At 36.0% G+C, this 1,153,433-nt stretch overlaps 3 protein-coding genes across 6 annotated transcripts; all 3 read right to left on the reverse strand.

Annotated features, from left to right (window-relative positions):
* Nucleotides 1–35,378: 35,378 nt before the first annotated feature.
* Nucleotides 35,379–277,135, reverse strand: LOC150105264 (tRNA-queuosine alpha-mannosyltransferase). Of its 2 annotated transcripts, XM_090394659.1 has the most exons (8): nt 276,868–277,135; nt 249,489–249,656; nt 191,579–192,028; nt 167,457–167,566; nt 94,633–94,777; nt 71,872–71,942; nt 51,251–51,342; nt 35,379–35,511 (listed from the first exon to the last, which is right to left on the reverse strand). In XM_090394659.1, the coding sequence occupies exons 1-8, from the start codon at nt 277,047–277,049 to the stop codon at nt 35,440–35,442; spliced, it is 1,290 nt and encodes a 429-aa protein (XP_090250785.1). In that variant the 5' UTR covers nt 277,050–277,135; the 3' UTR covers nt 35,379–35,439. The 2 variants fall into 2 exon arrangements, with proteins under 2 accessions (XP_090250785.1, XP_090250786.1); XM_090394660.1 differs by lacking the exons at nt 249,489–249,656; nt 276,868–277,135 and adding an exon at nt 218,754–218,878.
* Nucleotides 277,136–310,689: 33,554 nt separating this feature from the next.
* Nucleotides 310,690–866,642, reverse strand: ATPCL (ATP-citrate synthase). Of its 3 annotated transcripts, none has more exons than XM_090394661.1 (27): nt 866,477–866,642; nt 821,634–821,807; nt 797,442–797,564; nt 782,445–782,507; nt 767,775–767,873; nt 748,297–748,388; nt 734,397–734,476; nt 704,059–704,189; nt 696,876–696,994; nt 671,038–671,174; nt 642,792–642,853; nt 623,898–624,015; nt 592,688–592,839; nt 564,230–564,349; nt 554,160–554,328; nt 521,599–521,714; nt 506,868–506,972; nt 473,669–473,760; nt 431,340–431,444; nt 416,463–416,544; nt 399,792–400,030; nt 386,733–386,826; nt 366,970–367,275; nt 336,939–337,082; nt 330,794–330,907; nt 324,177–324,336; nt 310,690–311,581 (listed from the first exon to the last, which is right to left on the reverse strand). In XM_090394661.1, the coding sequence occupies exons 2-27, from the start codon at nt 821,784–821,786 to the stop codon at nt 311,478–311,480; spliced, it is 3,279 nt and encodes a 1,092-aa protein (XP_090250787.1). In that variant the 5' UTR covers nt 821,787–821,807; nt 866,477–866,642; the 3' UTR covers nt 310,690–311,477. The 3 variants fall into 3 exon arrangements, with proteins under 3 accessions (XP_090250787.1, XP_090250788.1, XP_090250789.1); XM_090394662.1 differs by lacking the exon at nt 866,477–866,642 and adding an exon at nt 865,609–865,751; XM_090394663.1 differs by lacking the exon at nt 866,477–866,642 and adding an exon at nt 824,737–824,995.
* A 60,541-nt stretch (nt 866,643–927,183) lies between these two features.
* msl-1 (male-specific lethal 1) lies at nt 927,184–1,086,411 on the reverse strand. The gene is made up of 8 exons (XM_090394664.1): nt 1,085,871–1,086,411; nt 1,046,781–1,047,025; nt 1,024,095–1,024,447; nt 1,013,251–1,013,306; nt 995,105–995,172; nt 973,492–973,625; nt 929,810–929,882; nt 927,184–929,544 (listed from the first exon to the last, which is right to left on the reverse strand). Exons 1-8 carry the CDS (start codon nt 1,086,333–1,086,335, stop codon nt 929,442–929,444), a joined length of 1,497 nt encoding a protein of 498 aa, XP_090250790.1. The 5' UTR covers nt 1,086,336–1,086,411; the 3' UTR covers nt 927,184–929,441.
* Nucleotides 1,086,412–1,153,433: the final 67,022 nt, after the last annotated feature.

The raw sequence follows: 1,153,433 nt of genomic DNA on the forward strand, positions 1-1,153,433 counted from the left end.
TTAACTATTATAACTAAAGGTAAAGGTACTGAAAAAAAAATAAAATAATAATAAATAATAATATTATTATTATTAAGGAGCCCGTGTAGCTCAGTGGATGTGGCGTTTGCACACCATCGCGCTAGGCCGCCCGAAGGAAGTCTTGGTTTCGAGTCTAGTCGGCGACTAGAGGAAATTTTTCTGAGCCTTTTTCGACCGGTTCCCGAGTTAGTCGATCTCTGGCACGGGCAAGCAGGTTTTTCCTCCCGGAAACTCGGGTTTTTCGTCCTGTAAACTCAAGAAAATCGACCGTAGAACCCACATTATTTCAGACATAAAATATATTGTGTTAGGCTCAAATGTGTTCCCGTATATACGGGAACACATTTGAGCCGTCTCTCTTCACTGCGTACCGCTTAATTAGTGATAGCCTTGGGCCATCTGTCTCTGATTGGGTACCAGTGGAGATTGAACTGCCCACTCAGTCTCCAAAAAGTTAGATAGGGCTAAATGGCCTCGCCTACTCCCGTATATACGGGAACAAAAAGGCGTTAGCTGATTTTTTTTTTTTTGCTGATTATTATTATTATTATATTAATATTAATATTAATAATATTATTATTATTATTATTATTATGGCGGCACTTGCTGAGCTACGTCTTCACTGCATGCTGCTTAATTGGTGATAGCCTTGTGCCAGCTATCTCTGATTGGGTACCAGTGGAGACTGAACTTACCCCACTCAGTCTCCAAAAATTCAATAGGGCTAAAACGGCCTCCCATACTATACGTGAATGAAAAGGCATTAGCTGATTTGATAATAATAAACTAATGCCCTTTTAATTTCCTTATAGGGAGTAGGTGAGGCCTATTAACAATATCTAGCTTTAGGAGACTGAGTGAACAGTTTAGTCTCCTCCAGTAGCCAATCAGGGATCGCTGGCGAAAGACTATCACTAATTTTAAGCCACCACCAATGAAGAGACCGGCAAGCAAGTGCTGCCATCTCTTGGTACCTAACCCTAACAAGATATTATTATTATTATTACCACGGGCTACTCCAGGAGTCCTTAGACTCATCGAGGGAGGCCCTAAACATCATATTCACACAGCTGTTCAACATTCTCACAGTATCTATCATACCTTGCCTTGAACTCGCTCACTGTCATAGCACCCACAACAGACTCTGGCAGCTTATTCCACTCATTTACCACTCTAAAAGTAAAGAACCCAGCTCTAACACCCCTGCTAACCACGTTCTTGCCCAGCTTCCATGGGTGTCCCCTAGTTCTCCCACCACCAGTCTTGATCTCAAAAATATCATCTGAATTAATCCTATAGAATCCTTTTAGCAATTTGAATGTCTCAATCATATCTCCCCTTTTCCGCCTATCAACTAGTTTCAGCAACCCACAAATCTTCAACCTGTTCTCATATGGTTCATTCCATAGACCTGCTATCATCTTAGTCACTCGCCTCTGGATCCTCTCAACCTCCTCCCCACCAAGAAGGAACCTAAGTGACCAAATCTGGGCACAGTAGTCGAGATGTGGTCTTATCAAGGCTCGATACAGAGGAACAATAACCTGCTTGTCAACGTATTCTTCAGCAACCAAGTGATTTGATGAGCTGATTTGGCCACTTTTGCAATGTGTCCCCTAAACTTCATCTCCCTATCCACCAACACTCCCAAGTCCCTGGCCTCATCAATCTCTTGGAGTACAGTTCCACCAATGTGGTATACTGCTGCTAATCTTTTCACTCCGAAATGCATAACCTTACATTTTGTCACATTAAATTTTGTCACATTAAATATGTTACCGTCTGAATAAATGTGGTTTCTTCGAGCCATTTTCTTGAGTTTACGGGATGAAAAACCAGAGTTTCCGGGAGGAAAAATCCCGATTGCTTGTACCAGAGATTGACTAACTCTGGAACTGGTTGAAGATTATTAGAAAAAGTTCTTCCAGTCGGTGACTAGTCTTGAACTGTCGTCTCTCTTCGGGTGGTCTAGCGCCGAAGATGCAAGCAGCATTTTCACTGAGATGCAGTACATAGGCTTTAAAATTATTTTCAAATAATAAATTATTTAACACAGCCAAAAATTGGGAAAGTCTAATACAGTCATTTCGGTTTAGGATCGAATGATCAATGTGAGCTTCAGTACATTCTTTACAAAATCTATCTGATAAAGATTGGCGTTTGAGTAAAATTTACAGATAAGTTAATAGAAGCTGTGGCCACTGGAGATGAAATTCACTCTAATAAAAAATTTTATTGATCTCCACTGATTCTCATCTGAAACGAGAACTGTCTTTTAATTCGACCATGTTTCACCTTCAATTCGAACATTAGCAACGAAGTTATTGAGAATGTTGCAATCGTACTTTGCAAAAAGTTTCTAGAGCCTCCATTCCATTTTATATAGTAAATGTGTGTCTGAGAAGACCGAGAAGTATCTATGCAAATAAACCTTCAAGCACCTCTCCATCCAGTTCACAAACTACATTCATTCTACAAAGATTATATGCCCTCCTTTATATGCACACAGAATTCCTTGTTGTTGCATTATATTCAGAGTTTTTGAAATTACCTGCTTAAAAATATTCTTATATTTTAACCGAGGAACCTTCATGAAATTTTCATAAAAATATCAGAAACGGATAATCAAAAAGATCCATCACTCGCGGAATAATTTAATCAATCAAGAAAACATATCATATATAATGAATTTCTCAAATATAACACGTGAGAATATAAAAAGACAGGATAATGGAAATTTTTTATATAACAATTCTACGAACAAATCTCCTCGAAGAACATTAGTATTTTTCCATTCACGGACGTGTTTTTTATTTTTCCAGAAACTATATTTAATAAAAAAAAATCAGCTAACGCCTTTTATTCCCTATTAAGGAGTAGGCGAGACCTTTATATCCTATCTAGCTTTTGGAGAATTAGTGGGCAGTCAATCTCCACCAGTAGCCAATCAGAGATAGCTGTCCCATGTCTATCACTAATTACAGCAGCCAACAATGAAGAGGCTGGCAGACAAGTGTTGCCATCTCTTGGTACCTAACCTTAACAAGATATGTTACTATCTGAAATAATGTGGATACTACGGTCGATTTTCTTGAGTTTACAGGAAGAAAAACCCGAGTTTCCTAAGGAAAAACCCGCTTTCCCTGGCAGAATTCTTCTGTAGAGGCTTAAGTGCTGTGAGGACATTATGTTGGAGGTTTAATGGATTTTTTACAACACTCAAAAAGAATTAAATTAGAATTTAATACTTCCTATATTTCGTCCTAGTCACTAGGACATCTACGGGGATTACAAAGACAATTAATGTAACATGCACACAAAAACTTACAATACTAAGCCCAACCACGTGGGTGACAATAAAGTCCTATCTAGGCGGAGCGCCCTCTAAGGGCAGTTGTAGGTGGCCTGGAATGTAAGGTGGGACCTCTGGTGATGACTGTTTCCCAAATCTTCGGAAGCTTAATGTAGAACGTATCGTTCTACGAAAGATCAGCTCCCTCCTCTCTCTCTCTCTGCCTGGAGTTTACAAAGTACCCTGTTCCTGTAAGCTTGCGTACTTTGGACAGACAGGCAGATCAGCATCCGTCCGCCTAGAGGAACACAAGTCGTACATCGTTAAACACAACTATGGCCATTCAGGCTTGGCTGACCATGTTTTGGACACCACCCACAGAGTACCATGGAAGAAAACAACCATGCTCCACCACAGCAAATTCAAGAAAGAGAGACTTTTCTTAGAAGCAGCAGCAGCTCTCAAAAACCAACGAAATCTTAACAAATACGGTTGCATTAAGCTTCCGAAGATTTGGGAAACAGTCATCACCAGAGGTCCCACCTTACATTTCAGGCCACCCTACAACTGCCCTTAGAGGGCGCTCCACCTAGATAGGACTTTATTGTCACCCACGTGGTTGGGCTTAGTATTGTAAGTTTTTGTGTGCATGTTACATTAATTGTCTTTGTAATCCCCGTAGATGTCCTAGTGACTAGGCGAAATATAGGAAGTATTAAATTCTAATTTAATTCTTTTTGAGTGTTGTAAAAAATCCATTAAACCTCCAACATAATTCCCGTAGCAGAGATCGACAAACTCGGGAATCGGTCGAAGAAAGGCTTAGAAAAAGTTCCTCTAGTCGGCGACTAGACTTGAACTTAAGTCTGACTTCGAGCGACCAAGCGCAGAGAACGCAAACGCCACTTCCACTGAGCTATACAAGTTAGAAATGTCTGTACAATCTGAGAACGCCCACAAGCCATGGAACACAGCTTAAGGAACACTATATATTATGGGTAGACGTGTTGGTCTTTACAGATAAGTTAGGAAAGGCACAAAGATTGCGAACAACCGCATGCTTCTCACAAGACAGGTTTTGACAGCATGCCATATCTACTAGATAAAGAATTTACTTGAATAAGACTTTACTGGAGTTATATCGATTGCCAAGTAAATATTAAAACGTATCATTTTGAAGAGATAACTCATTCTGCTGAAAAACTAGTAAGACTAAGCAAAACTTTCTTTTATGTGGTTCCCATCCACAAAAAGTTTTAATCTAAACCTAAAGCATTAGAACAGTGGGTGTAATAGGGTATTTTTTATTAGTTTCAGTTTCGATAATTTAGATTTATTTAACATAGTCTAGAAAGCTTTCTATAGCGACCTAACATGAAATTTTTTCAAGCCACTTGAGGCCTTCAGTAAGCAGGACAGTGGTTTCACACTAAACTACTAAATTCATCTCCAACCTAAAGACAATCACAAACTTTCATGCCCATGGCTGGATTCGAACCCATAGCCTCTTGCTTGAAGAGCTGCTAACCTGGGCAGCAAAGTTCCATTTAACTGTTAACTTATCTCATTGCAATTTGAAAAGATTTAAGAAATATATTTTGCATCTATAAATTATCTTATTTTTATGTGATAGCACACCACATATTCGATCTTTTTCAGTCTACAAAATTCCTAAACGTGTTATTTCTTTTTTTTAGCCACGAAATTTGCAGCCCTGTATTTGTATCTTGCAAACAGCCTCGCAAAATATGGAACAAAACTTGTGCACATGCAATATGCAGACAGATTTCTTCAGCTGATGTATTAACAACATCATTCTGCGAAAGTAATGTTATAGAATCCAGTTCTCCTTGAAAAGACATGGAAGATATCTTACTAATATGAATGTCGCAGATCCACTACTCGTTACTATTTTATTACAGGGATATAAGATTTCGTAGATGGAATTCACATAAATAAAATATTGATCTTCACCAACCCAACCTCTAAACCATCTTCATTTCCACATTCAAAAACAGCCTTTTAGTTTGTAAGCACAGACTTTTATTTTGTTCACTTCAGCCAGGCTTTCTTTTAAAATTTTTTAATCAACCATGAATATCACAGCTCTGCATAATCAATTAATTTGCAGAGAAAAATCCACAGTCTCATATTAGTCCTTTCGAAATGGATTGTTCTTCGATAGTGCTAGGTTTCTGGAAGAAAGGCCATTCTACTTGCTGAATATAAGAACATATTCTACCCTTTAAGCCAATTCCCAAACCAGATTACCTTTGGCATGGCTCAATCCTTCCAGTAATCTGGTTTTTAACCTTGTCACTCAAATCGACATCGAACTCAGATTTCAGAGAATAATATATAGTGTCATGGTTGAAGAATATGAGATGGAAGCAATTACGAAGTAAAGGTGTAATGGTCATGGGTCTTCAAAAATATTAGCTGGTAATAAAATGGCAACGAATACTCGTGTATTTATAAAAGGTGCTATAATTTCTTCTTGTGGCATTATTATATTATAGCATGTGTAATAATCCACACGTTCGCAGTTAGCCTAGTGGCTGTGTGCTTCGCAACCATCAGCCTGGAGAAGGAGTGTCGTAGGTTCGATTCTCGTCGCAGACTTGAGGAACTCAAGAATCTGTCATAGCCAAGTTAGCTGGTCTTGGGCAAGGGCAGTAGGGTTTTCCCCAGTTTAGCTGGAGTTTTTCATCCCACAAGCAGGCCCCGTGAACACACACGCACTACAGTCTTGAATTATCTGAGCAACACGCTTACTATCTTTCCTATCGCACATTTCTCTTTTATACGTCTAAGCAACCACCTGATATCCAATCTCACTTATTTGTTTACAGTCAAGTCATTTGTGTCTTACAATTACCACCTCATTTGCTCACTTGATATCTATCTAATTGCGGGTGGCGTTGTATTGAATCGGAATACAACGCCACCCGCAATTCTTTCGTTACGTGTTTTATACCAACATTATTTGCTTTCATCATTTTCATTCTTCCATACATGTATCGAATTTTCTTAACTTCATTCCGCATCCATTTTATCTCTTGCCTCATCTTACCCAACTCAACTTTCGAATTATGCGTCACATTTTCGCTGTCATTTATTCTTTCTAATTTTTGAACCTTGCGTCACACTTTCGCTCTCATTCATTCTATCGAACCTTGTGTCATACACGCTTGTTTTCGTATTCAACGCCGCTCATCACCTTATTTCCAACTGCACTTTGTTTTCCAACTTCCGCCACATTCCCATCACTTTCATCTTTCTTACAATCGCTCGTTCTCTTTTTCAAAACATTAACATTTTTCTCTGCTCTTTTACACTGTACATTTCTATCAGACGAGCACGCATCGGCCCCGCACTCTCGCTACTAACACTTTCATTGATCAACATATTAACACTCATCAAGTCCTCATTTAGCTCTCACTTCGCAAACACCCTTCTTCCATCCGCGTTAAACATCCATAATTTGTCTATATAATCAACGAATACATATAGCACACCTCACATTTCACGAAACGACTCAAATCGAAATTGAATTCCTGCATGACAAAGCCGCCGTTATCTTGCCTTCGCAGGTTAGTATATTTAGGTCTAATTTCAAAGAATTCGTAAATAAACCTACACAAAAAATCCCTCACACCAATAGCACTGCAAGCGCACAACTTTAATATCAGCACTTACTCATGAACACACACTTACTCGTATATACTGTTAATAATCTCAAAAAACTTATCTCGAACGAGAGTCCTCTTTACACATCGCTACATCTCGCGACGCCTTTATTCAAAAAGTATTTCCAGATGGCCATATTTTTAATTTTTAGAACTGCATTTTAATGTCCTGATGAGTTTTCTTTCATTCATTTGCATTTTCCGACAAACTAATGTTCGTGAAACGGGGGCGTTGATATAGATCTTCAGAATGCTCTTTTTTTCGCACTATGAAATCTGCTCTGTTGTTCATAGATCGAATGTACAGTGCCGACTTTTAGTGTATACATTTAGTGTAACATAGACCAACATCACCTTGATAGAAATGTTGCCTCTACTAAATAAATTGCTCGAAATCACAAAGAAAAAAAAAAGCTTTTAACTTCAATTGAATCCCAAAAATTTGTGGAGAAGCGATCATGAAATTGAAACTTTTACATGTCACTCTTGGTAGGTAGCTATAGAGCAAAAGTTTCATATCAGTGTTTTAATCTCCTTCATCCTAGACAACTTTTGACAAGAAAGAAAATTAGCTTATCTAGTACATCTACTTATCCAATCAATTTTTTTTCCAGAATCAAGAGTGGTGTGTCACGTGACAACAGAAAACGTGAGTTAGAAATATTTAAATTAAAAAAAATTTAAATACCCTTTAACCCCAGGTAATTAATCAATAAATACCTAATTGGAAGAAATCTAATTTCATTATTGATTTATTAAAAATGTTTCACTTCATTTTCAAGAGAAAATAGAATTTAAGTACCGAAAATATTGTCATGGAGGATTACTTGGTTCTGTCTTGTTTCAAATAAGTACGGTTGGCAATAATTTAATGGTCCTATGAGATCAATGATTTTGGTCTGTTTTATTATTTTCTAGAATATTTTGTTCTAATAACAGCTGAAGCCTTTTATTCCAGTATAGAGCAGTGAAAGCGTTTTAGCTCTAATTTTTGGAGTCTGAGGGAGAAGTTCAATCTTCACGGGATTCTCCTTTTGATATAGCTAGCCCAACATTATCACTAATTATAATTGCATCCCATTAAGAGGGAGGGTGACAAGTGCCGCCATTTCGTGGTTCCGAATCCTAACATTGCTTTACTGTCTGAAGAGAGTGTGGTTTCTACGTCGATTTTCTTAAGTTTACAGGACGAAAACCAAGAGTTTCCGAGTGTAAAAAAAAAAAAACCTGGTGCCTATGCCAGAGATCGACTAACTCGGAAACCGCTCGGAAAAAATAAAATAAAATAAAATAAAAGGATTAGTAAAAATTTCTCTATTATGTAAAAAAAAAAAAAATCAGCTAAAGCCTTTTTATTCCCGTATACGGGAGTAGGCGGGGCCATTTCGTCCTATCTAACTTTTGGAGACTGAGTGGGCAGTTCAATCTCCACTGGTACCCAATCAGAGACAGGTGGCCCAAGGCTATCACTAATTAAGCGGTATGCAGTGAAGAGAGACGGCTCAAATGTGCCGCCATCTCTTGGTCCCTAACCCTAACACAATATATTTAATGTCTGAAATAATGTGGGTTCTACGGTCGATTTTCTTGAGTTTACAGGACGAAAAACCCGAGTTTCCGGGAGGAAAAACCTGCTTGCCCGTGCCAGAGATCGACTAACTCGGGAACCGGTCGAAAAAAGGCTTAGAAAAATTTCCTCTAGTCGCCGACTAGACTCGAAACCAAGTCTTCCTTCGTGCGGCCAAGCGCGGTGGTGTGCAAACGCCACATCCGCTATGTAATTTATTTTATTCTAGTTACATAGGCTCTATGTAACTAGAATAAAACTGATGCTCTTTCTTCAGGTTCAGGTTTTCTTCAGTTTATCACCTTGAATGGGAAACGCCTCTTGCACTGTTTGGTTTGGTTTATATAGTTTATTTGGCACAAAAACTACAAAGGTCATACTGTGCCATACTAAGGTTACGACTATATATAAGCAATTAAAGAAAATTGTAAACAATATGCCTGTACAATAATCAGGTTACTCAAAGCATCATCTACATACAAACAGAACTGCTGCAGAGGGCACAGCAACACACAAAGTTAAAGTTCACAGTAGTACAGAAATTGTCAACAATACTAGTCAATAAGCAAAATGTATGTACAAGACACCAAGCCAAGGGATGCAGAAACTACATATGGATAAAATTATGACAAATGTTTTTACAGCAGTAGATATATAGGCAAACAGGGCTTATAATACAATGCTTCAGGGCAGCATTTATACTTTTGGAGACCCTAGGTGCAACATCATTATGAGGCCACAAAAATAATATTTTTTTTTAGTTTATTGAAAATAAAAGTCAAAATTTCCATAATAACTCATTTTAATAACACAACACAACATTGGTATACATATATTTGCATTTTAAAAAAAAGTATAAAAATAAATCAGTTCAAGTTTAAATAAAAAAATTAATAACAAAGTTTTTTTTTCTGGCTTTGGTTTTAGCAAATATATCTATAATATCATCATAATTAATCGCGTCCATTACATCTGATTCAATGCATAATAACGACAGATCACTTGTTTTATTTTGGTGAAAGTTGCATCTTAAATAACTTTTTATTCGTTTCAACACGAATTCATTCCGGTACGAATGAATTGAAAGGAGATAAATTTTTTATGAACGAGGACTTGAAAGTATTGTTAAAGGTAGCGAAAGAAAAGAGTGACAGAGTTAGGATGGTGAGTCTGTTGCGGCGGTACGATAGAGAGGAGTTTAGAAGGAGGGTCATAATCGCAAATGACTTTATGCACAGGTTATGCAGACGGTGTGGTGTGGAATTCGTGGACGTGTGGAATGAGTTTGATGGGCGAAAGGATTTATACAAGATGGATGGCCTGCATCTGAATGGATTTGGTGTGCGGAGACTGGAAAAAGCGTTGCTGAATGAAGTGAAAATGGATGGGCAGAACCAGGAAAACTAGAACTACCAAGGAGAGGGGGGTGGAGTGGATATGCGGACATCAGTGAGACAGTTGAGTGTAAGAACGTATATAATGTAACCGAGCCAGTACTAAGGACAAGAAATCGGAATGGGATAGTTAGAATAACGTATCATGATAGGGGTGGGACAAAGGGACCTCTGCATTTCATGTATACTAATGCTAGGAGTATTAGGAACAAGAAGGAAAAAATTTTGGCCTTGATTGGCTGTATATTTTGTTCTACCAGTCTCAATCTCAAATGAGATTGAGACTGGTAGTACAAAATATAGAGTTGGATGCTGCTATAGACCAGGTGATGGAATATATGGTGGAGATAGTATGCATAAGCAAATAGAAGCAAAGAATGGAAGGAATGTAATTATTATGGGGGGATTTCAACTATGGTAATATTGATTGGAAGGAGGACAGGACACATGTGAGGAGGGAACTGGATTTTATTCAATTATTAAGGGATAACTATCTGAGACAGCATGTAATTGAAAATACTAGGGGTTTGAAAGTGCTTGACCTGGTAATAGCATCTGAGAATTTGACTATAATGAATACGACCATGTTCTGGTGAGAGTGATCATAAGGTGTAACTGGGAGGTGGCTAAAGGTGTGGAAATTTTGATTAAGACAGGGTATATGTGGGATTACCGTCCTGGAAAGTATGAAAAAGCTTACGAGATTGCTTGGTTCAGTGCCATGGCATGTAAAACTGCTAGGGGCGAATGTCGATAGAGCATGGGAAGTGGTCAAGGAGCATTTATAGGAGGTTATGACTGATTGTATACCTAAGGTCCGAATAGTAAAACAAGTAGGGGTTAAAGGGAAGAATAACACCATTAAGCTTGAGCTGCAAAAAAAAAAAAAAAAAAGAAACAACTGTAGAGGGCATTTAAAGAGAAAGGTGACCTGCAGGCATACGAACGGTATAAAGCGCAGGCCAGAAGGGTAAACGAGTACCCTTCTGGCCTTGTGGTAAAAGAAAGCAAAAGCGGATTATGAAAGGAAACTAGCCATGCAAGCTAAAGAGAATCCCAAACAGTTCTTTCAATATGCTGCAAGCAAAAAAAAAAAAACTGTACACGGCAGAATGATTTTAAAGAATGACGATGGTAAGGTTACTGAATCAGTCGATATAGCAGAATTACTAAGCGAGCACTTTCCAGGTGGTGACTTTGAAAAAATGAAGGAACCATTAGTTTATATGGGAATTGTGATGAATGAAGTGGAAGTAAATAGTCTATTACAGAACCTTAATGTGAATACATCTGTAGGTTTGGATGGCATACCGGCACAGGTCTTACGTGAAGCGGCAAAAAATTGTCAGTGCCCTTGCCCATGTTGTTTAATCTGAGTCTCGGGTCTGGTTTATTCCCGAAGGTGTGGAAAGAGAGGAAAATAGTTCCACTGCATAAAGGAGGATTCAAGACTACTGTTGCATATTGCCCACCGCTCAGCATATCAGGAGTCGTTGTCAAGGTCTTGGAGAAAAATACAGGAATGGATTGATGAAAATGAGATACTGTATGGGGGACAGCATGGTTTTGTGAAGGGTAGATCATGCCTCAGTAACTTGCTTAAGTGTTATAACACAATCACAGCTGAACTGGATAAGGGTAATGGATTTACAGTGATACTGCTGGACCTGTCTAGGGCATTTGACAGGATTCCACATGGAATTGTAATCCGTAAACTGCATCATATGGGAATGGATAAGTGGGAGGTTGATGGAGAGAAATCAGAGAGTAGTTTATTATCAGAGAGTAGTATATCCAAAAGACGGCCTGTGACTAGTGGTGTGCTGCAGGGTTCTATTCTTGGACCACTGCTGTTTAATTTGTTCATTAACGATATAGGGAAGGATCTAAGAGGAACAGTTGATTTGTTCGCTGATGATGCAAAGTTGGGTAGTGCAATAGTGAATGCACAAGATGTCAAAATCTTGCAGGATGACTTGGATAGATTAGAGTTCTCGGCTAAGGAGAATGGATATTAATTTAATGTGACAAAATGTAAGGTTACGCATTTTGGGGTGAAAAGATTAGCAGCAATATAGCATATTGGCGGAACTGTAATCCAGGATATTGATGAGGCCAGGGACTTGGGAGTGTTGGTGGATAGGGAGATGAAGTTTAGCGGGCGCATTGCAAAAGTGGCTAAATCAGCTCATCAACTCACTTGGCTGTTGAAAAATACTTTGACGAGCAGAGACAAGCAAGTTATTGAAACCCTGTACCGTGCCTTGATGAGACGTCGCCTCAACTACTGTGCCCAGATTTGGTCACCTAGGTTTGATGGGGAAGAGGTGGAGAGGATCTAGAGGCGATTGACCAAGATGATAATCGTGGCAGGAACAAATGATGAAAGAGATGATAATCGTGGCAGGAACAAATGATTTGAAAGAGGACAAAATGGAAAAGATAGAGGATGTGAGGGAATTACTTGAGGTAGCAAAAGAGAAGAGTGAGAGAGTTAGGATGGTCAGTATCTTACCGTGGTATGACAGCGAAGTGTTTAGAAGGAGGGCCATAATTGCCAATGACTTTATGCGTGGGTTATGCAGGGAGAGTGGTGTGGAATTTGTGGATGTGTGGAATGAGTTCGATGGGCGAAAGGACTTATATAAGATGGATGGGTTACATTTGAATGGAGATGGTGTACGGAGGCTTGAAAAAGTGTTGATGAATGATGTGGAAGTGGATGTACAGACTCAGGGAAACTAGATTTATTAAGAGGGGGGGGGAGTGGTATGCAGACTTTAGGGACGCAGTTGAGTGTATGAATGAGTATATTATGCCCGAGCGAGTACGAAGGACATTAAATCAGAATGGGATAGTTAGTATAAGGCATCAAAGTAGAGATGGGACAAATGGGCTTCTGCAATTCATGTACACTAATGTCAGGAGTATTAGGAACAAGAAGGAAGAGTTTTTGGCCTTGGTTAGCACTTCCTTGCCACAGGTTGTTGGTATTAGTGAAACATGGCTGACAGAAGATGATAAAGCTAGTGGGATTGAATGCGACGAGTATAGCGTGTTCAGGAGTGACAGGGTGAATAAAAAGGAGAAGTGTTATTGATGATAGCTGATGAGCTGCAGCCAAGGAGTATAGAAGTTGAACTGCATGATGGGGAAAAGAGCACATTTGAGGCTGTTTGGTGTGAGATAGAATCTAGCAGAACAAAATATACAATTGGGTGCTGCTATAGTCCAGGTGATGGAATAGATGGTGGGGATAGTATGCATAGGCAAATAGAAGAAATGAGTGGAAGCAGGGTAATTATTATGGGTGATTTCAATTATGGTAACATTGACTGGAAAGAGGAGAGGGCACATGGGAGGAAGGAATTGGATTTTATGCAGTTATTAAGGGACAACTATCTCTGGCAATATATAGTGGAAAATACCAGGGGGCAGTGAGTGCTGGACCTAGTAATTGCAACTAAGAATGTGGCTGTAACGAACATGACCATGTTGCCACCAGTTGGTGAGAGTGACCATAAGGTCATGACTTGGGAGGTGGCTAAAGGAGTGGAATTTACAATTAAGACAGGGTACATGTGGAATTACTGGGCTGGTAAGTATGACAAGCTTAGGTGTGTGCTTGGCTCAGTGCCATGGTATGTAAAACTGCAAGGGCTGGATGTTGATAGTGCATGGGAGGTAGTTAAGAACTGTTTGCAGGAGGCAATGGTTGACTGTATACCAAGAGTCTGAATAATAAATCAAGTAGGTGTTAAATGGATGAATAACACTATTAAGCTTGAGCTGCAAAAAAAGAAACAATTGTGGAGGGAATTTAAGGACAAAGGTGACCATCAGGCGCAGGACCAGTATAAAGCTCAGGCGAGGATGGTAACAAGGGTGGTAAGAAAAGCAAAAGCGGATTACGAAAGAACATTGGCCATGCAGGCTAAAGAGAATCCCAAACAGTTTTTCAATATGTTGCAAGTAAAAGGAAAAATGCTCATGGTAGAATGATCTTAAAAAATGCTGAGTTTAGGGAGGTAACCGAATCAGTCGATACTGTGGAATTACTGAGCGAGCACTTTGCAAGAGTATATCATCCAGGTGGTGACTTTGCAGGAATGGAAGAACCAACAGCTTATACTGGAATTGTGATGAATGAAGTAGAGGTACCTAGTCTATTACAGAACCTCAATGTCAATACATCTGTGGGATTGGATGGTATACCAGCTCGTGTCGTACGTGAAGTGGCTAAAGAATTGTGAGTGCCCTTGACCATTTTGTTTAATTTGAGCCTCAGGACTGGGTCAGTCCCAAGGGAGTGGAAAGCGTGGAAAATAGTTCCACTGCAAAAAGGAGGTTCCAAGACTGCTGTTGTAAATTACCGACCGATCAGCATATCAGGAATCATTGTCAAGATCTTGGAGAAAATATTAAGAGGAAAATACAGGATTGGATAGATGAAAATAGGATACTGTATGGGGGACAGCATGGTTTTGTGAAAGGTAGATCATGCCTCAGTAACTCGCCTACGTTTTATAACACAGTGACGGCTGAACTGGATAAGGGTAATGGGTTTACAGTAATTCTACTGGACCTTGCTAAGGCCTTTGACAGGATACTACATGGAATTCTAATCAGTAAATTGCAGCATATGGGGATGGATATAGGGTTGGTGAGATGGATAGGAGGGTGGTTGACGGAGAGATATCAGAGAGTGGTTTACTCAGGAGTAGAGTACACAAGACAGCCTGTGACTAGTGGTGTGCCACAAGGATCTGTTCTTGGACCACTGGTGTTCAATTTGTTCATTAACGATATAGGAAAGGATCTGAGAGGAACTGTTCATTTGTTTGCTGATGATGCAAAGTTGGGTAGACCAATAATAAGTGCACAGGATGTCAACATTTTGCAGGCTGATTTGAATAGTTTGAAGGACTGGGCTAAGGAAAATGGATGTCAATTTAATGTGGCAAAATGTAAGGTTATGCATTTTGGGGTGAAAAGATTGGCGGCAGTCTACTGCATTGGTGGAACTGTGCTCCAGGAAATTGCTGGGGCATGAGATTTAGGAGTGTTGGTGGATAAAGAATTGAAATTTAGGGGACACATTGCAAAAGTGGCCAAATCAGCTCATCAAATCACTTAGTTGCTGAAGAATACGTTGACAAGAAGACAAGCAGGTTATTGTTCCTCTGTATGGAGCCTTGATAAGACCCCATCTGGACTACTGTGCCCAGATTTGGTCACTTATGTTTCTTCTTGATGGGGAGGAGGTTGAGAGGATCCAGAGGCGAGTGACCAAGATGATAGCAGGTCTGTGGAATGAACCTTATGAGAACAGGTTGAGGATTTATTGGTTGCAGAAATTGGTTGATTGGGGGAGGAGTGAAGATATGATTGAGACATTCAAATTACTGAAGGGTTTCTTTAAAGTGTGGTCAGTAAAGGTGTTAGAGCTAGGTTCTTTACTTTTAGAATAGTGAATAAGTGGAATGCGCTCCCTGAGTCTGTGGTGGATGCGGTGACAGTGAATGAGTTTAAGGCGAGGTATGATAGATATTGTATGAATGTCGAATAGTTGTGATGAATATGATTTGGGGCCTCCGTCGATGAGTCTAATGACTCCCTGGATGTCTAATGACGCCCGTAATAATAATAATAATAATGATAGCAGGTCTATGGAATGAACCTTATGAGAAGAGGTTGAAGATTTGTGGGTTGCAGAAAATAGTTTATAGACAGAAAAGGGGAGATATAATTGAGACATTCAAATTGCTAAAGGGTTTCTATAGGATTAATTCAGGGGATATTTTTGAGGTCAGGACTGGTGGTGGGAGAATTAGTTGACACCTATTGAAGCTGGGCAAGGGTGTTAGAGCTGGGTTCTTTACTTTTAGTGGTAATTGAGTGGAATAAGCTGCCAGAGTCTGTTGTCGGTGCTATGACGGTGAGTGAGTTCAAGGCAAGATATGATAGATACTGTGAGAATATGGTATAGTTGTGTGGACATGATGTTGTGCCTCCCTCGATGAGTCTAAGGACTCCCTGGAGTTGCCCGTAATAATAATAATACTGAAAACGAGTGATCAGCACTTGCATTTGAAATAGGCATCGTCAAAAATATTTTGGAAATTGTTTCTACGTTCGGAAAAGTAGATCTTAACCCATCGTTTATAAATTTGTACATATTTTTAATTGAAGAATTTCCTTCCTTCATCATTATTAAAAATTGCTTAACTTCATCAGTCAATTTTTCTGGATCAATATCAGTCCCATAAGTTTGTAAAATTTTATTAATACTAGTCTTTCTATTTAGCAAGGTTTATACATTGGTCAAACAGCTGGTAATTAGTTTATGGATTTAACAATGCATATAAAGGATATTAATTAATGGCAACTTTAATGAATAACTTCAATATTTTGGCAGTGTCATGTTGCCATCTTCAGGAACATTAAAATATGGTATGTGCACGCAGGCACTAACAAAAGCAAATGAGGAAGAAGGCAAGAAACTAATATTGTTCCTAAAGTCCTAATGGTGCCCTCTGGCGGGCTAATTTGGTTGTCTTGGCCATTGGGCTGACGGTCTCATAATGGAAGTCTCCCAAATTTGGGGTAGTTTCATGCACCCAAATTTGTTGAGGTATGGAATGTTTTTAGAGCTGATGATGATTCTTTGAATAATCTTCTTGGGAAAGGAAAACACGCGTCGCGGTAATTTGTTCTCTTAATAGGGCGAAGCTAGTGTGATTATAAATATGGAGAGCTTTCTGCGAAGTAAAACGGTGCTTAAATTTAACACAATTAGGGATTACCTTGTTATCCATCCGTAGTTTTAAAGCCTGAAGCACTCACCGCACTTTCACGTGGCCACAATTTCGCCCTAGCTCCTAAAAGAATACCTACCGAGGAAATCATGATCCAAATAGAACGTAGGATTCGCAACCTTCCTAACCATATCGCCAACGTCAGACTGCATGTAGCCGGTGTTCTCACCAAAGCAAAACCTCCAAAAACCAACTTATCCAAAGACGAATATGCAGCTCTACTAGAAATGAAGAAAAACAAAAAAAATTGTAATCACATAAGCGGATAAGGGCCAAGACAACCAAATTAGCCCACCAGAGGGTACCATTAGGACTTTAGGAACAATATTAGTTTCTTCCTTCTTCTTCATTTGCTTTTGTTAGTGCCTGCGTGCACATACCACATTTTCATGTTCCTGAAGATGGCAATGTGACATTGCCGAAATATTGAAGTTATTCATTAAAGTTGCCTTTAATTAATATCCTTTATATGCGTTGTTAATTCCGTAAGCTAATTACCAGTTAATACTAGTCTTGTACTTGTCTTGATCAAATCTTTCTTTAAAAAAAATGTCAAACGTATCTAATATGTCGAAATAGCTTTTTGTTCTTTCATAAATTTCCAAAATTAGCTTATTGCAAATGACATTAAAAGTGTTCACAGTGGAATTTTCTTTCCCATGTAATATAATCTCATTGTTAGATTGGGAAACTTCGTCACTCATTTTTTTTTCCGTTTAACTCTTTCCTTTTCATCTTTAAATTTCGTCTCATCTGTTAATAAATTCGCCTCATTTACAGCAACAAAACTATTTCTTATATCTAAAATAAAATCAACTAAAGACTAACAAATTATTAGCTAAAAACAAATCCATATCGGAATCTCGTAGAGATTTAACAGTGGCATGTATTCGTTTTAAATTTTGTCCCACACAACTGTTAAAATTGCTGTTTCTGGTTTGTCAAAATGTTCAGCCAATGATGAGCGCTCTAATTTAGAAATATGTTTTTCTAAGGCTCTAAATTGAACATATAACGAGAATTATGAACCTAGTGTAAAATGAAATAGTTTAATAATTGTCCAATTGATTAAAAAAAAAAAAAATCAAGAGCTCCAACAAATGCGACTCTGGATTCAAGGTGAATGCAATTCTGGATTCACGTGTAAGCATACCTTCTATTTAGAGCCTTAGGTTTTTCATGAGGAGAAATAAATAGTTCAAGTAGTGCGTCTTTAATTTGTTTATATCCACATTTCAAAGCCAATATAGCATCAACTCTTGCAGACCACCTCGTTTCACTTAAGTCTTTTAACTGTTAATGATGTTTTTTCTAAATGTTTAAGGAGTATACCCCATCTTCTTGTTGAAGATGAAAAGTAATTATATACATTTTGAATAAAACAAAAATATTGCACTACTTCCGGACAAGATTATGTGGCATAGTGCCTCTGTAGTACAATTGGAAGAGCGCCGGTACGTTGCCCTTCAATTGGAAAAGGCCTAAGCTCGAGTCTCGTCATGATGGGAGAAATCTTTATTGAAGGTGAGTTAGCCAATCTCATATGGAGGTAGCAGGTTTTTTCCTCCCAGAAACTAGAGTTTTTCATCCTGCAAATCGACCCTTCAGAACACATGCAATTTACAGACAAAAAAATACCAGATGTGGAGGTGGTGATGGGCAGTAGATGACACTGATGTAGATGATTGGTAGTAGAGGTTCAGTGTAGTGGTGGAGACGGAGAGTTGTACAATAGGTGTCCTCCCAAGATGAGAGGGAGGACACCTATTGTGTCACAAATAATAATAGTTGCCAATTAAATTTAAGGAATGACTAGAGCACGGCATATAATGTGCAGAGGGACTATGTTTTTCAGCCTAGCTTGTAAACCTGTATAGATCAGTACATCTTTCATATTAGCAGCATTATCATAGCTTTGCCCTCTGCACATTTTTATATCTAAAGTTATATGCATCCTTAATTCTACTAATTTTTTTAACACTACCTCTTCTAAACATAAGGAATTATTATTATTTGACGCTTCCAGGGAGTCCAAAGATTCATCAAGGGAGGGAGGGCACCTGCTCTACAACTATATCTCCACCACTCAATCCCCCAACTACACCAATGGCATCTGCCGACGACGACGACGACCACCACCACCACTGGTATTTTCACAGACAATCACAAACATCCATGCCCGCAGTAGAATTCGAACCCACAGCCTTTTGGCTGGAGAGTGGATATGCAAACCACTCGGCCAGCCAGGCTGGCCGAGTGGTTAGCATATCCCCTAATTATGTTGTGTGATACTGATGAACCCAATAAATGTTTCTCTAATGTCAGAATTTGCGGCAACATACCTAAATATCATAGCTAATTGGTCATTATGGGCAATGTCTGGCATTGAATCGATGCAAAATAAGCAGCTTCCTTAATTTCTGATATTAATATTTTTCTCATTTTTTTAGTTACTAACGCTATGAATTCATCACAAGTGTGGTAAGAAAGATAATTTGATCTGCCAAAACCACAGTTGGCATACATTTTCATGTGATGTTTTAAAAAAATCATCAAATTCACTTAAATAATGTAAACATGATAAATAATTTCTGCAAGAATCAGAAAAAATATCATTTGTATTTCCTCTAAATGCTAGCCCTAGTTTACTCAGTAACTTAATGGTAGCCATTATTCTTTTTAAAACCTCTCGCCAATCATTTTCTTCAGATTGTATTTGTTTGATCAATTCAAAATCAATTCTACTATTTACAGAACTTGATTTTCTTTTGTGATATGTGCACATCGCTCGTATATGCTCAGTAGAATGCTCGTGATAAATACAGTTGTGGGGATTGGATGGGATATTAGCTCGCATTTTAAGAGAAAGTGCAGGAGAACTGGCGATGCCTTGGCAAAGCCCCAAGAGAGTGGAAGAAGAGCAAATAATTCCTTTGTATAAAGAAGAATGAAAGTCTGTGGTAGCAAATTATAGACCAGGAGTGGCCACAACGTGGCTCTCGAGCTGCATGCTGCTCACGTTCACGCGTCTCTTCACAATCTACCAGGAAAAAATAAACAAAAAGAGAAGAGGAGACAACAAAAAAGAGGAGAGAGAGAAAAACAGGGTCAATAAAAATTACTGCAATAAAAAAGTTTAATTCAAAACACATTAAATGAAGTCTGCTTTGAACAATTAGAATAATTTTAAAGTCGAAACATAACAATTTTGGTTACTTATGTACTAATAGAGGCCTTCTTTGTACCCATTTTCTTAGTAAGCTCCTTAAAATTAGGTGTATAATTAATCAAAAGCAGTTCTTATAAGCTTGTTGCATCCTGGCCCTGTGCACACTCACTCACTCCTGTACCATTGCATCGGTCAAAGGTGGAAGCTAAGTCTCTTACCAGAATTATCGTGGTTCCAAAAGGATGCGTATTGGCTACCCCTGTTATAGACCAATCAGTAACTCAAAAGTGGTGGTAATAGTTCTGGAAAAGTTAGTCAAAGAGAGAATTCAGAAATGGGTGGATGAGAATATGAACTCTAATAAGGGACCGCATGGCTTTATGAAGGGTTGGTCGAGCCTTAGTAATCTACTAACTTCTTATAATAGAGTGACGGCTGAGTTGGAGAAACAGAATGGATACCTGATATGATATTGCTGGATTTTGCAAAGTGTTTGACAGGATACTACATGGAACTGTTACACAAACTGCAACAAATGGGGATGGATATGAAACTGGTGATATGGATAAAAAGATGGCTGATGGATAGAGACAAAAAAAGTAGTATATGGAGAAGCAGAATCGAGAAGAAGGCAGGTGACTGGTGGTGTGTCACAGGGCTCTATGCTAGGACAAGTGCTGTTTATTTTCATATAAATGATATAGGAAACAATTTGATGGGAGATAATTTGCTGTTTGCTGATGATGCGAAGGTGGGTAGGGTAATAATTAATGAGGTGATGTAGAGCAGTGCTTCCCAAACTTCTGGATGTCAGAGCCCCCTTTGGAAAATTTAAAATATTTCACAGCTTCCCTCTAAAAAAAATCGTAATATAGACATATATTATTATAATATTTATTGTATTTATATTCAATACAAAACATACACAGCGAATATTGCAAAAATCAAATGCAAATATTACATTTTTAGCATCTTACGTACACATTTGACATGGCACATTATCTCATTTTTATATAGATATGATGTTATTGTACATTTGCAGTACAAGCATATGAAACATAACAGGATTAGTAATAAAGAAAGAATTAAAAACATAAAAGAAGTTTAACAACAATTTAATGTGATGAATGTGTTTCTATACTGCTACACAAAAAGTCAATATCAGGTGAAATATTTGAAACTGCAATTCTTAGATTTCTGCTTTGAAATGAAACTTATATGAATAAGCATATATTTACTAATATTCATTAAGTGCCGAAATACGCAGGAAGCAAAATTTGTGAACCCACACCAGTGTGTGATTTTTTTCCATTAAAATGATAAAAAAAAAAAAGAAATTAAATAATAAAAATTAAATAAGTTTCTTTTAAGATAAAAAAAATCTACTTAGTCTTAAAAGATTTTAAATTTGTTTCATTATTTCACAGCCCCCCCCCCTCAACAAAACCTACGGCCCCCAAGGGGAGGGCCAAGGCCAACAGTTTGAGAAGCGCTGATGTAGAGAGCTTGCAGGATGATATAAGTTGGCTGACAGTATGGACAAAACATAATGGATGTCAATTTAATGTGAAAATGTGTAAAATGATGTATTTTGAGATAGAAAGAAAGAAAGCTGCGTACACATTGAGGGAACTGTACTTCAGAAAATTGCGCCTGAAAGTATCTTCAGGAATGGGGTTAAGTGGTACAACACTGCGCAACTCCTTGCAAAGGTGGAGCAAGCTACCAACATTTCTATCTCAGTATCTCCCATAATGCAAAATACATCTCCTTGCAGATATCTATAATGTTATGCATTAAGGGAAGGGGATGTGTTTTCCATTATGGGAGATACTGAGATAGGAATGTTGGTAGCTTGCTCCACCTTTGCAAGGAGTTGCCCAGTGTTGTACCACTTTACCCCAATCCTGAAGATACTTTCAGGCGCAAACTTTGTTTGCTCACACTTGGATAAAGGATTAAACTAAACTTATTATAGTCTGACCAAGTGAAAAATAACCTTTCAACATCTTTCTCTAAATCCAGAGTAATTTAATAAAAAGGTGGCACACCGTTTGGAAGCTCCTATAGGAGGAGATGACCTTGCTAATGCTTCTGCCTGGTATCTCCACTTGGGCCTGGCTCCCACTGAAGAGACCTCGATTGCTGCAGGACAGTATTGTATTTATTCATTGTTAAATTTGTTACTTACTAATTTGTTATTTATACTTGTTATTTAGTTGGTTGTACTAACCTTTTGTATTCTTAGTTCTAACTCTACTAACTTGCTGGTAGTGCATTTATACGCACTACGGGATTTCTTTACAGAGTCTTAGGACTCTTTATTTTTCTCTTTTTTTTAGAACGCAGAGATCAACCATGAGCAGAGTAATCCCCGTCCCCCCCCAGGACCCGGACATAGGAGTGGAGATTCCAGGAATGGAGGATCCTAGAGCACTTACTACAGCCCTTAAGGAGATAATAGGAGTTTCTAACATCTACTCCTTCACCCCGTATGGAGGAGGACGATTTCTTATAGTAGTCAAGAATTTAGCTTCGAGAGATCAACTTCTGAAGGGTTTCTCCGTCCAAGGGAAGCAGGTGACCCCTACCATGGTGGGGTCACAAGTACGTCAAATTAAGATTGACCGCTTCCCTATGGAATATCTAGAAGCCGGAGAAGACGTGCTTGTACAAACTTTTAGTAAGTGGGGGAAAGTGAGTAATATAAAGAAGAGCGTCTCTAAGGAGGACCCCGCCTGGTACTCCGGCGAAGTCACCTTTACCATGGACATGCGACAACCAGTGCCAAACCTCGTTACCATCGGCACATCGCGTGTCATGGTTAATTATCCCGGGGTACAAAGACAGTGTCTGCGATGTGGCTCAACTGAACATCTGGGTAGTGGACTGCCCCCGAGCCAAGTGTTTCAACTGCATCGGCGTCGGGCACATCTCCAGCCAGTGCCCACACCCCTGCCGAAAGTGCTCTAATACAGAGCACAAAATAACATCGTGTCCTCTGCGCACATTTGCAGAGCGGGCAGGGGCACCGATTGAACCGTTGAACCCGCAGCCTGCTCAAGACGCCGGTGAATTTCCGGTACTCCCCAACACCATCGGGGAGAAAACATTCTCTCAAATAGTTCTAGGGAAAATTACGAAACGTCCTGCACCATCAACAGCAGAAGGTACTGTTTCCCCCCCAGCAACAACATCAGCTGAGGAAACAGTTCCCCCCTCGGTCGTTTCAACCGTACCACTACCAGCGACGGAGGAACAACAAACAACCGAGGGTACAGAAGAAGCTATGGATAACACTTCACCAGTTATCCCCCCCTCAACAACATCGGAGGAAGCTTCGTCTGTAGACGCTTCTAATTCTTCCCCTATAGTAGCCAGCGTCCACCCTGCAGAAGAACAGAAGACAGAGGAAGGGAAACATCAACTTCCACCCCCCAAAGAACCTCCTAAGAAGAGGAAGGAGCAGGCTTCCCCTAAAATGGGGAAAAAACATCGAAGCCGCTCCAGCAAAAGCACGGACTCAACAACATCTGAGTCCGAAATGGAGGTGGAAACCCCTTCCCGCCATCAAGAGAGCATTAACTCTAAAATTAGTAGACACACCCGCTCCCAATTCAACTGCTTTGACCATCAAATAGCGGACAATAAATTAGCAAGTTTTAAGATTAAGAACAGTCGTCACGAGTTCGCGGTCCTCTCGAGCTTGTATGCAGAACTGGCAGCCGGTCTGCAGGGTGAGGGATATACTACCTTCCCCCCACAAATTAAAGCCTTAATAAAATATGTCAAGCAATTGCGAATCAAGGACCTAGGCCAGGTATAACAACGTAAAACATCATAATGCCACACCCCCCCTTTTTGCGTTGCCTCGCTCAACATCAGAGGGCTCCGCTCACCATCAAAACAAGAGGAGGTGTGGAAGCTCATGCTAGCGTTCAACATCTGGCTTTTGTTCCTGCAGGAAACACATTTTTTCCACTACAAGGACATGCAGGAACTAAGCCATAAGTACCCCGTAACATCGTTTTGGAGCTTCGGCAACAGAAACAGCGCCGGGGTCGGGGTACTTATGCTAGTCCCCCTCCTCGGAGCCTTCTATAACATCCAGAGGGATGCAGAAGGGAGAGTTCTCGCCATTGACTGGAAGTACCGGGGCTGTACCACCAGGTACATTAACATCTACACCCCGGCAGATCCAACATCAAGATCGACTTTCTTCCAGTCACTTTACACTTACTTATATGGCGCCCATCACGTCATTCTGATTGGGGACTTTAACTGCGTGGCGGACCTGGCCTACAATAAAGTGGGGGGTAATCCCAATACAGGTACTGCTGGCTACAGGCAACTGGGAATTCACCTCAAGAATCTCCAGCTAACGGATATCTGGAGGGCTCACAACCCCTACTGTCGGGATTATACGTGGACAGGCCAAGGTATCGGCACACGGCTCGACCGGTTCTACCTGTCACCCTCCCTTGTCTCCAGATCCGAAGCCATAAGGCACGTTTAAATTAATTATACCATCTCGGACCACAAAATGGTTGTGCTCACGTATCATCCACTAGAAGCAGTAGAAGTTGGTCCAGGCCCCTGGAAGTTACCACCAGACTTCCCGTCCTTGTTCTCGGCTAAGCTTAACCAACTGTGCTCCACTTGGAGCACCGCTGGCTGGGACTGGGACGCGTGGGCACAACTAAAATCTAACATCAAAGAAAACATGATAAAATGGGGACTAGAACGTGCCTTTCTCAGAAGATCTCGGCTTCGTGATCTATACAAGGAAAGAAGCTGGTTCGTGGCCAGCCAACGCCAAGGCTTTCCATGTCACAACACCATCCGTGACATTAATCTCGACATTGAAGTGGAGAGACAGAAGCAAGTGGAAGACAAGAACACCAAGATCCGACTCCACCTCCGCTCGGAAGACAAGCAATCGGCTGCTTTCTACAACAGGCGCTATGTCAATTTTCAACAGGAGAGAACCATCACCACCATCACTGAAGGCGGGTGTACTTACACCACACCCGACATCCCGAAGGCCCTCTGGGGGTACTACAACACCTTCTACCAGGATAACAGTACCCCCCAAGATTACTCCTGTTGGAATATTGACCCCTTCCCTGTACACATCCAAGCAGGGTTGGATGCACCAATTACAGTGGCCGAAATAACATCAGCCTTCAAGCAGTGCCGTACGAAGAAAGTGCCTGGGCCAGACGGACTAAGCACAGAACTCTATCGAGAAGCCTGGGACTACATCCTCCCCATTCTCGTGGCACTATTCAACAACTTTCTCAACACAGGGAACGTGTCGCGAGAATTCGTGGAATGCCATACAGTGTTCATCCCCAAAGCCAACAGGGATCCATCCAACATCAAAAACTGGAGGCCCATCAGTCTGTCGAACACGGACTACAAGATCCTCGCCCGTGTTCTCAATGACAGACTGAAGCTGGGGATGAGATACGTCATCAACAGCACACAAGTGTATGGTGTTCCTGGCCGATCGATGGAGTTTAATCTCATCCTCATCCGAGAACTGCTACATCTGGTCAACCTTAAGATGTACTCAATGGCACTGCTGACCATCGATCTCAACCGAGCGTTCGACAGCGTCCGGCACTCCTTTCTGTTCAACATCCTGCAGAAAGTCGGGGTCGGCAGCAGACTGCTTTCCATCATCAGAGGAAGCTACGTGAACAGCTCCACCTGCCTCCTCGTCAATGGACACCTTTCGGACCCCATTAACATCCAGAAAGGGGTCAAACAAGGGTGTCCCCTCAGTCCGCTGCTCTTTGCACTAGCCCTTGAGCCATTTCTACGGGCAGTCAACAGCTCAAGAGCTGTGAGAGGGATTCCACTACCACTCACCACGGATGACTCCAAAGTAATTGCATATGCGGATGACGTGGTGGGCACCCTCAGGGACAACGACTCCATACAGAGCTTCTTCAACATCTTAGAGCGGTTCAAAGTGTCGGGGTTAACATCCAACCCCGACAAAACTAAGATCAAGACATATGGAGTCTGGGACCTAAACAACATCCCCATGGGTCTCGTCCCTACAGGAGACCCCCTCACCATCCTGGGGGTCCCATTTGCAGCAGAGCCTGTGCTCGACATTCAACAACTTATCAACACCACAGTCGAGCGTCTCAAGGACTGGACAAACGGACAGCTGTCGCTCTCCTCTAGGGCTACTATCATCAAGACCATCTTGTGCCCTATGTACCAGCACGTCGTAAATATAACAAACATCAGCGAAGATCAAGAACTTCGGCTTTACAGGAAACCCTTGAAGTTCTTCTGGGGCAGTCTACGCCAGGAGGTTGACATGAAGATCCTTCAACTTCCGGAGAAGCTGGGGGGGGGGGTTGGCCTCCCCGTCCTTAACATCAAATACCTGAGCAATACCGCCTTCCATCTTAGCAGGATATTACAGACCAACCATCCCTGCAGCTATCCTGTGCGGTATTTCTTAGGCTTCAAGCTTCCCCTTTTTGGGATCCCAGCCCACCAGGGTCCCAAGGCGGATATTGTTCCAGAGGATTACAATAGACTTTGCCAGCTAGTACAACAACTCCGCTCGTCGGGTGTCAACACTGCCGGAATCCGGAACAGCAAGATGTGGTATGATGATCTCCTTAACATCCTTCATTCTGACGTTCCGGATCTAGGAATCAACAACAATGACATCCTCTTCAGCCACCTATCTAAACATCGAGGCTACCCCTCGAGAAAGGACCTGGCCTGGAGGATAGCCTATGGACACCTTCCAGTCAATGTTAATAAGTGGTGGTTCAACAACAACCTGGACCCATTATGTAGCTTCTGCCGGAGCCCAGACACTGTAGAGCACGCTTTCTACGGGTGTCCCATCTCCATCTTCATCTGGAGGAGGCTAAGGACCTGCTCCGCATTCCCCTCCTACTGCAGGAGCAAGTGATCTTCCTGCAGTTTGCTCCACCAGCCAACAACAGGCAGAAGTTACTAGTATTTATCATCAATGAATTCAAATATCACATCTGGAAGGTTAGGAAAAAATTTTCCAACTATGCTAATCCTCCGAGTCTGTTGGATCTCTCTCAGATCGTCCTCTACATGTTCTATGGCTCCTTAAGAAGATTTTTACATCTCGAGAGAGAGGCTCTGGGTGACACCAAATTTAACAACAAATGGTGTTCACCTCCAATCCTGTGTACTGTCAGAAACAACACCATCAAATTCTGCCTGCTGCTGCTTTAAGATCTCCATCTGCAGCAGCAGCTCCACTCCGAGTCACCTTCTTGGTCTCTGCGTCCCCCCCCCCCAAGGTCTGTTTTGTTTCCTGGTCTCCCACGGAGGTAGTTTGGAGGAAAAACCCAGGCAGCGCAGGCCAACTCGAGACAGGCTGCCCTGAAGGGGCGGGTCACCTGGGTACCGGCTACCTCCGTGGTCCTTTTGATTTCTTGAGGCAGATCTCCGAGGAGGGTGAGGAAATATCACTTGATAGCTTTAAGCTAGCAAGATGAGAATAATGAGCTGAGGCCTATTTTTCTTCTTTTTCCCTATTCCCCACCTCCCCTTCCCATCCTATTCCGCTTCCTCTCCTCTCCCCCCCCCCCCCCAGTACCCCACCTTGACCTCTCTGTCACTTCCTTACCCCTCTTTTACTTCTCTTCGGGGACACTCTGACCCCTTTATTTTTCAATAGGCCGATGATGGGTTTATTCTTTACTCTCACCCACCTCAATAAAGGTCAAAACTAGTCTCGGTAGTGGCCTTTCCCTTAATGCATAACATTATACATATCCACAAGGAGATTTTATGGGAGATACTGAGATAGGAGTGATGAGGGCTTTCTCCATCTTTGCAATGACTTGCCTGGTGTTGTACCACTTTACCCCAGTCCCAAAGATACTTTCAGGCGCAAACTTTGTTTGCACATACTTGGATAAATGATTAAACTAAATTTATTATAGTCTGACCAAGTGAAAAATAAACTTTCAACATCTTTCTCTAAATCCAGAGTAATTTAATAAAAAGGTGGCACACCGTTTGGCAGCTCCTATAGGACTCTTCCTATAGGAGTTGCCCGGTGTTGTACCACTTTACCCCAGTCCTGAAGATACTTTCAGGTGCAAACTTTGTTTGCACACACTTGGATAAAGGATTAAACTAAATTTATTATGTGATTGGGTTGCCAGCCCAATGCACAACCCTCCTCCTTCATCCAGGCTTGGGACTGGCTGCAGTGATCACTACTCAGAGTAACCAACTTCAGGCAGAGTTAATTGCTGAAGCTACTGAAGAACTAAAGCAAAGAATTATTGCAACTGTACAGAAAATTAAAAGATATGAAGCAAGAATAAACAAATATGTAAAAAATATGCAATTTAGACTGAATCAATGTCACTTCTTTTAGTCTCTCCAGAGAAATATAAATACAAATAATCATTTGCTAGAAAAGAAACACTCAAATTTTGGAAGGCAATCTCTGGGACAATCCTACTGAACATAATAAAGATGCCTCATGGATTAAGGAAATAGAATTTGAAATGAAACAAAACAAATGCAAAATGTCATTATTGCTAAAAAAAATGGTCAGTGCACAAGCCAGAAAATTTAAGAACTGCAGTGCAACTGGCAAAGATGAACTACATGGATTTTGGTTAAAGCATCTAACAGGTCTACATGATTGAATGGCAGAACAATTTAATTATTTTTCAGACTAAGTGGAAAGCTGAATGATATCTGAGCATACTTTTCTCCTTGTAAAACAAAGATAAGGTGCAGACCGAAGTAACTATCATCGAATAACATGCCTACCAACTATCTTAAGCTGTTCACTGCAATCATAGCAAATTCCATATACCACTACTTATCAGATAATCAGATTTATCCAGTTGAACAAAAGGCAATTTTGAAAAGTCTAGATGAAAACAAAAAGACCAGATCCTTATTTATGAAATGATCCTCACAAATTCAAAAAGATGGAAAAGAAATTAAACATAGCATGGGTAGACTGCAAGAAAGCATTCGATTCCCTCGTATACTCCTGGATCCTAAAATCACTACAATATTTAAAATAAGCAAAAACATGTTTGTTTTCTGGCTGCTACTATGAAATCATGGAAAACAACTTTAACAGTCAATAATGAACGACTCGGAGATATTAGCATTAAATGTAGAATTTTCCAAGGTGATTCTTTGTCACCATTACTCTTCAACATTTCCTTGATACCATTGTCTATGATTCTGAAGAAAACAAAACTTGGATATGAAATTCCTAAATATAATATTAAAATGTCCCATCTGCTGTATATCCAGGACTTGAAGTTATATGGAAAATCAGCACAGCAAATAGATTTACTGAACTGTACTTTTCAGAATTTGGTTTGGATATGCACATTTTGATCAGAAGACATATATAAAAGCAATTTCAGCTAACAAACACTATAAATACATAGGAAATTAGAAGCCAGTGATATTCTCCACTCAAAAGTTAAACAACAAGCAGCAGCAGAATACACCAAAGAATCAGGAATATTCTGAGAACAATACTTAATGGATTGAACACAACTTGAATAATGAACTGTTTGGCTATACCAGTGATCAGATACACAGCAGGCATAATAGATTAGGCAAATTGGACCACAAAACTAGAAAATGAATGTCTGTGCATTAAACGATGAAGTGATGTTGACTTCCTGTATCTATCAAGAAGAAGAATATGTAGACTGGGTCTTCTGTAAGTGAGACAGGCTGTTGAAGATATCAGTTTAAAAAAATTACATGAAAATTACATAATATGAAATAAATATGATTACAAAAAGAACAGCAAAATAGCTGATATGTGTGCTTGAAAAATAAACCCTTACACGGCTAATTTCTTCAAGATACTAAGGAAAAAACTAACGTGACCCAAGATGTGGCAATGGCAGTATGGATATATTAAAAAAGAGACAGAAGGATTTATTCTAGTGGCTCAAGAACAGGTGTTACAAACTAATGCAATCAAAGCAAAAATTTTGAACATCAATAATAACAGTAAATGCTGATTATGGGATCAGAAAGATGAGCCTAGAACATCTAATCAGTGCTTGTATCATAGTCCAAAATAATTATAAATATTGCCATGAACAAGTGGCCAAAATAATTCATTGGCATGTATGCAAAACATATGGTTTTCCTATTTCTGATAACTGGTGGCAGCATAAAATAGAGACAGTACTCAAAAACGAAATAGCAAAAATTCTCTGGGACTTTAGAATATAAATGGATCAGCATTTGGAACATAATAGACTTGACATCACAATTACCGAACACCGACAAGTTTGGATTATTGACATCGCAGTACCCACAGATAGCAACATCAACAATAATAATAATGAGATCTGGCAAGTGAAGTTGGCTAGCTGTGGCTTAAACACACCAAAGTCATCCCAATTGTTACTGGTGCACTTGGTGAAATTTCAAAGAAGCTATTCATCTATTTACAAGAATTAAGCATCAGCAAAATGACCACGTGATCTACAAAAACTGGCATTACTTGGAACAGTCCATATTTTAATGTGCTACCTGACAGACTATTCTTAGATTTTTGGTTAGATTCTGAATTGCTCTATATCACCAGTCAAATTGTTGTTTAAATGGTATCTTGTTTTGACTGTGTTTCAACTGTGTGAATAAAGGATTAAACAAGGATATAATTCCTTGGCATTCTTAACTTAACTTAACTATACATCTTGAATACCAAAAAAATCGTGTTTCACATATATGAGAGCTGTTCAATAAGTCCGTGCAAAGTCTAAGAGATGGTGCCACCCGTAAGTAGCGAGGTTATTTTTAGTTGCTGGCAACTGTTGGAGGATTACACACTAAGTTTCAGTCAGATAGATTTATCACTCTGTGTTTGGCATTCATTTAAATCGATCAAATACCGTGATTTGTGAAAAATGGATGAGAAAGAATTTCGTGTAGTGATTAAACATTAGTTTTTGAAAGAAAAATGGCTCAGGAAACCAAAGCTAAGCTTGATAAACATAATGGTGAATCTGCACCTTCGATTAGAACAGTTTATAAGTGATTTAGTAACTTTTAAGTGGTCATATGAGCATAATTGATGCTGAATGTTCTAGATGCCCTGTTGAGGTCACTACACCAGAAATTATTGAAAAAATCCATGATATTGTGATGGATGGTAGAAGAGTGAAGGTGCGTGAAATTGCTAAGGCTGTGGGCATCTCGATAACTGTGTACATAATATTTTACATGAACATTTACATGTAAGAAAACTATCTGCAAGATGGGTGCCGAGTTTGCTCATACTGGATCAAAAGCATCAACATGTGAACTATTGCAAGGACAGCTTGAAGCTGTTTCAACGGAATCCAGAGGAATTTTTGCATCATTTTGTAACAGTGGACGAAACATGGATTCACCACTATCAGCCTGAGACCAAGGAACAGTCAAAACAATGGGTTGCAAGTGGGAAATCTGCACCAAAGAAAGCGACAACTGTTCCTTCAGCAGGAAAGGTTATGGCCATCATCTTCTGGGATGCTTGTGGCATAATCTTCATAGACTTCTTGGAAAAGGGTAAAACAATTATCAGAGTGTATTATGCATCTTTGCTGGATCGTTTAAATAACGAAATAAAGGAAAAACAACCACACTTGGCAAAAAGAAGATTCTTTTTCACCACGACAATGCACCGGCTCACTCTTCTGCAATTGTGACAGCAAAATTGTTCGATTTATACTGCGAAGTCCTTTCGCATCTCCCCCTACTCTCCAGATTTGGCTCCCTCTGACTTCTATCTGTTTCCAAACATAAAAAAAATGGCTGGCAGGAAAGAGAGTTTCATCAAACGATGAAGTGATTGCCGAAACAACTGCCTATTTTGAAGAGTTGGGCAAATCATACTATATGGACAGGATCAAAAAACTCGAGCATCGTTGGACTAAGCGTATAGACCTCAAAGGAGACTATGTTGAAAAATAAAAATAAAATGTCTGTTCAAAAAAAATCAAGTTTTCTTCATTTTTGCATGGACTTATCAAACAACCCTCGTAGCATAAATATTCTCATAAGTATAGACCTAAAAAGTAATGTATGTTGCCTTGATATTCTAAATGTTTGTACCTGGGCCTCAGTTTTTTACTAATAAATTTTTCCATTTTCTTTACTATAAAACAAATATTTTTTTTTAGTACAACAGATGTTCAAGTGATTTCCAAATATGACAATGGTTCATCACTGAGTATATACCTAGTCCAATCAAGAGAAGAAAAATTGTGAAATTCAAAAAGTATTCAATACGTAATATGGCTGAAGTAACTAGGATAATGTATGATGTCTGTTAATTCCATAGATTCTGGCTGGTTTGCGGGATGAAAAACTCATGTTTCTGAGAGAGAAAATCCTTTTTTTTTGCCAGGGATGCTCTGCTACCAAAGAAAATGCACAATTCAGTAATTTTATTCAATATGCAGCATGGTTTGGTTTTGCGTGAATTATGGCTGAAACAACTAAGGCTATGAGATGCATTATATTATCAATTCCCTATTTTCCAGCTGGTTTACCTGTTTTGTGTGATGAAAAACCCAACGTTTCTGAGAAAAAAAAAAATCCTAATTTTGTCAAGTAAGCTCTGCCACCTCCACTGGCTAACTCCATTTCAGCTTAAATAGCCTTTATAAAGGTTCCTCACATCCTAGGCATAATATGAACCTAGATTTTTTATAATCTAATATAATAAGTTTAGTTTAATCCTTTATCCAAGTGTGAGCAAACAAAGTTTGGACCTGAAAGTATCTTTAGGACTGGGGTAAGGGTACAACACTGGGCAAGTCATTGCAAAGGTGGAGAAAGCTCTCATCATTTCTATCTCAGTATCTCGTATAATGCAAAGCACATCTCCTTGCGGACATGTGTAATGTTCGCAAGGAGATGTGCTATGGTGGCCCTTGCTTAATGCTATGCATTAAGGCAAGGGCCACCACCCATAACGGTTTCGACCTTTATTGAGGTCCCGTCAGTGGGAGCCAGGCCCAGTAGTGGAGACACCATGGCAGAAGCAGTGAGAGGTCATCCCAACCTACAGGAGTTGCCAAAGGGTGTACAGCCTTATTATTAAATTACTCCAGATTCAGAGAAAGATGTTGAGAGTTTATTTTTCACTTGGTTAGACTATATAATAAGTTTAGTTTAATCCTTTATTCAAGTGTGAGCAAACAAAGTTTGCGCCTTGAAGTATCTTCAGGACTGGGGTAAGGTGGTACAACACCGGGCAAGTCATTGCAAAGGTGGAGAAAGATCCCATCACTCCTATCTCAGTATCTCCCATAATGCAAAGCACATCTCCTTGCAGATATGTGTAATGCTATGCATTAAGGCAAGGGCCACTACCCATACCGGTTTCGACCTTTATTGAGGTCAATACTGCTCCACTACTGGGCCTGGCTCCCACTGACGAGACCTCAATAAAGGTTGAAACTGGTAGTGGCCCTTGCCTTAATGCATAGCATTACAAATATCTGCAAGGAGATGTGCTTTGCATTATGGGCGATACTGAGATAGGAGTGATGAGAGCTTTCTCCACCTTTGCAATGACTTGCCCAGTGTTGTACCACCTTACCCCAGTCCTGAAGATACTTTCAGGTGCAAACTTTGTTTGCTCACACTTGGATAAAGGATTAAACTAAACTTATTATATAGTCTAACCAAGTGAAAAATAAACTCTCAACATCTTTCTCTGAATCTGGAGTAATTTAATAATAAGACTATACACCCTTTGGCAACTCCTATAGGGTCCTGCTTCTGCCATGGTGTCTCAACTACTGGGCCTGGCTCCCAATGACGAGGCCTCAATAAAGGTCAAAACCGGTATGGGTAGTGGCCCTTGCCTTAATGCATAGCATTACACATATCCGCAAAGAGATGTGCTTTGCATTATGGAAGATACTGAGATAGGCGTGATGAGAGCTTTCTCCACCTTTGCAACGACTTTCCCAGTGTTGTACCACCTTATCCGAGTCCTGAAGATACTTTCAGGCACAAACTTTGTTTGCTCACACTTGGATAAAGGATTAAACTAAACTTATTATATAGTCTAACCAAGTGAAAAATAAACTCTCAACATCTTTTATAACCAAAGGGCATATGTGTGACTTCACAAATATATTATAGTGATACTCTGATCAGAGAGTAGGTTTGCAAAATAAAAATGAAAGCATATCAGAAGATCATCATATCAACAGATACCACAAATGATGAAAGTCAAAGAAATCTGAATCCTGGAAAGGTACTCCATACAGCATTTGGGATGTTCAAATCACTCAAGTGATGACAAAAAGGTTAGGATTATGGAAAATTTGGTACAAAGAGTCAATATGGGCCACTCACAAAATGAGAGATTCTAGACTTGTTCGTATCTTTTAGAACCAATTAAATATTTTACATTAAACATTTAAACAAATCACCTCCCATAATTTAGCAGTTAATTTTCCAATTCAGGTGTCAAGTAGAAAGCATCTCTAGTCTTCAGTCTATATATATAGCAACTATCACTATCCTGATTGCCATGATCACCATACATACATATCCTGCTTACTGAAGGTATGAGGTGTCTTGAAAAATTTCTAAGTGTGGTCTCTAGAAAAGGACTGCTAAGATGAATCTATGTTTTATCATGCTCATCGTATTAATGTGCTATAGGTTTATAGCCTGATGCAAAAGTGACCATTTATACACACACACACATATGCAGTACTATTTTTGTAAAGTAATAGGTTCCAGTACTCATTCTTTGTTAGCAGGAAAAATTAAAAATTAAAAGGATATGGAAAAAATCAAAATGAAACAAAAATTTACTGATATTTCTACTTCATAGAGTGATAATGTTTTTGGAATAAGAACAGAAAATTAAGTATATAATAATGTCCAATATGTAAAAAATGTGTAAAATATACACAGTAATTTTTAATAAAACTTTTATATTAGCAGATATAAAAAGTTTTATATAGCAGCTATTGTAAAAATATATATAGTGACTAACTAAGCTTATTTGCATACTAGCTAAACATATAGAAAATTATTAAATATTACACATTTCTAAATGTTCAACATCTGCATTTCACTGAAAATAATAAAGGTGCTGTGCATTGTATCATTGTGTACCCGATATTAAAAAAAAAAAAAAAAAAAACCACTATATATTATATATCCCCTGCCCTACAAGAAATTTTTATCACTGGACCTTGATTAAAAATCGAAACATTTAAGTATCTGGGGTAAGAAACTGTGATGTCAGCTACTGCAGAGTGATGATGATGCTATATGCAAAAGAAAGACAGAAGATGGTGGTCATATTTCTGTGCCACTCATTCATCATCTCTCTCACTCTTTCTCACAATAATGCATTAATCAAAATGGCTAAATGATATGGCAAAACAAGGTCTCAAAAACTTCATTTTAAATCAACACATAAAACTCATTACATCAAAACTTCCTATCTAGCAGGGCCATGTATTGGTGTTGAAGATTATTCCACATAAACTTTTGTATATCTACCTAAAAAAAGAGAGGAAAATAAACAAGTAATTTGTATACTGACAGTTTAGTACAATTCTAATACTTATTAATGATGACAAGTTTCTCAGGAGGGAGAAGTTGACTGCCTGTGCTTTGATGATGACATAACATATTTCCAAAAAATAAAAAGGGAGAGTTTGATGATGGAGTATTGCTTATAGTACATTCCAATCAAGAATTATGTTGGCTGAGTGGTCAGTGTATCCACTCTCCAGTCAAAAGGCTATGGTTTTGAATCTCGCTTTAGGCATGGATGTTTGTGATTGTTTGTGAAAATACTAGTAGTGGGCAGTATATGGCATTGTAGATGATGTGGTTTGCTGTAGTTGGGAGATTGAGTGGTGGAGATGGAGAGTTGTAGATTAGGTGCCCTTCCTCAATATAATAATATAATATAATTATATTAATTATATAATTAATTAACATCAATAATAATAATTATATTATTATTATTATTATATAATTATATTGTACTTATATTACAGCATCCTTAATTGAAAAAAATGAGTATTTATGTAAACACAAAAATACCCATGTTTGTGCCGAGATAGGACTATGGAGAGACAAGTAATGAAATTATGATAAAAAATTTTTTTCAAATGTTTTGGAGGCTACGGAAAAAATGCTTAAAAATGGAGGAAAGAGTACTGCAAAAATACTCTTTTACAGTACTCTTGAAGGTAGAAAAAACTATCAGCTTGAAATTGCCAGAGTGGTTAGCGTATCCAGTCACCAGCCGAAAGGCTGCAGGTTCGAATCCCACTGTGGGCATGGATGTTTGTGATTGTCTGTGAAAATACTAGTGCTATGTAGTGGTTGGCATTAGATGGCGTTGGTGTAGATAATGAAGGTAGTTGCAGTTTGTTATAGTTGGTGGAGACAGAGAGTTGTAGAGAAGGTGTCCTCCCTTAATGAGTCATTGGACTCCCTGGAGGTGTTAGGTAATAATAATCAGTGGAAAGGCAGATGGAGTAGATGATATTTGACCAGAAATCTCAAATACAGAGGTTTAAAAGTTATGCAGTGGTCATACGCATAATTCAGAAGGTTGAATTCCAAAAGACTGGAGTAGAGAATTACAGAGGAATTTCTTTACTTACATGTTCCAGGTAGGATTTATTCAAGCATACTTGAGCAGAGGCTAAGAAGAACTGTGGAAGACAAACTTGAGAACAAGCTGGGTTAAGGCCTAATAGATGTGGTCAAGACCAGATTTTCACTTTACAACATACAATTGAGAAATCATTGGAATATTACCAGGATCTGTACTTGTAAGATTTTGTTACTAATCGTAGACAACTGAGCACTCTTGTGAATTGTATCAGCAATTATCACTATAGAATCACTCAGTCCGTGGCCCTTTGAATGTCAAAACTATGTTCACTTCTACCAAACTGATTCAGAACTTCTAACTTCATCTCTGAAGAACTGGATTTCCAAGACATTTTGTTCACTTGGTTTTTATTCACATTCTTCTTTTCACTTGTAGTGTCCTTCGTTTATCTCTTGCTAGACCTAGCTCAAAGGGCACAAAAGTTATTTACAGGTAGAGTCACAAATAATGCATAGACAAATAAGGCAGTAGGGACACAAAATGAATGCTCAGCCACAGAATAAAATGAATGGGAGTAGAAAACAAGGCACATGTGCAGAAGCTTCAATACCTTGTAAAGGAAACATGATCCTTTCCTTATGTACCACAATAATGAACCACACATATGTAAAAACACAAATACCGAGAGCTGCCCATATTTAAACCGTAAGTCAGCTGTTAGAACTGTAGGAAGTACAGAAAGATTGTTCGATATTAAATTGGGTATGAGACAAGGGTTCGTATTATCTCCACTGATATTTTTCATCTATATGGATCATATTATGAAGGAATTGTGACATTAAACTTGATATCAAAATTAGAGATGTTAGTCTGAGCTCTTTACTCTATGCAGATGACATTGATCTCCTAAGCACATCCAGTGCCTGTCTCTAGAATTCTCTAACTAAACTGAATAACAGCTGTAACAAATTTGGCATGAAAAATGCAAATTTTTCATGCTAAATGAAAAATACCAAATTATGAAAATAGGCAGGAACATAGAAAACTTCACCTACATTCTCAATGAGGAACCTATAGAACAAGTAAAATATTTCAGCTATTTAAGCACAGTTTTTAGTGAAGATGACTTATTAAATATGGAAATGGACAACAGAATAAACGAAGATGGTATGGTGGAGAGCCAGTGGAATAAATTTATATAGAATAAGAAAGAAATAGACAAACACTAAACTAGCAGCATATAGGACAGTGTTCAAACCAGATTTAAGTAATGGATTAAGTAATGATTTCACTAAAGTCTTAAGTGAAAGAAAAAACATAGTTTTTTAGAAGCTGAGGATGCAATGGTTGTGATGTGTTTATGCCAGGAGAGGCTTGATGTCAGGATAACTCCAAGAAGAGTAATCTCATCTTGTCTGGAAATTTGAGTGTTGTCAAAAATAATACTGGGAGAAAATGGTTCTTTTTTTTTTGTGACAAATAAGACAGAACTACGTTTTATTAGTATTGAAACTGAGGTTATCTGAACCCTAATGGGGGGAGGGGGAATGGCGTGAAGAACAGAATTAAGGGCAGCGGCAGTTGATGTTCTGCAGGTTGAGGTAAGTTGTGTAGAGTAAGGTTTATCACATGAAAGGGAAGAGTGTGCAATGTGCTGTTATCTGCAGAACTGTGTATTGGGTTGGAGGTCAACTGAAGTAGGTCACTGATATATAGAAGGAAGAGAGTTGGTGAGAGAACAGAACCTTGTGGAACTCTGGCATTAGTGGAATGGAGAAGATAAGAAACCATCCACCATTTACAGATAGTGTGCATCCAGACAGAAAGCTTTTCAAAGAAAGCTTTTAAGTCCCGAGGCAGATCAAATGATGGAAGTTTGTTTAGTAAGCCTTTGTGCCAGACCCAGTCAAAAGCTTTGGAGATATCAAGTGCAACCACTTGAGATTCACCAAACTTCTCCATGGCATTTGTCCAGAGATGGGTGATATATGTGAGATTCAAATACAGTAACTGGATCAGAGGCCAGCTAGGTGATGAAGGAATATGCAAGGAATCAGCACTGTCCCTGACCTGGTTGTCTATTTGAGTCCCAACAAATGTATGTTTCCTAATTAGTGGAAGGAGAGCAAGATAATTCCAATATAGAAGGATGGAGGTAGGACTGATGCAGCAAATAACTGACCAATCAGTATCTCTGGTGTGGTCATTAAAGTTTTGAATCAGAAAACTGATTAGGACTGCACCCAAAAGTAAGTAGACAAAACTAAGATCTCTATAGAGGGCAGCTGAGTTTGTTATAGGCAGATCTTGCATTAGCAATCTGCTCAATAACAGAGTGATAGTAGAGGTAGATATGGAAAATGAATATGTGAGACTTCTGGATTTTGTCAAGGTATTTTACAGGATTCCACACAGGAGGCTGTTATCCTTTCCTTAGGCTGATTCTTGCTTTCACTAGATCCAGATAAATGCTCCATCCAAATAACTGAAATAATTCTTAATGGAGTCCAACCAAAAGCCCAGACAACTACCTAAACCTGGTTTTCTAACAAGTGGTGGTGATATCAGAAGTGACTTTACAGAATCCAGCATCCTACTCAATCCATAAAGCAAAATGCACAGCAGCTGGAAAAAAAAAAAAAAAAAAAAAAAAAAAAAAACAGCCAATCCAAATCTGACTTCAAAAGAGCCAAATGCAACAAACCTGACTCTGGCTCAAATGGCAGTCTGGTCCCTCACATAGTTCATTGGGCACAACTCCCTGTTATTTTCATTACCCATAGATAAGCCAACATCATTCTTCTCCTCCAACTCCTGTATTGATGATGGTCAATACAAAATATCATCAGCACTACCAAGAACTACATCCAGCATGCCTCATTTGAGCCTTTTATCAAAAAGGCATTAGAAGATTATAAGAATAATGCTTGGATACCATCTCAGATTCTGAACAAATACTCATCCTATGTTATCTTTACAATTTCTCATACTCATCTGGAATCTACCCTTCAATATGGAAACTAGCAAATATCCAATGAATTCCAAAGAAAGGAAACAAAAATCCAGCAATTCAACTATTGTCCCAATGCAGTCACCTCAATCACCATTACATGCACCTCCCATTTCTCCTACACCCAACACACAGGATCATAGCAAAACCATTCCCATTCCATATATTAAGGCTGCATCAGAAAAAATAGCCAAGATTCTTTGCATATATGATCTCCATAACACTTTCAAACCCTTCATTTCAACTAACTACTTTTATATGTTCTCCTAAAGATCGACTACATACTCTTGAACATTCAGGAGTGTATAAACTTCCTTGTGCCTGCAAATTAGTCTACTTTGGACAGACTGATAGATCAGTTAACATATGTCTCTAAAAACATAAAAAAATTACATCCAAGATCATCTGTATGGTAAGTTGGGATTGGCAGACCATGCTCTCAATACTCCTTCACATAGGATCATAAGGAGAAAAATATATTTATTACATAGAAGTTGTTACAGATCTGAGAAGCTATTCTTAGAATCATCTATAAGGCACTCTTTCTCAACAAGAATGGTTGGATTAACTTACCAAAGATCTAGGAGACTTTTAAGACCTAATTAACTTTGTAGTAGACTCATAGTGGGTGTCATGTAAGGACATTCAGGTGTCAGTTACAATTTAATTGTTTCTACAATTGTTACTTGGTTTAGTGCTGTGCCTGTCAGTTTCATTGTGGTCTGATGATGCTGGATAAAAAACCAGTGAAATATTAGTAAGTTTAATAAATGTATATTTTCTTCTTGGTGTTAGTTACACAATTAAGCATGATACATTATACTGGATTTATTGGACCATGATTTTGATAAACATTTATACATAATCATCGACAAGTTTCGCCAGCTGGGGTCAGTCTAGCTTTTTCAAGACGAGAAAGATTATACTAACATTAAATGCTAAAACAAAAGAATGCAGTAACGACTTAAAAATCAGTTAAACAAATTGAAGAGCATGCGTGACATCAAATGCATAAAGCGTGAAGACTTAGTCATTGTTATTAAACTGCGTTTTATAATTTTTCGTGTAATTGAGTTCTGCTAAACATAATTAATTTATTAATAAATAAATTCATAAACTTAATAAATTCCTTATGTTTAGCAGAACATAAGTTTATGAATTTATTAATAAATAAATTCATAAACTTAATAAATTCCTTATGTTTAGCAGAACTCAATTACGTGAAAAATTATAAAACACAATTTAATAACAATGACTAAGTCTCCACGCTTTATGCTTTTGATGTCACGCGTGCTCTTCAATTTGTTTAACTGATTTTAAGTCGTTACTGCATTATTTTGTTTTAGCATTTAATGTTAGTAAAACCTCTGAATCTCATCTTGAAAAAGCCAGAGAGACCTCAGCTGGCGAAACTTGCCAACGATTATGTATATGTGTTTATCAAAATCATGGTCCAATAAATCCAATATAATGTATCATATTTAGTGAAAAGGACCAAATATTAACTATCAAAAATACACAATTAAGCTTTATTATGGATACTGGCTTATTAATCTAATTAGCTAAATAAATTTAGTTAGTTAATTATTAACTTTATAAGTCTTATCTCCACTAAACAACATGAGTATTCCAAAATATTAATTCAGAGGAGAAGAGCTGATGAATATAATCTTCAGTTTGATGAATGGGAAGAAAAGGTATGTTCTGAGAGAAGCTTACCAATTGGCACTGGATTTTTACACATGAACATGGAGGGGTTATTCATGTAATCATATAATAGTAGAAGGAGTAAGTACTAAGCTCCACTGATGGAAGTGGTATAAACTTTTTTCACTGAAAGTTATATATAACTTTTTCAAACACTCTCCTGTTGCTTGGAGAGTAATGAATATTCAGGCAATGAATGCATTTAAGAAGCAAATTGTGACAGTCACAGTGATATTTAACTAAACCTCTTAAACTGTCTTGTGATTCTGTTAAGATCTATTAATAATAATAACACATGTAACACAAAATAAGTTTCATAATATATTAAAGTGAACATGTCCTCAGGTGATAAAACAAATCTAAAATTTCTTTTAAAGCTGAAAGCTACATGCTCTTATTTCAAATAATTTAATCATCCATAATTATTTTACACCAATTAAACCAAAGAATAAAAAAAAAGTTATCATAATCAGTTTCCTATTATGTACCTTCAAGGGGTGTTCAGGCCAGGCACTGTGACAGCACCACATGAAATTTAGGTTATTATTAATCTCCCGACAACAACTTTCCTCCAAATTAGTCTATTACTTGTCAGCACTCCAATATTGTCACAGCTAACATTTTATTCTTCTAAGGCACTTCTGACTGAAACAATCTGCCACATAAACAGTCTGTTTATGTGGCCAAACCACCTGAGATTAGCTTTGCTCACACATTCTTGAATGCTAAAAATGTCAAGTTTTTCTAATATCATCATATTTATTATGATTCTGCCATCTGTGCATTCCCATAATTTCCCTCAGAACTCCCATATCTGTGGTCTCTGATCTTTGATTAAGTGCTTGATAATTTCCAAAATTGCAATCTTGGAGGGGGTCATGTAAAAACAACAATAATAAATCGCTGAACTATTTCACTTATTCTATAGGTTCTCCATTAAATAATTCTCAAAAAAAAAACATGTATTTAAAATTTAAGTTATTAAAAGAGTTGAGAGAGCATATAAAATTACAAAGCTTTGGCACAAATTGTTCTCATGCAGCACTATTAAGACAGAAGCTATGCACAAGTGACAGTAAAATCACCTTTTATCAGAACTTTTAATTAAAGATTTTACTAACCTGATCCCTGATATACACTAACTGTTCAAAACACAGTGAACTTTAGATTAATAAGTAAGCTATAATTAATGGGAAGGAAAAAAGAACCTAAAAAGGTCAAACTAGGCAATGAAAATTGCTAAAATGAACAATAATGCATATCCATTATTATTTCACACCAACTTGGCAAAACACACACACACACACACACACACACACACACACACACACACACACACACACACACACACACACACACACACACACACACACACAATAATTCCTCAATGAGAAGCTGAAAAACTGAAGATACAAGCACATACTGTACCAGATGTCAAACTAATCCATTAACGGACAGTTAATTGAAGGTTCGTTCATTTGTAGGTGGGATAATTGCAAGATTATTGTATTTACTGTGTGTGTGTGTGTGTGTGTGTGTGTGTGTGTGTGTGTGTGTGTGTGTGTGTGTGTGTGTGTGTGTGTGTGTGTGTGTGTGTGTGTGTGTGTGTGTCAAACTTCAAAGTGAAATTTGGGAAACATCTGGAATACAAAATAACCTGTATTCAAGAGCATAAGTTTTTCGGGAAGTGCACTCTGCAAAGACTTTTAAAGTAGTGTATATCTTATATTCTTTCTTTATTAGTTTTATTAAGGATTTGACTGGCCTGATAGCTATTTTGAACTACTGGCTCATATCAGAGCACCATCCTGGTCTGTAATGAGAAACAGTAGCATGAAGCAACCATCAGGACATCTAAAACCATCATCAAAAGAAGCACTAATGAAGGTGAATATATATATTCTTTTGCAAAAAAATGTGTGTATATTTTAAATAGCATGAAAGAGTGCTGTAAAAGGAGTTAGAGATGATAAAGGTGACATGAAAATGGGAGAAAAAGATATCCTTGAAGTATGGAGTAATTACTTTGAAAAACTGCTAAATGAAACAAGCAGTGATGAGAGCACAGTGGTAAAAAACACTGACCAGGCATGCAGTCAGGAACACATATACATACTTGAAGTAGAAAAAGCCATCAAAGGCTTGAAATGTGGAAAGGCAGCAGGAGTAGATGATATTCGACCAGAAATGCTGAAGTATGGTGGTATAAGAGTCTTGCAGTGGCTGCACTGCATAGTTTAGAATGCCTGGACAGAGGGACGAATTCCGGATGATTGGAGTAGAGCTCTCGTAGTACACACATATAAAAAGGGAAATAAAACTGAATGTGAGAATTACAGAGGTATATCCCTACTGAGTGTTCCTTAAGATATATGCAAGTATACTTGAGAAATGGTTGAGAAGACTTGTGGAAGAAAAGCTTGGTGAAGAACAAGCTGGATTCAGGTCAAATAGAGGCTGTCAGGATCAGATCTTCACTTTACGACAAATAGTGGAGAAATCATGGGAATATAACAAAGATCTGTATTTAAGTTTTGTCGATTTGGAAAAGGCATATGACAAGATGCCAAGAGAGAAGCTATTCAATACGCTGCAGTTATATGCTGTCAATGGGGCATTATATCAAGCAATACTAAGTCTTTATTTGAGTTGTAAGTCAGCAATTAGAATTGAAGGAAGTACAGGAAGATGGTCTAATGTTAAATCTGGTGTGAGACAAGGATGTACATTATCCCCCCTGTTATTCATTATCTATATGGATCACATTGGAGATGTTAATGTCAGCTCTTTGCTTTATGCGGACGATGTTATATTTCTAAATAAATCTGCTACAAGTATGCAAGATTCTCTGACTAAATTGAATAACTGTTGTAATAGATATGGTATGAAGGTCAGCAATAAAAAGACAAAGACAATGAAAATAGGCAGAATCACTGAAAATGTCAACTGTGTGTGAATGGAGAACCTGTGGAACAAGTAAAACATTTCAGCATAGGCACGTTTTTTAGTGAAGATGGTAAATTAAATATAGAAATAGACTACAGAATCAACAAAGCTGGTATGGTAGGAAGTCAACTGAATAAATTCATATGGAATAAGAGAGAAATTAGTTGGAGCACTAAATTAGCTGTATACATGACAGTGTTCAAACCAGTTTTAACTTATGGATCTGAGAGCTGGGTCAGAAGTAAAACACTTGAACAAAGACTAGAGACCGCAGATACGAGAGTTCTGAGAAAGATTATAGGTGTGAACAGATGGCATCAATGGCAATATCTTATTAAAAATGAGGATATTAGGAAAGAACTTGACATTGCCAGCATCCAGATCCAGGAATGCGTTAGCAGAGCTAATCTCAAGGTGGTATGGTCATTTAAACAGAATGGGCGAGGAAAGATTAGCAAAACAAGTGTTCTCTGCCAGGTTGGCAGGAAAACGACTCAGAGGAAGACCAAGATATAGGTGGATTGATACGGTACAAAGTGCCTTAGACAATAGAAATATAAGATCTGATAATGTTGAAGTCTTGACAAGTAACAGACTGATTTGGAGGAAAATTGTAGATAGGAAGTTAGTAATGATGTAAATTTTTCATGTAGTACTATCATATCCTGTACACCTTGAGGGAGCATGGCAGGAATTGATGAGGATGATACCACATATAATACTCTACATATGCTCATATTTCATAAGTTTTGATCATCATCAAATTCCTGACATATACCCTCAAGGGTGTATATTCTTTCAAATTAACCTGTTATCTGTCAACATTCCAATATTATCAGATATTATATTTCTGCCTTTTAAGGCACTTTTTACTGTATCAATCCACCTAGATCTTGGTCTTTCTCTATGTCTTTTTTTCCTGAAATCGTGTCAAAGAACACTTGTTTTGCTAATCTTTTCTCTTCCATTCTGTTCAAGTGGCTATACCATCTGGAATTAGCTCTGTTAATAATGACAAGTTCTTTCCTAATATCCTCGTTTTTAATTGAAGGTTCGTTCGTTTGTAGGTGGGATAATTGCAAGTTATTGCATTTACTGTGTGTGTCAAACTTCAAAGTGGAATTTGGGAAACATCTGGAATACAAAACCTGTATTCAAGAGCATAAGTTTTTCGGGAAGTGCATTACTCTGCAAAGACTTTTAAAGTAGTGTATATCTTATATTCTTCCTTTATTAGTTTTATTAAGGATTTGACTGGCCTGATAGCTATTTTGAACTACTGGCTCATTACAGAGCACCAGCCTGGTCTGTAATGAGAAACAATAGCATGAAGCAACCATCAGGACATCTAAAACCATCATCAAAAGAAGGCACTAATGATGGTGAATATATATATTCTTTTGCAAAAAAATGTGTTTATTTTAAACAGTATGATACCACATACAATACTCTACATATGCTCATATTTCATAAGTTTTGATCATTATCAAATTCCTGACATATACCCTCAAGGGTGTATAATTTTCTTTCAAATTAACCTGTTATCTGTCAACATTCCAATATGATCAGATATTATATTTCTGTCTTTTAAGGGACTTTTTACTGTATCTATCCACCTAGATCTTGCTCTTTCTCTAGGTCTTTTTTTCCTGAAATCCTGTCAAAGAACACTTGTTTTGCTAATCTTTTCTCTCCCATTCTGTTCAAGTGGCTATACCATCTGGAATTAGCTCTGTTAATAATGGCAAGTTCTTTCCTAATATCCTAATTTTTAATATGGCACTGCCACTGATTCCAATTATTTAGTCTTCTAATATTTCTCAGGACTCTCATATCTGTGATCTTCAATCAAGAGTTTTATTTCTAACCCAGCTATAAGATCAGTAAGTTAAAATTGGTTTGAACACTCTTTTGTATACAGCCAGTTCTGTGTTTGTATTACTGGACTATTGAGTTATTGTGCTATTTGGACTAATAGATTATTGTGCACATATCGGGTAACTGGGTTTTCATGGTAATGAAGATATGTTAGGAAGGATCCAGAGAAGATTCACAAAGGTGGTAAGTAGTCTTTGGAATGTGGAGTACGAAGACAGATTGAAAGAATATAAAGTGAAAAGCCTCGTGAATAGGAGGATGAGAGAAGGTTATGACTGGGACATATAAACAAGCCAGGAATTATCATCAGGTTAATATGGAAGAAATGTTTCATAGAATGGGAAAGAGGGTAGAATAAGAGGCCATCCCTGGAAATTGTATAAGAAGGGTGTGAACAGAGGAAGTTCTTTGTATGGAGAATGGTTGGTGAGTGGAATGCATTGCCTCAATGTGTTGTGAATGTAGACACACTAAATTAGTTTAATGCATAGTTGAATGAGCTTTGTGTGTGATAGTGCGTACCTGCCATGATAAGTCTCTTACTCCATGGAGGTCAGATGTTAATAATAATTATAGTAAATAATAATCTCTCTCTTATTCAATATAAATTTATTCAGTTGACTTCCTACCATACTAGCTTTGCTAATTCTGCTGTCAATTTCCAAACTTAATTTTTCATCTTCACTAACAATTGTACCTAAATAGCTCAAATGTTTTACTTGTTCTACAGGTTCTCCATTCACGATGAGGTTAATGTTTTTTATGTTTCTGCCTATTTTGATATCTTTGTCTTTTTAATGCTGATTTTCATACCAAATTAATTACTTATTGAATATAGACAGGGAATCCTGCAGATTTGTAGGATTCAGAAGTATAACATAATCTGCATAAAGTAAAATCTGAGATTAACATCTACAATTTCGTTATCAGGTTTAATACCACTTTTCTTCATGTGATCCATATCTGTACTGCTATTCCTCATCTATATGGATCACATGAAGAAAAGTGGTATTAAACCTGATAACTAAATTATAGATGTTAATCTCAGGTTTTTCTTGCCTCACATCTGATTTAACATGAATCTATCTTCCCGTAAATCCTTCAATTCTAATTGCCGATTTACAACTCAAATAAAGACTAAATATTGCTTGATATAACGTCCCATTTACAATATATAACTGGATCATTTTGAACAGCTTTCTCTTGGCACCTTGTCAGATGCCTTTTTGAAATCTACAAAACTTAAATACAGATCCTTATTAGATTTCAATGATTTCTCAACTATTTGTCTTAAAGTGAATATCTGATCCTGACAACCTCTATTTGACCTGACTCACCTTGTTCTTCTCCACAATTTTTCTTACTGTTTCTCAAGTATAGTTGCATAAATCTTATCTGCAACACTCAGTACAGAAATTCCTTTGTGATTCGTGAATTCAGTTTTATTTCCCTTTTTCATGATGGGTATTATGAGATCTCTACTGCAATCATTCAGAATTTGACCCTCCGACCTGACCATCCAAATTATGCAGTGCAGCCACTGTAAAACTCTAATGTCTGAATCTATTTGAGTATTTCTGGTTAAATAGCATTCTCCAGCTTCCCCTTCCACATTTCTGGTTTTTAATGACTTTTTTCCACTTCAAGTATGGATATACAGGGTGTTCGGGATAAATTTGACATATTTATAATTAATTATATTTTTCCGTAAGTTACATGTATTAACACACACTTCTCTTCATTTAAAAGTTTGGACCCTTCTTCATTCATATACAAGATGTCAGAAAGGATGGATAGCTGGAACCCACCTGAATCATGGAAGAGAATAACTTGTATCATGGTGATTCGTGCCCGCCATCAAAATAAGGATATTACGACTGCTGCCCAATGCTCCCTGAATACAGTAAAAACAATCAGGCATGAACTAGAGACTTGCAATGGTGACTACGAGGATGTAGCAAGAAGAAAGATCCCTAGCAGACGATCTGATTGCGTTCGTACAGCAGAATTCCTCGCAAATCTGCAGGAACAGGTGTTGAAGAACCCTGGCATTGGAATTCGGGCTTTGTTCGTGGAGTTGCTAACTGTAGTCAAGCCCTGGATAACAAGGGTAGCCAATGGTAGGCCGTATGTATGGCAGCAGGATTCGGCCCCTTGCCAAACCTCTGGGAAAAGTCAAAAATGGTTGTCTGAAAATTTCTACGACTTCACCAGTCCAAATGTTTGGCCTCCAAACTCCCCAGACCTTAACCCCATGGATTATTTTGTATGGGGCGCAGTTGAAAAAGACACCAATCGCACTTCCAGTAATACAAAAGCCCAGTTAATGGATAAAATTAAAACAGTTTTTGCGGCCCTTCCCAGGGAGACTGTAGCATCAGCTTGTTCGAGGTTCCGAAGCAGAATTGAAGCTGTGATCGATGCTAATGGTGGTTATTTTGAGTAAATCTTGTTGATAGTATTGTAATTAACTCTGCCTGTAATGTTTTTTTGTCAATTCATTAAATTTAATAGATACAAAGAAGATTTTCTTTTTCCTTACGAAACTGTCAAATTTATCCCGAACACCCTGTATATTCCTGACTGCATTGCTGTTGAGTGTTTTCTACCAACACATTGTCATCACTGCTTCTTTCATTTAGCAATCTCTCGAAGTAATTACTCCAGACATCTTTATCTTCATTTTTCATGTCACCTTTATCATCTCTGATTTCTTTTACCTTACTCTTTCCTCTATTTCTGAGCTTTTTTCAGTAGACTCCAAAATATTTTACCACTTTCCTGATATTTATTTTCTATGTTCTTACCAAAGTCTTCCCATGACTTGTTTTGCTAGTTTTACACATTGCTGCAATTTTTTTTTTTTTTTTTTTTTTACATTTTTCTCTGTATTCTTCAAGAACACAAGCTGACTTACTTACCAGGAACTTTAAATATGCTTTCTTCTTTTCCTTGACTGCCTGTTTAATTTCCTGAGTAAACCATGAAGTTCTGATTTTTTTTATCCTTGCAGATTACCTCAGCACATGCTTCTCTGATTGAATCAATCAATGTCTTGGTCAGAGTTTGCCTAAATCTCCAAGATTTGGTTCTTATTTTTCAAACTTTTTCATTTTTTCTTCAATAATGTTTGTGTATTTGGGTCTACAGTTCACCTCTGATATCTGTTCAACTTTAATACATTTCAAAACTTTCTCGTACACCATTCTTTTCACTATGAAATTCAAATTTATCCTGCTCAATACTGATTTTTTTTTTCATACATATCTGATCCACAGATGAAGGCCACAAGACCTATAGATCATTAGTGCCATGTGTGGGCAAGAGGATTAGAAGAAAGTAAGAATCTGTTCACATTGAACAGCCTGTGGGTTGTAATCTTTGGGGAAGGCATAGTGTGGGAGACTGTTCCAAAGGACAGAAGTAAATAAAACAGGAGGCAGTGAAGCTGGTTTGGTGAGGTCCAAGATGGATTGTAAATGGGTATTGGTTAGCAGTGGCTTTTGTTTTAATGATTTTGGAGGAGAGTGAAGAAATAATAGTGGCCAATTCTGCAAAGCACTGTTCATGAACGTATCTGTAGAAGAAGTACAAGGCAGACTGAATGTCTGTGAGAGAGGGAGTGAAGTGAGGTATGTGAGAGAGGGATCATTAATTAGCTAGAATGCCCTCTTCTTGATAGAATCAAGATCTTAGAGAGGAGTTTAGTGCACCACCCCATTGGAGCAATATTCCATGGCAGGGAAGATTTTGGGCTTTGTAGAGAGTTAGCAGCTGTGAAGGTGTGAAATAGTGTCTTGTGCAAAAAAGTACACCAAGTTTTTTGGCAACTGCAGAAGCTATAGTTGAAATGTGGTTGTATTTTAATGTTTTATGGTTTGTTTTTTTTTTAAACTATATTTTGCAGCAGAATTTTTGAGATCCACAGTAAAATCGCATTTCTTTGGGTTGTGGTCCATTGTATTTGGTGAGGAAGAGTTAAATAGGAAATAGAGCATGAAGTGAGAGGTGACAGACTTGCAAACATATGGCCCACATCAGTCTCCTGTCCATACATGGCCTTGACAGTTCCCCTTACAACCACACTATTTGGTTGCAGAATTTGATGCTAGCTGATCAGGAAACCTCCAGATTCATTAATAACTGGTGCAGTCCCATGTACTAACCAGCAGCTGGTCTATAGAACCATTTTACTGCTGTACCCTCGAGTGGAGGAGGGTCCAGGTCCCCTCTAGTGAGACTGGTATGTCATTGAGGGTATCACTCTTACTGCATGTGAGAAGAGTGGGGTGGGACAGAAACTAACTCTTGTCTAGCGACTAAACATGGCTGCAAGCTGCAGCCACTTCAGGTCTATAATATGCAGGTAGTGGTATTTCACCAGGTGATGAGAGACATCTACCACCTAGAGGTCTAGTTGGCATTTTCTCTAACTAGAACCTGGCAAACAATGCTTTCCAGAACCCCATTTGTGGAAACAGGCTGTACTGCTGGAAGGTGAGATAACTTGACTGTAAGAGGCTATATATTGTGCATTGACAGCCCTTTAGTAGCCAAAATGGTGATTAGTTTCAATTTCAAATCCTCTGTATCACGGGAAAGCATCCCCGTCAGTGAGACTTTTCTTATTCCTTGCATCTTCTCTCCATGTGAATTTGTGAAAATTTTTATTTTGGAACATGGTGTTAGTCAAAAGTACAATTTTTTTTTAAAAAAATAATTTTCTTCAACCAGTTTAAGCATATTAAGCTCTTTTCATCTTCATTAATTATGAATTACTTACTGATACATAGTTCACCTCTGAAACAAAAATTTTAAGTTTCAGGTATGAGCAATTGTGATATTCTGGGTTTCTGGATACATTGACACCTAGACAAAGTTGAACATTCTAAACAGGGCAATGCCAGGACAACTCATGCTAAGGATTTGTATTTCTTAATCTCTTGATCACTTTTGAAACTTTATTTCAAGTTTCAAAAATGAGCATTTTTGATAATGACTGATATTTATTATTCTTTCTGTTAATTACTTTCACTGCAAAGTTATGGCACTGGTGCTATTTTCTTTATTAATAAGCTAACCATTGTAATTCAACACAAAAAAAAAAGAAAAGAAATTATTACCTGAATTTTATGTTGTCTAACAAGATGTGGTTGGAGACAAAACCTTTTAAGAATTTTATATAACTCTGTCTTTGTTTCATAAAGGTAATCATCTAAAAAAATAAAAAAATAAATAGTTTTAAGGTTAAAGGAAATTTCTATACAGTAATATATTATTACAAAAAACAACAACAGTGAAACGGGCTTCATGTTTAGTTAGCTGAAGATACCTCTTCTATTCTGATCAAAAAGTAATCTTGCCTTGCAAATCATTCACTCAACCTTAAGTCATAATACAGAATGCAGAAATACTCTAATAATAAAAAAACTAAGTTAATTTATTATTACACAATGTTTTATCAATATATATCTAAAATGCTCTAGTGAGTAAGCAATTTTTAGGCAAACAAAGCAATTGTTTTGTGCCGACCTGGTTGGCCGAGTGGTTATTGTATCTGCTCTCCAGCCAAAAGGCTGAAGGTTCAATTCCCACCATGGGCATAGATGTTTGTGATTGTCTATGAAAATACTAGTAGTGGTGGTGGGCGGTAGATGGTGTTAATGTAGTTGTGGTTGGTGGATTGAGTGGTGGAGACAAAGTTGTAGAGTAGGTGCCCTCCCTCGATGAGTCTTTGGACTCCCTGGAGGTGGTGTCAAGTAATAATAATAATAATAAGCAAAGATGTGAAAAATATGATAGCATTATGCCAGCTACATTATGTAGTATGCATTGCCTAGACATAAAATAGACATACTTAAAGCACCATCCTGGAAGGAAAGGAGAAATCAATGACATTTAATGTCATTGATCTCTCCTTTTTAAGGATTTCTCCGATTTATAAGAAACCTGTTTATAAGGATTTCTCTGATTTTAAGTAAGACTGTTTCAAACTGTTTAAGCACTTAAAAAGGGAACAATTCATTTATGCAATATGATTCAATGCAAACTTTTCAGCCTTTATCCTAGTGGTTCCCAAACTATGCACCGCAGCACCCTGGGGTGCTGTGAAATATTCTAATATTTTCACTGAAATGACACTTAGTCCACGGGGTTTAAAATCGGACCATCAATGTGTTGATGCAATGTTAGAAAGGGCATCTAACGGACATTGTACAAAACACTAACTGTTTCACTTTTAGTAATACATAGTAATACTAGATGGCACTCTATGTCAATACACTGAAGACAAAATTTGGTAGCATGGAACTAACTGACTTTTAGATATCCATAAAAGGTGAATATTCGCTGCTAAATGGTAAAGCTGAGTGAATCTTAATTCCATTTGCAGCGTCATATTTGTGCAAAGCTGTATTTTCGGCAGTTGCTGTGATAAAAAGCAAGTATCGTGCAAAAATCAACATGGAACAGGAAATGAGGATAGCTGTGGCCAGTTTGATTCCAAGATTTGAGAAGATGTGCAGTGAACAATAGGCTCACCTGTTCCACTAATTACAATTTATTTATTAAATGATTTGATTGTTCAAAATATGTACTTATTTAATACTTTTTACATAAATTGTTTGTGAATTTGAAATTCGTGTTTCATTTATTTTTTTCCAACTTAACCAACCTAACCACACACCAATTGCACACTGCAACTGTTAGATAGGCCTATGTTCTGACTTTGGGTGCCATGAACCAAAAAAGTTTGGGAACTACTACTTTATCCTATATCAACCTATATCACGATCATCTTTAAAAGTAGAAAATGAAAATGATGGTTCTTTGGTTGACTTTATGCCGCCAATAAAAATTTTAGATTTTCAACATTAAATCTTACACATGTGAAAAATTGCAAGGCCGACAGCACATCTTAATCATGTGTGGGCAAGCGGATATAGAAAAACATGAAACATTTTGATTACCCAGAAGTTTGGAATCATAGCTTTTGAGGGAAAAAACTAGATGTTTAGACCTTTATACTAAGATTATCATCATGAATACACACACACACACACACACACACACACACACACACACACACACACACACACACACACACACACACACACAAAGTTACATCAAAAAACAGAGATGACTGCTCTGGTCAACTGTTGATCCTAGCCCTACCTCTGATGAGGAAAAGCAAGAGAGAAAGAGCAAAAATTAAATAATGGAAGTAATAATTAAACACTCTTTTTTAATATTTTTTATCCATGAAAGTTTGGTTTGGTCAATCTATATTATTGTTATTATTATATAATATCGTTAAACCTATATTGTCGTTATTACTAACACCAGACCTTCATGGAGTCAAGAGACTCCTCATGACATCATTTAATATATCTGCATTCACCACAATGTCCGGCATCACATTCCACACACACCAACCCCTCTCTCCAAGCAAAGAACCTGTTCCTTATGCCTCTGCTCTCTTATACAGCTTCCAGCAATGTCCCTTCAAGGCTTATACAACTGAACCCGAATCTTTCTATTTCTGCAGTTAAGGTCCTCCGCATCATTGCATTATCTGATGCGACAACCTCACAACTCATGCAATGTGACCTTTGAACTTCAAATCCTTGTCCATAACTACTACAAGGTCTCTTGTCTCAACTTCCTCCAAAATTTCCCTACCAAGTGTATATTTTGGATCCCATTCCTACCTATCAAATTTCAGAACCTTACACTTTGCAACAGTTTGATACTGTTGTAAAGTGTAAGGTTCAATTTATTCTGTTCAATTCCTCCTTTAAGACCACAACATCTACTTGTTTCCCCATCATTCTCCAAGATGTGTCTGAAATAAAAATCTACTAATGCCTTTTATTTCCTATAGGGAATAGGCAAGATTGTTTTAGCCTTATCTAACTTTTGGGGAGTGGGGTCAGCTTAATCTCTGCCAGTAGCCAATGAGAGATGGCTGGCTCAAGACTATCACTAATTATAAACAACACCCAATGGAGAGAGAGAGAAAGAGAGAGAAATGCCATCTTGTGGTCCCTAACCCCAACAGTATATTACTTGTTAGAAATAGTATGGAATCTATGATAAATTTTCTGGGAGAAAAAAAATCAACTTGTCCATGCTTGAAACTGACTAACTTGGGAACTGGTTGAAGAAACAGTTAGAAAAAAAAGATCCTCAAGTCTGTGACTAGATTTTGAACTGAGAATGGCCTTCTTCAAGCAGTCTAGCACTATGGGTGCAAACCTCACTTCCACAGAGATACACAGGCCTGGTTTTGATGGTTTTGTAAATATTATGGATTATACAGGAATTTTAGAATGAACTGAGATTCGGATAAGATGTTTTTTTATATGATTTCTTGGTTTAAAGCAGTGGTTGAAGAAGAGTATTTGTAAGTGTTAATGAACTGTGCTAAAATGACTGATCCTTTGATATTGTAAGGGTGATAGGAGGAGAAATTTAAGAAATGTAAGAAGTTTCCAAGGTTGGGAGGTTTATATATCTTAGTACTAATAAAATGGTTAAATCTGGTGAGAGTCAATTTAAAATGTTAATAGATTTATCTTCTTTGTATTTGATGAAGAATTTTATTCTATGGTGTTGAAAGGTGTTTAAACAGGCAATGCATTAAACACACTAACTCCTCTCCATGCAAAGAACCTGTTCCTTATACCTCTGCTCAGCTAAAAGTATTTAAAGAAACAATTAATTTTTGTATAGCATTCCTTTTGTGAATACACAAGACATCACTGACATGCCAGCAAAGGTTGGTGATTGGTAGAGCCTCTACTACTAATGGCTCGCAAAAACTAAAGCAAGTTTGAGCGCAGTTAGTAGTTGGAAGGGGATCAATCATTCGATGCTGTTGGCACACTCACCCTTTATGAGTCCATGGACTCCCTGGAGGTGTCACATTATAATAATAATATATTGTAATATGAAATGCTGAGGGGGGGTGATAAGATAGTTTGTTTTATTTGCATGAAGAGATCATCATCAGTATTTTTTAATCATGAACTGAGAATTTTTTAGTAATCATTTAATAAGTTGGCAAATAAATTTGGATAAGTGAGTTGTGGTGTGTTTGTATGATATTGTAGGACATAGAGGATAGCCTGGTTTATGTATTTTAACTTGTCCAAAGATAGTAAGAAGGTAGCTTGTATGTGGACTAAGTTTTTTTTTAACAGTGTATTTATCAAATTTTTTTTAAGACAAGCTTTATAAACTCAAAGAGCTATACATGCTCATCTAGAGCAGGTTTCTGCAAACATCCATGCTGAAGGCAGGATTCGAACTCGCAACCTGCTGATTGGAGAGCAGGTATGCTACCTGCTCGGCAAATCAGGCCACCTAATTTTTCATCTTCTTTAAATTGATGGAAAAGTTTTTTTATTTGTTTTATGATTCTGTTTATAGGGTCTTCTGTAATTATTTTATAAGCATTAGTATAACTGATAATATCTTGAATTTTGGTAAGGCAATCAATAGAAGGAGGGATGTATTTTTCATCTTAGGGGATTTTAATGCAAAAGTGGGAAAAAGCATGAGTTAGGCCCAAGTTTGGCATGTTTGAATGTAATACCTGTGGTGAAAGACTATTAAAATTTGCACATGATAACAGATTAATTATTACCAATACCTATTTCAAGAACCACCCATGATGGACTTATACTTGGGCACCTACACTGATAGGTCAAGGCACCAGACTGATTCCATCCTAGCTCTCCAATGGTGGAGCAGATTGTGGTACTGACCATCAATTAGGAACAGCCAAAGTCAGACTGAGAAAGACTTTGCAACCTTACAAGTCAGGCCCATCCAACTAGACTGTATGTCAGCATAATCCCTAGTGGATTCACAGTAGACACATCAATATGGTTGAATGATCTTTTGGACTAGTGAGGAGAACTCACCTGAAATGCTCTGGGAAAGAGTCAAGGTTATAATAGAGGATACAGCCAAGCAGTATCAAGCCAAATTAGAAAGATAAGAGACCTATGGATATCTGATTCAATATGGGATCTGATCAAAAGGAGATGGCTGGAGAAACAAAGAGACACAAGGAGTGAAGAATATAAGAGATTACATAGAAAATTCAGAAATGCCATCAGACAGGACAAGGAAAAATTTTATGTTAATAAATGTGAAGAGATAGAATTAAATCCCAAATTGAATGTCATCAGACAGGATGGAGTAGTAATAAGAGAAGAACTGGAAATCAAAAATAGATGGAAAGAGTACTATGAGGAACTGTACATCAGAGAGGATAAAGAAAATCAGAGGAGTCCTCTCACAAAAAATTTCGATATAGAATCCCCTTCATACCTGTTCTTTCTTGCCCTTATACACGGCTTGGAAAGAAGTCAACAGACACCATAGTGTGAGGAACAAACAGTCATGGCACCCACCTTAATAAGATGTAGGACCTCTTTTCACTGCGATAACTGCAGCATTCCTACACAGAGCATACTTTCCGCAAGTATAAGATAGTGATCAATGGGAATTTTAGATTATTCTTCCTGTAGGCACGTAATGAGTTCCTGGACTGTTGTGGGGTGGACATCCTTTGACCTATGCTCCAGTTCATCCCACAGATGTTCAATAGGATTGAGATCAGGGCTTTGTGGAGGCCAGCCAAGTGTGGTGATGTTCATGTTAAAAGCCATGTAGTTACAGCAGTTGCTTTATAACAAAGTGCATTTTCTTTTCAAAAGAGACAATGGTCACTTCTGTAGATATGCCACAAATAGGAAGCGTTGCATTGCCCAGAATGTTCAGATACCTCTGGGAATTCAATGTTCATGGCACCACAGAGGTCCAAGGCCAAACCAGAAAAAACAGGACCATACCATCACATCACCACCTCCGAATTTCATAATAGGCATTTTTTTACCAAGCATCTGCCACACACTTCCATCTGCCTGGTAGAGGGTGCAGCATGATTCACCATTGCATAACACAGCTTTCTAAGCTTCCACGTTCCACTATAAATGCTCTCTGCACCACTGAAGACAACGCTGCATTTTCATTCAAGTAACGTGGGGCTTGCATAGTTTGGTCCTACCATGGAAACCCACGTGAGCCTCAGTTCTGAATGTTTTCGTGCAAAAACATTAAAAATTCGTGTTTCATGTTCCAGTCAATATCTAGAACTCTGCATTCAACATGTCAGCCAACAAATGGCAGTTTTTATATATTGGATGGGTGAATTTGTCAACAATTTGCCAAACAGATAGGCCTGCAATATGGCATCCTATAATGCCTCGTTCAAACTTCATCAGTTCCCTGCTCACAGCCATTTCACCCGGGCACAGCTGTACTGACTTGGGAGCTCATTACAATGAACTTTTGCCCGTAGAGTGTCCATTGACCTCTTTCCAAGCAGCGTACAGATATCCCTTGCTTAATGCGGAATTTGATTAATGTGGCAAAATTAATTGCGGCAATCCCTTGATATACGAGGCAGAAGTTTTGATTAATGCGCCTTTAACCCTGCAGAGCTCGCAGCTGATCTGACAGATACATGCAAAATGTTTAATATAAATATACTGTACTTACACAATTCAGTGTATAGCTTGGAGGTCATAAGTAGCTGTGCATTCATATGTTACGAGTGATATTCCGCACTATTTTTTGCTGTCAGTTTGGTTTAACGTATGTTATGTAAAGGTTTGTGATATTTGACAGTAAATTGTATTTGAGAGATGCCGCGACTTCCGACAGTATAGTATGGTTTAGTTTTTTTTTTTTTTTAATTTTTTATTCTTTGTTTAATAATTTCTAGATTGTAACTGAAAATAAATAAACCATCATGTATTACTGAAATAGAGAGCCAAAGGCTTATTTATCATACATGTCCTCTAGGAGATGTGCTTTACATTATGGAAAATACTAAGTAAAGTGATCTGGAGCTTGCATCTGCTGAAACTTTTAGTTTCTATATATTCGGCAGGAAACTCTTGTAGTTTCTATATTTGGCTATGAAATAATGTAGGATTCAATATTTATTATATGTGTCCTCTAGGACAGTGCTTCCAAAACTTCTGGATGCCAGGGCCCCCTGTGGAAAAATTAAAATATTTCACGGCCCCCCCTCGAAAAAAAATTGTAATACAGACATGTATTATTATAATATTTATTATATTTATATTCAATACAAAACATACACAGCAAATATTGCAAAAATCAAATGCAAATATTACATTTTTAGCATCTTACGCATTTGACATGGCACATTATCTCATATTTTTATATAGATATTGTTATTGTACATTTGCAGCACAAGCACATGAAATGTAAAACGATTATTAATAAAGAAAGAATTAAAAAAATAAAAGAAGTTTAATAACAATTTAATGCGATGGATGTGTTTCAATACTGCTACACCAATATCAGGTGAAATATTTGAAACTGCAATTCTCAGATTTCTGTTTTGAAATGAAACTTATATAAATAAACATATATTCACTAATATTCATTAAGCGGCGAAATACACAGGAAGTAAAATTTGTGAACCTGCACCAATGTGTGATTTTTTTCCATTAAAATATAAAAAATAACAATAAAGAAATAATAAATAATAAAAATTTAATATGTTTTTCTTTTAAGATAAAAAAAAATCTACTTACTCTTAAAAGATTTTAAATTCGTTTTCATTCTTTCACAGCCCCCTCAACAAAACCTATGGCCCCCAAGGGAGCCACAGCCCATAGTTTGGGAAGCGCTGCTCTAAGAGATGTGCTTTACATTATGGAAAATACTAAGGAAAGGGATCTGGAGCTTACTCCACCTTTACTATGAATTTCCCATAAGGTTGCTTATGCTTGCATCCACCAAAACTTTTAGTATCTATATATTCGGCACGAAACTTTGTAGTTTCTATATTTGGCCATGAAATAATGTTGGATTCAATATCCACTTAATTTGTACCATCATGTATTATATTTGCAATGTTTTTTCTTTATGGTTTATTGCTTATTTGCCGAGGTTTGGAGAGTCATTTTGCTTGTTATCGCAGAATTTATGCTGATAAGAAAAAAATAAGAAAAAAACTAAAACTGTTCAAATGACTCTTGATAACTTCTTTTGATAAAAAAATTGCAGTAAATAATGTATTTATTAAACATTTACTTTGCATTCATTTTTTATCTTTCCTCAAAGACCACCACATAAAACGAATTATTAATACAGTAATCGATCATGAATGAATTGTAATTTTTACCATTGATTATTAGATTTGATTAACGTGATTTTGATATACGCGGTAACATCGAGGGATTGATTAACCGCATTAATTGAGGGATACCTGTATTTACCATTCTCGTATAGCTCATTAATGCTGGTTCACATATTTACACTTGTTAGTAATTCAAATATACCAAAAAAATATGGCATTCACACTAATTATTGTTTTCTAATATATCCTAAACGCATTCCTTTTTCCCCCTCTATGCATATTTGTTTAAAAAAAACTGTCTTGGTACATGCTGCATCCACTGATATGCAAACAGAAAAAACAGAAAAACATGATAGAATGAGGTGTATCCTCTCAGGCTACCAGAAGGTCAAGTTTGTGATGGTGGTGGCAAGTTTTCTGATCACCCCAATGTGAATGTGTTAAAGTCGAATTAAACGTTTTATAGTTTGTTTATAGTTTTTGCGTGTATATTACTATGATTGGTTGAAAATTTGTAAGCATTTATAAATTGTGTTACGATGACCGATTTTTTAACGAAATATGGATAGTATGAGTGTAAATGGAGGTAGTTTCCGATATGCGAGGGTTTGTAGTATATTTTTTGTGGCTATTTTGTTGTATGTTCTGATTAATGTCAAGTTTAAGAAATTGATGGATGTGTTCTGTTCAGTTTCTATGGTGAATTTTAGTCTGTTACTGTAACTGTTTAGGGATGCTTTTAAGGTGGTGATGTGTGTAGGATTTCAAATGCACAGAATATCATCCACGTATCTGCCATAAAAGAGTTGCCCGAAATAATAATAATAATAATAATAATAATAATAATAAAAGGTGATGTGGGGGGGGGTAGGTAGGAGTGATTCTATGTGTGCTAGGAATAATTCCACTAGTTGTCCACTGATGTTCTGGCCCACAGGGAGTTTGAAGATTGAATATACATGTTGTTGTTGAACATGAAGAAGTTTGGTGAGATTATTAGTTTTATTAAGTTAATAATGTTAAGTTAATCATTGGGTGTTAGTTTAGTACGAGAGTGTAGGGTGTGGTCTTCTGTGAGTTGTGTGTACAATGTCTAAAGTTTTGGGGACATCCACGTTGGTGTATAAAGAGGCCGCATCCAATGAAGTGAGAATGTCTTCCTGGGATGGGGTTAGGTTTTGTAATTTTTTGAAAAGGTCATACGTGTTTTTTATCATGAAGTTAGACATTGTAATTAATGGTTTGAGAAGTTTCGCTACGAATTTTGATAAAGGTGCTGTGGTGGTGTGTTTGTAGGAGTCTAGTGGCCTCATCGGGTACCTGTCTTTGTGGGTTTTTATTTGTCGAAACATACAAGAGGTGCATGTGGTGCAGGGAGTACCACACACACGTGTTTTTCATTGTGGTTTTGTCTATTTTGTTTTCATTTTTTAGGGTGTGTAGGGTACTGTTGATTTGTTTAATGAGGTCAGGGGTGTGATCAATTTGCATTTTTTGGTAGGTGTGTTGGTCGTTTAAGATAGCTGTTATTTTGTTGTGGTAATCGGTTTGGTTTGTGATGACTGCTGTATTCCCTTTGTCAGCTTTATTGATCATAATGTTCGGATTCCTTTTTAGGGATAATAGGGCTTTTTGTAAGTTGGGGGTGATGTTTGGTTTTATTATTATTTTACTATTTATGTTGTGGTTAATTTTGGGGAATATTGTTTCTTTGTTAGGGTCATTCTCTAATTTCGCTTGGATTTCGATAATGATGTCTCTGTTTTGTACGTATTTTGGGGATAAGCCAAAGTTTATTTCTTTGCTCAGGATGGTGATTTCATCAGGTCTGAGGTTGTGATGCGATAGATTGATGATAGAATTGTTTTTTGTGGGTTTTAAGGCAGTAATATCCGAAGGGTTGGAAGCAGCGCGATTGTTGTACTGGGTGTTTGTTAGTGCGTACCAATTCTTTGCGTGTCGAGCTTCTATTAATAGCATGTAGTCGTTGATGTGAGATTGGGTATTATCCCAAAAGACTGCCCATTCGTTTGGGGTCAGTAGCATTTTCAATCTGTTTTTTGTTTTGTGAATGTATGAATATGCTTGTTGCTTCTTTTTAAATCTGTTGTTTATGGCTTGTTTTATGAGAGCACAGGATGCCCAGTAGCAAATTTTTTTGTTTCCGCAAATCATGCTGTTGCTGCGAACTGCCGCGAAATTTGATGCGATGTTTTGATCGAAGCATTTTTTGAGGAAAGTTATATGTATTTTTTGTGCGATGTATGTTAGAATGGTTTTTGGTATGTACCTTTTGTAAAGTTTATGCACTCATTGAATGTGCGATGTGCAACCATGACTTGAGTGTATGTGCTTGAGTGTATGTGCTTTAACTGAATGCTATTTTTAAAGGTGTTTTTCTGATCGGGGGGGGGGGGGGTTGGTAGGGAGGTTATGAGTAGAGAGCCAATGACAGGGGTTGTATGGTTATAAGACACAAGTAAATTATGGATATTATTTCTGGGAAAATTCCCATGTTACTCCTCTTAACAAACTATTATATTTATGGCTATTATGCCTGTTTCTGTTTAGGAGTGCCCCTGTTTAAATGTCATTGGCTTTTTACTCACGGATTCTTAGGGCATTGTAGATGTATATTTATTAATAAATATATGTAGCATTAAGGAAGAGAAATTTACACATACCTTTTTCTGGGTGTTGTGGCTTTTCTTCTTTCTACAGTTAGGGTGTTTTGGAAGGAAGTGTGTGTGTGTGGGGGGTAGGCAATGTGGGAGAATTAAAATAGAAAATGGAAAAAACCTGGTTTTTTTTTGTATAAATATATATATATATATATATATACATATATATTATATTATTAGGGATGGGCAGAGCATTTGGTATTTTTTGGGATAATACCCAATCTCACATCAAAGACCACACGCTATTAATAGAAGCTCGACATGCAAAGAAATGATACGCACTAACAAACATCCAATACAACAATCGCGCTGCTTCCAATCCTTCGGATATTACTGCCTTAAAACCCACAAAAAATAATTCCATCATCAATCTATCGCATCACAACCTCACACCTGATGAAATCATCATCCTGAGCAAAGAACCAAACTTTGGCATATCCCCAAAATACATACAAAACAGAGACATCATTATCAAAATCCAAGCGAAATTAGAGAATGACGCTAACAAAGAAACAATATTCCACAAAATTAACAACATCATAAATAGTAAAATAATAATAATAAAACCAAACATCACCCCCAACTTACAAAAAAACCTATTATCCCTAAAAAGGAACCCGAAAATTATGATTAATAAAGCTGACAAAGGGGATACAGTAGTCATCACAAACCAAACCGATTACCACAAAAAAATAACAGCTATCTTAAACGACCAACACACCTACCATAAAATCCAAATTGATCACACAACTGACCTCATTAAACAAATCGCAGTACCCTACACACCCTAAAAAATGAAAACAAAATAGACAAAACCACAATGAAAAACAACTCCCCGGACCACACGCACCCCTTGTATGTTCGGACAAATAAAAACCCACAAAGACAGGTACCCAATGAAGCCACTAAACTCCTACAAACACACCACCACAGCACCTTTATCAAAATTCGTAGCGAAACTTCTCAAACCATTAATTACAATGTCTAACTTCATGATAAGAAACACGTATGACCTTTTCAAAAAATTACAAAACCTAACCCTATCCCAGGAAGACATTCTCACTTCATTGGATGTGGCCTCTTTATAACACCAACGTGGATGTCCCCAGAACTTTAGACATTGTACACACACTACTCACAGAAGACCACACCCTACATTCTCGTACTAAACTAACACCCAATGACATTATTAACTTAATAAAACTAATAATCTCACCAAACTTCTTCATGTTCAACAACAACATGTATATACAATCTTCAAACTCCCTATGGGCCAGAACATCAGTATACAACTAGTGGAATTATTCCTAGCACACATAGAATCACTCCTACTCCACCCCCCCCCCATCACCTTTTATTATTATTATTTCGGGCAACTCTTTTATGGCAGATACGTGGACGATATTCTGTGCATTTGAAATCCTACACACATCACCACCTTAACAGCATCCCTAAACAGTTACAGTAACAGACTAAAATTCACCATAGAAACTGAACAGAACACATCCATCAATTTCTTAAACTTGACATTAATCAGAACATACAACAAAATAGCCACAAAAATATACCACAAACCCTCGCATATGTGTGTAGGGTACTGTTTGAGCCGCTTGGTGTCGCACTGATTAGATCGTCGGCTTGTCGAGAGCTCCTGAAAAGATTAGTAGTATTTTGTGTAAACATTAGATATTTTACTAGAATTTTAAGTAGTATTGTTTGCTTTTTATTTCTTGGTGTGTCTGTGCAATTTTTGCATGTTTTCTGTTATTTTAATTATTATTTTTAAGAAAAGATAGCGTACACATGGTACCGATAAAGAAAAAAATGGCGGCCAGGTCGCCATTTTTTTAAGAGTTTGTTTAAGAGTTTTGATGTAAACGAATTTATGCAATGTGCTGTTTGTGAGATGTATGCCTTGCGAAGAGCAGTGGGAGTCTGGTTAGAAAGTGATAGTGGAGTTAATATGTGTAAAAAGTGTAAAGAGAATGAGGACTTCAAGCGTGTTTCGTGTGTCAGGAGTGATATCGTTAATGATAGTCAGAATGTAGAAAATGGCGGTGTGCTAGAGAATTGCGTGGTAGTGCCAGATAGGCGTGAGAACGTCGCCGAAAATGTAAATGAAGGTAGAAACACAGAAAGAATGGATGATTTGATCGATAATGAAAATGGTGAGATAAATGCGAGTAGCGAAATTGCCCGTTTGAATGGTGCGATACACAGAGTTAAAAGACAACTGGAGAGTATGGAAAAATGTGTGTTGAACATACAGACAAATAACCGGCGGAAGTCTGTGACGGCAAATAATAGAATGTTCGCAAACGTCAATAAAATGAAGGAGCGAGTGCTGTATGGGGATTCGCTATTAAGAAGCGTAATAATTGAGAGTTTAATGAAGTCGTACCAGCCAGGTGCGAACATAAAGCATGTCAGCGAATCTATTCGACTGCAAAAACAGAGGGTGAAAGAGATGATAATCGTGGCAGGCACGAATGATTTGAAAGAGGACAAAATGGAAATGATAGAGGATGTGAGGGAGTTGTTTGAGGTAGCAAAAGAGAAGAGTGAGAGAGTTAGGATGGTCAGTATCTTACCGCGGTATGACAGCGAAGTGTTTAGAAGGAGGGCCATAATTGCCAATGATTTTATGCGTGGGTTATGCAGGGAGAGTGGTGTGGAATTTGTGGATGTGTGGAATGAGTTCGATGGGCGAAAGGACTTATATAAGATGGATGGGTTGCATTTGAATGGAGTTGGTGTACGGAAACTTGAAAGAGTGTTGATGAATGATGTGGAAGCGGATGTACAGACTCAGGGAAACTAGATTTATTAAGGGGGGGGGAGTAGATATGCAGACTTTAGGGGGGCAGTTAAGTGTATGAATGAGTATATTATGCCTGAGCGGGTACAACGGACAACAAATCAGCATGGGATAGTTAGTATAAGGCATCAAAGTAGGGATGGGACAAATGGGCTTCTGCGATTCATGTACACTAATGCCAGGAGTATTAGGAACAAGAAGGAAGAGTTTTTGGCCATGGTTGGCACTTCCAGGCCACAGGTTGTCGGTATTAGTGAAACATGGCTAACAGAAGATGATAAAGCTAGTGGGATTGAATGCGATGGGTATAGCATGTTCAGGAGTGACAGGGTGAATAAAAAGGGGGGAGGAGTGTTATTGATGATGAACGCTGATGAGCTTCAGCCAAGGAGTATAGAAGTTGAACTGCAGGATGGGGAAAAAAGCACATTTGAGGCTGTTTGGTGTGAGATAGAATCTAGCAGAACAAAATATACAATTGGGTGCTGCTATAGACCGGGTGATGGAGTGGATGGTGGGGATAGTATGCATAAGCAAATAGAAGAAATGAGTGGAAGGAGGGTAATTATTATGGGTGATTTCAATTATGGTAACATTGACTGGAAGGAGGAGAGGGCACATGGGAGGAAGGAATTGGATTTTATGCGGTTATTAAGGGACAACTATCTACGGCAACATGTATTGGAAAATACCAGGGGGCAGAGAGTGCTGGACCTAGTAATTGCAACCGAGAATGTGGCTGTAACGAACATGACCATGTTGCCACCAATTGGTGAGAGTGACCATAAGGTCATGACTTGGGAGGTGGCTAAAGGAGTCGAATTTACAATTAAAACAGGGTACATGTGAAATTACCGGGCTGGTAAGTATGACAAGCTTAGGTGTGTGCTTGGCTCAATGCCATGGCATGTAAAACTGCAAGGGCTGGATGTTGATTGTGCATGGGAGGTGGTTAAGAACTGTTTGCAGGAGGCAATGGTTGACTGTATACCAAGAGTCCGAATAATAAATCAAGTAGGGGTTAAATGGATGAATAACATTATTAAGCTTGAGCTGCAAAAAAAGAAACAATTGTGGAGGGAATTTAAGGAGAAGGGTGACCATCAGGCGCAGGAACAGTATAAAGCTCAGGCCAGGATGGTAACAAGGGTGGTAAGAAAAGCAAAAGCAGATTACGAAAGGAAATTGGCCACGCAGGCTAAAGAGAATCCCAAAATGTTTTTTCAAAATGTTGCAAGTAAAAGGAAAAATGCTCATGGTAGAATGATCTTAAAAAATGCTGAGGGTAGGGAGGTAACCGAATCAGTCGATATTGTGGAATTACTGAGCGAGCACTTTGCAAGAGTATATCATCCAGGTGGTGACTCTGCAGGAATGGAAGAACCAACAGCTTATACTGGAATTGTGATGAATGAAGTAGAGGTACCTAGTCTATTACAGAACCTCAATGTCAATACATCTGTGGGATTGGATGGTATACCAGCTTGTGTCGTAAGTGAAGCGGCCAAAGAATTGTCAGTGCCCTTGACCATTTTGTTTAATTTGAGCCTCAGGACTGGGTCAGTCCCAAGGGTGTGGAAAGAGGGGAAAATAGTTCCACTGCACCAAGGCTGCTGTTGAAAATTACCGGCCAATCAGCATAACAGGAATCATTATCAAGGTCTTAGAGAAAATAGTCAAGAGGCAAATACAAGATTGGATAGAAGAAAATGGGATACTGTATCGGGGACAGCATGGTTTTGTGAAGGGTAGGTCATGCCTCAGTAACTTGCTCACGTATTATAACACAGTGACAGCTGAACTGGATAAGGGTAATGGGTTTACAGTGATTCTACTAGGCCTTGCTAAGGCCTTTGACAGGATACCATATGGAATTCTAATCAGTAAATTGCAGCATATGGGAATGGACATAGGGTTGGTGAGATGGATAGGAGGGTGGTTGACGGAGAGATATCAGAGAGTGGTTTACTCAGGAGTAGAGTCCACAAGACGGCCTGTGACTGGTGGTGTGCCACAAGGATCTGTTCTTGGACCACTGCTGTTTAATTTGTTCATAAATGATATAGGAAAGGATCTGAGAGGAACAGTTCATTTGTTTGCGGATGATGCGAAGTTGGGTAGGGCAATAGTGAATGCAGATGACGTCAAATTTTTGCAGGATGATTTGGATAGATTGGAGGTCTGGGCTAAGGAGAATGGATGTCAATTTAATGTGGCAAAATGTAAGGTTATGCATTTTGGGGTGAAAAGATGGGAGGCAGTTTACTGCATTGGTGGAACCGTGCTCCAGGAAATTGATGAGGCACGAGATTTAGGAGTGTTGGTGGATAAGGAATTGAAATTTAGGGGACACATTGCAAAAGTGGCCAAATCAGCTCATCAAATCACTTGGTTGCTGAAGAATACGTTGACAAGTAGAGACAAGCAGGTTATTGTTCCTCTGTATCGAGCCTTGATAAGACCCCATCTAGACTACTGTGCTCAGATTTGGTCACCTAGGTTTCTTCTTGATGGGGAGGAGGTGGAGAGGATCCAGAGGCAAGTGACCAAGATAATAGCAGGTCTGTGGAATGAACCGTATGAGAACAGGTTGAGGATTTGTGGGTTGCAAAAATTGGTTGATAGGCAGAGGAAAGGAGATAATGATTGAGACATTCAAATTACTGAAGGGTTTCTATAAAATTAATTCAGAAGATATTTTTGAGAACAGGGTTGGTTGTGGGAGGACTAGGGGACATCCATGGAAACTGGGCAAAAGTGTGGTTAGTAAAGGTGTTAGAGCTGGGTTCTTTACTTTTAGAGTAGTGAATGAGTGGAATGCGCTCCCTGAGTCTGTGGTGGATGCTGTGACAGTGAATGAGTTTAAGGCGAGGTATGATAGATTCTGTATGAATGTCGAATAGTTGTGATGAATATGATTTGGGGCCTCCCTCGATGAGTCTAATGACTCCCTTGAGTTGCCCATAGTAATAGTAATAATAATATCAGAAACTACCTCCATTTACACTCATACTATCCATATTTCGTTAAAAAATCGGTCATCGTATCACAAATCATAAATGCTTACAAATTTTCAACCAATCATAGTAATCTACACGCAAAAATAAAAAACTAACACAGATCTTCAAAAATCACAACTATCCTACACAACTAATAAATTATGCAAACAGGATGGCCAAAACCCACCAAGACAACTTGGGTGGTTTTGGTGGGTTGCAGTCGATATGTTCTTCAAACATACTGACTGCAAACTGGTATTCACCACAAACCAAAAATTGGCAAATCTCCTAAAACCCACTAAATCTCACACACAAAAAGAAAGATTTGAACACCATAACGTGGTCTATAAATTTCCCTGCCAAAAAGATTGTGTTATCACCTACACATGTTCCACCATCAGGTCTTTATGGGCAAGACTACAAGAACACTTCCGCGATTGTAACATCCCCTTTCCTGAACATTTAAACACTAAAAAACGCAACATCAAAAAGAAAAATCGAATACAAAGTTCAGGAAAAACGGAAATAGCTGTTAACACCCTTGAACAAAAACACACCTCGCAGATCGACAAGGCCATCATAGTAGACAGAGAAGAGAATAAAACAATGCTTAGAATATTGGAAACAATAGCCATAAAATGTGACATGAACTCTATCAACGTCCATAGGCCCTACATAATCTCCAAGGTTTGGAAGCTTCACAACATAAAATTGAGGTCACAACCCTGACCAACAGGCGATAACATAAACACTTCAAAAGCAGAAGCACCTAACCGACTTGATATCCTCCATGTGTTCAGACGATGACCAAGCATAGTCGAAATGGACCGCACCCCGTCAACCCCCCCCCTCTAAAAATCAGTTGCTGTTTTCAACCCCTTTCACCCTTTCCCCCTATACAAAAAAATGCTCCGCCCATCTCTAATAATATAATATATATGTATATTATACAAAAAACCCGGGTTTTTTCATTTTCTATTTTAATTCTCCCACATTTCCTAAATCCTCCCCCACCCCCACTTCTTTCCAAAACACCCTAACTGCAGTAGTTTGCACATCGCAGAAAGAAGAAAAGTCACAACACCCAGAAAAAGGTATGTGTAAATTTCTCTTCCTTTATGCTACATGTATTTATTGGTAAATATATATTTACAATGCCCTAAGAATCCGTGAGTAAAAAACCAATGACATTTAAACAGAGGCACTCCTAAACAGAAGCAGGCATAATAGCCGTAAATATAATAGTTTGTTAAGAGGAGTAACATGGGAGTTTTCCCAGAAATAATATCCATTATTCTTATATATTTTATAAGAATATATGAATATATTTTATATATTCGTATATTTAGTTTTAATGAAGATTGCAAGTAATGAACATTAATTTAAGCTACTGATTTCAAAACAAACATTAATTCTGAATTTTCACTTTTATAATTTCAAACTCTCCCATTATTGTTTGCATTTGTACTTTTTTTATTTTAGGTACAAACAGTATCCTCTCCATTACCTAGATCATCTTGCTGCAAGGAATACTATAGTAATCCTTGATGCAGCAAATTGACTTAAATATACTTTGTGTTCTTTATGTTTGATTCCTGCCAATTCTTTGTATTCTGTCCTCACTGCACACATTTTTGTCATTTTCTTTGTTCTGTTTCTGACAACTTTCCTTGTTTCCCATCACATGTTTTGTTTGTGTATAGTATTTGTCATACATAAACACTGTTATCAGCATATGATTTCTTAGTATTCTGGAGATATTCAACTGCCAGTAACTCACTTCACTATTATGAATATTTCAGTTTTAGCTGTTTGCAAAAGTGAGCCCAAAATAGTAATTGGTTTTTTGCAGGACATAGCCAGAACTCTTCAATAGTTTGTTATAGGATTCATTTTGTTATAGTGCTGTTCACTATAGCATGTATTTACTATATTAATATACTCTAACTCTTTGTAACGGTGAACTTAAAACAGCAACTGGTTCTATATGACTTAGGCCAGGACTTTCCATAGTTTGTTATAGCATATTATTTCATTATAGTGGTGTTTGCTATGTTTATTTGTTTTGTTTATGTATAGTATTTGTCATACATAAACACTGTTATCAGCATATGATTTCCTAGTATTCTGAAGATATGTGGTTTGTGTATCTAATGCAAATTGCATGAGCATGTTAACACAATACACTTGAACGTATTAATACAGTCTATTATATTAAAATGTTCTTAAAAGTGCATATTGCATCATAATAGGTGCATTTTTCATTTTTTAACATGTAAATTCATTTTTAACATGTTAAAAATGAAGATATTAAAAATTATGACATCGTTAGCATTCAGGAATGTGAAGTCTAATCTAAGGTGGTATGATCACTTATACAGAATGGTAGATGAACGGTTAGGATTATTCTTGAATGATAATAAACATCATCTTCAGAAATTTGATGATAATTATTCAAGAATATGTACGTAGAGATAATCTAAAGTATTTCAGTTATTTAAACAAAATGAACAATACTTTAGCTCAGTGTTGCAGGTTGTATATTCAAGATCATATAAATTTTGTAATTTTTTTTAAAAACTTATTATTATCCTAAGATGGAGTCAAAAACTCATCTAGGCAGTACCTTTGTCAGACACACATAGCTCATTATACTGTGCCTTAAACGCATTCAAATTCTCAGGAGACACCACACTCTCAGGCAATGCATTCCAATTATTCATAACACTGCATGCAAAAACCTGTTTCTCACTTCCTTGTTCACACTTTCCTTATACGGGTTCCAGGGCTCTTGTTCTTCCCGGATTTCCCACCATTTCATGGAAAACCTCTTCAACACTGACCCTATAACAACCTCTTACCAACTTGTACATTGCTGTCATATCATCACCCCTCTTCCTCCTATCCACTAGACTCTGTAAATTGCATCATCTCAACCTTTCCTCATATTAAACATTCCACAGATCAGAAACTACCTTAGTCAGTTGTTTGTGGCACCTTTCCAGCATTTCTTCATCCTTTTGAAAACCAGGTGACCAAATCTGTGCACAGTAATTCATGTGTGGCCTAATGTTGATTAGCATTATACAAAAATCTCCTTACTTCTACAAGTCAGTGTCCTCTGCATCATTCCCAGAATTCATTGTGTTGTCCTTACAATTTTATCCACCATCACCACAAGATTTCTTATTTCCTCCACCTCCAACAATATATCCCCACCAAGCATATATTTTATATCTCATCTTCATTTCCCAAATTTTAAAACCTTACATTTTATAAAAATGAACTGGCATACCCACTCCCATGCCAATTCACTCAATCTATTCAAGTCTTCTTGTAAGGCCACACCATTTGCTCTGCTCATCATAGTTCATTCTAACTTTGCATCACAAGCAAACAACTAAGTATCCCCATCCAAATCTTCCCCAATATCGTTAACATAAACGTTAAACAGCAATGGCCCTAAAACAGACCCTTGAGGCACAACACTAATGACTTTCCTCTTCTGGGATATTGCTCCCCCCATACACAACTAGCTGATACCTATCCAACAGCCAATCCCCAATCAATGTGATTTATGTGATTTATGTTACTCCACCGAAAGGTTGTAGACCTGAAGTACATTAGTGGGTTTGAATTTGGCAAGGTTTTTTTGTATTTTTAATAATTTTATATATTTCTTTGTATATTTATATGTTATGTTTTACATAATTTGGAAAGACTGCTCTAGAGAACAAACATGGAATTCTTTAACGTCTTTGAGAGCTGCAATAAGCATGGTCTTATACTAGGCAATAAAATTCATCTCCTATATAAAAATAATCACAAACATCCATACCCACAGCAGGATTCAAGCTCCTAGCTTGCTGGGTGGAAAGCAGATATGCTTTCCACCAAGCAGGCCAACCAGTTCAGCATATTTAACTTCTGTATAAAAGCAAGCTCATTCATCCCTAAAGTAGTCGTGATGCATGATCAACAGAAGTTGAGAGTAATTTTTATAATTCACATAGTGGACAATAAGAAATAATGAAATACAGATATTAATACTCACTAGGAAATATTTCTGGATAGACTAATCTTTTGGGGCATAATGGATAGCCGCCAAATCCTACGGCTTCCAATCTGAAAATGAAAATATATCAGTAACCAATTATGGGTATCCAGTAATAAGAAAATCAATAAAACACAAATAAAAGTAAAGAATAAAAACTTCTACTTTCAAAATTCAGAGCAAAGAGAAACCAGGTGCCTGTATTCTCTACACCTACACAAAAACAGATGAAAGCTACACTTTATAAGAATGAAAGAAGGAATAATAACATGAAGACTAATCAGTTGTTTTTTGTTCGACTCACTCTATGATAATATTATTATAATTATTTATTAACGCCACACATTCTTGGAGGTTCAAGATAGGGCAAAGGATGTTGACTCTAGCTGTCACTTTGCTTTTCATACATGGTACAGCATTAAGTAACAAGTCAAAAAATACACAAAAATACTTCAATGAAATTTCCTTTGAAGTTAGCATCACTGTCTTTTTGATATCTGCAAGATATTAAAATATCTTCTTCCTCGCAAGACCCTCCAGTTCTGGCATGAACAAGATCATTCAGATACAAATATGGAAAATGAGGTGGGGATAATATTTGCAGAAACTTTGAATAAGTTTCTGCAAATATCATCAGGTTTGTATTCAAAGTTTCTATAAAAACAAAGTGTTACTAGATCTTTTTTCAAAATTTAGCTTTCTAGCTATTAATTTACACATTTAAGTTTATATGTATATATAAGATTTATAAGGCAGGCAGCAACCGGAATAAGATATATAACTTTAATAACAAAAACAACAACAACATTTTATCTTAATTAGATAGAACTTCTTCAAGTGTAAGAAGAAAACTAGTAGAAATAGAAATAATCAAATATTAACAAGATGACAACTATTATATAATTATACAGTAGTCACCTTCTTAATATTTTACTGTTTCTTTGTTTACTAGTTTTCTATTTACATAATTACACAATTTACACCCAATTACATAGAAGTCCCCTGTACATAATTTCTCTATATAAATCCCTTCAACATTTATACATTTGTCCAATCACTTTATCAGTCCATCAAAACCAGCAGCATATAAATCTTTTGTTTTCTCCATAACTCATTTTCAACTTCCTAATCGTCAGCAAAATGTTTTCCAAAATGCTGTTTTAGTATTTTAGCAAATGTTGCCAAACAGGTGAAAGTGGCTTGAGGCAAGATCAGGGCGCTGTAAGGTAGATGCTCAAGGAGCTTCCACTGAAGTTTGTGAATTCTCTCCAGGATGTCTGTAGCTGTATGAGGTCTCACAGTGTCATACAGGGGCAATACTCCTTGACAACAGACTTTGACATTTTTGGCAAATTGTATCCCAAAGCTTCAATAAAAAATTTCACAGTATGATGTGGTATTCACATTTTCACCATACTTATGACAATAGGCCAGCAGCACTCCCTGGGAATCCCAAAAGACTGTAAGTAGTCTCCATCATGAAGTGTCAAATGTCCTGCAAAAGTTTCTGAACGCAGTTGTGAAATGCTGTATGTGACAAACACTTTGCACAATAAACAGGATACATCCTCTACATCCTCTTTATGAATGGATGGTCTTTGCAGGAAGTTCTTTTGTCCACAAGAAATGCACAACAGTACACTATTCACTACTCCTAGAGCACAGGCATTTTAGGCTGCTGAAAAGAACTACAAAACATGCACATTACATCTACTGTCATCCTAGACTGTGTTACTGCTTAGTGATGCACACTGAAAACAATTCACTTCTAATTCATTTATTCTGCTTTTGTTTGTAACTTACTACTGATTTTCCCTCATCATTATTATTATAACCACATCAAGCTTAACCACATACACAGAACTTTCCTCTCCAATGGCTACAGCGAACACAGCATCAAAAAAATAATCAAGTCCTCCCCCATTCCCCATCCCTCTCGTCAACAAGAATTTAAAAATGCCATCACCATACCCTACATCCGTGGCACTTCGGAAAAAATAGCCAAGATACTAAAAAAGTATAACCTACACACAGCATATAAGCCCTACCGCAAACTGGCTACCCTTATCCATTCTACGAAAGATCAGCTCCCTCCTCTCTCTCTGCCTGGAGTTTACAAAGTACCCTGTTCCTGTAAGCTTGCGTACTTTGGACAGACAGGCAGATCAGCATCCATCCGCCTAGAGGAACACAAGTCGTACATCATTAAACACAACTATGGCCATTCAGGCTTGGCTGACCATGTTTTGGACACTACCCACAGAGTATCATGGAAGAAAACAACCATGCTCCACCACAGAAAATTCAAGAAAGAGAGACTTTTCTTAGAAGCAGCAGCAGCTCTCAAAAACCAACCAAATCTTAACAAATACGGTTGCATTAAGCTTCCGAAGATTTGGGAAACAGTCATCACCAGAGGTCCCACCTTACATTCCAGGCCACCTACAACTGCCCTTATAGGGCGCTCCACCTAGATAGGACTTTATTGTCACCCACGTGGTTGGGCTTAGTATTGTAAGTTTTTGTGTGCATGTTACATTAATTGTCTTTGTAATCCCCGTAGATGTCCTAGTGACTAGGACGAAATATAGGAAGTATTAAATTCTATTTTAATTCTTTTTGAGTGTTGTAAAAAATCCATTAAACCTCCAACATAATGTCCTCACAGCACTTAAGCCTCTACACAAGAATCATACAGTATCATATTGTTGGAAGTTTTTCCCACTTGGTTATACTGTAAATTAAAGATACCAAGAAATTATATACTTGCTTTAATCCTTTATCCAAGTTTAATCAGGACCAAGTGTAAACACAAGTTGCATCTGAAGTATAATCAGGACTGGTGCAACTCGTATATAGAAGCTAACGACTTCACATCACTTGCCTTAGTATCCCATAATGCAAAGCACAATATCCTTACAGACATGTATAATTCTATGCATTATGGGAAGGATCACTACCCAGACTGGTTTCGACTTTTATTGAGCTCTCATCAGAGGGAGTCAGAACCTATCTCTAATCCAGAGTGTTTTAATAACGTGGGACACCTTTTAGATACTCAATATGAAAATATGACTTCTGCATTACTTCAACCTTAGTATCACCTCTGGGTCTGGCTCCCACTGACGAGACCTCAATAAAGGTCAAAACCAGTCAGTCATAGCATATGCATGTTTGTAAGGATATATGCTTTGCATTATGGGATGCTAAGGCAAGTAATGTGAAGTCATTAGCTTCAATATACGAGTTGCCCCAGCCCTGATTATTATTATTGTTATTATTACTAAAACCTTCAGTTGTTTGCTGATGATGCAAAGTTTGAGAGAATTATAAGTAGCACTGCTGATATTGATTCACTTCAGGAAGATCTGAATAGACTTTTGACTTGGACAAAGTAGTGGAATGTAGTTTTAATATTAATTAATAAATGCAAGGTGTTGCATTTTGGAGTGCAGAAATAAATCACTTGATTAATGTGTCCCCGATTAGTGCATCATTTTTTTTCAATACCCAAATTCGATTAGTGTGTCTCTAAAATTCACCTAGTGCGCCTATATACATCTTAAAAATAAATGTTACAGATTTTAAAATTTAAAATTTTCTATCTATACATTTTTATGGCTAACAATTTTATGTAGCTGTACTGTACGAAGTATATGAGATTTGAGATTTGGGAATGATGGCTGACAGCAGACTGAAGTTTAGAGGGCATACTGCAAGTATTGCAAAGACTGCATATCATAGTCCCACTATGATATGAAGTACTCTAACGTGCAGGGATGAGGTGGTTGTGCCACTGTATAAAGCACTGGAGAGAGCACATTTGGATTACTGTGCTCAGATTTGGTCATCTGGTTTTCAATGTGATATAGAAACATTAGAGAAGGTCCAAGGAAGCGTGACTAAGACAATATCACGACTCTGAAGAAATGTGGATTGCAGAATTTGGTGGATAGAAGGAAAAGAAGTGATATAATAGAGATATTTAAGTCAGTGAGGGGGTTTTTATTGAATTAATCCGGAGGGGATTAGAAAATGAGTAGAAAATGAGAGAGGAAGTGAGGAGTGCTAGGAATAGATTTTTTTTGCATGCAGAATTGTCAGTGAATGGAATGCATTACTGGAATATGTTGTTAATTTAAGATTCAATATGATACATTTGTTATCATTTGAATGACCCTCTCACAACGAGTATGCTGACTCCATGGAAGGTGTAATAATAATAATATGAAGTGGAACAATTTTGCTTACTTTTCACTGCTTTGGAACTCTGCCCAACATAAGATCTATGTTAAAAAAGTATGTCAAAGCTTTTTGACATACTTTTTTTTCTTTCAAAATAAACAGTGATATATTGTCAGTCCTTTCAATATCAAGTTTATGAAATTCCATATATGCCTCCCGTTCATTCATCATCAGTCTCTCCTTCACCCTTTCCAATGTATGCAGGGCATGTGCATGATGTCACACTTAAAAGAATGAAATACCTTTATGTATTGCTCATTTAATATCTCAACTATATCCTCCACAGTGGTTATCATTCTACTTTTCACACCAATATCACCATTCTTTCTCCTACTGGCCATGTACTGAAAGAACTAAGTGGATTTTTTTTTTTTGTCTCATTAGCTAACTGCTGCACATACTGCACTTATGCTACCCTTACTGAGTGAGTTATTTTCCTTCCTGCTCTTTGAATTCCTCATGCAATTGATTATTACCATTCATCTTGTTCTACTGCCCTAATGCCTTCTTCTTCCAAACTGCATGCCTCACTTCTTCATTCATCCATTTTACACCTACCTTATTTAACCTCCTGACCTTTATAATACATTCAGGCATTGCCTCTGCCACATTGTTCTTGAGCAGGGCCCAAACTGCATTGATCTCCTTTCCATCCAATTCCTCATTCCATGATGTAAGCTGTCATCTGAGTTTGTTATAATCATATTGTTGTGTCCCAAATCTCTTAAACTGTCAATTTTGTATTCTATACTTCCGATCTTCCCTAAGGAGTCACGTGTTACCTCCAAGACACAAAGGGATTGCCTCAGGAACGAGCCAAAACCTGAGTGGCAAAGTTCTTGAAATCTATCTTTTCATAGAGCTCTAGGAATTTTTTTTTTTTTTTTTTTTTTGCTGCGCAACCTAAAACAGTTAGATTAAATAAAGTTATCTTAACCAAGAAGTGATTTCAAGACGTACACAAGTGACTATTGATTTGCAGTTGTGACCCACAATGTTATTCTTTCCCGCTCAGATTCGAACCTTTTACAAGTGGTGCATCTGATTCCAGAATTCAGACACTTATGTTTAAAAATCGCAAAGGTTTATTAAGCACATTAATACATTTACAATACAATTAACATTCATACTAAATTCCAATACTAATCAGATAAGATTGCATGTATCCTTAATGAAACAAGAGTATGAAAAACAGCATTCCTAATAAATCATTCACAAAGATGGTTATTCTAGAGTAATAATTTTTCATTAAATATTCATTATATATCTCGTTACTCAGACTAATTCATCTCAGCTTTCTATAAAGCATACACATTAAATTAACCTGTATATGAGCTAACTCACTGTACTTTCTACTGTTAACATGCTACAGTCCTGCTCTAAATAAATCAAAGTCCTCGATCCTTAATGTCTCTTAATTTCACTTAACACCATAGTAAGTTACACACATAGCATAGACAAAGGAAATTTTAATGTTACCATGCTAAGGCTTTTCATACTTGTTCCTTCAATTTGGACTGTCTTCCCTCGGTCGATCTTCCTTCTTGTTCACTTAGACGATGAGGTACCTTGGATTCTCCGATCATTCTGTGATTTCACACGATTCTGGCATGACTGACTTGTTCCAAGCATAACTGTGGCATTGGGCGATTTCTCCTTCACGATGTCTGCTACCTAGACGCTGGGTGTTTCCAAGGACTGCAGATACACGAGCGGTGATGTACTTCATCATACGATCAGGAGCTTAAAACATTGCCAGCACTTGGACGACATTTTCTGCTATCACTGTTCTTAGTCTGAGCACTTCGGGACAGAGCCGCTCCTCCGTGCAACTTTCTATCTGTCAGATGACCTCCGACCACCAGCCAAGGGAAGAAAAAATTTACGAGAGTGAGGGGGGGGATTCCTAACCCTTTTATTTCTATCTCCCCTACGGGTAATCACTGTAACCTACATAACTCACCCAATGCGTAGCACTTCACCCACATGGGTCTTGCTTCATATCGTTTGTTTCTGATTTTCTTCTGACCATGCTCCGCCACGTGCCATAATCATGCGACTGCCTGAGGCCACCTCTCCTTCTGTTGGCGTGCCTTTGCCCTTTGAACCTTTGTTCACAATATTTTATGCAAGTCATTCCTCAGACAAGTATTACAAATTTTAGTAAATCTTTGTTCAATTTATACATTATTAACGGCCTTGCACAATCAAAAAATTTATTATTTCCTCTAACAACTAACAATCTCTTTTCATTATGCTAACATAATTTTATATTATATCGCATACTTAGAAGCAAGCATTTTCCTACATACATTTTGTATCTTATTTTTCTATCTATTAAACGATGATAGATGTGGAATTTTTTAGGATTCCCACTTATCAAGGTTTAACAATATTTTCACACATATCCCTTTTTCAGAGAAGTTCTCATATTGCTGGCCACCATTGAGGTGATTACTTCAGAACCACTCTTACAAACTGGAGGAAGAGCTGACAGCCCCCATTTATAATAACATCCTACAATGAGATGATAAAATCCAAGATCTTTGATCCTTGGGTATCCTCTGTTACATACTGCCTAACGTACTTTTCTCGAAAACATGAGAAATTCATTCTCTTTGCCCTCCAGATGCCATCTCTTCATTCTAATGTAAATTAGCAGAAATATAAACACACATAATGGTCATCTCTTCTCATTTGTCATGCTAATTTGCCTATATATCTTTCTTTCTTTCTCAGTACCCTCTACATTATCAGATCTATAACATCGCCCAACTAAATATTTCATCTTGTCCATCTCTACCTCTCACTACTGTCTCAACCACATCTCACTAATTCTGACAATTTTTTCATGAATGAACTTGATCAATTCAACATTTATTCTCTTTATTTCAGATAATTCTGGCATTCATAAAGAAACATGATAGCTCATTTCTGGTCCACTAGTCCCACTAACACCACCTCTTGGATGAGACTCCTCCATACCTTCCCCCAGGCATTCTTCTATCACCACCAATCCTACAATACTCCCCAGACCCAAATGTTGCTTCCCTGCATCTCACAATCCTCTCTTGTCAAATCACACATTCACTTCTGCATCCACATTTCTCGTGCGTCTTTCTCTATCCACCTCAATTCCCTCCCATCCCATCCCATTTCTATCTTTTGTTCCTGCTCTCGCTCATTTCCTTCACTCACACTACTTATCTCTCCATTTACAAGCTCTCCTATAGTTTTCTGATCTTTCATATCATCTCTTACTTCCTCAGAAGAATCTGCAGTCAGTACTCTCCATAATACTGGCAATAGTCTCTCTCTATTCAACTAACTCACATGAAAACCATTTAAATGTAGTCTGTCTCTCTTATACAGTTTCATCTGTTTTTCCAATTCATCCACACATTCACAGATCTGGTCACTGCTATTTTTCCTACCACACTTTGCATGTCAAGGGAAAGGTAGTCAGTGTGTTGGCATGCTGACATGTTCAATTGGTAATTTATTGTAATCTGCTTGTTAGTTTCTTCTATTTCTATATTAGTTTTTTATATCTTTTAAGTAATAGGTGAATAAGTGGTCAGGTTAGTATATTTAGGAGGATGTCATTATAGACTGAAGCTTCCGTAGCTCAGTCAGTATAGATGATGCCCTTTGGTCGGAAAGACCTGGGTTCAATTCCCATCAGTGATGTGAGGAACCTTTATCTGGGCTCTTTCGATAAAAGGTGAGTTAGCCAGTCTCATACAGACATAGTTTTTTGTTTTTTTTTTCACCCAGAAACTCAGGTTTTTCATCCCCCACAACAGGCAAACTGGCCCCGTGAACACATGCTAGTGATAGGTGAAGTTCATTACATCCCAGCCATATTCAGGTTCTGAGCCCAGATAAAATAGGAGGGGTTGGGGAAAACAATAGGGTAAAAATCTCACCAGGAATGCTTTGTGGATAATACCTACAAAGTCACCTAGGGTCCAAAATGACTGAAAGGAAAAGCCGCCACCACCACCACCACACTATGGACTAGGGAACAGAGAAATGAATAATAAATGTTTAGATCCATTAGCTTAGCAAGTGCAAAATAGGTGATCATAGTAGAATTTCCTATAATGATATGAAAAATTTCAACTATGTCAATATACATTAGACAGAGGAAACAACATATGACAATAAGGAAACTCAATTTTTGAAATTCTTGAGAGATAGCTATCTTAAGCAGCTTGTTTTGAAGGAACGCAAGAGCAAGTGTTTTTGGATTTCGTTGCATTGTCAGATGATTTTAAATGTAACTAAGATGACATTCTTTCCTATGACTGGTGAAAGCGATCACACATCTTTGACCTGGGAGGGGGGGGGGGAATCTCAACAAGAAGACATTTATAGACTTAGATATTATATTATATTATAAGACTTAGATACCAGATTGAGCAATACCACAGATGGAAGAAACTGAAGAGAGAGAGAGAGATAAGTAGGAGCTAGTTAAACAAAATATATCCCAACAGCATATCCTAAGTGAGAAATAAATATAGCAAAATGGATATCTGGGGAAACAACCAGAAATTGTAGATGAAGAGAAATTTTACACACACACACACACACACACACACACACACACACACACACACACACACACACACACACACAGAGAGAGAGAGAGAGAGATGTATATATATATATATAGAGAGAGAGAGGTAGAGAGCAGTTGCATGAGGAACATAAAGGCTCATGCAGAAAAGTTACCACTGTAGGACAAGAAAGAAGTAATTTGAATATGAGGATACACTAGCACTATGGTTCAATGAAATCCCAGTCTCAGTAGTTTCGCTGAAAAGAGGTAAATTGCATTCCTCTTCATCATTCGAGAAACCATGTAGTTGTCAACCAATTGGCTTCAAAAACCCAATCTTAAATACCAATCTCCTTGCTATTATGCAGTGGAATAGGAAAGCTTAGTGAAGTTCACTACTACCAAAACAAAGTCAGGTATTATTTCTTGTAAGAAAGATTTCACTTTTGATAATACTCAAATCAAGATCACATTTCTCTTAGGCTGTTTTACACAAAGTCTTTCTTGGCAAAAACATATCACATCAATAGGCTCTAAAAAACTTAGAGGCTAAGGAACCTATGTTTCTTTTTCTGTTCAAAATGCTACTTCTTACCTGTACAGCTCCAAACATTGTATAAATCCCAAATGAGTACAACCTTAGAATACTGTTCTCACATTCAGGATAATGCATCAAAAACCTTACTAAAAATGTATGATACCATCCAAAATAAGGTAGTCTCTTAACATGTGCTTTCTCTTTCTCTCAGGAATTGTAGATGAAGAAGATGTTAAGAGAAATGTTTTCTCAGAGACATTCTGTATCTGTGCTGTACCTTTTTTATGAGCATTTTCACAGTCAATACCCATCTAAACTTATCTTCAACTTTCAAAAACACAAACAGCTGCTATCAGAATCCAGAATCCATACCCTGCTCATCTGCTTATGTTCTTTGAACAGACTTCTTGACAGTGTTTTTTTTCTAAACAAATATAACAGCTAGTGGTGCATTCGTTATTAAAAAACGAATTGCACCACTAGCTGTTTTAGATACACATATAATATATATATGTGTGTGTGTGTGTGTGTGTGTGTATTCATTTTTAATATAAACTGACTATAAACCCGAGAATTATAACAAATTGAGATTTATTCGAAAACGCAACATGTTTCGTCGAGATTGACTTTATCAGGCATTAAGAACATAGAAAGATATTAAAAGAAACTGAAATAAACATTGAGACACTCTAAAGCTATACAATTATAAAGTTATGATATTCAACTGTAAATTACAGTTATGAACTTGTGCTATAGTCCGTGTTAAAGTTCTATTGTTGTACACTTGTGCGTGTGGGGAACCACGCGATCTCCAGTATCTGATAGTAGAGCTGAAAGAGTCAGGCAAATTATAGCTGAGATTATTGTTCATATGAAGAGGGTCCAAGGTGATTTCTTTTGACTCTACAATGTGGCATTCTACCTCGTCATGCAAATGTGTAGGTTTGAAGTTGTTGTCCAATTTACTTCATGTTGGCGGCTTTCGTTGTTCGTGTTTATTGAAAACAGGACATGGCCTGACAGGGCAGTTGCTCTGGTTCTCTTGTAAGCAATCTCTCTCTGGTGCTCCTCGAGACATATATATATATATATATATATATATGTATATATATATATACATACATACATGCATACACACACTTGGTAACCCTAATATACATTATTTCCAAGGTAAAAAAAACTTATTTACATATATATACACATATATATATAATATAAAATACACACCACTGGACTTTCATATTTTGAAATCATAATGATATACCAATTTTGTTATTGTTGTTATCTGCTTATTACATTCACCGCTGGACAAAACAACTTTCTTAACACTCACTCTCATTAACACAACTCATTCAGTTGCTTTCAACTATTCATTACTTTCTGGGAATTTACTAGAAACTGTAATAAAGGCTGGCCATCTCTTATTAAATCCCAGCATTATGGTCATCCCAGTTCTACTTTTAACTCTTTAGCTCCTTATGGAACATTAACAATTTTTGTGGTCTACTAATGCCTGAATATTTTACCATCTGAAATCCTTTTGATACCCAAAATACTTCTATTGCTTTTTTCCCCACATTTCTTTTTTTCCATTGCTCTCTAGCCTCTTTGACAAGGATCTATTTTGCTGTCAGTATGTTAATATATGTAATATAACAGATTCCCAGATTCCTTATTTCTTTTTTTAGAGAGATGCATTAATCATTTTTCACCCACTGTCCCAATCGTCAATATTATTCCATGCATTGATTATTCTGGCACATAGTCACTGTTGATGTCATCAAACAAAAGATATTTGAGCTATTAGACACACAATGAATGTTACATAACCTTAATTAAAGTTATTTCAGTGCTACTTTTCAAAAAACTGATATCCTGAAAGAATTTTCAATAAATTATGTTAAAATGAAATGTGCAAATTACATTATAAATAAATTAGAATACAAAGTCTAAATCTGGAATGTTTAGGATCTTGTGGTTCCATTTTTCTGGAGGGTTTCTAGTTTGATGATAGATGAAAATCTATATATGAAAATATGAAAATAAAATTTTCATATTTTATGAAATATGGCATATGAAAATAAAATTTTCTTTGCTATATGATCATAATAAGGAATGCTAAATAAAGAATGTTGGTTATAGGACAGATCAATAAAAGGTAAACTACAGAGTTTAGTGGACAGGCAAAAAAGATGTATGATGATAGAGATGAACATGATGAAAGGAAGTTTTAGAGAATTAATTACAGACAAGATCACATACAGAAATAGAGAGTACAAAGTCAACCGTGGAAGCTGTATAAGGGTGGAGAGGAGGCAATACACTGTATGAAGGAGAAGGAAGTTGTATAAAGGTGAGTTAAAAAGAAACTGAGGAGCAGTTATTACATGGACAGTAGTGGTGGTGGTGGTGAGTGAGTAAAATTCAACTGCTGGAACATGTTGCAAATAATAGAAGTATGATTTAAGTTTAGGAGTCAACACGAGAGATATGAATGGTATGTCTGTTCTTTAGAGTAGGGTTCTTGGATTAAAAAATTGGTAGTCCATACTTGATGCTTAAGTGCAGTAAGCTTATAATTTGCAAATGAGATGTACATAATATATATATATATATATATATATATACCGGGTGATCCAGAGGTAACAGAAAAGGTAAAAATGCAATAATTTGAAAAGTATAGCTCAATGCGGTTTTCACAGAAATGCACAGAGAGACATGGGATTTTTTTTAATAACGAAATATTTTATTGCCAGAATAGTTACATTTGTCACTGACAGGTGGCGCTGTAGCGGTCCAGGAGCTGCTGCCTGTTGCTATTTAAACCGTAACATAAATTTCAAATGTAGTGAATACCGAAGTTAAACTGTCAGCATTAAACGCTTATTACTGAAGTTAAACGTTCTGCCAAGGTGAGGTATGTTATCGTTACAAGATAAAGCACTTTTAGTTAAGCTGTATTATCAGAACTCCGAACGTACAAGTGCAGCTTTGCGCATCTATCATTCGATGTGGGGGTATTAGAAGTGGAAAGGGACCGGTGTCTTGTCTTCTTGCACGTGCTTCCAGTTTGGAAGAAGCGGGAGACCCTAAAAAACTATTGCAGTTGTGCTCAAGGTCGAACATGAGACCGACACACAATTGGCAGCTTCCGCACATAGGGGATGCAGTGCAAATGAAATTTCAAGACGAACTGGCATTTTGTATGGGACTGTGTGGCGATCAGTCAGGATCATCCTCAAGAGGTATCCTTACAAAATCCAACACATACAGGAACTGAAACCAACCGATTTTGAGAGACATCATGAATTTTCAAATTGGGCTTTTCGGCAGATGGAAAATGCGGACTGGCTGTAAAATGTCCTGTGGACTGGCAAGGTGCACTTTTTTGCTTAATGGAAGCGTAAATGCACACAACTGCTGCATTTGGGTGAGAGAGAACTCACATGTGATTGTGGAAACCCCTTTGCATCGGCCAAAGGTGACAGCATAGTGCGGGTTCACTGCGTCATTCATTATAGGCCCCTTTTTCTTTGAGGAAGTCCACAGCGGTACATTTCGAACTGTTTCTATCACAGGTGAGTCGAGTGTTATGCAGCGCTTTTAAGAGAGAGCATCATTCCCTCCTTGCAAGAGAGGCAAGCACTCCATAGTGTAACATTCATGCAGGATGGAGTGCCTCTGCACCTGCTGCGATCGACATTTGGCGATGACCGTGTCCTCAGTCGCTCTTTCCCGCACGAATGGCTACCAAGGTCTCCAGACCTTACACCTTGTGACTTTTGGTTATGGGGCTACTTGAAGTCACAAGTGTATAGAGGTCAGCCGACGTCATTGGCCATGTTGAAAGAAGCTATTCGCCATCATGTGACAAGAATTACAACTAAAACCCTCTTCGATGCGATGCTGTGCAGAGTGTCGTGCCACGTCTGACAGCCATCACATCGAACATTTGTAATCCTAGCTGCGTTGCGGCACTGTACAAATTACTGACACAACTGAAGTGTCATCTGTCGGTGGCAAATGTAACTATTCTGGCAATAAAATTTTTCATTATTAAAAAAAATCCCATGTCTTTCTGTGTATTTCTGTGAAAACTGCATCGTGCTACTGTCTATACTTTTCGAATTATTGAATTTTTACTTTTTCTGTTACTTTTGGATCATCTGGTATATAACATGTCTAGCTTCCTTTTTTTTTTTTTTTTTTTTTTTTACAAGTAGGCTATTAATTAAACTTAATTTAGTAAAAAAAGTAGGCTATCAGCACAAGACTAGTTGGCATATTGAACACAGTGACTGAGAGGTGGTAAGTATGCATAGGATGAGTTGAAGTCCAATACAATACACTTTGTAGCAGCAGCAATAACAACAGTGATACTGTCATCATCAAATTCCTACATATACTTTTGGTAGCAATGATAGTACTATGTGAAAAACATATCTTTAAAAACTTACTATTGACAATTTTGCTCCAAATTAATCTGTTATCTGTCAGGACTCATATATTGTCCTAGTTTATAGTTTGCTCATTCTAACTGTATCATTTCTTACAGTTTCAATCCATATAGATCTTGATCTTAATCTGGATCATTTTCATACTATCCTGGCAAAAAACATATGTTTTGCTAACTTTCCTTCTTTCGTTCTGTTGACATGACCACATCCCCATTGATTATCCTTGCTTCCAGATTCCTGAATGCTAGCAATGTCCAGTTCCTTCCTAACATCTTCACTTGTAATACCATTTTGCTAATTTTAGTGTTTTCACTAATTCCTCTCTTATTCCATATAAATTTATTTAGATAACCCCTTACTATATCAGGTTTGCTAATTTTGTTCTATTTCCATACTTAATTTGCCATCTGATTAAAAAATTGTACCTAAATAGCTTAAATGTTTTACTTGTTTAATAAATTTGCCCAGCTGGTGTTTTCAATGTTCTTGTCTATTTTCATGGTCTCTGTCTTTTTTGTTACAGATTTTCAAACAAAATTTATTACAGCAGTTATTCAGTTTAGTTTAGGAATCCTGTAGACTTGTATTGGATTTATTTAAGAGTATAAGATCATCTGCATAAAGTAGAGAGCAGAGTTGAATATCTCCTTGAATATCTCAATTTCATGATGAACAACACCATCTTCAGTGTTGCTCATCACAAACAAGATGGGTGTATCCCGTTGTTACACACCACATTTAATTTCGCACCATCTTCCAATATATCCTTCAATTTTAATGAATTAATAAAACTATGTATTGCTCGATACAATGTTCCATTCAGTTTGAACATTTTTTCTTTTGACTCTTTGTCAATATGCCTTTTCCAGATTTAACAAAACTTAAGTACAGATCATTGTCTTAAAATGAAAAATTTTTAACTATATATAATTACTCCTTTCTTTTTTTGGTAGAAAAATATTGACCATTCTTTGTCAATATACTATACTAGCTACCAAGGTGATGTTTTTTAGAATTTCTGTTGTTGTTTAATTGCCATAAAGCAAGCTTTCAAAAATACAACTAAATTAATTTTTCTAGATTCGAAAGTAAAAGATTATTTAATTGAAACAAAGTAATTAATATAAATTAAAAGAAAAACTTCTTCAAAATATGATTTATTGCTAACAGGGATGGTAAACATGCTGGTAAAGGACACCTGTTTGTTAAGATAATTTTGTTGCAACTTCCTCAACTAGCATTTAGTATGAGATATGTAATCTTATCAGTCTAGAGGCAGATAAGTAGAATGTACCTGTTTTATGTGAATCTAACCCATCAAAGGTTGCACATAAGACCTACTGTACATTAGTATGGGATAAATAAAGAAGAAATTCTGTTCTAAAGACTGAAATTGATCTACAACTTAAAAACATTCACAAAAATATTTACTACTGTTGTGTGTGAGTAATAACTTCAATCCTAGAACAATTATTATTATTATTTTTTAACCTCCATGAAGTCAACAGACTCATCGTGGGAGGTCAATTCAACCAGCAACATGTCTATCATAATTAGATTTGAAGTTATTTACACTACCTGCATTCACAATGCACTCTGGCAATGTATCCCACTCACTAACAACTCTCCACGTAAAAATCTACTCCTCACATTCTTCTTCTTCACCACATCTTTATACAACTTCCAGGGATGGCCTCTTGTTCTTCCCGTCTTAACATCCACTAACATCCATTATTTTTATAATTTCTTCTGTGTTAATCTAATAGAATCCATTAACTAACTTGAAGGTCTCTATCATATCTCTCTCTCCTCTTTTCCTCCTATCCACTAACCTCTGTAATCCACATTCCCTCAAATGCTTTTCATAACCAACACTCCAGAGTCTTGATATCACTTTGGTCCAAAGATGAATATCTTTGGACCCTCTCTAATATTTCCACATCACAATGAAAGTAGTGCCCAAATCTGAGTACAATAGTCCATATATGGTCTGACCAATGTCTTATATTGAGGCATCACCATCTTCTTATCCCTGTACTTTTTATCACAGCAGCAATACATGTGTTTGTAAATACAATGGATAACCACTTGCCAAAATTACTGTTGAAAAGTTAAATTAAAAAAAAAAAAAAATTCATCCTTCAAATACATATTAAAAACCAGGAACTGCTATTAATTATTGTGCTTCCAGTTTTGTTAACAATATATATAAAATATTCTACTATTAAATGGTAAGATGATAGTTAAAGACATTTTATCTTGATTTCCTGCTTCAGTTTTTATAATTTCTACAATCTTAATTTTCAGTTCACTTCCTCAAATAGCAAGCTGGTATAATGCAGAATTAACACTCATCAAAATTACTACTCAGAAGTTTTATATCAAATAAAATTCTTCATAATTTTTTTTATTTCTTTTTTTGGTATTCTGTAGATTTGCCATAAGATCTGTTCCCACAGAATTGTAATGTCATCATATTTTATGAGACTTCCAAGACAGCATACTGTTTAGTCAGCTATTTAATGACTAAATTTTAACCTATAGTATATTAGTACTGTGGATTAAGGATTTTTTTTTCTCATTTTTAAAATGTTTCATTTTTATTTTTTAAACAGCGTAAACATCCTGCTCTAGAGTTTTATATCAAACAAAATTCTTCATAAAATTTTTTATTTCTTTTTTTGGTATTCTGTAGATTTGCCATAAGATCTGTTCCCACAGAATTGTAATGCCATCATATTTTATGAGAGTTCCAAGACAGCATACTGTTTAGTCAGCTATTTAATGTCTAAATGAAATATAATGCATTTTCCAACTTACATAGTGATACTTTTTTATATTACTCCTACTTGTGAAATGTTGTAAATCTATAGTATATTAGTGCTGTGGATTAAGGATTCTTTTTCTTATTTTTTAAATGTTTCACTTTTATTTTTTAAACAGCGTAGACATCCTGCTCTAGAGACCAAACATGAAACCTTTTCAAGGACTCCAATAAATGGGATGGTGGTCTCACACTGGACAATAAAGACAACCACAAACATCTACATCAAGGACATGAGGATTCAAATCTGCAACTTGTTGGCTAGAGAAGGAGAGGAGGGGAGGGGGGGTATATTAACCACTAAGCCAGTCAGATTGGCAAAGGTTGTAAGTCTGAAGCAAAGAATAAAAAAGTTAAAACTGGAAAATGCACTATGATGATAATCACACAAGCAATGATCAGACCATGATGTTTTAATAACTACTTTCAAAAGCTACTATGAAATAAAAAAATTAAAAAAAATTAAACAAAAGTTTTGGCAATAATCCTTTCTTTTAAGCTTAAAAGAAAGCTTCAAAAATGCATTTTTGACAATAACTAGATGTCATTTGTTAGTACTATAAAATTTCAACTAAAAATTAACACCGATACCAAAAAATGTCTCAGGCTTGCCATCATAATTTCATTACTTATTCAACAAGCTGTTTAAATTTAAATCAACAACTACTTCATGTTTTGACCTTCATTCACATCAAGGTCATCATGTCAAGTACATGTATATATACAAGAATACAACTAATCTCACTATGGCAAACTACAGAATTAATGATTTGGCAAACAACTAACTGGCCCAAAACAGACCTCTGGTGAAAATAAAATAAAATAATCACATCAACAATAAAATGGTTTTGATTCACTGGAATCAAGAATAAGGAATTTTTTGATGAACTAAGTAGGGAAAATTTAATTAAAATTAATTAAATGAACACATATGTTAGAGGTTTAAATGCATAAAATTTTCACCGAAGTATCAAGGATATCTTCAAAATTCAAAAATTAAACAAGGTACAAAAAAAGCAGTAACTCGATGACGGCAGAATTCCTTAGCTGTGATGGCCTAGAACGTATTCTCAATGTGGTGTCTTGGAGCAATCATATGGATCTGATACCTTTCTTTTAAGCTTATGGATCTGATAACTTGTTACTTATAATCATCCTTTTTTTAAATACTTGGCTGCAAACTGATTGACCGAGAAGATAATTATTCTTTTATTACTTAAACTGAAAATTATTCTTGATTTGGAATCCTCATTGTAGTTGTTAATCATTACTTTGAGTCACTTTGTTCAGATAAATTACACCACTGAAAATCAGGAATCAAAGATTGGAATGCTTTTGTACCCAGAAAATGATTCAAATATGCGATTCAATGTTTCATATGAAATTAAATCTAATGTAGTATTCTTGGTGTTCTTTATGGATTGGTGCCGTGCACCCTGTTTCACCTATGTTAGACAAGTTACAGATACATTTTTTTTTTTATTTTTTATGTTGGACCCATATATGAGAGGTTGGCTAGTTAACCTATATTACTTTAGTACCATATATAGGTAGTGGGATGGGAAAGGAGAAACTTGTTGACATTTGAATTAAAAGCCTGTATATTGTATTCCTTGGGAAATACATCAGGGGAAGACTGTTTCACCGTACAGCAGTAACAGGATTGAAGGAGGAGGAAAAGAAACTTGTTCTGTGGGTTTCGAGGTGTACTGTGAAAGGATGTTGGGCGGTGGCTGTACGTGTTCCAATGGGCTTAGTACAGAATGGGGGAATTATTGATGCTGTTTCAGATGAACATTTTCCATGGACATATTTATAGAATATACAAAATGCAGAGACTAAACATCTATGTGAAAGTGGGGAGGGGGGAGGGTGAATTGGTAAGAGATGGATCATTTATCAATCTAATTGCTCTCCTCTGTATTGAGGAGAGCATTTTGAGGGAGCTTTTAGGAGTTCCACTGCAAATGTGAGAACAGTATTTGATAGCTGGATGGATTTGTGATTTGTATAAGGTTAACAGCTGTTCAGAGAAGCACCATCTTGAGCAAAAGAGAAATCCTAGTTTTTTTAGAAGCTGAGGATGCAATGGTTGTGATGTGTTTATGCCAGGAGAGGCCTGATGTCAAGGTAATTCTGAGAAGAGAAATTTCATCTTGTCTGGGAATTTGAGTGTTACCAAAAATATTATGGAAAGGGGGGGGGAATAGTTCTTTTTTGTGGGAAATAAGACAGAACTGGGTTTTACTAGCACTGAAGTTGACGAGGTTATCTAAGCCCCATTGGAGGATGGCTTAGAGGTCCGAATTAAGGGACCTCCAAGGTTGGTTGATGTTTTGTGGGTTGGAGTGAGTTGTGTAGGGTAAGGTTTATCAAATGAAAGGGAGGAGTGCAATGTGCTGTCATCTGCAAAACTATGTATTGGGTTGGAGGTCAACTGAAGTAGGTCATTGATATACAGAAGGAAGAGGGTCGGTGAGAGAACTGAACCTTGCGGAATCCCAGCATTAATTGAATGGTGGAGGATAGGGAGCCATCTACCATCACACATAGTGTGCATCCAGACAGAAAGCTGGTAATCCATCTGCAGACATCCTGAGACAGTCCAAATGATGGAAGTTTGCTTAGTAAGCCTTTGTGCTAGACCCGGTTAAAGGCTTTAGAGATATCAAGTGCAACTACTTGGGATTCGCCCAAATTTTTTCATGGCACATGTCCATAGATGGGTGATATATGAAAGCAGGTCACCTGCTTTCATATATCACCTTGTACAGTCCTGAAACCATCTTTGTCATCCGTCTTTGTATCCTTTCCACAGTTAATTTATCCCCTTCAAATCCTGGGGACCAAATCTGAGAACAATAGTCCAAGTGTGGTCTGATCAGAGACTTATACAACGGAATGATAACCCTCTTATCTCTGCAGGTCAGTGTCCTTCTCATAATAGCAGCAATCCTCTGTGTTACCTTCACCACCTTTGCAATATGTCCCCTAAACTTCGGGTTTCTATCAATCATCAACCCCAGATCTCTTGTCTCCCCTACTTCCTCCAGTATCACTCCTCCCATAGAGTATGCAGCATCCCATCGATGTTTCCCAAACCTCAAGACCTTACATTTTGCTACATTAAACTGACACCCCCATTCATTTGCCCATCTATCTAGCTTATTTAAATCCTCTTGCAGGGCTACCACATCTGCACTATTACTAATAATCCTTCCCAGCTTTGCATCATCCGCAAACAACTGAATATCCCCCTGCAATCTACTGGCTATGTCATTGATATAAAGGTTAAACAATATAGGTCCTAGTACTGAGCCCTGTGGGACCCCACTTGTAACCCTCTGCCTCCTGGAAACTGCTCCACCATACACAACTCTCTGATACCTATCAGAGAGCCAATCCTGAATCCAGTTGACCAATCTGACATCCAGACCCATGTGCTGAAACTTAAATATCAGCTTATCATGTGGCACCCAATGCTGTATATGGTCCCTCACTACTTTCTCCAAGATCTTAACAACTACTGATGACACACAGACTGGCCTATAATTAGATACTTCCAGTCTGTTACCACCCTTATGCAATGGCACTATCTTACCTTCCTTCCATTTCCTGGGCACCTTTGCCAAAGCCAGACTTTCACTGAAAAGCTACGTTAAAGGCACTGTCAATTCCCTAGCACATTCTCTCAAAACTCGTGGTGAAATACCATCCAGTCCCACAGCTTTACTGACATCCAGAGTACTGTATCTGAAACACACTCTCGTTCTGTACCTCCAGACCTCGAACCAGTCCTATCCCTCTAGCATTAAAACTGACTCCTCTAGGATGAAATACTCCAATAAAGTGTTCATTGAACAATTCCACTATGTCCTCTGCATCAGTCACGCTATTCCCATTTTTATCCCACAATATCATTCTTCCACAGTCATTTCTCCTCCTACTGGCCACATAGCTAAAAAATTCCCTAGGATTTTCTTTAGATCTTAGGGCCAATCTCCTCTCATATTCCAGTTTCACTTTACTTACCACACTAGTCACTCTTCTGGCCTATGTCTTATATTCCTCATACATCTCTTCACCTGTCTCCTTATATCTCTTCCATAGGCCTCTTTTTTGCATGCAGTTCCTGTTTAATATTGTTTGTCATCCACTTTACTCCAAATTGCGTCCTCTTCTTCACTCGTGGTATACAACTTACCATTGCTGATAACAAATATTCTTTCACAATTTCCCACATACTAGTGATATCCCGGCCTTCCAATTCCTCCCTCCATGAAACTTCCCGAAGTTGACGTCTAAGACTATTATAATCACCTGCATTATAATTCCACATAAGTTCCCGTCTCTTTGATACTCCTGCATGTCTATTCATTTTCCAAGTCAACACCATATGGTCACTCTCTCCAAGTGGTGGGAGAGACGTCAACTCAGTTATTATCAACTCTTCTGATGCTATAACCAAATCCAAAACTTTTGAACCTCTTGTTCCCTCTTTTACATGTTGTCTAAGACATTTGTCCCTCAAGAATTCTAGAAATTCCATTCCCCTATTGCTATATGCATCTTCCTCTCTCCAATTTATACTACTGAAGTTAAAATCTCCCATAACAATCATTCTTCTTGCACCTGCCAAACTTAGCTGTCTAAACATCTCCTGGTCCCCATCCTCTGTGCTCCTGGGTCTGTAGCAACACCCCACTAAATATCCTGTCTTGCCTACCTCTACCTCACACCATACACTCTCAAAATCATTTGTCTCACTTCCTTCCAAATTCTCCACTCTTAGAGGACATAGGTCATCACTTATCATAAGCAGTACCCCACCACCACGCTTTCCCCTCCTATCCTGACGAAAAATGCTATACCCAGCGACTTCTATTCCTCCCCTTCTGTCAACCACGTCTCAGTGATCGCAATAATTTTTGGCCAGGCTGATGCTATCTGCGCCACCAATTCCTCTCCCTTATTCCGGATACTCCTGGCATTAGTATAAAGCATATAAATGCCATTGTTTCTATACCCAGCATTATCCCTTCTAGACTCCACTGGGCTCAGTGTTACCTGACATTGTCTCCCTTCTCCCAAGTATCCATTCCCACAAGAGGCCACCCCTGCTATCATCCTCCCTGGGACACACTGACTCGTTCAGAACAGCAATCTCTCCAGATGCCTACGTCCTTCCTCATTCAAATGTAAACGGTCTCTCGCATACAATTCCTCTCTTTCCTCAGACGCACTCCAAGCATCCACTCCAATTATGTGTTGAAAGTGTATGGTGGCATGATCGTAATACCCATTATAGGATCATAGCTTAATTATTTATGATAAGCTAATGTCAGTTTGTAAATATTTAGTATAGCACTGAATTGAGTAATAACTAAAATTTAAATTGTACCATGTTAAGGAATTTAATAAACCTTTTGTCCAATGATAAAACAGTTGTCTGAAATTGCTGTCCAATGCACCACTTGAAAAATTACGAACCTAATCATGCGGGAAATTAATGTGTTAAGAAACGAGATAAAGTGTCACAACTGCAACATAGTTACACTTTCTGACATATTTTAGTTCTTTCTCCTTGTTTTTGCATATAATATCTTAAACTAAATGTCCCAAAAGGCGCAGTATAATACAAATATTAGGGATACTAAGGGGAGAAATAACTTAGATATTAGTAAAAATTTTGGTGATATCTCGAGCATAGATAATAGTTGAACATAGATAAGCAGAAATTATTAAATAGAATAAAAATCATAAATTGGGACACAACACTGTCAGTAATAACAGTTCAACTCAGGTTACTATTTTCTTCACATTTGATATAGATGACATCATCTATAAAAACCCAACTACAAAATTAACTGATATGACATCAACATCAGTGCATCTTAAATAACTGACTGTAATGCTGCATCCCCTCTTATTTCTAGTATATCTCAGGTGATTGCATGACTAAAAAACATACTATAATAAACTATAGTATGTAGTTTATTATATTTCTACATACTATAGTATGTAGAAACCATAATAAACTATCTGGGTAGTACATCCACATGAATGGCATGTTATTCAAGGATTTATACTTTACACAATGGACAACTTGATTAAAACTTTATATTCTTACACTGAAACGCCAAAGAATTCATGAAGTGCTGTAGAAATAACCACATCACATGTAGACAGGCATTTATAATAATCCTGCTTACACTCTTGATATCCCCAAACTTTTATGTTATCTTTTAAGTAAACTTGAGCTTGGAAGAATATTTCTGGAAAAAAAAAAAATCAATCAATGTGAAATTATCCCAACTACTATAACCTCACATTTGGCACTATTGGTACTAATGTAGCCAAGATTTTACAAAATGTTGTGGAAGTTAAAAAAAAAATTTGAAAAATACATCATATAATATAGGTTAAATGATCCATTACATCAAATGCTAATAATGCATAATGGATAAATATTTATAATCAATAATCAGACTTAAATAGCTAAATTAATTGTATAAATTATTTATTATAATTATCATCATCATTAGGCCTTCATGGAGTTAAATACCTGTCATGGGAAGTCCTTACTGTCACATGCAAAACTAGACAAACCCTGAAGTCATTCAATCTCTCTCTCTCTCTCTCTCTACAACTGCCAACTATGCAAAAAATCTTATTTCTCATTCTCCTGCTGACATCATCTTTATACAACTTTCAGGGTTGGCCTCTTGTTCTACCACTGTTTTGCTCTAATCTATAAAAAAAATCACCTCCTTCTTTTAGACTTGATTCTTTTGGTTTAAACAGCAAAGCGCACTCATTATATTAGATTATGGACTTAACCACCATTTGAGATAACTTTAATAAAATTTGACCTTTACATCAAGGTCACTTCAGGAATGTGTTTGTTTATGTGTGTGTGCACGTGCTACATAATGCCTAAAATTAATTAACCTACCTAGCCTGACTCTTAATAACAAAAAAAATATTTACATCAACCGGAGAAAATTTCTATTTTTGACATGCAATTATTAAACCATTATAGCTAGTCTTACACTTGAAATTAATGTATTCATTCCTCAACAACTATTATTACCTATTAGCTATATATATAATTATCTATTAGCTGTTAAGGATAAGTGAGAAGTTGAACATAAATCTGAGGATAAGCATTGCTCTCATAGTCACATATATGTTAATCAAAACTAGAAATTTTGAGACAACCATTCTTGTGTAAATTTAATTGTTTAATGAAGGTCTCACATGCCTCTTTAAATTTTATTTGTACCGCATTCTTGTTTGATATAAAAGTAGTGTAGCTTTCCAATCAATCCTATGGAATGTCTCCAGAGCATGATCAGAAAGTATGTTTCCTCATGATGGATTAAATGAATGTGTTTTTTTTTTTTTTTGGTTTTCTTCTTTTCTGATATCTACTGTGCATTTAGTTTCACCTATGTATGGAAAGTTACATGCATATTTAATCTGGTATACTCCTGAACATGATGAAAAAATGCTTTAATTTTATAGGAGACCTTCCAGATAGACCTTTAATATAAGGAATAAATATAACTTTGCTCCACATGTTATTTTATGTGTTATTATTTTAGTGGTTTTTTTTAGTGTTCTTTTTGTTTACATTATCATTTTTATTATTATAATTATTATTAACATCTGACCTCCACGGAGTCAGAGACTCATTGTGGGAGGTACACACTTTTTCAAACAATGCTCAATCAACCATGACTTAAAACTGATTCACTACACATGCCCAAACACACTCAGGCAATGCATTCCATTCATCAATCACTCTCTCTCCATGCAGAGAACCTTCTCCTCACTCTGCTGCTCATACCCTCCTTATACAATTTCCAGCGATAGCCTCTAGTTCTAATCTCCCCCTCACCTCTCATTCTATGAAAAATCTCTTCCATGTCAACCTGATAACAACCCCTGACTAGCTTATATGTCTCAATCATATCCGCCCCCCTTTCTTCCTTCTATTCACGAGGCATGGCAATTTAGATTCTCTGAATCTGTCCTCATACTCCAAATTCCAAAGACCACTGACAACCTTTGTGAATCTTCTCTGGACCCTTTCCAACATATTCTCGTCACCAGGAAAACTTGGCGATCAGATCTGTGCACAATAATCCATATGAGGCCTGATCAAGGCCTTATACACTGCATCATAACCTCATTATTTCTGCATGTCAGGGTCCTCTGCATCATTGCCATTATCTGATGTGATGCCTTTGCAACTTGTGCAATGTGGCCCCTAAATTTCAATTCCTTGTCCACCACCACTCCCAGATCTGTCATTTCCTTTACCTCCTTTAAAGTTTCCTCACCAAATGTATACTTTGCATCCCATCATTGTTTACCAAATCTTGAAATCTTACACTTTGCAACATTAAACTGAAAGTTCCACTTACCTGCCCATTCATGAAATCTATTCAAGTTGCTCTCCCCAATTTTACATCATCTGCATGTCACTAGTTAAACCCATTGCAATATCATTAATATACAAATTGAAAGACAATGGTCCCAAAACTGACCCCTGTAGTACACCACTAGTGACCTTCCTCTTACACGAACTGGTGAGAGTGATCATATTTAACCACCTCCTGGGTCATATCGATCCAGAAGGTGGTTAAATGTGTGGAATGTTCAGTTAAGAGGAGGTATATGTGGAATTACAGGCTGGTAAGTATGACAAGCTTAGGAGATTGCTTGAATCAATGCCATCACATGTGAAACTGCAAGGGCTGGATGTTGACAGTGCATGGGAAGTGGTGGGAAACTGCATACCTAGTAAGGAGAGTATATCAAGTGGGAGTTAAATGGATGAATATCATCATTAAGCTGGAGCTACAAAAAATTAAAAATTTTCAGAGGGAATTCAAAGGGAAAGATAACCAGCAGGCACATGTGAGATACTAGGCACAGGCAAGAAAGGTAACCAGTATGGTAAGCAAGGCAGAGTATGAAAGGAAATTAGCAGTGCAGGCTAAAGATAATCCCAAACAGGTCTTTCAATATGTTACAAGTAAAAGGAAGTAAAAATCATTCTGCCATTATGGCAGAATGATTTTAACGAATGACAATGGTAGGGAGGTAACTGAATCAGGCAAAATAGTAGAATTACTAAGTGAACACTTTGAAGAGTATATCATGCAGTAACGAGAGGGGCAAAGACCTATATGTGAACTGAGGTATATATATTTCGGAGGTGCATAGCATATTACAGAACCTCGATGTGAATACAGCTATGGGATTAGATAGTATACCAACTTAAGTTTTACGTGAAGGCGCTAGGGAATTGTCAGTGCCTTTGACCACATTGCTTAATTGAAGTCTCAGTTCAGGGTTAGTCCCAAGGAGGATGGAAAGAGGGGCTTCGTTCATGCAATAGAAAATAGTAGCTTCAGCCTTGTAGCTTCTTTCATGCAATAGAAAATAGTTCTATTGCATGAAAGAAGCTACAAGGCTGATGTAGCAAATTACCAACTGATCAGCATATCTGGAGTTGTCAGGGTACTGGAGAAGTTGTTCAAGAGTAAAATACAGGAATGGATAGAATGGAAATGGGATACTCTATGAGGGTGGGGGAAGAACATGGTTTCGTGAAGGGAAGGTCATGCCTTAGTGACTTGTTCACATTTTATAATACAGTGACAGCTGAGTTGGATAAAAGTAATTGGTTTACAGTGATAATGCTGGACTTAGCAAAAGTCTCTGACAGGATACCACATGGGATTCTAATCAATAAACTGCAGCACATGGAGAGGGATGTAAAGTTGGTGAAGTGGATATGATGGTAGTTGATGGAGAAATATCAGAGAGTAGTTTATTCAAGAGTCCAGAAGAAGGCCTGTGATTAGTGGCATGCCACAGGGCTTTGTTCTTGGGCTGCTACTATTTAATTTCTACATTAATGATATAGGAAAGGATCTATCTGAGAGGAACTGTTCAGTTATTTGCTGATGATGCAAAATTGGGTAGGGCAATAGTTAATACAGATGATGTTAAAATTTTGCAGAATGATTTGGATAGACAGGCAGTCTGGGCAAAGGAGAATGGATGTCAGTTTATTTATTCATTTTGTGTTCAAACTACAGAAAATGTAAGCGCATACATATAAATGATTAAAAGCATACATTTAAAGAAATAGACATTAAAAGAATAGAGATTAAAAACGAACATTAAAAGACAATAATGTCACTTGCATAAAATATCAAGCAAAAACATAAAATGACAAATTTCACTCATCCAGTGACTAATATACTTTAAAGCTGTTTCATTACTGCATTAAATCTTCTGGGTATATATATTATTAATGTCTATTAAGCAGCATTGCAGAAGATGATCCATGGTTTGTGTTTCACCACATGAGCAGGTATCATTGCCTGTGTAGTCCCATCTGGCCATATTCTGCTTTAATTTGCCCATTCTGGAACGAAGTCTATTCAATGTCTTCCATCTTTGCCAGTCTAGATGCATGCTGGAAGGAAGAGATTCGTTTAAGTTCAGAGCCTCTGGAGATTGTTCTTGCCACGTTGTTTACATTGTAGCTTTTATGGAATCAACCAATGGTTTCACTGAGTGAATAAAACTTTCCCTTGATCTTAGCCTCTTATGTACTGCAACATGTCCATACAAAGGATGATGTTCATCATTAGTTGTTTCCACTCATATCTACTCTGTGTAGTCCTGATGTGAGGAGGTGCAATACTAGACAGTGAGTATAGATGACCAATTTTTGTAGGCTTAAGGCAGCCAGTAATGTGTCGACATGTTTCATTAAGAACCTTATCAATAATTTTGACATGTGATGATCTTTCCCAAACAGGGCTAGCATACTCGGCTGTCGAAAAACAGAGTGTTAGTGCAGAAGTGCGCAGTACTTGTGGATTTGCACCCCACCAAGATGATGCTAATCGGCATAGAATATTATTACGTTTGAGTTTTAGCTGCTGTCTTCTCTATGTGTTGCTTATAAATTAAGGTCCTATTTTACACTAGATAGGACCTTAAATTATCCAAATCCAACTTACCTACCTAGGTAAGTTGGATTTGGATAATTGACCAGTTTCACACCATTCCATTCTATATTCAACTCTCTCCTCACCTCCCTATTATTGAGATGGAAAAACACATTTGTGTTTTACTGGGATTTGGTTTCAGTTGGTTTTCCTTATAGTAAACTGTAAGGGTTTCTAGCTCTTGTGTGAGCTGCTTTTCAATGTCATCCAAGGATTTTGCTTGATAAGCTATTGCCCGGTTATCTGCATATAAGAAGGTTCTTGACTATGGGTTTATAGGTTGGTCATTAGTATATATATATTGAAGAGGAGGAGAGATATCACACTTCCATGAAGTAGACCATTTTTCTGGATATGCCATCTGTTCTTTTTTCCTTGAAAATCAATGAATAATCTCCTGCTGAACAGCAGTGGCCTAAATATCTTCACTAAGCGATAGCTGTTTGTCATGCTGTAAATTTTGACTATAAGCTTTCTAAGATTTAGTATGTCATATGCTGCTGTCAAATCTATAAATAAAGCTCTTGTTGCTAACCCCCCCCCCCCTTTCAAAGCCGTCCTCAATAAACTGTGTTAAGTTTAATACTTGTCCAGTGTATGATCTTCCTGGTTTAAATCCTGCCCATTCTTTTATCAGCACTTTCTCTATTTCTGGACTTAGTCTGTTCAAGATTAATCTCTCATACAGCGTTTGTGTTGTGCATAGGCCTATAGCTCTTTGGATTCTCAGCAGGTTTACCTGGTTTCAGGATAGGTATTACTTTTGTTTGCATCCATATGCTGGGTATTTTAGCAAATTTCCAACAAAAGTAGAAAAATTTTAACAACCACTCTGTTGTCTTTTCCCCCAGATTCCTTAGTATCTCATTTCTGATATTATCTATACCAGCAGCTTTTCCTGGTTTTAAGGCTTTTAGGGCATTTTCTAGGTCCTGTTTGCTTCGAAGAGATTATTTTCTAATTTTTGAATCCCTAATTTTTTAATATAATCTTAAGGTATTTTTCCTTCTGTGCTTCAGTTGCCATTCAGAGATAGCCGAGTTGCAATTTGGTTTGCATTTATATTAACTTCGGTTGTTACTGTTTTGGGGTCACCAGATAATTTTTTGAGTAAGAGCCAGGCTTTTCTGTTACTATGTTTCATATCTAAGCTTTTAATTTTCTCTGCCCATTGTCAACTTCTTTTTTCAGACAGTGCTGTTACAAGTTCCTCTCCTGTGTCAATTGTTTCTGATGAAAACAGATCTTTATCATATAGGTCACAATATTTCTCAGATATTTCCATGTTCTGTTCTGTAAAACCTGGAATATGTTCTACAACCTCTTGGGATGTGTCTGGTAGAAGACAATCTATTCTTGTTGGGAGGCTAATACGCTGGTTAAACATGATATTCGATTGGATGTAGCCTGTGTTCTCAAAAAAGCAAAACCTCCAAAATCCAACATATCTATTAGTGAATACAAGTCACTACAAGAATTGAAGAGAAACAAAGAAATAGTGATCACCAAAGCGGATAAGGGGAACACCACTGTGGTACTCAACCTTAATGACTACACAGGTAAGCTCAAGGCTTTGCTAATAGATCGATCCACTTACCTCCCCCATTAATTACAATCCCACCAACTCACAAATTAGAAAACTTCATAGGCTCCTTAAGAAGGTTACTTCTTGGCCTGTGGAGGTTACCAACAGACTAAAATCCTATAACTCTAGAGCCCCCACCCCCCCACGCATATATGGGCTCCCAAAAATACATAAAGAAAATGTGCCATTATGTCCCATAGTGGATGGCATTGATTCCCCCACTTACAAACTAGCCAAGCATTTAGCCAAAGCGCTCTCACACTATACTGGCAACACACCATCGCACATAAAAAACTCAGCCCACTTCAAAGCCAGTATAGAAAACCTTACACTGCAACATAGTGACATAATGGTCAGTTTTGACGTCTCCTCCCTATTCATGAATGTACCCCTCAAAGAAATCCTAGAGCTAATCCAAGCTAAATTTCCTCCCGATATCTCAGCCCTATTTCAGTTTACAATGAACTCAGGCTATTTCGTTTGGCAGGAAAAATTCTACAAACAGATAGAGGGGAAAGCCATGGGTTCACCACTTTCCCCACCCTTGGCCAACTTCTTTATGGAGACTTTTGAAGAGAAAGCCTTAAACTCAGCCCCACAAAAACCTACCATATGGCTTCGCTATGTTGATGATGATGTGTTTGCTATTTGGCCACATGACCCAGATTCATTCCTCTCCTTCCTAACACACTTAAACAACCAACACCCTAGAATCAAGTTCACCCTGGAAAAAGAGGAAAACAATAACCTCCCCCTTCCTAGAACCACTAGTCACCCACCAACCTGATGGAACCTTGGTTTTCTCAGTTTATAGAAAACCCACCCATACAGGCAGATACATTCACCAACAATCCCATCACCCCCCCCCCTCACAACAATATGGAGTAGTTATTAAGACACTATTCAACAGGGCAAAAATAATCTGTTCAAATGATCAAGCCCTACCCACTGAACTAAATCACATCCGTGACACTTTCTCAGCCAATGGCTACCCCCCCCCAAAAAAAAGAATCCAAAAAATACTTAAACCAGTTATCCACAACCCACCTTCCCCCCCCCCACTTCACAAAAAAGATTACTCTAAATCCATCACCATTCCCTACGTCCGAGGCACCTCGGAAAAAATCAACAAAATCTTAAAAAAACATGACTTGACCACTTATTACAGACCACACAGAAAATTGGCATCCCTTATCCCCTCCACTAAAGACCAACCACTTCCTCTAGACCTACCTGGTGTATACCAAATCCCTTGCAGCTATAAATTGTCCTACTTTGGCCAAACAGGCAGGACAGCAAATATCAGAATCTCGGAACACAAGGATTACATCCGATTTCACCAGTACAGCCACTCTGGGCTTGCAGACCACGCTCTGGATACTCGCCACAGAATAAGATGGAAGAAAGCCACAGTAATACACTGCAGCAAGTTCAAATATGAAAGACTATTCATGGAATCAGCCTCAGCCCTTAGGAACATGCCAAACCTCAACAAATTTGGATGCATGAGATTGCCCCAAATTTGGGAAACATTTATCAGAAGAACTTCAGCCCAAAGGCCAAGAACCACCAATATAGCCCGCAGGGGGCACCATCAGGACTTTAGGAAAACGTTAGATTCCTAGCTTCAGTTCTCATTTGCTGTTATGTAGTACTTGTGTGCACGTGTCTTTGTATTAAGTTCCCAAGAAGATGGCAACGTGACATTTGCCGAAATATTGGAAAGTATATATTAAAGTTTATTTAATTTATATTTCTAGTATACGCTGTCAATTCCTTAAATATTAGTTATCAAGAAGACAATCTAATAGCTTTGATGAACTTTCCATAATTTTCTGGTCTGGGTGAAATGTTGGATTTATGTCTAATTCCTTGAGAACTGTTCCCAGTTAGCTTTTTTAAAATTAGAGTGTCTTCTAAGTGGAATATCCTTAAGTCAGACTGGTGGGAAAACTTGCAGCATTATTGGTCTATGTTGTGAACTTTGTATTGGTGCAAGTACATGTTTAGTGACAAAATAGCTATTCTATTACTAACAAATCTAAGGTATGGGTTATAACCTCTTTTCAATCTTCCACTTTAAATGATGATGGCTGTTTAGGATCGTGTATAAGACTTATTTGATTACTTTCAATCCACTGTTCGACTAACTCTCCATCCTCATTTGTTTCACTATAACCCCACTGTGTGCTATGACTATTAAAGTCGCCTATAATAATAGCAGATTTCCTTTGTGTCAAATACTGGGACATTTCAAATGCAAAGGTTATACTAGGTGGTTTATATACCGAGAAAACAACACTGATGTTATCCAGATCTATTCTAAGGATTTCTGTGTTATTTTGGTTTGTGGGTAGGCATCCTGTAACCTTGCGCTCCTGCCGAGTGAAAATAGCACTTCCATACTTTTCATGTGGTATTTCTTTTATGAGCTTCATTCCAGCAATTTTAGATCTGGCTTGTTGAGGTCCTTTGTCTGTCTCCTGTAGACATAAAATATCACATTTTTGTTCATTACATATTTTTTGCAATAAGATCTTATTTTAGAGGAAGGGCCCTCTGTACTGTGTGAGATGATTGTCAGGGTTGGTTCCCATAAGGGCAGTTGAATTTTAGTCATTGTGTCTCTGATAAAGAAGATGCTAGTAGCACTATAAAACTGTAGAAAACTATAGAAGGCTGTATTGCACTATGTAGATTGCTGGTAGCAGAATTCACAGCTTGTAAATAAGCCGACAAGGGTCGTGATGTGAACACTTCTGCTATGATGTCAGTTTAATGTAGCAAAATGTAAGGTTATGCATTTTGGGGTGAAAAGATTACCAGCTGTATACCACACTGATGGAACTCTACTCCAGGAAATTGACAAATCCAGAGATTTGGGAGTGTTGGTGGATAGGGAGTTGAAGTTTAGCGGGCACATAACAAAAGTGGCTCATCGGATGGTTACTAAAAAATCCTTTGACAACAGAGAAAAGCATTATTATTCCTCTTTATCGAGCCTCGATAAGACCCCATTTTGACTAATGCACACACGTGTTCACCTGGGTTTCCTGGCAATGAAGAAGAGGTAGAGAAGATCCAGATGCAAGTGGCCAAGATGGTAGCAAGTCTATGAAATGAATATTATGAGAACAGGCTGAAGATTTGTGGGTTACAGAAACTCGTAGACAGGTAGGAAAGGGATGATATGATTGCGACATATAAATTACTGAAGGGACTTTTATAAGATTAATACACAGAAAATTTTTCGTAACAGGTCTGGTGGTGGGAGAACTAGAGACCATCTTTGGAAACTAGACAGAAATGTACAGTTGACCCTCAAACAATGTGATGGTTAGGGATCTCAACCTTCCATGCAGTCGAAAATCTGTGTATAACTTTTGACTCCCCAGAAGATTAACTACTAATAGTCTCCTGTTGACTGAAAGTCTTACCAATAAGCAGTCAATTAACACATATTTTGTATGCTATATGTATTATATATAATATATATATTTGTTTTATGTTGGGCCCATACACGAGAGGTTGGTTGATCAACCTATAGTATGTTAGTACCATATGTGGGTAGTGGGTTGGGAAAGGAGAAACTTGTTTATGTTTGATTTAAAATGTCTTTATACTGTATTCCTTGGAAAATACACCACAGGGAAGACTGTTCCAGAGTACAGCAGTAGCAGGGATGAAGGAGGAGGAAAAGAAACTTGTTCTGTGGGTTTTAAGCTGTATATACTGTATCCTTAAAAGAAAATAAGCTAGTAAAAAGAAAATGTTATTAAGAAAATCATAATGAAGAGTACATACATTTAGAGTACTGTATTTATTGATCCAGTAACTTTATGTCGTATGTTTACAAGATGAATCATCTGTCTGTCAGTACCTACATCAATATTGTCTTATACGATACAATACACTGTAGATGTTATACATATTACTAACACTAGTGCAAAAATGAAACGATAATGTGAAAAAGAAATTTATGTTTATTTACAGGTATAACGATTCCTGCACTGATAATGAAGTAGCAGCAATATGATTGCTTTATGGTAGCCTAGTGTAATTGATACGACTGCTTCATGGAAACCTAGCCTATAAAATTTTTATTTTTATGCTAATTAATGAATTAATAAATGTTAATTTTATGCAGTCATGATTTAATACTGCATCTTTATGTTTATTTACATTTCCCTCAATTACGAATGATCTGTAATTGTTTGTGTGTGCAAGTTTTGATAAATTTTATCTTTTTATAATAGATTTATGTATATCTTATGGTAGAGTAAATGATAAAATAGATTAGTATCCACATATATTGATGTATTTATGACATACCTAATTTTTTCTTAATTTTTTCAATATTTCTATGCTAAGACATTTGTCTGCAAGTTTTTCAAATTATCACAAATCTAGAAAATTTTCCAATATGGGAGGGTGGACTGAAAAGTTCTCGGCCTAACAATGAAAAAACAAATTTATAATTTCAAAATTATTTTTATTTTTCAACATAATCTCTGTTAAGACTAATGCATTTATTCCAGCGATGCTCCAGCACTATTATCCCATCCCTATAGTGGTTCTCAGTAAGATCTGCAAAATACCCCTCTACAGCTGCAATCACCTCTTGATTCGAAGAAAAATGCTGACCAGCGAGGAAGATTTTTAGTTTTGGGAAGAGATAGAAGTCAGAGGGAGCCAAATCTCGGGAATAGGGTGGATGTTCCAACAATTCATAGTGCACATCCCTTAATTTTTCTATTGCCAAAACACCTTTGCGGACAGGTGCATTGTCCTGAAGAACAATGATTTTTTTTCTTAACCAATCCAGGTCTTTTCTCACGAATTTTTTCGTTTAGTCTGGTTAAAATCGGAATAATCAGAATAATATTCCCTGGTTATTGTTTTACCCTTTTCAAGATAATTAATAAACAAAATGTCTTTAGCATCCCAAAACACCAATGCCATGACCTTTCCTGCTGATGGAACCAACTTTGTCTGCTTTGGCACTGAACAACCAGCTTCTGTCCACTGTTTTGACTGCTGTTTGGATGCTAGTGTGTAATGGTGAATCCACGTCTCATCCATAGTAATAAATCAATGCACAAAATCAGTTTTATTCTTGTTAAAACGCTCCAAGCACTGTTCAGAGATTTTCATATGTGAGTGCGTTTTTGATCTGCTGTGAGCAAGTGTGGTCCCCATCTTGCACAAAGCTTTTTTATTTACAATTCTTCATGCAAAATATATCCTACACGTTCTTTTGAAATGCCTATAGTCTCAGCAATTTCATACACTTTGACTTGCCGGTGATCCAATACTATATCGTGCACTTGATCAATGATTTCTGGTGTTGTTACACTTTTTGGACATCCTTCATGTGGATTATCTTCAAGGCTGGTACAACCACATTTAAACTCGGCAGCCCATTTCTTAATTGTCGAAAACGTGCCCATAAACTTTTATGAACTTCGATTGAATTTCTGTTGCCGTTAAACCTTCTTTTACTAAGAATTTTATAACCACACAAAACTCAATTTTATCCATTTCAAGGGATACAGACAACACTTTGGCTTCAGACAGCTGTATAAAAAACTACTTGATAGAATGACTTGCTTCACATGGATGCTTATGACAGATCTATCGACTTAGAAAAAAATCTTGTCGATAGTGTTGCCATCTATGGTCAAGTCTGAGAACTTTTCAGACCACCCGCATATTTAATTGAAAAAAAATCAGCGTATAAGAGTGGACCAGTGCAATTCAAACCCTTGTTGTTCAAGTTTCGACTGCAGTAGGCAAGGATATTAGAACTAGATTTTTTTGTTTGGAGAGTTGTGAGAGGATTAGGTTGATAGAGTCTGTTGTGGGTGCCATGATTGTTAATGAGTTCAAAGCAAAGCATGATAGATATGGTGCAAATGTTGGATAGCAATTGGCATGATGTTTAGGGTCTCCTTAGATGAGTCTAAGGACTCCATTATTACTCCACTTTATTTTATTATTGTGGGCTACTCTGTGGAGTAGCCCACAATGATAAAATAAAGTGCATATCAATATAAAAATAGCACAAACAAAGAGTTTACATGTACTAAGAAAGAACTAAATTAAATCAAATTTAACTGGCCTGGTTGGCCAAGTGATTAACACCTACTCTACAACCAAAAGGTTGCAAGTCTGAATCCTGCCCTCAGCATGGATGTTTGTAATTGTTTTTAGATGAGAGTAAATTTCATCATCCAGTGCAAGACTACTACTCTGCTTAATGGAGGCCTGAAGTGACCTGAAAAAAGTTCGACGTGTAGTCTCAACATCAAGCTTTTGAGATGATGTAAAAATTAATAAAAAATACAAAATTTACATAAAAAAAAAAAAAAAAGAAAGTAGAAAATATCTTAGCCCACCGACGGTACAGATAGGTTTACAATTTTTCATGGATGAGAGTCATATTAAAATAAAAAATAAAATAAAAAAATCAGAGTTCTCTGTAGACATTTAAAAAAAAGACAGCAATAATGGCTAACAAAATACTATGCTTACAACAAAGAATAATTCATTGCTTCATGTAAGCTCTTTGCTTGAACACAAACAGCATTTTAAAAAACAACTAAGTATCTACATATCCTCATAGTATGAATGCTGGAATGTAGATATTACTTCTCAACCACTGTTAGCTCTCTCTCTCTCTCTCTCTCTCTCTCTCTCATTCATGCCACATTCTCAGTCTCTCCTTCACACTATTCTAGTATATGTATTTAAAGATAATAAACAGTGCTACTACTCATGGTGTAATTTCTTGTGTCCAGGAGACAGTTATATGAACTCTTACACAACAGGGGCACATAATATTCTTTTCTCCAAATACACAATTGATAGCATAAGTATTCAGGAAATACATTAGAGTGCAGCCTTAAGATGACCAGTTTCTGAATACTCTGCTGATGAAGTTGGTTCCAACAGCAATCTGCACAACACTGCAGTTTTCTTTACATATCCAAGCTATTTCACATTCAGATCCAATGTGAATGCAGATGCAGACAAAAAGAGAAGAGGAGGACCTGGAATCAAGGGAAAACAGTTGGATGAAGAAGTGAACAGCATGAGTATAGAGAATGAGAGAACAAGTGTGCAAGACAGATAAGGAAATGGGGAGGATCAGGGTGGACAGAGGAACACAGTTTGAGAAAGGTAGATGCTACAAGAGGATGTGAATGTATGTGTAGACAAAAAAGGGAAGGGAATGACCTGGGATCAAGGAGAAAAACAGTTGGATCTGAACAAGTTTCAGAGATGAATAAGCAGAAAAAGAAATGGCTTAAGTTAAGCATGGAGAAGGAGAAATAAGTGGTATCAGTTAAGCTCGCTATAGATGCAGGAATAAGCTGGTGTGTTTGTATACAAATGCTAGAAGTGTAAGAAACAAGGCAAATGAAACGGTTGCATTAATTGAGTCTGAACACCCAAAAATTGTTGGAATAAGTGAGACATGGTTGGGTGAGGACGACATCCTGACAGGAATAGAGATGGAAGGGTATGATGTGTTTCATGAGGATAGAAAGAGTAAAAAGGGAGGTGAGGAGTGCTATTGATGATAGAGAAAGAGTTATGTCCATACAAAGTAGGGATGCGAGAGGAAAATAGTGCCAGTGGTTTTCAGGCAGTATGGTGTGAGACCCACATGGGGACACAATGGAAAGGAGAAGGTACGGTGTGCAAAAAGGCTTGGGTGGCATCTGCAATTCATGACGTAGTAGGGACAGCTGACGCAGAGGAATATAAAAGATTTGGCAGTGCAAGCTCACTGATGGGTGAATGAAGGATGGTCAAGCGGCGACGACATGGTTAAGTAGCAGCCGAGTCTGAGCATTGTCATTGATGCAACGAGACAACCAGCAAACGGCGAAATTTTGTGCGGATCCAGCCATACCTTTCCATCAGAGGATTTCGAGTACGAGGCAAAGAAGTGATTTGTGACTGAAATCACTGGAAGGTCGAGATGGGGAACAACTGATCCCAGAACAAGGTAACCACCCGAAGGAAGCCTACAAGAAGATCTGATGAGAAGTGTCTCCTGAAAGATTGAACTGTCGGTAATGTAGAGTTTTTATGTCCATTGTATTGTAATTTAAGGCTAGTGTGAGCAATAGTGTAAAATTTCTTGTGATCGGACTTGATAGAATTCAGGACTCATACCTAATCTTCTAGCAAGAACTTTGTAGCTCTAGAAGTGTGTTGTTTTAAGCATTGTTATTAGATTAATTTGATGTGTTAGATCTCAATATTTGAGGAGAGAGCAAGATATTCATATACGTGACTGTAATAAGTAAGCAGGATTAAGACAATGAAATACTTAGTTGGATGTTGTTATAGACCCGGTAATGTGGATGTACTGACTATGAAATGTATAATCAAATTAGCTAAGCAAATAAGAAAAGGATGATCATTATGGGTGATTTTAACTATGGCAATATAGACTATGATGATGATATAGCAACTGGAAGTGAAGAAAATGAGTTTCTTGAGATTTTGAGGGACAACCACCTTAGACAGTATGTAGAGGGCACATGAGGATTGAGGGTATTACATTTGATAATCTCATCATAGGATGTAATTATAAATGAGGTGTCAAATCACCCTGCAGTTGGTGAGAGTGGCCATGAAGTGATTACCTGGGTGCAGGGGCGAATACTGGTCTTGAAATTCATGCTTGCTCTTGTTATCATTCATGGAGTGAGAGATATGATTGAAATCTGATTATCAGAATAATGAATTACAGGTAACCCTAGTATAACGCGGATGTTAGGTTCCATAGAAATGCCGCGTTATATAAATCGCATTATGCAAGACTCAGATCACATACAAAAAGTAGGATTATGTTCCGAAATCAGTTTTTTTAAAAAAAAATCATATAAACAACAATGACATATCCAACAAAAAAATATTTTTATTTAATTCAGGTAATTCATGTAAGTTAAGAAAACATATAAACTATGACACAAATGCATAGTATAAAATTATAAAAATTACAAATTGTAATTAAGCTTCATTGCACGTAATGTTTCATTGCATAAATGTTTTAGGCAAAATAAAAATAAGTGCATATTTTAATCTTTCATAGCACGAGGATTTGAGGATCGGTTAATAAACATTAGTTTTGTCATGTGCATTACCTGATGCATTACTACAAAACAGTAGAGTAATTCTGTCTTTGGAAACTTTGAATCCAGGAGCTGATCTTTCATTTTTCGAAATATAGGTGCGTTTTGGCATTTTTTGTCAATATAATCCGGAGTCATCAGCCCTGAATACCTGGTCTGCATTATAAATGTTTATGAACATTGAGAGTTTTTTGTTTAATAAGATTTCCATCCAAAGGAATTTTCTTTTGAGTGCATCTTTCCAAATCATTAGAGATTTCTTCATTTTTCTCTTAGAAAATTGCGTACACGCGCAATGAGCTTTGCACTTACCGTTGACCCAGCAATAAACACTTTCTCGGATTTTATGTTCATTGTGTTGGATTGTTTGAATTGTTGATTCATTTAAATTCAAAGTCCTTACAACAACTGGTTTTTCTCCATTTTTCAAACCGATCCACGATTTTAATTTTTTTCTTCGAGAGAAATTTTCTTTTCAATATTCATTTTTTTCCTTTGAATGCAATTTGTGGCCATTACTATAAAAATAACTTTTTTACATAAAAAAAGCATTACATATTAGTTATAGATGTAACTCACCAGAAAATAAAGGGCTCAGCTTGAGATAACACAGTTATGATTTTTAATGTTTTGCTGGCAGAAAACAAAGACAATTTTCAACAATAAACACTTTATACAGTATACAATTGACTTACATGCTTGCTAAAGGGTGCTTCCCCTAATATAAATTCGCTACTTATAACTACCTGCGTGATATGGGCAGACACAAATTTAATGAAGATAAAATTTGATTTTTAAGTTGCACGGTGAAAAATATATGAAAAGATAAAGGGTTGCTACAATTTCCAAACTGTGTTTTTGTCAAAACCACGTTGCACAAGTACCACATTATACGAGGTTCACCTGTATTGACCATTTAAAACTATATATTTAGAAATTTATGTACATTTAATCATACAAATACAACATTTAATTTGCAAATGATATTCTATATTTTTCAATTTAACTACTTGAATACAAAATTTACTATTTCTAGATATCCACAATATACTATTTCTAGATATATACAAAGCTTTTGACTCTGTATCACATGAAATTTTAATAAAAAAAATTAGAAGTCATAGGAATAAGAGGTACTGCCCTAAAATGGTTCAAAAATTACTTAAATGCCAGATCACAAATTGTAAAAATAAGCAACAGCTATAGCAGCTCCAAAACAGTAGACTGCAGTGTACCACAAGGATTTGTCAATTTTATTTAATATTTATATCAATGACTTCTGCAATCTTAAACTGAACAGCAAAATAAATACAGTAGAACTCGGTTATAATGATCACGGTTACAGCGAATTCACGTTTATAACAAATAATTTTGAAGGTATATTTGAATCACATTTGATTTAATACATGTATTTCATGTTTATTACGAATTTGTTTCATGGGAATAACGAACGAATAATACATGTTAGTCGTTCCTTTACTGACATTTCATACATATGCATTTTCTGGTTGTGGAAAAATGTTGGGAGTCAAACGGAAAATTTTATCAGTTTCCGAAAAAGTAGAAATTATACGGGAGGTGGAAAGTGGCCAATCAAATCTGACAGTAGTAAAGAAGTATGGTTTGTCCCCATCTACAATATCAACAATTTTGAAGAATCGTGAGTTGACTCTGAAAGCTTTTGAAAACAATTTATCGAAGTGTAAAAAACTTAAAAAGTGTAATAAAAGTGACTTGACGAGGCACTTCTTTAGTGGTTTAAAGTGCAAAGAACCGCTGGATTACCTATTAGTGGACCAATTTTGAAAGTTATAGCGATTTTAAATGCAACAATAAGTGGATATCGCTCTAAGAACAGAAACAATATTGTCTGAGCAAAAGTAAGTGGCAAGGCGTTGTCCATTGACAAAAACGTTGTTTCTGACTTGATCAAGAATGTATGGCCGGACATCAAATGAAGGTATGGATACAATATCATTTATGATGCAGATAAAGCAGGGTTTTTTATACTTTAACGCCCGATAAAACTTTTCAATTTAAAAACGAAAAGTGCGCTGGCGGAAAACTTATCAAAAATAGCCTCACAGGTTTAGTTTGTGCGAACATGACCGGTAGCGATAAAAGAAAGCTTCTTGTAATTGGAAAATCGGCAAAGCCTAGATGCTTTAAAAACATAAAGAAACTTCCCATTGATTATACAGTGAATAAGAAGGCCTGTATGACATCTTCAATTTTCGAAAAATGAAATTCGCAAGTGGGATAAAATTCTTCGCAGTGAAAACCAGAAAATTTTTTTATTGATGGACAACTGTCCTGCCCATCCTGTAGTGGCTAATTTAAAAACATAAAACTTGTTTTTTTGCCAACGAATGTGACGTCTGTCTTGCAACTGCTTGATCAAGGCGTAATTAGATGTTTTAAATCCCATTTTCGTTGTCTGTTAGTCTTGGAACTGATAGAACACAGAGCAAAATCCGTGGCAAATGCTTATGCTTATGACTCGATCAGTGTACTTCACGAAATACATTTAATGAGTGATGCTTGGAATTTGGTGTCATTGTCTATGATACAAAACTGTTTAAAGAAAGCTGGTCTTGCGGAATATGAGTGCAAATCTGAAGAAGATGAAGAGGATAACTTACCGTTATCAGCGTGGTTAAAAGCGCGAAACTTGAACAATTTTGAAACGTGCGCAGAGATTGATTATTTTATAGACACTGATAATGGCGTCGCAACTTCGGGTATATACCGACAGACACTGACATCTTAAAACAAATCTCTCATACACCAGAAGAAGATAATAGTAGTAGTGACTCCGAGGAAGAAAATAGCAATGATGAGAAAATCGTTACCTGGTGTGAAGCAAAAAGTGCTTTACATATTTTAACAAGATTTATGGAATCGCGATCTGTAAGTTCAGACGACACATTCAAGCATCTCAGTGGTATAAGGCACAATTTCAAATGTATGAAATATGCGTCTTGTGCAAAGCAAAGCATGCTTGATGATTTTTTAGGTAAAAATGTGAAGTTTTAAAAATAAATTTTTGTTCTTTATATGTATGTATGCACATATGTATTTATGTTACCCAATATACCTATGCTGAGAAAAATCTGAAAACATTTTTAATTCGCTCAAATTATGACTTCTTGGATATAACGAATAATGGTTATTACGAACAAATATATGCGGTCCCGTGGGATTCGTTATAACCGAGTTCTACTGTACTTTTGTAAGTTTATTTTTCACTTGGTTAGACTATAATAAATTTAGTTTAATCCTTTATCTAAGTGTGAGCAAACAAAGTTTGCGCCTGAAAGTATCTTCAGGACTGGGGTAAGGTAGTACAACACCAGGCAACTCGTTGCAAAGGTGGAGCAAGCTAACATCACTCCTATTCTCAGTATCTCCCATAATGCAAAACACATCTCCTTGCGGATATGTATAATGTTATGCATTAAGGGAAGGGCCACTACCCAGACTAGTTTTGACCTTTATTGAGGTCTCTTCAGTGGGAGCCAGGCCCAAGTGGAGATACCAGCCAGAAGCATTAGCAAGGTTATCTCCTCCTATAGGAGCTGTTAAACGGTGTGCCACCTTTTTATTAAATTACTCTGGATTTAGATAAAGATGTTGAAAGTTTATTTTTCACTTGGTCAGACTATAATAAATTTAATTTCATCCTTTATCTAAGTGTGTGCAAACAAAGTTTGTGCCTGAAAGTATCTTCAGGACTGGGGTAAAGTGGTACAACACCAGGCAACTCCTTGCAAAGGTGGTGCAAGCTACCAACATTCCTATCTCAGTATCTCCCATAATGCAAAACACATCTCCTCGTGGATATGTATAATGTTATGCATTAAGGGAAGGGCCACTACCCAGACTAGTTTCGACTTTTATTGAGGTCTCTTCAGTGGGAGCCAGGCCCAAGTGGAGATACCAGGCAGAAGCATTAGCAAGGTCTTCTCTACATCACAGTCAGATAAGACTGTGATGTAGAGATGTAGACAAATGCCAGAAGTTTTTTCTCCTCTCTTTTTTAAAAGTCCACGCTCCTGCTCCATAGATGACTGTTGGTATAATTATTGCTTCATATAATTTGATTTTGGCTTGCTTAGATATCTTGTTTGTTCTCCAGATTTTCTGTAATTTTCCTTGGTGGTCCATCCTATCACTATTCTGTGTTTGATTGTTTTGAGTTCATCTATTGTTTCTGTTAGTTTTGATCCAAGGTATATGAAGTTGTCTACTTGTTCGATTTGTTCTCCGTTTAGGGTGGCTGAGATGGTAGTTCCGTTCCTCCGTATTTACATCACTTTTCTCTTTTATATATTTATTGTCATGTCATATGTTTTACAGGTTTTGTTTAGCTTGTTTATCAACTTTTGTAGTTCATTTGAGGTTCTTGCAAGAAAGACGAGATCATCTGCATATTTGATATTATTTATGTTTAAACCATTGACATTGATTCCAGACTCATTGTCTATTGCCTTCTTTACAACTTCTTCTAGATATAGGTTGAATAGGCATGGGGATAATGGGCATCCTTGCATTACTCCGTTTTGGATTTCTATGGGTTCTGTTGTGAGTGTGTCCTTTTTAATTATTGCATTTGTCTTAGAGTCCGCGCGGTTAGCCTAGTGGCTTTGCGCTTTGCAACCATATGCCTGGGGAAGGAGTGTCCTAGGTTCAATTCCCGTCGGAGACGTGAGGAGCTGAAGGATCTTCCTCAGCCATAGCCAAGTTAGCCGGTCTTGGGCGCGGGCAGTAGGGTTTTTTCCGCCAGTTTATCTGGTGTTTTTCATCCCGCAAGCAGGCAAACCGGACCCTTGAACACACAGGGATACAGTCAAGAATACCTTGAGGCATAGGAGCGACCATTCTATCCTCGTATTTCGGTTACGAAATCCAAGCATGCTTGGAAGGTTGTGGGCCTTAAAGGCCTGTTAAAGCCATTGGGATAGATAGATAGATTTGTCTTAGAGTAATATTTTATCAGAAACTGTATTGTATATTTGTCTATTGCTTTTTCTAGTAAAATTTTAAGAAGGATTTCTCTGTTGATGTTATCGAAAGCTTGTTTAAAGTCCACAAAACAACAATATAGTTCTTTATGGTCTTCCCAGCTGAGCTCTGCTAGTTGGTGCAATGTGAAAATTTGGTCTATTGTTGAATAGTTTCCTCGGAAACCAGCTTGTTCTATGCCTATCATTTCTTCAAAGGTGTTTTTTAATCTATTTTGTATAATTCCTATAAATATTTTATAGGTATGAGGGAGTAAATTGATTGATCTGTAATTTCTGCAATCTCTTTTGTCTCTTTTCTTGTATATTGGGATGATCTTTCCAGTTCTCCAGTCATCTGGGATCTCTCCTGTTTGTAATATTTTATTGAAAAGGGTTGTTAAATATTCTATTGATATGCTGCCTTCATATGACCACAGTTCAGTAGGGATAGTATCAATGCCTGGTGCTTTATTGTTTTATTATTATTTATTATTATTATTATTACGGGTATCTCCATGGAGTCAGTAGACTCATCGCGGGAGACCCAAACTAGCAAAACAATATCTGTCATATCTCTTCTTGAATTCATTTACAGATGAAGAGCTCACAACAAAGTCAGGCAATGAATTCCACTCATTCACCACCCTCCAGGCAAAAAACCTTGTTCTGACACCTTTGTTAACCACACTCTTCTTTAATTTCCAGAGATGACCTCTTGTTCTTCCATCACTATCACACAGCTGAAACATTTCCCCTGCATCAATCCTATAAAAACCTTTTAGTAATTTGAATGTTTCTATCATATCCCCTCTTCTTCGCCTATCAGCCAATCTCTGCAATCCACAAGCTCTCAATCTATCAATGTAGGGAGCATTTTTCATATCACTCACCAACTTGGTCACTCTTCTCTGAACCCTCTCCACAGCCTCCTCATCTCCAAGGAATCCAGGTGACCAGACCTGAGCACAGTAATCCAAATGTGGAAGTATCAATGCTTTATAAAGGGGAATAATAACCTCTTTATCTCTGGATGTCAGTGTGTTCCTCAACAACCAAGTAATCCTATGTGCAATCTTGGACACCTTAGCAATGTGTCCTCTGAACTTCATCTCCTTATCTACCAATACCCCTAAGTCCCTAGCCTCATCAATCTCTTGGAGTACCTTTCCATCTATGTAGTACACAGCTGGTAATCTTTTAATCCCAAAATGCAAGACTTTACACTTTTCCACATTGAACTGACATCCATTTTCTTTTGCCCATTTTACCAGCTTATTTAAATCCTCCTGCAAACTTTCAACATCAGCTTGATTTTTTATTGCACTACACAACTTTGCATCATCAGCAAACAACTGAATATCTCCCTTTAAGCCGTTTCCTATATCATTTATATACAAATTAAACAACATTGGCCCAAGCACAGAGCCCTGAGGCACACCACTGGTCACCTGCCTCATTCTGGACTCGGCTCCTCCATACACCACCTTATGGTATCTCTCCCTGAGCCATTCTCCTATCCATATCACCAATTTAATATCCATTCCCATCTGCTCCAATTTGCGTAACAGTGTTCTATGGGGTATCCTGTCAAAAGCCTTAGCAAAATCCAGAAGTACCACTGTGTAGCCAGTTCCTTTGTCCAACTCTGATGTTATTCTATTATGGATAGTTAATAGATTGCTAAGGCAGGATCTACCTTTAACAAAACCATGTTGGCCTCTATAGAGTATCATATCCTGATCCACCCATTCTTGAATTTTGTCTTTAACCAACTTTTCCAATACTTTTACCACTACTCCTGAGATGGTGATTGGTCTGTAATTCAATACTGCAGTTTTAGAGCCACCCTTATGCAAAGGAACCACTTTGCCTAACTTCCACTCCCTAGGGACCATACCAGAGTTCAAACTTAAGTTAAATATCCAGGTAAGAGGGGTTGACAATTCATTTGCACATTCACGCAACACCCGAGCTGATATTCCATCTAAGCCTACCGCAGTGTTTGCATTTAAGTTTCGCAATATATTTAATACCTCTGATTCTTTAGCTTCAATTCTCACATTAGGTATTGCTATAGGTATAGAGATATCCTCACTTGGGTGATAGACTTTTGAGAAGTGATCACTCAGTAACTCGACTATTACATCTGATTTTGTCACCTCAATACCATCAGCACCCACTAAGGTTATCCTTCCGAAGTCATTCTTCCTCTTACTTGCCACATAGCGGAAGAACTCTTTGGGATTACCCTTGATCTCTTTGGCTAAGGTCTTCTCATAATCTGATTTAGCTTTTCTTACTATGCTGGTAACCTTCCTAGCTTGAGCCTTGTACTGCTCATGGGTATCCTGATCGCCCTTCTCCTTGTAAATTCTCCATAACATTTTCTTTTTTTGTAGTTCAAGCTTGATACTACTGCTCATCCATCTAATGCCTGCCTTGTTTGACCTCCTGACCATGGGGACACAATCTGATATTGCTTTCCTCAGATACCCACTGATTTTATCCCAAGCACTGCTAACATCTTTCCCTTGCAATATGTTCTGCCATGGGATGGCTGCAAGCTCACTCCGAAGCTTGTTATAATTGCCTAACCTGTAGTTTCGTACATACCCCTTCTTAATAGAAAAATCCACAGATTTTGCAACCTTCCAAGTCAATACCACATGATCGCTTTCACCAACTGGAGGTAACGAGGTCACCTTACTTATGCACATAACCTCTGAACCAATAACCAGGTCCAACACTCTCACACCACGTGTCCCTTCAGTTACGTGCTGTTTCAAGTAATTATCTCGTAGCAGATGTATGAACTCCATTTCCTTTTTGCTACGTGATATTTCCTTCTTCCAATTGATATCACCATAATTAAAATCCCCCATAATAATCACTAAGCCTTCACTCATTGCACTAAGTTGCTGATGCATGAATTCAATATCTCCCCCTGTACTCCCTGGCCTATAGCAGCATCCAACTGTATATTTGGTTGCGTTGGTCACTATTTCGCACCAGACTGCCTCAAATGAACTCTCATTCACATGTCTATCATCATGATATACTACTTTCTTTGGCTGCAACACATCAGCTATCATCAACAGTACTCCTCCTCCTGTTCTATCTTCTCTATCCTCCCTGAAAATACTGTACCCATCACATTCAATTCCAGTGACCACATCTTCTGCTGACAGCCAAGTTTCACTAATGCCTACAACTTTTGGTGAGATTTCACTGACTAATGCCAAAAATTCTTCTCTCTTATTTCTAATGCTTCTAGCATTGGTATACAAAAATTGCAGATTCCCTCTAGATCTTGTACCGGCTTTAGAACTGATATATAAGTCACTAACTACCGTAGTCCTATGCCGATTTTTTCCCCCTCTCTTCTGCAATTTATTCTGCCTGTAAGGATCAATAAATACACAATCAGTGCTAAAGTTTCTCTCTCTTACACTCAACCTTTTCAATAGTTTTATTGCATATCTAACTTCTTCTTGTAAAATTTTTTGGTTATCATTATTTTCTTCTATTGTTGGCATTGTAGTTTTGTTTCCTTGGTGGAAGATAGTCTTAAAATGGTTTGACCAGATTTTTCTTATATATTCAATATTCCCGGTTTCAGTCATCTTGTTGTTTATCATTGTTACTGCTTTTGCTGAGAATTCCTTTGTAATTTCTCTTACAGTATCATGGAAGACTTTTAGGTTGTTTTGTTGGTATGCTTCTTGGCATTTCTTAGCTTTTTCTTCTAACCATTTTTCTTTGGCTTTTTTTGCATAGGTTATCAACTTTATTTTTTAGTGCTCTGTGTTTTTCTCTATTCTCTTCATTGTTTTGTTGGTTTGCCAGTATCTTGGCCTCTCTTTTCTCTTCTATGGTAGCTATGATTTCTTGGGTTATCCACTGTTTGTTTACTTTGGGATTGGAACCTAGAGTGTCTTTTGCAATTGATCACACTGTTTCTTTTCCTTCTTCCCAGTATTTTCCGCTGTTCTGGAAGATGGAGGGTTTTAATTTCAAGCACATCTGTTCTAAAAATCAAGTTCACTGCACAATCAATTTTGCATGATTGGAATTGCAGGACATATTCAAATTGCAACTGTGAGAAAATAGAAAAAGTCAGTGTAATAACTTACTTGGGATTAAAAATTGATAGTAGTTTAAGCTGGAAACTGCATATTATCGATGTTGTAAATAAAGTAAGGATTATGTTAAACAGACTTTACTACCTAAACAGATTCTTAAATTTAAATATGCTAAAAATATTATATTCTGCCTGGATTCAAAGCGCACTACAATATGGTATATTAAATTGGGGAGGAATCTATCGCACTACGCTGAAACCTTTAGTCTCGACTCAGCATAAAGTAATTAAAATCTTAACTAGAAACAAATATAAGGATACTGCAATGTGTAATAAATACACCATACTAAACATACTATCCCTTAGATATTTATACGTCTATAGGGTACTATTATTCATAAAAAACGACAACGAATACGTAAATATCAAACAAAATGCTTTCCTTAGTAGACATAAGGGCCTAAAATATATAGTTCCAAAAGCAAATAAAGAAGCAATACACATATTTAGTGCCAGAAGTATTCAACACACTACCTTTAACAATAGGAAATGAAACCAACCCAAACAAATACAAAACTCTAATCAAAGAGTATTTATTTTCCCACAGAAATGAGGAATCTCTGTTCAAAATAATTGTATAAATTATTGCTTTTTAGCATATTTGTATTCAAAGATCATAAAAATTTTAATGCTATATAACTGCTTTATTTTGTTCCTAATTAATTGTTATGCAACTTTCTCTGTACATATTAGCATGTCTCCTAAGATTTTATTATGTAATTATGTTATAATAATATGTAATATGTATATTATATTTATTTAATCGTATGGAGTTTTCTCCCTTTTTTCTCCCCAGTCCCTGGAGCAAATTGAGCCCCTTCATGGGGGTTAAGTATTTATGGCTGTAGATCCATGTGTGTTCATGGGGCCGGTTTGCCTGCTTGCGGGATGAAAAACGCCAGATAAACTGACAGAAAAATGAATGTGTGTAGAAAATGTAGGGAGAATGAGGAATTGAAGTGTATTTCGGATCGTGAGTGTGATATTTTTGTCAAACTTCAGAATGAAGAAAATAGGGATATGACAAGAAACGGTGAGGTTGTACCAGAGAATTATGAGAGTGTGAATGTAGAAAGTGTGAATGATAGTATAAATGGTTTTACAGAGAATAAAAAAGATGAGATAGATGCAATGAGTGAGATCACGTTGTTGAATGGTGCGATACAAAGGGCAAAACAGCAGCATATGAGCAAAAGTCGATTGAATGAACCAATCAATAATAAAAAGTACGACAGGAAAAATAGACATATGAGTGTGAACATGAACAAAATGAAGGATAGAGTGCTGTATGGAGACTCGTTAGTACGAGGTGTGTTAGTAGAGGATTTGACAAAATCGTACCAACCTGGTGCGACCATAAAGGATGTAACTGAGTCTATTAGAGAGCAAAGGAAAGGGTGAAAGAAATGATTGTTGTGGCAGGTACGAATGATTTGAAAGGGGATAAAATGGAAATGATAGAAGACCTAAATGAATTGTTTGAGGTAGCAAAAGAAAAGAGTGAGAAAGTTAGAATGATTAGTCTTTTGCCACGGTATGACAGTGAAATGTTTAAAAGGAGGGCCATAATTGCGAATGACTTTATGTATGGGTTATGAATGACGAGTGGTGTGGAATTTGTGGATGTGTGAAGTGAGTTTGATGGGCAAAAGGATCTATATAAGATGGATGGCTTGCATTTGAATGGTTACGGTGGAAGGAGACTTGAGAAAGTATTGCTGAATGTAATGGATGTGCAAATTCAGGGAAACTAGATTGGTTAAGGGGGGGGGGTAGATATACAGTCCTTAGGGAGGCAGTTGAATATATGAATGAATATAAAATGCCCGAGCGAATAAGGACAACAAATCAGAGTGGGATAGTTAATATAAGGCATCAAGGTAGGGTATATAAGGCATCAAGGTAGGGTTAGGGCTAATGGGGGTCTTAAATTCATGTACACTAATGCCAGGAGTATTAGGAACAAGAAGGAAGAGTTTTTGGCCATGATTGGCACTTCCAGACCACAGGTCATTGGTATTAGTGAATCATGGCTGACTGTAGATGACATAGCTAGTGGGATTGAATGTGATGGGTATAGTGTGTTCAGGAATGACAGGGAGAATAAAATGGGGGGGGGGGGAGAGTATTGTTGATGATAGCTGATGAGCTACAGCCAAGTAGAATAGAAGTTGAATTGCAGGATAGAGAAAAGAGCATATTTGAGGCCATTTGATGTGAGATTGTGGCTAGCAGACCTAAATATACAATTGGGTGCTGCTATAGACCAGGTGATGGAAAAGATGGTGGTGACAGTATGCACAAGCAAATAGAAGAAATGAGTGGAAGAAGAATAATTATTATGGGAGATTTCAACCATGGTTGCATTGATTGGAGTGAGGAGAGGACACACAGGAGGAAGGAATTGGATTTTATGCAGCTATTAAGGGATAACTATCTGCGACAGCATGTAAAGGAAAATACTAGGGGTCAGAGAGTGCTTGACCTAGTAATTACATCTGAGGATTTGGCTGTAACAAATATGACCACATTGCCACCAACTGGTGAGAGTGATCATAGGGTCTTGACTTGGGAGATGGCTAAAGGTGTGGAATTTTCAATTAAGACAGGGTACATGTGGAATTATCGGGCTGGAAGGTATGACAAGCTTAGGAGTTTGATTGGTTTAGTGCCATGGCATGTACAACTGCAAGGACTAGAAGTTGATAGTGCATGGGTGGCAGTTAAGATGTACCTAGAGTCTGAATAATAAATCAAGTAGGGGTTAAATGGATGAATAACACCATTAAGCTTGAGTTGCAAAAAAAAGAGGGAATTTAAGGAGAAAGGTGACTGGCAGGCACATGAACGGTATAAAACGCGGGCCAGAAGGGTAATGAGTGTGGTAAGAAAAGCAAAAAAGGATTACGAAAGAACATTGGCTATGTGCAGGCTAAAGTGAATCCTAAACAGTTTTTTAGATATGTAGCAAGTAAAAGGAAAAATGTACATGGCAGAATGATTTTAAAGAACGGCGATGGTAGGGAGGTAACTGAATCAGTTGATATAGTTGAGTTACTGAGTGAGCACTTTGCAAGTATATATCATCCAGGTGGTGACATTGCAGAAACGAATGAACCAGTAGATTATACGGGAATTGTGGTGAATGAAGTGGAGATGAGTAGTCTATTGCATAACCTCAATGTTAATACATCCGTGGGATTGGATGGTATACCAGCTCGTGTTGTACGAGAAGCAACTAAAGAATTGTCAGTACCCTACATTAATGATATATCTCATAGAAAAACTTTCTTTATTTCAACACCTTATTAAGCCACTGAATTCAGCCATTCTATCTACAGCAATCAGTGGTGCACACGTGTCAACTGCTTGATGTTCTTTATTGGCTTGAACAGACATCCATTTTCCCATGCCCACAATTCCAGCCTATTCAAATCATTCTGCAAGTACTGCATATCAGCAGCATTCCTGATTACCCTACCTATCTTTTCATCATCAGCAAATAGCTGTATGTCGCTTGTCAAATCCTTCCCAATATCATTAATGTGTATCACAAGGATCAGTGCTTAAATCTTGCAGATGCACATCCCCTGTATACTATTGTACGAGAAGCAGCTAAAGAATTGTCAGTACCCTTGACCATTTTGTTTAATTTGAGTCTCGGGTCTGGGTTAGTCCCGAGCGGGTGGAAAGAGGGGAAAATAGTTCCACTGCATAAAGGTGGTTCCAAGACTGCTGTTGTAAATTACCGACCGATTAGCATATCAGGAATCATTGTCAAGGTCTTAGAGAAATTAGTCAAGAAAAGAATACAGGATTGAATAGATGAAAATGGGATATTGTATGGGGGACAACATGGTTTTGTGAAGGGTAGATCATGCCTCAGTAACTTGTTCACATTTTATAACACAGTGACGGCTGAACTGGATAGGGGTAATGGGTTTACAGTGATACTACTGGACCTTGCCAAGGCCTTTGACAGGTTACCACATGGAACCCTAATCAGTAAACTGGAGCAGATGGGGATAGATATAGGGTTGGTGAAATGGATGGAGGGTGGTTGAAGGAGAGATACCAGAGGGTGGTTTATGCAGGAGTAGAGTCTAAAAGATGGCTTGTGACTAGTGGTGTGCCGCAGGGCTCTGTTCTTGGACCACTGTTTTTCAATTTGTTCATCAATGATATAGGAAAGGATTTGAGAGGAAGTGTTCACTTGTTTGCTGATGATGCAAAGTTGGGTAGAGCAATTGTGAGTGCACAGGATGTCAAAATTTTACAGGATGATTTGGATAGTTTGGAGGACTGGGCTAGGAAAAATGGATGTCAATTTAATGTGGAAAAGAGTAAGGTTATGCACTTTGGGGTGAAAAGAATAGAAGCAGTATATCGCATTGGTGGAACCATACTCCAGGAGATTGCTGAGGCCAGGGATTTGAGAGTGTTGATGGTTAGGGAATTGAAGTTTAGGGGGCACATTGCAAAAGTGACCAAATCAGCTCATCAAATCACTTGGCTTCTGAAAAATACTTTAACATGCAGAGACAAACAAGTTGTTGTTACTCTGTATCGAGCCTTGATAAGACCCCATCTGTACTACTGTCCGAGTTATGGGCACCAAGGTTTCTTCGTGATGGGGAGGAAGTGGAGAGGATCCAGAGACGAGTGACCAAGATGATAGAAGGTCTGTGGAATGAACCTTATGAGAATAGGTTGAAGATTTGCAGGTCGCAGAGATTGGACGATAGGCGAAGGAGGGGTGATGTGATTGAGACATTCAAATTACTGAAGGGTTTCTATAAGATTGATCCAGAAGATATTTTTGAAAATATGACTGGTAGTGGGAGGACTAGGGGGCCATGCATGGAAGCTGGACAAGAGTGTGGTTGACAAGGGAGTTAGAGCTAGGTTTTTTACTTGGAGAGTGGTGAATGAGTGGAATAAGCTGCCAGAGTCTGTTGTGGGTGCTAGGATCGTGAATGAGTTCAAGGCAAGGTATGACAGATGCTGTGTAAATGTCGAATACTTCTTCTTGACATGATGTTAGGGCCTCTCTCGATGAGTCTGTCGACTCCTTGGAGTTGCCTGGAACAATAATAACAACAATAATAATAATAAAAAACCCTACCGCTTGAGCCCAAGACCAGCTAACTTGGCTATGGCTGAGGAAGATCCTCAAATTCCTCACGTCTTGGACAGGAATCGAACCTGGGATACTCCTTCCCCAGTCATATGGTTTCGAAGCGCACAGCCACCAGGCTACCCATGCAGACTGTATATTATATGAATATACATATATGTATATAATGAAAATGAATTACATAAATTCTTGTAACTTTATGCATATCGTAACCTGGATGAGCTGTTGTTATTAGGTTACACATATGATTGTTCAACATTTTGTACTATTATAGGAAGCTTACAAATAAATTTTACTAGTTCAAAAAAAAAAAAAAATTCTACCCTACGGTTCTTCTTTATGAACTGGTCAATAAGATCATCATAAAAAGTTGGTTGTAACTTAATTTTCCCAAGCAACATGCACACTTGAAAAGGCTGCTGAAGCTCACTGGCTAGAGCTACGTTGAATGAATATGGCCTGTGGTTTAAGGAACAGAGTGAGACGTGTGAAATGGCTATGAGCACGTATGAAATCACAGTGCCGCTGCGAGGACCTGTAAGCTCCTACAACCGAGCAAGTCAAGGTAGCTTTGACTAGATGAGCAAGCATTGGCTTCGATACACAATGCAAAGTTCAATTATTGCCAGGCAAGCTTAAGACGTCTTCTGTCTACAAAAATAAAAGCCTAAATGGAATGCTTATAAATGCATGCATTTATTAACAAATAAATAGTACGTCTTTCTCAATTAATGAGCTTGCGCAGCAAGCATGGAGAATTCGCCACTGCCTGGGTGGTTGCCAGCAGTGTCAGGACCTCTGTGAGAAAAGGGTATATGTGGAACTACAAGGGTGGTGATTATGAAGAACTCAGGAGAAAGCTTGCAGGTGTAGCATGGAATGAAGAGTTAGCTGGAAAAGAGATCAATGCAGCTTGGGGGGATATTCAAGAACTATCTAGTAGAAGCAATGTCTAAATGTATTCAGAGATCAGAAGCTAAATAAGGGGTAGGTATAAAATGAATGAATGAAAGGATTAAGCATGTGATACAGAACAAAAAAGGAATTATGGAGGCAGCATAAGAGAAGTGGTAATAACCAATTCCACGAAGATTACAAACGCCAGGCAAGTAGGGTGACTTAGTTGGTAAGGGTAGCAAAAGTAAAGTAATACCAGCAGTTAGCTACTGAAGACAAAAAGAATCCTAGAGATTTCTTTCAATATGTAGCCAGCAAAAAAAAAAAGAAGAAAAGAATAATAATGGAAAGATGATAGTGAGTGGAGAAAATGGTATAAGAACAACTACTGTGGAAGATATAGTGGAGACACTTAATGAGCATTTCATAAAGTTCTTTCATTCTTGTGAATGTGACATCATGGAGAGAAATTGTGAGCAATTGATGATGGGGAGGAGAAACTGACTGTAAGTGAGCAAGAGGAATATGGAGAATTTGAGCTAACTTGATGTTAATAAGGCTGTGGGACTTGATAACGTATCACCACATATTCTGAAGGAATGTGCCAGGGACTTGACTAGTAGAAGCAATGTCTAAATGTATTCCATGGGTCAGAAGGTTAAATCAGGTAGGCGTGAAATGGATGAATGAAGAAATTAATCATCTGCTTGATATATTTTTTTAATATGATTCTTGCACTGGGTCGAGTTCCAAAGGAGTGGAAGGAGGGAAAGATTTTGCCACTTCATAAAGGAGGTGATAGAATCAGGCATCAAATTACAGACCTATCTGTGTGTCAGATGTTGTGGTTAAGTTGTTGGAGAAGCTGGTGAAAACTAGGATCCAGAAGTGGGTAGACAACAATGGAATTATGTTTGATGGACAGCATGGATTTATTATTATTATTATTTGACACCTGCAGAGAGTACAAGGACTCATCGAGGGAAGGCACCTGGTCAACAATTCTGTCTCCACCATTCAATCACCAAATGACCACAACTACACCAACGCCATCTACCACCGACCATCACTGGTATTTCCACAGACAATTACAAACATCCATGCCTACGGCAGGATTAGAACCCACAGCCTTTTGGCTGGAGAGCAGATATGCTATCCACTTGGCCAACCAGGCTGGCATTTGCTAGAGGGAGGTCATGTTTTAATAATCTACTTAGTTATTATTATTATTATTATTATTAAACAAGACCTCTGGAGTCAAATACTCATCTGGGAGGTCCTTTTATCACACACACATCTCATCATACCATGTTTTAAACACACTCAAACTCCTTGCAGACACCACACTCTCAGGCAAGGCATTCCAATCATTCACAACTCTGCACGAAAAAACCTGCCTCTCACTCCCCTACTCACACACCCTCTTTATACAGTTTCCAGGGATGACCTCTGGTTCTCCCCTTATCTCCCAATATTCTTTGTAGAACTTCTCCACCATTGATCTTATAACAACCCTTTACCAACTCGTAGGTCTCGATCATATCTCCCCTCTCCCATCTCTCCACTAGACTCTGCAAATTACATCTTCTCAATCTTTCCTCATACTCAACATTCCAGATGTCAGAAACTACCTGAGTCAGTCGCCTTTGGACCCTTTCCGACATCTCTTCATCCTTCTGAAAACCCGGTGACCAAATCTGGGCACAATAGTCCATGTGTGGCCTAATCAAAGCCTTATACAATGGAACAAGAACCTCCCTACTTCAACACGTCAGTGTCCTCCGCATCGTTCCTAGAAGTCTTCGTGTTGTCGTCACAATTTTGGCGATGTGTCCCCTAAATTTTAGATCCTTATCCACTATCACTCCCAGATCTCTTATTTTCTCCACTTCCAACAATATGCTCTCACCAAGCATAAATTCTGCATCCCATCTTTGTTTTCCAAATTTTAAAACCTTACATTTTGCAACATTGAACTCACATTCCCATCTGCTTGCCCAATCACTCAATCTATTCAAGTCCGCTTGCAAGGCCACAACTTCATTACTCTTTATGGTTCGTCCCAACTTTGCATCATCTGCAAACAACTGAATATCTCCATCCAAACCCTCGCCAACATCATTAATATACAAGTTAAATAGTAATGGCAATAAAACAGACCCCTGAGGCACTCCACTAGTGACTTTCCTTTTCCTGGGTATCGCACCCCCATACACAACTTGTTGATACCTATCAGATAGCCAGTCTCCAATCCAATGCACTAATCTAATATCCAACCCCATCTGCTCTAGTTTGACTGTCAACTTATCATGAAGTACTCTATCAAAAGCTTTTGTGAAATCCAAGTATATTACTGTGTATCCTTCTCCTCTGTCCAAGGAAGCAGTCACTTTATTGTAATAAGTAAGTAGATTACTAAAACATGACCTCCCTTTAGCAAATCCATGCTGTCCATCAAAGATTATACCATTGTTGTCAACCCAACTCTGGATCCTAGTTCTCACAAGCTTCTCCAACAACTTAACCACAACACCTGACACAGAGATAGGTCTATAGTTTGAGGCTCGAGTTCGATCACCTCCTTTATGAAGTGCACAATCTTGCCCTCCTTCCACTCTTTAGGAACTTGACCAAGTGCAAGACTCATATTAAAAAATATGTCAAGGCAGGTGTCAACTCTCTGGCACATTCCTTCAGAATACGCGGTGTGGACTTGATATATTATCAAGTCCACACAGCCTTATTTATATCTAATTTACTCAACTCCCCAAACACCTCTTGCTCACTTACAATCAGTCTCTCCTCCCCATCATCAACTGCTCTCAATCTCTCCATGAAGTCACATTCACAAGATTGAAAGATCTTTATGAACTGCTCATTAAGTATTTCCACCACACATTCTGCATCAGCTGTCTTTATACCATTTCCTCCAATCAATGTCATCCTTCCATAATCATTCTTTCTTTTGCTGGCTACATATCGAAAGAATTCCCTAGGATTCTTTTTGGCTTCATTAGCTAACTGCTGTTCATACCTTCTCTTTAGCTACTCTCACCAACCAAGTCACCCTCCTTGCCTGGTCCTTGTAGACCTCATGAAATTGGTTACTTCCACTTCTCTTATGCTGCCTCCAAAATGCCCTTTTTCTCTGTATCACATGCTTAATCTCTTTATTCATCCATTTCACACCCACCTTATTTAACCTTCTCACCCGTGGTATACATTTAGACATTGCATCTACTAAATAGTTCTTGAAAATCCAACAAGCTGCATCGATCTTTTTTACAGCTAACTCCTCATTCCATGCTACACCTGCAAGCTGTCTCCTGAGCTCTTCATAATCACCTCCCTTGTAGTTCTACGTATACCCTTTTTTCACAGCGGTCCTTGCACTGCTGGCAACCACCCAGGTAATCACCTCATGGTCACTTTCACCAATTGGTGGATGATTTGACACCTCATTTATAATTACACCCTCCGATGAGATGACCAAATCCAAGACCCTTAATCCTCATGTGCCCTCTGTTACATAATGAGGTAGTTATCCCTCAAAAACTCAAGAAACTCATTTTCTTTACTTCCAGTTGCTATTTCTTCATTCCAGTCTATATTGCCATAATTAAAATCACCCATAATGATCACCCTTTTCTTATTTGCTTGGCTTATTTGACTATACATTTCACTATCACCACCATCCACATTACCAGGTCTATAACAACATCCCACCAAGTATTTGATTCTATTCACCTCTATCTCACACCATACTGCCTCAAATCCACTGGCCCTATTTCCCTCTTGCATCTCTACCTTGTATGGACATAACTCTTTCTCTATCATCAATAGCACTCCTCACCTCCCTTTTTACTCTTTCTATCCTCATGAAACACATCATACCCTTCCATCTCTATTCCTGTCAGGATGTCGTCCTCACCCAACCATGTCTCACTTATTCCGACAATCTTTGGGTGCACAGACGCAATTAATACAACCATTTCATCTGCCTTGTTTCTTATACTTCTAGCATTGGTATACAAACACAATAGCTCATTTCTGGATCTACAGCTAGTTCCACTGATACCACTCACTCGATGCGATCTCTCCACGCTGGACTGGGGCCATTTCCCTTTCTGCCTCTTCATTCTAGAATCCTTGCAATTCCATCTGTTTCCTCTTGATCCCTGGTGATCCCATTTCTTTCCTGCCTACACATGCTCTCACCTCCTCTTGGAGCATCCACCTTTCTCACGCTGTGTACCCCTGTCCACCCTGAGCCTCCCCGTTTCCCTGCTCCTCTTGCACACCCATTCTCTCATTTTCTATACTCATACCACTCACTTCCCCATTCATTTCCACTTCTTCAATCTCTCCTGACTTACTCTCCTGCTCATCCACATCACTCCCCTCTCGATCTGATTCATTCTCTCTATTCACTTCTCTACCTTCCAGCAGCAGTCTCTCCAAGTGACTCGCACCATAACCACTCAAATGCAGTCCATCGCTCCCATACAGCTCACTTCGTCCCTCAAACTCATTCCACACATTATCAAACTGTACTCCCATCTCCTCACACATTTCAGCCAGAATATCATTCATAATCCTTGCTCTCTGCCTCATTTCACCACAATCAATTACAATAAGGTGATGGTTTCCTTGGACAAAGGAGTGGGATACACAGTAGTATATTTAGATTTCGCAAAGGCTTTTGATAGATTACTGCATGATAAGTTGATAGTCAAACTAGAGCAGATGGGGGTCGGATATTAGATTAGTGCAATGAATCAGAGACTGGCTACCTGATAGGTATCAGCAAGTTGTATATGGGAGAGCAAAACCAGTGTGCCTCAAGGGTTTGTTTTAGGGCCATTGCTGTTTAACCTGTATGTTAATAATATTGGAGAAGATTTGAATGGGATATTCAGTTGTTTGCAGATGATGCAAAGTTGGGACGAACCATGAAGGGTAGTGAAGATGTTGTGGCCTTACAAGAAGACTTGAATAATTGAGTGTATGGGCATGGAAATGGGGATGCAAGTCAAATGTTGCAAAATGTAAGGTTTCAAAATTTGGGAAACAAAGATGGGATGTAGAATTTATGTTTGGTGGGATATATTGTTGGAGGTGGAGGAAATAAAAATATCTTGGGGTGATAGTGTATAAGGATCTGAAATTTAGGGGGCACATTGACAAAACTGTGAGGACAACACAAAGAATTCTGGGAATGATGTGGAGGACAATGACTTGTAGAAATAAGGATATTCTTATTCCATTGTATAAGCTTTGATTAGGCCATATGTGGACTACTGTGCCGATTTGGTCACCTGGTTTCATAAGGACGAAGAGATGTTGGAAAGGGGTCTAGAGATGACTGATTAAGGTACTTTCTGATCTCTGGAATGTCAAATATGAGGAAAGGTTGAGAAAATGCAATTATCAGGGTCTAGTGAATAGGAGTGATATGATAGAGACCTACAAGTTGATAAGGGGTTGTTAGAGGATCAATGTTGGAGAGGTTTTACAGTGAACAGTGGGAGATCAGGGAGAACCAGAGGACATTCCAGGAACCTGTATAAGTCAGGTGTGAGCAGGGGGAATGAAAAGCAGGTTTTTTGTATGCAGAGTTGTGAATGATTGGAATGCCTTGCCTGAGAGTGTGGTGTCTGCTGAGAATTTGAGTGTGTTTAAAGATGCAGTATGATGAGCTGTGTGTATGACAAAAGAACCTACTAGATGACTTTGACTCCATAGGGTCTTGGGATAATAATAATAATAGTAGTAATAATTACTAAAAACTCATCGTCAGGTTTAACAGAATGAGAACATCACAAAGAAATTAATAAATATGTTTAATAGTTCCAATATTGTCCCTGTCACAGAGACATCTGGGATGCAATGCAAACATTGTAAGAATAAATAATAAATAATAAAATAAAGAAAAGTTCATGTGGAAAATGATGTTTACTTGTAAAATTTTTGCTCGTTTCATAGGCATCTTGAATACAAATATGGAACAGCAATTAAATCAGAGAAATTACAGAAAATTCTAAGAAAAGCTCCTAAATAGATAGTGTAAGATAACAAAAAAAATTAATATTTTCCTAACTAAAAAAAAAAAAAAAGAAATAAAAAAGTTAAGAAAGATCAACTGATTTAAAAAGATCAACTGATTTAAAATGCACTATATCCCATAATGGAGGTAAACATAGACCACTGAATCTATTCAGGTTAGGACAATGGAGTAACATTTCACAAGTTTTTCTATAAGATATTGGCTTTCAGGAAGGATTCTTGTTTTATTCCAGTGAACTCTATCTATGCTTGGTGGATATGGCAGGTTCAGCAAGTTCAGACTGTTCATGCTATATGACAGTAGCACACTCAGTGTTTAATCTTAGGGGAGGGCGAGTTGAGTAGATGATTTGAGAATACACACTACGCATCGCTATGACCCATGACTGAACATCTGCAATGATCGCTAATTCATAAGTTGTATAGAAATAGAAGACACGACACAACATAAATAAAAAAAATGAATTTTATTAATTAGGAAAAGATTTTCAGAAAATTTTCTAGCGTTTTTCCCTTTTTCTTTGGGGGAGCCTGGGCCCCCCACTGGGTGCGCCACTGCTATGGGATGTAAGATTTATGTTCTTTGCAATGAATAAAAGCATATATTCCTCCAGTTTGCACCTAATATGATAAGCCACTAGAAGAAGGAATCTGTTAAACACTCAGAAAGCCAAGAAGAGGAAGCTTGTCTTTTGGGAGATGAAAAAAAAAAATTGAAATTTTTTTGACAAGATGAAAAGCAACAAAAATGTTCAGTGGCTTTAAAATTTCCTAGAATTCCCTAATTTGGAAATTCCTTGCACATAATGGAGAGGAACATAAATTATTTCATCTTGAGCAGAAGATGAAGGGATTCTAAAAGTGCTAAATGCTTTTTTTGATAAAGACATAAAAAAAATACATTTGAAAAGTTGACTTAATGTGTTGTAATTCTTTCTATAAAAGTTTGTCTTAAGAACACATAGAATGGGCATGTATAATTATTAATATAATTATTAACACCAGACATCCAGGAGCTAATAGACCCATTGCAGTATCTAAACCTTGTTACAAAAAAAAAGCTCATCAATGATGCTTGAAAGTCATTTAATGGGTCCACATTTACCATACTGCCAGGCAATGCATTCCACTCATCAACCATTATCCATGCAAAGAATCTGCTCCATATACCCTTGCTCACACCTATACAGTTTCCAGGGATAGCTTCCTTGTTTCATCCCCTTCTCAGATTCTGAGAAAAAATATTTACACATTAACCTGGTAACAACCCCTTACCAACTTAAATGACTCAATCATATCTCCTCTCTTCCTCCTATTCATAAGGCATAGCAAACTGCATTTCCTCAATATGTCTTCAATTCCCACATCTGAAGGATCGGATACCAACTAAGCCATTGTATCCTGGACCCTTTCTAATATATCCTCATCACCATGAAAACCAGGGGAGAAAATCTATGTACAATAATCCATGTGGCCTGATCAAGGCCTTATACAATGGAACCATAACCTCTTTATTTCTGTTTATTTCTGCATGTTAAGTTCCTCTGCATCATTGCCATAATCTGATGTGATGACTTCACAATTTGTGCAATGTGACCTCTGAACTACAGATCCTTGTTCATCACCACTCCCAGGTCACTTATCTCCTCAACTTTCTCCAAAATTCCCCCCACCAAGTGTGTACCTTATATTCCATTGTTGCTTACCAAATTTCACAACTTTACACTTTGCAATATTTAACTGACAATTCCACACACTTGCCCACACATGCAACTCAAGATATACAGATTGGCCTATAACTTGTAGCCTTAGCCTTATCACCACCTTTGTGAAGTGGAAGAATTTTACCTTCCTTCCGCTCCTCTGGGACATGTGCTGTTGCAAGACTCTTGTTAAACATATGTCAAATATGTTTAACAAGATGCTAACTTTCCAAAAAATTCCCTTAAGATATGTGGTGATAGGTCATCAACTCCAACTGCTTTAGTGATATCAAGCTTACTTTATGCCTCAATACCTCTTGCTCACTCACCAGTATTGAGGCATAAAGTAAGCTTGAGCTTCTCCTGATTTCACACTGAGGATGAAACATTCTGATGCTGTTCAATGAATTCCTGAACTATATCCTCTGCAGCAGTTACAAATCCCACATACTTCTAATATTTTAGGAAATGGCAATGTAAATTAAATTATTAATTAAATGAACTTCAGATTACACAGGTAAGCTTCACTGTTTACTTTTAGATCAGTCCAGCTATCTCCCTATAGAATATGATCCACCAGCTCCCAAACCAGAATCCATAGGCTCCTTAAGAAGGTTACCACCTGGCCTGTGGAAGTGACTAACAGACTAAAACCTTTTAACTCTAGACCTGCCTCCTCCCCCCCTGGATATAAAGACTACCAAAAATCCATAAGCAAAATGTACCATTACATCCCACTGTGGATGGCACTGATTCCCCCACATACAAATTAGCCAAAGTGCTCACACAATATACCGACACCACATCTTCACACATAAAAAACTCAGTCCACTTTAAAGCCAGTATAGAAAATCTCTCACTCCAACATGCTAACATAAGTCAGTTTTGATATCTCCTCCTTATTCACAAATGCTCCACTCAAAGATACCTTAGACCTCATCAAAGCCAAATTTCTTCCTGATATCTCAGCTTCGCTTGGCAAGAAAAATCTACAAACAGATAGAGGTGATAGCCATGGGTTCTCCACTCTCTCTCTCTGCCACTGGCCAACTTCTTCATGGAGACCTTTGAAGAAAAAGTCTTAAACTCTGCTCCACATAAACTCACTGCTTGGATAGGCTGTGTGGATGATGTGTTCACTATTTGGCCAAATGGCCTGGATACACTCCATGATTCTGCAACACACTTAAACAATCAACACCCTCGGATCCAGTTTACTTTGGAAAAGGAAAACAACAAAAGTCTCCCTTTCCTAGACATTCTGATTACACCTCAGCCTGATGGATCCCTGGCTTTCTCTGTTTATAGAAAACCTACACATACAGGTAGATATATTCACCAGCAGTCACACTCCCCCTCCCAACAATATGGGATTATAAAAACCCTATATAACAGGGAAAAATTAATCAATTCGGATAACAATGCCCTAACTATTGAACTTAAGCATATCTTTAAAACCTTCTTAGCCAATGGCTACAACCCCCCGCAAAAATCCAAAACATGCTAATGCTGGTTAACCATGGCCATTGGGCTGACACTTGTCATCCCAATGGCCATGACAACCAAATTTAGCCTGCTAGGAGAACCTTTAGGACTAACTTCAGTTGCTTTTCTTCAGCCTCATTTTCTTAGTGTGAGTGCCTGCATGCATATATTATTATCATCATCATCATCATTATTATTAAGAGACACCTCCAGGGAGTTAGGTGCTCAGTGAGGGAGGCCACATACTACACACACCAGCTATCATACTTATTCTTGAATTCATTCACACTGCTTGCACTCACAACATTCAATGTCAATCCCTTCCAATCATGCATCACCCCATGAGAGACAAATCTAGCCCTCACCCCCCTTCTTAGCAGCATTCATTCTCAGCTTCCAAGGATGCCCTCTTGTCCTTTCCCCACCCTCCATAAATTGAAAAATTCCATCAACTGAAATCTTGTATGGCCTTTCAGAAGTTTGTAAGTCTCAATCATATCATCCCTCTTTCTCCTGTTTGCTAGTGTCTGCAGTCTGCAAGTTCTCAATCTATCTTCATAATCAGTATTCCACAATCCTGATATCATTTTTAACAATCTCTCTCTCTCCACAGTATCAGAATGGAAACCAGGAGACTAGGCCTTGTTCATAATAGCCCAAGTGAAGTCTTATCAGAGCCTTGTAAAGAGGCAAAATGACATCCTTATCTTTACATGTTAACATTTGTTTCAGCATTGCAATTATCTTTTGAGTTGTATTTGCAATCTTTGCTACATAGCCCTTAAACTTCAACTTTCTAACTACTAACACTCCAAAATCCCTAGCCTCATCATTTTCTTCTAGCATAATCCCATCAATATAATATAACAATGGATATCTAATCATGCTGATTAGATATCCATTGTCATATCTAATTTTTTTTTTATTTTGGATATCTAATTTTGGATATCTAATTTGGATAATTTTGGATATCTAATTTTTTTTTTTTTTTTTTTTTTTTTTAAATTACATCAAGCTAGATTTAATTTAATGAAATCTAGCTTGATGTATTTTTTTTTCCCACTAGAGGTCATGCCAGTGAGTAGCATGTGATCAAATCATTGTTTCTCTAGCTTACGGTTTGAAATGTAACACAGCTTGTCTTGTATATTTATGTATGCTCCAGATGGCGATCTTGATAGGAAGATCGAAATGTCGGGATAATAAAGAGTTATTTTAACTGTTGTAGAATCCATAATTTCAAAAACGAATGCTGATCACCGTGTACTAAAAGAAAGGACTGGTTATATTTATTTTATTTTAAAAATCTTCACACTGAAATGCAGTGCTACATACTATGGTCTACCAGAGCAAAGGCCGATCGATGCCTTTGCCCCAATAGGCCAGAAAGGCTGAAGCCAAAATACATCAAGATCTATCCCACGTGTTCGAGGTATTCTAGAAGTCATTTGTTGATGAAGATGCCAAGCCACCAGTGTGCCCTGCAAAGTTCTAAGCGACAAGATTTTAATGTCTGCCAAAGTAATGCCTATAGAAGTCAAGTCTTTGTAACTCTCATTGCACCATACACCACAAATGGAGATGGTAGCACTAGTGAAATGAGGAACTGCCCCGAGCTCTTCTTCAATCTGTCGAGCAAGATCTATATTCTGCCCGTAATATGAGACCTTGTTCCTATGACTGACAACAAGTGGGAACCCATTACCCATTATCTGTGCATCAATAACCCAAACTCTTTCACACTTCTTTGCAATTAAATCGGGCTTTCTAATACCAGCTGTAGTCCTATAGTGAAGTTCAACCGCAGTCTCCCAACCTTTGTTTTTTAACTGGTCATTTAATATGGAGACCACAGCATCATGCCTCTTCACTTGAATACCATGAATTTGAAAACAACATTGGGCAACATGAGAAAGAGTTTCACTGTAGCAGCAACTTACCGTACAACTTATGTCACCTCTATGGCTGTGGGTTGTGCAGGGCATTGATCCTAGCCCTAATTAAGTCAATAAATTCATAACCAGCTAGGAGTCTAGTACTTTCCTATACCCATTGATGCTGGTGAGGGACCATCAACAGATCTATAAATCTGAGTAGCTAATTTTTTATGCTCTGCAGATACAGTCTCTATCAGTTGACCTTGATACTTGGTCCCCCTATAGTATGTCAAAGGTCTTCCTGGATAACAGGATAATGAAATGCATCTCTGCAAATATGAGAAAGGGGATATTTCTAATTTCTTAATTCTATTATAACAGAGATGTGCGATAAGCCAGCGGAGGGAAGGGATACCAAGCCTGCCATCCATCACCATGCATGAAAATAGGCAACAGGAGTATTTAAAGGAAACCTAAGCCATGAACAAATAGCAGAGCAAATAGCCCTATCCATATGGGACGGTACTGAGGCATAGGCACACCCAAGTCAATGAGTTTAAAGAGTGGTATGATAATACCTAGGGAGCAAATAATTTGAAAGGAGGAAAAGCCTTTGCTGTGGTTTGAGAGGAGTTTTTCATAAAGATGCCAAAGCATTTTCTAAAGAGAAGGGAACAGAAGACCATCCTTTTGGTATAAAGAAGAAATCTCCATTCATCCAGGACAGTATGGTAGTGCAATGGCCTATTGTTATTATTATTATTCAGGCCTCGATGGAATCAAAAGACTCATCGTGGGAGGTCCTTCCTAAGAACATAAAGTCTGTCAAGACTCATCGAGGGGAGGTCCCCCCTTAAGAAATACAATGTCTATCATACCACTCTTTAAACTCATTGACAGTTCTCGCTCCCACCACTCCATCAGGCAATGCATTTCACGGTTCAACCACCCTCCACGCAAAGAAACCACTCCTTACCCTCTTGCTCACAGTTTCCTTTCGTAACTTCCAGGGATGGCCTCTTGTCATCGCTCCTTCCCGCTGTTCAACCAAGCGAAAGAACTCCCCAGTGTCAACCGTGTAACCACCTCTCAACAGTTTAAAAGTCTCAATCATATCACCATTCCTTCTTCTATCCACCAAAGTCAGCAGTCCACATTCCCTCAGCCGATCCTCATAACTATGCTTGTACAGTCCTGAAACCATCTTTGTCATCTTTGTCTTTATATCCTTTCCACAGTTAATTTATCCCCTTCAAATCCTGGGGACCAAATCTGAGAACAATAGTCCAAGTGTGGTCTGATCAGAGACTTATACAACGGAATGATAACCCTCTTATCTCTGCAGGTCAGTGTCCTTCTCATAATAGCAGCAATCCTCTGTGTTACCTTCACCACCTTTGCAATATGTCCCCCAAACTTCAGGTTTCTATCAATCATCAACCCCAGATCTCTTGTCGCCCCTACTTCCTCCAGTATCACTCCTCCCATAGAGTATGCAGCATCCCATCGATGTTTCCTAAACCTCAAGACCTTACATTTTGCTGCATTAAACTGACACCCCCATTCATTTGCCCATCTATCTAGCTTATTTAAATCCTCTTGCAGGGCTACCACATCTGCACTATTACTAATAATCCTTCCCAGCTTTGCATCATCCGCAAACAACTGAATATCCCCCTGCAATCCACTGGCTATGTCATTGATATAAAGGTTAAACAATATAGGTCCTAGTACTGAGCCCTGTGGGACCCCACTTGTAACCCTCTGCCTCCTGGAAACTGCTCCACCATACAAAACTCTCTGATACCTATCAGAGAGCCAATCCTGAATCCAGTTGACCAATCTGACATCCAGACCCATGTGCTGAAACTTAAATATCAGCTTATCATGTGGCACCCTGTCAAATGCCTTCGCCAAGTCTAAGAAAATTGCAGTATATGCCTTTCCCTCATCTAATGTTCTTGTAACTTTATTATAAAAGGCTAGCATATTGCTAAAACAAGAGCGCCCTTTCACAAGCCCATGTTGACTCTCACAGATAACATAACCCTCATCTGCCCAATGCTGTATACGGTCCCTCACTACTTTCTCCAAGATCTTAACAACTACTGATGACACACAGACTGGCCTATAATTAGACACTTCCAGTCTGTTACCACCCTTATTCAATGGCACTATCTTGCCTTCCTTCCATTCCCTGGGCACCTTTGCCGAAGCCAGACTTTCATTGAAAACCAAGGTTAAAGGCACTGTCAGTTCCCTAGCACATTCTCTCAAAACTCGTGGTGAAATACCATCCAGTCCCACAGCTTTACTGACATCCAGAGTACTCAGTATCTGAAACACACTCTCCTCCTGTACCTCCAGACCTCGAACCAGTCCTATCCCTCTAGCATTAAAACTGACTCCTCTAGGATGAAATACTCCAATAAAGTGTTCATTGAACAATTCCGCTATGTCCTCTGCATCAGTCACTCTATTCCCATTTTTTATTCCACAATATCATTCTTCCACAGTCATTTCTCCTCCTACTGGCCACATAGCTAAAAAATTCCCTAGGATTTTCTTTGGATCTTAGGGCCAATCTCCTCTCATATTCCAGTTTCACTTTACTTACCACACTAGTCACTCTTCTGGCCTGTGTCTTATATTCTTCATGCATCTTCTCTTCACCTGTCTCCTTATATCTCTTCCATAGCCTCTTTTTTGCATGCAATTCCTGTTTAATATTGTTTGTCATTCACTTTACTCCAAATTGTGTCCTCTTCTTCACTTGTGGTATACAACTTACCATCACTGCTAACAAATATTCTTTCACAATTTCCCACATACTAGTGATATCCCGGCCTTCCAATTCCTCCCTCCAAAACTTCCCAAAGTTGACGTCTAAGACTATTATAATCACCTGCATTATAATTCCACATAAGTTCCCGTCTCTTTGATACTCCTGCATGTCTATTCATTTTCCAAGTCAAAACCATGTGGTCACTCTCTCTCTCCAACTGGTGGGAGAGATGTCAACTCAGTTATTATCAACTCTTCTGATGCTATAACCAAATCCAAAACTCTTGAACCTCTTGTTCCCTCTGTTACATGTTGCCTAAGACATTTGTACCTCAAGAATTCTAGAAATTCCATTCCCCTATTGCTACATGCATCTTCTTCTCTCCAATTTATACTGCTGTAGTTAAAATCTCCCATAACAATCATTCTTCTTGCACTTGCCAAACTTAGCTGTCTAAACATCTCCTGGTCCCCATTCTCTATGCTCCTGGGTCTGTAGCAACACCCCACTTAATATCCTGTCTTGCCTATCTCTACTTCACACCATATGCTCTCAAAATCATTTGTCTCACTTCCTTCCAAAGCCTCCACTCTTAGAGGACATAAGGACATAGGTCATCACTTATCATAAGCAGTACCCAACCACCACGCTTTCTCCTCCTATCCTGAAGAAAAATGCTATACCCAGCGACTTCTATTCCTGTTGTTATATCCCCTTTTGTCAACCACGTCTCAGTGATCGCAATAATTTTTGGCCAGGCTGATGCTATCTGCAGGAAAAACTCAAGATTTTCTACCTTTAGCTTCCTGTCATGCCCCAAAGGGATAAGTGCTAATGAGCAGGGCTTCTCTATATTTATGGTAAGCCCTCAAACATGAAAGAAGATGACTGCCTGGTCAAGGAGTTCCTGCAGGCCAACCTTAGTGGACGCCACGAGAATAAGGTCATCTGCAAAGGCCATAGCATTAAAAGAAGACAAATCAAGAGAGTAACCAATATGGTTGGATAGAGAATGAAAAAACTCGTCAATGATGCAATTGAAGAAAAGAGGGGATGTGGGGTCACCTTGTCGAACATCCCAAACTGTGGGAATAGAAGTCACACAGGCCCCAATATTAATAGTAACAGAATTCTTGAAGTATAACTCTAAAACATATGAAAGAAAAAAAGCTGGACAGCCTGCAACAGGAAGAGAAACACTATTAAAGGCTTTCTGAAGGGGAAGCCATAAACAAAGGCTTAAGATGGTGGCAGGAATCAGAAACAAGGGCAGAAAGAATATAGATGTTCTCAGTATTGCCATCCAAATGGACAAAGGCTCTCTGCTGAACATCATAACTGGTAATTAATTTACGGAATTAACAACGCATATGAAGTATATTAATTAAAGATAACTTTAATGAATCACTTCTATATTTTGGCAATGTCACATTGCCATCTTCAGGAACATAAAGATATGGTATGTGCACTAAGGAACTAACAAAGCAAATGAGGAAGAAAGTAATAAACTAATTTTGTTCCTAAAGTCCTAATGGTGCCCTCTTGCGAGTTAATTTGGTAGTCTTGGCAGTTGGGCTGAAGTTCTCATAATGAAAGTCTCCCAAATTTGGGGCAGTTTCATGCACCCAAATTTGTTGAGGTTAGGAACGTTTTTTAGAGCTGCTGAAGATTCTTTGAATAATCTTTCGTATTTAAACGTGCTGCGATGGATTATTTTTGTTTTCTTCCAACGAATTTTATGGTGGGTATCTAAGGCATGGTCTGCCAACCCAGAGCAGCTGTACTGGTGAAACCGGATGTAGTCTTGGTGTTCTGAAATCCTGATATTTGTTGTTCTGCCTGTTTGGCCAAAGTAGGACAATTTGCAGCTGCAAGGGACCTGGTATACACCAGGTAGGTCTAGGGGAAGTGGTTGGTCTTTGGTAGAGCGGATAAGGGATGCCAACTTTTTATATGGTCTGTAACAGGAAATAAGGTCATATTTTTTGAGGATATTAGTTATTTTTTCAGAGGTGCCTTGGATGTAGGGGATAGTGATAGACTTGGTGCAGTCTTTATTGTGGAGGGGGGGGAGGGGGGGATGGTGTGTTGCCAGTGTAGTGTGTGAGTGTTTTGGCTAAATGTTTGGCTAAGTTATATGTGGGGGAATCAATGCTATCCACTATGGGACGCAATGGCACATTTTGTTTATGTATTTTTGGGAGTCCATATAATTGGGGGGGGGGGGGTCTAGAGTTATAAGGTTTAAGTTTGTTGGTGACTTCCACAGGTCAAGAAGTGACCTTCTTAAGGACACCAACACACATAAAAAACTCAGCCCACTTTAAAGCCAGTATAGAAAACCTCACACTCCAACACACTGACATAATGGTCAGTTTTGACGTCTCCTCCCTATTCACTAATGTCCCACTCAAAGAAACCCTTGAGCTCATCCAAGCCAAGTTTCCTCCCGATATCTCAGCCCTATTTCAGTTCACAATGAACTCAGGCTATTTCGTTTGGCAAGGAAAGTTCTACAAACAGATAGAGGGGACAGCCATGGGTTCACCACTTTCCCCACCCTTGGCCAATTTCTTTATGGAGACATTTGAAGAGAAAGCCTTAAACTCCGCCCCACAAAAACCCACTATTTGGCTTCTTTATGTGGATGATGTGTTTGCTATTTGGCCACATGGCTCAGACACACTCCACTCCTTCGTAACACACTTAAACAACCAACATCCCAGAATCCAGTTCACCTTAGAAAAAGAGGAAAACAACAGCCTCCCCTTCCTAGACACTTTAATCACCCGCCAGCTTGATGGATCTTTGGTTTTCTCTGTTTACAGAAAACCCACCCACACTGGCAGATACATCCACCAGCAATCCCCCCCCCCTCACAACAATATGGGGTGATAAAAACACTATATAACAGGGCAAAATTAATCTGCTCAGATGACAAGGCCCTGACTATTGAACTAAACCACATCCTCAACACTTACTTAGCCAATGGCTATAACCCCCAAAAAATCCAAAAAATACTAAAACCTATAAACCACAACCCCCCTCCCCCCCTCCACAATAAAGACTACACCAAGTCTATCACTATCCCCTACATCCAGGGCACCTCTGAAAAAATAACTAATATCCTCAAAAAATATGACCTTACTTCCTGTTACAGACCATATAAAAAGTTGGCATCCCTTATCCGCTCTACCAAAGACCAACCACTTCCCCTAGACCTACCTGGTGTATACCAGGTCCCTTGCAGCTGCAAATTGTCCTACTTTGGCCAAACAGGCAGAACAACAAATATCAGGATTTCAGAACACCAAGACTACATCCGGTTTCACCAGTACAGCTGCTCTGGGTTGGCAGACCATGCCTTAGATACCCACCATAAAATTCGTTGGAAGAAAACAAAAATAATCCATCGCAGCAAGTTTAAATACGAAAGATTATTCAAAGAATCTTCAGCAGCTCTAAAAAACGTTCCTAACCTCAACAAATTTGGGTGCATGAAACTGCCCCAAATTTGGGAGACTTTCATTATGAGAACTTCAGCCCAACTGCCAAGACTACCAAATTAGCCCGCAAGAGGGCACCATTAGGACTTTAGGAACAAAATTAGTTTATTACTTTCTTCCTCATTTGCTTTGTTAGTTCCTTAGTGCACATACCATATCTTTATGTTCCTGAAGATGGCAATGTGACATTGCCGAAATATAGAAGTGATTCATTAAAGTTATCTTTAATTAATATACTTCATATGCGTTGTTAATTCCGTAAATTAATTACCAGTTATGTCTAACCAACGTATAAGTCTTACTACTAGAATCATGAACATCATGTTGGATATACTTTTGTAATCTCTTGACTAACACTTTATGATAAAGTTGAAGAAGAATAGGAGAAACTGTAATAGGCCTATAATCTGCAGCACTACCAGCGGCATCCTTCTTTGGGATTAATATAGTTCTTGAGTTCCATAAATTAGGTTGAATAACCTTATCTGATAGGAAAATGTTCAGAAGATCTTGAAGGATCTGAATGGGCACTTTCCTTAAATCTGACAGTGAAAGCCATCAGGGCCAGAAGATGAATTACTAGGAGGTAAAGCTGATACAATTTCTTCATGTAATACCAGAGAATAAATGGCTGATTCAGAGACAGACCCAAGCACACAAGGCTGGATTTGATCAGGTAAATATGGTGGTGGTGGTGGAGTGGAAAGTACTCCAAAACTCCACAAAATCTTTGTGCTGATCTTTGGCGGGAGGATGAGATGTCCCATCTAGTATAGTCTTTGCACACATCCTGCGATTATTCTTATATAAGCTTGCATTTCTGCATAAGCTCTCTTCCTCAATCGCCTACGTGAAGGTGGACTTCGAGGCTAGGGATGTCTTGGTTGTCAAGCCCAATGCTACTGCTCAGAAAATATATTTTGGAGATAATGTTGAAGTTTGCTGGTGATATCATGCCTGTTGAGAAGAACACAAATAATGTCTTTTAAAAGTTGTATGATTATATTCTGCTAAACGTTGATGGTTTAAAGTTGATGCTAACTCGGAAATCAGAGACTCTGTTGCTAAAACTGGTTGTTGAAAATCAATTTGATGTTGAGTAGGAATGGATGGCAGGGTGGAAGGTATGGAGATATTACCCATCCCACCATTAATTGAAAGTTCTGTAAGTTTTAACAAGCTGTTTGTAGCCTGCTAGTCTTCGATGACTTTTAATAGCATTTTAAATCTTGCAGGCTCACATCCCCAGCATATCACTTTTTTGATATGTCAGTCAGCCATCCTCCTATCTATGCTAATATTCTATAACCCAAACCCATATTCTCCAATTTATGCAACAATCTACCATACTCTATTCTGTCAAAAACCTTAGCAAAATCCAAAAGTATCATAGTGTATCAATTCCCCTTGTCTAGTTCAATGGTAACATTGTTACAGAATGTGAGCAAGTTGCTAAAACATGACCTTACCTTATTAAACCCATGTTGCTCAATGCAAAGCAGAGATTCACTGTCAAACGATTTCTGAATGCAAGTCCTAACCAATTTTTCCAAAATCTTCACCACCTCTTCTCAGGTACTACCAATTATATACTCGGTTTAATCCTTTATCCAAATATAAGCAAACAAAGTTTGCTCTTGAAGTAATTTCAGGACTGGGGCAACTCGTCGTAAAGGTGGTATAACTTCACATCACTTGCATTAGTATCCCATAATGCAAAGCACATAATCCTTATGGATATGTATATAATGCTATGTATTATGGGAAGGGTCACTACCCAGACTGGTTTTGACCTTTATTGAGGTCTCATCAGTGGGAGCCAGACCCAGAGATGGTGATACTAAGGTGGAAGTAATGCAGAAGTCCTGAAATTACTTCAGGTGCAAACTTTGTTTGCTTACACGTAGATAAAGGATTAAACCAAAAATATCATTGGTAGCATAACCAAATGGAAAAACTTCCATCAACTATCTCTATTCCAGAGAATTTTAATAATAAGGCATGACACCTTTGGCAACTCATATATGGAAATATGACTTCTGCATTACTTCCATCTTAGTATCACCATCTCTGGGTCTGGCTCCCACTGATGAGACCTCAATAAAGGTCAAAATTGGTCTGGGTAGTGACCCTTCCCATAATGCATAGCATTATATACATACCCATAAGGAAGTTTGCTTTGCATTATGGGATACTAAGGTAAGTGATGTGAAGTTATACCACCTTTACCACAAGTTGCCCCAGTCCTGAAATTACTTCAGGTGCAAACTCTGTTTGCTTACACTTGGATAAAGGATTAAACCCAATATATAATTGGTAGCATAACCAAGTGGAAAAACTGCCATCAACTATCCTTAGATACTAATTGGTCGATAGTTGGATAATCAGTCTTTGCACCACCCTTGTGCAATGGAATTACCATACATTCTTTCCATTCCAACAGAATCTTCCCTGTTCTGAGACTCATATTAAACAGCCTGGATAAAGTAATAGCCAGTTCAGCTGAACACTCTTTTAGCACACGTACTGATATCCCATCAGTCGCTATTGCTGAATTCTTATTTAGTTTGTGCAACAGCTCTAATACCATGTCCTCATACACCTGAGTTTCTTCATCCAGTGAAGAAACTCAGGTTTTCTTCACTGGAAACTTCATGAAAAAAGAAATTAAAAAATTTCTCATATACCTCGCGCACACACACAAAAAAAAGTTTAAAACTTTAAGAAATAGACAGTGAATGTTGTTATAGCAGTTTCAGGTATTTTGGAATTAGGAAGAAGAGAATCAGCATTTCAACTCAACAATCATTCGTTTGCCTTTGTTGTTGAGTCACGCGAGCTTTTGTTAATACCGCACCAATCATATGCAAGACCGGCAGTAGCGATAGCAGATTCTCAGTAAGTCATACCCATTTTCAGTTTTCTTAAATCATGGTGATCTTATGATTCCAAATGATAAAAAGGCAAGCAATAATGAAACTGTTTTAATTTAATTACAGAAGCACTGTGGCTAAAGATTCAAATATATCATGTGATGAAGATGAGTGGTCGATTGTGTAAATCATCATCATCATCATCAAATTCCTGTCATGTACCCTCAAGGGGTGTACAGGATATGACAGTACTACATGAAAAAATTACATCATTACTAACTTCCTATCTACAATTTTCCTCCAAATCAGTCTGTTACTTGTCAAGACTCCAACATTATCAGATCTTATATTTCTATCATCTAAGGCACTTTGTACCGTATCAATCCACCTATATCTTGGTCTTCCTCTGGGTCGTTTTCCTGCCAACCTGGCAGAGAACAGTTGTTTTGCTAATCTTTCCTCTCCCATTCTATTTAAGTGACCATACCATCTGAGATTAGCTCTGCTAATGCATTCCTGGATGCTGACAATGTCAAGTTCTTTCCTAATATCCTCATTTTTAATATGATATTGCCATTGATGCCATCTGTTCACGCCTCTAATCTTTCTCAGGACTCTCATATCTGCGGTCTCTAGTCTTTGGTCAAGTGTTTTACTTCTGACCCAGCTCTCAGATCCATAAGTTAAATCCATAAGTTAAATTATACAGCTAATTTAGTGTTCCGACTAATTTCTCTCTTATTCCATATGAATTTATTCAATTGACTTCCCACGATACCAGCTTTGCTGATTCTGTTGTCTATTTCTATATTTAGTTTACCATCTTCAGTAAAAATTGTGCCTAAGTAGCTGAAATGTTTTACTTGTTCCACAGGTTCTCCATTCACAACACAGTTGACATTTTCAATGATTCTGCCTATTTTCATTGTCTTTGTCTTTTTATTGCTGACCTTCATACCATATCTATTACAACAGCTATTCAATTTAGTCAGAGAATCTTGCAGACTTGTAGCGGATTTATTTAGAAGTATAACATCATCCGCATAAAGCAAAGAGCTGACATTAACATCTCCAATTTTGATATCAGGTTTAATACCACATTCCTTCATAATGTGATCCATATAGATAATGAATAACAGAGGGGATAATGTACATCCTTGTCTCACACCAGATTTAACATTAAACCATCTTCCTGAACTTCCTTCAATTCTAACTGCTGACTCACAACTCAAATAAAGACTAAGTATTGCTTGATATAATGCCCCATCGACACCATATAACTGCAGCGTATTGAATAGCTTCTCTCTTGGCACCTTGTCATATGCCTTTTCCAAATCGACAAAACTTAAATACAGATCTTTGTTATATTCCCATGCTTTCTCGACTATTTGTCGTAAAGTGAAGATCTGATCTTGACAGCCTCTATTTGGCCTGAATCCAGCTTGTTCTTCACCAAGCTTTTCTTCCACAATTCTTCTCAACCGTTTCTCAAGTATACTTGCATAGATCTTGCCAGGAACACTCAGTAGGGAAATACCTCTGTAATTCTCACATTCAGTCTTATTTCCCTTTTTATATATGGGTATTATGAGAGCTTTACTCCAATCATTGGGAATTCGTCCCTCTGTCCAGGCTTTCTGAACTATGCAGTGCAGCCACTGTAAGACTCTTATACCACCATACTTCAGCATTTCTGGTCGAATATCATCTACTCCTGCTGCCTTTCCACATTTCAAGCCTTTGATGGCTTTTTCTACTTCAAGTATGGATATGTATTCCTGACTGCATGCCTGGTCAGTGTTTTTTACCAATGTGCTGTCATCACTGCTTGTTTCATTTAGCAGTTTTTCAAAGTAATTACTCCATACTTCAAGGATATCTTTTTCTCCTGTTTTCATTTCACCTTTATCATCTCTAATTCCTTTTACAGCACACTTTCCTCCATTCCTAAGCTTCTTCAACAACCTCCAGAATATTTTGCCACCTTCTTGATATTTATTTTCTATATTCTTGCCAAAGTCCTCCCATGACTTTTGTTTAGCCAGCTTTACACACTGTTTAGCTTTCTTACATTTGTCTCTGTATTCTGTAAGAGTAAAAGCTGACTTATTTGCCAGGAACTTTTGATATGCTTTCTTCTTTTCCTTCACTGCCTCTTTAACTTCCTGTGTCCACCAGGGAGTTCTGATTTTTTTATCCTTGCACACAACCTCACCACATGCCTCTCTGGCAGAATCAATCAATGTTTCCTTCAGAGTTTGCCACTGAATCTCCAAGGTTTGATTCCTGTTCTCAAACTCTTTCATTTTCTTTTCAATAATATTTCTGTATTTTAGTCTACAGTTCACATCTGAGAGCTGCTTAACTTTTATTCGCTTTAAAACTTTCTTACATGTTATTCTTTTCAATATGAAATTCAATTTTATCCTGCTCAAGACTAAATAGTGATCACTTCCAATTTCAAATCCTCTGTACACTCTGGTGTCCTGCACCAGGGAGAAAACATCACTATCAACAATAACATAGTCAATGAGACTTTTCTTATTCCTAGCCTCTTCTCTCCATGTGAATTTGTGCACATTTTTATGTTGGAACATGGTGTTAGTAATAACCAGTCCATGTCCTGAGCAGAAATCCAACAGATATTTGCCATTATTATTAGCTTTGCTCTTTTCTCCAAATTTTCCCAAAATATTTTTGTATGTCTCACAATCATTTCCTACTCTACTATTTAGATCCCCAACAAGGACCAACTTTTCCTTTTTCATTGTGTCAGTTGCTTTTTCTAAAGCCTCAAAAAATTCCTCTACTTCTACCTTAATAGAACCTTCTGTGGGACCATAGGCAGAAATAAGTCTCATTGTCCAGTTCCCCATTCTCATATTTGCCCACATTACTCTACTTGAGACTGACTGCCATTCAAGAAGATTAGCCTCGTATTTTGTGTTGAATACTATGGCTACTCCTTCTTTTCCTTGATTGTCATTGCCTGAATATAACATTTTGTATTTATTGCTCAGAAAGACCTCACCAGTTTTGGCCTTTTTTGTTTCAGTCACCCCTATTATGTCGATCTGGTACTTATCTAATTCCTCAGCTAGCTCCATTTCTTTGCCATTCAGGCTTCTTACGTTGATAGTACCGATCTTTAACTCTGGTGATGTTGAGTTGGGGTTTGTTTTCATATTTGTTCCAGTAGCTGACTTTTCGCTGTTCGCCCTGGTTCCCTGGCGAAAACAACGGGGGCCTTGTTTAACCGGGCGACGCCCCAGCCGGCATGAAATTTTGTCATGTTGTACCATCATTTTTTATTTTGATTTAACCAATAAGAATACAATTTGGTCGGCTAAATCCCAAATTGCCAGCCCATCCTCGTTCGTTCAGTATCAAAGTAGATACCCAACAGGGTGCACCACGAGAAGGTGAGGATTGGACATTAGGTCAGAAGCCCTGGTCGGTTCTCCGCATTCCTTTAAAGGCTATGTGGAGGTCTCCTCTCAGTTATACAGCTTTGACCCTTAAGCACCCCGATTGTGTAAATAGCGTTGATAATTAAAATTTATATGCACTCATTTTCTAAATAATGTGAGGAATTACAAATTATAATGAATATTGAGAATTTAAATATAAATGTCAATTTAATTTTTTCTTGAAAAACTTTAGTTTCCGAAAATACCTGCATATATCTCACATCACAATTTTTAAACTAATTTTGGAGAAAAAAAAATTGCGAGTTATATTCGACTAAATATAGTATAAGTAGAATAGTCTCAAAGCAATATTAAACCAAATCTTTCTATAGCATTCTCTTTAATCTTGTACAACAACAACAGCCTTTCCTTTATCCACTTCAGTAATAATAAAATTGCTATTTCTGAAGGATGTAAGAGCTTTAAATTCAGAAAACAAAGATTAAGAGAAGTTGGTTTAGCAATGAAAAGAATTTTTTGCACTCACAATCTGAATTCTGATATCTGAAACAGGATGAAGGCCTCTGATTTCTTTTACTGTTTATGCAGTGAAAGAAGTCCATAAATGGCAACTTTTTAGCAGAAATTATAAAATCATGCAGTTGTGATAATAAAAAAAAAGCTCATCTCTTAGTAGAGAGTCCAAAATATTAATGACAAGCATTTCCGCGTCACAAATACCATTATGAGCACTGATCCTAGAGCAACTTACAAGTGAATCAATCTTGAGTTTTAATTTATCAAGACTTTACAAATATTTGCAAATAAACATAATATTCCACGTGAGTTTTCCATTTTTTGTATTTATTCTTAGTACGCCTATTCATAGTATTCTAATTTTGAAGCAAATAAACATTGTAATAAGACAAAAGCACAAAAATAATAAATAGCTTCTAGCAGTTGGGTGGGAGGGTTAAGAATTACTGTTTCCCAAATCTTGGGAAGCTTTACACAAGCATAGTCATTTATAGTTGTTTAGCTGATTTTTAAAATCAGCTGCTGATTCAAAAAAATAAAAAATAAAAAATAAATCTTTCAGGTGAAGCATGTTTCTGATTTGATTCTGAGTGTCCAAGGCATAGTCAGCTAGATCTGACTGACCATTGTAGTGGTGACAGATATAGTTCTCATGTTCTTCAAGATGAATATTAATAGATCTCCCATTTGTCTATAATAACAGGTTGCAAGAACAAGGGACCTTGCACAGGGCCGGCGGAAGCGGGCATGCAGAGCATGCGGTACATGTGGGCACTGCTACGAAGGGGGCACCGGGGCAAGGGTCATAAGTTCATTTTTAAGAAACAAAATTTTTATCATAAAAACAAAAAATTCTTAGAATGATCAATATTAAAATAAATAAGGCCAGATACACCGAATAAAATTTTTTAAAAAATTGTATATTGCCAGCTGTTTACAATTTTGCAGCGAGAGCAGGCTAAATGCTTGTCTCCAGAATCTAAAGTGAAACGGTGAACAGTTTTTATGTGCAGAAACAAATTTTCATACAAAACATTTGTTGCTATGTAACCAGTCATATGGTACTGTAAAAACTCGATTGTAGGTTAAATATTCCAAAGCACATTACATTCGATTGTTTACTTAGGTTAAGTCACATGTGAATATTGTAAAAATAAACTTTGTTTGTCTCTGCATAGTTTGTTTTAGATGTTATTGCAAATAACACTCTGGAAGTTAACTGTATATACTGCTTTAATAAGAATATGTTAGAGTGTTAAAAACAAAGGCAATGTTTATATCGCCAAAGCTGCATGTAATAGATCTACATGGTGGCATTAGAAAGATTATTATTAAAATTTGTTTGTATGAGAAAGGCTTATAGGATCTAAGTGTAAACATTTGCTAAGTCAGTCAGAAAGGTTCAAACAACTTTCCGATGGCCGGCAACTTACAATTAAAAGACAGAAGTGGAGGAGAACAAAAGGTGTGCCGAACTTGAAACTTAAGATGAAAGAATCATACTGATTTTGGGGGGGGGGGTTGCCAAACTTCATGCAAGGTCTCAGGGGAGGTATAATAAAAAGGGACTGAAGCAAACAGAAGGGGCTGCATGGATCCAGAGATTGCTGCAGAAGTAGAGGGGGGCCTGGTTCCAGAGATGTCCACAGAGAGACAGGAAAAGCTGCCCGGTCCCAGACGTTGCCGAAGAGAGATAGAGCTGCTCAGTTCAAGACATCGTCAGAGAGCATCCCAAATCCAGACGTTGGTTGAGAGAGGAGTTTTCCGCTTCCAGAAAGGAGCTTCTCGGTTCGAGACGTCACTAGAGAGAAAGGACTTCTAGGCCACAGACAGGGCTTTCAAATTGCCAAAAGGAGAAGTCCCAAACACCGTAGAAGAGAAAAGTTTCCAGTCCAGAGGGATCCTGATTGACAGTTGACAACAGTTTCATTTTTCTTGGAGGCGGCATTTTCAGTTTCTTAGAGGCGGCAATTCAAGCTACTTGAGACGGCAGTCGTCCAGGCATTTTCAGCGAGCCCAAGTAGAGGAGAAAAGGCCAGGCAAATTTCCCGAAGTACCTTCGCTCATAAGTTTTTCTTTTCACCATGGGAGAATAACATTTATCCGGAACTGTACAAGTCCCGCTACATTCCCAATTGATACAGCCAAAGCCAAAATTCCAGATGAAGATCTGAGATGAAAGAATTGCCATTGAACTTTTAGTGAAAGACTTTTGACTAATTGTGAGATACAGAGCCTTTGTAAGTTCAAAACGTTCATATAATTCCTCTTATAGTTGTATTAGAAAGACTTTTAAGATATATGTTTAATAAGGTTAAGAAGTGTCCTTAAGAGAATCAATTGGCATGTTAGAAGTCGATATCAAATTTGTAAAGATAACTTAACAGAGAGATTTAGGTAACCTCTTTGCGAGTAAGCTTGGAGTTTAATAAGTAAAATTTGTAAACTGAGAATAGATAACGTTTTGTGTTAAAGAAAGTATTTTAAAGTTGAAGAAAAAAGGTTTTCTAAATTTTGCTAAAGAGTTTTTATAGAAGGATAGAGAAAGCAATCTCCCTAATGTTTAAATTCGTGTACATTTCATAGTAATGTAAATAAATGTTATTTGACTTTCTTGTAAACATAACACGTAATAATATAAACAAGAGAGATTCTGAGAGAGAGAAAGCGCGCACAGCTATATTAGAATAATGGAGAATAAAGTATAAAGTAAAGAAAAAAGACATCACAAGTAATTAATAGAAATTACAAGTATACAAAGTTAAAATAATAAATAATAATAAAATTTTACAATGTCACAGTAATGACAGGATAGCAACAGTAGATTTATAACAGTACGCATCTCAATAAGCTACTGACAGTAGCGCAGTGCGGACTATTGTTTCATCTCTGTGTCATGTTGTATAATAATTTCTTGTGGATATAAAATAGAAATGGAATCAAAAATTAAAAAAAGTTATCTGGTGCAAAAAATCGTAAGCGTCATGCTGCGAAAGAAGCAGATATTAAGAAACAAACTGGAGCTCTTAATAAATTTGTTAAAATATTAAAATATTCTGATGCAGATTGTAACCAACTCGATACATCAGAAATCAGAGTTGACGAACCGTGCACATCATCCAGTTTGAATGAAAGTACTATTACAACTGTTCAACAAGATAACAAGATGCAGGATTTAAGTGAAAAACAGTTAGGAGAAGATTTAGTTGTAGTTGACCACGAAACTAACACATTGTTAGTCTCTGTAAATTTAGAAGATTTAGGTGAATGGGGAAATATTGATGAAAAATTACACGTTGTTTTAATTGAAATGGGGCCTGTTCAAAAGAAAAATATAATATATCCCAGAGATACATATGGTCGTAAATTGGCGACATGTATTATAATAGAAAAATGGAAAATGGGGAGCTCGTGCCAAGAACATGGCTCATTTATTCCGAAACTTTAAATTCTGTTTTTTGCTTTTGTTGCAAACTTTTCGCACCTACTGAATCAAGTAGTCTTGTAGAAGGTTATAACGATTGGAGAAATGTAAGTACAACTTTGCATAGACATGAGACTAGTTTAGCTCACATGAAAAATTTTTTAAAATGGAAGGAACTTGATAAAAAGTTAAAAAAACAACACTACTATTGATTGCCAGACTCAAAGCATGTATGAAATGGAAAAGAAACATTGGACGAGTGTTTTAGAACGCTTGATTGAAATTATAAAATTCCTTGGTAGCCAAAATTTAACTTTTCGCGGATCATCTGATAAATTATATGAAAGGAATAACGGCAATTTTTTAAAATTAGTCGAACTGTTTGCGAAGTTTGATCCCATTATGGAAAATCATGTTGAAAGTGCCCTACAAGGAAACAATAGAGTACACTATTTGAGTAAAGACAGTCAAAATGAAATATTGGAAACTTTAAGTAATGCAATCAGGGATACAATTTTATTATCAATTCAAAAATCTAATTATTCCATAATTTTAGACTGCACACCTGATGCAAGTAAAACAGAACAAATGACCATTATTATTCACTTTGTTTCCTGTGACAATGGAATTGTCAAGATCAGGGAAAACTTTTTAGGTTTTGCAGATATATCAGTTTCCACAGGACGTGGTTTATGTGCAACAATAGCGGAACAATTGGAAAAATGGAATATTCCCATTGAAGACATGCGAGGTCAAGGGTATGACAAAGGGGCAATTATGAAAGGGAAAAAATATGGGCTCCAAAATTTACTTTTGAACAAAAAATCCTTGAGCTTTTTACGTGCCATGTGCTCATTAGACTTTCTTTATTTTATTTATTTTTTTTTTCAATTTTGACTGCAAACTGCTGTTCATCCAGTTGAAATACTGAATTACTATTGGAAATATGAAAATATTTTTATTGACCCACAATGCTTCCTTCTGTAGAAAGTCTGTAGCAGCCAATATCCTTTTCTTCAAGTACTTTTGAAACAGCTTTAACAGAATGTGGTGAAAATTATAAACAAAATTACATTCAAATGTGTTCGTACAAGTCAGTTCTTTGTAGAAGATTAAAAACATTATGCAATCTGTATGAGTCTGAGTGTATACGGCTTGACTTGTGTAAAGTGCTGGCACTTCACTAGAATATTACAAATAGTAAGACATGTATTGCATTTTCACACATGGGTCATCAGCACTCAGTAAATAAGAATGTGTAAGATGACTGCAGAGCCTAGCAAGAACAACTTTCTCTCTTCTCTTTTTACATTGACTAGAATGCCAATGCTTAATTTCAGGATTAATATAATATGATTTGTTTGTCAATGCTTCTTGCTACGATAACTGCCATTAAGCAAGCTTTAATCTTATACTGTCTGTAGTCTGTATATGGTACTGTCAAACAGTACGTGGAGAAAGCATGAGCTGATCTAGCAGCTGCATCTGCAATCTTAGTAGTTCCCTTGATTTCTGGGAATCAAACACAACCAAACATCAAAATTAAAGGTTTTCATTTTGTACAACAGGTGTAACACCTCATACAGCACTGGATGTGAACGAAAAATAGAAGAGAAGATAACATGTAAAGAGCTCAATGAGTCTCTATAAATTACACACTTAGCAGTTTCTTTTATATGCACAACTGCAAGCTGAATGTTATGCAACTCTGCTGTATAATTACTGCAGTCAGGTGGGATCTAGTTGGAGATAGTAATGTCAAGAAACACAGCAGCACAGTCAACACAGATATCAATTCTTGAGCCATCTATACTGATGGCTCAAGAATTGATATCTGTGTTGGCTGTGCTGTCTATCTGCAATTGTTTAATGCAAACAGAGTGGCCCACTGATATCACAGATATCAATTCCAGACAGACAGATGATGGAGTATGAGACTTCTGTAGTAGTGCTTATGTTTGGTGTAGGCAATGTTGTCAACATTCATGCCAACCTTGCATAGTCTCTTTAACACACATACCAAAAGGACATAATGCAGTTTGACATGAATGATATCAAGCTTACCAATGCACAGAAAAGAGACTAGTCCATGTAGAATGATCTGGAAGAGACTATCTTTAGTGCATAATTATGAGACAACTGCCTGTTTTCATCTAAGTAATAGAGCCAGTTCATTTGCTTCAATATAGAGACTTTGATTGGGTGATGTGCAAAAGGAATCAGTAGCTACTGGTACCCTGATGAAAGATGGGATCCAACTATCACAAGTTATTCTGTCTTGCAGAACCATAGACCCGAGACTCATAATCCAGACTTGAACATATAAGCGCACAATAAAGATGAAGCAACGAAGATCAATTGGCACCCCATTCAGTAGAGTACAGAGTGCAAAAGGAGATTCAATGCTCTCCTGTACTTTTCTTTTAGTTGCTGAATGCATGTTTTTCTGTGAAAGATGAGTCCCAAGAACTTGGCTTCTGTTGCTATTGGAATAACAGTTCGTCCCATTCTTAATTCAGGATGTAGGTGAAGACTGCACAGATACTTTCTTCTGGTGAAAGCCTGAATCCATTGCTAAGAGCCCATAGACAAACATGATCAATTGCTTCAATTGCTTGCTGACGTCATCATTCAATTACTCGTGTTACGAAAATGACAGTAAATTGTGAAGTCATCAACATATAGAGCAGTCTACAGCAAGAGGAAGCTGTTCAGTGATTGAGTTAACTTTGATAGCAAAAAGTATTACACTTAAGACGCCTTGAAGAACATCTTTTTTGATATTATTATTATTCATGACACCTCCAAGGAGTCCGAACACTCATCAGAGGAGGACACCTACTATACAACTGTCTCCACCACTACACTGAACCTCTACTACCAATCATCTCCATCAATGGCATCTACCAACAACCAGCACCACCACCACCACCACCACAACTAGTATTTTTTGTTTTTTTGCGTGTTCTGAAGGGCCGATTTGTCTGTATGCAGGATGAAAAACCCGAGTTTCCTGGAGAAAAAACCCTGCTAACTCCATATGAGATCGGCTAACTCACCTTCAATTGAAAAAGCCCACATAAAGATTCTTCCCATCACGACGAGAATCGAACTTAGGCCTAATCCAATCAAAGGGCGCAATATACCGTCGTTCTTCCAATTGCGCTATGGAGGCGTTGTTCTTGTTCTTGATGACATGGCCAGATACTTCCCATTCTGACTTGGAAAGTTCACCCAGACAGAATGTTTTTTAAATAAATATAGGAAGGTGTCCTCTGAGAGATAGGTTATAGAGGTCTTTTAATGTCTTATCTCCAGGCTGTGTCATAAGCTTTTTTTTCCATGTCAAAGAAAACTGAAACCAGATGTTTTTGCTTCAGAAATGCATAGTGTAAAGTTGAACAATGTCTATAGAAGCCATTGTGTGTTGGAAAGATGATAGTTGCTTTCTAAATGCCAGAAAAGTCTGGCATTAACCATTTTCTCTAATATCTTACAAAGATAGAGCAATAGGTCGATAATTGTTTGCTTGTGTTGGATCCTTCCTAGTTTTGAGATAGCAATACAACCGACTTATTCCAAGAATCTGGAAACTCTTTCTCTGCAAGTATTCTATTGTATATTAAAAGAAGGAGATCCAGAGAAGATTATGGTAGATGTTCTAGCATTTCATAATGGATGTCATCAGGCCCTACTGCACTACGGTGAGAGAGTAAAACAGTTCTTTTAGTTCCTCCTTAACAAATGGCTGATTGTATGGTTGAAGCCCATTGGTAGAAAAATTCAGCCTTTGTTTCTCTTGCTGCACTTTTAGTATTAAAAATTTAGGAGGATATGAAGTTTTTGCTCAGATTCTGGCAAAATTTTCTCCCAAAGTTTCTGCAACAGCATTGAGATCAGCAATAACACTTCCATTGTGGTCTAAAGTAGACAGTGTGTTCTATATCTACCTTTTCTTCTTTGAATTTTATCCCATACAATTTTTGCAATGGTCATTTGATTAACTGATTAGGTAAATTGGATCCAAGATTGTTTTTGACTCTGACATCTCACATAATGTGCTTTGACCTGAGCATGTTTAAAAGCTATTAAATTTGATGTGGTGGGTATCTACAAAATATACCCCATGCTCTATGTTGATCTTTTTTTGCCTGTCTGGCATTCTGGATTTCATGAAAGCTTTGAATAGAGTGGAAATCAAGATGATGTTCTTTGAATGGAGGCTGTTGCTGCCTGGACAATGCAGTCTGTTACATACTTTACTGCTTCATTGATAGGTGTTTGATTGATGGGTCCTTAAGCATTAAATTTTGCAAGATAGGAAAAAGTGTTCCAGTCAACCTGGTCCATTTTCTACATGGGCATCTGTGTAGGGAAACATGGAAAAAAAACCTGTGAAGACATTGTGCAAAGAACAGGAAAGTGATTACTTCCATATGATCGTAGACCTGGTTTGGCCGAGTGGTTAGCATATCCACTCTCCAGTCAAAAGGCTGTGGGTTCGAATCCTGCTGTGGGCATGGATATTTGTGATTGTCTGTGAAAATACTAGTGATGGTGGTTGGCAGTAGATAGCTTTGGTGTAGTTGCGGTTTGTTGTAGATGCTGAATTGTGTGGTGGAGACAGAGTTGTAGAGAAGGTGCCCCTCCCTCAATGAGTCCTTGGACTCCCTGGAGGTGGCACATGATAATAATAATAATATATGTTCTCTTTGATGTCCTATGTGAGCAGTGGAAAAATGGAAAGGGAGCAGACTATAAGAGTGATTGCAGAATATGAGCAGGTAGGCACACGGAAGAAAGTACTGAGTCTATTATTCAAAAGGGAGAGGTCATTATTGTCAAGGATTCTTTTAATGATTCAATCTCATCTATTTGTGTTGGCATTACCCCCACATAGTATTGTGACCATTAAAGTCACCCATAAGAAGCATGAGTTCAGGCAGTTGCAAGATAAAGTTATCATGATCAATTTCATTTTATCTCAGCACTCAGTGGTAAATAAACTGAACATACTGGGAAATCCCACGAATTGGCAAATCGCTACAGCTTCAAGAACAGTATTAAGTTCAACATGATGGAAGAGAGTAAGACTGCCCACTAGGATAGCTACTCCTCCATGAGCAGAACCACCTTCAGTTCTGTCCTTAAGTACAACAGTGAAATTCTTTAAGGCAGGGTCCTCATAGCATCTTAAGTATGTTTCTTGTAGACAGAAACATAACGGTTTGTGTTTCTGCAACAAAATATTGATGTCATCGATATTCTGGTGAAACCCATGACAGATCCATTGTAAAAATTTTCCTATTGTTTTGGCTTTATAGATTTATCTGGTTTGAAGGAGGTTGAGGGCTTACCTTCGTCAGGTTTATATTTATCAACTGTTTTTGGGAAGTATGGATGGCCAGTGTCCATCTCTTCTTCTGGTAAAATATTCAAGACATCTGATGTGCCAGAGTCAGTTGGCAAGTTTAATTTACTTTCAGAGCATACCAAAGTATCCATTTTTTTCTGTTGGGGTGTTCGGTGATTTATCTTTAAGTGATATCTTTGCAATAATTTATTTTGACAAGAGGGTTTCATTAAATGGCAACTCCAAAAATTCCATTTTTGGAGTTGCCTTCCAAGTAAGACCATAGGTCATGAAGTTGATACACTCAACAGACAAGCGCTCATGAATAGACATACGAGTGTGAGTTGCTGTTAACATTTTCTTAATTGTTACTTTCTCGGCATACGAAGATCACAGAGCAGGTGTGGTGGTGGTTAACTTTCTTTTTGTTCTGTTTTAATTTTTTGTATTTCTTTTTCATCTTTCCACTTCTGACATGCACGAGAGTAAGCTGGATGATCACCCTGACAGTTGACACATTTAGCTTTTTTGCAGAGCAAGATTTGTTATCATGCTCTTTACTACCACATCAAGCACAGGTGGTAGAGCCACGATAGGCAGTTTGGGCATGCCCATACTTCTCACATTTAAAACATTTTAGTGAATTAGGAATGTGCACTCTAACAGGATAATCGAAATATCCTGGTTTTACAGATATTGGAGATTTAGGTGTATCAAAAGTAAGGATGATGTTCCTGGTTGGAACGAGGTGACTAGGATGCGCCTCACACCTGCCACTTCCTGATCTTTAAGCTCTGAACATATTTCCTCATCAGGAACATCAAAGAGATCCCGTTCTGATATCACTCCTCTACAAGAATTGAATTTTTATGAGGTAGCACTTCAATAGGGCACTCTCTGTGCCCTATTGAAGTGCTATCTCAGAAAATAAATTACATCAGGTCCAACTTCTTTGTTAATGGCTTTGATGAGTTCCAAAGTTATTAACAACTATAGTCAGAGACAGTTTCCTTGTCATCTGAGGAGTGTTGCTGACATGATGTTTCCACAAGAATATTACCAGAATATAATTTCTTAACAGTTTTGGGAGGTCCTACCAGTCCTTCTAAATCCTTTTGAATAAAGAAGGGTGACATTTTTCTCTGGCTTTTCACCTGTTGCATGGATGATCAAAAACACTAGTACATTTATACTACTAGTATCATGTATCTTTTGTTTCTTACTTCTGTTACCAAATGCTGTATCTATGGTATCAGTACTTGGTTGGGACTTTGTTTGAGCCCCTAAAACACATGAATGTCAAGAATTCATGATCAAGGAGGTTTTTGTTTGGTGCCAGAGGTCTCTACCCACCATGGAGCCACACATGGACACTTGCTGACTGGCAAGCAATGATTGCACTCAGGAGTGGAACACTAGGGCTACTCCAAACCAGCATAAGAGCAAGCCTTAGATCACAACATGTTGACCCTTGCAGGCAAGCTCACTAGCCAAATGATTCTGGCCGAGCCATCCAGGACCACCTGTCTTGCCAAAGTAGTGCAAGACTACCAGGATCCCCCTTTCCGAATATCCACGGGTCACACCACATGGAAAACACTGCGGTATGGCACTGGATCCCAGTGATGGCGATCTGGAAGAAAGGACAGTAAAAAAAACTCAGGAGAAGTAGAGCAAAGAATATGGGAAGAAAAGAAAAAGAGGAAGAATGAAAAGGGCCAGAAACATCACTGGAAGTTCCCCTTCACCACGAATAGGTGCCATATGGGGATGGGCATCAATAGGGCACTCTCTGTGCCCTATTGAAGTGCTATCTCAGAAAATAAATTACATCAGGTCCAACTTCTTTGTTAATGGCTTTGATGAGTTCCAAAGTTATTAACAACTATAGTCAGAGACAGTTTCCTTGTCATCTGCCACCTAAAAGATGGTCCACTGTGCAATTCCTCATGTTAAAGTGTGTTTGAAGGAATAGCCAAGCTGCTTAGATCAACTGGCCTATAGATGTAGAAAGTATTTTTAACTTGGGTATAGTTATGTTAAAGATACCAAGCAATTTTAAACCTGGTTTTACTCCATTTTTCCCAAGTAAGCAAACAGACAAAATGTCAAGTTTGCGCCTGCAATTGATGCAAGACTAGCTGATCCCACAGGTAGTGCAAGACCAAGGCAACTCGTGGTAAAGGTGGAGCAAGCTCTGATCACTAATCTTAATATTTACCCTTAATGCCAAAACACATCTCCAAGAAGGGGATGTATGATGTTTTGTATTAAAGGCAAGGGGCCACTACCCAGACCGGTTTCGACCTTGCGCCTGCATCAATTGCAGGCGCAAACTTGACATTTTGTCTGTTTGCTTACTTGGGAAAAATGGAGTAAAACCAGGTTTAAAATTACTTGGTATCTTTAACATAACTATACCCAAGTTAAAAATACTTTCTACATTTATATCTCCTCCTGAGATTTTTAATTAATAAGGTTATAACACCTTATGGTAACTTGTTTTGGTAAAATACTTACAGGCTCTGCATTACTAAATCTTGGTATTTCTAGCCTGGCTCCCACTGATGAGACCTCAATAAAGGTCGAAACCGGTCTGGGTAGTGGCCCCTTGCCTTTAATACAAAACATCATACATCCCCTTCTTGGAGATGTGTTTTGGCATTAAGGGTAAATATTAAGATTAGTGATCAGAGCTTGCTCCACCTTTACCACGAGTTGCCTTGGTCTTGCACTACCTGTGGGATCAGCTAGTCTTGCATCAATTGCAGGCGCAAACTTGACATTTTGTCTGTTTGCTTACTTGGGAAAAATGGAGTAAAACCAGGTTTAAAATTACTTGGTATCTTTAACATGGCCTATAGATGTCATCCTATTATTAAGATTTCTGCTTTTTTTTAGGCTCTGTAAAAGATAAACTTTTGCCTTTGATCCACCATGGAGTCTATCAAATTCTGGGCCAGTATGGGTTATCATATTTTTGCCAAAACTAGTAGATTGGATGAATACCTCAATTACATTAAATTCCATGAGCTGGAAAAGTTGGGTCTTGCAAAACATGCTATCTCAACCAAATATCAAATTTTTTGAAGGAAGCTTAAGGTCCTTCACAAAAGTAATTACCTTATGGTTATACAAAGAGATCTGCAAAACCTTGCTTCATCATCCAAATCTGAACAGAAAAGATGTACTGAAGTTATCTCTATTATGGAAAACAGTACTTCTTTATACAAGTCATAGGCAATAGGATTTTTTTTTTTTTTTAGATTAATACTTAGTCTCGTGTTTAAATTTGTATAATTAAGTCCTTAATGTATTTTGGAGTGTACCACTCTACATCATGGCGCATGTAGCTCATGCTTTTTCATTCTTGAGTCTTTTGGTTTTCTCTTCTACTTGTTTAATTTGAAAGTCATATTGAAGATGCCATTGTTAATAAGGATGAAAATTCTGTGCTAAATAAAAAAAGATTACATAAGTGATAAACCCATAGTTAGTTTTCATTTATCTATGTATAGTAATCTTACAAATAACTTCCTACCTCTGGAGTTATTCCTCAGTTTCAGGGACTGCCCATCCCAGATATTTGTAGATCTTTGAAAGCGTTCTTGATAACAAAATGTATTTATATTATTATTATTATTATTATTATTATACAGACATTTCCATGGAGTCTGAAGGAGGCCCATGCTAACCATTATTTTCACACCTCTACTCATTTATTAATTCCCTGATGCTCAACAACTACCATCAAGAACCAAATTCACTCATTCATAACTCTCCAAGCAAAAAATCTAGTTCTCATTCTCTTGCTGACTACACTACACACAACTCTTAGGAAAGACAAGACAGGTGTTTTGGTAGCATTGAACATGACTAGAATGTCCTTGTCCCACTGAAGGATAGCACACAGTTCAGTGTTTAAGGCACTAGTTGTAGACGGTAGCCTTCACTTCTCTGTTTTTATCATCTCCATTTATCATGTATTGAAAAATTTCTTCTGCAATGCATTAATCCTATAAAATCCTTTAGTAAACTATCCTTTTATAACTTATGCTTTTATCATGTCTCCCTTTTTGATCTACCACCTATACTTTTAACCTACACATCTTCAATCTATCCTCAGGGAGGATAATCCACAGACTTATTCCTATTCTGATCACCCACCTCTGATTCCTCTCTACCACTTCCTTATCACAAGAAACTCAAATCACTGTTGGATATGGATAATATGGAATACACATGTCCAAATCAAAGCTTTATAAAGTGGGATAATAACCTCCCTATTTCTACTTTTCAGTGTGTACTTCAAGATTTGCATGATCCTTTTATGCTTTTCTACTGAGTTTTGTAATATGTCCTCTGAATTTTAATTTCCTATCAACCATCACACCAATCCTTAGGCTCATCAATATCCTGCAGTCCAGTTTGGTTTATGTAAAAAACAGTTTGGGATCTATTCATTCTGAAGTGCATAACCTTACACTTTATCATATTAATCTAACAACAATTATCCTTGGCCCACAAAATCAGTCTATTTAAATTATCCTATAGAATCTTTACATCATCTTTATTTATTACATTGTCTTCTCCAATTTTACATCATGAAGTAAAAGGGAAAAAAATGCATTAACCATTCTATCTGTTATTAATGCAAAAATTAAATAGCAGTGTCCACAGTACAAAGTGGCATGCCACTTGTCACCCTATGTAACTGGGTTGCTAGCTTCCTCTTTAGTTGTTTGCTGTGTGTGGGAGGAAAGGGGGCATGGTAAGATGGAAGTAGTATTTATACAGTTGCTAAGGGATAATTACATGAAACAACATGTTTTGTGTAATATAGAGAGGCAAGGGATTTGAGGGTGTTGGATCTGATAATAGCATCAGAAGATGTATCCATAACCGAGGTAGACCCTCTGCTTCCAATTGAGTAGAGTGACCATGCAGTCTTGTTCTGGGAAGTTGTCAAAATGTGGATTTCTAAGGAGTTTACGTTCAACGATAAGGCTGGTGATTATGAGAGACTAAGGAGTCATCATGGAACAGTGCCATGGCTTGAGAAGTTACAAGAAATGAATGTCAGTAGTGCATGGCAAGTGGTCAAAGATTGCTTGAGAGTATCATTATCAGACAGCATACCCAAGGTCAAGAGGATAAACCAAGTTTGAATTAAGTGGATGAGTAGGAATATAAAGCAAGAGCTGCAAAAAAAAGAAAACATCATCACAACATTAATTACAGATAAAGACAATATTGGTCTGTTCCGGTCTTATTATCCATCTAATATCCTCTTTTGAGGTCTACCTAGCCTTCTCTTTTCAATTGGTTTGAAGAAGGGGTTTAAGTTCAGCTATAAGGCTGGTGATTATGAGAGACTAAGGAGTCATCTTGGAACAGTGCCATGTCTTGAGAAACTATAAGGAATGAATATCAGTAGTGCATGGCAAGTGGAAAAAGAAAACACTGTGGAGGAAATATAAAGAAAAAAAGTGATCAGCATACTCATGATCAGTACAAAGTGCAAGCAAGAAGGGTGACTAGTATAACAAGGAAGGCTAAATCAGACCATGAGAGAATTAGCCAAACAGGCCAAAGTAAACCTAAAAGAGTTTTTTCATTATGTAGCAAGTAAGAGGAAAAATGACTATGGTAGAATGACTTTAAACAATGCTCATGGTAGGAAGGTCAATGAACCAAAGTTAGTCGAGTTGCTGAATAATCATTTTGCAAAGGCATATCATTCAAGTGGTGATTTTACAGTTGCTGATGTTACAGAGATGCATATCAACATTGCAGTAGATGAACAGGAGGTGTTCGGTATATTAAAAAAATATGAATGTGAACACAGCAGGAGGACCGGATGGCATATTAGCCTGAGTACTACATGAATGTGCAAGTGAATTGGCATTGCCACTGACAAAGTTGTTCAATCAAAGTCTCACTTCTAGCAGAGTTCCAAGGGAGTGGAAAGAGGGTAAGATAGTACCATTGCATAAAGGTGGCTCCAAGACAGAGGTAGCAAACTACAGTCCAATTATTATATCATGGAGTTGTTGTTAAAGTGCTGGAAAAGTTGATGAAAGGTAAAATACAACAGTGGGTAGATAGGGATGCAATACTCTACATCTGGCAGCATGGCTTTTGTAAAGGATAGATCCTGTCTTAATAACTTATTAATATTTAATAATTTATGGTAATGGCTACACCATGATACTGCTCGACTTTGCCAAGGTATTTGACAGAATACTACATGCAAAACTATTACAAAAACTGGAACAAATGGGAATGGATAAGAGGCTAGTAGCATGGGTTGGGGATGGTTGATGGACAGACACCAGAGAGCAGTATATGGTGGAGTGGAATCTAGGAGAATGGTGGTGACTAGTGGAGTACCTCTGGGTTTGCCGCTACTCTTCAATTTGTATATCAATGACATAGGGAAAGATTTAAGAGGGGATATTCAGTTATTTGCTAATGATGCAAAACTGGGGAGAGCAATAGTTGATAAAGGTGATGTACACATCCTGCACAATGATTTAAATAAATTGGCATTGTGAGCAAGGTATAATGATTATCAATTTAATGTTGCAAAATGTAATGTTATGCACTTGGAGTTGAAAATGTTGCATATGGTGTATCATATTGAGGTATTGGATTGTAGGATATTGATGAGGCTAGGGACTTGGGGATAATGGTAGACAGAGTTAAAGTTCAGAGGACATACTGCAAAAGTTGGTAAAACAGCTTGGTTGTTGAAAAATGTGCTAACAAGTAAAAATCAAGGAGTTATTATCCCTCTTTACAAGGCTATGAATCAGCCACATCTAGTGCTGTGCTCAGATTTGGTCACCTGGATTTCTTGGGGAACAGAAGGTGGTTGAGAGGATTTAGAGATGAGTGACCAAGATTGGTGACAAGTCTGTGGAATACTCCCTATGAGGATAGGTTGAAGGTTTGTGGGTTGCAAAGTTTAGTTGATAAGCAGAAAAGACTAAACATGATAGACACTTTGAAGATATTAAAGGAGTTTTATAAAATTGATGCAAGTGAAAATTTTCAAAATATGACAAATAGAGAACTAGAAGCCCGTTAAAGTTTTGTAAGAGTGTGGTTAGTAAGGGTTTGCAGACCAGATTTTATGCATGGAGAATGGTGGGTGAGTGGAATTGATTGCCACAATTGGTTGCAAGTTCCCTGACGGTGAATGGATTCAAGGAGAGGTATGACAGGGTTTGGGTCTCCCGTATTGAGTCTCTGAATCCATGGTGATGCTGTAAAATAATAATAATAATAAATCTGGTCAATCACAACATGGAACTAATATCACTAGCCAGGTAATCCAACAGGATAATATCAAACTTCTATATAACTATAGTTGTAAATTTGAACATTTATTCAAATTAAGTGCTGAACCCTTACTCCATCAGCCTAACCTAAGTAATGACTGCCTTTCCAATTCAAATATTTGGGAAACAGTTATCTTCAATAGCGCTGAGTATATTTTTAAATATATTATTATTTGGTAACCTCAACAGACTTATCATTGTAGGTCCATGTCTATCATAATGAGCTTTGAAGTTATTTATACTACCTACACTCACAACATACTCAGGCAATGAATTCCACTCACTAACAACTCACCACATTAAAAATCTAGTCCTCACACCTTTCTTCATAACATTTTTATACAACTTCCAAGGTAACCTCTCATTCTTCCCATCTTAACATCCACTCTTTTTATAATTTCCTCTGTACTAATCTGATAGAATCCCTTAACTTCAAGGTCTTTATCATATCTCCTCTTTTCCTCCTATCCACTAATATCTGTAAACACATTCTCTCAAACACTCTTCACAACCAACTCCAAGGTCCTGATGTCACTTAGGTTATTCATCTTTGGACTCTCTAGTGTTTCCACATCACAATGAAAACAAGGTGGCCAAATCTGAGTTCAATAGTCCACCAATATCTTATATAGAGGCACCACTACTTCCTTATCTCTACATGTCAATGTACTTTTTATCATAGCAGCAAAATGATGTGCAGTGTTTGCAACACGTACAATGTGCCCCCGGAACTTCAGTCTACTGTCTACATCACTCTAAGATCTTGAATCTCATCCACTAAAGTACAGCTCCACCACTACAGTACATAGCCTTATATCCCTATATCCAAAAATGTAATACCTTGCATTTATTAACATTAAAACTTCAACCCCACTCATTTTTTCATGCTAAAAGTCTATTCAAATTTTGCTAGAGAATTAACATCAGCACTACTCCTGATAATTCTACCTAAATTTGCATCATCTGCAAACATTTGAAGATCCCTGGTCAATCCACCTACTGTTTAACAAATATGTTAAACAGTAGGGCCTCAAGAATAGAATCCTGAGGCATGCTACTGGTCACCTTCCTTTTCTGAGATATGGCTCCATCATACACAACTTGCTGGTATCGTTCGGAGAGCCCAATCTCTCATCCACGCTATTTCTATCTTCTGCAGCTTGTACACCTACTTATCATGTGGTAATCTATCAAATGCTTTTGCAAAGTCCAAGAATGCATATATATATATATATATAGCATACACACACACACACACACACACACACATTCCAACAGTATTTTATCCTATCTACTATGTGAATGCATGTCTTTAAGAATTCCACTGCAATGCATATGCTTCTCCGTTCATTTGTATTCAAATTTTTATCTGTTCTTCACACTCACACTGATGATGTTTTATGATACATAATATAAAATATTTGTGATTAATACATAATTATTTCACTGTGGCATACATGTATTGTGTGAAGATCCTTTTACTATTAATATTATTTTTAATATGTTAATTTAATATGGTTTATTATTAACTTATATTATAAGTATTAAATAATATTAACCCACAGTACTAAATGAATGATAGTATTAAAACCTTCTGGGTGTCAGTTACATAAAAAAAAAAACAAATACCTGGTACTTCACTGAAGGATTCCCCTAATACAGATAAATGAAAAGGGATATGTTCATCTTTTAGTTGAAACATTACAGAAAAGAATGTTTCTGGATTTTTGTCATGTTCCCTAAAACAAATGAGATGGATTTCCTTAATTTCTACTTAATGTAAATTCTACAGCTTATTTATAATAACTTTAAGTAAAAGTTAGCAGATATATACTCTCTGGTGATTAGAATACTAAAATAAATCTTAGAGTGCATTTAAGGATGGACATGGTAATTTCTATTTGATTTTCAAATTATTATTATTAATATGAACATCTCCATGGAGTCTGAAAACTCATTGTAGAAAGCTCACACTAACCATTATTCCACAATACCTATCATCTCTCTACTCAAGGTCATTCAATGTCAAAATAGTCATGACCATTTCTGCCAATTCATTCCACTGATTATCCCATAATCCAACTAAAAAAATCTAGTTCTCATGCCACTGCTCATCTAATTCTTACACAAGTTCCAAGATGATTCTTTGCTCTCTCTCTCTCGCTGGCATACACACTGAATAATTTCTTCTACATGAATCCTATAAAACCGTTTTATTAACAGATGTGGTTCTAACATATCCTTCTGTTGCTTGGCAATGAGGAAGTGGTGGAGATGGAAAAAAAAAAAATTCTGCTCAACAGCTGAACTTTGCATCCTGCCTACTTTAAATCCATCTACATAGGAAGCATTTATATACTTGTCACCAACCTTAGTCACTGGCCACTGGATCATTTCTGCCACTTCATCATCCTGCAAAGAAATCTAGTCAGCCAAATGAGTGTACAGTAAATCAAGATGTGACGTTATTAAAGCTTTATAAAGAAAATAATAACTCCTTATCTTATTCATCAATGTATTTTGCAGCATTAAAGTGATTCTCTGAACTGCTTCATCTGGTTTTTGCAATATGCCTTCCTCCTAATAATTGATCCCCACCCCACAAGCCCCTCCTAACTTCATCAATCTCTTTAAATCCAATTACATCAATGAAATTTATAGTAACAAACATAATCACTTTTATCAATCAATTTACCAAATGGAAAACGTATTGTGCTTTAATAAAGAACCTTTAAAATTCTGAGGGTTGTTTTTCATCCAAAGTTTCATATTATTTTTGAAAGTAATGCGGGAATTCTTCGGTTTTCAATAATATCCGAGTCAATTATAAAGTATAGCAAGCAGCTGTCGAATAGATCGTGATACTTAAAAAACTGAAAATGTTTAATTTTAGAAATTATGGACTTTACAACCGTGTTATAAATAACTATTTTAATTTCCCGAAATTTCGACCTTCATATTAAGGTCATCATCTGGAGTATACACAACTATACAAGGACAAGCTGAGTTACATTTCACACAGTATGCTAATGAGACGGTTATTCTACTGGCATTACCTCTTAGAGAAAATATAATATAATATAAAAAAAATTATATGTATATAAAACAGATAAAATTAATTAATTATTTAGAAACTACATCAAACTTAATTCTGTTTAAGATAACATAAGAGAAACATTCTTTTGTATAGATAGTTTTCTTACAGTAACAATGATGTCCTAATTTAACATGACAATTGTTATATTAAATTTAAGATTCTGATTTATCTACAGTCCTGTTTATAGTTAACTCTTAGGGAGAAAGGTTCCGTGGGTAGAATATGTGTCTTCCATATGCTTGGGATTTTTAAACCATCATTGTTGTTCAGATTGGGGTGGTTGATAAGAATCTCACAGGCTTCCTTAAAATTACGTTACTACCATGTTTTGGTGTGATGTAAACGATGGTGCTTTTCCAGTCAATTCTATGTCAAGTGTTCAGGGCATGATCAGAAAGGCCAACTTCACCGTAGTTATTATATTTAATGTGTTATGTTCTTTTTTTTTTTTTTTGTCTTATTGGAATTGTGCGTCCTGTTTCCCCTATATATGGCAGATTACAGGTGCAATAAACACAGTATACTCCAGGGTGGGCCATTGGAGGGAGTGGGTCTTTTGAGTTGATTAAGCTTTTTAATTTTGCAGGAGGATTAAAGGTGGCTTTGAGGTTGTATTTCTGTAGTAGTCTGTTTATTTTATCTGATGTCCCTTGGTAAGGAATGGTTATAGTTTTATTGTAGTCTGGTTTATCTTTGTTTTTTATTGAGGTCTTGAAGAGAATTTTATTAATAGTGTTTTGGCTTTAACCATTTTTTAGTAAAGTATTGCTGATAACTTTAAATTCTTCTTTAAGAGCTTGTTCATTGGAGTATATCAAAGCCCTATTTTTTAGAGTATTAATGACACCTAGTTTTTGTGTTGGTGGTGGTAGGAGTTCATGTGTGTATATACTGGCCAATATGCATCTGCTTCAGTAAACATTGAAGGAAAGACTGCCAGAAGGAAGACGCGTGACAGGTGTATCTAGAAACGGAAGTGCATTCTGCTTTTCAATCTCAACTGCGAACTATGCGTTTGTGTTGTTTGTTTAGGTGGGTAAAGAAAGTGTCTAGTGTCTGGCAGCCATGGGGCCAGATCGCGAAATCATCGTCAACGTACCTAAGCTAGACTTTGGGTTTTAAAGGAGAGGAATCTAGAATCTGGAGTGGTGTGTTTTGTTTGTGTATCTTTGGTAGACCGTAAATTCTCAGAGAACAAGTGCAGTGCAGAAGTAATTTTTTGACTGTATCTTCAGGCCATAGAATAAAAAAAGAAAAAACAGAGAAGTTACTACATGGCCCGAAGATACAGTCAAAAAATTACTTCCGCACTATGCTCGTTCTCCGAGAATTTACAGTCTACCAAAGACACACCACTCCGGCCGATAGTCGAAAGTACAGACAACCCGAATTATCACCTAGTCAAGAAATTGGCATCAACACTCAAGGAGTTGGTAGGTCATTCCCCATTCTATATCAGAAACACACAACAGTTCATAAACATAATCAAAGACATTACATTAGAAAAAGATAATTTATTAGTCAGTTTTGACATCTCTGCCCTCTTTACGAATGTCCCAATCAAGGACACAATCCTTCTTTTACAGAACAAATTCCCTCCAGATATCACGGCGCTCTTTGTGCATGTATTACGTTCTGGTTATTTTGTATGGCAAAACGCTTTCTACCTACAAAAAGAAAGCACAGCCATGGGATCGCGATTATGCCCCCCCAGCCCCGCCATTGTTAACTTTTATATGGAACATTTTGAGCAACATGCTCTAGATTCCTCTCCTTTAAAACCCAAAGTCTGGCTTAGGTACATCGAAGATGCTTTCACAATCTGGCCCACATGGCTGCCAGACACTAGACACTTTCCTTACCCACCTAAACAAACAACACAAACGAATACAGTTCACAAATGAGATTGAAAAAAGAACTCGCTTCCGTTTCTAGATACACTTGTCACACGTCTTCCTTCAGGCAGTCTTTCCTTCAATGTTTATCGGAAACCGACACATACTGGCCAATATATACACATAAACTCCTACAACCATCCAACACAAAAACTAGGTGTCATTAATACTCTAAAAAACAGGGCTTTGAAGATGTGCTCCAATGAACAAGTACTTAAAGACGAATTTAAAGTTATCAGCAATACTTTACTAAAAAATGGTTACAGCCAAAACACTGTTAACAAAATTCTCTTCAAGACCTCAATAAAAAACAAAGATAAACCAGACTACAATAAAACTATAACCATTCCTTACATTCAAGGGACATCAGAAAAAATAAACAGAATACTACAGAAATACAACCTCAAAGCCACCATTAAACCTCCTGCAAAATTAAAAAGTTTACTCAACTCAAAAGACCCACTCTCTCCAATGGCCCACCCTGGAGTATACTGTTATTGCACCTGTAATCTACCATATATAGGGGAAACAGGACACACAATTCCTATAAGACAAAAAAAAAAAAAGAACATAACACATTAAATATAATAACTATGGTGAAGTTGGCCTTTCTGATCATGCCCTGAACACTTGACATAGAATTGACTGGAAAAGCACCAGTTGTTTACATCACACACCAAAACATGGTAGTAACGTAATTTTAAGGAAGCTTGTGAGATTCTTATCAACCACCCCAATCTGAACAATAATGATGGTTTAAAAATCCCAAGCATATGGAAGGCACATATTCTACCCACAGAACCTTTCTCCCTAAGAGTTAATTATAAACAGGACTGTAGATAATCCAGAATCTTAAATCTAATACAACAATTGTCATGTTAAATTAGGACATCATTGTTACTGTAAGAAAACAATCTATATGAAAGAATGTTTCTCTTATGTTAATTTAAACAGAATTTAGCTATGATGTAGTTTATAATTAATTAATTAATTTTATCTGTTTTATACATATATACATTTTTTTTTAAATATTATACAGTATTATATTTTCACTAGAGGTCATGCCAGTAGAATAACCATTGATCAAATTTTTGTATCTTTAGCATACTGTGTGAAATGTAACTCAACTTGACCTTGTATATTATTTGTATATACTCCAGATGATGATCTTAATATGAAGGTCGAAATGTCGGGAAATTAAAATAGTTATTTATAACACAGTTGTAAAGTCCATAATTTCCAAAGTGAATGCTGATCACCGTGCAACACTAAAAGAAAAGGAGAAAATGTTTCAATTTTTGGAGCAGTTGATTCTTAGGATAAACTGCTCATTAGAAATAATAATTTGTGTTCCATTGTTTTTATAGCACTGAGGATGCCAATGATACTTTGGTGAAATATTACAACTAATAAATTTATTTTATGTAAGTTTCAGTTTCCATCTTTAATTTCCATCCATAAGTATGTCAGCTTATATACATTAAAACAACAAGAATTTATATAAAACTAAACTGTTCTATTATTAACAATAATTTTCCAGAGTTCTGACATGGAAAGTCCATCATTAAGGTTGAAATATAATGGCAACAAAGAAGGACTTCAGAACTTTCTTTAAAGAGACTCTCCTATTTATGAAAACATTTATGTAATAATTTTGTGTTATTCCAAAGGATTCAGTGGCTAGTATTAGTAATCTCGTGTTCTGCAACACCCGATTTGTTCAGCTCCTTGGAAGTAATGCAGGAAAGATGTTCAGAAATGTGTACAGAAATAGATTGGCCTGTCTGTCCAAAGTAAAATAATTGGCAGCTGCATGGGACTGAATACACTCCAAGGTAGCAGCAGAGATGTAATTTTATCTTTTGGAGATGATATCATAGAGCTGATCAAATAAATATGTTTGAAAGTGGCAGAGATATTAAACTTCTTCAAGAACCAATGCATTCTGAAATGCCTTTAATTTCCAGAATGGTGATTCTACACCCTCTGTCCAAAAAGAAACCGAAATTTTGATAAAAAATAAAACACAGGGCAATTATAATTATTCAAATCATTTATTTCAATCAATATACTCAGCTTCGATACAGCATTTGGCATGGTCAGTTAATTCGTTAAATAAGTTTTTTATATGGGTTTTTGGGATACTGCTGCTTGAACGTTTTCAATGGTGACGTACCACATTCCTTTCATTGGCAAATGAAGTCAGGGAAGAGAAAGAAGTCACAGGATGCTAAATCAGGTGAATACGGCGAGTGATCCAACACACAAACTTGGTTTTTGCTTAAAAACTGTCTCACAATGTTCGAACGATGAGATGGTGCATTATCATGCAAAAGTGACCAGCTGCCTGCATCACAATATTCATGCCGTACACAACGAATTCTCGCTATCAATTGCTTCAAAACTTTGAGATAAAACTTGCCATTGACTGTTTGCCCAGGCGGAACGAATTCTTTGTGGATAATGCCCTTGGAATCATAGAAACAAATCAGCATTGTCTTTACTTTTGACTTTTCCAAGCGACTTTGCTTATCCTGTGCACAAGTTTACGAGTGGTTTAAGCGATTTCAAAGTGGTCGTGAGACGCTTGAGGACGATGAAAAGTCGGGCCGTCCACAAACTAGACTGAGCGAAGTTAACATCCAAAAAGTGCATGATTTCATCAAAGAAAACCAGAAATCGTCCATGAGATTGATTGAACATTAACTGGGGATTCCAAAATCAACTGTGCACAACATTTTGGGCACTTTGTTTTGGACTCATACTCAAAACACCACGTTTCGTCACCAGTAATGATTGTTTAAAAAGGAAGTTCGAGTCCTTACAAGCAGTTTTAATGAGATCCTTGCAGTGTTCGATTCGATACATTTTTTGGTCGTCAGTCAACTTGTGGGGAACAAATCGCAAATTCAATTTATGAAGGCCCAAACTCTCAGTCAAAATGTTGTGCACAGCTGATTTTGGAATCCCCAATTCATGTTCAATCAATCTCATGAACGATTTCTGGTTTTCTATGATGAAATCATGTACTTTTTGGATGTTAACTTCGCTCAGTCCAGTTTGTGGATGGCCCGGCTTTTCATCATCCTCAAGCGTCTCACGACCATATTGAAATCTTAAACTACTCGTAAACTTGAGCACAGGATAAGCATTCATTACCGTATGCTTTTTGAAGCATTTGATGCATTTCGGTAAAACCTTTACCAAGTTTAACACAAAAGTGAATCCCAGCTCTCTGTTTGAAACTCATTTTCTGACCGTTCATCAAAACACACTGCCACTCTTGCCACTATAATTCGGCTTCTAATGAAACAAATATTATGAACAGTTGACACAACACTAATGAAGGTTAAGATGAAAAGCCAAATGGCTATTTTTTCTGGTGAAGTTAATTAAATTCAGGGGATAAAAAAATCCCTTATTATTTTCCAGCCAGTATGCGAAACTCTAAGATCGAAAACTACGATCTAAGAGTTTCATGCCGAAGAACTATCGGCGAATCCAAGCGTAAGTGACCACTTGGTAGTACAACACCAAGGCAACTCAAAGCAATGGTGTACAGTATTACATCTCCTAGAAGCTGTGTTTTTACATTATGAGAAAATATCAAGGATAGTGAGGGAGCTTGCTCCACCTTTGTTTCGAGTTGCCTTGGTGTTGTACTACCAAGTGGTCACTTACGCTTGGATTCGCCAATAGTTCTTTGGCACGAAACTCTTAGATCGTAGTTTTCAATCTTAGAGTTATGCATACTGGCTGGAAAATAATAAGGGATTTTTATCCTCTGAATTTAATTAACTTTGCCAGAAAAAATAGCCATTTGGCTTTTCATCTTAGTTATATATAATATATAATAATATATATGGGCACACCTGCCTGGCATTCGTATAGTGAAGGTATGTAAGTTCTTTTCACTTAAACTTTGATATCATCCAAGTCTACCTGCTCACTGATGAGACCTCAAAAAAGGTTGAAACTGGTCTGGGTAATGACCTCTCCTCATAATGTAATGACAGTATTACATCTCCTAGGAGCTGTGTTTTTACATTATGAGAAAATATCAAAGTTAGTGAGGGAGTTTGTTCCACCTCTGCTTCGAGTTGCCTTGGTGTTGTATTACCAAGTGGTCACTTATGCTTGGATTCACTGATAGTTCTTCGGCATGAAACTCTTAGATTGTAGTTTTCGATCTTAGAGTTTTGCATACTGGCTGGAAAATAATAAGGGATTTTTATCCCCTGAATTCTAATGAAGCCGCTTTCGACAACAAAAAAGATACAACAGATGGCGCCACTAGTTTTTTCTATTTTTGAAAAGTTCGGTTTCTTTTTTGGACAGAGAGTGTATTATTATTACATGACACCTCCATGGAGTCAAAAGACTCATTGAGGGAGGGCACCTACTCTACAGCTCTATGTCTCCAACACCACCTACAACTACACCAATGCCATCTACTACCCACCACCACTAGACAATTACAAACATCCATGTCTACAGAGGGATTCAAACCCAGAGTCTTTTGGCTGGAGAGCGGATATACTGACCACTTGGCCAACCAGGCTGGCATGGCCTATGTAAGTCATCTCTTCTATTGGAGGTTGAAGAGTTGATAATATTCTCTACTATTTTGGAGGTTTAACTGTTGAAAATTGCCATTTCTTTGATTTTAGAAATTTATTTTTGAAGCAGTTCAACAAATTGAAGGTGCTGTGATTAGCTCTCCAATTTATTCTCTCCTTTCGAGAAATTGAACTTTCTATCCTATTTAGAGAAAATGAAAGAAAAATTTTCATTATTTAATTTCAAATGTTTCTTATGGCTTTGTTATATGGATGATGTTTTTGCTGTTTGGAATAATTCATGTGAACAACTAGAATTCTTACAAAAAGAATCAATAACCTTCATCATACCATTATGGAACTTGAATCAAATGGGGACTACATCTTTCCTACATGTCCTCATAAAAAGAGAACTGGATTATTGTCAACATGTATATTTTGTAAACCTTTCTTCTATGGTTGGTATATCCATAACACTTCTGCTGCATCCCTCACAGAAATATGGTACTATTAAATGCCATTCATTCAAGAGTTCGTATTATCTCTTTCTTGTCCAAATTGCTTTGAAAAAAAATTTCTATAATCACAGAAATGGCCACTCTCAATAGTTACAATCCCAAAACAATAGAGAAGATTATAAACTATTTTTTTCCCGCTACTATAAGAAGACATGACTTGCAAAAAATTGCAGTCCATACATTAAAGGTGTTTCAGAATGCATTTCTCGTATCTTAAAGGAGTTTAATATCTCCACCATTTTCCAACATATTAATTCATTCACCTCTATGATATCATCTCCAAATGATAAAATTCCTCTACTGTTCCCTACAATGTATTCAGCACCATGCAGCATCTAGTTATTTTAATTTGAACAAACAAGCCAATCTGTTTCTATACAGATTTCTGAATGCCAGTCTAATTACCTTCCAAGAAACAAATGGATCTAGCACTAATCACAGAATTCTTTGGAATGACACCAAATTACAATGCACATGTTCCCAAATATATATATATGATGAAAAAGTTTTAATGACTGTTACCAAGAGATAAAAAGATGACAAATATATTTAAAAAGATACTACTAGTTTACTAGTTTCGTTGAATAGATCAACATCCTCAGGTATCACAATCAAAAAAATATATAAAAAAATTACAGAGACTTAAAATTGTAATAACAGAACAAGTATAAAAAGACAGTAGCGTGTTTGAAAAACAAATACGAATATGAGTTCCAAACGAACGTATACTACGTGCTATTGTGAGTGCACCAGTACTGAACAGAAGCAACGTGTGCATCAGAGAGATTGTAACTCAAGCTGTTGTTGATATGAGAGGAATCCAGAGAAATTTCCCTGGATTCGACAATCTTTCTTTCGAGTTCATCGTAGCACACATGGATGTTAGAAGTTTGAGTCCAGTTTACAATGTGTTGGCGGCTTTTGTCTGAGTTAGCTGAAAAGAGAACGTGGCTAGAAAGAGTGCCAGCTCTAGTCCTGTTATAGGAGATATCTCTACGGTGTTCATCCAAACGTAGAAGGATGGATTTGGCAGTCTGCCCATAGTATGGCTTTCCACAATCATACAAAATCTTGTGCACTCCTGGAAACTGAGTAGGAAGATGTTTCTGTTTATGTTTGCTAAGTAATGAACGAAGTTTTGGAAGCATAGTAAAGCAAGTTTTGAAGTTAAATTTCTTGAGAATCTTGGCCAGTTTTGGTGAGAGAGAGCTGATGTAAGGCAAGGAGATGACGGCTCTTGGGGAAGAGGGATCTTCAGAAGTAGTTGAGTGCCTGGGGGAAAGAAATTTGTCAATTTTCTTTGGAGAGAAACCATTGTTAATGAAAGTTTTTTTAAGAAAATGGAGTTCATTTTTAATTTCTGTTTCTTCTGTAAGTAATGATTTGGCTCGGTGAGCTAAGGTGGAAATAATACCACATTTTTGTGGGGGATAGTGATGGGAGGAAGCATGAAGGTATCTATCAGTATGAGTAGGCTTTCTAAAAATTGAGAATTTAATGCTCTCAGCACATCTGGTAAGTTTGAGGTCTAAAAAGGGAAGGCAGTCATCTGATTCCAGTTCGAAGGTGAAAGAGATTTTTTCATGGTTGTTTAGGTGGTCTAAAAATAAATAGAGGTTATTGACACCGTCTTCCCAGATGAGGAAAATATCATCAATATAGCGGTACCAGACTTTTGGTTTAAAGTGAAAGGAATTAATAGCTTTTTCTTCAAAATCGCTGAGAAATATATCCGCGAGAATCGGAGAGAGTGGGCTGCCCATAGCCAGACCTGAGTTTTGTAAGTAGATCTTATTATCATATTTGAAGTATTCTGACTTTATGTAATGGGAGAGAAGAGCAAAGAGTTTTTTTGATAATTTGTTCTTGAGAAGATTGAGGACTTCTTGAGTAGGTACATTTGTAAAAAGAGAAACAATATCAAAACTGGCCATTAAATCTGTTCTTTTAAGTTTGATGTCCTTGATTTTAGAAACAAAATCTGCAGAGTTTTTAATATGTGAAGAGGAACTTCCAGAAAGATTTCTTAGAAAACTCGCGAGATATTTGGAGAGATTATAAGTAGGAGAGTGTATGCCCTCAACTATAGGTCTGAGTGGGCAGTTATTTTTGTGAATCTTGGGGAGACCATACAGTCGAGGTATCAAGGGATGAAGTGACCTAAGAGAAAGCCGAATGTCTCTTTGTAACTCTAAGGTGGTTTTTAATAAATTATTAGTTCTATTGTGTAGTTCCATCGTAGGAATATCAGAAGAATCTCAGAGCGATTGGATTATACATCAACAGACTTGTATTTCTAAAAAGATGTAAGTGTAATTCTATTATTCCATGCTTCCTTAACTTTAAAGAATCGATTAAAACCGCTAGAGCTGAAAGAATTTACAGGAGAGCAAAACTAGATCTTTTATCGGAACGCATTTGTGATACCAAACGTTGTCTTGCTGCTTATTTTTCTAAGAAGACCTATCACGAAACACGTTTTTCTCATTCTCTAGACAGTTTATCTTGGAACTATTTAAAAGAAATTAGCACTCTTAAAGCTTCTAAAATACAGAATTTAAATAAAATCAAACTCATTAGAAAATATGCTTCTCTTAAATATAATCAGGATAGCAAAACTTCTCAATTTGACTCTGCCTATCTAAAAAAAGTTGTCATCAATAAGTCTTCCCATCAATTATCTTTGGCAGAAGAAAGCATACTTGCTAAAGGTCTCAACTTTGTCACTGCTCCTACATCCATCCCTAGAGAACATCTCTTAACAAAGATAGAAAAGGCAGCTTCTTTATTACCAAACAAAGAAGCTAACCTCCTCCGTATGGAAGCAATTTTCTCTATAAATAAAGCTAGACCTCCACCTGACAACATTTCTTACTCTGAAAGGACAGCTATCAAGTCCTTGAAAGATAATAGTAACATAGTTATCCTTCCGGCAGAGAAAGGGAATGCAACTGTCATCTTAAACAAGTCTGATTACCATAATAAAATCTTGGAACTTTTAAATAGTGATACTTACTCAGAAATTGCTAATGACCCTACGATGGAACTACACAATAGAACTAATAATTTATTAAAAACCACCTTAGAGTTACAAAGAGACATTCGGCTTTCTCTTAGGTCACTTCATCCCTTGATACCTCGACTGTATGGTCTCCCCAATTTATGTGATTTATTTATGTGAATCTTGGGGAGACCATACAGTCGAGGTATCAAGGGATGAAGTGACCTAAGAGAAAGCCGAATGTCTCTTTGTAACTCTAAGGTGGTTTTTAATAAATTATTAGTTCTATTGTGTAGTTCCATCGTAGGGTCATTAGCAATTTCTGAGTAAGTATCACTATTTAAAAGTTCCAAGATTTTATTATGGTAATCAGACTTGTTTAAGATGACAGTTGCATTCCCTTTCTCTGCCGGAAGGATAACTATGTTACTATTATCTTTCAAGGACTTGATAGCTGTCCTTTCAGAGTAAGAAATGTTGTCAGGTGGAGGTCTAGCTTTATTTATAGAGAAAATTGCTTCCATACGGAGGAGGTTAGCTTCTTTGTTTGGTAATAAAGAAGCTGCCTTTTCTATCTTTGTTAAGAGATGTTCTCTAGGGATGGATGTAGGAGCAGTGACAAAGTTGAGACCTTTAGCAAGTATGCTTTCTTCTGCCAAAGATAATTGATGGGAAGACTTATTGATGACAACTTTTTTTAGATAGGCAGAGTCAAATTGAGAAGTTTTGCTATCCTGATTATATTTAAGAGAAGCATATTTTCTAATGAGTTTGATTTTATTTAAATTCTGTATTTTAGAAGCTTTAAGAGTGCTAATTTCTTTTAAATAGTTCCAAGATAAACTGTCTAGAGAATGAGAAAAACGTGTTTCGTGATAGGTCTTCTTAGAAAAATAAGCAGCAAGACAACGTTTGGTATCACAAATGCGTTCCGATAAAAGATCTAGTTTTGCTCTCCTGTAAATTCTTTCAGCTCTAGCGGTTTTAATCGATTCTTTAAAGTTAAGGAAGCATGGAATAATAGAATTACACTTACATCTTTTTAGAAATACAAGTCTGTTGATGTATAATCCAATCGCTCTGAGATTCTTCTGATATTCCTACGATGGAACTACACAATAGAACTAATAATTTATTAAAAACCACCTTAGAGTTACAAAGAGACATTCGGCTTTCTCTTAGGTCACTTCATCCCTTGATACCTCGACTGTATGGTCTCCCCAAGATTCACAAAAATAACTGCCCACTCAGACCTATAGTTGAGGGCATACACTCTCCTACTTATAATCTCTCCAAATATCTCGTGAGTTTTCTAAGAAATCTTTCTGGAAGTTCCTCTTCACATATTAAAAACTCTGCAGATTTTGTTTCTAAAATCAAGGACATCAAACTTAAAAGAACAGATTTAATGGCCAGTTTTGATATTGTTTCTCTTTTTACAAATGTACCTGCTCAAGAAGTCCTCAATCTTCTCAAGAACAAATTATCAAAAAAACTCTTTGCTCTTCTCTCCCATTGCATAAAGTCAGAATACTTCAAATATGATAATAAGATCTACTTACAAAACTCAGGTCTGGCTATGGGCAGCCCACTCTCTCCGATTCTCGCGGATATATTTCTCAACGATTTTGAAGAAAAAGCTATTAATTCCTTTCACTTTAAACCAAAAGTCTGGTACCACCATATTGATGATATTTTCCTCATCTGGGAAGACGGTGTCAATAACATCTATTTATTTTTAGACCACCTAAACAAGTGCTTTGAAAAAATCTCTTTCACCTTCGAACTGGAATCAGATGACTACCTTCCCTTTTTAGACCTCAAACTTACCAGATGTGCTGAGAGCATTAAATTCTCAATTTTTAGAAAGCCTACTCATACTGATAGATACCTTCATGCTTCCTCCCATCACTATCACCCACAAAAATGTGGTATTATTTCCACCTTAGCTCACCGAGCCAAATCGTTACTTACAGAAGAAACAGAAATTAAAAATGAACTCCATTTTCTTAAAAAAACTTTCATTAACAATGGTTTCTCTCCAAAGAAAATTGACAAATTTCTTTCCCCCAGGCACTCAACTACTTCTGAAGATCCCTCTTCCCCAAGAGCCGTCATCTCCTTGCCTTACATCAGCTCTCTCTCACCAAAACTGGCCAAGATACTCAAGAAATTTAACTTCAAAACTTGCTTCACTACACTTCCAAAACTTCGTTCATTACTTAGCAAACATAAACAGAAACATCTTCCTACTCAGTTTCCAGGAGTGCACAAGATTTTGTGTGATTGTGGAAAGCCATACTATGGGCAGACTGCCAAATCCATCCTTCTACGTTTGGATGAACACCGTAGAGATATCTCCTATAACAGGACTAGAGCTAGCGCTCTCTCTCTCTAGCCACGTTCTCTTTTCAGCTAACTCAGACAAAGGCCGCCAACACATTGTAAACTGGACTCAAACTTCTAACATCCATGTGTGCTACGATGAACTCGAAAGAAAGATTGTCGAATCCAGGGAAATTTCTCTGGATTCCTCTCATATCAACAACAGCTTCAGTTAAAATCTCTCTGATGCACACGTTGCTTCTGTTCAGTACTGGTGCACTTGCGATAGCTCATAGTATACGTTCGTTTGGAACTCATATTCGCATTTGTTTTTCAAACACGCTACTGTCTTTTTATACGTGTTCTGTTATTACAATTTTAAGTCTCTGTAATTTTTTATATATTTCTTTGATTGTGATACCTGAGGATGTTGATCTATTCAACGAAACTAGTAAACTAGTAGTATCTTTTTAAATATATTTGTCATCTTTTTATCTCTTGGTAACAGTCATTAAAACTTTTTCATAATATTCCAACAGAGTAAAAATGAATTCGCATAATATATATATATATATATATGTATATATGTGTGTGTGTGTGTGTAAGTGTCTCTTTAAAGAAAGTTCCAAAGTCCTTTCATATCATCCTAATTTCAACCTTAATGATGGACTTTTAATGCCAAAACTGGAAATTATTAATAAAAACTATATGGTTGGTGACAGTGACCATGAAGCGATTACCTGGGTGATTGCCAGCCATGTGAGGACTTGTGTGATGGGGTAATGTGGAACTATAAGGCTAGTGGTTATGAGAAGCTCAGGAGATAGCTTGCAGGTGTAGCATGGAAGGAGCAGCTGGGTAGAAAGGAGATCAATGATGTATGCTTGGGTGCTATTCAAGAGCTATCTAGCAGAAGCAGATGTCTAAATATCTAATTCCAAGGTTCAGGAGGTTAAATAAGTAGATGTAAAATGCATGAATGAAGAGATGAAGCATGCAATACAGAGAAAGAAGGTATTATGGATGCAGCATAATAAGATGAGTGGTAATAATCAATTCCATGAGGAATACAAAGAACAGGCAAGGAAGGTGACTCAGTTGGAAATGGTAGCAAAAAGTACAGTATGAGCAGCAGTTTGCTAATGAAGCCAAACCCCCCCCCCCCCTCACACACACACCCAAGGAAGTTCTTTTGATAAATAGTGAGCAAAAAAAAAAAAAAAATATTATGGTAGAATGACAATGACTGGAGAGAATAGTATAAAGATAATTGCAGCAGGGAATATATTGGGATATTTAATGATCAGTGCATAAAGTTCTTTCACCCTCATGAATGTGATATCATGGAGAGCTAGAGAGCAGTGAATATGGAGGAGAGACTGACTGTGAGTGAGCAAGAGGTATAAATGGAACTAAGTAAACGAGATGTTAATAAGGTTGTGGGACTTGATGGATATATCACTAAGTTTTTTGAAGGAATGTGCCATGGAGGTAATATTTGTCTTGGCAAATTTGTTTAATCATCATCATCAAATTCCTGCCATGTACCCTCAAGGAGTGTACAGGATATGATAGTACTACATGAAAAATTTACATTATTACTAACTTCCTATCTACAATTTTATTCCAAATTACTCCAACATTATCAGATCTTATATTTCTATCATCTAAGGAACTTTGTACAGTATCAATCAACCTATATCTTGGTCTTCCTCTGGGTCATTTTACTGCCAACCTGGAAGAGAAAACTTGTTTTGCTAATCTTTCCTCGCCCATTCTGTTTAAGTGACCACACCACCTGAGATTAGCTCTGCTAACACATTCCTGGATGCTGACAATATCAAGTTCTTTCCTAATATCATTGTTTTTAAAATGATATTGCCATTGATGCCATCTGTTCGCGCCTCTAATCTTTCTCAGGACTCTCATATCTGCAGTCTCTAGTCTTTGGTCAAGTGTTTTACTTCTGACCCAGCTCTCAGATCCATAAGTTAAAATTGGTTTGAACACTGTCTTGTATACAGCTAATTTAGTGTTCCATCTAATTTCTCTCTTATTCCATATGAATTTATTCAATTGACTTCCTACCATACCAGCTTTGTTGATTCTATTGTCTATTTCCATATTTAATTTACCATCTTCATTAAAAATCGTGCCTAAGTAGCTGAAATGTTTTACTTGTTTCACAGGCTCTCCATTCACAATGCAGTTGACATTTTCAATGATTCTGCCTATTTTTATTGTCTTTGTCTTTTTATTGCTGAACTTCATACCATATCTATTACAACAGTTATTCAATTTAGTCAGTGAATCTTGCAGACTTGTAGCGGATTTATTTAGAAGTATAACATCGTCTGCATAAAGCAAAGAGCAGACATTAACATCTCCAATTTTGATATCATGTTTAATACCACTTTCCTTCATAATGTGATCCATATAGATAATGAATAACAGAGGAGATAATGTACATCCTTCCCTCACACCAGATTTAACATTAAACCATCTTCCTGTACTTACTTCAATTCTAACTGCTGACTTACAACTCAAAGAAAGACTAAGTATTGCTTGATATAATGCCCCATTAACACAATATAACTGTAGCGTATTGAATAGCTTCTCTCTTGGCACCTTCTCACATGCCTATTCCAAATCGACAAAACTTAAATACAGATCTTTGTTATATTTCCATGTTTTCTAAACTATTTGTCGTAAAATGAAGATCTGACACTGACAGCCTCTATTTGGCCTGAATCCAGCTTGTTCTTCAACAAGCTTTTCTTCCACAATTCTTCTCAATCGTTTCTCAAGTATACTTGCATAAATCTTGTCAAGAACACTCAGTAAGAAAATACCTCTGTAATTCTCACATTCAGTTTTATTTCTCTTTTTATATATGTGTACTATGAGAGCTCTACTCCAATCATCGGGAATTTGTCCCTCTGTCCAGGCTTTCTGAACTATGCAGTGCAGTCACTGTAAGACTTTTATACCACCATACTTAACATTTCTGGTCGAATATCATCTACTCCTGCTGCCTTTCCACATTTCAAGCCTTTGATTGCTTTTTCTACTTCAAGTATGGATATGTATTCCTGACTGCATGCCTGGTCAGTGTCTTTTACCACTGTGCTGTCATCACTGCTTGTTTCATTTAGCAGTTTTTCAAAGTAATTACTCCATACTTCAAAGATATCTTTTTCTCCCGTTTTCATGTCACCTTTATCATCTCTAACTTCTTCTACAGCACTCTTTCCTCCATTCCTAAGCTTCTTCAACAACCTCCAGAATATCTTACTACCTTCTTGATATTTATTTTCTATGTTCTTGCCAAAGTCCTCCCATGACTTTTGTTTAGCTAGTTTTACACAGTGTTTAGCTTTCTTACATTTGTCTCTGTATTCTCTCAGAGCACAAGTTGACTTATTTGCCAGGAACATTTGATATACTTTCTTCTTTTCCTTCACTGCCTCTTTAACTTCTTGTATCCACCATGGAGTTCTGATTTTTCTATCCTTGCAGACAACCTCACATGCCTCTCTGGCTGAATCAATCAGTGTTTTCTTGAAGGCTTGCCACTGAATCTCCAATCTTCTTCAAGGTTTGGTTGCTGTTCTCAAACTCTTTAATTTTTTCTTCAATAATCTTTGTGTGTTTTAGTCTACAGTTCACATCTGTGATCTGCTCAACTTTTATTCGCTTTAAAACTTTCTTACGTGTCATCCTTTTCAATATGAAATTCAATTTTTATCCTACTCAAGACTAAATAGTGATCACTTCCAATTTCAAATCCTCTGTACACTCTGTTGTCCTGCACCAGGGAGAAAACATCACTATCAACAATAACATAGTCAATGAGACTTTTCTTATTCCTTGCCTCTTCTCTCCATGTGAATTTGTGCACATTTTTATGTTGGAACATGGTGTTAGTAATAACCAGTCCATGTCCTGAGCATAAATCCAACAGGTATTTGCCATTATTATTTGCTTTGCACTTTTCTCAAAATTTTCCCATAATATTTTTGTACTTCTGACAATCATTTCCTACTCTGCTATTGAGATCCCCAAGAAGGACCAACTTTTCCTTTTCCATTGTGTCAGTTGCTTTTTACTAAAGCATCAAAAAATTCCTCCACTTCTACCTTAGCAGAACCTTCTGTGGGACCATAGGCACAAATAAGTCTCAATGTCCAGTTCCCCATTCTCATATTTATCCACATCACTCTACTTGAGACTGCCTGTCATTCAAGAAGATTAGCCTCGTATTTTGTGTTGAATACTATTGCCACTCCTTCTTTTCTTTGATTGTCATTGCCTAAATATAACATTTTGTATTTATTGCTCAGAAAGATCTCACCAGTTTTTGTCTTTTTTGTTTCAGTGACCCCTATTATGTCGATCTGGTACTTATCTAATTCCTCAGCTAGCTCCATTTCTTTGCCATTCAGGCTTCTTATGTTGATAGTACTGATCTTTAACTCTGGTGATTTGAGTTGGGGTGTGTTTTCAGAATTGTTCCAGTAGCTGACTTTTCGCTGTTCGCCCTGGTTCCATGGCGAAAACAACGGGGCCTTGTTTAACCGGGCGATGCCCCAGCCAGTATGAAATTTTGTCATGTTGTACCATCATTTTGTATTTTGGTTTAAGCCAATAAGAATACAATTTGGTCGGCTAAATCCCAAATTGCCAGCCTATCCTTGTTCATTCAGTATCCAGGTGGATACCCAACAGGGTGCACCACGTGAAAGTGAGGATTGGACATTAGGTCAGAAGCCCTGGTCAGTTTTCCGCATTCCTTTAAAGGCTATGTGGAGGTCTCCTCTCAGTTATATAGCTTTGACCCTTAAGCAATTTGTTTAATATGAGTCTTAAACTGGGTCAAGTTCCAAAGGAGTGAAAGGAAGGCAAGAAAGAAGGCAAGGTTGAGTTCTGTTCACTTCCCTTATGATAGAACTCAAGCATTGAGTTATAGGCCAATCTGTGTGGGTCAGGTTTTATGGTTCAAGTGTTGAAGAGGCTAGTGAGAACCAAGATCCAGAATTGGGTTGACGAGAGTGGTATTATTTTTGATGGACAGCAAGGATTTGCTAAAGGCAGGTCATGTTTTAGTAATCTACTTGCTTATTAGAATACAGCAACAGCTACATTGGAAGGAGATGGATATACAGTAGTGTACTTAGATTTTTGCAAAGGCTTTTGATAGATTACCACATGATAAGTTGATAGTCAAACTTGAGGTTGACTATTAGATTAGTGCACTGGATTGGAGATTGATTATCTGATAGATATCAGCAAGTTGTTTATTGGGCAAGCAGAGCAATATCCCAGAAGAGGAAAGTCACTAGTGGTGTGCCTAAGGGGTCTGTTTTAGGGAAACTGCTGTTTAACTTTGATGTTGTGTTAGATTTGGATGAGAATATTCAATCATTTGCAGATGATGCAAAGTAGGGAAGAAGTATGAGGAATAGATAGCCTTACAAGATGACTTGAATAGAAAGAGTAAATGGACACAGTTATGGTGATGACAGTTCAATGTTGAGAAATGTTAAAATTTTAAATTTTGGAAAACAAAGATGGGGATGTAGAATTTACTCTTGGCAGGTATATATTGTTATAGGTGAAGGAAATAAGAGATCTTAGGTGGTGATGGTGGATAAGGATCTGAATTTTACAGGACATATTGCCAAACTTGTGAGGAAAACACAATGAATTCTGGGAATGGTGAAGACACTGAATTGTAGAAGTAAGGAGATTCTGGTTCCATTGTATAAGGCTCTGATTAAGCCCATATGGACTACTGTGCACAGATTGGTCACCTGGTTTTCAAAACGATGAAGAGATGAAGGATAGGGTTCAGAGGCAATTGACCAAAACAGTTTCTTATCTCTGGAATGTTGAATATGAAGAAAGGGTGAGATGATGCAATTTACAGAATCTAGTGGATAGGAGGAAGAGGGGGTGATATGATAGAGATGTACAAATTATTAAAGGATTGTTATGGGATTAATGTTAAAGAGGTTTTTCATAAAATTGTGGGAGATATAGGAGAACAAGGGGTCATCCATGGAAACTATGAGGACATGAGCAGGGGAGTGAGAAGCAGGCTTTTTGAATGGAGGGTTTGTGAATGATTGGAATGCGTTGCCTGAGAGCATGGTGTCTGCAGAGAATCTGAATATGTTTAAGGTACAGTATGATGAGCTATGTATATGAGAAAAGGGACATCCTAGATGAGTCTGACTCCATGGGATCTTGAGATAATAATAATATTCTTTTATTCTGCAAAACTCCATCTCACATAATAATACTGCCTCAAAAACGCTACCACTATTACCTCCCTGAATCTACACCTTAAACAAGCACAATTCCTCTCCAATCTTCAGAAGCACTCACCCTCATTTCTTGTCCTTTCCATCCTCATCTCTATTAATGTTGATCTAACCATCATCATCATTATTACTATTATTATTACAATAACCTCCCACAATGAGTCTCTTGACTCATTGTGGGAGGCCTACTCAACCAGCGGCATGTCTATCCTACTGAACGAACTCTGAAATTATTTCACTCCTTCATTCACAATGCACTCCAGCAATGCCACCAACAACTCTCCACATAAAAAATCAATGACTGGTATCGTTCTTCAGTACACCTTTATGCAATTTCCAGAGATGGTCATTCATTCTTCCCATCTTAGTGAATACGCTTTTTATAATTCCTTCTGTATTAAATCTGGTGAAATCTCTTAACCAACTTGAAGGTTTCTATCAGATCTACTCTTTTCCTCTTATCCACCAAACTCTGTAATCCACATTCCCCTGACCATCCTGCATAATCCATAATAAAGCTTAATGGTATATCATTCTGCATAACTAACACTCCAGAGTCTCAATATCACTTGATCATTTGTCTTTGGATCCCCTCTAGCATTTCCCCATCACAATGAAAACTGTGGTCAGACCAATGTCTTATATAGAGGCTGCACTACTTCCTTATCTCTACATGTCCATGTACTTTTATCATAGCAGCAATATGATGTGCAGTGTTTATGACATACGCAATGTGCCCCAGAACTTTAGTCCACTGTCTACCATCATTCCAGGATCCCAAATCTCATCCACTTTCTGAAGTACAGCTCCAAATAGTACAGTATATAGCCTTCTATCGCTGTATCCCAAAGTGTAACACCTTGCATTTATTAATATTAAAACTTTAACCCCACTTATTTGCCCAAGCTAAAAATCTATTCAAATTTTGCTGTAGAGAATTAACATCAGCACTACTCCTGATAATTCCACCTAACTTTGCATCATCAGCAAACATTTGAAGATCCCCAGTCAATCCACATGAAATATCATTAACAAATAAGTTAAACAGTAGAGGCCCAAGAACAGAAACCCTGAGGCATGCTACTGGTCACCTTCCTTTACTGAAACACTGCTCCATCATACACAACTTGCTGGTATCATTCAGACAGCCAATCTTCAATCCCTCTAAACAATCTGTTATCAAGTCCCGTCTTCTGCAGCATATATACACCAATCTGTCATATGGTAATCTATCAAATGCCTTTGCAAAGTCCAAGAAAACCATTGCATAAGAATTTCCCCTATCTAACACATTTGTCACCTTATTATAAAATGTAAGCAGACTGCTAAAACAAGACCTTCCCTTTCACAAACCTATGGTGACCATCATAGAGAATCTTATGTCCATCAACCCAATCCTGTATTCTATTCCTAATCAATTTCTCCAACACTCTGACTACAACTGCAAATATACACCCTGGTCAATAATTGGCAACTTCTGTCCTAAAGCAAATGCTTGTGGAGGGGTACTATTGTGCCTTCTTTCGCACTTCAAGACTTTCATTAAATAACCAGGTCAAGGGCATAGATAACTCTTTTGCATATTCCTTAAAAATATGAAGTGATATGTCATCAATTCTCGTGGCTTTGGTGAAACCTTGTTTTAATTATAACAATTTTTGGCTAAAGTATCTCAATTGTCCACAAATTTCTTATTCCTGATATGCTTGGTGTACATAAATAAAAGCAACTCATTTCTGTGTCTGTATACAAATTTAACCTAAGCAAGCAGCTTCACCATTTGATTCCACACATTATTTTATTGACTCATCCTGTTTTCTTCAGACCTACGTGATCTCTATGCATCTCAAGCCATTTACTCTTCACACTAAATACCCCCTCTCTCTCTCTCTCTCACACACACACACACTTACTCTACTTCCAGTGCCCACATTCCCTATAACATATATCCTTGTCCATCTTTTCCATCCATTCTGTCATTCTCCAACCATTCCATCAGTCTTACATCTTTTGCTCTCCTTGTCTTTGTTATTTCTACTTAATTCCTCAGATTTCTCATTCCCTGTTAATTCTCTCTCTCTCATAATTCCTATAGTATTCTCTTCATAACCAATCAATCCATCATTTTTATAAGATACCTCAAATTTCCATCTTGTGCTAACACTGTTCTCCAAATATACCATATATTGTTGTGGCTCAGCATCTCAGTTTATCAATGTCATACCTGGACAGCCCATTGACCACTTTTCCTATTAGATTTGGATTGCAGAGGTTGGTTGATAGGCGGAGAAGAGCGGATATGATAGAAACATTTAAATTACTGAAAGGTTTTTATAGATTGATGCAGGGGAAATGTTTCAGCTGTGTGATAGTGATGGAAGAACAAGAGGTCATCCCTGGAAATTAAAGAAGAGTGTGGTTAACAAGGGTGTGAGAACAAGGTTTTTTGCCTGGACGGTGGTGAATGAGTGGAATTCATTGCCTGACTTAGTTGTGAGTTCTTCATCTGTAAATGAATTCAAGAAGAGACATGACAGATATTGTTTTGCTAGTTTGGGTCTCCAGCAATGAGTCTACTGATTCCATGGAGATACCCGTAATAATAATAATAATATTATTATTACACTTGTATATTCCACTCATCCCGATAATCTTCTGATATCTGCTTTCATCTTCTGTCAATTCATATAATTTGTTCCTATAACTTTCCTGAATCACTAACTTTGCTGCTTGTTTACTTTTCATATCCAAAGCCTCAAACCAAAGTGCCTAATATGCAAAGCCTCAATGAGAAGGCACACAAACCTCATGCACACACACACACACTCCCATTCATCAAACCTCTAATAATGGAAACCTGATAATGCTATTCTTGAATTACTCATTACAGCTGTTGCCTGGCTATCTTTCTTGATTCTTTTGCACCCTTCCATTCCCATCCATTATACAATCCATTCTCAAGGTGCACCATTTCATTTATCAACTTTACCAACTCTACTTTCAACACCTGCATCTTGTTAAGTGCATTCCCTTAATTACTGTCACTTGCATTACCCTGTGTGCTGGTACTCATACTTGCCAGTTAGAAAATAAAACACTCTGTATTATAAAATAACCCATTATCATTTTTGCAAATCTTTTAAGTTAATCATTCTTCTTTGCTAATTTAAAATTTTCTATATTTTGAAGGGCTTGGTCATGGTTCACATTACCAACATATTTGGAATAGTTCACATGCTATTATCAAGAACAAAATATTTCCAAAGACAGCATGCAAATTATTCTTTTATTATCTTCCATCACACTGCCATCTATAAGACAGCTGCAAAAAATAGATGCAAAAGTGAGCTAATTGTTTAAAGTAGGGATATCTAGATGTGCCCAAGGCAGTGACATCTAGGGATATCTAGATGTGCCCAAGGCAGTGACAGCTTACATCCAACTGGTATAACCAAAAGCAGAAGTGTTAAGAACAGCTAAAAAAACTCCAGAAAACTAGGGGGGTGAATCAAATCAGAAACTTTACCAAATAACAGGGCAATATGGTAGGAACTTATTGATTAAAAATGAATAACAAACCTCTGTATTACATTATACTGTACAATTAAGGTAAATAGATGATAAAATTTAATGGAACTAATACAGTACAAAAAGAAATAATTAAACAGCAGGTTTAATAATTTCAATGTTTTGTCTCTGTCATGGAGACATCTTGAGGAACACAATATTAAAATTTGAATAACATACACAAAAACACACCACAACAATAAGTGGAAGAATACAGCCTACTTAAAGCTAAAGTCCTATGAGGGGTACCACTATGAGTTCTGTTGGCTAGCTTTAGCTTTTGGATGGTAGGACTAAGAAGATGTATTTCTGAGGATGTCTCTGTGACAGAGATGAAATATTGAATTACTGTATTAGTTCCATTAAATTTATTATAAATGTAAACCAGAACATAAGCTTAAATATGCATTTATTTAAGGTAAACGGATGAAAGTGTCCTTTTAAATACATTGTCTATACTCACCATCTATGAGGCCATACAATATGAAGTTTCTCAGAACCTTGCTGCTCATCTGTTATTTGAGTGGTATAACTTTCTTGAAATTCTGAAGGCCCAACTCGATGCATTTCTCCAGTAGTATTTACTGAGATATCTGAACTTCTCACACACTTTGGAAGTTCTTTTTGTTCATCAGAATTCAAAAAATATAACAAGTCTTTCTGATGATTATCAGCAACAGCATCTGAATAAAGTGCATCATGGTATTCTAAGCTTTTCATATGATCAAAACCTGAGTATAAAATAGATGACGGCAATACTAATGGATAATATAATACAGAGCACTTGGGTCTGATCTTTGCTTCTAATTCTTTGGGTCTGTAATCTGGCATCAGTTTGAAAAAGGAGTTTAAACTACTTAAGAAAGATTCCTGATTGTAATAGGAATTAAATATAATTTTGTCTGCAACCAAGCTAAAAAAAGAAAGAGACTATATTATTAGTGTAAAAATGCTAAAATAAGATTTATCTAGGATTAAAAACATTTATGCTTCCATTCAACTGAAAATTTAATCATAAGAGATCTACAGATTTCAGTTATTCTCAGTATCTGTGATATACTGAATATATATAAAGAATATATATATATATATATATATATATATATATAGAGAGAGAGAGAGAGAGAGAGAGAGAGAGAGAGAGAGAGAGAGAGAGAGAGAGAATATATATATATATAGATAGATAGATAAACAGATAGACAGATAGTAACACCCTCAAAATTATGCAATATCAAATGAACCCATGACAACTGTGACTCTCCATAATTTCTAGATTGTATTGCTTTCTCTAACATATTGCATTGACTTTCAAAGTAATTCTCTTACAACATGATAATGTTCAGCATTTATTCCATCCATGAAAACATTTATAAAAATATCCTGTACTTCAAATGCACCACAGTGGACTAAATCTTTATTAAACTGTAATAATGTCATCAAATCTTCTTTTCTTAGGTGACAACTTAAGTTTATGAAAAAGAAAAAAGGGGTAAGGAGAATGCAGAACAGTTGTGTAATTTTTAGCCAGAAATTATTATTGTCATCATCAGACTTCCATAGAGTTAAGAGACTCATCATGGGAAGTCCCACTCTCACATGCACAGCTTATCATAAATTGACTTAAATGCCTTCACTGTCCCTGTGATGGCCACACTTTAAGACAATACATTCCAATCACCCAACACTCTTCATGCAATTCTCTCAATTTACTCCTCACTATCATGTCCCCCTCTTCCTTCTATCCACTAGGCTCTACAATTTGCATTCTCTCGATCTGTCCTCATATTCAACATTCCAGAGACCAGATGCCAACTTAGTGAATCATCTCTGAATCCTCTCCAACTCATCATCCTTTTGAAAACCAGGCGACCAAATCTGTGCACAGTGATCTATATATGGTTTAATCAAAGCCTCGTACAAAGGAATTATAATATCCTTACTTTTACATGTCCAGATTCTCTGGATCATTTCCATAATCTGCTGTATTGTCCTCACAATTTTAGCAAAATGTCCATGAAATTTCAAATCCCTATTCACCATTGTCCCTGAGATCCTCCATCTCCTCTAAGATATCCTCAACAATCCTATACTTTGCATCCCAAATTTTTAAAACTTACGATTTGCTATATTAAACTAACATCCCCACATACTCACCATTCAGAGAGTTTATTTAGGTCCTCTTGCAAGGTAATACAACATCTGATCTGCTTCTCATAAATCTCCCCAACTTTGCACCATACACAAACAACTGCATATCACCGTTTAGGCCCCTTCCAATGTCATTTACATACAAATTAGACAAAATGACTCCAAAACAGATCCCTGGAGGCACACCACTAGTGACTTTCCTCTTCTGGGATAATACTCTCCTATATACAATCTTCTGATACCTACCAGAGAGTCAATCTCCAATCCAATGCACTAATCTACTATTTAATACCATCTGCTCCAATTTAACTACTAACTTGTGATGTGGTAATTTATCACAGGCCTTTGCAAAATCTAAATATACTACTGTATATGCATCCTGCTCTCCAATGTATTTGTCACCTTGTTATAATTAATAAGCAGATTGCTAAAACATGATCTTCTTTAGCAAATCCATGCTGTTCATTAAAGAGAATTCTACTGCTGTCAACCAAGTTGTGAATCCTTGTCCTCACTAGCACCCTGACCACAACTCCAAACAAGCAGATTGGCCTATAATCACAGATATAATCCACATATAAGACTCATGTTGAAAATGTACATTAAAACTATTGTTAACCCTCTGGAACATTCTCTCAAGACATGCAGTGATATATCATGAAGTCCAATGGCTTTGTTGACATCAAGTTTACTCAATTTCTCATATACCTCCTGCTCACTCAGCATCACTGGTTCCTCTCCCATTCCCACTGCTCTCAAGTTTTGCATTATGTTACAATCACAAGGATGGAATACTTGAATGAATTGCTCATTAAACACCTCTACTAATATCGTCCTTGGTATTTATCATTCAGGTTAAATGATAAATACCAAGGACGATAATCATACTTCCTTCTATTGGCTACATATAGAAAAAATTTCCGGAAAGTTTTTTTAACTGCTGCTCATACTGCATTTTTGCTAACCTTACCAAGTGAATAGGGAGGAGATGTCAAAACTGACCATTATGTCAGTGTGTTGGAGTGTGAGGTTTTCTATACTGGCTTTAAAGTGGGCTGAGTTTTTTATGTGTGATGGTGTGTTGCCAGTGTAGTGTGTGAGCGTTTTGGCTAAATGTTTGGCTAATTTATATGTGGGGGAATCAATGCCATCCACTATGGGACGCAATGGCACATTTTGTTTATGTATTTTTAGGTGTCCATATAATCGGGGGGGGTCTAGCGTCCCATAGTGGATGGCATTGATTCCCCAACATATAAATAAGCCAAACATTTAGCCAAAACGCTCACACACTACACTGGCAACACACCATCACACAAAAAAAACTCAGCCCACTTTAAAGCCAGTATAGAAAACCTCACACTCCAACACACTGACATAATGGTCAGTTTTGACGTCTCCTCCCTATTCACTAATGTCCCACTCAAAGAAACCCTTGAGCTCATCCAAGCCAAGTTTCCTCCCGATATCTCAGCCCTATTTCAGTTCACAATGAACTCAGGCTATTTCGTTTGGCAAGGAAAGTTCTACAAACAGATAGAGGGGACAGCCATGGGTTCACCACTTTCCCCACCCTTGGCCAATTTCTTTATGGAGATATTTGAAGAGAAAGCCTTAAACTCCGCCCCACAAAAACCCACTATTTGGCTTCTTTATGTGGATGATGTGTTTGCTATTTGGCCACATGGCTCAAACACACTCCACTCCTTCCTAACACACTTAAACAACCAACACCCCAGAGTCCAGTTCACCTTAGAAAAAGAGGAAAACAACACCCTCCCCTTCCTAGACACTTTAATCACCTGCCAGCTTAATGGATCTTTGGTTTTCTCTGTTTACAGAAAACCCACCCATACTGGCCGATACATTCACCAGCAATCTCACCCCCCCCTCACAACAATATGGGGTGATAAAAACACTATATAACAGGGCAAAATTAATCTGCTCAGATGACAAGGCCCTGACTATTGAACTAAACCACATCCTCAACACTTTCTTAGGCAATGGCTATAACCCCAAAAAAATCCAAAAAATACTAAAACCTGTAAACCACAACCTCCCTCCACAATAAAGATTACACCAAGTCTATCACCATCCCCTACATCCAGGGCACCTCTGAGAAAATAACCAATATCCTCAAAAAATATGACCTTACTTCCTGTTACAGAACATATAAAAAGTTGGCATCCCTTATCCGCTCTACCAAAGACCAACCACTTCCCCTAGACCTACCTGGTGTATACCAGGTCCCTTGCAGCTGCAAATTGTCCTACTTTGGCCAAACAGGTAGAACAACAAATATCAGGATTTCAGAACACCAAGACTACATCCGTTTTCACCAGTACAGCCGCTCTGGGCTGGCAGACCATGCCTTAGATACCCACCATAAAATTCGTTGGAAGAAAACAAAAATAATTCATCGCAGCAAGTTTAAATACGAAAGATTATTCAAAGAATCTTCAGCAGCTCTAAAAAACAGTCCTAACCTCAACAAATTTGGGTGCATGAAACTGCCCCAAATTTGGGAGACTTTCATTATGAGAACTTCAGCCCAACTGCCAAGACTACCAAATTAGCCCACAAGAGGGCACCATTAGGACTTTAGGAACAATATTAGTTTCTTGCGTTCTTCCTCATTTGCTTTGTGTTAGTTCCTGAGTGCACATACCATATCTTTATGTTCCTGAAGATGGCAATGTGACGTTGCCGAAATATAGAAGTGATTCATTAAAGTTACCTTTAATTAATCATTTACGTTGTTAATTCCGTAAACTAATTACCAGTTATGTCTAACCAACGTATAAGCCTTGCTACTAGAATCCTCTTCTTTCATCCATTTTACAACTACCTTATTTAATCTCCTGACCTTTGAAATACACTCAGTGATTGCTTCTGCCAGATTGTTCCTGAGTAAAGACCAGGCAGCACTGATTTCCTTCCCATCCAATTCCTCATTACATGCTATCGATACAAGCTGCCCGAGTTTGTCATAATCACCTGCCTTATAGTTCCACATATAACCCTTTCTCATCCTGATGCTGGCTACCACTTGGGTGGTGACCAGCGATATCAGGGTCCCTTTCACCAACTGGAGGAAGATGTGACACTTCATTTACATAATATCTTCCAATGAGATAATCAAATCCAAGACACTCTCAATCTATATATAGCCTCTGTTGCATATTGCTTAAGATAGTTGTCTCTCATAAACTGAAGAAATTCATTCTCTTTGGTTCCAGATGCTATCTCTTCATTCCAGTCTATATTACTATAATTGAAATTGCTCATAATGATCACCTTTTTTGTATTAGCCTGACCAATTTGTCTAAACATTTCCTTCTCACTGTCTTCCACATTACCAGGTCTATAGCAACACCTTAACATTTCATTCTATCCACCTCCACTTCACCCGATAGTGCTTCAAAACCACTGTATCTATTTGCCCCCTTCATCTCCACCCTCGATGGACACAACTTCTTTGCCATCAACAATAGCACTACTCCTCCTTTTTTTGCTTGGTCTGTCTTCATGAAAGACTACATATCCCTCCATCTCTATTCCTGTCAGAATGTCTTCCTCGTTAACCATGTCTCAGAGAAATTTCTGCACAGAAAAAGCAAAGTGGGTGGAAGAATCATTATGTTGGAGGAACCAATCTCCAGGAACTTTGTAATAACTGAAATAGTATCTTCTAACAATCAGTCCAGAAAAATATTTAGTAACACTTTGTTATTTTGCTGTCCACCTGATGACTACCCTCCATGTTATCAATCCTCTTCCATGAACTTAATTTCCTTTTGTCTGTTTTTTGCAAAACTGTCTATTTCCATCAGTATCTTGAATAACTATAAGAAACTGTTAAGAGATTACTTTTTTTAATGTAAATAATAATTTGTTCATTCTTTATTCATATTTCAAGTTAAACTAGACTTATATTTAACTAGCAAAATTCAAGCAAAGTTGCATATAGTAAATTCTCGATTATCCAGGGATGATTAATCAGGCCATGCAATTGAAAAATTATAATTTAAATTATTAAAAAATGTAAATGCAGAATGACGATTCACATATAATATAATAGGGATGTGATATCGGGAGGAAATTTAGCTGGGATTAGCTCTAAGGATTCTTTGAGTGGGACATTTGTGAATAGGGAGGAGACATCAAAACTGACCATTACGTCAGTGTGTTTGAATGTAAGGTTTTCTATGCTGGCTTTGAAGTGGTGAAGGTGAGTTGCCAGAATAGTGTGTGAGGGCTTTGGCCAAATGTTTAGCTAGTTTGTATGTGGGGGAATCAATGCCATCCGCTATGGGACGTAATCCCATGCCATTGCCATCCACTATGGGGGAATCAATGACATCCACACCTTCACATATAAAAAAACTCAGCCCACTTCAAAGCCAGCATAGAAAACCTTACACTCAAACACACTGACGTAATGATCAGTTTCGATGTCTCCTCCCTATTCACAAATGTCCCACTCAAAGAATCCTTAGAGCTAATCCAAGCTATCCTCCCGATATCACAGCCCTATTTCAGTTCACAGTGAACTCAGGCTATTTTGTTTGGAAAGGAAAATTCTACAAACAAATAGAGGGGACAGACTTGGGTTCTCCACTCTCCCCACAATTGGCCAACTTTTATATGGAGACGTTTGAAGAGAAAGCATTAAACTCTGCCCCACAAAAACCAACCACATGGCTTCGCTATATTGATGATGTGTTCGCTATTTAGTCACACGGCTCTGATGCACTCCTCTCCTTCCTAACACACTTAAACAACCCCCCCCCCCCCCAAAATCAAGTTCACCCTGAAAGAAGAAAAAAACAACAGCCTTCCTTTCTTAGACACACTAGTCACCTGCCAGGCTGATGGAACCTTGGTTTTCTCGGTTTATAGAAAACCCACCCATACAGGCAGATACATTCACCAACAATCCCATCACCCCTTTCACAACAATATGGAGTCATTAATACACCACACAACAGGGCTAAACTTATCTGTTCAAATGACAATGCCCTAACCACAGAACTAAACCACATTCTCAACACTTTCTCAGTCAATGGCTATCCCCCCCCCCCAAATCCAAAACATATTGAAACCAATAACCCGCTCCCTCTGCAACAAGGATTACTCTGAATCCATCACCATTCGTGATATGTAATTCGGTCAAATAAGTTATATATTTTACAAATAAAAAACATTTAAATATAATAATAATAACTTTAATTATCAGTCTTTTATAATCACATAGAATTTTTAAAAATAACGTACAAATAGAAAAAAATAATTATCAAAAATCAACATTTATAGGGAACTTACTAAAAAAAAACAATACTCGAAATAAATAAAAACCAAACTTCAAGCACGCTAAATCAACAAATAACTAAACAAAATCGTTGCATCGTCGCCTTGTCCGAACGCCGCCACTGTGCACACTGGCTAACATAAACAATAGACAATGGCTGGCAGCCATCCCCACTCCACGAAAGTCGATCCCTTCCCTAGTGGCCAATATAAATATTATGTGCTGTTTCGCTGTGGAAGCTATACTATTCCGCTTAGAAACTTGATAGCGACGTCCACGTGATAACGCGTGATCGGCCATTTGGTGAGACCTCGCATCACGCGATATCACGTGATTGGCAATGAACGTGTTAACTTCTTGTTACAGACCTTATCCGCTCCACTAAAGACCAACCCCATCCCCCCAGACCTACCTGGTATATACCAAGTCCCTTGCAGCTGTAAGCTGTCCTACTTTGGCCCCAAACAGGCAGGACAGCCAATATCAGAATTTCAGAACACAAGGACTACATCCGGTTTCATCAATACAGCCGCTTTGGTTTGTTTGTATTGTACTGTACTGTACTGGATTCCCGCCATAGAATACAGTGGAAAGAAACCACGATAATACGCCGTAGTAAATTCAATTACGAAAGGCTTTTCATGGAATCAGCCTCAGCCCTAAGAAACAATCCAAACCTAAACAAATTTGGTTGTATGAAATGCCCCAAATTTGGGAAACCTACATCAGAAGACCTTCAACATAATCGGCCAAGAATACCAACATTGCCCACTAGGGGATACCATCAGGACTTTTAGGAGAAAGAATAGCTTCCTGCTTCATTCCTCATTTACTGTGTGTTGTGCTTGCGTACATGTGTCTTGTATTTAAGTTCCTGTGATAATGGCAATGTGACGTTGCTGAAATATTGGAAGTGTATTAAAATTTATTTTAATGTATATTCTATTGTACGTTGTAATTTCCTTAAGCTATTTAGTAAGAATGTAGATAATCCAGAATTCTAAATCTAATATAACAAATGTAATGTTAAATATAGGACATTATTGTTACTGTAAGAAAACTATCTATAAGAAAGAATGCTTCTCTCATGTTATCTTAAATAAAATTTGGCTTTGATGCAGTTTCTAAATAATAATTAATTTGTAATTTTATCTGTATTTTTTTTCTTCACTAGAGGTCATGCCAATAGAATAACCAGTGATCAAATCATTCTTTCTTTAGCTTACTGTGCAATGTAACTCAGCTTGTCCTTGTATATTTGTATATACTCCAGATGATGATCTTAGTATGAAGATCGAAACGTTGGGAAATTAAAAGAGTTATTTATAACACAGTTGTAAAGTCCATAATTTCTAAATTGAATGGGGACCTTGTTTAACCAAGTGCTGCCCCAGCCAGCATGAAATGCTGCAACATTGTACCATCATTTTGCACTTTAAGCCAATAAGAATACAATTTGGTTGGCTAAATCTCAAATAGCCAGCCCATCCTTGTTTGCTCAGTATTGAGGTAGATACCTAGTGAGTGCACCATGAGAAGGTGAGATACACACCAAGTAGAGATTGGAAAGTCATTATCTCTCTTCACTAGGTTATGATTTGACTAACATACATAGATTTGGTCACCTGGGTTTCTTGGAGATTGAGTGGTGGGGATGATCTAAAGATGAGTAAACAAACTTGGGAATATCTGTGGAATGCTCCCCATGAGGATAGACTGAGGATACAAAACTTTGGGTTGCAAAGTTTGGTTGATAGGCAGAAAAGAGGGGAGGTGACAGAAACTTACAAGTTATTAAAGAGGTTCTATAAGTTTGACACAAATTAAATTTTTCAATACATGACAAACAAAGAGAGGGAGAGAGAGAGCTAGGGGTCACCCCTGAATGTGTAAAACTGTAGTTGGTAGGGTATGCAGACTAGATTTTTTGTTTCGAGAGTGGTAAGTAAATGGAATGGATTGCCAAAAGCAGTTGTCAGTGCCCTGACAGCAAATCAGTTTCATGAAAGGAATCATAGGTACTGTGTGGAAAAGGCTAATGTGGTTCTCCTGCAATAGCATACAAAAAAAAAAAAAAAGATGGCCACATGGGATGAAAGAAAGAAGAGACTTTGTTGGTGCTGATAACAAACACGGTTAATTTTCCTTGATACAGATTAGAGATCCATGAAGTTCTAAATGCTCCAGTTGCATACAGACATGATGGCCAATACGATCCAACCTTTGCAAAGTAAAGTCTTTGGCAGAGGCATGTACATGGTACTCATAATCAAGTTCTGATGTAATCAGAACCCAGTTCATTTGAAGCCAAAAAACATCTCTAAGAATTCCAAGAGGATGAAGATAGGGTGCAAATGTTGCTTCATTCCTTTATGGCACTTATCTCACAAATAGCATATGTGAGGGAGGAAACTGAGTTTATTATGAACTTTTAAGCAAGTTTTAGCAACTCGTTCACATTCTATAACAATGTTACCATTGTACTAGACAAGGGGAAAGGATACACCATGATACTTTTTGGATTGGATTTTGCTAAGGCTTTTGACATAATACAGCATGATAGTCTGTTGCATAAACTGGAGAATATAGTTTGGATTATAGAATATTAGCATGGATAAGTGGATGGTTGACTGACAGATATCAAAAAGTGGTATATGGGGAGTGGGGGCGAGTCTGCAAGATTTAAGGTAACCAGTCGTGTACCACAAGGATGGTCCACTGTTATTCAATCTGTACATTAATGATATTGGGAAGGATTTGACAAGTGACTGATGATGCAAAGTAGGATAATCAGGAATGCTACTAATATGCAGTACCTACAGAATGATTTGAATAGGTTGGAACTGTTGGCATAGGAAAACAGATTTCAGTTCAATGTCAGTAAATGTAAAGTCATTCACTTTGGAGTGATTAGATATCCAATGTCGTATTATATTGGTGGGATTATGCTAGAAGAAACTGATGAGGCTAGGGATCTTGAAGTGTTAGTAGATAGGAAGTTGAAGCTCAGGGGGCATGTAGCAAAGATTGCAAATACAGCTCAAAAGATAATTGTAATGCTGAAACGAACATTCGCACGTAAAGATATGGATGTTGAAAGTTTATTTTTCACTTGGTCAGACTATAATAAATTTAGTCTGATGAGATGAGTTTTGCAAGGAGATGTGTTTTGCATTATGGGAGACACTGAGATAGGAGTGTTGGTAGCTTGCTCCACCTTTGCAAGGAGTTACCCGGTGTTGTACCACTTTACCCCAGTCCTGAAGATACTTTCAGGTGCAAACTTTGTTTGCACACACTTGGATAAAGGATTAAACTGAATTTATTAAAGATATGGATGTTATTTTGCCTCTTTACAATGCATTGATAAGACCTCACTTGGAGTACTGTGCACAGGTCTGGTCTCCTGGTTTCTGTTGTGATTCTGATATAGTGGAGAGAGTGCAAAGGAGAGTGTTAAAAATTATATCAGCATTGGAATACCGATTATGAAGACGGATTGAAAATTTGTAAACTGCAGACACTAGCAAACAGGAGAAAGAGGGGTGCTATGATTGAGGCTTACAAGCATCTGAAAGGTCATACAGGATTTCAGTTGATGGAATTTTTAAATTTATAGAGGATGGGAAAAGGACAAGAGGGCATCCTTGGAAGCTGAGACTGAATGCCACTAAGAAGGGGGTAAGGGGCTAGATTTGTCTCTCATAGGATTATGCATGATTGGAATGGATTGCCATTGGATGTTGTGAGTACAAGCAGTGTGAATGAATTCAAGAATAAGTATGATAGCTGGTGCGCATAGTATGTGGCTTCCCTCACTGAGTCCCTGACTCCCTGGAGGTCTCTCTCTTAATAATAATAATAATAATTATTATTATTATCATCATCATCATCAAATATGAGTCCCATGTTCTTGGGACTCATATCTGATGAGTCCCAACTTTAATCCCAGTTCTGATACAACTGGGATTAAAGTTGGCCCTTGTCTGAGTCCTGGGCTGGGATGAAGACCACATCTGCAGCAAAAATGCACACAAACTATCTTCTACTGTGAAAATCTGAACCATTTGTAAGCGCCCATTTTGAAAGATGGTCCAAGGCTTGCTGCAGCTGTCTTTCATTTACTCTCATATCACACGAATGATAGAAGATGGTAAAATCATCCACACAGAAGGCATTATTCAAGTTAGAGGAAGTTGTCCAGTTATTGAGTTAAACTTCATTGCAAAAGGCATGACACTTAAAACGGAAGCTTGTGGTACCCCCTCACCTTGGGTATACAGGTAAACCTCATATAATGCGGATGTTAGGTTCCCCAGAAATGCAAATTATATAAATCACGTTATGCGAGTCTCAAATCACATAGAAAAATTAGGGTTATGTTCCAAAATCATTTTTTTTTTTTTTTTTTAAATTATATAAACAACAATGACATATCCAACAAAAAATATATTTTTATTTAATTCAGGTAATTCATGTAAGTTAAGAAAACATATAAACTATGAAACAAATACATAGTATAAAAGTATAAAAATTACAAATTGTACTTAAACTTCATTGCACATAATGCATAAATGTTTTAGGCAAAATAAAATAGTGCATATTTTCAATCTTTCATAGCAAGGGGATTTGAGGATTGGTTAATAAACACTGGTTTTGTCATGTAATCATCTGATGCATTACTACAAAACAGTAGAGTAATTCTATCTTTGGAAACTTTGAATCCAGGAGCTGATCTTTCATTTTTCGAAATATAGGTGCGTTTTTGCACTTTTTTCCAATATAATCCAGATTCATCCACGTTGAACACCTGGTCTGCACTATAAATGTTTATAAACTTCGAGAGTTTTTTGTTTAATAAGATTTCCAAACATAGGAATTTTCTTTTAAGGTGCAATCTTCTATCGAAATCATTAGAGATTTCTCCATTTTTCCATTAGAATATTGTGTACGAGTAACACGCTTTGCACTTATCGTTGACCCATTTTATGTTCATTTTGTTTGATTGTTCATATTGTTGATTTATTTAAATTCAAAGTCCCTGCAAAAACTCCTGGTTTTTTTCCATTTTTCGACCGATCCAAGATTTTGAATATTTTTCTTCAAGAGAAATTAATTTTGTTTTCAATGTTGGTTTTTCCCTTTCATTGCAGTTTGTGGCCATTACTATAAAAATAATTTTTTACACAAAAAAGCAAGCATTACATATTGTATGTAACTCACCAGAAAATAAAGTGCTCAGCTTGAGATGAACACACTTATGATTTATGGTAAATAATTGAGGTACATGCACGCTAAAGGGTATTTCCCCTAATATAATTTCGCTACTTATAATTACATGCAGGATACTGGCAGATACAAATTTAATGAAGGTAAAATTTGATTTTTAAGTCTCACGGTGAAAAACATGTGAAAAGATAAAGGGTTACTACAATTTGTAGACCGTGTTTTTATCGGAACCGTGTTAAATACCCAAGGGTTACTACAATTTTAGACCGCGTTATATCAAAACCGCATTGTATAAGTACCGTGTTATAGAAGGGTTACCTGTACAGTCAAGAGAGAGAGAGACAGAGGTTCCCATTTGGACTTGGAAGGTTCAGTTGTATAATTCTGAGACCAACAGTGTGTAAGTCTCTGAATATTCCAAATCTCCAAGCAGTGGTGTATGCATTTTCCATATCAAAGAAAACTGATACCAAGCACTCACATTTTAGGAAGGCATCTTGAATGGATGTTTCCAGTCAGTGTAGATGATTAGATGTTGAATAATAATTAGAGAAGCCAAAGCGTGTTCTGCAAAGATGGTTGTTTCTCTTCAGAAACCATAAAAGACAAAAGTTAAGCATTTTTTTCCAAATCTTGCACAAGCAGATAGTCATAGCAATTAGCTGATAGTTTATTAGGGATTTGGATCCTCACATGGCTTTGGAAAGACTATGATAAGTACCATTGGCCAAGTACCCAAAAACATTCTCAGGAAAAATCTGTTGAACATGCACAATAATTGATCCTTGGCAGATGGTAACAGATGATTGATCATTTCATGATGGATGTTATCTGGTCCAACAGCAGTTGGCAGCATTTAAGCAAAGCAGCTTTCATTTTTTCTTTCATGAACAGCCCATTATATTCTTCAGTACTTCTCAGAGAAAACATATTTTGCTGTGTTATCTGCATTGCATTTTTCGACAAAGAAATCGAGGGAGGGGATAATCTGATGATGTTTTAGCAATAATCTCCACGAGAGTGTTACCAATTGCTGTTGGGTCAGCAATTGTGGATCCATTATGTTCAAGGATGGAAGGTAAGTGGGTGGCATACCTGCCATTTGTTTTCTGGAATTTGTACCTAACTTCTTTACCGCTGGTTGCTCCTTGCTTCTGTGGGTGCTGTGTAATCAGCATTCTACCACAGTTTAGGAAAACTTAGAAACCAACTAGATGTTTCTTGTGGCAGCTTGTGTAATACATTCTATTGCATAATTCACTGCATTGTTAATAGGAGAGGAGATGGTGAGCCATTCAGCTTTTGCTTTCTTGATTTTACATTGTAATATTCATGATGGAGCAGATGGGTTGCTGATACAGAAAATGGATATCACAGGAAAACGACTGCACCTAAATAAGTTATCATCAGTTTCCTCACTTAGAGAAAGGGAGTGTGAGCAGACAGTTAAGCTGATGGCAATGAATATTTGGGTAAGTATATGGAAGAGAGTGTTGCTTCCTGTATTTAAGATGGACAAGTCATTGTTGATGAGCATATGCTTCCAGTTTCTGAGAAGCTGAGGGATTTGTTACTTTTGTCAGGTTTATATTTATCAATTGATTTTGGGAAGTATGGATGGCCAGTAACCCTCTCTTCCTCTGGAAAAATTTTCAATACATCATCTGATGTGTTGGGATCATATGGTATGTTTGATTTACTTTCAGTAAATACTAAAGTATTTCGTTTTTCTGTGGGGTATCTGGTGGTTTATTTTAAAGTGATATCCTTATCATAATTTTTTGACAAGTGGGTTCTCATTGAATGGGAGCACTTTTGGAATTGTTTCTGGAGTGAGACCATAGGTTATGTGTTTGATGAGTCCCCACAGAGAACAACTCACAATCATAAAGTTTAAGTATGGTTAAATTATCAGATGATGGAATAACTATATGAGTTTCAGTTGTTATTGATATTTTCTTTACTACTATCTTCTCAGCATAAAAGGGTCCTGAGACCCTTTTATGCTGAGAAGATGGTAGTTGCAACCTGATATGACATATTATGTTCTGTTTTATTCTTTTATTTCTTATTCATCCTTCCTCTTCTGACATGCATGGGAATAGGCTGGATGATCACAATAGTTGTGATCATCCAGCCTATATATAGTAAAGAGCAAGATTTGTTATCATGCTCTTTACTATAATATTTGGCAGAAATATTATAGTAAAATGCCAGAAATACGAACATGCCTAAACTGCCTGTAGGTAGTAGAGCAACAACGGGCAGTTTGGGCATGTTCATATTTCTGACATTAACAGCATCTCAGTGGATTAGAGATGTACACAGCCTAACAGGAGAATTAAGATACCCTGGTTTTACTGATTTCGGATGCATGGGTATATCAAAAGTAAGGATGATGTTCCTGGTCAAAAATAGGTGACCAACCCTACATATCAAAAGGCACCTCATACCTGTCACTCCCTGATCTTTAAACTTTAAACATATCTAATCTGGAACATTAAGGAGATCCCAATCCGATATCACTCCGCTAGAAGAGTTCAGTGTTTTATGAGGTGTCACTGTCATTGATATTCCACCCATCAATGGAGCCTTTAGTAATTTTTCTGAGTGTTGCTGATTAAATGTTTGGAAAAGGATATCAATAGAAAGTAATTTCTTGAGTGTTCTGGGATTATCCCACCAGTCCTTCTAACCATTTTGAGTAAAATGACATTTTCCTATTGATTTTTTATCTGCTGCATGCATAATGAGAAACACTACATTTTTTCCTGGTGTCATGTCTTTTGTTTCTTACTTTTATTATCAAATTATGTATCTACAGTATCAGTACTGGGTTGGAACCTTGTTAGGATCCCCTGAAATATTTCAGGATGAAAAATGCATGCTTAAGAGATTTTTTTGTTCAGCACCATAGTTCCCCACCCACCATGAAGTGGGTGGGGAACTCTTGCCAGTCAGTGAGCACCCACATATGGATGCTCACTGACTGGCAAGCAATGACTGCACTCAGGAGTGGAATGCCAGGACTACATTGTAAGCTATACCAGCACCACAGCAAGCCTTGAGCTGCATCCCCAGACTTTGAGATAGGAGACTTACTGTAATACCATTGACCCAAGCAAGCCCACAAACAGAATGATCCCGGCCAGGGCATCCAGAACTGTTTATCTTGCTGAAACAGAGGCCAAAGCAGTGCAAGACTAACAGGATCCCCCTGCTATGGATTTCCACAGGTTGCACTGCATGGCAACTACAGTCATGGCAATCAGACAAGATAGCACAAAAGACTCACAAGAAGTGAATATAGGAAGAAATGCAAAGAAAAAGAGGAAGAATGAAAAGAGCCAGTACCATCCATTTTTTCTTTTTAGAAACAGGGCTAGGGCAGGGTATCCAGAACTGTTGATCTTGCTGAAACAGAGTCCAAAGTAGTGCAAAATGAATGCTAATCACCATGCAACACTAAAAGAAAGGAAAAGCCAGTACCATCACCAGGAGGTCCTCTGCACCATGAACAGGTATTCCCATGGGGGAGGGGAAAGAAAAAAGGTGATCAGCATACCCGTGAGCAGTACAAGGCACAGGCAAGAAGGTGACCTGTATGGTAAGGAAAGCCAAACCTAATTATGAGAGAAAGCTAGCTGCCGAGGCCAAATGATATCTTAAAGAATATTTTTGCCATCTGGCAAATTAAAAGCACGAATAACTATGGAATGATGACTTTAAGTGCAGATGGTGGAGAGGTAACAAGAGAAACCAAACAGTTGAATTACTAAGTCAGCATTTTGCAAGGGTGTACGACCTAGGTGATGATGTTGCAATGCCTGATATAACATTGACTGATGAGAGATTGAAGAAATGGAAGTGCTTAGAATACTGCTGAACACAGTCATTAGATTAGCATTCATTGGCATATCAGCACATGTATTACAAAAATGTGCAGACAAATTACAAGCTCCACTAATGAACATATTTAATTAAAGCTCAGTACTGGGAGGGTGCCTGTGGGAACATAGATTGGAGTCACCACATAATAACTGATCGGCCTGAAATTGTACTAATCTGCAGATGCATTGCACTGACATCTTTCTGTGGACCTCATGGTCTATAGCAATGGGTCTTAACCTTTTTAGTGATTAGCACCTCCTTGAATCTAAAAATTTCTCCCATTTTTTTAATCCTAAAAAATGTTTCTATTTCTTTATTTAGGATATTACATCTATTGCAAGATAATTTATTTATTGAAAAATAAACACATACATTTACATATACATACAAAACAATATCTAAATTCTTAATGGCTATGTTGTTGTTGTTGTTTATTCATAATAATAATTTGAAGCAAGGCTCCTTTTTTGAAAGAGCCGCACGGAAGTCATCACTTGCATTTAAGCGATTTCTGGCTTTTGTTTTTATGTGCAAAAGTAATGAAAATCCCATTTCACACAGGTAGGTGGTGGCAAATGTTAAAAGTGTCTGCAATGCTGCTTTTGCCAACTGTGGATAAGGTGTTCTAACTGTGTACACCAGAATTGTTCTAAGTCCAGTTTTTCAAATTCCATTTGAATACATGCATTGGCTCGTATTTCAATAAGATCGTCTTTTATTAAATAGCTGTCGTCCATCGAATCTGGGTCAAAATTTAGAAACTTCTCTCGCATCCCCCAGGGATGCACACACCCCAGGTTAAGAACCACTGGTCTACAGCAACAGCTAACAATATATTTTGTCCTATTGGCATCTATCTCGCACTAACTACCTTCAAATGAACCATCTCCCTCATACATAAAATCTTTCTTAACTTCTATTTATGTTGGTTGAAATTCTTCAGCTATCATCAGCAATATCCCTCTTCCTGTCCTATTCTTTGTATCCTTCTTGAAAATACCATACTTTTTTTACATTTCCATCTCTTTAACTACATCATTTCCTGTCAATCAAGTCTCACTGATGCTGATGACTTTGGCCAAGTAAAGACCAATGCCAAACCCCACTCTTTTATTTCTAATACTTCTAGCATTTGTGTACATGCATTTCATCAGACCCTTTGGATCCACACTTACCCTTGCACTATATCAGTACTAACTGATATAGTGGCTCGTATTTCAATAAGATCGTCTTTTACTAAATAAGTGGCTTTTTTAAGTGGCCATGCAAATTTGAAACTGTGAAACTGCATTCAGCATAGCATAATTATTTCTGCGCACACACACACACACACACACACATACATTTGCTCCTGAGGTGGCTGAATCAACATTTGACCATACACCACACACCAATACCTCTAGTTTTCCTGATTATGCTGCACTTCCAACATGTTGATGAACAATACTGTCTCCAAATATCTAACTTCAAAATAATTCATAATTCAAAAGGTATGCATATTCCATAAGGATTATGCATACCTTTCATCAATCAAATTTACTCAATACACCCATAACTGCATACTATTTGTCCTGAACAATCTTCTTACTCATTCATCAGCAATCATGACCCTTCTCAATTCAATCCTACCACACCAAGACAGCAGACTCGCATTTACTTTCTCTCTCTTCTTTTTTACTTCTATCAGCAACACTTTAAGAACTTCTCTTATTGCATATTTCTCATGTTTCGAACCATTTCTTCCTGTGAAAACAATCAACTCTTTCACCTCTCCCCTCTGCAAACTAACAGTTTCACTAAATATTCTTGATATATTCACTTGAAACATGCACTTTCATCACACTCTCAGGTACACCATTTATCATCAAATCCCCACATAATACTTTCTCCTTACTCCCAGTTTCTTCCCCTTTTATAATTTTTCCATTTCCCTAATTTTACACCTCCAACATCTCAGTGCAGAACACTGTCTCCGGTGCTGGATTTACGTATAAGCTAAAAAAGCAACAGCTTAGGGCCTTGCAATTTGCCAGGGCCTCAAATAAAAAAACAAAAAAATATAAAAATTGATAAAAAAATATTCATAGAAAAATCACTCAAATGAAGTCAGACATATCACGATGATAATTTCTAAATAATTTTAAATATACAAAATATAATAAAAGAAGTTATCTTCCCTCTCAAAAAACGTATCAATTAAAATTTTTATCTTTAATACCTAAATAATTTTTAATTAATTTTTAAAATCATTATTTAGAAAATGATTTTAAAAAATTAATTAAAAATTATTTAGGTATAAAAATCATTATTTAGAAAGGGGTGCTTAAGGGTCAAAGCTGTATAACTGAGAGGAGACCTTTACATAGCCTTCAAAGGAATGTGGAGTTCTCCACATTCCTTTGAAGGCTATGTGAAGGTCTCCTCTCAGTTATACAACGACCAGGGCTTCTGACCTAATACTCAATCTTCACCTTCTTGTGGTGCACCCTGTTGGGTATCTACCTGGATACTGAAAACGAATGAGGATGGGCTGACAATTTGGGATTTATCCAACCAAATTGTATTCTTATTGGTTAAACCAAAATAAAAAAATGATGGTACAACATGACAAAATTTCATGCTGGCTGGGGAGACACCCGGTTAATAAAGGCCCCCGTTGTTTTTGCCAGGGAACCAGGGCGAACAGTGAAAAGTCAGCTACTGGAACAAATCTGAAAACAAACCCCAACTCAACATCACCAGAGTTAAAGATCGGTACTATCAACGTAAGAAGCCTGAATGGAAATATGGAGCTAGCTGAGGAATTAGATACGTACCAAATCGACATAATAGGGGTTACTGAAACAAAAAAGACAAAAACTGGTGAGATCTTTCCGAGCACTAAATACAAAATGTTATATTCAGGCAATGGCAATCAAGGAAAAGAAGGAGTGGCCATAGTATTCAACACAAAATACAAGACTAATCTTCTTGAAGGGCAGGCAGTCTCAAGTAGAGTAATGTGGGCAAATATGAGAATGGGGAACTGGACAATGAGACTTATTTGTGCTCCAAAAAAGGTTCTACTAAGGTAGAAGTGGAGGAATTTTTTGAAGCATTAGAAAATACACAATTAAAAAGGAAAACTAATATTTAAGGAATTGACAGCGTATACTAGAAATATAGATTAAATAAACTTTAATATATACTTTCCGATATTTCGGCGAACGTCACGTTGCCATCTTCTTGGGAACTTACTATAAAGACACGTGCACACAAGTACTAATAACAGCAAATGAGACTGAAGCTAGGAAGCTAGCGTTTTCCTAAAGTCCTGATGGTGCCCCCTGGCGGGCTATATTGGTAGTTATTGGCCTTTGGGCTGAAGTTCTTCTGATAAAAGTTTCCCAAATTTGGGGCAGTTTCATGCATCCAAATTTGTTGAGGTTTGGCATGTTCCTAAGGGCCGAGGCTGATTCCATGAATAGTCTTTCATACTTGAATTTGCTGCAGTGTATTACTGTGGCTTTCTTCCATCTTATTCTGTGGTGAGTATCCAGAGCGTGGTCTGCAAGCCCAGAGTGGCTGTACTGGTGAAATCGGATGTAATCCTTGTGTTCTGAGATTCTGATATTTGCTGTCCTGCCTGTTTGGCCAAAGTAGGACAGTTTACAGCTACAAGGGACCTGGTATACACCAGGTAGGTCTAGGGGAAGTGGTTGGTCTTTGGTGGAGCAGATAAGGGATGCCAGTTTTCACTCCCCCCCTCACAACAATATGGAGTTATTAAAACATTATTCAACAGGGCAAAAATAATCTGTTCTAATGATCAAGCCCTAACCACTGAACTAAATCACATCCATGACACTTTCTCAGCCAACGGCTACCCCCTCCAAAAAATCCAAAAAATACTTAACCCAGTTATCCACAACCCACCACCCCCTCCCCTTCACAAAAAAGATTACTCTAAATCCATCACTATTCCCTACATCAGAGGCACCTCGGAAAAAATCAATAAAATCTTAAAAAAACATGACTTGACCACTTGTTACAGACCACATAGAAAACTGGCATCCCTTATCCGCTCCACCAAAGACCAACCACTTCCCCTAGACCTACCTGGTGTACACCAGGTCCCTTGCAGCTGTAAACTGTCCTACTTTGGACAAACAGGCAGGACAGCAAATATCAGAATCTCAGAACACAAGGATTACATCTGATTTCACCAGTACAGCCACTCTGGGCTTGCAGACCACGCTCTGGATACTCGCCACAGAATAAGATGGAAGAAAGCCACAGTAATACACCGCAGCAAGTTCAAGTATGAAAGATTATTCATGGAATCAGCCTTGGCCCTTAGGAACATGCCAAACCTCGACAAATTTGTATGCATGAAACTGCCCCAAATTTGGGAAACTTTTATCAGAAGAACTTCAGCCCAAAGGCCAAGAACTACCAATATAGCCCGCCATGGGGCACCATCAGGACTTTAGGAAAACGCTAGCTTCCTAGCTTCAGTCTCATTTGCTGTTATTAGTACTTGTGTGCACGTGTCTTTATAGTAAGTTCCCAAGAAGATGGCAACGTGACATTCGCCGAAATATCGGAAAGTATATATTAAAGTTTATTTAATCTATATTTCTAGTATACGCTGTCAATTCCTTAAATATTAGTTATCATGTTTAACCAGCGTATAAGCCTCTCAACAAGAATAAAAAGGAAAAAAAAGTTGGTCCTTGTTGGGGATCTAAATAGCAGGGTAGGAAATGATTGTCAGACATACAAAAATGTTTGGGAAAATTTGGAGAAAAGAGCAAAGCTAATAATAATGGCAGATATCTGATATTTATGCTCAAAACATGGACTGGTTATTACTAACACCATGTTCCAACATAAAAATGTGCACAAATTCACATGGAGAGAAGAGGCAAGGAATAAGAAAAGTCTCATTGACTATGTTATTGTTGATAGTGATGTTTTCTCCCTGGTGCAGGACAACAGAGTGTACAGAGGATTTGAAATTGGAAGTGATCACTATTTAGTCTTGAGTAGGATAAAAATTGAATTTCATATTGAAAAGGATGACACGTAAGAAAGTTTTAAAGCGAATAAAAGTTGAGCAGCTCTCAGATGTGAACTGTAGACTAAAATACACAAAAATTATTGAATTAAAAATGAAAGAGTTTGAGAACAGCAACCAAACCTTGGAGAATCAGTGGCAAGCCTTGAAGAAAACCCTGACTGATTCAGCTACAGAGGCATGTGGTGAAGTTGTCTGCAAGGATAGAAAGATCAGAACTCCATGGTGGACATGGGAAGTTAACGAGGCAGTGAAGGAAAAGAAGAAAGCATATCAAAAGTTCTTGGCAAATAAGTCAGCTTGTGCTCTTAGAGAATACAGAGACAAATGTAAGAAAGCTAAACACTGTGTAAAACTAGCTAAACAAAAGTCATGGGAGGACTTTGGCAAGAACATAGAAAATAAATATCAAGAAGGTGGCAAAATATTCTAGAGGTTGTTGAAGAAGCTTACGAATGGAGGAAAGGGTGCTGTAAAAAGAGTTAGAGATGATAAAGGTGACATGAAAAACAGGAGAAAAAGATATCCTTGAAGTATGGAGTAATTACTTAGAAAAACTGCTAAATGAAACAAGCAGTGATGACAGCACAGTGGTAAAAGACACTGACCATGCATGCAGTCAGGAATACATATCCATACTTGACGTATAAAAAGCCATCAAAGGCTTGAAATGTGGAAAGGCAGCAGGAGTAGATGATATTCGACCAGAAATGCTGAAGTATGGTGGTATAAAAGTCTTACAGTGGCTGCACTGCATAGTTCAGAATGCCTGGACACAGGGACGAATTCCTGATGATTGGAGTAGAGCTCTCATAGTACACATATATAAAAAGGGAAATAAAACTGAATGTGAGAATTACAGAAGTATTTTCTTACTGAGTGTTCCTGATAAGATATATGCAAGTATACTTGAGAAACGGTTGAAAAGAATTGTGGAAGAAAAGGTTGGTGAAGAACAAGATGGAGTCAGGTCAAATAGATGCTGTCAAGATCAGATCTTCACTTTACGACAAATAGTAGAGAAATCATGGGAATATAACAAAGATCTGTATTTAAGTTTTGTCGATTTGGAATAGGCATGTGAGAAGGTGCCAAGAGAGAAGCTATTCAATACGCTACAGTTATATTGTGTTAATGGGGCATTATATCAAGCAATACTTAGTCTTTCTTTGAGTTGTAAGTCAGCAGTTAGAATTGAAGTAAGTACAGGAAGATGGTTTAATGTTAAATCTGGTGTGAGGGAAGGATGTACATTATTCCCCCTATTATTCCCCCTAATCTTTGATGGACAGCATGGATTTGCTAAAGGGAGGTCGTGTTTTAGTAATCTACTTACTTATTACAATAAAGTGACTGCTTCCTTGGACAGAGGAGAAGGATACACAGTAATATACTTGGATTTTGCAAAAGCTTTTGATAGAGTGCCTCATGATAAGTTGACAGTCAAACTAGAGCAGATGGGGTTGGATATTAGATTAGTGCATTGGATTGGAGACTGGCTATCTGATAGGTATCAACAAGTTGTGTATGGGGGTGCAATATCCAGGAAAAGGAAAGTCACTAGTGGAGTGCCTCAGGGATCTGTTTTAGGGCCATTACTATTTAACTTGTATATTAATGATATTGGCGAAGATTTGGATGGAGATATTCAGTTGTTTGCAGATGATGCAAAGTTGGGAAGAACCATAAAGAGTAGTGAAGATGTTGTGGCCTTGCAAGAAGACTTGAATAAATTGAGTGATTGGGCAAGCAAATGGGGGTGTGAGTTCAATGTTGCAAAATGTAAGGTTTTAAAATTTGGAAAACAAAGATGGGATGCAGAATTTATGCTTGGTAAGAATATATTGTTGGAAGTAGAGGAAATAAGAGATCTGGGAGTGATAGTGGATAAGGATCTGAAATTTAGGGGTCACATCGCCAAAATTGTGAAGACAACACAAAGACTTCTGGGAATGATGAGGAGGACACTGACGTGTAGAAGTAGGGAGATTCTTGTTCCATTGTATAAGGCTTTGATTAGGCCACACATGGACTATTGTGCCCAGATTTGGTCACCTGGTTTTCAGAAGGATGAGGAGATGTTGGAAAGGGTCCAAAGGCGACTGACTAAGGTAGTTTCTGACCTCTGGAATATCGAGTATGAGGAAAGATTGAAAAGATGTAATTTGCAGAGACTAGTGGAGAGAAGGAAGAGGGGAGATATGATAGAGACCTACAAGTTGGTAAGGGGTTGCTATAGGATCAATGGTGGAGAAGTTCTACAGCGAATAGTGGGAGATCAGGGGAGAACCAGAGGTCATCCCTGGAAACTGTATAAAGAGGGTGTGAGTAGGGGAGTGAGAGGCAGGTTTTTTTCGTGCAGAGTTGTGAATGATTGGAATGCCTTGCCTGAGAGTGTGGTGTCTGCAAGGAGTTTGAATGTGTTTAAGACCCGGTATGATGAGATGTGTGTGAGATAAAAGGACCTCCTAGATGAGTCTTTGACTCCATGAGGTCTTGTTTAATAATAATAATAATAATAATAATAATAATAATTATTCATTATCTATATGGATCACATTATGAAGGAAAGTGGTATTAAACATGATATCAAAATTGGAGATGTTAATGTCTGCTCTTTGCTTTATGCGGACAATGTTATACTTCTAAATAAATCCGCTACAAGTCTGGATGATTCACTGACTAAATTGAATAACTGTTGTAATAGATATGGTATGAAGGTCAGCAATAAAAAGTCAAAGACAATGAAAATAAGCAGAATCATTGAAAATGTCAACTGTGTTGTGAATGGAGAACCTGTGGAACAAGTAAAACATTTCAGCTACTTTGGCACGATTTTTAATGAAGATGGTAAATTAAATATAGAAATAGACAACAGAATCAGCAAAGCTGGTATGGTAGGAAGTCAAGTGAATAAATTCATATGGAATAAGAGAGAAATTAGTTGGAACACTAAATTAGTTGTATACAAGACAGTGTTCAAACCAGTTTTAACTTATGGATCTGAGAGCTGGGTCAGAAGTAAAAACACTTGACCAAAGACTAGAGACCGCAGATATGAGAGTCCTGAAAAGATTAGAGGCGTGAACAGATGGCATCAATGGCAATATCATATTAAAAATGAGGATATTAGGAAAGAACTTGATGTTGTCAGCATCCAGGAATGCGTCAGCAGAGCTAATCTCAGGTGGTATGATCACTTAAACAGGAGGGGCGAGGAAAGATTAGCAAAACAAGTGTTCTCTGCCAGGTTGGCAGGAAAACGACCCGGAGGAAGACCAAGATATAGGTGGATTGATACAGTACAAAGTGCCTTAGATGAGAGAAATATAAGATCTGATAATGTTGGAGTCTTGACAAGTAACAGACTGATTTGGAGGAAGATTGTAAATAGGAAGTTAGTAATGATGTAAATTTTTCATGTAGTACTATCATATCCTGTACCCCCCCTTGAGGGTACATGGCAGGATTTGATGATGATGATTATTTAGAAAATAATGACACTAAATCGCAATATCATAAAACAGTTACTACAAAAAAGGACGTTCACACACACACTGGATAACAGATGAACTAAAAAATATGATAAAGACAAAAGAGAAGCTCTACTATAAGCATAAAAAAATCCATACAATTTAAATTTTGAATATGACTATAAAAATTTTGTTAAATATCTAAAGGAAAAAATAAAACAGGCAAAAGAACATTCCCTGCTATCAAAATTTCTTTCTTGTTGTAATGATAAAAGTAAAGAATGGAGGTTGGTCAATATGATAATAGGTAATACAAAACAGAAAATGCGAGAATTTCCAGAGGGCAATGACATCACTGATATACTTAACAAAATGAACAACCACTTTTCCAACTATGGCAGTTGTGTTTTCGACCCTGCAAAAAGGGCAAAGTATGTTAGTCACCTTCCGTGGATTAAGAATTCTATGTATCTACATGCAGTAAATGAAGATGAAGTGAAGAGTGTAGTAATCGGATTAAAAAAAGGGGAAAAAAGTGGGATGTTACAACATAAATGTTAAAAAGTTAAACATTATCATTAGGCATAAATTAAAAATCTTTACAAATATCATTAATAAATTGTTTGAACATGGTAAATTTATAGAACACCTAAAGACTGCTTCAGTTGTACCGTTATTTAAAGGAGGAAATAGAAATTAAATTAAAATTTACAGACCAATATCTATACTATTCATAATCTCAAAGATTATTGAAATTCTGATTAAAAAATGTTTAAATAGCAATTTAAATACAATATCCTTTTACGCTACTAATCAATATGTGTTCATATCCAGAAGCAATACTGAAAAAGCGCTACTCGAGTTTCATAAAAAGGTCTATAGTGGAATAAATGAAGGAATGCACACACACACACAGCAGCTGTTTTTCTTGACACATCTAAAGCATTCGACTGTGTTCATCATGATCTATTGCTATTAAAAATGTCCAAATATGGCATTAGGGGAATTACTAATGACTGGCTCAGATCCTATTTCAACAATAGAAAACAATATACCAGCTATGATATATTTAAAAGCACAACAAACATAATAAACGACGGAGTTCCACAAGGGTCGGTACTAGGACCCATCCTATTCATATGTTAATGATCTATGTAAATACAAACTTTTTGGCAAAATGATATCCTTTGCTGACGATACAGCTTTAGTATACACTGAAACAACCCTTGAAAATCTAAAAAATCGGATTAATAGCAATATGTTAAAACTGAGTATATGGTTTGGCAAAATGGATTTAACATTAATACCGACAAAACGAGATATATGTACTTTACATTAACAGGCAAATTAGATCACAGTATAACTATAAAATGGCATGAAAGGAAATGTAGTGAGACTCCAAATTGTAAATGTAGCTTAACCAAAAAAACAAAAACTGTCAAGTATTTGGGCCTCCATATCGATAGCAATTTGAAGTGGAACTCCCACATCACTTTCTTAACAAATAAGTTTAGGTTCATAATTAACAGAATATATTATGTTAAAAAATTTGTAAATGCAGCATTCTTAAGATGTTTATACTATTCCTGGGTAAATTCTTCACTGCAATATAGCATTACCTGTTGGGGAGGAGACTATTATAACAATCTGCTTCCATTAATAAGAATACAAAACAGAATAATTAGAGCCATAACTACTACCAACTTTGCACATTCAACGAATGATCTGTATATCGTTCATAATATTCTACCATTTCAGAAACTATATCTCTATGGTTGTCTGTTATATGTAAAAAGAAACACTGAAAGTTTCTTGGTATATAATGTAGACCAGTGGTCACCAAAGGGGTCGATATGACATTGTTAGGGGTCAATTCGGGCTCAGGGGTCGATTCGGGTTGACAGAAATATATAAGACACCATTGTATGGGTAATATTTAATTCTGTTAACTTGGATTACCTCCATGACAAAAGACATGGAGGTAATGACAATGCAATTAAGAGCGAATCGTGGGATCAGTACCTCTATCTTACAGGTCCATGAATAGGACCTGTAAGATGAAGTAAGGTCATGAAAATAGTTACTGAGGCCAATCAAGTAGGCCAAAATGATGTATTTACCAATAAACGGATGTTGGTGGTTCCTGCCGGCTGGCGCAGCGGGAGCTAGATTGCAACACGTGCGTGGTTCTTATTTACTGATACTTACAAGTATTCGATCCCGGTCTCGTTTTTGCGCATCGACATACAAGTGAGCGTTAATTTTCTAAAATTCATCAACATACATATTATAATTCAATCGTTATTCATTCACAAACTAAACTTCTCTATGTTGAAGAGTTGAGCAGCGCTGGTAGTAATACCAGTGATACTAATACCAGTAGTTTATTAATATCACCAGTGATATTACTAGTGATAGTAATATAATAATATATACTATATTATACATACAATAAACATACATACATACATACATACATTATACATACATACACTGTAACTATAAAATAAACAATCTAAAAACTCACATAAGCATCTTTTTTTGCTTGTCCTATTATAATTATGTAATAGTAAAATATAGGGGGTCGATAAAAAGTCAAGAAACGCTTGAAGGGGTCGACAGGCAAATAACTTTGGTGACCCCTGATGTAGACTATGGATTGCGCTGCGGTCGAAACATGCTGGAAGTACCTAAGTCTAACAAAGAAATTTTTCATAAATCTTTCGAGTACATTGCGATGAGTAGTTATAATAAACTTTCAAATGAAATTAAATCTATAACCTCAGAATATGTATTCAGAAAAGATTGAGAAACTACCTTACGGGATTAAAGAATGTTGACAATTATTTTAAACGTATAGTATAAGAGATCATCATAACTCATATATCATAACCAATTAAGGTATTGATTTACAAATTGGTTCATTCCATTAGGAATTAAAATATAAACATGTACATTATTATAAATGGTAAGGGAGCCCCTCTTAGATGCGGTCCCCAGACTCTCAATTACTTATCATAACTTTGAAACCATTCGAAATATATTATATTCTACTTGCATATATGAGAAAACTTTTTATTAACCATAATAAAATAATAGCCATAATAAGTGTTAGTACCAACAGAATATGACAGTAATACTTGAATTTTATTTTGTAACATTGTACTGTGCATTGAATTGTATTGTGAAATATTGTCATAATAATACAAGTTGAATAGTATAATATGTATAATTTGTATACGTGATGTGAATAGTAAACATCATGTGTTGGAAAAAAAAAAAAATGTTTGTAATCTTTTATTTTCTAGCATGTACTTCTGTTATTCCATTTCCAACCATACAATGAAGCGAACATTTGTAAGCAGATACCAGAAAAGAAAAAGAAAGCAACAGCTTGAAGACGAATTCAAAAAAGCAACAAAACTTGACATATATATTTCACCGCAACAACAAAAGATGATCCACAGACCCAGGGAGAGCAGCCAATTCCAAAACAACAGCCTATTGTCTCTGAGATCATAGAGTCTGGAATCTCAGCTGATGGAAATATTGTAACTGATCCCAGTGTGAGCGTTGCTACTGTGGGAGAACCGACATCTACAGTTGAAACAAAAAAATTCATGAAACTCGGTGATATTGGTTAATGGGGTGTCCTCACACAGGATGAACTCTCATACTGGATCTTAAACGGTCAATCAGAGTGTCAGCACTGGAATGGTCCATTTGAAAACTCTAAGCATTCATTCAAAAATCAGGTTAGATATTGTTCAAAAGGTCTTTTTCAGAATAGGAAGGTTAATGGTGAAGTATACGATCGGGAATGGCTTGTGTACTCACCAACAACAGGTTGTATTTATTGCCTTGTCTGCAAACTGTTTTCAACATCAACTGCAGCACTAGCTTCTGATGGATTTTCTGACTGGCGAAATCCCATTGCATTTCAGTCATGAACACTCTGAAGATCATAGAAGAGCTTTGCTTACATACTTGACAAGAAAGCGTGGTCAAACCTTAGACTCGGGACTAGCAAAACAAATAAAAGAAGAAGAGCATTACTGGAGGAATGTGCTGGAGCGTGTTGTTGCAGTGATATGCATATTAGCAGAACGTTGTCTGGCTTTTAGGGGAGACAATGAAACTTTTGAATCGCGAAATAATGGCAACTACCTTGGTTTGTTAGAATTGATTGCTAAGTTTGATCCATTTCTTTCCAATCACATAAAACAACATGGAAACAGAGGATCTGGGTCTCCTTCATATTTGTCAAAGACAGTATGCGATGAACTGATCCAGCTTATGTCTAATAAAGTAAGAAAATCATTTAAGTTAAGGAATATTACATCCCATATTGTTTCTTAGCTGAATAAGAAACTCAAAAAGTTTCATGCCAAATATAGAAACTATATAAAGTTCGGCGATTCCAAGCGTAAGCAAATACCTGGATAGTGCAACACCTGACCCATTTGATAGTGCAAACTGAGACAACTCATAGTAAGGGTGGAGCAATCCCCAATCACTATTCTTGGTATTTACCCTTAATGTGAACTTAGCTCCTAGGAGCTGTATTACTGTTCTACAATATGAGAGAAGGTCACTACCCAGATGAGTTTCAACATTTATTGAGGTCTCATCGGTGAGTAGGTAGACCTAGTTAATACCAAGTTTGTAGCGAAAAGAACATGGGATGTAATATCCCTTAACTTAAATAAGTTCATGTCGCCGAATTGAAGACTTTGGCTCTTCATATAATTAGTAATTTATTAGGACACCTTCTTGGCAATTCTCGTAGAAAGGATGTAAGTTCTGTTTGCTACAAACTTGGTATTAACTAGGTCTACCTACTCACTGATGAGACCGGTCTGGGTAGTGACCTTCTCTCATAATGTAGAACAGTAATACAGCTCCTAGGAGCTAAGTTCACATTATGGGTAAATACCAAGAATAGTGATCGGAGCTTGCTCCACCCTTACTATGAGTTGCCTCAGTTTGCACTACCAAATGGGTCAGGTGTTACACTATCCAGGTATATGCTTACGCTTGGAATCACCGAACTTTATATAGTTTCTATATTCGGCATGAAACTCTTTGAGTTTCTTATTCAGCTAAGAAACAATATGGGATGTAATATCCCTTAACTTAAATTAAGGGATATTACATTCGGCATGAAACTCTTTGAGTTTCTTATTCAGCTAAGAAACAATATGGGATGTAATATCCCTTAACTTAAATAAGTTCATGTCGCCGAATTGAAGCATTTGGCTCTTCATATAATTAGTAAGAAAATCAATTTTGGATGATTTGAGAAAGGCAGGTTACTTCAGTTTGTCTGTGGACTCTACGCCAGATCTTTCCCATGTGGATCAACTAACTGTTATAGTAAGGTATGTATCATCTGGTGATGGTTTACCTGTTGAACGTTTTCTGACTTTCCTAGAGTTGGAAAATCACAGTGGTGAATGTATGGCAGGTATGATGGTGGATTATCTAAGTAAGGACTGCAAAGTTGATTTCAGCAAATGCTGAGGACAGTCATATGATAATGCAGCGAATATGGCTGGCAAATACAAGGGAATGTAACAAAAAATCCTTGAGTTAAACAAGCATGCTATATATATTCCATGTGCCAGTCATTCACTAAATCTTGTCGGCCGTGCTGCTGTAGATTGCTGATTAGATGCAGTAAACTTTTTTGCTATTGTTCAAGAAATATACGCTGTCTATTCATCTTCTACAAAGAGGTGGTTTGTGATGTTATCTTTCTTGAAAACAGACTCCGATACCAGAGTACTAAAAAGACTATCTGACACTAGGTGGGAAGCAAATGTCAAAGCAGTGTCTGCCATAAATGTGAGTTATAAGCCCATCATAGATGCTCCAAGTCACATTTATGATGATAAGAATGAAAAGGGAGCTACAAGACTAGAAATTGGTACTCTTCTGGAAAAAATGGAGGAACTAGAGTTTGTTTTTATGCTACATTTATGGAATAATTTGCTCCCAGAGTTTCACAAAACCAGTATGGCTCTCCAGGATCCAAAGATTGCACTTACCACATGTGCAAATCTGTACAAATCACTTTCTCACTATGTTAAAAACATTCGAGAAAAGTTTGATGATTTTGAAGAAGTAGTTAACTCTAGATTGCCTGGTGTAGAATATAAGTCTACAGTAAAAAGAAAGAGGATGAGAAACAAATAAACCAATGATGGAGCTGCACCTGATGCTAATGAACAGCTTTCTCCAAGAGACAAATTTCGAGTGAAATCCTTCATTCATATCATAGACATCCTTGAGGCAAATTTAACGAGAAAAGCAACAGTCTACAATTATGATGCAAATAAATTTTCATTTTTAGTTGATTTAGAAGTTTCAGAGGTATAGTTCGTCCACCATTTGTAGATCTCTCCTTGGCATTTTGCCAAGATTAGGTCGATTCATGCTGAAGGGGAGAAATAAATGAAGAATGTACGAATTGGTCGCCAACATGCGAAATCACATGCTTTCTTGTCCATCGCTCTACTAGTACTAGCTTGATTTTTGTTGTCGCTTTTTTGTATTATTTTTTTATTATTAATTTGTACAATAGATCCAGTACAGTCAACAAGTTCTGTTGTTAAACGTTTCAGTAGCTCTTGCAAAAGAATATTAAATAATGCTAACATTCTACGAAAAAGAATCGTTAAAAGGTAGTCTCCTTGTTCCCCTTTCTCAAGTCATAAAACATGCAAGTGCAATTGCGGGCGTATCGGGGTCAACTTTTAAAGAATTCGTAAGGAATCAAAAGGTGAAGGTAAGCCAAAATTTAAATCTCCTAAAATAAGCGCCAGAGAAAGAAAACTATCGAAATCGTAGCTTTGAATGATTTTGACGTAGACATTATAAGAAGAACTATTCACGAATTTTACATGGTCGAGAAAAAAGTGCCAACTGTTCCAAAATTGATTCCTGTGCTTAAAGAAAAAAATAATTTTCCTTGGAAAAGAGAAACTTTAAGGAAAATACTTCATGAAACCAGATTTTGTTTCAAAAACTCCCAGAATAAAAGGAAACTTATCATGGAGCGAAGTGACATAGTTTTATCTAGAAAGCAGTATTTGAGAGCAATAAGACGTTTCAGGGAGGAGAAAAGACCGATTGTGTATCTAGATGAAACTTGGATTGATAGTAATTTAACTTATGGAAAATGTTGGCAGTCTAAAGAAGAATGTGGAGTGCTACAAACCAGAAATGCCTCGCGGCGCATAATAATTTTGTGTGCGGGTGGAGAAATCGGATTTTTTACCGAATTCAAACTTATTATACAAAGCCAATTACCATAGGCAAATGAATTCTATGATCTTCGAAAAGTGGGCAGAAGAAAAACTGATTCCAAACCTTCCTAAAAATGATGTTGTTATAATTGATAACGCTTCATATCACTCTATTCGATTAAACAAAGTTCCAAATTGGTCTAATAAGAAGCAAGTTCTTATGGATTGGCTCTCTGCAAATAACATTTCTCATTCCCCAGATATGTGAAAAATTGAATTGCTTAATTTGGTCAAAAGAAACTCCTCGCCCACAACTAAACTATTTAAATTCGACACGATGCTCAAAGAGCATGGATTTCTAGCTTTGAGGCTACCACCATATCATTGCGATATTAATGCTATTGAGTATGTTTGGACAGAAGCGAAAAGTTTCATTCGGCATCGCAACGCAACTGGAGATATTGACAAGTTAAAACTTTTTAAGCTTTCAGAACAGGTGATTGAAAGTATTACAGTTCAAAACTGGGGAAAATATTCCTTTCATGTCACCTCATTGGAAAATATGTATTGGGACAGAGACGGAATTATGCGAACCTTTGGTGATCAGTTTAAGTGAAAGTGATGGCGATTCGGACACAGATTCAGATGACTCTGAAGATTAAAAGGATTTGATAGTGGTATTTTTTTCCAACCTTTTTTTGCATGGGTTTGTTAAAAGAGTCACAACAAGTCATAAATAATTAATCGATTTAGGACATTAAAGTGTCTCAGTTCTCTCAACTGTAAGTTTAGAATATCTAAGTTCATTCGAAAAAATTTCTGTTTTTCTGTATAATTATTTTTATTTTATAGAAAACTTTCTTAAAAAATAAACTTAGTTAAATTTTTATTTTATGCTATACCTTTTTTTAATTTTGTTAATACTCTACGTACATTTTTCCAACCGTTATACAAGCAAAATAGTTACACTTTAAAAACTACAATGTTCATAAAAGAAAAGCTAAATTTTCCGAACTGTAATAATAAACAAACATATCCCAGAAGACATATTGATTACCCTATTATTGGAATGGATTCTCCTTTTTCTGACATACGCAGAAGTGTCGAGGGACCTCTAATCGGTGGGCGAACTATACAGCTACGAAAAGCAGTAGATACGTTAATAAAAGAGTATCCACACAATGTTGATATTAATCTCACGAGTGAACTGAGGCACTTCCATGAGTATGTCAAGCAGAATTATCCTGAAAAAGAACATTTTCAACACAAAGATTTGTATCAAATCATCTTTCAAGACAAGATTGAGTTAGTTTTCCCTAATGTGGAAGCAATATTACGACTATTCCTGTGTTTAATGGTAACAAATTGTTCAGGAGAAAGATCATTTTCACAGCTAAAGAGAATAAAAAATGAACTGAGAGCAACTATGTCTCAAGAAATACTGTCTGCACTTAGCATCATGTGTATAAAAAGCGATAAGTTACATAGCATATCTTTTGATGACATAATTAATGATTTTGCTTTTGGAAAATCAAGAAAGAAAATGTTTTAAGTTATACCTTAGAGCCTTTTAGAGGATATTTGACAGGATACCACATGGAATTCTAATCAGTAAATTGCAGCATATGGGGATGGATATAGGGTTGGTGAGATGGATAAGGGGGTGGTTGACGGAGAGCGGTTTATTCAGGAGCAGAGTCCACAAGACGGCCTGTGACTAGTGGTGTGCCACAAGGATCTGTTGTTGGACCACTGCTGTTTAATTTGTTCATTAATGATATAATAGGAAAGGATCTGAGGAACAGTTCATTTGTTTGCGGATGATGCAAAGTTGGGTGGGGCAATAGTGAATGCAGATGATGTCAAAATTTTGCAAGATGATTTGGATAGACTGGAGGTCTGGGCTAAGGAGAATGGATGTCAATTTAATGTGGAAAAATGTAAGGTTATGCATTTTGGGGTGAAAAGATTAACAGCAGTTTACTACATTGGTGGAACTGTACTCCAGGAAATCGATGAGGCATGAGATTTAGGAGTGTTGGTGGATAAGGAGTTGAAGTTTAGGGGGCACAATGCAAAAGCACATGGCCAAATCAGTTCATCAAATCACTTGGTTGCTGAAGAATACGTTGACAAGCAGAGACAAGCAGGTTATTGTTCCTCTGTATCGAGCCTTGCTAAGACCCCACTCGACTACTGTGCCCAGATTTGGTCACCTAGGTTTCTTCTTGATGGGGAGGAGGTTGAGAGGATCCAAAGGTGAGTGACCAAAATGATAGCAGGTCTGTGGAATGAACCTTATGAGAACAGGTTGAGGAATTTGTGGGTTGCAAAAATCGGTTGATAGGCAGAGGGGTGATATGATTGAGACATTCAAATTACTGAAGGGTTTCTATAAAATTAATTCAGAAGATATTTTTGAGAACAGGGCTGGTTGTGGGAGGACTAGGGGACATCCATGGAAACTGGGCAAAAGTATGGTTAGTAAGAGTGTTAGAGCTGGGTTCTTTACTTTTAGAGTGGTGAATGAGTGGAATGGGCTGCCAGAGTCTGTGGTGGATGCTGTGACAGTGAATGAGTTTAAGACGAGGCATGATAGATACCTGTATGAATGTCGAATAGTTGTGATGGATATGATTTGGGGCCTCCCTCGATGAGTCTAAGGACTCCCTGGAGTAGCCCGTAATAATAATAATAATATTATAATATAATTATTTCTATTAAATATTGCTGTATTATAACAATTTATCCACTCCATATTTTCAATATTAATTTATTATATATATATATATACTGTATATATATATATATATATATGTACCTGTATTATTTGGAATTTTGGGTACCCAATTTTATGTGAGGTCTACTGTCAAATTTTCACCTGAATAAAAGATTAATTTTTTTATACACTACTGTCGTGACGACTCTTTTCTGTCGTGTTCTAAATCTATCTAGTTTCAAGTCACTTTTATGAATAATACAACTAATTACGAAATGATCACCGATCCAAAAGTAGGGAAATTTATATTTATACTGCGCCACCCTATTCTTAGATTAGTCTATATAAATAGTAGGATCAGTTCTAAATTAAGTTAGCAGTCATCTCATTAGGCCGAATCATCTATTATCATTTTTACTTGGGGTTCCCGCACGATTCGAATATTTATGAACGGTGCAATAATAAGGAATTCAGGCAAACACAATATTTAGATCAACAAAATAAAACATTTAATATATGATATGGTTAACAAATACAAGAACTCTATTTTAAAATGGAACTATACAATTAACTTAACACATCTTCTTAGGTCACTGATGCTAATTCAATGTTCTAACTTTCATATACTATTCACAGTCTCAAAAACACAAATCTTCTTATCTCAAGTTAATATAACAATTTCACATTTTATTCAGTCTTTACAAATCTATCAGCTCAATGTTTATATTCACAGCAGGCAATAAACTATGTAAGCTATATTCCAAGCAAATATATTCCCGGACCTTGAGCATCGGAGATATATTACAGTTAATGCTAGAATAGAGAAACTTATACAACTACTATTACCAGACAAATTCTTCAATACATCAAATTATTGAGAGAGCACTTATGAATTAACTTAATTAACATTAGCGGAACACACATAACAAATATTCTCCATAGTTTAAACTGTATTACTGTAAGTCGCACTTCACTATTCCAAACAACAATAATTAGGTACTAATATCTTTTCCTGTTCACTTTTCTCCAAGTAATCAATATAACCTTTTCCTAGGGCAACATAGAATTTAATCGTAATTCAGATTAACTGGAACTAATCAGAATTTTCGCATTGACTGTCCAGTTTCCTTTTATCTGATTACGGCATCAACCTTTCTTCATAACAACAGCAGATTTCGCTTATAACATTAAACTTTATGTTTCACTACTTATAGGTTCACTTCCGAACACTAAACTCATAAATTTCTGCCCTAAGGATTTTATAATCTTGGTTCCGCAAAACTCTCTCCTCACTCGCTTAATAATAATTCTTCTCTTCCTCTCTCTGTCTTATCTATGACCTTCCTTCTCTTTCTCTTTATCTCTCTATGACCTTCACTCCCACCTTACGTTCGAACGCCACGCTCTACTCCACTCGTGGTTGTTTACGCGTGCGTCTCCATGACAACAGACTAAACGTAAACATTTCGCTAATGTAATGTATGGTCTATTATTATTCATGAGTGATTACATAACATTAAATATTTCACAATTAAAAACAACAGAATATTTAAGCTACTTCTTCAACTTTTTGATTACGTATACAGTTAAATATAAATTAACACTTTACGTTACATCATATATTTTTGGTTATACAAAATTCTATACATTTTATTATTTTATAAGTTAATAGCAGGTCAGATTTTGAATAAATTTTTAATTAGTAATTCTTAATTAAAGAATAATAAATAATTTTATATAAACCATGATTAATATTTAATAAGTAATGTTAAATGTGAATGAAAAATAATAAATTACATAACATAGCTTCAATCACAATTTAACACTACCAATTATGTTGTTATATTAATTTAATTTTTACTTTTTATTTTCCTATTTTAATTTAAAACTTTCTGTTCTATGAGCCTTATTTGTCGTTTTTAAAACCCTTTAATTATATAATTATTTCTGTGATTTTGTAAATGCATACTTTATTTTTTTTTACTAAAAATTAAAAGACAATATATTTTCATATATTAAAAAGGTGTATATATTTTAAATCTTTCTGAGACCAGCTGATGTAATTTAAAACAGTAGGGGGCCTCTGGGTTTTGTATAGCTTAATGCCTCAAGCAAGTCTAAATCCGGCCCTGACTCCAAATTTGGAATTAGATGTCTCCAAACATCTAATTCCAAAACCATTCAAATGCCAACCATCAAAAATATGCACACCTTTTATCAATCAAATTCACTCAATACATCTATAAATGCATGTATGTGTCTAGAACAATTTTCATACCAACTCATTAGAAATCACGCCCTTCTTCTTGATTCAATCCTAACTTTCTTATTTGTCTTTTTTTTTTTTTTTTTGTTTGTTTCTATTGCCAACTCTTTCATAACTTCTCTCATTACATATTTCTCGCATTTCATACCATTAGTGTTTGTGAAAACAATTAACTCTTTTACCTTTCCCCTCTGCAAACTAACAGTTTCACTATATATTCTTGATATATGCACCAGAAAATCATGCTTTTGTCACGCTCTCAAGTACACCTTGAGAGTGTGACACTCTCAAGTACACCTTTTATCATCAAATCTCCACGTAACATGTTCTCCTTACTCCCAGTTTCTTGTTCTTTGTACTTTTTTTCTTTTCTCATTCACTTTCATTCTCTGTCCTCCTGTGCCTGATACCAATCATTTCTCAAATCGCTTCAGCTGACATTCTGATCTTTATGTTGAGCCCATACATGAGAGGTTGGTTGATCAACCTATAGTACATTAATACCATGTATGGATAGTTGGAGTAGTGGATTGGGAAAGGAGGAAGTTGTTCACATTTGATTTAAATGATGGTATATTGTATTCCTTGTGGAAGACTGTTCCACAGTACAGCAGTTGCAGGGATGGAGAGGAAAAGAAACTTGTTCTGTGGGTTTCAAGGTGCTGTGACGGGATGTTGAGCAGCAGCTGCACATGTTCCAATGAGCTTAGTACTAAGTGGGGAAATAGGATGCACATATTGCAGAAGCCAAATGTCTGTGTAAAAGTGGGAGGAGTGAGTTAGTAAGAGATGGGTCATCAATCAATCTAATTGCTGTCCTCTGTATTGAGCCAAGCATTTTGAGGGAGCTCTTAGGGCCCCCCCCCACTCCAAATGTGAGAGCAGTATTCAATAGCTGGGTGGATTTGTGATTTGTATAAAGTTACAGATGTTCAGAGGTGAAGTAACATCTTTAGTGAAAGAGAAATCCTAGTTTTTTAGAAGTTAAGGATGCAATGGTTGTGATGCATTTATTTATTGCAGGAGAGGCTTGATGTCAGGGTAATTCCAAGAAGAGAAATCTCGAAGTGTCTGGAAATTTTGGTGTTGTCAAAAATAATCCTGGGAGAAAATGGTTCTTTTTTTATGAGAAATAAGACAGTACTGGGTTTCATTAGCAGTGAAACCGATTAGGTTACATGAACTCTATTTGAGAATGGTTTGGGGATCAGAATTGGGGGCGGTGGTAGTTGATGTTCTGTAGGTTGAGATAAGTTGTGTAGAGTAAAGTTTATCAAATGAAAGGGAGGAGTGCAATGTGCTGTCAACTGCAAAACTGTGTACTAGGTTAGAGGTCAGCTGAAGTAGGTCATTAATATATAGCAGGAGGAGTGCTGGTGACAGGACAGAACCTTGTTGAACCTCGGCATTAGTTGAATGGTGAGAAGGATAAGGAACCATCTACAGCCACACATAGTGCGCACCCAGAGAGTCCTGCAAAGGACTCTGCAATGAGCATGCTGTTTATTTCCTCACTGTAACCTCATCATCCACATCCCACTATCAGCCACATCTTTCATATTTCAACCACTATTACTCACTTCTTCTTCTCCATTCTCATTATTAGTTACTATATTTTGTCATTTTACACATGCATGACTCATTTCTTGCATCTGCTCACAAAATATTTCCAACATACACTCTCTCTCTCTCTCCATTCTTCTTTTCATACATAAACCATTCACTCTAAGGAAAGAGTACCTTAGTAATGTCCTTATTCACTCTAAGGAAAGTGAATAAGGACACCTTGGCTACCATTTTTCTCATGTATATATTTCACCATATATTTTTTAATTCTAATATATTTGCAGATATATTGAAAATTCACGTCTTCTTCTTCTTCTCTAGCAAACTGAACCTCTCAGGTTTTTTGCTGCAAATATCAACTTCTTCCACTCTTTTATGTATCTTAAACTCTTCCAGTGTACTTCAGAATTCTCATCTCAGCTACATCTTTTTTGGAAGTTATCTTCCCAATGTTGCTGTAGTTTTTCTCTGGGTCATTCTTCTTCAAGCCTCATGCTGAATGCTTCTTTAATCATTCTCTCCTCCACTACTCTTTCCACATATCTGTCATCTCAATCTTCAAGCTCTGATTTCAACAGTTAGTAGTGAGGATCTATAAAGTTTGTTTGAACAGTTTATAATTATGTCATCTCCATTCACCTGTTGTCCTATTTCAATCAGTCCAAAGACTTTTCTAAGGATTTTATTTTCAAAAATCTGCAAAGCTTTTGCATCTTGGTATGTTATGCTCCAGGTTTTCACTCCTCATAAAATAATAGGTCTAATAATTGTATTGTATATTTCTATTTTAAATGATGTAGTGAATTGATAAGATCTACTGGAGGAATGTATTCTAGATTATATTTATGCAATAGTTTAATAACTCAAATAATCAATGTTCCAAAATATTTGAAGAAAGCAGCATTTTTAAATGTCAAGTTATTGACAGAAAACTGGACATTTCCCCCTTGATTGTTCAACTGCTTGTATAACACCAAAACCATTTAGGTGCAGTCCATCAGTATTATGCAAATCCTTCTTTCCATCAAACTCAGACCATAGGTCAAAATGTCCACAAATCCTACAACAATCCTTCTGCACAACCTGTATATTGATTTGTTTGCTATCAATTCCCTCCTCCCCAATTCATCTCTATCAAAAGATGGCAGGAAACTTACAATCTTCACCCTCTCATCCTTCATCCAACAACTCCTTCACATCCTCCCTCATAGAATACTTCTCACTCATCAAATCATTAGTGCCAACTAAGACAATTATGATTTTCACCTTACATTTTTGCATCTGGATGGCATGACTAACATCATTCATTTCTGTGCCAAGGAAACACGATTTTGTTATGCCATTAATTCCTCCTCTGATCAAAGTCTCCTTACTTAATTTCTCCTTGTTTTTTTCATTTCTTCATGTGATCTCGATTTTTATCTCAGACCTCCAACTTCTTTCTCATCTCAACCCTGTTAATGTCTTGCCACTTCTAAAACTTTTTTGATTTAGCACTTTGTCTTGTCAAGGATAACATGTAATCACTCTATTTTCTTATTTAGGTCTATTTTTCTCCTGTATTTCCACTATCACACACTCAATACTAATTTTGACATTAATGTTGGAGAAGCTTGTGAGAACTAGGATCCAGAGTTGGGTTGACAACAATGGTATAATCTTTGATGGACAGCATGGATTTGCTAAAGGGAGGTCGTGTTTTAGTAATCTACTTACTTATTACAATAAAGTGACTGCTTCCTTGGACAGAGGAGAAGGATACACAGTAATATACTTGGATTTCGCAAAAGCTTTTGATAGAGTACCTCATGATAAGTTGACAGTCAAACTAGAGCAGATGGAGTTGGATATTAGATTAGTGCATTGGATTGGAGACTGGCTATCTGATAGGTATCAACAAGTTGTGTATGGGGGTGCGATATCCAGGAAAAGGAAAGTCACTAGTGGAGTGCCTCAGGGGTCTGTTTTAGGGCCATTACTATTTAACTTGCATATTAATGATATTGGCGAAGATTTGGATGGAGATATTCAGTTGTTTGCAGATGATGCAAAGTTGGGACGAACCATAAAGAGTAGTGAAGATGTTGTGGCCTTGCAAGAAGACTTAAATAAATTGAGTGACTGGGAAAGCAAATGGGGGATGTGAGTTCAATGTTGCAAAATGTAAGGTTTTAAAATTTGGAAAACAAAGATGGGATGCAGAATTTATGCTTGGTGAGAATATATTGTTGGAAGTAGAGGAAATAAGAGATCTGGGAGTGATAGTGGAAAAGGATCTAAAATTTAGGGGACACATCGCCAAAATTGTGAAGACAACACAAAGACATTCTGGGAATGATGAGGAGGACACTGATGTGTAGAAGTAGGGAGATTCTTGTTCCATTGTATAAGGCTTTGATTAGGCCACACATGGACTATTGTGCCCAGATTTGGTCATCTGGTTTTCAGAAGAATGAAGAGATGTTGGAAAGGGTCCAAAGGCGACTAACTAAGGTAGTTTCTGACCTCTGGAATGTCGAGTATGAGGAAAGATTGAAAAGATGTAATTCGCAGAGTCTAGTGGAGAGAAGGAAGAGGGGAGATATATAGAGACCTACAAGTTGGTAAGGGGTTGTTATAGGATCAATAGTGGAGAAGTTCTACAGAGAATAGTGGGAGATCAGGGGAGAACCAGAGGTCATCCCTGGAAACTGTATAAAGAGGGTGTGAGTAGGGGAGTGAGAGGTAGGTTTTTTTCGTGCAGAGTTGTGAATGATTGGAATGCCTTGCCTGAGAGTGTGGTGTCTGCAAGGAGTTTGAATGTGTTTAAGACCCGGTATGATGAGATGTGTGTGAGATAAAAGGACCTCCTAGATGAGTCTTTGACTCCATGAGGTCTTGTTTAATAATAATAATAATAATATTTTCCATCCTACTGTTGATACTGTCCATTCTGCTAACATTTACTCCGTTCTCATCACCTAACTGGCAATCACTATCAAAACACTTAATAAACTCATTTACCAATCTCACTCTCCTTCCATAAATCCATTAATTTTTGCAACAAATACATATCACACCCACCACACTGTAGAAAATCACATTAATTCAAATCACCCAAAAATCATCCAACAATGACATCTTTGTCACTATTATTCTACCATGCATTGACATCATTCTGACAGTACGGTATTTAAACAAACAACAAAAAAAAATAAATAAAACTATATATCATCTATATATCCTAATATTACTGTTCTGCTTGTATTATCTTTTACAGTTTCTCTAATGTATTTTTCTAAAATCAAATTAAATTGCAAATTCAAATAGTGGGGTGCTGTAATATGGCCAAAAGCACAAAAAATAAAATATAAATAAATAAATAAATAAAGTAACAAAACAAATGATTAAAGTGGATACTTAAGTTGAGCAGAAGAAGAAGGTATGCCCTACTGAAAATGTTAGTACTACAGACAGAGACAAGGATATAGAAAATAAATAAATTTATAAAGTACTAAAAGAAATATTAGATGACATGGGAACTAGGAAAATTTGAGAAGAATAGGAAGAATAAAAAAATGAACAGCAAAATGAGAGTCAACGAAGAATGCCATTAATGACCTAATTATTATTATTAATATCCAACCTCCATGAAGTCGAGGACTCATCATGGGAGGCACACACTATTGCCCACAATGCTCATCCAATCATGTCTTAAAATGATTCAATGTGTCTATATTCACAACACACTCAGGCAATGCATTTCACTCACCAACCACTTTTCATGCAAAGAACCTTCTCCTCACTCTTCTGCTCATACCCTCTTTATACAGTTTCCGGTGATGGCCTCTTGTTCTACCCCCCTCTCCCATTCTATGAAAAATCTCTTCCATGTCAACCTGATAATAACCCCTGACTAGCTCATATGTCTCAATCTTATCCCCTCTCCTTCCTGCTATTCATGAGGCTTTGCAATTTACATCTCTCAATCTGTCCTTGTACTCCATATTCCAAAGACCCCTGACCACCTTTGTGAATCTTCTCTGGACGTTTCTGACATATCCTCATCACCATGAAAACCATGCAACCAAATCTGTGTACAATAATTCATATGAGGCCTGATCAAGGCCTTATACAATGGCATCATAACCTCTTTGTTTCTGCATGTCAGGGTCCTCTGCATCATTGCCATTATCCGATGTGACGTCTTCACGACTTGTGCAATGTGACCTTCAGGACTCCAACAAGCAGGGAGATGGTCTCATGCCACCCTACTTATTAATTCATTTTGTACTTACAGACAATATACAAACATCTATGCTCATGGTGGGATTTGAACCTGCAGCCTGTTGAACGGAGAGTGGATACACTGAGAGCTGGCACATAATAATTTATTTGATAGTAACCAAGCAAAAAAACTTTCTACCATGCCAGTCTATTTAAACTATTACAAGGAAACATTCTGCCCTATATCATCCCTCCCCATTTAGCAGCATCAGCAAACATCTGAATATCTGCCCCCCCCCCCCCCACAATCCCCTAAATCATTGCCAATAACATACAAATTAAACATCAGCAGTATGAGTGGGTGACCACAGTTAAAGAATAGTCCCAAATCGTAAAAAATCTCTTGCTAAGAAAGCTAAACAATTGAAAGCTGGACTGACTTCAAGGAAACGGCACATGAAAAGGAAACGGTTAATGAATTTTGGAACATGGAATATTAGAACAATGTTACAGGTAGGGAAAATGCAAAGTATAGCAGAAGAGTTAAAGAAATATGAATTGGATGTTATTACAGCATTACAGGAGATAAGAAATTATGGAGTAGGATTTATTATTAGAAAGACGATAATAAAATCAATTTTAGGATTCATGCCAATAAATGAAAGAATCTGCAAGTTACAAATTAAAGGGAAATTCCATAATATTACTTTTATTAGCGTATATGCCCTGACCGAAAATGCTGACGAGACTGTCAAAGATCAATTTTACGTGGATTTACAAGCAACATGTGGAAAAATAAATAAAAATGATGCCATGATAATATTAAGGGATTTGAATGCAAAAATAGGGAAAGAAGACATATTTCATGAAGTAGTTGAAAAAAAAGTACAGTTTACATGAAGAAACCAGTGAAAACGAAAATAGACTTATACAATTAGCAATATCAAATAAACTTAGAATAATGAGTACATGTTTTCAACATAAGATACATTTGGGGACTTGGATTATTCCAACAAAAAAAGAATGTAATCAAATAGATCATATCCCGATTTTGAAAAGATGGAGAAGTTCAGATAATGATGTACGAGCATATAGAGGAGCAAATTGTGACTCTGATCATATGCCAGTTAAAATGAAATTTATATACAGAACATCAAATGTAGATCAAAGGAAAACTGAAAAGATAAAGAAATGGAACACTGAAGCATTCCAAAATAGAGAAATCATTGATAAATATCAGAAGAAAATAAAAGATAATATTAAAACAATAGAAAAAAGGAAGCAATATAGAAGACAAATGGGACTCAATCCAACACACAATCATAAATGCAGCTGAAGAAGAAATAGGATGGTATAGGAAAAATAAAAATGAATAATTTGATGAAGAATGTAAAGAAATAATTGAATTGAAAAACAAAGCAAGGAAAGAGTATTCATGAAGGAACACAAGAAATAATAGAGAAGAATATGAAGGGAAAAGAAAGCAAGCAAATAAAATTTGTGAAAAAAAAAAAAAAAGAAAGAAATGATGGAGAAGAAAGTGGAACAAATAGTGCAGTATAATGAGAAAAGAGAAACTAAAAAATTTTATAAAGAATCAAAACAGTTAATACATAATTTTGATATACAAATGATAGGATGTAAGGATAAAGAAAGAAAAGTATTACTATTATGATTATTATGATTAAGGCCTACATGGAGTCAAAAGACTCATCGTGGGAGGTCCTTCCTAGAAAACACAAAGTCTATCATATCACTCCTTGAACTCACTGACCGTTCGCACTCTGACCACTCTATCAGGCAATGCATTCCACGGTTCAACCACCCTCCATCAAAGAAACCACTCCTCACTCTTGCTCACAGCTTCCTTTAGTAACTTCCAGGGATGGCCGTTTGTCCTTGCTCCTTCCACCTGTTCCACCAAGTGAAAGAATCCCCACCCCTAGTGTCAACTGTGTAACTACCTCTCAACAGTTTAAAAGTCTCAATCATATCACCTCTCTTTCCATTTACCAAGCTCTGCAGTCCACATTCCCTCAGCTGATCCTCATAACCAACATTGTATAATCCTGAAACCATCTTTGTTATCCACCTCTGTACACTTTCCACAGTTATTATTATTATTATTATTACCTCAAGACCTCGTGGAGTCAAAGACTCTTCTGAGAGGTCCTTTTATCACACACACAGCTCATCATACCGTGTTTTAAACACATTCAAACTCTTTGCAGACACTACATTCTCAGGCATGGCATTCCAATCATTCAAAACTCTGCACGAAAAAAAACCTGCCTCTCACTCCCCTACTCACACCCTCTTTATACAGTGACCTCTGGTTCTCCCCTGATCTTCCACTATTCTCTGTAAAACTTTGCCAGCATTGATCTTATAACAACCCCTTACCAACTTGTAGGCCTCTATCATATCTCCCCTCTTTCTCCTGTCCACCAGACTCTGCAAATTACATTCTTCTCAATCTTTTCCTCATACTCAACATTCCAGAGGTCAGAAACTACCTTAGTCTCCTTTGGACCCTTTCCAACATCTCTTCATCCTTCTGAAAACCCGGTGACCAAATCTGGGCACAATAGTCCATGTGTGGCCTAATCAAAGCCTTATACAAAGAAACAAGAATCTCCCTACTTCTACACATTAGTGTCCTCCGCATCATTCCCAGAAGCCTTTGTGTTGTCTTCACAATTTTGGCGATGATTTTAGATCCTTATCCACTATCACCCCCAGATCTCTTATTTCATCTACCTCCAACAATATATTCTCACCAAGCATAAATTCTGCATCCCATCTTTGTTTTCCAAATTTCAAAACCTTACATTTTGCAATATTGAACTCACATCCCCATTTCCGTGCCCAATCACTCAATTTATTCAAGTCATCTTGCAAGGCTACAACATCTTCACTACTCTTTATGGTTCGTCCCAACTTTGCATCATCTGCAAACAACTGAATATCTCCATCCAAATCTTCGCCAATATCATTAATATACAAGTTAAATAGTAATTGCCCTAAAACAAGCCCCTGAGGCACTCCACTAGTGACTTTCGTTTTCCTGGATATCGCACCCCCCATACACAACTTGTTGATACCTATCAGATGGCCAGTCTCCAATCCAATACCCTATCTGCTTTAGTTTGACTGTCAACTTACAATGAGGTACTCTATCAAAAGCTTTTGCGAAATCCAAGTATATAAGAAGGAGATAAAAGTTAATTTATCTCCTTCAAATACTGGGAACCAAATATGAGAACAATAATCCAAGTGTAGTCTGATAAGAGCTTTATACAATGGAATGACAACTCTTATCTCTGCAGGTCATCATCCTTCTCAGTATTGTAGCAATCTTCTGGGTTGCCTTCGCCACTTTTAGAATATGTTCCTTGAATTTCAGGTTTCTATCAATCAACATTCCCAGATCTCTTGCCTCCCCTAATTCCTCAAGTACAGCTCCTCCAACAGAGTATGCTACCTCCCACTGATGTATTCCAAACTTCAAGACTTTACATTTTGCTGCATTAAACTGACACTCCCATAAATTTGCCCACCTGTCCAGTTTATTCAAATCATTTTGCAGGGCTGCCATATCTGTACTATTACTAATAACCCTTCCTAGCTGTGCATCTGCAAACAACTGAATATCCCTTTATATGTCATTCATATAAAGATTAAACAATAGGTCCCAGTACTGAGCCCTGTGGGACCCCACTAACCATCTGCCTTCTTGATATTGTCCCACCATACACAACTCTCTGATAACTAACAGACAGCCAATCCTGAATCCAGTTGACTAACCTGACATCTAAACCCATGTGCTGACTTAAATATCAGCTTATCATGTGGCACCCTGTCAAATGCCTCTGCAAAATCCAAAAAATGGCAGAATATGCCTTTCCCTCATCAACTGCTCTTGTCATATTATTATAAAAGGCAATCGTATTGCTAAAGCAAGAGCACCCCTTAACAAATCCATGTTGACCTCTCACAGATAACATTACCCTCATCTGCCAAACGCTGTATATGGTCCCTCACTGATTTCTCCAAGATCTTAACAACTACTGATGAAACAAAAACTGGTCTATAATTTGACATTTCCAATCTACTACTGCCCTTATGCAATGGCACTATCTTACCTTCCTTCCATTCCTTGGGTATCTTTCCCACAGCAAAACTTTCATAAAACCTAGGTCAAGAGAGCTGTCAGTTCTTTAGCACATTCTCTCAAAACCTGTCGCGAAATTCCATCCAATCCCACAGTTTTATTGACATCCAGAGTACTCAGTATTTGAAACACAATCTCATCTTGCACCTCTAAACCTCAAACCTGCCCTATCTCTCTAGTATTAAAACCTACTTCTCCAGGATGAAATACTCCAATAAACAGTTCATTGAACAATTCCACTATTTTCTGTGCATCAGTCACTCTATACCCATTTTTATCCCACAACTGAGAAAGAATTAGTTAAAGATGGAAGGAATATTTTAAGGAATTATTTATGATGACAGCAAAAGAATATAAGGAATATGAAGATCAAAATAATTGTAGAAATATACAAGAAAGAATTCAAGAACCAACTGATAAAGAAACAGTGGAAATAATAAAACAAATTAAAAGTTTTAAAGCACCAGGAGTAGATGGGATAACAGGAGAACTTATAAAGAATGCAGGTGAAATCTTCTGGAAAGAAATTTATTATTTGATATTAGATATATGGAAAGAAGAAAAAATGCCAAATAATTGGAAAATTAGAATAATCCAGCCAATATATAAAAAAACTGAGATGAGATAAATTGTCAGAACGATAGAGGAATTACATTACTGAATGTTACATACAAAATTTTATCAAGTATGATATTATTATTATCAATGGAGACCTCCAGAGAGTCAAGAACTCACCCAAACCAACTATCATACTTTCCCTTAAAATCATTCACACTAAATGACTCAATATCCCTAAGGGCAAATTATTCCACTTACTCACTCACTGCTCTCTTGAAGAAAAACCTAGCTCTTGCCCCTTTCTTGACTGTGAACAAACTCAACTTTCATGGATGCCCCTGAGTTTTCTCCTCATCTTTCATATAACAAAAAATTTCATCAGTTGATATTCTATAACACCCATTCAAAAGTTTATAGACCTCTATCATAACACCCCTCTTTCTCCTGTTAACCAGCGTCTGCAATTCACATATTCGCAATCTGTCCTCATGATCTAAATCCCATAATCTAGATATAATCTTTGTAACTCTTCTTTGCACCCTTTCCACAGCTTCTTTATCCCCTTGAAAACCGGGAGACCAAATCTGCACACAATAATCCAGGTGTGGTCTTATCAAAGCCTTATAAAGAGACAAAATGACTTCCATATCCTTACATGTCAAGGTTTGCCTCAACATCGCAATTATCCTATGAGTTGTAGTTGAAACTTTTGCTATGCGACTTCTGAACTTTAAATTCTTATCCACCAATACGCCTAGATCCCTTGCCTCTTTAGTTTCTTGTAGCATAACCCTGCTAATATAATATGTCGCTGGAACTCTAATCATGCCACAGTGCATAACTTTACACTTACTAACATTAAATTGACAGTCATTTTCGTCTGCCCAAATTTCCAGTCTATTCAAATCATTTTGTAATTGCTGAATATCAGTAGCATTCCTGATTGTTCTGCTATCTTCGCATCATCAGCAAACAATTGCATATCTGATGTTAGATCCTCCCTGATGTCATTAATGTCCAGATTAAACAATAATGGCCCAAGGACTGAACCCTGAAGTACACACCACTTGTCACCTTAAATCTGGCAGATTCATACCAACTGTATACCACTTTTTGATATCTGTCATTCAACCATCCCCTGATCCAAGTCAAGAGTTTATATTTCAATTTCATATTCTCCAGTTTATGCAACACCTTTCGTGTGGTATCCTATCAAATGCCTTAGAAAAATCCAACATTATCATAATGTAGTCATTCCCTTTATCCAACTTGGCCATAACATTGTTATAAAATATGAGCAAATTGCCAAATCATGACCTTCCTTTAGTAAACCCATGCCGTACCTTGCAGAGAGCATAGCATGTTTGTCCACCTATTTCTGTATGCGAGTTCTTGTCATCTTCTCTAAAATCCTCACTACCACACCAGAGATATTGATAGGTCGGTAGTTAGACATATCAGTTTTTGCATCACCCTTGTAAAATGGAACTATCATACATTCCTTCCATTCCTGTGGAATGATACCACAGGAATGGACTCAAGCTGAAACTCAAGTTATACAAACATGTGAAAGGCGTAGCCAATTCGGCTGAACATTCCTTTAGCAAACAAGCTGATATTCCATCTGTCCCTGTAGACAAATTCTTATCCAGGTTATGCATCAGCTCTTCAACAACCTCATTTTCATGAACCTCTGACTCTTCATCCAATGTAGCAGTAGCACTGTGCACCACACTACATACACCTAGTTGATATATCTTAGCAAAGTGAGCACTCATTAATTGGACAATCTCATTAGCTTCCGACACTCGAGTGCCATCTGCATTCAATAAAGTTATTCTTCCACATTCATTCTTTCACTTGTGGCATAATGATAAAATTCGTTTGGATTGCCTTTATCTGGAATGGCCAATTTCTTTTCATACTCCGATTTAGCTTTCCTCACAATACCCATTACTTTTCTGGCCTGAGATTCACATATTTCATAACTCCTCTCACTGTTATTCTCACGATATTCTTTCCACATCATCACCTTCTTGTGGATTTCTTGCTTAATAAGCTTGGACATCCATTTCACTCCCAACCTATTTATTCTTCAAACACTAGGTATACATTCAGATATTGCCTCATTTAAGCACTTTTTCAAAGATTCACATGCATTACTGACATTTTTCCCATTCAGTAACTGATACCATGGGACCAAAGATAGTATTCTACTAAGTTGATCATAATTTCCAGCTTTGTAGTTCAGCTTGTAACCTGTTTTAATCAGAGCATTAATACAATTAGATACTTCCGAAAGAAAGTACAGCATGATCACTGTCACTAATTGGTGGCAAAATAGCCATATTCTTGACATAGACCCCTTCTGATGCTATGAGCAAATCCAACATTCTTTGACCTCAAGTTCCTTCTTTCACATGCTGCCTTAGAAAGTTGTCTCGTGACAATTCAATAAATTCCTCTTCTTTCTTTCTTATCATGAGATTTCTCTTCTACCCAATCAACATTTGAAAATTAAAATTAAAGGCTAAATTGGGAATGCATTTCTTCATCCCCTGCAACCAAGCCGCCAGGTCTGTAGCAACACCCCACCATACATTTCATTCTGTTAACCTCCACTTCACGCCAGATAGACTCAAACTCACTGGTGGGTGAGTTTGAGTCTATCTGGTATTATGAAACACAAGAAAACAATAATATTACCATCATTGTTTTCTTGTGTTTCTACCCTAACTAGACTTAAGTCATCTGATATCATTAGCAGCACTCCTCCTTCTCTCCTATCATTCCTAAAAATAGTATACCACTTACCATATCTGAGTCTGATAGCCAAGTTTCACTAATGCCAATAATCTTAGGCCACATCTTATTCAATAAAGCAATGAACTCAACCCCTTTGTTTCTAATGCTCCTGGTATTTGTGTATAGACATAATAAATTACCACCTAGCCTATTCTTATAAACAGATATGCAATCTATTTGGTCTTGTTCTAGCATTTTCTCTTTTCCCTCCCCAGACATACTTAAAATGTCCGAACCAAGCATATTTTTCCACCCCTTTGCCACATACATAACCATGTTCGAAGACATTCAATATCTTTATCACATTTGCATACCATAGCTGAACTTTCATGCACATTTTTCCCATTCCTCCCTTGATGATCTAGTTTCCCTCACTCTCTGCATTAGGTCTCATACCAAGAAGTAATTTCTCCAGGCTTCTGATGCCAAATGAAATCAAGTGCAGGCCATCCTTCTTATACAAGTCTTTTCTGCCATCAAACACACCCCACACATCTAAAAACTCACATCCATATCTTCTACACAGCCTGCGCATGAAATCATTTGCTATCATTACCCTCCTTAACTCAGTACTATCATATCTGGGTAGTAATCCAACAATTTTTACTCTCTTACATTTTTTTCTCACTTCTTCCAACAGGCCTTGCATATCTTCTCTTATACTATATTTGTCACTAATTAAATTATTCATACCTACCAGAACTACCATCTCTTTTGAAAGTTTATTTTTCACTTGGTTAAACTATAATAAGTTTAGTTTAATCCTTTATCCAAGTGAGAGCAAACAAAGTTTGCACCTGAAAATATCTTCAGGACTGAATATGGTGTTGTACTATCTTACCTGGGTAAGTAGTACAACACCAGGCAACTCGTAGCAAAGGTCGAGCAAGCTACCAACACTCCTATCCCAGTATCTCCCATAATGCAAAACGCATCTCCTTGCAGATATGTATAATGTTATGCATTAAGGGATTGGCCACTATCGAGACTAGTTTCGACCTTTATTCAGGTCTCTTCAGTGGGAGCCAGGCACGGAGTTGGAGATACCAGGCAGAAGCAATAGCAAGGTCATCTTAACCTATAGGAGTTGCCAAAAGGTTTGCCACCTTTTTTTTATTAAATTACTCTGGCCATATTCAATCCTGAAGATATTTTCAGGCACAAACTTTGTTTGCTCTCACTTGGATAAAGGATTAAACTAAACTTATTATACCATCTCTTTTACTTTTCTTTTCTGGTTTTCAATTATGTTTGTCATATTTTTAATTTTCGCTCCCGGGAAACTAGAAGTGTTGACTCCCTCGGCAAGCGCAAGTTTTAAAATTGAGTCACCATACCATATGACTTCTTTTTTCTTAGATTTTAGCTGACTTACTTTGTTATTATTAATATTTTGACTACCAAGTTCAGTACTTTCCAGCCTGTTCTTGTTCTGAATCTTTTCTTATCCTGTCTAAGTTTAGTCAAACATTTTTATCACCTTTTCCAATTCCCTGGTAGATTTTCTAATAATTTCTTTAAATTGAGATATTTCTAATGTCAACTTATCCTCAGATAAATTGTCATCATCACTGTAGCAGTACTTTTGTTTGTCAGGACAAATGGTCTCCTCAGTAGCAACAACCTGAGCTTTAGACACTGCTTTGTTACGAGTTTTCAGCACCATTTTTAAGAGTAGTAAAAACTAAAATTTTATTAATGCAACCTAATATTTTATTAACTAATGCGATTATATTAAAAAATGCTATAGTACAATAATTACACTAAAAAAACTACAATAATATACTAAAAATACAAAACTAAATCTAAGAAAACACTTAATAAATCAACAAAATTCACAAATCTTTAAGGAGCTCTTTAAAAGCATGTGTTTTCACCATATATTGAAACAATAATGGGAGAATACAAGCCTTATTTAAGAAATAAAAGATCCATAATTGATAATACATTTATGCTACAAAATATATATGAAAAATGTTTAGAATATGATATAGAACTTCATAATTAATATATTGATTTCCAACAAACATTTGATAAATTAAATAGACAAGAAATGATAAATAGCTTCAAAACACTGGAAATACCAGAAAAATTAATTAGATTAATTAAAATTACATTAGAAAGATCCAAAGCAGTAGTTAAAATACAAGGGGAATTAACAGACCCATTTGAAATAAACTGTGGAGTATGACAAGGAGATGTACTTTCAGCAAGTTTGTTTAATTTGGTACTTGAAGCAATAATAAGAAAGTTAAATTTCAGAGGGTTTATTAATAATAAATTAATCCAAATATGTGCATATGCAGATGATATAGCAATAATAAGTTGTAGAAGAAAAGATTCAGAAGAAAAATTTGAAGAACTTAATAGAAATGCTAAAGATTAGAAATTAACGAACAGAAGACTAAATACATTCAAAGTGGAAAAACAGTAAATAAAAATATTACAAGGTATAATATAGGTGAATACAGTTTTGAAGTTGTAGATAGTTTTAAATATTTAGGTTCATTAATACCAACAAACAATAATATATCCAAAGAAATTAATAGTAGAATCATGGCTGGAAAGAGTGTTATTATATTTATAAAAAGTTAATGAGTAATAAGATTCTTAATTGTAATTCTAAATTAAAACTATATAAAACTTTAGAACAAATAACGAACTTGAACAACTAATTGATGGTGAAGATATAGTAAGATATATAAAGACACAAAGAATAGTGTGGTTGAGACATATAGAAAGAATGGAAAAAGGTAGAAGAGTTATAAAAATATTTGAATGGAAACCATTATGAGAAAAGAAGAAAGGTAGACCAAGAAAAAGATCTTACAACTTTAAAAGTTAAGAATTGGAAGAATATTGCACAGAAAGAAAAAGAATGGCTAAAAATTGTTTTGCAAGCTAAAACTCAAAGAGTTGTAAAGCTAGAAGAAAACGTATGAGTGGCTTAAGAATTTCAGTATTAATAATGATTTTAAAAAAAAACTTTCTGATACGAAGAGCGAATGTATAAGAAGAATGACATGTATAAGAAGAGCTCCTGTTTGGGATAAGTTTTCCAGGAATAATTAAATATATATGTGTAATTTTTTGAGTAAGAGAGGCTGTAAACGTTGTGCACTACCAGTTTTATTAGTATGGGGAGATTTTTTTTGCAAAATTAATTACAAAATCGTTATTATTAGACTTAGTAACCTGCAAAAAATGGTGATGTCATTGTCATTCCAGACTTTAATTTAGATTTCGTTAAGTGTGAGGTCTGTTATGTGTATTCTTTCGATTACATAAATGATTTGTGGATATTCGGTGAGGATGGAAGGAGGGTGTGTGCGAAGTGTGACCTGAACGAGGAATGATGAATGCAAATATGAAATTGATGACAGAAAGTGTTAGTAGTGAGATTGTCACGGGGAAAATGGGTGCACATTTGAAAGAGAAGGATGATGATAAAGAGAGGCTAAAAAATGTTAAAAAATCAGTAAAAAAGAAAAAGAGCGATTTGAAAACCGTAACGGAAGGGACGAAAGTGAGGTGAGAGTGGCAGAAGGAAACGAAATTGAGAGAACGAATGAAACTAGAAATGGCGTGACGCAGAAATCGAAAGTGAAAAAAATCAAAAGAATGGAAGATAGCGTAAAATGAATGAATGATAGCGAAATTTCGATGCATGTTGGACTGAAAGAACAGAAACAAAGAAAGATGAACGAGTGTGAAAATAGGAAGAATGATAGCGAAAGTTGGACGCATGCTGGACCGAAAGTATGGAAACAAAAAAGGATGAATGAGAGTGAAAGTGAGAAGAGGGGGTTGAGAGTTAGAAAGTTAGAAAGATTGAATGACAGAGAGAACGTGTCGCGAGATTCGGAAGTTGAATTGGATTGGATGACACAAGAAATGAAATGGATGCGGAATGAAATTAAGAAAATTCAGGTAAAAACTATTAAAATAAATAATGATGGAATGAAAGAGTTAACGAAAGGTGAGCGAGTGGCATTGTATGGCAACTCCATTATTAAAGGTGTGCTGGAGGATAGAATGCATAAGGTATGTTTTCCAGGCGCTAAAATGAGTAGAGTGATTGAGGCATTGGATATGAGGCAGGAGCGAGTAAAAGAGTTAACAGTATTAATAGGTACGAATGATTTGAGAGAGGACAAATAGTGTGTCAGAATGGATATCAGGAGGCTGCTTAGAAGGATAAAAGAGAATAGTGTGACAGGAAGGGTAGTTAGCATGTTGCCTAGGTATGACAGTGGTGAAATGAGGCAGAGAACAAGGATTATGAATGATATGCTGGCTGAAATGTGTGAGGAGATGGGAGTATAGTTTGTTAATGTGTGGAATGAGTTTGAGGGACGGGGTGAGCTGTATGGGAGCGATGGACTGCATTTGAGTGGTTATGGTGTGAGTCGCTTGGAGAGACTGCTGCTGGAAGGTGGAGAATTGAATAGAGAGAATGAATCAGATAGAGTGGGAAGTGATATGGAAGAGCAGGAGAGTAAGTCAGGAGAGATTGAAGAGGTGGTTATGAATGGGGAAGTGAGTGGTATGAGTATAGAAAATGAGAGAATGGGTGTGCAAGAGGAGCAGGGAAATGGGGAGGCTCAGGGTGGACAGGGGTACACAGCATAACAAAGGTGGATGCTCCAAGAGGAGATGAGCATGTGTAGGAAGGAAAGGAATGGGATGACCAGGGATCAAGAGGAAACAGTTTGAATTGAAAAGGGTTTTAAAATGAAGAAGCAGAAAGGGAAATGGCCCCAGCCGAGCATGGAGAGATCACATCGAGGGAGTGGTAGTATCAGTGGAACTAGCTGTAGATCCAAAAATGAGCTGTTTGTGTTTGTATACAAATGCTAGAAGTATAAGAAACAAGGCAGATGAAATGGTTGCACTAATTGCGTCTGTTCACCAAAAGATTGTTGGAATAAGTGAGACATGGTTGGAAGAGGATGACATCCTGGCAGGAATAGAGATGGAAGGGTATGATGTGTTTCGTGAGGACAGAGGGGGTAAAAAGGGAGGGGAGAGTGCTATTGATGATAGAGAAAGAGTTATGTCCATATAAAGTGGAGATGCAAGAGGGAAATAGTGCCAGTGGTTTTGAGGCAGTATGGTGTGAGATAGAGGTGAAAGGAATCAAATACTTGGTGGGATGTTGTTATAGACCAGGTAATGTGGATGGCGGTGATAATGAAATGTACAATCAAATTAGTCAAGTAAATAAGAAAAGGGTGATCGTTATGGATGAATTTAATTATGGCAATATAGACTGGAATGATGAGATAGCAACTGGAAGTAAAGAAAATGAGTTTCTTGAGTTTTTGAGGGATAAATACCTCAGACAGTATGTAACAAAGTGCACACAAGGATTGAGGGTCTTGGATTTGGTCATCTCATCTCATCTCATCAGAAGATGTAATTGTAAATGAGGTGTCAAATCATCCAACAATTGGTGAGAGTGACAATGAGGTGATTACCTGGGTGGTTGCCAGCAGTGTGAGGACCTCTGTGAGAAAAGGGTATATGTGGAACTACAAGGGGGGTGATTATGAAGAGCTCAGGAGACAGCTTGTGGGTGTAGCGTGGAATGAGGAGTTAACTGGAAAAGAGATATGCAGCTTGGGGGATTTTCAAAAACTATTTAGTAGATGCAATGTCTAAATGTATTCCAAGGGTGAGAAGGTTAAATAAGGTGGGTGTGAGATGGATGAATAAAGAGATTAAGCATGCAATACAGAGAAAAAGGGCATTGTGGAGGCAGCATAAGAGAAGTGGAAATAACCAATTCCATGAGGTCTACAAAGACCAAGCAAGGTGGGTGACTTGGTTGGTGAGGGTAGCTAAAGAGAGGTATGAACATCAGTTGGCTAAGGAAGCCAAAAAAGAATCCTAACGAGTTCTTTCGATATGTAGCCAGCAAAAGAAAGAATTATGGAAGGATGACATTGATTGGAGAAAATAGTATAAAGACAGCTCATGCAAAATGTGTGGTGGAGATACTTAATGAGCAGTTCATAAAGATCTTTCAATCTTGTGAATGTGACTTCATGGAGGGATTAAGAGCAGTTGATGATGATGGGGAGGAGAGACTGACTGTAGGTGAGCAAGAGGTGTATGGGGAGTTGAGTAAACTAGATGTAAATAAAGCTGTGGGACTTGATAATATATCACAACGTATTTATTCTGAAAGAATGTGCCAGGGAGTTGACATCTCCCTTGACATATTTTTTTAATATGAGTCTTGCACTCGGTCAAGTTCCTAAGGAGTGGAAGGAGGGCAAGATTGTGCCACTTCATAAAGGAGGTGATCGAACTCAAGCATCAAAGTATAGGCCTATCTGTGTGTCAGGTGTTGTGGTTAAGTTGTTGGAGAAGCTGGTGAGAACTAGGATCCAGAATTGGGTTGATAACAATGGTATTAACTTTGATGGACAGCATGGATTTACTAAAGGGAGGTCATGTTTTAGTAATCTACTTACTTATTACAATAAAGTGACTGCATCCTTGGACAGAGGAAAAGGATACACAGTAATATACTTGGATTTCACAAAAGCTTTTGATAGAGTACCTCATGATAGGTTGACAGTCAAACTAGAGCAGATGGGGTTGGATATTAGATTGGTGCATTGGATTGGAGACTGGCTATCTGATAGGTATCAACAAGTTGTGTATGGTGGAGCGATATCCAGGAAAAGGAAAGTCACTAGTGGAGTACCTCAGGTCTGTTTTAGGTCTATTGCTGTTTAACTTGTATATTAATGATATAGGTGAAGATTTGGATGGAGATATTCAGTTGTTTGCAGATGATGCAATGTTGGGACGAACCATGAAGTGTAGTGAAGATGTTGTGGCCTTACAGGAAGACTTGAATAGGGGATGAGAAATGGAGATGTGAGTTCAATGTTGCAAAATGTAAGGTTTTAAAATTTGGAAAACAAAGATGGGATGCAGAATTTATGCTTGGTGAGAATATATTGTTGGAAGTAGAGGAAATAAGAGATCTGGGAGTGATAGTGGATAAGGATGATCTAAAATTTAGGGGACACATCGCCAAAATTGTGAAGACAACACAAAGGCTTCTGGGAATGATGCAGAGGACACTGACGTGTTGAAGTAGGGAGGTTCTTGTTCCATTGTATAAGGCTTTGATTAGGCCACACATGGACTATTGTGCCCAGATTTGGTCACCGGGTTTTCAGAAGGATGAAGAGATGTTGGAAAGGGTCCAAAGGATAGTGACTAAGGTAGTTTCTGACCTCTGGAATGTCGAGTATGAGTAAAGATTGAGAAGATGTAATTTGCAGAGTCTGGTGGACAGGAGGAAGAGGGGAGATATGATAGAGACCTACAAGTTGGTAAAGGGTTGTTATAGGATCAATGCTGGAGAAGTTTTATAGAGAATAGTGGGAGATCAGGGGAGAAACAGAGGTCATCCCTGGAAACTGTATAAAGAGGGTGTGAGTAAGGGAGTGAGAAGCACGTTTTTTTTCGTGCAGAGTTTTGAATGATTGGAATGCCATGCCTGAGAATGTGGTGTCTGCAAAGAGTTTGAATGTGTTTAAAACATGGTATGATGAGCTGTGCATGTGATAAAAGTACCTCCCAGATGAGTCTTTGACTCCATAAGGTCTTGGGGTGGTAATAATAATAATAATTATAATTATAATATTATGAAACTGAAAATACTTTAATTTTTATAATCAACAAAAACAAACCATGTGAGTACTTGATTATACCCATACTGAAAGTCTCTTTCCTTTGTTTTCCTTACAGGATACACTAACTGATTTTCATGAAAATATACTATTTTGTATAATGAATGGAGATCTGGTCGTAGAGCCAGTAACTCTGCAAGATTTAATACAGAACTTGTAAAGAGAACTCTAGAGAGAGAGAGAGAGAGAAAAAAAAAAAAAAGTTAATTAAATAAACAGATGAAAGTACATTATATAATGAACATGCCAAATTTACTGATATAATACTATTAGCATGTGATTAATGCATTAACCATATGTTAAATGCTATACATAAGCAGTTTAGCATCATAAACCTTATTATGCAATATAATTTCTGCATAAGCAATTAGTATGGGATATATGCAAATTCCATAATGATATCAATTACCTTACATTTTGGTATAATAACAGGCCAAGTCAAGTAGTGAATAAATTTATATGGAATAAGAGAAAAATTAGTCAAAACACTAAATTAGCTGTATACAAGACAGTGTTCAAACCAATTTTAACTTATGGATCTGAGAGCTGAGTTAGAAATAAAACACTTCACCAAAGAATAGAGACCATACATACGAGAGTAGTGAGAAAGATTAGGGGTGTGAACAGATGGCATCAATGACAATATCATATTAAAAATGAGGATATTAGGAAAGAACTGGACATTGTTAACATCCAGGAATGTGTTAGCAGAGCTAATCTGAGGTGGTATGGTCACTTAAACAGAATGGGAGAGGAAAGATTAGCAAAACAAATGTTCTCTGCCAGGCTGGCAGGAAAAAGACCCACAGGAAGACCAAGATATAGGTGGATTGATACAGTAAAAAGTGCCTTAGAAGATAGAAATATAAAATCTAGATCATTGTTAGTAATGACGTAGTACTATCATATCCTGTACACTCCTTGAGGGTACATGTCAGGAATTTGATGATGATGATAATGATGATAACAGGACATATTATGGAATGCTTCCACAATGTTACCAGATCACACAATTAACTAACTGGAATTAAAAGCTCTTAACTCTACTAAAATCTCACAACAAAATATGTAAACTGTATCCTAACACCTGGGGAAAAGTTATTCTATAAAAGTCAGAATGACTTTTATAGAATGACAGCAATACTATGAAATTGCAATAATACAAAGTGAGGAATTTGTACTAATATATCACTTTGGACAGGGGAGGAAGGTCTCAGAAAAGCTGTAAAGGGGAGGAGAGGTAGTGAAAGTTTGTTGCAAAAGGAAAGGGATGGCAGACAGGAAAAACTTCAAGCTATTAAATTTTAAACTATTCTGGGGCACTTTTAGGAAATAAAATACCTATAAGTTAATATGCCACCAATAGGATGTCACAGGTTTGAAGTGAAAAACGAATATTCCAGAAATACACAGTTCATATGGAAAGGTATATCCTCCTGGAACAAACTACTAATACCATAACAATTCTGGGTGGTACTAATAAGTTAGTACAGTATGACAGAGGTATGTTTATTGGTGTTTACAAAAAATTTAAAAATAAATAAAATACAAATAACTTAGGAATTTATTATTATTATTATTATTATTATTATTATTATTATTTGACACCTCCAGGGAGTCCAAAGACTCATCGAGGGAGAGTGTGCCAACAGCATCGAACGATTCTTTACTTAAGTGTGGGGGGTAGTGTTTTTGTGCAACAATGATTAGTGTGGAGAGTAGATGTTTTCAGTTAATAAAGGGAGAATGATTAATATAATTTGTTAGTTAAAAAGCAACATTGTTGGTAAATGTGAGTGAAGTCAAGATAATGGCAAGATCAAAACTGCTGATTCAACATTCATCATATTAAGTAATGTGTATTTTCTGAAGATGATTAAATGTCAGAAGTACAGAAAGTTTGCCTGGGAAAGATATACTGGTGGTGTGCGTATTAAGAAGCTAAATAAGAGAAATGAAAAAGCGCCATTTTGTAGACAGTGTGACCTCTTTACAAACTGTGATATGTTTTATGAATAAGTAGTGAACAAAGAGTAAACAGATGTAGACAAAAGTGAATGAAGAACAAGATATTATGATCAGTAATGGACAAAATAATGAGCAGAAGAGTATGAGTAAGTGTAAATAAGCAAGCAGGAGTGATAGTAAAAATAACAGAATGTGTCACAGAAGAGAAAGAGAGAAAACAAGCGACAGTGAGCAAGCATGGGTGCTAGTATGAAGGAGTGTATGTGAATGGCAATGAGTGATCGCATTGTTGATAAAGTTAAGAAATGTATATCAAGTGAAGAAAAAGCATATAATGGAGAATGAGAAACTGTCGGATGGAACAAGCAGAGGGGACAAAAAGAACTGTATAAAAGAGGCAATGAATGGTTTAATACACTATATGGGAATTTCATTGTTAAAAGTGTAGTGAATGACAAAGCAAACAAGATCAGTTTACAAGAATACAGATGATCGAAGCTTTGGATATGACAGTTCAAGTAGAGTTAGGGATCATTCATTCATGACATATTTTTAGAGGTATTAACAACACCAAACAAACTATTTTATCAAAGATGTTTTATTAACTGCATATATTATGCTGAATTTCAAATCAGCATCATCAGAGCACAACACAGCTTGTATACGCAACAGTTAATGAAACAATGCAATTGTAATGGACAAAAGATCTAAAGTCACATTTAGGCACCCTCCAATGTTATAAAAAAAAAAAAATACCCACAGCTCTGTGGGTGCTGCTCTTAAGATAACAGTCTCCCAAATTTTTGGCAAATTAATACAACCATATTTGTTCAGATTAAGAGAATTCTTCATAGCCATGGCTGACTCAAAAAACAATCTTTCAGATCTATAATGACTTCTAAATAGCACATTTGTTTTCTTCCATCTAATCCAAAACATATGACACAGATATTTGAGTTCTGTGCAGAGACCTGTATTGTTAGAACAAATGGCTCTGGCTCTGTGTGCAAGTGTTTTTAAAATGCCATACTGTTGGACTGGATGATGCGATTGTTTATGTAGATATCTTCCTGTGTGTCTTGGTTTGTCTGTAAATGGAAAAAGATAGTGATCCATCTGAAAGGCAAGTGACTAAAGTGTCAAGAAAAGATAAACAGTTATTAGATTTGTTTTCTACTGTGAAGTGGATTTTGGGGTGTAGGCTGTTTAGGGCAGGTGACAAACACATCCAAAGTGACTTGTCCATGGGGCCATATTGCAAACACATCATCAACATAGCATACCCACACTAGGGGCTTGTATGCAGCTGTGGTAAGTACTTTGTTTTCAAAGTGTTCCATGTAAAAGTTTGCAAAAGAGGGGAGAACCCATAGCAGTACCATTAATCTGTTTGTAGAGTTTCCTCCCCATGTAAATCTGCACCATATGTTCTTGGCCAACAGCTACATTTCCTGCAAAATAGATAAAATGCTACCTAGCTCCATCATCCCTCCCTCCCCTAATACACAGGAACACATCACCATTTCTATTCCCTATGTAAGAGGTACATCAGGAAAGAGCCAAAGTACTGATGAAACATGGCCTTCGCACCACATTCAAACCGCATGTTAAATTAGCAACTCTGATCCGCTCGCCTAAAGATAAACTTCACCCTCTAGCACAACCTGGAGTGTATGAAGTTCCCTGTGACTTGCCTACTATGGATAAACAGGAAAATCGGTTAACATCTGCCTGGAAGAACATAAAAAATACATTCACTACTATTATTATGGTAAGTCAGGACTGACAGACCACACTTTGGAAACCCCTTTACACAGGATTAGATGGAAGAAAACGAATGTGCTATTTAGAAGTCGTTACAGATCCGAAAGATTCTTTTTTGAGTCGGCCATGGCTATGAAGAATTCTCCTAACCTGAACAAATATGGTTGCATTAATTTGCCAAAAATTTGGGGGACTATTATCTTAAGAGCAACTCCCACAGAGCTGTAAATTTATTTATTTTTTTACAACATTAGAGGGTGCCAAAATAGGACTTCATATCTTTTGTCCATTACAACTGTAGTGTTTCACTCACTCACTGTCATGTATACAAGCTGTGTTGTGCTGTCAGTATGGGCAAAAGATAATCAGTGTCAGTTTAATGCTGAGAAATATAAAGGTGTGCATTTAGGGATAAATAGATTACAAGCTGTGTACTACATTGATGGAATTGTACTCCAGGAAATAGATGAAGCTAGAGATTTAAGGGTGGTGGTAGACAGAGAGTTAAAGTTTAGAGGACATATTGCTAAGGTAGCCCATAAGGTTATTTGGCTATTGAAGAACGCGCTAAGAAGTAGAGATAAAGAAGTTATTCCTCTTTATAAGGCCTTGATACATCCACATCTGGATTACTGTGCTCAGTTCTCCTCGGTTTTTTTTGGAGATGAGGAAGTGGTGGAGAAGATTCATAGGTGAGCCACCAAGATGGTGATTGGTCTGTAGATTGTTCCTTATGAAGACAGATTGACGGTGTGTGAATTCCAGAAGTTAGTTGGTTGGAGAAAAAGAGGGGATATAATAGAAACATTTAAGTTACTTAAAGGGTTTTATCAGATTGATGCAGGGGAAATGTTTTAACACTTGGCAAGAGGAGGCTAGAACAAAAGATCATCCTTGGAAGTTGAATAAAGGTGTGGTTAATAGAGGTGCGAGAACTAGATTTTTTGCTTGGAGAGTTGTGAATGAGTAAAATGGGTTGCCAGAGTCAGTTGCAAGTGCTTCTTCTGTTAATGGGTTCAAGAAGAGATATGATAGATTGTGTGGATAGTTTGGGTCTCCCACAATGAGTCTCTGGAATCCATGGAGGTGTCCATACAATAATAATAATAATAATACTTTCATGAACAATGCTCTACTGAATTGGCTACTATTATTCCTTGATTTTCCTCCAAAATCATTAGAAAAAGAGCTACTGCTAACCAACATTCTTTTACAGTCCATGTTAAAACTCAGCGAACCAACTTTACTGCCTCCTCTTTCATTCCATCTACTTCTGTTCTTTGGAACAGCCTCTCGTACTCTGCCTTCTCCAACGAATACAACCTTCAGTGTTCAAAAAATATTTTTTTTAAATGTACAGTAAATGTATTCCTCCTTTCTTCTTATCCTCTTGCACACACATGGCACTGATCTGCAATAGGTCTTGTGACCTTTGTGTGTGTGTGTGTGTGTGTGTGTGTGTGAGAATCAAAAATTCTTCTTCTTCTTCTTCCTCTTGTGCCTTATCCCATCTATTTGAGGTCAGTGTTTTATTTTTATTTTTTTACATGATACTATCTTGCGCGTGATCACAAACAATTAATCGTATAGCCTGATGTTGGGAGGGAAAAGTGTTTTTGTCTGTAGAAGTGTGTGCGTGGGGCCAGTTTGCCTATTCTGAAGGACAAAAAACATGAGTTTCCAGGAGAAAAAAAATTCTCCACTTGCATATGAGACTGGCTAACTCACCATAAGTCAAAAGAGACCAGATAAAAATTCCTCACATCACTGATGGAATCAAACCCAGGTCTTTCTGACCAAAGAGTTTTCATCTATACCAAATGAGCTACATAGGCTCTAGAATCAAAAATTAACAAAAATAAATTAAAAAAAGAACACATACCATCTATTCTTACAATTTTGGAGTGAATGAACTCAATCACTGCAATAATTTCATTCTTTATATTTCGATTTGTTCTGGCATTTGTAAATAAACACATAGGTTATTTCCGGTTCTATAGCAAGTTTTATCAATACCACTTCTTGGATGTGATTCCTTCATGCCATCTCCACCACATTCCTGACCATCTCAATCCTTTCATATCCATTCACACATCCACTTGTGTATCTAGCATCCACGCATCTCACAAGATGTCCTTGTGATGATAAGGCTATGTTTAGGCACTGGTTGAGTCCATAAGGATGGGATGATGAGCTTATTTTAATCATGGAAGCAGGAGGCGATAGTAACTGAGAGCAACAAGAAAAATGAATTTCATGACTTTCTGAGGTGCAACTATCTTAAGCAATATGTAATTGGGGGAAAACAAGAACAAAATCTTGATCACAGCATTACAAGATATTATAGTAAGTGAAGTGTTGAATCTGCCTCAAGTTGCTGAATAACAACTTGGGATACTCATCACCTATGTGAGTATCAGCGAAGAGCAGTATCAGGGAGTAGAGTTTCACAGGGTTTGGTACTGAGGCCTGTTCAGTATTTATGTTACTGATACCGTCATTGGACTACAGGGAGATATTCAGTTGTTTGCAGATGATGCAAAACTTGGGAAAGAAGGCAAACAAATAGGGATGTCAGTTTAATGCAATTGTAAGATTTTCAAAATTGGGATCGACAGATGGAATGCTTCATACTCACTTGGAATTGTACTGGAAATAGAGGAGGAAGCAAAGGATCTGGAGGTGAAGATAACTAGAAGTGTGACGTTGAGAATCGTTGCAATATTAAGTACGACAATGACACACAAAGATAAAAGGGTGGTGGTGGTTCTATTGTATAAAGCTCTGATCAGACCACATCTAGATTACTGTACTCAGATCTGTTCACCAGAATTTGAAGGGGATGAAGTAACCTTAGAGAAGGTGCAGAGGCAGATAATGAAAATATCAAGTCAGTACAATGTTGTTTATGAGGACAGACTGAAAACAAGAAACTACAAAGTTTGGTGGATAAAGACTGCATGGACTACATAGAAGACTGCCTAAATTAGAGACATTTGGAGGATATCATTCACACATTTAAGCAGTTGGATGATATTTACCAGAATGAGGCAGATTTGCCATATGGCAGAAGGAAAGGGAGGAACATGAGAAGGGGTCATTCCTGGAAGTTGCAAATGGAAGTAATAACAGGGTAAAAAGGTGGGTTTTTTTTTTTAAATGCCTGAGAGGGTAGTAAGAATGCAAACAGTGGATAAACTAAAGAAGGAGTGATGTGATAAACTTCATGATGTTCAAGGTGAGCCTCCCACAACTAGTCTTATGAACTTCATGGGAGTTGGGAATAATATTTTAATTTAAAGCAGAAAGTAGCAAAAACATAGCATAAACATTTGATATGACTAAGAACAATATAAAGCAATTTGTTCTTATTGAAAAATTAAGGAATAAATCTTTGATAAGACAAGCAGATAACATGTTGAGAAGTCATGGATTTGATAATAACATCTGATGTGGTGCAAAGATTAACATTCTTTCACCAATAAGTTATGATACTTGCAGATGACAAAAAAGGAATTAGCATATCAGTAAAATCTAAAGAATTATACGGACTTCAGGTAACTTAAAATAATATTACAGAGAAAATATATGAGTATCTGTACAGAGGATTGGCATAGAGAAACGTCAATGTAATTACTTCAATATAAGTTTAAACTGAAATCTTTTCAAAACACATCTGGGATTTTGGCCATGTTCTTGTTATTATGCGAGTCTGCCATTCAGGCAAGTGAAGCCATAGTTTGCTAAGTCGTTGCATAGTATCTGTTTACTATGGGAAGCCAAAGCTAACTGATGGATCTTATGTTGCTCTATAAAAATTTGACAAGAAACAAAACACTTTTAGATTTATTGGTAACTAACAAAATGATACTATACAATGAACAAAGAACTCAGTGTTCAACTTGCCTAATTTACATCCCAACTCTCACTCTAATATGAAAGGCATTAATATGGAGTTAGTCTCCTTTTCTGCTATAAGAGCCTTCGATCTTCTGTGAAGGCTTTTCGTTGGTTTTTTTGGATATGCTACTATGGTAATTCACTTCCAATCTTCCAGAAGTTGGTGACATTTGGCCTGGCTCGCAATCAGCATTCCAATTCATTATCCATAGGTGTTTGATGGGATTGAAATCAAGGCTCTGTGCAAACCAGTCTAGTTCTTCTTATCAAACCATTCTTGCACAGACCTTGCTTTGTGGACCATGATAATACCATAAACTTGGAAGCAAAAATCATCTAGAATGTCATTATAGGCCACAGCATTAAGATTCCTCATCAATGGAACTAGGAGGCCCAGTCCAAACAATGATAAACAGCCTCAAACCATGATGCCTATTCCATCAAACTTCACAGTTGGCACAACACATTTCAGCAAGTAGCATTCTCCTGGCATCCACCAAACCCAGACTCGCCAATCAATTTTCCAGATGACAAAGCATGATTCATCACTTCAGAGAATGCATTTCCACTGCTCCAGAGTCCAATGGTAGCAAACTTCACACCATTCCACTCAATGCTCAGCATTGCTTTCCTAATGTTAGGCTTGTTATGTAGCTGCACAGCCATGGAACCCCATGTTCTACAGCTCCAGACAAACAGCTGTGGTACTTGCATTCCTTACTGAGGCATTTTCATGATTAGATGTGGCCTGCAACCTCACGATTAAGCTAATTATTATTTTTTATTATTATTCAGGCCTCCAAGGAGTCAAAAGACTCATCGAGAATAATTTTGCTCCTAGGCATTTCCACTTCACAATAACATCACTTACTGTTGATTAGGAAGCTGCAGTAGAGCAGAAATTTCCTAAATGTTGTTGCAAAGGAGGCAAATCTATGATAGAGTCAATTCTATTCAGCATGGCCCATTTTACTGTTAATATTTGTCTGTGAAGACCAAGACCATGTGCATCCTTTTACGAACCATGGCTATGGTGTATACAGCCATAATCACTACTGTAGATGGGGTGTCCAGATATTTTTGATCACATAGTTTACTTTACACATACAAATCTGTGAATGGTTACATTCATTAACTTTTAATACATCCATGCTTTTGTTAGTGAACTGCCATAAATATAAAATCAGGAGAAAGGAACAAATTCAAAAGTGATCCGCAATTAACATTTTAATTTGATCAAGCTATTGATAAAAAAAGACAACCACACTTTAGCTTAAAAGACTGAATGATTAAATAATGCATGAGATAACAGCATGGGTTTAAATAAAAACTAACTTATCTGTAACCTTAAGTGACAATCAGGGCCACGTCAACCCGAGGATGCACTGCACCCGGGCGGCAACATTGATAGGGAGCATTTTATGTAGCTAATATCTAATTTGGATGTAAAAAATGCAGTATTAGGGAGGGCCGATAAAAGTTTGCACCCGAGCGGCAAATACCCTTGGTGCGCCCCTGGTGACAATTTAACTGAAGGTCTGATAACAAAAATGCTTTAGACAACTCCCATTTTCTCTGAACTATTTCACTTAACCCCTTATCCCCCACACCTTCCACAAATCAAAACCTGAATGTAAATTTGTTTATTTATTTATTTGGTTGATTTGTCCAGTGGGGTGTACTTGTGGTACATAACACCTTCATGATTGTCGCCTCCGTAGCACAATTAGAAGAACGATGGTATGTTGTACCATTCGATTAGAAAAGGCTTAAGTTTGATTCTCATCATGACAAGAGGAATCTTTATATGGGTTTTTTTTCAATTGAAGGTGAGTTACTTCATCTCATATGGAGATAGCAGGATTTTTTCTCCTGGGAAACTCAGCTTTTTCTATCCCGCATACAGAATATTGGCCTTCAGGACACGTAATTTACAGACAAAAAATACTAGTGGTGAGTAGTAGATGGCATTGGTGTCGATGATGGAGATGGATAAAAGTGGTAAAGACTGAGAGTTGTAGAGTAGGTACCCTTCCTCAGTGAGTCTTTGCAATCCTTGGAGGTGTTATGAAATAATAATAACACAATAAAAAGAAATCAACAACAAAAAATAATAATGAGATGATCTTTTTTTGTTGCGAGGATGACAGGCTCATCTATCATGACAGCCAGCCTTTAATCCACATAACTAATAAAAAAAAGTACAAGTGCACTGCCAAACCAAGGTCATCTTATTGTCTTTTCTCCCCATTCCCCTTTTATTTTTATAGTGAAGGTAGTATGTATCTCCATATGCGCTCCACTGGGACAAATAATAAAAAAAAAAAAAAAAAAAAAAAAAAAAAAAAGGTGAGATTTTGAATGGTTTAAGTAAAATAATTCTGAGGGAAAAGGCATCCTCGGCATTTTTTGACCAAAAAATTATCACAAGCAGAGCAGTCTTCGTAAATTTGGCTCTGTGTGATTTTCCCTTTGTTTGCTTCAAATAAACCATCACATTTATGTTGGGTTTGAACTATTAATGGACAGGTGAAGCAATACAAATCAGACAGCCTCTCCCATTCAAGTCTCAACCTCCACCTTCTTCTATAGCCTGTTTCAGACCAAAGGGGCTCAAGGAGATATCAGCAAGTATTCCTACTTCATATATGTCTACTAGTTGGAGAATGTACTAAGAAGACATACGAGTAATAAATTATTTTCAGTGTTCAGGAATATAGACTAGAACCCCCCCCTTCCCAACCTCTAGGGCATGCTATATCAAGCAGACTGGGTACTCACAGTACAGATACATTCAAGATTCTCTCCCTTCACTGCATGCCTCTATTCCTTGTATTTAACTTTTCTTCAATATCAATGTAAAAACAGGAGAGAAAAAATATTATTATAGCATTACTGCAATAAAAACTCAAAACTGCCTCAAAAAATAAAACCAAAAAAATATAAAATTACATAATTTTTTTTTTATATACACTTTAACAACATTCATTACACAAGTGCAAACAGAAGTTATATATGCCACTTATGACTTCCTGTTTTTGAATGAGCTTCAAATAGCAGTACTGCTATTACATGTCTTAACTGTCGATACTACACACAACAAGGATATCACTTAGCATTTATAGTCTGATGTTTATGTCACCAGAGAATGCCAAATCTAGCTACAGTCTCTAACATTTCTGACTTCAGTTTTCCATACAACATTATGCAACAATTGCATGCAGTCTCTACTGCTTCTAAAATTTTGAAAATCACATAGAACTCTTACTTGTTATCACTGAAGCTACATTTTCTATCGTCAAACTAACCACACAGTCTTGTTATCACTGAAGCTACATTTTCTATCATCAAACTAACCACACAGTCTTGTTATCACTGAAGCTACATTTTCTATCATCAAACTAACCACACAGTGAAGTAATCTTTCTTGGTGACTTCAATCAATAACTCTTTCCAAATGCTGGTAAAGATGCTATGATATTTGCTGTAAGCAATCATCTAATGTCAATTGTCCATCCAACAACCAGAATACTTCTACACTCTCCCAAATACCCTTGTTCTCCTATTAACTTTTTCCATTGAACTGTAGCTGAGTTCAATGGAAAAAGGCTACTTGGTTGCTCAGACCATAACTTCGTGGAAGTTTGCAATGGAACAACCTTCCATTACACGCTCAACTTAATGTCTTGTCCTTCGACATTACAATGGCACTAAACAAGACAACGAGTGGGAACTTCACTGTTTCACTCTACCGATGGAAGCCTTTCTTCCCTACTCCATCTGAAATTCCTCCCCAAAGACCAAACTTGGTTTACAAAGAGCCAAACAATCTCCCACAAAAAAAAAAAAAAAATATATATATATATATATATATATATATATATATATATATATATATATATATATATATACACAGGGTGTTCGGGATAAATTTGACATATTTATAATTAATTATATTTTTCCGTAAGTTACATGTATTAACACACACTTCTCTTCATTTAAAAGTTTGGACCCTTCTTCATTCATATACAAGATGTCAGAAAGGATGGATAGCTGGAACCCACCTGAATCATGGAAGAGAATAACTTGTATCATGATGATTCGTGCCCGCCATCAAAATAAGGATATTACGACTGCTGCCCAATGCTCCCTGAATACAGTAAAAACAATCAGGCATGAACTAGAGACTTGCAATGGTGACTACGAGGATGTAGCAAGAAGAAAGATCCCTAGCAGACGATCTGATTGCGTTCGTACAGCAGAATTCCTCGCAAATCTGCAGGAACAGGTGTTGAAGAACCCTGGCATTGGAATTCGGGCTTTGTTCGTGGAGTTGCTAACTGTAGTCAAGCCCTGGATAACAAGGGTAGCCAATGGTAGGCCGTATGTATGGCAGCAGGATTCGGCCCCTTGCCACACCTCTGGGAAAAGTCAAAAATGGTTGTCTGAAAATTTCTACGACTTCACCAGTCCAAATGTTTGGCCTCCAAACTCCCCAGACCTTAACCCCATGGATTATTTTGTATGGGGCGCAGTTGAAAAAGACACCAATCGCACTTCCAGTAATACAAAAGCCCAGTTAATGGATAAAATTAAAACAGTTTTTGCGGCCCTTCCCAGGGAGACTGTAGCATCAGCTTGTTCGAGGTTCCGAAGCAGAATTGAAGCTGTGATCGATGCTAATGGTGGTTATTTTGAGTAAATCTTGTTGATAGTATTGTAATTAACTCTGCCTGTAATGTTTTTTTGTCAATTCATTAAATTTAATAGATACAAAGAAGATTTTCTTTTTCCTTACGAAACTGTCAAATTTATCCCGAACACCCTGTATATATTGCCAGATTGCCAAAGTGGTTTAAGACAAATATTTCAGCTAAATTCTCAACCTTTTTGTGAAGTGCACAACTTCAAAGTAATTATCAAGAAATCCAAATCTCACTTCAAAAGAGATAATGGCAGAAAACACATCTCTGGCATAAAGGATAGGAGAGGTGGGTTTAGTCTTCTTGTGCCTTCTGGTCTCTTTGCAAAAGTCACTGGAAACAACTGCTATTTATGCTTCAACATCTTGCTCGCTCTCCCTCTCTCTCTCATCCTGATCACTCAAATACCTAAAGACAAAGCTGAAATCCCAGAATCATTCTTCTCCTCTTCTGCCTGAACAAAAGACCAAGGCAATCATCTCCTGTCATACTAGAAATAGTGCAATACATGCTGCTGTGTTCTTTTGCCAGAAAGGCATCAGAAAAAAATCTTATTATTAATATCTGACCTCCAAGGAGTCAAAAGGAATCATCACGGAAGGTCCATACTCTCTCTCATGTCAAAAGATCATTGAACCGTGTCTTGAACCCATTCACAGTTTCTGCACTCACCACACTTTCAGACAATGTATTCTATTAACTTTCCATGCAAAGAACCTGCTTTCATGGATGGCCTCTGGTTTTACCCTTACCTCTCTCTCCACATAGATCTGGTAACAACCCCTCACCAACTTATGTCTCGAATCACCTCTTCTTCTTCTATTCACAAGGCTCTGTAAGTTGCATTCCCCTCAATCTCTCTTTCCATTCCATAGACCTGAGACTACAACCTTCTCCAATATATCCTCATCGCCCTGAAAATCAGGTGACCAAATCTGTGCACAGTATATATATGGCCTAATGAAAGACTTATACATGGGAACCATAACCTCTTTGCTTCTGCATATCTATTTCCTCCTCATCATTGCCATAATCTATTAGAATATTTTTACAGTTTTAGCACTGTAATCCCCTAAACTTCAAGTCTGTCCAATATCACTTCCAGATCTCTCATGTCTTCCACCTCTCTTAAAAATTCATTAATTGTATACTCTGCATGCCAACCTTGCCTACCAAATTTCAAGGCCTTGGCACTTTGCATTATTAAACTGATAGCTCCAATCATTTACCAAATCACAGTTCAGTTCCTCTTGAAAGGCTACAATGTCTGCTCTACTTCTGATAGTCCTCCAACAACTTTTCATCATTGACAAGCAGCTGCACATCTCCAGTTGAAGCCAGTCCAAATGTTATTAACATACAAGTTAAACAATAATGGTCCCAAAACAGATCCCTGTCACACTCTCCACTAGTCACCTTCCTCATTCGGGATATCACTCCTTTATATACAACCGGCTGATTGTATATAACCTGTCTGACAGCCAATCAGCTGTCCAACTTACTAGTTTATTATCTAATCCCATCTGTTTCAGTCTACTAGCTTGTCATGTGGCAGTCTATCAAAGGCCTTTGAAAAAGACAAGTATACCACTGTATATGCATCTCCTTTATCAAGTGAATTTGTCACCATGTTGTAATACATATGCAGATTGCTGAAATATGACCTCCTCCTAACAAACCCATGCTGACTATCACAAAGAATACTGCTATTATCAACTCTCTTCTGAATCCTAGTGCTCACCAGCTTCTCTAATACTTTAACAATCCCAGACACATAGATTGGCCTATAATTTGTAGCCTTAGTCTTATGTCCCCCTTTGTGAAATGGAAAAAATTTTCCCATTTTCCACTCCTTTGGGACTCACCCTGTTGAAAGACTCTATGGCACCTTTGACACAACTGTAAAATAGTTGTGCCAAAGGTGCCATTAACACCATCATGGGACATTCCCTCAAGTCATGTGGCAATATACTGTCAAATCCTATTGCCTTAATACCATCATCATTTACTTAATTACTCATATACTTCCTGCTCATTCATCACAGTTTCCCTCCATCATACCCTCTACACTCGAGTTTCTCCTGATGTTGCCTTCATGAGGATGGCAACATCAGGAGATTTATTCAGTGATCAGTTTACACTGATAAACTGATCACTGAATAATTCAACTATATCCCCTGCATTTCTTACCAATCTGCCAGTGTCATCAATTAGCATCATCCACCCATGGTAATTTTTCCTTCTTCTTGCCACATCTCGAAAGAACTCACTAGGATTTTTTATTAGCCTTGATTAGTTAATTTCTTCTTATACTGCACTTCTGCTACCTTTACCAACTAAGTTACCTTCCTGGCTGCTCTTTGTACTCTTCATACAACTGACCATTACCAACATTCATCTTGTGTTGCCTCCATAGCACCGTCTTTCAGATTTCATGCTTAATCTCTTCATCCATCCATTTTACTCCTGCCTTGTTTAGCTTTTTCACCTTTGGAATATACACACACACACACACACACACACCGCTGCTGTTAAATAGCTCTTGATTAATGTCCATGTAGCATACATCCTTCCCAATCAACTCTTCTATCCACACTATAGCACTACTTATCTCCTAAGATTTCCATAATCACCAGCCTTGTAGTTCCACATATATCCCTATCTTCACCCATTTTGAGAGAGTGACCATGAAGTGATTCAAGTCTCTGTCCCTTGGCTTGCTCACTAAGCCAAGTTGCTTATACATTTCTTTGTCTCCATATTTCCATGGCCTGTAGCAACATCCAAATATCACATTCTTCATACCATACCGTTTCAAAACCATTGCCTTGTGTCTCAACCTTGTGGAGACGTAATTCCTCCCTGCTATCATCAGTAGCACTTTCCCTCCCTTCTTGCTTTTCCTATCTTCACAAAAAACATCATATCCCTCCATTTCCATTCTCATCCTACCATGTTTTGCTTATTATAACTATTTTGGGGCACATAAACTCAATCAGCACAACAATTTCACCTCCCTTATTTTGGACACTGCTGGCATTCATAAATAAACATAAAAATTAATTTCTTGGCCTATAACCAGTCCCACTCATGCTGCCACCCCCATCTGTGACTTCTCCTCACCTGCTCCTGTCTGCTGATTTTCTGCCCCACACAGTCTCCCAAACTCAATTCCCCATTTATTTCTGACTGACATCCCTCCACATAAGTGTATTCATTACCACTTTCAGAATTTGCTCTTCTTATTCCTGATCCACCCCCATTCACCTGTTCAACTTGCTTTCCTGATCTCACATTCTCTTCTCCATTCACAATTACATATAGTCTTATCTAGTCCACTCTCCTGCTCATTCACATCATGCTTGAACCAATACCTTGTCTGCATCACTCATTAGACTTCCTTCAAGCAGCAACCTTCCCAAATGGCTCACACCAAAACCATTCAGATGCAGTCCATCGCTCACATACAGTTCCATTCGTCCCTCAAACTGCTCTCTTTTCTCTTCACACATTTCCGCTAACATTCCTGTGCAACACACGAACTACCCTTCCTATAGCACTGTTGTCTTTCACTCACCTCAATAATCTGCTGATATTGAATCTCACATTCTTCCTATGTCCAACTATATCATTCTTCACAACCATCAACTCCTTCACATGTTACTTCTCATATCTAGTACCTCGATCGCCCTGTTCATTCTCCTTCCTGGAAAACATACCTTGTGCACCCTCTCATCTGCCACACCTTTTATGATAGAATCTCCATATAGTACTATTCTTGAGAAAATTGCTCCTTCTTTCTCTCCACTTTCTTTCTTTTTATTCTTTTGCATTCTTCCATTCTTATACACCATACCTCTAATTTCATTCCTCATCTGAATCATTTCATTCTTCAACTCATGAATTCCAACAACTGCTCCTGCCATTGCTTCATTAGTCAGACGTTCTTCCATTTCCACAGTCACACCAGCTCTTGCTTCGGCAGTCAGGCACTCTTCTACTTTCATAATTATGCCAGTTTTTCTTTTTTTTTAAATCATTTCCGCATTCACAATTACATTCTCCGCACTCATATTCTCATGCTCACTCTTCTAGTTATTATTCTTAATCTTACATTAATCACTGCTTTTCACCTGGTATCCTTCACTTTCAGTTCCTGACTTTCATTTACAAAATGAATATACGAAATGGATGCCAGTCTGGCTGGTCGAGTGGTTAGCGTATCTGCTCTCCAGCGAAAAGGCTGCAGGTTTGAATCCCACTGTGGGCTCGGATGTTTGTGATTATCTGTGGAAATACTAGTGGTGGTGGTCGGCAGTAGATGGTGTTGGTGTGGTTGCAGTCAGTTAGTGGACTGAGTTGTAGAGCAGCTGCCCTCCCTCGATGAGTCTTTGGAATCTCTGGTGGTGTCAAATAATAATAATAATAAAATCAGCCTTATGTGGGATTATTATTATTATATGGCACCTCCATGGAGTCCATAGACTCATCGCAGGAGACCCAAACTATAACATTTATCATACCTCTCCTTGACAGACAGACAATTCACAATTGAGTCATGCAATCTATTCCACTCGTTCACCACTCTCCAACCAAAAATTCTAATCCTTACACCCTTGTTAACCACACTCTTACTTTATTTCCAGGGATGACCTCTTGTTCTTCCACCACTAGCCAACTGCTGAAATACAGTATTTTCCCTGCATCAATCCTATAAAACCCATTTAGTAACTTAAATGTTTCTATCATATCTTCTCTTCTCTGCTTATCAAACAACTTCTGCATCCTACAAACTCTCAATACATTAATGTAGGGAGAAATTCCTCAGATGACCCACCAACTTGGTTACTCATCTCTGAATCTTTTCTACAACTTTCTCATCTCCAAGGAATCCAGATGTGTTCAATGCCTCCTAAAGAGGAAAAATAACTTCTTTATCTCTGTATGTTAACATGTTCTTCAATAACCAAGTAATCCTATGAGCTACCTTGGACGGGATCTGGAAAAGTCGACCCCAGCATTTTGCCCCCTGTAGATAATGAGTAAGCTACAAAAATTTAAACAATACACCTAATTTTTTAATAATTCTAATTTATTTTGTTTTAATAGAATAAATGCACATTATTATTGTTTAAAACTCGAAGTTGTATGCAATGCCTCTAAGATAATCAATTACATTACGATTTTGAAAATCTTGGACTATTGTTTTGATTCTAGCAGGAATTGCAGCATACTTCTTGTTTCTTTGATTGCCTGACTTACCAGCAATTAGTTATCTAATTTCCCTTGTTGTTTCTTTAAAGAATCAATGAATTGGTAAATATTTGGGAATAAAGTACCGCAAGTTTCCTCAAATCTCCTGTGCCACCCTCCACACCGTTGTTGGTACGTTGCTGATCATTCAGTGTTTGTGTGTAAACATTCTACAATTCGATGGCAAAAATGGGTAATTGCTGGCCTCTCCGTTGTCTTCTTCCAATATATGTATCTTGAAAGTAGTTTTTCAATCACCATAGCTTCAATGGGGAAGTCATCAGCTTCAACTAAATCTTCAAATGCTTGAATAACGTTAGCAGGAGGAATAAATGCCAATGCCGGAATTATTCGAATCAAACGAGCAAAATCATGGTCTTGTTCGTATCGGGCTTTTAAACCTTCATTCTGTGCCTTTCGCCAAACGCGTTGCGAAAGATAAAAAAAAACAACAGGTATTTACAATACCAGGAAATTCTTGTTGGAAGGCTTGCATGGCACTTTGTTCGAAATCTGTCATAAGTAGCTGGGGTTGGAGACACGACTGTAGATTTTTAACTTCTTGAAGCAACTTCACGTATGTGGCACGAATTTTGTTTGGCAGAAGCGTGTAGACCACTGGAATAACTGCATTGAATTGAACCACATGAATTGTATAAAGCAGCTGGAAATGTGTGGGTACCGTGCTAAAAGTTGCATCAGAAAACCACTCCTAGCTGCGCACTAATAACTGAAGATTGTTACTAGTGGAAAAAAATAAGCATGCGACGCGGGAGCAATTCGTCCTGAGAATCATACATCAAAAACTGTTGTACATTGCCATCGATAATAATTTCGTGGAATTAGTAAGTCCTGGAGATTGCTCGGTAAAGCAGGAGTACCATTGTTGCATTGAACATGACGAATGGTTCATTTAAGTGAATCCTTTTTAGGAAGTAAAGCCGTGACATTGGCATGAGCCTTTGCAATTACTGATGCAACAATTTGCTGTGGCCGTTCGTTCGTGGTTGTTGCATGTTGCCGTATTTGACCAATCAATTGCAATGCTTCCGACCTTGCAGCTTGAGCTGCATGGTTATGTTTAGTTACGACTTTCACAACTGGGCCTTCCAAACCCTCTGTCCAAACACACCCTTTGCAGGTGGAATGTTTTTCACAAACCCAGATTCCATGTTGTTCATCTACAGTTCTCTTTGAAAACACGTAAATGTGGTTGTCATCATCTACCAATTTTCTTTTGCCTCTTATTGAGGGAACACTTTTTGCCATTGTACACACAGAATTAATCAATCAAGATGCAAAAATAATATGTAGATAGTGCACTGCCTGTGATGTCAGCTTGATCCACCAACATCCCCTAGCTTCATCAATTTTTCCTGGAATACAGCTCCATCAATGTGGTACACAGCTTGCAATCTTTTAATACCAAAATGAATAAATTTAAACTTTTCCACATTAAACTGGCATCCACTATCTTTTGCCCATACTGCCAGCTTATTTAAATCATCCTGCAAGCTCTCTACATCAGCTTGATTAATTATTATTACTATTATTATTATGCTACTTAACACTGCATAATCAGCAAACAACTGATTATATCCCTTCAAATCATTTCCTATATCATTTATGTATTAAATTAAACAATAACAGTCCAAGTACAGACCCTTGTGGCACACCACTGGTCACCTGTTTCATTCTGGACTCTGCTCCTCCATTGGTATCCATCTATAAGTCACTCTCATATCCACTTAGCCAGTTTAATATCCATCCCCACCTGTTCCAATTTTAATAACAGTGTTCCATGGGTATCCAGTCAAATGCCTTAGCAAAATCCAGCAGTATAACTGTGCATCCATTGCCCCTTGTCCAACTAAGTTGTCACTCTATTATAAAAAGTTAATAAAATTAAATGCAGACCAAAATACCTTTTAGTCCACTATGTGTACTTAAATTTATGTTCTATTCTAGAAATTATTCTAGAATAATTATTCTAGAAATTATTCTATGATGTAGGATAGGATTTGGTTCTAGAAATTATTCTAGAACCAAATCCTATCCTACATCATCTCTACACTCTTTAATAAATAACTGACATACATCAGCATAAAAAGCCTATTTTCAGACTAAAAATTCCAAATTCCAAACTAAAAGAGTTATAAGTTTGCCATCAAACTATTACCTTATTGCTCTCATTAGTCCTCTTAAAAAATAGAGAAAAGAATTAACAAGCAACTTTTCCAACCTAATTGCTCAAATGATCAATTTCCACTCTACAACCAACAGCCTTTAACTCCACTGTGGGAAGGAATGTTAGTGAATGTTTTTAGGTGGGAAAGTGAATATTACTGCCTGGAATAAGTCCAATGTCCCACCTAATGGAGAACTGAAGTGGCTTGACCAAAATAAAAACTAACAAAAAAAAAAAACACATATGCCACTCACATTATTAATGTGATATAAATTTACAACATTTCATGAGTGGTTGTAACATAAAATAACTCCTCAACAAGTTGAGTCAATGGTTCACCAACACCCAGGTGAACTAATCAGTACCTATCATTATGGATTCCACCAATCTAGATCCACTGCAGATATCCTAGCATTCATCACCCCACTGCACATGATATAAAAAAGTTTGTAGAAACCTGTACTATTTCTCTTGACATTTTGAAACCATATGATTGTGATCTACGATAGAGGCCTGCCCAGCAAACTATCATCCTTCCACTTATTATAACAGAATATCCAATTTTTACTCTGACTGTTCACCGCATATTATTATTATTATTTGACAACTCCAGGGAGTCCAAAGATTTATTGCAGGAGAGTGTGCCAACTGCATCGAACGATTGATCCCCTTCCAACTACTACTAACTGCACTCAAACTTGTTTAACTTTTTTGCGAGTCATTAGTAGCAGAGGTTCTACCAATCAATCAACCTTGGTTGTTTTCTATATTCAGATTTACTTTGTTTGCCACCATAGTGTGAATACTCATCATGGGAAATTAAACATTCACAAACCACAATAAATAACATACCTTGCCTTCATAACATTCAATATTGGAGCATTCTCACTATCCACTCTGGCAATGTATTCCACTTATTTAATATGCACCAAGCAAAATATATCCATTTCACTTCTTTACTCACATGACATACAATTTCCAGGGACAACGTCTGCTTCTGTATTGATGAGGCCAGGGATTTGGGAGTGCTGGTGGATAGGGAGTTGAAGTTTAGGGGGCACATTGCAAAAGTGACTAAAACAGCTCACCAAATCACTTGGCTTATGAAAAATACTTTAACATGCAGAGACAAACAAGTTGTTATTCCTCTGAATCGAGCCTTGATAAGACCCCATCTGGACTTCTGTGCCCAGTTATGGGCACCAGGGTTTCTTCGTGATGGGGAGGAAGTGGAGAGGGTCCAGAGACGAGTGACCAAGATGATAGCAGGTCTGTGGAATGAACCTTATGAGAATAGGTTGAGGATTTGTGGGGTGCAGAAATTAGACGATAGGCGAAGGAGGGGTGATATGATTGAGACATTCAAATTACTGAAGGGTTTTTATAAGATTGATCCAGAAAATATTTTTGAAAATATGACTGGTGGTAGGAGGACTATGGGCCATGCATGGAAGCTGGGCAAGAGCGTGGTTGACAAGGGTGTTAGAGCTAGGTTTTTTACTTCGAGAGTGGTGAATGAGTGGAATAAGCTTCCAGAGTCTGTTGTGGGTGCTACGACCGTGAATGAGTTCAAGGCAAGATACGATAGATACTGTGTGAATGCTGAATAGTTGTTCCAGACATCATGTTAGGGCCTCCCTCAATGAGTCTGACGACTCCTTGGAGTTTCCCGGAACAATAATAATAATAATACCTTGCCTTCATAACATTCAATATTGGAGCATTCTCACTATCCACTCTGGCAATGTATTCCACTTATTTAATATGCACCAAGCAAAATATATCCATTTCACTTCTTTACTCACATGACATACAATTTCCAGGGACAACGTCTGCTTCTCACATCACTCATTACCCAAGCAATAATTCACGTATTTATTAGATAGGTTCCTCTCACCAATTTATTATTATTATTCAGGCCTCCATGGAGACTCATCATGGGAGGTCCTCCTTAGTAAACACAGTCTATCATACCACTCCTTGAACTCATCGACTGTTCTTGCTCTCCACTCTCTCAAAGGTTCAACCACCTGCCACACAAAGAAACCACTCCTCACCCTCTTGATCACAGCTTCCTTTCATAACTTCCAGGGATGGCCCCCTTGTCATCGCTCCTTCCCACTGTTCCACCAAGAGAAAGAACTCTCCAATGTCCACTCTTTAACTGCCTTTCAACAGTTTAAAAGTCTCGATTATATCACCTCTCCTTCAATCCACCAAACTCTGCAGTCCACATTCCATCAGCCAATCCTCATAACTGATACTGTACAGTCCTGAAACCATCTTTGTTATCTGCCTCTGTACCCTTTCCACAGTTAATTTATCCCCTTCAAATTCTGGAGACCAAATTTGAGAACAATAGTCTAAGTGTGGTCTGATCAGGATCTTACACAACAGAACGATAACTCTTTTATCTCAGCAGGTCAGCGTCTTTCTAAGTATTGCAGCAATCCTCTGGGTTATCTGCACCACCTTTGCAATATGCTCCCTGAATTCCAGTTTTCTATCAATCATCACCCCCAGATATCTTGTCCCCACTACTTCCTCCATTACAGCTCCTCCAATCGAGTATGCAGCCTCCAATCAATGGATCCCAAACTTCAAGAATTAACATTTTGCTGCATTAAACCAACACTCCCATTCATTTGCCCATCTGTCTAGTTTATTCAAATCCTCTTGCAGGGCTGCTATATCTGCATTATTACTGATAACCCTTCCCAGCTTCACATTATCTGCAAACAACTGAATATCCCCATGAAAATGTCAATATAAAGGTTGAACAATACAGGTCCCAGTACTGAGCTCTGTGGAACCCCACTTCTAACCTTCTGCTTCTTTGATATTGTGCCACCATACACAACTTTCTGATACCTATCAAACAGCCAACCCTGAATCCAGCTGACTAGCCCAACATTTAAACCCATGTGCTGCAACTTAAATATGAGCTTATCATGTGGCACCCTGTCAAATGCCTTTACAAAATTCAAAAAAAAATGGCAGTATATGCCTTTTCCTCATCAACTTCTCTTGTCACTTTATTATAAAAAACAATCATACTACTAAAGCAAGAGCACCCCTTAACAAATCCATGTTGATTTGTTAAGGGGTGCTCTCACAGATCACATTACCCTCATCTGTCCAATGCTGTATATAGTCCCTCATTAATTTCTCCATGACCTTAACAACTACTGATGAAGCACAAACTGACCTATAATTAGACTTCCAGTCTGCTACCATCATTATGCAACGGCACTATCTTATTTTCCTCCCATTCCTTGGGTACTTTCCCATAGCCACACATTAATTGAAGAACCAGGTCAACGGAGCTGTCGGTTCTTTAGAACATTCTCTCAAAACCCATGGTGAAATACCATCCAGTTCCACAGCTTTACTATCATCCAGAGTACTCAGTATTTGGAACACACTCTCCTTTTGCACTTCTAAACCCTGAACCTACCCTATCCCTCTATTAAAACCTTCTTCTCCAGGATGAAATACTCCAATAAAGTGCTCATTGAACAACTCCACTATGTCATCTGCATCACACTCTATTACCATTTTATCCCGCAATGTCATTCTTCCACAATCATTTCTCCTCCTACTGGCCAAATAGCTAAAAAATTGCATAGGATTTTCTTTGGATCTTAGTGCCAATCTCTTCTCATATTCCAGTTTTGCCTTCCTCACCATACCAGTCGCTCTCCTGGTCTGCATCTAGTCTCAACTCCTCTCCTTATATCTCTTCCATAATCTCTTTTTCAACAGCAGTTCCTGCTTGATATTGTTTGTCATCCACTTTACACCAAATTGTGTCCGCTTCTTCACTCATGGAATACAGCTTACTATTGCTGCTAACAAATATTCCTTCACAATTTCCCAAGCACTAATGATATCCTGGACTTCCAGTTCTGTCCTCCATGGAACTGCCCCAAGTTGATATCTAAGTCTATTATAATCACCTGCCTTATAATTCTACATACGTTCCCTTTTCTTTGAAAGCCCTGCATGCCTATTCATCCTCCAACTGAAAACCACATGGTCACTCTCTCCAACTGAGGGGGAGAGATGTCATCTCACATATTGTGTCCCTCAAGAATTCTAGAAATTCCATTCCCTTATTATTACATGCATTTTCCTCTTCCAAGCTTATACTGCTGTAGTTAAAATCTCCCATAACAATCATTCTTCTTGCACTTGCCAAACTCAACTGCCAACACATCTCCTGCTCTCAACCTTCTGCACTCCTTGGTTTGTAGCAACACCCTACTAAATATCCTATCTTGGCCACTTCTACACCATATGCTTTCAAAACCATTAGTGTCACTGCCTTCCAAAGCCTCCACTCTTAGAGGGTATAAGTCATCACTTATCATAAGCAGTACTCAACCACCACATTTTCCTTTTCTATCCTGCTGAAAAATGATGTACCCTGCTACTTCAATTCCTGTTATTATATGATCTTCCATCAACCACGTCTCTGAGATCCCAATAATCTTTGGCCAGGCTGATGCTATCAGCACCACAAATTCATCTCCTTTATTTTGGATATACCTGGCATTAGTATAAAGCATAAAAATGTCACTGCTTCTATAAGTATCATTATTCTTCTATACCTATCTAGATCCCACTGGACTCAGTGTTACCTGATGTCGTCCCCCTTCCTCCAAGCACCCATTCCCAGAAGAGGTCACCCTGCTACCATCCACCCTGGGAATTCTAGTTTCCCTGCATTGACAATTTATACATCTCAATCATATCACTCCTCCTATCTGCTAAGTTCTGAAGACAACATTCCCTCTCCCTGTCCTAATACTCAATATTCCAGAATCCTGATGCAGTTATTTGCCTCTGCACTCTCTGCAATGTATCTTTATTGCCAACATAACTAGAGTACGTTGGCAATAAAGGAATGTACAGATCTAGTCAATACACAAAAATCGAAAGGTCTAATTAGTGCCTTATAAATTGGAACTAACACCTATCTCATAGGAGCAATTTTCTGAGTAACACTTACAACTTGTGTAATTCATCCCTTGAACTTCAGCCAGACCTTATCCATCAAGATCCCCCAGATCCCTTGCCATCCACCTCCTGAAGTAAAGTTCCTCCAATATAGTAAACCTCATTTCTTCTCCTCTGGCCACTCTGTATAACTCTACGCTTAGCAACATTGAAATGACAATCTTATTTTTAAGTCCAAAGCACCAATTTAATCAAATCCTCTGATAACAATGCATAAGAGCTTCCCAACACTGATCTTCCTAATTTACCATCATCAGTAAATAACTGATATCTCCTTCATAAGATGAATTATATGCAATTATATGAATTACATCAATTATATGCAAGTTAAACAACAATAGTACTTCACTTGTGATTTTCCTGTTTCGGGACACTGAACCTCCATACACAACTCACTGGCTCCTATCAACCAATCATCCGAGCAGCTAAGCTACCAAATGACTATCCATCCTGCTCAATTTCAAAAGTAGTTGATTATGCAGTACTCAATCAAATGCTTTAGCAAAATCCAAATAAATTACAGTATAAGTATCTCTTCTGTTCAATACACTAGTTACCAATTATAAAATGCAACCAAATTAATAAGCATGACCTCCCCTTAACAAGCCAGTGCTGCTCTCGAAAAAGATTTTCATTCTCATCAATCTAGATTTGTATTCCATCCCTAACCAGACTCTCTAACACCTTCACTATTACGCTGGATTATAGTTTAACACTACTGACTTGGATTCTCACTTATGTAATGGTACTATTTTTCTTTCTCTATTTTCTTCTAGGATTGCTCCTGTTCTCAGACTTCTGCTGATCAACCAAGTCAAGGGCACTTCCAGCTCATTCATACATTCCTGCAATATACGTGGTATCATCCAGTCCCACAGCATTATTAATATCAAGATTACTTAATATGTAACTTGTGTTCCATCAGAAGATGTAACTTGTGTTCCATCTCTAGCAATTAAAATCAGTCTTCCATATTCACGCTTTCTTCTATTAGCAACATAACTGTAGAATTCTGTAGTGTTTTGCGTTATTGATTTAGCCAATCTCTTTTCATGTGCTAAATATTCTTTCCTCACTACACCCATCACCTTCCCTAATTGCATCTTATACTCCTCATGCTGCTGACAGGTACCTCTATTCTTTATATCTCCACTTCTCAATAAGAAGTGGAGATATAAAGAATATCTCCACTCCACAGAAAAAGATATAATCCAGAACTCAATATCAAAACATGATCACTCTCCTCAATTGGTGGCATCGTACTGACATCCTCCACTGATTACTGCATGAGATGATATCATTAAGGTAATATATGCTCAGGTCAATTAGGTGAGTCTATGTTGCCTCAATGGCATGCTGCATAAGATAGCTGTCCTCACATATCTCAAGGAATATAATGTCCTCTTTCTCAAAAGCTCCTACAGAGTTCTATGAGTCATGTAGTTCACTCCACTGTATTTATTCTCTAAACCTTTGAAATACGATCTGACATTGCAGTAAATAACCGATTCTGAACCAAGTTTCACTCACTTGATTTCACTCCCCCCCCTTCAATCGATTAAGCCACTGCACATCACCAATCTATTTCCTTAATTTTTCATAGTACCCTGCTCTGTAATTCCACATATCTCTTGTTCTGTGAAGCTTATACCTGCCTAGCCACTCTCAATATCAAAACATGATCACTCTCCTCAATTGGTGGCATTGTACTGACATCTTCCACTGATTACTGCATGAGATGATATCATTAAGGTAATATATGCTCAGGTCAATTAGGTGAGTCTATGTTGCCTCAATGGCATGCTGCATAAGATAGCTGTCCTCACATATCTCAAGGAATACAATCACCTTACTCACATGGTATTTCCTGTTTTTAGTCAATGCTATCATTCTGCAATTTAGATATTGCATTAAATCTCTAAAAGTTGTGCTTACCTCAGCCTCAACAAATGACCTCATAGCCATTTCATGTTCGCATTGAGAAGCCAACTCTTTAAAAATCATCGGATAAATTAAAGAACTGCAAAAATTTTACCGATTTTGTCTTCATTTCAGTCCAAATTTCATTGCAGGCTTAAATGAAATGTGATGCCATGTTGAATATTTATACTATTTCAAAATTACTGATATCATTTTTTCAAAAACATTATCTGGTTGTCGATAATTATAAACATCAAGGTAGTTAATGTTGAATCCTATGGTCTGAATAAAGCTATTCCAATGTTATCAGTGTTTATTGCTGGGATCAGAACCATACGCTATTTCAAAAGATAGCTTAGAAAGACTGGATTTAAATGCTAGTGTATATCCGATTAATAGACTTGCCTTCTTCTACGTTAGTTTCCACTAACGTAGAAGAGACCAATAACACATTACATAAAGAAAATTAAATTCATCTTCCAACCCGATCGGTATTCCAGTCCCGAAGTTCACAGATCTAAAAAAATAAAATAAAATATTCCCTCTAGAAGTATAGTGCTGAATGCCTTCAAAAGTAACAATTCTGCATTTTATTCATCTTTATTTAATTTTCCAACTCTACACAATTTTTTTTTCCTGAAAATTTAACTGTCAACAATACCTATAAGAATGCTCAACAGGAACAATAAACGCGAAATGTAAAGCTGACGTACGAGCACGCCAGTGCCACTTCTTAGCAGTTGCAGTAAATAAAACGGCTCTGTTCTCCAAGGCCAGATTTAACAGATCGACCATATGTTTATGAGAGCCACCATAAAACGCTTCAATTATTAAAACAGACATCTTAAATTATCAAAGGGATCACAATGCTTTTTTATTTATCCAAAAACTTAGGAAAGGTTGGTGAGCGATAGATGGCAGTGGTGTCTGAGTGTATATTATAATCCTTGGAAGAATAGGTGGCCACAACAAAAGGAAAAATCGCTTCGTAATGATAACTGGAAATATACAATACAGTATATGTATATAAACAGATAAACCAAGACACCTGGAAAGTTCTGATAAACACCTATAACAAAAATGTTTCTTCACATAAATTTTTTTTTCAGAAAATATCTTTTATTTTAGGATATATATTTAAAAAAAAATATATATATATATTTTTTCCCCTATATATTATTATTATTATTATTATTTTAACGGTGTCTCCATGGAGTCAAAAGACTCATCGCGGGAGACCCGACATTGACACACTAACCATTATTTACACAATACCTGTCATACCTCTCCATAAATTCATTCACAGTGGATGGCCCCTCGTTCTCTCACATCCTGCATTGGTCTTAAGAATATCATCCGTATCAATCCTGTGAAATCCCTTTAACAATTTAAATACCTCTATCATATCTCCTCTCCTACGTCTATCAGCTAGTTTTTGGAGCCCACAGATCATCAATCTATCCTCATAGGGAACATCCCACAGACCTGCAACAATCTTTGTAACCCGCCTCTGAATCCTCTCTACCACTTCCGCATCACCAAGAAATCCTGGCGACCAGATCTGTGCACAATAGTCCAAATGCTGCCTTATTAATGCCTTATAGAGTGGAACAATAACTTCCCTATCCCTGCTTGTTAGTGTGTTCCTCAACAACCATGTAATTTGATGTGATGTTTTGGCAATCTTAGCAATATGCCCTTTAAAGTTAAGTTCTCTGTCCACAATAACTACCAAGTCTCTTGTCTCATCAACTTCCTGCAGTTCATTTCCGTTAATATAGTAAACAGCATGCGATGTCATCCTCCCGAAGTGCATCACCTTACACTTAGCCACGTTGAACTGACAGCCATTTACCTCAGTTCATACCGTCAGCCTATTTAAGTCATCCTGTAAAATATCCACATCATTTGAATTGATTATCGCTCTTCCCCATTTTGCATCATCAGCAAACAAGTGGATATTTCCATTCGAGGTATTTCCAATATCACTGATGTACAAATTAAACAATAGAGGACCAAGTACTGAGCCCTGAGGTATACCACTAGTCACTTGCCTTTTCCTGGACTCAGCTCCTCCGTAAACCACTCTTTGATATCTGTCCGCCAGCCATCCTTTAATCCAAATCACCATCTTCGGATCCAAACCCATTTGCTCTAATTTATGTAACAGAGTTCCATGTGGAATCCTGTCAAAAGCCTTTGCAAAGTCAAGCAGTATCACTGAGTAAGGATTTCCTTTATCCAACTCCACTGTTACTTTATTATAGAACGTAAGCAAATTACTTAGGCAAGACCTACCCTTCACAAAACCATGTTGCCAATTATAAAGTATCATATTGCTCTCCACCCAGTCCTGAATTCTAATTTTAACTAATTTCTCCAAAATCTTAACCACCACTCCAGATATATTGATTGGTCTATAATTTGCAACATCAGTCTTAGAGCCTCTCTTGTACAATGGAACTATTTTCCCCTCTTTCCACTCTATTGGCACTTTACCAGAACTAAGGCTTAAATTAAACATCCTGGTTAGAGGAGTTGCTAATTCTCTTGCACATTCTCGTAACACATGGGCCGAAATGCCATCTAACCCAATGGCAGTGTTAGCATTAAGGTTCTTTAATATATTAAGCACCTCAATTTCATCTATCTCTATACTCTCATCAGTCAATGGCACATCTGACACTGCACTATCACTACGAAGATGGTACACTTTTGCGAAATGATCACTAAGCAACTCAACTATTTGATTAGCTTCAGTAATTTCCTTACCATCAACACTTTTTAAAGTAATCTTTCCATGGCGATTCTTCCTTTTACTAGCCACATAACGAAAGAACACTTTAGTGTTTCTTTTGGATTCATCAGCTAGCTTCCTCTCATAATTAGATTTGGCTTTCCTTACCATAAGGGTTACTCTCTTTGCCTGTACCTTATATTGCTCATTGGAACGCTCATCATTATATGTCTTCCACAACCTTTTCTTTATCTGCAACTCTTGTTTAATAGTATTAGTCATCCATTTTACTCCTACTTGATTTCTCCTTCTGACTCTGGGAATACAGTCTGATACAGCTTTCTTCAAATACTCCTTGAGAATCTCCCACGCACCATCAACATCTCTCCCCTTGAATTTCTCATGCCATAATACAGCTGAAAGCTGACTTCTCAGCTTGCCATAATCACCAGCCTTGTAATTCCACGTATACCCATTCTTAATAGAATATTCAGTACGTCTTTCAATCTCCCAGGTCAAGACCATATGATCGCTTTCCCCAAGTGGAGATATTGTAACTAAATTATTTATTGATATGTTCTCCGATGTTATGACTAGATCTAACACTCTAGAATCTCTTGTCCCTTCCATCACATGCTGTCTCAGGTAACTATCTCTTAACAATTGTATAAACACCATTTCCTTTGTTCCTTATGAACATTCCTTCCCCCAATCTATGTCCCCAAAGTTAAAATCCCCCATAATAATTACTTGACCTTTACTCATCTTGCTAATTTGCCAATACATGCTATCTACATTCTCCCTTATTCCCCTTGGATTATAGCTACAACCAATTACATATTTCGCCTTGTTAATCTCTATCTCACACCAAACAGCCTCTAATGAACTGCCCTCTACATACTTGTCACAGTGAGGTACTTCTATCTTTTTGTGCTTTAATGTTTCGTCTATCATTAATAAAACCCCTCCCCCCATTCTGTCATCTCTGTCCTGCCTGAAAATACTGTACCCCTTACATTCAATCCCAATAACTATATCATTCTTGGTTAACCAAGTTTCGCTAATTCCTATAATTTTTGGCCATGTTGTACTAAGCAATCACAAAAATTCTTCACACTTATTCCTAATACTTCGAGCATTGGTATACATAAACTGCAATACTCCCTTACTCCCATAATATCCCTGTGTGCGAATTACCCCTGTGTGCGAATATATATATATATATATATACAGTATATATATATATATATATATATATAAAGTATACATATCATTAAATTTTGTTCAAGGTGTTTATAATGGCGTATTTAAGTATTTTCCGCCCCTAGGCCTGCAGAAAGTGCTACCCTAGGGGTGGGAATATAAGTATAATGACATTATACTTATAAAGTATAAGTATAATGACGTTATACTTATACCACACACTGGTATAAGTATAATGTATACTGTATACACCCATTTCTCGACTTACGACGATGCGATTTGACGCTGACCCAACAGGACGTTCACGGAATACCACATCATTCCTGAAACCCCATGGATCCAGACTGTTATTGCTGCCTACATATTTGTTTAAGAAATTTATAAATTCTTATCTAATTTACTTGTTACTTAAACTAGAAGAACTTCTACTTATATAAAAAATACACTGAATTTTAAAAATAAAAATTCGGGTTTTCATTTGGACGCTTCAGCTATTATGATTAGTTTAGATGTTGTATCGTTGTTTACTAATGTTCTTTATCTGACAAGATTGAATTAATTCAAAAAGAATTTCCTTCAAAAATTGTTTAACTTTGATTTTTTTTAATACATTCTGGTTATTTCTCCTTTAAAAACAAATTATATCAATAAATTAAAGAAATAGCCATGAGCAATCCTATTTCTCCTGCTATCACGAACTTCATGGAACACCTTGAACAACCTATTTTTGATAACATTTCACCTAGACATACTCATTGGTTCAGATATATGGATATTTTTGCAATTTGGAAAGGTTCTTGCTCTAAGTTGCAGCAGTTTCTTTAAAAATTAATTAATTATAATGTTTGTGATATGTAATGGATATATAATGTTTATATATCCAACGATCTAATTCACCTTAGAAGAAGAAATAAATAGGCAGGTGGCCTTCTTAGATCTTTTAATTCTTCATCGATTACATAGTAGCTTAGATTTTTCTGTTTTTCGGGAGAAGACTCATACATGCCATTATATCCATGATGAATCCATCACTGTCCAAGTGAAAAGACTGGAACGTCCACAATAATCATTTTTATGTTCTTCAGACAAAATGTTACAGAAAGAATTGCAACATATTAATACCAATCTTTTATCTAATGGTTTTAAGGATTCTTTCATCAAAGGACTTTTTAACGGTTATAAGATATATTTGCCCCAGGATTCTGTTCTTGAACCACTACTGTTTAATTTGTTCATTAACGATATAGGGAAGGATCTTAGAGGTACTGTGCATTTGTTTGCGGATGATGCAAAGTTGGGTAGGGAAATAGTGAATGCTCAGGATGTCAAAATTTTGCAGGATGATTTGGATTGTTTGGAGGACTGGGCTAAGGAGAATGGATGTCAATTTAATGTGAAAAAATGTAAGGTTTTGCATTTTGTGGTGAAAAGATTAGTAGCAGTATATCACATTGGTGGAACTGTACTTCAGGAGATTGACGAGGCCAGGGATTTGAGAAAGTTGGTGGATAGGGAGTTGACGTTTAGGGGACACATCGCAAAAGTGGCAAAATCAGCTCATCAAATCACTTGGTTGCTGAAAAACACTTTAACGAGCAGAGATAAACAGGGTAGTATTCCTCTGTATCGAGCCTTGATAAGACCCCATCTAGACTACTGTGCCCAGATATGGGCGCTAGGGTTTCTTCTTGATGGAGAGGAGGTGAAGAGGATCCAGAGACAAGTGACCAAGATGATTGCAGGACTATGGAATGAACCTTATGAGAATAGGTTGAAGATTTGTGGGCTGCAGAAATTGGTTGATAGGCGGAAAAGGAGTGATATGATTGAGACACTCAAATTACTAAAGGGTTTCTATAAGATTAAATCAGAAGTTATTTTTGAGAATAGAACTGGTAGTGGAAGGACTAGGGGCCATCCATAGAAGCTTGGTAAGAGTGTGGTTAGCAAGGGTGTTAGAGCTAGGTTTTTTATTTAGAGAGTGGTAAATGAGTGGAATAAGCTGCCAGAGTCTGTTGTGCTTACCATGACTGTAAATGAGTTCAAGGTGAAGTATGATACTGTGTGAATGTTGAATAGTTGTTCGTGACATGATGTTGTGCCTCCCTCGATGAGTCGAAGGACTCCTTGGAGTTGCCCGTAATAATAATAATAATGATATCTACCTCTCCTCAAAGAGAAGAAATAACTTCCATTCCTGTCCCTTATGAGCAAGGCATTAGTGAACACATAGTCAAGGTTTTAAAACCACTGAATCTGTTGTGCAATGTAACATCAGAAAATTCTCCACCTTTCTCGCTTCTTCTATGGACAAGCTTACGTCTCTCGATTATCCAGGCGTTTACAAGTTTCCCTGCTCTTGTAGGTTGTCTTATTTTAGACAAACTGGAAGATCTGCTTTTATTCGGCTAGAAGAACACAAATTTTATATTAAACAGCATGCGCTTGATCAGTCTTTACTTGAAGCACATGCTATCAACACGAAACACGGATTTCATTGGAACAAGAGAAGGGTTCTTCATAAAAGTCGTTTCCTCATAGAACATCTTTATAAAGAAACATGTGAAACTTCACTGTTCTAACTAAAATAGACCGATGATCAAAATCTATCGTCTTAGCAGGAGACAGGAAAGATTAGCGTATTTGAGAAGTACTAATTTTATATTGTCTCTATTAATATGTATATATATATATATATATATATATATATATATATATATATATATATATATATATATATATATATATATATATATATATATATATATATATATATAATCGCCATATCCATATTTTAGTCATACACATTTTAGAAAATCATATGATAGCATTCATACAGAAGACCACTGGGCAGTATTAGATGAACTGGGAATACCTCATAAGATAATACCTCAGTCAGTAATACTGACTATAATACAGCTGTCAGTAATACAAAATTTGTATTACTGTTAGCCGAAATATGAGAGTAGATTTGAACCTTGCGATATTAAGACAGAATTGAAGCAAAGAGATTCCTATCCTTTTTAACTGTTTTAGAAAAATGTACTCGAGAAGCTGTCAAAAACAACACAACAGTAATTACTAAAAGAAAGAGCCATAAGTCTTCTTTTCGACGATGTAAAATTCATAGGCAAAGTGGATTCTAGATCCAGCATTATTTCAAAGACGAATTATTATTATTAAGTGACACCTCCAGGGAGTCCAAAGACTCATCAAGGGAGGGCACCTACTCTTTTTCTCCACCAACTAAAACTAACCGCAACTACACTAACGCCATCAACCGCCCGCCACCACCACATTTCCACAAACAATAACAAACATCTATGACCACGGCGGGATTGGAACCCGCAGCCTTTTGGCTGGAGAGCTGATACGCTAACCGCTCGGCCAACCAGGCCGGCTGTTTGACGAACGTTTGAAGAAGCTATGGAAGTTTTGTAAGATGACCTGAGGGCTTACAAGAATACAACCCACGGCATCCTGGAGTTACCTTAGCTTGTACTACTTAACTAGTATGCACTTTGCCTACGTAACATAACAGCAATATTAGAATATTCAGATGATATGCCCTAGTTCAAGAAAATGCGGAAGCCATTATATTCAGAAACTCAAATATTCTGATGAAAAACAGGACAAAAATTTGATATTTAAAGGTATATCATCATCATACATATCAAAGATTTAGGCCAAGCATGGACTGTGCCCGGCCTTAAAAGTCATCGTTGAATCGTTTAAGAGGACGTCCTGGTTTTCTTTTTCCTAATGGCTTGTACTTTAAGGCTTGTTTTGGTAATCTTTCTGTTTTCATTCTTTGAACGTGTTCCATCCATTTATGTTTATATTTTTTAATTTTTTCTATTACTGGTTCTCGGTTTAATTCATTCATAATTTCTTCGTTTCTTTCGTGATCAAATAGGGTATACTTTGCAGTTTTTATCATAAACTTCATTTCTGCTGTTGTTAATCTTTGTTTGTCTTTTTGTTTTATTGTCCAGATTTCGCTTCCACATTAAGACCGGTAAGGCTAATGTATTGTTTACTTTTAGCCTGGTTTGTTTTTGAACTAGGTTTGGTTTAAATATAGAGTTAATTACACCTGTTATTTTTAAATATTTTGCAATTTTTACGCTTATATCTTTTTCATTTTCATAAGTGATCATACATCTTAGGTAGTTAAATGAATTCACCTATTCTAAGATCTTGTTATCTATTACTATTTTAGTTCTTGATGGATCTTGTCCTTTAAAGGCCATAGGTTTTGATTTTTCTGTTGATATTATCATACCATAATCTTTGGATATCTCATTTAGATTTAAAATAGCTTTTTGCAAGTTATCTTCAGAATTTGTAATTATTATTTGGTTGTCGGCAAAGAGGAGAGTGTTTAAGTTTACTGTAGGAGAAAGTTTAATTCCTTGATCTAAGTCTTTATTCTATTTTATTATTATTTCATTTAAGTAGATATTAAAAAGAGTTGCTGAGAGGGGACATCCCTGTCGGACCCCTTGGTTTATCTCTCTTGTATATGATAGCTCGTGATTTAATCTTATTTGTATTTGATTATTTTCATATATACTTGTGATAGCTTTCAGGATATTATTTGGTATATGTCTTTCTTTTAATATGTTAAATAATGTTTCTTTTAACTTTGTCAAATGCTTTTTCAAAGTCAATAAATGCAATATGTGTTTCCAAATTATATTCTCCTCTTTTCTCTACTATTAATTTTAGGCAAAAGGCTGGGTCTATACACGATCGTCCTTTTCTAAATCCATTCTGTACCTCTAGAATAAAGTTTTCGGAATATTTCATTAGTTTGTTATTTAAGATTCTGCTATATATTTTGTAACAGGAATTTAGTATACTGATACCTTTATAGTTTTTAGGGTCATCTCTATTACCTTTCTTAAAGATAGGAATCACAATTGCTTTTTTTCCATTCTATTGGGGGGATACCAGTTGAGTAAATTTTATTTAAAAATAGTAAGAATCTTTTTTTGAATCTTGTTCCTGTGTATTTATACGGTTCTGAACCTAGCTTATCTTCTCCAGGTGATTTTCCGTTTCTTGTTTCTTTTAGGCTGATTTCTAATTCTTCTTTAGTTATTTCCTTTTCATTTTCGTTAATTGTTTGCCAGTTGTCTTTTTAAAATATTTGTCTGTCCACAGTTCTATGTAGTAATTTAGAAATTCTTCTAATTTTAATTCAGTGTTTAATTTTATGTTTTCTTTGGTATCTGCATTTAGGTGTTTCAAAATCTTATATACATTGGGTTTTATTTTATATAAATCATGTTCTAAATTAGAAACAAATTTATTCCAATATTCTCTATGTCTTCTTCTGACTTCTCTTTTAGCTATGGCTCTTATTCTTTTATATTCCATATCATCTTCTATTCTTTTACTGCTTAACCATTTGTGATAGGCTTCTTTTTTCTTTTTAATTATTTCTTTGATTGTATCATCCGAGATCTTCAGTTTTTTTCTTCTATTGAATATTTTGGTCTTTCCTACGCTTTCATTTGCTGCTGCATTTAGTATCGTTTTTATATTAAGCCATTCTATTTCTATTTCTTCATTTTGTTTTATTTTATCTAGATATCGGTTAATTCTTTGTTCATATAGCCATTGTACATTAGTGTCATTCAATAGTCTAGTTTTATAAACAAATGTTTCAATTTTTCTTTCTGTTCTTGTTACTTGCAGCCATTTAGGTGGTAATCTTAGTTTTATTTTAAAGGTATTTAAAGGTAATTTAAAGGTATATACAAATCACAATCAAGAGGGAAATTATCAGTTTACCATTGATAACCTGAAATTTAAAAGTGTCACTTCCTTCGAATATCTTAGAACCCTGATTACTGGAGATAATAAAATACAAAGCAATACAAGTTAAGGGGATAATAAATCCCTCATTATTTTTATTATTATTATTTTTTTTTTTTTTATCTTAACTTAATTTACGCCGCCGGAAAAATAGCCTTTTGGCTCTTTATCGTAAAGAGCGAAGAGGCTATTTTTCCGGCGGCGTAATTAAGTGAAAGGGTAAATTAAGTTAAGGGGATAATAAAAAATAATATACAGTAATTTTTTATTACTAAATACTAAATTTTAATTACTAATTTATTTTATAATATAATTTTTTTATTTAAAATACAGTTACAAGTTGGAAGGTCGCTAGCATCGTCCGTAGTAGCGATTGCAGTATGCATGTTGTTTAGATAAGTTATTATCGGTATTGTTAAATATTTGGTGGCATTTTGTTTATTTTTAATGTGTTGTCTTTATTATTGTTACGTGATAATCTTTCAAAACAGTTCTATGTTATATCATCGATGCAAAAGAGAAAAATGGCAACCAAAACATCGATGTTAGCTGATGTAAACGTGCAGGATTTATCGCGCTATACCATGTGAGTGTTGTACGGTATTTGTTGTTGCCGAGAGTGAATGGGTCGTAGTAATTGAGCAAGAATATTGTCGGAAATGTTTCGTAAGCGAATGTGTCGGGAGAGAAAGAATGAAGTGACTGATATAGATATAAGGCAGGATTGTGGAGAATGTAGTGGAAGCAATGAATAATAGTGCACAAAATACGAATGAGACTTTGAAGGAAATGGTTAAAAGCATCTTTTTTTTTCTGACGGTACGCAGTCGGCACGTTTTTTCTTAAGTTTTTAAAAATTTGCGATTTTTTGACAGCAAAATGTATTATATTCCGGTAGATGGTACTATGTTCACGAATTGAATTTTCAGTTTTGATTATACATAAGCGCCTCCGTAGCGCAATTGGAAGAACGACGGTACATTGCGCCCTTCGATTGGAATAGGCCTAAGTTCGATTCTCGTCGCGACGGGAGGAATCTTTATCTGGTCGATTTCAATCGATGGTGAGTTAGCCGATCTCATACGGAGGTAGCAGGGTTTTTTCTCCCGGAAACTCGGGTTTTTCATCCCGCATACATACAAATCGGCCCTTCAGAACACACGCAATTTACAGACAAAAATTACTAGTTGTGGTAGTGTTGGAGGTGGGCGGTAGATGGCGTTGATTCGTAGTAGAGGTAAGATGTAGAGACAGTTGAAGATGTCCTCCCGCGATGAGTCTTCGGACTCCTTGGAGGTATCAGGAATAATAATAATAATAATAATAATAAGTTCGTACCCTGCTTTCCTGTTTCATAGGTTGGTACACAACCGGAAACAGGAAGTCGTGTTCACTTCCGATTCCTTACAATATCAGTTCTATATTCACCCCGCAACAGGCAGGTTTACACGTAAGTTTTGAATTAATCAAAATTAAATCAGTACAGTCATTGTTTAAAATAAGTAGTTACTTTACCAATGAGTAAAAAAAAAGGAAGGCTGAAGAAGCAGAAATTGTTGAATATACTTGTGATCCTGTAAAACAGAAAACTAGCACCGAAAATACACTTGGTGAAGAGGATCACGAAACCAAGACCGAAGATCCATGTGGTCAAAAGGAAGCAGATTCTGATAATGATTGGCCCGAATGTTGGACACTTTTGCAGAAAAATGACTTCTGCGAGAGAAACGAGTGGCTGTATATCAAGAATAAAATGTTGGGCAGTAAAGTGTGTCGTGATGTCGGAAGTCTTGCCGTCGATGAGGGAACAAAAATTTCAGTGGAGTGGGCAAATGGTAAAATCAGTCATTTTGGAGAATCTCACAAAAAACAGTTAATGTCATTAAGAAAAAATGTTTACGATCACAAGGAGAGTGCAGCGCACAAAGCGTGACAAAAATCAAAATCTGAAGCAAAAACGAAACACAAAATTTTCCTGAATAATTTGTTACATAATAAAGACAACAGGAAAAGTGTTTCGAACTGTTTTGAAAGCTGCGAGGAGAAATCAATCATTTAACAACTTTGAAGATGAAATAAATTTACAGGAACTTAATGGCCTAGACATAGGATATATTCTTTTTCTGCAAATGCTTGCATTAACATTGTGAGCCTTATCGCAAATGAAATGAGAAAAACATTAATAGACAACATAGTGAATTCCAAGAATAAAATATCGTTACTTATTGATGAATCGACAACTGTGAGTAACACATGGTGGCAGCTCATACATAAGTACTGCAACACTGCAGCACCCCAAGGAAAATATTAAATTTTGTTTGTTTATGAATAATAACAATGCTTACAACATTATATAAATGCAATACAACATGTTAAAGGTTACAGTTTATGTTTTGACGTTGATTGAATAGTTAATAATTGGAATTGTTTGATTAATGCTTTAGATTACGAAACAAATGCACTATGATCTAATGCAGTGTCAGAATTATCACTCGGCCAATTGCAGCTAGACTTGCCGATATTCGTTTGTGCTTCTCATTGCCCGTTACAAGAGGTTCCGACACTGCTCATTTGGCCAGTGTATCGTATGCTTGCGCACGTTATTTCTGTGAGATACCGGCCTGGTTGGCCGAGTGGTTAGCATATCCGCTCTCCAGCCAAAAGGCTGTGGGTTCGAATCCTGCTGTGGGCATGGATGTTTGTGATTGTCTATGAAATAATAGTGGTGATGGTGGACAGTAGATGAGGCGGTTTGTGGATGAGGCTGAGTGGTGGAGACAAAGTTGTAGAGTAGGTGTCCTCCCTCGATGAATCTTAGGACATCCTGGAGGTGTCAAATAATAATAATAATATGAAAGTTTTTATTATTGTTGCGTGTTCGTGGTGAGGGTGAACAATTTTTTGCAAATCTTATTTTATTTTGTTAAAATAACATAATTATTTATTATAGATACAAGGCTGAATTATGACGAGTGTCACTGTTGAAAATATGAAAAGAATTATATTTTTTCAATTATCATTACACGAAACAAAATGCACTGTGATCTAATGCAATGTGAGAATTATCACGCCAATTGCAGCTAGACTCGGTGATATTCATTTACGCTTGTCACTGCACTTTACAAGTGATTCCGACACTGCTCGTTATGGGCAGTATCACATGCTTGCATGTGTTATTTCTGTGAGATATGAAACATTTATTGTTGGTGTTTGTTCGTGGTGAGGGTGAAATATTTTTAAAAAAGCAATTTTTTAATATGTAAATTTATTTATTAATAAATTGGTTACTGATTAGGAAAAAAAGAAATTTAAAAAAATTTTTTTATTTTGTATATGCAGCACCCCCACTTAAAATTTTCACCAGTCGCCACTGGTAACACAACAATGTTGATTGTTATTGTTCGTGTAGTTGTTCCTGAACTTTCAGCTCCTGTAAGTCTTTTCCTAGATTTGATCGAATTATCAGATGTAATTGCTAGAGGAATTTTAAATTCTTTAATTAGTCATCTTGAGTGTTTAGGATTATCTGAAGATTAATTAAAGGAGTATTTATTGTCTGTAACTTGTGATAGTGCAGCCGTGTTGTTTGGTGTGCATTATAGTGTAAGGAGTCTAATGCAAGATAAGTTTCCTAGTGTTATTTTTTGGCCTTGTGCTAGCCATCACCTTGCTTTGTCTGTTAGTGACACAGTGAAAAAATGTGGCAGGAGTGAATCGCTTTGAGTTTCACGGACAAACTTTATGTGACTTATCATGCTTCACCTGCAAGGGAACTACAGGAATGTGTAGCGACTCTAGAACTTCAACTTCTTAAAATTGGCAGAATTTTAAGCACTCGCTGGGTTGCATCTAGCTTTCACACTGTTTCTGCAGTGTGGCAAAACTTTAAAGCCCTCGTCCATCACTTTCTGGAGGCAAAAGAAGCAAAACAGATTGCTTTCTTTATGAGGGCCTTTTAAGAAAAATAATGTCATGCGAGTTTGTTCTTGATTTGGGCCTTATGTGTGATGCTCTCAAAGAACTTAGTGAATTAAGTCTAGATTTACAAGAGAAAAATATTGACTTGTATAAAGTACACAGGAAGATGAACAGTTTAGCTTTTTGAAGAAAATTGAAAATCCTGATCCGTACTACAGTATTTCTCTTCAGTCAGAAGAACATAAAACAGAAGAACTTCAGTCAGAAGTTCAAAGGGATTGAGCTCCACAAAAATGAAAGACACAGTCTTGCAATAAGTTCATCTGCTTTCTATAAAAGTCTGAAAGAAGCTGTTGGAAAGCATCTACTTGAAGGAGATGATGCTGATTTGCCTGAATGTGCTAAGATTTTAGATTCCAAGTATTGGCCAGAATATCCTGGGATGCATGTGACATTGGATGAAGCTGAAATTAAAAAATTAGCACGCAAATTTCGCTTAAATGAAAGAGAAGCAGTTCATGGCTTCCGTGAATATCTTCAAGAAAATAAAGTCTCGGACATACTACTTCTTGTAAAGCACACTTTGGGCACAATTGCAAGTCTTCCAGTGAATGTGAAAGAGGTTTCTCTTAGATGAATCTTATAGTAACTTCATCTAGGTTATCTCTGCTTGTACGGACAACTTCTGTACTGATGTTCATCAGGATAGTAGGACCTTCTCTCACTCAGTTCAACCCTAGCAAATATGTGGACTCATGGCTGCTCTGCGGTTGTCATTCTGCAGTTGATACCAAAAGCAAGAAGCGTTCTAGAGACAACGAGGGTATATTGGAAGATATGTTAAAAGTGTGGAAGTTGCTCTTATAACATCTTCAAGGTGAGTACCGGCACCTTTTTTTCCAGAAAAAAAAGCACTGGTTAAAAGTAATAATGTGGATGATGAGATGCCAGCTCGGAAAGAAATTGCACGTGTACACGGAATCCTTCACAGGAGAAAACGTGAGCTCGACCGAAAAGAAATGATTGGCATGTGGCACAGAAGGATGGATAATGAAAGAAATAGTGAATGGGAAAAGCATAAAAAGTGCGAGAAATTGGCAGAAATGAGGTGGTATTGTATGGGGATTGGATGATAAAAGGTATATTTAATGAGAAAGTGACAAAAGCATGTTTTATAGGTGTGAAGATAAAGGATGTTAGTGTAGCTGTACATTTGCTGAAGAAAGAAGGGAACAAGTTAATTGTTTTTGCTGGCACAAATGATTTGAAAGGTTAGAAATATGCAGTGAGAGAGGAGATATGAAAGAGTTATTAGAAAAAGCAAAACATGAAGAGTAAGAAATTAAAGATTGTGAGTCTGGTGTATCAGTATGATAGGACAGAATTGAGAAGGGCCAAAATTGTCAATGAGAAGATTGTGTAGGAGGTATCCTATTCCCTCCTCCATATGGCTGGTTATATGCTACCATACCAGGGAGGTGATTATGAGCAAGGTGGTTTCCCATTGCCTTTCTTGCCGTAGTATATTTTATGACTATAGCCATGTGTGTTCACGGGACCAATTTGCCTGTTTTGAGGGATGAAAAACCGGGGGACCCTCCACCTCTGTATGAGACCGGTTAACTCACATTTAGTCAAAAGAAACCAGATAAAGGTTCCTCACTTCAGTGAAGGGAATTGAATCAAGGTCTTTCGGACCAAAGGGCTTCTTCATCTATACTGACTGAGCTATGGAGGCTCTGTGCAGGAGGAATGGTGGTATGCAATTTATAGATGTGTGGAGTGAATTTGATGGATGCAAGGACCTTTCTGATGGCCTTCAGTTAAATGGTTTTGGAGTTAAGTACTTAGAGAAAGTACTGTTCAGTGAGAGTTTGGAAGTGCAGAACCAGAAAAACTAGAAAAATTAGGAGGAGAAGCAATCAAGCATGTGTCTAACCACTTCTAAAGCAAATGAGGATGAGTGCAGGAATGACTATGCAGAAATTACTACCCCTGGGATAGTAAGTATGAGTGCAGGAATGATTGTGAAGAGCTGGGTTAGTTTCCAGGTTTTGAATCTGAATGGGCAGGTCATGACAAACGGTAACTGTTGGGCTTAAGGAAGTTGAAATGTATGTACACGAATACCTGAAGTATCAAAAATAAAAGAGATTAGTTTTTGGCATCGGTCAGCTCAACTTGATTGATCTCATCCATCCATTTAAGACGGGTTGAGTCCCCTAATGAGGGGGTTTATGAGGAATTTAATGTTTCCTGGTGAAAAAACTCTCTACCTCCATATGAGACCGACTAACTCACCTTTTGTCGAAAGAGACCAGATGAAGTTTCCTCATGTCACTGACTGGAATTGAACCCTGGTCTTTCAGACCAAAGGGCTTCGTCTATACTGACTGAGCTACATAGGCAGCTGAACTTGGCCAAAAATTACTAGCATCAGCAAGACCTGGTTGCCAGACAATGATGTAGTTACAGGAATAGAATCAGGCAGGGGCGAAATGGGCGAATGCCGCAGGCGGAAAATTTAGAGTTTATGTTACAATTATACTGAAGGTAGAAAAAATTTTAAAAAAATATTAAATTTATATATACATATTTATAAAGATAATTATATTTTATTCTAATTATATAAGCTCCAAATAATTATTTTTATTTTGATAATCCCTGGGACCAGTACCGTTGACAGGGTGTGGCACTGCTTAACACCCGGGCGCTCGTATCTGATCTGACAGATAGATGCTAATTGTTAACATGAATATTCTTTAACCTATCTATTGTATACATTGAAGGTCATGAGTAGCTGCACGTGAGTATATTACGAGTGCTATTTTGCACTTTTGTTGCTGGCAGTTTGGTTTAACACGTGTTATGCAAATGTGATATTTGGCCCTGCATAGGTTCCAGCAGATCTAATAGATACTTGCTAATTGACATAGATATTTTATTGTATAGGTTGAGGGTCATAATTAGCTGTGCTAGTTATGACCCTAGCGCAGCTAGTTATGAGCAAAATTACCGCTGCAGGCTCCCGAGTGTTAATAAGGCACTCGTTCAGCCATACTACGGTAACAAGATATTTTACAAAAATACAGCATTTAGTTTACCAAATAAAAAAAGGGACCATTTGCCATTGACAGCTAAATATGTACTTATTATATTTTATTAATAAAAAAATTATAGTCATACATACTTAAACAACATTTTAGAACCCACTTATTAGATACTGAAGGAAACCCATAAAGTATCATATGATGTGAATTTCATAAACTTTTATAGTCTATATATATATATATATTTTTTAAATTATATCATGCATAAATTCTCCTTGCTCCCTGCAGTAAACAATACGTGCTCCACAACAGCAACTATACTGCAGAAAAACAAAAAAATATTAGTTTTATCATGTCACTGAATAAGGTTCACAGACATCTGCAGACTGTGTAATATATTTCTCAATGAATAGTGCAATTACAGACAACTGGGAATATAAACACTAACTAATGAATTACATCTTCCTCCAAAAGAAACTGCTATATAGACTCAATCAAAACCACATGTTGCCAGTGGAACATAAGGTTTTGCTTGACACTACCCCCGTCATGAACATGTTAAAACTAAGAAATATATAGTGAATGTATTTCAGATATTATGGAAATCGGTTTAAGAGAATTAGCATTTCCATTCAATTGTTGCTTTTTTTGGGTCGTGTGATCTTTTGTTAATACCACACCAATCATATGCACTTCTTAATAGCTGCTTTTTCTCTACTGGCCTACAATCGCGCACACATCTTTCACTTCTCATTAGTAATTTGTCAAGGATTGTTTATTACGTATTTCAAGACTTAAATTACTGATAATTTTTGCTTGATATAATGAGAAAGAAGATGTCTTTATTTGGGTAGATAATTTTGACATTGCACACAAGGAAACCGCTATTGAGGATAGAAGTGATGGAGAATAGAAGCTTCTTGGTAAGTCATACCCATTTTCAGTTTTTTTTTTCTGAAAACTTTAGTTTCCACGTATATCTAGCACCATGATTTTTTAGTTTTAATTCTGGGAAAAAAAGTGCAAGTTATATTCCAGTAAATACGGTAGTTTTTTTAGCTTTCAAATTCTTAAGTATGGATCAGTGGTTAAAGACTGGATTTATAAAATGCACAAAAGAGAGCAATATAGTAGATATAGAAATAAGCAATTTCACTCCTCTCGTTGATGATAAATTATTTATATTAAGTAAAAATGTATAGTATCTTTATAAATTTTGTTCTATTAAAAATAAATAGTATTTTTTGTTTAAATGTACATCTAAATTCAAATAAAACAGATATTTACAATGAAATATATTGTTATTTATTATTATTATTTTGATAAGGTACTATTCCCCACTAAGATCTATAGTAGATGCCACTAATGCACCTTGCTACAAGCTGTCAAAACAGCTGGCCAGCTCTCTGACCCCCCCCCCCCTCACTGGACTTTCCACATCCTATATAAAAAACTCTACCCATTTTAAAACCTTCATAGAAAATTTAACCTTAAAGAACACAGACATATTGGTACGCTTTGACATCTCATTGTTTACCAATATTCCCTTAATTGATACCTTAACACTCTTAAAAAACGTTCTTCCTTCTGACATCTTAGATCTCTTTTCCTTTGCCATCAATTCTGGTTACTTTTCTTGGAAGAACAAAATCTACAAGCAGATAGAGGGAACTGCCATGGGTTCCCCCCCCCCCTCACTCCCTCTTGCCAATTTTTATATGGAAGAATTTGAAAAATGAGCCATAGACTCAGCCCCTCTCAAACCTTCTATCTGGCTAAGATATGTAGATGATGTGTTCTCTATTTGGCCTCATGGCCCAGACACACTAGACTCTTTCTTCAGTCACCTCAACAGCCTACATCCAAGAATCCAGTTTACAATGGAAAAGGAAAATAACAATTGTTTACCCTTCCTAGACACCTTAGTTACACTCCTTTCCAATGGTACACTTTCCTTCACTGCATATAGAAAACCCATGCGCACAGGCAGATACATTCACAAACTCTTCCACCACCACCCCGCTCAATAATATGGCATTATTAAAACTCTTACCAAGAGAGCCCACAATCTTTGTTCAGTGGAACCGCCCTTACAACTGAGCTTGACCACATACACAACACTTTCCTCTCCAATCGCTACAGCGATCACAGTATTAAAAAAATAATCAGGTCCTTCCCCTTTCCAGTCTTCTCTTCAGAAAGAGTTTAAAAATGGCATCAACATGCCCTACATCCGTGGCACATCTGAAAAAATAGCCAAGATTATAAAAAAAGTACAACCTACACACAGCATTTAAGCCCCACCGCAAACTTGCTACCCTTATCTGCTCTACAAAAGATCAGCTCCCTCCTCTCTCAGTGCCTGGAGTCTATAAAGTAACCTGTTCCTGTAAACTGGCGTACTTCGAACAGACAGGCAGATCAGCCACTATCAGCTTGGAAGAACATAACTCATACATCCACAAACATGACTATGGTCAGTCAGGCCTAGCTGACCATGTGTTGGATACAACCCACAGGATCTCATGGGAAAAAAAACCACCATGCTCCACCACAGCAATTTCAAAAAAGAGAGACTATTCTTAGAATCAGCATCAGCTCTCAAAAATCAACCGAATCTCAACAAATATGGTTGCATTAAGCTTCCCAAGATTTGGGAAATGCTTATCACCAGAGGGCCCACTTTACATTCCAGATCACCTACATGGTTGGGCTTAGTATTGTGTGTTATTTTTTTCATGTTACATTAGTTTTTTTGTAATCCCTGAAGATGTCTCATTTACAGAGACGAAATATATAGGAAGTATTAAATTCTGTTTTAATCCTTTCTGAGTGCTGTATACAATCCATTAAGCCTCCAATATGAAACCCTTTAATGGATGGGATGGCTATGGTTTTACTGTAATCTAAATTATTTTTTGATCAAGTTTTATAAAGGACTTTATTAATAGTAATTTTGTTATTTATTTATAAATGTGTTGCTAATAATTTTTAATTCTTGTTTAAGAGCCTGCTGATTAGAGCAAATTGTTGTAGCTCTGTTTTTAATGGTGTTAATGACTCCATATTTTTGTGAAGGGTGGTGGTATGATTTAGCATGTATATATTGGCCAGTATGTGTTGGTTTGTGGTAGACCGTGAAGGCTAGATTGCCTGAAGAAAGATGTGTGACCAGTGTATCCAGGAACGGGAGTGAGTTCAGATTTTCAATTTCGATTGTAAACTGTATGTGTTCATGTTGTTTGTTCAGGTGCCTAATGTTTGTCATCCGTATGACCAGATAACAAACACATCATCAACATATCTAAGCCACACTGTATGTTTTAGAGTGAAGGAATCAAGAGCACTTTGCTCAAAGGTTTCCACATAAAAGTTAGCAATTAGGGGAGATAGTGGTGAGTCCATGGCCGTACCTTCTTTTTCTAGGTAAAATTTATTTTGCCACACAAAGTAACCGGAGCATAGTAAGTGATCAAAAGGGGTGGACAAAGAGGGCTGTAATGTTGGGATGAAATTTGTTCTGTAGGAGAAGAATTGTGTCATTGATTGAGACATTTGTGAAAAAGGCAGAAACATCGAAATTGACTAGTAGATCATCTTTTCCGAGTTTATAAAGTGTTGTGTGTTCTTTATATAGGAAGGGGAATGACCTACCAACTCCTTGAGTGTTGACGTTAATTTCTTGGCTAGGTGATAACCTCTTGGTGATAATTTGATAATTTCTTGACTAGGTGATATCCTAGAAAATAATAAAGAAAAATTTAAGGCCAAATTTCACATTTTGAAACAATGGCAAAATGTGACTGCCAATCATACGAATCCAACCAATCAAGAGAGCTCCTCCCCAGTAAAGAGCTCCAAGAGTGAACAACAATCAAGTGAGACAAGGAGTGACTGACCACGGACAAGCAGGGGTCATGTTATCAACTTATCTAGCCACACCTTAAATAATGGCCAACTTGCACTACTGTATAGAGGCCTTAACTTCACAATAGCACCAAAAACTGTGAATAAATTGGATTTTATATACCACATAAAAAGAGGCATCAGGTCCCTTCCTACTAATATAGCCGATGAAATTTGATTAAAAACCTTATTAAACAGAACAATCTTACAAAAACAGAACTAGCAGCAATCAAGTCATTGAAAGCTATTCAAGAGATAATGCATCCATCAGATGAATCAACTCCAATAACAACACCTATCAGCTTGTAAACTGTAACCCAACTAACAGAATAAAGAAAAAAAAATGAGAAATTACTTAAGTCCGTCAGACATGGTTAAAAAACTTATACCCCATACATAACAACAGCATCACTCTCTACACCATACAAAAACTTGGTATGAAAAAAAATTTAAAGAAGCCTGCTAAATTCTGATTAACCAACCTAATATCAACAATAATGGCGGCATGAAAATTTCAAGAATCTGGATGGCACATTCAGCCTACTTAATACTTAGTATCCAGCTTACTTTAGGACTTAAAAAGCAACCTTCAGCTAGTATTGTAAACCATTCCATATCAATTGGTAGAAATTCATATGTATAATCATGTTTTTAATATATATTAATATAAACATGTTGCTCTCCAGCCCAATATAATTTTGTAACCAACAGATAATAATAATAATAGTACTGTAGCGTTGATGTAGTAGTGGTTTTTTTTTTTTTTTTTTTTTTCCACCAGAGATCAGGCCAATAATTGTTGTAACGGTTGGTCAGTAACACTAGCAAACCATGAAGATTGTAGTGCAGCTTGCTTCTCTGTATATAGTGTATATGCTCCAGAAGATGATCTTGATATAAAGATCGAAACGTTGAGTGTTGATTTTGGTTTATATTACACTAAAGGTTTACTCAAACACGGTAGTTCTCTCCATAATTTTCCAAAATGTAATTATTATTATTATTACAGGTATCTCCACAGAGTCGGAGATCTGTCATATCTCTTTTTGAATTCATTTACAGACGACGAGCTTGCAACTAAGTCAGGCAACGAATTCCACTCAATCACCACCCTTCAGGCAAAAAAAAACCTTGTTTTCACATCCTTGTTAACCACACTCTTCTTTAATTTCCAGGGATGACCTCTTGTTCTTCCACCACTATCAACACAGAGAAGAGGAGATATTTCTATCATATCTCCTCTTCTCCGCTTATCAACCAACCTCTGCAATCCACAAGCTCTCGATCTATCAATGTAGGGAGCATTTTTTACATCACTCACCAACTTAGTCACTCTTCTCTAAACCCTCTCCACAGTCTCCTCATCTCCAAGGAATCCAGGTGACCAGACCTGAATACAGTAATCCAAATGTGGAAGTATCAATGCTTTATAAATATGCTGTGCTGATGGGACAAAATTGCCACCACTACTGATTTTTAAAAGGAAGATGCTACCCAAAGAAAAACTGCTTAAAGGAGTGCTTGTACGGATAGTAAAATTTGGTCTAGGCGCCTTGTTGAAGAAGCCTCCCCTGCTAGTATGGGATCAGTTTCGTTCTCACAGAACAGAAGATGTTAAAAATAAATTCAGGAATTGAGAACTCGGTTAGCTGTAATTCCAGGAGGTCTAACTAGTTAGCTTCAGCCTTTAGATGTCTGTATTAATAAGCCATTTGAGAGATTTATGAAGAAGTGGAACAGCTAGATGCAGTCTTCAGATTTTGAGGTTACGCCATCAGGAAGAAGCCCAGCATTTCGCAAGTTTGTCAGTGGGTCAAAGCTTCATGGGATGCTGTGAAAACTGAGACAGTGGTTAAATCATTTAAGAAGTGTGGTAGTAATGCACTGGATGGTACAGAGGACAATTTGTTGTATGAGGACTCAAATTCTGATTTAGAAGAGGTTTCAAATGTCTCTTCATTTAGCTCTGGCTCTTTTAGCATCTAGCTCTTCATTCATCTGGAGATGAATTTCTGGGTTTTGACAAAGAAGTAAATTAAAATGTGGGTACTCTTTCCTAGTTAGATTAGGATTTGTTGAAAGTAGACCTACTTATTACTTTATAATTGAAATACTGTAAATTCATTATAATATTCAGTGATAAAGTTTTTTCCTAAAAAATGTGGGTGCATCTTATATGCCAGCAAATATAAAAAGGTAACAACTTCATGCAGTTTGTCTGTCTGATAAGATCTTTGTCAGTGTATATGGTTCAACCAGATATGTAAAAATTTCAAAAATATGTAGGTGGATCATCAGCCTTCAGAAAAGCCTAGCAAGAACAACTTCCTCTCTTCACATTAGTAGTCTAATCAATGTAGAAACATTGACTAAACTACTAATGCTTCATTTTAGGCTTAATTTCATGAAATTTGTTTGTTAGTGATTCCTGCCATTGAGTAATCAGCTTTCATCTTATAAACTGTCTGTAGTCCATATATAGGATGGCCAAACAATACATGGCACAATACAGTACAGTATGATCTGGCAGCTGTATATGCAGTCTCATTTCCCTTAATTCTAATGTGGCTGGGAATCTAGCACAGCCAAACATCAAAATTAAGGGTCTGTATATTTTGTACAATAATTGTGGAACCTCACAAAACACTGGATGTGTTGTACAAATACAAAGGAGAGGAGACAGCCTGTAAGGCACTCAATGAATCTGTTTAAATGATACATTTTTGATTTAGTTTTCTTTTATATATGTTACCGGCAAAGTGTGAAAAGCAGGCATTCTATAGAATGCCTAGGCATTTTTCGGCAAAATATGACATGTCTGTTTTTTTAATATTTTACATACCGTACTTTCCCTAGGTATTGTATAGAATGACAAATACTATTTCAGATATGTTTTCATTTTGAAGTTTTAAAATTTGCTGCCATGGGATGGTTAGGTAAGGGTAGGTGCTGGCGGTTGTTATGAGTGTGACAGACGATGGTTTTGACCGACTTGAAACTTATTAGGTAAGGTTTTGAAGTTTTAAATTTTGCCACCATTGGAAGGTTAGGTTATGACAGGTTAGGTGCAGGCGGTTGTTGTGAATGTGACAGATGATGGGTTTTTACCGACTTGGAACTGCTGAAGGAATTTTAAACCAACTCTATGCCAGATCACAATTCACTTTATGTCTCAAGGACTTACTGAGAGTTGGAGACGTTCCTGACCACGAAATAGCTCTCCTGTCATCCGCTTATGCTCGGTCCACGAGTAGCAGCCAAGGGTTCGTGAGGCGTACTTGCAAGACCAAGTGCCAAAATTTGAAGTGCTTTTGTATGAAAAAGGCAGTTAAGTGCAATTCAAAATGCCATTCCAAAACATCTCCAGTTCTCATCAAGTCCTTGAGACATAAAGTGAATTGTGATCTGGCATAAAGTGGGTTTAAAATTCCTTCAGCAGTTCCAAGTCGGTAAAACCCATCGTGTGTCACATTCACAACAACTGCCTACCCAACCCTAACCTAACCTTCTCATGGAGGCAAAATTTAAAACTTCAAAACCTAACCTAATCAGTTCCAAGTTGGTCAAAACCATCGTCTGTCACACTCATAACAACTGCCAGCACCTACCCTACCCTACCCTAACCTCCAATGGTGGCAAAATTTAAAACTTCAAAATGAAAATATATCCGAAATAGTATTTGTCATTCTATACAATACCTAGGGAAAGTATGTAAAACATTAAAAAAACAGACATTTCATACTTTGCCAAAAAACGCCTAGGCATTCTATAGAATGCCTGCTTTTCACACTTTGCTGGTAACATATACACAAGAGCAAGCTGAATAGCATGCATCTCTCTGCTGTATAATTACTGTAATCAAGTATGATTTGATTGGAAATAAGGTCAGGAAAAACAGCAGCACAACCAGCAGAGATCTCAGATCTTGAACCATCAGTGCAGATGAGCAAGAATTCAGTGTGGACTGCTCTGTGTATATTAAACAATTGTAAGTAAATAGATAATGGAATATGAGACTTACATATTTGGTAGAGCAAGAAGTTAGAGCATAAACCTGCTACAGAGAAATGCTATAATGTGCAGTACTTGTAGCCTAAAAAGAAAGGATGCAGTGCTTGTAGTTGTCAACATTTATGCCAACAGCTCGCATAAACTTTTTTACACACACACACACCAAAGGAGTGTATGGCAATCTAACATATGTAACATTGAGCTTCTCAACATAGACAAAAAAAAAAAAATACTAGTCATGTTGGATGTTCTGGAAGAGACTATTTTTAGGGCACAGTTAAGAGAACTATAAATTATATATTTAGTTTAATCCTTTATCCAAGTGTGCACCTGAAGTATCTTCAGGACTGGGGTAATTCGTGGCAAAGATGGACTGAGTTCTCATCACTTTCCTTAATATCCCATAATGCAAGCACATCTACATCTCCTTGCAGACATGTATAATGCTATGCATTATGGGATCACTACCCAGACCGGTTTCAACCTTTATTGAGGTCTCTTCAGTGGGAGCCAGACCTAGAGGCGATACCAAGGTTGAAGCAATGTAGAAGTCATATTTCCGTATGCCAGTTGCCAAAAGGTTAAAATTACTCTGGATTAGAGAAAGATGTTGGAAGTTTTCTTCACTTGGTTAACTATAAATTATATATTTAGTTTAATCCTTTATCCAAGCGTAAGCAAATAAGCAAACAAGTTTGCACCTGAAGTATCTTCAGAACTGGGATACTGGCATTATGGGATACTAAGGAAAGTGATGAGAACTCAGTCACCTTTGCCACGAATTGCCCCAGTCCTGAAGATACTTCAGGTGCAAACTTGTTTGCTTACACTTGGATAATTTTATCCAAGTGTAAGCAAACAAGAGACTACATATATAATTTATAGTCTAACCAAGTGAAAAAAAACTTCCAACATTTTTCTCTTTGTAACTTTTTTAATCATAGATGAATCTTTGGTGCTACTAAAGCTGCACTTGAGGCTTTGCTATATTTGAAGTTGTGTTTCAGTTATTACCCTCATATTGCAGGAGTGACAGTTAATTGTGAAGTCATCAACATAAAGAGCATTGCCTGCTGTAGGAGGAAGCAGTTCAGTGATTGAGGTAACATGTCCCCTGAGAATAATATTAAAGAGGGCTTTTCATATGCCCTATCTCCACACTGTCATAAGTTTTTTTCATGTCAAAGATGACTGAAACCAGATGTTCTCATTTTAGGATCTCTTATGCATGTTTCCAGATAGATCAAATGACTACAAAAGCTGCCTTGGAGAGAAACTGGTGTTTTTTAAGTGCTAGAGAAACCTAGCATTTACAATTTCTCAACAGCTTACAAAGACAGCTTGTTTTAGGATGACAAATGCCCAGAATCTGGAAAACCCTTTCTCAGTAAGCCCTCTTTAATATTATTCTCAGGGGACATGTTACTTCAATCACTGAACTGCTTCCTCCTACAGCAGGCAATGCTCTTTATGTTGATGACTTCACAATTAACTGTCACTCCTGCAATATGAGGGTAATAACTGAATTCTGTTGTAAAGTAAGAGGAGATCCAGAAGATGTTTTATTACTTTATAATTGAAGTTATCAGGCCCTACTGCACAGGGATGAGAGAGTAACAATTCTCTTTTTTTATTTCTTCCTTAACAGTGAATTGTAAGGCTCTAGTCCATTTGCTGAAAAGTTTAACTGCTGTTTCTTTTGTTCTTTCAATATTAAAAATTCAGGAGGATACAAACTGTTGCTGTGATTCTAGCTAGATTTTCTCCCAAAATATTGGCAATGGTTGTGCATTCAGCAACAGCACATCCATTATGATCCAAGGTAGACAAAATGATATGACCTGTTGATACCCAAATTTTATCCCATACAGTTATTGAACTTGTTTAACAGATGAAATCAACTGGCTACGATGTCTAACATTACATGCTTTGGCTCAAGCATCAAAGCACCTCTATTTCTTCAATCTCTATTTTCCTATTAGTCAGTGTTACATTTGGCATTCGAAATGTGACACTGGAACAATGAAACCAAGATGGTACACCCTTGCACTTAGTAACTCAACTATTTGATTTGCTTCTGTTACTTCTCTACAATCAACACATGCACGCATCTACAAAACATGTCCCATGTTCTGTCCTGATCTCTTTTGGCTGCTTGGCACTCAGTGTTCCCCCAAGACTTTGGATATAGCAGAAATTGGAACAATAATTTTTTATTACTTTTGTCCTGATCTCTTTTGGCTGCTTGGCACTCAGTGTTCCCCCAAGACTTTGGATATAGCAGAAATTGGAACAATAATTTTGGAAATGCAGCTGTTGTTGCCTGGGCAATCCAATTTGTTATATACTTTATAGTTTCATTGATAGGGGTTTGACTGACTGCTTCAACATTACATTTTGCAAGATGGAAAAAAAGTATTTCAGTCAACCCGATGCTATTATCCACATTACGATTTGTGTAGGAGAACATGGTTCTCGTGAGTGCATAAAAATAGGTAAATGATTGCTTCCATATATGTTTTCTTTGACATCCCATGTGAGCAGTGGAAAAAATGGCAAGGGAGAAAATTGTATGATCTATAGCAGAACATGAGTGGGGAGGCATATGGAAAGGAGGTATTAATAATAATATTCAGAAGGGAGAGATGTCAAGCACTCGATATATTATCCATTTGTTTTGGTACTACCCTATAGAGTGCTGTGCCCATTAAAGTCACCCATAAGAAGTATGGGCTCAGGCAGTTGCAAGATAAGGTCACCAAAATCAATTTCATTTAACTCAGAACCTGGTGGTAAATAAATGAAACATACTAATAAGTAATCCCACAGATAGGCAAATCACTGTTGCTTCCAGGGCTGTATTAAGGTGAATATGTTGGAAGGGAGCACGGCAGTCAACTAAGATAACAACCCTGCCATGAGCAGGATGTCTTCAGTTCTGTGCTAATGAATAACAGTGAAATTCCTTAATGTAGAGGTCCTAACTGGCTTTAAATGTTTCCTGCAGACAGAAACAGAACAGTTTGTGTTGTGCAGTAGAACCTTGATATCTTTGACATTTTCACAAAACTCACGACAGTTCCACTGGAAAAGGTTTACTATTGTTTTATTATTATGGGTTACTCCAAGGCATCCTTACACTCATCAAGAGAGGCCCTAAACATCATGTCAAGAACTATTCAGCATTTGCATAGTATCTATCATGCTTTGAACTCACTCACAGTCATGGCACCCACAACAGACTGGCAGCTTATTCCACTCATTCACCACTCTCCAAGTTTAGAACCTAGTTCTAACACCCTTACTAACTACACTCTTGCTCAGTTTCCATGGATCGCCCCCTAGTTCTCCCACCACACCTGTTCTGAAAAATTTCCTCTGAATTAATCTTGTATAAACCCCTCAGTAATTTGAATGCCTCAATCATATCGCCCCTTTTAAATCTATCAACCAGTTTCTGTAACCAACAAATCTTCAGCTTGTTCTTGTAAGGTTCATTCCATAGACCAGCTACCATCTTGGTCACTCGCCTCTGAATCCTCTTTACCTCCTCCCCATCACAAAGAAACCCTGGCAACCAAATCTGTGCATAGTAGTCAAGATGGAGTCTTATCAAGGCTCGATAAAGAGGATTTTGGTTTGTAGACTTCTCTGATTCCTATGAGGTTGAGGATATACCTTTCTTCAGGTTTATATTTATCAACTGATTTTGGGAAGTACTGGATGTCAGTGACCATCTCTTCCTCTGGAAAAATGTTCAATACATCATCTGATGTATCAGGATCATTTGGTAAGTTTACTTTCAGTGGATAGTGAAGTATCCACTTTTTCTGTGGTGTTTGTGTTATGGTTTATCTTTCAGGATATCCTTACCATAATTTTTTTTCCCCTTTTTTTGAATAGTGGGTTCTCATTGAATGAGACCATTTTTGGAGTTGTTTCAGGAGTGAGACTGTAGGTTCTGCATTAGATGCACTCATCATCATAAAGTTCAGATATAGTGAATTATCAGATTAAACATACAAATTTGATTATAACAGGAAGATAAATAAGGTAAAAAATTTAGTCCATCCATAGTAAGAATGTATCATAAGTTTACAAAAAAGTCTTTCATGGATGGAGGCCACATAAAAAAAAATAAACAGATGAGTAGCAACACCACAGAAAAGCCACAAAAACGTTGGAGAGGAAATATGAATAGAAATGTGACCAACAGACTTATGAGTACTGAAAAGCAGACAAGAAGAGGCTAAAGGAAGTTCTAAAAAAGTTCATATGTAGCAAGTAAAAATAGTTGAATTAGAAGTGAACACTTCAAGGCAGCATATTTATGAACTCTCGAATGTGACTACAGCTATGGAATTGGATATACTGGCCCATGTGTCGTCATGAGAAAGTGGAAAGAATTGGCAGTGTCCATGACCAGTCTCAGATACTACCATGATCCTGACAGAATAGAGAAAGACAAAATAATTTGCTACCTCAGTGTAATTGAACTACTGACTAATCAGTATCTCTAGAACAGTGGTTGTCAGTTCAATGTGGCCAAGTTTACAATTATATATTTCGGGATGAATAGATGTAGAAGTTGTGTATTCCAATAATATAACAGGACTGCAAACAATTGCTGCGAAGGCAGCAATTGTTTGCAGTCCTGTTATATTATTAGAGTTGAAGTTCAGAGGATATATTGCAAAAGGAAGAAATATTGTTCATGTGATCACTTGAATGTAGAAATAAGGAAGATCGCTACCACGTCTGGACTATTATCCATGAATGATAATTTGGGCTTCTTGGAGATGAGATGAAGTTAATTTATAGGCAAGTAACCAAAGTGGTGGTAATAGGTATTCTAGTAGATACGCTTATACGTTGGTAACACATGACTATTAAGTTATTTCAGGAAATCATAACGCATACTAAATATTAATTGAAATTCAATATTTACTATATTTCAGCAGTGTTACATTGCAATCTTCATGGGAACATAAAACTATGATATGTGCATGCAGGCACTAATAACGAGCAACCTCATTTGCTCATTGTTAGTGCCTGCATGAAATTACAACATATACTAAGTATTGATTAAAGTTTTCTTTTAATTAATATTTAGTATATGTTGTAATTTTCTGAAATAATTTAATAGTCATTTGTCCTTTATGAGGACAAATGAAATTTTACAAGTTAAAAATTTGGCTAATAGTCAAAAAAGGAGAATATAATAGAAACAATTATGTTAGCAAATAGATGTAGAAGAAATATTTAAATAACATAAGATGGGAGAGAAATTTTGCTTGGAGAGTAGTCAATGAGTTCAAGCTGCATCTTCTTAATACTTGAAATGAAACAAACTAAAGGGAAACATAATACTTTTTTTATTACATGATTTACCAACAACATAAATATTGTGTGGATAATGGTTAGTGTAAATCTCCAATGATGACTATGGATGCTATGACATTACTATTATTATTATTTTCTGACCCTCTAACATCTGACTTGATATAAATACTTTTTCTTTTTCTTCCTTACTTATTTTCATTTCTTTAGTGGTTCATATTGCTATTCAGTGTAAAAATATTTCTAACTGATAACCATTGTTGGGGGTGGTTGAACAGAGAATACAGTCCGATATTTAATTTTATGTTTATTATTATTATTAAGAGAGACCTTCAAGGAGTCAGAGACTCATCAAGGGAGACTGCATACTACATGAACCATTATACTTATTCTTGAATTCATTCCAATCACGCACCACCCTATGAGGAAAAAATCTAGCCCTCGCCTCCCCCTTAACAACATTCATTCTCAGCTTATGAAGATGCCCTCTTGTCCTTTCCCCCCCATGAAATGAAAAATTCCATCAACTGAAATTCTTGTGACCCTTTCAGAAGTTTGTCTCAATCATATCACCCCTTTTTCTAATGTTTGTTACTGTCTGCAGTCTACATATTCTCAATCTGTCTTCATAATCAGTATTCCACAATCCTGATATCATTTTTAACAGTCTCCTTTGCACTCTCTCTCTCTCTCTCTCTCCAGAATCAATGGAAACCAGCAGACTAGGCCTTGTTCACAATAGACCAAGTGAAGTCTTATCAAGGCCTTGTAAAAAGGCAAAATTACATACTGATCTTTATATGCTAAAGTTCATTTCAGCATTACAATTATCTTTTGAGTTGTATTTGCAATCTTTGCTACATGGGCCTTGAACTTCAACTTGCTATCTACTAACACTCACTCCAAGATCCCTAGTTTGATCAGTTTCTTGTAATATAATCCCACCAATATAATATGACATTGAATATCTAAATGCGCCAAAGTGAATGACTGATATTGAATGAAATTCATTTTCCCATGCCCAAAATTCCAACCTATTCAAATCATTCTGCAAGTTCTGCATATCAGCAGCATTTCTCATTACCCTATGTATCTTAGCATCATCAGCAAATAGCTGTATATTGCTTGTCAAATACGTCCCAATATCATTAATGTACAGTTTGAATAACAGTGGACCAAGCACTGATCCTTGTGGTACATCACTGGTTACCTTAAATATTACTCTCATCCCCTGTATACCATTTTTTGATATCTGTTAGTCAGTCATCCTCTTAACCGTGCTAATATTTTAGAATCTAAACCCGTATTTTCCAATTTATGCAAGAGTCATCCATGCTGTATTTTGTCAAAAGCCTTAGTGAAATGCAAAAAGTATCATAAAGTATCTATTCCCCTTGTCCAGTTCAATGCTAGCATTATAGAATGTGAACAAGTTGCTAAAACATAACCTTCCCTAAATAAACCCATGCTGTTCGTTGCAAAGTAGATATTTAATGCTAACCAATTTTTTTCAAAATCTTTGCCACCACTCTTGAAATACTGATTGGTTGATAGTTGGATACATTGATCTTTGCACCACCCTTGTGCAATGGGATTAACATACATTCTTTCCATTCCTGTGGAATCTTCCCTGTTCTGAGACTCAAATTATATAGCCTGGTCAAAGGAATAGCCAGTTCAGTCAAACACTCTTTTAGCACACATGCTAATATTCCAATGTTGTGAACACCAGGTTGATGGTTTTTAACAAAATGGGCACTCATTAGTTGAACAACTTCTTCTGCATCTGTTACACTCATGGCATCTGCATTCAGAAGAGTTATTCTTTCATATTCATTCTGTCTTTTACTTGTGGCATGTCGACAGAATTCTTGTGGGTTGTCTTTAGCATGCAGAGCCAGTTTCTTTTCATAGTCAGACTTTGCTTTCCGTACAACAGTTGCGACTATTCTAGCTTGCTGCTTAGAAATTTCTTAATGGACATCATCCTTTTGCACATGGTATTCCTTCCACATCATCCTTTTCTTACGAATCTCTTGCTTTTACCTATTACCTATAATATTACACATCCATTTGACTCCTACTCTATTTATTCTTCAAACTCTCGGGACACATTCCGATATCACATCATTTAAGTATTGTTTAAATGCTTCCCATGCACTGTCAGTCGATATTCTTCCCATCCGGCAACCGATCCCATTCCACTGAACTCAGTATACTCCTCAGCTAGTTATAATTTCTGCTTTGTAGTTCAGCATTTAACATTCATAAACTTAGTCACTTCCCAAGTGAGTGCCACATGATCACTGTCACCAACCAGAGGCAGAATAGTTACATCTTTAACTGAAACATCCTCTAATACTATAATCAAATGTAACACTCCCTGACATTGAGTTCCTTCTGTCACATGCTGCTTGAGGACGTTGTCCTGCAACAACTCAATAAATTCATTTTCATTCTTCTCATGAAATTTACTGCCACCCAATCAATATTTGGATAATTAGTCTCTCTCCCATTACAATTACTCTTTTCACACCAATTGTCTCTATTTGGTGATGCATTTCTTCATCACTAGCAACCGATCCACCAGATCTGTAACAAGACTCCACTATATAATTGATCTTGTTAGATTTTACCTCACACACCAGATGGCTTCAAACTCAGTGCCACATGAAATACTGTTAGTAGTAGTACTACAATCATAGGTTTCAACTCTAACTGGATTGAAGTCATCGGATATCATTAGCAGCATGGCGCTCCTGTCCTATCCTCTCTATCCTTCCTAAAAATGCTGTACCCTTTACACTCTATACCAATTAGTATGTCTGATTCTGATAGACAGGTCTCACTAATGCCTACAATCTGAGGTCCCAAGATATTGACCAGGGAAACAAACTTCACCCCTTTGTTTCTGATATACTTAGCATTCATGTTCAGATATAGTATCTACCTGTATGTTCTTTTGTTTACTCTTGTCTGCATGACACAGTTGGACAACTTACAGATCTCTATTCTTTTCTAATGCTATATACATCATGTAGACATCTTTGTTCACGTTTGATGAGTCCGAACCAGACGAACACAAAGCCGAAATCATTCTCTCCTCAACATTTCCATGATAAAGCTCATTCCCAACATTAATACAGTTATATGATGTTGTTGTTCTTACATTCTCACCATTCCTTCCTTTATAATTTAGTTTCCCTGACTCTTTGTGTTAGGTGTCATACCAGTTTTTAGTTTTTCTAGACTCCTGATACCAGATGCATTCAGGTTTAGGCCATCACTCTTATACAAATCCACCCCCCCCATCAAACTCGTTCCCTCCCTTCTACACAGCCTATGCATTGAATTGTTTTTTGCTATCACAGCCATTCTTCTTAAATCCTTTTTATCATATCGAGGTAATTTACTGACAACTTTTACTTTCTTACTCTTCACTCACCTCTTCCAACAACCCTTTCATGTCCCCTCTCATACTGAAATTATTGCTAGTTAAGTCGTTAGTATACCTACTACAATTATGATCTCATTTACTTTTCTGTTTTTATTGTTTCCTTTATATTCTTAATTTTCGCTCTGGGAAAACTCAAAGTTATAACTCGCTCATCAATAGCATGTTTTATGATAGAGTCACCATCCCAAATACATCCTTCTTTTTGCAAACAACGTCACTTACTTGATTTCCATTACTTCTTAACTTACCTGTTTCCGTTTTTTGTTGTTTGTATACTCCATCTTATTTTCATTTTTAATGTTATATCGGGAGCAAATTCAAATATATTTAATATGTTATTTTTGCATGTTAGCACTTAGTCATTGAACTCGATGGAGTCAATAATATTACTTTGGTGAAAATGAACAGAAAAAAATAGAACAGTTTTTACATGTTATAAAATGTCACATGAAGGTAACCGGAATTCAAACAATCATGTCTTAAACCTATACGAAATAATATATATATATATCTTCAAGGATGCTAATTCAGTTGAAACATATTGTAAGATGCTTAATCTTCCAGAATTACTGTTTTAAAGTAAGGCTTATCTGGTGGAATATAAAAAGTTTGGTTTTATATCACAGCATATAAACAAAAAATCATTATTCAACTTACAAGCAAAGCACAAACGTGACACACACGTAGTTATATAAGTGGAATGTTTCTTTCATATAGCACAAGGCCAACATCATATCTTTAGTATTATGAATAGTAAAATGAAGAGCCAAGAAAATGTATGAAATAAAATCTGCATAAGAATGTTACAGAACACCATCTACGAAACGGAGATTTTTACCACTTTTGAAGAGTACTACTGCAATTAGGCAACACTGTTAGCCTATCTGGAAAGGAAATTTTTACTAATTTCTGTGTCAATTCAGAGATTCTGAAAAACAAAGCCTAATGAAACAGTATGCTCCCCCCCCCCCCACATACAAATGCAATGCTGTTATCTAAATTTACTTCTTAAAACTTGAAATGAAACAAACTAAATGAAAACATAACTTTTTTTTATTACATAGGTTACTAACAATATTATATCTGCATAACAAAGAACTTTTACCATTTCACATTCATAATAATTTGTTAATACATATGTACACCTATAAGCATATGTTCAGAACTAGGCTGAAATCAAATCTATACAAGAATGAGACTTCAAATGCATGTTTTCATCAGTATCATAAATAAAGTTCACGTGGAAGTGCTTACAACAGAGGGATGAGGCATATGTTGAATGCATGTATTTCATTTTTCATGGTGTTATATTTTAATGAAATAAATATTAACAGACAGTTAATTATTAAATTAGCCATTTATAAGACTATAAATGTTATGTAATATTTACTTAATTGGTTTATGAGAAAACAAATACAGTTATACTGTTAAAGTATAATCTTTGCATTTCACATTAAATCTATCGTAGTGTATTGATACACTAGTCTGAATTCAAAAGAAGATTGCTTACTGAGTTCATATGATAACATCTGCATTACCATTAGTATCTGTATTAATTATTACAAAAAATGCATTCAAGTTACTTGTTTAAGGAAAAGCCAACATAAAAAGTGGAATGTATGTTAATATGTAATGTGCATAAAGTAGCTGCTTTTTCTTTTTCCTACTGAAAGATGGCACAGTTTATTTATGTTATCTTTTAACGTTAAAATAATATATCACCAGTATTCATTACAAAATACATTCACTATACATTGTATACCATAAACTCTACCACCAACGGAAATAAAATAACTTCAAAACAGATTACAGAAATGATGATTCTAAGATGAGTCGTCCAGCATAGCCTCTGGCAACACATATGATATGTCATCCCATGGATGGCGATAAAGACCTTGTTTTAGCCTTTTCTGGTCAAGATAATGACCTAAAAAAAAAAGCATAATATGGAACAAGCTTCCTTAAGCCAGTCATAGACTCTGTTTTAAAACATTAACTGCTTAAAAAATAATAACTACTTCTTAATTTATTAATATTTATGTACACTGGATGGATATGAGGTGATTATTTTTCTGAACTGTAAGTTCATGATGGAATGTCAATATCAGTACTTTTCTTTCTATGCAAATAAGGCTAAAGAAGATTGTTTAAAGTAGCAGGATAATGACTTATTAAAGAAATGAGGACAGCCAATAAAACACGATTAATGGGTAAAAACTGATGAACAATACTCACATATAGGAATATCATCACCCCTCAACAGGAAGGAGTGTGCAAGATGAGTATGACCTATGTCGAGCCAAGCAAGAACAATTTCTTTATAAAATATATTTTGTTTTTGTTTTTTCTATTTCATGATGTTTGCACTGGGATACTAACTTTTATCTTATGATCTGCCTGTATGTGGTAGGAGACAGGCAGATGATGGTATTGTAAGGGACCAATCTGACCTAGCTGCAGTATCTGCAGCCTCTTTCTCTTAATCCAAACATGGCTTGGGTCTAATGCAGGCAAATATCTAGATGAAATCTCATAATTTGACAGAAAAGAAGATGAATCTGTAAGAGCCTAAGATGTGATTGGTATACCAGACTTATTAGTGCCTGTAAAGAACTTGGCGAATCTGTGTAAATAACGAACCATTGATACAGTTTTCTCTTTATACAACATAAGCAAGCTATATGGCCTGCAGCTCAGTAGTAGCTGCATTCAAGTGGGATCTCATTCAATTTCATGCTATCTCAAGAGATAGCCGGAGATACTCTTCACACCTCTAATCTTGAACTGTCTATATAGACAGGTAGAAGATCAGTGTTCCATTCACTGTGCATATATGTAAAAGCTGCTGGTAGCCAGAGTGAGGAATGTTTATCTTGCACAAAGATAAGCTGCATAATGAAATGCAGCCACTCCAGTGGTTATGTTTAGTAGATTTCTTGATGTATTGTCTACTGATGTCTAGAGCCTGTAATTATTCTTTTATACACAATTCAAAGGAAATATGACAGTATGACCGTTATACATGTTGGTAACAACATGGAAAGAAAATATTTGCCTATGCTGGAAAAACTAATAAAAATCTGCAATGGTCTTGAAGAGATTTACTTTTCAATGCATATTGCAAAGAAGAGCAAAACAAAGACAGTTCATTTAGGAATAGATGATGTTTGGTTTGCTCCTTATGGATCTCCTTAATGATGTCCAATCATTGCCTCTTCAGCTTCTTCATTTTTGGAAACAAAAAGAAGCCACTAGGAGCTAAATCTGGCAAATAAGGAGGATGTGGGATGACCAGCATGCTGTTGGCTGCCCAAAACTCTTGCATTTTTAAGGCATTGTGTATGAGTGTTGTATTGGTGGAGGTGCCAGTTGCAGCTTCTCCACAGTTCTGGTCTTTTGCGATGATTGTCTTCTCTCAACCATCTGAAAACATTGTTAGAATTCTGCATTAACCATTTGACTGGGTGGGAAAAATTCCCAGTGCACAATCCCCTTAATGTTGAAAAAGACGATCAACATGCTCTTTGCTGCACTCCTGACTTGCCTTGCCTTCTTCGGTCTTGGGGAATATGAACTCTTCCACTGTGATGATTGCCATTTTAATTCCTGAAAGAGAAAAGATCAACAAGAAATGGATAACTCAGGAAATCCTAAAATTGGTACAAGAGAAAAGAGAACTGAAACTTAAAAGAGATTATTCAGAGGCAGCAGATGAGTTATACTGTCAAAAATGCAATGAAGTATGGAAAGCAGCAAGATCTGATAAAGCCAAATGGTTGGAGGACCAGTGCAAAGGACATTGAACAGTACCATGGAGAACACAAAACTAGAGAGGTCTACAAACTTATAAGAAATGTCAATAGGAAGTGGCAAACAAGATCAGTAGCAGTCAAAGATGAAAATGGTAAAGTATTGATGGACAAGACAGAAATCATATACAGATGGACAAGATATTGCAGCGAACTATATAAAAATCAACTAAATGATACTGCAACAGAAGTAATCAAAGAACTAAAAGCAATCTCTCCACCAGCAGAGATTTTTGAAAATAACATCTTGGAAGAGGAGGTGAATAAGGCTATAAAACATCTCAAGAACAACAAGAGTCCTGGAAATGACAACATAATAGGCGAGATGCTAAAATATGGGGGAGAATCAGTTGCAAAAGAAATACATAAGCTATGTAATGAAATATGGAGATCAGGGAATGCCCCCAAAGAGTGGAAAAAATTGGTCTTGGTTGCTCTTCATAAGAAAGGCAGTGCTTTAGAATGTACCAATTACAGAACTTCTGCATTAATGAGTCATCTTGGCAAAGTGCTGATGAAAATACTAACAGAGCGCCTGAAGGGGCATAGAGGCACATCTTCTGGATGAGCAAGCCAGATTTCAACAAGATCTAAGTACAGTGCAACAAATACTCGCACTAAGACTAATAGCAGAGAAAGCTCGAAGAAAGAACAAAAAGATATATTGCTGTTTCGTGGACTTCCAAAAAACATTTGATAATATTGACCAAAATATAACATGGGCTGTCTTGGAATCCTATGGTGTGGACAATAAATTGATCCACCTGCTGAAAGATATAAACAGCCAAGCACAAGCAAAATCAGAATAGCAGGTGAGACTGGAGATTGGTTTGCCACTAGTCAAGGCACAAGACAAGGGGACCCAATATCACCAATCATCTTCATCACACATCTGGGAAGAACACTAGATATGATTAAAGAAGAAGGTGAAGGCATTTCAATAAATGGCATGAGAATAAACTACCTCTGCTTTGCAGATGACATTGTCGTGATTGAAGAAGACGCAGCAAGACTGGAACAGACATTGCAAACACTATACACAGAAGGAAAAAGATATGGACAAAATGTCAACTTAGAAAAAACTAAAACAATGATATTCGGACAACAGGAGCTACTGAACAGAGTTATGATAGACAAATTTCAACTGGAAAATGTGGAACACTTCACATATCTTGGATGCCACATGACTTGGAGACCCCAAAAAAGAGATAACAATTAGAATAGCCAGAGCAACAACTATTTTAAAAGCCACAAAAATATGGAAGAGCGGAGCTATAAAGATGCAAACTAAACTGCGCATTGTAGAGACCTGTATCTTCAGCAGTATGCTCTATGGATGCGAGGCCTGGGTACTCCTGAGAGAATCTGAAAGGAGGATACTGGCATTTGAGTGGAAGTGCTATAGAAAGATCTTGAGAATAAGCTGGATACAGAAAGTGAACAATGAGGAAATCTACAGACGAATACAACCAAAAGAAAACCTGATCCACAAAATAATCAAAAGGAAACCACATCTATTTGGCCATATATGTAGAATGAATGATGAGAGAAAATTAAAAATGTTGCTGTTTGGAATGATTGAAGGAAAGAACAAAAGAGGAAGACCAAACAGAGAATGGGGCGATGACATCGTCAATGGTGCGGAAACTCTATACACAAATTGAGTCATCTTGCACAAAACAGAATGCAATGGAAGAATCATATCAAGATGGCAGCAGACACCTACAAGCATTGGACCCATGGTTGTTGATGATGATGAGTAGCGCTAGACCCAAGTCTTGTCCCCCGTTATGACCCTTGAGATGAAGGTTGGGTCATCAATGGCCTTTTGATGAAAATCTTGACATATGTTCACACGGTGCTCCTGGTCAGAAGTCAAGAGATGGGGGAATAAAGTTGGCAGTAATGCGATGCATGTTCAAATCTCTTGTCATGATCATTTGAGCTGCTTTATGAAATCCCAACTCTGTCAGCTACTTCCTGGATGGTCTGTTAAGTTTTTTCAACATTTTCATGGGATGTGATGGTGTGGACAGTCATCCTCCAAGATGGTTCTGCTCTTCTTAAAACCTGAGTGCCATTCAAAACACTGAGTTCAGCCCATGGCTTCATTTTCATATGCCTTACAAAGGAATTCAAAGGTCTTTATGGCAGATTTGCCAAGTTTTATGCAAAATTTTACATTTGCCCTTTATTCTAATTTCTCATTTATGGCAAAATCACAGAATGGCACACAAACATGTGATAAGAATAATGCATATTACACGAATTCTGGTGCACACAGCTCAATGTCACATGGCAGGCTGACCCAACAATGCCTATGCTATTGACACCTGCATGTGCGAGACTAATATCTGACATAGTCCAGTTTCTTTTTGATAGCACCTTGCATTTAATTTAATACAAGAAGTTTTAATCAAATGAGTGCTCAATATTGATGGAACAAACAATAAGAGTATGCACTCCAGGAGGTGAAAGTTAGAGTGTGAAGAATGTTCATTGTTTCCATCACTTATGTTAGGAAGTTCCCCCCCCCCCCCCCAATGGATAATACTCCTAAGAATGTTCTCTCTGTTACAACTAGTATTATCATTTGACCTAGTCTTAATTCTGAGTGAAGTTGAGGATAACAGTAACAAGCAACCAGGAAGAAACATGGTCAACAGCTTGCTACAAGTCTTTTTACGATCATCATATTGCAAGAATGACAAAAGATAATAAATCATCTACAGACAGGGCATTAGTTACAGTTAGAGGAAGTAGTTTTATTATAAGTAAACTGACTGCAAATATTGTAACACGTAAATTTTATCCTTGTGGAACTTCCTCCTCTTGGAGAAAAGGGTCGGGAGAGTCATTACTACTTGATCTTGGAAGATTCAGTAGAAGTCTTTGATAAAAAGAGGGCAGTTCCCTCAAAGACCAGGCTGTAGAAATATTTCATATGTCACATGCTTTATCCTTGTCAAAGAAAACTGATATTAGTAGCTTGCATTTTAGGAAATGCATCTCTAAATGGATGTTTCCAGTCTTATTATTAAATGATGTAAACGTGACTGAATGCATCTTGGAAACAAGTTGTTGCAAGCAACCATAACCAATTTTTTTTTCAAGATACTAACACATAGCTGTTCAGAGATATAAGATGATAATCTGTTGGCAATTTTGGATCTTTTTTCTTCTGTTGAAAAGAGCGAAAGCTTGGAGGAGCAGTACCTTGCTATCAATGAAACTTTCTCTTGCAAAATCAAATCAAAACAGTCCTCCAATGTCAAGAAAAGAGTGGTTATAATGAATTCATGTCTGAATTTCATACAGATAAACAGATAAGATAATTTTGCTTACAAGATAAAAATATGGTGAACAGAATGTCTTATCCAACAATATAGTATGCCTAAACAGTGTCCAACTAGTAGATGTGCGATGCATCCATCACCCCAACATGAGCATATACTTGAATGAAAAAAAGCATTAGTACACATATCGACACAATCTGCATTGTTCCTTAATAAAGTAGTACAAATGAAGCATTTATACATCATTATGGCAAATCACAAATGCTGAAAATCAGTTCCAAATCCTAGAGGCTCTCAGCTAATTTTTTTGATCTTTTCAGACAAATTTCAAGACCTTAATTGATGAATGGAAAAATGCCACCTCAAACTAGGATGCATGTTTTAACACCAACACCCATAAAGAAAAACATGACTGTACAGAGAAAGGAACTTTATGGCCAATTAATGGAATGGCATAGAAGGCACTACCATCATCAGAAATCAGTATGGACATAGAGATGGAAATGCAAAAGCAAATAAAAATAAACAAATACAAAATAAGAATATCAACAATTAGAAGATGCCTATCTTGTCAGCAGTGTTCTATGATAGAGGATTTGAGAAGAAAGAACCATCAACCAAAATACAGTCAAATGGGAAAGACAAACTGACTACAGAAGCTATACAACTCTTTCCAAAAATATTACAAAGATCTCTTTAAAGACAGTGGCGCACCTTGATACTATGATCTCTGGAAGATAGCTGCTTTTCCAAAACACATCGAAGATATAATATGCCCATTACAGCCAATGACATTCATGAAGCTTTTAAGAATTAGTGAATGAGGAAAGCATCGGGACCTGGTGGTCTGTGAAAATAACGTCACAGTGTAGCATGGGATTCATTGATTTATTCTGCCCATGTCACTGGTAAAATACTGCAAGAATTTGAATCCAGCCAAAGTCTTTACATCAAAGCTAAAGTTGATCTCAGCCAAGTTGAATACTAAATACTAATTTCATTATCTAACCTTGACTACAAAATACTTTCCTGCATAAATCAAAATATGTTTAAAAATAGGTATGAGGTCCATCATTAAAAGCACACACACACATTCTTCTATGAAATCCCAGGTCAATCAGTGGAGTTCAATTTCTTTCCATTCAAGGACCTAATCAAGTGAATAATAAAGGTCAATAAATGGTTGTTTTCTCTCTTTTCTCTGACTAGGTCAAAGCTTTCAATAATGTTTGGTAACCCTTCCTGTTCTACATCTTAAAGCAGATATGGATGGGAGAAAATCTTTTTTTTTTTTTTTTAACACACTATATCATATCAGACAATATCAGTTTTTTTTTTTTTTTTTTTAAATCAGGCCCAATAATGAATTTAAAAAAAAAAAAAAAAGGGAAAAAAAAAGGAGACAAACAGAGTTGTCCCAAGTTCTTTGCTTAAATTACAGCCATTTCTTAAAAGTATAAAAATATATTTTCACCATTGTTGAACAGTTTTGCCCAGATTAATCCACTAATCTGGGAAAACGTTCAAGAATGCTAACCCAGCCAAAACTAAACTGCAGATTCATGGGAACTGGAACCTCAGAGAAATTCCATTTGGCCTTGCTATAGAAACAGAGCTAATATGAAAGACTATTAACTTTGTGTATGTGTGGGGAGGAGCAGGGCCGGTTTTATTATTAGGCAAACCTAGGCAATCTAACCATGGCGCCCTAGTCTTGGCGCCTATGGGCACCAGATTTTGGTACATATAAAACTATATAAAACTAACAGGAACTCCTATATTCCATAAAATTCATGTATGCAAGTGTACCTGGACGTATATACACGTCCAACAAACCTGGATAATATTCTGTTCACCTGCTGAAAGAACATGGATAAGAAGTGTAGTTTGACAGTCATGTCCATTAGAAAGGGAAATAATCCTTCACGCTGAAAAGAACACTTAACTAGATTATCTGGTGTACGTAGTAGCTACGTTAAGTTGCCTACAGCAACTTAACTTGCTACAGCGACTTAACATTTGCTTGGTAACCGGAATCTATGTTATATCAGACTAAATACCTATGAGTTATATTCATTTTGCTGCTTGTTTTTATTGTATAATTATAGTTTTTAATGCCAGCGCAAAATAAGAAATCCTTTCATACTTCCTTCACTTCATATTGTATTACTATGGAAGATCAATGTCACTATCAATTTTTTGGCTAATTATTTTAATCACCAATACATTTTAAAATTCTCCCAGAACTTGATTGAAGATAATTATTTTTGTCAAACAATTATTTTATAAATTTATGAAAATCCGAATCTAAAAATGAATACAGCCTCCATCTGTTCCAAATTAAGTTTTCTTTTTTATTCATAATCTTAGTTCGAAGGTTAGTTCACAGATTGCGTGAAAGTTTGCACTTTTAAATTTTGCTTTATAGAGAATCATATGTAAATCTTGAATCATATATCATGTAATGCATAATTTTTATAAACATAATCTGTAGGTTTTTGCATTTCAACTTTCTTGGTTTCCCCCAATCACTCCCTACAAATTGAAATAAATGGCAGTTATGAAGTCGACTGTTACGTACATATTTTCGGTATTATGCGGCAGTTTTGAAATAGCGATATTTTCCCTACACTTTATCCTTCGAAACATGTGATGTATAAGTGCATGCATCAAAATGAAATTTTATTTCCAAAATTTTCATAACAGAATTAATTCGCCTTTCATAGCTAACTCCTCCCCTCCCAAAATTATCACCACCACATACACACACACAAATACTGCTAGGTAACATATGTGCACTTTCTTTTTGTTTGAATTCATTATTTTTCTAAAGTAATTGTACTGTTGCAGTTTTAAGCAAAAGACAAAGGCGAAGAATCTCTGATAAAATACCATTGGATATAAATTTTTTGATATTAAAAAGACTCACAATCGGAAACCCCGAGTAATGCAGTTTAACATCATTTGTTGTTCATTAAAAAAAAAAAATCGTTCCTAAAATTGAAATGTGCGACCCATATAATTTTATTTTGCAAGGAAAGAAAGCAAAATGTCATATTTATTTCAATAAATGTTATTTAAAAAATATAAATATTTGATATATTTCCAATGTAAACAAACGTTTTGATTATTTATTTTTGCACATGTGAAATTTGTTTTTATTTGGGAAGGGACAATAAATAAATTGTGCAGCAAAAAAGGGTCAAATGTCGTAGGACAGTAAAGAAATTCTAAGTAATACAGTGCACATAAAGACAATAATCCGTTAACAGCGCGGGGGTGGGGGGTAATTGCATTTTAACAGATAGAATGCTGATTAAGTTTCATCAGCAATCTACATTTTTATTAGGTCAAAGGGATTTTGAGTATATTTGCAAACAGATATATTCAACATAACTTAGTCAGTTTTGTTGTAAAGAGTGCTGCATTTGAAGAAATATTAGCAGCATAATAATAAAATAGCAAAATTCATAATGCTTCAGAATAACTTGATAATTTTGATGATACCAAAACAAGATGAGACACATCTGTAGAAATCTATTATTATTAGAGTCCTTTTAATTATGAACTCTATAACGATATATTTAATAAATTGGTTGTATTTTTAATTAAATAAACTAGTTTCATTTTGTCATAGATGGTTTTCGCTTCTGAACTACCTGGACTATTGTTCTTATCAATATTACTAAATTCCTATCTCCTTCTTTGGAAATTTTTTTTTACTAAATGTTTGACTTGTGTTGACCAATCACTGACTTTGCAGTTTAATCCAGAGATTAAATATATGGTCAGTTTAATCCATAACGTTCTTAAGAATATTTCACCCTGTGATTTCCCAGAATCCTGTTAGTTAGGAAAGAACAAATTGCTGAGTACTGAACTTGTAATCATTTTGAAACACGTTTCTGAGACAACAGAGGTTTTTTTTGTGTGCTGCTGCTATTTGTATTAATTAGTGGGTAAGAGCAGTTTCTATATCACATAAACAGAGCATTTGATTTTCAAGTTTATTATTATTTATATATTAAATTGATTTTTCGGTTCATTTTTTTTTGTGCATCAAGATTCTAGTTATTTTAGGGTAAAATGTTGAGTAAAAAAGTGGATGTTAGCGAGCATAGCAAGTTATTGTTACAATTAATTGCTTCTACTTTTAATTAAAGCTGGAATTATGCTTATTAGTGCAACTTAAAAAAAATCAAATCCGGAGTTGAATAAATCTTAATTGTGCGATAAAGTTGGAACTGAATTAATCCTATATATATATATATTATATGCTTTTTATGTGAATCCCAGGCCTCCAGTAAGTAAGGTGGTCTCACACTAGACGACAAAATTTACCTTTCACCTAAAGTTGGGTGGTTGGAAAGCAGATACATTAACCATTCTGTCAACCAGGGAGGCATACTGTGCATGTTACTTCAAACTGAAACGTTTTATATTTATATTTAGATCCATGTTGTAATTCCATAAATATATATAATGATTTTTGGTACAATTTTTATTACTGTAAATTCAAAATTTTTATTTTTAGTGAGAATATCTGAACTTTACAGTTGATGAAATTCCTATTTTTACCTTAATTAGCAAGCTTAATTTAAATTCTGTTCTTTTAAAAAAAACTTTTATCCTTATACAATTATTTAAGAAGCAACTTGCACCAAAATAAAACAAGTGACCTGTCGTTATTATGCATTGAATCAGATATAATGGACTCGATTAATTATGATGACATTATAGATATATTTGCTAAAACCAAAGTCAGAAAAAAAACAAAAAAACTTTCAGTTATTGATTTTTTTTATTTAAATTTGAACTGATTTATTTTATACTTTTTTAAAAATGCGAATATATGTATACCAATGTTGTATTGTGTTATTAAAATTAGTTATCATGGAAATGTTGACTTTTATTTTCAATAAACTAAAAAAAGTGCTTATATTTGAGGCCTCGTCATGATGTTGCGCCTCAGGTCTCCAAAAGTATAAATGGGGCCTGGACACTGTCTGTTTGTAATGCTAGCGGTGAACGCTCATTTTCTGTACTTAAACGCATTAAAAATATTTACACAATTCGTTAAATCAAATGCATTTGAGAAATTTGTCAATTATGTTCATTGAAAATGATATTGTTGAATTATTAGATTATAAATGTATGATAGATAAGTTATATAGTTATAACTTATAGGGTATATATAATTGATAAACACTTCATTAAGTAAATGTATAAAAATTTATTTGTGAATAACTGAATAGTTTAAAGTCCATATTTTTTATAATTAAGTTTATTTTTATTTATAAATATTTCAGTTACTGGATTATGAAAATGGATAAAAAGAAATCGGGTTTTCAATATCACAAACGTAAAGCAGAAAAGGAAGAAAGTTTGAAAAAACAAGAAGATGCATTTTTAAAATATCTTTGCCTGAGAAGATCATAATTGGATACAAGAAGAAAATCTTCAAGATTATTCGTTGGATAATTCGTCTATAGTTTCGATTAATGAATTGGAGAATTCTGCAAATACCAAAAATTGGATTAAAACATCGAAGGAGAAATCTACAGATCATATGAGTATTGTTCATTCTGAAGCTGGTTATTCTACAGATCCAATCATAAAAGGATTTGATTTTACAAATTTAAATTATAATTATCCAGCAACTTGGTGTCCTGTAAAATTTTCCAATATCAATCAATTACATCAACTATTAGTTGAACATGGACCTGAACAGATTCATAATTTTGATTTTCCGAAAGATAACAATAATAGAAGATTTTCAATGACTCATTATACTCGAAGACTATTTATCAGGGAGACAATGCAGCGTTTGTGGTTATTGTATTCAAAATCCATGGATTCTGTATTTTGCTTCTGCTGTTTATTATCTGATCAATGGTGGATTAACCTTTCAAATTCTGGATTGAGGAACTGGAAAAATGCTTCTTCTATTTTAGCTGCACATGATAAAAATCAAAGACAAGTTGAAAATTACCATAAATGGAAAGAATTAGAAAGGTTAATCCACCAGAAAATAACAGAAAAGAAAACCATCGATGAAGAGAACTTGCTAGTTATTAGAAGAGGAGAAACATTGGGTGCAAGTATTAGAACGACTCTTGCTTAGTTCGGACGTTAGCTATTCAAAATTTATCATTTTGAGAAACAAACAAAACATTGCAATGCTAAGTTTGAACAATGCTGGATGCTGCCATGTTCTGTTGTTCACGTTCACATTGTCCGAGGTCTAACTTGGGTATATTTTTTATCAATGCTGACCAAACTTTGTGTAGAATTAGGCCCTGGTTTTTGTTACACTGTGTTAGAAGTCTAAGCATGTTTGCAGCTTCCTTAAATTTCCTTATGTAACAATTTTTTTCAATGTAAGACGTTTGTTTTTTGCCAGAGTACATTATGGCCGGTGGAAGTTGTATGGTATGCTTGGTCTGATTTGTGTTCTCTTCTTTTTTGTACCTTTTTTTGGTGTTCGTTCATGAGAATTTCCCGATCTTCCCGCTGGCCTACATAGCAGATGCCACAGGAACAATGAATTTTATATACACCTGGTTTTTTTAAAGGATGGTGTGGAGGTTTTGGGGGATGTAGAAATCTTGAAATTTTTTCCAGTGGTAGAAAAGCCACTTTGATATTATGTTTGTTTAGTAATTTGGCCATTTTGTCTGTAACATTCTTAATGTATGGAAGCGTGATTGCATTCTTGAAATCTTGCTTTTGTGAGATACTTGTAGGAGGTGTGTGAGGAGTCTTTTTATTGTCTTAGCTTCATAACCATTTTTTTTTTTTTTTTTTTTTTTTTTGAGGATCTGTGTTAAATATTGAAATTCTTCATTTCTCTGTTTTTCTGTGATGGAAATATTATAAGTTCTGTCCCTCAAGGTTTAATTAAACCTATTTTTTTGCGTGAGATGGTGGTGTTCTGATTTCTGATCAAAAGAAATGTAATTTAATTGAAAAATTAAATTACGGAAAAGAAAAAATTTAGATTACTCCTAAGTAGTAATTAACCTTTCTTCAAGAGTCCTATCAAGAACCGAAAAAAATCTACTTCTGAAAGGTTTCAACTTCGCTTTGACGCCACGCTACCTACCAAAAATTGACATCATAGCTCAAATACAGAAAGGAATACAAAATTTGCCTGGTGATACATCAGATCTCATCTGTATACAGAGTACAGCATTGCTATTACAAAGCAAATTATTACCACCAAGGAACCTACCTTACATGGAATACACAGCCCTCAAAGAACTAAAATCAGACAAAAATATCGTAAAATTGTTGAGCCACAGAAACCTTCACATACAGATGTTAATACATGTTCTTAAATCTATTATCTTGGGCCTTCATAAATTGAAAGATACTAATAAGTCTAGAAAAGCATAAATTGCTATTTTTGACTCACCAATAAATCCAATTGTACGACCCAAGACAAATAATCCATTCAGTGCGCCAATATCAATGTATTCCTGAGCTTCTTCTTGAGAAAAACATCCACTATTTCGGAGAAGGTCTACAACTGTAACTCCAATAAAGCCATCTACATTTAAAATTAGATTGGGTTTCTGAAATAAAAATTATATGAAACAAATTCAAGAATATGCATTTATTGCAGTTTATGTAGAATATATAAAGAATTTCTATGGTATGGTATGGAAAAAAACCCCCGATGAAATATCCATATTCTCATATCTCACATTACAGTCTTATATGGCATACTAATTGATGAAACAATCCATCTAGATGTTGATCTTTCTCTGGGTCTTTTTACCTGATATCCCCAAATGTCTTCCCCCCCCCCCCTTTTCCGCCATTCAAGTCACTACACCGTTCACATTTTTTTTTATTCCTGAAGGTGGTATATATACACAGTCAGTGGCACATTCAGGATTTAATCTTTGGGGGAGGAGAGAGGGGGCAAACATCGAAGTTTGATGTTTTCCAAATTCTTCCTGTGATTTTCAAGTGTCTCAGCAGTTCAACTGATAATGACAATGCCCACCAGTGAACAGACCATGGCTTGAATACTTATTTGGATGCCAAGAATCTTCATTAAGGAATTGATTTTTTTTTTTTAAATCAGAAAATCAGGTTTTCTATCCCATAAGACAGAAACTATGCAGATATGATTAACACCTAAAGCGCTTTAATTAGGTTTATAAATTGCTCATCTATGTCAGGCAAAGCCTAACATGTTAAGGAAAAGGTGAAGCTGCCTATTTTTAAAATTTCTCTTTTTTTAATTGCTGATTTTCCTACCAAATCTGCTACACATTAATTCAATTTACATGAAAATTTCTAGACGTTGCAGTTGATTTATAGGAATACAAGTATGTCATGAAGTAAAGAGCTGAGTTTAATATTGCCAATTCTAGTATTAGATTTAATGCTACTTTCATTCATAATGTTCACATGCACATCTATTAACATCAAACCATGTTCTTGTAACATCTTTCAAATCTAAGTATTGACAGTATAATGTACCATATAATGTTCCATTTACAACATATTCCTTTTTCCACATTATCAATCCTTTTTATAACAAGTACCTGTATTTAAGTTTTGCACAGTTGACCTCTTACCATAATGTACATGTTATGGATTTAGGAATAGGTTATGGTGAATAGTGTGCTATATTGATTTTTCATAGCGTTGTATCTAAAAGTCTCAGCCAAATCTCTATATGTACAGTGCTATTCCAAATCAATATAGCAAACTATTCACCATAACAACCTATTCCTAAGTCATGTACACTATGGTGATAAGTCAACTGTACAAAACTTAAATACAGATTTTCACAATCTTTGAACTATTTGTCATGAAGTGAAATCTGATCATGACTACTCCAATTTGGCCTGAATCCAGTTTCTTCTTCCTTAGTTTCTTTTCCGTAATTTTCCTTGTCCTCTTCTTCAGAATGCCTGTATAGACTTTACCTTGAACACTGAATAAGGAACTGTCTCTGCAGTTCTTACATTCAATTTTACAGGTGCTACAAGATCCCTACTCCAATAATCTGGAATATGACCTTCTGAATTTTACAGCGCAGCCACTGTAATATTTGAGCACTTAAATTGATAAAAATATCAATTTTTATCAACTTAATCTCCAATACTGACATTCACTCATCAATATTTTCCTATTGGATAATTTTTATCACAGTTCTGTTGCTGCCTGGGTATTGTATTTAGTAGTTTCTTGTAATTAAAAAGTACAAGTAATTTTTTGTAAGCCTACACACAAGAGGGTTACATTTTTTTAAAATCACTAACATTTATTATGAATGTTTGTTACACATTTTTCTTTTCAATGTGATACTTTTTTTTATTTATTTATTAAATTGAAACTTGATGATCAAATTCCATCTATGCTCTTACTTCTCTGTTTTTCATGTGAATCTATACACTGCTTTATGTTGCAATATAATGTTAGCAATGACTCATCTATATTCTGAACAGAAATCCACTAGGTACTTTTCAGTGCTATTAGGATGCTCTTTTCTCAAAAGTTTCCCTAACATCTGGGGAAATCATTATTTCTAATCACTAATTTCATTTCATTCATTTCTAATAATTAATAAGAAATTTTTTTATTCTACTGCTTTGTTTCCAACAAGAACTAGTTTTCTCTGTTTTTCCCTGTATTCAAATATCTAATAGTGAGTGGAATGCATTGTCTGAGTGTATTGTGACACACAATCAGTTTAAGACATGGTTGGATGAACTGTCTGTGTGTGATACTTTTTTTTTTGCATCATTTTCTGATTTGCATCGTTTGATAAGCAACAATGGGTTGCGAAGTATACATTTGGTGGGAAAACTTTAAAGGAGGTAAGAGAAGGTGAGAGATCAGGGAGTGGTGGATAAGGGCCTGAAATTCAGGGGCCACATTGCTTAAGTTATGAAGATGTTGCATCAGATAATAGCAATGATGTGGAGGACCCTGATGTGTAGAAATAAAGAGGTTAAGGCTCTGATCAGGCTTCATATGGATTATTGTACATAGATTTGATTGCTGGGTTTTCATGGTAATGAGGATATATTAGAAAGGGTTCAGAGAAGATTCTCAAACATGGTCAGTAGTCTTTGAAATGTGGAGTATGAGGATAGATTGAGAGAATGTATATAAAAGCTTTATGAATAGGCAGAGGAAGGGGGGGGGGAGTATGATTGAAACATAAGTTAGTTAGGGGTTGTTATCAAGTTGAGATGGAAGAGATTTTTCATAGAACGGGAGGTGGAGGGGGGGGGGGAACAAGAAGCCACCCCTGGAAGCAGTATAAGGAGGGTGTGAGCAGAGTGAGGAGCAGGTTCTTTGCATGGAGAGTGGCTGATGAGTGGAATGTGTTGCCTGAGTGTTTTGCAAATGCAGACACACTGAATCAGCTTAAGGCATAGTTGGATGACCATTGTGTGCGATGGTGTGTACCTCCCATAATGAGTGACTCTATGGAGGTCAGATGTTAATAATAATGATGCCAAAATTTCTCTACTTCTTCCTTCACAGAACCCTCTGATGGATCATAGACACAATTCAATCTCGTTATCCAATTTCCTATTTTGAAATTTATTCCACTATGCTTGAGATTACTTTGTCATTTGAGAAGTTCATTTTCATGTTTAGTTTTGAATATCACACCTATTCTATCTTTCACTGATAATTATTGCACAATATCATCTTATAATTTAGAAGATTTGTATCATTTTTTTTTAATCTTATTTCTTTAGGTAACACACCACTTTTGTTGACATATTTCTTTAATTCCTCTATTAGCTCCTCCTGTTTTCTATTAATGCTTCTAACTGGTGGTGTCTGTCTGTCTTCAATTCTGCCAAGTTATATAGTAAACATTTAATAGAATAATATGATCTCTGCCAAGTAAAGAAGTTTAATATAACAAAATTTGTATATCAAACTTTAATTCCGCTTCTCTTAATAATACACTTGATACAGATTATAAACAACAATGAAGAAACTGCACAATTCTACTTTCATGTGATTTATCAAACCATCATCCTTTAATTCTAACTACTGATTTGAAACTTATATGTAAAGCTATGTTTCACTCCATTTATAACCTAAGGATTTACGTGTTGTGTGAAAGTTGGTATTTTATTATATTCTTTTTTTAGATCAAAGCTTAAACAGAGATCTCTAACACATTTCCTTATTTTCTCAACTATCTACTATAAAATAAAAATCTGGCATCTGGATTTGGAAATCCCTATTTAGTCTAAATCCAGTTTGTGCTTTATCATTATTTCCTTCAACATTATTTTTCTTTGTTTATTTTATTATTATTATTTTTTTTAAATTTTAAACTGGTAAGATGAAAGCTCTACTTCAATCAAAACACAAAGAAGCTTAAAGGCACTGCTTATGTTTAGTTTCCAATACTTGAAAATAAAGCTATAATTATTACAGAAAAAGCCCTTTGTCTCAACCAACATAGTATTTTTTATGTTGATGGTAACCATTTTCATCTGAAGATATACAAGCAAATTTACTGACTGATATACACTATCCTACCAAAATAATAAGACAACTCCAGCTGCAGAAAAATGGATACAACTATACAATATGCAAATTTCATTTCCCACGAGGAAAGTAATAGTCTGTTCAAAGGACATTACAATCCTTTTCCTGAATAATGAATATATATATATATATATATAAGCAGAATTTCAGCAGGGAAATGACAGATGTCATTTAAGGAGATATATTAAATGTCTTGCAACAGAACTTCAGCATTTCAAAATCCACAGTAATATGCTAAAGAAATTTTAGTTCACAGGTGACAACTGAGCCCTAGATATTACTAGGTAGAGCTAAATATTGACTGAGAGGAACAATGTTTCTTGAGAATTTTAGGTAATATCTTACACTGAGTGTCTCCACAGTACAGTCACAGGAACACTGCAGAATGTGTCCACAGAATGGACCCAGGTATGAATCCTATCTACAAGGAACCTCTATAAGGAATGTTCAAGTTCAAGAGTTGGCTGGTCTCCCATGGAGACCAGCCTTGGTTTTTATTCCGGCAAAAATTGGTCAACACATGCTAGAGAATACCCATTTAATAGAATAATACTTTATTTGCTTAGCTATAATTCCAACCAATGAAACAAATGATCTTACCATCAACACACTAGATCAGAGGTTGGCAACGCAGTACCGCGGGCGGCATCACACCCGCAGTGAATTTTTAGTGCACCCTCAGAGAAAATTATTGTAAACTGCTTTGGAGCTCGCAGCGGTAATTTTGCAGCATAGATTGCAGTATATCTGAGAGATAAATTCATTACTAGTATGTGCTAAAATGCAAAAAAACAAAGAAAAACAATGCAAATATAATACATGATGGTACGAATTAAGTGAATATTGAATCCAACATTATTTCATAGCCGAATATCGAAACTACAAGAGTTTCGTGCCAAATATAAAGAAACTAAAAGTTTCAGTGGATGATATACCATAAGTAGTGCCTTATGGGCAACTCGTAGTAAAGGTAGAGCAAGCTCCAGACCTATTTTCTTAGTATTTTCCATAAATGTAAATCACATCTTGCAGAGGTAGGAAACCTTTTTAATATGAAGACCGCAATATAAAATCTGAAAATTATGGAGGACTTATGACATCCATTATAAAGGGTTAGAAATATCTTTGTAAACCAAAGTATTTGCGCTGATAGCTGGAGTGATTCAACAAACACACATACTAAAAAACAAAGGGTTCTAACAACGTTTAGAAATGTGTGAAGGGTAGTGAGAGTGGTCGCATTGATAACTAGATGACGTTAACAACTCAAACTACTTATGATCAGAGGTCTCTCGTTCACTCGGGCGCTTGCATCTGATCTGATATATACATGCTAATTGTTAACATGAATATCCTTTAACTGTTTAAGAATATTCATGTTAAAAATTAGCATGTATCTGTCAGATCAGATATGAGCACCTTGCTTTATCAATCATAATGGCAAATGTATTTGTTTATTATGCAATAATAGTGTGACTATTTCTAAAAAAAGTAATATAGAAAGACATTTCAAAACCATTCATGCCAACTGTAATTTTAAATTTAATTATTTAAATCAGGAGGAGTCGGCAATGCAGTGCCCGCGAGCATCATGGCGCCCACAGTATTGCGCCCTTCATATTAAAAAGGTTGCCGACCACTGCACTAGATAATCAATGTGGAGATGAACCATCATAAGAAATTATGTAAGGATTTCCATCACATGTAGGCAGCTTCATGCTATGAAATTTCATTGAAGTGTGCACGTGCCTTTATTAACAACAATGAATATATACTGATTGGTACAAGCCAAGGAACATGGAAACTAGATTATTGCACAATACACCAATAAAAATCAGTCATGTGAAATGATGGGCCAAATAACATGCCTCTCCAGTCTGGATATTGATGAATGTGGCTGGATATCAAGGATGAGTGGAGAACTCTTATTTAAATGTACTGTCCCAAGAATGAAATTTAGAGTCTGGAGTATAATAATGTTGATTTGTTTTTTGTGGTCTGGATGGATTGTACACTGTTGCTCTACATTATGGAAATTTTATAGTATCAGTCCTTGCATCTTCTGAAAAATAAAGTAATGACTGTAAATACAGTTTGAATAAAAAAACATTGGAACATTGCACAGAAATTCAGCCTGAATTCAGAACTTTCTGAAATGGATGGTTCAGAGCATGATCAAGAAGATTCTATTCATCATCAGAACTTCCTTTAATGCTTTAAATACAGGAGAGACTGTTAGATGTGTGTGGCAGAATGAAGCAGAGTGTCACCCATGATGAGTCCTTGGAGGTGTCACATAATAACTTTCTACCAGAAATTCCTAGCATACAACTGGAGAGATGTTATTCATTTCTGTCAAACGATTTTTTATTTATATAAGCACACTGTCCATGGCTTTTAGGAGACTACTAAAAGCTGTAAGGAATAATGGAATTAGATGTGATTTATCTATATGAAAGATAGAATAAACTTTAAGTAGTATACCTTTGATGTGGTTATTTTCTCAACTTCTAAGGCATAGTCTAAAATAGGAGTTGCAGGAAAATGCTCTTTTACATATTTCTTTAAAATCTGTACTCTCATATCAGGATTGTTTATCTGAAACATAAAGAATCAAGAATGAACAATCAACATTTTTGGATTAAATATAACTAACAGTTTTAAGACTAAAACACAAACAGCTTTCCTAAATTTTATATATGCTAGCCCTTTCATTAGTACCACATGAAAAACTTCCTATCAACAATTTTTCCTAGATTTTATATATGTTAGGCCTTTCATTCCATACAAATGCAGTTACCTCATATTTGCCTACCAAAAGAACTGACTATAGCTTAACAAAATGCACAACTAAGGGAAATTATTTAAATAAAGAGCCAATAGGCTTCACTTCATGAAGCGATGTAACATTATTTAAATTAAGGGGATATTAATTTATATCTGCATAATTATACTAAATAAAAAACTAATGAAACACCACAAAAACTGTAAACTCATGTTTGTCATAAGTACCGCATGAAAGTTACTGCATTTTATATCAATAACTGGTATAATGAAATCAACAACATAGTAGATCTAGATGTTATTCATTGTGTAGAGATTATGGAGAAAACGTCTGTGTTAGAGCAATTAATTTAAACGAAGATAAAATAACTCAAATTTCATCATCATCAAATTCCTGATATGTACCCTCAGGTGATGTAGAGGATATTATGACAGTACTACATGAACAACTTACATCATTACCAACTTCCTATCAACAATTTTTCCTAGATTTTATATACGCTAGACCTTTTATTCCATACAAATGCAGTTACCTCATATTTGCCTAACAAAAGAACCGACTCTAGCTTAACAAAATGCACAACTAAGAGAAATTATTTAAATAAAGAGCCAATAGGCTTCCCTTCAGTGATGTAACATTATTTAAATTAAGGAGATATTAAATCCCACATTATTTCAAAGCCGAATAAGAAACTCAAAGATAGGAATCAAAGAGTTTCATGCCGAATAGAGTAAACTATAAAAGTTTGGGCGGACTGTAGCGTAAGCTAAAGCACATAGTTCAAGACTAGGGCAACTCGTAGCAAAGGTGGGTAAAGTTCTGATCACTATTCTTAGTATTTTCCATAATGTAAAACACATCTCCTAGGAGATGTATGATGTTACACATTATGGTGGAAGGCCACTACCCAGACCAGTTTCGACCTTTATTGAGGTCTCATCAGTGAGTAGGTAGACCTAAATATACTGAGGTTATAGCAAAGAACTTATATACTTTGCTATATGAGTTGTCAAAAAGTTGCACCCATAAATTACTTAAATAAAGAGCTAATAGGATTCACTTCAGCGATGTAATTAAATCCCACATTATTTCAAAGCCGAATAAGAAACTCAAAGATAGGAATCAAAGAGTTTCATGCCGAATATAGTAAACTATAAAAGTTTTGGTGGACTGTAGCGTAAGCTAAAGCACATAGTTCAACACTAGGGCAACTCATAGCAAAGGTGGGTAAAGTTCTGATCACTATTCTTAGTATTTCCCATAATGTATAATAGTGTTAAATAATGTTACATCGCCGAAGTGAAGCTTATTGGCTCTTTAAGTAATTTATGGGTGCACCTTTTTGACAACTCGTATAGCAAAGTATATAAGTTCTCTTCGCTATAACCTCAGTATTATCTAGGTCTACCTACTCACTGATGAGACCTCAATAAAGGTCGAAACCGGTCTGGGTAGTGACCTTCCACCATAATGCATAACATCACACATCTCCTAGGAGATGTGTTTTACATTATGGGAAATACTAAGAATAGTGCTCAGAACTTTACCCACCTTTGCTATGAGTTGCCCTAGTGTTGAACTATGTGCTTTAGCTTATGCTACAATCCGCCCAAACTTTTATACTTTACTATATTCGGCATGAAACTCTTTGATTCCTATCTTTGAGTTTCTTATTCAACTTTGAAATAATGTGGGATAATATTCCCTTAATTTAAATAAGAGAAATTATATTTATAGCTCTATTTATTTACCCTACCTATTCAATATAAGACATTTACAAGATGCTGTTCAACAATAAAAAAAAAAAATTACAGTTATTTAAAGTAGATTTTTAAAATAAAATATAGTATTATGAATAATTATTATGCTGCCCTGGTTGGCCAAGTGGAGTGCACCACTCTCCATTAAACAGGCTGTAGGTTCAAATCCCACAACGAGCATGGATGTTTGCAGTCTTTAAGTGTGAGATGAATTTCTTCACTGAGGGTAAGACCAGTATTCTGCTTACTGCTAAAGTGGCACTAGAGCAGAATTCCTGAATTATGTAAAATATAAAACAAATAAAAAAAATATAAAAAAAATAAAATTAGACAAATTCTTAGCCCACCCACATTACTAATAAAATATAGGTTTAAAACCATTCAGTGCTAGGAGTCATAAAATACTTAAAATAAAATAAACAAATCTGCATAATTATACTAAATAAAAAACTAATGAAACACCACAAAAACTGTAAACTCATGTTGTCATAAGTACTGCATGAAAGTTACTGCATTTTATATCAATAACTGGTATAATGAAATCAACAACATAGTAGATCTAGATGTTATTCATTGTGTAGAGATTATGGAGACCAACTTCTGTGTTAGAGCAATTAATTTAAACGAAGATAAAATAACTCAAATTTCATCATCATCAAATTCCTGATATGTACCCTCAGGTGATGTAGAGGATATTATGACAGTACCACATGAAAAACTTACATCATTGCTAACTTCCTATCAACAATTTTCCTCCAAATAAATCAGTTATCTGTCAAGATTCCAACATTATCAGATCTTATATTTCTATGTTCTAAGGCACTTCTTACTGTATCAATCCACCTATATCTTGGACTTCCTCTGGGTCTTTTTCCTGCCAACCTGGCAGAGAACACTTTTTTTTTGCTAATCTTTCCTCTCCCATTCTGTTTAAGTGACATATCAACTGAGATTAGCTCTGCTAATGCATTCCTGAATGCTGACTGACAATGTCAAGTTCTTTCCTAATATCCTTGTTTTTAATATGATATTGTAATTGATGCCATCTGTTCACACCCCTGATCTTTCTCAGGACTCTCATATCTGTAGTCTCTAGTCTTTGGTCAAGTGTTTTACTTCTAGCCCAGCTCTCAGATCCATAAGTTAAAAATGGTTTGAACACCATTTTGTATACAGCCAATTTAGTGTTTTGACTAATTTCTCTCTCATTCCACATAAATTTATTCAGTTGACTTCCTATCATACCAGTTTTGTTGATTCTGTTGTCAATTTTCATATTTAATTTACCATCTTCACTAAAAATTGTACTTAAGTAGCTGAAATGTTTTACTTGTTCTATAGGTTCTTCATTCAAGATGCACTTGATATTTTCAATGTTTCTGTCTATTTTCATTGTCATTGTTTTGTTATTGCTGATTTTCATACCAAATTTATTACACATTGTAATATAAATAAGAAGTTTAGTAAAAAAAAATAAGCAATTCAGTTTAGCCAGGGAATCTTGCAGAATTGTATCAGATTTATTTAAAAGTATAAAATCTGAATAAAGAGCCGAGATTAACATCTCCAATCCTGATATCAGATTTAATACCACTTTCCTTCATAATGTGATCCATATTGATAATGAATAACAGTGGAGATAATGCACACCACATTTTATTTCAAACCATCTTCCTGTACCTCCTTCAATTCTAACTGCTGACCTAGGAGCTTAAATAGAAACTATGTATTGCTTGATATAATGTCCCATTTACACAGTAAGTGGGACAAAGTTGCAAATCTTGAAGAAAGTAAAAAGAAGGAAAAAGTTTTATGTTACTTTTCTGGAAGGCATTTTATGGAGGAATAATGGAGCATTTGAAATTGAGGACTTTATTATCCAAGTCTAAAATGTTGTATGCAAATGAGATCTTGCTGTGTGCAGATTCAAGAGAAGAAGTGGGAACTAAACTGGAAAGATGGAGAAAAGTACTCGAAGAGAGAGGTATGAGATTGAGCAGAATTAAGACAGAGTATATGTGTTGCACAGTGGGCGGCAGCCAGGAGACAGATCTGGAGCTGGAAGGAAATGTCATCAGGAAGGTGAGGACTTTAGATACTTAGGTATCTAAAGTCCTCATTTTAGTATTTTAGTTCAACAGTGGAAGAAGATGGAGGAGCTGTGAAGGAAGTGGGATGCAGGATACAAGCAGGTTGGAGGAACTGGAGGGAGATGGCTGGAGTGTTATGCGATAAGAGGGTGCCGATCAATCTGAAAGGCAAAATCTATAGGACAGTAGTGAGGCCAGCTACGACGTATGCTATAGAAACTGTGCCCCTGAGGAAAAATAACATCAGCAGGATGGAGGTAGCAGAGATGAGAATGCTTAGGTGGATGTGCGGTGTGACCAGAAAGGATCGTCTGAGAAATGACTATGTGAGGGGAACAGTGAAAGTTACCAACTTAGGAGCAAAGATACAGGAGGCAAGGTTGAGATGGCAAGGAAGGAGGAAGCATGGGTGGCCAAAGAAGAGATGGAGGGAGCTGGTAGAAGGGGACTTGAAGATGAAGAACTTGGATGTGGTGACAGCCCAAGACAGGAGGATGTGGAGGAGACTCATCATCAACAGTGACCCCATTTAAGAGGGAGAAGCTGTAGAAGAAGAAGAATTATCCAAGTCTAAAATCTTATACTGCTTATTGTAAACAAGAAATCTATGGTTACCAAGATTTTCCATTATTTAATTGATTTTTTTTTTTTTTTTTTTTTTAAAGATCTTAAGAAGATTGTTGAGTTGTTAAAGTTTACTTCAGAATATTATATATTCCTTTTAATTTATGTATCTTACAATTATTAAACTGTTTTTTGTTTTGTACACAGAAGTGTGAAGACTCAATTTACACAATTATTCAGTAAGTAAATATATGTTCTTAAAAATATGAAGGAATTATCATAGCACTATACATATATCTAGAATCTTACTTGTGTACCTAAATTTCAGTACAGAAATCTGATACCACTTGCAGCCTATTTCTACAATGGGTGTAATCAATGACAGGATGTAACAACTAAACTTTTTACAGTTATCTGGAATTTTGATGGTGGATAGATGTATTAGCTAACTGTTGATGGCAAATACCTTGGTTAAGCATTCCTACTAGCTTGATAAGTGGAATTTGAGAAGGAAAGCAAATGTAAGTTGTGAATGTTCCAAGATGATGATGATTTCACTGGTTGTATAATTTTGATTGCAGGAAATCAAGCTTTAGAGATAGGTAAATCAAAGAGAGGAGAGTGATAGTGACAACAAATCAGAGTAACAAAGTTCAGTACACAAATTTTGAATAGGGCATGTCAAACAATAGGAAGTGACATCTCATACCAGAAAATTGTGGCATGGGATGTCAGGTCTGATGAAATTCACATGTGTCACTTCTTGTGAAAGAAGAAAGACTGTAAACTGTAATTTGGGCACTTGAGGTGGATGATAGTTAATGATGTAACCAGCTGAAATTTCATTAGTAGGTAGCTGTGCACATCATTTAAACTGCTGTTAAAGCCACAAATATTGTCAGAGTGGATATTGAAACTTTTTTTTTTTTTTTTTTTGCAAGTAATATATTTTACGTGGCTGGTACTTTTTTGTGATAGATTTTTTGTGATCTGAAATAAAACCGAATTTATACAATGTCCATTGCTAATAGAGAGGAAAAGAAATAGACTAACAGCATATGACTGGAGGTGAATGACTTGTAAACACATTTGAGAGAATCTGATCTTCCACCAATGCATAGCTTTGACAATTCCTACTGCATGCACTATATTTAAATTCCCTCTAAGTATAATATGGCAGAATAAGTGATAGTAGCAGAATTATGCAACAGTGTGTCAGGAAGCCTCCTGATTTGTTGTTAACAGGTTCAATCCTATATACTATCTAACAAGTTAGGTGTTAGTCTACTGGCTACAATTTAATGGTACACATGAAATGCAATTTCAAGCAATATTTATTTTTCTAAAATGCCATAAGTATAATTCATTATGATCTGAGTATAAGTATAATGGCAATCTGATTTAGTAAATTATTATAAAATATTACTTACTGATTTTACTCTATGCCCAATTCCCATGATTAGTTCTCCTTTCTTACGCATTGTATTAACAAATTCCATTGGAATCATTTGTGTGTCATATGCCCTGCTGAACTGCCGGGCTGCAGCATCTAAGGCCCCTCCAAAACGTTCTCCCTAGATGGGGGGGGGGGGAAAGAGAAACACAACATTGCAAAATGCTAATAAAAGTAAAATTAATAAAATATTAAGTTTTGTATGCATGTAAGCAATTTATCAATGTTCTAGTCAACTTTTTTAATATCCTTTATTTCTTCCATCAACTCAACAGATTTTTTTTTTTTTTGTAGGGTTAAGCATTGAACAATTTTGATGAGAGAATTAGGACCCAAAAGCATTACAAAGAATATAAAATGATGCTTTATTCCTAAATGAACTGTTTTATTAGAAGAGGATTATACTTACTCAATTAATTTCAAAATCATTGCATAAGGGTGGTAACAGACTGGAAGTGTCTAATTATAGGCCAGTCTGTGTGTCATCAGTAGTTGTTAAGATCTTGGAGAAAGTAGTGAGGGACCGTGTACAGCATTGGGCAGATGAGGGTAATGTTATCTGTGAGAATCAACATGGATTTGTGAAAGGACGCTCTTGTTTTAGCAATATGCTAGCCTTTTATAATAAAGTTACAAGAGCATTAGATGAGGGAAAGGCATATACTGCAATTTTCTTAGACTTGGCGAAGGCATTTGACAGGGTGCCACATGATAAGCTGATATTTAAGTTGCAGCACATGGGTCTGGATGTCAGATTGGTCAACTGGATTCAGGATTGGCTGTCTGATAGGTATCAGAGAGTTGTGTATGGTGGAGCAGTTTCCAGGAGGCAGAGGGTTACAAGTGGGGTCCCACAGGGCTCAGTACTAGGACCTATATTGTTTAACCTTTATATCAATGACATAGCCAGTGGATTGCAGGGGGATATTCAGTTGTTTGCGGATGATGCGAAGCTGGGAAGGATTATTAGTAATAGTGCAGATGTGGTAGCCCTGCAAGAGGATTTAAATAAGCTAGATAGATGGGCAAATGAATGGGGGTGTCAGTTTAATGCAGCAAAATGTAAGGTCTTGAGGTTTGGGAAACATCGATGGGATGCTGCATACTCTATGGGAGGAGTTATACTGGAGGAAGTAGGGGAGACAAGAGATCTGGGGTTGATGATTGATAGAAACCTGAAGTTTAGGGGACATATTGCAAAGGTGGTGAAGGTAACACAGAGGATTGCTGCTATTATGAGAAGGACACTGACCTGCAGAGATAAGAGGGTTATCATTCCGTTGTATAAGTCTCTGATCAGACCACACTTGGACTATTGTTCTCAGATTTGGTCCCCAGGATTTGAAGGGGATAAATTAACTGTGGAAAGGATACAAAGACGGATGACAAAGATGGTTTCAGGACTGTACAAGGATAGTTATGAGGATCGGCTGAGAGAATGTGGACTGCAGAGTTTGGTGGATAGAAGAAGGAGAGGTGATATGATTGAGACTTTTAAACTGTTGAGAGGTGGTTACAGGGTTGACACTGGGGAGTTCTTTCGCTTGGTTGATCAGCGGGAAGGAGTGATGACAAGAGGCCATCCCTGGAAGTTACGAAAGGAAACTGTGAGCAAGAGGGTAAGGAGTGGTTTCTTTGTGTGGAGGGTGGTTGAGCCGTGGAATGCATTGCCTGATGGAGTGGTGGGAGCGAGAATGGTCAGTGAGTTTAAAGAGTGGTATGATAAACTTTGTGTTTCTCAGGGGGGGGACCTCCCCTCGATGAGTCTTGACAGACTTTATGTCTTAGGAAGGACCTCCCTCGATGAGTCTTTTGACTCCTTGGAGGCCTGAATAATAATAATAATAATAATAATAATCCTGTTTATCAGTTTTATTTACAGAACACATTTTCAATATACAATTTACATTCTTTGTCAGATGTATAATTTCTTGTATGTTTCAATGAAACTACTTAGAAATGATGTGTCTGATAAAGAATATGACTTGGTTTAACAATCATATAAAGATAAAACAGTCAAGATTTTGAAATTAACGGAGAAAACCGAATTTCCATTTACAATGTGATTAATTTTACAAGTGAATTATCTTTTCAATACTCCAAACTAAAATACTTAGAAGTAAATACAGCTAATATCTGAAATGGATGAAATATGATATATAGAAATTAGGAAATGCAGTTCAAAAGACTAGTAGAGATGAAGTAGCAAAATGAGATGCAGACAGTGTGGATATTAAGAACAACCAATCAAAATAATACAATAACAAAACTAAGTAAAGTTTAAATACAATTTTACATTCTGATGACTGTAGCACCACTGTTTGTACAGTCCATATAATAAGTAAAACAGGAATTAACATTTTATGGAAATTGAGTAAAACAAAGGATATATCAATCAAATTAATGCATGCATGAATGTCCTTAAGGTATATGGAAAAAACAGTCACAATAAGCCATAATTCACATGTATGAGGAGGAGATACTAAAGATGGTGCATAAATTAAATAGGCATTTGACAATAGGATTGATGTCATCAGGGATGCTAAAAGAGTGTTTAGCTGAACTGGGTGTATAACTTGAGTATCAATACAGGGGCATTTCCACAGGAATGGAAAGAATATAGATAATCCCATTGTACAGGGATGGTACCAAGATTGATGTATCTAACTCTCAACATATCGGTATCTCTGGAGTAGTGATGAAGATTGTGAAAAACTTGGTAAGCAAATCACACACACAGAAAGAGAGAGAGACAGAAGAAACTTTATTAGGAACACCTCATTTAAGAAAATACTGTTCCTAAAGCCATCACATCATGTGGCTACCCTTTTGGAAAGAGGATCATAATAAAGGACCATGCTTTCATCCAAGGTGACGATAGATTGTAGCACATCTCTGATTCCCTTGGCAAATCTCTAAAACCTTGCAGGAACAGGTCACATGATGCTCCTTTTGAACTGAAGAAGGAAGTTGGGGCACCCACCTTGGATTGACCTTTGTCATGTGAAGCTTCTTGTGAACGATGTGAAAGACAGTTGTTATAGAAAGCCCCAACCTCGCTGAGATTTCTTTGAGCTTCAGCCGTGTGTCATTGAGCAGTTCCTCCTCAATAAGAGACATTTTCCTCAGTCATCACTTCCACAGGTCGATCTCACGAGGATCATTTTCGATGCTGTCTCTTCCTAGGTGAAACTGTTTGGCCCATTCCTTCATGGTGGAATATGAAGGAAAAGCTTCCCCATAAATACCATCCAACTGCTGTTTGATAGCACATGGAGAAAGCCTGTCTTTGGTGAAAAACTTCATCATCACAGAACACTACTCAATTTTTAACATTATAGCCACTTAAAGTTCCACATGTTAGTCAAACAAGTGCCTCCAACTGAATGACAAAGGTAGAGAGTTGAAACTTGTACACTAAGCCCCCCCCCCCATAGATGGTGCTATCCGTCACACATAGCATTTTAAAATTGGTGCGATTTTGTATGTCAGATCAGAAACTTTTGGAACCTATCTCGTAAATGTAAAGTTATGTACTTTGGATTTGGAAGGTGGCATATAGTTATTTGCTGATGATGCAAAGACAAGACAGGCAATCAGAAATGAATTGACATGCAATACTTGCACAATGATTTGAATAAGCTGGAATTGTAGGCACATGAAAATGGCTATTAGTTCAATGTTAGTATATATATTAAGTAATGCACTTTGGTGTGATGAGATATCCAATGACATGTTATATTGATGTGCTTATGCTAGAAGAAATTGACCATAGGGATCTTGGAGTTTTAGTAAACGGTAAGTTGAAGTTTAGGGGCCACAGAGCAAAGATTGCAAATATACACCTCAGAAGATAATTGCGATGCTGAAATGAACACTGACATGTAAGAATAAGGAAGTAATTTTGCCTATTTATGCAACCTCATCTGGACTATTTTATGCATATATCTGGTCTTTAGGCTTCCAAAATAGTCATATTTTCATATCCATAATCCAGAGTATTTTAATAATTAGGTGTGACACCTTTTCGCTACTCGTATATGAAAATATGACTTCTGCATTACTTTAACCTTAGTATCACCTATGGGTCTGGCTCCCACTGATGAAACCTCAATAAAGATCAAAACCAATCTGATTAGTGATCCTTCCCATAATGCATAGCATCATACATACTCATAAGGATATGTGCTTTGCATTATGGAATACTAAGGCAAGTGATGTGAAGTCATTACCTTCTATATACAAGTTGCCCTAGTCGTAGCAAACACATGCAATCCAGAAATATTTTGTCTATGCTACAAATCCAGAGTCTGAAGTGAGGAATTATCAGTGAGCAAAACTGCCCTCTTTTGGATGGCATCAAGAATTTGAGGGAAGTGTTTTGCACAGCACCCAACATTCTAAAGTGGAGGTAATTTTGGATTTGCAGTTCATAGCTGGACAGACAAAAAGTAATATCTTGAGTGATAAAAAATATATATATATACACACATCATATTATTTTTAGAGGCTGAGGAAGTTTCGGATATAATGGGCCAGGAAAGGATAATTTTCTTCGATAATCAATCCAAGAAAAGTCCAGTCTTAATGATTGAGGAGAATGTAATGATTCAACTAACATCCTTTTTTTGCAAGAAAAAAAAGGATTGTGTTTTGGGCATTGTAGGGATCAATGTTTAGGACACATTGCATATCTTGAAGCTTTGGATGTTTGAACACTGCAAAAGTTGTAGAAAGTTTTTTTACCTTGGGTATACCATGCGTTAAAGATACCAAGCAATTTTATATAAACATGGTTTTAATCTTCTTTCCCAAGTAAGCAAACAGACAAGTAAGTCAAGTTTGCACCTGAACGTAGTTCAAGTCTGAGGCAACTCATGGTAAAGGTGGAGTAAGCTCCGATCACTTTCCTTAGTATTTTCCTCTAATGCAAAGCACATCCCCTTGCGGAGATGTATGATGCAATGCATTAAAGGCAAGGGCCACTATCCAGACTGGTTTATTGAGCTTACTCTCCACCACAGACTTGAACTACGTTCAGGCACAAATTTGACTTACTTCTCTGTTTATGATAATACTGTTATTTTTGACCACACGAACTATAGGAGAGAATAAATGACTACTATTTGGGTTTTTTTTTTTTTTTTGGTCAAATTTATTTTAAAACAAAGTTATACCAACTAGTTTCACCAACTGTGGCTGCTGGCTTCATCAGGGTAAAAGATGTATAAAAATAATAAGAACACTTAAATGCTAAAAACTGTTAACACTAAAACCATAAAATAAACCGAATACAAATGTATTTTTTATAAAAGTAGAAGAACACGTATAGTGCATGTATGATCTGCTAGTTGTTGTGTAGGAACAATTTGTAGTTGGCGGCAAAATTCAGTTCTGACATGTTGAAAGATCTAACAAGGGTCTTCCAGATCTCGAGCAGAATCAGTCTTTGGTTTCTATTAAGGTTTTGTTCTGAGCAGAGAACAGTTGTGGCTTCTTTTATAATTCGGGAGCAGAAGTCCTCCTCTAAGTAGGGCATTGAGCTTTTATTCCATTCTATAATGTGATTATTCCTAGCAAAATGAAAGGCTAACCCCAATTTGTTTTCTCTATTATTATTGATGATGTGCTCCTTGATTTCAAAACATCTTGAAGTCTGGATGACTGTCTTTTGGAGATCGTAAAAATTGAATGGTCTGTGCAGGTTTAAAAGCTACTCGTATACCATGTAGCTTGAGGAGTCTGGTAATCTTATTAGAAATTGTCCCTACAAATGGAATCCCAATGGTAAAATTATAATGTATATCTTCAGGTTGTCTTTGTGTGTGTGTGTGGGGGGGGGTCACAGAAAAGTATCTTGTGGATCAATTTCTTATGATAACCATTCTTTGTAAGGTCATTTGATATCCCGGTAAGTTCAGCTTGGAAGTCTTTATCATCTGACGTAATGAGAGAGGCTCTAATTTTTAGCATGTGTACAATGCTGAGTTTCTGAGAAATATGGTGTGAAGAAGTGAAGTGTAAGTATTCACCTGTATTGGTGGGTTTGCGATAAACTGTAAGGTTGATACATCCATCTAGTGATTTCTTGATTAAAATGTCCAGAAATGGTAATTGGTTATCTTTCTCAAACTCTAGAGTGAATTTAATTTAATACAATTGTATTACCTTGATTACTTTGATGGACCAGTGTTTCACTCAGGATTTCTCCATGAGTGCAGGTCACAAAGATGCCTCCAACGATCTCGATCTTGAGCCTTTCTCTTCCATGTTATACCCATAGATTTCATTAGTGGATCTTCCTGGTTTTCTCTTTATTCTTGGTTGCCAGCTAAGTATTCTATATGTCCATCTGTTATCCCTGAGTCTGGCTATGTGACCTGCCCATCTCATCTTGCTTTCATATACTGCAGTTACCACATCTTTTATGCCTGATCTCTTTCTTAGTTCCGTGTTTCTAACATGTTCCATTCTGCTGATGTTACAAATCCTGCGTTCTATTGCATGCTGAGTTATTCTGAGAGTCTCTTCTTCTTTTCTTGTCGTGTTCCATGTTTCCAATCCATACGTGAATGATGGTAGAATATCACTATTAAATAGTTTTGCCTTCGGAGAGATGTCAAGATTTGGATCAGTAAGTGATTCTTTAAGTCTGTTGAATGATAGCCATGCAGCTTTCTTTCTTTTTGCTAGTTCTTCAGATAAATCGTTATTCATTTTTATTGTTTGTCCTAAGTACTTGTATGAGTCGACTTGTTCTATAGGGATGTTAATCAATACATAGGTGACTGTCACTTGTGTAGATGTTTTTGATCCATTTTGTTTTTTCATCTTACTGCTGTTTGTGTATACTTTTTCACCCATTTCTTCTAGGTCTTTTGGGTTGTGGGATATCAGTACTAGATCATCGGCAAACATAAGAATTTGTAGCTTTTCACCATCTATGCTTATTCCTCCGTTTAGGTCTATTTTTTTCAGAATGTATTCTAAAGTGCTGGTAAATAGATTTGGAGAGATCACATCACCTTGGTGGACCCCTCTCTTTATATCTATATTTATAGGTTAATCAAATAGGGTTATTTGTGTGGTCTGATTTTTGTTAATTTCTTTTATCATGTGGATATAAGTAGGATCCACATTTATTTCCAGTAAGGCACTGATGACTGCATTGTGTTCTATGGTATCATGCTTTTTTAAAATCAATAAAGAGGAAACATAGAGGGATTTGGTATTCTCTGCATTTTTCTGTTAGTTGTGAAATGACCTGGATATGATCTATTGTGGAGAAGCCTCTTCTGAATCCTGCCTGCTCTCTGCTGGAGTTGTCTTCTAGAGTGTTTTGGATTCTGTTCAGTATTACTCTGTTCATGATCTTATATATGTGAGAGAGTAGACAGATTGGACGATAGTTTTTTATGTCTTCCTTGTTCCCTTTTTTGAATAGAAGTATGGTTTTTGAGGTTTTCCATTCCTCTGGAATCTTTCTTTCTTTGAAGTACCACGTGAATCTGGCAGCCAAGGCGTTGAAAATAATTCGTCCACCTTGTTGGATTTCTTCAGCCTTAACATGATCAAGTCCTGAGGCTTTTCCTTGACTCATTTTCTTAATGGCATGTTCTATTTCTTCTGGAAGTACATCTGGTATATTGCTTGGTTTTGGAATGATAGGTTCTGAAACGTGGCACTTAGTTGCATAGAGATCATTATAAAAATTCTGCACAATTTCTTCTATCCTATTTCTATTAGTATATTTTTCTCCATTTTGATCCTGTAAAGCAGATGGAATTGACTGTTTAAAATTTAAGTCTTTCTCTATTTTTTTCAGGCTGGTTTTTGCCTGCACTGCTTCTCTTAATTTTTGTATCCTGAAAGCTTTTGTAGTCTTCTGGAATTATTTTCCTTAGTAATTTACAGATAATTTTGTATTCTAGAAAATTTTCTTCAGATTTCTTCAGTTCTTTTCTCTTTTTCAGTAGTTCTAGAGTTTGAGGTGAGAGTCGTTCTCTTTTTTTTTGTTTCACAGTAATTTCTGATTTTTTCTTGCACTCGTTGAATTTATTAATAAAGTCAATGTAGTCATCATTTATGTAACAGTTTTTAATAGTCATTCGGTCTCTTCTATGTACTTCCTGAACTTGTAGTCTATTTGTTTGGGTTGTCTTTTATGGTTTGATGTTGCCCTGATATGTTGTTCTTTTTTGTGGTCTATTCTTATAATGGCTCATAAACTAAACCGTATACAGTTGTATATGGTTTATTTTATAGTTTTAGTGTTAACAGTTTTTAGCATTTAAGTATTCTTACTATTTTTATACATCTTTTACCCTGATGAAGCCAGCAGCCACAGTTGGTGAAACTAGTTGGTATAACTTTGTTTTAAAATAAATTTGATCCCCAAAAAACCCAAATAGTAGTCATTTATTCTCTCCTACAGTTCGTGTGGTCAAAAATAACAGTATTACCATCATGAATAACCTCCATGGGGAAACTAAACACTGGGTATGTTGTTTTGAGCTACTTAAATATGCAAAAAGGCTAAACTGTTGAATCAACTTACGTTTCTGAAGAGATGCAGAAACCATAATATAATTCCTAAGTTTCTTATTTTGAGAGAACGATTCCATTTAAGATGGGCTAAGCATATATATTTCAAAACATCTTTGGCACTTTTATGTGAGCGGATACAAAACACCAGATTTGAACAAAACTGAATAGACATTCAATGCCTATCAGATTTACCAGGATATCTCCAGTACTTTAGACCAAAACTATGGTCACTTTTAGATAGAATGATTAATAATAGCTATGAGAAGACCTTTTTAATCAGTAAACAAAGCCAAATCAAGAAATTCAATGTTCTTTACGATAAACATTTTCAGTCAAAACCTGCTTTACCAGACAACATGGTGATATGTAATTCTCTGATCACATTCTATCTAAACCGGAAAGGAGTATTCTCAAAAAAGGCTTCAATTTTTCTATTACCCCGATCTAATTCCTAAAGTGGACATATTACGTAGTGTAGAAAAGGCCGTTTTGTCGCTAACGGAGCCCATAGCTAATGATCTCAGACTTAAAAGCAGTATCATTCTCTCTTCTTCAAGAGCTCGCTATCAAAACATCACTCGTCCAGAGAAAAAAGGCATGTTTAGGTTAAAGATATCATATTAAAAGCTGATAAAGGTAACTGTACGGTTATCTCAAACACCAGTGATTACAAAAATAGGATTGCCAACTTACTTTCTGATACATCTACTTATCGTGTTCTAGATTCGGATCCTACTTTAAAGAATTATGATGATACCAATGATTTATTACGTAATATGGATAGCTGGCCAACAAAATTAAAACGAAGATTGAAGTCTATGCATCCACTGACACCGAAAATGGTATACCATTTTCGGTGTCAGTGGATGCATAGACTTCAACTGTCTGGTCCACAAAAATGGTATACCATTACGCCCAATTGTGGATGGTATTAATTCGCCTACCTATTTATTATAAAAATATCTTGCAGGTCTCCTGAAAGCACACATCCGCAATTCTGATACTTATATACGAAATTCAAAATTTCGCGGAAAAATTAAAAAATATCTCCATCTCCAATATAGATCTTCTGGTAAGCTTCCTAAAATCTTCTACTGGGATTTGGTGAATAAAGATGTAACATCCAGGCTTGGATGTTACATCTTTATGGAACAAAGAAGTGATGTCCCTCAAGACATCACTTCTTTGTTCCATCACTGTTTAACATCTAACTTTTTCCTATGGAACAAAACTATTTATCAGCAATTAGCAGGTCTTGCAATGGGAAGCCCTCTTTCACCACTCTGTGCAGATCTCTTTATGGAGAAATTTGAAAGTATAATTTTATCTCAACTAGACCCTAAACCCACAGACTGGTGGAGACACATTGATATTTTTATTGTTTGGAAAAATAAGGAAAAGGACTTGCTGGATTTTCTAAGCAAGATTAACTCTTTGCAACAAAAAATTAAATTCACACTAGGTTATCTTGAGAAAGATAACCAATTACCATTTCTGGACATTTTAATCAAGAAATCACTAGATGGATGTATCAACCTTACAGTTTATCGCAAACCCACCAATACAGGTGAATACTTACACTTCACTTCTTCACACCATATTTCTCAGAAACTCAGCATTGTACACATGCTAAAAATTAGAGCCTCTCTCATTACGTCAGATGATAAAGACTTCCAAGCTGAACTTACCTGGATATCAAATGACCTTACAAAGAATGGTTATCATAAGAAATTGATCCACAAGATACTTACTTTTCTGTGCCCTCCCCCGACAAAGACAACCTGAAGATATACATTATAATACTACCATTGGGATTCCGTTTGTAGGGACAATTTCTAATTAGATTGCAAGATTCCTCAAGCCACATGGTATACAAGTAGCTTTTAAACTTGCACAGACCATTCGCCAATTTTTAAGATCTTCAAAAGACAGTCATCCATTTTTTTAAATATGCTGGAGTTTACAACATAACTTGCTCGTGTGGCTTGAACTATATTGGCCAGACTTCAAGAAGTTTTGAAATCAGGATGAAGGAGCACATAGGAGGCATCATTAATAATAGAGAAAACAAATCGGGGTTAGCCTTTCGTTTTGCTAGGAATAATCACATTATAGAATGGGATAAAAGCTCAATGCTCTACTTAGAGGAGGACTTCCGCTCCCGAATTATAAAAGAAGCCACAACTGTTCTCTGCTCAGAACAAAACCTTAACAGAAACCAAAGACTGATTCTGCCCGAGATCTGGAAGACCCTTGTTAGATCTTTCAACATGTCGGAACTGAATTTTGCCGCCAACTACAAATCATTCCTACACAACAACTAGCAGATCATACATGCGCTATGCATGTATGCGTTCTTCTGCTTTAATAAAAAATACAATTGTACAGGTATCCCTCGATTAACGCAGTTAATTAATCCCTTGATGTCATCGCGTATATCAAAATTGCGTTAATCAAATCTAATAATCAATGGTAAAAAGTACAATTCGTCCAGGATTGATTACTGTATTAACAATTCGTTTTATATGGTACTCTTTTAGGAAAGATAAAATGAATGCAAAGTAAATGCTTAATAAATGCTTGTACCTACATTAGTTACTGCAATTTTTTTATGAAAAGAAGGTATCAAAAGTCGTTTGAATAGTTGGTTTTTTTCTTATCGGCATAAATTCTACGATAACAAGCAAAATGACTCTCCTGGGCAAACAAGCAATAAAACATAAAAAAAAAAACACTGATGGTACAAATTAAGTGGATATTGAATCCAACATTATTTCATAGCCAAATATAGAAACTACAAGAGTTTCGTGTCGAATATATAGAATCTAAAAGTTTCGGCAGATGCAAGCATAAGCAACCTTATGGGCAACTCGTAGTAAAGGTGGAGTAAGCTCCAGATCACTTTTTTTTTTTATCACAAGCCAAAGGCTTATGATAAATAAGCCTTTGGCTCTCTATTTCAGTAATACATGGTGGTTTATTTATTTTCAGTTACAATCTAGAAATTATTGAACAAAGAAACAAAGGGAAAAAAAAAACTAAACCATCTCTCAGATAAAATTTACTGTCAAATATCACAAACCTTTACATAACATATGTTAAACCGAACTGACAGCAAAAAAAAAAAAAAAGCGGAATATCACTCGTAATATATGAATGTACAGCTACTTATGCCCTCCAAGCTATACACTGAATTGTATAAGAATATTTATATTAAACATTTTGCATGTATCTGTCAGATCAGCTGCGAGCTCTGCAGGGTCAATCAAAACTTGCTGCGTATATCAAAGGATTACCGCATAATTAATTTAATAATTCGGCAATCCCTTTATGTTTTAAAATTATGTTTTATTTTATAAATTAATTTTGGAGTGTTAATCAAATCCTGCGTTAAGCAAGAGATACCTGTATTCGGTTTATTTTATGGTTTTAGTGATAACAGTTTTTAGCATTTAAGTGTTCTTACTATTTTTATACATCATTTACCCTGATGAAGCCAGCAGCCACAGTTGGTGAAACTAGTTGGTATATGGGAAATAGGATTAAAACCAAGCTTATATAAAATTGCTTGGTATCTTTAATGCATAGTATACCCAAGGTAAAAAACTTTCTATATCTTTCTCTCATCCTGAGAATTTATTTAATAAGGTCAAAGCACCTTGTGGCGACTTGTTTAGGTAAAATTTATAAGTTCTGCATTACATTCACATTTTTAGGTCTGGCTCCCATTGACAAGACCTCAATAAAGGTCGAAGCCGGTCTAGATAGTGGCCCTTGCCTTTAATGCATTGCATCATACATCTCCACAAGGGGATGCGCTTTGCATTAGGGGAAAATACTAAGTGACTCCACCTTTACCACGAGTTTCCTCAGACTTGAACTATGTTCAGGCAGACACTTGACTTACTTGGGAAATAGGATTAAAACCACGTTTATATAAAATTGTTCATGGATGAACAAGAAGAGAACCAACTTCATCTTATTCATTTTTGGTATTTATCGATATAGTGATACTTAGTTCATAGTATTACACCACTATCAAGGTTCAAAGATCTAGATTCAGTGACACTCATGGGAACAGAGCAAAGACAATTGGCTCTCAAACAACAATTGTCACCAATAGCCATAAAAGCAAAAAGTTTATATTATTCAGAATCTTCCCAAACTTGAACAAAACATTTTCAATGGTGTATGACTTCATATTAAAGTCAGGCTTGAATAATTCATCCAATCTTTAAAGCTGTGTTTAACAAAGCATGGCCTGCAACTGGTCCACGGAAAGAGATTATCAATCTTCAGAAAATATAAAAATTCAAATATGCGAGTTGCCAATGGAGAAAATCAAGCCATAAATAATAATAATAACTTAAAATGACAGAACTGTGTAGCTATTGTTCATTCAAGTTTATGAAACTGCAAACATAGAGCTAAAAGTTGAGTTTCCATTAGGAAAAGAGAACATGGGCAAATCACAGGTGGAAATGAAGACAAGACTGGGTCTAATGCTAAGAAGTTTTGCTAAGCCATACCTATTAGGAATTTTACTCAAGTGTTATCAACTGTGGTCTCCCACACACACACACACACACACACACACACACACACACCAGCCATGCTTGACAGAACAGTCGCAGCAAGATTAAGATTATTTGCAAAATGATCTTGAATCCTCCTAGTTATCTGGTGGCTGATCTGCATAATAACTATTTTAAAAGTGTACCCTCCAAGGATTAGAAGTTTAATTTAAAAAAAAACAAAATTTAATTGTCGAATTATCTAAAATTGGTTTGTCACTGGTTATAATCCTAGGAATTCTTCATTCTTTTTTGTAGTTATGAATATTGGTTATTGGTAGTATAGAGACCACATATTTATTAACGAGAACTAGTTTAATTAAAATAACAATAAACCTGACTAGTTTCATAACTAGTATGTGGTTCCCACCCATGGAAAGTTATCATTAAACTTATAGTACAATTGTACTGTGGGTAGGTTAAAGATTTTTCTCTGCATTTTTATCATTTTTTGTAATTTTTATAATCCAGAGACCATGTTCTAGAGACCACACATGGAGCAGGGTCTCAAACCCAGCGATGAAATTTATCTCCTACCAAAAAAAGTTGTCATATTTACATCATCAGGAAAAAAAGATCTTGTACTAACCGATAAAAAAAAAAAAAAAAATAGAAATAATAATCAATTACACAGCAGAGTGGAAACCACTGAATTAAACTGTGTGTGTGTGTGGGGGGGGGGGGGGGGGGCAGAATAATGGCTATTCAATGATACTGCTAAACTTTGAAAGAGCATCTGACAAGATTTCACATAGAACTCCATTGCATAAATTGGAACAAATGGAGATGAATCTGGTGATTTGGATAGAAGGTGACTGACAGATATTAAAGTGTGGTCATTGGAGGAGTTGAATCCAGGAGAAGGCAGGTGACCAATGGTGTACTGTGGGGATCACTACCTAAACCCTCTGTTGTTTAATTTGTATAACAATGATATAGGAAATAATTTCACAGGAAATATTCAGTTGTTTGCTGACAATGCTAACTGGGAAGAGCAATGGTAGATGAAGGTGATGGAAAGATTCTGGAAGACTTAAACAGACTAGCAGTATGGGCAAAGGTAAATGGCTGCCAGAAGGTATGCACTTTGGGAAGAGGGATCATAAGCTGTGTACTATATTTGATGGAACTTAACTCCAGGAAACTGATGAGGCCAGGGAGTTGAAGTTTAGAGAAAAATTGCAAAAGTAATCAAAACAACACATCAGATAACATGGTTGTTGAACACACAAGTAGAGAGAGAGAGAGAGAGATTGTTGTTGTCCTATATAAGGCCACATTTGGACTACTGTATACAGATTTGGATTCCCAGATTCCATGAGGATGAAGTGGAGAGGATCCAGAGGCAAGTGACAAATATTGTGGCTGTCTATGGAATGCTTCCTATGAGATTAGACTGCCAGTCTGTGGACTACAAAAATTAGCTGACAGGCAAAGAAGAGGAGGCATGATAAAAACATTTAAGTTATTACATGTTTTGTTTTAACATTTAAGTTATATACAGATTTGGATTCCCAGATTCCATGAGGATGAAGTGGAGAGGATCCAGAGGCAAGTGACAAATATTGTGGCTGTCTATGGAATGCTTCCTATGAGATTAGACTGCCAGTCTGTGGACTACAAAAATTAGCTGACAGGCAAAGAAGAGGAGGCATGATAAAAACATTTAAGTTATTACATGGCAAGAAGGAATTACCAGTGGACGTTATGTAAGAGTGTGGTTAGCAAGAGTGTTAGGACTAGATTTTTTTTTGCTTGGAAGGTGGTGAATCGGTTGCCTGTGAATAGTTTAAGAAGACATATGATAAGTGTTGTGAATAATAGCTAGAATGTCAATATATGGTCTTCCTCAATGAGTCTTCTGACTCCATTGAGATACCTATATAATAATAAATATAATATCCCAGGTTCATGAACTCAGATTTTTAATAAATGCAGACTAAACTTGGTATGGTATAAGCCTTTGGTTTTGTTACACTGTGTGTGTGTTGGGGGGGGGGGGTATGGAGCATTTCTGAAATCTCCTGAAATTTTCTTAACAATTATGATCAATGTATAGCATTCCGATAGTTTGATAAAACATCTTCAATACTGAAAAATATTGGTATAGAAGCCTGTTTTACGTCCTAATTACATAGCATTGCTGTAATTTTGTCTATATGGTAAGGAGACGGCATTTCTGAACTCTTGATTACTGGAAGAAACAGCAGGAGATGTGGCTAAACTTTTATTAATTGTCCACAGTTCATACCTGTTAAAGGAGAGAGTACATTTACAGTAACATAGCTCTGTTTTTTCTGTGGTACTGGAGACGTAGGTTATGTCTCTGTCCCAATGTACAAGATTTCTAGGTTCTTTATTTGAATCCATCAAAGCCTTTCCATGTGCTCATATATATATATATAAACAATATATAAAATCTTACTGTAATTGACTTGAAATGCTATCTATCAAGTGTAGGAAATTTCAAGTCAAATTCTGTAACTTTTACTAATTTTTATCATTCTGTTATGAAAGCCATTTGAATATAGAGACAAAAAAGTATATAAGCATAAACATACTGCTCCTTAATTTTATTTTTAATGTAAAAACACTGAAAGCATACTTTTTCATTGCAATCTAATACACAAGAGGTTGTTCAGTATAAAACCTATTAGCATGTTAACAGATACAACTCATCATGTGAAACAATATTTAGATTTATAACCATGCAACAAACAATCTTTCAGACTGCAGTTAGTGAAGTGAGATAATAGGGTGATCAAAGATAGAGACCTGAAATCTTGCATTTTTTTAATAGTTTAGTGCTGAAAAAGTGCAACTTAATCCTTCTGAGAAGAAAAGGGGGGGTGTGATTATTCAGCAGTTGTGAAGATGTTAGAAAACTGATTTGGAAAGACAGGTCTGAATTCCATCTAAAATACAAGGAAACTTTATAGGCCTCTTCACTTGAAAGTTGAGATAAATGGTCTCTCATGTACAGGTCACAGATTTTTCCATCCAAGAAAAATAGGTAAATCAACAGAACATGCAATTAACAAGACAAGTAATATACTGGACACGTCTTAATAAATGATGTGGCAGTAATTATTACCACAACTTTTGGGAAATACAAGTGTGCTTGGATATATATATATATATATATATATATATATATATATATACAGGCAGTCCCCAGGTTACGGACAACCAGATTTAGGGTCTATTGTCTACCTTCAGACTTTGTTAAAGTTAATCAGGGTTTATTTATTCATATGGCATGAATATCGAAACATGCAGTACAATACACTGTCACTTTAATAATAAGTGTGTGTGGGGGGGGGGGTATGGAGCATTTCTGAAATCTCCTGAAATTTTTTTATATAACAATTATGATCAATGTATAGCATTCCGATAGTTCTGTATTACAAACGAGCTCCCAAGGTTCCGTATAAGGATAATAATTAAATTAATAATTCGGAAACTAGTTTCTTTTGTGCATGCAAACAAACTGCCCTCAGTCACATTATTAAAGCAGCTCTTCCCGTTATTTGAAAGTCAAATTTAAGGGCTTGCACACTTGCCATGTTTGAAGATTGGTTCTTGAACTGTTTTATTCCTGCTGTGGAACGTTATTGTTCGTAAAAGAAAATTCTGCTTGTACTGGACAATGCTCCTCGACATCCAACATCTTTAGATGACCTTCACACTTAAGGCAATCAACAATTAAAGGTGTGGAACAAATGATTTTTGTGGCTTCACAGAAGACATCACCGAAGCCAGAAAAGCTGTGGTGGACTGCTGTATATAAATATATATATTTATATATTAGAATTTTACTGACTAGAACCACGAGATAAGACAAAAACATTAATTAGAACACAACTAGTTTCGTCGGAATGCCGACTTCTTCAGGCGTACATACTATCACAAAAAACTGGAAAACTAGCAAGTTAAAAAATGAACTTCTCATATAAACAAATTAGGAACAACAACAGTCAAGTTTGAACTGCCATCCAAGTGGCAGGTCTAGTGTGAGGCATTAGTGAGTGGGAACTATCTCGAGCACGTGAAAACTAAATTACTGCGCGGTGTGAATCAGGTAAGCTATAAATTAAATTACTGTTCATGTGTGTGTGGGGGAGTCCAGAACTATTTGTTTTGATTCTAAGATGCGTATCTGGTGTTGATGGTAGTGATAATAAATCTTTTAAATTAGAGTTGGCAGAGAAAAGGACATGACTGGAGAGGGGGCTTGCACGGCTTCTGTTGTAAGATATATCACGTTGATGCTCTTCGAGTTGTAGTGAGATAGACCTAACAGTTTGCCCATAATATGGCTTCCTGCAACAACAGATGATTTTATATACTCCTGGGAACTGAAGTTTTGGTAGGGTAGTGAAGTAAGTTCTAATATTAAATTTCATCATAATTTTCGACAATTTGGGCGATAGAGAACTTACATATGGTAACTGAATGTGTGCAATAGGGTTCGAGTTATCTTCTTGCTGAGGTTGGAGATGTGGGTATATAAGTTTAGAAATGCTTCGAGGTGAGTAGCAGTTGTTTTAGAATACTTTTGAGGTGGTTAAGTTCGATTTGAAGATCTTCTGAAAATAGATCTCGCCCAATGAACCAGAGTGGTGATAATTTCGAGTTTCTGCAGAGGGAAGTGACGAGAGGAGGCATAATAAGTATCTGTCCCCATGAGTTGTTTTTTGAAAAATAGAAAATCGAGACAATTAGGCATCCTAGTAATCTTTACATCTAAAAAGAAGAGGACATCGTTAACCTCAGGTTCTGATGTGAATTTGATGTTTTGGTGACGATTGTTCATATGATCTAGGAAGGTTTGTAAGTTCTCTGGAAAAACTTCAGTTCCCTGGAGTTTTTAAAATCGTCTGCAGTTGCAGGAAGCCGTATTATGGGCAAATCGATAAGTCTATCTCACTACAACTCAAAAAGCATCAACGCAATATCTATTACAACAGAACCCATGCAAGCGACAGTCATGTCCTTTTCTCTGCCAACTCTAATTTAGAAGAGCGTCAACACCAGATAGAATGGAATCTTACTACAAATATCCATAAATGCCCTGATGAACTAGAAAGATGCATCTTAGAATCAAAAGAAATAGTTCTGGGTCCCTCGCACATGAACAGTAATTTAATTTATAGCTTACCTGATTCACACAGCAATTCAGTTTTGGCTTTCACGAGATAGTTCCCACTAACTAATGCCTCACACTAGACCTGCCACACGGATGCCAGTTTCAATCATCTTTTTGTTGGAATGCCAACTTCAAATAAAAACTGTTGTTGTTCCTAACTTGTTCATATGAGAAGTTCATTTTTTATCTTGTTAGTTTTCAAGTTTCTTGTAATAGTATGTATGTACACCTGAAGAAGTCGGCATTCCAATGAAACTAGTTGTGTTCTAATTAAAGTTTTTGTCTAATCTTGGTGGTTCTAGTCAGTAAAATTCTAATATAAAAATGTTCTACAATCCAAGTAAATACCCTTAATAATAATAATATATATATATATATAATTTAAGTGACACCATACCACCTGAAATTAGCTCTGCTAACACATTCCTGGATGCTAAGAATGTCAAGTTCTTTTCTAATATCTCAGTAACTTGCTCACGTATTATAACACAGTGACGGCTGAACTGGATAAGGGTAATGGGTTTACAGTGATTCTGCTGGACCTTGCTAAGGCCTTTGACAGGATACCACATGGAATTCTAATCAGTAAATTGCAGCATATGGGAATGGACATAGGGTTGGTGAGATGGATAGGAGGGTGGTTGATGGAGAGATATCAGAGAGTGGTTTACTCAGGAGTAGAGTCCACTAGACGGCCTGTGACTAGTGGTGTACCACAAGGATCTGTTCTTGGACCACTGCTGTTTAATTTGTTCATAAATGATATAGGAAAGGATCTGAGAGGAACAGTTCATTTGTTTGCGGATGATGCGAAGTTGGGTAGGGCAATAGTGAATGCAGATGACGTCAAAATTTTGCAGGATGATTTGGATAGATTGGAGGTCTGGGCTAGGGAGAATGGATGTCAATTTAATGTGGCAAAATATAAGGTTATGCATTTTGGGGTGAAAAGATGGGAGGCAGTTTACTGCATTGGTGGAACCGTGCTCCAGGAAATTGATGAGGCACGAGATTTAGGAGTGTTGGTGGATAAGGAATTGAAATTTAGGGGACACATTGCAAAAGTGGCCAAATCAGCTCATCAAATCACTTGGTTGCTGAAGAATACGTTGACAAGCAGAGACAAGCAGGTTATTGTTCCTCTGTATCGAGCCTTGATAAGACCTCATCTCGACTACTGTGCTCAGATTTGGTCACCTAGGTTTCTTCTTGATGGGGAGGAGGTGGAGAGGATCCAGAGGCGAGTGACCAAGATGATAGCAGGTCTGTGGAATGAACCGTATGAGAACAGGTTGAGGATTTGTGGGTTGCAAAAATTGGTTGATAGGCGGAGGAGGGGAGATATGATTGAGACATTCAAATTACTGAAGGGTTTCTATAAAATTAATTCAGAAGATATTTTTGAGAACAGGGCTGGTTGTGGGAGGACTAGGGGACATCCATGGAAACTGGGCAAAAGTGTGGTTAGTAAAGGTGTTAGAGCTGGGTTCTTTACTTTTAGAGTAGTGAATGAGTGGAATGCGCTCCCTGAGTCTGTGGTGGATGCTGTGACAGTGAATGAGTTTAAGGCGAGGTATGATAGATACTGTATGAATGTCGAATAGTTGTGATGAAAATGATTTGGGGCCTCCCTCGATGAGTCTAATGACTCCCTGGAGTTGCCCGTAATAATAATAATAATAATAATAATATGATATTGCCATTATTCACAACCCTAATCTTTCTCAGACTCTCATATCTGTGGTTTCTAGTCTTTAGTCAAGTGTTTTGTTTCTAACTCAGCTCTCAGATCTATAATTTAAAATTGGTTTGAACACTGTATTGCATACAGCGAATTTAGTGTTTTGACTAATTTCTCTCTTATTCCATATATATTTATTTAGTTGACTTCCTATCATACAGCTTTGTTCATTCTGTTGTCTATTCCCATATTTAATTTACCATCTTCACTAAAAATTGTGCCTAAATAGCTGAAATGTTTTACTTGTTCTATAGGTTCTTCATTCACAATGTTTCTGCCTATTTTCATTGTCTTTCTCTTGTTAATGCTGATTTTCATACCCAATTTATTACAACAGTTATTCAATTTAATTAGGGATCTTGCAGACTGTACTGGATTTATTTAGAAATATAACACATCTGCATAAAGTAACAGCTGAAATTAACAATTTTAATAATCAGGTTTAATACCACTTTCCTTCATAATATGATTCATATAGATAATGAATAACAGAGGGAATAATGCACATCCCTGTCTAAGACCAGATTTAACATCAAACCATCTTCCTGTACTTCCTTCAATTCTAACTACTGACTTACAATTCAAATAAAGATTAAGTACTGCTTGCATTATATCAAGCAGTACTTAATAAAGATTAAGTACTGCTTGATATAATGCCCTAATGACATATGACTATAGTATTTTGAACAGCTTTTCTCTTGGCACCTTGTCATATGCCTTTTGCAGGTCTACAAAACTTAAATACAGATCCGTGTTATATTCCCACAAGTTCTCAGCTATTTGTCCTAGAGTGAAAATCTGATCCTGACAGTCTCTACTTGGTTCTTCGCCAATCTTCTCTTTCATTATCTTACTTAGCCATTTCTCAAGTATACTTGTATAAATCTTACCAGGAACACTCTGTAGAGAAATACCACTGTAATTCTTACATTGTTTTATTTCCCTTTTTATATATGAGTACTACGAGAGCTATACTCCAATCATTTGGAATTCGTTCCGGTGTCCAGGCCTTCTGAGCTATGCAGTGCAGCCACTGCAAGACTTCTATACCTCCATAATTGAGCATTGCAGGTCGAATATCCTCTTTTCGCATTTCAGGCTTTTGAGAGATATGTATTCCTGATTGCATGCCTGTGGAGCATTTTTTTTTATCACTTTGCTGTCACTTGCTTGTTTCATTTAGTAATTTTTTTTTTTTTTGAAGTAATTACTCTATAATTCAAGGATACCTTTTTCTCCAGTTTTCGCATCATCTTTATCATTTCTAATTCCTTTCACAGCACTCTTTTCTCCATTTCTGAGCTTCTTCAACAGCCTCCAGAATATTTTGCTACCTCCCTGATATTTATTTTCTATGTTTGTACCAAAGTCTTCTCATGACTTCTGTTTAGCTAGTTTTACACAGTGTTTAGCTTTTTTACATTTGTCTCTGCATTCTCTAAAAGCACCAGCTGACTCATTTGCCAGTAAGAACTTTTGATATACTTTCTTCTTTTCCTTCACTGTCTCTTTAACCTCCTGTGTCCACCATGGAGTTCTGATTTTTCTATACTTGCAGACACCCTCACCACATAACTCTCTGGCTGAATCAATCAATATTTTCTTCAGGTCTTGCCACTGAATCTCCAAGGTTTAGTTCCTATTCTCAAACTTTCATTTTTTTCTTCAATAATGTATGTGTATTTCAGTCAGTTCACATCTGAGAGCTGCTCAACTTTTATTCGCTTTAACACTTTCTTACATGTTTTTCTTTTCAGTATGAAATTCAATGTTATCCTGCTCATGACTAAATGGTGATCACTTCCAATTTCAAATCATCTCTACACTTGAGTGTCCTCCACCAGTGAGAATACATCACTATCAACAATAGCATAGTCAATGAGACTTTTCTTATTCCTTGCCTCTTCTCTCCATGTAAATTTGTGCACATTTTTATGTTGGACCAATGTGTTAGTAATAACCAGTCCATTTCCTGAGCAGAAATCCAACAGGTATTTGACATTATTATCAGCTTTGCTCTTTTCTCCAAATTTTCCCAAAACATTTCTATATCTCAGGTAATCAATTCCTACTTAGCTGTTTCAATCTCCAATAAGGACCAACTTTTCCTTTTTGATTGAGTTAGTTGCCTTCTCTAATGCCTCCAAAAATTACTCTATTTCTTCCTTGGTAGAACCTTCTATGGGAATATAGGCAAAATAAGTCTCATTATCCAGTTCCCCGTTCTGACATTTGCTCACACACTCTACTTGATTTTGCCTGCCACTCAAGAAAATTAGCCTTGTACTTATTTTCCCTGGTTGTTAATGTCTGAATATATTTTGTATTTATTGCTTAGAAAGATTTCACCAGAACACTTCTTTTGTTAATCTTTCCTCTCCATTCTGTTAAAGTGATAACACCACCTGAGATTAGCTCTGCTAACAGATTCCAATGCTAACAATGGCAAGTTCTTTCCTAATATCATCATTTTTAATATGATACTTACACTGATACCATCTATTCACCTTCTATCTTTCTTGGAACTCTCATATCTGTGGTCTCCAGTCTTTGATTAGTGTTTTATTTCCGATCCAATTCTCAGATCTATTAGCTAAAATTGGTTTGAACACTGCCTTGTGTACAGTTTAGTATTGTGACAATTTCTCTCATTCCAAAAAAAATTATTCAGTTGATTCCCTACCATACCAGCTTTACTAATTCTGTTATCTATTTCCATATTTAATTTTCCATCTTTGCTAAAAAGTATGCTTAAATAGCAGAAATGTTTTACCTGTCCAATAGGTTCTCCATTCAGGATGGAGATGAAATTTTCAATGTCTTTCTTTTTACTGCCGATTTTCATACCCAATTTATTATAATGGTTATTCAATTTAATCACAGATCTTGCAGACTGTACTGGATTTATTTAGAAGTATAACATCATCTGCATAAAGTAAACAGCTGAAATTAATTTAACCAATTTTGATATCAAGTTTAATACATACCATTTTCATTCATGTAATCCATGAAGATAATAAATAATATCTGGATAATGTGCACCCTTGTCACACATCTGACTTAACATCAAACCATCTTTTTGTACCCCCCCCTTCAAATTCTAACTGCTGATGTACAGGTCAAATAAAGACTACGTATTGCTCGATATAATGTCCCATTTACATCATATAACTAGCATTTTAAAGAACTTTCCTCTTGGCATCATGTCATATGCCTTTTCCAGATCTATGAAACTTAAATACAGATCTATGCTGTGCTTCCAATGTTTCTATATCTTGAGAATATATCTAAGAACTATTGTGGAAAAGAAGCTTGGTGAAAATCTGTTCCTGACAACTTCTGCTTGGCCTGAATCCTTCCACAATCCTTCTCTAAAGAAATCTTACCAGAAACCAGTGGGGAAATTCCTGTGTTATTCTCACATTGTTTATTTCCCTTTTTGTAGATGGGTATTATGAGAGCTACTCTATCACGTGGAATTCAAACCTCTGACCAGGCCTTCTGAATTATACAATATAGCTGTAAAAACTTTTAAGCATTTCTGGATGAATATCATCTACTTCAACTGCCTTTCACATTTCAGGCTTTTAACGGCTTTTTCTGCTTCAAGCATGGATATGTATTCCTGACTGCATTCCTATTAAGTGTTTTCTACCACCATGCTGACACTGCTGTTTTCATTTAGTAATCTTTCAAAGTAATTACTCCAGACATCTAGAATATCTGTATCTTCAGTTTCCATGTCATCTGTATCATCTCTGATTCCTTTTACAGTACACTTCCTCCATTTCTAAGCTTTTTCAATAGCCTCTAAAAAATTTTATCACCTTCCTAATATTTATTTTCTATGTTCTTACAGAAGTCTGTCTTCCCGTCACTTATGTTTTGAGTTCTGATTTTTGCATATTTGCAGATTACCCCAACATACACCTCTCTGGCGGAATCAACCAATGTTTTCTTCAGAGTTAGCCAGTTAATCTCTTGGTTATTGTTTTCAAACTCTTATTTTTTCTTGAATAAATTTTGTGTATTTCAGTCTACAGTTCAAATCTTAAAGATGCTCAACTTTGTTTCATTTGAAAACTTTTCTACACACCCTTGGTTTCAATATGAAATTCAATTTTATCCTGCTCAAGATTAAATGGCGATTACTTGCAATTTCAAATCCTCTGTATACTGTAGTGCTCTTAAACCTAAGGGTGAACATTGCTGTGAACAATGACATAGTCAATGAGACTTCTTACTCCTTGCATCCTCTCTCCATGTGAATTTGTGCACATTTTTATGTTAGAATTTGGTGTTAGTAATAACTAGTCTGTGTTCTGAGCAACAATCTAGCAGGTACTTAACATTATTAATTAGCTTTGATATAATATCATCATAATCTCTTGGTTATTGTTTTCAAACTCTTATTTTTTCTTGAATAAATTTTGTGTATTTCAGTCTACAGTTCAAATCTTAAAGATGCTCAACTTTGTTTCATTTGAAAACTTTTCTACACACCCTTGGTTTCAATATGAAATTCAATTTTATCCTGCTCAAGATTAAATGGCGATTACTTGCAATTTCAAATCCTCTGTATACTGTAGTGCTCTTAAACCTAAGGGTGAACATTGCTGTGAACAATGACATAGTCAATGAGACTTCTTACTCCTTGCATCCTCTCTCCATGTGAATTTGTGCACATTTTTATGTTAGAATTTGGTGTTAGTAATAACTAGTCTGTGTTCTGAGCAACAATCTAGCAGGTACTTAACATTATTAATTAGCTTTGATATAATATCAATCATTAACTTTTTCAAACTGTTCTATTATGTCAGGTTATTGATTTCATTAGATTTAAATCTGATAACATTTCGATCTAAAACTATCTCCATTAGTCCATTATAATATCTTTATCTTCTCAAAATCGTTTTTACCTGCCATTTTTATGTTGCATTTGGAAAGTTTTCATTTCCCTAAAATAAAGAGCCAACACGCTTCTCTTCAGTGATGCAAAATTTATAAAAATCAAGTGGATATTAGATCCAACATCATTTCAAAGCCGAATTAGAAACTATGAAAGTTTCATCAAAAGTAAGTTGACCAGAGAGCTTACGGGAATATATTCCTGCTGGCATTTACGAGTCGCCCTAGCGTGGGACCACCTAAGAAAACATGCCACTGCCCAGGCGTGCATATATTCAGTTTCTAATTTGGTCCATTTTTTAGGTTTCACTGGCCTTTCGAACTGGTTGGTTCATCTTTAGAGACCAGGTAGAAACCTTAAGAAAGCTAAAACCCTTTTGAAATACTAAGGAACTTGAAATCAACCAGTTTGAAACAGCTGTCAGGCCAGTGAAACCTAAAAATGGACCAAATTAGAAAGCGAATACATGCACACCTGGGGTATACAATGTAGCTGTAAAAATGTAGCACACGTTTTCTAAGATGGTCTGTGCTAGGGTGACCTGTAAATGCCAGCGAGCGTATTCCCATAAGTTCTCTAGTCAACTTACTTGAAATTTCATAGTTTCTACATTTGGCTTTAAAATGATGCTGGATCTAATATCCACTTGATTTTTATGTTTTGATTTCCTATTCTTTATAAGAAACCATGCATAAAAACTTAGATTAGCTCTGCTTAGACATGCTTGAATATCAAAAATAGCAAATTCCTTTTCAATAATATTCCGATACTGATGCCATTTTTTTGCTCCCTTAATTTTCTTCACCATTTTTAGCTATGTATGTTAAAAGTATGAGTAAACTGAATAAATATGAATAAACTTAATTTTGATGGATGGGTGTTTTAGCATGTAATGTCATTTTTCTTTTCTATGTGGCTTCCCAAAAAAAAACAAACAAACACATAACACATTCGTTTACTGTATCAAACCATCAATAAAGTCCTGAGTAAAGTCCCATAGTGAAAATGGGACTATGCTGTTAATCATCATTAAATTCCTGATATGACCCAAAAAGGTGTAAAATATTATTATGGTAGTATTATATGAAACATTTGCATTAGTATAACTTTCTGTCAATAATTTCTTTCCAGCTGTCAAGACATCTGTTTATCTGTCAAGACAACAACATTGTCAAATCTAATATTTTAGTCTTCTAAGGAATATTTCAGTCTTCTAAGGAACGTCAAAATGTATTAATCCACTTGGATTTGTTTTCCTCTGGTTCTTTTTCTTGCTGAGTGCTCCTAACCATTCTTCTCCCATTCTTTTTGTGTGTCTATACCACCTAAGATCAGCTCTTCTCACACATTCCTGAATGCTATCAAAGTCAAGTTCCTTTCTAACATCTTCATTTTTAAGATGATTCTGTCACTGGTGCTGTGTTCATTCCCCTATCACATCATAAGTTGAAACTGGTTTGAACACTGCCTTGATTATAGATGTAGTTTTGACTAATTTCTCCTTTATTATATAAATTTATTCAGTCGACTCCTCACGAAACAAGCTTTGCTGATTTGTTGTCTCTTTCCATATTTAAATTGTCATCTAAATCATAAATAGTGTCTAAAATATCTGTTCTATAGTTTTCCTATTCATGATGCAGATGATGATCAATGTTCCTACTTATTTTTATGACCTTCTCACAAAAATGTCTAATCCTTTCTGTAGTTTTGTTGATAACAGAACTTCTTCATTTCTCTTCTTCAATTGCCAAATCATGAAGTGCTTTATATTCAATCAAGCTTCAAAATTTTCCAAATTAATTTCTCAACTGCCAGTCAACTTACCTTCTCCAGTAGGGCAAGGATAATCAAACAAATGTCAAATACTACTAAAAGATAGTCCTTTGTTATTTCTTGTAAGAAAGATCTCATTTCTCTTTCCTTCACTTTTGATAATCTTATTTCTCATCTTAAGTTAATCTACTGTGCACCTCTAGCCTTTCCTGACACATAAGAATCATGTGTGTGTGTGTGTGTGTGTATCCTTATGCTTTCAGAAACTGGGCATCCTTTTAAACAATGTATAGATGAAAATATCAATTATGGAAGATTCCATGCCACAGTTCTAGCTGGACATATACTATTTTAAAACTACACTCAAACAATGACTACAGGACAAAGTCAGATTAAAGAGCTGCCAAGCTTTACACAGACTTGACTGAACCTTAGCCATTTCATTATAAACTTAAGTTGTAATTTGTAAGATTTGTTATGATTCAGCTAAAGCTGAAACAAGACTGATGTATGCGACATCAACAATGACAGCACATGATGAGCAGTTTGAGCAAAGTTAATCCTTTCTTATATTAATGAAAGTAATATAGGTATTATTTCTGGGAAAACTCCCATGTTACTTCTCTTAAAAACTATAATTTTTATGGCTATTTTGCCTGCTTTTGTTTAGGAGTGCTATTTTTTAATGTCACTGGCTTTTTACTCAAAAATTCTTAGGGCATTGCAGATGTATTTGAGGGACAAACATGTAGCATAATAGAAGAAAATTCGCACATACCTTTTCTTAGATGTTGTTGCCTGTCTTCTTTCTGTGGTGTGCATACCTCTGCTGTTATGGTGTTGAAAGGGGAGTGTGTGTGTGTGGGGGGGTAAGCAATGTGTTAGGGAGAATCAGTTTGAAAAAACCTGTTTTTTTTTTTTTTTTTTTTTTTTATATAATATATACATATATTATTTTTAAGGGTGGGCAGAACACTTTTTTTTGTAGGGTGGGAAAAATGTTGAAAAACAGGGCTGAAAATAGAAATTGTTTTTTTAGGGGAAGGGGAAGGGTTTATGGGAAAAGGGGGCCAGGGAGAGGGTTGACTGGGTGCGAGCTGCTTCGATCATCTGGGTAGTCGTCTCTACTGGGGGGACGATGACCCACACGGTCGAAATGGCTTGCACCCCATCAACCCTCTCCTTGTCCCCCCTTTTCCCCATAAACCCTTCCCCTAAAAAACAGTTTCTATTTTCAGCCCGTTCTTCATCTTTTTCCCACCCTACAAAAAAGCGCTCCGCCCATCCTTAAAAGGTTAACAATAATAGTTAATTTTGTTAGCTTACTGTGGCAGTAATCAACCACGTAAAGAAGTATCTGTCTGAAGTTGTATCAATACTTTGAAATTTGTGAAATTTTGATTTCATAAATTTCACATAATCAAATGATAAACTCTCATGAGTACTAAATCCTGTCAAGTTCAGATTTCTTTTCAATTATTATAAACACATGCCAAGAAATTATATTCTTGGTTTAATCCTTTATCCAACAAGTGTAAGTAAACATAGTTTGTACACAAAGTATCTTCACGACTGTACTACTTTTTTTTTTCTTTTTTAATGTTGAGCCCATTCACAAGAGGTTGGTAAATCAAGTACCATATATGGGTAGTGGGTTGGGAAAGAAGAAGCTTGTTTACATTTGATTTAAAATGTCTGTATATTGTATTTCTTGGGAAACACATAAGGGGAAGATTGTTCCACAATACAGCAGTAGCAGTGATGAAAGAGGAGTTAAAGAAACTTCAAGAGCACTGTGAAGGGATGTCGGGTGGCAGCCACATGTGTTCCAATGGACTAAATAGAGGAATTATTGATACTCATTTGCCATGGAAATATTTAGAGAATACACACATTGCAGAAACCAGATGCCTGTGAGAAATTGGGAGGACTGAGTTGGTATTTGTATATGTTAGTACTTGTAAATAGAGGCTGATTAATTGCCTTAGTAGCTCATTATCCCATAATAACTTTTCATAATAATTCATTCATAATATAACAAAGTGAAAAGTCTTGCAACATCTAACAAGGTTTAAGTTTAGAGCCAGCAAACTAGATTAAAGAGTTCACATGATGTTGTTCTAGCCATCATCTGACAAGCTGCACTACTATGTAAGGATAAGAGAGAGAGATGACAGCACATGAGATAAAACATTAAAACTGGTCTTTATTTTCTGGCTCTAAATGCAACAACACTAAAACTATTACAATATATATATATATATACAGTCATACCCTGACTTACGCGAATCCGGAGTTATACGCGGTTTCATATATGTACGTATTCCCATCCCGCTTCACGCCTCGCCACTAGTCATATCTTTCCAGCGCCGGCCGCACATGCTGTGAACAAGCAATGACATGTTTCGCGCTGTCTCCATTCATACACGATTTTTATAGTCTACAAACCTTGCAATTGTTTAATGTTATGTTCTTGATAAAAATTTTATCATATAAAAAATAATAATGTCGTCCAAAGGAAGCAAGTCTGATTCTTCTACAGCTAGCAAGAAAAGAAAAACATCGACTTTGGAAACAAAACTCAACATTATTAAGGATTTTGAAGGCGGAATGAAAAGTTGTGAGCTAGCAAAGAAGTTTGATCTACAGGAATCCACAGTAAGAACAATCATAAAAGAAAGGTTTACAGATTTTGGAGGACATAGATTCTAACAAGGAAAGGAATAAAATAATCATTAGCTGACTATGAAGAAATTTTGCGTGACAAGAAAAAGACATTATGCCGTCAGATGAATTTATTAGATTTTATGAAACCATCGACATCAAAATAACTTTCTTTTTTTTTATGTACAAAAACTACAATTATGATTGTTTTCTTAAAAAATATAGGTGTTTTTGTAAACCTTTGGTCCCAATTAACTAATATTTTGTATGTTTGTATGCAAAATTATACCTGATTTACGTAAATTCGACTTACGCACTTTTTGTTGGTCCCACCTACCGCGTAACTTCGGGGGTATGACTGTGTGTGTGTGTGTGTGTGTGTATAAGGGGGGGGGGCATGTTAGAATTTAGCACAAAACATATGCCTTTCCAGGAAAGAAAACATTTGTAATTAATTTGAATTTTAGTATTGCTTAATATTATGGTGTCAGCACAATAAATAGTAATTTTTTGAGATATGGCTTTCAAAATCTAAAAAAAAAAAAAAAATCTGCCAAAATGTAGATGCAAACAATTTTTCAGTTGTGTACATTAACATTACAACTAATTTAACAAGTGATTTATATAATGGTTTGCCAAATAACTTACGATAGTAAGAAGTCCTGACACTAGTGAAGATACAAGGTCTTTCCCAGCTCTAGCACATACAATAGTATTATGTGCACCTGACACTGCTGGTCCATGATCAGCTGTTACCATAAGTACCATTTCAAGGAATTTACATGCATATTTAGGTAGCCGACGTTGAAACCACAGAAGGCTCAGGACACCACCAATACCTAAGTCATCTTTAATTACAGTAGTTATGGGAATACCTGCATAAAGTAGTTCATGACCTCTTTCATCGCATATACTTGTCATAAATGATGCTGGCTTACGGATCAGACCCAGTTCCTGTGAGAAAAGAAGATGAAGACAAATATAACTCATATATTAATAGTGTAATACATGAATAAAATTGATATTTATATGTTATAAATCTTAACTTTTGAAGTGATAAAACTTCAAAAAGTTTATTTTTAGGCATTCTTTATAAAGCAGATGGTAACAGATCATTTTCTAGGTACACTGTGTATGTATATTCACTATATGGAATGAACTATATTACTAAATGGAATGAACCGTATGAGAACAGGTTGAGGATTTGTGGGTTGCAAAAATTGGTTGATAGGCGGAGGAGGGGAGATATGATTGAGACATTCAAATTACTGAAGGGTTTCTATAAAATTAATTCAGAAGATATTTTTGAGAACAGGGCTGGTTGTGGGAGGACTAGGGGACATCCATGGAAACTGGGCAAAAGTGTGGTTAGTAAAGGTGTTAGAGCTGGGTTCTTTACTTTTAGAGTAGTGAATGAGTGGAATGCGCTCCCTGAGTCTGTGGTGGATGCTGTGACAGTGAATGAGTTTAAGGCGAGGTATGATAGATACTGTATGAATGTCGAATAGTTGTGATGAAAATGATTTGGGGCCTCCCTCGATGAGTCTAATGACTCCCTGGAGTTGCCCGTAATAATAATAATAATAATAATAATAATATTTTTTCCTATTTTCACTTCTTAATCTTCCTGAAATCAAATGAAATCTGATATATACCTTCCATACTTCCTTTACTATACCTTCCTTATCATATCTCTCCACCATTTTAATTTTGTTTTAAGAAGGAAAATCTGTTCTATATTTTACATACAGCTCTATTCTATGAACCTTATTAAGAGGAGGTTCATAGAACAGGAGCCTGTACTTTGTTGTAGGCTATGTTATTTTAGAATAGTCTGTCATATCACTTGGTTTCATATATTAACACATTTAACACAATTCAAACGTAGTGGATTTCTGGATGGTGTGAATTCCCTTATCTCTATTCTTCACTATTTTTTGTAGATGTCAGTGGGATAATTCACTAAATTAAAATCAGGGAGAAAAAAAGGAAACTAATCATTCCTCTTTTTCCTGTCTAATGGAACAGGCAACCATGGGAGAGAAGTAGATCTTAAGGTACCAGAGATGGTTCTCATTATTATATTAAGCCATGTGTCCATGAGGGTTGTAAGGCAACTTCTGCACCAAACTGGTGAACAATACTCTATCACAGGGAAGATTAGAGCCAGAGATGTGCTGTTCTAAGGGCTGAGGTATTACAATCCCAAGTTGTACCTGAGCTTGTTTACAATGTTCTTCTGGAAAGATATCTTTAATGTATTTAATTTATCTTAAGTTTTTACCAAATGTTTTTGGTGTGCTAGACTATGGTCAACTGTGACACCAAGGTAGTAAAGGTAACCTTCATGGATTAGTCTTGTTGCAGAAGGTTTATTTTTAGTTTTCTATGAGCCTCACAGTTATTTAAATGAAAAGCTTAAACAACAGTTTTGCTGCATCTAGCCCCCAGCTTTAAATACTTTTGCAGTGAGCACAGATCTTTGCTCAGTGTTCCTTTAAAGCTCTGAAAGGTACTGTCTTGGATGACGATTTCTGTCATCAGCACAGATAAATTTATAAGTAGCTGCTGGAGAGATGTCAGTTGTGTACAGGTTGAACAGAGCTGGGGCAAGGACAGATCACAGCAGTAGAACATTTATCATGCAGAATAAATGTTCTGCTGTTTTGTGAATTCAGATGAACCATTATTTTCCTACGGAGAGAACTTGTTTTAGTAATTTTAGAGTTTTTTTGGCAATTTGATATAGTAAGTAAACCTTTCTTCCATATGGCGTCATAAGCTGATGTTAGGCCAAGCCACTCAGGACACAGAGTAGTATGGATGTTCTAAGGTTACACCATACATGGTAGCAAGAGTTGGATTCCAGTGATGGTAGTCAGGATAGGATAGTGAAAAAGATTCAAAAGAAGTAGAGCAAGAAATTCAGGAAGAAAGCATAAAAAGACAAACAAAAAAAAGAAAGAATGAAGAGGACCAGTACAACTACTTCCACACAATTATGGTGGAAGTCTGTCCACCGTACATGCGTGTCACATGGGAGGGGGGGGATGAGCAGCACATTCTATTAATTCTGTTTATTCAAAGCCATTGACTAAAAAAAACTGTCTGAGATCTAGCTGATTTCTGTGGATAGACTAGTATGGTATGAACAAATGGTTCTAGCTTGATTACCTAAGGTTTAGATAAAACCATACTGCTGGGAGGGTAGTGGTGTGACAGATGATGTAAGCACCTTCCAGTCTTGGTAGGTTTTCTGTAGTCAGTAAAAGATAAGGAACCCACTGAGTAATCAGGTGACTAGAATGTAAAGGAAGGGAAGACAGCTATTGTTTTTCTTTTCAATGGTGGAATACACAATCTACATGGCAGCAAGAGTTAGTTCCCAGTGATGGTAGTCTAGAAGACAGGATAATGAAAAGATTCAGGAAAAGTCAGGACCTTAGATGTTAAGGTGTGCTAAAAACATTTCCAATGTATGTCAGCCATATACCATATTGTGGGTTTGAGAGGAGCTGAGTTTAGGGCTGTGTTTTAAAAATATTCCATGGAAAAATATGGTGAGGCAAGGGAGATAGGTAACCCATATCTGTGCCTTTGATCTACTTGTAGTTTTTCCTTGCCACTTAAAATGGCTCGAGTTCATGGTAAATCTGAATAAGGCTGCAATGCAAGGGATAGAAGAGTCAGAATTAGTTCTGATCTTTTAAGGACACATTCACAAACAGGGGGGGGGCTATGTCAAAACTGATCATTATGCAAATATTATCTTTGAGGATCAAATCTGACAAGCAAGATTTGAAGTGCAGAGTTTTTAATAGAAAAATTGAGATTTCGTTGGCCATATGTTGGGCCACTTTATATAAGTAGGAGAACTCTCAATTTTTCCAAGGATATGTTCTATTTGTGTATTTTTGGTACACCATAAATCCAGAGAAAGCCTGGTATTATAAAGCTTAACTATAAGGATCATTTCAGGAGGCCACACTTTCTCCCATGTTTAAAACTCTGTACTTCAAATCTTACTTGTCAGACTTGCTATGGTACTACCTTCTAGTGTGGGTCATTCTCAACAATATGGTGTTATTAAAACCTTGGCTAACTGGTCCAAAACTTTGCTTGGGACCACACTAGTCTATACACCAAAATCAATCACACCCACAACACTTTTATGGCCTATGCTTTCCCCTTCACAAAATTAACAGAACACGCACACAAAAGCCATTCCTACATCTGGAGCACCTCAGAAAAAATCTGATGAGTTTTAAAAAGATACACATACAGAATGCCTTCAAGCCATGTCAAAAATTAGTTATCCTTATCTGCTCACCAAAAGCTCTCTTTATCATCTAGACCAGTGGTTCCCCAAACGTTCAAAATGTGCCTGAATATTTTTCTTGATGTAATTTTCATTCAAGAAGCTTTTTGTAAGTGGGAAGCAGAGTCCTTAGGGCTCCACGTGCTCTTCCCCTGGGAAGTGCATGTCCACTCCAGGAAAATAAAATAATGTTACATTTGAAAAAGAGGACAAACCAGCAGCTCACTCCATTACTTCACTGAAATGAATCTATCATTGCAAGGAAAAACTTCCACAGTTTTTGATTGAAATGCCAAAGTGTCTTCATTTAAGAGGAAACTTATGTATTGGTTGAGTGTGTGGAAAAGGAAGCTATCAACTGCTTCCCACTTACAAAAAGTTTCTTGAATGAAAATTACATCAAGAAAAATATTCAGGTGCATCTCGAAGCTTTGAAAGACTCGTTTGAACATTATTTTCCGACAGCTCAAAAGAAGGTGTTTCATGACTTTAAATGGGTACTGAATGTATTCAGCATGAACAAAAAAACCACCCAGCTTAAACTTAGCAGAATACGAAGTCCTCACAGATTTGACATCTCACAGCGAACTAAAAACCGCGTTTCAAAACCAAAGTCTACCTTTGTTTTGGCTGCATTTACAAGATGAATTCAAAATCTTGTCTGAGAAAGCAAAATTAATATTGCTGCCTTTCTCAACTACATATCTCTGTGAAGTGGGATTCTCCGCCTATACAGGTATCAAAACAAAATACAGAAGCTGCTTAGATGCAGAAACAAACATTCGCCTCCTGCAATTATCATCAATTGAACCTAAAATAAGAAACCGTGCAAAAAAAAAAAAAAAATGCGACCACAGGTGTCTCATTAAACGTTTATAAGTTATTTTAAGTTATGTCTTAATTTACGCCTACTGTTGCACTGCAGTGCACTTTAGTTAGTAAAATTAAATAGGAATTGTCTTCTACAATGAATAATAAAAATTTTGAATAACAAGTAATGAATGAATATGTATTTGAATTGAATTGGATGAAATGATTAAATTGGAGGAACTGAGTTTATTGTATGGACCTAAGGGGCTCCGCGAGTCAAAAAGGTTGGGAACCGCTGATCTAGACTATCCTGGGGTCCACAGTATCCCTTGCCCTGCAAAGTATCTTATTTTGGATAAACAGAAAGAACTGCCAACATGCATCTGATGTAGCAAACTATGATGATACAAATCAGCATAGTGGCAAACTTGATCTGACAAAAAAAAAAAAAAAGTTATAAAGAAAGCGATATAAATCAGAGATTATTCCTCGAATATACTACACATAATTCACCAGATCTTAACAAATTTGGCTGCTTCACTTTATCTAAAACATGGAAAATCATTATTTTGAGAACGTCAGTGAGTTCCCATCATCATGCCCATACAGGATGTCAGTTAGGACCACAGAATTCTGACTTTCATACTCTGTATGTTCACCTTCCATGTCAGCATGCATGCACATAGTTTCTTTATTCTCATGAAGATGCCCTGGTAAGCAAGGTAAAAATTGTTTGTCATTCATTAGCTAATAAATTTAGTTAATAATTATTATAGAGTTAAGGTTGCCATGCTTCTGTGTCTGATGAATATCACATGAAACTTTTTTTTTTTTTTTTTAGAAAATTATTATTTAATTACATTAATCTACCATTTATCCGACTGCACTGGGAAAGTGATTTTTTTGTTCTGTAATTTGAAAGAACATTAATTAGAAGCTATGCTTCATGTTCTACAGGAAAGCACCATTCTTGAGGGCTAATATATGCTTTTCAAGCACTATTGTTAAGTTAAAATATAATCACTGATGCTTTTTGATTTAGGGGAAAAAAAAAAAGTAATAAATAACATTTTCAACATGATGATTTTCTCACAAGCAAACAAAAGATGATTCCTGAAGCAGGGTGAAAGAGTTATCACAACAAACTGTCAACAAAAGTGGTAGTTTCACTAGCTATATTTAGTCTGTTTCTAATGGAAAGCAACTGCTTTACTGAATTTTAATTCCTCTCAAAAAATAAAAACAAAATAATAAATGAAATTATAATAAATAAATTATTATAAATAAAAAAATTACAGCAAACAATGATGTAGAGTATGCTAAGAAAATTTCACTAAACTCATCTGCTAGATTCCAAAGAGTTAGAGAGGACAAAATAAAAGATTGCCAATAATTTTAAAGGTAACTAAAATAAATTACCTGAATGGTATTTTTTGTCGTAATTTATTATTTTAGTTACCTTTAAATTATTGGCAGTCTTTTAAAGCCTCCATAGCTCAGTCAGTATAGCCATTTGGTCGGAAAGACCTGGGTTTGATTCATGTTCAGGGATCTTTATCTGGTAACTTTTAACTAAAGGTGAGTTAGCTGGTCTCATACAAAAGTAGATGACTCTTCCACCCACTCAGAACTTTGCATGTTCTGAGGGTTTTTCGTCCCTCAGAACATGCAAAGTGGTACCATGAACACACATGGATTTACAACCATAAATACTTACAATATGTGGAAGATATAGGGCCCGCACCACATGTCGTTACACCCGTAGTCAACCATAAGTCACGTCATGGCAGTCAACCTCCTGGATATGAGACGTAGCATAAATAGGATGGGAACGGTATTAGTTGTGGTTCTCTCTCTCTCTCTCCTTGCCACGCACTCAGTATAAACAAACTTTTTTTTTTTTTTTTTCCCCCAGTATTCCACTTTTATCACTTTATGTCACTCCAAACTGGGAACCAAAACCAAGTTTCCTTCACACTAGTTATTCATATAGTGCTAGTTTAACAATAACACTATTAATTATATAATCCACAGTTTACTGTGTGAATCTATACCTGTTAAGCCAAGTAACTATAAACAAATGCTACATGAGAAAAAAAAAAAAGTCAATGTTTATCCTTCCTAAATATCATGAGAAACTTTGTGTTATAATAGAAACATTTTTCTGTTAAGGCTAAGATGTATCAATATACAGAAATAGGAAAGCTATGGAACCAGTTACATATTTTAACGAAATTGTCACACTGTAAGAAGGTGCATGGTTATGAATTTGCCAAGGGAACCAGAAACAAAGCTATTCTATTATCGATATGTACTTCATTTCTAAAATAGCTTAATTTGTATAATTTCTTTATATGTCACAACCAATGGAAAAAAATAATAACACAAGTCAAAACTTGCTGATTTTTAGGAGAACTACACACTTATTTACAGTAATCATTAAGAACACAGAAGTGTCATTTCTTATGTGCAGCTAAAATGACTTTGAATTACTCCAAAAATCACAAGGTGTTTGCATCTGTGGGTTCCAGAAGCATTGGCACAACACAAAACAGTAATCCGTTTTTATCTTTGTTTATATCTGGCTGATGAGCCATGTTCGCTGCCAGGAGCCACAGTTGATGCGAGCAATATCTGCCAAAACATCACGTCTGCGTTATACACTTTTTATGAACAATTTTCTTGGAAAGTTACAGTCATCTGCAACCTCAAAATCCAACAACTGCTTCTCTCCACAAATCACTATCCACCTGAGATCTTGCCCCTTCGATATATTATTTATTTATTTTTTTATAATTTCGATTTTGTGTTGTATGTATATCACCCATTTTCTTCCTTGATTCTATGAAGGTATTTAAACCTGTACAACCATTCCTCACTACAAATGCAATTTGACTATGTTCATTTTCTCATGGAAGTATTTGGCCTTTTCTCTAATTAGTTTACTTGGCATGGTAATTTTCTTTTCTTGTTGCTTCTGATACCATTAACATCCCACTTCATCAACAATCTTTTTTCTCAGTTTCGTCAGTGCACTTAGGGTCTTAGATTCTGTGCATGAAAGGAAAAAAATAAACTAAAATTTTTAAAAAAAATTCCTTTCTTGACAAAATATGTACTACAGTATCAAAATCTGAGATTTCAATTTTGTGTTGAATGTTTAATATCACCCATTTTCTTTCCTTCTTGCTAGGTGATGATTTAGATACCATTCCACTATTACTTTCAATAAAACAAAAAAATTAAAAGGAGAACAGGACTATGTTGCAGAGAAAATTTGATGTTTTATGCATACTAGTATACTTTCTAACAAGTGCTGCCTTGAGATGTGCAAATGTTTCCTACAAAAATATACTGCAGTACTGTCTATCTAAGCTCTTAAAACATGTCTGACCATTAATCTCTGAAGTGCATCAAATACACAAACTACCTTAAGATATTTCAAGGATAAAGATGTTGTACTTCACATTTTATTTATTTCATTTGTTCACAAGAGATATAAAATTTCAAGTGTGAAAATAACTTTTTTTTTGTTATTTATTCTTCCAATTGGTGTGATGAACAAGGTAATTTACTCAGGTTCTATTCAGGAGGAAATTTGGCTTGGATGAGGAATGAGGTATCTTTGAGTGGGACATTGGTGAATAAGGAGGAGACATTAAAACTGACCATTATGTCAGTGTTGGAGTGAGAGATTTTCTATAGTGGCTTTAAAGTGGGCTGAGTATTTTATGTGTGAAAGTGTGTTGCCAGTATATTGTGTGAACGCTTTCTCTAAATGTTTGGCTAATTTGCACGTGGGGGAATCAATGCCATTCACAATGAGACGTAATGGTACATTTTGCTTATGGATTGTTGGTAGTTCATATATCGAGTGGGGGGGTTAGAGTTAAAAAGTTTTAGTCTGTTAATCACTTCTTTCCAACAAACCTTTACACATAAAAAAACTCAGCCTACTTTAAAGCCAGTATAGACCTCATCCAAGCCAAATTTCCTCCCGATATCTCAGCCATCCTGTGTGGGGACACCTGTAACCCCCATCAGGCGCATCCCCTGGTGGTGGATCGGGGAATGCTCGTCATAGTTTACTATGAAGGGTAGAAAAAAAGTGAGGAAAAAGGTACATGAGATACAGAACATGGAACGTTAAAAGTCTACATGGAAAAGAAAATGAATTAATAGATGAATTTAAAAAAACCAAGATTGGATCTGCTAGCAGTCACAGAAACAAAAAAGAAAGGTCAAGGTTGCCAGAAAATGAAAGATGGGTATATACTTTTCTATTCATGGATAAACCCAAGAGAATGGGGAAAACAAGGGGTAGCTTGCATAATTAAACCAGATCTCAAAGAATATATTACTAAATGGCAACTAATAAATGAAAGGTTGTTGACAATCACTACAGATTTTAAATCAGACAACCAAGTATTCACTGTAATTGTTGCATATGGCCCAAACGATAATGCTAATAAAGAAATTAAAGTTGAATTCTTCAAACTCTTACAAAAAACAAATGAAGAAGTTCAGGGGCATATCATACTACTAGGAGACCTTGATGGCCGGGTAGGGAATCAAGTATATGAAGAAACGAAACAAGTGTTGGGATCACAAGGAGAAATAACCCGGAATAATAATGGAGAAAGAATAATAAATCTTTGCCTTACAAATAATTTAGTAATAGCGAATACCATGTTCAAACATAAAGAAATCCATAAGTTTACCAGGGAAGAGCCCAATAGAAACGAAAAATCTATAATCGACTATTATTATTATTATTATTGTTCCGGGAAACTCCAAGGAGTCGACAGACTCATCGAGGGAGGCCCTAACATCATGTCAAGAACAACTATTCAACATTCACACAGTATCTATCATACCTTGCCTTGAACTCATTCATGGTCGTAGCACCCACAACAGACTCTGGAAGCTTATTCCACTCATTTACCACTCTCCAAGTAAAGAACCTAGCTCTAACACCCTTGTCAACCACGCTCTTGCCCAGCTTCCATGCATGGCCCCTAGTCCTCCCACCACCAGTCATATTTTCAAAAATATCTTCTAGATCAATCTTATAAAAACCCTTCAGTAATTTGAATGTCTCAATCATATCACCCCTCCTTCGCCTATCGTCCAATTTCTGCAACCCACAAATCTTCAACCTATTCTCATAAGGTTCATTCCACAGACCTGCTATCATCTTGGTCACTCGTCTCTGGACCCTCTCCACTTCCTCCCCATCACGAAGAAACCCTGGTGCCCATAGCTGGGCACAGAAGTCCAGATGGGGTCTTATCAAGGCTCGATACAGAGGAACAACAACTTGTTCGTCTCTGCATGTTAAAGTATTTTTCAGAAGCCAAGTGATTTGGTGAGCTGTTTTAGTTACTTTTGCAATGTGCCCCCTAAACTTCAACTCCCTATCCACCAACACTCCCAAATCCCTGGCCTCATCAATCTCCTGGAGTATGATTCCACCAATGCAATATACTGCTGCTATTCTTTTCACCCCAAAGTGCATAACCTTACACTTTGCCACATTAAATTGACATCCATTTTTCCTAGCCCAGTCCTCCAAACTATCCAAATCATCCTGTACAATTTTGACATCTTGTGCACTCACAATTGCTCTACCCAACTTTGCATCATCAGCAAACAAGTGAACACTTCCTCTCAGATCCTTTCCAATATCATTGATGAACAAATTGAAAAGCAGTGGTCCAAGAACAGAGCCCTGTGGCACTCCACTAGTCACAAGACGTCATTTAGACTCCACTCCTGAATAAACCACTCTTTGATATCTCTCCTTCAACCACCCTCTTACCCATCTCACTAACCCTATATCTATACCCATCTGCTCCAGTTTACTGATTAGGGTTCCATGTGGTATCCTATCAAAGGCCTTGGCAAGGTCCAGTAGTATCACTGTAAACCCATTACCCCTATCCAGTTCAGCCGTCACTGTGTTATAAAACGTTAGCAAGTTACTGAGGCATGATCTACCCTTCACAAAACCATGTTGTCCCCCATACAATATCCCATTTTCATCTATCCAATCCTGTATTCTTTTCTTGACTAATTTCTCTAAGACCTTGACAATGATTCCTGATATGCTAATCGGTCGGTAATTTACAACAGCAGTCTTGGAACCACCTTTATGCAGTGGAACTATTTTCCCCTCTTTCCACCCGCTCGGGACTAACCCAGACCCGAGACTCAAATTAAACAAAATGGTCAAGGGTACTGACAATTCTTTAGCTGCTTCTCGTACAACACGAGCTGGTATACCATCCAATCCCACAGATGTATTGACATTGAGGTTATGCAATAGACTACTCACCTCCACTTCATTAACCACAATTCCCGTATAATCTACTGGTTTATTTGTTTCTGCAATGTCACCACCTGGGTGATATACTTTTGCAAAGTGCTCACTCAGTAACTCAACTGATTCAGTTACCTCTCTACCATCGGCATTCTTTAAAATCAATCTGCCATGTACATTTTTCCTTTTACTTGCTACATATCTAAAAAACTGTTTAGGATTCTCTTTAGCCTGCATGGCCAATGTTCTTTCGTAATCCTTTTTTGCTTTTCTTACCACACTCGTCACCCTTCTGGCCTGCGCTTTATACCGTTCATGTGCCTGCCGGTCACCCTTCTCCTTAAATTCCCTCCATAGTTGTTTCTTTTTTTGCAACTCAAGCTTAATGGTGTTATTCATCCATTTAACCCCTACTTGATTTATTATTCGGACTCTAGGTATACAGTCAGCCATTGCTTCATGCAAGCACTTCTTAACTACCTCCCATGCACTATCAACTTCTAGTCCTTGCAGTTGTACATGCCATGGCACTGAACCAATCAAACTCCTAAGCTTGTCATACTTTCCAGCCCGATAATTCCACATGTACCCTGTCTTAATTGAAAATTCTACACCTTTAGCCACCTCCCAAGTTAAGACCCTATGATCACTCTCACCGATTGGTGGCAATGTGGTCATATTTGTTACAGCCAAATCCTCAGATGTAATTACTAGGTCAAGCACTCTCTGACCCCTAGTATTTTCCATTACATGCTGTCGCAGATAGTTATCCCTTAATAACCGCATAAAATCCAGTTCCTTCCTCCCGTGTGTCCTCTCCTCACTCCAATCAATGCGACCATAGTTGAAATCTCCCATAATAATCACCCTCCTTCCACCCATTTCTTCTATTTGCTTGTGCATACTGTCACCACCATCTTTTCCATCACCTGGTCTATAGCAGCACCCAATTGTATATTTAGTTCTGCTAACCACAATCTCACACCAAATGGCCTCAAATGTGCTCTTTTCTCTATCCTGCAATTCAACTTCTATTCTCCTTGGCTGGAGCTCATCAGCTATCATCAACAATACTCCTCCCCCCATTTTATTCTCTCTGTCATTCCTGAACACACTATACCCATCACATTCAATCCCACTAGTTATATCATCTACAGTCAGCCATGTTTCACTAATACCTATAACCTGTGGTCTGGAAGTGCTAACCATGGCCAAAAACTCTTCCTTCTTGTTCCTAATACTCCTAGTATTAGTGTACATGAATTTAAGACCCCCATTAGCCCCAACCCTACCTTGATGCCTTATATTAACTATCCCACTCAGATTTGTTGTCCTTATTTGCTCTGGCATATTATATTCATTCTTACATTCAACTGCCTCCATAAGGACTGTATCTCTACTCCCCCCCCCCCCTAACAAATCTAGTTTCCCTGAATTTGCACATCCACTACATTCAGCAGCACTTTCTCAAGTCTTTTTACACCGTAACCATTCAAATGCAAGCCATCCATCTTATATAGATACTTTCGCCCATCAAACTCACTCCACACATCCACAAATTCCACACCACTCGTCATACATAACCCACGCATAAAGTCATTCGCAATTATTGCCCTCCTTTTAAACATTTCACTGTCATACCGTGGCAAAAGACTAATCATTCTAACTCTCTCACTCTTTTCTTTTGCTACCTCAAACAATTCATTCAGGTCTTCTATCATTTCCATTTTATCTCCTTTCAAATCATTCGTACCTGCCACAACAATCATTTCTTTCACCCTTTCCTTTTGCTCTCTAATAGACTATGCCATCATAAGCAGATTGCACCGGAAGTAAACAAAAAATGCAAGAGTCTATAGAGGTCCTGAAATAGGCAGTGACCACTACTTATTAGTATTGGAAACAATTCATAAAATAAAAGTTGAAAAATGTAGAAAAAGTAGCAAGGAAATTTCCTGTATCCTAAGTGGAACTTAGGATACAGGAAACTGAAAGAAACCAGGATTTCACACATGGCTTTTGCATGTGTGAAAATTTGTAGTGATTCTAGCAAATACAGTTGAAGATCTGCAGCACAATATCAACATTTGGTATGAAGAAACAAAGATAAGGAATATGACCATAAATATAAATAAAACTAAAACAATGATCATATCTAGAAACCAACAAAAACACAATAAAAATAGAGAATCACCAACTGGAACAAGTCCACTCCTTTAAATACTTGGGATCATATATACAAGAAGATGGTAGACTAGACACAGAAATTAACAACAGGATAAGAGAGGGAACAAAGCTATTCTATGCAATGAAAGGTCCACCCCACATAAGAAAGAAGTCACCCAAAATACCAAAATGGCAGTGCATCGTTCAGTGTTTCTACCAACAATGTTTTCAAGAACAAATGTGTAATTTAATTTCTTTCTTGTAAATTCTTTCCGCATGATTATGACAAAAATAAATAAATAAATTGCCATTTGTTTTGTGGCGCCCATTTCAGCTTTGCAAGTGGGCGATACAGTTGTGAGTCTTGGTGTTTAACAACACAAATAAACAACAAAAAATTGAAATATCTCAGGAAAGTGGCACAAAAAAAAAAAGACTAGACCAGATAAGAAATCAAACCATAAGAGACAGCCTTTAAGTTGCACCTCTGAATCAATTCATAACACAAGCCCAAATGAGACGGTTTGGCCATCTTAATCGAATGGAAGAAGGAAGAATAGCAAAAACTGTATATGAAAGCCAGAAAATAGGAAAAAGAAACATAGGCAGACCCAGGAAAGGTTGGCAAAAGGAAATTAAAGAAAAACTGGAAAAGAAGGGAATTAACTGGAAAGAAGCAAAACAACAAACCTTGGACAGGATGGCAAGGAAATCTCTTTGGCAAAATCTCAACGCTTAAAAGCATAAGAGATCATAGACGAAGAAGATTTCAGCCATATTTCAGTTCACCATGAACTCGTGCTATTTCATTTGGCAAGGAAAAATTCTACAAACAGATAGAGAGCCCAATTTCTTTATGGAGACCTTTGAAGAAAAAGCCTTAAGCTCCGCCCCACATAAGCCCACCGCTTGGCTATGCTATGTGGATGATGTGTTTGCCATTTGGTCGCACGGCCTGGATACACTCCACAATTTTTCAACATATTTAAACAATCAACATCCTAGGATTCAGTTCACCTTGGAAAAGGAAAACAACAGTCTCCCTTTCCTATTTCCTAGACACTGATTACATGCCAGCCTGATGGATCTCTAGCTTTCTCTGTTTACAGAAAACCTATGCATATAGATATTCACCAGCAGTCACAATCCCTTCTCCCAACAATAACACTGCTGAGACATAGGAAGGTATTGATTAAAGTTTTTAATTAATATTCTAGTATACATTATCATTTCCTGAAAAATTAAGTTATGTATAACAAATGTATAAGCTTAGCTAAAAGAATCACTAAACTAGTTGTATACAAGACAGCGTTCAAACCAAGTTTATTTGATGGACTGTGAGCTGGGTTAGTAATAAATGCTTGATCAAAGACTGGAGACTACAGACATGAAAGTTCTGAGAAAGATTAGTGGAGATTCAGTGGTAGTTTCATATCAAAAATGAAGATATTAGGAAAGAACTTGACATTGTTAGCACTCAGGAATTTGTTAGCAGAGGTAATCTCAGAATAGGAGAGGGAAGATTAGTAAAAGATTTCCTTTGCCAGTATAGCAGGAAAAAAGACCCAGAGGAAGACCAAGATCTAAATGGACTGATACAGTAAAATTGCCTTACAAGACATGCATAATATCTGAGAATACTGGAATCTTGACAGATAACATTAATTTGGAGAGAAATTGTTGATAGGTAGTTAGTAATGATGCAAATTTTTCATGAAGTACTATCATAATATTTTGCGAACAAAATGAAATTAGGAATAACTTCAATAAAGAAAGTGGCCTCACAGGAAAAGATTGGTTGAAGCTATTTTTAAAGAGAAACCAAACAATTTCTAAACGTAAAGCTCAATTTTTGAATCCTGCTCCAGCTGTAAGAACATGTCCTAATCCCCCAACTTGTGATTCAGATAACTCCGATGATGAGATTCCATTGGCAAATCTAAAAACAAAGAACTCTTTGAAGTCATCGTTTCAAGAGTTAATGCCAACGCCAAATTATGCAGATGTAAAGGCAACACCACGAAGAAAAGTGTTAAATTATAAGGGCCAGAGAGTGACCAAAGATCTTTTCAAAGAAAAGGATAGTAAGAAAGAGAAGGCTGCCACTAAAAAACAGGAAGAACCAAAAAAAAATAATAATAAAGAAACAAACTGAGTGTCAAAAGAGGGGTGGTATTGCCATGGATGCAGAGAAGAAAAGGTTGTTGATATGAGGCAATGCACACTTTGTCTTAAATGGTACCATGAAGAGTGTGTTGGTCTCACCAAAGAAGAATGTGGCATATTTGTATGCCCTTATGACTGTTCTTAAACTAATAATTATGATTAAAATTAATAATGATTAAAATTAATAGTTATATTCTTTTTTAAATAGTTAATTTTGTTCAAGGGCTTTATTAAACTACTATGGTTTAATAAGGCCCACACAAGGTGTTTTTTAAAGACTTGGTTAAAATATAAATTACTGAAAAAACTGTTCTTATTTGTGTTTTTTTAATTAGTGAAAATACAAACTTTAACATGAACACTGTTGTTTCAATTAATCTAAACAATTCTAAAATCATAAACAATTCAAATCTAAATAATCAAATTTTAAATAAGGTGGGCCTTATTTGCCTCAGGTACCTTATATTTTGACTTCCACAATTTGATACCACAGAAATCTCATAAACAACAGATTAATTAACTAGCTAATCAGAAAACTGCTGATCAGGCCCATTTCTACATTTTGGTGGCCCTGTGCGAAATGGAAAAGCTGGGCTGCTGAAAGTTAGTAACATTTATGGAAATTTTTAATGGAAGAATATCTTGTTAATTAATTAATTAAATCAAATATGAAAAATATTTATGCCCATAAATAAACAAGTATGCTCTCTAGCATCAATTTAAATAAAGGGAAAAAATTAGTTAAAAAAATAAATGCGTTCATATGCACATGATATATTATTTTATTATGTAAGTACACATTATCATATAAATACGCCAGAACAATGATTTATTTAATAATATAAATAATAATATAAAAAAATCCGTTTTTACTATAAAGAATGAAATATATGTATAACAACTTAAAAGATTTAAAAGAAATCTTAATATATTAAATTTTATTTAACTTAATGCGCTTATCAATAAAATCATTTATAACGCTATCAAAATTCAAATTTTTTGCAATTTCATGCTCTATAGATATTATTGCCAGGGACGGCAAATGTTCTTGAGACATAGAAGATCGCAAATAGGTTTTTATTAATTTTAATTTGGAAAAATGACCTTTCTGGTGATGCGACCGTAACTGGTCTGGTCAATAATATTTTAAATGTCGTAGTAATATTTGGATAAATGTCCGATAAATTATTTGCAATTATGAATTTTAAAATATTAATGGATGCATCTTCTGGAACAATATTTCTAAAAATAATTAATTCATTGTAAAATTCAGATTCATCAATATCTGTATTTAATTTTTGATGCAGCTGTTTGCAGCAAAATTTTAATTCATTTTCTGTCCTTTTTCTTATTAATTTCATATCAAAGAAATCCAAATGATTTTTCGTGAATTTCATACAATTCAAATATTTTTTGACAGATTGTAGAGCAGTATCTAAAATTACAAAAAAGAAATTTATCCTAAAATTATCTTTCTTATCACCTATATGTGATTCGTCAGGCGTTTCATAATCAAAAATTACTTTTCTTCGATGTACTCGACTTTCTTTAAATTTAATTTCTATTTCTAATAGATTTGACAGTTCTTTAGTAAACTCAAAACATCTATCAAATCCTGATATTCTCTGCTCTTCAAAGTACTGCACTAACTCTTTAATATGCTTAGTTGCTACGTCTATGGGAATTTTTGCATTTTGTAATACTTGACTCACTAAATTAACTTTTGACAAAAGCTCATACCAAATTACAAGGCTTCTATTTGTTCATATATTGAAACACTTCTACTTTGATAGTATTATCTGATGCAGTTTTAGATAATTCTTTTAGTGCATTTAAAAATGTTATACGATATTGTTATATATCTTAGAGTAGTTTCAAATACTACCACTCTAGATCTTAAAATTTATTCCCTATACCAATTACTGTTTATCCTAATGTTATTTCATCGAATAATAGAACGGCACGGGGCCCTGTGCCATTGCACAGTTCGCACACCCATGAATACGGCTCTTCTGCTGATTATCTAGTAAAAATGCCAACTTACTCATGTAGCTGGTAGAGTATCACAGACCTTTTAATGATTTCTAAAAATTTATAGGAAAAAAGCAAGGCTAATGCTAATTACTGGATTTCTGTTCAGAAGAGGGACTAGTCATAACTAACATCCTATTCCAACATAAAGATATGAATTAATTCACATGGAGAGTACAGATGAAATAAGCTGTCATTGTTGATATTGATATGTAATGATATCTTCATGCTGGTTCAAGGTGTAAGAGTATACATGAGATGTGAAATAAAAAATTACAGCATTTAGTTCAAGGAGGATAAAAATGAATATCACATAGAAAAGCAAACAGTGCTACTTTCAATGCCTTGAGCATTGAAAGTAGCATTGCCTTTCAATGATCAATGCATAAATGGTATCATTGCAAGTAGCTAGATGGAATTCTAACAAAAAAGTAAAAAAAAATAAGAGACAGTCCAAGAAAAGAAGAAATCATATCAAAAGTTTGTGGTAAATAAGTAGAAGAACATAGCAAAACAACTCATTGGAAGATTTTGTTAAGAATATAGAAGATTAATATGAAAGTGGAAAATGTTCTGGAAGCTATGAAAAATCTGAGAAAGAATACTGAAATCAAAGATCCTCTGCATGTCTTGAATAATTACTTTGAAGGACTTAAATGAGATAAATACACAGAAGATTAGTAGAAAATATTCAAGAAGAATGCAATCAGAAATAATGATGCAGAGGCACCAAAGTTCAGCTCATAACCATATTATGACCAGAAAACTAAGATTTAGGTTCCCAAAATTTAACCTAGTTAGGCTTTCACATGAATGTAAATATGAAAGAATATTTTAAGATCATTATAATTGTGTTTGCTATAAGAAACTATTGTATCATGATATTCATGACAACTAAGTAGTCAATAATCTGTATTTAACTAATAAGAGCAGGGAAATGAGAGGAGATTTAAAAACACTTGAAAAATATACTGATTGGAAAGAAGTCAATGAACACCATAGTGTGAGGAACAAACAGTCAGGGTGCATACTAGCACAAGTGCACGATAGTGATCAATGGGAATTTTGGACCATTCTTCCTGTAGGCATGTAATGAGGACCTGGACTGTTGTGAAACATGTCACCAAACCATGCAGTTATAGCAGCAGCAGCCTTATGACATGATGCACTGTCTTGCTAAAAGAGATAATAGTCAGTTCTGTAGAAACATCGCGAAGTAGGAAGCAGTGCATTATCCAGAATGTTCAAATACCTCTTGGAGTTCACTGTTTGTGACACCACAAACAAAGGTTTGAAGAAAAAGCAGGAAAAACAGGATTATACCATCACACTGCCACATCTGAATTTCAGAGTTCGATTTACATATTTTGGTAAGAGACATTCACCAGGCATCTGCTTGGCAGAGAGTGTAGCATGATTCATTAAACCATAACACAGCTTTCCAAGCATCCACATCCCCCTGTACACACTCTTTGCACCACTGAAGACAATGCTGTATGTTGGTTCAGGTAACGTGGGGCTTGCATATTGTGGTCCTACCATGGAAACCATGTTGTGATCCTTGGTTCAGGTATATTTTTGTGCAGATTTGTGTTCCATCTGATGCCCAGAACTCTGCAAATATTCTTTGTGACATTTAGTGAGTGCAATGGATTGTCCACTGCAGGTAGCACTTGCAGTTGCGCTTCCATCTCAGTATGGTATCACTGATTGTTGACCTGGGATGGCCCAATTTGTCAATAATTTTCCAAACAGATAAGCCTGCAACATGGTATCCTATCACAATGCTTTTTCAAACTCATCAGTTCCCTTCTCAGATCCATTTTACCCAGATACAATTGCATGATGTACACGGCATGATGCACCTTGCCGATGGGGGTGTCTGTTGACTTCTTTTCAAGCAGTGTAATGAGACGTATAGTCTCAGGATGTACAGTTAGTTTTGCTTCAAGTATTCTGTTTTCTCTTACAAATATAAAACCAATACTGAACACACTTGGTAGTCATAGTGTTCAGCAATCCATGTGACACACAGCATTACTAGACTAAATTACATTTCCTAGCCTAGTGGAAGACCAATAATAGCAATAACTGGGTAAAAAAAAAAAAAAAAAATACACACAAAGTATATATAGTGTTTTGACTTTTTCATCCATGTCAAATGTGTCACTGCTCCATTAGTAGCAAGTGTTATATTGTACTCATATTCTTCATTGCATTCGGTGAGTGCGATGCTTACTAGAACATATGATAGGTCAAATAATCTAGTATGCAGGTATCAATGTGAGAACTAAAATTCTAAGCATTGTAAAATTCCAGCGATTTTGGTTATAGACTGAATCTCTCTCCTCCTTTTTCCTAAATAATACAATTATTACTTTATCAAAGTTTATTTGCTGTTGTAATATATATTATCAAGTGAGACAGCTACAAATAGTTTACTTTCACAAAACTATAACAAAATCACACAGCATAATCAAATTTTAAGTCTACTAATGGTGTTTGAAAATCAGAATCCTACAGACCATTTGATTTTTCAGACAGTATGATAAAAAAATACTGTAATTGTCTCTATCAACACCATTATAACCAACTTACCCTTGCCCAAGTATAATCCATAGGTACTGTTGGTGGTGGAACTTCTGGCTGTGGTATGATATCCCCTCTCTGAACTAAACTTTCATAAACATTCCTGAGAAATAAAATATGCTTAATATATAATATTTCTGCAATAAATTTCAGTTGCTTAACTTGAATTAATACTGAATAGATTATATTATACTTAAACAATTTGAGGTACAAAAGTAGTATGTTGCTTTTCAAAGAACAAGAAGCTTTATCAACAGTGCAAAGGCATTCAATTCCCAAAGAAAGTATCAATTCTTTTTACTTTAACCACACACACTGCTTTAGTGTTCAAGATGCCTTTTGCAACAGTGTTAAAATGTTGGGATTATCTATTATAATTTGGAAAATATAATACAGTCCAGCTTCGTTGTAGCGAGCATAGAAATAACAAGATCATTGCTGTAATGAGCAAAAGGTTAAAATTATTTAATTTAAGCATATTCCCACACAAATGCTCACTTTTATAACGAGCATACTATATGGATAAATGATATAAATTTTGGTAACTATGCAGACTTTCTTAATTGCTTAGGTAGTTCTTGGAATAGACAAAAATGAAAGGAGTGACTTGGCTCTTATCAGCACCTGAATGGGATTATGGGCTGGTTTATAATGTATACTTGCACTTGGAAACCATCCCAACTCTACAAACATCTCCAGTATCAAGTCTGCAGCCCTCCTCCCTCATTTTACCTAAACACTGCCACAAATGTAAAATCGGTAAAAAATTAAACCTCCCATAGGAAACAACATGCCTGCTAAAAGAAAGTATCTCTCAATTCATGAAAAAGTAGAAATTATTTGCTAGTTAGGATGCACTGCAAAAAATGTTGAAATGTGTAAAAAGTTTTCTCATTCCTCTTCAACAATATTGACACTGCAAAAGAATAAAGATGTTTACATATTGGAAGAGAAAAACAATATAACTGAGGGGAAAAAATTAGAAAGTGCAAGCTTACAAATGTAAATGAAGCATTGCTTCAATGGCTCACTATAAAAAGAAGTGATGGATTCTCAAAAAACTGTCTGATCTTGAAGGCTCAAGCAGAAAAATTTGCTAAATAATCTGGATGTGGTGATTTTGTATGTACCAATGGTTGGCTGGATATCTGAAGTAGTTTTTATTATTAATTGGCATTGTATTTAATTATAGAGAAATAAAGTGTTTAGTGTTTTAAATGGTTTTAAAATTATGAGCACATAAACTGTGTTTAATATTAAGTGTAAGTATATCAAGTTTAGATGTTGTCAGTCTTTTCACCATGTACATAGGGATGACACAATGGATCTGATTATAAGCCTTTTCCTACCAGACATAGTAAGACTATGCACAAACACTGTATGAAAATAACTTTTTTTTCATATTTCAGGACAAATATTGAGAGCAAAATGGGCTTGCCATAGGTTCCTCCTTATATCCAGCCTTGGCCTTTATGTAAAATTTTAAACTAATGCTATTAAACATCATTCCAAGAAACCAAAAATTTGTTTACGTTACATTGATGATATTTTTTTATTTGATCAGGAACAATGAATGAGCCAATTAATTTCAAAGATTATCTGAACAGCTTGCATCCCAATATAAAATTCACTCCTTAACTGGAAGATCACAAAAACATACCGATGCTTGATAACTTAGTCAAATAAATGAAGAGGAAAAATATTGTCCTTTTTCAATATACAGAAAACCTAACACAACTAGATTTTTACATGCTGCTTCACACCAACATCCATTAAAGATCCATTAAAAAAAGATAGGCATAATTAAAACTCTACAAGACAGGGCATACACTACATCAAGCACGTCACTTAAAATTCTCGTAGAAAGGCTTATACTTTGGTTATACATGATTATTAATCAACTTAAGGAATTCACAACGTACACTAGAATATAAATTAAATTAAACTTTAATATATATTTCAAATATTTTGGCAACATCACATTGCCATCTTCAAAGGAACTTAAAATAAAGACACGTGCACACAGGCACTACACACAGTAAATGAGGACGAAGTGAGGGAGCTATTGTTTCTCTTAAAAATCCTGATGGTGCCCCCTAGTGGGCTATGTAGGTATTCTTGGCTGTTGGGCTGAAGGTCTCCTGATGTAGGTCTCCCAAATTTGGGGCAGTCTCATGCAACCAAATTTGTTGAGGTTTGGCATGTTTTTTTAGGGCTGAGGCTGATTCCGTGAAAAGTCTTTCAAATTTGAACTTGCTATGGTGTATTATTGTGGCTTTCTTCCACTGTATTCTGGGCGTGTATCCAGAGCATGGTCTGCAAGACCAGAGTGGCTATACTGGTGAAAAAAGGATGTAGTCCTTGTGTTCTGGATTTCTGATATTCACTGTCCTGCTTGTTTAGCTAAAGTAGGACAGCTTACAGCTGCAAGGGACCTGGTATACACCTGGTAGGTCTAGGGGAAGTGGTTAGTCTTTAGTGGAGCAGATAAGGGATGCCAATTTTCTATATGGTCTGTAACAAGAGGTCAAGTCATGTTATTTTTAAGATTTTGGTAATTGGATTACTCTAAATCCAATGGTGATGGATTTAGAGTAATGCTTGTTGTGAAGGGGGTGGGGTTGTTAACTGGTTTCAATATTTTTTGGATTTGGGGGGGGGGGGGGGTAGCCATTGGCTGAGAAAGTGTTGAGGATGTGATTTAGTTCAGTGCTTAGGGCACTGTCATTTGAACAGATTAGTTTAGCCCTGTTGTGTAGTGTCTTAATAACTCCATATAGTTGTGAGGGGGGAGGGAGAGAAATTGTTGGTGAATGTATCTGCCTGTATGGGTGGGTTTTCTATAAACTGAGAAAACCAAGGTTCCATCAGACTGGCAGGTGACTAGTGTGTCTAGGAAAGGGAGGCTGTTGTTTTCTTCTTTTTCGAGGGTAAACTTGATTCTGGAGTGTTGGTTGTTTAAGTGTGTTATGAAGGAGAGGAGTGTATCAGAGCCACGTGGCCAAATAGCAAACACATCATCAACGTAGCGAAGCCATATGGGTTGGTTTTTGTGGGGCAGAGTTTAAGGCTTTCTCTTCAAAAGTCTCCATAAAGAAGTTGGCCAAGGGTGGGTAAAGTGGTGAACCCATGGCTGTCCCCTCTATTTGTTTGTAGAATTTTCTCTGCCAAACGAAATAGCCTGAGTTCACTGTGAACTGAAATAGGGCTGTGATATCGGGAGGATAGCTTGGATTAGCTCTAAGGATTCTTTGAGTGGGACATTTGTGAATAGGGAGGAGACATCAAAACTGACCATTATGTTAGTATGTTGGAGTGTAAGGTTTTCTATGCTGGCTTTGAAGTGGGCAGAGTTTTTTTTTTATGTGTGATGGTGTGTTGTCAGTATAGTGTGTGAGCACTTTGGCCAAATGTTTAGCTAATTTGTATCTGGAGGAATCAATGTCATCCACTATGGGACATAATGGCACATTTTCTTTATGTATTTTTGGGAGTTCATATATACGGGGCGGTTATAGAGCTAAATGGTTTTAATTTGTTAGTAACTTCTACAGGCCAAGAAATGACCTTCTTAAGGAGCATATGGAGTTTTCTGATTGGTGGGATTGTATTCAATAGGGAGGTAAGTAGCCCGATCTAATAATAGAGCATTAAGCTTACCTGTGTAGTCCGTTTGGTTGAGTATTACGGTGGCATTTCCCTTATCTGCTTTGGTGATTACTATTTCTTTCTTTTTCTTCATTTACTGAAGAGCTTTATATTCACTATTGGATATGTTGGTTTTTGGTGGTCTTGCTTTGGTGAGAACACAAGCTACATCAAGTCTAATATTGTTAGTGATGTGGTTTGGAAGGTGGCGGATCCCGCATTCAATCTGGATCATTATATCCTCAGCTGGTATTTTTATGAGAGCAACGGTGAAGTTGTGGCCACGTGAATGAGCAATGAGTGCTGAACTGAAGAAAGGTTGACTACAGTGTTGGTTGGAAGTATTGGTTCGGAGGTCGAGTTCTTTTTTAATTTCTCAAATTTCTTGATATGACCCTTGCAGCTGTAAGCTAAACTGTCCTACTTTGGCCAAACAGGCAGGAGAGCAAATATCAGAATTTCAGAAAACAAGGCCTACATCCCTTTTCACCAGTATAGCCACTCTAGTCTTGCAGACCATGCTCTGGATACATGCCACAGAGTTGTGGAAGAAAGCCACAATAATACACCGTAGCAAGTTCAAATTTGAAAGACTTTTCACGGAATCAGCCTCAGCCCTAAGAAACATGCCAAACCTCAATAAATTTGGTTGCATGAGACTGCCCCAAATTTGGGAAACCTACATCACGAGACCTTCAGCCCAACAGCCAAGAATACCTACATAGCCCGTTAGGGGAAACAATAGCTTCCTCGCTTCGTCCTCATTTACTATTTGTAGTGCCTGCGTGCACGTGTCTTTAAGTTCCTTTGAAGATGGCAAAGTGAAGTTGCTGAAATATTGGAAATATATTAGTTTAATTTAATTTATATTCTAGTGTACGTTGTGAATTCCTTAAGTCAATTAATAATCACGTCACTTAAAAGGAATGAAGAACTGCACCACCTGAAATAGAACCTCTCGCTTAATGATTTTGAACCCAAGACGATCAAAAAAATTCTTAATACATCTCCTGTGACTCCCTTACTTAAATAAGATTTCAAAAATACAATCACACTGCCTTACATCAAGAATGTCACAGACAAAGTGGCTGCATTGCTCTGTGAGTACAACATAAAAATGGCTTTTTTTACCTTTATAAAAAATATCAAGATTCCAACATCCACCAAAACCTCCACATCACCCCATGAAAAAAAACCAGGCATCTATGCGAGTCATTGTTCTCGGGCATTTGTTACATAGGCCAGAAGAAGGTTGTGAGAGATCCACATGTCTGAACATGTAAAAGATGTCTAAAAAAGAAGAGTAAATCAGGCCTAGCATTCGATACAACCACTATTGGCCATCAAGTACTCTAGCAACAAACAAAAATGTCATATATTGATGATAAATGCTTCACAAGAAAATTTAAAGAAGCCTCATAAATGCTTAGGATCCCTACAAATGCAATAGAAATCAAGGCTTAATTTTACATTCATTATGGTTTGCTTTCATCAAAAATTTAATTGCCACAAACCTAGGACATAGCATGCGTGATACCACAGAATGTGAAAACAAAGTAATGTTCCAGCACACATACAGTAATGCATTTATCATTTGTATTCTGGATTATGTCACAATAATCCAGGGTGACACAATATCTCCAAAATTATTCGCAGCGTGCCTAGAAGAAATATTCAAACTTCTTGATGGGGAAGGGAAAGGTCTGAAGATAAATGGGAGATATTTAAGCCATTTATGCTTTGCAGATGATAGTTATCTTTACTTCAACTGCACATGAATTACAGCCTCGTATCCATGAGCTCCAAATTGCTAGCAGAACAGCAGGCCTAAAGATAAACCTAAAGAAGACCCAAGTTATGTTCAATAACTATGTCCAACCAGAAATAATAAAAATCAATAATGATGAAATTAAGCAAGTAGATCATTAAATATACTTACGACAACAGATATCAATGGAACAAAATATCATGGATGAAATTAAAAGACGTGCGATGCTTGGGTGGAAAGCATTTGGAAAATTACAATCAATATTCAAAAGCCAACTACCATTATGCCTAAAGAGAAAGGTTTTTAACCAGTGTATTCTTCCTATACTGACATATGGCTGTGAAACAAGGGCACTGAATGCACAGGAAATTCAAAAATTAAGAACAACACAATTTAGTATGGAAAGAAGGATGCTTGGTATCACAAGACTGGATCACAAAAGGAATACATAGATAAGAAATCAAACCAAAGTCTCTGACATCACAGGAAGAGTGAAACATCTGAAGTGGCAATGGGCTGGGCATATTGCCCGAAGACAAGATCAGCGATGGACAAAAGAAGTATTGAACTGGATTCCACAAGAGTGACATGGAGAGAGAGTGTTGGAGTAATCTTGGAAAGGCCTTCATCCAGCAGTGGATCGATAATGGCCGATGATGATGATTCCGGATTATCAATTACATTTAACAATTGTGACATTATCAAAAACATCTAATATATGTAATTAACTATTAATAGGCTTTTGTTGTGTAAAATTTTCATGTACCACTACCCCTGATATGCAAGTCTTGCGACACACAAAACTTGTCAGGTTTTAATTGCTTATTTTTATTAAATTCATTTATATTATAATGTGGTCTCAATATCGAAAACTTTCCACAGAACCCTGAAGTTTTTAAATATGTGACAAGTAGAAGAAAGAATGGTACCTGCTGCACAGGACAAAGCGTTGAGCTATTCAGGGAACAATTCATAAGGGCATTTCATCGTAATGAGTAAGAAATCATGAGAAGCTTAAGAGTAAAGAAAATGGGAGAGGATGGCTTAATTGTGAGCGAGCATGAGGCATACAAGTAATTGAATAGGCTTGATGTCCATAAACAATAGGATTTGATGATATATCGCCAATATCTTAAAAGAATATCCAAGTTAGTTGACAGTAGCCTTGGCATACCTATTTAAAAAGTCTTGCAATAGTACAAATCCCAAGAGAGTGGAATGAAGGCAAAACTGTTCCACTGCATAAAGGTATTAATAAGGCTGTCGCTAAGAATTATAATCCAATCTTTATATCTGGAGTTGTGGTTAAAGTACTTGGAGAGGTTGGCGAGAGCTAGGATACAAAAGTAGGTTGATAATAGTGACATTTTTTGTGCTTGAGAGATAGTGTTTTTAAAAACTTGCTTATGTACTATAACAAGATGAATGTATTGGAAAAGGAAGATGCACATACAGTGATATACTTAGCTTCTGCAAAGCTTTTTGATAGACTGCCACACTACATGTTGTTAACTAAACCGGATCAGATAGGATTGGATGATAGATTAGCACTTTGGATAGGCAACTTGCTCTCAGATAGGAATTAGCAAGGTTGTGTATAGGGGGGATGCAGTATCCCAGAAGAAGATCACTAGTGGTGCACCACAGAGGTCTGTTTTGGGACCATTGTTATTTAATTTGTATATTAATGATACTAAGACGGATTTAACTGGTAATATAAAACTATTTGCAGATGATGCAAAACTGGGGTAATGAGGAATCGAGCAGATGTTGTGGCCTTACACGAGGATTCGAATAAATTGTATGAGTGGATAACAGTATGGAACTGTCAGTTCAATGTTGCAAAGTATACATTTGGTGGGGAAATGATGAACGGAGGTAAAAGAGGTGAGAAATCTGAGAGTGGTGATAGACAAGGGCCTGAAGTTCAGGGGTCATTTTACACAAGTTGTGAAGTTGTCACATTAGATTATGACAATGATGTGAAGGACAATGTGCAGAAATAAAGAGGCTTTGATTCCATTGTATAAGCCCTTGATCAAGCATACAGATTATTTTGCACAGATTTGATCATCTAGTTTTCATGGTGATGAGGACATGACAAAAAGGGTTCAGAGGAGATCCATGAAGGTGGTAAGTGCTGTTTGGAATCTGGGATATGAAGATGAGAGAATGCAATTTACAAAGAATTATGAATAGGAGGACGGGGATATAACTGATTGAGACATATATGTTAGCAATTGTTACCAGATTAACATGCAGAGAAATTTTTCATAGAATGGGATGGGGAGCAGAACAAGAGGCCATTTTCTGGAAACTATATAAGTAGGATGTGAGCAAAAGAGTAAGGAACAGGTTCTTTGCATGTGGGTGGAATGCATTGCCTGAGAGTGTGAGGAATGTTAACATGGGAAATAAGTTTAAGGCTTTGTTTAATGAGCTTTTTAAGTATGTATCTTCCAGTGACTCCATGATGGTCTGGCATTAATAATAATAAATATTATTCTGGTCACCAGGGATTTGCTATAGCAATCATCTACTGTACTTAAAAACCTAATACATCTTTCTTTGAAACACAGTCAGAAAAAGTGCATTCAATATCTAATGGCAGCAGATTCCACATACATGAGAAGACTTGGACCTCTCATGCTTCCTAACCAGCTTCAAGTGATGACCTGAAATTCTACCTCCAATGGATATAAACTGCAAAATTTCACTTGTGTCCATGCTCTAAGACTTCCTTTACTAACTTGTATGTTTCTATCACATCACATCTACTTCATCTATTCCTTGAACCATGAACAAGGTGATAGGCTAATTGTATATAAGAATGGATTGTGAGAACGAGAATATAGTCTCTTTCTCTCAATCCATTCTTATATACAATTTAATTAGCCTGTTATCATCTTGGCAGCTTAGTAATGGAGCTTTTCAAATTCAAGGGGCCATATATACACAAGTTAGTCCAGAAGTGATTTTATCAAAGCCATGATAAGTGGCAGAGTAACTATTTTCTTACATGCTCTTTACAGTAGTGAAGATATCTGATGTAATGGTTTAACCAGGTTGGCAATGTGACCTGTAAACTTTAACTCTATGTACAGAATAACTACCAGTTTAACTTTATTGACCGCTTGCAGCAAATTCTCACTAATATAAATACTATTCCAATAATGTCTCCCATTCGAAACACATTTTGCAACAGTGACTTGACATTCATTGCCATTTATTCATATAACCAGTCTGAACAAGTAAACTTTGAGGGATTCTGCATCGACTGTCACTTATCATTCTCCCTTAGTATTTCATCAGCAAATAACTAGCTATCATTCTCAAAATCATCCCCAATCCATGTCCATTATCCCACTCAAGCTGTCAAAGTCGATGCAGAATCTCTCAAAGTTGACTTATTCAGACTGGTCATATGAATAAATGGCAATGAATGTCAAGTCACTGTTGAAAAATGCATTTTGATTCGGAGACATTATTGAAATAGTATTTATATTAGTGAGAATTTGTTACAAGCGGTCAATAAAGTTAAACTGGGAGTTATTCTGTACAATGCTTTTTCTATGGGTGTACAATATCCTGCATGAAAAACTACATATGCGAAAAGACATTTCAACGCAGTGTTTGGTGATATCTAATCGCAATTCGCAGAATTTTTGGCATTGATTCATGACTGTAAACAAAACTTGGATCCATCACTACACACCTGAGGCAAGCAGCAGTCAAAACAGTGGACAATGCCTGGTGAAAGAGCACCGAAAAAAGAGAAGACCGTTTTGTCAGCCGGGAAAGTGATGGCCACTGTTTTTTGGAATTCCCAAGGAATTATCATGATAGACTGTTTAGAAAAGGGCAAGACAATAACAGGAGTCTATTATGCGTAAAGGCATTGTTTGATGAGCTTTTTGAGTAATTATCTTCCAGTGACTCCATGATGGTCTGGCATTAATAATAATAAATATTACTCTGGTCCCCAGGGATTTGCTATAACAATCAATCTAATACATCTTTCTTTGAACACAGTCAGAAAAAGTGCATTCAATATCTAACGGCAGCAGATTCCACACACATGAGAAGACTTGGACCTCTCATGCTTCCTAACCAGCTTCAAGTGATGACCTGAAATTCTACCTCCCATGGATATAAACTGCAAAATCTCACTTGTGTCCATGCTCTAAGATTTCCTTTACTAACTTGTATGTTTTTATCACATCACATCTACTTCATCTATTCACAAATTTTTTTTGGGGGAAAAAATCACCTTTATTTCTCAACATAGTCTCCATCTAGGTCTACACATTTGGTCCAGAGAGGTTCCAATTTTTTCATCCCATCTAAAAAAGTAGGATTTGTCAAATTGTGCAAAATAATCATTGACAGCCTCGATGATGTCCTCATTTGAAGAAAATTTTTTCCCACCGAGCAGAATTTTCAAGTATGGGAACAGTGGCGGCCTGTACATTAGCACTGCGACATCCCCAAGGAAAAAATGAAAAAATTAAATTTTGTTCGTCTTTATAAATAACAACGCATACAACATGTTAAAGGTTACAGCTTATATTTTGACATTGATTGAATAGTTAATAATTGGAATTGTTCGATTTAACGCTTTATATTACGAAACAAATGCATGCGATCTAACGACGATATTCGTTTGCGCTTGTCATTGCACATTACATCATTCTCACACTGCTCAAATGGCAGTGTATTTTTAGTATGCTTAAGCGCCTTATTTCTGTGAGATACGAAACGTTTATTATTGGTGCATGTGTGTGGTGAACTATTCTTTGTAAATCTTATTTTATTTTGTTAAAATAACATATTTATTTATTATAGATACAAAGCTGAATTATGACAAGTGTCACTGTTGAAAATATGAAAAGAATAATATTTTTTCAATTATCGTTAAGCGAAACAAATTCTTTGCGATCTAACGCCGATATTCGTTTGCGCGTCATTGCACGTTACGTCATTAGATACACTGCAGCTTGGGAAGTGTATCTTATGCCTGTGCTCGTTATTTCTGTGAGATATGAAACATTTATTATTGGCGTGTTTGAACTATTTTTTTTTGTAAATCTTATTTTATTTTGTTAAAATAACATATAATTAATTATTTATTATAAATACAAGGCTGAATTATGACGAGTGTCACTGCTGAAAATATGAAAAGAATTATATATTTTCAATTATCATTACACAAAACAAATGCACTGTGATCTAACGCCGATATTCATTTGCACTTGTCATTGCTATTGATATGAAACTTTTATTATTGGTGTTTGTTCATGGTGAGGATGAAATTTTTTTAATAAAATCACTTGCCTTATAATTCTGCATATGTCCATTCTCAGCAAGGCACTACACATGCATTGCTACCTCCCAAGTCAAAGCTGCATGACTGCTCTCACCAAATGGAAACATGATAGTTACCTCATTTCAAGTAATGTGACATTCCTGGTTCCAATGTCCTTTTACTGCATGTTCCTTCCATCACCTCTTCCCAGATGACCCTAATCTAATAGCAACAAACTGTGTATTTTGTCCTGTTAACCTCTACTTCATACCAAATAGTCTTGAACCCATTTTCTATATTAACTATTCATGATTCATACCCTAGTTGGATTTAATTTTAATCCAGATCTTAATTTAATTTTTTTAATAGAAAAAGGATTTGATGATTGTATTACAGTGCATGTGCAAACTTATGTTGGGCAGCAGCTGTTTTTAAATAGCTTACAAGGAACAACATTATACTATAAACATCTGAAATACTTTCTAGGAAAACAAAACTTTTTATAAACTTTCATAGTTTCTGCATTCGGCTTTGAAATAATGCTGGATTTAATATCCACTTGATTTATATAATTTTGTATACGACTGAAATGAAGCCTTTTAGCTCTTTATTTTAGTAAATACTTTCTACGAATAATCCAATCCTAATGTTAATGAGTTAATTCAACAACTAGAAGGAAATTTAATTATACAAAATGCACCTTGAAAACTAATTAAATATTCATGGAAATTTAATTCTACTGAAAAGATATAGTGATATAACAATTTACATAATCTGCTAGCTAGCAAATCTACCTAGCAAAACCACTTAGCCAACGAGAAATGACATTCATGTAATGAGACATCTACAGTCAATGTTCACTCTGATAAACTTACAGGATCAATAAGCATTGTTTGTTATAGTGAAGAGTTTTATATAATGACTTTCCTTTAGAATACTAACATGTCTATTAAGCTTTGGTAAGAACTTTTTGGTACTTCATTATAGAGAAAGATGAACATAAGCATAAATTATCAATGGAAGGGTGAGCATCTAATATAGATAGGAGTAATCCATAAGCATGCACGCAATTAAGATGCATGTCTTAATTTTGTATATATGATCAGAAGTAAAGAGAATTAAATTTTTCCTTTAATGCAATCCTACCTAAAAAAAAGACTATGAACTTCTAGCACATCTTGGTATTGAAGGCAGACTAAAGAGACCAAACGTGGTTCTTCAGAGAATTTCAGAACTCCAATAAGCTAAATGGTCTCAAACTAAAAATCTTCCAGCACGGAGAAGGATTGGAATCAATGTCTAATAATTGGAGATCTGCAACACTAAACACTCAGTTAAACAGGCTGGTGGAAAAGTTATGAAATTCACAGAGTGCATCCTTTTAGTGACTATCTATTCAGTACACAACCAAGCTCTAGATTTCTCAAGAATTAAAAATCATTTCCTTGTTTCATAATAAATGTTTGAATTTTATCAAAAAAAAAAAATTATAATTCTCTTTTTGACTGAATCATCATCTTATTAAAATGTAACTTCAATTATAAATAAAGATGAAGTTTTAGAGATTTCAGTTCTAATAAAAGAAATAATCCTAACGGTGGAAATATGTTTGAAAATTAGGGATACCACCTTACCTCAGTCCTGAAGATATTTTCAGGTGCAAACTTTGTTTGCTTACACTTGGATAAAGATATAAACTAAATTTATTATAGTCTAACCAAGTGCAAAATAAACTTCCAACATCTTTCTCTAAATCCAGAGTAACTTAATAATAAGGTGGTACACTGGTCAGCAACTCGTATAGGTAAATATGACTTCTCCATTGCTTCTGCCTTAGTATCACCACTCTGGGTCTGCCTCCCACTGATGAGACCTCAATAAAGGTCGAAGGGTCACTACCGGTCTGGGTAGTGGCCCTTCCCTTAATGCATAGCAGTATACATGTCTGCAAGGAGATGTGCTTTGCATTATGGGAGATATTGAGACAAGGAGTGATGAGAGCTTGGTCTACCTTTGCTCCGAGGTGCCAGGGGATGTACCACCTTACTTCAGTCCTGAAGATATTTTCAGGAGCAAACTTTGTTTGCTTACACTTGGATAAAGATATAAACTAAATTTATTATAGTCTAACTAAGTGCAAAATAAACTTCCAAAATCACATACATCCATGCCCACAGCGGGATTCGAACCCGCAGCCTCTTGACTGGAGAGCTACAAGCTAACCACTTGGCATAATAATAATAATATATTTTGTGGAAGAAAAACAGACCCAAATAGCAAAGTAAGTTTATATGAAAATGGAGAGGAGAAAAAAAAAAAAAAAATAATATATATAAAGAATGCTTACTTGATTGTTTTTCCAAGATCATCAAATGTATTAGGAACATGAGCTCCAGCTTCAGTCAAAGCTTTGTTTTTGGATAGAGCTGTTTCTCTGTCACTATTTGCACATGCTCCAGCATGTCCAAACTGGACTTCTGAAGTAAACATACCAGCACATGTACCAATACACCAGGCTACAAGAGGTTTTGTAATCAGTTTTGATTTAAGAGCATCACAAACTTCATACTCTTCAACACCACCAACCTGTAAGGAATTTCAATAATACATTAAAGCAGCACTTTTATTCATGAATTTCAAAATAGACTGTTGGATGCTATTATTAATATAAGGTGCTCAGAAAAAAAAAAAAAGTGTTCAGAACACTATAATTATATGTTATAAATGGGAACCTTATACAGAGCAACATACAGCAGATACTTAAGCTGCTCATCAGTTGTTAGAATAGGAACTACAAGAAGAAGGTTGAATTGAAGCTAAAGAATCAGAGGTATTTAATATATTGCAAAATTTAAATGCAAACACTGCTGTAGGCTTAGATGGAATATCAGCTCGGGTGTTGCGTGAATGTGCAAATGAATTGTCAACCCCTCTTACTTGGATATTTAATTTAAGTTTGAAATCTGGTATGGTCCCCAGGGAGTGGAAGTTAGGCAAAGTGGTTCCTTTGCATAAGGGTGGCTCTAAAACTGCGGTAGTTAATTACAGACCAATCACCATCTCAGGAGTAGTGGTAAAAGTATTGGAAAAGTTGGTTAAAGACAAAATTCAAGAATGGGTGGATCAGGATATGATACTCTATAGAGGCCAACATGGTTTTGTTAAAGGTAGATCCTGCCTTAGCAATCTATTAACTTTTCATAATAGAATGACATCTGAGTTGGACAAAGGAACTGGCTACACAGTGGTACTTCTGGATACCCCATAGTACACTGTTATGCAAATTGGAGCAGATGGGAATGGATACTAAATTGATGATATGGATAGGAGAATGGCTCAGGGAGAGATACCATAAGGTGGTGTATGGAGGAGCCGAGTCCAGAATGAGGCAGGTGACCAGTGGTGTGCCTCAGGGCTCTGTGCTTGGGTCATTGTTGTTTAATTTGTATATAAATGATATAGGAAATGGCTTAAAGGGAGATATTCAGTTGTTTGCTGATGATGCAAAGTTGAGTAGCGCAATAAAAAATCAAGCTGATGTTGAAAGTTTGCAGGATGATTTAAATAAGCTGGTAAAATGGGCAAAAGATAATGGATGTCAGTTCAATGTGGAAAAGTGTAAAGTCATGCATTTTGGGATTAAAAGATTACCAGCTGTGTACTACATTGATGGAAAGGTACTCCAAGAGACTGATGAGGCTAGGGATTTAGGGGTGTTGGTTGCTGAGGAACTCACACTGACATCCAGAGATAAAGAGGTTATTATTCCCCTTTATAAAGCGTTGATACTTCCTAATTTGGATTACTGCTCAGGTCTGGTCACCTGGATTCCTTGGAGATGAGGAGGCCGTGGAGGGGATTCAGAGAAGAGTGACCAAGTTGGTGAGTGATGTAAAAAATGCTCCCTACATTGATAGATTGAGAGCTTGTGGATTACACAGATTGGCTGATAGGCGAAGAAGAGGGGATATGATAGAAACATTTAAATTACTGAAAGGTTTTTATAGGATTGATGCAGGGGAAATGTTTCAGCTGTGTGATAGTGATGGAAGAACAAGAGGTCATCCCTGGAAATTAAAGAAGAGTGTGGTTAACAAGGATGTGAAAACAAGGTTTTTTTGCCTGAAGGGTGGTGAATGAGTGGAATTCATTGCCTGACTTAGTTGTGAGCTCTTCGTCTGTAAACGAATTCAAGAAGAGATATGACAGATATTGTTTTGCTAGTTTGGGTCTCCCGCGATGAGTCTACTGACTCTATGGAGATACCCATAATAATAATAATAACATAAATTCAGTGTGTGTGTTCACCTGTTATTCATCATTCATATGCACCATACTATTAAGCAAAGTGGCCTTAAACCTGATAATGAAATCAAAAATATTAACTCAGCACTTCATTCTGCAAACGATGTACTCCTAAATAAATTTGAGGAAAGCCTTCAAAACTTTTGAAAGAACAACTGCTGCAACAAATGTGGTATGAAAATCAGCAAAAACCAGGAAGATGATAAAAATTAACTGCCATCTCAATGAAGAATATTGTTCCATGAACAAGCAAAATATTTCAGACACAGTTTTCAGTGAAAACAGCATACTAAACTTCTGAATGAGTTGAGTTAGATATGAAACAGATGATCAAAGATTATGGACCACAGTTACAATGGTTCTGAGTAAAATTAGGGAGTGAACAGCAATGGCAGGATCATATGACAAATGAAGACATAAGTACGAGGGTTGTTTGCAAAATATGGTAAATTTCCAATAGATGGTGACACAATTTGTTCATTCATACCAGTGTTGGCACGTATCATCTTTTTCATGACCTCTGGCAAAATTTTAGCCACGTGCGAAGCATAATTCTCATTTCACAAACATTTAAAATGACCGTTTTACATTTTTCATAAAAATGGAGAAAAACCGAGTTTTGTGCAGTGATAAAACACTTTTATTTGAAGAAGTGGATGGCAGTGCAGATCAAAGCCAAGTTAGATGCAGTTCATAGGGATTCTGCACCAACATTAAAGAGTATTTATTTTTGGATAAATGAGTTTAAAACGTGGTCATAACTCCATCGAAGATGAAGCGCACTCCTGATGCCCGACTGAGGTCACTACAAAGGAAATGACAGATAAAATCCATGGTATCATTATGGAAGACCACCGAGTGAAAGTGCATGAGATTGTAGGCATCTCAACTGAACAAGTGTATAATATTCTGCACGAAAAATTGCATGGAAAAGCTGTGTGTGCAATGAGTGTTGCAATTGTTGACTGCCGATTAAAAATGCATGCAAAAAGATATTTCAATGCAGTGTTTGACAATATTTAATCGCAATTTGCAGGATTTTTTGCATCCATCCATCCATTCATGGCTGTAGACAAAACTTGGATCCACCACTACACACCTAAGTCCAAGCAGCAGTCAAAACAGTGGACAATGCCTGGTGAAAGAGTACCGATAAAAGTGATGACTATTTTGTCAGCTGGGAAGGTGATGGCCACCGTTTTCTGGGATTCCCAAGGAATTATCATGATAGACTATTTGGAAAAATGTAAGACGATAACAGGAGTCTATTATGTGTCATTATTCGACTGTTTAAAAGAACTGAAAAAAAAATGGCCACAACTGTGAAACACAAACGAGTGCTCTTTCATCAAGACAATGCACCGTCCCACATCAGCCATCACAACGGCAAAATTATACGCATCGAAGTTTGAATTGGTTCCACATCCACTGTATTCTCTGGACTTGGCCCCATGTCACTGACAGCCTTGATGACATCCTCATTCAGAAAATGTTTTCCCACCGAGCCGAATTTTAAAGTCATCAAGGCTGTCAATGCTTATTTTATACAATTTGACAAATCCTACTTTTTAGATGGGATGAAAAAATTGGAAACTTGCTGGACCCAATGTGTAGACCTAGACGGAGACTATGTTGAGAAATAAAGCTGATTTTTTCCAAAAAATAAAGTTTTTTTACCAAACTTTTCAAACAACACTCGTAGCATATCATCATTCAATAATGTGCTAGTAGAGCAATTCTTATTTGCTACGATCACTTGATCAATATGGGAGAAGAAGGGTAAACAAAATGTGTTTGAAGTCAAGAGAAGAACAGGAAAAAGACTCAGAGGAAGACCAAAACTAAGGCAGATTTATGCATTTAGCACCTTAAAAATCAAAATGTAAGATGGCAATATTGGAGATATAGTTTAACTTGGAAGAAAACTGTCGATAGGAAGACAGTAATAACAAACTTAATAATATAGTATTATCATACACTATCTGATCAAAAGTATCCGGATACCCTATGTAAATCATAAACTGACATCTAGATGTCACTACAACCTCGCTTACCGGTATAAAAGGAGGTGCAGAGCTGTGTGTTGTTCAGTGATAAGAAGTACGAGCAGAATGGGTAGGTCAAGGGAGCTTAGTGACTTTGAATGTGGACTAGTTATAGGGTGCCACATCAGTAAGAAATCTATCCGAGACATTTCAACCCTCCTCAAGTTGCCCAAATCAACAGTCGGTGACATGATTGTGAAGTCGTAACGTGAAGGCACAACCACAACAAAACCATGGTTGGGTAGGCCATGTTTAATGACAGACAGGGACTGTCGAGCATTGAAGGTGGTTTGTGGAAATCACCAGACATCGAGCAAAACAATCACCCAGGAGTTCCGCAGTGCTACTAACTGTCCAGCCAGCACCATGACTGTGCATCGAGAGTTAAGAGGAATGGGAGTTCCATGGTCAAGCATCTGCCCATAAACCAAACATTTCTCCTGTGAACACTAAGCGTTACCTGCAGTGGTATAAAGAGTGATGCCACTGGACAGTAGACAACTGGAAACGTGCGATTTGGAGTGATGAATCATGCTTTACCATGTGGCAGTCCGACTGGAAGGTATGTGAAGGTGTGGCGAATGCCTGGAGAACGATTCCTGCATGCACGTGCAGCGCCAACAGTGAAATTTGGAGTAGATGGCATTATAGTGTGGGAGTGTATTTCATGGAATGGACTTGGCCCTCTCATAACACTACACGGAAATCTGAATGTGGAAGGGTATAAGGACATTTTGATCCATGTCTATGGTAGACGATCGATTCAGTGATGACTATTGTCTGTATTAGCATGACAATGCTACCTGCCATAAAGCAAGGTCCGCAAGGAATGGTTTGTGGACAATAATGTTCCAGAAATGGACTGGTCAGCCTCGAGCCCTGACCTGAATCCCATAGAACACCTTTCGGATGAATTAGAATGCCAACTTCGCTCCAGACTCCAACGACCCATATCACAAACTGCTCTGGCTACAGCTATTCAGGAAGAATGGGCTGCCATTCCTCCAGAGACATTCCAACACCTGGTAGAAAGTCTCCCTGGCAGGTTAGAGCTATCACGATAGACTATTTGGAACAAGTGGACAATGGGAAACATGATTTGGAGTGATGAATCATGCTTTACCATGTGGCAGTCCGATTGGAAGGCCTGAGTGTGGCAAATGCCTGGAGAACGATTCCTGCATGCATGTGTAGTGCCAACAGTGAAATTTGGAGGAGATGGCGTTATAGTGTGGGGGTGTTTTTCATGGAATGGATTTGACCCTCTCCTCATACTACATGGAATCTCATGAGCATGGAAGTTTGCTAGTCTTTAGGTGGAAGATGAATTTCATTATCTGGTGCAAGACCAGAGCTTTGCTACTTGGAGGCCCCAAGTGGATTGAAAATGTTCCATGTTTGGTTTCTGGATTATATAATTAAACACACGCGTATGTACCGCATTTTTCAATGTATAAAAAGAACCCTACTTTTTCGAACCAAAATTAAGAAATCAATATTTTAACCATCTCCACTGTCTAATCATGAGGTCAGCGGGAGGAGGTCCAAAATGTCTCTCTGAAGCTTTATTTCCATGTTCTTTTGCATAATTGATGACTTTTAACTTGAATTTTGTAGAATATGACAATCATTTTTTATTTTCAGACATTTTTATGGGCTAGTGCTCAAAATATTGTTAATGCATTAACTTACCCCGCCAACGAGCTGCAGACATATGAATGCTTTCAGAGTTCTGATTGGTTTATTCAGAATCAGCTGTTAATGATGTCAATTGACAGAGTTAACAAAGGCTAGTGATTGGCAGAAGCCTGTTCACGGAGACAAGGTACCGGCAGGTTTGCAACGGCAACTGTGGGTCCCTCAACCAGATACCCCCCCCCCCCCATGTATAAGACAAACCCCAATTTTTGGTCTAAAAATTTTAGAAAAAAGTATTGTCTTATACACAGAAAAAAATGGTATATATATATTTTGTTAAATTCAGTTGTCATATGAAAGTCTCATAAGCATCCTTAAATTTTCTATGCCAGATTCTCATGTGATGCAAGAAATGTATGCCTTTCCAATTACTCCTATGGAAAGTTGCCATTGCATTGCATACCCTGGAAACTTATGCTCTGGATGAAAACCTTACTGCATGGTAGCAGAATATGTGAACTGTGCTAAGAAAACACTGTTTTTTAAATAGTTCACTTTTTTCCATTATAACTGTATTTCATTTTTTATTCGTGCTAGGTATAAATATGATTCAGTACTGTTTAGTTAATTTGTAATTTTATTTGTGCTCCTGATGCTTTCTGAAAATGCCAAAGTTGGCTGATATGAATGAGAAAGAGGAAGTTAGTATTATGAAGAGAGAATCAAAACATAACCATATAGCACTGTATGGACACTTATTAGAAGTGAGGTAAATAAGATGCACAAAACATGCTTTCCTGGTGGAACACAGAAACAAATAACTGATGCTTTGCAGAGAAGGAAAGAGCACGCTTCAAAATGGTAGTTGTGGGCATAAATGACTTAGATGGTGAAAAAAAGGGATGTGGGGGGAGAGAGAGAGAGAGAGACTTAAGGAAGTTGTTGAGGGAGATGAAGGAAAATAGTGAGTTGAAAATGAGTGAAGAGATAATGAATAACAAGATGTCTGGATTATGTGGGATCATACAGGTTCAAGTTTGTGAATCTATGGAGCAAATTTGAAGGGAAGTAGGAACGGTTTAAAGTTGATAGATTACATTTGAATGGGCTTGCTGTTGAACATTTAGATGATACCGTTTGCTGAGAAGGCACAGAATCAAGAAGTTAGTGCAGCTAATGATCAAAGGGTGACTGTGAAGCAGGATAGGCACAGTGAAACAGCTGTAGGACAGGAGGAAGATAGATGCAAGGTTGAAGATGTGACTGTGGCATATCTGTTTCATCCCCACCTTTGATCTGCCACAGTCAGATCTTGTAGTCACATGGTAATCAATCAGGATCAGGGGAACAGGTATGGCCTGACCAGTGAGAGTGATGGTGTTGGTGTGATGTACTCAAAGACAATGGGATTGTTATGTTTGTATACACATGTAATTGAAATAAGGAAGCAGAAATGATTTATGTTATTTTTGACCATATGAACTATGGAAAAGATTGACATCAACTGGGTATATATTGGTCGAAGTAATTTATTTGATACTAAAAAAACACTGTTTTCTTCAAATATGCTGGTGTCTATAACATCCCCTGTTTGTGCAGATTAAAATATATTGGTCACACCTCTATAAGTTTGGAAATAAAAGAATACATAGGAGATGTAAACAACAACAGAGAAGACAATTCAAGGTTAGCATTTAATTTCTCCAGGACAAACCATACCATAGAATGGGACAAAAGCTCCATGCCCTATTTAGAGGAAGATTTCTGCTCCCAAATCATAAAAGAAGCCATAACAGTAATTCGTACTAAACACAACCTCAACAGAAACCAAGGATTAATTCTGGCAGATATCTGGAATACCCTCATAAGATCTTTAAGCACGCCAGAGTTAAATCTCGCTGCTAATTACAGAACGTTCCTACATAACAGTTAATTTCATACACACTCCATGCATGTGATGTACACGTTCTTCTCTATTTGTAAAAAATACAATTGTATTCGGTTCATTTCTTCATGAACAGTTTTAGTGTTTAAGTTGTTTTGTATCTATTTAATTCACCCTGAAGAAGCCAAACAGCTAAGTTTGTCGATATTTTTTACTTAGTATCAAATAAATTACTTCGGCCAATATATACCCAGTTGATGTCAATCTTTTTCATAAGGGAGCAGAGCTTGTTGCATTAATTAAGTCAGTACACCCAAAGATAATGGGTACAGGTGAAGCTACTTGATTGTCTGCAGATGATGTACTATCAAGTATAGACATGGAAGAAATGCTTCATCATAAAGATTGAGCGGGTGATACGTGAAATGCGTGAAATGATAGATGGAATCCAAGCAGCTCAAGGCTACTTTGCCTTGCAGAACCATAGACTTAAGACCCCCATAATTCAGCTTTGCATGTATATACACACAATAAAGATGAAGCAATGAAGATCGACCTGCACCCCCATTCTGTAGAGGACATAGTTTGAAGGAGATTCAATGCTCACTTGCACTTTTATCTTAGTTGATGAATGTGTGCAAGAAATGTAAGTTTTCTGTCAAAGATGAGTCCCAAGAGCTTGGCCTCTGCATACTGGAATAACAGTTTGTCCCATTCTTAACTTAGGATCTTGATGAAGAATGCATTTTTAGCAGAAGTGTACACAGACACTTCAACAGTTTAATGGAACATGCACACTAGACATATTACATTAACTAACATTCACAACTTACATATGTACCAAAAATTATACAGAATTCTATTCAAAAACTCCAATTTATTTCATCCAACATTTATGTGGACATTGTCAGGAGATACTGTTAACTGCATTCAAAAGATGAATCAAAAAGAGTCACTAATGAGTCATAAATCATACATATACTAGCTCATGTCTCAGTTGCAACTGAAGTATATGATATTACACTATTAGAGTTCAAAGGAACAAATGTAGTAAGTTGCGCGGAAAAAAAGAAAACAATGAACAATTAATAGTGATCACTTCCAAAAACTTGGATATTGCTTTCCAGTCTGATCAGTTCGGGTGATTCTTAGCATTTCACATGTTTCAAGGAAAAGACAATCGAATTTTGAATTCCAAAGAACTCTGCGCCTAGATTAGGAATGGCTAAAACAATCTGGAAGGATGGATCTATCTCCATGGGAACAAAGTTGAGGACTTTGGATGCAGTTGTTTGCCAACAGCAACTTATGGATGTGAGACTTGGAACCTAAAGAAGTCAGATAAGAAAAGAATAGCGGCTTTTGAGATGTGGTGTTACAGAAGGCTGTTGAGGATATCATATACTGAAAGGCAGACAAATGGATGGGTGCTAGAAAGATCAGTAGAACTTTAAGGCTCATTAAGGATATTGACAGAAGAAAGTTAAAATATTTTGGATACAAAGAAGGGATAGAAGGAGGACTTCTCAGAACAGTAATAGAAAGTAAAGCTCCTGGAAAAAGAGGAAGGGGTAGACCATCAATGAGATAGATGGATGGTGTGTGTGTGTGTGTGGAGTGACTGATCTTCAGAGAGAAAGATCAGTCACTCCACACAAAAGCATACAACAGGACTACATGGCAAGCCCTGGTGTGGGACATCACCGAGCATCGGAGTGACCGTACAGCATCTGTGGATGTCCAATGAACATATGAATGAATGAATATATATATATATATACACACACACACACACACACATGTTGCATAAGTGACATTTACATACATCTGCATAAAGGTTTCTAATTCAGTGGCTGGTATGTGTACAAGTGGTTATGTATAATTTCATTTGACTTATAGCCAACATTCAAATCTGAATTCATGCATTATTCTGGTATTGCAGCCATAAAGAATGTGCAATAACACAATCAATAAATAATTATGCAATTATTTGCACCTCTTTAACAACTCGTATGGTCAAGTATTAAAGCTATTATCAGTACAATCTTGGTATTTATCGGTCTACCTACTTACTGATGAGACCTCAATAAAGGTCGAAACCGGTCTGGGTGGTGACCTATCTCCCTTAATGCAAAACAACATACATCTCTTAGGGGATGAGTTTTACATTAGGGTTAATCACTATTCTTAGTATTAACCCTAATGTAAAACTCATCCCAGGCATCTCAGGAGTTATCCTCCTGAGTTGCCCCAGGTATTTGCTTATGCTTGGACTCGCTGAACTTTTATAGCTTGCTATATTCGGCATGAAACTCTTTGATTTCTATCTTAGAGTTTCTTATTCGGCTTTGAAATAATGTGGGATTAAATATCCCCTTAATTTAAATACTACTTAGTTTAACTTAAGTCAATATGATTAATATGAGACTTTATATAATTATATAAAGAAAGTTGTGAAGCTCATATTCACAGTCCAAACCTCAACAAAAACAAATGCCTTAAACTTTTCCAATTTTGGGAAGTCATCCTAAATAACACTTCTCATTTCTCTTTCTTAATATTGTAATTATTTAAATTTATTTCTCTGAATTCTAACAGTTATAAATGGGGTTATCCTCCTGTAGTTGATAGCATACATTGTCATGCACTTGCAATTTAATTATTCTTATTGTGTTTATCATTTTTCAATTGTATTGACAACAATGGCAAAGAAACCTAACTGAATATTCTACAATTAAATATTTTTCCTAACTTAAGTATTATTCCATTACTGTATAATAATTTTATCATCAATACTTGTAGAATTTGTTTTATTTGTATATTTGGAATTTATATTCTTGTATTATCTGTAGAATTTTTAGTTAGATTTTTTAGCCATCATCATCAGTACAGTTACAATAGGTTGTACAGATAAGGGGGGGAAGAAATGGAACAGAAACAAGAATTCCTTCTGGAGAACAAACATGGATTATTGCACTTCAGGCCTCCAGTAAGCTGGGTGGTGGTATTTCACCAAGCAATGAAGGTTATTTACCACTTGGTGGTCTAAGTGAACATGGAGTATTGATGATAAAATTATTATACAGTAATAGAATAACACATTAAGCTATGCCATACATACTTAGTGACCAAAACTTCTATTTCAAAAATACACCAGTTAACTAGTGGTGCTGCCAGTTGATCCACGGTCCCAAACCTGTCAATAACAAGTCAGGAGGCTTTCCCAATCAAGTTGCATACAAACTCACTGCCACATACTCTTCCAAGTCATGCCTAAAGAGGGAGTCCAAGTAGTGGCATGAAGGAGACACTGACAAGGCCATGTTATGGAAAGAAGAATGGTCACTTCCTGTATGGATGTCATATCCAAGAGTACCTTCTCTCACTGCATCTCACACTATCCTCCATCTAACTATGAACAAACTAATGATGAACCTTACAAATAATGACAGTGGCACTGTGATAAAAAGAAGTCTCCCTTAATGAACTAGTCCCAATACAAAATACACAACACAATTAAATCACTAGATACAAAACACAACACAATCAAAACATCTGATCATTAGATACAAACCATGCCAGAATCTCCTCATTAAAAACTCATTTGCACATCCAATGTCCATTCACACTACACAATTCCTTTTGCCACAAAGGTGGCACCCTGCCTTTGTGAGATCAGATACTGCATGCTACAGCATCTAATGGCTAATTTAGAATCCTCTGCTTCTGACCTCCTCTGGTTCAAGGTTTCCTTGCACCATTTATACTCTTTTTCAGGTTATCTTGGAAGTAGCGGAATAAGCTACATTTCCGGATTTTCTTACCATTCTTACTATAGGCTTACACTGCATAAAATAGTTTCTTACATTTTTTTGCATTATCACATTGCGTGGTACTTTGTATATAATCATTTTACTACTTCCTTACTTGCCAATGCTAGAATTATATGTTTCATACCATTAAATCATTACAGAGAACTTATTTTTGGAAAATGCAATTATCTATCACGTGGTCTCTGGCGACTTCACCCTAAACATGGCAGAGATGACTGGTGGTGTTGGCTCTTGTATTCCCACTCATAGTAATCCTAAATTAGTAATGCACCCTAAAGGCAAACCTCTGAGATGCTTTGAAAAGCACATCATACTAAATGTTTATGCTGGTTTATGGACAAGAAATCCTGATAAAACAGTGGGCAATATTGTGAAGAAAACAGCAGAACTGACAGGTGTAAGCAGGACGATAGTATACTGCACGAAGAAGGAACTGACCACGACAGGACAACTGCATGTGCCTGGGAAGAAGAGGCCTAGCGTCGTAGCACTACGCATATGCTTGGTGAAATAAGATGACTTTACGCTGTCAGCAATTCATCAGAAAGTGCACGATTTCTTCAGAAAGAATGAAATTCCTACGATATATAAGGTAATGACTGCTGTAAACAATGATGAGGATCTCCCTCACATTTCATTAACAACAACTTACCAGTTGTAAAAGGACCTTGGTTTTGTTTACACCACAAGAAAGCAATCATCGGCATTACTTGAGAGGGAAGATATAATTTTATGGCATTGCCAGTATTTGAGTTCTATCAGGAAAGATCGCCAAGAGAGATGAAAAATTTATTATACAGACAAAACCTGGGTGAATGCCAGTAAAACCTGCACTAAAGTTCTCCAGGTCGCAACAGTAAAAAGTGCTCAACCATTTTTGTTGGGCTTAACAACAAGCCTGAAAGCACTGAGTGGAAAGGGGTCTTGTATAATCATAACACATGCTGGCAGCAAAGATGGATTTGTACCAGGGAGCCCTTGAAATTTTACGAGCACAGAAATCACAAGGCAATTATCATAGGAAATGGTGGAAATCACTATGAACATGTTTTTGCCAAACGTTGAGCCTAACAACGTTATTGTAATGTGCCTTACCATTCTGTCCAACTGGAAAATGTGATATTTCAGGCAACATGCAAAAAGGACATTCAGAAGTGGCTGAAGGAAAAAGGAATCGGTTTTACTTCTGATAGGGTGAAAACAGAACTACTGAACTTGGTGGCAAATGTCAAGAGTCAGTTTCAAAAATATCGCATTGATAGTATTGGAGAACAGAAAGGACACACAGTTATTCGTCTTCCACCATACCATTGTGAACTGAACCCCCCTAGAACTCATCTGGGCACAAATTAAGGGGCATGTTGCAGCTAAAAATACAACTTTCAAAATTTCAGATGTTGAAAGACTGGTCATGGAAAGATTTCAAAAAATTACAGAGTGCACATGGAAAAGTTGCATAACCCATGTTATTGAAAAAAAATTCTGTGCCCTTGATGGAATGATAGATGAAGTGGTGGAAAACATGCGTTTCACGGCAGATGACAGCTCTGAATCTTTATTTAGTGAAGATGCACAATCTGATGATACTACCCACAGCCTGAATGGTGTTGAGGCATGTCCTCATTAAATTAATGAAGGGATAAGAGTGTTTATGTATATATTATTGTAATAAAATATGTCATGTTTGGAAATATGCGTTGTGACGAGTGAAGTTCACTTCATAATGTAAACAATCACTGCTTATCTTAAGCCAGTTTATAATAAACTCTATGACATCTACTTTGTTGCAACCTATCAGTTAATTCCAGAAAATCCAAAGGCACACAGTTGTATAGAGTCATCTTGGCCATGCTATTTCATATTAGCAATATGAATGCAACATTATACGTAGACTGGTGTGATTCAGGTAATGATGGCATTCAGGGGATTTTCTACGCATGTGCTTAGTTACAAATGCGATGCACTTCCATAGTAACAGCAAACTAATATCTCACTACCTTCAGAAGCAGTACAGCCTGTAGTATATTTCTTTACTTCCAAGATAACCTGAAAAAAAAAAGAGTATAGTGATATCCACTTGCAGTATTTATCATTCTCCAAATTCCGATTACTCAGACCTCTTTACATTCCTCTCCATGAAACTCTATAATCTGCAATCCAGTCATCTGATTAGTAAGATCATCTTCCTTGGCAACCTCAACGTCCATAATTCCAACAGGATCCCCTTTTCCAGTGACCAAGCTGGATGAGAGGCAGAAATCTCTGCCATAAGCAATAACCTTACACAAACTGTTCATCTGCCTACACGAATTTCTGACAACCCTCTTCATTCAACTAATATTTCAGATTTTATTTTTTAAACTGGTTCTCCCTCCAAATACACCATAAAAGGTCAACTCCACTCTCACAGAATATCCTCCTCAAGCCACAGAAATTATCCTCATTAGAATGAAGGCCTTCATCCCCCATTCTATCTGTAGATGAGAATCCTTATCTGCTGGTTCAACAGAAAGTGTATCAAATCAGTTGAAGAAAGAAAAGAAAAAAAAATCAGCTTACTGCAGGTGGCTTGCTTCAACAAAACCAGCTTCATACTTTGTCTAGACCAAAGCATGCAACAAGTACAAAACAATCATCAGTGGATCTAAATCTGATTTCATAAAAGCCAACAACAGAAAACTTGCCTCCTATCCAAATGGAAGCTGTCTTCTGGTCCCGTGCTAAGACCATTAGATTCAACTTCTGCTCATCTGCATCTCTCTCATCCTGATGGCACCACTGTTTCTTCGCCCAAAGACAAAGCTGACCTCCTAGCATTACTTTTTCCCTCTCAAGTTCCTGCATTGATGACCAAGGGAATTGTCTCCTACATATCACAGTCTGAACGCTATGTATGCTGCCTACAATTTTTCAACAAAAAGATACCAGAAAATTACTAAATAATCTGAACACCAAAAACTCATGGTTCTGATGGCATCACTTCCTTTGTTCTCAAACATTGTGCTCCAGAGATAACACCCATCCTGTATTATCTCTACAATGTATTATATAGCTGGTACTTATTTCAACACATGGAAGCAATCATATATTCAGCCTATTCTAAAAAATGAGTATCGTCAAACTAACGACCAATTGCCATCACACCAGCCATTTCCAAAATAATGAAGATGGCTGGTGTGATGAGCTGCTGAACAAATTACTGTCCTTTGGTCTACCTACCACCCTATGTAACTGGGTTGCTAGCTTCCTCTCTGGTTGTTCACTGTGTCATGGTTGCCATCATATTATCCGTGATGGGTTGATGGTTGATCTTTTTTCCAACTCAATCTGTCCTATGACCTACCCTCTTTCTCATGTACATAAACAACAGACTCTCAATCACCACTAATCCTATCCACATCTTTACACACAATAGTAATCTCTGTACATTCTACTCAATTGACAAACCATGCAGTGTGCAGATATTCCAAGCATCAAGATCTATAACAGAGCTTTAAACACTGACCTCCATACTACCCTTCAATGGGACACGGACAATCTTGTCACATTCAATGCTACCAAAACACAGCTTGCTTCTCTCGTAAAAAAAACTCAGCTTACATTTCCTTATCCTGAGTATACACAAATCACCAGACAAGATTAGATCTCTTTGCTTGGACTAACATTTACCTCTAGCCTCTTTTAGCACAAACATCACATCAATAACTTCCTCAGCATCCAAAAAAACTAGGCATTCTCTTTCATTGAAGATGCTATTTTACCCTCAACCAACTCTTTAACAATATACAAATACCAAATCCACCCATAATCAGAAAACTGCTCACATATTTGGGGTGGAGCACCTAAAATTTCTTAATGCTGTCCACAGGAGAGCAATTTGGCTGAAAGACAATCCCTCTCTTATAAATTTACATCAACCTCTATCTCACAGATGCAGTGTTTCAGCTCTATGTCTATTCTACAGGTGCTTCAATGGTCACTGATTCACTGAACTGGCAACAGCAGTCCAGTGCTCCTTTGCTGTGCAACTGCAAATACACTGAACCTGCTTTTCTTCTTCTTTTGTTCCATCTACTCTAGAACAGCTTATCACTAGTATTTCCAAACGTCTACAACTATTCAAAAAACTTCCATCTAAGTCCTCACCTGTACTGATGTGTTTATAGGTCTGCTGACCTCTCACGTATGGGATTAATATAAATTTTCCATATGCATGGCTCTGGAACATGCCTCCCCCTCCTGTTCTTGGGATCATTGTAAGATTCAATGCTAAATCTTTCACATCAATGCTTTATTAAACTTCTTAACCTCTTTCTAAATTCCAACTTCCATATGTTCATTCTTGGGATCGATGTATAAGCTCTGCCCCTGTCTGATCTAATACACTTATACTATTACTAAACTTATAATTTCTTCTGTCACATGATGTCTAAGATCATTATTCTTTTTATATATTTATCCTTTATACAAGAGGTAGAAAAATATAAGCACATCAGTGCCACATCTGGGATGAATCCATATTCAAGGATCAAAAATATTTCACTAAATATTGCTGCAATACATTCAATACATGCAATACCTTCCTGCATTTTTTAACCTATGATGGGTATAATTCTTTCAGCATCTCTAATACTCTCCCCAACCATCCAGAAAATGTTTTATATAATATAATTAGCAATCTCTGGCCACTCAGTGTTCAGTTGATACTACAAACTGGCCATCTGAGATGATTGGACTACTCAATAATGAACAATAAGCTAATAGCCAATTCAATCAGTGAGAATGGTCTGTAATATGTACAGTCGACTCTGACTACTGCAAACTCAGAGGGACCACAAGAACAGTTAATTTATAATGGATAGTTTGCTATAGTGATTTGCTATAGCTTTTGACTAGTATTATGGGACTGTCAGGACTTGACAAGTTTGTTACAGTGAGCAAGTTTGTTATGGAGGTGTCTGCTATAGTGAAAGCCAATTATATTAGATAATGAGGCAATTGACTGAATATCTATTACTATATTACACAGTATCAATTCATACTATTTATGATGACAAATGATAAAATAGGCTTTCCTGATTTTTCAGATTTTTTTGGTATTCATAAATAACACTGTATATAAATTATTTTTTTCTTTTCTGTTCTCTTCCAAAAGCATACCATTATCTCTCCTCACCATGACAACTAATGTAATGTCACAGTAGTGTCTCATACTTGAGAATTGTTTACAGTGTTTAACCCTATTCCCATCCAGCACATCATTCAGACACTTTCCAGTCTGACTGTCATACCAGCTTCTATTTTCTACTTACCTCACCAAGAAGGACCATCATTTTGACATCAGGCTCATTTTGATAGCGCAGTAAGTGATCCATGAAAGTGGTTCCTGGATACCTATAAAGCAAAAAAATTTATGAGCACTACAAAATAAAATGTAATTTACTATTCAAGGTACACTAATAAAATATATTTAAATCCTGTTTATACAAGTATATTGTTTTTACTTTTTAGATTTTCAACATATTTTTATGATTTTTTAAAAAGTAAAATGTGGTGTCAGTATAAACTTTTGGCTTTTGCAGGAGAGATGGAGTTGCTCTTAATTTATAAAAGTTTTAAACTTACATACATATACCATATTGTACATAGATGAACCAAAAGCTGTCAGAATTTTATATATACACCTAAACCTCTTTTTATGCAAATTTTTTTTTATGCAAATTGGGATATCAAAAATAATTTTTTTATGCGATTTTTATTCACTTTTACGCAACCAACCTAACGTCTAAGTTAAGAAAAAATTCCGTAATTCAAGAAAATTATAAGAATTTTATAGAACTGCATTCTCGTTTTAATTAAGAAAATTCTAAATTCTTACGAATTTCATTTATTGGGAATTCCCCGAATTACATAACTGACTGTGAATAAAAAAGCAGTTCTTGGAAGTTTGAATTTGGTGTTTGAGTAGACAACACAGTTACCGCATTTTTTAAGTGAAATCAAAATAAAAATCACGTCATAAAATTAATAATTTTGCCAAGAAATAATAAATAGTAAGCTATATGTAATTTTCAAATTTTCACAAAAAAGAATGCCACTTGACGGAAATTCCATCAAGTAATCAGCATTGAGATTTTATGAACAGATTAAAAAACTGCAGCCAGATACTTTATTATTATTATTATTACCACGGGCTACTCCAGGAGTCCTTAGACTCATCGAGGGAGGCCCTAAACATCATGTTCACACAGCTGTTCAACATTCTCACAGTATCTATCATACCTTGCCTTGAACTCGCTCACTGTCATAGCACCCACAACAGACTCTGGCAGCTTATTCCACTCATTTACCACTCTAAAAGTAAAGAACCCAGCTCTAACACCCCTGCTAACCATGCTCTTGCCCAGCTTCCATGGGTGTCCCCTAGTTCTCCCACCACCAGTCCTGATCTCAAAAATATCATCTGAATTAATCCTATAGAATCCTTTTAGCAATTTGAATGTCTCAATCATATCTCCCCTTTTCCGCCTATCAACTAGTTTCTGCAACCCACAAATCTTCAACCTGTTCTCATATGGTTCATTCCATAGACCTGCTATCATCTTAGTCACTCGCCTCTGGATCCTCTCAACCTCCCCCCCATCAAGAAGGAACCGAGGTGACCAAATCTGGGCACAGTAGTCGAGATGAGGTCTTATCAGGGCTCGGTACAGAGGTACAATAACTTGTTTTTCTCTGCTCGTCAAGGTATTTTTCAACAACCAAGTGAGTTGATGAGCTGATTTAGCTACTTTCACAATGTGCCCCCTAAACTTCATCTCCCTATCCACCAACACTCCCAAGTCCCTGGCCTCATCAATCTCTTGGAGTACAGTTCCACCAATGTGGTATACTGCTGCTAATCTTTTCACTCCGAAATGCATAACCTTACATTTTGTCACATTAAATTGACATCCATTCTCCTTAGTCCAGAACTCCAATCTATCTAAGTCATCTTGCAAGACTTTGACATCTTCTGCATTCACTATCGCCCTACCCAACTTTGCATCATCAGCGAACAAATGAACTGTCCCACTTAGACCCTTCCCTATATCGTTAATGAACAGATTAAACAGCAGTGGTCCAAGAACAGAACCCTGTGGCACACCACTAGTCACAGGCCTTTTTTTGGACTCTACTCCTGAATAAACTAATCTTTGATATCTCTCCATCAACCACCCAGCTATCCATCTCACCAACCCTATATCCATTCCCATATGTTGTAGTTTACGGATTAGAATTCCATGTGGTATCCTGTCAAACGCCTTTGTCAGGTCCAGCAGTATCACTGTAAACCCATTTCCCTTATCCAGTTCAGCCGTCACCTTGTTATAAAACTTGAGCAAGTTACTGAGGCATGATCTACCCTTCACAAAGCCATGCTGTCCTCTGTACAGTATCTCATTTTCATCAATCCATTCCTGTATTTTTCCCTTGACTACTTTCTCCAAGACCTTGACAACGACTCCTGATATGCTGATCGGTCGGTAATTTGCAACCATAGTCTTGGATCCTCCTTTATGCAGTGAAACTATTTTCCCCTCTTTCCACGCCTTCGGAACTAAGCCAGACCTGAGACTCAGATTAAACAATATGGTTAAGGGCACTGATAATTCATTAGCCGCTTCATGCAAGACCCGTGCCGGTATACCATCCAATCCCACAGATGTATTCACATTAAGGTTCTGTAATAGACTATTCACCTCCACTTCATTCATCACAATTCCCATATAAACTAATGGTTCCTTGATTTTTTCAACATCACCACCTGGATGATATACTTTTGCAAAGTGCGCGCTCAGTAACTCCACTATATCGACTGGTTCAGTGAACTCTTTACCATCGTCATTCCTTAAAATCATTTTGCCATGTACAGTTTTTTTTCTTGCTTGCAGCATATTGAAAGAACTGTTTGGGATTCTCTTTTGCTTGCATAGCTAGTTTCCTTTCATAATCGGCTTTTGCTGTTTTTACCACACTCGTTACCCTTCTGGCCTGTACTTTATACCGTTCGTGTGCCTGCAGGTCACCCCTTTCTTTAAATTCCCTCCATAGTTGTTTCTTTTTTTTGCAGCTCAAGCTTAATGATGTTATTCATCCATTTAACCCCTCCTTGTTTCACTATTCGGACCTTAGGTATACAATCAGCCATAACCTCCTGTAAATGCTCTTTGATCACTTTATCTCAATCAAGGAAAAAATATGAATTTCATGCAAGCAATGGTTGGCTGGGTAAGTTTATTCATAATATAAAAATTAAAGGTGAAACAGCTTCTGCTGATGAAACAGCTGCTAAAGCATTTCCACAAAAATTTGCTAAAATAATTGAAGATGGAGGTTATACTCGTGAACAAGTTTGGAATATGGATGAAACTGACCTTTTCTGGAAAAAAATGCCAAACAGCACTTAAGTATCAAAAATGCAAAAAAAAAAACTGTTGGTGAGTTCAAAGCAGTAAAGGATCACATAACACTCCTATTTGGTTCGAACGATTTAGGAGATAGGATGTTAAAACCACTGCTCATAAATCGATCATTAAGACCATGGCCAATGAAAGGCATAGATTTTCAAAAATTACCAGTTCATTGGATGGCCAACAAAAAAAGCTTGGGTAACCATTGATATTTTCACTGAGTGGAAACATTTTGTGCCAGAAGTTAGATGCTATTTGAATGACTCAAATTTAAAGTGCTTTTGATTCTTGATAATGCACCCGGTCATCCTGCCATAGAACACCCAAATGTGCAATTTTTTTTTCTGCTGCCCAATACCACATCATTGCTACAACCTCTAGATCAGGGTATAATTGCAACTTTTAAAACATTATGTCAGACAAACATTTCAGTATGTTTCGAACAAGCTAAATGCTGATGAAACACTGTCAGTCATGGATGTGTGGAAAAAATTTTCAATTATGGATTGTATTGATCAGGTTCGATTATCGTTATCTGAATTGAGACCAGAAACTATGAATGCATGCTGGAAAGCAATTTGGCCCGCATGTGTTAAAGAGAATGCTCCTGTTCCCTTCAATCATACTGCAGAATTCCCCAATATAATAAGTTTGGCATGTGAAATTGGCGGAGAAGGATTTGATGATCTTACGTCGACAGATATTGAAGAATTGTTAATTGATAAACCACTTAGCAAAGACGAAATAGTGGAGATTGTTTCTGAGACTCCTGAAAGCGAAGAAGTTAATGATAATGATCAAGATAATCCTACTTTTACTGCTGATATAATTAAAGGTGGTCTTAAACTGGCCAGTAATTTAGGCAATTATTTTGCCCGACATGATTCAAATGAAGAACGTGCTGGGAAGTTTTAACATGAGCTTAAGTTGTTAATATCTTCATACAGAGAATTATATCATGACTTATCTAAAGCATCAACACAGCGATTAATAACTGAGTTCATGCCTAAAACTACTGAAACAACCAGTGGTACTTTTGTTCAAGACATGACAAGAAGAATTCCACAAGTTGAGGCGGACGTCGATGACGATAATACTATATCTAGTAGTTCTAGTGATATTACAGTCTCACGAAAATGAAAGCTTTTGCGTTTATTGTCAGAAACTGATAGCGAATAACATAATTTTTTTATAGAATCCTTAGCAAACAACTGAAATGAATATGTTTTTTTTTAAAGTTATTAAAATTCTTATATGCATGTGTGTTCTCCATGAAATGTAAATAAAAATCTTATGATCCTAACGAATTTAATGTTTGTTTTTTTCATTATTTTGCTTATATTTCAGGTTTGGAATAAATCGTCACTTTTTCTATGGAGTCAGTAGTTCTTTTTACGTGAATTCTATTTATGCATAATTTTTAGGAATGTATCTATCATGTAAAAAGAGGTTTAGGTGTATATAATTTTATAATTATCTGGTCTGCTTATCAAACTGAAGAGCTTCTTCATACAGAGGAAAAAAAAAATTAATATATGAATAATTAATAATGCTTATTACCAACATTTCCCCTCTTTCCAAATTGTCCAATTATAACTTTCACTTGAAAAAGCTCAAATAGATATACATACTGCAGCCAAAAACATTTGCAAAGTAAAAGAGTAAAACACCATGAAGAATAGCACTGCATCTGACTGGTTCACTAAGATTCAAGGCCAGTTGTATAACTTGTTCCAAATAAACATAATCAATCCTGAGAGAATGTGCCAAGCCATCAAAGTTGAGATAGCCAAAACTTTTAGCTAGATAAACCCACAAATTTTGATAGAAGAAATTATATTCTTCTTTCATTACAACATACTGAAAAACATGTTTTGAAGGGTAGAACAACAGCATAATTTCTTCTAACTTCATAATTTGATATAATTATTATTACAGGCAACTCCAGGGAGTCATTAGACTCATCAAGGGAGGCCCCAAATCATATTCATCACAACTATTCGACATTCATACAGTATCTATCATACCTCGCCTTAAACTCATTCACTGTCACAGCATCCACCACAGACTCTGGCAGCCCATTCCACTCATTCACCACTCTAAAAGTAAAGAACCCAGCTCTAACACCTTTACTAACCACACTTTTGCCCAGTTTCCATGGATTAATTTTATAGAAACCCTTCAGTAATTTGAATGTCTCAATCACATCTCCCTTCCTCCGCCTATCAACCAATTTTTGCAACCCACAAATCCTAAACCTGTTCTCATAAGGTTCATTCCACAGACCCGTTATCATCTTGGTCACTCGCCTCTGGATCCTCTCAACCTCCTCCCCATCAAGAAGAAACCTAGGTGACCAAATCTGGGCACAGATAACTAATGCATCTAAATATAATTTTCTATGTGCTAATTTCAACTGCTCTATTGATACAAAAACTTCTTTTTCTTCATCTTTAGCTATTAAGCACTTTTTTCAAGACTATCCCACCATTTACTCATTTATCTTCCTCTGCTTCTCTTTCTTTCTAGTATCTAGTTCTTTACTTTGCCTATCTGTCATCCTGCATTCTTCTCTGCATTTTTGGATCCAATCATTTTTTGCTTGTATTTTATATTATCTAATTTATAAGTTCCTGATTTTGTTTAATATTATTATACTTCAATTTTTCTTTTTCACTTCAATTTCACTTTCTTTGTAAGTTCCTGATTTTGTTTAATATTATTATACTTCAATTTTTCTTGAAGTTTTCACTTGAGTGGTTTCATTAATTTGCCTAATTTGTCTTTATTTCTAATGTTGAAGATTGTCTAGAGCAGAGATCGCCTTCAATGGAAATTATGTTTTAAATTGACAACTGCTAAAAATTTGTCTACAGCCCACAGTAAGAGTAAATCCATAGTAAGAAAAATCTCCATATTATCCCTTAGTGTAAGCAAACAAATATTAGTTTACAAGACTTAGTTTCAGAAATCAAACAGAAAATAAGTGAACAAGTTAGTAAGATAAAATATTTGGGAATTGAAGAAGCAAATGAAAGGTAAGTAAATATAGTTTTTATAAGTGCATTCTGGGAATTTAACTGCCTTATTGCTAGCTGTTTTTGGACCATCAATAAGATTAAAACATTAAAATTTCTGTGGCTTGTTGCATTCATGTTTTGTTAATTATTAGAGAAAAACCACATAAAAAGTAAAGCACTTTAATAAATTAATTACTAGTTTCATACATCACTAATATATATATATATATATCTTCAGACTGGAAGAGAGCACAAATAAATTAAAAAAAATATATTTACAGAGATTTCTGAATTAACCAACTGTCATTTTTTTTTTCTTTTTAAATTCATTCAACATAAGACAGATGTTAAATGTAGGAACAAGATATCAGATGTATGGTTCATTGTTATAATATATCGCATAGCTTCTCATAGTCTAATTCATTTATGTATACCACCCAGAGTTGATATAGGATTGGACCTTGGTTTTATTTACATTGAGTCAGACATCACATCTCATTTATTTGCATAATTATTAAATTCTATGTACCACATTTTAGTGTGTTGCCAATTTACTTGACATTTTTTGTTTGTGGTGTGAAAAGATAGTCCAGATTTCACAGATGAGACTGTTTTGGTCATCTTAACATCATAGACACTTTTCGTAGTTGTCAAAAGACAGCTTTTAAGTTGTACTGTAGAATTTTTTTGGTATATTTCTGCACCATTATAGTCATCTGGTAGTCTTGGAGAATGAGAAGGTTTATTCAAGTAAGCGGTTGATAGTTCTGAGCTTTTGTTTCTTTTATATTATTTGCATAATATACCCTGGATATCGTAATATCTCTCTCTCTCTCTCTATGAGAGTTATGATGCCTTGCTTCTATGCTGGGTGGTGGTTGGAACTAACATGTAGATACTGGCCTGAATTAAACTTCTTTCTGTATATTTCAAAAGTAAGACTGTTATGATCTTCTACTGAGATGAGAACACTCAGGAAGGAAATTGATCCATCTTTTTCTACTTCTGATGTGAATTGGATTCTGTGGTATATACTGTTAAGGAAGTCAGTGAAGTTATGATGGATTTCTTCTGAACCTGTCCAAACGAAGAAAACATTTTCTACATATCTTACCCATATTCTTGATTTGGTATGGAATCTCTCAATAGCTGTTTGTTCAAATCTTTCCATATATAAATTAACTAGGTGTGGAGAATTTGCCACACCCATGGAAAATGTAAAATAAACATCAAGGTAATTAATTGGCAATTCACTAAAATGCCATATACACAGAATTTAATAATTATGTACATAAATTTAAAAGGGCAAGTAAGATGATTATTATTATTTTTAACATCTGATCTCCATGGTGTCAAGGACTCATCATGGGAGGTACACACTATCACACAAAGCTTATCCAACCATGCCTTATTTTAAGGCATGGTTGGATAAGCAGGTTCTTTTAAGGTTTGGTTGAATGAGTAGGTTCTTTGCATGGAGAGTGGTTGATGAGTGAAATGCATTGTCTACATTCACAACACACTCAGATAATGCATTCCACTCACCAAGCACTCTCAATGCAAAGAACCTTCTCCTGACTCCTGTGGTCTCACACACCTTACAATTTCCAGGGATGACCTCTTGTTCTATCCCTCCATTTAATGAAAAATTTCTTTCATGTTAATCTGATAACCTCTGTTATAACTGTCTCAATCATATCCCCCCCCCCCCTCCTCTTATTCATGAGGCTTTGCAATTTACATTCTTTCAATCTGTCTCCATACTCCACATTCCAAGGACCACTTACTACTTTTGTGAATCTTCTCTAGACTTTCTAACATATTCTCATCACCATGAAATCCTTACAACCAAATCTGTGCACAGTAATCTACAAGAGGCCTGATCAAGGCCTTATACAATGGAATCATAACTTTTTATTTCTGCACATCAAGGTCCTACACATCATTGCCATTATCCAATGTGACAACTCCACAAATTGTGAAATATTCCTAAATTTCAGGTTCTTGTTCACCAGCACTCCCAGATCTCTCATCTCCTCTACCTTCTTTAAAGTTTCCCCACAAAGAGTATACTTTGCCTCCCATTATTGCATACCAAATTTCAAAACCTTACACTTCACAACATTGAATTGACAGTTCCACTTACCTGCCTATTCACTATTTATTCAAGTTGTACTGTAAGGTCATAACATCTGCTTGACTCTGCACTGTATATCCAATTTTGCATTGTCTGCAAACAGTAGCATATCACCAACTAAATTCGTTCTAGTATCATTTATATATAAAGTGAACAACAATGGTCCCCAATACAGACCTCTGCAGCACAACACTAGTGACTTTACTGCACCCTGTATACAACCTTCTGATACTTATTTGACAGCCAGTCACAGATCTAACTCAGTAGTCCTCAGTAGTCTGTTATCCAATCCCATCTGCTTCAGTTTAACAGTTTAGCATGTGGCGGTCTATCAAATGCTTTTGCAAAATCTAAGTATACCAGTGTATATGCATCTCCTTTGTCCAAGATATTTTGTTACCTAGCTACAGTACATAAGTTGGTAAAACATGAATGCCTTTAACACATGCTGATAACCACAGAGAATATTGCTGTTATCAATCCATTTCTGAATGCTAGTTCTCACCAATCTATCCTGTACCTTAACTACAACTCCAGATATAAAGATTGGCATATAATTTGTAGTCACAGCCTTATCACCGCTTTTATGCAGTGTAATAATTTTCACTTCTTTCCACTCTCCTGGTACTCATGCTGTAGTAACTCTTATTAAAGATGTATACCAATGCTACTGCCAATTCCCTGGAACATTCCCTTAAGACATGTGGTGATATGTCATCAAATCCTAGCACCTTACTGACATCAAGCTTATTACCTCATATACCTTCTACTCACTCACAATTAATCTTTCTATGTCTTCTACACCTAAGCTTGTCATGATTTCACCCTGAGGAGGATGAAACACCCTTATAAATTGTTCACTGAATACTTCAACAATCTCTTCTGCAGCAGTTACCATTCTACCATTTTCATTATCTTACCATAATCATCCTTCCTTCTACTTGCCACATATCTGAAAAATTCTCTAGGGTTTATTTTGGCCTGATTAGCTAATTTCTGCTCATATTGTAGCTTTGCTGTTCTTACCAACTGGGTCACCTTCCTGGCCTGCTCTTTATACTCCTTGTGCAATTGATTGCTAGCAATATTTTGACATTTACTTTATTCAATCTTTTGACTTTCTGAATACATTTGCACATTGCTGTTGTTAAATAACTTTTGGTCAGTTTCCAGGCAGCTTTATCTTCATCAATAAATTCACCTACCTCTGTCACACACTTTTAGCCAATGGATATGCTGCCCCCACCCCAACACAAAAACTAAATGGCCCCCAATTTTCTCCCCATACACAAGATCAAAGCAAAACTGTTAGTATTTCTCATATCAAGGGCACATTTTGAAAAGATAATCAGAGTGCTTAATAAATATACCATATATGTCATTGTACATAAGATGACATTTGAAATTAAAAACATAATTGCTGATAACAAGGGATCATCTTATACTCTGGGTATACATCTTATAATCTGAACTTTGAATTTGGCATTGGAAAATAAAGTGATATTCTAGCTCCTGCAGTAATGTACTAAGTAGTAGCATTAAGTTAAGATGCATGTACTGCATTCTAAGTTTCTGGTATGTTAATATACTGATAAATAGCATATTAATATTTTTTGTATATAAATATTTCTATTTAATAAATGTATTCAGTAGGGCAAGGAAGTAGATTTTTAACACATGAATTACAATACAGGAAATCAAGACTGGTATAAATGTAACAACAATTTTACTAATTGTCTCATATGGGACATTGTTCATAAATTACAGTAAAGAAAATATCCAAGGTGATTGTTGTGCCTACATTATATTAAAGAGGCTGTCAGTCATAAGAACAAAATTTGTGGCATCTTATATGGCAGAGATAGCCTAACAAAATTAACATTTTGAAAATGATTTTGGGGATAGTCTTATATGCCCAGTTGCCTTGTACACCAACATATATGGTAAATACCACACCATATTCAAACCATATATCAAACTAGCAACTCTGATCCATTCTCCTAAGTACAAATTTCATCCTTTATCACATCCAGGAGTATAAAGTACTTTGTATAGTAATACCCCTCCTTATGCCTCCATTTACAGCAATCCACTCAATACATTTTTTTCAGTTGTGACCAATGTGCATTTATACAACACCACATTCGTCATATGACTGTTTTAGCTATGAACTTGATTAAAGCCAACTATCTTGGCTTCAATCAATTCCTTTGTCATGTTTTACACAATTTTTACTTCAAGACTTTTACACATGTATGTTATTTAAGGTTCATTTTAAACCCTATTAATTTAACGTATAAGCTTAGTTATTACAAAGGGGCTGCTCCATTGCCCAAAATAGCTTAGCTTTTTCTTTTCTACTATCAACAAAATTCCTCACAAGAGTGCAACTAATAATAAAAATAAACTAGATCATAATAAAACTGTAGCCATTCCATACATTAAAGGGATATCAGATAAAATAAACAGCATACTACACAAATACAACCTTAATTCCACCTTTAAACCTCCTGCAATTCCTTCAATTCCTCAACGCACCTGTAACTTTCATTATATATAGATGAAACTGAACATATATGGACATCGAAAAGGAAATGAAATAAAACTTAAACAGGGTCAAGGAAGATAAATGCATTAAATTTAATAACCAATAAATTTGGCCTTTTTGATCATGCCTTGAGTACTTTACACAGAATTGACTGGACCTGTTCATTACATCATAATAAAACATGGTAAGAATGCAAATTTAAAGAGGCCTGTGAAATTCTAATCAATCACCCTAATCTTAATGATGATGATCAAAAAAATCCCAAGAATATGGATGCCATGTATTCTACCCATGTAACCTTTTGTTCTAAGAGTTCACATTATAAATTATAATTAGGACTGTAGTAGTCCAGGATTTTAGTCTTAACACAACAAAACACTTAAGCTATATTATTGATTATGCCACTACTATTGCTGTATTAAAAGTATTAATATGAATTTGTTCTCGGACTATGTTATTAATAAGATATAACTTTGATGTAGGAATTTTTTCCTGCCAGAGGTCAGGCCAGTAAAATAACCATTGATCAAATCATTGTCACTGTGGCATACTGTTTGAAATGTAACATAGCTTGTAGCTGTGTATATATAGTAATCCAGATGATGACCTTAATATGAAGATGGAACCATATAGAAATTAAAATAATTATTCTTAACATGATAGTGCTCTCCATAATTTATTAAAATGAATGCTGATCACTGAGTAATGCTTGTAGATAAACTTTTCTTTCCTGAAAAATTTCAAGTCATGATCACTGAGTAACATTAAAGGAAAGGTATCAAGTGAGATTTTACTTGGATCAGTACTAGAACATTTGCATTAATAATATTGTGAATCTCTTAATGATACTTACTAAATCATTTTAGGGAGATTCAGTTATTTGTTGTTCAGTTATTCAGATAGGTGGATAGATCAGTAGAATGTCAATTTAACATAGTTATATAAAAATTTTTAGGATTCAAAAATGGAAGTCCATGTATTCTCTTGAATGACTGTACTGGAGGAAGCAGAAGATACAAGAAATCTTCAGACAGTGGTGAATTGAAGTTCAGAGAATCTGACAATGTGTTGAAGACAACTCAGTAGATTGCTGCACTGGTAAGATTAAGTTGTGGTTTCCATCATGTATTGACTATTGTCCACGATCTAAGTTCCATCTGGATTTTAAGGAGCTGAGAAACTTTAGGAATTTTGCAGTTTAATTACAGTACCAAGGAAGAACATATATATTTATTTAACATTAAACAACAAATTAGGTGTTGTTGTTGTAATTTGTTGTTTATCTAATATTGCTGTTTTTATGCCAAGCATCATCAGAGAATATATAGTTTGTCACACTATGCAACTACTAAAGATTTGAAGTTCTGATATGATAACCAATCAGTTTGGATAAAAAAAAAAAAAAAAAAAAAAAAAAAAAAAAAAAAAAGAGAAGTTCACAAGTATTAGGTTAATCTTAAAACAGTTTCATAGCTGCTGCTAACTCCAAAATCAGGCTCTTGGACTTAATGTTCTGTGTACTGCTTTGGTATTCTTCTCTAATCCTTATGAAGGGAGGGTCTAAAGCATGGTTATTCCTGACTTAGCATAATGATGGTGGTGAGTGTATTTAATATACTTATTCTCTTCTCTGAGGCAGATATCAACAGATCTTTCTGTTGACATCAGCCTTTTTGTAAACCAGTTCAGAAGTTATGGGCATACTCTGGTCATACAAGGCATTAGGTTCAGACCACAATCATATAGTGAATAACTGCCTGTTTTCCCAGTTGTAGATACACATAATGGTTTAAATAATATTTATAAGCAGTCATGTGTGCATAAACGATGTAAATAAAGAACTAATTTGCATCAGTTATGCAAACGAAAAATTTAGAATAATTTTCCCAAACTCTTATTCTGAATAACATTCTCTTCTTCTGTTATTCTGAAACAAAGTTATTCTTGAATAGCTTGGCTTAAGGGAATATGGCAACCAATTTGGTCATCAATCTACACCATTAAAAGCTTTCATGTTTCAGCAGTGACTGTCACTTTTATGGATAACTGGTATCAAGTAGTGTAGCACTTTTTCATTTCACTTGCAACTTTGTTTTTAATAGTTGTGCATGTTAAGTTTAGCCTGTGATCTATGTCACTAAATTTAATAATTTTAATCTTAGTATCTAACCATGCAATCTTTTCACTGGAGGCAATAGAATCCTTATTTTGAATTTAATCTGCCATTATAACTATTTTATTTTATTGCCATTAATAACATTTTATAATTCACAGCAAAACACTAAAGCAGAGTGATTATAATATTGTTGTTCATGATTATAATATTAATAAGAGACAGAATCATGTCATTAAAATAATATTTTTGTGTTTATAGCACATAGGGTGCTTCTTATTGCTAGTGATTCAGAACAATGTAATTTTGATCCACTTGAATATTCATATTATAGAATTGTCTTTACTACTAACAACAAACCAAACTACAAAATTTACTAAAACATAGACCACAATAACTCAGGCCAACATGCTGCTATGCCATAATGTAGTTTAAAAGTTTAACTGGCAGTCAGGATGCAATACCTGTTATATTGGTTCCACCATTTGTTCTGTCAAGTCCTGATTAATTGAGTACTATTGAGATTGTAATATTCCTACACCTGGCTAATACACTACCACAAAGAAAAAAACAAAAACTTACCAGAAACAACAGAAATCTCACTGCTGAAACATCCTTGCATTCTATGCAAGCTAAACATACCAGGATTTAATTGCCCTCATGGCAATTAAACAAAATAAATTACTCCCTTATACTCTCAAAACCAGCCCAATTCCTGTATACCCTCAAGCAACCAAATTCCTCCTAGTACATTTTGCATAAATCCATGTGGCGAGTTCAGTCAGTTTTCTGCTTGTTTCATCCGATGTTTTAACAAAACAGCTGCTACTTATCATGTTTGTTGATGGTTTGCTAGGTTAATAGGTTTTATATTTTTATTCTCATTTTCTCAGTTCATTCAAAATCCAAAATTTGCATAATTCATTTTTGGTTTCAACTTTTTTTGTCAGAGGTTTTTAATTATTTATCTTCATGTATTTCAAGTCTTTTGTCAAATTTTTCAGCATTTTTACTTCATGACTTTACTTTACATACTTTTTACATACCTGTTATTATTAAATAACAGGTATGTTATTTAATATCATTCATTTTAAACCCTATAAAATTTAACTTAGCCTTACTGTTACAAAGGGTCTACTCCATTTGCCAAAAATAATGTGCACTGTAAACATTTAGGAGCAACCATGGTTTTCAGTAAGTATTAATATTTTATTGATAGTATTTTTTAAGAAAGTATTGCTGATAATTTTTAATTCATGCTTAAGTGCTTGTTCATTAGAGCAAATCTTCAAAGCCCTGTTTTTAGTGTGTTAATGAGACAGTTTTTGTGTTGGGTGATGGTAAGAGTTTATGTACATATTGGCTAGTATGTATAAGATTATGGTAAACAGTGAAGAAAAGACTGCTGGAAGGAAGATGTGTGACAAGTGTATGTACAAATGGAAGTATGTTTTGATTTTCAATTTCAATTGTGAACAAACAGCACAAATTGAAATTCAGTATATAAGATATAATTGAACATTATGTCTTCTATCTGAATTCATTTAAAGCAACATGACAAATATCAATTTGTCATGCAGTAACCTATCAAATGCCACTGCAAAGACAAGAAATATCACAATATATATATATATATATTCCCTTTATCAACTACTTTTGGTCCCTTTTATTAATTTAGTATAAAATATTAACATCCTTTTTGTAAAGATAAGTAATTTTGGGTTGATGCCAACTTATATGATGAATGGCTCTAAACAATGTGCATAATAAATGGCCTTTACCAATCAATCCATACAAACCTATTATTCAATCATATGTTTATTAAAATCCATTCATTCATTTAAAAAATAAATAAATAAAAAAAAATAAAAAAAACTAACCTAATCTACATATTTAATGAAATCAGCAAATTACAAACCTGTCTCCGCCAATGGCAATTCCTTCATATACAGCATTTGTTGAGCGTGATATAATATTATTCAGTTCATTAGACATTCCACCAGAACGTGATACATAAGCAACACTGAAATACAAACAACACACATAAAAAGAGGATTCAAAAATAGATGTTGAAATGTAAAAGTAGAAAAAAAAAATTAGAAAATTTACCAGAGAATACAATGCAATACTTTATCTGAACTTAAATAAAAAAAAAAAAGTTAGGCTTTTAAAGAAAAAATTCTTTAAAAGGTTATTTAAATTATTTAAAATTTTTCTGAACATAAAGTTCATCACAGTAACTTAAAAGGTGTAGTCTAAAATAAAGTACAATTATTTTTGACACACTGTATGCTTTGTAAATTTTCACACATAAATCTTCAGTTTATTTTTCATTATCATTACTGATTTTGAATGTCTCAGTTCTTGCTCACAACATCCTGAAGCACTGAATGAACAGGTTGAACCTTGCTGACCTAGTTAGCCAAATAGATATCCTCTCTGTTTTCTCTCCAAAAGAACTGTAAGAATCCCATTGTGGAATGGATGTTTGTAAATGTCTCGAGGTTACAGATGATTTACACTGCTAATGCAAGACTATCACTTAAAGGAGACTTGAAGTCTCTGAAAGTATACCATGTTTAGTTTCTAGAGTTAAGTTTCTGGATTATCTATACCTTTAGGCTGTACACATTATTGTGATAATCCAGAAACTTAACTCTAGAAGCTAAACATGGTATACAGTAGAATCTCGACTATCCAGCCTCTGTACTATCTGGAGCACAGATTTTATCACGGAGAATTATAATAATACAGTAATTTTCCGTGATAAAATGAGGAATACGTACTGTAATTTACTTTGCCAAGGCGTTGCAAGCGGGTGTCTGCTACAATCCTCCTATATGCTGTGTGCATAACACAAATTGAGACATGCAAAGTGTGGATTTCCCCGCTTCGTCAGTTGTGTATCGGATGTCCACAAGTGCGGAATACGTTTGCCACTGCTCCTGGTTACGTTAGTAAATTGTTGTTTGGTGTGCTTCGTTGTTTTTTTTATTAAAGATTACGAAATGAGTGATAAACGAAAAAAGGTTGTAGTGACTATGAAGGAGAAACTACGCACTATAAAGCGACTAGACTCTGGGGTAACGGCAAAAACTATTGTTTCGGAGGTAGGAGTCGAGAAAAGTACAGTTGGAGACTGGAAGAAAAATCGAGCAGAAATTGAAAAGTGGTGTGCTGCCGAAGCTAGTGGAAGTTGAATGAAAGTAAGAAAAACGATGCTGAAAGGTAAGCATAAAGAATTTGAGGAAGCTTTATTTTTGGCATGAACACTTAAGAGGAAAAGGCTTGCCTGTTACTGGGCCAATATTGCAGGAAAAAGCATTGCAATTTAAGCGACAACAAATACATGTAGAAGGAGAAGATTCAGAATTTAATGCCAGTGATGGATGGTTAGATCAGTGGAAAAAACGATTCAGTATTCGCCAGATTACCATAAGTGAGGAAGCTTTATCCGCCGATAAAGAGGCTTTTAAGCTTATTGAAAAGGAGGCAATTTCTGGGGAGCAGTTGTACAATTGTGATGAGACCGGTTTAAATTATAAGATGTTCCCTACAAAAACGCTTGCATCAAAAAAGAAGCCGCTGCACCAGGATACAAGGAACGAGTCACCATCTTGGCTTGCAGTAATGCAACTGGCAACCACAAGCTTAGGCTTAAGTTAATAGGAAAATCAAAGAAACCTAGAGCTTTTAAAAAACTGAAAAATCAGGAATCACGACCCCCCTATATTACATACATCAAAAGAAAGCATTGATGAATTCAGAAATCTTTAAAATCTGGATCCAAAATGAATTCATACCAACTACAGAAAAACATTTGAAAGACAACAATTTGCTGAGAAAAGCTGTGCTACTTCTTGACAATGCACTTTCGCATCCTGCCAATGATGAACTCACAGATGGAGACATCAAAGCTTTATTTTTACCACCCAATGTGACTGCTGTTTGTCAGCCAATGGACCAGAATGTCCTTGAAATCCTAAAGGAAAAAGTATCGTCGGAGTCCTCAGTTCGTTGATATCAGCGATTGATAATAATGAAGACTGCGTAACCACTTTGAAAAAGATTGACTTGCTAGATGTCATAAGGTGGTTGGCCGAAGCATGGGAAGAGATTCGAAACATATCACTTGTAAAGTCTTGGAAAATTCTTTTGGACTATGAAGGTGGACATTTCAACCTTGAACCTATGTGTGAAACTGAAGTGAAAGATGAAAACGACAAACTTGTTTTGTTGCTCAAAAATGTACCGAGCTGTGATGCTGTCATTGCAGAGGACATTACAGACTGGATGTCAAACGATGAAGTTGATGAAATAACTGACAACGATATTGTGGAAATGGTGACACAGGGAAGAGGAGGAGGCATCCTTAAATTAGGAAAAATTTCAACCCACATTCGGAAGGGTTCAAGATGATTGAGGCATCGCTACAGTACATTAGTGAGCAGGAGGAAGCGACGCCAGCTGATATCATCTGCTTGTGTAAGTGGAAGGATATTGCGTTGCGGAAGAGAACTAAAAGGGTGAAGCAGTCATCCATCAAGGACTTTTTCAAAAACTAAAAACTGTAAGTTTTGACTCTTTCATCTTAGGCCTACCTTTTCACATTTATGTGAAAAGGTAGGCCTAGAACTCCGGCCTACCCGGCTTTTGTGTTATCCGGCCTGCCCTTCCACCACATTAGGCCGGATAGTCGAGAGTCTACTGTACTTTCAGAGATTCACGTCTCTTTTAATTAGTAGTCTTGCATTAGCAGTATAAGCATCTGCTACCTCAAGACATTTACAAACATCCATTCAACAATGGGATTCTTCCAGTTCTCTTGGAGAGAAAACAGACAGAATGACACTAATTTCAGCCAGCCCACATGCATGTGAAAAACATTTGGTGTGCAAATTTCCAGTCTCAACTCCATGTGTGAGTTAATGTAATATTGCTCACATTAATGTTCTTTTTCTAGCAATATAACTTGTAAAACTGTGAGCACTACATTAATTTGCTTAAATCCACTTAGCTAGATATCCTTTTCTTCTTCAGAGAAATGAATACTGAAATGGACACTTAGCTATATAAATACATTGCTGCTTGCATGAGAAGTTGCTCTTTTTTCTAGAGGACATTTAACAAATATGTCTTTGCAACTTGCTGACATCGGTATCAATTTGCTCACATGGTGCAGGCTAAAAGCAACTAATTAGAGTGTATTAAGTTAGAATAATATTTGAGTGGAGATACTGGAGAAATTACTAAACAAAATAAGTAACATGATGATTTTCATATAATTTGTTTTCATATTGAGTTCAAAAATTCATGATTGTAAATTAGAAAATCTGAAAATAAAAATTTTGAGCATTACTGTGTGCTCCCTTTTAGACTAGTGTGCACATATACACACAGCTTAGAGGGAACATTGGTCCAAAACCTTTAATAGATGGTAATCATAGGACAATGTTTTTTGCTTTATAATTAAATCAGGCTATTCTACTAAATGGAAGAACAAGATTTACAAGAAAACTGTCGACCTTGCTACATGCAATTCTATCTTTCCTATGCCAGCTAGTTAGAATCTATATTTCCTACACAATATCTATGCAGCATAATCAAACTTTGAAGAATATTGATTAGCTTGTAAGGGGAGGAGGGAATCTCCATGTAAAACAGTATCTAATTTTTTTCTTGCAAAGGAGATCAACTATTGAATATGATGATAACTCTTAATCTTTATGGAACCATTCAGTATTCTGCATAACAGAAACTTAACTTTACAATGAAAGTCTGCATCCACAGTTCCAAAGACACAGCAACTGTTATGACCCAGTGGGTGAAAAACTTAATGTGTGCTGATTAGTGTGGAGAAACAGACTGATCTCTTGATTATACAATAAAGAGAGTATCTCTTAATGACAGTCAAATATACATTTCAACTATGATATTAATATTTTGCACTCTTAAGGAAATTAAACTGAGCATTAAGTTGATCAGTTTGGTCAAAACCAACTTTAAACAATATTCAAATTCTTATCCTACTGGCAGCTTTATATATATATTAACTACTCAGACTAGAGTACTTTTCTTTTTATGTGGCTCTCACCCATGAAAGGTTATTATTTTAAACCTATAGTACTTCAAACCATGAGCAAGATAAGAATTTTGTTTTCATTTTTATTTTATTTCTGTAATTTATTTATTTATTACCAAGTCTGGAAACCCTGCTCTGTCTAACAAACATGAAACTTTTTCAAACCATTTCATGCTTCCAATAAGCCAAGCAGTAGTCTCAAACAGGGAAATGAATTTCATCTCTCACCTAAAGACAATAATAAACATCCATGCCAATGACCTGTTAGTCAAAGAGCAGATAAGCCAACCACTTGGCCAACCAGGCTGGCTGAATCATCATGTGAATGCACGAGTCTATATGATGATTCTTGATGTCTCACCTCCTTCAAGAATTCTGACTTCTGGCTATTCTCAATGACTTCTTTGGCATGTAATGAGTGTTTATGTGCTTTACTCTCACTACCGTGAATGCATGATATGATTGTTGTAATTTACACTGTGGTACACGTCATGAGTCAAAGTACACTGAGATTTGTTGACAGAGAATGATGTAGTTATGAAGATATAATGTGATTGGTATAGTGTTTTTAGAGAGAATTTTTTTTTGGTGAAGGGGTGGGAGGATTAAACTGCTGATGAGAGCAGATGAACTACAGCTAAAATGAACAGGAAGTCAGTGGCAAGAAACAGATGTGAAAGACAGTGACACATTTAAGGAAATCTGATGCGAGACAGAATAAAACAGGACAAAATATGCAGTTGGTTGTTGAAATGACAAAGCACTTCAAGCAGTGCCATGATATTAGAACCTGCAAGGGAAATAATATTAGCAGTGCATGGAGATGATCAATGGGACGTTTGAAAGAAGCAACAACAGACAGTATAAACAAGGTCAAGAGGATGCTTAAGTAGAATTAGGCAAGTAAAAAAAACGTATAGTAGGATAAAGGTGATTAGTAAGCTCATGAGAAGCACAAGGCCCAGGAAAGAAAAGTGATCAGCATGGTAAAAAAAAAAAAAGGGCAAAATCGGATTAGAAGAAATTAGCTGAACAGGGTGAAAGGAAATCCTGAAGAGTTTTTTCACCATGTGAAGTTAAACAAAAAAATGTCATTTTAATGAAAGAAGATGGCAGGAAGGTAATAGAAACAGGCAAAATATTTGAGTTACTGAGTGATCGCTTTGCAAGGGCCTATTCTGGTGAAAATACAGCAACAGATGACCACTGGATGTATTTAGGATATTGCAGAGTCTCAGTGAGAATATGGCCACAGCATTAGATGTGATATTGGGAAGTATTACAAGAATGTGCAAAGGAACAGGCATTGCTTCTGACTATGTTCAAGTCTTGACTTTGGAAGAAGGGTGGAATGAGGGCAAAATAGTTCTGCTGCATAAAGGAAGCCACAAGACAAAACAGAGGTAGAGAATTAAAAACCAATCAGTATATCTTAGGAGTGGTGGAAAAGGTATTGGAAAAGTTGAAGAATGGGTATGATAAGAATACATAGATAGCAGGTGCAAACATTCAGGGTGTGATAGGTGTGCAGTGCTCATCCACTGAATAGCAATATCACAGATAGTATATTTTTGCATTTATTCCCATGAAAGACTCCCTAATTGTTTCCAGACTTTGCATGATTGTAAAAGTAAACACAATGTATTAATGCTTCACAAAAAGGACACTTTGACATATAAACATTGCATCACATTTACATTAATAGCCTGTGTGTGTGTGTGTGTGTGTGTGTGTGTGTGTGTGTGTGTGCACGCATTCAAAAGCTCTTTGAAAAGATGTACAGATGGCTCAGAAGATCAAATTCTTAGCATTCTAGTATCTTTCATTACAGTGACATTTTTTGTTTAGTTCTAAATCGCTCAGAAGGTGAGCTCTGAGACAATAGCACCCAGAGGCTGTGATTAGTTATTGTGTCAACCAATCCAGATGAATGTTGTCATGAGTTACTGTTTTTGTTTTCTGAGTTTCATCTGTTTAGCACACGTGAAGTGTGAACTGATGCAGTAGGCAAGTTTTGAATATATAACTTTCAATAAGTTTATAACTTTTTGGGCCCATTTTTACAATCGGAAACAGTAATATAGTCGAAGGAGGTAAGCCTCCTCTTCCAAATTTTATACCTTTGAGTAATTCAAATATACCAACCAAATATAGCATTCTCCATTAGTTGGTTGGTTAATAGTTTATTTGGCACAAAAACTACAAAGGTCATACTGTGCCATACTAAAGGTTAATACATTAACCTTTACAGAAAATTGTACACAATATGTCCGTACAAGAATCTAGTTCCACAAAGCAGGATCTACAGATAAACAGAACTGCTGCAGAGGGCACAGCAACACACAAAGTGAGAGGTTATTACAGTAGTGCAAAAATAGTTAACAATATAAGTTAATATTCAAAATACGAAACACTAATTTTACATATATGTAAAATTATAATAGATGCTTTTATAGCAGTACAAAAATAGGCAAAAAGGGCTTATTATATAATATGCATGGATGAAAATTAAATTTAGCAATGTAGTATAAACAGAATTTAGCAATACATATAAACAGAACTACTAGAAGGTACACAAATAGAACAGGTATCCTACAGCAGTACATGATTATTCAAAAAATAAAGCAGTAAATAAGATGCATACACAAAATTTATGTTAAGCAATGCAGTACCTACATATAAACGAAATTACTGTAGAGGTTTCAGCAGTACATAAATAGATAACAGTACAGGTTAACATATGTATATACAAAACAAGTCAAGGAAAGCAGTATCTACATAGAGTAAGATTACAGCAAACATTATTATACTAATACTTAAAGAGTCGGAAAGGAATTATTATACAGCATATATGCATAAAATTACAGCAGGGCGATACACATATACAAGATCAAGGCTTACGGTAATACATAATTGGTCAGATTTAACCTAATGAATAATATGTATATATAAAAGTTAAGTTAAGCAAAATAGTATTTACATATAAACAAATTTATAGTCAAATGTATTTGTACAAATTAATTCTTACTAAAAAAATTAAAAACATCATGCAATTTGCCTGAGTCTGCAAGCATTTCCCTGAGTGTATATGGCTTGGTTAGATAGGTGAAAATTTCATTCCTCTCTCATGTAAATTTTTGACAATCTACCAGAATATGATGAATAGTGAGATGTGTGTTGCATTTTTCACAAATGGGAGGGTCATCAGCTCTCAGTAAATGAGAATGTGTAAGGTGACTGTGACCTATGCGGAGCCTAGCAAGAACAACCTCCTCCCTTCTCTTTGTACGTTGACTAGAATGCCAGTATTTAATTTCTGGTTTACTGTTATATAATTTGTTTGTTAATGCTTCTTGCCATGTTGACTCCCACTGAGAAATTAGCTTTGATCTTATAGGCTGTCTATAGTCTGTATATGGAACTGTCAAACAGTACGTGGAGAAGGTATGAGCTGATTTAGCAGCTGCAGCCGCATTTTCCTTTAATTCCGATGTGGCTGGGAATCCAGCAGAACTGAACATTAAAATTAAGGATTATCATTTTGTGAAACAGGTGTAGCACCTCATAAAATACTGGATGTGGATTATATATAGGAGAGGAGATAGCCAGTAAAGAGCTCAATGAGTCTGTATAAATTATACACTTTTGGTAGCAGTTTTCTTTTCTATGCACAAGTGCAAGCTGAATGGCATGTAACTCTGCAGTATAATTACTGCAGTCTGGTGGGATCTAATTTGAGATAATGTCAAGAAATACAGCAGCACAGCCAACAGAGGTATTAGTCCTTGAACCATCAGTATAGATGGGTAAGAAATCAGCGTGTGCTGTTCTCTGTGCATTAAACAATTGCCGGTAAATAGATGATGGGGTATAAGATTTCTGTAGCTGACAAAGTGAGAGGTTGCAGGACAGTGTGCAAACCTGCCATGGAGAAATGCTGTTATATTCGGTGCAGCTAATGTTATCAACATTTATACTAACAGTTTCTTTAACAAGCATACCAAAAGGATGCATACAGTGCTTTTTTTTCTGGCGGTATGCAATGGTATGCAGTATCAACACCTTTTTTCTTAAGTTTTTAAAAATTTGCAATTTATTTGCAGCAAATGTATTAAAAATATTTCGGTAGATGGTACTGTGCTCACGAAGTGAATTTTCATTTTTAATTACTCATAAGTTGGTACCCTGCATTCCTGTTTCATAGGTTGGTATGCAACCAGAAACAGGAAGTTGTGTTAACTTCCGATTGCTTCCAATATCAGTTTATCAGTTCTATATTCACTCTGCAATAGGCAGGTGTTCACGTGAGTTTTGAATTAATCAAGTTAAATCTGTGCTATCATTGTTCAAAATGAGTAAAATAAGGAAGGATGAAGAAGCAGAAATTGTTGAATCTACTTGTGATCCTGTAAAACAGAAAACTAGCACTGAAAATTCACTTGGCGAAGAGGATCACGAAACCAAGACCAAAGATCCACGTGATCAAAAGGAAGCAGATTCTGATAATGATTGGCCCGAATGTTGGACACTTTTGCAGAAAAATGACTTATGCAAGAGAAACGAGTGACTGTATGTCAAGAATAAAATGTTGGGTTGTAAAGTGTGTTGTGATGTTGGAAGTCTTGCTGTCGATAAACACATGGGAACGAAAATTTCAGCGGAGTGGACAAATGGTAAAATCAGTCATTCTAGAGAATCACCCAAACAATAGTTAATTAATGTCATTAAGAAAAAAGATATACGATCATAAGGAGAGTGCAGCGCACAAAGAATGCCAAAAAAATAAAATCTGAAGCAAAAAATGAAACATTACAGAAAGTTTTCCTAAATACTTTGTCTCATAATAAAGACGTAACAGGAAAATTGTTTCGAACCACTTACAAAGTTGTGAGGAGAACTCAATCATTTAACAACTTTGAAGATAAAATAAATTTACAGGAACTTAATGGCCAAGGGATATATTCTTCATTCTGCAAATGCTTGTATTAACATTGTGAGCCATATCACAAATGAAATGAGAAAAACATTATAGACAATATAGTGAAATATAGAGGTCATCATTCTGCAGTTGATACCAAAAGCAAGAAGCGATCTAGACGACGAGGGTATATCAGAGGATATGTTAAAAGCGTGGAAGTTGCTGTAATAAAATCTTCATGGTGAGTACCGGCACCTTTTTTCCAGAAAAAAAGCACTGGATGTACAGCAGTTTGATGTGTGTGATATTGAGCTTCGCAATGCAGAGAGAAGATACTATTCCATGCAGGGTGATCTGGGAGAGAGTTTATTTTTAGGGCGAAATTAAGAGATAACTGTTTCCATCGAAGTAATAGAGCTAATTCATTTGCTTCAATACAGAAACTTTAAGTGGGTAATGTGCGAAAGGCACCAGTAGCTATCTGTATACCCTGATGATGGATGGAATCCAACCATCGTAGGTTATTCTGTCTTGCCGAACCATAGACGTGGGACCCATAATCCAGCTTTGAACGTACAAGTGCACAATAAAGATGGAGCAATGAAGCTCGATCAGCATCCCACTCAGTAGATGACAGAGTGCGAAGGAGATTCAAAGTTCTTTTACACTTTTCTCTTAGTTGACGAATGTGCACTAGAAATGTAAGTTTTCAGTCAAAGATGAGTCCCAAGAGCTTGGTTTCTGTAGCTACCGGAATAACAGTATGTCCCGTTCTTAGTTCAGAATCTGGATGATGAGTGCGTTTCCCACAGAAGTGTACACAGACACTTTTTTCCTGCTGAAAACCTAAATCCATTATTAAGAGCCTACAGAGAGACATGATCAATTGCTTGCTGAAGTTGCCTTTCAATTACCCTCATGTTACGTGATTGACAGTAAATTGCGAAGTCATCAACATATAGAGCATTGTTTTTACAGTGGGAGGAAGCTGTTCAAGGATTGAGTTAATTTTAATAGCAAAAAGGGTCCACTTAAGACGGAGCCTTGAGGAACACCCTGCTCTTGGTGATATGGATGAGATAGCGTAGTTCCTGCTCTGACTTGGAAAGTTCATCTGGAGGGAGATGGCTGGAGTGTTATGCGATAAGAGGGTGCCAATCAATCTGAAAGGCAAAATCTATAGGACAGTAGTGAGGCCAGCTATGACATATGCTATAGAAACTGTGGCCCTGAGGAAAAATAACATCAGCAGGATGGAAGTAGCAGAGATGAGAATGCTTAGGTGGATGTGCGGTGTGACCAGAAAGGATCATCTGAGAAATGACTATGTCAGGGGAACAGTGAACAATTACGAACTTAGGAGCGAAAATACAGGAGGCAAGGTTAAGATGGTTTGGTCATGTGATGAGGAGGGAGGACGAATATGTGGGAAGAAGGGTCATGCAGATGGATGTGCAAGGAAGGCGGAAGCGTGGGCGGCCAAAGAAGAGATGGAGAGAGCTGGTAGAAGAGAACTTGAAGATGAAGAACTTGGATGTGGTGACAGCCCAAGACAGGAAGGTGTGGAGGAGACTCATAACAAACAGTGACCCCCACTTAAGTGGGAGAAGCTGTAGAAGAAGAAGATAGGAAGGTGTCCTTTAAGATCTAGGTTATAGAGGTCTTTTAATATGCCATATCGCCAGGTTGTGTCATAAGCTTTTTCCATGTAAAAAAAAACAAAACAAAAAAAAAAAAACAAGGTGTTCTTGCTTCAGAAATGCATCCTTTATACAAGTTTCTAAACGAATCAAATGGTCTAAAGTTGAACGATGTCTACGGAACCCACACTGTGTATTGGAGAGAAGACTGTTGCTGTCTAAATACCAGAGAAGTCTGGCATTAACCATTTTCTCTAGTATTTTACAAAGACAGCTGGTCAGAACAATGGGTCGATAATTATTTGCTTGTGTTGGATCTTTTCCTGGTTTTGGGATAGCAATGACAATTGAGTTATGCCAAGAATTTGGAAATTCTTCCTCTGCAAGTATTCTATTGTATAATAAGAGAAGGAGATCCATAGAAGATGATGGTAGATGTTTTATCATTTTGTAATGGATGTCATCAGGCCCTGCTGCACTAGGGTGAGACAGTAGGAGAACTCTTTTTAGTTCTTCCTTAACAAATGGCTGATTATATGGCTGAAGAATGTTGGTAGAAAATTTAAGCCTTTGTTTCTCTTGCTGCTCTTTCAGTATTAAAAATTCAGGAGAACATGAAGCTGTTGCCAAGATTCTAGCAAAAGTTTCTCCCAAAGTATCTGCAATAGCACTTCCATATAGAACAACAATGTGTTCTATATCTGCCTTTCATTTTCCAGATTTTATCCCATATAATTTTTGGACTAGTCATTTGATTAATTGATGTAGTAAATTGGATCCATGATTGTTTTAGACTCTGACAGCTTACATAACGTGCTTTGGCTCGAGCACGCTTGAAAGCTATTAAGTTTGATGTGGTGGGGTATCCACAAAATATGCCCCAAGCTCTGTGTTGATCTTTTTTTGGCTGTCTGACATTGTGGGTTCCATTAAGACTTTGGATAGATTGGAAACCAAGATGTTTTTTTTGGGATGGAGGCTGTTGCTGCCTGGACAATGCATTCTGTTATATATTTTACCGCTTCATTGATAGGTGTTTGACTGATGGCATCAGCATTAAATTTTGCAAGATGAGAGAAAGCGTTCCAGTCAGCCTGGTCAATTTTCCATAAAGGTATCTGTGTGGGGGAACATGGTTCCTGTGAAGACAATGTGTAGAGAACAGAAAAGTGATCACTTCCATATAAGTTCTCTTCACCGTCCCATGCGAGTAGTGGAAGAATGGAAGGGGAGCAGATTGTAAGATCAATTGCAGAATATGAATGAACGAGTAGGCACGTGGAAGAAAGTATTGAGTTTATTTAAAAGGGAGAGGTTGTTATTATCAAGAATTCTTTCAATGATTCGACCTCGTCTATTAGTGTTGGCACTACCCCATAGAGTATTGTGACCATTAAAGTCACCCATCAAAAGTATGGGTTCAGGTAGTTGTGAAATAAGGTTATCAAGATTAATTTCATTTAACTCGGCATTTGGTGGTAAATAAATTGAACATACTGTAATAAGAAATCTCACAGAGAAGCGAATTGCTATTCCAGAAAAGTATTAAGTTGGACCTGATGGAAAGGAGTATGACTGCCCACTAGGATAGCTATTCCTCCATGAGCAGGACTTACATACAACAGTGAAATTCCTAAAGGTACGGTCCTCACTGGGTCTCAAGTACGTTTCCTGTAGGCAGAAACAGAAAGGTTTGTGTTTCTGCAACAACATCTTGATATCGTCGATATTCTGGCAAATCCCATGACAGTTCCATTGTAAAAATTTTCCTACTGTCTTGATTTTATTGACTTGTCTGGTTTTCGAGAGGCTGGGGGCTTATCTTTGTCAGATTTATATTTATCCACTGTTTTTGGGAAGTATGGATGGCCAGTGTCCATCTCTTCCTCTGGTAGAGTGTTCAAAACATCAAATGTGTTAGGGTCAGTTGGTATGTTTAGTTTGCTTTCAGTGGGTACGAGGTATCCATTTTTTCTGTGCGAGTGTCTAGTGGTTTATTTTTGAGTGATGTCTCCACCATAATTTTTTTGACAGGTGAGGTTTCATTGAATGGGACCATTTTTGCAGTTGTCTCTGGAGTAAGGCCATAGGTCTTGTGATTAATGTGCTCAACAGAGAAGCACTTGCGATTGTAAAGTTCAGGTATGGTGGAATAGACACACGTTTGAGTTGCTGGTGGCACTTTTTTTAATTGTTACTTTTCAGCATAAGAGGATCGTAGAACAGGTGTAATGGTTGCTAGCTTTCTTTTTGCATCCTGATATGTTATGTTTTGTTCTGTTTTAATTTTTTGTATCTCTTTTTCATCTTTCCATTTCTGACATGTATGAGAGTAAGCTGGATGATCTCCTTGGCAGTTGACACATTTTGCTTTTTTTTTTTTTTCACAGCAAGATTTATTATCATGTTCTTTACTACCAAATCAGGCACAGGTAGTAGAACCATGACAGGCAGTTTGGGCATGTCCATATCTTTGACATTTAAAAGCATCTCAGCGGGTGTTAGGGGATGTACATTCTAACAGGACAGCTGAGATACCCTGCTTTTACATCATCCTTACTTTTGATATTCTTGGTTGAGACCAGGCGACCATCCCTAATTAACAATAGGATGTGCCTCACACCCATCACTCCTTGATCTTTAAGCTCTGAACATATCTCCTCATCAGGAACATCATGGAGATCTCATTCTGATATTACTCCTCTACTGGAATTGAGTGTTCTGTGAGGTGTTAATGCAATTTGTATTCCACCCATTGTCGTTGCTTTCAATAGTTTCTCGGAATGTTGTTTACACATTGTTTCTACGAGGATATCACCAGAACGCAATTTCTTGACAGTTTTGGGAGATCTCCTGCCAGTCTTTCTAAACCTTTTTAGATAAAGAAGGATGACTAAAAAAGGTTGGTATATTTATGTTAGTATCCGATATCTTTTGTTTCTTGCTTCTGTTTCCATATGCTGTATCTATAGTATCAGTACTAGGTTGGGACTTTGTTAGGGTCCCCGAAACATCTGAGGATGAAGGATTCATATTTAAGGAGTTTTTAGTTCGGCACCAGAGCTCCCCACCCACCATGGAGCCATACATGGATGCCCACTAACGGGAAAGCAAAGACTGCGCTCAGAAGTGGAACGCCAGGGCTACCCTGGATGCTATACCGGCACTGCAACAGGTCTAGGATCCCAATCCCTGATCATGGGTTGAGAGACTTACTGCAACACTGTTGATCCTTGCAGGCAAGCCCGCTAGCCGACTGATCCTGGCTGGGCCATCCAGGACCACCAGTTTTGCCGAAGCAGGGGCCAAAGTAGTGCAAGACTACCAGAATCCCCCTTTCTGGATGTCCACAGGTCACACTGCACGGCAAACACGGCGTTGGAATCCAGTGATGGTGATCTGGAAAAAGATAGTGAAAAAGACCCAGGAGAAGTAGAGCAAAGAATACGGGAAGAAAAGCAAAGAAAAAGAGGAAGAATGAAAAGGGCCGGTACCATCACTGGGAGGTCCCCTCCACCACGAACACGTGTCCCACATGGAGGGGAGCATTCTCCATTATTATTTTCTAATAATAATGGAGAATGGAGAATAATTGTCTCCCACTCTATGCAGATTTGGTTACAATTAATTGATAAATGAAAGTATTCAAAGTTGTTCTATAATTAGTTGCATTAGACCAATTAAGATAAGCACACGGATATAATATACACTCTTAAAACTTTCATACATGGATAAAAATGCAATCATACGGTCAAACTAACATGAATTTTGTAGCCAGAGTTACATAAGTCATGACAGCAGACCAATCGAAATGGGCATGTGATTGCACTGATTGGTCTATTCACCTTAGTGATTTACTTACTTTTAAGGAGAATAGCATCACTATAACAATGCTGGATTTTGTGAAGTCATTTAACAGGATGCAACCTAGAACCATGTTATACCAATTGGAGCAAATAGAGATGGATATAGAGCTGGTGATATGGGAGGGTATTATGTGGAGATGCAGAGGACAAGGCAGGTGACCAGCAATGCGGTGCAGGACTGTGTTCGAACCACTGATATTTAATGATAAAGGAAAATTTGAAGGATAATATTTAGTTGCTCGTTAATGATGAACTTAGCATAACATAATTAAGATGTAGACAACTGCAGAACGATTTAAAAAAAAATTTAAACAAAATTTTCACAGTATGAAAAAATGATAACAGATGAGAAAAAGTGCAAAGTTATGCATCATAGGATGAAAAGATCACAAGCAGTATATTTTAGTAATGGAACTGTACTTAAGGAAAGTGATGAAGCTAGGGATTTCATGGATACTGGTGGAGAGAGAGAAATTGAGTTTCAAAAAGCATATTGCAAAAGTGGCCAAAGTAGCATAGGAGTACTTTATTATTGTACACACACACACAATAACAAGCAGAGGTAAGGGTGCTTAAGCTGTATAACCGAGAGGAGACCTCCACATAGCCTTTAAAGGAATGCGGAGAACCGACCAGGGCGTCTGACCTAATGTCCAATCCTCACCTTCTTGTGGTGCACTCTGTTCGGTATCTACCTGGATACTGAACGAACAAGGATGGGCTGGCAATTTGGGATTTAGCCGACCAAATTGTATTTCTATTGGTTAAACCAAAATACAAAATGATGGTACAACATGACAAAATTTCATGCCGACTGGGGCGTCGCCCAGTTAAACAAGGCCCCCCTTGTTTTCGCCAGGGAACCAGGGTGAACAACGAAAAGTCAGCTACTGGAACAAATCTGAAAACACACCCCAACTCAACATTACCAAAGTTAAAGATAGGTACTATCAACATAAGAAGCCTGAATGGCAAAGAAATGGAGCTAGCTGAAGAATTAGATAAGTACCAGATCGACATAATAGGGGTGACTGAAACAAAAAAGATAAAAACTGGTGAGATCTTTCTGAGCAATAAATACAAAATGTTATATTCAGGCAATGACAATCAAGGAAAAGAAGGAGTAGCCATAGTATTCAACACAAAATACGAGGCTAATCTTCTTGAAAGGCAGGCAGTGTCAAGTAGAGTGATTTGGGCAAATATCAGAATGGGGAACTGGACAATGAGACTTATTTGTGCCTATGGTCCCACAGAAGGTTCTACTAAGGTAGAAGTGGAGGAATTTTTTTGAGGCTCTAGAGAAAGCTACTGACACAATGAAAAAGGAAAAGTTGGCCCGTGTTGGGGATCGAAATAGCAGAGTAGGAAGTGATTGTCAGACATACAAAAATGTTTTGGGAAAATATGGAGAAAAGAGCAAAGGTAATAATAATGGCAAATACTTGTTGGATTTCTTCTCAGGACATGGACTGGTTATTACTAACACCATGTTCCAACATAAAAAAATGCACAAATCCACATGGAGAGAAGAGGCAAGGAATAAGAAAAGTCTCATTGACTATGTTATTGTTGATAGTGATGTTTTCTCCCTGGTGCAGGACACCAGAGTGTACAGAGGATTTGAAATTGGAAGTGACCACTATTTAGTCTTGAGCAGGATAAAATTGAATTTCATATTGAAAAGAATGATATGTAAGAAAGTTTTAAAGCAAATAAAAGTTGAGCAGCTCTCAGATGTGAACTGTAGACTAAAATACATAAAGATTATTGAAGGAAAAATGAAAGAGTTTGAGAACAGGAACCAAACCTTGGAGATTCAGTGGCAAGCCTTGAAGAAAACCCTGATTGATTCAGCAAGAGAGGCATTTTCTATCCTTGTCTGCAAGGATAGAAAAATTAGAACTCCATGGTGGACACAGGAACTTGCAGTGAAGGAAAAGAAGAAAGCATATCAAAAGTTCCTGTCAAATAAGTCAGCTTGTGCTCTTAGAGAATATAGAGAGAAATGCAAGAATGCTAAACACTGCATAAAACTAGCTAAACAAAAGTCATGGGAGGACTTGGGCAAGAACATAGAAAATAAATATCAAGAAGGTGGCAAAATATTCTGGAGGTTGTTGAAGAAGCTTAGGAATGGAGGAAAGAGTGCTGTAAAAGGAGTTAGAGATGATAAAGGTGAAATGGAAATGGGAGAAAATGATATCCTTGAAGTATAGAGTAATTACTTTGAAAATTTGCTAAATGAAACAAGCAGTGATGACAGCACAGAGATAAAAAAACACTGACCAGGCATGCAGTCAGGAATACATATCCTTACTTGAAGTAGAAAAAGCCATCAACGGCTTGAAATGTGGAAAGGCAGCAGGAGTAGATGATATTCGACCAGAAATGCTGAAGTAGGGTGGTATAAAAGTCTTACAGTGGCTGCACTGCATAGTTCAGAATGCCTGGACAGAGGGTCGAATTCCAGATGACTGGAGTAGAGCTCTCATAGTACACATATATAAAAAGGTAAATAAAATTGAATGTGAGAATTACAGAGGTATTTCCCTACTTAGTGTTCCTGGCAAGATCTATGCAAGTATACTTGAGAAACGGTTGAGAAGAATTGTGGAAGAAAAGCTTGGTGAAGAACAAGCTGGATTCAGGCCAAACAGAGGCTGTCAGGATCAGATCTTCACTTTACAACAAACAGTTGAGAAAGCATGGGAATATATAACAAAGATCTGTATTTAAGTTTTGTCGATTTGGAAAAGGGATATGACAAGGTGCCAATAGAGAAGCTATTCAATACGCTACAGTTATATGGTGTCAATGGGGCATTATATTAAGCAATACTTAGTCTTTATTTGAGTTGTAAGTCAGCAGTTAGAATTGAAGGAAGTACAGGAAGATGGTTTAATGTTAAATCCGGTGTGAGACAAGGATGTACATTATCCCCTCTGTTATGCATTATCTATATGGATCACATTATGAAGAAAAGTGGTATTAAACATGATATCAAAATTGGAGATGTTAATTTCAGCTCTTTGCTTTATGCGAACGATGTTATACTTCTAGATAAATCTGCTACAAATCTGCGAGATTCTCTGACTAAATTGAATAACTGTTGTAATAGATATGGTATGAAGGTCAGCAATAAAAAGACAAAGACAATGAAAATAGGCAGAATCATTGAAAATGTCATCTGTATTGTGAATGGAGAACCTGTGGAACAAGTAAAACATTTCAGCTACTTAGGCACGATTTTTAGTGAAGATGGTAAATTAAATATGGAAATAGACAACAGAATCAACAAAGCTGGTATGGTAGGAAGTCAACTGAACAAATTCATATGGAATAAGAGAGAAATTAGTCGAAACACTAAATTAACTGTATACAAAACAGTGTTCAAGCCAGTTTTAACTTATGGATCTGAGAGCTGGGTCAGAAGTAAAACACTTGACCAAAGACTAGAGACTGCAAATATGAGAGTCCTGAGAAAGATTAGAGGCGTGAACAGATGGCATCAATGGCAATATCATATTGGAGGATATTAGGAAAGAACTTGACATTGTCAGCATCCAGGAATGCATTAGCAGAGCTAATCTCAGTTGATATGTCACTTAAACAGAATGGGAGAGGAAAGATTAGTAAAACATGTGTTCTCTGCCAGGTTGGCAGGAAAACGACCCAGAGGAAGACCATGATATAGGTGGACTGATATGGTACAAAGTGCCTTAGACGACAGAAATATAAGATCTGGTAATGTTGGAATCTTGACTAGTAATAGACTGATTTGGAGGAAAATTGTAAATAGGAAGTTAGTAATGATATAAATTTTTCATGTAGTACTATCATATCCTGTACACCCCCTTGAGGGTACAATGCAGGAATTTGATGATGATGGTAAGGAAGTTATATTTCTGTTTATAGTTTGATACAGACATCATCTGATCATATGAGTTTTTTGGGGATGAGGAAGTGGTAATCCAGAGGTGAGTGACCAAGATGGGGAATAGTCTGTGAAACGCACCCAACAAGGATAAATTGGGAACACGTGTACTGCAGAAATTGGCTGACAGGCAGAAAAGAGAGGATATGATAGAAACATATACAGGGTGTTCGGGATAAATTTGACAGTTTCGTACGGAAAAAGAAAATCTTCTTTGTAGCTATTAAATTTAATGAATTGACAAAAAAACATTACAGGCAGAGTTAATTACAATACTATCAACAAGATTTACTCAAAATAACCACCATTAGCATCGATCACAGTTTCAATTCTGCTTCGGAACCTCGAACAAGCTGATGCTACAGTCTCCCTGGGAAGGGCCGCAAAAACTGTTTTAATTTTATCCATTAACTGGGCTTTTGTATTACTGGAAGTGCGATTGGTGTCTTTTTCAACTGCGCCCCATACAAAATAATCCATGGGGTTAAGGTCTGGGGAGTTTGGAGGCCAAACATTTGGACTGGTGAAGTCGTAGAAATTTTCAGACAACCATTTTTGACCTTTCCCAGAGGTGTGGCAAGGGGCCGAATCCTGCTGCCATACATACGGCCTACCATTGGCTACCCTTGTTATCCAGGGCTTGACTACAGTTAGCAACTCCACGAACAAAGCCCGAATTCCAATGCCAGGGTTCTTCAACACCTGTTCCTGCAGATTTGCGAGGAATTCTGCTGTACGAACGCAATCAGATCGTCTGCTAGGGATCTTTCTTCTTGCTACATCCTCGTAGTCACCATTGCAAGTCTCTAGTTCATGCCTGATTGTTTTTACTGTATTCAGGGAGCATTGGGCAGCAGTCGTAATATCCTTATTTTGATGGCGGGCACGAATCATCATGATACAAGTTATTCTCTTCCATGATTCAGGTGGGTTCCAGCTATCCATCCTTTCTGACATCTTGTATATGAATGAAGAAGGGTCCAAACTTTTAAATGAAGAGAAGTGTGTGTTAATACATGTAACTTACGGAAAAATATAATTAATTATAAATATGTCAAATTTATCCCGAACACCCTGTATGTTACTACACAGGTTTTACAGAACTGATGCAGAAGAAAACTTTCAGTATTGTCCAGAATGGACAAAAAGGACATTCTTGAAAAAAGAGTAAGAATGCTGTTTTACTAAATTTTCAAAAGTAGTGAATGAGTGGAATGGATTGTCAATCTGATGTAAGTAGTTTACTAATGAACATGTTGGAGAAGAGGTATTCATGAATACAGGTATTCTGGATCTCCTGCAATGCATCTTCAGACACCTTGGAGATATACATACAATAGTAGCTCTCAGAACTGGCCTTAGTGTTGCAAAGCCTTCTATTATATGCAGTTTAGGATCTTCAGATACTAATTTAAACCACGGCAGCTTATTGTTTAACTTTGAGCACTGGCATCATTATTTATATGCCTCAATTACACAAATTTGCATGTGCAAAGTTTAAAATGTGTAGAGACAAGCCTTTCATCTCCTCCACTGCAAAAAACAGTATGTGTTCTGGTATCAAATATGCCACTTCCTTTCCATCACATCTCCTGCAGTGCTGTTATTCTCACTTCATAGACTCTCCTCAATGCTCCTGATTGTTCAGGCTCAAGACATTCCGGCTTCCTAACAAAAAATATTCAATCCTTTTCCATTGTCCAGGTCATTCCATGAAGTCAGTCCAGTTAATTTTCCTTTCGACTTTCTTAACATGTTGAGTTTTTACAGGGCAGGTTTGTTTGCCCTGTGCCCAACTTTATAAAATAAATTCATTCCTTCTTACAACAAATATTCTACTTCAATTAAAGCCAATTATTTATCTAGTTGACAGTAAATGAAAGATGCCTTTACACGTTTTAAACTCTGTACATGCAAATTTGTGCAATTGGGGCAGCCATTTAATTGGGCCAAATTATGATGTTCCCAATATGGCCCAGTTAGCTGGAATCTACTGTATCTTGCACAAGGCTATAGGGCAAAGCATTGTCAGTGAATTAGTACATGGACTATGCCAATCACAGTTGAGGATGCCAACGCTCCACTGTATGAGAACATTTTATCGGTAATAGAAGCTGGATTTTTAAGACCATGTACACATCTAATGCTGATGGTTCCACTTAACTGGATTAGGCAATATATCTTGTAACATACTTAAATCTGGAGTAAAAAAAAAAAAAAAATTAACCACTGCAGCCAGCTTGAAGGGAAAAACTACAAGAAAATGAATGTCTTCAAAATGTAATTTAAGGTTGAACATAAAAAAAACTAAAAATAAAAATTGAACTTCAAATCATATTTTCATTTTAAATATCAAACATTATATAAATAATGATGCCAGTGCTCAAAGTTTAAACAATAAGCTCCCATGGTTTAAATTAGTAGCTGAAGATCCTAAACTGTATATAACAGGAGTAACTGAAACTTCATATCAAACAGAAATTGCCATTAAAGAGTAGCAGGAACTTAAGATTTAATATCAATATCTAAGGAATTAAGAAATGGTTAGCAGTTATGTCAGTACATAATAGTGATTTATTTAAATCTGATGTGTGAATTTTTCTAAGGAGAGAAGATGTAATAAAGTAGTAGGAAGACAGGATTTTTTTTAAAAAAAGCTCATTTTGAGGATATGGTGAGAAAATTAGACAGTGCAAATTAGAACTGGAATTTAGTAATGCAGTGAAGGACACATTAGTGCAGAGATGGATTCATGGATTTACCAGAAGGAAGACGGTACTTCTCAGGAAGGAAAGATAACATACACAGAGGAGTTGCATTACCAATTGAAAAGAAACTTACACACTCAGTAATTGAAATAAACCCAGTGTCTCCTGGAATAATAACAGCCAAACTTCAAGCAAAAGGAAAAGGTCAAACAATTAAAATAATCCAAATATATGCACCAGACAGTAACCATTCAGAGGAAGAAATAGAAAATTTCTATGAATAACTACAACAGGAAATAGATAATCCCAAAAATAGAGAACTCATGATAGTGATGGGAGATTTTAATGATAAAATAGGACAGTTCACAGCAGACAAAAAAAGATGTGATGGGGAAATTTGAATACAGAGAGCTTAACCAGAGGAGAACAATTACTCCACTTCTGTAAAGCAAATGATCTAATAATTACAAACACATTGTTCTATCAATGCCCTAATAATAAATATACATGGACATCCCCAGATAGTAATATAAAGAACTGCATAGACTATATCATCATAAACAAACAATGGAAAAGATCAGTAAATAATGTACGAACATTAAGAAGTTTTGATTTTGACATTGACAACAAAATATTAACTGCCAAAGTGAAGATAAAATTCAACAGGAAAAATAATATCAGAAAAGAAGAAAACATCAACCTATCAAAACTAAAAGATAGCTCAAGCAGAAGTGGATTTTTAGAACAGATGTGCTTGAAATTAAAACCCTCTATCTTCCAGAACAGCGGAAAATACTGGGAAGAAGGAAAAGAAACAGTGTTATCAATTCCAAACCCAAAATAAACAAACAGTGGATAACCCAAGAAATCATAGCTACCATAGAAGAGAAAAGAGAGGCCAAGATACTTGTAAACCAACAAAACAATGAAGAGAATAGAGAAAAATACAGAGCACTAAAAAATAAAGTTGATAACCTATACAAAAAAGCCAAAGAAAAATGGTTAGAAGAAAAAGCTAAGAAATGCCAAGAAGCATACCAACAAAACAACCTAAAAGTCTTCCATGATACTGTAAGAGAAATTACAAAGGAATTCTCAGCAAAAGCAGTAACAATGATAAACAACAAGATGACTGAAACCGGGAATATTGAATATATAAGAAAAATCTGGTCAAACCATTTTAAGACTATCTTCCACCAAGGAAACAAAACTACAATGTCAACAATAGAAGAAAATAATGATCACCTAAAAATTTTACAAGAAGAAGTTAGATAGGCAATAAAACAGATGAAAAACAATAAAGCACCAGGCATTGATACTATCCCTACTGGACTGTGGTCATATGAAGGCAGCATATCAATAGAATATTTAACAACCCTTTTCAATAAAATATTACAAACAGGAGAGATCCCAGATGACTGGAGAACTGGAAAGATCATCCCAATATACAAGAAAGGAAACAAAAGAGACTGCAGAAATTACAGACCAATCAATTTACTCCCTCGTACCTATAAAATATTTATAGGAATTATACAAAATAGATTAAAAAACACCTTGGAAGAAATGATAGGCATAGAACAAGCTGGTTTCCGAGGAAACTATTCAACAATAGACCAAATTTTCACATTGCACCAACTAGCAGAGCTCAGCTGGGAAGACCATAAAGAACTATATTGTTGTTTTGTGGACTTTAAACAAGCTTTCGATAACATCAACAGAAAAATCCTTCTTAAAATTCTGCTAGAAAAAGCAATAGACAAATATATAATACAGTTTCTGATAAAATATTACTCTAAGACAAATGCAATAATTAAAAAGGACGCACTCACAACAGAACCCATAGAAATCCAAAAAGGAGTAATGCAAGGATGCCCATTATCCCCATGCCTATTCAAGATATATCTAGAAGAAGTTGTAAAGAAAGCAATAGACAATGAGCCTGGAATCAATGTCAACGGTTTAAACATAAATAATATCAAATATGCAGATGATCTCGTCCTTCTTGCAAGAACCCCAAATGAATTACAAAGGTTGATAAACAAGCTAAACGAAACCGGTAAAACATATGACATGACAATAAATATACAAAAGACAAAAGTGATGAGAATAGGGAGGAACAGATCTACCATTTCAGCCACCCTAAACGGAGAACAAATAGAACAAGTAGACAACTTCATATACCTTGGATCAAAACTAACAGAAACAATAAATGAACTCAAAACAATCAAACATAGAATAGCTATAGGATGGACCACCATGAGAAAATTACAGAAAATCTGGAAACAAACAAGATATCTAAACAAATCAAATTATATGAAGCAATAATTATACCAACAGTCATCTATTGAGCAGAAGCGTGGACAGTTAAAAAAAGAGAGGAGAAAAAACTGCTGGCATTTGAAATGAAATGCTTAAGAAAAATAAATAGAACAAGTTGGATAGAAAAGAAAACAAACATCACAGTCAGACAAGAACTATTGTATAAAAAGACAATAATAGAAAAAATTAGAAAACAACAACTGAGATGGTTTGGTCACACTGTACGCATGGACGCAGACAGACTTCCTACCGTCCTAATCAATACTTTTCCAACTGAAAAAAGAAGACCTGGAAGACCAAGAATTACCTGGCTGAAATTAATAAAGAACATCTCGGGATGCAGAACATATACGGAACTTTTTTGAACAGCAAGGAACAGAGAAGACTGGAAGATCCTGCTCAAGAGAAGACTCAACCCGTCTTAGACGGAAGAGAAGAAGAAGTGAAGTTAAACAATTAGATGTCTAAAAACTGAGAATGTAAATTTGTAAACTCAAATGAAAAAAGAACACGATATATACAAAAGATATTTAGTACTGAATTCTTCATTGATAAAAAATGGAAACACTTGGTTCTTAATTTTAAACCAGTTAATGAATGACTGTGTGCTGAGAATAAAGTTTAAGATGTTCAATGTTTCATTTATATGTATGCATGCACCAATCAAGGACTTTTGTAAAGAAGATAAGGTGAACTTCTATGAATTACTGGAGAGGATATATGATCAGTCACCAAAACATGACATTAAAATGGTTCTAGTAGACATGAATGCCAAAATAGGACTTTTCAATCAACAACTGGAAGAAATAGCGCACATGAAGAAAGCGATGAAAATGGCATGAGACTAATTAAAGATTTTGCAAGTGGCAAAAATATGATCACATGTACAACCTGTTTTCCATATTAAAAAGTGCATAAAGTTACCTGGAGACTGGCAGATAGAATAACAGAAAATCAGATAGATCATGTGATAATTGATAGATGATATGTGACAGATATCATTGATGCAAGAAGTTTCATAGGAGTGGATTGTGATACGGATCATTACTTGCTAAGAATTAAATATAAACAAAGCAAAAAAATTAAGATGAGTAGAGGAAGGAGAACATCAAGATATAGATTCAAATTTTAAAAGATGGAAAAATCAGACAAAAATAAGTTGAAATATTGGGAAAAGAAATAAATGAAGAGAAAGAGGATGAATATGTCGATGATATGACTATAGACAAAAAATGTGAAAGGATTAGGAATAAAATTACTAAAGTGGCTGAAGAAGTTCTGAAATTCAAAAACAATGATAAATGAAATGAATGGTATGATTCGGAATATAGAAAATGTGTTGAAGATGGATGTCTAAAGATGAATGAATGGAAAACTCGAGCAAATGAGAATGAATATAGGGAAAAACAAAAACAAGCCAAAAAGATGTGCAGAAGAAAGAAGCATGAATTGGAAAAGGCAAAGCTAAATGAAATTGAGATTTTGAAGGATACAGGACAAATTAAGAAAATGTATAATAAGATAAAAGAAATTAAAGGTGGATTTCAGCCCAGAACAACTTCCTGCAAAGACTGTGAGGGCAGCTTGCTTGGTGTTGGAAGTTTTTCCCCCCCACTTGGTTAGACTATAAATTATATATTTAGTTTCATCCTTTATTCCAGCGTAAGCAAACAAAGTTTGTGCCTGAAGTATCTTCAGGACTGGGGCAACTCATAATAAAGGTGGATAAAGCTTCACATCACTTGCCTTTGTATTCTATAATGCAAAGCACATCTCCTTGCAGACATGTATAATGCCTATGCATTATGAGAAGGGTCACTACCCAGACCGGTTTCGACTTTTATTGAGGTCTCTTCAGTGGGAGCCAGACCCAGAGGTGATACTCCAACAATAAACCAGATTTTTACGGTATGAACTATAATGGAGAAATGCTACAAGTTTAATATTAATCTGCACCTGTTTGTGTACTTTAAACAAGCCTATGATAATATTAATAGAGATAAGCTATTTAAAGTCATGAGGGAATTCCAAATTCCACACAAATTAACACTCAGAAATACTATGTGTTGAGTACAAATACATGGTGAACTCACACCAGAGTTCAGAATAACCAAAGGATTATGACAAACAGACCAACTATCAACAATGCTTTACACTCTATGCCTTGAAAGGGTAATACAAATGTAATCATAAACAGGCACTATTATGAATAGAAGTCTACAGCTTTTGCAGATAATGTGGACTGTATTGGAAGGACTGAGAGAAGTCTCAGAGAAGGTTATAGATAAATGAGGGAGGAGGCAAAGAAAATGGGGCTGCACAAACAAAACTAAAACAAAATACTTAATTGTTGCCAGAGATAAACAAAAATTTGGATACATCCAAAGTTTCACTGTAGATGAAGAAACCTTTCAACAAGTACAGCAATTCACATATTTGGGTTCAGCAATAACAGAAAGTAATGATGTGTCAGTTGACATTACTTATAGAATAGTTGCAGCAAATTATTATGGTATTCAACCACTTTATTAGCTTATTATAGTATTCAACCACTATTTAAATCTAATTTGATTTCGATAAAAAGTAAAATCCAGCTATATAAATTAATCCTCAAACCCGTACTTTTGTGTGGCTGTGAAACATGGACAATGATTCAGAGAGATCAAAACCGATTACAAATATGGGAATGAAAGGTATTAAGAAAGATCTTTGGACCAATCAATGAGAATGGACTTTGGAGAGTGAGGAACATCAAATAAATAATGGAGAAATTCAACGAAGTGAATATTAAAGGCGAGAAGACTGAGATGATTGTTCAGCGAATGAGAGATGACAGAGCTGTTAAAAAAAAGGTCTTCACGTTTGGATCTAGACACAGAGGATGACCAAAAAGGAGATGGCTTGATGATGTGGAAGATGATTTAAAGAAAATGAGAGTAAAGAATTGGAGGAACAAGGCACAGAATCTTGATGAATAGAAGGCTATTCTGAGACAGAACCGTCCTAACTGTAATGCCAAGGAGTTCATGTTCATTTATACATGTACTAAACAGGCATTAATTATGTTGTATGAATTGAGGGAATGTAGACTGTACATATTTTTTTTTTTTTTTTTTTTTTTTTTTTTGCAAAATCAGCACAGCTATCTAATGTAGATATAGCACTGCATTTATTGCCTTTCTGCATGAATCTAACAAATTTTTCTAGCATCCTGATAATTACTCGTTCAAGCTTGGAAGAGCCATTCTCATCCCTTTCTCAGTCTTCTAATGTCTTCTGATGTTCTGCTGCAATTGCATCCTCAAAAAAATTTTATTTTCTTTATAGCACTGAAGACTGTCATTATTATTATTAGACCTCCAGGGAGTCCAAAGACTCATCGAGGGAGGGCACCTGCTCTACAACTCTGTCTACACTACTCAATCCACCAATTGACTGCAACTATACCAGCTCCATCTACCACTGACCACCACCACTAGTATTTCCACGGCAGGATTTAAATCCGCAGCCTTTTGGCTGGAGAACGGATATGCTAACCACTTGGCCAGTCAAGCTAAAGGCTGTCATTAATGGATGAAAACAATTAATAGTTTCTGACATGATTTACATCTAATGTGTCATCATTTTCACTATCAAACTTATCTGGCAAAATTATTATTGAATGCTTAAAACAATGAGCAACACAGTTTAGAATGGTCTTGTTGCTTATTCAAAGCAACCCCTCAGCTGTAAAAAACTACTGCTTATAAAATGTTAACTTCTGTGATGACCTGTTCCTCAGTTATCAAGAACCAAATATTTTTTTCTCATTTCTGTTAATTCTTCATAAGCCAATTCTTAAAAAAATTCTAATGTCATCCACACACACATTTGTTGGCATGGTACTGAACTCGTAAACTCTCCATTCTAATCCCTTTAAAGTATCAAAGCCTGGCTCATTTTCCAATAATCAACCGCTTCCATTATCAGATCCTCACATATTTGAACAGCATACCACTGTTATATGATCCAGTGTAGTATGTTTATAATAAAAGGAGCCACCTAGTGTGGCTCGTTTCAATATTACTGAATTTTTTGAAGTAAGATTACATAATTTTTAACATTTCATGTGGTAGAAGGTACTAGCTGTCCCAAATAAACAAAATAAATTCTTAGGTTCTCATTTTGTTTATGCTACTCTAGACTTGTCCCAATAAAACAGTTGTTCTGATTAACCAATGGACCAATAAACCTGAATTTACTGTACATGTAAAATTACTGCATAGTTTCACATACCGCAAAGCTTACAGAAAATCAATGCAGGGAAAAGAGAAAAGTAATCTGTTGATATTCTTTTTGAAGAGCTGGAGGATGCTTCATGAGGAGGAATGTTCCACAGACAGAATGAAAGATGAATGGGAGTAGCAAGTTCGGTGAGTCATCAATTAAACTGTTAGGAAGCTGTTGCTCATGTTATTATAGATTAAACAGAAATGGGAGCATGACAGGTCAATTCTGCTGAAGAGCACCCATAGAAATATGTGGAACCTGACTGACTTTTTTTTTTTTGGGTGCACCACCTGAAATGTAAGAGGCATTCTAAAGTTGGACAAATTTGGAATCTGTATGCTGGAGAGATGAAGCAGAACTGAGGTTTTATTATCATTATTATTTTGGAAAGGGGAAAAAATTGTACTTGAAATGCAATAAAGGTGAGTTGTCATCACTCCACTGAAGGATAGTATGGAGATCAGTTTAGGACATTAATTCTTGTTATTTCTCTTTTGTGTGATATCCTGGAATAAGTACTATATTTCAAGGACTTGCACTCAGAGGCCATCAAATCTGTTAAACATGGCCAAGCCAGACAAGTTGTTTCAATTAAATCTATATAAAATTTTACCTCTTGGACCAAGGAAAGAACTGACTCTTTGCCTGACTTTGTAATATGATCAGCATATGAAATCTTCAGGATATATCTATAGAACTTCATTTTAAAGGACAGCAACATCTTTTCTTTATAGAGGGTTCCAACTTTCACTCAAATAAAGGGGATGCTGAATTAACAAGCATATTAGTAAGGTGTAACCTACTCGAAACTGTAAATTCATTATCAGACCATCATTCATTTAGTTTTTGAATAGCTGTTATCAATTGAAAAATTGCAACCAACAACTTTTGCAATTTTTTTTCTATTACTAAATAGTTCAGGGAAATAACAATGTAGACTAGGATATACATTAAAATAACTTTTTAATACAAATCCAATATTTCGACAACGTCACATTGCCATTTCCAACAGGAACTTGTGAGCAAGACATGTGCACACAGGCACAGCAAACAGTAAATGAGGACGAAGCAGGAAGCTATACTTTCTCCTAAAGTCCTACTGGTGCCCCTGGTGGGCAATGTTGGTATTCTTGGGCGATTGGGCTGAGGTCTTCTGATGTAGGTTTCACAAATTTGAGGCAGTCTCATGCAGCCAAATTTGTTGAGGTTTGGATTGTTTCTTAGGGCTGAGGCTGATTCCATGAAAAGCCTTTCGTACGGTGAATGATCGTAGCTTTCTTCCACCGTATTCTATGGCAGGTATCCAGAGTATGGTCTGCAAGACCAGAGTGGCTGTATTGGTGGAACCGGATGTAGTCCTTGTGTTCTGTAATTCTGATATTGGCTGTCCTGCCTGTTTGGCCAAAGTAGGACAGCTTACAGCTGCAAGGGACCTGGTATACACCCGGTAGGTCTAAGGGGGGGGGGGTCTTTAGTGGAGCAGATAAGGGATGCCAATTTCTTATATGGTCTGTAACAAGAAGTTAAGCCGTGTTTTTTTAGGATTTTTGTAATTTTTTCGGAGGTGCCTCTGATATAGGGTATGGTGATGGATTTAGAGTAATCCTTGTTGTGAGGAGGGGGGGGGGGGTTGTGGTTTATTGGTTTCAATATTTTTTGGATTGTTTTGGGAAGGTAGCCATTGGCTGAAAAAGTGTTGAGAATGTGGTTAGAGCATTGTCATTTGAACAGATAAGTTTAGCCCTGTTGTGTAGTGTCACCATATTGTTGTGAGGAAGGGTGGTGGGATTGTTGGTGAATGTATCCTGCCTGTATGGGTGGGTTTTCTATAGACTGAGAAAACCAAGGTTCCATTAAGCTGGCAGGTGACTAGTGTGTCTAAGTAAGGAAGGCAGTTGTTTTTTTCTTCTTCCAAGGTGAATTTGATCTTCTGGTGTGTTGGTTGTTTAAGTGTGTTAGGAAGGAGAGGAGTGCATCGGAGCCATGTGACCAAATAGCAAACACATCATCTACATATTGAAGTTAAATGGTTGGTTTTTGTTCAACTTGTATCATGATATCCTCTGCAGGTATTCTTCTGGACGCAACGGTGAAGTTGTGGCCCTGTGAGAGGGCGTCGAGTGCTTCAGGTTTCACAATACATGACGAAAGGTTGACTACCGTTTCGGTAGTCAACCTTTCGTCATGTATTGTGATCATATAAGTTTCGTACAGATCATATAAGTTTCGTACAGACCATATAAGATCATTGTGATCATATAAGATCATACAGACCATATAAGTTTCGGTTTCGAGATCGCGTTCTTCTTTATTAAATTTTCGATTTTTTTTGATGCGTCGATCTCGTACTTTTTTAAATTCTTTCTCTGCTGCAGTGCACGAGATGTCATGTGCAAAATAGACCACATTTCGTGGCTTAAGGTGCTTGAAAGGTTAACTTTGAGTTCCTGGATAGCTGAGTTAGCATCACTCAGGAAATGGCTAGCAGTAGCGATTTGTTCCCTGAGCAATATTGGATTTGTATTAAAAAGTTATTTTAATGTATATCCTAGTCTATGTTGTTATTTCCCTAAACTATTTAGTAATAATGCATAACCAACGCCTAAGCTTTTCCACTAGAATTACGATAATCCACAGAGATATTACCGCACGTAAAGCCTGCTATTACGGTAAAATGAAGTTGAAGCTATCAAGACAACTTAATCGTCTCGCATTCCTAAAACGCTGCCGGGATAACCAGGTAATTCCTAACTGTGTTAAATTGAAGCACCGGTTCTCTTTGCAAAAGGCTCTTTGCATTTATTATCGTGCCAACCAAGCGTTGCTCAGGGAACAAATCGCTACTACTTGCCATTTCCTGAGTGATGCTAACTCAGCTATCCAGGCACTTGAAGATGACCTTTCAGGAACCTTAAGCCATGAAATGTGGTCTATTTTGCACGACATCTCGTGCACTGCAGCGGAGAAAGAATTTAAAAAAGTACAAGATCGACACATCAAAAAATTTGAAAATTTAACAAAGAAGAACGACATCTCGAAACAGCAACTTCCTACCGAAACGGTAGTCAACCTTTCGTCGTGTATTGTGAAACATCAAGCACTTGACGGCCTCTCACGTGGCCACAACTTCGCCATTGCACCCAGAAGAATACCTGCAGAGGATATTATGATACAAGTTGAACACGGGATACGACACCTTCCTAACCACATCGCCAACGATATCAGACTGGATGTGGCTTGTACCAAAGCAGATAAAGGGAATGCCACAGTATTAGATCGGGCTACTTACCTCCCTATCGAGTACAATCCCACCAACTCACAAATTAGAAAACTCCACAGGGTCCTTAGGAAGGTCACTTCTTGGCCTGTGGAAGTCACTAACCAATTAAAACCATTTAACTCCATACTCCCCCCCCCTGTATTTATGGACTCCCAAAAATACATAAGAAAAATGTGCCATTACGTCCCATAGTGGATGGCATTGATTCCCCCATATACAAACTAGCTAAACATTTGGCCAAAGCTCTCACACACTATACTGGCAACACACTTTCATACATAAAAAACTCAGCCCACTTCAAAGCCAGCATAGAAAACCTTACACTCAAACACACTGACGTAATGGTCAGCTTTGATGTCTCCTCCTTATTCACAAATGTCCCACTCAAAGAATCTTTAGAGCTAATCCAAGCTAAATTTCCTCCCGATATCACAGCCCTATTTCAGTTCACAATGAACTCAGGGTATTTTGTTTGGCAAGGAAAATTTTACAAACAAATAGAGGGGACAGCCATGGGTTCTCCACTTTCCCCACCCTTGGCCAACTTTTATATGGAGACTTTTGAAGAGAAAGCCTTAAACTCTGCCCCACAAAAACCAACCATTCAGCTTCGATATGTAGATGATGTGTTCGCTATTTGGCCACATGGCTCCGATGCACTCCTCTCCTTCCTAACACACTTAAACAACCAACAGACCAGAAGATCAAATTCACCTTGGAAGAAGAAAAAAACAATTGCCTTCCTTACTTAGGCACACTAGTCACCCGCCAGCTTAACGGAATCTTGGTTTTCTCAGTCTATAGAAAACCTACCCATACAGGCAGATACATTCACCAACAATCCCACCACCCTTCCTCACAACAATATGGTGACACTACACAACAGGGCTAAACTTATCTGTTCAAATGACAATGCTCTAACCACATTCTCAACAGTTTCTCAGCCAATGGGTACCTTCCCAAAACAATCCAAAAAATATTGAAACCAATACCCCCCCCCCTCACAACAAGGATTACCCTAAATCCACCACCATACCCTATATCAGAGGCACTTCGGAAAAAATTACAAAAATTCTAAAAAAACACGGCTTAACTTCTTGTTACAGACCATATAAGAAATTGGCATCCCTTATCTGCTCCACTAAAGACCCCCCCCCCCCCTTAGACCTACCTGGTGTATACCAGGTCCCTTGCAGCTGTAAGCTGTCCTACTTTGGCCAAACGGGCAAGACAGCCAATATCAGAATTACAGAACACAAGGACTACATCCGGTTCCACCAATACAGCCACTCTGGTCTTGCAGACCATACTCTGGATACCTGCCATAGAATACGGTGGAAGAAAGCCATGATCATTCACCGTAGTAAATACAAGTACGAAAGGCTTTTCATGGAATCAGCCTCAGCCCTAAGAAACAATCCAAACCTCAACAAATTTGGCTGCATGAGACTGCCTCAAATTTGTGAAACCTACATCAGAAGACCTCAGCCCAATCGCCCAAGAATACCAACATTGCCCACCAGGGGCACCAGTAGGACTTTAGGAGAACGTATAGCTTCCTGCTTCGTCCTCATTTACTGTTTGCTGTGACTGCATGCACATGTCTTGCTCACAAGTTCCTGTTGGAAATGGCAACGTGACGTTGTCGAAATATTGGATTTGTATTAAAAAGTTATTTTAATGTATATCCTAGTCTACATTGTTATTTCCCTAAACTATTTAGTAATAATGCATAACCAAAGTCTAAGCCTTTCCACTAGAATTTCTGTTCTAATATCCTGTCTTAATCTTCCATCTTTATTGTCTACATATCTGAAATCATCAACTTCTATAAATTTGCCCCTGAGTAGGAATTGGTCAGCTTCTGCTGCTGCATTTATTTCTTGATCACAAGCACAGACATTTGTCATTTTTAGGGTACTTATAAATTAAGCCATATTTTTTAAGAGTGTGATCGAACGTTGTGGTTATTTCTTGAAGTGCTAATTTATTTTCTGTTAGGAGATCAATAAACAGCAAACTTCAGATGATTTGTTCTTTTTCCTATCACTCCAATATCACAATTCTCCAAGGATTCGTTTAAAATAGAGTGTCCCAAAGTCACTGCATATTTTCTCAATATTTCACTAGAGTTACTGAAAATATAACTGCATATTGTGTAAATAATGCTGTGTAAAACTGCACACCACCAGTGATTGCTACTTTTATAAATTAATGATTTTTTTAAAATTTCATTTATGAAAGTAATTCAAAAATCCTGTAATATGACATTTCACACCTACTGATATTTCTATATCAGATAGTTTCTCCTATATATTAGGTTTCAAAATAAATTTTGGTGGTGCTTAAGGGTCAAAGGTGTATAACTGAGAGGAGACCTCCACATAGCCTTTAAAGGAATGCAGAGAACCGACAGGGGCTTCTTACCTAATGTCCAACCCTCACCTTCTCATGGTGCTCCATGTTAGGTATCTACATGGATACTGAACAAACGAGGATGGGCTGGAAATTTAGGATTTAGCTGACCAAATTGTATTCTTATTAGTTTAAACCACAATATAAAATGATGATACAACATGACAGAATACAACATTACACAAGATGCCAGCTGTTTTCGACAGAGAATCAGGGCAAACAGTGAAAATTCAGCTACTGGAACAAATCCTGAAACAGACCCCAACTCAACATCAGAGTTCAAGATCGGCACTATCAAAAAAAGACAAAAACTGGTGAGATCTTTCTGAGAAATAAAAATAAAATGATATATTTAGGCAATGACAATCACAGAAAAGGAGTAGCAGTTATAGTATTCAACACCAAACAAGGCTAATCTTCTTGAATGGCAGGCAATATCAAGTAGAGTGATGTGGGCAAATATCAGAATAGGGAACTAGACAATGAGACTCATTTGTGCCTATAGTCCCACAGAAGGTTCAATTAAGGTAGAAGTGGAGGAATTTTCCGAGGCTCTAGAGCAGGCCTGCACACATGCAGCCTGCAATGCTATTTATTTTGGCCCGTCTGCCTGATTGAATTATTTAATCATAGGGGAATATGAAATTAGACTATTATTTCCTAGCATGAATTAAATTTTTACTAAGACTCTGCATGTATACGTTCATGTGATTAATGTCACAATCATGTTTCTTTCAACTCGACAATAAATTGCATTTGGAGTTATTCCCATTGTCGTATTTAATAACAAATTATTACAATCGCTTTGTGGTTTTGTTAGCATTAGTGTCGCTGCGGAGAAATTCAAAGCCACATCTCCATGATAACGACTTGATGTCTACGAATGAGAACAAATCCTATTACACAAAGTTGGCAGTGCAGTGGTTGGTTGTAGTTGGAGCAATACATTACATAACCGTTATCATAACCTGCATTATTGCAAGTTTTTCATCATTAGTTTTTTGTAATTAATATTGTCAATCTTGACACAATGAGCTTAAGTAAAAAAGTGTAAAATAGATTCGGAACATCGAGCATTTAACCCTGAGTGGACAAACAAATATTTTTTTACATCGTTTAAGGACAAAATAGAGTGCACTGTTTGACGGGAATCTATCGCTGTGCTGAAAGAGTACAATCTGAGACGTCATTTTGAATCGAAACATCCTAATCTTAGCAGGTTGGATGCAAGTGAAAAGCAAATAAAAGCAGCAAAATTATTGAAAGTCCTCAGCGGTGAGCAACAAGTCTTTAAAAAAGTGACATCTGCAAATGAAGTTGCCACAAAGGTAAGCTTAAAAATATCACAAGAAATAGTTTGTACTGGCAAATCATATACTGAGGGAGAGTTGATAAAAAAAGTGTCTGATGATTGCTGTTTCTGAATTGTGTCCTGATAAGAAAAATAATTTTGAAAATATCAGTTTTGTCCTGTATGACTGGTCAAGCACAGGGTGGCTGATATTGTCGAGGATCTTAAAGATAACCTGCAAAAATCGGCTAGTGAATTTGTCTATTATTCGCTTGCCATGGATGAAAGTACCGACGTGAAAGATACTACACAGCTTTTAATATATATAAGAGGCGTTAATAAGAATCTTGAGGTGACAGAAGAGCTTGCTGGTTTGTGTTCAATGAAAGGAAGAACAACAGGAAAGGAGATCACAGAAAATGTAAAGATGTGTGTAACCGAAAAACTATCCTTAAATTTCAAGAATTTAGTAACAGTTTGCACTGATCGTGCCCCATCTGTGTGTGGAAAAAATGTTGGTGCTGTAACATTTATTGAACAGTATGCAGGTAAACCATTGACAAAATTTCACTGCCTAATTCATCAGCAGGTATTATGTTCAGAGGTTTTACAGTTTGATCATGTGATTAAAGTAGTATTTGCTCTGCTCAACTATATTCGAGCTCGGGGTTTGAAACACAGAATGTTTCAGGCCTTTCTAGAAGAAAATGATGCAGAGTACAGGGATCTACCATACCACACTGATGTACATTGGTTGAGCAGAGGTGAAGTTTGGTCACGCTTTGTCGCTCTAAAAAATGAACTAGTCAAATTTTTGGAATCTCAAGAAGATATGGAAAAATTCCCAGAAATAATGGATAAAGAATGGAATCAAGATTTATTTTTCTTGTGTGACATTTTTGGGTCACTTGAATGACCTTAACTTACAGCCTCAAGGAAAAAATAATTTTGTTTTTCAGTTAATGTCTCTTATAAAGGCATTCAAAATGAAATTAAGTTTGTTTGAAAATCAATTTGCTAAGGGGGATATGTCACATTTCTTAACTTGTCAACAGAATATTCCATCAGAATATCATTCGATGGTGAGTGGAAAATATAAGAAGCACATATTACTTCTAAGTGAGGAGTTTCAGAAATTAATGCCATTGAGTAATGAAGACGAAGTCCGCATAAAAGTGATTTAGGATTCATTTTCTGTTGAAGCAGGAATAACTTAAATCTGTCGAACTCCAGATGGAAGTTATTGATCTCCAGTGTTCTGAAAACTATAGGGTCAAGCATAGAGAGAGTACTTTACAAGAGTTTTATTCTATTCTGGATCAAGATAAATTTAAAAGTTTGTTGGATATTGCCTACCAGGTATTTTGTATGTTTGGGAGCACATATACTTGTGAACAAACCTTTTCGGTCATGAATTTGAACAAAACCAAACAGCGCTCATCTTTAAGTGATATCAATTTGCAGGCCATATTAAGAATGGCCACTTCAAACATGACACCAAAAAAAAAATGGGAGTTTTCCCAGAAATAATATACATGACACCAAACTTTGATAAAATAGTGGCAACAAAGAAATGCAATGTGTCACAATGTGACATTCAGTCACTGATATTTCACTGAGAATAAGTATAATATTCTCAGTGAAATTATTAGTAAGCTTTGTGTTTATGTTTAAGTGGTTTTTATTGAGAAATTTTGCAGCTATATCTGTTTGTAAATAATTTTGATTATAATTTTAATTGTAACTCTCTAAAAAATTTAAATATGCATATTAATTAGTATTTACTGTAGACCTACCAACAAATTTACTTAAGTTTAGCTGCACTGGACTAGTCTAAGATTCTAGATTTGAAGTGATTGATCTGGCCCTTGGTCAGGTGGTCCAAGTTGGGTTTGGTCCTGAGAGATGATCAAGTTGTGCAGGCCTGCTCTAGAGAAAGCAAATGACACAATGGAAAAGGAAAGGTTTCCTAGTCCACTATTTAGAGATCTGAATAGCAGAGTAGGAAATGATTGTCAGACATACAAAAATGTTTTGGGAAAATTTGAAGAAAAGAGCAAAACTAATAATAATGCAAATACCTGTTGATTTCTGCTCAGGACATGGACTGGTTATTACTAACACCATGTTCCAACATAAAAATATGCACAAATTCACATGGAGAGAAAAGTCTCATTGACTAAGTTATTGTTGATAGTGATGTTTTCTCCCTGGTGCAGGACACCAGAGTGTACACAGGATTTGAAAGTGATCACTATTTAGTCTTGAGCAGGATAAAATTGAATTTCATATTGAAAAGAATAACACGTAAGAAAGCTTTAAAGCAAATAAAAGTTGAGCAGCTCTCAGATGCAAACTGTACACTAAAATACAAAAACATTATTCAAGAAAAACTGAAAGAGTTTGAGAACAGAAACAAACTTTGGAGATTCTGTGGCAAATCCTGAAGAAAACATTGATTAATTCAGCCAGAAAGGCATGTGGCAAAGTTGCCTGCTAGGATAGAAAAATCATAACTCCCTGGTGGACACAGGAAATTAAAGAGGTAGTGAAGGAAAAGAAGAAAGCATATCGAAAGTTCCTAGCAAAAAGTCAGCTTATGCTCTTACAGAATAAAGAGACAAATGTAAGTAAGCTAAACACTGTGTAAAACTAGCTGAATAAAAGTCATGGGAAGACTTTGGTAAGAACACAGAAAATAAATATCAGGAAGGTGGCAAATATTCTGGAGGCAGTTATAAAAGCTCAGAAATGGAGGAAAGAGTGCTGTAAAAGAAATTAGAGATGATAAAGGTGACATAAAAACTAGAGAAAAAGATATCGTTGATGTATGGAGAAATTACTTTGAAAAACTGCAAAATGAAACAAGCAGTGATGACAGAACAGTGGTAAAAAATACTCAACAGAGAAGCAATCAGGAAAGCATATCCAAACTTGAAGCAAAAAATGCCATCAGAAGCCTGACATGTGGAAAGGCAGTAGGAGTAGATGACAATCAACCAGAAATGCTCAAGTATGGAGGTATAAAAGTCTTACAGTGGCTGCACTGCACAGTTCAGAAGGCCTGGACAGAGGGACGAATTCCAGATGATCGGAGTAGAGCTCTCATAGTGTGTGTGTTATGATCCATTGAGTCGTTTCCAACTCCTGGTGACTCCACAAACATACACTCTCCATTCTGATCTGTCCCTGACCATGTCTTGCAGATCCTCCAAGTGCACTCCAGTTATTGGTCTTCCTTTTCTCCTGCTTCCATCAGCGGGAGAAAAGTAAGTTTTAAACATAAATCTTATGTTTTAAACATAAAACTTTAGCAAGCATCATCATCTTCTCCAGACTGTCATTTGCTTGCATAATATGACAATTTTTGCTTGATGATCACAGCTTCAAGGGAGCAATCTGGCTTTATTCTGTCTATCACCGATTTATTGGTTTGCTTTGCAGTCCAGGGTATTCTTAGTAAGCATCTCCAAACCCATAATTCAAATGCGTCTATCTTCCTTCTTTCACTCTTTCTCATGGTCCAACTTTCACATGCATAGAGCACCACACGGAATACCATTACTTTCACGATTCTGATTTTTGTAATGAGGCTAATATCTTTAAAGATCTTGCTTAAATTTGTCATTGGTTTTTTCTTAGTAATAATCTTCTTCTAACTTCTTCAGTTCAATAACCATCTTTATCAATTTGGGATCCTAGGAACACAAACTTGTTAACTACTTCCATTTTCTCCCCATCTACTTCAAAATCATAAATTCACATGTTGCCATAACTTTTGCCTTCTTCAGGTTAAGTTTAAGACCATATTTAGCACTTTCTTCTTTAATTTTCATAATAAGTTCCTTCAAATCTTCTTTGCATTCTGCTATCAAAGTGGTATCATCTGCATACCTCAAATTATTAATATTTTTCCTACCAATTTTAATTCCAACTGAAGACTCCTCCAGCCCTGCCATTCTTAAAATGTATTCTTTCATTAGTGCCTATATACAAAAAGGGAAAACTGAATGTGGGAATTACAGAGGTATTTCCCCACTGAGTGTTCTTCGTAAGATTTATGCAAGTATACTTGAGAAACGGTTGAGAAGGATTGTGGAAGGGTGGCCAAATAGAGGCTGTCAGGATCAGATCTTCACTTTACGACAAATAGTCGAGAAAAAACATGGGAATATAACAAAGATCTGTATTTAAGTTTTGTAGATCTGGAAAAGGCATATAACAAGGTGCCAAGAGAGAAGCTACTCAAAACAATACAGTTTAATGGTGTCAATGGAGCATTATATCAAGCAATACTTAGTCTTTATTTGAGTTATAAGTCAGCAATTAGAATTGAAGGAAGTACAAGTAGATGGTTTAATGTTAAATCTGGTGTCAGACAAGAATGTACATTATCCCCTCTGTTATTCATTATCTATATGGATCACAATATGAAGGAAAGTGGTATTAAACCCAATATCAAAACTGGAAATGTTAATCTCAGCTCTTTTCTTTATGCGGATGATTTATTTATACTTCTAAATAAATTCAGTACAAGTCTGCAAGATTCCCTGACTAAACTGAATAAGTGTTGTGATAGATATGGTATGAAGGTCAGCATTAAAAAGACAAAGCCAATGAAAATAGACAGAAACATTGAAAATATCAACTGCATTATGAATGGAAAAACTTACAGAACAGTAAAACATTTCAACTACTTTGGCACAATTTTTTAGTGAAGATGGTAAATTAAATATGAAAATAGACAACAAAATCAACAAAGCTGGTATGGTAGGAAGTCAACTGACTAAATTTATATGGAAAAAGAGAGAAATTAGTCAAAAAAAACTAAATTTGTTGTATACAAAATGGTGTTCAAACCAATTTTAACTTATGAGGCTGGGAGCTGGCTTAGAAGTAAAACACTTGACCAAAGACTAGAGACTGCAGAAATGAGTCCTGAGAAAGATCAGAGGCGTGAACAGATGGCATCAATGACGATATCATATTAAAAATGAGGATATTAGGAAAGAACTTGACATTGTCAGTATCCAGGAATGCATTAGCAGAGCTAATCTCAGGTGGTAGGGACAGGAAAGATTAGCAAGACAAGTCCTTCTCTGCCAGGTTGGCAGGAAAAAAGATCCAGAGGAAGATCAAAATATATGTGGATTGACACAGTAAAAAGTGCCTTAGAAGACAGAAATATAAGATCTGATAATGTTGCAGTCTTGACAGGTAAGAGATTTATTTGGAGGAAAATTGTAGATAGGAAGTTAATGGTGATGTAGTGATGTTTCATATAGTACTATCTTATCCTGTATACCTCTTGAGGGTACACATCAGGAATTTGATGATGAAATAAATTTTGAATGAAGCTTTTCCAAAAGTGGGTGCAGAAATTAAAAGATGACCATCAGTTTGTTTTGGAAATATATTCTGAAAAACTGCCATTGGGGTTTTAAAAAAATTAAAGGAAAGGATGTAAGATAAATAAAACTTCTTAGAATTAATTTCCCTTATCAATTATTATGTAACATGTTATTAGGTTGCAATGTATTAAGAGTTACAATATAACTTGGTTTTGTTGGTGTCCATGTAGTATATACAGGATTGGGCAGATGAGGGTAATGTTATCTGTGAGAGTCAACATGGATTTGTGAAAGGGCGCTCTTGTTTTAGCAATATGCTAGCCTTTTATAATAAAGTTACAAGAACATTAGATGAGGGAAATGCATATACTGCAATTTTCTTAGACTTAGCGAAGGCATTTGACAGGGTGCCACATGATAAGCTGATATTTAAGTTGCAGCACATGGATCTGGATGTCAGATTGGTCAACTGGATTCAGGATTGGCTGTCTGATAGGTATCAGACAGTTGTGTATGGTGGAGCAGTTTCAAGGAGGCAGAGGGTTACAAGTGGGGTCCCACAGGGCTCAGTACTAGGACCTATATTGTTTAACCTTTATATCAATGACATCCAGTGGATTGCAAGGGATATTCAGTTGTTTGTGGATGATGCGAAGCTGGGAAGGATTATTAGTAATAGTGCAGATGTGGTAGCCCTGAAAGAGGATTTGAATAAGCTAGATAGGTGGGCAAATGAATGGAGGTTTCAGTTTAATGCAGCAAAATGTAAGGTCTTGAGGTTTGGGAAACATCGATGGGATGCTGCATACTCTATGGGAGGAGTGATACTGGAGGAAGTAGGGAAAACAAGAGATCTGGGGTTGATGATTGATAGAAACCTGAAATTTAGGGGACATATTGCAAAGGTGGTGAAGGTAACAGAGAGGATTGCTGCAATTATGAGAAGGACACTGACCTGCAGAGATAAGAGGGTTATCATTCCGTTATATAAGTCTCTGATCAGATCACACTTAGACTATTGTTCTCAGATTTGGTCCCCAGGTTTGAAGGGGATAAATTAACTGTGGAAAGGGTACAAAGACAGATGACAAAGATGGTTTCAGGACTGTACAATTTTGGTTATGAGGATCGGCTGAGGGAATGTGGACTGCAGAGTTTGGTGGATAGAAGAAGGAGAGGTGATGATATGATTGAGACTTTTAAACTGTTGAGAGGTGGTTACAGGGTTGACACTGGGGAGTTCTTTCACTTCGTTGAACAGCGGGAAGGAGTGATGACAAGAGGCCATCCCTGGAAGTTACGAAAGGAAACTGAGCAAGAGGGTGAGGAGTGGTTTCTTTGCATGGAGAGTGGTTGAACCGTGGAATGCATTGCCTGATGGAGTGGTGAGAGCGAGAACGGTCAATGAGTTTAAGGAGTGGTATGATAGACTTTGTGTTTCTTAGGGGGGCCTCCCCTCGATGAGTCTTTTGACTCCATAGAGGCCTGAATAATAATAATAATATTCATTCCAAATGAATCATCTAACCACACAGATGTGCAGATCCATTTCAATTGTTCAATGGATATGCCCTTCCCTATAATCATTTACTAAGCTGCTGATATACATAGGTGCTAGTCATTATAAGTATTTTTTAATCACCCCCCCCCCCCAAATTAAGCCCATCAAGCATATTTGAAGATAATGACACGTAATTTGTTATGCCTCACAGCAGCTTGTTGGACACATAACACTACAACTGTAAATCATTGTTAGTTCATTTGTCTCTAATGAATGTATTACTATTAATGCTTATTCTTTCCCTCCTTAAAGTTAGATGTCAATCATTCACACATGGTTCATGTCTCATTAATGTATATTTGCAAAAATACTCACACCATTTATTTATTTAAAGATACCAAGCAAATATAGAATTTTGCAGTGGTATCCTGTAATAAAGATTTTTTTTTTTCTCCCTTCTACATCTTTTGGTTACAATGAAAGCATATGCACATTTTATGTTTGCCTGATAGGTAAATAGAGTGCTTGAGACAAATCTTAATTCCACACCCCTACTGTGAGCATGTTAATATCATTACTCAAAAGATTTAGTAATCTCTTCAAACACACACACACACACACATATATATATATATATATATATATATATATATATAGAAATGATACCTACCTACCAGGCCTGTACAAGTTAGATGCTAGTATATTATCCATCATTCCTCCTGTATTACCAATTTTGAAACAGCCAGGTTTAATACCACCAACCTGAAACGGGATAAACCACTGCTAATTTCATGACTGGTAAATAAGAATTTCATAAAAATATTTGATTTTATAAATGTACCTAAAAAATACAAGCCAGAAATATTCCTCCTGCCCCCCCTCCAAAAAATAAACTTTATAATAATTACTTTATTTTTGACCATTATTTTTAGGCTAAAATTTAGTGTGTGTTTAAATAAATTAATAGACTTTTAGTTTTCAGTAATAAAAGGTTATGCTCGAAAAAATTGAATGCATGTATTTTTTATTAAAACAAATTATCTGAATAATCAGTGACTTTTCTATGATCAGCAAAGGTTAAATGCTGACATGTGAATGTCGGTAATTATACACAACAATGAAGATATATTATTACTTCTACATCTGCACACATGCAAACGCTTTTTTTTTAAATGTGAATCCCACCATGAGAAGTCAGATATTTATAGCACTGTCAGTGGAGTTAAAGGTCATCACATAATCCAAAATCCTACTCTAGAAAAGTAACTGTTGGTAGTCTCACACCATGAGATTCATCACTCAGGCACTTTTACAAATATTCATGCCACCAGCCTGAAATGGGATAAACCACTGCTGATTTCATGACTGGTAAAGAAGAATTTCATAAAAATATATTTGACTTCATAAATGTACCTAAAAAATACAAGCCAGTAATATTCGCCCCCCCCCCAACCCCCAAAAAATACTTTCTATAATAATTTCTTATTTTTTGACCATCATTTTTGGGCCATAATGGTATTCAAACCCAAGTCTATTAGTTGAAAAGTTGATCACTGGGCCAGTATATAAAAGAGGTTATTTCAGTATTTTTGTCTATTGTATGATGTCTATTGTACTGCTCTTAATTCTAATGATTCAAAAACAAAATCTAGACAAAAGGTAACTTTTTTACATCATTCAAAATAGCATGTATAGTTAGCTCCACATTAGTATAAATGCATGTAATTATTTACATGGCAGGAGTACGAAAACAAAGAGGAGAAAAGTTTGTGATAGGACACCAGACTATATAAATTTATTGGCTTAAGTAATTGCCTGACAGAGGAAGCTATCTTTAAAGGGAATAGACTAAAAATACATTAAAGGTACATTAAAGGGTAATGGCAGCAGAAGTATATCTATTCTAAGCAGTGAAGTAAAAAGAGCAATCAATGCTCCTGAAGATATTTCACAATACTGAAACAAGAGCTAAAATATTTATAGGGTATTACAGAAAGAAGGAATTCAGATCTTTCAACATATTTTTTAGAGTGAATTCATTTTTGTTACTCGCTGTTATCATTGGAATTTTAACCTATGAGAATACTGTCTGGTCAAATCTAATGCTAATATCAATTCTGACATTAAATAGTTTATTTTAAAGGAGTAACATGGAAATTTTCCCAGAAATAATACCTCAATTCTGACATTTTCATGATGTACCCAGTTCACTGTCCACACATATCACTGGTATGCTACAAGTTTTGTGATCTTTTGTGTGGGGGGGTCAGATAAAGTTATTAAGTCTCAGAATGTATACCGAACTGTAACTGACTTAAATTGTATTGGCTTAAACTATAACATTATTCATGTCATATCAGCTGGGGTATCATTGTAAAACAAGACTTCCAACTGTGTTTGTTGGGGAACCAAGATGATCAGCAAAAAGTAACTTGCTGGAACAAATTCACCATCAGAAAAACTGATAAGACATTATCAATGGGATAATTAATGGCAGAGATGTGCAACTTGCCAAAGAATTAGAGAAGCATCATGGAGACAATTGTTGCTGATACTAAGAAAACTGAAACAGGTGGGATACTATGAAATAACTATAAGATGTTCTACTTTGGCAACAGTGCAATGGCAGGGAATTTTGAGTAGAGTAATATGGGCATCAAAATGGGAAAATGTACAATGAGACTTATTTCTGCCTATGGACACAAAGAAGGTTCAACTAATAAAAGAAGTAGAACTTTTTTTCCAAGTCATTAGAAGGTAGTTAGCATAAAGAAAATACAAATTCAGTTCTAGTTTAATATTTAAATATTATAATAGGAAATGAATATCAAGATATATCAAAATATTTTGGGAAAATTTGGAGAAATGGAAAAGCTAATAAGTTGCTAAGTACCTTTTGGCTTTCTACTCAGGATATGGATAAATCCCTACAAGTTCACACAAAGATCAAAGATGATGTGCACAAATTTGCAAGATAGTTGTGGAAAGTCCTCCCCCCCCCCACATTTGGTTACAGAATAAATTATTATTATTATTAAGAGAGACCACAAGAGTTAGGACTCATCGTGGAGGCCACATATTAACAAGGAAGCATTCAATGGCAATCCATTCCAATCATACACCACTATGAGAGAAAAATCTAGCTCTCACCCTTTTCTTCATGGCATTCATTCTCAGCATCCAAGGATGCCCTCTCATCCTTTCTCTACCCTCCATAAATTGAAAAATCCATCAACTGAAATCCTGTATGACCCTTTCAGAAGTCTGTAGGTCTCATTCATATCACCCCTCCATCTCCTGTTTGCTAGTGTCTGCAGTCCATAAATTCTCAATTTGTTTTCATAATACATAAACCTGATATCATTTTTGACACTTTCCTTTGCACTCTCTCCACTGTATTAGAATCACCACAGAAACCAGGAGACCTGAGTGCAATGGTCCAAGTGAAGTCTTATAAAGGTTTTGTAGAGAGGCAAAATGACTTATCTTTACATAATCATTTCAGTATTGAAATTATCTTCTGAATTGTATTTGCAATCTTTGCTCTATGACCTGTGAACTTCAACTTCCTGTCTATAAAACTCCAAGATCCATAACCTGACCAGTTTCTTCTAGCATAATCTCACCAATATAATATGACATTGGATATCTCATCACACCACAATGCATAACTTTACATTTACTAACACTGAACTAATAGCCATTTTCACATGCTCACAATTCCAACCTATTACTATCATTCTGAAATTACTGCATATCAGCTGCATTCCTGATTACCCTGCCTATCTTTACATCATCAACAAATAGCTGTATGTCTCCTGTCAAATCCTTTACAATGTCATTAATACACAGACTGAATAAAAATGGACCAAAGAATAATCCTTGTGATACACCACTGATTTCCTTAAATCATGCAGACTCACTTCTCCCATATACCGTTTTTTTATAGCCATCCTCTTATCCACACTAATACTTTATGATCCAATATAATTTTCTCTAATGACCAAAAGTATCATGGTGTATCCAAATGAATATACTATCTAACTAAGTGGTAACTTTACTATACAACATGAGAAAATTGTTAAAATATGATCTTCTCTTAGTAAACCTATGCTGTTCATCATGAAGTATAGAATTCCTGTCAACCCATTTCTGTATGGAAGTCCTAACCAACTTTTTCAAAATCTTTCCAACTGCTCCAGAGATACTGATAAATCAAAAGTTGGATATATCAGTGCAAAGGGATTACCATATAGCTGGTAGTAAGACTATAAGTTGACTATTCATAGTTGCATTTTTTAAGGGAATTACAGTGTAGAATAATATATTAACTAAAATAAATTCAGTTAATATTTGTAGGTATCCAAATTGTAGATGTCATTGATTCACCCACATAAAAGGCCAAATATTTAGCAAAAGTGCTTTCCCAATATACTGGCAACAGTCCCTGACAGATAAAAAACTAACTCAGTCACTTTAAAGCCGGTATAGAAAACTTCACACTCTAACAACTAGCATGATGCATTATGGTCAGTATGGATGCCTCCTGTCTGTTTAATAAATGTTCCAGTTAAAGAAACTTTAGACCTCCTTCAAACTAAATTTCCGACCGATATTTTAGCATTGTTTAAGTTCACTATGAACTCTGGCTATTTTGTTTGGCAAGGAAAATTCTACAAACAAATAGAGGTGACAGCCAAGGACTCTGCTTTCTCTTCCCACAATCCCTAGCTAATTTCATCATGAACACATCTCAAGAAAAAGTTCTAACCTTTGCTCAATTAATAAACATACTGTTTGGCTATGATTTGTGATTATGTGTTCATCTGGCTACATGCTCTCAACATATATTTTTAAGACACCTAAGCAATCAACACCCCAGGATTCAGTTCCCATTAGTAAAAGAAAATGACAACACAGTTTCCACTCACTAGACACACTTTAATTACATGCGGTCTTGATGGATCCCTGGCATTCTTTACAGAAAACCCAGACACACACTGGCAGATACATTCACGAACAGTCATCCCCCTCCCCTAAAAGTATGGAATTATTAAAACTTTATATGACAGGGCTCTCTGCACAACTCTCCAGAAGAGACACCACACCAAAGCTATTACCATAAAATATTATTATTAAGAAAGACCTCCAGGGAGTTAGGGATTCATCGAGGAAGGCCACATACTACACGCACCAGATATCATATTTATTCTTGAATTCATTCACAATGTTTACACATAATACATCCAATGGCAATCCATTTCAATCGCGCACCACCCCGTGAGAGAAAAATCTAGCCTTCATCCCCTTCTTAGCGGCATTCATTCTCAGGTTTCAAGGATGCCCCTCTTGTCCAAAAAAAGAAAAATTCCATCAACTAAAATCCTGATGACCCCTTCAGAAGTTTGTAAGTCTCAATCATATCACTTCCCTCTTTCTCCTGTTTGCTAGTGTCTGCAGCCTACAAATTCTCAATCTGTCTTCATAATCAGTATTCCTCAATCCTGATATCAATTTTAGCACTCTCCTTTGTACTCTCTCCACTGTATCAAAATCTCAATGTAAACCAGATCTGCACACAATAGTCCAAGTGAAGTCTTATCAAGGCCTTGTATAAAGGACAAAATGACATCCTTATCTTTACATATGGAAGTTCATTTCAGCATTTCGATTATCTATTGAGTTGTATTTGAAATCTTTGCTACATGGCCTCTGAACTTCAACTTACTATCTACCAACATTCCAAGATCCCAAGCCTGATCCATTTCTTCTAACATCATCCCACTGATCTAATACGACATTGGATATCTAATCGTGCCAAAGTGCATGACTTTAAATTTACTAACACTTGAGACTGAACTGGCATCCATTTTCCCGTGCCCACAATCTAGCCTATTTAAATCATTTTGCAAGTACTGCATATCATCAGCATATAGCTGTATATTGTGGGTCAAACCCTTGCCAAGCATTAATGTACAGTTTGAATAAGAGTGACAAAGGACTGATACCTTAAATCTTCCTAATTCCCACCCCGTATACCACTTTTTTTTAATATTTGTGAGGCAGCTATCCCCTTCTCCATGCTAATATTTTGTAATTCAAACATATATTCTCTAATTTATGCAACAGTCTCTCCAACAGTATTCTGTCAAAAGCCTTAGCAAAATTCAAAAGTATCATGGTGTAGCCATTCTCCTTGTCTAGTTCAATGGTAACATTATTACAGAATGTGAGCAAGCTGCTAAATCATGACCTTCCCTTAGTAAATGCTCTTCATTGCAAAGTAGAGATTCACTGTCAACCCATTTCTGAATGTGAGCCCTAACCAATTTTTCCAAAATCTTCATTCACCACCACTCCTCAGATACAGATTGATTGAGAGTTGGATACATCGATCTTTGCACCACCCTTGTGCAAAGATCGATGCATAAAATGCATGAGAATGGAAAGAATGTATGCTAATCCATGATTGGAATCTTCCCTGTTCTCAGACTTTCATGATGTATGCTTTCAGGATTGGAATCTTCCCTGTTCTCAGACTCAAATTATATTGCCTGGTCAAAGGAATAGCCAGTTCAGCTGAACTCTCCTTTAGCACCTGCTGTGCTAATATCCCATCAGTCCATATTGCTGAATTCTTATTCAGTTTATACTACAGCTCTAATATCTTCTCTTCATACACCTGAGTTTCTTCATACAGTGAAGAGGATGCATTCAATGTTGCATACATCAGGTCAATAACTTTTAGCAAAATTGGCACTCAGTTTATTATTATTACGTGACACTTCCAAGGAGTCCAAGGACTCATCGAGGGAGGGCACTTACTCTACAACTCTACTCTCCATCTTCGCCACTCAATCCACCAACTACAGCGAACTACATCATCCACACCAACACCATCTACTGCCCACCACCATTAGTATTTTCACAGGCAATCACAAACATCCATACCCACGGCAGGATTCAAACCCACAGCCTTTTGGCTGGAGAGCAGATATGCTAACCACTTGGCCAACCAGAACAACCTCTTCTGCATCTGTCAACCCTCACGCCATCTGCATTCAGAAGAGTTATTCTTTCCTTTACTTGCAATATATCAATATAATTCTTGTGGGTTGTCTTTAGCTTGCAGAGCTAGTTTCTTTTCATACATACGAGTTAGCTTTCCATACAACAGTTGTGACTATTCTAGCATGCTGCTTATAATTTTCATAATGGACATCATCCTTATGCACATGGTATTCTTTTCACATCATTTGTTTCTTATGAATCTCTTGCTTAATAAGATTGCATATACATTTGACTCCTACCCTATTTATTCTTCTGACTCTCGGGACACATTTTGATATTGCATCATTTAAATATTTTTAAAATGCTTCCCATTCACTGTCGATATTCTTCCCATCCAGTAACTGATACCATCCCACTGAACTCAGTAGACTCCTCAGTTGGTCATAATCCTGCTTTGGAGTTCACAGCATGTAACCTTTTCTGAATGTAACTTAAACTTAATCACTTCCCAAGTGAGTACTGATCACTGTCACTAACTGGAGGCAGAATAGTTAAGTCTTTAAGACTGAAACAACTTCTGAGACTATAATCAGATCTAATGCTCTTTGACCTCAAGTTCCTTCTGTCATTTGCTGCTTGAGAAACTGACTCAAAACAGCTCAATAAATTCAGTTTAATTCATTCTTCTCATGAGATTTTACTGCTACCCAATCAATGTTTGGATATTTAAAGTCCAACATTATGATTACTCTTTTTGTGCCCATCCTCTTTATTTGGTGATGCACTTCTTAACCAGCAACTGATCCACAAGGTCCTGTAACAACATCCACTGTGTATTTGATCTTGTTATATTCCACCTCGTACTAGATGGTTTCAAACTCACTGCCATGTGAAAAACTGTTACTGGTATTACAATCATAGGTTTCAACACTAACTGGATTCAAGTCATCTGTTATTATTAGCAGTACACACCCTTCTCTCCTATCCAGTCTATCCTTCCTAAAATTACTGTACCTTTTATACTCCATACCTGTTACAGTATGTCTGATTCTGATCTCACTATTGCCTAGAACCTGATGGCTCCAAAATATTGACCAAGGGAACAGACTTTATCCCTTTGTTTCTGATGTTCCTAGCATTCATGTACAGATATAATAAGCTACCTGCATGTTCTTTTATATTTCCTCTTGTCTGTAGTCTGTGTGGCACAGTTGGACAATTTGCGGATCTCTGTTCTTCACTAGTGCTTTATATATGTAGACATCTTGCACACATTTGATGGGCTAAACCAGGCAAACACAAATTCAAAATCTCTCTCTCTCTCTCTCTCTCTCTTCATAATCCTTTCCATGATAAATGTTCATTCCCATCATTAACACAGTTACATAACATTGTTGGTCTTACATTCATCCTCCCATCATGATTTAGTTTCCCTGACTCTCTGTGTTAGATCCGTTAGATTATTAGTTTTTCAGGACCTCGATACCAAACACATTCAGGTGTAGACCATTCCTCTTATATAAATCTGATCTTTCCTCAACCTCGCTCCACACATCCAAAAACTTGCATCCATTTCTTCTACACATCCTATGTGTTGAATCGTTTGCCATCATAGCCATTCTGTTTAATTCATTTTTATCATATCGAAGTAATATACTTACTATTTTCGCTTTCTCACTCTTGCCTCTTTCAACAACCCTTTCATGTCCTCTCTCACAGTGAACTTATCACAAGCTAGTCATTAGTACCTACTACAATTACGATCTTGTTTACTTTTTTCTGTTTTTGAATTGCATGTGCCACATTTTTAATTTTTGCTCCTAGAAAACTTGACATTATAACCCGCTCATCAACAGCATGTTTTATGATAGTTGCCATACCAAATAACACCCTTCTTTTTACCAACAACATTCCTTACCTGATTTTGTACTTTGTTTCTTATTTTGCTGCTTAACTTTCTTTTCCTTTTTATGTTCATCCAAATGCCTCTCGATTTTCTGTAATTCTCGCATCATATCTCTGATAATCTGCTTTAACTTCACTGCTTTGGAGGTTAATTCATTTTCATAACCCTCCTCAATATCACCAGAATCACTTAAGTTTAATTTAAATGTCTTTATTTGCAAAATTTTCAGGTAAGTTTCATAGCCATTGTCAATACAATTATAGGAAACACACACAAAAAAAAAAAAAAAAAAAAAAATAGAACAATTCAACTGAAAATAAGTCATATCATGTGCACTATCGGCTGCATGAAAATAGCTCCATCTGCATTAATAGATATTCAAATCAATTACTAAAATAATTAAGTTAATAAATTTTTAAATCTAAATAAAAAAATTAATTACAAATTAAGGAACACATGAATGGTGAATATTAGTCAGTATAACTTCTCAAAATTGAGAAAGTTTTTAAGCAATTATTTTTGTTCAGGTTTGGATTGTGAATGTGCGTTTCACACCTTTCTTTGTACAGTCTTTCCAAAAGAAAATAAATTTTGTGTAACACTTTTTGTTCCATTGAATCCCGTGTTTTATAGATAATGCATAGCATGCTAAACCTGATTGGTTGGAATTAGGGAAACATTAGGAATGTATTCCTAATATTTCCAAATTTGTGCAGAATGACCAGTTTGTCCCTAAGCCATAAGAGTAGAGGATTCTGTAAATTCCAGGATAAGAAAGGGGAGGATTTGATTACACCATAAAACAAGCCCAAATGAGGTGGCTTGGACATCTTAATCAAATAGAAGAAGGAAGAATAGCAAAAAGTGTATATGAAAGCCAGAAAATAGGAAAAAGAAACATATGCAAACCCAGGAAAGGTTGGCAAAAGGAAATTAAAGAAAAATTGGAAAAGAAGGGAATTAACTGGAAAGAAGCAAAACAACAAGCCTTGGACAGGATGGCATGGAAATCTCTTTGGCAAAATCTCAACGCTTAAAAGCACAAGAGATCATAGACAAAGAAGAAGAAAGAGGAGAATATTTGTCTTTTAGGGGAGATAAGAAAGAGATGTAAATTAATCTATCAAAGTATTCTTAGTATTTTTTTCTGAAAATCAATTAACATATGGAATACAAATTCTGATAATTTCTTCATGAGGCTGGTTAGGATGAATATAATTCATCAATAAATATTGAATTTTTTTTTTTTTTTTTTAAATATAGTTTTTGCATTATAACCATTAGAGATAAAAGTAGTTCTGATAATAAACAGTTTTTGTTTAGAAGAGAATCTGTGATGATGAGAGTTTGAATCAATGTATTTTCTAGTATGAGTTGGTTTCTATATACTGGGAACTGTAGACTACCATTTGGTTAACATAGAATGAGAACATCCATAAAAGGAAGATAATTGTTATCTTCTACTTCCAGGGTAAATTTGACTGAGTTTATTGAATAACATTTTCAAGAAATTCATAATCAGATAAGGAGGAGTTCCATACAGCAAACACATTGACGTATCTGTATAGTTCGCCCACCGATTTGAGGTCCCTCGACACTTCTGCGCATCTCAGAAAAAGAAGAATCCATTCCGATAATAGGGTAATCAGTCCGTATAGTGGGATGAGTTGTTTATTATTACTGGTCGGAAAATTAACTTCTCTTTTATGATTATTGTAGTTAACTATGTTGCTTGTATAACAGTTGGAAAATTTTACCTATAAAGCACGTGATTTCGCGTGTTGGCGACCAATTCGGACGTCCTTCATTTTTTTCTCCTCTTCAGCATGAATCGACTATTCTTGGAAAGACGCGAAGCAGGGACCTGGAAACGGTGGGCGAACTATACCAACCAATAGTTTACGTAAATAAATGGCTACAATATGTTGTTTGAAATGTTCCATAATGCAATTAGCAAGAGTTGGGGAAAAGGGGAGACCCCATAGCTGTTCTGGCAGCTAAACTATCCTGAATTAATCACAAAGCCAAATAATTTTACAATATCAGGAGGAAAGTCTTTATGAAGTAATTGAATTATATCTGCCAAGGGGATATTTGTAAAGAGTAAGACTACAAAGCTTACCAGAAGATCTATGGGTTGTAGAAAAGTGTCTAAAGAGTTGCAATGCATTTTATTAAATTTTGACTCACTTTTGAGTTAAGATATAATTTTGTACTACCCTAACACAAACTAGTCTAATCTAAACCAAAACTGAAAGCAGTCTGCAACAGAGAACCTAAATATCAAATTTCATTGTATTCCATCCACCTGATAAAGAATTATTAAAGTCAGTTCAAACAGCTTTGCCAAAAATTTTGCCAATAAAAATGAGATTTTTACTATACATAATTTGAGCACATCTTACATTCTTTGTGTCCCTTCAAATAGTTTGACCGAAGCAAAATTAAAACAGATCAATGAAATTTTGTATTTCAAATTCAGGTAAAATCTCACCATCCAGAGTCCTACAAAGCATTTCACATAGTAGACAGACAAAAGAACTCAATATTTTCTGTAATACACTAAAAAAAAAAAACTACACCTAATGATACTATTATCCAAAACTAAATTACGATAACTAATGTTTTCTTTATTCGGTTTTAGTTTTCATGTCTATATATACATGGAGTGACAAGGGCAGAGAATATGAATGCATACACATTTCAAACATCATACACATAAGGAGAAATAAATCTTATGCTTTATGACTAAATGGAATAATAAAATGCAACATATAACTGTAAACTGTATCACTAAAAATATATTTTAACTGAAGTGGTTGATAGATGATAGTTAAAAACTATACCCAAGGATTAAAATAAAACAAAAAGCAAACAAACAAATTGACTTACGAAACTTTGGCCACAGTAGAAAATGTGAAAGCAGTTTCAAACAAACAACTACAAGTTAATAGAATTTTCTTTTCTTTAGAAATGAATATCAAAATTTCATGGTTAAAAAGTAAAACATTAAATTAATACACAAAAATAGCATTAAAACCAGACACTTTTACTGGTAACTGTTTGTAATAAACTAATTTTTACTACAAATTATTATAATTTTTTTATGTGTAATAATGATAAAATTTCACATATGCTACAAATGAACATCATGTAGCAAATGATTCTGTTAATTTTTAATGGTGGTAATTCAAAGTTGATTCTGAGAATAGGATTATAAGCAGTTCTGTTTGAGCTGGAAGCAGTCTCATTTCACAAAAATATTTATAAATGTTGTCTTTGCCCAATAATAAGTACAGGGTGTTCGGGATAAATTTGACATATTTATAATTAATTATATTTTTCCGTAAGTTACATGTATTAACACACACTTCTCTTCATTTAAAAGTTTGGACCCTTCTTCATTCATATACAAGATGTCAGAAAGGATGGATAGCTGGAACCCACCTGAATCATGGAAGAGAATAACTTGTATCATGATGATTCGTGCCCGCCATCAAAATAAGGATATTACGACTGCTGCCCAATGCTCCCTGAATACAGTAAAAACAATCAGGCATGAACTAGAGACTTGCAATGGTGACTACGAGGATGTAGCAAGAAGAAAGATCCCTAGCAGACGATCTGATTGCGTTCATACAGCAGAATTCCTCGCAAATCTGCAGGAACAGGTGTTGAAGAACCCTGGCATTGGAATTCGGGCTTTGTTCGTGGAGTTGCTAACTGTAGTCAAGCCCTGGATAACAAGGGTAGCCAATGGTAGGCCGTATGTATGGCAGCAGGATTCGGCCCCTTGCCACACCTCTGGGAAAAGTCAAAAATGGTTTGTCTGAAAATTTCTACGACTTCACCAGTCCAAATGTTTGGCCTCCAAACTCCCCAGACCTTAACCCCATGGATTATTTTGTATGGGGCGCAGTTGAAAAAGACACCAATCGCACTTCCAGTAATACAAAAGCCCAGTTAATGGATAAAATTAAAACAGTTTTTGCGGCCCTTCCCAGGGAGACTGTAGCATCAGCTTGTTCGAGGTTCCGAAGCAGAATTGAAGCTGTGATCGATGCTAATGGTGGTTATTTTGAGTAAATCTTGTTGATAGTATTGTAATTAACTCTGCCTGTAATGTTTTTTTGTCAATTCATTAAATTTAATAGATACAAAGAAGATTTTCTTTTTCCTTACGAAACTGTCAAATTTATCCCGAACATCCTGTATATACTCATGAAAGATTGGAAAATTGAATATTATAGTACACTGGTGGGCCAAAAGTTAACAAGCTGGAAATCTTTAGACCTAAGGTGTTTTTTTTTTAAACATGGCTTTTCATGAAAATTAATTTTCCTAGTTTGTTAAAGTTGGCTGTTGACTACATAATGAACTATATAATAAGGATCTCAAGTGAGTTGCATAAATTGAATCAAGCAATTGAGCTGAGATCCTTCTGATAAACTCAAAAAATCTGCCAAAAGTATTTTCTGGTTAGTTTTATTATTTTTAATATATTTTAATTTTTTTTTCTCTTAGAACAAAATAAAAAATCATTTTAATCTGTTCTTCATTCTAAGAGATTTGCATCAAAATCGGTTGATAATAAAAAATGTAAACTAATTATATATATATATATAAGACAAATATAGAATTATTTGCTTAAAATGGAAAAGGAATTTCATTCTCAAAATTTTACAATTAATGCTAACAATATCACCGAGCTCAGATTTCCCTACTCTCTTTCTCTATCCATGATCTTCTCAAATTAACTAAGAATTCAATCTGCTATTCTAATGATAATACACTGTATTCCTCTTTCTCATTTGACATATGATCATTGCGCTACACATGATCACTAAAACCACTACAACTGTTTTTACAACTCTACTTCTGATCTCCCATATTTTGACAACCATAAGATCAAATGCTTGCAAATCTCAATCCTCTTATTTCTCAAAAAAAAACTTTGCTTCAAATCTTACTTTTAATAAGACACTAACCATGGATAAGATGAGATTTCTCTTCTTGAAACAATCCTAACCCCCTCACTGTTTTTATCTACTCCCATATGAGGCATGAAACTTATACACACCCATCCAATTAGTCTTCTCAACATTTAAAAAATTAGATTTTCCTCTTTGGTTTCAGGTAGTAGCATTACCCATGAATAACACTGTTACCTTTATACAAATCAGAATTCTGTCCAACCATTAAATACTCTCCCCATACTGGGATGCCTCTAAGAGCTTACATTCTGGATTCAGCACAAAAAAATAGTCAGTTTCATCACTGGCCTATCCCTCACCAATTCAACACCCCCCCCTCTCATGTTTAGCTGCTATTTGCATTTTTTACAGATATTTCCATGGTCACTAAAGAAGTGGCATTGGTATTTAGGCCAGAGTTCTTTCTGTTAACACAAGAGCAGTGGATATTCAACACTTGACAGTTCGATTCCAATCTCCCAGAACAAGTTTTTCATGCTCTGCATTCATTCCTTCTACCACCTGTCTTTAGAAGAGTTTCCATCAAATTGTTTCCTAAAGAGTATACAATTTGCAGACCTCCAATCTTTCTTTCCCCCACCCCCATCCTCAACTTTTTATTCGTCCACAGTATAATTCTACTATATGCTGAACAACCTCTCCTCTAACTAGGATTTTTTTCATAGCATTGGTGAGACACACTATGTCTCACCAATGCCATGATTCATATTACATCACTTTGGATTTAACGTAGTTCTTTGCATTGACCAAGCCATGTTTGAATCATTCCCATACAATCTTATATATAAAGAAAAATTTCTGAAAGGATGAAATTTGTCCATTATTCCAGATCAATTTGTTGCTATTTTGGTAACTTCATGTAATTGCAGATAACATCCATGCTACAATTTTTGAAATCACATGCCAATCGAAAACTGACATTTGTAATCAATAATACTTCAATAAGGATTTGGAGATTTTTAAAATATAATATTAATTAGTGAATGGTTGCAATCTATTCTTTGACTCTCATATCTTGCCATCAGATTCTGTGATGCGGAAGTCAAAGAAAAAATGAGCCCCCCCCTTTTTTTTAATGTCCTGGTACAATATAATATTTATAAAACTACAAGTTTTTTCAATATTACTAATTGCTGCCTTTAATAGCAACTTTTCACTATAATCAGAAGAGCAACAGATGCTATCAGGAATGGGAAAAGATCATTAAGGACATTTCCTACTGAAGATATGTTCATATGGAAAACACTGGATTCCAGCCCATTCAAAACATATAAACTGGGCAGAGAATATATCTCAAAATGTGTGGCCTCCTTTTGCTCTTCTGAACTACACTCAATACATACGACCAAATGTAGTTAACAGGCACTTATATAATAATTTACATACAACATAGCTAAAATTGCTCAGAATAAATTTAATTATTAATATATTTTCATTGTTTTTGCAACCATTATTATGATGTCTGTCACAAATATATATTCAAAAAAGCTCTATCAAATAGTGGTATTTTTTTAGAAGTGTGTCAAAATTTATATGATGGTTTTAAGAAATGTCCAACTTTTTTTTTTTATACTACTTACAAATAATTCCATTTTGCTTAATTTTATCACTACTAACAGTATGACTGAAATCAAAGCTGATATACCACAATAAATTTTAAAACAGATCATAAATATCAACTTCTATCTAGCTAGTGTAAAATTATTATTGTCACTTCAAAGTTTTGTTAATGAAAAATTATCTGAATTAAACCTAGATTGGAATAATTACACATATATATTCTAGCATATATCCTAAAGAACACATCCTATTAAGTTCTATTCATCCAGATCAGCTACCTCTCAGAATACCAAACACTATCATAACAAACTAGCTCAATATAACAAAGTGCAGAAAAGTTTCAATCAAACCTGTACTGGTATAATGCTACACTAAAAGAACTTCACTATAATAAACTATTCTTAAGAACCACTGAGTTTGCTAGAGTGAGAGATGATTTTATTGGGTAATAGATGATTTTCAGTGCTCAGTGTGAGAGAACTATCCACCTGATTACTAGTCCTGAATTGGTTTGAAAATGTTCATGTTTGCTGGATTACATTAACTCTCAGTTCACCCAAAGTAGTAAAGTACCACACATTAACAACTTTTTTTCTTTTTTTTTTTTGTGGGAGGGAGGATGTGCTTTAAAAAAGAATAACAAAATAAAACAGCAGTTTTAAAACATTGCCACCTGATAATCCAAGTACATAATGAAAACCAAGTTGATACATCAAATTTTACTAAAAATTCCAAATACTGAAATTGAATGAAATCTGTCCATCCCAAGTCCAAGATTTGTTCTGTTCATTCATCCATATGGAGGTAGATAGACAAAACAAATCTAACAGTGCTTACACATTCTGTGTAACTCACCTAAAATCAGGTTTAGAAAAGACTGTTTCATCTATTTCAAGTTACTTAACAGATGAAATAGATGATTAGTGACTAAACTGAATCAAAAATAGGTCTTTTTTTTCCATATTTCATTTCTGAAATAGTTAATTATTATAATTACGGCTATTATAGCTTGTTTTTGTTTAGGAGTGTCCCTTATTTTAAATACATTGGCTATTATTACTCAAAAAAAGGGTATATATATTTTAGGGAATTATGGGCGAGTACAGAAGGCAATTATATCAGAATAAAAGAGGTGGAAAAATTTTGTACATACCTTGTTTTGATACTAGGATGTCTTCCAATTTCACGATCCTGCTCAAGGTTGTTTATAGCGAGGGGGTGGGGTGGGGGTGGAAGGGAGCAGTGTTTTGATGCAGGAAAAATAAATTTGGAAACCCGGGTTTTGTAACCCCCCCCCCGCTATAAACAACCTTCAGCAGGATCATGAAATTGGAAGACATCATAGTATCAAAACAAAAACAAGGTATGTACAAAATGTTTCCACTTCTTTTATTCTGCTACAATTGCCTTCTCTACTCACCCATAATGCCCTAAAATATATATACCCTTTTTTGAGTAATAATAGCCAATGTATTTAAAATAAGGGACACTCCTAAACAAAAACAGGCTATAATAGCTGTAATTATAATAATAGTGTTTAAGAGGAGTAGTATGGGAATTTTCCCAGAAAATATATCTAATGAAATAGTTAATTTTGAGTCCACCTTAAAAATGTTCAGGTTACAACCATATAGAGCAAATACTGTGGAACAGACAGGAGTTCACTTGATATCTTTATTATTACACTGAGGAACCTCACTGTAATAAGTTCATTAATGCACTGGATGTCTCAACGTGATATTGTATATCACGACATCCACATTACTGTGATGTTTCATGTGAAGCAATCTGGTGTGAGATTAAAGTGAGACAAAATATACAGTTGGTTGTTGCTATAGGCCAGGGAGTTAGTTCCACAGATGATCTGGAAGACATGCATCACCAAATTAGTAGAATGAGTACAGGTCGAGTGATTATTATGAGGGACTTCAACTATGGAAATAAAGACTGGAAGGAAGAAAGATCACATGGCAGGAAGGAAACAGAATTTATACACCTGCTAAGAGATAATTATTTAAGGCAGTATGTGATGGAAGGGACTAGGAGTGGGAGAGTATTTGGACCTGGTCATTGAATCAGAAGAGCTATCCATAACCAAGGTGATAACTTTGCCTCCAATTGGTGAAAGTAACCATGGTCTTGACTTGGGAGATTGTAAAACATGAATAATATTCTAATAAGAAGGAGTATTTGTGGAACTACAAGGCAGGTAATTATGACATGCTTAGGAAGAAGCATAAATCTGTACCATAACAAAAAAATACTGCAGGGTAAGGATGTTAGTAGTGTATGGTATATAGATGAAGGTCATCTAGAGGAATCAGTATTAAATTGTATTCCTAGGGTAATGAGGATTATATTGGGTAGGAGTTAGATGGATGAGTAATATCATTAACACGAGGTGCAGAAGAAGAAAAGGCTGTAGAGAGTACATAAAGAGAAAGGTGACCAAGCAAACTCATGAACAGTACAAAGCTCAGGCAAGAAAGTTGGCATGGCAAGGAAGGCAAAATTAGATTATGAGAAAAATCAAGCCAAGCGGGCCAAAGGAAATTTCAAAGAGTTCTTTCATTATGTGGCAAGTAAGAGGAAGAATGACTATGGAAGTTTAACCTTAATGAGTGATGATGGTCATGAGGAGACAGAAGCAGATAAAATAGTTGAATTACTGAGTTGTCACTTTGAAAGGATATATCATCCTAGTGAGGTTATTGCTTTAATCTATATGACAGACACGAATGGGAAAACAGAGGTGGATGAATTGAAGGTTCTTAGGATATTGCAGAATCTCAATGTAAATACAACTGTGGGATTAGATGGGATATCAGCAAGGATTTTGCAAGAATGTGCAGGGGAACTAGCAACACCTTTAACTAAACTCTTTAAGTCTCTGCTCTGGAAGAGTTCCAAGGGAATGGAAAGAAAGCAAAATAATTCCTTTGCATAAGTGAGGTTCTAAGACTACAGTAGCAAATTATAGACCAATCAGTATCTCAGACATGGTGGTAAAAGTACTAGAAAAACTGGTAAAAAAAGAGAGCTCAAGAATGGGTAGAAAAAAATATGATACTGTATGAGGGTCAACATGGCTTTGTAAAGGGTCAGTCACACCTTAGTAATTTACTAACTTTTTATAATAGAGTAACATAAAGGAAAGATAAAGGAAACAGAAACAATGATTTTGCAAAGGCATTTGACAGGGTACCAGATGGAACTCTGTTACTCAAATTAACATTGGTTAAGGGAATAAGATAAGAGGGTGGCTGCTGGACAGATATCAAAAAGTTGTATATGCAGGGGGCAGAATCAAGGCAAAAACAGGTGACTAGTGGGACCATTGCTGTTTAATTTGTACATAAATGATACAGGAAATAACCTGAAAGGAGATATTCAGTTGTTTGCTGATGATGCAAAATTAGATAGAAATTACAGGACGATTTAAATAGGCTGTCAGTATTTTGGCAAAAGATAACGGGCGTCAGTTTAATGTTGAAAAATGTAAAGTTATGCATTTTGGGATAAACAGATTACAAGCTGTGTATCACATTGATGGCACTGTACTCCAGGAAATAGATGAAGCTGGAGATTTAGGGGTAGTGGTAGACAGAGAGTTAAAGTTTAGAGGACATATTGCTAAGACTGCTAAGGTAGCACATAAGATTACTTGGCTAGTAAAGAACACATTAACAAGAAGAGATAAGGAAGTTGTAATTCCTTTTTATAAGGCTTTGATATGCCCACGTCTGGATTACTGTGCTAAGTCTGGTCGCCTGGGTTTCTTCGGGATGTGGAAGCGGTGGAGAGGATTCAGAGGCAAGTGGCCTGTGGAATGTGTCCTATGAGGATAGTTTAAAGGTGTGTGGATTGCAAAAGTTCATTGATAGAAGAAAAAGAGGCAATATGATAGAAACATTTAAATTGCTCAAGGGATTTTATAGAAATATAGGATAGATGCAGGGGAAATGTTTCAGCATTTAGCTAGAGGGACAAGAACAAAGGGTCATACCTGGAGGTTGAATAAAGGTGTGGTCAGCAGGGGGGTGAGGACTAGATTTTTTGCTTGGAGAGTGGCGAATGAGCGGAATGGGTTGCCAGAGTCAGCTGCGAGGGTTTTTTCTGTTAATGGGTTCAAGGAGAGGTATGATAGATTGGGTCTCCCATGACGAGTCTTCGTAGACTCCATATCGTGCTTGTATAATAATAATAATGTTTCTTTTAGAACATACAAAAAACTGGTTAAACCAGTTAAAATATGGAGTTCATGCATATGTGAAGTACCTGATTACTTTCATTCAGACACGTATTTTATTTTTATAAATTAGATGACATGTATTAAGCAATCATAAAAAATTTGAAAGGAATTGAGTTAAATAAAACTATTTCGTTTTTTCTTTCTTTTATTTACTGTTATATAATAATTTCTTTTAATATTGTGTCAAAAAATTTAATTTATTGCTAAAATTAAATTAATTTGTCTTAGTCACCACAAAGTGAATGAAGAATTAAGTTAATGAAGTTTGTAAAATATCGCTATTAAAATAGTTCATATTAGTTTATGTTATGAACTATCACTAAACATTGGCAGCATTTCATAACAGTGACGATGCAGAGCTAACAATTTTGAAAATTGTTTACTCCATGCATCCAAGAACTGTTCTATTTCAGCCAGCAGATATCAAGAAGCTATCATTATTTTATTTTTTTTATGGTTATTTAGCCTATTTTTGTTTATCATTATTTAAACAGAGTGAAATTGTATAATAAAATCGTCTTCTCATATGAAAGTTTATTTTACACATTGTTTCACCCTATATGCGAGGAAAAGTGCCATTGAGTTTTAACCAGCAGTTTTGAGGAGAGCACACACATATTCAACATATTGAGACAACAGTGCTACTAAGCAACAGTTTTTTTTTTTTTTGGTTGCTACAATGAGAAAGAGAATATGGGTTCCTTTTTAGAAAAAAGAGGAAGAAGTTGAGGAAACAGAATCAGAGTCCTACAGATGGATCTCCATTTTTATCATCTGGTATGACTACCAGAAGATAAAAATCTAGAAGAAGGCTTCTAATATTGTTCTTTTTTAAAAAGAATAAACAGCAGCTCAAGTAGGAAATAGAATATTTCATTGCTAGTTCTGGTCTAGTATTTATTTAACTCTTCAATTGTTCCTTTCAACAAGTGAAACTGAAAACAGAACATAATGCTTCAAGTTGGATTTTGTTTTCTTCTAAACAGTATTTTTCATGATAGTGTGTATTACAGAATACCGAAGACAAGAACAGAACTATATTCAAACATAAGAAAAGGAACTAATTTCATTAGTAATGAAGAGATTGTTTAAAGAGTTGTAAAACCAACAGTTCATTCTAAGAAGTTTCTCTTCATGGATAACTTTCTGAAGCAGGGTAATTTTTCTGATAATATACTGAAGCATACCAAGGTAGGAAAAGATTCTTTATTTGGAAAGAATGCTGACTTTGAATTAGTGAGATGTGGAATGGAAACTGAATGAACTGATTGTATTGTACCGAGGCCAAAGTTGTTAAATTCTGGATGGGGCAAAAGAATTTTTTTCTTTGTTTTTGTTATAATTTTTTTTTATTCATGAAATTAAATCTGTGTGCTTATGTGTGTGTGAGTATATCTTATGAATTTTATGTAAATTATTATATTTGTATACTTAATTAAACAATACTTCTTTTGCATTATATTTCTCTATTTATAAGACTAATATATAAGTGAATGTAATATATGAAAGGGTGGGAAACCTACAAGTGTTTGGAAGTAAATAAATATATTTATAGAAATTAGAAATACTTAAACAATACTCACGTACAAAACTAATATTTTTATAAGTTCGGGAAAAAAACACACACAAAGATAGTACATTTTTTTTCATTATTGTTACACAAATGCACATTGAGAGAGAAAAAAAATCAGTAAAATACAAAAATTGCAGAATATATACAAAAAAAGAAATTCACAATGTACCAAGATAGCAGTGTTTAAACCAATCCTAAGATATGAGACTTGGACCAGAAATAAAACAGAGTTAATCAAGGATAGAGAACCAGATATGAGATATCTGAGGAGTTATAGGAGTGAACATATGTTAATAGCAAAACCATATTAAAAATGACAATATTAACACACACAAAAACACCAACATCACTAATATTCTAGAATGTGTAAGCAGAGCTAATCAAAGATGTACGGTTGACCATTTGATTAACAGAATGTGCAATACACTCCTTCAGGATATAAACCAGAAATGATAATACACATAGAAGAATGGGAATTGGAAATGATGAATTTAATTGAAAATAAGTAAACAAGTGCGAAAAACCCTTAAATGTGAGAATAAATCTTGAAATAAAAGTAATTAATAAAATTATAAAAAAAAATTACCTGACTCAGGGGACTAAGTGATATTAGGAGCATTCTAACTGCAGTGAATCCATTTAAATTATTAGCTGATGTGCCTTTTTAACTAACATTTATGTGATGATTAGCTAGGAGCACTTCATTTTTTACAACAGATTTTGAGGAAAAGAAAATTTGTAAAACTAGAATACTTTTCATCCAGTTTCATTTTTCTTCTCAGTTTCTAAAAAAAATGTGACTGATAAGGCAATATAGGTCACTGTTCTTCCAATTCAAATGATCTGGGCAATTTTATTTGGATAAAAGACTTAAAATTTGGAAATATCCCTTCTCCACTGCCTAATGGGTTAAAAAATATCAATCTTAGAGAATCTTAATAACTGGGCAGCCAGTCTTCTCTTTGATTACTCACTGCATGTTGTAATGGATGGTTTTCCGTGTTTGAACTCCTTTCCAATGCAGAAATTTGGGCTCGGGATCCTGTTTCCAGCAAAATTTCTACCACATACTTTATTCTCCTCTACATTAACGACCCCCTCTCATTTACCAATAATTACATTAGTTTTGCTGATGATGGTGCACCCCTTTCCTTCCATATTGATCCTTAAGTGCCTTAAAAATTGATCTTAATCCATTCTTCAGTGGGAATGAGAATAATCAAATCACTTTCAATTCTACCAAAATGCAGTTTTGCCTTCTTTCAAATAAAAGGATCTCAATTCATTTTCCTCTATATTCAATAATACACAAATCACCAAACAGGCACAGATGTTCTTTCCTAGCAGAAAAACATCAATAGCTTCATCAACATCAAAAAAAACTAAAAACTTGTGATGCTTCCCATAAGAGTGATTTGGCTGATAGATAATCCTTCCTCACTGACTTATTTGAACTACTTATTTACAGGTGGGTCTGTTTCATCTCTGTCTACTATAAGCACTTCAACAGATACTACTACACCAAACTGGCATTCACCATTCCTCCACTTTCCACCAAGCCTATTAAAATACAATTAACAGCTGCCCACCATTCCCTTTCATGTCACCCCCCCCCCACACACACCAAATTGGCAGCAGCTGTCCATTGTCCATCTTCCCCTTTCAGTCTAAATGCCAATGTGTATTGAACATGTACTCTCTTCCTCTTTTATTTCACCTGTCTCTATTCTCTGGAATAGCTTTCTCATGAAGTGCTTTCTAACCACAATAAAAAATTTTCCCAATAAAAAATATCAACAGATTCCTTCATTTCCATTCTATATCTTACATGTGGCACTAATGTGCTATATATATTTGAAATTAATAAAGCCAGTTTTGTAGAAAGTGCTTAAAATTTCAAGTATTGTATCATTTCTTTGAATGCCAGCCTGGTTAGCCAAGTGGTTACTACCATACCTGCTCTAGTAAATATCCCACTGTGCATGTGGATATTTACAATTGTCTTTAGGTAGGAGATGAATTGCACTCTCTGGTGTGAGACAACCATCCCACTTATTGGAGGCTGAAGTGACTTCAAAAGTTCTATGTTCGGTCTCTAGAGCAGGATTTCCATACTACATAAAAATAAATTTAAAAAAAAAAAATCCATAACCACCCAGGTAAGAACATACTATAAGTTTATGCCTTTCGTGGGTGAGAGGCAAAAAACTATAGTACATCAGTACTGTTGGTAGGATAAGGATCCCCTTGCCCCCCCCCCCCAATTTTCATTAATTTTGGTAACCAAATTGTCAACATTTCACTTTAAGATGGAGGAAAATAACACACACTTAAGACTACTAAAGGGAGTATTATATTTAGAAATAAATACTGTTATTAAAAATTATGAGAAATTGGGTATTAAACTTGTCATTAACAAAATAAAAAATATTGACTAGTTTCACCAGTGGGATGAGCGGCTTCTTCAACATAAATAAACAAACATGTCAAGAGTATTACAAATTATTGTGAAAAACTGAGAGAAACCATTTTAAGATTATCAAACTGAAGCATGTGGAGCCAGTGAAGTGTGACAAGTATTCAAGTGTTTTTCTAGCATCGTATGGAGATGATTAACTGAAAAGTTGAAGCCAGATGTCAATGATTTGAAGATATCATTTAGGATAAATCTTTTATGTTGAAAGTGCTGTGAATGAATGACAATGGTAGATTATTTAATCTAATGAACAACAACAACAAAAAAAAAAAGATTTTCAAGACATGGAATGGATACATTCAATACTGTGTTAGAAGAGTGGTAAGTCAGTCATGATTTTTTTCCCCTCTGCTATAAGTCACATTGCTTAGAATTTCCTTCTTTCTTATTATGAAACTTCTACAAGTCTTTACTTTTAGGAAGATCGCAAGAACAAGGAATTCTGTAGAATCCCTTGTTCTTGTGAGCTCCCCCCCCTCCCCACGATGTTTATAGAGTGGTTACTGTCTAGAAAATGAAGAAGGCTGTATAAAGCTGCTATGATATTGTGAATTTTATGGAAGTTGGTGATTTTAATGGATAGATTATTTACTTAAGGGATTGAAATGGAATCTCTATAATGTCAAGATTTGGTCATGGAGTAGGATTAGAAAAAAAAAAAAAAAACATATATATACGAGGGCTGTTCAATAAGTAATAAGACTAATTTTACTGTCGCGAAACCACTCATCACAATATTAATTTCTCTGGAATAAAGAAATGTTGCTGTCTGTATTAACAAAAGAGGTTGATAGGTGGCATATACGGGCTGATGTGCCAGAGTGTCACGTGACTAAATGCAAGCTTGTTTTGGCGCACCTATGAGCTGCGACCAGTCGCCGAAATGGAAGCATCCTTGGAAACAGCGTTATGCGATTAAATTTTATGTGCGTTTGCAAAAATTGGCATCGGACACTTTTAACACGATACGCGAAGCTTTCCATGATGAAGCAATGTCGAAAGCAAGTGTTTTTCACTGGCATAAAACTTTTAAGGAAGGAATGTAAAATGTGGAAGATCTTGAACGCGAGGGAAGACCTTCAACGTCTATCACAGAGACAATGATCAACACAGCAGCGATTATCATCAAGGAGGAGTGCAGAATTACAGTATGCCAGCTGCATGTTGTCCTGAATATTTCTGTGGGAAGTGTTCACTCAATCATGGCTGAACATTTGGGACTGAAACGTGTTTGCGCCTGATGGATTCCCAAACTCTTGACACCGGAGCAATTCAGCATTGAGTGGATGTGTGCACAGAATGGAAAGAAAGACTGGAATAAGAAAGGCGACAACTTCTTAAAATGCATCATTACAGCAGATGAAGCTTGGTTGTATCACTATGACCGTACAATGAAACAACAAAGCAGTGAATGGAAGCATCTGTCTTCGCCTACCCCCAAGAAAGCAAAAACTGTAAAATCGGCTGGTAAAGTTATGACCATAATGTTTTTTTGACTACGAAGGCATTGTTTACCAACATGCTGTAGAACCCAGGAATACTGTAAACGGCTCATACTGTGTGGATGTTTTACGGACAATGGTACAGCACGTCAAAAGGAAGCATCCATTGCTGAAGAATGGCTTCTTATTGCACCACGATAATGCAAGGCCACATTGCTGGTTGTGTAGTGGACGTTTTGCAGAAGAACAACACAGATATCCTACCACACCCTCCATACAGTCCTGATCTCGCACTGTGCGATTTATGGCTGTTTCCTCAACTAAGAGGCCGCCATTTCGAAAGCAACAAAGCATGTGTAAAAGCTGCGGAGGCGGTTTTGAAAGAACTCTCAAAAAAACAGACTTTCACATGTGTTTAAGAAGTAGACGCAGCGTTGGGACAAATGCATCGCGTCTCACGGTAGTTACTTCGAAAAAGACCATGTAAATGACGATTAAAGGTAATCTGTTTTCTGTATAAATATAGTCTTATAACTTATTGAACAGCCTACGCGCGTGTGTGTGTATCATCATCATCAAATTCCTGCCATGTACCCTCAAGGGGTGTACAGGATATGACAGTACTACATGAAAAAATTACATCATTACTTCCTATCTACAATATAATATAATATAATATAATATATATATATATATATATATATATTTTTTTTTTTTTTTTGTGACAGTTCTTGAATGCCTGTTGAGGATGAACTATACAATTAGAAATTGGAGTTCCTTTTTCAGTCTATCTTTAAAATTCATAACATTAGAGCAGCCTTTAAATGTATTCTTACCATCTGCAGCCTTCTTCATTCTCCAGACAACCATTTCTATAAACCTCCAAGGGTCTACAGAATTCCATATTCTTGTGATCTTCCTTACATAGATCAGATTTGAAATAAGAAGGAACATTTTAACAATGTGGCTTATAACAGAGAGGAAAAATCAGAGCTGGCTTGCCACTCTTCCAGCACACATCATATCAAATGGGACAAAAGTCTTTATGCCACATTTTGAAAAAAATGTTCGTGCTCATTGAATTAAATAATCTAGCACCCATTACTTGACATAGTCCTCTCAGTAAAAACCAAGGACTTATCTCCTAAATCAGACCTGGAAATTACTGATTAAATCACTTAACATATATCACTTCAACTTTTGAGGCAATCGATACTCCAAACAATTCTAAAAAACAGATGGCATATGCACAATTTACTGGCTCCCTGTAATTCAATTGTTAATACTTACAATGGTTTCTCTCATAATCTTCATTTATCCCAAAGAAGCCAGTCAGCCCTTGGTGAAACTATTCAGTTCTGCTTTTTTTTTTGATAAAAAAAAAGCTTTATGACCACTAGTAGTTATCACAATTATTTTGAAAATTCAGCACTTTGCAAAACAAAAAAATTGAAATTCATAAAAAAAAAAATCATGTAAGAAAAGAACATCAAGTTAAAAAATATATTAAAATTACTTTTATGAACAGAAGTAACAAGAGTCAGTAACACCATTTTGAATAAGTGTGAGCAGTCAATTTATACTATTGGCAGCATTAACTTTTCAAGACCCTTACCTCAATTATGTAAATGTTACTGGTGTCATGTTGTATAACTCAACTCTGAAAACTGATGCGTTGAGTTATATAACAGATTCAACTGTTGTTGATGTCTGGTATTTAAATTTTCCAATAACATATCAGTGTCCAAAATTCATTATTTACTGCTTTTCCTTGCCAATATCTCTCCTAATGACTTGATGGAACATCCATTGGGACTACAGGTATAAACAGATCTCATGAAAGTGACTCTCATTTATAAAGTTTATCTTCATGTTTAGTGTGGAATACCAAGTACCCTTTCTTCTTCCTAACTCGTAGTACCTGAATAAATCATATTATTTAAAAGGATCTTGCCAGTTCAGTTATCTTCATCTTGGTAACACCAATTATATCAATACTGTATCTTTGTAACTTATGTAACAAAAGTTGACTTGTTAAATGGACTTATCTAACGTAAGTGGAATTCATGTTCCAGGCAGCTTGCTGCTAGCCCAGCTGCAAGTTTTACTCTGTCATTCCATCCTAGTTATGTAGTTTTGACCCCTAGAACCTTCTCTTTCATTATGCATAATAATGTTTCCTTTGTATTAGGCTAGGAATCAAATGGTGATGTTTCAGCTACAAACTTCCATACCTTACTGAATTAGATTCATTATGATAAGCACAAATGGCCATTTAACTTAGTGTAAATCCAGCAAACTGCTTTTGGCATTTCAACGTTGGTGTGTTAATCTACAAAAAATAAAAGTTTCTGGTGCTGTAAATTATTTAATAATTATCAATAAATGTTGATTTTTGGCCCTCTCCTTTTTGCTGCAGGGTAATTTTAAATAATATACTGATTTACAAAGAAGCAAATAAATTAGACAACATGTTAAAATTTAACAAACATTAAGGATTAATATATATTTCCATCATCCATCCATCAGTGGCTTTAACATATGATAAGCACAAATGCCCATAGCCATCCAAGTATACTTGGATTTCCTAACCATAATACAAGGCAGTTACATGACTCCAAGTATTCTTGTCTGTAAATTGCATGTATTCTACTGGCCAGTTTGTCTGTTCTGAGGATGAAAAACCAAAGTTTCTGGAAGAAAAAAAAACCCTCTACCACCGTATAAGGCCAGCTAAATCGCCTTTAGTGGAAAGAGACCAGATAAAGTTCCTCGTGTCATGGTCTGGAATCAAACACAGGTCTTTCTGACCCAAGGGCTTCATCTATACCAACTGAGTTACAGAGGCTCATTGATATATATTAATAGTTAATATATATATATAAAGAAGTCACATACAAAAAAATATCTGCAGCTTTGATGAGTGCCCTATGATTTAGACATTACTTGATGTTTGGCTCTCCATTATTAACTTTGTCTCTTTATTCTAATATTTTAAAATGTTTATTAAGCAAGATTTTAAATCTGTAAAACATTTCATATATAAAATTTATTTTCAGTTGTTAGTTATAAAGCTGTAAAAGATAAACACTACAGGGGCTGCATGGAATTCTGCATGGAATCTAGAACTGAAGAAAACCAAAGACAAAAGTAAAAACAATTTGGAAGCATAGATATTTGCTGTATAGCAAGGATGGCCAAATTGTGGCTTGTGAGCCAAATGTGGCTCTTTGATATATAATGTGTGGCTCACAGAAATATGTTGGCTGAGCTCCTTTTTCACATCACAATTAATGTAACAGGTAAATAAAAAAATTTTCAACCTTTATAATTATTTATCAGGTATAAACTGAAAGTCTACTGGATTAAAACATAAGTTTTAAATCCATACTGGTAGTAGTTGTTGATTAGTTGGAAGGAGAGTGAAAGTTTAAAATAGCATGCATATGAGGTGTTGGTTCTTTCTATTACTTAAGAGAAAATCGAGGTGAAAGATATTGAACAGTAGTTTGAAGGTAAAATTTTGTCACTCTTCTTTGGACTGTAGGTTAGATACTAATAGAATAACAGTGTAAAAAGGTGACACAAAGCAGGAGTCAACACTGGCACACAAACCTTCAGAACAATCAGAGAAATGCCATTAGGATCTTTTTGGCATCCAATTTGAATCACAAATTTTCTTCTATTAGGTTAGAGGAGGCATTAAATGTTTGGTTGGGAGGCAGTTACCAAGAGAAGTAAGAAGCCAGACACTTTTATTGTATAAATGCAATACAATGCATTAACGAGAGTGGCTGCGTAGTTGCTTCTTCATGAGAAAAGAAATCTGCACTAGACTGCAGTCTGAATTGCCATAATGCGAATGTTGTCTATCAAACAACTTTCACAGTGTACTTAGATGGGTCACAGTGGGGAAAAGATGTAGGGTATTTGGAGAGTAGTTAGGTGATAGATATGTGAACAATCTGAGTAAGGATTGTGAAACAAATGTCTCAACAACTCTAGCTGCTTGATCTGTACAGCTGGAAAAGCCAAATGGTGTTTATGAACATTAAAATCTCCAAGGAAGATGACGTTAATCAAAACTGGACTGAAGAAAACTGATGTTTAAAACATTCAAAATGGCTGGTGGCATTAGGAGAGTGACAGAGAAAGAAAATAAACTTCATATAATGGAGCAAAGAGGTAAGAGATTTTTTTTTAGCTAAAGAAGAATTAAAATCAGGAAATTCATAGTTGGGTAACCTCTGGTAAGGTATCAGATTATTATTATTAACACAAGTCTCCATGTAGTCAAAAGACTCATTGCAGAAGGCAGACACTGTTATACACAAAGTCAATCAAACTATGCCCTTAAACTCAACGTATCTGCATTCACTGCAATGTCAGGTAATACATTCCACTCATTAACCACTCTCCATGCAAAGAACCTGCCCCTTATACACCTGTTCACACCGTTCTTATACAGCTTTCAGGTATGTTCCCTTGTTCTACCTCGTTCTCCCATTCTATGAAATATTTCTTCCACATTGGTAACAACCCTTTACCAATGTAAATGTCTCAACCATATCTCCTCTCTCTCCTATTCACAAGGCTTTGCAAACACATTCCCTCAATCTGTCCTCACATCCCAAAGATCAGTTACAACCTTAATCTTTTCTGGACCCCTTCCAATATATCCTCATCACCATGAAAACCAGGTGATCAAATCTGCACACAACAATCCATCCAAGACCTTATATAATAGAACCAGAATCCTCTTTATTTCTGCAAGTTAAAGTCCTCTGCATCACTGCTATAATCTGATGTGATGTCCTCACAACCTCTGAACATGTAACGTGACCTCTGAACTTCAGATCCTCTTCAACCACCACTTGAAGGTCCCATCTCCTCAACTTCCTTTAAAATTTCTTGACCAAGTATACTTTGCATCTGATTGTTGCCTAGCAAATTTCAGAACCTTCCACTTTGCAACAACAATTCAGCAGTTCCATAGTGTTGCCCACTCATATAATCAAGTCCTGCAAGGCCACAACATCTGCTTGATTCCTCATCACTCTCCTCAGTTTTGCATCATCTGCAAACAGTTGTATACCACTAGTTAAACCTATCCCACTATCATTAATATACAAATTAAATAACAATGGTCCTAAAACAGATCCCTGTGGCACAAAAGTGACCATATGCACAAACACCATCTTCGAGGAGAAAGTAATCAAAGAGGTAATAGTGAAAGCTGATATGGGTGGTTAAAATCTGAGTTCTATTAGGGAAACTAGATGAGGTTTGCAGACTGGAGATAGAAATGAACATTACTGAGGTTGGAACTGTGACTATGAATCTGGGATCTGTGAATTGGATTTGGAAAGTTTTGTGAGGTTTGCCACTGACCATATGAGCTGCACACATTCCCTATGCAGTCACCAAGTGCTGGTTTCTATGGTAGCTATTACGATTACGAACTTTCACATCCACATTTTTTTTTTTTTTAGTTGAAGATACATGCTTTGTCTCTATTTAATCTAGTTATTTCCAGTGGACATAGCTGGCACATCACAGACTACTTACCATGCACAGAAAATTCATTCCATCTCTCCATGTCTTTTTTTGTCATTCCAAAGTGGCAGTACATACAATTTTCCTTGGGTCCAAATTACAATGTTTGCTGAGTGGAAATTGAGGATGATGGCATTTTATGTTTATATAGAATGAGGTTGTGAAACTAGTTGGCGTTTTTACAGATGTTATCATCAAGACATTGATTATGAATCAGTGAGCTATCTTTCTACTGCTTCAATTTTGCAGGAGGTCTTATCAAGGATGACAGTGTGCTGAAATTCTATTCTAGACTGTCAATGTGCTTTTCAATATTTCATTATCAATCACCTGATATGTACACTCAAGGGGTGTGTACAGGATATTATGACAATACTATGCAATTAATTTTACATTATTAATAATGTTTTGTGAATTTTTCTCAAAATTATTACTTATCTCAAAAGTTTATCACTTGTTAGCACCCCAATACTATAAGATCTTACATAAATTTCTGTCTTCCACAGCAGTTCTGACTGCATCAATTCACCTGGATCTTGGTCTCCTTCTGGGTCTTTTACTTGTCTTCTTAGCATCAAACACCCATTTTTCTAACCTTGCCTCCTCTTTTTGGTTTAAGTGACCTACCACCTCAGTTTAGTTCTGCTCACACATCGTTGAATGCTAACAATGTCAAGCTACTTCCTAATATCTTCATTTTTATTATGATTCTGACATTGATGCCACCTGTTCACTCTCAGTTTCTAACCCAAAGATCAGATTAATAAGTTAAACTTGGTCTGAACACTATCTTGCATGATGCTAGTTTAGTGTTTTTGCTAATTTCTCTTGTACTCCATATAAATTTATTCAACTGGCTACCCACCATAGCAGTTATGCCTATTCTATTGTCTGTTGTCATATTAAATTTGCCACATTCCCTAAATTATGCTTAAATAACTGAAACAATTTACTTTTTCTATAAGTTCTCCATTGAGAATGCAGCTGAAGTTTCCTTATATTCCTGTCTATGTTCACATTTTTTGTCATTTTGGTGCTGATTTTCATGCCACATTTGTTACAGATGTTATTCCAATCCTAGATACCTTACACTAGATCTGTTTAAGGAATATTATATCATTTGCATAAAGCAAAGAGATAACTTTGATATCTCTAATCCTGATATCAGGTGTCTTCTTTCATAATGTATGGTAATACAGTTAATGAATAAGAGTGGAGATAGAGTGTGGTTATTGTCTTATATCCATCCACCTCTTATACTTCCTTCAATTCTAACTGCTAACTCACAACTTAAATACAGCCAACTGTTTTGTGTAATATTCCAATTACCAATCACATAATTATAGCATTTTAGAAGCTTTTCTTGTGGCTCCTTCCCATATGCTTCTCCAGATACAGAAAACAAAGTACAGCTGCCTATTATATTCACATGATTTCTCAACTGTTTGTCATAAAGTGAAAATCTGATCTGACAACTTCTTGTTTAATATCCAGCTTGTTTTTCTTCCACAGTTTTTTTTAGCCACTTCTCAAGCATGCTTGCATAAATCTTACCTATAACACTTAGTAGGAAAATTCCTTCACTATTTCTTAATTTTTTTTATTTTATTTTCCTTTTTATGGGAACTATGAGCTCTACTCCAATCATCCAGAATTTGACCTGAATTATGCAGTGTAGCCACTGTATAACTTTCATATCTCCATATTTCAGCATCTGATTGAATATCATCTACTCCAGCTGCTTGTTTAATTGACAAAGAGTTGGCTGTATTTAAATTGTGAGTTAGCAGTTAAAATTAAAAGGAAGCATAAGAGGTGGACAGATATAAAATCAGATATAAGACAAGGGATGTACTCTATCTCCACCCTTATTCATTAACTGTATTACCATATATTATGAAAGAAGGCACCTGATATCAGGATTGGAGATATCAAAGTTAGCTCTTTGCTTTATGCAAATGATATAATATTCCTTAAACAAATCTAGTGCAAGGTTTCTAGGATTCTTTAACTAAATGAAATAACAGCCATAACAAATGTGGCATGAAAATCAGCAATAAAATGACCCAAAACTATGAATGCTTCTCTTTCTCTCTTTAGGGATGTTATGGATGACTATCTCAAAGGACTAGTTTTAAAAAGTTCATTGGCCCATCTATAGGAGTTTTATCTCCACCAAGCATCACGTTCCAAGAGGAATGGTACAGGCACTAGTGGTTCTGTTAGCGTGATATTCATCTCACTAATCTCTGTATAGATATCCACAAAAATTACTTTTGCAGCCTGAAATGGCTTCATGCCTTTCATATCTACCTTTCAGAACAAAGTCGGATGAATAGTGGCAAACATGTATCATCGTGTTTAACCTAACACAGGAAATGTATTAGATTAATGTATATTCTGTCTTCTGTATACAGACAGTGTTCTTCGCATGCCTATATGGAAATCACTGATTTATGCCCAGAATGATCTACCAGATGGAGCATAGTTAGAAGGTTGTGCACTGATTCAATGGTCTTTGCAATGGTCTGGCAATAAAAATCACATAGGACTTTTCTTTTCAGTAATGTTCAGCCTGCAGCCACAGTACTTCAAATGATGTCTGCACTAGTGAAACTCAAAGCAGACTATTGCTGATGTGTGTTGTTACCACCATCTCTGCTTTATGCTGCAGGCATAACTGGATTCTGATCCACTGTGTCCAAGGATCTAAAAGTTGTTCAAAGTCAGGATATTTAGAGGTTTGTCTAGAATTCTTCAATCATTTAGGATCTATTGCTGCACCATTATCTGTTGTGGATGATTTGAAATAATCACTTTCAAAAAAAGGGATGAAATGAGAGCACAATTTCCAAGCAATACATTCAAACATACTCAAATGTATTCTCAAGACACCCCATGTCCTAAGATATATTATCTAATAACTTGATGTTGCAATATAAATTTTTAAATAATTAGTAATATAATGCTAATATATTGCATGTTATTGATTTCAAGATATTTTGAACTAAATCACTGTACTTGGAAACAATTAACAATTACATAAGACATCTTTATAAAATACATTCAGACAACAAAAATATACAAATTTTGACTTACTGTTGCAGGACCAATAATAACAACACCTCGTTCATTAGCTATTTTGATCATCTTTCGAGTCATATTTTCAGGAATACCTTCTGCAATAATTGCTATAACACGTATCTGGAATACATAATGTGTTAGTAATATTAATCAATTACTTACAGGATGGTAACATATAATTATCAATCTTTACTTAACTTTAAATGAGAAACTGGCTTGACCAGACATGTCCCACTTTCAGTCTGTTTCTACACAGGGATAATGAAATGAGTGACCAAAACTTAAGAGGTGAATAGCTACTAACACAAAATAATGTAACCATTCAAACCACCCAGAATAAAGCTGTAAGTGACAGGCAAAAAAATGCTTCTTTGTCATTGATGTAGGAAAGGCTATGGTCAATTTTAGTCTCTTGCATGCAAGAAACAGTAAGAGGCATGCAACTATCACAAATCACTTGCTCCTCTATTTGAGAATTCTGTTTGAAAAACTTAGGAATTTCCAGCATAGATGTGCCCCCCCACCCCCTTTTTTTTGAGTAAAGTTCAGATAATTACAGGTGAAAACAATATATAAAAAGGGAAATAAATAAATAAATAAAAAGGGTTGTCATGATCAGATTTTCACTTTACTACAAATAGATGAGAAATCATGGGAATATAACAAAGATCTGTATTTAAGTTTTGTAGATCTGGAAAAGGCATATAAAAGGTGCCAAGAGGTCTGTATCACTTATATAGACCAATGAACTTTGCAACACAGTTTTTTTATAGGAATTTCAGTAATGTTTTCTGGCTGGATACAATTTTATTTTTATTTTTTTCAAAGATGATATAACCCATTTATGAGAAATATGTTGAAAACTTATGGCATATTAATACTATGAATCAGATGAATATTGATAAAACAGTAATCATGCTCTAGAGACTAACATGATTTGCGGTGTGGTTTCTTCAAAACAACTATCGTTTGTGGCAGAGCATATGGAAATAGTGTAGCTCGTTGACATTTGTTCAAGTGACTCAATAGTGCAATTAACAACCAGAATGAAGGGAAAAATCTCGTGTCCATCTTTCTAAAAAACTCTTCTGGCACCTGTCAAGATGCATGGTAGGCAGAATCCATACAATTTGGTATTTACAACGCCCCTGCTGGTAAATTTTGGTATTACTTTTTTTTTTTTTTTTTTCTTTCAGATGTCACTTCTGCATTACACAATTTATTCCTGCAAAGTTTCACAGTATTTGGATCACTGGCTGGCACCCCACAAGGCTTTAAATAATAATACTTTAATATTGATCATCCTATTTTACAACTTTTGTGGGTGGGAGTCACACAATGTGTAAAGATGAGGGAGAACAAAAATTGGTAAAGTGGCTTGGAAAGTTTGGAAAAGGAGCATACTTCTTTCCAGTTTTTATAACTGATATTTTGTCCCAAGAGCAAAATCTGAATAAAAGTTCCTTTTGTTCTTTAGGGATGATCAAATATCATCATCCCTAAAGAACAAAAAGGAACTTACCAGTTGAGTTTTTATATAAGCTCTTACTGTGTTGGCTTACTAAAAATTAATTCAGTAACTAAGTAGTAATGTTCATCCAAAATGTGTTTATTTTTAAAATGGCAGAATAGCATTACCATAGAAATGTTAAAGCAAAAGATGAAGAGAATCCACTTTCATTCTCCTAAAACATGCTATTTACTGTCAAAATTCATTACCTTCCAGTTCATTACTGTCTTGAATTTATTATGAAATCAATTAAGAAACTGGGACAAAACTTTATATCCACTGTACTGGTATCTAATGCCCAAATACCCCCCCCCCCCCCCAACCACACACACACCACCCTCCTTCACACATAAGTGCAGTGACTACAAAAAGAAAGTTGAAAATTTATTTTTCACTTGGTTAGACTATAATAAATTTAGTTTAATCCTTTATCCAAGTGTGAGCGAACAAAGTTTGCACCTGAAAGTATCTTCGTGACTGGGGTAAGGCGGTACAACACCGGGAAACTCATTGCAAAGGTGCAGCAAGCTAACATCACTCCTCTCTCAGTATCTCCCATAACGCAAAACACATCTCCTTGCGGATATGTATAATGTTATGCATTCAGGGATATGTATAATGTTATGCATCTTCCCTTAATGCATAACATTATACATAGATTGATTGGTAGATTGATCAGTAATCTGAGGTATGCTGATGATACAGTACTCCTTCGATGACATGGAAGAACTAGGACTAATTCTTGACAAAGTTAACAAGATCAGTAATAACAGAGGACTTCAACTCAATTCTAGCAAAACAAAGATCATGGTTCTCAAAGGAAAAACAAACAGAGAAACTCTTGAGAAACAAGTGTATCATAATGGAGAAGGAATTGAGGATGTCAGCAAGTTTGAGTGCCTGGGATCCATTATTAACGTGAAGAATTGCTGCTCAGAAGATGTCAGAAAAAGATTAGGAATGGCTAAAACAGCAGTCAGAGACTTGTCTAAAATCTGGAAGGATGGATCTATCTCCATGGGAACAAAGTTGAGGATTTTAGATACAGTTGTTTTTCCAACAGCGACTTATGGATGCGAGGTTTGGAACCTAAAGAAGTCAGATAAGAAACGGATATCTTCTTTTGAGATGTGGTATTATAGAAGGCTGTTGAGGATATCATATACTGAAAGGTGTACAAATGAATGAGTGTTAGAAAAGATTAGTAGAACTTTAAGGCTCCTTAAGGATACTGACAGAAGAAAGTTAAAATATTTTGGACACATAGAAAGGATGGAAGGAGGACTTCTCAGAACCGTAATAGAAGGTAAAGTTCCTGGAAAAAGAGGCAGGGGTAGACCATCAATGAGATGGATGGATGGTGTGTGTGGAGTGACTGATCTTCAGAGTTGAGGCTGCCAGAAAAGTAAACAACAGGACTACATGGTGAGGCCTGGTGTGGAACATCACCAAGCATCGGAGTGACCATACAGCATCTGTAGATGCCCAGTGAACAAAGAGAGAGAGAATTTTGATATCAGCTTTAATACTATAATGTGATCCACATAGATGATGAAGACAGTGGAGATAATGTACATTCGTGTCAAACACCTGACTTAACATCAAACTATCTTCCTGTACCTCCTTCAATTCTAACTCCTGATTTACGACTTAAATAGTGACTGCATTGCTTGATATAATATCCCATTTACATAACATAACTGGAGCATTTTATTCCCTCTTGGCAACTTATAACATGACTTTTCCAGATCTACAAAATCTTTGTTATATTCCCATGATGATTTCTCAACTATTTGTTTTAAAGTGAAAATCTTATTTTCACTTTAAAACAACCTCTGTTTGGTCTGAACCCAGCTTGTTCTTCTCCAAGCTTCTCCTCCACAATTTTTATTAAGCATTTCTCAAGAATACTTGCATAAATCTTACCAGGAACACATCATCATCATCAAATTCCTGCCATGTACCCTCAAGGGGTGTACAGGATATGACAGTACTACATGAAAAATTTACATCATTACTAACTTCCTATCTAAAATTTTCCTCCAAATCAGTCTGTTACTTGTCAAGACTCCAACATTATCAGATCTTATATTTCTATCGTCTAAGGCACTTTGTACTGTATCAATCCACCTATATCTTGGTCTTCCTCTGGGTCGTTTTCCTGCCAACCTGGCAGAGAACACTTGTTTTGCTAATCTTTCCTATCCCATTCTATTTAAGTGACCATACCACCTGAGATTAGCTATGCTAACGCATTCCTGGATGCTGACAATGTCAAGTTCTTTCCTAATATCCTCATTTTTAATATGATATTGCCATTGATGCCATCTGTTCATGCCTCTAATCTTTCTCAGGACTCTCATATCTGCAGTCTCTAGTCTTTGGTCAAGTGTTTTACTTCTGACCCAGCTCTCAGATCCATAAGTTAAAACTGGTTTGAACAATGTCTTGTATACAACTAATTTAGTGTTCCGACTAATTTCTCTCTTATTCCATACGAATTTATTCAATTGACTTCCCACCATACCAGCTTTGCTGATTCTGTTGTCTATTTCTATATTTAATTTACCATCTTCAGTAAAAATCGTGCCTAAGTAACTGAAATGTTTTACTTGTTCCACAGGTTCTCCATGCACAACACAGTTGACATTTTCAATGATTCTGCCTATTTTCATTGTCTTTGTCTTTTTATTGCTGACCTTCATGCCATATCTATTACAACAGCTATTCAATTTAGTCAGAGAATCTTGCAGACTTGTAGCGGATTTATTTAGAAGTATAACATCATCCGCATAAAGCAAAGAGCTGACATTAACATCTCCAATTTTGATATCAGGTTTAATACCACTTTCCTTCATAATGTGATCCATATAGATAATGAATAACAGAGGGGATAATGTACATCCTTGTATCACACCAGATTTAACATTAAACCATCTTCCTGTACTTCCTTCAATTCTAACTGCTGACTTACAACTCAAATAAAGACTAAGTATTGCTTGATATAATGCGCCATTGACACCATATAACTGCAGTGTATTGAATAGCTTCTCTCTTGGCACCTTGTCATATGCCTTTTCCAAATCGACAAAACTTAAATACAGATCTTTGTTATATTCCCATGCTTTCTCAACTATCTGTCGTAAAGTGAATATCTGATCCTGACAGCCTCTATTTCATATCAACTATTTTATATCAACCTGAATCCAGCTTGTTCTTCACCAAGCTTTTCTTCCACAATTCTTATCAACCGTTTCTCAAGTATACTTGAATAGATCTTGCCAGGAACACTAAGTAGGGAAATATCTCTGTAATTCTCACATTCAGTTTTATTTCCCTTTTTATATATGGGTACTATGAGAGCTCTACTCCAATCATCAGGAATTCGTCCCTCTGTCCAGGCTTTCTGAACTATGCAGTGCAGCCACTGTAAGACTTTTATACCACCCTACTTCAGCATTTCTGGTCGAATATCATCTACTCCTGCTGCCTTTCCACATTTCAAGCCTTTGATGGCTTTTTCTACTTCAAGTATGGATATGTATTCCTGACTGCATGCCTGGTCAGTGTTTTTTATCACTGTACTGTCATCACTGCTTGTTTCATTTAGCAGTTTTTCAAAATAATTACTCCATACTTCAAGGATATCTTTTTCTCCCATTTCCATTTCACCTTTATCATCTCTAACTCCTTTTACAGCACTCTTTCCTCCATTCCTAAGCTTCTTCAACAACCTCCAGAATATTTTGTCACCTTCTTGATATTTATTTTCTATATTCTTACCAAAGTCCTCCCGTGACTTTTGTTTAGCTAGTTTTACACACTGTTTAGCTTTCTTACATTTGTCTCTGTATTCTGTAAGAGTAAAACCAGGAACACACAGTAGAGGAATTCCTCTGTAATTCTCACATTTTGTTTTATTTCCTTTTTTTTTTTTTTTTTTAAATATATGGTACTATGAGCACTCTACTCCAATCATCTGAAATTCTATCCTCTGACCAAGCCTTCTGAATTATGCAGTAGCCAGTGTAAAACTTTTATACCTCCATATTTCAGCATTTCTGGTCAAATATCAACCCCAGCTGCCGTTCCACATTTCAGATTTTTTATAGTCTTTTTCTACTTCCATACTTGAAGTATAACTATAAAAAATATAAATTATAAAATCTGAAATGTGGAAAGGCATCCAGAAATGCTAAAATATTATATTATCACTCGATCCCTTCAGGGAGTCTAGACTCATCGAGGGAGGGCACCTACTCTACAACTCTATCTCTAACACTCACTCCATCAACTACAACACCATCTACAGCCCACACCAACCACTACTAGTATTTTCACAGACAATCACAAACATCCATGCCCACAGCAGGATTCGAACCTGCAGCCTTTTGGCTGGACAGCAGATATGCTAATCACTCGGCCAACCAGGCCAGCCTCCAAACCTCCAACCAACCATACCTCCAAAATATGGAGGTATAAAAGTTTTACAATGGCTGCACTGTATAATTCAGAAGGTCAAATTTCAGATGACTGGAGGAGAGTGCTTGTAGAGTGACTGCTTTCCTTTTGGGAGTTTTTTAGCATTCTGCTGACACTGCTTGTTTTGTATCATTTAGCAGACTTTCAAAATAATTACCCCATGCAACAAGAATATCTTTATCTTCAGATTTTATTTCCCCTTTATCTCTAATTCCTTTTAAGGTACTCTTTCCTCCATTTTTCAATATGCCTCCTGAATATTTTATCACCTTCCTGATATTTATTTTCTATGTTCTTACCAAAGTCTCCCCCATATAGTTCTGATTTTTCTACCATGGAGTTCTGATTTTTCTATCCTTACAGATTACATTACCACATGCCTCTCTGGCTGAAACAATCCAAGTTCTCTTTAGGATTTGCCAATGAAACTACAAGGTTTGGTTCTTGTTTTCAAACTCTTTCAGTTTTTCTTGAATAATGTTTGTGTATTTGAGTCTACAGTTCACATGTGATAGTTGTTCAACTTTGATTTGTTTCAAAACTTTCTTACATCCTTCTTTTCAATATGAAGTTCAATTTTATTCTGCTGAACACTAAATGGTGATCACTTCAATTTAAAATCCTCGGTGTACTCGTGTCCTGACCCAGTGCAAAAACATCACTGTAGTCAATAAGACTTTTCTTATTTCTTGTATCTTCTCTCCATGTGAATTTGTAAATATTTTTATGTTGGAACATGGTGTTAGTAATTACTAGTCCATGCCCAAGCAGAAATCCAGCAGTTACTTACCATTATTATTAGCTCTGCTCATTTCTCCAAATTTTCATAAAACGTTCTTATATATATAGTAATCATTTCCCAATCTGCTGTTTAGATCTACAACACAGACCGACCCATTCTTTTTTGTTGTGTCAGAGGCCTTCCCCAATGCCTCAAAGAAATCCACTTCTTCCTTAGAAGAACCCTCTCTGTGATACTATAAGCACATATAAGTATTGTTTAAATAACGAAACCTGTGGTGCGATCATACACGTATTAACCACAGTGAAAATTATTTAATTGTAAATATTTCATCCTGAGTATCTTAGGACGTCATCAGTACAGTAGTTTAAACAATAAGAGGAATAACATACAGTTAGGGCACATGATCACAATAGAATCTCATTAAACGTGTGTAATGTGTTACAGAAGTAAAAAAAAAAAAAATTATTTAACACAATTTTGTATGACGATTTCCTATACTTTAGGAATAGTAAAACGTCGTTGCGGTTTAAGTTTGGTCTGTGTATAGGGCTTCAGAACTTTCTTTGTATAAACGTTCATGTTTATATAAAGATCTATGTAAAAGTTTAGACTTTTACCAATGGATCCTATGGTTTGGATTTTCAATTCCATGTTGAGAGAGGCCAGATTTCTGCGGTTTAAAAAGACGAATGTGGTCTTGATGTTCCGAGATGCGTTTCTGAACAGACCTACCTGTCTGTCCAAAGTAAGACAATTTGCATGAGCATGGAATCTCATAAACGCCAGGCAACATCAAAGGTGAGAGTTTGTCCTTAGGAGAAGGTAGCAAGTTGCAAATTTGGTTGATAGGTTTGTAAGTAGTGGCAAAATTGTATTTCTTCATAATTTTAGAGAGACGTTCGGAGATGCCTTTGACGTAAGGTATGGGAATCCTATGGATTTCTTCCTGTCTGGTTTGATGTGTGGAGAAATGACAGATGATTTTTTGAGTTGTTTTAGGATTATATCCATTTAAAATGGCTGTATTTTTGATTATTTTTAATTCCTGGTTTAAAGATTCTTCAGAGGAGCAGAATTTATGTGCTCTGGAAAAAACAAGTGATTTAATAATGCCAGATTTCTGAGATGGATGATGAGCAGAAAAATTGTGAATGTAGCGACCTGATAACGTAGGCTTGCAAAAGACAGACATGGCAATGGAACAGTCTTCTTTTCTTTGGATATGTAAATCCAAAAAGGAGATACACTGTGGAGATTCTTTTTCTAACATAAAGTTGATGCGATGATGAAAAAGGTTAATTTTATCAAGAAACAGGTGTAATTCATGTTCGGGATGATCCCAGACTGCAAATACGTCATCGACATATCTTAACCAAATTTTTGGTTTGGGTTCAAAAGTGAATATTTTTTCCTCAAGGTGTTCTAGAAACAAGTTTGCTGGTTTGGTGATAAAGGAGATCCCACTGCTGTTCCTTCTTCTTGCTTGTAAATTTGACCTTTCCAGGTGAAGTAACCTGATGCAATAACAAACTTGAATAATTCAACTATATCAGACGGAAATTTTTGAGTTAGTAATTCTATTGTTTCTTTATGGGGAATGTTTGTGAAGAGGGAGACAGTGTCGAAGCTGATTAACAAGTCAGTTTTTGATAGTTGAATATCTTTAATTTTTGTGTGAAACTCAGTAGAATTTGCACGTTTAATGAGATTCTATTGTAATCATGCTCCCTAACTGTATGTTATTCCTATTATTGTTTTAAACTACTGTACTGATGATGTTCTAAGATACTTAGGATGAAATATTTACAATTAAATAATTTTCACTGTGGTTAATACGTGTGTTTTTTTTAATTACATAAGTCTCATTGCCCAATTCTGATATTAACCCACATTACTCTACTTAATATTGCCTGCTATTCAAGAAGATTATCCTCATTTTTAGTGTTAAATATTACAACTACTCCTTCTTTTCCCTGATTGTTATTGCCTGAATATGACATCTCATATTTGTTGCTTAGAAAGATCTCACCTGTTTTTGTCTTCTTTGGTTCAGTAACACCTATTATGTTGATCTGATACTTGTTCAATTCCTCTGATAGTTCCATTTCTTTTTCTTTAATGATTCTTATGTTGATGATATCCATCTTGATCCATGCCAATGTTGAGTTGGGGCTTGTTCTAGTAGCTGACTTTTTGTTGTTCACCCTGGCTCCTCAGCAAAAGCAATGGGGGGCCTTGTTTAACAGGGTGACGCCCCAGCCAGTATGAAATTCAATCATGTTGTACCATCATTTTAAGTTATGGCTTAAGCCAATAAGAATACTATTTGTATTCGTTCAGTATCCAAGTAGATACCCAACATGGTGCACCATGAGAAGGTGAGAATTAGACATCAGGTAAGAAGCTCTGGTCAGTTCTCCTCCCAGTTATCCAGCCTTGACCCAGTAGTTATTTTTAACCTGCACCATTGGGGAAATTGACACTGAAGGTAGCATGTTGCAGAAGCATATTTGTTTAGTGTCTTCTGTCTAGAGAGAATAGTCACTTTAATTTATGCAACCAGTGATGAATTTTTGTATTCATGTGGATTTTAATTCTAAGGTTTGTGGCAAACCCTAGAATTAAAATGTACGAAATGTTTTTCATGCTCACACGGCTGGCAAAAATTAGAGGAAATGTTGAAATGGTTTCTGCACATGATGGAGTTTGTTGAGGGTTCTGATAAACTGAAGAGAGTATTTCTGAACCCCGCCCCCACTCACAAATGGAGTCACTCACAGATGTTCAGTCTGCAGCAAGCAATGACTGCGCTCAGGAGTGGAATGCCAGGACTAACCCCAGATGCCATACCAGCACCACAGCTAGTGTTGAGTCCTGTCTCCAAACCATGGGGACTTCCTGCAACACTGCTGACTTTTGCTGGCAAGCCCACTAGTTGGATGATCTTGGCCAGGCCATCCAGGACTGCCCATCTTGCTGAAGCAAATGCCAACGCAATGTAGGACCACCAGGATCCCTCTTTCCAAATGTACAAAGATTACAGCATGCAACACAGCAGCAGCAAGCACTGGATTCAAGTGATGGTGGTCTGGAAGATAAGATACTAGTAAAGACTCAGGAGAAGTAGAGCAAAAAATACAGGAAGAAAAGCACTGAAAAAGAGCAAGGACAAAAATGGGCAGTACCATCACTGGGATGTCCCATCCACTATGAACATGTTCCTTCACTTGCAGCAAACAAAAGGAAGCATGACTATAGAAGGATAACTTTAACAAGTGCTGATGGTAGTAAAGTGACAGAAGCAGACAAAATAGTTGAGTTACTGGGTAATCACTTTGGAAGGGTCTGTCGTGCAACGGAGGAAGGATACTGTTGAGGCAAATTTGACAGGAACTGATGTGAGAATAGATTCATGAACTGGAACTTACAATATCGCAGAATCTCAAAGCAAATACAGCTGAAAGATCAGATGAGATATCAGCTAATGTTTTATGAAAATGTAATAAGGAACTAGCAATGCCTCTGATTATGCTGTTTAACTTAAATCTTGGCTATGGTAAAGTTCTAAGGGAGTTGAAGAAGGATAAAATAATTTCTTTGAATAAATGCTCTAAGACTGGTAGCAAATTATAAACCAATTAGTATCTCAGGAGTGGTGGTCAAAGTATTAGGAAAGTTAATTTTTAGAATAAGATTACACTTTTTTTTTTTTTTTTTTTTTTTTACAACTGGGCTGTTTGGCTTCTTCAAGGCATACAAATGATAAAAAAAATATACTCACATTACTGAAAGCTAGTCATGTTAAAGGTTTAATGGAATGAAACAGCACTGGAAAAGGATTAAAAAATATTAATTCTTTCATTATTTCATCTCAGTCACAGAGATACCTTCATGGAGTACGATATGAAACTTGTAACACACACAAAGGCAATATAAACTAAGTGAAACATGTGGAAGACTAGACTAGACTTATAATTAAATTGAAATATATATTGATCTTTAATTGACCATGATTTATATACATTTAATACCAACAAGTTTCGCCGACTGGGCTGTCTGGCTTCTTCAGGACTTATAATGGAAAGAGAAAACTCAAAGTGGCGAGTACAGAGAAAATGGAGTAACACTATCGTATAAACTAAACATTAAAACAGAATGTGTAACATTACACACATGAAGCGTGTTGTGTTAGTCACTGTTATGAGAGCACGTTCTGTAGTTTTGAGTGAAATTAAACTCTGGCAGACTAAGTGATCTTATTAAGGTTTTCCATATATCAGCTATTATCATTCCCTGGTTTCTGTTAAGATTTTCTCCAGGATGGAGTCCTACAATAGCTTCTTTGAAATTTCTTCAAAGGCATGGAGCTGCTATCCCAATCAATGGTATGGTTAGTAATCGCAAAATGATGGTCTAGACCTGAGTTGTCTGTTCTGTTGTTATTAACATCTCCTATATGTTCTTTTTTTCGGATCTCGAGGCTTCTCGACATCTGTCCTATATAGTTTAGACCACAAGCACATGGGATGTTGTACATTCCAGCATGTTTGAAAAAAAGGATTAATGTCTTTTGGCAATCTTAAAATGTGATGGACAGTCTTGACTGGTTTGAACGTAACTCTGATGTTGAAAGGTTTAAAAAGTTTTGCGATCTTCTCAGAAGCTCAGCATAATGCATATGCTCAAAAATAGAGCTACGAACATCATCACAGAAGAAAAGAACTCTATGATGAAATTACTCATTTATCAGAAACATTAATAAAAAATGGCTATCCAAAGAATCTATCAACAAGATTCTTCATAGAAATACCCCCACAACAACAACAACTTACCATCACGCAATACAGTTCATCCATAGTTATTCCTTATGCAGGTATAGTGTCTGAGAAGATCGCAAAACTTTTTAACCCTTTCAACATCAGAGTTGCGTTCAAACTGGTCAAGACTGTCTGTCACATTTTAAGATCGCCAAAATACATCAATTCTTTTTTCAAACACACTGGAGTGTACAACATCCCATGTGCTTGTGGTCTAAACTATATAGGACAGACATCGAGAAGCCTCAAAATCCGAAAAAAAGAACATATAGGAGATGTTAATAACAACAGAACAGACAACTCAGGTCTAGACCATCATTTTGCGATTACTAACCATACCATTGATTGGGATAGCAGCTCCATGCCGTACCTAGAAGAAAATTTCAGTTGAAGAAATTTCAAAGAAGCTGTTGTAGGCCTCCGTCCTGGAAAAAATCTTAACAGAAACCAGGAAATGATAATAGCTGATATATGGAAAACCTTAATAAGATAACTTAGTCTGCCAGAGTTTAATTTCGCTCAAAACTACAGAGTGTGCTCTCATAACAGTGACTAACACAACACACTCCATATGTGTAATGTTATACGTTCTGTTTTAATGTTTAATTTATACGACAGTGTTACTCCATTTTCTCTGTACTAGACACTCTGAGTTTTCTCTTACGGTTATAAGCCCTGAAGAAGCCAGACAGCCCACTCGGTGAAACTTGTTGGTATTAGATGTTTATAAATCATGGTCAATTAAAGATCAATATATATTACAATTTAATTATATGTTTGAATCTAAACAATGAAAAGACTAGACTCCTAACTAAGCATGGCATCCTCTGTTGATGGTCTAGGATGTAAACTGGGATCTTGAAATATTAGTGCTTCACTTATTTTGGGAAGTTTTATACAACCATTAGACAAAATATTGGAAGAATTAAATAATATTTGTAACCTTTTTCCAGCAATGTTTCATTCCATTAAGCCTCCAACATGAGTTTCTCCCAACACTTAAGTCCTAACACATGGATAGAAAAGTTGGTCAAACACAGAATTCAGGAATGAGTGGATAAGAATATGATACTTGATCATATTCTTACAATAGCTTTGTGAAGGGTCAGTCATACAGTCATTTAATAACTTTTTATCATCGAGCAAATGCTGAGTTGGATAAAAGGAACAATGGATTTTGCAAAACACTTGGAACTATTACGTAAACTGAAACAAATGGAGATGGATATGAAACTGGTGATATGGCATACCAAAAAGTAGTATAGGGAGGTACAGAATCCAAGAAAGCAGGTGACTAGTGGTTTGCCACAAGGCTCTATGCTTGCACCACCACTGTTTAATTTGTACTTAAAAATATACAAGCTGTATATCACACCAAGGGAAATGTATTTCAGCAAATTAGACCTTGATTTTGGTCCTGATTTTGGAGAGTAGCAAAAGATTGAAAGCTGAAGCTCCAAGGACATATTGCTAAGGTTGTCAAAGCAGTTCATTGGATTACTTGGTTACTGAAGAACTAAAAAAGCAGAGATAAGTAAGGTATCATTCCTCTCATTGTTCTCAGGTCTGGTTACCTAGGTTTCTTGGGGAAGAGAAAGTAGTAAAGAGGATACATAGGCAAATGACAAAGATGGTGAGTGGTAGGTAGAATGCTCCCTATGAAAATAAATTCAAAGTTTGTGGGTTGCAAAAGTTGGTAGATAGATGAAAAAGTGGACATGTGACAGAAACGTTTAAGTTACTAAAATGTAACTGACACAAGAAATATTTTAGCACTTGGAGACAGAATAAGAAGTTAACCTCATCATCAGCAGTAAAAGATTAGAAGATGAAATAGAATATAAAAGAATAAGAGCCATAGCTAAAAGAGAAGTCAGAAAACAAATTTGTTTCTAATTTAGAACATAATTTATATAAAATAAGACCCAATGTATATAAGATTTTGAAACACTTAAATGCAGATACCAAAGAAAACATAAAATTAATCACCAAATTGAAATTAGAAGAATTTCTAAATTACTACACAGAATTGTGGACGGACAAATATTTTAAAAAAGTCAACTGGCAAACAATTAACGAAAATGAATAGGAAATAACTAAAGAAGAATTAGAAATCAGCCTGAAAGAAACAAGAAACGGAAAATCACCTGGAGAAGATAAGCTAGGTTCAGAACCATATAAATATGCAGGAACAAGATTCAAAGAAAGACTCTTATTATTTTTAAATAAAATTTATTCAACTGGTATCCCCCCATTAAAATGGAAAAAAGCAATTGTGATTCCTATCTTTAAAAAAGGCAATAGAGATGACCCTAAAAACTAAAGAGGTATCAGTATACTAAATTCCTGTTACAAAATATATAGCAGAATCTTAAATAGCAAAAACTAATGAAATATTCCGAAAACTTTATTTTAGAAGTACAGAATGGATTTAGAAAAGGATGATCATGTAGAGACCTGGCCTTTTGCCTAAAATTAATAATAGAGAAAAGAAGAGAATACAATTTAGAAACACATATTGCATTTATCGACTCTGAAAAAGCATTTGACAAAGTTAAAAGAAACATATTATTTAACATATTAAAAGAAAGAAAAATACTAAATAATATCCTAAAAGCTATCACAGGTATATATGAAAATAATCAAATACAAATAAGATTAAATCACGAACTATCATATACGAGAGAGATAAACCAAGGGTTCCGACAGGAATGTCCCCTCTTAGCAACTCTTTTTAATATCTACTTAAACAAAAAATAATAAAATGGAATAAAAATTTACATCAAGGAAAATTAAACTTTCTCCTACAGTGAACTTAAGCACTCTCCTTTTTGCTGATGACCAAATAATAATTACAAATTCTGACGATACCTTAGAGAAAGCTATTTTTTAGATCTAAATGAGATAGCCAAAGATTATGGTATGATAATATCAACAGAAAATCAAAAACTATGGCCTTTAAAGGACAAGATCCAGCAAGAACTAAAATAGTAATAGATAACAAGATCTTGGAACAGGTGAATTCATGCAATAATATCTTTGTCGTAACATACTGGACTCGATAATCAGTATTTTGCCATTCAACAATAGATTATCTTTTGAGAGATGTGTGAGTGTTTTATTGCACTTGTTGATTTTTAACTTTTTAAACAATTTAATACAATTTCTCTTGAAAATAACTCAAGTACATACCTGTGGGTAGTTCATAGTATCTAAAGTACTTTCATAGGCCGATCGTAGAGATGCAAAATTAATCATAACTTCAGCTTCTGGATGTTTTCGCATTGCATCTGACATGTTCTTGTATACTGGATAATTATACAACAAAATAACAAAAGGTGTATTTAGTGAGAAACATACAATTCATTTTATTTCAGATGTTAATCTACAGAAAAGAATTTAAAGGTCTGCTAAAACTGGAAACTACGTTACAAGCTTCAATGTAAATTGCTTTAAAGGAAAAAATAACCTATCACAATATTTAAATAATAAAGTATACAATAAAAAAAAAAAAAGAAAAAAATAATTTTCACCATATAGTTACTTTAACTTCCATAAACTCAACTCTTTTTGCTACAGCCATTTGTTTTAGTGGAAGGCTTGCTTTCCTTTAAACTTAGTGAATTTCTTTTAAAATAAAATCACTTTATGAGAGTTATTATTTGACACCTCCAGGGAGTACAAAGACTCATCGAGGGAGAGTGTGCCAACAGCATCGAACGATTGGACCCCTTCCAACTACTAACCACACTCAAACTTACTTAACTGAGCCATTAGTAGCAGAGGCTCTACCAATCGACCAACCTTTGCTGGCATTTGAATATAGTACAACCTAACTTTTGGAAATCAATATCAGGTGTAGCAGTAAAAGTAATGGAAAAATTGGTCAAAAAGAAGAATTCAAGAATGGGCAGATAAAAATATGATACTGTATATGAGGGGCAAAATGGCTTTGTGAAGGCTTGGTCATGCCTTAGTAATTTACTGATTAGATCCTGTGGCTTCCTCTCTTCGAGAAGGTTGCAGCTAATTACTAGGGAGATAATGCCGCAAGGTGGTTTCCCGTTGCCTTCTTTGCCGTATTTCTATGACTGTAGCCTGTGTGTTCAAGGGTCCAGTTTGCCTGGTCGAGGGATGAAAAACCCCAGATAAACTGGCAGAAAAAACCTTGCTTTGTATGCCCAAGACCGGCTAACTTGGCAATGGCAGAGGAAGATCCTTAAGCTCCTCATGTCATTGGCAAGAATCGAACCTAGGACACTCCTTCCCCAGGCATATGACTGTGAAGCACAAAGACACTAGGCTAACTGCACGGACAGTAATTTACTATCTTTTTATAATAGAGTAACAGCAGAGTTGGATGAAGGAAATGGCTACAAGATGATTCTGGTGAATTTTGAAAAGGAATTTGACAGAATACCACATGGAGTTCTATGATGCAAATTAGAACAAACAGGCGATGGATAAGACACTGGTTAAGTGGATAAGAGGGTGGCTATTGGACAGATATCAAAGTGGTATATGAAAGGTCAGAACTGAGACAAAAACAGGTAACTAGTGGTGTGCCTCAAGGTCCAGTACTGAGATCACTGCTGTTTAATTTATACATAAATGATATCGGAAATAACCTGAAAGGAGATATTCAGTTGTTTGCTAATGATGCAAAATTAGATAGCATTCTAATAAATCAAGGCTATGTGAAGCGCTTGCAGGATGATTTAAAGAGGCTGTCAAGTATGGGAAAAAAAAAAAAAAAAGGGTATCAGTTTAATATAGAGAAATGGAAAGTCATGTATTCTGGGATAAACAGATTACAAGATGTGTATAACATTGATGGCACTGTAACTCCAGGAAATAGATGAAGGTAGAGATTTAACGGGTGTGGTAGACAGAGTTAAAGTTTAGAGGTCATATTGCTAAGGTAGCACATAAGAAGAACACTTTAACAAGTAGAGATAAGGATGTTGTTATTCCTCTTTAAAAGGCCTTGATACATCCACATTTGGATTACTGTACTCAAGTCTGGTTTCCTGGAGATGAGGGAGCAGTAGAGAAGATTCAGAGGCAAGCAGTCTGTAGAATGTTTCCTATTAAAATAGATTGTGGGTGGGGGATTGCAGAAATTAGTTGATAGGAGAAAAAGAGAGGATATGATAGAAACATTTAAGTTGCTTAAAGGGTTTTATAGGATAGGATTGCTGCAGAGGAAATGTTTCAATACTTAGCTAGAGGAGCGAGAACAAAGGGTCATCCCTGGAAGTTGAATAAGGATGTGGTTAGTAGAGGTGTGAGAATTGGATTTTTTGCTTGGAGATTTGTGAATGAGTGGAATGGGTTGCCAGATTCACTTGTGAGTGCTTTGTCTTTTAATAGGTTCAACCAGAGGTAAGAGATTGTGTGGATAGTTTGGGTCTCCTGCGATGTCTTCATACTCCATGGAGGCACCCATATAATAATAAGCTTCATTAGTATAAAATGAACTATTATGCTAGTTAAATTTGGAATTATGATCAAAGTTAAGGCATAGAAACCGAGTTTTACCCAAGTTATTTAAGGTTTTATTATTAAGAAATATATATGTACATGAATTATTATAAAAATATAATATTAAAATAAAACATATACATAAATATTTTGTTCCTTCTTAACTCAAAATGACTAACATCAAAAGAACAATTTTGCAGACAAAATCAAAGCTTTCATTAGGAAAGAAGAACAGCCATCTTTTTTACCTTGGTCAGCTTTACAGCCTATAACAAATTCCTAATGACCACAGGAATAGTATGCTACGGTGTGATAAATTTCATTTTAGTAAAGAAATTTACCTATGGAACTTTGGTCAAAACTAGTAATTTGTTATAGTGAGCATACATTCTTATGTATTAAGATGCACTCTTGATATCAAATGGTTGTTGAAGTTCCAAAAAGGAAGACCCAGTCTATGAGTTTTATTCTGTAACTTCAGAACTGTACTTCTATTTATTTCATATGGAGTTTCCTCCCTTTTCTCCCCTGTCCCTATTGGGGTGAGTCGAGCCCCCTCATGGAGGCTTAAGTATTTATGGCTGTAGATTCATGTGTTCAGGGGGCCGGTTTGCCTGCTTGCAGGATGAAAAACCTGCTGTCCATGTCCAAGACCGGCTGATTTGGCTATGGCTGAGGAAAATCCTTAAGCTCCTTATGTCAGCGAGAGGAATCGAATCCAAGACACTCCTTCCCAAGGTATATGGTTGCGAAGCGAATAATGACTAGGCTAACCGCGTGGACAGAACTGTACTTATTACTACTGAATGAAACCAAATGTCAGATTTTTCATGCTGATTCAAACCTTACTGACAAATGAAAATTTCCTACTACATGAAAGCACTCAGTGATTCCCTCAATCTTTTGCGAGTAGATCAGAGAGAGAGAGAGAGAGAGGTACTTTGGGAGAAAAGAAAAAAAAAACAAGGATACAAAATCAATACTACCCAATAATCTATCCACCAATCTTACAACAACAGCCTTTAAAAATCAAAACATTGAAGAAAGAACTTGCTATGTTACCTCGAAGTCTATTGCAACCAGTTTGCAAATTTTATTTATATCACTTACTTTATCTCTCATTTACATCATTCATTACCAGCCTGGGTGACTGAGATGGGGTAATTACTGTTCAACCAACAGGGTATAGATTCAAATCAGTGTGTGGACGTGGATTTGTAAACACCTTTACATAACAGACAAATTTTTATGCCTAGTGTGAGACCACTACCACACTTATTGGAGTTCATAGTGAAGAATTTATGGAGACACAACGCACTTGTTAGAATAATTACTTTACTTACCATTAGGAAAATAACATTTGACATGTTTAAGTTAAGGGATATTAAATCCCATATCGTTTCTTAGCCGAATATAGTAGAAACTATATAAAGTTCGGCGATTCCAAGCGTAAGCAAATACCTGGATACTGCAGTAACTGACCCTTAAGGTAGTGCAAGCTGAGGCAACTCATGTCAAAGGTGGAGCAAGATCCGATCACTATTCTTGATATTTATCCATAATGTGAACTTAGCTCCTAGGAGCTGTATTACTGTTCGACATTATGAGAGAAGGTCACTACCCAGACCGGTTTCAACCTTTATTGAGGTCTCATCAGTGAGTAGGTAGACCTAGTTAATATCAAGTTTGTAGCAAACAGAACTTACAACCCTTCTATGAGTATTGCCGAGAGGTGTCCTAATAAATTATTAGATATATGGAGAGCCAAAGGCTTCAATTCGGTGACATATGACTTGTTTAAGTTAAGGGATATTACATCCCATATCGTTTCTTAGCCAAATAAGAAACTCAAAGAGTTTCTTATTCGGCTAAGAAACAGAGCTTATACAGCTCCTAGGAGCTAAGTTCACATTATGGGTAAATATCAAGAATAGTGATCGGAGCTTGCTCCACCTTTGACATGAGTTGCCTCAGCTTGCACTACCTTAAGGGTCAGTTGCTGCAGTATCCAGGTATTTGCTTACGCTTGGAATCGCCGAACTTTATATAGTTTCTACTATATTCGGCATGAAACTATTTGAGTTTCTTATTCGGCTAAGAAACGATATGGGATGTAATATCCCTTAACTTAAACAAGTCATATGTTGCCGAATTGAAGCTGTCAGCTCTTCACATATCTAATAATTTATTAGGACACCTCTCGGCAATACTCATAGAAGGGTTGTAAGTTCTGTTCGCTACAAACTTGATATTAACTAGGTCTACCTACTCACTGATGAGACCTCAATAAAGGTTGAAACCTGTCTGGGTAGTGACCTTCTCTCATAAAGAAAATAAAATAAAACAATGGAATTACACTAAACAATTTCTGAGGTCTTCTCGTATTGAGATTTTCTTCTGAATGGGATTGTTCTGGTAGCTATACAGGGTTGATAATGGATCTTCCACATTCTTGGAATAATTAAGCCATCATTTTTGTTCAGATTTGGATGATATTTTAGAATTTCACAAGCTTCTTTGAATTTTCTTACAAACCAGGTTTTGGTGTGATAGGGACTTGGTACCTTTCCAGTCTATTCTGTCGCATGTTTGCAATGCATGGTCTGAAAGTCCTATTTTACCATAGTGGAGGTATTTAATGTGTGTGTTTATATCCATGTTTTCTGATTGGGATGGTGCATCTTGTTTCCCCTACGTAAAGTACATTGAATTTTGTTAATCCCTGGGTGGGCCAGGTATGGAAGAGAATCTTTGGAAGAGCTAAGTAAATTTAATTTTGTCGGAGGTTTGAAGGTTGTCTTAATGTTGTATTTGAGCAATGTTCTATCTATTTTTTCCAAAATGCCCCTAATGGATGTGGCATTCTTATAATCTTTTTTGCTTTTAGTGGATTTTTATGGAGGATCTTGTGAACTCTTTTTTTCATTTTTTCTTTTTTTTTTTTTTTTTTTTTTTTTTTTTTGTAGCCATATTTTACAAATGTCTGGTTAATAATTTCAAATCCTTGTTTCAGAGCTTGCTGATTGGAACAAATTGTTAAGGCTCTGTGAGGTTGTTGAGGGTGCTAATGGCCCTCTTAAAAGAAAGAACTATCCATATAGTTTACCACCTTTTTGTGGTAGTAGTAGGTGACTCACATAAAAATTAGGAAAAAATTCAGAAAAACCTAAGCTTTTGTTATTGACATTACAGAGACATTTAAAATGGCAATGCATAAAGACCTTTTGTGCAAACTCCCATTCTAGAGTTTTCCTCTTGCATTTGCAACTCTAGTTTCCTCACTACCAATCAGTATTCCTTCAATGCTGAAATTCTCAATCATAGTTTTGCTGATCATAAAACTCTGCACTTAATGCACAGGGATTAAAAAATATGGTTTACACAATGTAAAATTTGATTTTATCTTAGTTACTGTCTAAATCCCCTCCCCTCCAAATTCCTATGTACTCTTCTACTTGATGACACTTGTGTTCACAAACATCTGCTTTCCCCCTCAAGGTACAAATAATCTGAAGCTTGTATCTCCATATTATACTCATACCTCACTATGCATCAATGAGTCCCTTTCAATTCATGGGCTTATACATGTAACACTGGCTCATACATTAAGAGAGACATTTCCAAAAATGCCTTATTGTTTAACTGGAATGGTATCTAAAGGTTGGCAGAATTGTTATAAACAATTCTGCCAACCTTTAATGAACTAGTCATGTTAAACTTCAAGCTCCCGGCAAATTCATCGAAAAACAGTTAATCAAAAGACAATTCATTTAAAAAGCAATTCACTGGATAAACAATTCGCCGAACGACAATTCGTCGAAATGGCAATTCATCGAATGACCAATTCCTCGAACGACAATTCGTCAAAAATTTAATTCATCGAATATTTTTCGATGAATTCTTTCATAATTCATCGAAAAGTCATTTTTCTTGCAAAGTATTGTTTAAAAATCTTCAGTAACAATGCGAAACGTTACTCACATATCTTCAGTAACAATGCGGAACTGATACAGACAACATATTTAAGTGGTCATTGAAACGTAATAATTATTTTCTTGCATTTTAGAGCATTTAATGTAAGTGTACATCCTGCTTTAGCGATTTATCTGTAGAGAAGACAGGAGTACCACATGCACTTATCTCCTGAATAACCTCGAAAACATGTAATTGCAGTTAATAAGGGGAGGAATAGGCTAAGAAATTCGTTCTACCAAATTTTGTCACAATAAGTCTAGTCGATTGAAATTAAAAATTTCATTAAATTTCATCCAGCCAGAGCGAAATTGCTAATATCATATAGGAACTTCTTTAAGGAAATGTCATGATACAAGTGATCCATTACGAACTAAAACTGAACCGTGCATTCAGCTTCTTGTTCTGAAAACTTCTGTGAATTCTGCTAAGTCTGTGAGTTATTGTATACATAATTTCGACACTATTCTTTGTAGCCCCGAATATAGCTGAACTGAAAACTGGAAGGGTTCGACATTTTTTTGTAAAAGTTTCAAATATGGAATCCAAATAAATTTTTTTCATTAATAAATGTAATAAATAAATAAATTTACTGAACGTAAGTTAGTAGGCCTAATATTGAGATGATTAGGCTTTTCCTCTGGAAATAGGCAAATTGGACGACAAGAAAAACAATAAGAATCGATATTGTTCTGTAATTATTCCTTAGTAAAGCAGCATTGCTATACCAACAATCATTATATTGAGGAGGATGAGGGAAAATAGTATTAATCATTAATATTACAACTACTACTAATAATAATAAAGTGATTCTTTGATGTAAATATTTTTCACAATACAATAATAAAATATACAGGAATTCAGAGTAAAAATATTGGAAAACTTGAAAAAAAATTCATTCCCGAAGATTTTTCAATCACGTTTCACTTATTACTCAACGACAGGAGTGCCACATGCACTTATCTCTCGAATAACCTCGAAAGCAAGTAATTGCAGTCAATAAGGGGAGGAATAGGCTAAGAATACTGCGGAGTATATGTGTGGGTATATTTCTAGGTTTTGAGGAGGTGATCGGTGCAGTTTGTTAAAAAATAAATAAAAGGTTAAAATATTCTCTAGGAAAGGAAAATAATAAAATAAGGAATGATGAATAAAGAGTCTTAAAAAACAAACCTGTAAGCCTTTTTAGAAGCATACTCACCTGGTGTTATATTTAGATGAGCAGCAGTTGGAAGTCTTATTCGACTTCTGAAGGATGCCAGTGGTCGGCAGATCACAGTTAGAAAACACAGTGCTAAAGGAAATTGGAATTGGGTTGAGTTGTTTTGAATTAAGGAAGAAGCAACTGGCCTTAAAACCCTGTGTGTTTTTCCAATTCGGTTCGCTTGTTTTTCGGCAAGGAAAAAAACCAAGTTTCAGAGAGGAAAAACCTTCCACCCTTGTATGAGACAGGCTAACTCACCTTCAGGTTAAATGCCCTGATAAAGGCGCTTGACATCCTTGATAAACGTAGGATGCTGAAGTCCTTTTCAGCAGTTTCATTAAATGAGCTGTAGAATTTTTCTCTTCTCGGTTTCTGCAGTTTTGTAGAAAATAAGTTTAGGATGGAGGACTTTTTTTTTATACGTTCACGCCAAGTTTTTTTGTAGTCTTCCATTTTCCAGAGATGAGATGTTTCTTAAAGTTGATTTTTCTGTTTTGGAATTTTCGAGTTGGTTCGAAAATATGGCTCAACAATGAGATCATGCATGATCGCATTGTTGAGCCATTTTTTCCATGAGGAGATGATTCCGATTACGAGAGTGGCATACCTAAATATGCTAGAGAAATTTGTGTTTCCCCAGATTGAGAATGTGTAGGGCCTCATTTTCCAACATGATGGAGCAACTCCACATTATGGTGACTGCGCGTATCCCACTGCTTGTGGCCACAGCGCAGTCCCGATTTGATTCCGATGGATTTCTTCTTTTGCGTATAAATAATTAAAAGAGTTTTTTTTTTTTAAGGGGAAGGGGCAGAAAAATATGCTACTGCACGTGGCGACAAAATTTCTGGGGGTGGCCCTGGGGCCAGTCCTGGTGAATATGTGTTTGAGGTAGATATTGAAATCCCAAGTCGTATATTGTCTGTTGGATTTCATAAGCAGGTACATTGTCCTGCAAAAGCAACGCTTCTGCTTAGTTTCTCGAACCAATTTTCCTTCAGTACCTCCTTCAATTCCTTCAGAGCTGCTGTAACAGTTTCACCTTTCTTGAGGTAAGGATTACACCATCCATATCCTAAAAGACAATGGCAAAAACTTTCCCTGCTGAATGTTTGGTTCGAAACTGCTTTGGCCATGGAGAACCTTTGTGTCTCCACTCCATTGACTGTTGTTTGGTCTCCAGGTCATAGTAACGAAGCCATGTTTCATCAACGGTTAGAATATGAGCTAAAAAATTTCACGAGGATGAAATCCCTTTATGAAATGTTCTTTTAACATCTCAACTATACCCGCCTCAGTGGATATCATTCACTGCAACCAGTATGCCCCGCCAAAAAATCGCTTTCCGAACGAAGTAGGATAAATAGTAGTTATAAATAGTAGGATAATAAAAAGATATATACCTCTCAAAATAATCCAAAACAAACTAAAAAAAAAAAAAAGAAAAAGAAATTGCACACACATCTTCGCCCCCACACGCCTTATAATTCATTTTTCAGTGAACTGTATTTTCGATGAATTGTGATTTTTCAATGAATTGTTGTTTTTCGATGAATTGCTTTTCGATGAATTGTCTTTTCGATTAACTGCTCATCGGTGAATTGCTTTTTCAGGAAATTGTCTTTCGATGAATTGTTTTTTTGATTAATTGTTGTTCGATAAACTGATTTTCGATGAATTCTTTATTCGGTGAATTGCTTTTTCGATGAATTGTCTTTCAGTAAACTGTTTTTCGATTAACTCTCCAGATACCCAAGCTCCCATACTAACTTTTCTTCCTGTTCATCCATCTTCTCTATCATTCTTTACAACAAGGATAAAAAAAAAAAAAAAAAAATAATAAATCCATCAGAAGTACAAAATCAACTGTTCACAGAAATTAAGAAATAAACTGGACTTTCATTCATACATAAGTTATTCATTATGGCACAATTTTTCAATCAGATGAGACCATTAACATAATTAAAAGAATGTTTTATTAGTTTTTTTAATGTTTTATTTATATGCACCTACAGAGATGCTTAATTCTTTTAAAGAACAGAACATCTTTTAATTAATGAGGAATTTTTCTAGGCAGAGGAGATTAGAGATTTGAGGTGTGGTGGATAATGACTTGAAATTTAGGGGGTTACATTGCTAAAATTGTGAGGATATCATAACAGATTATGACAATGACGATGAGGACCATAACAATTAGAAGCAGCAATGGTTCCCTTGTGTAAGTCCTTGATCAGGCTGCACATGGACTGCTGTTTATAAATCTGGTTATATTGTTTTCAAGAGATGACAATATCTTAGAGAGGATCCAGAGAAGATTCATTAAGTTGAATTAAGTTCACAATTTTTTGTGGATCATATGAATTCTATGATCCACAAAGAATTTGTTCTGCCTGGCCAAACGGTCAATGGTGAGTTTTATCTTGAAATTTTGAAGCGACTGATAGTGAGAATTCATCATGTACAGCATGAATATCGTGATGCAGGCAGCTTGTCACTTTTGCACGATAATGCACCATCTCATCATTTGAACATTGTGAGACAGTTTTTTTTTTTAGCAAAAACAAGTTTGTGTGTTGGATCACTTGCCGTATTCACCTGATTTAGCACCTTGTGACTTCTTTCTCTTCCCCCAACTTCATTTGCTGATGAAAGGAAAGCGATACGACACCACTAAAAACATTCAAGCAGCAATAACCATGACCCTCAACAGCATCCCAAAAACCGATATAAAAAAATCATTTAATGAATTAATGACCATGCCAAATACTGTATCGAAGCTGAGGGAGAGTGTATTGATTGAAATAAATTATTTTAATAATTATAATTGGCCTGTGTTTTATTTTCTATCAAAAGTTCAGTTTCTTTTTGGACAGAGGGTGCATTATGAGACACCTCCAAGGAGTACTCATCGAGGGAGGGCACCTACTCTACAACTCTCCGTCTCCACCACTCAATCCACCGAACAACAACTACCACCATCATCATCTACATTAATGCTATCTACTGCCCACCATAACTACCACTAGTATTTTCATAGACAATCACAAAAATCCATGCCCATGGCAAGATTCAAACCTGCAGCCTTTTGGCGGGAGAGCGGATACACTAAACATTTAGCCAATCATACCACCATACGAAATTTGCAAACATCACTTTACCTGAAATTACCTTCATTCAGGAAATTTATATTGAATAAATTTCTCTAATGACAAGCGTGATCCTTTTCGTGACTGTTATACTCCTGTTAACATCACTTTCCCATTGATGCTTTTATGTTGCATCAATTCTCATGAGTTTGTGGTTGTTTCAGTAGCTGATTTTTCACTATTTCCTGTGGTTTTTCTGATGAAAACAATGCAAGTCATGTTAAACCAGATGATACCTCACTGCCGCAACATCTGTTTGTATCCTATCATTTATATTTCGGCATGGTCTAAGCCAATACAAAATACAATTTGGTCAACTTAGTTGACCAAACTGCATTTTGGTCATGTGATTCCACCTATTGGGTATGGCAAATATCTGGGAGAATAGTCAAACTCCGACTGCATGAGATAAAAAAAATGTAGTCAAATAGTAAAGATACACCCCGACCCGTGAATACTCTAATGGTGCATTAATTTACAAAAAAATTTGGAGACTGTCATCTTAAGATAAACTTCTATACAACTGTAATACTTTTATATAGCATTAGAAAGTGCTATATTAGGACTTTAGATATTTTGTCTGTTACAATTTGAATTGTTTCACTTACTCACTGTCACATGTTAACTGTAAAATGTTTTGTATGGTTTGAGATCCAGCAAAGTATAAGCGAGTTAGTAAACATCTTTTTTATAATTTTAATTTTTTTTGTTGTAATACCATTAAAATATGTTATGAATAATATATGGTATTCTAAACATTTCTAAAATTCTATGGTCAAAGCTAGATAGCTAGGAGGAAGCACTGAAATAGCTTGCAAGGTGGAGAACTAAACAGTGCTTCTTATCCAGTATGCAAACCTCACCTTCCCTTGGTGTACCAGGTTACGAGGTGTCATTTGAATACTGGGCGAGAAGCATCGTGGAAAGATACATCTACATTTCTTGCAAGCTATAGGAATGCCTCTTCCTAGTTATCTAGCTTTGACCCTTGGGTGACCACAGAACCGTTTAGAATCCCTATATTATTTGTAACTTATTTTAACAATATTACAATACCAAACGAAACTACATTATAAAACGATGCTTATTAACTGCCTTATATTTTGTTCAATTACAAACAAATATCTTCAGAGCAAAACAACATGTTATAGTTTGCATGTGACAATGAGTAGGTGAAACAATTCAAATTTTATTATTACATACCTCTAGGGAGTCCAAAGACTTATCAAGGGAGGGGAAGGCACGTACTCAATAATGCTCCATCTCCACCAACTGCAACTACCTTCATTATCGACATCAACACAATCTACTGCCGACCACCACCACTAGTATTTTCACAGGCAATCACAAACATCTATGCCCACGACGGGATTCGAACCCACAGCCTTTTGGCTGGAGAGTAGATATGCTAACTACTCGGCCAACCAAGCATGGCATTTTAACTGTGGCACACTCTAGTGTTGTATACAAGAAGTATTACAGTTGTGTAGAAGTTGATCTCAGGATGAGTCTCCCAATTTGGCAATTAATACACCCTCAATGGATCAATTTAGTGAATATGGAGTGGCAAACCTTAGGTACCTGATGATAGATCGTGCTTTACTTCATGTAACATACATGTTATATTATCTGCAGGCTGGTTCCTACTCTTTTTTCTTCTTGCTTCTTCCCCATAATGCTATTACAGTATTCAAGGATTAGGAGTGAATCTTTCCTATTTTATTATTATTATTTTTATTTTTTTTTTTTTTTGTCTCATGCACTGGGAGTCCATTCTCTCCCAGATAGCTCTCCCTCTATAGCTCTTGTGGTATAGACAAAGCCCTTCGTTTTCGATAATTAAGAAATGGGCTGCCACATTTAAACATGGCCATACCAGCCTCAACCATAGATTATTATTATGTGACACTTCCAGGGAGTTCAAAGCCTTACCTGGTTAAGCTGAATCCTAAGGTACCTGGTCTGCTTGGGAGGAGTGGCCAAATTATCCCCTTAAGGGGATAATTTGCAAACTGAGCCGTAAAGATTTGAAGGCTGTCAAAATTAAATGTCAAGTGGTCAAAATGGGCATGTTATCTCAAATGTAATATCTACTTCTTAGACTAATGTAGACTCAAGCCAAAATGGGAGAAGGTTCTTTCTAGATATCATCATAATAAGGAAAAACATTTGTACTTATGTAAGAACTTTAACAGGAAAAGAAAAAGATGTAAGGCAGTGGAAAAAACAAATTGCAATATTCTTGGACTTTCTGAAACAAGAATAGAAGAAAAAAAAATTAGTGAAATAGGCAATTATATTTTGCATACTATTGGGGGGGGGGGAGAGTCAATTGGTCAAAGAGGAGTTAGAGTTATGGTCCATAAAAAATGGGGAAATAACATTCTTGATAGTACAATACAAATATGTGCATCCATCTGCAGTCATTTAGATGAAGAAATTAATAATTTCTTTGAGTCTCTTAAGAGTGTTGGCAAGATTCTCATAGAAATTGTTAATTGGAAATTAGAAAATGTCCATTTACAATTAGAAATTGTCAATGGAAAACAGACTGGAGATCATCGAACGGAGATCAAATGAAATTGGATTACATTATAGTAGGCAACATGGAAATATTACATGTATCTGTAATCAAACAGGTTTAATCCTTTTAATCTCAAGGAGAGATTAAACTGTTAATAAAAATAATCACACTAGAAGGTGAAGAAATAATAAAACAAAGAAAAACCTGAGGAAATAATAGAAGTAAAGTAGTACGAATGAATCAGGCTTATCTGATAGAATAGAGGAAATAGATTAAACAATAACAAAAGTTACTGTGGAAGTTTAAAAAAAATCATTACCAACAAATAGAAATTCTAGAGAAAAACTTACTTTTATAGACATTTGATCTAATAAAAAGAGAAGCATTAAAAAGAAAAGAGACACAGAAGAGCAGTGACAATACAGAATTTGTGGAAATATGAAAGTTAGAAAAGAAATTAAAAAGCGACATCAGCAAATATAATTTAAGAATAATTCAGAACATATCATACAACAAAAAATCTTTGAAAATGATCAAAGGGTTACACGGAAGGAAAAAATGGATTCCAAAATTGAAAAATGAGCAAGGAATAGTATAATATAATAGAGAAGAAACAATAAAAATACATAGTTATAATTTATATATAACTATAAAATTTACTAAGTTATATATATATATAGAACATAGAAATAAAGACATAGAAAACCAATAATCTTCCACTATATTTAGATGAGGCTAATACAGAACCACCAATTGTAATAGAAGGAGTCTCCATAGCTCTTGTGGTATAGATGAAGCACTTCGTTTTCGATAATTAAGAAATGAGCTGCAAAGTTTAAACATGGCCGTACCAGTCTCGACCATAGATTATTATTATGTGACACCTCCAGGGAGTCCAAAGATTCATCAAGGGAGAGTGTGCCAATAGCATCAAACGATTAACCCCTTCCAACTACTAACTGTGCTCAAACTTGCTTAACTTTTTGCATGAGCCATTAGTAGCAGAGGCTCTACCAATCAACCAAACACTATCGGCACGATTTTTTTTTTCTAACTTGGTATATCTGTCATAAGCATCCATGTGAAATTGCAAGTAATTCTATCAAGTAGTTTGTTTTATACAGCTGTCTGAAGCAAAAGTGTTGTCTATATTCCTTGAAATGGATAAAATTGAGTATCATGCAAATATAAAATTCTCTGTAAAAGAAGGTTTAATGCCAAAGGAAATTCATTCAAAGTTCATAAAAGTTTATGGGCACTGTTCTCCTTCCTTTTTTCGACAATTAAGAAATGGGCTGCCGAGTTTAAATGTGGCTGTACCAGCCTTGAATATAATCCACATGAAGGATGTCCAAAACGTGTAACAACAACAGAAATCGTTGATCAAGTGCACGATATAGTATTGGATCACCGGCGAGTCAAAGTGTATGGAAATTGCCGAGACTATAGGCATTTCAAAAGAACGTTTTGGATATATTTTGCATGAAGAATTGCAAATGAAAAAGCTTTGTGCAAGATGGGTGCCACGCTTGCTCACAGATCAAAAACGCACTCGCATGAAAATCGCTGAACAGTGCTTGGAGCATTTTAACAAGAATAAATCTGATTTTCTGCATCGAATCATTACTATAGATGAGACTTGGATTCACCATTACACATCAGAATCCAAACAGCAGTCAAAACAGTGGATAGAAGCCGGTTGTTCAGTGCCAAAGAAGACAAAGGGATAGACAAGATAAACAAAATGCCTTTGGGATGCCAAAGGAATTTTGTTTATTAATTATCTTGAAAAAGGTAAAACAATAACGGGGAATATTCTTTCAATCTTTTAATCAGACCAGATGAAAAAATTCATGTGAAAAGACCTGGTTTGCAGAAGAAAAAAAAATCATCTTTCATCAGGACAATGCAGCTGCCCACAAAGGTGTTTTGGCAATGGGAAAATTAAGGGATCTGCACTATGAATTGTTGGAACATCCACCCTATTCCCGAGATTTGGCTCCCTCTGACTTCTATCTCTTCCCAAAACTAAAACTCTTCCTCGCTGGTCAGCATTTTTCCTAGAATCAAGAGGTGATTGCAGCTGTAGAGGGGTATTTTGCAGATCTTACTGAGAACCACTACAGGGACAGGATAATGGTGCTGGAGCATCTCTGGAATAAATGTATTAGTCTTAAGGGAGTTATGTTGAAAAATAAAAATAATTTTGAAATTATAAATTCGTTTTTTCATTGTTATGCCAAGAACTTTTCAGACCACCCTCGTACAATAAAGTAGCAAGCAGTGAGTGAAGGTAAGGCATATACTATCATTTTTTTGGATTTTTCCATGGCATCTGACAGGGTGCTACATGACAAGTTGATTTTTAAGTTGAACATGATGGAGCAGTATCAGGGTGTAGGAAGGTTACAAATGAGTTCCACAGGGTTCAGTCCTGGGAACATCGCTGTTCAATCTTTATGTCAATGATAATGTCACAGGACTATAGGGAGATGCTCAGTTGTTTGTAGATAATGTGAAGCATGGGAGGGTTATTAGTAATAGTGCTGATATTTTGATTCTTGAAGAGGATTTGGATAAGCTGGAAGGGTGGGCATAGGGGATGTCAGTCTAATGCAACTTATCAAATTCCTATCAAGTACCCTTAAGGTACTTAAGGTATTGTACAGGATATGCTAGTACTACATGAAAAATTTACATCACTACTAATTTCCTATCTACAATTTTCCTCCAAATCAGTCTGTTACCTATCAATCTTTCTCAGGACTCTCATATCTGAGTCTCTAGTCTTTGGTCAAAAGTTTTACTTCTAACCCAACTCTCAGATCCCTAAGTTAAAATTGGTTTGAATGCTGCCATTTATACAGGTAATTCAGTGATTTGACTAATTTCTCTCTTATTCCATATACAGTCATCCCTCGACTTATATCCTTTCGAAGATAAGACCGTGATCCCATAATGGAATAAATAACATTTTCGACTATATTTTCGAACAAGACGCAAGCGAGCATAAAGTAAAAAGATTTTTATTTAGCAGCAATGCATCATGCAACAATGAAGTGGCAATGATGAATTCAGCAGTAACCTCCCTTGGCAGTCGGCACTTGAATTCAACAGTTCCTCTATTGATTTTGTGTTTGAAAAATATGTTGTATGTTTATCATTAATTATTTTGAGATATTTTGCGCAACATGGCCCCTAAACACCCAATTAAGAAACCTAATGAGGAATCACAGAAAAAGAGGCGAGCAATTGATTTTGAAACGAAGTTGCAAGCTTTAAACCAACACGAAGCTGGTAAGTCAGTCAGTGTGATCGCACATGACTTCGGATGGTCTCATTCTACAGTGACGACCATTTTGAAAAATAAGGATGAATCGTAGAGACTGTGAAAGGATCTGCTTCCATTAAATCGATGATAGTGACGAAGCAACGACAAAGTCCTATCAGTGATTGCAAAAGCTATTTTCATCATTCATAGAGGACCTGAACCAAAATTGCATATCGCTTAGCACTATGATCATAACTGCTATGGCACTAAGTCTCTTCAACATGTTGAAGGAGAAATCAGGGCCGGATTACGACTATGAATTCAATGCTTCTTCTGGCTGGTTCATGAGATTCGAGCAGCATTTTGCACAGCATTACGTGAAAATATATTATTATTATTTATTATTATTGTTCCGGGAAACTCCAAGGAGTCGACAGACTCATCGAGGGAGGCCCTAACATCATGTCAAGAACAACTATTCAACATTCACACAGTATCTATCATACCTTGCCTTGAACTCATTCACGGTCGTAGCACCCACAACAGACTCTGGAAGCTTATTCCACTCATTTACCACTCTCCAAGTAAAGAACCTAGCTCTAACACCCTTGTCAACCATGCTCTTGCCCAGCTTCCATGCATGGCCCCTAGTCCTCCCACCACCAGTCATATTTTCAAAAATATCTTCTGGATCAATCTTATAAAAACCTTTCAGTAATTTGAATGTCTCAATCATATCACCCCTCCTTCGACTATCGTCCAATTTCTGCAACCCACAAATCTTCAACCTATTCTCATAAGGTTCATTCCACAGACCTGCTATCATCTTGGTCACTCGTCTCTGGACCCTCTCCACTTCCTCCCCATCACGAAGAAACCCTGGTGCCCATAGCTGGGCACAGAAGTCCAGATGGGGTCTTATCAAGGCTCGATACAGAGGAACAACAACTTGTTCGTCTCTGCATGTTAAAGTATTTTTCAGAAGCCAAGTGATTTGGTGAGCTGTTTTAGTTACTTTTGCAATGTGCCCCCTAAACTTCAACTCCCTATCCACCAACACTCCCAAATCCCTGGCCTCATCAATCTCCTGGAGTATGATTCCACCAATGCGATATACTGCTGCTATTCTTTTCACCCCAAAGTGCATAACCTTACACTTTGCCACATTAAATTGACATCCATTTTTCCTAGCCCAGTCCTCCAAACTATCCAAATCATCCTGTAAAATTTTGACATCTTGTGCACTCACAATTGCTCTACCCAACTTTGCATCATCAGCAAACAAGTGAACACTTCCTCTCAGATCCTTTCCAATATCATTGATGAACAAATTGAAAAGCAGTGGTCCAAGAACAGAGCCCTGTGGCACTCCACTAGTCACAAGACGTCTTTTAGACTCCACTCCTGAATAAACCACTCTCTGATATCTCTCCTTCAACCACCCTCTTATCCATCTCACCAACCCTATATCTATACCCATCTGCTCCAGTTTACTGATTAGGGTTCCATGTGGTATCCTATCAAAGGCCTTGGCAAGGTCCAGTAGTATCACTGTAAACCCATTAACCCTATCCAGTTCAGCCGTCACTGTGTTATAAAACGTGAGCAGTTCCGATGAGAAGGCTGCCAAGGGGTATGCAGAGAAATTGGATAAAATTATTATGGAGGAAAATTAATTGCCACAGCAAATATTTAATATGGATGAGACCACCTTGTTTCGGAAAAACGTCCTACAGGAAAATTCATCCACAAAAAGCTAAAATCTATGCCTGGTTTCAAAGCTCTTAAAGACCGTATTAATATTCTGTTAGGGGTAATGTGGCAGGATGTAAACTGAAACCATTTGTGATACGGCACAGTGAGAATCCACCAGCCTACAAAAACATTAGGAAGCATACTCTTCCAGTTTATTTGCGGAGATAAGAAATTGTGGATAACTCAAAAGTTGTTTGTGGATACCTTAATCAACTGTTGTGAGTGAAATGGAAAGCTAGTGAATGAAAGAAATTGTAGAATTTAAAAATTATTAATTCTAGACAATGCTCCAGGTCATCTGTCTTATATCGGTGATCTTCACCAAGTTCAAGATCATGTTTCTCCCTCCAAACACTACTTTACTGATCCAACCGATGGATCAGAGAGTTCCAGTAATGTTTAAGGTTTATCTATGAAGAACTTTTTCACAAGCCATTTCTGCTAATGAAGGAAACAACCGGACTCTCATGCATTGAATACTTCTGGAAAGTATTCAATAATTATCATGCTATTAAAAATATTACTGTGGTTTAGGACGAAGTGACGTCTCGGTGTATGAGTGGCATATGGAAAAAGATATTAAAAAGGTTTGTGCACGATTTTGAAAGTTTTGAAAAAAATGACCTTTGTAAATTGAATGAAGAAATAGTGGTTCTAGCAAACAACCTGAATCTTGAAGTGAATGATGACAACATAGTTCAACTCACAGGAAATGCCTTCCAGTAATGTTCTTTGAATTAACAATGTTCTCAAAACGGTTGAAGACATGGACCCCAATGTTGAACGCTACTTATTAGTAGAAAGGAAAGTACATGATGCATTTTATTGCTATAAACACATTTATGATGAAAAGGAGAATAGGAATAAGCTAAGAACATCAACATTTTCAGAAAAAAACAAAGATTACACCAGAAAAGCCACAGCCTGGTCGTTCAACATAAGGAAGGTAATGAAGATGTGACTGTGAAGGAAGATTTGAGTGATTATTCTCCTGTTTTATTGTGGCAGTAACACACAGTACAGTTTCATAATAAGGTTTAAATATTAAAATGACAATATACTTATTACTGTTAGGTCCCTAACCCCTATAACCATGTTGATTTAATGTATCGACTTATGTCCGAACCAACTTACAACCTTCCTGATGGAACGGAACTCCAGCGTAAGTCAAGGAATGACTGTAAATTTATCCAATTAACTTCCTACCATACCAGCTTTGTTGATTCTGTTGTCTATTTCCATATTTAATTTACCATCTTCACTAAAAATCATGCCTAAGTAGCTGAAATGTTTTACTTGTTCTATAGGTTCTCTATTCACAATGCAATTGATATGTTCAATGCTTCTGCCTATTTTCATTGTCTTTGTCTTTTTAATGCTGACCTTCATACCATATCTATTACAACAGTTATCCAGTTTAGTCAGAGAATCTTGCAGACTTGTACTGGATTTATTTAGAAGTATAACATCATCTGCATAAAGCAAAGAGCTGAGATTAACATCTCCAATTTTGATATCATGTTTAATAGCACTTTCTTTCATAATGTGATCCATATAGATAATGAATAACAGAGGGGATAATGTACATCCTTGTCTGACACCAGATTTAACATTAAACCATCTTCATGTAATTCCTTCAATTCCAACTACTGACTTACAACTCAAAGACTAAGTACCGCTTGTTATAATGGCTCATTGTCACCATATGTGTAGCTTTGAATAGCATCTCAATTTGCACCTTGTCATATGCCTTTTCCAGATCTACAAAACTTAAATATAGATCTTTGTTATATTCTCACGATTTCTCAACTATTTGTCAAAGTGAACATCTGATCCTGGCAGCCTCTACTTGGCCTGAATCTAACTTGTTCTTCACCTAGCTTCTCTTTCACAATCCTTCTCAAGTATAGACATAAATCTCACCAGGAACACTCAGTAGAGAAATACCTATGTAATTCTCACATTCAATTTTATTTCCCTTTTTATATATATATATATATATATATATATATATATGGGTAGTATGAGAGCTCTACTCCAATCATCTGGAACTTGTCCCTGTGTCTGGGCCTTCTGAACTATGCAGCGCAGCCACTGTAAGACTTTTATATCTCCATACTTGAGCATTTCTGGTCGATTATCATCTGCTTCAGCTGCCTTTTCACATTTCAAGCTTTTGATGGCTTTTTCTATTTCAAGTATGGATGTGTATTCCTGACTGTGTTTTTTACCACTGTACTCTCATCACTGCTTGTTCCATTTAGCAATTTATTGAAATAATTATTCCATACTGCAATCAACAACCTCTAAAATATCTTGCCACCTTCTTGATATTTATTTTCTATGTTCTTACCAAAGTCTTCCATGACTTCAGTTTAGCTAGGTTTACAGTATTTAGCTTTCTTACATTTGCCTCTGTATTCTTTAAGAGCACAAGCTGACTTATTTGCCAAGAAATGTTGATATGCTTTCTTCTTTTCCTTCACTGCCTCTATAACTTCCTGTGTCCACCATGGAGTTCTGATTTTTCTATCCCTGCAGACAACCTTCCCACATGACTCTCTGGTTGAATTAATTAGTGTTTTCTTCAGGGCTTGCCACTGAATCTCCAAGGTTTGGTTCCTGTTCTCAAACTCTTTCAATTTTTCTTGAATAATGTTTCTGTATTTTAGTGTACAGTTCACATCTGAGAGCTGCTCAACTTTTATTTGCTTTAAAACTTTCATACATATTCTTCTTTTCAATATGAAATTCAATTTCATTCTGCTCAATACTAAATGGTGATCAGTTCCAATTTCAAATCCTCTGGTGTCCTGCATCAGGGATAAAACACACTATCAACAATATAGTCAATGAGAATTTTCTTATTCCTTGCCTCTTCTCTCCATGTGAATGTGTGCACATTTTTATGTTGGAACATTGTGTTAGTAATAACCAGTCCATGCCCTGAGAGAAATCCAACAGGTATTTGCCATTATTATTAGCTTTGCTAATAACAATGGCAAATACTCTGGGAAAATTCTCCAAATTTTCCCAAAATATTTTTGTATGTCTGACCATCATTTCCTACTCTGCTATTTAGATCCCCCAACAAGGACCAACTTTAATGCAACTAAAAGTTTAAAATTTGGGATCAACAGGGATGCTTCATACTCACTTGGTGGAGTTACACTGAAAGAAGTGGGGGAAGCTAGGTATCTTGGGGTGATTGTGGATAGAGATTTAAAGTTCTGGGGACCTACTGCAAAGGTTGTCAAGACAACTCAGAGAATTGCAGCAATTTTGAGGAGAATATTGACCATTATTATTATTATTATTTCGGGCGACTCCAGGGAGTCCTTAGACTCATCGAGGGAGGCCCTAAACATCACGTCCACACAACCATATGACATTCTCACTGTATCTATCATACCTTGCCTTGAACTCGCTCACCGTCATAGCACCCACAACAGACTCTGGCAGCTTATTCCACTCATTTACCACTCTAAAAGTAAAGAACCCGGCTCTAATACCCTTCCTAACCCCACTCTTGCCCAGCTTCCATAGGTGTCCCCTAGTTCTCCCACCACCAGTCCTGATCTCAAAAATTTCCTCTGAATTAATCCAATAGAAACCCTTTAGCAATTTGAATGTCTCAATCATATCTCCCCTTTTCCGCCTATCAACTAGTTTCTGCAACTCACAAATCTTCAACCTGTTCTCATATGGTTCTCATATTCCATAGACCTGCTATCATCTTAGTCACTTGCCTCTGGATCCTCTCCACCTCCTCCCCATCAAGAAGGAACCGAGGTGACCAAATCTGGGCACAGTAGTCGAGATGAGGTCTTATCAAGGCTCGGTACAGAGGTACAATAACTTGTTTGTCTCTGCTCGTCAATGTATTTTTCAACAACCAAGTAAGTTGATGAGCTGATTTAGTTACTTTTGCAATGTGCCTCCTAAACTTCATCTCCCTATCCACCAACACTCTCAAGTCCCTGGCCTCTTCAATCTCCTGGAGTACAGTTCCACCAATGTGGTATACTGCTGCTAATCTTTTCACTCCAAAATGCATAACCTTACATTTTGTCACATTAAATTGACATCCATTCTCCTTAGCCCAGAACTCCAATCTATCCAAGTCATCCTGCAAGATTTTGACATCTTCTGCATTCACTATCGCCCTACCCAACTTTGCATCATCAGCGAACAAATGAACTGTTCCACTTAGATCCTTCCCTATATCGTTAATGAACAGATTAAACAGCAGTGGTCCAAGAACAGAACCCTGCAGCACACCACTAGTCACAGGCCGTCTTTTGGACTCTACTCCTGAATAAACTACTCTTTGATATCTCTCCATCAACCACCCACCTATCCATCTCACCAACCCTATATCCATTCCCATATGTTGTAGTATAAAACTTTAGAAGTATAAATCTTGCAGACTTATACTTCTAAATAAATCCGCTACGAGTCTGCAAGATTCTCTGACTAAATTGAATAGCTGTTGTAATAGATATGGTATGAAGGTCAGCAATAAAAAGACAAAGACAATGAAAATAGGCAGAATCATTGAAAATGTCAACTGTGTTGTGAATGGAGAACCTGTGGAACAAGTAAAACATTTCAGCTACTTAGGCACAATTTTTACTGAAGATGGTAAACTAAATATAGAAATAGACAACAGAATCAGCAAAGCTGGTATCGTGGGAAGTCAATTGAATAAATTCATATGGAATAAGAAAGAAATTAGTCGGAACACTAAATTAGCTGTATACAAGACTGTGTTCAAACCAGTTTTAACTTATGGATCTGAGAGCTGGGTCAGAAGTAAAACACTTGACCAAAGACTAGAGACCGGAGATATGAGAGTCCTGAGAAAGATTATAGGCATGAACAGATGGCATCAATGGCAATATCATATTAAAAACGAGAATATTAGGAAAGAACTTGACATTGTCAGCATCCAGGAATGCGTTAGCAGAGCTAATCTCAGATGGTATGGTCACTTAAATAGAATGGGAGAGGAAAGATTAGCAAAACAAGTGTTCTCTGCCAGGTTGGCAGGAAAATGACCCAGAGGAAGACCAAGATATAGGTGGATTGATACAGTACAAAGTGCCTTAGACGATAGAAATATAAGATCTGATAATGTTGGAGTTTTGACAAGTAACAGACTGATTTGGAGGAAAATTGTAGATAGGAAGTTAGTAATGATGTAATTTTTTCATGTAGTACTGTCATATCCTGTACACCCCTTGAGGGTACATGGCAGGAATTTGATGATGATGATGATGATGATGATGATATGTTGTAGTTTACGGATTAGAATTCCATGTGGTATCCTGTCAAACGCCTTTGCCAGGTCCAGCAGTATCACTGTAAACCCATTACCCTTATCCAGTTCAGCCGTCACCTTGTTATAAAACTTGAGCAAGTTACTGAGGCATGATCTACCCTTCACAAAGCCATGCTCCCCTGTACAGTATCTCATTTTCATCAATCCATTCCTGTATTTTTCCCCTTGACTACTTTTTCCAAGACCTTGACAACGACTCCTGATATGTTGATCTGTCGGTAATTTGCAACCGTAGTCTTGGATCCTCCTTTATGCAGTGAAACTATTTTCCCCTCTTTCCACACCTTTGGGACTAAACCAGACCCGAGACTCAGATTAAACAACATGGTCAAGGGCACTAATAATTCCTTAGCCGCTTCACGCAAGACCCGTGCCAGTATACCATCCAATCCCACAGATGTATTCACATTAAGGTTCTGTAATAGACTATTCACCTCCACTTCATTCATCACAATTCCTGTATAAACTAATGGTTCCTTCATTTATTTCAATGTCATCACCTGGATGATATACTTTTGCAAAGTGCTCGCTCAGTAACTCCACTATATCGACTGATTCAGTGACCTCTTTACCATCGTCATTCCTTAAAATCATTTTGCCGTGTACAGTTTTTTTCTTGCTTGCAGCATATTTAAAGAACTGTTTGGGATTCTCTTTAGCTTGCATAGCTAGTTTCCTTTCATAATCCGCTTTTGCTTTTTTTTACCACACTCGTTACCCTTCTGGCCTGCACTTTATACCGTTCGTGTGCCTGAGGTCACCCCTTTCTTTAAATTCCCTCCACAGTTGTTTCTTTTTTTGCAGCTCAAGCTTAATGGTGTTATTCATCCATTTAACCCCTACTTGTTTTACTATTTGAACCCTAGGTATACAATCAGCCATAACCTCCTGTAAATGCTCCTTGACCACTTCCCATGCTCTATCGACATCCAGCCCTTGCAGTTGTACATGCCATGGCACTGATCCAAGCAATCTCCTAAGCTTGTCATACTTGCCAGCACGGTAATTCCACATATACCCTGTCTTAATCGAAAATTCCACACCTTTAGCCACCTCCCAGGTCAAGACCTTATGATCACTCTAACCAATAGGTGGCAATATGGTCATATTCATTACAGTCAAATTCTGAGATGCTATTACCAGGTCAAGCACTCTCACACCCCTAGTATTTTCAATTACATGCTGTCTCAGATAGTTATCCCTTAATAATTGAATAAAATCCATTTCCTTCCTCACGTGTGTCCTCTCCTCCTTCCAATCAATGTTACCATAGTTGAAATCCCCCATAATAATTACCCTCCTTCCACTCATTTCATCAATTTGTTTATGCATACTATCTCCACCATCTATTTGAGAGATAAGTGTGCTAGTCCCACTGAATAAAGCTTGATCACACCACATCTAGTTTTCTATGCTCAGATCTGGTCACCAGGATTTGAAGGAGTGAAGTAACCTTGGAGAGAGTGCAGAGGCAGATAACAAAAATGATGTCAGAATTGTAAAACATCGATTATGAGAATAGACTGAGGGCATGCAGACTGCTGGGTATGGTGGATAGAAGGCAAAGGGAAAAATATAATCAAGACACTTAAGATGTTGAAGGATTATTATTGTATTAACACTGAGGATATTTTTCATATGGCAGAATGAAGGAAAGGAACAAAGACAATGGGCCATCTCTGGAAGTTGCAAAAGGAGGTGGCAAGTAAAAGGTAAGAAGTAAGTTTTTTGCATGAAAAGTATTAGGAGCATGGAATGCCTTGCCTGAGAGGGTGGTGATTGTGTAGACTGTGGACAATTTTATGGAGTGGTATGATACTTTGTGTTTACTAGTGTTGACCTCTGGTGATCAGTCTTGTGACTCCATGGGGAGCAGGAAAATAACAATAACAGAAAAAGCAAATGAATATAATCTTCCTGCACATTTAGTGTTTATAGATTTTCAAAAATCCTTTGATTCTCTATATCAATCAGAAGTAATAAACAGCTTAAAACAAGCCATCCCAGCAAATGATATCAGATCATTAAAAACTGTATATCAAAACTCAACAGCCAGTATAAAATTAGAAGATTAGGATAAGGAATTTGACATTGAAAGAGGAGTAAGACAAGAAGATCCTATATCACCCAGAAGTTTTTCTGATACATTAGAAGTTTTTAAGAATGTCTCATGAGAAAATTATGGAATTATCACTGGAAAAGATTTCAATCACTTATATTTTGCAAATAACTGTTCTATTAGAAAATGGAAGCTCTCATTTTATTTTTTTCTGTCAAGGTAAATGACCTTGACAGAAAAAAACACTTCAAATACTGATATAACTAAAACAAAATTGATGACAAATTCAGATTGGATTGAACCAAAATTAGCAGTTACTTCTATTTAAAGTATGGAGGACTACATTTACCTCTGTCAATTAGTTAGTTTTAAGGAAAAACAAGATAAAAAAGTAAGTAGAAGAATCACACAAAAAAATAAATCATTTTGGCTACATAAAAGATTATCTGTTAGGAGGTCTGCCTATATATTTAAAAAGAAAGATATTTAATATGTTATTCTAGCGTTTATCTATGGAAGTAAGACATGGGCAATGACTGAAATACAGGAAGATGGGTTGCAAGTGGCTAAATGGCCTCAGAGAGAAAAATGCACCACATAATAAAAAAGGGATAGATTAGGAAAAACTAGAATGAATAAGATATTGTGAAGTACTGTAAAGCATGTAAATGGAGAGGGGCTGGGCATATTAGTAGATTGCGAGACAAAGTTGGACAAAATTAAGCAATGAGTGGATACCAAGAGAAGGATGATCTATAAAGGTTTGACATGAGATGGTAGGCAGTGGCTAAAGACAGAACAGGAGAGTTAAGAGGAAGGCCTATATCCAGCAGTGGATGGAAAAACACTAAAGAAGAAGAATGCTTCATTGCCATTGCTGACTCTAAACATAGTCTTTCTGACCTGTAATGACTGCAATGTAGCACATGGTCAAACTGGAGTGTGACTTGGACAGGAAGATCCATTAACATTTTCTTTGAAGAACATAAATACGTTCACTATTATTACTATGGCAAGTCATTATCGGCAGAACATGTTTTGAACACCCTTTCACACAGAACTCATTAAATGTCAGAAAGACTATTTTAGAGTCAGCGATGGCTATGAAGCATCCTCCTAACCTTAACAAGTATGGCCGAATTAATTTGCCAAAAATTAGGAGACTATCATACTAATAATAATAATATTATTATTATTATTGCATGGGAATCTACAGAGCCTGAAGTTTCATCATGGTAGTCCCAGACTACCCACATACTAAGTCTTTACAACACTCTGTAAAATTCGATGCAATAGAAGTTCTTAATTTTTTGGAATCAACTTTTACAGAGGTCGTAAATATTGTAAATATAATAATGCTACATACTGCCATACTGATTGTAAAAACCCACGCTGGTATCTGGCAAAAAGGAGTAACATTGAATTTGTTCATAAAAATATTAAGTTAGTATAAATATTCAAAATTGTGAACTTTATGTAAATTCAGGAGTGATATGGTAAAAATAGCCTAGTATTGAAGTAGTTCTACCTCAGGTAAAAAGGATTATAGTGGATTATGTCTGGGACTCAAAAGCGAACAATAGTGCTAAACGTTAAGACTGCAGATGTCAGAGTGATCGCAGGATGTTCGGGGGTCTCAGACCCTGAAATACAGAACTCCCAAAAATCTGTATATAGGAGACCTGAAGAACAGGGTTCTCTCTCTCTTTCTCGTAGTCCTCTAGCTGCAGTTTGCAGGCCTGATTGGACTCATTGGTATGCAACCCGTGGGAAATAGAGAGCACTGGAGAAGCGTTGAAATTTTCCACGATGTATAGCAAGTATGGGAACTTGCCTTGTGCACCGAAAGCAGGATGCCCTCGTTCGACCTAGTCCCTTCAGTGAAGATGTGCTGCTGTTCCCGCAAGTGAATTACAGAAGATGGGTACCAAGCACCGAATGAGGAAATACAGCACACAGAATGGATCGGAGGAATCAGCAAAAACACCCAAGGATCTCATGTGTTGATAGGACTACATGTGTTACTAAGGCCCCGTGAGTAGATTTTTTGTATTAATAGTTAAGTGCTGAAGGATGATTGCAGTCCACTGGACATAGTGTTACTAGGCTAATAATATTGTCGTGGGCAGCAAGGTTTGAAATCTAAATGTTAGCATAACATAAGTTAAGAATGGTGACAGTTAGTTTTGTAGAATATGAGAATATCCTCTCACTTTGAATAACAAGTTTAATAATGTTAGACAGTGATGATTGAAATTCAAGATAAGATTAAGAAAGAAGTTGTTTGAAAAGTGTATAATAGTGTAGAATTACCTTAAGTTACAATAAATGTGTTTTGTTTGCTTAATAGAGACTATCGCCTGGTTTTTGTACAATGTGCTGCCTTGCAAAACTCCGAACTTGTATGCTAGGAATTTCGGGAATTGCCACGACTGTTAATTAAGCCCACAATTAGATTCGGCTATATCCTAAAGGTGCTATGACATATCTCCAATGCTTTACGTGAAGAATTCGGGTGGTGCAGTTATAAATAAAATAAATTTTCCTGATTTCTTTTAGCATAGGAATCTGCTGAAATAAAGATGTTATCTGTACACGTGAATTGGCCTAGTTCACCAGCAGGCATATTCACCAACAGTGTCACCATTTTGTAGAAACTTTAAAGTTTAAGAGGTAAGAAAAAGGGGATAGAAGAATTATTTTAGGAAGGAACATAACAATTAATCATTGTGTAGCTAAGGCGCAATGTAAAAAGTTAAAAGGACCACACGATAAATAAGACACATACGAACAAAACAAAGGGAATAGAACATAAGGGGAAAAAGGACAAAGGCGATAAGAAACAAAAGGAGAACACACTCAAATATCGAAAATACAAGATATAACAACTCTTTTTCAATTTCCAGAGATGGCACCTTGTTCTGTCCCCTGCTCATACAGAGGAAACATGTCAGCCAAGTGATGAACCATTTCCTTTTCCTCTATATCAACCCTATGAAATTCATCTAGCAACTTACATATTTCTGTTATCTCACCCTCCACCCCCATTTTCATAGCCTATATAAATTATCCTCTTAACCCTGCAGAGGTCGCACTAGAAAAAATTGCAGCGTAGGTCGTGTGTATCTAAGAAATACATTCATTACTATTACTATTATTTAAAAAATTTAAATCAAATTTCTAAGGGTTGGTTTTTGTTTTCACATTTACAATTTTCTTAAATAATATTTTACTGTGAGTGGGAAGATTATTATTATTTTTTTTTTTATGGAATCCTCTCACTTACCCCATTGGTAAATTACTCTCACAACTCAGAGTAGGTTAACTCTTACATTCAAAACAAAAAGAAAACACCTGAAACTATCAATCAAGCTTGCAGAGAGAGAGAGAGAGAGAGAGATTTGTATCCCAGGACATAGCCTATATAAATTATCCTCTTAACCCTGCAGAGGTCGCACTAGAAAAAATTGCAGCGTAGGTCGTGTGTATCTAAGAAATACATTCATTACTATTATGTGCTAAAATGCGATAAAATTTATAAAAAAAAACGCTGCAAATATAATACATGATGGTTTATTTATTTTCAGCTACAATCTAGAAATTATTGAACAAAGAAAAAAAAAAACAACTAAACCAATACTATACTGACATCAGAGTTCGCAGTATCTCTCAGATACAATTTACTATCGATTATCACTTTCGGACTCGGGTAACATTTACTGAATCTCTTCAACATCTGATGGACTATCCAATCGATATATTTTTCCGGCCATTTTTAACGGTAAATAAAAAAAAAAAAACTAAACCAATACTATACTGGCATTGTAGGTCTCGGGATCTCTCAGATACAATTTACTATTAAATTCACAAAAAACAATCTAAATACATACATACAACATAAAATAACCTAACTATGCAAACACAAGTATCAATATATTCTTCAAATCAACTTAACAGCACAGAAAAATCCTCATTTACACAGCTTCCTTTCAAATATAGGTAATAATTATCTGCTATGAATAAAACATGAATTTTAGTCTTTTGCTTCCAGAAAAGATCTCTTTCATACAGGAGGAAAAACTAATACAGAAACTCTTTCTTCCTATATAAGAGCAACATAAATCAGCTGAAATAAAAATTATGGTTCCAAAAAGCAAGAATATTTGGTAGGTGATAGACATTAGGGGTAAAAGTACCACAGATTAATGTTATTACAGTCTTGACCCATATTAACTTCAACACCAATATCAAGAATGCTAACAAAACTACAAATTTAAGTTTTTCTTCTCACCTGAAAAATGATCAGGGAAAAGAGGGAGCAGCTATAGCATTCAACACTAAATATGATGATAACCCTCTAGAATGGTAGTCAATATCAAGTACAGCGACGTTGGCAAATATCAGAATGTGGAAATGGACAATAACACTTGTCTGTGCTTATATTCCCACAGAAGGTTCTACCAAGGAAGAAAAAGGAAAAGTTTGTCCTTGTTGGAGATCTGAACATAAAGAAATGTTTTGGAAAAATTTGAAGAAAAGCACAAATATAATAATAATGTTAAATGCCTGCTGGATTTCTGTTCAGGACATGGATTAGTTATTACTAACACAATGTTACAATATAAAAATGAAATTTTTATATTGTAAAAAATTGCATAAATTCACATGGAGAGAGGATACAAGAAATAAGAAAAATCTCATTGACTATGTTATAATTGATAATGTTTTCCCATTGGTTCAAGACACAAGAGTATACAGAGGATTTGAAATAGGAAGTGATCACTATTAGTTTTGAGCAGGATAAAACTGAATTTCATATCAAAAAGAACATGTAAGAAAGTTTTGAAACGAATCAAAACTGAGCATCTTTCGAAGATAAACTGTAGACTCAAATATCACAAACATCACTGAATGAAAAATGAAAGAGTTTGAAAACAAGAACCAAACATCAGAGACTCAGTGGCAAACCCTGAAGGAAACACTGATTCAGCCAGAAAGACATGTGGTGAGGTTGTCTGTAAGGAGAGAAAAATCAGAACTCCAGTGGATTCAGGAAGTTAAAGAGGCAGTCAAGGAAAAGAAGAAAGCATATGGAAGGTTCCTGGCAAGTAAGTCAGCTTGAGTTCTTAGAGAATACACAGAGAAATGTAAGAAAGCAAAGCACCATGTAAAACTAGTTAAACAAAAGTCATGTGATGACTTTGGTAAGAACATAGAAAATAAATATCAAGAAGATAGCAAAATATTTTGGAAACTCCTGAAAAAATATTAGAAATGGAGGAAAAAAGTACTGTAAAAGGAATCAGAGATTAAAAAATTGATATGAAAACTGAAGATAAAGATATTTTAGATGTCTGGAGTAATTATTTTGAAAGTCTGCTAAATGAAACAAGCTGTGTCAGCACGATTGTAGAAAACTCCCAACAAGTTACTTGTTTTGGTAAAATACTTACAAGCTCTGCATTACTAAATCTTGGTATTTCTAGCCTGGCTCCCACTGATGAGACCTCAATAAAGGTCGAAACTGGTCTGGGTAGTGGCCCTTTGCCTTTAATACAAAACATCATACATCCCCTTCTTGGAGATGTGTTTTGGCATTAAGGGTAAATATTAAGATTAGTGATCAGAGCTTGCTCCACCTTCACCATGAGTTGCCTTGGTCTTGCACTACCTGTGAGATCAGCTAGTCTTGCATAAATTGCAGGTGCAAACTTGACATTTTGTCTGTTTGCTTACTTGGAAAAAATGGAGTAAAACCAGGTTTAAAATTGCTTGGTATCTTTAACGTGATTACATCATTGTGCAGCATACTTTCAAGGATTGGATTTATGCTGAAAGTTCTTCAATGGCTAACTGTTGTTTTAAGAAATTAGCCTTACTGAATTTCAAATATTAACTGAAGATTCAGTAAAGTCTATTTTGTTGAAATGTTGATCTTTTGATTGTAGCGCATACAGGTAACATTCACTATGGCCAATACTAGTATAACAAATTCACTCACTAACAACTCCTGAAAAGTCCTGACAGTCCCATAGGTAAGTTGCTATTCTAAACAAATTTCACCATAACTATCTATTCTTTATAACAAACTACTTCTGTAGTCACAGTGAGAGTAACATGTATAAACAGAACTGAGACTTCATACAGTTTCAGAAAATTACCATATTATGTCTCAAAACATCTACTCCTCACTTGTGAAACATATATGTTTCACAAGTAAGGATTGGATTTACGAGTACTATCTGCAAATACAACACCAACAGATCAGTTGTAAGTGGATCGTGACTGAGAAGTAATGGCTAATGAAGTACATGCAGCTCAATGATCAAAATAATGCCATAATAAATGATCCAAAACTCTCAATTTGTTGGAAGCAACATGAAATTGAAAAAAAAAAAAAAAAAAAGATATATTAATAGTAACAAATACAAACTACTTTGCCAACTGAAGAGATAAAGTATAAAAAGAACCATAATTTGACAGTGATCACATTTGCAAAAGTCTAATATTCAAATTTAATAACATAAAACAGTTTTAATTACTCTTGACAAGTATTCAAGTCTGGAACATAATTTCACAAATATTTCTAATTTGTGGAACTCCAAAAATGAAGATTTATCTTCTCCCCAAATGCTCAAATATGAATCATAGGAAGATGCTGTACATATCAACATCTGATATACATATTTATTGTATTCCGATTTTCATCTAATTTCCACATTAGCTGACATTTCTGTTTTTCATCCACCCATCAGTTGGATGAATAAAAGATGAGATCAGTTAATCATAAATATGCTGTATTTATCATTTCCTTTTCTTAATGAAAAAAAAGTAAGAGATTCTAGGATATAGCTATTACAAGGTCATATCCCAAGTAAGATCTATACTCCTTATATCAAATTTAAAATTAGAGGACAATGGCATTAAGAAAATTGTATATATTCTTTAGTGTGTATCTATATATATATATATATATATATATATATATATTTACCTGGTACAAGAATTTCTTTATGTCCCCAGTAGAATTTCTGCTTATGATCTCCAGTAAATGGATACACCATAGCTACAACTGAGCCTTCTTTTCGGGAACATACAAAATCAAAATCTAACATTCCTTGCACTGCTCGATTTTGCATACCCCATACTATGGCTTTGGTTGACTTAATGAAGAAAAAAATGGGGGGGGGGGGCTAACCATTATAAAGATGTGAGGACAGCAACACAGATCATTTAAAAAAATTAAACAAAATAAAATAAATTAATAACACTGAAATATAACTTGCAGTATTGCTTTTTGTTAAATAAGGTAAATTAATTAATTATCAAAAATATACATACAGCTAACTGAGATGACTATGTTAAATGTCTTTATGATTCTTTATATAGTTAAGTATAAAGTCTTATTATACATACCTTCACTCTCCATATATATCCATAAATAAAATCAAAACACGCAAACACCCATGCCAAATGTCCTCTATGCTTATACAATACACAAAAGATTAAGATGTATTATATATTGATCTTATTTCTAACAGATTCTAAACATATTTATAACAGATGAGTGAGAATCCTGTTTAGTTAGCATGGGCAAATATTCAGGGTGTGCTAGGTGTGGAGTGCTCATCCACTGAATAGCAATATCATCAATATTATATTTTTGCATTTATTCCTGTTAAAGACTCCCTTAATTGTTTGCATGATTCCTAAAATTAAACACCATATACTAATGCTCCATGAAGAAGGCACTTTTCAACCCATAAACATTGCATCACATTTGCATTAATAGCCCAGGTGCGCATTCAAAATACATACACCTTTCAGCCCTTTGAAAAGATGTACAAATGATGCAGCGAGTCAAATTCTTAGTGTTCTAAGTAGTTTTTTAAACAGCTCAGATAGCAAGGCAAGGTGAGCTCTGAGATAACAGCACCTGGAAGCTGTGATTGGTTACTGTGTCAACCAATCCAACTGAACGTTGTCATTTGTCATGAGTTGCTGTTTTCTGAGTCTCATCTGTTATGTGTGTGTGAAGTGTGAACTGACATGGTAGGCAAATTTTTATATTAATATAGACAAGTTTTTAATACATAATTTTTGATAAATTTATAACTTTTTTGCCCATATTTACAATGGGAAACAGTCTTGAGTCGAAGGAGGTAAGCTTCAACCTCCTCTTCCAAATTTTACACCCTTGAATAATTCAAATATACCAACCAATTATAGAATTCTACATCCTTCTTTTCTAATATACAGTATCCTAAAACAAACACATTTTCCCTTACTCTGTGCAGATTTGGTTACAATTAATTGATAAATTAAAATATTCAAAATGATCCTACAATTAATTGCATTAGATCAATTAAGATGAGCACTGATGTCCTATATATTCTTAAAACTTTCATACATCGATAAAAGTGCAATCATATAGTCAAAATGATGTGCATTTTGTAGCGTAGGTTGAATAAGCAATGACAGCACATTCAACTGAAAGAGTCACACGATGCCACTGTTAGTTACATAATTATATATAAAAAATGGAAGAAGTCAGCCAATGGTTTCAATGACACCTTTACTGCTAATCCTCATGACCAAGTTATTCAACAAACAACAAAATTTGAATGCCACATACAAACTACATTTCAGAATCTGCAGATCTCAGCTATTAGAAATAAAGAGGGGGAGGCTGTTCCAAAAAACAGCTGTATAAAAAAAAATGGATGAAAAGGGAAAAAAATTTGTTTTGTGACCGACATTTGATGTGAAGGAACGGTGAAAAGATGTGACAAAATCATTAAGAGAATTGGAGGAAACTCGTGGGAGGGAAGTAATTACCTGTGCTAATTCTGATGAATAAAAAAAAAAAAAAAAAGAAAAGAAAAAAAAAATCAGCTAATGCCTTTTTATTCCCGTATATGGGAGTAGGTGAGGCCATTTAGCCCTATCTAACTTTTGGAGATTAAGTGGGCAGTTCAATCTCCACTGGTACCCAATCAGAGATAGATGGCCCAAGGCTATCACTAATTAAGCAGTACGCAGTGAAGAGAGACGGCTCAAATGTGCTGCCATCTCGTGGTCCCTAATACAATATATTTCATGTCTGAAATAATGTGGGTTCTACGGTCGATTTTCTTGAGTTCTCAGGACGAAAAACCTGCTTGTCCGTGCCAGAGATCGACTAACTCGGGAACCGGTCGAAAAAAGGCTTAGAAAAATTTCCTCTAGTTGCCGACTAGATTCGAAACCAAGTCTTCCTTCGTGCAGCCAAGTGCCGTGGTATGCAAACGCCACATCCACTGAGCTACACAGGCCATTGATGAATAATATGAGTATAAAAATAATATCTGTAGAAAATGAAAAAAGCAGAAATGTAACATAAAAGAGTACATTATGAGACAAATTATTAATCAATCTAATTACTATCTTCTGTTCTGAGTTAAGGAATTTTGTAAGAAGCTAGCCCCTCAAAACATGAGAGCAGTATTTAACGACTGAGTGGACTTGGGATTTATACAAAGTTAACATCAGTTTAGAGATCAAGTAACAGAAAGTGCAAGAAAGACCCTAATTTCTTGGATGCTAAGGAGGTGATATTTATAATATATTTGTGCCAAGAAAGACTTGAAGTTCAAATCCCCCTACCCTCAAAAAAAAAAATTAATAATAAATAAAATAATAATAAATAAATAAATAAATAAGAGTATTTAGTTTTGCTACCCTTACAATTTACAATCATAGTATAGCATTACAATCCACTGAAAAGCTGTTTGGAGATCAAAATTATTATTATTATTATTATTATTTGAGACCTCCAGAGAGTCAAGGACTCATCGGGGGAGGCTATAAATCACCCAAACCAGCTGTTATACCTTCCCTTAAATTCATTCACACTAGATGCACTCCCTGTCCCTAATTAGATTTACGGAAGTTAATATTTTGAAAACTGCATTGTTTTTTCACATGAGCAAGAAGAATATAGATTTGTCACAAGCACTGTGCACTGGATTTGCAAGAGGTCATGCAGTATATGGAAGGATGAGGGTTGATGAAGAATCAGCTTTCTGCACCTTCTCTCCCACTGCTAGTTGCAAAGTTTAGAGAACCAAGAATTATCACATGCACCTATGCAATATGATCAGAGAGAGAGAGAGGGTGAGAGAGCTAGAAATCCAATTACAGAATTCAGAAAAAAGACCATATGGTAAGAGTATACATAAGTGGTTTTTGTGTTGCATGCAATTTTCATGTATACACAAAATTTTAGAGATAAAGAGCAGTTACTTAGGACCCAATACCCCAACAATCCTTTTCATGGTATATTTGTTAAAAGGTTGGTGACATGGGCAGTGACTGTTCATTAATGGTAAAGATACTTGTCAATGCTTTCTACATGACTTTAGAAAAAAATTGAAGTTCGAGAACTGGAGTGGTCATTTGATGGTAAAGATTTGTTACTCTTCTCAGAAAGAGGTTGAATGGCTAATTTTCAAATATCAGGACAGATACAAGAGAAACAGTAAAGAATAAAAAGGTGATAGTACATGCTGGAGTACAAACCTTTAAAACAATCAGAGAAATTATTACTATTATTAAGAGAGACTTCCAGGGAGTCAGGGACTCATCAAGGGAGGCCACATAATAAGCATACCAGATATCATACTTATTCTTGAACTCATTCACATTGCTTATACTCACAACATCCAATGGCAATCCATTCCAATTATGCACTACCCTATGAGAGAAAAATCTAGCCTTACCCCCTTCGTAGCAGCATTCATTCTCAGCTTCCAAGGACCATTAATTGAAATCCTGTATGACCCTTTCAGAAGTTTGTAAGTCTCAATCATATCACAGCCTCTTCCTCCTATTTGCTAGTGTCAGCATTTCACAATCCCAATATCATTTTCAACACACTCCTTTGCAATCTCTTCAATAATATCAGAATCACAATGGAAACCAGGAGACCAGAACTGCACACAATATTCCAAGTGAGGTCTTATCAAGGTCTTGTAAAGAGGCAAAACGACATCCTCATCTTTAAATGTAAACATTCATTTCAGCATTGCAGTTATCTTTTGAGTTGTATTTGCAATATTTTCTACGTGGCCCTGAACTTCAACTTACTAACACTCCAAGATCCATAGTCTCATCAGCTTCTTCTAACATAATCCCACCAATATAATATGATATTGGATATCTAATCACACCAAAGTGAATGACTTTACATTTACTGACATCCATTATCCCATGCCCACAATTCCAGCATGTTCAAATCATCCTGCAAGTACTGCACATCAGCAGCATTCCTGATTACCCTACCTACCTATCTTTGCATCATCAGCAAATAGCTGTATATGTCGTTTGTCAAATCCTTCCCAATATCATTAACGTATCAACTGAATAACAGTGGACTAAGCACTGATCCTTATGATACACCACTGATTACCTTAAACCTTGTAGACTCACATCCCCCATACACCACTTTTTGATAACTGTCAGTCAGCCATCCTCTTATCCATGCTAATATTCTATAATTCAAACCCATATTCTCTCATTTATGCAAGTCTACCATGCTGCATTCTGTCAAAAGCCTTAGCAAAATCCAATAGTATCATGGTGTATCTGTTCCCTTTGTCTAGTTCAATGGTTACATTGTTACAGAATGTGAGCAAGTTGCTAAAACATGACCTTCCCTTAGTAAACCGATGCTGCTCATTGCAATATACAGATTTACTGTCAACCCATTTCTGAATGCAGGCCTAACCGATTTTTCCAAAATCTTCACCATCACTCCTGAGATACTAATTGGCTGATAGTTGGACACATTGGTTGGAATTTATCCATTGCACAAGGGTGGTGCAATGGATAAATTCCACTGAACCAGCATTGTGCAAGAATTACCATACATTCTTTCCATTCCTGCTGAATCTTCCCTGTTCTGACTCATATTAAACAGCCTGGTCACAGGAATAGCCAATTCAGCTGAACACTCTTTTAGCACATATGCTGATATCCCATCAGTCCATTATTGCTGAATTCTTATTCAGTTTGTGCAACAGGTCTAATACCTTGTCCTCATACACCTGAGTTTCTCCATCCAGTGAAGAGGTATCAGTGAACTCAATGTCATGTACACCAGGTTGATAGCTTTTAACAAAATGAGCACTCAATCTCTTCTGCATCTGTCATGCTCAACACCATCTGCATTTAGAAGAGTTATTTTTTCATATGCAATCTTTCTTTTACTTACAGCATACTGATAGAATTCTTGTGGGTTGTCTTTAGCATGCAGAGCCAGTTTCTTTTTATACTCAGACTTTGCTTTCCACACAACAGTTGACTATTCTAGCTGGCTTCTTATAATGTTCATATCGGACGTCATCCTTATGCACATGGTATTCCATCCACATCATCTTTTTCTAACGAATCACTTGCTTAATAAGATTAAGCATCCATTTGACTCCTATCCTATTCATTCTTTGACCTTTCAGGATAAATTCTGATATCACATCATTTAAGTACTGTTTAAATGCTCCACATGCACTGTCGATATTCTTCCCATTCAGCAACCGATCCCATTCCAATGAATTCTATATACTCCTCAGTTTGTCATAATTTCCTGCTTTGTGGTTAAGCATGTAACCTTTTCTGAATGGAACATTCATAAACTTAGTCACTTCCCAAGTGAGTACCACATGATTGCAGTCACTAACCAGAAGCAGAATAGTTACGTCTTTAACTGAAACTATAATCAAATCTAACACTCTTTAACCTCGAGTTTCTTCTATCACATGCTGCATGAGGAAATTGTCCCACAACAGCTCAATAAATTCATTTTCATTCTTCTCATGAGATTCTACTGCTACCCAATCAATATTTGGATAATTAAAGTCTCTCATTATGATTACTCTTTTCACACCACTCATCTTCATTTGATGAGTGTGAAATTGGCAATGCATTTCTTCATCACTAGCAACTGATCCACCAGGTCTGTAACAACACCCCACCATGTAATTGATCTTGTTAGATGCCACCTCACACCAGATGGCTTCAAACTTGCTGCCACATGAAATACGTACTATGATCTTAGATCTCAACTCTAACTTGATTCAAGTCATCCGACAACGTTAGCAGCCCACCCCTCCTATCCTCTCTTGTCGTTGTTTGAACAATTCAGGTATAGGCTTTTTATGTCCTGTTCCTGCTCTGCAGATGCAGTTGGTCTTTCCATCTTAGTCTTGGATATCCACAGTCTCTTCTTCCTGTAGGTTTATATTTATATGCTAGTTTGGGAATCCTATTGTTATTCATCCTTTTTATGTAGTATAGCCAATTTTGTTGGTATTCTTCTATTTCTTGTATGATGTTCTTTGTATCTAATCATTCTCTTATTTCTGTGTTTTTCTTTTTATTTAATCTAGTGAGTCCTAGGAGCGATCTTAGAAACTTCATCTGTGCTGCTTCCAATCTTTGTTTCTTTGTTTTAGAATCCAGGTTTGAGAGATGGTTTAGAGGTCATATTATGTATCTTAATTGAGTTTCTTTAGTCATTTGTTTTCCCCAAATTTTTTTTAATTATGCCATTCATTCTATTGTAAATTTGTACTCATCTTGCTTTCTATATGATGATATAAAAGGAAGCTGAGGCCTTTTCTCTCATACATCTATCTGTCTTTTCTTTCTCCTAATACTATCAGGCTCTCTTGCATCCCTATACTGACTACTCTAGATCTATGATGTGCATCCCTTTACTTCAATAAAGATTGAATCCAGTCTAGGTAGTGGCCCTTCCCATAATGCATAGCATTATATATATATCCATAAGGATATGTGCATTGCATAAGGCAATTGATGTGAAGTAATTAGCCTTTACATACAAGTAGCCCAGTCGTGAAGTGACTTCATGTGCAAACCTTGTCTGCTTACACTTGGTTATAGGATGAAACCAAGAATATAATTTCTTGGCATCTTTAATTTATAGTATGAGCAAGTGAAAAAACTTTCAACTTCTATCTCTAATCCAGTGTATTTAAGTCATAAGGTGTGATACCTTTGGATTACTTGGATATGTATATATGACTTCTGCATTACTTCAATCATGGTATCACTTCTGGGTCTGGCTCCCACTGATGAGACCTCAATGGTCAAAACCAATCTAGCCAGTGGTGCCTCCCATAATGCATAGTATTATACATGTCCATAAGGATATCTGCATTGCATTATAGAATATTATGGCAATTGATGTGAAGTCATTAGCCTCTATATACTAGTAGCCCAGTCGTCAAGTGACTTCATGTGGAAACTTAGTTTACTTACAAATTATCTACACGTAAAAACACAAGCATTATTTATTAAATATACTGCCAAATATTTCTGTTTGAAATTAACAAACTATTGTCATAGTTTGTTAATTTCAAACTATGACAATAGTTTGAAAATTCTACCCTGCAAAAAAAAAAAACTTTTTTTTGCAGGGTAGAATGCAAACAATTCATTTGTTCAAAATAGTACAAGCTGCGTGATGTTAAATCGCTAATTATCCAGATAGTTCCTTAGGACCTTGTCTTTGTAAATATGATTATTGGCCTTAAAAAAAAAAAAAATAAATAAATTATGTGTTATTCAAATCAATCTTCCCCATATTTTTGACAAGGATAAGCAGTCATTCTAATGAAGTAAGGCCTCAGCACTCTCTTTAAATAGGCATTCGAATTTATACCAACATCTGTGTAGAAGGCATCTTTTAGACCAGAGAATGTTGTGGTCTGCTTCTATTCCATGTTGCGTCAATCCAGACTTATCAGATTTGTTGTGAAGAATATAAAATTATGTTCTTGTATTCTTTTTTCTATTGAACATCCGATAGTAGGAAAACTGGTAGCCACATGGAAGAGACATAATTAAGCATTTATCTTTAGAAGGGGAAATGTGTGGATAGTTTATTAATAGGAATATAAGTAGCTACTAAATCATATTTCTTCATAATTTTCTTGAAATGGCGGAGATGTATGGGATTGGAACTCGACGTATTGATTCTTTGTAGTTTTGGTTAGGTTTGTAGGAGTCAAACAGATGTTATGCAGTAATTTCAGAGAAGTCATTTAATTTCATATATTGTTTGATAGTAGAGATTTCTTTCTGTAAATGATAGGGAGCTGAACAATTAGTTCTAGTTCATCGAATTAAACATTTTATGATTCCTGTCTTTTGAGAAGGATGATGTACAGATTGTTGGAGAATGTATCATCCAGTAAAAGTGGGTTTTCTATAAACTGATTTAAATTATCTGATGGTGAGCAGATGAGAAGAATGTCCGAAAAGGAAAATTTGTCGTCTCTTTCAATTTCCATAATGAATTTGATACAAGGGTGTAACGTATTGATCTTAACTAAAAAAGTAGGTAAGGAATCTATATTGAGGTCACACAGCAAAAATGGCATCTTATATATATCTAACCCAAAATGAAGGTTGAGGGTGTATAGATGAAAAAGCCAACATTTATTCAGAGCATTTAATCTTGGGGAGAGTGGACTTCCCATGGGTCCCTTCGACCTTGGTTGTAGAATTTGTTTTGACACAAGAAATATCTGGAATGCATCACAAATTCAAACAGTTTTATATATCTTGTGGGAAAATATCAGTAAGTAGTTGTAAAGTCTCTGAGGGGTACATTGGTGAATAGAGAATCCACATCAAAGCTAACTATAAGATCAATATTTTTTAATTTGTCTAAGAAATCTGAAGTTTTTTAAAAAACAATGAGATTTGCCTACATGTGATTTCAATAGATATGCTAAATATTTGGTATTTGGTTATGCGGTAAGTAGGTGAATCAATACAATCTACAATCAGTCAGAGAGGAAAGTCTTTCTTATGGATCTTAGGCAGACCATAAAACCTAGGCTCCCCCCCCCCACCCCCCCCCCCCCCCACCCCCCCCCCCCCCCACCCCCCCCCCCCCCCACCCCCCCCCCCCCCCACCCCCCCCCCCCCCCACCCCCCCCCCCCCCCACCCCCCCCCCCCCCCACCCCCCCCCCCCCCCACCCCCCCCCCCCCCCACCCCCCCCCCCCCCCACCCCCCCCCCCCCCCACCCCCCCCCCCCCCCACCCCCCCCCCCCCCCACCCCCCCCCCCCCCCACCCCCCCCCCCCCCCACCCCCCCCCCCCCCCACCCCCCCCCCCCCCCACCCCCCCCCCCCCCCACCCCCCCCCCCCCCCACCCCCCCCCCCCCCCACCCCCCCCCCCCCCCACCCCCCCCCCCCCCCACCCCCCCCCCCCCCCACCCCCCCCCCCCCCCACCCCCCCCCCCCCCCACCCCCCCCCCCCCCCACCCCCCCCCCCCCCCACCCCCCCCCCCCCCCACCCCCCCCCCCCCCCACCCCCCCCCCCCCCCACCCCCCCCATAAGTTATATATTTTACAAATAAAAAACATTTAAATATAATAATTATAACTTTAATTATCAGTCTTTTATAATAAAATTTTATAATTTTATAATATTACGCGCCGTTTCGCTGTGGCCGCTATACTATTCCGCTTAGAAACTTGATAGCGACATCAACGCGATAACGCATGATCAACTGGCTGGTGAGAACTCGCATCAAGCGATATCGCGTGATTGGCAATGAACGTGTTAAGCTATAATAGCTTTCTTCATATTACATAGCAGCTTTTGCATAGCAGTTCAAGAAGCTGGCAATAAGGTTACAATCCAGAAATCTACTCTGAATGGGAATGAATGTGCTGATATTTTTAAACACCAGAACACATTACTGGGAGAAGCCACAAAAACATCAAATAATAGCTGCAGCCAAAATACTCCATAGTCCTTGGCATGTGTGGCACACCTAAGTACTAATCATACTGGTTGAATCTTCTTTTATTAGTGTAATATTTTTTTCTTTTTGATATGCTCAAAAAGATAAGTGATAAGAGTAATGCATTAAGTTCATAAATACTCAATTTACAGTTTGTATTTATAAAGGGATTAATGTACACTAAAATAAGCTTTAAGAATTATTACAAAGTAATATATATTTAAAATAAGTAACATCACTTACTGGACTGAAAAGGGGCTTGACTCCAGCATTAGCATCAATGTGAGAACCATGTAATCCAGCTGAAGACAGTCCATTCCCTGAATCAGTTTTAGGCAATTTGCATGGAGGAGCTAAGGATGACTTTCAAAAAATAAATCCAATTTTTAATAAAATATAGCAACACATTATCTGTAAGTGGCATTTCAATAAAGATCTTTTACAATTACAGATAGCATGAAATAAAAATGAGGCAAGCGAAATATATATTTAACTAATAATCCAATTGCAGTTTTATTAAATGAAACAGGATTAAACCTCTCATTTCTCTGAAGTCCAGGAGAAAAACAAACTTAAGAGCTATTCTATGAAACCCAAGCATCGAGGTATAAGTGTGATTAATTAAAATAGCATATCAATAAGGATTCTGTATCAGGATCCAAACATATGGATTTTGATGCATCTTATGATGTAGAATCTAAAAATGGAACTTGATTTTTCCCGGCATGTTAGAAGGTAGCTTAAGAATTGCTTTAAGAAAAATTGTATTTTGTGAATGAATGCAAACAGATAAAATTCAAGTTGTTTTAAAATATTTTTTGTTACTTGCACCCATGAAAGTTTTTTTGTATTTGTACAATGGGTAAGCTACAGATTTTTTTTTCTATTTCTTATTAATTTTTTTTTCAGTCTGTAAAAACTGCTCTAGAGCTATACCGAATATGGAACTTTTTCAAGTTTCTTCTAGCCTCAAATAAGCATGATGCTAGCCTCACACTGGCCAATGAAATTTATCTCCCAGTTAAAATAATCACAAACATCTATGCCCACGATGAAATTCAAACCTGCAACCTGTTGGCTGGAGAGAGGGGATACACTCACCACTTGGCCAACAAGTACTTGCATATTATATTTATTATAAAAAATAAATAAATAAAAATATTACAAATCCCAATCCTGAAGAGCTTATAAGTACTTCAGGAAATGTTACCATTACTATTTTATAATTATATTAAATTTAATAAATGATCTAAGAAACAGATGTATACATGAATTATGATTCGCTTTAATATAAATAAAATCACATCAAAAATTACTTCATCAATTTCCTGATATCTACACCCAAGGGATGTTCAGTTACTATGACTACACTACATGATTAAGTTTACATTATGATTCTCTTCTCAACAAGATGTTGTTGATAGGTGAATAATTTAATTTTAATTTAGTTAGATGTGCTTCTAAAGCACATCTAACTAAATCAAATCCACCTAGACCTTAGTCTTCCTCTGGGTCATTCCTGCCATCATGGCATCAAACACCTATTTTGCTAACTTTTCTTCATCCATTCTATTTAAGTGGCTATAACACCTTAGATTAGCTCTGCTGACACATTCTTGAATGCTAATAATGTCAAGTTCTTTTCTAACATCTTCATTTTTAATATGATTCTGGCATTGATGCCTTCACTTCACTTCCCTAATTCTTCTCAGAACCATTATATCTGTGGTCTCCATTCTTTGATCAAGTGCTTAATTTCTAACCCAACTCTCAAGATCCATAACTTAAAATTGGTTTATAATAAATTTAGTTTAATCCTTTATCCAAGTGTGAGCAAACAAAGGTGTGTACCACCTTAACCCAGTCCTGAAGATACTTTCAGGCGCAAACTTTGTTTGCTCACACTTGGATAAAGGATTAAACTAAATTTATTATACTCTAACCAAGTGGAAAATAAACTTTCAACATTAAAATTGGTTTGAACACTGTCTTCTGTACTGCTAGCTTGGTGTTTTGGAAAATTTCTCTCTTATTCCATATAAATTTATTCAGCTGATTACCAATCATACCAGCTTTGTTTATTTTGTCTATTTCCAGATTTAACCTGCCATCTTCAATAAAAACTGTGCCTAAATAGCTGAAATATTTTATGTTCTATAGGATCTCCATTAAGAATGCAGCTGAGTTTTCCATGCTCCAGCCTATTTTCATAGTTTTGGTCATTTTGTTGATGATTTTCATGCCAAATTTGTGACAGCTGTTATTCACTGAATCCTGAACACTTGCATTAGATGTGTTTGGGAGTACAACATCATCTGCATAAAGGAAAGAGCTAAGTGTGACATCTCCAATTCTAATATTAGGCTTGATGCCACTTTTATTTATAATGTGATTGATATAGATGATGAATAACAGTGGAAATAACGTGCATCCTCGCCTTACCCCTGATTTTACATCAAACATCTTCCCGTATTTCCTTCAATTCTAACTGCTGACAGACAACTTAAACATAAACTAAAGATTACTCTGTATATATGTTCCATTCATCCCCTATAACTGTAGTATTTTGAAGCTTTTCTCTGGGCACCTTGTCATATACCTTTTCTAGATTTACAAAACTTAAGTGCAGATCCTTGTCATATTCCTATGATTTCTCAACTATTTGTCTTAAAGTGAAAATCTGATCTTGTAAACCTCTATTTGGTGCTTTTCTCCAAGTTTCTCTTCCACAATCTTTCTGAACCTCTTTTCAAGCATGTGTGCATAGACCTTACCTGGAACACTTAGTAGAGAAATTCCCCTAAAATTCTCACATTATTTTATCCCCCACCCCACTTTTTTTTAATACACAAGTACTATGAGAGCTCTACTCCAAGCATTGGAAATCCAACCTTCTGACCAGGCCCTCTGAATTATTCAGTGTAGCCAGTGCAAAACTTTTATACATCCATATTTAAACATTTTTGGTCAAACACCATCGACCTCAAGTATTCATATGTACTCCTCTTTGCATTCCTCCAGAAAATTTTCTAGTATGGTTCTGTCACTGCTTGGTTCATTTAACAATCTTTCCAAGTAATTACTCCAGTGATCTACGATATTCTTATCTTCAGCTTTCATGTCACCTTTATCATCTTTGATTCCTTTTACAGTACTCTTTCATCAAGTTCTAGCTTCTTCGATAGCCTCCAGAACATTTTACCACATTTCTGATATTAATTTTCTATATTCTTACCAAAGTCTTCCCATGACTTTTGTTTAGCTATTTTTACACATAGCTTAGCTCTCTTACATTTTTCTCTGTATTCTTTTAGGGCATCTGCTGACTTATTTGCTAAGAACTTTTGGTATGCTTTCTTATTTTCCAGGACTGCTTCTTTAACTTCCTGTGTCTGCATGGTGTTCTTATTTTTCTATCCTTGCAGACAACTCCACCACATACTTTCCTAGCTGAATCAACCAATGTCTCTTCAGAGTTTGCTACTGAGAATCCAAGGTTTGGTTCTTGTTTTCAATTTGTTTCATTTTTCTTCAATAATGTTTCTATAGTTGAGTCTACAATTTACTTGTAAAAGTTGCTCAAGTAAATTTTTAAAACTTTAAAAATTTAGTTGAGCAGCTTTTACTTGAGCATACTGTTCTTTTAATGTGATATCCATTTTAATCCTGCTTAATACTAAGTAACGGTCACTTCCATTTCAAATCCTCTGTATACTCTTAATGAACATGAAGCCCTCACTATCAACAATGATGTAATCAAAAGGGCTTTTCTTATTTCTTGTGTCTTCTCTCCACGTGCACTTTTCACATCTTTATGTTGAAACAAGGTGTTATTAATGACTAATCCATGCCCCAATCAGAAATTCAGTAAATACTTATTATTATTAACTTTGTCCTTTTACAAATTTTCCCAAAATGTTCCTATATGCCTGATGGGATTCATTTCCTACTACTCTGCTGTTCAGATCTCCAAACAAGGACCACTTTTTCCATTTTCTTAATGTCAGCTGCCTATTTCAATGGCTCAAAAAAGTCCTCCGCTTCTTCCTGAGAAGAACCTTCAGTGAAACCATAGGCACAAATAAGTTTCATTGTTCATTTTGAACCTGAAACTGCCTTCCAATCAAGAAGTTCATCTTCATATTTGGTGTTGAATGTTATTGCTACTGAAAATAGCATCCTATTTATTACTTAGTAAGATCTCACCTGTTTTTGTTTTCTTTGTCTCAGTAATGCCAATTACATCCACATGGTACTTTTTTCAATTCTTCTGCAAGTTTAATTTCCTTTTCATTAATACTCCTTATATTGATGATTTGTAATTTTTAGTCTTTATATTTATTCTTCTTCTTCCAGATGTCAAGTTGGAGCAGTTGTCTGTTCTGGTAGATGACTTTTCACTGTTTTGCCTTGGTTCCCAGATGAAACCATAACAGTCCTTGTTTAATAACGTGATGCCACAGCCAGCACGAAATTTCATCGTGTTGTACCATCATATGCATTTGTGGTTTAAGCCAATAGAGTACAATTTGGTCAGCTAATGCTAAGTCCTAAACTGCCAAATTATGTCAGCTGCCTGTTCTAATGACTCAAAAAATTCCCCCACTTCTTTCTTAGAAGAATCTTCTGTGAGAACATTTACAAAAATTACTTTTAGATATTAAAACTCAGAAAAGTCAGGAAATTGACTCATATCACTATTTAGTCAAGCCAAACTAAAACTTCCAGCAAAATGAATGTACTGATTCAATAAATGGATGCTCAAGAAGTTCCCATTCCCACTCCAAATTGCCAAGAACGGCTGATGATGAATATGCTATATGCATCTGAATTGACATGCAAAAGCAATGTTCCACATCTCAAATAGCCCAGGCCATTTATGTCTCTAATTAAGATGACATGCAATAAGCAGTGTTATTGCATGTCAAATTTAAGGCACATACAGAATGCTCATCCTAGATCATTCATAACAGTGGAGTGAGAAATTCTTGAGCACCCACTTTATACATTATTTATAAATAGTGATATAAGTCAATTTCTTATCCATTCTCTAGTGTATAATAAGATACAGAATTCAGTCACTCTGCCCTTCAGAAAATGCACACAAAAAAAAAAGACTGTGGCAGCCTTAGAATATAGTTGTGACATTTGCAGACAATGGCAACCTCATATTTCTTTGATGAGGAGTTAACAGCTGAAAGGAGATCTATATTTCATCACTGACAATGATTCTCTTAGCATTATCTTTGAATGCCTCATAGTTATGATGTTCTGGCATAAGCAGTCTATAGAAGATGTTTCTGCTTTCACATTCCAATACATAGAGCCAAACACTGATCAGCCATGATGTGAATTTGACTGTGAAGAAAGAAAATTCAAAATTCATTGTAGACTTAAAAAGTGAAGGAAGCAGTCCAAAAAGGATGAAATCATATTGAAAGCATGTAGGAAGGAAGCCAGCAGATGCCCTGAGAGAACACAGTGAAAAATTTAAGAAAGAAAGCTGCCATATGTAAAAGAGTAACTAAACCAGAGTCATGGAAAGGCAATGATAAAGAAGACTGACAGATGATATCATGACAGTCACAAAATGTTCCAGAGGTTATCGAAACAAGCTCAGAAATGAAGGGTACTGTCAAAGGAATCAGTTAACAAAGTTGATATAAATTAAAGAGATTCTGAATGTATGGAGGAATTGCTTTTAAAGATTATTAAATGAGATAAGCAGTGATACAACGAAAGAAAATATGGAAGAGAAATGTAATAAATATTCTATATTAATACATAAGGGAAAAGAATAAAAATACTGGGAACCAGAAATGTGGAAAGGCAGCTAGAATAGATGAGAATCGATCAGAAATCCTCAAATATTATTATGTGACACCTCCAAAAATATATCAGTACAAATCTTCAGCAATGGTTACAGTACACAATTTAGAAGATCTGGTCATAAGGTCAAATTCTGGATAAACAAATTCATATAATACCATTCTATCAAAAGAGAAATATTTTACAGAAGTCTTTTCTGCAATTTTTTGTCATCCTCTTTTCAAGCATGCTTGAATAAATATTACATGAATTACTTACTATTATTACTTACTAATGGAAATTAGTAAGTAATAGAATTTGTCTATAATTCTGTCATTGTTTTATTACTTACTCCATAATACTTATTCAAGCATACTTGAAAAGAGGATAACAAAAAATTGCAGAAAAGAAATATGGGGAAAGAGCAACTGGGTTCATGCTAAATAACTGCTGATGGGATCAGATTTTTACTTTAAAACAAGTAATCAAACTTAAACACATCAACAAAATTCAAGATAGGCACTAACAACATAAGAAATATCATCAGTGGAAAAGAAGTGGAAACAGAAGGAGAATTTGGGAGCCAAATCTTCATGTATAGCAGAAAATTTCATTCATTAGTTCAGACAAACATCAAAATGTGGAAATGGACAACAAGAATTATTTGTCATCCTAGAGAAGCTTCTTGGGGGAAAAACACAAATAAATAAAAATAAAATGACATATAATAAAAGAAAATTTAGTCCTTGTTGGTAACAGCACAATCGGAAATGAATATCAAAAGTACATAAATGTTTTAGGAAAATCTAAAGAAGATAGCAAATCTTCTTTAGATAGATTTGCTATCTTCTTTAGATTCTTCTTTAACTTCTTCTCTTCTCTTTAGATTCTTCTTTAACTTCTAAATCTTCTCTAACTGTACAGAAATACCAGTGTATTTCTGTACAGTTAGAGAAGCAGTCTTGGAAAAGGAGGAGAATCAAAAATTACTACCAAGTCAGGATTGCGTTCTGAGAGAATACAGACAAAAATATAAAACAGCTTAGATATATGGAAAGATTTTGTAAGAATACTGAAGATAAATGCCTCAGACAAATGTTCTATTGGATATTGAGAAAGCTTAGAAATGGAAGGACACTGTAAAAGCAATAAAAAATGATAAAAGTATGTAAACACTGGAGATGACTTTGAAAGGCTGCTAAATGAAACAAGCAATAACAGAACGACAGTAAAATATTCATGAGGAATGCAATCAAGAATACCATATTACAACTTTATGTTTGGTGGAAAAAGTCAAACACCTGAAATATGGAAAAGTATGGAGTAGGTTATCAGAAATGCTCATACATAGAGATAAAAGTTCTACAGTAGCTGCAAAGACCATAATTCAAAATACATAGTCTGAAGACTGAATTTTGAATGGTTAGAGTATGTTTCTCATAGCATCAATCTATAAAAGGAGAAATAAAAACCGAATGTCAGAATTACTGAGGAATATCCCTGCCTGTTTCACGTAAAATTTATATAACCATACTTCAAAAGAGGCTAAGAAAAATAGTGCAAGAAAAACTTAGGGAAGAATAAGTTGGAGTTAAGCCGAAGAGTTGAGAAATCATGAGAATATAACATAAGTATTTCGAGATATGAAAATCATCAATAAAAAGGTAAACTGTTAAAACAGGGCAGGAACATGGAAATTAGCATTTGCTTCCAAGAATGGAGAACTAACAGAAAAGTAAAATATTTCAGCTATTTAGGCTGGACCACTTTTTGGTAAAGAGAAAGCAGAATAAACTAAGAACGTACGCTTGAGAGTCATGTAAATATACATGTGGAATATGGAAATATTAGTCAAAACATTGAACTATTTCCATAAAAGAGTGTTCAAATCTAATTATATATTGTTTTTACCATTTATCCAAGTATAAGCAAACAAAGTTTGGGCCTGAAGTACTTTCAGGAGAAGGGCAACTCATGGTAAAGTTAGTATAAGTTCTCATCACTTGCCTTAGTATCTCCCATAATGCAAAGCACATCTCCTTGCAGAAATGTATAATGCTATGCATTAAGGGAAGGAGTCACTACCCAGACTGGTTTCGACCTTTATTGAGGTCTCATTAGTGGGAGTCAGATCCAGAGGTGGTGATACTAAGGTGGAAGTAATGGAGAAGTCATATTTACCTATACGAGTTGCCAAAGGATGTCACACCCTATTATTAAAATTCTTAGAATTAGCGATAAGTTCATGGAAGTTTTTTCACTTGGCTATGCTACTAATTATACATTGGGTTTTATCCTTTATCCAAGTGGAAGTTTTTTCAAATTTGCATCTGAAAGTACTTCAGGGACAAATTTTGTTTGCTTACACTTGGATAAAGGATAAAACCCAATGTATAATTAGTACCATAGCCAAGTGAAAAAACTTCCATAAGTGTTCAAATCTATTTCAACTTATGAATATGAGAACTGAGTTACAAGTAAAAATTTGATCAAAGATTAGACATCACCAATACAAGTTACAAGAAAAATTATATGAGTGAACATGTGGTATCAATGGTAGAATAACATGAAAAAATTGAAGATATTAGGAAGGAACTTGAATACTAGGAATGTGTGAACAGAGCCAATATAAATGGTATGGTTACTTAAACAGAATGGGAAAAGAAAGATTAGCAAAGCCTAAAGAAGACCAAGATCTAAGTGGATTAATGCAATCCAAGTGCCACAGGCAACACAAATATAACAGGTTAGTTTTGAGGAAAATATTCAACAGATTATAATAATAATGTAAAAATAGCAATACATACTAGGAATTGATAATAACAATCATGGAAATATGAGAGATTTTATATTTAAATTTTGTATATCTGGAAAATGTATGTGATTATGTTGCAAAGAGAAAACCTCTTCAAAATGCTTCAATGTTTACATTGAACATTACCCAGAGTATAATGGACAAATATCAAACAGGGAACTGCACAATGCCATATAATAGGTTCCCACAGAAGATGCAATTAAGGAAGAAATAGTTGACAGAAAGCAACTGACACACATACACACGCACACACACACACACACAAAGTCAGTTCTTGTTGAAGATCTAAATAAGAGAAAATAAAATAAGGAGAAAAGACCAAAGTCATTAACACCATGCTCCAAAGAAAAGATGAGCACAAATTCACATGGAGAGAAGATAGAAGAAATAAAAAAAAAAGTCTCACTGACTACATTATTGTTGATAGCAATATATTTATACTAACTCAGGACACAAGACTATACAGAGAATTTCAAATTTGAAGTGATCATTTAGTTTTGAGAAGGATAAAACTGAATATCATATTGAAAATAATATGCATAAGAAAGTTTTAAAATGAATCAAAGTTGAGCAGCTTTCAGAGGATAAACTGAGAATCAAATCAAATATACAAATATCATTTAAGAAAAGATGAAGGGCTTGAAAACAAAAACCAACTGTTGGAGATACCATGACACACCCAAAGCAAAATGTTGAATGATTCAGCCAGAGAGGTATATGGTGAAAGATATCTCTAAGGATTGAAAAATAAGAATGTGTATTGAAAGCTCCTATCAAATAAGTAAGCTTGTGCTCTTAAAGAATATACAGAAAAATATAAGAAAGCAAAGCAGTGTAAAACTTGCTAAACAGAAGTCATGGGAAAACATGGAAAGAACATAGAAAATAAATATCAGGAAAGTGGTCAAATATTCTGGAGGCTATTGAAGAAACTCAAAAATGGAGGAAAGAGTATTGTAAAAGGAATCAAAGATGATCATGGCGATGTGAAAACTGAACATAAAGATATCTTTGATGTTCTGGAGTACTTATCTCAATAGAATGGCTACATGAAATAGTGACAACATGGTGTTAGATAACAAGAGGAATGCAACCAGGAGTACATATCACTACTTGAGGCAGAAAAAATACATATATGAACAACCTCCAATGTGGAAAGACAGCCAGAGGATATATTGGACCAGAAATGCTCAAACACAGAGGCATAAAACTTATGCTAATAAGCTAGGTAAAATCTGGAAAAATAATAAAATCTCCAAACCTCTAAAAATAAAATTATATAATGCAATTATAATATGCAATATGCTATGTGTTTCAGAAACTTGGAAACTCAAGAAGACAGAAAGATGAAAACTGGAGGCTTTTCAGATGAAATGTCTCAGAAAAATAAATAAAATAAAATGGACAGAAAAGAAAACAAATGAAACTGTAAGACAAGAGGATATTAATCTTTTCGATTAATACCCATTAATTGAAAAGATCAAAAGAAAACAACTTCAGTTGTGTGGACATGTTGAGAGAATGCCATCAAAAAGACTGCCCAATCTTACTCTGTATGCAAGAATAAAAGAAAAAAAAAAAGGAAGACCAAGAACTAAATGGATAACAACAATAAAGGTCAACTGTGGATTACAAACATATAGACAGCTCACCAGCCACGCAAGAGACCAAGACTCTGGAGGTTGTTGTGGAAACATGGACTCAACCCATCCCAGACGAAAGAGGACAGTAAGTAAGTAAAACTTATGCAGTGGCTACACAGCATAATTAAGGATAAATTAGAGAGCTGAATTCTAGATTCAATTCAATCTCTCGTAGTACCCATCTATAAAATGAGAAATAAAACTGAATGGAAAAATTACAGAGGAATTTCTCTGGTAAGATTTAATCAAGCATACTTGAGAAAAAGTTAATCAAAATTGTGAAACAAAAACCTAGAAAGGGCAAGCTCAGCTTAGGACAAACAGAAGATGTCATGATCAGATTTTCACTAAGACAAATAGTTAGAAATCATGCTAATGTAGCAAAGATATGTTTAAGTTTTGCAGATCTATAAAAGGCATATGATTCAAAATGCTATGGTTATGTTATGTAAGTGGGACATTACGTTAAGCAATATAGTCTAAATTTGAGTTGTAAGCCAGCAGTCAGTGAAGGAGATATAGAAAAATGGTTTGCTGTTAAATCAGGTGTGAGAAAAGAATGCACATCAACCTGTTATTTTATGTGGATCACATGATGAAGGAAAGTGGCAATATAGCTGATATCAAAATTAGAGATAATCTCAGCTCTTTATTTCAAGCAGATGATAATATACTCCAAAATAAACTTTGCAGAACAAGCCAGGAATCCTTGACTAAACTGAAGACTGTAATAATTTGGTATGAAAATCAGCAATAAAAAGACAAAGATAATGAAAATAAGCAGAAAATGAAAACGTCAACTGAATTCCAAATAGAGAACTTAGAACACATTTGGTATATTTATTAATGACTTTTAGTGAAGATAGCAAATTAAATATGGAAAGAGACAACATAATTAGTAAAGCTGGTATGGTAAGACAGTCAATTGTATAAATTTATATGGAAAAAGAGAGAAATTAGTTAGGACACTGAACTGTCTGTATACAGACAGTCTTTAAACCAATTTTAAATTATGGATCTGAGAACTTTGGATTCAAAGACAGACCTATGAGAGTTTTGAGAAAGATTACAGAAGTGAATAAATTACAGTATCACATTAAAAATTATGATATTAGGAAGGAACTTGACATTGCAGCATTCAGCAATGTGTGAACAGAGCTAATCTGAAGTGCTATGACCACTTTAAAACAGAATTGGAAAGGAAAAGTTAGCAAATGAAGTTTTTTTTTTTTTTTTTTTTTTTTTTTGTTGTTGTTGCTTTTTTGCATAATGGTGAGAAAAGACCCAGAGGAAGAGGTGAACTGATCCAGTGCGAAATGCCTTAGAAATCAAAATACAAGATTTGATAATACTAATGTACTGACAGATAATGTATTTATTTTAAGGAAAATTGTTGAAATGAAGTTAATAATAATGTAATTTTTTCATGTGGTACTATTATAATAACCTGTAATATCAGGAATTTGATAATGACAATGATATTACACACAGTAATACAGCCTATATTAAGTTTAAACAGTTATTAGAACTGAAGGAGTTAAAGGAAGATGCACTGTAAATCAGGTATAAATTCAGTTCCTTACTAGATGCAGATGTAAAAAAAAAAAAACTATAAAATTACAAAATTGTGAAAACAGGTAGGAAACTGGAAAATTTCAACTGCATTGTCAATGCAGAACTTTAGGACAAGTAAATTACTTCAGCTATTAAGAACAATTTTTTGAGTGAAGATGGCAAATTAAATTTGTAAATAGACAATAGAACAAACAAAACTAGCATGATAAAAGCCAATTGAATAAATTTATATAAATAAGAGAGAAAATAAATCCAAACACTAATTTTTGGCAATATACAAGACAATGTTCAAAACCAATAGATCTGAGAGGTGCTTGAGAAATAAAAGAATTCATGAATAATAGAAAGTGCAGATATAAGAGAAAAATTAGGGTATTCCAACAGATGGCATCAATATATGAAAAATAAAGATATTAGGAATAAATCTCACATTGTTAGATTGAATTTGCTGACAAATTCAAGAATTTGTCAGCAAAGCTATCTAAGGTGGGATGGTCAATTAAACAGCATGTGAAACGAGAAGCCAGCAAACCAAGTGTTTGGTGGAAAGATGGCATAAAAAAAAAGACCTAGAAGATAATCAGTATCAATGTGGACTGATTGCAGTCTGTTCTTTTCCAATAGAAAAGAGCAACATATTCTTCCAATATTCTTCCAACAGAGCTAAGGAGACAATCAAATTGCAGTTAAACTAGAATTAACAACAACTTCAGAGTATAATAGATTTAGTTTAATCCTTTATAAATTAATTTTTTATAAATTAATTAAAATAAATTTTCAACAACTTCAGAGGTAAAATCAACTATTACACAAGAAATGCATTTCTGTCACTATACATCACACAACTAGTTACATATCTGAGATGTGAAAGTTTCTTTCATATATCAATACTGCTTTTCACCCATAAAAAAATAGTTTAATTCAACAATCAATGGATATATGAAGAGAACTGGTCAAAATACCTCAATAAGGAACGTAATCACCACAGCAACAGAGCACTCACAATGTTGTTTTTTCATACTGTTTATAATGATGTCCAGGAGTTCAGTTAGTAATAATAACCACTGCTCCTGCAAAGCTCTCCTACGTCCCTCAAGGTATGGGGGAGGGGCACTGACCAGCAATACATCTTATTTCAAGCATCCTAGACATGCTCAATAGGATTGAGGTTAGGAGACTTGACTGACCAGCCCATACATACAACAATCTCATTTTGAAGATATCAGTCCATGAGTTTCACTCAATGAGAACAAGCATCGTCATCTTGTAAGATAAATGTCTCCCCTATTGCACCCATATACACAAGTTGGTGTGTCCAGCCAATGGGATGCTTCCCAAACCATCAACACTACCTCCACCATAAGAGTCTCTTTCATGGATAAGATGTCCTGGGTTCTCTCCAGATCAGAGCACACCTGGTATTGCTTTGTAGAGCAAATTATGGCTCATTTGTAAACAATACCAACACCTATTGTTCTTGGATTTAGATGATGTGGAGAAAGGCTAATTTCAAATGTTCTTGCCTGTGGCATGGTGATAATAGCATGCAGCCTACAAGTTGACTAGCATACCAGCCACCTTCATGAAGCCTTATTTGAGATAGCACTGCTGTTTTGGAAAGCAGATATTCAGAGATGCTGGTCATCCACTGCAGCTTTAGCTTGTGGCATTCCTTCACTGTATCTCTGGAATGCTGTCTGTGACTGATGGGATTGGTTTGCAGACTGTGGAATGACTTGCATGCAATTCATCTGGCTCCCTCCACCTGATTTTGGCCAGCTTCTAGTCTTATGATGGTTAAGCACTTGAATTTATCATTTAAATGATGTCTTGCAGCCATGTCCAAGGATTTTGGTACCATGCAATAGCTTGTTCTTGCTTTAGACATGAAATAATGGAAAAAACCAATCTAAAGCGCTTGCCTTTATGCCATGGCTCAATCTGTATACAGCACCACTCATTTGTATACAATAACCAGATTCATCACTTTTTACATAATACACAAGATGTTCACATGTCCATGCAGAACACAGAAGTACTCTTATCTCAACCAGTCAGAAGTGTTACAAATCTTCATAATGCATTCAGAGATTTCTCTGACAAAAAGGATTGCCACAAGGTTAACTTCTTGAGGGAATAGCTCATAAAAGTAGTAAGTTGAAGCTTTTTTCATTTATGAGTTCCACGGATAAATTTCCTCTATAGGTATTCAGTGGTGTCTATCAGATCTCTTGTACCTGTGGTTTATTGTAGTTTCTGCCAATCTTCATACTGGCATGGAGATTTGCAAAAAAATCTCCTTCACAATAAGAATTTTTAAGATGACTATGGCTTATGTAGAGTGACAATAAACAACTTCCTCTTTGACATCCATGCATAGACTAAATTGGCATAATTTAATTCCAAGCTTAATCGATAGTTTATCGTTGATCTGTCAATCCAATAATGTTTGTCACTTTTTGCTTTATGATCTGCTCGTAATCAATATAAATTATCTTAAAGGATGACTAAACTGGTGCATCTGCAGCCTTGTTTCCCTTAATCTCAAAATGACTTGGTATCCAACACAGACAAATACAGAAACAGAGCCTCCTTATATGACAAAACAAATGCTACAACCAAGACAGCACTAAATGGTGTGGTGTCCCAAAATTGTACTGCCTGTAGAGAACTCTATGAATAAATATAAAAAATGCATAACTGGTATTGTTTAAATTTTATGTATCAAAGCAAGCTTTACTGTATGCATGAAAATATAGCAATATAGCTATATACTGCTTATCCTTGCATCCTTTAGCAGCATAAAGGGTACAACCTCCAGAACCATTCCTTTCCATGGTTAGACAATGCTTCTAATAACACTAATTCAAAAACATGTGGGTCACAGAATTACCCTCCATGGCATGAAAACTCATGATAAAAGTTTAATGGAGTGAAATGCCCTAGGAAAGGATTAAAAACAGTATTTAATGCTTCCAATATTTCATTTCAGTTACAAAGACATCATCAGTGAGTACAAAATGAGACTTGTAGCAAACACAAAAGTGGACGAAAGACCATAGTCCTAATTATTATTATTATTCCTAACACCTCCAAGGAGTCTGAAGACTCATCGCGGGAGGACACCTACTGTTGTGTCCCAATTTGTGATTTATATTCTATCTAGTATTTTCCTCTTATCTATGTTCTACTATTATCTATGCTCGAGATATCACCAAAACCTTTACTAATACTTAAGTTATTTCTCCTCTTAGTACCCCTAATATTTGTATTAGGGGTACTAAGAGGAATATTTATACTGTGCCTTTTGGGATATTTAGTTTGAGATATTATATGCAAAAACAAGGAGAAAGAACTCAAATATGTCTGAAAGTAAAACAATGTTGCAGTCGTGACACTTTATCTCGTTTCTTAACACATTAATTTCCCGCGTGATTAGGTTCGTAATTTTTCAAGTGGTGCAATGGACAGCAATTTCAGACAACTTTTCTTATCATTGAACAAAGGTTTATTAAAAACTTTAACATGGTACAATTCAATTTTTGTTATTACTCAATTCAATGCTAAACTAAATACCTACAAACTAACATTAACTTATTAGAAGTAATTAGGCTATGATCCTATAATGGGTATTACAATCATGCCGCCATAACAATTCAACACATAACTTCATATGACATGGACATATAAGATTAATTCACACTATTTAACTATTCAAACTTAAGTAGATTAACTAAACCTTTTACTGCACTAACACACAACTATGACATTTTAACCTTCCTATACATTACAAAAGACATGCAAAATTCTCAGGACACTTAATTATTCATATAACATTAACACTAGCTAGCTTACTTTTAATATATTCTGTCAGATACTAAAGTCCTAGTATAAATTTTCCTTGGCCACTTCAACAGTTCTGTATTAGAATAATGATGCCTATTACAGACAAATTTTAGTTAACATTACATATATATTTTACAGTACCTTTCTTTCTTGAGTTTTTCATATGGGCCTTTACCTTTTTCTGATTGAACTAGCTTGGTATAACCTCTCCGATAATCTGTTTCTCCTACGTTCCTTTGGGAAATGAACTTTGTTTACGCGGTCTTAACCTCTCATAACTTAGGACACGCTTTGAATCATCTATATAACGGCTGTACTACTCGCGATGTGGATATCGATATCTTTACAGCTTTCCCTTTCTCGTGGTTGTCACTGAAGTTGAAACACAAAGAATATGTTTCCTTTTCTTTGACTCAATGGCATTCTTTGCTTCTTACATAGGAAATCTGGAATCGAAATCCCACTCACTTTTGTTTCCATGTTGTGATGACAGAGATTTAACCCCAATCTCCACTCAGGAAAACCCCGTGAAACCTATGCCACGGAGCTCGTAAAGAACTCTCCGGGAACAGAATCAAAACAAAAACCAAAAAAGTCTCGTGTGTGTGTGTGTGGGGGGGTTTCCCAACCCTTTTATACCTGCTCTCCTAATGGCACCTTTTTTAACTTATTTTCTCCGCCCTCTTCTTGATATTACTTCACCGACCAATTAGGGTGGCTTTTTTCTGCCAAACGTCCTTTGGTCGGCGAGCCAAACGATGTCTCAATCCAGGAATCGGCCCTAAGCGATTTTCTGTTGTTTTTCTTGTGCTAGCCTCTAACTTAATCCCCTTTCAAGTTTTCTCTATGAATTTACTTAATATTTTAATCTCTAGCCTCTCACATACCATCTTTTATAAATAATCCTTTTCTGTCTTATTTAGTTAAATTTTTTCTTTTATATCATATTACAACATTAATATATTCTTTCTTTTTGTTAGTTAGTTCAACCAAACATCTTTATATTTTATTGGATGCAAGAATATTTCCTTTTCTTTTAAATAATTCATTTAAATTAGCTATTAGCTTTTATGCAGGGTTTTTAATTTATTTCTCTTCATGTTACACCATGATAGCTGAGAATTCTACATTCTTAAGATATCAAGTGTAACACTACTATTATAACTGTCTTAACCACTACACCGAACTTCTACTACGAATCATCTACATCAACGCCATCTACCGCCCATCACAACCACAACTAATATTTTTTGTCTGTAAATTGCATATGTTCTGAAGGGCTGATTTGTCCGTATGCGGGATGAAAAACCCGAGTTTCCGGGAGAAAACGTGTGTGTGTGTGTGTGTGTGTGTGTGTGTGTGTGTGTGTGTGTGTGTGTGTGTGTGTGTGTGAAGGGAAGGGGGGGGGTCCTTCTATGAACACTTGTCAGTGGCCAAGGATGTAAACTGGGATATCAAAATATTAGTGTTACACATAATTTGGGAAGTTTCATACAACCATATTTTTTCAAATTAGGCTGATTTTAAAGAGCAGCAGCAGCAGATTCTAAAAATAGTCTTTCTCTTCTAAATTTACTGTGATGGACATGGTGGCCTTTTTCTGATCGATTCTGTGATCTGTACTGGAAAGAGAAAATTGGAGAAAGATAATCATGCTCCATTACAGTAAATTTAGAAGAGAAAGACCGTTTTTAGAATCTGGTGATGCTGTTAAAAATCAGCCTAATTCGAATAATATGATCGCATAAAATCAAATTCCTGACATATACCTACAGCGGGAGTACAAGATCATTATGATAGTACAACATGTAAAGTTACATCATTACTCTTCCAATTAACAATTTTCCAAAGCGATAAGCCTGTTATTTGTCAACATTCCAATATTATCAGATCTTATATTTCGGTCTTCTAAGGAAATTTTTGCTGTATCAATCCACCTACATCTTGCTCTTCCTATGGGTCTTTTTCCTGCCAACCAGGCAAAGAACACTTGTTTAGCTAATCTTTCTTTTCCCATTCTGTTTTAGTGGTCATACCACCTGAGATTAGCTCTGATAACACATTCCTGAATGCTAAGAATGTCAAGTTATTTCCTAATATCCTTATTTTTTAATACGATACTGCCATTGATGCCATATGTTCAGTCCCCTAATCTTTCTCAGGACTCTCATATCTGTGATCTACTGTCTTTAATCAAGAGTTTTATTTTTAACCCAGCTCTCAGATCTATAAGTTAAAACTGGTTTGAACACTGTCTTGTATATAGCTAGTTTAGTGTTTTGGCAAATCTCTTTCTTATTCCATATAAATTTATTCAGATGACTTCCTGCCATACCAGCTAATGCTAATTCTGCTGTCTATTTCCAAATTTAATTTGCCATCTTCACTAAAAAGTGTGCCCAAATAGCTGAAATGTTTTACTTGTTCTATAGGTTCTCTATTCAAGATACAATTGATGTTTTCAAAGTTTCTGCTATTTCCATCGTCTTTGTCTTTTTAATGCTGGTTTTCATATCAAATTTATTACAGCAGTTATTCAATTTGGTCAGGGAATCCTGCAGACTTGTCCTGGATTTATTTAGGAGTAAAACATCTTCAATTTTAATATTAGGTTCATTACTGCTTTCCTTCATGATGTGATCCATATAGATGGTGAATAATAGTGGAAATAATGTACACTCTTGTTGCACACCTGACTTAACATCAAACTCTCTTCCTGTATCTCCTTCAATCTACATGTAACTGCTGATTTACAACTCAAATAGAGACTATGTATGGCTTGATATAATGTCACATATAACAGAATAGGGTCCCACATGACTTCTGCAATTTCTTGACAAAGAGAAATCAGAGGAATACTAAATAATTTACAAAAAGTCTTCCAGCCCCAATGGCATCTCTCCAATAGTACTCAAACATTATGCTCTGGAACTAACACTATATAATTTCTACAATCTTTTTTTTTACTGTGCTGGCACTTATTCCAATGTGTAGGAGCTAGCATATCCAACCTATGTCAAATAAAGCAGATAAAAGTCTGCCATCCAACAACCGACTGATCACTACCACACGAACCCTAACCAAAATAATAGAGAAAGTTACTGAAAGTCAACTTCTCCACTACTTAGATGCCTTCCAGTTGATGAGACCACATGTATACATTCTGGTACTCTAGATGCACAGGAGACTTCTTTGCCTATATCACCAAGCACTGGATATAAGCGACTGAAAAGCATGAAGAAACATGCTATCACTCTTGACATTTCAAGAGCACATGATCGTGTCTTGCATTCAGGCATGCTCAGCAAATTGATATCCTTTGGTCTACCTACCACACTGTAAAAAAATGGATAGCAAGCTTTCTAAATAATCATTCATTGTGTCATGGTGGATAGCTTCCTCTCTTCAAGGTTCTCCACTAATGCAAGAATGCCTCATATTACAATGACAACAGACAAACTGAGTTTGTAATGACTGTTCGTTTTTTTCTTAGTCTTTCATACGCTTCTCAAAAATAAAGTTCTGAATCCGAAATTTAGGAGGTAAAAGGAACAGAAGACAGATTTACTAAAATAAAGAGACAAAAGGCTTCACTTTGGCGATGCAAACTATCTAAATTAAGTGGATATTAAATCCAACATCTCGTGGAAAGGCTTAGACGTTGGTTATGCATTTTTAACTAAGTATTTTAAGGAAATTACAACATCATTAAGATATACATTAAAATAAATTTTAATATACTTCAATATTTCGGCAACGTCACGTTGCCATTTTCAAGAAACTTAAGTACAAGACACATGCACGCAGGCACGACAAACAGTAAATGAAGAAGAAGCAGGAAGCTATTATTCTAGGGCACCATCATATGTGGTGCCCTAGAGGGCACCACATATGATGGTGCCCTCTAGCGGGCAATATTGGTATTCTTGGGCGAGACCTTCAGCCCAATCGCCCAAGAATACCAACATTGCCCACTAGAGGGCACCATCAGGACTTTAGGAGAAATAATAGCTTCCTGCTTCTTCTTCATTTACTGTTTGTCGTGCCTGCGTGCATGTGTCTTGTACTTACGTTTTTTGAAAATGGCAACGTGACGTTGCCGAAATATTGAAGTATATTAAAATTTATTTTAATGTATATCTTAATGATGTTGTAATTTCCTTAAAATACTTAGTTAAAAATAAATCCAACATCATTTCAAAGCTGAATACAGAAACTATAAAAGTTTCGTGAGGAAATTGACCAGAGACCTAGCGGGAATACACCGTCACCATAATACGAGTTACCCTCGCCGAACCTAATAGGAAAGTACAACCACTAAAAGTGTTTTGGCTGTTTATTTTAGTAAAATTTTATGCACGGACTGAGAGTTCACATACGAAAAATACACCTCTCCAACGCTTCGAGTTCCTTAGCACAGAGTTTTTGCTCTCTAGGTTTCTACCTAGTCTCTGACAAAAACCAATGAGTTTGAAACAGCTATCAGACTAGTGAAACCTTATAATGAACCAATAAAAGGCAATATAGATGCTTTTAGAGGTTGTGCTTTCCTATTAGGTTCAGCAAGGGTAACTTGTAGTATGGCAACGGTGTAATCCCACTAGCTCTCTGGTCAATCTCCGCACAAAACTTTTATGGTTTCTGTATTCGGCTTTGAAATGATGTTGGATTTAATATCCACTTAATTTAGATAGTTTTGCATCTCCGAAGTGATTGTCTCTTTATTTTAGTAAATAAAAAAGAAACTTCGAATTATATAGTGTACAAATTCAATATAGTACTAATAATTCTAATCATGCTCAAGGGTCAAAGCTATATAACTGAAAGTAGACCTCCACATAGCCTTTAAAGGAATGCGACCAGGGCTTCTGACCTAATGCCCAATCCTCACCTTCTCATGATGCAATAGTCCAAGTGAGATCTTATCAAGGCCTTGTAAAGAGGCAAAATAACATCCTTATCTTTACATGTGAATGTTCGTTTCATCATTGCAATTAACTTTTGATAATTGCAATGATGTTTATTTTAGTAAATGATGCAATTTTGTATTTGCAACTTTTGCCACATGGCCCCTAAACTTCAACTTCCTATCTATTAACATTCCAAGATCCCTAGCCTCATCAGTTTCTTCTAGCCTGATCCCACCAATATAATACAACATTGGATATCTAATTATGCCGAAGTGAAGGACTTTAAATTTACGCACATTGAACTGACACCCATTTTCCCAAGCTCACAATTCCAGCCTATTCAAATCATTCTGCAAGTACTGCATATCAGCAATATTCCTGATTACCCTACCTATCTTTGCATCATCAGTAAATAGCTGTATGTTGCTTGTCAAATCCTTTCCAAAATCATTAATGCATAGATTGAATAACAGTGGACCAAGCAATGATCCTTGTGATACACCACTGATTACCTTAAATCTTGCAGATTCACATCCCCCATATACCACTTTTTGATATCTGTCAGTCAGCCATCCTCTTATCCATACTAATATTCTATAATTCTAACCCATATTCTCCAATTTATGCAACAGTCTACCATGCTGTATTCTGTCAAAAGCCTTAGCAAAATCCAAAAGTATCACGGTGTATCCATTCCCCTTGTCTACATCAATGGTAACATTGTAAAATGTGAGCAAGTTGCTAAAACCTTCCATTAGTAAACTCATGTTGTTCATTGCAAAGTAGAGATTCATTGTCAACCCATTTCTGAATGCAAGCCCTAACCAATTTTTCCAAAATCTTCACCACCACTCCTGAGATACTAATTGGCTGATAGTTGGATACATCGGTCTTTGCACCACCCTTGTGCAATGGAATTACCATACATTCCCTCCATTCCTGCAGAATCTTTCCTGTTCTGAGACTCATATTAAACAGCCTGGTCTTAGGAATGGCCAGTTCAGCTGAGCACTCTTTTAGTACATGTGCTGATATTCCATCAGTCCCTATTGCTGAATTCTTATTCAATTTGTGCAACAGCTCTAAAACCTCGGCCTCACCCACCTGCGTTTCTTCATCTAGTGAAGAAGTAACAGTAGTTCAATGTTGCATTCACCAGGTTGATAGCTTTTAACAAAATGGGTACACATTAACTGAACAACCTCTTCTGAATCTCTAACCCTCTGCCATCTCAATTTATAAGAGTTATTCTTTTATATTCATTCTTTCTTTTACTTGCAGCATATCGATAGAATTCATGTAGATTGGCTTTAGCAAACGCAGAGTCAGTTTCTTTTCATACTCAGACTTTGCTTTCCATACAACAGTTGTGACTATTCTAGCCTGCTTCTTATAATGTTCATAATGGACGTCATCCTTATGCAAACTGTATTCCTTCCACATCGTCCTTATGAATCACTTGCTTAATAAGATTACACATCCAGTTGATTCCCTCTATTTATTCTTCGAACTCTTGGGACACATTCTGATATCACATCATTTAAGTATTGTTTAATTGCTTCCCATGCACTGTCAATATTCTTTCCATCCAGCAACCGATCCCATTCAACTGAACTCAGTATACACCTCAGTTGGTCATAATTTCCTGCTTCGTAGTTCAGCATGTAACCTTTTCTGAAGGGAACATTCATAAACTTAGTCATTTCCCAAGTGAGTACCACATGATCACTATCACCAACTAGGAGCAGAATAGTTATGTCTTTAACTGAAATGCCCTCTAACACTATAATCAAATCTAACACTCTTTGCACTCGAGTACCTTCTGTCACATACTGCTTGAGGAAGTTGTCCCACAACAGCTCAATAAATGCATTTTCATTCTTCTCATGAGATTCTAATGCTACCCAATCAATATTTGGATAATTAAAGTCTCCCGTTATGATTACTATTTTCTTGCTCATCTTTTCTATTTGGTGATGCATTTCTTCATCACTAGCAACTGATCCACCAGGTCTGTAACAACGCCCTACTATGTAATTGATCTTATTAGATTCCACCTCACACCCGATGGCTCTAAACTCAGTGCCACATGAAATATTGTCAGTGGTAGTATGACAATCATAGGTCTCAACTCTAACTGGATTCAAGTCATCTGATATCATTAGCAACCCACTCCTCTCCTATCCTGTCCTGTCTATAAGATAGGAGAGGAGGGGATACAGTATTCCTAAAAATATTGTACCCTTGACACTTGATAAAAGTTAGGTCTGATTCTGATAGCTAGGTCTTAACTAATACCTATACAATCTGAGGTCGCAACATATTGACTGAGGCAACAAACTATACCAGTTTGTTTCTGATTCTCCTAGCATTCGTGTATGAACATAATAATCTACCTGTTTGTTCTTTTGTATTGTCTTGTCTCCAGTCTGCCTGACACAGCTGGACAATTTCAGATCTCTATTTTCTAATGCCTTTTACATGTAGACATCTTTGCACACATTTGATGGGTCTGAACTGGATGAACTAACCCGAAGTCGTTCTCTGCTCGTGAACGTTTCCATGACAAAGCCCATTCACGTCATTAACACAGCTGCATAACATTGTTGCTCTTACACTTACATTCACAACATTCCTCTCTTTGTAATTCAGTTTCCCTGACTCTGTGTCAGGTCTCATACCAATTATTAGTTTTTCTAGACTCCTGATACCAAACCCATTCAGGTATAGATATCCTTCTTCCTAATTCATTTTGATTATATGGAGGTAAAAGTAAGACATTAGTAAGAACATAGAAAATAAATAGCTCTCATAGTACCCATATATAAAAATGAAAATAAAATTGAATGTGAGAATTACAAAGGTCTCTCTCTACTGAGTGTTCCTGGTAAGATTTATGTCAGTATATTTGAGAAAAGGTTGAGAAGGATTGTGAAAGAGAAGCTAGGTAAAAAACAAGTCGGATTCAGGTCAAATAGAGGCTGTCAGGATCCGATTTCCACTTTACGACAAATAGTTGAGAAATCATGAGAATGTAACAAAGATCTGTATTTAAGTTTTGTAGATCTGGAAAAGGCATATGACAAGGGGCCAAGTGAAAATCTCTTCAAAATGCTTACCTATATCTTACAAATAGGTAAGAAATCATGGGAATATTGCAAAGATCTGTATTTCAGTTTTATTTGATTTATAAGTCAGCATTTAGAATTGAAGGAAATACAGGAAGATGGTTTAATGTTAAATCTGGTGTCAGACAAGGATGTACATTATCCTCTCTGTTATTCATTACCTATATGGATCACATTATGAAGTGGTACTAAGCATGATATCAAAATTGGAGATGTTAATGTCAGCTCTTTGCTTTATGTTTGTTTCACTGAAAAACACTGACCAGGCATGCAATCAGGAATACATATCCATACTTGAACTAGAAAAAGTCATTAAAAGCCTGAAATGTGAAAAGGCAGGAGTAGATGATATTTGACCAGAAAAACTCAAGTATGGAGGTACAAAAGTCCTGCAGTGAATAGTTCAGAAGGAATGGACAGAGGGATGGATTCCAGATGATTCGAAGAGACCTCTCATGGTATCCATATTCAAAGAGGGAAGTAAAAGTGAATGTGAGAATTAAAGAGTTATTTCTTTACTGAGTGTTCCTAGTAAGATTTGTGCAAGTATACTTGAGAAACGGTTGAGAAGGATTGTGGAAGTGAAGCTTGGTATCACAAGTTGATTTCAAATAGTTGCTGTAAGGATAAGGTTTTCACTTTATGACAGATAGGTAAGAAATCATGGGAATATAGCAAAGATCTGTATTGAAGTTTTGTAGACTATATAAGGCATATGACAAGGTGCCAAGTGAAAAGCTCTTCAAAATGCTATAGTTATGTTGTCAAAGGAAAATTATATTAAGCAATATTTCTTCTTTATTGATTGAATTTAACATCAAATTAAAATATGGTTTGATGTTAAATCTGGTGTCACTCAAGGATGTATATTATCTCCTCTGTTATTTATTATCTATATGGATAACATTACGAAAGAAAGTGGTATTAAACCTGATATCAAAATTGTTATAATTGTTAACAATTATGTTAAAAGTGTTAATCTCAGCTCTTTACTTTATGCAGATAATGTTATGCTTCTAAATCCAGTACAATTCTGCAAGACTCCCTGACTGAATTGAATAACTGTTGTAATAATTTTGTTATGAAAATCAGCAATAACAAGACAAAGACAATGAAAGTAGGTAGAAACATTGAAAATATCAACTGCATTGTGAATGGAGAACCTTTAGAAAAGTAAAACATTTCAGCTACTTAGGCACAATTTTTAGTGAAGATGATAAATTAAATATGGAAATAGACAACAGAGTGTGGTAGGAAGTCAACTGAATAAATTTATATGGAATAAGAGAGAAATTAGGCAAAACACTGAATTACCTATATAGAAGATATTGTATTCAGACCAATTTTAACTTATGGATCTAGAGAATAGAGACTGCAGATATGAGAGTCCCAAGAAAGATTGGGGTGGGGGCATGAACAGATGGCATCAATGGCAATATATTAAAAATGGGGATATTAGAAAAGAACTTGATATTGTTGACATACATGAATGTGTTAGCAGAACTAATCTCAGGTGGTATGGTCACTTAAATAGGAGAGGAAAAATTAACAAAAAATGGGAGAGGAAAGATTAACAAAACAGGTGTTCTCTGCCAGGATGCAGGGGGAAAAAAAAGATCCAAAGGAAGACCAAGATATAGGTGGATTGGTACAATAAAAAGTACCTTAGAAAATAGAAATATGAGATCTGATAAATTTGGAGTGTTGACAGATAACAGATTGATCTGGAGGAAAATTGTTGATAGAAAGTTAGTAATGATGTAAATTTTTCATGTTGTACTATCATAATATCCTGTACACCCCTTGAGGGTACATGTCAGGGAATTTGATGATAATGATTAAGTCTATCTACACTCCTTAAAAATCAAATGTAGAATAATTGTGGCAAAAAAACATGAACCAAATTATACTACCAGTAACCTACTTTGAATGCAAGCTGTTCAAAAGATGTAAACAAGAAATGATTAAATTTCCATCTCTAAGCTTTAAGGAGAAAAACTAAAGAAAGCTTAGAGCAGAACTGTGAATTCAGGAAATAATTTCAGAAAAAATGGATGACAGCAATTCCAGGTTCACAAAAACACAAAATATAGCCTGTACGTGTGTTTGAGGTGAAGCTTTGAGAGTGAGTGAGTGTGCGTACACGCATACTGTAACCTGAGAACTCAGACAAATATGTAAGGCTAATTATCACAGAATTAGAAATAAAGGGACTCAATTCATTGTGAATTAAACTAGTCACTTTCACATATGACTATGGCAAACACTATTATAGTGAAACCACAATAACAAACTGCAAGCAGTTTGCCCTAGCCAAAACTCCATAGAATCACTGCTAATCTCAGAGAAATTCACTTACTGTTCTGATCTTTGAAAGTTTAATATAGAAAGAACTGATTATTTTCATCTCAATGAAAAAAAAATTTACACTATAGATTGAATTATGATTGTCAAAAAATGAAGAAAATATTTATGGTGCTTGAAAGGAATGATAAAATCTTTAATTTGATTATAAGAGGAACAAAAATGTATAAGTAATAGCAAATTATTCTGGTGCTAGCATAAGATCTAGAGAAAAACAATCAGAAACAAGTCAAAACAAAACATACATTAAAATTATATACTGCGGTTCACAGCATATGATCTAAACTGAAAAACATTATACTAGAAATCTAAAATGACATGCAAATGATTTATGTTTTTGCCTCTAGAGCAGGACTACTGGATTATTTACCCCCCCCCCCTTCTTAATATGATGTACAGCAACGTACTTGATTAATGCGCCTCCGATTAGTATGTCCTTTTTTTTCTGTACCCAAATTTGATTATTGCGACTATATACTCATGCATCTTAAAAATAAATGTTACAGATTAAAAAAAAAAAAATTATCTATACATTTTTATACGGCTAACTATTTTAAAAAATCACTCACCAGGATGAAATAATTTAGTTACCAATTTAAAACATTTTACAAATGTTATTTTTAATAGCATACAGTACTACACTAGTTCCATGTACACTACTGTTCCAAATTTGCTGATCATATCTCATGTCTCCTTCGCAATTGTTTTTCCTTACTTTTTTATTTTAAAGTATTTTTCCAACCTCTAATCATGAGTAAAAGAATTAGTGAGCAAAAAAGTGGAAGTGTGAAAAAGATTTGAAAAGTAATCTAGTTGTAAGAAAAACTTGAAATATTAAAGAAAAATAAACAAGGCAAGTCCAGAGCAAACATAGGACAAGAACACAAAAATGGGTGAATCAACTATAAGAGCAATTTTAAGCAAAGCTGCTGAATACAAAGAGAAGGTAAGACGACTCAAGTTGATCGTGCATGCACTCGAAATCAAAGTATTATAATGATTGAATTAGAGAGACTTCTTTCTACATGGATCAAAGATTTGCAACCAAAAATGGATCCCGCTAAGTACTGACCTTATTAAATCAAAAACATTAAGTCTCTTTGCAACCTTGAAAGAAACGGCTATCAATGATGGAAAAGAAAAAGAATTCTACTCTAGTACTGGGTGGTTGGAGCATTTCAAAAAGAGAAATAACCTATATAATGTTCTAATCACAGGTGAAGCTGCAAGTGCAGATAAGGAGGTGGTCACAAATTATCCAGAGAATTTGAAGAAAATTGTGAAAGAAGGGAGGCTATTGTGACCAACAAATATTTAATGTTGATGAAACCGGCCTTTTTCGGAAGCAAATGCCAAGACTTTTCTTGCAAAATCAGAGAAATCTCAGCCTGTTATAAAGTTGCAAAGTTGAATGAAATTACCGCTAGCAATATGTGAGCCATTTGGATGCACGTTCTTCCACATTGTGCAAATGATTTTAGAGGCTTTTCAAATGAAATGGATAATGTTGTTGACGAAAATGCCAACATCGGGCATGAACTGGGTTTTGATGAGATTGACAATGATAGCATCCAAGAGTTAATTCAATCTCATTCTGAGGAACTGAGTGATTACGACCTGCTAAATTTAGATGCACAGCCAGAAGATCCTGAAGAATATGAAGCAAATTTAATCAGACAAGCCCAAAGAGATTTCCCAGGAACAATCTGAAAATATTTTTCATACAATTGAAGTTTTTAAGCAGCAATGATTAGAGGCTGACCCTGATGAAGAGAGAGAGAAGCAGTAAAATTTGCAGAAGTAGTAGAAGAGGCAATACAGCCATACTGCCAGTTGTATGATAACAAGAAAGAGAATGCCCGCCAAACTATGTTAGTTGAATTCTTTGTTAAGAAGTAGAATAATAACTTTCTATTTTATCATCTTTCGGCTTCATGGTTTTCCTATAACTAGGCCTCGAGATATATCCTGATTCTTAAAAAAAATTAAGGGTCAAAAAAGAAATGTAAGGAACGAATTATACTTTTTCCCATAGGTTATATTTGATTAGTACATTTTCAATTAATGCACCTGTTTTAAAGAATGCATTAATTGAGTGATTGCTGTACTATAGGTTTACTAACTATCATGGGCAGGATTGCCATGAAATGTCATGTTTCTCCCAATACAACAAGCCAGTTTTATGTCATCATGAATCACATTAAATTTAACATTGACAATGCAACAGTACTCTATTCTATAGATGAAAACTATTTTGCATAATAAGTGGCTATTAGCTCATCCTATCCATTTTTTTTTCCTGTTGTGGTTTAGGCTTTTCAGTTATAGGTTCTAAAACCTAAAAAATGGGCATAAAGTGCAGGTCCAACAGGAATCTTAACTTATACTATATATATATATATATATCGTCTAGCAAAAATTTTTAAGTAATCCTTTCACTGTAACTTGGTAAAAGGATTTCTACTGATAGATTAACATGTGCAGCATAACAAATGAAATATTTACTGACAGTGAGCAAGAAGTTCTCATTAGCTGACAGTGTTACTTAAAATATATAAAGTATATTTTGTATTTGCATGAAACCTAGTTACAACTAGTAAATAGGAAATTACCTGTCTCATTCCACCTGGCAATAAAAAGTTTGCTGTTGTAACATTTGGCTCAGGCATATCTGGAACTGCTTGTTTTCCCATTGCCATTGCCACAATTGCTGTCATGTGTGTTTCAGGACCAAACACGTGAATAGGAACACCCAGAGTACTACCTGAGTATACATAAAGTAGAAAATATTAAGTAATTCATTCATACATGAGATCCAATAATAAGGCAAGATAACACAATTGATTTTATTATAGAATACAGCCAATAGCAACACTTGGTTAGCTCCAATTCTCTCATTAGTAATGTTTTTCTGTTAAAATTGTTTTAATCTAGTATAGTATCTGATGTGTTTGTCAGAGAAATGGAGCTAAAAATATCATATATAAAACAATGTTAAAATAACATTTTTTTTTTTTTTTTTTTTTTTTAGGGAGGGATAACAGTCCTACATTTCTTTCTACACACAAAATTTTTACATTTCCATACAGAACCACCTCAAAAGATTACATTACAGTACTTCCAGTTCAGTGAGAGGAGTAAACAGTCACAGTATCTAGAATGCTAACAAAATCCAAATGATGATATGTATTTACTACATACAATTAAAAATACAAAAAATAATGAAAATAGAAAAAAATCCTTAGCCCATCCATGGTACTATAATGTACTATAAATATACAACCTTTGGTGGGTGAGAGTCATAAAAACTTTGTGCTGCTAAGGAACCAATGTCATATACAACACAAGCTTCACCTTTGCTGGAGAAATGTGAACACACACCATGTATGGGTAGACTGAAGTAGTGTATAACTGCCTCCTTCATCCCTCTTCATCAAGCTAGTAATTCTTCAGTATACCCCACCCACTTTTTTTTTTTTTTTTTTTTTTTTGTCATCATCATCCTTTCAGGGATTTGGGCACAGTGTCCTGTTCTGGTCTCATTCTATCTTTTGCTTGGTCATCTCTGATTTCTGTCATATTCCCATTAGGATGGTTGGTAATCAATCTTCCACTTGGTTGCTCAGGTTCCATTGTTCACCACATGGAGGCTAGAGTTGGATTGGGAAGGAGATGCTAGGTGATCCTGCTTGAGAGGATCATATTGTGCAGCCATCTCCTTTGAACTCCTCATTTTTTTGTATTTGTAGCATTTCGATAAGATGCTCTGAAACATATCATATCATCCCAATGGTTTACTAATTGGTTTACACCCCATTGGTGTGTCTAAGCTGTGTGTTTGTGGGTGTCTTTTGTTTTGAGCTGTATATGCTTTCAGCTATTTAACTGTTTCCCCCCACTCATGATACAAATATTAGTATGCAAATGTGCAAGGTGTGGTTCAAAGTTCTGAGATAATTAATATAAACAACAATTAATAAATATTCCATGCCAACTGGGATCAATATTAAAAATATTGAATCATATTAAAAATGAAGATATCAGAAAGGATCGTGATGTTGTTAGCATTCAGGAATGTGTAAGCAGAGTTAATCTAAGGTGGTATAACTACTTAAACAGAATGAGTGAGGAAAGGTTAGCAAAATAGGCATTTGATGCCAAGATAGCAAGAAAGAGACTCAGAGGAAGACCAAGATTTAGGCAGATTGATTCAGTTAGAATGCCTTAGAAGCATGAAATGTTAGATATGACAATATTTAGGTGCTGACAAATAATAGACTAATTTGGAATGAAATTGTTGATAGGAGATTAACAATAAATTTAATTATCTAATGCTGTCATAGCAGCCTGAACATCTCTTGAAGGTACATATCAGAAAATTGATGATGATGATGACAATGCTAATTTTAGGTTAAACTTACAACTTGACTCCTCCTTGATTGATGCCATCCAGAATGCCTTTTATGGAATGCAGTTCAGCTCATTTGTAACTGCAACTCATTTAGTGTTTGAAATGACAACCTTTTAATGAAAATTTCAGTTTTGGGAAAAGAAAATAATTGGCTGGAGCATGGTCTGGTGAGAAGGGCAGTGACTTTCCTGCTTGAAAAAATTGCTTCACAACTGCAGCATTGTATGAAGGTGTGTTGTTGTGAAGCAGGAAGCAATCACTGAATTGGTACAAAATGCCAGTCTAACTTAATTCATTCTTTGCAGTAAGTGACGCAAAACGTCTTTATTAAATATTACACTGACTTTTTGGCCATTAGGAACAAACTCGCAATGAATAGCTCCTTCCATCAAAAAAAGTTGATGAGCATCATTTTCACTTGAGATTTTTCAAAACACGGCTTCTCAGGTTTGATGATTTTTTTTTCTCCCACACCTACACATAACATTCTGTCGCTTCATTGTAGGATCATACAGAAAACACTATGTTCAACATTTCTGCAATCATTTTAAGACATGTAGTGGTCCTTATTCTAATAGACAGCTAAGAGATTGCACATTCTCATTTATATATGCTGTTAAGGGTGGCTATTTCTAGCATCATCTTTCACAGCCCCACCCCCTTATGGAAGCAACTGTACTGTCTGTACACATCAGCACAGCTCAATGCTTCACTGCCATAAGCATTTTATATCATTTTAAGTGTTGTTTGTACAGCACTTTTACCTGTCTTTACACAGAACTTTATTGCTACTCTCTGCTCCTCAATTACTTGAGTTACAACAAATAAAAACCTTCACTCATGAAAAAGCACATTAACAACTGCCAAATACAGGATATTGATACTTGAATGAACACATGATAGTCAAAGGTTCACTATAAATATTTCAAGTATAGGTTCACTATAAATATTTCAAGTATCAACCAACAGATAATTCACACAGTGCTCTTGTGGTAATATTAGTTTAAAAATTTCTTGAGCCAACACTTAACAGGAAGTCCTAATATTTTTGCAGTAGACACTGATTTTCAAGACCATCTTATTTTGAATGACAGTGTAGATGGGTTCCCCCTTCCCATCTTTCAATAACCAATAACACTTTATCCTTCCCATAATGCACAGCAATATAGATGTACACAAATTTTCCCTTATGGGATACTAAGGCAACTGATGTAAGTCGGTAGCCTTCTACATACAAGTAGACTTGTGAAAATACTTCAAGCACAACCATTATTTGCATTTGTACACTTGGATATAGATTAAAACAATATAATTTAATGTCAAGTATAATATATTTGACATTAAATTAGGGTGCGTATATAAGGTTGGATATCTGGAAGGAGACCTCCACATGACCTTTTGGAGAATGCATAGAACCAACCAGGGCTTCTTACCTGATGTCCATCCTCACCTTCTTGTGGTACATGCTGTTGGGTATCTGAACAAGGATGGGCTGACAATTTGGGATTTAGCCAACCAAATTGCATTTTTACTAGCTTCAACCATAACTCAAAATGATGGTACAACATGGTAGAATTTTGTGACAGCTGGGACGTCGGCGAGCTAAACAAAAACTCCATTGTTTTCAACAAGGAACAAGGGAAAACAGTAAAAAAATAGCTAGCTACTGGAACAAATCCAAATCCCAACTCAACATCAGCAGTGTCAAGATTGGCACCATCAACATAAGAAGCATCAGGGGGAAAAAAATGGAACTAGCAGAAGAATAGGATAAGTACCAAATTGACATAATAGGTGTTACTGAAACAGAGAAGACAAAAACAGGTGAAATCTTTCTAAGCAACAAATATAAGATGTTATATTCAGGAAATAACAACCAGAAAAATGAAGTAGGTATAATATTAAACACTAAATATGAGGATGAACTTCTTGAATATCAGGAAATATCAAGTAGAGTAACGTGGGCTAAAATCAGAATTGGAACCGGACAATGAGTTATTTGTGCTTATGGTCTCAAAAGGTTCTAATAAAAAAAGAAATGGAGGAATTTTTCAAGGCATTAGAAAAGACAGTTGACACAATGAAAAAGGAAAGTTTCCTACTGTGTTAGAAGGAAACTTTTTCCTTCTAACACAGTAAAACACATGGAACCTCTCTCTCTTAATTCTAATTAAATCTAGCAACTTAAATTTTTTGTTATGCAGTCGTTACAATATCTACCTTAAGGCTCACACAGATTCGAGTTTAATGAGTTGTGCATTAGACTGAGAAATCAGGCAAGTTATTTAAACAAGAAAACAATTTATTTAACATCAATGAAATGTACAATGGGTCAGTTTTAAGTACTAAGTAAATTAGCTTCTATGCTTCAAATCACAACTAATGACTACATTTACAATTTAGCCCGTCATAATCAATTCTAGTAAGACCACGAGTCTATAATTTTCTCTCGTTAAACTTGATAATACTCAGATCAATTTTTACATAACATTCTGCAGGTTTAGGCAATAGTAATAACATTAAATACATGATGTTTCACCTTAAATTTTAGCCAGACCTTCTCTCACATATAACAAAATACTTCAAATATCAGCATAAGGCCTAAAGTATCACTATAAAACAAGTCCCTTAATTAAATCACCATCATAATCTTCTTATTTCTAGCTAAACAAAGGAAAGATCTTACTTTGAACAGATGTCTGGTCCTTTCTGAATGATCCCTGAAATCATTTCCTTCTATTACCGTCCGACTTTAACACTGCACTCAGGTACCTTCTCCGGGATTTGTAAGATCTCCTCTGAACATCAGGAATTTGGAGGCATGAAAATCCGATATCTAATTTCTTCTAAGACAACTTAACTTAGTTGTCTCTCTCTTCTAGCATCTACCATCTGGAATGCAGGTCTCCGATGGCTATTACAAATCATTTCCAAAGATGTTATCAAAGCTCTGCTACCGTAATGTACGTTGTATCATCGTACCTCTCGACTCAGGCCTCGTCAACTTCTGGAACTCATAACATCAGGTCAGATTCCCACATGACCCCGAAAGTTCTCGCTGACCCAGGACTGGACGAACTAACTCCACGAACTGCTCTGCCAGGAACCAAACGGAACTCTCTTTCTTGGCATCACAACCCGCTATTTATCTGGCTCCGATGACCTTGGGGTTCACTTATGTCATCACTCCTTGGTACTTCGGTGGTCTGCACCCACCACCCTTCTCGGTTGTTGCATTCAGACGAGAAACCCCAGCGCACTATGACCCTCAAGGTTGCCCCAGGTCATTTGTTAATACCTTAATCCGTCTAGAATTACCGGTGACTAAGAGGTTTCTTTAGACACAGTTAATCTTACACTTATTTTTCTGTTCTTTTACAAAACCCTTTGAGGTGACAATATTCAGTAATATACAAAAAAATATTATTTCCAAATTAAAAATTTCTCTATTTATCCACAAGCATTTTTAGTGAATTTTGCTTACCAATAAAATTGGTATACAAGAGGTTTTTGAATAAAGTTCTTTGAATGCACGATTTTACACCAGCTTTGTTGATTTTGTTATCTATTTCCATATTAAATTTGCCATCTTCAAAAAAAAAAAAAAAAAACGTGCCTAAGTAGTTGAAATGTTTTACTTCTTCAATGGGTTCTCCATTCACAATACACTTGATATTTTCAATGCTTCTGCTTATTTTCATTGTCTTTGTCTTGTTATTGCTGACCTTCATACTATATCTATAAATTTACTCAGGGAATCTTGCAGACTTGTAGCATATTTATTTAGAAGTATAACTTCATCCACAGAAAGCAAAGAGCTCACATTAACATCTCCAATTTTGATATCAGGTTTAATACAACTTTCCTTCATAATATAGATAATGAATAACAAGAGAGGATAATGTACATCCTTGTCTGACACCAGATTTAACATTAAACCATCTTCCTGTATTTCCTTCAATTCTAACGGCTGACTTATAAATCAAATAAAGAATAAATATTGCTTGATATAATGTCCCGCTGACACCATACAACTGTAGGCAATTTTAATAGCTTCTCTCTTGGCACCTTGTCATATGCCTTTCCCAGATCTATTTGTCATAAAGTGAAAATCTGATCCTGGCAGCCTCTATTTGGCCTGAATCCAACTTGTTCACCTTTCTTTCACTTTCACAATCCTTCCCAACCTTTTCTCAAGTATACTGACATAAATCTTACCAGGAACACTCAGTAGAAAAATACCTTTGTAATTCTCACATTCAATTTTATTTCTCTTTTTATATATGGGTACTATGAGAGCTCTACTCCAATTATCTGGAATTTTCCCTGTGTCCAGGCCTTCTGAGCTATGCAGTGCAGCCACTGTAAGACTTTTATACCTCCATACTTGAGCATTTCTGGTCGAATATCATCTACTCCAGCTGCCTTTTTACATTTCAGGCTTTTGATGGCTTTTTTTTTACTTTTTTGAACCACTGTGTTGTCACTGATTGTTTCATTTAGCAATTTTTCAAAGTAATTACTACATACATCAAGGACAGTGCCATAATGAGGGCATGGCGAAAGAGGCACCCGCCACGGGCGCAACTAGGTTTGGGGTCACAAATCGTAAAAAAATATAAATAAATAAATGCATATAAAAGTCCGCTGTTTTATATTGTATTTTTAAATTTCGGCAATACGCCGCTTTAGACATACAAATTCTGCAACACAGCGGAATTCCGCTACATTTGGTAGCACCTGGGAGTTTCAATTCGTCTCGAGTTAGATGGCAACGACAGCACCTAATATCATGACTTGAACCACTTGAACATAACATTTCTTTGCAATTGTTCTTGTTTCTGTTTCAAGTAAATTGTTCCATCGCACCATTAACTATTATGAGTCTATTTTCTCATTTTATGATTTTTTTGAATTTTGTATCTCCAAATTCCCCTCTAATCCTAAACATTTGCATAGATAATCTAATACATTCTTCCTCTTAATGTGCCTAACTGCCCATCCCATGTTTATTACCTTCCAAATTATAATTTTAATCCCCTTATGACCTCCTTCAATATCATTCCATCTACCTGAAAATCACAATCTTCCCACCCTCAATATTTCCATTTGTCTCTACCTTTTGTAGATTAGAGAATTTCAAAAATCATGTAATTATTATTAGTCTTGTTGTCATTCATAAGATCAGTTTTGTTGCTGTGTCATAATCAGTACTGTCGACAGGGTGTAGAATAGAGGCAGCCTGCCTCACGGTGCCGTTTAAAAAGGGCGCTCATTCAGCAGTATTATGGCAACAAGATATTATACAAAAATAAGCGTTTAATTTACCAAATAAAAAAAGGCTCTATTTCCTTGACAGTTAAATATGTGCTTATATTTTATTAATAAAAAAAATTACAGTCATGCATACTAAAACTAAACATTTTAGAACCCACTTATTAGATACTTAAGGAAACAAACCATAAAGTATCATACGATGTGAATTTCATAAACGTTTATAGTCTGTGTGTGTGTATGTATATATATATATATATATATATATATATATATATATATATATTAAATTCTATTATGCATGAATTCTCCTACTCAAATTGCGAGTCACTATCGCCCCGACTTTTTACGTTAGAGCGATAACTCGCTCCCTGTAGTAAACAATACCTCTCCACCCACAACAGCAACTATACTGCAGAAACACGAAAAACTGAATAAGGTTCACAGACATTTGGACTGTGTAATATATTTCTCAACAAATAGTGCAATTAGAGTCAAGTGGGAATATAAACACTGACTAATGAATCGCATCTCCCCTCCAACAGAAACTGCTGTATAGACTCAAGCAAACCATATGTTACAGGTGCAACATATGGTTTTGCTTGACACTACCTTCCCCCCTGTCATGAACGTGTTTAAACTAAGAAATATATAGTGAATGTATTTCAGATATTATGGAAACCAGTTTAAGAGAATTAGCAATTCAATTCCATTGTCAGCTTGTTTTGTTTGGGTAGCGCGATCTTTTGTTAATACCGCAACAATCATACACACTTCTTAATAGTTGCTCTTTCTCCACCAGCCTACAACCACACACAACTTTCACTTCTCATTAGTAATTTGTCAAGGATTGTTCATTACATATCTCAAGTCTTAAATTATTGGTAATTTTTGCTTGATATAATGGGAAAGATGACACTATATGGGTAGATAGCTTTGATTGCATAGAAGGAAACTGCTCTCGAGGACAGAAGCAGTGATGGAGAATAGAAGCTTCTTGGTAAGTCATACCCATTTTCAGTTTTTTTCCCTGAAAACTTTAGTTTACGAAAATCCCCGCATATATCTCGCACCATGATTTTTTAGCTTTAATTTTGGGAAAAAAGTGCGAGTTATATTCTAATAAATACAGTAATTTTTTTAGCTTTCAAATTCTTAAGTATATATCATTTCTCTGAATATATAAAATTTATTATAAAATGCACAAAAGAGAGCAATATAGCAGATATAGAAATAAGCAATTTCACTCCTCTCATTGATGATAAATTATTTATATTAAGTAAAAATGTATAGTAGCTTTATAAATTTTGTTCTATTAAAAATAAATCATATTTTTTTTTGTTTAAATGTACATCTAAATCATTTCAATTTTGAATGTGAAACATGTTGAATATATGTATTGTGTATTCTGTCTTTAAGTGACTTTGGACAATTTTTGACTTTGATTTTAATTGTGTACTTATTTTTGGATTTTTGATAGACAAATAAAATTTTAAAGATAAGTGGTTTATAAATTATAAACATATTAATCAGAGGAGCATTTTGCTAAAATGCCAAAATCGCTCATTAGGCAGCATACTTTACGTCTTACATTGCCCTCAATAATTATAGTTTACCTTTAATTATCAAATTTCCAAATTATTGTATAAATTAATTATTTATAATAAAAATCCATAGAAGGCAACTGTTTTAAATCAATTTTTTTTATATAAGATTTTATTGTTTCGAAACTCTTAAAAATAATAAATAAACTCAAAATTAATAATTAATAGAAAAAGAATAATTTATCAATACGAAATTTAATGTCATTTAGATCAGTAATTTGAAACAGAAAAATTTATCGGGAGCTGCTTTTCTCAAAAGGAAAAGAGAAAAGGAAGTAAAGAAAGCAACAAGTGATATAAGGAGATTTGGAATTTTAATGAAAGACACTAAAGAGAAAAAGTTTTCAACAGAACCAGCACCAAAAGTTATAAAAATTTCAGCACCAGCCGTTGAAGCAGCTTCTACATCATCATCCACCAATATCAACGATTCCCCCGCATCAGCCACTGATACTGACGTAACAACCATTTGTGGTGATTCCAAAAATGATGAGGTAAACGATGATAGCGACAAACAGGAATTACAAACAGATGATCCACCTCTAGTTCATTCAAGCTTAATAACTGAATTAAATCTGCTTTCTAGAAGTAGCTATGTTTCATGTGAAATTGAAACAGAAGAGAAAAGTACAATTGAACATCAAAACCAAGAAATCGAGAAGCAATGTAATAATGATAATTATATGGTGGATGTTAAATTAGAAAATATTGATAATGCAAAAAAATAGATTTTAATGATCCCACAACACAGCACATAACCAATAGTAACATACAAATATTTGTTCAACATGGACCAGAGTTGTGCGATAATATAAGTGTTTATCCTGATACAGAAAATCGGCATTTTGAAAAAAAATGGTTTGTAAAAACCATGTCAAACGGAGAACAAGTACTCAGAAATTGGTTGATATATTGCAAGCAAAAAGATGCACTGTTCTGTTTTCCATGTATTCTTTTTGGAAAAAATCAGAATGTATGGACCACTGCAGGGTTTCGAGACTGGCAGTATTTGAATCCCATGTTACGTCAGGAAAATTCATTATATCATAAAAAAATTACGACAAATGGGAAAACTTTCGAATCGGAAATTAAGAAAGGTGGTTTTATAGACAATCGATTACAAGAAGCAATTTTAAAAGAAAAGTGGAGGCATATTTTAAAAGTTATTTTGGATACTATTCAGCAGTACTTAAAAAATAATGATGCCTTGAGAGGAACTTGTGAAAAAATTGGTCATCCCGAATGTGGAAAATTTTTTAACACAATAGAATTGCAACATACTGAAAGTCATAAGAAAAATCTAGTTAATTATTTCTCTCCTAAAATAAAATGATATAATTAATATAGTTGCTTTTAAAATTAGACAGCATATTATTTCAAATATTCAAAAAGCAAAATATTTTTCTATTTTATTTGATAGCACACCTGACACGTCTCACCAGGAACAGATAACCCAAATTTTGCACTATGTTAACATTGATCCTAGCATGAATAAATGTAGCATTGAAGAAACCTTCATAGATTTTATTGTGACACATCGCAAAATCTGGTGAAGCACTTGCGAATGACATCGAAAAAAAGTTAATATCAGACGGATTAAATATTAGAAATATAAGAGGACAGTCATATGATAATAGAACAAATATAGCAGGTAAATACAAGGGGGTACAAGCAAGGATATTACATTTAAACAATATGGCGAGGTTTGTTCCATGCACTGCTCACAGCCTTAATTTAATAGGCGTTCATGCTGCACAAACATCTGTTCAAATGAAATCATGTTATGGAACAATTCAACAATTGTTTAACTTTTTTGTAAATTCTACTAGTAGATGGGATCTTTTAAAGGAAAAATTATCTTTTAGCCTTAAAGGTTTAAGTGACATGAGGTGGTCCGTGAAAGCTAACGTGGTAAAAGCCTTACGAAATCAAATGCCTTTAATAATACAACTTCTTAATGAAATGTGTGATGGACAAAGACAAGTTACAGAAGACTGTAACAAATGCTTCAATGTTGCTAAAATTATTAACAAAATTTAATTTTTTGCACTATTAATATTTTGGGATACAATATTAGGAAAGATAAATAAAGGTAAATTTACCTTTACAAGGGGGAGGGGGGGGAAACCACAGTCGAAAATGCTGCAAAAATGATAAAAGCTCTAAAAAATGAAATTCAACAGTACCGAAATGATTTTTTCGATTCGCTTCACAATTCGACAAAAAGTTTAGCGGAAACAATAAATATTGAAACTTACATTCCAGAAAACAGATGGTGCAAAATAAAAAATGTGTGTGGTGAGAAAGCTACTGATGATTCATTTGCCATGAATGAAACTGCATTACTAAAAAAAAGAAATGTGTGAAGTTTTAGATCTAATACTCTTACAACTCAATGATAGATTAATGCTTTACAAGAGGTCGCAAACGACTTCAGTTTTTTAAATGGACATGCTTTAAAAATTATGCAGCTAGATCATCTCAAACGATGCGCAGCTGACCTGGCATTGAAATATAATAGCGACTTAGATGCTCCAGAATTTGTATATGAAATTGAGAGTTTCAAATATCAAGCCATGGAAGATTTTGAAAATTTAGGCAATATGGACACTTTTCAAATCTAGACATAGCATTAAGGATTTTCATAATGATGCCTATAACAACAGCTTCCTGCAAACGTTCGTTTAGCAAATTGAAAATTGTACCTTCATTCTTCTATTGGACAAGAGGGTTGACAAACGTCTATAATATCAATTGAAAAAAATATTGTAAAAACATTAAATTATGATGATATAATATGTGTGTGCAAATGAAAAAGCTAGAAAATTTTCTTTATAAAATATGCTGAACTTATGTTTTTATTATATTATTTTATATTATACCTATATTGTATAATTCTTTAATTTATTGTCATTGAAAATGAATAAAAATTTGTTCTTATTTAATAGATTATTTATTTATACAAACACATAACTGGATTTACACGTTTTACTCATTTTGATGAACTTGTTGCATTTAAATTTTTTCAAAATTTTTGTCATTTTTGGGTTGGGGGGAGGGGGGGGGGCAGTTAGACACTTGCAACAGGCGCTTCATACCCTCGTTACAGCACTGATCAAGGATACCTTTTTCTCCATTTTTCATGCCACCTTTATCATCTCTAATTCCTTTTACAACACTCTTTCCTTCATTTCTGAGCTTTTTCAACAACATCCAGAATATCTTTCCACCTTCGGGATATTTATTTATTTTCTAGGTTCTTACCAAAGTCTTCCCATGAATTTTGTTTAGCTAGTTTTACACAGCGTTTGCTTCTGTATTCTCTAAGAGCACAAGCTGACTTATTTACCAGGAACTTTTGATATGTTTCCTTCTTTTCCCTTCACTGCCTCTAACTTCCTGTGTCCACCATAGTTCTGATTTTTCTATCCTTGCAGACCTCACCACATGCCTCTCTGGCTGAATCAATCAATATTTTCTTCAGGGCTTGCCACTGAATATCTAAGGTTTGGTTACTATTCTCAAACTCATTCGTTTTTTTTTCTTCAATAACGTTTGTGTATTTTAGTCTACAGTTCACATCTGAGATTTGCTGAACTTTTATTAGCTTTAAAGCTTTCTTACATGTTCTTCTTTTCAATATGAAATTCAATTTTATCCTACTCTCAAGACTAAATGGTGATCACTTCCAATTCCAAATCCTCTATACACTGTAGTGTCCTACACCAGGGAGAAAACACCCCTATCAACAATAACATAATTAGTGAGAATTTTCTTATTGCTCGCCTCTTCTCCATGTGAATCTGTGCACGTTTATGTTGGAGCATTGTGTTTGTAATAACCAGTCCATGTCCTGAGCAGAAATCCAACAGGCTGCCATTATTATTAGCTTTGCTCTTTTCTCCAAATTTTCCCAAAATATTTTTGTACTACTATTTAGATCCCCAACAAGGACCAACTTTTCATTTTTCATTGTGTCAGTTGCTTTCTCCAAAGCCTCAAAAAATTCCTCCACTTCTACCTTAGTGGAACCTTCTGTGGGAACATAGGCTCATTGTCCAGTTCCGCATTCTGATATTTGCCCACATCACTCTACTTGAAATTGCCTGCCATGCAAGATTAGTCTCGTATTTAGTGTTGAATACTATTGCTACTCATCCTTTTCCTTGATTGTCATTGCCTGACTAGAATATTTGTATTTACTGCTCAGAAAGATCTCAAACTGAATTATGCAGTGTAGCCAGTGTATTCCAGTTTTTGTCTTTTTTGATAATATAATAAAGTTCTGTAAATGGAAAAGGCATATGAACCAAGAGGAAAACTGTTCAAAAGGCTCCAGTTATATGGTGTAAATGGGACATTATATCAAGCAATACATAATCTCTAGTCTAGTTGTAAATCAGCAGTTAGAATTGAAGGAGGTACAGGAAGATGGTTCGATGTTAAATCAGGTGTGTGACAAGAGTGTACATTATCTCTACTGTTATTCATATCTATATGGATGAAGGAAAGAAGTATTAAACCTGATATCAAGATTGGAGATGTTGGTCTCAGATCTTTACTTGATGTAGATGATGTTGTAATCCTAAATAAATCCAGAACAGGTCTGCAAGATTCTCTGATCAAATTGAATAACTGCTGTACTAATTTGGTATGAAAATCAGCAATAAAATGACAAAGACAACGAAAATATGCAGAAACATTAAAAACATCAACTGCATCTTGAATAGAAAAACTATAGAACAAGTAAAAGATTTCAACTATTTGGGCACACTTTTTAGTGAAGATGGCAAATTAAATTTGGAAATAGACAGCAGAATTAGCAAAGCTAGTATATAGGAAGTCAACTGAATAAAGTTATATGGAATAAGAGAGAGACAGATAAGTAAAAATGCTAAACTAACTGTATACATGACTGTGTGCAAAACCATTTTTAACTTACGGATCTGAGAGCTGGGGAAATGAAACTCTTGATCAAAGATTGGAGACCACAAATATGAGAGCCCTGAGAAAGGACTGAACACATGGCATCAATGGCAATTTTATAGTGGCTATTAGGAGAGAACTTTACATTGTTTAGCATTCAAGTTAGAAATAAAAACACTTGACCAACTAGAGACCACGGATATGAGAGTCTTTACAAAGATTAGGGGCATGAACAAATGGCAATATCATATTAAAAACGAGGATATTAGAAGAGAACTTTACATTGTTAACATCCAGAAATGTGTTAGCATAGCTAATCTCAGGTGGTATTGGTCACTTAAACAGAATGGGACAGGAAAAAATAGCAAAACAAGTGTTCTCTGCACAGGTTGGCAGGAAAAATACCTCAAGAAAGATCAAGATATAGGTGGATTGATACAGTAAAAAGTGCCTTAGAAGACAGAAATATCTTCTTCTTCTTCTGCAGCTTTTCCCACTTAAGTAGGGTCGCTGTTTGTGGTGAGTCTCACTCCACAACTTCCTGTCTTGGGCTGTAGCCACATCCAAGTTCTTCATCCTTAAGTACTCCTCCACCATCTCCCTTCATCTCTTCTTCAGCTGTCCACGCTTCCTCTTCCCCTGCACATCCACCTGCATGACCTTTCTTCCCACATACTCTTCCTCCCTCCTCATCACATGACCAAACCATCTCAACCTTGCCTCCTGCATCTTTGCTCCTAAGTTCGTAACTTTCACCGTTCCCCTTACATAGACCCTTCCGAGATTTTCATTGTGTGGGACATCAACTTTATTCCTCTGTAATTCTTAGTCTTGTGCATCCCCTTTACCCTTGTAGATGGGGACAAGAGTATTTTCCCTCCATTCCTCGGGTATATTTTCCTGTTGGCAAACTTTCATGAACAGGTCCCACAGCGGGTCAATTCCCTCTTCCCCCAGAGCCTTCCATGCCTCCACTGGAATCCTGTCGGGGCCCACTGATTTTCCATTCTTCATAGTCTTCATGTGGCCTCCTTCACTTCCACTCTACTGATGTTCTGCACCATCCCCTCAGAAGGCTGCCCATCTTCTCTGTGAGTCCTTGCATTTTCCTCATTCAAAAGTTCCTCTTGGGACTTTTGAATGAGGAAAATGCAAGGTATTTTCCTCAAAAGTATATTCAAAAGGTATTTTCCTCAAAGTATATTCTCCATCTGTTTCTTATGTCCACATCCCTCCATAATATTCTTCCTTCAGCGTCTTTGATCTGCCTCACATGTACGATGTCCTTTGGAGAAAGATTTATTCTCTGTCCTTCCTTTGTTTCTAATTGATCATAAAGGTCTTGATATGCCATGGCCTTCGCCTGTGCAACAACATATTTCTGTCTTCTAAAAAGAAGACAGAAATATGAGATCTGTTAATATAGGAATGTTGACAGATAATAGGCTAATCTGGAGGAAAATTGTTGATAGGAAGTTAGTAGTATTTAACTTTTCATGTGGTACTATCATAATATTCTCTGATAAGTATAACCCCCCCCCCAAGGATATGTCATGAATTTGATGATGTGTAATATAATTTATAACTACGTGAAAAACTTTCTATAACCTTCTCTGATCCATAATATTCTATTAATAATGTGAAACACCATTTTACTACTTGTATATAGAAAATATATGAATCACACTAATTCATCTTAAGTATCTTTCAATTGTGGGGGTCCCCACCCTGCTAATTATAGAGGGTGTATGCATCATCCCAAAAACAGATGGAATGATCCCAGTCATCAATCTACCTCGTCATCTAATGCGAGAGTTCCTGAAGCTCAGGCTACTCAGTTCTCCAAGAGTGAGAACATGACAACTGGTGCTCGCCCATCATTAACTGAGCCCCTTAAGAAAACGAATCTTCAACATCAAGTAAGAACATATGCTGATGTGGCCCGCTCCAAACAGATAGTACAAACCCAGAACCGGAATACTCCACACTCAAATCTATCAGCTGTTATCACCTCTTCTCTTGCAAACATGCTCCAGGATTTCAGCAACTCAAATCCATCCTTAAGTGTCACAAAAAGATTCCTACAGCAAACCCAATCCATATTATCTGCACTCTCTGATGCATAGGAAAAAAATCGTCCCAAACTCTCTTAGGATTATCGGTTGGAATGCCAACGGTATAAAAAACAAACTATTAGAAATCCAGGAATTTAATAATAGATACAACCCAGATATACTGCTAATTAATGAAACTCACCTGAGGCCTGCTGACACCCTGAAAATCAGAGGGTATCAGATTTACAGAAACGACAGGCTTGGGTATAGAGGTGGAGGTACAGCCACTCTTATCAAAAGCTATATCAATCATCACTCAATAACCAACCCTACTACCACCAACCTCGAAATCACAGGAATCAATGTTCTCACAAACTCAATTGGGAACCTCAAAATTTTTTCTGCTTACAACCCTCCATTAAAGACATTATTGACCTCAGATCTGGATGCCATCCTTGGAGTAAAAGGACCGATCATCATCGCTGGAGACCTCAATGCAAAGCATCCTGCTTGGAACAGTAAATCCACTAACAAAAATGGTCGTATCCTTTCTAGCTACACAGGATTAAACCATGCTGTTGTGGCTGGACCTACCGAACCAACTCATCTCAGTACATCTGGCACTGCTGACATCTTGGATATAGCCATCCTGCAAGACATTAAACTACAGTACAGCCTTACATCACTAAACGAGCTGTCGTCGGATCACAACCCAATTCTACTGCAATTGGGAGAACAAGAATGCCTGTCTCCTCCTCATTCAGGCATATCGTGGGAGAGATTGTCTAAAGCACTTCGGGATCAAATAGGACCCGTCCCACACATATGCACACCAGAAGATGTGGATTCTGCAGTGACTAGCCTCACCCAACAGATTAAGTCCGCTATAATGGTTGCAACCTTCCAGAAACCTGTTCCCAAGCCTGATCGTTTGCCTGAGGACATTATGGACCTGATCAGAGAGAAGAACAGAGCTAGGAAGAGATTTCGTAACACTCGCGCTCCTCAGGATAAGACAGTGCTTAATAGATTGAATGGAGCAGTAAGAGATGCACTTAAAACGCATAGAAACGAAGTTTGGGATAAAAAGTTAGCCTCTATCTCACCTATTGATCACTCTATCTGGGGCCTACTGAGAAACATCAAAAACAAAAACAGATCCCTCCCCCCTATAATCTCAAACCAGGGCCTAATCCACACAGATGCAGATAAGGCAGAAGCCATACTTAAAAATCTTGAGGATCAGTGCAAACCATCTTATAACAACATTGATTTCAATCATCTGTATAAAATCCACAGACAGGTTAGACATGCACTAAACCTCCCGGATACCAGTGCTGATCATATTGCACCCGCATCACCTGTTGAATTATATGATATTATTAAAAAACTTAAGAACAATAAAGCTCCTGGACCAGACAGCATCTCAAACAGGGTGATCAAGCTGCTGCCTCGAAAAGCTATAGTGCATCTGACCAGTATAATAAATGCAATCTTAAGACTTCACTATTTTCCTTCCACCTGGAAACTGGCTGATGTGATTCCTATACATAAGCCAGGCAAAGACCCACACTTACCGCAGAATTATCGTCCAATCAGTCTCATCTCCAACCTGGGTAAGATTGCAGAGAAGGTCATCCTCTCACGACTCCAAACCTCAATAAATGACCTAAACATCCTCCCTAAAGAACAGTTTGGTTTTCGGCAACACCATAGTACTACCCAGCAAATCCATAGAATTGTGGAATATATCATCACCAGCTACAACTGGCGCCAGTACACAGGAGCTGTTTTCCTAGACCTATCTAAAGCATTTGATAAAATCTGGCATTTTGGACTCCTGCACAAACTTATCTCAGCCGGCATCTCACTAAAAATGGTTCATCTAATCCGTTCATATCTTCAGAATAGAACAATGCAAGTTAAAATTAACGGTTCTATATCGTCCCAGCACCATATCTTTGCTGGAGTGCCACAGGGATCTCTACTGGCTCCATTGCTGTTTTCTGTATACATGTCAGACATCCCTCACAATCCGATGACTTCCATTTTAGCGCTGTATGCGGACGATACGGCAATACTAACCAGATCCCTCAGACCCCACTTCGTTACTAGAAAGCTTCAAGAAAACATTCTAAAGCTGGAGGGTTGGTTCTCTAGGTGGAGATTGGAAGTCAACCCCCTGAAAAGCTCAGCGGTTCTTTTCTCAAAAAGGCCAATGTCTCCTGCAGGAGATGTGTTACTATTCAATACTAAAATTCCCTGGCAGACAGAAACAAATTACCTGGGTGTAATTCTCGACAAAAAGCTATCTTTCAACCAACATATCAAGTCTGCATGTGCAAAAGCATCTAAAGCCATAGCTCAGATTTACCCGCTAATTAATAGAAATAGCAAGCTCAGCAACAGAATCAAATTGCAACTTTACCAGATGACGATTCGTCCCATAATCACCTATGCCTCTCCAGCCTGGAGCCACACCTCTAACGCTAACATTATCAAGATTCAGCGTGTGCAGAACAAGTGCTTGAGAATGATTCTGAACGCCCCGTGGTATGTTAGAAACAGCCAGCTCCATAGAGACACAAATATTCCATATATTCTCTCTTATCTACAATCCTTAGCTTCCAAGTTTTTTCTAAAGACGTCCACACACCCCAATGATTTGATTCAACAAGCTGCAGCATATGAGCCAACGGACATATTCAAATATAGAAGACCAAAAACTATATTAGCCTCCTATAACGATGCATAATCTCCATGCCCATTCAGGGCGAGCAAACTGCTCGTAAATTTTACCCTCACTGTAACCACGACAGATAGCGGGGAATATGAAAAGCATCTTGCTTCACCCTTAAAGACATAAATGTCAATTGTCAATTAAGTATCTTTCTAGGCTTGGGGTAGTGGATCCTTTTTGTAACATTTTTGCAAAGCCAACAAACAGCCTAGAAGATACTTCACATGCAAGCTTTATATATTTGGGTAAGGATTAAAAGAAGATAATTTCTTCTTAAACTTTTGAGAGGGTATTAGAGGATATTGGGTAATATTTTTATTATTCTTATTATTTTGAAGGTGGGAAGAGGACTAGAGGGGGGGGTCATCTGCAGAAGTGAAGTTTGCATGGTTAAGAAAGGGATGAGAGATTTTTCTCTCAAAGAACTGAGTGAAATGAGTCTCAATGAGTCTCCTTGCATATCTGGAAATCTAATAATAACAAAAATAAACAAACTTTGGTAAACATGAACAGCAGTATAAATAATAGAGTGGTGCCTGTTTTTGGTAGATCATCATCAGATAAACTAGTTATGAGCCTGTCACATGGCTTACTAGATAATAGTGGAGCTTGGTACATTGAAGAGTGTCAAGAGAGCAAGATTAAGTAGCATCTTTGCACATTTATAGCATACTGGTTGGTTCTTATTGATAGAGATTCTGATTAGTGTGATCAGTTTTTAATTTCTTGGAAATCAATAATGAGGAATATATACAGGCATACCTCGATTAACAAAGAGAATGCGTTCCACGAAATTACTTTGTTAAGCGAAACTTCATTCTCAGGGGTAAAAATACTATGGCTATAATAGGGATACGTTCATACGTAAAGAAAATGAAAGACTTTTTTTTGAAAAATGAAAAGCTTTATTAAATAAAAAGTCAATATCACATACCAAACAAAGAAAATCACGACATTTTAAAATATGAATCTAAAGTTGATTGTTTATGCTTTTTATTCTCCTTCATTTAACAAATGCCTATACAGATTTATTGCATTTAGCACTCGCTTAACAATAACACTTCTTCCTAAATCAAGATCATTTTCACTGAAAAAATTTAAAACATTTTCAATATCATTCAATCACCTTTTTAAATCTTTGGTTGCTAACATTTTTTCGGTAGGAACGTCTTTAATTTCGTCTTCATTTTCTTTGGCTTCGTTGCTAACAAGCTTTTCTAAATCTTCCACTGAAAAACCATCATCTTCTGCATTTAATAAATTTCTTACATCCTTTCGACATTTTCGAAACCTATTGATTGAGCCATCTGGATAACTTCATTTCTAATCTCTTGAATGTTATTTTCTTCTTCTAGTACAACTTCTGGTCATAATTTGTGCCAAACTCCATTTAAGCATTTCTGAGTGACTTCTTTCCAAGAGCTATTAATGTTTTCAATTGCATCTTTAATTGTGTAGTTTTTCCAAAAAGTTTTAATGGACATTTGCTCTTTGTCTTCTAGTTCAATTAAACTGCTTAATGTACTCTGCAGATAATAAGCTTTAAATGTTGCTATTACTCCCTGATCCATCGGTTGAATCAGGGAAGTTGTGTTTGCTGGAAGAAAGACAACTTTGAGGAATGTATGTGTCTAATGTATTAAGATCAGTAGGATGTCCCAGAGCATTGTCCAACAACAAAAGAGCTTTTTCTTCAAAATTATTTCTTTGGCAATACTGTTTCAGTTCTGGACAAAAACAGTTAACAAACCAATCAGTAAATAACTCCTTGGTAATCCACACTTTTCTATTACCTTTCCATATTACAGGTAAATTCATTTTTATGTTACCTTTTAATGTCCTCGGATTTTCCGAATGGTAAACTGATTACAATTTCAATTTAAAATCGCCAGAGGCATTTGATCCAGAGAGTAACGTTAAATGGTCTTTGGCTGCTTTGAACTCAGCTGCTGATTTTTCTTCAATAGAAATGAAGGTTTTTGATGGTAGCCGTTTCCAGAACAAATTGCTTTCGTCAACACTGAACACCAAATTTGGTGAAAATTTTTCACATTCAATTATTTCCTTTCGTTTTTCTGGAAACTCATTCGTCGTTTCAACATCTGTACTTGAAGTTTCTCCTGATAATTTTACACCATGAATTCTTACCCGTTTTTTAAATTTCTCAAACCAACCACGAGCATGCCGCAAAATTTTCCGCAATTGCTTTAGTTTGTTTAGATTTCAGGTGATTAAACAAAAATAATGCTTTTTCTTGAATCACCATTTGAGTTAAAGGCATATGACATTGTGACATGTCATCTATCCACAAACTTAACATTTTCTCCATTTTTTTCTAAAATTGGACTCCTTAAGCAAGTTAATTTTGCTGCTGTAACATCTGTACAATTCTGAGCAGACTATTTTATTTTTTCTGATTGACCAAGTATGGTTGTTAAAGTTGACTGTGCTAATCCTAAAGAATGTGCCACACTGGATTTTCTTTCACCCCTTTCAACACATTGTACGATATTTAATTTAGTTTCTAAAGAAATCGCTTTTCTTTTCCTTGATTCTGACATTTTAACTAGATTGATAGAAAAACAAAATATCAATTAATATTTACAAAATCTATAATAATGCTATCAGAGAACATACGTCATTTATTGCAATGCACCACACTGAAACACACCCTACGAAGTGTAAGCAACAACTAAATTAACGCAGATGATGTGCGAAACTGTTAAAACAGACACACCCACAGCTTAGGAGTCACCATCGTTCACCAATCAAATGATTGCTGGGTGTTGATTTTATTTTAATATTTTTATATTATATTTTAATTTTAATATTTTTACGTAAAATGGGCTTGTAACTGCAGACTTCATTACATCGAGGCTTCATTACCAGAGGTAACATTAACCGAGGTATACCCGTATTGATTTCACGGGTGTGGAACTTTTGTTGATATTGCTCATGTTTTGTTTGTATTCCTTCTTTGTAGTAGGGAGAAAATAGTCAAGGTATGGGGATACCGGTATCTTAGTAATATTCTATTAAAAGTGATTTTAAAGAACAAATGGTGGATGCAGAAGTTGGTGAAGAAATGACTTATGGATGTGAGACCTGGAACCTAAAGAAGTCAGATAAGAAAAGGATAGATACTTTTCAGATTTTGTGTTACAGAAGGCTGTTGAAGATATCATATACGGAAAGGCATACAAATGAATGGGTGTTAGAAAAGATCAGTAGAACTTTAAGGCTCCTTAAGGATATTGACAGAAGAAAGTTAAAATATTTTGGACACATTGAAAGGATGGAAGGAGGACTTCTCAGAACAGTAATAGAATGTATCCTGTAAAAAGAAGAAGGGATAGACCATCAATGAGATGGATGGATGGATGGTGTGTGTGTGTGTGTGTGTGTGTGTGTGTGTGTGAAGTTACTGATCATCAGAGAGTTGAAGCCTCCAGAAAAGCAACAGGACTACATGGAGAGCCCTGGTGTGGCACATCAGAGCATCAGAGTAACCATACGATATCTGTGGATGCCCAGTGAACAGATGGAGATGAGTGGTGAATTCAATATAATAGGAAGTACATCTAAACTGGCAGTTAAATTCGAAAACAATGTTATGCCATAGTAATACACTGTTCTGCATTATTGTGGTGTTATGTTTTAAGTTTTGTGTTTATTAATGATGGTAAAGACAATTTTCTAATTAGAATATTTGATGATGCATTTGATGGCTTTGTACAGGTTATGAATATATGGGCTGAGGTTCGAATCCCACCGTGGGCATGGATGTTTGTGGTGTCTGTGAAAATACTAGTGGTGGTGGGCAATAGATGGCATTGGTATAGATGATGATGATGGTAGCTGCAGTTCGTTGTAGTTGATGGATTGAGTAGTGGAGTCAGGGAGCTATAGAGCAGTTGCCCTCCCTCGATGAGTCTTTCAACTCCCTGGAGGGATCACGTAATAATAATAATGTTTCTGAATTTATTTTGGAAAGAGAACACATGATTTTTGGTCCGATGAATAGCATAGTCATAGCGGTGGGGAATATTACTGAAAATGGAAGATATCCTTAATATTTTACATAGTAAGTATGATAAGAAGAGAAATGCAAGTAATTTCCAATGTTTCTGAGTTTGCTTTTATATGCAATGATCTGATCTATTTATCAAATTTAAGAAATTAATCTTCATATTCAATAGAGAATTGTAATTTGTGGCTAAAGATACTCATACAATGAAATAGTTTTGGTATAGTATTCTTGTTACAATACATAACACAACACATCTACCATAAAAATAAAAAATTATGCTTAAATAGCCGAAATATTTTCCATGTTTCTTCCTATTTTCATATACTATCTTTTTACTGCCTACCTTCTTAAGTAGCAGGGAACAGCAATGTGTGTAAATATCAGGATGGGAATCAGACCACATTCAAGGATACAGCAGTAAAACAGTTCTGTAGGCCAGCTGCTGTTAGTGCATGGAACTGAACCAGTTAGTAATGAATCTGGAGGCTTACCAATCAGCTGGCATCAAATCTTGCTGCCACTTATTTTGCTAGTTAGTGACTGGAGGAGACCAAATAGAGTGGTTGCAGGGGAAACTCTCAAGGCATGTATGTACAGCAGATTGGGTTGCCTCTGGGTGGACATTATGTTTGTGATTCTGTCACTGAATGCCCAATTTCCTTCTCTCTCCCCCCACCTCCCATACACACACACACAATGGATAACTCAGAGAAATATGACTTTACTGCAGATCACAAAAATTCTCCCATAAAAAATGGTGTTAAAAAATCAAACAAAAAATATATATATAAAAAGCAACAAAAATCTAACCAAAAAAAAAAAAAAAACACGAAAACAAAAATAAATGTAAAAAAAAAAAATAAAAAAATAAAAAAAAAAAATAAAATAAAATAAAATAAAATAAAATATCACACCAACATTCATGGCCTAAACAGCAAAATAAATTATGTGTGCCTCCACTTAGTCATCTAAAACCAGAATTACTATTCCTGTCAGAACCTTTCAAATCTGACATACTGATGAATGGGCAGTTCTTGCACATTCATCAGTATATCAGATGTTGTAACCCCCCCCCCCCGTTTGATCTGCTTTGGCTCAAAATTTTTCTACCAAACCAACCTATCCGTTTCGTTTGCTCTCTAATTCTTTCCAAACTCTCTGACCTCTTCAACTATATATAACTGTAGAAAGTTGAACTCTCTATAAAGCTCAACTTTCTACAGTTGAAATACTCCAATAGCAAGGCCATCCTTTTTTGGGGGGATTTCAACGTTCACAACTGAAACTGGCTTCCCTTATGCAGTTTCATGGATCAAGCAGGCAAGGATACTTTTCCATGGCATTAGCAACAATTAACACATATCATTGTGACCTATCAGAATACCTGATAACCCCCCTCCAATTTGCTAACACACACACACACACACACACACACACACACACACACACACCTGTTCTCTTCCTAAATAGCTTCTGTTTTAAGGATACTGTGGATGTCTAAATCACAACCTCATACAAATCTCTTTTGCCACAAAACAACCTTCACCCACCAGTTCTCAGTCTCATGTCCTCTGGCACTACAAAGGTACCAAATGAGATTATCTCTGTGGCTTTTATTCCTCCTTCCCATGGTTTAAATACAGCATCAGTTCTCCTGATCCCTGCTCACACCAAATAACAGAAATCATCCTGACAGGAATGAACACTTTCATTTGCTATTCCACCCCAAATCTATACCCATCCAGCCTTAGTTGTCAAAAAAAGTATGCCAACACATATAAAGAAAAAAACTACAGCTAATCCACCTATGCTACAGCTCCCAACTGTTGTAAAAAAAATTGTGAAATCTAATTCTTAAAGGACCAAATATTGCAACTTCATCTCCTGTCCAAATGGCAGCAGAGCCTTCTAGTACCTTGCCAAAGCCACTGGTACAACTGTTGCCCACCCATGTTTCCACAACTCTCACACTGAGGTGTGCAGTAGTCACTTCGCCTAAAGAAAAGGTCAAATTACTGGCATCACTTTTCATCCAATTTCTGTACTGATAACCTAGGTAAAGTTCGTTACATTCTATCACAATTTGCTGTCTTTGTATCCCCATAGTCTTCTACAAAAAAATCCCAAAGAATCCTTAATAACCTGAACACACACAAGGAATCAAGTCCTGATAGTATCTGAGTCCAGTGGTGGGTGGTGAAGCCAGAAAAACTGCTGTGGATCATAAGTGGCAAATTCATATTACTGGTCACTGATTAGTTGATAGGAACATGGAACGTACAGACAACTTTGGATGTCTGGAAAACTAGAATTACTTCCCAAGGAAATGAAGAGATATCAGTGTGATATACTAGGACTGGCAAAGATGCGATGGACATCATCAGGAGAGATAAATGGATGTGAAGTCATATGGTAAGAGTATGATACCAAGCACGAAGCAGGAGTTGGTTTCCTTCTTAACAAAAAAGCTAGAAAGGCACTGTTAGTCTACAAACCAGTCAATGAACGAATCATAGTAGCAAGATTTAAAGCAAAAACATTTAATATATCAATAGTTCAGATATTTGCACTCACATCTGACAGTACTGATGTACTAACTATTGAAGGAGATTGGAATGCCAAAGTCGGAATAGAAAATGATGGTTGGAAAAGTGTCATGGGAAAATATGGTTTTGGAGAAAGAAATGAACGAGGTGAAAAACTGTTAGAATTTGCTGTGGATCACGAGATGATGATCTGTAACACAGGATTCCAACAAAAGGAGTGTAGAAAATGGACGTGGCGATCAAATGATAGGAAAACTAGGAACATGATCGATATGATTACAATTAAAAGAGGATGGATAACATCCGTACAGTAGTGTTGAACTTTTCAAGGAGCGGATACAGACTCGGATCATAGTTCAGTGATTGCAAACATCAAATTGAAATTAAAAATAAAATATAAACCCCATTATCAGAAACGAAGAGACACAGCAAGAATAAGTGAAGCAGAAATAGGAAGAAAGTACAGAATAGTGTTAGAAGGGAAACTTAAAAGTGTGGAAAAAGAAAAAAAATTCAAATCTAAGAGTGAAAGGAGTAATGAAGGTGATAGAAGATGTAGTTGAAGAAACAGTACCAGAAGATGAGAAGATCAAGAAGTGGATTAGACAAGAAACACTGAACTTAGTACAGGAGAAGAGAATGTTGAAGATAAGGGCTATATCAGAACAAATAGATGAGAAATATAGAAGAAAGTGTCATGAGGTGAAAAAACAGACCACAATTAAAGATGAAAAAGACAAAGTATTAATGAATAAACATAAAATTGTACAGCAGTGGACAAGATACTGTAGTGAGTTATATGAAAAAAAAAAAAACAGATTTAGATAGCATTGGGAAACTGAAGAATTAAAGCAGATATCACCACCAGGTAATGAGTATGATATGGACATTTTAAGAGGAGAGGTAGAAAAAGCAATAGGATGGCTAAAATACAACAAGAATCCTGGTAATAATAATAACATCACTGGAGAAATTATTAAAAGAGAAGTTACAGAAATGCACCAACTATGTAATATGATATGGAAAGAAGGGAAAATGCCAGATGAGTGGGTGAAATCAATATTAGTGAAATTATACAAGAAAGGAAATAAGCTAGAATGTAAAAATAATAGAACAATTGCTTTCACAAGTCACCTTGGTAAGATGATGATGATGATGACACTGACAGAAAGATTGAGAACACAAATGGAAGCATAACTTGAAGATGAGCAAGCAGGATTTAGGAAAGATAGAAGCACAATTCAACAGATTTTGACAATGTGATTAATGGCAAAGAAAGCTAAAAAAAAAAAAAAAAAAACATATGTACTTGCTTTGTTGATTTATAGAAGGCATTTGACAGTATTGACCAGAAAGTGACGTTATCTGTGTTAGAATCCTATGGAATTGATAAAAAACTAATAGCTATATCAAGAAATGTTTATAAGAATGCAGTTGCAGCTGTTAGAATAGGTGATGATTTGGGGAAATGGTTTAGAACAAGCAGAAGTACTAGATAGGGAGACCCAATATCACCAAGCATTTTCATCACAGATTTAGAAAAAGCAATGGATAAAATGAAGGAGGGTGCAAAAGGAATATCAGTACATGGGATGAGAATTAACAATCTGAAATTTGCAGATGACATTGTTATTATGGAAGAAGACGAAAGAGAACTACAAAAAACATTGAAACTTAATTGAGGAAGGAAAAAGACGTTTTGAATTTGGAAAAACAAAGACAATGCTATTTGGTGAGAAGAACATGAAACAAAAGATACAAGTGGATGGAATTGATATAGAAAATGTAAAACAATTCACATATTTGGAAAGTAAAATGACATATGATTTAAACACTAAAAAAGAATAAAGATCAGGATTGCAAAGGGAAGAACAAATCTGAAGGCCATGGACAACATCTGGAAAAGTAAAGTGATCAGCCTGCAAACAAAATTAAGAGTGTTGGAAACTTGCATTTTTAGCGGTGTACTGTATGGATCTGAAATGTGGGTGATAAATGAGGAAATCAAGAAAAAGAATTTTGGCATTTGAAAGAACTTGTTACAGGAAGATTCTAAGAATAGGATGGGTACAGAAAATCACAAATGAAGAGCTCTATCAGAGATACAAAAGGAGAATCTAATGCAGAAAATTATTTAACGGAAGCTGCAATTATTTGGACACATCTGCAGAATGAGTGAGGACTGGAAGATAAAGACATTCATGTTTGGTATTATGGATGGTGAAAACAGAAGAGGTAGACCATACAGACAATGGATAGACGACATAAAAGACTGGTGTGGAATGGATGTACAAAAACTGTGGCACTTTGCACTGGACAAAGAAAGATGGAAGAAGATAGTGAAGGAGGCATCGGACACCAATGATAAGTGAGCCCATGGTTCATGATGATGATGATTAATTGGTAGGTCTCTAGGTGGTGCAGAAGTTGGCTGTTGATGATCTTCTCCATAATTTTAGTGAGAACAAAAGTGAGAGCATTGGATGATAGAAGTCAGCCAACGAACTATCACATTTCTTTGGGATAGGCTGGATGCATTCCTGTTTTCATGCTGTAGAGTAGATTCCAGTTGAATATTATTTTATTATTCTGGCAACCTACATGAAGTCAACAGAATCTTGTGGGAGGCCTATTCAACCAGCAACATGTCTATCACAATGAAGTTTGAAGTTCTTAACATTCCCCACATCATCCTGAACTTCAATGTCCTAGCTATATTTCAATTGTGCAAGGACAACCTTGTGCACTTCAATGCCACCAGAACCCGGTCCTCACTACTGATCTCTCGCAAGAAAGAATCCCCCCCCCCCACATACACCTAACTTTCAATAATACCCATATATCCAAACATGATCAGATCTCTTCTTGGATTGACCTATACCTTCAACCTTTCCTGGCACAAAACACATTTCGACCATAGCTTCTGAAGTTACCAAAAATGTGGTATACTTTTTTTTCAAAAAAGACATTATTATACATCTTCACAGCTGCAACTCTACTATACAAATCCCAAATCTGCCAAACCACAGAATGCTGCTCACATATTTGGGGTAATGCACCAAAACCCACTCTAAGAACGCTCAATTCTATCCTGAAGAGGGCAATTATTATTTCTCCACAACAAGAGCTATTGCTAACAAACATCCATTTATAATCCAGCTTGAAACTCACCAAAACAACTTCTCTGCTTGAAATAGCCCTCCCCATTCTGCAGTCTTCAAAAATAAATAGCCTTCAGTTGTTCAAAAAAATGCAAACAGATTCCTCGTTTCTTCTTATCCTCTTACCCACAACACTGCACTGATCTGCTACAGGTCTTGTGACCTTTCATGTGTGGGTTAGATATAAAGAAAATCTTACTAACACCCTGTCCCAACATAAAGATATGCACAAATTCATATGGAAAGAAGACACAAGAAATAACAAAAGTCTCAATGACTACATTATTGATGAGAGTGATATCTTTAAGCTGCTTTAAGATACAAGAGTATATCAAGGATCTGATATAATCACCATTTAGTTTTGAGCAGGATAAAACTGACTATCATACTTATATGAAGAAAGTGTGTAAGAAAATTAAAAAAATGAATCTAAGTTGAGCAGCTTCAGAGGTGAACTGTAAACTCAAATACACAATATTATTCAAGAAAAAATGAAAGAGTTTGAAAACAAGGCCAAACTTGGAGATTCAGCGGCAGACCCTAAAGAAAATTGACTAATTCAGCCAGTGAGATTGACTGCAAGGACAGAAAAATCAGAACTCCATGTGGTGGATTAAGGAAGCTAAAGAAGCAGTTGAGGGAAAGATGAAAGTATATTGAAAGTCCCTGGTAAGCAAGTCAGTAAGTGTTCTCTTTGAGAGAATACAGAGAATAAGTGTTCTCTTTGAGAGAAAAATATAAGAAAGTGAAGCAATGTATAAAACTAGTTAAACAGCTATGGTAAGCTAAATATGATATTACCAGCCTGTTCTGGTTCGTTAGTTATCCAGATGAGTCCTTACTAATAAAGAGCATTAAGAGATGGTGAATGACTGGAGATTAGATTTCCTGGCTAGTTTGCAAGTCTCCTCTCAGCCATTTGGCTTTGATATATAAGCAATTTCCATAAGAAGACAAGCAAGGGATACCAATCAGATGTCCCAGTTAGGACACTGTATTTCAGGATAAAAATCCTGAAAGTCAGGATTTTTGTCCCTCAAACCAGGCAAACTGGCCTTGTGAACACATATACCTACCAACACAGAATACTATTGGACAAGGAAGGCAACAAGAAACCACCTTGTTCTATAAGAATTCCCTAGTAAAATAGCACCACTATCTCATTAACCACTACACTGTAGGAAATCAAATCCACACAAACATACACCTCTTCATATATAGTGGGGTAATTGCATGATGTTCTGTCACATGTGTTTGTTTTCACTCTAAAGATGCTATTTGTTAGAGCCCTAGTGAAATATCATCATATAAAATAGTTTATTAAATAAAATTAAATCTTTATGACTTAATTCCTTTGTAAAGATTTCATGTCTGAAAGCCATAAAACCTTTATAAAGTCATGCATTCAAGTCTCAAGGATTTTTTTTTTTTTTTTTCAGATATTCTGTAAAAAGGTTGTTCAAAAAATAAGAACGAAAAACCTGCCGGGAACAAGCAAAACACAAGACATACAAAAATTGTTAATTTATTTATTAATGCCTTTATAATTTATTAAGAAATGGGTTTATAATATTTATTAATCCATTTTTCAATATCATAGCCATAAACAATATTTTTCCAATGCATGGATAAACTTTTTTTTTAATGCTTCTCATAGAATTCTGTTTCAGATTGGCTTCAAAAGATGGAGGAGCTGAGAAGGAAGTGGGATGCAGGATACAAGCGGGTTGGAGGAACTGGAGGGAGATGGCTGGAGTGTTATGCGATAAGAGGGTGCCGATCAATCTGAAAGGCAAAATTTATAGGACAGTATTGAGGCCAGCTATGACATATGCTATAGAAACTGTGGCCCTGAGGAAAAATAACATCAGCAGGATGGAAGTAGCAGAGATGAGAATGCTTAGGTGGAAGTGCGGTGTGACCAGAAAGGATCATCTGAGAAATGACTATGTCAGGGGAACAGTGAAAGTTACGAACTTAGGAGCGAAAATACAGGAGGCAAGGTTGAGATGGTTTGGTCATGTGATGAGGAGAGAGGACGAATATGTGGGAAGAAGGGTCATGCAGATGGATGTGCAAGGAAGGCGGAAGCGTGGGCGGCCAAAGAAGAGATGGAGGGAGCTGGTAGAAGAGGACTTGAAGATGAAGAACTTGGATGTGGCGACAGCCCAAGACAGGAAGGTGTGGAGGAGACTCATAACAAACAGTGACCCCACTTAAGTGGGAGAAACTGTAGAAGAAGAAGAAGAAGATTGGCTTCCAATCATTCACTGCCTTTTTCACCTCAATATCACTTGTGAAATGTTGTCCTCCAGATGCTTTTTTTATTTTATTTTTATTATTTATTTATTTTATTTTTTTATTACTGGGAATAAAGGAACAAATCAATGGACAGTTAGGCCAGGACTATAGACAAAGTGCTCACGAGCTTCCAATTTGAATTCTGCCATTTCCTTCCTTGTAACACCATTGTAACACAAAAAATATGATAAAGTGTTCTACAACAGAGATCTGGAAAGGATATTTTAAGTTGATAAACTAAGTATTTCACTCTGAATAAGGGTGTTTCTCATGGTATTTCTAATAATGCTTTCTGGAGTAGGAGCTATTTCTGGCTTGCCGCTTTTCTGTTCATCTTCAAACCAACTTTCTTCATCAAATGATCCAACTATTTTGACACAATGTCTTCATTACAAACCTGCTCTGACTCCAATGAATAATGCATTCATTCCCATGAAAGGACTGCTAATAAACATTGCCATTTTCAGTGAGTATTTAATGACAATCATAAATGAGGTAACTGATAATCACTTGTTGCAAATGCATAACTACATCTCCTAATTCCAGCAAGGTGATATATATATATATATATATATATATATGTTACAATTAAAATTTTCAGGTTCTTGGATTCTTGCTTTTTTCTGAGCTCTCAATGTTGTACTTAAATATATCATTGATATATTAATAAATTAATAATTTATGCAATGTATACAGCATTATCTAAACAAAAAATGTGTGTGCGTGTGCACATGCATGTGTTATAATTTCAATACTCTTACAAGTGAAAACATACCAACATCTCTCATAACTCTTAATCCTTCTTGATAATTTGGACCAGCTCTTCTCACAAAAATAGAAACTTTATGGTCTACTAATCGACTCTGATATTCTTGAAGAGCTTTCACTATACCCTGAAAGTGAAATAAAATAATCAGAAACAAAAGTGCAAAATTAGAATTCTTGTCGGAATACTTTTTTTTTCAAAATTTTTTCAAAGAAGTTATGCAATTTTACACACACACACAAGGTGTGACAATTTAATTCCCAATTAAAACATTTTTCATTATTTACAGGTACATTATTATAGAATGTACCTGCAAATAACCTACGTTTGGAACTATACATCAGTGGCTACTGTTGCCTCCGAAGTAGTCTCCTTGTGCATTTATAACACTGGTTTAGACGGTGTTCCTATTTTTGGAAACAGGCCTGGAACTCTTTCCAGAATACACTTGAGTTCCTTCATCACATTATGCTGGATATCTGCAATGTCAGAAAATCTTTGTCCTTTTAGAGCAGTCTTTAATTTTGGAAACAGCCAGAAATTACAGGGAGCTAAGTCGAGTGAATAAGCAGGATGACCTAATTTGGTAATCAATTTTCTGGCCAGGAACTCTTTCAAGATGAGGATACTATGGCTTGGCACATTGTTATGATGGATGATCCATTTGTCAGGCCACAATTCAGGTCTTTTTCTCCGAACAGAATCGCAATCTTTTCAGTGCCTCTAAATAGCATTATTGGTTGACCATTTATTCCTGTTCAATGAATTCATAGTGGACTATTCTCTTGTGATCAAAGAAACACACCAGCATGGTCTTGAACTGTGAATGTGACATGAATGCTTTTTTTTTTTTTCAGATGGGCAAACTCTGGGTTTTCCACTGTATTACTCTTGGAAACAAGTGCTTATTTGCAAAAAGATCAGTCGCAACTTGAACCTGCTGTTGCAGCTCTGTTCATCTGTCAAGATCCAAAGCACAAACTTTGCAGAAATCTTTCGCATACCCAATTCTTCAGGTAAAATTACCAACTGTTTCTCAATTCATCAGTCATTAATTGCATACTTAATTGTCTGTCAGACTGTACCAAATCTCGCACTCTGTTCACATTTGCGACCCGACATCTCTCTCTTTTTTTTTTTTTTTTTTTTTTTTTTTTTGGCTGTCCACTTCTGGGGGTCATCATTCACATCTTCTACCCCACCTTTGAATCTCTATGCCACTCAAAGATACTCAACTTTTTCAGAGCATCCACACCATATGCCACTTTCAACAACTCCAGCATTTCGGTAGCAGTTTTGCTGATTTTCAAACAAAATTTGATGTTAACACGCTGCTCCGAGTTTCAATCACACATTTTAACACCAAAGTTTACACACAGATCTCTATTGTTTTTGCAATAGTCAACTAGCCAATGGCTCTATCAGCTTGAGATTTATGCATGCATTAGTTAAAAGATGTACCAACACAATTACTCACACAATTCCAACCAAATCACCACATAGGCAATATGTGGCCATTCCTGGAATTAAACTGTTACATCTTATGTGTGTGTATATACACACACACACACACACACAAGAAGTGTGACATATTTAGTTCAGGACTAAGAAATGAAGCAGGAGGAAGGATGTTGGAGTTTGGTGTCAAGAACATTGCTTTATTACAAACACTTGCTTTCTTCAACAACATAAAAGATTATACAGATTGACTTTACCTAATGGTGAATACAGAAATCAGATAGACTATACTGTTGCCAGCAAAAGGTGGAGAAATGCTATCTAAAGAAGCAAAAACACTACCTGGTGCAGACTGTGTGATAATGTTGGATTCTAATTATGTAGAAAATAGAATAAATGTTATTTGATTCAGAATCCAACATGATTTTCCATCACAAAGGCTGCGTTTGTAAATATTATTTAATGTAAATAACGTAAATATAATTTGATATCATATAACTACCTTAATTATATTAATTATTTAATCAAAGAAATGTGTTAATGGTAAATAGATTCTGTATTAATTATTATTAAGCTATTTTATTTATTGTTATGTCAATATTATAAAAACTTGTGTTTGCAATATTAACTACACATTTATTGAAAAGCACATATTCTAATTATTCCTATTTGTGTATAAAGCTTAACGGTATGTAATGACTCAATGTAGTAGTATAGCCTTGTCTAACATTGGCGAGAATGTTTATGTTTGTCTGTTGTCATGGAGACGCGTGAAATAAACGAGCGCGAGTGGAACAGAGCATGGGCTAAAGAGAGAATAAAAAAAAATATAAGAAGTAAGGAGTTGGGACAGAAACTTGGAAGTGAAAGGAAGCAGGGTGATAAAATAAAGAAGTAGAAGTAAATAAAAGGTTCTTAAGGGTAGGAGTTAAGTGGATAATTTTTATAAGTGAGCAAGAACGTAACGAATTTTATAGTTGGCTGAAATTGAAAACAGCAGTAATAATAGAAGGAAAATTAAAGCTACAATCGGATAAAGTAAAAAGCTGAACATTCAAGGAAGAATTCTGAATCAACCCAGCTGATCTAGTATTGCAGCTTATTTCTGATTTGCCCTAAAGAGAACCTCACAGTGTTTTAATTAATTTATGAGTGATAATAAGGATAGTTGAAGTGCCCTAATTGATGTCAAGAATTCTGAAGCGTAATTGATAGTGCTTTAAGTATAAATGCGGATAAGTTTTGTAGATGTGTTTTTATTCTTTAAGTGTGATAAGTATATTCCAGAAGGTTGCTCACAACATAATAGAGGCTCTAGGAACCATTTCCGGTAAGGTCTATCATAGTGAATTATTAACTTTAAATGTGGAAACCCTTCGTGATTGAGAGTTGGAGATAGGAATTGTTTGAAAGATACTTTCAGCTATTAGATCCTGTAATATTTTGAACTTATAGCTTGACTGAAAAATGTGTGAAAACTAATTAGATTGGATGTTCTATTATATTCATTTAAGTGTAAAAACTTTATAACCCAGAAGCTAAAAAGGTGTATGTGAAGACTTGGAAGATTGTGCTAATGTAATTGACTTGACTTAATGTTTGACTTATTTCTATTGTTTAAAATTAGAAGTAAAATTTATGTAAGTGTTATATGACCTATATTAAATGCTTTATTTGTTAACCTAACTGTTGTGTTTGCCTGAAATTCTTTTTATTGCACCGTTCACAAAAATTCGAATCTAGCGGAAATCCCAAAGAGAGAAAATAAATACTTCGGCCTGAATGAGTGAAAAGACTGCTAACTAATTTTGAATTGATCTCACTATTTCATATAGATTTATCCAAGGATAGAGTGGCGCAGTATAATAGAAATTTCTCTACCCTTAGATCAGTGATCAATTTACAATTAGTTTTCCTTTATTTTATGAAAGTGACTTTTAACAAGATGGCGGATTCGAACATCAAGAGAACAACGTCACGACAATAGATCATGAATTTTTGATAGCTGAAGTTAAATTGAAATTAAGGACTAAGAAAAAACATAAGGACAGTATCAGATTTGATTTAAATCATAAAAATGAAACTCTTAAAGTAGAGATTGGAAAGAAATTAAAAAGTTCGGAGAGAACAGCAAGAGAATAAGAACTGCAGAAAGAAACAAGATGTACAGTAATGAAAGCAGGAAAGAGGACTAAGTAAGAAAGATTGTAAATAGTTGTCAGAATAAGCCATTCAAATAGCAGAGGAAAGAAGAAGAAGACAACTGAGCGCAGATTTCCAGAGACAGGATATGAAAGACAGAAAAATATATCTAAACAAAACGTGCAAGGAAACTGTAAAAAGCAATATTAGGATAGAACAAGAGATCAGTTTAGAAAGATAAATGATGTTACATGGAAGTTTATCCCTAGATTGGGAGTTGCAAAAAAAGTAATTTGGGAAAATGTCTGATGAAAGAAGAAGCAGTGAAAAAAAAGTTGGAAAGAGTATGTAGAGGATTTGTACAAGAAAGATAATAATACCGAAGGAGAATTTGTTGAGGAACCCCATGACAATGAAATGTGAAGTGGCATCTGCTGTTCTATTGCAGATGCCACTTCACATTTCAAAAGGAAAAGCTCCTGGAGCTTATGGAGTGTCAGTGGAATTAATGAGAGCAGCTGGGAATGAAGTATTGAATATGTTGACTGAAATTTGTCAACAGGTTTGGAAGAAAATATACTGGCATGGAGATTAGAAAACATCAGTATTCATCCGTTTCAAAAAAAAAAAAAAAAAAAAAAAAAAAAAAAAAAAATCCCTAAGATTTGAGAATTATAGAACCATCACTTTAATTTCCTATGCAAGTAAAATAATGCTGAAAATGATCCAAAAAAAGGCTGGAGCCATGTATAAATAGAGAAATACCAGAAGAACAGGCAAGCTTTAGCAGAGGAGCTAGAGATCAGATAGCAAAAGTGAGATGAATTATAGAAAGAACAAGAGAATTTCAGAAGGAAGTATTCATCTGTTTTATTGATTATAAGAAAGCTTTTGATTGCAAGGATTACAACAGACTAGATCATAATGCGATCAACAGGAATACCTGAACATCTAAGTCTCTTGATAAGAGCTGTATGGCAACTAAGAAGCTTCAGTAAAAACAGTCTTTGGAGAAACAGACAGTGTTAGAGTGGAAAAAGGGGTGCACAGCAGGGTTGTATACTGTGCCCTGTCTTTTTAGATATGCAGAAGAAAGAGCCAAGTTCAAGACAATGCCACGACAGACGTTGGCCTACAAGTAACCCCACAACCAAAAATCGCATGGAGGGAACAAGGTGGTCATGTAACCGGAAAGAAGTGACTAATCATTCTTACGTCTGTGAAGCGATGCTGTAAAAACTGCTGTATTGGTTGTACAATTTGGGCAGGTGCTCCATCTTGTATAAAAATGGTCTAGTCCAGACATCATAGTTGCTGAAGTTGCAGAATGACAAAACTTTTCAACATATTGTGATATTTCTGTGCAGTAACGGAACAAGTAACTGGTGCTGTCAGAGTGATGTCCTCAAATAAGAATGGCCCTATTACAAAATCTGCTGTAAAGCCACATAAACAATAATTTTTGACTAATAATTATTAATTTTTGGTGAATGTAATTGGAATTCCTGGAGCACGTGGGGGTGATTTGGATGTCCAAATTCAACAATTCTGATGTTTATAGTCCTGTTCATATAAAAATGAACCTCATCATCCTGCAGAATTTTTCAAAGCATCATCGACTTCCAATCTGACCAGAAACGTCAAAGCGAATATCATTTATTACAATCATCACGTAGAAGGTACCAATGCAACTGATCTTGTATGGATAAAATCCAATAATTCTGCACACAAGACTTTCCATACCATGAAATATTCAATTGTTGCACTACTCCACGGGAGCCGTTACCATAAGCAACATTTTCATACGATCTGTCAACAATTGTGGTGGAAACCTGTTCAATTACTCATGGTGGCACTGGTTTCTGTCCTCTGCCAGGTGTTGGACTTCCCAAGATCTTGTTTCTTCAAACTTCAAATAATCATCGATCTAGCTGACAGAGGACCTTTACACAAGTTCTGGTGGGTTCAAAAACTCACTAAGAGCAGCTGATGCATTGCACTCGTTAAGGTAAAATAACTTAACAAGTATCATGCGATAAGGTAAAAGAGGTTAATAAATTTAGTTTAATCCTTTATCCAAGTGTGAGCAAACAAAGTTTGCACCTGAAAGTATCTTCAGGACTGGGGTAAGGTGGTGCAATACCAGGGCGACTCCTTGCAAAGGTGGAGCAAGCTAATATCACTCCTATCTTTAGTATCTCACATAATGCAAAACACATCTCCTTGCGGATATGTCTAATGTTATGCATTAAGGGAAGGACCACTACCCAGACTAGTTTCGACCTTTATTGAGGTCTCTAAATCCAGAGTAATTTATTTAAAAGGTGGCACACCATTTGGCAACTCCTATAGGTAGAGATGACCTTGCTAACGCTTCTGGCTGGTATCTCCACTTGGGCCTGGCTCCCACTGAAGAGACCTCAATAAAGGTTGAAACTAGTCTGGGTAGTGGCCCTTCCCTTAATGCATAACATTAGACACATCTGCAAGGAGATGTGTTTTGCATTATGTGAGATATAAGATAGGATTGATAGTAGCTTGCTCCACCTTTGCAAGGAGTCGCCCTGGTGTTGCACCACCTTACCCCAGTCCTGAAGATACTTTCAGGCGCAAACTTTGTTTGCTCACACTTGGATAATGGATTAAACTAAATTTATTATATTCTAACCAAGTGAAAAATAAACTTTCAACATCTTTCTCTAAATCCAGAGTAATTTATTAAAAAGGTGGCACACCATTTGGCAACTCCTATAGGTAGAGATGACCTTGCTAATGCTTCTGGCTGGTATCTCCACTTGGGCCTGGCTCCCACTGAAGAGACCTCAATAAAGATCGAAACTAGTCTGGGTAGCAGCCATTCCCTCAATGCATAACATTAGACACATCTGCAAGGAGATGTGTTTTGCATTATGTGAGATATAAGATAGGATTGATAGTAGCTTGCTCCACCTTTGCAAGGAGTCGCCCTGGTGTTGCACCACCTTACCCCAGTCCTGAAGATACTTTCAGGTGCAAACTTTGTTTGCTCACACTTGGATAAAGGATTAAACTAAATTTATTATATTCTAACCAAGTGAAAAATAAACTTTCAACAAGGTAAAAGAGGCATATAATGAACATGACTATCAATAGAAATGTATTTGTGTAGTTTCCTTTTACTTTATAGCTCTTATGATGCCAGCAAAACAGATATTCAACTTCATTTTATGCAATTTATTTTTGACTTCCTAGGTTACAACAGTGCCATATCCTCCTATCAGCAACTCCCCCCCCCCCCCCAGAATACCATGTCTTGATCAGACTGATCCAAATTTGATTATATTCTGGTTGTTAGATCGAGCTATATAAGGCTCTGAATAGGAGAAGTTTAATTATGGATACCCTTATACTGTAAATGAACCTAAAAAGCTGCAATTCAGAATACTGACAACAAGTTCACTTATGCAAAATATAATGTTCCAACATACTTTGCTATGCTGACAATGAAAAGAAGGTTTCTGCCCTATTAGAGTTTAGGTCTAGTCTCTGAAGAACTAACAGTTTGAAACGGTCAAAACAATCGATGTACAGAATGATCAAAATTATCCCTGTTTAGGGCATTGTGGAGTGCCATCCAATGATCCAAATGCTATAAAACTTTGCAAGACTTGTGTCATCCAGAAGTGATATCTGAGGGAAGAAAAAGGTAGTTCCAAAATTCACCACCAGACACTGTAAACATCAAATGCATGGGAATTTGCATATTACACAACTTGGTGGGTGCCAGGAGGGTTTAAAAAGATGGACATGGGACTTTTCCTTTCATTATGGTTGTTAATTCCATTCACAGTGACGGCACTAAACTTGCCCCCAGCGTGGTTTGCTTGTGAAGCTGTACTACTTAAACAATTGGAATGCCGGTGCTTTACTCTGTGAACTTCGTTTCTTGAACAAATGTTAACGAGGTCCAGTATCTTTATGTGCCCTGCAAAGAATGATTAGTCTTTTTGAAGAAACAGGATTGGTGGGAGTTAGACCCAGAAGAGGTTGCAAACAAATGAGTTCACAACAAGTGAATGAAGTTTCTACTGCCATTGTGGAGTAGGCTATGAGTAACAGCATTGATTTCTGCAATGCACATGCCATATTAAGACACGGATGTATTTTACACAACTAATAGGAAAATTCGATGGACCATTCTGCATTTCTATCCACTCAAGATAACCCTGCCACAAGAACGAACCATACCATAGAGTGGGATAGAAGCACAATTCCTTACATGGAGGAAGACTTCCACTCCCGAATTTTTATTAGATCCTTCAACTTATCAGAACTGAATTATAGTGCCAACTATAGAACGTTTCTAAATAACAACAAGTGAAATCATGCACGCTCTATGAATGTATTGTATGCGCTCTGTTCTTTGTTTAATATAATTGGAATCGGTTGATTATAGTTTGCAACAGTTTTAAAAAACTGTTGCAAACTTTTTAGTACCTTACATCAGTTATGTACCCTGAAGATGCCAAACAGCCTTAGTTAGTGAAACTAGTTGGTATAACATATTTGTTTATTATATGCACTTGATCAATATAATCCCATTAAAAGTCTTTCCAGAGCTTTTTGGTCAAGAAAATTAAACGTTTTTTAACATATCTGTACTTTCATTTCATTAAAGTTAATTACTGTGTTATCATGTAATTTATTATTTATAATCATGCCGCAAGTACCTTTAAAGATTAGATGATAAAGGTGACATGAAAAACTGAAGATAAAGATGTTTTATATGTCTAGAGTAATTATTTGGAGATTGTTAAATGAAAGAAGCAGTAGCAGCATGACAGTAGAAAACACTCCACAGGAATGCAATTAAATACATATCAATACTTAAAGCAGAAAAAGCCATCAAAAGCTTGAAATGGGAAAGGGAGGGTCATTGAGCATTTCTGGATTCTTCCAGAAATGCTCAATTCCAGAATTTTCCTGCTGAGTGTTCCTGGTAAGATTTATGCAAGTATACTTAAGAAAATATGAAAAAAAAAAAAAAAATATGGAAAGGAAGCTTAGAGATGAAGAAGCTGGATTCAGGCAAATACAGGGTGTTCGGGATAAATTTGACAGTTTCGTAAGGAAAAAGAAAATCTTCTTTGTATCTATTAAATTTAATGAATTGACAAAAAAACATTACAGGCAGAGTTAATTACAATACTATCAACAAGATTTACTCAAAATAACCACCATTAGCATCGATCACAGCTTCAATTCTGCTTCGGAACCTCGAACAAGCTGATGCTACAGTCTCCCTGGGAAGGGCCGCAAAAACTGTTTTAATTTTATCCATTAACTGGGCTTTTGTATTACTGGAAGTGCGATTGGTGTCTTTTTCAACTGCGCCCCATACAAAATAATCCATGGGGTTAAGGTCTGGGGAGTTTGGAGGCCAAACATTTGGACTGGTGAAGTCGTAGAAATTTTCAGACAACCATTTTTGACTTTTCCCAGAGGTGTGGCAAGGGGCCGAATCCTGCTGCCATACATACGGCCTACCATTGCCTACCCTTGTTATCCAGGGCTTGACTACAGTTAGCAACTCCACGAACAAAGCCCGAATTCCAATGCCAGGGTTCTTCAATACCTGTTCCTGCAGATTTGCGAGGAATTCTGCTGTACGAACGCAATCAGATCGTCTGCTAGGGATCTTTCTTCTTGCTACATCCTCGTAGTCACCATTGCAAGTCTCTAGTTCATGCCTGATTGTTTTTACTGTATTCAGGAAGCATTGGGCAGCAGTCGTAATATCCTTATTTTGATGGCGGGCACAAATCATCATGATACAAGTTATTCTCTTCCATGATTCAGGTGGGTTCCAGCTATCCATCCTTTCTGACATCTTGTATGTGAATGAAGAAGGGTCCAAACTTTTAAATGAAGAGAAGTGTGTGTTAATACATGTAACTTACGGAAAAATATAATTAATTATAAATATGTCAAATTTATCCCGAACACCCAGTATAGGTTGTCATGATCGAATTTTCACTTTAAGACAGTTGAGAAATCTTGGGAATATAATTTGTATTTAAGATTTATAGATCATAGATCTGGAAAAGGCACATGACAAGGTGCCCAGAAGAAATATCTTCAAAATACTAGTTATATGATGTAAATGGGACATTATATAATGGGTCTTTTTTTTCCTGCCATCCTGGCAAAGAACACTTGTTCTGCTAATCTTTCCTCTCCTCCTTCTGTTTAAGTGACCATACCACCTGAGATTAGATGTGGAACACATTCCTGAATGCTAACAATGTCAAATTCTTTTCTCATATTTTTTTATTTTTTAATATGATACTGCTATTGATGTTATCTGTTCACTCACCTAATAGTTTTCAGATCCCCTCATATCTGTCTACAGTCTTTGGTGTAATGCTTTATTTCTAAACCAGCTCTAAGATCCATAAGTTAAAAATGGTTTGAACACTGTCTTGCATACAGCTAATTTAGTGATTTGACTAACTGCTTTCTTATTCTATATAAATTTATTCAGCTGCTTCCTACCATACCAGCTTTACCAATTCTGTTGTTTATTTCCATTATGAATTGCCATCTTTACTAAAAATTGTGCCTAAATAGCTGAAATACTTTACTTGTTTTATAAGTTCTTCATTCAGAATGCAGCCAATGAAAACTATCTATTTTTATTGGCTTTTTTTATTGCTGATTTTTATACCAAATTTAATAACACAGCAGTTATTAAATTTAGTTAGGGAATTCTGCAGACTTGTAATAGATTTACTGTAGTACCCATAAGTACCGGGAAAGGTACTACACTACACTACGATAAATAAAAGCCAAATTAATAATTGAATTATTTTTCAATACTAAAATTTTTCAAAAAATGGAAAAACAATTGAAGAAAACTACACTTACCAATAAATAACAGCTGTTAGTTATACATTTGTTTCTTTTTGCATGTTGCAAGCAAGATGTTTTGATATTTTAATTTTGGCCAATGAAGTATTGTTTAGGTATAACCAAAACTATTAAAGTGTGTTCACAGGATTTGTAAAATTTTAATGCATACATTAATTATGACAAAAGTGAAAGCTATGACTGTAATTCATGTTGTGGGAATAATTAAAGTACCTCAGCATATAAACATTTTGAAACAAAGAAATGTTATAAATTCCACTTATTTTTATAATGAAATTATAACTTTCTTTCACTATGAAAAGAAGCTTATCAGCATTCCAAGCAAAGCAGTGAGACTTCTAATGTCAGTACACAATAGATTAGAGCAGAAATGGCTTTGCTTTATTTCTGAGCATGCACAGATATATATTCAGTTGTACAGAACAAGGAAAAAGAGAACATAGCAGAAGGAAAATTGTGATAGTTTCTGTATCTTAAATATGTGAAGAATGAACAGAAATTAGGAGAAAAATTAGAAATGGAAGACAGAGGAAATCCTTTAAAAAAGGAGAAGTGTGTAGTTTTTATAATTATATAGATTAATCTTATATTAATCTATATAGGACCTATATAGTAATAAAGTTACTGAAAGAAACTTTATTACTTCCCAGTTCATAAGGAAAAGGGCTCAGTAAAGTTCATTTGTAAGTCATGAACTTGTATTATATAGGATTCTCAGTCTGAAGGGCGATTTGAAGCTGTTCATCAATATGGTTTTAATTATTTCTTTAATGATGTATGCTGAGACTTTCATTCTAAAGTGATGAAACTGTTGATTTGGTTTTAGTAATTTAGTCAATTACTAAAACCAAATTCTAAGAATTATGCAAATATACTTTGCATAACTCTTAGATTGTATGGTTCTGATGCCAAACTAAAGCTGGATTCAAGCCAAATAGGCAAGATAAGATTTTCACTTTAAGAGAAAAAGCACAGAAATCATGGGAATATAACAAGGATTTATATTTTACATACTTAAAAGGGTATGTGATAATGCAAAGAAAAGCTGTTCAAAAATGCTACAGAACATTATACACAACAATACAGCTTATACTATACTTAAGTGGTACATTAACTATTAGAATTAAATGAAGTACATGAAATGGTTTGACACAAAATCAGATGTAAGATAAAGATGTACATTATTCCCACTGTTATTCCTCATCTATATGGAGGAAATCATTATGAAATCAAGTGGTATTAAACCTGATATTAAAACTGTAGGTGTTGATCTCAGCTCTAGACTTCATGCAGAGTGGTGTTAGACTCTTAAATAAATCTCATGGTCTTAAAGATTCTTAAACAAAATTGAAAAAAAAAATGCTATTACAAATTAGCAACAAAAAGATAAACTATGAAAACAGACAGAACATGGAAAATACAGGTATCCCTCGATTAACACAGTTAATTAATCCCTCGATGTTACTGCGTATATCAAAATCGTGTTAATCAAATATAATAATCAATGGTAAAAAAGCATAATCTGTCCATGATCAATTACTGTATTAATAGTTCGTTTTATATGGTACTCTTTTAGGAAAGATAAAAAATGAATGCAAAGTAAATGTTTATTAACTACTTGTACCTACATTAGTTACAGCAATTATTTTTATCAAAAGAAATTATCAAGAGTCATTTGAACAGTTTTAGTTCTTTTCTTATCGGCATAAATTCTACGATAACAAGCAAAATGACTCCCAGATCTCGGCAAACAAGCATCCTTCGATTAACATCTGGATCCATATCCATTACTTGCTGCTTAAGTGATTCTAAACTGTGAAATATTCCATCCATTCTTTGACTGTTATCTCCTTTGGAACCTCATCTTCACATTCCATTTGTTCGTTGTCTTCATATGTGCGTTGTTCAATTTCAAGATTGTTGTCACTGAAATCTTTTGAATTTGAATCCAATAATTCTTTAACATCTTCTGTATCAACACCATGTTTTTTTAAGAAAGTAGGCTTTGAAAGTTTCAATGACACCCATGTCCATAGGTTGTAGCAATGATGTCGTATTTGGTGGGAAAAATAAAACTTTTACATTCTCACACAGATCATTAAGACAATTTGGATGACCAGGTGCGTTATCTAAAAGCAAAACAGCTTTGAAAGATAAGTTATTTCTCTTGCAATAAGCTTAAACTGCCAGGGAAAAATAAGATAAACCAATCTTCGAATAGACGTTGGGTAACCCAAGCCTTCTGATTCGCCTGCCAAATTACAGGTAAAGAGTTCTTGTTACATCCTTTTAAAGTCCTTGGGTTCTGAGTTCGATAGACAAGCAGCGGCTTCAATTTAAAATCTCCATTAGCATTCCCTCCAAGCATAACAGGTAAGCGATCTTTTGATACTTTATAGCCAGGCTGCACTGCTTCTTTTTTTGATATAAAAGTTCTAGGTGGTATTTTTTTCCAATAGAGGCCAGTTTCATCTACACTGAAAATTTGGTGGTAATCTTAATCATTTTCTGCAGCTCAGCAGGAAATGTGGATGCAGCATCTTCACCTGTTATTTTCACATTCTTTAGTCCAGCCCTAGATTTAAAATTTTCAAGCCAGCCTTCGCTAGCTGCGAATTTTTTGAATAGTCTTCTTTATATTTAGTCTCTTTAAGTCTTGAAAACAGGTTTAGAGCTTTGGCCATGATATTATAGGCACTAATTGGAATTCTCTTTTGATTGCAGTGTTCCAGCACTTCTTACTATATCAATCAATCAATCCACTTAAATCTTGATCTTGTGGATCTTTTTCCTGCCATGTTGTAATAAACATCTGTTTTGCTAAACTTTTATGACCAGTTCTGTTTAATGGATCATACTACATTCTGATTAGCTGTGCTCACACATTTTCTAGATGCTAACAATCTCAACTTCCATTCTAATAACATAATTTTTTTAATATGACTGCCAGTGATGCTATTTGATGACATCCCTGATTTTTCTAAGATATCATATCTGTGGTCTCCAGTATTTCCTCAAATATTTCATTTCTAATGCAGATCTCAGATAGATGAACTAACAATATATAAGACAGTGTTCAAACCAATTTAAACTTATGGAACTAACAGTCGGGGTCATAATAAAAACAATTTATAGAGACCAACACATATGAAAGTTATGAGGAAAAATTATTGGAAATAGATGGCATCAATGGCAGAATTGTATTAAAAATCAAGATATAATGGAAGGATCTTTACATTGTTAGCATTCTGAATGTGTAAGCAGAGGTAATCTCAGGTGGTATAGTCACTTAAACAGAATGGGAGAGGAAAAATTAGCAAAGCAGGTGTTTGATGCCAAGATGTTAGGAAAAAGACCATCTAGATGGACTGATGCAGTTAGAAGTGCCATCAAAGACTGAAATAAGATGACCGTATTGGAGACTTGGCAAATAAGACTAATTCGAATGAAAATTGCCCATAAAAGTTATTTTTTTATTGCAAACTTTTCATTTTGTACTCTGATAGTATCGTGTATACCTCTTGAAGATACATAAAGAATTTGATTATGATACCGTATTTTGTATTTATTTACCTTTTCCTTTCCGTGATCATTATTGCTTGATTACATCTGGTACTTCTTATTTTGAAAATATCATCTACGACAGTAAGACTATTTATAAGCCGACTAATACTTTTCTGATTATAGGAAGTTTTTCACTTGGTTATAAAGTATATTATACTCAATAAAAAATTATATTCTTTTAATCCTTTACCAAGTGAATGTTTGCACATGAAGTATCTTCACAACTAGACTAGTTGTATACAGAGGCTGTTGACTTCACATCAACTTCCTCAGTATCCTGTAATGCAAAGAACACTTAATTTAAGACACACACTGTTATGCATTATGAGAGATGTCACTACTTTCCCCATAATGAAAGCAGAAGCCAGACTCAGAAAAGATACCAGATTGAATTAATGCATTATAATAAATTTGGTTTAATCCTTTATCCAAGTATATGCAAACAAAGGTTTGCGCCTGAAGTATCTTCAGGACTGAGGCAACTTGTAGTAAAGGTGGACCAAGCTCTCATCACTCCTTGTCTCAGTATCTGCCATAATGCAAAGCACATCTCCTTGAGGACATGTATAATACTATGCATTAAGGGAAGGATCACTACCCAGACCAGTTTCGATCTTTATTGAGGTCTCGTCAGTGGGAGCCAGACCCAGAAGTGGTTGCCTCAGTCCTGAAGATACTTCAGGCGCAAACTTTTGTTTGCCTACACTTGGATACAGGATTAAACTAGATTTATTATAGTCTAACCAAGTGGAAAATAAACTTCCAACATCTTTCTCTAAATCCAGAATAATCTAATAATAAGGTGGTACACCTTTTGGCAACTCGTATAAGTAAATATGACCTCTTCATTGCTTCTGCCTTAGTATCACCACTTCTGGGTCTGGCTCCCACTGATGAGACCTCAATAAAGGTTGAAAAAGGTCTGGGTAGTGGCCCTTCCCTTAATGCATAGCATTATACATGTCTGCAAGGAGATGTGCTTTGCATTATGGGAGATACTGAGACAAGGAGTGATGAGAGCTTGGTCCACCTTTACTACGAGTTGCCTCAGTCCTGAATAATATACTTCAGGCACAAACCTTTGTTTGCATACACTTGGATAAAAGATTAAACTAAATTTATTATAGTCTTACGAAGTGGAAAATAAAATTCCAACATCTTTCTCTGAATTGATGCAGGTCATATTTTCCATATACAAGTAGCAAAAACGTGTATTGCTTTATTTAATGATAAGGTTTTATAACATTCTAGATCAGAGATAGTTATAGAAAGTTTTTCACTTGGCTACAAAGTAAATTATACTTATAAAAAAATTGTATTATTGTTTAATCCTCTACCCAAGTGTAAGCAAAGAAAGTTTGCACACAAAATGTCTTTACAACTATGGGTCTTATATATAGAGACTGCTGACTTCATATCAATTGCTTCAGGATAATTTACTTTTTTGATCAAGTGAAAACTTTCTGAAACTTTCCCTGATCCAGAATGTTTTAATAATAAGGTGGTATATCTTTTCACTACTTGTATATGGGAAATACATGACTTATGCATTATTTCAACCTTGGTATCTTTCTGGACTCCCATTCATGAGAACTCAATAAAGGTCAAAACTGGTCCGAGTAGTGACCCCTCCCATAATGCATAACAATATATATGTAAGAAAGGAAGTGTGTTTTGAATTATGGGATACTGAGGCAACCAATGAGAGGTGAACAGTCTTTGTATACAAAAAGCCTAGTTGTGAAGATACTTCACATGCAAACTTTGTTTGCTTATACTTTGGTTGAGGATTAAACAATAACATAATTTCTTAGCAAGTATAATTTACTTCTCCGATTCTTCTGTAGTTCCAAGTAATTTCCACTGAGGCTCTGAAGCTTCAATAGAAAATCCTATTTTGAAGCTGCCAATCTTGAATATGGATAATGGTGATTTGGAGACTGTTCCAGTAGCTGACTTTTCACTGTTCCCTTTCATTTCCCTGACACAAACAGCACTGGCTTTGTTTAACTGGATGAAATCAATAGATATAAAATTCCATCATGTTGTATCATCATTTTGTTTTCGTTTCAGCCAATAAGAATACCATTTGGTCAGCTACTAAATCCCAAACCGTTCAGTTGTTTGTGGATGATGTGAAGTTGGGAAGGGTTATCAGTAATAGTGCAGATGTGGCAGCCCTGCAAGAGGATTTGAATAAACTAGACATATGGGCAAATAAATGGGGTTGTCGGTTCAATGCAGCAAAATGTAAAGTCTTGAGGTTTGGGATCCATCGATGGGAGGATGCATACTCGATTGGAGGAGCTGTACTGGAGGAGGTAGAGGAGACAAGAGATCTGGGGGGGGGGTGATGATTGATAGAAAACTGAAATTCAGGAAGCATATTGCAAAGGGTGAGGGTAACTCAGAGGATTGCGGCAATACTGAGGATGCTGACCTGCAGAGATAAAAGTTATTCCGTTGTATAAGGCCCTGATCAGAACACACTTAGACTACTGTTCTCAGATTTGGTCACCAGGATTTGAAGGAGATAAATTGACTGTGGAAAGGGTACAGAGGCAGATAACAAAGATGGTTTCAGGACTGTACAATATGAATTATTGAGGATCGACTGAGGGAATGTGGACTGCAGAGTTTGGTGGATAGAAGAAGGAGAGGTGATATGATCGAGACTTTTAAACTATTGAGAGGCAGTTACAGGGTAGACATTGGAGAGTTCTTTCACTTGGTGGAACGGCAGGAAGGAGCAATGACAAGGGGCCATCCCTAGAAGTTATGAAAGGGGGCTGTGCACAAGAGGGTGAGGAGTGGTTTCTTAGCATGGAGGGTGGTTGAACCTTGGAATGCATTGCCTGAGAGTGTGGTTGGAGTGGGGATGGTTAATGGGTTCAAAGAGTGGTATGATAGACTAAAGCATGCAACAAATGCAAAACAGTCATCAGCAGATATAAATCTAAGTTCAAAAATTTTGTATTTCCTAAAAATGATCTCATATGATGAGTCTTTTGGCTCCATGGAGGCCTGGATGATGATAATAATAATGCTGACTTCCTAGGATCGCTTTTTTTTTTTATTCTTTTAGCCTTGTTGTTAGCCTTTTTGAACTTGGATTTATATCTGCTGATGCTGTTTTGCATTTGTTGCATGCTTTGGTATAGGCAAAGTATGAAACTGGAGTTCTTAAAGTGATCCATCTGCAGTAAGCTGAATTTTTTTGGTTCAAATACTCTGATACACTTTCTGTTGAACCAGGGCTTAGAAATTCCAAATAATTTGAAGTATGCAGTCAACTCTTACCTGTATCAAACCCTGATGGAGATGAGAAGAATAGTATATTGCAATGAATTTTCTTTAGGCATTATTCTTATGGCGCTTTAGTTTAGACTTTTCAGTAGTTTGCTACAATGGTGTTTGCCATACTAATGGTTGCCTGTATTCCTTAGGAAGTGTATATTGTTTTAACAGTGTATTGAAAGTCTCTTCTCATCCTGTTATAAGTTTCTTCCAACTTGGTTATACTATAAATTTAAGATACTATCCCTTATCCAAGTGTAAGCAAACAACTTTGCACCTGAACTATTTTCAGGACTGGGGTAACTAGTATAAAGAAGCGATTAACTTTGCATCATTTGCCTTAGTATCCGAATAATGCAAAGCACACCTTACAGATATATATATATATAATGCTATGCATTATGGGAAGGGTCACTACCCAGACCAGTTTCAACCTTTATTGAGGTCTCATCAGTGGGAGCCACACCCAGAGGTGATACCAAGGTTGAAGTAATGCAGAAGTCATATTTTTGTATACGAGTAGCCAAAATGTGTCACACCTTATTATTGAAATACTCTGGATTAGAGATAGTTGTAAGTTTTCCCACTTGGTTATACTATAAATTAATTACACTATACTGCACAAATTATGGGATACTAAGGCAAGTGATGCAAGGTCATTAGTTTCTTTATACCAGTTGTCCCAGCCTGAAAATAGTTCAGGTGTAAACTTGTTTGCTTACACTTGGATAAAGGGTTAAACCAAATATATACTTTCTTGGTATGTTTAATTTATACTCTTCTCATTCTGTTGATGAGCTAATAATATAAATTATTGGCTTTCAAAATGAAGCTAGATTAGTCAAAACACTAACTCAAATGCCATGTGATTAGAACCCCCCCCATGCTCCCCATAATTAGCTTTTCCCCCCCTTTTTTTCTATACTGACTTGTTATGCTAGGGTAATGCAAATAAAGTCAACTCTGTATTGGCTCAGAATTACTCCTAACAGAAAGTCCTGGCCAAAGCCGATTGCATCAATTCTATTTTAAAGGATACTGGCTATGGTAATCCACTAAAACAAACTGGTGTTTTCTTCCTTGCTAAGTTCTAATTCATTAAAAGTTTATTGTTTGGATTGTGAAACTCACTTTGCATAAGACACAAATTTGTCACTACAGGTGAACATCCCTTGATGGTACATGTCAGGAAATTGATAAGTTATACATTATACAGTACTATTACATTTTAACATACTATTTTTTTTAAAAAAATTATAATGATAGCAAGATTTCTTTTTCTTCTCTCTCTAGTGCATATAAAAAAAAGGTAACTAGCAGTTAAAAAAAAGTTTAAACCAATGTAAAATGTTCACTATGAAAAGTGATGAAAAAATAAATAAAAAGAAAGTTAACAGCATAGCACTACTACTATTATATAACAAAATTCACCCAATATATGTGAAGGTAATTCTGTATATACAGAAGATAGATTCAAAATAATTTTATGTGAATATGGGATTCAATATCATAATATACCAAAAATATTTTTACCTTAAATGTTGCAGCAACATTCGTAAAATTAGCAATTCCTCCACCAATTAAAAGAATTTTACCTGCCAATTAAAAAATCATTAATTGCATAACTATGCATAAGAAAAAAATTGATATTTAAAAAGAATATATACAAAAATAAAAATAAGAAAAAGACATATTTATATATTATAAGTTGATTCTTTGTCTTTTTAAGAATCAATTTATAATATATGAACACTCGAATGATAACTAATAATTAAGGAATTGACAGCGTACACTAGAAATATAAATTAAAACAATTTTAATAAATACTTTCCGATATTTTGACGACGTCACGTTGCCATATTCTTGGGAACTTAAAATAAAGAACAGGTGCACGCAAGTACTACATAACAGCAAATGAGAAAAGAAGCGAGGAAGCTACCGTTTTCCTAAAGTCCTGATGGTGCCCCCTGGTGGGCTATATTCGTAGTTATTGTCCTTTGGGCTGAAGTTCTTCTGATATATGTTTCCCAAATTTGGGGCAGTCTTATGCACCCAAATTTGTTGAGGTTTGGTATGTTCCTAAGGGCTGAGGCTGATTCCATGAATAGTCTTACATATTTGAAACTTGTTGCGGTGTATTACTGCGGCTTTCTTCCACCTTATTCTGTGGTGGGTATCCAGAGAATGGTCTGCAAGCCCAGAGTGGCTGTACTGGTGAAATCAGATGTAGTCCTTGTGTTCTGAGATTCTGATATTTGCTGTCCTGCCTGTTTGGCCAAAGTAGGACAATTTACAACTGCAAGGGACCTGGTATACACCAGGTAGGTCTAGGGGAAGTGGTTAGTCTTTAGTGGAGCGGATAAGGGACTGTAAAATGTCAGTTAAAATAGACTAACGAAGAAAAAAAAATTAAAAGAATTCAAAATAAAATAAAAAAGTTACATCCAAATAAAGTTTTTTATCAAAAAAAAAAAATTTGTCACACGAAATAAGAACACTTAAAAAAGTCAGTAAAAACACGGTTAAAATGAACTAAAGAGCAAAAAACGAAATAAAAACAAAATTTCCCAATCTGTGTTCATTGACAAAAAACTCAAAGTTATATGAAATAAAAAAAAAAAGTTACATGTAAATTGTCGGTATATATTCAGTTGAAAAACTAACGACTAGCAAAAATTTAAACAATTGTTTCCCGAACGGAAAAAAATGAAATTGTAGTGATAAGATTTTTTTGGTAATTTTTACAAAATGTTTTTTGAAATAAATTTAAAAAAAAAAAAATTACTTAAAAAAAATCCCCCCCCCTTCTTTTTTGGATATTTCGGGTAAGTTATTAACCGAAATATCCAAATTATTACATTGTATCACTGCAAGTGGTGCAATGTAATTTTTTATTACTACAGCCTGCTGAACAGTGCTGAAGTACCCAATGCGGCTCTCATGGCGAAAAGTTTGGAGACCACTGGTCTAGAACACTGCATCTCATGCTGCTTGTGACCTTCTGCTAGAAAGACATCAGAAGTATCTTTAATAATTTGGATACATGAAGGCAGCCAGACTTGATGGAATCATATCCACTGTGCCAGATGTGCCCTTGAACTAACACCTGTTCTCTATCATCTATTCAGTTAAATGTACTCAGCTAGCATTCACTCTTCAGCATGGAAGAAAGCTCATATACAACCAGTCCACCCACCCCCACCTCAAAAAAAAAGAGATAAATATTTACCATCAAGCTATCGACCTATTGCTCTTGCATCAAATTTTGTCTGATGGAGAATAATGGAGAATGTTATCAATAATCAACTTCTTCAACACCTGGTGAACTGCTATCTAATTAGATAACCTACATCATGCACTTTCGGACCCATTCTGTGGAAAGGTTTGAAGAAACCTGTGCCATTACTCCTGACACCTTAAAGCAGTAGTTCTTAACCTTTTGAAAGTCACGGAACACTTTAGATTATAAGAAAAATTTGGGGAACACCAAAACATTAGGATAATAAAACTAACAATAAACAAATGCATGGATTTGCCTTTTATGAAAATGGAACTTATTTTAATGCGATACTTGAGTTTGTCGGCTTTTGCAGGTTTCGGCAATATCAGGTATAATAATAACAACAACACAAATATGATGTTGAAAACTTAACATTTTCAGTGCTCTTGTGGAGAGAGAGCTGGGTATTCGACTTGTATGAAAATACAAAATTGCTCAAGAATTATTTAAGAGGATTTCGTTTTAGAGTACGATCTGTTGATCTAATTGTTCTTCTTCTTGTAACAAAAATTCACAACTGTGCCAAATGGATTCGTCATAATTGTGTGTATTTAAGGAAGGAAAGTGACTTGAAATATTTTCTTACAATATTATTAATTGTTCTGTTATAACGGAAATAATTCCCTCGACATTTTTATTCAGAGTAGCCAACTGCACTCAGAATTGTGTCATGTAACATCTTTCACCAGCGGAACACTTGTAACTAATTCATGGAACACAAGTGTTCAGGGAACACCGGTTAAGAACCATCAAAGGCAAGGGTTTCCTCAACATAATTTGGGCTACCTTCATCCTTGGGTAAATGGACTGCCAGTTTTCTCCTCAGACTTTATTGTAAACGCCACTGTCCCTCAGGCTCAGTCATTTCACCCCACCATCTTTCTGATTTATATATATGACGTACCCTCATTAAACTCTATTCATGATTCTCTGATGACAGTAAACTCCACTGATCCTATTTATATGACAAACCTCGCAGTGCTCAAATATCTCAAGCTTCAAGATCATCTGCAATAAGTGTGCTGAACACTGAACCCCACAGTATAATAAATTTAGTTTAATCCTTTATCCAAGTGTGAGCAAACAAAGTTTGCGCCTGAAAGTATCTTCAGGACTGGGGTAAGGTGGTACAACACCAGGGAAACTCATTGCAAAGGTGGAACAAGCTACCAACACTCCTGTCTCAGTATCTCCTATAATGCAAAACACATCTCCTTGCGGAGATGTGTTTTGCATTAGCAGGTAGAGATGACCTGCTAATGCTTCTGCCTGGTATCTCAACTTGGGCCTGGCTCCCACCGAAGAGACCTCAATAAAGGTGAAACTAGTCTGGGTAGTAGCCCTTCCCTTAATGCATAACATTAGACATATCCGCAAGGAGATGTGTTTTGCATTATAGGAGATATACTGAGACAGGAGTGTTGGTAGCTTGCTCCACCTTTGCAACGAGTTGCCATGGTGTTGTACCACCTTACCCCAGTCCTGAAGATACTTTCAGGTGCAAACTTTGTTTGCTCACACTTGGATAAAGGATTAAACTAAATTTATTATACTCTAACCAAAAGATGTTGAAAAATAAATTTTCAACATCTTTCTCTAAATCTAGAGTAATTTATTAAAAAAAGGGTGGCACACCATTTGGCAACTCCTACAGGTAGAGATGACCTGCTAATGCTTCTGCCTAGTATCTCAACTTGGGCCTGGCTCCCACTGAAGAGACCTCAATAAAGGTCAAAACTAGTCTGGGTAGTGGCCCTTCCCTTAATGCATAACATTAGACATATCCGCAAGGAGATGTGTTTTGCATTATAGGAGACACTGAGACGGGAGTGTTGGTAGCTTGCTCCACCTTTGCAACGAGTTGCCCTGGTGTTGTACCACCTCACCCCAGTCCTGAAGATACTTTCAGGTGCAAACTTTGTTTGCTCACACTTGGATAAAGGATTAAACTAAATTTATTATACTCTAACCAAGTGAAAAATAAACTTTGAACCCCCCAGTAATCTTGATTGGGATGAAAGCAACTTAGTCAATTTCAATGCTTCCAAAATGCAGTTTTGCTTGTTTTCTTGTAAAAAACCATCAGATCTTCTGCACATACTTTTTGATAATGCTCAGTTCAATAGTCAAGACCAAATCTCTCTTCTCAGATTGACTCTTACTCCAAATCTTTCCTGGCATAATCATATAACTTCTACAGCATCATCAGCTTCCACAAAACTTGGCATTATTTTCCACTCAAGATGGTACTTCTCTGCTGAACCATTACTTACTCTGTATAAATTCCAAATACAACCAACATTGGAATACTGCTTCCATGTTTGGGGTGATGCACCTAAGATATCCCTAAAAATTCTTGATGTTGTTCAGAAAACGGCCATCAGGGTGATTAATGACACTTCTCTTACAGACGCTCTTCAGCCACTTTGCCATAGAAAATGGTTTTGCATTATCTCTCTTCTACAGATATTTCCATGACAATTGTTCAGCAGAACACTCAATTATTATTCATGCCATTTCTAATAGATCTACAGGAACTCAAGCAACACCTACTCAACATTCCTTTACAGTCAAACTGCATACTCAATGAATCTGCTACTCCCAATCATCTTTCATTCCCTCCACCTCAATTCTGTGGAAGTCTCCATCATGATATGTTTCCTAAGGACTACAAATCTCCAACAGTTAGGAGCAGATTACTCTGCGCCTAACCCCACCCATGAATGGCATTTGTCTGCTATGGGCTCTTCTGCCTTTTGCAGAAGAAGATGAAATATTAAAAAAGTGTTTTATTTTTCATACAAACTTCAGATCGTCATCATCATCAAATTCCTGCCATGTACCCTCAAGGGGTGTACAGGATATGATAGTACTACATGAAAAATTTACACCATTACTAACTTCCTATCTACAATTTTCCTTCAAATCAGTCTGTTACTTGTCAAGTCTCCAACATTACCAGATCTTATATTTCTATCATCTAAGGCACTTTGTACCGTATCAATCCACCTATATCTTGGTCTTCCTATGGGTCGTTTTCCTGCCAACCTGGCAGAAAACACGTTTTTTGCTAATCTTTCTTCGCCAATTCGGTTTAAGTGACCATACCACCTGAGATTAGCTCTGCTAATGCATTCCTGAATGCTGACAATGTCAAGTTATTTTCTAATATTCTCGTTTTTAATATGATATTGCCATTGATGCCATCTGTTCACGCCTCTAATTTTTCTCAGGACTCTCATATCTGCGGTCTCTAGTCTTTGGTCAAGTGTTTTACTTCTGACCCAGCTCTCAGATCCATAAGTTAAAACTGGTTTGAACCCTGTCTTGTATACAGCCAATTTAGTTTACGACTAATTTCCCTCTTATTCCATATGAATTTATTCAGTTGACTATCTACCATACCAGCTTTGTTGATTCTGTTGTCTATTTCCATATTTAATTTACCATCTTCACTAAAAATCGTGCCTAAGTAGCTGAAATGTTTTACTTGTTCCACAGGTTCCCCATTCACAACACAGTTGACATTTTCAACAATTCTACCTATTTTCATTGTCTTTGACTTTTTAATGCTGACCTTCATACCATATCTATTACAACAGTTATTCAATTTAGTCAGAGAATCTTGCAAACATGTAGTGGATTTATTTAGAAGGATAACATCGTCCGTATAAAGCAATGAGCTGACATTAATATCTCCAATTCTGATATCAGGTTTAGTACCACTTTCCTTCATAATGTGATCCATATAGATAATACATAACAGAGGGGATAATGTACATCCTTGTCTCACACCAGATTTAACATTAAACCATCTTCCTGTACTTCCTTCAATTCTAACTGCTGACTTACAAATCAAATAAAGACTAAGTATTGCTTGATATAATGCCCCATTGACACCATACAAATGAAGGCGATTTGAATAGCTTTTCTCTTGGTACCTCGTCTATGCCTTTTCCAGATCAACAAAACTTAAATACAGATCTTTGTTATATTCCCATGCTTTCTCAACTGTTTGTCGTAAAGTGAAGATCTGATCCTGACAGCCTCTATTTGGCCTGAATCCAGCTTGTTCTTCACCAAGCTTTTCTTCCACAATTCTTCTCAACCATTTCTCAAGTATACTTGCATAGATCTTGCCAGGAACACTCGGTAGGGAAATACCTCTGTAATTCTCACATTCAGTTTTATTTCCCTTTTTATATATGGGTACTATGAGAGCTCTACTGCAATCATTGGGAATTCGTCCATCTGTCCAGGCATTCTGAACTATGCAGTGCAGCCACTGTAAGACTTTTATACCACCATACTTCACCATTTCTGGTCGAATATGATCTACTCCTGCTGCCTTTCCACATTTCAAGCCTTTGATGGCTTTTTCTACATCAAGTATGGATATGTATTTCTGAATGTATGCCTGTTGAGTGTTTTTTTACCACTGTGCTCTCACTGCTTGTTTCATTTAGCAATTTTTAATTCTCACATTCAGTTTTATTTCCCTTTTTATATATGGGTACTATGAGAGCTCTACTGCAATCATTGGGAATTCGTCCATCTGTCCAGGCATTCTGAACTATGCAGTGCAGCCACTGTAAGACTTTTATACCACCATACTTCACCATTTCTGGTCGAATATGATCTACTCCTGCTGCCTTTCCACATTTCAAGCCTTTGATGGCTTTTTCTACATCAAGTATGGATATGTATTTCTGAATGTATGCCTGTTGAGTGTTTTTTTACCACTGTGCTCTCACTGCTTGTTTCATTTAGCAATTTTTCAAAGTAATTACTCCATACTTCAAGGATATCTTTTTCTCACGTTTCCATTTCACCTTTATCATCTCTAACTCCTTTTACAGCACTCTTTCCTCCATACCTAAGCTTCTTCAACAACCTCCAGAATATTTTGCCACCTTCTTGATATTTATTTTCTATGTTCTTGCCAAAGTCCTCCCATGACTTTTGTTTAGCTAGATTTACACACCATTTAGTTTTCTTACATTTGTCTCTGTATTCTCTAAGAGCACAAGCTGACTTATTTGCCAGGAACTTTTGATATGCTTTCTTCTTTTCCTTCACTGCCTCTTTAACTTCCTGTGTCCACCATGGAGTTCTAATTTTTCTATCCTTGCAGACAACCTCACCACATGCCTCTCTGGCTGAATCAATTAGGGTTTTCTTGAAGGCTTGCCACTGAATCTCCAAGGTTTGGTTCCTGTTCTCAAACTCTTTCATTTTTTCTTCAATAATCTTTGTGTATTTTAGTCTACACTTCACATCTGAGAGTTGCTCAACTTTTATTCGCTTTAAAACTTTCTTACATGTCATTCTTTTCAATATGAAATTCAATTTTATCCTGCTCAAGACTAAATAGTGATCGCTTCCAATTTCAAATCCTCTGTACACTCTGGTGTCCTGCACCAGTGAGAAAACATCACTATCAACAATAACATAGTCAATGAGACTTTTTTTTATTCCTTGCCTCTTCTCTCCATGTGAATTTCTGCACATGTTTATGTTGGAACATGGTGTTAGTAATAACCATGTCCATGTCCTGAGCATAAATCCAACAGGTATTTGCCATTATTATTAGTTTTGCTCTTTTCTTCAAATTTTCCCAAAACATTTTTGTATGTCTGACAATCACTTCCTACTCTGTTATTTAGATCCCCAACAAGGAGCAACTTTTCATTTTTCATTGTGTCAGTTGCTTTTTCTAACGCATCAAAAAATTCCTCCACTTCTACCTTAGTAGAACCTTCTGTGGGACCATAGGCACAAATAAGTCTCATTGTCCAGTTCCCCATTCTCATATCTGCCCACATTACTCTACTTGAGACTGCCTGCATTCAAGAAGATTAGCCTCATACTTTGTGTTGAATACTATGGCTACTCCTTCTTTTCCTTGATTGTCATTGCCTGAATATAACATTTTGTATTTATTGCTCAGAAAGATCTCACCGGTTTTTGTCTTTTTTGTTTCATTGATAGTACTGATCTTTAACTCTGATTATGTTGAGTTGGGGTGTGTTTTCAGATTTGTTGCAGTAGCTGACTTTTCGCTGTTCGCCCTGGTTCCCTGGCGAAAACAATGGGGACCTTGTTTAACCGGGTGACACCCCAGCCAGCATGAAATTTTCTCATGTTGTACCATCATTTTGTATTTTGGTTTAACCAATAGGAATACAATTTGGTCGGCCAACTGTCTGGTATATATTAAGTTTAGTCTTTTGACTAATTTTTCTCTTATTCTATATAAATTTAATAGACTTCCTACCATACCATCTTTGCTAATTCTGTTCTCTATTTCCAGATTTAGCTAAGTTGTTTTACTTGTTCTATAGGTTCTCAATTCAGGATGTAGCTGATGTTTTCAATGTTTCCACTCAGTTTCACTATCTTTTTATTGCTGATTTTTCCATACCAAATTTGTTACAGCCATTATCAATTTAGTTAGGGAATTCTGCAGACTTGTACTGCACTTATTCAGGAGTATAACATCATGTGTATGAAGTAAAGAGATGAGGTTAACATCTCATCTTTCTTTCGTGATGTGATTCAGATGATGAATAACAGTTGAGATAAAGGACATACATTTGTCTTAACACCTGACTTAACAACAAGCCATTTACCTGTACCTCCTTCATTAAATTGTTGACTTACACTGAGTTAACTTTGCATTAGGACTCTCCGCCCCTATTTACATATTTGGTACAATAATGACGTACCATATGATATCAACGTCATTTGTGGCTATTATAAATGGGCGAACCTATTTTCTGTATATAATTAGTAAATATTTGTAATGGGGCAACATAAGCCAATTTGACTGTGGGCAAATGCCAGTATTTCTGAAACAGCCGCAATTGTTGGGTGCTCCCACCCATTTCCTCACACACCATGTACCTTATCTTGTTTTGCCTGGGGTTCTACAGTTGGAGATTAACAAGGGTACCCATGATGACAGCCAGACATTGCAAACAATGTCTTGAATGGGCCAAGGAACATCAGCAATGGACTCTCGACATATGGAAAAAGGTAGCCTGGAATGATGAGTTCTGTTTCCTGCTGCATCATGCTGACCAGGTTCATTGACGTAAACAGTATGTGCTCTATCCCCTGGTTGCACAGTTGGGGTTCAACAGGCTGGTGGAGGTGGTGTTATGGTCTGGGGAGCTTTTTCCAAGCATGCCCTATGTCCAGTGGTTTTCATCCCGCACAGTGAATGGCCAAAGCCACAGGAACCTGTTAGCGGACTATCTCCATCAATATCTGCAGGAGGTCTACCCTGACCACAATGCCATCTCTCAACAGGACAATGCATCTTGTCATCAGGCTCATACAACTACTGGGTGGTTGGAGGAGCATGACAATGAATTCCCCACATTGCCTTGGCCTCTAAACTTTCTACAACTCCATGATGCTAGAACAAAGTATGAGAAGTGCTGATCCTCCTCCATAGAATGAGCATAAACTGATGGAGTTGCTGCAGCAGACATGAGTCAAGTTATGCATGGAGGATGTTTAATGCCTTGTGGAATCCATTTCTAGGCATCTGCAAGTCTTGATTGCACAGAGAGGTTGACCAACACATTATTGGGTGGGTGTTCCTAATGCAAAGCTAACTCAGTGTATGACTAATTATATGCTACATACTGCTAGATATAATGTCCCATTTACACCATATAAGTAACGTTTTGAAGAGATCTTCTCTTGGGAACTTCCAATGTGAAAAGGCAGATGGAGTAGATAATATTCAATCAGTGATCTCCTTTACAGCATGTCAGCTCTATGTGATGTTTTTTGTATCACATTATTTTATAAATTTAGCAAAATAAACATAATCACTAAATATATGAAGAGCCAAAGGCTTCAATTCGGCGACATATAACTTATTTAAGTTAAGGAATATTACATCCCATATTGGAATGTAATCAATATGGGATGTAATATCCCTTAACTTAAATAAGTTATATGTCGCCGAATTGAAGCCTTTGGCTCCTCGTATATTTAGTAATTTATTAGGACACCTCTTGGCAATTCTCATAGAAGGGATGCAAGTTCTGTTCGCTACAAACTTGGTATTATTAACTAGGTCTACCCACTCACTGATGAGACCTCAATAAAGGTTGAAACCGGTCTGGGTAGTGACCTTCTCTCATAATGTAGAACAGTAATACAGCTCCTAGGAGCTAAGTTCACATTATGGGTAAATATCAAGAATAGTGATCGGATCTTGCTCCACCTTTGCTATGAGTTGCCTCAGCTTGCACTACCTTAAGGTGCTGCACTATCCAGGTATTTGCTTATGCTTGGAATTGCCGAACTTTATATAGTTTCTATATTCGGCATGAAACTCTTTGAGTTTCTTATTCGGCTAAGAAACAATATGGGATGTAATATCCCATAACTTAAATAAACATAATCGAATAACTTCATTTGTCATTGACTCTAGATCATTTTACACTGTCATACCATCCGGTTCATATTAATGTAATTTTCTGTTGTTTGCAATGCCATATTTCCCTTATCAATCATTTCTTAACTTTATATATATATATAAAATCAAAATTTCTTCCCAATGATCTAGTTAAGGTACCAACCAAGTTTCAGGATATTTTGTCTACTGGTTATTCCTACAGATTGCTTTTGAATAAGGAGAGATAGTTTCATTTGAAACACATTGAATATGAGTTAAATGAAACATTATAGAGAGCAATACTTTGTCTATATTTAAGTTGTAAGAAAAGCACTTAGAACTGAAGGAAATACAGGAAAATGTAAAATCAGGTATAAGACAAGGGTGTACATATTATGAAAGAAAGTAGCATCAAACCTGATATTAATCTGATATCAGAGATATCAGATAAACTTAGCTCTTTGCTTTATACAATGATGATGTACTCCTAGACACATTCAAGTGTAAGAGTCCAGGATTTCTCTAACTAAAATGAATAACAGCTGTAACAAATTTGGCATGAAAATCAGCAATAAAAAGACCAAAATGGGTAGGAACATAGAAAACTTCAGCTGCTTTCTCAATGGAGAACCTAGATCAATTTCCCTATAGTAAAATGTTTTGGTTACTTAGGCATGGTTTATAGTGAAGATAGCAAATTAAATATGGAAATAGACAGAATAAACAAAGAAGCAGGTATGGTGGGAAGCCAGATGAATAAATTTATAACAGAATAAAAGAGAAATTAGCCAAAACACTAAACAAACAGTATACAAAAGTGTTCAAGGCAGTTGTAAGTTATGAAGATTAGACACTACAGATATGAGTTTTCAGAAAAATTACGGACCTGAAGGGATGGATGGCATCAGCGACAGAATCATAATTAAAAATGAAGATATTTGGAAGGAATTTGATATTGTTAGCATTCAAGAAAGCATGCTAACAATATCAAGTTCCTTCCAAATATCTTCATTTTTAATCTAAGGTGGTATGGAGTGGTCTCTTAAACAAAATATGGAAGGAAAGGTCAGCAAAACAGGTGTTAGGTACAAGGATAACATTGAGATCTTGGTCCCAGAGGAAGATCAAGATCTACATGGAATGATTCAGTTTAAAAGCACCTTAGAAGACTGAAATGTTAAAAGACATTACTAGAATTTTGAAAACTAACAGACTAATTTGGAAAATTGTTCATAGGATATTAATAATAATGTACACTTAATCATGTGTACTGTCATATTGTTGGATTCTGAATGAAGAGAAATTTAAATTATTAATACTCTCCTCAGAATCCAACATAATCCACCATGGCAAAGGCTACATTTGTAAATATTATTTAATGTAAATCACTTGTTTATAATTTAATATTCATATAACTACCTTTAATTTTATCTAATATTTAATTATTTAATCAAGAATGCATGTATTAATTGTAGAAAAACTCTGTGATAAAATATTATTAAGCTACTTTAATTATTACTATGTTAATATTATAAGAACTTGTATTTGATAATTTAACTGAGCATTATTTGAAATGTAAATATTCTCTATTTATTCCTGTTTGTAAAGTTTAACGTTATGTAATAGCTCAATTTTATTATATTTTGTTTTGTTGTCATGGAAACGTATATAAGTGAGCGAGCACATTTTGGAACACCACGTGAGGTTTATTGAAAAGAGTTTAGAAAGAAATCACGAGAAGAGTTTACGTGGGAAGAATGGATATAAAAAGGAAAGAATGGTGAAATTATTTATTAGAGATTTATAAGAGAGAGAGTGGCATTAGGTTGGAATCGGAGCATTCGGAAATCACAGTACGTTAATAGCGAGTCGGCAAGTCACTTGAGCAGCTAAATAAGGTCTACTAGTCGAGAGGCAGTTAGTTAATAAGTTGTAGAATAACAATTATAGCTACGGAAGACAGCTGAGTGACTACTAAATAGACTAGCAATACTTGAGTTGAGATTTAATTTCAGGGCTGACCTGTCAAGGACACACAGAATCTTGAAATAAAGCATGGAGTTACTAGAGAATAGTAGAGCTGTAAAGTTGAAGTTTACCGATAGCTGTGTTTAGAATTGTAGTGTCTAAGAATTAATTGAATGCCGGAAGAGTGAACAACTGTGCATATAAAACCTCAAGTTAAGGAATTATTGTGTATTGCCTTAATTCATAAATGATCAGTAGTATTTCATGCAAGAACGTTTATGTGTATAGTGACTGACAATTAATTCAGTTATTGCTTAGAAGATTTATTTAATGAGTGCCGTATTCTGTTTAAGTGTTTACAGTTATAAAAAGTGTTTACGTATAAGTAAATGAAGAAAAAAGATTATTGGTAAGATTATTCTAACCATTAATATTCCTATACAGAGAAGTGTGTGAGTTTCATCTTAGAATTTCCTTATAATAACAGTAACTATTGGTGAGAATTAGCTGAAGTGTAAAATTAAAAGTGTTTGTTTGTGAAGAGGTGTGTTACTGCGATTTTATTGTATTTGGAACTTAAGGAACTGCAAGAAGACTGTACTAGAGATAACAGCTTTACCATTGTATGAGTTGAATGATTGAATTCACCTGAGGAGTTAAAATGTTTGTAATATCTTAATTACCGATGAGAAGTTAAGTGTAAAATTTGCGATTTTAAAATTAAATGTTTGTTTTTGTTAATCAAAAGATGTATTTTGCCTGAATCTCTTTTACTGCACCATTCATAAAATATTTGAACCAAAGCGGGTAAATTAAGTAAGTCAAACATACTCAGCCAGTATATATTTTAAGGAGAGATAGTTGAAGGTTGATTTTTCTTCAATTCTTGAACTAATTCAGATATAGAGTGGCGCAGGCTATAAATATAAATTTTCTCCATATTTGAATTAGAAACAAACTAGCAACTATTTTTAGGTTAAGAACATCGTAGTAAATAACATGTCGGATCCAAGGTATATATTAAGACGAAGTAGGATCCGACAATATGATAGGTACATATGAGTAAACTGATGACGATGATGTGTATAAGATAAGGAGCTGAGATTAACATCTCCAATTTGGATATCAGGTTTAATGGCACTTTCCTTCATAATGAGATTAATGAAGATGAATAACAATGGAGACAATATGCACTCTCGTATCAACACCTGATTTATCACCAAACCATCTTCCTCTACCTACTTCAACTGAACTGTTGACTTATATAGACTATGTACTGCTCTGTATAATGTCCCACTTACACCACATAATTGAAGCATTTTATATAGCTTTTCTCTTGCACTCTATCATATGATTTTTCAGATCTACAGGAAGTTCTTTCTTATAACATAATCTCATGATTTCTCAGGTATGCTTGCATTATCAGGAACACTCAGTAGGGAAATTACTCTTTCAATTCTTGCATTCAGTTTTATTTCCTATTTTTACAGATGGGTACTACTCCATCTTGAATTCAACCCTTTGACCAGATTTATAAAAGTAAAATTGTTATCCCTGAACACCATCTCAGTAATGGATTCACATGACATCATAAATTTTAGGATAACTATAAATGCACATCTTGAGCAATGCTTCATGGAGACTGTGTAGAAGACACATTAAAACGTCTAGAAGGGTTCTAACATCACACCATCCTTGGCAGAATGTAGGCTAGAAATTATCTGGACACGGAAAAATTTATGGCCTTGAAATAGGTCTGAAAAAACACTGCAGTGGTACAGCTTGGAAAACAAACCTCTGCCTTGAGGTAACATTGGATGTTGTGAAAGAGCTCTGTTTTCATTCCTAGACTTTTTTGAAGAAGCAATTCTTGACATCTGTGAAGACATTACATCAGAATCTGTATTCAGCAATACCTCAATTAGTGCAGTTAAGGCATGCCAAAAATATTAAACACTAACTGAAACTCAGCAGCAGAGCATTAACATAATGGATTTCAGTGTAAATGCATTCTGAACAAACAATTACTGTATTGGTCAAAAAAAAACCTGATAAATCCTTAACAGGTGTTATTGGATGTAAAAAAAACAATTTAAGATGATTTTATCGAAAGAAATGTCTAGTCGAGGTAAAGGAGGAAAAGTTAAAGGAAAGAGCAGGAGGTGCTCAAGTCGTGCAGGTATTCAATTTCCAGTGGGTCGTATTCATCGAAAGTGGACTGATAACCTCCAAGTCCAATACCAAGATGCATTCATTTCAAACAGATTGCAGTTAATATTAAAAAGGATTAAAAATGAAAAAAATTTAAAGATTTTTATTGTTTACAGTTCAATTATACTAGTTCCACCTGTTAAGTTTTCAAAAAAAAATAAAAATAAAAAATTCTGATATCGCCTTTTTATTCCCGTATAGGGAGTAGGCAAAGCCGTTTTTAGCTCTATCTAACTTTCACTAAAGACCACACACTTCCCCTAGATCTACCTGATACCAGGTCCCTTGCAGCTGCAACCTGTCCTACTTCGGCCAAACAGGCAGGACAGCAAATATCAGAATTTCAGAACACAAGGACAAGATCTGTTTTCACCAGTATAGCCACTCTGGATACAGACCACAAAATACGGTGGAAAAAAGCCACAATAATACACCGTAGCAAGTTCAAATTTGAAAGACTTTTCATGGAATCAGCCTCAGCCCTAAGAAACATGCCAAACCTCAACAAATTTGGTTGCATGAGACTGGCCCAAATTTGGGAGGCATACATCAGGAGATCTTCAGCCAAGAATACCTACATAGCCCGCTAGGGGGCACCATCAGGACTTTTAGGAGAAACAATAGCTTCCTCGCTTCGTCCTCATTTACTGTGTGCAGTGCCTGCGTCCACGTGTCTTTATTTTAAGTTCCTTTGAAGACGGCAACGTGACGTTGCCGAAATATTGGAAATATATATTAAAGTTTAATTTAATTTATATTCTAGTGTGCGTTGTGAATTCCTTAAGTTAATTAATAATCACGTATAACGAACGTATAAGCCTTTCTATGAGAATTACTATCATCCACGGAGATTTCACCGCACACACAAAGCCCGCCAATACGGTAAAATGAAACTGAAGTTATCAAGACAAATGAATCGTCTGACCTTCCTAAAACGCTGCCGGGATAATCACTTAATCCCAAATTGTGTGAAATTTAAGCACCATTTCCTTTCATAAAAGGCTCTCCAAATTTATAACCGTGCCAGCAATGCTCAACTACGGGAACAAATTACCGGCACGCATATTCTCCTAGCTGACGCAAACAAAGCCATTCAGGTGCTTGAAGAAGAGCTTTCCAACGCATTAAATCATGAGCTTTGGTCAATTTTATATGGTCTCATGCACTGCGGCAGATAAAGAATTTGCGAAATTAAAAAAGAATTCGACCTCCAAACCCAAACTGCCAACCAACAATGTAGTCAACCTTTCTTCAGTTACACTGAAGCCTGCAGTACTCATTGCTCTTTCACGTGGCCACAACTTCCCCATTGCTCCCAGAAAAATACTGGTCGAGGATATAATGATCCAGATTGAACGCGGGATCCGCCACCTCCCAAACCACGTCGTCAACAATATTAGACTGGATGTAGCTTGTGTTCTCACCAAAGCAACACCACCAAAAATCAACATATCCAATATGTGAATATAAAGCTCTTCAGTAAATGAAGAAAAACAAAGAAATAGTAATCACCATAGCAGATAAGAGAAACACCACCGTAGTACTCACCAAATGGACTACACAGGTAAGCTTAATGCTCTATTATTAGATCGGGCTACTTACCTCCCTATCGAATACAATCCCACCAGCTCACAAATGAGAAAACTCCATAGGCTCCTTAAGAAGGTCACTTCTTGGCCTGTAGAAGTTACTAACAAATTAAAACCGTTTAACTCTATAACCACCCTGTATATATGGTCTCCCAAAAATACATAAAGAAAATGTGCCATTATGTCCCATAGTGGATGAGATTGATTTCCCCAGGTACAAATTAGCTAAATATTTGGCCTAAGTGCTTACACACTATACTGGTAACACACCATCACACATAAAAAAAACTCAGCCCACTTCAAAGCCAGCATAGAAAACCTTACACTCGAACATACTGACATAATGGTCAGTTTTGATGTCTCCTCCTTATTCACAAATGTCCCACTCAAGTAAACCTTAGAGCTAATCCAAGCTAAATTTCCTCCCGATATCTCAGCCCTATTTTAGTTCACAAAGAACTCAGGCTATTTTGTTTGGCAGGGAAAATTCTACAAACAAACAGAGGGGACAGCCATGGGTTTACCACTCTCCCCACCCTTGGCCAACTTCTTTATGGAGTCTTTTGAAAAGAAAGCCTTAAACTCTGCATCACAAAAACCAACCATATGTCTTCGCTACGTTGATGATGTGTTCGCTATTTGGCCACATGGCTCTGATACACTCCTCTCCTCCTTAACACACTTAAACAACCAACACCCCAGAATCAAGTTCACCCTGGAAAAAGAGGAAAACAACAGACTCCTTTTCCTAGACACACTAGTCACCCACCAGCCTGATGGAACCTTGGTTTTTTCAGTTTATAGAAAACTCACCCATACAGGCAGATACATTCACCCAACAAATCCCCCTCCCTCATAACAATATGGAGTTATTAAGACACTATGCAACAGGGTAAACTAATCTATTCAAATGACAATGCCCTAACCACTGAACTAAATCATATCCTCAACACTTTCTCAGCCAATGGCTACCCTTCCCCCCCCCCACACACACACAAAAAAAATCCAAAAAATATTGAAACCAGTAAACCACAACCCATCCACCCCTTCACAAAAAAGATTACTCTAAATCCATCACCATTCCCTACATCCAAAGCACCTCGGAAAAAATCAACAATATCCTAAAAAAACACGACTTGACCTCTTGTTACAAACTTTACAGAAAATTGGCATCCCTTATCTGCTCCACAAAAGACTAACCACTTCCCCTAGACCTACCTGTTGTATACCAGGTCCCTTGCAGCTGTAAGCTGTCCTACTTTGCCCAAACAGGCAGGACAGCGAATATCAGAATACAAGGACTACATCTGTTTTCACTAGTATAGCCACTTTGATCTTGCAGACCATGCGCTGGATACACGCCACAGAATATGGTGGAATAAAGCCACAATAATACACCATAGCAAGTTCAAATTTGAAAGACTTTTTATGGAATCGACCTGAGCCCTAAGAAACATGCCAAACCTCAACAAATTTGGTTGCATGAGACTGCCCCAAATTTGGGAGACGTACATCAGGAGACCTGCAGCACAATGGCCATTAATACATAGCCCGTTCGGGGGCACCATCAGGACTTTTAGGAGAAACAATTTCATCCTCATTTACTGTGTGTGTGTAGTGCCTGCAATGCACGTGTCTTTATTTTCAGTTCCTTTGAAGATGGCAACGTGACGTTGCCGAAATATTGGAAATATGTATTAAAGTTTAATTTAATTTATATTCTAGTGTACGTTGTGAATTCCTTAAGTTAATTAATAATCATATTTAACTTTCAGTTAGATACGGCTAAAAGATAGGGTTAAGTTTTCATGTTTAGAAAAATAGTTCACATGTATTTCTTCTACTTGTTCTCTGCATACATGTCTTTGCAGTAAACTGCAAATACATCAGAAGCATTTTCTCCCACCTGAAAAACTGTCCCTAGCTCATTTACTACAAATCCTTTTGGAAACACTTCACTTACATCATCATCATCAAATTCCTGCCATGTACCCACAAGGGGTGTACAGGATATGATAGTACTACATGAAAAAATTATATCATTACTAACTTCCTATCTACAATTTTCCTCCAAATCAGTCTGTTACTTGTCAAGACTCCAACATTATCAGATCTTATATTTCTATCGTCTAAGGCACTTTGTACCATATCAATCCACCTATATCTTGGTCTTCCTCTGGGTCGTTTTCCTGCCAACCTGGCAGAGAACACTTGTTCTGCTAATCTTTCCTCGCCCATTCTGTTTAAATGACGATACCACCTGAGATTAGCTCTGCTAACGCATTCCTGGATGCAGACAATGTCAAGGTCATTCCTAATATCCTCATTTTAAATATGATATTGCCATTGATGCCATCTGTTCACGCCTCTAATCTTTCTCAGGACTCTCATATCTGTGGTCTCTAGTCTTTGGTCAAGTGTTTTACTTCTGACCGAGCTCTCAGATCCATAAGTTAAAACTGGTTTGAACACTGTCTTGTATACAACTAATTTAGTGTTCCGACTAATTTCTCTCTTATTCCATATGAATTTATTCAATTGACTTCCCACCATACAGGCTTTGCTGATTCTGTTGTCTATTCCCATATTTAATTTACCATCTTCAGTAAAAATCGTGCCTAAGTAGCTGAAATGTTTTACTTGTTCCACAGGTTCTCCATTCACAACACAGTTGACATTTTCAATGATTCTGCCTATTTTCATTGTCTTTGTCTTTTTATTGCTGACCTTCATACCATATCTATTACAACAGCTATTCAATTTAGTCAGAGAATCTTGCAGAATTGTAGCGGATTTATCTAGAAGTATAACATCATCCGCATAAAGCAAAGAGTTGACATTAACATCTCCAATTTTAATATCCTGTTTAATACCACTTTCCTTCATAATGTGATCCATATAGATAATGAATAACAGAGGGGATAATGTACATCCTTGTCTCACACCAGATTTAACATTAAACCTAATTAATACTTCAAGGATATCTTTAATTCCAGTTTTCATGTCACCTGCATCATCTCTAACTCCTTTTACAGCACTCTTTCCTCCATTCCTAAGCTTCTTCAACAACCTCCAGAATATTTTGCTACCTTCTTGATATTTATTTTCTATATTCTTGCCAAAGTCCTCCCATGAGTTTTGTCTAGCTAGTTTTACACAGTGTTTAGCATTCTTGCATTTGTCTCTATATTCTCTAAGAGCACAAGCTGACTTATTTGACAGGAACTTTTGATATGCTTTCTTCTTTTCATTCACTGCCTCTTTAACTTCCTGTGTCCACCAGGGAGTACTGATTTTTCTATCCATGCACACAACTTCACCTCATGCCTCTCTGGCTAAATCAATCAGTGTTTTCTTGAAGGCTTGCCACTAAATCTCCAAGGTTTGGTTCCTGTTCTCAAACTCTTTCATTTTTTCTTCAATAATCTTTGTGTATTTTAGTCTACAGTTCACATCTGAGAGCTGCTCAACTTTTATTCGCTTTAAAACTTTCTTACATGTTATTCTTTTCAATATGAAATTCAATTTTATCTTGCTCAAGACTAAATAGTGATCACTTCCAATTTCAAATCCTCTGTACACTCTGGTGTCCTGCACCAGGGAGAAAACATCACTATCAACAATAACATAGTCAATGAGGCTTTTCTTATTCCTTGCCTCTTCTCTCCATGTGAATTTGTGCACATTTTTATGTTGGAACATGGTGTTAGTAATAACCAATCCATGTCCTGAGCAGAAATCCAACAAGTATTTGCCATTATTATTAGCTTTGCTCTTTTCTCCAAATTTTCACAAAATATTTTTGTATGTCTCACAATCATTTCCTACTCTGCTATTTAGATCCCCAACAAGAACCAACTTTTCATTTTTCATTGTGTCAGTTGCTTTCTCTAACGCATCAAAAAATTCCTCCACTTCTACCTTAGTAGAACCTTCTGTGGGACCATAGGCACAAATATGTCTCATTGTCCAGTTCCCCATTCTCATATCTGCCCACATTACTCTACTTGAGACTGCCTGCCATTCAAGAAGATTAGCCTCGTACTTTGTGTTGAATACTATGGCTACTCCTTCTTTTCCTTGATTGTCATTGCCTGAATATAACATTTTGTATTTATTGCTCAGAAATATCTCACCAGTTTTTGTCTTTTTTTGTTTCAGTCACCCCTATTATGTCAATCGGTACTTATCTAATTCCTCAGCTAGCTCCATTTCTTTGCCATTCAGGCTTCTTACGTTGATAGTACCGATCTTTAACTCTGGTGATGTTGAGTTGGGGTTTGTTTTCAGATTTGTTCCAGTAGCTGACTTTTCGCTGTTCGCCCTGGTTCCCTGGTGAAAACAACGGGGGCCTTGTTTAACCAGGCGATGCCCCAGCCGGCATGAAATTTTGTCATGTTGTACCATCATTTTTTTTATTTTGGTTTAACCAATAAGAATACAATTTGGTCGGCTAAATCCCAAATTGCCAGTCCATCCTCGTTCATTCAATATCCAAGTAGATACCCAACAGGGTGCACCACGAGAAGGTGAGGATTGGACATTAGGTCAGAAGGCCTGGTTGGTTCTCCGCATTCCTTTAAAGGCTATGTGGAGGTCTCCTCTCAGTTATACAGCTTCGACCCTTAAGCACCCCTTCACTTACATTTCTATCTAAATTTTCTTCCTCTTCTTCATATGCATATTGCTGTTCTATCCCATGGAAAGTTTTGCCATCAAGATCATTTGAATGTGATTTAAGACATCCACAAATATTGGCAGTATCTGAAGTTTTAAATCCCAGAACTTTACAAATATTCACAATATCTTCTGCAGCTGTTTGAATATGCTATTCAAAGCCAGTGAAGTGACTTGCACAATGGAGTAAAACATGCTGCCACACCAATCTCATTTTGATAGCTGTTACTTGAAGCCGTGTAGATAAAAAATTTTATAGCTTGAGAAAAAGTTCACTCCAAATAACAGACCTAAAGTGTTGGAATGATACCTTGATCTAGTGGCTGTAATAATGATGTGTTGAGTTACAGAAAATGCATTTCGACATTTTTTAAGCCAGAAATTCCAGTTGGATGATGTAGCACATTGTTTAGTAATAAAATTTTAAATTCCATATCATTTTACTTTAAGAGTAATGCTCAACCACAGGACAAAAATAGCTTGCAAACCATTCTTCAAACAATTCTCTTATGATCAACTCGTTTTAATTTCATCACCATATTACAGGAAGAGTGCTTTTTGAATAGCCCTTAAGAGTCGTTGAATTTTCTGCTTGGAACATAGGTTTTATTTAATTACAAATCACCACATACATTTCCACCTAATAAGTGTCAAATGATCTTTCTGAAGTTTTGTATCCTGGTTGTGACTTATTTTTCTGTTAATTAAGTTCATGAAGGCAGTTTTTCTGAAAACAATCCAGTTTTATATAACACAATGAAAATTTGTTCATCCATATAACCTGCTTTAATAACTTTAAAAAAAAACTCCATTGGGAAATCATGAGGCAGCATCCTTGTCTGCACTTGCACCTACAATTCATCCTGCATGCTTTTCAAAACAAAAGAACCAACATGACTAGCTGCAAATATTTCATTAGGTTCTACTTCTCTATTCTCATCCTCCTTTTCTTTTAGTGCATTATAAATATTCATTTAATGGGAAGCTTTTCAATTACTCTTTAATCAATACTGTTTAAAGACATTACACATGGAGAGAGAGAGAGTGTGTGCTTCTGTGTGTCTGTCTTGTGATAATTTCTGACATATAAACCAATGATTCCTGCCATACACAATTTTAGCAATGCACTATCTTCATAACACTTTATAATTTTGAACTTTTGTTCTATTGTTCAACATTCATATTTCTTAGGTCCTTCATTTCCTTTATATTTCCCTTTTCTTGCACAAACTGCATATAAAGGAGTAATAAGTACATGAAGTGTGGCTGCATCTATACTTTTACAGTATTGTAGTGGCTAGATATTTAAATGAAATACATATGAACAAGAATGTTCAAGAACATTTTGGAAGGCTAGCATTACAAAAGAACATTTGAGAATGTTTTGTGATGTCCAGTAACACATTCCACCTTTATGAGTTCAAGTTCAAAGCTTATAATGTCCTTTTTTTTTTTTTTTTTTTTGTCAGGCAACAACTACTTCCAACTTATTAGAAAAAAAAAATATTTAATTTCTAGATTTGTACATATCCTATTGTGTAGATCATCAGATTAAATACAAACAGGGGAGGGGGGGGAATAAATAATACACACCCATACACACAGAGAAATATCTAAACAGCTGTTATACATCAAATGAACATTAACCCAGATGTTGATATGGCATCAAGATGTCAAATGCATTACCCATTATGTGATGTGCTGTGTTTCTCTGATATCCTAAATCACATATGGGCAACCCCTGGCCCGCAGGCTGGATCTGGCCTACTACTTCTTTTGATCCGGCCCTAATCTATTTCAGCAAAGTTTGTCTGATTCATGGTGGGAGAAAACATGGTGTGTTCCACTAACTCACATTAAGCTGACATCATGACTTGCGCAAAACACACTATGTTTTCTCCAACCAAGGTCTCTTTCTCACTTTGACTAGCAGCGTGTGTGAATGTGTTACAACGTGTCAGTTCAGTACTTGCGTTGGTGTTGTGCTTTGTTCAGTTCCTGCATTGATGTTATGTTATGTTCTGTTCGGTGCCTGCATTGATGTTGTGTTCTGTTCAGTGCCTGTGGTGTAGAAGACAGTTTTGTTTGACAGTTCTGAATATCGCTTATAAATTTGGGATAATGTCAGGGGTTATTGCAAAAAAAAAAGAAAAGTAGATGCAGAGAATCGTCAATTTCAAGACAACTGGACGGAGGATTATTATTTTATTCTGAATAAAGGTTTGCCTGTATGTTTGCTATGCAACGAATATGTATCCGTCAACAAAGAATACAACTTGAAGAGACACTTTACTTTGAGACATGCGAATCATCCAAAAATTGATGGACAACTACGAAAAGATGAAATACACAAGTTGAAGAAGAATTTGGATACCTAGCAGTAAATGTTCAACAAGCAAAGAACGCAGCACCACAGCATTGTCAAAGCCAGCTTTGTGGTAAGCAAAAAAATCGCTACGCATTCTAAGTCATTTGGTGAAGGAGAATTTATCAAAGAATGTCTGCTGGATGTTGCAAGTATAATATGTCCTGAAAAGAAAAAAGACCTCGAGAATATTCGTTGACGTACTGTTGTCCGAAGGATAGAAATTATGGCTGATGATATCAAAAAAAGTTTAAAAGAGAAGATTGCTTGATTGGAAGCATTTTCAATCTTTGGATGACAGCACCGATACCTCCGATACAGCACAACTAGCAATATTTATTCGAGGAGTTGATGTGGATTTCAACATCACAGAAGAATTATTGGCGCTTTGGCTGTTAAAAGGAACAACTACTGGTGAAGATATATTTGAAACAGTCAACACAGTCTTTGAGAGATTTGGGCTTAAATGGAGTTCACTATCTGGCATATGCACTGATGGAGCCCCTGCAATGGTTGGTGCACAGAAGGGATTTATTGGCATAGTTCATGAAAGAGCAATAGAACTACAGATCCATCCAGAAAATTTAACAAATTTTCACTGCATTATCCACCAACAAAATCTGTGTGCAAAATCGATTAAATTCACAAATGTTATGGAAGTTGTAGTAGCCAGTATTAACTTTATTAAGTCACGTGCACTTAATCACCGCCAATTTAAGGAATATTTGGCAGACCTATTTTCAGATTATGAAGATGTGTCTTATTATTGTGAAGTGAAGTGGTTGAGTAAAGGTAAAATGTTGAAATGATTTTATGATCTGAGACAAGACATTGCAGATTTTATGGACATAAAAGGAAATGCAATTAATCAAGTAAAAGATGATGAGTGGGAGTGTGATTTAGCATTCCTTGTAGATGTCACCGGATACCTAAACGAACTGAATCTTAAATTGGAATTGCAAAAACATGGACAATTGGTTCATGAACTGCATGGACATGTCAAAGCTTTTTGTAATAAACTAAGATTGTTGGAAAGTCAGATAAGACTAAAAATTGTTATCATTTTCCTACTCTAGCAACTCGTAAAAATATCCCTTATAATTGTTATGGAGATGAACTGAAGGCACTAATAGAGCAATTTGATACAAGGTTTGCTGACTTCAAAAACAAAGACTCCACATTCCTATATTTGCTCCTCCGATGGATGCTGATGTAAATAACGTGCCAGAAAACTTACAGATGGAACTTATTGAGCTTCAGGCGGATTTAATGCTAAAATCAAAATTTAACAACATTGCTTTGACGGATTTTTATAAATTTTATTTGGGGGAAGAAAAATAGACATTAGGCGCCTTTTCGAGAAAAATCATTTGTCTTTTCGGCAGCACACATGTGTGAACAGTTTTTTTTCGAGGATGAAATACAATAAATCAAAAAATCAAAAAATAAATCGAAAACCTCAAAAATTCTATGTGATTATCCTTAAGTAATATTAACGTCAATATTGATAGTCTCGTAGTTGAAGTACAAGGCCAATCTTCACATTAAATTGTTATGTCATTCATTATATTATAAAATTTATGTAAAGCTTCATACCAAAGCATTATATTATAAATAAATGAAATATAAAGTAGCAACTTATTTTAATTCATTTAATATTAATTTATTTTATTTAATAATTTGGTCCGGCCCTTGACTCGGAGATAAAATGATAATTTGGCCCCCAAACTAGGAAAGGTTGCCCTTGCCTGTCCTAAATCATTAATACGGAAGTCTTTGATATATGCTGAGCAAAGCTGGTTTAAGATGAAACTTGGTTTTCATTACAATGAAAACAATCATTGTATCATTTCACTATCCTCTTCAAATCTACAAACATAGCTGTTGAATTCTATATATAGCATTTGAGTCACCAAAGTATATAAATATTTCTTTGGTGGTGAAATGCTAATCCTAACGTCGACATTACCGATGTTCTTTGAGTGAGATTTTCTCCATCTTTCCAACATAACAAATATCATATGCTCAGAAAATTTTGTACACCTTTAGTTATTTAAGAGGAGGGTGAGGTTGTTTTGGCAATCTTAACATCATGGACACTTTTTCTAGCAGCATGAAGGCAACTTTTAGCCATACTATCACTAAAAAAAAATTTAAAAAAAAAAAGAAAAAAGTAGTACAGCTAAAAATTTTCTAAAACTTTTTTAGCTGTATATAATTGAGTATTTTTGCTATTTTATCTGTAACATTTTTTATGTAAGGTATGGAAACAGTTGTTGATGTATACGTAATGGAATATATGATGGTCTATCTAAGATGTTACTGATGATTTCAAGATTGTATCCATTTTTAGGAGTATATCTTTAAGATATGTTATTTCTTTTTGCTGTCGTCTCTGGATATTTTGAAGGTCCTGTCTTCTGATGATGCCTCATTTTTGGACAGGATGATGATGTAATGTCACGTGTAGACATCCTCCGGTGATGAACTTTTTTCTGTAGATTTCTGTAAGTGGTTCTCACCTGACAAAAAGAAATAATTATGGCATTCTGTCTTAATTCTGTGACTCATTGCTGCTCTAATTCCATTAATAACTATTAGTGCAAAATGTTATCAATATAACTGCCTTTGTGATGTGTAATGCATTTTACACTAATCACTACATCATAGAAAAAGCAATGCTGTTTGAAACCACATTATGAAAGATGCGTTGCTGTGATTACAAACAAATTCCAGTGATGCTGTTCACACCATGGAATTCACTTACCATCACCACTTTTTTTTTTAGTCAATGTCTATAATCCTCCAAAGACTGACAATATACTGAATGCTCCCAACACACAATACCACAGCAACATTACTAATCCATAGATTGACAGTACAACTGAAAAGACATCCAGAATGCTTAATAAATATGAGCTCAACAGCATATTTAAACCATATATTACACTAGCAACCCTCATGCCTTCACCTAAGAACAAACTCTTGTGACTTGGCTTATCATGGATGGACAGGAAGATCTGTTGACATCCACCTTGAAGAACATAGGAATACATTCGGTACCATTGTTATAGCAAATCAGGATTAGCAGACCTTGGGCACTCCTTCATAACACAGGATTAGATAGGGAAAGAAAAAAAAAGTGCTACATAGAAGTCATTACAAGAGAGAGAGAGACTGTTTTTGGAATCAACAGAAGCTTTAAAATGTTCCCAAACCTTAACAACTATGGCTGTATCGATTTACCAAAAATCTGGAAGACAGTCACTTCAACATCGAATTAGTGCAAACTGTTATCAATATGACTGCCTTTGTGATGTATAATAAAAGAGATTAATACTTATTAATCTCTTCTTTTTGGCCAACAATACATGATGTCAATTAAGACTTTAGTTCTATATTTTATCCATTATAATTTTAATCTGTTTAAACTATTAACTAACTGTTGCTGTTTGAATACTGCAACAAACTGTTTTGTGCTCTGAAGATGCTGGGTATAAAACTAGTGAAATATCAGAAATATAGAAAAAATATATTTTTTTATTGCTATCTTGTGAATTAGAATGGTTATAAAACAACATGAATTTCCAACACATGCCTTTCAGCTCATTTGAAGATACTTTTACATTTAATTCTGGTTTTCTCTAAAAGCACATGCTGATTAACTAGTCAGCAGTTTTTATAAGATTTATGTTCCTGTATTACTGATAACTTCTGAAGCGTCCAATATGTCCAATAAATAATAAATTTAGTTTAATCCTTTATCCAAGTGTAAGCAAACAAAGTTTGCGCCTGAAGTATCTTCAAGACGGAGGCAACTTGTGGTAAAGGTGGACTAAGCTCTCATCACTGGTCTTGGTATTTCCCATAATGTAGAGCATATCTCCTTGCAGACATGTATAATGCTATGTATTAAGGGAAGGGCCACTACCCAGACTTATTTCGACCTTTATTGAGGTCTCGTCAGTGTGAGCCAGACCCAGAGGTGGAAGTAATGGAGAAGTCATATTTACCTATACGAGTTGCCAAACAGTGTCTCGCCTTATTATTAAATTACTCTGAATTTAGAGAAAGATATTAGAAGTTTTTTTCCACTTGGTTAGACTATAATAAATTTAGTTTAATCCTTTATTCAAGTGTAAGCAAACAAAGTGACGAGACCTCAATAATCGAAACCGGTCTGGGTAATAGCCTTCCCTTAATGCATAGCATTATACATGTCCGTAAGGAGATGTGCTTTGCGTTATGGGAGAAGATACTAAGACAAGTGATGAGAGAGCTTAGTCCGCCTTTACCACGAGTTGCCTCAGTCCTGAAGATACTTCAGGCGCAAACTGTTTGCTTACACTTGGATAACTAAATTTATTATAATCTAACTAAGTGGAAAAACTTACAATGTCCAATAAATCTTTTTCTATATTTGCAGATAAACTAATCACAGGATTCTCAGGCTGAATTAAGGTTTGATTCTTGTTTTCAAATGCCTTTACTTTTACCTCAGTAATATTCATATATTTGAATCTACAGCATGTATAATTTATGCATATTAAGAGATATAATTTGGTCACACATATTTTAACAAAATATTCATTCACATGAGAGCCTCCACAGCTTAATCTCAACAATATCCATTGGCTGGAAAGACCAAGATTGAAATCCTATCTAGGAGGCGAAGAACCTTTATCAGGGTTTTTCAACCAAAGGTAAATTAGATAATCTCACCTGGAGATGGCAGAGTTTTTCTTCATACAAAACAAGCAAACTGGACAGAAGAAGAACATACAAATTTGACAGGCACAAATACACTGAGCAGAAGATTATCTGCCTTATTAGAGCTCTAATCAGGTTTCGAAGAAGCCAGGTTACTCGGCTATGAGAAGCTACTGAGCCTAATACACCAGGGAATGGGATATGTTCATTCCCATTTATAATTTATTATATTTAATGTTTTAAAAGTACAAGGCCTCAGAGTGTGCTTGAACACAAAGTTTAAATAAGTTTAAATAACTTTCATATTAAACACTTTTCTAAACACTAACTTCAAAAAGCTTTTATCATTATCAAAATAATTTAAAAACACTCATTTTCATTTTTCAGTTTAAATTTCTGCAATGTAATAATGGGAAAAAAGGATCCAACATAATATTGCAAAGTTAGTTAAGAAAAAAAAATAATATTTATTTGTAAACAGTCTGAAAATAAACACTTAAGGTAAAACAGATGGCAGATGTTATGATAAATAACATATACAACCTATTATTTATCTTTACCTTCAGGATGTTTTTCTTGTGTCATTAAACTCAAAATGGTCTTAGCATATTCATAAGTTTGTTGTTCAGTAGGAGCTCCTGAATATTCACCATAATTTGCCAGTTCTGATGCACCTCCTAACTCACATACCGTATCACTATAACAAAAATTGATTTTAAAACTAAATTTGTTATTTATATTATAACATTAAATTACAGAATCATTTAAGAAAATTATTTATCATTAGCAGAATTTTCTGTGATCAATCTCAATGCATATAAGAAAAGAGACAAAACAAATCAGAATAACTGTTGAAATTAAATAGGACGTTGAATTCTAACAGTTTACAGCTGGAGTCCTTCGATTAGAATTCAAGAAAACAAAATAATAATAATATTAACAAATAAGTCACTTAACACAAAAATTAGGAGTACTGCTTAGAATAACCTACCAAAATTGAGAAAGCTTCATGCAGTCATTTTTGTGAAGGCTTGGTCAATGAATATGGGCTTCACAGCTTTCTAATAATAAACAACTTTCTCATTAGTTTCATCCCAATGAATTCTACTGTAGTTTACAGCATAACATGGCTGGCTAAACTTGACCTACCCAACTTAGAGCAGAATATAATTTTGATGTTCTCCTGAAAGTAGAGGATATTTATCTTTCGAAGAGTCTAGGAACAAATTTAATTTCCAAAGTGGACAGAAGGACACTTCAAAATGAATTGACTACCAACTATACTAGTTGACTGCTGAGTCAACTAACTATAAGATAATTCAATCCATGTTCATTTGCTAAGGGGAGGGAAAATAAAAAATAGCCACAGTGACAATGTCAGGAAAAAACAAAAAAACAACACAGGTATTACATATTCTCTAGGTAGTTTTTGGTATTCACACCACATAGTAATATAAAGAGTTTATTAAAAATAAACAATTAAGAAATACGACAAGTTTTGTGCGTCATAAGACTTACATCATCAGGGGCAGTGCCGTGCAGTGGGTAGGAGGCGCCCTGGTGCAAAACTTTTTCAGTGCACCCATAAAAGAAGTTTCCATGAAAAATCTTTGCGAAAAATATTACTTTGTTAAAAGTACAAAACAGTTTATATGCATACATAAAAATAAATTTTATTTAACAACAGTAGAACATTGTAATCACTAAAATTCATTAATAAGGAATTTTTAAAAATAAAAATTTCCAAAAATGTTTATTTCGTTAATATATATATATATATATATATATATATATATAAACAAAAATTACTTTTATTTTAATATAAAAAGAAATATTATTATATAACAAAGATAATTTAGCGATATGCTTTTAACTATATAACAATTAGGATAAAGGTAGATTTATTTTACATATTTATCCATCTTGCTTTAGCCACCACAAAATTTTTATTAATATCTTTAATGTCAAATTGAATCCATAATATTATTTTCATGATCATCATCAAATTCCTGAGATGTACCTTAAAGGTGTACAGGATATGACTTCACTACATGAAAAATTTACATCATTACTAACTTCCTATCTACAATTTTCCTCCAAATCAATCTGTTACTTATCAAGACTCCAACGTTATCAGATTTTATATTTCTATCGTCTAAGGCACTTTGTACTATATCAATCCACCTATATCTTGATCTTCCTCTGGGTCGTTTTCCTGTCAACCTTGCAGAGAACACTTGTTTTAATAATCTTTCCGAGCCCATTCTGTTTAAGTGACCATACCACCTGAGATTAGCTCTGCTAACACATTCCTGAATGCTGACAATGTCAAGTTCTTTCCTAATATCCTCGTTTTTAATATGATATTGCCATTGATGCCATCTCTTCACTTCTCTAATCTTTCTACCATACTACCTACCTACCAGACTGCCTACCATACCAGCTTTGTTGATTCTGCTGTCTATTTCCATATTTAATTTACCATCTTCACTAAAAATTATGCCTTAGTAGCTGAAATGTTTTACTTGTTCCACAGGTTCCCCATTCACAACACAGTTGACATTTTCAACAATTCTACCTATTTTCATTGTCTTTGACTTTTTAATGCTGACCTTCATACCATATCTATTACAACAGTCATTCAATTTAGTCAGGGAATCTTGCAAACTTGTAGTGGATTTATTTAGAAGGATAACATCGTCCGCATAAAGCAATGAGCTGACATTAACATCTCCAATTCTGATATCAGGTTTAGTACCACTTTCCTTCATAATGTGATCCATATAGATAATGAATCACAGAGAGGATAATGTACATGCTTTCTGACACCAATCATTTAACATTAAACCATCTTCCTGTATTTCCTTCAATTCTAACTGCTGACTTATACATCAAATAAAGAATAAGTACTGCTTGATATAATGCCCCACTGACACCATACAACTGTAGGCGATTTGAATAGCTTCTCTCTTGGTGCCTTTTCATATGCCTTTTCCAGATCGACAAAACTTAAATACAGATCTTTGTTATATTCCCATGCGTTCTCAATTGTTTGTCATAAAGTGGAGATCTGATCCTGACAGCCTCTATTTGGCCTGAATCCAGCTTGTTCTTCACCAAGCTTTTCATCCACAATTCTTCTCAACCATTTCTCAAGTATACTTGCATAGATCTTGCCAGGAACACTCAGTAGGGAAATACCTCTGTAATTCTCACATTCAGTTTTATTTACCTTTTTATATGTGGGTACTGTTAGAGTTCTACTCTACTCTAATCATCGGGAATTCATCCCTGTGTCCAGGCATTCTGAGCTATGCAGGGCAGCCACTGTAAGACTTTTATAACACCATACTTCAGCATTTCTGGTCAAATATCATCTACTCCTGCTGCCTTTCCACATTTCAGGCCTTTGATGGCTTTTTCTACTTCAAGTATGGATATGTATTTCTGACTGTATGCCTGTTGAGTGTTTTTTACCACTGTGCTCTCACTGCTTGTTTCATTTAGCAATTTTTCAAAGTAATTACTCCATACTATAAAGGATATCTTTATCTCCTGTTTTCATGTCACCTTTGTCATCTCTAACTCCTTTTACAGAACTTTTTCCTCCGTTTCTAAGCTTCTTCAACAACCACCAGAATATCTTACCACCTTCTTGATATTTATTTTCTACGTCCTTGCCAAAGTTCTCCCATTACATTTGTTTAGCTAGTTTTACACAGTGTTTCGCTTTCTTACATTTGTCTCTGTATTCTCTAAGAGCACAAGCTGACTTATTTGACCAGGAACTTTTGATATGCTTTCTTCTTTTCCTTCACTGCCTCTTTAACTTCCTGTGTCCACAATGGAGTTCTGATTTTTCTATCCTTGCAGACAACCTCACCACATGCCTCTCTGGCTGAATCAATCAGGGTTTTCTTCAAGGCTTGCCACTGAATCTCCATGGTTTGGTTCCTGTTCTCAAACTCTTTCATTTCTTCTTCAATAATCTTGGTGTATTTTAGTCTACAATTCACATCTGAGAGCTGCTCAACTTTTATTTGCTTTAAAACTTTCTTACATGTTATTCTTTTCAATATGAAATTCAATTTTATCCTGCTCAAGACTAAATAGTGATCACTTCCAATTTCAAATCCTCTGTACACTCTGGTGTCCTGCACCAGGGAGAAAACATCACTATCAACAATAACATAGTCAATGAGACTTTTCTTATTCCTTGCCTCTTCTCTCCATGTGAATTTGTGCACATTTTTATGTTGGAACATGGTGTTAGTAATAACCAATCCATGTCCTGTGCAGAAATCCAACAAGTATTTGCCATTATTATTAGCTTTGCTCTTTTCTCCAAATTTTTACAAAATATTTTTGTATCTCTGACAATCATATCCTACTCTGCTATTTAGATCCCCAACAAGGACCAACTTTTCCTTTTTCATTGTGTCAGTTGCTTTTTCTAAAGCCTCAAAAAATTCCTCCACTTCTACCTTAGTAGAACCTTCTGTGAGATCATAGGCACAAATAAGTCTCATTGTCCAATTCCTCATTCTGATATTTGCCCACATCACTCTACTTGAGACTGAATGCCATTCAAGAAGATTAGCCTCGTGTTTTGTGTTGAATACTATGCCTACTCCTTCTTTTCCTTGATTGTCATTGCCTGAATATAACATTTTGTATTTATTGCTCAGAAATATCTCACCAGTTTTTGTCTTTTTTGTTTCAGTCACCCCTATTATGTCAATCTGATACTTATCCAATTCTGCAGCTAGCTCCATTTCTTTGCCATTCAGGCTTCTTATGTTGATTGTACCGATCTTTAACTCTGGTGATGTTGAGTTAGGGTGTGCTTTCAGATTTGTTCCAGTAGCTGACTTTTCGATGTTCGCCCTGGTTCCTTGGCAAAAACAAAGGGGCCTTGTTTAACCGGGTGACGCCCCAGCCAGCATGAAATTTTGTCATGTTGTACCATCATTTTCTATATTGGTTTAAGCCAATAAGAATACAATTTGGTTGGCTAAATCCCAAATTGCCAGCCCATCGTCGTTCGTTTAGTATCCAGGTAGATACCCAACAGGGTGCATCACGAGAAGGTGAGGATTGGACATTAGGTCAGAAGCCCTGGTTGGTTCTCCGCATTCCTTTAAAGGCTATGTGGAGGTCTCCTCTCAGTTATACAGCTTTGACCCTTGAACACCCCAATATTATTTTGAATTGATATAATTGATAAATCCGTTAGACACTCTCCAGACATTGTCGACCGCAAATAATTTTTTTATTAGTGTCAATTTTGAAAAATTTCTTTCCCTAATGCTACGGATATTGGTAATGTTAAATAAATATGCATTACAATTCCAATATTCAGAAACGTGTCGGTTAATTTATTTTCCTATATATAATTTTAAACATCCTGAGGAGCTGACTCTTTTTAATAAAACATTGCAAAGTTTTTAATTCCTCAAATGAAGTCATACCATCAATATCGCGACTGTCGTAATCTTGATTGTTGCTCTTAAGTGCAAATCTTTACAATGCTTCATTAAATCTTTATCACTCAAACTTTTAATTTGCTAATGTCTGTTATAACTTTAAAGTCCTCGCTATGTTGTTTTAAGAATATGAATCTTTCTGTGACTGAAGTTATGGTCGTGTCTAAAATTGCGAAGAAAAAATTTATTTTAAAATTTTGTTTGGGATCATGCGTTGTCTCATCTGATGCTTCATAACCAAACATTTCTGTTTTTGTTAGTTTGAGAATGTCTCGAAAAATAGGATCGATATTAAGATAATTTGCTACTTCTTTTTCAGTTCTAATAATATTTTCAAAATATTGGTCTGTTCGACAAGTATTTAATTCTTGTAGAACATAATCAAGATTTCCTGTAATTTTTCCTATATGAAACATAGGATTCTGCATTATTTTGCTTGCAACATTTATAAGACTTAAGATTTCATAAGAAACATGAACAGAGCAAATAAATTTAAACGAATAAATCTTTGAAATTAAGTTGTCTGCCTGAACTCTAGAATCGATATTTTTAGTTTCATCTGTCGTAATATCAAAAAGTGCCTGGTAAATTTCCTTGATATTATTTTTAAGTGGCTTTATTCCTTTTACTCTACTTTCCCACCTAGTAGCAGAAAGTGGTTTTAAATTTAAAACATGAATATGTTTTTTTAGTATAGCTCAATGCTTCACAGATATTGAAATATAATTATATAATTCCTGAATTATCCCCAAAAAATTTACAGTTTCACAGGATATCTTAGCTGCATTAACTACCAAATTTAGTGAATGAGGAGCACATGGAATAAAAAAAGCCCTAAAATTTGCAGAACAATGTCACTGTTTCAGTCACAATCGCACATCCACAAAAGGTAAAGCATAGCGTAAGAATGAATTCACGGTCTGTCTTAAACTAATAATTTAAAAAATAAAAATAAACAATTGAGATATTTATACAATTTTCGCTCAGTTCGATGCTTACTCTGTGAAATAAAATCTGTGGTAATATTGATAACGTTTCACTTCAAGCAAATTATAATACAACTGGTGATGTATTAAGTTAAAAATATTGTTAGATTATTAAGAATTCATAATAATTTGAGTGATTTTAAATTTCATTTTTATTACATTAACTATAATTTGTAATTGTGTAATTCATATACATATTTCATTATTTCCCATGGTGAAGTGGTGCCCCTCATCTTCAAACGGTGCTTGAAGATGAGGGGCACCTGATTGCAGCCCTGATCAGGGGTGGTGGTACATAAAAGTTTTACACAACAAAAGCTTACTGACAATTAACTACAAATATTAGATGTTTTTTTTATAACTTAATAACTATTAAATAAATTGATAAACTAGAACACAAATGATATATTTGTTACTGTATACATGTTGGAACATTGCTAGTTGTCATGTTCTGTGGTTCACGCATCATATATCCTAGGTCCATGGCAGTTAAATTTTTGATGAAGCCAGACCACACTTGATGTAAAATCAAGCCTTGATTTTTATTGCACTGAATGGGGTTCTTAATGGTTCTTTGCCTCTTAGACAGGATTTTAATCTTGGTGTTTCCAGCCAATGGACATTGACGAGATCAAGTGTGGTCTGCCTTCATCAAAAATTTAACTTCCACGGACCTAGAATATAGCACGCATGAACCACAGAACGGATCAACAACTAACAATGTTCCAACACGCATAAAGTAACAAATATGTCATTTGTATTCTGTCTTATCAATTTATTTAACAGTTGTGAAGTTATAAAAAAGGATCTAATATTTATAATTAATTGTCAATAAGCTTTTGTTGTGTAAAACCTATTCTACCATTACACCTGATGATGTAAGTCTTACGATGCATGAAACTTGTCGGGTTTTTTAAATCGTTTATTTTTAATTAATCTCTTTATATTACTATGTGGTTTCAATACCAAAAATGATTTACAGAACTGCTTAACCACAAAAACCTATGCCTAGGTATTACATATTACTGAAGAGAAAATACAATGCAGATTTTGGCAGTGGTGGCAACTTGAGAATGGCTTATGATAGATGCATGGGGTGTTAGTACAACATTGGTGTCAGCTTTAATATACACATACCAGTCATTGAATAAGAAATTTAGTACTGTCATTTTAGGCAAATTATGGAGACTACAACCATGTTAGAAATAATTACTTTAATTTCTTGACGTTTTGACCTTCATATTAAGGTCATCATCTGGCACACATGCACGCGCACACGCAGAGAAAATCTATATTACATTCTAAACAGTATGCCAAAGAGACAATGAATTGATCAATATTCTACTGTCCTGACCGCTATAGTGTTCTCCCCAGAAATTTTTACCAGCCAGGTGGAATAAAGCATCAGTAGCATGGCATACAAAAATTTTGAATGAGTTAAGAAAGACCCTTTTTCATAACAAATTAAAATAGTAATTTTATTAGAAATTACTTCAAACAAGAATAATATTTTATATAGTAATTATAACAAACAAGACTAGGATTTTTCTTTTTTAAATTTGTTTAAGATATGTCGACGACATATTTGCAGTCTGGGATCATCCCGAACATGAATTACAACTGTTTTTTCTAGATAAAATTAACCTTCTTCATCATCGCATCAACTTTACGTTAGAAAAAGAATCTCCACAGTGTATCTCCTTTTTGGATTTACACATCCAAAGAAAATAAGACAGTTACATCGCCATGTCTGTCTTTCGCAAGCCTACATTCTCAGGTCGCTACATTCACAATTCTTCTGCTCATCATCCATCTCAGAAATTTGGCATTATTAAATCACTAGTTTCCAGAGCACACAAATTCTGCTCCTCTAAAGAATCTTTAAACCAGGAATTAGAAATAATCAAAAATACAGCCATCCTAAATGGATATAATCCTAAAACAACTCAAAAAATCATCAGTCACTTATCCACACATCAAACCAGACAGGAAGACGTCCATAGGATTCCCATACCTTACGTCAAAGGCATCTCCAAACATCTTTCTAAAATTATGAAGAAATACAATTTTGCCACTACTTACAAACCTATCAACCAAATTTTCAACTTGTTATCTTCTCCTAAGGCCAAATTCTCACCTTGGATGTTGCCTGGCATTTATGAGATTCCATGCTCATGCAAATTGTCTTACTTTGGACAGACAGGTAGGTCTGTTCAGAAACGCATCTCAGAACATCAAGACCACATTCGTCTTTTTAAACTGCAGAAATCTGGCCTCTCTCAACACGGAATTGAAAATCCAAACCATAGGATCCATTGGGAAAAGTCTAAACTTTTACTTAGATCTTTATATAAACATGAACGTTTATACATAGAAAATTCTGAAGCCCTACTACACAGATCAAACTTAAACTGCAACGACGTTCTTACTATTCCTAAAGTAAGAACGTCGTTGCAGTTTAAGTTATAGTTAAAGAAATTATCATACAAAATTGTGTTAAATGTTTTATTTTATTTTTTTACTTCTGTAACACGTTACGCACGTTTAATGAGATTCTATTGTAATCATGCGCCCTAACTGTATGTTATTCCTATTATTGTTTTTAAACTACTGTACTGATGATGTCCTAAGATACTTAGGATGAAATATTTACAATTAAATAATTTTCACTGTGGTTAATACATGTGTTTCTTTTAATTAGGATTTTTCTTATCTTCTCATTAAGTAATGAAAAACCTTGTAATGCTCACAGCTTAAAATTCTATACATTAATTCTCGTCTTCTTAGAAACCCAGTTGTGGGCAGCTTTTTTGTAATTAAAATCTGTTGGATCTTGTCCCTGCAGTGAAATCAGCATCAGATTATTTAGTGTTCTGACTGATGTGATTCCTCATACAGGTTTTTATCCTTTTTAATGCAGAGAAACCCCTTTCACATTCAGCTGTGCTCACAGGTATGGCCAGTCCAACAGCAGCTAGTTTTGCTTAATTTGGAAAAGACTCTTTGAGCTCAGATGTTGTTGCTAATTTCAGCAGTATTTGTCTTGGATCTAGATTTTTGTATGACTGTCCAGTAATCATTTCTGATGCAACTTCCCATTCTAGTTTAGTACTTTCATAGTTTAAAACTACAGGACTTCCATTTCTAGAATAATAATCAAAAAGAATCTCAGAAGCCTCATGTTGATCATGACTTTCTGTATGGAAAAGCAGGAAATGATTGACATATCTGGAAATCTTGCTTCTGGGTGTTTAATAACTATGCCTATGTATTTATCATATATTGTAGTCTTAAACATAATAATATTAGAATCTGAATAATCATTGTGAAGGTCTGACCATTCACCTGAAAGATGCGGATGAAGATTTTGAAAATGACTGCCAGGAATGTCTTTCATTTCCATGATGGATAGTTTTCTGGCTTCTAAGACTGGCTCTATTTCAATTAAGCCAACATCTTGCCTTTGCCATGATCTAGACAAGTTAGATAAATGTGGTAACACATCTGAAAGCATCATTAGTGAAGCTACAAAATTGTATATTCTGATATATTTACTTAAACCTTCAGCTGTGATATCATTTCATTCAGTGGCCTCTCTTTCTAATGCAGCTATAACACTCACCATGCATTCTCTGCATTCTCTTAGAGAGTGTATTGCAGAATCATGTGACAGCCATCTAATGTCACTAGCCATTTTAAGTTTAATCTGAGGACTGTTCAGTATATTTTGGATTAAACCAGCCATTCTGATTGAGGAATTTTGGAAGAAAAACAATTGCCTTTAGATATTATTAAACATGACTAAATAAGGCACTTCAGTAGTGCTTGAGCACTAGCAAGAGCCAGTCGGTGGTGTACACAATGACAGTTGACCATGAGTCCATCTGTTTGAGCAGTTTTGCAATTCCCTTTTGCTTTCCAATCATGACAGCTGCTCCATCAGATCCTAGGCCCACCAGATTACAAGTTTTTAAGCCTAGACTGTCAAGGATTTCAATTACTTTGTAAGTTATAGCCATCAAAAGCTTTGCCATCAATGATATTGCAAGTTGATACAAAACTAACCCTGACCTCTTTTCTAAGTTGACAAATACATTTAATGTACACTATCAGCTGTTTTAAAACTGAGATGTCTGTAGTTTCATCAACTAAAACACTGAAATAATCTGAAGAATGTATATTTTTCAATATTTCAGGTCTAATTTCTGATGCTAAAATATCAATCAACACTTGCATTATTCTTTCTGAGGTATAATGTGCATTTCTACCAACGTTAAGATTAAGTAGGAAAAGCCGATAGCCTTGCAATGCTCGAGCAATTTTTCAAATAATGTAGTATGTGGTAACCCATTTTTTGCTAACCAATACATAGATCTTAAAGCTCCCAGAAAAGCTTTAATTTGCCCTATTCCAGTTTCTTCTAGTATATGTTTTTCAATTATTATTATTATTATTGTTCCGGGAAACGCCAAGGAGTCGACAGACTCATCGAGGGAGGCCCTAACATCATGTCAAGAACAACTATTCAACATTCACACAGTATCTATCATACCTTGCCTTGAACTCATTCACGGTCGTAGCACCCACAACAGACTCTGGAAGCTTATTCCACGCATTTACCACTCTCCAAGTAAAGAACCTAGCTCTAACACCCTTGTCAACCACACTCTTGCCCAGCTTCCATGCATGGCCCCTAGTCCTCCCACCACCAGTCATATTTTCAAAAATATCTTCTGGATCAATCTTATAAAAACCCTTCAGTAATTTGAATGTCTCAATCATATCACCCCTCCTTCGCCTATCGTCCAATTTCTGCAACCCACAAATCTTCAACCTATTCTCATAAGGTTCATTCCACAGACCTGCTATCATCTTGGTCACTCGTCTCTGGACCCTCTCCACTTCCTCCCCATCACGAAGAAACCCTGGTGCCCATAGCTGGGCACAGAAGTCCAGATGGGGTCTTATCAAGGCTCGATACAGAGGAACAACAACTTGTTCGTCTCTGCATGTTAAAGTATTTTTCAGAAGCCAAGTGATTTGGTGAGCTGTTTTAGTTACTTTTGCAATGTGCCCCCTAAACTTCAACTTCCTATCCACCAACACTCCCAAATCCCTGGCCTCATCAATCTCCTGGAGTATGATTCCACCAATGCGATATACTGCTGCTATTCTTTTCACCCCAAAGTGCATAACCTTACACTTTGCCACATTAAATTGACATCCATTTTTCCTAGCCCAGTCCTCCAAACTATCCAAATCATCCTGTAAAATTTTGACATCTTGTGCACTCACAATTGCTCTACCCAACTATGCATCATCAGCAAACAAGTGAACACTTCCTCTCAGATCCTTTCCAATATTATTGATGAACAAATTGAAAAGCAGTGGTCCAAGAACAGAGCCCTGTGGCACTCCACTAATCACAAGACGTCTTTTAGACTCCACTCCTGAATAAACCACTCTTTGATATCTCTCCTTCAACCACCCTCTTATCCATCTCACCAACCCTATATCTATACCCATCTGCTCCAGTTTACTGATTAGGGTTCCATGTGGTATCCTATCAAAGGCCTTGGCAAGGTCCAGTAGTATCACTGTAAACCCATTACCCCTATTCAGTTCAGCCGTCACTGTGTAATAAAACGTGAGCAAGTTACTGAGGCATGATCTACCTTTCACAAAACCATTTTGTCCCCCATACAATATCCCATTTTCATCTATCCAATCCTGTATTCTTTTCTTGACTAATTTCTCTAAGACCTTGACAATGATTCCTGATATGCTAATCGGTCAGTAATTTACAACAGCAGTCTTGGAACCACCTTTATGCAGTGGAACTATTTTCCCCTCTTTCCACCCGCTCGGGACTAACCCAGACCCGAGACTCAAATTAAACAAAATGGTCAAGGGTACTGACAATTCTTTAGCTGCTTCTCGTACAACACAAGCTGGTATACCATCCAATCCCACAGATGTATTGACATTGAGGTTATGCAATAGACTACTCACCTCCACTTCATTAACCACAATTCCCGTATAATCTACTGGTTTATTCGTTTCTGCAATGTCACCACCTGGGTGATATACTTTTGCAAAGTGCTCACTCAGTAACTCAACTGATTCAGTTACCTCTCTACCATCGGCATTCTTTAAAATCAATCTGCCATGTACATTTTTCCTTTTACTTGCTACATATCTAAAAAACTGTTTAGGATTCTCTTTAGCCTGCATGGCCAATGTTCTTTCGTAATCCTTTTTTGCTTTTCTTACCACACTCGTCACCCTTCTGGCCTGCGCTTTATACCGTTCATGTGCCTGCCGGTCACCCTTCTCCTTAAATTCCCTCCATAGTTGTTTCTTTTTTTGCAACTCAAGCTTAATGGTGTTATTCATCCATTTAACCCCTACTTGATTTATTATTCGGACTCTAGGTATACAGTCAGCCATTGCTTCATGCAAGCACTTCTTAACTACCTCCCATGCACTATCAACTTCTAGTCCTTGCAGTTGTACATGCCATGGCACTGAACCAATCAAACTCCTAAGCTTGTCATACTTTCCAGCCCGATAATTCCACATGTACCCTGTCTTAATTGAAAATTCTACACCTTTAGCCACCTCCCAAGTTAAGACCCTATGATCACTCTCACCGATTGGTGGCAATGTGGTCATATTTGTTACAGCCAAATCCTCAGATGTAATTACTAGTCAAGCACTCTCTGACCCCTAGTATTTTCCATTACATGCTGTCGCAGAATAGTTATCCCTTAATAACTGCATAAAATCCAGTTCCTTCCTCCCGTGTGTCCTCTCCTCACTCCAATCAATGCGACCATAGTTGAAATCTCCCATAATAATCACCCTCCTTCCACCCATTTCTTCTATTTGCTTGTGCATACTGTCACCACCATCTTTTCCATCACCTGGTCTATAGCAGCACCCAATTGTATATTTAGTTCTGCTAGACACAATCTCACACCAAATGGCCTCAAATGTGCTCTTTTCTCTATCCTGCAATTCAACTTCTATTCTCCTTGGCTGGAGCTCATCAGCTATCATCAACAATACTCCTCCCCCCATTTTATTCTCTCTGTCATTACTGAACACACTATACCCATCACATTCAATCCCACTAGTTATATCATCAGTCAGCCATGTTTCACTAATACCTATAACCTGTGGTCTGGAAGTGCCAACCATGGCCAAAAACTCTTCCTTCTTGTTCCTAATACTCCTAGTATTAGTGTACATGAATTTAAGACCCCCATTAGCCCCAACCCTACCTTGATGCCTCATATTAACTATCCCACTCAGATTTGTTGTCCTTATTTGCTCTGGCATATTATATTCATTCTTATATTCAACTGCCTCCATAAGGACTGTATCTCTACTCCCCCCCCCTAACAAATCTAGTTTCCCTGAATTTGCACATCCACTACATTCAGCAACACTTTCTCAAGTCTTCTTACACCGTAACCATTCAAATGCAAGCCATCCATCTTATATAGATCCTTGCGCCCATCAAACTCACTCCACACATCCACAAATTCCACACCACTCGTCATACATAACCCACGCATAAAGTCATTCGCAATTATTGCCCTCCTTTTAAACATTTCACTGTCATACCGTGGCAAAAGACTAATCATTCTAACTCTCTCACTCTTTTCTTTTGCTACCTCAAACAATTCATTCAGGTCTTCTATCATTTCCATTTTATCTCCTTTCAAATCATTCGTACCTGCCACAACAATCATTTCTTTCACCCTTTCCTTTTGCTCTCTAATAGACGCAGTTACGTCCTTTATGGTCGCACCAGGTTGGTACGATTTTGTCAAATCCTCTACTAACACACCTCGTACTAACGAGTCTCCATACAGCACTCTATCCTTCATTTTGTTCATGTTCACATTCATACGTCTATTTTTCCTGTCATACCTTTTATTATTGGTTGGTTCATTCAGTCTACTTTTGTTCATGCACTCTAGCTGCTGTTTTGCTCTTTCTATCGCACTATTCAACAACGCGATCTCACTCAATGCATCTATCTCATCTTTTTTGTTCTCTGAGAAACCATTTATACTATCATTCACACTTTCTACATTCACACTCTCACAATTTTCATGTACAACCTTGCCGTTTCTTGTCATATCCCTGTTTCCTTCATTCTGAAGGTTGACAAAAATATCACACTCACGATCCGAAATACACTTCAATTCCGCATTCTCCCTACATTTTCTACACACATTCAATCCTTTATTATCATCTAACCACACTCCTACCGCACTCCACAAAGCGTACATTTCACAGCTAGTACACTGACTCATTTCTTTTATGCTACCGTTCTTTGATAACGATGGCGAACCTTCATTACTGGCCGCCATTTTCCTTCGCACAGGTGCCATACTTATTTGCAACGTGTTTTGTCAAATTATACGTTATAACACACCAAAAATAGATGCACTAAAATACGCAAGGCAAACAAAACAAAACTACACAATATTAAGTAATTTGTATCGATAACTGAAAATGATACTTATCTTATCTGGAGCTTGCACAAACACTACACATTACGAATTCATCTAGCGGCGACTTCCCGACATAGATTATGTTATAAAACACTTTAGTACACTAACCACACTAATAAAGCTCCAATAATATACCAAAATTACACACTTAAGTCCATTAAATTGAATCCAAAACACCAATAAATCAACAAAAAACACAAATCTCTCAGGAGCTCTCCGATAGCACGTCCGTTCACCAGCTAGCCTCGACACCATTATATCTGAACAAGAATCAGTGCGTAACTTGCTTTGTTCATGGCCAGTCAACCAAGCTTTCTTTTCGAAGTGCTGTGCATGGCATAGTTACCCAAGTCACTTACTTCCTTTTTGTGGGATGTCTCTTTCCGTATTTCATACGTGTGGAACACATCATTCCATTATCTTTCACCACTAATCAATGGAATTTTTTAAACCACTCACTGTTAATACCCGATAAGCAGTGTTCAGATGCATAATTTAATACCTGTTTTACATATGAAAGAGACTCTGCAGAAATCGACACTTCTGTTGTTGGTTTGGTGTCTTCGCTACCATGCTTATCGGTTTCATCTTTCTTAAAATAACTTAAGAGTGGTTTTCTGACCTGACTTTTTGCTCATGGGATAATTTAATAAATACAAAATATCATTGTTATTAATTAATCAGAACAAATCACTGAATTGTGCACTGACAGCAATACCCGAGACACAATAATGCGTGTTATGTTGCAATTTTACTATTTATAAGTATTAATTACTAGGAATGGGAATTGGTATCACTTGAGACTGATGTCATAGTCCTCGAGAGTTTTGAGAATTCCCCAAGATCACAACTATATTTGATGTGCATGCCTATTTTCTTTTACAAAATAAAATATTAAATACTTGACTCACGATCTTCAGACAAAAACCATCATCAAGAAAAATAAATGTAGATTTTTAACATAGATTTTTGCCTTCGATTCAAATTCGTTCAATTTTCACAATTTCTTTCAAACATCAAAATTATGTCTCTTTTGTAAAAGATCTTCTTTGCAACCGATACTGTTGTATTCGGGATCGTGATTTTTGTCTTCTTCCAATTACAGATTGGTTTGCTGCATCAAAGTGAATATCCGAAACTCTCGAGATTGGCTTGCAATGCAAGAAATTGAGCTGTCTAATGAGTATCAAGACTCTCTCTGGTTTGATTTCTCATCACTATTAATTAATAAAATTTCTTAAATTATTTTTCCATTCTTGCTCATTATTTAGCCATGTCAATTCACAACGTTAATTAGCCGGGCCTCAGTAAAACCAGCCAGGTAGTTTGCCCATTCAAAAGATTCTGGGGAGAACATAGCACTAGTATATAAAAAACGTTTTGGTATATGACACCAAAACGTGGTATGAAATATAAATTTAAGAGGCCTGTGAAATTCTTATCAACCACCCTAATTGTCCACACAGTTAGCCTAGTTGCTGTGCACTTTGCAACCATATGCCTGGGGAAGGAGTGTCCTAGGCTCGATTCCCATTGGTGATGTGAGGAGCTGAAGGATCTTCCTCACCCATAGCCAAGTTAGCTGGTCCAGAGTGTGGACAGTAGGGTTTTTTCCCCCAGTTTATCCCAGGGTTTTTCATCCCACAAAGCAGGCAAACCTACCTTGAGAACTCAACACTACAGGACATAGGATACACCAGGATGTAGGGCTAACTACCTTATCCTGTGAACAGCTTGAGGTCTGCTGATTAATAAAAACCCTTGACACTGCAAGGCAAAAAGGGGGTGAAAGATGAGATGAGTAAATAATTTGAATGGTTATTTACTATACAGGTATAATAACAATTTGCCGGACCAGCCTAATCTTAACAATAATGATGGTCTAAAAATCCCAATATGGAAGCCATATATTCTAACCACATAACCTTTCTGTCCAAGAGTTAATTATAAATAGGACTGCAAGTAATCCAGAATCTTAACTTTAACAATGTTAGGACACCACTTTTGCTGTAATAAAGCTATCTATATGAATTTGTCCTCAGATGATGTTATAAATAGAATACAGGTATCCCTCGAATTAATTAATCCCTCGATGCTACCATGTATATCAAAATCGCGTTAATCAAATATAATAATAAATGGTAAAAAGTACAATTCGTCCATGATCGATTACTGTATTAATAGTTCATTTTATATGGTACTCTTTTAGGAAAGATAAAAAATGAATGCAAAGTAAATGTTTATTAACTACTTGTACCTACATTAGTTACAGCAATTATTTTTATCAAAAGAAATTATCAAGAGTCGTTTGAAAAGTTTTAGTTTTTTTCTTATCGGCATAAATTCTACGATAATAAGCAAAATGACTCCCAGATCTCGGCAAACAAGCATCCTTCGATTAACATCTGGATCCATATCCATTACTTGCTGCTGAAGCGATTCTAAACTGCGAAATATTCAATCCAGTTCTTTGAATGTTATCTCCTTTGGAACCTCATCTTCACATTCCATTTACGTTGTCTTCATATGCACATTTTTGTTCAATTTCAAGAAGATCATTGTCAAAAAAAACGTATTAAATTAAGTAATTCATGAAATCTTTTGAATTTAAATCCAATAATTCTTTAACATCTTCTGCATCAACACCATCAAAATCAAGGTCTGGATCCATATATCATTACTGAAGCGATTCTAAACTGCAAAATATTCAATCCAGTTCTTTGACTGTTATCTCCTTTGGAACCTCATCTTCACATTCCGGTTACGTTGTCTTCATATGCGCGTTTTTGTTCAATTTCAAGAAGATCGTTGTCACTGAAATCTTTTGAATTTAAATCCAATAATTCTTTAACATCTTCTGCATCAACACCATCAAAACCAAGGTCTTCACCAATTGCAACGATTTCTTCAATCACGTTGTTTACAGGATTTTGAAAACAACCCAAGTCATTATCACATTCTGGCAAAATGTTTTTCCAAACAGCTTTCATGCAGCTAGAAGAAACTTGCTCATGAATCATGAGTCATGAATGCTTTCAATTGCGTGTTCAATGTTAAATTTTTTCCAAAATTCTTGGAGCTTAATTGCATTTTCTCCCATTGTTGTTTCTACTGCCTTTGAGAATGTCTTTTTAAGAAAATAGGCTTTGAAAGTTGCAATGACGCCCATGTTCATAGGTTGCAGCAGAGATGTCATATTTGGTGGGAAAAATAAAACTTTCACATTCTCACACAGATTATCAAGAGAATTTAGATGACCGAGTGCATTATATAAAAGCAAAAGAGCTTTGAAAGCTAAGTTATTTCACTTGCAATAAGCTTCAACTACCAGGCAAAAATAAGACTTAAACCAACCTTAGAATAGAATTTTGGTAACCCAAGCCTTCTGATTCACCTGCCAAATTACAGTTAAAGAGTTCTTGTTACATCCTTTTAAAGCCCTTAGGTTCTGAGTTCGATAGACAAGTAGCAGCTTCAATTTAAAATCTCCATTAGCATTCCATCCAAGCATAACAATCAAGCAATCTTATGATACTTTATAGGCAGGCTGTGCTGCTGCTTTTTTTTATATAAAAGTTCTAGATGGCATTTTTTTCCAATAGAGGCCAGTTTCATCTACATTGAAAATTCGGCAGTAATCGTAATAATTTTCTTCGATGATTTTCTGCAGCTCAGCAGGAAATATGAATGCAGCTTCATTGGCACTTGCAGCTTCACCTGTTATTTTCACATTCTTTAGTCCAGCCCAAGATTTAAATTTGTAAAGCCAGCGTTCACTAGCTGGGAATTTTTTGAATAGTCTTCTTTATATTTAGTCTCTTTAAGTCTTGAAAACAGGCTTAGAATTTTTGGCCTTGACATTATAGGCACTAATAGGAATTCTTTTTTAATTGCAGTCTAGCCAACTAATCAACAGTTCTTCCATTTCAACCATTATAGCACTGCAGTTACTTGTGCATTGCATACTTGCAGATGCAACTATACCTTGCTCACAATACTCAGCTTTGGAGAAAATAGTCCATATTGTAGACTCGTTAAAACCAAATTCGCTTCCGATCTTACTTTTACTTTCACCACGTTTAAATGTTTTAATTATATCAAGTTTTGTATCTAAGATAATTACTTTCCTCTTCTTTTTTTCACTTAATGACCCAGCTGTTGGATTGCTCTTATTCTTCGACATGATTAATGGGCTGTAAAATTTAAGAAGTAATTTGTAAATACGTACAGCAGAACAACTAGTTGGCACTCAGGCTCAGGGAGCACGGCTGCATGGGAGGAATGGCGTCATCATGCTCACGCCACGAGGCTTGCATTTTGCGTGGTAAATTTAAAGGCACGTTAATCAAAACTCTTATATATATCAAGCTATTGCCGCAATTAATTTCGCCGGGTTAATCAAATCCCGCGTTAAGCAAGGGATACCTGTAGTGTTTTGATGTAGTTTTTTTTTTTTTTTTTCACTAGAGGTCAGGCCAGTAGAGTAACAGATGATGAAATAATTGTCTCTTTGGCATACTGTTTGAAATGTAATATAGCTTGTCTCTGTATATAAGCGTATACTCCAGATGATGACCTTAATATGAAGGTCGAAACGTCAGGAAATTAAAGTAATTATTTCTAACACAGTTGTAGTCTTCATATAATCTGTCTAAATGAATGCTGATCACTGTATAAGACTAAGGGAAAGGATTATTTAATACTGTGTTGGACCTGCTTCAGCCCAAATTCCAGCACATATGCAGTTTGGCTGAGTTTCCACAAGATGTTGGATTGCATCTACATCTACAAAATATGAGACAGTCCTTTAACTGGCTCAGATTTCATGGAGGTCCTTGCTCCAGGATCTGTTTTTCCTATCCCATACATTCTCAAAGGGGTTCAGATCCAAACTCTGTGGTGGACAGGGAAGATGATGAAAGTTGCTGTCATGCTTGCTAAACCACTTCTGAACAATTCTTGCACAACAGACAGCAGCACTATTGTCTATGAAACAACCATTACCTGCTGAATAAAAAGTCAACATTGCAGGACGGACATTAAATAGTCATTACTGTGGTTTGTACGTTTTTTTTTTGTTTTTTTTTTTTTTTAGTGATGAATTCACCACAGGTTTCGTTATTTAAAAACATATTGCATCATGTCTTTTAACTCTAATGTTAGGTGTTCTAAAACAACAGATATACATGTGTCATAGTCTAGCTGAACACACATCCATCGCTGCATGAGGTATCTATGTTATGCCTACCATAAGCTATACGAGCCTTGATAGGAAGGGCATTTATCCCGGCCCTGACTAGATTGGAACTCTGAGTCACTGAAGGGCTTCCCATTGACTGCAAGATATAAGTCTTTCTCATCTCTTCTGTTCAAGAGTTAGAGACAATACGCATTCCATTATCAAAAGGTTCAACAGTCTTTTCATTAATTCTCATTGAATCAAAAGAATTCTAAAGGGAGCTATGGTAAAAGATGAAGACAAATGTTGAAGTTTATTTAACCTCATATTTTTAGTAAGGAACCATCCATCTCAATGCAGGCATTCCTAATCTGCCAGATTTAATGGCTGCATGAAGTTAAGTGACTGGAACATCATGTGGTAGTTTAAGTTAAGATCAAACTGCTTGATGTAGTTGTTTATCTAGTCTATTCAGGATGGTTTTCCTAATATTAAACTAATACTCCTAATACTTCGATTTTTCTAATATTAAAAGAATGGAATAATTTGGGTAATACAAATTTATTTAATAATGCAATGCATTGTTGAGACTTCAATGAAGCTTATCCAGAAATACTGAAAGTTGAATTGACCAGAGTCATTGTCCAGCAGTGGAAAAATATTTATCCCAAGTACCACCACTCTTCCAAAACACTGATAGATTTAAGAGGGCAGTTAGAAAGATTAAAGATGTAAATCCTGGAGTTTTCATTTTCCTATGATGACCTGATGGTATTAGGGTGATGGTAAATGATTTGTCTTCATTAATAGCAAGTCCTTTGAGAGTAAAATACTGAACAGCATGATCTAACAACTCCTAAAGATCCATCTTGGTTTCAGCAACAAGTATCAAATCATCTGCAAATGGCACTGCATTTATTTGGCATCGATACAAATTAAAACCAATATGTGATGGCATACATGAAAGAAGGCCATCAATAATAGTATTACCCCCCAATCGGCCACGACGTCTATAGATGTCGAGATAAATCTGGATACGAAGCTCTAAAACCCATTGAATAACATGGATAAGAAGTGCAATGTGGTGTTACTATTTCATCCACATTGGCCAGTAGGGAGATTAAAGACAAATTATAAAGGATCTCCTTGTCCAATAGTGCATATAGAAGGAACAGGTGTTTTCTTTCCAATCATAACTGCAGTAGACAACTTACTATATAACTCAGAAATATAATCTTAAAAAAGAACAGGACAACCAATCCTTGAATGTGCTTCGAGAATAGAGTGAGTTAGACAATGTCAAAAGTGGAATTTGTAAATAATGAGCTTCAGTATTTACAAGCAGTTAATATGATGATATTTTTGGCACATCTATCAGCAGGAATGAAGACTCTTTGCTCCACATCATGAGGAAATATTTTCTATAAATGCTTTACCAATATTTTGTGGAATATTCTAAGAAATATAAGAGCTATAGTAATAGGTCTATATTGAGACAGATTGATTAATGATAGTGATTGATTTATGTACATTTATGTATTCTGTTCTTTTTCAACTCCCATGGTAATCTACCAAGGTTGAAACAAATTAAACAGTCTGGTTAAAGACAATGCCATTTCTCTTGTACTGTCCATAACAAACAGGCTGATATCTCATCCAACTGCACGGTTGTATTCACATATATATTTCTTAACATCCAAAGTTCCATATTTTTGTCTCAATTCCTGCCATATCAGCCACAGCATTATCACCACTTAGATGACACAATCACAATGAGATCACTCATCAGAAATTCAACTATCTCTTCTGCATCTGTTGCTTCTCTCTACTATCAACTTTCGTTAAAGTATAATCATTCTTCCATTTGCTACCCATGTAGCAAAAGAACTCTGAGATTTCCTCTGGTCTGCTCAGCCTTTTTTTTTTTCCCCTCGCATTTTCTAATTTTGCCTTCCTTGAAATGGTCTTCACCTCTCCTGCTTGTGCTCTGCATTGCTCATGAATCTGCTCATAAGATATCTCCTTATATACCACACACAACATTTTCTTCTTTTGCAGCTACCGCTTAATGATGCTACTCATGAATTTAATTCCCACTTCCTTTATTCTCCTGACTAAGTATGCTATCTGACAATGCTTTCCTTAATTACCTCTTCATTATTTCCCATGCATTACCATTCTTTGTCAGGAGTTTCTTTCATCATCATACTGCTCCAAGTTGCCTCCTGAGTATGTCCTAATACCAGGCTTTGCAGTTTCAAATATATCCATTCTTAATTGAAAATTCCACTTGCATAGCCCATCTCCCAAGTCAATACTCATAATCACTCTCCATGACTAAAGCCAAAATAGTATTACAGACAAATTCTCTGATGGTATTACAAGGGCCAATACTTTCAAATTTCAAGTCATTACCATCCCATGCTATTTTCAGGTAATTTTCTCTTAGCTGTATACATTCCAATTTTTATACCCCTCTCCAAGTGCATTTTCCTCCTCCCAATCAGTTTTTATACTTCAGTCTCCCAAAATAATTTTCTGCCATGTGTTCTCTGAGCTAATCCACTGATGAATGTCATTCACATCTTCTCTTGCATCCCTGGATCTACAAAAGCAATAAACTATACATTTTGTTCTGCAGACTTTTATTTCATACAAGATAGCTTCAAATGTTCCCACCCTACCAACACTTCCATCAACCTTACCTCCCTATTAAACTTCATCTTGTTCATGGCAATTTTTTTGCTGATAATAACCCTCACCTCAATCCTGTTCTCTGTAATGCTCTAAAAAAAATCCCTTACATTTTATCCCTGTAGCATTAACCTCATCCATAAACCATGTCTCACTAATGTCTATAATTTTTGCCTAGATTGAAGCTAAATAATGCAAAAAAAAAAAAAAAAAAAAAAAAAATCCTCACCTTCTTCCTGATGCTTCAGGCATTAGTATAGATATAATGCAATATTCCTGTCATCACTGTCCTATTCAGATCTGAAACCTCAGAAACTGCATTCAGCATTCTTCAATTTCATTTTTACACTCATTCATCTCAATGATGCCTCAGAACTTTCTTTTCTATCCAATATCTCTGGTCTCCAGTCTTTGATCAAGTATTTTATTTCTAACACAGCTCTCAGATCCATAAGTTAAAACTGGTTTGAACACTTTTTATATATTGCTAGCTTAGAGTTGATGAATTTCACTCTTATTCTATATAAATTTATTCAGTTAACTTCCTACCATTCCAGCATTTCTAATTCTGTTGTCTATTTCCATATTTAATTTGCCATCTTCACTAAAAATTATGTCTAATAGCCAAAATGTTTTACTTGTTCTATAATAGGGTTTCCCAAACTGTGAGGTGCACCTCCCTTGGGGAGGTACAGAGAGAGTCCAGGAGAGGTGTGAAGAACCTTTTAGTTGTACTTTGGAGGTTTTTTCACTTGGTTATACTATAAATTAAAGATACCAAGAAATTATATACTTGGTTTAATCCTTTTCCAAGTGTAAACAAACAAAGGTTGCACCTGAAATATAATCAGGACTAGGGCGACTCATGTACAGAAGCTGATGACTTCACATCACTTGCCTTAGTATCCCATAATGCATAGCATTATACATGGGATTTGTATTATGGGATTTCCCATAATGCATAGCATTATACATATCCATAAGGATATATGCATTGCATTATGGGATACTAAGGCAAGTGATGTGAAAACATCAACTTCTACATACGAGTTGCCCTAGTCCTACTTATATTTCAGGTGCCAACTTTGTTTGCTTACAATTGGAAAAGATTAAACCAAGTATATAATTTCTTAGTATCTTTAATTTATACTTTTAGTTGTATACTGTTACAATAAATCCAGTCTCACTGAACTACAGAATAAATCTTTGATAATGCAAAATTTCGTTAATCAAAATCTTGATGGATTCTGATGTTCCCAAATGGGAACATCAGAATCCATGTAATCCCATTTGCTACAGCCTATCTGTGCAAATCTGAATTTTCAACATTAGTCAGTGTGGAAACAAAGTTTAGAAATTTTGACTAGATAATTCTATCCTAACTGGTCGAAAGCAGCAAAAAAACAGTGCATATAAATTCATCTCATTAAAGCAGTTATGAAGAATTATATATATTGTTTAGTTCAAATGAAACAAAAATAAATAATTATTTTTGTTTCATTTGAACACTTATTTTTTATATCTTTATTAAGATATAAAATATAAATTAATATTAAATAATATATTAAAATATAATATAAATTAAGATATAAAGTTAATTGTATTGTTTTCATTGTTCATTTGTGTTCATTTTAATGTTTGGATTTTTAGAGGAAGTGTGTACATTAAGATTATACTAAAGGGAGGTGTGATGGCAAAAAACTTGGGAACCACTGTTCTATAGGGTCTCCATTCAGGATGCAGTTGATGTTTACAATGTTCCTGCCTATTTTCATACTCTTTCTACTGCTGATTTTCATAACTGAAGTATTACAGCAGTTATTCAGTTTAATTAGAAAAGTCTGAAAACTTGTACCATAATTATTTGAAAGTATAACATCATCTGTATGAAATAAAGAACTCAGTTGAATATCTTCCATTTTGATTTCAGATTCTACTTGTTTCCCCATGTGATAATAGAGATGAAGAAAAACAGCGCAGATAACACAGACCCTTGTCTCAACACCTGTTTAATATCAGCCCATCTTCATGTGCTGATGACTCACAACCTGAAAAATAGTTAATGTATTGCATGATGTAACGTCCTCATTTATACCACATAATTGTAGGGATTTGATTTATTTGGCATATGCCCTTTACAATAATACAAAACTTAAATATATTGTAGCTCATTGTTACAGTCCTATGATTTCTAAACTATTTGCTTTGAAGTGAAAATCTGATGGTGAAAATCTCTATTTTGACTGAACCCAGGTTACTCTTTTCCAAGTTTCCCTTCCACAATTTTCTTATCCTTTACTCAAGTATGTTTGCATAAATCTTAGCAGTAAGACTCAGTAGGGAAATTCTTCAATAAATCTCACTTTCAGTTTTAATTTTAGATGCAACTTCCAACCATATGAGAGCTCTACTCCAATCATATGGAATTCGACCTTCTGAGTTATGCAGTGTACCCACTGTAAAACTTTTATACCTTCATATCTGAGCACTTTTGGTCACATATCTACTCCAGTTGCCTTTCCACAATTTAAATGTTTGATGGATGCATTCCTGAATATTTTGTACCATAGTGCTTCCACTGATTCTTTCATTTAGCACTCTTTCAAAGTAATTACTCCAGACATCTAGAATATCTTTATCTTCAGTTTTTATTTCACCCTTTATCATCTGTGATTACTTTTACAGTACTTTTTCCTCCATTTCCAAGATTTTTTTCATATCATCCAAAATATTTTGCCATTTTCCTGATATTTTCTGCCTTTTTACCAGTCTTTCTACGAGTCTTGTTTAGCTAATTTTAAACAGTGCTTCACTTTCTTAACATTATTCTCGGTACTCTCTCAGAGCACACACTTACTTTCCAGGAACTTCTCAAATGCTTTCTTCTTTTTTTCCTTAAACTGGCTCTTTAATTTCCTAGGCTAGCACAGAGTTCTGATTTTTCTGTCTTTGAAAACAACCTCACCACATACATGCCTTTCTGTCCATAACCAATAACAGTCAATGATAATTTTCTCATTTCTTGTGTCTTCTTCCATGTGAATTTGTACACATCTTTTAAGCTGGAACATGGTGTTAGTAATGACTAACCCTGTCCTGAACAAAACAGTAGCAAGTACTTGCATTATTATGCCTCTATACCAGTTAGTATATCCACCTTTGAAAGTCAGGTCTCACGAATGCCAACAATCTGAGGCTACAAGGTATTCACCAAGGCAGTAAATTCAATAATTCTGTTCCTGATACTTCTAGTGTTTGGATACAGACGTAAGTTACTGCGGTGCTTATTTTTTGTATACTCACCTGTGTAGTCTGCATGACTCAAATGGACAATTTTCAGAATATTTATGTCTAATGCTTCACTTATATGTGTATACTAGTGAATGCATAATTTTTGGAAGTTTTTTTTTTTTTTTTTTTGTAAACCGTCAAAAGAATTTCGGTTAATTACATTTGCAGCTTATACAGTTATACAAAAATTGTGTTTGCAAAACATTCACAAACTGCAGTTAAAAGAAATACCTATAGATTACGGATGCTCCTCCACCTGCTACCATGGTCCAAATTCGTCCGTGTTTGTTAAGAATTGTCAATTTAAGTGATGCGCCGCTTCTGGCATCAAGATCAGCTATATAAGCTTCCTAAAACAAAAGAAACAAACTTATTCTGAAAAAAATTTATGTCAAAATATAATGATGAAACTGAACAGATCACAAATATTTCCTATTAAGAGCAATAAATACATATGCTTCTGTGTAATAAGTTTCTAGAATGATGTTTGTCATCAATTTCTCAACATGCATGCACACTCACATATACATCAACCTCATACTTCAGGACAGGGGTCTCAAGACCTATAACATGACAGTGTTATGTGTAGGCACGTGTAGTCAAGTGATTAGATAGAAGAAAGGAATTTATTTCTTAAAGAGCTGACATATATATAAATATTGGGGAAAATGGTATCAGAAGACTCTTCCAAAGAACAGAGGAAGACAAAATAATGGAAGAGAATGAGAAGTCAGTTTGATGAGTTTGGAGCTAAACCACATATGGATGATGACCATCAGCTGCCAATGTTCATACATGATTAGAGAAAAGAAGAGATATGGTGGTGTGCAGTTCAGTGGAGCAGCATTCATGGAAATACCTACTGAATTGCATAATACAGAAAGCACAAATCAATAATAAAGCAATTAGGAACCAGCAAGCTAGGGGACTGTCATCTATTAATAGTACCATCTGGATATAAGCAAGCATTTTGAGAGAAGTTTTTGGTGCACCACCCCATCAAAGATTTAGAATTTACAGTGCTAGTAGCTGAACAGAAAAGTGCTGCTCAAAATGAAAAAAGAATGCCAAGTTTGCTGGAGATTGAAAAATCTATGGATATGATGTGTTTATGCAAAGATATGCTAGATGAGAAAGTTATCCCAAGAAGAGAGAACTGATCTGGGTTAGCAACTAAATATCATCAGAAGTGAGAGAGAGTGAAGCATGGTTTTTCTTCTGGGGGAAATAAGATTGTTCTTATAGTATGAAAATACAAATAAACAGAACACAAGTAAATTAGAATACACACAAATTTGTAGACTACCGACAACATAATATTCCTGAGTTACAAATGAATAAATGAAACAAGACTGGCTAAAAATTAATAAAGAATGCTTCAAATGAGAATCGTCATCAAATTCCTGATATGTACCCTCAGAGGTTTGTACAAAATATTATGACAGTACTGCATGAAAAAGTTACATCATTATTAACTTTCTACCAACAGTTTTCCTCTAAATTAATGTCAAGACCAAAATAATATCAGATCTCATAATTCTGTCTTTGAAAACTTCTTACTATAACAATCCACATAGATATCGCTTCCCAAACTTTGGGTCGTAGGTTTTGTTGAGAGGGGCAGCTGTGAAATAATGAAAACAAATTTAAAATGTTTTAAGACTAAGTAGATTTTTTTTATCTTAAAAAGAAACATATTTAATTTTTATTATTTCTTTTTTGTTATTTTTTATATTTTAATGGAAAAAAATCACACATTGGTTCATAAATTTTGCTTCCTGCATATTTCGGAGCTTAATGAATATTACTAAATATATGCTTATTTATATATGTTTCATCTCAAAGAAGAAATCTAAGAATTGCAGTTTCAAATATTTCACTTGATATTGACTTTTTGTGTAGCAGTATTGAAACACATCAATCACATTAAATTGTTAATAAATTTCTTTTATGTTTTTAATTCTTTCTTTATTACTAATCATTTTGTGTTTCATGTGCTTGTACTGCAAATGTACAATAACAATATATCTATCTATATAAAAATATGAGATAATGTACCATGTCAAATGCATATGTAAGATGCTAAAAATGTAATATTTGCTTAAGTTTCTTTTACATTTTTGTTCAAATATTACATTTTGAGTTCCATGCCGAATATGGACTATATAAAGTTCGGGGACTCCAAGCGTAAGCAAATACCTGGATAGAGCAACAACTGACCCTTGAAGGTAGTGCAAGCTGAGGCAACTCATAGAAAGGGTGGAGCAAGCTCCGATCACTATTCTTGATATTTACCAATAATGTGAACTTAACTCCTAGGAGCTGTATTATTGTTCAACATTATGAGAGAAGGTCACTACCCAGACCGGTTTCGACCTTTTTTGAGGTCTCATCAGTGAGTAGGTAGACCAAGTTAATACCAAGTTTGTAGTGAACAGAACTTACATTTGTAGTGAACAGAACTTACATCCCTTCTATGAGAATTGCCAAGAGGTGTCCTATTAAATTAGTAATTATAATGAAGAGCCAAAGGCTTCAATTCAGCGACATAACTTATTTAAGTTAAGGGATATTATATCTATCCCATTATGGGTAAATATCAAGAATAGTGATCAGAGCTTACTCCCCTTTCTATGAGTTGCCTTAGCTTGCACTACCTTCAAGGGTCAGTTGCTGCTCTATCCAGGTAATATTTGCATTTGATTTTTGCAATATTTGCTGTGTATGTTTTGTATTGAATATAAATACAATAAATATTATAATAATATATGTCTATATTATGATTTTTTTAAGACGGGGAGGGGGAATGAAATATTTTACTTTTTCCAAGGGGGGGGGGGAATCCTGACATCCAGAAGTTTGGGAAGCACTGACCTAGATCATAGTCTTCCTCTGTGAAAACTCAGCAGGGAAATTCCTCTTATTCTCACATTGTTTTATTTCTCTTTTTTATAGATGAGTATTATGAGAGCTATACTCCAATAATCCAAAATTTGACCCTCAGACCAGGCCTTTTTAATTATGCAGCGTAGCCATAGTAAAACTATCATACCTCCATATTTGAGTATTTCAGGTTGAACATCATCCATTCCAGAGTCGTTCACTGATTGCCTTGTCTACTGATATGTATTCCTGATAGTTTTCTACCACCATGCTTTCACTGCTTGTCTCATTTAGCAACCTTTCAAAGTCCAAGTAATTACTCCAGACGTGTAGAATATCTTTATCCTTAGTTTTTATGTCACCTTTATCATCTGATTCCTTTTGCAATACTCCATCCTCTATCTCTAAGCATTTCAAATAGCCTCCACAATATTTTGTCACTTTCCTGATAATTTCTATTTTCTTACAAAAGTCTTCCAATGACTTTAGTTTAACTTGTTTTACACAGTGCCTCACTTTTACATTTTCCTCTGTATTCTGTTAGATCACAAGCTGACTTACTTGCCAAGAACATACCATAAGTTTTCTTCTTTACCTTGACTACCTGTTTACATTCCCAATGCACCATGGAGTTTTGTTCCTATCCTTGCACACAATTTCATCACATACCACTCTGGCCGAATCAATCGATGTTTGATTCTGGTTTTCAAACTTTCATTTTTTTTCTTGAATAACGTTTATGTACTGAGTCTACAGTTCACCTCAGAAATCTGTCCAACTTTGATTAGTTAATAAGAAATAGAATTTTATCCTTTTAAAAACAAAATGGTGATCATTTCCAATTTCAAATCCTCTGTCATATACTCATGTGGCCTGAACCAGTGGGAAAATGTTGCTATTAAAAATAATATCAATGAATCATATAAATTAAATTATGGACAAAACTATACTAACTGTACTGTTGTATTACAAGAATATTTAACTAGGAGAGAATAACCTTCCTGCATAGTTTTTATCAACAAACTGTACATTATCTACATCTTACACATTAATAGCAATTATACACATACTGGCCACTGAATTAGAAACCTGTATGAATGCTGCTGGTCAGTAATCATCAATAGTGTTGATCATACAGGAAAAACAAAGGTTCTATCTGAGGTTCTTTTCAGATCTTTGTGGGTGCCCATCTGGCTGGAGCCATGATTTTGAAAACAGCAGAGCTGACTGTTTCTCAAAAGGCGAGATTTTACAGGAATTTAACCGGTGAAAAATAACCCAGATGGCTTGTCTAAAAGATAACTGTGATCCTAAGATAGTTTGTCAGAAACAAGATCAGTGTCACCTGAGAAGGCTTGTACGGACCAACTGAACTTTCTGCATGCATATTGACTGAAGCATTTAAGGAATGCTGTTCATACCTCAAACTATGTACAGAAGAGGATCAGTATTGGCAGTCATATGACTATACAGAAACCACTGATTTCTGCAAAGAATGGGAAAGTTCATCTACAGTGGTGTCAGGAACAGTGACTGGATACTGAAAGACTGGTAAAGTCATATGGTCCAACAAGTCATGGTACACCTTGTTCTGTACCGATGATAGGCAGAGATTGGTGGGAGCCCCATGAAGCAATGAACCCAGCTTACCTTGTAAACACAAAACTCAAGGTTCTGGAGGTGGCATCAAATCGTGCCTAAGTAGCTGAAATGTTTTACTAGTTCCACAGGTTCTCCATTCACAACACAGTTGACATTTTCAATGATTCTGCCTATTTTCATTGTCTTTGTCTTTTTATTGCTGACCTTCATACCATATCTATTACAACAGCTATTCAATTTAGTCAGAGAATCTTGCAGAATTGTAGCGGATTTATCTAGAAGTATAACATCATCCGCATAAAGCAAAGAGTTGACATTAACATCTCCAATTTTGATATCATGTTTAATACCACTTTTCTTCATAATGTGATCCATATAGATAATGAATAACAGAGGGGATAACGTACATCCTTGTCTCACGCCAGATTTAACATTAAACCATCTTCCTGTACTTCCTTCAATTCTAACTGCTGACTTACAACTCAAATAAAGACTAAGTATTGCTTGATATAATGCCCCATTGACACCATATAACTGCAGCATATTGAATAGCTTTTCTCTTGGCACCTTATCATATGCCTTTTCCAAATCGACAAAACTTAAATACAGATCTTTGTTATATTCCCATGTTTTTTCTCGACTATTTGTCGTAAAGTGAAGATCTGATCCTGACAGCCTCTGTTTGGTCTGAATCAGGCTTGTTCTTCACCAAGCTTGTCTTCCACAATTCTTCTCAACCGTTTCTCAAGTATACTTGCATAGATCTTGCCAGGAACTCAGTAGGGAAATACCTCTGTAATTCTCACATTCAGTTTTATTTCCCTTTTTATATATGGGTACTATGAGAGCTACTCCAATCATCTGGAATTCGTCCCTCTGTCCAGGCTTTCTGAATTATGTAGTGCAGCCACCGTAAGACTCTTATACCACCATACTTCAGCATTTCTGGTCGAATATCATCTACTCCAGCTGCCTTTCCACATTTCAAGCCTTTGATGGCTTTTTCTACTTCAAGTATGGATATGTATTCCTGACTGCATGCCTGATCAGTGTTTTTTTACCACTGTGCTGTCATCACTGCATGTTTCATTTAGCAGTTTTTCAAAGTAATTACTCCATACTTCAAGGATATCTTTTTTTTCCAGTTTTCATGTCACCTTTATCATCTCTAAATCCTTTTACAGCACTCTTTCCTCCATTCCTAAGCTTCTTCAACAACCTCCACAATATTTTGCTGCCTTCTTGATATTTATTTTCTATATTCTTGCCAAAGTCCTCCCATGACTTTTGTTTAGCTAGATTTACACACCATTTAGTTTTACATTTGTCTCTGTATTCTCTAAGAGCACAAGCTGACTTATTTGACAGGAACTTTTGATATGCTTTCTTCTTTTCCTTCACTGCCTCTTTAACTTCCTGTGTCCACCATGGAGTTCTAATTTTTTTATCCTTGCAGACAACCTCACCACATGCCTCTCTGGCAGATTCAATCAATATTTTCTTCAGAGTTTTCCCCTGAATCTCCAAGGTTTGATTTCTGTTCTCAAACTCTTTCATTTTTTCTTCAATAATCTTTGTGTATTTTACTCTACAGTTCACATCTGAGAGCTGCTCAACTTTTATTCGCTTTAAAACTTTCTTACATGTTATTCTTTTCAATATGAAATTCAATTTTATCCTGCTCAAGACTAAATAGTGATCACTTCCAATTTCAAATCCTCTGTACACTCTGGTGTCCTGCACCAGGGAGAAACATCACTATCAACAATAACATAGTCAATGAGACTTTTCTTATTCCTAGCTTCTTCTCTCAATGTGAATTTGTGCACATTTTTATGTTGGAACATGGTGTTAATAATAACCAGTCCATGTCCTGAGCAGAAATCCAACAGATATTTGCCATTATTATTAGCTTTGCTCTTTTCTCAAAATTTTCCCAAAATATTTTTGTATGTCTCACAATCATTTCCTACTCTGCTATTCAGATCCCCAACAAGGACCAACTTTTCCTTTTTCATTGTGTCAGTTGCTTTTTCTAAAGCCTCAAAAAATTCCTCCACTTCTACCTTAGTAGAACCTTCTGTGGGACCCTAGGCACAAATAAGTCTCATTGTCCAGTTCCCCATTCTCATATTTGCCCACATTACTCTACTTGAGACTGACTGCCATTCAAGAAGATTAGCCTCGTATTTTGTGTTGAATACTATGGCTACTCCTTCTTTTCCTTGATTGTCATTGCCTGAATATAACATTTTGTATTTATTGCTCAGAAAGATCTCACCAGTTTTGGTCTTTTTTGTTTCAGTCACCACTATTATGTCGATCTGGTACTTATCTAATTCCTCAGCTACCTCCATTTCTTTGCCATTCAGGCTTCTTACATTGATAGTACCGATCTTTAACTCTGGTGATGTTCAGTTGGGGTTTGTTTGCAGATTTGTTCCAGTAGCTGACTTTTCGCTGTTCACCCTGGTTCCCTGGCGAAAACAACGGGGGCCTTGTTTAACTGGGCGACGCCCCAGCCGGCATGATATTTTGTCATGTTGTACCATCATTTTTTATTTTGGTTTAACCAATAAGAATACAATTTGTTCGGCTAAATCCCAAATTGCCAGCCCATCCTCGTTCGTTCAGTATCCAAGTAGATACCCAACAGGGTGCACCACGAGAAGGTGAGGATTGGACATTAGGTCAGAAGCCCTGGTCAGTTCTCCGCATTCCTTTAAAGGCTGTGTGGAGGTCTCCTCTCGGTTATACAGCTTTGACCCTTTATTAAGTTTTGTTTAATACTTGTTCCCTGAAATGGAATAATGAAAACCTATATAATTACAAAATAAATATTCATTAGTGAGTTGGTATAGAAAATAAAACCGCTAATATTATGCTGTTTACAAATAAGCAAATTTTATAAAGACTAAATTATTCTTACTTCTGGATAAGCATCCCGACCAAATGGGGGAGGGAATTCAATGTTACCCCACTTCTGTTTACAGACAAATTCTGCTGTGGCATCCAATTTTGCTGCTAAATCCAGGATATATACTTTTCCTTGAGTTAAAACTTGAAATGAAAAAAATAATAAACCATGAGATGACTGTATTGATAATGTCTTTTAATATGTACTATGCTATTAAAAAATAAGAAACAACTGAAAACAATAAAAATATGAAAATACTAAGTAAACATTTATCAGTTGGCAAAAGTCAAATAACTGCAATAAAAGAATTGAATTATAATAAGGAACCAAGAACAAATCCTAAGCAGGCTAGAAGAATTTTATAAAGAACTCTATAATGATCCTTCAATAGATAAATCAAATATAAATAACTTCTCCATCACATATAGAATTCATCCCCACCATTCACTTCAGATGAAACAAAACAAGCATTAAAACAAAATGGAAAATATCACCAGGATATTTTCCATTTTTCTCCATGAAAAATGGGAAATATCCTGGTGAAGATCTAATTCACAGAGAAATAATTAACCATGTCACAAACTTACTAAATATCTATGCCTAGAAGAGGGGAAGATACCAGAAAACTGGAAAAATGCTACTCCGATACTGTTATTTAAAAAAGGGACAAAGAAGAAGTAAAGAACTATAGACCAATTAGTATTCTCTCCAATCTGTACAAAATTCTCACAAAAGTAATAACAAACAGGTTAACCCCTCTTCTAGACTCAAATCAACCAGTAGAACAAGCAGGATTCTGTAAAGTCTTTAACACAATTGATCATATTCATGCAGTAAAACAAATAATAGAAAAAGCAGAAGAAAACCAATTGCCTTTCTGTTTAGCCTTTATTATGGAAAAAGTATTCAATTCCATCAAAACTAATGCAATAATCAAAGCACTCCAGAATCAGGGAGTTCCTGGAGAATATATGGGCCTCCTCCAGGAAATATACCACATTGCAACAGCAACAATCCAACTTAACACAGGTAACAATAAAATATCAATTGACAAAGGTGTCTGACAAGGAGACTATCACCCAAAACCTTTACAGCAGTCCTTCAAGAAATATTTAATAACTGGACAAACCTTGGTATAAAAATTAATAACAGAAACTTAACACACCTAAGATATGCAGATGATATCATACTTTTTGCAAACACTCCAGAAGACCTTAATAGAATGATAGAAGACCTATAATCATGAAAGCAGAAAAGTTAGTCTAAAAATAAACAGAGAAAAAACGAAAATCATGTTTAATCATTTTGTAACACCAAAAAACATAATAATAGAAAACAATCTCTTGGAAAGAGTCTCTTCATATACATACTTAGGTCATCTCATTGATCTAAACTGTGGACTCCAAAAGGAAATAAATAGGAGAGTTCAACTTGTCTGGGGTGCATTCAGAAAATTGAAAAGCATTTTTCAAACGAATGATATCGCACTCTGTTTAAAAAGGAAGACATTTAACCAGAGTATACTTCCAGTCATCACATATGGCTGTGAAACTTGATCACTAACAAAAGCACTGGCAAATAAACTAACAACAACTGAAAGAAAAATGGAGAGGCTGATGCTAGGCATCACATTAAAAGATAAGCGAAACACCTGGATAAGAAGCCAGACTCACATCACTGATATCATTCTTCACCATAAGCAACTAAAATGGAAATGGGCCAGACATCTATCCAGGAGAAAAGATGCACGATGGACCACTATAGTAATGAACTGGATTCCAAAAGAAGGAAAACGAGGCTGAGGACGTACTAAAAGAAGGTGGAGTGACGAACTGTCAAAATTTTTTTGGGAAAAATTGGTCAAATGTTGCCAAGAACAGAGAAAGGTGGAAAGAACTGGAGGAGGCTTTCATCCAGCAGAAAAATGGCTGAAAAGAAGAAGATGCTATTAGAAATAATGTAAGCAAAAAAATCAGAAATTCTTTGTTAACTAACATTTCTAAGAAATCTTAATTATAATCTAAAAGTAACCTGTTATATAAGGATGAACAAAATCACTCATTGTTCCTAAATTCTACTTGGAGGAACTGTATAGAGTGAATAAAGAAAATTTGGAGGAGCCCTCTCACCAGGAAAATTCTGATTTGGAACCTCCTCCACTTAGGCATGAGGTTGAAAGAGCAGTTAAGCAGATTAACAGCAATAAGGCTTCAGGCGCAGAAGAAATCCCAGTAGAGTTAATTAAGGCCACAGGGGGATGGAGGGATAAGAGTGTTTCATAGATTGATTACAAGGATATGAGAGACAGGATCATGGCCTAGAGACTGGAAGAAGTCAGTTTTCATGCCACTACATAAGAAGGAAGATATGAAGGCTTGCAATAACTATAGAACTATTAGTTTAATATCTCATGCAAGCAAAATTTTATGTAATATCGTATTAAATAGGATTGAAGCCAAAGTTGAGGCAGAAACATCCAAGTAACCAGCAAGTTTTGGGAAAGGTAAGGGCAACAGAGATCAGATCCTTAGCCTTAGACAGATCATAGAAAAATATAAAGAATTCAGACTCCCTCTGGTAATGTGCTTCTTAGACTACTCTAAAGCTTTTGACTGTGTACAGCATGTGAAACTGTAGGAAGTAACGAAAAGAATGGGTTTTCCTCAACAAACTATCAGTTTGACAGCCAACTTGTACAGGGAGCAAGAAGCCATAATAAGAACAGATGTTGGATTGACTGATTGACTTCAGGTTGAAAAAGGAGTTAGGCAAGCATGTTTACTTTCTCCTCACTTGTTTAGTATATATGCGGAAGAAAACATCATGTGCGAAGCAATGGATAAGCTCAAAGCAGGAATAGGTGGATAGGTGGCAGATTGATCAGTAATCTGAGGTATGCTGATGATACTGTTCTCCTCTGTAATGACAAGGAAGAACTAGGTCAAATTCTTGATAAGTTAACAAGATCAATAATAACAGGACTTCAACTCAATCCTAGCAAGACAAAGATTATGGTTCTCAAAGGAAATACAAACAGGGAAGGTCTTGAGAAACAAGTGTACCTTAATGAAGAAAGAATTGAGGAAGTCAGCAAGTTTGAGTACCTGGAATCTATTATTAATGTGAAGAATTGCTGTTCAGCAGATGTCAGAAGAAGATAAGGAAAGGCTAAAACAACAGTCAGAGACTTGTCTCAAATCTATCTCCATTGGAACAAAGTTGAGGATTTTGGAGACAGTTGTTTTTCCAACAGCAACTTATGCATGTGAGACTTGGAACCTAACGAAGTCAGATAAGAAACAGATACATCATCTGTGGATGCCCAGTGAACATATGGATGAAATTCCATTCATTTCAAATGCTCAAGTAACAATAGCTGACATATGAAACATCTTAGTGTAATGAGTCGTTATTTCCATCTACATTCAAATAACTATCCAGACATCACCTTAAAATATACATAACTAATTAGACAATTACATGAACTGAAAAACATACAGACCTGACTTACTATTCTTGAGAGAAACCCAAATTGCAGATATACCAACAAAAAATTTGAAGCAACAGTGACCTCTTTACCTTTCTATCCATAAAGCTCAACTTTCTACAATTCAGCTATTTAAATAGTGAAGGTAGCTTACTAAATGACCTTAATGTCCATGACTCAAACTAGCTTTCCCTTTTCAAATACCACAGACCATGCTGGAAGTTATGCAGAAGTTTTTGCCATAAACAGTGACTTCACACAAATCAAAATCAACCTACTCGAATTATTGATATCCTTCACTCTCTCCCAATAGCCTGGATCTTTTTTGTTAACCACTTCTCCTTCCAGATGCACAGTAGAGATCTTTGCACTCAGTAACACATATCACAATCTTGTGTAAGGTTACAATTACATAGATTGTGCTCCCACTAATCGCATGTCCTTTGACACCACTAATGTACAAAGTGGAATAACCTCCAGAACTCCTACTCTTACTTTCCAGTGTGACTTAATACGTCCACTCATCAGAACCCCCCAACTTCTGCTCAGAGAGCATCGGAAATGATAGTTATTGCAGCCAGGCCTTCGTTCCCCATTCTACCCATTTTTTTTTTTTTTTCACTTTCCAAGTCCTAATTCAACAGAAGATGAAAATACAATTCATCAATTTCCAGGCATGTACCTTCAATAGCCATCTAGGCAATGACAGCATATGATTAAACTTACATTACTAATCTCCACTTAACAATTTTTCTCCAAATTAATCTATTATTTGACAAAGCTTCAATATTGTTGTATCTAACATTTTGGTATTCTAAAGCACTTCTGATGGAGAATTAATCCACCTAGATCTTTCTCCAAGTCTTTTTCTTGACATTTTTGGCATCAAACTTATTTTGCTAAACTTTCCCCTCCCATTCTGTTTAAAAGATCATATCACCTTAGATGAGCTCTGCTCACACATTCTTGAATATTAACAATATCAAGTTCCTTCCTAATATCATTTTTAATACGATTCTGCCACTGATTTCATCTGTGCATATCTCTAATTTTTCTCAGAAATCTCATATCCATTGTGTCTAATCTTTTATCAAGAACTTTATTTTTAACCTAACTCTTATATCCACAATTTAAAACAAGTTTTAACACTGTTTTGTATACCACTAGTGTTTTGGCAAATTTCTCACTCATTCCATATCAAGTTATTCAACTGCTCCCCCACTATACCAGCTTTGCTTATTGTGTTATCTATCCCCATTTTTTAATTTGCCATCATCATTAAAAACTGCCTCAACAGCCAAACTATTTTACAGGTATTATTTAAGGGAAAATTCCCATGTTACTGCTCTTAAAAACTATTATTTTTATGGTATTTTTTTCCTGCTTTTGTTTAGGAGTACAGGAAAGCAGAAAAAAATAGCAGTAAAAATAACAAAACTATTTTACATTTTCTACAGGTTCTCCACTGAGAATGCAGCTGAACTTTTCACAGTAGTCTTTTCGTTTCTGATTTTCATGCCAAATTTGTTACAGCTGGTATTCAATTTAGGTAGAGAATCCTAGAGACTTGCAGTGGATGTGTGTAAGAGTACAAAACTATCTGCATAGAGCAAAGTTCATATCTCTGATTTTAATATCAGGTTTAATGTCACCTCCTTTCATAATGCAATCCATATGCATGATGAATAACAGTAGAGATAGAGTGCACCCTTACTTGCCTTACACTAAATTTTGCATCAAACCATCTTCCTGCATTTCCATCTAATCTTACTGCTGACTTCATCTTCATCAAATTCTTGATATGTAGCCTCAGGAGATATAGGGGACATTATGATAGTACTACATAAATTTATATCATTACTAACTTCCTAGAGCCTCTGCACCTCAGTTGTTATAGACGAAGCCCTCTGGTCGGAAAGACCTGGGTTTGATTCCTGTCAGTGACGTGAGGAACCTTTATTTGGTCTCTTTTGATGAAAGGTGAGTTGGTTTGTCTCATACAGAGGTAGATGATTTTTTTTCACCTGGAAACTTGGGTTTTTCATCCCCCAGAATAGGTAAACCAGTATCGCAAACACATGCATTTACAGAGGGCTAACCACCTTATCATTGAGTTATGGTTGCAGTTGTAAGAATAAAAAAACCTTGACATTGTAAAGGTAGACAACGAGAATTAAGTCAAGTACTAACTTCCTATTGATAATTTTTCTCCAAATTAATCTGATATCTGACAAGACTGCAATATTAACAGATCTTATATATTACACTGCCAAAAGTGTCTGGACACCACCCATAGCGCTACACTGCCTCGCTCATATGATGCAAATACATGCCTACAACACTATATAAGCATAGGAACATTGACATTGGCAGTGTGCACATTTGCCAACAGGACGAGCAGATGAAAAGGAGTTGAATCCATTCAAATGTGGTATGATAGTCAGAGCCCACGAGTTCAGTCATTCGACCGAACTTGTGGGCTCTGACTGAACAGACCGAATGACTGAACTTGTGGGCTCTGACTATCATACCACAGAGAGATTTCTGCCACATTTCACATCACATGCCTTGATATACTGTCAGCAGGGTTAATTGCCACCAAGTGGAAATGCACCACCAAATGAACCGCCAAATTCCTCCCTTGAACTGGTAGGCCAAAGAAACTGACAAATTGGTACTAGCAAACTCAAGAGTGTTGTCACAGCAAATCATCAGCCAGCCTTAGTCACTATTGAAAATGAATTCCACGAGTTCTGGAATGGATGAAAGTGACAGAACTATTCGCCGGGAGGTGTTTGTTCTTGGGTTATCATGGTTGTGCTGTAGCTCACAAGGCCATGATTAGGCCTGCATCATCTGGAATGATGCAAACAACACCATCACTGAACTGTGGATCAATAGAAGTGGGTCCTGTGGAGTGATGAATTGCAGTACATGATCAGGTAATCTGATGGATGTGTCTGCACCTCTCAGATGCCTGGTAAACAATACAAGAATCGTCTTGTATCTGTATCAATTGAAATCTGGAGGTGGTAGCATAGTACTCTAAGGCTGTTTTTTCCTGGATTGGACTGGGCCCATTGTCTGTGTCCGGATCTTTAAATGCTAATATTACCAAGACATTTTGGATAATTCCATTCTTCCCATGCTGTGGCTACAGTTTTGGAATAGGTCATTTTCTGTATCAGCACAATAATGCACTTGCTTGCTCACAAAGCAAGGGCCCTAGCTCTATAGTTTCAATACAGGGAAGTGGACAACTAAACTGGCCAGCCAAAAGATCTGACCTCAACCCTACTGAACATTTTTGGGATGAGCTGGAGCGAAGGTTGTGTGCCAGACCTACTCACCCAACTAACACTGGTCAGCTGCTCACTATACTACAGGAGGAAGTGAAATGAATTACATCAGCAGTTTACCAAAACTTATTGGAGAGCCTAAGCCAAAACATAATGGCTGTAATAGCAGGAAAAAGGAGGCTTGACTTCATATTGACAGTAACAGGAAATACAATGCTGTCCAGACACTTCTGGCAACGTAGTGTAGTTCTGTATTCTAAAGCACCTTTCACCATACTAATCCACCTAGATCTTGGTCTTTTTCCTGCCAACATCTCAAAGACACTGTTTAAGAGTTATATTTCCAGCTCTCAGATCCACATTAAAATTGATTTTGACATTGTCTTTTAAACAGGTAGTTTGGTGTTTGGATCTCTCTCTTTTATTACATATAAATTTATTCAGCTGAATTCCTACCACATCAGAATTGCTATTTCTGCCTGTCTATTTCCATATGTAATTTGCCATCGTCATTAAAAAATTGTGACTAAATAGCTAAAATGTTTTACTTGTTCTCAGAAGTTCTCCATTCAATATGCAGTGGATGTTTTCAATGTTTCTGCACATTTTCATTGCCTTTATCTCATTATTGCTTATTTTCATACCTAATTTATTACAGCTGTTATGCAGTTTAGTTAGAGTTCTGGAGACTTGTACTGGATTTGTTTAGGAGTATACAGCTGCATGATGCAAAAAGTTAAGCATGATATCTCCAATTCTAATATCAGCTTTAATACCCTGTTGTTCATCTATATGGATTATAATGTGACCCATATAGATGATGAACAACAGTTGAGATAATGTTTGTCTCACACCTAATTTAACATCAAACCATCTTTCTATACTCCCTTCAACACTAACTGCCAACTTACAACTCAAGTAGAGATTAAATATTGCTTGATATAATGTCCTGTTATAATAATAATGAGTAAAATAAAATAAAGTAAGAATGTATGAAATTTGGATTAAACCTAAATATAGACAAAACAAAAATTATTCAAATAGGAAAAAAAAACACAACTTGAAAATTGAAATTGATAGTAAGAATCTAGAGCAGGTAGAAAACTTCACTACGTACAATGGTAAAATTACAAAAGATATATCATGTTAAAGGCTTAATGGATTTTTTACAACACTCAAAAAGAATTAAAATAGAATTTAATACTCCCCATATTTCGTCATAGTCACTAGGACATCTACGGGGATTACAAAAACAATTAATGTAACATGCACACAAATATCATACAATACTAAGCCCAACCACGTGGGTGACACTAAAGTCCTATCTAGGTGGAGAGCCCTCTAAGGGCAGTAGTAGGTGGCCTGGAATGTAAGGTGGGACTTCTGGTGATGAGTGTTTCCCAAATCTTCGGAAGCTTAATGCAATGATATTTATTAAGATTTGGTTGGTTTCTGAGAGCTGCTGCTGCTTCTAAGAAAAGTCTCTCTTTCTTGAATTTGCTGCTGTGGAGCATGGTGGTTTTTTTTCCATGATACCCTGTGGGTGGTGTCCAAAACATGGTCAGCCAAGCCTGAATGGCCATAGTTGTGTTTACAGATGTAAGACTTGTGTTCCTCCAGGCAGATGGATGCTGATCTGCCTGTCTGTCCAAAGTACGCCAGCTTACAGGAACAGGGTACTTTGTAAACTGCAGGCAGAGAGAGAGGAGGGAGCTGATCTTTTGTAGAACGGATAAGAGTAGCAAGTTTGCAGTGGGGCTTATATGCTGTGTGTAGGTTATACTTTTTTAGTATCTTGGCTATTTTTTCGGATGTGCCACGGATACAGGATATGGTGATGGCATTTTTAATATCTTGATGACAAGAAGGACAGGGAATGGGGGAGGAACTGATTATTTTTTTGATACTGTGTTCGCTGTAGCCATTGGAGAGGAAAGTGCTGTGTATGTGGTTAAGCTCAGTAGTGAGGGCGGTTCCACTGGAACAAAGATTGTGGGCTCTCTTGGTAAGAGTTTTAATAATGCCATATTGTTGAGAGGGGTGGTGGTGGGAGAGTTTGTGAATGTATCTGCCTGTGTGTGTGTGGGTTTTCTGTATACAGTGAAGGCAAGTGTATCATTAGGCAGGCATGTGACTAAGATGTCTAGGAAGGGTAAACAATTGTTCTTTTCCTTTTCCACAGTAAACATAGAAGCAGCAGCAGCTCTCAGAAACCAACCAAATCTTAATAAATATGGTTGCATTAAGCTTCTGAAGATTTGGGAAACACTCATCACCAGAGGTCCCCCCTTACATTCTAGGCCACCTACTACCGCACTTAGAGGGTGCTCCACCTAGATAGGACTTTAGTGTCACCCATGTGGTTGGGCTTAGTATTGTATGATATTTGTGTGCATGTTACATTAATTGTTTTTGTAATCCCCATAGATGTCCTAGTGACTAGGACGAAATATAGAAGTATTAAATTCTATTTTAATTCTTTTTGAGTGTTGTAAAAAATCCATTAAGCCTCCAACATGATGTCCTCACGAATACAAAAGATATAACAGACGAATTAGCCAAGCATCCCAAAACCTTTGGATGACTAAATAAAATATGAAAGTCAAGAGACATCAAACAAGTAACAAAAGTAAGAATCGATGAGACTATGTTCCTCTCAATACTTCTCTATAGAAGTAAATGCTGGAATCTCAAAAATGCTGAGAGAAAAAATTATTAACTACTGAAATGGGGTGGCTAAGAAGATTACTTAGCCAGTATCTCTGCTAGATAGACTAAGAAATGAAGACATAAGGAAACAACTAAAACAAGAAATAACAATAATAGACAAACTCCAAGAAAGAAGACTGCAAGGGTTTAGCCATGTGACCAGAAAGATTACCAACTAAAGTCCTCTGGATCTTTTACCTTCCATCGTTGTATAAACGATGGAAGGTAAAAGATCCAGAGGGCAGTTCAGAATTATATGGATAGGCAAAATAAAAGAGGACCTGAAAACTAAATCATAACAAGCAACACCAAACTGGACAGAACTGATCGGACTCTCCAAGGACAGACAAACATTTATTTGGCCTCATCATCCACACAGATGATGGAAGAGAGAAGAAGATAATGTCCCATTTACACTGTCGTTTAAATATAGTATAAATGGGGACAGGTTTTGATATATACCTTTTCCAGATCTATGAAATTTAAATACAGATCCTTGTTATATTCCAATGATTTCTCAACTAATTGTCTTAGAGAAATTCCAGTCATTTCTCAAATATTCTTAAATAAATCTTACCATGAACCCATAGTAATGAAATTCTTCTAATTCTCACATTGTTTTATTTCCCTTTTTATAGAAGGTACTATGAGAGCTATACTTCAATCACCAGGTATTCGACCCTCTGACCAAGGAGGGTAGAATACCTGGTGTTCTGACTGCTGTCTGAATTAGGCAGCGTAGCCACTGTAAAACTTTTAGACCTCGTATTTGAGCATTTCTAATCAAATATCATCTAATCTAACTGCCTTTCCAAATTTCAGGTTCTTAATGGCTTTTTTTACTTCAATATCAATATGTATTGCTAACTGCATTCCTGATGAGTGTTTTCCACCAACATTCTGTAACTGCTTCTTTCAAAGTTATTACTCCAGACATTGCAAATTTTTTCACTTGGGTATGCCATACCATAAATTAAATATGCCAAGAAATAATATTCTTGGTTTAACCCTTCACCCAAGTGTAAACAAACACATTTTGCACATGAAGTATATACTCATGACTGGGCTATTTGAATACAGAGGATAATGACAGAGCAATTTAATAATAAGATGATACATCTTTTCATTACTTGTACATTCATGAGAAATATATGACTTTTGCATTACTTCAACCTTGGTATCTCTTCTAGATCTGGCTCATACTGATGAGACCTCAATAAAGGTCAAAACCAGTCTGAGTAATGGCCCTTCCGATAATACAAAGCACATACCACTCACTTAAAGGGGTGGTGTGTGCTTTGCATTATGGGAACTAAATATATACAAGAGTATGCTCATGAAAATACTTCATGGCCAAACTTCATTTGCTTACACTTGGATAAAGGATTAAACCAAGCATATAATTTCTTGGTGTCTTTAATTACTACAGACATTTAGAATATCTATCTTCAGTTTTCATATATATATTTTTTTATGATGATCCAACACATGAAAGTTCAACAAGGCATGTAACCAGTGTTTTTTTTTTTTCTAGCGTGAAGCAGCAGAATGGCATTCTGGCACCTATTTTTTTTTTACAGTTTTTTTCAATTTTTCAAAAGTAATTTTTGAAATAATGTTCACGTGTACATAACACGCATGCGTATGCCATTAGCATCTACATTTGTGGCTATATGGACGTGTGATTGACAACATGCGAAAGATTTTCGGTAAAACACTTTTTTATCTAAAAAATATCTTTATTAAATTGATGTAAATTTAACGTCATTATTTTCATATCCCTTCAGCATTTCTTTTGTTTCATTTTTAATGTAAAAGTTTGACCCCAAGTTTGAAAATGAAAATGATTTCCAATTACTTCTCAATGACCGGTCCAATTAATAAAAAGCCCACAATAATAACAAACGACGTCAGAAAATGTGGAAATAATGGTGCCAGTTGATGTTTTTGAATCATCTCAACCTAATCTTGAGGAGCAGGGCCAAACTGAAAATGACTGACCGAATTGCTGGACATTAGATCAAAGAAAAAAGATTTTTGCTCAAAAAATGAATGGTTGTATATTTGCAACAAAAACTTGGCTGTATGCCTTGCAGAAAAGTTAGAATTCTTGGATTCGAAGTTTTGGCTGTGTGGAATAATTTTGAATCTCTAGTGCATCATTTTGAAGATGCGATGCATGATCCTAGGAGAGATAAAAATGATAAATGTACTTATGATGGCTTAAGAAGAAAAATAACATCTACAGACTTTTTATTGGATCTAGGATTGTTGTGCGACGCTCTCCAAGAATTGTCTGAATTAAGTTTGGACCTGCAAGACAGTGACATGAACCTTTATAAGGCAAATCAATAAATAAATGCACTTGTATAAGTTTTTGAAGAAAGAAGACAGAATTTTGGACCCTATTTTAGATGTGCTGCAGCTGCTGTACGCGATATGTGCTTTTGTGGAGTTTTACTTCATGAAAAAGCTCCAAAAAATAATCCTCCTACTGACCCAAAAAACATTTTATACCAAATTAAAAGAGTCAATTGAAAAAAAAAGGTTGCTTGCAAAGATATTGAGCTAGCACTTTGGGCTCACGTGCTTGACCAAAAACATTGGCCTGAAGATATTGATACTCAGCTAACATTTGGAGAGGCAGAAATTAGAAATTTGTCAATAAGACTGCAACTAAATGAAAGGGAAATTATTCATGGATTCCGTGAATACATTCTTGATAAGATATACCCAGAAAAACTGTTGCATTTGGTACATGCTCTGAATACTATTCCCATTTCATCAAGTGAATGTGAACGCGGATTTTTGCAGATGAATTTAATTATCAGATGAAGCCCCAACAAGAACTTCGCTGAAGACTAAAACAGTTTCGGCACTTTTATTCATCAAACTCTTTGGACCACCTTTAAGACTTAGATCCTTCAACGTATGTTGATCTGTGGTTACTTAGAGGACGACATTCGGCCTTAGATACTAAGAGCAAAGAAAGGAGTTCAGATGATTTGTTCAAACCAGAATTGGACAAAACTTTGGAAAACACTATGAACTTCTCTTAAATTATATAAAGTTTTTTACAAAGTTACTTTCGCTTGATATTTGGTCTTAGGTTGTATATTTTAATTTATTTGTTTAATTTTACATTTGGTCATGTCTAAAATAAAAAATGCTGAAAATAAATTATATTTAATTCATTTATGCAACTCCATGACAGCAACAGCTGCTTTATATTTCATTTAAATTAAGATGTGAATATCATTTTCTTTAATAAAAAGCTTAACAAGATGTGAGTTCTGGCACCTTTTTTTCTAGAAAAAAAGCACTGCCTGTAACACTAGAGAAAATGTAGCCTGTTGATATGTTTCTGTGGGAGGTTGTACTCAGTAGGAAGAACAGTGTGAGGTAGATTGTTCCAAAGAATAGAGGTGGAGCGAATGAAGGAAGCTGATGAGACAGTTTGGTATATTCAGAGCTGGAGAGTATAGGTGTTGGCCAGTAGCTGCACTAGTTCTATGGTTAGAAGAAAGTGGAAAAATGGTAGCAGCCAATTCAGAGGAGCAATGCTCATCAAAATACCTACAGAAAAGGCATAGTGCAAACAGAGTACCTATGATCAAGTGACTGAAGGGAATCTGTGAGGAAAGGGTCATCTGCTAAGTAGATGAAATGAAATGCAATAAACTCTCCTCCTGCTCAAATGGCAGTCAAGACTACTGGTCCCTTTGTCTGTTTGGTGTAACTTCTGTCCTTCCATGTTGCCACCTCTCTTGCATCCTGATGGCACTATGGTAACCTCACCACAGTTGAGAAATCATGAGAACATTCCCACGATTTCTCAACATCTGTCATAAAGTGAAAATCTGTTCTTGAAAACCTCTATTCGGAATGAACAGTTAATTCTTCTCTATGTTTCTCTTCCACAATTTTTTGCATCTTCTCAAGCATGCTTGCATAAATGTTATCTGGAATACCTAATGGAGAAACTCCTCTGTAATTCTCACATTCAGCTTTATTCCCCTTTTTATAGATGGTATCTGTGAAAGCTATCATCTCATCATGTAGAATTCAACTTTCTGACATGACCCTTTGAATTACGCAGTGTAGCAAATGCAAAACTTTTATGCCTTCACATTAATTCTCTAGGCACCTGATGACTCATCAGGTGCCTAGAGATTTTATTTATTGGAATAAAACCTAATACTGAGAATCAGGGAAAATAGTTCATTTTGACATAAGTCAATGATCATGATCATAAATTTGCTGAAGTGATAGACTATGCTTTGGCACTCAAATGGGCCAAGCAAACTCTAAAAACACAAAGAGGTAACTTATATTTATACACAAATGCCAGGATCATTAGAAACAAAGTGGCTGAGGTCACTGTTGCTTTGGAGAATATGCTGTGGCCAAAATTATTGGCATTAGTGAAACCTGGCTCTCAAAATCAGATGTAGTAACTGTAATCAAGTGTAAAAGGTATAGTATTTTTAGTCATGACAGAAGAAATATGAGAGGAGGGAAATACTATTAATGATATCTGATTAAGTCCAGTTAGGTTAGAAACTCAAAAAAATGATAATGGCAATAATGTCCCATGTAACAGTGAGTTTGAGGCTATCTGCTGTGAAGTGGAAGATAACAGTATGAAATATATGGTAGATTGTTAGCATGAACCTGGTGAGGAATGATGAAATGGATTGCCAATTTATCCTGATAGGCACTGAATGAATTATCATTATGGGTCATTTAAATTACATGCAAACTCCATTAGGGGTGGTCTTCCCACATGCCAAACCAGTGTACCAGGTGTCTCAGCCTGCAGGATTCCTGATGATTAATATTTAAGTTGGCAAGAGGATAATGCATGGATGAAGTTTCAAGAGCAAATCCTACAAGAACCCTTGAAACAGATGAGGTCACCACTTTCACCTAAACACAAAATGTTAATTGCAACATCAAATGTTAGAACTATTTTTCAAACTGGAAAGATGCAGGAAGTTATAAAGGAAATGAGAAAGCATGGAATACATATTTTAGGAATAAGTGAATTGAGATGGATGAGTGAGAACTATAGACTGATATCAAATATTGCATTCAGGATCAGATGAAAGTCATGAAAGAGGTATGGCACTTATATTTAGTGCAGACAAGTAAAACCTTGATAAATTGGAGCTCAAAAGTGAGCAGATAATAATGGCTAGATTATATCCAAGATGTATTAATTTAACCATAATACAAGTATATGCACCAACAAATGAGAAGGATCTTGACAAGAAGGAGTAAGTATTTTTATAAGTTACAAAAATGTATAGAACAAGTGCCAAAACATGACATGGTTAGTCTTATGAGTAACATGAATGCTAAAGTAGGTAATAGAAATAACGAAGATGAGAGAGCAGTAGGTAATGAAGCATGTGGTTCAAGAAATTAGAATGGTGATTTATTGATGGTATTTTGTGAAATGAACAACTTTGTGACTGGAGGAAGTATATTATTTAATCATACAGACATACATAAAATGACTGTTATAACCAGATGGTAAAACCAAAGCCCAAATTGATCATATTGCAATCAAGGGCAATTTCAGGAGTTCACTCATAGATGTTAAAGTAATGCGAGGAGCTGAAGTAGGATCTGATCAATACTTAATAACAGCCAAAATTAAATTAAAACTGGATAAAAAAAATCAGAATGGGAGGGTAAAATATGACATGTCCAAATTAAAAATGAATAAAATTAAGAAAATCTTTTCTATTATCATAAAAAATTAATTTCATATTTTAGAAAATGAGAAGCTAAAAGGTGAGAAAGTAGAAAGCCAAGAAGAAATGATTGAAATGCAATGGAAAAATTTTCAAACGGCATATAATGAGGTTGGCAGGGGCTTTGGGTGCTAAGAAGGAGAAAAAGAACATTTGGTTTATCAGATAAGCCTTGGAGACTCACAGAAGAAAGGCACAGTTAAAATGATGTTTGAAACTGCTAAATCCCAGACAGCTTAAAGAAATTCATTTCAGCAATTATAGAAAGAAAGAAAGACAAGCTTATTAAATGATCTGCAAGAAAGGATAAAAGGAATTATGTTAACAGTTTGGCAGAAGAAGCACAGAACACTGCAACATCAGGTCACATTAGAACAGTGCTTCCCAAACTTATGGATGTAAAGGCCCCTTTGGAAAAATTAAAATATTTCACGGCTCCCTCGAAAAAAAAATCCTAATATAGACATATAATTCTAATATTTATTGTATTTATATTCAATACAAAACAACATACCCAGTGAATAATGCAAAAATCAAATGCAACCATTACATTTTTAGCATCTTACATACACATCTGACATGGCACATTTAGTCTTAAAACATTTTAAATTTGTTTTCATTATTTTACAGCCCCCCCCCTCAACAAAACTAAATCTGTCTTCATAGAGAAATGTGTCAACACGTTGTGTCCTGAAAGAGCAGTAAAAAAGAAAGATTGGATAACTGATGAAATTTTTTCTCTCATGGATCAATGCAGATTATATAAAAATCATAGTCCAACAAAATATAAAGAGGTTCAGAAAATTATTAAAGACAAGATCAAAGAAGCAAAAGAATTTCTCCCTTTTTTGTTTCCTTTAAAACAAAAAAAGGGAGAAATAATATCCAAAAAGGATGATAAAATACAGGAATGTACAATGAAATATGTACAAGAAATCTTTACTGATAACAGACAAAACCCAGAAAATACTTATGAACAGATGGAAGGTCCATGCATTCTAAGACCAGAGACAGAATATGCACTGAACTCAACCAAAAATGGTAAAGCTTTAAGCCCTGATAGAATACCATCAAAAATAGTAAAAGTTATTAGAAGGCAACAAATTACTATATTAGTAAAGCTATTTAATCAGATCTACGATACAGGCATAATCCCTCAAGACTGGTTACAGTCAACCTTCATCATGCTACCTAAAAAAGAAAATGCCAAAACTAGTAATAACTACAGAATGATCGGTCTAATAAGTCATGCTCTTAAAATATTTCTGAAAATAATTCCAAAAATGTAGCGATAAAAAAAAGGATAAATTCATTTGCTTCATCGACTTCAAGAAAGCATTTGACAAATTCCAACACACTAAAATGATTGACTTATTAAAAAAAGTAGATTAGACGATAAAAACATCAGGAGCATTGAAAACTTATATAGGAACCAAAAGGCATCTGTTCAAGTTGATAACATTAATACAGACATCAAAAGATGAGTAAGGCAAGGATGTGTGTGCTACTGATTCTCCTTTTTAACATATTTTGGATTCTGGTGTGTAATGGTGAATCCAAGTCTCATCCATAGTAATAAATTGATGCATAAAATCAGTTTTATTCTTGTTAAAATGCTCCAAGCACTGTTTTGAGATTTTCAAGCAAGAGTGTTTTTGATCTGCTGTGAGCAAGCATGGCACCAATCTTGTGCAAAGCTTTTTCATTTGCAATTCTTCATGCAAAATACATCCTATACATTCTTCTGATATGCCTATAATCTCAGCAATTCCACGCACTTTGACTTGCCAGTCATCCAATACCATATCATGCACTTGATCAATGATTTCTGGTGTTACACTTTTTGGACGTCCTTCATGTGGATCATCTTCAAGGCTGGTACGGCCATGTTTAAACTCAGCAGCCCATTTCTTAATTGTCAAAAATGAAGGAGAAGAATGCTCATAAACATTCAACCTTAAATGAATTTCTTTTGACATTAAACCTTCTTTCACAAAGAATTTTATAACTGCACGATACTCAATTTTATCCGTTTCAAGGGATACAGACAACACTTTTGCTTCAGACAGCTGTATAAAACAAACTACTTGATAGAATGACTTGCAATTTCACATAGATGCTTATGATAGATGTACCAACTTAGAAAAAAAAAATCTGCTGATAGTGCTGCCATCTATCGTCGAGTCCAAGAACTTTTCAGACCAACCTCGTATCTTGGATGCTGGTTAAATGAAGAATACAACCCAGAAATGGAAATAAAAGTTAGAACTGAAGTGGCAAGAAAAAAATTTTCTCCTGATGAAATCGACACTGTGTAAACACAACACAATTTAAATGTAGAGCTTAGAATATGCATGGTTAAATGCTATGTATGGTCTGTACTGCTATACAGTGCAGAAACTTGGACTTTGAAGACAACATTGATAAAAAACTTGAAGCCTTTGAGATGTGGTTATATAGACAAATGTTAAAAATCCTATGGATGGCAAAAACATCCAATCAAGAAGTAGTACTAGAACAAATAGGGAAGTCATGTGAACTTTTAGATACCATAAAAAGAAGAAAACTGCATATGTTGGTCACCTACTTTATAATGAAAAATATAAGATACTTCAGTTGATTATAAAAGGGAAGATAAATGACAAGTAAGACGAAGAAGATCTTTGCTGGCAGACATCAGAACAGTGGACTGACATGAGCTTTGAAAGACTATTCAGAATGGCTGAAGTTCACTCAAAATTTGCAAAGGTTGCCGACGTCTGATAGAAGATGGCACTCAAAGAAGAGAAAATAAAAGTAATTAAAGAAAATAGCAAATGCCACAAATAGATCAAAAATCAATCAGCATGCTATGGAAGAAGTTAAATATTCTACATACTTGGGAGTAAAGCTAGATATTGAAGATAGAACTGAAAGGGATACAATGCAAAGACTGACAAAAGCTAATACTGCTTTCAGAAAATTAAATATATAGAAATATTCAAAATACCATAATAAAAGTCTACCATAGAAACATTAAGGCAGTATTATTATATGTATCAGAGACATGGAAGCTGTCAAAAAACAAAAATAAATTAAGTAGTTTTCAAATCAAATGTCTACATAAAATATTAAAAATATTCTGGCCCTAACATATAACAAATGATAACTTATATAAGGTATCTGTGCAAAAAAAGCATCACAGATGAAATAAAAAAAAAATGGAAATGAAAATGGATTGGGCACATACTGGGAATGGACAATAGAGAGATTCCTAAAGCAGCTTTGATATGGATCCCAGAAGGAAAACGAAAAAGGAGAAGACCTAACTTTACTTTGCAGAGAATGACAGAATATAAGAGAAGCCAAGCTGGCTGGAAGAGATGGAGAGAAGCTGAACTTGTCGCTCAGGACTGAGGTATCTGAAAAAAATAGATCTTGACCTTACGTGCAATGAGGCACAAAGAGGATAAGTAACTGATTAGGTATCAGAGAACACTCATGATAACAATGAAGAAGAATTTATTGAGCAGTTGTGAGACAACTTTCAACCAACATGTGAAAGAATTTGGGGACAAAGAGTGTTAGATTCAATCAATCACAGCATCAGGTGTCTCAGTTAAGGATGCGACTCTTTTGCCACTAGTCAGTGATCATGCTCTCATGGAATGTAGTGAACTGTATGAATATCCCAACTAAGACAGGTTACATGCTGAACTACAAATCTGAAAATGACAAACACGGAAGAATACCAATATCATCTTTGGTTCCATGGCATCATGTGTTGAATGGGAAGGATATCACTTGTACATGGGAAAATCTTTGAAAAGATGCTTAAATGATGAGGTATCTGAATGTGCCTCTAGAATTCAAGAATGAAATGGATGTGCAATCTTATTAAGCAAGTGATCCATAAGAAGATGAAGGAATATAGTGAGAATAAGAGTGAGAGGTTTATGAAATATATAAAATGAAGGCTAGAAAAGTTCCTGAGTAAGAAAAGAAATTGGTTGTGCAGGCTAAAGCAAACTCAAATGAATTTTTACTGCAAGTAAAAAAAAAAAAAAAAAAAAAAGGCAGAATAACTTCAGTGAATGCAGATAGTAATCCTGCATCAGAAACAGATATGTTCTAATTTCACTAAGATCTATAAACTAGGTGTATGCAACATAACACACAGTCCTACTACTGCATTGGATGCGAAGAGATTGAGTTGCATGAGAACGAAGTTCTAGAGTTATTGCCTAACCTGGATAAGATTTTGGCATGCATGCTAAAGGAATGTTCAACCAAACTGGTGAGACCCTTGACATGTTTGTATAATGAATCTTAGCTAAGGAAAGATTCCACAGGAATGGAAATAATGTATGATAATACGATTGCACAAGGGTGGTGAAAAGACTGTGTTGAACTATTGACTTATCATTATATCTGGAATAATTGTGATGATTTTAGAGAAGTAGGTAAGAACTTGCATACAGAACTGGGTGACAAAACAAGCTATACTTTGCAAGGAAAAGAATGGTTTTACTAAAGGGAAATCATGTTTGAGCAATTTGTTTGTATTTTATAAAATATATTTGTTCATAGCATTATATGAACAGATATTTTATATAACTGTTCATATAATGTTATGGCTGAGTTACATAAAAGGATGGATACACTATGATAATGTTGGAGTCTGCTATAGCATTTGATAGGATACCACATGAAAGGCTGTTGCATAAACTGGAGAACTTGAACTTAGATAAGTGGGTGGCTGATGTACATGTATCAGGAAGTGATATATGGGGTGTGAATCTTTCAGATTTAAGGTGACCAGTCTTGTACTCAAGGGAACATTGGAACATTGTTGTTTAATCTATATATGAATGATATTTGGAAAGGCCTCACAGATCTTCAACTGTTTACTGAGATGCAAAGATAGGAAATTCAATCAGAGATATTACTCATATACAGCATTTATAGAATGATTTGAATAGGCTGGAAGAGTAGGCAAACAATAATGACTATCAATTCAATGTCAATATGTGTAAAGTTATGCACTCTGGCATGATGAGATACCCAAAGGCATATTGGTGGTATTATGTTTGAAATAACTAACAAAACTAGAGATCATCAAGTTATAATGGATAGAGGATCACATATCAAAAGTTGCAAATACAACTCAGAAGATAATTGCAATATTGAACATTGACATGTAAGGATATGGAAGTCATTTTCCTTCTACAAGGCCTTCATATGATTAACTAGAGAACTATGCACAGATTTGGGTCTCCTGGGTTCTAAAGAGATAAAGTTGTAAAAAGGTTGCAAAGAAGAATTACAGAGAAAATATTAGGATTATGGAATGTGCATTATGAGGACAGTATAAGAGTATATGAACTGCCAGTAGTAAGCAGGAGAAAGGGGTGACATGATAGACATCTATGAACTTTTGAGTGTTATAAGATATAGGTTTATAAAATTTTTCATCATACAGGTGAGGAGAGGATAAAGGGTATCTGTCAAAGTTGTTTGTGTATGGTTAAGAAAATGGTAACAGCTATGTTTTTCTCTTACAGAACCATTAATGAGTCCAACAGTTTGCCTGCTGAAGAAGTGAGGGCATCTGAATGAGTTTAAGATAAAGTATGATTGGTGTTGATGTAGCTTCCCTCAACCATGACAAATATTCCCGCTAATTTTTTGCCAATTAATGTGTGCATAAATTCCAAGAATATGGAGGACCCATCTGCAATCCATATAGCAACAAGAACAAGCCCAAACAGACTATCTCAATATGAGAGGACTTTAGAAATGTTCAATATTTTCATATGTTTATATTTTGTTTTTATTTCATTTTTTTTAATATACTTTTTATTTTATTGTATTTTTTTTATTTATTACACAGGAGGTCAGGCTAGGTTAAATAATTAACCAGCATTTAGATTCATCTTACTTTTGTATAGTGCAGTGTCATGTAGCTTGTATCTCATATGTATTTTTCCTGATGATGACCTCAATACAGAGGTCGAAACGCTGAATGTTACTTTCCTAAAGTTTAAATAACTACTCTAACACATGTGTTGTGTCTCCATAAATTCTTCACTAGGAAGGCATGAAAAACATTGTATGCACAAGTTTCCAATCTTAAATTCAACTTGTGCAGTAGCCTGTGCTCACAGCAGCAAACATCACAAGTCTAACTCTTAATCTGATACGCCTAAAATTGGTGACATGGTTGTTGAAAAAAAAAGATCCTGTACACTGCAATGTTAAACCTTGTTATAAGAGAATCCTAAATGCTTACTTCTTCAGCTGCTTAAATACCGCATACTTTATAAATGCATGCTACACAAATTTTGTGTAGCTACATCACTATTTGCAGAAGTTTAAATGACTATTGTCTAGATAGACACTCTAAACAATTATGCTGGAAACAAATTTGCACTGACATCATGGAACGGCTGATAGCAGAGCCGGACTTGCAGGAGATCATCACATGTGATGAGACGTGGATTTTCCAATATGATCCAGAAACAAAGAGACAATCAATGCACTGGAAAACTTCTGCATCACCAAGAATGAAAAAAAAAGCAGGAATGAACAAGTCAAAACTGAAAGCAATGCTGATTGTTTTGTTTTTTTTATATCAATGGCGTGGTAACTGTTGAATGAGTACGTGGCCAAAACCTCAAGGTAATAATGTTGGTTAACTGACCAATATTATTACCTTGAGGTTGTGGCCAAGCTGAGAGAACGAGTGAGGAAGAAACGACTCGATCTATGGAAGAGCAATGCTTGGATTTTGCACTGTCTGGCTGATAGGAAGTTACCAGTGTTGGACCATCCACCTGCTCCATGAGACTTTTACCTTTTTCCAAAGTTGAAATCCACGTTGAAGGGCACCCATTTTCAGTCAGTAGATGAAGTAAAGGACGAAACGGCAGCACTACTGAGGCAGATAACACCTGATGACTTGCAGCACTGCTTCCAACAATGGAAAATTCATATGCACCAAATGTATAGATAGAGGAGGGGAGTATGTAGAAGGGGATAACAATAAAGTTGTACAATTGTAATAATAAACCACATTTTTGCAACCAGACTTGTTATTTTAGTAGTAAGACTTATACGTTGGTTAGACATAACTGGTAATTAATTTACGGAATTAACAACGCATATGAAGTATATTAATTAAAGATAACTTTAATTAATCACTTCTATGTGTGATTCATTAAAGTGATTCATTAAAGTTATCTTTAATTAATATACTTCATATGCGTTGTTAATTCCGTAAATTAATTACCGGTTATGACTTGTTATTTAATAGCCACACCTCGTGCATTTGAAAATTGACTGTTAATTAGAAATTCTGATTGCAAAAATTGTGTGTTCCTTTTTGACCAATGTGCAGATGCACACATGCACAGCTTCAAGGGAACATTGCCCTTGTTTCCCTGGAGGTCAAATAATAATACTGGAGCATATCCTGTCAAATAACATCTTCTCCACCTGCCTTTCTGCATTTTAGGATATTGATATCATTTTCTGTCTCAACTATTGATATGTACTCCTGTTTGCATTCCTCTAATATTTTTCTATTACTGTTCTATCACTACTTGGTTTCATTTAACATTCTTACAAAGTAATTACTCCAGAAGTCTAGAATATCCTTATCTTCAGTTTTCATGTCACCTTTATCATCTTTGATTCCTTTTACAGTACTCTTTCCTCCATTTCTAAGCTTTTTCCATGGCCTCCAGAACATTTTGTCACCATTCTAATATTTATCTTCTAAATTCTTATCAGTCTCCTCGTGACTTGACTTTTGTTTAGCTTAGTTCTTATATTTTTCTCTGTATTCTTTTAGGAAATCTGTCAACTTATTTTCTAGTAACTTTCAGTATGCTTTCATCTTTTCCAGGACTGCTTGTTTAACTCTAGTGTTCAAGAGTGTCTATTTTTCAATCCTTGAAGACAACTTCACCACTAGCCTCCCTAGGTAAATCAATCAATGTTTTTCAGGATTTGCCAATCAGAATCCAAAAGTTTGGTTCCCATTTTTAAACTTTTTTTTTTCTTGAATAATGTTCATATAGTGGAGTCTACAGTTTATCTATAAAAGCTTCTCAACTTATTTGTTTTAAAAAACTTTCTTACATGTTGTTCATTTCAACATAATATTCATTTTCATCTTGCTCAAAACTATTGATAGTTTCCAATTTCAAATTCTCTGTAAATTCTTGTATCCAGAACCAGAACAAATATACCACTATCAACAATAACATAGTCAAAGAGGATTTTCTTATTTGCCTTCTCTCCATGTAAATTTCTGCACATCTTTATGTTAGAATGTAGTGTTAGTAATGACTAGTCTGTAACTTGCATAGAAATCCAACAGGTACCATTAGTATTAGTCTTCCTCTTTTCTTCAAATTTTCTCAAAACTTTTCTATATGCCTGGTAGGATTCATTCCCTACTCTACTGTTTAAATCATCAACAAGAATCACTTTTTTCATTTACTTTATGTCAACTGCATGTTCTAATGACTTGAAAAATTCCTCCATTTCTTCCTTAGGATAACCTTGTGGGGGACCATAGGCACATATAAGGTTCATTATTTATGAATTATTTACACATAAACACAAGGTAAAAGGTAATAATTCATTATAAGGCCACATATTTCAGTCTGAAAATTACAGCCCATCTTCAGTGGCAAAAAACAGTTGACACAAAATAGAATGCAAACAATGGATTTTTTTTTGAGACAGAGGAAAAGGTTAATCATAACTGTGTGTGTTGCATTATTTTAATCAAACTTTCCCATATTTTAATAGGCAGTCATTCCGAATCAAGTTCAGAGAGTGAAGTAAGGCTTCATTACTCTCCTTAAATAAACATTCAAATTTAAATCAGCAGCAATGTAGTAGGCGTGTTATGTCAAGCTCCAATTCCACACATTTCTAGCATTTCAGAACCAATTTCCAGAATTCTAAAGAAATATGATTTAGTCGCTACTTTTATGCCCATCAATAAACTCCACTTATTTTCCCTCTTCAAAAGATAAACACTCTCCAATGTTTCTCCCAGGCATACACCTGGGAGAGACATTGTGAAACTTCATCCCAGGTGAAATTTCTTGTGACTGCTGTCTATACTACTTCTAACAAACTGGACACCCAATAGAAAAAAAGATTACAAGAACATCAATCATATATTTTCCACAATAAATCCAATAAATCTGGATTGGCTCAACACAGAGTAGACACAGAACACAACATTCTTTGGCCTGAAACAAGCCTTCAATGTCAATAAAAAATTTGAACATTTATTTAAGGAGTGCTGAAGCCTTGCTTCACCACCCAAATTTGACTCAAAATGACTGCCTATTGTTATCAAAAATATGGAAGTCTGATTAGAATAATGCATCATTAATTTATATTATTATTATTTTTTTTAATACTGTTATGATTAACCTTTTCCTCAGTTAGAACATAACATTACTGTATATATAACATCACGTGGCTCACTCTATTTCAAATAAATCCATTGTTTACATTCTACCTTGTTTAAACTGTTTTTTTGCCAATGAAGATGGTCTAATTTTCAGACTGAAATATATGGCCTTATAATAAATTATTACCTTTACCTTGTGTTTATGCGTAAGTAATTCATAAAACTATGGCACAAGTGTCTCTAAAAGAATGGTTCATTGTTTATTTTTTCATTTTGAAATCTGCTTGCATAACTACTTGAAACTGACTTCTGGTCAATAAGTTTATCTTCATGTTTGGTACTATACACTAATCCTACATCCTTTCCTTGATCGTTACTGCCCAGCTATAGATGCAGATTATCTTTACAGATGACAGTACTTGCCATTCATTCTACTCATTTGATACCTCATGTAGTGCACAGACATCCCAGGTAATAAAATCATCTACAATGAGTGCCTGAAACATCAATCAAAGTAGTATCCTTCAATGGGAGTGAGGATCTGTCACCTTCAATTTGACCAAAAACATTCTTGCCTCTTCACTCACAAAAGAGATCTTAGCTAACATTCCCTTACTCTTAATAATACACAAATCACCATGCATTATCAGATCTCTGATTGGACTTTATTCTTACCTCCAGTCTCTCCTGGAATGAACACATCACATCAATATCTTCCTCAGAATCTATAAAACTAGGCATCCTCTTTAGTTCAAGATACTAGTTTACACACACAAGTAGTTCTTAACTTTATACAAATCCCAAATCCACCCACACTTAGAACCAGAGGAGAGCAATGATCCCTCTATTACAGATTCTCTTCAACCTCTCTCTCTCTCACAGATACAATGTTTCAGCACTATGCCTATTCTTCAGATACTTCAGCGACCACTGCTCAAATGAATTGGCAACAATCATTTCTCTACTCTGTTGCACCCGTTAATACAAGTGTAGTAGCTGCCTAGCACTCCTTCACTATGCAAATACAAAAACACTGAACCTGCTCTTCTTTCCTGTTTATTTCACCTACCTCCATCCTCTGGAATAGCCTTCTGCCTCTTAATAATAACTACAATCTACAACTCCTCAAAAAAAGTCAATAAACTTCCATCTCAGTCCTAACCTGCATCCCACACTGCACTGATGTGCTTATAGGTTCTTTGCAGTCTTGTGTATGGGATCAATATTTTAAAAAACGAAGAATAAAAAATTTAAAAAATAACATCCTATACTTAGTAATTAGCAGGATCTCACCTGTTTCGGCCAGTTTTGTCTCAGTAATGCCAATTATATCCATGTGGTACTTTTTTTTTTTCCGTTCTTCTGCAAGTTCAATTCCCTTGCCATTAATACTCCTTATGTTGATAATTCCTATCTTTAGTTCTCACATTGGATTTGTTTTTCTTCTTCTAGATGTTGAATTGAAGTTTGTTCAAGTAGCTGACTTTTCATGGTTAATCCTGGTTTTCTGACAAAATCACAGACCTTGTTGTAACGGACAATGTCCTAGCCAACATGAAATATCATGTTGTATTTTTTTCTGGTTTAAGTCAATGAGAGTACAATTTGGTTAGTAAGTCCCAAATTGTCAGACCACCCTCATTTGTTCAGTTCTCAGTGAATATTTACTAATAGGGCACACTATGTAAAAATGAAGATTAGACATTGGACCAGAAGTCATGGTCAGTTCTCAGCATTCTTTAATAGGCTACCCAGAGGTCTCCTCAGAGTCTTCTGGCTTTGACCCTTAAGTTACCCACAAGTGACTTTAACACGAACGATATCTTTATACTCAGCCTATGCTGAAGCACATAATAGATGGAAAACAACTATCAGCAAATCCAACTCTGGATTTCACAAAGACCAAGAGGAAAATGGAGGGGAATGGCTATGTTCTTTGAAAGCCACCGGATGAATCTTCTGCTCAGGCTTCTGCCCCATCTCCAGATGGCAATTGCTGGTGCATTACCTCAAGATAAAGCTAACTGCCTAACATTACTGTTTCCTTCAACTCCTGCATAGGTGACTGAGGCAAATCATTTCAAGAAAGAACTTGGACACTAAAAAGGCTTCTGAATCCAAGAGCATCTCTCCAAATGTACTCAAACACTATGCTCCAGTGCTAACATCTGTTCCTTATCTACAATCTTCTAAACCAAGCTGGTACCTATCCCAAAGCATGAAAGCAAGCATTTATCAAACCTTCTCAAAAAAGTGGATAAAACTCTGCTCTAATACTACTTACTGACAAATTACAATCACATTATCCTCTCCAAAATAATGGAAATAGTTATTAACAATCAACCCTCTCCACATTATCTGGAGGCTTACTAGTATGGATTCTGCCAATCTAGATCCACGACTGATCTCTTAGCCTATATCACCTACCAATGGAATACCAGAGAAAGGATAAGAGAAATACATACTATTGCTCTTGAAATGTCTAGGCTTTTGATCATGTTTGGCATCAAGATCTGCTATGCAAAGTGCCTTCCTCCAGTCTACCAGCCATCCTCTAAATGCCTTTCTCAATGGTCATTCAATGCATGTCACAGTGGATAGCAGTGTCTCTTCAAGCTTCGTCACCAATGAAAGAGTGCCTCAGGACTCTGTTCTATCACCTACCCTCCTTCACGTATACATAAATGACCTACTCTCAATCACCAATAATCCTGTATTCTATTGGCTTAGACATCCCGAGTTTTAAGATCATCTGCAACCAATGTCTTAAGCACTGATCCACATACCATCCTTGGACAAACGTAACCTATTGTTTTCAATGCTGCGAAAATGCAGTTTGGCCATTTCTCTCACAAAAAGGATCAATGTTCACTTTCAGTAATACACAAATGCCCAGACAGAATCAGATCCTCTCCTTGGACTGATGTTTACTTTCAATCTCTCCCACCAAACATTCAATAGCTTCCTCAGCCTCTAAAAATTAGGAATTCTTTTCTGCTTAAGATACCATTTTTCATTCACCCAACTGCTAACTTTATGCAAATATAGTTCGCCCACCGATTAGAGGTCCCTCGACACTTCTGCACGTCAGAAAAAGGAGAATCCATTCCGATAATAGGGTAATCAGTCTGTCTTCTGGGATGAGTTTGTTTATTATTACAGGTCGGAAAATTTAGCTTTTCTTTTACAAACATTGCTGTTTTTAAAGTGTAACTATTTTGCTTGTATAACAGTTGAAAAAATGTACGTAGTGTTAACAAAATTAAAAAAGGTATAGCATAAAACAAAAAAGTAACTAAGTTTATTTTTAAGAAAGTTTTCTATAAATTGTTGCGACTCTTTTAACAAACCCATGCAAAAAAAATGTTGGAAAAAATACCATTGTCAAATTCTTTTAATCTTCAGAGTCATCTGAATCGGTGTCCGAATCGCCATCACTTTCACTTAAATTGATCACCAAAAGGTTCGCATAATTCTTCGATAATTCTGTCTCTGTCCCAATACATATTTTCCAATGAGGTGACATGAGAGCAATATTTTCCACAGTTTTGAACTGTAATACTTTCAATCGCCTGTTCTGAAAGCTTAAAAAGTTTCAACATGTCAATATCCCCAGTTACATTGCGATGGCGAATGAAACTTTTCACTTCTGCCCAAACATACTCAATAGCATTAATATCGCAATGATATGGTGGTAGCCTCAAAGCTAGAAATCCATGCTCTTTGAGCATCGTCATCATCATCAAATTCCTGCCATGTACCCTCAAGAGATGTACAGGATATGATAGTACTACATGAAAAATTTACATCATTACTACCTTCCTATCTACAATTTTCCTCCAAATCAGTCTGTTACTTGTCAAGACTCCAACATTATTTGAGCATCGTGTCAAATTTAAATAGTTTGGTTGTGGGCGAGTTTCTTTTGACCAAATTAAGCAATTTAATTTTTCGCATATCTGGGGAATGAGAAATGTTATTTGCAGAGAGCCAATCCATAAGAACTTGCTTCTTATTCAATTTGGAGCTTTGTTTAATCGAATAGAGTGATATGAAGCGTTATCAATTATAACAACAGCATTTTTAGGAAGGTTTGGAATCAGTTTTTCTTCTGCCCACTTTTCAAAGATCGTAGAATTCATTTGCCCATGGTCGTCTCCAATAGTTGAATTGGCTTTGTATAGTAAGTTTGAATTCGGTAAAAAACCCATTTCTCCACCCGCACACAAAATTATTATGCGCCGCGAGGCATTTCCTGTTTGTAGCACTCCACATTCTTCTTTAGACTGCCAACATTTTCAAAGTTAAATTACTATCAATCCAAGTTTCATCTAGATACACAATCGGTCTTTTCTCCTCCCTGAAATGCTTATTGCTCTCAAATACTGCGTTCTAGATAAAACAATGTCACTTCGCTCCATGATAAGTTTCCTTTTATTCTGGGACTTTTTTAAAACAAAATCCGATTTCATGAAGTATTTTCCTTAAAGTTTCTCTTTTCCAAAGAAAGTTAATTTTTTCTTTAAGCACAGAAATCAATTTCGGAACAGTTGGCACTCTTTTCTCGACCACGTAAAATTCGTGAATAGTTCTTCTTATAAAGTCTACATCAAAATCATTCAAAGCTACAGTTTTGATGGTTTTCTTTCTCTGGCGCTTTTTTTAGGAGATTTAAATTTTGGCTTACCTTCACTTTTTGATTCCCTATGAATTCTTTTAACAGTCGACCCCGATACACCCGCAATTGCACTTGCACGTTTTATGACTTGAGAAAGGGGAACAAGAAGACAGCCTTCTGACGATTCTTTTTCGGAGAATGTCAGCACATTATTCAATATTCTTTTGCAAGAGCTACTGAAACATTTAACAACAGAACTTGTTGACTGTACTTGATCCATCATACAAATTAATAATAAAAAAAAATGCAAAAACGCGCCAACAAAAATCAAACTAGTACTAGTACAGCAACAGACAAGAAAACACGTGATTTCGCATGTTGACGACCAATTCGTACATCATTTCTTTCTCCCCTTCAGCATGAATCGACTATTCTTGGCAAAATGCCAAGAAATAATCTACAAATGGTGGGTGAACTATACCAAATCTGTCCATCCTCTGAATACTGCTGACATGTTTGTTGTAGTGCACCTAAAATTACCCTAAAATTTTGGAATGATGTCCAAAGCAGAGCACGATTTAGCTCTCAGTTGATTAATCCTTCACAGACCCATTTTAACCTCTGTATCATAGACAATGTTTCAGCTAATTTTCTTCCATAGGTACTGCTATGGACAGTGTTCCATTGAACTGTTAATAAACAATCATTCTTTCTTCACTTTCTGAAGTGTTTCTCAACAACTATAACCTCCAACTCTTCAATTTGCAGCATTAAATTTGGTAGGTACATTTTGGACCACCCTGTATATATATTAAAAGAAAATTCTATGTTAAAAAAAGTTCTTGTTAAAGTAAATAATTTTAATCATAAAATAAACTTCTCAAACTTCTTAGGTCATTCTCATTAGAACAATGGCAATTAAGTTTGTTATTTGAGTTTATTCTAATGAACACACATACACAAATAATAAATAAAAATTAAAATTTATTTCATTTTGAAAAAAAAAAAAAAAAAAAAAAGGTATGAAAGAAAGAATATACCACTCAATACAAACCCAATGGATTAATTTCCAAATAAGTGAAGTACAAATCTACATAGACATCATAAAGTGCAGATATGAAACTTGCAACATAACTGAAAAATAAAAATGGTATATATGTAAAGACATGTACACACCAAAATAAACAGAACCATGTAATATATAATAAGGAGTTAAGCTAAAGACAGTTTTTATTTTATATTAATATATTTGAAAAATACAGAACAAAAACAGTCTTGTGCTGGAAGTAATACAGAAATACTCCCACCTTACAACACTTTACAACTATACCACTCATACGACACTTTTCAATTATGACCAATGCCCACTTATATGATGTTGCATTCGCTCATACAACAGTTTTAGCACTATGATATTGCCATGAATCAATCTATGTGCAGTATTCTTGAAGTCAGTTAATTTTTACAACGTCAATGCACACTAGATTTATCTGTGTGTTGCCGCTTTCTTGCTGTGAATTATAAATTGTTTATAACTATAATTTTGGTTTATTACTGTTAATGATGGCAATAAAATTCAAAGTAAGGGTTTGCTTCAGTGAAAAGAAAGCATGTAAATCTATTACATTAGATATTAAGGTTAAAATGATTCAATTTAGTGATAATAATGTATCAAACACCGAGAAAAGCTGCAGGCTAGGTTTACCTTGCAACAACTGTTGTTACAGTTGTTAAATACAAAGATAAAATTCTAACTGAAAAGTACTACACTAGTTAACACTACATTTATCCTTAAACTGTGAAAATCTTACTACTGAAATGGAAAACCTTTTAATGGCGTACACGGATAACCAAACTGGTTCATGTGTTTCCTTAAACTAAACTATTCAGAATCATTTTTTCACTTGTGAAAATGTTTCTGAATTTCTTGTGTTCTTTTCTGATGTAAATAAATGTTTTATTTATGTTATTTATGCACATGTATAACTGCTCAAAAACATGTTAGTAAACCATTACATGAACCTAGAACTGGAGGGGGGGGAAGGCAGTGATTCACTATATGATGATGATCTGGAACATAAAGTGTAATATGATTAGATCTATACATATTTTTAGGACATCGATGATTGGCACATACCTTAGTAGGTCGGTTCTGATGTAGAAAAACTCAAGAGCCAAAGGTCCAAAATGTTTTGACCACCTACCTAATATGATGACGATGGTCCTCCATTTCAACAAAATAGCTCTTATCTGGTGAGGCATCAACACTACAAGATTTCTGAAGGTTTCTTGTGATAGCTGGTACCAACATGTAACCAACAAATCCTTTAAACTCTTGTAAGTTACATGGTTGAGCAGATGCAGAGCAGACGTGCTGTTCCAATACAAACTACAGATGCTCAAATGCATTGATGTCCAGGGATTTTGGAAGCAGGGCAATACCTGTAAGTCTTCCTCATGTTCTGAACCATTCTTACACAATCCAGATAGCATGGCATAGCACATTATCCTGCTGAAAGGATGCACAACCAGAGATGAATACCATTCCCATGAATGAATGTACCTGGTCTGAAATGATGTTTAGGTAGGTGGTAGACATCAGTTTCCTACACATGAATGAAAACCAAGGGTTTCCCAGCAGAACATTGCCCAAAGCATTACACTGCCCCCCCACTGGCTTGTTTTCGTTTCGCAGTGCATCCTGGTGACAACACTTTCCCAGGTAAATGATGAACACATATCTAGCCACCCATATGGTGCAACAGGAAATAACATTCATCAGACAAGATGACCTTCTTCCACTCATGCAAAGTCCAATTTTGATACTCGTGTGCCCACATGAGGTGAATTGAGGTTAGCACGTGTACCTGGAGCAACCTATGCAGTCCCATTTCTCCCCGTCACCAGCATTCAAATCGCTGGCAAGTTGTACCACAGTAACCCTTCTATTGGCTTGTACCTATAAGTCTGGAATAGCCTTCACTCACCTTAAGTAATGAGCCATGGTCAACCCACACCTTGCTGGCAATTTGTAGTTTCCCCCTCCTCAGACCACTTTTTGAAGATACTCAACTGATCAAGTCATTTGGCCATTACAATATGGCCTTTGTCAAACTTGCTTAAGTCTGCTGCCTTTCTCATATGAAGAATAACTGATTCATTAACAGAGCACGCTATCAGGTGTTATTTTAACAGTTTCATGATTTGCACACATGGCATCATTTCCCTGCAGTTGCTTTGATTTGCATGAAGATGCGCTGGTCATAATATTTTGACTCTCCAGACTTCAACCATCAGAACATCAATAATAACCTATTAGGCAATGCTGAAGTTCTTTTCTTTTACTCAGCACAGCCATCCATATATAACATTAATACACTTTCAACTCATTTCTGAAAAAGTGTATATGCTGCCAAACTGCCTTAGACAAATTTTTGAAATAGGGTATATACTGCTAAATTGCCATATGTTCATAAATTTTGAACAGTTATTAGTGTTACCAAGTGGGGAGAGAGGGAGGGGGAGAGTAATTTCTATATTTAAGAGTATATTACCAATACTACTGTAGGTGTTATTATGCTCCTCATACATGTATATAAATAAGTATTCATTACATAATGAAAACTTATTTTGTTCACAGGGATTTTTTTAAATTCTTCTTAAAATGAAATCCAAATCTGCAATATTCATTCCTGTTTCAGAGCATTAAGAGATTGTTAAATGCTTTTAGAATTAGGCCAAATCAATTATTTTGTCAGTTTGTTATTATTTTTACAGCTATTTTGTTTGCTTTTGTTTAGGAGTACTTTTAATGTCATTGGCTTTTTACTCAAGAATTCTTAACACATTATCGATGTATTTTAGAGACAAATATATGCAGAGTAACAGAGGAAGAAAATTCACACATACCTTTTTTTTGGATGTTGTTGGCTGTCTTCTTTCTGCGATGTGCATACTTCTGCTGTTAGGGTGTTAAAAGGGAAGGGGTTTTGGAAAAAGTGGGGTGGGTGGGTTTGAGACGATGTGGGAGAATTAATTTGGAAAAACCTGGGTTTTTTTTTTTATATAATATATACATAATTATTTTTAAAGGACCTTTTTTTTGAAGAAGAGAGATGAAAGAGGGGGCTGAAAATAGAAAAAAAATTTTTTTTTTTTTTTTTTTTTTTTGAGGAAGAGGGGAGGGTTTATGGGAAAAAGGGGGCTGGGGAAAAGGTTAACGGGGTGTGAGCCATTTCAAGCGTGCATCATCGTCAGAAACTCATGGGGGAAGTGGATGCTATGTCATGTCGGCTTGGTGTTTCTGCCTTTGAAGTGCTTGTGTTATCGCCTACTGGTCAGAGTTGTGACCTAATTTTTATGTCATGGAACTTCCAACACTCTAAGATTATGTAGGGTCAGTGGACATTGATTGAGTTTTCATCACATTTTATGGCTATCATTTCCAATATTCTAGCATTGTTTCGTTGTCTTGTCTATTATTATGGCCTTGTTGATTTGCAGGGTATGTTTCTATTCAAGGGCATAAACTGCTATTTCTGTTTTCCCAGTACTTTGTATTCTATTTTTCTTTTTGATGTTGTGTTTTTTTAGTGTTTAAATGTTCTGGAATAGAGATGTTACAGTCACAGAAGTGTTCTTGTAATAATAGTCTTGCCCATGAAGACCTGATAGTAGAACGTGTGTATATCACAGTCTTTTTGGTAAAAAATAATAGTTTTTTAAGAGAAGTAACATGGGAATTTTCCCAGAAATAATACCTATAGTTTGTTTTTATTCTGCAAGGGCTGGTTAAAAACTAAGTAGGAGGACCAAAGCAAATAAATTAAGGTACATACACCAGTATAACCCTTAATTGCACGAATTCTCCTGCTAGTCTGCAAACTGAAAAATCAGCATTTCCATGAAGACATGAAGAATAAATGCCACCTCCATATGAGAGAGAGACTATTCTCTAGAAAGGAAGAAAAATCCCCCCCCCCCCCCAAACATTATGCTGGCTAACTCGTCATTTGATTCTCTAAGAAGTTATACATCTCCAACCCATCTCTGAAGCTGAAGGTATATATAGTGGAGATTAAGCACTTCTATAAAATATTTAAAATGTATTCAAAAAGATATGCATCCTATTGAAGAAATCAGCATATGATGACAATACATTACATATACTAATAAAAATAGCACGTATAATATTAATCATAAGTATGCAGTGATTAGTATTTTTTTGTTTATGGAATTTTTTTTAAATAGTAAAAACTCAATATTTATTTCTGTTTTAAATGAATTAAGATATGGTTAAAGTTTTCAGAATAATTCATAGCAACTAAAACTATGAGGCAAGCATATAATTTTTAATAATTAGATGCTTTCTCTGGCCAGTTCCTCTTTGTAAGTCTGATTAAGCTGAACTTTGAAAGAAGTGGGACCATTATATCTGTCAATTGTGTGTCAGTCTCCAAATAGTTAGCAGGATAAAAATCTGCATTGCCAAGAAGGAAAAATCTCAAAACCTTGTTCCTTTTATGACATTAACTCAACTAAAATCACATTCAGATCATTAAGAACAAAAACTGTTAAAGAATATTCATTCACTTCATTTTACAAAGTTATACCAGCAACACCAGCTTGGTTGCCCAAGTGATTTAAATCTTAGAATCTCAGGGGCAAAGTCCCAAGGAAACACTGATTCAGCTAGGACAGAAAAAAAGGACAATACCAGTGGACACAAAATATTAAAGAAGCAGTCCTGGGCAAGAAAAAAGCACATCAAAAGTTCTTGGCAAATAAGTCAGCAGATTCCCTAAAAGAATGCAGAGGAAAACGTGAGCTAAGCTATGCATAAAAGTAGCTAAACAAAATTCATGGGAAATCTTTGGTAACAATATAAAAAATAAATATCAAGAAGGTGGCAAAATGTTCTTGAGGCTATTGAAAAATATTAGAAATGGGTACTGTAAAATTATCATTATTATTACATAAGCACCTCCATGGAGTCCTAAGACTCATCATGGGAGACCCAAGCTATCAACTATCATGTACCTCTCCTTTAAACCTTTAACAGACAAAACACTCACAACTGACTGACAATCCATTCTATTTGTTCCCCACTCTCAAAACAAAAAAAATACAGTCCTAACTCCCCTGCTAATCACACTATTCCCAACTTTCAGACAACCCATTCATTCATCATTCTCCAAACAAAATGTCTAGTGCTCAAGCCCTTGCTAATCACGTTCTTAACCAATTTCTCTGGAAGTTGGGTAAGCGTATAGAGGAATTAAAAGGAATTAAAGATGATAAAGATGACAAAAACTACAGATAACGATATCCTAGATGTCAGTAGTAATTACCTGGAAAGACTTAAATGAAACAAATGGTGATAGAACAGTAGTAGAAAAGTTTCTAGAGTAATGCAAACAGGAGAACATATCAATACTCGAGGCAGCAAAATCCATCAAAAACAAATGAAGTAGATGACGTTTGACCAGAAATGCTTAAATACAGAGGCTGTTCAATAAGTTATGACTATATTTATACAGAAAACAGATTATTTAATCGTCATCATTTACATGGTCTTTTTCGAAGTAACTACCGTGAGACGCGATGCATTTGTCCCAACGTTGCATCCACTTCTTAAACACATGTGAAAGTCCGTTTTTTGAGAGTTCTTTCAAAACCGCCTCTGCAGCTTTTACACATGCTTTGCTGCTTTTGAAATAGTGGCCTCTTAGTGGTTTCTTGAGCTGAGGAAAGAGCCAGAAATTGCACGATGCGAGATCAGGACTGTATGGAGGGTGTGGTAAGATATCTATGTTGTTCTTCTGCAAAACGTCCACTACACCACCAGCAATATGTGGCCTTGCATTATCGTGGTGCAATAAGAAGCCATTCTTCAGCAATGGATGCTTCCTTTTGACGTGCTGTACCATTGTCCGTAAAACATCCACATAATATGAGCCGTTTACAGTATTCCTGGATTCTACAGCATGTTGGTAAACAATGCCTTCGTAGTCAAAAAACATTACGGTCATAACTTTACCAGTCGATTTTACAGTTTTTGCTTTCTTGGGGGGTAGGTGAAGATGGATGCTTCCATTCACTGCTTCATTGTAGGGTCATAGTGATACAACCAAGCTTCATCTGCTGTAATGATGCATTTTAAGAAGTTGTCGCCTTCTTGTTCCAGTCTTTCTTAACATTCTGTGCACACATCCACTCGATGCTGCATTTGCTCCAGTGTCAAGAGTTTGGGAATCCATCAGGCGCAACATGTTTCAGTCCCAAATATTCAGCCATGATTAAGTGAACACTTCCCACAGAAATATTCAGGACAACATGCAGCTGGCATACTGTAATTCTGCAATCCTCCTTGATGATAATCGCTGCTGTGTTGATCATTGTCTCTGTGATGGACGTTGAAGATCTTCCCTCACGTTCAAGATCTTCAACATTTTGCCTTCCTTCCTTAAAAGTTTTATGCCAGCGAAAAACACTTGCCCTCGACATTGCTTCATTGTGGAAAGCTTCGCGTATCATGTTAAAAGTGTCCGATGCCGATTTTTGCAAACGCACACAAAATTTAATCGCATAATACTGTTCCAAGGATGTTTCCATTTCGACGACTGGTCGCGGCTCGTAAGCGCACTGAAACAAGCTTGCGTTTAGTCACGTGACACTCTGGCACATCAGCCCATATACGCCATCTATCAACCTCCTTTGTTAATACAGACAGCAACATTTCTTTATTCCACAGAAATTAATATTCTGATGAGTGGTTTTGCGAGAGTAAAATTAGTCTTATTACTTATTGAACAGCCCTCGTATGTATGTATAAGTTTGGCAGTGGCTCCACTGCATTATTCAGAGGACCTGGTCAGAAGGTCAAATTCCAGATTGGAGTACAGCTCACAATTCCCATCTATAAAAAAGGGAATAAAGCTGAATGTAGCTTTATTCCTTAGTAGAGAAATTCCTACAGAGGAATTTCTCTACTAAGTGTTCAAGATAAGATTTATGTAAGCATACTTGAAAAGAGGTTGAGATACATTATGGAAGAGAAATTTGGAGGAGAACAGGTTGGTTTCAGTTCGAACAGAGGTTGTCGAGATCAGATTTTTGCTCTAAGACAAATAGTTGAGAAATCACGGGAATATGACAAGGATCTGTACTTAACCACCCAAACAGCCAGGATGTCTATAGACATTCAGCTAAATCTGGATATGATTCAGCCCACCTGTTGAAAGAACAGGGATAAGAAGTGCAATTTGACCGTCATGTCCATTAGAAGTTATGATAAACCCTCACGCTGAAGAGAACAGCTAATCAGATTATCTCAAGTTCATAGCTGCCTCTCAGTTGCCTATAACAAGAAACGCACTTCCTTGTTCTATGCTGGGTAACTGGATCTTAGTTATATTGGATAGACTAAAAATATCGAAATTATTTATATTTTTGTTTTCTCTTTTTATTGTACAATACAATTTTAATGCCTGGACAAAATAAAGATCCTTGCATAATTTCTTCACTTAAATATTGCCTTACCTTGGAGAACGAATTTCATTTTTAATTTTTTTGGCGCTAATATTTTTCTAATTGCTTACTTGATAAAACATTTTCTTTGTTCTCGAAGAAATTAATTCACGATAATTATTTGAAATATTATTTTAAAAAAAGAAAAGAAAACTGGCTGCAGACGTTCCAGATTATATTATTTTTGTTCAAAATCATCGAAATCAAATAATACTTCACAGATTTCCTTTAGGATGAGCTTGATCGACTTTGTTTTTATAGAGAATAACATGAAATTCTTTAATCATATCACTAAATTTTTTCTTTATATAGTAATCTACCATTCTTTTTAATTTCACTTTCTTGGTTTCCTTGTATAATTGGTCATTAGAAAATGAAATTAACAGTTATAATTTAAATTTATACATATATATTTTCTGCATAATTCAGATATTATACTCCAATTTAAAGTAAGCGATACATTTGCTTCTATTTTATCATTCAAAATAGGTATATCAAATGTGAAATTTCATTTGCATATCTTTACAATAGAATTGAACTTTATTTTGCCTTGGATAGTGTACCCCCCCCTTCCCCCCATTGCATCACTATCAACACAGCCGAAAACTGTTATGAAATATAGGTACAGTTTTGATTTAATTCGTTATTTTTCTCTAGTAATTGTTCCTCATAACTTTAATTTTTCGAAACAGAAACTATGTGGTGATTATTATAAATGAGCAAATTATAAATCAGAAAATATACATATTATTTCCTGATTATTATAAATCAGGAAATTATGTGATATTCAGTAATAGGCGAAATTAATATTTAAAATCACTGTTATCCTACAAATGCAATATCATAATAAAGAAAGATGGAAAAAACCAAACAAGAAATTTCTGCCTGTAAAATATTCAGATATTGCTTGAGGCTCTTTAGTGTGCTGCCTACTGTGCATGTTCTATTGTTCTGTTTCTCAGTGGGGGTTAATAATCTCCATTAGCTTAGAGCTTATTACTGGGCAGAAAGGAATAATTAGCAAGTATACCCAAGACACAATTCATTTACGAGCTCGCAAGAAGCAGTGATGTGTCCCAATTTACAATTATTAGGCTTTCAACTATCCTTATATGTAAAACTCTACTTGTCTTTGTCCAAATCTTATTTATATATGAGATATCACTCAAATACAAATATTCAAGCTTCTTCTCTGCTTAGTGTCCCTAAATATTTATTTTATACTGTACCTTTCAGGACATTTAGTTTAAGATATAAAATTCAAAAACAAGGAGCAATTACCAAAATATGTCTGAGTGTGAAACTAATATGCAGTCGTGACCTTTATCTCGTAACTTAACAACCCCCCCCCCGTGATTAGGTTCGTACGTTGTTACAAGTGGTGCATTGAGCGACAATCTCAGACAACTGTATTTTCAATGAGCAAAAGTTTATTGAACTCTTAAACATGGTACAATTCATTCTTTATCAAATAAATCTCAATTCAATACTAAGAATATATAATACAAATTTTCACTAGCTAAACACAAGTATTAGGTTAAGATCCTACAAGAGAATTGTGATCATATCGCCATAACAGATTCTATACATACAAACATGTATAATCCTAGAACTAGTTGATCCTTTGTCTAATCCCTTACTGGTTTGATCAAGCTATAATTCTGTATTTTCTAGGACATATATAATCAGTTACTATAATTTTCTCACTAAGAAAATATGGATTAAAATTACCCTTTCGCTGAGCTAATACACACTTTTGACCTTTAAAACTCTCTCCATTAAAATACAATGTACATGCATAAATCTCTAGGTACATGAATTACGTATTAATTAATAATAACAAGCTCATTTTTATTCTAGTTTGGCATGTACTAAAGTCCTAGTATAATTCTCATTAATCCTTTCAACTGTTCAGTAATTGAACAATGACTACAGTTACATATGATTTGAATTGACACGAGATTTTAGATTACCTTTTGACTTGGGTCTTCTACACTGGTTTCTACCTTTTCCGATAATTTATCTTCCTAGGACGAACTCTTCTATAACTTATCACTCCTAAGTTCTTTTGGCACTAAGATGGGCTTTCACAGTCTTTATCTTACATTCTTCAATCAAGGAGATACATAGGATCATCTATTCTATGGCTGAAAAATTCACCACCTGGGCACTGACTCCTTTATAGAATTTTCTTTCTCTCGTTATGATCACTGGACGATGAAAGACACTGACTTTATCTTCTCTCTTTTTAACGAAACGGCGTCCCTCATTTCTTACAATAAGAACACGAAATCAAAATCCCGCACACTTTGTTTCCTTATTGTGTCGGACGGAGAAAACACCTAACCTGTCACTCAGGAAAACCACGTGACACCTATACGAAGACTTGCGAAGAAAAACTCTGAGGAAAAATGCCTCGTTGGGGGGGGGTTCCTAACCCTTTTATACGATGACTCCTACCGGCGCCTTCTTCAATTTCTTTTTCTTCCCCCCTTACTGGAGTCTATTTCACTGACCAATTAGAGTGGAGTTTTTCTGCCAAAACATCATGCGGTCCATGTGCACGCGACTGACACGTGACAAGTCTCGATTCGGGAATTATGACCTTGAGCTTTGGCTTTTGATTAAGCTAACCTCTATGTCATCTATACTAAATTAATCTCCTTTTCAAAATTTCCAAGAATTACCAAGTTTTTAAGTTATTACTTGTTTTTAAGGATCTAAAAACTAGCCTCTCACATACAAAATCCTATTACTAATCTTCTTTGCTTTACTTAATCTTATTTTATCATATCACAACTGTAATAAAATTTCCTTCTTTTTTTTATTTTTTATTTATTTAGTTCAACAAACAATTTCAGCTATATATTTCACTTGGATGCAAGCATGTTTTTCTTTCCTTTTATTTTTTGTATTTGTTACTTTCAAAGGCTCTTAACGATATCTGCTTAGGAACAAGCTTGCTTACTTAGTTATCTATACAGGGTTTTTATTTCTTCTCTTGTTACATCATGATAACTGAAATTTTCACATTCTTCAGTTATCAGGATGTAACAGCAGTAGCAGTAACATTCAGGATAAGAAAAGGAAACTACGTGAGATGCAGAAAAGTTGGAGCCTTCGCCTTTCGAGCAGCTCTTGTTCTACCTATGAGGAGAGAAATCTTTCTAGCTCTGAAGATAGCAATTCTGCCTGTACGTTAGATGTCTTTGTGCAGACAATGGGTGATCGCCACTGAACATACACCAGCTTGTCCACAGCTTGCCTATGAAGGCTTCCCTTCATAGGTAAGCCAGGAATTACTGAAGACTTTGACTCCAGCAACATTTTAAGCTCTTTCCGTCTATTTTTAGACGATGATATTCTTTCCTTCATAGTGGAACAGACTAACCTTTATGCTTGTCAACAACATCAGCAAGTTGAGTACAGTCGGCATTCTCACAGTAAACTTTGGAGCCCAACAGATATCAACATGCTCCTTAATTTATAGCACGCTTGATTGTGCAAGGTATCGTGAAAAAGTCCACCCTTGAAATGTATTGGTCTACAGACTGGATTCTGAACATGTCAATATTTCGTGATGTTATGACTGAAAAACAATTCAGTCCCATCATGAAGTATTTGCATTTTCAGAATAATGAGGAATACAATCAGGCAACACATCCTTGCCCAGTCCTCAACAAAATTTATGATTTTCTGATGAAAATCCATCAAAAACGTAGATCACTCTACATCCCTGAGAGAGAGACTTCAGTATCGATGAAAGTCTCATGCCATTCAAAGGTAGATTGAAATGTAAGCAGTGTATTCCCAAAAAGAAAGCGAAGTATGGGGTAAAATTTTTTATGTTTTGTGAATGGAAAAGTGGATATCTTTGGGATTTCAAACCTTATACGGGAAATCAAACTGTAATTGAGAATGATAAATATTTGAGTCTCCCCTTGTCGATGCATGTAGTAATGCAGTTACTAGACCCTTTACTGGGGAAAGGGTACTGCATTATAATGGATAATTACTATATGTGTCCTGAACTCACTGATTTGCTTTCACTGATATATCGCTGATACAGCATCGTATAGATAGTTATGGTACTGTAAATGCAAAAAAGTGAGACATTCCTCCAGATCTGGCTTCAGGAAAGCTATCGAAGGTGGAAATCTGAGCTTATCAGTGAGGGAAAGTCTTTGCACTATGTTGGAAAGACAAAAAAGATATTTTTCTGCTGTCTTCCCTGCACAATCCATCAATTTTTCTTTCTTCAAACCAAGAATGGTTTGAAGAAAGAAAAACCCATTGCTGTGTGTGCATACACGACACTATGGATGGAGTCAATAGGTGCAATCAGCAGCTATCGTTCTACTCTGTAATGAGGAAACAGCATAAAAAATATTACAAAAAAAGTGTTCGGACATATATTGGATTTTGTTATTTGGAACAGTTTCCTCCTGCACAAGAAAAAATGTTTGTCTACCATAACATATCTAGAATACAGAATAGAAATTGCAAAAGCATTGCTGCATGCACATGCGCCTTCTTCAGCAAGCAGAAAAACAGGCAATCCTGCCAGACATCTGAGGTTGAACGCTGCTAACTTCAACCATTATCCCGAAAATCTACCACCAACGGCTAATAAAAAAAAAAACTGCACATAAATGTTATGTATGTAATAAAAAAAAATATCAGAAAAGAAACAAAAATCTGGTGCCCTGAGTGTAAAACTGCTTTGTGTGTTTATCCTTGCTTTAGGGTGTTCCACACTGTTCAAGAATTTTAAATTCTGAACAGTATGAAATAAAAAATATTTCTTTTCAGGGCTCAAAACAGTCATTTTCTGGACTACAAATATTGATAGAGAGATACCTGAATGCACTGTTTCCATTTCATCTTGAAGGCAAATTTTTAAGTTCTTTTTATAACAGAGAATGATATTTTCGTATTTTCGAAGGAATAAAATATAACAGGAATTGGAATACTCTTTCCAGTTCCTCTTGAACTGGAAAGAGTATTCCAGGTAAACTTTTCACCAAAAAAATAAAATTAATAAATAACATATATAAATAATAACGTGAACATTTTCACTTTGCCAACACTCAATGTTGATGCAATATGGGTTCCAAATTTCTTGTTTCGAAGATATATATATATATATATATATATATATATATATATATATATATATATATATACTGGGGGGGGGCACTGCCCCCTTGTTCCTATGGCACCCAACCACCAAGTTCCGGGCTGGTAGGCCGGTTCTCCTTGAATTCTGATGACTCGAAAGGCCCCCCCCCCCAGCTAGAATTGAAGAATTGAAGCAGTTAGAATTGAAGGAAATACAGGTTGATGTCAAATATTATCTCCACTCTTATTCATCATCTACATGGATCACATTATGAAAGAAAATGGCACTAAACCTGATATTAGAAACAGGGATATCAAACTTAGATCTTTGCTTTGTGCAGATGTACTGCTAAAACACTCCAGTGCAAGTCTGTAAGGCTCTTCAACTAACTTGAATAATAGCTGTAATAAATTTGGCATTAAAATCAAATAAAAAAGACCAAAACTATGAAAATAGGCAGGAACACAGAAAATTTCAGGTACAATCTCAATGAAGAACCATATTTCAGCTATTTAGGCACAGTTTTCAGTAAAGATCACAAATTAAATTTGGAAATAGACAACAAAATAAGCAATGTAGTTGAGAGCCAGTTAAATAAATTTATATGGCATAACAGAGAAATTGGCTAAAACATTAAAACTGGTAGTATACAAGACAGTGTTCATACCAGTATTAAGTTATGTATCAGAGAGGTGGGATAGAGATAAAGCACTAAATCAAAGACTTGAAGACATGCAATATTAGAGTTCTGAGAAAAAGTAGAGGAGTGAACAGATGGCATCAATGGCAGAATTGTGGTAAAACTGAAGATATTAGAAAGAAACTTGACATTGTTAGCATTTAAAAATTGGTGAGCAGAGCTAATCTAAGGTAGTATTGGCCACTTAAATAGAATGGATGAAGAAAGGTTAGCAAAGAAGATGTTTGATGCCAAAATGGCAGGAAAGACTCAATAAAGACCAAAGTCTAAGTGGACTGATTCAGTCAGAAGTGCAGAAAATGTTAGCTATGACACTGTTGGAGTGCTGACATGTAATAGACTTATTTGGAGGAAAATTGTTGATAGGAGATTAATAACAATGTAGACTTAATCACATAATGCTATCACAGTAGTCTGAACACCCCTTGAGGACACATAAGTAAATTCATGATGATGATCACATAAAAATTACAGAACTTATTTTACATCTCATTTAAATAAAATTTAAAACTATAAATGAAGTATTTATATCATGTAATTGAGAAAAATCAAAGTTCTATTCAATTGGTTTGTAAGCTACAAAAAAACTGTGTTAGAACTTACTCTTGCTTACTCATAGGTAAATATTTGACAAGTACGGTTTTAATGTTATCAAATGATGGCCTACTATCAATAGGAACTTCAAGTTTGAGTGCCTAGAATGAAAATGGGAGGGGAAAAAAGAAAGAAATCAGGATATGTTTCTAATAAGCTAAAAAATTTCTAAAAGTAAACATTTTTCTGTGAGACAGATGAATTTCCTAAACATGCTGTACATGCTGTTGGGGGGGGGAGCGGTTGTGGTATTAACCATTCTTGAAAACTTGGCGATTTTTATCCACTTTGTGTTTTTCCCTCTAAATTAGTGTTTTATAGTATATTAGTGTAGATTTTCATGTTTTTAGAGTACTGGAAAACCTCGCTTAACGCAAATTCGATAATCAATTAGCACAAGTGAGTGAAATCAAACTATTTCCCACTTTAAGCGAGTGATTAATCAGTTATGCAATTTCTTTACATTATGCAAAATTTTTTGTCGCCGATCTGCAGTGAGTGGCAGCAATGTAGCAGCCAGTGGGCAGCGACACTCGGCAGTTGACTTAAAGCTATCATTGCAAGTGCAATTTCTGTTCTCTTGCTCAGTCACTTTTCCTTCATTTTGCTTTAATTTAGATACCTATAAGGCTTTATTATATTCAACTCCTGATATGGAAAAGAGAAATACTGATAAAGACAACTGCAATAATAAAGGAGCCATGTGGCAGAAGGTCTTACTTCACTCTGCAAATGATTTCATTGGTTTTAATAACCCATGGAAAGAGAAAATTTACATGCAAGAGGAAAGAACAGTAATGGGGTCTCCCTTATCACTAAACTACCAAACTTAGCCAACCTTTTTCTAGAAAAACCTTGAAGAAAAAATTTTCACATTTAATTCTAAACCAAAAATCTGGTTATGATATGTTGATGACATCTTTGCTATCCAGGGTCATTCTGAACAAGAGCTACACATGTTTCTAGATAAAATCAACCTTCTTCATCCTCGTATCGAATTCACGCTAGAAAAAGAATCTCCACAGGGTACTTCCTTCCTGGATGTACACATCCAAAGAAAAGATGGTTCTAGCTCCACTTCTGTCTAATGTAAGACAACATTTTCAGGTCGCTACATTCACAATTCTTCGGCTCGTCATCTATCTGAAAAATTTGGCATCATTAACTCATTAGTAACCACAGCACACTGATTCTGTTCCTCCAAAGAATCTTTAAACCAAGAATTGGAAATAATCAAAAATACAGCCATACAAAATGGATTCAATCCAAAAACAACTCAAAAAAATGTCAGTCACTTTCCCACACATCAACCTAGACAAGAACAAGCCCATAGGATTCCCATACCTTATGTCAAAGGCTCCAAACGTCTTTCAAAAATTATGAATATAAATTGGTTGTTACCTACAAATCAATCAACCAGATCTACAATTGTTACCTTCTCTTAAAGACAAACTCTCACCGCTGATGCTACCTGGCATGTATGAAGTGTGATGTTCCTGTAAATTGTCCTACTATGGACAGACAGATTCATTAGCAAACGTGTTTCGGAACATTAAAGACCATATCCGTCTTATCAAACTGCAGAAATCTGGCCTTGCACAACATGGAATTAAAAACCCAAAACACAGGATCCATTGGAAAAAGACCAAGCTTCTAAATAGATCTTTATATAAAGATGAACGTTTATATAAAGAAAGTGCTGAAGTCCTACGTTACAGACCCAATTGAACTGTAATGACGTTCTTACTATCCCTAAAGTCTGGGAAATTGTCATCCTAAATTGTGCAAAATAATTTTATATATGTTATCTCATTTTAATGTAATTTTTTTTTCAAGATATATTTTAATTTAATTCTATAACACACTACTGCATGCATAGAGAGATTCCATCATAAGCATGCACCCTGTGATTCCTAGTATTGTATGAATTGACTGTACTGACTATGTCCTATGATACTTAGGATGAAATATTAACTTATTAAAAAATCTTACTACTGTGGTTACGTAATAAGATTTTTGATGTTCCACATCAAACGTAATAAGATGCTCCACAGGTTTCATTATACAATAAAGAGATATGCAAGTTGTCTGTCACACAGACAAGAGTATACAAAAAAGCATACAGGTAGCTTATTATATCTGTACACAAATGCAAGGAGTATCAGAAACAAAAGGGATAGAGTTTGTTGCCTTGGTCAAAATGGGACTGCAGATTATAAGTATTAGTGAGACCTGGCTATCAGAAGCAGATATACTAACTGGTATTGATTGCAAAAGGTACAGTATTTTAAGAAGGATAAACAGGATAGGAGATGTGCTGCTAATGATACTGAATAAGTTGAATCCATTTAGCATTGAGACCTGTCAATGTAATACTAATAACAGTTTTTCATGTGACAATGAGTTTGAAGCTGCCTGGTGTGAGGTGGAATCTAACAAGATCAAATATAGTGGGGTGCTGTTACAGACCTAGTGGATCGGTTGCTAGTGAAATGTATCACAAAATAAAGATGGGTGCAAAAAGAGTACTCAATAAAGCTCCATTTATCTTTAACTGAAATAAATCCTATATGGATTAATAACTACAATAAACTTCCCATTTATCGCTTTATAACAAAGATATGCTCTTCTCTGTCTTCCATTTCTAACTTTCTTCTAATTTCTGTTCACTCTTCACATATTGAAGACACAAACTCCATAGTTCTGCTCCTGCTGTGTTCCTTTCTTCCTCCCCAAACAGCTGAACACTTAGTAATCTTCAATAACATTCTTTCCACTTCTGCGCATGCTCAGAAATGCAATCAAGAAACTTCTGCTCGAGTCAACTATTGCGCACTGCCCATTACTGCTTTCCAATGTTGGGCTTCAAATGACAAAGTTCTTTCTTCGCAGTGTAGAAAATAATTTTCTACAATGTGAAGAAATTCCAGCTGTTTCACAATGAAACAGCTGGAATTTACATTTTTTTGTTTTCTAAGGTTTATGACCTAAGGTAAATTCATTTAATTATTTTCATGCAGTATAAATTACAATGGTGACTTCAGCTTCCCTATCATTGGCAATATTTCATAAACAACATTTGTTTACACAAAAACAGCACCAATAAAATCACAATTAACCTAATAACTAATTTTAATAATTTTATTTCGCATCCAAGCAAGACTTCAGTAGCCAAAGATAAGAATAACACTAAAAAACACCTTGCTCACGACATACAGAAACAGATGTTTAACTAACAGCATTATGAGTAGCATATTATTAACTTTTTTTAACATGAAATTCAATTCATTTTTTAATTTGTGAGATAACTGAATTTTAATATAGCTATCTTACAATGTGCATACTGAATATCATTAAGATGACAAGTGAAAGATGAAACCAGAAGTTTATTGCTAATTGCCTCAATTTTAGCAGTAGGAAGACAATGAATGATTTCTTCACAGAATCATGACTAGGAAACATTGCATCCATCATTATGACCTCAAAATGAAAATTTATGACCTCAAGATTTGAAAAGTCAATATTCTACCAGAAAATGCATGCAGACTGTCTTTTTTGGGATAGCAAAAGATGTCATTTACCTGGACTATGTAGTGAAAATAATAATGTTTTCTTAAAGCTGCAGGAAGGCCATAAGAAAGCTGAAATTGCAAATTAATTGTGTTCATTCTGAAGAACAGCATACTCTTGAAACATGACAATTTGAGGTTACACACAAGCATGTTCACTTCAACAGCTGACTGTTCAGATGTGAAGTTGTGGAAAATCCTCCCATGGCCCAGACTTGGCTCCAATTGAATTTCTGGTATTTAAGTCCAATTCTGGTCATTTTCAAAATGGAACATGTTAGGCAGTAGAAAAAAAATGGAGGTAAATTATGAATTAAATAATATTCAAAATATTATATTCTTGTTTATCCTTTCCACTTTGTACATGAAGTATGTACATCTGAAAAGAGATGTGCTTGCATTATGGAATAGTGAGACAACTTGACATGAAATCAATAGCCTTCATATATAAGTAGACTGTTCAAGAAGATACTTCATGTGCAAAACTTCATATTAAATATAATTTTCTTTCTGATCATGTGAAAGAACTTCTACCATACTTCTCATCCAGAATATTTCGAAAATAATGTGATACATCATTCTGTTACTCGCCTATTAGAAACAAATTCTGCATTGATTTGGCTCTCAGTATCTCCAAGTCTAGCCTCTAATGATTCAACACTTTTTAAAGGCTAATACCTAATTTGTACATTAAGCAATAACCAAAGAGCAAAACCAAAGCAAAGTTGCTGGCTTGGGCTGTTATACAGAACTAGAGCTCAAACAGTGAAAGGTCATGCCTACAGCGAATACAGAAACTTTTAGACCCAGGCTTGAGCTTGGCTCTTGCATGCTGATGGGATTGGCTTGCCACTGAGTGAGTACACCCTAGTTATGGAACAATGTAGGTTTTTCCAGCTAGTGCATAGGGTTGGGAGTAAGCAAATCTGGGACTTGGCTCCAGATCCACAGCTACAAGCAAGACCCATCACTGTGCCAAGCCCCAGCTTTACAGTAGCAGGCAAAAATCTACAATTATGCCCAAGTCCTTAGATTACTCAGTTCTTAGAAGCTCTCCTCTGGCTAAACAGAGATAAAGTTTGGTGTGCACGGTGAATTTTTTTCCTACTGCATGCAGCTGACATACAGAATGCTAATAGAGATATTTGCCTTCTACCAAGTAGTCAAGGCATGTAGTTAGTTTTTTACCTATTGCTTCACACACTAATGCCTGGTACAATGGTGTGGCTTTGCCCATGGCTGTGCAGTGCTGGTGCTCAACATGATGCAGGTTAGCACAGCTAACACAGACCTCTAACCTAGCTCTTAGAATGATGCTTTAGATGAGATAAGAGAAGTTACCTTTTTAGATCATGCACAGTTTTGCTGACCTTCAGACACCTTAAACAAATTATCAAAGGTTGAAACCAGTCTGGATATGCCTCTTCCCCATACTGCATGGCAATATAGATGTCTCAAAGGAGATATATCATGCATTATGGGATAATGAGTCAATGTGGTATGATGGGAAGTCAATAGCATCTATCCAAGTAGCATACTTATGATGATACTTCACATGTAAACCTGTTTGCTCATGCAGTCAAGGATAAAAACAATATAATTTCTTATCAAAGTATAATTTACTTTCTGATTAAGTAAAACTTTGTTATAATGAGGGAGATTGTTGAGAAATAGTACAGTGGTGTCTTGGTTAACAACGGCCTCAGATAATAATGACGTATGTGGTTAGCGACGAGTGGCTGTAAGAAAAAAATCTCATGGTTAACGACTCTCGATAATGTTAATCTCTATCTGATCTAAAAAACCAGAATTTTCCAATCGCACTCAGCCACACACGGGAAGACATTGTCAAATAGAGAACAGCCACGCGGCATAGCTGTGAAGCTCAGATATGTTTGACTCATCATAGCCAGCTGTTTACGTTTTCCGTTTATTATTTCTTTTCTTGTAGTGTACTGTGCTTTATTTTAAAATTGTGGTTATAAATGCGTTTTATGATGAAAATGAGTATTTAAGCATTTATTTTTTATGTGTTGGTTCATATAGACAATAAATTGGCAGGTGCATGTCACTGTTCGTTCGCCATCAAAAGGCAAAATCAAATCTCATCTGTATAATAATCGTTGTATCTATAAGCTGCTAATCAGTGTATGTTAGAGCAAGTGCTGTATCTAATATCGTCACCTTACAAGCAAAATGCACTAAGTCGAAAATTGCAGGTTTCGAATTTAACTGTTAACTTTTATTTCAAAAAGTTTTTTTTTTTTGAACTTTTACTTTTATTTTCAGGTGACGATATTTGTTTGTATCCCTCGTCTTAGTGTTGTACAATTTGTAATAATACCGTATTTTGCGTATCCTTTTTTTTTTATAGAGTGAATTTTTTTACCGTGTCACAAAATGGGTCCCAAAAAGAAAGCTAGTGAGGGGGAAAAAACAGAAAATTTTTCTCTATTGAACAGAAGAAAGAAATAATAGCAAAACATCATGAAGGTGTGAAAGTTATGCAGCTAGCTCGAATATATGAAACCAGTCATTCTACAATATCAACCATTTTGGCTAAGAAGGAAGAACTTATGGTAGCTAAGGTTGCTAAGGGAACTTCAAGGTTGAATGTCAGAGGGCTTCTTTTTTGAGCAAATGGAAAATCTATTACTAATTTGGATCAAAGAAAGAGAAATGGCAGGCGATACTACATCTCAAAATGCAATTTGTCAGAAAGCTAACAGATTTATCAAGATTTGAAAAAGAAGACTTCGGGATCAAGTTCTGAGGTAGATGATGATGATTTCAAAGGGAGCAGAGGTTGGTTTGACAACTTTATAAAAAGAACAGGAATTCATAGTGTGGTCAGACACGGAGAGGCAGCTAGTGCTGACAAAGCAGCAGCAGATAAATTTGTCAATAGCTTTACAAGAATTATAGAAGAAGGAGAATACCTACCTCAACAAGTCTTCAATTGTGATGAGACTGGGTTATTTTGGAAGAAAATGCCTAGCAGGACATTTATCACAAAAGAAGAAAAAACACTTCCTGGGCATAAACCAATGAATGATAGGTTAACATTGCTTTTAGCAGGAAATGCAAGTGGAGACTGCAAGGGAAAACCAATGTTAATCTACCACTCAGAGAATCCCCAGGCATTCAAAAAGTTCAATGTCTCTAAATCCAATCTCAGTGTTCCTGGACAGTAATCCTGGAACAGATTACGTCGTTAACCAAGGCATCACTGTATATGAAATAAAGTAGAAATTTCAAAGTATCTTGGTTTTTTATTTCACTGACATTTGGTTTTGGCTAGTGTATCACACAATGTAGGCATTTTTTTTTTAATGTGCTCATAGATGTTCCTGTGCTTTCATTTGAAAATCAAGTTTAATAACACTTTTCTTAGTGATATGGTACATCTCAGTTTAAGTGGAGATAGCATACACCTTACCTTATATCACACAACAATCTGAATGGCAATTTACTAGTTATACAGATGCTCTAGTAGTTATATAAAAAGTTCAATTCATAGAATACAGTTCTTTCTTTTATTTATATATATATATATATATATATATAAACTTTCTACATCTATCTCTCATCCTGAGATTTTTATTTAATAAGGTCAAAGCACCTTATGGTAACTTGTTTTGGTAAAATATTTATAAGCTCTGTATTACTTAAACCTTGGTATTTCTAAGCCTGTCTCCCACTGATGAGACCTCAATAAAGGTCGAAACCAGTCTGGGTAGTAGCCCCTTGCCTTTAATGCATAGCATCATACATCTCCTCAAGGAGATGGGCTTTGCATTAAGGGTAAATACTAAGAATAGTGATCAAAGCTTATTCCACCTTTACCACGAGTTGCCTAAGACTTGCACTACGTACGGAGTTGCCTAGACTTCCAATACTTGCAGGTGCAAACTTGACTTACTTGTCTGTTTGCTTACTTGGGAAATGGATTAAAACCAAGTTTATATTTATATACATATAAAATAGCTTGGTATCTATAACATATATATATATCTGATCCACACATGAAAGACCACAAGACCTATAATACATTAGTGCCTTGTGTGGTCAAGAGGACTAGAAGAAAGGAGGAATCCTTTCACATTTTGCTTGAACAGCTGAAGGCTGTAATCTTTTGGGAAAGGCAGAGTGGGGGAAACTGTTCCAAAGGACACAAGTAGTGGAATGAAAGAGGGTGCAGTGAAGTTGGTTCAGTGAAGTTCAAGATGGACTGATGATGGTTAGCAGTGGTGCTTGTATTAGTGATTTTGGAGGAATAATAGTGTCCAATTTAGCAGAGCACTGTCCATGAAAGCATCTGTAGAAGAAGCACAAGGCAGAAACTGAACATCTGTGAGAGAGGGATTGAAGTGGGTATACGTGAGAGAAGGATCATTAATTAGCTGGACTGCCCTCTTCTGGATAGAATCAAACAATCTTGGAGGGGATTTTGGTGCACCACCTCAAATAGCGGAACAATATTCCATGGCTGGGCCGATTTCAGTTTGTAGTTAGCAGCTGTAAAGTAATGTCTTGTGTGAAAAAGTACACCAAGTTTTTAGGCAACTGCAGAAGATATAGTTGAAATGTTAGTTGTGCCAGGAAAGATTGAAGGTGCAGGTCAGTCCAAGAAGAGAAATTTGATCATGTTTGGATATTTCAGTAATACTAAAGGTAATGGGGGGGGGGGAGCTGTTTCTTGCGAGGGATCAGACAAAACTGAGTTTTAGTGGCATTGAAGTTTATAAGGTTGTCTTTATTGAAAATTATGGAGACAACTACCGTGTTTGAATTAAAACTTTAGTTTAATATAACTAAAATCTACATTCGACGTTTCGACCTTTATGCCAAGGTCATCTTCTGGAGCATACAACTATACACTACAATCAAACTGGTTTGTTAAAGACTAACCGCTACAACAATTGTTGGCCTGACCTCTGGTGAGAAAAAATAAAAAATAAAATAAAATAATATAAAATATAATAAAAATAAAAAATTATACATTAACGCTAGAGTCCTATTATTAGTGTTGTCTACTATATACATATATTAACATCATTCCAGCCAATTGGTATGGAATGGTTTCTAATACTAGCTAGGATTGGCTAGAGTCCTGACTTATGCTGGATCTTTCATATTAGGTAGGCTGAATGTGTGCCATCCAGATCCTTGGAATTTTCATGCCATCTTCGTTGTTGATATTTGGGTGGTTTATCAGGATTTCGCAGGATTCCTTAAATTTCCTTTCATACCAGGTTTTTGTGCGGTGTAAGGAGCAGGTGCTTTTCCAGTTGATTTGGTGTAAGGTGTTGAGTGTGTGGTCTGAGAGGTCTGCTTCACCATAACGGTTATATTTAATGTGTTCTTTCTTGCGTATAGGGATTGTCCATCCTGTTTCACCAATGTACGGTAAGTTACAGGTGCAGCAGATCAGGATGTGCTAATGGGAGGAGAGGATCCTTAGAGGAGTTGAATATGGTTTTAAGTTTAGTGGGTGGTTTAAAGGTGGCATTGAGGTTATAATGTTGTAGGATTCTGTTGAATTTTTCTGATAACCCTTTAATGTATGGGATGGCTATGGTTTTACTGTAATCTAGATTCATTTTTGTTGTAGTTTTATAGAGTATTTTATTAACAGTATTTTTTTTTAACAGTATTTCATTTATAAAACTACAACAAAAACGAATCTAGATTATAGTAAAACCATAGCCATCCCATACATTAGAGGGTTATCAGAAAAAATCAACAGAATCCTACAACATAACCTCAATGCCACCTTTAAACCACCCACTAAACTTAAAACCATATTCAACTCCTCTAAGGATCCTCTCCTCCCATTAGCACATCCTGGAGTCTATTGCATCCGCTGCACCTCTAACTTACCGTACATTGGTGAAACAGGACGAACAATCCCTATACGCAAGAAAGAACACATTAGACACGTTAAATATAACCGTTATGGTGAAGCAGGCCTCTAAGACCACATACTCAACACCTTACACCTAATCAACTGGAAAAGCACCTGCTCCTTACACCGCACAAAACCTGGTATGAAAGGAAATTTAAGGAAACCTGCAAAATCCTGATAAACCACCTAAATATCAACAACAAAGATGGCATGTAAATTCCAAGATCTGGATGGCACACATTCAGCCTACCTAATATGAAAGATCCAGCATAAGTCAGAACTCTAGCCAATCCTGGCTAGTATTAGAAACCATTCCATACCAACTGGCTGGAATAATGTTAATATATGTATATAGTAGACAACACTAATAATAGGACTCTAGCGTTGATGTATAATTTTTTATTTTTATTTTATTTTTTATTTTAATTTTTATTTTATTTTATTTTATTTTTTTTTTTATTTTATTTTATTTTATTATTTATTTTTTCTCACCAGAGGTCAGGCCAACAATTGTTGTAGTGGTTGGTCAGTGTCTTTAACAAACCAGTTTGATTGTGGTATAGCCTGTTTCCTGTGTATAGTTGTATGCTCCAGAAGATGACCTTGACATAAAGGTCGAAATGTCGAATGTAGATTTTAGTCATATTAAACTAAAGTTTTTATTCAAACACGGTAGCTGTCTCCATAATTTTCAAAAATGCATTCAGATCACTGTGTAAGCCTAAAAAAAAGGATTATAAGGTTGTCCTTGCCCCACTGGGATATAGCTAGGAGATCCGAGTTCAGGTCACTGGTTGTGGTAGATCTTGAGGATTCTGACACTCAAGCACTACAAGGTTTGTGGAATGAAAAGGAGGAATGGAGCATACTGTCATCAGCAAAGCTATGGAGAGGATTGGAAGTCTGTAAGAAGGTTATTTATATACAAGAGGAAGAGAGTGAGTGACAGAACAGGACCCTGAGCTACTCCTGCATTGGTAAAGAAATCTGAAGAGAGAAAACCATGACACATAGTGAGCAACCAGTTGGCAATCCAGTTGCAGAATGAGGAAAGCAGCCCATAGGATGGCAAATTGGTGAGTAAGTGCCTGTATCAAACTCAATCAAGTGCCTTTGAAATGTCGAGGGCAACCACATGAATTTCTCTAAATTTTTCCATGGTTTGAGTCCTGAGGTGGGTGGTAAAAGCAAAAAGATCAGCTGTAGACTGCAAGAGGCAGAATCCATACCACCTAATTAGTGGCAGAATTCACTAATTAGGTGGTATCTCTAGGTAATTCAAGAGTTTTTGTTGTTGTTGATCTTATCATAATTTTAGAGAGAACAGAAGTGAGAGCAATTGGAGTAGTTCACTGGCTGACTTTTAACACTTTTCTTTGGGATGGGCTGGATGTGGACCTGTTTCCATGTTGTAGGATAGATGCTAGTTGAAAAGGATAGATTCAAGAGGCTATACAGGATAGGTGAGATACCAGCAGGACCAGATGCTTTGTTTGTGTTCAAGTTATTAAGGATTCTTTGGATTTCTTTTTTTTTTTTTTTTTTGCTTGAAGACAATGGGAGATGAAAGGAGCCATTCTAGGTGGAGTGGAATGAACTTTGCCCAGGTCACCAATGCAAGAACTGGAAGGGAAGAGTGATGTCAGTAAATTGGCCTTGTCTTTAGTTGAGGCAACTATAGTACCATCCAGATATGAGAGTTGTGGAAAGCAGAACGAGTAGAAGTTGCACCCAGTGGCCTTGGCAAGAGACCAGAAGGAGCAACTGCCATTTGGGAAGGAGGCAACTGTGCAGCATTTGGCCCTTCAAAGTCTGACTTGGAGATGATTCTCTTGCATGCTGCAGTATAGGCAGAGTGGGCAGCTGAAGTTTTGGTCTTGAACCATTTGTGGAAAGCATAGGCTTTTTTTCCTTTTGCAGTATTGGCACTTTTTTGAGAACAAAGGCTAGGGTGGTGGGTAGAGAATTTTTGGAATGGAATAAGGGATGAAAGCCTTCATTCCTGTGAGTATGATTTCTGTTATTCGATCTGAGTAGGTATTTGGATCAGAAAAACTAATGCAGTAGTTGGACCATGGAAAGGAGGAATAGAAGTTAAGGAGATCCTCCCAGTTAGCACCCTTGTAGTGCCAAAGGACATGAGACTGAACTGGTGGGTGAAGATTATTCTGTGGCAAAAGACTTGTGTGAGGTTGTGCTCCAAGTTACCAAGAGAAGAACCAACAACCACAGTATACCTGTAAGGGGAGTTTGTTAGGAAATGAGCAAGTGTGTTGGCAAATTGGAGGAGTTGTCAGGTATTTTGGTAGGAAGACTGATGATCTCAGATAGGTCATTACTGATGGCAAATACTTCAGCAACCCTGCCAGCTTCATCAGTGAAACTGGAGGAGAGCCAATATGAGTTGTAGACACTGAAGTCCCCAAGAAGAATGGCCCCACTATTGGGGTATTTCAACTGCAGAAAGTCAAGCTTTAGAGAGATAAGTGACGAGGTCAGACTGGTTGACGGAATTTGGAGAGCAATAAAAAGAGCATATGAAAAGGGCAGGTTGATTTGGTAGAGAAATTTTCAGCCGAAACAGCTCAAATGGTGAGAAGTCAAGGATTTGCAATCTCTAGCATCATATGATATGTCTATTCTGATGAATACACAAGTTCTGCCCTCATGGTGGAAAGAGCTGTGTAATGTGTAGTTCGGGCAGTTGAGGTGGACAGTGGGTGTTGAGGTTGCTAGTTGGGGTTCTGGTAGGAATATTAATTCTGGTTTAGATTGTACATGGTGGAGCACATCGTTTATATTGCTGTTTAAGCCACGGATGTTGATGAAGTGGACGTGTAAACTTTTTTTTTTTTTGGTAAGAATTAATGTCAGCGAATTGTTTGGTTGAATTTCTGTTGTTTTTTATGATTGGAATTTTCTTTTTTTTTTATGGTTTTTTTTAACTTTTTTTCTGAGAGAATTTGAGATCTGCAGTAAAATCTCATTTCTTTGGGTTCTGGTCCAATGTATTTGGTGAGGAAGAGATAAAGAGGAAGTTATAGACTTGCAAACATACTGCCTACACAGAGGGAACTCAGTCTCCTGTCCATACATGGCCTTGACAGTCCCCCCCCCCCCAACTACAGTATTTGGTCTCCCTCCAGTCATGAACGTAGTTCTGCAGTGATCAGCATTATTAAAAAATTATGGAAACAACTATCACGTTATAGTAAAACTTCAGTTTAATATAAGGCAAAATAATCACTTGACATTTCAACCTTCATATCAAGGTCATCATCTGGAGTATACACATTTTTTTTTTTGGTCTATAGTGGACAGACCAGTAGTGATGATGGTTGATCAAATTAGTGTGACTTTAGCATACTATGTAGTATGTAACACAGCTTGTTTCTTGGTATATATGTACATATTTCAGATGATGGCCTTGATATGAGGGTCAAAACATCTAGTGGTTATTTTGGTTTATATTAAACTGAGTCTTACAGCAGTTGTTTCCATAAATTTTAATAATGAACGATACAATGCAGATTGTCTTTTAAACAATTTTTCTCATAATAACCTATATTAGTTTTCTAGATCAATAAAACTTAAAGACGTTTGAAACCTATCTTGTTGTACAAGATAGGTTTCAAACGTTCTGGCCCAACATATAAAATTTGTGATACATAGCACCATCTAAGGACACACTAAGTGACTGTAATGTTAAAAACTGAGTACCACATAGTGATCAAGTTTTTCACCGAAGAAGGGCATTCTCCAAGTGCTATCAAACAGCGATTGGATGGTGTTTATGGGGAAGCTTCTCCTTCATATTCCACCATGAAGGAATAGACTAAACAGTTTCACCTAGGAAGAGACAGAGCATCAAAAATGATCCTTGTGATGGTGGGCCTATGGAAGTGATAACCGAGGAAAATCTCTCTCTTGTTCAGGAGGAACTGCTCAATGACACAAGGCTGAAGCTCAAAGAAATCTCAGCAAGGCTGGGGCTTCCTATAACAATCGTCTTTCACATCATTCATGAAAACCTTCACATGACGAAGGTCAATGCAAGGTGGGAGCCCCAACATCTCTCTTCGATTCAGAAGATCATCGTATGACCTGTTCCTGCAAGTTTTTAGAGCTTTGTCAAAGGAATCAGAGAGACGTGTTGGAATCAATTGTCACCAGGGATGAAACCATGGTCCTTTATTATGATAATCGTTTTCAAAAGGAAATCCATGGAGTGGTGCAAATCATGCTAAGCACTGCCAAGAGAAGCCAAGGTCACTCAGTCCACCAAGAAGATCATGGCAACAATCTTTGGGATTGCTAAGGACTCTTGATTGACTTCACGAAAAGGAATACCAGCCTGAACGCAGAATATTATGCTTCACTCTAGCAAATTGTGCAATGCCATAAAGGAGAAGAGACAAAGAATGCTGAATCATGATGTTTGACTGCTTCGTGACAATGTTTTAGTCCATATGGCTATGTTGCAAAGACTGCAGTGAAGAACTGCGACTTCCAAGAGACTGACCACCCACCCTACAGTCCAGATCTAGCACCCAATGACTACTGCTTCTTGAAACTGAAGAAAGACCTTAGAGGAAAAAAATTTGCAGATGACAATGAGGTGAATGATGCAGTTTTAGGCCATTGTGCAGACAAAAGTACAGACTATTTTATCAAGGGCAGAGAAATGTTAAAAGATGTGCAGTGTGTGTTGAAGTAAAGGGAGATTATGTTGAAAAGTGACACAGTTGTTTTCTTTCTATCACCTCTAAAAGTAGGCTGGTAACTTATGGAAACAACCCACGTAACGTAAAAATCTAGGCTTGGCAAACATTTAGCCTAAATGCTTGTTCTTCAAGGAATGCATGCAATTCTAAGTTTTATTGTCTTGTTTACAATGAGAGTTCCACCCCAATCATGCAGGTTTTGACTTTGTGACCATGTTCTGAATTATGCAGTGCAAGAACAGAGTAACTTTAACAGCATATGTCATTTCAAGTTGAATATTACCCAGCTGCATTTCCACATTTCAGTTTTTTTTTTTTTTTTTCATGAACCCATATGGGAAAATCACAGGACCTGTAACACACACTGCAGTAAGTGATTTAGGGGGAAGACATAGCCTACTGATATGTTTCTTAAATATGAACTTAAAAAATTATATACTGATACACACACACATCATCATCAAATGCCTGATATATACCCTCAAGTGGGGGTGTACAGGATATGATAGTACTACATGAAAAAATTATATCATTACTAACTTCCTATCTACAATTTTCCTCCAAATCAGTCTGTTACTTGTCAAGACTCCAACAACATCAGATCTTACATTTCTATCGTCTAAGGACTTTGTACAGTATCAATCCACCTATATCTTGTTGGTCTTCCTCTGGATCTTTTTTCCTGCCAACCTGGCAGAGAACACTTGTTTTGCTAATCTTACCTTGCTCATTCTGTTTAAGTGACCACAGGCACCTGAGATTAGCTCTGCTAATGCATTCCTGGATGATGACATCAAGTTCTTTCCTAATATATCCTCGTTTTTAATATGATATTGCCATTGATGCCATCTGTCCATGTCTCTAATCTTTCTCAGGACTCTCATATCTGTGGTCTCTAGTCTTCGGTCAAGTGTTTTACTTCTGACCCAGCTCTCAGATCCATAAGTTAAAATTGGTTCGAACACTGTCTTGTATACAGTTAATATAGTGTTCCGACTAATTTCTCTCTTATTCCATATGAATTTATTCAATTGACTTCCATGGCAGCTTTGTTGATTCTATTGTTTATTTCCATATTTAATTTACCATCTTCGCTAAAAATCGTGCCTAGTAGCTGAAATGTTTCACTTGTTCTGTAAGTTCTCCATTCACAATGTAGTTGATATTTTCAATGTTTCTGCTTATTTTCATTGTCTTTGTCTTTTTAATACTGACATTCAATACCATATCTATTACAACAGTTATTCAATTTAGTCAGGGAGTCTTGCAGACTTGTAGCGGATTTATTTAGAGGTATAATATCATCTGCATAAAGCAGATTAACTCCTCTAATTTTAATATCAGATTTAATATCACTTTCCTTCATAATGTGATCCATATGGATAATGAATAAGAGAGGAGATAATGTACATCCTTGTCTGACACCAGATTTAACATTAAACCATCTTCCTGTACTTCCTTCAATTCTAACTGCTGACTTACAACTCAAATAAAGACTAAATATTGCTTGATATAATGCCCCATTAACACCATATAACTGTAGCATTTGGAATAGCTTCTCTCTTGGCACCTTGTCATATGCATTTTCCAGATCTACAAAACTTAAATACAGATCTTTGTTATATTCCCATGATTTTTTAACTATGTGTCGTAAAGTGAAAATCTGATCCTGGCAGCCTCTAATTGGCCTGAATCCATCTTGTTCTTCACCAAGCTTCTCTTCCACAATCCTTCTCAACCGTTTCTCAAGTATATACATATATCTTACCAGGAATACTCAGTAATGAAATGCCTCTGTAATTCTCACATTCAGTTTTATTTCCCTTTTTATATATGGGTACTATGAGAGCTCTACTCCAATCATCTGGAATTGCCAGTTCTCCCATGACTTTTGTTTAGCCAGTTTTACACAGTGTTTAGCTTTCTTACATCTGTCTCTGTATTCTCTAAGAACACAAGCTGACTTATTTCCAGGAACTTTTGATATGCTTTCTTCTTTTCCTTCACTGCCTCTTTAACTTCCTGTGTCCACCACAGAGTTCTGATTTTTCTATCCTTGCACACAATCTCACCACATGCCTCTCTGGCTGAATCAATCACTCACTGTTTTCTTCAGAGCTTGCCACTGAATCTCCAAGGTTTGGTTCCTGCTCTCAAACTCTTTCATTTTTTCATTAATAATATTTGTGTATTTTAGTATACAGTTCACATCTGAGAGCTGCTCAACTTTTATTCTCTTTAAAACTTTCTTACATGTTCTTCTTTTCAATATGAAATTCAATTTTATCCTGCTCAAGACTAAATGGTGATCACTTCCAATTTCAAATCCTCTATACACTCTGGTGTCCTGCACACCAGGGAGAAAACATCACCATCAACAATAACATATTCAATGAGACTTTTCTTATTCCATGCCTCTTCTCTCCATGTGAATTTGTGCACATTTTTATGTTGGAACATTGTGTTAGTAATAACTAGTCCATGTCCTGAGCAGAAATCCAACAGGTATTTGCCATTATTATTAGCACACACACACATCAATATACTGTTATTGCTACCTATATATACTTTTGGCTGCATTTCTCCAGGATATAAAATATTCATTAGGATTGAAGAGCTAATATTTTATTAGCTTTTTTAATAATTTTCCAAATTATCTTATACATCCAGAATATCGTTTCTCAAGTTTTCACACCACTTTTATGTTCTTTGATTCCTTTGGTGATATACTCTTTTCTCCACTTTCTTAATGGTCAATAAAGATTTCACCACCTGATATATATATGTATAATTGGTTTTTGTCCTAACAAGGATGAACTAGCCAGAGAACTTCAACAGTTAAGAAACACTTTCCTTCAAAATAGCTATAGTGAGCACACCATCTCCAGACTACTCAATTGACATGAGATCAGAGAAATTTCTAATGAAGAAGAAAATAGAGGATTCATCATGCTCCCATAATTAACTCTGTATCCATAAAACCAGCAAAAATACTTAAGTAATATAAAATCAAAGTAGTATTTACCTCCTTCACTACTAATTTCCACAAAACCTCGACATAGCCAATTTCAATATCCAGATGTTTATTGGCTATGGTTTAATTGCCAGGCATCTTACTATGGACAGACAGAAAAATCAATTGAACTCGCATTAAAGAACATGTTCAAGATATTGAATATCAGAAATTAAGCCTGAGCTTTGTCATCACGTGTGTTCTCTTCAGCTGACCCACAAGACACTTCGCAAAATGAGACATCAAGTTTATAGGATAAATCAGAACTGTTACATTACACTATTGCTATAATACAACAGAAAGAAAAATATGGAATCTTTGGAAATAGCATTAGATCCTAAATTAAATATTAACCCCAGTATTAACTTGTCTGAATACATCCTAGCTAACATTAGTCAAGAACATTCGTGTGAATGCATAAACGTGCAGGACATTCAGAACAATTATAATTTTTAAAAAATAACATTCTGTTTTGTATAACTGCATAACAGTTGTCACCTTTGTGACAGTCCTTACTGTTTTGTCTACTAGTTTGTTTATTTACACCTGAAGAAATCCTGTGCAATTGGGATGAAGCATGTTATTAAGTAAATAAATGTTATCAACTTATTTTTGTGTTCTACCTTATAAACTTTAATTAAATATATATATATATATATATATATTATACTCTTCCCAAACAATAAGGGTCAAAGATAGATAAATAGGGGATCCCACAACGCCTTTAAAGAAATATAGAAAAACAACAGGACTTTTGACCTAATGTCCAATCCATATCTCCTTGTGGCACATCCAATCAGTTGGTATATACCTGGATATTGAATGAATGATTATCTAATCAAATTATAATTTGTACTGGTTGAATCCAGAAGATAAAGATGCTGCATCGAGATGAAGTGTCATACCAGTTGAGGCATAGTCCAGATAACAACCCTGTTTTCATTAGAAAACCAGTGACAAACTCAACAGGAGAATTCAACAGATGTACCATGAACATAAGATGTACCAATGGCAAAGAGAAATGGAAATGGCAGAATTAGCTAACTATGACATCGACATATTGAAAAAAAAAAAAAAGAGAGAAAAAGAAGGAAAAAAAAACAAATAAATTTCTTCTAAATAACTACAAGATGATATATTTAGGATAGTAATAGTATTCAAGGCTCAGCACAAACATAACTTCTTGAATGGAATAAATTTAAGTTGAATAATGTGGCAAACATTAAAATGGGGAACTGGAAAATGAGACTTGTTTGTGCCTATGGTCCTAGAGAAAATACTAGTAAAGAAGAAGTGAAGGAATCATTCAACTTAATAAAGACAACAGATATTTGTGCCTATGGTCCAACAGAAGATTCTTCTGAAGAAGAAGAAGTTAAGGAATTTTTCACGTCAAGAGACAAGGTAGATAACAAAGCAAAGGCTGGCCTTGTTATAGATCTAACAGCAAACTAGGAAATGAATAATAGACATGTCAAAAGGTTTTGGGAAAATAGAAACACTAATGATGGAAAGTACCTGCTGCATATATTCAGAACAGTGACACCACATTCCAACATAAAGATGTGAAAAAACTCATACAAATCTATTTATTTATTCTTTGAACTCCATGGACACATTTCAATATTGCATCATTTAATTTCTCATGCACTGTCGATATCCTTCACATCCAACAAATAACACCATGATGAAGAATCCAGTATATTCCTTAGTTGGTCATAATTTCCTGCTTTGTAGTTCAGCATGTGACGTTTTCTGAATGGACAGAATAGTTAAGTCTTTAACTACCCCCCCCCTGCCCCAAATGCTATAATCAGATCTAACTCTTTGATCCCTGAATTCCTTCTGTCACATGTTGCTTGAGGAAGTTGTCACAAAAACTCAATAAATTCAGTTTCATTCTTCTAATGAGATTTCACTGCTATCCGATCAGTGATTGGATGATTACTTGTTTCACATTCATCTTTATTTGGTAATGCATTTCTTCATCACTAGCAACCAATCCACTAAGTCTGTAGTAATTTATTAAAACAACTGTATATATCAAGTACATTGTAATAGCAAGATAATAGATTTTTTGAAGGAAAAAAAAAAACTGATCCCCATTGCTTGCTGGTCATGAAATTAACTTACCAAAGCCTTTTTTTTGGTCGCAATTAATCATTAAGTGAATACCCAATATAAAAAAGTAACAATGTTCACTAACATACATCTTATATAAATATTATGGAAATAAATATATACAATAATATTTTATAAAATATTAAACATACCTTTGAATCAACATCTCCAATATCAACTCCACCTTCATGATGGAATAGAATTGTATCTCCATGGCGGTGAGAATAAATGCATATATATGCTTCCTCAGACTAATGCAAATAAAAGAGTTTAAAATGCTATAATAAATTGAAATTATTGTAATTTACTACTTAAAATTTTTTTAAAGTAACAATTAAAAATAAATCTGAAAAAGATATAGCCATTATCTGGAGAAATATGGAAATGCACCAGTACAAATCCTACTATAGATTAGATTTTTATGAATATCTTTAGGTAGTAGATAGTTTCATCAAAATGAATTCACTAAAGCAAACTCTCAATAAGCACAGCTATAATTATACTAGCAAAAAATTTTGCATCAACTGCAGCCAGTACATCCTTAATTCTAACCGCTGATTTGCAAATCAAGTTGCACAATGATCCATATAACGTTACATTTAGCATATAATTGTAACATTTGGAAAATATTTTTCCCTTGGCATTTTAATTGGATGTTTTTTTCCATATTTACAACTTGATATCTCAATTTGTGGACAGACTTATGTGTTCGTCGAACATGTTGTTTATTATTTTAACGGTATAATAGAACACAGAAACTAAGTAAATAATTAATTTATTAACTTGATGCTGATATTTCACTATTGTTATAACCAGCATCTTCAGAGCACAAAAACACTGTTTGTCACAATACGTGAGACTAAAACAACATGATGTACTTAAACAAAATTGTAGCAGCAACACAAAGACTAGAGTCCTGATTTTGGCGCCCTCTATCTGAAAAAAGCTATCATATACAGGGTGTTTGGGATAAATTTGACAGTTTCGTAAGGAAAAAGAAAATCTTCTTTGTATCTATTAAATTTAATGAATTGACAAAAAAACATTACAGGCAGAGTTAATTACAATACTATCAACAAGATTTACTCAAAATAACCACCATTAGCATCGATCACAGCTTCAATTCTGCTTCGGAACCTCGAACAAGCTGATGCTACAGTCTCCCTGGGAAGGGCCGCAAAAACTGTTTTAATTTTATCCATTAACTGGGCTTTTGTATTACTGGAAGTGCGATTGGTGTCTTTTTCAACTGCGCCCCATACAAAATAATCCATGGGGTTAAGGTCTGGGGAGTTTGGAGGCCAAACATTTGGACTGGTGAAGTCGTAGAAATTTTCAGACAACCATTTTTGACTTTTCCCAGAGGTGTGGCAAGGGGCCGAATCCTGCTGCCATACATACGGCCTACCATTGGCTACCCTTGTTATCCAGGGCTTGACTACAGTTAGCAACTCCACGAACAAAGCCCGAATTCCAATGCCAGGGTTCTTCAACACCTGTTCCTGCAGATTTGCGAGGAATTCTGCTGTACGAACGCAATCAGATCGTCTGCTAGGGATCTTTCTTCTTGCTACATCCTCGTAGTCACCATTGCAAGTCTCTAGTTCATGCCTGATTGTTTTTACTGTATTCAGGGAGCATTGGGCAGCAGTCGTAATATCCTTATTTTGATGGCGGGCACGAATCATCATGATACAAGTTATTCTCTTCCATGATTCAGGTGGGTTCCAGCTATCCATCCTTTCTGACATCTTGTATATGAATGAAGAAGGGTCCAAACTTTTAAATGAAGAGAAGTGTGTGTTAATACATGTAACTTACGGAAAAATATAATTAATTATAAATATGTCAAATTTATCCCGAACACCCTGTATTACTAGAGTCCTAGAAAAGTGCTAGTTTTTTCTTAATATGACTGTCTCCCAGATCTTCAGCAAGTTAATACAGCCATGTTTGTTGAGATTTGGAGTGTGTTTTAGGGCTTCTGTCACCTCTAAGAACAATCTCTCTGATTTATACGGGTTTCTGTGCAGTACTTTTGTGTTTTTCCAGTTGATCCTGTGTGCAGGGGTATCCAGAGCATGGTCTTCTAGGCCAGACTTCCCATAATGATAATTCCGGACGTATCTTCTATGTTCGCTGATGCGGATGTTCACAGTTCTTACTGTTTGACCGTAGTAGGCTTGATTGCATGAGCAGGGTACTTGGTAGACTCCTGGATGTGATAAAGGAGGAATGCTGTCCTTGGGTGAGCGGATGAGTGGCTAATTTGCTACATGGTCTGAATGTAGTGCGTAGTTTATGTTTATTGAGAATTCTTGAGATCTTTTCGGATGTGCCTTTAATGTAAAGGATGGTGACTGTTTTGTTGTAGTTCTCTGTGGTGGATGGTGGGAGGGGGTTGTGACAAACAGTGTTTTTGTGCTCTGAAGATGCTGGTTATAACAATAGCGAAATATCAGCATCAAGTTAATAAATTAATTATTTACTTAGTTTCTGTGTCCTATTATACCATTAAAATAATAAACATGTTCGACGAACACATAAGTCTGTCCACACGTTTAAGGATTCTTCACAGAGACAATATCTTACGCAAGACACGACAATATGGTAAGTGGAAGTTGAAATTGGCACGGCAACTAAACAGGTTAGCCTTCTTAAAGGGGTGCCGAGACACCAAATTAATACCGAACTGTTTTAAAATCAAAAACAAGTTCCACTTGGCCAAAGCCCAATGCATCTATAAACGAGCGAGTGTAGCGCTTTTACGTGAACAGATTAACACCACACACCTGGAATTAGCAAAAGCAAATGAAACCATCAGCGCATTACGAGAATCACTGCATAATATTCTAAATACGGAACTTTGGCAGATCTTAGAGAACATCACCGACGCAACGGCAAAAAAAGAATTCGACAGAGTCAAAAACCGGCACCAAAATAAGTTTGAAAATCTCCAACAACGGAACACCATACAACGACCGCAATTACAACAAGACCTCGTCGTTGTGAATCTATCGTCATCACTCACCTTAAGCAAAGAAGCCACGAGTGCTTTAAGTCGAGGGCACAACTTTGCCATAACTCCCAAGTAAGTTCCAAAAGCCGAAATAATGGCGTCCATCGAACGAGGAGTTTACGACCTACCTCCAACAATAGCTAACAACATACGTTTAGATGTGGCCAACATCCTAATCAAGTCCAAGCCTCCCAAAAATAATATCCCACATAAAGAATTCATTGCTATAAAAGAGCTACACAACAACAGCCAGATTACCATAACAAAAGCAGACAAAGGAAATGCAACCGTGGTGATGGACATAACTGAATATGAAAACAAAATGCACACACTATTACAAGATCAGTCAACATACAAAATTATAGATCGCAATCCCACCAACAAAGAAAAGAATAAGGCACGAAAATTATTGAAAAATGTCACTTCCTGGCCCAAAGACACAGTTAACAAACTCAAACTCTTCCATGTTAAAACACCGAGAATCTATTCTAGTAGTAAGACTTATACGTTGGTTAGACATAACTGGTAATTAATTTACGGAATTGACAACGCATATAAAGTAAATAAATTAAAGATAACTTTAATGAATCACTTCTATATTTCGGCAATGTCACATTGCCATCTTCGGGAACATAAAGATATGGTATGTGCACTAAGGAACTAACAAAGTAAATGAGGAAGAAAATAAGAACTAATTTTGTTCCTAAAGTCCTAATGGTGCCCTCTTGCGGGCTAATTTGGTAGTCTTGGCAGTTGGGCTGAAGTTCTCAAAATGAAAGTCTCCCAAATTTGGGGCAGTTTCATGCACCCAAATTTGTTGAGGTTAGGAACGTTTTTTTAGAGCTGCTGAAGATTCTTTGAATAGTCTTTCGTATTTAAACTTGCTGCGATGGATTTTTTTTGTCTTCTTCCAACGAATTTTATGGTGGGTATCTAAGGCATGGTCTGCCAGTCCAGAGCGGCTGTACTAGTGAAAACGGATGTAGTCTTGGTGTTCTGAAATCCTGATATTTGTTGTTCTGCCTGTTTGGCCAAAGTAGGACAATTTGCAGCTGCAAGGGACCTGGTATACACCAGGTAGGTGTAGGGGAGTCCGCGCGGTTAGCCTAGTGGCTTTGCGCTTCGCAACCATATGCCTGGGGAAGGAGTGTCCTAGGTTCGATTCCCGTCGGAGACGTGAGGAGCTGAAGGATCTTCCTCAGCCATAGCCAAGTTAGCCGGTCTTGGGCGCGGGCAGTAGGGTTTTTCCCGCCAGTTTATCTGGTGTTTTTCATCCCGCAAGCAGGCAAACCGGCCCCTTGAACACATAGCGATACAGCCAAGAATACCTTGAGGCATAGGAGTGACCATTCTATCCTCGTATTTCGGTTACGAAATCCAAGCATGCTTGGAAGGTTGTGGGCCTTAAAGGCCTGTTAAAGCCATTGGGATAGATAGATAGGTGTAGGGGAAGTGGTTGGTCTTTGGTAGAGAGGATAAGGGATGCCAACTTTTTATTAAAAAAAAAAAAAAAAAAAAAAAAAAAAAAAAAAAAAAAAAAAAAAAATATATGACCTTACTTCCTGTTACAGACCATATAAAAAGTTGGCATCCCTTATCCGCTCTACCAAAGACCAACCACTTCCCCTAGACCTACCTGGTGTATACCAGGTCCCTTGCAGCTGCAAATTGTCCTACTTTGGCCAAACAGGCAGAACAACAAATATCAGGATTTCAGAACACCAAGACTACATCCGTTTTCACCAGTACAGCCGCTCTGGACTGGCAGACCATGCCTTAGATACCCACCATAAAATTCGTTGGAAGAAGACAAAAATAATCCATCGCAGCAAGTTTAAATACGAAAGACTATTCAAAGAATCTTCAGCAGCTCTAAAAAACGTTCCTAACCTCAACAAATTTGGGTGCATGAAACTGCCCCAAATTTGGGAGACTTTCATTTTGAGAACTTCAGCCCAACTGCCAAGACTACCAAATTAGCCCGCAAGAGGGCACCACTGGGACTTTAGGAACAAAATTAGTTCTTATTTTCTTCCTCATTTGCTTTGTTAGTTCCTTAGTGCACATACCATATCTTTATGTTCCCGAAGATGGCAATGTGACATTGCCGAAATATAGAAGTGATTCATTAAAGTTATCTTTAATTTATTTACTTTATATGCGTTGTCAATTCCGTAAATTAATTACCAGACCGAGAATCTATGGAGCACCAAAAATTCACAAACCAGGCACACCCCTACGCCAATTGTAGACAGTATAAATAGTCCCACATACAAACTGGCTAGACATTTAGCGAAGCTACTAGCCACTCTCACTAACAATTCTCCCTCCTTTGTCAAAAATTCAGCACACCTAAAAAGCATCTTACAACACCTTACCCTAAAAAGCTCAGACTTAATAGTAAGCTTTGACATCACTTCACTATTCACAAATGTACCACTAATAGAAACCCTCAATCTACTGAAGTCACACTTCCCCCCCTGATATATTTGAACTATTCAAATTCACAATACATGCAGGATATTTCACATGGAAAGGGAAAATAAACAAACAAATTGATGGGACAGCCATGGGCTCCCCCCCTTTCCACCCCCCTAGCCAACTTTTACATAGAACACCTGGAAAAACAAGCAATCAATACAGCCACTCTCAAACCAACACTTTGGCTACGCTATGTTGATGATGTGCTTGCTATTTGGCCACATGGCCCTGAGACATTGAAAACATTCTTAGCACATTTAAATAGCCAACATCCAAAAATCCACTTTACTATGGAACTGGAAGCTAACAACTGTCTGCCCTTCCAGGATACACTCATCACACGTCTCCCAGATGGTTCCTTATCATTTTCAGTTTTTAGAAAACCCACACATACAGGCAGATACTTACACAAACAATCACACCATCATCCTTCTCAACAATATGGCATATTAAAAACGCTAACCCATAGAGCGAGAGCAATCTGTTCCAATGACAAGGCTCTTACTGCTGAACTCACTCACTTACGCCACACCTTCTTGGCCAACGGCTACAATCCACATAAAATAAACAAAATACTAAACACTCCTAAGAAACCCCTCCCACCATCCACCACAATGTTGTACTTAAACAAAACAGTCACCATCCCTTACATTAAAGGCACATCCAAAAAGATCTCAAGAATTCTCAATAAACATAAACTACGCACTACATTCAGACCATGTAGCAAATTAGCCACCCTCATCCGCTCACCCAAGGACAGCATTCCTCCTTTATCACATCCAGGAGTCTACCAAGTATCCTGCTCATGCAATCAAACCTACTACGGTCAAACAGGAAGAACTGTGAACATCCGCATCAGCGAACATAAAAGATACGTACGGAATTATCATTATGGGAAGTCGGGCCTAGCAGACCATGCTCTGGATACCCCTGCACACAGGATCAACTGGAAAAACACAAAAGTACTACACAGAAACCCGTATAAATCAGAGAGATTGTTCTTAGAGGCGACAGAAGCCCTAAAACACACTCCAAATCTCAACAAACATGGCTGTATTAACTTGCCGAAGATCTGGGAGACAGTCATATTAAAAAAAAACTAGCACTTTTCTAGGACTCTAGTAATATATGATAGCTTTTTTTTTTTTTTCTCTCTCTCTCTCCCAGATAGAGGGCGCCAAATCAGGACTCTAGTTGCTGCTACAATTTTGTTTAAGTACACCATGTTGTTTTAGTCTTGCATATTATGACAAACAGTGTTTTTGTGCTCTGAAGATGCTGGTTATAACACCAGCAAAATATCAGCATCAAGTTAATAAATTAATTATTTACTTAGTTTCTGTGTTCTATTATACCGTTAAAATAATAAACAACTTGATATCTCAACTATTTGTCTTAAAGTAAAAATATGGCCCAAGCAACCCCCTATTTGATCTAATCCCAACTTGTTCAAGTTTCTCATCCACATTTTCTTAACCTCTTCTAAAGTACATCTGCATAAACTTCACCTGAACACTCAAGTGAGAGAAGAGAGGTTAGGGAAAATTTTCACATTTCTGAAATGTGGCAATAACCAGCATAATAACTGTGCATGGTTTAAGCTAATACAGAATATAGTTTGGCTGGATAAGTCCCAAACTGACAGTCCAACCTCATTCATATAGCATCTAGGTAGATAGATGCCTAAGAACAGGATTCAAAGCAGAAGGGGATGATTGGACATTAATGACTCAAAAGTTCAAGTCAGTACTCTGCATTTCTGGCAATGCTAAGTTTTTCTCAGTATTGTGTGTGGGTATTTCATTGCTTCACCTGGTCCAGAAACTCTGCTCTTAGAAACCAAACATGGAACTTTTTCAAGCCACTTCAGGCCTCCAATTAAGAAGGCTAGTGCTCTCACACTAAGGAATGAAATTAATCTGCCACCTAAAAACAATCACAAGCATCCATGCCCATGGTGAGATTCAAAATTGCAGCCTGTTGGAGAGCAGATACTATAACTACTAAGCCAATCAAGCAAGTGGAGGCCTTCTTAAGACTTAGCATTGACTAAGTAATCCCTCTTTATAACCACAGTTCCATAATTATCAATTGAAGAAGTCTAAAAATAAAATACAATCGGTATAAATTTAAAGAATTTTCTTTTAACTGAAGTATAAGCAATTAAGCATATTAAGAATGACCACAATCAAAATTCTTAGTGTCCTATTCCAAATTTTGAAGAAACAAACACCTTGATAATTTTATTCTTTTAGTTATGCTAAAATAAAACAAAGAATTAAACTATTATTATTATGTATTCATAATAATAATAGTTTAAATTTCTGATATGTTAACCTTAGGGAGTGTATGACAAATCTGATATTGAATTTTCTAAAGCACTAACAGCAGTATCAATTCACCTAAAACTTTGTCATCCTCTGGAATTTTGCTTTACATATGACATCAAAACCTATATGACTACCTTTCTTCCCCATTCCATTTAAGTGACCATACTACTTCAAATTAGCTATGCTTTCACATTCTTGAATGCTAACATCCTACAGTAGGAATGCACATCCTTTCAAGTTTCCGGCTGGCTGAGTAGTTAGCGTATCCGCTCTCCAACCAAAAGGCTGCAGGTTCGAATCCCGCCATGGGCATGGATGTTTCTAATTGTCTGTGAAAATACTAGTGGTGGTCGGCATTGGTGTAGATGTTAAAGGTAGTTGAGGTTGGTGAAGACAGAGTTGTAGAGTAGGTGCCCTCCCCTCGATGAGTCTTCGGACTCTCTGGAGGTGTTATGTAATAATAATAATTTGCTGCTGGTGCCATCTGTTCATTCTCCTCCATTTCCCCCCCCCCCTTAAAGTCTCAAATCTGTGATCTCTAGCCTCTGATCATCTATTCTATTTCTAACCCTCAGATCTATAAGCTAAAATTGGTTTGAATATTTTTCTTGTAATTGTTAGTTAAAGAATTTTAGGTGAACTGCTTTTTTTAATCTATATAAATGCATTCAAGTAGCATACAAATTACTGTTCATTCATTATCTAATATAGTGAATGATGGTGAAGTTAATTCCTATTTTCACTAAAATTGTGCCTAAATAACCAAAATATTTTACTACTTCTATAGATTCTCCAGTGAGACAGTTGATATTTTTCATGGTATTATCTATTTTCACTTTTTATTGTTGATTTTCATAACCAAACTTGTTACAGCAATTACTAAATTTAGATGGGGAACTCTGAAGACTCCTAAATAATCTAAATTTATTTAGGAGCACATCTGCTTAAAGTGAAGAGCCAAGTTTAATACTTTGACTGATATGAAAATATCTTCTGAACTTTTGAGATTCAGAAGCAATTATTCTGATTTAAACTCACACATTGTAACGTGGCATTTGAACTTTATGAGAAGCTCATTTTTTAAAACTGCTTCTATAAAGAAGGCAATCTCATTGCAGAGGATATCGTGTTTGGTCTCAATACCATGTTGTACAAGATCCAATGTTTGAGGCTTGAGGTGCTCAATGTAGTACTGATGTTTAATAATTCATCCCTTCCCACACACAAAATGACCTGTCTGTCTGAAGTATGTTCGATTACACTCACAAGGAATCCAGTAAATACTGGTTACAGATAGAAGCAAAAGTTTGACTTTTGTAATTGGTAAAAGACTAGAAATTTTGACTGTAAGATGTAGATATCAGGCAAAACTTAGATTCTGCCAACAGGTTCAAAAATATCAAATCATATGGGCTACATTCTATTACACCCAGAGTGTAGAATTGTAAGTCTATTATCCGTTAAATGCAATGGAGTGAAATGTTATAATCATTTCACTCCATTAATGCTCTGATTGTGAAAAACTTCTATTGTAAAGACGAAGGGAAAAAGCGATATGTGCTCGGTTAAATTAAGGATTCGACAACTAACTTCCTGAGAGGCATAATGTACAGAGCTCTGATATATCAGATATATATATATCAGATATATATATATGTGTGTGTGTGTGTGTGTGTGTGTGTGTGTGTGTGTGTGTAACATGTCATCCCAAATGTAATGTCATTTTTAGTATTAAGTTTTGAAAGGATATAAAAAATAAATCACTTACTAATTTAATCAATAACACTCTTCCAACATTGTGAAAGCTTCAGAATTCAGAAGAGAGAGAATTCAGGCAAAAAAGTAGCATAGGCTCAATTTCAGTGCCTCCAATGTGTCGTATTATTTTTCATTAATGAAATGTTGCAAACTTTAAATATATAGATAAATAAGAGGTAATCTGAAGGTGCAAGATCAGGAGAATATGGAAACTTTCCCAGCCTAGGTTCCTCAATGGATACAAGTGATTCTTGCACTATGAGGGCATGCATTATCATGGTGAAAAACAACACCCTTTTGATTGACCAGAGAGCACCTTTTTTTCTTTCAGTTTTTCATTCAATCAATCAAGTTGTTTACAGTACTCTTCAGTTGGGATTGTTTGGTTTTGTGGCAAGAGTTCAAAGTGTACAATACCAGCCATATCCCACCAAATGCTTAACAAAAACTTCTAAGGGTGAAGGTCTTCTTTTGGCCTGTTTTCCCTTGCATGAACCCACTACCTTCAGCACTTAACGTTCTTATAAAGTATCCATTGTTCATCACCGGTGACTACACTATTCAAAATCAGAGATTGAACTTCTCAAGAATGAAAAGCAGTGTTGATGTGCTCTCTTCAGATTGTTGTTTGTCAGTTCATCAGTAATCCACATGCCAAGCTTACACTATTCCAAGTTCTTGCAAATGGCAATGAATGGTCAATGATGATGAATTAAGATCGTTTGCTAAATCTTCAACAGTTGCATTGGCATTTCTTGCAATAGCGGCTTCCAGTATATCGTCATCGAGAGAGAGAGACAGGACGACCAGAGCAAGAGGAGTCTTTCAAGCTAAACTCTCTTTGTTGTCGAAATTTTTGGAACCACTGCTGGCACTTTCGCACATTCAGAACATTATTGCCATACACTTCTTGCACATTTTTTTTTTTTTTTTACAGTGTTACAGCATTTTTGCCTTTTTTGAACTCAAAGCATGATGTGCTCTTCAGTGACCTCTACTGTTTTTAAACAATAACTTATGTATGATGTTCTTGCAAGGTAGAATTTCTTAGAATGAGGCCACCTCAGCTTAGCAGTACTTATACAGCTTTAAGAATTCATGTTTAGACAAGCTGAGACACATTTGAACAAGTAGAGTATAAAAAACATTACTTTTGGGATGACCTGGTATGTGTATGTGACAGAGAAAGTAGATTCCTGACGTACACTGGCTGACAAGGTATCAGAGACTGTACAGGTAAGTAGGATATCCAATAAGGATAAACTCCCAGAATACCAATTTTCCATAGTGAACCTAATACACAGATGTAGACTGCTGATTTGATGTAGGAAAGAGAAATTCATTTTTACAACACGACCAAACACATCTATGTGCCAGGGCCAGAAGGAATGAGGATGATTGGTAGACTATACCAGTCCTCGATCCTTTTCGTGTGTAGAGGCCGCAGGGTATCTTGGAAGAAAACCACCATGCTCCACCACAGCAAATTCAAGAAAGAGAGACTTTTCTTGGAAGCAGCAGCAGCTCTCAAAAACCAACCAAATCTGAATAAATATGGTTGTATTAAGCTTCCGAAGATTTGGGAAACACTCATCACCAGAGGTCCCACCTTACATTCCAGGCCACCTACTACTGCCCTTAGAGGGCGCTCCAACTAGATAGGACTTTAGTGTCACCCACGTGGTTGGGCTCAGTATTGTTTATTATTTGTGTGTATGTTACATTAACTGTTTTTGAAATCCCTGTAGATGTCCTAGTGACTAGGACGAAATATAGGAAGTATTAAATTCTATTTTAATTCTTTTTGAGTGTTGTAAAAAATCCATTAAGCCTGCAACATGAAGTCAGCGATCCTCTAGATGGTTTAAATAATAATTAGCCAAGGAAGAGGATTCCCTATGGCTGTACTGTAAATCTGTTTACACGTTTCAATTTTCAAGATATCTCAACCATATTACAAATGCATATATCTTCACAACATCTGGAGAGAAATCATCAATTTTCTGACCAAAATATCAAACTTGTAGGCAATATACTTGATCTTGTCTAGAAAATGTTTAAATCTTCATGAATGATCATCTCTAAAGCATCTGAAATTTGTACTTAAACAGGACAGAAACATCCTTCCTATGCATAGCAGAGTCGCTGCTATTCATGATGGTACCACAAGATGGCTATGAATGCGGAGAGCCTTCGGTGATGTAAGATGGCATTTTAATTTTACAGTTAGGGATCACATTATTATCCTGGCAGCATTTTAAGAAGGTCAAATGATGTAGTTCTCTTGAAAATCAGGCCTGGTTGGCCAAGTAGTTAGCGTATCTGCTCTCCAGCGAAGCGGCTGTGGTTTCGAATCCCGCCATGGGCATGGATGTTTGTGAATGTCTGTGAAATGACTACTGGTGGACAGCAGTAGATGATGAAGGTAGTTGCAGTTGATGGATTGGTGGAGACGGAGAGTTGTAGAGTAGGTTCCCTCCCTTGATGAGTCTTTGGACTCCCTGGAGGTATTACATAATAATAATAAGAAATCGGGGTGCTTAAGGGTCAAAGCTGTATAACTGAGAGCAAACTGATTGCCTACCTCCAATAGGAGATGGCATTCAAAGGTGAAAAATGCACTTCCACTCTGATATATTTTCTAAAACACAACTTTTTCCTTTTTGTTCAAATCCAGGCTGATAAGTTTCTTTTGTATTGAAAAACACAAATTTGGTTATTTAATTTTTCATGAGAGGGGGAAAAAATGCATTAATACTGGTTTCACACACAATGTATATATATATATATATATATATACACACACATGAAAGAATGATCATTAACTCGGTTAACATACATATTTTTATGTATGTTAACCTGGGAACTCTGAAGACTCCTAAATAATCTAAATTTATTTAGGAGCACATCTGCAAAAATGCATTAATACTGGTTTCACACACAATGTATGTATATATATATATATATATATATATATATATATATATATATATATATATATATATATATATATATACACACACACATGAAAGAATGATCATTAACTCGGTTAACATACATATTTTTATGAAGAATTGAATGACTAGAACCGAGATTTAAGTAAGAAGGTTTTAATATAAAAACACTACTAGTTTCGACCTATAACAGCCTTCATCAGGTGACATTATAAAATAAAGAAAAAACACTAAACACTGAAGGTTAAAAGACTATGAACAACATAGAGTCTCTATACATAATTAGCATGAATCTCTCCAAACAATGCAACAAATGAAAGAACAGCTTTAAATACAACTACAACGTTTTCATGCTAATTATGTATAGAGACTCTCTATGTTGTTCATAGTCTTTTAACCTTCAGTGTTTAGTGTTTTTTCTTTCTTTTATAATGTCACCTGATGAAGGCTGTTATAGGCTGAAACTAGTAGTGTTTTTATATTAAAACCTTGTTACTAAAATCTCGGTTCTAGTCATTCAATTCTTCATTAAAAAAAAAAAAAAAAAAAAAAAATATATATATATATATATATATACACACACACACATACATACATGCGCACACAGGTTAGTTCAAAATTCACATACAAACTTTGAGGGGCGGTAGAGAACATCAAAATTAACCATATTCACATTGAAAAGTATGATCGGAAACGCCACCCGAACGATAGGTGGCGCTGTTTGCCAGCGCTTCAGGTGAGCAACTGGGGGTTTCCTCGTTCAAGCTTTCGACGTCGTACAAAGACATGCATCGTTTTACGAACGCTGAGATGGCTGACACGTGCCTCATTTACGGGTTAGCTGACGGTAATGGACGACCCAATGTATCGTGAAAGGTATCCAAACAGACGTGTACTGCATCACCAAATGTTTGCACATTTGCATCAGAATTTGTGTGACTATGGATCATTCAGGGATCGCAGGCATGATAGCGGGCAGCCACAACCCCACCATGGAAGAGGAGGTGTTGATTGGGATGGACAATAATCCAGAGACAAGCACACGCGCTGTTGCTTCTGCTATAGGAGTATCTCGATTCAGTGTATTGTGTGTTTTGCACTCTGTGTCCTTTCATGCAACGGGTCCAGTTACTGATGGCCGAAGATTATCCTCGACGTGTGGAATTCGTGCAGTGGTTTCTGCAGAAAAGTGCCGTAGACCCAGATTTTCCAACTTGTGTTTTGTTCACGGATGAAGCTTCATGTACCAGCGAAGGGGTCTTCAATTACCACAATGCTCATGTGTGGCCACATGAGAACCCACACGCTGCGCAATCACATGCTGCACAACAACACCTCACCATTAACATATGGGCAGGTATCGTCACCGACTGTTTAGTTGGCCCATACCTGTTACCACCCTGACTGGACTCCCAGAAGTATCAGACCTTTCTGGAAGAAGTTCTGCCGGATTTACTGAACAGTGTTCCAATGACTGTGCATCAGCAGATGTGGTTCCAACATGACATGGCTCCAGCCTATTTTGGCATTTCTGTGCATCAGTATTTGGACAGGTCCTTTGGGGCTCGATGGATTTGGCGTGGTGGACCCGTCGCATGGTCTCCCATGCTCACCTGATTTATCAAGCATTGATTTCGTTCTGTGGGAGACCCTTAAAACCATGGTGTACAAAACGCCTGTTGCCTCAGACACGGATCTCATGGCAAGAATCACCATGGCCGCTGCTAATATCCGGGAAACTCCAGGTATTTTCTAAAATGCACCGCAATCAATGCGTCGGTGTCAGACATGCATCACTGCTAATGGTCGTAACTTTGAGCACCTGATGTGAAACCATATTATGTATCCAACTACTATTGAACTGTTCAGTTACGCCTAATAAAGTTTTTTTACGCTACTTACTGCCTTGTGTTATTTCTGTATCTTTGTGTCCCTGTTAGTATCTTCTGGTGGCATTTCCGGTCATGCTTTCCTATGTGAATATAGTTGATTTTGATGTTCTCTACCTCCGCTCAACGTTTGTACGTGGAATTTTGAACCACCCTGTGTATGTGTGTGTGTATATATATATAAAATTATTATTATTATTATTATTAGCATGAAAATTTTGTCTTGGATTCTCTCTCTCTCTTTTTTTTTTTTTTATTTTATTTATTTTTTTTTTTACAGCAACCTTAATAATAATAATAAAAAGTGCACTTCTCATAAGAATTAATAAGAAAAAAAATCCCAACACACTTAAGACTTTCATATATACTAAGTAAACTAAGAAACACTTACTTGTTGATGTGGAATAAATGGTTCTATGATGAAGTTACGCAATTTTCCTGTTGCTTTTCCTATCTGAAAAATCATTACAAGTTCCTGTTATAGATCCATTTATAAAGATAACCAATAACACATTCTACTTTGTAAAAGAAAAATTCAGATATATGCAAGAATACACTCACTAAACCAAGTCAACTTTGGCTAGTAGCTGGTGCCATTCAAAAGATTCCAAAATCTAAACAAGGTAGCATTTCAAGTGAAAATCAATTAATTAGTCTCATAATGGTGACAGAGTTTTCCCTCCAAAATCTGAGAAATTTTAACCTGAAGCAGAGAATATACATTATTAACAGATACATAAACTAGAGGAATAAGAATCCTTTCCTTTAGTGTTACACGGCATCGCAATTCATTTCGGTAAATTATGGGAACTACAGTCAATAGGCATAATTACATTAAAGTCATCATCTAGAGCAGTGTTTACCAACATGTGGTCTGCGGATCTCCGGGGGTCCGCGGGATAGTTTATTTTCACTAAACTTTATCTTATCGTGTTGCTCACACCTGGTATATTTGCAATGTATATCTCTGGCTCTTGAGGCCCATGGTTTAAGTAAAATTTAACATGAATGTTGGTACCATTACTTCTTCCCTTTGTAAAGCAGAGGTGAATAACCAACCCTTTGCAATTTAATTTAATTTAATTTTAATAAATTATTAAACTTAATTTAATAAATTATAATTTATAATATTATATTGGGTTTGAGATTTATAATATAATATTATAATTTATATTATAAATAAATTTTATAATATTATACAAGTGTGTTTTTCTCGGTTTAATATTCAGTTTTTTTGCTTTTGGCCAAATAATTGAGTTCACAACAATACTTCTGATTTTCAATTTGTTCACAATCATATTTGGATATGGATCAGTGGTTAAAGTGTGGATTGTTGAAACGCAAGACAGACGATAATCCAAGTGGATCTAGTGTTGTCGAAAATAGTACTAATGCAGATAAAGTTCCTTCCCTCAAAAAATCACACAAATATTGTCCATTCTATTTGGGATTTTCTGTTCTGAATAAACACGCTGAAGACAGACCACAGTGTGTTCTTTGTTGTGAAATGTTATCGAATGAATCTATGAAAAAAAATGGCAAATCAATTAATAAGCCAATAGAATATTTTCAAAATAAAAAACTGCAACTTTGTGGTTCACAGAATTTAGTTAAGGCATTGTGTGTGGAACAAAAAATGAAAAGGCTGTTCTTGCCTCTTACGAAGTCGCCCTTCTGATCACTAGAAAAGAACAAACCCATACAATTGGGGAAGATTTAATTTTGCCTGCGACAAAAGCGATAACAAAGAACTTGTTTAGTGAAAAACATGTCAATGAGGAGTCTCTAATATCGTTATCTGACAATACTGTAAAAAGAAGAATCGACGAGATGGCTCAAAATGCGAAAGAGATTTTGCTAGAACGGTTGCATCATAGTGAATATTTTGCGTTGCAGTTGGATGAAAGCAATGATATTTCAAATAATGCTAATTCGCTAGCTTTTGTGTGATATGAACAGGAAAATAAAGTTTGGGAGGACTGTGAATCATTACCTCTTCATACAACTGCTGAAGCCCTTTTCAAAGTTGTCAATGACTTCATAACTACAAATAAACTTCAATAGGAAAAATTTTTGTAGGTATAAACACAGATGGTGCTCAGGCAATGTCTGGAATACATAAAGGTTTGGTCACAAGTATCCAGAAAGTCACACCTCTTGTGAAATGGACACATTGCTGTATACACCACAAAGTACTAGCTACATGCTGCTTGCACTCCAAAATGAAAACCGTTCTAAACGAGGCAGTAAAAATTGTCAATTTTATTAAAGCTCGTCCTCTTAACAGCCGGTTATTTTCTGCACTTTGTAACGAAATGGGAAGATCACGAACATTTATTATTGCACTCAGAAATCTGATGGCTGTCCCAGGGTAAGGTTCTGACATGGTTGTTCGAGCTTCGTAACGAAGTAAGGTTGTTCCTCATGAACTCCAAATTTGAGTTAACACACTATTTAAATGATTTGACATGGCTCTCATCTCTTGCTTCCTTGGCGGACATTTTTAACATTTTGAATACTCTTAATTCGAGCCTTCAAGGTGCATCTGTCACAGTGTTTTCCTTGCAAGACAAGATAGAGGCAACAATCAAGAAGTTAAATTTGTGGTGCACCCGTATCGAGAAAGGAAAATACGATTCCTTTCACATGCTGAGTGATTTCAGTGAACAAGCTCTTTCTAGTGATGTTGCTGAAAGTATGATTGAGCATATGAGGTCATTGGCGTCTCAACTACATCTGTATTTTCTGTTTTGTCCTGAAAAACATGACTGGATGAAAACTCTCTTTCTAGATTCGGAATATGAACTTCCTTCTGTTGAAGCAGAATAGCTTATCGAGCTGTCCTGTGATTCGATGTTCAAAATGCTGTTTCCTTCATTACTGTAGTTTTGGTTCCAAGCTAAGTCTGTTTACCCTGAAATTTCCAAAAGGGCTATAAGACATCTGTTGTCATTTGCCACTACGTATCTGTGCGAGACAACATGTTCTCATCTTGTATATATGAAAAACAAATACAGGAACAGAGTTAACATGGAGTCAGATCTATGTCTGAAATTATCCAGTTTTGATCCTGACGTGCGAAAGTTGACGTCTGAAAAACAGCACCAGCCATCACATTAGGCGAGTGTTAAATTCATAATATTAGGCCTAATTGATATATTCATATTCTTCCAAATATCTCCATTTATAACAGTACTGCATTCTCATAAATGCACATTTAGTGTTGTAAAATTGTAATTTATTACTTCATCTTTTATGATATGTAAAATATAAAAAATTTCCATTTTGGATTTTATGGGGGCTGCGGTGAATTAATATTCGCTACAGGGGATCCACGACATCAAAAAGGTTGGGAAACACTGACCTAGAGTATACCCATATGTATATAAAGACAAGTTATTACATTTCAAATAGTATGTCAAAGTGAGAATAATCTGATCAGCCATTATTCGGCTGGCCCGATCTCTAGTGTGTGGGGGGTAGAAATAACCTACATCAAGCTATATTTTATTTATATCATCATTCGTATAAATACTTTCAATACAGAAAAATTGGTAGCCTAATCAATAATTTAACACAAGTGTTTGTTATATTAAAGTTAAGATCCTAGATTATTACAGTCCTAATTATCATAAACTCAGACCAAAAGCGTATGTGGGTAGAATATATGCCATCCATATTCGTGGAATTTTTAGGCCACCATTATTGTTAAGATTAGGGTGCTTGATAAGAATTTCACAGGCCTCTTTAAATTTACACTCATACTATACTTTCGTGTGATGTAAACAAAGGTATCGTTTCCATGAATTTCCATGCAGAGTATTAGGACATGATCAGAAAGGCCAGATTTACCATAGTTATTAAATTTAATGTGCCATTTATGTTCCTTATTTCAGATAGGAATTGTGTGTTCTGTTTTGCCTATATAGGGAAAATTACAGGTGCATTAATATGATATACTACAGGACTGGTCAGTGGAAGAAGTAGATCTCTGGATGAGTTGAATAAGTTCTTTAATTCTGCAGGAGGCATTAAAGTTTTATTTCTGTAGTATTCTGTTTATTCTATCTGATATCCTTTTAATATATGGAATGGTTACATTTTTATGGTAATCTAATTTATTTTTTGTTCTTAATTGGAATCTTTTGAAGAATTTTGTTGATAGTATTTTTGCTGTAGTGATTTTTTGGGAAGGTATTGCTGATAATTTTTAATTCCTCTTTAAGTGCTTGCTCACTGGAGCATATCTTTAAAGACCTGTTTTTGAGTGTGTTAATGACACCTAATTTTTGTGTTTGGTGGTGGTAAGAATTTATGTATATATATATTGGCTAGCAGTAACAGTTGGCTTGCATCAAGGGTCAGTATTAAGTCCGTTTCTGTTTAATATTGTGATGGAGGTGGTAACAGAGGAGGTGAGAGAAGATGCACCTTGGACAATGTTGTATGCAGATGACATCTTGCTGTGTGTAGATTCAAGAGAAGAAGCGGAAGCTAAACTGGAAAGATGGAGAAAAGTACTGGAAGAGAGAGGTATGAGACTGAGCAGAAGTAAGACAGAGTATATGTGTTGCGCAGTGGGTGGTGGCCAGGAGACAGATCTGGAGCTGGAAGGAAATGTCATCAGGAAGGTGAGAGACTTTAGATACTTAGGTTCAACAGTGGAAGAAGATGGAGGAGCTGAGAAGGAAGTGGGATGCAGGATACAAGCGGGTTGGAGGAACTGGAGGGAGATGGCTGGAGTGTTATGCGATAAGAGGGTGCCGATCAATCTGAAAGGCAAAATTTATAGGACAGTAGTGAGGCCAGCTATGACATATGCTATAGAAACTGTGGCCCTGAGGAAAAATAACATCAGCAGGATGGAAGTAGCAGAGATGAGAATGCTTAGGTGGATGTGCGGTGTGACCAGAAAGGATCATCTGAGAAATGACTATGTCAGGGGAACAGTGAAAGTTACGAACTTAGGAGCAAAAATACAGGAGGCAAGGTTGAGATGGTTTGGTCATGTGATGAGGAGGGAGGACGAATATGTGGGAAGAAGGGTCATGCAGATGGATGTGCAAGGAAGGCAGAAGCGAAGCGGGGGCTGCCAAAGAAGAGATGGAGGGAGCTGGTAGAAGAGGACTTGAAGATGAAGAACTTGGATGTGATGACAGCCCAAGACAGGAAGGTGTGGAGGAGACTCATAACAAACAGTGACCCCACTTAAGTGGGAGAAGCTGTAGAAGAAGAAGAAGATATATTGGCTAGCATGTGTATTTACAGCAAACAAAAAAAAAAGTGATTTATTAGTCAGTTTTAACGTCTCTGCCTTTTTCACAAATGTCCCAATCAATGTCTCAATCTCTGCCCTTTTCACAATTCTCTATTACAGGTCAAATTCCCACCTAATATCATGGCACTCTTTGCCCATATACTACATTCTGGCTATTTTGTGTGACAAAATACTATTTTTACCTGCAAAAAGAAGACTAAGCCATGGGTTCACTGTTATCCCCTCCCCATTTGCTAACTTTTATATCAAAGCTTTTGAGCAACATGTTCTAGATTCCTTTACTTTAAAACCCAGTCTGACTTAGATACACTGATGTTTTTATTAACTTGTCCCATGGTCCACAGTCCTCAGCCACCTAAACAAACAACACAAATGAAACTGAAAATCATAACACACTTTCTTTTCTTGATGCACTTGTCACACATCTTCCCTTCCTGCAGTCTTTCCTTCACTGCTTTCTATAAGCATACAGATAACGACCAATACTTTAATAACTAGGTGTTATTAAAAATAAAAAAAATAAATAAAAAAACAGGACTTGAAAGATTTGCTCCAGTGAGCAAGCACTTAAACGTGAATTAAAAGCTATCAGCAATACATTCCTGAAAAATATCTAGCAAAAATACTAACAAAATTCTTCAAAAGACTCCACTTAAAAAACAAAAATAAACTAGATTACCATAAAAATGTAGCCATTCCATACATTAAAGGGATATCTGATAGAATAAATAGAATACTATAGAAATTCAACCTTAGTTTAATGTGACCTTTAAACCTCATGCAAAATTAAAGAACTTATTCAACTCATGCAAGGATCTACTTCCACTGGTCCACCCTGGAGTATACCATATTCATTGCATCTGTAATTTGCCCAATATAGGTGAAACAGAACATAATTACTATGCAAAAAAAAAAAAAAAAAAAGGAACATAAACAGCACATTAAATTTAATAATTATGGTAAATCTGATCTTTCTGATTATCCCCTAATACTCTGCATAGAATTGCCTGGAAAGGCACCTGTAGTATGAGTGTAAATTTAGAGAAGCCTGTGAAATTCTTATCAACCACCCTAATCTTAACAATAATGGCGGTCTAAAAATCCCAAGAATATGAATAGCATATATTCTACATACTCTTTTGGTCTAAGAGTTAATTATAAAATCTAAGATCTTCACTTTACTATAACACTTATGTTAAATAATTGAATAGATCATCAATTTTGCTGTATTGAAAGTATTTATATGAATTTGTTCTCTGATAATGCTATAAAATAGGATATAGCATTTATGTATTTTTTTTTTCACTATAGATCATGCCAGTAGAATAATGGTTGATCAAATCATTGTCACTTTGGCATACTGTCTGAAATGTAATATAGCTTGTCTTTGTACACACAAACGTGTGCGCGTGCGTGCGTGCATGTGTGTATGTGTGTGCGCGTGCGTGCGTGTATGTGTGTGTGTGTACTCCAGATGACCTTATCATGAAACATCAGGAAATTACAGGAATAAGTAATGAATAAGTAAGACATTTTCTACTGTATCAGATTTGGCTTGGAAGGTCCACATGATGCAAAAGAAGTCTGACTTAAGGAGAAATTAGAATTATGTGAAAGTAATCATATTATGATCTGCATCCTAAAGATGACTCAGTAACATATGATAGTGATAATAAGTCAATTTGTGGTGCACCTGGGCAACGTCTTTAGCGGCTAAACTTCCACAACTACTGGGAGCCAAATCTATCATTTCTGACCTCCCAGCTAATATGTGCAAAACGAAAGCAAAGTGAAACTGGAAGAGATGAAGTAGACCGTTTCGAAAATGTTCCAAAACTGACCAAAAAATAAGGGAGACTGAATTCATCTGACAGATCCTGGAAATTAATATAGAGGGTGCTTCCCAAGCCAAAAGTGAACTACTTGGAAAAATCTGCAGGACAAATAACATCGATGTAATCTCTGTCCAGAAACTACATATCAGCAAAGAAGATGAGATTACCACAAGAGCTAATATTATCACTGGGCTACATCCTGTCACTAATATATGGTTCTGCCATCTACGTGCGAGAGAACATGGAAAACTGCAAAATACTATATTTTTCTAATCATAATAACATCAAGATCATCACAGCAAAGGCAGCTGGTGTGAGTTTACAAACCACCAAAACAAACTTGGTCAACATTATTCCTGGGGCTATTGTAGAAATGATATCAATGGTACTAGATTGATGGAATGGGCTGAAAGCTTTGGGCTTTCACTGGTTTTGATGCAAAAGATTCTAGAACTTTTAAATCAGGTAGATGGAAGAAAGACTCAAACCCTGACCTCTGCTTTGTCACTTGCAACACTGAGGATCCTTTAACCACTGATAGGAAAGTACTTGAAAACTTCCCACAATCTCAACATAGACCTGTTAAAGTCACTATAGGAACACAAATCCCAATTATACAATCTGGGAAAAGACAAAGATGGAATTTTCAAAAAGCTAACTGGGAACGGTACTCTAAACAAATTGAATCGAACATCTGTTCCAACCTGAAGTTGAAAATTACAAACGTTTTGTAGGAGTACTGATAAGTACTGCAAAACAATGTATACCAAGAGGTTTCCAGAAAAAGTATACCTCATGCTGGTCTCCTGAAACTGAGGAACTATTCAAAAAATACCCAGATTCTGAAATTAGAAAAAGAATTTTAGAAATGCTTAATGAATAACAACAAACGTTGGAAAACCACAACCGAAAATTTAGACTTCACCCACTCTAGCCAAAAGGCCTTGCTCCAAAAACTTGGAAATGCATCAGTTTCTAAGCAGACACACAGATCACTCCTAAAGACATAGCAACTAGAATCCAGCAAACATCTAACAAAGGAAAAAGATTAGTGCATCCTATTCTAAAGAAATTAGGACCAAATATATCCATTTTTATAGTGTCAAACAAAATAACCACCTGCCAATGCCATTCACTGAAAACAAACTTATTTAAGCATTTAAATCACTGAAAAATAAGGCAGCAGGCCTGGATGGTATATACCCTGAGTTGATTAAACATCTTGGAAGTAACGCTCATAAGTGGCTTTTGCAGTTTTTCTGTAAAATTCTAGAAAGTGGTAACATCCCAAAGCAATTCCTGAGAAGCAAGTTATAGCCATCTTAAAACCTGGAAAAGAGCCTTCTGATGCAGTAAACTATTGATCACTATCTTTACTAAGTATTCCCTATAAACTTTTTGAACAATTACTATATAATAGAATTTACCCATTGATTAATGCCATAGTACCAAATGAACAAGCTGGATTCAGAGAGTCTCGCAGTTGTTGTGACCCTTACTACACATATAGAAGCTTGTTTCCAAAAAGGTCTTAAAAACTTCAGTAGAATTAGTAGATCTGTCTGCTGCATATGACAGAGTTTGGGTGAAGAATGGACTCATACTAAAATTTTCCACTGTAATACAAGACCCAAAGATGATTAAGATCCTGAAGTGCATGACATCAAAGTGCAAATTCAAGGTACAATGGAATGATAAAAATAGTCCCTTAAAGTACTAAAAAATGGACTACCACAGGGCTCTGTGCTAGTTCCGCTCCTCTTTAATTTATACATTAGTGATATGCCACAAACGTCTTCCTGAAAGTTCACATACGCAGACAATCTGGCATTGGCAACTTAGACTAAACAACTGAAAGAGGCCGAGACCATGCTCAGTTCCAACCTTGAAGGTCTGTATTACAGCAAATGCCATCTTTGCCCAAATCCCTCTACAACTGGAGTTTGCACATTTCACTTGAACAATCATCAAACTGATAAACAGCTGAAGGTCATATTCAGAGGGGAGACTTTAAAGCACAACCCCCAACCGAAAATATCTGGGAGTCACCTTAGATTGCTCTTTAACCTTCAAGAAACACCTGGGAAATGTCTGCCAAAAGCTAAAAACTAGGGATAATATCATCAGGAAGCTTGTGTGTTCAAGAAGATTGGGGGAGGAGGGGAGCAGGAGCCAATACTTTAAAATCTGCTGCCCATGCCCTAGTGTACTCTTGTGCAGAATACTGTGCTCCAGTGCAGTATTTGAGTCATGTCAGCAAGGTCGACGTGCAACTTAACAATCCTATGAGAATCATCACAGGTTGAATAAAGTCTACACCTGTTGAGTAGCTACCAACACTCTCTAACATTGCCACCAACAGAGGGGGGGGGGATAAAATGCATGGGAAATAACCTGCCCATCCATGAGGACCTCCAAAAGCTAACATCTATTCACTTAGTCCCACAAACCATCTGAAAAAAATCAGCAACCAGATACATATTCTCCTGAAACTAAATGGAAGAATCACTAGCTTACTTCAACAATAAAAAATGAACACTTCATTGCAGACCACCACCACAGAGGCTCCTGACTTTGACTTGCCCAGATGGCAATGAAGCACACTCAACCACCTGAGGACAGGCCATGCCAAATGTGCTAACCATGATGCACAAGTAGGGCCTGCATCAATCCCCAACATGTGACTATGGTGCTGATCAACAGATCATCAATCATATTATTCAGGACTGCCCACTGCGGAGTTTTTAAAGCACAATGACAGACCTGCTCCATGCTACCCTGGATGCAAGCCAATGGATTAGACAAGTTGAACTTAAATTTGTGATTTTTTAGCATATAGTTTTAGTATATATATTTCACTTTTTCTATTTTTAACTTTCTATTTGCACAAACCCAACCCATACGAAATGTATGTATCAGTCAATTTAGTTACCTTTGTACCATAAACATCGATTAAGAATTTCAATAAGATTTGAAAGACTAATAAATATAGGTTAAGCAATTTTTAAAACTTCGATGTCACCAAATTCCTGATATATATTCTCAGGGAAGTGTACAGGATAATCGTGAGCATACTATATGAAAAGTTACACCATTTCTATTTTCCCGTTCAACAATTTTCCTCCAAATTAATCTGTTCTGTAAAGACTCCTACGTTAGCAGAACTTATATTTCTGTCTTTTAAGGCATTTTTTTTACTGTATGAATCCATCTACATCTTGTCTTTTTTCTGCCTACTTGGAAAAGAACAGTTTTGCTAATCTTAATGCTAACAATTGCAAGTTCTTTCCTAATCCTCATTTTGAATGAGGATTAGGAAAGAACTACTGATGCCATCTGTTCACTCAACTAATCTTTCTCAAAACTCAGAGGTTCTCTAACCCTGCATACAGCTAATTTAGTGTTTGACAAATTTCATTCTTATTCCATATAAATTTATTCATATGACTTCCTACCATACCAGCTTTACTAATTCTGTTGTCTATCTCCATATGTAATTTGCCATCTTTACTAAAAATTGTGCCTAAAAATCTGAAATGTTTTACTTGTTCTACAGATTCACATTCAGGATACAGTTGAGGTTCTCGATGTTTCTGCCTATGTTCATTGTGTTTGTCTTTTTATTGCTGATTTTCACACCAAATTTATTACAACAGTTATTCTGTTTAGTCAGGATTTATTCATAAGTATAACATCACGTGTGTAAAGTACAGAGCTAAGATTAACATCACCAATTTTGATATCAGATTTAATACCACTTCCTATATCTCCAATTCTTACTGCTGCCTTACAGCTTAAATAGAGACTATGTATTGCATGATATAATGTCCCATTTACACCATATAACTGTAGCATTTTTAAGAGCTTTCCTCTTGGTGCCCTTTCCAGATCAACAAAATTTAAATACAAACCCTTGTTATATTCCCAAGATTTATCAACTAACTAACTATGTTTTAAGTAAAAATCTGATCCTGACAATCTCTATTTGGCATAAATCCAACTTGTTCTTCACCAATCTTCTCTTCCACAGTTTTGAATTTGTGCACATTTTTATGTTGGAGCATGGTGTTAGTAATAAATAATCCATGTCATGAACAGAAATCTAGCAGGCATTTACCATTATTATTAGCTTTGCACTTTTCTCCAAATTTTCACCGAACATTGTTATATGTCTGGTAATCATTTCCTACTCTACTATATCAATCTCCAACGAGGACCAACTTTTCTTTTTTCATTGAACCAGTTGCCTTCTCTAATGCCTCAAAAAATTCCTCCATTTCTTCTGTGGTAGAACCTTCTGTAAGACTATAAGCAGAAATAAGTCTCATTGCCAGTTCCCCATTCCAATATTACACTATATATTATCACACTATAGCAACTCCCTGTTTTCCCTGATTGTTATTGCCTGAATATAACATTTTGTATTTGTTGCTTAGAAAGATCACACCTGTTTTTGTCTTCTTTGTTTCAGTCACGGATATTATGCCAATCTGTTACTTATCCAATTCTTCTGCTAATTCCATTGTTTTCCATTGATGATTCTTATGCTGATAGCACTAATCTTGAACACTGCTGTTGCTGAATTGGGATGTGTTCCAGGATTTGTTCCAGTAGCTAACTTTGCACTATTCACCCTGGTTCCCTGATTAAAACAACAGGTGTCTTGTTTAACAGGGCGATACCCTAGCTGGCATGAAATTCTGTCATGTTGTACCATCATTTTACATTGTGTTTTAGCCAAAAAGAATACAATTTGGTCGGCTAAATCCAAAACTTCATATGGATTTAATAAGCATCGGAACTGCTGTCCGGATTTCAAAAAAATCAGCGACTAAGCTAGACTAATATAATCCTTTCTTTTAGGTTTACACGGTGATCCGAATACATTTTGGAAAATTATGGAGACAACTAACGAGTTTGAGTAAAACTTTAGTTTAATATAAACCAAAATCCACATTCGGCATTTCGACCTTTATATCAAGGTCATCTTCTGGAGCATATATACTATATACAGAGAAACAAGCTGCACTACAATCTACATGGTTTGTTAAAGTTACTGACCAACTCACAACAATTATTTGTCTAACCTCTGGTGAAAAAAAAAAAAAAAAAAAACTTACTACATCAACGCTAGAGTCCTAGGTTGTAAAATTACATTAGGAGCAACAACAAGTCTATATATATATATGATTCTACATATAAACATTATACACATTATATATATTATACATATACATTTAATTATAAACATAAACATATAAACAAATGATTATACATATAAACATATATAAAGATGATACATATATACATACAAACACTATGATTATACATATACATTCCAACCAGTTGGTATGGGATGGTTTCCAATACTAGCTAAAGGTTGCCTAGAATCCTGAAGTATGCTGAATACTAAATAATCTGGAATCTGGATGGCACACATTCAGCCTACTTAAGTAGGCTGAATGTGTGCCATCCAGATTCTTGGAATTTTCATGTCACCATTACTGTTGATATTTGGGTGGTTTATCAAAATTTCGCAGGCTTCCTTAAATTTTCTTTCATACCAGGTTTTTGTATGGTGCAAAGAGTGGATACTTTTCCAGTCCATTTGGATCTAATAAGCTGTTGAGGGCATGATCTGAGAGGCCCTGCTTCACCAAAATGATTATATTTAATGTGTCTTATGTGTTCTTTCTTATGTATAGGGATTGTACGTCCTATTTCACCAATGTATGGTAAGTTACATGTGCAGTGGATGCAATAAACTCCAGGATGTGCCAATGGGAGGAGAGGATCCTTAGAGGAGTTGAATATGTTTTTAAGTTTTGTAGGTGATAAGGTGGCATTGAGATTATACCGGTGTAGGATTCTGTTAATTATTTTCTGATAACCCTTTAATGTATAGGATGGCTATGGTTTTACTGTAATCTAGATTCTTTTTTTGATGATGTTTTATGAAGTACTTTATTAATAGTATTTTTGTTATAGCCATTATTTATAAATGTGTTGCTGATGATTTTATGTATGTTTATATGTATAATCATTTGTTTATATGTATAATTAAATGCATATGTATAATATATATAAGGTTTATATGTAGGATCATATATATATAGACTTGTTACTCTCAATGTAATTTTACAACCAATAGATAATATTAATAACAGGACTCTAGTCCTGTTATTAATAGTAAGTTATTACTCTAGTTTTTTTTTGTTTTTTTTTTCACCAGAGGTCAGGCCAATAATTGTTGTAATGGTTGGTCAGTAACTTTAACAAACCATGTAGATTGTAGTGCAGCTTGTTTCTCTGTATATAGTATATATGCTCCAGAAGATGACCTTGATATAAAGGTCGAAACATCGAATGTGGATTTTGAAAAATAATATTAAACTAAAGTTTTACTCAAACAAGGTAGTTGTCTCCATAATTTTCCAAAATGTAGACTAATATAAATTTCGCTTAACCAATCAGATTTTGTTGAGCATTATTTATATAAATGTTCAGGATAAATAATTATAGTAATCTATGTTTATTCAACCACACCTCATCATCTCATCTTACTTTTTCCCTCTTTTACCTTGCGGTGTCGAGGGTTTATTAATCTTCGGACCTCAAACCGTTCACAGGATAAGGTAGTCAGCCCTATGCCCCAGTGTGTCATATGTCTATAGTGTTGAGTTCTCAAAGCCAGTTTGTCTGCTTTGTGAAATGAAAAACCACAAAATAAACTGGGGAAAAAACCTACTATCCACACCCAAGACTGGCTAACTTGGCTATGGCTGAGGAAGATCTTTCAGCTCCTCACGTCACTGACAGGAATCGAACCGAGAACACTCCTTTCCCCAGGCATGTGGTTGCGAAGCACACAGCCACTAGGCTAACCGCGAGGACTATCCACACTATCTAACCACACTGGGAATGAAATTTGCCATTCTGATAACTGAATGGTCAAATAATTGACCATTCAGTTATCAGAATGGTCAAATAATTGAAATGCAATTGCATGTTGCTATACCAGAAGTAGGTTGAAATGCAAGGTTGGTTATTTGAAAGGTCATTGTTTTGAAGCTCAGATAAATTGTTGATTACTGTATTGCAGTGTGAAAACTAATTCATGAAAATCAAATTATCCTAACATAAAATGCAAAAGAATAATATGAGCAGTATTTAAGAATAATAAAATAATCTCACTAAAGCTTTACAGCCAAGTTGATCAAAACAATTTCTCTATTTGAAGTTTATCCCTAAACATACAGCTATGTTATAACATCAGAAGAAACATATTCCATCTTCATTTAGAAATATATCACAAAATCCTCACAAAAAGAATATATGCTAGGTAAAAAAATTGCTGTTTGTGTAAAAAAGAAGAAAAAAAAGAGAAAATGACTTGTGTACACACTTATATTTATTATACACTAATTAGGCATATATGGTACACTGGAGTAGAGTAAAACAGGTGTGTATAAAAGTTAATTACACAGGATATTCAGCTATATTTTTCCCAAAGAAAATAATTTTGAACATGGAGGGTCTAGATTTACCATTTGAACAACAAAAATGGATACTAAAGTACCTGAAAATTCGAGAATTTGTCTGTAGTTCAGCAACAGTTGACATGTGAAAAAAAAAAAGAGAAAGACCCAGCAGCTTGACTCAACATTGAACATCTGTGATCAATTTAAGGCAGACAGTACTACTGTGCAAGATGTGCACAAACAAAGATCTTGAAAGCTTCCCCAGACAGAGTTACCAGTTCTTGCACCTGCTGAAGTGCTACAACAATTCAGCCAAACACCAAGGAAATCTGTTAGACAAGGTGTGCTTGTGAGATAGGAATCAGAGAAAGTACACACTATTCAAGCATGAAAAATTAATTCATGCTTGTGATATGTAAAAAGAGGAAGTGTCAAGTACATAGCATATTCAGACTAAATTTCCCCATCACTTATGGATACCTGAAGAATGACGTCTATAGTAAAAAATAACTGCAACACTTTAAGGAAGGCAACTGAAGAGATATGTAGAACTGTCCCTGAATAAATGCCATTAGCAAATCAGTTAATTGACATATTTGGCAGTACACAGATGCCAATTGTAAACAGTCTCAACACTCTGGTTAATTAATAACTCTTCATAAGCAACTGGTTTACTATATACTGTATATGTTTGAATTAAAGTATAATAAATATATTATAAAGTGTATATACATTTTTGTGAGACACTGTGTGTGTGGGGGGGGTTATTAATAAAAATGCTTATGCTCTGCTACCTGCACATCTTTTTCCAAGTAGTTTTCAATCCATTTCCTGATTGCATGTAGATCTTCATTAACTTTTATTAATCCAAGCTTACCTCTCCTCTTAATAAGCTGGTCTGGTTTTGCAACAAGCTTCTAAAATTAAAAGTAATAAAAGTTATTAGAGAATTAGGTAATAATAAGAAACAGAAAAATCTTATGATCAATTTGTGAATAATATATTTGGATTAAAGACAAAAAAAAAAATCAGACATGAATATTAATACTTGTGATAAAGTGTGGCAATACAGAAAACTCAAAGCATGGCAATTTTTCTTTTTTAACCTCTCTACCGACTTGAACTTTTAACCAACTTACACTTCTTATCCATGTTATTCAATAGGTGTTACAGAATTGTATCCAGATTAATCTGGACGTATATATACTTTCTGGCCAGTTTTGGGGGGGGGGGGGGGGTCAAACAAAGAAATTAAAAACATTATTTGCAACATGACTAGGACCTTTCTTTAGTTTGCTATAATGAAAGCAGACTGAATCACTTATAATAAGGAACTAGCATTTCTCACATTATAAAACCTGAAACAGTTAAATGTTAAGTTTATATGTGATACCAGGAACAGTGATAATATACATAACCTGTTGAGGCCATGCAACTTAGACTATTATGTCTATGACTCAGTGAACCTGTAACATTTCTTAAAATTAGAGATACTATCCCTAAAGGACATCATCTAAAAATAACATCCACTACCTTGACTAAACTCACATATCAATAATCCTGAATAGCCATAAGACTGACAACCATCGTAACAAGGCTGCTCCCAGACTCTCTTCTCCTATCCTAACCTTGACAATCAGAGCAACAATATCAAAAGTACTACAGTAGTTCCCCCCCCTCCCCCTTATCCACAGGGGATACATTCCAAGACACCCCATGGATACCTGAAACCAGAACAGTACCCAACCCTATATATACTATGTTTTTTTCCTATACACACATACCTATGATAATATTTAATTTAAAAATTAGGCACAGTAAGAGATTAACAACAATAACTAATAATAAAATAGAACAATTATAACAATACCGAATACTGTAATAAAAGTTCTTTGAATGTGAATGGAATCAGTAATCTCAGCATATGTTTTTGTTTTTAATTATTTATTTATTATTTTATAAAGTCGAGAATTTTCACCTTTTTCACTTAAAAAGAAGCATTTTAGGCTTCTCTTTGGCATATCCAAATTGTCAGCATCACTACTCTTGCATTTTGGGGGCATTATTAAGTAAAATAAGGATTACTTGAACATAAGCACTGCGATACCATAACAGTCGATCTGATAACCAAGAACTACTCAGAATGGCATACAATTTAAAACACACATACCTATTACTATTTGAACTGTCTAATACTAAAAGAAAGAGTCATATTGGCTTCATTTCAGCAATGTAAAATTACATAGGCAAAGTGGATATTAGATCCAACATTATTTCAAGTTGACCTTAGAGCTTAACAATCCTCGGCATCCCTGAGTTGCCTTAGCTACTTAAGTCAAGTACTGCAAGCTAAGGCAATTCAGGTATGCTGAGGATTGTATTCTTGTAAGCTCTCAGGTCAACTTATGAAGCTTTCATAATTTCTACGAACATTTGGCTTTGAAATAATGTTGGATCTAATATCCACTTTGCCAATGTAATTATAAATTGTTTATTTCTGGAATTTTCCATTTAATATTTTCTCAGACCAGGGTTGACTGCAGATAACTGAAACACAGATGGGGGGGGGGACTACGGTATAACTATCAGCTCCATTATGAGCTCAGTTGTCCAAGTAAGAAAGATGGAATAATCAACTCCAGATACCTCAGTAACAAATTTTCCAAATCTATGGCTGATATACCAACAATCTGAACATAGTTAATGAAATTATCTTAACTGTTAAACATTTTCATTCTTCTGTTGTTGTTTTTTCCCTCTTTATTCTTCAAATCTATCTTTGCTTCACAATGGCCTTCTACAGACAATAATGAAATTACTTTTCAGAATGCATCCACTAATAAAAGGAAATACTTAAAGCAATAAATAAAATACATTTTATGTATGAGGGTATGCTGGAAAGTTGTGATAATCATCATGAAGGAATTGACATGTCCAACATGTCTTCTTATATATCCTAAAAAAAAAAAAAAAAATTAGTACAATTTCATAAAACAAGAGGATTAAAGGGTTTTAAGATATTTTCTTTCTTGTGATTATATCAGTTACTTTAATATCATTTTTGTTCCAGGTTTTTATTAGAAATTTTCAGTCCCTTTGTATTTTGTAGGTATTTTTATATACAGTAAATCCCACCTTATGATGCTTCACCTTGAAGAACATAGGAAACATTTGGCACCATGGTTATAGCAAATCAGGACTAGCAGACCTTGAACACTCCTTCACCACACAGTTTTAGATGGGGAGGGGGGGGTAATAAAGTGCTTCACAAAAGTCATTACAAGCCAGAGAGAAAGAGAGAGACTGTTTTTGGAATCAGCATTAGCACCAAAAATCTGGGAGGCAATCATTTTAAAATCAAATTAACACTTGTTAAACTCTCTTTATCCAACAACAGATGATAAACTTTAGTTGTTTTTTATGTCGTCCAATAAACTTTTAAGTTGTTTTAAGTTAACTAATTGTTGCTGTTTGCATACTATAACAAACTGTTTTGAGCTCTGAAGGTATAACAGAAGCAAAATATCAACAATTAAATAAATATTACTTATTTTTTTTTATTAGTCTTGGCTTCTGAATTAAAACCATTAAAGAAAAAACTTATCACACAAGGATTCTCTCTCCTTTCCAGGTGTCTACATCACCTTGTCAATGCGGGATCCAGTATTTTGGACAGAGAGGATAGACCACCTTGGTAAGAAGAAAGTATATTTGGTATGGACAACCAAAAACAATCTAGCACAACAATTTCATTAGGTGGAAGAAAGCCAAGCTACTACACAGATCCCACTTCAAATCAGAGACTGTTCCTGGAAGCAGCTCATTTACTACACAGCCCAATAAACTGCAGTAGAACTGATGGTATTGATCCTACACAAATTTTGGCATAGTGTCTTATCCTCTCATCAACAGTAACTACACAAGATCACCAGGCTACAATTGCCCTCCATGTATATGTGACTGTCCATATTCTCAGTCATTTCATTTCCAGTCTTCACTGAGTGTCATTACAGTGCATTTGAAAATGCTAGCTCAGTTGGTAAAACACTGGTGTTGAAAGTTTATTTTTCACTTGGTCAGACTATAATAAATTTAGTTTAATCCTTTATCCAAGTGTGTGAAAACAAAGTTTGCACCTGAAAGTATCTTCAGGACTGGGGTAAAGTGGTACAACACCGGGCAACTCCTTGCAAAGGTGGAGCAAGATACCAACACTCCTATCTCAGTATCTCCCATAATGCAAAATACATCTCCTTGTGGATATGTATGATGTTATGCATTAAGGGAAGGGCCACTACCCAGACTAGTTTTGACCTTTATTGAGGTCTCTTCAATGGGAGCCAGGCCCAAGTGGGGATACCAAGGCAGAAGCATTAGCATTATACATATTATTTATCATCGTACATATAATTTAACATTATACATATCCGCAAAGAGATGTGTTTTGCATTATGGGATAATGCAAAACACACCTGAAAATATCCTGAAGATACTTTCAGGCGCAAACTTTGTTTGCACACACTTGGATAAAAGATTAAACTAAATTTATTATAGTTTGACCAAGTGAAAAATAAACTTTCAACATCTTTCTCTAAATCCAGAGTAACTTAATAAAATGGTGGCACACCGTTTGGCAGCTCCTATAGGAGAAGATGACCTTGCTAATGCTTCTGCCTTGGTATCTCCACTTGGGCCTGGCTCCCACTGAAGAGACCTCAATAAAGGTCGAAACTAGTCTGGGTAGTGGCCCTTCCCTTAATGCATAACATTATACATATCTGCAAGGAGATGTGTTTTGCATTATGGGAGATACTGAGATAGGAGTGTTGGTGGCTTGCTCCACCTTTGCAAGGAGTTGCCCGGTGTTGTACCACTTTACCCCAGTCCTGAAGATACTTTCAGGTGCAAACTTTGTTTGCACACACTTGGATAAAGGATTAAACTAAATTTATTAAAACATTGATGTGTGTAGATATTTAATTTAATGATCAAGTTATTTTCGTTCCAGTTCCATATAGTTTTTATTCCAGAAACTTCAACTTTAATTACTACAATAACTAAGATAAGGAAATTTAAAGTTATTTTGATTTTAAATGGTACAAACTGCATATATTCAGTTTATTATGAAAATTTCAGGTAAGTGACATTAATTACATATATACTGTAATACGAGGGTGGTCTGAAAAGTTCTCGGCCTAACGATGAAAAAACAAATTTATAATTTCAAAATTATTTTTATTTTTTAACATAATCTCCCTTAAGACTAATACATTTATTCCAGTGATGCTCCAGCGCTATTATCCCGTCCCTGTAGTGGTTCTCAGTAAGATCTGCAAAATACCCCTCTACAGCTACAATCACCTATTGATTTAAAGAAAAACATCAGAGGGAGCCAAATCTGAGGAATAGGGTTGATGTTCTGACAATTCATAATGCAGATCCCTTAATTTTCCCATTACTAAAACACTTTTGTGGGCAGGTGCACTATCCTGATGAAAGATTATTTTTTTCTTCTGCAAACTGGGTCTTTTCTCATGAATTTTTTCATCTAGTCTGATTAAAAGATCGGAATAATATTCCCCGGTTATTGTTTTACCCTTTTCAAGATAATTAATAAAAAAAATGCCTTTATTAATGTTTATACTGATGTCATGACCTTTCCTGTTGATGGAACCAACTTTGTCTTCTTTGGTGCTGAACAACCAGCTGCTGTCCACTGTTTGGATTCTGGTGTGTAATGGTGAATCCAAGTCTCATTCATAGTAATAAATCAATGCATAAAATCAGTTTTATTCTTATTAAAATGCTCCAAGCACTGTTTAGAGATTTTCATGCGAGTGCGTTTTTGATTTGCTGTGAGCAAGCATGACACCAATCCTGCGCAAAATTTTTTCATTTGCAATTCTTCATGCAAAATATATCCTACATGTTCTTTTGAAATGTTTATAGTCTCAGCAATTTCACCCACTTTGACTCGCTGGTCATCCAATACCATATCATGCACTTGATCAATGATTTCTGATGTTGTTACACTTTTTGGATGTTCTTCATGTGGATCATTTTCAAGGATGGTACGGCCATGTTTAAACTCGGCAGCCCATTTCTTAATTGTCGAAAACTAAGAAGAACAGTGCCCATAAACTTTTATGAACTTCGAATGAATTTCTTTTGCCATTAAACCTTCTTTTACAAAGAATTTTAACCGCACGATACTCAATTTTATCCATTTTAAGGGATACAGACAACGCTTTTGCTTCAGACAGCTGTATAAAACAAACTACTTGATAGAATGACTTGCAATTTCACATGGATGCTTATGACAGATGTACCAACTTAGAAAAAAAAATCTTGTTGATAGTGTTGCCATCTATGGTCGAGGCCAAAAATTTTCAGACCACCCTCGTATATGCTACCAAACTGCACAGGATGGACAGTGTGCAGAATATAGATGTCCAGAGTGAATTTGATGGGCTAAAGAAACTCATGCATGCCTGATGGATTGTATTTCAATATTCTGAAGTTGGATATATGAAGAAGGTGTTGTTCAATGAGAAACTGAGAAGTGCAAAGTCAGTGAAATTAGAGATGAGGTGGAGGAATTGTAAGCAAGTGTGTCCAGCATGGGATAAATGTTTGGAGTAGCAAAATGCTAAGTGCAGTTTCTCTATGCAAAGATAAATGTGGGCCCAAGGGGAGGTTGAAAGGCATGTACCAAATGCTAAAAGTACCAGAAATAAAAAGGAGAAATTTTTTTGCACTAGTCAACTTGATTTGGCCAAAAATTATCAGCCTAAGTGACTTGGTTGACAGAAGATATAACAACAGGATGTAAGGAGAAGTGTATTTTCAAGGAGGACAGGGGCAATCAAATGAGAGGAAGACGTATTATTGATGATAGCTGAAGAGCTGTAACCAGCAAAAATAGATGAGGATTTCAGGACTGAATAAGATGGTTCATTTGAAGCTATCCTGTGTGAGTTAGCAACCAATGGGACAAAATATATTGTCTGCTCTAATGACTCAAAATTCCTCCACTTCTTCCTTAAGTAAACCTTGTGTGAGATCCCAGGCACAAATAAATTTCACTATCCATTTCTCAATTTTGAAGTATGTCCACATAACTACTTAAGATTGCCTTCCAATAAAGTTTTTCTTTAAGTTCGGTGAATGCTATTGCTATTCCTTTCTCACCCTAATCATGTTGCCCAAATATAATATTCATTTCATTCTTTTATGAAATAAGTATTCTTCTATTTGTTCTTCAAATTCCAGGAACATGTTCAAATACTGCATCATTCAAGTATCTTTTCAAAGCTTCCCATACACTGCTATATCCTTCTCATTCAGTAACTGATAATAATAAGACAGAACATAGTACTGAGTTTGAATTTTCAGCTTTTTGGTTCATCATGTAACCTGAGACATCCATATGTAAAAATAATCATAATTTACAATTCTGAATATTTTTACATATTGTTTATGTTAGAATGTTTATTATGTGCGACACTGGCGAATGTGACCGGTGCTTGAAAGATACGACTAGTGGCGAGGCGCAAAGCGGGATGGGAATACGTACATATAAGAAAAGTCGGGGTAGCATAAGTCGGGTTATGACTGTATTTAGTTTCTTGCTTGCCATTTTCAAGGAGTGCAAATCGCCGAGATGTTTGATGTGTGATTGACAGCTGACAAGGAAAGTGTTTGGTATTTGAGTAACAGTAATAAACAAGATAGCGTTCAAAAGAAAATTAAGAACACATGCCAGCAGACATTTAGATTCAGAGGAAGTTAAGTTTTTTATATGATAGTCGGAGGAAAATCAATAGTATATTCCGAAAAAGGAATCGCGGAACTATGAAGTTTTAATGTGGAATAAGTATGTGGATAAATAAAAGGGAAATATTGCTATAGATGGTTTTAAAAGGAATATTCGAGGAAACTCTAATTGGAAGATTTATAGTATATTCCGAAAAAGGGAATCGTAGAACTGTAAGTTTTTTTTTTAAATGGAAGAGTTAAGACTGTCAATAAGCATTAGTAGTGAATAAGAGAAGAAATTGCTATTTATGTTGTAAAGGAATGTTCGAGAAAACTCTGATTAGGAAGTTTCATCTGTATTAAGGACACTGGATCTAACTATTATTTCTACTGGAAAGGAGACAGGATTGAGTCAGGAAGAATTAAATGTGTTCTACATGAGTGAAGAAAAAGGATCCTGTGAAAATGAAGAATAACGTCATATCTTTGGAAAAGGGCCTTGACAGAGAGAGAAACTGGATATGAACATTTTGTCATTGTGCAAACAAAGTGTTTAGTCTAGTCTAAGTGTAAGTTTATTTTTAAAAGGCCTTGGATCTAATTAATATGTAATATTTGTTTGAAGTGCATATACAGGGTGTTCGGGATAAATTTGACAGTTTCGTAAGGAAAAAGAAAATCTTCTTTGTATCTATTAAATTTAATGAATTGACAAAAAAACATTACAGGCAGAGTTAATTACAATACTATCAACAAGATTTACTCAAAATAACCACCATTAGCATCGATCACAGCTTCAATTCTGCTTCGGAACCTCGAACAAGCTGATGCTACAGTCTCCCTGGGAAGGGCCGCAAAAACTGTTTTAATTTTATCCATTAACTGGGCTTTTGTATTACTGGAAGTGCGATTGGTGTCTTTTTCAACTGCGCCCCATACAAAATAATCCATGGGGTTAAGGTCTGGGGAGTTTGGAGGCCAAACATTTGGACTGGTGAAGTCGTAGAAATTTTCAGACAACCATTTTTGACTTTTCCCAGAGGTGTGGCAAGGGGCCGAATCCTGCTGCCATACATACGGCCTACCATTGGCTACCCTTGTTATCCAGGGCTTGACTACAGTTAGCAACTCCACGAACAAAGCCCGAATTCCAATGCCAGGGTTCTTCAACACCTGTTCCTGCAGATTTGCGAGGAATTCTGCTGTACGAACGCAATCAGATCGTCTGCTAGGGATCTTTCTTCTTGCTACATCCTCGTAGTCACCATTGCAAGTCTCTAGTTCATGCCTGATTGTTTTTACTGTATTCAGGGAGCATTGGGCAGCAGTCGTAATATCCTTATTTTGATGGCAGGCACGAATCATCATGATACAAGTTATTCTCTTCCATGATTCAGGTGGGTTCCAGCTATCCATCCTTTCTGACATCTTGTATATGAATGAAGAAGGGTCCAAACTTTTAAATGAAGAGAAGTGTGTGTTAATACATGTAACTTACGGAAAAATATAATTAATTATAAATATGTCAAATTTATCCCGAACACCCTGTATATTGTTTTTGTTATACTAAATGTATTTATTTTGTATTTTGGTCTTGAGTCAGTGATTTATTTGGATTCTGAAAGAAATAGTAAAAAAGGAGATCAGTGCACCAATCGGAGTGAACCCTTGTGCATATATAGGTACACTCGGAAATAAATTAAAAAATAACTGTTGAACAGAGATCATCTCTATGGTAAGATTAACTATTATGATAATATCCTTTCTATATAAACATCTTTAAATTAACAATGGTTATGACTTAACTATTTTAGAATCCAGAAAGTAAATCTTGACTCAAGTAAAATGGCTACAGGAGATAGCAATTTTAGTAGTGAAGTTTCTTCAATTAAAGATGAGGAATTTTTTAGGTTAATTAATCCAACTTTAGTAATACCTTCTTTCTCAGGAGATAGTAATGAAAGCATAGAAACATTTTTTAAATATGCAGAAAAAATTAGAGATTTAGGAAAACAGTCAGATTTTCATTTGTTGATTATACTTCGCAGTAAATTATTGGGCAAAGCCAAAACATTCTTAAACACATCTCTTTTACTGAGAGACACTGACAGTTATGCAACATTTAAAGGTTTGCTAACATCAGAATTTTCAAGTGTAAGAGAATTAGTGCCTAACATTTGGAAAATTCATCAGTGCATTCAAGGTAATAGGGAGTCTGTTTCAGAATATTATCATAGACTTTGGAGCATTGCTCATAAATTTAATGTTTCATCTGAAGAGAAATCCTCTTTAGAATGGTTGCTGTTTAATCAATTTAGGCTAGGCCTTAAAGATAATTTGAAAGAAACTGCATACAAGAAAAAGGTTAAAAATTTTGAACAGTGTTTTGAACTTGTTAAAGAAAAGGAAGAGAGACTTAGACATATATTTCATTCCTCAAACAATAAACAGGTGAACTTTTCTCAGTATAATGAAACTCATTCTCCAAACACAGTGGCTACAGATAAAGTGAGAGAAGTTTCAAAAATTAAAAGGTGCTAAGAAAAGGAAACAGTCTAAGGAAATTTCTGTAAATCTAACAGAAAATGTTCCGGAATCTGATTCCAAGGTACAATTACATGATTTGGAAAAATTAGAGGAACGGAAAACATTTTTTAGTGAAGAAATAGAAAGACAACAGACACCAATAGTAAAAGGCCAGGAACTTCTGTTTAAGATGATATCTGATTTAACAATGTCTAATAATCTTACAGATAATCAATCTTTCTCTTGTGAATCTAATGGTATTGACAGGAATAAAACATCTCAAAGGAGATATGTTCCAAAATGCTTTAGATGTAATAAACCAGGTCATTTTGCTAAAGACTGTTATGTTAGGAATAAATATTGTTTTCAACATGAGAAATCAGAGAATAAAGAAAAATCTGGGAATAATTATTATTCCAATATCATACTGGCAAGGACAGAAATGTCAAACTACTCATTAGATATGGCTAAAGCTGAAGACAGCTCTAACTCTGAAAGAGGGTTTAATGTATCATTAGCTCCTTATGGAGATAATCCTTTGACAGTTCTACAAGGATTTATTGAAGATGTGCCTTGTGAAATCTTACTTGACACAGGTGCACATATCTCACTCATTTCTTATAGTTTGTTTAACAAAATTAAATTTCTAATTCCAAATGACAGTTTTAAGCTATCCAATTAAATTAAAGGGCATATTTGAATCAGAAATTTCAGCTGATAAGCAAATCAATGTTTTTATTTCAATTCCTTGTTTTCCATTGAAAGTTTGTCATCCATTAGTTGTTCTTCTAGAATCATCTAATCCAAATGTACAAGTAATATTTGGAATTGATTTTCTGAAACGTCATGCTTTTGCATGTAATTTTGTTGATAATACAGTGTCCTTGTGTGGACCAGAAAACTGTTTGGACAGGAAATCAGGTGACAATGGAAAATTAGAGCAGTCTCCTGAAGTTTTTCAAGACACTAATGATCAAGTATTTAATATTGAGACTCTAAAGAATAAGGAACCTAGTTCACAAATTTGGGAAAAAGATAAGATTGTCCATGACAATCTATGAAGAAGTATTGAAGGGTGAAACTCAACTGGATATATTTTTAAACCTGGAAAACTTGTATTTAGATAAAGATGGGTTACTCTTATCTAGACAAATGGAACATGGATGGTTGAAAGTGAAAATATTGGCACCAACTCAAATGATTCCTTGGATTATGTACACTTTCCATAATTCAGACTTGGCAGGACACCAAGGATTTTCTAGAACTTGGGAAAGAATAAAGAATCGTTATATCTGGAAAGGTATGAAGAATGATATACTCATATGTCAAATCATGCCATAAGTGCCAAATAAGATCCCCTTTAAGAGGAAAAGTTCCATTACAACCATTTCCAATTCCAACTAGACCTTTTCAGGCTGTTGCTATTGATGCAGTAGGTCCACTGCCAATTACTAAAAAAGGCAATAAGTATATTCTAGTAGTCATAGACATGCTAACTAGATTTCCTGAAGCAGTGTCAATGAAAGATCAAACTGCAAAGACTATTGCAAGAAAGTTTTTGAACATGATTATTTGTAGATATGGAACTCCTCAGACCTTACTTTCAGATCAAGGAGCAAATTTCACATCTGAACTATTGTTACAGTTATGTAAATTACTTAATGTTAGGAAGATTTTTACAACACCTTACCACCCACAGTGCAATGGTATGTGTGAAAGGCTGAATAGAAATATAAAGCAAATACTTTCCAATCTGGCAAACACTAAAATGAATGATTGGGACACATATCTTTCTCAAGCATTATTTGCATGTAGATCTGCTTTTCATTCTGCTATCAAAGAAAAACCATCTTTTGCTTTATATGGCTTTGATCCAATCTTTCCTAATGAACTTGTTTCAGTCATTCCTAATACAGGATACAATGTCATAAATGAGTATTTGGAAACAGTAGAGGATAAATTTTCCACTACTCACAGATTAGTAAGTGAAATAAGTAAATTAAGTTCTCAGAAAACTAGGCAGTATATAAATCGTTTTAGAAAGTATAAGTCATTTTCACCAGGAGATTTAATATTGTTAGATGATAAATCTAGTATAAAAAGAATTGGGAAATTAGGAAGGGAAGCTTTAGGCCCATATAGAATTTTAGATAAATTTTCTCCTGTGAATTTTAGGATTCAAGATGTCAAAAATCCTAGTAAAATTATAAATGTACACTCTGATAGGTTAAAAAAGTACTTTTTAGTGAGTAGAAATTTAGTGATATTAGGAGACAATATGAATAAAATATTAAAAGATGAGCATCGTTTTCCTAGTACTAATTGTGCATCTCATTCACAATCAAATAGTACAAAAGGAAATCGTTTCAAAGCTCATAATTCAGATATACAGCAAAGGAGAAAATTAAATTTGGTTAAAACAAAACCTAATGCAGGAAAGTTTAGAAATCCCAAGATACATAATTTAGATAATGTACAATGTAAGAGTGATGATAATCAAACTGACTCTAACATGGATGAAATTATAGCAGAATATCATAGGTTAGTTAATTTGGAGTTAAATAAGCCAGAGGAATGTGAAAATACCTCTAATTTAGTTAGTAAGGATAAAGAATCTCAACTTGTAGAATCTCAGACACCTGTAGAATTTGATTCTGATGATTCTGTAGATTTAGGGAATAATTCAAATAGTTTAAATAAAATATTTGAAAGGTATAGAAATGAAATTTGTAAGTATAGTAAATTAGAAGATGTAAATTCTGAGTCATCTCTAGCATCAGATGATTCTGAAACCAGTAATTCCGAGAGTGTAAATAATGATTAGCAGGAATCATGTTATTTTTTAAGATCGAGTTTTGTTAGATATAGGTTAAATATTTAAACATTTTTTTAAAAAAAATTTTCAGAGAAAGATGAAACTGATGTAAAAATAATCATAATTTAAAATTCTGAATATTTTTACTTATTGTTTATGTTAGAATGTTTATTAGTTTTAGTTTCATAACACACATTGTCAGTACTTGCGATGTGTCCATTATTGAAATTGTTTTGTCAAAAATTATATGTAAAGCAGTTAAAAATTTATGTACTTACTGGATTTGATATTTCTATTACTTTAAAAATTTTTATAGTAGTTTAAAATATTAAGTTTTTGTGTTTTATGAAGACATTCTCTTGTCGCTAACGGAAACAACTGTGTCAGTCATTATACAGTATTTAGTTTCTCCCTTGCCACTTTCAAGGAGTGTGTGTGCTCGCCAAGAAGTTTGATGTGTGATTGACAGCTGACAAGGAAAGCGTTCTGTATTTGAGTAACAAGATAGCGTTCAAAAGAAAATTTAGAACACAGGCAGGCAGACGTTTAGATTCAGAGGAAATTAAGTTTATGTGATAGTCGGAGGAAAATCAATAGTATATTCCGAAAAAGGAATCGTGAACCTATGAAGTTTTAATATGGAATAAGCATGTGGATAAATAAAAGGGAAATATTGCTATAGATCGTTTTAAAAGAATATTCGAGGAAACTCTAACTGGAAGATATATAGTAGATTCCGAAAAAGGGAATCGTAGAAGTGCAAGTTTTTTTTTTAATGGAACAGTTAAGACTGTCAATAAGCATTAGTAGTGAATAAAAGGAGAAATTGCTATTTACATTAGCGACAAGAGAATGTCTTCATAAAACACAAAAACTTTTAAACTACTATAAAAATTTTTAAAGTAATAGAAATATCAAATCCAGTAAGTACATAAATTTTTAACTGCTTTACATATCATTTTTGACAAAACAATTTCAATAATGGGCACATCGCAAGTGCTGACAATGTGTGTTATGAAACTAAAACTAATAAACTAATAAAGGAATGATCAAGAAACCTCCGATTAGGAAGTTTCATCTGTATTAAGGACACTGGATCTAACTATTATTTCTACTGGAAAGGAGACAGGATTGAGTCAGGAAGAATTAAATGTGTTCTACATGAGTGAAGAAAAAGGATCCTGTGAAAATGAAGAATAACGTCATATCTTTGGAAAAGGGCCTTGACAGAGAGAGAAACTGGATATGAACATTTTGTCATTGTGCAAACAAAGTGTTTAGTCTAGTCTAAGTGTAAGTTTATTTTTAAAAGGCCTTGGATCTAATTAATTTGTAGTTAGTTATGTAATATTTGTTTGAAGTGCATATATATTGCATTTGTTATATTAAATGTATTTATTTTGTATTTTGGTCTTGAGTCGGTGATTTATTTGGATTCTGAAAGAAATAGTAAAAAATTTGCACCAATTGGAGTGAACCCGTGTGCATATATAGGTACACTCTTATAAATAAACTAATTAATTAAAATTATAAGAGTTGAACAGAGATCATCTCTATGGTAGGATTAACTATTATGAAAATATCCTTTCTATATAAACGTCTTTAAATTAACACATATACAGCTCAACTTCCCAGGTCAGTATGGCATAATCATTGCCACTAGCTGGTGGCAAAACAGTCATATTCTTAACAGAGATCCTTTCTAACATCATGATCAAATTAACACTCTTTGGCCTTTCTTTCACACACACTGCTTAATATAACTATCTTGCAAGTGCTCAATAAACTGTCCTTCATTCTTTGAGTTTTCTGTGCTACTCAATGTCCAGATCATTTAAACCAACAATAAAGTTCACCCTATATGGATCACATTATGAAGGAAAGTGGTATTAAACATGATATCAAAATTGGAGATGTTAATGTCAGCTCTCTGCTTTATGCGGACGATGTTATACTTCTAAATAAATCGACTACAAGTCTGCAAGACTCCCTAACTAAATTAAATAACTGTTGTAATTGATATGGCATGAAAGTCATCAACGCTTCGCAACCATATGCCTGGGGAAGGAGTGTCCTAGGTTCGATTCCCATCGGTGACGTGAGGAGCTGAAGGATCTTCCTCAGCCATAGCCAAGTCAGCCAGTCTTGGGCGTGGACAGCAGGGTTTTTCCTCAGTTTATTCTGGGGTTTTTCATCCCGTAAAGCAGGCAAACTGGCTTTGAGAATTTAACACTACAGGCCATAGGATATACCGGGGAATAGGGCTGACCACCTTATCCTGTAAACAGATTGAGGTCCGATGATGAATGGACCCTCGACACCGCAAGGTAAAAGAGGGTATAAAGAAGATGAGATGATGAGGTCATCAATAAAAAGACAAAGACAATGAAAATAGGCAGAATCATTGAAAATGTCATCTGTGTTGTGAACGGAGAACCTGTGGAACAAGTAAAACATTTCAGCTACTTAGGCACGATTTTTTAGTGAATATGGCAAATTAAATATGGAAATAGACAATAGAATCAACAAAGCTGGCATGGAAGTCAATTGAATAATTCATATGGAATAAGAGAGAAATTAGTCAGAACACTAAATTAGCTGTATAGTATACAAGACAGTGTTCAAACCAATTTTAACTTATGGATCTGAGAGCTGGGTCAGAAGTAAAACACTTGACCGCAGATATGAGAGTCCTGAGAAAGATTAGAGGCATGAACAAATGGCATCAATGGCAATATCATATTAAAAACAAGGATATTAGGAAAGAACTTGACATTGTCTGCATCCAGGAATGCATTAGCAGAGCTAATCTAAGGTGGTATGGTCACTTAAACAGAATGGGCGAGGAAAGACTAGTAAAACAAGTGTTCTCTGCCAGGTTGGCAGGAAAATGACCCAGAGGAAGACCAAGATATAGATGGATTGATACTGTACAAAGTACCTTAGACGATAGAAATATAATATCTAATAATGTTGGAGTCTTGACAAGTAACAGACTGATTTGGAGGAAAATTGTAGATAGGAAGTTTGTAATGATGTAAATTTTTCATGTAGTACTATCATATCCTATACACCCCTTGAGGGTACATGGCAGGAATTTGATGATGATGATAAAGTTCACTTGTTTTGTATACCATCAGGGTAATATGGCAAAGCATTCCAAATGAGCTCAGCCACTGAACTGCCAGGTCTCTAGCAACACCTCGTACCCCCCCATACATTTCATCATGTTAGCCTCCACTTTACAGAAGACAGCCTCAACAGTAATAGTTATATCACTAAATTTGAAGAGGTTTTGATCAAAATCATAAAAGTGGTAAACAAGCAATTAGAACAGTAGCAAGCAATTAGAGCATGAGGTTATGAGTTCAGCTACATAAGCAAACTGAGGGGGGGGGGGAGACAGTAATGTAGTATGTGAGAAAGACTATGCAACTGACAAGAACAATAAGACAGCATTCACAACGGGCAGTGTAGAAGTGTGTGGTAAAAGATAGCTGAAGATATGAAAGTAAGTTGATGATGAGGCAAGAGATGAAACATATGAGAAGTAAAATATGGAGAATTATAGATTTGCATGGAAGTGCAAGAAAGAATGCTTTGTTTGTTTAGGGTTTTATGGCACAAGTACAGTTATGGTCATACTGTGAAATAAAGATCACAGCAATATACAAGGTAAAAATAACAAAGCATAAACTGTTTTACATAAGAATGTGTAGAAAATTTTAGGTAAAAAAAAAATACAAAAACAAGTGTAAAAAGACAATATAAAGGCATGTATAAAAACAAGTGTAAAAAACTGTTCATAAAACACAAAGACAACGAGGTATGAAAGCCTATATACAATAACAAATTTGTACAAATAAAAATAATGTAAACAATCAGTAATAATAAGGTGAAAAATATTAACTTTTGACAAAAATTTGAAAACAAAAGAGATACTTGGTGACAGACAGATGAATACTATTAAAATGAGTGCAGTCAATTAAAATATGAGTGATGGTTAGTCCAGTACCACATAAGTCACCCATTCATATCACCCCTTAATATGGTGAAGTGTGTAAGATAACGATGACATATGTGGAGCTGAGAAAGAATAACTTCCTCTTTACAAAGACCCAGCATAGACTAGACAGTCAAAATTTAATTTCATGCTTGATTTGATAAATCAAGTGGCAGTCTTCACTCTATTCTGTGAAGACTGCCACTGGGATAAAAGTTTATCTTATTATTGTCTATAATCGATGTAGTATACAAGCAGATAGTGAAAGCTTGAGAAACAAGCTGAATTATCTGCAGCCTTGTTTTCCCTTAATCCCTATGTAGCTTGGGATCCAACAGAAGCAGACAACATATCCAACGTTTTCTCTCATATACAACATGGATAAGAGAAAGTCCAAGTCAGTAAATTACTTATCAACCACCCTAATCTTAACAATAATGGCATCTAAAAATCTCAAGAATATGGATGGCACATTCTACCCACTTAACCTTTTCGTGCAAGTTAATTATAATTAGGACTGTGAGCAATCTAGGATCTTAACTCTAATATAACAACATTCTTGTTAAATTATGGATTAGGCCACCACTTTTTCTGTATTAAGAGTATCTATATGAATTTGTTCTCTGATGATGTTATAAATAGAATACAACTTTGATGTAGTTTTTATTTCCACTATAGATCAGGTCAGTAGAATAACAGTCGATCAAATCGCTGTCATTTTGTCTTACTGTTTGAAATGTAACATAGCTTGTCTTTGTGCGTATATATACTCCATATGATGACCTTAATATGAAGTTCGAAAAATACCCTGTATCATGTAGTTCACTGAATCACTGAGAGGAGATATCCTGACAATTGCAGAATTGAATTCTGCTGAAGTAGAGAAAGTGGATCAGTCAGCTTTCTCAATTTTCCATTCTGATATTTGCGACACAGTACATGGTTGCCAAAGTAAAAAGATGTACACTGGATTCTGAATCTAGGATTCCTTCTGGCTCTGATGATAGATGCGTCACACTTGGGCCCAAGCATGTTTGAAAGCAACGAGGTCTGTTGTTGCTAATGTTTCAGCAAAAATCTCTTCAAGGGTGTCAGCAATTGCTGTTGGGTTGGCTATTATGCATCCATTATGGTTCAAAGATGGTGCATGGGTGAATGGTATACATTTGCCTTTCATTTTCCAGATTTCATTCCCTTCATCTTTGCTCTTGGTTGTTTTTGTTATGAAAGGTGTATAGTGGATCTAGGATTCCTTCTGGTTCTGATGACAGATGTGTCATGCTTCGGCCAAAGCACGTTTGAAAGCAACAAGGTCTGTTGGTGTGGGGTATATGTGAGGAAGATACTCCATGACTTCTTCTGAACTTCCCTAGATGCTGTGCAATCATCCACCATGGCTTAGGGAAAAGTGGAAACCGATGAGTTGTTGCAGTATAATACCCTGTAGCATATAGTTCACTGCATCTCTGAGAGGAGATATCCTGACAGTTGCAGAATCGAATTCTGCTGAAGTAGAGATGGTGGATCAGTCAGCTTTCTCAATTTTCCATTGTGATATTTATGATATAATACATGGTTGCCAATGTAAAAATATGGATATCATAGGGAAATTATCACTCCCAAATAAGCTGTCTTCAGTTTCTCACTTGAACAGTGGGAAGAAGGAGGGTGAGCAGACTTAAGTCAATGTTCAGGTAGGCATGTGGAAGAAGGTGTTGCTTACTGTGTTCAAGCAGGGGGGGGGGGGTTAATTGCCATGTATATATACCCAACAGCTATTCTTCTGATGTTTGTTTAGACATTACTCCACAAAGTGTTCTAGCTGTTGAAATCCCCTCCCCATTAAAAGTAAAAATACTAACTGCAATGACATCATCAAGATCATCCTGAGAGAGATATCTGCAACAGGAGAAAGGTAGATACAGCATACTGTATGTGTGGTTTGCTGGGAATGTAATAAGTGTGGTTTGCTGGAATGGGATGTCGTTGCCCATCTGGATGGCTCCTCCTCCATAGGTAGGCCCAACCCATATCCTGTCCTTAGGAATGATAATTACATTTCACAATGCCAGATCATCACCAGGCTTCAGACATGTTTCCTGCAGGCAGAAGCATACTGGTTTATACTACTGCAAGAAAACCTTGATGTCAATGTTTTAATGGAATCCATGACAATTCCATTGTAGAAATGTTTTCATTATTTCTTTTTAGTGGTATCATCTGGCTTCCTATGCTGAGAAGTTTTATTTTCATTAGACTTTGATTTTTTTTTTCTTTTTGGAAAATTGCAGACAGCCAGTGTAAATCATTTCTATTTCATTAGGAAAAATATCCTGATGAAGACAATGTCAAATTGGACTCCTTTATGGCATGGCACTAGGACTATTATGTCATTATGCTGTAGGTAACATGAAATAAAAATAAGTTCATAAATGTCATTGGCTGGCTTAGATGTTAGACATTAATTATTTTTACTATTAATTATTAATAATAAATTATATAATAATATATAATAAATGAATTAATATTAAAATTATCATTAAAAAGATGTTTATTAACTAGCTTTACGAGAGTTGTTCGATAAGTCTGTGCAAAATGAAGAAAACAATTTTTTGGAGGACACATTTATTTTTCAACATAGTCTCCTTTGAGGTCTATACACTTAGTCCAGCGATGCTCGAGTTTTTTGATCCCATCCATATAGTATGATTTGTCCAACTCTTCAAAATAGGCAGTTGATTTGGCAATCACCTCATCGTTTGATGAAAATCTTTTTCCTGTCAGCCATTTTTTCATGTTTGGAAACAGATAGTAGTCCGAGGGAGCCAAATCTGGAGAGGGAGAGAGAGAGAGAGAGAGAGAGAGAGGGGGGGACTTCGTAGCATAAATCAAATTTTGCAATCACAATTGCAGAAGAGTGAGTGGGTGCATTGTCGTGGTGAAAAAGAATCTTATTTTTCACCAAGTGTGGTCATTTTTCCTTTATTTCATTATTTAAATGATCCAGCAAAGACACATAATACACTCCAATTGTTTTCCCCTTTTCCAAGAAGTCTATGAAAATTATGCCATGAGCTGAAGGAATGGTTTTCGCTTTCTTTGGTGAAGATTCCCTGCTTGCAACCCATTGTTTTGACTGTTCCTTGGTCTCAGGCTGGTAGTGATGAATCCATGTGTCGTCCACTGTTATGAAACAATGCAAAAATTCCTCTGGATTCCGTTGAAACCGCTTCAAGCTGTCCTTGCAACAGTTCACACGTTGATGCTTTTGATCCAGTGTGAGCAAATGTGGCATCCATCTTGCGGATAGTTTTCTTATATGTAAATGTTCATGTAAAATATTATGGACACGGTCATTTGAGATGCCCACAGCCTTAGCAATTTCACACACCTTTACTCTTCTATCATCCATCGCCATATCATGGATTTTTTCAATAATTTCTGGAGTAGTGACCCCAACAGGGCATCCAGAACATTCAGTGTCACTTGTGCTCATATGGCGACTTCAAAAGTTACCAAACCACTTATAAACCGGTTCTAATCGAAGGTGCAGACTCACCATAATGTTTATCAAGCTTAGCTTTGGTTTTCTGAGTTGTTTTGCCTCTCAAAAAGTAATGTTTAATCACTACACAAAATTCTTTCTCATCCATTTTTCACAAATCATGGTACTTGATCGATTCAAATGAACGCCAAACACAGAGTAACAGATGTATCTGACAAACTTAGTGTGATCCTCCAACAATTGCCAGCAACTAAAAATAACCTCAATATGTACTAGTGGCACCATCTCGTAGACTTTGCACGGACTTATCGAACAGTCCTCTTATTTCACTGGATTTCAAACCAACATCTTGAAAGCAAAGCATGTTAGAGTTTACACATGACAATCAGTAAGTGAATTCAAAGAAAAGAAAAATCTAGACAAATTATTGGTACTGCAATGGGTTTTGCCCCTCCTTTAGAAAACTTTCGTATGGAGCACCATTAGAAGAAAGTACTTACCACAGCCACTTCCAAATTTTTGTCTAGTTATGTTTCAGTGATGATGTGTTTGCCATTTGATCTCATAAGCAAGACACTTTGGATTCCTTTGTAAGGTTACAAAGGAATCCAAAGGCCAACACTACAATATTCACTACACATAACAAAACAGAATCTGACAACTGTTTGCCTTTTCTTGACACATTAGTCACTTGCCTTTCAAATGGTTGACTATCAAGCATTTAGAGAAAGCCAACACATACTGGAAGGTATGTAAATAATCACATCATCATCCAGCCCAACAGTATGGTATTCTTGAAACACTACCTCAGAGCAAGAGCTATTTGTTCTTGGCCAATGGCTACAGCTACTACTAAATAATACATGAGCTCGCTACTTTCTCCTCTTCGTTGAAAGCAAAATTACTATTCATAACAAAACATTGTAGAATCAGTAACTGCCTCAGTTACCCACTCCACACATTACACAGTTCCTTTTGCCACAAATGCAGCACTTATCATTAATCAGAACTGATATCCCATATCAGGGATAGCAAATCCTCAACCCTCACAACTCCTGTGTGATCTGTTTTAAATTTCTCTACCAAACCAAACTACCTGTCACTCACATTTTCTGTCTCTATCACTCCCTAAACTCAGATAACCACTCTGATTACGTAAATTCTCTCTCTCTCTCTCAATCTTGAAATTCTTCAGTCAAAAAAACCCAGCAGTGAGGTCACCCTCCTTCTTGGGAACTTCAATATTCACAATTCAAATCGCTTTCTTTCTCCAGTTTCAATGATCAAATAGGCAGGGATGCTGAGATATTTTCAATTAGCAACAAACTAACACAGATCATCAATCTCCCAAACAAGAATACTTTACAACCCCATCCAATATGCCAACACACGATCCCTTTCTAACAAGCACCCCACCCCTTCCATATATACTGTGGATATCAGTTCTCCTCTTGGTAACTCAGATAAGTCTCCTTCACCATGGAACAACTTTCAGTCAACGGTTCTCAGTCTCATGTTCTTGGCACTACAATAATGCCAAATGGGAATCCTCAAACGCGTAGAAAGGCTTATGTGTTCATCGTACATGTTTAATTTTGACGGTATATATCAGAACACACAATTATAAGTAAATAATTATTTATTGACTTATTGCTGATATTTCACTGGTGTTATAACCAGCATCTTCAGAGCACAAAAACAGTTTGTCACAGTATATACGAGACTACAACAACATGGTGTAACAAAGGGACTAGTTTAACAAAATTGTAGCAACAACAAAAAGACTGAAGTCCTAAAAAAAAAAAAAAAAAAAAAAAAGAGAGAGAGAGAGGGAGAGAGAAAGCAGGTACTAGTTCTGTCTTAAGATGACCGTCTCCCAAATCTAAGGCAAATTTATACAGCCATATTTGTTGAGATTCAGAGTATGTTTCAAGGCTTCTGTTGCTTCTAAGAACAATATCTCTGACTTGTAAAAGTTTCTGTGCAGTACTTTTGTTTTCTTCCAGTTGATCCTGTGTGCAGGGGTATCCAAAGCATGGTCTGCTAGACCCGACTTGCCATAGTGACAGTGCCGGATGTATCTTTTATGTTCACTGATGCGGATGTCCACAGTTCTTCCCGTTTGACCATAGTAAGCTCAATCAAGCTTAATTAGACCGTAGTAAGCTTGATCAAGCTTACTATGGTCGAACGATAAGAACTGTGGACATCCGCATCAGTGAACATAAAAGATACATCTGGCACTATCACTATAGCAAGTTGGGCCTAGCAGACCATGCTTTGGATACCCCTGCACAGAGGATCAACTGGAAGAAAACAAAAGTACTACACAGAAACTTTTAGAAGTCAGAGAGATTGTTCTTAGAAACAACAGAAGCCTTTAAACATACTCAGAATCTCAACAAACATGGCTGTATAAATTTGCCAAGATTTGGGAAACGGTCATCTTAAGACAGAACTAGTACATGCTTTCTCTCTCTGTTTTTTTTATTTTTAGATAGAGGGCGTCTAATTAGGACTTCAGTCTTTGTGTTGTTGCTACAATTTTGTTAAACTAGTCCCTTTTACACCATGTTGTTGTAATCTCGCATATTGTGACAAACTGTTTTGTGCTCTGAAGATGCTGGTTTATAACACCAGCAAAATATCAGCAATAAATCAATAAATAATTATTTACTTATAATTCTGTGTATATACTGTCAAAAATAAACAACAATGCCAAATGAGATAATGTTTACCTTCTACTTTAACTTTGCCTGATCCAAACACTTGCTCACACTGAATAGCATAAATCATCCTCACAGGAATGAACACTTTCACTGGTCATTCCACCCAAAATCACAGCCCACTATCCAAGCCTTGATTCTCAAAAAAGTGTGCCAACATAGTACAGAAAAAACTCAGCATACTGCAAGTGGCTCAAGATCAAAACTCCAGCTGCTTATATCACAGCTCACAACAGATGTAAAAGTATCTTCAACAAGTCCAAATCAAAGATCTAAATGCTGCAAACTTGCCTCCTATCCAAATGGCAGCTGAGCCTTCTGGTACATTACCAAGCCATTGGGCACAACTTTTGTCCACTACGCTTCCACTACTCTCACACCCAGATGGTACCATAGCCACCTCACCAAAAGACAAGGCCAACTTACTGGCATCGCTCTTCTCTTCGAATTCTTGCATTGATGACCAAGATAAAGTTCTCCCCACTTTACCAAAATTGTTTGCTCCACGTAACCCATAGTCTTCCACCAGAAATAAATCCAAAGAATTCTAAATAACCAAACAAGGCATCCAAGTCCTGTTGGTATCCCAACTATTGTGTTTAAAAAAAAAATTGCACCCCAGAATTAACACCTATTGTGTACCACCCCTTTAATGTATCCTATCCAACAAGCATCTACCATACTGCTTGGAAGAGGTCTGTATCCAGTGTTTCAAAGAAAGGCAGTAAAAATCAGCCAACAAACTATTGTTATTGTCTAATTGTTCTCACTTCTCGCTAAAACTATGGGGAAGGTCTACAGCCAACTTCTGCACCACCTGGTGACCTACCAACTAATTAGTGACCAGCAATATGGATCGTGCTACTCTCGATCCACAACTGATCTTCTAGCCTTCACCACTTGATTCTGGACTCAAGCTATGGAAAAATTCAGAGAAACTTGCATGGTTGCTCTCAACAGTTCAAATGCATTTGATTGGGTTTGGCACAAGAGACCTACTTAGCAAACTACACTCTATAGAATGTCAGACTGAACTTTAGACAATTCGCAAAGGATTAGATGAAAGAAAACCAATGTGATATATAGAAGTCATTACTAAGAGACCTACTTAGCAAACTACACTCTATAGAATGTCAGACTGAACTTTAGACAATTCGCAAAGGATTAGATGAAAGAAAACCAATGCTATATATAGAAGTCATTACAAGTCAGACTATTTTTAGTCAGCAATGGCCATGAAGCATTCTCCCAACCTAAGTAAGTATGGGCTGCATTAAATCTGCCAAAAATTTGGAAGTCGGTAACCTTAAGATTAACTCCAACAAAATGTACTAACTTCTTTTACATGCCATTAGAGGGCATCAAATTAGGACTTTAGGTTTGTGTCAGTTACAATTTGAACTATTTCACTTACTCATTGTTGCATGTAAAGTTGTTTTGCTCTAAGGATGCTAGTTCCAGCAAAATGCTAGTTTTAATAAACATCCTTTTGTAATTTAGGGTTTAATTTTGGTGTTGTAATTCCATTAAAATAAGTAATGAAGTTCACAAATGTTCTTTAAGAAAACGCTAATACTCCAAAACAGTATCTACACTAATGCCAATATTATATAATATATATAAGAGATTATAAATTAAAGAAATTTAACTTGCCTCAGATAAGAGCCAGGAATTCTTTGCTACAAGGTCATCCCAATCAGTACTCTGGTTAACAATTGCAAAAGAACACTTCACTGTAAATCCTGTATTCAAAAACTGATTTAATAACCCTTTGCCAGTTGCTTCACAAATTGCTTTAGCAGACATGCTTGTTTATTATGCAATTACCTGCAATGTTAAAATGAACTAGGTAAGTTCATAAGCTTCAATACATCTTCATAAACTTATCTTTAATCATTTGAAATACATTAACATGAACCAGAGGTAGTCAACATTTTCCTTCGGGGGGGTCTTCTTTCTTATGAGTGAAAACCACTCTACAGTAGGAAACAGCTTATAATCTTAATTATTTAAGTTGATTTGATTTTGAGGTTCTTGTTGCAAAAGAAATTAATGATAATGTTTACAGTAACCTTTTTTTTACTAACCTGTATACCTACCTAAGACTAATGGATTATTTAATTATTTTTTTTTTTTTTTGTGAATAAATCAGACATATTTGTAGGCGTAGGTTTCTGTGGTTTAGCAGTTCATAAGAAAGATTCCAGTAATTGGACCACATATTTATTTCTTAATAAATGACAATAAAAAAAAAAATTTTGATAAAAAATATACCCAAGTCATACCTCGGACAATGTGAACGTGAACAACAGAAAGTGACAGCATTCAGCACTGCACTGAATCTGCATAGAATGAACTATTTTGAGTAATTTCTCATTTCTTGTGTTTAAACTTTTAGTTACCTTTGACCCCTGAAGATGCAAGTCAAACGACTTACGAAACTTGTCGGGTTTGTTTTTTTATTGTTATTTATCTTAATAAACATGTGGTACAATTACCGGAATCTTTCTTATAAATCAGACTTCTTATTCTTCTACCTTCTGGTTCTGTCCACTGCTGGACGAAGGTCTTCCCCATGATTTTCCAGACCACTCGGTTTTCTGCCTCTCCCATCCATCTCACTCCTGCAATTTCATCCAATTCATCCCTCCACCTTCTTCTTGGTCTTCCTCTTCGTCTTGCTCCATCCATTGGTCTCCACTCTGTTGTTTTTCTAGTCCATCTCCCGTCACTGCATCTGGCAATATAGCCAGCCCATCTCCACTTAGCTTGTTTAATGTATTTTACAATATCCATGACATCTGTTTGAGATCTTATCCAGGTATTTGTCTTCCTATCTCTTAATGTTATTTTTAGCATACTTCTCTCCATGCGATGTTGTGGTGTTCTAACTTTTTGTTTAGGGCTTCTGTTAAAGTCCATGTTTCTCCTCCTCCATATGTTGGGACAGGAAGTATGCACTGGTCGAAAGCTTTCCTTTTTAGACTCGTAGGGATGTCACTTCTGAATATGTCTCTCATTTTCCCATAAGCCATCCATCCAAGTTCTTCATTCAATATCTTTTCTTTGGCAATCCTCAAAGGATAACAATTGACCCAAATATACATATGAAGTAACATGTTCTATTTCATGGTTCTTTGATAGTTCTATGGGTTATGTATTTATTCATCATTATTTTGTTTTTGCTCTATTTTTAATCCAATTACTTTGGAGGCTTCATTCAGCTGACTTAGCCTTTCTTCCAAATCTTCAAGATTATCTGCTATTAGGACAATATTCCAACAGCGACTTATGGATGCGAGACTTGGAACCTAAAGAAGTCAGATAAGAAACGGACATCTGCTTTTGAGATGTGGTGTTACAGAAGGCTGTTGAGGATATCATATACTGAAAGGCGTACAAATGAAAATGGGTGTTAGAAAAGATTAGTAGAACTTTAAGGCTCCTTAAGGATATTGATAGAAGAAAGTTAAAATATTTTGGACACATAGAAAGGATGGAAGGAGAACTTCTCAGAACAGTAATAGAAGGTAAAGTTCCTGGAAAAAGAGGCAGGGGTAGACCATCAATGGGATGGATGGATGGATGGATGGATGGCGTGCATGGAGCGACTGATCTTCAGAGAGGTGAGGCTTATTTGGGAGATATGGTGTCGCCTTGCCGGATGCCTTTTTGTATTGGGAACTTTTCACTCTTTTTATATAATTTAATAACAGAAGTTACATTATTGTAAATATGTTTTAGTGTAAATATGATACATTATATCGGATTTATTGGACCATGGTTTAGATAAAACATATGCACATAATCGTCGACAAGTTTCGCCAGCTGGGTTCTGGCTTTATCAAGACATATCTTTATCAAAAGTTATACACTGAAGGTTATACCAACATTAAATGCTAACATAAGAATGCAGTAACGACTTAAAAAACAGTTAAACAAATTGAAGAGCATGCGTGACATCAAAAGCATAAAGCGTGGAGACTTAGTCATTGTTATTAAACTGCGTTTTATAATTTTTCGCATAATTGAGTTCTGTTAAACATAATGAATTAATTAAGTTTTTCCAAATATCTTTTAATATTATGTCTTGGTTCCTATTGAGGTTGTCTCCTGTACATAGTACTACTGCAGCTTCTTTAAAGGTTCTACATCTGTAATACTCTTCAATGTATGGCATCGAGCTGTTGTCCCAATGTATGGAATGGTTTGAAATTAAAATGGTTTAAAAGAATGCAATCATTCTCTCTACTGCAAAACTACCAAAATGTAATATTACACCCTCTGAAAAGAAGGCACTTTTGAACTTGAAAAGAAACAAAGACATTATTGCAATTAAGGCAGACAAAGGAAACTCAATAATCATTATGAATACCAAAGATTACATAAAGAAGATCGGTACTTTAATTTCTGGCCAGTCTACATATCATACATTAGATAAAGACCCAACCATGAAAAACCACAACGAGACCAATCTTTTAATACGCAATATGGCTAGATGGCCTCAGGATTTAAAAAGAAATTTAAAATCTTTACATCCATTAACACCACGCCTATATGGTGTACCAAAAGTCCATAAGGACGGAGTTCTGCTTCGCCCGATCATAGATGGCAGAAACTCTCCTACTTACCTACTAACCAAACAGCTCACTAGTCTGTTGAAAGAGAAGATAAAAAAAATCAGCATCATATATAAAGAACTCTCAACATTTCATTGAAAAACTTAATAACATCAATATATCAAACACAGACATACTAGCAAGTCCAGATGTGGTCTCTCTGTTCACGAATCTACCAGTTGAAGTAATTAGGATCATAAAAGATCTCTTTCCAAACGATATTATGCAGCTTTTCCACCATTGCCTCAAGTCTAACTACTTTAAGGTAAACAACACAGTATATCAACAACTGGAAGGCTTAGCCATGGGCAGTCCCCTGTCACCACTGTGTGCGAATCAGTTCATGGAAAAATTAGAAAATGACATCCTAGCAAAAATAACTCCAAAACCATCAGTCTGGTGGAGATATGTTGACGATGTGTTCATCGTTTGGAAAGGCATGGGAGATACCATACAAGAGTTCCTGCAAAAAATAAATTTGTTCCATCATAAAATTAAATTCATATTAGAATTAGAAAACAATCATCAATTACCCTTTTTGGATGTACTAGTTAAAAAACAAGATAATGGACAAATCAAGCTTACAATCCATTGCAAACCTACACTGGACGTTATCTTCATTTTACATCTAATCATGATTATGCACAGAAACTTAGCATCGTATATATGTTAAAAAAATGAGCAAAAAATATCATCACAGAGGAAAAAGATGTACTTGCTGAGCTCTCACTTATATCAAAAATTCTATCAAAAAATGGTTATCCACAAAATATAATTAAAAAGATCCTCTATAGAAACAACCTCCAGCAACAACTGCTAGTGACACAGTACGTATCGCCCATTGTCATACCTTATGCTGGCTCAGTCTCCATCAAAATAGCAAGAATCATGAAGCCTTTTAACATCAGAGTTGCTTTCAAACCTATTTTAACTACACGGCACTTATTAAGATCTCCTAAGGACAGCATCCCTTTCTACAAACATGCAGGGGTTTACAGCAAACCGTGTTCGTGTGGACTGACTTACATAGGCCAAACTTCACGAAGCCTAGAAATCTGAAAGAAGGAACATGTCGGTGATGTAAATAATAACAGAACAGACACCTCAGGATTAGCACATCATTTCTCAATTTCAAACCATTCCATAGATTGGAACAACAACTCGATGCCATACATTGAAGAGTATTACAGATGCAGAACCTTTAAAGAAGCTACAGTAGTACTATGGACAGGAGACAACCTCAATAGGAACCAAGACATAATATTAAAAGATATTTGGAAAAACTTAATTCACTACATTTAGCAGAACTCAATTACACGAAACATTATAAAACACGGTTTAATAACAATGACTAAGTCTCCACGCTTTATGCTTTTGATATCACGCATGCTCTTCAATTTGTTTAACTGTTTTTTAAGTCGTTACTGCATTCTTTTGTTAGCATTTAATGTTAGTATAACCTTACCCATCTTGATAAAGCCAGACAGACTCCAGCTGGCGAAACTTCTCGATGATTATGTACGTTTTATCTAAACCATGGTCCAATAAATCCAATATAATGTATCATATTTAGTGAAAAAGGACCAAATATTCTTCTTCTTCTTATTGTGCTATCTTCTATCGAAGGTCAGCGACCATCTTGGCGAACAAACTGCGCTCTTGTGCTAATCTGAGCAGTTGTGCACTGCTCTTTCCTGTCCACGTCTTGATGTTGTCAAACCATGATATTCTTTTTCTTCCTCTAGTTCCTTTGCTATCAATTCTTCCTACCAAAATAGTTTGTAGAAGTTGGTATTTGCTGTTTCTCATGATGTGTCCAAGATATGATGTTTTTCGTTTCTTGATTATTTGTACAAGATGTTTAGCTTTGCCAATGGATTTTAAGACATCTTCATTGGTAATTTTTTCTGTCCATGATATCTTTAGCATTCTTCTGTATAGCCACATCTCAAAGGCTTCGATTTTCTTGATGGTTGTCGCCCTCAATGTCCATGTTTCAACTCCATAGAGCAGAATAGACCACACGTAACATTTCAGCATTCGGCATCTGACTTCCATGTTTAGGTCTTTATTGCAGAATAGTGTTCTCATTTTCATGAAGGACTGCCATGCAACTTCAATCCTTGTCTTTATATCTATTTCTGGATCCCACCGTTCATTAAGCCAGCAACCAAGATATTTATATCTTGACACTTGATCAATATTTTTCCCATTGAGTGTCAGTTTCATTGATGAGGCTGGATGTTTGCTGATGATCATGTATTTTGTCTTGTTGATGTTTATATTTATTCCCATTCTTTGGCTTTCTATGTATACTCTGTCAACGAGTTTTTGGAGATCCATAATGTTATCTGCAATTAGCACGGTGTCATCTGCATATCGTAGGTTGTTAACAATCTTTCCATTTATTGCGATTACCTCTGGACATTCTTCCAATGCTTTTTTAAAGATTACCTCTGCATATATGTTGAACAGGAGTGGTGAGAGCACACATCCTTGTCTCACTCCTCTTTTGATGTTAATATCACTGGTGGTAATGTTGTCTAATTGAACGGTAGCTGACTGATTCCAATACAGATTTGTTATTAGTCTTATGTCTTGTTCGTCTAGCCTTATTTGTTGAAGGATTTCTATTAAGTTGGTGTGTCTGACTTTGTCGAATGCTTTTTCAAAATCTATGAAACACATAAACACAGATTTCTGTTTTTCTATGCATTTTTGTATCAATATTTGGGTACAGAAAAGGGCCTCTCTAGTACCAAAACCATTCCGAAAGCCGAATTGTGTTTCACTTAGAGTTTCTTCACTTTTTCTATAAATGCGATTCAGAATTACTTTCAAAAATATTTTTAATGTTTGGCTCATTAGACTAATAAGTCGGAAGTCACCACAGGAATTCGCTTTGGGTTTCTTTGGGATAGTGATAAATGTAGATTTGAGCCAATCTGATGGAAATTCATCACTTTCATATATTTTATTAAATAGTTTTTCAAGAAGTTTGATGTTATCTGGTTCGATTAATTTTAAAAATTCTGTTTGCACACCATCTGGTCCACTGGCTTTTCCTGTTTTACTTGTTTGTATAGCATTCTCTATTTCGCATTTCATGATTGCTGGTCCTTGAATGTTATCTTTTATATTTATAGGCTTCTGTCTAGTATCATTGAAAAGTTCTGTTACATATTTTATTCAAATCTGTGCTTTATTCTCTTCTTCTAGAACTATTTTTCCATTTTCGTCTCTTAGAGACACTATTTGCTTTTTCCTCAGTTTTCCGGAAATTTCGTTGATTTTCTTATACAGATTGAAATTATCATGTTGTTTCTGAAGCAGTTCAATTTCAGTACATAAATTTTTCATCCAATTTTCCTTGGCTTCTTTTATTTTTTTCTTGATGATGTTATGTGTTTCTGTATACCTGGCTAGGTCTTTGTTTTTATACATTCTTCTTGTATCAATAAGAGAAAGAATCTCATCTGTCATCCATTCCTTTTGTTTTGTATTATTCACATAACCTACTTCTTCAATACTTGTTGTTACGATGGCATTCTTTAAGCTATTCCAAAGAGATTCCACACTTTTATTTTCTTCTATGTTAATCTGTTGTAATCGCAAGTTAAGCTGTGTCTTGGCACTTTTATTTATGTTCGGGTCTTTCAGTTTTTCTACATCAATTTTCTTTTTCTTCTTTTGTGATTTTTTAGCTGATTTTAATCTAAGACGTACTTCTGCAACTATGGGATTGTGGTCTGATGAGATATCTGCTCCAGGATAAGTCTTTGCACTCTTTATACTACTGTGGAATCTTTTATTTATCAGTATATAATCAATTTGATTTCTGACAATATTATGTTGGTTATCTTGAGACGATTTCCAAGTGTACAGTCTTCTTGGTGGAAGTTTAAACCAGGTATTTGCTAATGTTAGATCTTCTTCCTGACAGAATTGGACTAGGCGATCTCCTCTGTCGTTTCTGGTGCCTAAGCCATGTTCGCCAACAATTTCTCCATCACCCCCTCTTCCCACTTTTGCATTGAAGTCACCCATCACTATGTTTATATCATGTTTCTTTGTTAGGTTTTTAATCTCTTTTAGGTGTTCATAAAACTCTTCAACATCTTCTTCACTTTTGTCAGCTGTGGGTGCATAAGCTTGGATGATATTTATGTTAATGGGGTTTCCCTTAAGTTGTAACAGCATTATCCTTTCAGAAAATGGAATCCAATTTATTACTGATTTATTGATTTCTTCATCTACTATTACAGCTACACCATGTCGATGTTTGTTCTCATCATTCCCAGAGTATTACATTGTCATATTATCTTGTTGACACTTTCCAGATCCTGGCCATCTTGTCTCGCAAATTCCCAAAATCCGGATGCCCAGCCTCTTCATTTCTCTTGTGGCATTTCTTAATTTGCCAGCTTCATACAGAGTTCTGACATTCAATGCAATTTTAAAAGTGGACACCATTTTGAGCCCGGAGATTCTTCGCACCCCTGTCCCATTTAAGGGACGCCGGGAACTTGGGGCCAATTGTAGGGGTTTGCTCGCCATGGTGGTTGTTCTGGAGATAAGGTAGAGCAGTAGTTTCTCCGTTTGCTTTCTGCTCCACAGTATTACAGACGTACACAATATAATCATATTGCCATCTGCAAATCTCTGATCACAAGCTTTTCCGTCATCATTTGGCTTCAACCTTGTGTCAGTACTGACAATGCTGCTTCCCAATGTCAGGGGCGGTGACCCCAGCAGGTACTTTTTAATGCCGGCACTACTTGCCATGTCACCGAGTTGTCAATGGGCTTTGTGAGGTTTTAAGTGAGACAGAGTTGCCACTTCTGCTCCCCCACGCCCTGATAGCTCAGTCGCTGTTGGTCCACGGCTGCTCATTCGCCAGATTGCTCTGCTTATATCGCAGCTAACCTCCATATCTGAAGGCTGTTCCCCGATCCGCCACCTGGGGACGCACCCGGTAGTAGTCAGCTCTGCCCCGGGGACCAAATATTAACTATCAAAAATATTTAAACGCGTGGCTAGACATGTGTTCATCAGGCATGTTGTAATAGATTTAATGGTATTGATATGAACACAGATGGATAAGAAAATAACTATTATTTAACTTAAAAGCTAATATTTTGCTGGTATTATATCCAGCATCTTTAGAGCACACAACACAAAGTTTGTTACAAATGCAAGACAAACCACAATCCGGTGTAACAGTGGGCTAGAAGTAATTGCAGCGTGCAACGCAAGACTAAAGTCCTAATAAGGTGCCATCTAGGTTATAAAAAAATAAAATAAAAATTAAAATAAAAAAAAGTTCCAAGTTTTGAAATAGTATTCCAAATAATAGTCTTAGAAAGTTTGAAAAAAAAAAATAAAATAAAAGCAATAAATATTATGGGCTTAGGATGACTGTCGGCCAAATCTTTGATCTTTGGCAGATTTATACAGCCATACTTGTTAAGGTTTGGAGTATGTTTTAAGGCTTCTGTTGATTCCAGGAACAGCCTCTCTGACTTGTAGAAGCTTATGTGCATTAATTTTTTTTTTTTCCAATTGATCTTGTGTGCTGGGGGTATCCAAAGCATGGTCTGCCAAACCAGACTTGCCATAGCAAAAGTGTTGGATATATTTTTTGTGTTCACTGAGACAGATGTCCACAGTTCTTCCTGTCTGTCCGTAGTAGGCTTGGTGGCAAGAACAGGGCACTTCATAGACTCCTGGATGTGATAAAGGAGTGGATTTGTCCTTAGGTGAACGGATGAGAGTTGCTAATTTCACATAAAGTTTAAATACGGTGCGCAGTTGGTGTTTGTTAAGCACCATAGATATCTTTTCAGATGTGCCTTTAATGTATGGGATGATGATAGTTTTGTTGTAGTCTTCTGTGGTAGATAGAGGGGATTTCTGGGTAGCATTTAGTATGTTATCTATCTTATGGGGGTTATAATCGTTGGTTAAGAAGGTGTGACGTAGGTGAGAAAGTTCAGCAGTGAGAGCAATGTCATTGGAACAGATTGCTCTAGCTCTATGGGTTAGTGTTTTTAAGATACCACATCTTTCTCTCATCCAGAAATTCTTAATTAATAAGGTCAAAGCACCTTGTGGTAACTTGCATAGGTAGAATTTATAGGCTCTGTATTACTTAAACTTTGGCATTTCAGGGTCTGCCTACTCACTGATGAGACCTCAATAAAGGTTGAAACCAGTCTGGATAGTGATTCCCCCCCCCCACACACACACCCATAATGTATAACATCATACATCTCCTAGGAGATGTGCTTTATACTTATGGGAAATATTAAGGAAAGTGATCAGAACTTAATCCATCTTTACCACGAGTTGCCTTGGGGTTGCACCATCACCATAAGTCTTGAATCACATTCAGGTGCAAACTTGACTTACTTGTCTGTTTGCTTATTTGGGAAAAAGGATTAAAACCAAGGTTATAAAATTACTTGGTATCTTTAACATATATTTTACCCAAGGTAAAAAATGCGAATCCGGAGTTACGCGGTTCCTTATATGTACATATTCCCATCGGGCTTCACCACTAGTCGTATTTTTCAGGTGCCGGTCGCATTCGCCAGTGTCGCACATGCTGTGAACAAGCACTGACTGTTTTGCGCAGTCTCCATTCATACACTATTTTTATAGTCTACAAACCTTGCGATTTAACTGGTAATTAATTTATGGAATTAACAACGCATATAAAGCATATTAATTAAAGATAACTTTAATGAATCACTTCTATATTTCGGCAATGTCACACTGCCATCTTCAGGAACATAAAGATATGGTATGTGCACTAAGGAACTAACAAAGCAAATGAGGAAGAAAGTAAGAAACTAATTTTGTTCCTGAAGTCCTAATGGTGCCCTCTTGTGGGCTAATTTGGTAGTCTTGGCAGTTGGACTGAAGTTCTCATAATGAAAGTCTTCCAAATTTGGGGCAGTTTCATGCACCCAAATTTGTTGAGGTTAGGAACGTTTTTTAGAGCTGCTGAAGATTCTTTGAATAATCTTTCGTATTTAAACTTGCTGCGATGGATTATTATTGTTTTCTTCCAACGAATTTTATGGTGGGTATCAAAGGCATGGTCTGCCAGCCCAGAGCAGCTGTACTGGTGAAACCGGATGTAGTCTTGGTGTTCTGAAATCCTGATATTTGTTGTTCTGCCTGTTTGGCCAAAGTAGGACAATTTGCAGCTGCAAGGGACCTGGTATACACCAGGTAGGTCTAGGGGAAGTGGTTGGTCTTTGGTAGAGCGGATAAGGGATGCCAACTTTTTATATGGTCTGTAACAGGAAGTAAGGTCATATTTTTTGAGGATATTAGTTATTTTTTCAGAGGTGCCCTGGATGTAGGGGATAGTGATAGAGTTGGTGTAGTCTTTATTGTGGACGGGGGAGGCTTTCTCTTCAAATGTCTCCATAAAGAAATTGGCCAAGGGTGGGGAAAGTGGTGAACCCATGGCTGTCCCCTCTATCTGTTTGTAGAACAGATTATAATCCGACCAGCTCTCAGATTAGAACTATCCACAGACTCCTTAAGAAAGTCACTTCTTGGCCTGTGGAAGTCACCAACAAACTTAAACCTTATAACTCTAGACCCCCCCCCCCCGATTATATGGACTCCCAAAAATACATAAACAAAATGTGCCATTGCGTCCCATAGTGGATGGCATTGATTTCCGACACATATAAATTAGCCAAACATTTAGCCAAAACGCTCACACACTACACTGGCAACACACCATCACACATAAAAAACTCGGCCCACTTTAAAGCCAGTATAGAAAACCTCACACTCCAACACACTGACATGATGGTCAGTTTTGACGTCTCCTCCCTATTCACTAATGTCCCACTCAAAGAAACCCTTGAGCTCATCCAAGCCAAGTTTCCTCCCGATATCTCAGCCCTATTTCAGTTCACAATGAACTCAGGCTATTTCGTTTGGCAAGGAAAGTTCTAAAAACAGATAGAGGGGACAGCCATGGGTTCACCACTTTCCCCACCCTTGGCCAATTTCTTTATGGAGACATTTGAAGAGAAAGCCTTAAACTCCGCCCCACAAAAACCCACTATTTGGCTTCGCTATGTGGATGATGTTTGCTATTTGGCCACATGGCTCAGACACACTCCACTCCTTCCTAACACACTTAAACAACCAACATCCCAGAGTCCAGTTCACCTTAGAAAAAGAGGAAAACAACACCCTCCCATTCCTAGACACTTTAATCACCCGCCAGCTTGATGGATCTTTGGTTTTCTCTGTTTACAGAAAACCCACCCACACTGGCAGATACATTCACCAGCAATCCCCCCCCCCCCCTCACAACAATATGGGGTGATAAAAACACTATATAACAGGGCAAAATTAATCTGCTCAGATGACAAGGCCCTGACTATGGAACTAAACCACATCCTCAACACTTTCTTAGCCAATGGCTATAACCCCAAAAAAATCCAAAAAATACTAAAACCTGTAAACCACAACCCTCCTCCCCCCCTCCACAATAAAGACTACACCAAGTCTATCACTATCCCCTACATCCAGGGCACCTCTGAAAAAATAACTAATATCCTCAAAAAATATGACCTTACTTCCTGTTACAGACCATATAAAAAGTTGGCATCCCTTATCCGCTCTACCAAAGACCAACCACTTCCCCTAGACCTACCTGGTGTATACCAGGTCCCTTGCAGCTGCAAATTGTCCTACTTTGGCCAAACAGGCAGAACAACAAATATCAGGATTTCAGAACACCAAGACTACATCCGGTTTCACCAGTACAGCTGCTCTGGGCTGGCAGACCATGCCTTTGATACCCACCATAAAATTCGTTGGAAGAAAACAAAAATAATCCATCGCACCAAGTTTAAATACAAAAGATTATTCAAAGAATCTTCAGCAGCTCTAAAAAACGTTCCTAACCTCAACAAATTTGGGTGCATGAAACTGCCCCAAATTTGGGAGACTTTCATTATGAGAACTTCAGCCCAACTGCCAAGACTACCAAATTAGCCCGCAAGAGGGCACCATTAGGACTTTAGGAACAAAATTAGTTTATTACTTTCTTCCTCATTTGCTTTGTTAGTTCCTTAGTGCACATACCATATCTTTATGTTCCTGAAGATGGCAATGTGACATTGCCGAAATATAGAAGTGATTCATTAAAGTTATCTTTAATTAATATGCTTTATATGCGTTGTTAATTCCGTAAATTAATTACCAGTTATGTCTAACCAACGTATAAGTCTTACTACTAAAACCTTGCGATTGTTTAATGTTATGTTCATGATAAAAATTTTATCACATAAAAAATAATAATGTCGTCCAAAAGAGGCAAGTCCGATTCTTCTACTGCTAGCAAGAAAAGATAAAAATTGACTTTGGAAACAAAACGGAACATTATTAAGGATTTTGAAGGCGGAATGAAAATTTGTGAGCTAGCAAAGAAGTTTGATCTACAGGAATCCACAGTAAGAACAATCATAAAAGAAAGGTTTACAGATTTTGGAGGACATAGATTCTAACGAGGAACGAATTGTAGCCACAAAGCAAGGAATAAAAAAAATCATTAGCTTGCTATGAAGAAATTTTGCGTGACAAGAAAAAGACTTTATGCCGTCAGACGAATCTATTATATTTTATGAAACCATCAACATCAAAATAACTTTCTTTTTTTTATGTATGAAAAACTACAATTATGATTATATTTCTTAAAAAAAAGAAATATAATCATAATTGTATGATTATATTTCTATATAATCATACAATTATATAGAAATATGTTTGTATATATAAATTACATGCAAAATTACATCCCGAGTTATGTGAATTCGACTTGTGCGCTTTTTTGTTGGTCCCACCCACCTACCGCGTAACTTTGGGGTTTTACTGTGTGTGTGTGTGTGTGTGTGTGTGTGTGTGTGTGTGTGTGTGTGTACTGGCCTGGTTGGCCAAGTGGTTAATGTATCCACTCTCCAGCCAAGAGGCTGGGGGTTTGAATCCTGCATAGGCATGGATGTTTGTGATTGTCCTCTCCCAATATGGTCTGGGTCACCATAAGAGTAGTAGACCCAAAATCTCTTGCAAAGAGATTTTGGGCCTTCACCCTGCAGTGGGGGTAGAAAATAGGCAGTAATTTTTTTAATATATATAATTAAAAAATTAATTAATATAATATAAATTAATAATATATATAAAATAATAAATTAATAATATATATAAAATAATAAATTAATATAAATATATATAATTAATATGATGGAAAAAATCCTTAGTCCACAAGTGCCATTATACTATACATTTGCAAAACTTACATGGATGGAGTCACAAACATTTCATCCAAATAAGCTAGCTGCTTTGTTGTAAAAATATGGTTAGAAAGTTAAAGATGGAACCTTACACTTACATGAACTAAATTTATTAGCTGTAAATTTTTTCTTTGAGTACCATAGGCAATATCATAATTTACATTTTCAGTTTTTAGAAAAAAAACTCATACTGATCGTTATATCCACACTGCTTATAATACACGGTGGCCCATAAGTCACAAAAGGGTTTAAATATTTAATAACTATTGATTATTTTTATTCTTTTTTTAGTTATAATGAAATAATAAAAAAAACTATTATTTTTTCATTAGTTATGAGATACATTTTATTGGCTTTGTGACTTATGGACCACCTGTATTTGATCTGCTGAAGACGTTTTAGAGCAAGAATTGAATGATATCAAATCTGCTTTTATAAAAAAAAAAAAAAAAAAAAAAAAAAAAAAAAAAAAAAAAAAGGCTGTAATGAATCTTTTATCATGAAAGCCTTGAACAGCTTCAGGCAACTAGTCTCTAGATCTGAAAATACCACTCAGATTCCACTCCCATATATTAAAGGAATTTCTGAACATACTGCTAAAGTTCTTAAACTTCTTAATATTGCAATATCCTTTCATCCTCTCTACCTTCTAAGATTTCTACCTTCTTTTGAGGTAGAAATCTTTCTGACAGGATGACTTCACCTAAGGACAAGCTTTTTCTACTCAGCCTTCCAGATCACTTGCTCGTATAATTTGTCTTACTTCGGACAGTCTAGCAGATCTATAGCAATCTGTCATAAAGAACATAAATCCAATATCTTGAATCTGAGTCTGGCATAGCAGAACATGCCATTTCAAATAAGTATAGTCTTTTGGAAGAAAACTAAAAACTTATACATAGAATCCAGGCCTTTCTATACCAAGCGAATTAAAACATCTGATGGTCTTCAATTATCTCCTTTATGTGAAACTTATTTTTATGCCAATTCATTATTATATTATTCTCATTTTTTTTTAATATTTGGGAATTTACTGACCATCTATTGTCCTATGGACATTGTAGTTGCACTTTTTGAATAACTTGATTAGTCAACACAAAGTTTATCACTCCTTAAAGTCATCCATTGTCTACATATTCACCACTAGGCCATGCATTCCATGCGTCTACCCCTCTCCCCCCCCCTGCAAATTTGCAACTTGCAGGGATTGCTCCTTGATCTTGCTCCTTCCTGTCGTTCTACCACATGAAAAATCTCCTCGGTGTTAATATGATGATCATCCTTCATCATCTTAAATGACTCAATCATATCCCCATCCTTTGTCTTCTATCCACCAAACTCTACAGTCTGCATGCCCTTAGTCTATCCTCATAATCAACAGTGTGCAGTACTGATATCACTTTTCTTATCCATCTCTGCATCCTCTTCAAGGTCCACTCAAATCTTGGTGACCATATCTGAGCACAGAATTCCAGATGTGGCCAACTACACATCCTTTTGGAGTCAAAATAACTCCAGTAAGTGAGTGTGCACATGGTGAGGTTGTAACGAGCGTCTAAGAACTGCTTTGACTAATTGCACACCTAATTTTAAGAAGCTTCCTAAGAAAATGGATACAAGGAAGGCCTCTACTAGTAAATAAGTAATTAAAATTGTTTAGGGTTTTAAAATTATTCTAATTGCTTAAAGTGAACTTCATTTAGTGTGTTTCGAATTAAACTATTTTATTGCAGAATTTTTATTAACCCTATTTTTCTCTCTCTTTTTTTTTTATTTTGTTCCTTTTTTTTGTTGTTTCCTCTTCTCTTTTTATTTATTTTTCCTGGTAGATCGTGAAGAGCTGTAAAAACTCGATGTAGCTTAAAAATACCAAAGCGCTTTACATCGATTTTTTTTTACAGAGGTCAAGTCCCATGAGAATGTTGTAAAAATAACCGTGTTTGTCTCTGTATATTTTGTGCTAGATATTATTGTAAATAACCCTTTGGAAATTAACTGTATATACTCCTTTAACAAGAATATTTTAGAGTGTTAAAAACAAAGGCAATGTTTTGTCACCAGAACATTGTGTAATAGCTCTCTATGAGGGCATAAGAAAGGTTGTTTACCACTTTCATGTATGAGAAGGTGCTTACAAGCTCTGCGCATAAACACCTTCAAAGTCAGTCTGAAAGGTTGAAACAACTTCACACTGGCCGGCAACTTATGATCAAAAGGGTGCACGGACGAGAACAAAGAGCAGGTTGAACTTAAAAGAAAATGAAAGAGTCATGCCGAATTCTTAGGGAGTTACAACCCTTCATGCAAGGTCTCAGAGAAGGCATAACAAAAAGGGACAGAGTCGAGTAGAGGGGGCTTCCAGTCGTCGTTGAGAAGAGAGAGGGATCCCAGTTGTCAGTCAAGACAGAGTTGGCAGCAGTTACAGTTTCTTGGAGGCGGCAGATAGAAGAGCCAGTCGTCCAGGCATTTCGGCGAGTCCAAGCTAGAGGAGAAAAGCCGATGCAAAAAAACTTCCGAAGCAGCTTCACTCGGAAGTTTTTTTTTTTGGCCATGGGAGAACAACCTTTTGCTGGAGCTGTACGAGTACCGGAAGCTAAGAGATCTGAGATGAAAGAAATGTCATAGAAACTTTTGTGCAAAACTTTTGACAATGTACGATACAGAGCCTTTGTAAATTACATTCTTTTGTATATTTTCTTTTATAATCTAAGAGATATGAAGTATATGGACTGTTAAGAATTATTTTAATAGTAATAAGAAGTGTCCGTAAGAGAGTCAATTGGCATGTTAGAAGTTGATACCAAATTTCTAAAAAAATAACTTAACAGAGAGTTAGCTAACCTCTTTGCGAGTATACTAGAAGTTTAATAAGTTGAAATAGTAAGCAGAGAGTACAATAAGTTTTTGAGTTAAATAGATTTATTAATGTTGAAGTAAAAGGGTTCTAATTTTATGCTAAAGATTTTATAAATGGATAGAGAAAGCAATCTCCCTATTGTTTAATTCATGTATAATATGTAAATAAATGTGTTTGAAGTATTTGTTAAAAGAGTGCTGCCTGATTCTTTATTTTATAATTGCACTGTTTCTAAAAATAATCTGACGTGAGCAGGAAACAATTAAGGCATTAAAAGTGCAGTTTAGTTACTTACGAACCACAACTTTTACAAAGTTAATGTAAACTTTGTAAAAGAAAATTTCACTCGTAAGAGAGAGAGATCTACCGGATGTTTTATTTAGTCTTATGCTGAATAACTGATATACTGGTGGTGCAGTCTAACAAATAAATTTCCAGTGTTCATAGGCATTTGACTAGTAAATACAGAAGGTGGATAAACATAGTACGTAGTAGAATAAGTGAGAAAGGTCACGAGAGAGAAAGCGTGCACAGCTAAATAGTAATAAAGAATAAAAGAAGATATTACAATAACGCAGCAGACAGCAAATCGTTACAGAGCTGCGTTACGCCTGAACGTGAGCAGCATGTGGCTCGTGAGCCACGTTGTGGCCACCCCTGCTTTATAAAATGGGACCATATGCTTTTATCTATCATGGTAAACATCCTCCTCAGATTCATTCTTATTACTATTATTGAATGGGTGCCTCCATGGAGTCGGAAGACTCAGCACAAGAAATCCAAACTATCCACACAATCTATCATACCTCTCTTTGAACCCATTAACAGACAAAGCACTCACAACTGACTCTGGCAACCCATTTCACTCATTCACAATTCTCCAAGCAAAAATTCTAGTCCTCACACCTCTACTACTGACCACACCTTTATTCAACTTCCAGGGATGACCTTTTGTTCTGGCCCCTCTAGCCAAGTGTTGAAACATTTCTCATGAATCAATCCGATAAAATACTTTAAGCAACTAAAATGTTTCTATCATATCCCCTCTTTTTCTCATATCAACCAACTTCTGCAATCCACACGCCCTCTATCTATCCTCATAGAGAACATTCCACAGACAAGACTAAACAAACACACACATAATAACCACAGCAATAAGTTTTAGTAAGTAAATATTTCATCCCAAGTATCTTAGGACATCGTCAGCACAAATAATTCAAACAATACTAGGAATAACATACAGTTAGGGCACATGATTACAATGGAATCCCCTTTGTAATCATGGGGTTACAATTATTTGTAATTTACAATTTACAATAATTGTAATGCTATGTAAAACAATATTAGTAATTGTAAATAATTTACAATTACTAGCATTGATTAAATTAACTGTACTGACAATGTCCTAAGATACTTAGGATGAAATCTTTACTTATTAAAACTTATTACATGTGTTTGTTTAGTCATGAATTCTTAACAGGTTTCATTGTATAATAAAAATTCCACAGACAACTAACCATCTTGGTCACTCGCCTCAATCTTCTCCACTGCTTCCTCATCATTAAGGAACCCAGGAGACCAGATAGTAATCTAGGTGTGGACATATCAAGGCCTTATAAAGTGGGAATAACAACTTCCTTTTTTATACTTGTTAATATGTTCTTCAACAGTCAAGTAATCTTATGGGCTACCTTAGCAATACGTCCTCTGAGCTTCAACTCTCTGTCTACTACCACTCCTAAATACCTAGGTTCATCTATTTCCCAGATTACAGTTCCATCAATGTGGTATATAGCTTGTAATCTATCCCAAAATGCATAACTTTACATTTCTTCACATTAAACTTACAGCCATTAGCTATGCCCATATCGACAGCCACCTTTTTTGCCTTGATTCTGTCCTTCCATATACCACTTTTTGATATCTGACCAGCAGTCAACCTCTTATCCACATAACTAGTGTCATATCCATTCCCCAATTGTTCTAATTTGCATAACAGAGTTCCATGTGGTATTCTATCAAATGCCTTTGCGAAATCCAGTAGAATCCTTGTGTAGCCTTTTCCATTATCCAACTGAGCTGTTACTCTATTATAAAAGGTTAGTAAATTACTAAAGCATGACCTACCTTTACAAAGCCATGGTGCCTTTCATACAATATCATATCTTTATCTACCCATTCTTGAATTCTCTTTTTGACCAATTTTTCCAGTACTTTTGCCACTATGCCAGAGATAGTGATTATTCTGTAATTTGCTACAGCCGTCTTCGAACCCCCCCCCCTTATCCAAGGGAATTAATTATTTTGTCCTCTTTCCACCCCCTTGAAACTCCACCAGAGCTAAGACTTAAATAAAGAGCCTAGTCAGAGGCATTTCCAGTTCCCTTGCACATACTCACAAAACCCATTAATATCCCATCTAATTCCACAGCTGCATTCATATTGAGATTCTGAAATACCCTAAGAACCTCCAATTCACCCACCTCTGTTCTCACATTAGTGTGTCATATGTCAAAGCAGCAATTCTTTGAAATTGTCTTCACAACCTTTGCAATATGTCCTGAGAACTTCAAATTTCTACCCATAATTACCATAAATCTTTCTGTGCATTCCAAATTTTAAAACCTTACATTTACACTGATGTCCAAAAGCTAAGGATGAACTACATTTTTATCTGTATATGAAAATATTTTAATGACTACAGCCAAGGTGGACATAAATTTATTGCCAGCATACTAATAAATTATATTAACCAAAAAAAAATGTGCTATAAATTTCATACAAATTAAATTGTAATACTTTTTTGGCAAAAGTTACAAATTTCTACAGAGACATTTCAGTGTGGAATATGTTCACCCAAAACTGCAATGCAGCTCTCACAAAGTCATACCATGCTTAGCACCAAACGATTCAGGAGTTCTTGAGGCAAACTGGCCTACCCCTCTTTCAGAGAAAGGATAATTATTATTATTACCTGACACCTCGAGAGAGTCCAAAGACTCATCGACAGAGGGTACCTACTCTACAACTCTGTCTCCATCACTCAATCCACCAACGAACCACAACTCTTTTGTCAGATGCCATCTCCTTCCAGGAGTTGACTACCATGAGCTTCCACCATGTACGGTTTTGTGTTTCTCTTTTGCATTCTTCATAGGACAAAAAAGTCCAGTCCTTAATATTTCTCATCCAATCTGGTCTTTGTCTTCTTCTTCGTCTTTTTCATTGTATCATTCCTTCTAGAAATGTTTTTGGTAGGGATTCATGCCTTAGTATGTGACCAATCATCTTCTCCAATCATCTCTAATATTTCTAAATTAGTTTTTTTGGCAGTCCATGGGACTCTAAGAATTCTTCTGAGGATCCACATCTCAAAGGCTTTTAGTTTATTTTCACAATATTTTGATACTGTCCAGGTTTCTGCTCCATGTATTATTTGGAGAGCCTAATTCTTGTTTTTGTGTGAATTTCCCTTGAGGTCAGAATGTTTTTCATGCTAATGAAGGTTGATCTAGCAATTTGTATTCTTCTTAATATTTCCTCATCACATTCCATTCTCTGTAATTAGTTGACCCAAATATATATAACTCTATACTTGATCTAAAGTATTTCCTCTGATCTTAATATTTATATCAAGTACTTTCCTTTTTTTTCTCTCGTTACTAGCATGGTTTTAGTTTTTTTGAAGTTGAAATTAAGTCCATATTTTTCACTTAGCTTCAGCGTCTCTTCTATTAGGTTTTGAAGATCTTTTTTATTTTCAGCTAGCAGTACTGTATCATCTGCATATCTTAAGTTGTTTATATTCCTGCTTCCTTTAAATTCTTCTAATTGCTGGAAGATATTTTCAGTATAGAGGTTAAACAATATAGGAGAAAGAACACAGCCTTGTCTGACACCCTTCTTTACTGGGAATTCCTCTGAGATTTCTCCTGATATTTTAATGGAGGCAGTTTGCTCCCAATATAGATTTATCAGTAATCTGGTATCTTTACCATCACCTCTAAATTTCTGATGTATTTGATTAGTGTTCATGTTGTATATTGTCAAAGGCCTTTGTGTAGTCAATAAAACATAAGTAGACTTCTTTCTGCTTCTCCAGATATCTTTCTATAATAGTTCTGATGTTGAAGAGTCCTTCTCTAGTTCCTTTATTTTCCTGAAAACCAGATTGTGTTTCATTAACACACAACTATATCAATGCCATTTACTGCCCATTACCACCACTAGTATTTTCACAGACAATCACAAACATCCATGCCCACAGCGGGATTCGAACCCACAGCTGTTTGGCTGGAGAGCCGATATGCTCAGTGGTTAATGTATCCATCAAGCAGCAATGCATCTCCCTATTGCATTCCAAATGTGTTCTATGGAGATGAGATCTAAAGAGAGAGTGCTGGCCACTCAATTCGATTAATATCGCAGTCTCTAAAAGTATCTCCACTGCTCATGTACAATGCAGTGTGGCATTGTCATCCATAAAAATGAATTCTTTGCCTACAACACCACAGAACAACTGAATATTGAGACTGAGAACAAATGAATATTCCTCTGATGAAGTTGTTCAATCTAAGTCTCATCTCTGGATAACTGTAATAGCAACACCATAATACTGCTCGACTTTGCCAAGGAATTTAACAGAATACCACATGGAAAATTATTACAAAAACTGGATAGGGAGATGGCTGATGGACAGACACCAGAGAGTAACATATGGTGAGGGTGGAGTCAATGAGAATGATGGTGACTAGTGGAGTACCACAGGGTTCAGTGCTATGGCAGTACTCTTTAATTTGTATATCAGTGACATAGGAAAAGATTTAAGAGGGGATATTCAGCTGTTTGCTGATGATGCAAAGCTGGGAAGAGCAATAGTTGATAAAGGTAATGTAGATATCCTGTAGGATGATTTAAATAAATTGGCATTCTGGGCAAAAGGATAATGATTGTCGATTTAATGTTGCAAACTGTAAGGTTATGCACTTCGGGTTGAAAAGGTTGCATATGATGTATCGTACTGATCGTATTAGTTTGCAGGAAATTGAAGAGACTAAGAATTTGGGGATAATGGTGAACAAAGAGTTAAAGTCAAAAGGGCATATTGCAAAAGTTAGTAAAATAAGGCTATGATTTGGCCACATCTGGACTACTGAACACAGATTTGGTCACCTGGGTTTCTTGGAGACCAGGAGGTGGTTAAAAAGATTCTGAGATGACTGACCAAGATGGTGACAGGTCTGTGGAATATTCCCTACGAGGATAGGTTGAAGGTTTGTGGGTTACAAAGTAGAAAGTGGGGTGGGACATAATAAAACTTAATATAGTAAAGGGGTTTTATGAATCGATGCAAGCAAAAATTTTCAATATATGATGAAGTCAGAGAAGTAGGTGTCATTCATGGAAGTTGTGTAAGAGTGTGGTTAGTAGGTATGTGTGTGAACCAGATTTTTTGTGTGGAGAATGGTGTGTGGAATGGATTGCCAGAATTGGTTGTGAGTTCCCCGATGGCGAATGGATTCAAGGAGAAATATAATAAGATTTTTGTGTGTATGATGGTTGATTTGGGTCCGCCCCAATGAGCCTCCGCACTTCATATAGATGTCATAAATAATAACAATAATATGATTTTTAAGAACTTGGTTGCAATATCATTCACCAAATCATAGTCCCTTTTTTCAGCACTTGTAGCTCGATGCAACCATTAAGCATATCATCTCCTAGCACCAGAGTATCTATCCCTTTCAAGAACATTCTCACGATGGTAAGCAGTACTACTTTCACGGCAGGTCAAGTGTCATCTAGAATTGGAAGAAAGACTAAAATGACTCATCTGAGAAGTATTAGCCCACTGGTGTTTCCAATTTTCATGGATAAAACACCACTGAAAATGTGCTCTATGATGAGCTATGGATAAAGAGAAACCAACTACATGCCTTCAGGTGCATAGGTCTACTTATTGTGGATGTCTTGCCACAGTTTATTGAGACATCTGTATACCTGTGTTTGAATGGAACCAACTGGCAAGCTGACCTGCTGTGGTACGTGATTACATTTTGCTGTTGCAGTAGAATCTGCTTATTGCGATCACAGATAATATTATCAATTGGCTATTGTAATCAAAATCAGTTGGTCCCAAAACACACCATTTAAAATGAATTAAAAATAATCTGTCTATTATAATCAAAGTTCTGGTTATTGTTATCAAAAGCCTTTTGCATCTTAGAATTCTAAGAAATAAGCATTGATCAGGAGAAAATCTGAAAAAAAAAAAAAAACATTTGTCGAAATCAATCTTTTTTGAATCTTAAATCTTCCAGGCAAATGCATGGGGGGGGAGTATAAATAAAGTCTAACTGTGATTTTTCGAGTTTATTTTCGTGCTCTCTTTCAGTAAGTGAATTTGACTTTAAGTGCTCATTAAAACAGCCCTTAGCATTATGATAGAAGCAAGTAAAAAATGTAAAGATTTATCTTTTCAAGAAAAGCAAAGAATTTTGGAGTGCTATGATATGTTGCTCAAAATGAGTCAGCACAGTGCAACTGTACATTTAAAAATTTCACAACTTATGTAAGATCTTAAAAAACAGATCAAACATTAAAACTTATATTAAAACATTAAAAGAATATATTTCAATTAATGGGCCTTTGATGCATCAAAAAAAAGCATATTTAAAGTGCCCACCACTGTGCCAGATATCGAAGCGTTGAACAACCTTCACATTTTTTAGTGCACACGCAAACCGCACATCAACAGTTATGGGTTGGCAAAGTGACGATCAGTTGTTTATTTGATGTTTCTAATAATTTTATATATTAATATTACATTTTTTTTTACAACCAATGATGGATAACAAATAAAAACAAAAAGATTTATAACTTTAACATTGAGTAGTAAGAACAATTTGGTTTTATTTATTTTAAGGGAAAATGTGTATGCTTGTTATGCAATGCAAGAGTTGCGGTTCTTCCTAAAAAGTCTAATATAGAGATACATTTCAACACCGTTCATAAAATCTTTAATACAAACGTTCCTATAAATTCTATAAAAAAAGGATTTCTGAGCTGAAACTGAACATAACTAAACAGCAAAGCATTTTTACAATGCCAACTTCACAGTCAAAGAAAGCAACGGTTGCCTCTTAAAATTACTAATTTGTTAGCAAAGCAAAAGAAACCATTTCTAGAGGGTGAGTTAGTAAAAGAAGCCATGTTGTTGGCTTCTGAGTCACTTCTTGATCATTTAAGTTTGTAAGTAGAATTTCATATTAATAAATTCATTTAAAATAAATAAGTATTGAATGTAGTTTAAGCTTACAACTTTCCCCACCAGAAAAATTAAGGTAAAGTGCCCTTTGTCATAAGCTAGCCAATGGGGTGTATTTTTTTAGTGAAAAGGTTGCCAACCTCTGATCTAGATGGTATCCCCCCCCACCCCTGCAAAATGCTCACTCAGTAATTCAACTATTTCGTTTGGTTCTGTTATCTCCCCAATATCAGCATTTTTTTTAACATCATCCATCCACAGTCATTCCTCCTTTTCCTTGCCACATAACGAAAGAACTTTCTTTTGGCCTCGTCAGCTAGCTCTCTCTCATTAAGGTGAAGAAATGAGAAATCAGATTGATTACATTCCAATTAACTCAAGATATAGAAATGTAATAAAAAATGCAAATACTTAAACCTGGAGCAAACTGCAATAGTGACCATAACCTGCGCACAATTAAAGTAAAAATCAGATTAAAACAAATAAAGAAATTGCAAGTAGAAAAATAAGAATTGATGGACTGAAAAGAAAAGATATCAGAGAGAAATATCAAGCTGAACTAGAAAATAAGATCAGCAATAATGATACTGATAGACCTCTAGAAGTAATCTGGACTGATTTAAGAGAGAAAATCAAGGAATGTGCTAAACGTCTTCTGGGTGAGGCAGAGAGGAGAGGAAGCCCTGGATTACTGAGGAAGTGATAGAAAAAATTGGATGAAAGAAGAAAATGGAAGAATAAGAACAACAATGAAGCCCAAGTCAGATGTACACCCTCTGTCGAAAAAGAAACCAAACTTTTCGAAAATAGAAGGAATTAGTGGCACCACCTGTTGTATCTTTTTGTTGTCGAAAGCAGCAACCTTTATTAGTGTTGTGTCAACTGTTTATGACATTTGTATCATTAGAAGCCAAATTATAGTGCCAAGAGTGACAGTGTATTTGTGACTAACTGTCGGTCGTCATGAGATTCATGCCGTACGTGACGAATTCTCGTTATCAATCACTTCAAAACTTTGAGATAAAACTCACCATTGACCATTTGGCCAGGAGGAACGAATTCTTTGTGGATAATGTCCTTGGAATCATAGAAACAAATCAGCATTGTCTTTACTTTTGACTTCTCCAAGCGACTTTTTTTCAGATGCACCTCTTCTGGTGGTCTCCACTCAGCACTCTGTTTCGGGCTCGTACTCAAAACACCACTTTTCGTCACCAGTAAAGATTGTTTCAAGGAAGTTTGAGTCCTTACGAGCGGTTTTAATGAGGTCCTTGCAGTGTTCAATTCGATACTTTTTTTTTTGTCATCAGTCAACTTGTGAGGAACAAAATTGCGAATTCAATTTATGAAGGCCCAAACTCTCAGTCAAAATGTTGTGCACAGTTGGTTCTGGAATCCAAATTCATCTTCAATCAATCAATCTCAGGGACGATTTCGGTTTTCTTTGATGAAATCATGCACTTTTTGGATGTTAATTTCCCTCAGTCCAGTTTTTGGACGGTCCAGCTTTTCGTCGTCCTCAAGCGCCTCACAACCACTTTGAAATCACTTAAACCACTTGTAAACTTAAGTACGGGATAAACATTCATCACAGTATGCTTTTTGAAGCATTTGATGCATTTCAGTAAAACGTTTACCAAGTTTAACACAAAAGTCAATCGCAGCTCTCTGTTTGAAACTCGTTTTCTAACCATTCGTCAAAACACACTGTCACGCTTGGCACTATAACTCAACTTCTAATGAAACAAATGTCATAAACAGTTGACACAACACTAATGAAGGTTGCCGCTTTTGACAACAAAAAGATACAACAGGTGGCGCCACTTGTTTCTTCTATTTTCGAAAGGTTTGGTTTCTTTTTGGACAGAGGGTGTAAAGAGATCAATAAACAAGTAAAAATTCTGGCTAAAAAGGCAAAGATAGACTGGCTCAATCAGGTCTGCAAGGAAATAGAAAAAATGATACAGCAAAGGATACGAGAAAGGTCTATGAAGGCTTGAACTTTATTTCATGGAGGAAGAGGACAAAAAGCGGTGCTTTGAAGGATGAAAGAGGAAAGATTTTGTTGGAAAAAAAATTATAAGGTAGAAGAAGTATGTAACAGGACTTTATGGAGCTGAAGATAATCTGGAATGTGATCAGAGAGAAAATGATGATACCCCAATAATTAAGGAATATGAAACCAAAGCAGCCATTAAAAGAATAAAGGATAGGAAAGTTCTGGGAGATGAAGAATAAAGATGAAGGCACTGGGAAAGGAAGGAATAAAACTTCTATCCATCATCTTTAATAGAAGTCTGGAGGAGGATAGAATCCCTAAGCACTTCATAAGATCTATTTTTATTCCTATTCCCAAGACTACATGAACAATCAATTGCAATAAGCACAGAAATATCAGCTTGATTAGTCACGTTGCAAAAGTCCTAATCAACATAATATATAGAAGAATGGAACAGATGATAGAGAGAGAGAGAATTAAATGAAGTACAATTTGGGTTCAGGAAAAACAGGGGAACCAGGGAAGCTATTACAACACTACGGATATTGGGAGAAAGAATGATCGAGTGCAATAAAGATTTATATCTATGCTTTGTGGATTACGAAAAAGCTTTCAATAATGTTAATCATTCTGTTTTATTTGATATTTTGCATAAAATAGGAATAGATGAAAAAAATTATCAGACTGTGTTCAGAATATATAAAACTCAAGAAGCCAAGGTTAGATTTGAAGGAGAGGATACTGAATGGATTCCCATAAGAAAGGGTGTGGGATGTCCCCACTCCTTTTTAATGTCTCTTTTAATGAGGGAGGCCTTGGAAGATCTGAAAGATGAAATAAAGATAAATGGACATCTGATAAATAATATAAGATATGCAGATGATATTGTACTTATGAGCAAAACAGAGAAAGGTTTGCAAAGAATTTTTGAATAGACTGGACAGGGTTGGAAATGAGAGAGATAAAATGAAAACAAACGTTCAGAAAAAAAAAATGATGAAGATTTCAAGGAAAGGAAATGATGAGATGGAAATCACTTTGAATGGACAAAGAATAGAAAATGTAAAAAGTTTTGAATACCTTGGGAGTTGGATAACAGATGACAACAGATCTAATTATGAAATTAAGTACAGAATTAAAAAAGCAAAAGCAGCATTTTTCAAAATACACCACATATTAGGAAACAGAAATCTGAACAAACAGTTAAAAGTAAGAATCCTCACGACAATGATCTGGAGCGTGGGGACGTGATGCGAGTCCTGAACAATCAATAAGGAGATGACTGACTGATTGAATGCATTTGAAATGTGGTACTTGAGAAAAATGGATCGTATCAGCTGGACTGAAAGAGTGAGCAATGAAGAAGTTCTTAAAAGATTCAAGGTGAAAAGAGACTATATGGCTAATATCAAAGAATAAAAGTAGCATTTACAGGACATTTGATGAGGAGGTTCTTCTGGGGAGATCCCCAGAATAGTATTACAAGGGATGGTAGAGGAAAGGAGTGAAAGACCCTGACTGCAATGGAAAGACAACATCAAAGACTGGACAGGCCTCTCTATCTCTTGCTTCTTACAGAAACAAGAGAAAGAGGCATGGAAGCAGACTATTCATCAGCTGCAACCCTCTTAAAAGAGGAGGCCACAGGATTAGATTTCTAGATGCTATAAATTAAAGATGCCAAGAAATTATATTCTTGGTTTCATCTTTTATTCAAGTGTATGCAAACAAAGATTATGCATGAAGTCACTTCACAACTGGGCTACTTGCATAGTAGCCCATCAACTCCCACTAATGAGACCTCAATAAAGATCGAAACCAATTTGGGTAGTGACTCTTCCCATAATGCATAGCATTATACATGTCTGTAAGGATATATGCATTGCATTATGGGATACTAAGATAATTGATGTAAAGTCATTAGCCTCTATATACAAGTAGCCCAGTCATGAAGTGACTTCAGGCAAAAACTTGGTTCGCTTACACTTGGATAAAGGATGAAACTGAGAATATAATTTCTTGGCATCTTTAATTTATCCTGCTTAATGAAGCTATTCATTAAATCCTATCTAATTTATTCCTCTGACTCTAGGTATACATTCAGATAATGCTTTCTTGAAACACTCTTTGATCACCTCCCATGCACCAATAACATTCCCCACTCCTCCAACTTCTTATGCTATGACACTGCTGGAAGCTGACTCCTCAGCTTGTCATAATCACCTGCTTTCTAATTCCATATGTATCCCTTCTTAATAGAATATTCTGTATGTCTAGCAATCTCCCAGGTAAAGATTACATGATCACTTTCTTCAAGTGGAAGAAGCATAGACATATTGGTTAGTGTTAGGTTCTCTGATGCATCGATCAGATCCAGCACTCTTGAACATCATATCCCCTTCATTACATTTTGCCTCAGCTAATTATCTCTCAACAGCTGTATAAATTCCATTTCCTTCCTTGCTTGTGACCGATTCCTCTTCCCAATCTATGTACCCATAGTTATAATCTCCCATAATAATTACTTGACCTGTACTCATCATGCTTATTTGTAAGTGTATGTCATCTATATTCATCGGAAAATAAAAATGACAACACTGACGCAATGAGTGAAATAGCTCTATTATGTGGAATGATACACAGCGTAAACCAGCAACTGGAACGTTGACAAAAATCTTTAACAAGCGTACCGACTAATAATTGGCAAAAGTATGATAGAAAAAATAAGGGTATGATAGTGAGTGTAAACAAAATGAAAGAGCGTGTATTGTATGGAGATTCTCTAGTAAGAGGTGTGTTAGTTGAGAATTTAACAAAATCGTAGCAACCCGGTGCAACCATAAAGAATGTAAGCGAGTTAATTAGAATGCAAAAACAGCGGGTGAAGGAATTGATAATGGTAGTGGGTACAAATGATTTGAAAGGAAATAAAATGGCTATGAGTGAGGATGTGAAGGAATTGCTTGAAGTAGCAAAAGAAAAGAGTGAGAGAGTTAGGATGGTGAGTTTGTTGCCACGGCATGACACTGAAGAGTATAGAAGGAGAGCCATAATTGCTAATGACTTTATGCATGAATTATGTTTGATGAGTGGTGTGGAATGAGTTCGATGGGCGAAAGAATTTATATAAAATAGGTGGATTGCATCTGAATGGATTTGGTGTGCGGAGACTTGAAAAGGTGTTGTCGAATGTGGTGGTTAAGTTACAGAACCAGGGAAACTGGAGTTATTAAGGGGGGGGAAGTAGATTTGCAGATTTTAGGGAGACAGTTGAGTGTGTGTGAATGTGCATAATATGCCCAAGCGAGTAGGAAAGACCACGAATCAGAATGGGATAGTTAGTATAAGGCATCAAAATAGGGATGGGACAAATCGGCTTCTTATTCATGTATACAAATGCCAGAAGTATTAGGAACAAGAGGGAAGAATTTTTGGCCTTGGTTGGCACTTGCAGACCACAGGTTATCGGCATTAGTGAAACATGGCTGACAGAAGATGACACAGCTAGTGGAGTTGAATGTGAAGGGTATGGTGTGTTGAGGAGTGACAAGGAGAATAAAATGGGGGGGGGGAGGAGTGTTATTGATGATAGCTGATGAGCTATAGCCAAGAAGAATAGAAGTGGAACTGCAGGATAGAGAAAAGAGCACATCTGAGGATATTTGGTGTGAGATGGAAATTAGCAGAACTAAATATACAGTTGGGTGCTGCTATAGACCAGGTAATGGAATAGATGGTGGAGATAGTGTGCATAAGCAAATAGAAGAAATTAGTGGATAGAGGGTAATTATTATGGGAGATTTCAACTATGGTAACATTGATTGGAAGGAGGAGAGGACACATGGGAGGAAGGTATTGGATTTTATGCGGTTATAAAGGGATAACTATCTGCGACAGCATGTAATGGAAAATACTAGGGATCAGAGAGTGCTTGACCTGGTAATTGCATCTGAGAATTTGACTGTAACAAATATGACCACGTTGCCACCAATTGGTGAAAGTTATCATAGGGTCTTGACTTGGGAGGTGGCTAAAGGTGTGGATTTTACAATTAAGACGGGATACATGTGGCATTATCGAGCTGGTAATGACAAGCTTAGGAGATTGATTGGTTCAGTGCCATGGCATGTACAACTGCAAGGGCTAGAAGTTGATAGTGCATGGGAGGCGGTAAAGAAGTGTTTGTATGAAGCAATGGCTGACTGTATACCTAAAGTCCGAATAATAAATCAAGTAGGGGTTAAATGGATGAATAACACCATTAAGCTTGAGCTGCAAAAAAGGAAACAACTATGGAGGGAATTTAAGGAGAAAGGTGACCTGCAGGCACATGAACGGTATAAAGTGCAGGCCAGAAGGGTAACGAGTGTGGTAAGAAAAGCAAAAAAGGATTATAAAAGAACATTGGCCATGTAGGCTAAAGAGAATCCTAAACAGTTTTTTCGATATGTTGCAAGTAAAAGAAAAAATGTATATGGCAGAATGATTTTAAAGAATGCCAATGGTAGGGAGGTAACTGAATCAGTTGATATAGTTGAATTACTGAGCGAATACTTTGCAAGAATATATCTTCCAGGTGGTGACATTGCAGAAATGAATGAACCAATAGATTATACGGGAACTGTGGTGAACGAAGTGGAGGTGAGTAGTCTATTGAAAAACCTCAATGTCAATACATCTGTGGGATTGGATGGTATACCAGCTCGTGTAGTACGTGATATGGCTAAAGAATTGTCAGTACCCTTGACCATTTTGTTTAATCTGAGTCTCGGGTCTGGGTTAGTCCCGAGGGGGTGGAAAGAGAGGAAAATAGTTTCACTGCATAAAGGAGGTCCCAAGACTGCTGCTATAAATTACCGACCGATTAGCATATCAGGAATCGTTGTCAAAGTCTTGGAGAAATTAGTCAGGAGAAGAATACAGGACTGGATAGATGAAAATGGGATACTGTATGTGGGGGGGGAACAACATGGTTTTGTGAAGGGTATATCATGCCTCAGTAACTTGCTCACGTTTTATAACACAGTGACGGCTGAACTAGATAAGGGTAATGGGTTTACAGTGATTCTACTGAACCCCTTGCCAAGGCCTTTGACAGGATACCACATGGAATTCTAATCCGAAAACTACAACATATGGGAATGGATATAGGGTTGGTGAGATGGATAGAAGGGTGGTTGATGGAGAGATACTAGAGAGTGGTTTATTCAGGAGTGGAGTCCAAAAGACGGCTTATGACTAGTGGTGTGCCGCAGTGTTCTGTTCTTGGACCACTACTTTTCAATTTGTTCATTAACAATATAGGAAAGGATCTGAGAGGAAGTGTTCACTTGTTTGCTGATGATGCAAAGTTGGGGTAGAGCAACTGTGAGTGCACAGGATGTCAAAATTTTACAGGATGATTTGGATAGTTTGGAGGACTGGGCTAGGAAAAATGGATGTCAATTTAATGTGGCAAAGTGTAAGGTTATGCATTTTGGAGTGAAAAGATTAGCAGCAGTATATCACATTGGTGGAACTGTACTCCAGGAGATTGATGAGGCTAGGGATTTGGGACTGTTGGTGGATAGGGAGATGAAGTTTAGGGGGAACATTGCAAAAGTGGCCAAAACAGCTCATCAAATCACTTGGTTGCTGAAAAATACTTTAACAAGCAGAGATAAACAAGTTATTGTTCCTCTATATTGAGCCTTGATAAGACCCCATCTAGACTACTGAGCCCAGATATGGGTGCCAGGGTTTCTTCTTGATGGGGAGGTGGAGAGGATCCAGAGATGAGTGACCAAGATGATAGCAGGTCTATGGAATGAACCTTATGAGAACAGGTTGAAGATTTGTGGGTTGCAAAAATTGGTTGATAGGCAGAAAAGGGGTGATATATTTAAGACATTCAAATTACTGAAGGGTTTCTATAGGATTAATCCAGAAGATATTTTTGAGAATAGGATTGGTGGTGGGAGGACTAAGGGCCATACATGGAAGCTGGGCAAGAGTGTGGTTAGCAGGGGTGGTAGAACTAGGATTTTTACATGGAGAGTGGTGAATGAGTGGAATAAGCTGCCAGAGTCTGTTGTGGGTGCTATGACCGTGAATGAATTCAAGGCGAGGTATGATGGATACTGTGTGAATGTTGAATAGTTGCTCTTGACATGATGTTAGGGCCTCCTTCTGCGAGTCTGTTGACTCTTTGGAGTTGCCCGAGATAATAATAATAATATTCTTCCTTATACCCTTTGGATTATAGCAGCAACTAATTACATATTTAGTCCTGTTGGACTCCATCTGACACCAGATAACTGCAAATAAACTGTCCTCTGAATCCCTGTCCCCATGATGTACTTACTCTTTTTGACTAATTTCTCTGCTATCATTAGCAAAACCCCTCCGCTATCCCGTTCCTCCTGTCCTCTCTGAAAACACTATATCCCTTGCATTCTATTCCTATACTTGTATCATGCCTACAACGTTTGGCTAAGTTCTGCTAACCAATGCCAAAAACTCCTCTATCTCATTTCAAATACTTCTGGCACTAGTACATAAAGTACAATATCCCCTTCATCTCATAACCTAAAGTTAACCTGAGGTGCTACATTTGGCATCATGAGATCACTCTCCCAATTATTAACCTCTAGGTTGCCTGGATCCACATTTCACCTGCATCCTCCTGAAACATTCTAGTTTCCCTGACTTTGTGCTTCCTAGATTTCACTGAATAACACTTTCTTCAGACTCGTGACACCAAATGCATTTAGATTAAAACCATTCGCCTTATATAAATCCTTCATTCCATCAAACTCACCCAATCATCACACTGACTCATTTGGAGGTAGCAAGGTTTTTTTTCCTGGAAACTCGAGTTCTTCATCTCACATGCAGAGAAATCGGCCCTTCAGAACACACACAATTTCATCATCATCATCATGCGTATCAAGGATTTAGGCCTAGCATGGCCTGTTCAGACCTTAGAAGTCATCGCTGAATCATTTAAGAGGACGTCCTGGTTTTCTTTTTCCTAATGGCTTGTACTTTAAGGCTTATTTTGGTAATCTTTCTGTTTTCATTCTTTGAACGTGTTCCATCCATTTATGTTTATATTTTTTAATTTTTTCTATTACTGGTTCTTGGTTTAATTCTTTCATAATTTCTTCATTTCTTTTGTGATCAGATAGGGTATACTTGTCAGTTTTACTCATAAACTTCATTTCCGCTGTAATTAATCTTTGTTTGTCTTTTTGTTTTATTGTCCAGATTTCGGTTCCACATTAAGACTGGTAGGGCTAATGTATTGTAGACTTTTAGTCTGGTTTGCTTTTGAATTAGGTTTGGTTTAAATATAGAGTTAATTACACCTGTAATTTTTAAATATTTTGCAATTTTTACGTTTATATCTTTTTCTTTTTCGTATGTGATCATACATCCTAGGTAGTTAAATGAATTCACCTGTTTTAAGATCTTGTTATCTATTACTATTTTAGTTCTTGCTGGATCTTGTCCTTTAAAGGGTATAGTGTCTGATTTTTCTATTGATATTATCATGCCATAATCTTTTGCTATCTCATTTATATCTAAAATAGCTTTCTGTAAGTTATCTTCAGAATTTGTACAATTTGGTTGTCGGCAAAAAAGGAGAGTGTTTCAGTTCACTGTAGGAGAAAGTTTAATTCCTTGATGTAAATTTTTATTCCATTTTATTATTATTTCATTTAAGTAAATATTAAAAAGAGTTGCTGAGAGGGGACATCCCTGTAGGACCCCTTAGTTTATCTCTCTCGTATATGATAGCTCATGATTTAATCTTATTTGTATTTGATTATTTTCATATATACTTGTGATAGCTTTTAGGATATTATTTGGTATTTGTCTTTCTTTTAATATGTTAAATAATATGTTTCTTTTAACTTTGTCAAATGCTTTTTCAAAGTCAATAAATGCAATATGTGTTTCTAAATTATATTCTCTTCTTTTCTCTGTTATTAATTTTAGGCAGAAGGCCAGGTCTATACATGATCGTCCTTTTCTAAATCCATTCTGTACTTCTAAAATTTTCGGAATATTTCATTAGTTTGCTATTTAAGATTCAGCAATATATTTTGTAACAGGAATTTAGTATACTGATACCTCTGTAGTTTTTAGGGTCATTTCTATTACCTATTTTAAAGATAGGAATCGCAATTGTTTTTTTCCATTCTATTGGGGGGATACTAGTTGAATAAATTTTATTTAAAAATAATAAGTCTTTCATTGAATCTTGTTCCTGCATATTTATATAATTCTGAACCTAGCTTATCTTCTCCAGGTGATTTTCCATTTCTTGTTTCTTTCAGGCTGATTTCTAATTCTTCTTTAGTTATTTCCTTTTCATTTTCATTAATTGTTTGCCTGTTGTCTTTTTTAAAATATTTGTCTGTCCACAATTCTGTGTAGTAATTTAGAAATTCTTCTAATTTCAATTCGGTGTTTAATTTTGTTTTCTTTGGTATCTGCATTTAAGTGTTTCAAAATCTTACATACATTGGGTCTTATTTTGTATAAATCATGTTCTAAATTAGAAACAAATTTATTCCATGATTCTCTATGTCTTTTTCTGACTTCTCTTTTAGCTATGGCTCTTATTCTTTTATATTCTATTTCATCTTCTAATCTTTTACTGCATAACCATTTATGATAGGCTTCTTTTTTCTGTTTGATTATTTCTTTGATTGTATCATTCCAGATCTTCAGTTTCTTCCTTTTATTGAATTTTTTGGTCTTTCCTAAGCTTTCATTTCCTGCTGCATTTAGTATCGTTTTTATATTAAGCCATTCTCTTTCTATTTCTTCATTTTGTTTTATTTTATCTAGATGTTGGTTAATTCTTAGTTCATATAGCCATTGTACATTTGTGTCATTCAATAGTCTAGTTTTATAAACAAATGTTTCAAATTTTCTTTCTGTTCTTGTTACTTATAGCTATTTAGGTGATAATCTTAATTTTATTTTAACAAGGAAGTGGTCACTGTTTATTTCATATCCTCTGTGAACTAACATAACTCTAACACACGCAATTTACAGACAAAAAATATTAGTGGTGTTGGTGGGCAGTAGATGGCATTGATGTAGATTAGTGGTTCTCAAAATTTTTTGTCTGGCGGCACACTAAAATCAATAAATAAATTTCACGGCACCCCTAGTATTATTTGCTTTTTATGGAGAGCAAAGTGCCGATTAATTGATTCTGAAAGACTCGCATATATATCGCATAAATAAATTGATATTACAGATACGAAAGATATGAAGGAAAGCACGTTTAAAAGAAAACAGATTTTATTTAAACTAAATTGGTATATTTTCAAACAACCCAAAAACATACAAAACAAAAGCTATTATAAAGGTTCAGATAATAAAATATGAACTTAATGTGAAATATGTGCCTCGTGTTGTTTGCATATTTCTTTGATATTAGGCCTTTTTTTTGAGAGACATATTCTCATCTCATTTTCAAGGGCCTTTAGTCTTTCTCTCTTCTTTGTTTTAATATTTACGAGTGCAGAAAAATCCAGTTCATACAAATAAGATGTAGAAAATTGCAATATGATGTTAAGTGCTTTGAATCCTATATTGGGGTACTCCTTCATAGTTGTTATCCAAAATGAATTCAGACACATTTCTGAATGCTTCGATCTCAATGTACGATCGTTACTTATATCAATTAATTCTTCGGCTTCTATAAGACTTAACTCACTCATTGCTGATGTTGACTCTACAAATGGATTTCAAATCCAATCATATAAATTGACCGAAATGTCTGGAAAATAATGGTCTGGAAATTTATGATCTTAAAATAGTCTGTAACTTGGTCATCAAGACCGAGCCACTACGAAGAAAAGCATCGGCTGGTCAATGCCATCGCTGCCAAAAATTTGGGCATGCGCAAATGCTATGCAGAGCAGACTACAAGTGTGTGAAGTGCGGTGGCAACCATCCCTCGCACACTTGCGTCAAGCCAAAGACCACACCTGCTAAATGTGCGAACTGCAGTGGCCCACATCCTGCAAACTATAAGGGTTGCTCTCTCCACCCATCCAACCTTCAAAAGCCTAGACAGGAATTAACCCAGCCCACTCAGAAAAATATTGTGAGATCTGTGCCTGAATTCCAAGCGTGAAAAGTTACACCAGATAAATCCTATGCTTCTGTGGTTTCCTCGAGTAACACTAAGGTACTCCCTGCAACTAGCAGTCCAAATTCTTCAGCAATACTCGCTGCCTCACTTGGGGAGATGCTAATGGCCTTCAGCAAAACAAATCCAAGCCAGGCCGACACCAACAAATTCCTTAGGAATACTCAAGTCATCTTCTCCATGATTAATGACTAATCCAGCTTTAACATCAAATTCTATGCAGATAATATTCTGGAACGCAAACGGTCTCAACAGCAAAATTTTGGAATTACAGGAGCTTACAGATCATTTACAAATTGATATTCTCCTCATTAACGAAACACACCTACGTCCCTGCGATAATCCCAAACTCAGAAACTACTCTTTACTTAGAAATGACAGACTTAATGCCAGAGGTGGAGGCACTGCCATCTTTGTCAGAAGAAACATTCGCTATAATGAGACTAAGAAGATTAATACAACTAACCTCGAGGAGACAGGCATAGAAATTCTTACCAACAATGCAGGCAGCTTAAAAATTTATTCTGTATACAACCCCCCTGGCAAACCTCTACTCCCCTCTGATCTCTCTCAGTTACTAGATACAAATGAAGCAGTAATTGTAGCAGGAGACCTCAATTCCAAGCATCCTTTATGGAACAGCAAAAGCTTTAACAACAATGGAATGATCCTCTACAACTTTGCCTTGAAGAGAAATATCGTTATTGCAGGCCCGATTGAGCCAACACACTACGGAGCGATCGGCAGACCTGATGTTTTAGATATTGCTATTTTTAACAATATTTCTCATCATTTCCGACTTCAAGTGATTGACGAGCTAAGCTCAGATCACAATCCAGTACTCTTAAGTTTAGGGGAGGAACCTGAGCTCATTCCCAGCCATTCCCACACAAACTTTGCAAAATTCAAGACTAAAATGAACACTATCATAGACTCAGTTCCGACTATTTCCACCCGTGAAGAAATTGACGCGGCAGTCAACAATCTTGAATGTAAAATACAGGCTGGCTTATCCGCAGCTTGCTCTACTTCTACCCCAGCTCAAGATAACTTACTTCCTGCAGAAATCCTTGCTCTGATAAGGAACAAAAATAGGCTCAGACGCCGCTATCACAACATGCTATCTCCGCAAGACCGTCGAGAACTAAACAGAGCGTCCAATCTAGTCCGTTACGCTTTAAAAGATCACAGAAACCAGCAATGGGAAAGAAAACTCTCTTCTCTCAAAACTGAAGAAAATTCTCTGTGGAAGTTGACTAAAGCTCTCCGTACAGATCGCTCTAACATCCAGCCCATTCACGGAGAAAGAGGTCTTGTTTACAGAGATAACGAAAAAGCTGAAGCTCTCGTTCACGCCCTACAACTTCAGTGCCATCCTAATTATGCACATGCGGATCTAGTCTTCATAGAAAAAATACATCGTAGAGTACGTTCTGTGCTTCGGCGACCTTGTAGCTGTGAAAATATCTGCCCCACCTCACCTAAAGAGGTCTATTCAATCATTAAGAAGCTTAAAAACAAAAAAGCCCCTGGTCCAGACGAAATTACCAACAAAACAATTAAAGCCCTTCCACACAAAGCTGTCATGCATTTAGTAGCCATTATAAATGCAATTCTGAGAATTAATTATTTCCCCTCAAGATGGAAACAAGCCGATATTTTCCTTATTCTCAAGCCTGGTAAAGCACCTCAGATGCCACAGAGCTATAGACCTATCAGTCTTCTATCATGCCTAGGAAAAATAGCAGAAAGAGTCATTCTCAACCGACTTAATGAGGAGGTGAATAAAAATAAGATAATCCCGAAAGAACAATTTGGTTTCCGTACTGGACATAGCACTACACAGCAAATTCACAGACTGACTGAGTTCATCACTACAGGCTTTAACTGGAAACAGCACACAGGAGCTATCTTTCTAGATATTGCAAAAGCTTTCGATACGGTCTGGCACAAAGGTCTCATCTACAAATTAATTGCAGCCAACATCCCTCTTTATCTTACCAAAATTATTAACTCCTTCCTACAGGACTGAAAAATTCAGGTTAAGTTGCGTGGAATTAGATCCTCACTGAAAAAAATCACTGCTGGTGTCCCTCAAGGCTCGCTGCTCTCACCGCTGCTTTTTAACATCTTTGTTTCTGATGTTCCTAGCACATCACTAACCACTATAGCTAGTTATGCGGATGATATGGCTATTCTTAGCAGATCACTCAGGCCTAATATAGCTACTCAGCGATTGCAAACTGCAGCAACAAATTTAGAAGACTGGTTCAAAAAATGGAGAATATCTGTAAATGCCGATAAAAGCACTGCCATTCTATTCACAAGAAGACAAGCATCTCATGTTGGAGAAGTTAAACTTTTTAACACAGCCATCCCATGGAGATCTAGCACTAAATATCTAGGCATTCAACTTGATAAACGTTTAAACTTCAACTCCCACATAGTTTATGCATGCAAAAAAGCAAACTCTGCAATTGTACAACTCTATTCTCTCCTCAATAGAAGAAGTCAAGTCAGCACTGATAACAAACTACGGATCTACAAAACAATTATCAGACCATCGTTAACTTACGGATCGCCAGCCTGGGGTCATACTTCCCCCACTAACATCAAGAAGCTACAAGTTATACAAAACAAGTGCCTCCGTATGATCTTCAACGCTCCGTGGTTTGTAAGAAATACTCTCTTACATCGAGATGCCGATATTCCAGATATTCCCACTTTCCTCCATAACAGTGCTGCTGCTTATTTTGCCAAAGCAGCTGTTCATCCAAATCAACTCATTCAAGAGTCATCCAATTATGACGAACACGATAGGTGGAAACATAAGCGCCCGAAAGCTGCTTTGCTTATCGATTCTGGTGCCTCCGTACAACCCTAAATAGGGTGAGCCAGGTGCTCACTAACACTTACTACATGACTATTTCATACAGATTAAGGGATCGAAGTCCACGGGACTGTAATCTATCAAGCCATATCAGGTTATCAGAAAATAATGGTCAATTTTTTTCTTCTAACGATGTTAAATGACTGTAAATAAGCTTTTGCAGATCAGTGTTCTTACATTTTCTGGAGGCAACTTTAAGGAACATTTCTACATTGTTGGTGCTTAATTTTATCTTCCACATTTTTATTTTATCTTTAAAAGCTTTAATTTTATCTGTAGATGTCAAAATATTCTCATTTCTTCCTGGCATGTTGGAGTTCAGCTTGTTCAGATGATCGAATATGTCTGTTAAATAGGCTAGTTTGGAACACCAAAAATCATCTTGTAATAATTTATAGAATTCTGGTTTGTCTTCATTTTGGAAAAACATTAATATTTCTTCTTTAAGTTCAAAAAACAATCCAATACGCGATCTTTTGAAAGCCATCTTACTTCGGTATGAAGAAGAAGATTCTTGTAATGAGATTGCATCTCTTCACATAGTCCTGCAAATATTCTAGATTTTAATGGTCTGGCCTTGATATAATTAACCATCTGAATGATTTCTTCTAATACACTTTTTAATTCCAAGTCTACTGTCTTTGCCACCAATGATTCACAATGAATGAAGCAATGAGTCGTTATAATGTTCTCATTTTCTTTTCTAGCAAAGGAAACAAACCCTTTTGTAACTCCAACCATAGAAGGTGCACCATCTGTACATATACCCACACAAGTTTTCCAAGATAGACCATTTGTATTAAAATACGTGTTCATTATATCAAAAACATCTTTTCCCGTCGTAGTTTTTTCGAATTCCTTGCAGCATAGAAATTCTTCGATAATTTTATCATCTTCAATGAATCGAGTAAAAACAAGTAAGTGTGCTTTACCACCGATATCAGTTGACTCATCTAACTGCAAACTGAAAAATTTTGATTCGATTATTTTGGTTATAACTGACTTTTCAATATCGACTGACAGAGCATTAATATGTCTACTCATAGTATCATTTGATAATGGAATCTTCTTTATTTCTTCTTCTGCCTCAGTACCAAAAATTGTTCTCACAATTGCTGAACAGGCCGGACAAATCAAGGTTTCGCCGATAGCATGAGGCTTCATTTCCTTCACAATTATTTCAGCGACTAAATAACTCGCTTCTTGAACTCAGCTGGAAATTGTAACGGAAACTGTAAACTTTCTTACAAAATTTTTACTTTGTTTTTCTTGTAATCTTATTAACTCTTTGAAATATTCAGGATTTTTATTCGACAAGTTGTCATGTTTTGTGGAGAAATGTCTCAATAATTTGCTAGGAACCATAGCCTCATTTGATAGAACCAAACTACAAAATACACTTAGGTCTGGGAATTAATTTATCACTACACCACGTAAATCCCATTTTTAGATAGCTCTCTTGATATAAACGAGTTTTTACATTATTTTTCATTGTTCCCTTTTTAATGAACTTATTCTTTCTGTTTCTGTTGTTTCATTAGTGCTTTTTTTGTTGCTGAATGTTAAAAATAGTCAAATATTCATTAATACAAGTATCAGTTTTTGATAATTTATTAATGCGAATTGGTTAGCTTTGCTACAAGTAGACATTTCTTGATCATCAGAATCTTCACTTCTTTTTTTAAGGAAAAAATTATTCATGATTTCGAAGGGCATATGTAACTTTAATATTTTATTTTAAAATTTATTTCAAGTAAATAATTTTTTTTCCAGATGGAAAAAGGAAAAACATTTGCTTACGATGTCTCTTGTTATAGTTGGAATATATAACAATAAGAAAAACCTCTACTCACTGAATTTAACGACTTTAATATCGTACTTCGTTTATTCTCACCGATGACAAAAGACTCGTGATTTTTGTTTAGGGGAAATGATCATGTATAATACTTGTCACACTGAACAGGGAAATACTAAAACAGACAGCAGGAAACTAACCATTCAGTAGTTCATTTTCCGCAGTATTTATGTGCCGTCACATATCTAGTTACTACGACACGCGGTGATCTAATGAAATCCCAGGATATAATATAAGAGTGATACAAAAAATGATAATTTTTATATACGCTTCATCCATTAAAATCAAAATATATAATTTTTTGTTTTTGATTTAGTTATTTGTGGCAATTGAATATTTTGCTTTTTTCAAATAAACGATTCAAAATTTCGCGGCACCCTTGTGGCACCCAGTTTGAGAACCACTGATGTAGATGATGACAGTAGAGGTTCAGTGTAGGTGGTGGATAGAGTGATGGAGACAGAGTTATAGAGTAGGTGTCCTACCTTAGTGAGTCTTCGGTCTCCTGGGAGGTGTCACAAAATAATAAATACTACACCTACAGACTTACAACTTTTACTTTCTCACTTTTCTTTTTCACATGCACTAGAAACTCATTGATATCTTCTCACGTACCACGCTTGTCACCTGCTATTAAAATCATTTGTTCCAGCCAAAATAAACACCTCTTTCACCTTCACTCTCTGCATTAAAGCAGCATCACTGACATCCTTTATCTTAGCTCCAGGAAAATGCAATTTTGTCACTCTCCTCATATCAATGAATCACAATAAAAAATATAATCCTTATTTTCATACTTTTACTCTTTCATACCCTATATTCAAGATGTAAGTCAACAGTTAGAACTCAATGAAGTACAGGAAGAGGATATAATGTTAAATTATCTCTACTGTTGGTCATCTATATAGACTGCATTAAGGAAAGTGGTACTAAACTTGATATCCAAATTGTAGATTGTAGATGTTAATTGTAGATGTTAATCTCAGCTCTTTTATACAGATGATGTTATACTCCTAAATTAATCTGGTACAAGTCTGCCAGATTTCCTAATTAAATTGAATAACTGCTGTAATAAATTTGGTATGACAATTAGCAATCAAAAGAAACCCAATGAAAATAGGCAGAAATATTAAAAACATCAACTGTATCCTTAATGGACAACCTATATAAGAAGTAAAACATTTCAACTATTTAGGCATGGTTTTTAGTGAAGATGGTAAATTAAATATGGAAATAGTGAATAAATATACAATACTCATATGGAATATGAGGGAAATTAGCCAAAACATTAAACTAGCTGCTTACAAGACAGTGGTCAAAACAGTTTTAACTTATAGATATGAGAACTTTTTAGATGTAAAACACTTGTTCAAAGACTGGAGTCTACATAAATGAAAGGTCTGAAAAAGATTAGGAAGTAAACAGATGGTATCAGTGGCAGTATCATATTAAAAATTATGATACTAGGAAAGCTATTGACATAATTACATTTAGAAATGTGTTAGCATAGCTAATCTTGGGTGGTGTGGTCACTTAAATAGAATGGGAGAGGAAGGGTTAGCAAATTGAGTGTTTTTCACTAGGATCGAAAGGAAAAAACCAGAAGACCGAGATCCAGATGGAATGATACAGTAGGAAGTGTTGGAAGCAAAATATACGATTTGATAATATTGAAGTCTTGAATAATAAATTCATTTGGAAGAAAATTGTCAACAGGAAGTTGGCATTGATGTAATGTTTTCATGTAGTACTATCATAATATCCTGTATACACTCCTGAGGGTACATACCAAGAATTTGATGACAATGACTTATTATTCTGCATTGTGTTTGTGTGTCAATTCTAAGAAATGTACAATGAATGGCTTCATTAGTGCTGTGGGTAAGCCACATTTGGAAAAGAAGAAATCTATCAAGAAAATATCAAATTTTTTGCTGAAAAGCTTGCACTTGTAGTCTTAGTGATATACTTTTGTGAAGAAGGCCATTCCACAAAACACAGGCAAAAAATCATAAAAGAGTAAATGAAAAAAGCAGATTCTGTGAGTTTGCAATTGGGCCAGGAAGAATGTTGGACAGACACAAAGTAAAAGTATTATTTATGCATATAGGGTCAGGGAATCAACATTCTCTGACCTATTGGTCTGTAGTAAGTACTGTAGAAAAAAATGCATGAAACAGACCGTCTCTGAGAAGTTTTATTATTATTATTATTTGACACTTCCAGGGAGTCCAAGACTCATCGAGGGGAGGGCACCCACTCTACAACTCTTCGTCTCCATCACTCATCATCCACAAACTCGTTTTGAATGAAGTTGGTGGATTCATGATCTGTAGAGGATTAGTAGCTAGATAAATGAATGGTAGCATTTTCAGAAGAAAAGTATGAAGAGTAGCAAAAAAGGATGACCAGTTCGTTAGAGGCCGAGGATGCTAACGATGTCTTGTGTTTATTCCAGGAAAGGCTAGAGATAAATCTCAGTTCAAGAAGAGCAATCTCTTCCTATCTAGTGATTTGTGACTTACCAAAAGTAAAGGAAGTGAAAAAGAAGAAAAATTGAGAAAGAAGACAAGTCTGCATTTGCTAATTCTGAAGGTTATCCTCATCCCACTGAAATGGAGATCAATGTTTAAGGCACTGATTGCAGGTCTCTAAGCTGGATGTTTGCACATTGCAGGATTTCTCAAATGAGTAGAAGGAATGAAGTGTACTGCATTCTGTTACTTTGATAATGGCTATGTTACACTGTCAAAAGCAGGTCCAACACAATAACATCTGCAGGTTGAAGGCTGCTCCAAACAAACACTAGACCTCACCAAATGCTTAGCAGTCATTAATTACTAACAAATTAAATTAAAACAATTAGTTACGCAATTATAAGTTATGTTGTTTACATGCGACTAGTTATATTAAATGTGGCATATCACTGCATTTAGTACAATAATATCAAGATGGCATAAGAATACCATCTTGATATTCTTATTGCCATCTTAACTGGCAAAATATATTTGATTCATTCTGAGTACTTTATTGTATTTGAATGCAGTCTGCAGCGTGTGTGTGTTTTCGTGCATGAGCCACTGTAGTCTATGGTCATTAATCTATTATTAAAGGCGAAGTGAACAGTTTAGTTGATAGTGTATGATCCCTTCTACACTCATCACCTTCCTTCACAGAAAAGCCATAGCAGCTATGTTCTTTTCCTGCAAATACTAACTGTAAACATCCAATGATAAAATTTGGGTTTGGGAGTAAAAGTTACACTAAATGTTATTTACCATGCCAATAACTTCTCCCCCCCCCCCCCACAAGAGAGTATGAGTGAATGATAATATGACAGTAAATAATAATACATGGTTCTCCATCTATGAGCCTTAAGATTCCATAGATATTCTGCGATATCTATATCAAAAAATAAATGCTACAATCCAGTTATATTTAAGAGACATATTTAAATTAGTTGCATAAGTATACTGACACTTTTTTTTAAGTGCATAAGGGATTTGATTTTCAAATTACTATTATTATACTACTGCCTCCAGGAGTCAAGACTCATTGAGGGACAATAATAAAATGCATTCTAACAGTGATAACATATCTCATACTTCATCTTAAATTGGTTCAATATTTGCCGACTTACCACTTACTTACCACAAAACATTCCACTCAATGACGACTCGAGATGCAAAAGTGTCATGCACTCTCTTAAGCACACACTTTTATACAATTTCTAGAAATGACCTCTTGTCTCTATCCCCTTCCCTCCTTGAAAACCATAATTAAAATGATAAACGTATTCTCAGGTGTATGTGGTTGCGCGCTTTTTCCACCACACTTCGCTTCCAAGGCAAACAACCCGAGTGAATGCAGCCTGTGAAAATGAATTTATTATCTATTTTTCGGGCAAGGTTATGCTGCGGTTATGGCGGTTTTAAACCAGACAGTGAACATATGATGTTGAACAGTCAATGTGGGACTACCTACTCTATTCCGGTAAGTTAAAGTTGCGAATGTCAATAAACTCAACACTTAATAGGAGATAACACCATCGTGACTAAAAAGATGAATTCCTAACTTTCTTGTATATGTATTACCAATTTTGTGCGTGTAAAACAGGCTGAACATCTCTTACATTGTATGGTTTGTTCGTTTGTTTGATGTATGTAAATATATGTACACGCATACATAAGGAATGCAAATTCACTTTTACGATTTTGGCCACAGCGAAAACACTTCTGTAAATATCGAAAACTCACCTCTGTAAATAAATTCGTAATGAACTAAGACAGAAAAATTCTGTTGTGCCCAAAGACACGTTTATCAAAACAATATAAATTTTGTTAAGCACAGCAAATACAATTTTAATTAAACCTGAAGTGCTGATTCTTAACGTGGCTCAAAATAATGACACCTAACATTGTAAAAATCTTACCGCAAAATAACAGCAAAATCATTAAACAACTCACAGCAGAAAAAGTTCATGTTATATTATATATTAACTTGTGCTCTGTATACCTACCTATATGAAAATTATGCCAATAAAACACTAACTACTAGCAGTCACGAACAATAATTCCACAGTAGAGAAAAACACCGCTGCAACTGGCGAACAACTGGGAAAACAAACCGAAGATAGTTAATACACATGCGGAAATTCTCGTCGGCTTCGTAAGGCCACCTCACCAGACACACAGGTTATCGTAACGCGATGCGCTGGCCATTCGAAAGATGCCAATCCGGTCAAGGTCGACCTTGAAGACAAGTCGCTTAACACTTAAAAATATATTTGATAAATAATATTCGAATTAATGTAATCGAAATTGAAATCTTGCAATGATGTCTTCGATAACTCATCATCGAAGGCCATTCATTGATTAGCAACTAGGAGTCTCGTAATCAATAATTATCATATCCATATCAAAATTCACTGAGAATCTTGTTAAAAAGGAGTCGGAATGTTTTTTTTTTTTTTTCCAATTTAAATAATATTGTTTCTGCTGTCTAAGTATTATTTCTGTTATTTATACATTGATTCACACTTTAATTTTTACTTTAAAAGTAAGTACACGGATTTTTGTACATTATACGAGCTTCGTAAACAAAATAGAAAGGTTTATGAGTAGCTGAAACATCAAAAACATGTGTAACAATTTACGTTACACTGTCCTAAGAATCCGGCATGCTCTTATCTGTTCTGTTCTGTTGTCCCAAAAAAAAAAAAAAAAAAAAAGGTCAACGGTAATTAATTTTTATATTATTTAAAAACGAGTTTTAAAATGCTATTATAGTTGAAAGTATGCATTTGTGAACACATCTGGTTGAAGCACGAGTTTCTGTCAATATAAACAAGTAAAATGTAATTATCAAAGAAAGTGCCGTACAGCTTCATTTTGGCGACTTCAATTTTATATAGTAATAGTGAATATTAAAGATCTAACATAGTGGCCTTAACTTGCAGTACTTGAAAGATTCCAGCGCTACCCAAGCGTCGTTTAATTACGATTTTACTTTACATTTTACTTTAATTACGATTAAAATATAATCGTAATTAAAGTAAAATATAATCGGTAAGAAAATTGTTAGCAGAGACATGGAATTTCTGGGCAACCATTCTTTTCTGGTATCCTAGAAAGGCTTTAAAAATTAAAAACTTAAGAAAATATTGCAAATCTAATTCTATAATTGAGAATTATAAATTCCATAACGGATCTACCAATTAAAAGTTATACCTAAAATATAAATAAATAAATCAGCTAACACCTTTTATTCCCTTAATACGGAGTAGGCGAAACCTTTTATAACTTTACCTAGCTTTTTTGGAGACTGAGTTGGTAGCTCAATCTCCACCTGTAGCCAGAGATAATTAGCCCGAAACTAATTATAAGCGGCAACCGATGAAAATAATGGCGAACAAGTGCTGCCATCTCTTGGTACCTAACCCTAACAGGATAAGATATTGTTTGATACCGATATTGTGGGTTCCTGTGGATTTTCTTGACTTTACGGAACAAAATATCCTACTTTCTGGGAGAAAAAAACCCACTTATTTGTGCAAGAGATCGATTAATTCGAGAACCGGTCGAAGAAAGGCTCAGAAAAAGTTCCTTCAGTAGGTAACTAGACTTGAACTTAAATCTATCTTCCTGCACCATAGCACAGAGAATGCTAGTGCCACTTGCAGTGATCTACACAGACCCTCCACCTATATTATTTATTTAATAATAATAAAATTCATTATTAACAATTTAATAATGAATTTTACTAATAATATTATTAAAATAATAGTTAATAATATTATTTTAATATTATTGAAATAATATTATTATTATTCATGTGTATTGAATAATATTGCACATGTTGGAACAGATGACCAGACATGGAGTGGTGTGGTTGGGAGGAACAGTGCCCCTGACCTTAACGCGAATGGGTTAAAATTATTGGACTTCTGCTGTACTAACAGCTTGTCCATAATGAATTCCTTCTTCCAGCACTGAGAAGTCCATAAGTATACCTGGTACAGAGATACACTAGAACAAAGGTCTCTGATTGACTTCTTTATAGTCTCAGCAGACCTATTTTCCTCAGTGTTGGACGTCCGTGTGAGAAGAGGGGCAGAATTGTCAACTGACCACCACCTTGTTATGTGCGCTCTACAGCTTCAGAAACCAGATGCTACCATCAACGCTGGTAGGCCTAAGCAGCTATACCGTGTGAAATGGGAGACATTGGAAAATGAGGCTGTGAGGAAGAATTTTGCAGATGATATTTCCTCCATGTTCAAAGATATTCCTAAGCATACTGCAGATGTTGAGGAGGAGTGGAAGCTGTTCAGAACAGCTGTCACTGCCTCTGCACTCTCATGGTGTGGCAGAAAGAAGCTCAGCGTGGCAACGGGCAGTGAGAAAAGGACACCATGGTGGAACCAAGAAGTCCGAAAAAACTGTCCGGGCAAAAAAAGGAGTCCTACCTAACATGGCTTAGAGTCAGGTCACCTGAGAGGGAGGAAATCGTGCACAGCAAGGGGCAATTAAGGCCTCTGATGGTGCACTTTTAACAACCGAGAAGGATATTCTCCACAGATGGAGGGAATACTTTGAGAGCCTTCTTAACCCGGGTGGCCCAGCAGTTGTGGACATCCAAGAGGTGCAGATCGGGGCAATGACTAGTCTCACTGCAGAAGAGGTCCATTTAGCAATAAAATCGCTAAAATCGGGCAAGGCTGCTGGCGATGATGAAATTCGGCCCGAAATGCTAAAAGCATTACATCGAGATGGTGTTCTCTGGCTGACTCGAGTGTGTCAGGCTGCTTGGATATCTGGCCAAGCACCAAAGCAATGGCAGACAGGCATAATAATACCAGTCTTTAAGAAGAGAGACCAGAAGGATTGCAGTAACTATCGTGGCATCTCTCTGCTCAGCCTGCCTGGGAAAATGTATGAACTAAGTGCTTGGAAAGACTGTGCAGGAGCATAGTTGAGTCAAAGTTCCAGGAAGAACAATGTGGCTTTCGTCCTGGTAGAAGCACAACTGACCAAATCTTCACTTTAAGGCAAGTCTTTGAGAAATCTTGGGTATATGCTAAGAATGTCTACACATGTTTTGTGGACTTGGAGAAGGAATATGACGAGTTCCTCGGAATAAGCTTTGGCAAGTAGTAGAGGAGTATGGAGTGGATGGTCAACTATTAGCTGCCATCAAGTCCCTGTATAAATGCCCAGAGTTTTGTGTCAGGGTAAACAGCACAAAGTCTGAACCTTTCACAGTCTCCGTTGGCCTCCGCCAAGGGTGTGTTCTGTCACCCCTCCTTTTGATAATATTTATGGACTGGATTGATAGGCACAGCCGAGGCAGTGAGTGTGTCAGAATTGAAAAATGTAGCATTGGACGTCTGATTTTTGCAGATGACCTAGTTCTGCTTAGCTCTTCCACAGATGACCTCCAGCATACCCTGGATAGGTTTGTAGCTGTTTATGCAGACGCCGGAATGAAGATCAGTGTGGCCAAAACTGAAACACTCTAAATGTAAGTGGAGTCCCAAAGAGACGGTTGGAGAAGTCTAAATACCTTGGGTCCATATTCACGAATGATGGAAAATGGGACGTAGAGCTAGATACTCGAATTGGCTTAGCAAGCTCAATATTTTGGGAGCTTGGCCGTTCGGTAGTATTGAAACGGGAGTTAAGCCAGAAGGCAAAGCTGGCTGTCTTCAATACAGCCAGCTTTGCCTTTACCTCATTTCAGCCGCTTGGACACGAATCCAAGTTCTTTGGATTCGTGTCCAAAGCGGCTGAAATGAGGTTCCTTCGAGGGGGTTGCGAGGCTGACAAAACTCGACAGAGTCAGAAGCTCTGCAATTCGGGAAACCCTCAATACTCAACCGCTGCTTCTCCGTGTTGAGAGATTACAGTTACGCTGGTACAGGCACCTGGTCAGAATGCCACAAGAGAGGCTCCCTCAGCAGGCCCTCTTTGCCAAGCCAGAGTGTGGGAGGCCACGTGGAAGGCCAAGGACTCGCTGGATAGATTATATCCAAAACCTTGGGTGGACAAGTTTGGGAATCCCACCAGAACAGCTGAGCTTGGTGGCAGAGGATCATGACCATTGGAAGTTCCTCTTGCAGCTGTTACCCCCCACAACCCAATTAGGAAGAGTGGGCCTTGAAGATGTATGTATTTATGTATGTATTTAATAATAATATTATTATTATTAACAGACCTCTATGGAGTCAAGAGACTCATCATGGGAGATTCCACTTTCACATACACAAGTCAACCTGTATACTGGCCAGGACGTATATATATATATACCTCCACATTTTCATGATGCGAAATGCATATTAAAATTGTAATACCATTGATATTACATTGAAATTTATGATGGATACGAAGCTTTTGAGGGTGCGTATTTGATCTGTAATGGCCGGTAAGGTGGTTAATACGTTTTGCTCACATAATCCAAACTTTTAGTAAAATTATTAAAAATAAATCTCAAAATAGACCCTATTCCGAATAGAAAGTAGGGAGAACTTCTTGTCCCTAATTTTTTAATAAACAGCTGAAAGATCAGCGTAGTGTGTCTGTGGGTGAAAGTAACAATACAGCAGCTGCCATCATCTCGTGCTTCTAATTCTAACTAACTGTGTGAATATCGTGTTGATATCTGCGTTGTGGATTTTTTTAAAAAATGAGCTTCTACACGCAAAAGTGCCAAAGATCGATTGGGAACGGATCTATATTTGTAATGAAAGAGTTCCTTTCATTGAAGATTAACTAGAATCGGACATATGTTTTTTACGGGTGACCTATCGTCCCAGTAGTCCCAATGACGCTAAGCAGACACAAGATAATTAATAATGATTGAATTATTAACTAATGTGGTTGTGTTGTGGAACCTTGAGACAATGCTCAGTAGAAGAAAGATCGTTACAGGTTACCACCCATAATGGTCTTTCCTCTGAAAATGTTTCATTGCGAAACTAAAAGCGCTGCCACAACAGCACCATTTATAAAAAAATAAATAAAATAAAATAATAAATCACATAAAACCATTCATTCTCAAAAGGGAATAGCGAAATAATTCTAGCCAACTAACGTTTGGAAGTTAGTGGTCAGTGAACCCTTCCCTGCAAAACATCACTGATGATTGAGTTTATGGGTACCTATGAAAGCTCTACAGAGAGTGTACAGCAGGAACTATACCATCCCGTTTCTTAAACCATAACCAAAATCATTGTCTGAAATAATGTGATATAAAAATTTAGCTAATGCCTGTTATTATTCCCTTACAGGGAGTAGGCGAGGTCGTTTCAGCCCTGTCTAACTTTTTTTTTGAAGACTGTGGGGAGTTCAATCTCCACTAGAAGATAATCAGAGATAGCTGGCACAAGATTATCACTAATTTTAGGGACCTCCATCTCGTGGAACTCAATGGATGTGGCGTCTGAACACCACAGCGTTTGACCGTACGAAGGAAGACTTGCTTTCAAATCTAGTCGGCGACTAGAGGAAATTTTTCTAACCTTTTTTCGACGGTTCCCGAGTTAGTCAATCTCTGGCATGGGCAAGAGGGATTTTTCGTCCCGTAAATTCAAGAAAATCGACCTTCGAGCTTGCATTATTTTCAGACATTAAATATATTGTGTTAGGGTTAGGGACCATGAAATGACTGCACTTGTTGAGCTGTCTCTCTTCACTGCATGCCGCTTAATTAGTGACAGCCTTGGGCTAGCTATCTCTGATTAGGTACCAGTGGAGATTAAACTGCCCACTCGGTCTCCAAAAGTTAGATAGGGCTAAAACGGCCTCGCCTGCTCCCTATACGGGAATAAAAAGGCATTAGCTGATTTATTTTATTTTATTTTTAATGTCTGAAATAACGTGGGTTATGTGGTCAATTTTCTTGAGAAAAACCTGCTTGCCCCATGCCAGAGATCGACTAACTCGGGAATCGGTCAAAAAAAGGTTAGAAAAAGATCCACCCTTTGGCAACTAGAATTCAACCCAGGTCATTCCTCGGGTGGCCTAACACGAAGTACATCCACTGAGGTACATAGACTGAGTTCCAGAAATAATTATAAAAAAAACTACTTCTCTCAACCAAGATCGAATCACTTGCTGAGGCCTAGAGAAAAAGTTTCTTTTTCCATTACAGCAATTCAGAGATAGCTGGCCCAAAACTTCACTTTTCTGCCTACCAACAACTACTACAACTACAACTCTCAATCTATCAACATAATGGAGCATTCCTCAGACCCCATCAATTGGTTACTCGCTTCTGAATCTTTTCTATCAGTCTCTCATCTACAAGGAATCCAGGCGACCAGACCTGAGCACAGTAATCCAGAAGTCAACGTATCAATGCCTTATAAACAGGAACAATACCTTCTTTATCTCTGCATGTTAGGGTGTGCTTCAATAACCAAGTAATCATATGTAATCCAAGTAATCCTATAATCTTAGGAGAGTACTCCTAATTAGCTAATCAATCAGCAAATGCCTTTTATTCCAGTATATATAGAGTAGGTGAGGCTTTTAGCCCTAATTTTCTTTAGCAGACTGAGGGGGAAGTTCAATCTCCACTGGTATTATGTAATCTGTATTCATGAAAAAGAAAATCCAATCGTAGATATATAGCCCAAGGCTATCACTAATTTAATCGGCATACAGTGAAGAGATGGCTAACAAGTACCGCCATCTCGTGGTCCGTAACGCTGACACAATATTTTAAAATTTCTGAAAGTGTGAGCTCGAAAGTCGATTTTCTTGAGTTTAAGGGACGAAAAATTCTAGTTTCCGCGAGAAAAACCCACTTGCCCGTGGCAGAAACCGACTAACTAACGAGCTGGTTGAAAAAAGGCTTAGAAAATGTTCCTCTAGTCGGCAACTAGAGGAACATTTTCTGAAAGAATGGGAACGGCTACACAGTTACTGCTGAATTTTGTTAAGGCATTTGGAACACTGTTCCAAATGTCTTAACAAAATCCAGCAGTAACTGTGTAGCCACTCCCCTTCTCCAACTCAGCTGTCACCCTATTATAAAACCTTAGTAACGTTAATAAGTTACTAAGGCAAGATCAACGTTTTCATAAAATCATGTTGCTCCTCATATAGTATGATATTCTTAGCCACACATTCCTGGATTCTCTTTAACGAACTTTTCCAATACTTTTACCAGCAATCCCGAGATGACGATTGGTCTGTAATTTTCTACTACACGCTTAGAGCCTTCTCAATGTAAAGGAACCGTTTATCCTCCATGCACTCCATAGTAGGCTGACCATATTTCCTTCAGACAAAAACGGGACATTGGGATCGCAAAAAAGGGATAAGGATTATGTAATCTGTATTCATGAAAAAGACGATAAAAAGTTTTATTACATAAACATATTGAGCTTACCATTATTCTTCGGTGACAGAACCCACACAAAAATTTAGGTTGACGTAGAAGGGGGGGGAAAGACAAAGAATAAACTCTACAATATTATAAAAGTCTCGGAGTTTTTCGCTCATTTCAGAAAAAAAATCTGTACTTTTTAAAAAACCAAAAATATGGCTACGCTATGTTTACGATATGTTCATCATATTCAGTGGAACAACAGATGAACTTATCAATTTCAAAGATTATCTCAACAATTTGCACAACATCATAAAATTCACTTTAGAACAAGAAAAAAATAAAAAAACTTCCTTTTCTGGATATTCTATTAGAAGTTAATGAAGAAAGTAAACTCTCCTTCTCAGTATATAGGACGCCAACAAACACTGGAAGATTTCTAAATGCAACCTCACACCACCATCCTTCATAAAAAATAGCTTAAATAAAACTCTTCGAGACAGAGCATGCAATATCTCCAGCACACAAAAAAGATCTAATGAAGAGCTAAAATACTTAACACAAATCCTCCAACAGAATGGATATGAAACAAAAACCATCAAGGGAATCCTTAAAATGCCTCCAGCTAACAACACAATAAAACAGGATCACAAAAACGCAATCTCGCTTCCTTATATCAAAAATGTTACAGATAAGCTAGCCAAATTAATGAACAAACACAACATAAAAGTAGCTTTCCTTCCTGTGGAAAAAATCTCTAGATTCCTACATCCACCAAAACCACCTCATCATCCTCTTAAAAAAACAAGAGTCTACAAAATCCATTGCTCTTGCGGGATTTGGTACGTAGGACAGACAGGAATATCTGGAGAAATACGCATGGCTGAACACCAGAAAGACGTACAATACAAAAGAGAACAAAAAACCGGTCTTGCTTTCCATACCACTTCCACTGGACACGATGTACTCTGGCATAAAACGACGATGTCATACATAGAAAACAACAGTTATATAAGAAAATTTAATTAAGCTGCTAATATGCTAAAAACCCAACCCAATGCAATAAAAATCAAGGTTTAATTCTCCATCAAGTGTGGTCAGCTCTAATAAAAAATCACCTCAATCTGAGCTCGGACAGTATGAACGAAAACAAGAACACGTGACATCGTCCAGTATTGTTCAACTCAATAACGTTATATATCTGCATTCTGTTATTTGAGTTTCTGTTATTTATTTTATGAATAGCCAGACGGTTATTATTTGTATTTATTAATTCTCTTGTTTAAACTTTAAGTTATACTATTTACCCCCTGAAGATGTAAATCTTACGATTTACGAAACTTGACGGGAACTATTATTTCAGTGTTTTATATAACTGAATAATAAAAAAATGTGGTGTAATCACCGAAATATATCTTTTGAACCAATTAGCAACAGAAGTCTAAGCCTGCAATCTGTACTTTTGTTTCATCACTTGTACACAGCTTGTCCAGTTAAATAAATTTGAATTCTTTCTCGAGATCGTCATTAAGTTGCAGGTTCGCCTGTTGGACATGGCAAGGAGAGACTTAAAACTTTAAAAAATATGAAATTTAAACCACTGGCATTGAATAACAAAGCCAAGCATTGCCAACATGCATTTTTTATTTTCTCTGAATAATTCACTGCAGATATCGAAATTTAGTATCGAACAAATGGGACTCCATGGTTATAAAAATTATTGGTGTCCATGATATTGATATGTGATTATCCGAGTAGGTTATGAAAAAAAAAATCAGCTAAGGCCTTTTCATTCCCGTATACGGGGAGTAGGCGGGGCCATTTAGCCCTATCTAACTTTTGGAGACTGAGTGGGCAGTTCAATCTCCACCGGTACCAATCAGAGATTGATGGCCCAAGGCTATCACTAATTAAGCGGTACGCAGTGAAGAGAGACGGCTCAAATGTGCCGCCATCTCGTGGTCCCTAACTCTAACCCAATATATTTAATGTCTGAAATAATGTGGGTTCTACGGTCGATTTTTTTGAGTTTACAGGATGAAAAACCCGAGTTTCTGGGATGGAAAACCTGCTTGCCCGTGCCAGAGATCGACTAACTCGGGAACCGGTCGAAAAAAGGCTTAGAAAAATTTCCTCTAGTCGCCGACTAGACTCGAAACCAAGTCTTCCTTCGTGCGGCCAAGCGCCGTGGAATGCAAACGCCACATCCACTGAGCTACACAGGCTCGTAAGTTATGAATAATAATAATTTATGATTGACCAATATTAAAGTATATTTATAGTTTTTATTAAAAACGGGACAAATTGACAAATTTATTAAAACGACGGGACGGCTGGGAAATATGAAAAAAAACGGTACTGTCCCATTCAAAACGGTACGTATGGTCAGCCTACTCCATAGAGGCCTTACCAGAGCTCAGGCTGAAATAGCCAAATAAGAAGGATTGACCATTCCTTTGTACATTCATGTAATAGCAGAGCTGATATCCCTCCAGACCTGCATCAGTATTTGCATTTAAATTCTGTTATATCCTAAGTACCTCTGATTCATTAACCTCGATTCTCACATCATTACTGTGGGATGCCATCTCTTAAGTGTAGGATTATCGCACAGTAGTGACACATCAACTGTCGCCTTAATCTGTATACATGGAGCGAACGCCTGAGTTATAGAATGATGCTTACTTGATTGAGTAGCATAACACTGGGGTTGTGGATGAGTTGGTGCAGATAACATCGCCTAAATTCACTTCCCTACTGATATCCTTAATAAATCATGATACTGGATCTCTGATCCTCGACAACTGGCTATCAACGTTACCCCGACTTAAGTTACCAAGAATCTTTTACATGGTTCCCTCTTTCCGCATTACTTGGTGCAATAGTGCCCTACTTAGTTGTCGTACAGCGCGAGTTGATAAATACTGATTGCACAGTCTACGACCCACCACACTCATCGAACGTGACTAGGTTGCTACGACTGATAATGTGTAATGTAATGTAATATGTAATGACGGATAATAATAATAATATGAAAACACCGCCTTTCGTTGGAAAACACGTTGAATGCGGAGTTCTGGGCAACGACTGGAACACGATCTACACAAACTCATTTAGAAGAGGGTCACAACATGAGTTTTCATGGTAGGACTGCAATATGTAAGCTCCACGTTATCCGAACAAAACACGCAGCGTCGTCTTCAGTGGTGCAAAGAGCATGTACAGTAGGACGTTGAATCTTGGAAAGCTGTGTTATGGAGCGACGAATCACACTACACCCTCTACCAAGCAGACGGACGGGTGTGGATGTGGCGAATTCCCAGTTACCAGAGTGCATAAGCCCAACTAAGAAATTCGGAAGTGGCGGTGTGATGGTATGGTCCTGTCTTTTCTGGTTTGGCCTTCGTCTGAGTTAGCAGAAAAGAGAACGTGGCTAGAGAGAGCGCTGGCTCTAGTCCTGTTATAGGAGATATCTCTACGGTAGCTATCTCCTAGAGAGCTATCTCTAGGAGATCTCTCTCTCTAGCCACGTTCTCTTTTCTGCTAACTCAGACGAAGGCCGCCAGCACATTGTAAACTGGACTCAAACTGCTAACATCCATGTGTGCTACGATGAACTCGAAAGAAAGATTGTTGAATCAAGAGAAATTTCTCTAGATTCCTCTCATATCAACAACAGCCTGAGTTACAATCTCTCGGACGCACACGTTGCTTCTGTTCAGTACTGGCGCACTCGCGACAGCGCGTAGTATTCGTTTGTATGGAACTCATACTTGCATTTTTTCAAACATGCTACTGTTTTTCACTTGTTCTGTTAGTACAATTTTAAGTCTCTGTAATTTTTTATATACTTCTTTGAGTATATATATATATATATACATATACATAATTATATACATAAATCTTCGATTTAACGGACTAACAAGGGCAAAGGGGTGTCCATTAAATAGCGAATTTTTAAAATAAAAAATTGCTGTAACATTATACTGCAATTTTATCAATATTATCATTGTAATAACAAAAAAATTGTTTTACACATAACTTTAACACAATTTTCACACTTTGAGATAAGTTGATGTTCGATGTTGAGGTGCTTGGTTTAGGTAATCCTGCTTTGAGAAACTATCACGTTTTGAATTTTGCTGTTACGAAAATGTGTGTAATAAAACTGCTGCAGAAAGTCATGCCAAGTGACAAAAGAACCAATTACAATGCTATTGGTGTGATCACGTGCTAATTATTCGCCGAACATGTTTTATGAGCAGTGACTCATTTATCTCAGCTAAATTACTACAGTGTTTTTCCAACATATGATGACCTATTCGCCAACATTTGTTAAAAATAACAGGAAATTAATAACAAAACATAACCTGTTAATTTAATTATAAGCAAATCTTGGTTAAAAGCATTTTAAAATTACCAGAGTGTTAATTTTTAAATGTGACATGCGGACTGGAATTTTTGTCCGTTAAATCGAGAGTTTACTGTATATATATATATTCTGCATTACTTCAGCCTTAGTATCACCTCTGGGTCTGGCACCCACTGAAGAGACCTCAATAAAGATCTAGGTAGTGACCCTTCCCATAATGCATAGCATTATACATGTCCGCAAGGAGATGTGCTTTGCATTATAGCAGATACTAAGGCAAGTGATGAGAACTTATATAGTTCGCCCACCGTTTGTAGGTCTCTGCTTCGCGTCTTGCCAAGAATAGTCGATTCATGCTGAAGGGGAAAAAGAAATGAAGGACGTCCGAATTGGTTGCCAATACGCGAAATCACGTGCTTTATAGGTAAAATTTTCAAAACTGTTATACAAGCAACATAGTTAACTACAATAATCATAAAAGAGAAGTTAATTTTCGGACCGGTAATAATAAACAACTCATCCCACAATACGGACTGATTACCCTATTATCGGAATGGATTCTCCTCCTGTTGACATGCGCAGAAGTGTCGAAGGGTCTCGAATCTGTGGGCGAACTATACCACCTTTACTACGAGTTGCCCCAGTCCTGAAAATACTTCAGGCACTAACTTTGTTTGTTTACACTTGGATAAAGGATTAAACCAAGTATATACTTTTTTGGTATCTTTATTACAGGCTACGACTTGTCGTGAATGGCAGTGACATGATAGCTATTTCTAAATGCATATTACTTCATTTCGAATTATGTTTATTTGCATGTTTACTCATACCTTCAATCGATTTTTTTTTCTTTTAATTTAATGAACAATAAAATTCCCAACAGGGAGTACGCGAGGTCGTATTAATTATATATTTATTTATTTATTTATTTATTGGAACAGTAAAATTTCGAATGCGTTTCTGTGTACATTTTTTCCAAAACTGACCCGACGTATGACATAATATTTCATTTCCGTATTTCTAAGTGCATACACTTGAAATACATTACATCGAAATACGTTTAGATTTGAGGGGAACCTCACGTCCTTTGATTTAAGCAGTTTCATAATTTGATTTCTTTTATTTCAGGATGTGTAAGTACACGTACACACACACACCCATGTTAAAATTTCACACGCTCACAATTGAATCCGTTTTTTCCAAAACGCAGTGCAGTGCCCAGTACCGTCGACAGGGTGTAGAGGCAGCCTGCCTCGCGGCGAGATTTAATGAGGGGCATGTTCAGCCACATTGCGGTAAGCGCCGTCACTAGCGTAGCAAGTGCGAAAAGAAGTTTTTCCAAGTTTAAACTGATTAAAAATTATTTGCGAACAGCAATGACCCAAGAAAGATTGGGTGGTCTAGCAACTATGTCGATAGGGGCGGACATAGCCTATACTTCATATTTAGAAGAGCTTATAACAGTTTTATTGTGCGATATCCCCGTAGAGCAAACATTTAATTAATATTATCATGTAATCGTTTTGCATTAATGTTTCTCTTGTAATAAAAACAAAATTGGAGAATTTCTTATATTTTTGTCTTATAATCCATCCAAGGGCGTTATTTAATTGTTTGCCTCAGGGCGCGATCTAATCTGGCGACTACCTTGGCAGTGCCATTTTCCTTCTTGGTATGTACAGTAAAAGTTTCGTTACGCAATAAAAAGGTAGAGATAGCTGCGCGATTCTGTGATTTAGAATTAATTAATTAATTAATTTACTCTTCCAGTTGTTTCAATTGGAACAAATTACGCCTTTTAAAGATGATATATTAATCACATCTTCCCTGACGTTGTTTGGCTTTATGGCTTTGCCAAGTATATTAAATGTGTAAATGCAATTATACGGCAGATATAACAGGTTTGAGGGAGGAAACAAATCAGTTTCCTACAGTTAAAAACAGTCCATCGGAGTTACTAAGGTTATAGATATTTTTATACGATTAAAAAACAAGGGGGGGGGACGAGCTGTATAAGATGAGATGAATCGTTTTTCACATTATGCATGTGTATCCGAGTGAGTCAATACGCGTACTGAAGAGCATGAGTAGCGTGATAGTGAATGAACTCCACGGACTCACCTAACTGAACTCGAGCACGTGAATTAGCTGTAATAAGCTATCTTCACTCAGAGCAAGGCGAGACTGATTCTGTTACGTAACTGTCATTACTCCTTTTATAGTGAATGGGATTTATATTTAAATACTCGGTGAAGAAGAGTGATTCAGCTCTTGCATGAGTACCATTTATTTTACTTCATTCAGATGATTTAATTAAAGAACTGCACTGCTCTCATTACAACTAATAACAATCCAAAATAAAAATTACGGCTTGCATAAACCCAGAGTGTAAAGATTAACGAAGGACTTCTGTAGCGCAGTTGGTACAACAAATGGTAACAAAGGCCTAGGACAAAGCTCGCAATGTTATGCGTAATGACGGCGTAGTGTCGAGTAGCCTTCTGCAATGAGTCCTAGGGCTCGACGTTGGTGTCGTAATAATTAATGATGTGAGTAATTGATTCAACTCGCTGCTGTATGTATACTTGCAACATGTTACCTTTATCAGACGGATTACACATTGCGATGCGGTCCTCAGATTACCCCTTAGGTAATCCGAGGGCCGCATCGCAATGCGTATTTAGTAATTTGGGGAGCAGCAGCAACACAACCTCGAAAGCTGAACAAACGAACAAAATTGATTGCGCACAAATCGTGCGCTCACGTTCCCCGTGAGCGCCCGGAGCATGCGCGTTGGAACAAAACATTGTAAGAACGCTTCTTTGACACATCTAATATTTGAAAAACACGTGGGTATATAGTGATGTAAAAACACCAAATAAAATTACAACATCGAGATTATCGATTAGGGATAGAATTAGAATATCTAATACGCATTGGATTCAAATCGTTATTTTATTTTTTTGCTCATCAAAATCAAAACCCACAGGCTGGCTGCATGCGGGCAGTGCTTTGGACAGCCATGTTGTAGGACATGCGCGTAAATTATTTCTTTCCGATTAGCATATCCTATTTACATTTTGTAAATCTTTACGAGTGATTTTCATTGTTTAATAAGCTTTTCCTTCTAAATTCGGTGAATTTTCATCAGTATGATTAGCTCTAATCCCAATCACCTATTTAGATTCATCTTATCCACGCTAGCCGGGATTCTCATACTTTATCACGTAAGACCATCGCAAGTGGTAGAGTATATTTAGGCTGCATATTCCTTGCTATTTATTTTCTTTGTTTCAGAAGTTTTCCTTCTAAATAATCTTTGAACTGGCGTTAATGAGATAAGCTTATCAAAATTACCTATTGGAATAAATGCATACACCCAAGTCAGCATTTTTTCGTGTTTTGCCAATCTACAAATATCACTGGCATTTAAAAATAAGTGAAAGTGACTCGAAAAAGTGATAAACCCTCGGCTACTTGTGTTATCTCTTGCCGTATTGTATAACATAAACTTTCCACAAGAAGCGGAGTTCAGTTTTTGATAGCGTGGTTTATAATTCTTAAATTGGCGATCCAATCATTTAAATTAAGGGGATATTAAATCCCGCATTGTTTTAAAACCGAATACGAAACTCAAAGATTGGAATCAGAGAGTTTCATGCCGAATATAGTAAACTATAAAAGTATCGGCGATTACTAGCGCGAGCTAATGCAAGTAGTCCTAGTACGTAGTACAATATGCAGCAAAGGTAGTAAAGTTCGGATCGCTATTCTTGGTATTTTCCGTAAAGTAAAAACACATTTCCTAGGAAATGTATGCTGTTATTACATTATCCCTTAATTTAAATGATGTTTATATCGCCGAAATGAAGCCTATTGGCTCTTTATCTTTATATTTAAGTAACTTAATGGGTGCACCTGTTTAACAACTCGTATAGCAGAGTATATAAGTTCTTTTCGCTATGCCCTTTGGTATCTATATCTATTTGGTCTAGCTACTCACTGATGAAGCCTCAAAAAAGGCTGAAACCGGTCTGGGTAGTGACCTCCCGCCATAATGTAATAACAGCATACATTTCCTAGGAAATGTGTTTTTACATTATGGAAAATACCAAGAATAGCGATCTGAACTTTACCACCTTTGCTGCGAGTTGCCCGAGAATTGTACTACGTACTAGGACTACTTGCATTAGTTCATGCTTAACATTAACATTAACATAATCGCCGATACTTTTATAGTTTACTATATTCGGCATGAAACTCTCTGATTCCAATCTTTGAGTTTCGTATTCGGTTTTAAAACAATGTGGGATTTAATATCCCCTTAATTTAAATGATTGCAATCCAATTTTTTTCAAGCAGCTCTACTTGAAAGTGTGATCAGAAATTCGACAGAACGTCTATGGATCTGTTCAAGCGTTTTTTTTTTTTTTTTTTTGATATTTCTAGTTGAAAAACAGGTACGAATAGATCGCCATATATTCCCTTTGGGATGTTAAGATTATTCATTATTTTGTATTTTATTTTGACTGTTAACGCAGGCATTGATTGTACGGATTGATGTTGCTGTTTACTATTACCAGAATGTTACACGATATCATTTTTTTTTCGATCAAAAATACTAAAATATATTTTTTTAAGAAGATGGAATGTTTACATATCTCTTGGAAAGCAACTGCCAGATGTTCCTGTGACTAAAACGTCACCGCATGTGTTCCATTATTTATATTTTTGCTTTATTTATTTCTTTTCATATACACTAGAAAATTGCCAATCCCAACTGGTAACTGATAGAATTATAGAATTGCGTGCGTTTAGAACTCGAAGCCAACAAGAATTTAAATCGTCACTGAAATATAAGAAAAGCAGTTTCCACATAGAAAAAAGCCGACTTGCTGGTTAGATTGCAAACTCAAAGCGCGAGCTGGGGTCTGATTGGAAAATGATAGAAAAGCGAATAACCTTTACGAAAAGTTTTTTACTGAAGGTTAGTTAGCCTCATTCGGCGGTGGCAGGATTTTTTCTCCCGAAACTCCAGTTTTTCATCCGCAAACCGGGCACAAGAACACACGCCAGTTAGAGACACGCGATACGACGGGATTAAGGATTAATCACCCTATTGCATCTGATCTGGTTTCGAAAGCCTGCATGATCTAGCACAAACGGGAAGAGATTGCTATTTTGTTGATGAAATACTTCTCTTTTCGAAATGATGTTGATTGCGACATAATGAACTAATCCTGACACAGAAACCGCATTTTCCAATATGCTGAAGCCCAAAGAATTCTTAAAACAAGTTTGCATAGATCTGATTAACGTACACTTCTAAGAAAAAGACGTAAGTATAAGACATTAGAGATATAAGTAAGTAAAAGAGGAAAACTACACATTTCTATTACCACCAAAAGGAAGGAAAGCTATTTTTATTTACATTCTTATATTATATACATTCTTATATATTCAAGAATGTATAAGATGATATAAATGACGCAATGCGATCATTTAAACCGAATAGGTGATAAAGGCTGGTTAAGGCAGGCCAAGATTAAGGTAGGTTAACTAATAAGAAGTCAAGATGTTACAGAAAATAGAATTGTAAGACTCAAACTGGAAACCTCCCAAGAAAACTCAATTGCATGGACTCTTTTCATTTTAAACTGTCACGGATGCCGTACATTCCTTACGGATGTTTCATTATGCGACCTGATCTTGGCCAAGCTATCGTTTTATGTATATAGTGCTCTGATATAGTGCAACTCTCTCTCTCTCTCTCTCTCTCTCTCTCTCTCTCTCTGTGTGTGTGTGTGTGTGTGGAGGGGGGGGGGGGTTGGACCCGACAATTACGCTCGCTCACAGATTTTGTCAGCTAGTGAGTACCTACTGACTGGACAAAATGGAATATTTTATATTTAATAAAAAAAATTCCACACAGAATAATTTTTCAAGTTTAAGAAGGCACTAAAAATGTCGTCATATAAAGAGCGATTCTAGTAACAAAAACTAATTTAACAAATTATATTTTCCTAAAAAAAAAAAAAAAAAATTAATGTCTTTTTATTCTTCATATTCTTATTATTTACTGACTTATCCTTCTTGGACGAGTTCTTTTAAAAAAGTTCTTCAAACAACTATACAGCACCACAAATCACTTTATGGAATTCTACTGACTTATTGGGACAAATGAGGGGAGATCTTGGGTGAGTGCATTTTTTTTTTTTTTTTTCGTGGCGAGTAGGATTTGTGTGTGTGTATATGTATATAGTAGGATAGATATGTGTATGTGTGTCGTGATGAGTTTTAAATTCTCGCATTCGGTTCACATTCGAATCTAGTTTTAAGTTCTCCAATTTAAATAAAATTTTAAAACTGTTGAATAAATCTTAGTAAAAATCTCAAATATTGAACATCTTCAAATTCATCAAGCTACTGCTATTTCTCATATGAAAATGTATTTATTTATTCGTATGGAGTTTCCCCCGTTCCTCTACCGTCCCTTAGGACTGGTTGAGCCCTCCCAATGAGGGATTTTTAGTATGTATTTTATGACTTAGATCCGCGTGCATTAACGTGCTCGTTTGCTGTTCTGAGGAACGAAAAACCCGAGTTTCTGGGTGAAAAACCCTCTACCACCATATGAGACCGGATAACTCACCTTTAGTTTGAAGGTGACCAGATAAAGGTTTTTCACGTCATCGACGGAAATCGAACCTAGGTCTTTCCGACCAAAGGGCTTCGTCTGTACCGACGGAGCTACGGAGGCTCTATATGAAAATGAAATTACATTTACAAAAATGTGGGCCAAATAGCTCACCACTGAAATTTGCATGTTAGTAAAGACCGTGTATTCAGATACAATAATAATATAAAAAATGGCAAAGAAATAACAGAGTCCTTGGCAAACAGCACCACCTATCAAAGGACAGCAATCGAAATTTCTTCATTAGCTATCACGCATATCACGTGAGCTTTTTTTTTTTTTTTTTTCTCTGATCCAACTTATACATCGAAAACATTTTCTCATCTTCCCAAAAGAACAGTGAAACAGGAAAACATCACGTTTTTTTTTTTTTAAATTCTATTGGGTAAACTATACTGCTGTAACGAAATATTTGCTATAATAAGCCTAAATCCTACACCTCACCGATGAACGATATCAACCGTGAGAAACGATAACCTTGATTTAGTCTACATCAAAAAACTAGCTATTCTTGTTTATTGCAGCTCTGCAGTCTAATAACTTGACTGTTATCAGAAACACATACGCAGATTTCAAGGATTGTGTATTGGAACAGCGCAGTTTATGATAATTCCTAAGGAGGCGATGACGTGGGATGGCTATCATTAGTCCTTCCATATCCCATTATGCTTAAAATACACGTGCTTATCCTTGGTAAAAATGCTTCTTGTTTTTCCTTAATATTTGTTTGATTTTTACAAACATATGTAATATGACAAACGATTCTGCAATTAAAAATTCTGCTCTCTCTGTTTGACTAATTTCTTTGCCTGTCCATCGTAACGATATAGATCTTTGTAGGTTCCATCCTAGTCTCCAATGAAACCTTCTATACTTCTTTCTTCAGCCGATTATCGAGTTAGCCAATGTTTAACTGAAACAAAGACCCAAAATAGCTTTTAAACTTACAATCAGCAAAATCGACCGTAAAGCACACGAGTACATGCAGATAAATACTAGTAAGGATTAGGGACATGGTCTTTTGCACCTCTGCCACTTCTCAATATGCTATCCCTACAGAAGCAGGTCTAAGGGCTAGACGTATTCAAACGAATTACTGGCTATCATTCTTTTTATTTTATTTAAACCAAATGCCGGGAAAAGGATGTCCTAGGTTCGATTCTCGTCGACGACGTGAGGAGCTTAAGGATCTTCCTCAGCCATAGCCAAGTTAGCCGGTCTTGCGCGTGGACAACAGGATTTTTTCCCCAGGTTTATCTGGGGTTTTTCTTCCCGCAAGCAGGCAAACCTGCCCCGTGAACACACGCAGCTATAGCCATAGAATATGCCGGGGGGAATAGGACTAGTCACCTTATCCCTGAGACGGGCACGACTTAGAAGGGCTTAAGATAGCTCTGTAACAGGCCGGTAGGCCTAACATGTAGAAGGGAGAAGAAGATTGTTATTTGTCTAAGACCTGTAGCAAAAGAAAAGCAACAAATATAATTTTTGCTACACATGCATACACACACACACACACACAGAGAGAGAGAGAGAGAGAGAGAGAGAGAGAGAGAGAGAGAGATGTTGGTCAAATGGAAGAAATAGTTATAATTGTTATCAATATTGAAATATGTGTTAATAAGAGTTATAACTATTAAAATCTTAAATATGGAAGTCAAGCAGATAAATAGGATTGATTTTAAACATACATAGAACAAGAATTACAAAGCAGACCCTGGGAAGTATAGTCATAACGTATTCAAATTGCCAAATACACTGGCAAACTGCAGAGCAAAAGAATCATAAAGTATAGCATTAAAAATTGAGCATCCTGGAAATCATAAATGATGGATATTTCAAATAGAGAAATAAAATATGTTATTTTGATCGCTGTTTTTGTGATCAATAGTTCAAGTAGTTCGCTGCAACTTACTTCGCTTAAAAATTCTGCGACCTCATTGCCTTCGCCTGTCGTATTGTGTCGTCGGAACATTTCATTTTATTGCTGTTTTATGTGTATTATTACAGATCGCACAATGGCGACAGTTCAGCAAATTATTTTAGTATTCTCCAAGGGCAAGTCATAAATATTTATTGCTGAAATTTCAATGGTTTGTGTATTAGGCATGAATTTTTCATAAAAGAATTTTTATAAATACGGGTGAAAAATAAAAGCTGTCTTAGAAATGGTGTATCGCTTGCTTTCAGTTAAGTTTCTGCGTATTCATATTAGTAACATATCCAAGAAACCTTCCTTATGGGTCATTGCATTGTGGTAGCTGCAGACTATTTTACTAAAGACTGCTATGACTAAAGAACCATCTTAATACACTCACTCCACCTCCATTGTTCTGCCAGACAAAAATTGCTTCAAGCTCACAAAGGATGTTTTCAGAGTAATAGTATTAAGGAATGTTTTGACATATTTTATCAGTTTCAACAGAAATAGCTTGCCTACCCCCAAGTAAAAATCCCGGTTACGGCTTCACTATTCTTGCAACATCCCTACTAAAATCAGCTACATTCTATCAGAAAGGATTAGTCGGTATGCGCATTCAGTGGTGAAAATATTAGCCATCGTCATGTTAAATGGAATCCACCAGTAACACGTAACTAATGGCGCGTGGCAGGTAAAGGCATAAGTGGTAGATAGCCTAGGAAAACTATTTCCGTTCAAGTATGTCAAAGAATCTAAGCGACTTTGAATGGGAATCATGGTGTAAACTGCTCGTCAGATAACATCTCGAAGCCAACTAAGATAGCCACATGCAATGCCTTCGGTGCATGAAACATTAAAAAAACCATCATGTCAACGTCGGGCATATGGCTAGAAACAACTGATTTATGCTAGAGGTAGACAATAAAGGTTTAATAAGATCATGTACTCCAATAGGCATGCTACAATTGGTCAAATGATTTTTAAGAGACGAGTATCTAAACATCAAATACTGTTCCAAATAGGGTTTGTTTTTTCTTTCCTCGACCGAATGGTTGAGAAGCAAAATTACACTACTAAAACAAGATGGTTTCCTTTCCTTGGTCTGCAATAAGTATTTCCGAGGGTAGAGATGATTGTTCACAGGTCCGGTTTGTCTGTTTGCGGGATGAAAAAACTCGAGTTTCCGGGACAAAAAAAAAAAAAATCCCTTCCGTCTCTATGAGACGGCAAACTCACATTCAACTGAAATGTCCTGATAAAAGTTCTTTGCGTCCTAAACGGCATTCGAACCCAGATTTGTTTACAAACAACCGGCTCCGTTTACACGACTGAACTAGGGAGGCTCTACTATAATCAGCAAACGAACATTGAGGATGCATCACCTCTCTAACATAATAAAGCTGCTGATCTGACAACACTGGAGTCTAAACAAAGAAAACTAATTTGGAGGAAAATTGTCTAAAGATAGTAATAATACAAACTTTTATGTCGTGCAATCATATTATTGAATATAATGTATTACAGAATATCGTATTCTGTACAATCGTACCTAAGCAAGAATGATTCGGTATCGATTTATCTACCCTGAGAATAAGGAAAGTTATCTTTTGCATAACAAATTATCTATATACACTGCTTAGAAAGAAATCAACGAACACCCCTATGGGCAAGGTGCATCGTGCCATGCAACGAAGCACGTGTTTGTAGCCAGTATAAATTGGAAGAATATAATACTCCCAAGTCGGTGCAATCCTGTCCTGGTGAAATGGCTGCAAGAAGGTAATGACGGAGTTGGAAAGAGGCGTTGTGATAGAATACAATTGCAGGCCTATATTTTCGGTAAATTGTTGACAGATTGGGTCATCCCAGGTCAATAATCAGATGGAAGTACAGGGAGTTAACCGCAAGTGCTACCTGCAGTGGACGACTAACCACACTCACCGAACATCACTGTAGGTTGCTACGAAGGATATGTAAAAATCTCCATTCATCGGCGGACACGGTGAATGGGGAGTTCCAGGCATCGACTGGAACACGAATCTGCACAAAAACATTCAGGCCGAGGGTCATATGGATTTCCACAATATGCAAGCCCCACATTACCCAAACCAACATGTAACGTCGTCTTCAGTGGTGCAAACAGCATGCACGGTGAGACGTAGAATCTTGGAAATCTGTGTTATGGAGAGCCAAGCAAACTACACCCTCTACCAAGCAGATAGACGGGTATGTGGGGGGATGCCAGGTGAACGTCTCTTACCAGAGTGCATAACCCGTATGAAATTCGGAGGTGACGGTGTGATGATATACAGGCAGTCCCCTAGTCACGAACGAGATACGATCCTGAGAATGTCTTTAAGTCGAATTTGTAGGTAACTCGGATTCCTGATGAACAGCGCATATGCGAGTAATAATCAACATCATCATCATCATGCGTATCAAGGATTTAAGCCTAGAGTGGCCTGTTCCGGCCTTAGAAGTCATCGTTGAATCGTTTAAAAGGACGTCCTAGTTTTCTTTTTCCTAATGGCTTGTACTTTAAGGCTTGTTTTGGGAATCTTTCTGTTTTCATTCTTTGAACGTGTTCCATCCATTTATGTTTATATTTTTTAATTTTTCAATTACTGGTTCTTGGTTTAATTCTTTCATAATATCTTCGTTTCTTTTGTGATCAAATAGAGTATACTTTGCAGTTTTTCTCATAAACTTCATTTCTGTTGTTGTGAATCTTTGTAATAATAATAACAGCAATACTATAATGGCTCATGTGTAGCAATAATATTACAGTGTAATACTGTGATAATAATAATAATAATACCTCTGTACTGTAATAATAAGTTACAGAAACTATTGTGGTCTTTCTTTTAATTCAAACAAACAGAACATAAAAACAAACGCTTACAAAGCGTTTAGATAGGAGAAATTTCAAAAACGAATATTAAAGGTTGCATCAATGTCTTGCTTACTGGAAAGACCATTTCTGAGGCAAGAAGATTAGGCCAACATTAATCGGAAGATGATGATGGAGATGATGCAAAAGGGAATGGACCTGGTGCTGGAGAATCAGGATTTCATTCTGCTTCATAAACAGAATTTTAAAGGGAATTTTCTTTTACAAACAATAAAGTTCCACAGCAGAAATAAAACAGTTCAAGATCCAATCTTCAAACATGGCAAGTGTGACTCAGGCCCTTAAATTTGACTTCCAAATAACGGGAAGAGCTGCTTTAATAGTGTGGCAAAGTTCAGGTTTGTTTACATGCGCGAAAGAAACTAGTTCCCGAATTATTACTGATCCTTATGGGAAGCCTTGGGAGCCTGTTCGTATGTACGGAATGCCGTACGTCGGGTCGTCCATAACCCGAGAACTGCCCATGTTCATGTTTTTCCTGGTTTGGGCTTGGATCTCTGTTTGTGGTGCCACAAACAATGAACAGGTATTTATAAAGGAAAGGAATACTAATAAACATTGAATTATTTAAACAAACTGGAAATTACAGGTACAAATTGCCTCACATAATCGATACATAAAAACTTAAATAATAATAAACGTTGTATTTTTCAAGTTGGAACAACTTGAAAAATACAACGTTTTTATGTATCGATTATGTGAGGCAATTTGTACCTGTAATTTCCAGTTTGTTTAAATAATTCAATGTTTATTAGTATTCCTTTCCTTTATAAAGACCTGAAGAAGGCTGCTATATGCCGAAACTAGTAGTATTTATCATTAAAATCTTTATATGTTATTTCGGTCTTGGAGTCATTAAATCTATTTTTTTCAAATATATATATATATATATATATATATATTCCAGGTTCTCGCTGAAGCACTGTGATTTCATGCGCGCGCATTGCCATTTCCGCTCCATTAACGTCGTCTTGCCCTGTTGCTTAAACACAGGCCATACGCAGTCAAAGTAGCTCTAGCCAGTGAGCTTCAGCCAGCCTTTACAAGTGTGTGTAATGCTTAAGTGAACTGCTTTGCGGGGAACTGTGTATGTAAACTGCTGCATTTATTAGTTTTCTTAATTTTGGGGTGCTAAGATGGATAACGGACAGTCATTAGAAGTGTGTGTTATTGACAGTTTATTAAGAAATCCCTTTTCCCGGAGGAGTGTTCAGGAGAAAAATGATATTGTTAAGAATAGCAGTCCATGCCCGTCACTGCCAGATTTAAAAACTCATCACAAGGAAAAAAACAGAGAATATGTTCGCTCGTTCAGTGAGTGTCAGTACAAGAATGCCCACTTGTTAGCGGGATCGAAGAAATTGAATAAGCTGTTTTGTTGGCCTTGTCTTCTGTTTTCTGGTGATAATGGGGTGTGGTGCAAAAGTGGTTTTAGCAACTTAAACACTTTGACATTGTCTATTACTAGGCACGAAAAATCTACCAACCATATTAAGCGCTTTCTTCAATTAAACAATTTCGGAAGAACAAGAATTGATCACCAGCTTGATGAACAGAAACGTGTCAGTGATGCACTGCATAATGAAAAGGTGAAAAAAAATCGCGAAATTCTGAAACGCTTAATAGGTGTTGTCCATTACTTATCAAAGCAAGAGCTACCATTTTGTGGTCATCAGGAGTCCCTGATGCCTGCAAACAGAGGAAATCATGTACAACTTCTTGATCTAATAAGTCAGTATGATCCTCTTTTGGCAACTCATTTGAAGGAGTCCTCTATTTTTAGGGGTACATCTTCAGCCATTCAGAACGACTTGATTGCTACAATTACCTCAGTAGTTATGGAGGTAATAAAGAAATAGATCGAGAAAACGGACTTTGTGGCGCTAATTATGGACGAAACTTCTGACATTATAAACAAGTCTCAGCTTTCGACTATCTTCGTTACATTGAGGCAACAATGAAGTTCACGAAAGAATTGTAGGTTTCACTGATGTGAGCCGAGATCGCTCCGCTGCAGCATTTTTCGAACACGTAAGTGTAGTTCTGAAGGAGTACAAGTGTGAGAAAAAACTCGTGTTGCAGACATATGATGGTGCTGTTGTCTTAGCCAGTCAAGTGAGTGGTTTAAACAAATAGATCCAAGAACAGTATCCGCGCGTGACTTTCGTGCATTGTTAAAGCCATTTGCTGAATTTAACACTACAGCAATCTGCTTCCAACATCAAAGAGTGCACAGTGTTGAAAGGAAATTGCTTACTGCAGCGCCAGCGAGATGGAACTTCACTTCACGTATTGTGAACACTGTGAAAGAGAATTATGGTATGATAGAGGCATTCTTTCAACGCATTTTGGATGCTCCAGATGACTGGGACAGTGACACAGTTTTCAAAGCGCAAGGATTTTTTAACTTTCTTACTTAAGTTTAATACTCGATTTCTACTGTTGGTATTTTCAAAGATTTTCTGATGTCTTTAAAATTGTGCAAACCAAATCTCTAGATATAAGTTATTGTGCCAAAACAATTGAAGAATTCTCTTTAAATATTCAGACTATGAGAGGGGAAGGTTTCATGAGTATTTATGACATGTTACACATGATATTAATGTTTGTGAAGGGAAACCATGTCATAAGAGACGTCATATGTGTGATGACTCAGAAGAGTTAAGATTTAAGCATCTTTTCAATGAAATCCTGGACAACATCATGTTACAAATTCGAGAGCGCTTTAAATCTATTGCAAATTTTCAGTTCTTTTCTCTCCTTAATTGTAGTTTTTTTGAAAACTACAGAAATAAATTCCCTGATAGTGATGTAACATATCTGCAAAAAACCTATGGATCATTTTTCGGTATATAGTTCGCTTAAAGGCTGAACTAAGTGTAATGTACGCATCGTCTGAATTCAAAGACAGAAGCATTTCAGACTTAATGAATTTCATGCACACCAATAGTGTACTTGGGTAATACTGAGGTTTTCAAACTCATAAAGTTGGTAGTAAGTATTCCTGACACGACATCCTCTGTGGAACGCTCATTTTCAGCGCTAAGGCATTAATACATACTGTAGGTCAACCCAAGGACAAGAAAGACTGTCATCGTTAGCTCTTTTGTCTATCAAGAAAATGTTGCTTGGGAAAATTAAGTTACAACCAACTTTTTATAATGATGTTATTGACCAGTTCATAAAGAAGAACCGTAAGGTACAATCAGGGCCGCGCCGTGGGTAGGAGGCGCTCTTGTGCAAAATTTTTTTCAGCGCCCCCATAAAATAAGTTTCCATGAAAAATTTTTGCGAAAAATTTTACTTTTTTAAAAGTACAAAACAGTTTATACGCATACATAAAAATAAATTTTATTTAACAATAGTAGAACATTGTAACCACTAAAATTCATTAATAAGGAATTTTTAATAATAAAAATTTTCAAAAATGTTTATTTCGTTAATATATAAATACAATAGGATATATATATAAACAAAAATTACTTTTATTTTAATATATAAAAAGAAATATTACATAACAAAGATAATTTGGAGATATGCTTTTAACTATATAACAATTAGGATAAATGTAGATTTATTTTACATATTTATCCGTTTTGCTTTAGCCGCCACAAAATTTTTAATAATATCTTTAATGTCTAATGAATCCATAATGTTATTTTCAATTGATATAATTGATAAATCCGTTAGATGCTCTCCAGACATTGTTTACCGCAAATAATTTTTTTATTAGTTTCCGTTTTGAAAAACTTCTTTCCCCTGATGCTCTGGATATTGGTAATGTTAAATAAATATGCCATCACAATCGCAGTATTCGGAAACGTGTCGGTTAATTTATTTTCGTATATATAATTTAAAACATCCTGAGGAGCCGACTCTTTTTTAATAAAACATTGCAAAGTTTTTAATTCCTCAAATAAAGTCATACTATCAATATCGCGATTGTCGGAATCTTAATTGTCGCTCAGTTTTAAGTGCAAATCTTTACAATGTTTCATTAAATCTTCATCGCTCCATTCTTTTAATTTGCTAATGTCTCTTATAACTTTAAAGTCCTCGTTATGTCGTTTTAAGATTATGAATCTTTTCGTGACCGAAATTATTGTCATGTCTAAAATCGTGAAGAAAAAAATTATTTTAAAATTTTGTTTAGGATCATGCATTGTCTCATCTGATGCTTTGTAACCAAACATTTTTGTTTTTGTTCCTTAGTGAATGTCTGGAAAAATAGGATCAATATTAAGATTGCTTGCTACTTCTTTTGCAGTTCTAATAATATTTTCAAAATATTGGTCTGTTCGGCGAGTATTTAATTCTTGTATAACATAATCAAGATTTTCTGTAATTTTTCTTATATCAAATGTCGGATTCTGCATTATTTTGCTTGCAACATTTACGAGACTTAAGATTTCGTACCAAACATGAACAGAGCAAATAAATTTAAGCGAATAAATCTTTGAAATTAAGTTTCTAGAAATTTGAAATTAAGTTTCTAGAAATATCGCGTCTAGAGTTCAGTCTGCCTGAACTCTAGAAGCGATATCTTTAGTTTCGTCTTCTGTAATACAAAAAGAGCCTGGTAAATTTCCTTGTATTATTTTTAAGTGGCTTTATTGCTTCTACTCTACTTTCCCACCTAGTAGCAGAAAAAAAAAATTCAGCTAACGCCTTTTTTTTTTTTTTATTCCCGTATACTGGGAGTAGGCGAGGCTATTTAGCACTATCTAACTTTTGGAGACTGAGCGGGCAGTGCAATCTCCACTGGTACCCAATCAGAGATAGATGGCCTAAGGCTATCACTAATTAAGCGGTACACAGTGAAGAGAGACGGCTCAAATGTGCCGCCATCTTGTGGTCCCTAACCCTAAACCAATATATTTAATGTCTGAAATAATGTGGGTTCTACGGTCGATTTTCTTGAGTTTACTGGACGAAAAACCAGAGCTTCCGGGAGGAAAAACCCGCTTCCCGTGCTAGAGATCGACTAACTCGGGAACCGGTCGAAAAAAGGCTTAGAAAAATGTCCTCTAGTCGCCGACTAGACTCAAAACCAAGTCTTCCTCCGTGCGGCCAAGCGCCGTGGTATGCAAACGCCACATCCTCTGAACAACAGAAAGTGGTTTCAAATTTAAAACACGAATATGTTTATTTAATTATATATCCCAACGCTTCACAGATATTGAAAATTAATTATATAATTACCCCAAAAAATTTACAATTTCACAGGATATCTTAGCTGCATCATTAACTACGAAATTAAATGAATGAGCAGCACACGGAATAAAAAAAGCCCGTGAATTTATTTCAAGGATTTTTTCTGCAGCCCATTATGTTTGCCTTGCATATTTGAACCGTTATCATAAGCTTGCCAGCGTAAATCCGAAATGTTAATAATATTCAATAATTTTAAATAATTTTTTATAAATTGAAATAGTCCTTGCCCAGTGGTATCTTTTACAGATTGAAAACCCAAAAAATGTTCATGAATTTCTGCTATATTTGTATCTTTATTCTGATTAACAAATCTAATATCAATAGATAAAATTGTTCTGTGTGGCTTATATCCGGAGTAGTGTCAGGAATTAATGAATAATATTTCGCTTCTTTAACCATTTGTAAAATTTTTTGTTTTATAGCTTCAGAAATTATACAGATGATTTCATTTTGTATTTTATCACCTAAATAATGAGCAATGTTCCTCTTTTGTGATGTTTGGATGCGATGCAAGTGTTCTGCCATTATCGAATCAAATTTAGCGACAGTTTCTACTAACTTTAAAAAATTGCCGTTATCATTTTCAAAACATTTTTGTGAAGAACCTCTAAAAGCTATACACTGTCTTGATAAATATTATGTAGATTAACCGTTCTATAACAGATTGCCAATATTTTTTCTCAGTTTCGTATAACTGAACACAATATTTGTTGTGTGCAATCAATAATGCATTTCTTAATCAATGACATTTTAAGTTCGCTGTATTTTGAACTGTTTTTAATGTGCACGGAACTTGTCTCGTGTATTTTTAGTATATGACTCAAATACTGCCAATAGCTACAACCGTATTCGTTAGTAAGTTGGGAATTTGACTACCAAATATTTTGCAATAATAACAGAAAACCGAATTTCGCTATTCTGAATAAACTAAATAACTTCGTAAAAGTTTTTCTCCATTTGCTAAAGTTCGATAATAGTATGAATCGGAAAACTTGCGGCCAGATTCATTATTATTATTATTATTCGTGACACCTCCAAGGAGTCCGAAGACTCATCGCGGGAGGACACCTACAACTGTCTCAACCACTACACCGAACCTCTACTGCGAATCATCTCCATCAACGCCACCTACCGCCCACCTCCACCACTACCACAACTAGTATTTTTTGTATGTAAATTGTGTGTGTTCTGAAGGGCCGATTTGTCCGTATGCGGGATGAAAAACCCGAGTTTCCGGAAGAAAAAACCTGCTACCTCCGTATGAGATCGGCTAACTCACCTTCGATGAAATCATCCAGATAAAGATTCCTCCCGTCGCGACGAGAATCGAACTTAGGCCTATTCCAATCGAAGGGGCGCAATGTACCGTTGTTCTTCCAATTTCTTCAGATTCATCTTTGGGAAATTCTGTATTAACCACTTGACGCGGGCAATGCTCAACTAAACAATCTGTAACTTCGGTAGTTATATGATTCGGACAAGTACCTGGATCATTAACATTAAAATTTGAAGTTTCGTGTTTCGCTGAATCGGAATCCAATATTTCTTCGGCTGCAACTTCTGTAGACAGTCCAGTTTCATTTTCGCATGTAACATTTGTTTCTTCATAGTTACCTTGTGTCCTCTCTTTTTCTGTGGTAGAGCTACACGGAGTACTAGCTTCGTCAGAACTTTCTGTTCTTCGTTTTTTATGTAGTCCTGAAGTTAAAAATTTATTCAGCGATCCAGCCAATTTATGTTCCAGTTGTACTGGTTGCAATTGTCTTTTTCCTGTTTTGTGCACCAGATAACTTCTTTGGCTTTTTTCCCGAAATCTAGGGGTTAACACACTTGGTTAGACTTTAAAATAAGAAGAGCGTTAAAAGTTGTCCACCAAAATAAATAATAATTTCTGAAATTTCCCCTTAAACTTATTTTTTAAACCCTTAACCGACTATTATTTTTAAGGTGAATGGTCCAAGACTGACTATTTTTATTATTATTATTAGAGAATTTGATATTTTCAGATGTTTTGAATAATAAAATGCTTACATTTTAGGTATTTTTTGAAAATTAACATGTAGAGATATTAGCCACTGATTGATTTCTCAGTGATATTTATTTAATATTTTTTTACATTCTGGTAATTGTTTAATAATTAAGAAATTTCTGGAATATTAAAATTATTTATTAAAGAAATCAATAAAAGGACCCCAACCCCAATGTCTTCCAACCAGAACAAGAACAAATATATAAATAAATCTCTTATTGAAAATTATTTATTTTCTAGACGTCTACCCAACATAACATAAAAATCTTTTGTTTTCAAAATAAGATAATTAACTAAATGAAACAATTTAACTGATTTTGAAACTTAGCAAAAATATAATAGATGTACTTACTTTACGTGAATAATAATCCAAATTCACAAAAAATTTACTAAACAACAATAAATATATTTTATAAAACAAAAGGCAATGCACAGTAATACTGTTACTGTAACGCACAAACTGAAATGGTGCAAAAATACATCAAAAAAGTATCAAGAAAGGGCCAATTACAGTATGTGTAAACAAAAATCATCTAAAGGGTTTTGTAGCTCATAAATAACCTATGTTTATTAATTTAATTCGAGACGCGTCAGCCTGACCGCCGATAGTCTATTCCGCATATATACGGGATTTTTAGCTATGGTCCCTCAGCTGATTAATATGTTTATAATTTATATACTATTATCTTTAAAATTTTATTTGTCTATCAAAAATCTAAAAATAAGTACACAGTTAAAATCAAAGTCAAATTGTCCAAAGTCACTTAAACACAGAATACACAATACACTCAATATGTTTCACATTCATGAAAAAAATGTGCGTATTTGGACAGACGCCATTTCGTCCATCCAAATTCGAAGCGGAATTTAAGAAAACGAACATCGTAATGTACACCTATGTTTCAGACTAAATATTTTTGGATAGATTAGTGTTTCTGAAACTTCAGATATCGTGTACCCCTTCTTTAATTTTCATTAAGCGCCTCCGTAGCGCAATTGGAAGAACGACGGTACATTGCGCCCTTCGATTGGAATAGGCCTAAGTTCGATTCTCGTCGCGACGGGAGGAATCTTTATCTGGTCGATTTCAATCGATGGTGAGTTAGCCGATCTCATACGGAGGTAGCAGGGTTTTTTCTCCCGGAAACTCGGGTTTTTCATCCCGCATACATACAAATCGGCCCTTCAGAACACACGCAATTTACAGACAAAAATTACTAGTTGTGGTGGTGTTGGAGGTGGGCGGTAGATGGCGTTGATTCGTAGTAGACGTAAGGTGTAGAGACAGTTGAAGATGTCCTCCCGCGATGAGTCTTCGGACTCCTTGGAGGTATCAGGAATAATAATAATAATAATAATTATTACCAAATACATTTTCAAAAATACTCTTATCAAAATAATAATAATAAATAAAAATATATTTCATTGTAAATGTCTGTTTTATTTGAATTTAGATGTACATTTAAACAAACAAAAAAAATATTTATTTTTAATAGAACAAAATTTATAAAGATACTATACATTTTTACTTAATATAAATAATTTATCATCAATGAGAGGAGTGAAATTGCTTATTTCTATATCTGCTATACTGCTCTCTTTTGTGCAATATAGCAGATATATTGCACAAAAGATTTATAAAAAATCTGGATTTATAAAACGCTCTCTTTTGTGCGTTTTATAAATCCAGTCTTTAACCAATGATCCATAGTTAACAATTTGAAAGTTAAAAAAAAATACAGTATTTACTCGACTATTAACTCGCACTTTTTTCCCAAAATTAAGGCTAAAAAATCGTGCTGTGAGATATATGTGGGGATTTTTGGGGAAACTCAAGTTTTCAGAGAAAAAAACAACTGAAAATGGGTATGACTTACCAAGAAGCTTCTATTCTCCATCACTTCTCATGTCCTCAAGAGCGGTTTCTTGTGTGCAATCAAAGTTATCTACCCAAATAGAGTCATCTTCTTTCCCATTATATCAAGCAAAAATTATCAGTAATTTAAGACTTGAGATACGTAATGCACAATCCCTGACAAATTACTAATGAGAAGTGAAAGATGTGCGCGATTGTAGGCCAGTATAATAGAGAAAAAGCCACTATTAAGAAGTGCATATGATTGGTGCGGTATTAACAAATGATCGCGCTACCCAAACAAAACAATTCAAAGCATTTCAATTCAAAAATTGAATTGAAATGCTAATTCTCTTAAACCGATTTCCATAATATCTGAAATGCATTCACTATATATTTCTTAGTTTTAACACGTTTATAACGGGGGTAGTGTCAAGCAAAACCATATGTTGCACCTGCTGTATATAGCAGTTTCTGTTGGAGGGAAGATATTAATGGTTTACTAAAATAAAGAGCCAAAAGGCTTCCCTTCAGCGATGCAAAAATTATAAAAATTAAGTGGATATTAAATCCAGCATTATTTCACAGCTGAATCTAGAAACTATAGAAGTTTCGTATGAAATTTGTTCAGAGAGCTTACAGGAATACACTCGCCGGTATTTGAAACAGCTGTCAGGCCAGTGAAACCTTATCAAAATGGATCAATAGGAGGGGAATATATGGGTGGTTGGGCATAGCGATCATGTCTCCTATAAGGTCGGGCATTTACGAGTTACTAGAGCAGTGGTTCTCAAACTTTTTGAAGATGGGGCGCATTTAAAATCCTACAAATAATGGTAGGCGCACTATATACAAATTTCTGAGAAATATGTTATAATAATTAAGTCAAATATTACAGAAAAAAATAATGCGCTAAAAAAAATGTGTTTATGAGAAACATGAGCCTGATGTGTCCTAGCGACTGCTTCAATGTTTGGGCATATATTTGAAAGGCAAACTCATTTCCTCAATACATTGAAGAGTTCCTCTCTTTTTACACTTAATTGTGGTGAGGGTAGAAAATCCTAATTCACATAAATATGATGTTGAAAATTATAGTAAAATGTTCAAAGCTTTTTTAGATATTGATACATATTCTTCTTTTATAGAAATCCAAAAGGTTTCAAGAGACAATTCCTTATGTTTAATCATCAATCCACGATCGGTGGATATAGCTGCCAGTTCTTCTTCTTCTGTTAATGTTAAACCAAAATCACTTGAAGTTTCCATAAATGGGTTTCTAATCCAATCGTACTGTTCAGTGTTAAATGATGGAAAATAAGAACTCAATTTTTCTTCTAAACTTGTTAAATGTTCAATTATTATTGGAAGTGTTTCATTTATGCAAGTGTTACTTACCAATGGAAACATTTCCAAATTACCTTCGACAGCTTTTCTTTTCCAAATCTGTAGTTTTTTCTGAAACGCTTTCATTTTGTCAGTGGATGTGAGAATATTATCTTCTTTCCCTTGCATGCTAGTATTCAAGTGTATTGAGCTGCTGAAATATATCGGCCAAATACTGTAACCTGGCAATCCAAAATTCGCACCGAAGGAGGTTACAAAAATGTAATTGTTTCATCTCTTCAAAAAACGCAAGAAGTTCTTGTCGTAGCTCGTGTACACAGGTACTTTCCCCCTTGACAGCCACCTCACCTCAGTGTGTAAAAGCAGCCGTCTGTGTTGTGAATCCATATCGATACAAAGCTTTTCGAATAAACGCGATTTGACAGGTCTTGTTTAATAAAGTTTACCATCTGAACAACTTGATCTAAAACTTCTTTTAATTTTTCTCCCAATGTTTTTGCCATCAAGGCCTCCCTATGAAGAAAGCAGTGAGTTACGATAACATTCTCGTTTTGTTTTTTTACAAAAGGTGTAAGGCCCTTAACACAGCCTACCATGGAAGGGGCTCCATCTGTACAAATGCCTACACACGACTTCCATGTTAACTGCTATTTATCAAGATAGCTATTCAAAATGTTAAAAACCTCCTCACCTTTTGTAGACACACTTAATTCTTTGCAAAAAAGAAACTGATTTACTATTTGATCTTCATTAATAAAACGGACGAATGCTAAGAGTTGCGCCTTGTTGGTAATGTTTGTTGACTCATCAACTTGCAATGCAAAATTTGAATACTGAAATTTATTACTGCATACATTTTTCTCGATATCAGAAGACATTTCTATAATACGCCTGTGAACTGTATCGTTGGACAGAAGAATCTTGCTTATTTTCATTACTGCTTCATTTCCTAGCATTGTGATGACCATTTTTTTGCATGCAGGCAAAATAAGTGACTCACCTAAAGTATGATCTTTCATATTTTTTGCTATCAGTTCTGAGACTTGATAAGAAGCGAGTTGAGCTTTATCAGAAATGGTCATTATACTTTTAAAAGAATTTGCCGCTTTTGTTTGCTGTTCAGACAATCTCTTGAAAAAACTTACAGATTTATCTTGTAAATTAGAGTGTATAGTTTTAACATTTTTACTCAATTTACTAGGAAGCAATGATTCATTTGCCATTTTACATCCACATACTAAACATAGCGGCAAAGGATGATCTTCACTTTCGGTCCAAGTGAAACCAAAGCTTAAATAACTTTCATTATATTTGCGAGTAGGCCGCGATTTTGCTTTCTTACTTGCACTTAACTTTTGCTCACTTCCAGAATCTGATTCTTCAATATCACGCTTCTTTTTGAGAAATCTATCCATTTTATTTGGGTGTATTTATCTGAAAATAAGTAATATGCACATAACATCCACTTCCAACACTTTTAAAATAGGTAATAAATATAAACGACAAGAATAAACCATATTCTTGTTCTCTTTGCAAGAAAAACCGGTTAATTAACATAATAATGATGTGTTGACAAAAAGAGCGGTATATCCGTAATGAAAAGGTATAATAGAGTAACCATATTTATTTTTATATCTGGACACATTCTCTGGAATACCACAGGGCGCACCCTTTGAGAATCACTGTACTAGAGCAACTCGTAAATGCCAGCGTGTGCATTCCCGGAAGCTCTCTGGTCAAATTTCATACGAAAGTTTTATAATTTCTACATTCGGCTTTGAAATAATGCTGGATTTAATATCCACTTAATTTTTATAATATTAAATCTGTTATTTATTATTTAATTTTGTTTTCAAAATAACATTATAATAATGTTATTTTGAAGAGCTGCATGTTTAGTTGTTTGGGTGTACTTCATGAGAAAGCTGTTCCAGATGACAGAATAGGAATAAAAGTGGAGTAGTAGAAGCTGGTTCGGTATGTTTGCAGTTGCACAGTAAAAAGATGCTGCTTTTGTATTAACAGTTGCAACAGAAAGTAAAGGAATGATGGCTATCAATTCACTCGATAAGTGACCATGGAAGTACTATAATAGTAAATAGTTTATATATAGTAAAATAGTTTCAGCACTACATCTATGAGATAGAGGTTGAAGTGAATCTGTAAGAAAGGGATCATCCATGAGCCTAATTACTCTCCTCTAGACAGCATCAAGGATTTTGAGAGAAATATTAGGTGCACCACCCAAAACATATAAACAGTATTTTAAGCATTGCCAGATTTGGAATTTATATATAGTTAAAGAGTAGATTGGGTGTAAAATGGCTTCTTGAAAGAGAGATTACCTCTCTTTCAATGTGTTTGTGTCAGGAGAGACTGGAGATAAACGTTAGTCCAAGCAGAGAGACAGATCTGATCTTCTCTCGTGACCTGTGTATTACTGAGGGTAATAGGAGGCGGCTGAGTCACTTTTGCAAGAGAAAAGGCAAGACTGTGTTTTGGTGACACTGAACATGACAAGATTGTCCTCACCCCATTGAAGGATGAAAATCAATGTTTATAGCACTGGTTGTAGTGATCTTGTAGCCTGGGGTACCAGAGTACTGTATGATTTGTCAAATGATTAGGATAAGTGGAGAGTAGTATTCTGTGCAAAGCTGTGAATAGGATTAATGGATCCATTTGTGAGTAGGCCATTTCTGTATGGGAAAAAGAGATAGATAGGATAGGATAGAGCCTTGAGTCACTCCAGAATTGGTGGTGAAGCTCAAAGAGAGGGAGCCATTTACCATGACTCATAGAAAACTGGCCACCTACTTACAGTGTGGCAGGGAGACTAAGGATGACAGTTTGTTTATCAGGCCTGGATGTCACACATAATTGAAAGCTTCAGAAATGCCAAGAACGACAGATCAAGTTTCCCTTTCTTTGGTAGGTGTCCAGTGGGGGGGGGGGGGGGTGACGTAAGCTACGAGATCAGCTGTGGAATCCATACTGGTGGTCGCTGATTAATTTGTGGGCCTTAACTAATGGAGGAGTTGGCTATTAATGCATTTCTCCATTATTTTGGAGAGGACAGAAGTGATGGCAATTAATTAGTAATTTGATTGTAGACGTCTATCGCACTTTTTTTTTTTTTTTTGGAACAGGATGGTATGAGATTGCTTCCATGCATTGGGATAAGTATCAGATATGTATAATAAATTGTAGACGATGCAGGAGACAATGTTTGAGAACAATTGCAGGGATGTCACCAGGATCATAATACGTTTATTATCCGAGCCATTTAATAGTTTTCTGATTTCTTTTTTTCCAAAAAAACTATAGGAGGCATATGGTGCTTGGATTCTGGTATGTAGGAGGTGATTTCCGTTGGAAATCTATGCAAGGGTTCGAGGAAAATAGTGATATCTAGATGTCAGCTTTATCTTTGGGTGAGATAACAGTGGTGCCATCAGGATGTGTGTGTGTGTGTGTGTGTGTGTGTGTGTGTGTGTGTGTGTGTGTGTGTGTGTGTGTGTGAGAGAGAGAGAGAGATGGAAGTGCTGGCGAGCAGAACTTGCTTCCAACGGCCTTAGCAAGGGACAAGGCACAGCTTCCATTAAGACAGGAGGCAATATTTCTGCTGTATGAAGTCAGATTTGGACTCACTGATGGCTGATTTGCATACTTTGGGATAGGAAGAGTATGAAGCTGGAGTTCTTGATAATGAAAACTACATGCAGTAAACTGAATTTTTTTTTGGCACATTTTTGGTTGAACAAGGGGAAAGTGGATGATGATTATAGGTTGAATGGGGAATGAAGGCCTTCATACCATTGAGAATCATTTTTATGCGTTCATAGTAGATGTTAAGGTCAGGTGAGTGGAAGGAATAGTCAGATGAAGGAAAGGCAGATTCAAAATTCCGCAGAATTTCGTGGCTACTGCTATTTTGAAGAACTCAGGGAGAGAGCACAGCAGAAACAATTGTAGCCATTTCCTGATCCTAAATTCTAACTGGTAAAAATAAATAAATCTCCTAACACTTTTTATTTCCTGAAAGGAGTAAACCAGGCCATTTAGCTGTTTTGAAGACTAATAGGCAGCCAATCTCGACACACATTATCACTTACAGCTAGTCCGAGGATACGAATGATTTTCATAGGGATTCTGGGAAGAGAAGAATATGACAGACAACTGTCCCATTTTGCAGTCCCTGACCCTAAAGATTATTATCTGAAATAGTCCGTTATGCAGTCGATTTTCTTGAGTTGTGGATTAAAATCAGTTCATCAGTGGATAAAACCTACTTTCTGTGCCAAGGGTTGACTAACTCGGAAACCAGGTGAAAAAAAGGCTTATATATAAATATATATGAGATATATATGGATATTTCTACTCACCCTCCAAATGATGCCATGTGTCAGCATTTCATTTTCATATTCCATAGCAGATTGAAGCCAATAAATGATCTGTCAAGTATGTAATTTCTGTAATGATTGGTTAAGTGTAATCCCAGGAGCGTGCCAAGGGTATTTGCCACCCGGCTGCAAACTTTTATCTATTGCCCCTTAAAAAAATAACTAAAAGAAACTGCATCTAGCATTTACTAAAATAAATAAAATATCAATGTTGTCGCCTGGGTGTAGTGCACCCTCAGGTTGGCACAGCGCTGTGTAATCCTACAGAGTGGCGCACTCAGGATTTAATCTTGGGGGGGGGGGTGAGTTGTGTAGATGATTTACGAATACACACTATGCATTGCATACGACCCTATGACTGAGCATCTGCAATAATTGCTAATTCATAAGTAGTATAGAAATAGAAGACACAACACAACATAAATTTTTAAAAAATGAATAATTAAGAAAAGATATTTGGAAAATTTTCTAGTGTTTTTTTTTTCCTTTTTCTTTTGGACCAGGACCTCTTGGTCCCATCTCTGGGTGTGCCACTGGCTACATGAACGTATGGCCTATACTGTATATATTATTTCACCTTCAATAAATTGACATTTATTGAAGGTGAATGCTCAAAATTATATAAATTTAATTCAAAGAGGTAACTGGAGACTCTTTATGCACATTTTTTTAGTGAGATTTCCACTCACAAAAGGTCGTAAACCTAGTACATCAGTACCATAGGTGGACTAGCTGTTTTAAAATTTTAAAAATATTTTAAACATTTTCATTCAATTTTATTTATCACCATTATCATTATTATTTACATAATCTAGAAACTCAGCTCTAGAGACCAAACATGAAACTCTTTCAAGTTGCCATGAGTAAATAACCCACAAATTGTATGGGTGGGTGTACACAAAGTTTAGAAGGAAAATAAAATGTGGCTTTAATAACGAAATAACACTTCTATGGAAGTGTTATTTCGTTATTAAATTTGAAATATTAAAATATTATTAAAACCCAATAACAATACAACAGACTATCTAAGAAAAAATTATAATACTTAACCAAAGGCTATACATACTGGCCCACCTGGTAGAGCACCTGTCTTCAACAGGCTACTGGTCCAAATACTGTTGTAGACATGGATGTTTCTGTAGATGCCTTAAGGTAGGAGGATACATTTCAATGGCAAGTGCAAGACCACTTCCCTGCTTCAGAGGTACAAAAGTCCATATCTGGTTCCTAGAGCAGGGTTTTTGAATTATGTAAAATATAAATTAAAAAAATCCATAACATACCCACGTTAGTACTAATATACTATGGGTTTACAATCTTTCGCAGCTGGAGTCATATTTAAAAAAAATGCAGTAACTTCAAGTTTCAAGATCTCCTAATCTCCATACCATCCCTGAATGGGATGTTGAAAATCTAAATGCCTTCAGTGCTTTTTCATTATTATGATTATGTGACACCTCCAGGGAGTCCAAAGACTCATCAAGAAAACTTTTTTCTTTTTAATTGCAAAAAAAAGGACCTTAGGTCTTCTTGCCTTACCAGATCTCTCCATCTTTCCTTACATTTATATCTAGCTTTTCTTGGCACCAACTTCACCTCTGTAGTATCCCCAGCCTCAAAAAAACTTGGCATATTTTTTTTGTAAAGTCATTCTTTTTCATCTCTCTCCAGCTACTTAATTTATACCAATCCCAAATATGCTCTGTCCAACTTTGGAATACTGCTCTTTGACATTTGGGGTAAGGGAGGAATACACCAAAATCCTGTATAAAAATTTTCACGCTGTCCAAAAGTTCGGCTAGCTGATCTCTCTCCAGTAGACTGTACAGCCAATGCCTTACAGATGAGTCATATCCCCAGCCTCCAAAAGACTTGGTATCTTTTTTTTGCTCAAGTTATTCTTTTTCATCTCTCTCCAGCTACTTAATCTGTACAAATGCCAATTAAGCTCCTCTGTCCAACTTTGGAATACCACTCTTTGATATATGGGGGGGGCACACCAAAATCCTGTATAAAAATTTTCATGCTGTCCAAAAGTTCGGCTAACAAACAACTCTCTCTCCAACAGACTGTACAGTCAATGTCTTACAGATGATCAACTTCGGCATTGTCTTTTCTACACAGATATTTCTATGGATGCAGTCCGTTTACAGCTAATTGTTAGCATTCTATTCCCATTCATCTATCATTCCATCTATTCTCTGAAATAGCTTTCACCATGAACTAGTTCCAAACCTCCAGCTCTTCAAAAAGAATATCGACAAATTACAATTCTCTTGATCCTCTCTACAATCTGCTATAGGACCTGCAGCCACTCATGTGTGGATGTGATATTAAAAAAATAATTAAAAAAACCCAACTTCTAACATTATACAGTATATAGAGTATTATTCATAGCACCAAATGTTGAGAATTCATCCCACAATTATATGCAAGGATTTCTACAGAAGAGTGCTAATATTTTAATGCAAATATGTCTCATAATAAATTGCTGATTGTTACCTAATCTAACAAAGTTGTTCGCCTCTTCAAAGAGTTTTTTGGTACACAGAGTGGAGTAAAAATTACATTTTATTTCCCCCCACACCTTCAAAATGCATAAAGATATGTATCTAATCTATGATTATGAATGGAACTGAATATACAAACTGTACATAAAAATACATATTCTGTCAATGCATTTTTCACTGGAAGAAGAGAGCATATAGTGGTGTGCACTAACAAGCACAGAAGTCTTAGCACGTTTTTAGAAAAGAAGGGAAAACTAAGCATTATTCATATATACTGTAAAAGTGTCTATATAGAAAAATGTTTAATTTTATGGTCATCTCATATTCCTGACCTACACAGTTTTATTATTATTATTATTATTATTATTACTATTCAACAGGGTTATATAAAGAATAAAGTGTACAAATGAAATGTAAATTCGCTTCAAGTTTAATAGACAAAATTATTTAATAGATACTGAATTTGTTTACCTCCCATTCCAAGAAAAAAAGACCTTCACACTCCAAACTGTCATTTACAATATTTTCTTACTGTTGCACCTTAACATGTCTATACAAAGAAAAAGATATGAAACCTCACTTCACTGTCCTAATCTGAATAGACTAAAATTATGCTAAAGTCTTCTTCTTTGTACATCCCAACACAGTCATTAGTTTTATATACATAACTGTTGACTACACTTATATAACTTCTTTAAAAAATATCATTAAGAGCTATAAGTACTTCAGAACTTTGTTTTGTCTTGTTTAATTTAAATTTCATACTGAAGATCAGCTTGATACTCAGTACTAGTCAAACATTTTACAGAAATAAAATTTTTGTGAAAATTGCTCCACAGTTAATTAATGTGTTTCACTTTATTACATATTTCTCTGTATATTCTCTGACTTATTTGCATGAACTTTTGATATGACTGCTTCCTTTCCAGGACCCTCTTTTAACGTCTTGATTCACATGGGGTTGGATCCGTATTATGTTTTCTTTTTTTTTATCATCTTTGCTAGTATGCATTATTGCCTGAATCAATTAATGTGTTCTTTAGATTTTGTGCCACTGGGTCTTTAAAATTTGGTTTTTAATATTTGCATATATGAATCTACATAGTTAATATCTGAAAGATGCTAAACTTTCATGTTTTTTAAACAGTCATAAATATATTTCTTTGCAGCATGATATTCATTTTTATTCTTCTCGAATCTAAATGGTGATCACTTCGTATTTGTCATTCCCTCTGTACTCTTGTTTTCTGAACCAATGCAAAGATATCATTATCAACAGTAACATAGTTAACAAGACTTTCCTTATTTTTTGTGCATTATCTCCTTGTGAATTTGTGCACATATATATGTATATGGAATAAGGTATTCCATATACATATATAAGAACATATACCACCCAATGTTCTTAAGAAATCCAGCAGGTGCTCACCATTATTATTAGTTTATCCTTTTCTCCAAATTTTCTCGAAACATTTTTATATTTCCTGTTCTACTGTTTCAATCTCCGACATCAGTTAGGTGCCATCTACAGTGACAAGAAAGATCTCTGTACTTTTTTCTGTACTATAATGATTTGCAGGACCATAGCCCACAAATAGGTTCACTATCCAATTTCCCATTTAGAAATTTGTCTACATCATTATACTTGAAACTGCCTGCCATTCAAGAAGTTTAAAAAAGAAAGGTGAGAGACTAAAGTTGACAAGGACTGAATAAGAAGAGCCATGATTTCAAATGAGTCAATGCATGGGCTGCAAGGGATAAAGGAATGGTGTACAGTTTTCAGATATTTTGGATGAATTTGATGACTGGCAGGACTTGTATATGACTGATGGATTGCACTTTAGTGAATTTGCAGTTAGGAGACTGGAGAAAGTAAACACTGTTCAGTGAGGAAAATGCAAGTCAGGGAAACTAAGACAATTAGGGGAGATGCAGATTAGCATGTATGTAAGCACCCTTGAGGAGAGTGGTGAGAAAGAGAAAGATTAAAGAATACTGAATGCAAGTTTCCATGTTTCAGAACAGAATATGATAATTATTAAAGGATGTACGGGTACCTGAGGGGGAATATTGCAACACATATATTAATGCCAGAAGCAGCAGGAATATAAATCAGGAGTTTTTGGCAATGGTCATCTTGACTTGACTTGGTTAAAAATTATAGGAATTAGATTGGTACAAAGGATGATATTGTTACAGGGATAGAATTTTAGAGATACTATGTTTTCAGGACAGAGAGAATAGGTCAAGGAGGAGTATTGCTTCTGAGAGCAGAAGATTTGCAACCAGCAAGAGTAGATCAGTATGGAAGAGGTTGAAGAAAGCAGTGCATCTGAAGCTATGTAGCATGAGATAAAAGCCAACAAAACAGATATTTCATTCTTGAAACAGGCCAGGAGAAGCAACTGAAGATATGGATACTGAATCTGTATGCATTGGCATAGAGCTCAATAAGCACAGGGTAAGTAATCAATATGAGGAACTTTAACTATAGAGACATAGATCAGAAAAGGAAACAGAACTTATGCAACTATAGAGAGAGAGGATTACTCAAAACAGTGCATGATAAAAGTGACCAAGGTTAGAGAGTACTGGAGCTAGTTGCAAGAGCAACTGTGCAGTCATAACCTGGGAGATGGTTTTAAGCTTGTGAATTTTCAACTAAGAAAGGGTATATGTAGAATTGCAAAGTTTCTGATTATGACAAACTTAGATGGCAGCTTACAGCATTGTCATGGCATAAGAAACTGTAAAGGAAGCAGGATATTAGCTGTAAATGAGAAATGGTCAAGGGATATTTATCATTAGTATACATAGTCAGAAGACTCATAATGGGAAATCCATTATTCACACAAGAGGTATGATAGGAATTGTGTGAATAATGGATCTATCATACTTCGCCTTAAACTAAATTCACTAATGAAACACCCACAACCACCTTCCAAGCAAAAAATCTAGTATCAACACCCTTGCTAACCACACTCCTACACAACTTTCACCCGTGACTCCTTGTTCTCCCCCTTCTCGCCATGCACTGAAAAAAGACTGAAGTGTCAATCCTATAAAACCCCTTTAATAACTTGACTTCTATCACGTGTCCTCTTTTTCATCTATCAGCTAATTTTTGAAGCCCACAGACCATTAATCTATTCTTATAGGAAGAATTCCACAGTCTTGCCACAATCTTTGTCATTCGACTCTGGCTCCTCTCCACAACCTTTATCACCATGTAACCCAGGAGTCGTGATCTGCGCACAGTAGTCCAGATGTGGCCTTAATAAAGCCTTATATAGGGGAACAATAACGCAGAGGCGTAGCTAAGGAGGGGCAGAGGGGTGGTCCGCCCCAGACAGCACTTTGAACCTTTTTGAACTTTTGCAAAAAAAAAAAAAAAAATCATCTAACGCCTTTTTATTCCCGTATGCGGGGAGTAGGCGAGGCCATTTAGCCCTATCTAACTTTTGGAGACTGAGTGGGCAGTTCAATCTCCACTGGTACCAATCAGAGATAGATGGCCCAAGGCTATCACTAATTAAGCGGTACACAGTGAAGAGAGACGGCTCAAATGTGCCGCCATCTCGTGGTCCCTAACCCTAACACAATATATTTAATGTCTGAAATAATGTGGGTTCTATGGTCGATTTTCTTGAGTTTACGGGACGAAAAACCCAAGTTTCCGGGAGGAAAAACCCGCTTGCCCGTGCCAGAGATCGACTAACTCGGGAACCGGTCGAAAAAAGGTTTAGAAAAATTTCCTCTAGTTGCCGACTAGACTCGAAACCAAGTCTTCCTTCGTGCGGCCAAGCGCCGTGGTGTGTAAATGCCACATCCACTGAGCTACAGGCTCGAACTTTTGCAGTTAATTCTAAAATACAGTCTAGAGAACTCATTGCCAAATATTGTAATACTACTGCGAATTTTCCTCACAATTTCTGTAAGTGTTGCTAATTGTGAGAGGAGTTTTTCTAAATAACATCGATTAAGAATTACCTATATTACTATGAAATAGACTTTGCCAATGTGAATGGCAAAGTCTATTTTGCTAACAGAAAAGCAAGAAAAATAACTGTTTAGAATGTTGAAATTAAAGTTTTACTTCAAAAATAAACATAGTGTTTTAATTTATTTCCCTATACATCGTATTGACTTTTTGTAGTATTTTTGGTGTGTATTGAGATGGGCAGCAAACTCAGGGACTGCTCCGGGCAGCAAAAGGTCTAGCTACACCACTGCAATAACCTGTCATTGCTTGTTAGTGTGTTCTTTAACAACCACGTAATCAGATGTACTGTTTTGTTTCCTTTGCAATATACGCTCTAAACTTCAACTTCCTGTCCACAATCACACCCAAGTCCCTGGCCTCATCAGTTTACTGCAGTTCAGTTCCATCAATATAGTTCACAGCTACTGATATCTTCCCAAAGTATCCTTAAACTTGGCCATATTAAACTAGCAGCCATTTACCTTTGCTCATATTGCTAGTCAGTTTAAGTCTTCCTGTAGGATCTCTACATCACCTTCATTTACGATTGCTTTTACCGTTTAGCATTGTTAGTGAACAATGATATTTTCTGTCAGATCATTTCCCATATCACTGATATACAAATTAAACAGTAGAGGACCAAGTACTGAGCCATATGGTCCACACCTGCTTTCTCCTGGACTCAACTCCTCCAAAGACCACTCTCTGATATCTGTCCATCAGCTGTTCTCTGATCCAAACCACTAGATTCATATTTAACCCCATGTGCTCCAATTTGTGCATAGAGCTCTATGCAGAATCTTGTCAACTGCTTTTGCAAAGTCCAGCACTATCACTGAGCAGCCATTTCCCTTTCGCTTGAGTATAAAATATAAATTAATATATAATTAATTAAAATTAATATGTAATATATAAATTAATATAAATATAAAATTGAGTATAAATTAACTGTGGAAAGGGTACAAAGGCAGATAACAAAGATGGTGTCGGGACTGTACAATGTTAGTTATGAGGATCAGCTGAGGGAGTGTGGACTGCAGAGTTTGGTGGATAGAAGAAGGAGGGGTGATATCATTGAGACTTTTAAACTGTTTAGAGGTGGTTACAGTTGACACTGGGGAATTCTTTCACTTGGTTGAACAGCAGGAAGGAGTCATGACAAGGGGCCATCCCTGGAAGTTACGAAAGGAAACTGTGAGAAAGAGGGTGAGGAGTGGTTTCTTTGCATGGTGGGTGGTTGAACCATGGAATGCATTGCCTGATGGAGTGGTGAGAGCAAGAACGAGCAATACATTTAAGGAGTGGCATGATAGACTTTGTGTTTCCTAGGAGGGACCTCCCTCGATGAGTCTTGATAGACTTGTGTTTCTTAGAAAGGACCTCCCACGATGAGTCTTTTGACTCCATGGAGGCCTGAATAATAATAATAATAATAAGTAAGCAAATTATTAAGACAAGACTTACCCTTCATAAAATCATGCTGTCCCTTATAAAGTATCATATTCCTATCCACCCAGTCCTGAATTCTGTCTTTCGCCAATTTCTCCAATACCTTAACCACCACTCCTGAGATGGTGATTTGCCTATGATTTGCTACTTCTGTCTTAAAGCCTCCTTTACGCAATACAAATATGTTTCCTTCTTTCAACTACACTGGCACCTTCCCAGTACTGAGGCTTAAATTAAACAGCTTGGTTAGAGGAGCTGTTTAAGCAAAGAAGTATCAGATTAGGAATGGCTTCAGGAGTGTTTAGAAACTTATGAAAAGGTTTGAAAGATTTGACAACGGAATATTAATAAAAACAAAACTTTAAATTTACATTAGTTCGGTTCTCTTTGAACATGGACATTGTGTAAGAGCAATAATGGAGTCTTGATGCTTTTGATCAATGGTATTTAGAGAATATGTCTGGGGGTAAGATTGTTTGACTTTATAAATAATGATAAGATACACTGGAAGAGTGGTCAGCACCTCTTAGCACAATCCCACGTAAGGAAAGGCTATGATGGTTTAGTAGGATTGTCAAAATGCAAGACATTCACTTCATCAACAAGATTATATTAAGTGATTCAGAAAAGTTGTATGCTCTGAATGAGATGGATCAACAATATCAAACAAGACCTTAACAGAATTGCACACGATAGTATAAAACAAAGCAGTGCATGCTTTGGATCTGATATAGGAAGCTGTTCAATTTGGTCAGGTCTCCACGACTGTTGGTTTCTTGAGGACCTGTATTGTATGTAGTAACAGTTGAATTGCTTGGGTGGTGGTGATGGTGCAAGGTATGAGTTAACTGGATGAGTATCATCATTAAGCAGGAGCTTCAAAAAAAGAAATGTTGTGGAGGATATATATATATGGAGAGAGGTAATCAGCAGACCTGTGAGGAGTACAACACACAAGCAATAATTGTGACAGAATGGTGGCAAGGAAGGCAGAGCAGATAATGAGGAGAAATTAACTGAGAAGGCCAAAGAAAATCCTAAAGAGTTCTTTCACTACATGGTCAGTAAACAAAAAATGCATATGGAAGAATTGCTTTACAGTATGTTTTAGCTTTAATGGACCCTGCAACATAGTAATCTGAAGTGAAAGATGTTAAAACCAGTACTTAACTTTATCGAAAATCAGCAACAATTAATGTATACTGACATTAATAGTACACCATCAGCCAGTGTGGAACAAATAAGCAATTCAAGGACAGAGAATACAAGGCAAATATGTTTAATGAATGTTGATAGTAGGGAGATGACAGAAAGCAGTTAATTTTTCATAGAAAGCAGTTAGAAGAGACAAATCAAAATGGCTAATCAAAATCAGAACAGTGTGAGAAAATCAATAAATACTATGGTGAATACAGAACAAGATGATACATGCAGAGTATATAAGCAAAAAAACATAAAAAATGAAAACAATGAAATCTTGATGAACACAAAAGAAATAGGAGAGAGATGAACAAGATACTGCTCAGAGTTATATAAGACACAGGAAGATCCAAGAATGATAAGATCACTGGAGTAATGCTGAAACATGGTGGCAAGGTGATGAATGAACTATGCTGGTTGTATGACGTTGCGTAGGACAAAGAGAAAGCACTAAAAAAAATAGACAAGGTCAATTCTAATACCATTCAAAAAAAGGAAGCAAAATGAACTGCAGAGAACAATTGCTCTAATGAGCTATGTGAGAAAAGTACCTTATTATTATATTATTATTATTATCATCATCACTTATGATGATATTAACAGCACAAACAAGGAAACTGACTGAAGAAAATCTGGAAGATGAGCAAGCAGGATTCAGAAAAAACAGAAGTACTGTGCACCAAATATTAATGTTAAGATTAACTGTGGATAAATCTATGTAAAAATAAAAATATTCATGGCTACTTTGATGATTTTCAAAAAGCAGTCAACAGTATAGATCAGAAAGTGACATGGGTTGTACTTGAATCTTATAGAGTGGAAAGGAACCTGATATGTCTATTGCAAAATATCAATAACAATGTAGAGGCTGCTATGAGAAACTTTGGAGAAACAGGAAGATTGTTTCAGCCAACAAGAGGCATGAGACATGCACACCCAGTATCTCTGAGCATTTTTATCAAGCTTTTGGAAAGAATGGATGTCATAAAGGAGAATATAAGGGGAATTTCAATTCAAGGGACAAAAATAAATAATTTATGGTTTTCAGATGATACAGTCATTATTGAAAAAGATGAAGAGGAACTAGAAAGAACAATGCTGAAGTTAAGTAAAGAGATAAGGGTTGCCAGCCTGACTGGCCGAGTGTTTAGCATATCCGCTCCCCAGCCAAAATGCTGTGGGTTCCAATCCCGCCATGGACATGGATGTTTGTGATTGTCTGTGGAAATACTAGTGGTGGTGGTCGGCGATAGATGGCATTGGTGTAGTTGTGGTCAGTTGGTGAATTGTGAGTGGTGGAGACAGAGTTGGTAGATGCCCTCCCTCGATGAGTCTTTGGACTCCCTGGAGGCGACTAATAATAATAATAATGATGATGATGATGAACACTGAGAAAACTAAAACAATATTTGGAGAAAAAAGGATAAAAAAAAAGCAAATAAAGATCAACATACATGAGCTGGAAGGGGTTAAGAATTCCACATACCTAAGGTATGTGGAATTCATAAATCATATGACACATGATTTTTAGACTGTAAAAACAAAAAAGGAGATAAAATCTCAGTTAACAAAAGCAAAAGTAAACCTGTATACAAGCAATGGACAAGAGTAAATCAGTAAAACAAGGGCAAAGATAAGAGTATGGAAAAGTAAATCAGTAAGCCATCCCACAAAGCTGAGATTGCTGTAAACATGCATCTTCAGAAGTACTCTTTATGGCTGTGAGACATAGGTATGATTAAAGACTGTGTAATACGAATATTAGTTTTTGAAAGAATGTTATAAAAAGATACTACGAATTGGAGTGGTGAGAAAGATAAGTAACTGTATACAAAAGTAAACTGCAAAGAGAATCTAATGCAGAAAAAATCTGAAGCTTTTTTTGGACATATTTGCAGGATGGATAACAGCAGAAAGATTAAAACCTGGATATATGGTACAATGGACTGAATAAACAGAAGTGGATGGCCAAGGCATGAGTCGATAGATGATGTGAAGATGATGAGTTGATAGATGATGTGAAGGAGTGGTGTGAAAAGAGTTTGCAAGATTTGAGTCATCAATGGACAGAGAGAAATAGCCAAGAATGGAGAGAGAGAGAAAAGGCATCAGACACCAACAGACATTGGACTCATGGGCAATGATGACGATGATTGGCAGAGTTCCAAGGGAATGGAAAGAAGGCAACATTTTCCTGTTACATAAAGGAGACTTCAAAACAGAGCAAATTATAGACCAATTAGTATCTAAAGAGTGGTCATTAGGTATTGGAAGCACCTCCGTAGTGCAATTGGAAGAACGGCAGTACATTGCACCTTTTGACTGGAAAAGATCTGTGTATGATTTGATTCTTGTGAAGAGAGAAATCGTTATATGAGCTTTTCAATTGAAGGTGAGTTAACTAATCTCATTGGAGGCAGCAAGGTTTTTTTCTCCTGGAAACTCAGCTTTTTCATCATACGTACAGGAAATCAGCCATCAGAACACATGCAGTTTACAGACAAAAACAAATACTTTTGGTGGTAGTGATGGACAGTGGATGGCTTTGATTGTAGGTGTGCGTAGTGAGAGAATTAAGTAGTAGGGAATATGGTGAGATGTGTGTAGCAGAGTTGAGTTGAGTGTCCTCCTGCAATGAGTCCTTGGACCACTTTGGAGATGTCACGTAATAATAATAATAACATTGGAAAAAGCTGGTTAAGGGAAGATTTCAGGAATGGGTGGATAGGTATAATCCATGGGAGAATTTCTTTGTGGTCTCTTAATTGCATTCTACAATAAAATGAGGTGGATAAGGAAAAGTTTTCACCATATGATACTGCTAGACTATGCAAAGGCATTTGGCAGAATTAAGCATGGAACCCTTAATAGGGTTCCATGGTTAATTTCTCTACCTTACAATTATATAAGGTGGAGAAATGGGGATGGATATGAATCTGGTGAGATGGATAAGAAAGTGGCTGAGGAACAGGCATTAGAGAGCAGTATATGGTGGAGATGAATCAAATAGAAGGCAGGTGATTAATGATATGAGGCATATGGCTTTGCATTTATGTCACTGCTGTTCAATTTTGACATTACGATCTTGGGAATGATTTTTAAAAATCACCTAATGCCTTTTATTCCCTTACAGGGAGTAGGCAAGGCATTTTGACCTTATCTAGATTTTGGAGACTGAGTGGGCAATTCAATCTCCACCAGTAGCCAATCAGAGATAGCTGGCCCAAGACTATCACTAATTATAAGCAGCGATTGATGAAGAGATGGGCAAACAAAGCTGCTTGGTACTTAACCTAACAGGATATGTTACTATCTGAAATAATGTGGGTTCTATGGAATGATTTTTGATGGAGTATATTTCATCAGTTATAATTGCAAACTGCATTATAACTGATGAAAATTCATTGCAGGAAATTGATGAGGCTAGAGATTTGGGAGGATACTGGGAAGAGCGAGAGGGATGAAGTTCAGGAGATATATCATGAAAGTGCACAAGACAGCTCAAAGGATAGCTTAGAAAGAAACAGTAAACGAGATGTGATAAGAATGTTATTATACTTCTTTATAAGGCTTTGATACAATCACATTCTGGACAACTGTGTACAGATTTGGTCTCCTGGGTTTCTTGGGGAAGTAGCAGAGAGTAAAATGAAGGTGTGTGGCTTACAAAGTTTAACTGATAAGTGGAAAATAGAAGATATATTTCTAGTGCATTTCACAGTTTCCTGCTATCCACATTCATGAAGATTGTTCATGGCCATTCTTCCTTTTACTTGCTACATATCAAGAAAAATTCTCTCAGATTTCACATTTAATCTGCTCTTTTCATTATTAATCTTTTTTTTTTTTTTAATTTGATTTCACCATAAGCACTACAGCTGCCTGACCAGCAAACTTTTATACTGCTCCTAATAATAATTTCTCTTTTTATGCAGCTCTTGCATTAAAATGATTTCATCCATTTAACTCACAGACAATTTTTTCTCTTAACTCTGGGGATGCAGTCAGATATAGCTTCATTCAGATACTTGTTGAATGAGTGCTGTATCATGCAGTTTTTCATGCTAGGATACTGTTTCAAGCTGTCTTCTCAGTTTATTATGATTGCTTGTCTTATAGTTCCACATATGTCCCTTCTTAATAAAAACACTAATATACTAAAAGTGTCATACTAAAAGTGGCATCCAATTGTGCACTGTCCTGTTAACTTCTATCTTAGAATAACAGCCTGGAACCTGTTGCCTCTATATATGAGTTGCCCCAGTCCTGAAATTACTTCAGGCACAAACTTTGTTAAAGTTTGTGCCTGGATAAAGGATTAAACCAAGTATATAATTTCTTGGTATCTTTAATTTATGATATATCCAAATGGAAAAACTTCTAATAACTGTTGCCTATATATCACTCATAACCACCACTAGAGGAGATTTCTACTCTGACTGGATTTATCTACTCTGGAATTATCAGCAATAATTCCCTCCTTTCCCCCATGCACATTTCTTATGTTGTCTGTATTCCCTGAATACAATAAACCTGTCACATTATATTTCTGTACTGATATTTTCTTTTCTCACCCAGGTCTTAATACAGATAAGCTCTGGTCTCATTATATCTATCAATGCTAAGAACTCTTTGCTTTTATTTGTGATGCATATACCATTAGTATATCATGACAGATGACCAGCAGGCTGATGAGTATTCAAGTAAAATGATCAGTTCAAAATAGGAAGATGAAGTTAATTCCACAATGAAATCCCCTACCTTACCTCCATGGCTTTCATGTTTATTTCTTGACAGAACTAATCCTGCCATTTTTGTGGTCATCCCTAACATACCATCATTCTCTCTTTTTTCCATGTTGTTACACTCACAGTTTCAATCTCTTAATTTATTGCATCCATTATTATATGCAATCATCCAAGACACATCATTTCCTTGATTATTCACATTAATTCTCCAAGCACCTAACATCAAACCCATTCAATCGTAATCCATTCTGCAAGTACAACTCCTGACCATCAAAGTCACCCATATATCAACATACCACACTCCATTTTTCCTAGACCATTCAGAATCATTTGCAATCAGAGCTCTCTACCTCACTCACTCATTCCTTCAATTTTACCATCTAACTGGCCATAATGCTATGTCTGTATCATATTTTAACATTATGATTGAGACATATAAGTTGGTAAGGGGATTGTTACTGGGGTAATTAGAAAAAATGTTTCAAAGAATGAGAGAAGGAGATAGAAAAAGAAGCTAGACCTGGGAACTGTACAAGGAAAGTGTGAGCAAAGAAGTAAGAAGCAGGTTCTTTGGAGAATGGAATGCATTGTCTAACAATGTGATAAATGCACACATGTTGAATTATTTTAAAGCACAGGTTCATGAGCTGCATGTGTGATGGCATGTACTTCTAACAATGAGTCTTTTAGACTCCATGGAGGTAATTATTACAGGACAAGGATGTCAAGCATCCATCAGAATGGATGCAAAGTGCATACTGTAATCAGGAAAAATAATTTAACATCTCCCAATACAAAAGATAGATTAATTTAGTGCAAAGGCCATTTTTTTTCATAATTTTAAGATATAAAAAAAAACTAAGTATTGATTAGTACCATATGTAACTTATTAACTACATGCTTAAAGTAATGTGTGCAGCAGACAGATTATATTGTTAATGACTGATGCATATACATAAAAATATAATTTATTAACTTCTATACAGGGTGGTTCAAAATTCCACGTACAAACTTTGAGGGGAGGTAGAGAACATCAAAATCAACCATATTCACATAGGAAAGCATGACCAGAAACGGCACCTGAAAGTGATAAGTAGCGCTGTTCGCCAGCACTCCAGGTGAGCAATTGGGGCTTCCTCATTCAAGCTTTCGATGTCGTACGAAGAACATATATTGTTTTATGAACGCTGAGATAGCAGACATGCACCTCCTTTACCATATTATGTATCCAAGTACTATTGAACTGTTCAGTTATGCCTAATAAAGTTTTTTACACTACTTACTGACTTGTGTTATTTCTGTATCTTTGTGTTCCTGTTGTACCTTCTGGTGGGTTTCTGGTCATGCTTTCCTATGTAAATATGGTTGATTTTGATGTTCTCTACCTCCCCTCAAAGTTTATATATGGAATTTTGAACCACCCTGTATATATGAGTTTGACAACAACTTTACTTTACTCCTGATATGCTGATCGGTCAGTAATTTGCTACATAAGTCTTGAAGCTTCCTTTATGCAATGGAACTATTTTCCCCTCTTTCCATCCCCTTGGGACTAACTAAGAGCCGAGACTTAGATTAAACAAAATGTCAAGGGCACTGACAATTCTCTCGCTGCTTCACATAAAACCTGAGCTGGTATATCATCTAATCTCACAGCTGTATTCACATTAAGGTTCTGTAATATGCTATGCACCTCCATTTCATTTACCTCAATTCCCATATAAGCCTTTGGCCCTCTCGTTCCTGCAATAACACCACCTGGATGATATATTCTTGCAAAGTGTTCACTTAGTAATTCTACTATTTCGACTGATTCAGTTATCTCCCTATCATCAGCATTCATTAAAATCATTCTGGCATATACATTCTTTCTTTTACTTGCTGCATATCGAAAGAACTGTTGGGGATTATCTTTAGCCTGCATTCCAAACTTCCTTTTGCACCCTGCTTTTGCCTTTCTTACCACACTAGTTACCCTTTTGGCCTGTACCTTATACTGTTCATGTGCCTACTGGTCACCTTTCTCCTTAATTCCCTCCACAATTTTTTTTTTTTTTTTTTCAGCTCCAGCTTAATGGTGATATTCATCCATTTAACTCCCACTTGATTTATTCTCCTCACTCTAGGTATGCAGTCTACCATTACCTCCCTCAAACACTCCTTTACCACTTCCCATACACCATCCAGCCCAGCCCTTGCAATTTTACATGCCATGGCTGATCCAAGCAATCTCCTAAGTTTGTCATATTTACCAGCCCTGTAATTCACATATACCTTGTCTTAACTGAAAATTTGACACATTTAGCCACCTCCCAGATCAAGACCATATAATGACTCTCAGCAATTGGTGACAATGTGATCATATTCGTTTTAAACAAATTCTCAGATGCAATTATTAGATCTAGCATTCTCGAACCCCCTAGTATAGTCCGTCACATGCAGTCTCAGGTAATTATCCCTTAGTAACTGCATTAATTCCATTTTCTTCCTCCCATGTGTCATCCTTCTTTCCAATTTATGTTCCCATAGTTGAAATCCCCCATAATAATAATTACCTGTCCTTCACTCATGAGTCTATTTGCCGATGCATACTATCTCCACCATCTTTTCCATCACATGGTCAATAGCAGCATCCTACTGTATATTTTGTTCTGCTGGCCTCTAATGTACTATTTTCACTGGCCTGCAGTTGAACTTCTACTCTGTTTGGTTACAGTTCATCAGAATAACACTCCTCCATAATATCCTCCCTGAACACACTACGCCTTTCACATTCTATCCCACTAAATATGTTATCCTCTGATAGCCATGTCTCACTAATGCCGAACCTTTGGCCAGGATGAACAAACCAATGCCAAAAATTCCTCCTGCTTGTTCCAAATGCTACTGGCATTAGTATATACATAAAGTGCAAAAGTTCCTTAGGCCCACCACTATCCTGATGCTTTATACTAACTATAAAACTATTTCCTTGTTACAAGGATATCATCAGAAGAGAAGGAACAAGAGTTGACAACATTCAAAATATGAGTCACAAACATCATGTAGCACGTGTTTACATGGTCCATATCTTAGTCACAGTTGAGTAAGCAGGAGAACACAGAGTTCAAAGGGAAACAATGGTTAGCTTTTATAATTCAAATATAAGGTTACAAAACTTATTCATTATTAAAAATAGTTTAAAAATAAATCAATCAAATAACATAAAAAAAATAAATCAAACAGTTAATCATGGTTACTTTCCAAAACTTTGAGACAGGCATACAATCAAAATGGCTAAGATTCAGATGACAACATAAAATTCACAAAATTCTTAACTGTTCTGAATTATGCCTGTCTCAAAAGTAATCACTGCTTATAATTTTATTTTTCATTTATTTTATTTATTATTATTATTTTTATTCTTGCAATAATGAATGAGTTATGTAACCTTGTACTTGAATTTCATAACTAACCATTGTCCCCTTTTGAACTCTAAGCCTATTCTCCCATTGATTCAGCTGTGACTGAGACATGAGCAACTAAACACAAGCTACATGATGCCTTGTAACTTATGTTTTAAATGGTGTCAACTAATCTCTCCTTCCTCTCCCAGATGATGTCCTTGTACTGGTAACTGGTTTTTCCCTTTTCAGTCATTTCCAACCGTAGGTGACTTTGTAGGCATTGCCCAAAGTATTCCTAGTGAGATTTTTACATGGTAATTCACCATTGCTTCCCCCACCCCCAATTTTATCTGGGCTCGGGACCGGCATATGGCTGGGATGTATTCATGACTGTAATCCATGTGTGTTCATGGGGCTGGTTTGCTTGTTCTGGAGGATGAAAAACCCGAGTTTCAGGTGAAAAACTCCAACCTCCGTATGAGACCAGTTAACTCATCTTTAGTCGAATGAGACCACATAAAAGTTCCTCATGTCACCAGAGGCGTAGTGAGGCTATGGCCAATGTGGCCCTGGCCATAGGTGCTAATTTTACATAGACACAAAAATTGAGATTTTTAAAGTTTTTTTTTAGAACAGCGCAATTTTCTTTTCTGGCCATAGGTGCCAAAATTCCTCACGACATCTCTGCATGTCACTGACAGGAATCAAACCCAGGTTTTTCTGGCTAAAAGGCTTCATCTATACTGACTGAGCTATGGACTCTCGATGTCCTTGTAACAAAGAAAAACTATACAGGAGTTAATAAATTCTATTTTTCTACATGTGTCAACTATTATTAACAATACAATATATATAACTTATTTTTAACCATAAAGTAACTAAAACTATAATCTAGTCTTTGGTAGGGAAGGGCATGATTGAAATATTTTCTTCTCAGGTGTGTCATTCCAAAGATTGGTTAGTGGTAGCAGTATGTCATAACATCCTATCCTGTGCCTTTCTTTTTATTTCTTCATTGAAATACTTTACAACACAAAAATATTTGTTTAAAGAAAAAAACTATTGAGAGAATGACTAATTAGGTAAAGATTATACTGAATATTTTGTTCTAAATCAACTTATTCAAGAAACAAAACAGGTTATAACTAATCAAATACTTATTGTAAATCTTGTGTGACCCACAGCAAATTGTTAAGAATCCATTTTTTTTTATTTGAAACCAAGTTTCGTTTATTCTTTACTTCATACTCTAGTTATAAAGTACTTAGAAGAAAGTTTACAATTTCTGAACTAATACTGCTTTTCTTGAGAGGAAACAAAAACTGTCAAGTATCATAAATCAGCAAAATCCTTCTGCTCCAGATACACAGATATATTCCAAATACAGCCTAATGAATGGGTTAGGAAATTAGTTTGACACCGTTATGATGCTATATAACATAGATGTGATGATCCTTTTTTTTTTTAAATTATTATTTCAATATTTTTTTCAAGATAACTGCAGCAGTTAACCAGATGCTTTTTCAATAATGTTTTTTTTTCCCTATTTTACAGTTGCATGGTGTAGGAAGAAATAAAAATAAATAAAAAGTATTTTTTATGCTAAATAATCAGTCTACACACCACAAGATGGGAGCGAGGAGAAAAAAAAACTGAAATTCTTTACAACAGATATTGAAATACTGTATCAGTTTGCATTTTTATTTAAAATGTTCACCAAAAGTGTGAAGGCCAAAAATGAATGTAATAATTTTTTATCTAATGCTGGATATTTGTTTAGGCTTTTTAAACTTTACCTGGGAATGCTTTCTTCTCCAGCATGAGCATAGAGTTCAAACAAATAATCCAATTACAGATCAGAAATGACTAGCATTTCTGATATCCAATTTTTTCTGGGTATTGTACATGCTCTGGAAAAGCACATTTTTTCAACTATTATTATTCCTGATTTTCATTTTTTGCAAAGCAAAAGAGAAACAGTTTCCATGAGAACACACACACACACACACACACACACACACACACACACACACACACACACACACACACACACACACACACACACACACACACACACACACACACACACACTTCATATAAGCAGTACTTTAAAAACTTAGAAGATGCTAATATCATGACAAATATGTTTTTTTTTTTTTATAGTTTTGCATGTAGAAAAATCATTTGATATTACTTTAAATTATTTTTCAGGTGAAAAATGCTTTCATCGGAAAAGTCAAATACAAAAAAGTTTTCTTCAAAATATAAAATATCAGTTAATGACAGAAACATAGCAAGGAATTTTATAAAGTGGAAATATAACATGAATCCCTAATCATAATTTATGTGCAATTGTAATCTTTTGTTACAAACAAAATCTCACTACAAATCACAATAATTTGTGAAACAGAAAGTATACAATAGATATTTGGGTATCCCAGGATTTAGAAGGAAACATACTAATACGTATATTCCTTCTTTGCATATGGCCTGTAGGGAAGTACAGGCCATATACAGATGCATATCCATTTCCAGGGCTATGCATCTGTACAACAAACAGATGCATATCCCTGGAAATGATTATACATCTATATATCGTCAACAGCACTGGAGAACAGAAACTTCAAAAGAGGTATTATCATAAGCCATATCAGTAGCTTAATTCATTTGTGGCATAGCAAAGGACTGTATCACTCAAAATCAATAGTGGACAACATTATCCACTGATGGAAATGTGAGGAGACTATGAAAGGGCAATATGAGTTTTCCATATTGCCCTTTCACACATTTAGATACTTAGTGTTAGCTTTCTGAGTTTCAGTTTGAAAATCCAGGTTGATGGAGTTTCAAACACTCTATAGCAGTTTATGTTAGTAATAGAACATTACATAAAATATTGCACAATCTCCATTTCTATGAACAGGCAGGTGCATATAAGTTATGTATCAACCATGGTGATTAGCAAGCTCTGCTGTAGAGCAGTCTTTATAATTTTGTTATAACCATGCTGTTAAGCTGGAAATAACCTAAGTATTTCCAGCTGAATTCTCGACTGGAAATATCTAGTCCAGGATAAATGAAGTTAATAAAGACTTTTCAAGTGAAGGCAGGTTAGTCAATTATTTAAAGACGTCAAGTTTTCTCTCCAGGTAACTCTTATATTTCACTCTGCAAAACAAGCGAAACAGCTTTAGAACGCATGCAATTAAGACACAATACAACAGCCTGTTCAACTAACCCAGCCATGACAATCAATAATAGAGACTAAATTAGTATAAAAACATCCAACTAGTCTGCAGAGTGTCAGAAATTAATGATATGGAGTGATGAATCATACCACAATTTTTTCTGATCAGAGGGACAAATGTGGTGTAGCATATACCTTGGGAATGCCTTATGTCTTAATGTATCATCTGAATTGGAGGAACCTTTAATTATAGATAAAATTTATTGTTAAAGGTTCTACTGGTATGGACTCAGACCTTTGGGTGTAGTTAAAGGATAAAGGTTGACAGATATTCAACACTTCTGTATAATGCAATGTTTCCTACATCATGTCTAATTCAATATAATGCACTATGTCACATTGTGGTTGCTAATGTGATGAGATTTAAGGAAAATGTTGTGGAAAAACCTGAATGACCTGCACAGAATGTTCATTGTGATCTCAACATAATGAACATTTTGGGTTGAACTGAAATAAAGGAGAGACCAGTTCATCCAACAATGGAGTACGTGGAATGGTGATTATGAAAGAATGGCCCAAAATATCTGACTCATACTATTTTAAGTTGGTGGAAAATATGCCTAAACAGATTCAAAGTGTGATCAGTGCCAGAGGAGGGTGGGTCCACATGCTACTGAGGTATGTTCAGTTTAGGTTTCATTGAAATAAAGTACTGTTCCAATCCTTTACACAACATAATATATTTTAGAACGTTTTTAGTGTTTGCAAAAGCAACCTAATTCATCATACCTATGTTGCAGTTAAATCAGTTAACTAATTTTCATTAAGGCAGTGGTTCCCAAACTTTTTCAGTTCACGGCACCCTTAGTGTATCAGGATTTTTCAGGCGCCAAAAGTCAAAACATGGGCCTATCTAACAGTTGCAGTGCACAGTTGGTTGGTTACGTTTAAAAAAATGAAACACGTATTTCAATTACAAACAATTTATGTAAAAAGTATTAAATAAGTACATATTTTGAACAATCAAATCATTGAATAAATAAATCGTAATTAGTGGGACGGGTGAGCCTGTTGTTCACTGCACATCTTCTCAAATCTTGGAATCAAACTGGACACAGCCACCCTTATTTTCTGTTCCACGTTGATTTTTGCACGATACTTGCTTTTTATCACAGTGACCGCCGAAAACCCAGCTTCGCACAAATATGGTGTCGCAAATGGAATTAAGATTCGCTGAGCTTTACCACTTAACAGCGGATATTCATCTTTTACTGATATCCAAAAGTCAGTCAGTTCCATGCTGCCAAATTTTGTCTCGAGTGTATTCTTACAAGACAGCTCAATAACATTTCAGCAAAAATATTGGAATATTTTGCAGCATCCCTGGGGGCCACGGCGCACAGTTTGGAAATCACTGCATTAAGGAATAAAATATATATATATATATATATATATATATATATATATATATATATTGTATAAGGCAAATTACACATGCTTAATCCATTAAGGACTAGCGTTACCATATGGTTACAGCATGCAATGATTTACATTTTTTATTCTCTGTAGCCAAATAATCTAAAATCAATAAATGTTTTATACTTTCAGGCTTGGTAATAGTTCAAACTATTAACAATAGATGTTTCTGATCTAGTTCTGATCTAGCCTTTTATGCCATCTTGTGGTAGGTGAAATAAAACAGTACATGGAATCTGTGAATCTAAAATGGCATATAAGAAGAGGTAAGTGTAGTGTAGCTTCTTGCTTCATAACTTGCTCTGAAACACTTCTATCAACATATTCATATTGTGAAAACATTAATGAAGAGTAATATATTGTTTTTAAAACTTTATATATAATAATTATATGTTAAAAGTAGGTTATAATGTAGTGTTACCATTTGGTCACACTAGTCTTCTATGTAGTCATTTTTGCCTTATGAAATATTTCTGTGTAATTTCAATTAACTATTCTCCCTTCAGCTTATCTGTGAAAGAAATACTAGATATTCTTGAAGATGATGATCTTGGCCTCACTGAAGTATATATAGACAAGTTTATATTCCACTACATATATACATGCATTTCACACAACCAGAATTTCACACAAGCATGCATTCATTTCCTTCACTATAATAGAATAGTTATATGAAAAGATTTAATCATTACAAGTTAGCTATATTATTTTCAGATAAGTAAGAAAGTAATTTATTTACCTGAATACAGTGTTTATAACATGATTTATATTCATGATATAACGTATAAAACATATCAATCATGAAAAAGCAGTTGCTTTCTAGTAATGATGTTTTAAATTATACAACTGTTACTAGGATAAGATAATGAAAAGATTTAATCATTACAAGTTAGCTATATTATTTTCAGATAAGTAAGAAAGTAATTTATTTACCTGAATACAATGTTTATAACATGATTTATATTCATGATATAATGTATAAAACATATCAATCATGAAAAAGCAGTTGCTTTCTAGTAATGATGTATTAAATTATACAATTGTTACTAGGATAATGATTATGGAATAAAACAGAACACATATTGGAAGTTAAAACTATTTTTTATTTTAACAGGGCTTCTTATCTTTCATCAATATGACCTTGCCATTGCCAGAGAATAACACGATACATATTACTTAGAAAGCCAGAACACTACAAAGGCACAGTGGAAGTAACAACCTAGTTAAGACTGTGCAACTGAGTTGCATGTTAGGCCATTGTTTCTGGCTATGATTCAATTCCTTTATATCTTAATGAGGAGATTTTCCTCAAAATTTTGAGATAGGAATGCAGTGCAGGCAGCTGTTTTTCTCTAGATCAGGGATATTATTTTTAATACTTCTGCTGCCTCCTCAAAGTCTTCTTTATATGGGTATTTACACAGGTGCCGCTATAGGTATTTTTATGATTCATTGAAAAACCTCATGGTTTAACTTGGTAATGCAATTTAGCTTTTTCATTACAGAATAAAGCAGAACATATAGAGGTTAAAACCATTTTAATTTTAACAGGACTTTTTACATATCATCAATATTATGATATCACCCTTATATTTTCTGAATTGTACAGATAAATCTTTTAGTCTCTGTTTCCATGGGTCGTAAAATCCCCAAAAAGAGTAAAATGATTCATAAATGATTATAAACAACAGAAACTTTTTAAGAAGTAAAAAAAGAAGCTTAAAAACATGCATAATTTGAACAACAACAACAAAAAAAAGATAAAAAAACTGTTAATCCAAACTACGTCATCCTAACTAATTTGTAGTAAATATACTATGTTAGTCTACTTCATTATTATTTCACCATAATATAGTTATGAGGCAGGTGCAGTGATGATGTGTATGAGGTCCTGCAAAAATTAAAACTGCCTCAACTTCCTACAGATGCTCTGTTTTATTCTGTAATCATCATCATGTCAGAATTACTGATAAGCATATTTCAAAGAATAAATAATCTTAAACAAAAACTAATTTTGAAAATATTTTGTAAATTATAAATGACAATAAACAAATTCACAAATCTGTTTCAAATTCCCAAATGGATAACACCAGAATTTCACAATAGATTTTAAATATATAAAGTATATTATATATTTAAATAACTGCAACTGTCTATGCAAAATAATACCCCGATCAAAATGATAATAATAACAAAACTTGTTTATAATCATGATTCTTTTTCTTGCGTGACTTCTGTTGTTCGATAACAATAATAATAATTAAAAAAAAAAAAAAAAAGGAACTATTTCACTACTACACATGCACACATGTGCATGCACACACGCGCATGCACACACACACACACACACACACACACACACACTGAAGACTCGAACAAATAATGCTGTTCACATTTCACACCTACATATAGACAGATTTGGTTAGGATACTTAAAGTAAATTTTAATTTTTCATTTATTAAAAAAAAATCCCTGCATTTTAATTGACATAGTATGTATAAAGTATTGTGCACCTAAAAAATGATAAAATGTATTAATTAGTTATTTACAAGACCAATTTAATACAAATACTGTATCCTGATGAAGACAGGATAAATGAACGCTTGCATTTGTATTGTATTTTCACTGTCACTTACATTTTGCCCTTATGTGGGATTTCTTTAATAATTATGATAATAAAAAAAACCATTAATAAACCATATCTGAAAATGAAGTAGAAATGAAAAAGAAATCATGTAGATTTGTATAAGCAACTATATGAAGGGGGGGGGGGAAATCCCACTTAAGGATAAAAATGTATTTAAGCAGGCCTAAATGGACTGCTATGTGAAGAGTGCAGTCTTTTGCACAGGTCATACCAATTGTGCTTGTGATTTCAACTGTATTCTTTCAACAAATATATCAGGTGAATGGTTACACATGAAAATATTTAATATTTTCAATATGTTGCATTACTGCAGTTTCAAGTGACCTTTGGCTCACATATAGTTAGGCAATATTTCTTTGTCTCTGATATTTCTCCCTCTATTTCTTCGGGCTCAGCAAACCAAGGTAAGCAAAATTCGCTGCAATTAAAATGGGAAATGATTAATAGTAATTAATATTCATGAAAGTTCAGCAGAATACATTATTTACTGTGCATCACTTCTACATTTATTTTTGCTGGCTTAGTTGATTTTGCTAAAACTTTATTTACTAAGTGAAACATCTGGTAGTTGAATTATGTAATATGACTAAGTAATAATTCACTAAACTAAGCTTTCTTACTACTTCAAATCTGATTTGGTTGCTTAAATAATCTGTTAATTATTCAAATGAAACTTTCCATACCTGGGCTCAAATGAAGGAATCGGGTGTCCAAATGCTAATACAGGTAAAACATCCGTTATTTCTATGCACTCAACTATATAAAAAAAATTATCTATATTACTCATATTAGATTTATACTCAACAACCATTTGAGATTAAAAAAAAATTTAATAAAATTAAAATTCTCTATGTTGACTTGACCTCTAACATTAAGGTCATCTTTAGAAATATATACATATATATATATACTACATTAGAGCAACTCACACTTACTGTTGTAAGCTACATATAATGTCTAAAACTAGATAACCTGCCTAATCTGACCTCTTGTAATAAAAAAGAAAATAACAATAATAAGAAGAAATATAATTAATTACATCAGCCAATCAGAAAATTCATATCCAGTTATTAAACCTCTCTAGTTAAGTCTTGCCACTTTGTATGAATGTATTAATTAACAGTTTAGTCCTGTTAATTCTTTGCCTGACCTATAGTTATTGTATTCAGCCTATAGCCCTTAAAAATCTTGCTCTCCTGCTGACCTTTCTTTATTGAATTTATCTATACTCTCAATTAGCCAATAGCTGATGTGGTCGTCATTATTTTTGTTTGTTAAGATTAGTGTTACTGTAGTTTGATACTTTGGAAAACATGAGGCTAAGTCTTGTTGTCAGAGACCAAAATTTCACATTTCAAAACTGTCATTCTTGTTTAAATTTGGTAGTTTTATGATGGTCTCACGTATCTTTAATTTTTTCTTTTTTTTGTTTCCCCTACCATATCTGATGTAAGAGTTGTGTGCTTTTGTAATCCATCCTTATGGAATGTCTCCAGAGCATGATCAGAAAGGCCTGTTTTCTGATGGTGAATTTTGCAAATATGGTTTCTGTGTTTTTCTTTTCTGATATCTATTGTACATCCAGTTTCACCTATATATATGGAAGGCTATGCAGGTGAAGGAGTTTTGTTTTTATATTTCTGTCATGAATTATATGCACTTGTGATGTTTGTTTAAATGGCTGAGGAAAGCATTCAAGATTTTGTGGATGTGTGTCCACAAAATCTTGAATGAATACAAAGTCCATCATCAACATATCTAAGCCAAAGGCTAGTTCTCATTACTTCTCTCTCTTTCAAATTAGAGGTGTTCAATTATGAAGTTTACTAACTGCTAAAGGTTACTTTTGATTTTAATGGTACAGACTGCACATATTTAGTCCACTATGAAGATTTCAAGTTACATTTTAAAATTTCAATTAAATCTGGAGTTTCAGTTTTATAATTTCATATATATTAAGTTAATGGGATACGCCACCAAAAAATAGCCTCTTGGCTCTTCATATATATTCTTTTAGTTCTTTTCTTTCTTATATGTCTCCCATTATTGTTTGTATTCGACTTTTTTTATTTTTTTTTTAGAGCCTCTGTAGCTCAGTCAGTATAGATGAAGCCCTTTAGTCGGAAAGACCTGGGTTCGATTCCCACCAAGATGTGAGAAACCTTATCTGGTCTCATACAGAAGTAGGGGGTTTTTTCACCTAGAAACTCGGGGTTTTTTCACCTAGAAACTCAGGGTTTTTTATTCCCAAGAACAGGCAAACCAGCCCAGTGAACAAACAAACACGCATTTATAGTCATTATCCCTCCCCCAACAATGCCAGACTCTGCAACAATCCAGTTGGAGTTTCCCAGAGTTGCATGATCATAGCAGACCCTGCACCAAGCAGGATAAAAGCACTATAAAGAAGATTTGTACTTTAATAATGAATAATAAAATAAAAATAATAAATGAATGAGAAATTAGAGTTTTCAATTTAAGTCATTGAACACATATTGCATTTTTATCATGTACTGCAGAGGCACATTGAAGAGAACCAGGGCTTTGATAAGTCAGGGATTTATAGTGGAGTGGGAATGAAGGCCCTCATTCCAGTAAGGATTATATCAGTTATTATTAGTTCAGTGCAGATTTTTGGATCAGGAGAGTGAAAACAGTAATCTAACCATGAAAAAAGAAGTGTAAAAATTCAGAGGTCACCCCAGTTCGGTACTGATGTAGCACCATAAGGTTTGAAACTGAGATTGGCTGGGAGAAGAACAATCTGTTGGAAAAAAAAACAGATGGATAAGATTATGGTCAAAGTTGCCATTTTATTTGTTCTGTTTCCCAGCATTTCCTTAGTGTCCTATTTCCTGCCATTCACTATAGTAAACCTTGTGCTGTAACAAACCATTTCTCTGATTCCTAGATGTTTGCTACAGTGAGCATCTACCATATTATGTTACAGTGATGCCATCATGAGTGAGAAGCAGGAGCATGGAACCAGAAGGCTCAAGAGTTGTTTGAACAAACATATTTGATCTTTTTGAAATGAAATTTAATTTGTTGATAGTTTTCTGCAAGCTGCAGGGTAAATTGACAGCAAAGCTGGAGTTTTGGTCTTAAGCCATGTGTGATATGCTGATTTTTTTTTTTTTCCTTTCTTGGACTGCCTTGACATAGTTGTTGGACAACCACCATGTCAAAATGGCAGTTGTTGACAAATAACAACTGTGGCATCAAAAATCATGCCACAATCTCTATGGCATTGGATAAATCTAAGTTACCTTCAAATAAAAAGCCCTTGTAAAGTTCATTGTTTCCTAGACAGAATTCAAATTCAGGTCTTTCCAAGCAATTAATAGAGTTGCCAAGAGAAGAACTGTCATCTACAGTACATTTTGAAGAAGAAGAAGAATTGGTTAAGAAAAAAATCAAGTGTGATGAGCAGATGATTGAGGATTCTCTTCGTGAATAACAGATCACTTCACCAACATTTGTGGAATTAGTGCACATTGTTTATGGAATTTTTTTATGTGTATTTGATATTTTCTGTGATTCAGTTTGTGTTACATTTTTGGTTTTTTGGGTTGCTTTTTTTTCTTATTTTTGTGCAACTTTCATGCAATTTGTCTGATTCTCAGAAAAAATTCATTTCACGATGTTGTTATTCATTGTTAATGGTTTGATTTGGTTTATAGTTTTGGCACAAAAACTACAAAGGTCATACTGTGCCAAACTAAAGGTTACAATATTAGCATTTACAGAATTGTAAACAATATGTCTGTACAAGAATCTCTAGGTAAACAGAACTGCTGCAGAGGGCACAGCAACACACAAGATCAGAGGTTATTACAGTAGTGCAAAAATAGTTAACAATATAAGTTAATACATAATATATGAAACATTAAGCCAAGGAATGCAGTATCTACATATATGTAAAATTATAATAGATGCCTTTATAACAGTACAAAAATAGGCAAAAAGGGATTATTATACAATATGCATGGATAAAAATTAAATTTAGCAATGCAGTGGAAACAGAATTTTGAATACATATAAACAGAATTACTAGAAAGTACACAAACAGGTAAGATGTCCTACAGCACTACATGATTATTAGAAAAATAAGGTAGTAAATAAGATGCATACACAAAATGTATGTTAAGTAATGCAGTATCTACATATAAACAAAATTACTGCAGAGGTTTCAGCAGTACATAAATATATTTTATATTTATGTACTGCTATATACAAAATATATTTTATATATTTTGTATATACATATATTAACTATAAGTTAATATATGTATATACAAAACAAGTCAAGGAAAGCAGTGTCTACATCTAGTAAGATTACAACAAACAAGAGTCAGAAAGAAATTATTATACAGCATTGATGCATAAAATTTAAGTTTAGCATTATGGTATTTACATATTAACAAAATTACAGCAGGGTGATACAAATATACAAGATCAAGGCCCATGGCAATACATAATTAGACAGAATATATATATGTATAAAAGTTAAGCAAAAAAAAAAAGTATTTACATATAAACAAATTTATGGTCAAATGCATTTGCACAAATTAATTCTTTCTAAAAAATTAAAAACATCATGCAATTTGCCTGAGTCTGCTAGCATTTCCCTGAGTGTATATGGCTTGGTTAGATAGGTGAAAATTTCATTCCTCACGCGTGTAAATTTTTGACAATCTACTAGAATATGATGAATAGTGAGATGTGTGTTGCATTTTTCACATATGGGAGGGTCATCAGCTCTCAGTAAATGAGAATGTGTAAGGTGACTGTGACCTATGTGGAGCCTAGCAAGGACAACCTCCTTCCTTCTCTTTGTACGTTGACTAGAATGCAAGTGTTTAATTTCAGGTTTAATGTTATATAATTTGTTTGTTGATGTTTCTTGCCATGTTAACTCCCACTGAGCAATTAGCTTTGATCTTATAAGTTGTCTGTAGTCTGTATATGGAACTGTCAAATAGTATGTGGAGAAGTTATGGGCTGATTTAGCAGCTGCATCTGCAGGTTCATTTCCTTTGATTCCGATGTGGCTTGGAATCCAGCATAACTGAACATCGAAATTAAGGATTTTCATTTTGTGAAGCAGGTGTAGCACTTCATAAAGTACTGGATGAGGATTATACATAGGAGAGGAGATAGCCTGTAAAGAGCTCAATGAGTCTGTATAAATTATACACTTTTGGTAGCAGTTTTCTTTTATAGGCACAAGTGCAAGCTGAATGGCATGTAACTCTGCTATACAATTACTGCAATCTGGTGGGATCTGCTTTGAGATAATAATGTCAGGAAACACAGCCGTACAGCCAACAGAGGTGTTAGTTCTTGAACCATCAGTATCGATGGGTAAGAAATCAGCGTATGCTGCTCTGTGTGCATTAAACAATTGCAGGTAAATGGATGATGGGGTATAAGATTTCTGTAGCTGACAAAGCGAGAGGTTGTAGGATGGCGTGCAAACCTGCCATGGAGGAATGCTGTTATGTTTAGTGTAGCTAATGTTGTCAACATTTATACTAACAGCTTGCATAGTTTCTTTAATGTATAGCAGTTTGACGTGTGTGATATTGAGCTTCCCAATGCAGAGAGAAGATACTATTCCATGTAGGGTGATCTGGGTGAGATTTTATTTTTATGGCGTAATTAAGAGACAACTGTGTCCGTCAAAGTGATAGAGCCGGTTCATTTGCTTCTACATACAGACTTGGAGTGGGTGAGGTGCGAAAGGCACCAGTAGCTATCCCTATACTCTGATGATAGATGGAATCCAACCATCGTAGGTTACTCTGTCTTGTCGAACCATAGACTTGGGACCATAATCCAGCTTTGAACGTATAAGTGCACGATAAAGATGAAGCAATGAAGCTTGATCAGCACCCCACCCCGTAGAGGATAGAGTGCAAAGAGAGTTCAAAGTTCTTTTGCACTTTTCTTTTAGTTGATGAATGTGTGTTAGAAATTTGAGTTTTCTGTCAAAAATGAGTCCCAAGAACTTGGTTTCAGTAGTTACTGGAATAACAGTAGGTCCCATTCTTAGTTTTCAGGATCTGGGCAATGAGTGCGTTTTCGACAGAAGTGACAATTTTTTATGTTGATGACCCATTATTAAGAGCCCACAGAGAGACATGATCAACTGCTTGCTGAAGTTGTCTTTCAATTACCCTCATGTTACGTGAGTGACAGTATATTGTGAAGTCATCAACATATAGAGCATTGTCTACAGTGGGAGGAAGCTATTTAATGATTTGGTTGATTTTAATAGCAAAAAGGGTTACACTTAAGACAGAGCCTTGGGGAACACCTTGTTCTTGAAGATATGGTCAAGATAGCATACTTCCCACTCTGACTTGGAAAGTTTTTAATAAATATAGGGAGGTGTCCTTTGAGACCTAGGTTATAGAGGTCTTTTAATATGCCATATCTCCAGGTTGTGTCAATCTTTTTCCATGTCAAAAAAACCGAGACAAGATGTTCTCCCTTCAGAAATGCATCTCTTATATAAGTTTCTAACCGAACTAAATGGTCTAAAGTTGATCGATGTCTACGGAAACCACATTGTGTATTGGAAAGAAGACTGTTGCCTTCTAAATACCAGAGAAGTCTGGCATTAACCATTTTCTCTAGTATCTTACAAAGACAGCTGGTCAGAGCAATGGATCGATAATTATTTGCTTGTGTTGGATCTTTTCCTGGTTTTGGGATAGCAATGACAATTGACTTATGCCAAGATTTTGGAAACTCTTCTTCTGCAAGTATTCTATTATATAATAAGAGAAGAAGATCCATAGAAGATGATGGTAGATGTTTTATCATTTCATAATGGATGTCACCAGGTTCTACTGCACTAGGGAGAGATTGTAGGAGAGCTCTTTTTAGTTCCTCCTTGACAAATGGCTGATTATATGGCTGAAGAATGTTGGTAGAAAAATTAAGCCTTTGTTTCTCTTGCTGCTCTTTCAGTATTAAAAATTCCAGAGAATATGAAGCCACTGCTGAGATTTTAGCAAAAGTTTCTTCCAAAGTATCTGCAATAGCTTTGGGATCAGCAAGAACACTTCCATTATAGTCTAAGGTGGACAAACAATGTGTACTATATCTGCATTTCATTTTCCGGATTTTATCCCATACAATTTTTTGACTGGTCATTTGATTAATCGATGTAGTAAATTGGATCCATGATTGTTTTTGACTCTGACGTCTTACAAAACATTTAATAACTTTCAAGCACGCTTGAAAGTTATTAAATTTGATGTGGTGGGGTATCTACGAAATATGCTCCATGCTCTGTGTTGATCTTTTTTGGCTGCCTGACATTCTGGGTTCCACCAAGGCTTTGAATAGACTGGAAATCGAGATGATGTTTTTGGGATGGAGGTTGTTGCTGCCTGGGCAATGCATTCTGTTATATATTTTACAGCTTCATTGATAGGTGTTTGACTGATGGCATCAGCATTAAATTTTGCAAGATGAGAGAAAGTGTTCCAGTCAGCCTGGTCCATTTTCCATATAGGTATCTGTGTGGGTGAACATGGTTCCTGTGAAGACATTGTACAAAGAACAGGAAAGTGATCACTTCCATATATGTTCTCTTCAACGTCCCACATGAGCAGTAGAAGAATAAAAGGGGAACAGATTGTAAGATCAATTGCAGAATAAGAGCAGGTAGGCACATGGAAGAAAGTATTGAGTTTATTATTATTTAGAAGGGAAAGGTTATTATCATCAAGAATTTTTTCAATGATTCGACCTCGTCTATTAGTGTTGGCACTACCCCATAGAGTATTGTGACCGTTAAAGTCACCCATCAAAAGTATGGGTTCAGGCAGTTGCGAGATAAGGTTATCAAGATCAATTTCATTTAACTCAGCATTTGGTGGTAAATAAATTGAACATACTGTAATAAGGAATTCCACAGAGATGCGAATTGATACCACTTCCAGAGAAGTATTAAGTTGGACCTGATGGAAAGGAGTATTACTGCCCACTAGGATAGCTATTCCTCCATGGGCATGACCATCTCCAGGTCTATCCTTATGTACAACAGTGAAATTCCTAAAGGTACAGTCCTCATTGGATCTTAAGTAAGTTTCCTGTAGACAGAAACAGAAAGGTTTGTGTTTCTGCAACAACATCTTGATATCATCAATATTCTGGCAGATCCCATGACAGTTCCATTGTAAAAATTTTCCTGTTGTTTTGATTTTATTGACTTGTCTGGTTTTCGAGAGGTTGAGGGCTTACCTTTGTCAGATTTATATTTATCCACTGTTTTAGGGAAGTATGGATGGCCAGTGTCCATCTCTTCCTCTGGTAGAGTGTTCAAAACATCAAATGTGTTAGGTTCAGTTGGTATGCTTAGTTTGCTTTCAGTGGGTATCGAGGTATCCATTTTTTTTGTGCGAGTGCCTGGTGGTTTATCTTTGAGTGAAGTCTAAACCATAATTTTTTTGACAGATGAGTTTTCATTGAATGGGACCATTTTTGAAGTTGTCTCTGGAGTAAGGCCATAGGTCTTGTGATTAATGCGCTCAACAGAGAAGCACTTGTGGTCGTAAAGTTCAGATATGGTGAAATTATCAAGTGGTGGAATAGACATATGCTTGAGTTGCTGTTGGCACTTTTATAGTTGTTACTTTTTCAGCATAAGAGGATCGTAGAACAAGCGTAATGGTGGCTAGCTTTCTTTTTGCATCCTGATATGTTATGTTTTGTTCTGTTTTAATTTTTTGTATCTCTTTTTCATCTTTCCATTTCTAACATGCACAAGAGTATGCTGGATGAGCTTCCTGACAGTTGACACATTTAGCTTTTTTTTCACAGCAAGATTTATTTTCATGTTCTTTACTACCACATCAGGCACAGGTAATAGAACCATGACAGGTAGTTTGGGCATGTCCATATCTTTGACATTTAAAGCATCTCAGCGGGTTAGGGATGTACATTCTAACAGGACAGCTGAGATACCCTGCTTCTACAGATGTCGGAGGCCTAGGTGTATCAAAAGTAAGGATGATGTTCTTGGTTGAGACCAGGCGACCATCCCTGCATATCAGGATGCGCCTCACACCCATCACTCCTTGATCTTTAAGCTCTGAACATATCTCCTCATCAGGAACCTCAAGGAGATCCCATTCAGATATCACTCCTCTACTGGAATTGAGTGTTCCAGTACCATTGTCATTGCTCTCAGTAGTTTCTCAGAATGTTATTTGCACGAGGATATCACCAGAACACAATTTCTTGACAGTTTTGGGAGGTCCTGCCAGTCCTTCTAAACCTTTTTGGATAAAGACGGGTGACATTTTCCCAATTGGTTTTTCACCTGTTGCATGAATGATTAAAAAGGTTGGGACATTTATGTTAGTATCCGATATCTTCTGTTTCTTACTTCTGTTTCATACACATAGCACATGTTTCCATATGCTGTGTCTATATTATCAGTACTTGGTTGGGACTTTGTTAGGGTCCCTGAAACATTTGAGGATGAAGAATTCATATTTAAGGAATTTTTAATTTGGCACTAGAGCTCCCCACCCACCCACGGAGCCACACATGGATGCCCACTATCCAGCAAGCAAAGACTGCGCTCAGGGGTGGAACGCCAGGGCTACAATGGATGCTATACCGGCACTGCAGCAGATCTAGGATCCCGACCCCGGACCATGGGGTGAGAGACTTACTGGAACACTGTTGACCCTTGCAGGCAAGCCCACTAGCCAATTGACCCTGGCTGGGCCATCCAGGCCCACCCATCTTGCCAAAGCAGGGGCCAAAGTAGTGCAAGACTACCAGGATCCCCCTTTCCGGATGTCCACGGGTTGCACTGCACGGCAAACACAGCGGCAGAGCATTGGATCCCAGTGATGGTGGTCTGGAAAAAGGATTCAGGAGAAGTAGAGCAAAGAATATGGGAAGAAAAGCAAAAAAAAGAGGAAGAATGAAAAGGGGCAGTACCATCACTGGGAGGTCCCCTCCAGGTGCCCCCACATGGAGGGGTCATTGTTAATGGAGTGGAAGAATAAAATAGAGAATAAAGCATGCAGTGGGAGGTGCAGGACCTCAGAGGAGTTGACAGTGCTTTATACCATCATACTCAGGCTCTCTCCTGGTATGATCTAGCAGAGCTGACCTGGAAAAATAGTTCAGTTCTATGTGCTATTTAGCATTCAGCCAGCAAAACCACTGTACTGCTGTATACTGGAATGTGCATGGTTCTGAATTTCTATAGTAGGCTTGGCATGCCCATGAAGGGTGTCATTTCCCACTGCATGTAAAGAGGGAGAAAGGGAGGGGGTAGATAAGGACAGAAATTTGAGACCTTAATCAGGAGACCAAACATAGAAACAGCTGGTTCAGGTCTCCAAAAATAAGTTTGTAGTGTTTCAATGGGCAATGAATTCATCTGCCATCTAGAGGTCTATAACCCTAAAAGTCTTGAAAAATGTTGATGAAAGAGAGAGAACTGGTTTTCTTGGACACTTCTCCTGCTTAGGGTTCACTAAAGTTTTATTTTTTCAGACTAATATAAAAAACTACTACTGCAAAGTAACCGTGGCTGATTTCACTACAGTAAGTTTTATTTTTTATGCAATTTTTCATACTAGGAAAACTGGGAAAAAGCTATAGAACCTGTTCTATAGCTTTTTCTCATTTCTATTTACCTGTTCCATGTGTTTTCCATTTTCAATGTTTTTGTGTATAGTCATAGTCTTTTTTAGTGCTGATTTTCATGCCAAAAGCTTTACAGCATTCAATTCAGTTAAATATATCCACTACAACTGCATGATTCTTTAGGAGTATAACATCATCAGCATAAAGTAAGGAGCTGAGCTGAATATATCCAATTCTGATATCAGGTTTAATGCCACTTTCCTTCATAAAGTGATCCATATACATGAGAAATAACAGTGAGTATAGTCTGTACCCTTGGCTCACACTTGATTTTACATCAAACTATCTTCCTATATCTTCTTAAATTATAACTGCTAACTTACATCTCAAATATAGATGACATATTGCTTGATATAACATCCATTTACACCATGTAATATAGTGTAGTGTTTTAAACAGTTTTTTTCTTGCACTTGTCATTAGCTTTTTCCACATCTACAAAGTTTATGCTTAGAACAATCCTTGTATTCCCATGATTCATCCACTATTTTTGTTAAAGTGACAATATAATCCTGACAATCGCTATCTGGCCTGAACTCAGCTTATTCTTCTCCAAATTTCTCTTCCACAATTTTTCTTAGCCTTTTTTCATATATGCTTGAATAAATTTTATCTGGGTCAGTAGAGAAACTCCTCTGTAATATCACATTCACTTTTATTTCCTTTTTTTACAGTTTAGTACTACGACAGCTCTATTCTAAGCATCCATCCAGAATTTGATCTCCTGACTTTCTGAATCATGCAGCCACTGTACAATTATTATACCTCTAGATGTGAGCATTTATGGCCAAATATCATCTGCTCCACTGCTTTTCCATATTTGAGATGGATGATAGATTTTTAACTCAAGTACTAATATTTCCTTCTAAGAAACATATTGTACTTGAAATTAAAGATACAAAGAAATTATATGCGGGGCGCTTAAGGGTCAAACCTGCATAACTCAGAGGAAACCTCCACACAGCCTTTAAAGCAATGCAGAGAACCGACCAGGGCTTCTGACCTAATGTCAAATCCTATCCTCACCTTCTTGTGGTGCACCCTTTTGGGTATCTATCTGGATACTGAACGAATGAGGATGGGCTGGCAATTTGGGATTTAGCCAACCAAACTGTATTCTCATTGGCTTAAACCAATATACAAAATGATGGTACAACATGACAAAATTTCATGCCGACTGGGGTATCCCCCCAGTTAAACAAAACCCCTGTTGTTTCGCCAGGGAACCAGGGCGAACAGCGAAAAGTCAGCTACTGGAACAAATCTGAAAGCACACCCCAACTCAACATCACCAGTCGTTACTATCAACATAAGAAGCCTGAATGGCAAAGAAATGGAGCAAGCTGAGGAATTAGATAAGTACCAGATTGACAAAATACGGGTGACTGAAACAAAAAGACAAAAACTGGTGAGATCTTTCTAAGCAATAAATACAAAATGTTATATTCAGTCAATGACAATCAAGGAAAAGAAGAAGTAGCTATAGTATTCAACACAAAATACGAGGCTAATCTTCTTGAATGGCAGGCAGTCTCAAGTAGAGTAATATAGGCAAATATGAGAATGGGGAACTGGACAATGAGACTTATTTGTGCCTATGGTCCCACAGAAGGTTCTACTAAGGTAGAAGTGGAGGAATTTTTTGAGGCTTTAGAACAAGCAACTGACACAATGAAAAAGTAAAAGATAGTCCTTGTTGGGGATCTAAATAGCAGAGTAGGAAGTGATTGTCAGACATATAAAAATGTTTTGGGAAAATTTGGAGAAAACAGCAAAGCTAATAATAATAATAATAATGGCAAATACCTGTTGGATTTCTGCTCAGGACATGGACTGGTTATTACTAACACCATGTTCCAACATAAAAATGTGCACAAATTCACATGGACAGAAGAGGCAAGGAATAAGAAAAGTCTCATTGACTATGTTATTGTTGATAGTGATGTTTTCTCCCTGGTACAGGACACCAGAGTGTACAGAGGATTTGAAATTGGAAGTGATCACTATTTAGTCTTGAGCAGGATAAAATTGAATTTCATATTGAAAAAGGATGACATGTAAGAAAGTTTTAAAGCGAATAAAAGTTGAGCAGCTCTCAGATGTGAACTGTAGACTAAAATACACAAAGATTATTGAAAAAAAAATGAAAGAGTTTGAGAACAAGAACCAAATCTTGGAGATTCAGTGGCAAACCTTGAAGAAAACCCTGATTGATTCAGCCAGAGAGGCATGTGGTGAGGTTGTCTGCAAGGATAGAAAAATCAGAACTCCATGGTGGACACTGGAAGTTAAAGAGGCAGTGAAAGAAAAGAAGAAAGCATATCAAAAGTTCCAGGCAAATAAGTCAGCTTGTGCTCTTAGAGAATACAGACAAATGTAAGAAAGCTAAATACTGTGAAAAACAAGCTCAACAAAAGTCATGGGAGGACTTTGGCAAGAATATAAAAAATAAATATCGAGAAGGTGGCAAAATATTCTGGAGGTTGTTGAAGAAGCTTAGGAATGGAGGAAAGAGTGGTGCTGTAAAAGGAGTTAGAGATAATAAAGGTGACATGAAAACGTGAGAAAAAGATATCCTTGAAGTATGGAGTAATTACTTCGAAAAATTGCTAAATGAAAAAGCAGTGATATCACTGGTAAAAAACACTCAACAGGCAGAAATACATTTCCATACTTGAAGTAGAAAAAGCCATCAATGGCTTGAAATGGAAAGGCGGCAGGAGTAGATAATATTCGACCAGAAATGCTGAAGTATGGTGGTATAAAAGGCTTACAGTGGCTGCACTGCATAGTTCACAAAGCCTGGACAGAGGGACAAATTCCTGATGATTGAAGTAGAGCTCTCATAGTACCCATATATAAAAAGGGAAATAAAACTGAATGTGAGAATTACAGAGATATTTCCCTACTGAGTGTTATGGGCAAGATTTATGCCAGTATACTTGAGAAATGGTTGAGAAGAATTGTGGAAGAAAAGCTTAGTGAAGAACAAGCTGGATTCAGGCCAAACAGAGGCTGTCAGGATCAGATCTTTACAACAATTAGTTGATAAAGCATGGGAATATAACAAAGATCTGTATTTAAGTTTTGTCAATCTGGAAAAAGCATACGACAAGATGCCAAGAGAGAAGCTATTCAATACACTACAGTTATATGTCAGTGGAGCATTATATCAAGCAATACATGGTCTTTATTTGAGTTGAAAGTTAGCAGTTAGAATTGTAGGAAGTACAAGAAGATGGTTTAATGTTAAATCTGGTGTGAGACAAGGATGTACATTATCCCCTCTGTTATTTATTATTTATATGGATCACATTATGAAGGAAAGTGGTATTAAACATGATATCAGAATTGGAGATGTTAATGTCAGCTCTTTGCTTTATGCAGACGATGTTATACTTCTAAATAAATCCGCTACTAGTCTGCAAGATTCACTGACTAAATTGAATAACTGCTGTAATGGATATGGTATGAAGGTCAGCAATAAAAAGACAAAGACAATGAAAATAGGTAGAATCGTTGAAAATGTCAACTGTCTTTTGAATGGGGAACCTGTGGACCAAGTAAAACATTTCAACTACTTAGGCACGATTTTTGGTGAAGATGGTAAATTAAATATGGAAACAGACAACAGAATCAACAAAGCTGGTATGGTAGGAAGTCAATTGAATAAATTCATATGGAATAAGAGAGAAATTAGTTGGAACACTAAATTAACTGTATACAAGACAGTGTTCAAACCAGTTTTAACTTATGGATCTGAGAGCTGAGTCAGAAGTAAAACACTTGACCAAAGGCTAGAGACCACAGATATGAGAGTCCTGAGAAAGATTAGAGGTGTGAACAGATGGCATCAATGGCAATGTCATATTAGATAAAACGAGGATATTAGGAAAGAACTTGACATTGTCAGCATCCAGGAATGCGTTAGCAGAGCTAATCTCAGGTGGTATGGTCACTTGAACAAAATGACCCAGAGGAAGACCAACATATAGGTGGATTGATATGGTACAAAGTGCCTTAGATGATAGAAATATAAGTTCTGATAATGTTGGAGTCTTGACAAGTAACAGACTGATTTGGAGGAAAATTGTAGATAGGAAGTTAGTAATGATGTAAATTTTTCATGTAGTACTATCATATCCTGTACACACCTTGAGGGTACATGTCAGGAATTTGATGATGATGAGAAATTATATACTTGGTTTAATCCTTTATCCAAGTGTAAGCAAACCAAGTGTAAATATTCTACTCGAACATCTTCTGCCATGATTCTGTCATTTCTTGTTTCATTTAACAATTTTCAAAGTAATTATTCCTGATATCTATCATATTTATCTTCAGTTTTCAAGTTCTCATGGCTCTTTTATTATCTCTTATTTCTTTAACCATACTCCTTCCTCCATTTTTAAGCTTTTTCAATAGTCTCCAGAACAATTTGCTCTTCTCCTGATATTTATATTCTTACTGACGCTTTCTCAGGAGACTTTTGTTTTGCTACTTTTATGCGCTGCTTTGCTTTCTTATATTTTTCTCCGTATTCTCTCAGAGCACATACTGACTTACTTACTTATTACAAACTTTTCGTACTCTTTCTTTTCAATAACTCTCTCTTTCACTTCCTGAGTTCACCATGGTGCTCTGATTTTTCTATCTTGCAGACAATCTTACTACATGCTTCTCTGGCTTAATCAATCAATGCTTTCTTTGGAGTTTACCAATGAATCTCCAAGGTTCTTGTTTTCAAATCTTTTATTTTTTCTTGAATAACATTTGTATATCTGAGTTTGTTTCATTTCTGAAGGCTGCTTGAATTTACTCGAATGGAATTTTTTTAAAAAAAACGTGTGCATATTCTTCATTTCAATACAAACTTCATTTTTAGCTGCTTAGAACTAAATGGTGATCATTTTCAGATCCACTGTAGACTGTTGTGTCACGTATCATATCAGTATGAAGATATCACTATCAAAAATAACACAGTCAACAGACTTTTCTTATTTCTTCTGTCTTCTCCGCATGTGAATTTATGCACATCTTTAATCTTTATATAGGAACATGGTATTAGTGTTGATGAGTCCATAATATGAACAGAAATCAAGCAGACTTAGTTCTGTTCTCCAAACTGCCCTCTAAAATTTTATTTATTTCCAGCTGTGCCTGTTTAGATTTCTACAAGGTAAAATCTTTTCCTTTTTCTTTGTCAGCTGTCTTCTCTAATAATGACTGGAAAAATTCTTACTTCTTCTTTAGCAAAATTTTCTATGAGACCATAGGCATAAATAAGTCTCACTGTTCAATTTCCCAGTCTGCCCATGTCAATCTACTTGAAACTGCCTGCTATTCAAGCAGATTCCTCAAATGTGTAGAAAGGCTTTGTACATGTTGATTAATTTTTAACGGTATAGATGAAAACACAGACTGATAAGAAAATAACTATTTATTAACTCATTGCTGACATTTCACTGGTATTCTAACCAGCATCTTCAGAGTACAAAAACAGTTTGTTACAGTATGCGAAACAACAACAATCCGGTATAACAATGGGACTAGTTTGAACAATTTTAACATACAACACAAAGACTAAAGTCCTACTTAGGTGCCATATATGTTGGAGAAAAAAAAAAAAAACACAGAGAGAAAGTAGGTATTAATTAGGTCTTAAGATGACTGTCTCCCAAATCGCTGGCAAATTTATACAGCTATACTTATTGAGGTTTAGGATATGCTTCAGAGCTTCTGTTGATTCCAAAAACAATCTCTCTGACTTATAACAACTTCTGCAGTACTTTTGTTCTTCTTTCAATTGATCCTGTTTGCAAGGGTATCCAAGGCATAGTCTGCTGGACCCGACTTGCCATTAAAAAAAAAAAAAAAAAAAAAAAAAATCTGGTACTATGATTATAGCAAGTCGGGTCTAGCAGACCATGCCTTGGATCCTTGCACACAGGATCAATTGGTAAAACACAAAAGTACTGCACAGAAGTTGTTATAAGTCAGAGAGATTGTTCTTGGAATCAACAGGAGCCCTGAAACATACTCCAAACCTCAACAAGTATCGCTGTATAAATTTGCCAAAGATTTGGGAGACAGTCATCTTAAGACCTAATTAATACCTGTCTTCTCTCAGTGTTTTTTTCCTCCAACATAGATGCCACCTAATTAGGACTTTAGTCTTTGTGTTGTACATTACAACTGTTCAAACTAGTCCCATTGTTATACTGGATTGTTGTTCTTTCACGTGCTATAACAAACTGTTTTGGTGCTCTGCAGATGCTGGATAAAATACCAGGTAAAATATCAGCAATAAGTTAATAAATGGCCTGGTTGGTGTAGTGGTTAGCATATCTGCTCTCCAGCCAAAAGGCTGCGGGTTCAAATCCCACTATGGGCTTGGATGTTTGTGATTGTCTGTGAAAATATTAGTGGTAGTGGTGGGCGGTAGATGGCGTTGATGTAGTTGGTGGATTGTGGGTGGTGGAAATAGAGAGTTGTAGAGTATATGCCTTCCCTTAATGAGTCTTTAGACTTCCTGGAGGTGTCAAGTAATAATAATAATAATAAAATAGTTATTTTCTTTTCAGTCTGTGTTCTCATCTATACCGTTAAAATTAATCAACATTCAAGTAGATTATATTCATGTTAAATGTCGAATACTATAGCTAATCCTTTCTTTCATTGATAATTAATGGCTGAATAAAATATCTTGCAGTTATTATTTAGAAGAATCTTTTTCTTCTTTGTTTTGGTAACACCATTTATCTCAACATGGTACTCTTGCTCATTCTTATATCGGTTCTAGTTGTTATATGCCTGTCTTGAATTCTTCTAATGTAAAGTTGAAATCTGTTTCAATAGCTGACATCTGTTTGCTCTGATTCTGCAATAAAAGCAACAGGGGACCTTATTTAACAAGACAATTTTCACAGCCAGCACAGCATTTCATGTCATTGTACTATCATTTTTTTTATGGTTTAAGCCAATACAGAATACATTTTGGTTGGCTAAATCCCAAATGCAGCCTATCCTCATTTGTTCAGTATCTAGATAGATGCCTACTAACAAGTTACACTATGAAAAAGTGAGGAGTGGACATTAAGTTAAAACCCCAGTTGGTTCTCCACATTCTTTAAAAGACTATCTGTAGGTCTCTTCCTGTATATTATGTGTGATGGCGGATGGATGCTTCATCCTTAAACCAATGCTGGGATTCCACAAGGCAGAGATCTTTTACATACTGTTTTCTAGTTAGATATTAATGAATAAACAAACCGATACAGAAATACAATTATACAGGTTTGTATGCATGTTTAGTGTTGAATACTATAGCTACTCCTTTCTTTCCTCAATCATTATTGGCTGAATATCATATCTTGCAGTTGTTATTTAGAAGAATCTAACTTTTTTTTTCTTTGTTTTGATACCACCAATTATGACCACATGGTACCCCTCAATTAATAAAACATCTAGAATATCAATTCTACAACCTAAATTCTAAATTCTGATTTTGTTAATAGCAATGCTGGTAAACCTCAATCCTATATTTATTTATTGGGGGGGGGGAAAAACTTTTCTACCAATCAATCATCTTAGTTTTGACAACATCTGCATTTCTAGTCTCTAGATAAAATGTGATTTCTCTTTTTGGGATAACTCTACACTTAAGTCTTATACATATTGCAAATATTTCTTCTTCAGCATCTAAGAAATTAAGTGTTCTCTTTCACTCAAGATGTTTTACAATTAAAACAGACATAACTCAATCCTTGAGAAATTAGGATGACTAATGAACTGTTCCATTCACAAAGATGTTCAGTTTCTGCTAATTGAACTCTCCTATTCATTAGAGCTGAGTTGTTTGGATTTATGCATCCTCAAAGGATGTACAGTAGATTTTATAAGGAAATATCAGAAAAACAAGTAATTTAATAATTCAGTAGTTATTAGAAGAAAATTACCTCTTTTCTAAGAACTCTAAATAGCAAAAATGTCTTAGCTATATCAAATCTTGAATTGAGAAGCTGCAAAGCAGCTCAAAAATAAATAATAAACATAGTTTATTCCCACTATAACAAACTACTAAAGTCTGAACCAAAGGCAATAGGTGCAATTAGCCATGCTTAAAACAAAAAAATTACTATAGCAAATTATTCGTTATAACAAACTATCCTTGTGGTCCTTTTCCCTACAAGTTTGCTACAGCCTGTAGAAAAATAAAAAGTATAAAACTCCTTGAAATGCAAGTGGTTTTAATGTTTTACAATAGCAGCTAAAATGCAAAGTTTTTTTGAATATTCTGAAGTCTTATGAATGTAAGTTTATGTTTTATGAATTAGAAGGTTAAGTTCTATGAATGTCATTTATCAAAAGAAGGTCACAAGTGTTATAACAATGAATGGAATTGTTGCGAGCTATGTTGATAAGGATGAATGTTACAATATTCTTTATGTTGATCTTTCATATTCTTATACATTTGTTTTAATTTTAATGTACAGTTATTTTATAGTTGTTTATGTTAAGATCTGTGTAGCTCAGTGGAGGTAGCATTTGCATCTACAGCATTTGGTCACCTGAAGAAAGACCTATGTTTGATTGTAAGAACTTTTTCTAAGCCTTTCTTCAACCAGTTTCCAAGTTAGTCGACCACTGGTATGGGCAAGTGCTTTTTTTTCTCCTGGAAACTCAGTTTTTTTTACTCCAAAAATGCAAGAAAATTGACTATATAACCCAAACTTTTCAGACAATAACATATTATGTTAGGATTTGGGACCATGAGATAGGGGCACTTGTTTGATGTCTCTTCATTGGATGCTGCTTAAAATCAGTGATAGTCTTGGGTTGGCTATCTGATTGACTACCAGTAGAAACTGAACTGCCCATTCAATCTCCAAAAGCTAAAAAGGACTAAAATGATCTTGCCTACTCGCTATATAAGGGAATAAAAGGCATTAATGAATTTATTTTTTATGTTAATATATTGCTAATTTGCATTCTTTTTATAGTCTACTATTAATGGTAATAAAGTATGTAGGATGGCACCTGTAAATCAGTGGCAAACCAGAGCTAATGAAGGGAGAGAGAGAGAGAGCAATCAAACTGAGTAATGCATAAAGAAGTTGCAAGATGGTGGTAAAGAGTGCAATTTGGAAGTATTAGACAAGATATGATGTGCAATAGTGAAATAAAGCATGCAGCAGATCAAATTGAAGAAGCAAATGACTGAAAAAAGTATGAGGGTAAACAATGCAAAACAAGGTGTCAAAAGATGTTACAGTAGTTTTTCTGAATATTCAATTGTCAGAATCATGGTAGATTAAAAAAAAAGTGCATAACACATTTTCTGGACAGTACAATGAAGCAAATAACTAATGCTTATGGAAGGAATTTTGAAGGGGTATCAGAGAAAGCAAGTGTGGATACAAATGATCAGAAATGTGAGGAAAAAGGGTAGCAAAAGGAATTTAAAGGAAGTTATGATGGTTATGATTGAAGGATATTAGTGTAGTAAGAAAAGTGGTTAGTGTGCCACTTAGATACAATAGCAGTGAGTTGAAAGGCAGAGCAGAGGTGATGAATGGCATGATGGCTGAGTCGTGTGAGGCAAAAGTGCGCAATTAGTGAACTACATGGACTGAAGTGAAAGGAAGACGGAGCGAGTGGTTTCAAGGATATGGACTGCACCTTTGATTTTGGACATCTGGAGCAAATGTTGTTAGGTGAGAAAAAGAATGCACAGAGGCAAGTAAAGCGAGTGTGATATTCAGCAGGGGAAGGGAGGGAGGGAGGGAGGGAGAGAGAGAGAGAGAGAGAGAGATGAGCATAAGAAACGTGTTGTGAAAGATGGGTAAAAAGAGAAAAATTATGACAGAGTATAGAAACAGAATGTATGAGAGCAAGGAAGAGGAAAATGGGAATGGTCCAAGTGGATAAATAGAGAGAGAGAGAGAATGTTACATAGAGAATATGGACTGAAGAGAGATAGTGCAGGCTGACATCCCAAATAAATGGGATATGAGAAATACTGAAATACAGTGATGAAACAAAAAGGTAGATGGGGGACAGCATAGACACTGTGCTCTCATTATGGTGACCTCACAATATTGGTAATGACATATGCATGAGTTATGGAACTTCACGTGTGGACTGTTACGTATAAATACTAAATACAAGATGTATCAGCAATAAGCGAATTAATTTTGTGGCACTGACTGAGTCTGCATGCCCAAGGATTAATAGCATAAGCTAAAGTTAATTAAATGAGGGTGATATACAAGGGAGAATAAAAATGAAGGGATACAGAATCTTTTCATTTACTTTTCCAGAAGACAGGAAGGAGAAAAGAGATGGCTGAGTGCTGTTCAAGGTGGAGGTAGAAAATGACAACATATGTAATGACTATTCAGTGTGTGGTTGAAGTAAACGGACTGGTATATCTAATAGGATACTGCTATAGAATTGAGAATGTAGTAGGCAATGACCTGAAATTGTTTACAGAAATTGGGTCGGCAAGTCAAAAAGATGATGATCATAATGGTTTTAGACTTGCCCGCCTAGTTTCGCTGAATGACTCCTGGCCTGAACAAATTCAGTGTTCAGGATAGAAGATAGGTACCATCAACATACAAGGCATCAGTGAAAAAGAAGTTGACTAGCAGAATTAGAGAAGTACCAAGTGGACATAATTTGTTAAGTGAGACAAAGAAAAAAAAACAGGTGAGATTCTTAATAACAACTACAAGATTTCATATTCAGCAAAAGTGATCAAGGAAAGGAAGGATAGTAATAGTATTCAAAATTAAACATTATTGGATGAACACATCTTGGCAAACATCACATCGGAAATTGGATAATGAGACTTGTTTATGCATATGGTCCCATAGAAGGTTTTGCTGAAAAAGCAGTGAGAATTTTTCGAGTCCTTAGAGAAGACATTTGGTCCTTGTTAGAAATCTAAGCAATAGGAAATGAATCCCATACATATAGAAATGTTTTGGGAAAATTTGAAGAAAAGGGCAAACCTAATAATAATAACAGCAAATGCCTGCTGGATTTATATTTAGGATATGGACTAGTCATTGCTAACACTCTGTTTCAACATAAACATACAGATTTACATAAACTTACATGGATAGAAGACACAAGAATAAAGATTTTTTACTGACTATATCTTATTGAATCTTAACTGAATCCTATTATCATTGTTAATGATATCATCATACTGGGTCAGGATATGAGAGTATACAGAGGATTTGAAAGTGGAAGTGATCACTGATTATTTTTAGCAAGATAAAAATGAATATCATATTAAAAACACATCTGCAAGACAATTTTAAAAAGAATTAAAGTTGATCAGCTTTTATAGGTGAGGTGTAGACTCAACTATACAAATATTATTCAATAAAAAATGAAAAATTCAAAAACAAGAACCAAACCTTGAGTCTCAATGGCAAACTGAAAAAAAAAATATTGATGGATTCACCTAGGGAGGCATGTGGTGAAGTTGTCTGCAATGATGGAAATTTCAATCAAATTACTCAAAGTGGACAAAAGAAGTTAAACATGCAGTCCTGAAAAAGAAGAAAGCATATCAAAAGTTCCTAGTTCCATATCTTAGTTCCTAGCTAAATTGGCACATGCCTGAAGAGAATATAGAGAAAAATGTAACAGAGCTCAGCTATAAGTAAAAGTAGCTAAACACAAAGTAATGGGAATACTGATAAGAATACAGAAGATAACTATCAAGAAGATGGCAAAACATTCTGAAGGCTATTGAAAAAATTTACTTAGAAATAGAGGAAAGAGTATGGCAAAAGGAATCAAATATCATAATGGTGACATGAAAACTGAAAATAAAGATATTCTAGATGTTTGGAGTAATTACCTTGAAAGACTGTTAAATGAAACAAGCAGTGACAGAATAGTGGTAGAAAATATTCAAGAGGAATGCAATCAGGAGTACATATCAATAGTTGATGATGGATAGAGAGCTGAAGTTCAGAAAGCATATCGCAAAAGCTGGCAAAACAGATTAAAGAATTACTTGGACAGTGTAGAACACAGTGACAAGTAGAAACAAACAAACAAACAAACAAATATATATATATATATATATATATATATATATAAAAGAAAATTAAATGACTTTATACTCGGTATAAAGTCATTTAATTTCCTTTTTTATATACAGTTCTACCGAGTAAATAATGAACATTAATTGTGCTTCTTTATAAAGGGATATGGCCATATTTTTCTACCTTGCACATATTTGGTCACCTCAGTTTCTTAGAGATGACTAAACTGGTGAAAGTTTGGTCACTTGTCTTTGAATTGAGGTCAGATTGAAGGTTTAAAGTCTAGTTGATAGGCAGAAAAGAGAAGATATGATACAGAAACGTATAAGTTACTAAAGGGATACTATAAGATTGATAAAAACTAAATTTAGATTTTATCAATTCTGGAGGGTGGGGAATTTATTTTCAATAAATCCCCCACCCTCCAGAAGGTGTGCAAGATTGTGGTCAGGAAGGGTGTGTAGACTTGATTTTTTTTTTGCTTGGAAAGAGGTGAATGAGTGGAATGGATTGCCAGAATTAGTTGCGAGTGTCCTGACAGTGAATGAATTAAGGAGAGATAGGATAGTATGAATAATAGTTATGTGTGTGTGTCACTCACAATGAGTTTTCTGACTCTATGGAATTACTTGCACAATAACAATAATAATAAAATAATAAAAGAATGTGTGAGGAGAGTTAATCTAAGGTAGCATGGTCACTTCAATAGAATGGAAAAGGTAGAATTAGCAAAACAGGTGTTTAAAGTCAAGAAAACCCAGAGATTTAGGTGGACTGACGTAGTCACAAGTTCCCCTAGAAATATAGAAGAGGACAGATATATATATATATAGATAGATAGATAGAAGATATTCACATAATACAGAAAAATCGATCTTTCTGGATCTTTTCCAGGATCCTCCTGGAGAGAGAAATGACTAATGCAGTATCAGAGCTCTGGAATGTTGGTTATAGGAAGAAGCTGAAGAAATGTAGAGTTTAGTGGAGAGGCAGAAAAGAGGCAATAGAATAGAGATTTCACTTATAAGACAGTTTTACTGGATTAATATATATGGAATAATATACAGATTTGAGGAAGAAGTCAATTTTTTACACAGGGAGTTGAGTGGAATGCACTAAATATAGCAAGTGTAAATGAGTTTGAGGTTCAGTATAATACATACTGAATTTACACTTATTACATTTGTTAAAAATAACAAATGATATTCGTATCGGCTGGACAAAATAATGTGAGCACTGTTGTTATATGGGTTAATGTTATTAGTGTACGATATGCTGTAAAAAAAGAAATAGAGTTTGTTGTTTTTTTCTTTGCTTGTGTTCTCTAGGTTGTATGACAGTGTAGTACAAGCTGCATTCAGCGGCAGTTAGTCTGAGCTGTCAGCAAAATGGGCAACTTGTCAGACTTCCAAATAGGACAAATTGTGGGAGCCTGTTTAGTAGGAGTGTCTATAACCAGAACAGTCCAGTTGGTCAGTGTGCCAAGAGCAACAGTCTCTATGCTTATGACAGCATACACAAAGCATGGCAAAACTTCATCAATGAAGAAAAATATAAGGATTGTGTCCCAACAACACAGAACTACTGCAGCAAAAGCGATGGCCAAATTCATTATCCACCTTGAAGACCCTATTTTCACAAAAACAGTCTGCAAAGAAGTTCACAAAGCTAACATCCATGGATGATCTGTGACTGCTAAACCTTTAATCACAGTATCCAATGCTAAACTGCAAAAAAGATGGTGTCAGGAACATAAAACCCAGACAGCTGATGACTTGAAATGAGTGATATGGTCCAATGAGTCAGCATTTACTTTATTCCCAACAACAGGTCAGGTTTATGTATGGAAAACTCCAAAGGAGTGTACAGTTCAGACTGTCTGGTTCCAACTATCAAACATGGGGTTGGATCTGTGAAGATTTGGGCAACCATATCTTAATATTTAGCTGGCCCTATCGTAACGCTAAATGGTCAAGTTATTGCGCATACATGGACATTCTAGCTAATCAGGCATTCTATGTCCAAATGTTGTTTCACAACAATGATGCCATTTTTCAAGATGATAATGTACCCACACACAGCCAGAGCCAGAACAGTTAAGTCTTGGTTATCCCTGGCCAGCTCAATCACCTGACTTGGACTTGAATATCATCAAACCACTGTGGGCAATTTTGGAGAGTAGAATGAGAAGCACATTCTCTTCTCCAACATCTTTCAAGCAATTGGCAGATATTCTGATCAACAAATGGTAAAACATTCCACTGGAGACTATTAGAACGTTGTCTCTTTCTTTTAAGGTTACACGGTGATAAGCATTCATATTTAAGAATTTAGGGACACGAAACACACGTGTTGAAATTATTATTTTACTAATTATTAATAAAATAACACCTGACATTTCGACCCTTGTATCGAGGTCATCATCAGAAGGATGCATGTGTGTATAGGAACCAAGCTACATGCTGTTACACTCTATAAAGGTCAATTAAATCTACGTTTCTGGAATTATATTCAGGTTGCTATTGAATGTTCCAGAAAAAAAAAACACTTCACCAAGTCTTCTTGTATTGAGATTTTTCTTTGTGGTTGCTATGAAGGTTGCAGATGGGTCCTCCACATTCTTGGAATGGTTAGACCATTTTTATTCAGATTTGGATTATGGTTGAGCATTTCACATGCCTCTTTGAATTTCCTCTCGAACCAGGTTTTGGTGCGGTGTAGGGACTTGGTACCTTTCCAATCAATTCTGTGGTATGTTTAAAGTGGTCAGAAAGGCCGGTTTTTCCAAAATGGAGGTATTTAATATGTTGTTTGTGTTCATCCTTCCTGATTGGGATGGTTTGCCCAGTTTCCCCTATGTATGGTATGCTACATGTGCATTGTATTTTGTAAACCCCTGGGTGGGCTACGTGTGGTAGAGGATCCTTGGAAGAATTGAGTAGGTGTCTTAATTTTGTCGGGGGTTTAAAGGTGGTTTTGATGTTTTTCAGAAATGCCTCTAACAAATGGTATGGCAATAGCATTCTTGAAATCTTTTTTTGTTTTTAGTGGTAACTCTGCAGAGGATCTTGTGGATGGTTTTTTAACTGTATCAATTTTTTATAAAGGTATGGTTGATGATCTCGTATTCCTGGTTAAGAGCCTGTTCATTTGAACAGATAGCTTGAGCTCTGTGTTTAAGGGTGCTTATGACTTCTAGTTTTTGTGTTGGGTGGTGATAAGACGTTTTGTGTATGCACTGGCCTGTGTGTGTAGGTTTGTGGTAGACTGAGAAGGAGAGACAGCCTGAGGGAAGACGTGTGATGAGTGTGTCCAGGAACGCTATTTCAATGGTGAATTGGATGCGTTTGTGTTGTTTGTTCAGGTAGCTAAGGAACGTATTTAATGCTTCGCGGCCGTGGGGCCAAATGGCGAAAATATCGTCGACGTATCTGAGCCAAATTTTGGGCTTTAGGCATGCTGACTCTAGAGCTCATTGCTCAAAGTCTTCCATATAACAGTTAGCTATTGGGTGTGTGTGTGAGGGGGAGTGGTGAGCCCATGGCTGTACCCTCTTTTTGAATGTAAAAATTGTTTTGCCACACAAAATACCAGGAGGAGTACATGGGCAAAGAGGGCAGTGATGTCGTGTAGAAATATGTTCTGTAAGAGCCAAATAGTATCATTGATTGGGACATTGGTGAAAAGCGAAGTTATGTCAAAGCTGACTAATAGATCTTGGTCATTGAGTGTAATGTTTTTAATTTTGTTTATGAAATGTTGTGTATTTTTTATGTAGGAAGGGGGAATGACCTACCAATTCCTTGAGTGTGGCCGCTAGGTTTTTGGCTAAGTGGTAATTCAGGCTGTCGATTCCTTCCACAATCAGACGTAGTGGTGTGTCTGTTTTGTGCACTTTTGGAAGGCCATAAATTCTGGGTGTGCAGGCATACTGAGGTATTGTTTTTTAATTGTTTCTTCCGGCCATGTGTTAACGGATTTAATTAATTCAGTTGTTTTCTTTTTATTGCGTTGTGTGGGGTTGTAATTTACCATTTGGTAGGTATTGTGGTCTGATACCAAATGGTTCATTTTTTTTATGTAGGTTGTCCGATCTAAAACAACAGTGGCATTCCCTTTATCTGCTTTTGTGATAATATTTTCCTGGTTATTTTTTTAGGGATTTGAGGGCCAGTTTTTCTAATTTGTTTAGGTTGCTGCTTAATATGTTGTTTGAATTTAGTATACAAGCAGTTTCCATCCGTATTTTGTCAGCTAAATTGGCGGGAAGGGATCTTAAACCTCTCTCTCTCTCCATATGATAAATTATATCAAGTCTGTTTACTGACCTCGGTGCAATGGCATAGTTTAATCCTTTCTCCAGCAGCGAGAGTTCACCTTGGGTGAGATTATTTTAATTGGTTGATAACAAGGCCATGGTCCGATGGTGGTCGGTTGCTCCTAACTTCGTTTGTGGGTGATTGGCTGCTCTTTCTGTTGTTGGTTTTTTTTTTTTTTTATCACTAGAGGTCAGGCTAAGAAAAAGATTAGTTATCAACAAAGATTTAATTTACCTTTATAGAGTGTGCAACAGAATGTAGCTTAGTTCCTATACACATGTATCCTTCTGATGATGGCCTCGATACAGGGGTCGAAACTTCAAGTGTTATCTTATTAATAATTAGTTCAATAATTTACTAATTATTAATAAAATAAAATATTTTATTAATAATCAGTAAAAAAAATTTGTGTCCCTAAATTCTTAAGTATGAATACGAGTATTAGAAAGTTGTATAAAACTATTTCAAGACAGCTGGCAGCTGTATTAAAGGCAAATGGTGGTCCCACACCATATTAATAAAGACATATCGCCTATTTCCCAGGTGTTCACATTATTTTCTCCAACTCCTGTACGTTGCTGGACGAATGAGATCTCCCACATCTATTTATTTCTATGGAGTCCTTAATAATAATAATAATTTTATACTTTTGACTAAATAGTTTTGTAGCAACATTTCTTGTTCCACTATATACTAGGCTTCCAGAAGAAAGAACATTAAGTAGGTTTAAGTCTAGTTATTAAATAGAGAAAACTTTTCTCTGCCATTTTTCATCCACTCCTTAGTTGATTTTTGGAGAAAGATTTAAATTTTTTATCCTGCACTTGGATTTTTATTCACCCAACTCATAAAAATTGACTATACAATTCACACTATCTATAGACAATAATAAGTTATGGTTTAAGATCTGCTATATTGTAATTCCACAGTCTTCAAAAATCATCAGCTAATTAAGTGATTAATGAAGTAAAGAATTTAACATAACTAATATTTTGTGATGGGTATCTCATCACACCATCAATGTGAAGCACATACAATGAGCTACTGAAGCTTGAACTAAAAGGTTACAAAGCGTTTTGGTTCGGCTGCTCTCCTGTCAGTCATGTGTACTAATTAGTACCTTGGGACCAGAGAACTTAACCATTATCAATTGTAAGAAAACATAGCTGAAAGGCAAAGGAGTGCACATAGCTACTTGCAAGACATAACTGAAAAACAGGTGTAACAATAAAATTACCATATTTAAATTTACCTCTAACATTAAGTTAATTGTATCTAGAAATTTCATATAGTCATGTTAAAGAAAAAGGCTTATTTGCATATATTCTCAGGTTAATATATGCTTATCTGCATACATGAACCTCAGAATATTTGTGCATATACAACCAGGGCTCCAGAAATACAACTTAACTCTACTAAAAAATAAAAAAAAATACTCATCTGTGGCATCAATCTAATTTATATATTTTATAGGCAATGTTTTGATGACAAAACAAAAGTTCTTAACATAACTGTACAGAAATATTATTTCCTTTACATGTATCTAAAATGTATGCTACTGACCTTACAGTTAATTTACATAAGACCTTCTTATGTCCTAAAGCGTGTCTTTTCCTGGTTGCAAAATACCACCTACCCACTGATTTATCTGGAATAAACAGGGAAGTGCCATTCATATGTATTCCATAAATCATTCAGAGTGAAAAAATTCAATGATGACCTGAACTTCCCTTTTATTACATTCCAACTAAAATTTCATTCACATAATTACATTATGTGATGAAATTATCTAATAATCTGTAACTTTATGTGAATTATTTCATTACATAATTACATTATGTAATGAAATAATTCACATAAAGTTACAGATTATTAGAGAGATGACGTGGGAATTACAGAAAGTTGACCAGTGTTTGAATGAACATAGGAAGTAAAAGAAAATTAAGCAGCAGAATAAGAAACAACAACGCATGGAATCAGGTAAGTTAGTAAGTAACGAAAATCAGGTAAGTAACGTTGATTGAAAAAGAATGATACTATTAGGTATGGTAACTCTATCATAAAACATGCTGTTGATGAGCAGGCTATAACTTCAAGTTTTCTGGGAGCAAAAATTAAAAACATAGCACAGGCAACTGAAAAACAGAAAAGAAAAGTAAAGAAGATTGTAATTGTAGTAGGTACCAACAACTTAACTACTGATAAGTTCAGCATGAGAGAGAATATGAAAGGATTGTTAAAAGAGGTGAGAGTGAAGAGCGAGAAAGTGAAAATCATAAGTATATTATCTTTATATTGGGATTAGATAGGATATCAGCTAGGGTTTTGCAAGTATGTGCAAGAGAACTGGCAATGCCTTTGACTAAGCTGTTTAATTTAAGTCTCAGCTCTGGCAGAGTTCTAAGAGAATGGAATGAGGGCAAAATTATTCCTTTGCATAAGGGAGGTTCTCAGACTACAGTAGCAAATTATAGACCAATCAATATCTCAGGCATGGTGGTAAAAGTATTAGAAAAATTGGTAAGAAAGAGAAATCAAGAATGGATAGATAAAAATATGATACTGCATAAGGGTGAACATGACTTTGTGAAGGGTCAGTCATGCCTCAGTAATTTACTAACTTTTTATAATAGAGTAACAGCTGGGGTACACGACAACTGGGCGACGGTCAACTGGGCGATTGCCAAATGGGCGATGGAATAAAAGATCAAATATGCAATTCTATTCTGTTGATCTATTACCAGGTAAAAATGAGATAAAAGAACAGTATAAACATAAAATTTGAAAAATCTCACTTATAATTAAGTTTATTTTTATTGTGTAGAATTACGAATTGTATAGAAGTTATATTGAAATTTCCCATACAAAAAAATGAGTCAGCTAGTTAATAAATATTTATATTATATATTTTCGTTTATATCATATATCAAAATTTGTAGGATCATTTAAGAAAGAGATGGTTAGAAAGAGTGGTCCGAAAATGATTTAAAAATGAAAAGATATAATTGCACAGTATTAAAATAAAGAAAAAAAAAAATTTTTTTAAATTCATTTCTTAATATTATTTTATAATTAATAAACATATTTACAAATATTACATATATACACTAAAACAAAAAAGTATATGAAATTCAAAACAATTTTTTTGAATTTATTAATTCATATTATAGTTATATGCAATACAACGTAAAGATTCTATTATATTTTCCCTATCGTAATTAATAACTTTTTTCAAAATTCTTTGGTCAGCTTCATCGTAACATCTATGTTTGTGCTCATGTTGAAAACCTGCTACTGCTCTTTCATAATCAACATCATATGTTTTTTGAATTTTTTGTAGTCCATTTATAAAAATCCATAAATTTAGATGACTTGCGCTGCTGCCATAGCTCAATTGCAGTTTTTGATGACAGGCTTCCGCAAAATTATTTGTCCTATCGGTTCCATTTATCGTTCTTTGGTACACAGACCAAACATTTGAGGGAAAAATCGGTGGAGCCCTGGTTCTGTTATTCCTTAGACGACTATGTATTCGTAAACCATTCTAAAATTGGTTCAAATTCATTGGATAAATGATTCTCAAGTTCAGAAATAGCGTAAATAATATCTTGTTCTGAAACGAAATGATTCTCAAGTTCAGAAATAGCGTAAATAATATCTTGTTCTGGAATGAAAGCAAGCGAAGTGATAATTTTTGAATTTAAAGCAAATTGTGCATCAGAATTATATCTGGTTAAAAGACTGCATGAAGCTAAATGCTTACGAAGATTTTGTACGAGATGAAAAAAGCAACCATTTATGTTAGCTTGTGTAAATACTATACGTAACACTTGATGAATGGCAATTTCAAAATCAACATTTATATTTTCGGGATCTAGTAATGGCCACATTTCATGTATAATATAAAATAATTTTGTGTATGTTTCAAGAGTCTTATTATGTAATAAACAATATAAAACAGGGAAAACAGGGCCTCCATCCTTTCTAGCCAAAATAACAAAAATTTGAGCAAAAAGAGAAAAAGTAAGTAAAAATGTGCCATCTATAAATAATTCATTTATGCTTTGGCTCCGCACTGCATGGCTTTCACGACCAAACATTAATATTCTCATGGGGTTGACCTGCTCTAATCCAGAATCAGCCAATAAAAAACGTTCAAATTGTGATGGACTGAATTCATAATTTAAGTATTCTTCAGGAATAATTATTGTTTCCCTAGAATCAGGATTAATTGGGGCTTTTAAATTTTTTAATCTTCTTCTTTGAATATTTCTGCACAGAATGCTATGATTTGGAAGCATTCCTTCTACCGCAGAAGAAACATTTTGTAGAACTTGAGTTCTGATTTGTGATGAGTTGCTCATTGTCGTATCCGCTAATTTTTTGGCTGTTGTACTAAACTTCTTGCGTTATTACTCTGGCCGCATTTCTAGAACCGCTACATGTGTGTTCCTGTTTTTCAGAAATTAGTGATCCATCACTGACACTTGTCCAGATTCTAACTCTGCATTCTTTGTTTTTATTTTCACATCGCCAAAATTGAATTGAACCTTTCTTATCAATCTTGTCTTTAACATAAAGATACCCATTCCAAGTTTTTCCTTGTCTCTTTGACTTAATATTCTTGAATTATCCATTTCTGAAGAATAGAAACAAGAAATATAAATATAAAAATAAAATTTAAAAAAGTTTTCACTATTGATATAATTAAGAAAAAATTATTAATTATATCAATAGTGAAATATTTCTATACTTCTATATAATTGTACTTAGCAATTTGTTTCATTTGAGAGCTAATCAAGAGTTTGAAATTTATTTAAATTAATTTAGATGTCACGTATACAATTTAGTATACGATTAAGATTATAAATTTTGAATACATACCTTTTATTTACTGAAACTTGTTCATTGCACGTGGTAACTGTAACGTTGACAGAAATATCGGAAACGATGTAATAAACAAGCAAACAACTAGTCTTACTGTTTAATAGAAGTCAAAATATCTTGCGAATGCGTATTAAACTAAATAACCACACACAAAACGCCCAAATGATAAATTGCCAAACAAGACACCTTACGCAGTGAAGCTCAGAAATACTTCTTCAGACAATAAAAATAAACTTAATTATAAGTGATATTATTCAAATTTTATGTTTATACCATAATTCTATGGGAAATTTCAATATAACTTCAATACAATTTGTAATTCTACACAATAAAAATAAACTTAAATAAACTTAATTATAAGCAAGATTTTTCAATTTTTTTGTTTGGCAATTTATCATTTGGGCGTTTTGTGTGCGGTTATTTAGTTTAATATGCATTAAATGCAAGATATTTTAACTAGTCTTACTGTTTAATAGTTCAAAATATCTTGCGAATGCGTATTAAACTAAATAACCACACACAAAACGCCCAAATGATAAATTGCCAAACAAGATACCTTATGCAGTGAAGCTCAGAAATAAAAATTATAAGCAAGATTTTTCAATTTTTTATACTGTTTATAATGTGTAAAAGAACAGTATAAACAGTATAATGTTTATACTGTTCTTTTAACTCATTTTTACCTGGTAATAGATCAAAAGAATAGAATTGCATATTTCATCTTTTATTCCGTCACCCAGTTGTCCGTCGCCCATTTGGCCATCGCCCAGTTGACCATGTCCCAACAGCTGAGTTGGATAAAGAAAATGGCTACACAATGATTTTGCAAAGGCATTTGACAGAATACCACATGGAACACTGTTATGCAAATTACACTGTGACAGCCTGGTCGCTGGGCTGTCATGGTGCATCGGGGCATCCCCTTGGTGGTGGTGGATGAGGGGGGATGGTTTGGCACTACTTTGTAGGCCTCCCGGCTAGGTCCATGTGACTCGCTAACCAACGTCAGCTGCAGTCCTCCATTCATATTGGGGGTTGGATGGTTCTGGTGGCCTATTCCATAAAAACTGCCGCTATGTAAAGCATTATATCTAAACAGAAAAGAAATAAAGCCCGGGTAGTCTCAATATGCCCGGAATGGTGGTGTCAGGGTAATGTAGCAGGTCCTGAGGCATCGTCAGTCCATGACTGCTATAAAGAAACCCAACAGAAATTGCTTGCAGATCGCAACTTGGAATGTAAGAGGATTGAATAAATCTCAGAAATTGGCTAATGCGATGAGAGAGTTGGAGAGATTGAATATTAATATACTAGGAACATGTGAAACATTTTGGAAAGGATCTTTGGACTTTGAGTCGAAACTTCCAAATGGCAAGACATATAAAGTATATACGTCAGGTGGTGAAATATCAAGGGGAGATGTAGCATTCATTATAGAGAAGAAAATTAATAAAAACATCCATGTCATCAAAAAATCAGACAGAGTAATGCCAATTCTAGTGAATTCTAAACCTAGAGATATGCTCCTACAGAACAGAATGAGGAAGCAGAAATAGATAACATGTATGATGAAATAGAATGGTGTATAAAGGAAGCTGGAGCAAGAAAGATTGAGTTATTTGTGCTATGGGTGACTGGAATGCAAAAGTTGGATCAGAGAGAACATCTACACACACATGGGGGGGGGTCCATTTGGACTTGGAATTTGGAATGCAAGGAGGACAAAACTGATTGATTTCCGTAACAAGCACAGTCTCATCATAACTAACACTTATTTTGAGCAAAAACCAACAGCAAGATATACATGGGAAAGTCTGGATGGAAGATACAAAAATTAATTTGGAATGCAAGGAGGACAAAACTGATTGATTTCCGTAACAAGCACAGTCTCATCATAACTAACACTTATTTTGAGCAAAAACCAACAGCAAGATATACATGGGAAAGTCTGGATGGAAGATACAAAAATTAATTAGACTATATCTTGGTCAATAAATGTTACTTCAATGGAATACAGAACTCAGGCTGATGCCAAGCACTAACTGTGGATGTGATCATAGACTGGTCTTAATGAAGATGAATATTTGCCTGAAAACAATAAAATTAAAAGAAAACAACCCCTAAAATAGGATCTGCAGATGGTACAAAATCCAAAAGTAAAATCAAAATTTAATTAAAATGTTTCAGATCTTCTGTTTGCACAGTTGCAAAATGAAAATGAACCCTCTGAATGGAATAAACTACGTGCAGCTATCACAACATCTACTAAAAACCACATCAATAAACATGAAAAAACCATGGATAATACAAGAAGTAATTGACCTCATCGATGAAAGAAGAACATGGAAAAGAGGAGCAAATGAAGAAGAAAGATTAAGATATAAAACATCAGATAAAAGAATCAAACAGTTATGCAGGAGATTGAAAGAAAACTGGATAAATAGGAAGTGCACTGAGATAGAAGAATTACAAAATAAGAACAAAAACCAAAGAAGCATTCCTGAAAATGAAAGAACTTAATGGAAAAGCAAAACATATGCAGTCAAATAGCATCAAGGACAAAGATGGGACATAATCATTGATAAGGAAAAGATAAATGGAAGATGGATGGAGTACTTATCAGAGCTCTATGACGATGATAATGGTAACATGATAGATGATTCACAACACTTGAAGTTAAACATAGCAACAGATATACCACTCTACCGACAAGAAAGGAGATACAACACATAATTAAGAATCTTCCTAATAATAAATTCCCTGTGTGTGATAATATCCCGGCTGAATTGTTAAAAGTTTTGACTGGCTATAATAACAACTATTTAGTGGAATCCATCCAGAACATCTATAAAACAGTAGAATTACCTGAAGTTTTTAAAACATCTATCTGCATACCAATTCCAAAGAAAAATAATGCACAAAATTGTGAGGATTACAGAACTGTGAGCCTAATATCCCAAGCATCTAAAATTATTTTAACCACTGTTAACAAAAAAATTGAAAGAGCCTTAATTGGTGAATTGAGTGAACAACAGAAAGGCTTCAGAAGAGGAGCGGGAAACATTAATGCTATCCTGGAACTAAAAATAGTAATAGGAAGATCACTTGAAAGAAATAAGAATATATACATATGCTTCATAGACTTTCAGAAGGCCTTCGACCAGGTAAAACATAATAAACTGTTCAATATATTGGATAAATTAGACATAGAAGATCATGTACTTAAGATTATAAAAATGATTTACTCCAAACAGAAAATGCAGTTGTTTAACTTGGAGACGTCTGAAGTGAAAATAAAAAGAGGAATTAGACAAGGTTGTATCCTTTCACCAAATTATTTAATATCTATAGTGAGACAGTGATGAAAAAGACTGAAAAACAAAAAACAGGAATTAGTATAAAATGGTATAAAATACAACAATCTTAGATATGCTGATGATACCATTCTAACAGCAGAAAACAGAAACAAATTAATCAAATTACTGCAGCTACTAATCGAAGAAGGTAAAGAGTTTCAATTAGATATAAATGCAAAAAAGACCAAATTTATGAAAATCTCAAAAGAAAACAGATCTGAGCCAGAAATATTCATAAGCAATATGAAAATTGAACATACAACAGAATACAAATATTGAGGCACCTACTTTACTCCATATGGAAAGCAAGATAAAGAAATAAAAATAAGAACAGCCATAGCTAAAGCTGCCATCTGGAAAAATAAAGATCTGCTCACGTTTCGTGGGTATCGAGACAAAGAAAAGAATGATAAGAACATTAGTGTGGCCAGTTTTCACATATGGAAGTGAGACCTGGGTATTCAAGAAGAGAGTAAGACAACAGATAATGGCCTTTGAAATGTGGTGCTATAGGAGAGCTCTGAAAATCTCATGGACGGAATACGTGACAAATACAGATGTCCTACAGAGAATGAGAACTCAGAGATCTTTATTACAGGAAATGATCCAGAGAAAGATGAGATTGGCAGGACATGTACTGAGAGTTCAGCAGGACAGGGAGTACTAACAATTTTGGAAGGAAAGAGTATAGAAAAAGGATCAAGAGATAAAAAACGAAGGACATGGTTTGAAGATATAAGATCATGGAACGGATCACATGGCTATGCAGAAACAAAAGGGAAAGCCACCAACAACAGAGAGAACTAGAAGGACATGGTGCTGCACCCTCTCACTGAGGAAGCTACATGAAGAAGAAGAAGAACAGCTGAGTTGGATAAAGGAAATGGCTACACAATGATTTTGCAAAGGCATTTGACAGAATACTGCATGGAACACTGTCGCAAATTTGAACAAATAGGAATGGATATAACATTGGTTAAGTGGATAAGAGGATTATTGTTGGGCAAATATCAAAAATTGGTATATGGAGAGGCAGAATCGAGGCAAAAGCAGGTGACTAGTGGTGTGCCACAAGGTTCAGTGCTGGGACCATTGATGTTCAATTTGTAGATAAATGATATAGGAAATAACCTAAAAGGAAATATTCAGTTGTTTGCTGATGATGCAAAATTAGGTAGAGTAATAGTTAATCAAGGCAGTGTGGAGAGCTTGCAGCACAATTTAAATAGGCTGTCAGTATGGGCAAAGCTAATGGGTGTCAGTTTAATGCCGAGAAATGTAAAGTTATGCATTCATTTTCGAAATTATGGATTTTATAACATTTTATAACATGAATAAACATTTTCATGTTTATTCATGTTAAATTAAATCTAGCTTGATGTAATTTATAAATTTTTTTTTTTTTTTTTCACTAAAGGTCAGTAGAATAACATGTGATCAAATAATTGTTTCTCTAGCTTACGGTTTGTAATGTAACTCAGCTTGTCTTGTATATTTGCGTATGCTCCAGATGATGATCTTGATATGAAAATCGAAATGTCGGGATAATAAAAAGAATTAGTTATAACATGGTTGGAGTATCTCTGCTGGATCGACTAAGAAACGAAGACATAAGATAACGACAAAAACAAGAAATAACAATAATAGACAAAATCCAAGAAAGAAGACTACGATGGTTTGGCCATGTGAAGAATGGGAACAGAAAGACTACCATCTAAAGCCCTGAATACAATGATGGAAGATAAAAGATCTAAAGGACGGCCCAGAATTCGATGGACAGACAAAATAAAAGTGGACCTGAAAACCAAATCACAACAAGTGACACCAAACTGGACAGAATTGTTTGGACTCTCCTGGGACAGACAGAAGTGGAAAGAGTTCATTCGGCCTCATCATCATCCACATAGATGATGGAAGAGAGAAGAAGATAACATGGTTGTAAAATCCATAATTTCGAAAATGAATGCCGATCATCATGTAACACTAAAAGAAAGGATAAAGTTATGCACTTTGGGATAAACAGATTACAAATTTATCACATTGATGGCACCATTTATCACATTGATGGCACTGTATTACACAAAATAGATGAAGCTAGAGATTTAGGGGTGGTGGTAGACAGAGTTAAAGTTTATAGGACATATTGCTAAGGTTACTAAGGTAGCACTTAAAATACTTGGCTAGTGAAGAACATATTAACAAGTAGAGATAAGGAAGTTGTAATCCCTCTTTATAAGGCCTTGATATGCCTATATCTGGATTACTATGCTCAAATCTGGTGCCTGCATTTCTTGGGGATGTGGAAGAAGTGGTGGAGAGGATTAGGAGGCAAGTGACCAAGATGGTGAGTGGCCTGTGGAATGTGCCCTATGAGGATAGATTGAAGGTGTGTGGATTGCAGAAGTTGATTGATAGGAGAAAAAGAGGAGATATAACAGTGTTAATAATTTGTATATTTTTATATTGAGGAGATTATTCATAAATATTATCATAATATTATTAATCCAACCATAGAGATGATCCTTGTTTCTAACAATTATTTTTTTTATTCCGAGTGTACCTATATGTTATTATATGCACAAGGGTTCACTCCAATTGGTGCAATGATCTTAACTCTTTCTTTCAGAATCCAAATAATCACTGACTCAAGACCAAAATACAAAATAAACACATTTAATATAACAAAAACAATATATATACACTTCAAACAAATATTACATAACTAACAACAAAGTAATTGGATCCAAGGCCTTTTAAAAATAAACTTACACTTAAGACTAGACTAAACACTTTGTTTGCACAATCACAAAATGTTCATAGCCAGTTTCTTTCTCTGTCAAGGCCCTTTTCAATAGATATATGACTCTATTCTTCATTTTTACAGGATCCTTTCTCATCACTTATGTAACACACGTTAATTCTTCCTGACTTAATTCTTTCTCTTTTCTTCAGTAGAAATAATAGTCAGATCCGGCGTCCTTAATACAGATGAAACTTCCTAATCAGAGTTTTCTCGAACATTCCTTTAGAACGTAAATAGCAAATTCTTCTTTTATTCGCTAAATGCTTATTGATAGTCTTAATTCTTCCAATAAAAAAAACTTACAGTTCTACGATTCCCTTTTCGGAATCTACTATTAATCTTTCAATTAGTGTTTCCTCCAATATTCCGTTTAAGACGCATATAGCAATATTTTCCTTTTATTCATCAATACTTATTCCACTTTGAAACTTAATAGTTCCATGATTCCTTTTTTGGAATATACTATTAATTTTCTTCCGACTGTCACTTAAAAAACTTAAGTTCCTTCCAAACCTAAATGTCTGCCGGCCTGTGTTCTAAATTCCTTCTGAACGCGCTCTTGTTTACAGCCGTTACTCAGATACCGAACGCTTTCCTTGTCAGCTGTCAATCACACATCAACCCTCTCAGCGAGCATGCGCACTCCGTGGCAAGCGAGAAACTAATGGCTGACACGTTGTCTCCGTTAGCGACAAGAGAATGTCCTCATAAAACACAAAACTTAATATTTCAAACCATAATAAATTTGTTTAAAGTAACACAACTATTCAAATCCGGTAAGTACATTAAATTTTTAACTGCTTTACATATCACTTTTAACAAAACAATTTCCATAACAGGCACATCGCAAGTGCCGACAATGCGTGTTATGAAAACAAAACTAATGAATATATTAACATAAACAATACGTAAAAATATTCAGAATTTTAATTATGATTATTTTTACAAGAGAAACATTTAACTTGCTTAAAGGATTTTATAGGATAGATGCAGAGAAAATGTTTCAGCATTTGGCTAGAGGGACCAGAACAAGGGGTCATCCCTGGAAATTGAATAAAGGTGTGGTTAGTAGGGGTGTGAAGTCTAGATTTTTTGCTTGGAGAGTGGTGAATGAGTGGAATGAGTTGCCTCAATCAGTTGTGAGTGCTTTTTCCATTAATGGGTTCAAGGAGAGGTATGATAGATTGTGTGGACAGATTGGTGTGTAAATATTTGACTCCATGGAGGTGTCCGTTTAGTTAAAATAATAATAATAATATGATAAAAAATGAATTAAGAAAAAGGGCTATGATGGCAAACGATTCGATGCATAAGATGTGTAGAAGGAATATGCAAGTTTTTGGATGTGTGGAGTGAGTTTGAGAGAAGACTGGTTTTGTATAAAAGAGATGGCCCACACTTGAATGCAATTGGTATCAGGAGTCTTGAAACACTAATAACTGGTATGAGATCTAACACAGAGAGTCAGAGAAACTAAATTATACTAGGAGAAATGGTGAGATGTGTGTGTAAGAGCAACAATTATGTAACTGTGTTAATTATGTAACAATGTTAATGATGTTATAATCATTTCGATTATCATGGAAATGATTATGAGGAGAGAACAATTTCAACTTTGTGTTTGTCTGGTTCGGATCCATCAAACATGTGCAAAGATGTGTGCATATATAAGGCACTAAAAGAAGAACAGAGATATGTTCTTCTTTAGATATGTTCTTCTTGTCTGTAGTCTGCATGACACATAAGATCTGTAAGTTGTCCAACGTGCAGATCTTATGTGTCATGCAGACTACAGACAAGAGTACAAAAGGACATGCAGGTAGCTTATTATGTCTGTACATGAATGCTAGGAGTATCAGAAACAAAGGGATAGAGTTAGTTGCTTTGGTCAATATGTTGGGACCTCAGATTGTAGGCATCAGTGAGACCTGGTTATCAGAATCAGACATACTAACTGGTATCGAGTATAAAGGGTACAGTGTTTTTAGGAAGAAAAGACAGGATAAGAGTGGAGGGGATGTTGCTAATGTTGTCGGATGACCAGAATCCAGTTAATGTTGAGACTTATGATTGCAATATTGTACTAGTAACAGTTTTTCATGTGGCAGTGAATTTGAAGCCATCTGGTGTGAGGTAGAATCTAACAAGATTTATGTATTATCAAATACATAAATAAATAAAATACATAGTGAGATGTTGCTACAGATTTAGTGGATCAATTGCTAGCGATGAAGAAATGTATCAAGGTGATAAATAAAGGTGATAAATGCGAAAAGAATAATCACAATGGGGGACTTTAATTATCCAAACATTGATTGGATAGTGGTAAAATCTCATGAGAAGAATGAAACTAAATACATTGAGCTGTTGGAGACAACTTCCTCAAGCAGCAAGTGACAGAAGGAACTCAAGGTCAAAGAGTGTTAGATCTGATTATAGTGTCAGAGGGGGGGGGGAGTGTTTAGTTAAAGCCGCAACTATTCTGCCTCTGGTTGGTGATAGCAATCATGCGATACTCACATAAGTTTATGAAGGTTACATGCTGAACTACGAAGCAGGAAATTATGACCAACTGAGGAGTTGCTGATTTCAGCACAATCGTATTGGTTGCTGGATGTGAAGAATATCGACAGTGAATGGGAAGCATTTAAAAAATACTTAAATGATGCAATATCAGAATGTGTCCCATGAGTTCGAGAATAAATAGGGTATATAAATATACACACATACATAAATGATATATATATATTAAAATCTCATTAAAATCTTTATAAGTTATCTCGGTTTTTGAAGTCATTAAATCTGTATTTTTTAAATTGTATCACAACAACTGAGTAAAAGCCGATTATCACACACACACACACACACACACGCATAGCATACATACATACAGTTATTCCCAGGTTCATGTGTGCAGATAAGCATTTATCTTGTATATGATTATATGAAATTTCTAGATACAAATATCTTAATTTAATGTTAGAAAGAAATTTAAACTCAATAGTTTTATTGTTAAACCTGTTCTATACCATACAGCTTACATCTTGAAAGTAGCTGTGCTTTCCTTTGCCTTTCAGCTGTGTTTACTTATGAGTACAACAGAACAGAAGAACTTTGTGACCTTCGTTTAGTTCATTCTTGTTTCACGTAGCTTTGATAGCTTATTGTACGTCTCATTCTGATGCTGCAATGAGATACACATCACACAATATTACTAAGTTATATTATATTCTTTTTGTCATTACATACCTTATCATGTTGTTGTTGTTGTTAGCCTAGATGTCCCACTTCAGGTCAAAGGCCTCCCCAACCTCTCCTATTCTAGGCCACTCTTGTCCATGTGACACCAACCCACTTTTCGATGCCATCTCTACATCTTTTTCTCTGTCTTCCAGGTTTTCTGACGTCTTTTCTTGGCAGCCACTCTGTTGCTCCCTTTGTCCATCTACCATCTTCATATCTTGCCAAGTGGCCTGCCCAATCCCATTTATTTTATTTTATTTTATTTCCTAGCTCTCCAAATGAAGTCTTATTTTTGTTAGGTCTCTTAAGTCCTTGTTCCTTATTCTATCTCATCTGGTTACTCCAAGTAAACTCCTCTCCACTGCTCTTTGGTAAACTCAGAGCTTTTTTGTCTGCAGTGGTTAATGCTCAAGTCTGGTAACAATAAGTCAAAGCTGGCAGGACAATCATATCTAATAATTTTCCTTTTTAGACAAATGGGGAGGTCCCGTTTCATCCAATACTTCATTCCCCAGTAGCTCTTCCAAGCACTGTCGATTCTACACTGAACTGCAAGGTCAAAATGATTTGACATGGAGATCATTTGTCATAAGTATTAGTAGTTCTCTACATATTCTATTATAGTATTTTCAACATCAATGGGAATGTGTTTGTGGTTTGTCATAATTTTTGTTTTATGATAGCTTATTGTTAGACCTATTTCATTGCATTTTATGCTTATTTCGTTGATCACCAGATTAAGTTGAGAGCGATCTTAAGCAAACAGAATGATGTCATCTGCAAAACATAGATAGTTTACCATCTTCCCCTGAATATTAATATCATAATCATTCCAATCCAGATCCCTAAAAATGGCTTCCAGGACTGCTGTAAAAAGTTTGGGAGCAATGAGATCACCTTGTTTGATGCCTCTCTCCATCCTAAAGAAGATGCCGCTCTCCTCCAACCTGATAGATGCCTCACTATTTTCATAGATGGTTTGAAGTAACCGGATATACTTTTCCTCGATTTCCCATGTCTTTCAAAGCACAGAAAATAGGGTAATGTTCTATGGAGTCAAATGCTTTGCAATAGTCAATGAAGGCCATATACAAAGGTTTTTATTACTGTATTCTAAATATTTTTCTACTAATTGATTAACTGTGTATAAGTGGTCTATTGTAGAAAAATTTTTACTGAAACCTGCTTGTTCGTATGGTTATTCGGAGTCCAGATAGTTACAAATTCTTTTGAGGATTATTCTTGTAAAAATTTTATAGCTGCGTGACAATAAATTTATAGGCCTGTAGTTGTTTAGATCTGATTTTAGCCATTACTTAGAGAAAGTCTCATCTTTTAGGTTTCTATTGTAAAGTTTAAGTAATAATGGTAATAAGCTGTCAACCCATATTTGAAAAGTTCTGCAGGTATTTCATCTAATTCTGGACACTTACTGTGTTTCATTTCATCGACAGCAGTTTTACTTTTTTTTCTGTTATGGGTGGAACGCTGGCATTTTCCACATGCCTATTGTTTGTTGAATTTGATCCAACTATATGGTTTGTATAAAGGTTTTTGTAAAAATCAATATAAAAGAAATTCAAGGGGATGCCTTGAATTTCTTTTCTATTGTTTATTATATTATCCTTTTTATCTAAAAGACAGGGAATCCATTTTTTGCCTTCAAAAAGTCCATTTTTAGAACATCACTACAAATAGAAAGTCTATTTGTAGTGATGTTCTATTTTCTATTGCTTTGGATATTTTTCTTGTATTGAATTTTCTCAGATCATTTCAGATTTCTCTTTTGACAAATTTGTCAAATTCTGCAAATTTAATCTTATCTCTTGATGAATACAATCTATTTTTCTTTAGTATATCTCTTTCATCAATTAATATCTTAGTTTTTTTGAGAGATCATTCTTCTTCCTGCCAGTAGAATTATTTAGAGCAGTGGTTCTTAACCGGTGTTCCGTGAACTGGTTAGTGTTCTGCCGGTGAAAGATGTCACATGCCACAGTTCTGAGTGTAATTGACTACTCTGAATAAAAATTTCGAGGGAATTATTTCCGTTATAACAGAACAATTAACAATATTGGAAGAAAAGATTTCAAGTTACTTTCCTTCCTTAAATACACACAATTATGACTGGATATGAACTCCACTTGGCAGTGTTAATACATCAAGTTGTGAATTTTCCTTACAAGAAGAACAATTAGTTACCTTGTCAACAGATCATACTCTAAAAATGAAATAACTCTTGAGGAATTTTGGATTTTTGTCCAAGTCGAATACCCAGCTCTCTCCACAAGAGTACTGAAAAATTTGTTACAGTTTTCACCATCATATTTGTGTGAGCTCGGTTACTCAATATTAACCCATATAAAAACTAAAATGCTTGAAAGACTTACTAATATAGACAAAGAGATGGGGGTAGCTATATCACATATTAGACCTGATATTGCTGAAAACTGCAAAAGCCGACAAGCTCAAGTATCGCATTAAAATAAGTTCCATTTTTATAAAAGGCAAGTCCATGCATATTTTTATTGTTAGTTTTATGACCCTAATGCTTTTAGTGTTCCCCAAATTTTTCTTATAATCCAAAGTCAAAAGTGTTCCGTGACTCTGAAAAGATTAAGAACCACTGATTTAGAGATTTAATTGAAGACTTAATAACAGTTTCAATAGAGTTACAAAGATCTTGAACATCAGTTTCTTGATGTGTCAGATTTTGAAAAAATTAATTGTCTTAGAATTACGGTAGCATTAACAATGAAAAAAAAAAACACTAGGAACTCAGCTGTTGGTAACAGTGGAGATTGGTCGCTTACAGACTTCAAAAAAGTTTGTTACAACTAATAGAGTTTCTTGTACTTTCTTTGGAAATAAAAAGCATTACAGCATTTTTTTTTTTTTTTTTTTTTTACATTTGGTGGCTTAAAACTGCATATCTGCTATATAAAGATTAAAGTACCTTACTGCTTAACATTAAACTGAATTTGAAATACTTACTGTTTTGTGGTTCAGGAAAGAAAGTTCTGATCTCATAGCCATAACTGCTATAGCCTTCAATACCATCTTTAATTTGCTTGCCATGACGTAATTTCTCACTTATCTTTTGTTCTCGAATTCTCTGAATGTCCCATCTAGCATTAAAACCACACATATTGTATATAGATATCTAATTAAAATCACATGCTGTATACAGATATATAACATTAAAAATCACATCATTTAAAAATATGCAACTGAAATATGAAAATCATTTTGCATATTTCAATTATACGACCCTCAAATTACCAAATTTTCAGCTAATGGATCCTTGAATGAGTTAAGATGTCAAATTTACTCCTCATACAATGCTATAAGACTGCATTCAGTTAGCCTTACTTACCTTCAGTTAACTGACTGGCAAATCAATTTCCCAATGAGAGCAGATAACTGAGAGTTCACTCTGGATAGTTGCCAATATTTTGAGAAGTCTCTCGCATCTAGCAATTATATTATCATTATTATTATCATCTGACCTCCATGAAGTCAGAGACTCATCATGGGAGGTACACACTATTGCACACAATGCTCATCCAACCATGCTTTAAACTGATTCAATGTCTACATTCACAACACGCTCAGGCAATGCATTCCACTCACCAACTGCTCTCCATGCAAAGAATCTACTCATCTACTCACACCCTCCTTATACAGTTTCCAGCGATGACCTTTGTTCTACCACCCCCCCTTCTCGCATTCTATGAAAAATCTCTTCCATGTCAAACTGATAACAAACCCTGACTAGCTTATATGTCTTAATCATATCCCCCCCCCCACTTCCTCCTATTCACGAGGCTTTGCAACTTACATTCTCTCAATCTGTTCTTGTACTCCACATTCCAAAGACCACTGACCACCTTTGTGAATTTTCTCTGGACCGATTCCAACATATCCTCATCACCATGAAAATTCAGCGACCAATTCTGTACACAATAATCCATACGAGGCCTGATCAAGGCATTATACAATGGCATCATAACCTTTCTATTTCTGCATGTCAGGATCCTCCACATCATTGCCATTATCCAATATGACATCTTTACAACTTGTGCAATGTGACACCTGAATTTCAGGTCCTTGTCCATCATCACTCCTAGATCTCTCATATCTTCTACTTCCTTTCACGTTTCACCACCAGGTATATACTTTGCATCCCTTTGTTGTTTACCAAATCTCAAAACCTTACATTTTGCAACATTGAACTGACAGTTCCACTTACTTGCCCATCCATGCAATCTATCAAGTCCTCCTGTGAGGCCATAACATCTGCTTGACTCCGCATTGCTCTCCCCTGTTTTGCATCATCTGCAAACAGCACCTTCCTTTGTTCACTAATCCAAGTTGTTTATACATTTCTTCATCACCATCCTACATATTTCAGGGCCTATAGCAACATCTAACTAAATATGTCTTCCTGTTAACCTCAACATTACACCACACTGTATATCATCAATTAAATCCATCCTAATATCACTAATATACAAATTGAACAATGGTCCCAAAATTGATCCCTGTTGCACACTACTGGTAACCTCCCTCTTTTTGAATACTGCATCGCCATATACAGCTTTCTAAAAACCTATCTGGAAGCCAGTGACCAATCCAATGCAAAAGTCTCTTATTCAATCACATCCATTTCAATTTATTTAACAGCTTATTGTGTGGCAGCCTATCAAAAGCTTTTGCAAAATCAAAGTAATACCACTTTATATGCATCTCCCTTGTCCAAGATATTTGGTCACCTTGTTATAGTACATAAGTAAGTCAGTAAAACATGATCTTCCTTTATCAAACCCATACTGACAACCACAGAGAATACTGCTGTTATCAACCCATTTCAGAAATAGGTTGATAACCTATTTCTCACCAATATCTCTCTCTAGCACCTTCACCACAACTCAACTCCAGATATTGGCTTATAATTTGTAGCCCAAACTCTTACCACTATCTTTATGCAGTGAAACAATTTTACTTTCTTTCCACTCCCCTGGAACTTGTGCAGTTATAATGCCTGTTTAATAAGACTCTTATTAAACAGGCATTATAATGCTACTGCCAATTCCCTGGAACATTCCCTTAAGATGAGGTAATACATCATCAAATCATATCGCTTTATTGACATCAAGGTTATTTATTTCTTCAAATACCTCCTGCTCACTCTCAATTACTCCATCTTCTCCTATGTCCTCAATACTTAAGTTTCTCATGATTTCACCCTGATCAGGATGAAACATCTTTATTATTATTATTCGTGACACCTCCAAGGAGTCCAAAGACTCATCGCAGGAGGACTCCTACTGTACAACTCTCTGTCTCCACCACTACCGAACCTCTATTACCAATCAACTACATCAGCGCCATCTACTGCCCACCACCACCACAAGTATTTTTTGTATGAAAATTGTGTGTGTTCTGAGGGGCTGATTTGTCTGTATGAGGGATGAAAAACCAGAGTTTCCAGGAGAAAAAACCCTGCTACCTCCGTATGAGATCGGCTAACTCACCTTCAATTGAAAAAGTCCATATAAAGATTCCTCCCGTCACGACGGGAATTGAACTCAGGCCTTTTCCAATCGAAGGGTGCAATGTACCATCATTCTTCCAATTGAGCTACGGAGGTGCTTAAAAAAAGATGGACTGAGTCCTTGGCTATTTATCTCTTCATCTGATGGATGGGGTGTTATAAATGAATACCTCACTGATCTCTGAATTCAGTGATCGATGATCACTAAATACCTAAATAATGTCTTCTGCAGCAGTTACCAATCCACCATTTTCATCCATTAACATCATCCTACCATGATCATTCTTCCTTCTACTTGCCACATATCTAAAAAACTCTCTAGGGTTTTTCTTCTCCTGATTTGCCAATTTCTGCTCATAATGCACTTTTGTTTTCCTTACTAACTGAGTCACTCTCCTGGCCTGCTCTTTATACTCTTCATGCAACTGATTATTATAATTATTCACCTTGGACTGCCTCTAAAGTACGTTCTTCTTCCAGATTTCATGCTTAAACTTCTCATTCATCCATTTTATACCTACCTTATTCAGCTATTTGGTTTTCAGAATACATTCACACATTGATACTGTTAACAGTTTCTTTGTCAGTTCCCAAGCATCATTTATTTCCTTACCTCTCAACTCCTCGTTCCATGTTATATCTCCAAGCTGTCTCTTAACAGGCAAGGAGGGTGACATGGTTGGTGAGGGTAGCTAAAGAGAGGTATGAACAGCAGTTAGCTAATGAAGCCAAAAAAAGAATCCTAAGGAGTTCTTTTGATACATAGCCAGCAAAAGAAAGAATGATTATGGAAGGATGACATTGATTGGAGAAAATGGTATAAAGACAGCTCTTGCAGAATGTGTGGTGGAGATACTTAATGAGCAGTTCATAAAGGTCTTTCAATCTTGTGAATGTGACTTCATGGAGAGATTGAGAGCAGTTGATGATGGGGAGGAGAGACTGACTGTAAGTGAGCAAGAGGTGTATGGGGAGTTGAGTAAACTCGATGTTAATAAGGCTGTGGGACTTGATAATATATCACCACATATTCTGATGGAATGTGCCAGGGAGTTGACACCTTCCTTAACATATTTTTTTAATATGAGGCTTGCACTCAGTCAAGTTACTAAGGAGTAGAAGGAGGGCAAGACTGTGCCACTTCATAAAGGATGTGATCGAACTCAAGCAGCAAGCTATAGGCCTATCCATGTGTCAGGTGTTGTGGTTAAGTTGTTGGAGAAGCTTGTGAGAACTAGGATCCAGAGTTGGGTTGACAACAATGGTATAATCTTTGATGGACAGCATGGATTTGCTAAAGGGAGGTCATGTTTTAGTAATCTACTTACTTATTACAATAAAGTGACTGCTTCCTTGGACAGAGGAGAAGGATACACAGTAATATACTTGGATTTCGCAAAAGCTTTTGATAGAGTACCTCATGATAAGTTGACAGTCAAACTAGAGCAGATGGGGTTGGATATTAGATTAGTGCATTGGATTGGAGACTGGCTATCTGATAGGTATCAACAAGTTGTGTATGGGGGTGCAATATCCAGGAAAAGGAAAGTCACTAGTGGAGTGCCTCAGGGGTTTGTTTTAGGGCCATTACTGTTTAACTTGTATATTAATGATATAGGTGAAGATTTGGATGGAGATATTCAGTTGTTTGCAGATGATGCAAAGTTGGGACAAACCATGAAGAGTAGTGAAGATGTTGTGGCCTTACAAGAAGACTTGAATAAATTGAGTGATTGGGCATGGAAATGGGGATGTGAGTTCAATGTTGCAAAATGTAACGTTTTAAAATTTGGAAAACAAAGATGGGATGCAGAATTTATGCTTGGTGAGGATATATTGTTGGAGGTGGAAGAAATAAGAGATCTGGGGTGATAGTAGATAAGGATCTGAAATTTAGGGGACACACAGCCAAAATTGTGAAAACAACACAAAGGCTTCTAAGAATGATGCGCAGGACACTGACCTGTAGAAGTAGGGAGATTCTTGTTCCACTGTATAAGACTTTGATTAGGCCACACATGGACTAATGTGACCAGAGGTCACCTGGTTTTCAGAGGGATGAAGAGATGTTGGAATGGGTCCAAAGGTGACTGACTAATGTAGTTTCTGACCTCTGGAATGTCGAGTATGAGGAAAGATTGAAAAGATGTAATTTGCAGAGTCTGGTGGACAGGAGAAAGAAGGGAGATATGATAGAGACCTACAAGTTGGTAAGGGGTTGTTATAGGATCAATGATGGAGAAGTTCTACAGAAAATAGTGGGAGAACCAGAGGTCATCCCTGGACACTGCATAAAGAGGATGTGAGTAGGGGAGTGAGAGGCAGGTTTTTTTCGTGTAGAGTTGTAAATGATTGGAATGCCTTGCCTAAGAGTGTGGGGTCTGCAAGGAGTTTGAGTGTGTTTAAGACACGGTATGATGAGCTGTGTGATAAAAAGGACCTCCCAGATGAGTGTCTGACTCCATGAGGTCTTGGGGTAATAATAATAATGTTCCTCTCTAATTTTTGCCAGCCCATGTGTGCATGAAAAACACTGTGTGTACAAGTTTCCAGTTCTCAGACTCGCTGTGTGTGGAAGTCTGTGCTTACTATAGAGAAAGTCACAAACTATTAATTTGATATGCCTAAAACTGGGTTTTTGTTTATTACTGCTGCTACACTGTCCAAATGTGACTTACTTGACTAGAGACATTTCAGAAAAATTAAGTTTACATACAACAATCATCCTACTTTTTCTTTTAAAAGTTTTCCTGGCACTTTTGCATTTTGTTCAATGAAAATAATTTCACATCCATATTATGATTTTCCAATTGTTTTGAAGCAAAGATATGGACTATATTCAGGATGTAGATGAATGTCATCACCTGGTGTATCACCACTCTACATACTGGAGGCCTGCAATGGCTTGAAGCGGTACCATGTTTGATCTCTAGGATATTCAAAATAAATGCCCAACTGGGAATTAAAAAAAGAAGACAATAGTAAAATGTTACACAAAACCTAACAACAACAAAAGCAGGCAACTCCATCATCTTCATTATATATCAACTAGCACTTAGTGAAAAAGTGCAAGTTGCATGATGTTCTTTGACACTGGTGTTGTTGTTTTAACAACTTTGTCCAACCACTCTAATTTAAACAAATTTGCAGTTCTTTTCTGTTTTAACTTCAACAATGACATTTAGAAGGTTTAACACTAAAACAGCTAATGTAATATTTTTCATATTAATGTTTCCCTTTTCATATCTAGCTATAACCTGTAAACTGTGAGCAATAATTAATTAGCTTAAATCCACACTGCTACAAAAATCCATCACCATTTGCATGAGTTCAAGTGACTGCACCGTCTAGACAGTGGAAACTAAAGAAATATGCCTATGGAACTTGTTAATGTCAGTATCAGTTTGCCCACACATTGCAAGCTAAAAGTAACTAATTAGAGTGTAGTAAGTTGGAATGGGTAAGAATACCATCAGAGTAGAGACATCGTAGAAATCATTAAGTAAAATAAGTGACAAATATGATTTACCATATAAATAATTTGGGATGCTTAAGGGTCAAAGCTGTATGACTGAGTGGAGACCTCCACATAGCCTTTAAAGGAATGCATAGAACCGACCAGAGCTTCTGGCCTAATGTCCAATTCTCACCTTCTCGTGGTGCACCATGTTGGGTATCTACCTGGATACTGAACGATGGGATGGCAATTTGGGATTTAGCTGAAGAAATTGTATTCTTATTGGCTTAAAACAATATATAAAATGATGATACAGCATGACAAAATTTCATGCCGGCTAGGGAGTCGCCCAGTTAATTGGACAAGAATTGAACATTAGAAGTCGCCCAGAGAATTGGACATTAGGCCAGAAGCCCAGACCAGGGCTTCTGGCCTAATGCCCAATTCTCACCTTCTCGTGGTGCACCCTGTTGGGTATCTACCTGGATACTGAACGATAGGCTGGCAATTTGGGATTTAGCTGAAGAAACTGTATTCTTATTGGCTTAAAACAATATATAAAATGATGGTACAGCATGACAAAATTTCATGCCAGCTAGGGAGTCGCCCAGTTAAACAAGGCCCCCATTGTTTTCGCCAGGGAACCAGGGCGAACAGCAAAAAGTCAGCTACTGGAACAAATCTGAAAGCACACCGCCAACTCAACATCACCAGAGTTAAAGATCAGTACTATCAACATAAGAAGCCTGAATGGCAAAGAAATGGAACTAGCTGAGGAATTAGATAAGTACTAGAATGACATAATAGGGGCGACTGAAACAAAAAAGACAAACTGGTGAGATCTTTCTGAGTAATAAATACAAAATGTTATATTCAGGCAATGATAATCAAGGAAAAGAAGAAGTAGATATAGTATTCAACACAAAATACGAGGCTAATCTTCTTGAATGGCAGGCAGTCTCAAGTAGAGTAATAAAGGCAAATATGACAATGGGGAACTGGACAATGAGACTTATTTGTGCCTATGGTCCCACAGAAGGTTCTACTCGGGTAGAAGTGGAGGAATTTTTTGAGGCTTTAGAACAAGCAACTGACACAATGAAAAAGTAAAAGATAGTCCTTGTTGGGGATCTAAATAGCAGAGTAGGAAGTGATTATCAGACATAAAAAATGTTTTGGGAAAATTTGGAGAAAACAGCAAAGCTAATAATAATAATAATAATGGCAAATACCTGTTGGATTTCTGCTCAGGACATGAACTGGTTATTACTAACACCATCTTCCAACATAAAAATGTGCACAAATTCACATGGAGAGAGGAGGCGAGGAATAAGAAAAATCTCATTGACTATGTTATTGTTGATAGTGATGTTTTCTCCCTGGTGCAGGACACCAGAGTATACAGAGGCTTTGAAATTGGAAGTGATCACTATTTAGTCTTGAGCAGGATAAAATTGAATTTCATATTGAAAAGAATAACATGTAAGAAAGTTTTAAAGCGAAGAAAAGTTGAGCAGCTCTCAGATGTGAAGTGTAGACTAAAATACACAAAGATTATTGAAAAAAAAATGAAAGAGTTTGAGAACAAGAACCAGACCTTGGAGATTCAGTGGGAAACCTTGAAGAAAACACTGATTGATTCAACCAGAGAGGCATGTGGTGAGGTTGTCTGCAAGGATAGAAAAATCAGAACTCCATGGTGGACACAGGAAGTTAAAGAGGCAGTGAAGGAAAGGAAGAAAGCATATCAAAAGTTCCTGGCAAATAAGTCAGCTTGTGCTCTTAGAGAATACAGAGACAAATGCAAGAAAGCTAAATACTGTGTAAAACTAGCTAAACAAAAGTCATGGGAGGACTTGGCAAGAGCATAGAAAATAAATAACAAGAAGGTAGTAAGATATTCTGGAGGTTGTTGAAGAAGCTTAGAAATGGAGGAAAGAGTGCTGTAAAAGGAGTTAGAGATGATAAAGGTGACATGAAAATGGGAGAAAAAGATATCCTTGAAGTATGGAGCAATTACTTTAAAAAATTGAAAAATGAAACAAGCAGTGATAGCACTGTGGTAAAAAACACTCAACAAGCATACAGTCAATAATAGATATCCAAACTTGAAGTAGAAAAAGCCATCATTTGACCAGAAATGCTGAAGTATGGTGGTATGAAAGTCTTACAGTGGCTGCAACGCATAGTTCAGAAAGCCTGGACAGAGGGACGAATTCTCGATGATTAGAGTAGAGTTCTCATAGTACCCATATATATAAAAAGGAAATAAAACTGAATGTGAGAATTACAGAGGTATTTCCCTACTGAGTGTTCCGGGCAAGATTTATGCCATTATACTTGAGAAACGGTTGAGAAGAATTGTGGAAGAAAAGCTTGGTGAAGAACAAACTGGATTCAGGCCAAATAGAGGCTGTCAGGATCAGATCTTCACTTTACGACAAACAGTTGAGAAAGCATGGGAATATAACAAAGATCTGTATTTAAGTTTTGTCGATCTGGAAAAGGCATGTGACAAGGTGCCAAGAGAGAAGCTATTCAAATCGCCTACAATTGTATGGTGTCAGTGGGCCATTATATCAAGCAATACTTAGTCTTTATTTGAGTTGCAAGTCAACAGTTAGAATTGAAGGAAGTACAGGAAGGTGGTTTAATGTTAAATCTGGTGTGAGACAAGGATGTACATTATCCCCTCTGTTATTCATTATCAATATAGATCACATTATGAAGGAAAGTGGTATTAAACATGATATCAAAATTGGAGATGTTAATGTTAGCTCTTTGCTTTATTCAGACGATGTTATACTTCTAAAGAAATCCGCTACGTGTTTGCAAGATTCCCTGACTTAACTGAATAACTGTTGTAATAGATATGGTATGAAGGTCAGCAATAAAAAGACAAAGACAATGAAAATAATTAGAATCGTTGAAAATGTCAACCGTCTTTTGAATGGAGAAGTGTAACAAGTAAAAACATTTCAGCTACTTAGGCACGATTTTTGGTGAAGATGGTAAATTAAATATGGAAATAGATAACAGAATCAACAAACCTGGTATTGTAGGAAGTCAATTGAATAAATTTATATGGAATAAGAGAGAAATTAGTCCAAACACTAAATTACCTGTATACAAGACAGTGTTCAAACCAGTTTTAACTTATGGATCTGAGAGCTGGGTCAGAAGTAAAACATTTGACCAAAGACTAGAGAATGCAGATATGAGAGTCCTGAGAAAGATTAGAGGCAATATCATATTAAATGGCAATATCATATTAAAAACGAAGATATTAGGAAAGAAATTGACATTGTCAGCATGCAAGAATGCATTAGCAGAGTTAATCTCAGGTGGTATGGTCACTTGAACTGAATGGGCGAGAAAAGATTAGCAAAACAAGTGTTCTCTGCTAGGGTGGCAGGAAAACGACCCAGAGGAAGACCAAGATATAGGTGGATTGATACAGTACAAAGTGCATTAGACGATAGAAATATAAGATCTGATAATATTGGGGTCTTGACAAGTAACAGACTGATTTGGAGGAAAATTGTAGATACGAAGTTAGTAATGAGGTAAATTTTTCATGAAGTACTATCATATCCTGTACACCCCTTGAGGGTACATGGCAGGAATTTGATGATGATGATGATGATATAAATAATTTTTATAGTACATTCAAAAATTATTGACTGTAAATTAGAAATTCTAGAAGTAAAAATTTTGTGTGCTCATCTCCCTTTCTGACCAGTATGTGTGTGTGTGTGTGTGTGTGTGTGTGTGTGTGCACGCACAAAGGCAAGGACACTCACAAAACAAATTGTCACTCACCAGACACAATGAATTTAGATACTATTTTTCATTACAGGCAGATTAGACTCCCTTGCCTTGTGATCACTTAAACTGCTAATTCGGTGTTTTCCAATCTTTCTGAACTATATTCTTCTAATTTCATAAAATTTGACTGCACCATTTTTAATGGGCACTATGCTTAATACTAGAAATTAGTTTTTTAAAGTCAACTAAATGAGTATAATTTCATCATAATGTATTTATAAATTCAATATTTCAGAGGTTTAGAATAAATTTTTAAGCTTTTTGACAAGATATAAAACACAAACACTTGATTAAAATCGAAGTCACCTCCACTGAATAGATATCTGCCTAAATGTTATGGATGTTTTGACACAATGATTTTATTTCTTACAAATACAGCATAGATTTGTGTATTTATTCATGACCACTTGTTCTATGTGATTATGGATAGTTTCAAGAGCACATAAAATGAAAGAGCTCATGAATTTTTAGTGAACTCAAAAAAATAATCACAGACTAATTCCAAATGAGCTAAAATTCAAATAATCTGAACAACACATTGCTTATTTAAAAGAAGATCCCTTTTCTTTTGTGCATTGAAGTTCTAATATGGCTTTGGCAATCATTACATTCCAATTATTAAATAAAATATATCCATACTTATGCACTCATGAGCTAAAACATTATGACCCCCTACCTAGCAGTGTGTTGGGACTCCTTTAGTCAAGATAGCTGCTTGTACTCATCTTGGCAATGGCGCTATTAGACTACAGAAGGTATGGTGTACCAACTAGACAGAATAATGCCCTAGAAGTACTGTTATCAACTGGTAGATGCTGCATTCCACACAAATGTTTGATGGGATTCAATTCATAGAATTAGGTGGCTGAGGAACACAGGGAATGCTTGGATATGCTCTTCAAACCATACTTGATCAAAGCAAACCTTGTGACATGGGGCATTGTCTTGCTGAAAGAGTCCAGATTGATTAGGCCATATTCTCACCATGAAAGGCAGTATTTGATCTGAAACAATCCAAAGGTAAGGTGTAGCAGTGAAGAGAGTACCAGTACTGTCCATGAAAACAATCCCACCCACACTAGAATACTGCTACAACAATCCTGGTTGCAGCCAACCCATGTAATCTTATTAGCTGAAAACAGGCTGAGTGGTCATGATGTTTCAGCATATGAGTGTATAGTTTGCATGTAATGCTAATGTAGAATACTATGTTATCATTTGGTTGCCAAGTGATGCACTCTTGTTCAATGAAATAATTTCACATTAATATTACGATTTTCCAATTGTTTTGAAGCAAAGATATGGACTATATTCAGGATGTTGATGAATGTCATCACCTGGTGTATCACCACTCTAGATACTGGAGGCCTGCAATGGCTTGACGCGTTATCATGTTTGATCTCTAGGATATTCAAAATAAATGTCCAACTGGATATTAATAAAAGAAGACAATAGTAAAAGGTTACACAAAAATAAACAGGTATGTTTTTTAGTGCTGAACTTAAAACAGTTAAAAAAGTTTTCATATGTCATGAATCATCATCAGTGTACGAGGATGGTCTAAGAAGTTCTCGGTCTAACAATGAAAAAATGAATTTATAATTTCAAAATTATTTTTATTTTTCAACATACCATCATCATCATCATCTTCCTTCCATGTACCCTCAAGGGGTGTACAGGATATAATAGTACTACATGAAAAATTTACATCATTACTAACTTCCTATCTACAATTTTCCTCCAAATCAGTCTGTTACTTGTCAAGACCCCAACATTATCAGATCTTACATTTCTATCATCTAAGGCACTTTGTACCGCATCAATCCACCTATATCTTGGCTACCTCTGGATCGTTTTGCTGCCAACCTGGCAGAGAACACTTGTTTTGCTAATCTTTCTTTGCCCATTCTGTTTAGATGACCATACCACCTGAGATTAGCTCTGCTAACGCATTCCTGGATGCTAACAATATCAAATTCTTTCCTAATATCCTCATTTTTAATATGATACTGCCATTAATGCCATCTGTTCACGCCTCTAATCTTTCTCAAGACTCTCATATCTACGGTCTCTAGTCTTTGGTTAAGTGTTTTACTTCTAACCCAGATCTCAGATCCATAAGTTAAAACTGGTTTGAACGCTTCTTGTATACAGCTAATTTAGTGTTCTAATTTCTCTCTTATTACATATGAATTTATTCAATTGACTTCCTACCATACCAGCTTTGTTGATTCTGCTGTCTAATTCTATATTTAATTTACCATGTTTGCTAAAAATCGTGCCTAAGTAGCTGAAATGTTTTACTTGTTCCACAGGTTCTCCATTCACAACACAGTTGATATTTTCAATGATTCTGGCTGTTTTCGTTGTCTTTGTCTTTTTATTGCTGACCTTCATACCATATCTATTACAACAGTTATTCAATTTAGTCAGTGAATCTTGCAGACTAGTAGCGGATTTATTTAGAAGCATAACATCATCCACATAAAGCAAAGAGCTGACATTGACATCTCCAATTTTGATATCATGTTTAATACCACTTTCCTTCATAATGTGATCCATATAGATAATAAATAACAGAGGGGATAATGTAAATATTTGTCTCACACCAGATTTAACATTAAACCATCTTCCTGTACTTCCTTCAATTCTAACTGCTGACTTGCAACTCAAATAAAGACTAAGTATTACTTGATATACTGCCCCATTGACACCATATAACTGTAGCGCATTGAATAACTTCTCTCTTGGCACCTTGCCATATGCCTTTTCCAAATCAACAAAACTTAAATACAGATCTTTGTTATATTCCCATGATTTCGCCACTATTTGTCATAAAGTGAAGATCAGATCCTGACAGCCGCTATTTGACCTGAATCCAGCCTGTTCTTCCACAATTCTTCTCAACCGTTTCTCAAGTATACTTGAATATATCTTACCAGGAACACTCAGTAGGGAAATACCTCTGTAATTCTCGCATTCAGTTTTATTTCCCTTTTTATATATGGGTACTATGAGAACTCTACAACAATCATCGGGAATTCGTCCCTCTCTCCAAGCATTCTGAACTATTCAGTGCAGCCACTGTAAGATACCACCATACTTCAGCATTTCTGGTCGAATATCATCTACTCCTGCTGTCTTTCCACATTTCAAGCCTTTGATGGTTTTTTCTACTTCAAGTATGGATATGTATTATTGACTATATGCCTGGTCAGTGTTTTTTACCACTGTGCTCTCACTGCTTGTTTCATTTAGCAGTTTTTCAAAGTAATTACTCCCTACTTCAAGGATATCTTTTTTGCTCGTTTTCATGCCACCTTTATCATCTCTAACTCTTTTCTGGAGGTTGTTGAAGCTTCTTCAACAACCTCCAGAATATTTTGCCACCTTCTTGATATTTATTTTCTATGTTCTTGCCAAAGTCCTCCCATGACTTTTGTTTAGCTAGTTTTACACAGTGTTTAGCTTTCTTGCATTTGTCTCTGTATTCTCTAAGAGGACAAGCTGACTTATTTGCCAGGAACTTTTGATATGCTTTCTTCTTTTCCTTCACTGCCTCTTTAACTTCCTGGATCACTTCCAATTTCAAATACTCTGTACACTCTGGTGTCCTGCACCAGGGAGAAAACATCACTATCAACAATGACATAGTCAGTATTCCTTGCCTCTTCTCTCCATATGAATTTGTGCACATTTTTATGCTGGAACATGGTGTTAGTAATAACCAGTCCATGTCCTGAGCAGAAATCCAACAGATATTTGCCATTATTATTAGCTTTGCTCTTTTCTTCAAATTTTCCCAAAATATTTTTGCATGCCTGACAATCATTTCCTAGTCTGCTATTTAGATCCCCAACAAGGACCATCTTTTCCTTTTTCATTGTGTCAGTTGCTTGTTCTAAAGCCTCAAAAAATTCCTCCACTTCCACCTTAGTAGACCCTTCTGTGGGACCATAGGCACAAATAAGTCTCATTGTCCAGTCCCCATTTTCATATTTGACTACATTACTCTACTTGAGACTGCCTGCCATTCAAGATTAGCCTCATATTTTGTGTTGAATACTATGGCTACTCCTTCTTTTCCTTGATTGTCATTGCCTGAAATATAACATTTTGTATTTATTGCTTAGAAAGATCTCACCAGTTTTTGTCTTTTTTGTTTCAGTCACCCCTATTATGTCGTTCTCTTACTTATCTAATTCCTCAGCTAGTTCCATTTCTTTGCCATTCAGGCTTCTTATGTTGATAATACCGATCTTTAACTCTGGTGATGTTGAGTTGGGGTGTGTTTTCAGATTTGTTCCAATAGCTGACTTTTTGCTGTTCGCCCTGGTTCCCTGGCGAAAACAACGGGGGCTTTGTTTAACCAGGCGACGCCCCAGCCGGCATGAACTTTTATCATGTTCTACCATCATTTTATATTTTGGTTTAACCAGTAAGAATACAATGTGGTCGGCTAAATCCCAAATTGCCAGCCCATCCTCGTTCGTTAAGTATCTAGGTAGATACCCAAAGGGTGCACCACGAGAAGGTGAGGACTGGACATTAGGTCAGAAGCCCCGGTCAGTTCTCCGCATTCCTTTAAAGGCTATGTGGAAGTCTCATCTCAGTTATACAGCTTTGACCCTTAAGCACCCAATAATCTCCCTTAAAACTAATACATTTATTCCAGTGATACTCCAGGGCCATTATCCCATCCCTGTAGTGGTTCTTAGTAAGATCTGCAAAATACTACCCCTCTACAGCTGCAATCACATCTTGATTGAAAAAAAATGCTGACCAACAAGGAAGAGTTTTAGTTTTGGGAAGAGATAGAAGTCAGAGGGAGCGAAATCTGGGGAATAGGGTGCAGATCCCTTAATTTTCCCATTGTGAAAACACCTTTGTGGGCAGGTGCACTGTCCTGATGAAAGATGATTTTTTTCCTTCTGCAAACCAGGTCTTTTCTCACGAATTTTTTCTTCTAGTCTGGTTAAAAGATTGGAATAATATTCCCCGGTTATTGTTTTACTCTTTTCAAGATAATTAATCAAAAAATGCCTTTAGCATCCCAAAACCGACTTTGTCTTCTTTGACACTGAACAACTGGCTTCTGCTGTTTTGACTGCTGTTTGGATTCTAGCGTGTAATGGTGAATTCAATTCTTATCCATAGTAATAAATTGACACACAAAATCATCTTTATTCTTGTTAAAAAGCTCCAAGCATTATTCAGAGATTTTCATGCAAGTGCGTTTTTGATCTGCTGTGAGCTAGCAAAGCACCTATCTTGCACAAAGCTTTTTCATGTGCAATTCTTCATGCAAAATATACCCTACACGTTCTTTTGAAATGCCTATAGTCTTAGCAATTTTGACTTTGACTCGCCAGTCATCCAATACCATATCGTCCACTTGATCAATGATTTCTTATGTTGTTACACTTTTTGGACATCCTTCACGTGGATCATCTTCAAAGCTGGTACGGCCATGTTTAAACTCGGCAGCCCATTTCTTAATTGTCGAAAACAAAGAAAAGTGCCCATATAACTTTTATGAATTTCGAATGAATTTCTTTTGGCGTTAAACCTTCTTTTACAAAGAATTTTATAACCGCACGATACTCAATTTTATCCATTTCAAGGGATACAGACAACACTTTTGCTTCAGACAGCTGTATAAAACAAACTACTTGATAGAATGACTTGCAATTTCACATGATGCTTATGACAGATGTACCAACTTAGAAAAAAAAATCTTGCCAATAGTGTTGCCATCTATGCTCAGGCCGAGAACATTTCAGACCACTCTCATATTACAGTTCAAAATTCAAAATTGAACAACAATGAAGGTATAAGGATGTAATATCTCTACTTGCATGCAGTCATGAGACAGCCAAGTGAAAACTGATATTTAAGATTATGATGTCTAGGTTTTGGATGGGTTCACTAGGGAGCAGATTTTTAGAAGAGGAGAAAATTCGAAATGACAATAAATTGAAACTTATTAAAAAATTCGAAGCCCTTAAACAAATACAAAGTAATTTGACTTCTTTGAAACAACACCTCCATCCTGACAAAGTTGTGATTAACAAATCAACTTATAATCTTTCATATGCAGAGAAAAGTATCCTCAGTAAAGGCCTAAATTTTATTTTATCTCCTAGATCTATTCCGAAAGAATTATTACTTACTAAGATAGAAAAAAGCTACCTCCTTTCTTCCTACCCAAGAGGCAAACCTACTCCGCATTGAATCAATTTTCATCATCAATAACGCCAAACCCCCTACAGACAATATTTCTTCATTGGAACGACAGGCTCTTAAGAAGTTACAAAACAACAAAAATATTATTATTCTTCCCGCAGATAAAGGAAACACCACAGTTGTTCTTAACATTGATGAATATCAAAATAAGATGATGGAATTGTTACGGAGTGACACTTACTCGATCCTAGAGAGAGAGAGATCCCACTTGTGAATTGCACAACCAGACCAATAATTTACTAAGAACTGTTATTCTCAAAAAACTATTGATAAATTCCTATTAAGTCCTCCTGGTCGCCATAATGAAGAGACCGAAAGTGTAAAAGATAATATTTCTATACTATACATAAGCTTTGTCTCACCCAAATTAGCCAAGGTTTTTAGGAAATACAAGATAAGAACTTTATTTACTCTTCTTCCAAAAATAACCTCCCTAGTGAGCAATCCAAAACCTAGACATCATAATCTTAAATATCCTGGTGTTTACCAGATCTGGTGCTACTGTGACATTCCTTACTTTGGCAAAACAGAGAAGTCTATCAAGCTAGGTATCGAGGAGCACAAGAGAGATGTCACTTTCAAGAGAATGCAAGCCAGTGCTTTGTCTAGTCATGTTCTTTTCTCGGCCAATTCTAATGAAGAAAACCATAGCCATTCAGTCCTATGGGACAAGTCTAGTAATATGTTCCATTGCCATGATGAATTGGAAAGGAAGATAATAGAATCAAAGGAAATCATTCTCAACCCCCTACATCTCAACAACAACCTGAGCTACAACCTTTCCGACTGTCACTGTGCTGCGGTCAAATACTGGCATTCACGAGATGCTATACGCATGCATACGACCAACAATGAAGCCAACGAGGAAACAGTTTTAAATGAGCAGATGTCAACGTTCCAACATTGAAATATATGTACACTAACTTTCAGTGATGTTTTACACTTATTTCCTCTATGTTGTTTACTGGTTATTTCTTTTTAATGTGCACCTGATGAAGGCTGATACAAGTTGAAACTAGTTGTGTAGTACTAATAAACTTTGTTTTCATTTCTCTTGGTTCTAGTCATTCAATCTTTTTATAAAAAAAAAAAAAATATATATATATATATATACATATATAATATTAAACTATACAGTAGTTCTTAATAATTTTTTTGGCATGGAAATTCCATCATTAAGGTTAAGATTTGGATGATGTAAATAGGACTTTGGAACATTCTTTAAAGAGGTGCTCATATTTATGAGAACATCTGGGCAATAATTTGGCATCATTCCAAAGAATTTGGCAACAATTCCATCATTCAATCACAAAAAAAAACAGTACTGAACTTCGACACCTGTTTGCTGTAGTTATTCATTTAGTTAATCATGTAGTTATTCAGTACTGTTTTTTTTTTTTTTTTTGCTATACTGTATTGTTAATCCCATGTTCTGCTAGACCAGTGGTTCTTAACTGGTGTTCCCTGGAACACTGGTGTTCCGTGGAAGGTGAATATGTGTTCTGTGAGAAGTTCTGGAATTTGTCATTTTTAAATTAATTTGTCAGCACAAATTAATTTAATGCTGGTTTAATTGAAGTTTAATTATTTATTAATCAATAATTATCAATTATTGATTAATAATAAAAAATCAGCTAAATTACCAATTAATTATTAGTTTATACATTAGAAAATAACCAAGGTGTTCCGTCAAAATTTCAGGATTTGTGAAGTGTTCCGTAGTCGAAAAAAGTTTCAGAAACACTGTGCTAGACCCAATTTTTTGCATTTCTTGGAGGTAAAGCAGGACTGATGTTCTGAACTACATATAGAAACAGTCAGTTCAACCAACTTTATTCAAATACATGTATTTCTTAAGAAAATAAATTTCTTCTTAATGTACTTGTACGTATAAATACAAATACATACATAATTATGCAGTGTTTTATAAACATTCAATTGTTTCAAACCTTTATTTTTTATAGCCATATTGACACCAAAATAGCACAAATATGTATTTACAGAAAATTAGCAACAATTCTTAAAGCCCATGGATGAGTTAAAATTGTTTTCATTAACATATTTTCATAGAGTACATTAATCATATAAAGTAAGGAATTGCTGCAGTGTGTTGTAACCTATTTTGTTTTCTCCACTGTAATTCTGGAATTGAGTTGTGCCGAAAAGAGAGGAGAATCAATATATTTTTTTTAAAATGAAATATTAAACACTGCTAATCTTCCCTGACTATGTTTTAATAAAATTAATAATAACACTGGTATTAAATAAAAAATGATGGTACAACATGACAGAATTTCATGCCGGCTGTGGCGTCGGCTTGTTAAACTAGGTCCCCATTGTTTTCACCAGGGTAAACAACGAAAAGTCAACTACTGGAACAAATCCTAAAACCCACCAATCACAAGAGTGCAAGATTAGTACTTTCAACATAAGAAGCCTGAATGGCAAAGAAATGGAGCTAGATGAGGAATTAGATAAGTACCAGATCAACACAATAGGGGTGATTGAAACAAAAAATACAAAAACTAGCGAGATTTTTTGAGCAATAAATACAAAATGTTATATTCAGGCAATGATAATCAAGGAAAAGAAGTAGCCATAGTATTCAATGCAAGGCTAATCTTCTTGAATGGCAGACAGTCTCAAGTAGAGTGATGTGGGCAAATATGAGAATGGGGAATTGGACAATGAGACTTATTTGTGCTCATGGTCCCACAGAAGGTTCAACTAAGGTAGAAGTGGAGGAATGTTTTGAGGCTTTAGAGAAAGCAACTGACACACTGAAAAAGGAAAAGTTGGTCCTTGTTGGGGATCTAAATAGCAGAGTAGGAAATGATTGTCAGACATACAAAAATATATTGGGAAAATTTGGAGAAAAGAGCAAAACTAATAATAATAATGGCAAATGGCTGTTGGATTTCTGTTCAGGACATGGACTGGTTATTACTAACACAATGTTTCAACATAAAAATGTGCACAAATTCAAATGGAGAGAAGAGGCAAAGAATAAGAAAAGTCTCATTGACTATGTTATTGTTGATAGTGATGTTTTCTCCGTGGTGGGACACCAGAGTGTACAGAGGATTTGAAATTGGAAGTGATCACCATTCAGTCTTGAACAGAATAAAATTGAATTTCATATTGAAAAGAAGAACTTGTAAGAAAGTTTTGAAATGAATAAAAGTTGAGCAGCTTGGAGATGTGAAATGTAGACTAAAATACACAAACATGATTGAAAAAAAAATGAAAGATTTTGAGAACAGGAACCAAACCTCGGAGATTCAGTGGCAAGCCCAGAAGAAAACAGTGATTGATTCAGCCAGAGAGGCATGTGTGAGGTTGTCTGCAAGGATAGAAAAATCAGAACTCCATGGTGGACACAGGAAGTCAGAGAGGCAGTGAAAGAAAAGAATATAGCATATCAAAAGTTCCTGGAAAATAAGTCAGCTTTTTAGAGAATACAGAGACAAATGTAAGAAAGCTAAACACTACGTAAAACTAGCAAAAAAAAAAAAGCCAAGAAGGATTTTGGTAAGAACATAGAAAATAAATATCAAGAAGGTGGCAAAATATTCTGGAGGTTGTTGAAGAAGCTTAAGAATGGAGGAAAGAGTGCTGTAAAAGGAATTAGAGATGATAAAGGTACCACGAAAACAGGAGAAAAGGATATCCTTGAAGTATGGATTAATTACTTCGAAAAATTGCTAACTGGAACAAGCAGTGATGACAGCACAGTGGTAAAAAACACTGACCAGGCATGCAGTCAGAAATACATATCCATACTCGAAGTAGAAAAATCCATCAAAAGCCTGAAATGTGGAAAGGCAGCAGGAGTAAACGATATTTGACCAGAAATGCTCAAGTATGGAGGTATAAAAGTCTTACAGTGGCTGCAGTGCATAGTTCAGAAGGCCTGGACAGAGGGACGAATTCCAGATGATTGGAGTAGAACTCTCATAGTACCTATTTATAAAAAGGAAAATAAACTGAATGTGAAAATTACAGAGGTATTTCCCTACTGAGTGTTCCTGGTAAGATATATTCAAGTATACTTGAGAAACGGTTGGGAAGGATTGTGGAAAAGAAGCTTGGTGAAGAACAAGCTGGATTCAGGCCAAACAGAGGGTGTCAAGATCAGATTTCAACTTTAAGAAATATAGTTGAGAAATAATGGGAATATAACAAAGGTCTGTATTTAAGTTTTGGAGATCTGGAAAAGGTATATGACAAGGTGCCAAGAAAGAAGCTATTCAAAACGCTACAGTTTTATGGTATCGATGGGGCATTATATCAAGCAATACTTATTCTTTATTTGAGTTGTAAGTCAGCTTAGAATTGAAGGAAGTACAGAAGGTGGTTTAATGTTAAATCTAGTGTCAGAGAAGGATGTCCATTATTCCATCTGTTATTCATTATCTATATGGATCATATTATGAAGGAAAGTGGTATCAAACCTGATATCAAAATTGGAGATGTTAATGTCAGCTCTTTGCTTTATGTGGATGATGTTATACTTCTAAATAAATATACTACAAGTCTGCAAGATTCCCAGAGTAAACTGAATAATGTTTGTAATAGATATGGTATGAAGGTCAGCAATAAAGACAATGGAAATAGGTAGAAGCATTCAAAATATCAACAGCATTGTGAATGATGAACCTATTGAACAAGTAAAACATTTCAGTTACTTAGGCACGATTTTTAGTGAAGATTAAATTAAATTTGGAAATTACTAACAGGATCAACACAGCTGGTATGGTAAGAAGTCAACTGAATAAATTTATTTGGAATAAGAGAGAAATTAGCCAAAACACTAAATTAGCTGTATACCAGACAGCATTCAAACCAATTTTAACTTATGAATCTGAGAGCTGGCTCCGAAATAAAACACTTGACCAAAGACTAGAGACTGCACATATGAGTCCTGAGAAAGATTAGGGGCATGAACAGATGGCATGAATTGCAATATCATATTAAAAATGAGGATATTAGGAAAGAACTTGACATTGTCAGCATCCAGAAATGCGTTAGCAGAGCTAATCTCAGCTGGTATGGTCACTTAAACAGAATGGGAGAGGAAAGATTAGCAAAACAAGTGTTCTTTGCCAGGTTGGCAGGAAAAAGACCCAGAGGAAGTCTGTATCAATCCAAGATAAAGATGGATTGATACAGTAAAAAGTGCCTTAAAAGATAGAAATATAAGATCTGATAATGTTGGAGTCTGGACAGGTAACAGACTGATTTGGAAGAAAATTGTAGATAGGAAGTTAGTAATGATGTAATTTTTCATGTAGTACTATCATCTCCTGTACACCTCTTGAGGGTATGTATCAGGAATTTGTTAATAATGATGCCGATGATGATTGATGATGGTATTAAAATTTTATAATTTTTACAAAATGATGGGCAAAGCACTAATAAGTACTCCTGTTTGTGTTGTGCCCAATTCTCTAAATTATAATTATTATAATGCCTGATATATGAATATCAAGTGCTCTGAGAAGTATTCAGCGACTGACCTTTTTCTTCTTCTTTCATCTTGTTCATACTTCAGGTGTCTTCTAAAGAACACTTTGTCATCAATGTTCTAAAAAATATATAAAATAATTCGAGATTTAGAACAGTAAGAATATTTCTTACTCTTTCTGAATAATTTTGAAGGCCTGTATACTTAATTACTGTTCCATTATCTCTGAATAAGATAATTTTTCAAATCTTATGTTGCTAGGAAACTACCAGGTGCTAATTTGTAGAAAATCTTAGCTTTCAATGAAAAAAAAAAAAAAAATCATCTCAGCCTTACATATGCTGTGCAAATCATGACCATCTCAAAATAACTGCATCCTGAGATTCAGGATGTTGCACGTATGAGTCTGAATGGCAACATGCATTTGCAGCCCAGCAGCATCACCCAATATGCAACAAACTGCACCTATGTTATATATAAGTTGTTTATACAGTGCATTTTGCAATTGCCAGCATGTATCACATATATGTAGCAATGTTTATTGGATGATTTTTAGTTATGTGGCTGATTAATGCTCAAGGAAACTTTAGAACAGAATTTAACTAATTACCATTATTTATAATAATATTTTATGGTATACACAACACCGAGAGAGGAAAAAAATACACTTATTAAACTCACTAACATTTTGCTGGTTTTCTAACCAGCATCATCAGAACACAATTATAACTGTGATAGGCACAGATTACTAAATTCCATAACTTAGGACAACAATTTAAATTGTAACCAATAACAGAACTAATGTTATTACATGGTGCCCTTCAGTGGCACACCCAGAGGAGGGGCCCAGGCACCCCCCCAAAGAAAAGGAAAAAACACTAAAAAATTTTCCAAAAATCTTTTCCTAATTAAAATTCATTTTTTTTTATTTATGTTGTGTCGTGTCTTCTATTTCTATACTACTTATGAATTAGCGATCACTGCAGATGCTCAGTCATAGGGCGTATGCGATGCGTAATGTATTCACAAATTGTCTACTCAACTTGTCCCCCCCCCTCAAAGGTTAAATCCTGAGCGCTCGGCCCCCTCCAAGATTAAATCCTGAGTACACCACTGGTGCCCTTTATGGCATAAAGTTAATTTAAAAAAGTCAAGCTATCAGGTCTTAAAACGATAATAGCCCAGATTTTTGGTTAATAAATGTTGCTGACTTTAAAAATTGTCTCTCAGATCTATAATGACTTCTATGTAATAAAGATGTTTTCCTCCATTTGATCTTGAAGAACACAACAATTACATTTCTGATCATCTGCATGGTCTGCCAATCCCAACCTGCCATACAGATGATCACAGATGTAATCGTTGTGTTCTTCAAGGTGGATGTTAATGGATCTGTCAGTCTGTCCAATGTAGGCTAAAGTATAAACACAAGGATCTTTATACACATTAGGATGTTCATGAGGATGAAGTTGATCTTTAGGAGAACATATGAAAGTAACTATCTGAATGAAAGGGTTGAAAGTGGCATGGCATCATATTCTGTTGGCTATTTTTTCTGATGTACTCCCAACCATATGGGATGGGAATGATTTTGCTGTGATACTGTGTGTTGAAAGGATGAGGGATGCATTCAGTACTTTATCTCTTTTATATGGCCTATAGCCATTGGCTGAAAAAGGTGTTGTGAAGATTTGAGCTCAGTTTCAAGGGCCGTGCCATTTGAACAAATATCCTTGGACTGGTGAGAAAGTGTTTTGAGGAACCATACTATTGGGAAGGGTGGTGGTGTGATTATTTATGTAAACACCTTCCATATGAGGGATTTTTCTGTAAATGGAGAAGGATAATGAGCCATTAAAAAGTTGGCATCTAAAAAGGAGAGACAATTGTTGCTTTCTTTTCTATGTCCAAGTTCATTTTAAGGTGTTGGCTGATAAGATGCACCAAACTAATGGGTCTAAACCATGAGGCCTAACAGCAAACCAGTCATCAACATAATGCAGCCAAACTGGTTTAAGTGTGGCTGTGTTGAGTGCTTGATTTTCCAAATGTTCCACATAGAAGTAAGCTAGAGGGAGGGGAACCCATAAGAGCTCCTCCAACTAGCTGTTTGTATATTTTTTCCTTTCCATAAGAAATAACTACATACAGTTAAGCTGAATAAATTCAATTATATCAGGAGGGAAATGTGGCTTAATGAGATTAAAGGTCTCTTTCAAGGTACATAGTGAATAGTGAAGTAATATCGAAACTGACCATGATGCCAGAATCTCTCAAAGTTAGATTTTTTTTATTAATGTTTTGAAGTGCAGAGAGTTTTTAATAGATGAGGGAGAGTTGCCTCTAAGGGAAAGTGATCTGAATAAATGTTTGGCCCATTTGTAGGTGGGGCTGCTGTCTACTATAGGACAAAAGGGAGTATTAGGCTTGTAAATTTTAGGTGTCACATATATCTGGAGTGGTTTGGCATGATAAGGTTTGAATTTTTTGGTAATTTCTTTGGGCCAAGATGTAACTTTTTAAAATAATTTATACACTTTTTTCCTTTTGGGATTTAGTAGAATACCAATCTATGATCTGATAAGTAGAGGAGTCTTTAAGAAGATGATTCGTTTTTCTGCTGTAATCTGCTTAGTTCATAATAACAGTAGAATTTCTCTTATTGGCTTTAGTTACAATAATTTGTTTGTTTGTTCATATATAACTTTGTAAGTGCTGATATTTTTTTTTAGGTGGAATGTCATTCTATGGAGGTTTGGATTTCATTAGCATACTAACCACATCTGTATGAATATTATTAGCCATTGTGATTATAGATACTACATTCTATACTAGTCATAATTTCCATGTGGGCATGATGGCAAAATTATGCCGAAAACAACAGATTCACCACTATGCTTTCTTATCGTAGTTGTGGTCAGCTTTGCTGTTGAAGAACTGCAAATTTTTTCACATGGCGATTCTTAACCATTTCAGATTCTTTGCTAGCAGCAACTTCAGAGATGGTGATTAGAATTGACCATGGTTCTGGATTAAGTATTTCCAAAAGCTCTTCATGTAACATGGTGATAGAAGCATTGACTTTAGCTAATATATTTTTCACCCCCTTGGTGTTATGTATACTGTAAAACATTATTTTGAATCATTATGGATTATAAATAATGAAATATCATTATGAATTAAATAATGAAATATGAATCATGAATTATTATGAACAACACCTGAGACTTTCTATATAATAACTAGTAATTTAGTACCACTATTAGTTTCATCCTATTTTCATCCTGCATCAACTGCAAATATACAAAGACATACAGATATAAGCATTAATGACTGTTGTTACTCTACAAAAGGAATGCCATTGTTTAAAATGATTTGTGCATACCGGTTTTGGCTGAGTTGTCGATAATCTTAGTGTTGTTTATGCATTAGCTGAATGACAGCTGAGTAACAGTCTGAAAGATTTATACTGAATGGCTAGGAATGGCTCATTACTTCTGCAGATTCCAGTATCTTCATTTCTGGCATGTAATAATAATATGTAATAATATCTTTGAGGCATTCTGCTTTACTTTGTGTCATATAGACTGGTAATCATGTGGGTCTGCAAATACAGGGTGTTCGGGATAAATTTGACAGTTTCGTAAGGAAAAAGAAAATCTTCATTGTATCTATTAAATTTAATGAATTGACAAAAAAACATTACAGGCAGAGTTAATTACAATACTATCAACAAGATTTACTCAAAATAACCACCATTAGCATCGATCACAGCTTCAATTCTGCTTCGGAACCTCGAACAAGCTGATGCTAGTCTCCCTGGGAAGGGCCGCAAAAACTGTTTTAATTTTATCCATTAACTGGGCTTTTGTATTACTGGAAGTGCGATTGGTGTCTTTTTCAACTGCGCCTCATAAAAAATAATCCATGGGGTTAAGGTCTGGGGAGTTTGGAGGCCAAACATTTGGACTGGTGAAGTCGTAGAAATTTTCAGACAACCATTTTTGACTTTTCCCAGAGGTGTGGCAAGGGGCCGAATCCTGCTGCCATACATACGGCCTACCATTGGCTACTCTTGTTATCCAGGGCTTGACTACAGTTAGCAACTCCACGAACAAAGCCCGAATTCCAATGCCAGGGTTCTTCAACACCTGTTCCTGCAGATTTGCGAGGAATTCTGCTGTACGAACGCAATCAGATCGTCTGCTAGGGATCTTTCTTCTTTCTACATCCTCGTAGTCACCATTGCAAGTCTCTAGTTCATGCCTGATTGTTTTTACTGTATTCAGGGAGCATTGGGCAGCAGTCGTAATATCCTTATTTTGATGGCGGGCACGAATCATCATGATACAAGTTATTCTCTTCCATGATTCAGGTGGGTTCCAGCTATCCATCCTTTCTGACATCTTGTATATGAATGAAGAAGGGTCCAAACTTTTAAATGAAGAGAAGTGTGTGTTAATACATGTAACTTACGGAAAAATATAATTAATTATAAATATGTCAAATTTATCCCGAACACCCTGTATATGTCTGGATAGTGTTGAAGCCCACTGGAGCTATTATAAGGGATGTCTCTTACTGTTCTTCTATATATCGTTCATGGTTTTTCCATTTGTCATAATATGGAACATTACAATCACATCATGGGTGTCAACATCCCCCCCCCCTTCCCAGACAATTCAGGCTGTCATATTATCTCAAGAAAAATTGGGCATCGGAGTTATTCCAAGAAAAGTAATCTCATCTTGTTTAGAAATTTGGGTGTTGACAAAAGTAAGAAGAAAGCACTCTCTTTTATGAGAAATAAGACAGAATTATTGGATTTTACTAGCAGTAAAATTAAGAAGGTTATCAGAACTCCACCAAAGGTTTGGAAATCATGACTTAGGGTTGTGAAATTGATATTATGCATATTTTGGTGATTTGCGCAATGCAAGGTTTGTCAGATGACAAAGAGAAATGCAGTGCACTGTCATCAGAAAAACTGTGTATTGGATTTGCAGTCAATTGGTATATTGCTATATAGAAGAAAGAGAGTAGAGCTGAAGGAATAGACCCATTTTGATTATTAGTATTAACTGCAGGAGTTTCAGAATAACCATTCATACTGTGCATTTAGAAAAAAAAAAGCCACCAACTCAGTTGCAGACGTCAGAATGCAGACCATATAATGGGACTTACTCAAAAGGCCTTTGCATAAAACTTGATCAAGTGATATAAATAAAAACCACATCAGATTCACAATGGCATCCATTCAAAGGCAGGTGATGTAAGGAAGAAGTTCATCTGTTGACTGACAGCAGCAGAATCCATACTAATGATTGTTTATTAGTCAACTCAGGTTTATTAATGGTTTATTATTATCATTGCAAGGGAATCTACATGGAGTCCATAGACTCATCATGAAAGACCAATTCTATTCACACAATATCTATTGTATCTCTCCTTGAAAGGGCTAACCAACAGAGCACTCACAACAGATGCTGGCAACCCATTTCACTCATGTCACTCTCCAAGCAAAAAATCTAGTCTTCACACCTCCTTGCTAATAACACCCTGACTCAATTTCCAGGGAAGACCCCTTATTCTTCCCCCCCCCTCTTACCCAGTGATAAAAAATTTCCCTTATATCAATCGTACAACACCCTTTTTAGAACTTTAATGTTTCCATTAATCCCATCTGTTCTGCCTCTTAGTCAATTTTTGCAATTCACAAATCCTCAGTCCTTCATCAGAGAGGAGCATTCCACAGACTACTCACTATCTTGTTTACTTGCCTTTGGATCCACTCCACCACTTCCTTATCTTCAAGAAACCTCAGGCAACTAGACTTAAGTACAATAATCCAAAAGTGGCCATATCATGGCATTATAAGAATGATGACATTTCAATATGAGGTACTTTGGTTACATTTGCAACATGCCCCTGAACTTCAACAACCTATCTACCCCCCCCTCCTTAGCTTCATGTAGCTAGAGATTTGGCACCCATTATCTTTTGTCCATACTGGCAGCCAATTTAAATAATCCTGCAAGGTTCCCACAATATCTTGATTAACTGTTATGCTATCCAACTTTGCATCATCAGCAAACACTGAATATTCCTCTTCAGATTATTACCTATATCATTTACATACAAATTAAACAGTGGTGGTCCAGGCACACAGACATTGGGACACACTGCTAGTTACCTACGTTCTCCTGGATTCTGCTCCTCAATATACTGCTTTTCAGTATGTTCCCTCCGCCCCTTCCCAGCCAATTTCTATATGGAACATTCTGAAAACCAATCATTCAACACAGCTACACATAAACCAATAGTCTGGCTAGGTTATGCAGATACATATATATAAATGTTTCCTATTTGGCCTCATAACCCACACATTTTTTGCACATCTAAACCGTCAACATCCACTTCATGATAGAAAAGAACATAACAACTGTCTCCTCTTTCTAGACACAACCACATAATGGAAAGTTAACTTTTCCAATTAATAGAAAATCCACATATATGGGGGAGGTATTTGCATAAGTAATCACACCACTACACATCTCAACAATATGGCATCCTGAAAATACTTAAACACAGAGCCAGGACTATTTGTTTGAATGACACAGATCTTGAAACTGAGCTCAGGTACCTTTACAACACCTTTTTTTTAGCCAACAGCTACAACCCTTATAAAATAGATAAAATACTGCATACACCCCCCCTCATTCTTTTTGCAACAACACATAAGATCAACAAAATTGTTCCCATCCCTTATATTTAGGGTACATCAGAAAAGTTAGGTAAAATTATCTACATTAAACCAGACTAAGTAAAAGTATTACTAATTCGGTCAACTGTGGATTCTCTTGACCTGACCTCTGGTAAAAAAAAATATATATATAATACTATATATAGTTTTTATATATATATATATATATATATATATATATATATATATATAGAGAGAGAGAGAGAGAGAGAGAGAGAGAGAGAGAGTAAGACCCCATTTAATGCGGATTTGCTAAAATGCAGTTTTTTTCTGAACCCTAAAAAAGTGCTAAATATTCCATGATTCGATATAACGTGGTTCTACTCGAAGCCTAAAAAGCGTAAATTTATGCTGATTCAATTTATCGCTGTATTTTCTTTGATTCATATATAATATAATACGATTATTCCCAAACCCGAACCAATCAGCAAAAGGTTAAACAAAAGCAAAAGGTTAAACAAAAACAAAATTGATAAGAAAAAGCATTTCACTCAACATTAAAATGCAGGTCATGAGATGTTAGAAAAAGGTGAATGTCAAGTTGACATTGGAGCTGCTTTAAATTTGTCTACTTCTACTATACGAATGATTTTAAAAAACAAGGACACAATTAAGTGTTGAGCAACAACAACCACAACATCTTCTACAACAAAGGTAATCCAATCCAGAAGCAATGTTTTAAACGAAATGGAGAAATGTCTTTCCATTTGGATTGGGTATGAAACCGAATGCAACATGCCATTAAGTCAGGCAATAATCATGGAAAAGGCCAGAAGTATTTTTAATCATATTCAAAAACAAAGAGAGGATACGAGCAAAAACTTTGCAGCTAGCAGAGGTTGGTTCAATAGATTTAAAAAAAAGAAGCAACCTCCACAACATTTGAATCACTGGAGAAGCGGTGAGTGCAGAAGAGTGAACTGGAGCTGCTTCAGCCTTTCCATCAACTTTAAGAGCCATAATTGAAAGAGGAAATTATCCTTCCGAACTAGTTTTAATGTTGATGAAATGGGACTTTTCTGGAAGAGAATGCCAAAGCATACATTTATATCGCATGAACAAAAGCAAGCACCAAGATTCAAAGCTGCAAAAGACCGTTTAACCCTTCTTCTGGGCAGTAACGCTAATGGCGATTTCAAATTAAAACCATTGCTTATGTATCATTCCAAAACACAAAGAGTCATGAAAGGAAAGTTAATATAAAAATAACTTAAAGTAAAACTTGTTTATTCTTGGTCACGCTTTCCCTATTCCAATTTACTATATGTTAAAATGACCCTGTTTAATGCTGTTTCGTTTAGCACTTTGTCTTCTAGGAATGCATCCTGAGCATTAATCAAGGTATTACTGTATAACTATATAAAGCAAACTAAATATTTATCGGATGGTCAAGTGACATATCAGCTCTCCAGCCAACAAGCTATGGGTTTGAATCCCACCATTACATGAATGTTTGTGATTGTCTTTAAGTAGAAGATGAACTGCACACTAAGTGTGAGACTGTTCTGTTTATTGGAGGCATGAAGTGCAAAACTTCCACTGGTCCCTAGAGCAGTTTCCAGACCATATAAAAAACTAAGAAAAAAAAATCCTTAGCATGCCCATAATAATAATATACTGAAGGTTTATAACCTTTCATGGGTGGGAACCAAAAAAAAAAAAAAGTTTTATATACAATCAACAGCTAGATTCTTGTTCTCTATAAGTGACATATTATTAATTACACCGGTTTCCATGAATTAAGAAACAAAGAGAAAAACCACAATAACTCAGGAGGAAAAGGAAAAAAAGCATATGAAAGTCAGGTACATCATGTAAAAAGTGATGCTGAGTCTGGTTATAGTATACAGGCTAGTGTTTAACTAACCTGTATACAACCACAGCATAAAAGGTGGTCCATTTCATCTCTGGGGTGAGAACAAGGCATTTTGTGATAGCAAAATTCTTGGATATGGCTGCAAGACATTTAATCGATGAATTCAGATGTTGAGCCACTGTAAGACTAGAAGCCAGCTAAAGTCAGGCAGAGGTAGCCAGAATGACTCGCATAGACCCTTCACAAAGGGGATCTGTATATCAACTACATTCTTGTTCTCTACATATTCATAATGGTATTATTATTATTATCATCATCAACTGAGCTCCTGGACAACATTATAAAACATCATTGTGAGTGCCTATATTGCTGTGAGGGATGACCACATTCTTTATTGAGATACTCTGACAATAGAAAATAAGGGGATAAACATCCTATGTTGTTTTATAGCCAGTAAGCGAAACTAAAGATCGATAACTACGATCTTTAGTTTCGCTTACTGGCTATAAAACAACACAGGATGTTTATCCCCTTATTTTCTATATTAAGGTGCCAGAAAACTAGCCATTTGGCTTTTTATCTTAATTAAAATACTCTGATAATCTCATTTTGACCTCTTGTTTTTGACCACTGTCTTCATGAACCCATTTGTTACTGAATTAAACTATTTATTTACAATTTTTGTGGCTGTTTCTTTCACATCTCATATCATACAGCTTTTCATTGACTTGCATAAAAATTCATCATGCAGTTTTTGAATTATTGTGATTTTTCTCCTTGTTAAATACACTAGTTTCCATAAATTAGGGAACAAAAAGAAAAATCATGATAACTCAGGAGAAAAAGGAAATAAACATATCAAAGTCAGGTATATTATGTAAAGAATGATGCTGAGTCTGGTTATAGTATACAGACTAGTGCTGTCAATAGTATATGCAAATGAGCCACATCATAAAAGGAGGTCCATTTCATCTCTGGGGTGAGAACAAGGCATTTCGTGATAGCAAAATTCTTCTAAATGGCTGCAAGACATTTAACAGATCAATTCAGATGTTGAGTCATCGTAAGACCAGAAGCTGGCTAAAATCAGGCAGAGGTAGCCAGAATGACTCACATACACCCTTCACAAAGGTGATCTGTATGCCAGGTCAACTAGTAGCCTCAGTTCCCCTATTCCCATGCCACAGGAGAAAATGTCTGAAATGGGTCAGGCTCCACATCATCAACTGGACCCAAGACCAATGGGGGTTGGTATTATTGTTTACAGATTTACTCTGTAAAGTGAGACTAGGCATGCTCTGATCTGGAGAGAACTGGAGACATTATCATTCCTATAATATCTGTGAAAGGGACACTTACAGTGGAGGTAGTGTGATGGCTTGGGAGGCATCTCATTTGGTGGTGCACCAACCTATATGTTCTTCCTAGTGGAACCACAAATGCTACATCTTACAGGACAAGGTCCTGGACCTCTATATTCATCCATATGCAGGTTCAATATGGAAGGCATTTAACCTACAAGACAATAATGCTTGTCTTCATCAAGCGAAGCTCATGGGCCTATATCTTTCTTCAAAAAAAAGAGACTATTGTATATAAGGACTGGCTAGCCAGGTTTCCTGATCTTATCCCAATTGAGCATGTCTGGGATTGTCTAGGTGGACATGTTGCTGCTCTCAATCCCCCTCCCCAAAAAACTTTGAGAGAGTAAGAGAGCTTTGCAGGAGCAATGGTTGTTATTGTATTGTACAGTAACTTATTTATGTTTTTATTCTGGTTATTTATTTCATCATCATCATCAAATTCCTAATATATACCAAAGGATGTACAGGATATTTCATAGTACAACATGAAAAATTTACATCATTACTAACTTCCTATCTACAATTTTCCTCCAAATCAGTCTGTTACCTGTCAAGACTCCAATATTATCAGGTCATATTTCTGTCTTCTAAGGCACTTTTTACTATCAATTCACCTATATCTTGGTCTTCCTCTGGGTTTTTTTTCCTGTAAACCTGGCAAAGAACAAAAGAACATTTGTTTTGCTAATTTTTCCTTTTCCATTCTGCTTGAGTGACCAAACCACCTGAGATTAGCTCTGCTAACACATTTCTGGATGCTGACAATATCAAGTTCTTTCCTAATATCCTCATTTTTCATATGATATTGCCATTGATGCCATCTGCTCATGCCCTTATCTTTCTCAGGACTCTCATATTTGCAGTCTCTAGTCTTTGGTCAAGTATTTCACTTCTAATGCAGCTCTCAGATCCATAAGTTAAATTTGGTTTAAACACTGTCTTGTATACAGCTAATTTAGTTTTTGGCTAATTTCTCTCTTATTCTATATAAATTTATTCAGTTGCAGTGGTGGCCGGTGAAAATTTTAAGTGGAGGTGCTGCATATACAAAAAAAACTTTTTTTTTCTAATCAGTAACAAATTTATTTATTAATAAATTAATAAATATGAAAAAAAATATAATTTTTTTCATATTTTCAACAGTGACACTTGTCGTAATTCAGCCTTGTATCTATAATAAATAAATAATTATGTTATTTTAACAAAATAAAATAAGATTTAAAAAATAGTTCACCACACACACGCACCAATAATAAACATTTGATATCTCACAGAAATAAGGCACGTAAGCATACTAAAAATACACTGCTGCGTGAGCAGTTAGAGTTGGGAATGACGTAACGTGCAATGACAAGGGCAAACGAATATTGGCGTTAGATCGCAGTGCCTTTTTTTTTTAATCTAAAGCGTTAATCGAACAATTTCAATTATTCGAACCTGCGGAACGGATATGCTTACCACTCGGACAACCAGACTAGTAAATATTTCCCTCTTTTTCTTTATTTTTTATTTGTTTTAATAATGTTTTGCGACTAACATAAAGAATTTTAAATTGCTTAAATACTTGGAACATTATTGTTTAACCTATCATCTGCTCACTAGTAGTGGATATATTTTGTGTGTGTGTGTGTGTGTGTGTAGCACGGATAATTGACAAATATTGGCAATGGATGAAACAAGATTAATTACTACAGTTTTTAATATTCTCTTCTGTTAATACAATTGAACACAATTCTTTACTTGACATTTATTTCAAAGTTTTCATTTTCATTATATTAATTAAAGGCCGTTTATTTTAACTACAGCAATATTCCAATTCGCGCTCAGATATCGTGGTGCGCTAAACAGTCATTATAACATTGTATTTTATTAAGTACAGTAGATGAAAATACAAATATAGCAGAATAATTATGACTTTTCTTGAGCAATCTTTTTATAATAAGGCACTATACTGTATGGACCTGACTGTGAGCCTTCCTGAATCTCGGTAGGCCGCGCAGTCTTCTGAGGTTACTTTCTCATTCCTTCGTTGTATTAATGAAGTGATGTTGGCACTTGCATAAGCTCTTATATTATCAGCATTTGCCAAGCCAGTGGCACACTCAAGATTTAATCTTGGGGGGGGGGGGGGAGTTGAGTAGAGGATTTACAAATACACACTACGCATCGCATACGACCTATGACTGAGCACCTGCAACAATTGCCAATACATGATACCCGTGATCTCCTCTGGTCCTGCTCGAGTGGACCGAGCGCTTGCGTTCACAGTGGCCGAGAGCTATAGGGTATTCCCACCTTATGTGACCGCTAATTCATAAGTAGTATAGAAACAGAAGACACGACATAAATAAATAAAAAAATTAATTTTAATTAGGAAAAGATTTTGGGGAAAATTTCTAGTGTTTTTTTTCCTTTTTCTTTTGGGACGCCATTCCCTTTTGCTCCCCCCGGTGCGCAACTGCTCGTAACTGCAAAATTTTACGATGCTTTCAGATTAGCATAAAATCCATCGACGTAGAATTAGTGAATAACTTTGAATTCGCTGACGGATGGACTGACAGCACGATTTTAATAGGTATTTAAGCATTTCACGAAACGTACTTTGAAAGAAAAAAAAAGTAAAATAAAAGTGAATGTCAACCCATCGTAAATGGCTCGTTCTACAAACCATTTATCATCGTTTCAGTGCATTCCTCTCTTGTATACAAGCCAAAAAGGCGACGTTTATCCAAATCCTGTTTCCAAATTAAAAAAAAAAAAAAAAAAATCGCTTGTCTATCTCAATATATATATATATATATATATACACACACAGGGTGTCCCAAAATTCACGCAAGAAGTAATTTTGATAGAAAACACAGGTTTTTAATTAAAAATTGTAATTTCTTATTGATTCATAAAGTATACAGTATAGGGTTATGCATGGAATAGCATATCGGGTAAATGGCCTCGACGGCTTTGCTGACAGATACGCACTCTTTTGTCGAAATTTTCCATGACCATTTTGCATAAATGTGGCTGAATTTCGTTAATACAGCGCTCAATTTTCTCCTTCAAGACATGGGTGGTCATGGGCTTGTTGGCATAAACCTTAGACTTCAAAAAACCCCAAAGAAAAAAGTCCAACGTCGTTAAGTCACATGATCTGCAGCCAATTCTGATCACCAAAACGGGAAATTGCATGACCAGGAAATGACTCATGCAGTAATTGAATTGTTTCTCAGGCTGTATGGCATGTGGCACCCTTGTTGAAACCACATGTCGTCCACATCCATATCTTGCAATTTAGGCAAAAAAAACTGGATTATCATGTTGCGATAGTGAGCACCATTAACTGTTATTGCCTTACCAGCCGCATTTTCGAAGAAGAATGGACCGATGATGCCTCCAGCCAAAAATCCGCACCAAACAGTGACATGTTGTGGATGCATTTGTTTCTCAACAATCACTCGTGGATTTTCTGAACCCCAAAATTTGTCGATTAACGAAGCCATCAAGATGAAAATGAGTCTCATCGCTGAAGATGATTTTGTTCGAAAAATAAGCATCCACTTTTTGTTGTTCCACAATCCACTCAACAAACTTTCTTCGCTGTATGTGGTCAGTAGGCTTCAGTTGTTGAGTCAATTGAACTTTGTAAGCATAAAGATGCAAATCTTTCGTGAGAATACGCTATAGAGAGTTCTCGAAATGCCCAATTCAAGACCACGGTGTCGAACTGGTGTTCCTGGACTCTCAGCAACACTCTCACGAACTGCTTCGATGTTTTCTGTTGAACGACTTGTTGAAGGACGGCCAGAGTGTATAAGATCACTAATTGATCCAGTTTCCTTGAATTTTTAATTAATCTTTTCACAGTTGATGAAGTTAAATCACTATTCCGACCATATTTTGTACGAAAATTGCGAACTGTAGCTGCCAAACCTTCATTATTTTTAAAATATTGCTCAACAATGAAAATGCGTTGTTCTTTCATGTAGCGCTCCATTTTTAAAAACCCTGAACTGTCAGCTGTCATGCTGTCTTTTTTTTTTCTTGTTGGCAATACTTTACCGCACATATGGCGCTAAATTTAAATCTTGCGTGAATTTTTGGACACCTTGTATTACCATGATTTCTCAACTATCTGTCGTAAAGTGAAAATCTGATTCTGACAGCGTCTATTTGGCCTGAATCCAGCTTGTTCTTCACCAAGCTTCTCTTCCACAATCCTTCTCAACCATTTCTCAAGTATACTTGATATATCTCACCAGGAACTCAGTAGGGAAATACCTCATACAGTTTTATTTCCCTTTTTATATATGGGTACTATGAGAGCTCTACTCCAATCATCAGGAATTCGTCCCCCTGTCCAGGCCTTCTGAACAATGAAGTGCAGTCACTGTACGACTTTTATACCTCCATACTTGAGCATTTCTGGTCAAATATCATTTACACCTGTGGCCATTCCACATTTCAGGCTCTTGATGGCTTCTTCTACTTCAAATGTGGACATGTATTCCTGACTGCATGCCTGGTCAGTGTTTTTTACCACTGTGCTGTCATCACTGCTTATTTTATTTAGCAATTTTTTGAAGTAATTACTCCATACTTCAAGGATATCTTTTTCTCCTGTTTTCATGTGCTTCTTCAGAATATCATGCCATCTTCTTGATATTTAATTTTTCTATGTTCTGGCCAAAGTGCTCCCATGACTTGTTTAGCCAGTTTTACACACATTAAAGCTTTCTTACATTTGTCTCTGTATTCTCTAAGAGCAATGGCTGACTTATTTGCCAGGAACTTTTGATATGCTTTCTTCTTTTCCTTCACTGCCTCTTTAACTTCCTGCGTCCACCATGGAGTTCTGATTTTTCTATCCTTGCAGACAACCTCACCACATGCCTCTCTGGCTGAATCAATCAGGGTTTTCTTCAGGGCTTGCCACTGAATCTCAAAAGTTTTGATTCCTGTTCTCAAACTCTTTCATTTTTCCTTGAATAATATCTGTTTATTTTAGTCTACAGTTCACGTTTGAGAGTTGCTCAACTTTTATTCGTTTCAAAACTTTCTTAAATGTTCTTCTTTTCAATATGAAATTCAATTTTATCCTGCTCAAGACTAAATGGTGATCACTTCCAATTTCAAATCCTCTGTACATTCTGGTGCTGCACCAGTGGGAAAACATCACTATCAACAATAACACAGTCAATGAGACTTTTCTTATTCCTTCCCGCTTCTCTCCATATGTATTTGTGCACATTTTTATGTTGAAACACGGTGTTAGTAATAACCAGTCCATGTCCTGAGCAGAAATCCAACAGGTATTTGACATTATTATTAGCTTTGCTCTTTTCTCCAAATTTTCTCAAAATATTTTTGTATGTCTGACAATCATTTCCTACTCTGCTATTCAGATCCCCAACAAGGACAAACTTTTCCTTTTTCATTGTGTCCTCAAAAATTTCCTCCACTTCTACCTTAATAGAACCTTCTGTTCCACCATAGGCACAAATAAGCCTCGTTGTCCAGTTTCCTATTCTCATATTAACTCTACTTGAGATTGCCAGCCATTCAAGAAGATTAGACTCGTGTTTAGTGTTGAATACTATGGCTACTCCTTCTTTTCCTTGATTGTCATTGCCCGAATATAACATTTTGTATTTATTACTCAGAAAGATCTCACCAGTTTTTGTCTTTTTTGTTTCAGTTACCCCTATTATGTCAATCTGATATTTATCCAATTCCTCAGCTAGCTCCATTTCTTTGCCATTGTGTATTTTATTGATCTTGAATTAAACTCTGGTAATGGTGAGTTGGGGTAAGTTTTAGGATTTGTTCCAGTAGCTGACTCTTCGCTGTTTTCGCCAGGCATAAAAGCCTGGTGAAAACAGCTGGCATAAAAGTCTGTTGTATTGTACCATGATTTGAAATTTTGGTTTAAGCCAATAAGAATACAATTTGGTCCGCTAAATCCCAATTGCCAGCCCATCCTCGTCCGTTCAGTATCCAGGATACAGGATACACCACGAGAAGGTGAGGATTGGACATTAGGTCAGAAGCCCCTAGTCAGTTCTCTGCATTCCTTTGAAGGCTATGTGGAGGTCTCCTCTCAGTTATATAGCTTTGACCCTTAAACACCCTGGTTATTTATTTATATGTACCTATTGTGAAGTTCAGATAACATCTAATATGTTTAATTAATTGTTTCTAGTCGCTTTTCTGTACAACATTTGCTAATACCCATGATGATGTAAGTCTGGCAACTTACAAAAAAAAAAACTTGTACGGTTATATTTTATTAAACTCATTATTTATCTTAAAACTTGCTCCCAATACCAGAAGCTGTCCACAGAACTGCTAAACCATAGAAAGTTACATATTCATAATGGTATTATTATTATTATTATTATCATCATCATCATCAGCTGACCTCCTGGACATCATTATAAATACCATTATAAAACATCATTGTGAGTGCCTATATTATTGCTGTGAGGGATGATCACATTCTTTATCGAGATACTCTGACAATCTCATTTTGACCTCTTGTTTTTGACCACTGTCTCCATGTACCTATTTGTTACTGAATTAAACTATTTATTTTCAATTTTTGTGGCTGTTTCTTTCACATTTCATATCATACAGCTTTTCATTGACTTGCATAAAAATTCATCATGCAGTTTTTGAATTATTGTGATTTTTCTTCTTGCTCCTTAATTTATGGAAACCAGTGTACTACTAGTTTAATGCTAACAACATTCTACATTAGTGGTGGTTTTAGATACTGTCAGATATCTGTATCTAAAATAAAACAAGATGTATTACTATTTAGTAACCAGAGACCTGTGAAGTTGGAGGCTGCTGGAGATCTGAAGTCCTAATAATTTTTTTTATTTGTGACTTGGTTGACCTAAAATTCTAATACTTCCAAATTAAAAAATATTGTTGGCCTCTTGAGACTAAAGTTATATGAGTTTAATGTAGGTTGTCAATATTTCTTAGGCCATTATTACTACTGAGATCAGGGCAGTTAATTAGATTCATACAGGCATCTTTAAATGTGTATTTGTACCATTTGCTGGTTTGATGTAATGAGTCCATTCAAGTGCATCCACAGCATCATCAAAAAGATGGCCTGATTTCTCATAATTATTGAATTTAATATGCTGTTTGTGTGCTTTTCTCATATTGAAATTATGCATCCTGTTTTACTTACATGAAGCAAGTACATCAGATTTGCTTGAATTAACAACATACAAACATATGTAATACATCTCATTCAGTATGTTTTTATATGGTGATCCTTTATTTTGCTACTGTGTACAGAAAATATGACTTCTACAATGATTTCACTTTCAGCAGGCTTATTGAGTTCCCACTGATTCCATGCTTTCTAGTGGTTGTTTCAAAGACTACTGACACAAAGAACAAAATTGGTTTCTGCTGCCAATCATTGGCTTGGGCTCAGTGCCTGAATACTGGCAGGCTTAGCCTTCTGCCAAGCAGAATCTGGGTTGGATGCATGATGAGTTTCTGCCTGGGACAAAGCTGGGACTCAGCATGATGATGGACCTTTGCTCACCGACAAATAGTAGTGCCTGGAATTGGAACATGATAGGCCTTTGTCTGCCACTGTATAGAGTTGGGACTTGGTACAGCGGCAGATCTTGCCTGCAGGGGTGAAGTGTTTCTGTCTGGCAGAACCAACACAGAAAAGATCCAGTATTCTAAAGTGACTGAGATAAGCAAATATATGAGAAAGTAGCATTTTTAGACAACACACAGTTTTGGGAACCCTCAGGCACCTTGAATAAACTTCCCATAAAACACGGCAAGAAACACATCTTGAAACAAGGTTTGAGGCAATCCCAGTCAACAGCCTCTATATATAAGAAACCTAATTGAATGTACTACCTTACATGAAAACTTTTATTTGCTCATTCTTGGATAAAAGATAAAATCAAGAATGTAATTTTGTTAAGTATAATACTTTCTGCCTTCTTCAAGTGAAAAAAATAAATAAATAAAATAATAATAAAATAAACTTGGGTCGCCTATCTGTGATTGGCTACAGTGGAAAATGACTGCCCGTCGGTGGTTAGATAGGGTTAAAACCTTACCTATGTCCTATGGAGAATACAAAGCATTAACAGATTTATTTATTTATAATGTACTTTCTGACAAAGCAAAAAAAAAAAAAAAAAAAAAAAAAAACTTACCAGAGATGAAATATCAAAAAAAAATTTTTTTTTTTAAATGATTAATAAACTTACTTCTGTGCCTTCCATTTGATAAAAACTAGTAACAGGATGATACCTCCAAGAGGGAACTAGAATAAAAATAAAAGCATCTTCAATAAATAATAAAATTAAATAACTTCAATTAATGTTACAGATAAACATAAAACAATCAATTAAAACATAACCATTTCATGCATGATGAAATATAACTGACATCTGTCAGATATCTGTATCTAAAATAAAGAGGTTATTACTATTTAATAACCAGAGTCCTCTGAAGATGAAGGCTGCTGGAGACCTCAACTACCTAATCATTTTATTTTATTTGTGACTTGGTTAATCTCAAATCCTAATATTTCCAAATTAAGAAATATGGTGCAAAAATAATTACTTTTTATTTGTTGTTCTTTAAATTTTTTTATTGTATTACTTTATTTGAAATATCTCTTCAATATTTTTCCTTTCACTTATCTTATTTTTTTATTATTATTATTATATCACACCTCCAGGGAGTCCAAAGACTCATCAAGGGAGGGCATCTGCTCTACAACTCTTCATTTCACTACCAACCTTCATCATCTAACACCAGCCATCTACTGCCGACTACCACCACTAGTACTTTCACAGACAATCACAAACATCCACGCCCCCGGCAGGATTCGAACCCGCAGCCTTTTGGCTGGATAATCAGGTCGCTAGGTGTCGCACGGATTAGATCGTCGGCTTGTCGAGAGCTCCTGAAAAGATCAGTATTATTTTGTGTTAACATTAGATATTTTACCAGAATTTTAAGTAGTATTGTTTGCTTTTTGTTTCTTGGTGTGTCTGTGCAATTTTTGCGTGTTTTCTGTTATTTTAACTATTATTTTTAAGAAAAGATAGCGTACACATGGCACCGATAAAGAAAAAAATGGCGGCCAGGTCGCCATGCTTGCTTAAGAGTTTTGATGTAAAAGAATTTATGCAATGTGCTGTCTGTGAGATGTATGCCTTGCGAAGAGCGGTAGGAGTCTGGTTAGAAAGTGATAGTGGAGTTAATATGTGTAGAAAGTGTAAAGAGAATGAGGACTTCAAGCGTGTTTCGTGTATCGAGACTGATATCGTTAACGGTAGTCAGAATGCAGAAAATGGCGGTGTACTAGAGAATTGCGTGGTAGTGACAGATATGTGTGAGAGCGTCGCTGAAAGTGTAAATGAAGGTAGAAACACCGAAGGAATGGATGATTTGATCGATAATGAAAATGGTGAGATAAATGCGAGTAGCGAAATTGCCCGTTTAAATGGCGCGATACACAGAGCCAAACGACAACTGGAGCGTATGCAAAAATGTGTGTTGAACGTACCGACAAATAACCGGCGGAAGTCTGTGACGGCAAACAATAGAATGTACGTAAACGTCAATAAAATGAAGGAGCGAGTGCTGTATGGGGATTCGCTATTAAGAGGCGTAATAATTGAGAGTTTAACGAAGTCGTACCAGCCGGGTGCGAACATAAAGGACGTCAGCGAATCTATTCGACTGCAAAAACAGAGGGTGAAAGAGATGATAATAGTGGCAGGAACGAATGATTTGAAAGAGGACAAAATGGAAATGATAGAGGATGTGAGGGAGTTGTTTGAGGTAGCAAAAGAGAAGAGTGAGAGAGTTAGGATGGTGAGTATCTTACCGCGGTATGACAGCGAAGTGTTTAGAAGGAGGGCCATAATTGCCAATGACTTTATGCGTGGGTTATGCATGGAGAGTGGTGTGGAATTTGTGGATGTGTGGAATGAGTTCGATGGGCGAAAGGACTTATATAAGATGGATGGGTTACATTTGAATGGAGTTGGTGTACGGAGACTTGAAAGAGTGTTGATGAATGATGTGGAAGTGGATGTACAGACTCAGGGAAACTAGATTTATTAAGAGGGGGGGAGTAGATATGCAGACTTTAGGGGGGGCAGTTAAGTGTATGAATGAGTATATTATGCCCGGGCGAGTACGACGGACAACAAATCAGAATGGGATAATTAGTATAAGGAATCAAAGTAGGGATGGGACAAATGGGCTTCTGCGATTCATGTACACTAATGCCAGGAGTATTAGGAACAAGAAGGAAGAGTTTTTGGCCATGGTTGGCACTTCCAGGCCACAGGTTGTCGGTATTAGTGAAACATGGCTGACAGAAGATGATAAAGCTAGTGGGATTGAATGCGATGGGTATAGCGTGTTCAGGAGTGACAGGGTGAATAAAAAGGGGGGAGGAGTGTTATTGATGATAGCTGATGAGCTTCAGCCAAGGAGTATAGAAGTTGAACTGCAGGATGGGGAAAAAAGCACATTTGAGGCTGTTTGGTGTGAGATACAATCTAGCAGAACAAAATATACAATTGGGTGCTGCTATAGACCGGGTGATGGAGTGGACGGTGGGAATAGTATGCATAAGCAAATAGAAGAAATGAATGGAAAGAGGGTAATTATTATGGGTGATTTCAATTATGGTAATATTGACTGGAAAGAGGAGAGGGCACATGGGAGGAAGGAATCGGATTTTATGCAGTTATTAAGGGACAACTATCTACGGCAACAAGTATTGGAAAATACCAGGGGGCAGAGAGTGCTGGACCTAGTAATTGCAACTGAGAATGTGGCTGTAACGAACATGACCTTGTTGCCACCAATTGGTGAAAGTGACCATAAGGTCATGACTTGGGAGGTGGCTAAAGGAGTCGAATTTACAATTAAGACAGGGTATATGTGGAATTATCGGGCTGGTAAGTATGACAAGCTTAGGTGTGTGCTTGGCTCAATGCCATGGCATGTAAAACTGCAAGGGCTGGATGTTGATGGTGCATGGGAGGTGGTCAAGAACTGTTTGCAGGAGGCAATGGTTGACTGTATACCAAGAGTCCGAATAATAAATCAGGTAGGGGTTAAATGGATAAATAACACTATTAAGCTTGAGCTGCAAAAAAAGAAACAATTGTGGAGGGAATTTAAGGAGATGCATGAACAATATGTTGTTCATGAACAATATGAACAATAACAAAATCAATATGTTGCAAGTAAAAGGAAAAATGCTCATGGTAGAATGATCTTAAAAAATGCTGAGGGTAGGGAGGTAACTGAATCAGTCGATGTTGTGGAATTACTGAGCGAGCACTTTGCAAGAGTATATCATCCAGGTGGTGGCCTTGCGGAAATGGAGGAACCAACAGCTTATACTGGAATTGTGATGAATGAGGTAGAGGTAACTAGTCTGTTACAGAACCTCAATGTCAATACATCTGTAGGATTGGATGGTATACCAGCTCGTGTCGTACGTGAAGCGGCAAAAGAATTGTCAGTGCCCTTGACCATTATGTTTAATTTGAGCCTCAGGACTGGGTCAGTCCCAAGGGGGTGGAAAGAGGGGAAAATAGTTCCACTGCACAAAGGTGGTTCCAAGGCTGCTGTTGAAAATTACCGGCCAATCAGCATAACAGGAATCATTATCAAGGTCTTAGAGAAAATAGTCAAGAGGAAAATACAAGACTGGATAGAAGAAAATGGGATACTGTATCGGGGACAGCATGGTTTTGTGAAGGGTAGGTCATGCCTCAGTAACTTGCTCACGTATTATAACACAGTGACGGCTGAACTGGATAAGGGTAATGGGTTTACAGTGATTCTGCTGGACCTTGCTAAGGCCTTTGACAGGATACCACATGGAATTCTAATCAGTAAATTGCAGCATATGGGAATGGACATAGGGTTGGTGAGATGGATAGGAGGGTGGTTGACGGAGAGATATCAGAGAGTGGTTTACTCAGGAGTAGAGTCCACAAGACGGCCTGTGACTAGTGGTGTACCACAAGGATCTGTTCTTGGACCACTGCTGTTTAATTTGTTCATAAATGATATAGGAAAGGATCTGAGAGGAACAGTTCATTTGTTTGCGGATGATGCAAAGTTGGGTAGGGCAATAGTGAATGCAGATTACGTCAAAATTTTGCAGGATGATTTGGATAGATTGGAGGTCTGGGCTAGGGAGAATGGATGTCAATTTAATGTGGCAAAATGTAAGGTTATGCATTTTGGGGTGAAAAGATGGGAGGCAGTTTACTGCATTGGTGGAACCGTGCTCCAGGAAATTGATGAGGCACGAGATTTAGGAGTGTTGGTGGATAAGGAATTGAAATTTAGGGGACACATTGCAAAAGTGGCCAAATCAGCTCATCAAATCACTTGGTTGCTGAAGAATACGTTGACAAGCAGAGACAAGCAGGTTATTGTTCCTCTGTATCGAGCCTTGATAAGACCTCATCTCGACTACTGTGCTCAGATTTGGTCACCTAGGTTTCTTCTTGATGGGGAGGAGGTGGAGAGGATCCAGAGGCGAGTGACCAAGATGATAGCAGGTCTGTGGAATGAACCGTATGAGAACAGGTTGAGGATTTGTGGGTTGCAAAAATTGGTTGATAGGCGGAGGAGGGGAGATATGATTGAGACATTCAAATTACTGAAGGGTTTCTATAAAATTAATTCAGAAGATATTTTTGAGAACAGGGCTGGTTGTGGGAGGACTAGGGGACATCCATGGAAACTGGGCAAAAGTGTGGTTAGTAAAGGTGTTAGAGCTGGGTTCTTTACTTTTAGAGTAGTGAATGAGTGGAATGCGCTCCCTGAGTCTGTGGTGGATGCTGTGACAGTGAATGAGTTTAAGGCGAGGTATGATAGATACTGTATGAATGTCGAATAGTTGTGATGAAAATGATTTGGGGGCTCCCCCGATGAGTCTAATGACTCCCTGGAGTTGCCCGTAATAATAATAATAATAATAATAATAGATACGCTAGCCACCAGGCCGCATATTTAACAGTCGTACTCTGAGTTGTAATCTCGTTGCTTGGTCTAGTCTTATCATCTTTAATCCTTTAGTCTACAATTTCATCCCCCCCACCCTCAAGGTCATAACTATGCTACTTTCATGTGTGTATAGTATAGATTTGGGAATTGCCTCTGGCTGGAACCAATTCCTTTGTCTAATTAGCTGGTTTTCTCTCACACTGATCTTTAAAAATTTATCTGTATTAATGACTGTACCATTAAAGATCGCGCAAGGAATTGTTTGTCTTTCCTAAACATATAACAGAAATGCTCAGTGGAACATGGAAATATCTCTAATATTCAATTCTAATTCAAGCAAAGTTAGATACTTAAATTTAAGTCAGTCGTGGCTACTTTTAACTTTAAGGACACACACACACACGTTCTATCTTTTATGAGAAGTGCATTGGTAAGTCGAAATCAGGCAGTTATTTAACAAAGAGAAAAGATTTCACACATATCAAATTTATCACTCTTATCAATTCTGTCAAGTAACAGAGCAATGCATGTGTATGGTTCTCAACTTACTTAAATCAGTACTTCTAGCCTTTAGCTTAGAGACAATGACAAATGGTTAATTTCATACACACTTTAAAATGATTTAACTTAGATCAATATCAGAATTATGCTTAACTAAGCTTCACATTTAATCTTTCCCACAAACATTAACCCTTAACAATGACCTTTTAAAATTAACAATTGCTCAGAATTCCTTAGACAACTATTTCACAATAATTAAGAGGTGCGGTTTTCCGACTTCATAACCTTACAATATGCTAGCAACTATATAATCAACAATCCCTGCTCTAAGGTTCACAATCCATAACAGTTCTATATTAATCTTACTTGATACATTCCCCAGTCAGTTCAGCATTCACGATCCTAGAGATCACGAATATAACCTTCTTCTTTCCCGTTAGAACTGCAAACAGACATTATTCCAAAACAATGATGATACAGCATTCTTGGGGATCACTTAAGGAACTTTGCGATGGGACTTACTGTAACAGGCCGATGCCGCTGTTACATATTTCCTATCATTGTCGAAATACTGCTAGTGGGACATCTTTCCCCATCCTTGGAACATCTGGACCGAAGAACCTCTTCGAAGTGACACTGGAACAAGTCAGGAACAGAGAGCCAGATTCAAAATACAGGAGCAGAGCACCTGCCCCCTTTTTATTCTCTCTTGATGACCTTGGAACTTCTTTAGATCGAGTTCCCCGGATGTTCTACCAGGGGTACGTACCTCCCCCCCTATGAAATCGCTGAGTCACGGTGGGAAAACCCCATAGTTCCTGGACCTTCGCGCCTGGCGATAGCCTCAGGTCTACATTCTAATTCTGTCTGGGCTATCTCTTTGTTTGTACAATCTTGGCAGTCAAATAACTTAGCAATTAATTCAAATATTTTTTTTTTACATATTACATATTGGTGGTTAAATAATTTAGCAATTCAATCTAATATTCTTATAGATCACATAAAACACTTCCGAAAAATTGTGAATTTAACTACAAGTATTTTGCATTGACTTTTTTCCCAAAGTAAAATCAGTATATAAGAATTTTATACAAAATTCTTTCTATACAAGATTTTACAATGGTTAGCCTCTTGAAACTAAAGTTATATGGGCTGAAGGCCATCAACATCTATCAAAGAACTATTTTTAAAAAAATGATTAATAAACTTACTTTTGTGAATTCCATTTGATAAAAACTAGTAACAGGATGATACTAGAATAAAAAAAAAAAAACGATGAAGTCACATAAGGTAGACATGAAAGTGGAAACAATGGCAATGATTATGAGATAGTGTGGTGTGAGGTGGAAGTTGACAGAAAGACATATTTAGTTGGATGTTGCTATAGGCCAGGGACTGTAGAGGGTGGTGATGAAGAAATGTATAAACAAGTGGGGGTTAGTGAACAAAAGAAGGGTGATTATTATCGGCGATTTTAATTATGGCAGTATAGATTAGATGGAAGTGATAGCATTTGGGAATAAGGAAAATGATTTCTTGAGAGACAGCCATCTCAGGCAGCATGCAAAGGAGGGCATGCAAAGATCAAGAGTTTTAGATATGATCATTTCATCAGAGGATATAATTGTGAGTGGGGTTTCGCACTTTCCTCCAGTTGGTAAGTGTAATCATGAAGTGATCACCTGGGTTGTGGCTAGCCATATGCAGACTTCTGTGAGGAAAGCATATGTGTGGAAGTACAAGGCTCATGATTATGACGAGTTTAGGTATTCAGTGATCAATTTATAAGGGTGTTTCATCCTCTTCAGGGTGAAATCATGAGAAACTTAAGTGTTGAGGACATAGAAGAGGATGGCTTAATTGTGAGTGAGCAGGAAGTATTTGAGAAAATAAATAACTTGATGTCAATAATGCAATAGGATTTGATGACATATCACCACATATCTTAAGGGAATGTTCCAGGGAAATGGCAGTAGCATTGGAATGCCTGTTTAATAAAAGTCTTACCAACTGCACAAGTTCCAAGGGAGTAAAACTGTTCCACTGCATAAAAAGATAGTGATAAGGCTGTAGCTCCAAATTATAGGCCAATCTGTATATCTGGAGTTGTGCTGAAGGTACTAGAGAGAGAGAGAGAGAGAGAGATATTGGTGAGAAAGAGGATAGAGAAATGGGTTGATAACAACAGTATTCTCTGTGGTTGTCAGTATGGGTTTGATAAAGGAAGATCATGTTTTACTGACTTACTTATGTACTGTAACAAGGTGACCAAATATCTTGGACAAGGGAGATGCATATACAGTGGTATACTTTGTTTTTGCAAAAGCTTTTGATAGACTGCCACACAACAAGCTGTTATATAAACTGATATGGATGGGACTGAATAACAGACTTCTGAGTTGGATCAGTAACTGGCTTCCAGATAGGTATTAGAAAGCTGTATATGGTGGTGCAGTATCCAGAAAGCAGGTCTCCAGTGGTGTGCTGCAGGGGTCAGTTTTGGGAAAATTATTCAATTTGTATATTAATGATATTAAGATTTGTTTAACTGGTGATATACAACTATTTGCAGATGATGCAAAACAGGGGAGAACAATGCAGAGTCAAGCAGATGTTATGGCCTTACAGGAGGACTTGATAGATTGCATCAATGGGGAAGTAAGTGGAACTGTCAGTTCAGTGTTGCAAAATGTAAGGTTTTGAAATTTAATAAGCACTGATGGGATGCAACATATACACTTGGTGGGGAAACTTTAAAGGAGATCTGAGATCTAGGAGTGGTATGGACAAGGATCTGAAATTCAGGGGCCACATTGAAAAAGTTGTGAAGAGATGTTACATTGGATAATGGCAATGATGCAAAGGACCCTGACATGCAGAAATAAAGAGGTTATGATGCAATTGTATAAGGCCTTGATCAGGCCTCTTATGGATTATTGTGCACCAGGTTTTCATGGTGACGAGGATACGTTAGAAAGGATCCAGAGAAGATTCACAAAGGTAGTCAGTGGCCTTTGGAATGTGGAATACAAGGATATATTGAGAGAATGTAAACTGCAAAGCCTTGTGAATAGGAATGGGAGGGGTTTATGATTGAGACATATCAGCTAGTCAGGGGTTGTTATCGGGTTGGCATGGAAGAGATTTTTCATACAATGGGAGAGGATGGGGGTTGATCAAGAGGCCATCACTGGAAACTGTATAAGGAGGGTGCAAGAAAAGGAGTAAGGTGAAGGTTCTTTACATGGAGAGTGAAATGCATTGCCTGAGTGTGTTGTGAATGTAGGCACACTGAATCAATTTAAGGCATGGTTGGATGAGCTTTGTGTGTGATAGCATACCTCCCATGATGAGTCTCTGATGCCATGGAGATCAAATGTTAATAATAATAATAATAATCTGATTTACATATAATAGTAACCTACAGCCAACAGTTAATCTTTTCATGTTCAGATTTCTGTAATTGTAGTGATTCATGTTAATGTTTGTGGAATAACACTATGTAGAAACAACAATGAAATATATAATTTACTGAATGAATTAAATATTTACAACCTGAAATTTTGCCAACATTAATCATAATGTTAGTTTGAGCTGGTAAAATGTCAGGTCGTAAATACTGCTATAAATTTCTTCAAACAGAGAAAAACACAGAGGTCACTGGGTGAAAAATGGGGAATATTTCACCCAGTGACCTCTGTGTGAAAAATTGGAAGACTTCCAGTTGAAATGTTCAAATAGCTGGCATGCTTGAGTAGCATAGCAGTGGGAAGTTATGCATTATCATGAATAAAAACAACTCCAGAGATGAGGAGGCCTCATGTTTTCTTTTGAATAGACTGGCACAGTTTTTTTTAGTCTCACAGTGAACATCCAATTATTGTCATTCATTGAGACAAAATCACTGAGCTAAAGTTCACATTCATCTCATAATGCAGTATACATGTTCCTTCTGGAGGAAAGCATATGCTTGAATTTCTTTTCCTTTGGAGATCCATTATGTCACCATTGCACTGATTACTGCTTATCCTTTAGCGTCATGTGAGAAACACCAGTTTCATATTCTGTCACAATATGGTTCAAAAATTCATCACTTTCATTATGATAATGTTCCAAAAAAGTTCAGTGATATCACCATGTATTTTGTTTCATGATCATCAGTGAGCATTTCTGGGGATAATCTTGCACACAATTTGTGATACTATGACAATTAGTGTTCTGTGATGATCTTATGTGGTAAAGAATTAGAAATATGTGAAAAATGCATATGCAACTCAAAAGTAGTGAATCTTTCATTCACCTGGTCAAGAAGAACGGCAGTGGTTAATGATGGGCAGACAGTTCAGTCTTCATGCACATTTGTCCTCCCTTCAGTGAACATCCTACACCACCTTTCCTCCCCTGCCTTACTCATGTCATTTTCTCTACACACTTCACTAATTTGCCAATAGATTTCAATCAGGCAGGCAGTTTTGACATTCAAAAATTTATCACTGACTGTGTCTCACAACTGGTGGGAATTTCAGTTTTTTTACTCAATTTTATGACACAATGGCAAACTTATAAACATATGATGAGAACTAACAATATGCCTGTCATATACTTCTTGCCTCCTGCAACATCATTCCATAGGTGCATGCCCACTCCTGCATCATGATAGATACAACATGCTGACAAAACACTGTTGCTATACTGTGTTCTTAGTCTTCAATGAAATTTTACACTTTTAATCCTTGGTCTAATCTAAAGGCTGGAAGGGTAGATCTCAAAAGTAGATCTCAGCTAGAGGAACAAAAGTGAGGATTCTAGATGCAGCTGTTTTTTCAGTAGCTACTCATGGATATGAAACTTGGAATCTAAAAGTCTGATAGGAAAAGTGTAGTTGATTTTAAGATGTGGTGTTACAGAAGACTGTCGAGGATCTCAAACATTGAAAGGCAGACCAAAGGATGGGGTTTTTAGAAAGAATCAGCAACACTTTAAGGTTCCTTAAGAGTGGTGACATAAAAAAGCCGAAATGCTTTGGATACATAAAATGAATTGAAGGCATTTCTTAAAATAGTAACAGAGGTTAAAGTTGCTGGAAAAAAGGGGGAGTAGTGAACCTCATTGAGATGGATAAATGGTGTGTCCAGAGTAATTAGTTTTGAAGAGTTAAAGCCTTAAAAAAAAAAAAAAAAAGCCTACAATACCTGGCAGGAATTTGAGTGGCACATCACAGGTGTGGAGTAACATACAGCATCTATTAATGTCCATTGACATTACAGGTAATCCTCAGCTACAGAAACAGAATTCCTATATACTTTTCTTCTCTGATAAGTAGACCACATTTCCACAACTAATTCAGCAGAAAAAACTGATTAGTCATTGTCAGATAACCTCATTTAAATAACGATAAGATTTCATGATTCATCCTACTTCTGCATGCATACAGTTGTGTGCATTCAGAAATAGGATGGGACGACTGGAAAAAAAAATTAAATAAAACATTGTAGACACTTTCTGACTTACTTTCAGAATACAATTCTGTTAAATAATGCTTGCTTACCTTCAATTGTCTCATTAATTACAGGGATATCTGGCGATGTTTCTTGCTGAGGAAGGTAATATTGTGTTTCTGTTTTTAAAATGTCTTCGACCGGGGCTTTGTTGAACATTCTTCTACTTCTCCCACTTCTCTCACACGTGTGCTCTTTGGAATGACCCGCTTGTGATACAGCTACTGAGTCAATGGGTACTGGTGGGATTTTTATTGTTCCTACTGTTGCTGTTTCTATGGTAGTATCCTCATCATCATCATCATCTTGAAAATCTGATGCTGAAGACTGGGATGTTGCAGATGAAGAGGATGATGTGGCAAGTACTTTTGGTGGTACAGATCTAGGAGGTCCAAAATATCTCCTAAAAATATATGCACCTTATTTTAAAATATATATAAGGTGTATATATATATATATATATATATATATAATTTTATGACAAAAGAGAAATAAATGAAAATGAATGTTTAGTAACTTAAATAGAAAGAGCTAATAAGCTTCATTTTGCCGAAATGAAGCTTATTAGCTCTTTATATTTTAAGTAACTTAATGGTTGCACCTGTTTGGAAACTCGTATAGCAGAGTATATAAGTTCATTTCGCTAAACACTTTGGTATTAATTTGGTCTAGCTACTCACTGATGAAGCCTCAAAAAAAGCTGAAACCGGTCTGGGTAGTGACCTCCCACCATAATGTAATAACAGCATACATTTCCTAGGAAATGTGTTTTTATATTATGGAAAATACCTAAGAATAGCGATCAGAACTTTACCGACTTTGCTGCGAGTTCTCCAGTATTGTACTATGTACTAGGGTCACTTGCATTAGCTCACGCTAGTGGTCGCCGATACCTTATAGTTTACTATATTCGGCATGAAACTCTCTGATTCCAATCTTTGAGTTTCTTATTCGGTTTTAAAACAATGTGGGATTTAATATCCCCTTATTTAAAAAATGAATGTTTAGTCCAATTCAGAGAGCAATAAGTTTATATTTCAATCATTTTATAATTTAGTGTTTTTATAGTGCCAATAATCAAAATTTCAATGGTAAAATGACTAAGTAGCCATATGAAAATAATAATTATTATTATTATTATTATTATTATAACAGTGCTTGCATGGAGTCAGAAGACTCATCACAGGGGATCCTACATTGACACACTAACCATTATTTACACAATACCTATCATACTTCTCTTAAACTCATTTACAGACAAAGCACTAACCTCTGGCAACACATTCACCACCCTACAAACAAAAAATTTAGTCCTAACACCATTGTTAGCCACACTCTTACACAATTTCCAGGGATGATCCCTGTTTTTCCCATCCTACTGTATAGAAAAAAAGTCATCAGTATCAATTCTATAAAACCCCTTTAATAACTTATATGCTTCTATCGTATCTCCTCTATAATGCCTATCAGCTAGTTTTAGGAGCCCACTGACCTTCAATCTATTCTCATAGGAAACATTTCACAGATCTGCAACAAACTTTGTCACTTGCCTCTAGATCCTCTCCACCACTTCTTCATCATCAAGGAATCCAGGTGACTAGATCTGTGCACAACAGATCTGGTATTAATAAGTCGAGATGTGATCTTATTAATGCATAAAGTGTAACAATGACTTCCCTATCCCCGCTTCTCAAGTGTGTTCTTTAACAACCAAGGACTTTGATGTACAGTTTTGGCTATCTTTACAATATGCCTTCTAAACTTAAGTTCTCTGTCCACAATAACTACAAGTCCCTTGCTTTGTCAACTTCTTGCAGTTCAATTTCATCAATATAGTACACAACATGTGATCTCATCCTCCCAAAGGGCATCACCTTACACTTAGCCACATTAAACTGACAACCATTTACCTTTGCCAATACTGCCAGCATATTTGCATCATCCTGCAAGATATCTACACATCTTGGTTGTTGACTATCGCTCTTCCCAATTTTGCATCATCAGCAAACAAGTGAATATTTCCTGTCAAATTATTTTCGATATTATTAATGTACACATTAAACAACAGAGGACCAAGCCCTTACACCACCAGTCACATGCCTTCTCCTGAACTCAGCTCCTCCATAAATCACTCTAATATCTGTCCATCAGCAACCCTCTTAAAAATGGATTTTTTATTATTATTCATTATTGAAGAAGGTGAGTGGCCAATGAGGGGACAGTTAGTTTTATGTAATTTCGGTCAAGATATCTGTCTAACCTTTCTGCCCCCCCTCATTGGCCACTCAGCTTCTTCAGTAAAAAATTCCACAGAATTTCTTGCAAGAATAAAAGAAATAAAGCTGGTAGATATATACATGCTGGTAAGCTTTCACAATGGCTCTCTATTCACAAATATCTCTCATAAAAACCACAGAATTTCTAGCCCAAAAATTTCCACCAGACATAGTGGACTTATTCAAATTCACAATTACATCTATTTACACGTGGAAAGATAAACTATACAAACAAGTGGAAGGAACTGCATTGGGCTCAGAACTACTACTACTACTACTACTACCTAAGCTAGCTAATTTTTATCTTGAACACCTGGAAGAAATAATATTCTCTTTTGACCCAAAACCAACAATTTGGCTGCTGCAGTTTGGAGTCACACAGAATCTGAACTCCATTCATTTCTACAAAAAATTCAACATCCCACATCCTTGTATTAAGTTCACACCAGAAAAAGAATCATCAAGAGGAATTTCCTTTCTAGATGTATACATCCATCATCATGTTGGTTTTCAGTACACATGGATCCATGTGTACTGAAAACCAACTTTTAAAGGTCACTATATCTACAATACATTATTCATCTCAAAATAATATAGAACACACAAGATTTGTTCCTCCAAAGAATCTCTTAAACAAGAACTGGAACCTATAAAAAAAAAAATTAAAAAACAGCCTTACTAAATGATTATAATCCAAGAATAACTCAGAAAATAATTAACAACTCTACTGTACAGCAATCCAGAGAAGTCCACAGGACTCCTATACAATATATTAATGGCAAAATAATTAATAATTAAAAAATAACAAATAATGCTGAGTGTGCATATGAGCTGGTGCAAACTTTAAAAAACCGTCCCCTTGAAAGTTTTTATGATTATAATATATATTTATTACAATAATAAGTACAAGAATAATCACATATGAAAAGTAAAGTATATAATTATATGTATAACAAAATAATTTTGGATCATATATATATATGAAATACATAAGTTTATAAACACAATGATATCATGTACTTTGTAAAATCACAAAATTCGTACCCTTAATGCTTTTCTTCTTCTTCAAGTGTCATCTCCTAGAAGGAGGTTGGCAACCATGTCACGGAACCTTTTTCTGCTCTGGAACATTTATGGTAATTCAAGCCAGTCCAGTCCTTAATGTCTTCAAACCACATTCTCATGGGTCTACCTCTCCCTCTTTTTCCATCCAATTTCCCTTCTACTATTAATTTCTGAATGCCTTCTTGTCTAGTTAGATGTCCAAAATATTTAAGTTTTCGCTCTTTAATTATTTTCATTAATGTTCTTTTCATTTTTGCTTTCTTTAAAACATCTTCGTTTTTCATTTTCTCTGTCCATGGTATTTTCAACATTCTTCTGATGGTCCACATTTCGAAAGCTTCTAATTTTTTCTCTGCTTCTTTATTTAGATTCCAAGTTTCACTGTTGTAGAGAAGGCTTGACCAGATATAGCATTTTATTAATCTTTTGCTTGTGTCTATATTCATGTCTCTGGATGTTAGAACAGTTTTCATATCAGTAAAGGTTTTTCTTGCTATCTCTATTCTTCTTTTTATTTCTTTAAGGGAATTTTCTCTGTCTGTAAACATTTGTTCCCAAATATATAAAAGACTAAACCTGTTCAATTTTCTTTTTGTTAACAGTTATGTTCAGTTTCTTATTTATTGGTTCTTTTGAAATAATCATGAACTTTGTTTTCTTTAAGTTAATAATTAGTCCCATGTCTAAGCTTCTGTTGTAAATTTCTGTGATTAAGTTCTGAAGATCATCTTCAGATTCAGCTATAAGAACTGTGTCATCTGCATACATGAAGTTGTTGAAGTTCCTACCTCCGACTTTTACACCCTTCAGTTCTGAAATATTTTTAGAAACTTGCTCACTATATATATTGTACAGTAAGGGTGATAAGACACATCCTTGCCTTACTCCTGTTTTGATTTCAAAGTTGCCAGAATATGTATTTTTATATCTTATTGAGGCCGTTTGATTCCAGTATATATTTGTAATTATATGTAGATCTTTTCCTTTTAACCCATTATTCTGTAGGATATGTATTAATTTCTTGTGATCTATTAAATCAAATGCTTTGGTATAATCAATAAAACAAAGATATACGCTTTTCTGGTTGTCAAGGCTTCTTTCACATAATGTTTTCAAATTGAAGATTCCTTCTCTTTTTTGTACCTTTGTCTTTTTGAAAACCTGACTGAGTGTCTTCTATTTCTGCTGACAAAGTGCCTTTTATTCTTTCTAGGATTATTCTCAGTAGTAATTTTGTAACATGGCTTGTTAAATTATTAGTCTATATTCTGTACATTCAAAAGTTCTTGGAATTTTGGGAATAGTGACAAAGATGGATTTCCTTAGATCATCAGGGATGTATCCTGAATCATAGATGTTATTAAAAATAACCTTTAGGTCATTAAGTGTGTTTTCATTTACTTTCTTTAACAATTCAATAGGGATCTGATCAGGGCCTGGTGTTTTACCCGTTTTCATTTGACTTAGAGCGTATTCTATTTCTTCATATGTAATTGGTTAACCATCCATATTTTGTATATCTGGTGCGTCTGTGCGATCAGAGTCAAACAGTTCTTTTCCATATTCTTTCCATCTTTTTATGATATCTTGTGTTTCTAGTAGCATTTTTCCATTTTGATCTTTTATATAAGGATTATGGTTGAAATTTTTCTTTTTTATTTTTCAGGACTTTGAATGATTTATGCATTTCTTTATTATTGTGTTTCTTGTCCAGTTCCTCTATTTCTTTTCATTTTTCATTTAGCCACTTGTCTTTAGCCTTCCTGCATTCATTTTTTATAATTTTACTGAGTATTCTATACTGCTGTGTACTTTTCTTTTTTTCATCTTTCATTCATAAGTTCTAGTATTGATTCAGTCATCCAGAGTTTTTTCTTATTGTATTTAATTTTTTACTTATTGCATTTAATTAACAATTTTAATGCCACAAAATTCTTAATTAATTCACCCAAGTCTAAACTATCCATAATATTGTTTTCTATAGATATTATGGAGAAATCTGTTAACCGTTCTTGGGTTATGGTTGTTCATAAATAATTTTAAATTATTTTGAGTTTTGAGAAACTTCTTTCCCCTTAAGCCACTACTAATGTTCACAGGCTTCTCTCAAAAAACAGTTAATTCAAATATACATAAGATCACACAAGATACAATAACACAATGACAATACCAGACGTGTGCAACCACGGCTATACTATGTCTAAATGAATACAGGTCAGATATACATCATATGGACATTGTATGTATAATTCTGGGAATCCTTAAATGGTGTCATAAAAATAAATTTTATTTTATTTTTATGATCAATCATAAAATACATATAATCAATCAAAATGAAAAGTCAAGGGTGGCTAATCACCCACGATTAGCTGCCCTTGTGCGGTGAACAACCTGTACACCTACACGCGGCAGTCCTGTTAATGAGTCTCTGAACAGGCAGCCAAAGTTATCAGAAGATACAAACTCATCACTACCTATAAATCCATCAACTAAATTCATAACCTGCTACCTTCTCCAAAAGACAATCTCTCGCCACTGATGCTACCTGGCATGTAAACATGTTTGTGAAACCTGTTTACTATGGAACGACAGGAAGATCTGTCAATAAATGTATCTCTGAACATCAAGATCATATCTAGCTTATTAAACTTCACAAATTTGGCCAGGCACAACATGGAATTGAAAGCCCTAGCCATATCCAATGGGAAAACATCAAGCTGTTACATAGATCCATATATAAACATGAACATTTATACAAAGAAAGTGCTGAAGCCTTATTTCACTGACCTAAACTCAATCATAATGACTGCCTTACCATTCCTAAAGTATGGGAAACTGTCATTCTCAACTATATTAAATAAATTTGTAATCTCAATTTTTTTTTTATAAATTCATCTATTTTAATTTTTATTTTTAGCCCAGTAGTTTTAACCTATGAACACATGAATGTGTATATAGCAGGATTCCAATTTAATACATGTACACCACTGTTTCCTTATTCAAATTCCTTATTGTTGTTCACACTGATGATGTCTTATGATATGCAAGAGAAAATATAATAAATTAAATTTTACTGTGGTACATGTGTGATTCTACAGTTATGGATACTCCATTGGTCTCATTATACAAGAAAATTTTATTTACATACTGAAGCATCCTCCAGAATCATTATAACAATGATAACAGTAGACAAGTGAACTACATACAAGAGAAAGAAAGAAAGTAAGGGATATGTAAGGTGTCACATAAAACTTACTAGAGGATATATAGCAATACTGGATCAGGTGTACCACTGAACAGAATTTAAGTATACGGCAGAATCAAGGATATTTCTACATACTTAAATTCTGTTCAGCAGTAAAGTTGATTTGATAACATTAATGGGTTGGAAATGTTGATTTTGTTGAAGTACTAATTGACATTTTTGTCAGGCAAGACAAATATCTGGAAAAGAAAAGCTGCAGTGATAAAATTTTATTAAAACTTAGCAAGAAAAAAGTTCTCAAATTATCAAATATATTAATATTGTTAACAGATCTAATTTTTATTTGTTTACTGGTGGATAAAAGGATGATACTTAAGGCAGAGAACATTTCTTATAATAAGCAAACTAGGTGCCCAACAACATAAATACCACAATGAAAATATTAAAACTGCTGAAGATTTCTCTAAGTACTTCTAAACATGATGTAATAAAATCCCAGCATAAATTTAAAGTTGAAAGATTATTACAGTTGAAACTAAAATAATAAGCCTAAATACAAGAATCTACAAAAACAGAAAAATCACATCAAGAAAGAGCTTTAAAAAACATTGTGAAAAATGTAGGGATGTGATATTGGTGATTTTAGTGTGAAGTTTTTAAACTGCAATGCTTGGTATGAAAAAACATTGCAGCTCAGGCAATTAATAGCTAAAGTAATAGTCAAGCTACTATAATAGCAAATTATAGAAAACGATGAGATAAATTTTGATTGAAAATTTTAACACAAGGAAATTTGTGCAACAATATTTCTAAAATAATCTCAAAACATGTTTGTAAACAAAAACAGAGGTTCTTTATTCTTCATACTGGGAGAAGGACACATTTTGAACAACTGTTGTAGCTTACCTTCTAAATAAATGCTTTTACTCTTATTTTATTTATTTTTATTATATAATACAGAATGTTCACAAATACGATGTTTGACTTTATGGATGCCCTGTACACTATAATTTTGCCATCCACTGCCTGTTTATTCACAGTTAAATGTTTGAGACCTCATTTTGCAGATCATAGTGGTAATTTGGCTATTCAGGATTAGCATCTGTGTAAGAGAAGTAGTCCTGCCTAAAGCTGAATGGATGGATGGATGGTAGGAATGCATACATTTTTATTTATAAAGATGATACCACAAGTAAAAATTGGAATATGACTACTACTTTTTTTTTTTTTGTTACTCTTGCTTTAAAGTTAATTCAGAGTTTATTGAAAGAAATGTTAACATTGTAGATTTCCAAAGGTGAAAAAAATATTTGGTATGTGGCAGTATTTTAGTTCGTTTATTTTGAGATGCAGTAGAGATTAATAATCAAAAATCATTCAATTATTTCAATATTTTTATTTGATTCAAACTCTCATTAATGTGAGGGATATAGCAATGATTTTTCTATATGTCTATATGATAATGCTATTTCCAACTGGAGACAGGGATGACATTTCAGTTAAAATCAGGTCCTTTGAATGCTAGGACCAAATCCAAAAGAGTCTCATGTTCCTTCCAGTATACATGTTGCCTGAGGAATTTGCCTCACTCAAGAATTCCAGAAATTCCATTTCCTTACTGTTAAACATGCTGTTTCCCCTTCCCAATTTATACTGCTGTAGTTAAAATCTTCCATAATGATCACTTGTTTTGCACTTGCCAAACTCAACTGCCTAAACATTTCCTGATCTTACTCTGTATTCTCTAGCCTATAGCAACATCCTGCTAAATATCCTGTCCTTCCCATCCCAACATCACACATGTACTCTCAAAACCATTAGTGCCATTTCTCTCCAAATCCTCTGCTGAAGCCATAACTCATCACTTATCATAAGCAACACTCTACCACTGCATCTGTACTTCCTATCTGGCCAAAATATGCTATACCCTACTATTCCTGTCATTTTCTATCAGCCATGTTTCAATGATCCCAATAATCTTAGGACCGGCTGAGGTTATTAATGGCACTGATTTATCTCCTTCATTCTCGATACTACTGGCATTTGTATACAGAAACATCGATGTATTATCTGTGCCTATTATTATTCCCTCTGGACTCCATTTGACTCTACATACCATTATGCATTATACCCAGTGTCTACGCCCAAAAGAGGCCACCCTTGATTCCTTACATCCAATTCTAGTTTCCCTGTAATAATACTTACACTTGCCCCAAAAGCAGCATTCTTTACAGATGTCTACATCCTTCCTCATTCAAATTTAATCCATCCTTTGCATATAGTTCTCTTCTATCCTCAAATGCACTCCAAGCATCCACATAATCCAAGCATCTCTTTCAACACATTCTTGCTATCATGCCATTCTCTTATCTCTGCATTATCATATCTGGGTAACATGCTTACTACTTGCTACCGGATTCACACTACCTCTCAGGTCATTTGTACTCACATCAAAAACATCTAATCCATTCTTTCACCTTGCTTAATTGCAATAGTCACACTTTCTATCATTCCTTCAGAAAAGCACTCCGCTAACATTCTAAAATTTATTTTGCACTCCACAAATAATTAATCTTCATACATCACACCTCTCACTGCTCCAATTATTTCCTGCTCACCTGCATTCCTCACTCTCTCCTAGCACTTCCACTTATCTGCCCTCCTGTCATTTCTCCATCCCTAGCTCATGCCTCTATTCTCATTCTTTTTTCTTGCACTTCCACTTACCTGTTTTTTTTCCTGTCATCTCTCCATCTCTAGGTCCTGCACTATCTTACCTTCCTCTTAATCCCTAGTTCTCCTATTTTCTCTGTTATCATTCACATAACTCTCTCTCACTCCACCTCCTCAGTCTTCTAATATCTATTTTTTTTTTTTGCTTCTTGATTCACTTTTCACACATTCCACTTCTTCTCTCAGTATCTGTCTCTCTCCCCAAGCAACCTCTTCTCACCCACCATCATTACCATCCTGTAAATCTACTATACTGACTGATGCAATATCTATTTCCACATGACACTCATCTTCCTAACTCTCGTGAGGAAGATGAGTGTCAGTAAGTGTCAAAATGAGAAAATCACTCATTTCTGACACACTACAGCTATTTAAATAAATTTTTAGTAGCCATATTCCAATAACAATTTGATTGACTTGATCAGCCTGTGGGATATGAGGAAGAAAAACTCTTACATTTTATCAGCAACACATGCCGTTATTGTTATTTATTTATTTTTTAATGATCATTTTCACATATTTTCAGTTTTAACACTTGATAATATGTCTTGACTAACTAATGCTAATATAGACAAATGCTGAGGCTAAAACCATAAAATCTCCTAATAAAATGTCCACCAGAGGGTAACGAGAGCTTCCTCACTCTCGTGAGGATGATGAGCGTCAGTAAGTGTCAAAATGAGAAAATCACTAATTTCTGACACACCACAGCCATTTAAATCAACGGTAATATCAATGGTGCTAAGCTCTTCCCATTTCCTACATTTTATGCACTTGACAATCTCTTACCTGGTACATTTCTAACTGCTGGAATGCAACATGCCAAAAGTACTACATGCCACAAAATCTTCTAATGTACAGTGTAAATTGTAGGCCTTGAATGGTGGTGGCAGGCTAGGCAATAATGTATCAGCAAACTAATTTAAGATGGCAGCCATTATTTAAACACAGTGCAAAGACACTGACAAAATATACTGTATCTTAAGATATGTTGTTTAGAGAAAATATACTCTAAATTCTTGTTGTTTAGAGTATATTTTCTCTAAACAACCTCAAAACAAAAAATATCTGCATTCAATTATGATCTAACTAGACAAAACTTCTTGTAAATTTATTAAGTGCTCTTTATTAAAAGTAAATTTATTATATTGCTATTTATTAAAAGTAAATTTATTAAATAATTTATAATATCTATCTTTTTTTTCTGACACCACATTACAGCTTCTGAGGCTCTCGTTACCCTCTGATGGAAATTTTATTAGGAGATTTTATGGTTTTATCCTCAACATTTGTCTATAATAGCAGGAGTTAGTCAAGACATACTATCAAGTGTTAAAACTGAAAATATGTGAAAATGATCATTAAAAAATAAATAAATAACAATAACAGGTCATATGTTGCTGATAAAATGTAAGAGTTTTTCCTCCTCATATCCCACAGGCTGATCAAGTCAATCAAATTGTTATGGAATATGGCTACTAAAAAGTGTATGTACACTGGGTGGCATGTCAGATCACTAGCAAAATGAAACACAAGACTGGAAGTGGTTGCACACTGTTTCAGTGTTACCCAAGGAAAAGCAATACTTTTCTTCTTAAAATCATTAAAAAAAAAAATCACTTCCTACATTAACACGAGACAAAAACTTCCACCAGAAAGTCCATGCTGGCTGTCTTTTGGGACAACAAAAGTGTCACAGACTGTAATGCAAAAGCAATGATTTGCAAGGAATGTAAAGACCTTGAGAAAGTTAAAACAACAAATGAATCATGTTTATATCAAGAAACAGTCATTGATTTGCAACATGACAATATGAGGTTGCAGACAAGCCCGCTTGCTTCAATGGATAACAAAGGGATCGGTTCTGAAGTTGTAAAACATCTTCCTAAAGTTCAAACTAGACTTATAGTTTGAACTCAGAGTTATAGTTTTTCTTAAACTGAAGATGCCTAAGAGGTATTCCTTTTGAAAATGAATATGAAGTCATTTTCAAAAACGATACCTTTGAAGGGGTAAGAAAATGATTCCAACAATCTGAAGAGTTTTACTGCAACGGTTTTGAATAAAACTTGCACTGGAGAAAATGTTTTGAAAGAGAGGGGAGCTTGTGTTGTGTCTTTTATTTCACTGACATACAGTATATCTTTTAGATGAGAAACTATCACAATGGATGCATTACTTTTGCAATGTCCCTTGTAGAAGTACTTTTTTTTTTTGAATATCTGATTCATACACAAAAATCCACAAGACCTATGGCACACTAGTGCCAGGTGTGTGCAAGAGGAATAGAAGAAAGGAGGAGTCTGTTCACGTTTTGCTTGAACAGCTGAGGGTTGTAATCTTCAGGGAAGACAGAGTGGAAGAGACTGTTCTAAAGGATAGAAGTAGATGAAATAAAAGAGGAGGCAGTGAAGTTGGTTTAGTGAGTTTTAAGATGGACTATAAAAGGGTATTGCTTAGCAGTGGCTCTTATTTTAATGATTTTGGAGGAGAGTGGAGGAATAATAGTGACTAATTCAGAAGAGCACTGTCCATGAAAACAGCTGTAAAAGAGACACAAGGCAGAAACTGAATGTCTATGAGAGAGAGAGAGAGAGATTGAAGTGGGTCTGTGAGAGCAATCGTTAATTAGCCAGATTGCCCTCTTCTAGATAGAATTGAGCAATTTTAGACAGGATTCTGGTGCACCACCCCAAATATGGGAGCAATATTCCATAGCCAGGCAGATTTGGGCTTTGTATAGAGTTAACAGCTGTGAAGATGTGAAGTAGTGTCTTGTGTAAAAAAAAGTACATCAAGTTTTTTGGTGGCTGCATGAGCTATAGTTGAAATATGGTTGTGCCAGGAAAGATCAGAGGTGCAAGTCAGCCAAAGAAAAGAAATCTGATCATATTTAGATATCTCAGCATTACTGAAGGTAAGGGTAATGAATGCAAGCTGTTTCTTGCAGGAGATCAGACTGAACTGATTGTTGGAAGTTTTTTCATTAGGTTTAATCATTTATCCAAGTGTAAGCAAACAAAGTTTGTGCCTGAAATATAATGAGGACCAGGGCAACTCATATATAGAAGCTAATAACGTCACATCACTTGCCTTAGTATCCCATAATGCAAAGTACATATATATGTGCTTTGCATTATGCACATATATATGCACTTTGGAATGAAGAGATGCTGTGTACTGTATTGATGAAACTGAACTGTATGAAACTTATGAGACCAGAGATTTAGGAGTTATTGTTAACAGTTGAAGTGGAGGACATATTGCAAAGGTAGCCAAAACAGCACATCAGATTACCTGTCTGTTTAAGAATGCACTGAGAGGCAGAGATATAGAGGTTATTATTCCCCTTTATAAGGTTTTAATAAGCCAACATTTGGAGTATTGTGTGTAGATCTGGTTCCCTGGATTCTGTGGGGATGAAGTAGTGGAGAGGATCCAGAGATGAGTGCCATGATTCTGTCAAGTCCACAGAATACTCCTTATGAGAATAGATTGAAGGTCTATGAGCTTCAAACACTAACTGATAGACATATAAGAGGGGACACGATAGAAGCACATAAGTTATTACAGGGTGTTATAGGATTGACCACAAAGATTGTTTTCAGTATGTGGCAGGAAGGGAGAGAATAATACGTCATCCCTGGAAATTGTACAAGAATGTAATTAGCAGATATGTTAGGACTAGTTTTTTGCTTGGAATGTGCTGAATAGATGTCATGAGTTGCTTGAGGTGGTCCAGTGATGAAATCAAAAGATTCCTGAGAAATAATAATAATAATAAATTTGAGTTTCCCTTCCTGCACACAGCCAGTAGATTACATGCCTTTAACAGAAATAATACACTAGCCTCAATGTTTTAGTTGCTTCTGTTCATCATTGCCTGTAGTAGTTCTGCTTTGATTGACTTTCTTTAAGCAGTCAAATCAAAGGCACTGTCAGCTCTTTAGTACATTTCCAAAAACATTGAGGAGTATATCATTCCAATCCAGTGCCTTTAGTACATAAAGAGTTCATGTTCACAAAGAACAGCTCCCTCCATGTCTCCCATAGTCTTCCGACAAAAAGAAATCTGAAGAATCCTGAATAACGTGAACAAGGCATCTGATCCTGATGGTATCCCACCTATTGTTTAAAAATTGTGCCCCAGAGCTAACACACACCTATCCTGTATCGTCTCTTCAATCTATCCTATTCAAATGGCATCTATTCAACAATATGGAAACAGGTCCACATACAGTCTACATCCCAAAGAAAGGTGATAAAAGTCAACCATCGAACTACTGTCTAATTGCTCTCACTTCTGTTCTCTCAAAAATCTCGAATTTATACAGCTGTTAAAAGGTAATTATCTGAGACAACATGTAATGGAGGGACATGAGGTTTGTAAGTACTGGATTTGGTCATAGCATCAGAGAACTTAGCAGTAATCAATGTAGACACATTGTCTCCACTTGAGAAAAGTGATCATGTGGCTTTGACACGGCAGACTGCCAGACATGCAGAATTTTCTGTTTAGAACAGGTATATGTGGAATTACAAACACATAATTATGACAAACTGAGGAATCAGAGCAGTGCAATGGCATAAAAATTTGGAAAGGAAAGATGTCAGCAGTGCATGGGAGATGGTCAAGATATTTGAAGAAGACTATCAGACTGTATACTCATAGTCAGAAGGTATCAAGTAGCACTTAGCTGGTTGAATAGCATTCTTAAGCAGGAGTAGCAGATAAAGAAAAAGTGGTAGAGGAAATATAAATAAAAAAAAAGGATCAGCAAACCCATGAGCAATAGAAGGCACAAAGTAAGAAGGGTGACCAGAATTATAAGGAAGACAAATGATAATTATAAAGGAAGCTAGCTGATGAGGTAAAAAGAAATCCCAGAGAGTTCTTTTGCTATGTGGCAAGTAAAAGGAAGAATGACTGAAAAGATGACTTGGTAGTAGGATGATGATGACAGAAGTAAAAACACAATAGTTGAGTTACAGAATGATAATTTTGTGTGTACCATTACAGGTGGAGATATTCCAGTGCCATGTGTGACAGTGATGCAAACACAGCCATGGAATTAGACGATGTATAAGTCCTTGTATTATGAGAATATTCAAGGGAATTGGTACCTTCTCTAATCAATCATTATAACTTGTGCTTCAATTCTGGGACATTATCAAGGAAGCAGAAAGAGAGCAAAATAGTTCTACTGCATAAAGGAGGCTTCAAGATGGAAGAAGCAAATTATAGGCCAGCCGGTATTGCAAGAGTGGTGGTTAAAAGATATTGTAGAAATTGTTAAAAGACAGAATTTAGGAGTGGATGTACAGGATGATACTTTATAGGAGACAACATTTGTGAAAGTTAGTTTTTGCCTTAGTAATTTGCTTACTTTTTTTTTTTTTTATAATAAAGTGACCATGGAGTTGGATAAAGGAAATGGCTACTGATACAGCTGGAGTTTACAAAGTCATTTGACAGGAATCCACATAGAACTGTGTTGTATAAATTGGAGCAAATGGATAATTTGGATAAGAAGGTGGCTGATGGACAGACATCAAAGAGTGCTTTATGGAGAAGTTGAGTCCAGGAAAAAGCAGGTGACTAGTGGTGTACCACTGAACTCGGTATTTAGTCCTTTGTTGTTCATGATCACTCTCACCATCGAATCGATGGTGAGAGTGATCACCTGGGTTGTGGCTAGCAATATGAAGACTTCTGTGAAGAATGAAAATATGTGGAATTACAAGGCTGGTAATTATGAGAAGCATTGGAGACAGTTGGAGCTTATAGTATTGAATGAGGAGTTGAGTGAAAGAAACTTGGTAATTCAAAAGATATACTTAAAGCATCAATGTGTAAATGTATTCTGAAGGTTAAAAGGCCGAATAAGGTAGGTGCAAATGGATGAATGAGGGGAAGAAGCATGACATCTGGTAGAAGACGGCACTTTGGAGGCAGCACAAAATGAATAACAATAGTAATAATTAGTTACATGAAGACTATAAAAAGTAAGCCAGGAGAATGACTCAGCTGGTACAGCAAAAGTGCAGTACAAGCAGAAATTAGCAAATCAGGCTGAGAAAAATCCTAGGCTGTTTTTTCGATATGTGACAAGTAGAAAGAAAAATGATCATGGCAAGATGATGTTATTAGAGGAAAGGATATTGGTAAGGGCTGCAAAGAACATCATTGAGGTATTCAGTGAGCAGTTCATCAGGGTGTTTCATTCTTAATGTGAAATCAGAAGGAAGCAAGAAGTATTATGAGGAGTTAAGTAAGCCATATATCAAATAAGGCGATAGGACTTGATGACATATCATTATTATTATTATCACAAAATAATTATTTCGTGAGTCCAAAGACATTGAGGGAGGGCACCTACTCCACAACTCTCCGTGTCCACCACGGAGTATTGTGGAGTAGGTCCACCAACTTACACCGAACTGCCGCTACCATCATCATCTACACCAACACCATCTGCTGCCCACCACCACCACCACTAGTATTTTTTGTTTGTAAATTGTGTGTTCTGAAGGCCAATTTGTCTATGTGGAATGAAAGACACGAGTTTCTGGAAGAAAAAATTCTGCTACCTCCGTATGAGATCGGCTAACTCACCTTCAATTGAAAAAAATCCATGTTAAGATTCCTCCCGTCATGACAAGAATCGAACTTAGGCCTTTCCCAATCAAAGGACACAACATACTCTCATTCTTCCAATTGTGCTACAGAGATGGTACATGTCTTAAGGGAATATTCTAGAGAGTTAGCATCAGTTTTGGCCTACCTGTTTAATAAGTCTTGCAACAGCACAAATCCCAAAGGAGCAGAAGGCAGGTAAAACTATTCCACTTCACAATTTTACCTTCAGTTGATAGCAGTGCTATTCTTTGTGTTTCAGCATGGGTTTGTTAAGTTAAGGTTTTACCAACTTGCTTATGTACTATAACAATGACTAATGTATTGGATAAGATACAACATATACAATGGTATACTTAAATTTTGCAAAGGCTTTTGATAGATTGCTACATCACAAGTCAGATTCCACCACATTACACCACATCCAGTCCCATCTGCTAAATTGAAGCAGATGGGACTGGATGATACATTAGTGAGTTGAATAGGAAAATAGCTCTCAGATAGGTATCAGCAAGTTGTGTATAGGGATGCAGTATGCAAGAAGTGGAAAATCACTAGTGCGACAAGGGTCTGTTCTGGGACCATTGTTATTTAATTTGTATATTAATGATATTGGGATGGGTTTAACTGGTGATATACAACTGTTTGCAGATTATGCAAAATGGGAAAGAGTGATGAGGAATCAAACAGATGTGGTCTTACAGGAGGACTTGGACACATTGTATGAATACAAAAGAGTATGGAACTGTAAGCTCAATGCAAAGTGTATGGTTCTGAAACTACACTGGGATGCAAAGTATGCACTTGGTAGAGAAATTTTGGAAGATGAGGAGATAAGAGACTTTAGAGTGGTGATGGAAAAGGATCTCAAATTCAGAGGTCAATGCACAAGTTGTGAAGACACATCAGATTATGGCCATGATGCAGAGGACCTTAACTTGTAAAAATAAAGAGGCGCTGGTATAATTGTATAAGGTGTTGATCAGGACTCATATGGATTACTGTGCACAGATTTAGTCCCCTGGTTTTCATGGTGATGAGAAGTTCCAGAGAAGACTGACTCAGGTGGTAGCTGCTCTTTGGGATGTGGGATAAGAAGGTGATCAAGGGAATGCAGTTTGCAAAGCCTTGTGAATAGGAGGAAGAGAGGAGATATGATTGACACATTTTAAGTTTTCCACATTAACATGTGTACCTCCCACAATGAGTCTTTTGATTCCATGGAGATCTTGTGTTAATAATAATAATAAAACGTTTATTGATAGAATTTCTGCCTAAGTTTCACAGGCACCTTCGGTATGAAATTACAGAATAGCAATCAAATAATAACAGAAACTTCTAAAAAGCACACCTTATTAGCTAATGCAAGACAACAAAAATGGTTAATGTTTTTTTTCCCCAGAGTAAAGATTAGCATATATATATATATATATATATCTTATTTTAGCAATTTACTTGCATTTTCTGACAAGGTGATGAGTGTTAGATAAGTGATGATAATAATATACAGTGATATTTTTAAACTTTGCAGAAGCATTGATAGACTACCACATGATAAGTTGGTGTACCAGCTGCAAAAAATAGGAATAGATAGTATGTTGGTTAGAGGCATCAGAGATTAGTTCTCTGAATGATACCAGCAAATTGTGTATGATGGAGCAGTATCTCAAAAAAAGGACAATAACCAGTGGCATGCCCCACAGTTCTGTTCTTGGGCCATTGCTGTTTAACTTGTTTGTAAATGATACATCATGTAGACTAACTTGGGAACTTCAGTTGCTTGTTGATGATGCAAAGTTGGGGAGATTATAAGTAGCACTGATTATATTAATTCCCTTCAGGAAGATTTGAATAGACTTTTGGCTTTGACAAACGGGTGAGGTTGTAGCTTTAATATTAATAAGTGCAAGGTATTGCATTTTGGAGTGTAGAAATATAAGGCTCTGTACTTTACTGGCAGTGATGCACTGCAGGAAGTGATTACTGACAGCAGACAGAAGTTTAAAGGGCATATTGCAAGTGATGCAAAGACTGAGCATCATAGTATCGATATGATAAGAAGTACTCTAACATGTAAGGATAAGGAAGTGGTTGTGCCACTGCAAAAAGTACAGATTTGGTCACCTGGTTTTTAGTGAGAAACACTGTAGAGCAGTGCTTCCCAAACTTCTGGATGTCAGGGCCCCTTTTGCAAAAATTAAAATATTTCACAGCCCCCCTCGAAAAAAAATCGTAATAGAGAGATATATTATTATAATATTTATTGTATTTATATTCAATACAAAACATACACAGCGAATATTGCAAAAATCAAATGCATATATTACATTTTTTGCCTCTTACCGTTTGGTTCTGAAGACGATGCGGGCTGTTCTGGTAAAATATGAAATACTGTCGTTTATTTTTTTTAGTCTGTTTCTGCTTCTTCTGATTGTTCGCGGGAATTTTTTTAAATTTTTTATCAGCCACTTATCCATCTCAGGGTTAAATTCTTTAACGTAGAATAGATCAAATAATATCGCCACTTACCAATACTGGCACACCACAGACTGATAACATGAAATTAGTGAATATTACCTTAATAAGGGAATCCCCCCCCCCCAGACCAGGAACATTTTTCTCTTTTGTGACTTTTCTCCCTTTATGGTAATTAAGCCTAACATGAAACAGACAGCAAAGGCAGGTTATTAAAATGTGCATATGATTGGTGCGGTATTAACAAAAGATCACGCAACCGAAAGATAAAAGCATAACTGACAACTGAGTTGAAATGCTAACTCTCTCTTCAACCGAATTCCATATGTGAAACTGCCATAACGTTCATTATATATATATATATATATTACTTAGTTTTAACACTTTTACGAATTTTAACACGTTCGGTTGAATTTTATTGCTGCCTTGGGAAATCGAACTCACATACATCTAATTAATAACAATTGTTTTTAGTTAGATACTGTGTTTGCCCATGCAACATATGGTTTTGTTTCAGTCTATACAGCATAGTTTCTGTATGAGGGGACATGTGATTCATTAATTAGTGTGTTTTTATCCCAGTTGTCTCTAATTTGCACTATTCGTTGAGAAATATATTACACAGACTCCTCATACCTTATTCACTGGCATAATAAAAGTACTTGTTTTTATTGCCTCTGCAGTATAGTGGTTGTTAGGGAGGGGTGTTGTTTACCACTGCAAGCGAGTCTATCTCCCCACACGAACTTGTTTAAGCTTTTTTTCATGTGTGAAGTATATGCGAAACTTTTATTGGTAACAGAAAACTAGCTCGGATGACAGTGATAATATAAAACGAGTTTTGATATGTATATAAAGTCAATATCAACAGTCCCTGATTATGAACACATGATGAAATGGACAGGAAGATTTTGAGCTTCCCTGGAGAGCATTTGAAGTAAATACAATTAACCACTGCTTTGAAATGAAACATATGAATAAGCAATATTTACTAATATTCATTAAGCGCCAAAATACGCAGGAAGCAAAGTTTGTGAACCAACACCAATGTGTGAATTTTTCTATTAAAATATAAAAAATAACAAAAAAGAAATAATAAATAATAAAAGTTAAATACGTTTCTTTTAAAATAAAAAAAATCTACTTAGTCATAAAACATTTTAAATTTGTTTTCATTATTCCACGCCCCCCCCCCTCAACAAAACCTACGGCACCCAAGATGGCCGCGGCCCACAGTTTGGGAAGCGCTGCTGTAGAGGGTCCAAAGAAGAGTGACTAAGATAATATCAGGACTCTGGAATACTGGCTATGGAGAGATGCTGAAGAAATGCAAATTGCAGAGTTTGATGGATAGGAAGAAAAGAGGTGATATGATAGAGACATTTAAGTTAGTGAGGAAATTTTATCAGATTAAACTAGAAGGGATTATAAAAAAGAGTAGAAGGTGAGAGGAGAAGAACCAGAGGCCATCTCTGGAAGTTGTATAAGAGTGTGGTGAAGAGGGGTGTTAGCAGTAAATAATGGAGAATTGTGAACGAATGGAATGCATTATCGGAATGTGTTGTTAATGCAGCGAGTGTTAAGGAATTTAAGAATCAGTATGATAGATTTGTTGTCAGTTCAATGAACCTCCCACAATGAGTCTACTAACTCCATAAAGGGTATAATAATAATAATAATAATAAATATACCTACTCTAGCAATAAATACAGTTACAACTTGAACAGTGCATACACTTTTAATCTATCAGTAAATCATTTACAGCTTTCAGCATATACAAACCACATGTGTAACGTGCATACAACAACAACACTCAATGTTTGAAATGTACCTCCTTTGCCTTCACTCATGCCTGAATGCCACATATCAATAGTGGCACACACACACACACACGCACACACACACAACATCCAACAGAAACACAGCCACTGCTCGCTCCAAATCTGCCTTCAGGCTAGTGATGCTGGGTTGTGGTTTCTTGCAGGCTACTCTCTCAAGCTCCAATCACAATTTGAAGTCCAACGGATTCAGATTGGGATTTTCAGACAGCTAATCAGATGGTAAAATGTGGTCAGGTACATTTGCCTCCAACCACTGTTATGTGCAGGAGCTGAGTCCTGTGGGTAGGCCCACTGCCTACCATGAAACAAGATGTTCAGAGGCCATACTGCAAATTCCAGCATTGTGTCTTGATACACTTTGGCAGAGGTTTTGACCCCTTTCTTGCAGAAATGCAATTTGGATACCTCTTGAAATGCCATCCTCCACAAACCATCACTGATGTGGGGGTGATGACTTGTCTGAATTCTGGGTACTATGCACATGTTGTGCGACCATCCAGGGCATATACCCGATCGTTTTGGCGATAAAATGACTCTTCGATGGTGAACGTCTTCACATCCATGAAGGATATTTCTGTGTCTGCTGTTTGCATACTGCCATAGAAGTGACTGATTTTATCACCCTCTATCGCATAAATTGTAGTGTTATTAAGTGTCCAGTAGAACAATAGGTTCTACTGGACACTACCCCAAGTCATCAGTTAGTATATGTGACATCATTCTCTGTGAAATATTCATCTCTTGTGACATCACTTTCTGCATTCTCACAAGATTACGGTAGAGGCATGCCTTTGCCATAATCCTGTAATCAGAGTCATCACAAGCTGTTGCATCTTAATGAAGCATAGTCGACCTGTTCTTTGGAAGTCAGATATGCCTTCTGTATTGTTATAATGGTTAATAGTCCAATACACAAAGATCTTACTGATCCTGACTGCTTTTAGTGTGTTAAAAGTAACAGGTGACTGCATTCCAACCTTGTGAAGTACAATTACAGCTATGCAGTTCTCATAATCTTCCCACTGCAATAATCTGTACAGCTAGACAACTTTCTCTCTACTGATAAACACAAGAATGTAGGCTGCGCACAATGCTGCTAACAGAACTGGGCTTGTGCAATTCTATGGGCAGCATGGGTGTGTATGGAAGTTGTAACAGTATTTGTGGCAAGACTGTGCGTGCATGCATGCATGTATGTATGTGGTTCAGTTAGGAAAATATTCACCATTTTAAGTTATCTTACATCAGCTACTAAGGTGGTGGTGTAGCAGCAACCAAGTATATATTTCATCCTGCCGGCCTCTATCTTACACCAGATAGCTTTAAATGTACTCCTCTCTGCATCCTTGTTCTCCAGATGCACTTCTACATTTTTGGGTTCAGTTCTTCTGCTCATTAGCAAAACCTATCCTCCCATTCTGATCCCTCTGTGCTCTCTGAACATACTACATCCCTTGCATTCTATCCCTACAACTACATCATCCTCCATCAGCCAAATCTCACTACCGACTTTTGGCCAAGTTGAATTAACTAATGCCAAAACCTCCGAATACTTCTGGCATTAGTATACACAAACAGTAATATTCCTCCCCACATATACATATCCTCACCCCACAACTTCTTACAACATATGTTGATTATCCTGTTAACATTAAGAAGATCTGGGGGTGTGGGGCTACATTCAGCATCATGCAATCACTCTCCCACTTACTTGTGACTAAGTTGTCCAGATCCACATTTCTCTGTTGTCCAGATTCACATTTCACTAAATATTCTAGTTTCCCTGACTGTACTTCCAAACTGTCACTGAACAATATTTCCTTGAGGCATCTAATCCAAATCCATTCAAATGCAAACCTTCCACCTTATATAAGTCCTTCTGTCCATCCATGAAACTCACTCTACACATCCACAAACTTGACACATTCCTCATACACAACCTGCGCACTGACTCATTTACAATCATTGCTCTTAGTCTCAGCTGTGCCTTTATCATAATGTGGTAACAGTTTCACAATTATTACTTTCTCACTCTTCTTATTACCTTGTACCATGATGAAAATTGGCAGTTCTCTTATCTATAGTCATAATGAAATAATAATTAAATAAGAAAATGACAACTCAAATTACTAAACTGGGCTGTACTGAAAAGGAGAAAAATGGATTTTAATTCGAGAGATATTGGTAAAAATACAAACATGAACTTTGAAACAATCGCTATAAGCAGCAACAATTTTGCATAAAATATGTTATAACACGTGAGAAATCCTAATGATAGTAATCACCTGAGTAAATGCTTTGGCAGGATTAAATTAATCATTGCACATAATTAATGTAAGAAGGCTGCAGCTTTCTATATTTTTCTAAATTTATATATATATATATCAATTTAAAATTGTAATGTATGAGGATGTGACAAAGCTGTTCCAGTAAAGAAAGAAGAAACTGCAGAGAATTCCATGAAAATTTTTTAAATTTGTAAAATAGTTAGATTAATTAATTACCTTTTCAGTGCTCTCAGTGGAATATTCCGAGATTTCCTCCCTAAATATCTAGTTACTCCAACCGGAGGAAGGGCTACAGTGCCAGTTTTTTCATTTAGAGATGGAGTGGATGTGTTGGAAATAGCAGCAGTTGTGGATGAACTTCGCTCATCTGTGCAGTTTGTTGCAGCTTCACACCTCGCTTGAGTATCCATTTTCTTTATCACAGACACATGCCTTTCCATTCTTTCTAATTGTAGTTTCAGCTACAATTAATTCAAATTAAGTGTTTATCTGATTGAACAAATGATACGTAAACAAAATAAAGCATTTAATAATTAGTACATGTATTTTTATTATTTCAATTATTTCTGATGAACTTCTCATTTTTTAGGAGTTTATTCATGTTTTGAAAGCAGAAAATGCTTCTATGCATTTTTCTCCTTTTTTGGCATTAAATGAACAGTATATGGGACACCCTGGGGGAAAAAAAAAGTGAGCTAGTCCTTCTGGCATCTCCCATTGAATGTATTTAAATTTTCATCTTGTAGAGGAAATTCATCTCTAATCCAAGATTAAAGTGCCTTCAAGGGAAAGTTGTCACTAGAAAATTCCAATGGGCGCTAGCTTAATAACTAGTTATAATTAAACACCTGCTCACTCGGAGAATACTAACAGACAAAAAAATTAATGATGGAAGAGTCACCTTGTTCAACAGAAATGCTGTCAAGATGGCTAGAGTAAATATAGGACTATTTAATGATAATTTTATTAAAGTGTTTAATTTGTGAGGAAGGGAAGAGCCAAGAAAACTGAAGTGAATGATCAAGAGATTTCTGCTAATCTGGTATGGATGCTTGGACTCATGTTGACATTTAGTAGAGAAAACACATGTCTAGAGACAGTAACTATTAACTGAATGTACAAGGTCTGACACAGAAAAAAAACGTGACTGCACCTGTATCTCTTTTTATTTAACAAATTGAGAAAATCAACTACGATCTCCTTCAAAATAGTTCCCTTCTGAGTTGACACACAGCTGCATACGATGCTGACAACGTTCAAAGCAATTCTGAAGATCATTTTCCAATCAACTTTCCAAATGAACTTTCTCAGCTACAGCTTGAACACTCAACCTTCTGTCTTTTCGATCACATCTCGCACTTTTTTAATGTTGTCATCGCTAACTGCTGTACGTGGGCGGACTGGGCAATCATCAACTTTCACACTTTCTCTGCCTTCCAAAAATCGTTTGTGCCATTCATAAACACGTGCATAAGACATGATCTTCACCATAAGTCTCAGTCAATAACTGAAAAGTTTCCATCTTGGATTTCTTCAGTTTCACAAGAAACTTGATGTTAACTTGCTGTTTACTCTTGCACTCTAACATTTTCTGACTGAGGGTAAGAAAACGTCTATATTTGAATGTGCGTCCACTCGTATTGAGTAAAGCAATGAAGTTGAGCTTTGTTGGTCTTATGGTGACAGGTTAGAACATACTCTATAACCATCTCTTTGTCTCTCCCCTTCCACTCCCTGCTCCCAAGCTATTGGGTCTTGTTTTTTTTTGTGTGTCGAACCTCGTATGTAGCTAATAAATTTATTAATTAAACACAAAAACAAAGTCGATTAACTGTACTACAGCCAATCTGGAGAGTAACAAACCACAGATATGAATCACCAGATCCAATGGAATAAAGCCTCCCTTTTATGCAAAAGCAGATATAAATCACAGAGATTATTTCTAGAATCAACCACAGCATTACAATATTCACTGAATCTAAACAAATTCAGCTGCTGCACTTTACTTAACACTCGGCAACTCACAATGGTAATTTTTGCAAGCGTAGGATGCGGTATATCTGAGAGATACATTCATTACTAGTATGTGCTAAAATGCAAAAAAAGATAAAGAAAAAACACTGCAAATATAGTACATAATGGTACAAATTAAGTGAATATTGAATCCAACATTATTTCACAGCTGAATATAGAAACTATAAGTTTCATGCGGATGCAAGCATAAGTAGTGCTTTCTGGGCAACTTGTACTAAAGGCAGAGCAAGCTCCAGAGCACTTTCCTTAGTATTTTCCATAAGTGTAAAGCACATCTCCTAGAGGATATATATGATAAAAATAAGCCTTTGGCTCTCTGTTTCAATAAACATGATGGTTTATTTATTTTCAGTTAAATCTAGAAATTATTGAACAAAGAATAAAAAACAACAACTAAACCATACTATACTGACATCGGAGGACGCGGTATCTCTCAAATACAATCTACTGTCAAACATCATAAACTTTTTACATAACATGCGTTAAACCAAACTGACAGCAAAAAAAAAAAAAAAAAATGCGGAATATCACTTGTAACATATGAATGCACAGCTACTCATGACCTCCAAGCCATACACTGAATTGTGTAAGAATATTTATATTAAACATTTTGCATGTATCTGTCAGATCAGATGCGAGCGCCTGAGTGTTAAAATCTGAGTGATCATTATCTTGAGACCTTCGGCAAGATTCTATCACCATTCCTAGAGAAGGCACCAGTCGGTCTGTATGATTCTACTTTTCATATTAAGTCTGTGTTTGCCTTTCTACTAGTGTACCAGTGTATACATGCTTAGTTACATTTCTTGGTGCCCATGAAGATACCTTGCTGACCTAGGTGCAATACCGGCTTAATAATGACAGAAAGTCAAGTGGAATTTGAATGAACATAGTAAGGAAAAGAAAATTAAGCAACAGAATAAGAAACAACCAAGCAAGAAATCAGGTAAGTTAGCAAGTAACAAAAATCAGGTAAGTACCGTTGATCGTAAAAAGAAGAATATCATTTGGTATGGTGACTCTATCATAAAACATGCTGTTGATGAGAGGGTTATAACTTCAAGTTTTCCCAGAGCAGAAATTAAAAACATAGCACATGCAATTGAAAAACAGAAAAGCAAAGCAAATGATATTGTAATTGTAGTAGGTAGTAAAGACTTAACTAGCGATAAGTTTGGTATGAGAGAAAATGTGAAATGGTTGCTGGAAGAAGCGAGAGTGAAGAGTAAGAAAGTGAAAATCATAAGTATATTATCTCGATATGACAAAAATGAATTAAGAAGAATGGCATGATGGCAAACAATTTGATGCATAGGCTGTGTAGAAAAAATGAATGTGAGTTTTTGGATGTGTGGAGTGAGTTTGAGGGAAGATTGGATTTGTATAAGAGGGACGGCCTACACTTGAATGTGTTTGGTATCAGGAGTCTTGAAAAACTAACAACTGGTATAAGACCTAACACAGAGCCAAGGAAATTAAATTATAATGGGAGGAATGGTGAGAATATGTATAAGAGCAAAAATGTTATGTAACTGTGTTAATGATGGGAATAGGCATTATCTTTGGAATGATTACAAGGAGATAATGATTTCGACTTTGTGTTCATCTGGTGTGGACCAATCACATATGTGCACAGATGTCTGCATATACAATACAGCAAAGAAGAACAGAGATCTGCTAGCTGTTGAACTGTGTCATGCAGGCTACAGACAAGAGTATACAAAAGTTCATGCAGTTAGCTTATTATGTCTGAACACAAATGCTAGGAGTATCAAAAACAAAGGGGTAGAGTTTGTTACCTTGATTAATATGGTGGGAGACCTCAGATTGTAGGCATAAGGGAGACCTGGCTATCAGAATCGGACATACTAACTGGTATCGAGTATAAAGGGTACAGTATTTTTAGGAGGATATGTGTTAAGGCTTAAGTGCGGGGAGGACATCATGCCAGAGTTTAATGGAATATTTATAGCATTAGGAAAAGATAAAAACTAATTTTAAAGCTTCCAGTATTTCATCTGTAACTGTGCTAATGACAGGAATAGGCATTATCACGGGAATGATTACAAGGAGTAACGATTTTCACTTTGTTTTCATCTGGTTTGGACCAATCACACTTGTGCACCAAAGTCCTATCTAGGTGATGCACCCTCTATGGGCATTTGTAGGTGATCTCAGATGTAAAGTGGGACCTCTGAGAATTATTGTTTCAGGTAGATCAGCAACCACCCATTTAGAAGAACACAAATCACTACTATGGTCAATCTGGCTTTGCAGACCATGTATTGGATATGACTCACATGATCTCCTGGAAGAAAATAACCATGCTCTGGCATAGTAAATTTAAAAAGGAAAGCCTGTTTTAGAATTTGTAGTGGCACTCAGAAATCAACCGAATTTAAATAAACACAGATTAATAAAACTTCCCAAACTTAGGGAAACAATAATTGTCAGAGGTCTTTGCATCCTAGGTCACCTACACCCACTTAGATATGACTTTACAGTAACCCACATGTTTCATTTAGTATTGTGTTGTCTTTGTGTGTGTGTTTTAAGAGTTACTTGTAATCTCTGAAGCTGTTTCAGTGAATGAGATGAAATACTAGAAGCATTATTAGTTTTTAATCATTTCTTTTAGTATTACACAGTGATCAGAATTCATTTAAAAATTTTATGGAATTTACAACCGGATTAAAAAAACTTTTTTATTATCACGACATTTCGATCTTCATATCAAGATCATCATCTGGAGCATACATAAATATACAAGACAAGTTGAGTTACATTATTAACTGTAAGCTAGAGAAACAATGATTTGATCACATGTTCTTCTACTGGCATGACTTCTAGTGGAAAAAAAAAAAATTTATAAATTACATCAAGCTAAATTCTATTTATGATGATAGGATTAAATATTCTTTCTTACAGATGGTTTTCTTTCAGAAACAATGATGTCCTATTTTTAGTATTAGAATTGTTATTTAAGATACTGGATTTTCTACAGTCCTGTTTATAGTTGTTCTTAGTGAGGAAGGTTCTGTGGGTCGAATATATGCCTTCCATATGTTTGGGATTTTAAGACCATCATTATTGTTCAGATTGGGGTGGTTCAGATTGATAATGATCTCACAGGCTTCCTTAAATTTCCGTTCATACCATGTTATAGTGCGATGTAGACAGCTAGTGCTTTTCCAGACAATTCTGTGTAAGGTATTCAGGGCATGATCTGAAAGGCCAGCTTCACCATAATTATTATATTTAATGTGTCATTTATGTTCTTTTTTTCTGATAGGAACTGTGCATCCTGTTTCTCCTATATATGGCATGTTGCAAGTACAATAAATACGGAATACTTCAGGGTGGACTAGTGGAGGGAGTGGGTCTTTGGATGAGTTGAGTAAGCTTTTTAATTTTGTAGTACTCTGTTTATTTTGTCTGATGTTCATTTAATGTAGGGAATGGTTATAGTTTTACTGTAGTCTGGTTTGTCTTTTATTGAAGTTTTGTAGAGAACTTTGTTAATAGTGTTTTGGCTGTATCCATTTTTTTGGAAAGTATTGCTGATAATTTTAAATTCGTCTTTCAGTGCCTGTTCACTGGAATAGATCATCTGAGCCCTGTTTTTTAGAGTGTTGATGACATCTAGTTTTTGTGTTGGATGGTGGTAGGAGTTTATGTGTATATATTGTCCTGTATGTATCGATTTCCGCTAAACAGTGAAGGAAAGATTGCCAGAGGGAAGACGACGTGTGACAAATGTATCTAGAAACAGAAGTGTGTTATGTTTTTCAATCTCAATTGTGAACTGAATGCGTTTGTGTTGATTGTTTAGGTGGCTAAGGAATGTGTCTAATGTCTGGTGGCCATATGACCAGATCGCAAAAACATAATCAACGTATCTAAGCCAAACTTTGGGTTTTAGAGGGGAGGAACCTAAAGCAAATTGCTCAAAATGTTCCATGTAAAAGTTAGCAATGAGGGGGATAATGACGAGACCATGGCTGTGACTTCTTTTTGTAGGCAGAAGGCATTTTGCCATACAAAATAACCAGAACGTAATACATGTGCAAAGAGTGCTATGATATCTGGAGGGAATTTGTTCTGTAGGAGAAGAATTGTGTCATTGATTGGGACATTCCTAAAGAGGGAAGAGACATCAAAACTGACTAATCAATCATCTTTTTCTAATGTAATGTCTTTGATGATGTTTATGAAGTGTTGTGTGTTTTTGATATAGAAGGGGGAAATGACCTACCAACTCCTTGAGTGTTGCCGCTAATTTTTTGGCTAAGTGATACATCAGGCTATCAATTCCTTCAACTATAGGTCTTAGCGGTGTGTTTTTTTTTGTGAATTTTCGGTAGCCCGTAAATTCTTGGGGAGCGCGCGTAGTGCAGAAATAGTTTTTTGACCGTATCTTCGGGCCATGTGGTAATTGACTTAAGCAGTTTCTCTGTTTTGTTTTTTATTCTATTGGTTGGGCTGTAGTTAACTAATTGGTATATGTTATTGTCAGAGACTGGTAGATTCATTTTTTCTACATAAGTGGTACGGTTTAAAATAATGGTGGCATTTCCTTTATCGGCTCTGGTTATTACTAAGTTCAGATTTGTTTTAAGTGATTTTATCGCTGTTAATTCGTGTTTAGTTATGTTGCTTGTTATTGTTTTATTACGATTTAAAATGTTGGCAGTTTCTAAACGTATTTTGTCTGCTATGTTATTTGGGATGAATCTTAGGCCTTTTTCTTTTTTTTAATCCTTTTTTTTTCTTTTTTTTAATTAGTTTTTAATCCTTTTGTAGTGCTGTAAATATTCTATTAAACCTCCAACATCATTTTTAGAAAGATAGATAGGAGAGGAGGGAGCATGCTGCTAATGATATCAGATATCTTGAATCCAGTTATTGTTGAGACCTATGAATAGTAACAGATTTTTGTGGCAGTGAGTTCTAAGGTATTTGGCGTGAGGTGGAATCTAACAAGATCAAATACATAGTGGGATGTTGTTACAGACCTGGTGGATCGGTTGCTAATCATGAAGAAATGCATCACCAAATAAACACGATGGGTGTGAAAAGAATAATCATAATGGGGGACTTTAATTATCCAAACATTGATTGCATAGCAGTAAAATCTCAGAGAAAAATGAAACTGAATACACTGAGCTGTTGTGAGACAACTTCCTCAAGCGACATGTGACAGAAGAAATGCAAGGTAAAAGAGTGTTAGATCTAATTATATTATTAGAGGGTGTTTCAGTTAAAGATATAACTATTCTGTCTCCAGTTGGTGACAGCGATCACGTGGTACTCACTTGGGAAGTGACTAAATTTGTGAATGTCCATTCAGGAAAGGTTACATGCTGAACTACAAAAATTATGATCAACTGAGGAGTATACTGAGTTCAGTGGAATGGTGTCAGTTCTGGATGGGAAGAATATCGACAGTGCATGGGAAGCATTTAAAAATACTTAAATAATGCGATATCAGAATGTGTCCGGAGAGCGCGAAGAATAAATAGGGTAGGAGTCAAGTGGATGTGTAATCTTATTAAGTAAGAGATTCGCAAGAAAAGGATGATGTCCGTTATGAAAATTATAAGCAGCAGGTCAGAAGAGTCACAACTGTTGTATGGAAAGCAAAGTCTGAGTATTAAAAGAAACTGGGTAAAAACAACTCACAAAGTTCTATTGATATGCTGCAAGTAAAAGAGAGAATGAATATGAAAGAATTACTCTTCAAAATGCAGATGACATGAGGGTAACAGATGGAGAAGAGGTCATTCAACTAATGAGGGCCCATACTGTTAAAAGCTGTCAATCTGACAGCTTTTAACATCTTTTAACGATGTTGAGTTCACTGTCAGATTGACAGTGAACTCAACATTGAGCTCACTGTTACCTCTTCACTGAATGAAGAAACTCAGGTGTATGAGGATGAGGTATTACAGCTGTTGCACAAACTGAATAAGAATTCAGCAATAGGGACTGATGGATACTAGTATGTGTGCCTAAAAGAGTGTTCAACTGAACTGGCTATTCCTTTGACCAGACTATTTAATATGACTCTCAGAACAGGAAAGATTTTGCAGGAATGGAAAGAATTGGTAATTCCATTGCACAAGGATGCTGCAAAGACAAAAGTATCCAACTATTGACCAATTAGTATCTAGGGAGTGGTGGTGAAGATTTTGGAAAATTGGTTAGGGCTTGCATTCAGAAATGGGCTGACAGTGAATCTCTGCTTTGCAATGAGCAACATGGGTTTACTAACAGAAGGTCATGTTTTAGCAACTTGTTCACATTCTATAACAATGTTACCATTGAACTAGACAAGGGGAATGTATACACCATGATACTTTTGGATTTTGCTAAGGCTTTTGACAGAATAGAGCATGGTAGATTGTTGCACAAACTGGAGAATATGGGTTAGGAGAATAACAGTGGTTAGGAGAATAACAGATTGAATAACAGTGGTGTACTACAAGATCAGTGCTTGGTCCACTATTATTCAATCTGTACATTAATGATATTGGGAAGGATTTGACAAGCAACATACAGCTGTTTGCTGATGATGCAAAGATAGGCAGGGTAATCAGGAATGCTGCTGATATGCAGTAGTTGCAGAATGATTTGAATAGGGTGGAATTGTAGGCATGGGAAAATGGATGTTAGTTCAATGTAAGTAAATGTAAAGTCATTCACTTTGGGGTGATTAGATATCCAATGTTCGCATTATATTCGTGGGATTATGCTAGAAGAATTGATGAGGCTAGGGATCTTGGAGTGTTAGTAGATAGGAAGTTGAAGTTTGGGGGGCCATATAGCAAAAACAACTCAAAAGATTATTGCAATACTGAAACAAACATTCCCATGTAAAGATAATGATGTCATTTTTCCTCTTTACATGGCCTTGATAAGCCCTCACTTGGACTATTGTGCACAGGTCTGGTCTCCTGGTTTCCATTGTGATTCTGAAATATTGGAGTGAGAGCATAAAGGAGAGTGTTGACAATGATATCAAGATTGTGGAATACTGATTATGAAGACAGTTTGAGAATTTGTAGACTGCAGACAGGAAAAAGAGAGGTGATATGATTGAGACTTACCTTCTGAAAGGCTCATACAGGATTTCAGTTGATGGACTTTTTCAATGTATGGAGGGTGGGGAAAGAACAGCTTCCAAGCATCCTTGGAAGCTGAGATTGAATGCCACTAAGGAGGAGGGTGAGGGCTAGATTTTTCTCTCATAGGATGATGGAATGGATTGCCACTGGATGTTGTGAGTGCAAGCAGTATGTGTGAATGAATTCAAGAATAAGTATGATAGCTAGTGCATGTAGTATGTGGCCTCCCTCGATGAGTCCCTGACTCCCTGGAGGTCTCTCTTAATTGTTAATGCCTTAAGACATTTGTGCTGTCCTGTAAAACAAATAACTAAATCTCAATGTTTCATTAACATTTGCTTTTATTGTATATCTCTTCATATTAATGTTTAGTGGAAATACACATCTAGAGGTAATAGTTACTATCTTTTATTCAACTAATAAAGTATAATTATTATTATTACTATTACTAAAAGAGACTTCCAGGGAGTCAGGAACTCATTGAGGGAGGCCATACTATACTATATGCACTGGCCATCATATTTGTTCTTGAATTCATTCACATTACTTGCATACACAACATCCAATGACAATTCATTCCAATCATGCACTCTACGAGAGAAAAATGTAGATCTCACCCCCTTCTTAGTGGCATTCATTCTCAGCTTCCAAGGATATCCTCTTGTCCTTTCCCCATCCTCCATAAAATAAAAAATAATGTTGCAGTCTTGACAGGTAACAGATTGATTTGGAGGAAAATTGTAGATAGGAAATTAGTGGTGGTGTAAGTTTTTCATGTACTACTATCATATCCTGTACACCTCTTGAGGATACATGTTAAGAATTTGATGATGATGATAATAATATGATTGAGACTTACAAACTTCTGAAAGGTTCATACAGGATTTCAGTTGATGGCATTTTTATTTTTGCAGGATAGGGAAAGGACAAAGGGTATCCTTGGAAGCTGAGAATAAATACCACTAAGAAGGCAGTGAAATCTAGATTTTTCTCTCACAGAGTGGTGATTGATTGGAATGGATTGCCACTGGATGTTGTGTATGCAAGTATGGCCTCCCTCGATGGGTTCCTGACTCCCTGGAGGTCTCTCTTAATAATAGTAATAATAATAATTATAATTTTTTAGTTGAATAAAAGATTGTAACTATTACCTCTAGATGTGTATTTCCACTAAACATCAATATGTATCTCCTCATATTGATGTTTAGTGGAAATAAACATCAATATGTATCTCTTCATATTGATGTTTATTTCCACTAAACATCAATATGAAGAGATACATGATAAAATTAGATGCTGATGAAACATTGAGATTTAGTTTTTTTTTTTTATGGGACAGTGCAAATGTGTTAAGGTATTCACAATATTCACAAAATGTATGATATTTCAACTGCCTCACCTTCAAATGAATGAACATTACATCAGCCAACCATTAAATGGTTTAGGTGTCAACTTACTTCTGGTAGAGCACCATGCAGATATACCTTCAGTTATAGATATTCAACCCTTCAATTATTCAACAGGTAAACTATGGTCCCCCTGTGGTTGGATACTTGAAGGAATTACTGTATTATTATTCAGCTATCTCCACTAAATCTAAGGACTCATCATGAAGGGCATAAAATAACTGTTCACACATATCCTATCATTCTTCTCCTTCAACTCATTACAGTGAATTTAAGGGGAGATATGAAAGGATGTGTTCTCTTCTTCTACTCGCGTACCAAAAATTGTTTCTGCATCTGTCTTGTAAATTCCTTAAATAACTTATATTTAAATAAATTTCACAGCTTGCACATATAACAAAAAATATATAGAATTTTATTCAAAAACTTCAGTATTATTATTATTATTTAACATCTCTAGGGAGTCCAAAGACTCATCGAGGGAGAGTGTGCAACAGCATTGAATGGTTGTCCGCTTCCAACTACTAACCATGCTCAAACTTGCTTAACTTTTTACGTGAGTCATTAGTAGCAGAGGCTCTACCAATCGATCAACCTTTGCTGGCAAAGGTTGGTATATTTTATTCAACATTATGTGAACATCATCAGGGAGCCAGACTGTTAACTACATTCAACACACGAATCATAATAATGAGTCATAAATCATGCATTTACTAGCTTGTGTCTCGGTCACAACTGAAGTATATGATTACACTATTAGAGTTCAAAAGGACAATTGTAAAAAGTTGTATAGATAAAAAATAATAATTTAAAATAATTATTAATTAAAAAGAACAACTGATAGTGATCGCTTCCCAAAACTTAGAGATTAGCATGAAGTCTGATCAGTTGAGGTTCAGATGATTTCGTAGCATTTCACATGTTTCAAGGAAAAGACAATCAAATTTGAACTTGATGGAATGAAGTTTTGTCTGGTACCAAAGAACTCTATGCCTAGTGTCAATAGCATGAGAAACAAAGCCAGATTTGTCAGATTCTGGCCTTCATAACAAATATAGTTAAGAAAGTAATTCATGTTCTTATGTTCTTTCTTGTGGCTATACCAATAGCTTTAATATCATTTTTTGTTCTAGCTGTTTATCAGAACTTTCGAGACCCCCCCCCCTCGTATGTGTGTATATATATATATATAGTCTTCATTTAGCAGAACATCACATTCAACTGTTTCCGTAAAATTCAGGCAAATAGTTATTTCAATCAAAGAAGCATGTTTTATTTTTCCATTAATTATCAAGTTCATAGTGGTCTCTATATTTTACTGTATTCCATAACACACAGTATGAGATATGTCCCGACATTAATGTGTTAAATGCAATCATTATGAGGATGTAGAAAGAGTAAGTGAAAGAGATGACAATATTAATAGGATGAATGACTTAGAAGGAAATAAGTGTGAAATGAGAAGAAATATGAAAGAAATGAAAAAAATAAAGCAAATTATTATTATTATATGACACCTCCAAGGACTCATCGCAGGAGAGCACCCTGCTACACACATCAACCTTTACTCCCCTACTACTTAATTCTCCTATTACATACCACAATGCCATCTACAGCTCATCACCACTACCACAAACAGTATTTTTTGTCTGTAAATCGTGCATGTTCTGAAGGCCAATTTTTTCCTGTATGCGGAATGAAAAACTTGAGTTATGTGAGATCAACTAACTCACCTTTGTACGAAAAAAGTCCACATAAAGATTCCTCTCATAACGATGAAAATCAAACTTATGCCTTTTCCAACCGAATGCCGCAATATACTGTTGTTCTTCCAATTGCACTATAAGCAACAGAGTAATACTGTAAATTTATCTGTTACCAGTATCCTTTCCTTCATGGTTACAAGGTGATCAGCATTTATTATTAAATTTATGGAAACAAGTGCTGTGTAATAGTAAAACTTCAGTTTAATATAAGACAAAATAATCCCTCGATGTTTTGACCCTCACATTAAGGTCATCATCTGGAGTATACACATATATATACAAAGAAATAAGCTATATTACAATCTACATGGTATGCTAAAGTTACATTAATTTGGTCAACTGTTAAAACTACTGGCCTGACCACTGGTGGAATAATAATTATTATTATTATTCAGGCCTCCATGGAGTCAAAAGACTCATCATGGAGGTCCTTTCTAAGAAACACAAGTCTATCAAGACTCATCGAGGGAGGTCCCTCCTAGGAAACTCAAAGTCTATCATACCACTCCTTAAATGCATTGACCGTTCTCGCTCTCACCACTCCATCAGGCAATGCATTCCATGGTTCAACCACCCTCCATGCAAAAAAACCACTCCTCACCCTCTTTCTCCCAGTTTCCTTTCGTAACTTCCAGGGATGGCTCCTTTTCATGACCCCTTCCTGCTGTTCAACCAAGCGAAAGAACTCCCCAGTGTCAACCCTGTAACCACCTCTCAATCTCAATTAAAAAAAAAGTTTAATAAATCAAAGCTAGAATCCTGTTGTTGTTATTATTATTATCTATTTGATTAAAAATCGTAGAATCAAAAAATCAAAAGAAATATCTCTTAATGATTTTTAACCAAATAGATAATAATGACAGGACTCTAGCTTTGATGTAGTAATAATGATTTTTTTCACCACCAGAGGTCAGGCTGGTAATTAATGTAACTTTAGCATACTATGTACATTGTAATGTAGCTTGTTTCTTTGTATATATGTGGGTACTCCAGATGATGACCTTAATGTGAAGTTTGAAACATTCAATAATTATTTTGGTTTATAATTCTATTTTTTCTTTTAAAAAGAGAGCACAAGAAACACTTGGACTGCTCTAAAAAAAGAAGAAAAGAAAGAGCAGTCCAAGTGTTTCTTGTTTTCTTTTTTTTTTTGTTCATAAAATGTGTTTCCGATTATTGGATCATTTTGGTTGCAAAAGTCCAACAGTCATTCTCCTCTGTCGTTGATTTGTCCTAATCCATATGGTCCCATACGTTTGCTTATCCTTGTCTTCTCAATCTTTGCATTCCAGTTGCCCATCACAATTATAACCTTATCTTTCTTTCCTCCATATTCTTCTATTGTTTTACTTATTTGTTCATAAAATTCTCCTACTGCTTTATCTGGGTCTTTGCTAGTTGGTGCCAATACTTGCATGATGGTGATGATGATGTCTTTAGGGTGTGATTTTACAAGTATAGAGATTACATGCTCTGATTTCCTGTATATTGAGATTACAGATTTTTCTAGTTCTTTTTTCAAAATAAAGGCGGCATCTTTCCTGTTTTCCATTTGGGAGGCATGTACCAAATTGGTCTGCACCTCTCCAAAAGGTTTCTCCTATTCCTAAGATATAGATTCCCATTCTCTCAATTTCTTTACATACATATGTCAGTTTACCAAATTGATTCATTCCCCTAACATTTTCCAGGTGGCAATCCTAATGAGGTTGTCTTTTCCTGCAGTAGCATATTTCACATGTCCAGCCTAACAGGCCCCTGGAGCACGCTGATGGCAAGTCAGATCGCATACTTTTTTTGCTTTTGGGTCTATCCATAATACAATCATACAGTTACCTGCCCTAATTCAAGATAATCCCCTCCATGTTCCCAATATCCTTGATCTTTTAATATTATTATTATTATTATTACATGACACCTCCAGGGAGTTCAAAGACTCATTGAGGGAGAGTGTGCCAACAGTATCTTTTTTTTTTTTTTTTTAACTAGTTCTCCTTCCAGATAACACTGTAGAAGTTATCTCTCTCTCATGGCAGCTCAGACCACAATCTCATGCAAGTTTTCAGTCTCACAGAATGCCTCTCATCTGACCACACCCAACCTTGTATCCTCTGGAACTACAAAGGTACAAAAGTGGGATAATCTCTGGAACTACTACTCTTCTTTCCCATGGCATGACCACTGCTTCCACTCTTCTGACCCAGACACCTGCACTGAGCAAGTCACAGAAATTATCTTCAGTGGCATGAAGGCATTCATCACTCATTACATTCAAAATGCTCATCCACTTTCCAAGACCTGGTTCAACAGATGTATGAAAGCAGTTGAAGAAGGAAAAAACTCAGCTTACTGCAGGTGGCTTACATCTGCTCTTGATGTAAGTATGAAGTATGAAGCTTGATGTAATAAGCTTCATACTTACCTGCATAAGCTAAGTATGAAGCTTATGCAGAAGCATGCAATAAATGTAAATCAACTATCAACAAATCCAAATCCAACTTCAAGCCACTAGCAAAAAACTTGCTTTTGTCCAAACGATAGTCGTGCCATCTGTCCCTTGTAAAAGTCATCAGACACAACTTCTGCTCACCTGCACTCACATCACTCTCCCATACACTGGGTACCACTGTTACAGCAATCAAAGATAAAGCTGACCTCCTAACATCACTCTTTCCCTCTAACTCCTACATAGACGACAAATGGAAATGACCTCCTTCTGTACCAGCAACTGAGCACTATATGCCTCCTATAGCATATGGTGCTCAGTATGACAGAAAGACATAAAAAGAATATTAAAAATAACTTGAACATTACAAAGCTTCTATTGTCTCTTCAATCTTCTATATTTAGCTGGAAATTATCTCATCTCATGGAAACTAACATATAATCAAAAAATATATCCAACCCAATCCAAAAAAGGGAGACAAAAAGCCTACCATATAACTACTGACCAATTGCCATCATCTCAATCCTATCCAAAATAATGGAGAAAGTTTTCAATGATCAAATTCTTCATTACTTAAGAAGCTCACCAGTATGAATTCTGTCAATCCAGATCCACTGATATCTTAGCCTATACCACTCACCACTGGACATATGCCATGGAAAGGCTCAGAGAACATTTGATGTTGTCCCTGACATTTCCATGGCTTTTGATCATGTTTGTCATCAAGGCCTACTTTGCAAACTGCCTTCCTTTGGTTTACCTGTCTCCCTCTGTAACTGGATAGCTAGCTTTCTCTCTGGTTGTGTGTGTGTGCGTGATGGTGGATGACACCCTCTCTTTGAGTTTTCTCACTAATAAAGGAATACCTCAGGGCTCTGTTCTCTCACCAATCTTCTTTCTCTTATACATAAATGACCTACTCTCAATCACTACAAATCCTATCCATAGCTTAGCTGATGATAGCACTCTCCACTCATCCTACTTGTTTGAGGGAAGGGCCATCTGTGAGTCAAATTGCTCTCCTCTGGACACTATCAAGAATTTTTAAAGAAGTTTTAGGTACACTACTACAAATGTGTGGATAATGTTCTATGGACAGATTTCGGTTAGTAGAGTTTTCTCACTAATAAAGGAATACCTCAGGGCTCTGTTCTCTCACCAATCTTCTTTCTCTTATACATAAATGACCTACTCTCAATCACTACAAATCCTATCCATAGCTTAGCTGATGATAGCACTCTCCACTCATCCTACTTGTTTGAGGGAAGGGCCATCTGTGAGTCAAATTGCTCTCCTCTGGACACTATCAAGAATTTTTAAAGAAGTTTTAGGTACACTACTACAAATGTGTGGATAATGTTCTATGGACAGATTTCGGTTAGTAGCTGGATGGGTGTAAAATAGCTAGGAGCAGAAAAGAATGCCTAGTTTATTAGAAGCCTAAACACATAGTTCCTAAACATCCCTTACACCAAGATCATCTGTAACCAGTACCTTAAACACTGATCTCCCTACCATCTTTCAGTGGGGGCGAGGATAACGTAATCACCTTCAATGTCACCAAAACATAGTCCCACCTTTTGTCTCATAAAAGGGAGCTCAGCAATACACATATTGCTAGACATGATGCACTCTCTCTTCTGGACTGTCATAGATGTACCTCTCTTGACACAAACACATTATATCAATAGCTTCCTAGGCTTCTAATAAACTAGGAATTCTTTTCTGCTCATGAAGCTATTTTACACCCATCCAGCTACAAACCGTAGATAAATCCCAAATCTGTCAATAAAACATTATCCACACATTTGTAGTGGTGTGCCTAAAACCTCTTTAAAAATTCTTGATGCTGTCCAGAGGAGAGCAATTTGGCTCACAGATGGCCCTTCCCTCACAGGCTCATTTCAAAATCTATCTCACAGATGCAATGTTTTGGCTCTGTGTCTCTTCTACAGGTACTTCTGTGGTCAATGCTCCAGAGAATTGGCAAACTCCAGTTGCTGTTAAGCTTGTTAAAACAAGAGCAGCTACTATCCAACATCCTTTTACAGCACAACTGCAAACTAATCAAGCCTGCATTTCATTTATTCCATCTACCTCTGTCCTCTGGAACAGCAGCCTTCCTCATGATGTGTTTCCCAGCAATTTCAACCTACAGCTCTTTAAGAAGAATGTCAACAGGCTTCTTCTTTCTCAACCCTCATCTGCACCTCACACACGGCACTAATGTGCTATAGGTTCTTATACCTCTCATGTGTGCGATAAAAAACAGCCGACAGAAGACTAACAAGCAGCCTTTTGAAGGTGAACTGTTTCTGAAGAGAACTGCTGCCATAGATAAAACATGGTTATGATATTTTGAACCCAAACTGAAGTCAATCCTCACATTAGAAACATTCAACTTTAAGCCATCACCCCCCCCAAAAAAAAAAAAAAATTGGCATTAACAATCAATGGTTAAGTTAATGACAATAATAGCTCACAGCAAGAATGAAGTGAAAGCAACTCGATACCAAGAATGACAGGTGTTCCTACGATCTTCAAGAACCTGTTTTGCTTGAAGAACCAAGACCTAACTAGTATGATGCAGTTAAATACTGTGAGATGTTATATTTTGGTCTTCTGAAGTGCTTCACTTCAGAATACCAAAATAAAACAACTAATAATACTGGAGTTCTAACAAATAAATTGGAGGAAAACTGTTGACAGGAGGTTAATAATAATGTAAACTTTATCATACTACCACAATATCCTGTACCACCACCCAGACATGCCTTGATCTTCAATAAGGTCTCATTAGTGAGAGCTAGACCCAAATCTGAGTTTGGCCCTTCCCATAATGCATAACATCATACATGTCTGAGAGGATGTGTGCTTTACATTTTGGGATACTAATGTAACTGATGGGAAGCCATTAGCCTCTATAAACAAGTAGCCTAGTATTGAAGATACTTCATGTGCAAACTTTGTTTCCTTGCACTTGGATAAAGGATTAAAAAAGAATATAATTTCTTGGTTTTGGGACTGGCAATCCCATGTGAAAATATTGCCATTCACTAGCAACCTGCAGCATCCCAACATGGTGAATTATGGCCCAATCTTTCAAGATGAATTAAACAGAAATAGGACTCTGAGCAGGGAAGCACAGCTAAATGAACTATCTGAAGAGCTAAAGTGACTAAAATGGGACATTCTTAGACTGTGTGAAGTTAGATATAATGGTTAAGAAATGTTGGAGTTGGATTCATGATTAACAAAAAATTGAAGAACAACATAATAGAATTTGACAGTATATCTGATCGATTAGCAAGTATTGCTGTTCAAATCTCAAAAACTCTTAAGATCATCCAAGTCTATGCAACAACAATAAGTCATACTGATGAAGAAATTGAAGACCTCTATCATGATGTATACTAACTTTACAATAAAGGAAAACATCATTTCAGAATAGTAATGGGAGACTAATGCTGGAATTGGTATACAATAGTCAGATGAAAGCTCAATAGGAAATTTTGGATATGACATGAGAGATGATAGAGGAGCAAGATTAATAGAATTTGCAGAAAAAGAAAACCTGTACATCATGAATTCTTTTTTTTAAGAAAAAATCACATAGGAAGTGGATGGACATGAAAAAGTCCAAATGGAAAATCAAGTGAAATTGACTTTATCCTCAGCAATATGAGAAACATCTTTCAAGACTGTTCTGTTATAAACACCTTCAACATTGGAAGTGACCATTGTATGGCATGCAGTAAGATTCAAATAAACTGCCAAAAAAGAAAGACAAAAAGTTTCGAAGATCAAAGCAAAACATAGATGTACACAAACTCAACATTAAAAAAAAGATATATTCCAACATGAACTAAACAATAGATTTAAAAATCTTATTATAGATAACAATGCTGATCCATCAGAAAGTAATGACATTATTACCCAAAACCTTTTACAATGCTTATTCAAAATAGCTGGTACCACAGAACAGAAACAAGACAAAATTTCTGAAGAAACAGAGATACTGATATTTCGAAACCTAAATACATCAGCTTTGCACGACCCTCTTGCAATTGGATTATCACAACTCTTTTCCATTCCTGTGGGATCTTTCCTGATTTGAGATTCAAATTATACAAACACGTGAAGTGCCTAGCCAATTTAGCTGAATGTTCCTTTAGCATTCATGTTGCTATTCCATTTGTCCCTACTGGCAAATTCTTATCCAGGTTATGCAACAACTCCAGAACATCTTTGTCATGCACCTCTATCTCTTCATCCAATGTACTATGTTATATACAAAAAGTTGATAGATTTTAGAGAACATAATTTAAAGAATTACAACTGCTTCTGACACAAAGATACCATCGCATTCAGTATTCTTCCATATTCCCATATTTATTCTTTCTTTAACTTGCAGCATGTATATATAAATAATTGTATTTATTGATATAATTAAACACAAAAATTAAGAAAATAACCAACAAGTTTCACTATCTTAATATATGGTGTAAATGGTTAACATAAAATGCAATGAAGATGACAGTGGAATGAAACCATCGCCAATATAAATTAAAAGATTGTAAGTCTTGGGTTATACATGATATGTTTGCCATTAGCTTTCTTACACTACTTTCTTTACAGTGATTATTGGATTATTTTGAATAAGTATTACAAGATTTGATAATCAACTTTCACATATCATGCAAAAATCAATATCTGATTCCCATTAAGGGCCTCCATGCAAGTGAATTGTTTCACTTTGTTATTACCTACAGTTATTCTCACATCCTAGAAAACAAAAACAGACAAAGTAGTGTTGCACAAGAACTGGCCTCTTGATTCACAGATACATGTGGATGTAGCAGGGTTTTTTTCTCTCAGAAACTCTAGTTTTTCATCTTGTTACTTAAAGGCTTTTGTGGGATTGAAGCAGGGGAAATGTTTCAGCACTTGGCTAGAGTGGCAGAACAACAGGTCATCCATGGAAGTCGGGTAAGAGAATGGTTAGCAAGGCATGAGGACAACATTTTATTTGCTTGGATAGTGGCGAATGGATGGAATAGGTTGCCTGAGTCAGCTGTGAGTGCTTTGTTTAGTTCTACCATGATGAGTCTTAGGACTCCATGGAGATGCCATGCAATAATAATAATAATATCTTGCAGACTAACATCTCTCCATACACCATTTTTTTTTTATATCTGTCATTCAGCAATCCTGTTATCCAAGTTAATAACTTCAAATCCAATTCCATATCCTTCAACTTATGTAGTAGATTTCATGCTGTATCCTGCAAAATATTTAATAAATATCAAAAAGAATCATGGTATATCCATTCTTGTCTAACTCAATCACAACATTATTATAAAATGTGAGCAAGTTACTCAAACATGACCTTCCTTAGTAAACTCAAGCTATTTAATGTGAAGAATAGATTCTCAATCAATTCATTTCTGTATGTGATATCCTACCAACTTTTCCAAAATCTTCACCACCATTCTACAATGGGATTATCACATGTTCATTCCATTCCTGAAGAATCTACCCTATGCTGATATTTGATTTGACAATAGCAACAGATATTCCATCAACCTTTATTGTTAATTTTGTATTCAATTCATGCAGTAAGGCTAGTACTTCCTTTTCGGTCAGCCTGGATGATCGAGTAGTAAGTGTATCCGCTCTCCAGCCAAAAGGCTGTGGGTTCGAATCCTGCCAAAGGCATGATTGTTTGTGATTGCCTGTGAAAATACTAGTGGTGGTGGAGGTGGTCAGCAGTAGATAGCGTTGGTGTTGAAAGTAGTGGTGGTTGGTGAATTGGAGGAGATGGAGAGTTGTAGAGTAGGTGTCCTCCCTCGATGAGTCTTTGGACCCCCTGGAGGTGTTATGTAATAATAATAATATTCCTGAGCTCTTTTATCCACTGTAGAGGCAGTGTTGAGCTTTATGTTGCGTATGCCAAGTTGACAGCTGTAGTAAAATGGGTACTCATTGGTTGAACAATCTCTTCTGCATCTGCATACTATCTGCGTTAAGGAGAGTTATCCTTTCATAGTCATTCTTTCTTTCTTTCTTACAACAAAATGATTCAATTCTTTTGTGTTATCTTTAGTTTGCAAGCTTCACATCTATTTCGCTCAACCCAGTTTATTCATCAAACTTTATGGATACATTCTAATATTGAAGCTTTTTTTTGTTTGTTTGTTTAATACTTTTCAAGCACCAGTGATAACCTTCGCATTTAGCAACTGATATCATAGGATCACACATAATATTCTCCTCAGAGAGTCAGAAGACTCACTGCAGGAGAGTAAATTTTCCACAGACCATTTCTTCTTCTAAATTCATTTAGTGAGTGCACCAGCACTAAATTGAACCAGCACATGGAGGGGGGGGTGCACCAGTGCCCCTTCTGTGCAAAGAATCTTCTTTTCATATAATGCTCACACAACTTCCATGAAAATACCACATTTTCTCCATGTCTGTTACCCTACACAATAATTTGCCTGTATCTACCTGATTAGGCATCTCTCACTAGTTATATGTCTCAATTATATCCCCCCCCCTCTTCTCCTCTTAACAGTCAACCTCTGTGAACTCTACAAATTTCCTCAATCTATTTCTTTACTCCTTGCATGCTATGATAGCTTATATGTTTCGGTCATCATATCAAACAAGAAATAGCTCTCACATGAGAGATTTCTGTTGTTTATTATTGTGTTAATTATGTCCACTTATGTCTCTATTCTTTCCAATGTTTCAATCATATCACCCTTTTACTCTTATCTGTAAAGCTCTGCAGAGCACATTCCCTTGCTGTATTCATGTGCTCAACATTCCATAGTCCAGAGACAGTCACTTGCATTTGAACTTTCTCTAATGTTTTCTAATCACACAGATATATAGATTATTATATCTGTGTACAGAAATTCCTATGTGACCTGATCAGTGCATTATATACTATTACCTCCATGTTTGTACTTGTCAGTGTCCTTTGCATTATGGTAGCAATTTTTGAGTAATCTTTACAACTTTTGTAATGTAACCCCTGAACTTCAAGCTTACTATCCATCAATACTCCCAAATCCCCTGTTACTCCTTCACCTCCTGCAGCAAAACTCTACCAATACAATACAACACACCTCATCCCACCTACTCTGGCCAAAGTATGTCTTTATACTTAGCAACAATGAATTGGCATTGCATTTATCTGTCCCAAAGTATAGTATTATCAAAAAAGCAATTGAAGATAAATCTCTATTTAAAAAAAAGAAAAAAAAAATGCCTTTGATTTTCTTACAGGGAGTAGGCAAAGCTGTAACTTCCATACTCAAGCTTTTGTAGACTGAGGGGGGGGGGTCATTTCGATCTCCACCAGAGGCCAATTAGAGGAGATATCTAGCCCAAGACTATTTGGCATCCAGTGATATTCATCCATCTCTTGTTTAATTTATATGTTAATGATATAGTTCAAGATTAAACAAAATAATTGTTTAATCTTGAACTATATCATTAATATATACATTAAACAACAGAGATGCCAGAAGATATATACACAACTTCCTGGCTTCTATTAATCAGTCTTCCTTTCATCAGGCTGCCAACTGACCATCCATCCTCCATCCTACTCAATTTTAACAACGGCATGTCGTGTGGAATTCTACTGAACGCCTTTTGCAAAATCTAGAAAAATCACTGTATTAGCATCTCTCTGTCTAATGTAGTAACCTAGTTACTACACAGTTACTCTATCATAGTAACTAGGTTACGTAAACAGGACTTCTCCTCAACAAACTCACATTGCCTCCTGGAAAGATTTCTATTTATATCAATCCAATTTTGTAGTCTAATCAGTCCAATGCAGATATAACTGGCCTATAATTGGCCAACACTAATTCAGATGTTCCCTTATGCAGTGGGACTCTTGTTCCTACCCTCCAACTCTGCTGGACTTTTGTTGAGCAATCAAGTCCAGGGCATTGTTAGCTCCTTTGCACATTCCTTTAAGCATGCAGTGATATCCAATCTGGCCTCATAAAAGTATGAATATCAAGCTTCTTTAAAATTCCAATCCCACTTTCATCAGTCTCTCTCTCTCTCTCTCTTCTTCCAATTATATTCGATGCTACTTCCAACTCTCCAATATGAAATATTCTAACAACATACTTGCTGAACATTTCCACTAAATCTTCTGCAGATATCACTAGAATGCTATTATGACTAAAAGTCAGTCTTCCATACTCAAGTTTTTTTCTGCAAGCCATGTAACTGTAGAATTCTTTAGCATTTTACTTTGCTGATTCAGTTGATCTCGTTCCACATGCCAATTTCTCCTTTACTAAACTCATCAGTCTTCTGGCCTGTATCTTATACTCATCACTCAACTGCTAAGTATCCTGTTCTTTATACTTCTTCCACAACATTATTTTTCTTTACAACTCCTGTGCCACCAGCCTGGTTGGCTGAGTGGTTAGTAGTTTTGATTCTCAAGTCAAGAAAGGCTGCAGGTTCAAATCCTGCCATTGGCATGGATGTTTGTGATTGTGAAAATACTAGTGGTGGTGGTGGACAGTAGATGCATTCATTGCAGTCCTACAGCCGTCATGGATGAGCTGTCACTGCCTATCATACATATCTTTCCTGAGTCAAGAAATTGTCCAGGATATGCAACAGCTCCTGAACCTCTATCTCTTCATCCAATGTAGTGGTAGCACTGTGAACTATATCACACACACACACACACACACACACACACACACACACACACACACACACACACACACACACACACACACACACACACACACACACACACACACACACACACACACGCACACACACACAATAATTGTTCAGATACTCCTATTATTTGAAGTTATGGAACATTCCGGTTTGTTAATAACATAAATCCAGTGTAGGAAGTATTTAGTAGGAAGAGTATTTCATTGTAGCAGTTGAATACAGGTGGTATGGCAACATGATGTAAACTCAGTGAGATCGAGAGAGGTGTCATGGGTTATCACATTGGTGGCATGTCCACTGTGCCACTGCTGCTCAACTGGCACATCCAAATTCAATGTGTTCAACAAATGGAGACATTCTGGCATCACTAGTGCAGGAAAAAGGTGGATATACCCAAAAATGACTGATAGGGACAGAAGGGTGTTAAAAACAGTCCAGTGGAGGAAGTATTTAGTATATAAATCCAGTGTAGGAAGTATTTAGTAGGAAGAGTATTTCATTGTAGCAGTTGAATACAGGTGGTATGGCAACATGATGTAAACTCAGTGAGATCGAGAGAGGTGTCATGGGTTATTACATTGGTGGCATGTCCACTGTGCCGCTGCTGCTCAACTGGCACATCCAAATTCAATGTGTTCAACAAATGGAGACATTCTGGCATCACTAGTGCAGGAAAAAGGTGGATATACCCAAAAATGACTGATAGGGACAGAAGGGTGTTAAAAACAGGTGGCATGCAAAAACCAGCTACAATCAGCACAGCCCATCCGTGATGGGTTCTAGAATGCCAGTAACACCATGGTGAGCACTAATACTCTACAAAAGGAACTCCATTTACAGGGTTTCCATGGAAGAGCAGCGGTACACAAGCCAAACATCATAACAACAAACAAGGCAGCTCGTCTGGCCTGGTGCAAAGAGCATGTGAACTGGACAATTGACCAGTGGAAAATGGTACTCAGGAGCAATGAATCAAGGTTCGCCTATTTCCAGTCTGATGGCAGGGTGTGGAGGCGGCTTGGTGAACACTTGTTACCACAGTGTGTTGTACCCACAATAAAGTTTTGGTGGTGGAGGAGTAATGGTGTGGGGTGCATTCAGCTGGTTTGGAGTGGGACCACTGGTCACTGTACGTGGTTCCATGAAGGCATTCTGGATAATCAGGTGCTGCCTACACTGTGGAGTTTTTATGAAACCGACTCATGTTACTATCAAGACACAATGCCCCATGCCACAAAGCCACAGCTGTTATGGAATGGCATGAAGAGATGGGTGTTAAATGACTGCCCTGGCCTGTGCAGAGTCCTGACCTCAACTGCAATGAAACCTGTGGGATGAATTGAAATGACGATTGAGGTCCAGAACAGGACTTCATAGATCTGTCGCTGAACTCGGTGCTGCTTTGATGGAGGAATGGAGACAAATACCACCTAATGTCTACCACACATTGGTGAAAAGCTTCCTTTAGAGGATGAAGGAGGTGATCAAAGCCAAAGGTGGATATATACCCAATATTAGGGTTCACCTGCTGGTATCAATTGCAAATTGCTAAAGTGTAAGGAAAATTATTGGTAAATAGTGTATATACTGAACATGTATTTTACAGGAGCCAAGATTTGTTATATGACTGAGACCATATACAAGCATTTAGAACAAATGGAAGATTCAAATGCATTAATCAAAAGCAACTTGAAAGGAGATCGGTATGATATAAGGAGGATATGAAAAATTTACCAAATGAGGCAAAAGAAAAAAAGAGTCAAGACTGAGTCTGTTGCCAAGATATGACATGGGTGAGCAGAGATAAAGAGCTGTCATTGCTAATGAACAGATGCAAAAGAAATAGAGTACAGTATATCGATAACTTCAAATTGTTTCGAACACTGTCTTATATACAGTTAGTTTGAAGTTTTGACTGATTTCTCTCTTATTCCATATAAACTTATTCAACTGGCTCCCTATCATATCAGCTTAGCCTATTCTATTATCTATTGCCATCTTCACTAAAAACTGTAACTAAATAACGAAATATTTTACTTGTTCTATAGGTTATCTACTGAGAATGCAGTTGAAGTTTTCTATGTTTCTATCTATTTTCATAGTTTGGTATTTTTATTACTATATATATTTTTATTGGTCTAGATATTAATAAACAATTGTTTGCTGATGATGCAAGTTAGGAAGAGTGATAAGGGACATTTCTGATACTATATCCTTCAAAGTTAATCTGAACAAACTAGTTTTATGGGCAAATGACAATGAATACCAGTTCAGTGTTGATCACCATCCGAAATGGCCAATACGTGATGTAAGTATGCGACTCTTCAAGCCACATCTTTGTGACAGAGTGTTATCATGCTATCCAGAACCCAAGTGTTCGTCTTAGCAGTTATGATTCCATACAATATGAACAGATGAACCAATCCATACTATTTATCAACTAAGACTGCTGCATCATTACATTTCCACTAACAAGCATCCTCCATAACCAAATACAACTATCAGACTAGAAGAACACACAGCAGACCTTGTGAGTTTATAGAAATGACAAGTTCTTGTGGGAATGCTTGTAACTCACATATTCAAACATAGGTTCTCTAATATGATGACAAGAGGAAGTAACTACACTTCTTAAAGCATGTTATCACTTGTCATCATATTTTAGGCCTACCACACACCTTGGTCTCAGGTCACTTATGGATCTAACATTTCTTCAACATACATCAAATGAAGACATGAGGATGATTAATTGCTATGCAATGGCACAGACTTATATTTTTCCCCAAATGATACTGTACTATTACCCCTAATGTTTTAAATGCTGCTCTTTCCATGTGATCATCATTCAGAATAGAAGATCACGTTGTTGTGACTATAAAGGAAATTAGCATTTTCTTTCTCTCTTCTTCTTCTTCCATCTAAGATGGGTTGAGTCTTCTCTTGAGCAGGATCTTCCAGTCTTCTCTATTCCTTGCTGTTTGAAAAAGTTCCTTATATGTTCTGCATCCTGAGATGTTCTTTATTAATTTCAGCCAGGTAATTCTTGGTCTTCCGGGTCTTCTTTTTTCAATTGGAAAAGTATTGATTAGGACGTTAGGACGTCTGTCTGCGTCCATGTGTACAGTGTGGCCAAACCATCTCAGTTGTTGTTTTCTAATTTTTTCTATTATTGTCTTTTTATACAATAATTCTTGTCTGACTGTGCTGTTTGTTTTCTTTTCTATCCAACTTGTTCTATTTATTTTTCTTAAGCATTTCATTTCAAATGCCAGCAGTTTTTTCTCCTCTCTTTTCTTAACTGTATATGCTTCTGCTCCATAGATGACTGTTGGTATAATTATTGCTTCATATAATTTGATTTTGATTTGTTTAGATAACTTGTTTGTTTTCCAGATTTTCTGTAATTTTCCCATGGTGGTCCATCCTATCGCTATTCTGTGTTTAATTGTTTTGAGTTCATCTATTGTTTCTGTTAGTTTTGATCCAAGATATATGAAGTTGTCTACTTGTTCTATTTGTTTTCCGTTTAGGGTGGCTGAGATGGTAATTCCGTTCCTCCCTATTTTCATCACTTTTTTTTTTGTATATTTATTGTCATGTCATATGTTTTACAGGTTTAATAGCCATAAAATCTGTATATTGCATGGTCAGTTCTATTTTCCTGTGATGAGATGTTCTATGACTTCTGATAAATATAGACAAATAAAGCAAAATAAATCCTTGGTGAACCTAGGAGGAAAATGCCAAAAAACCTTCCTACTTAGGTGGCAGGGTTTTTACTGCAAACTCAAGCCCCCCCCCCCTCAATACACAAACAAACCAGCCAGAAAACAAGCACAGAACTAACAGACAAAAATACATTTAATGGTGAAATGGAGTCAGTAGATGTGACCTCCACAAAGTCCTAAAATTACATGGATATGCAAATAATATATTATTATTATTATTACAGGCAACTCCAAGGAGTTGTACTCATCAAGAGAGGTCCTAAACATCATGTCAAGAACTATTCAGCATTTGCACAGTATCTATCATACCTTGCTTTGAACTCATTCACAGTCATGGCATCCACAACAGACTCTGGCAGCTTATTCCACTCATTCACCACTCTCCAAGTAAAAAACCTAGTTCTAACACCCTTGCTAACTATACTCTTGCTCAGTTTCCATGGATAGCTCCTAGTTCTCCAATCACTAGACCTGTTCCAAAAAATTTCCTTTATATTGATCTTGTAAAAACCCCTCAGTAATTTGAATGTCTCAATCATTATCATATGTATCAAGATTTAGGCCTAGCATGGCCTGTTCCGGCCTTAGAAGTCATCGTTGAATCGTTTAAGAGGCCGTCCTGGTTTTCTTTTTCCTAATGGCTTGTACTTTAAGGCTTGTTTTGGTAATCTTTCTGTTTTCATTCTTTGAACGTGTTCCATCCATTTATGTTTATATTTTTTAATTTTTTTCTATTACTGGTTCTTGGTTTAATTCTTTCATAATATCTTCGTTTCTTTTGTGATCAAATAGGGTATACTTTGCAGTTTTTCTCATAAACTTCATTTCTGCTGTTGTTAATCTTTGTTTGTCTTTTTGTTTTATTGTCTCAATCATATCACCCATTTTCCATCTATCAACCAATTTATGTAAGCCACAGATCTTCAACCTGTTTTCATAAGGTTCATTCCATAGACCAGCTACCATCTTGGTTACTTGTCTCTGGATCTTCTCTACCGCCTCCCCATCACCAAAAAACCCTGCTGCAATATAGACCCTATTTTAACTACTGTCAAAATAGGGTCTTATCAAGGCTCAATAAAGAGGAACAATAACCTGCTTATCTCTGCTCATCAAAGTATTCTTAGTAACCAAGTGATCTGATTAACTGGTTTAGCTACTTTTGCTATGTGCCTCACTAAACTTCAACTCCCTATCCGCCAACACTCTCAAATCTCTGGCTTCATCAATTTCCTGAAGTACAGTTCCACCAATGTGGTATAATGCTGCTAATCTTTTCACCCCAAAATGCATAACCTTACACTTTGCCACATTAAACGGACATCCATTCTCCTTAGCCCAGTCTGCCAATCAACCCAAATGTTCCTGCAAAATTTTGACACATGTGTATTCACTATTGCTCTACCCAACTTTGCATCATCAGCAAATAAATGAACAGTTCCTCTCAGATCCTTTTCTATATCATTAATGAACAAATTAAATAGCAGTGGTCCAAGAACAGAACCCTGCAGCACACCACTAGTCACAGGCCTTCTTTTAGAAGAGAGTTATTATTCAAGACCTCCAGTAAACATGATAGTGGCCTTAAACCAGACAAAAAATACAGCATGTAAGAAACACAGGCTATATAAACCGGCTATAAAATGCCTATTTAAAACAGAAATTACCTGAGAATTTAAAAGAATTCCATTTATCACCTCAAGATAGATACATATTCAGCTGAGAATCAATAGACTGTCTATTCTCAGATATTATCATCTACGAAATTTTAATATGATATTACTCAGCTCAAAGTAGAACCATTCTCATGTTATTAACATCAGATGTCGTAGACTCATCGTGGGCAGATCCCCATCTTACAAATAAAGTTCATCAAACCATGCCAAAACTCATTCAACATTTCTGCACTCAACACACTCTTTGACAATGCATTCCCCTCATACCACTCTCTATGCAAAGAACTTGCTCCTCACCTCCTGTCTCCTTCTATTTATAAATAAAAATTTCTTTCACATTAATCTGGTAACAACCATTTACAAATGGTAATACTGTTATTTTTGAGCACACGAACTATAGGAGAGAATAAATGACTACTATTTGGAGTTTTTTGGTCAAATTTATTTTAAAACAAAGTTATACCAACTAGTTTCACCAACTGTGGCTGCTGGCTTCATCAGGGTAAAAGATGTATAAAATAGTAAGGACACTTAAATGCTAAAAACTGTTAACACTAAAACCATAAAATAAACCAAATACAATTGTATTTTTTATAAAAGCAGAAGAACACGTACATTACATGCATAGCGCATGTATGATCTGCTAGTTGTTGTGTAGGAACGATTTGTAGTTGGTGGCAAAATTCTGGCATGTTGAAAGATCTAATAAGGGTCTTCCAGATCTCGGGCAGAATCAGTCCTTGGTTTCTATTAAGGTTTTGTTCTGAGCGGAGAACCGTTGTGGCTTCTTTTATAATTCGGGAGCGGAAGTCCTCCTCTAAGTAGGGCATTGAGCTTTTATCCCATTCTATAATGTGATTAGTCCTAGCAAAATGAAAGGCTAACCCAGATTTCCTATGTGCTCCTTCTTCCTGATTTCAAAACTTCTTGAAGTCTGGCCAATATAATTCAAGCCGCATGAGCAGGGTATGTTGTAAACTCCAGCATATTTAAAAAATGGATAACTGTCTTTTGGAGATCGTAAAAATTGGCGAATGGTCTGTGCAGGTTTAAAAGCTACTCGTATGCCATGTGGCTTGAGGAGTCTGGCAATCTTATTAGAAATTGTCCCTACAAACGGAATCCCAATGGTAGAATTATAATGTACATTTTCAGGTTGTCTTTGTTGGGGGTCACAGAAAAGTATCTTGTGGATCAATTTCCTAGGATAACCATTCTTTGTAAGGTCATTTGATATCCGGGAAAGTTTAGCTTGGAAGTCTTTATCATCTGTCGTAATGAGAGAGGCTCTATTTTTTAGCATGTGTACAATGCTGAGTTTCTGAGAAATATGGTGTGAAGAAGTGAAGTGCAAGTATCTACCGGGTTGAAACATCCATCTATTGATTTCTTGTTTAAAATGCCCAGAAATGGTAATTGGTTATCTTTTTCAAGCTCTAGAGTGAATTTAATTTTTTGATGCAAAGAGTTAATCTTGCTTAGAAAATCGAGCAAAATCCTTTTCCGTATTTTTCCAAACAATAAAAATATCATCAACGTATCTCCACAAAACTGTGAGTTTAGGATCTAGTTGAGATAAAATTATATTTTCAAATTTCTCCATGAGAGATTCACACAGGGTGGTGAAAGAGGGCTTACCACTGCAAGACCTGTTAATTGTTGATAAATAGTTTTGTTCCATAGGAAAAAATTAGATGTTAAACAATGATGGAACAAAGAAGTGATGTCTTGAGGGAATAAGCTTCCTAAAATGTCGATCACTTCTTCTACTGGAATGTTGGAGAATAAAGATGTAACATCCAGGCTTGCCAGAAGATCTATATTGGAGATCGGGATGTTTTTTAATTCCTCCATGAAATGTTGTGAATTTCGTATATAAGTATCAGAATTGTGGATGTGTGCTTTGAGGAGACCTGCAAGGTATTTTGATAATAAATAGCGTGTACATACACGCGCTATACGTTGATGTATGCATTCTTCTGCTTTTATAAAAAATACAATTGTATTCGGTTATTTTATGGTTTTAGTTAACAGTTTTTAGCATTTAAGTGTTCTTACTATTTTTATACATCTTTTACCCTGATGAAGCCAGTAGCCACAGTTGGTGAAACTAGTTGGTATAACTTTGTTTTAAAATAAATTTGACCAAAAAAACCCAAATAGTTGTCATTTATTCTCTCCTATAACCCTTTACAAACTTATGTCTCCATCATCTCTCCTCCTCACCTATTCATGAGGCTATGAAAATGGAATTCCATCAATCTATCTTCATACCTCATGTTCCATAGACCAGAAACCACCTTAGTTAATCAACTATAGGTCTTTTCTAATACATGCTCATCATGAATTGAGTAATGTGACTCCTAAGCTTCAGGTCCTGTTCACCACCACATTATCTCTTCGAAATTTCCCCACCAATTGTATACTCTGCATCCCATCTTTGTCGACCAAATTTTAAAACCTTACACTTTGTAACAGTGAACTGGCAGTTCCACTCACAGAATCTAATCAAATCCTTCTCTAAAGGCAACAACATTTACCTTAAAGACAAAAGCGGTCTTTTTTTTGGGATAGTTATTGTTCTTTCCTACTTTGCTTCATCTGCAAACATCTGCATATCTCCATTTAAACCTGTCCCAATATCATTAACATACAAGTTAAACAATAACTGTCCCATAAACAGACTGCTCATCTATACACACACTTGTGATAACAATCTACATACCTACTCACTAATCTAGTATCTAACCCCATCCATTCCAATTTAATTACTAATTTGTAGTGTGGCAATCTATCAAAGGCCTTTGCAAATCTAAACATACCATAGTATAGGCATCTCTCTTGTTCAATGCATTAATCACCTTGTAATATCAAGTAAGTAAACTGGGAAAGCATGACTGCAATTTAACAAACCCATTATGTTCATCACAGAGAACACAGGTATTATTAACCCAATTCTGCATCCTAACTTTCACACATACAAATTAACCTATAATTTATAGGCCTAAGTTTTATCACCTCATTTGTGAAGTGGAACAATTTTACCCTCTTTCTGCTCCTTGGGGTTCTGTTGCAAGACTGTTGTTAAACATATATACCCAGCCTGCTGCTAACACCCTGGAACATTTCCATAAGACATGCACTGATGTGTCATCAAGTTTCAGTGGTGCACCCAAGGGGAGGGGGGCCAAGGGGCCCTGTCCCCCAAAGAAAAAGGAAAAAAAAAAACACTAGAAAATTTTCCAAAAACCTTTTCCTAATTAAAATTCATTTTTTTTAAATGTATGTTGTGTCGTGTCTTCTATTTCTATACCACTTATGAATCAGCGATCATTGCGGATGCTCAGTCATATGCAATGCGTAGTGTGTATTCTCAAATCGTCTACTCAACTCCCCCCACCAAGATTAAACCATAAGTGTGGTACTGTCAAGTTTACTTAATTCCTCATATACCCCCTACTTGCACACTATCAGTCCATCCTCTCCGATTCCATCTATACTCAAATTTTTCATTATGTCACATTTATGAGGATGAACTGCTCATTTAATACCTGAACTATACACTTTGCAGCATGGTTACCAAGTTGCCATCTTCATCCATTAACATAATTTTACCATAATCATTCTTTCTTCTACTTGCCAAATACTGAAAGAACTCTCAAAGATTTTATTGGACCGATTGACTTATGTCTGCTCATAATGCGCTTCTGTACTTTGGAAATTCACATACTGATGCTGTTAAACAGCTCTTGACTGGTGCCGTTCAAGAAGTTTATCTCCTTTCTGTTTAACTCCTCATTTCAAATTACAGCTCCAAACTGTCTTCTAAGCTTTTAATAATTACTGACCATGTCGTTCCACATATATTCTCTTCTCACATTAGTCTTCATATAGCTTGCCACTCAGGTAATCGTCTCATGGTCATTCTCACCATGAGGTGTGTGTTAGTAGTGCTTTGTGCAATGCATTGCTATGGAGATCTGATTGTTTTGAGTACTACAAAATCTAACAACTGAGGAACAATGGAATTATCAAAGCTATGGAGAGGATTGGTAATCAGTCAGAAAAGGTTATTCACGTACACACAGAAAAGAGTGAGCAAGAAGCAGAGCTTTGAACCATTTCTGATTTAGCAGAAAAGTCTGAAAATAGTAAGCTGTCCCACAAACTACACAAAGGGAACTTACTAAGAAGATTTCTGTGTCAAAGTCGAATACAATAAATTCTTGAAGAATAATATATCAGTCAACAAGTCTGGTGCACATCAGTATGCATTTTAAGACAAAATTCAAATTCTGTCTTAAAAACTCAGATGTTGGGTCCCACCACACGCACTTGGATATTCCAGACAGGGTGCACTGATTTTTCTATGATATTAGAAAAGCCTTTTAACTATTTCTTTACCTAATAATTGTATTTATTTCTTTGCTGCAGAAGGCCCATTATTCACAACAATACATATCATACCTCTCCTTGAAGTCATTCTGACAAGGCACTCACAACCTCTGACAACCAATTCTGTTCATTCACAGTCCTCCAAGCAAAAAACATAGTCCTCATATCCTTCTTATACAATTTGTAGGGGCAACCCCTTGTTCTCTCCCTTCCTGACACGTAACGTATAAAACCCCTTTAATAACTTATATGCTTCTATCATATCCCTTCTTTTTCACCAATCAGCTAAATTTTAAAGCTTGCAGATATGCCACAATCTTTGCCACCTGCCTCTGGAAATCCCCTCCAACACTTCACCATCCTTATGGAATCCAGATGACCAGATCTGTACACAGCAGGCCACATGTAGCTTTATAAAAGGGAATAATAACCCCCATATCTCTGCTTGTCAGTGTGTTCTTCAACAACCATCTAATCTGATGTGCTGTTTTGGCAATTTTTACAATATGCCCTCTAAACTTAAAAACACCCTGTCCACAATCACCTCCAAATCCCTGGCTTCATCAATTTCCTGGTTCAATGCAACCAATATAATACACAGCTTGGGATCTCATCTCCCCAAAGTGCATCCCTTACACTTGGACATATTAAACTGGCAGCCATTTACCACGGCCCATAATGCCAGTCTATTTCAGTCATCCTGTAGGATCTCTATATCATCTTCATTAACTATTGCTCTTTCCAGTTTTGCATCATCAGCAAACAACTGAATATTTGTTATAAAATCATTTCCTATATCACTGATATACAAATTAAACAACAGAAGATCAAGTACCGAGCATTGTAGTACACCATTAGTCAACTGCCTTTTCCTGGACTTAACTTCTCCATACACCACTCTTTGATATCTGTCCATCAGTCACCCTCTTATCCATACCGCCAGATTCATATATATCCCCATTTGCTCCAATATGCTTATGAGGAATCCTGCCAAATGCCATTGCAAATTCCAGCTGTATACGTAGTCATTTCCATTATCCAACTCTATTGTCACTTTATTATAAAAAAAAAAAAAAAAGGAATTACTAAGGCAAGACCCAACCTTCACAAAGCCATCCTGCCTCTTATAATGTATCATATTCACATCTACCTCATCCTAAATTCTGTATTTTACAATTTTCTCTAATACATTAATCACTTTAATAACTTTCGTCTCAAGGGTGGTGTCTGTGCATACATCTGCTCTAACATAGCTTGCCAGAGAGCATCCAACCTAGAATCACCCAACTTTGATTTTCTTTGGTTGAAAATATCCCCCCCCCCCTCAGTCAAATTCATTTGCTGTCTTTATCACTCCCTCAATGCAACCAACCACTCTTAGCTCTTTAATTTCCTCTCTTTAAAAACTGATTTTCTCCAATCCCACTTTCCCAACAGCAAAATTATCCTCCTAGGAGATTTTAATGTCCACAACACTAGCTGGCTTTCCTCCTCCAGTTGTACAGATCTTGCAAGCAGAGATGCTGAAACATTTGTCATCACTAACGACTTTACATAACTTGTTCAGATGCCACCAGAATACCAAATAACCCAAACCACTCCCCAAACACCCTAGATCTCTTCCTCACCAATGACCTCTCCAAATACATAGTGAAAGTAATGAGCCCCCTGGGTAATTCTGACCACAATCAACTGCTCATCTCCTTCCCCATGCAACAACGATTACACAGACATTCCCATACAAGAATAGCTTGACATTATAACAGTGCCAAGTGGAACAGCCTCCGCAACTTCTATGCTACATTCCTATGGTTGGACTATTGCTTCCAGACTTCCAACCCAAACATATGCACTGAACTTATTACCAAAGTAATCCTCACCAGCATGGAAACATACATTCCACATGGTACTCAACTGCCATTTCGTAACTAAACCCTGGTTCTCCAAAAGATGTGCCAAGGCTGTACAGATGAAACACCAGACATACCATAACTGGCTGAAATTAAGAACCTCGTCCTCCTTTAGAGCTTATACTGAAACCCGAAATAGATGCAAAAAAAACAATCAATGCTGCCAAAACAGAGTTTTCGAAAGAGCAAAAGAGCAGGAAACTAGCAACCTGTCCAAATGGTAGCCAAGCTTTTTGGTCTCTCGCCAAAGCAAATGGCCTTAACTTCTGCCCAACACTATTTCCACCATTATCATACCCAGATGGCACTATTGCATCATCACCCAAAGAAAAAGCCAATCTTCTGGCTTCACACTTTGCTTCCAATGCATGTATAACCGACGATGGTAAATGTCCTCCAAAAGTGGCACACTCAGGATTTAATCTTGGGGTGGGGGTGGGGGAGTTGAGTAGACAATTTGAGAATATACACTACGCATCGCATACGACCTATGACTGAGCATCTGCAGTGATCGCTAATTCATAAGTAGTATAGAAATAGAAGACACAAACAACATAAATGAAAAAAAAAAAAAGAATTTTAATTAGGAAAAGATTTTTGGAAAATTTTCTAGTGTTTTTTTCCTTTTCTTTGTGGGGTGCCAGGACTCCTGTCCCCCCCCCCCTCTGGGTGTGCCACTGTCCTCCAACCATTCCAGACACCAAGCATACAATGCCCCCTATATCCTTTTGCCAGGATGAGATCAGAAAAATACTGTCCAAATTAGACACAAAAAAAATCTCCTGGCCTGATGGCATTCCCCCAAATGTCCTGAAAGTATGTGCACCAGAACTAACTCCTATCCGATGTTGCCTATATATATATATTCTCTTACTCCACTGAAATCTACCCCACAAACTAGAAATTGACCTATATTCAGCCAATTCCCAAGAAGGGTGACAAGTCACTGCTATCCAACTACTGCCCTATCTTGCTTACCTCAGTGCTGTCTAAAAGTAATGGAAAAATCATTAATTCCCAACTCCTTAAACGACCAACAGTATGGATTCTGGATTCCATCATTGCCGATCAACAGGAGATCTGCTCACATATGTCACCCATCTCTGGACAAATACCATGGGGAAGTTTGGCAAATCTCATGTGGTTGCACTTGATATCTCCAAAGCCTTTGACCAGGTCTGGCACAAAGGCTTACTAAGCAAACTACCATCATTTGGTCTGACCCAGGACTTCTGTAGTTGGATTGCCAGCTTTCTGTCTGGACACACACTGTGTGTGATGGTGAATGGCTCCCTATCCTCTCACCATCCAATTAATGCTGGGGTTCCACAAGGTTCTGTCCTCTCACCAACCCTCTTCCTGCTATTTATCAACAACCTATTTCACTTGACCTCCAAGCCAACACACAGTTTTGCAGATGACAGCACACTACATTCCCCACTTTGGTTTGATAAACTTTACCCTACACAACTCACCTCAACCTACAGAACATCAACCACCACCACCACCCTCAATTCCGATCTCCAAGCCATCCTACAATGGGGTTCAGATAACCTCATCAATTTCAATGCTAATAAAACCCAGTTCTGTTCTATTTCTCATAAAAAAAACATTTTTTACCAGTATCCTTTTTGACGATACCCAAATTTCCAGACAGTTTGAGATCTCTTTCTTGGAATTACCCTCATATCAAACCTCTCCTGTCATAAACACATCGCAACCGCATCCTCAGCTTCAAAAAAACTAGGATTTCTCTTTCGCTCAAGACATTACTTCACCTCTGAACAAGCTGTTAACATTATACAAATCACAAATCCACCCAGTTATTGAATATTGCTCCCACATATGGGCTAAGGTCCCTAAAAGCTCTCTCAAAATGCTTGACTCAATACAGAGGAGAGCAATTAGACTTATTAATGACCCATCGCTTACCAATTCTCTTCCCTCACATTTGCACAGACGTTTGGTTTCTGCAGTACGTATATTCTACAAATATTTCCATGGGAAATGCTCATCTGAAATAACATCAATAATTCCTCCACTCAATACTAAGCTCGTTGAAACACGTGCAGCTGCTGTTCAACATCCCTTCACAGTACATATAGAAACAAACAGAACAAGTTTCTTTTCCTCCTCCTTCATCCCTGCAACTGCTGCACTGTGGAACAGTCTCCCCCCTCCCCTGCTGTGTTTCCCAAGGAATACAATTTACAGTAATTTAAACAAGTTCCACTACCCATACACAGTACTAATGTACTATAGGTTGAATAACCAACCTCTTGTGTATGGGCACAACATAAAAAAAAAAAAAAAATCACCACTCCTAAGATGCTGATTAGCCTATAATTTGCTACTTCTGTTTTGGAGCCTCCTTGATGTAGTGAAACTGTCCTGTCCTCTTCCCACTCTATTAGCATCTTCCCAGAATAGGTTAAATTAAACAGCTGTCAGAGGAGGGGCTACTTTTCTTGGACATTCTTGTAACATAACATATAGGCCAATATGTCATCCCATGACAATTCACATTAAGGTTCTGCAATACACTAAGCACTTCCAATTCATCAGTCTCTATTTTTTTGCAAAATTATCACTCAGTAACTCAATTATTTTGTTTGCTTCCATTACCTCCGTACCATTAGCACTTTTTAGTCATCTTTCCATTATTTGCACAATTTCCATTAATGTCCTGTCATCATATGTCTTGCCTATGAATCAAATTTTCCAATTCATCCCTCATGCACCTACAAAACTGTATAAAGTGATCCTGGCGCACCAAAATTTGTTTTTCCTTAGTATCATTTGTCAACTCAATGTATATGTGCATGCACACACACATACATAAAAAACAAAAGAGCAAGAGGGAGAGGAGAGTCCTGTAACCCAAAGAAAAGTCACTTGGTAAGGAATATAAAGATTAAGACCTGCTAATCTAGATGAACATACAAATGGGAATAACTATTTGAAACAACACCAATAATTTTGGTAGTGTTCAAATACATTTTTATTTTTTTCTTTATGAATTATATTCTTCAAATTTTCCAATGTTGCATTTTGATGTTTTAAAAACCTCAAACAAAAACGATGTTCATTTTATAAAATGTTAGGGAGTAGCTCAAAGTTTTAAATGTTTATGGAATGGAATAAAATTTTCATTTTCATTTGAATGTATGTAAGATCATATGCATATATAGACATCTTCACTAGTCCAAGTAATAAGACAGAGATGATAAGTTGTAGTTGGATGCTTCTTGAAGACCAAAAAGTTTACTTTTGGCGCTCCTCTCCTAACATGTTCTATTTAGAAGAAGCTTGTGTTTATTATCCGTGGGGAGGGGGGACTATATCCACATATACATATTATCTGTGTGTGTGTATGTAAGAGGATACACACAAACACGCACAGATCTTGTCTCCAAAGGCAAGTGTTGCCCTACTTCGACATTTCACATAACAAAGTACTCCATGAAATCAACTTGGTCGCAATTATTATAGGCGTATAATTTCGTATTTAACCCTTCACGAATTTTAAATACGGTAAGATGTGTATCTGCGTTTAAAAGTTTTTATTATAGAATTGAATTTGTAACGCTCACAAACATAAAAGGCGAACATGTTAAGAACGTATGTATGATAAAAGAAATCAGTTTGCATAAAGATACCATTAACAAGTTCGGTATATACATATATTGGCGGAAGTGCGTAGATGCGATACCGGTTTACTACCGCACTTAAATCTTGTTTCTTTAATAGGTGCAAGGGATCCGGACGAAGCGACATGTGTTTATCTAACGTTTTACGTCAACACATGCTGTTATAAAAGGCGAAGGTTAAAATTTAGAGTGAAGGAAGCGCAATTAACACTTCGCATATGATATCATCACAGTAGATGTACCATGAGAATTAAATATATACTATTGGCAATCCCCGTCTGCGCACCATGTGTTTTTATTATTGTCGATTATACATATCAACAGAGAAATTGTAATGCCGATCGCTTAATTTCATTCCATCATCCAAATGAGAATGTCAGAGTAAACCGGAGAGTATATTTACAACTGGAGTAATTTTTAAATTTGACTTACAGATTCTCTTTCTTGTTTTAGAGCCTGTAATTGACGCTCCTTCTTTAAAAGTTGTTCTTGTTGATGCTGAATTAAATCCAGTTGTAAGAGAATCATTTCCTGTAATCGTTGAATTTCTTGAGAATTATCTTTATAAGATACAAGAGAATGTCCTCTTGGTTTACTGTCCCCACAAGTGGCATAAATGTGATCCGTTTCACACGGAAGATTTACCTTGTCATCTTTGTTTACCGATAGTTTACAAAGGTCTGTTGATTTTATACAGGAGATGTGATCATGAAAGGCTGCTGCTAAATTCACCTGCATTACCATGCTTTCTTCATCGGCCGTATAACTCGGTGACTGTTCGGCGCCATTTACAATCGGCGCGTGTTTCGACATTCTTCTGCGGCAGATGGGTTGTCGAACTTCTACTTTAAGACGTTCAGGATCTACTATTCCAGCTTTCATAGTATCACCTGTCATGAATGTAAAATGACTTTCACCATATGCCACTTAATAAGAAGGAGTGCGTTTTCGATATGGTAATACAACACATTAGATACCGTCAACGGCCATATGCACATCATGACGTCAAATGTTTCTTGAATTTGATTGGTTTTATAAGTGCCATTGAAAACAAAGTGTTGACACTTACGTAATAAAAAGAACTAAAATTTAAATCGTTGAATGAACCCAATAAAGTATTAATATATAAATGTATAGTATTGATAAAACTAAGAAATCGAAAACATATATGACGTGATATAAAAATAAACTTTATCCATCACGTGTTTCAAAGGTTTCTTTATGTAACAAGCGTTCCTTTTCCTTGCATATCGAGTTATAACTGAAAGTGTGAAACACTAAAAAAATACAAAAAAAGTTTACGTTTTTGTAACTGGAGATGATAAAAAAAATTTAAATATTCATTATCAAATCACTTATATTGGAATGGCTCAGTTGGATTGTTTTATTTAAAAAATCTGCGATGCAAAATGCAATTTTGACAATAGTAACCCTTAAATATGTATGGTCCTTTGTCATATTAAAAGAATCTTCGTGACAGAATACAGACGTTATGACATCGTGTTAATTCACATCATCAAGCCAGCCCTATATTCGACACAATAAATTCAGAAAATCCGCAAAAAAAATTACACCCCTTGATAAATCTTCAATGAGGGTTGTGAAAACTGCGGGACTGGTGCAGTAGTGGTCGGTATCAAAGGTACTAAATGTTACATATGTTTTTGTGTTTCTCGTTAGTATAATTATTATCCGGTTACCCCTTTGCTGAATAGAGGAGTGGGGGATATAAAATTTTTTTCACCAGAGTCCGAAAACAGGGGCGCGCCAGTGGTGTCCGGTGCCTGTGTACAAAACTTTAGTTGGCGGCCCTATCCCCCCCCCCTTCCAATAAAAAAATCACTTTAAAAAACGTTTATTTTTTAAGTATTTCCTCCTCTTTGGCGCCTGTGTGCGTCGCACACATTGCACATATGGTCGATGCGCCCTTGTCCGAATCCCTTCTCGTAGGCTGGTTCACAGAGCTTTTTACGTAGCCTCGAGCTGATTTGATCAATGGGGGACGTAGGTATAGGAGAAGAAATCGATCCTCCTCAAGAAATCAGAGATAAACGCTGTTATAATTATTAAATTTGGTTTGGTTTAGGTGGAATCATGGCAAACCCAACTAAGGCTATATATAAGCTCATCCTATCATTTATCATTCGTTAACCTCCGTTCTGGCAGAGGTTTGTCCGTTTTGCAGGATGATAAACCTGAGTTTCAGGGAGGGGAAAAACCCTGACACTTCGGTATTCGACATGATAACTCACATTTATTTGAAAAGCCTTTATAAAGGCTCAGAGGCGTATCTAGGGAGATCCGCCCAGGGCGGCACCTAAATAAAATTGATTAAGAATTACCTCCATTACTATGAAATAGACTTCACCAAATGTCATCGACGATTTTGCTAACACAAAAACAAGAAAAATAACGTTTTAGAATGTTGAAATTAAAGTTTTACTTCAAAAATAAAGTGCTTAATTTATTTCCCTATACGTCGTTTTGACTTTTTTAGTATTTTTGGTGTGTACTGAGAGGGGCGGCAAACTCAGGGACAGCCCCAGGGGGTAAAAGCTCTAGCTACACCACTGTAAAAGCTCCTTGCGTCCTACACAGAATCTGAATCCAGGTCATTCCACAACAAAAGAACAAATGTAGCAACTACACTATGGAGATGGTATGATAAGTTTTTAGCCTAGCATCTCGGAAAAATCGACAGTAGAACTCGCACTATTTCAGAGAATGATACGACTTGACATTAGAATTTAGAATCACGAGATGGCAACAGTTGTTTGCTATTCTCTCTCACGATATTCAAAAGAGCTCAGCCTACTCCCTTTAGGAAATAAAAGGCCTCTGATTATATATTATTATTATTATTATTCCCTCCCTCCTTTTTTACCTTGGGATGCCGAGGATTTTCCTACATTTAACCACTACCGTCCGTATCGAGGATAAGGTGGTTAGTCCTATAGTAGATGCGTGTTCTGGGGGGGGGAACCCTGGTGGGAAAAAATATATATATACAGCTCGAGAAATAATGTAAAATCATGGTTGCCTCGAAAAAAAAAAAAAATGCATGTATCGTTGTTTGGAGAACATTTTCATTATGTAATAACTATTACAATAAGGAGAAGTAAATAAATAGTAAGAATATGAAGAAAGTAAACACATATTGAGTTTTTGGAAACCATAATTTGTTACATTAATTTTTGTTACTAGAATGGCCCCTTATATTACGCACAAAATATTTTAAGTAAAAAGTAATTTTTTATTAAATAAAAGCGTTCTATTTGTCGTCTGCTGCTACTCGCCGCGGACAAGTGGGTGAGCGTGTTTATCGAGCCCCAATTCAGTATTTCTCAATCTTTGTTCCTCTCAAAAAAAAAAAAAAATCTCAACTGTATACTCTGTATCCTCCTTTTTTTGTTTCGATGGCTGTTAATCTTTTTTTTTTTTTTTTAAATAAAATCCTCGTACTTATACCCTTTATATTATAAAACTCTAGTGTTAAGCAGTCCCATTTCCAAATGGAACTGCTTAACACTAGAAAGTGGAAAAATAATGAAAATGGAATAAATAATGAGGGACAACTGCATGTCCCCCCCCCCCAGCAAGCACAACATTATATGTAACTTCATATAATTATATAGCTCTTCCACGGAACAAAAGAACTCATCGAAGGAAGCTAGTGCACTCCACTAGACATCTCATCAACCCCATTCCACCCATTAAATGCAATTAGTTCTGTCTTATCCATCTAGTTTGCCTTTCTTAAGAGTGGGAAAAACAAATTCATTGGAAGTAAAAAAACGTACTACACCCTCTGAGATCGGCTGACTCACCTTATAAAGATGCCTAACATCATGACGAAAATGGAACCAAAATTTTTTCCAATGAAAGGGGAATGGTCAATCGCATCATGCTTCCGACTATTCTACGGAAGCACTATGGGAAATAAACTTTTCTTATCTTTCCCTTCCACAATCAACGTATCTATTTTGTTATACACTTTTTGAAATATTTTCAAGTCATTTTTAGAGCTCGCTTGAATGCCGCATCAGTGCAGCATTCAAGCAAGCATTATTTTTCGGTGTGCCTTTTATCTTTTAGTTATTTGAATACACTTAGTCGAATGCAAGGGTTCTTTTCTCTCTCTCTCTCTCTCTTCCCTCGTATGTGCGCGCGCGCGCGCGCTGCTGATGACTAATACGGAAGTACATGCAGGGTGGCCCAGATGTAATAGGGTATTTGCTGAACAGTAGTCACTACAGTTTCATTATTTTATATTTTATTATTATTATTAAGTATTAATTGATTTTTGGTCTGTAAATTCTCTGATCACCCTATTACTTCTGGGCCATCCTGTATATAATATATGATTAACGTAGCAAGCAAACCTACTAAGCAGCAGCTAGCTAATGTCATATTCAGATAAATTTAATCCAAGTTTCGGGGATGCGTATTAATACATTATACTTCAGCAAAGAATAATAGACACCTTATATTAAAGAGAAAGAGAGAGAGAGAGAAATTCAGGTTTTATATGAACATAAGCCAATATGTTATTATCAAGATAACTTACTTTATTCCTGAGTCTTCTGTTTCTGGCTTAGAAATAAAAGAAGTTATTACCAAACAAGAAAAAAAAAATCAGTAAATAAAACAAGCAATCTGGATTAAAAAAAAAAAAACATAAAAAAGTAAATCAAAACGATTGTGCTAAACAATTATTAACGTGGCTGTAGTAAATTTAAAATTGTTCTGTTATTGTTATTTCTTTTAATTATGGAAGAAAATATTCGATCACCTCAATAAGCGCATGCCGAAAGACGATATAACATACACGATACCCACTAATTAAGAAAAAAAAATGTGTTCGAATCTCATCCGACGTGAGAATAATTTATAAGTGCTTTTTAACTGGAGGTAGCATGGTCATTTACTACCACCGTATAGTGGTAGTAAAGTTTTTCCCTCCTGCAGAGCAAAGCAGGAAACCCTGCTCTGCATGAAGAAAAAAATCGTCGCTGTAGTCTTCAGTCACAAGTCTTTTAACTGTATGGAGTTGTCGAGTTTGTTTGTTTTTTTTTCCTTCACGAAATTTATGCCGTTCGTTTTGTTTTCATCCTTCGCACGTAAACCGAGTCTGGTTGAATAAATTTTACTCGAATATGGCACTTCGAATCTGTACAGAAATTTATCGAGCTTTCCGATTTTTGTTTCATTATATATTGCAATAACTTCGCTTTGGCTGCATTGAACTAAAATTCAGTGTTTAGGATATACTCAAGAAGCTGTCCAAGAGGTATAATTTTGGTTTCAATTAAATCACTAAGCAAATTTGGCAAAACGATTCCAACCTGATATTATTCCTCACCGGCTCGGTGGAACTTAACGTTTATCGAGTGTGATTTGGAATGATAATATCCTAAATACTCACCGCTTGAACAAATTTTAAAATTTGTGGAGTCTTTTCAAACTGGATGAATTTAATAGTAAACTTAAGCAAAAACTAATACGTGTACACTAGATTTGCCAAAACTGGCCGTGGGGTTAACTCGTAATAATCAATAGTTTCAACGACAGAAGAATACTATACTGCTATATTACTATATTAAACACGTTCTCTGTTTCATATCACATTTCTTTACTTGTTTTCAACATCTTTATTAAATATACTGTGCATATCTTTGAGTAGCGTATAACATTTCGTTTGACGAAGTTCGGCAGTAAGCGTACCGGCCACTGGATTAGAAACTTTTAATTTCCCGCACTCTCCAATTCTCTGCACGTAGTTCTGTGAGATGTGGGTCAGGAACAGTCTTCAATAAATGCTTCGGTCAATTGCTGCACAGGAAATTCTGTTTGTCCGTATAAGCTTCTTGAACGACAGCGATCTCATTCCTGACAGACTGTCTTAGGACCACAGTTAGACAAGCAAATGGATTATTTTTCCACTGATTAAACACCCGAAATATCTTACCTTTTGTGAAACTAGTTTTCATAATCGTCCCTCCAGCCAGACGGGCACTCACAATAAGTCCTTTATCGACCTCCTAAATATCCTTTTTAATTTTTTTTTTTTTTTTTTTATTCCACTGTGATCGACACTATTGACGATTACTGACCACCAGCATTCTTCATTAGTTGCCTAGAATACTTCTGATGCACGTGACCAAGTATTTTACATATATACGTTGCGCTGTTTACACTCATCTGCATAAAGGTTTCTAATTCGCTGGTGCACCCAGGGGGGGAAGGCCAGGGAACCGGGAACCCCGAAAGAAAACGAAAAAAAAAAAAAAAAAAAACTAGAAATTTTCCAAAATTCTTTTCCTAATTAAATTTTTTTTTTTTTTTAATTTATGTTGTGTGGTGTCTTCTATTTCTATACTATTTATGAATTAGAGATCACTGCAGGTGCTCAGTCGTAGGTCGTATGCGATGCGTAGGGTGCATTCTCAAATCGTCTGCCTAACTATCCCCACAAGATTAAATCCTGAGTGCGCTACTGCTGGTGGCCGGTATGTGTACATAGATTATTTTATATAATGATAGAAAGAAGAAGAAAAAACTGGTTACTTACAGTAATTTATAATTTTACTTAATTATATTAGTACAGAAATCACCGAACCTCTGAGTCTATAAATAGAAAATGGATTCAAACAGTAAAATTAGATAAAATTCGAGTAAGACATTGGAAACCAAACCACATTAATTGAAAAACCCTTTCTAAAATGAAATATCGAAAACGTGACAAAGCGAAGAGAAGATTTCATTAAATGCATTGCTCAACAAAAATTAAAAAAAAAAAAGGTCTAGCTGGTTATAGTCCGGAAGGGAGTTCATTTGGCGACAAATCTGCGTAGCTACAGATTAGTGGTTTTGAGGTAATGTCCATAATAATTATCCATGCTGTCGATGGCCTACTGGTTATGCGACACAACTTTCACTCTGGTAGTAACATTTTCATCAACTTTTATTTCGCTATAAACTGGAATATTTCGGTTATTATTTATTAATTTAAAAATTTTTTATGCCATAAGCAATTTTCTACTCGTCAATAAATATAACTCTTGATATAACGGGCGAGGTGAATTATATTCGCCTATAATAATAACAATAATCATGTACATGTGTAACAATTTTGCATGTCTGCAGCAGAGATTTTGAATATTACGGGTTTGCAGTTCAGTTTCGGTTATATAAAAATAAAAAATAAAAATAAAAAAATAAAAAAACCTGCCCCAGTCAAAGACAGCTGTCGTGTGTGCAAACCTCATCAGAGCAATAAATAGTTCCCATGATATTCATCCACCTCAATTCACAACGTGCTCAGTTGCATTCTTGATCAAGCTACATTTTGGAGTCCTTGGTAAATTCATTGCCACGCTCCTTTTTTTTTTTAATGTGAGAATTTCGCAAAATACAATGCCAATGGCGCCACTGGCAATGTCTCAGCGACTGCCTCAATGACGCAGCCTTCCTAAGTATTTCACAACCCCCCCCCCCCCAAAAAAAAAAACATTCTGCATATGTTTGGTTCAATATTATCTTAATAAAGGATAGGAAGAAAAGAAAGAAAGAAAGAAAACTGAGACTTAGTGCATTCGATTTTACATTAGCATATCAGCATTACCTGTCATGAACTTTCGATACCGACAGTCAATTCCTTGATGATTTAAAAGAATGTCGTTTTGTTTTATTTTATTTTATTTTTATTTTAAAGAACAACGATGATGCATCTATGCCCGAAGTGCCGTGTAAGATAATATTCAAAGAACCCAAATTCTGACCCTGAGGAGTCCACACATTTTTCAGTGGATATCGACGATGCCTTTTGCTTGGAAAGACCTGTTGACGATTACTGACCACCAGCATTCTTCAAGTGATTTGAATCACTTCATAAGGAGAACTTCATAAAAGATTTTTCACATGAAGGTGAGTTAGCCGAATTTACACAAAGATAGAAGGATTTTTATCCCCTTAACTTATATCAACCTCGCCAGAAAAAAATAGCCATTTGGCTTTTCATCATAGAAGGATTTTCCCAGCCAGAAACTCCGGTCTTTTATCCCACAAAACAGACAAACCTGCGAGAAGATCACACGTGATTTATAGATATAAATACAAGGCCATCATACCCTTAGTTGCTTCAGCCGTAATTCCAAACATCTTCACATCTCCGAAATGCACTTGTACCGTAATGCAATCTGTTTCTAAACAATGAAAGACTTGGCAACAAGTTACCTAATACGGCGATATCTCAATTTATCTCGCATATTTTTTATTTATTGGTACACAGTAGGTGATAAAACACTAAATTTAAGTTATTCATTTCACTTGATGTAGCAAGGAGAAGTAGAAATTAATATTAATGATTTTTTTTTTTTTTACTTCATATAATCAAGTAAACACTCAGTAAGGTTCTTCACTTGTGTTGCTTACAAATAGCACACTTCAGAATTCTCTTGTTTCCGAACTAGGTGGTTAGAAAATTACAACTCCATTATTATTATTATTATTATTATTATTATTATTATTATTATTATTATTATTCGTGACACCTCCAAGGAGTCCGAAGACTCATCGCTGGAGGACACCTACTGTCAGAGACGTAGCTAGAGAGGGGCGGTCCGCCCCTGGCGGCACTGTATTTTTTGTAAAATACAGTCTAGAGAACTCATTGCCAAATATTGTAATACTACTACGAATTTTCCTCACAATTGCTGTAAGTGTTGCTAGTTATGAGAGGAGTTTTTCTAAATACAATTGATTAAGAATTACCTACATTACTATGAAATAGACTTCGCCAATGTCATCGACGATTTTGCTAACAGAAAAGCAAGAAAAATAACATTTCAGAATGTTGAAATTAAAGTTTTACTTCAAAATAAACACAGTGTTTTAATTTATTTCCCTATACGTCGTTTTGACGTTTTGTAGTATTTTTGGTGTGTATTGAGAGGGGCGGCAAAAGCTCTAGCTACATCACTGTCTACTGTATAACTCTTCGTCTCCACCACTACAATGAACCTCTAACACCAATCATCCACATCACCGCCCACCATCACACCACAACTAGTATTTTTGTCTGTAAAGTGCGTGTGTTCTAAAGGACCGATCTGTCTGTATGAGGTATGAAAAACCCGAGTTTCCGGGAACCCTGCTACCAAAGTATGAGATAGGTTACGACACACACACACACACACACACACACACACACACACACACACACACACACACACACACACACACACACACACAGCGTGATGCATAAGTCATGAATGGGGTTTAAACTGGAAATATTTTTTTATTTATTAAATTTTTGTTATAATGAAATACAGAACCTGTACATTTTTTTAGTTATGAAAATAAAAAGCTTATTTAAACATCTTCATGACTTATGACTCATCCTGTGTGTGTTTATATATATACGAGGGCTGTTCAATAAGTAATAAGACTAATTTTACTGTCGCGAAACCACTCATCACAATATTAATTTCTGTGAAATAAAGAAATGTTGCTGTCTGTATTAACAAAAGAGGTTGATAGATGGCGTATACGGGCTGATGTGCCAGAATGTCACGTGACTAAACGCAAGCTTGTTTCGGCGCGCCTACGAACCGCGACCAATCGTCGAAATGGAAGCGTCCTTGGAACAGCGTTTTGCGATTAAATTTTGCGTGCGTTTGCAAAAATCGGCATTGGACACTTTTAAGGAGTAAAAAACCATGTTTATAAAATTACTTGGTATCCTTAATATATATTATCCCCAAGGTAAAAAAACTTTTCACATCTTTATCTCATCCAGAGTTTCTTTTTCAAAGTAAAAGCACCTTGTAGCAACTTGTATAGGTAAAGTTGATAAGGCTCTGTACTACTAAAAACTTTGGTATTTTAGGGTCTAGCTACTCACCGAGGAGACCTCAAAAAAGGTTGAAACCGGTCTGGGTAGTGATTCCCCCCCCCCACACACACACATAATGTATAACAGTATACATCTCTTAGTGAGATGTGTTTTACATTAAGGGAAATACTAAGAATAGTGATCAGAGCTTTATCCACCTTTACAACGAATTGCCCTGGTGTTGCACTACCTTTAGACTTGAAGTACGTTCAAGCTCAAACTTAACTGTTTTGCTTATTTGGGAGAAGGAATCAAAAAATCAAGTTTATAAAATTACTTGGTATCCTTAATAAATATATATATATATATATTAAGGTAGACACGCGATTTTTTTTTTTTTTTTTTTTAATTTGGAAACACAGGATTTGGATATTTGGATAAACGTCGCCTTTCGGCTAGTATACGAGAGAAGAATGCACTGAAAGGATGATAAATGGTGTGTAGAACGAGCCGTTTACGATGGGTTGACGTTCACTTTTATTTTACTTTTTTTTTTTTTCAAAGTACGTTTCGTGAAATGCTTAAATACCTATTAAAAGCGTGCTGTCAGTCCGTCCGTCAGCGAATTCAAAGTTATTTACTAATTCTACGTCGATGGATTTTATGCTAATCTGAAAGCATCGGAAAATTTTGCAGTTACGAGCAGTTGCGCACCCAGGGGGGGGGGGGGGGGAAGGCCAAAGGGGAATGGCTTCCCCAAAAGAAAAAGGAAAAAAACACTAGAAATTTTCCCCCAAATCTTTTCCTAATTAAAATTAATTTTTTTTATTTATGTTTGTCGTGCCTTCTGTTTCTATACTACTTATGATTAGCGGTCACAGAAGGTGAGAATACCCTATAGCTCTCGGCCGCTGTGAACGTAAGCGCTCGGTCCGCCCGAGCACTACCTCGTTTGCCATAGCAGGACCAGGGGAGATCACGGGTATCCCCCCCCTCCCAGATTAAAACTTGAGTATGCCACTGGCTTGGCAAATGCTGATAACATAAAATCTTATGCAAGTGCCAACATCACTTCATTAATACAACGAAGGAATGAGAAAGTAACCTCAGAAGACTGCGTGGTCTTTCGAGATTCGGGAAGGCTCACAGTCAGGTCCATAGAGTATAGTGCCTTACTATAAAAAGATCGCTCAAGAAAAGTCATAATTATTTTGCTGTATTTGTATTTTCATCTACTGTACTTAATAAAATACAATGTTATAATGACTGTTTAGCGCACCACGATATCTGAGCGCGAATTGGGATATTGCTGTAGTCAAAATAAACGGCCTTTAATTAATATAACGAAAATTAAAACTTTGAAATAAATGTCAAGTAAAGAATTGTGTTCAATTGTATTAACAGAAGAGAATATTAAAAACTGTGGTAATTAATCTTGATTCATCCATTGCCAATATTTTTCAATTATCCGTGCCACACAACACACACACACAAAATGAATCCGCTACTAGTGAGCAGATGATAGGTTAAACAATAATGTTCAAAGTATTTAAGCAATTTAAAATTCCTTATGTTAGTTGCAAAACATTATTAAAACAAATAAAAAATAAAGAAAAAGAGAGAAATATTTGCTAGTCCGGTTGGCCGAGTGGTAAGCGTATCCATTCTGCAGGTTCGAATCCCGCAACGGCATGGATGTTTGTATTTGTCTTTAGGTGGAAAAGAAATTCATCCCTTAATGCGAGACCATCTCCCTACTTATTGAAGACCTGAAATGGTTTGAAAGAGTTTCATCTTCGGCCCAGATCTCGAGTAGGGATTGTTCCTGGATTACGCAACCCTTATCCCACCCACAGCATTAAATGAGCTACTCTACGCCCACAGATGCGAGGCCCTTCGACACTTCTGCGCATGTCAGAAGGAGAATCCATTCCGATATTAGGGTAATCAATGCGTTTCTTGAGATGAATGCTATTATCATACGTCAGAAAATTAGCTTTTCTTTTATGAAAATTCTAGTTCTTAAACTGGTATCTATCTTGTTTGTACAATAGTTGGAAAGTTTACGTATACAACACGTGATTTCGCGTGTTGATGAAAAATTTGTACTGTGAACTGTGGGCGTACAATACAGGTGTCCATACTTTTCCTGAGTAGGTTGCGTTGGTCGTGAGATGGAATTACTGCAGATGCAATAAAGATCTGAGGCCAGTCTATGATGATCTGTAAATCGCATGGGTTGTGGCTGAGATGCATCCATGTTTTTTGCTAGAAACAAAAACCCGAGTTTCCGTTTGTTGAGCGGGATCGCTGAACTGCCATCATCTTCAGAGAAAGTTATTTGCCTGGTTGGCCAAGTGGATAGCGTACCAGCTGCGGATATTCGAATCCCGTAGTGGGCATGGAAGATTATGAAAGGTGGGAGATGAATTCATCACCCGGTGAGCCTAGCTTACTGGAGGCCTGAAGTGGCTTGAAAAAGTTAAGTTTGGGCTCTCAGCAACGTTTCCTGATTATGTAAAAATACATAATATATATATATATATATATACTATCACTGCTACTATTAGTAATAATAATGATAGTAAACTCCTGTCCCACCCACAGTTTAAAAGGAGTCCCAAAAAGGAGGTCAATTCATATAAATAAGTAAATAAGAATATTTTTCAGGTATGTAAAATTGTAACAGTTTCCAGTTCACTTTTGGTCACATGCACCCACACATCCAGAGGTTGTTTCCTTTTTGTTTTCACCTAAAAGAAAACGATACTTTTAACAAAAATAAAAAAAAATTTAAAAAAATAAAAAAAACCTTCACTAACGAGAAATTATTCATTCAGGAGCATGATTATTGGCTTGCTTCTTGAATTCGTATAATACTCAGTTACTGTATTAAAACGCTGGTTGAAAAGACGAATATATCTACTGCCTAATACAAGGCGCCCTTGAAGAAAACACAATTTCAGTATCACAACCCAGAAGAACGAAGTTCTGTAGACGTCATAATTTTGGTTTACTTAATTCTGCCGTTCAGATGGTCCTATTGAAATGTCAACATGTCCTCTTTTTATTATTTTTTATTGAAAATTTCATCAAGCAGTCACGAATCAAAGACAAGGAAAAATTCCATCACTGACACCCCCTTATAAATATTTCATGTGGTGAGGATCTACATATTGTTATAAGTATTTATGGCTGTAAATCCATGTGTGTTCACGTGGACGGTTTGTCTGTTCTGAGGGACAAAAACCAGTTTCCAAGTGAAAAAACCTCCTACCTCCGTATGAGACCGGCTAACTCACCTTTAGTCGGAAAAGACCAGATAAAGATTCTTCACGTCATAGACGGGAATCGAACCCAGGTCTTTCTGACCAAAGGGCTTTGTCTATTCCGACTGAGCTATGGCCAGATATTAATTATTAATTAGATATACTGTTCAGAACTGAATTTTCGAGATTGTCGATTTTTCCGTTGTTTTCAATGGAACCATCGTGAAACTGTCATAAAAATCCGATGAGTGCGTCGAAAATTGTAGCAGGTTTAAGACATGTCAAGCTTTTTTCTTTTTCTTTCTTTTTTTTTTTTTTTTTGAGTGTACATATAGTTACAGCAGACGTAATTTAGTTTTCCCTTACTTGTTTTGAGACATAAATGGTTCGACTGAAATCAAAATAGAAATCATACAAGTCCTGAATACTAAATGCTTATGCAGCCTTGATGAAAATCCTTGTGCAGCATTTTCATCACTTGTAAAAAGTGATGAAAATGTATATAAACATATACAAAATGTTCTTGTAAGCAAAAAACAATTATTAAAAAATTGTTACCTGTAAGTGTAAATATTTGTATGCAGATTAATGTGCAAGTATATATTGTAAATATTATGTGTGAATAATAATAAAGTTTGAAGTTTGAAAAAAAAAAAGAAAAAAACAATTTAACTTCTATGAAACTAGCTCGATTAAACAACAACAACAAAAAAAAAAAACTATTACATGTTCGTTTTTAATTCCGACCTAGGAAAAGTTTACAAAAAACTTTTCCTAGACCATTTTACAGCCGATGGCATAAAACTCCAGATAGCATAAATCTTACCCTGTTACTTACTTCTCTAACAGTGGAGGCTCTTGGCTTGAAATCGTGGGGGTGATGCAACTTTCGAAATATACATACACACTGTAAGTACAGTGTATACGTGTTTGGATAAAATATCAAAATTATGATAAAAAATTAAAAAAAAAATTAAACATGAACAAATATTGTTTATTATCAATAAAATTATACAGTTTGGTATAATTTAAAATTACTTTAAAATAAAATTCATTCTTTTAACTGTAATTTAAAAGGAATGGATTTACAATATTTGGACATTACAATTACCTTTAATTGTAATGTCCAAATATTTAAAGAGACGGAGTAAACACGATAAGCACTACGAACACTCTACTACTGGCGCAAACTGCATATAAACAACAGTGGAACTGCGCGAAGGACAGTGCCGCATCACGCTAATAGCTCGCATCTCACTATGACGTGCATATGCTTGCGCGCGTAGCAATATGACGCTGTGGTAAACACAGTGCTGCTAGCGTCCTTCGCCCTCCTAAGTGCTACAAGATGGATTTTTATTATTTTTATACAAAATAAGAGAATTGTATAGGATTGTTGATGATAAAATGAAATATCACAAGCAAATATAAATTAATAAATATATTTATGAAAAATTGGGGGTGCTGCAGTTTTGCAGTGCTTATGCACGAGCCGTCCCTGTTCTCTAATATGTAATTTCCTGCTAAATTGCTGCCATGTTTCAGCCATAATAGGATATATAGCGTGTATTCACGTTTTCGATTGCCAATGCAGTGCAATTTCGAGTTGCTTTTTACAACTCTAAATTATATAGGAATATATGTTTGAAAATATTGGTTTTATTAATGGATGCATTTCTCAGCCAAAAATTTATGATTTTTTTCCAGCTTTGAGGATAAAATATCTTTTGAACTCGTCAAGACTAGTATTATACTTCGAGTTTTTTTTTAATTAAAATATCACGGAATGAAAAATGCCTAAAACTTTCTCTAGATCTAAAAAAATACCAAAGTTAGTTTATGTTGGTACTTTGTTTCTCCCCTCTAGATCCCTTAATTTTACCCAATTTCTCTAATCTTTCAGTCAAAAACCAGATCATTTTTAACATAATTTCTGAGTCCGTTTTTATGAATTGGTATTACGACGGTTGCTTTCTTAAATTCTGATGGAAACACGTCATTCGTCAGCGATAATTTAAAAATATCCCCCAAAAGTGTGATAAATATATCCAATCCACTCGCACGAATGCAGAGAATTTTTCGTTTCTTTTAACTGTGCAGTTTATTAACGGGTGATCAGCATTATTTACAAGAATTTCATTGACTGCTACGAAAAAATTCTTAAATGTATCAGCCAAAGTTTCTTCGTCACAGTTCAGCAAACCTACAAATCATCTAGTGAACATTAACTGAAAGGGCCATTTCATCAAGACAGGAATCGACTGAATCCTGTTTATATGATCCCAATACTAAAGTAAGTGGGAAATAGCTTTAAACAAAATAAAATAAAATAAAATAAAATAAAATTATATCAAACAGGCAACCGTGTGTAACTTTGGCATAACATTACTTCGAAAGGAAAAAAAAAAAAAAAAGAACCTTCCAAGTTATAAACAAGTGATGCAACTCTACGAATGGTGGGTTTAGATAAGAGAGATAAAGACGGTTTTTTCCATCTCTCTCTCTCTCTCTCATACGAACGTATGGTGTTTTTTTTTTGTTGTTGTTTTATAAAAAAAAAAACACGTACGTACCTAATAAGTTTAAAACACCTACTGCTGATGACAATTACTACAGACAAAAAAATGCAGTTTGGAAGAAATCTGCTTAAGTAATATAAGTTCAGTTTTTATTGAATAATTCTGATTGTGCGCTTTTCCATGTTCTTTTTCATTACAGCCGACTGAAGACGATTTCAGATGGGCCTTACGGCTACATGAATTAATAACAAAACACAATCCGCTTAAAGTTTGATGCGCGCGCGCGCGCACACACACACACACACACACACACACACAGACACACACACACACACACACACACACACACACACACACACACACACACAAACACAAAGTTTCACAATTTTATTCGTTTGATTCGTGATATATGAGACTTGATTCCAAGTCTGATTTCCCAAGGATAACATCCCTGGTGTTTTTTCTCTCTTTTATATGCAATTACATACTTGGCATTTAATTCCTTTACTATCGGGTTATTAACGGATTAAGTACGAAAAAGTTGCGACCTTGAGATCACTTGACTTAAACTGCGTAACTTGGAATTTCAGATTTTTTCGAATATTTTAACTTCTTTTGCTTTAGGTTTTGTTTATTCTGTTTGTTAACAAGAGATATAAACGTGAATTTCATTTTGGAAATTCACATTTTGGAAGCATGAAATTACAATTTTTCATTACAATTACAATTCACTCGTTTGTAACGAGTTTGTAACAAACAAACATTGTAACAAATGTGTAGGTACAATTTAACTATTGGATCAAACCTAAGAATAAATTTATTTACTACCGGAAATAACTGCACTTTTATTTACCAAATTGCTTAAGCATTTTTCATCAATGGAACAGGATACTTTATTCAGATCCTTTGTTTTTACTGGAAAGGATGCGTGAATTATTCGAGAAGACATTACAATAAATATGACCCGTATTTATAGCAGTGAGAGGGACACAAGCGTAGTTTTTCCCCACAATCAAGAAATTACTATTACATAAATATGTGCATATTTTGTTTTGTACAAATCTATACATAAATTAATATTATTAGATAATGTGTAAAAACTGTGCATATTTTGAAAGCATCTGTACATAAAATTATTCTCATGACATAATTTATTACATAAATATTAAAATTAAAAAAATTCTTAAAGATACAGGTGTAATAAATTTTGTGCTGAAGCCCGACCTGGTACAAAGACAGACTGGATTAAAAGTTTATAATACACTGTTACCAATACTATCGCCAAAGATTAATAGCAGGTGAAATGAAATTTATGAGGAAAACAGAAAAATATAACTTGTTTGATAATAAAAGAAATGAAGAAATAATTAAATCAGAACTAATAATAGAGAAAATGAAGAAACAGAAATTCAACTGGTTGGAACATGTTAAAAGAATATAAATAGAAAAAACTACCTAAACAAGTTCTACATTATAGAACTTGTTTAGAAAACTTGAAAGGGAGACCTTGCTGATGGCGTCTGAGACCGAGACAGGCTATAATTGGCTTAAATCCGTGAAATGCATTTCTAATAATAATAATAATGATAATTATTATTATTATTATTATTATTATTATTTATTTATTTTTACCAGAGACCCGTAGAGAGCTGACTTATTGAGGGAGACCCCATATCACCTACACTAGCTGCCATACCTTCTCTTAAACTCAATCACACTACTTGCACTTACCACCTCCCAAAGCAAGCCATTCCAAATCTCTCACTCCTCTGACACCTTTCCAGATGTATTCATTCATTCTCACCTTCCACAGATGTTCTCTTGTCCTCTTCCCACCTACCACAAAATGAAAAATTATATCTACCAGTATCCTATATGACCCTTTCAGAAATTTGTAGGTTTCTACCATAATACCCTTCCTTCTCCTGTTTACCAGTGTCTGAAGTACTACATACACTCCCAACCTATCCTCGTAATCTACTTTCAACAATTTCCATATCATTTTTGTAACTTTTCTTTGCCCCTCCACAATTTCTTCATCCCATCGGATATCAGAAGACCAGATCTGTGCAATAATCCAGGTGAGGTCGTATCAAGGCCTTGTAAATGCCAATGTTCATTTCAGCATTGCAATTATCTTCTGAGTTGCATTTGCAATCCCTGAACGTCAACTTCCTAACCTGACCAGTTTTTTTCCCTTCTGGAATGAACCCACCAAATGTAATGCGCCATTGGAAATCTTATCACACCAAGTGCATAACTGCATTTGCTAAAATTGAACTGGCGTCCATTTTCACTGGGCTGCAATTCCAGTCCATTCAAACCATTCTGTAAGTGTTGCATATTATTATATTCTTGATGACCCTCCCTATCTTTTCAATATGAGCAAACAGTTGTATGTCTCCTGTTAAATCCTTCCCAATGACATTGATATACAGATACTGATTGAATAACACTAAACTAAGGCCTGATCCCTTGGATACATTACTGGTGGTTACCTTAAATCTTATGCCCACCTTGCAGCACACCGCTTTTTGATATCTGTCAGTCCGCCATTCTCTTATTCACGCAAATAGTTTGTAATCTAATCCCACATCCTAAAACTTATACAAGAGACTTCCTTTGAAAAGCCTTAGCGTGTATCCGCTCCCCTTACCTAACTTATCTTATAATTATTATAAAAGGTGAGCGAGTTATTCAAACAAGAAATTGAAATTGCAAAGAAATTATATTCTGATTTAATCCTTATCCAAGTGTAAGCAAACAAAATTTACGAGTGAAGTATCTCCACGACTAGGCTACTTGTACATAGAGGCTAACGGCTTCACATTAATTATCTTGGTATCCCATAATGCAACCCCCCCCTCCCTTTCAGGCATGTTATTGCTATGCATTATGGAAAGAGCCACCATCCACATTTTCGCCCTTTACTGAAGTCTCATCAATGAAAACCAGTATCAGAAGAGATATCAAGGCTCAATTAATGCAGAAACCATATACAGGATATCCCATATACAAGTAATGAAAAGGTGGATTGCCTTATGATATACTATACACAAGTAGCCCAGTTGTGAAGACGCTTCATGCGCAAAATTTGCTTACTTGGATAAAGGAATAAACAAAAATATAATATCTTGGCAAGTTTATTATATATAATCATTATCATCACCTGGTCGCATCAATTTCCAGAAGTGGAATCCCATCAATACGAGTATAATATACAGATTAAAAATTTTCATAACTCTGTATTTTGCTACACTGAAAGTCCTGAAAAATCTCTATATCTGTTTTATATTTAATTCTGTCTTTCCCAACTTAGCATCATCATCATCATCATCAAACAACTGGATATCCTTTTAAATTACGTCCAATAACATTAATATAGAGATCAAACAACAATGAACCAAGAAAAGACTCGCGCAGCAACACCTCCTTCATATTTGATTCTACTTCACCATACACTATTCTTTGATGTTTAATTGAAGACCACCCTTCCAACCATCTCACTAATCTCATATCCATCCCCATTCACTCCAGTTTATTTACTTAATAGATAGGATACCACATGATAATCTGTCAGATGCGTTTGCAAAGTCCAAGAATGTCATAGTGTAGACTGCTTTTATCCAACACTAACGCCACTGGATTATAGAAAGAGTGTAAATAAGGCAAGCCTCTCCTCAGCAAAGCCATGCTGTCCTTCATCTATATACAGTAGTATCATATTCTTATCCACCTATTCTTGAATTCTAGCTTTAACCAACTTTTCCCATACCTTAACCACTACTTCCGAGATGATGATAGGTCTGTTATTTCAACCTCTGATTTGGATCCAGTTTTAAGTAATAACAGTATCTTGCTAGAGCTGAATCTAAAATTAAATAGCATGGCCAAAAGTAAGGCCAATTTCTTTGCAAATGAATTCATTAAAGATATCTTATAGACAGATATCGTTAAGGAATTCTACTAGTATGATGTTAACAGAACCTGAAGAAATAGTTTAATTACTCAGTGATTATTTTGCGAAGGTTTATTTGTAGGAGGTAGGTTCAGCGCCTGATATGGCAGGCAATAATGCGAACAAAAGATGGACGAACTAGAGATGCTTGGGATATTACATCGAGTGCTTCTAGATGTTTTTTCAATGTTTTAGGGATGGCGCCTAAAGCACCTATTATTATGGCAACAACTTTCGTTTTCTTTTGCCAGATTCGTTCAACTTCGACTTGCAACTCGCGATACTTTGTAATTTTTTCAGTTTCTTTGTCGTCAATCCGACTATCTCTTGGTACTGATATTCGATAAACTGAACACCCTTGTTTTCAATTTTTTCAACCAATGTTATATCGGGTTTATTACATTCCAAGCTTTTGTCAGTCTGGATTTTGAAATCCCAGAGTATTTTAGCTTTTTCATTCTCAATCACTTTCTGGTGAACTTTATGCTTCTAACAGTCTTTAGATACTCTAAACTCGTACTTTTTACATAAATGCCAGTGAATTATCTTAGCTACGTTATCACACCTTTTTCGGCACTTACTCTGTGCGATTTTGCTGAATCCACTTATAATGTGGTCTGCCGTTTCTACCTTTTCTTTGCACAATCTACATTTACTGTCTTCTTGAATTTTTTTTTTGTATTTTTGCCTTCATAACATTGGTTTTAATGGCCTGTTCTTGTGCTGCAAAAATAACCGATTCTGTTTCTTTCTTTAGTGCTCCATTTCTCAACCATTTTCAGGTCAAGTTGCTGTCAGCACTGTCCTCTATGCTGTGAAGATATTTTCAATGCAATGCCTTATTTTTCCATCTTTCAGTTCTCACTTTTACTTGGTTGGTTTTGTATTCCAATTTTGTCTCCATGGGTTTAAATAAACCCTCTTTCCTTACCTCAATTAGAAAATTTTCCGTTGTTTGCTGCAGATAATCATTCAGATTTCGTTTTCCTTCTTCAACAACTTACTTTACTCGTAATAATCCTCTGCTTCCTTTTCGCGTGATAGATAGAGCTTATCAATGTCACTGCGAAGATTTAGTGCATGGTGCATTGTCATTAATGTTCGAGTTTTTCGGTCTAAATCCTCCACCTCTAGCTGGGCCCATTCAACAATGCCTGTTGAATATCTCAGAACAGGTATGGTCCTGGTATTAATTGCCTTTATCAAATTTCCATCATTAAGCATTGACTTAAGGAGTTTTCTTAATCGTCTTATATATTCTGCTTTAGTTTTTTCTTTGGTCTTATTGTGCAGAATTTCTGATGCTTCTAAAATCCCCAAATATTCGTAGCTATCTTCGAATTTTATTGCTTTGATTTTTTCACCATTGAGCAGCTCGATTTCGTTCAGATCTTCAAACTTTCCTCTTGTTATCCCAGCAATTCGCATTTGTCTGAGCCAAAATCCACTGATATATCTTGACTGAATATGTGCACAGTATTAAGCAATGATCCGAATTCATTCAGTGATTTTGCGTACAACTTCAGATCGTCCATGTATAAAAGATGAGATATCTTTGCACTTTTTTGCGCAGTTTAATAACCATGAGCAGTTTTATTTAAAATTCTAGTTAAGGAGATCAATGACAAGATAAACAATAGAGGAAGTAATGAGTCTTTTTGAAAGATACCCCCTTTTTATGTTTACCTCTCCAATTTCTTCTGTATTCTGAACTCACATTGTTTTCCAATTTTTCATTCTGGATTGCAAAAATTTTGCATGTTTTCGCTAATACGAATAGTTCTGTGCATTTTAAAATCCAGCTATGAGGCACCGAATCAAACGCTTTTTCATAATCTATCCAAGCCATATGAAGGTTGGTTTTTCTACGTTTGCAATTTTTCAGAATCATTTTATCAATCAGCAATTGGCCTTTTGTGCCTCTTGAATTTTTGCTGCTACCTTTTTGTTCAATTGGAAAAAGAGAATTTGCTTTAAGATAGCTGTATATTTTGTCAGCTAGTATGCCTGTGAGTAGCTTAAAAGTTGTTGGCAGACAGGTTATTGGTCGGAAGCTTTCTAGCTTTGGGCCTTTTTCTTCATCCTTTATGATCAAAAACGTTTTCCCTGCTGTGAGCCACACTTCTTTGCTTTGTCCTAAAACATTGTTAAATTGGTTAGCAAGTCTTTCGTGTAAGCTTCTCAGATATTTCAACCAGTAGCCATGTAATTCATTCTTCACGGGTGTTGACCAATTTTTTTATCCTTTTAGCTTCCTTTTCAACCATTTGAGTTGTTATTTTCAGTTGGTGCATTTTTCGGTCTTGTGATTCGTTCATAATTTGTTCAATCCACTTTGCCTTGTTATTGTGCCTCTTAGGGTTGTCCCATAGGTTTTTGCCAAAATTTAAGTGTATTTTCTTTGTCTGTGGTTTATATTTATATTTTCTTTAAGATTATCATTCCTGCAGCAATGAATTTTCTTGTAAAATTGGTGCTGATTCACGCGAAACATCCAATTTTGTTTGTACTGTTCAATGCGTGCACTGTATCTTCTTATTTTAGTTGCAACTACAACTATTTTTGCTTCACTTCCTCTAACACTTCATCAATAGGTCGTGTTCCAGTATTATATCTCTTTATGAGGTTATTTCGGATTTTCGTGTTTTTCATTTCTTTTCATTAAGGTTTTTAAAATTGCTCACGTCTGCTCTGAGTTTAAGAATTTTATTCTCCAGTCGATGCTTCCATTTTGGTTCCTGAGCCTTACTGCTTTTGGATTCACTAATCTTATAGCGTAATTCACATGTTACGACGTAGGCTATTGAGTACATAAGTTGATTCGTTTGTCCAATAGTTTCAGTAGGGATAGTCCTTGCAGCTTTATTGGCTGATTGTAGGAGTTCCTTCAGTTTTTGTTGAGGTACTTGTCTCAATACTGGAAGCCTAACTCGTTCCAGGTTGCTGTTCATTTGCTCGGTAATTTTTGTGGCGAGTTCTTGGTCCTTCTCTGATAGCTTCCTTTCAGCTATTTTTATTTTTTCAAGATTTTCAGCATTCTGCACGTTGGAATCTGGTTCTTCTCCATTCATATTATTGGTCAGTTCAGGGTCAGTAAAGTCTCCTTCTACAGCTTGAACCCTCAATGCTTCAAGCTGAAGTTCACTAAATATGTTGCGTTTGATAATGAAGCTGCTCTACTGCATCAACCTTTCAAATGAAATTTCCGAATTTGGGTGTCGTTCAAGCCAAAGTTGGAACATTCGTTTATGAAATCTCCTAACTGAGGGGATTTCAGAAACGAATTTGAGCCGTAGAAGCACTGCATGACTTGTCGATTTTCAGCCATGCTCCACTTTTTCCTAGTAATTCCTTTCGAGTTCTGTGGATCTTGCTCCTGTAGCCCACTTGACACTGGATGTCCAGGAAGCATAACATCCAGTGCGGTCCTTGGTAACCCGCGCGACGACCGATGCGGTATAGAGTTCTGATTTGTCTTCACCATTTTTAACTGGGAGTACCTGAGGGAGGAGGTAGACTCCCACTACGTGAAGTGGAAAAATATGCAAATAGGAAAGAATCACTCCTAGCCCTCGGTGTATATTACATGAGGTAAGGCGTGGTCCAGCTTCAGGTGTCTCGGGTTCGACGTGCCCGTACTCACTAGAGTGAGCCCTTGAGGATTATATATATATATATATGTAAGTTTTTTTAACTTGGGTAATGTATATTAGGGTTACCAAGTAATTTTATAAACTTAGTTATAAAACTTTATAACTATGAAAATTATAACTATGAATATTACTGCTGTTAAAGCACTCCCGAAAAAAAAAATTCCATAGTGAATTTGGTGCAAGGCTAATTAAAAATATTTAAGTTAAAAAAACAAAATAAAACAATAAAATATATACTTCTTTTAATTAATTTAACTATAAAAAAGTATACGTGATTCATTAAATTGAGAGCATATTTACATATTTGTTTTCCTCTTATACAATCATATGTACAAGACACAATAAGTTAATATTATGGATACTTATTAAGATAGGAAGTTCAAATCATCATAATAATAAAAAAAAGTCATTTCCATGGCGATCTCCGACATATATCATTGAGGTATGTGTGTATGAAATGTGGGAATGTTTTACGTAGGATGAGCTCTTACTATTCTGCACTCTTGACATAATCTGCAAAGAAAGCTTAACAAGCCAAGTTCAGATGACAGTTAATAGCGACGTGTTCATCACGAGTGCGAACAACAAGACAAGCATTAGTTTCTGCGTTACAGTAAATACTTCTGAGGAGTTTCGTTTCGGTCTTATAGCAAACACCTTTGTAGTGTTTCATACGTGTAATTTTCTTAACATTCACTTTGCCAATGTTGACAGCATTGCAACATTGTACGAGTGTATTGAAACGTAATAATCTAGTCCCCTATTCGTGTTTCAATGTCATAGCTAGCACATATCTACTTCACTGCCTACTTCATGCAACCTTAAAAACCTGTCTTTCACCTTGAAATTCAGCTGAACAACATCGCCGTAACTTTTGATATGGAAAGAGCTCGAGATATGAAACATGATATGGTGAAAGACAGGTTTTTCATGAAACATGATATATATATATATATATATATATATATATATATATATATATCATGTTTCATATCTAGGGAAAGCCAGGTTTTTTAAGGTTGCATGAAGCAGGCAGCGAAGTAGATATGCGGTAGCTATGACATTGAAACACGAATAGGGGACTAGGTTATTACGTTTTAATACGCTCGTACAATGTTGCAATGCAGTCAAACATTGAACATATATATGAACAAAATATGAACATATATATATGTTCATATTTTTCACTGATTGAATTCCAAGAATTAGACACACAGTTAATTTTATTTGACACATAACATGTTTCGTTGGGGAGCCGACTTCTGCAGGCGTGAGAACATTGAAAGCAAACATAAAAAAACATCATAAAGAAACATTGTACCACTACAAAATCGACTATAAACTACGGTTCTAAAACAGTTGGAAAACTTAAGTATAAAGCACGTGATTTCGCGTGTTGGTGAGCAGTTCGTACATTCTTTATTTATTTCTCCCCTTCAGCATGAATCGACTATTCTTGGCACATTGCCAGGCTCCGTTCTATGAAGTGTGGGCGTGCAATACATGTCTGAAGGGAAGCATGCTTTGCATAATGGGATACTGGGGCATTTGATATGACGTCAACAGCCTCTGTATATCAGCATTTCATTACAAAACTCGCTATTTCATTATTATACCGAGTAAATACAACGGATAATCATATATATATATATATATATATATATATATATATATTTCCTGTGAACTTGTATGAACTTGGCAAATTATATTTGCCAAGTTCATACATTCCAATTAATACAAGAAATTGTATCGTTTTTCACAATCGATTTTGCTATACAAAATTAAAAATCCGACTTTTTTAAAAAGTATTAGCTGACAAAGGCCGATTAACACAAGAAAGCTGAAAAACAACCCCTGAAGAAGTTTCTCCCAGTCGGATACCAGAATCTAAAACAGACAAAACAGAAAGCAAAATCTTTAGCAAAATGACATTTCTAAAAAATGAATCTTTACAAATGTCATCATTGGATCCTAGACACTTAAGCATAAGTCCTGGTATTAATATGTCGGAGTGCTTCCTATCTATAGCTAGATAGCTAGCCAAAACACGTAAGCGCAAAAGTACATATCATGGATAACTAAGTTAAGTGTATTTCACGTTGTGCCATCTAGTAAACACACACACACACACACAGAAAAAAAAAACTTGCTACTGCTTTGTTCTTTCTTTCAAGGTAAAAATGAGTAAAAGTGACCTTGTAAAATTATAAAGAGCAAATTTCACTCTTATACTCATAAGAATAAAATTTAATGAAATATCTTATAATAACATTTCCTCTAATTTTATATATTAAGTTATTAAAGGACGTAAATCAATTTATTAAATTTATATATATTAATTTATGTAACATGTACAATACATAATATACTATAACGTTAACATCACTTTTCATAACTTAATGTCCGTTTAAGGTATGTAAATTTATGCAAGATTGCTGCTATTTTCTAATTTTTTTCAATCGTATTTGTAAAGAGCATACAAATAAATACTACTAATTTATTTATATTTTTCGCTAAAATTCACGAAAGTGATCCTTTAATAATTCCTAAAATTTTTTTCATTCAGGAAGTATTTACATTAATTATATATATATATATATATATATATATATTAATATTGCTGAAATAATAATAATAATAATAATAATAATAATTTATGTGGCAGAGTAAACAATGCTTACCCGAAAGTTTTTAAATTCTCTTGTAGAGACACAACTGTACAGCACTCAACGTTGTTTACCTTTTAATTTTGATTGATTCTATTCCATTCTTGTATTTCTGTGGTCTGTAAATGCGACCCCCAGTAGACATTCAAAATATCACGAAAATTTATTAATTTAATTAAAAGAAAACAAGTGCGATTATTCATATTTAAAACTCAGATTTTAGTAAGAAATTGAAGCGTATAGAACTTGAGCAATAACTTCTGTGTAAAAACTTTTGTAAAGAAATAAAACTGAATATTCATTTTATGAATATCTGAGATGAGTTTCATAAAAGGAAAGAATTGTTTAAGGGTGATGGTTTGCACTTAAAAGGATTGGGCGCACGGCATTTAGAACATTTATTGGTAGAGTAAACAGTCAAAAACATGGCAATGAGATTTGCTCAGGGTGAGGCAGAGGTGCTAGAATACTCTGGATCCCCTCTCATTGTTTGAGCCCTTGGCTCTAACTTGGCTCTAATTTTTTCGAGGCTCCCAGCTAGAGCATCGTGCGCCTGTGCATAAGTACGGCCCTGGATTTGCTGGGGAAGCAGGTGATAATCATCTGTTAATAGTGTTAATGTCAATAATCCCTGTGATGTGGGATTAAATGTTCTCAGAAAATAAATTGTGTACAGAGTGAGCTAATTTACACATATGAAGGTTATGGGAGGAAGGGAGTATTGCAGTTTATGTATATTAATGCCAGAACTATTCGGAATAAGTATGAGGACATTAAATTTACATTAAAGTATACTAAGTATATGCCGAGACAACGGTTGTTTCTTATGATAATGATTAAGGAATTAAGGCTACGAAAAGAGTCTATTCTGTCTGATTTGATATTTGTTTTTATTATCTAACTGGTCTGTTTTGCAAGGAGAAGAAGGAAAATCTGGTACTAACATCACTGAGAAAGAATGGTCAGTTTTGAATTGCTGGTCAGAAGATGTTAATTTGTTGTATAACAGCTGACTAGTATTTTGACACGGTATATCACATTGCATTTTAATAATTTTGGGACATTACAGAAATATTCTTAGCATCACTTAGAACACGGACAAAGATAACAACAGTTTTACCATTATCTTTACAAGCAACACGTCTAGTATGAACCTTCTATCAGCTTTCAATAAACAAGGAATTATTAAAACGGGAATAAAAGAAGGGGATGAGAGGGGATTTGTGTTGTTTTTCAGATCCAGCTGAATTTCCATTCAACTTTTATTGATGCTCCGAACTCGAATTGATTACAATTTGTTGCCCAGATGGGGAGAGGGGAATGCAAACATGCTCCCTGTCCGGGAATTTTCGTAGTAAAGATTAATGGACATTGTTGACAATTCAAGACCATCATGATAAATGGGCGATGAGCAAAAAAGCATCGTAGTTTCGATCGCAACTTAGAAAAATAAATAAATAAAGGATTCAGACTACTAGTTAGTACAACTTGACTGAAAATTACAGGAATTAGTGAGACTTGGTTGACAAAGGATACAGTATTTTCAAAGATGGCAAAAGGGAAAGAATGGGAAGAGGGGTTTTGCTAATGATAGACGAAGAGTTGAAGCCAAAACCAGTAGAAATGCCTCAAGATGAGGTATGCAGAGGGGAAATTCATTTGAGACTATTTGGTGTGAGATGGAGATCAACAGGATGAAGTACAAGTATGTAATCGGTTGCTGCTATAATCCAGTGGGTATAAGGGAGAATGTGGATGGTAGGCATCGGCAAATTTGCACGTTGAGTAAAGGTCCAGTAATTATTATGGGGGATTTTAACTTTGAGGACATAGAGTGGGAAAAGGAATGGTCACAAGCAAGGAAGGAAATGGAGTTTATACAGTTGTTAAGAGATAACTACATGACAGCATGTAATGGAAGGGATAAGAGGTTCAAGAGTGTTGGATCTGCTTATAGCATTGGAGAGCATTTCAATAACCAATTCAGTCACACTGTTTCCACTCGGGGAAAGCGATCGTGTGGTCTTGACTTAGGAGATTGTAAGAAGTGCAGAATTTCTTGTTAATAAGGGGTATATGTGGAATTACAAGACTGGCGATTTTGACAAGCTGAGAAGTCAGCTTTCAGCAGTTCTATGGCAGAAAATTTGAAGGGGAGAGATGTTGATGTTGCCTGGGAGATTGTCGAAGGGTACCTAAGGAAAGCTGTATCAGACTGTATACCCAGAGTCAGTAGAATAAATCAAGTAGGAATAAGATGGATGAATATTATTATTAAGTAGGAGTTGCAGATAAAGAAAAGGTTGAGGAGGAAGTATAAAAAAAAAAGATGATCAGCATACCATGAGCAGTGCAAAGTACATGGAAGGAAGGTGATCTATATGGTAATGAAGACCAAAGCTAATTATGAGAGGAAGATAGCTGATGAGTCCAAAAGAAATCTTAAGGAGTTCTTTCACTATGTGGCAAGTAAAAGAAGGAATGACTATGGAGAGATAACTTTAAAAAGTGTTGGTTGGCGGGAAGTAACAGAAAGAAAGAAATCAAATTGTTGAGTTACTAAGTGATCATTTTGCAAACGTGTACCATCTTGTTTGTGATATTGCAATTCCGAGTGTGTCACTGCTTGATGAGAGTCTAGAGATAAAAGAAATAGAGACGCTTAGCATACTGTAGAACCTTAATGCTGACGCTCCCATAGGGTTAGATGGCATATCGGCCCAAGTGTTATGAGAATGTGCAAGAGAATTATCACCTTCCTGACGAAGCTGTTTAATTTAAGCCTCATTTCTGGTAAAGTTACAATTGAGTGGAAAGAGAGGGAAATAATTCCACTGCATAAGGGAGGCTCCAAGACAGAGGGTGCAAATTATAGACCAATCAATATATCTAGAGTGGTGGTCAAGGTTTTGGAGAAATTGGTAAAAATTAGAATTCAGGACTGGGTGGACAGCAATATGATACTTTATAAGGGGCAACATTATTTTTAAACTTTATAAGGGTCTTGCCTTAGTAACTTACTTTCTACAGGGTGTCCCAAAATTCACGCAAGATTTAAATTTAGCGCCATTTGTGCGGTAAAGTGTTGCCAACGAGAAAAAAAAAGACAGCCTGACAGCTGACAGTTCAGGGTTATTAAAAATGACCACACACACAGCAAAGAGAGTTCGTTGAATGGATTATGGAACAACAACAAGCGGATGCTTATTTTTCGAACAAAATCATTTTCAGCGATGAGGCTCATTTTCATCTTGATGGCTTCGTTAATCGACAAAATTGTCGCATTTGGGGTTCAGAAAATCCACGAGTGATTGTTGAGAAACAAATGCATCCACAACATGTCACTGTTTGGTACGGATTTTGGGCTGGAGGCAACATCGGTCCATTCTTCTTCGAAAATGCGGCTGTTAAGGCAATAACAGCTAATGGTGCTCGCTATCGCGACATGATAATCCAGTTTTTTGTGCCTAAATTGCAAGATATGAATGTGGACGATATATGGTTTCCACAAGACGGTGCCGAGAAACAATTCAATTACTGCATGAGTCATTTCCTGGTCGTGTAATTTCCCGTTTTGGTGATCAGAATTGGCCGCCCAGATCATGTGACTTAACGCCGTTGGACTTTTTTCTTTGGGGTTTTTTGAAGTCTAAGGTTTATGCCAACAAACCCACGACCACCCACGCCTTGAAGGAGGAAATTGAGCGCTGTATCAACGAAATTCAACCACATTTATGCAAAACGGTCATGGAAAATTTCGACAAAAGAGTGCCAGCAAAGCCGTGGGGGCCATTTACCCGATATGCTATTCCATTCATAACCCTATACTGTAAACTTTATGAATCAATAAGAAATTACAATTTTTTAATTATAAACCTGTGTTTTCTATCAAAATTGCTTCTTGTGTGAATTTTGGGACACCCTGTATAATAAAATAACAGTGGAATTGGATAAAGGATATCCTTTCTCAGTGATACTGCTGGACTTTGCAAAGACATCTGATAGGATTCCACATGGACCCCAGTTGCATACTCAGAGCAAAAGGCCATGGATCCGAAGCTGGGATCCGAAGATGATTTGGATTAGAGAGTGGTTGATGGACAGATATCAAAGAGTGGTTTATGGAGAAGCTGAGTCCAGTAGAAGGCAGGTGACTAGTGGTGTGCTTCAGGACTCAGTACTTGGTACTCTGTTGTTTAATTTGTACATTAATGATATTGGAAATAATCTGACAGAAAATATCCACTTGTTTTTTGATGATGCATAATCGGGACGAGCGATAGTCAATGAAGGTGTTGTAGATATCTTGGGGGGGGGATAACTTAAATATGCTGGCAATATGGGCAAATATAATTGACAGTCAGTTTAACGAGGCTAAGTGTAAGGTGATGTACTTTTGGGAGAATGAGATCACATGCTGTGTACTATATTAATGGAATTAAACTGCAAGAAGTTGACGAGGTAAGGGACCTGTAATAATACGTCATCTAAACTTCAGAGAACTGAAGTTTAGATGACGTATTACAAAAGTGATCATTGCAGTACATCAAATTACATGGCTGTTGAAAACACACTGAAAAACACTGATAAAGAGGTTATTGTTCGCCTGTATAAGGCTTTAATATGGCCACTTCTGGACTACTGCACACAGATCTGGATTCCTTGGTGATGAAGTGGTGGAGGGGATCAAAGGAGAGTGACATAGATTGTTGAAGGTCTGTAGATAGAAGCATATAAGTTATTAAAGGGGTTTTACAGGATGCTGATACTGATGACTTATTTCTATACAGTACAGGAAAGGAGAGAACAAGGGGCCATCCCTGGAAATTGTGCGAGTGTATATTTTTTGCTTGGAAGTTGGTGAGTGTGTGGAATGCATTGCGAGAGGTGGCTGTGAGTCTTCGTCTGTGAATGAATTTAAGAAGTATGATAATATTTTGTGAATAATGGTTAGTGTGTCAATATAGGGTCTCCCGCAATGAATTTTCTGACTCCATGAGGCACTGTTATTTTTTTAAATACTTTATTAATTATGTCTCAAATTAATCACATACATATAATGTAAAATTAAAACAACAATAATACTTTTTTTTTTCATGCGATCCAAGAACAGATTCTAATATCATTGTAATTTACATAATGTGCAATTGATATAACTGGATAATTAATGTGTTATTAGTAATGATATTACCATGGTAATAATTTACTATTATAGCTCACAGTTGCACAAGGAAATATGATTGTGTGTTCAAAGTTTAAATTTTTTTTTAAAGTTCGACAAAATATGATCATACAGAATAAGTCCAATATATATATATATATATATATATATATATATATATATATATATATATATATATATATATATATATATATATATATATATATATATATATATACAGTATATGCATACTTTTTTTCTGCATTTTGTGATTTATATTTATATTTCAATAATATTTATATATTATGTATTTAATACAGATATTTTACAACATATAATTTAATAATAATCATAGTAATAATAATTCAATTTCAATATCAAAGTTTGTTTGTTAGTATACAGCGTATCTACATATATACTATTAAAACATTATTGTTATTTTAGCACTACAGAAAATCAGTATACAAATTACTGAATTCATAATTGAGCTTATCTGAGGAAGATAATTGATCGCGGTGGTTTCGTGGTTTTGTTGCCGTACCCATCACGAGCCAGGTGTAGAAACATATATGCATGCATTTTTTTCTAGTTAACGTGTAAAAGAGAGTACACGCTTTCACAGTCAACAACTGTATGCGCACGGTTCAACCTTTTTGAGTGGGGAAGGAGGTGGGAGTGGTTGGATTTGGATATGGCGTGTTTGTATTGGTGTTTAAGAGGAATTCGTTGTAGTGTAATTTCCCTCTAATTTTCAGTCTCGTTATATATCTACACTACTCAAAACAATTAGATGATATTTTAGTTCTTTTCGGATAATTATAAATTTCTGCAAATAATTATAACTATTGGGTACTTCATACATGAATAAATATTTCTTATGGACAGGGTGTAATTAATGTGATGTTGTTTAAATAATCGATAATTATTACAAATTTAACAAATTATACATTTTAGCGTGAAATAATTTTAACAAGAATAACAATAGCTCAAAACGCTTTTGTTAATTTTTAATAGGGTGTATGGTCTCCATTAACAGCCAAAACATTGGAACATCTTGATTACATGGATCGGATAAGTCTAAGATGATCAAACAGTTCTTGTGGAATGTTTCCCCACTCTTCTGTGAGAGCAATTTCGAGCTCTTGAAGCCATTATGGTGGCACCAGTCGAAGAAGAAACGCGCCTACCTAAAGTATCCCAGGCATGTTCGATTGGATTACAATCCGATGAACAGGCAGGCCAGTCCATTCGTTCAATACCTTCTTCTTCCTCAAACTACTCTTGTACCAGATTTACACGGTGTGGACGAACATTGTCATCTATAAAACTGAATTCTTGGTCAATTGCAGCGGCATATGGACGAACTAGGTTCCAAAATCTCATCGCGATACCTTTGGGCTGTTAAGGAACCGTTTCTGATAAAACAGAGATCAGTATGTCCACCTGTACTTATTCCAGCCCATGCCATCAAACTCCCACCTTGATGTTGGAGTCTTTCGCAAACAAACTGTGGATTATTTCTTGTTCCACTTTTACGCCTTATCAAGATACGTCGGTTATATGGTTGCAGACTGAACCTGGACTCGTCACTAAAAAGTACACGAGCCCAATCCTCATTTGTCCAATTGTGGTGTTCCTGTGCCCCTCGGGCTCTTTTGTGATTTGCAGTAAGTGAAATGCAAACCATTGGTCTTCGAGCATATAAACCTATGGCATGAAGACAATATCGAACATTTCCGGTCTCCAGAAAGCGATTCGAAAGTCGCGAAATTACGCTTTGAGATACACGACACGCTTGTGAGACAACTTGTTGCGTTTATCCAGCTTCTAATCGACCAATGGCTCTTCAAGCCATGGATTCCGGGATATCATGCTGCTCTGCCATTTTTAACAAAATAATGGGTAGTAGGTGACACAAGTTTACAATAGAAGTGATAATTATGCAATGTGGAAGTGAGCGCAACAAGCCACTTTTTACCCCTCACACACTAATATGGCTAAGACACGTTTCGACAAGTCTTAACATGATTTTGCAGTTGTGTGTTCTACACTGTTGCATATTAAGAATATTTAAAAATAAATGTGTTACATTTGTAAATTATATTTATAACTTTATAATTTACAAGAAAACCAAAATATCTCTAATTGTTTTGAGCAGTATATATATATATATATATATATATATAGGGCCGGTTTTCGGCTCTCTTTAGGTCCCTTGGTTTCTCTCGTCCTCTCGCAGTTTGTAATAATAATAATAAAGAAAGGAATTTTTGTCACTTAGCTAATTAATAATAATGAATTAATAGTTTGGAATAAATATATTTATTCTAGTAGATAAATATGTAAATACTAACAATCGTATAATTGTAAAGTTGTCTGAGTAGCCTTGTAGAAATACAAGGCCAAATGGCCTTCTTATAGGTCGTTTCCCAGGTAGTCGATCTTCTGCATAGACAAGCAGGTTTGAGGAAACTTAAGCCAATATAATAACTTGAGTAAGAAAGAAAGTCTCTTTACCAAATTTGGCTAATAAATAATAATGGATAATAATTTGAAATAAATATACTTGTTCCCGTAGATAAATCCATAAATAAAACAATAACGATTAGATAATAGAAAAGTAGCTTGAGTAGCTCTGTGGAATTGGTTTTTGCTTCCATATCGTTAGACCGCCAGAAAAAAGTTATAAGTTCGTTTCTAATAGTCGACCGGACTCTTCATGCTTATGAAATTGTTAATAGCCAGTTGTGGCTATGGAGATTTTTTTAAAAGCTTTTTATTCCCCCTTTGGGGAATAAAAGGCTTTGAAAGAGTTATTTATTGTTTTTATGATGGAACGTTTGACATATATTAATATATTTTTGTATATTAGTTTATAAGGAAAATTAATGTAATAGGCGTTTTTTTACTTATTTATTTTACATCATTCTGGGAGGTACCATTGCATAGGTATTGATTTTTAAGAAGCCCCCTCTGTTTAAAATAAACACTCTACGAAACTTCGGGATTAATTTTATCTAAATTTGTCATTTCTTACAGAAAAATTAAGATAAATTTTTATGGTGAAAAATGCACTGCTGAGGTGAGGTTTGATGTTCTGTAACAGTAGGATCGTAAAATGAGAATAAATCATAAAATTATGCGGATAATCCATCAAGAATACTTTCTTCTAGTTGAGAAGGATTTTTGACGGTTGTTGTTGTTAGCGTAGCATATGAGAGTATCCAGGATGCCCGTTTTCCGAGATGAGATATTGGTTAGAAGTTACTAAATACTTCCCAGATGGGCGACAATGCAGTCAACCGTCATTATGTCTGTAGATATGTGTGGTTAGAAGCCGGTTTACTTGTTTTGAGTGATGAGAAACCCGGGTTTCCGGGAGAATTCCCCCCCCATCCCCTCCCCATCTCTGTGTGGACAGGCTAACTCATTTTTAGTCGAAAACACCTAATAAGGGTCCTCGCGTTATGGATTGTGAATCAAGCCCAAATGTTTTCGACCAAAGGGCTTCGTTTATACCGACTAAGCTACGGGACTCCTTTTTGGGTGATATTCAAAACATTCGTGGAGTAAAAGCACAAGGAATGAAGGAAGGGGAGAGGCAAAGTGAAACCCGAAAAGCATTTTCTTAAGTACTGGCTTGACAGCGGAAGTGCAGTCTTCTTCCTTCCTTTCGTTTTTTATGTGAATCTCTCACCAAAGACAGCAATCTCATAGTATAGTAATAATATAGTATTTTACAGTACACTACTACTACCATGGGAGTAATAAATTCTTTGAATTTCCCGTTCTTCAGCAAAAATTTAAGCTTCTTCGTGACTCTAATAAGTATGTGATGGTAGTCTCACACGAGCCCACGAAACTTGTCTAAATACTTCGAGAAGAATGGTATATAAATATATAAAAGTAAATTGTCTTTGTCATAAGAAATATATATATATATATATATATATATAAAAGTAAATTGTCTTTGTCATAAGAAAGAGTTTTTCTCCTAAAGCAGTCGAAATTTTACAAATTAAGATTAAGCGCAAAAATTAGAAATAAGATATGAAACAATAGCATTGTAGTTGACTGTTATTTGATCAAAATAAGCATGTCTATTAGGAAACGCTACTCGTCTTCCTTACAATGACACATCACTTCTTCACGGTAATGTACTTAAAAATATCCTCTAATCATTATTCATACTTGTAATCTTTCTCACTCATTTCCTGCTATATAATACCACTGAATTGTGCCATACTGAAAATCCATAAACACGGGTTGCTACAACTAAGATATGTTTTTGGGTTCCGCAGCTAGCGTTCGACAAGTGAAGTTTCTTTCAAGTGTTGTCTTGAAGTAAACTGAATTCACTGTGCTTTTTTGTTTACCAAAGGGAGTAGGCAGGACTGTTTTGCCTGCTACAATTTACTAACGAACTCCGTAGATCTATCTAATGACGACACTGGTTGGGAATGAATGCTCGATAGGTGCGTATTGGATTGATATTTGGAAGAATAAAAAAAGAAAGAAAAAAGAAAGAATCGAGTACTGAAAATTTTATTATTAACTCTGAAACCACTTTGGTGTTAGCTGACCACAGTAAAGAACCCAAGAATTACTATTTTGTTTTTCCAAATCAAAGAGAATTTCGCCTGGCTGTTTTGGATCCCTGATTGAATTAACTGAACCTTTACGGAAACGAATAGGCATGTTTCCCCTATTTATGGGTTTTCAAATGACAGCTGATCTGTTGGAAAGAAATGAATCACTGCGTAAATAGAATAAAATGAAAGGTTAAAAAAAAAAAAAAAGAACGAGTAATTCTGGAATATGTGCTTTTACCGCGGTGAGAGTACAAGTAGATGGTTGGTGTCTGGTTTGGTTTAAGTGAAGTTGCTGCAAAAGCAGCTGAGATTATGAATTTATGATGTATCAAGGTTTCATGTGTCTTCCACTCAGATTGCGTTTCTCTGGATGAAAAAAAAAACAACAACTAATTTTCTGGGAGGAAACATTTCCACCTCAGTATTAATTAATTGAAGCATCTTCACTTGAAATTATCTCATAAAGGTTCCTTTCATCTTGGAGGGGATTCGAATAGAAGATGACACAAACATCTGCAATTAATTGAAGATGACTTCTTCCTCTTTATAGCGCTTTTATCCTGCTTGATGCAGGTCCGCTAAGATTATGCGAGTGTTGAAAACCCAACCGGCTTGTCGCAGAGTCTGGCGTTGGGGAGGGGGAAAGGGAAACAATTTTTATGACTGTAGAAGTGTTCACGGGGCAACTTTGCTTGTTCTAGGGGACGAAAGACCCGAGTTTCCTGCTAAAAAAACCCTACCTCCGTATGAGATCGGCTAACTCAGCTTTAGTCGAAAGAGACCAAAAGGTTTCTCTTTAATTAATTGAAGATGACCGTTAAGATGAAACATCATCTAGTACTGAACTGTAGGTGACATTCGCAGTATTATCAGTTATGCCTGAATCTATGAAACAAGATCCATAAAATTCACTTGAAAGTTTACCCTTCGTTTTGAAAACCATAACTCTAAACCTATTTGGAGCATAAGGGGGAAATACAAGCGCTTTTCAACTTAAGGTGTGTGAACTGCACTCAGGGCAGGATTGAGACTTGCTGAGACCCTAAGTTATACAAAACCCAGAGGGCCCCCTACTGTTTTAAATTACAGCAGCTGGTCTTTTTTTTTATTTTTTTTATTTGAGGTCCCGATAGATTACGAAGCCCTAAGCTGTAGCTTTTTTAGCTTATACGTAAATCCGGCACTGACTGCACTCATAAGTTGCAGGTTTTACGCCTGGAAACTTATGTTGTTCTCTGCAAAACACCTTACCTCACGTCATGGTCTAAGCTCCTCAATCTAATTGTAAGAGGCAGCAACATTAATAATGACAACAGTTTAACTCAAAGAAGCTTTTGTCTAAAGTGCCAAAAACTATTTCCAGTCATTTTGCAATAGTTCATATATTTCATCCGAGTTATTTTCAAACGATATCCCTATAATGTGTGTGTGTGGGTGTGTGTGTGTGTGTGTGCAACACATATACGAAACATCCAAAAACACTCAGAAAAATCGAACTTCCTAGTTTTTCATCTGTTTTTCTTATGAAAGATCTCAATCTAGTGTATATATATACTAAGGTCCGTCCCCCTGACGCCTACGGCGCCGCTCGAGTTCCGGACTGGTAGGCCGGTTCTCCTTGAATTCTGATGACTCGAATTTTGAAGACTAGAAAAGGGGTTTCCACCCCCCTCCCGTTTTTCTTATGAAAGATCTCAATCTAGTATATATATATAAATATTAGGGGTTTCTCCCCCCTGACGCCTACGGCTCCCCCCCCCCCCCCCGAGAACCAGCCTACCAGTCCGGAACTCGGGGGGCGCCGTAGGCGTCATGGGGGGGCGGTTCCCCCTAGTATATATATATATATATTCCCTTTTCCCTTTCCCCCTCCCCAACCTCCCGGGTTCCAGACTGATAGGCCGGTTCTCCTTGAATTCTGATGACTCGAATTTTGAAGACTCGACACTCAGAGTAGCTTCTGAGTTTCAAATATAAGTTCGCCCACCGATTTGAGGTCCCTCGAAACTACTGCGCATGTCAGAAAAAGGAGAATCCATTCCGATAATAGGGTAATCAGTCTGTCTTCTGGGAGGTAATAATAAACAAACTGAGTTTGTTTATTATTACAGGTCGGAAAATTTAGCTTTTCTTTTACGAACATTGTTGTTTTTAAAGTGTAACTATTTTGCTTGTATAACAGTTGGAAAAATGTACGTAGAGTGTTAATACGTGCAAATACTGCGTTCTACATAAAACAATGTCACTTCGCTCCATGATAAGTTTCCTTTTCATGGGACTTTTTAAAACAAAATCCGATTTCATGAAGTATTTTCCTTAAAGTTTCTCTTTTCCAAGGAAAATTAATTTTTTCTTTAAGCACAGGAATCAATTTCGGAACAGTTGGCACTCTTTTCTCGAATACGTAAAATTCGTGAATAGCTCTTCTTATAACGTCTACATCAAAATCATTCAAAGCTACGGTTTCGATGGTTTTACTCTGGCGCTTTTTTTTTTTTTTTTTTTTTAGGAGATTTAAATTTTGGCTTACCTTCACCTTTTGATTCCCTACGAATTCTTTTAACAGTCGACCCCGATACGCCCGCAATTGCACTCGCACGTTTTATGACTTGAGAAAGGGGAACAAGAAGACGGCCTTCTGACGATTCTTTTTCGCAGAATGTCAGCACATTATTCAATATTCTTTTACAAGAGCTACTGAAACGTGTAACAATAGAACTTGTTGACTGTACTGGATCCATCATACAAATTAATAATAAAAAAATACTACAAAAAGAGAACAACAAAAATCAAGCTAGTACTAGTACAGCGACAGACAAGAAAGCACGTGATTTCGCATGTTGGCGACCAATTCGTACATCCTTCATTTCTTTCTCCCCTTCAGCATGAATCGACTATTCTTGGCACAAAGCCAAGAAGGGACCTAGAAGTGGTGGGCGAACTATAACTTAACAAAAAAACGTGATACAAAAACGTTACAGAAAAGTTTATCATTTTATATTATAGGGTATATATATATATATATATACTGACTAAGAACACCGAGAAAGGTAAGAAAACTTTAATATAACACGACCACTTTCGTCGGAACGCCGACTTCTTCAGGTGTGTAAATAATAACAAAAAACTTGAAAAATAACAAGGTAAAAAACATGGACTTCTCAAATTAACAAAATAGGAATAGCAACAGTCATATTTGAACTGGTGTCCGCTTGGCAGGACTAGCGTGAGTTGTAAGTGAGTGGCAACTGATTCGAGAGTGCCAGAACTCAGCTGCCGTTCATAAGCTATCTATCTCCAAAATTGTCAAAAATTATGAAGAAATTCAATATTAAAACCTACTTCACCACCCTACCAAAGCTTCGTTCTTTTTTCTGAGTCGCCTTAAACCAAAACACAACCAGTTTCGGTTTCCAGGAGTTTATAAAGTCGTCTGCAACTGCGGTAAACCTTATTATGGACAGACTGATAAATCTATTTCACTACGTCTTGAGGAACAATAGCTTGACATCTCTTACAAAAGAACCCGTGCAAGCGCACTCTCCAGTCATGTTCTTTTCTCCGCTAACTCTAATCTAGAAGAGCTTCAACACTAGATAGACTGGAATCTTACGACCAATATCCTTAATGCGGTGACGAACTTGAGAGACGTATCATAGAATCAAAGAAATAGTTCTGGACACATCACACATAAACAACAATTTAAGCTTCAGTTTGCCTGACGCCCACAGCGTTGTGATTGAGTTCTGGCGTTCTCGAATCAGTTGCCACTCACAACTCACGCTAGTCCTGCCAAGCGGACACCAGTTCAAATATGACTGTTGCTATTCCTATTTTGTTAATTTGAGAAGTCCATGTTTTTTACCTTGTTATTTTCCCAGTCTTTTGTTATTATTTACATACCTGAAGAAGTCGGCGTTCCGACGAAACTAGTCAAGTTTTCTTACCTTTCTCGGTGTTCTTAGTCAGTATAATTATTAATTTTAATACATTTATTATACCCAAGGTAAAATAATAAATGTATTTTACCTTGGGTATAATAAATGTCAAAGATACCAAGCTATTTTAAACCTGGTTTTACTCCCTTTCCCAAGTAAGCAAACAGACAAGTCAAGTTTGCGCCTGCAAGTATTGTAAGTGTAGGGACCCCCACATAGTGCAAGTCAAGGCAACTCGCGGTAAAGGTGGATAAGCTCTGATCACTATTCTTAATATTTATCCTTAATGCAAAGCACATCTCCTGGAGGAGATGGTATGATGTAATGTATTAAAGGCAAGGGTTTTATTTAATAAGGTTTAACCTTATTAAATAAAAAATTAAATAAAAATCTCAGGATGAGAGATAGATGTAGAAAGTATTTTACCTTGGGTATAATATATATATATATATATATATGTAGAAAGTATTTTTACCTTGGGTATAATTATGTTAAAGATACCAAGCAATTTTAAACTTGGATTTACTCCATTTTTTCCAAGTAAGCAAACAGACAAAAATGTCAAGTTTGCATCTGCAAGTGATGCAAGACTAGCTGATCCTACAGGTATTGCAAGACCAAGGCAACTCAGAGGTGGAACAAGCTCCGATCACTAATCTTAATATTAAGATTAGTGATCGGAGCTTATTCCACCTCTCTCTCTCTCTCTCTCTATATATATATATATTTTTTTTTTTTTTTTTTTTGTTTGAGCAGATCGAGATTGTATTCCTTGGGAAGGTAAAGTGGAGGAGGCAGTGAAGTTAGTTCAATGGATTTTAAGATGAACTGTAAAAGGGCATTGGTTAGCAATGACTTTTGTTCTAATGATTTTGGAGGAAAGTGGAAGAATAATGGTGGTCAATTAAGCAGAGCAGAGAACTGTCTATGAAAATACCTCTAGAAGAGGCACAAGGCAGAAACTGAACGTCTATGAAATAGGAATTAAATTGGATATGAGATACAGAGAGGGATCATTAATTAGCGGGATTGCCATTTTCTGGATATGATCAATCTGAGAGAGCATTTTAGTGCAGCACCCCAAACATGGGGTGCTGCACTAAAGCACCCCATGTTTGGGTTTGAGCAATATTCCATGGTTGGGAGGATTGGAAATTTGCATAGTTAGCAGTTGTGGAGATGTGAAGTGTCTTGGGCTAAAAGTATCAAGTTTTTTGGTAGCTGTAGAAACTATTGTTGAAATGTGTTTTTACCAGGAAAGGTTGAAGATATAGGTCAGTTCAAGAAAATATTTTATCGTGTTCGAATATCTGAGTATTTTTGAAATTAAGGGGGAAAGAATGCGAGCTCTTTCTTACGAAAGATCTTACAAGATTAAGTTTTGGCGGCATTGAAGTCTACAATGTTGCCTTTGATTCATTAGAAGATCGGAGTTCAGGTCATTGGTCGTGGGAATTTTGAGTATTCTAATAATTGAGCGCTATAATGTTTGTCAAATGAAAAGGAGGAATGGAATCATCAGCAAACTATGAATATGTTTCATAGTTTGCTGATGTGTGAAAGAATGGGTGAGTGAAACAAAGAGTGAAAGAATTTGCCCATCAGTGCAGGATTACCCTGGGATATTCCTGCATTGGTGGGGAAATCTGATGAGAGTATATCGTCCACCATGACACGTAGTGAGCGACCAGTAAGAAAGTTGACGATCCATTGCAGAGTGCGGAAGGCTGACCATAGGATAGCAGTTTGCTAAACTTTGAGGACAACAACGTGCTATTTAATTAAAATATCATACAATTGCGATAAATAAATAATTATTTTAATTAAATAAATTATTATTATCACATTAAACCACCAAGGAGTCCAAGGATTCATCGCGGGAGGACCTTTTCTCCACACAACTGTCCGTCTCCACTTTTTAATTCTCCAGCTACACAGAGAAGTACTAACCATCATCAACACATAACTTCACCTCTGACGATCAGTAGTAGTTCTTGTCTGTAAAATGTGAGTTCTCTGGGCTTATTGCTGGATGAAAAATCCAAGTTTCTGGAAGAACCCTGTCCCCCCGTGCTGGAATCTTTCTCAGGAGATTTCTCAGATTTCAGCAGGGAAATATGAATTCCCTTCCTGCTGAAGGGAGAAAGATTTCTCTTGTCACGACGAGAATCGAACTGAGGTCATTTACAGTCGAAAAATGTCCTATCATTCTTCCAAATGCGCTGTGTTATCGCGCTTTTCATAAAATAATTGATGATTCGTATCTGGCTTCTCTGTGATGCTTGGCCGATCCAGGCGCTTGCCAACTGTAACTAAATTTCGGCATCATGGATTTCATTCGCTAACATATCTATTATCTTTCGCCCGTTGAAACAAGCTTTGTATGGGAACTTGCGGCTTTAATCGTTTTTATGTTATTTTTCAGGGTTTCTGAAACATTTCTTTGGACCGACCTATCAAGCATCCCTCTAGTGTTGTGTTAGAATAGAAACTTTTTTGTTCATAATTATTTTTACGACCACGTTACATTACATTTTATGTTAATTATTGTTGCAGAAGATCTCTTTCATATGGTGAATATGCGTTTGTATTATAAATATTTTTGTTACTTTATATTTTTGTCTGAAACTTGAATAACATTTGGGAAAATATTATTTATTTGTAAATAAATTTTGAGTTTATAATGTTGACAACAGCGCCATTTGTGGGATAATGGAGAGGTAGAAGGAAATCGTTAGGTAAAATTTGTGATTTATGTTTGTTGTTGATTTTTAAAAGTGAATTATGGCGCATATCGTGTGTAATAATTATTAGTTAAAATGCTGTTAAGTTTTAGGATTCTGGAGGATTTCTGTGAGTACATTTTGGTTTATTTAAAACATGTTATTTGCATTTATGTGTTGATTGTATTCTGGATAGGATGTAAAGCAGTGTTGATGCTTTATAAATCATGAAAAAATAACTTCACATTCAATCTGCCCATTCTATGCTGTATGCATTTTAATTTACATGCCTTTAACATCATATTTTGCAATAAATTAAAATATATGAGATTGAATTTGTTGTAACACACACAAATTTAAAAATAAAAGATAAGGATTATAAAAAGGTAGTTTTATTGTCTAACGTAGTTGAAAATGTTGAGCAACAAAATATGTGAATATTCAACAATTTAGAAAACAATATAGTTTCAGATGGCTACAAATTTAGTTGTTTGATGATTTAAAAGCTTTCATATTATGGAAATAATACTAAAAATGAAATCCGTCAATGTTAAGTACATTAATTTATTTAAGCGCCTCCGTAGCGCAATTGGAAGAACGACGGTACATTGCGCCCTTCGATTGGAATAGGCCTCAGTTCGATTCTCGTCGCGACGGGAGGAATCTTTATCTGGTCGATTTCAATCGATGGTGAGTTAGCCGATCTCATACGGAGGTAGCAGGGTTTTTTCTCCCGGAAACTCGGGTTTTTCATCCCGCATACATACAAATCGGCCCTTCAGAACACACGCAATTTACAGACAAAAATTACTAGTTGTGGTGGTGTTGGAGGTGGGCGGTAGATGGCGTTGATTCGTAGTTGAGGTAAGGTGTAGAGATAGTTGAAGATGTCCTCCCGCGATGAGTCTTCGGACTCCTTGGAGGTATCAGGAATAATAATAATAATAATAATAATTAATTTCATCTGTAAATTGTGTGTGTTCGTTCATCAGGATTATTCTGCAGACAGAACAAGATGAAGTTAATGCTGTGTTACTCTGTATTCTGTGTTGTACATTTATGCTGATTTTGGTATTATTTAATATTCGGGGGAAAAAATGTAGTTCAGTTGAAGGACACATTAAAATGTGATAACACGGGTAACAAGATAAGCTGTAAAAATTCTGCTGAAATTGTAAATTCTCTGGGTTTAATTTTGGAAAGAATCGTAACATTTCCGGTAACCTTGATTGAAAGTGAGATTGCGATTAAAGGTGCCACTTCACTTGATAAGGAAGTTTTATTATATATCTACATCACCAGTGGCGCACTCAGGATTTAATCTTGGAGGGAGCCGAGCGCTCAGGATTTAACCTGGGGGGGGGGGGAAGAGTTCAGTAGACGATTTGCGAATACACACTACGCTTCGCATACGACCTATGACTGAGCATCTGCAATGATCGCTAATTCATAAGTAGTAGAGAAATAGAAGACACGACACAACATAAATAAAAAATAATAATTTTAATTAGGAAAAGATTTTTGGAAAAGTTTCTAGTTTTTTCCCTTTTCTTTGGGGGTGCCCGGGTCCCTTTCCCCCCTCTGGACGCCACTGTACATCACATTATAGATAATACCGTGTACTACAATATTATTATTATTACGTTACTTCCGGGATGTGTAAGGACGGATGAATACACTACACAACTCATCCGTTACATACAGCACCATCTATCGCCTACTATCAGTGTTTTGTCTGCATATCGCATGTGTTCTCTGGCCAATTTGCCTAGATGCGGGTGAACCCTACAATCTGCATATAAGATTGTCTCATTCACCTTCAGGTGAAAAAAAAAACATATAAGATTTCTCCATCATCACGAGAATTGAACTCAGGTGTTTTCCAATCGTATAGCTTAATATTCAGTGGGTTTTCCAACTGCATAATGAAGGCGTCACTATACTTTTTTTTTTTTTATCTTGCATTTTTCTTAGGATTATGCCTGTTACTGGTTGTTTTTTGTATCGTAATGGCAAATGAAAGAGGAATTTCCGTCGATTCAATATAAAAGAAAACTCATTGGGTAATTGATTGCTGTAATACCATTGCGTTACCCAGTTTTTATTGGTTTCTTGATATTTTTTATAAATTCAAATAATCTTTATTTTGAAGGAATGTGGGCATTTGCAATTATTCTTTATGGAGTATACTATCCGTTATCCCCCCTCCCTCGAAATACTCACTCTACATGGAGTCATTACCTATTATTTAAGAATTCGTGCTGTGATGCTTGGCTGTTAACATCCGCAATTAAGAATTTTTTTTTAGAAAATTTTTCAGAATGTTTATTTCTATCTCCCACCCCTTCTTTACTGCAGTTTAATTCAAGAAAGTCCGAAAACCTATGGTACTCTAATTATTGCTGTGCCAAGAGGTTGATAAGTCGTAAACACTATTTTTCAATACCAAGGGAATATACGTGTATTCTGCAAGTGGGATAAAAAACTTTCAAAAAAACTTGGGGAATTTTATACAACTTTCATATAAAATTGAAATTTTACACGGAGAATTTTAATTCTAATTAACTCTAAGTGATCTTTTCCGATCACTTAGAGTTTTTAAAATGGTATAAGTCTGTTTGGATCATAACCCTTCCCAGACCTCTGACAAGGTATGTGCTATGTATGCATCTGACAAGGTATGCATTATGGGATATTAAGGCAGTTTGGTGCGATGTCAACAGCCTCAATATTGAAGTAGTCTAAATTAGAGATTTCACGCTTAAACTTTTGCATGCTCAACTTAGGTAAAGGATTAATACTTAACTTCTTATTAAGTTTAATTATTCATGCTTTTTTTTTTTTTAATCACCGAGTGTGTCTGCATTTCGAGGGGATAATATGTTTAAGTTTCGTCCTGGGCGTGACGTGATCCCTTGGATTGTAAGGGACACGTCACGCCTAGGACGAAACTCAAAAAACCTTTGGACTTCAACCATAGGTTAACTATGGAAACCTGTTTTCTTATGCGTAGCGGAAGATTTGCTATTAGGGGATGTTTATTTATTAATTTATTTTAATTTTTACATTCTATGCGGTAAAATTGCTAAACCACTGCACATTGCAAATCAGACACAGGAAAAAAAAAAAAAATCAAAATTCTTTGAAATTATTAAAGTAAACCAAAAAAAATCTTCATTGCATTCATACTTAAAATTCACACTTGTACTACTTGTGGCCGTGACGGCTGCTGTACGTTAATGAAATGTAAACTGGCTCACTATAAATAAATAATAACAGTAAACTTTCAGCCACAGATCATAAATTCATTAGGAGATTTCATATCTAGCCAAGAGATGTCGCCACATTCTTTTATTTTGATTATTTTGCGTAGAAAGAAGCAATTTCCTCCTTCTTTGCATACCGCGTTAACATTTTCGGCAAGTTTGAATACGAGTGTTGCTATTTACGTTAGTTGAACGAACTTCAGTATATACGGAACATTTGTGTAGTGTTTAGTTACTGGCGCTCATGCTCATACAAAAGCCATTATACTTACTAGATTTTACTCTCTCTCTCTCTCTCTCTCTCTCTCTCTCTATATATATATATATATACAGTGGCTCACCCAGGGAGGGGGGGAACTGCCCCCCCCCCAAAAAAAAAGAAAAATGTTAAAAAACACTAGAAAATTCTCCAAAATACTTTTCCTAATTAAAATTCATTTTTTATTTATGTTGTGTCATGTCTTCTATTTCTATACTACTTATGAATTAGGGGTCACATAAGGTGAGAGAACCCTGTAGCAATGTTTCTCAACCTGTGGTCCGCGACGATAGGACAGGTAGTCCACAGGCTTAAATTAACCAATTAAATCTATATATTTTAATTATCCAAACAAAACAAATTAAAATGGAATAAGTAAAAATTATTAAAATAAAATGAATACTTAAAAAAATAGTGGCAGAATGTTCATTCAATGAACATTCTGCCGCTATTTTAATTTGTAGCGGCAGAATGACGAGTAATAAAAGAGGGGTGAAGTGAAAACAATATGGTTTTATTGCTTCCACCTTCCCTTGCCGTTTTGTCAGATTTGAAGTGAACATGTGTTGTCCACATGACCACATTTCAACCAATTGCTTGTTGTTTATTGATTTTTATTGTTGAAGGTTTTCCTCCTTCAACCAAGGCTCAGTATATCTTCAGAAGTGCTAAGTAATACATGGACAAAATGTGTTGTGAGTGAACCCCAGTATTTATATATTTTTCAGAAATCGCGCGAAAAGCAAGCTGACAATTGAGTTGAAATGCTAACTCTCTTCAACCGAATTCCATATGTGAAACTGCCATAACATTCATTAACTATATATATATTATATATATATATATATATATATATATATATATATATAATATATTTGTGGTGATCAGCTTTTACTCGGTTGTTGTACATTTGAAAAAAAATAGATTTAATGACTAGAAAACCGAGATAACATATAAATATTTTAATGATGAATACTAGTTTCGGCATATAGCAGCCTTCTTCAGGTATTTATAAAGGAAAAGAATACTAATAAACATTGAATTATCTAAACAAACTGGAAATTACAGGTACAAATTGCCTCACATAATCGATACATAAAAACGTTGTATTTTTTCCAAGTTGTTCCAACTGGCTTGCCATTGTTTGTTGCAATTGTGCGTGCAGGTTCACGTGAACGCCAAAATTGAATAACTGCAGCATGGCTATCTGGGATGTTATAACTGAAATTGTTGTTTAAGTGGACAGGGTTCAACAGGATTTCTCTTGATTCTACAATTTTCCTCTCGAACTCATCATCGCAGCGAAAGATATTTTCTGCTCTATTCCAGCAGACAGAGTGGCTTTGTTGGTCATCATTAGGATTATTTGAAAAAAGAACATGACTGGATAACGCAGTTGCATGAGATCTTTTGTAAGAGATGTCTCTCTTATGCTCTTCTATGCGTTGTTCAATAGATTTGTTAGTTTGTCCAAAGTATGGGATATTGCAATCGCACCACAATTTATATACTCCAGGGTACTTAAGGTTGTGATGAGTAGGTTTTGGATGGCTGATTAGAGAACGGATTTTAGGAAGTGTGGTGAAGAAGGTCCTGATATTATATTTTTTTAGGACTTTAGCTATTTTCTTAGAGACTGTGCTAATGTATGGAATGGAGATGCTACCATTAAAATTAATAGTCTCTGTTGTGCACTGCCTAGGAGGATCCAGAAGAAATTTCTTAATTGTTTTTTCAGAGTATCCATTTTGTTTAAAAATAAGAGTGAGGTGATTCATTTCTTTTTGTAGTTCATCTGGTTCATTCAAGAGAGAACGTGCTCTGTGTCCTAAGGTAGATATAGTTCCAAGTTTTTGTGGTGGAAAATGATGAGAAAGATTATGCAGATATCTATTGGTATGCGTAGGTTTTCTGTACATAGAGATTTTTAATCTTTCAGAGCATCGTGTAAGCATAACATCCAAGGAAGGTAACGAGTTATTATTTTCTAGATCAGCAGTAAATTTTATATTAGGATGTTGGATATTTAGATGATGAAGAAAATCTGTGAGAGATGTGTGCCCGTGATTATATATATATATAATATATTAATTAGTGTTCATTTAATGTTGTTATTTAATGTTGTAAATTAGTGTTGAAATTATTTATTAATTAGTGTTGTATAATATATATATATTAGTTTTAACTCGTTTACGAATTTTAACACGTTGAATTTTATTGTTGCCGAACGAACTCACACAATCTAATTAATAAAAATAGTTTTTAGTTAGATGCTGTGTTTGCCGGTGCAACATATGGTTTTGCTTGAGTCTATATATACAGCATAGCTTCTGTATGAAGGGACATGTGATTTATTAATTAGTGTCGTTTTTATCCCAGTTGTCTCTAATTGCACTTTTTGTTGAGAAATATATTACACAGACTGCTTATACCTTATTCACTGACATTATAGAAGTACTTGTTTTTCTTGCCACTGCAATATAGTGGCTATTGGGGGAGGGCGTGTTGTTTACCGCGGGAGCAAGTTACTATCGCTCTGCTCTGAACGTGTTTCAGCTTTTTTCGAAAAGTAAAATCAGGGGTGAGAGTTATATGCGAGTAAGTACGTATTTCAATTATGGATAAGTACATTGGTACCTTCTTTAAACGGAAAAATATCTTGGATGCCAGTGATAATACAAAACGAGTTTGTAATGACAGTTTGTGTGTAGTTTCTGAAGACAAAGAGGTCTGTAACGAATCCACAGAAACACAGAATTCCCATCAGTTGCAATGCGATAATATTAATACGCTTGACGAAAGGAAAGATTTGCTGACTTGCTGGACACTCGACCAGCGGATCGCATTCAAAGGTAAATACAATTGGTTATTTTGTAGGAACATTTTTCTGTTTTGTGACTTTCTCCCTTTCCGGTAATTATGCGTACATTATTGTGTTATTATTCAACAATCAACAGTAGCCTGATTACGAACGCGTGATGAAAGGGACGGGGAGGTTTGGAGCTTCCCCGGATAGTATTCAAAAGGTAAATACAATTGGTTATTTTGTATACGGCCCAGAAATTTATCAGTATCATTGGCAAAGTGTTTCTCTCCACCTCAAAACTCCGAAACAGAATTTGGAAACATTTTCCGAATAACTTTTATAAGAAATTTCTGTGATTTCACGATCCATTTCAGGCTTGCAGTCACGAGAACGATCTTTCGTTATCGAAATAAGAGCAGCTAATTGAGCTTTCAAGTGACAGTGGGCTTAAAATGCAATCCCGTGATCGTGGTTTGGCTCGATTCTGGATCTCACCTTCAGTGAGAAGTGAATTTTCCGAATTACTTGAAGAAGTCGAAAATCGTCATGCAGTTTTCTACAACCTATCTTTGCGAGAAAGGATTTTCATCGCTCCTTCAAATAAAAACAAAATACAGAATTCTTCTTAGTGTGTGTGTGCCGATCTTCGAGTGAAGTTGACCAATATTGAGCCAGATATCCGCAACTCTGCAAGATCGAGAAGCTCATCCGTCTCATTAAAAGTAAATGGTAACAAAATTATATAATTTTATTTATTTGTTTAATAAAAATTAAATCTTTGTTTTAATTTTTATCCACAAAATTTAATTTTTTATCTATATATCAGGCCTGGTTGGCCGACTCTCCAGCCAAAAGGCTGCGAGTTCGAATCCCGCAGTGGGCATGGATGTTTGTGATTGTCTGTGAAAATACTAGTGGTAGTGGTCGGCGGTAGACAGCGTTGGTGTAGATGATGATGATTGTGGTTGGTGAAGAGGGAGAGTTGTAGCGTTGGTGTAGATGATGATGATTGTGGTTGGTGAAGAGGGAGAGTTGTAGCGTAGGTGCCCTTCCTCGATATGTCTTTGGACTACCTGGAGATGTTATGTAATAATAATATCGACAAGCTTTATATGTTCATTGTGCATCACAGTTTGAATTTGGCACTTGGAAATGCTATATCTGTGACAAATAAGAAATTCCATTGGCATAATTTAAAAGGTACACAATTTCTTGAATACTCCTAAAAGACAGGACGTCCTTGTGGTTTATAATATTATAAATATTATAATATAATATTTATAATCGATTTATTATAAGATTTATAATATCTTTATTTAGCTTGCAAAAAATATTTGCGTACACCTTACCATTGTCTCAAATAATGCAAAAATCTGACGGTGACCTCTTAATTGCCCTAAATTATTTTGATGATGTTGTGGTTTAATTAAATACTGTTCATGAAACACCAGATTCTTCATTTAAAGATATTTACGATGAAGCATATATAAAAGTCAATAATTTTAATATTGACATCAAAAAGCCAAGGACTTCATCAAAACAAACATTAAGGTCCAATGTTTCAGCCGATTCTGTAGAAGAGTATTTTCACAGACAATAATTCAAGAGCTTTGTAAAAAGAAAAGAAAACTGGATTTTATTCTTTAGATAAATTTTTATCATTACCTAATGAATTTTATTGAATGAATGAAATTTAACGAATTTTAGTTGAACGGATAAAAATATTTTTAATGCAAATTCATTGTATTAAAAATATTTTTATCCGTTCAACTCGCCTTCTTCCCCCCCTAAGATTAAAATTTGGGTGCGCCACTGTGTGTGTGTGTGTGTGTGTGTGTGTGTATTTCAAGTGAAACCATTCCAGAGCTGTTTTTATTGTTAAAGACTTACACGCTGATTTACATTCGGACGAAGAGAGCTTAGTATAATTCAGTGGATCTAACCAGGATGACCACCACTAGTACTTTTTATAAATTTTTAGTGTTCTAGTACGTTCACCAACAGATCTAGTACTTTCTTCCTTCCGAATAATAACAAGAACATGAGAGTTGGACATTTGAGTTTAATATATTTCTTTTTTTCCACCTCCCCAAACGTCACATTCAGTGACACCAGCATGATTTCTCTTTTTTCCCCCCTCCTCCTTCTCATTGTTCGCTAACCATCTCTTCCCCCTGATCCAATACTCACGCAATCCTACTGGCATTACCCAATGAAAATTTATTCTTCGCTATTCAAACACTTCTCGTGCGCTATAAGATCATTTCAACAATGAAAACAAGTAAAAAAAAAATTAAATATTTTAATATGAGTAACCACTTTTTATTGATGCACAGCATAATTTGGAGCCCATTGAAAAGATAAATCCAGCCAACAATGGTCAGTTTAGACGTAGAAAATGTGTATCTAGTGGCATTATGAAGAGTTTGATAGAGAGTGGCAACTATTGAAGACTGTAGAAGCATTGAAAAGGGTCAAGAATTCATGTTTTTTTGGAATAAAGTTTTTGCAATGAAAAATGTTGTAGGAGAACAAATCATTCCTAATTTAACAACATTAATTAAAGCTGTACTGTGCTTCCCTCATTCATCAGCAGCAACTGAAGGGATATCTTCAGCAATGATAATAAATAAGAAATCAACTACAAACTCCCTTGATGAATAAACTCCTTTTGACAAAAGAAAAATTGAAACATTCATCAGCTACAGATTTTACTATTTCTGAAGAGTTAATTAATTTAGCAAACTAATGAATAAATGCTTCCAGTGTTTTTCTTGCGGGTGGGAACTCCTGTATATTTGTAAATAGCATATTAAATAATTAAAATTTAATGTTAAACACTAAAAGGAGAGTTGTAGATTAGGTGCCCTCTCTCTCGATGAGTCTTTGCACGCCCTGGAGGTGTCACGTAATAATAATAATAAGAAGAATAAGAATCAAAATTAAATGGTGAATTAAGAAGTCCCAATTGTAACTCTAGCACATGTTAAGTGCTAGAGTTACAATTGGGACTTCTCTTATGATGACTGACAATTGCAGCTCTTGGACTTTATTTGGATGACTACAGTGAGGTGAGTTTGACTTTTTTTCTTTTCATTTTTGTCGTACATGTGTTAATTTAGCGGTTTCACATTGAGTTTATCTATGATAAAAAGCTAGTAGTATCGTAAAATGCCTTAAATAGAGTGAAACGAAAGCAAATAAAAATCTAGGTTTTTTTTTTTTTTTCTGATCTAGTACTTTCCCTGCATAAGTTGGTACAAAATATTTTTGCTCGGTGGTCACCCTGAATTTAACATCTTCCTCTCAATCTCATTTAGTATAAGATGTTTGATGTGTTCCATTTTACTAGATGTCTAGTAGTTAGTTGCCAGGATCCGCAGAATTTAAAACGTTACTGGACAAAGGTGAGGCCCTGGACCTTTCATGTGCGACGACGGGTTCTAACATGTTCCTCCATACGCTGTTCGATGGATTTTTTTTCTCCGTAATAATTACAATCACGCCAAAGGTGGTAAGCACTCGGATCCTTCAAGCAGCTGTGTACGAACGAAGCAAGGACAATAATTTGGTTAAAAGTTTACGTGAATGCGGTTTGGATTTTATATTTCCTCCAAATTTTTGGCAAATTGGTTGTAACGAAGCCGATGTATGGAAGAGAAATATCACCTTTCATTTCGCTGTTAACAATTTCATGACATGTTGATGAATGGAAGAAGTTTGAAAATAGTTTATTATTATAATTATAATCACCAAAGATATTCTTCGGAAATGTGTTTTAGAAAAGTTTGAATTCAGAAAGGTAAGAAAACCGCTAGAAACCAACGGTTTTCTTCCCTTTCTAGCAGTTTGACCAGGGGCGGCTAGTGCATAGGCACTGGAGAACTGCAGCACCCCCAATTTTTCTCGATATATCATCATCATCATATTCCTTCCATGTACCCTCAAGGGGTGTACAGGATATGATAGTACTACATGAAAAATTGACATCATTACTAACTTCCTATCTACAATTTTCCTCCAAATCAGTCTGTTACTTGTCAAGACGCCAACATTATAAGATCTTATATTTCTATCGTCGAAGGCACTTTGTACCGTATGAATCCACCTATATCTTGGTCTTCCTCTGGGTCGTTTTCCTGCCAACCTGGCAGAGAACACTTGTTTTGCTAATATTTTCTCGCACATTCTGTTCAAGTGACCATACCACCTGAGATTAGCCCTGCTAATGCATTCCTGGATGCTGACAATGTCAAGTTCTTTCCTAATATCCTCGTTTTTAATATGATATTGCCATTGATGCCATCTGTTCACGCCTCTAATCTTTCTCAGGACACTCATATCTGCGGTCTCTAGTCTTCGGTCAAGTGTTTCACTTCTGACCCAGCTCTCAGATCCGTAAGTTAAAACTGGTTTGAACACTGTCTTGTATACAGCTAATTTAGTGTTCCGACTAATTTCTCTCTTATTCCATATGAATTTATCCAATTGACTTCCCACCATACCAGCTTTGCTCATTCTGTTGTCTATTTCTATATTGAATTTACCATCTTCACTAAAAATCGTGCCTAAATAGCTGAAATGTTTTACTTATTCCACAGGTTCTCCATTCACAACACAGTTGACATTTTCAATGATTCTGCTTATTTTCATTATCTTTGTCTTTCTATTGCTGACCTTCATACCATATCTATTACAACAGCTATTCAATTTAGACAGAGAACCTTGCAGACTTGTAGCGGATTTATTTAGAAGTATAACATCATCCGCATAAAGCAAAGAGCTGACATTAACATCTCCAATTTTGATATCAGGTTTAATACCACATTCCTTCATAATGTGATCCATATAGATAATGAATAACAGAGGAGATAATGTACATCCTTGTCTCACACCACATTGGACATTAAACCATCTTCCTGTACTTCCTTCAATTCTAACTGCTGACTTAAAACTCAAATAAAGACTAAGTATTGCTTGATATAATGCCCCATTGATACCATATAACTGTAGCGTATTGAATAGCTTTTCTCTTGGCACCTTGTCATATGCCTTTTCCAAATCGACAAAACTTAAATACAGATCTTTGTTATATTCCCATGCTTTCTCGACTATTTGTTAAAGTGAAGATCTGATCCTGACAGCCTCTACTTGGCCTGAATCCAGCTTGTTCTTCACCCAGCCTTTCTTCCACAATTCCTCTCAACCGTTTCTCAAGTATACTTGCATAGATCTTGCCAGGAACACTTAGTAGAGAAATACCTCTGTAATTCTCACATTGTTTTATTTCCCTTTTTATATATGGGTACTATGAGAGCTCTTCTCCAATCATCGGGAATTCGTCTCTCTGTCCAGGCTTTCTGAACTATACGGTGCAGCCACTGTAAGATAAGACTTTTATACCGCCATACTTCAGCATTTCTGGTCGAATATCATCTACTCCTGCTGCCTTTCCACATTTCAAGCCTTTGATGGCTTTTTCTACTTCTAGTATGGATATGTATTCCTGACTGCATGCCAGGTCAGTGTTTTTTACCACTGTGCTGTCATCACTGCTTGTTTCATTTAGCAGTTTTTCAAAGTAATTACTCCATACTTCAAGGATATCTTTTTCTCCCATTTTCATGTCACCTTTATCATCTCTAACTCCTTTTATAGTACTCTTTCCTCCATTTCTAAGCTTCTTCAACAACCTCCAGAATATCTTACTACCTTCCTGATATCTATTTTCTATATTCTTCTCAAAGTCCTCCCATGACTTTTGTTTAGCTAGTTTTACACAGTGTTTAGCATTCTTGCATTTGTCTCTGTATTCTCTAAGAGCAATGGCTGACTTATTTGCCAGGAACTTTTGATATGCTTTCTTCTTTTCTTTCACTGCCTCTTTAACTTCCTGTGTCCACCATGGAGTTCTAATTTCTCTATCCTTGTAGACAATTTCACCACATGCCACTCTAGCTGAATCAATCAGGGCTTTCTTCAAGGCTTGCCACTGAATCTCCAATGTTTCATTTCTGTTCTCAAACTCTTTCATTTTTTCTTCAATAATCTTTGTGTATTTTAGTCTACACTTCACATCTGAGAGCTGCTCAACTTTTATTCGATATATAAATATATTTATTAATTTATTAATATTTGCTTGTAGTATTTAATTTTATCATCAACAATCCTATACAATTCTCTTATTTTGTATAAAAAATAATAAAAATCCATTATTTAAGTTAAGGGATATTACATCCCATATTGTTTCATAGCCGAATAAGAAACTCAAAGAGTTTGAAGCCTTTGGCTCTTCATATAATTAATAATTTATTAGGACACCTTCTTGGCAATTCTCATAGTAGGGTATATGGAAGTTCTGTTTGCTACAAACTTTGTATTTCTATGTCTACCTACTTACTGATGAGACCTCAATAAAGGTTGAAACCGGTCTGGGTAGTGACCTTCTCTCACTCAATAATACAGCTCCTAGGAGCTGGGTTTCACATTATGGGGAAATATCAAGAATAGTGATCGGATCTTGCTCCACCCTTACCATGAGTTGCCTCAGTGTTGCACTTCCTACAGGGTCAGTTGTAACACTATCCAGGTATTTTGCTTACGCTTGGACTTGCCGAACTTTATATATTTACTATATTCGGCATGAAACTCTTTGAGTTTCTTATTCGGCTATGAAACTATGGGATGTAATATCCCTTAACTTAAATAAGCTTATGTCGCCGAATTGAAGCCTTTGGCGCTCTTCATATAATTAATAAAAATCCATTTTTATTATTTTTAACGCTAGCAGTACTGTGTTTACCATAGTGTCATATTGCTACGCGCGCAAGTATATGCACATCATAGTGAGATGCGAGCTATTAGCGTAATGCGACACTGTCCGTCGCGCAGTTCCAGTGTTGTTTATAGGCAGTTTCCTCCAGTAGTCGAGTGTTCGTAGTGCTTATCGTGTTTACTCCGTCTTTTTAATTATTTGGACATTACAATTAAAGACATAACATTTGTTATAGTAATTTTTAAGTAATTTTAAATGACTTAATATAATTAATAAAATTATATTCAGTAATTCAAAATTATAATAAAATAAAATTATACTAAACTGTATAATTTTATCGATAATGAACAATACTGTTTCATGTTTATTTATTTTTTTTTTATTTTTACCATAATTTTGATATTTTATCCAAACACGTATACGCTGTACTTACAGCGTGTATGTATATTTCGAAACTTGCATCACTCCCACGATTTCAAGCCACGGCGCCACCGAATTTGATTTGTGGATGTTGGTTGTTCAGGTGGTTTAAAAACTCTTGGAGTGTGCCGTGACCGTAACTCCATGTCAACAAAACATCAATGTATATTTTTCAGAGTTTTGTTTAAACTGGAAAGCATTCATAGCTCTTTCCTAAAATGATTCAAATGGATACAGTATTTGCTGGCAAGTTAGACAGAGGGTGGGTTCCCATCCCAGCCACTGTTTTGTTTATCTACAAACAAAATATCTATACTGTCCTTGTATATAAAGTAACCAGAAGAATTTATACAATGTCATGACTTTTCTTGAGCGTTTGTCTTCCAATAGCAGAACTTAACTTCTTGGAAATAGGTTGGTAGCTGGCATGCGTAGACGAAGGCTCATGAGAATATGACAGACAGTCACATCATTCCTTGTTCTTAATCCTAATGTTATTGTGTGGAATAATATGAGTTCTACAGTATTTTTTTTTAAATTACCAGGTAAAAAACCAGAGTTGCAGAGAGAAAAATGTGCCTTATCTGCGCCATTTTCACTACTGAAAAAAGAAAAAAAAAAAAAGCCTAGAAAAATATTCTTCTAACAGGTCACTAGAATTGCAGCTGTAAGGTGGTTATTAGAATTTTTTTTTCTCTGTCGGTACGGTGCCATACACCATATTATCACGAGATTATTATCACTTTACCAACTAGAAGTGTATAAAAATTAAACACGATTCGGAATGTTGTATTTTCTGAATAACTCAATGCCCGTTCTATGTTTCCACTTCGCAGAATTCTAACTGGAAATGTTTTAAAAAATCAAATGACTGTAAAATGCGGAATGATAATTATACAAAATTTGTTTAAGTTCGGTCACGAAAACCTACAGACATTATAGACCCCGAGAGTGATAGACATGAAACTGATTAGCCTGTTTTCTTTGTAATAGGAAAAGAAACTTAAAATAAGATGAATACTGATATGGATTTTAGCATATTTCTCTCTATATATATAATAATAAATTCTTTTTATATGAATCCTACTTACAAAAAAAGGTTACAAACCTCTTTTTTGTAAGCAGGAACTATCGCGCGTTTAGTTCCATGGATGGGCTTACAGTGATTGGTAGAGTCTCTGCTACTAATGGCTCATGCAAAAAGTTAAGCAAGCTTGAGCGCGGTTAGTAGTTGGAAGGGATCAATCGTTCGATGCTGTTGGCACACTCTCCCTCGATGAGTCTTTGGTGGAATAATGATGAGAATCAATTTGGTGGAGCAGCGTGCATGAAATTACTTATTAGGCGGCTTGCACATAAGCACTGCAACACTCTAGCACCTCCAAGGAAAAAACGAAAAAATGAAATTTGATTTTGTTTGTGTTTATAAATAATACAATGCTTACAACATATAAATGCAATACAAACATCTTAAAGCTTGCAGCATATGTTTCGACATTGATTGAATAATTAATAATTGGGAATGTTCGAGCAGTATCGCTGCAGATAAATTGTATTCTTGCGCGCTTTATTTCTGTGAGATACGACACTTTTATTATTTGTGTGTTCGTGGTGAGGGTGAAATGTTTTTGGTAAATTTTATTTTATGCTGTTAAAATAGCATATAATTATTTATTTAGTTATTACAAATACAAGACTGAATTTTGACGAGTGTCACTGTTGAAAATACGAAAGGAATTATATTTTCTCAATTATCGTTACACGAAATAAATGCACTGCGATCTAACGCAGTGTCGGAATGTCGAAATCGACACTGCTCGTGGAGTAGAACGATACTGACTTGATGGGTGAAGCATAAATGCTTTTCATATTCCCCTCCATCTGAAAAGGAAAGTTCTTTGGGTGGAGAATTATTGAACTTTAAGCTCTCCCTGAAAGGGCAGCGAGATTAACTGTGTTCAGCTGAGCATAGAATTGATTTGGGTCTCTTGTATTTGCAGAAATCTGCTTCATTATAGTCTGAAGCTTGCTTGATCAGTGGGTTCGGATGATTAATTGTCTTGATGAAGAACTTTTCAGCTAGGTCGTGGAGGAGGGATGTGATGCATGTTGACTTCTCTGTGAATTTGGGAGTTTCTGATAAACCACGGGGCATCCGAACTCATTCTCAGACATTTGTTCTGTATTCTCTGCAGCTTTTGAATATTTGTGTTCGAGGTATCACTCCATGCAGGAGATGCGTAAGTGATGAATGGGCGTATTACCATCTTGTATATGAGTAGTTTGTTCTGAGTATCGAATTTACTTTTTCTATTGATCATGGGGTCGAGCTGCGCTATTACTTTGGATGTCTTTGAACTTATGTGTTCTATATGATTGGCGAATTGTAGTTTTTTAATGAGAATTACGCCGAGATATTTGACTGTATTCTGCCATGGGATTTTAACTCCTAGTAAATTTATATCTTCCTTGATTGAGGTGTTTTCTAGTGAACAGTATGGCTGAACTCTTCTGTGGGTTGGCTTGGATTCTCCAGCCCATGAACCATTTCTCTAGTGTGTGAATACTGTTTTGGAGTCTTTTGATAGCTAGTTTGGGGCTGACAGATCTTGCTAATAATGCAGTGATTGTTGAGCTTGGGTTTTGAGGGGATATCAGCTATATAGATAGAAAGCAGCAAGGGGGCCAAGAGTGAGCCCTTCGGCACTCCCGCCAGAACCTTGCATCTGGTTGACACAGTTTCATTTATTTTGACTTGCACATATCTGTCTCTGAGGTAAGAGTGAAGTATTTTAACTGGCTTAGTAGGCATATTGAATGTGATGAGTTTATAGAGAAGACCCTGATGCCACACCTTATCAAAAGCCTTTGCAGCATCTAAAAAGACTGCAGTTGTATGAAGGTTCCGGTTGAAGCCTTCAGCGATGTATTCGATCAGCCTGTGGATCTGCTGAACGGTGGAGTGGTTTTTTTCTAAATCCAAATTGCTCATTTGGGATTATACGTAGTTTATCTGTTTGTGATTGAAGTCTTGTGAGGATTACTTTTTCTGCGATCTTTCCAAGGTTAGACAGAAGACTGATAGGTCTGTAGCTTTCAGGGAGTTGGGTGTTTTTTCCAATCTTTTTGATTGGCGTGACACCTGCTATCTTCCATGTTAAGGGGGAGTCTGAGGATGGCATTAATTATGTTGACTAGATGCACAATGGCTTTTCTGGGGAGTAGTTTGATTATTTTGTTTGTAATGCCATCTGAACCTGGAGCTTTATTGTTGTTCAGGTGGGTTATAATATTTATAACTTCCGTTGGAGAAGTGGGTGTGAGAGGTTCAAGGGCATCTTTTTGTTGTGTTATGGTCTGCCTGACTCGACGGTGAATCTTGTAGATGAGATTGATGTTCAAATTATCAAAAGAGGGGTTGCATTGAGTTTCCAAGCTGTCCGCCAGAGCCTCTGCCTTTTCCTTGTCAGTATGGGTTATTCCCTTCGTGGTCTGAATTGGGGGTAAAAGTTGCCTTTTAGTGCGGAAGGTTCTCAGAAACTTCCAAATGGAGTTATCTTCTTGGTTTAATTTCGTTAGCTTAGATTCCCATTCTTGGTTTCGATGTTTTTGGAGGGCTTCTCAGACTTGGCTGTTTAATTTATTCAAATTTGCTTTATCTTGAGGGACTCTTGTGTTATGATACCTCTTTCTGGTTTTGTTTTAAGTCTGATTAAATCCATGATTTCCTCAGTGATCCGACCACTTGGGTGAAAGACCGCAGTTTGGGTAATTGAGTTTATTGCATTTTTGATTCGACTGGTAAGGTTGTTTGCAGTCAATTCTATCTCCTCTTTAGTGTGAACAGCAGGGACTGGGCCAATGTGATCAGGTAGGATTCTGGAGAGTTTGGCCCAAGATATGAAAGAGTGGAGAGGGAGAATTGTTCTTGTGTACCGAGTTGAAGCAGAATAGGGTTGTGATCGGACGAAAGTTCATTTATTGTTTCCAGCTGATATTGGTATCTGATATTTTTGAGGATGACTATGTCAAGTACATCTGAACTTTCAGCTGAGATGTGATGGGTGGGCTTCGTGGGTCCGGTTACAACAATAGAATATCGCGTTGAGTAATGGTTTAGAGTTCGACCTTTGTCGTTGATTGTGGAGCTATGCCAGGCTGTATGTTTGGCGTTAAAGTCACCAGCCATGATGATGGAGTATGTGAAGCCGAGAATGGTGTCCAAGTCAGATACCGGTAATGGAATGCTGGGTGAATTATATACAGCATAGATTTTGATGCTACCAGCATTGTTGGCATGAACTTCAATGCCTGTTATCTTTAGGTTCTTGGTTTGTGGATTGGTCAGAGCATTGTGGCTTAGGTAGTTATTAATGTATATGGCTGTTCCTCCTCCGCTGCTGGTGAGTCTATCTGTTTTCTACATAATATAGTTCCATAATTTGGAGTTATTAGCTGGCCTGAGATGTGTTTCATTTACCAGTATTATGTCAGGGTTGTGTCTGTGAGTGAAATCTTGTAGTTCTAGGATTTTGTTATTCAGTCCATTGGCGTTCCGTGCAGTGATCACGAGAGAGTTTGGATGAAATTTTCTTTTATTCATTATTGAGGCTGTCAGAATTGAGTGGGTACCTTGTAGGAATCTTTTCGTGGAGGATGGCGAAAGATTTGTCATACTGAATTCTTGTAACATGGTAGCTAGTGAGGCAGTTAGTACTGATGCTAGATTTGAGCTTGTTTGATCACGATATGGAGCAGCCTTTGTTCTTGCTGCCTCTGCATAAGTTTTAGGCATTTGTTTCTTTTCCTGAGTTGTCAAGCTGGAGATAATGTGGACCTGGGTGCGACTTGCACGGCTGTCTTGAGCATCGCTGAAATGTGTTGGAAGGGTAGTTTTTGCTAACCCTTGGTTATTTGGGTGTGTAATGCATCCCTTGTAGTTGGCAGGGTGAGGTCCTCCACAGTTGCCGCATTTAGCCGGTGTGGATCTTGGCTTTGTACACATGACGGTCTGGTGGCCCTCGCCGCATTTTAAACACCTGTAATTTGTCTTGCAAAGTTTTTGGGCATGGCCAAACCTATGGCACTGCCCAGCTGATGACTTTTTCCTTAGTGGTTCAGTAGAAATTCTGAGGCCACAGATCGTTGTCAGTTCATATATCTCTTTCTGTGCCTTATCAATTTCTACGAATACCAGTGGCATTGGCGTTTATCAGCCCTGAGCATTCTGTTCACTTTTACTGGTGTTAGGCTCTGACTCATAAGGTCAACAGTGATTTCTTCACAGGTGACACCTTCGGTTACCCCACGAAGTACTACTTTGAGATTCTTTTCACTGGGTAAAGCAAAAGTGTGATATGGAAGACTTTTGTTATCCATTAATCTTTTCAGCTATCTGTAGTCAGTGACTGAGACTGGCTGGATTTTGACTCCTTCATCTTGGTTTTTAGCCCAGGAATATGAGATTTTATTTTCCCTAAGGGCTGATGTGACAATGGTCCATATTTCTTTGTCCTTTAGTATAACAGGTAGAACTTTTTCGGTGTTCCTCGGGACATCCGATGTTGGTATGTCTTCATCCATCTGGTCTTCTAGAGTTCTTTTTTTGTTAGAGTGCTCTCCCTGAGAGTTTTGACAGGGGGATTTTGGTGACAGAGCAGCAATGAGTACATCTTGTGAAATCTCATTCTCCTCCTCCTCTTCATCCTGATCATTAGAGTGAATGTATTGTTTTATAAATCCTGGCCAGTCAGATTTTAGCTTGCCTATTATGAGTTTCAGTACCTCTAGGGACTGCTCCTTATTAAGGATCTGGATCTGTTCTTTGATGTTTTCCATGTCAAATTGGCGATTTCCTGCCAGCAGAAATTGGTTGATAGCAGTATAAATAATCCCGCAGGGCTAGGGGCCGGCCAACAAAGTATCCTGTAGACCTAGATGGACTACTAGCAGTATATAATCCCGCAGGGTTTGAAGCCTGCCAGCAAGTGTCCTGTAGACTGAGTTGGTCTACTAGCAAATTAAGTCTTGTTGCAACCTATTAATTGGGGAAAAGGAGTATCAATATCTCACTTGGCCACAGTTTAGAAACCTACCTCCCTATAAAACCTTAAATCAACCACTGGTCCTCATTGCGGGTGGGGCCTGCCGGCAATTTGACCTCTTGGTGCAGATGGGGAGACAGTAGGAATCATACTGTGTTAGCACCAGTGCAATGTGAGATTACTGAGAAACCTTGTATGCAATGTAACCAGGCTCAGTCTAAAATAACACGTCGTTCTCATCAAAATCGGGTCCAAAGCCTTCATTCATAAATTGGTTACTTATTAGGAAAAAATGAATTATTTTTTCTTTTTTTGTATATGCAGCACCCCTCCCCCCCTACTTAAAATTTTCACTGGCTGATAAAACATATAACATAAAACTTATAAAACATATAATATTGAAACAAGTCGTCTGTGGTAAAGCGATTGGAGGGCGTCAGTGAGAGAAGTCTTCTGTTAAGCAAATAGTTCTAAGATTGGACGAATTTGTAATTTATTGCGTTAGGAGTTGAGCAGAAGAGAAGTAATATTTAGAATGAAAAAGATACCATTCTTTTAGAAGGGTGAAGAGGCTACTGATGATATGCCAGGATAGGTTAGATGTGAAAGTCAACCCAAGAATAGATAACTGATTTTAGTTGGTGAGTACAATGTTATCGAAAGCGAGGGAGAAAGAGGGGGGATGGTCTATCTTACGAGAAATGAGAGAGAATTGAGTTTCGGTAGCATTAAAATTTACTAAATTATTTCACCTCACTGGTGAATCTCTAGGAGATCGTTAAGGCACTGCCCATAGAACTTGGGGTTTGAGTCATCTGAACAGTGCAGGGTTTTGTAAATGGTGAAGAGGAATGGAGTGCCGCCAACAAATCTGTGAATAAGATTGGACGTTATTGAGATTATTGAGAAAAGATTATCGATGAAAGTGTTTAGATGAAAGCGGAGACCCTTGGTGTACTCTTAGCACTGATGGAAAATTTAGACGAAAGGATACCATCCACCATGACGCGCAGTGAACGACGAGAGAGAGAAAGCTGGTATTCAACTTGCAAAAGAAAGGAGGGGACCTTAACACGACGGATTAGTTAGAAGGCAGAGACATCAGACTTTCGATCACTTCCCTCGGAAATGTCGAAATTCCGAGGGAATTTCTTTCCGTCACCTATATCTAAAGGTGGACAAAGGTTATCTGGGTCTGCTGTAGAACGAAATCCATACTAATGAAATCCATACTAATGATCACTAATTAACCAATGACGTCAAAGGTAGTGGAGAAACTGGTTGGTGATGACCTTCTGCATCACTTCTGAGAGCATTGAGGTGACATTGGAGCGGACATAAAATCAGCCAATTTTATATGCTTTTTTAGGAACAGACTGGATAAAAACTTGCTTCCATGTTATTAGATAGATGTATTAGAAAGGAGATACACACGATGACTGTTAGCACAAGCTTTTAGTACATCCGGAGGACACCCTCTGAGCCCCTACTGGACTTATCACTATCTGAGCTATTGAGTATTTTTCTGATGTCCTTCTGACGAAAGATCGGAGGATGTGGAGCGTTTGCTAAACTGATTAGGAGGAGATTTGCCTTAATCATCTAAACTAGTTGGAGAAGAGGACTATCGCCAAGAGGACTGCCCAACAGTCTTGGTAAGGAAGGCTTGACTCTCATTTTAGGAGACAAAGTATAATGCATTTGGCCCTTACAAGTCTGTTTTAGATCTGTTTATGATTTTGTGCAGTTTTTTTACCGGCTGTAGTGTAAACTGAGCGATTGCTAACTTTCTTAACTTGAACCACTGAGTGTATGTTGCATTTTTAGCAGGGACTGCTTTTGCATATTTGTTGGAAAACCAAGGCTTGGATCGAGATTTTAAATCAAGTGGATAAAGGCCTTCATCCTCACAAGAATAATTTCAGTTTTTAGATCGGAGCTGGTGCGGTCAGAAGAGCGGAAGCAATAAGAAAACTATGGAAAAGCGATAAAATATCTGAAGGTCATCCATACCATATTGTCACTTGCAGTGCCAAAAAATACGCCTGAGATTGACTGGGAGAACGACGATCTGTGAACAGAGAAACATGGACAAGGTTATTGTCAGAGTTACCAATAGTTTTTGCTGACGTGAACGGTGTATTTGGAAGGAGAGCTGATTATGACACGGTCCACTTGAAGAATGATGAGGATTATCGGAATTCTGGTAGGGAGGTGAACGGTTTGTGTTAGATCATTACTGAGAGCAAATAATTCAGCTTCTCTTTCAGCCTGTGAAGTCAGAGAAAGAGAGGGATCCTTTGGGAATTATGGAAGTTGAAATCTCTAAGGAAGATTATTTGCAGGGACAGATAACGGGGAAAAAGTCACCAAAATTAGAAGATTGAGAAAGGCAGCAAATGAGGTGAGGATATTTTGAGCGAAAATAGATCACATGAAGGATATTCCAAGTCTGATTACCTTTGATATTCGAGATCAGATCTGATGAAAGTAACCACCTCTTTTCTTTAGGAAGAAACCGTGCATGATGTAATGGTGAACATTTAGATAAGTAAGCTCTATAGGAGTCATGACGCGTAGGTCATGGGAGGCTCCATTTGAGATTTAGTGGTGAACACCAAATCATGTTTGGATGTCTTTAGGTGATGGTGGAGGAAGTTGATGTCGATATTAAGTCCACGAATGTCGGTGGTCTATGTGGAAGTGTTCCTTTTTAAACATGGAATTTCGTTGATTTCTTGAATTTTTCAGTTTATTCTTATTTTTATTATTGTTGTTCTCATTTTTGGGGTAGTTTTGATATTTTTGAAATTTTTATAGCTTATTGTAGGACCTTTTTGAAACGCGGTGACATGATATTTTTTTATGTTATCTTTCATGGGTGACAGAATATTATGAAAAGTTATTGGGTTGTAGCATGCAGTAGAGACTTGTTGACACATCTCCCATGCACCAAGTGCCCAGACTCCAGTCCAAGGGTGGCTTGACTCTTCTCCCTTCAAGCTCTCCAGGCGCGACCTGGCAGAGTAAACAGTATCTTCACCAGGATGCCTTCCGAAGTGTTACCAACTGGGTTCGGTCCCTTGTACTATCTGACGGCCGACGTGTGGAAACCGCTTTACTACTGTACTTTCGAATGGAGGAGATGCTCACTCCTTATTTGAATAATTCCGGTGTTGAATGCGCGCTTGGAAAGGCGGTCACTTGCACTGCATGTAAGAAGAAAGGACAGATTAAACCCCGGACCCTACTCTTTACACGAAACACGACAGTAGTCGATTCATGCTTTCAATAAGCAGGACGGTGGTGTTTCACCGCCGATTATAGTCATCTACTACATAGAAGTGTAGTTGCCATTTCCCCGAATTGGGGAAAGTATATTTTAAGGCGGTGATAATCGCCTTACCACAGCCCCATGCTTCTTCAACCTCTTCTAGCTCTGTTATTTCTCTCATGTTTTTATTCATTACAGTTTATTTGAGTGTGGTTTTCATCTTTGTTTAGCAGATGTACAAAATAATTATGCCGCATCATCTTCCGGTAGTCAGAAGATTTCATCTCCATTTGCTTCTTCTGTTCTTCATTAATCCGTATAGCATTTCTGTTTCTTCTTGCTGCACGCCTGGAGCCTGTTATTAATTCATTAAATTCACTTTATATTAACAAATATTATTACACAGTCATTAATTTAATTAAACACTGATATCAATTTTTAATAATAATTATTAAAATTCGTTCATAATAGTAATTCATAATTAAATCTACGCATTTTAGAACTCTTTTAAATGAGCGTATATTAAATGTATTAATAACGAGTTTAAGTCGCATAAAAACGAAACACGGGTGCTCTTAATTCGATGCCAGTTCAGCAAGAGAGTCCAGTGACAAGGAGATTGAACATGATCTTAAGATCATAATGGGCATCGCGTGAAATAGCTCGACTTTCTCTGGCTCAAGCAGTTTGGTGCGTAACTTTGAGTTAGGCACGCATATAAAATTCAAATGCTAAATATTGGGTCGCGTGAGTTCGAATCCACACAAACACCGAACACGCATAAAAAGGAAGACTTCCTGAATTTTGTTTAATCCACGATACCGGTTGGCAGAAAAATTATGATGCGTAAAAGCAGAGTTTTGTTCGTGGTATTCAGTCTATTCTGGACTTAATTTTGTTATCGTTATCTTCTTTAATTTTCATTTTGTCATCTTCGAAGTTATTCAGCTTCTTGTATTGCTGGATGAACAGTTTACTAACAAGCGAAAAAAAGCGTATTAATGGAAGTATGAAGCTGGTCATCAGGTGGTGGTTTTATAGTGTGGGGAGGAAATACACAACAGAGAGTAGACAAGGTTCGATGAATTAAGATTAAACTACAGCATATGTTTCTATAGTCCGTTTGCAAGTTTTTTATTATTATTATACGGGGCATCTCCATGGAATCTGAAGATTCATTGCGAGGGATTCACACTGACCTTTATACACGCAATATCTATTCACCGCTCCTAGCAAAAAATCCAGTCCACATACTCTTACTAATACACGTATTGCTAATTTATTTTTTATTTTTGGTCAGTTTTATAGAACTACTTTAATAACTTTTAAGTTTCTATCGTGTCTCCTCTTTTCCTCCTGTTAACTAACTTTGCTACCCACACGTTCTTCAGCCTACCGTCATAAAGAGCATTCCACTGATCTCTCATCAGCTTGGTCACTCGTTTCTGAATCTTCTCTACTACCTCCTATCCGCAGGTAACAGGTGATCAATTCTATGCACAGTAGTCAACGTGTGGCCGAATCATAGTCTTATAAAGAGAGATAATATCCTCCCTATCTTTACTTGTCAACGTGTTCTTCAGCATCCAAGTAATTCTCTGAGCTGTTTTGCCAACCCTTGCAATATGGCTTTTGCACTTCAACTCTGTCTACCATTATCCCCAAGTCCCTGTCCTCATCAATGTCCTGCAATTCAGTACCATTAATGTGATACACGGTATATAACCTTTTCAACTAAAAGTGCATAACCTTACATTTTGCATCGTTAAATTGGCAACCAATACCCTTCGCCCACAATGCGAATTTATTTAAATCACCTTGCAGGATATGTGCATCACCTTAATCATCTATTGCCCTCCCTTGTTTTGCATTATCAAAAATCAACTGAATATTCCCTCTTTAATCATTACCTCTATTATTAATATACAAATTAAAGAGTAGTGGCCCTAGTACCAAACCCTGAGGCACTCTACTAATCACCCTCATTCCATTGCACCATATATTACACTTTGATGTCTGCCACCAGCTTCATATCTATGTCCATTTACTTCAACTTTTTTGTAATAGTTTTGTATGCAGTATTTGTACTGTCAAGTGTCCTTGCAAACTGAAAATAGTATAGCCATTTTCCTTATCTAATTTTTTCTGTCACTCTATTCTAAAACGAGTGTAAATGACTAAAGTAGCACCCGACTTTACAAAGCAATGCTGCTCACTATAGATTATTCCTATCCACCCACTTCTGGATTTTACCTCTAACCAACGTTTCCAGTACTTTAATCGCTGCTCTAGAGACCAACTGGTCTGTAATTTGTTACTTCTGTCTTGGAGCTATCTGACCCTTTTCCCATATATACACACATGATAAGATACATGCATAATAAAATAAAAATGGCGCCTTTTATTCGCTCAAGGAAGTAATATTATTCTTTTAGCTCTGACTTTGGAAATCGATAGGCAGCTGATCTCCATCTTTTGTTGTCGCCGATATTGAATTAATGGCTACTCATGATTTTGAGAAAATCGAAAGAGGTAACACGATACAGCAGGTAACTGCCGTCATATCGTGTTTGTTTTTGAACGGCAAAGGATATTACTGTATTATGTAAAATAACTTGAATTCTACGGCGACTAGAATGGACCTGTCTTTGCAGTCTGGCATTAGAGAACCAGCAATTGCTATAGTGGCTCAGTAGGCACTGTGTAACTTTGTATATGTAACTTTGAAGAGTTGTATTTGTAACTGGTTTTAACATACATATGATAACTGTAATGCATGATTTGCGCAAACCTCATACTTTTATTTTATTTTTACTCTTCAGCCTAGTTTTATATTA

The sequence above is a fragment of the Typopeltis vanoorti genome, chromosome 6 (assembly GCF_054136105.1).
Source record: "Typopeltis vanoorti isolate ZY-2024b chromosome 6, IOZ_Tvanoo_1.0, whole genome shotgun sequence".
In the NCBI taxonomy this organism is placed as follows: Eukaryota; Metazoa; Arthropoda; class Arachnida; order Uropygi; family Thelyphonidae; genus Typopeltis; species Typopeltis vanoorti.

Excerpts from the sequence above, each read along its gene's own strand:
- ATPCL (XM_090394661.1), bottom strand. The coding sequence starts at position 821,786 with ATGTCTGCTAAAGCAATTTGTGAAGCAACTGGCAAAGGGTTATTAAAT. Across the intron at positions 734,477-748,296 it reads TTACCTATGAGTAAGCAAGA|TTATGTTGCAAGTTTCATAT; the intron begins GTAAGTTCTAAC and ends TTTATTTTTCAG. Across the intron at positions 400,031-416,462 it reads TGATGGTCCTTCTTGGTGAG|GTTGGTGGTGTTGAAGAGTA; the intron begins GTAAGTAGAAAA and ends AATTCCTTACAG.
- LOC150105264 (XM_090394659.1), bottom strand. The coding sequence starts at position 277,049 with ATGTCTGTTTTAATAATTGAAGCGTTTTATGGTGGCTCTCATAAACAT. Across the intron at positions 94,778-167,456 it reads ATCCTTCAGTGAAGTACCAG|AAATATTCTTCCAAGCTCAA; the intron begins GTATTTGTTTTT and ends TTTTTTTTCCAG. Across the intron at positions 71,943-94,632 it reads GAATTCTTTGGCGTTTCAGT|ATTGGAAGCCGTAGGATTTG; the intron begins GTAAGAATATAA and ends TTTCATTTTCAG.
- msl-1 (XM_090394664.1), bottom strand. The coding sequence starts at position 1,086,335 with ATGACAGGTGATACTATGAAAGCTGGAATAGTAGATCCTGAACGTCTT. Across the intron at positions 1,047,026-1,085,870 it reads TAAAACAAGAAAGAGAATCT|CTGAAACTACAATTAGAAAG; the intron begins GTAAGTCAAATT and ends AATTAATTGTAG. Across the intron at positions 995,173-1,013,250 it reads ATCAAATGGAAGGCACAGAA|AACATTGATGACAAAGTGTT; the intron begins GTAAGTTTATTA and ends TATATTTTTTAG.